This window comes from Megascapheus bottae, chromosome 14 (genome assembly GCF_031878675.1).
Source record: "Megascapheus bottae isolate mThoBot1 chromosome 14, mThoBot2.hap1, whole genome shotgun sequence".
In the NCBI taxonomy this organism is placed as follows: domain Eukaryota; kingdom Metazoa; phylum Chordata; class Mammalia; order Rodentia; family Geomyidae; genus Megascapheus; species Megascapheus bottae.
The window spans coordinates 39,446,098-40,599,530 of record NC_143522.1 but is presented as its reverse complement, the minus strand read 5'-3'; the positions used below and the strand labels follow the sequence as shown (position 1 = coordinate 40,599,530).

Genomic DNA, 1,153,433 nt, shown 5'->3' with positions numbered 1-1,153,433 from the left:
TGTTTTCCCCCCTTCCCTATACTATTTCAAATAACCAAATAAATATACATATGCAATATATCAGATAAGAAGGTAAGATACTGTAACAATATGTGATAACCAAGGGATAGCAAAATAGATGAGAAATAACATAGTACATTAAGGACAACAATCACGATAGAAAAACTTAGAAAAAATCATTTTGAGTGAAGTAAGCCAACTCAAAGGAGCATAGGCTCAATGGTTTCCCTCATTTGCCATAATCAGTAGAAACCTTGGGCTTTCCTAGCAGAGATTTACAATAGAGCAAAACCTAGATACCTAAGGCCATATAGGATAAGGCTAAATGAAAGGACCTCCAGGATATAGAAACAAAAGTAAATTGCTTTGTTTGGCTATTCAAATCTGTCAAATAAATACTTTATAGAAGCCTTTGTTATTTACATTTTTCATGTTGATCTCAGTAACCACTACTTTACCTATCTAGATCTACGTCACACTACAGATTTGCAGTGTGGCATCATTGACAATCACCTCTTCCCTCCCCACTATACTGCATGAAAAAAATTAGAAATGCATTTCCCAGATATTCTTGGCAATTGAATTCTAGGTTAGAGTCTCCCATGGGAGGCATTTACTTAAGATCTGGAAGACAAGACTGGAGCATTGTTGGCATTGATAAATACATATATGAGATTTGAATGACCTTCTAAATCACATATGCAAATAGAACATTCATTTTTGGTTCTATAGAACAGAGACATCATTAGAATCTGACTTTTTTTTTGCCAGACATGGGTGGCTCACTCCTTTTTTTTTTTTTTTGCCGGACATGATGTCTCACTCCTGTAATCCTAGCTACACAGGAGGCTGAGATCTGAGAACTGCAGTTCAAAGCTAGCCCAGGCACTAAAGAACAGGAGACTCTTATCTCCAATTAACCACTAGAAAATGGGAAGTAGGGCTGAGCCTTTAGGGGTAGGGCAGTAGCCTTGAGCTGAAGAGCTCAGGGACAGTTCCCAGGCCCAGAGTTCAGGCCCATGACCCTTGCCCCCCCAAAAAGAATATGACTTTTCTTTCCACTTCTACATGCATTTCATGAAAGTATGATCTTTTAATCATTTTTTCAAGAACTCCTAATAGTTCTCAAGCATTCCTAACATTTTGTACTGTAATTCTTCATTGCTAATATTTCTGGGGTATTTCAAAATGATCAATTCTTTTCAGAAACACTTTTGAGTGTGGCGAAGCCTAGTATCAATTTTTATGTGAATAGCTATACATTTCTACATTTATTGATAATTGCACATAGTCAATTGTTGATGGAAATAAATTAATCAGAAACATTGCAAAACCAAATGCTAGAATGGCCTTTGAAAGTGCAATCTCAATGAAATTAAATGGTTTAATTCTTATATGACTAAAAATTTTCTAAAATATGCCCTTGACAAACTATTGCAGTTAACAGTTTTACCCAATGGTTTGCAGGGAAGTGACTTAAAATGTTTCAAGTAAGTTTTACAAATTTAAGTAATAAATATTAGAGTATTTTCTTCTGATTTGATCCATAATCAAGAGAAAAGCCGAATGATTTGTTAAGATAAATATATGAAAAGTCTTTTTGTTTTCTTGGAAATAATTCGGCAAATTTTAAAGTTAAACTTGTCCCGACATTGTTTTTAAGCTAGAAAGCTACCAGCTGTTCACAAAGTGCATTTTTATAGCTGATATTTAAAATACGACACCCACAATTCTACTCTTCAGGTTTTTTAATGGAATTTAATTTAATCCTTGAAAAATGACAGTTTATTGAATAGTATGCTAGTTTCTTAAGATAAAATGAAAATCACAAATCTCTAAAACCTCATCAGATATTAGGTGCATGTGAAGTCTTAAGATAAATATCAAATCTGCATAAAATACAAGCTCTTTAAAGGGACACACATATTGCTTTTTTACTGGTATGTTATTTCAGATACATTTAATATCTATTCTCCCACACTAGATAATCACTGTATGGAAAGGAACAAAATTACCTTGTTCATGAGTCCTATGCTGAACTAGCTGGTTGTACATTTTACATTTTGCCTACTTCAAATGTTTTCTCTTTAGCTGACTTACAGAATTGAAATCACTCTTGCTTCTCAGGTATGATTAAGTTACCATCAAATCTCACTTCTGCAATCCCTTATGGGAATTTATTGCATTCTGATTACATTTTAAGGCATACTTATAATCATTCAATTCTCTTTGGAATCCTGTAAATTTATCCCCTTTCCTCTGAAGAAGTGTTTGATACATATTAATATAGCTTGTAGCCTCTTTCTTGTTCAAGTGCTCACTTAGTCATCTAAACTTATTAATGTTTATAATGGCGTCCATTTTTTCTGCTTCTTTATTTATAATTTTTGACCCATGTATGCTCCCCAGGTTAAAGGAAGTTCTTTCTAGAATTGCTTCAATTATACACATAGGTAAAGAAGATTGGAGAAGTGATGACAGAACTCTAACAGACACTGAGGTGTTGAAGTCATTCCTATTCCCTCTATTTGGCAGCCAGTGGAAATGGATTGGCTTTGAAAAAATTATACCAAATGTAGTAAATCAGGCCCAAAGAAATATAGGATGCATGGTTTTTCCTTAATTGTAATGACTAGAATGGGTTTATAAATCTACAAGTAAACCCAATGGAGAGTATGAAAAATAATTACACCTAGACATGATTAATTAAACAGCAGCCTATACAGCCACTCACTGAGAACAAAGGAGGACATCCTTTGGAGAGGATTGCAAGGGCTCATATAATTGCATATGATCATATAATATGATGCTTAATATAATGAACTCCAAGAAATGGAAGAGGTTCTCTTTTTTTCCTTTCTTTTTCTTTTTCTTCTTCCCTTTTTTCTTTGGTTTATTGTCTTTAATTTCTGTACCCTTTGTCTTATATGTAACTTTAACTGATTTGGAGAGAGGAAGGGAAAGCACAGAAATGGTGGAATATAGGGGTAAACCCATTCAGCAGTGAAACCCATTCGACACCATGTTGGAAATGAACTATACAATGTGAGGGGAAGGGAAGTCGGGAAGAGAAAAAGTAGGAGAAAAGGAGGGAGAGGGTGACACTATTTAAAAGTAAATGTACTCATCTGACATACATAACTGTAACTCTTCTGAACATTACTTTTACAATAAAAAATTTTCCAAAAATTAAATGAGGAAGAGTTCTCCCAGATACTAGTGTTAAAGGTTCATCAGCAAAAAATCATTCTTAACTACCAACAGAAAGCATAGCTCTTCTCTCCACAAAGGTAACGCCGGAATTATTCTCTCTGCTTCTTCAGGCTACAAATGCACCTCACTTTTCCAGAGCCTTCGGTGAAGCCTTTCAATTACAGTTTGCTGAGTTTTTGTAATGATAACATGGCAACCCCACAGAAGAAACAATAGACTGATCTGTAAATGGTGAAAAGGAATGAAGTTTGACCCTCTTCTCATTCCACACTAAAAAAAATATTAAAACAATGTGAATAGTCATCCCTGTTAACCCTTATACTGTCAAGATCATATATTATCTATTCACAGTTTTCTCTGGAGATTTAATGCCGTTCTTTATGAAAGCAAAATGGCTAAAGCCATCAAACAAAGCTAAGTAAATAAACAATCTCCAAAATACTTGACTTTTCAGTTTAGACTAGTAATATGACTCCAATAGAATTCTAGGATTTGAAGACAAAAATTATACTGCAGCAATGGCTAAAGGAGAGCTACCAGGGAAAAATTTTATTGTCTGATCATAAACAACAGCTACTTTTGTCAAGTGTCCAAAATTCATAATGATGTGTTTGACCAATACTCTATGTACTTTAAAATTTTTATTTTGATAAGAATATATTAATTAAAGAATAATAGATTTTATTTGATGACATTAAGATCCTATTCTAAGATAATGTAATTTACCACCCAAATGATTTTCAGTACGGGAGACATGTAACAACAATTTCACTTAATTGGTATGTTATTCCAGATAAATTTAATACATCCACACTAGACAAACATTTGTGCCTAGTTATGTGTGTTAAAAAATTTTAAGCAAAATTTTGATTATGCTACAAGTAATCTTTAAGTGTCCTGGGTCCAAACAAAAGAGAAATTTTGAACATGCTCTGTAGCTATTTTCTCTTTTAGAAGTTTGGAGCAGAACTTTTACATGTCCTCACAATAATTTCACAGGAGATGTTTCTTTGTCAGGCTGCTCTTGAAATCTATTCATGGGGTTGAAATACAGAGTATCCTATAAAGGGCAAAAAATCATGCATTTGCAAAGATGAAAATGACTACTGCCGAAACACATAATACAGGTAACCAAAATAACATTTCTCTTGCTCCCTCTCTCTTTCTGCTTTCATTTGCAGAGTATTTCGATGCGGTCCAGACTAACAATAACCCTAACTACTACTGTCTTTAACTTTGAAGCAATGTGATAAACAAAAAGTGTTCCCAATCATGCTGGAAAAAAAATAATTTCTTCATCAAAATTAGTCAGTTTGTACCGCTTGCTTAACATTTTGGTTAAAATTGCTAAATAATCTTTTTCATTTGCCTTTTATGAAGTAAAACTAAAACTATGAAGTAGTAATAACCTTCCTACTTGTTCATGGGTATAAATACCAAAAGTAAATGACTTTCTTGTTATAATTTTATTATTCCCTTTTCTTCTATTTTTTACTTATTGACAAAAATCTATAAAAGAGATTGATAATTCTTCTTAGCACATAAAATATAGTAGCTTTAGGATTTGAGAGCACTTGGTAAATTTAGTTTTACTGAAATACATGAGGGCCAACACAGTAAAAATTGGCCACCTGCAGAACTAGAAAACATAAAGTTGTAAATCTGTTAAAGATAAATCTACGGTAGATGACTATAGAAAGATACAATGTGTCAGATGTTTCTCAGTAAAAACATTTTTTCAAAATAATAGCCTAAAAATTCAAAATTATATTAGTAGCATCTAACTATAAGTAATGTCTGTCTACATTTATTAGTCCGTATAAATTAAATAAATTTAGCCAATAGTAGTTATACATTGTATTTTGCTAGTTTCTTACAGGTGATCTCTCCTAGAGATACCATACAGCTTTTGAATTTGTGTTTTGTTTTTGAGATAAGCTCTTTATAACTTTGTGCAGATTGTCCTTGAACTCAAGACCCTCTAGCATTTGCCTCCCAGGGAGCTGAGATTATAGGTATGTGCCACCATGTCTGGTTTATTTTATTAATTTCTTAAGATGAATTACACTGCTGTGATTAGCCTGCCAGAGCACCAGCAGATTTTTTTCTGTTAATATTTTCTTTTAAAATAAATTGGAACTTTTTGAAATGTTGGAAAAATATTAGTCTACTCATTGCCTAAAGCTAGCATGTTGTATAACCATGGACATTTAGCCTACTGATTTTGTTTGTATGGATAAATGTTTGTGGGTTTTTTCATATATTTTTATTGTAATTAATAGAAGGGTTACATTATATTCACCCACTAGAAGGTGCATTACTTCACAAACACTGATACCCTTTCTCATGTCTTGGTCCCCATTTTCCTCCCCCCACCCTCACCCCTCATCTTTTTCCTCCCCTTCCCTATCCGATTTCAAATAACCAAATAGGCATATATCCAATACATCAGATAACAAGGTGAAATACTATAACAATATGAGATAACCAAGGGACAGCAAAAGAGATGGGAGATAACATAGTACATTAAGGACAACAATCACTCATTATATGGCTTTTATTTCTATATCCTGGAGGTCTTTTTATTTACCGTCATATTATATGGCCTAATATATCTAGGTTTTGTTCTATTGTAAATGTCTGCTAGGAGAGCCCAAGGTTTCTACTGGTTATGACAAATGAGGGAAACCATTGAGCATATGTTCCTTTGAGTCTGGCTTACTTCACTTAATATGATTTTTTTTCTCTTTCCATTTTCTTACAAATGGGGCAATATCATTCTTTCTGACAGCAGCATAGAATTCCATTGTGTACAAATACCACAACTTGTTGATCCACTCATCAACTGAGGGACATCTGGGATGGTTCCATATCTTTGCTATGGTAAATAGTGCTGCAATGAACATCGTTGTGTTAGTGGATCTAGTATGTCCTTGTTTCTGGACAATTGGGTAAATGCTAGTAGAATTGCTGGGTCATAGGGGAGTTCTATGTTTAGCCTTTTTAGGGACTGCCATACTGCTTTCCATATGTGGGATGTTTTCAGTTGTTGAAATATTGATCTACTCTTCCATATACTGATGATTTTTTTCAAAGTTTGGTTGTTCTAACCCACTAGATTAAAATAAACTGTAGAACAAAGGAGATAGTGCCAGGAACCTTCATAGTTTTAAGGATGCAGCTGAAAACAAAATAGACAAAATCCCTTTTAGAGATTCCAAAGGAAGTGTAATGATTAAAACACAAAATCCAGCACTTATGAAGATCATATTTAAAAGGAGAAAATGAGAGATAATCTAATTACATAATGATGATGATAATGATGATGATGATGATGGTGAGTTTAAATGACAAAATTAAAGCAGAGAAGGGAGCAAGTTGCTATAATGTAGTTTAAATAAGCTTATCAATATTTACTTAGAGGGAAGTTACACAGGAGATTTATATTTTGGGTTTGCAAAAGGCTGGTAAATGCATCCAAGGAACAGAGAATAATAAGAAGGAAAGCCCTGAGACAAGAGTGTAAGTAGGAGTGTAATTACAAATAAAATTCAGGTAAGATGCAGATGGCCAGTATAGGAGTAAAATAGGAGGATCATGCCAAGAAGTGCCGATGCGTTCTTTGGTCCATTCATTCATCCACCGAGGACAGATGTACATTTTGGCTGAAATTTCTTGGAATCTATGCGCAAATCTCACCTTGTCAACAAGGTGTATGCTATGCACTCTATTTAATATGTGCGATCTCTCCTTTCTCTTCCCCCACTCACAGCCTGACATTGTGGACCCCTTTTAGCTTGATTTGCTTTCAGTCACTTCTAATAGAGTCTGTAATATAGTTTTGCCTTTCAGAAAAGTATTTCTTCCAATCAAATATTTTATTGAGGAAGATGTGAAAGAATATTTTAGTTTAATGTGGTAAAAAAAAAAAAACAACACGAGAAGGCTATTAGCCGTACAAAGACATGGCAGGAATGAAGGGAACACATCACAAATGTGGCTTGGGCCATGGTGGGATCTCAGGACATAGCATCAGAGTGGCCAGCGTCTTGAGTTTTGCTGAGACACTAGGTGCAACTTACACAGAGCAAGAATAATCATGCTGGGAGTTTGACTAAAACAACAGAGACAGAGTTAAGATGGGACCTGGAGAAAAAGAAAGAACTAAGTTAAAAGCAGGATGAAGGATGGAGCCACAGGCACTGCAATCTACAACATGTCAATCTACAAGATGTCAAAAGAGAATAAGGAGAAGGAAAATCACTGAAATAAGTGGGAGCACAATAATGTTTCATGTCCTGGAATCCAACGGTTGTGTGAACAATGCATCAAATTATTCTCACAGTTAAAGTAACATAAAATGTTTAAGGACTCCTTAATGTTGACCAAGCAGTATGGAGATTATTAGTGAGTTTATACAAGCCTACCATCAATATCCTGCATCATCATGGAAGTTACCACTCCACCAAATTTTTCTTTGTGGAATGCACTTGTTAATACTGTCTTTATAAATGTTTCTTTTCCTCTACTGAGATATTACTGTACATGTTTTACTTAACTTATTTCTTTTATGTTTTCATTTTTATTTTTGAGACAGACTCTCGATGAATCCCAGACAGGTTTGAAAGTCATTAGGGGACCCAATAGGGTTGTTGGCTACTGTTACTAAGCCAAAAAGGAAACCCTTATACTTTGAGTGAGTTGTGGATTCAGGTATTGATGTCAGAATTGATTGTGTTGAAAAGGATAGGTACTCAAAAATAATGCATGAAACTAGGGCAGAAAAACTTTTGCCTTTAGTCAGCTTGGGCATCAGTCCTTGTGTATATGGACTGCCTCAGGAAGTTTACCACTCAGTATTGGCAGTCATAGCTTAATTTCACCAGAAAAGCTTACACATTTTACAACAGTACATATTGTCATTACTAAAATCTCATAAAGATCTGCATTTACCTAATTGAAAGCTAAGCTGATATGCAATGCTAATGACATGACAATGACTCCATTGTCATTGTGAAGATTTAGAGCAATAGCAAATTTGAATGTCAAATTTTATGCTAGTATGTATGAGGGGCCACTCATGTCATCGATAAATCTTCATTATCTATATAAAATCAAAATAAATTATTTGGAGGAATAGCACTATAGAGCTGTATCATTATATAGATAACATGATAATTTTACACCACACATTACCTTGCTACAAATATTTATGCCAACTAAATTAATGAATGCATGTACACAAAGTAAAATTTTTGTTGGAAACATTTATTCAAAATTAATTAAATATCCTGTTGGATTTTCATTCACTTCAGACATATTATAAAGGTGATTTCTGAGTATTTAATTTAAAAGAGAAGAAAAATGTCCCCAAAGGCTTAAATTGCATTAAGCAATAGCTTTAAATACACATTATATGTTAAAGTTTCCTCTAAATATTAAAGTCTTATCCCTACATTACATAAATAACTTCAAATGTGTATGCTTTTGCAAGAGAAATAAATTGCTCATTCCAGTGCAGTGCATTCATTCACAGAAGTGTCAAGTATGTATTGATTGATTTATGAAACTACATCATTCAATCTCCAGGTCAAAAACTTCTAGACATTTCAATTAATCTCTCCTGTTCAAACACGTTCTAAATGATGACAAAAATTCTAAGATTTTCAGTAATTATTTTTTCCTTTTGAAACACATTCTAACTGATGACATCATTACAGGAGACTTCAAAACTCAACCAGAAAAGCCTTTCATTGCAAACTGCAATAGATGTGTTCAACTAATACTTATAAATCCATAATGATGGGACATGTACATTGAATTTTAAAATTTTTACACTCTTTTGTCTACAGACCATGAAATGGAGTTGTTTATTTTCTTTTTCTTTTTTCTTTTTCTTTCTTTTTTGTTGTGGGTCATAGGGCCTGGGCACTGTCTTTGAGCTCTTCAACTCAAGGCTACCATTCTACTCCTTAAGCCACAGTGCCACTTCCATCTAGTGGCATTGTGTTATTTATTTATTTATTTAGCTGGTGCTTGAACTCAGGGCCTAGACACTGTCTCTGAGCTTCTTTTTGCTCAAAGATAGCACTCTAGCCACTTCTGGCTCTTTCTGAGAAATTTACTAGAGATAAGAGTCTCATGGATTTTCCTGACCCAGTTGTCTTTGAACCATGGTTCGTGAATCTCAGCCTCCTGAGTAGCTAGGATAACAGGCTTGTGCGAGTAGTGTCTAGAATTTCATGTTATTTTAAATTTATAAATTCTTTGATGATATACGATGTTGAACAACTCTTCATATAGTTACAGGCTCTCTTGTATGACTTTTCCGATTAATTGTCTATTCACCTATTGTGTTTGTGTCAATCCCATGTCATTTGATTTCTTAATTTCAAGAATTGTTTGTAATGTTTATGTATACAAGTACTCCTTGATAATATAGATGGAAGTCTTTTACTCAGATATGTATAAAAGATATCGGAGATATTTTTCCCAATGATTTATCCTTGCATTCTCTTCACAGGATAGTTTGCAGAAAGGAAGTCTTTAACTATTGGAGTCCAACATATCAATATCTTGTTTAGTAGATAATGTGTTTGTTTTTAGCACCTAAACATTGACTATCAATACTAAGACAACTTAGATGTTCTCCTATGATTTATTTTATGAATTACATAGCCTTGTACTATATATTTAATCCGATGATCTATTTTTAGTTTAGTTACTGAAATAGGTCTGGTCTGGGTGTCAAGTTGTGTGGGGGGGTGATTTTTTTTTTGTGGCTCATGAGGTTTGGCTGGGGTGTTGTCCCTGAGCTCTTCAGCTCAAGGCTACTGACCTATCCTCAGCCAAGCCCCACTTCCCATTTTCTAGAGGTTAATTGGAGATAAGAGTCTCAGGTCCTTTTGTGCCTGGGCTGGCTTTGAACCTTGATCCTCAGATTTCAGCCTCCTGAGTAGCTATGATTACAGGCGTGAGCCACTGCACACGGCTTTTTGTTAGTGTTGTGGATGTGCATCAAGTTGATCTTCATTCCATTTTTGGAAAAGGTTATACTTTTTCCATTGAATTGACTCTACTTTTTTATTAAGAAAGATCAATTCAATGTTGGAACTTACAAAACTAACAATAAGCTATAAAATTTCTTGTGAAATGTTACTGTGCAATAAAGAGAATGCTGTAATGGCAGTGGAGAAGAAACAGAGGTGGAGATTAGATTGGTGAGATTGAATCACATAGGATTTGCTGGTATTATGGGAGTAAAAAGATTTGAAAAAAAGACATGGTAATGATTTTACTTTACGGATAGTTTGAATGTTGATAAGCAGCAGCTTAATGTCTTAATAAGCTGAATGTTCTGTAAATTTAATGTAGCTCAAATACATAGGCAGTTAAAATCTCAGGATGAGGGCTTGCTTACAAGTTTTTATTTTAATTTTCTGTGATTGCATAATTAAATTATATTTAAAATTTTACATGAAAATTGCTGTGAGACTGAGTACTCCTCCAATATACCATGAGCAAGGATTGATTAAGACATGTGAGAAAGAGGCTAATGAAGATGCATTCTTACGGTGTCTGCATGTTGAGGACCTAATCTCCTCTCAAGAGGACAGCAGCAGCAATGAGAGATAATCTTTTCCCTTGACATTGTGTTCAGTAATTTTTTATCTGATCCATCACAATATGTCGGATTCTTGTTAAACTTTAGTTCTGCTCTTCCTGGAAATTTTTCAAATGTAAAGAAAGAAGAGTGATATCCATATATGCATAGTCTTCCCTCTATGTTGATTAACACTATTAAAAGGATAGAAGAGTAACAAACATCAGTTGAGTTTAATAATCAGTTCTTCCTGAACTAAAACTCAGAGGAAAATGTCATCTTAATGATAGTTATTTTTCACAAAGCATTGTCCACTTACGTTATTAGGTAAAATCCCAGAGGAAGACATAACACTTACTGTACTTGGAAAATGAAATGTGCTCCAGGAAAGGGTGATACAATGATTAGAACAACTCCTCTGAAATCATGGCTTTTAATTGTTCTGTCATTGTGATGACATGGAAAATAGAATATCTGGAAGCTTCTTAGTCAAATCCACTTTTCCAATAGCCATCTAGGTGACTGCAGGGATCATCACTTAAAATTTGGAAAGAGATGAAACTGCCGAGAAACCAATATGAGAAACTCATTCCTGTTATTAAGCAACACATGATCATATTCTTTATAAGCTGGATTAATTAGAGGCACATGTTATGCAACTACCCACATAGTGGTTCAGTTGCAAAGTAATACCTGTAGATTGCAGCCTGAATATGTTTAAAACATAACTCAATTGGCCGTTGTCACTTTTTACTAAAGAAATAATTGTAGGATATGTTTATGCATTCACAGGTTTATGCCAGCTTCCCTGCAAAATAAGAAAAAAAATGGGACTTCCACTTTATTTTGTTTTCTTCACTTCATTTTATTTTGCATGATAGGACCCTCATTGGAAAGTTTTAGAAACTATGTTTCAGCTATCACAACACTTAAAGTCTGTGTTATCTATGTATCACTATAATGACATGTATATGTATACACACACACAAAACACTTACAAACCCACATACATACATACAAATATAATTAGCCACTCTCATCTCCTCAAGGATAACCTAACAATTCACTGCCTCAGAATTCCAATTCTGTATTTAAAAATGAGCAGAAAAAATTAAGAGCTGGAAGAAGAAATAAGTGTCCAGGGCATTGTAAATATTATTGCTACAATCTACAGGCCAAAGGAGTGGCTCAGTGGCAGCTGTCCAATGAAGACATGGCAGGAATAAGAGAAAATAATATATAAGAAGTGTTTATTAGTGTCATTAATTAGCCATCTCAAATTATTTCTTTAGAATGTGTGAGCAAAGATTGGATTTTCTGTCATGTTGCCTCCGTAGCTCAGGCCTGTTGGTTCTCTAAAGGTGGTACTAGTATAGAAGTGAATCACTCATCACTGCTTCATGACTTCATTTAGACAGTTAAGTCTTTGTGCATGTGTGGATCTTATTAGCATGATGACACTGCAGTGACTGCAGTGATTTTACTCACTGTTTAATTAATTACGATAAAAGACAGCAGAACTTCTGACTTTCAAATAAGGTAGGCTTCAATTAATATCTAAATTTGCTAGCTGGCTTTTGATTTTACTCATTTTCCTCACCTTAAAATGGGTTAATGAGAGAATTGACTCTAAAATCTCCCCTGAGTTTTATTAATTTTACTTTAATGAATGTTTTGAAGTAAGGGACAAATTATGAATTGGAGAACTGCAGACTTAAGAGTTTTAGTGTTTCAACATGAAAACATTAGAGACAAATATTTATTGGGAAAGTAAGAAAGGAATGTAAAGAAAGCATTTGATTGGTTTACAATTCCAAAATTGCCCACTTTAGGTCCCTCACTGGAAAGTCACTAGTTAAAGAATGGCATTGATCCGGGCGCTGTGGCTCATGATTGTAATCCTAAGTATTCAGGAGGCTGAGATCTGAGGATGAAGGTTCAAAGCCAGCCCGGGCACAAAAGGACTTGAAACTCTTATCTCCAATTAACCTCTAGAAAATGGGAAGTGGGGCTTGGCTCAAGGATAGGGCAATAGCCTTGAGCTGAAGAGCTCAGGGACAATGTCCAAGGCCAGGGGTAGGGTGGGAGCTTTGAGCTGAAGAGTTCAGGGACAGCACCCAGGCCAAGTTCAAGCCCCATGACCCACAAGAAAAGAAAGGAAGGAAGGAAGGAAGAAAGAAAGAAAGAAAGAAAGAAAGAAGTAAAGAAAAGAATTGCATTGAAAATTGGTTAAGATGAATTTTTGCCTCTGTCTAAAGTGAGCACGTATAAGAAATAACCGAAATTAGCATTTGCTTGTGTTTGTAAATCATGCATGGTTGACAGAGCTTGTGGGTCTGTTTTCGTCTGCTCAGGCATTCTTTTGGTGAAGTCTCTATTTTGATTTTGCCTTAAGAGTGGCTTTCTTTACTTTAGAAAAAATGGGAACCACCAATGCAACATGGTGACTCCTACATACAATCTCAGCTACTCCTGCAATCTCAGCTACTCCTGCAATCTCAGCTACTCCTGCAGAACAGAAGATTATGATTCATACTTGCCTGGGCACATACTTAACATAACCTTATCTCAACAAAGTAGGAATAATGGTGCACAGCTATAAATAATTCTAGTTATGTGCGTGGGTAGATAGAAGATTGCTATGTGAGGCCAGCCCAAGACAAAAGAGAGATCTTGTCTGAAATGTAATTAAATACTGGGTTAGTAGAGTGATTGAAATGAATATGACTCTGAGTTCAAGTCCCAGAAATACACCAAAAATGATAATATGGAGCCTTCCAGGAGCCACCACAATGTTTATATTCTCCCACATTTTCATTCAGAGCCTACTTGAGTGAACAAATTTCCCCTACCCCAGTTTCTTTGTCATAACCAACTCCTGGGCATGTGAAATGAATTAGTGCTTCCGAAAGCCCTAGCAGGTTTCATGGATATGATGAAAGTAAAGTAAGAATAGCCATGTAATACTGGCTATGGGTTATAATTAAAAAGAAAGAAAATTAAACTTTGGCTAGAGGAAAAGGAAGATGGCGCTGAGACAATAGGGACGCTGCCTAGCTTTCTCTGACAAAAAGAGAGAACCAGGGAGTCCCACGAGCCAACTACCTAAAGAAATCCAAAACAACAAACTCAAAAAGCAACGGAGAATGACTCAAACCGGAAAAGAAATCCAGATAAAGCTCACATCCAACTTTCTCAAAGAATTCGGAACGCGAGGACCCCTCCCCTACCTCTCGCCCAAAGCCGCGGAAAGCCAAGAAAAGCAGCAGCTGGCACCAGACCAAGCCACAAAAAGTGGCTTGAGCGGGTGCCAGCTCCACGCGGGGAAAGTGGCGGCGGGCACCGGCTCTAATCCACGAAAAGCGGCGGCAGTGGAGGGCACCAGGCTGGGAGCCCAACGGCTGCAGAAACCAGCACAGAACCGGGCCAGCGAATGGCGGAAGCAGCAGAACCCAGACGCGGAACCAGAACAGCAAGCACCGGAACCCAGGCGAAGAACACAGGCAGCTGCGGAGACCCCAAGGGGGTGAAAGACTCCCAACCACCATGGAGCACCCGCAGAGGGATGCAGAGGCGTGAGTAATACAGCGCATCCCCAAACACATCAGGAAAGCGGAGCGGGTGCCAAGCAATAGAACTTAACTCAGACCCCAACACCCCGCCCGAGAAAGACTGGCGGGAGCAGGGGGGCAAGGAATTTAGAATCCTGTCCCTCCCCTCAACAGCCCCCTCCCTCAGGCCATTGACTGGAGATTGACAGGCGGGCTACCCATAAGACCCAGCACCCCACCAAGGGAGGTGGGGCTGTCCCAACTCCCACCCACACAACAGGCTCAACCCCCAGCCCTCTGACTGGAGACTGAAGAGCGGGCGGACCATAAGACTCAGCACCCCACCACGGGAGGCGGGCTATCCCAGCTCCCACCCGCCCACCAGGCTCCTCTCCCAGGCCACTGGATCTGGAGAGTGGAGGGCATTGGGACCCTGCCTTACAACAGTGGGTAGGGGGTGCGGGAAAATAGGAGCCAGCATCTGCCCCCCCTCAATTCTTGAGCGGAGCATCCTCCAGCTGGGAATCCTGAGCAAGACAGCACCGAGGGGCCCCCCACAGTCACAGAATCTGACAAAGCAGTGGAAACACAGCAGGGACCTGAAGGGCCGACCAGCAGCCAAGCTCCCCTTCTGAGAACCAAAAAGGCGCAGCTCTGCCCTTGAAACCCACGTCCCCAGCTGGGACCCGCCCCTGGGAACAGAGGGGTCTCCTGCTGGTCCTGCTGAGAGCCCCTGAAACTCTCAATCCCCAGACCCTTGGCTTGGGGCCGCCCCTGGAAGCAGCACAGGAAAACATCCGCCAATCACGCTCAGACAGAAGCTCGCAGATCCATCCCATGGTCCACTGTGAGGCCACTGGTTGGGCTAAGAGCTAGTCGTGCAGCAACACATAAGTTTTATTCTAATACTTTCCAAACTTTGTACTCAAATACGCTACCTACCTACTTACCCCCTGACCTCTCTCATTCTATTTTTCTATCTCTGGACCTCTATCATCTTTCAACCCTTATACTGCATGGATCTACACTTGATGGCTGTTGAGCAACACTGTATATTATTCTCTAGGCTCAGAGGGACTTAAAGACAATAGAGATTGGATTGAGAGGCATATTGTTTTGGGTATAAATCGCTTACCAGTGGATTATTAGACTGGTCAGTAACTGCACAAAAAGAAAGAGTGATAACACCAATCAAAACTTGTGAACATCTAGAGTCTGCCAGCTACAGAGGTTTAGGTTGGTTATATCTGAAAAACTATAATCGTGTTTAGTATTAATCTTGCTCCCATTTTCAAATGGGCAGAACTCAAGAAAAATGTCAAATCAAGAAACATCATCCCCACCCCCCCACCCAATGTAAACAGCCAATGGAACAGTCACTGGCAAACCTAGAGGAGAGTCTTCCAAGTGCTGTACAAATGCAATTGATAAACATCATTAATGAAAAATGTGAAAATATAAAGAAAGAGATAAGGGAGGAAGCCATAGCTGAACAAGAGGAAACCATAAACAAGGTGATAAGTGAAAAAGAAGAAGCCATAAAGGAGGCCATAATAAAGGTTTTTCAAAGAAAGATGGATGAATTCATAGAATCCACAAATAAAAAGGTGACCGAACTCCAGCAAATGTTCAAAGAAAATACAGCTACAGAGCTAACCACTCAAATGAAATCAAGAAGCTAAAGAAATCCATACATGATCTAAAAGAAGAGATGCAAGGCATCAAAAATGAGCAATTAGAAGCAAGGGAGATGAAAAATAAAGTAGATAGCTTTGATAGCAGGTTAGACAATGCAGAGGAGAGAATTTCCGGGGCAGAAGATAATTTAGTTATTATAGAGAAAGAACAGAAAATGAGTCAATCCAAATTTAGGAAAAATGAGAGAGGGCTTCAGGAGGTCCAAGATACAAGTAGGAAGCCTAATTTAAGGCTAATTGGTATTGAGGAGGGCGTGGAGAAAGAGGTCAATGGTATTGGAAATATACTTCAGGGAATCATCTCAGAGAATTTCCCAAATATCCAGAAGGGCAGACCCATCCATATACAAGAAGCTTTTAGAACCCCAAACAGACCTGACCAGAAAAGAACATCCCACCGCCACATCATAATCCGAACTGGATCAATAGACACCAAAAAAAGGATCCTAAAGGCAGCCAGGGAAAAGGGTTCAGTAACCTATAAAGGAAAACTAATCAGAATAACCCCAGACTTCTCACCAGAGACCATGCAAGCAAGAAGTGACTGCAAGTATATATGTCATGCCCTTAAGTCAAATAACTACCAACCAAGAATACTGTACCCAGCTAAGCTCTCATTCATAACTGAGGGAACAATAAAAACATTCCATTCCAGGGAAAAGCTGCAACAATATGTCGCGACAAAACCAACACTACAGAGAATTCTGAAAGATGTTCTATACATAGAAAACCAAAATAAATGCAATATAGGGAAAGAAATGGCACCTAAACAGCATACCATCTAAGGACCACAAGAACTGTCAAGACACTGGCCCAAATAAAAGCTTTTAAAAATGGTAGGACCTAATAAATATCTCTCAATCCTAACTCTCAATATCAATGGACTCAACTCTCCAATTAAACGGCATTGGCTATCTAGTTGGATCAAAAAGCAAGAGCCATCGTTCTGCTGTCTTCAAGAGACACATTTTACCCAAAAAAACAATCATCTTTTGAAAGTGAGAGGTTGGAATAAACTCTATCAAGCTAACGGCCCCCATAAACAGGCTGGAGTTGCCATCCTCATATCAGATAAAATAGACTTCAAACTAAAATTAGTATGAAAAGACAAAGAAGGTTACTACATACTACTAAAGGGATCTTTCCTCCAGGAAGACATAACGATCCTAAATATTTACACACCCAATCCCGGAGCTCCAAACTTCATCAAGCAAACTTTACTTACACTGAAACCATACATAGATCGAAATACAGTGATTGTCGGTGACTTTAACACACCACTCTCACCTATGGACAGATCAACAAGGCAAGAACTCAACAGAGAAACCTTAGAACTGAACAACTATATAGACAAACTAGATCTAACAGACATCTGCAGAATATTCCACCCAGCAACAACACAATATACGTTTTTCTCAGCAGCACATGGAACATTTTCCAAAATAGATCACATCTTAGGCCATAAAACAAACCTGGACAGATTCAGAAACTCTGAAATTATTCCATGCACACTCTCAGACCACAAAGGCATCAAACTGGAACTGAACACACATCTCCACCAACGAAAACCCTGTAACTCATGGAGACTGAACAACACATTGTTGAATCACCAATGGGTCATCGAAGAGATCAGAACAGAAATCCAACAGTTTATGAAATTTAACAGTAAGGAGCACACAAAATACCAACTCCTTTGGGACACAGCAAAGGCAGTAACTCAGAGGAAAATTTATAGCGCTGAGTGCCTACAACAACAAGTTGGAAAAATTGCAAACCAACAAGTTAATGTCTCACCTTAAGCTCCTGGAAAAAGAGCAACAAACCAACCCTAATCCCAGTAGAAGAAAGCAAATAATTAAAATCAAAGCAGAATTAAATGATTTGGAATCCAAAAAAACTATAGAAAGAATCAACAAAACAAGGAGTTGGTTCTTTGAAAGAATTAACAAAATTGACAAGCCCTTAGCAAATCTTACCAAAAAAGAAGAGAGCATATTGAAATAAACAAAATCACAGATGAAAGTGGTAATATCACGACATAAGTTACCAAGATCCAGAATATCATGAGGGAATACTTCTCAAACCTTTATGCCAACAAATTTGAGAATCTAGATGAAATGAATGAATTCCTAGCCAATATTAACATACCCACACTGAACCAAGAAGAACTAAGCCAACTCAACAGGCCTATTTCAAGCTCTGAAATAGAAATGGCAATTAGAGAACTTCCACCTAAGAAAAGCCCAGGGCCAGATGGATTCACAGCTGAATTCTATAAGGTCTTCAAAGCAGAGCTCACACGAATACTCCTCAAGCTCTTCAACGAAATTGAAAATGAAGGTTCCTTACCAAACTCATTCTATGAAGCCAGTATAACCCTCATCCCCAAACCAGGCAGAGATTCATCAAAGAAAGAGAACTATAGACCTATATCTTTGATGAACATCGATGCAAAACTTCTCAACAAAATACTGGCCAACCGTCTACAACAACTCATCAAAAAAATTATACACTATGATCAAACAGGATTCATCACAGGGAGGCAAAGCTGGTTCAACATACGCAAATCAATTAATATAATTCAACACATCAACAGGAGCAAAGACAAAAATCACATGATTGTCTCAATAGACACGGAAAAGGCATTTGACAAGATCCAACACCCCTTCATGTTAAAAGCTCTGGAGAAACTAGGAATCCATGGAACATTCCTCAATGTAATAAAGGCTGTGTATGAGAAACCTACTGCCAGTATTACACTTAATGGTGAAAATCTAAAGCCATTCCCTCTAAAATCAGGAACGAGACAAGGATGCCCACTCTCTCCACTCCTCTTTAACATAGTACTAGAATTCCTAGCCAGTGCAATAAGGCAAGAAGCAAGCATAAAGGGGATCCAAGTAGGGAAAGAGGAAATAAAACTATCCCTCTTTGCAGATGACATGATTCTGTATTTAAAGAATCCTATAGACTCTACTCCCAAGCTCCTTGAGCTGATTCAAAGCTTTGGAAGAGTAACAGGCTATAAAATCAACCCTCAAAAATCAACTGCCTTCCTTTACGCCAACAGTGAGAGGAAGGAGGCAACAATCAGGAAAGAAACTCCTTTCACAATAGCCTCAAAGAAAATAAAGTACCTAGGAATTAGCTTAACTAAGAATGTAAAGGACCTTTTTGATGAAAACTTTAAAACCCTAAAAAAGGAAATTAAAGCAGAACTAAGGAAATGGAAAAACCTCCCATGTTCCTGGGTTGGAAGAATCAACATTGTGAAAATGACAATCTTGCCAAGAGCTATCTACAAATTCAACGCAATACCCATCAATATCCCAATGTCATTCTTTAAAGAAATAGAAGAGGCAATCCAAATTTCATATGGAATAATTAACGACCGCGTATAGCAAAAACACTTCTTAGCAGAAAGAACAGCGCTGGAGGAATTTCAATTCCAAACTTTAGACTCTATTACAGAGCTATAATTCTCAAAACAGCTTGGTACTGGCACAGGAACAGGCCTGAAGACCAATGGAATAGAACTGAGGACCCAGATATTAAACCACAGACCTATGGCCACCTAATCTTTAACAAGGGAGCCAAAAAAATAGAATGGAAGAAAGACAGCCTCTTCAACAAGTTGTGCTGGCAGAACTGGTTAAGCACCTGCAGAAAACTAAAGTTGGATCCTTCTTTGTCACCTTGCACTAGAATTAACTCCAAATGGATCAAAGACCTGGAGGTAAAAGCTGACACACTGAAAACTTTACAGGAAGGAATAGGAGATACACTAGGCCTCCTTGGCACAGGTAGAAACTTTCTTAATAAGGACCAAGAATCACAACAAATCAGAGAAAGGCTGGATAAGTGGGACTGCATTAAACTGCAGAGCTTTTGTATGGCAAAGGACATAGCTAGTAAACTAATCAGGAAGCCTACAGAGTGGGAGAAGATCTTCACCAACAAACAACGGACAAAGGCCTCATATCTAAAATATATCAACAACTCAAAAAATTGAATCACTCCAAAACCAACCTCCAAAGTAACAACCATCCCATTAAAAACTGGGCCAAAGACTTAAAGAGAGTCTTCTCTGAAGAAGAAACAAAAATGGCCTATAGACACATGAAGAAATGCTCAACATCTCTGGTCATAAAAGAAATGCAAATCAAAACAACTTTAAGATTCCACCTCACTCCAGTTAGAATGGCCAGGATCAGGAAAACGAATAACAACAGATGCTGGAGGGGATGTGGCCAAGAGGGATCACTACTACACTGTTGGTGGGAGTGCAAACTCGTTCAACCACTATGGAAAGCAGTGTGGCAGTGCCTCAGAAGGCTAAACATAGAACTTCCCTATGACCCAGCAATTCCACTACTTGGCATTTACCCAACCATCCAGAAACAAGGACATACTAAATCCACTAGCACAACAATGTTCATTGCAGCACTATTCACCATAGCAAAGATATGGAACCAACCTAGATGTCCCTCAGTTGATGAGTGGATCAACAAGTTGTGATATTTGTACACAATGGAATTCTATGCTGCTGTCAGAAAGAATGACATCGCCCCATTTGTTAGTAAATGGAAAGACTTAGAAAAAATCATATTAAGTGAAGTAAGCCAGACTCAAAGGAACTTAGGCTCAATGGTTTCCCTCATTCGTCATAATCAGTAGAAATCTTGGGCTCTACTAGCAGAGATCTGCAATAGAGCAAAATCTTGATACATAAGGCCAGATAATGTGAAGCTAATTGAAAGGACCTCCAGGATATTGAAACAAAAGCCATATAATGAATGATTGTTGTCCTTAATGTACTATGTTGTCTCTCATCTCCTTTGCTGTCCCTTGGGTATCTCATATTGGTATAGTATCTCACTTTGTTATCTGATATATTGAATTTTATTTGTATTTGGATATTTGAAATTTGATAGGGAGGGAAAACCAAGATGGGTATGGGGCGTGGGGGGAGGAGGGAAATGGGTACCAAGACATGTGAAAGGGTATCAATGTATGTGAATTAATGCACCTTCTATCTGGCAAATATCATGTAACCCTTTTACTAATTACAATAAAAATGCTTAAAAAAAAGAAAGAAAGAAAATTAGGAACATCAAAGCATCAGGTTAAACACAGGAGGGACAGAGAGGGCCAACATTCTGGAAAAACACAAAATACATAATGAGTCTTGGGGAAAAGGAACGTTTGCCCTGCATGAAAGTATTACTCAATACATTGGTAGAAACATTTATACCGTTCCATAATGAAGGCATCTCTAAAGTTTATAATCCTAAAAACATTTTAAAGGAGTAAGTGCTTTCAGTGTTGTTTTCTTCCTTACCTAATTTTTTTTTCCATTTTAAACATCTTTCCCCCGTGGAAGTAAAAAGTCATTTTTCTTCAGTTTGTAAGCAATAAACATTGCTATAGTATTTTTCATAATGGACTGCTGAAAAAATAAAAGTTCAAAAGATTATTAATTGTGTTTTGTTGCTACAATATATTATAATATATTATGTGCCATATATGTAATATATTATGTATAATAGTTTGTACTGTATTATTTTATTATATATTAAACACATTACAGATCATGTAACTATATTTCTATATTAAGTACATATACTATATTATACATATTATATAATTATATCATCAATATTATATAATATATACAATTATTTTATATATCATATATAATGCATATTATATATTATGTTACATATATTATATATCATTATAGTGTATTTCATTCACTGGGGATGGAGTCTCATAGGGTTTTCTGTCCAGGCAAGTTTTAAACCTCACTATTCTAGATCTCAAATTTTGAAGTTATTATTATATTTAACCCAAATGCTTGATTACCGAGTGGTATATGTGAAACATATGGTCTAGCTTCTAAGAGTTGTATGATCTGATATTACTCTTTGAAGATGAATATTTTAAATGCATACGAACACATATTGGTATAATTACATATGACTTAGTACATATGCAATTATTTGTTTGGCCCAGACAGACCACTTAGTGATACAGTAAGAAACAGTATAAAATGCACAAATATTATATGCTTAGTAATGAGACATTTTCACTGTAGTTTCTGAAAAAACATATGCCCAATCTACCATTTAAAAACATTTTAAAGTATCAGAAGACAGTGAAGAAGCCCAGAGATAACTTTTATAAATATTTACAGTAAACCAAAAGTGTAGAGAAATAAGATGAGGACTCCTGGAAATTACTAGCTTGGTAGTAAGATTAAAAGACTCAAATCAAAGGTTGTTTTCGTTTCTTTTTTTTAATATTTTTTATTGTATTTAATAAAAGGGTTACATGATATTTGCCAGATAGAAGGTGCATTAATTGGTTGTTTTCTTTTCTTAAAGAATACAACAGGTCTGTGCTGCCATGTCAAAAGTGATCTGAATTTCGCATATATCACACCACACAGGGCTGAAGGAATCTTGCTTAGCACATGAGAAAACAAGAGAAGGAAAAGCTTCACTCTCATGATTCTGAGTCGCTGCTCAAAGGATTAGTCACCCAAATTATCATTTCCTGGGCATGCCAACATTCATTGAAAGTCTTCTAGACAAGTCATCTTTTTTTTGGTATGGAAGACACATTTATTTTTATAATTAAATGAATTTACATAAATAATGTTACAGGAAAAGATAAAGTTTAAAATAAAAATGTTACAAATGCAGCATCATGTGTAAAAGTCTTCTGCAACACAGATATAACTAAGTAAACAAACACAAATATATGAAAGCAGATTAAAATTTTATTATAAAATGTGTAAATATTGATCGCTATCAAGTAACTACCTAAAGTTATAAAAATGTATGAATTTGATCACTTATAAGAATTTAGAAAAACTACAACATCACATAATGAGTGATTGATGTCCTTAATGTACTATGTTATCTCTCATATCTTTTGCTGTCCCTTGGTTATTTCATATTGTTATAATATTTCACCTTGTTATCTGATATATTTTATATATGCTTAATTGGTTATTTGAAATAGGATAGGGAAGGAGGGAAATCAAGATAAGCTGGGTAGGGGGGAGGGAAATGGGGACCAAGACATGGGAAAGGGTATCAATATTTGTGTAGTAATGTACCTTCAATCTGTTGAATATAATGTCACCCTTCTATTAATTACAATAACAAATATATGAAGTAAAAAAGAGAAAAACTACGGCATCAAATTGAAAGTGAACACCAATTTCCACCAATGAAAACCATGTAACTCATGAAGACTGAACAACACGTTGTTGAATCAGCAATGGGTCATCAAGGAGATCAGAAAAGAAATTCAACAGTTTATGAAATTTAACAAAAAGGAGCTCACAAAATACCAGCTCCTTTGGAACACAGCCAAGGCAGTACTCAGAGGAAAATTTATAGCTCTGAGTGCTTACACTAACAAATTGGAAAAATCGCAAACCAACAATTTAATGTTGTACCCTAAGCTCTTGGAAAAAGAGCAACAAACCAACCCTAATCCCGGTAGAAGGAAATAAATTATCAAAATCAAAGTAGAATTAAATGAATTGGAGTCCAAAAAAACTATAGAGAGAATCAACAAAACAAGGAGTTGGTTCTTTGAAAAAATTAACAAAATTGACAGACCCTTAGCAAATCTTACCAAAAAAGAAGGGAGCATACCAAAATAAACAAAATCAGAGATGAGAATGGTAATATCATGAAAGAAATTACCAACATCCAGAGCATCATAAGGGAATACTTTTCAAACCTTTATGAGAATCTAGAAAAAATAGATGAATATCTAGCCAATATTAACATACGTACACTGAACCAAGAGGACCTAAGCCAAATAAACAGAACTATTTCAAACACTGAAATAGAAATGACAAGAGACCTTCCATCCAAGAAGAGCCCAGGGCCAGACGATTCACAGCTGACTTCTATAAGGTCTTCAAAGTAGAGCTCACACCAATACTTCTCAAGGTCTTCAACAAAATTGAAATTGAAGGCTCTTTGCCAAAATCATTCTACGAAGCCACTATAACTTTCATCCCAAAACCAGACAGAGATTCATCAAAGAAAGAGAACTTATAAACCCATTTCTTTGATGAATATTGATGCAAAACTTCTCAAAAAAATATTGGCCAACCGTCTTCAGCAACTCATCAAAAAATTATACTCTATGATCAAACAGGATTCAGCACAGGGAGACAAAGCTGGTTCAACATACGCAAATCAATTAATATAATTCAACAGATCAACAGGGGCAAGGACAGGAATCACATGATAGTCTCAATAGATGCAGAAAAGGCATTTGACAAGAAACTTTCTTAATAAGGACCAAGAAACACAACAAATCAAAGAAAGGCTGGATAAGTGGGACTGCATTAAACTGCGGAGCTTTTGTATGGCAAAGGACATAGCTATGAAACTAGAAAGCCAACAGAGTGGGAGAAGATCTTCACTAACCATACAACAGAAAAACGCCTCATGTCTAAAATATATCAACAGCTCAAAAAATTGAATCAATCCAAAACTAATCTCCAAAGAAACAACCATCCCATTAAAAGACGGGCCAAAGACTAAAAGAGAGTCTTCTCTGAAGAAGAAGTAAGAATGGCCTATAGACACATGAAGAAATTCTCAACATCTCTGTTCATAATAGAAATGCAAATCAAAACAACTCTAATTTTCCACTTCACTCCATTTAGAATGGCCAGGATCAAGAAATCTAATAAAAACATATGCTGGAGGGGATGTGGCCAGGAGGGATCATTACTACACTGCTGGTGGGAGTACAAACTCGTTCAACCACTATGGAAAGCAGTGTGGCAGTTCCTCAAAGACTAAACATAGAACTCCCCTATGACCCAGCAATTCCACTACTTGGCATTTACCCAACCATCCAGAAAGAAGGCCATACTAAATCCACTAGCACAACGATGTTCATTGCAGCACTATTTACCATAGCAAAGATATGGAACCAACCCAGATGTCCCTCAGTTGATGAGTGGATCAACAAGATGTGGTATTTATACACAATGGAATTCTATGCTGCTGTCAGAAAGAAGGACATCGCCCCATTTGTAAGGAAATGGAAAGACTTACAAAAAATCATATTAAGTGAAGTAAGCCAGACTCAAAGGAACATAGGCTCAATGGTTTTCCTCATTTGCCATAATCAGTAGAAACTTGGACTCTCCTAGCAGAGATTTACAATAGACAAAACCTAGATACATAAGGCCATACAGTATGACACTAAATGAAAGGACCTCCAGGATATGGAAACAAAAGCCATATAATGAGTGATTGTTGTCCTTAATGTACTATGTTATTTCTCATCTCTGTTGCTGTTCCATGGTTATCTCATATTGTTATATTTTTTACCTTGTTATCTGATATATTGTATATATTTTTATATGGTTATTTGAAATATAAACTATTTTCAGTGTGCTCTCCAAAAGAATTACTTTACTATTACGAACTGAACTTTGTTCAACCTCCCCAAAAGATAAACTGTCATACACTCTGTGGCATGTTGCTAGTACATCCCTAGGAAACTAGCAGGCAACTAGTCAGCTACAGAGTTATGAATATTTTTATTATCCTCTTTGTTATTCACTGGCCTTTTTTTCACTGATGAGATTCAGAGATATTCCCACTGCAAATGCTACAAGTGATTTAGCAAAGATGAGTTTAATGGGGCTCTTGACGGAATGGGCATAAGTTAGACAGTTATGGCCACCTTAAACAGAAGGGGTCCTCAATTTGTATAAAGTGACATCAGATAGATTAGAATATATTGAAACGACTTGACCAATGGTTCTTTAGTTCATACACAGATTTAGAGAGAGGTAATTCATATTACTAATTATAGTATCATAGCACTATTCAGCGCTATTTATAGTACTCATTCAACAATTTACATTATTAAAATTGACTACATCAATGTTAGGTATCTGTTTATGCTTTTGACATATTTTAATATTCCTGTATACTGGAGGTATATGTTCACTTTTTAAGTATACAGGAAATAGAAAGCATAATAGGACTCAAACCTTGGGCTCTACTAGCAGAGATTTGCAATAGAGCAAAACCTTGATACATAAGGCCATATAGTATGAAGCTAATTGAAAGGACCTCCAGGATATTGAAACAAAAGCCATATAATGAATGATTTTTGTTCTTAATGTACTATGTTATCTCTCATCAATTTTGCTATCCCTTGGTTATATCATATTGTTACAGTATCTCACTTTGTTATCTGATATATTGGATATATTTGTATTTGGTTATTTGAAATTGGATAGGGAAGGGGGGAAAACAAAGATGGGGAGGTGGGGGGAGGGTAATGGGGACCAAGACATGTGAAAGGGTATCAATGTATGTGAATTAATGCACCTTCTATCTGGCAAATATCATGTAACCCTTTTATTAATTACAATAAAAAATATAAAAAAACACTTTGTATATAAAAAATTTAGAGACACAAAAGGTATTCTAAAAATACCTTTCTTTCCAAGATTAAGCCAATGTGGTTCTTATACAGTAATAGTAGAAATATAAGGAGAAGTAATTGCTATGTAAAACAATTTGGTTTTTTCTTACAAAATTTAATGTGATTGTATTATCAGTCTACAGTTTACTTAAATATAGACAGTATTACATATAAAAAGAAGGAGAGTTATGGTTAAACAGAGTTATGGTTTTATACTAGTAAAAACTAGAAGGAGCTAAAATATTTAATGATGAAGGAAAGAATAAAAAAATAGCAATTTATGCCAAACAATAAAATGTTTAAAATTCTTTTATTGGTTTTAACCTTGGAAAATAAGAAACCTTAGTTTTACTTCAAATATCTTTATCTATAGTTTCTATGTATAGGTTAATTCATTACCATGAATATTCAACACAGGCAGATCGTGTGTGTGTGTGTGTGTGTGTGTGTGTGTGTGTGTGTGTGTGTGTATGTGTGTGTGTATGTGTGTGTATACTGGATCAGGTGCTTGAACTCAAGCCCTGGGTACTGTCTCAGAGCACTGTCTCAGAGCTTTTTGCCTACCACTTCATTCACATCTCTGCCTCTGTTTCTCCCAGCCCCTCTCTCTCTAGTGTAATGCTGGTTACTTGAAGAAAATAGTTTCATGAACATTTCTGTCTGGGCTGGCTGATCCTCAGATCTTAACTTCTTGAATAGGTAGAGTTATAGCAATACTTTTATTTAAACACCTTTTCTCTTACTACTACCTCCAAATTATAGTTTACCTTCTGTGCAAATACTTCTGTGCATTCCTTGAGAAGATCCATAGATTTATGTAATGAGAGGTAAAAGCTCTCTACTACTCACAACTTGACAACATTTGGCAATTCATACAACATAGTACAGATTGTCTTTTCTCCTATCTATTCCTATTCTGCTTATCAGCCTCCCAAAGAGTTCTGGTAAATGGCATTTCATAATTCCTCTAAACAATAGACTTTTGTGCTTTTCTATGTATGATCTTAGGTGCAATTTCCTTCATTTTCTATTATATCATGTTTTAGCAGCTGACAGTTCTAAATATATCACTCCATGGTTTGTGTCTCTGGGTATTTAACAATTTCTTTGATGATGCCAATCACTTGATTTTATAGAACACATTTTAGTTTTAATGAAATCTATTCATTTTTTTTGTTAGTCATGGGGCTTGAACTCTGGGCCTGGGCACTGTCTCTAAGTTCTTCAGCACAAGGCTACAACCCTACCCCCTGAACCACAGAGCCATTTCCAGTTTTCTAATGGCTAATTGGAGATATGTCTCATTGGACTTCAGTGACCGGGCTAGCTTTAAACCGTGATCCTCAGATCTCAGACTCCTGAGTAGCTAGGATAACAGGTGTGAGCCACAGCGCCCAGCTTCATGTGCTAACTTTTAGAAATCAACTGCAGCATTAATAAATAGAAATTTTCATGTTCAGTGTCTGGATTTATTAATAGCATGTGGATATTTGAACCCTAGAATTAGCTTTCTGTGTCCCAGTGATTGCACTGTGTATTTTTCTTCTCACTATTGTAACTACTACAGGATGATTTGGAAACCATTTCAGGCTTTAGTTCTTAATAACTATTAATGGCTACATTATGAAATGACTTCTTGAAACTTTGAACGTTGTATTTCAAAACAAAAAAAAAGTTACACAGGAAAGAATGTTATTAAATATTTAGAGACAATGTCACAATTTCCCACAACTTGAGAAGAGTTTACTCAGGATAAACATGTTTTCCTTGCTTACATTCACAACTATATAGTAAGTTGATTTCATTTAAGAGTAAATGTTGTGTCCCAGTATGTTCTGGTTTCAGGTACAGTACATGTTGATAGCTTGTGTTGCAGAGTAATGGTCCAATTGAGGACTGAATAAACACCTTCTAAAGAATCACAAATTATCAATAAAATTAAAATAATGTGCATTCTTATTTGGTTACGTGAATTATAAGCAACTGAGAAGTTTAACTTTATTTCCTGTAAACACATAATACATACTTTGGCCATATAAAAATAAATTAGTCTAAATTAAATTCAAGCATGATTTCCTTAACAAATCTACCATTGATGCTTACTTTTGCAGTTTCATTTTGTGTTATGTTTTATTGCATTTGCCTATTAGAAACCAAATATTGAATTAGTAGAAGATATACTGTATAGCATATGCTCTTTGCCTTTATGGACTAGCTAATAAAACTCTGAGGGTAAGCAGTAGAGAACCATAAAAGGATTACTTAACAGTCATTTCTAGAATGCCTATCTCCAGAGAACAGTTACTTATTCCTGATCTATTTAACTTGGGAAAATAATATAGTTAGGGAAAATATACAGTTTGGGGGAATAATGTAGTTTAAATATATGTGAAACAATATACTTACATGAGGAAATAAAAGCAGAAGTGATATGTTATATTGTGACAAAAGTATTGGGAAAGAATAAGATATCTGCTATTGCTCTCATTCCTCCCACTTAAAAAGCTGTCTGTTCTTTATCCATAAGCTACTCTACCATGTTGGACAAAGGTATAATAGACAGAATGGGAAAGAGATATGTTTTGGGATTTGAAGACTAAAGAGACACTAGAATTCTTTGTTATTAAGACCCAATTACAGGATTTAGCATTTCAATGTGATCAATATAGCAAATGTGGAGCCATGAATAAACATAAAATACCTAGGAATCAAAACATACCTAGAAATAAACATAAAGGAGCTACAAAAAAGAACTCAGAGATGAACACTAAAAACACTAAAGAAAGATAACACTGAAGACGCTAAACATGAAAATGGATGAGCAGAATCAATGTTGTGAAAATAGCTAAACTACTTAGAGAGATTCTCCACAGAAATTGAAAAAGCAATCCTAATATTCATGACAGCAACAAAAAAGACCCAAAATAGCCAAAGAAAACATGAATAAAAGGGAAACATGTTCGTGCCTGAATTCAATCTCATTTGAAACTCTACAACACAACAATCATAACAAAAACTTCATAGCATTGACACCATTAAAAAAAACAAGACTGCTTACTCTTAGCCCCAAAACAGAATAGAAGTTCTCAAATCAGTTTGTACAATTACAGCCAATTTATTTTTTAAAATAAGATCTCAAATACATGGGTTGCAGAAAAGACAGCCTCTTTAACAAATATATCAGTAAAACTGAAAAAAAAATACATGTAGAAAACTAAGACATGAACCCTGACTCCCACTCTAAACTAAATGCAATTTAAAATGGTTCTAGGACCTCAGATAAAGATTTGATATGACTACAGGAAAATCTCCAGAAAACAATGGAAGTTAGACTCCAAGAGCCCAAGAAATTATTTTTTTAAATGTTGATAAATGAAGTTTCATCAAACTAATAGTCATGAGGATGAAGAGATAGTTCATAACATGGAAATAAATCTTTACCAGCTACTCATCTGACAAGAGAATAGCCAGAATATACAAAAAACTAAAAAAAAACTGCACTCCAAAATAATTAAATAACTGACTAGCAAATGTGCAAATGAATCAAACAAGCACTCTTCAAAAGAGTAATTGCAAATTTCCAAAAAACATATGAGTATTTAAATTCAACATCCCCGGTTGTAAAGGAAATGAAACTCAAAGTTACATTGAAATTTCATCTTACTTCTGTCAGAATAGCCAGTCAGGAAGAATGCAAACAGCAAAGTGGTAAAAAGGATTCCTGTAAATATAAACTTGTGCAACCTCATGGAAATCAGTGGGAACTTTCTCAAAAAACTAACAGTGGGTTTACTGTATAATCTACCATTTCTACTAATGGCATGTACCTGAAGGAATGAATGTGTTAGGATATGAGAACGATACATGCATAATCCATTTTTATTAGAGTTCTCTTCTCAATAGCCAACTTATGGATTCAGCCTCTGTGCCCTTCAACTGATACATAAAGGAAATATTATTTATTATTTATCCATCAATAGAAAATTTATATGACTTGCAGGAAAATAGACGGAACTATAGATCCTAGTGGTAAGCGAATTATCCAGGTTGAGAAATTAAAAAAAAAACATTTACCGTTAGACACAGAATCTAGCCCTAAAACACACAGGCAAACTCAGCACACACAAGTATATCTTGTCTATGTTTGAAGATAGCATGATGAAACCCATAAAAAATAAACTATTGAAAATAAGGGGGAGAGGATATGAGAAAAATGTAGAAAAGTAGAAAGGGTTTATCTGATCAAAGTATTACTTATAGATATTTTGCTATATAGATGTATAGATGTTTGTGCAGTACCACATCAAAAATCTTTTGTATAATAATATACACTAATTTAAAAGTTAATAAACAAGGGATAAATGTAATTTGTTACTACTCTTTAGCCTAAGTTTATTCAAAAATAAACTGATTTAGAATATTCAGAGTACTAATCAAAGTACTGATTTAATATTCAGAAGTGCTATATTTATAGAAATGTATTCATAGACATAGGGCCATTTACTTACCCCAACCATACAAGATTCTTGATAGTTATTTGAAACATTCCCATGCTCTGTGTTTTATAGAATGTGTGAAGCTTCAGGGAGGATCTAGGATGCTTGTTTCCATGAAGCTGTTGACTGCAATCTGCCTTGACGCTATGATCTCTCCAAGCTCCCAAGCAATTCTATAGAAGATGTGGGTATGTGTTCATACTTCTTTTAGCAATCAGATGCACACAGATTCATGCTTAGATATATGAATATAGACAACAATTGTACATATTTTACACTCCCTAAGTATCAGAACGTTGTTATATATAAAATGACACAAGTATTTGAAAGGAAGAATACAGGGCAGAAACTAAAATGAAAAGCGATAGTTATACTGACAGCAAATTATATCCTAGATGTATCACACAGTTCAATCAACCTTCAGGGAAAAAAAATCCACTGGCGATTGAAAGGTAGAAAGAAAGACCTGGAATAAAAGCAGTTTCCATTCATTTATTTCAGAGAAAGTGAGATTAACCGAATGGGCTGTGTTACTGATAGAATAGATTAAGAAGTCTGAGCCAGAGTATAACCACTCTGGTACAAAGTTATGTGGTGATGGATATAGAGGAAGGCTTTAAAAATGAGTAATAATAACAAAAGCACAGATGAGATTCTAGGAACACAGTAAACAATCACTTGGACCAAGACATGAGAAACAGTATCAATGTATGTGAAGTAATGCACCTTCCATCTGGCGAATGTAATATAACCTTTCTATTAATTACAATAAAAATATATGAAAAAAAGACAGGGAGAAGGTTAGGTTAAAAAAATTAAACGTATGGATCCTTGGCTTGGGATGGCTTGACTTATGGTTTGTGGTCTGCGCACAACATAAAATGGACACACACTCCTTAGAAACCATGGTGGCTGGCTACAGTACTTGGCAGTCTACTCTCTGTTGCTGCTGGACGTGGGGTAGACAGCCCCAGCTCCCAATCAGACATGCAGGCACAAGTGCTAACAGTCGGTCTACAGAATGCTATGTTTTGCTGGGCTGTGAGGTTCAGTAGGTTACATAGGTTAAATGCATTTTAAATGATGATATTTTCAATTTATAATGAGTTTATGGAGCCAGGACTCTATCATAAACTGAGGGACACCAGATTAAAGGAATATTACAATTTATGTGCAATTGGAATGGACAAAAGCTTGCAATCAATTAAACAACTGAACCTATTTATAAATCAATTTTTCATTTTATTGAGAAAACTTTCAACTGAAAAATGACAAACTTTGCAAGTTATGTTATGATGATTCATAACTTTTTTTAAAGTTCCTATTAACTTTGTTTTGAAACAAAATATGTATTATCCACTTTAGCAAGAAGATAGTTACTTCAGGGTTGAAATTGTAATTCTTGTATCTGTTGTCTAAGCGCAAGATTAATGTCTGCAAGGAAAAATGACTACATTTTATTTTTACTTTCTTCTGAGCTATACTCCAATTAGTTCTTTGAAACCTAGAATGATAAAAATGTTGGCTTAGAAATAATTTCAAGTAATACGAATAAGCATACAAATTGCTGGTTACTTATGTTGCAAAATATACTAGAGTTATGCTAAGGTATAAATAAAAAAAAAAGAACACTTGTAAGGAAAGCACAAGCTATTCTTCGGGGAGCCTTTCAAGAAGAACCTTATTCTGAGCTGAAATAGGCTCAGACACACTGCCATCTGCCATTCTAGGTGAGTGTTGGTAAGTCTGAAATAATACAGCTGTAATGACTGTTGAAGAGGTGAAGCACTGAATGATGGTCCCCTAAAGATTGCTGAGATTCCACCTGTGGATGCACAAAAGCAGGTGATGTCTGATGAATGAAATCAGTGCTACAACAAAGACTTGGGGGCACTGAGGGGGAGCTGTTAGGTTGGGGAGTCAAAGCATGAACTTCATTGGGGAATCTCTAGTTGTTTGAAAGATCAAAGCACTATATCATATATGATAGTTTCTAGCATACAATCCATTTGTTGTACAGTGATAGATAGGGTTATAGCTACTTGTACCTTTATATTGCCAATACTTTGATTTTCTTCTAGCTCTGCTGCTGGATGTATATTTTGCACAGGGCACAAGCCCTCTGTATCTTCCTTGTTGTCTTCAAATTGTTTTATACTAGCTAGTAGGGTGATTATCTAGGGCCATCAGAATGTCATCATAATTATTTCTCCCCTAAATTCCAATACCATTTCTGGGATTAAAGGGAATCTGAAGACAAATTAGATTCTAAAATGACTTGGTATGGAAAGAAATATAAGTTCTAAAAGGTATGACTGGCTCAGGTACTTAAAATCTGACACAGTTTTGCCAAATATACCCCTGAGAAATGAAAGTTTTCCTGTGATGTTCTTGTTCTAGCTCTTTGATAGTCTTTTTCTAGGATAATCATCAATAAAAAAAGCATATTATTCTTCAGAGTATGGCCCTAAATTTTCCAATTAGTGTCTCTACTTTTTATTTTGCATTTTTATGGCAAATTCTTTTTTTCCTTACAGAAAGTTTTATTTAAAAAAAAAAAGGCAGTCATTCCGGGTTAAATGTAAGAACAGAATCACAATAGGTTACTTGACAAGCAGTTAGTTATAGTATCTTATGAAGAGTAGATTTAAAGTCCAGACATGGCTATTTATTCATGATGTTTGTTTACATACATATCGCATGTCTTTTTTAAATTCTTTTTTAATTTCACCATTACATTGGATTCTGTCCATGTCAGCTGACCCAGAAGCCTTCAATATACATTTTTCTTATAATTTTTTTTGTACTAGAACATGATATGGTCACCGTGTAGTCAAAGTAACATTTAGGTGATAAAAGAAAATACTTCTCAGAACATAAGCATATCTGAACAATTTAGACTATTTTTATATTAAGTGCTTGTCTCTTTTTAATATTTTGATTATGTTTAAGTAGTTGTAGGGAGGAGCTGCCAGTCAGCAAAGGAGTTTATGGATATAATGTATCTTCATCAATGTCACTCCTTTCAACGTTCTATGCTTCTCTCTAATTATTTAGCTTTATCCTGCATTGGCTGATTTGACCAGTGACCTTGTGTATGATAAGATCCATCTGCTCAGACTTTTGCCTAATCTTTACTGGCACCTATACTATCATGAAAGCTTGTTTGTCGCTTGTATTTTATCCACTTCCATGCCCTCTATCATTAAGATGTACCCTAAAATATATACTCCCCCAATTTTGGTTATAAACATTCTACTTGGGCCTAGAATTTATATCATCATTTATCAATCAGCTTACAAAATACTAGCCTAGCCCACTATACTTTTTATTGACTTTTTCTAGTTCCATTAACTTTGATCACAATTTCTACTTATGAATGAAAATATCAGTCAGTTCTCTGTTATAGTAGTGCTAGCATCGTCAAGGACTTGTAGAATTCAGCCAGTCATCTAGCAGAATGAGATCAGATGCTAATGTCCCATAATTATTCTGTCTTCATATATATCCCTCTTGTGTTAAACATATTTTATGTTTCAGAGTTCATTAGTCAGATCTGTAATTAGGTTCCTGATTCTTCCAAAAGTATTCAATAAACCTTTGAAGATTTATATAAAGTAGTTGTTGTATTATAGTTTATTGACTTGACAGAAATGAATTGGTTTACTTGCCTCTTTATAAAATATGTACCTACCCTTTGTAAAATATGTAGATAAACACCTATACTAGGTTTGACTATAGGAAACTTATTTGGGCTCTTCCTGTTGTTTATGACATGTGAATTAGATGTGTTGTAATAGTATAAAAAGTAATTATAAATAACAAAATGAAATGTATACTATATTGGCTTTGGGGAGAAAGTAAGTTTAACAGAATTTTAAATTACAATAATCTGCACTAAATAGCTACTGATTGTATGTGTGAGTATTAATGGTTCAAATATGAACATTAATACTATCTGGGATATAATGATGAAAAATTATTATCCACAGGATTTGTTTTGAAGACAGAATCAGAAGTGGAGATGTGATATAAGGTTAAGAGTCAGGTTGAGGAACAAAGTTTTGGCCTGAGAATATAGAGAAAGAGTTTCAATTTGATTTTGAAGAACTTGTGAGGGGGAAATACAAGGCTTAGGAGGGGAGAAGAGAGGTCACAGGATTGTTCACTGTTAATTATTGTGCTTGAGATACATTTTGGCCAATCTTCTAGGGATCTACAGGTGAGATGATGATAGAAAAATAACATAATAGTAATCAAACTAATGTATTATCATTCCAGATGTGGTTGTACAAAACCAAATAACATCTGGAAACCAAAATAATTACTCTTAAGCTCTTTGGGGAACAATAGAAATATCCAAGGTATTTCATCTCACAAATTTGACCATCCTTCTCAAGTCTTTCCCAAGATTTCCAAATAGATTTGGAAATATGATGCAGAAAGCAACATCCCAGTAGAATAATAAGCAGAACTTTGAGAGCAAAATCTAGGGCACATAGTTGATAACTCTTAAACTTAGATTTAAAATATCCTCTTTGGATTGCAGTTCAAAGCCAATGCAGGCAAGAAAACGTGTGAGACTCTTATCTCCAATTAATTGTCACAAAAGTTGGAGCTGGAGGTATGGCTCAAGTGGTAACACACTAGGACTTGAGACAGCATCCAGGCCCTAAATTCAAGGCCTCGGAAGGAAGGAAGGAAGGAAGGAAGGAAGGAAGGAAGGAAGGAAGGAAGGAAGGAAGGAAGGAAGGAAGGAAGGAAGGAAGGAAGGAAAAATACATCCTCTTTAATCACTTTCCTTTAGATCACCTTTAGTATTGGTACTTGATGTCTACACATTTTAAGATTAATTGGTACTATCTACTAAGTAGATGATCTCTTTAAATCATTCTTATAAATCTTAGAAATTTTACTGATGATGAATCACAAACTTCATGATATTTCTTGAACAAGTTAATCCTGTTTGGTCAATAAAGAACAAATATTAAATTTTAAATTAATTAAAATTATGTAGGTTATGATCAACTTTTTAGGCTTTAAAACATATAGGAAGTCTGAATAATAAAAGTAGTATAAAGAAAATTTTATTTGCATCAAAAGCAAAATTTGGGGGAGTTGTGTAAGATTTTTGAAATCTTAATTATTCTGTAGAGAGGAAACAAAACTTATTTCATACAGATCAGTATAAATGAAATTTTTTGCAACAATGATAAGATATTATCATTATTTAGATTTCATAGGTACAGTCTGCAAGAGAGGAAGAAATATAAGAAAAAGAAAATGCTGAAGAAAATCATAGTTTGAAGAGCATGGAAGTATCAATACCAGATTTATAGTGACAATTTCCATCTATAGGTTTATTTTTGTGTTGCCTGTGGCTTGACTTATATGCTTACTCTCCTGGAAATCAACGAACATATGTAGAACCCTGCAGCCAACCTTGGGCAGCTCAGTAGGCAGCCTGATGCAGAGATGTTGGGTCAAGTCCAGAAAAGACCAATTTAAATGACTGAAGAGACAGTTACATAACCAGGAAGAAAGATCTTCAATAACTCAAGTATGTAGACCAACCAAAAGTCCAAGAATAGGAACTAAAACACTGAATTTTCTGTCTGAAAGTTATTTCAGCTATTTTATTCCATCTCATTCTTTGAAAGGCCAGGAACAGTTTCACCGAAGTTAAGTGACCAGCAAAAAATCAATTAGCCAATGAAAAAGCAGATCTTTTAAAATTATATCAAGATACATAACTATGCTTCATGAGCCATATATTAAACTATATAACAAAACAAATGAAGAGGGAACAGGTAGGACAGAACAAGAAAAATTAAATGCTGAATCCTAGTTGAATATTAAACCTAGATATATATATATATATATATATATAAAGTTTTTTTCTCTTTCATTACAAAATTTAAAAATAGGATAAAGAAAAACTTAATTTTAAATGCTTTGGAAAAATCATATGATAATCATGTAAATAATTATTTGTAAAGCTTATGTATTTCCCAGTGTTATCAGAAAAATTTACATCCTTTCACACACACACACATATATATATACATATTCAGATTAGGAAAAATAGTATTTCTCATTTGTAGTAACATTTATTTTTATATTTATATTGTGCATGTAAAATATTTTCTAGCCTTAGCTTCTGTTTGTTGTGCCCAATAGGATTTTAATAGAAATATTAATAACATAGTTATTATTTCATAAATTTTCCATCCAGACTTTATTTTTTTATTTTTTTATCGTAATTAATAAAAGGGTTACATGATATTTGCCATATGGAAGGTGCATTAATTCACATACATTGATATCCTTTCACATGTCTTGGTACCCTTTACCCTCCCCCCCCGTCTTGGTTTTCCCCCCTTCCCTATCAAATTTCAAATAACCAAATACAAATAAATTCAATATACCAGATAACAAAGTAAGGTACTGTAACAATATGAGATACCCAAGGGACAGCAAAGGAGATGAGAGATAACATAGTACATTAAGGACAACAATCATTCCTTATATGGCTTTTGTTTCAATATCCTGGAGGTCCTTTCAATTAGCTTCATACTATATGGCCTTATGTATCAAGGTTCCATCCAGACTTTAAAGACAGATTAGAAAAATTAATTTGAAATAGCATGTTACATGCATTCTTTTTGGATATATAGCTGAATAACAATGCAATTTATAAACTTATGTATGTGTATATTTATTTGTATAGTTATATGGTATGTGTATACAAGTGTGTGACAGTAATATGTGCCTTTGAACGTTCATCCATATACATATATAATTATATGTATGTATGTTGTTTATATCTCTCCCAGTAATGAATTTTGTTTCAACTGCAGCAGAACTATGGTCAGACAAAAGCAATGTTAAAAGTTTATATATTTACATTAAAGCAGTGTGATGAAAAAAGGTTACTTTATCAGAGAATACTTCCTGATAAAAGAGAGAGATTACATTTTATCAAAATTAATTCTATAAGAAATAACAGAAAAGCTAATTCTAGCTTGATCCATTTTTTCTATTTTAAGTTTATTAAACATAATAATGAAAAAATAGCTGTAATTTAAGTTCATTATACACAATTTCAAAAGTGTTTGGAATGACATTTATTCAGCAAATGCATGCTTTCAAGAAAACCCCAAAGAAATTTAGAATAAATGAATAATTGATATTTGACATAGCTTGTATAAACTTCCAAATTTACTAAAATTCAAAAAAATTCACGAAAATTTATAAAGTTCCTAGAATTGAGTAAGAAATTATTTTAAATTATCACTTGGTCCCTAAATGAAGTTATTAGTCATTTTAAAACTAAACATTTTCCTTAATATTTATGTTTGAAATTGAAAAATCCTAAAATTATATGCATTTAATTTTTAAAGCCTAAGAACTTGGCATATTCTTGTTAAGTTTATGAAGCTTTCAATGCTTACATAAATATGCCATTTCATACATGTATTTTGAATGGAAATTCAATATGGAAGAGTGTGTGATCTCTTCAAAACAACAAAAAAAATACTATGTTTTAGGTTATAGACTGAGTGTATATTTGGATTTATATTTTAAAAAATCCCTTGTTGTAGTATTTTTCTATGTGACCAAACTCACTATTCTCTACTTAGGGGTCAATATATCCCATAATGGAAGGAATAATATTCTGTCTAATGTTAGTACTGCTTCCAACTTCAGATATGGTCATTGTAGTCATAATTCATTTCTTTATTTCTGGCCTTTTTACTTTTTGTCAAGTAATTAAACCTGTTCTAGATTGAGCTGAAGTTTCCAAATGCGATGGCAATTCTTCCAGTTCTTCGAACTCAATCTTATGTACTGCATACACACACACACACACACACACACACACACACACACACACACACACAAATATATATATATATATATATATGCAAGAATTTTTAATTCTTCTGATAGAGAACTAGATGAAGAGGGCTAATCTATTACTATTTAACATTATAGCATTGCTGGGCAAAGAATAAAGCTAACACCATATTTGTTTTGTAACAGTTCATTATAGAGATAATTGACATCCTTCATGATAATTTTACATGTATGCATGTTTAAATAATGTAAGATATAATTAGGGATTTCTTGTAATATATTCAGAAAGCACCCCAGTGACAGCATAGAAGTGAGCTTCATGGCTTAGAGAGGCATATAGCTGGCAGCATCTCATACAAAAATCAGCATACAAACTGTAAAGAGGAGATGCAAATGTTTGTTTGTTTATAATAAATCTCCATGGAAAATATATTCTTTGAGAGTTTCTAACCTGCCCTGTATTTAAATATTTATATTGTTTTGATTATGCAGTATTTACCTTAGAATTTTATAGCAATGTAAAGTTTTAGAAAATAGTCAGTTTACTATTTAAATAAGACAACTTTCTGTACTTACAGTTAGGATGCTTTTATAGCTAAGTTAGGCAAAATTTAATAAACATAATACGAAGAGATATTTATACTCATAGAGAAGCCACAGCTACGCCAATCTAGATGACTCCAGACAGATTAGAACTAGTATTGATGAGTAAACTATTAATTTGGATGACTTGGTTTACCTACCAAGCTAAAATGCTCCTAGCAGAAAATAATTCTCCCTCATCAAAACAATAACTATGTTCCTATCTTAACTTCACCTCTCATATCTAGACATATACAGTAAAATATTAAGAAAAATTGTTCTAGTTAGTCATTAAAGATAACACAATTAGTTCCAAGTATGAAAACAATACACACATTAGTATCATGTAATATGTTTTTTAACACAGCGGTGCACAATTAAATTCACACATACTTGCCAGGAAAGCTATCTTTCCTTCTCTTATCTTCATTTTTATTTTTATTATCTTCAAAGCATCTTTATGAATGTCACCCCTTTTAACATTCTTACCCATTCCTCCCAGTCCACCCCTGCCTTCCTTTTGCTTAATTTTGTAGGATATGTATTAATTTTTTCCATTTAACAAAGTAGTTTAAGTTATACATACTGTGTCTTCATCTGTGTTAACTCATCAATACTTTTACCTCTCTTAAGCCCACTCTTCCTTTCATTTTTCTTAAGTTTGTGGTTAAGTTTGTGGTAAAGATAATGAATTCTTGACTGCATTTTTCCTTCCTTTCCCCCTTCATCTGTCCTTTACCCTTGGCCCCACCTCACCCCCTCTTCTGAGTACCCTTTTACTATGAATGCTTATTTTGTAGGGCTCTGACTTAGTCTTTCTAAAGAATTATACTATTCCAGCTATTAATCGAGTCAATTACATTTCAGTTAATTTATTCATAACCCCTTGTATATCATCAGTATGTTTGCTTATGGATTTATAGGCATATTCTAGCTATTACAATTGAAGAAAACAGTGCAGTCTTTGTTTCTCTGGGTTTGGCATATTTCACTTAATATATTTTTTCCTTTTTTAAAAAACAAAGTTTTGCAGACAGACGGGTAATGTATATTTGGGAATGGGGTCTTGTTTGAAAAATGGACAAAATGAGAAACTCAGTATGAATATATAGCTCATATTTGAATATAGTTATTTTATACTTTGGGGTAGTTATTATGATTTCTTAGCCATTCTATCAAAGCCAAACTATTTCAAATGAAATGCTTTGAAATTATTTATTCACTTAATATTATACCATGGTCTCTTTAACATAATATTTTAGAAATAATACCTTAAAATATTAATTAAAACCAATAAATGAATACAACTAATATCAGTACCTCACTTAGCATTTTATACAAGTGACTTTCAGGACCAGCTTCATATAAAGATCATCTTATTGTTTTGAACATCTAAGTGCCAAAATAAGATCACAATTGATTTAAACCTATTTTAGGGAGAGGATCTAAAAATAATTAATTTCTAAATCTCTTTATAATTTTAGTATTAACCTAATGTTGAGGACCATTCATACATTAAGTACATGATTAGTTTAGCAAATTCACCACAGAGCAGTTGAAATACTGCTGTAGAGATTCCTAGAGAAAGGGAAGAAAGGGCATAGTAATATAAATAACATATGCTGACGGAAACTAAGCAAACAAATCTCTTATGCAGTTCTCCATCTGGCAAATGCCAAATCTTAGTGCCTAGTTGTTGAGAAAGCACAGGGGAGCATGATGCTAGAATTGTCACTGTCAGGACAGAGAAGAAAAAGGAGTAAAGAAAAAAGATGGCAAAGTAGTGTTTAGGAAAGGAGTCAAGGTACAAGGCAGAATTGAGTGTATGAACTGCTAAGAACAAATTTGGCTTAATGATAGGTGCCATGGTGTACCCATAGTCATGTGAAAGATAGCACGTCCTCATTCCCAGGGAATAGGCAGAAGGTTTACACAGTGGAGGTTCACTCCACCAGAAAGAAGAAGGAAGTTATGTTGTTGGATTTAATGGAAAATAGATGAAACAACATGAAACTGCTCTGTGATAAATGAATAAGTCAATCCAACAAAGATAAATTTTTCTCATTTATGAGGGAGGAAATCATGTTTTCCTTTACTTGTAGACACTAGTGGGGGAGAAAAGAAAATAAAACTTGGGGAGGGAGAAGAAAAGGAAAAGGAAAAGGAGGAGGATGTAGAGTAATACAGGATGTAAATATGATCAATGTGCATGTATAGAAAGGAATGCAAATGTGAAAAAGTCCACCAAGCACAATTTAATGTACAATGCAAATGCTGTTTAAAAAAGGAAAGAACCACACTCTCCAGTTTCTGTCAATATTAATATCAATAACACATCCTCTGGATAAATACAATTTATTAAACTACTCTTGATTAATAAATTAATTTAAATCACCTATCACATAAAAGCATAAACAACATTTCCAAAGAGGGAAATCATCAACCACATTAAAGCCATCGATACATTACTATCATTGTCCTACCATAAGGACTCAATTGTTTCATAATCAGCACAAAAAACACTGAAACAAATATATATGGAACTTGTATAAACAATTCAATATAAAACAATGCACTTTGATATATAGTCAATGGAAAGCAGTCATGTTCAGTTTGAGTTAATACATCTTTCTCTGGACTCAGCAATTCAAAATTTCTAACTCAGGAAAAGCTCCAACATATATTATACTCCCTAAAGGATTTCAAGTGAAAGAATTGCAAAATAAAAGCATGAGTTGTAGGAATCTATGTGTATATACTTATTCCTCTTTGAGAGATAAAACATTAACAATCATGCCATGATAAATAATCGAAATCCATGTCGTAAATTATTAAGGATATTTTGAAACAACTTTAGTCATCCATGAGAAAGACACTGTCTTGAAAAATAGAAGGAAGTCCCTCTTAATTTTCAGACTTTCTGCGAATCCTGATGAACTGTAACATGAAAAACTACATAAATAGCTATATGTGTCAACATTAAAATTTCAGGTTTTATTCATTTTTGTCTAGTTAAAAGAAACCTTCTTGAATGTGTATATGAAAGTATATATTTATAAATGTCACTACATATTTTGACTAAAGGAGTTATGTATAGAGTGGCTTTCTAGATGTGGGAATAAGCTAAAAGTTTAGAATTTTTGCTTATTCATAATTAAGTGTAGCTTTTGTTTATTTGGTTCATTTATTTTGAATTCATGTTAAATGTGCTGTCATTTAATTACTGCTGTGGTACAGAAATTATAAGGGGAAGAAGCTGGGCTCTGGTGACTCAACCTGTAATCTTAGCTACTCAGGGACCAGAGATCGTAGTTGATAGCCAACCCTAACATAATGTTTACGACTTAATCTTAACCAATAATAGCTGTGTGTCATGTGTATACTTGACCTGATTACACAGAAAGCACAAATATGAGGAAGAGGGTCCAAGCCAACTAAGCATAAACCCAATTCTAAAAATAATTAAAGCACAAGGGGCTGGAGTCATGGCTCAATTACGAGTGGATGCAATAGTATGGTGAAATCTGTCTGTATCTAAGCACACTGGAGAAAGCAATTCTGGTTTCAGTTCTAGGATCTAAAATTCTTCAAAGTTGCCACTTTCTTTCCAAAACCACCACCTAGATACTGAGAAAATTATAGCAGACATTCAGGCACTTTTCAGAAAATTGACAATTCAGTGCCAATCAACATCATAGGAACTGAACAAAGAAGAACATAGAAGATTGTAATTTAAATAGGTATACAAGAATGAGTGAGAAACTGCCCAGTGACATAATTGAAGGAAGCTCCAAAACCTACATGGATTTCTTTTATTTTTCACTTCCGAAGAATCTTAAAAGCCTTCACACTGGTGAATAGATGAGCCAAGAAAACTTCTTTACTGGCAGAGCACTGTGATTCACACTTGTAATTTCATCCCAGGGGATGCTGAGGCAGGAAAATCTCCAATTCTAGAACAGGATAGCCTGAGCTTGTATACTGAGATCCTATTCCAAAATGAGAGCAAGAGGAAGAATGACAAGAGACAGAATGAAGAAAGACAGGGAGGTAGGGATGAAAGGACAATGGAGGAAGGGAAGGTAAAGAAAGAAAAGAGAAAAAGGGAAGGAAGAATAAGAACAATAGAGGAAGAAGAAGGAAGGAAGGAACGATGGGGAATGAGAAGGGGAGAGGAAAGAATTTGGACATATGCCAGGACTCTTCAACAGAATAAACCTTTATGGAGTTGCTTCTCTTGGAGAAGAGTAATTTTCCAATATCAGTGTCATTTAGCTTTCTTCTCCCCTTACAAAATTAAGAAAGCAAGGAAGCAATGAAGTCACAGCTTGCCACATAACCCTCTACGTGATCAATCAGACTTTAGCATGCTTCTTATCCTACACAAATGGCCAGGATAAGAGTGAAAGAGGGATTCGCATTACTTGACCTTGTTGAAAGACCACACACATTTAAAAATCTCCTAGAAAAGAGATCATTTCCTTGACTTGAAGTGATGAGACTAGAGGGCTTGCTGAATTTATCTCAAGTTTTCAAATCAATTATAATGATCATAAGTCTCACCCTTTCTTTTTGTTCGAGAAGGAAGTGCTGCATGACTGAGATGATTCCTCAGTAAGACTTTTAGAGTCTCAATTTCTAAACTCAGCCATATTTCTACAGAGAACAACTCTTGGGAAGAACCCTCCCAAACTTTTAATACATACACCTCTATCATTCTTATAGGTAGTTAATTCCCAATGGAATCATGATATATATATATATATATATATTATCTTGGGATAAGTATATAGCTCCTTCTCCTTCTGTGTGTGTGTGTGTGTGTGTGTGTGTGTGTGTGTGTGTGTGTGTGCAGCCATATGATTTCATTCCTTTGGGTTTTTTTGGTTTTTGGTTTTGTTTTTGGTTTTTGCTCACAGCTGACCCTCTACCATTTGATCCACAACTGCAGTCAGTTCAACACTGTGCTGGCATATTGGAAATAGAGCATCTCAGACTTTTCTTCAGTCCTTCAGGTCTCAACATCCTGAGTAGCTAGGCATGAGCCACCAGCATACAGCTCCATCATATTCTTGAACTGAGCAATGATCAAATATTATATTAAAAAGATTTTTCCAAGTTATTTCATTTAAACAAAATTTAAGACAAGCACTCACTATTCTGACAATTAATTTTTGTGAATTTTATTCCTTATTAAGGAACATTCAAGATAAAAGTGAGGACTTTTATTCCATCAAATTATGTTGAGCTCAAAATTGGGTGCTAGTATCTCAAAAGGATGCCATTATTAAATTCAAAAGGCAATTCAATACTTCAAATCAAGCTGATGTTCAAATCTTCTGGAAGTAGTGAATTTCAGAAAGAAATATTTTTAAGTAAGAATATAATTATACTGTCACACATAAAATGTAATTTGTAAAAAGAACTGAGAGGAAGTAAGTAGCCTACCAAATAATAATTTAGAACTAATTATTGCATTTGCTTTACTCCTTCTCTTGTACATTCTTCATATCACCCTCACCATGGGAAGATTCAAATTATGAAGAGTGGTTTGTCTACTACTTAATCTCCAAATATGAGCCCTCAATAGATAAAAAATTGTCTGTTGCCAATTTGATGACAAAACCTAAGAGGAATTTACGAATGGAACTAATAAACAGACTGATTCTTAGCAAATATTTTAAGGATTACTAAATATAGCAGTCTTTTGCTTTTTATTGACTTGAAGTCCTTTTGAAGATTCCTTTTAGAGAATCAAAAATGAACAAATAAACATATCTATTTCTCATCATTCCAATTTCACGTTAAGGGAAGCATAGATAATTTAATGGGCTAAAATGGTAATAGCCCTTTGTGCTTTTAAAGCAATCTTCTGTGTTGTTATACTATAAAATAGGAAACCTGGCTAGATTTGGTGGCATTCCTACAACCTTTCTTTTTAAAATAATAATATTCTGGTAGAATTAAAATAATGGTCTATTTTGGTTTTTATACACATCCTTTTATTGAACATTTAGGAAAATCTCAGTAGTTCTGTTTTCAAAAGTTCTAAACTACTAAGATTTTTATGACCTGTATGAAAGAATTAGTTTGACTGTTTATAAGTATCTGTATTATACTTTCTTCTACCTTTAAATGTTTTCCATGGTTCTGTTGTAATGTTTTGTGATATTCTCATAGATAGATAGATAGATAGATAGATAGATAGATAGATAGATAAATAGATAGATACACAGGCAGATAGATTTCTCATCTGTCCACATATATAACATCTGCAATATTTACCCATATCATCCCCTGCTTTCCCTTTCTGCCCACTCCTAAAACAGTTCCACTTTTAAAACATAGCTTATTATTACTATGTTTTTATGTTTACCTTCCACATGAGAGTGAAAATATATTTTTGTGCTTGTGTATTTCAGTCAACAGGATCTACAGTTTCATCCATTGCCTTGTAAATAATGTGATGAAGTCCCTTTGTACAATTAATTTATGCTAATATAAAAGAAATAAGAATGATTGTATGCATGTGTATGTGTGTGTCTGTGTGTCTGTGTGTGTGTGCTTGAACTCAAGCCTTCACAGTCTAGCTTTGAGTTTTAACATTTGAACTACTTCTCATTTTTAGGTTTTTACAAGTTTATTGAAGGTAAGAGTGTCTTGGATTTGTCTATCCTGACTGATTTCAAGCCTTGATTCTCAGAGCTCAGACTACTGAGTAGTTAGCATTATGTGAATAACTCCGTGGTATCCACCTACATGAAAGTAGATATTTAGATGAGTTTATCATTTTAGCTTATAGTAGTTTTACTAGTAATCTTCTTGCTTTAAAAGATTTACCATGTATAATCTGAGCTATTCTGAGGAATATATCTTGCTCTATACAGAAGCCATGTCCTATTTATGTAATTATTATGGGTTAGTATAGTCAAATAGATCATAGTTGTGTCATTGTATACTTCTCAAATATAAAAATACAGAAATTTCAGTTTCTTCACCTTCCCCACTCTCTCTCTTGTCAAAATGTACTATTTATCCAAATGCCTGCTGGGTGGCTTGCTGTCAACTGAAAACGAAAACACTGCAGTCATCTCATTTTAAATCTGTTATCTTTTATGATCTTGTTTATTGTTAATGGCAACATAAATTTTCTAAATTGCAGCCACATTTCTCTCTTTCCTACTGAGGTAAATCAATCACTATGTCCTACAGCATCCTACCATGAGGTGACATAATAGTTGCCATTTCTTGAGATATATCTGTGACTTTATTTTCTTTCCCCAAGTTTATTTGTTAATTAACTATCTTGGATATTGTGATTGTGATTTATATACAAAGATCCATGTGACAAGGATACTAGTGGCTTCTAGAAACTTGATCATGGCAAAAATGCTGACCTTACTTGGGAACTCCCAAAAAGATTACAGCCCATCAAACACCATGCCTCTGAATCCTGCCTTAGACTTGTGACCTACAGAAATGTAAAATTCACTGTGACAACAGCAGCATACTCAGTTGTGCCTCTATTTTGAATGAGCAAGAAAACAGGATTCCCCCTGAAGCCTTAGAGTGAAAATGAATGTCGTCTTGTTGATACTTGGATTTTACCTAGGTAAGACCTGTACCATAAATGTAAACTTTTGTTTTGTTGTTTTCAGGGAGTATAGTTTTAGTTAATTCTTATTTCTTTAGTAACAACCAGAAACTACAGCCATGACAATAGAAACACTTCAACACTACCTACAGCAAAATGTTTCTATGCATTTTAGTAGCACACTCTACAGGTAGTTAGAATTTTGTACTTGTGAGTTCTATTGTATAATAGATTCTTACAAAATGAGAACCTACTTTCAAAATCAATCCCATTCTTGAAAATCCAGTTTCTGCTAGGGTTTAGGAAAAGTCCTCCTCTTCTTGCTCCATATCAGCTAATCAATCCCCTTTCATTCTTGAATTCACCTCTCCCCTTTCTCTGCCACATGGTTTTCTCTATGTTAAAATCTGTTAACGGAACTCTCCCTTTACAATGTGTCTCCCATTATCTTTTTTTTCATATATTTTTATTGTAATTAATAGAGGGGTTACATTATATTCGCCAGATAGAAGGTGCATTACTTCACATACATTGATACTCTTTCTCATGTCTTGGTCCCCATTTCCCTCCCCCTACCCCCACCCCTCATCTTGTTTTACCCCCTTCCCTATCCAATTTCAAATAACCAAATACAAATATATCCAATATATCAGATAACAAAATGAGATACTGTAACAATATGAGATAACCAAGGGACAGCAAAAGAGATGAGCGATAACATAGTACATTAAGGACAACAATCCAAGAACCTCTTAGTAGTTTTAAAGGATTCCCTGATTAGTGAAGGCCCAGTAAAATAATAACTACAATTTAAAGTAAATTAAGTTGGAAGCTATTTTGCCTGAAAATCTGCATAACAACACTGAAGGGAATGTTTTGTTTCATGTATAACTTAGTTATATACCCAGGGGATATATATATATATATATGACATCTATGTGTGTGTGTAGTAAATACACTATATATAGATAGTAATGACTAATTTATTTATATTTTAGATTTTATAAATGAAAGCAGTTTCATGCACCTGTCTTCCAAAGGTACGTGGGAAGCTGAAACAAGTAAGACTGTGTTTCTAGGCCAATGTGGAAAGAAATTTTTGCCAGACTCCATCTCAATCTGTGTGCATGTTGGTGGGAATGAGGGGTTGTAGGATTCTTTTTTAGGGGGGCCGGTTCATGGGGCTTAAACTCTGGGCCTGGGTGCTGTCCCTGAGCTCTTCAGCTCAAGACCATGGTCCTATCCTTAAGCCACAGCACCATTTCCCATTTTCTAGTGATTAATTGGAGATGAGTCTCACAGCTTTGTAGTGCCTGGGCTGGCTTTGAATCACAATTCTAAGATCTCAGCCTCCTGAGTAGCTGGGATTACAGGCATGAGCCACCGTACTTGGCTGGGGTGTAGGATTCTTATTGTAGTGTTGTGTATCTGTCATCTCATCAACTATGGGAAACCTGAAATAGGTGGATCAGAGTCCAGGAATAAAGTACACATGGGAAGTTAGAAGCTATATCAAAATAATCAGCAAAATATAGGTCTAGAATATAATTCATCAGTAGAGTGCTTGTCTAAAAAGTATAATGCTGTGTATACACATGCCAATATGACAAAAAATTAAAACATTAAAAAAACCTGCCAAATTTCAAGGACATACTTGGACTGTACTAATGTGCTTGCCTGCTTGCTTGCTTGCTTGCTTGCTTGCTTGCTTTCTTTCTTTCTTTCTTTCTTTCTTTCTTTCTTTCTTTCTTTCTTTCTTTCCTTCTGCTTTCTTTCCTTCCTTACCTTTTGCATCTTTTTCTTGTGTCTTCTCTCTCTCATTTATTTTCTTCCTCTTTTTCTTCTCTATGTTATCTATACATTTATTTATTTTTGGTAGTGTGGATAATTATGAACACATAATTTTGTATATCCTAAGCAAGCACTATATTAAGGAGCAGCAGTCCCAGCCCCCTCTACTAAATAGCTAGGCAAGATAAATTAATAAATAGCCCAGCCATCGACAAAGATCCAAATTTTTTGGTCTCTGACATTTCATTTCTTTTCAAAATCAAATGGCTTTGGAGTAGTTAACACAAATTTAGCCTAATGTTTTATTTATTTTTTTTCTGGGTCTCTCATCTGTGCAGGTGAAGATGTAAGAACAAAGAACCAGGAAGTCAACTGGTTATGCCACCCTGGGTCACTGATAATGCCATCAGAAATAATGATGTCAATATTTTGACCCAGCACGGGAGGCGGTTTTCCTAGACTTGTATTAGTGTGAAGCCAGTGCTGGCTATTGGGAGAATTTTCCCCATGAACTATGCTTCAAATGGCTCCACATAAAATACAGGTCTGGAAAAAAACCCCTCCTCTCCTCTAGGTTAAATAGTATTTTAATGTGTTGACAGCATTTTAATTTTCTTCTTCTGAGGGATCTCTAAAAGAGACCCTGTGGAGAAAGAAAGCAGGTCAAGAGGAAATTAAAAGTGAAGATCTTGAGTTTCCATTACCAGGATAAATCTGTTAATTATGCCAACCCAGAAAAAAATATGAAGGCAATTTTTAATTTACAAATGGCTGAAAGCTTGCTATGAAATGAATTGATTAGCAGTACTCATAATCAAAAGCTCTGGATTAGTAGTTAGTTTGTGGAATCAATTAATAGAGGCATTTATTGAATATATTTGCCTCTTGAGAATGTCAAATCCATTTCTCTGTGTCTATGGAGATAAGGTCCTCTATTCTCTAGGGTACATGGTGGCTCCTGAGGACCTGAATCTTATGCCACTTTGAGTTCTCCAAGTTTCTTATTTCAAGAAATGTGTTATAAAAAGTCTGGAAATCATATGCCCTTTTATGCACAATAGTAATGCATAATGGGTGTCTCAAAGCATTGAAAAATTCCACTTGCTTATAATACAGAAAAAAGAGGTGTTCTCAAAAAAAGTCTTTGTTTTCATTTTCCTTATTTATATTCACTGCATTTGCTATCATATTCAATTACAGTAATAATTATAACATAAAATGATAGCAGCCATCTACAATCTGGTTCAGCTAAATTTAGGGGAAGTTTAGATTAGCAGAGAACAATCCTTTGTACTTTCACTACAACAATAATTTACTTGATATCTATGAATCTGCATTAGAAACGAAGTTATATATGGAAATTTTGACTTCTTACAACAACAAAAGTTGTTGGGTTTTGAGTTATGCAAATTTGCCAATTATGCCAGGTTAACTAATTCTAATCAGTGATAAAAAATAAATAACTGTCAGGGCTGTTTTAGCATTAAGCAGAGTATATTCAAAGAACAACACATTGTCAGGAATGTAGAGGAAAAATAGCAAGTTAAATAAAATATCAACTTAGATAAAATAAAAGGAAAAATAATTAAAGGTGCAAATGTGAATCATGAAATGTAAATAGAAAATAAACATCAGAAAAAAACTAATGAAAGCAAAAATCTCTTCTTTGAGGAATCCAATATATTAATAAATATCTACCAGATTAGGAAAAGAAACAATACCCACATCAGAAAAGGGCTATGTAGCATGATAGCAGATTCTGCAAATATTAAGAAATAATAATAATGGCATAAACTGGCATAAATGAACCAATTCCTGAAAGAAGAAAAACAGACAGCAGAACTTGCTTAGAATATCTCAAATAATCCTGAATATATGCTGGATTGAATTTGTTTTTTAAAAGCCTTACTGAAAAGAAAAGGACCAGAAAAGTTCACTGGGGAATTTCTACCGGTTTCAGCGGGCCATTTATCTATTTTCCTACCTAAGGACAAAACTCCCACTACAAAGTAGATCCCACCTTTTCCAGAGAATAATTCCATTGTTTCCATAGCCTAGAGTTCATTTCATTTAGTCTCATCCTATATGACTTTATGTATCTAGGTTTCATGCTATTGTAATCCTCTGTTAGAAGAGTCCTAGGTGTGTACTAATTATTACAAATTAGGGAAACCATTGAGCCTATGTTCCTTTGGGTCTGGCTTACTTCACTCAATATGATTTTTTTCCAAGTCTTTCCATTTCCTTACAAATGGGGAGATGTCATTCTTTCAGATGGCAGTATAGAGTTCCATTGTGAATAAGTACCACATCTTCCTGATCCATTCATCTGCTGAGGATCATCTGGGTTGGTTCCATATCTTAGCTCTGGTAAATACTGCTGCAACAAACATGGTTATGCTAGTAGCTTTATATGTCCTTATTTATGAACATTTGAGTAAATGTTCAAGAATAGAATTGTTGGGTCATAAGGGAGTTCTATGTTTAGTTTTTTTGAGGAACTACTATACCACTTTCCAGAGTGGCTGAACAGGTTTTATTCCTGTCAGCAGTGTAGTAGCGATCCCTTCTGGCCACATTCTGCCAGCCTCTTTGTTATTAGATGTCTTGATGATAGCCATTGTAACAGATGAACTGTCAATGTATTTGTTGTTTGTATTTCGCTTATGATCAGCGATGTCTAGCATTTCTTCATGTGTCTATTGGCCATTCTTATTTCTTTTCCAGAGAAGTCTCTTTGTAATTCCTTAGCTCATATATTAATGGTATAGTTGTTTCTTTGAGAATTTCCTATTGGGTGGGGTGTTAAAATTTTGAGTTGTAGGTATATTTTAGATATGAGGGGCTTGTCTGTTGTATGGCTAGTGAAGATCTCCTCCCAGTCTGTGGGCTCTCTATCTTGCTAGCTATGTCCTTTGTCATGCAGAAGCTCTAAAGTTTAATGCAATCCCATTTATCCAGCCTTTCTTTCATTTGTTGTGTTTCTGGAACTTTCTTTGGGAAGTTTTGACCTGTTGAAGCTGATTTGAAGCGTCAAATCTTTCCCATAGTATCTTTTAAAAAAATCAAGTATGACTTCTTACAACTGAATAGGCAGTGGGTGGGGGGGAGAGAAAGTGGAAGAGAACATGGGAAGGGTTAACAATGTTCAAGAAGTAATGTACTCACTACCTGATGAACGTAACTGCAACCCCTCTGTATATCACTCTGACAGTGAAATAAAAAAACATATTTTAAGCTGTTGTACAAGGGAGTTGCCATGTAACAAATCAGTTTATGAATACAATGCTGCTCAGTGTCACCCCTCTCAACATTCTCACTTATCCTTCACCTACCCACGAAAATACATTGGACTCTTGACTGCATTCTTTTCATTTGTCTCCTCTTCTCACCTTGACCCCATTCTATTTCTTTAGAATACCCTCTTCCTTGTGTCTTATTTTGCTGAATTTTTACTTTGTCCTTCTAAGAAATTAAACTAGTTGAGTTCTCATTTGAATCTAATATATTTCAGTTAATATATTTGTATATAGGAAGGGAAATGGGTACCAAGACATGTGAAAGGGTATCAATGTATGTGAATTAATGCACCTTCTATCTGGCAAATATCATGTAACCCTTTTACTGATTACAATAAAAAATGCAAAAAATATATATATAAATATTTGTATATAATTGTATACTACCCAAAGTATTTACTTGCAAATTTATAAGTTATATCTAGCTATAAGGGAAAGCATGTATTCTTTGTCTTTCTGGGCCTGAGAGTTTCTAATTCATTCTAGGAAATCACACTTCTGTGATTTAGTAGCAATGACTATAAATTAGGGCAATAAAAGACCAATTACCTGAAAATGATTGAAACAGATATTTGGAGATAAAGTCCAGTAGCTAAAATTATCTGGCTGCTTGTTTTTGAACCCTACAATGTTATATTTTTGATGTTTTGGTTACAAGGTCAAGGAAGAAAGCAATTCAAATGTTCAGATTTGGATTTCAAGGGATACTATATAAACCCAATTTTCAAGTGTTTCACCTTACTCTTTTCTCTGGATAAAATGCTCTAATTTTTTTATTTTCATCTAAGATGTTTAGAAAACATTAAAACACACAGGAGTATAACTAATAACTGCTATCCATCCAAATCTTTTGCTTGGACAGTCATGGCATCAGGTAGCAGTTGCATCACGAAGAATTTATCTTTCTAAAAATGAATGTTTAGACAGCATTTCTAAACTTATTGATTCAATAAAATGAGTTTGTGTCACTTTTTGCCTACCAGCATTTTTTCTAGCTCTTTCTTCCAAAGTGCCATCAAAAGGGCCCAGAAATGCTCAAGAAAATGTTAGTTCAAATGATTTTTTTTTCTTGTTTCAGTGATGCTGAAAATACACGAAACTCCTGCCTTCATTTCATTCATAGGTTGAGCTTTCTTCTGAAATAAACAGTCCTTAATGCTAAGGTCCCTAATAAAATATCCCTGAAATTAAAAAATAAAACAGAAAGGTTGATCACTCACAGAACGTCATTCTAGAACCATGAGAGTGATACGTGCCTATAGTCCAAGCTACTCAGAAGGCTGAGATCTGAGGATGATGGTCTGAAACCAGCCCAGGCAGGAAAGTCCCTGAGATTATTTGTGATTAATAGAAGTGTTACATTACATTCACCAGATAGAAGGTGCATAACTTCACACACATTGACACCCTTTCTCATGTCTTGGTCCCCATTTCCCTGCCCCCACCCTGGGCCCTCATCTTGTTTTCCCCCCTTCCCTATCCTATTTCAAATAACCAGTAAGCATATATACAATATATCAGATAACAAGGTGAAATACTGTACAAATATGGCATAACCAAGGGACAGCGAGATTCTTATCTACAATTAAGCACCACAAAACCCAACGTTGTTCTGTGGTTTACAGTGGTAGAATGATAGCTTTGAACTAAAAAGCTCAAGGATAGCTCCTAAGCCCCAAGTTTAAGCCCTGCAACTTACAAAAATAAAGAAAAGAAAATCAGTGTAGAATGTTTTACAGAGGGAGACAGTGGTATTTGGAATTTCTGATGATTGATTCCAAGTTTTCAATGATGTGGATCATATTCTTATACCCAGTAGTTGTCCTACTTCTCTTGGATTTTTAGTAATTTTATTGTAAAGGTGTTGTACAGAGGGTTGGTTACAGTTTCGTAAGTAAGGAAATGAGTATGATTCTTGTCAAACATTGTCATCCCCTCCCTTGTTATCTACCACTTTACCCCTGACTCCCTTCCCTACATGTTGTAATGTTTATTTCCACCGTAATATCTTATGAGTGTCACTGTTGCATTGGTTCAATTTAAGTTAACAGGTAAATATGAAACGATTGTAGTAGGTACTATAGTCTCCTCATTTGAGGGCAGAAATGTTCAGGATAATATGGAAGAACTCAAAGAAACGACTGGAGATTAACAATGAACTCATGTAAATCAATTATACTACCGTTGTATATATTTATACTTATGTGTATTCAGAGTATACATTTATTTTTCTTTTTTGACAACTTAGAAAGATAGGAATATCCTATAATCTCAAGTTGTAAAATGAACTCAATGTTTATTTGTACACAATGTGTGAATTCCTCGAATTCAGTTTAGAGAGCTCAAGTGTTTTTGCATTTTTAGTAATATTTACCTCCCCAAAATATAAAATATAAACATAGAAGATGTAACAGTGCTGCACAGTGTTATTTTTAATATGTGGCAGTGAGGCCTGTCAAATTGTTCCTCTGTCTAGCTCGAACTTCTCCTATATTGCTTGTAAACTGGTGTCGTCTATGGAGGACCTGCTTCCCCATATTTTTCTATAGGTGAAGTTAAAGCACCTATTATGGAGGGAGCTGAGAGGGCACCTGGAAGAATTTGACTTATCTGATACCACTTTTCAAGGAGACAAACTGCTTAGTGTCTACATGAGTGCAGCTTTCACTCTCTCCACCGAGATTCGATTACAGGAGAGAAGAACATGATGTGTATTTCTATTTTACTTGCCCTGTGAAACCAAGTTTCAAACTCGAACATACGGAAGTGATGCTTCCAGCTTCCCACACCTTCATCTTCATTCCATCCATTAATTGTGTAGAACTTTATTCCCTGCCAGCTTGTTTGAGCCAGAAGCTTTCGGGACGATGGGTGTGTCCCCCACACAGCATAATAGGGAAACCCAGTATGGAGGTTTACCAAATTAATGAGAACAGCAATCTTCTGGACAGATTGCTCTCCTTAATTATAGCTGTTGGGGATTGAGTCAGCTGTTGGAGCAACAGGAAAAATCAGAAGGTCATTAAGATGGTCTTTAATTTTCTGTCATGAGCTGCTTCATGACCACGATCTGTACATGAAGTATGACAGAACATTTCCCAAGATCTATGCCCTTAACACTCTCCTGGTAAACTTTCTAAATCCCTCTGCTAAGCTGAAGGTGGTGATTTTTATATGACACTTTCAATAGTTGAAATTCATTTGTAGAATATTTTTCTCTATCAACTTAACTCTGAAAAAAAGAGAAAGAAAATTTAATTCAACTCATCACTTTCTCTGGCTAAAAGTATTACTCAGTCACTCAGTTACAGCTAAATGCATGTTGCAGTTAACTTCTTAACTCAGTTTTTTTCCTCTGAACTATCACAGATCTTTTATAGATATTAAAATGAATGCTTGCCAAGATGAAAGAAAAAAATCCCTTTAGCTGACTGCCTTTCTAAGGAATCAATAGTTGGGAACTGATGTAATCTTTAAAAACACAGTTCTGAGAAAAATTAAATAATCAAGGCATGCATTAAATGTCAGTAAAACCGTAGGGACTGGAGCTGTAATGGTGTTTATTTGATGACTAAGTATTATCCTTAAAAATGCCTTCAAAAAACTATCAATTTATTTCCTTCCAGAGATCTATAGGAACAGCTCGTGGTGACATCTCAGCAAACAGAGTGCTATAGGATTTCCAAGTCCTTGATAACAACAGGAGAGAGGAGGTAGAACTTGTGTTGGCAATTAGTGACTAGCAAAAGCTGTCCTGAGAGTTCTCCAACCTTACCATTCCTGGAATTCACAGTTCTTGGTATCTCACAGTAGGAAAGGTCACTTTTGTTTAGAGCATTTTCAGAAGTGAACTCCCTCTTCCCAGATGCCTAGATGGAATCAACAACTGAGAATGGAAGCAAGTATTAATTTAAGGCAACTGTCTGATCTTTCTAATCCGTCTGCCTATACAAAGAGAAATTTATCATCTGTTGGATGACTTAACTCTGAGTACCATAGGAGAGCATCTCAATAATATGGTAATATGAAAAGAGTAAGAATAAAGCAAAGGAACACAGTAGTGGTCTCATTATATTGGATGTGTGAAAGAAAAGACAAAACAGAAAAATAACCAGGCTTCTAGAATATAATGCACGAATGAAATATTACAATTATGTGTTACATGATTTACCAGGTACTGGGACTTCTATAATATATATTTCTTAACGTATCCTATGTATTTCATTACTCCTTGGCTAGCTTGGACATAGTAGTATCTCAAAAATAACTTCTATTTCTTTAACAAGGGAATAATGTTTGTTGGATTGTATAAGGGAATAATGTCTGCTCTTTTTAAGGAGACTTTTAATAAGGGAACTCCAATATACCAATAACTTGCTATGTCAAATTTTAATGTAAGTCCATTAATTTAATATTTAAATCTATTAATAAATTTTCAATGATAAATTGTGTCATGATCTATAAATGTTGGTGGGTGCCTACCATCTGTACTATGACAGGAATAATACAATAGGAGGGTCAAGGTCCAGCTGCATGCTCAGAAAAAAGCAAAACTTGATTTCATCATTACCAGTTATAATAAAAGGGTGGGGTAGAGGAATGTCTCAGCAATAGAGTCCCTGCCTTGCAAATACAAGGCCCTGATTTCAGACTCAGACAAAGTACTATAATAAGATTTTTAAAAAGATGTTATTTTGCCCTATCAGTCATTTTCTGCATATATTATTTCATAATATAATCAAGACAACAGGGGATAATCAATAGGTGGCTTTGTTAACAAATGCTCAGCAAGTTTGACAGTACTAAAAGGTCAGTAGATTTACTGACATGAAATAGCCTTGAAAAATGGAATAGCAAGTCCTCATTTTTAACAAATGTCTTTGTAATAAATACAAATGACAGAAAGATTTTTGGCATTGGAATACCTGAAAGCATGTTTTCTACTTTATTGATACACTGGATTTTCTTTAGTAAAAGTCTCTTAACAAGGTTCAGGTACCGTTTTCTTATAACACCCCAACAAACATATGATCTCCTCATTAAAAATTTATAATACTGAAGTTCTAAGTGATATTAGTAAATAAGATGTAGAATGATAACTTCAGAGATGCCTTAACCTTTATCCTTTCCAATGATATTCTCAATAATCATTTTAGTATCAGCCAGTCTATAAAGTTTGCCATACTGTCATATTCTCTTATTGCTCTTCAACCCACAGCAATTACTATAGTAAATGTCTAGTTGATGAGAAAATACACTCACATGTGGAATGTGCCTAACATGTTAAAACTTATCTACTCATTCTTAAAGAAACAGACATTTCCCTGGATCTGTTCCTTGATTGAGCTTTAACTACATACCCACCTAGTAAGTTAATGCTATGAAGGGCATTTAAACTGAGCTATCTGATTTATGTTAATTTTGTAGCAGTGTTTGTTTCATTTGGTTTGGGGATTTTCTTTGCCACAGTAGCAAATCTAAGGAAGAATTTGCATTATTACCAGCATTGAAATATTTGTATGATATTGATTGGAGTAAGTTAATTTGAAATTCTGTTAATAGAGAAAAGTAAAGGTAAAATATTCCTGTTGCCTGTTAACTTGATATATTTAATGGCAAGAGGTAGAAAAATTTATGATCCAATTTTAATTTATTACATGATAGTGCTCCAAGACATAAGCACTGTATGTAGAAAGATGTTTTCAAGGTATCAAGGAACAACACTAATGTGTAGATATTAAGATATCTTTTTAAAATGTCAAGAAGCAAATGTTTCATATGTGAAAGGTATCTATTGAGAACCCACTGGCTAATGACCAATTTCACAAGACAAAGAAATTATACTACACAGAATATAAGTAATTTAGAGATAATTACAAGACATTCCATAATAAAATCTAAACACTGGTGGCCTGAAATGGTCCTGTTGTGACTAAAAGGAGCTCAGAAAATTTTCTTTTCTTCCATGATTTCGAGATCTCTCAGGTCTGTGCTGATCTTGTAGTGACAGGTCCTGGTCAGGAGGGGGAGAGACAGTCTTGGGAGAAATCTGGTGGAATCAAAAATACTTGTTAAAAAAATTGGTCAAATTTTTGTCATAATCATATTTCTTCCAGTCTTTGTTTTCTTATAGATTTGTTTTCTCTGTTAGTTTTCAGTTGTCTATCTTGTAAATAGTCTAGTTGAACCTACTTGATCTCATTTATTTGGAATGAATCCATACCCTTATTTCTTCTGTTTTCTCTTTTTCTTACAGTCCTATTGTGTCCTTCAAAAATATTCCTCTCTGGGATACATCTTTAATACCCAAAATACTTCTTTCCTTTGTTCCAAGTCCATTATCTTAGAAGTTAGAAAATAGTTTATAAAACTTAATTCATTTTTAAATATAGGTCATTGCCAAGCTAAAATAATTGCAACACCTAGTCTCAAAGACTTCTCCAATTTCCTAAGTCTACAAAAATTGACTACTTTGGCTTCTCCTCTATTTTCCACAACTTTAAAGGAATATAAAACATGGTTTTTTCCATGATCCTTCACCCCATTTACTGTTTTGAAAACTTACTCAGAAGTTTCCATTTGTGTAAAATCTTTAACCTTAGTGCAACCACAAACTTACCAACCTCCTTCTACTTAACTAAACTTTGCACAGCTTTCTCTTTCTGCAACCATTGCCCCATTCCCACTATTTCCTTAGATCATTTACTGTAGAAAACAAATTGTCCTAACCTTTTCGTTTGTCCCCTTCAGAAGTAAATATTCTACCTCTTCAGAATGCCTTTCTCTAATACATGGGGGGAGAAAATCTTTTTCTTAGAAATAGAATCATCAAGAAAGATCCAGATAAGGCCTTTATATTCTGGTCTGTGGAAGTTGCTAAGAGATTACCTTAAATAACAATTAGAAAATGTAAGTGGCCTGATTTCATGATTGATGTTCCCCGAAGCCCTCCAGTGCTTTTCCACTAGCTGACGTCTGAGTTTAAACGTCCTCTTGCTGCCTATTCCAAGGGTGTTTCTTTCAATCTCTCTCTAGGTCTGCAATAGATTCAATAAGGTCTTCCTTTTCAATGTAATTCAATCTGTAACCATTTTTCTTGCACAATACCTTGTTGGGCATGGTACCCTTAAAAATCTTTTAAATGCTCTTCTACTCGGGATCTCATTGTTGCAGGTGAAGTTATTAATTGATATTTAGCATCCCAGTTTCTTCTTTCCTATAAGACCTGACTGAAGTGGACATTGGGCAGGATAAAATGAAATCTAATTTGGAGACCATAACATGGTGTATCTCTAGTGCAAGTTCTGTTCCTTATTAGATTTAAGTTCTTAAGTGAACAATTGACCACCTCTATTTCCCCATTTCCTCATCTATAAAGTAACAATACCAATTGTTTTCTTCCTCATGGTACTGGGCTTGCGTAATCCACAGTTCCACAGTTTTTGTCCCTGATGGAACCAAATGAGGTTTGTCCAAGAAATTGTAGATGAGTTAAATTTTACTTTGAATCTTAGTGAATGAGATTATAGAAAGAGCATGCTCCTTTTAGATAAAGGAAAATAAAACTTTTATAGGAAATGGACGGAATTATTTGTATGTCTTAGAATAGTCATATAAAAAAAATTCCATGAACAACCACCACTACACAAAAAACCCAGTGAGTCCTAAGCTATAAAATTCTGAAAAGGTCTCTGAAAACCCCAGGACTTAAAGAAACACAGATAGTAATGACAGTAAATCCATTTAATCTAATTGCAGTGTAGAATGCTATTTTCATACTGTGTGAAATTGAATATAAATTTCTGGTCTTAAAAATAAATATTTTCACTTGAATCTCTTCTCTGTGGATGGCATATTTCCATCATCTCCTTAACAATCAAAATTTTAATGTCTACATATCATCAATCCCTGTTAATTTCTTCAGTGATTCCCTCTTCATATAAGACATCCTTATCTAATGAATGACATATGCCCCAAATCACCTGTAGTTTGCTAAAGTGAAGGTTATTCTCTTTTAACAATTTGGAGTTCATTAACACCATTTTTTATTTTCTCTTTCTTGAAATTCTATCTACATCCATCTTCCCAGACACAGAACTATTGGTTTTCCCTTTCTTTTCATCAAATTTTCTAAAGCTAGTATTATTCATTACACTTCTTTTCACATTTGTCTTTCACTTTCCATGACCTGTACTCAATTCACTGTTGAAACTTACATCCACTTCTATTTTTTCAGTTGCATCCTAAATGTAGATGATTAGAGATTTATTTCCAAAACTGGCCCATAAATACCTGTAGGGAATTTTTTACATTAAGTACTGAACATTAAATCCCCATTATAATTTTTCCCACATTTTAATCTTCCTTTCAGTTCCAGCACAAATTTCAGCTTCTTCTGTTGCCATATCTAATCAATGTTTTGGAAATTTGAAAAATCTATAGAATGGAGTTTCTATTTGCAACGTTATCCAGGCCACTAGAAGCCATACTGACATTATTTAAGACACTGGAATCCATGGAAAAGTACTGAGAATCAGGTAGACCAGTAGTATGTCTTGAACCAAGCCCAAGTGCTCAGAACCACGAGAATCACCATCTAAAGTCAAACAAAGAACCTAAGAAACCTCTAGTATAAGTCTTGGATTCCCAAGGCCAAAGACTCTGGAATACTCATACATGACTGACCGCATCTGAGAAGGTATCTTTGGACTCTATAACAGATTTACATAGATACCCACCAAGGAACATTCTGAAAAAATGCTCAGTTTTTGGAGGATAAAATAATGAAATCTTCATTTAAACAGTCAAACAGAGGAGGAGCAGACATAACAGTTATAGTACCCAATGTAAATAGATATGTAAAAACTGAACAAGGTAACGTGAAAGGAATGGGTTTGGCTAAGGAAAGATGGCAAAAAGGATATAAGTGGTGACACTGATCAAGATTCACTGTACATATAAACTGATTTGTTGAATGAAACCCATTCCATATATAAATAAAACAATAACAGATAAATTAATATAAAGTATAAAATATTATTTTAATGCCAAAATTAGGGTTTAGACATTATTCAAGGAATATATCTCCTGCACCATGCAAACCTAAATGTATTTTTTTCACATTTTATATCTTCATTACCACTGAGACTCCTCATCTCTGTGTGTGCTTGTGTGTGCCTATCATTTATATTTTCTTGGTCTTTATTTCAACTATTTTCTTAGAACTCTTTATTTGATATGTGTGTATGTGCTGTTCCTGAAGATTGAATTCAGGGCCTAAAGGCTGTCCCTGAGCTTTTATGCTCAAAGCTAGTGCTCTAATACTTGAATTACACAGCTCCAATTCCATTTGATAGTTAACTAGGGAAATGAGTCTCATGGACTTTTCTGCCTAGGCTGACTCCAAACCACAAACCTCAGACCTCATCCTCCTGTGACACTAAGACTACAGGTGTGGACCACTACCACCACGTACCATTTGGTATTTTTCATTAGGCCTACATTGTATTTTCCTTCTATATATTTTTTGTTTTGCTATAATTCTAGATGTCCTCAGAGTCGACTCTAATTATAGATTCAGGTCTAACCTCTTATATTTTTGAACATTTCATCTCAAATGAAATTCTCTTCTCTAACATCTTTATACCTGTCAATATTCTAATTTCATCACCCATAAAGTCATTAGTTCAACCATCTACTCCTCTGAACATAGTCTTTAATGATTCAAATTTACTTACTCTAATTGCATTTGATCCTTTGTCTCCTATAAGAGTCTCTTCATACCCACACTTACTTTTACTTTTTTTTAATAGGTCCTGGGGTCTTGAACTCTGGCCCTGGCACTGTCGTTGAGCTTTTCAGCTCAAGGCTACCACCCTACCCTTAGCCAAGCCCCACTTCCCAATGACTAGGGGATAATTATAGAGTCTCAGATCCTTTTTTGTCTGGGCTGCCTTTGACCCTTGATCCTCATATCTCAGCCTCCTAAGTAGCTAGGATTAACGGTGTGAGCCACCTCATCCAGCCTAAATTTTACTTTTTTATTTCTTTTTGCACCTTGCTTTCCCCACTCTTCATAGTAAAAAAATATGAAAATCCCACAGTTGAATAAATCAACTAACCCTCATATTCTTGACTTAGGACAATGGATGGCTATTTGTGGGGAAAAAACACAAAGAGGTAAACTGACTATCTAATAATCATCTTATTTGCCTTCTGAATTTTTATGGTTTGGGCCTCAGAAAGCTTATTGCAGGGTAGAGAATTTCCTTCTACAAGGTAGTTGATGGTTGAAGATGGCAAAGGACTGTGTTTATCATATGTATGCCAATATTTCCATGTCTACTGTAATAATCAACTTTTCATTTAGTTCTTATTGCCAAGCTAATATCTCTATTCCTAAATCATCCTATGATTAAGTGTCAACTAATTAGAGATCACCCTATATATAGCATATGGAAATTACTCAGATTAATCATTTCTAAACTCTACTTGGCCATGATCTACCTTTCTATGAAGACTTTGGCTTAGACTCTCTCCTTACTTTTTCACCTGATCAAAATTAATATTTTCCCTCTTTTTCACTTTTAGAAAATATGAGAAATTATAAAACTTTCTTTTAATAGCATTGAACTATCCCTCACTCACTTTCATAAATTAAAATCTTGCAGCTGTAATTTTAAAAGCATTATAGTATTTAGTTAATAGATACAGAATATTATTAGTTTAACAAGTAGATCATTTTATCTCCAGGCAGACATTACACTTAATGTAATAACATTATACTAAGAAAAAGCAGCCTCAAATATTGCTTGTATAGATATACACACATACATCTATATTTCTATATTTTTGAGTTGTTTACAATATATTTGAATATTATAAAAATGTAAAAAGCTTTACTGAAGAACCCCAACCTACCCATTTTTACAAGGAAATTTCTGGTGAGTTCATTTTCCTAAGTCTCTGAGCTGTCAAGTCGAACTGGACCATGCTCAGTTTGTAAGGATACTCAGTGCCAGTCACTTTGTAAAGCCTTCAATTAGAAAATAAGTGATCCAGTTAAAATCCCTCAAATTTGTCTTCAAATCTACAAATCATATTAAGTGAAGTAAGCCAGACTCAAAAGAACATAAGCCCAATAGTCTCCTTCATTTGTCATAATCAGTAGAAACCTTGGGCTCTCCTAGCAGAGATTTACAATAGAACAAAATCTAGAGACATTAGGTCAAATAGTATGACACTAAATGTAAGGACCTCCAGGATAAGGAAACAAAAGCCGTATAATGAATGACTGTTTTTCTTAATATACTCCGTTATCTCTCATCTCTTTTGCCTTCCCTTGGTTATCTCATATTGTTACAGTATTTCACCTCGTTATCTTATATATTTTGTAGTGCTTAATTGGTTATTTGAAATTGGATAGGGAAGGGGGGAATCAAGATAAGTGGGGGGGAGGGGAGGAGGGAAGTGGGGACCATGTCATGAGAAAGGGTATCAATGTTTGTGAAGTTATGCACCTTTTATCTGGTGAATATAATGTAACCCTTCTATTAATCACAATAAAAAATAAAAAAGACACACGTAGAAGCAAAAAAAAGAAACAAAACAAAAAATGCACCATTTTGGTGATTATATGGTATCTCCAATGATAACCATCTTAATATGCATTTGTGCAATTTTTAAAGTTGAAATTATTCATTCCTCCAACTATCTGTAGTATGCCTTCCTCTTCAAATAAAATGCAAGGTAAAAAATCTACATATTTGCTTTTACCTTTACCTATTACTATTTCCTGTTGTGGTAATGAAAACTCTCCATGTCTGACCTCATCCCTTCCATAGCATCTAAGTGCTGGCCCCTTCACTCGTCAGAATATCCAACCTTCATCTTCTACTGCTGTTCCTGGATCTGTGTTCACCTCCCTTTAGTTTCATAGTTCCATCAGCATTTGAATGTTCTTTAATACAGAACTATAGACCTCATTGCATACTATGTGTCCCTGGGATTATTGTTCTTGATATCATTACTAGACTCATTTCCTTATTGCAATGGACATTTTTCAGTTTTTATTGATTCTGATTTATAATTAGATTTACCATTTTCCACTTATTGAAAACTAAGACTTAAAGTTATTTTTCTTATCGAGGTAGTTCTGAAGCAGTCCTTCTTTCTGGCCCAAATTAAAATGTTGGTATTTGTCCAGAGTCCATTCTACATCTCAAACATACTAGATACTAATGCATTGTCAGTAACTTTGTACAGGACAATATTTTCAGGTTTGTAACTCCATTGCATATGTTCTGTGATCTGTTCTCTGTTTCTCTGTTTAGTTGCTGAAGCAAAGTGAAAAAGTAAAACACTAAAGAAATTATGTATTTTCCCCCCAATTTATCATGTGTCATCAAGCCTTCACTATTAAAATAGGTATTCAAAATAGGCATTCAGGAAATAATCTTTGGCTCAGGTCTAGTATTCATTTCTCTCTTCATTTTTTCAAAAACATGTCAAATAGTTATCATACAAGAAAGGTTTTTTGAAATTTTTGCCTTTGCCATAGAATAAAGCTAAACTGAACAAAGTTTAGAGTGTAGTAAGTGTGACCAATTCACACTCCCCTCATCATTACTGAAATGATTAAGAAAACCTTTCATCACCTCGACAAGCTCCCTCCTTCTCTTTCTGAATCTATATCTGTTGTAGAATGCCAATTTAATTTTCTATCAAACTATTCTTTGAGGTAAGTTTCTCTCTCTGATCCTTCCTGCCGCTCTTCTGAAGTAAGATTTGTGACTGATGTGTTTGGCATGCCTTAAAATATATTTCTGGAACCTTCTATACTAAACCTTGCATAGCGGTGTGGAGCTCTGCTTCTCTCTATTTATGTCCCTCTCTTGGTGAATTACTGTCACAGCTCTCTGCAAATCTTTCCCCTTTCCAGCGGATATCTGAGGTTTTTCCATCTTTTCTAAGATCATTCATCCTCCAATATTTTAGCTGTGGTACTTATTCTTGAACAAATTTAGGTCATTACTTTGGTTGGGCCTTGTTCATTGGCAGTAGTTCATCAGCTTTGGGGCAATAATGCTTAATAAACACAGTATGCAATTCTATATTTATTACCCTTATGGAATTGTACTAAAGGATTTTAACCTAACATGTCAGTTTGTGCATGCAGTCCATTCTGATCAATGTCACTCCGTTCATCACTCTATGCCATCTCTCCAAACCCAAACAATCCTCTTTTTAAAAAGGCAGTACCATAATAATTGTCATTGATTTGAGAAAATGGAAGATCTTCATGTCATATTCTCTTATCAGTAGTGTATTCAATTAATTCTAATAAATATTGACATGTCTGATGATATTTTCAAAATCTTCTCATTACAAACAAGCCTCAGAGAGAGAGAGAGAGAGAGAGAGAGAGAGAGAGAGAGAAAGTACTAGTCTTATTAATTTCCAAAACATAAATCACTACTCTTTATAATGTCTATAAATAGTTTTTAGTTTGCGAGATAATTATTGACACTTATTCTAGGGGGTTGGAAACAATTTTTTCTGCCAACGGCCATTTGGCTGTTCATATATCCAAATGTAATCAGTGACACTATTTGTAGGCCTTACAATATTATCAATACAAAAGGCTGGGGCTATGGAAAAGCTGCCTCACCATATACCAAATAGCTTCATGAGGCATTTATGGTCTATTAACTGAATGTTGAACATGATTATTTCTGAAGTCCAAATTCTCAAGGTATCTACCATACTTACTTCAGGACTTCTCTCATTTCAGGTGGAATCTTTGTGTCTGCAAATATCCAGTGTTCAGAGAAATACTTGGTCAGCATGCACCATCAGTACCTGCGATACCATAGACACTGTTCCATTTTCTCCCAGTACTCATAATTGAAAATCTTTGTACATCTTCAGTTTTAGCTGAAGTTCTTCTTGTCTCTTCGCTCTTCTTAGTATGTCTTGCTTCATGCCAATCACAAGACAAATGTGACCACATTATTTCTAAACTTGGTAGGGGATAAACAGAGACCATCATTACCTGAACCCATCTCCCCTGCCCTGCCCCCGACAACTTAGGGATATGTCATCAAACAATTTTATTTGGTGTATTATGATGAACATTGCTCTAGTGTGTAGAGGGAAAGTAAGGTTGAAATCAAATCCCTCATTATGAAACAATAAGAGTTGGGAACATCCAGGACCTTTCAGAGGTTATGCATGGTTTGGTGAGATTGTAGGTTAAATGAGAGTATGTCTGCTATAAAAGCCAGTTTGGTTTCTCACTCTCACTTTTTCTCCACAGGTGATCAGTGCCCTGCAGTGCTTCTGTCAGAAAACACCCTCCTTCATGTGTTACTCAGCCCTGGACCACAACTATGAGCTGCAACAAACTTACTTTCTCGTAACTTAATGAGACCCTTAGCATAATTTTTATTAACAATAGAAAGGATAGTGTGATACCTACTGCACAGTTATGTGTATATAATATCTTCTACTCTATCAAACCAATAATCCTACATGGACAAAGCTAGGATAGAAATGCTGATATGTAAAATGGTCATCTCAGTCAAATGCTTACATTTTTCAAAGTCTGCCAATCACAAATTCCAAATTCTTAAAAAGGGTAAAGATATCTTTTAAGGTATTACCTCTTGTTAGGAAACATCATTCTCCATGTGAATGTTTTCAAAAGAATTGTTCTTTGCATACCTGTTGCCAAATGCCTCAATTTCAAATCTTCTCTATGCTAAACTTTATAGCTACAATACTTGCTCCCTTGTTCAATGGTATTTTCATTTCATTAAAATGGTATTTTCATTTTCCTGACTCTTTTAGAAAATTGCCCAAAGATAGGTCAAATACCTATAGTTCATGGTTTAACTGAACATTGAATAATGATATTTTTATATCTTCTTTAAAAGTAGCTGCATTTTCTAATACATTCAATGTTTGTGGAGAGTAAATGCCAGTGGAATATGTCATTTTGTTGTGTTTTCATAAAATAGTACTATGATGTGAAAGCACATAGCAAAACATATATCATATTGGAAAACAGTGTCATAATGAGAATGTAGGTAAAACATACTCATTTACACACCTGCTTTCAACAAACATCATGTTGAACAGAGTTAAAACTAGTCAAAGATATCTATTTTTACATAAAAATGTAACTTTTCCAACACCAATTTTCTATTTTTCACACATTTTTTCTCTATTTTCCAGCATATATTTGAGCTTGTTTCATATAAAAGGAGTTGGTAACTCCTTCCTGCTTATATTAGCAAAAATATTGTTTACATATTATATTTTCATTTTTCCTTTCGGGTCACTAAATAAGTATATTGTGTTATGTCATCACTCTGGTTTATTTATTTTTTCATGTATTTTTTCATGTTTAAAAGTGAGAGTGATGGAGCTTCAATCCATCACAGAAGCTACAGTAGAGGCTCTTCTCTGTGACACAATGAAAGACCAGAAAACTAAGAATTCATGTCATTAGTGTGGGAAGAGATATTGTCAAGTTTTAGGAGACTGGATCAGGAATTTAAATGAACCATGCATTAAAGAAGCAGAGCAATTAGTTTTAGAGATAGGTTTATTTCATATATTTTTATTGTAATTAATAGAATGGTTATATTATATTCACCAGATAGAAGGTGCATTACTTCACATACATTGATACTTTCTCATTTCATGGTCCTTATTTCCCTCCCCAACCCCGCTGCTCATGTTGTTTTCCCCCCTTCCCTATCCAATTCCAAATAACCAATCGAGCATATATACAATATATCACATAACAAGGTGAAATACTGTAACACTGTGAGATAACCAAGGGACAGCAAAAGAGATGAGAGATAACAGTACATTAAGGACAACAATCATAGAGATGGGTTTTAAAAGTGATAACATTTTGGATAAAGACTGATACATAAGAACACTTGAGATCAATCTGCTAGCAAAATTACTGCTACATAATGTATTTACATGTGTGAGAATATTTGAAGGCATATAAGTGTGTGTTTACACATGCATATGTGAAGTCAGATGCATTTAATAATTTTGAACATTTATTAAAGAATTTATTAACATTGATTTTTACATCATATTTCAAATGACATATTTAACAAACAAGTGTTCAAGAAGGGAATCTCTATATACAATCACTGGCACTTAGTTTTCAGAACTTAATGAAAATAGGCTAAGGGTTTATATATCATAGATACATATTAATTTATGAAATAAAAACATGTCAATAGAGTCATAGGTTTTTATGTCTATATAGTTATGTTTATATTTCTATAACAATGTCCATAGCATTAGGTATGCAAATATTGAGTCCTTGCTCTTGTACTCTTTGGATCTAATAGCCACATATTAAGGATACCATGCACCTTTTGTTCCTTAGGTCTTGACTTGTCTCACTCAATATGATTCGCTCTAGATTCATCCACTTCCCTGTGAATGCCATTATTTTATCTTGTCTGTAGTCTATGTAGAATTCCATTGTATATATATACCATATTTTCTGTATCCATTCATCTGCAGTAGGGCATCTGGATTGTTTCCATTGCCTGGCTATTGTGAGTAGTGCAGAGATGAACATAGCTGAGCAGATGTCCTTATCATATCTTGGGTTATGATGTTCAGGGTAGATGCCCAGAAGTGGTATGGCTGGATCGTAGGGAAGGTTAATTTTCAGTTCTTTAAGAAACCTCCACACTGCTTTCCAGAGTGGCTGAACTAGTTTACAATCCCACCAGCAGTGCAGCAGGGTTCCTTTTACTCCACAACCCCGCCAGCAACTGTCATTGTCTGAGTTCAAAATCTTGGCCATTCTTAGGGTTGTTTTTATTTGCATTTCCTTTATGACCATAGATGATGAACATTTTCTCATATGCTTTTCTGCCATTTTAATCTCTTTTTTTGATAAGTCTCTCTTTAGTTCTCTTGCCCATTTAGTGAATGGTTTGTTTGGTTTGTGGGGGGGTAGTTTCTTGACTTCTATTTGGATACTGGATATTAAGCATTTGTCAGATGTATTATTGGTAAATATCTTTTCCTGGTTGGTTGGCTGTCTCTCTAATTTTGTGACAATGCTTTCATCTGTACAGAAACATTTTTTTAGTAGTCCCATTTATCGAGTCTCTCTCCAATCTGTTGTGACCCTGGGATTCTGTTCAGGAATCTTTTGCCTATGCCTATGAGTTCCAGTGTCTCTCCTACTTTATCATGGAGCAGTTTCACGGTTTCCAGTCTGACATTGAGGTCTTGATCCACTTTGAGTTAATGCTTGTGCATGGCGAAAAGCTAGGGTTAATTTTTAGTTTTCTGCATATGGCTGCCCAGTTTTGCCAGCACCAATAATTGAATAGACTGTGTTTGTTCCACTGTATATCTTTGGCTTCTTTGTCAAATAGAAGTTGACTGTAGGTATGTGGTTCTATTTCTTCTTTTCTGTTCCATTGATCTTCTGGTCTGTTTTTGTGCCAATACCATGCGGTTTTTGTTATTATGGCTCTATAGTAGAGCTTTAAGTCTGGTATTGTAATACCACCAGCATTGCTCTTTTTGCCTAGAATTGTTTTGGCTATTCTAGGTCTTTTCTTGTTCCATATGAATCTGGATTATATCTTCTATTTCAGTGAAGAATGTCTTTGGGATTTTGATGGGGATTGCATTGAATTTGTATATCAATTTTGGCAGTATAGCCATTTTCACTATGCTGGTTCTCCCTAGCCATGAGCATGGGATGTCTTTCCATTTCCTAGTGTCCTCTTTAATTTCTTTCATTATGCTTTTATAGTTTTCATTAAATATTTCCTTTACATCTTTGGTTAAGTTAATCCCTAAGTATTTTATTCTTTTGGGGGCTATTGCGAATGGGGTCATTTTCTTGATTTGGCCTTCTGTTTGTGTACTGTTGGTGACCTCTGAAGGTTAATGCAAGTCCTGGTCTTGAACTCAGGGCCTGAGCACTGTCCTTGGACTTTCTTAAGGATAGAGATTTACCACTTGATCCATACCACCATTTCCAGCCTTTTCTGTTTATGTGATACTGAGAAATTGGGTCTTGGTGCATTCTACACAAACCTTCTACAACTAGTATTCAGAAATGTGTTGTTCAGCTTCCAAGTGTTTGAATATTTTTTGACTTTGACTGTATTGTTCAAAATTAGTCTGACTCCACTGTGGTCAGATAGAATGCATGTGATTGTATCCGTTGTATTTGCATAAGTTTTCTGTATGATCTATAATATGATCCATTTTGGAGTGTGTTCCATGTGCTGGTGAGAAAAATGTAAAAAGTTTCACCGTTGTGTGGAAGACTCTGTGTATATCTGTTATGCCCAGCTGGGCTATGGTGTTGTTTAAGTCAATGGTGTCTTTGATTAACTTTTGTTGAATTGACCTGTCATTTGTTGAGAGTGGTGTGTTGCGGTCTCCCACTATGAGACCGTGTTTGAGTCTATCTTGTTCTGTAATTCTAAGAGAGTTTGTTTGATGACTTTGGGTGCTCCCATGCTGGGGGAGTAAATGTTTATAGCTGTAATATTGTGGGTATGGATTGTACCCTTTACTAATATGCAATGGCAGTCTTTATCTTTATGTACTGATTTTACTGAGAAGTTAATTTTGTTGTAGATTAAGATTGCTACTCCTATTTTTTGCATGGTGCATTGGAGTGGAAAATTCATTTCCATCCTTTCATTTTGAATTTGTTTCTGTCTTTGGCAATGAGGTGGGTCTCTTGGAGGCAACATATGGATGAGTGATATTTTTTAATCCAGTCTGCTTCTCTGTGTCTTTTGATTGGATTGTCTCAATCCGTACACATTTAGGGAAATTATGGAGAAGTGGTCATGTCCATTGTCATTATTTATTTTTACTTCTAGGTTTCTTTCTCTCTCTTCTTTTTTCCCCTTTCGTGTTTAGTGAATTATAGATAATTGCTGCTTGATGGGGGTTCTTGATGTTCTGCAATTTGTTCTCGATTAATTAATATTTTTTGTAATGCTGGTTTAGTGTGCACGTATTCATAAAGCTTCTCTTTGGAGTGAAATATTCTTGTTTCTCCCTCAAATGTAAATGCTAGTTTTGCTGGATATATCAGTTTTGGTTGGCAATTGGTTATTTATGTATGTCGTAATTCATCTTTGGGATCTCTGAGGCATCAAGAACTGTTGTAGGCTCGCTCTGTGGTCGGTAGGTGGCGGTCTTTACTTGGCTTGGGACCAGCGGTTCTGGGAATCTGTGTATACCTGTGGTTCTCAAATTGATTGCACTGCTGACTAGTTCAGAGTTTGCAGCTTTTGTAGTTCAGCCTGTTCCCAGAGACTGTGTGCTGTTGCACAACTAGCTCTCAGCCCAACCAGTGGCCTCACAGTGGGCCGTGGGATGGAGCTGCGCACTTCAGTCTCAGCGCGCTGAGCCGAAGGCTGATTTTCCTACCATGTTTCCAGGGGCGGGCCCCAGCCAAGGGCCTGGGGTTGGGGAATTTCCGGGATCTCTCAGCTGGACCAGCTAGACTAGTTTTCACTCTGTTCCCAGGGGCGGGGCCCTGCCGAGGACATGTTGCACATTTAGGTCTCAGCTAGCCTAGTTTTCCTGACCTGTTCCCAGGGGCGGGTTCCAGCTGAGGGCCTGGGATTTTGGGGGGTTTTGAGTGCTCTCAGCTAGACTTGCCTGTCTGGTTGCCGCCCTGTTCCCAGGGGTGGGGACGTGGGCTCCGAGGGCAGAGGCATGCCTTTTTGACTCTCAGAAGGCAAGCTTGGCCCCTGCTGGTATGCCCTTCAGTTCCTGCTGTGTTTCCCCGCTTTGGCCAAGAGTCTGTCTGTGACTGTGTGGGGCTTTTTGGTGCTGGAGATTCCAAGCAGGAGGGTGCCAGGCTCAAGATTTGGGTGGGCCAGATGCTGGCTCCTAGACTCCCACACACCCCACCCACTGGTGGAAGGCAGGTCTCAGCGCCCCTCAGTCTCGAGTTCCACTGGCCTGTTGGGTGGGTAGGAGCAGGGACACCTCTGCCCCCTTTGTTGGGGTGCTGGATGTTAGCGCCCCTGTGCCATTGAATAGCCTGGGGGAGGTGGATGGTGAGGGAAGGGACAGGATTCTGAATTCCTTGCCCCCCTGCACTTGCCAGTATTTCTTGGGCAGGGTGGAGGGGTCTGAGTTAAGTTCTATAGCTCGCTACCAGCTCTGCATTCCAGATGGGTTTGGGGAACCCGCTAGTCTACTTACTCCTCTGCATTTGGCTGTGAGCTGCTCCTCAGTGTTGGAGGATTGTTCACTCCCCTCTGATCTAAGCCACCGCCTGTGCTGTCCCATGTCTAGATTCTCCCGCAGCTTGCTGGCCTGGTCTGTGCCATCCCGCGTCTGAGTTCTGCAGCTTGCTGGCCTGGTCTGTGCTGGTTTCTGCGTCTGGATTCCTTCGCTTGCTGGCGGTCGGGGCTTCCCAGGCCTGGCGCCCTCCGCTGCTGCTTCTGCGGCTTGGAGCCAGCAGCTAGGCAGGGGAGGGGTCCCTGCATTTGGGATTCTTTGAGAGTATTGGATGTAAGCTTTATCTGGATTTCTTTTCCGGTTTGAGTCCTTCTCCTTTGCTTCTTGAATTTGTAGTTGTGGATTTCTTAAGGTAGTTGACTCGTGGGATTCCCTGGTTCTCTCTTTTTGTGGGAGAGAGCTAGGCTGGGTCCCTATTGTCTCAGCGCCATCTTCCAACTCAATTTTAAACTTTTTAAAATGTAAAGTTACTGACCACTTACTTTTTTTTGCCAATCCTGGGGCTTGAACTCAGGGCCTGGGCACTGTCCTTGAGTATTTCTCAAGGCTAGCGCTCTACCGCTTGAGCCACAGCACCACTTCTAGCTCTTTTCTATGTATGTTAAACCATAGTACTTACTTCCAGAAGTAGAACCAGGAGAGTGGGAGAAATCAGCATGTTGCTAATTTTTTTTTGTGCTCCTGGAAAGGAGCTTCACTATAGAGAGAAAGCCGACTGAATTTAGTGAACTAGAGTCTATCTGCCAGTCTATCTCTGATAATTGAATCGTACATGTTAGATGACATATGTAACATTTCATTGGCTGATTGTTTCCTCTGTGGTAATTGACTAAATTAAATGAACCATTAAAATCATCTGAAACAGAGCTTTATGTCCTTCTATGTGACCAGACACTAATTCTATGTATTAGAAAAGAATGACATCTTAAATTCATTATTTTTAGTGAAGACTCCATATTTAGGAGTCATTTAGTTTATACCCAACTTGATTTTCTCAGTACATATGTGACAGAAATAAAATATTTCTTCTAATTCTAAGATTCTCTCCTTCCATAGACTTTTTCTAGTGTATAAATAAGCTAAGAAATAATATTAGATAAGTCTCAAATGTATTATTCAGAATGTGTGCAATCACTCACACAAAGCACAAACAAATGCCTAAGAAGACAATGTATAAACATGTCTTTTTTCAGGAGCAACTAAGTCAGTAATTTAATTGCCACTTTTCATTTTTAACAAGAATAATTAAACACCATGGTATCTAAACAAGTTGGAAAAGTTAGAAGAATATGGAGTTTCTTACTGTATTTAGTAGACATGGAAGCTTCTTACTTTCATAACTTGCATATAAAGCAAGTCCTGAGGCACATCTTATGCTGGCCCAAATCTTTCATCCACAATTGAGGTGAAGTGGGTTACAATTTTCCTCCAATTATTGTGGATTCCTTCTCAATAAACTATATACTAGCAGCCATTCATCAATACACTTTTCATTCCTGTTCATTAACAATAGTTAATTCACTTCTAATCTATTTGTAAAATGAGTACTGTTGCTCTCAAGCTATGCCTCAGACTTGCTCTTTTAAAGTCATTACAAGATACAATCTTTGCAATATTTTATGTCACTAAAAAGTATCTTAGGTATCCTTTTATTTAGAAAAAAAATAGCAGGCTGCCCCTTGGTAGCCATGGCTAAAGCTGGAGTGTCGAAAATGAAGTTTAATCCCTTTGTCATTTTTAGCAGATTCAAGGACTGGAAAAGGCATTTCGGTACCCCTTCTCACATTCCCAAGAAGATTCCATCCTGGCTTATTCCTAGGGAGGTCAGACAGAAGTCCAAAGTGTATTCCATGTTTCTATGGTGCAGGTTGTGCAAGGACACTGTAAAGGTCATTAGATTGGCTATGTGGTCTAGTGTGTCATCTACTTTGGAGAGGTGCAATGGGAAAAAGCACATGACGAAGTAAAGGACTTCCACCCTACAAGGTGTTATCACCAGGCTTACAAGGACTGCAAAATGATTCTGGAACCCAGTAGAAAAGGAAAAGGGCAAATACAGGAAGAAACAATTGATAACATGCAGAAATGAAGTAATCTTATATGTGAAATTAATTATAAACTTCTTAATAAGATGGAGCAAATTTTATTATTGTATGCAAAATATTAGGCATGGTTATGTACTTATGCATACATATGCAAAAAATTTAAGTGTGAATCATTATTTTACCTAATAAAGCATCATTAGTGGGCTTTTGATAAATTTCTTTTGAAGTATATTACTGTTAAATATTCATTTCCTTTTTTGTGTGTGGAATAATTTTAAGAAATAAAATACAACACCTATTAATGTGATCTGAATATATATCATGAACCTAAAATGCAAAGCCTTTATATCTAATTTAACTGGAAATGATTCTACTCAATGTCAACCCAGAGTTATAAGTGAATGCATTTTCAGATTCTTACTGTTAACTATTGTCAGGAAATTCTGTGTGCCATTATCTCTTTTGGTACACGTTTCACTGCAAATTGCCAGATGGTGGGTGGCTGGAAATCTGAAATCTGGGTACTGTCTTGGTTGGGTTCTTGGTGATTAACCACTCCTGACTCATAATGGCTGCTTTTTCCTGTGTCTTCACAAGTTGGGAAGAAAGAAAGAAAGAAAGAAAGAAAGAAAGAAAGAAAGAAAGAAAGAAAGAAAGAAAGAAAGAAAGAAAGAAAGAAAGAAAGAAAGAGGGAAAGGAAGGAAGGAAGAGAAGGAGGGAGGGAGGGAGGAAGGAAGGAAGGAAAGAAGGAAGGAAGGAAGGAAGGAAGGAAGGAAGGAAGGAAGGAAGGAAGGAAGGGAGGGAGGGAGGGAAGGAAAAGAAAGAAAGAATGAAAGAAAGGAAGGAAGGAAGAGAAGGAGGGAGGGAAGAAGGAAGGAAGGGAGGGAAGGAAGGGAAAGAAAGAAAGAAAGAAAGAAAGAAAGAAAGAAAGAAAGAAAGAAAGAAAGAAAGAAAGGTATCTCCTGTCTTTCCTTGTTCTGGTTCTAATCTCATCGTTGGTGTGTCACTTTTGTGCCCAATGACCTGAAAGTACAAGAAAATTACAGATCAAAGCTTGGACATTATTAATTTTGGAAAGGTTCAAAGTTACACTCCATAGCGTTTTACCCAGACTTCTCCAAATTTGCTTTCATTAACTTTATCTACTTATTTCAACTTGTCAACACCCTTGCTAGATGGCTAATTAGATCTGTCACTCAAATCCCTGTTAATCTATTTGGCAAATATCAGCTTGGATACAGTCTTAATGATGTAAATGCTCAGAATTTTCCTCATCTCTAAATTGTGGTTCCTTTGGGTTGGCTATTCCTTTTCTCAACTCATTTCACTCTTATTGAATTTTATTATAAGCAGAAAGTAGAAAAGAAATGTGGACATGAGCTCACACATTATAATGGGCCTTCATAATTTTTACAGCATATTGAAAGACTTTGCAAGTTTCTTATACAGTTAAAAATCTCATCATATACTGCAGTAATTTTTCTATTTTCTTGCCAACAGAGAAGTGAGAAGGCACACCCACAAAATATGCACCAAGAAGATTTCTTTTACTCCATCTTCATAATCACCAAATTGGAAACAAGATAAACATCAACCAGTAGTGAGCAAAAAAGACAGTGTGTTTCAGTCCTATGATAGTAACAAACAAGGAAAAGAACAAATTACCAGTGTATGCAACAGTGTGGACCTCAGGTCCCACACTAAGCTCAAGAAGATAAACTCAAAATCATTCATCATTCTATCTGCATGATAATTCAAGAAGAGGTAAACTTGACTTCAGAAGAACTTGGAGAAATTTCATGACAATTATTTTACTTAAAATGATATTTTCCAAAACATATGAAGTACTTCAGAAGATCTTGTGGTGATGAACAGATAGCTGGGTAATATTATTTCTCGTCTCTGAGAAGAATTCTAGAAGGTACTATCATTTTATTCACCTGAATTTATATTTTTCCCATCAATGTGGAGAGGCATCATACTAGACTCTGTTGAGGGCTTGAGCAGAATGAAAATGTAAAAGGAAAGGCAAATTTGAACCAAGCCTGTTAGCCTTTATAATATTGTTTTCTAGACTTGGGTTTGAATTGAAAGTATTCCATTGGCTTTCCTGAGGTTGCAGCTTGCACAAGGCATTCCCTGTAGTGGAATATTTTCTGTTTGCCATTGTCTCTGCCTCTGTCTGTCTGTCTGTCTGTCTCTCTGTCTGTCTGTCTATCTGTTTCTTTGTTTAGCTCTGTGTGTCTACCTTTCATATCTGTTTCCTCCACATGTGTTTGTATGAGGGAAGAATTACAGATGTATGGATGAACAGTTATCTATGAATCTATGAATATCTTCTGTTTCTATGGAGACAGATGCATAATCACAAAAGGGAACTTTACTGCATTGATTTGTATATAAGTAAATCTGAGATTTAAGAAACTTTATAAGGGTCCGGGAGTTTGACCTAGTGGTAGAGTGCTTGCCTAGCATGCATGAAGACCCAGGTTCTATTCCTCGGTACCACATACATAGAAAAAAGCCAGAAGTGGTCCTGAGGCTCAAGTGGTAGAGCTCTAGACTTGAGAAAGTCCAAGGACACTGGCTTAGGCCCTGAGCTCAAGCTCAGGACTGGCAAAAAAAGAAGAAAACTTTATGTTTTTTATGGTAAGAATAAAAAACTTTCTGCAATATTATAATATCTCAATAAGTACACATTTATATCATTAAAGTAAATTAATATTATCAAAGTTATTTTGGATGTTATTACGATTCCACCAAAAAATCTAAAGTGCTTTTACACAAAGTATAAAATTGATAATAGTGTAGCATGCATGAATACAAACTAGATAAAGGTAAGGAAAAAGAAATAGAAAAAGAAGAAATGGGAGAGGAAGAGTGGTGGAAAGGGAAAGTCTGGAATCTACTGGATATTTAGACTTAGTATAAAGATATAGCTAAATAGAATAATGTGCACCTAGAAAAGAATGCAAATGTCAGAGAGGAAACTATATCATTTTATACACCATACCTAAAACAAAACTCCTAATATGTATATTATATATATTATGATGTATATAAATGCATATATACATATACACAAAAATGTACCTCTAATGTCTGATAATATTGAAAAAAAATTTAAAGCTTTGATATCAAAGACATAGTAAAAATCTGTAAGAATATTAGTAAGCTGCAAAATACTTGCAATCTAACTTAATTATAAGAATAAAATATAAATAGAAACATACTTACATTTTATAGGAATCTCAAAGATCATTATTTGCCAATTTTCAAATAAATAAGAGAGAAATTTCTGCTGTGTTATTGTTTAGGAAGGTGAGTGTAACTATCAATAATATACTGCATGTTTAAAAAGCTAGAAAAAAGGATTTTTATTATGAATAATAAATGGTTGAGGAGATAGATATGCTTAACTCTTTAAATGTTATGCAATGTATATATGTATTGAAACATGACAGTAACTCATTAATAGGTACAACTGTCATATTTTAATGCATCAGTGAAAAGCAATTGAATCGTATACATCTAAACCAATAACCCAATTTAAAATGAACAAAAGATTATATATAATTTAATTATAATAAAAATGGACAAAATTTATAAATAAAAACTATAGAGAAAATCTCTAACTGGTTATCAAGGAAACATAATTGGTAGCATATTTTGCATATAGTAATTGTTAAGAATCTAAATCTTACAGTGGTACTGGTAAGGTTGTAGGGCAATGGAGTCTTTAAACAATGCTCCTGTAAGTATAAATTCAAATAACCACTTAGGTCTGCAATTTTGAATGCAATAGTAAAGTGACCCAATAAGTCTATTTCAGTTATATAACCTAGAAAGAAACTTTGAACATATGCACAATGATACATAAATATTCTAGTGATATATATATATATAAAATGTCAGAATCCTTAAAATTTTTTTAAAAAATCTATAAGCAAGCCTCCCTCTTAGGTGGTGATGTTTTGAGAATTTTCCTTACAAACAAAGGGAGATGCAAGGAAGGATAATTGGGCTTTCAGAACTATTTAAGTTGTTTCATTTTACCTCAATAATTTATTAACTATTTGAATCTCAAAAGTCTCTTTTAAGGAATTCTACTTTAAGGATTGTCTGGCCCACATAAATACATTAGTTTCCAAAAATGAATATCTCTTCGTTACTTTCCAAATTGCATTTCAACACATTTTTTTTGCACAAGTAAGTCTTATTTTCTTCCATGGTACAGAACTGAGTGGGGTTGGGAGAGATGGATGAGATGACACCAGTCAACATGCATGGTACTCACAAACTCAGGTGTTAAATTGAAACTCCTTCGTACAACTACTCAAAGAAAGCTTAAAATATTTTCAAAGCAGTAAAAAAAGACATAACAAAGAAGTAGAAGATCACAATAAGAGAGTTTAATTGAGTAGCAAAACGTACAGTGATGGTATAGGAGAGGTCAACAATTCCATTTCCCCACATGGCACATAGGCCACAAACCACTCAGTTGCCAAAATTTCACATTGTAGGACACAACAATTAGAAGAGTGAGAGTCTTTGTACATTACTAGCTATTAAATTATGTCTTTGTTACTTGGTGTTATATCGTGATGACAAATTTTATTCCTGCAAAAAATGCTTGTAATGGAAATATACCAGATTCCATTATTTCCAGGAGATGCATTGTAACCTGGAAGTCCACTATAATTTTTTTATCAGTCTTGCCAAGCAGGGTAAGAGCAAGAAGTCAACCTTTTTTTTTTCCTCCAGTCTTTTCCCTCATTATTTTAGTATGGCTAATTCAAGTTTAAAGTCTTATATATGTTGAAGGAGGACTGCATTGCTCAGCATGTGATTCCTCAATATGAGAACTGGGGTATATCCTTAAATATAGTTTTTCTTCATTTCTTTGGCATTGATTTGGTGATTTTTCTACTTCTATAATTCCAAAACTAAACATGTTTTAAGAGAAATATTTGGAAATGTTAAACTTTTAGAATAGAGGCCACATAATATTCTCTGCTTTGGAGTTAAACAATTTTTAAACATATGTTATTCAGCCAGGTGCCAGTGGATTATACCTGTAATCCTAGTTACTCTGGAAGCTGAAGCCAGGAGGATGATTTTTTTATGCCATCTTGAAAATAAAGAGTCTAAGAAATTCTACCAACAATATACCAGCATGTGGCTCTTGTGGTTGAACACCAACTATGAGCATGGAGCTGAGTTAAAATGATAAGAGAAATATGACAATAATACCATGATAAAGATTAGAAATACAGCAGATTATGTTGAGGAGTAATGAGAGGCATATGTCTTATAAATCTGTGGATAAAAATGTTTATACACACAGACATAGAATATAGCTTCCCTTTTCAGCTAGTATAGGAATAGAACAATAATCAGATGTAACCTTTTCTATAATGTCATTTGTTGCAGCTAAAGATTCTTGGAAGCTCATACAAAGAATTCAGAAAATTGTTAATATGAAAGATGCTCAACTGTAATCACATTTACAGGTGGGAAAAGCTATTTATGATGTCACACTTCAGCTTTTACATCAAAGAATATTAACAGGCTTCTTTTATTTGAACGTGATTAAAAATTTTGGGTTCCTTCATCTTTGAGTGTTCTCTTTAAATGTACATTTAGAATGAGTGTGTATTTCATTTCCTTTTCTTTTCTAATACAAATGCATAGATATAAATAGATGATAGGTGGAAAGACAGACTGATAGATGGTATAAGGGTAATCTAAGTTATCAGCCTGACTAGATTGAATTAGTAAAGCACGGGGTATACTAGGGTGCTGTCGAATGTAATTGGCATTTGTGTTAGTAAAATGAGGAGAGATCCACCCTGAGTGTGGGCAACATTGTCCAGTAGACTAAAGGCCCAGATGAAACCATAATAGAGGAAGAAAAGTGAATGATACCCATGCTCATAAGAAAATTTCCTGAATGAGTGCTTTCTTCATGGTTACCAATTCCAGCAAATATCAGATGCCAGGTTTCAGATTTTGGACATGAATTCCTGCTGGTGACTCTCTAGGAAGCTTACCCATCTCCAGCCTCAGCTGAGGAATGTGGTATTGGTCCCTTGTGAGGTCTCTAGCCTGGATGGAGCAGATCATGATTTTCCTAGCATTCAAACTTATGGGAAGCCTTTGTTGGATAATTTAATCGGTTTCTGATTTTGTAAGTCATTCTAATAAATCCTTTGTACTCTTTTGTATAAAAATTAGATAACTAAGTCTGGGAGTTTGGCCTAGTGGTAGAATGCTTGCCTAGCCACCACAAACATCCAGGTTCAATTCCTCAGTACCATATACATAGAAAAAGCTGAAAGCACTTCTATGGCTCAAGTAGTAAAGCTCCACTTGAAGTCAGGCCCTGAGTTCAAGCCCAGTGACTGGCAAAAAGAAATTAGATAACAAAATTGATGAATGCTTGGGTGAAAGATAGATAGATGATAGATAGATAGATTAGATAGATAGATAGATAGATAGATAGATAGATAGATAGATAGATGTTGGAATTCTAGCATTATCATGTTCATTAGTAATTCAGCCATATATTAATCACAAATAGTTTCATAGGACTTGTGAAAAACTAAGTGCTTGGTGGGAGAGGTGCTGCCTTTGAGATTGTAAATAAAATTTGAATTTTCTTCTGGGAGGTATGTGGTACAGAATTCTTGCCTGTTCAAGAAAGCTTGGACCAAATAATATCTCAATCTAAGTCCTGCATCAAATTCTAGTATTGCGATTTCAAATCAAATTACATTCATTTAAAATCTATTATTACACTTCCATTGGCCATAGATTATGTGGACATGATGTATACACCATTATATATTGCACCAAGAAATACAGAGTTAAATCTTGGAGACTCAAGTCTGATCTAGGTTGTTTCACAGAGAAGTAGACTGTAACCTACATCTTTGGCTTTTCCTTCTCCAATAATTCTATGAATTTCGACAAATTTCTTTAGTGTGTTTTGAGCCCTTAGATACACACTTAAATGCAATAAGCATATATAGCAACAAATAAATTCCAGTTTGAACTGGGTGCATTTAAGCTTTTACTGTCTGGAGGGCAAGCACAGAAACTGTAATTTGAGACATGGCATGAATTGATTACCAAGGATAAAAGACTGGGTAATAAAACATACAAGAAAAGGAGAGAAAAAGAAAGCAATTTGCTTTTCAGTAACAGGTCCAATGCAGCACGTGAAGTTAGGAAGATATCATGACCAATGATTTCGCTCAAGTAGGTTCTCTTACTCTTAGCCAGGATTATAATTGTTCTCCAGCTGTCTAATCCAAAGATTTAGAATTTGGAGGCATTTATAGTTCCATAGACACATTTCACTTTAGTTTATTAAATCTCACTGGTTACAATAACTAATAATTCCTTTCTTTACATTTTTTTGGGGGAATACTAGAACTTCAACTAAGAGCCTTGCATGTTTAACCCCTTTTGCCTTAGGTATACTTTTGTATAAGATCTCCCTCTTCTGTTTCAAGTAGCCTAGACTCTCATACTCCTATTTATGTTTTGTGCATATCTGGGTAAACATCTTCAGCTTGATAGCTGAAATGGGGGTCTCAGTAACTTCTTGTGTCCTAGACTCAAATTCTTATGATCTCTCCTTCCTGAACAGCTGGGAGTACACAGATGAGCCACCAGTGCTAACTTTTCAATATTTGATCAGAGACTTCGGTGTGGTCTGAAAGTTGAATGTCAATAACAAGAAGTCAGAAGTAGTTGAATGACTTCAAATGTACTTGTCTCAATCATAAAAATTGGATATGAATTTAGAGGTAGGCATATGTTAGAAATAATACATGATATATCAAGGAATTAAGGATGAATGACAGGGTTTGATGGGCTTCTACTTGCCGAGTTTGTACAAGTAGGACATCAAAAAGAATAAATAATAATCATAGAGTTTAAGACTTAGAAATAGTTCAACATTCAAAATAGGAAGATAACCATCAGTGCAATCATAAAATTGTGAATTAAAAAATTAAAAAAAAAACACCAACAGAATATCCATCATATAATAACTGATTCTGGACACAGAAAATAAAATCAATTCTTTTTCTTAATTCTTTTTTTTTGGCCAGTCTTGGGGCTTAAACTCAGGACCTGAGCACTGTCATTGGGCTTTCTCAAGTCTAGAGCTCTACCACCTGAGCCACAGTGCCACTTCTGGCTTTTTTTGTGTATGTGATACCAAGGAATTTACCTGGTTCTTTGTGCATTCTAGGCAAGCACTCTACCAGTAGGCCAAAGTCTTGGCCTCAAATCAATTCTTAAACTTATGTCACCAATTATAGATGGCATAGTATCACTACAATGTGGTCATTAAATAATAAGCATTATTAATAATAATCAGAAATCAATCTAAAAATCTACATGCTTCTTAAACCAGATAACAATACTGTGAACACAAGAAAAGCCAACATTTCCCATCTCCTGATGTGAAATATATATTATAGTACATGCATGTTGTCTTGTACAAAAGGTTTTTCTCTGAAGCTAATGTTGGGAATCAATATAATCAGATTTTAAGGCATTCTGATAAGCAACTGGAATAGAATCCTTTAAAATGCCAGTATCTTCATTGTGTTAGATGACCAAAAAAAACAGCAGTGGAATCCTTCCAAATAATAATTTCTAAATGAGACATTAAAACCAAATGCCCGATATGAATATTGATTATATTTTTCAATACAAACTACAAAAAAATATAAAAGATAGATTTGGGAGAATATGAGAAACTGAAATCACGTTAACTAGTAGGTAATCCTGTATCAACGTTACATTTCGAGTTCTGATTTTCTTGGCTTGGATAGCAAAACTACTTCTTGCACTCATTTATTTTGTCATCCATCATGAATCATACAACACCGGGATTAAAAGAATCCTTTCCACATTTTTACTTCTGTCATTATTGGAATTGCTGTACCTCCTAACAACTATCTAACCCCTACCCAGTTAAACTGCTGTTTCCTATTGCATGTAACATAGAAGCCAAATCCTAATTAAGGTCTTCTTGTCATTCATCAAAGCTAATTTTATAGTTCATCTCATCACATTTCATCACATCAAACCTCGAGCAGTCTTCAAATTTGGGATGATGATCTATCCATTTTTGTAAAGTACAAGATCATACAAAACTCAAGTAAAGAATATTAGTGATCATTGGGCACTTTTACATATTAATGAATGAAAAATATGAGCAGAAAACAGGGGTTTTGAGACCCTTCGAATTTATATTTTACCTTTAGCCTTAAACTATGTAGATAAACCATTGTTTTTCATCTCACCTGGCTCACTCGTTTTTCCTCTTCATTTACTTTACTGTGACTGTCTGATTCTCTGGTTAAGAGTTATACGTATTTGTCTTCATTTACTCTTTCCCCTTTATTAGGTCTATGTTGTTTTGTGTGTGAATGTGTGTGTGTTATATACACAAAAGATCCCAGTCTACACAGTACAGTATCGAGTTCTGACAAATGCATAGAAAATTGTATATCACAGCAGTCATCACAAAAGTGACCACACACCCTTACCCTAACCTGGTATTTCATTGCTGTTTCCTTAGCTCTTTCTTGCCAGGCACCAACTACTCAACAGACTGAGTTCTGAGGATCAAGTTTCAAAACTGACTACAGGGGCCAGGAGTTTAGCTAGTGGTTAAAATGCTTGCCTAGCATGCACGAAGACCTGGGTTCAATTCCTTGGTACCACATACATAGAAAAAAGCCGGAAGTGATGCTGAGGCTCAAGAACTAGAGCTCTAGCCTTGAGAAAGCCCAAGGACAGTGCTCAGGCCCTGAGCTCAAGCCCATGACTGGCAAAAACAAAACAAAACAAAAAAAAAACCCTGTCATTTTAGCGGGCACTGATGCCTCACACCTGAAATCCTAGCTACCCAAGAGGCTGAGATCTGAGAATCTCTGTTCAAAGTCAGCCCAGAAACAAAAGTCCATGAGATATTTATCTCCAATTAACTACCAGAAAACCAAAAGTGGCACCGTGGCTCAAGTGGTAGAGCACTAGCCTTGAGCAAAAGAGTTTAGGGACAACACCGAAGCCCTGAGTTCAAGCCCCATGACTGACAAAGGAAAACCAAACAACAAAAAACACTCTCATTTTTCTCCAGCTGTCTCAAAGTTTTCTTTTTGTCGTAAATTACAAAACACAGGTATAATCAAGGGATGTAGTAAAATAATTTTACTTCTTGAGCCACAGCTCCAGTTCTGACACTGTCTGTCTGTCTGTCTGCCTGTCTATCTCCTTTTTTGTGGTTGATCGAAGAGATGAGTCTCATGGAGTTTCTTTCCCAGGATGGCTTTGAAGCTTGATCTCCATATTTCAGATTTAAGATTACAGATTGTAAGCTACTGTTTTAGATTAATTAAGAATTTTTGGCTATATAATCAATAATTTTGCAGTACAAAAAGGGAAAACACTTTGAAGAAAATATAGGCTATTTTTCTTTCAGGTTTTTCTTTCTTTCGTGTATTCTGTCCTTCCTCCTCAATCTACAATGACATATATTGTAGGCTGTTTGAATTTGACCTACAAGTTATTGATAATTTTGTTTTCTTTCCATATTTTTCTCTGAATGACATTTTGAATGGTTTGTATTGCTTTGCTTTTATTTTATTTATTTTATTTATTTTTGTGGGTCATGGGGCTTGAACTTTACCTGAGCTCTGTCCCTGAGCTCTTCAGCTCAAGGCTACTGCCCTACCCTTGAGCCTTAGCCCCACTTCCTGTTTTCTAGAGGTTAATTGGAGATAAGTCCCAGATCCTTTTTTGCCCAGGCTGGCTTTGAACCTTGATCCTCAGATTTCAGACTTCTGAGTAGTTAGGATTACAGGCATGAGCCACTGCACCAGGCTTGCTTTGTATTTATAATCCTTAATATATTTTCCAGTGTCAAATATTTCATTAGCACATCCAGAATTGAAAAATATCAGCACATCCGTAGTTTCTGTGTTTAGATGTTTGATATCTTTCCCATTTCTACCTGTAGCCATAACCCCTTTTAACAGTATTATGATTTATTCTGATCATTTTTGAGCACTGTGTCTTAATGTATTGCATTGTTTTGCTTTTTCTCCTTTTCTAGGTTTGGCTTTCCTTGCCTCTTGAATCTGTGGTAATCTTTGTTCTTTTCTTTGTTTGTTTGTTTGTTTGTTTGTTTTCCCTTGTGTCAGTCCCGGGGCTTGAACTCAGCATTTGGGCATTGTCTCTTTTGTTCAAGCCTAGGACTCTAATATTTGAGCCTCAGCTCCACTTTCTAATTTTGTGTGTGTATGTGTGTGGGGGCACACATGGTTCTTGAACTGCAATCCTCAGATCAGCCTCCTGATTAGCTAGAAGTATAGGCATGGGTCAGGTACACCTAGTTATATGTGATAATCTTTGAAAGATTCTGATACCATTCTGTAACGAGTTGAATTGTTTTTATTCTTAATTGTTTTGCTTTTATTTTTGAGATAGATTTTATTTTGCTGTTATAATGTTCTATGTCCGTTTGGGAGCAGTACAAGAGCCGAGGCTTGTTATTTCAAATCTCTAAAGCTAGACACTCCTGAATATTGCTGCGTAAATTAATGTTCCCATTAGGAAGCACATTCATTCACATTTTTTTTGCCAGTCCTGGGCTTTGAACTCTGGGCCTGCACACTGTCTTGGGCTTTCTCAAGGCTAGTGCTCTACCACTTATGCCCAAGCACCATTTCTGGCTTTTTTCTATGTATGTGATACCGAGGAATTGAACCCGGGTCTTCGTACATGTAAGGCAAGCACCTCTACCACTAGGTCAAACTCCCGGCCCCCATTCATATTTTTAACTATTTTCCACTAGTAGCGTTCCTGACTGGTGCCACTGGTTCTATTGCTGCTACTGTTTTGTTGGGCTTGGGGTTTTACTGGTAAAATCCCTGCTGCAAGCAAGGTCTTCTCAAGCAAGTGGGAATCCTTCACATTTTAGAAGGACCCCGTGCACGCTCCCTGGATACACTTAGTGATATTTTTCACCTCTGCACTCCTCTAGGAACTTTAGCTGCTGTGCTCCTCAGGTGATAGTTCAGTGTAGAAAATGTGTAGACTCCACCACAAGTATCCCAATGTGCATGGAGCCTGGAACTCTCAAGGCAATAAGATGGGTAAATGCGAATTGACTTTGATTCTCATTTCCATGTTTTTCCTCAGTCGTCTCCAGTGGTTGGAATAAATAGAGAGGATGAAACCTTGCCATTTGTGATAAAATGTGTGGACCTGAAGGACACCCTGTGAAGCGAAATAAGGTAGAGAGAGAAAAGCATGCCATTTTTTTCTCTCACACGTTGAATCTAAACTAAAACTAAAACTAGAGCAGTGAGTGGTAGGAATGGGAAAGGATCATAAAGGGAACTGGGAGAAAAGAGGCTTGGAAGGATATTAATTGGGCATACTATAAACAAAAATATCACAGTGAGATCCATGATTATGTATAATTAATATATACTAGTAAAAACAGGCAGAAACAAAACAGGTTTAGGTAATACCTATTGGATTTCTTTAATTCCATTTTTCTTATCATACTTTCAGATTTGAAATAAAAGAGGAAAATCCACTCCATATCCAGATTCTCGAACCAGAATATTCTGTAAGCTTCCATCTTGTTCTTCGATTCCTCAAAACCTCTTTGCTTCGCAGGTGACTCCTTCCCTATTTTTATGAGATGTATGAAAGTCATGTTTGATCCAGGAAGTCAGTCTCTGAAACAGATCTACTCTGTTAATCAAAGCTTCTTTACCAAGAAGCCTTAAAAAATAATAATAATATTTCTTCTTTCTTTCTATTTTTATGCAGAGGGCATTTAAGTACAATTTGTTACCATTTTCTCCTCAAAACAGAGCAATCATTATTTGATTGATAAGTCTAAGTACAAAGACTTCAAGCCTCTATCATTCTATTCATCCATGCTATATAGAAGAATATTCTCTATGGTGCTGTATATTACTGGAGTCTTCACTACACAGTATATGAAACAAATACCAGAAATGAATCTGTTGATGGTAAACCAGTGTATCAACCCATCTTTATAACCTTTCTTCCTCATTTGGTACCTTAATTCTGTGATCTTTCTCCTCAATATACCTTAGAAGTTCAACAGGCATGGAGGAAGGAAGGAAAGAGATTAAGAAAGACTTCTGTATTTTATGCCTGTCATAAATATCACAAAGAGGGTGTGGGGGGGGAGGGAAATGGGTACCAAGACATGTGAAAGGGTATCAATGTATGTGAATTAATGCACCTTCTATCTGGCAAATATCATGTAACCCTTTTACTAATTACAATAAAAAATTATTAAAAAAAACCATAATCCTCATAAAAAATAAATATCACAAAGAAATTCCGTTGCACAATAAATTTAAGCTAATAGGAAGTTTTTTTAGGGTGAATTTTTGTTGTTGTTGTTCTTTTTTTTTGATATAGTCTAGTGTTTATTTTATGTAATTGTTGTTGTTCTTAATGTACTATGCTATTTCTCTTCTCTTTTTTTTGCCCTTTGGTTAATCTCATATTGTTACTGTATCTGACTTTGTTACCTGGTATATTGTAAAAACATTTATTTGGTTATTTTTTTCATATATTTTTTATTGTAATTAATAGAAGGGTTACATGATATTTGCCAGATAGATGGTGCATTAATTCCCATACATTGATACCCTTTCACATGTCTTGGTCCCCCATTCCCTATCCAATTTCATTATTTGGTTATTTGAAATAGGAAAGGGAAGGGGGAGAAACAAAATGATTGGGAGGGGTTGGGGAAGGGAAATGGGAACAAAAACATGAGAAGGGATATCAATGTGTGAGAAGTAATGAACCTACTATCTGGTGAATAAAACTGTAACCCCTCTATACATTACAATAGAAAAGGAAGTTTTTTGGGGGGTGAAGAATTTGGTCTAGTGGTAGAGTGCTTGCATAGCATGCACAAAGTCCCAACTTCAAATCCTCAATATCACATACATAGAAAAAGCCTGAAATGATGCTGTGGCTCAAGTGGTAAATCTCTAGTCTTGAGAAAGCCCAAAGACAGTGCTCAAGCCCGAGGACTGGCAAAAATCAAAATAAATAAAAGTTTTTTTTTAAAGTTCATATGAATAAAAAAGAAATTATGTTCTGGAAAAGGAAGATTGTGAACAGGATTATTTTTTTCCCTCAAGCTCAAGCTTTAGTTTTGTTAGAAGCACATGTTTGGAATATTTATTGCTTCCTTCCTTAGAGTTTCTTCACTAAGTAAAGCCAGAAAATTGATTATTTCATGAACTATAAGACACTACTTAATTCTTTGTAGGTCAAAACATGTGGGTAATCAATTGTACCATTTGGGTCCTGGTTTTAACAGTAATTTTGAGAAAAAGAAGCTTTCAATAAAAATTATTTTTTTATGGGTCATAGGGCTTGAATTCTGGGCCTGGGTGCTGTCCCTGAGTTATTCAGCTCAAGGCTACCACCCTACCCCTGAGCCACAGTCCCACTTCCTCTTTTTCTTTTTTTTTAGATTATTTTTTTAAGGTGATACACAAAGGGGTTACAATTACGTAAGTTGGGTAATGAGTATGTTTCCTTTTTTCATTGATCTTTATATCATATTTGAAATGACGTATTTAACAAGCAAGTATTCAAGAAGGGAATCTCTGCATGCAATCACTGGCACTTAGGTTTTACAACATAATTAAAATTAGGCTGAGGGTTTGTGTGTCATAGATACATATTAATCTATGTAATAAAACATTATGTCTATAAAGTCATAAATTTTTATGTCTATGTAGTTGTGTTTATATTTCCAATACCATGTCCATAGTTTTGGGTATGTAACTATTGAGTCCTCTCTCTTGAACTGTTTGGATCTAATAGCCACATATTAAGGATACCATGTGCCTTTTGTGAACAGGAGTATTTTAAGAGGAAAAGGAAAATCTGGCCCAGCATTTTACATCTTGTTTAGTTCAGTCTATCGTTGAAGGATTTCACTTTCCAAGAGCCTATGAAGCAGAAACAGAAGTGATTCTTGGTAATAAAAGAAAGTTTTCCAAAGTTTAGAATAGGGTCACATTTTAAAAGTTTATTTTAACTTCTATTATGCAATTCTTCCCTATTTCATGTATCCTCAATGAAAATAGTCAATTTTTACAACAGTAAGTGAGGAATTATGATTTTTTTCATGGAATCATCAAGAGACTATTTCAAAAATGAAGTAGAGGGTACAGAACGACATTATTTGGAAACCCAAGCAGGAGCAGAGCAGGATGAAAGATCAGTTTTGGAAGCAGTAATTTGATTGTTTAAGAGAGAGGGAAAAAAGGACTATGGTATTCAGTAAAGTTTTCACTTCCTCCCTCATCTCTCATAGCCAATCTGGCAACTGGATAGCAGATATGTTGCTATTTCTGGCCAGTGAAATATAAGTGGAGGTTAAAACCAATAATCCACAACTGCAATCCCATATATTTTACATGGAAGTAGGAGGATTGCAGATTAAGGCCAGATCACGCAAAAAGTTAAGATCCTTCCTCAAAGAATGAGTCTGGCATATTGGCATACACCTATAAGACCAGCTGCACAGGAAGAACAAAACCAAGGCTAGCACAATTGCAAAACACTACCTAACATACAAATAAAGAAAAAAAGGACTTGAACCATGGCTCAAGTGGTTGAGAGCTCTTAGTTATAACCCTAGTCTGACAGAGAGAAGGGAGGTGGGAGCAAAGGTATAAAGAGAGGGAGAAGGGGAGAATTGCAAAGCCTTAAAGAGCAAGCAATCTACTTCAGTCTACTCTATAAACCCAACCTCCACACAACTGATATAGAAATTATGGTGTGCTCTAGAATACGCATATCCAATTGAACTACTGATATTTTAGATTTCTTTGTACTACAACATACATTACTGCATTTTGATGAATGACCCAAAATATAAAGAGACAGAAAGTAACAAAGGATGGAAGCAAGGAAAGCTGAATTCAACTTAATGCCACATTCTAGAAACCTGGATGGAGATTCAAGAATATTCCATGACAATGCACCATTTTAATAAACATATTATACTGAGGGCAGGAATATTACATAAATTCAGCAATCAGTAAAAATCTGATTATGATGAATATTATATCAACATAGAATACATTAATAATCAAAATGTCTTTTTTAAAATATGTGAAAAGAAAACAAAGAGGTTGTATGAACATCTTCAGAAAAAATAGTTTATTTTTCTGAATTTTCTTGAGCTTAAAAATTAAGCTTAAATATTCTTTCTGCTGAAATTCATTTAACTTAACCTTCTGCGAAATTTATGCCAATTTTTTTCACAGAAAGAGCTCCAAACTTCAAGCTCCAGCTGTCCTAGAAAACCAGTGAGGAAGCACTATTTTTACTTGCTTTTAAAAATTGTGGTACCATAGCACATTATCTTTGTCAGCCTTCATTTCCCTGAGAAATTGGGCTGAATGCTGGGACTTTAATGCACCCATTTTGATTAAGAGTAGTTTAAATAAACATAACGAAATATGGATTAATCACAATGAAACCCCAAGTTTTACTAACAGGTGCTACTAAAAATACTACTAGAAAAAATAATGCTGCTGGAAAATGCTTTAGGAAATAAAGTTCTCTTTCAAATGTATTAATTATAAAATTCTCAATCCATAGAAACAAAATGTGCTAATGATAAACAGTTTTAAGTAATAATAAACTGCCTAAATTTAGTTAGGTCTAAGACATCACTTTTCATCACTTAATTAACTTAAAAAATACAATGGGGGATAGGCATGTGGCTTAGTGGTAAAGTATTGGCCTCCTGGCATGAAACCCTTGCTTTTGATTCTTGAGTACCGCATAAACAGAAAAAGCCAGAAGAAGCGCTATAGCTAAAGTGGTTGAGTGCTAGCCTTGAGCAAAGAAGTTCAGGGACAGTGCCCAGGACCTAACTTCAAGCCCCAAGACTGGCAAAAAAATGGATGAATGAAAATAGTCAAAGGAAAGAAAGCTGATTGAGTCTTTGTTTTCTATCACTAAAAAGTAAGGGCTCAAATATTATTTGCTATCTTTCTTTAGACCCCCTCCTTACTACCTAAGTTGTAGCATGTAAAAATATTATAGCCCTGAAGCAATTATTTTGGGAAAATTGTACCTTAAGTTAAATTTTCTTTGTACCTGAGGATATAAAACTATACGTCGTAGTGGGGTACAATGACATGTTGTTTGATAAATGTATGATGAAGAAGCCAGTTTAAACAATCTTATGTTCTACATCATTTATCATCCTTTAGTGGTAAAGATTTTTCCAAGCTTTTCTTCTAGCTTTTGGATAATATACAGAATATTATGGCTATCTGGAATTATTCTATGATTAAATAGCATAAAAGAACTTCTTAGTCCTACTTGTAATTTCATATCCATGGATACAATCCATTTATATGTCCCCATTTCCTCCCCAGCCACTGATAAACACCATTCTATCTCAACTTCTGCAATACCAAATCTTTACATCTCATATATGACTAATATCATGTATTATCTGGTTTTCCTCTCTGCCTGGATTATTTAATTTAGTGATGATCTTGAGTTTTGTTCATATATTGCAAATGTCAGGATTTCATTATTTATTTTTTGTTTTCCCTGATCGAGATTAGTTTATTAGACTTTTCCTATAAATTGAATAGAAATAATTCGTATTGTTCACATGTAGGCTTTTGATGTATTAAGATAATACCCACATGCATTTTATACTTCACATTTTTATTGATAATGATTAGTTTTACAAGGTAAGTTTACCTTGACATGTTTCTATATCCATGTAATGTACCTTGACCTTGATTAGAGTCACTCCTTCTAACACCTTCCTCATCACTCCTGCCCTTCTCCCTTATTCTAAATAATCTTTACTGTTCTATTTCATATCTGTAAAGTGTTTTGATTCTATTCACATTCCTTCACCTTTTGTTTGCTTTCCCTGCTCCCTGTACAGAATGATAAAACCCGTAGTTACTTTACAATTCCTGTCCTTCATTTATTTTTAGTATATTTAAATTACTCATTTCACACATGCATGCACATTATTTTAATCAAATATGACCTCACCATTCTTAATAGGAAGATAATCTTCCATAGTATATATGTACTAGATTTTCTTTATTTATTCATTTGTTGATAAACCCTTATTCCATTTCTTGGATTCTCTGAATAACACTTCCATGAATAATTGATTTGAATTCTTTTTTTATTATTATAAGTCCTTTTACCTTTTATTTATTTTCATTCTGGTGCTAGGCCTAGGGTTTGAATTCAGGACCCAGGCATTGTCCCTAAGCGTCTCCACTCAAAGCGACTGATCTTCCAACTTGAGTCACAGTGCCACTTCTGTTTGGTGGTTAATTGGAAATAAAATTCTTTCTTAAAGCTGTATATGCAGCAATGGGATTTCTAGATCTTATGACAGATATACTTTAAATCCTTTATGAAAATACTGTTTTTCATAGTGGTTGTCCTAATTTACATTTACACCAACAGTGTGGAAGACTTCTTTTTGACTTATTGTCATTAGTCTTTTATGTAACCTCAGTTCTCAATGAATTGAATACTGCTTCCATGTGGTTTCAGTTGCATTTCCTGAAAAATTAGTGATACTAGTTGTTATATGTATCTCTAGCCACCTATATGTTTTCTTTTTAGAAATATCTGCTTAGATTAGTTCCAGCTGAAAACCCAAGGGTTGCCTTAAGAAATGGGTTATTTTGTCATAGATCATGTTTAGAATTTCTAGGACACAGTAATAATAAAAAGCAAACTACAATACAGCAAATATTCACTGTGAAATAGATATGAAACATCAATATATGAATAAGAAATTTATTTCAACTATCTAGTTGGGCAAAAGGTACACAACTTTTAAAAGATATTACCATTCATCCCTTACTAGGATTGAGACTATTTCACAATGTACTATATGATCATTTCTGAGAAAACAAGTTACATTACCTCTGGGAATATCAATGACATTTAATTGGTTCCACGGAAAATTAATCTGGAAAAGTGCAGTGTAGGAAGGAGGCACAGGAATGTAGAGACAGGCATGGGTAGAAACAGAAGTATTGAGTATAAATAAGTTACAGAATTATTTCCACAAGGAACACCCTGCAATTGAGTCTGTAGGGAGGATGCCTCATTGGGGCATGTGACCTTCTTCAGAGGTTCTTGATGAATTGTTCCAACTTTACTGTAGAAGTACAAAGAAAGTAGTCAAAACTGAAGAAATACAAGAATTAAAAGGAAGCCAGGTGAGGATGGTTTTTAACATACAGATCTACCATAAGTATACAAGCAACATTTGTCTATAGACAGAAAATTGTCAAGATTCATAGACAATGTCACCAGTTTTATCTGTAAGCCTGGCAAAGCTTCACCTATATAGCATTAGGTTCTTAAGTAATATTGTCAGGGCAAATGATGCTCATGTAAAGAAGGTTTAAATGTCAAATAAGCTTTAGAATGTCAAATACTTCAAAATCCAGGTTGAGAAATTCAACTACAGCCTGTGATTTGAGACACTTTCTGTCAATCCTCATACTAGAGAGACTAGAATTACTGGCTAAATCACAGTGACATTTGTAAGCTTTTAGAAACAGCACTGTCTTTATTCATGGGTTGAGTGTTTTCTGTTTTTGAGTCATTTTTTAGTCATTTAGAAAACCTTTGAGCTAAACAAAAATCAGAAATAATTTTTAAGGCAGGGTCTTACTATTTTTTAGTTCAAACTAGCCTCAAACTTAGATCCCAAGCTGGGCGTGAACTACCCATCTTCTTAACTCAGCCTTTTACTTGGGATTCTAGGCCACCACAATTAGCTCCGTAATTCTTGTTTTATCCTTTACATCCTTAAAATCCACAATAACTACATTTGTTCTGTCTTTAGAATTCTCTTTTCCTACTAATCTAATAGGTAATACAATTTTCTCTAGAGAGTTTGTAATCGTTTAATTGGAACTATTATATGATTCAATACAAAAATTTCAAAATAGAGTATCACTATCATATGTTTAGTACCTCTTTTCATAGTCAGATAGATGATAGATGGATGAGTTTATCTGAGAAATCAACTACTTTATTTCTTTGAGCATGTTATTTACATTTTTAATATTTAATAATTATTGTATTTAAATAATATTACAGTTATAGAGGAGAATTTCATCATTACATTATACAGATATGTACCTGTTACTCTGTAATTTTCTATTTTAATTTCTTTGATTGATGTGTAGAATTCTGTTAAAATTTACATATTAAACCTTGTTCTGCTCTATTCAGTTTCATGCAGTTATTGGCATTCCCAATGCCAACTCTCTAGAGTTAGTATGCGAATATTACCTAAGAATGAAATCAGTAAGTTTTTTCCTACCTTTTTAAAAATTTCATTTTGTTGCCAAGGTGATGTACAAAAGGGGTTACAGTTACATACATACAGTAATGAGTACATTTCTTGTCAGTATTGTTTTTTGTTTTTGTTTTTGTTTGTTTGTTTGCCAGTCCTGGGCTTGGGCTCAGGGCCTAAGTACTATCCTTGGGCTTTCTCAAGTCTAAATCTCTACCACATGAGCCACATCACCACTTCTGGAATGTTTTCTATTGTATGTGTATCGAGGAATCAAACCCCAGTCTTTGTGCATACAAGGCAAGCACTCTACCACTAGGCCAAACTCCCGGCCCTTTTTTCAGGAAATTTTAAGGTTCTCATACTTTTAATTTTATGTGAAATGTCGAAATTAATGTTCCATGTGAAAGTTATTTCTTTTGTCTTTTTCCTTTACAGTTTATCTCACTTTGGTACCTGGAATATTGTATATGCACTAATCTTTTATTTAAAATAGGGAAGGGAAGGGGAAAAAGATGATTGGGGATGTGGGAAGAGGGAAAGTGGGAGAAAAACAAGGGAAGGGTAACAATGTTCGAGAAATAATGTACCCACTACCTGATGAACATAACTGTAGCCCCTCTACCACCTCGACAATAAAATATTATTAAAAATATTGTAAAGAAATTAAAAAGGAACAGTATATTATAATTTTTAAAAAACATGAAATTTTAGAAGTCAGTATTTTGAAATTTATAATAATTTAAAACATGATTAGAATAATTTAAAATATGATTTGTAACTTACCTTGATTTGACATAAAATTCAAGTGTTTTTCTTTCATAACCAGTTTTAAAATCGAGTCTCATTCTTTTGAACAAATAAATTATTCAAATGAATGAAAAAGTATCAGCATACCTTTACCAAGTTTATCTTGGAATTCAGAATGGATAGTGAGCCAGTTGCAATTCAATTAATTTTTAACTTAAATATAGAGAAAACAGTATTTTAACTATCAAATTAGTTACTTAATCTCAATAGTCATATTTCTCCAAGATGGGAAATACACAAAAGAAACTCAAAATGATTTCAATATTTTAGAAAACATTTTTCATCAATTATTTCCCATTGACTAAAAAATAAGGTGAGTAGAAGATTATAGAAGCTAATTCATCATTGACAATTTCTATGTAAGCCACCAAGTTTATAAAATCACAGGGGAAAGTATAGCCAGTGTATGTGTGATCAAATTATTAAATAATAGAATACCCAAGGGAAATAAAGCTACATTTTTACTTAGGCAAAACAGTTAAACATTATTTAAGAGAATCTGAGTACCTCATTTAAATAATGTAATTTTGAAATTTTTAAGTACAATTTAATGTAAAATTCCAAACAATTGCATTTTATTATAAAAAACTGTAAATTCTTACCTGAAAAAATACATCACTAGCTTTTACATTTAACGGGTATAATTTGGTCTTTGCTTTTTATTTAACTCTTATTTTTTTTCTTGCAGAAGCAGTCTTTCTGGAAGTTGGAAAACTAGTGTCAAGAATATTACTCAAAGAATTATGGTTAAATACTGCTTCCTGTCCCTTCTTGTTATTTATTAAGACTTTAAAAAAATTGTGCTTGTATTGCTATAGGAGAAAATGCTCAGTGATTCAATTATTGTTTAGACTTGGGTAAATATTTTGGGAATGTAATCATAATCATAAAGATAGCTAATGTCTTCCCACTAAATGACAACTATTTTTAAGTATTGATTACTATCATGTCTTTAATTCTCTTGTAAAATAGACACATAATAAATTCTCATCACTATGCCCCATGCTCTTTGCTCACAGATTTACATGTGGACATTAGTAAATGGATGCGTTGGATTCACCTTTCATCTAGTTTGTCAACAATGATCTGAATTATTTCAAATTCTTATTAATATTCTTCTTTCATTCTTACTCCTAATTAACCTTCCTCATTTCTTTAATGCAAAAAGTTGCACTTTCTATATTTTCTGCTTTTGTTATGGTACTAATAGTTTTCATCTCCATCTTTTAATGGCAAAATCTAATTATTTTGAGATGTCTATCATCTAGCTGTTGTAAAATCACTGTTATAGATAACTACTCTTCATTATAAAATGAAATTGATCTTATTGTCATTCATTGCTTCACCTTTGTTCTATGCTAAGACCCTGTGTTCCCTTTGAAAACATGACAGTTGGTTTCAAATCCGTATTTCCATGTTTCTCTAAACATATCTTTAATGCTTCTTTGATTCAATCACAAGAATGAATTTTACAGCTACCAACAAGCACACAAAGCATCACTATTTTCTATTTAAATGTCTACAAATACATGTGAAAATAAAATAGTACTCAAGTAGTTGAGTATATTGTTACTAGATTTAAAGGAAAATGAGGATAACATATGTATATTTATCACTTTAAAGATTACCACATTTAATTTAAATAAACTTGCTATGCCCTTGATCTTTTAATTTAGTGTCAGTTTACAAAGAAACATTGTATTTTATCTGTGACCACAGCTGCCCCTTTGTTTCTCTATATTTGTCTACTGTCTTTTTTTCTAAGACCATCATTTCTTAATATTCCTCTGTCTGACCTAATTAAAGTGACAGGTAACTGTTCCTTTATTTATTTTCATATGCCCTTTTCTTAGGATCTGACACACTGTGTTATTTAAAGTATAAGAATATGGGACAAAATCTACTTCACAGGTGACTCTCATTACTTTATATATTTATCATTTCATCATTTAAAGATATATGGCTTTGTCAACAATTAATTAGCTTCTTTCAGTGTTAAGAATTGAGCTGGGAGTGATATATGCTATATACATACATTGGATCCCACTTTTGTCATATATTTTTTATTGTAATTAATAGAAGGGTTACATTATATTTGCCAGATAGAAAGTACATTAATTCAAATACATTGATACCCTTTCTCATGTCTTGGTCCTCATTTCCCTCCACCCCAACCCCACCCCTCATCTTGTTTTCCCCCCTTTCCTATCCAATTTCAAATAACCAAATACAAATATATCCAATATATCAGATAACAAAGTAAGATACTGTAACAATATGAGATAATCAAGGGATAGCAAAAGAGATGAGAGATAACATAGTACGTTAAGTGTCAGGGTTTTTAGCACTCTTTGCCTCCTAACCAGCAGGAAGGGCAAAGAGAACATGCCCTGACTAAGACGAGACCCAGACCAAGAAAGGATAGGGCCAGCTGGCCGCCTTTACCCAGCCCTCCCTTCTCCAGAGGGAAGACACAGAGGCGCCAGGGAGAATGTCACAGCAGACTCATTTAATGGGAAGATACCAGGAGCTAAAGTAAGAAGCAGGATTGTCTATTAACATAAATGTAGGTAGGACAGAGGGAGGTAGGTGCAGTCAGAGAGAGCTGTGGGGCCAATCCATGGGTTTGAGGTAGCCTTATTTTACATCACACCATAGCCAAACCTCCCAACCAGGAGACAGGCAGGTTGGATCTCCAAAACCAGGAAGTGAGCACTGGGCCACGAGGTAGGCCATTTACCCTTGATGTGACGAGCCCCACAGTTAAGGACAACAATCACTCATTATATGGCTTTTGTTTCTATATCCAAGATGTCCTTTCATTTAGCGTCATACCATATGGCCTTATGTATCTAGGTTTTGCTCTATTGCAAATCTCTGCTAGGAGAGACCAAAGTTTCTACTGATTATGACAAATGAGGGAAACCATTGAGCCTAAGTTCCTTTGAGTCTGGCTTACTTCACTTATGATTTTTTTCTATGTCTTTCCATTTCCTAACAAATGGGTCGATGTCATTCTTTCTGACAGCAGCATAGAATTCCATTGTGTACAAATACCACATCTTGTTGATCCACTCATCAACTGAGAGACATCAAGGTTGGTTCTATATCTTTGCTATGGTAAATAGTGCTGCAATGAACATTGTTGTGCTAGTGGATTTAGTCTGATCTTGTTTCTGGACAATTGGGTAAATGCCAAGTAGTGGAATTGCTGGGTCATAGGGGAGCTCTATGTTTAGTCTTTTGAGGAACTGCCATACTGCTTTCCATAGTGGTTGAATGAGTTTGCACTCCCACCAGCAGTGTAGTAGTGATCCCTCCTGGCCACATCCCCTCCAGCATCTGTTATTATTCGTTTTCCTGATCCTGGCCATTCTAACTGGAGTGAGGTGAAATCTTCGAGTTGTTTTGATTTGCATTTCTTTTATGACAAAAGATGTTGAGCATTTCTTCATGTGTCTATAGGCCATTTTTGTTTCTTCTTCAGAGAAGACTCTCTTCCTTAAGTCTTTGGCTCATCTTTTAATGGGATGGTTGTTTATTTGGAGATTAGTTTTGGGGTGATTCAATTTTTTGAGCTGTTGATATATTTTAGATATGCGGCCTTTATCCGTTGTATGGTTGGTGAAGATCTTCTCCCATTCTGTAGGCTTCCTAATTAATTTACTAGCTATGTCGTTTGCCATACAGAAGCTCTGCAGTTTAATGCAGTCCCACTTATCCAGCCTTTCTCTGATTTGTTGTGATTCTTGGTCCTTATTAAGAAAGTTTCGACCTGTGCCAAGGAGGCCTAGTGTATCTCCTATTCCTTCTTGTAAAGTTTACAGTGTGTCGGCTTTTACCTCGAGGTCTTTGATCCATTTGGAGTTTATTCTAGTGCATGGTGACAAAGAAGGATCCAACTTTAGTTTTCTGCAGGAGCTTATCCAATTCTGCCTATTCTGATCTCAAACTTTCAGATTCCCAAGTACTAGGGTTACAGGCATGCACCACCCTGACCACTTCAATAATTTTTTTCACAGTGTTGTAAAGGTGATCTGAAGATTATTTAATGTTCTTTTTCAATTTTTTCAAGAATATCATGAGAAAGACCACAAGAACTAGTCTCAAGTGACATATAATTGACCGGTTTAAATAAGATTTATCTCCCTGGGAATTGCTAATACCAAATTAGCCAATGCCTAATTTAACTTTCTGTCTAGATTTATCACATTTGTAAAAATGATAATAAGTTTGATTAAAAATCAGTTATTGTTACATTTAGCTTTATGGAAAATAATTATACAAAGGGATCAACCATTAATGTGAAACTAATTCTACATAATTTGACTTAACCTACTATCTTCCCCCTCTCTCTGTCTCTGTCTCTCTCTCTGTCTCTCTCTCTCTCTCTATATATATATATACATATATACATATGTACACATATATAATATATATATATATATATTTTTGCCAGTCCTAGGCTTGAACTCAGGGTCTGAGCACTGTCCTTGGACTTTCTCAAGCCTAGAACTTGAGCACCACTTCTGGCTTTTTTGCTGTGTGTGTGTGGTACTTAGGAATCCAACCCGAGTCTTCATGCATGCTAGGCAAGCACTCTGCCACAGGGCAAACTACTGGCCCTATCTCCATATTATTAAGAAATGTTCTACATAATTCCCACATTGTTTTTACCACATCACCTCTCCAAAATTTGAGAAGGTTTTCTGTGTTCATGGTTCCAATTCTCTTGCCACAGAAGTTTGGAAAGAGAAGTTGAGTTAATCAATGGCTGTTTTTTATGACATGGTTGCAGTGCTTTCCATTGACTTCTTTTCTGTTGATTTTCTGTTGATTTCTTTTCTTTGGCTGTGCATGCAATGGGAATTAATGTTTTGGATAATGACATATTCAGGACAGAACATATTTTTATTTCTTAAGTTTCAGTCTCATAATGGTAAACAAAAGTCCTTCTACTGTTATTATGCATGGACTTCATTAAAATTATTCACCTAATTTCATAAACAATTATTTTACTATGATAATATTTTGCATTTGCTACAAATGCTCAGACAATAATGTAAAATTGGAAATTTCTTTTTTGAGTCAAGAATCAATTAAATAAGATCATTCAATATCAAACAGAATTGCATTTTTTCTTCCTTTTTTTTGCCAATCCTGGGCTTGGGCTCAGGGCCTGACCACTGTCCTTGGACTTTCTCAAGGCTAGAGCTCTACCACTTGAGCCTCAGCACCACTTCTAGCTTTTTTCTATGTATGTGGTACCAAGGAATCGAACTCGGGTCTTCGTGCATGCTAGGCAAGCACTCTACCACTAGGCCAAACTCCCGGCCCCAGAATTGTATTTTAAAATGATGTGAGTATTTTCCCTTATGAAGTTGGGGAAGTTCTCTGCTATGATTTTGTTGAATAAAGGTTGCATACCTTTGTCCTGAAATTCGGCCCCCTCCTCAATCCCTATTATATGAAGATTAGACTTCTTTGCTGCATCTGCCAGTTCCTGGCGCTCTCTCTGGTAGATTCTGACTGATTTTTCCAAGGTGGCGATTTTCTGTTCCAGCTCTTATGTTTCATCTTCCGTTTGTGATGTTCTATTCCCCATCTCAGTCAATCTGCTGCTTAATGCCTCCATTTTTGCTTGAAGTGTGGACACTGAGCTAATCATGTCTGCGCTGAGGGTATTAATCTTTTCTTCCATTTCTCTTTTGACTTCGAGGAGCTCTTTGGTGATTTCCTGCTTATGTTCCTGGAATTGTTTTTGGAATTCTGTTTTAATCTCTTTAGTCATGTCCACAATCATCTCCTTGAATAGGGTCATGTTTCGTGTCTCTTCAGGTGTCATTTCTTGGGATAGTGACATCTCTCTCGTCCCTTCACTCTTGTTTCCTTTTGGGCTCTGCGTGGGACTTTGATTATTTATATATGTTGTAATTCATCTTTGCACTCTCCTTGGCATCAAGAACTGTTGTTGTAGTTCACTCTGTGGTCAGTAGGTAGCGGTCTTTACTTGGATTGGGACCTGTGGTTCTGGGAATATGTGAATACCTGTGGTTCTCGGCCAAATTGATTCCTCTGCTGACTAGGTCAGAGTTTGCAGTTTTTGCAGGTGTTCTGGCCTGTTCCCAGAGGCTGTGTGTTGCTGCACAACTAGCTCTCAGCCCAACCAGTGGCCTCACAGTGGGCCGTGGGATGGATCTGCGAGCTTCAGTCTCAGCGTGCTGAGTGGATGGTTGGTTTTCCTGTGCTGCTTCTAGGGGCGGCCCGGCCAAGGGTCTGTGGTTTGGGAGTTTCGAGGGGCTCTCAACAGGACCAGCAGCTGTCTGCTCTGTTCTCAGGGGCGGGGCCCAGCCGAGGACTGCTCGTGGGACTCCCTGGTTTTCTCTTTTTGTGAGAGAGAGCTAGGCAGCATCCCTATTGTCTCGGCACCATCTTCTGCCCTGCATTTTAAAATAAATGTAACTAACTATAATTACATAATATAAGTAAACTATATTAAGAACACATAAATACATAAATATTCATATATTGATAACTTTAGTAAAATATGCTGGTTATTTTTACAATACTATTATCTTTGTACTATGAAAGAATTTTAACTATAGAATGGGATTTCATTAAACATAAACAACATAAAAATGAGACAATTCACTTCAGAACTGTGTCTCATATAATTAAACAGAAATCTGAAAGTTTTCTGCAAAGAATATACCTAAATAAATATTTGAGCAGTACTTTATGGGAAATATGGACAACATAATTAAGTGGAAGAAATAATATTAGCTTACTTTGTAGACAGAACACAAATGTTCTCTTCAGTTCTCACTTTTTTCCTACACATATTTAAGCTTAACTGGATCTTACATATCTCAGTTTCTAAGATCCTCCCCATTCCCTCAGCTTAAGAAATTATTTCATTTTTACCATGTAAAAATGAAGTGACTGAGAATAGTTCATAAGTACACATTGCAGTGCTATGGTAAATGTGGTTGGCTAATAAGTTGACTATAAATTATAAGTTAAGTTATTAAGTTTCCAGAACTCAAATCCATTTGGATAGTTAATATAAAAGAGAATATCATGAAGTAAATCAATCACTGCATTTTTGTGAAATTGCTTTTTTATAACTCTCCAAGGATGGTTTAGTGGTAGTAAAAAAAAAAAACCACATGCTTGTCAACATATTCTGTAAATAATAATTACCAAAGGGAATAGCAATTCTATCCAGAATTTTAATTACATTCAAAATTGTACCCTTATTTCATGTGAATTTTTCATATAACCACACAGTTGACCTTTAAAACTGTATCAGAGTGGAGGAAAAATGCAAGTGACCTAACAGGGAATCAACATTGTAGTAACAGAGGACCAGAGAGAAGAGCAAGATGGACTATGTAAAATCACGTGCAGAATTCAACTGATGAACTGATGAGGGCAAAGTCTGCAGGACTTCTAATTCTTGTTTTGAGTGCTGGATTAAGGTTCTGATTCCATAAATCAATAAAATTTAAAATAATTTTTGTTTTTTTCTACCTTCAACTCATTTTATCCAATGTGCTCTTAAGTTATTCTTTCAAGGAAAATGTCTCACTGCTTCAGCTTACATACATACATAGATACACATGTATGTGTTGTTTGTTTTCTTCACCATAAATTTGCCATCTATCTTCCCTTCTAGTTCAAGACAAATCCAGCTCTTCACATATTCATTAATTTATCTAGCTGACATTTTGTCTAGAGTGGAGTAGGAGAATTCACTTTGTTCCTGAGTTTCTAAATCTCATTCTCTGCCTTCTACATTGGGAAAAGATTGGTCCATTCCACTCTTCACTGTTTTCCTTGTGGTGTGTGCAGAGAGATTTATATTCTTTTTAATTTTTTTGTTTTTTGGGGGGTTTGTGGACTTGAACTCTAAGTTCTTCAGGTCAAGGCTAATGCCCTACCCCTTGAGCAATAGCACCATTTCTGGTTTTCTTGCAGTTAATTGGATATGAGTCTCACGGTTTTTAGTGCCGGGGCTGGCTTTTAACTGTGATCCCCAGATCTCAGCCTCCTGAGTAGCTAGGATTATAGGCGTGAGCCACCGGGCTTGGCCATATTCATTTTTTTATATAAGATTGAAGAAGATTATCAAGGAAGTATATGATGAAAATTAGTTTTAATCATCATCCAGAGATTGTTTTGACCCACTCAGAGGTTTTTTTTTAGCTGTTTTTGAGATTCAACAATGCTTTCTGTATATAAAAATCTTTGTAGTCCGGTGCTCATGGCTCACACCTGTAATCCTAGCTACTCAGGAGGATGAGATCTGAGCATACTAGTAGTAATCAGACAGGATGGGAAAGTCTTGAGGCAGTTGTCACCAGTTATTCATCAGGAAACCAGAAATGAAGCTGTGGCTCGAAGTGGTAGAGTGTTGCCCTTGAGCAAAGGAGCCTAGGGACGGTGCTCAGTTCCTGAGTTCAAGCCGCCAGCTAACCAAAACAACAAAAAGACTTTGCAATTTATTCCAGTTAGAGTATCTCAATTTTTTCATGAATGAGCTCAGAACTCCTTTCATCTAGGTTCTTTTTTCCATATATTTTTTATTGTAGTTAATAGAAGGGTTACATTATATTCACCAGATAGAGGGTGTATTACTTCACATAAATTGATACCCTGTCTCATGTCTTGGTCCCCATTTCCCTCCCAACACACCCACCTCTCATCTTGTTTTGCCCCTTTCCTATCCAATTTCATTTAGGTTCTTTTATTCATCTGTGCACCCCAAGTGCTTGACTTGCTGTGTGGTATATAAGCAATGAGTACCGGGGCTTGCTAAATTATGAGAATGTAACAAGTTGAATAATACCAAAATACATGACTATAGCAAAATGAAACTCACTGGAAGTTGTTGAACAATGGATGTACTAGGGATGAGAAATTGAGAATAAGTGAACTAGTTTAAATGATTGAAGTAGTGTATATGACTTACAATTAGCTTACATTAACAGTAATGACAGGAATATAAATCTATCTTTGTTCAACTTATGGACACTAATGGGAGAAGGGGATAGGAGAATATAGAAGGTGACAAAGTGTAAATATGGTCAAATTGTTTTGTGTGCACATGTGAAAATGCAACAGTCAACTTTAGTAAGATTGGTGTGGGAAGAGTGGAGGGAGTGGAGAGTGATTGAGGAGTGAATCTGCATGTATACAGAGATACACCAAAATAATTCTCCTACAACTACCTAATGCTGATTTTTAAAAATGCAGGAAAAATAGATCTCTCTGAGAAAGCAAAAGGAGTTGTATTTCAGTTAATAAATAAAATAATAGTAACTACTAAACTGAAGATTATTGGTGAAGTGATAGTTATTTAATTGCTTTAAAATCATGCATAGTGATGAACTCAAATTTCACAATAAACAATGTCTCAATGACTCTGTGATGTCCTTTCTCAATGGGTGGACATGAACCCACATCAGTTATTACAATTGATTCCTGTAAATCTTAGCATATATAAGTTGATTGTTGCAGCCTGGGAGTTTGGCCTAGTGGTAGAATGCTTGCCTGGTATGCACAAAGACACAGGTTCAATTCCTCGATACGGCATACATAAAAAAAAAAGGTGGAAATGGTGCTGTGGATCAAGTCGTAGAGCTCTAGCCTTGAGAAAGCCCAGACCCTGAGTTCAAGCCCCAGGATTGGAAAAAAAAAATAATAAGTTGATCATTGAAATCTCCAGTGGATATAAAAATGAAGTAAATATTTCTTCACAAATGAAGTTTGGCAAAGGAATGTCCTAGTACAAATCACTCTAAAAAACATGAGCATTCAAAATTACATTTCTGTTATGAAATGAGAAAAATGGTTCAAGTTCCAAAGAAGATTTTATAATTTTTTGGTAATGATTTATATTTGAATAAAGTTCGTTCCTCTATTTCAAAATAAAAACATTAAATATTATAGAAATAGTATATTTCTTAAAAATCACTTAATACCTAGGTCATAGTTTTATAGTATAGATAATATTGTTTATTCTTTATTTTCTACAGGAATAAACATAAGCATCTATTTGTCAATTGAGCTATGTTTCAGAAAAATCACACAAAAATATAATCTATAATGAGCAGATTTCCAGTTACATGAATGAGATATCATGACACAAAGCATTCTTAAATATCCTATTCCTCAAATCATTCTTTGATGAATAGATTTAGATAGGGTACTGAAAAGTACTTTCTTTAGTCAGTAAACATCCTATGAAATAACTCTCCTATGATAACAAAACTAAATCCTGCGAGAGTACTAACAGATCCATGATTGGCAAAAACCAGTGGATCAATGTATAAAGCAAGCCCGGACACAAAATCATTTACAGACTTCATCTCAACTAATGGCTAGGTTTGGTGGTTTAAGGATATGGGAAAAGTACAGCTCAGGCTTATCTGGGCGTAAAGTGGGAGTAGTTTGAAAACTGCCAACAGAAACATAAATGGATGTTACTTTGTAGATTAGTTTTGGATTGATTTAATTTTTTGAGCTGTTGATAAATTTTAGATATGAGGCCTTTGTCTGTTGTATGGTTGGTGAAGATCTTCTCCTACCCTGTAGGCTTCCTAATTAGTTTACTAGCTATGTCCTTTGCCATACAAAAGCTCTGCAGTTTAATGCAGTCCCACTTATCCAGCCTTTCTCTGATTTGTTGTGATTCTTGGTCCTTATGAAGAAAGTTTCGACCTGTGCCAAGGAGGTCTAGTGTATCTCCTATTCCTTCTTGTAAAGTTTTCAGAGTGTCGGCTTTTACCTCCAGGTCTTTGATCCATTTGGAGTTAATTCTAGTACAGGGTGACAAAGAAGGATCCAACTTTAGTTTTCTACATGTGCTTAACCAGTTCTGCCAGTAGCACTTGTTAAAGAGGCTATCTTTCTTCCATTCTATTTTTTTGGCTCAACCATCCCATTAAAAGATGGGCCAAAAACTTAAAGAGAGTCTTCTCTGAAGAAGAAACAAAAATGGCCTATAGACACATGAAGAAATGCTCAACATCTCTGGTCATAAAAGAAATGCAAATCAAAACAACTTGAAGATTCCACCTCACTCCAGTTAGAATGGCCAGGATCAAGAAATCTAATAATAACAGATGCTGGAGGGGATGTGGTCAGGAGGGATCACTACTACACTGTTGGTGGGAGTGCAAACTCGTTCAACCACTATGGAAAGCAGTATGGCAGTTTCTCAAAAGTCTAAACATAGAGCTCCCCTATGTCCCAGCAATTCTACTACTTGGCATTTACCCAATCATCCAGAAACAAAGACATAGTAAATCCACTAGCACAACAATGTTCATTGCAGCACTATTTACCATAGCAAAGATATGGAACCTACCTAGATGTCTCTCAGTTGATGAGTGGATCAACAAGTTGTGGTATTTGTACACAATGGAATTCTATGCTGTTGTCAGAAAAAATGACATTGCCCCATTTGTTAGGAATTGGAAAGACTTAGAAAAGATCATGTTAAGTGAAGTAAGCCAGACTCAAAGGAATTTAGGCTCAATAGTTTCCATTTGTCATAATCAATAGAAATCTTGGTCTCTCCTAGCAGAGATTTGCAATAGAGCAAAACCTTGATACAAAAGGCCATATAGTAGGACGCTAAATGAAAGGATCTCTAGGATATAGAAACATAAGCCATGTAATGAATGATTGTTGTTCTTAGGGTAGTATGTTATCTCTCATCTCTTTTGCTGTCCCTTGGTTATCTCATATTGTTACATTATCTCACTTTGTTATCTGATACATTGGATATATTTATATTTGGTTATTTGAAATTGGATAGGGAACAGGGGTAAACAAGATGAGGGGTGAGGGGTGAGGGAAATAGGGACCAAGACATGTGAAAGGGTATCAATGTATGGGAATTAATGCACCATCTATCTGGCAAATATCATGTAACCCTTCTAATTTATTAATTACAATAAAAATATATGAAAAAAAAGAAACATAAATGGCATCATGATTCAAATGGTAGAGTAACAGCGCAACAAATACAAGGTTTAGAGTTCAATTATCCCTTTAAAAATGAAATTCTACGAAATATAGTAAATTATGTATGCATATGTGTATATAAATATGTGTACTATATGTTGCTGCACATCTATTAGGGTTGAATATTTCTGTATTGAATCAATTATATAGATATTATAAGGTTGTTAATTACCAGTCATAGATATCAGAAATGAAATAATGTGATGGTATTTTCCCCTCTGAAATTTTTGTGGAATGTACTTAAATCAGATTTGCCTTTTGTCATAAATCTATAGAATAGTTCTTTGATTTCTTCTCTGATAAATGATTAATTTTTGTTTTATTAACATAAGAACTTTGTTGGATGAGTAAGTTATTGTAACTAGGTGATGGTGAAAATAACATTTTTAATCAATTTATTGAATTTTTTCTATTTCTGAACATATTTCATGTCAAAGTAAATCAAATAAACATTTTCATTTGATTAAAATAGTGGAATTGCAAAGAAGATTATTATGAAATATGGATAAGATTAAATGATTAAAAAAGTGATTTTAAAAATTTATATTAGAGATCAAGCCCATATAAAAACTTAAATATTTCTTAGAAAAATGTATTTTAGGCTGGAAGTGCTGCCTCTGTTGGCAGAGTTCTTGACTAACACTCACAAAGACCTGGGCTTGATTCCTCTGTACCACATACACAGAAAAAGCTAAAAGTAGGGGCTGTGGCTGAAGTGGTAGAGATTTAGCCTTGTGAAAAAAAAATACACTGTAAGACAGTATACTTTTTGTTTGAGATTCATGAAAATTATACTATTTAATATGCAACTTATATTATATTGAATATTTCTAATGTCAAACCATTTAATTGTTCTGAGGAGAAGGATTAGGGGGCCTGCCAAAACTTGGATTATATATCAATGCTTTCTCTACCATGTGATCTTGTCATATTAGGTTTTCATACTTACTAGGCAGGCAGTCTTCCTCTTTCTGCTGATCATGCCTCCCATCCTGAAATTTGTTGGTGATATTGAAATAGGGTCTTTCTTATTCCTTACATAATTTTCCTATATAAATGTTCTCATTTATCTAGGGTAACAGAGAAGATTTAACCAACTTTTATTCCTGATAGGCCTCTAATGTCAATCCTTCCAATATGAGCCTCCTATTTAATAGAGTAGGAAAATATTAGATAAGATACTATTCTATTTAATAGTAGGTAGAATTACTGGAGTAAGTCACAGTTTCCTCATGCATATCTCTGGTTAATTTAATGGTATTATGTTCATAACTCTTTTTTTCCTTGTGATATTTTCTTCTAAACAGTAAATATTGGATTTATTGTTTGAAGATCTTTTTCCCCTGGAATTAGTACCAGAATTGCTCTTCAAAAAAATACTTTAAATATTGTGTATTCAATTTAAATTTTATCTTCCATTAGTTGGTACTCATTAATATCATAAACTCCTAATTTTAATAATATTTTATTTATAAGCATTAGATTATAAACAATATTTTCTTTAGTAATTAAAACGCAATTGTACTATAAATCTCATTTCAAGTATTCATTTTCTAGAGTCTTAAATCAAGTATATACATTTTTTTTTCTTTAAATTTTTAAGTGTCATATGAAAGGGTATAATGTTTGAGCAGCATTTTCTTTTCTTTCTTGAACTTGGCCTGGGTGTTGTCCCTGAGCTCTTCAGCTCAAGGATACCTCATTACTCTTGAGGAAAGCCCCACTTCCCTTTTTCTAGAGGTTAATTGGAGATAAGAGTCTCAGGTCCTTTTGTGCCTGGGTTGGCTTTGAACCTTCATCTTCAGATTTCAGCCTCCTGAGTAGCTAGGATTACAGGCATGAGCCACCGACCCTGGCCTGAGCAGCATTTTCTAAAATAATCTTTTCCCCTTTTCCTTTCTCTACCCTTAACTTTCTATCTTAATAATAACATGCATCATTACCTATTTTTCAGCTTGACCTATCCTATAGGCATATTTATGTAAACGTAGTGATTTAGAGTTTAGTGGTGGACAAAATTTTGCCTGAATCTTGTTTTTATCTTTATTTAAAAATGTCATAGTATCCAATATATGCCAATATGGGTAACTAAATTTCTATCCATAGAATCTCCTTCTATTTTCTGATTTATTTATTAATAGTACCTTTGCTTTTCTACAGAATGTTAGTAGCCAATTATGACAATATTATTTATTTATTTATTTTTTCCAATATGTAACAAGCCCCACAATCAACAACAACAACAAAAATATATAGAAAGCCTTTAAAAATCAGCTTTTTCTTCTAAATACTCCTTTGCTTCATATGATTGCAGAATGATATTGCATTTATTCTTCAATATTAGGTGTAAAGTTATCCTATTTATATTGAAATAAGAAAAAACTATTGGAATTCAAATTAGAATTGCATTCATGTTCATCTTAATATTATGAAAACTGAAAATGTTTTGCTAGTCCTTTCATTTTCCTATATATTGGCAATCTTTCCTTATTTTAATTGTTTCCTATTTAATACTTCTTTATTATTATTTTGTTTCATATTTCTAGGCACTTATTGCCAATAAAGCAAAGGATGCTTAATTTTTATTGTACAATAACCTTTGGGAGAAAACTATGTCTATTTAATATTATTTATCTGTTTTTTAAATTATAGTAGATTATTGCTTTTGTATTATAGACATCTAAACAAAAATAAATAACAAAAATACAGTTTCATTTCTATTTTGTATTTGCTAAGAAGTTAACCCAATAAGTATTAACAATAAGAATAAGCAGCTTATTCACTTAGTGAAAACTTAAACTTTCTGTTGTTTTATAGGCTCAATGGTTTCCCTCTTTTACCAAAATTAGTATGAACCTTCGACTCTCCTAACAGAGGTTTACAATAGGGCAAAACCTAAATACATAAGGCCATATAGGATGAGGCAAAATGAAAGGACCTCTGAGATATAGAAACAAGAGCTCTATAATGAGTGATTGTTGTCCTTAATGTACTATGTTATTTTTCATCTCTTTTGCTGTCCCTTGGTTATCTCATATTGTTACAGTATCTTACCTTGTTATCTGATATATTGTATGTATGCTTATTTGTTTATTTGAAATATGATAGGAAAGGAGGAAAATAAGATTAGGGGAGGGGTTGGGGGAGGGAAATGGGGACAAAAACATGAGAAGGGGTTGTAATGATTGTTAAGTACTACACCTTCAATCTGGCAAACATAATGTAACCCTTCTATTATTACAATTAAAAAATTTCTTTTGCTTTATGGGATTGTATATTACTGCTGAAATTTGGAATTTTCTTTAATTGATTTATTTTATCTACTTGTTTTAATACCTGTGGTCAAAATAAATGTTAAAAATGCATCAAACACACAGAGCAGTGTTTTATTTTGGTCCATTCAATTTGTTGATTTCATATAGTAGTTTCTCTTTTTTTCATATTTCAAATGTCATATTTAACAAACAAGTATTCAAGAAGAGAATCTCTGTATACAATCACTGGCACTTAGGTTTTAGAACATAATTAAAATTAAGCATTAATCTATAGACTCTATTATGACTATAGAGTATATAGTCCATCATAGATTTTTATGTCTATGTAGTTATGTTTATATCTACAAGACCATGTCCATAACATTGAGTGCCCAAATATTGAGTCATCGCTCTAGTACTGTTTGGATCTAGTATCCACATATTAAGGATACCATGGCCCTTTTGTTCCTTTGGTCTTGACTTATCTCACTCAATATGATTCGCTCTAGATTTATCCACTATAGTAGTTTCTTATATTACCTATTATTTAATATTGAAACAATAATTCTATATTTCCGAAATAAACTCCATCTGGAAATAATGCATTATGTTTGATCTGGTATGACATTTTTCTATCATATTTGTATTTCTTATGTATTCGTAAGTTACATTGTTCAGTAAGCACATGTTTTCTGATTTATTTTGATTTTGATATTAAATTTCTGGTGAGCTTTTAATTTTTTCAGTGTAGTTTCCCACCAATATTATAACTTTGAAGTCATGATACAAAATATTCATTCCTCGCTTTTCTGGATATTTAAATTTCTGCTCTTTATTACTTGATGTATTTTTGCTGTATCTGTACATTTCTTTACATTGATTAGTATAACCAGTGCCTGGCACTGATCATCTAGATTTCAGGAGGCTAAAATCTGACTATCTTAGTTTCTAACCAGTCCTGTCAGAATGCTTTTATAAGATTCCATCCCCCAAAACAGCAGCAAAGGAAAACAAACCCCCTGTTCCCTTTTGTCTTGTTTGTTCATTTATGTATCTTTGGGAAGGTAAAGGGGGTACAGAAATGGTGTGATAACAGGAATAAATGCAACAGTGATACTCACTAGACACTTGAAAATGAACTACAGAAACTTGTGAATGGAGACGAGATGGAAAAAGTGGAAAGAGAGAGAGAGAGAGAGAGAGAGAGAGAGAGAGAGAGAGAGAGAGAGAGAGAGAGAGAGGAATTTGCCTAAAAAGTAATGTAGTCTTTATTTGATTTAAGTAATTGTAACCCCTTTGTACATCACCTTGACAATAAAATTAAATTTAAAAAAATTCCATCTCCATTTACCAACAAAATGTCAGACGGTGTAACTCAAGTGACAAAGTTCTAGCCATGAGTGGTAGTAACCCAGGAAAACCCCAAGACCTGATACTAGCACAAGTAAAACAAAACTAATTTATCATTTTTCACTTCTTTAATTGGGTTGTGACTAAAAACTAAAGCTATCATTTAGTTAAGTGGAGAACTTATTTACAGCCAAATTTATCTTTGAGTTTTATTAATGCTACATGGACTTAGAAAAATACAGACTTGAGATATGGTGTTGTATATCTTACATGTAAAGAAAAGTAGATTTTACACTACATCTGTCAGGTCCTGCTTGTCCTTGTTTTTTGTGCATTAAGATATGGTTCAGTTCCTAGGAGGGAAAATGAGCATTCTGATTATAACTATATTAAAATTTCTTCCTGTGTCATTCTTCATTTAAATATTTATTACCTAGGTTAAAAGTCATTTCAGGGGTCGGGAGTTTGGCCTAGTGGTAGAGTGCTTGCCTAGCATGCACAAAGACCCAGGTTCAATTCCTTGGTACCACATACTTAGAAAAAGCCGGACGTGGTGCTGAGGCTCAAGTGATAGAGCTCTAGCCTTGAGAAAAATCCAGGCTCTGAGCTTAATCCCAGGACTGGCAAAAAAAAAAAAAAGTCATTTCAAAACTGTCTCTTTTTTCATTACATAAAATTCTTTATCTGTTCAAATTTTAAACTCTTCCTTCTTTTTAAGATATTAACCTTTCCAAAATAACCTTTGCTGTTAGAATTTCACATTTTATTATATTTCTGATCATTTCTTCAGCATTCCTCAATCATTTAACTGTTATAGTCATAAGTGCCAAGAAATGGTTTATGTCTGTTATTTAACAAGGGTTTTCTAATCTTTAAATAGATTTCCTCGTTTTTACTTTCATGACATCTATGTGGTTGATTTCTTTCTTTTTAGTAGTTAGAGGTGTTTTATTTTACTTTCTTATTATTTTGGATCCACCTTTTTTCTTGTATTTATTTTTATAATTTACAGATGGAAATTCTGTCTCTGGTGGTTAGATGCAGAGAGGATGAGACCCCCCTCTCCAGGGGACACAACTCATTTGTGCAGGTCATTCTTCTAGATGCAGGAAAAGTATGGGCCAATATATAAATAAGAGCGGGAGGAGACTGAGTTAGTTGGACATGCGAAAGGAAAGTTTGATTGCTTTGCTTACTTTGAGTCATTGTGACATAAAATTCTCTTCTTCACATCATCTCTCTAAACAAAAGGTATGTTTCATCAGGTATTTCCTTTTTTGCTTTATGTTCTTTGTCTCCCCAATATACTTACTTTTGTTTATTTGTTTGTTTATTTATTTTTGTTCGTGGCACTTGAGATCTAGCCAGAGTTTCCTTCCTCCCTCCCAGCCCTATCTCATCACTTTCTTTTGTTGCTATCTTATATATTTAGTTTGGGGTTTTTGTTTTGCTTTGCTTTGCTTTTTGGTTGTGGAGCATGCTCTCACAGCCTGGGTACTGTACCTACACATTTTTGCTCAAAGCTAGTACTGTACCACTTTGAGTCATAATGACACTTCCAGCTTTCTGGTGGTTCCCTGGAGGTAAGAGTCTCCTTGGGACTTTTCCAGAACAGTGTTTGAATCATAATCCTCAAGATTTCAGCCTCCGGAGTAGCTAGGACTATAGGTGTGATTGTAACAATACAGTTTTCCCTGTTTTTTTTTTTTTTTGCTGGTTTTAAATGTCAGTAGTGATCATTATTTCATTCAAATTCATTCATTTAAAAATGTTATTCATTGTTGAGATTGTTTCTATTTTTATAAATATTCCTACGTATAATTTGAGCTGATATTTGTTCTGTCTTCTGTATTTCATGTCTGCTTTTCTGGTTTTGTCTGGATAATTTGGATTCACACAAACAGATATGACTCATTCATGTTGGGTTATGGCAAATTTAATCAGAGGATAATGGTGAGATTCTTTCCATAACTACTATTGTATCAACCATAAGGATTCCACCAATTAATTAAATTGTGGAACAGTACTAATAATTAGTATGTTTTTAAATAATAGCACTTAAGCTAGGTGTTGGTTGCTCCACCAGCATAGCTATAATTATAGATATACAGAAGAAGACAGAGATATGTGGATTGTGGTTCAAAGCCAGCCCTAGCAGAAAATTCAGTGAAGCTCTTATCTCCAAATAACTGCCAAAATGCCACAAAAAAAAGCCAGTAAAGCTGGAAGTAGAGGTATGTCTCAAATGGTAGAAAGTCAGCCTTGAGCACAAAAGCTTCGAGACAGCATGGTGGGCCTGAGTTCAAGCACCAGGACCAGCAAAAACAACAACAGCAGCAGCAGTAATAATAAGAACAATAATAATATCAATCAATCTGAAGCTGGGACATGTGTAATTTTCCTTTTTTGGGTCTGCATACTGAAGATGGTAAAATTTTAAAGCATGCATATAAATATTAAGATGTGATTCACATGGAAAATAATGAAGATAGCTAAGGTTTAAAATTTATTGCAATATAATATTATAGTTGTGTGTTTTCTAGAAATAAGCTGATCTTTATTGATTCTTCAGTTCTCTCTCTTTTTGTGACAAGTTATCAGAAACAATTTGCTGGGCATCTGAATCAAAATTCATTCAAGGCAATCGAGTGATTCAACTTAGTCTGCATGACATTCTGCCACATATACATCACAGTGCAAAGAGAACTGAGAAGACTCACCGAAGCTAACTACACATTACGTGCCCAAGTGCCCTCATCTGATGGCTCTGCTCAGATTGTTAAGGGTTCATAAGCTCCATTGACATTCCTATTAAGTTGCCATCCTCCAGATAGATGCTTCTTGAAGCATCTGTAACACATAGAATTTACACACAAAAGATATTCTACTACCTATCCTGTATGTAACTATGTTACTTCTTTTAATTTTAAAAGGCAATGGAAGAACCAAGTCAGAAGTTATCAACTGTACCAAGCAAAAAACGTGAAGAAAGTGTAAAAACTCTATCACTGCCTTTTCTCTTGTACCACATACAGAATATATATGCATGCATGTATGTATGTATGTATCTATCATCAATCTATCTATCTATCTATCTATCTATCTATCTATCTATCTATCTATCTATCTATCTATCTACATACCAATTAGGCTTCTGTCTCTCCTTTTCTCACTTTTGATTTTATGACACATATTAACATATATGGCTGAGGTTCTTATTTGCCACACATTTGGATAAGCTTTGAGTCTGTCTTCTCATCAAAGTTTATGTAGCTGGGAAGCTGAGAATTTGTAGCTAGGAAAAAAGTAAGCCCCTACCTCAAAATAAAAGGCACAAAAAAAGGCCTGGAGCCATGGCTGAGTTCTACAATGGCTGCTTAGCAAGCAGGACTCCTTCAGTTCAAACACCAGCATAAATGAAGAAATAAAATAAACATCAAAATATAGTGAGCCAAGTTCACTATTACAGGCTCATGCCTGTAATCCTAGTTACTTGGGATGCTGAGAGCTGAGGATCAGGATTCAAAGCTCAGGGACAATGCCTAGGCCCAGGGGAAGGGCCGTAGCCTTGAACTGAAGAGCTCAGGGAGAGTTTCCAGGCCTAGTCCAAGCCGCATGATCCACAAAATTTGTTTTTAAAAGTGAATGAAGACCTATATTTAAATTCATTTCACTGAGTTTCACCCCTAATGCTTTTCTTTCTATCTCTGTCTTTCTGTCTGGCTCGCTGTCTCTCTGTCTTTCTCGCTGTCTCTGTCTCTGTCTCGCCCCTCCCCCCCTCTCTCTTTCTGTCTCCTGTTATAGTCACCTTATTGTGTAAAAATCTATAGTACTCCCACCAGCTGGGGGGAAGGACTTGACAAGCTAATTTATCTTTCCCTTAACTAAAAGTGCTTCTGTCACTCAAAGACTCTCTATGCTCCAAGGTATTGTCTGTCTGATCTTTTTACTGTTTTTTTTTTAAATACTGTATTTTTTAATAGCATGCATTATTAGTACAATGGAGTTTTATGGTAATGATTCCACAAGTGCATATAGCATATTTTGAACAAGTTCAATAGTTCTATTATATTTCCTTAATCTCCTTTAGATTGTACTCGTCTATTATGTGCTTTGAGTGGCAGAGGTCCCAGGTAGTTCTTTTTTTATAGTTATGGAAAGTTCTCTTTTCTCCTAGGTAGTTCTTAGACACTGTAGGATATCTCAATGGTAGATTTTCTTAGGACAGTAGAATTTGTCACAGAGAGAGTGGATGTGTTATGTTTTGTATTAAATATTCTCTAATAAATTGCCAATTCTAATATATATGGACAATAACTTTCTGTGAGGTGATTATTTTTAAACTTCATCTATTTTTTTCTGCATTTACCTTGAGTTCACTTATTTCTGTGCTCTTTATTAGTCACAAATTCCTAAGGTACTTGATTCTAATGTATTTTCCACTTATTACAATTTGACTTTATATATCAAGAATGCTGAAGTAAAAATTATTATATTTTCTATCAGATTTATCATTGTTAATCTTTCTACATTTCTTCATATTACCAAACATCAGGACTATGCTAAACTGTTTTAAAAATTAAGAAAGGATAAATTCAAATCGTCCATATATACTGTATATAATGTATATACATATATAATACATGCACATTATACATACAAAAAGGTATAATTTATTTAAATATAATTTATTTAAATATTTTCTACTTTCTAGTATTTATATTGTCTCATTTTATTTTAAGTGTTAACAATTATGCTATGCAATAATGTTACATAGCCTGTGAGATGAAATTGTGGAAGTAACATTGCTGTAGTCTCTTTTTCCTTTTATATTTATGTTGAAAGAAAAGCTGTTTTCCTGATCCCAAGTTCATGATTTGGTAATCACCCTTCGGTAATAAAAAGTTTCACTTCAACTCACAAAACATATTCACTTCAATAATTAAAATGTCTATTTTGTGTTACTCAAAAGTCTTTTTATTTAAATCAGAGGCTACTCTCATGCTCTAGCATGAAATGATTATAGGTCCCAAGATTGTAGTTGGGAGCAGAAACTAATTAATTTTTAATTTTTTTTTTTTTTTTTACTTTTCGAGTGTTTCCACTCGCCTTTTTTGCTTCAGTTATTTTTTGGATAAAGTCTCACCGATTTTTGTTATTGTTGCAGTTAAGCCTATCTTCTACACTCTGCTTGCGATGTATTTTATTTTAAAGACATGTAACACCACGTCTAACTATATATATATATGTATATATACATATATATATATATATATATATAAAGGGTATCTTTTACTAACCTTTATAGTAAGCTGCCCTTCATCTTCAATCTTCATGATCTCTGCCTCCAAAACACCTGGGATTACAGATATGAGACTCTGTGTGGGCACTTCCAACTGGCTATTGGTATAAACATGCAGATTACTCTGGTTAAGGAGAAAGGTAATTCTTTCATGACAGAATTGCCAAAGTTATCTAGCATAGACGCTATTTGATGAACTGAAGGTCACTCTTTTGGTGGTCCCTTTTGTGTTCTAATGAAAAAATTCTACTTGTTAAAACTGTTAACTAGTAGTTGTGGGGAAATGAAAGCCTAGTAAAAAGTAATTACCATTTCTTTTACCAGCCTCTTTTCTTTTTTCTTTTTTGCCAGTCCTGGGCTTGAGCTCAGGGCCAGAGCACTGTCCTTGGACTTTCTCAAGGCTAGAGCTCTACCACTTGAGCCTCAGCCCCACTTCCAGCTTTTTTTTCTATGTATGTGGTACCGAGGAATCGAACCCGGGTCTTTGCGCATGCTAGGCAAGCACTTTAACCACTAGGCCAAACTCCTGGCATTACCAGCCTCTTTTCAAATATGAACAACTAATATCTTTCTTTGCATCCTGGCACTTTTTATTTTAACACTTCAATAGGAACTGTAGCAACCCCCCTACTTTTCATAAAATGTTTTAAAAATATTTCACTGTCTCTCAGTTAATTGCTCAGGGAATTACATTTGCTTTATTCTTTTCTTTTGAGTGTAATTTCCTAGCAGTGTGTCTGCCTAAAAACATTCAAAAAATAATGTAACATACTGGAAAATCTTGATTCAGAAAAACTAAACCAATTGACAATCAACTAGCCATGTCTGAAAATTTACTTTACACTCAATTTTAGACTCTTCTCTATCATTTCCTTTTCCTTTCCCTCCTTCTCCTTTTTATTTTTATTTTACTTTATTTTTTCCATTGGAACTTTAAGCAGGGACTGAATATGCTCTGCATATATTCTACCAGTGATATCCACTATAGGGTTACATTAATTTTATTATAACACATGAGGTAAAATGAATTTATTTTTTTCCATATATTTTTATTGTAATTAATAGAAGGGTTACATTATATTCACCAGATAGAAGGTGCATTACTTCAGAGACATTGATACCCTTTCTCATGTCTTGGTCCCCATTTCCCTCCTCCCACCCCTACCCCTCATCTTGTATTCCTCCTTTCCCTATCCGAATTCAAATAACCAAATAAGCATATCTACAATGTATCAGATAACAAGGTGAAATACGGTAACAACAGGAGATAACCCAGGGTCAGCAGAAGAGATGAGAGATAACATAGTACATTAATTAAGGACACCAATCACTCATTATATGGCTTTTGTTTCTATAGTATGATGCTAAATGAGAGGTAAAATGAATTGTTATTGATGACATCATTGACTTCTATTTAATGGCTACCAAACTTTGCATATGTTTGCCAGAAGTGTGTCTTTGATTCTGGTTTTCACAAACTTTTTCTGAAAAGCAAATTATCTTCAGTGCTATAAACACAAAGAATATGGCATAGTACAGAATAAATAACAGGGATTAGGTACAATATCATTAGTAACTGTTGAATCATCATGAACAGGAGATATTTGGAGCCCATCTGCTGTGAGACTTACACTATAAACACAGATTTTTTTATCCAGAATATTTTTACAAATTGAAAAATAAAATGTTTGCCATAGTTTTGCTAATGGATTTGCAATAGAATTTTTGTTGAAGATAAATTACATTTTGGTAATGAATTTGCAATAGAATTTGTGTGGACAATAAATTATGTTTTGGTAATTTAAGTCTTAATTTACAGGTATCCTTGCAATAATTCCAATTTTCTAATATTTTTTCTGTAAAATATTAACTTTATTTCTGATATAATCATTAACATTTGTTAAATTTATTTGAAGTTAAATGTATTATTAGTTTTTATAATAAATACCATCACATCTATTATAACAAGCACATTTGAAGAAAATTGATAGTTTCCTACAAAACTGAAAATGGCTTTGAGAAATTCTGAATCTTGTAGAGTATATTTTCTTCCTTTTACATGTATTAGTATCATTTTATGTCCTTCTTGTATTGTTGTTCCAATTTTATTTAATATTTTTATAATGAGTCACACATACACAGAGAATAACCAAAGAATCCATTATGATATTTAATGGAAGTAATAAAACATCCAACCTAAACTCTTTAAACAAAAATGTAATGCATTATTAAATAGGAGTAGGAAATAATACAATTAAAATGGTTTAAACAACCGTAGAATTGTTTACACGTTGCTTCCCACAATACATAGGAAAAACTTGTCTGATTGAGCTGATATGTCAGCAACAACAACAAAAGTTTAAGTTTTCTGGGTCGGGAGTTTGGCCTAGTAGAGTGCTTGCACGAAGACCCGGGTTCAATTCGTTGGTCCATACATAGAAAAAAGTCAGAAGTGGTGCTGTGGCTCAAGTGGTAGAGCTCTAGCCTTGAGAAAGCCCAAGGACACTGCTCAAGCCCTGCCAGGCCCAGGACTGGCAATTTTTTTTTTAATTTTCTGAGGAGTTGTTCCATCTATTTCCTACGTTGTTCATTTCCTGTACTTCTTTCTGTGTCAAAATTGGGAAAGTCTGACCCTTACTATGAGTGTTCACATTACCTCCCTTACTCTGGAAGAAAAGAAAAAGAGAACATTTCCTCATTGTTTTTTTTTTTCTTTCTTTTTTTCAGTCTAATTGACTAATGCTAGCTCTTAAAGTCTCTGTGAAACAAAAACCAGCACTGGAAGAATCCCTCCACTTAGTGTTCTAGCCCTGTGTTCTTGGACTAACCGTCAGTTCATGGTTACTAATGACTATTTTCATGAATCATAATTACATGAGTAAGTTTGTGCTATAAAGGAGGGAAGGATAGCAGGGATGTTGGGAAGTTGTAATGCCATATGCTTCCACAACATTTAGCAGATCCTACAGCCTTTCCGTTGGAAGCATATTTGAATGTTTGAATTCTCATCCAATGATGAGACCTCTATTTCAGGGTGACAGGCTTGGGCCATTGGAGTGCTTGGAGAAGCACTCTTCATGGAACTACAGGGTAATACTTTTAGGGAATATTCAGTAAATCGACAAATGTATTCATTCCTCAATTTCAATAAAACTTTCTGGAAATGAATGCTGGGAAAGTACTAAATGGTCTTGATTGCAACTGTATCAAAAAAAAATTATCAGTCATGGGACTTGAACTAGGCCTGGGCACTGTCCCTGAGCTCCTTAGCTCAAGGCTAGCACTCTACCACTTTGAGCCACCATGCCACTTCTGGTTTTCTGGTGGTTAATTGGTGATAAGAATCTCAGGAACTTTCATGCCCTGGCTGGCTTTGAACTGCCATCCTCAAATATCAGCCTCCCGAGTAGCTAGGATGCAGGCATGAGTGCCTTTGAGGAAAAAACAATAAACAGCAACGTTTTCCTTTTTACCCATTAAGAATTATTTTAGGGCCCGGGAGTTTGGCCTAGTGGTTGAGTGCTTGCCTAGCATGCAGGAAGACCTGGGTTTGATTTCTTGGTACCACGTACATACAAAAAAGCCGAAAGTGGTGCTGAGGCTCAAGTGGTAGAGCTCTAGCCTTGAGAAAGTCCAAGGACAGTGCTCAGGCCCTGAGCTCAAGCCCAGGACTGGCAAAAAAAAAAAAAAAGAAATATTTTGGTCATCAATATTCATTAATATTGAAAGATCTTAACAGCCTATATGACAGTATGTACTAGGATTATGTGAGTTTATAATCTAGCTCTAATTTTCTTTCCTTGGAGAATTAAAAGCCTTCTTATGCTGTTTTTCAGTTGTATCCAGCTTCAAATTTAGATAAAATAAATATTTATAGGTTTGGTAATGAAAAAGTTGTTTTTGCTCCAAAAACAATAGATGATTTTTCAAGGTTGGTAAAGAACACAAGCTTCCTCTTAAATATATACATGTTGCATGCAATTTCATTGTTTTGGCTATATTGATAAAATATTTGTTAATTATTTCATAGTATACTAAGTAGATAAATATTTATAAAACTGGGAAAATAATGGCTACAAAAATGATTTTTCTACATTACTTTTTTTTTTTTTTTTGCCAGTCCTGGGCTTGGGCTCAGGGCCTGAGCAATGTCCCTGGATTTTCTCAAGGTTAGGGCTCTACCAGTTGAGCCACAGCACCACTTCTGGCTTTTTGCTATGTATGTGGTACCAAGGAATCGAACCCTGGTCTTCGTGCATGCTAGGCAAGCACTCTATCACTAGGCCAAACTCCCGGCCCCTCCATTACTTTTATTTAAGGGAAAAGTAGTTATTTATTTTTTCATAGGTTTAAAAAAAGCTTCTTTATTTGAAATTCTTTTTTGGTTTAACCCTATTGTAGGTATTTATTTCCTTTGGTTTAGAACTGTTTTGCTACATTTCATGAATTTGAACTACTGGGATCTTCTGTTTTTTCCTCTAATAGTGTTCTGTTGTCATTTTATTAATGTCTGTTAATTTGAATTGGTATCTGTTAATTTAAGGGAAGACCCCTCTTTCAGTCTCTTAATTTTTTTTTAATTTTAAAATGGCTTGGAGCAATGTTATCTCACACACACTGTTTCTCACTTCTCCTTCCCATCTCCCCTCCCCTCCAATTTGTAAAGTTTATTTCCAGCACAATGTCTACTGAGTATCACTGTTGCATTGGTTCCCACTGTTTCTAAGATGTCCCTTCTCTTCCCCAAAACAGATAATCTTATATAAAAGACAAAGGATACAGAAATTAAAAAAAAACATCGATAATAGGAAAAATACCAAAGATAGAAAGAAAGAAAGAAAGAAAGAAAGAAAGAAAGAAACAAACAAACAAACAAACAAACAACTGGAAACAGTTGTTTCATCTCTTGTTTTCATCTCTTGGAGTTCATTTCAATAATAGTTATTGTATATGGTCATGTGTACATAGCTGTTGAGTGATGCTGATTCTCTGCTAAGAATATCCTAGAAATATTATTCTAGTTATTACAAATGAGGGAAACCATACAGCCTATGGTTTGAGGGTCTGTCTTACTTCACTGAATATGATTTTTTCACGCCTTTCCATTTCCCTATGATTGGGGTGATGTCATTCTCTCTGATGAAAGCATAGAATTCCATTGTATGTATATATATCTCATTTTCTTAATCTATTCATCTACTGAGAAACATCTGGGTTGATTTGCTAGTTTAGCTATAGTAAATAATGTTGCATTTAACAGGTTGTGCTGGTGGCTTTAGTGTGACCTTATTTATGGTCATTTAGGTAAATGGCCAGGAATGGGATTACTGTGTCATAGGGAAGTGCTATGTTTAGTCTTTTGAGGAAACCCCATACTGCTTTACACTGTGATTGAGAAGTCTTTACAACATGCAATAAGTGAAGATTTTCCTTCTGCTGACTCATTAAGTTGACGGGGTTGCCTGAGAGGAACAGTTGAGTGTGACTGGGGTGACTGCTGCTAGGCCACAAGGGTCCCTGTTGATAGCTCTCCTCACCTGTGGTCAAATGAGCATGAGTCCTCTACAGCTGTAGGTAGACTGGACTCTAAGATTTTACCTAGTAGTACTGGCATTGAATGATCATTTATCTTATCCCTAGAAAGAAGTTTTATCTGCAGGCACACCTACAGTGTGATTTCAACCTGCTTCCTTGGAGAGCTCCTTCTGGGTCAGTGGTTGGACACCTGGCCTGGCCTTGCAACATATCCAAGAGGGTATGGAGACTGGTCACTAACTATACTTATTCCAGTATTTGTCTAAACTTCATCTTCTGTACAAAATCAGCTTTTGGTATGAACATTGCTTGTTTCTTGAATATAACCTGGAGTGTACACAATTAGGTTCTGGTATGAACTTTGCTTCTTGAATATAACCTGGAGTCCTTGGTTCAAGGACTTTTGGGGTTACAAATCTAAATCTAAATCTTCCTACAATCATAACTGTCTCTGAAGCTCATTCAAGTCATCTCTGACTCAGTCAAATGCTAAATAAGAAAGAACACTACAGCTAGTGAGAAAAGGTAATGACCACCCCAGAGCTAGAGTGTTGTGAGAGAATGTTCAAATTCAGTGATGCCCACTTCACTTTCAGTGTGGTAACCTGAAAGCAATGGTAATTAAGAAGATTTTTATAAGATGGAAAGATACATAAAGAGACACTTTCAGAAGCCAGATCAATGTAGAAGTGTTGTGGAAAATGATTTTGAAAGAACTGGAAGAACATGGACAGACCAATACTGACCAAAGAAATTCTTGCTTTTGAAGTTAAGTGTCAGACTTAAACAATGCACTGAATGATGAATAAGGAATCTGAAAAACTGGATTTTTTCAAATAATAGATTATAAAATTTCAGTGGTAAACAGTGTTTGTGTGAACTACAAAGGCATTACTTTAAAAAATATATAATCATTTTGCCTGATATCTCCATTAATTAAAATGTGTGGAAATAAAATGAAAATCAACTACACAATATGCTCAATTTTATTCATTATTAAATAATAATGCATTGTATTACTTAGCAAATGACCTACCACTGTAGCAGGTAATTTTTCATAGTCAAAACACTGATTGCACGAATGCTATTCAACTCAACAACTTACTGTTTCAGAAGAAACAGTAAATAGAACAACATCATTCAAGAAAAACTGGAGAAAAAGAAGAAAAAGAATCTATTGTCCTGGTTAATAGATGGCAGAGGTTCCTGCCACAGAGAGAGTGATAAGTAAACAATTACTACCTTCATTCATGTGCCAAAATAAATTCCAGCTCTAATATTATATCCTAATGTTTTTGGCCTGAAAAGATGGGAGCAAAATGTAGACAGCAAATTTTTTTCTGTTGACCATTGCCACAATATATAAAATATATTTCCCTATAAATATATCTAGATATTTCATATATATGTTCATATATATGTGTGTATGAATAAATGACTAGTTGTATCTACCATATTTATGTAAAATTCTGATGACTGATTTAATAATAATTCCAATACAGCTAATCACCAATTCTGTGTGAAGATAGGAACAGTAGACAGTACTAAAATTTCAGGGCTTCTCAGTACACTACCATTTATGTGTGCAACTCAACCATCAATGGCTCATTTGCTTAATCATTAAATCACTTAAGCATATTGAATGGCTATTCTTAGTTTAGGCATGAGGCTAGGTAACCGGATTATAGAAATCAATATAAATGATTTCCTTTTTACATGATGACCTTAAAGACTATTCTGTAGAGCAATTCTCTGGAGAATGGTGCTAACACTCAATAAGCAACATTGATATCTTGGTTTGGGGAAAATATATTTAAAGAGGAAGCCCAGCAGATTTTCAGTGTGCCCAGATCTGAATCCTACAAAAATGACAAACTTTAATATAACTTTGGAGGAGTGTTCACCATTTGTTTGTATTTATCTTTTCTATTAGAAAAATGATAATGGGCCCGGGAGTTTGGCCTAGTGGTTAAAGTCCTTGCCTAGCATGCATGAAGACCCGGGTTCGATTCCTCGGTACCACATACATAGAAAAAAGCCGGAAGTGGTGCTGAGGCTCAAGTGGTAGAGCTCTAGCCTTGAGAAAGTCCAAGGACAGTGCTCAGGCCCTGAGCTCAAGCCCAGGACTGGCAAAAAAAAAATAAAAAAAAAGAAAAATGATAATGGTAACAGAACTTTTAATTTTAAGTATTCAATTAAATAAACTTAGGCAAATTCTTAGTATACCTGGAATATACAAATAATGAAGACAGATTATGAGTACTACTCATAAATGTGTTCTTTGTTAGAAACATCTTATGAAAAATAATGAAAAGTGCCAGGCATGGTGGCTCACGCCTGTAATCCTAGCTACTCAGGAGCCTGAGATCTGAGGATCATGGTTCAAATCCAGCCCAGGCACTAAAGAACTTGAGACTCTTACCTCTAATTAACCAGAAGTGGGGCTGTGGCTCAAGGTGTAGGGTGGTCATCTTCAGCTGAAGAACTCAGGGACAGTGCCCAGGCCCACAGTGAAAGCCCTATGACCCACAAAAAAAGGAAAAAGAAAAAAGTAAGGAGTGATTAATAGAGTATTAATGAAAATACTATTCCAGTTGATACTAATTTCAATGATTTCCTTTTTTTTTTCTTTTTGCCAGTCCTGGGCTTCAGCTCAGGGCCTAAGCACTGTCCTTGGACTTTCTCAAGGCTAGAGCTCTACCACTTGAGTCTCAGCACCACTTCTGGCTTTTTTCTATGTATGTGGTACTGAGGAATCGAACCCGGGTCTTCGTGCATGCTAGGCAAGCACTTTAACCACTAGGCCAAACTCCCGGCCCAATTTCAATGATTTCTATAGCATATTTCTCAGAAGTATTTTGAATAGTCACTCTCTTTGTGCAAATTCATAATTTCATAATCCATACATTTTGGGAATTGTTATTTAATATGAAGTAAAATGTACTCAAGATTAAAGCTAGGGCATCCAACACCTGCACTCTGTGTGTGAGATACACAAACACAAAATGTTTAATTAGCAGCATACGTTAGAGTAAATGCCAATCTGTTAGGATAGTCACTTCATTGTGAGATGTACTGCAGAGGCTGGATCTATAATGTATTTTATTAAGATAGATGTGTTTCAGTTTGTGCAACCAGTCATGGTATAATATTTGGACAATGTTTTTATTGCATGCCATCTGTGTGGGCAGTAAGGTTATTGAATACCACAGGAAATGTCACTGTTTTCAATAGGTATCTAATTGAGATTTAATCAGATGGATATTTTATATTAATTAAATGCCAAGTGATTAATGAAAACATATTTTTGCTATTTAGTAGCTGTGTAAGAATGACACATGATTAGCTCAACATCCTACGTGTTATACACAAAGTATAGATGATCTCAGGCATGCAGCGCTGAACAGTAGGATTCAGGTACATTTATAGAGCATTAAAATAAATACCACCTGTTACTTAAGGAAGAGCACACCCTCTGTTTTGGAATGATTCTGATATCTGGATGCTTTTGGCCCTTCTTTGTTCTGTGATAAAACTGCACATTGTTCCCTCCATTGCCAGGCATAAATTTAAATATCCTCACTCCCACTGTGACTCATAATCACCTCGGTCTATGCAAACCCAGAAGCTGTGCTAGCAATCAAACCAACTGATAGAATCACAGGAGAAAAAAACAAAAACAAAAACAAAACAGATGTTTGGAGGCAAAACAACTTGCTAAAAGTCAGCTTCTCTCTCTAGAAAATTCAGAAAAGCAATTCAGCTTCATGCTACATCTTCCTCTGTTGCTTTATTTATGAGTCCTAAGCACCATCCCCCTACTTTAAAAAATATTGTCAATATGTCACTCATGGTACTAATTTGAGATTATCCCCAAATAATTGATCGTATACATTCCCCTCTTATTTGTTCTGCATTTTTTGTGTGTGTGTTGACACGGCATCTTGCACTACAGCCCAGGCTGGCCTGAATTTCACTTCCTTCCTCTTGCCTTCAAGGGCTGAGCTTACCAATACATACAACCGCATGCCATTGTCATTGTTCTTGTGGGGAAAATGAGAATTCTCTTTTCCCTAAAAGATATTTTTATACCAGAAACTATAAGAAAAGACTCTCTTCAGAAAAGAGAACAGCTCTTGTATGCCATTCTTTTACCGTATTTTAAGACGTGGAAAAAAATTACCTTAAGAGAGGAAATTTAGGCCCAGAGAGACAAAGGATCCATGCTTTCTGTTATATATGAAAGCAAGATTTAACTTGTAAACTTGTTAAGTAAATATGCTGGGTGGCATGCAATTGTATATAAACATATTAACTGATATACAGTATAATCAAGGGAGATTATCAAATACTGCAATTCCTTAGAAAGGAAAACTTCCTAAGATGTAGAATCACAACAAATAAATAGATTTGCATCAAACTGAAGAGTTTCTTTCTGCATGGCAAACAGCATACTTAGCAAAATAAGTAGAAAGCCCACAGAATGGGAAATCTTTACCAGATGTGTATCAGACAAGGGCCTCATATCTAAAATATACTTAGAGCTCAAAAAATTAAACCTCTCAAAAACAAATCATCAAAGAAACAACAACCCAATTAATAAATGAGCTAAAGACTTAAAGAGAGATTTCCCAGAATAAGAATGGCCAATAGACACACAAAGAGATGTTCAACATCTCTGATTATGAAATGTTGAACTTGTTCAACTACTCTGGAAAGCAGTATGGATGTTTCTCAAAAGACTAAACATTGAACTCACCTATGATCCAGTAATCAGCTCCTGGACATTTACCCAAGTAACCACAAACCAAGTCACCCTAAAACCACCAGGACAACATGTACATTGTAGCATTTTTACCATAGCCAAGATATGGGATCAACATTGATGAACCCCAGTGGACAAGAAATAGATCAAGAAAACATGTTTCATATATATATATATATCACAATAGATTATATATATGCAATATATAAACAATAGAATTCTGTTTTCCTCAGAAAGACATTGCCCCATTAGTAAGGAAATGGAAAGACTTGACAAAAATTATACTACATAAAATAAGCCAGACCAAAGAAACATAGAATATGTCTACAATTCTGCAAGTAAATTCAATGGACAGTAAATATTGCCCTGATGATTAAACATGATTAGATATGATTAAACAGCATTCTATACATTTACATGGTGAAAATAAAGGGGGATATTTTCAAAAGAGGATCACAAGGGCTCAAAAGCTATGTTCATAAGATTATATAAAATAATACTTATCAAAATGAACTCCAAAATTTGGAAACAAGAGGGTTTTTCTGTGCTGTTTACATCTTTTCTGTCCTATTTCTTTGGTTTATTCCCTCTTCTATCTTTGATTTTCACACCCTTTGTTTTGTATATAAGCTTATCTGATTTGGGGAGATGAAAGGAAGTGCAGAAATGGTGAGATAAATGATGAAACAATTGAGCAATCATCCTAGACACTATACTGGAAATAAACTATACGACATGCAGGGGAAACGAGGTGGAAGGGGAACACAGAGTGAGTGACACTATTCAAAAAACATGAACTCATTACCTGACTTGCGCAACTGTAACCCCTCTGGACACCATATTCTCAGGGAAAACTATAAATAAAAATAAATTAAAACAAAAAAAGCAAAAGCAAACTAAAACATCAAAAAGTGGATCAAGAGGAAAATGGTAGACAAATGAAGAGGAGAAGAGAGGAAAGACATGCAAACAAGAAGCAAATGTATCTCCTCCAAAATTAAGAGTGAGGAAAAGGACAGTCAGGGGAGAGATGGGTGACAATGTTGAAAGAGGTGAGGTCGATCACGATGTGTTCATAAACTTCCTTGTTCAATGGCAGCTCCTTTGTGCAACTGCCTAAAGCTAATAATTTTTTAAAGGAGAAAAAAAAAGTAGTGACTATTTTCCCCTCTGTATTGGCGTTTTTTCCATCATATTAAAGTTAATCAAAGGATGCAAGGAGAAACGTGTGATGCTTTTCCATAGAGTATGGTTCAAAGTGATTTATTGGAGTGGATCCTGCTCTGTACTTCCCCAGGGCATTCTGGACATTCCAAATCGCACTGAGTAAAATGTATCTGGGGGACTCTTATATGGAGTGTCAAGCCAGAACTATGAGTAGCTACCAGTGGAATTACAAACTAAGCTCAGTTGCCTTCAATATCCATGTAACACTCAACCACCTGAGCTGAGCTGTTTCTTCCTTGTTCTCCATCTTCAGTGACTAAGACACTAAACTACTCTTTGAATACTACTCCTATTTCTCTAAATACTGAAGTTATTTTCTTTCCTCGTTTTTATGATAAAGTGATGGAATTATTAGATATGTGTGTATACATAAAAATTTAAACAGATTAATGATAGCTTGTTTTTTATTTTAATTCCTCTGGCCTGAGAAGTTTATAAGACTGAGGATTTTCAGGCAATCTAAGCTTCACATACAAGCTAGCCAATTTACTGATTATGTCAGTGTTCTTAAGTACATGTCAGTTCCTCTTTTATCAGTCCTTTGAGCAATTGTAGCTAATTGAGCGTGTGCGTGGGCATGTGTGTGTGTGTGCATGCATGTGTGTGTGTGTGTGTGTGCACGCGTGTGTGTGTGTGTGTGTGTGTGTTTGCCAGTCCTAGGATTTTTTTGCTCAAGGTTAGCTCTCTATTACTTGAGCCACAGGCTCCTCCTACCCACCCCTTCAAATTGGGGAATTATTTCAGAGTGAGCCTTTAATTCCTACCCTCCTACATTGTGTGTGTGTGTGTGTGTGTGTGTCTGTGTGTCTGTGTATTTGTGTATATATGTGTGTGATCTCATTTGAAAATTACTTCCATAAACTTAAATGTATCACATTATTCTATTTTTTGTATTGTTTTAGATCTAAAATCTTTCTATTGTGCTATATTTTTCTACTTTTAAAAAATATAGATATGGCTCAATGTTACATGTTTACACAGTGAAGCACTATTGTTGACAGGGACACTTTGACTTACAAACGCTTTTTAAAATGTCCTTGTCTAAAGAGTACCAACAATAAAATAAGCATCCACAGAGAGAAATGGTTTACAATGTTAGCTACATTGATTTATAAACAAAAGATAGTAAAAATCTATTCCATCACTTTGAGTACAAAAAGATCAGGTCTTAATATTTGTGTTTTCAATGTCCACTGGTGGGCAGGATTTTCACCCCAATATTAGAGCTCTTGTTCCCAAAGATATTGCACTTTTACTAACAATTTCACCATGGTTCCTTTAAAACTTTGGAGAAGTTCCTTCCGGTTCTGAGAATTTGTGTACATTTAGTTACCACACATTTTGTGTATTATCTATTTGTGGTTACCAATAATGAAAAAATATGATAGTATTCAATTAATAATTTCTTGCAAGACAAAAATTTCATAGAGATGATATATTGATACTGTGTTTTCTAACTGTGGACAATTTCAGATGGAAATGGGAGGCATTCATATATTTTACAAAAAGAGAATCCTGGACAAAAGAGCTCTCCTGGAGATAAATACATACAAATCACAGACAGTTTTCTGAAGATAGTGTTTACTAGTGACAAAATAGTGACAGAGATTAGTGGAAGAAACATGATAGTCATTTACATACTACTCTGAAATTTGAAGCATTTTCTACTTTATTTCAATTTTCTAAGTAAGTTACATCTCAAGAGATATAAACCTAAATAGTGATGCTTAAATGTTAAAATAACTTAATTATTTGACGTTTTATGCCTAGAATGATGTGGGTTCTTAGTAATCCTTAGTGATATTCCCTTTACAAATTTCCCTTAGAAAACATACGGGTGCTGGTGGTTCACATTTGCAATCCTAGATACTCAAGATGCTGAGATCTGAAGATTATAATGCACAAAGCCAGCCCAGGCAGCAAAAACAATGACACTTTTATCTGAAATTAAATACTTCCCTCCGCTCCTACAAAAACAGCCAGAAGTGACCATATTAAGTTAGACATATAAGTAATTACTTCAGTAGAAGTTTCAAGACACTAGTTCTTTGTTGTTGTTCAATATGGTTTTATTTTAAAATTTCAAAGCTGTAGGAGGAATCTAGCTTTTTATTAAGTAAAGCGATTCCTGCTATATAATATTCACAGTATATATGAGCTATATTTGTTTGTTTGGAGTATAACAGAAAGTACATTTCTTTTTTTTCTTTTTTTCACATATTTTTATTGTAATTAATAGAAGGGTTACATTAAATTCACCAGATAGAAGGTGCATTAATTCACAAACATTGATACCCTTTCTCATGTCTTGGTCCTCATTTCCCTTCCCCCCCCCGCACTCCACCCCTCATCTTGTTTTCTCCCCTTCCCTATCCAATTTCAAATAACCAAATACAAATATATCCAATATATCAGATAACAAAGTGAGATACTGTAACAACATGAGATAACCAAGGGACAGTAAAAGAGATGAGAGATAACATAGTACATTAAGGACAACAATCATTCATTATATGGCTTTTGTTTCCATATCCTAGAGGTCCTTTCATTTAGCCTCATACTATATGGCCTTATGTATCTAGGTTTTGCTCTATTGCAAATCTCTGCTATGAGAGCCCAAGGTTTCTACTGATCATGACAAATGAGGGAAACCATTGAGCCTATGTTCCTTTGAGTCTGGCTTACTTCACTTAATATGTTTTTTTTTTCTAAGTTTTCCCTATGACCCAGCAATTCCACTACTAGGCATTTACCCAATTGTCCAGAAAGAAGGGCATACTAAATCCACTAGCACAACGATGTTCATTGCAGCAATATTTACCATAGCAAAGATATGGAACCAACCCAGATGTCCCTCAGTTGATGAGTGGATCAACAAGATGTGGTATTTGTACACAATGGAATTCTATGCTGCTGTCAAAAAGAATGACATCGCCCCAGAAAATACATTTCTGTTCAGAATCCTCACTCCAGCATAGTGAGTCAGGTGCCTGACAACACTATCTCTGTACCCAGGCTCAGACAAGCCCTCCCACCTTGGTGGAACACCTGCCCTCTTCTAGACACACATCAAAGGAATATTCTCACAGCTCTTCAAAGTCCTGATCATTGTAAAGCTGTAGGAGGGAAAAAGCATTCTTTGACTTGTCACTTGCAACAACTGTTAACTCTTGAATATTTCAGCTATAAGATAGTTGAGATTATTTTATACATTTTTCTAAGATATTCCACGGGCAATGGAACAACTTACATTGTGAAAAATTAGGTGAAATGCTGAGTCTGAATATTTTCTATCAAAACAAGCAATGCAGTATATTCTTGTACTTCCTACAACATCACCTTACAATTGCTACTTGATGGGCACAAACTGGTTCCTTAAGAAGGGAGACAGCCTGGTAAGATGTGCATTCCTTTCACTGCTAGGACTGTGTTACCATTCTATTTCATGCATCACTTTCAGTCCTCTGTGCTTCTGGTTATCAGATGCTCTCCATAGATTACAGTCAAGCAATGTTGAAAGTTTGACAGCCAGCCTGTAGGAATTTATTTTAGATAATAGGATCCCCTTGAAATGTGGAACAAGAGGCTGTCATACAAAGCCTAGTTAGATTATTCAAGTCACCTGCTATGAAATTAGTGTGTTTAGTGTATGCGGCTCAGTTCTCCAATCACAGAGACTTAGTAAGGAGAAGCAGAACATCCCAAGCCCTCTCAGATTTATTTTGAAGGAATCGATCAACAAAGAGCTAGTTTTTGTTATTGATTGTAACAGATAACACAACATCATTTCAGAAAACAATATAAGCAAAACAATCACGCCCGTACCACTGTTTCTTAAACTGACTTTGCAAAATATTATATATTTCTGTTTCATTGTTCCACCTTTTCTGTTTCTGAGCCACACAGAAGCAATTAATTCTGTCAAGGAAAAAAGTTATAAATCTGATATCATTTCCCTTATCTTGTTTTTCACTTTAAAGCCATTACATTAAATCACAATAGCATTCAATGCTTCCTCATTTCTCTCTTTGTGTCCACTATGAATGACATACTATTTCTTTGTTTATTTGGCTTTTTTTTGGCCACAGAATGTTGTGTATTCTACCTTGAAATATAATTTAAACTATCTCCACAGTCCAGCTAGCGATCTTCTAAATATCACAGTGATAATGTCAAAACTAGAATATTTCTATTGCTTCTCATGACTCTTTTGAGTAAATCTCAGATGTCCAAACATTTCTCACAAAGTGCCACATGACTTGTATCAGGAAGTGTTGCGAGTGCTGGCTCTCAGAACAGCCTCACATACTTCTAGCCCCTCGAGGTCCATAACCCTGCCCTGCTCCCCCGCTCCCACAGAACTATTTGTTTTTTTCAGGACTCCTGACACACCAGGTTGATGACTGACAAAACTATTCAACTCATAAGACTTTCTAATACGTCACACACTTGCTGAACTTATCTCTATTGCCCAGGTTAGAAATTTTCATCAGAGATTGCTCAAATTCCCAGTCTAAACAAAGTAAGTAACAAGTAACAATTTAGAGGATATTATGGGCATGGTTTAAATTTTTCAGTCATATCATATACATATATATGTGCATATTATTTTGTACCTGGAGTTTGGTAAAATTTTGCTATTGGAATGGTCCTCAAAATGAGATCTACCAGTCTCAGCTTCTTTAGCTAATATTACAGGCAAGAAACTAGCACCCAGCTGTTGAATTCAAATTTAAAAGGTTTTTATAAATATGACATTTATAGGCTTTTACAAAAGAAGCATGACTTATTACTACTAAGTAAATCGATACAAAAAATTACACACATACCAGTAAATATTCCAATAATTTTTATGTCTTTCCTATTCTTTTCCCCACTTTACCCTCAATAAAGTAATCTGCTAACTTATAATATTGTAGATCAGTTTGATCTAGTAAAATAATAGCAAATGTTTTCTTTTTGATTAGCATCAAGTAGTTGTAAAGGGGAAATTCATTTCAACATATCCATTCATATATATAACACATCTGAATAAGAGATGGACAGTTGTCATTCTCCCTTTTCTCTTTTCCTCTATCCATGTCAATTCCAGAAAACTTTATCGCCCCATTTTTACACATGCAGATAAAATACTTTGACTACATGCAGACTCTTTTCCTCTATCAGCTCTCCAGTAGTACCTACTCCCCAAATAAGTCATATTCCAAATTTTGCAATATTCATTTTTATTAAAGTATGTTGTAATTGCTTGCTCACAGCTGGCAAACTATCACTTGAGCCACTTCCTCACCCCTAGCTTTTTGTGATAATGCTAGTATAAGTAAATCCTTTATGGTGCTCCAGCTGAATCTCTTAGCTGAGCTGATTGTAGTTTAATCTGAGAATCGTCCTTCACTTTGGTGTATCAATGGAGACAAACAGTATTGCTCTACTTTCCAAAAGAAATGATTTTGTAGTACTAGAGACTGACTTTTTTTTACTTTAGTAATATATTGTCTTCTTGATCTCATTGGATCATTTCCCTATACTTTCTTGAAGTTCAATCATCCTTGTTGGGGTCACTATTTAAAAATTTTCATTAAAATGTTTGTATTCCTCTGAGGAGAGTGAGGTACAAGATAATGCCATGTTCTTTTGATAAGGTCATGTTTGCCTGGTAAACAGCCACTGGGATAGTCTATGTAGTGGTGGAGCAGATAAAGTACTATTTCTGCAACTTTGCTCTAATTTTCTGAATTTATTATATACAATTATGTGTGAGTTATCATGAATTTCAAATTCATAGATCCCAGATGTCCTTTCTATAAATAACTTCTATTATCATCTTTATTTGGGAAAGTTGTCTCTTGGCAATCATGTAAACTTCTTATTCATGATATGTGCTATAGATTAAATAGTTGCTTCTCGAAAAGAGAAACAATGTCTTGCAGAGAAAGTAACTTTGAATATCTAGCTTTCATGCTGCAAGGCAAGAATATAGGATCTGACTTCTGAAGAAAACTGCCCTCATAAATTCTCATCACAGTAGAAATTCGGCTTTAATTTTTTTTCATATTTTTATTCATATTTTCTTAGAATGGGCCTAGTAGAAAGATTTTCAATAAAAATTGTTTTCCTGTTGTTCCTATAAAAAGCTGCATCTATGCATCTGTATGTCATTTTCAATAGAAATTATATTTGGCCTTTTGACCATAGGCACATGCACTCATAAACACAAAAGCATTGAGTTGTTTGATACAAATTATCTTATATGAACGCACAAGCCCCACACTATTTCTTGTGATAATCTTTCCCTGATATTCTACTAATTCAATCTCTACACTACAGAAAATATTTTTACTCATTGTATGTAAATATAATTTCAAAAAAATAAAGGAAACATGTACTGATGATAGCACCAAACTTTTGCTTTAATCCAAGTTCTGCTCAATTTGTATCTTTTTCACTGGCATCATGTCTGCCAAACCAAAAGAAATTTCTAAAATCTTTGAATTCAACAAAGTATTATTTTGCTTCTGGAATGAAATGACCTTTCAATGATCAATGAATATATGACAAAGTTCATTCTGAAATAGTTTAGCTTTATCCCAAAAGAAAGGAAAGACCCCCTGTCATAAGTATGGCATCTTGCTAACTAAATAGCAGCTTCTCATTGCCTTTTCTTCATGTTATTTAATATTCTCAATAAATCAGAATTCTCTATTGACAATTATATTAAATGAGCTTTGGGGAAATGGTGCACAGAAATACAAACCCAAGACCCTTTCAAATAGATAGCAGTAGAACTTTTGTTTTTTCTCTCTTTTTGACACACTTAACTTTTTTTTTTCTTTGCCAGTCCTGGGCTTGAGCTCAGGCCTGAGCACTGTCCTTGGATTTTTCTCAAGGCTAGAACTCTACCACTTGAGCCTCAGTACCACTTCTGGCTTTTTCTAAGTACATGGTACCAAGGAATCAAACCCGGGCCTTCGTGCATGCTAGGCAAGCACTCAACCACTAGGCCAAACTCCTGGCCCGACATACTTAACTTCAAAAAAAATTTTTTTTATTAAAGAATTTATTAACATTGATTTTTACATCATATTTCAAATGACAGGTTTAACAAACAAGTATTCAAGAAGGGAATCTCTGTATACAATCACTGGCACTTAGATTTTAGAACAAAATCAAAATTAGGCTGAGGGTTTGTATGTCATAGATACATATTAATCTATGTAATAAAACATTGTCTATAGAGTCATAAGTTTTTATGTCTATGTAGTTGTATTTATATTTCCAGTACCATGTCCATAGCATTGGGTATGCATCTATTGAGTCCTCACTCTTGTACTGTTTCGACCTAATAGCCACATATTAAGGATACCATGCACCTTTTGTTCCTTTGGTCTTGAATTGTCTCACTCAACATGATTTGCTCTAGATTCATCCACTTCCCTGTGAATGCCATTATTTTATCTTGTCTGTTGGCTATGTAGAATTCCATTGTGTATATATACCACATTTTCTGTATCCATTCATCTGCAGTAGGGCATCTGGATTGTTTCCATTGCCTGGTTATTGTGAATAGTGCATAGATGAACATAACTGAGCAGATATCCTTATCATATCTTGGGTTATGATGTTCAGGGTAGATGACCAGAAGTGGTATGGTGGGATTGTAGGGAAGGTCAATTTTCAGTTCTTTAAGAAACCTTCACACTGCTTTCCAGAGTGGCTGAACTAGTTTACAATCCCATCTGCAGTGTAGTAGGGTTCCTTTCTCTCCATAACCCCGCCAGCAACTGTCATTGTCTGAGTTCAAAATCTGGGCCATTCTTGTTAGGGTAAGGTGGTATCTTAGGGTTGTTTTAATTTGCATTTCCTTTATGACCATGGATGAAGAACATCTTCTCATATGCTTTTCTGCCATTTTAATCTCTTCTTTTGATAAGTCTCTCTTTAGTTCTCTTGCCCATTTAGTAAATGGTTTGTTGGGTTGGGGGGGGGGGTAGTTTCTTGACTTCTATGTAGATACTGGATATTAAGCATTTGTCAGATGTATTATTGGTAAATATCTTTTCCCGGTTGGTTGGCTGTCTCTCTACTTTTGTGACTATGTTTTTATCTGTGCAGAAACTTTTTATTTTTAGGTAGTCCCATTTATCAAGTCTCTCTCCAATCTGTTGTGACCCTGGGATTCTGTTCAGGAATCTTTTGCCTATGCCTATGAGTTCCAGTGTCTCTCCTATTCTGTCATGTAGCGGTTTCACAGTTTCCTGTCTGACATTGAGGTCTTTGATCCACTTTGAGTTAATGCTTGTGCATGGCGAAAGGCTAGCGTCAATTTTTAGTTTTCTGCATGTGGCTGCCCAGTTTTGCCACCACCAATAATTGAATAGATTGTGTTTGTTCCACTGTATATCTTTGGCTCCTTTGTCAAATACAAGTTGACTGTAGGTATGTGGTTCTATTTCTGGATCTTCTTTTCTGTTCCATTGATCTTCTGGTCTGTTTTTGTGCCAATACCATGCTGTTCTTGTTATTATTGCTCTATAGTAGAGTTTGAAATCTGGTATTGTAATACCACCAGCATTGCTCTTTTGCCTAAAATTGTTTTGTCTATTCTAGGTATTTTCTTGTTCCATATGAACCTTTGGTTGTGTCTTCTATTTCAGTAAAGTATGTCGTTGGGATTTGGATGGGGATTGCATTGAATTTATATATAAATTTTGGCAGTATAGCCATTTTCATTATGTTGGTTCTCCCTGCCCATGAGCATGGGATGTCTTTCCATTTCCTGGTGTCCTCTGTAATTTCTTTCATTAGGCCGTTATTGTTTTCCTTAAATAATACCTTTACATCGTTGGGTAAGTTAATTCCTAAGTATTTTATTCTTTTGGGGGCTATTGTGAATGGGATCATTTTCTTGTTTTGGCCTTCTGTTTGTATATTGTTGGTGTTCAAGAAGGCTACTGACTTTTGAAGGTTAATTTTGTATCCTTCGACTTTGCTAGAGTGTTTTATTAATTCTTGGAGTTTGGGAGTGGAGCTTATTGCATCACTCAAGTAGAGGATCATGTCATCTGCGAATAGGGATAGTTTAATTTCTTCTTTCCCTATGTGGATCCCTTTGATGTCCTTCTCTTGCCTTATTGCTATGGCTAAGGGTTCTGGCACTGTATTGAAGAGAAGTGGTGAGAGTGGGCATCCTTTTGTAGTTCCTGGTTTTAAGGTAAATGGTTACAGTCTTTCATCATTTGGTATAATATTGGTTGTAGGTTCATCATATATGGCTTTAGTTATTTTAGGTAATGTACCTCTTATTCCTATTTTTTCTAATGCTTTCAACATGAATGGATGTTGTATTTTGCCAAATGCCTTCTCTGTGCCCAGAGAAATTTTCATATGATTCTTATCCTTAGTTCTATTGAGATGATGTAATACATTGATTGATTTGCTAATGTTAAACTAACCTTGCATCTATGGGATGAAGCCTACTTGATCATAGTGTATAATTTTTTTAATTATTTCTGGATTCTGTTGTCTAGTATTTTATTGAGGAGTCTTGTGTCTGTGTACATTAGAGAGATAGGTCTGTATTTTTCTTTTTGTTGGGTCTTTCCCTGGTTTGGGGATGAGAGTAATATTAGCTTCATAAAATGAGTTTGGTATTGCTCCTTCTGCTTCTATTTCTTGGAAGAGTTTCAAGAGTATAGGTGTTACTTCATCTTTAAACGTCTTGTAGAATTCTGCAGTAAAACCATCTGGACCTGGGTTCTTTTTGGTTGGCATGTCCCTGATTGCTTCTACAATTTCATTGAATGAAATTTGTTTGTTCAGTTTGTTCACCTTGTCATTTTTCAATGTGGGTAGCCTAAATTTATTTAAGAAGTCATCCATTTCTACTAGGTTTTCTTGTTTCTTTGAATATGGGCCCTGGTAATACTTATTCATAATGGACTGAATTTCTTGGATATGGTTGTGACTGTTCCCGTGGGGTCTCTAATCTTGTTTATTTGAGTCTACCTTTTCCTTTTTTTGACTCTTTCAAAGAACCAACTTTCTGATTTATTAATTTTGTGTATAGTGGATCTTATTTCATTCTGTGATATTTCTGATTTTATTTTTGTTATTTCTTTCCTTCTAGTTGTTTTAGAATTAACTTTTTCTGCTCCTCTAGGTGCTTCAATTTCTTTTTTAGGTGATTTACATGCTCTTCTTTTGTCTTTTTAATATGTGCTCCTAGTGCAGTAAATTTGCCCCTTAGAACTGCCTTTGCTGTGTTTCATAAGTTCCTTTGTGATGTCTCTTGATTGTCATTACATTCAAGGAAGTTTTGAATTTCTTATTTTTACTTTTGAATTTCTTTCTCATTTTTCCCCTTTTATGTTTAGTGATTTATAGGTGATTGCTCCTTGATGGGGGTTCTTTCTGTTCTGCAATTTGTTCTCAATTAATTTATATTTTTCTTAAAAATGCTGGTTTAGTGTGCATGTATTCATATAGCTTCTCTTTAGAATGAAATATTCTTGTTTTTCCTTCAAATGTAAATGCTAGTTTTGCTGGATATATCAGTCTGTGTTGGCAGTTGGTGGTCTTCAGGTCATAAATAATATTTTCCCAAGCTCGGGGGGGGTACAGGGGAGGGTAATGGGGACCAAGACATGTGAAAGGGTATCAATATATGTGAATTAATGCACCTTCTATCTGGCAAATATCATGTAACCCTTTTATTAATTACAATAAAAATAAATTAAAAAAACAAAACATGAAAAAAAAATATTTTCCCAAGCTTTTCTTGCATTTAGGGTTTGCATGGAGAGGTCTGCAGTTATTCTCTTTTTTCCTATTGTAGTACAGCTCTTTCTTTGTTTTTGCAGCATTTAAGTTCAGCTCCTTGGTATTTGGGTGTAGTGTTTTTACTATGATGTGTCTAGACGAGTTCCTTCTAGGATCTTGCCCGTTTGGAGTTCTGAAACCTTCAATAATGTGAATATTTTCCCTTTTAAAGTTGGGGAAGTTCTCTGCTATGATTTTGGTGAATAAGGGTTGCAATCCTTATAAAGGAACTCTCCCCCTTCATTGATCCCTATTATATGAAGATTAGATTTCTTGGCTGAGTCTGCCAGTCCAAGAGTTCTCTTTGATGAATTCTGACTGATTTCTCCAGACTGATGATTTTCTGTTCCAGCTCTTGCATTTTATTAGGAGGACAATTGACTCACATAATTTATTGTGTTTCCCACCTTGCTTCAACCTCAGCCTTTTGAGGCAAAATTGTAGCCCAATTTCTAGTTCAAACTTGGTAGATCCTATTGCATGCATTACATATAACCACCTCTACTCTGGCATCATTCTTTTTCTTAACTTCATTGTGTTTTTATCCTTCAAATGTCCTATCTTTTTTTTTTGCCAGTCCTGGGCTGTGAGCTCAGGGCCTGAGCACTTTCCCTGGGCTTTCCCAAGGCTAGAACTTGAGCCACAGTACGATTCTGGCTTTTTTCTATGTATGTGGTACTGAGGAATTGAACCCGGGTCTTCGTGCATGCTAGGCAAGCACTCTACCACCAGGCCAAACTCCCGGCCCCCAAATTTTCTATCTTTTAAAAAATTATTGGGAGCTGTAATTCCTTTTGGAGAGCAAGGTAAGGAATGTATGGAAGCAGCTAATAAATATTTTTGCTGTCCTCTGAGTGGATCCAAGTTTCTGCCTGAAGGGCTTGTGGTATAGAATTAAAGGGTGAGACCAGCTATTCAGAAAAGGACAGACCCACATTTGTTACTGCTGTTTTCACCAATATAATCTTTCTCTAGGTCTCTCTCTCTCTCTCCTCCCTCTCTCTCAAAATGTTTTGTCTCTCAGCAGATGACCAAATGGAAAATTAAGAAAGTACATTTTCTCAAATTATTATTTATTCACAAAATACCTAAATATGAAGAGCATACAGAATTAAATACCCCATTGTTAACCAATTTTATTGCTACTTCTATTTTAATGATTTACCCTGCAATTTACTTATTATTTCATAAAAATTGCCTTTCCCTAAATCTTACTTTTTTTACTCAGTTTAGCATTAACTGAATTATTAATTACCTCAAACTTTTACAGGAATGTGTTCAATGCTTTTCATTGCCTGGCTTTATTTTAGCGGTTCCTGAACCTGCTGGCAGAAGTGATCCTCATGCAAGTGGAAAGCTGCCATTTCTCCTCATTCCCCTGTATTTGTTATCCCCAAACCACCTCTAAGGTGAAGCAAATCACTACTGACCCTGAGCTCTGCCCTTGCTTTCAGCATCTGATCTAATATTTGTGAACGTGAATTCAAGCTAGCCTTCACTATTAACTTACTACTTCTGAGAGGAATAAATTCAGAAACTAATTTAGGAACAACTAAATTGCTTTAAAAATAGCAAAAAGCAATCCACTACTATAGAAATAACAATAACTAATGCTATAGGAATTGTATTCCATAAGTCATTTCTAGTTAGACAATCACAGACAAACCTCTATCTTAATTTGAAGCCTAGAGCGATCAACTAAATAGCTTAATTTTGTTGTTTTCTAAATTTAAAATTATTAGTGTGTGCCACTTTTTCAGTGGGGTCTCACTATGGCATTTGTACTTGCTCCCATGCATGTACACCCACACCTGACTACACACACACACATATGTGTGTGTGTGTGTGTGTATCTATGTATATATGTATATATATGTAATTTGATAAGACTAATATTTTCTATTTTCTATTGCCCTTTCTTTTCTCTAGGAACTTCGTTAGCATTTTTAAACCATTTTCAGTGGGTTCCATTGCATCATACAGAGCCACAATGTATTTTGATCTTATTCATTCTTTCTTCATCCTCTTTTCCTCTCTTCTTCCCACTCATTCCCTCCCAATAGTTCCACATCTATATTCATGCCATACCTATATCAGATGAATATATGTTGTATTTGTCTTTCTGAAACTGATTGATTTTGCTTCACATGATGAGATTCAGTTCCAACCATTCTCCTAACCACAAGCAATCCTGATGATTATCTCACAAGAGGGCTGCTGTGTAGGTTTGAATATGTGAATTTGTCAACCAAGGAATTGTGTGCTAAAAGCTTGGTCTCTGGTGTGGCCTAGGATCCCTTCCTCTCTCACATAGGGCTTCATCCTTCTTATATGACCCTCCATGAGCCTTCACCAGGACTGAACCAAGGCCCAGTTTCCAGAATTATGATCTAAATACATTTATTTTTAGTGCTAATTACACAGCCTCCATTTTGTTACAGAAACTCAAAATGAATTAATATAGAAATTTGGCAACCCAAAATTGGGGTAATTAACTATATCTGACAATGTTGGAAGAGTTTGAAGGAACATGCTAGGAAACTCTTGCAGTGTTTTAGGGAGCTTCAGGAGAAGCATTAGCATTGTATATCATTTCAGATCATTCATTGTGAAATGGAAGCTCACTGCATAGTGACTTCAGATATACTGCGATATTATTGAACGTAAGATAGAAACATTGAAACACTTTTGGCAGGGAACAATACTGAGGCTTGAATTCAAAGCTTCACACTTCTGCTCCACATTACTTTGCTCAGAGCTGGTCAGTCTGGTATTTTTCTCGTTAATTTCAGATAGATTTTCACAGAGTTTTCTGCCTGGGATTGGCTTCTGTTAGTTTTATCCTCCCACATGGGGTCAGCCGGTCCCACTGCATCCTCCAGGGATGCTTATAACTTCACATGATCTCTCCTCACACCTGATCTCTCCTTCCTGCCCCTCTCTCTCTTTCTCTTATGGACCCAGTGGCATGACTACCATCACTCCATCTCACTGGCAACATAGTCCCTCTAATAAATTTCTTTATTCTCTTCCTGGCCTGGCTTTTCGTGGTCCAGTGCAATGTATGGCTAACAGCTTCAATTTTGGAGCATTAAATCTCAGCCTTCTGAGTAGTTGTAAACCAGCAGCGCACACAGGCTGGGATTCTATTTCTAATAAGAAAAGAAATGCCAGACATTTCCTTTAGGGAGTTTAAATACATGAAATATGAAGTGGTCAGAACTTAAACATAGATGAAAGAGCAGGTGAATCAAATAGAAAAACACACACACACACACACACACACACACAACTTACAACAAAAAATAAAGATGAAGGAGTTTGGCAGAAGAATCTTCCTTATCTGTATCACATATGAAACATTTACAGTCTGTAGCATTTACATTAGCAGAGCCATATTCTTGTTTCATTTACATAAATTAAAAATCTGAACGTATATGTATCAGTTATCTACCATTTCTCAATAGTGTTCTTTGTGTATTTTTTCTCCTTTATTTGTGCTTTCTACATTCTGATTTCATGCAAAATTCTTAAATTGTCTGGGATTTCTTTTTTCTAAGTGTAATGTTCATTGCATATATTTTAAAAGAAAGAAAACTACTGACTGAATATATACCAGGTGCTTCCATACTCAAAATAAATATCCATAAACAGAATGCAAACCATTTGGGAGTTTGACAGAAATTTTTGATTCAAATAGGATGAATCATACAAACTGAATGTTATGTCATATCACCAAAGGCACCTCATAAATACTAAGGCAGAATTTTGTATTCAGCATAAAAAGAAATTGAACTAAAGTCATGAATAAGCAAGACAATTTATCAGTGCTTTTCTGCAGGTTTCCAGAGATCACAGTAAAAATGGTAAGAAGAATTAAATGGAAGACATCTGAAAAGGCACAGAGCCTCAGCCAGATCACATCTGTGGAAAATTTTACAAAGGCTGGCAGGAAAATATCTCGAATGGTAAGGAAGAAATGGAACATCTCATGGAGGAAGAGAAGCAGCCTGGATTCTGCCACATTCATGTCACAGCCACAGATAAACTTTCAGGCATGAGATTGTGGAAAGCCCTTTACACTAGTTGTGTAATTCTAATGAACCCAATGGTTATGAAATCATTTGGAAAGCATCGCTATTTTCCCATCGTCAGGGAAAGATTTTACTGGAAATGAGAAGTTTGAAATGTTTTGGTTACAGAATAAATTGAGTTAAAAAATAAAGATGGACTAAGGACATTAAGTGGACTGATAAGAAGTTCAACTGAAAAATCGACTTGCAGACATTTTTATGGGGATCTCAGAAGATGAGAGGATAGAGGAGAGGAAAGGGTGCAGCAGTTCCACCAATAGCTTTACAGTTACAGTTGAATACAGAAAAAGTTATGGGATGCTATTGCTCAGTAAGAGGATTATAATAACATTAACAATGAACTGTACATTTCTAAAATCCAGAAGGATTTCAAAATTGTTCATTATTAAGAAAAAATGAAGGGCCGGGAGTTTGGCCTAGTGCTAGAGTGCTTGCCTAGCATGCACGAAGACCAGGGTTCAATTCCTCAGGACCGCATTCACAGAAAAGCCAAAAGTGGTGCTATGACTCAAGTGGAGGAGCTCTAGCTTTGAGCAAGCCCAAGGACAGTGCTCAGGCCCTGACGTCAAGCCCTATGACTGCCAAAAAAAAAAAAAAAGAAATGAAAAGAAAGAAATGAGGAGTGTTTGAAGACACCAATATTTTAAAGTACCTGAAACTTTCCACAATGCAAGAATACCAAAATATGACATGCTGTCTATCAATAGGTATCATTTTGTGGTTTGTCCATCAGCTAAAAGAAACTTTAATATTTTAAAGATTTTATTAACACTGATTTTTACATATTTCAAATGTCATGTTTAACCAACAAGTATTCAAGAAGGGCTTCTCTACATGCAATCACTGGCACATAGATTTTAGAACATAATTAAAATTAAACTGAGGGTTTGTATGTCATAGATACATATCAATCAACATAATATAACATTATATCTGTAGAGTATATATCCCATCATATATTTTATGTATCTGTAGTTACATTTCTATCTCCAATACCATGTCCATGACCTTGGTACCTGAAAATTGAGTCATCGCTCTTGTACTGTTTGGATCTAATATCCACATATCAAGGAGACCATGCGCCTTTTGTTCCTTTGGTTTTGACTTAGCTCGTTCAACATGATTTGCTCTAGTTTCATCCACTTCCCAGCGAATGCCATTATTTTATTTTGTCTGGTGGCTCTACAGAATTCCTTTGTATATGTGTACCTCATTTTTTGTATCCATTCATCTGTAGTAGGGCATCTGGGTTGAGAAAGTTGAATTTTTATAAAACATATTCAAAATGACTATTTTTGGTAGTGCTAGGGTTTGAACATAAGACTCCATGTCAAAGTACCATTTGAGCCAAGGCCACAGTTTGTTTTACTTTTGTTTGCTTTAAGATAGAAGAACCATATGTTTTTGTTTAGGCTGTACTTTGACCCTGATTCTGAAGGTGGAAGAAGAGCTGGAATTGAAAGAAAAAAGAGAATTTAATATTATTTAAATAAATGCCCGGAAAAAGCGTGGCTAACCTAAATTCATGATACCTAATGAAACAATAACAATGAATATTTAAAGCATCATAAGATCAGCAATATTACTAACATTTGTTTTGTGCCAGGTGTAAATATTTTACTTATTTATGTAGCTTCTGGCTAAAAAGTTCCAATGATATCAGATATTTTACCTACATATTTTAAGTAGACTCAGATACTGGGTGTTAATGCACAAAGTAATTTTCTGCCATGGCCCAAATTCAGAACCTGATTTTTACTCCTATGACACAGACGATTTTAACTGTCATAATTTTAGGGATATAGGCTTAGTTAAAAAGGAAATATTGGTATTCAACATTTACCTTACTATAAGATTTCCAAGGCACTTGTGATTATTTAGTTATAGGTGCTCAATCTTATTTTTAGAAATTCATGTAAGATAACTTCCTTAAATATATACCACTTAAAAATTTCAGCATAAGAACAATGGCATTGACATTCAGTTATTGCGTTGATGCTCTTTATTCTTTTTTTTTTTTGCCAGTCCTGGGCTTGAGTTCAGGGCCTGAGCACTGTCCTTGGACTTTCTCAAGGCTAGAACTCTACCACTTGAGCCTCAGCACCACTTCCAGCTTTTTCTATATATATGGTACCAAGGAATCGAACCCGGGTCTTCGTGCATGCTAGGCAAGCACTTTAACCACTAGGCCAAGTTCCTGGCCCCAGATGCTCTTTATTCTTACAACAGTCTTGTTATACCTCCTGGTTTAAATGTTCTTAATGATTTTGCTTTTATAAAGATTTCCTCTTTGTAATCATTTCTAACTTTTAATAATAATACATATTAATTGTCCACAAGAATTGGTTTTATTATAACATTCTTCATTCATTTTTAACTTTTCTATGACCCTCTTAATCTCCTCTGTCTCTATCCACTTTTCATACTCTTAACAGACTCACCTTAACTGCTACCAACAACAAGTTTCATATTCCTTCTTGTATCTTTTAAAGTATATATGCATGTACATTTTATTTATCTTGATTATTCACGGTGTGGTTTGTGTGTATGTCAATCCTGGAGCTTGAACTAAAGGTCTGGCTATTGTCCCTAAGCTATTTTGCTCAATGCTATTGCCCTACAACTTGAGCCACAGCTCTACTTCCCAGTGTTTTGGGTGGTTAACGGGAATAAGGCTAATTGAAGATAAGGCTTTCCTGACTGGCCTGGTTCAAACTGCCAATTCCCAGATCTTGGCCTTCTGAGTAGCTAGAATTACAGATACAAACAATCTGCAAAAGGCTATGAATACTGCTTTTAGGTTTGACCTCACAGGACATACTTTGGGCAGGAATTCCATTTAGTGAATTTTTATTGAACACTGATATGTACTCACATTAACTTTAAGAATGACAATACCTTAGAAATTTATTATGGCACTTTTTACTTAATATTGATAGCTTTTGAGCTACATATTTAAAAGCTTCATCTGTAAGACCATGATAAAAGTGAAAGACAAGTAAATAAAAATTTTCTCATAATTTTGTAGATGTATTTGTGTCCAGAGTAACTAGAAATCAAGTTTTAGAAAGAGATTACTCAGCAGCTGTAAAATTTTAGAGCACACAGATAAATACCCAGTGGACTGGATAAGAGATCTTCACATTTAAAGAATATCGTATCTTGGAGAGAGAGTCCAGAACAGGTCTAAGGTAAAAATTTGGATTTTTTTTTTGCCAGTCTTGAACTTGAGCTCAGGACCTGAGCACGGTCCTTGGACTTTCTCAGGGCTAGAGCTCTACCACTTGAGCCTCAGCACCACTTCCAGCTTTTTTCTATGTATGTGGTACCAAGGAATCGAACCCCAGGTCTTTGTGCATGCTAGGCAAGCACTTTATCACTAGGCCAAACTACCAGCCCCAAATTTGGATTTTTTAAAATGACATTAAATCTCTGTATTGGTCTTTCTGTTTACCCTGGAGCAATTACACTGGATTTCAAATAATTCTATATATTACTGACCTATGCATTTTTACTTAAAAACAACCAAATCAGTCTTTTGAATAAAACTATTTGTATATAGTTTTTCTTTCGGCATATGCTTACTAGATTATTATACAAATATGAATCATGGTAATTCAGCTTTATCTACCCAGCCTCTTTATAGCTAGTTTGTATTTGATTTCTTTGTTTTTATTAAGTGAGGTAAGAAAGCAAGACATGGGCTAGTTCACACATTTGCAAATTTTACAAATTTATTAGGAAGCTTTTTTCTATTTTTCCATTGTAGTCTTTTCTTGCTGTATACAAATGCTTTTTGCTTCCCTTCTATTGCACAAATCTCTCTGCTTCTCTTTTCATTAATTCATTATCTATTGAAGAACACCATGGGGGCAAAACATTGCTCTCTACAGTGCTTTTCAATAAATTATGAAAGCAACCAGATGACTGGGCCCTACCAACTCCCAGAGGTATGAGAAGCTGGCAGTCTGCAGAAGCCACAGGATGGTAGTTTGGAAAAGTACTTTTTTTTCTTTTGTAACATGTCATAGCCCAAGAGTCCCTGATTTTTCCCATATGGGGTTCCATAAACTCTTTGTTCAAAAGTATTATTGAGAAACACAAAAGGAGCCCTCTCAGAGATCCACACTGATCTTGTCAATTGCTGGGGTCATAATATTAGTGAAGAAAAAAGGACAGGCATGTTGTTGACATCTCAGTCTCAGAAGAGGAAAAAGTGAATAGATGTGTTAGAACCAGAATAGCCATGTCTGTGGCTATTTAAATCGTATTATCTAAGGCAAAACAAAGAGAGTTTTAATTTATGATTGGCCCCCATTTACAACTGGTTTGCCCTGGGATTTTCTGACTTGTTGAAATGGGGTCTCAGATTTGTTGATGAGTATTGCACATTGATTCCTATTCTCTGATCATATCACTTTCATTTGAGAAAGTATTCGATTTACAGGCTTATTCTTACTGTGTGTGAGTGTCAGTCCTGAGATTTGAATTCAGAGCCTGGGCACTGGTCCCTGAGCTTTCTTGCTCAAGGCTAATGTCTTACCACCACTTGTTCCATAACTCTATTTCTGGCTATTCTGGCAGTCAATAGGACAGTCTCATGGGCTGTCCTACCTGGATGGGCTATCAAACTCCATCCTCAAATTTCAACCTCCAACTAGTATCACAAATGCAAGCCACCAGAACCCTGCTTATATGTCAAAGTCAATCTATAAATAGCACTATAAATTTTTTTTTGCCAGTCCTGGGCTTGAGCTCAGGGCCTGAGCACTTTCTCAAGGCTAGAACTCTACCACTTGAGCCTCAGCACCACTTCTGGCTTTTTCTAAGTATATGGTACCAAGGAATCGAATCCGGGTCTTCGTGCATGCTAGGCAAGCACTTTAACCAGTAGGCCAAATTTCCGGCCCAGCACTATAATTTTTTTCATAACAACATTTCATCAGAGTATAAATAAGTAAAAAAAAACAGCTTGATAAAAATATTAAAGAATTTGATTTTGCAAATTTTCTTCTCTTTGCCCTGAGAGTACTCAGTGTTTCATGTTGTATTTATCATGTTTTATTCCTCAGCACATTAAAGTACAAATGCAGCTAGAAATTTTTAGATTAATGATTGTAAGGGTAAGAGTTACTAATGTATAACTTCATTTATGAAGCTAAAAGAAGACCACAATATTTCAATAGCTAGCACATAGAACCATATAAAATAAGGCAAATAGAAATGAATTAAAGATATGGGGACAACTTTTTTATTTTATTTTATTTTTACCACACATTCTTTTATTCTACATCCACTGATTTTGTTGAAAATTTTTAATATTTTTCCATTGTCAATTGATTAAATTTTCTTCATATATTTTTATTGTAATTATTAGAAGGGTTTTATTATATTCACCAGATAGAAGGTGCATTACTTCACAAACATTGATACACTTTCTCATGTCTTGGTCCGCATTTCCCTCCCCCCACCCTGCCCCTCATCTTGTTTTCCCCCCTTCCCTATCTTATTTCAAATAACCAAATAAACATATATATATATATATATATCAGATAACAAGGTAAAATACTGTAACAATATGAGATATGTACTGTATGTAGTGATTTCATTCTTTTTCAGCTTTTCCCTTTTGGTTTATCCGTTGTTGTTACTTTTTTTTTAAATTTCAGTACTCTTTGTATTGTATATTAGTTTATCTGATTTAGAGAACAGAAAGGGGAATCACAGAAATGGTGAGACAAAAGGCAAAGGGTGAACCAGTGCAACAATGATACAAGACACTATGTTGGAAATAAATTTTACAACCTTGTGTGTGGAAGTGGGGCGGAGAGTAGGAGATAACACTGTTCGAAAAGAAATGTATTCATTACCTTATTTTTTTTAATGGTAACCACTTTGTACATGAAAATATAGCCAATGACTTTGGTTCTGAAAATTTTAAAGCACACATATAATTCCTTTTGTACTTATCTTAGCATCTTACTTTCCTTGAAAAGCTGATTATTTTAAGAGTAGCAAATAGAATGAATTGGAGGCACTATTTTCTATTCTTGGCTTTCCATTGAATCAAAATAGCACCCAGGCTTCCAACTATTATCGCAATATAAATCTGGGCAGATATCTTGAAGAAACTTTATCACTACCAGTATCTCCTTTTCCTCAGTCCAGGAAATGCTGTCTTTGATTGCATTGGGAAGAACTCTCTACAAAAATCACATTCATGAACAAATACAGTCTAAGGAATTCAGAATAACTAGCTCATGAAGGAGTGTATTGCCCTAGAATTCTGTTTTGGACTAAATTTCAGTGTAGAAAATGTCCTAACTCATCTGAATACTGGAACTAATTATTCCCACTTGACATGGAGTGAAGAGCAGAACATAGGACAGATGAAGAACGAATACCCCTAGGAATGGTGGCTTTGTTGGAAGTCTGTCTAGTTGGAACACCATCTAGGATTATGCATTGGGATTTTGACAAAGCCAGCTGTAGTGTGAAATGACTTTTGCTTAGAAATTTAGAATTTCTAAGTTCTGCTTGCTATAATTTGGAAATGGAAGTAAGTCTTTCCGTTACATGATTCCTGCGTATTAGCAGCAATTTACCTCAAGCAGCAAGCACAGCACTTGGCATCTTGTTCAATAGTATAGGCTAACATTACAAATACATCATCAGTCCTTTCAAATATTAATTTACCTAATTTCAGCCACATCCCTAAAACATATAGACCATTTTTAGTATAAGTTTACAAATTCTATATTCTAGAAATTATTGATGTGCTGATTGCTTCATTCTTAAAATGCCTCTCCACATCTCTGAAATTTCCTCAAGTAACAAGGCAGAAATAAGACAATTCTGCCTTTTTTTCCAACCATTTATTGCATCTGTCCTTTTCACCACTTAACCATAAAAGTGATCAATGTAAATCAAAAGCTAAAAATGATAGCTTAATTTCTCAAAATTAAACAATCCTTCAAATCTATGCAAACTGAAATGACCAAGTGTGACGTGAAATATAAAGTGCTAACAGCACATGATATTAAAGAGGAAATTCTTTTAATAAATTGAAGTCTAATACCATTGACATAGTTAGCAGAAGACATTTATGAACAGATCTTTATATAAGTTATTTGTACATCTAATCCTTGACGAGCTAGAAAGGTAAAAGTCTCAATTATAGCTTCCATGGTACCGATTCTTGACTAGGAATAAAAATAACCAGTAAAGAAACTATATTCACTTCCTATACATTCTTTCCCGTTAGATAACCTTGTAAAATGCACTTTCTCTGGTTTTCATTTGTTATTTCCATTTACAGAGCATAAGGATTTTTTGTAGCAACACCCTAGTAACATAACAGTATAGACAGTTTGGTTAATTTCAGTTGCTTACATGTACATTGACAGTGAGTTCAGAAAAACAGCCATTTTGATGGCTCACATAAAAAAAACACATATTAAATATGAACATATGAGAGTCTCAGAACAGTCTCTTTGTCATATTCATCAGGATCTAACAATTTCATTTCTAGTTCTTCTAGCTCAGGACAGATGGAAATGTATATCCTCTTAGTTTGAGAAGTCATTAATATTCCAAAATGTAACGGGCATTAAGGCAGACTACAGTCTGGGATTTGGGCCATTATATCAGAATTAGCTTAAATGATAACTATTGCTCTCATGGAAATGTATGATTTTTTTTCTTTTCAGAATTTAAAGAAATTCATAAGCAGAGAATAACAGAAAAATAAGTTTAAAGTATGATGCTACATTTGTTTTCCGTTATCAGAGATTTTGTTGGCAATTACTGAATACATATTTCAGAGTGGCCAATAACCTGATAGCTAGACAGTGTAGGAATAGTAATAGGTCCCGTGTATTTGGAATAATCTGTAAACTGCTCTAGAAGGCCTTATCTTGTGATTAGAATATTTCAGTTCTACTTCGATGATAATTTCACCTAGGAATAGCAAAAAAAAGAATTGTATACTTATGGTAGTTTTTTTTAGTTTATTTTCAAAATAATCAAATATTCTCGTATTTCTTATAAAGAAAGAAACATAAAGATGTACCTTGAAGGGACAAGTGTATCATTGACTCTTCTGCACATTTGGTTATTTGAAAATGCTTCTCTATTGGTCTCACTGTGTAAATGTTTAGAGTACTGCTTAGTTTATCAGGTCCAACTGTATTTGTTTTGAATTGTATTTTATTGTCAGGATAATATATAGAGGGGTTACAGTTACATTTGTCAGGTAATGGATACATTACTTTTTGAACCTTGATACCCCCTCTCATATTTTTGTCCCCCTTTCTCTCCCCCTAGCTCCTCCCAATCATCTTTTTTTACCCCTTCCCTTCCCTGTTTCAAATAAACAAATGTATATACAATATACCAGGTAACTAAGTCAGATATAGTAACCACATGAGATTAACCACAAATGGAAAAAGAAAAAAAATTAACTTCACATAGTATATTAAGAACAATCACATGTCTTGGAAGGGTATCAATGTATGCGAATTAATGCACCTTCTATCTGGCAAATATCATGTAACCCTTTTACTAATTACAATAAAAAAAATTTAAAAAAAGAACAATCACAAGGATAAACCTCTTGTTTCTACAACTTAGATATTATTACATTTAGTCTCATCTTGTATGATCATATGTACATAGCTTTTGAGCTATTGTAATCCCTTGCTTAGAGAGTCCTAGATGTATACTAATTATTGCAAATGAGGGAAACCATTGAGCCTATGTTCCTTTGGGTCTGGCTTACTTCACTTAATAGGATTTTTTCCAAGTCTTTCCATTTCCTTACAAATGGGGCAATGTCATTCTTTCTGATGGCAGCATAGAATTCCATTGTTTATAAGTACCACATCTCCTTGATCCGTTCATCTACTAAGGGGCATCTGAGTGGGTTCCATATCTTTGCTATAGTAAATAACACTGCAATGAACATCATTGTGCTATTAGCTTTAGTATGTCCATGTATCTGGACATTTGGGTAAATGCCAAGGAGTGGGATTGCTGGGTCATAGGGGAGCTCTATATTTAGTCTTTTCAGGAACTGCCATACTGCTTTCCAGAGTGGTTGTATTTTTTTGTCTTTTAAAGTCAGTATGTTTACTTACAGATTTATATGCACTTTTTAGTTACAACATGTGGGAAACCATCTATATTTCTTTGGGTCGGGTTACTTCATTTAATATAATTTTTTCCAAGTATCTTGGCTATGGTAAACAATGCTGCAATGAACTTGGTTGAGCTGGCACTTTTATTGTGGCCTGGTTTGTGGTTTATTGCATAATTGCTTAGGAGTGGAACTACTGAGTCATAGGGATATTCTTGGGACAGGATCACAAAGACTTCATAGCTATGTGCATATGATCATATAAAATGATGTTTATCAAAATGAACTCCAAGAAATGGAAACAAGAGGTTTTATGTTATTTTATTTCATTTTCCCCTTCTTTGTCACTGTCTTTGATTTCTGTACCTTTTATCTCATATGTAAGTTTATCTGTTTTGGGAAGGTTGAGAGGAGCACAGAAATGGTAAGACAAAGGTTGAACAAATGCAGCAGTGATATTTGCTAGATATTATGTTGAAAATGAACTGTAGAGCTTATGGAGATGGGGGCTAGGAGGAAAAAACTGCCGAGAAATGAAGGAAGAGGTGACAGTGTTCAAAAAGAAATGTACTCATTACCTCATTTATGTAGCCCATCTCCATGTTAGCTTAACAATAACAATGACAGTATAGTAATCAAAATACTTCTCTATAATCAACTTTTAAAAGTGTAAAGATTCAGAGATGTATTACTGCTTATATTAAGGTTAACAGACTGTATTTCAAACTTACATAACCATAGGAATAAAGGTTTTATATTAAAGAGATAATTTAATGAGAGTTTGATAGGGAGAAAAGAAAATAGGAAGGAGCCATCTATCTATTTTGCTATTTCTCTATCTATCTATCTGAAAGGAAAGAATGTATTTGAGAAATATATGATTAAAAAACTAAAGATTATATTTTGAATTTATGAAAAATACTCCAGAAGATATTATCATTTAGACTTAATCTGAATATCAAAAATAGGTATAATGGCCAGAGAGCAGTGCTTCACATCTGAAATCCTAGCCACTCAGGCAGCTGAAATCTGAGAAACACAGTTGGAAGGCAGTTGGAATCACAGTTTTCAGCACTGTGGCTGAAAGTGGTAGATTGCTAATCTTGAGTGAAAGAGCTCAAGAACAGTGCCCAGGCCCTGAGTTCAAGGCCCACAACCAACAAACAAAAAAATAAATACAAAATCTGGGCACTGGTGCCTCACATCTATTATCCTAGCTACTCAGGAGTCTGAGATATGAGAATTGCAGTTCAAGCCAGCCTGGGCATGAACGTCTGTGAGACTCTTATCAACAATTAACCACCAGAAAACCCAAAGTGGCAATGTTGCTCAAGTGGTAGAGAGATAGCCTTCAGCTGAATAGCTCAGGGACAACACTCAAGCCCCATGACTGACCAAAAAAAAGTACAAGGAATGAGGTTAAATCAGAGACATATGGTATTTAAAGGATTTTATATACTAATTCCTTTTTAAGACTGATTGTCAAAAACTAAAATGAAACACATATACTCTCTCCTTATCTCCCCCCAATTTACTACTGTGGATGCAAACTAGCTGTCTTCCATCACTAATAGCCAGAATAGCCATCAGAACTGATCATGACAAGGTATTTATTATTGGCCTTGCTCAAAGCACTGAATATAGCATAATGAAATAATATTTTAAGATTATACAAAAAGCAAAGAACATGAAAGAGTTATTAAATATAAAGGAATCTTTGATAACAGACATCTATCTCATGATACCAGAAGTTTGGTGAAATTCATTTTTGTGATTTCTACCAACCCTTTAAAGTTTGCTTGTAATTCAAATTCTTATTACTCGCTAACTCATGAATCAACTAATATATGCTTTTAATAAGTTGTATGATTTTTCTAGTAAAGTCAGTATCTTGCCTATGTTGATCACTCACAGCGAATGATGAATGGGTTTTCATTAGTTCTTTTTATTTATTTTTTTTTTTTGGTGGTGGTGGTGGTGGTGGTCATGGGTCTTGAACTCTGGTTTTGGTGCTGTCCCTGAGCTCTTCATCTCAAAGCTACTGCCCTATCCCTGGAGCCACAGTACCACTTCCAGTTTTCAAGTGGTTAACTGGAGATAAGAGTCTCATGGGGGGAAGGAAGATGATGCCAAGACAATAGAGACGCTGCCTAGCTTTCTCTGACAAAAAGACAGAACCAGGGAGTCCCACGAGCCAACTACCTAAAGAAATCCACAACAACAAACTCAAAAAGCAACGGAGAAGGACTCAAACCGGAAAAGAAATCCAGATAAAGCTCACATCCAACTTTCTCAAAGAATTCGGAACGCGAGGACCCCTCCCCTACCTCTCGCCCAAAGCCGCGGAAAGCCAAGAAAAGCAGCAGGTGGCACCAGACCAAGCCACGAAAAGCGGCTTGAGAGGGTGCCAGCTCCACGAGGGGAAAGTGGCGGCGGGCACCGGCTCTAATCCACGAAAAGCAGCGGCAGTGGAGGGCGCCAGGCTGGGAGCCCAACGGCTGCAGAAACCAGCACAGAACCGGGCCAGCGAACGGCGGAAGCAGCGGAACCCAGACACGGAACCAGAACAGCAAGCAGCAGAACCCAGACGCAGAACACAGGTGGCGGCGGAGACCCGAGGGGAGTGAAAGACTCCCCACCACCGTGGAGCACCCGCAGACGGACGCAGAGGCGTGAGTAATACAGCGCATCCCCAAACACATCTGGAAAGTGGAGCGGGTGCCAAGCAATAGAACTTAACTCAGACCCCAACACCCCATCCGAGAAAGACTGGTGGGAGCAGGGGGGCAAGGAATTTAGAATCCTGTCCCTTCCCTCAACAGCCCCCTCCCTCAGGCCATTGACTGGAGATTGACAGGCGGGCTACCCACAAGACCCAGCACACCACCAAGGGAGGAGGGGCTGTCCCAACTCCCACCCGCCCAACGGGCTCAACCCAGTGCCCTCTGACTGGAGACTGACAAGCGGGCGGACCCTAAGACTCAGCACCCCACCAGGGGAGGCGGAGCTGTCCCAGCTCCCACCCGCCCACCAGGCTCCTCTCCCAGGCTGCTGGATCTGGAGAGTGGAGGGCGTTGGGACCCTGCCTTACAACAGTGGGTAGGGGGTGCGGGTAAATAGGAGCCTGCATCTGCCCCCCCTCAATTCTTGAGCGGGGCATCCTCCAGCTGGGAATCCTGAGCAAGACACCACCGAGGGCCCCCCCCACAGTCACAGACTCAGACAAAGCAGTGGAAACACAGCAGGGATCTGAAGGGCCAACCAGCAGCCAAGCTCCCCTTCTGAGAACCAAAAAGGTGTGGCTCCGCCCTTGGAGCCCACGTCCCCAGCTGGGCCCTGCCCCGGGAACAGACGGGCCTCCTGCTGGTCCTGCTTTGAGCCCCTAAAACTCTCAATCCCCAGACCCTTGGCTTGAGGCCGCCCCTGGAAGCAGCACAGGAAAACGTCCGCCAACCACGCTCAGATGGAAGCTCGCAGATCCATCCCATGGTCCAATGTGAGGCCACTATTTGGACTAAGAGCTAGTCGCACAGCAACACATAAGTTTTATTCTAATAATTTCCAAACTTTGTGCTCAAATACGCTACCTACTTACCCCCTGACCTCTCTCATTCTATTTTTCTATCTCTGGACCTCTGCTCCTCTTTCAACCCTTATACTGCATGGATCTACACTTGATGGCTGTTGAGCAACACTGTATATCTAGGTGTTTAATTATTCTCTAGGCTCAGAGGGACTTAAAGACAATAGAGATTGGATTGAGAGGCTTATTGTTTTGGATATAAATTGCTTATCAGGGAATTATTAGACTACTCCGTAACTGCACAAAAAGAAAGAGTGATAACACCAATCAAAACTTGTGAACATCTAGAGTCTGCCAGCTACAGAGGTCTAGGTTCGTTATATCTGAAAAACTATAATCGTGTTTAGTATTAATCTTGCTCCCATTTTCAAATGGGCAGAACAAGAAACTCAAGAAAAATGTCAAATCAAGAAACAACATCCCCCACCTCCCCCCACCCAATGTAAACAGCCAATGGAACAGTCACTGGCAAACCTAGAGGAGAGTCTTCCAAGTGCTGTACAAATGCAATTGATAAACATCATTAATGAAAAATGTGGAAATATAAAGAAAGAGATAAGGGAGGAAGCCATAGCTGAACAAGAGGAAACCATAAACAAGGTGATAAGTGAAAAAGAAGAAGCCATAAAGGCGGCCATAATAAAGGTTTTTCAAAGAAAGATGGATGAATTCATAGAATCCACAAATAAAAAGGTGACCGAACTCCAGGAAATGTTCAAGGAAAATAAAGCTACTGAGCTAACCACTCAAATGTAAATCAAGGAGCTAAAGAAATCCATACATGATCTAAAAGAAGAGATGCAGGGCATCAAAAATGAGCAATTAGTAGCAAGGGAGATGAAAAATAAAGTAGATAGCTTTGATAGCAGGTTAGACAATGCAGAGGAGAGAATTTCCGGGGCTGAAGATAATTTAGTTATTATAGAGAAAGAACAGAAAATGAGTCAATCCAAATCTAGGAAAAATGAGAGAGGGCTTTAGGAGGTCCAAGGTACAATTAGGAAGCCTAATTTAAGGCTAATTGGTATTGAGGAGGGCATGAAGAAAGAGGTCAATGGTATTGGAAATATACTTCAGGGAATCATCTCAGAGAATTTCCCAAATATCCAGAAGGGCAGACCCATCCAGATACAAGAAGCTTTTAGAACCCCAAACAGACCTGACCAGAAAAGAACATCCCACCGCCACATCATAATCTGAACTGGATCAATAGAAACCAAAAAAAGGATCCTAAAGGCAGCCAGGGAAAAGGGTTCAGTAACCTATAAAGGAAAACCAATCAGAATAACCCCAGATTACTCAGAAGAGACCATGCAAGCAAGAAGCGACTGGAAGCATATATGTCATGCCCTTAAGTCAAATAACTACCAACCAAGAATACTGTACCCAGCTAAGCTCTCATTCATAACTGAGGGAACAATAAAAACATTCCATTCCAGGGAAAAGCTGCAACAATATGTCGCAACAAAACCAACACTACAGAGAATTCTCAAAGATGTTCTATACATAGAAAACAAAAATAAATGCAATATAGGGAAAGAAATGGCACCTAAACAGCATACCATCTAAGGACCACAAGTACTGTCAAGACACAGGCCCAAATAAAAGCTTTTAAAAATGGTAGGACCTAATAAATATCTCTCAATCCTAACTCTCAATATCAATGGACTTAACTCTCCAATTAAACGGCATAGGCTGTCTAGTTGGATCAAAGAGCAAGAGCCATCGTTCTGCTGTCTTCAAGAGACACATCTTACCCAAAAAAACCAACCATCTTTTGAAAGTGAGAGGTTGGAATAAACTCTATCAAGCTAACGGCCCCCATAAACAGGCTGGAGTTGCCATCCTCATATCAGATAAAATAGACTTCACACCAAAATTAGTAAGAAAAGACAAAGAAGGTTACTACATACTACTAAAGAGATCTTTCCTCCAGGAAGACATAACGATCCTAAATATTTACACACCCAATCCCGGAGCTCCAAACCTCATCAAGCAAACTTTACTTACACGGAAACCATACATAGATCGAAATACAGTGATTGTCGGTGACTTTAACACACCACTCTCACCTATGGACAGATCAACAAGGCAAAAACTCAACAGAGAAACCTTAGAACTGAACAACTATATAGACTAACTAGATCTAACAGACATCTGCAGAATATTCCACCCAGCAACAACACAATATACGTTTTTCTCAGCAGCACATGGAACATTTTCCAAAATAGATCACATCTTAGGCCATAAAACAAACCTGGACAGATTCAGAAACTCTGAAATTATTCCATGCACACTCTCAGACCACAAAGGCATCAAACTGGAACTGAACACACATCTCCACCAATGAAAACCCTGTAACTCATGGAGACTGAACAACACATTGTTAAATCACCAATGGGTCATCGAAGAGATCAGAACAAAAATCCAACAGTTTATGAAATTTAACAGTAAGGAGCACACAAACTACCAACTCCTTTGGGACACACCAAAGGCAGTACTCAGAGGAAAATTTATAGCGCTGAGTGCCTACAACAACAAGTTGGAAAAATTGCAAACCAACAAGTTAATGTGTCACCTTAAGCTCCTGGAAAAAGAGCAACAAACCAACCCTAATCCCAGTAGAAGAAAGCAAATAATTAAAATCAAAGCAGAATTAAATGATTTGGAATCCAAAAAAACTATAAAAAGAATCAACAAAACAAGGAGTTGGTTCTTTGAACGAATTAACAAAATTGACAAGCCCTTAGCAAATCTGACCAAAAAAAGAAGAGAGCATATCGAAATAAACAAAATCGCAGATGAAAATGGTAATATCACAACAGAAATTACCAAGATCCAGAATATCATGAGGGAATACTTCTCAAACCTTTATGCCAACAAATTTGAGAATCTAGATGAAATGGATGAATTCCTAGCCAATATTAACCTAGCCACACTGAACCAAGAAGAACTAAGCCAACTCAACAGGCCTATTTCAAGCTCTGAAATAGAAATGGCAATTAGAGAACTTCCACCTAAGAAAAGCCCAGGGCCAGATGGATTCACAGCTGAATTCTATAAGGTCTTCAAAGCAGAGCTCACACCAATACTCCTCAAGCTCTTCAACGAAATTGAAAGTGAAGGTTCCTTACCAAACTCATTCTATGAAGCCAGTATAACCCTCATCCCCAAACCAGACAGAGATTCATCAAAGAAAGAGAACTATAGACCTATATCTTTGATGAACATCGATGCAAAACTTCTCAACAAAATACTGGCCAACCGTCTACGACAACTCATCAAAAATATTATACACTATGATCAAACTGGATTCATCACAGGGAGGCAAAGCTGGTACAACATACGCAAATCAATTAATATAATTCAACACATCAACCGGAGCAAGGACAAAAATCACATGATTGTCTCAATAGACGCGGAAAAGGCATTTGACAAGATCCAACACCCCTTCATGTTAAAAGCTCTGGAGAAACCAAGAATCCATGGAACATTCCTCAATGTAATAAAGGCTGTTTATGAGAAACCTACTGCTAGTATTACACTTAATGGTGAAAATCTAAAGCCATTCCCTCTAAAATCAGGAACGAGACAAGGATGCCCACTCTCTCCACTCTCTTTAACATAGTACCAGAATTCCTACCCAGTGCAATAAGGCAAGAAGCAAGCATAAAGGGGATCCAAGTAGGGAAAGAAGAAATAAAACTATCCCTCTTTGCAGATGACATGATTCTGTATTTAAAGAATCCTATAGACTCTACTCCCAAGCTCCTTGAGCTGATTCAAAGCTTTGGAATAGTAGCAGGCTATAAAATCATTACTCAAAAATCAACCGCCTTCCTTTACGCCAACAGTGAGAGGAACGAGGCAATAATCAGGAAAGAAACTCCTTTCACAATAGCCTCAAAGAAAATAAAGTACCTAGGAATTAGCTTAACTAAGAATGTAAAGGACCTTTTTGATGAAAACTTTAAAACCCTAGAAAAGGAAATTAAAGCAGAACTAAGGAAATGGAAAAACCTCCCATGCTCCTGGATTGGAAGAATCAACATCGTGAAAATGACAATCTTGCCAAGAGCTATCTACAAATTCGATGCAATACCCATCAACATCCCAATGTCATTCTTTAAAGAAATAGAAGAGGCAATCCAAAATTTCATATGGAATAATAAAAGACCCTGTATAGCAAAAACACTTCTTAGCAGAATGAACAGGCCAGGGGGAATTTCAATTCCAAACTTTAGACTCTATTACAGAGCTATAATTCTCAAAACAGCTTGGTACTGGCACAGGAACAGGCCTGAAGACCAATGGAATAGAACTGAGGACCCAGATATTAAACCACAGACCTATGGCCACCTAATCTTTGACAAGGGAGCCAAAAAAATAGAATGGAAGAAAGGCAGCCTCTTCAACAAGTTGTGCTGGCAGAACTGGTTAAGCACCTGCAGAAAACTAAAGCTGGATCCTTCTTTGTCACCTTGCACTAGAATTAACTCCAAATGGATCAAAGACCTGGAGGTAAAAGCTGACACACTGAAAACTTTACAAGAAGTAATAGGAGATACACTAGGCCTCCTTGGCACAGGTCGCAACTTTCTTAATAAGGACCAAGAATCACAACAAATCAGAGAAGGGCTGGAAAGTGGGACTGCATTAAACTGCAGAGCTTTTCTATGGCAAAGGACATAGCTAGTAAACTAATCAGGAAGCCTACAGAGTGGGAGAAGATCTTCACCAACCAAACAACGGACAAAGGCCTCATATCTAAAATATATCAACAACTCAAAAAATTGAATCACTCCAAAACTAACCTCCAAAGTAACAACCATCCCATTAAAAAATGGGCCAAAGACTTAAAGAGAGTCTTCCCTGAAGAAGAAACAAAAATGGCCTATAGACACATGAAGAAATGCTCCACATCTCTGGTCATAAAAGAAATGCAAATCAAAACAACTCTAAGATTCCACCTCACTCCAGCTAGAATGGCCAGGATCAGGAAAACGAATAACAACAGATGCTGGAGGGGATGTGGCCAGGAGGGATCACTACTACACTGTTGGTGGGAGTGCAAACTCGTTCAACCACTATGGAAAGCAGTGTGGCAGTGCCTCAAAAGGCTAAACATAGAACTCCCCTATGACCCAGCAATTCCACTACTTGGCATTTACCCAACCATCCAGAAACAAGGACATACTAAATCCACTAGCACAACAATGTTCATTGCAGCACTATTCACCATAGCAAAGATATGGAACCAACCTAGATGTCCTTCAGTTGATGAGTGGATCAACTACAAGTTGTGGTATTTGTACACAATGGAATTCTATGCTGCTGTCAGAAAGAATGACATCGCCCCATTTGTTAGGAAATGGAAAGACTTAGAAAAAATCATATTAAGTGAAGTAAGCCAGACTCAAAGGAACTTAGGCTCAATGGTTTCCCTCATTTGTCATAATCAGTAGAAACCTTGGGCTCTACTAGCAGAGATCTGCAATAGAGCAAAATCTTGATACATAAGGCCAGATAATGTGAAGCTAATTGAAAGGACCTCCAGGATATTGAAACAAAAGCCATATAACGAATGATTGTTGTCCTTAATGTACTATGTTGTCTCTCATCTCCTTTGCTGTCCCTTGGATATCTCATAGTGTTATAGTATCTCACTTTGTTATTCTGATATATTGAATTTATTTGTATTTGGATATTTGAAATTTGATAGGGAAGGGGGGAAAACCAAGACGGGTTGGGGGTGTGGGGGGGGAGGTAAACGGGTACCAAGACATGTGAAAGGGTATCAGTGTATGTGAATTAATGCACCTTCTATCTGGCAAATATCATGTAACCCTTTTACTAATTACAATAAAAAAATTAAAAGAGTCTCATGGTCTTCAGTGCCCGGGCAGGCTTTTTACCACAATCCTAAGATCTCAACTTCCTGAGTAGCTAGGATTATAGGCATAAGCCATCGCATTCGGGTAGTTTTGTCTTTGTTTTCCTGATCTAACAACAAGATATCAAGGGCTAAACATTTTGTGAGGTATTGTTGTTAGGCTTTTGATGAGTTTGAATCATTGTCTCTGTTGTTATGGAGAAGATGACTATCAGACAGGGAACTTCAGAACTACTACTGACGATGCACATAGTTTGTCCTTTAGAGTTATTTTCATCTATTTGAACATCTTGACTTGATTATCTTAGAAATTCTGTTTTGTTCTTTTTTTCTTCCAAGTGTTCTTTTGGAAATTCAACTATACTTTAGACTATATTGCATTTTTGCTTTGTTAAACCTTCGGCATTGAAAAAACATAAGCATATTGTGTTTACCCATTCTACAGATGCCCATGATGTTACCAGATTTGAATATTGTGAATGTACAAAGTATATTTGTTCATGTGTCTGAAAGACAATATACAGATCTATATATATACGTGGAGGAAAAATAGTTACATCAGAGAACGCATATTTCTTAAAATAATGCAGAGCTCTTTTCTGAAGTTATCAAAGCAATTTATATTCTATTCACCACACTAGGAAGAAATGAGAGCCTTCAGCCTTCCCAGCAATCATGCTCATCACCTTTGCGTAACTTTTGCCATGCAGCTAGATGAGTAATGGTGACATAATGTCTTTATTTATCTGCCATTTTGTGTTATGAAGGTGAGTGAAACCCTTTTCCTATGCACACTAACCTTCTGCAGTTATTCACAGAAATCTCTCTTTTTTTTATTAAGTGATCCCAGTTCCTCAGACATTGTACTTACTGATTTAGTGTCTTATATGGTCCTTCTTTATGTAAAGTTGTTTGGATGGTTCACATTTTATTACAGAGAATTTTCCATCAGTTATTTTTCCATATTATTATCAAGGTAATGTACATAGGGGTTACAGTTACATTCACCAGATAGTAGGTGCATTACTTCTCATACATTGATACCCCTTCTTATGTTTTTTCCTCATTTCCCTCCCCACGTCATTTTTAGTTTTTCTTATCCTTTTTACCTGTTCTTTGTGAATGAGGTATCAGAGATGACTTATGTTTTCTTCCATAATCTAGACAATAATGGATTTTACATTTGATTCTTTGATCTTACTAAGATTTAAACTGTTATATGAATGAAATGTTCAATTTCTTTTCTTTTTAAATGAATGTAGGATATACCTCAACCTTCCATATAGGGGAAATCTTCCTGCCCATGACGTCTGCATTTTTCTGAAGCAGGGCACTCTTAGCTCACCTAACCCTAGGCATCTGCATTCAATGAATGATCTCTCTCACCTGTAGGCTCTTCAGTGCTGTGTGGAGAACTCCCTCCACCCAGCAAGAGGAACAAAAATGGCTATAAGTAGTCACTTAGACTCAGCCTCCTTACTTCAGATCAAACCCATATACAGAGCAGCTCTCACACAGATGTCAAGTAAGTACCTAACGTTTTTTTCTATACCCTTTATATAAACACATATATCAACTCCTTTCAAATATTCTGAAACCGAGAATCAACTAGTGTCTTTCAACTGGTAAGTTACTGAATCTGACTTTGGTACCTGGTACATTGTGTATATATTTGTTTATATAAAATAAGGAAGGGAAGAAGAAAAACAAGATGTGTATCAGTGTTCAAGAAGTACTGCAACCACTACCTGACAAAGGTAACTGTAGCTTCTCTATACATCATCCTAACAATTAAAAGCTAAATATATGAATAAATTGTGGCTTATCCATCAGTGAGATACCATTTCTCAATAGAGAGGAACAATTTATTTATACATGATGTTTTAAAAAATAAGGATGAATGTTAAGTTTATTATGCTTAGTATGAGAAATCAAAACCCACAAGTTTTCAGACTGTATTATTCCATTCCTATGATATACAGGAAGGGGGAAATATAGAAATAAATGCCAAAGTTGAAGTTCCCTAGGGCAGGGCATCGAAGGGAAGGGCTTCTAGAAAGTCAAAATGTTTTGGTAGTAGGTACATACATGCAAACATTTATCAAGAATTGTGGAAATACATTAGAAAAGTGAGTTTTGTTATAGAGCATTTTAAACAACAGAGGAAAATAATTGATCTGCTTATTATTTTAATGTTTTTGGTGAAAACATAAGATTTCATATTTTATTTCAGTTCTAAAATAGCATTTTAAATAGAGCTTTTAGATGAAAAAATTAAATCTCCATGAAATTGGCTTGTAAATTTTCTATTTATATTTTTTGGTGTTTGCACACATCTGCAGTCAACAAAAATGAGGAATTATTATTTTCTGAAATAATTCAGTCTTAAGAATACTCATGCATAATAAATTCATAATAAATAAATGCTAATGTTTGTAAATCAACATCAACAAATGCTTAGTCCTGTAATGATCTTTGAAACTGAAACAGAAAATGGAACTTCTGTAATGAGAAGTGAATTTCACAATACATTCCCATAAAAGTTTATCAGATAAAAATGTAAATAAGTTAGAAACTGATGTAGGAAAAATGATAAATATTGATGATGATAAGCTGGTGATGGGAAAATGATTGTACTACTGTTAAATGAATGTAAGCACAAGCCACTGGTGAAGATGATAATGATGTTATTGCAAATGCAGGTGATAAAAATCACTGTTCCTGATTCAATGAAAATCCATCTTCTGTTAATTGCTCCCCAGAACAGGCCTGCACTTATCAGTGAGCAAGAAATTCATGGCCATTTTCTCCATTAAAGAAGGACTGCTTAGACAGAAAGCAGTGTTAATGTGCCAGATAACAATGGGATAGTCTTTTAAAAGGCTTTTAAAACAACCATTGTAGTGCTGTTTTCTGCCCAATATCCTCTTCTATCATCATCATCAAGAAATGCCCAACTCCTAATTCAATGCAGTGGTTATAATAATGTTTCATCGCCAACATTTTCTAACAGTTGTAAGCATTGTGTATTACATGTCTGATGCACAGATACAATGTACCTTGGAACTACACATTAGAATTATTATTGAGGATGTTCATTATAAATAAGCCCTACTGTTTAAGATTTATATATATCCCAATATTTTATTTATCAATTTTAACAAAATTCAGTGGATGAATGAATGTTTTCTATATATGATCCTCCTGCCTCAGTCTCGTGAGTAGCTAGGACTACATTTCCATGCCACCTAATCAGTTGAACTAGAAATCATTTTAAACATAGAGAAATTAGTTTGCTAGGTCTTCAAAAATTTCTATTCACGTTATGACTTCTTTTGGTGAACTAGCTGTTTGGTAAGCTAGTCTTTGTAATCACAATACATAAAATATTTATCAGTTTAAAATTCTTGCACACCAGTATTTCCTATGGAAAAAATAGCTCCAGAGAAGATTAATTTTAACTTCTGGTATTAAAGTCATATCCCACATAAATACTTACTTTTTTAATTATTGGTCTGTTAAGAGTTTCTTTTAAATAGTTATTTGTGTCCCTGATCATTTTGCTTGCAGATGGTTTACCTTTTCAATGATTCATTTCTTCAGATAGATTATAGTTCTGTTTTTGAGCTTGTCATCAGCATGATATATATATACATATTTTTTAGAAAACCCATGTGCTCATAGCTGTGTAAATGGCTTTTCTGAAGTTTCACAATGGATTCCCTGGAGTTCTCACACATTGCCAAGTCTGGGCCCAGCTGTTATTTAACAGCTTAAGATTCCTGTGCCACAAGAGAATTGTGAATATGGATCCTTCTCTGCAGGTGACTAAATCTGAGATTTTACATTTTTAACAAGTGATGTTTTCAGTCAAATTTGAAGAGAGTAAAGGAAAAACACAGTTAAACTACTTCTAGGTATACCCGAAACCGTAAGCAAAGATTTTTAGTCTTTCGTATGCTTTGTAATCTCTGGAAAAAAATCATGATTTATGAAAATAGCTGTAATTCAGCCATCATCTGAGTAAGCTCAAAAGCATAGCTTATATTTGCTGATTGACATTTAGACTCTAGCTCTCAACTACTAATTCACTAGATCATATTTATCTACTATGGTTTCTCTCCTTACTTAGCACTACATTTGTACATAAAACACATTAATTCTTTCCATTTTTACATATTTTTAACTTTTGAAACACACTTCATGATATAAATTCACAGATATGCCCCTTTGTATTGTTTTTAACCAATCATGAACTTAATTGTTCACTAAAAGAAAACTTTACCTCATTTTACTTCTAATAACTATTATCTGCCATTATCTGTAGTTTGACCATAATAGTTGTCTTGTGGTTTTTTTTTTCCTAGTCTTGGGGCTTGAACTCAGGGCCTGAGCACTGTTCTTGGGCTTTCTCAAGGTCAGAACTCTACCACTTGAGGCACGGCATCCATTCTGGCTTTTTCTATGTGTGTGGTGTTGAGGAATCGAACTTGGGTCTTTGTGCATGCTAGGCAAGCACTCTACCACTAGACCAAACTACAAGCCCTGTCTTATATTTTTAAATGAATCATCCTAGTCTACCTATATATAATGAAGCTAAACTAAAATTCAATCTCATGTTTTAAAAACCATAAAAACTTTGTAATGAGAATTGCCTATTCAATTTTCATGCCATTTTCAATATTACAAATGAGCTTAGTCTAAAGTGGCACTTTCAGCGTCCCTGTCTACTTTCTAGTCTCTGCTATTGCAATGTCTACTCTCTCATTGTCTCTTCTTCTCAGTAATGGAATCTGAGGTACTTCTTCCTCTCAAATAAAGCTGTCTTTAAGAGGTTTGTTTCATTATTATTTCAGCTTTGGTTCTATCAATCTGCACATTCACAGATGGCACAACATTTCTTTTTTAAATCATTTTAATCATCTGCTCTTTTGATCCCAGATGACTTTATGCTTCTAAGAAGATTATTTTTCATGAATTGATTGGGTTAGAAAAGAAGGGACTATTTGAATTTCATTATTCCTTTCAACTCTTATTATGACTTTCAATGACAAAATATAATTATTTGTTTAAATGGAGTTATGCACAAAACCAATTTAGGTGAAAAAGAAAAGAATATCATGACAATATCTCCAAAATATGATCAATTATTTGTGAAGTCAATTTGATTATATTGAATCAGTCAGCACAGACATGGGCGAATGACCCTGTAGTCCTTAACCCTCAATAAGACTCAAATCCAAGGTTCCAATCTCAGGGTTTATATTCTTTTAATATTCCAGTGTCTTAAACTCTGAAAATCCAGTGCATTTTAACTCAGAGTTTACATAACATGTAAGTACATAGAACTAATATTAAGTCATACTTTCAGGTTCCAAATGAAATAAATTCCTGAGATTCCTGAGATTACATTATTGGAATAATGTAATACAATTTAAGTTTTGGCCATAAGTCCATAAGAGGACTTCCAAAATTTTAACTGGGCCTATATAGTAATATAAACACCAAAACTACCTAACTGTATAATTTTATATAGCATAAACGTTTCAGTAAAAATCACTTCCTAAGAAATATGTGTCACAGTTCAATAATTAAATCACTTAAAGTTATCAACATTTTGTCCTTGACTGGTTTGTCAAGATTTAAATTCTGATCAATTTTTTTTTGTACAGGTTTATAACTACAAGTCTAATCTAAAAAATATATTAAATCACTGGCTGTTTTCAACCAACATTACAGTGAAAATTATATACAGAAAAAAGATCTTCCCCCTCAAAAAAATCATGGTGAAGGTAGAACCAAGGAAGAATTTAGGAACATTCAACAGAAGGATAGTGCTTTGCATTGGGACAATAAAAACAAAGCCTTGAAAGAATCTCCAAAGGGACAGGCCCCCATGCTAGTCAGGCTCAAGGCTGTAAAGTTTTGGAATATGAATGGTTTTCTTCTGGAGAATCTGCCTGCCCAAGATTGAGGAGGACAATGTTTACCCAGGTTGAATCATTCACACACCCACAGTTTGTTGCAACTGTGCGCCAACAGAGCTTTGCCTACTGCTTAATCCAAAGGCAGACCTTGGTGTGATTCATGCTGTGCTTTACGGGAAGAAAGAAGGCAGGAAGAAAAAACAGTGCACTGATTCAAGGAGGTCTCCCCATATATATTAAAGCAGAGGCCAGAAATATGGATCCTCTGTAGTGGAATGCTGTCGAAACCGAGTGAAGTCAATCCAGGGAGAAGTAATTCAGGCTGCCACCAGCAAGAGCATGGGAAGTGAGGTGTCTTGAGCTCTGGGAACTCTACATCATGTTATCACATGCTTCACATGTTAGACACAGAGCTACATGATTTGATGTTTGCCTTGCTGGGTTTCAGTCTTCTGTTGGGCCCAATTGTCCCTTGCAGTTCTTCCACTGTTTTGGAACGAGAATTTCTACACTATGCCATAAGAAAGAGGTGACTTATTTGTTATCTTTGCCTAAAGTCTCAGAGAAGAATTTAGATATAAACATTTGAACAATCTTGGAACTGTTAAGACTTTTATAGAGACTGTGCAAAATAGAATATATTTATTTTATTGGACAAATTCATGAGCTGCGCATTATTGGGGGGGCAGTGAGGGAAGGTAGATGTAATGTTATGGTTTAAGACGTATTTGCTTACTACTTGACCAGGGATGGATTTCTAATGGTTAATCATGATTGTCAACTTGATCAAATTGAGAAGCACCTAGTAGATAAATCAATGTCTTCTAGGTGAGTATGTAAGGCCATTTCCACAGAAGCTTAACTAAAGGAAAGAGCTGCCTTGACAAAGCTAGTGTTTAAATTGGTTCTTTCTCTCTGCGTCTCTGTCTCTCTGTCTCTCTGTCTCTCTCTCTGTCTCTGTCTCTGTCTCTCTCTCTCTCTTTCTCTCTCTGTCTCTGTCTTTCTCTCTCTCTCTCTCCCTCACTCTTTCTCTCTCCTCTCTCTCTCCTCCCTGTCTCTCCTTGTCTCTCCCTCTATCTCTTTCTCTACTTTCCTCTTTCTCTCTCTGCCCTCTTCCTCCTTTCTCTCTTTATCTAGATGCCATGATAAAATTATTCTTCTCAGAAAGACTTGGAAAAAAATCATATTAAGTGAAGTAAGGCAGACCCAACTATTTCCCTCATTGGTAATAATTAGTATACATCTAAGACTCTCCTAGCAGAGGATTACAATAGCACAAAACCTAGGTACATAAGGTCATATAGAATGAAATTAAATGAAATGAACTCTAGGATATGGAAACAAGAGGATTATCTTGTGCAATTGTATTCTTAATGTACTGTGCTATTTCTCTTCTCTTTTTTGCCCTTATTTTGTTACTGTATCTGACTTTGTTACCTGGTGTATTGTCTATAAGTTTATTGGTTTATTTGAAATAGGAAAGGGAAGGGGGGAAATAAGATGATTGGGAGGGGTTGGAGGAGGGAAATGGGGACAAAATCATGAGAAAGAGTATCAATGTGTGAGAAGTAAAGCACCTACTATCTGATGAATGTAATTGCAATACCATTATCCTGACAATAAAATAAAATTTAAATAAAAACCATGTGATGTCTTACTTGGCCTTTGTTTTCACAATAGTCTGAAATCTCTCAAATCCTAAGACAAAATAATTCATTCCTTAAAATTGTTTCTCCCATAGGGCTGGGAGTTTGGCCTAGTGGTAGAGTGCTTGCCTAGCATGCATGAAGACCCGGGTCCGATTCCTTGGTCCCCCACATACATAGCAAAAAAAAAGCTGGAAGTGGTGCTGAGGCTCAAGTGGTAGAGTGCTAGCCTTGAGAAAGTCCAAGGACAGTGCTCAGGCCCTGAGCTCAAGCCCACGACTGGCAAAAAAAAAAAGTTGTTTCTCCCAGATATAAGCCTTGTCAGTTGCTTCTGTCCATAGTGGATATAACAGATGGTTGATACCACAGATGGTTGTTTTGTTGAATGGGTGGATGGACAGTTGGATGAAAGAAGTGAGTTATCATATATTCTATTTAATATCTCTTTAACTTTTTGTCCCTTTAGCAAAGTTATAGTAGTATCTGTCAACCCCCTTTGAGATAATTACAATTGTGTCAGGTATATAAGTCTAGTGCTTCTGAAATATCTGCAAATATTATTGTTATCCTATGTAGTTTTGTTTCTTCCTTTGAGAATAACTATTGCTTTTTTAGTCATCATTTTTGAGAAAAACTGTCTTAGTAGCTTTTAAAATATTGAAATGTGGCTAACCTTGTTTCACTTCCTGGGCTCCTTTGGTTCCCTAAGCTTTCAGTGCATTGAAAATATCTTGGCTGGTAGTCCTTCAGTCTACTCCTTGATCTGTGTTCATGGTACAGTGTATTTATACTGTGTTGAGGGGGCATTGTTGGCAGGTATTTGACTCTTCTTGAACATAGTTTACTTTCATACTCTTAAATTCACTTTATTTAGAATCAATTGATCCAACAACAATATTTTTGTTTTGCATGTTAAAGAGCACCACCCAGTATATTTTGAGGAGACAAAATGCTAAAAAGATCATCCTTTGTCCTGTCTCACCATTTTATTGTTCACAAGACAATACGTTGGAAATGAATTTTACAACTTTGTGGGGGTGATGGGTTGTGAGGAGAGGGAAAGTGGAAGAAAAACATGGGAGGGGGTTACAATGTTCAACAATGAATGTACTCACTAACTTATGTATGTAACTCCTCTGTCCATCACCCTGACAATAAAATTAAGATTTAGTTGCCTTTTTTTGCCAGTCCTGTGGCTTCAAATCAGGGCATGAACACTGTCCTTGGGTTTTTTCCAAGGCTGGAGCTCTACCACTTGAGCCACAGCACCACTTCCAGGTTTTTCCTATGTATGTGGTACCAAGAAATAGAACCTGGGTCTTAGTGCATGCCAGGCAAGCACTCTACCATTAGGCCAAACTCCCATCCTTTTAAAATGAAGTTTTAAAAATAATCAGTAATAAAAAAAAACCAAGATAAAAGGAAAGGCTGGGCACCAATGTCTATCCAAGCTACTCAAGAAGTTGAGACCTGATAACAATGTAAAGTAATCCTGGGCAGAAAAGGCCACACGAATCTATCACTTTTTCTAATTAACCAGCAACATTTTAGCTAGAGGCATTGTTCAAGTGGTACAGCAAGCAAATAAACCAAATGAAAGGACAAGGCACTGAGTTCAAGATCCACTGTTTGTAATAAGTAAATAAATAAAATAAAATAGAAATAAAAATAATATATAAGTATAATTATATAAGTACAAAATATAATGGAAGAGAAATCCAGATTTTAACTAGAGGTACTATTTGACAAATATTGGATAGGTAAACTGAGGACTATAAGAGAATCTTGAAGAGACTTCTTCTCTAGTTAATATAGCTATGCAAATTAGCACCAAAGCTTTCCTAACTCCTGTATATTGTAAAAAAACTATGGAATCTGGTGTTTTCAGACTTTGCTCTTTGTTTTCCTGGAATTGACAGTTGTTAAGATCAAATTCTCTTTACATTCAATAGCAGACGCTTTTCATATAACAAAGAATTTGATATAAATATAGATTTTATTTCCATAATGGTGTTCACTAGCTTGTCATGTTTTTACTCCCCTTTATTTAGCTCATTTCTGGCTCTGAATCCTTTCACCTGTTGCCACTTATCTTTATTCTGGGATTATACATGGACTAAAAGGTCATTTCTTAGGAATGTTTTCTACTTGACTGGATTTCCTTTTGACCTATAGCTTTGAATTAACTCTTTCCACCTCCCTTTTGCACTTTGTTAGTACCTAACAAAAAAACCAACACATGTGGTTCTTCATTGCAGTTAGGAACCCTAATCCCACTTCCTAGAAGTATTTTGATGCACATTCCCCTGACATCCAAGTCCCTCATCGTCCCCTCTTTCCCAGAAATTTCAGCTTTCTGCTGCCCTCTCCTGGCCTACAATGGCATAAAGACACTTCCTTTTAATGTTGAAAGTTAATCTTGAGTTTTACATCTCTAAAAGTAAGGCAATGATTCTGAAAAATTTAGTGTATACCATAATGTCCTGGGAAGCTGGTGAAACAAATGTCAACTACAAAACTTTTCACTCAGAGGTTATAATTCTGTTTATGTGAAGAAAGGAGTGTAAGTCTTCCCTATTAATGAGGAGTCACTGTTACTCTGATTCATGAGAGCTATAAAACAAGTTTTAGGAAACCCTGGAACAGAAATACTTGACTTGAGGTCTTGATTATAGCCCCTTTGATTGAAGGAATAATATTTAAACTGATGATAATGTAGAAAAGATTAATGTGCCTTTCAAGGTAAATGTGATGCATTATATGTATGCTAATTAGTATTTTGGAGTTGTTCAGTGGACATTCAATATTTCAGCAAAACTTAGAGGAACACCTTGGAACAAGAAAAGGAAGTAGATATGATGGCCTCTATTAACTCTATGTTAACCAGCAATTTTAATTTTTAAGTTTGGTGACTCTACCCCCAACTATGATATTTATTAGATTTGAAGCATATCAGACCTTTCTCACCAGAATCAAATACTTCCAATATATTTTACTATTTTATGCAAGAAATTGTTCACATAGCTGTTTATTTTGTACTTTTATTATCTTCAAGTAGTCGTACAAAGGAGTGTTAATTTAGCATGTCAGATTATGATTACAATTAATCTCAATTAATGTCTCCCCCCTTCATCATTCTCTCCCATCTTTCCCAACCCCATTTATCCCATCTATTTTCCTGGATTCATTTCCCCATATATACAATGAATATCACGACTACATTCTCCCACTCCTCCTCTCTTCACTCATCCATTCTCCTCTCCTGATCTCACCTCTGTATTGAAACTTCAAGTGCCAGCCACTTAGTCATCCTGTTAGACTGGTGCAATTAAATGATTTATCACATTTATTGATGACTATCAGATCTTTCAAACTCTTGGGCATTCTCTCTGCATTATCTCCATTTAATATCATCCTAATCCTGCAAGTCATTATTGAATATACAGACTCTCAGATATGGCTAAACTGATGAGGATGTTCCAATTAGGATGTATACAGGGGTTGGGGGGAGGGGAATAAGTACCATTCTCTCATCTTGAATGACTAGAAACATGAAACCTTCCAAACTATTGCACAAAGACCTCTGAATCTATTTTATACACAGTACTAGACGTTTTCTGTTTATCCACTATTTTTTACTAATGATGTCTTTTATTTAATTTGCTATTCCACTGGAATGGGCATTAGTACTAACTTGAGTGGCATAGTCATCTTGTATTTATGCTATATGGAATTAGAAACAAATTCTGCATCATCATCTGACAGAAAATAGAATTTTGAAATTCATATTTTACAGTTCAAGACCTGGAAGAGTCAGTGGGATGCCAAATGGATTTGCATCATGTGTTTAAAAAGTTTTTAGTTTGAATCATTAGTACTAAATTGTCTAAGACATGGATTTACCATTTTCATATAGTAAGTTAGGATTCTAAATGGTCATCAGTCCCAAAAGCAATAATGAAGTAACAGTTGAGAAGCTAAACAACTGAGAACATTTTAAGTGCACAATCTCATTAGAAAATATTAACTAGCAATGAGAGCCATGTAGAGGACAGAGTTTCCATACATTTACAATTAGAAGTGATTTAGACATTTTAATATATTAGATTAATTCTTTAAATAATTTATACTGTAAAAGAGAATAAAATGCAGGAAGGGTGGCAGTTTCTCACTTCAGTCTAATGTGTACTTTTAATTGAAAGATAAATTTAAGTAGGAATTTGGATTGCCGTTTTAACAAGGTCCGAATCTGGCTGAGAGAAGCAAGCTCACCATAAATCTAGTGCTCGATCCTTTCTGGAAAAGAATGTCCCCTACGCAACTGTAATGAGGTAAAGAATTTGTTATATACTTGCTGCTCCCTTCTTTCTTAGGTAGAGGATTTGTGAAACAAAGGTCCCGAGGATGTGCTTACCAGCAGACAATCAAAAAAGTGTAAGATGAGGAATCAGGTTAAATAGGAATAAAATGAGGTCATGGAAAGATGCTTTCTATAAATCTATACAATCATTAAATTATTGGTACAAGGAGCCTTCTTCTGGAACAGAATGAAACAGTTTCTTTCTTCCAGCTTGCTAGAGTCCAGGAGTAGAAACAGAGAACAACATAGTGATACGAACTGAAGGCCCTTGTTCAGAAATATCAGGGTCACCTCAAGATTCTCAAAGCTTTAAAACCAAGTTTATGAATACCAAAGGATGCCTGCTGCCAGTTTATTTATTAAGGAGTTAATATAAACTTTCAGACATAAGAAAATTGGGTCATTATTATTGGCTTATTGTACAGCATTGTGGTAGTATCAGCATGTAGTCAGAAAAAACAAAGGAGTATTTATACCTTGTTCATCCATAGAGTGTATTTCTAAGGTGGTCTGAACTCCCTTATGGATGATGGGGCTTAGGAAAGAGGAATTTGTGGTGGGACCTTGCCATTGCACTATATGAATTTTCACTCTGATTTCCCATAGGCTATGACTTAAATTACAAAAAGCAAACTGACATAGAGACCTGCTCCTGCATATAAACAAATAAGTGTCAGATTATTCATGCCATGCTTGTTTTAAATTTATGATCAGAACACCTGTCCACTTAAGATACATTTTCATTTATGAACTGCTTCTTCATGTCTGATTCTCATAAAAGACATACTGATTTATGGCTGATTTCCTACCTTTTCAGTCTCTCTTCAGTACATTTCAGACATTAGCTTCCTATTTATCTTCAAGACAGACTAGTAAGATGACTAATTACTAAGTATGTGATTGACTCCAAGATTTCTTTTTCAAATCATAAAAATGTTTACTTTAAAAAAAAGTTCTATTTTTCCCCCTAGCAAACCCTTCCATTGAATATTTTTCTTTTCTCTTCTATGTTTCTCTATGATTTATTAATTCATATTTACTTACTTGAAATTTAGATCCATGATTTATTTCAGTGATTGGCACATTATGGTTGATGACTCAAATCTAGCTTGTCCAATCATTTTTTTGTAAATAATGTTTTATCGGTGCACACTCATGCTTCTTCAATTAAAATATAGGTGACATGATTGTATGACTTATAAAGCCAAAAATATTAACTAACAGAACCTTTAAAGAAAGTTATTTATAAACTCTAACTTTAGATATTCATATTTGACCATTTTTAGTAGTCATATTTTAAAAAATCTTATTGATTCCTCTGCATTTAATCCTTACCTATGAAAAGATAATCCTCAAATTTCCACCTCAAGTCAAAATACTTCTAAATGTCAAATCTATTCAGATGCTCACTTGTTAGGAATAAAACAGGGTTTTTCACAATATTTCAAATTCAACTTTGAATCTACAGTTTTAATTCTAGACGCACATAGGTATTTACTTTTTACTAGATCCTCTTCTTACCAAATGGTATTACTGTTGATTCAATTGCTTAAATCAAAAGATCACCTAATACAAAATTTCCCTATATTCATAACATGCAAATGGTAACCAATATCAAGTCCAATCAATTACAAGGTTTTAGTCCCTCTCAAATCCATATAATAGCATCTCTTTATATTAACTCAGTCTCAACCTAGTCACAACTTTTATCTTTGCTGGACAAATACAACAACCAGTTAACCAGTCTCTTAGCCTCCTAAAGAAAACTAATTTTAATGTGACTGTATTAACTGCATTATTTATGATATAATTGTCCTTAACATACCTGCAGTATATTTCTCCATATCAATTTGGATTCACTTTTACTTCCTTCCACTTTTGAGAAATATAAATGGTTGAGATGTAAACTCTTACCTAAATTATCTACTGCTGAACAGCTGTATGTTGAGCTTTGTAAGTGTTGTTCATTGCTTACCCTCCATTCGCAATGGCATCTTTTATTTACAAGCTGAGATGCTCCTGCCCACTATCGTGTAGGCATTATAAATCCTTTAAATTAATTTTTCTCAATTAACTTCAGCACTTTCAGGTCTATATTTTTACAATATACCATTGTATTTCAAATGCAAATGTAAAGAGCATAAGGAAATTCTGTGAGGATTTAATAGGTATAAAAATGTGCTCATTGTGATCTACTAAGCAGGTTCACTCATTTCTAATACCCTTCTATTCTTGCCTCTATCCTATTTCCTATTTCCCATTTTATTGTAAGTCATTTTCTATGCCTTTAACATATGAGAGATTCCATTGCCTAACCAAAAGAAAATCACATCTGGTGTTTGAAAAATTAAAAAAAAAACTAAGATAGCTACTAGGTTTAATTAGGTTCAATTATGTTAGCATATCAGTAGCATTAAGTTTTAATATTAGCTTAATTGTTTATTAGTACTTTTTCAGTTCATGTATTGGATTTTACTTTGTACCCAGACCTCTGTTCAATTGTGGACTATAGCAGTGAAAAGAAAAATAAAAAGTAGGGAAAAAATCTTAATTCCATACTAGAAATAAACAATAAGTACATATGTAATTTTCATATATATATATATATGCCATAATGATGACTGTTAGAAAACATAATAATAAGGAAGAAGGTGTGAGAAGTTCTTTTTTTGTTGTTTTTGTTTTTGCCATTCCTGGAGCTTGGACTAAGTGCTTAGGCACTGTTCTTGAGCTTCTTTTGCTCCAGGCTAGCTCTAGCTCTACCAATTGCCACAGCATCATTTCTGCCTTTTTCTGTTTATGTACTACTGAAAACTTGAGGCTTCATGCATACTAGGCAAGGAATGTACCACTGAGCCACATTCCCAGCCTGAAGTTTGTATTTATAAATGATTGATTAATCCCTTTACTCATTGATATTGGAGGAGAAATGAGATGAATGGATGGGGCAAGGTAGTGAATTAAATGAGGAAACACCTTGCCATCCAAGCAAATAAGGAGTGGAAGCTAATGACAGAACTACATTGTAGGCCAAGAGACTCTGGAGAGACTGGTTGATCTAGATGCAGGACAAGCTCCCATGTCCTATGAGCCTTAAACAAAATGTGAGAGCTGATATAACAGGGACTTCTTCCAAGAGGCAGGCCAACATTGAAGAAGAAGGATACTTTTATCACTTCCTTTAACTGAGAGTACTATAACTACGTGCTACTTTGAGAGTGATAACAACTGTTTGAGAGTGAATAACTCATATGTATTAGAAAATAAGGAACCATTATGGTTCAAGAAGCCTGAGACACATTGTCACAATGTCTAAGTAGGAGGCAAACAAAAAAAGAAGTCAAGAAGAGAGGGAGGGACTGATAGGACCCTGTTGAAAAGTTCAAGCAGTACAGTGCTTGAACAGTGATTATGCTTGAGCAGTGTTAGTGGTGCTTCTGTCTCTAATAAGAAGCAAGCCCCGTCATCTGAATAAACATCACTGCAGGACTCTAAGGCTTTTCCTGGTGGTGCTCTGAGCTGTGTTGTTGTTGTTATTTCTGGATAAGACAGATTGAGCTTAGGTCCTATGGAACATAAGATTTCTCTGGATTCCTCCCTTCCACAGGTTGTTCAAACTGATGAGTGGGATCTAAAAATCTTGGGACCAGCAAGTGGAATTTTGGAGTCACTCAGTCAGTCGTACTCAGTGCTCTTTTAATTTGCTCCAGTCTCTGATCTAAACTGGGTATCCGCTTGATTTCCAATTATATTATAAAGCCAAAATAATAAAATAGCATAGCACTCATACAAAATCTGTTATATAAACCAATCTAATAGAATGTAAAACCTAGAACTAAGCCTCCATAGGTAAAGTGTCCTGATTTTCAGCAAAGGTACCAGAATATACATTGTAGACAGACTTCCACAAATAGAAGATTGGAAGATTAAGATTAGGTACCTGTTTCTCATCTTGTACAAAAATTAATTCCAAATGGATCAAAGACCTTAAAGTAAGAAATGAAACTTCAAAAGTAGAAGAAAACACATGGAAAAATGAAGATATAGACTATGACTACCAACAAAAATCTACCAGTTGTTCCTATTTGTCTTTAAACAAGATTGAGGGTTTTTTTTCTTCATACATTTTACAAAGGAAAGCAGAATGTGGAAAAAGGAATTTTCATCATTGTGTGAAGTGATTATAATAATGGGCCATGGCCCAGAAGCACTGTATCCATAACCTGACTTAGTGGAATGGCACCCCCTTTGTACAACTAAATAACAAAATAATAATGGTAATAATAGTAATGATAACAATACCAAAATGAATACTGGAAAATATTGTGTTTGGTGGAAACAATTCCAATTTTTGTTTACAACTGTAGAAAGGACTAACATGAACAAATTTTATTTATTATTTGTTCAGATGTGGGATGGTAATATATACTAGTTAGCTTCTAATAGAAAAGCAGATCTTTAATAAATAATGATAAAGTAAAATTACTACAGTGACAAACATTACACAAAGGAAAAATGTGTTATTTGGGGGGGCGGTGTTTGAATGCTTTTGATGACTAGGGAACTCTTAGGAAATTTGTAAACATGTGCTCTGAAGAATGTGAAATAAGCTGGGTGTGGTGGCTCAAGCCTGTAATCCTAGCTACTCAGGAGGCTGAGATCTGAGGATCAAGTTCAAAGCCAGCCCAGGCACAAAAGGACCTGAGGCTCTTATCTCCAATTAATGCCTAGAAAATGGCAAGTGGGGCTTGGCTGAAGGGTAGGACAGTAGCCTTGAGCTGAACACACACACAAAAATAATGCAGGCCAGGAGTTTGGCCTAGTGGTAGAGTGCTTTCCTAGCATGCACGAAGACCTGGGTTCGATCCCTCAGTACCACATACATAGAAAAATGCCGGTGCTGTGTCTCAGGTGGTAGAGTTCTAGCCTTGAGAAAGCCCAAGGATGGTGCTCAGCCCTGAGCTCAAGGCCCGGGACTGCCTAAAAAAAAAAATTATAGTTGGGGCGGGGAGTTTGTCCTAGTGGTTAAAGTGCTTGCCTAGCATGCATGAAGACCCGGGTTCGATTCCTCGGTACCACATACATAGAAAAAAGCCAGAAATGGTGCTGAGGCTCAAGTGGTAGAGCTCTAGCCTTGAGAAAGTCCAAGGACAGTGCTCAGGCCCTGAGCTCAAGCCTAGGACTGGAAAAAAAAAATAATGCAAACTAGCCCCAGACACAATAGGCACCCATCTAACTACAAATTAGTTATAATGAAAGGATGTATGATATGTAGCCGGGAATGAACACAAAACTGGAAATAGGAGAATAAGATGAGAAAAGTTCAAAATGATACAAAGATGTCCAAAGAAAGATAAAGATCTCTATAAAGGGAACATAAAATTTATTGTCCAAATTATGTACCTTGTGAGAACTGCAATTACACCATGAAAATAACAGTCATAAACTAAGATTTCCTTGGACAGTGAATGCATAGGTATGTATATTTTCCTTTCTCGTAAAGCATGTTAAGGACTTAATCTTTATGCTACAAATCACAGAGAACTGGTAAATATTTCTATGAAGATAAGTAAGGTAAGCATGCATAAATGTGAAGCAATCGCTCTTGCCATAGTGCAGAGATAATACTAGATAAACGTAAATTTTCTCTTTAAAGCATAAATTAAGGAGACAATACAGGAATTAATAGAGTAATAGCTAAAGCCAGGAGAAAAGATCAATTCTGGGTATGTTTATAAAGTTCAGCAGAGCAAGTTGTGTTGCCATGTTGGAAGGGACTAACCCATAAACGTGTGTTGCATGATTGAAGAACTGAAAGAAGGATCATAGAACATCTCTAAAATAGGAACCACTGAAAGTAAAATTAATTAACATGATGATGAAACCAGTTTAGATTATGTACTTCAGGACTTGGTTTTTTTTTACTGACAATGAAAAGTACAATGTAATTTTTAAAGCTCTCAACACTTCTTTAACAATTTTTATTTACTTTTTTTTGTATTTGAGATCTTGAAAAGAAAGTTCCTTGATGATGATAAATTTTCTCTCCTGTGAAAATGGCTCTGTGTGTGTGTGTGTGTGTGTGTGTGTGTGTGTGTGTGTGTGTATAATTCAATTCGGGAGAAATGCAACAAAGAATCCCCCCAAGACAACAGCAGATTTCCCCAGATGACAGCTATGTAGTAGACCCAAGAGAACATAAAAGGAGAAACTGATACTCTCATAGGAAATATCTCCAGTGGAGAAAAGTAGATATGGCTTCATTGTGTCCTTTTCTTCACTAGAAAAAATATATATTGCAGTCCTAATCTTTAATCCACAGAATGTGGCTATTTGGTTATGGCATTCTTACAAATATATAAGTAATTAATTTGTCATAATGAGGTAGGGCAGACCTTTAGTCTAATATTCCATGGGTCATATAACAAGAACTAGAAATACAGATATATAGACACAGAGGAATGAAATGAGGAAGAGGGAGAAGATGCCATTTAAGGGAAAAGAAAGACCTTGGAATAATGCAGCCGTATTCTAAGGAAAGCCTAGGACTGCCCATAACTTATCCAAGACCTGAAAGAGACAAAGACGAATGCTTTCCTACAGATTTCAGAGAAAGTATGTTTGATTTCAGATTTCTTGTCTCGAGAACTGTGAAACAAATGATTTTCATCATCCTGGAAACTAATATAACTCACAGCTAACATGATGAGAATTTGCTGAGAGAAGAAAATTATGCTAAAAAGCTATCAGATTTTTATGTGAAAAATCATCACTAGGTAGAAAGGAAATTGAGTTAAATTATAAAACAAAGCAAATATTAGCTAAACCAGAAGAGAATAAAGAACCACCATAATCACACACAAAAATGTACAATAATGAGTGACATTTGAATAGACATAACAGTATGAACATTCAATATTGATTTAGCAGAAATTCACTATAGTCACAACAGCACAATAAGAGAAGACAAGTAGAAAGAATAGCACTAAGTTCTAAATACTGTTCTATCATAGTCAAAAGTCATCACTGCTTTTCTAGATTTGACAAAAATTTAAGCAAAAAATAATGCTGTATGTGAGATGGAGAACATGTTGAAACAAGGGGTACCTGATTTTGCCTGAAATCTTTTACATCTCTATTCAATTAGAAAATGATGTTCCCATATTAACTTGTGAAAAGGAAAGCAAAAAAGGATACTTATGGCATACACAATAGAAAAATAAACAATGGGAATGGACTTGTGAGAATTCAAATATTAAAATACACAGGAGAGAAATGATGAGAAATGTGTCTCCCAAGATCTCCTTTAGTTAGAATAATTATTTGAAAACACAAGCTAAATAAAGATACACAATACTATTATTCCAAGAAGTTCATCATACAAATTGCAGAAGAAACAGAAAACAGACAAATGGTAGATTACTATCTCTAGCTACTACAAAAAGTGAAGTATGTATGATCCTTTAATGATTATCACTTTAGATTCACCTTGGAAAGGTTTTCTTCTTACATGGAACTCTGAAATCCAGCCCTGGTATTTGTGTGTGTGTGTGTGTGTGTGTGTGTGTGTGTGTGTGTGTGTGTGTGTGTGTGTATGTATGTATGTATAGTTTCTAAAAAGCTCTGTATCTATTCACATTGGACTCTTGTGTATTTTGCTCTGTATGTAAACTTAAATCTGCTTTGGAACAGGTCTGAACTTTGTTGCCTATTATCTCTGGAAATATTTTTTGCTCTCTTCCCACTTCTCTTTGGGACAGAATTTGTACTTGCCTCTCTCAGAACCCTCTATGCTGTTACTATTTAGGTACATAGTGATCTCTTGTTTTCCTTAATGGCACTGCTTTTATTATCTTAAAATAGGTGTAGGAAGGAATTTCACAGTAGCATATGTGTTCACATGTACAATGTATATCAAGCAGTGTCACCTTTATTGTTCTTGCTACCCACCAATCTCAACCCCTCTCATCTTCTGCAGTTACTGAGTCCCATTTTCACACATGTATAGGAATATTATTTCTCTATTCATCTGCCTTCTTCCCCTTAAACACTGCCTCTTTCCAAGACTTGTCATGGCTATTTGGTAGTTATGTTGTTAAATTACCTGAAAATTGTGCAAAAAGGTTACATCTTAGTATTATACTCCTGCATATACCATACTTTCCATAAAATTGATAGTGTATATGCACACTATCAACAGAGTGGATATACATGTGTGTTTTCATATATGTTTAAAATTTACATATAACCTTCACATGTGAGAGAAAGCATGCAGATTTTGTCTTCACTGACCCTCTCTTGCAAAACTCAGTATAAGTTTTTTTCAAGTCATTCCATTTCCTTGAAAATTGCATAATTAATCCTTCAGATGGATTAAGTTCATAAACTCACATACACACACAAATACACACGTGTATGCATACACGCACAAGTATTTTTGATCCATTGTAGGATACTGGGGCTATTTTCATACTCTCTCTCTTGTTTCTACACACAAAAATAACATATGAACTCTAACTTGATTATTCCCAAATGGCCCAATAATTTGCTCAAAGCTTAGTGTTCAATGATATGTTTAATTATTCTTTCACATAATTACCTTTTTCTCCTAATCTCAATTTATTATATAGAGAATATCAAAATAACATAGCATTTTTGTACTTAATGCTTACTTTCTCCAAACATAGCATAATATGTTTTAACCTAAAATTAAAAAAAAATCTTCTCAAAAGCTTTTAATTTTGACTCCAAGAGTATGCATCCTTTATGGTACATAAAACAAATTCAAACCACAATAATAGTGAAATATAATACCATAGAAAATATAACCTACAAAAGTTGAATATAATTTCTGCCTTGTGCTTATGACTTGATGGTAATGTTGCAAGGTGTCCATAATCACATAGGCCACTCTGCAAGTGGATATATATATATATATATTATATATATATATATATTTGCCAATCCTGGGCTTGAACTCAGAGCCTGAGGACTGTCCTTGGACTTTGTCAAGGCTAGAGCTCTACCACCTGAGCCTCAGCTCCACTTTGGGCTTTTTTCTATGTATGTGATACTGAGGAATCAGGTCTTTGTGTATGCTAGGCAAGCACTCTGCCACTAGGCCAAACTCCCAGCCCCAAGTGGGTTATATTTTTATGCAACTCTTTACTTTTAAAGCCAATAGTTTAAGATGATTTCTGTATATGAAATATACACATTATTCCCTCAATGTATAACTATAAAGTCTATCATTGATCAGAAAAATAAGTGATATCATATATAGGTAAATTACATTCATGATCTTGTTTCCGAACCAGAAAGTAAAAATATCTGAAATGTTTTTCTTTTTATCTTAAACCTAATGTCTGGCTGGTAATTAGTGAATTATTTTGTTAATACCTTAAGAAATGCATAGGTACTATCATTCTTTTCCTTTTAGTTGGTAATATGTTAATTTAACTGAACAAAGATAAGAGTAATGTAACAAGAATAACAGTGCATGTTTTTGCACCCTGTCAGATCTTTTGCAGTCTAGAAAATTCAGACTTAAATTCAGCCCCAGTTCTTTGAATGTGTGCTATACCTGAGGCTAGGATCTCTGGGGATTCCACACACATCTAAGTTTGACATAAGGATAAAGTGCTCTGAAGATCCCTGAAAACTTTCTTAGGAAGAAATAACAAGAAAATGATAAACAAATAATATTCATTTGGGCAAATGAAAGAAGGCTTTGAGGATGACTTGACATATGAGCATATAAAGTATCTTCCAATTATCTTTCATTACTTTGGAATAACCGATAAGATGGTAGAAAAAGAATTCAAATGTGCAGACATTTAAAGGCTGAGGACACTTTACTCCTCAGTGTCATTTTTCATATTCACCGTTCTTCTGCCATAATTCTGAGTAACTTTGTTGCTTCAAGTTTATGCCATTTTTGAATATGGACATTGAATTTTCAGAAAAATACTTCAGACATGGTATGTTTCTAGATAAATGCTGATGAATGATTTCACACATTCAACAATTGTATTGCATAGATATTTTAGCTTCTGCTTTAAATATATTCAGGTCCCATTCCCCTTCTCCACTAAAACACATTCAGCTCTTAAGATACACCTTGAAGTCAATTACTGCTGATTTTTTGTTTGTTTTTTTATTGTATTTAATAAAAGGGTAACATGATATTTGCCAGATAGAAGGTGCATTAATCCACATACATTGATACCCTTCCACATGTCTTGGTCCCATTACCCTCCCCCACCCCCCCTGCTGATTTTTAACAAAAATAAATCCGGAATATTGTCTACCATTCTATGTCTAGGAAATAGCATAGGTAGCAATTGACATTGTGATGTTTTCTTCATTTAAAGGGAAGCTTAGAAAATTATTTTGAAGACAAGGTCATTCAAAAAATTTTATTTAAAGATATCACGTTAAGGGCCAGGAGCTTAGCCTAGTGGTAGAATGTTGGGCTAGCATGCACAAAACCCTAGGTACAATTCCTTGGTTCCACATATTCAGAAAAAGCTGGAAGTAATTCTGTGGCTCAAGTATCAGAGCACTAGCCTTGAGCAAAAGTGTCCAATGACAGTACCCAGGGTCTTGAGTTTAATTAAGCCTCAGGACTGGCAAAAAAATAAAAATAAAAAGGAAACCACATTAAATCTCACATAGCTTTAGCTCATCAGGCCTATGATGATAGTTCTACATGACTGTCCATAATTTTGCATCACAACAGATTTATTTTCTTCAATGCGCTGTTGACTCTCAATTGAAAGGCAAGTCCAAGAAGATATTGAATCCTCAAAGGAGCAATTAGGAACGCATTAGGGATTAACTTCGGATAAAAGGTCAGATTTTTCTCAAGCAAAATATGTTTAAAGTTCAATGTTTTTAAGAACACTCTTTAAAAGTGTGGTAAAGACACGTTCAGATACAAAGTGTGAGCTCTGCCAAAACACAACAGTCAACTGTGATGTGAAAGAGACTTGTACATAGAAGAAAAGGAACACAGTAGATTGCATCCTCTGCTCTCACAGAGAGCTTCTTGAAAATGCTTGAAATGCTAAACCAGCATTTATATCAGCGAAAACATCAAAACTCCATAAAAAAAGTTACTGTGGGAAGGTAGTTAATTCTCAAAGCTGGTTACTATATTGGACTTTCAAAGAAAAATTTCAATAACTCATGTCCTTTCATCTCATCCCATTAATTCACTAGTTAGAATAGTGATCACTTCTCAGAGTCAAGGTTTATTTGCATAAATGTTGCTATCTTCAAAATCTATGATGTCATAAGGTTAAAAGAATATTCTTGGTCTTTATAAACCTAAATTTCTGGGCTTAAATCCCATATGTAACCACTTTTGCTATTCTCCTCTTTCTTAAACCTGGTTACATTTCTCTATTTGGGATGGCTTAAACATCAGGATAATCATCAATATTATTTTCCCTTTAATATTGATATGAAACCAGTTCCCATCAAATCATAAATGCTCCTAACAAAAAATCTTTCAAATAATTGCGTTCTGATAGTTTCGGCAAGTACTCTGCAGGATAAAGTCTATTTAATAAAGATTATGTAATAGTCATGTACATCAGATAGATCACCATACTGTTTGATCTTAGTTGTTTTTCTCTCTTATTTGAGTGGTTTGAAGTATCAGTTCTCATCTGTCGGGGTTTTTGGTCCTCGGTCCCTCCTGACCCACATTTGGGATAGAGAGAACACAACCCAACCAGGACAAGCTGAGAAAGGAGAGGGCCGACTGACCGCTCGCCCCCAGCCCTCCCCTCGCAGGACGACAGTCAGGGAGGCGCGCAAGGCAGGAACTCCTTTATTGAGGAGGTCCATTCAGCTAATATAGGATGCAGGAGCCTATCAGCATAAAGATGGGCAGGGCAGGGAGGTCATTGAAGAAGTAGGATGCATGCGCTGTCAGAGAGGGCAGAAGGCCACCTCAATCCCAGAGTCAAGCCTTCCAACCGGTGGCAGGCACCATCTCAGCCAGGTGCGGTCCCAGGACCAGGGAATGAGCACTGGTCCCCGAGTTAGGCCTCCTTTTACAGCATTAGTTTCCATTTCCCTGATGTGACGTGCTCCACACTCATCAATCTGTAACGATATATGACATTATATTTCTGTATCACAGAAGCTTAGCGTCTGTTCTCATAATTACTGCATCTCAAAATTTTCGGCAAAAAAGCGCATGTTTCGACTCCACACTGTATTTCAACATTCATTTGGTTCCTGCCTTACACATTCTGCCTTCGCTGCTATTTCCAGCCTCCCCACCCTCCTGCCCAGTGTTCTTTTATTCCCCTATCCCCATGGAGATATTCCATTCTCACCTCGAGTGGAGAGTCCTCAGTTAACTGTGGTTGCACTGTGTCTCTGATACTCAAATTTCCCACTTTGGAAAGAACTACGTATCCAAGTATTGGTAGAATGGTTCACTTCTCCCCTGGGAGCTAAAACTCCTTAGCTATGCTTTTAATCAATAACAGGTAGGTCCAAACCTTCAGGAAGATTCCTATGAAAATAATTGTCTTTTATTTTTCTGGTTCTTATTCCTGTTGGTTAATTTAGTAAGTTAAAAGTCTACAACAAAAACTAACCATGACCTTGCTGCAAAAATTTCATCACTTATTTTATAAAACATATACAAAAACATCTTCCCTGTTACTTCATTCATCCTACAAACAGATAAAGAACATGCAGTGTATCTCTCTACCAAATTATACTATCTTCTGGCATATACAGTAATTTCTTTCCTAATAGTCTATCTAAATCTCAAATCTTGTAATTCATCTAAAACAAGAAGCAGAGGGCCAGATGCCAGTGGATCTTGCTTGAAATCCTATCTACTCAAGAGATTGAGAGTCAGAGAATATCAGTTCCAGGTGAGAAAGAGGAGAAAAGTCCACAAAACTCTATCTTCAAAATAACAAATAAAAACGCCAGGCTGGAGGCATGGCTCATTTGGTATATAGCTCCAGTGAAGGAAGTACAAGTTCCTGAGTTCTAACCCTGGTACCAAGAAGATAAATGAAAAGAGGCATAGTATATCAACTACAAATTGGAGTATTTGTGTCAAGACACACAAAAAAACTAGAGTACCTTTAGATGACTAGGTCCCATTCTCAGCCACACTTCTCTACTACCCCCTTGCAAATTTTGTAATATTTTGTCTACTGCATCCATTATAACTCAAGCAGATGCTTGACAATCATATATTTATTCTCAAATTAGATATAATAAAATAGCAGTTCAAGCCCTATATTGTAAAGTGTTACGTTAAAATGCAAAAGGATTGAGCTAAATAAATGAAATAGGATTCATCAAACATTTAAGCATGTGCCAAACACCACTCTATTCCCCAGAGAAGGAAAAATTCACAAAATGGGTCTGAGAATTTATGAAGTATCTGAAATTTAGAGATGGCACATTTTCAGTTGTCAGCCCATCAGAAAGAGATACAGCCAGAAAGACATCCATGAAATACCCATGCTAACCCAGCTCAAGGCTAACTTGTGATTGTCATCTAACTCATCTGTGACATCAGCAGATGTACCTTGGCTCATATAAAAAAATGGGACTTTGGTTGAATTTGGCTCTTTGACTTAACAAATCTTGCATCAGCTCTATTTCTGAGGGTTACTTTTCATGGAGTCGGACCTGAAAAAATTGTCTTCGTTTGTGTAGAAGTTCAAACAAGTTAGGTGTTTTTTTTATTAATTCCCCTTTCCTCTGCACTTATTTCCTTCCTTCCTTCCTTCCTTCCTTCTTTCCTTCCTTCCTTCGTTCCTTCCTTCCCCACCTATCTACTTCCTTGCTTATTTAAAGATGCAGTCAGTGTAACTGCCCAGCTGGTTTCCAACACCTGGGCTCCTATCACTTGTATCTCCCAATTTGCTCAGCCACAAGCACATTGCCTAATATATTTAAAATTACATTTTAAATTTTTTGATCCATCTATCTTTTATTAATGCATATTTTGGAACTATTAATAAGATGCAGTATAATATTTCCATATATACATATGCCCTCATTAATCAGATCAAATTACCTTTTCCCACTTTTCCTCCATCCTCACTTACCAATCATTGTTTTAAAAAGACAAATGAATGAGGTTCTTTGTGATATTTCTTTACTTGTATTCTACTTGTACTCATCAAATCCAATATTTCTTTCTTTTTACAAAATCATTTGATGGGTTTGGGGTTATTTTTAAAAATTTAATTTCTTGTAAAGGTGATGTACAGAGGGGTACACATTACATAAGTAATCATAAGGGTTACATAAGGTAATGAGTACATTTCTTGTGGACCATTGTTAATTCGTCCCTCATTTCTCTCCCACTTTCTCTCCTCCCTCCCCCAAGTTGTAAGGTTCATTCCCAACATATTTTCTCGTGAGTATTACTGTGGCGTTTGCTAACCCTTTGTCCTTGTTTCACCATTTTGTTATTTCCTGTCCTTCCCCAAATCCCTTATTGATAATAATTAGTACACATCCATGACTCTCCTAGCAGAGGATTACAATAGCACAAAACATACATACATAAGTCCATATAGGTTGAGACTAAATGAAAGGATCTCTAGGATGTGGAAACAAGAGCTTTATCTTGTGTGATTGTTGTTCTTAATGTACTATATTATTTCTCTTCTCTTTTGTTGCTCTTTGGTTAATCTCATATTTTTACTGAAATAGGAATGGGAAGGGGATAACAAGATGATTAGGAGGGAGGGAAACGAGGACAAAAACATGAGGTGTATCACTGTATGAGAAGTAATGCACCTACTACCTGGTGAATGTAACTGTAACCCCTCTATACATTACCTTGACAATAAAAAAATACATTTCATACATTTTATTTTGGTATGTTTTCTAGGTAAGAAATAAGGTAATGATTGGAATACAAAAAGTTGTCTTTCACAATGCCTGTAGGTGTTTGCTCCCTGAAAATCTCTTAAATCATGTGTATAACAGGAGATGTACTTTGAAATTATGATACTGTAATTTTATATCTTATAAAGGTACCAGTCAGTGAATAGATTATACAATTAAATGTATTTACCGATTTGAATTTTTACATTGGGAAAAAAACCATATTGGTTAAAATTGTAGTTGATAACAAACTCTGAAAATAACTAAGCAAGATCTTGATGTTGTCAAAAAATGTCACTCAATATTTGTATAATAGTCACAAGCTTGTGTCTATTATATAAGACAGACATGGTAAAAATCCAGTTTCTTTTACTCAAAAGAATTACTAGCTATTCATAAATAAAGACATGAAATATAAAAAGTTATGAATAGAAGCAGTTATTTTTAAGAAAATCGAATCTGTACCCACAACTTATGTAATTATATCTCATTTCTCCTTTTATAGTTCAATATCGTTGACAATTATTTTCTATTTGAAACAGGATTTATTGTTAAAATATGGTCACATTTCTAAGGAGGAAATTTTCCAATACAAAATAATACTGCTTCCAACCTACAATTTATGTAGTTATAATAAGTGGTATGTAGTTATAATGAATAGATAGCTAATATTTTGATGATAATTGCTATGTGGTCCTCTGTGATAACAAATAGGATTTGCAAATCATTCATCACTTGTGTCCATACTACTGCAATATTAGTAAGGGTTTTGTTATTATATTGAAATACATCAAATTGCCTACTTTATGTAAAATATGTACTTATTTATATTGAAGCTTGGGAGTCTAGAAATCCAACTACTATGACATAAACTTTAGCAAGAGCCAATCTAGGCTACGTAGAAATAGTATGCTTGTGTCCTGTCTATCAATTCTTTCTCCACTACTTTCAGACACTCCTTCCTAATACCTTTATATAATTAGTGCTTATAGATGTTATGTGTTTTCTACTGGGGCTTGAATTCATGACCCCCTGCTCTCTTTTGGCCTTTTGCTTTTGCTAGCGAATTGGAGGTAAGATTCTCCCAGATTTGTCTGCCTTAATAAGCTCTGATCTTCATTTTTCAGATTCTAGGCTCCTAAACAGGTAGGATTATAGATACCAGTGTCCTCAATAAAGGCCTTCTAAGCCTGGTCATAGGCTATCCTCAGAATAGATTTCTATCCAATTACTACCATTAACAAATATCTTTGGATTTGCAATAGAGCAAAACCTTGATACAAAAGGCCATATACTAGGACGCTAAATGAAAAGATCTCTAGGATATAGAAACATAAACCATGTAATGAATGATTGTTGTTCTTAAGGTACTATGTTATCTCTCATCTCTTTTGCTGTCCCTTGGTTATCTCATATTGTTACAGTATCTCACTTTGTTACCTGATATATCGGATATATTTACATTTGGTTATTTGAAATTGGATAGGGGGTAAACAAGATGAGGGGTGGGGTGGGGGGGAAGGAAATGGGGACCAAGACATGTGAAAGGGTATCAATGTATGGGAATTAATGCACCATCTATCTATTAATTACAATAAAAATATATTAAAAAACAAAAAAACAAATATCTTTGAAGATTAAATTTCTGCATATGTTTGCAGGGACAAATAAGACTCAAATTATAGCAATTTCTGATAATATGTGCATTACCCATGTATTATGAAGAAAAGTGTACATGAAAAATTTGACATTGTTCTTTATTGTTCTGTTTCTACTTATCAAAGATTACATCCTCCTCTGCTTTCATAATATTAAGTCACTACTTACATGTGTTTCCATCAGTTTCCTGACCATTAATAAAGGTCATATTAAGAAGAATCATTACAGTAGTTCTCTTTGACTTGATAGCCTGCTCTTTTTTTTTGATTCTTTGTTTACTGTCTCTTAGTATGATATCAATCTTTTATGACCTTCCTCATAGCATAGGAACTGTGAATTAACTTTTCAGAAAACGTGATATATGTAAAAAGTATACTCTTACTGTGATGCATCACCTAAAGCAAAATTCTACCATTACTTCCAGTAATTACCTATCATTAACAGAAATAGGTAGTATCATTGGAATTATTTACTTTACTCTGGTACTATGGCTTGAACTTGGGTGTGAATGTTTTGTCTTAGACTTTTTTTTATAATTCAAAGCTAGCAGTGCAACACTTGAACCACAGATCTATTTCCAGCTTTTTTATTTTCTGGGTTGTCTTTGAACCATCATCCTAAGATCTCAGCCCCTTGAGTAGCTAAGATAACAAACATGAGCCACGGGCACTCAGTTCATCACAAATACTAACTTTAATTTTATTACGTTCTCTCTCTCTCTTTCTCTCTCTCTTTCTCTCTCTCTCTCTCTCTCTCTCTCTCTCTCTCTCTCCATATATATATATATATATATATATATATATCAGAGAAAATAGTGATATATCATTTGTTCTTATTCTTAAACACAAACCTTACTTTTTATGAATTCCAATTATGAAGTAGTCACAGCTTCTTCAATATGATGGTTCAATTTAACTAAAATATTTGCCAATTAGCTAATTGCACATAAAAATGTTATCATTCATCTCATGGAAAACTTCAGAGAGTACTATAAGCACAGGAGAAATCAATCATCCAGTTTATAATAGGAAATGTATTTAATGACTAATACATTGTCTCTTTCCTCTAAAAATTCCTATAACCTTCAATCAATGTTTCTTGGATTTATGCAGCCAAACAATGTTGTAAAAATTATATAAAATTTTCTAAAATTTCTTTAACTATTCATCTCAGAATACTTGCTTTGTTAATTAGAAAGAAGATACAGATCGTTCCATGTTTTATTGATAATAGGTTTGTACAGTTTCATTTAGTTTTTCCAGATAGATATTTCATCCTTATAAAAGTGAAGAAAGAATAGTTATAATTATTCCAAGTCTATTTGATAACAATACAAATAATCTTATGATAGTATTGATTCTCAACCACTAGTAAATGGCACTAGCTCAATTGTTGTTTGTCAAAAGTGTTAAAGAAATAGAACACATTTTTTAAAGGACCAAATCATAATGCTTCTTAAGTCACATCTAGAAGTAGATGTCTTTGTGGTTCAAGGCTAGGGGTGTGAATAAGTTTACCTCTATCTGTATGCTTAGATTTCCATATCTGTGCATCCCCTGCCTCAACTCAAAAGTATTCTGCTAAGGAGAGAAAATCATGCTTGGTTCTATTTTTTAATTTTATTATTAAGTAGTTGCATAATGCATCTTGATTAATGTCACGTCTTCCTTCTTTTCTGTTTCTCAGCTCCTATCCCTACCTTCAAGTTACATATAGATTTTCACATAAGGTACATTGCATATAATGACTGCCTCAGCCTTCCTCTCTCCAATTGTATGCCCATCCCCATATTACCCTTTCCTACCATGTTTGGTTCTTAAAGAAATCTAGGGCTTTCTATTCAGATAGGGGTGAAAATTATGTGAGCAACAAATTATCTTTTATTCTTTTTACTTTTATAATCATCTGTCATAATGTATTATACCATATGCTTCAGTTATTTATATTTTGAGACAGTAGCACACTTTAGGTTCTTCATACATCATTTAGTTTGCACTTTCAAATAAAATTATCAAATCAATTGTTATTTGTTTAAATGATAAGTGACAGTGAGAAAAATCACACACTCCATGAAGATTTATAGAAGGAAATAGAAAATTAGGTGTTACTTATACAGGACCAAGGAAATACTGAGTTACATGCACTTCAATGCTGAGCTGCACTTCAACAGAGAGGTCCTAAATACTATATTCTCTTAGAAATTATTCATGAGGTAAAATACTTTATTAACATGAGAACTCTGAAAGATGATATAAAATCTGCTAGGCTCAAAGTGTACACAATTACAGAATTTGGATGATCATGAATTATATATGATTATATTTTCCTTGGCATTGTCTGAGTACCAATTTCATGTGTGATTGATTTTTAAAGGATGTTGAATAGAATACATTTTCAAGGTCCATTTATTCAAGATGAGGTTCAAGTCACATTAAATATAAATAACTTTTTATGAATTATAAAGATTAAGCAGGTCCCCAAACACCAGGATTTACATGGATTTCTATAGTAGAATTTTTCTATTAAATGATATATTTTTACCTGTCTTTCATGAGCTTAATATACATCTAAAAATATCTATTTTATTCTATAATGCGATTACTCCAATTAATATCCTTAGTCAGAAAGGGAGAACCTTTTCCCAAAAATTTGTCTGCAGTAAGTTGTCATCTCAAATTGTATCCAATTTTTCATTTATTTATTTATTCACTCATCCACAAATACATACATTTATTCAAACATTATTAATCTAGTAGGCTCTATATTCAGTGCACAGTTACAAACGTGCAGACAATGTGAAATACTGTAACAATATGAGATAACCAAGGGACAGCAAAAGAGATGAGAGATAACATAGTACTTTAAGGACAACAATCACTCATTATACGGCTATTGTTTCTTTCAGAGTATTAACTTACTTCATTAATTATTTAAAGTTAATCCTCAATATATTGCACACTCAGATTTATATGTCACACCCCTCAAACAAATCATTTGTAACTCACTGACTCAGACTATTGACATTAAAATTAATAGGATATGAAATTATCAGAACATGCTTAATAGGTTATAAAAGTCATAGGATATGAAAACAGTCAAAATAATGACTGTATGTTTAAAAGTTTAGTAGCAGCACAGAAGAAGATAAAATATACAAACACTTAAAATGATGAAAATTCTAATATTTGTTACAAAAGTCAGTAGAGTTAATTATAGATTAGTCTGCGAAGAAGAAAAAATTAGTGGATTTGAAGACAGTGGAATGATATGAAGCACAAGCAGAAAACAGAAAACAACACAGAAAGGAAATTGATCATTAGTGAGTGGCAGAACCATTTTAAATAAGGTAAAAGCTATAATTAAATTCCCTAGAAAAGAATGTGTATGATAGGAAAATAGCTGAACTTTTTGTTTTTAATTATGTGGATATTATAAATGTAGAGATGAAATAGTTAGCAAACTGTAAGTGTGAAAAACATGAAAATAGCCCCAAAAATAATTAAAACTTCTTAAACTGGAAATGTTGAGGAAATTTCTATGTAGCAAGAAAGAGACAAATGTACATACACCTAAACACACACACACACACACACACACACACACACAAACACACACACACACACACACACACACACACACACACACAGAGACTTAAAAGGTGATGTTCAACGTCAGGAACATAGACTTCGTTGGTTGGTGCTCTACCAGGAGAGCCATACTATACAGCCCAGTAAAAACAATTTACATACATGAAAGCAAAGATGAAAATGGCAATTTCATTCTAAAACTTTACATTGAGGTGGCATTTTCCAGATACCAAATAACAGAAACTAACAGTAAACCTAGGATTCTACAATAGCTTCAACTTCTCAAAACCATAGATGAACTAAAAAAAAATCTTAGCTACTCAAAAACTAAAATAATTAATTGCTAGGAGATTTTTACTACAGGAATATTGAATAACACCTTTAAGAAGCAAGAATGTGTCTGCCAACATAATAACTTGCATAACACAGGTTTAGCATGGTCAGATCCCTGTGTTCCATACTTAGCACCAAGGAGAAACAAAAAAAGAAACAGAAGACAGACAATATTTAAATGATGGAAGTACATGTAAAAGCAAAGCACTGGAAAATGCTGCAAATACTTTCTTTACAATTAAATGATTTGTTTTCTTATCCAGTATATTAAACTATTTAAAGATAAGTTTAACCAAAATTAATAAATACATACAGTGGATTTAAACATGTATTGAGTTGATATGTAATAAAAATAAAGACAGAAGGGTATCCAGGTATCAGTGGATCACATATCTAGTTCCAGCTAGTCAAGATTGTAAGATCTAAGAATCCTAGGGTTTAATTTACCAGAAGAGAGCCAGACATAGATGTGTGGCTCAAGTAGCTGAGTGCCAGCCTTGACTGGAATAATTAAGGGAAAGCAAAATGCATTGAGTTCAAGGCCCCAGTACCAAACGAACACACCCACAAGCACACCTTTAAGTAACTACTAAGATGACCAAGCAACAATTTCAACTTCCTGTTAAAAAAAAAGAGAAATGTTCTAAAGACAGTGTTTTGCTTCACATTTCAAACACCGATCTGTGACTATAAAAGTGAGATATTTTACAAACTTTTTAAATAGAAATTACAGCTAACAAACCAACAGAGGAACTGAATGAAATCAGAACATTTACTTGCTTAAAAAGTAAATATACAAAAGACAACAGCAAAAGCAAAAACAATGGTAAAGAAGAAAATGAATAAACAGGATGAACAGAAAACAAATATGAAGTTTGTAGATGTATCCGTATAAATGTCACATTCAGTGTAAAAATGATCTAACCACCACTAGTGTATTATCTGATTGAAATAAAAATGAAAAAATCACCTACATTCTTGCTGTGCCAGGAAACAGCACAAAACGAAACAAGGCTACAAAATGCACTTTGAAGACACGATGAGTAAAGGTAAGATAATTGTCTTGGGTTCCTCTGAAATTCAACTACTTAATTTGACATATTTTCCATCTGGTTATTGTTACAGTATCTGACTTTGTTACCTGGTATATTGTATATGCATTTATTTGTTTATTTGAAATAGGAAAGGGAAGGGGGAAAAACAAGATGATTGCAGGAAAGGAAATGGGGACAAAAACATGAGAGGGGGTGTCATGTATGAGAAGTGATGTATCCTCTGCCTGGCCAATGTAACTGTGACCCCTCTATACATTACAAGAAAGGAAAAGGAAGAAAAGGTGGGATTTTCAGTTCATCCTGGAATATGTGCATTGGGAGGATATTGAACATATTATAGGTAGATAGATAAACTGGATAGATAACCTATTGTTGGATGTGCACATATATTGATCAATTTAAATAAAACAGAGACAGAGGGAGAGATACAGAGAGAGTAACAGAGAACCACAGAGCAATAGAGACAGACAAACAGAAAGAGAGGGAAAGAAAAAGAGAAAAGGAGACTGCTTAAGGGAGAGAAAAGGATAGACGGGGGGAGGGACAAGAAAGAGAAAAATGGAATAGTAATATGATTCAAATATATTGTACAGTTATGCAATATCATAATGGAACCCATCAAAAAAAAAAAACACTGGTATAGTCCCAAACTGATTTTCCCAATAGCTCTTGTAATGGTGTAGAAATTAAAACCCCAATATTTTATCCAGCCAATTTTGTATTCTAAATTCATTCTATCAAAGAAAACATCATAGATCCCATGTGCTTCTTTTGCCATTTGATTTTTATCAATCTCCATTCAAGAGATAAAGTGCCATTGCTTTCTTGTGGACTCAGGGCTCACCTTCTTGCAGAAATAATGCTGCAAGACTCCTGGGACTATGTAAATCAGAAAGAGGCTTTTGGCTTTGGCTTCTGTCCTGTGGAATGCTTGTCTCCCCAGAAAAGGAGCTGCCATTCTGGGTGATGCTTGGATCTGAAGAAGAGGTCACAGTTGGGGTGTCCAATTAGCAGTCTCAAATAGCCTAGCTTCTGACTCAGCCTAGTCCTAGCTCTAGACATTTACAAAGATATATATATATATACATATATATGTACATATATATTTTTTCAAAAAAATGTTTTGCCAGTCCTGGGGCATGAGCTCAGAGCCTGACCACTGTCCTTGGGCTTTCTAAATATGTGGTACCGAAGAATTGAACCCAGGTCTTCATGAATGCTAGGCAAGCACTCTTACCACTAAGTCAAACTCCTAGCCCTATGTACATATATTTTTAGGCAAAGCATTGTCCAGTTTTTGTAATTATACTTTTATAATTGCCATTTTTTTCTAGGGAGTTTAATATCTTTTTCTACAAGCACATGCATATTTGTTGCTGATCCTAGGCATAAATTTAGGGCTCAGGCATTATAACTGAATGTATTTTTCCCCATCACAGCTCTACTTCTGGCTTTTTGGTGGCTTATTGGAGATGAGAGTTGTTCGCTAAGAATGCTTATGTTCCTTGTTACTCAGGAGGCTGAAATCTGAGATTTGAAACTAGTCTGAGCATGAGAGTCTGTAGACTCTTATCTCCAAGTTCAAGTGGTAGAGTGTTAGCCTTGAGTAAAAACTTCAGGGACAGCACCCAAGCCCCTTAATTCAAGCACCAGAACCAGCATCTAAAAGGAAAAGAGAGAACGGCAGGGCATGGCAGAGTAGGAAAGAAAGAGGAAAGGGCAGGGCAGGAAAGGAAAGAGGGAAGGGAAGGGAAAGGAAGGGAAAAAGAAAGAAGAAAGGAAAAAAGGGAGACAGAAACTTACAGACTTTTCCTGCCTTTTCCTGGATTCATACTATGATCCTGAGAACTCAGTCTCCTGAGTAGCTATGATTTCAGGCCACTGGTGGCCAGAGAGAAAAAATATTTTTAAATGTAAATACGTAGTAATAATGATGACTTTATTAGTTTATAGCTGGGGGAGTAAGCTTTGATTTATAGGAATAGTCTGTGCTAAACTGGGAGCCTGTAGTTTTCTCTGCATGATTCCTGTGCAGTGAGCTCTTTGGGACAATAAGCCAACTCATTAAACCATTCCTCTTCTAGCCAGTTTTACTACTAATAACTCACACAACGTGCCTTGGTAATGCATGGACTCTATTATTTTCTATGACATATTCCTTTATGTATATCGTATTTGGTGTTTGTTATAATAATAATTGGAATTAATTATTTTCAAGATAAAGTACCACTTTATTATGACTAAGGAAAAGTAAGGACTATAGCAAGGACATGACAGCTTGTGTCATTATTTCAATTTTTGTGTCCTAGAGGAGGACACTAGGATGCTGTTAAGCAGCTCTGAAATTATTTGTTAGATACAGACCGGTACTTATCCTTATTGGAAAAAGTTTCAGTTTCCTAGATGTGAACAAAAGGAGATAGTAAAAGATTAAGAATTTTCATGGAAATGTAAAATAATTCTTATTAAACAATCATCTTTGTTTCTTGAGCCACATATCTAGACATAATGATCAGATGATAGTAATCATAATAATAGTTAATAATTATAAGAAGCATATTTCAAAGAATAATTACTATCATCCAGAATACATAGCAACTGGACCAGCCACACTTTTCTGCGGCAGTATACTATTGAACAACTTGAAAAGCTGCTGTTTTTTATGTCAAGCCATAATTTCACTTGCTGTTTTTGTACTCAAAGTAAAACAATTGCATATAAAATATTGCCGTTGCGATGTCATTACTTACCAAATTGCCCAAATGCCAATTCACACACAGGTAAAGGGTCAAGCAAATGTCAATATAATCTGTGTTTTGTTTTTTTTTGTGCTAGTCCTGGGGCTTGAACTCAGGGCCTGAGCATTGTCCATGGGCTTTCTCAAGGCTAGCGCTCTATCACTTGAGCCACAACACCACTTCCAGCTGTTCTATGAAAGTATGTGGTACCGAGGAATCGAACCTGGGTCTTCATGCATGCTAGGCAAGCACTCTACCACTAGGCCAAATTCCCGGCCAACAAATATCAATATATTCTTAACAAAACATTATAAGAAAAAAGTAATCTTACTGCTTCATGAAAGAGTGTATCATCACACTAACCTTGTGTTCAGGAACATGGTATAAAAAGTATTTTGAGAATTGGAAAAATTAATATATTCAAGTAAAATGATTAGTAATAAATATGAGCATTAGTTGGAAGAGACAAAAGGAAAGTTAATGGCAGTATGGGTTGATGGCCATATTCTATATTGTAATACTTGTAAAATCCTAGCAAATCATTAGACTTACAATATAAATTTACTACTGGATGCAAATTTTACCTCAAAAAGTGAAATGACCAGGACTAAGCAGAGCTCAAGTGGTAAAAGCACTGAGTTCAAACCTCTGTGCTGGAAAAAAAGAGAAGGAGAAGAACCAGAGGAGAAGAAAAGGGAGCAAGTCCAAGTGTTGATAAGGGAACGGAGTAGCTACACATTCTTATACATTACTGGAAGGAATATAAAATGAGACCCTTAGGATAGGTCTTTTATCCTGTAAAATAGAACATGCACAAAATCTACAACTCCTAGATTGTTATTGCATATCTAAAACAATTATCACTTCCTCAAAGTTATAGAATATCCACACCTAGTAATGTATCCAAAACAATGAGTGTGCATGTTCCCCCAAAAGTCACAACATTGCTCAACCCCCTTAAAACTGCCATAAACAAGCAATGAATCTATTGGCCACCCAAAGAAGAACAGACTACAATTTCTAAATATTGTCAATACTGACAGTTGTTCAACTACTTATTTTCATAGGAACCCTTAGGTACAGCAGCGTTGGCTTGGCATCACTATGATGCCAGTTTTGACAGTCAAAACTCTCCTCAGACATTTACAAATGTGCCTCAAAAAGAGAAGAAAACAAGTAAGCAAACCTCTTTCCAGCTAAAACCCATTGGGATAAACAAATGTCACAGTCATTCAATAAATATTTCTCAGAAGTAAAAGGGCAGTGAAGTGTTAATGAATGCCAGAATGTAATTTGTCTAATACAAAATTGAGAAATGGTTAGTCATCGGTTCTCTGAGGTGAACATGAAAGGAAAGTGGATATTGAAATACGAAGCATAATATATACTTTTTATAGAGAGTATGGTTTTATTTGTATAGAAAATACTGGCATCCACTGTTTAACAAGTGTGAATATCTAACACAATAAATATCTAACACACAAACCCAGATCGTACACATGAATCACTTGACACAGATGCTCAGTATGAGCAAGAAATTCAGTAACCCCAAATATAAGAAGCTATCACTGAAGCAACACTACATTCTCTTATAGTCAACTTTTGTAAAAGTGTATGTGATACTGGAAATTGAGAAGCATAATATATATTGAGGCATAAACTGTGACATGGATTGTCTCCAGAGTTCACAATAGTAGCAAAGAAGGAATCAAGACTATCTTTTGATTCTTTTTTTAAAGTATTTTTGGTTTTATTTGAAAATGCTAAAAACAAAAGGATTACAGTTGCATAGGCCAGGCAAAGAGTACATTTCCCTTGGGATAATGTTACCAGTTCTTGGAGTGGTTAATTGGAGATAAGAGTCTCACAGGAACTTTTTTTCTTGGACTTGCTTTAAACTATGATTCTCAGACCTCAGCCTTCTGAGTAGCTAGGATCATAGCTGTGAGCTACCAGTACCCTATAAAGAAAAGACTATTAAAAGGTTAAAAAAAGATTTTTAAGGAAAATATTTTTCCAGGCACTGTCTCCCAAATTTGTAATCGCAGATTCTTGGGAGACACAATAGGGGGATCAGGATTTGAGACTAGCCAGACAAAAAAAAGTTTGTGAGAATTCATCTAGACCAATGGCTAGATGAATAGTGACATTCCCATGACATCTCAAGCTGTGAAGAAATCACAATGGCTGGTGCATTGGTGTGTATCTATCCTCTCAGTATCAGGAAATCAGAAATAGGAGAATCATAGTCTAGTCTGACTTGGGCGTAAGACCTACCTCAAAATTAATCAACTTATAAAGGGACCGACAGAGTGGCTGAATTGGCTGAAGATTAATACCCCAGTATCAATCCCTCCCCCCATTACCATCAATTTGTCAGTCAAACTAAAGGACTAACAAGCAGTATCAACACAAATTCTGTAACCTAGCTACAGTATTTAGATCTTCAGTACACAGCACATGTCACTATTTTCTTCTCTGTAGATCTAAGTCTGAAGTTAATTGCAATCCTTAATCATTAAATAATTTTGCATTTTTCTAGATTGAGTCTTTAATTAATAATGTATGAAAAAATTGACTCACAAAGTCAGGTGCAGTGGCTCACACCTGTAATCCTAGCTACACAGGAGGCTGAGATCTGAGGATCGTAGTTAAAAGCCAGCCTGGACACTAAAATCCATCTGACTCTTAGCTCCATTTAACCACTGGAAAACTGCAAGTAGTGCTGTGGCTTGAGGGATAGGAAGGTTTCCTTGAGCTGAAGAGCTCAGGGACAGCACCCAGGCCCAGAGTTCAAGCCCCATGAACAATCAATCAATCAATAAAAATTGAGTCATAGAAATTACTACCATCTCTTTTTAAATCCACAACATTTTGTTACATTTCTCCAAATCCATGACATTCAGTACTTAGACATACACATTGGAAATTGTATTAACTAACATCACACTGTATACAGTTTCCGAGGTAGCAAAAAGGGTTAATTTTGAACTGCATTTTCTCCATATTAGTTGAAGAATGCAAATTAAGTTGATGCTAGTAAAATAGATACGTGAATGCCATTTGAGTAGAGAGCCCAAGCATCCTTGATAGGAGCAAAAAAAAATATTGTGCTTGTAAAAGTATAACGTGTGAAACATTATGTATTTAATAACATACTTTAGCAGTAGTGACAAGAGTGATTTATTTGAAAGACAGCCTAGTGACAGTGATAACAAATCTTATTTGGTGTAATTTGTTATAAATTATAAATGTTCAGTTATACTTTTGCTGGTGTATGTAAAACACAATTGTTTTTCATCCCCTGGATGTTTACAAAGCAGTGTTAAAATCATTTCCAAATAATCCCAAAGGCAGGCAACACATTGATGATTTTCTTGAAATTTAAACTTAAATGTAGTTTGCTTTATTTAGGCACTCTCTGCATCAGTTCTTCAGAATAGGACCATAATACCCTGTAATTATGAAGTACTTCACACCTAGAGCAAGTTTTATAGCCCACTAAAAAGCTAATTAATGTTAAGTTCAAAGTAGTTCTCCTGTTCTGACATTGCTGTGCTTAGTTGCCTTGGCTCAAATATAAAGTGCACTTTCCTTTGACCTTATAGAACAGAATGCAAGGGTAGCTCATTAAGACAGTTGTAGCTTTTCTCTTGCAAGAATCTATTACTAATGCTTGGGTTTCAGAAGTGGAAGGAAAGGTGAGGGGAGGGGGTGTCTCCAGTGAAAGTTCAGACAATGTCAAATACCACATGCAACTCAGTGCCTCTCAGCTTGCTATTGACGTTAAGCAGGGATGACGTGTCTAAATGTAAAGCATTGCCAAGTTATTTAAATAAGTGCAACTATTTAAAAACAATCATCTTCCTACCACTCTAGGTTTTAAGATTATCCCCTACATCTAAATTTAAACAATGCCACTTGATAGGTGCATGAACTAATAGAAAGATAAAAGAATAGCCAGGTTGATAATACATGATGAAATGCATTGCAGTTCCAAGCCAGTCCCAAAATAAGCACTTTAGGTCACTTGATTTACTTCAGTTTCCCATTTCAGGCTGACATTCACATATTTCTTCCTCCCATCTTTCTGTCCCATAGCCACTTGTGTCATTGTCATCATCAACGGTTCAAGAGGGTATTTCCCAAGTATCTGGCAAGGACAGGCGATGCTGCATTTGTCTTCCACAAGGTGCTGTCGGGAAACTCAAGGAGCTACCCATACCATGAAAAGCAGAGTGGCAGGTGGGAGTAACAGATATACACACAAACCTCCCCGGGCCAAAGGTGATACAGAGATCCTATTTCTGCTGTAACCTGTTGGTCATAGAAAAAGGACAGGGTTTGGAAGGAAAACGAAAGACGTGAGGCATCTTCATGGAAAAATGATCATTGGTTCTGACCATCATGGATATCTAGTAGTAACACTTGTAAATAGCTTATTTCATTGCCTATTGTTCCGTCTTATTTTACAATCAGATTCCTGGAGTCATATTGAGTGTTATGGTGGTGATTCACCCAGTCATTAGAGTAGGGAGCCTTTCAGACCTGGGAAAATTGACTGAGAAATGACACTTGTAAGACAATTTTTTCACCTAGCAGTGAAGAGGTGCCTCGTCTACCTAATGTGCAGGACTTGGATTCCTGGATTCCTGTTTTGACCTGAAAGGTTACACACACACACACACACACACACACACACACACACACACATCACAATTATATTAACTAAAATATGTCATATGCTGGGAAAATTCCAATAGTGTAGCTCCTCTGGATAACCAACTTACAGTTAAATATAATCACTACAGGGATAAGAACAAAACAAAAAACCCAAACCTTGTGTTGTTACAGGGGGTCAAGGCTTGATCAATCCTGCCTTTTAGGCAAAATAACTTTATCAGGGTGGGGTAGGTAAATGAGGAGAGCAAAGGTAGGAGAATATAAGCAGAATATTCAATGTATGAATATAAAAGTGGAAGCAGGTAATTTGAAGGGTATTTGAGGTTGGGAGAAATGTGCTCAAATGATGAAAAGGTGATATTGAACAAGATGCATTGTACTCACAAACTGACATTTTGAATTGGAACCCCTTTGTACAAGTACTTAAGGACAATTTTCTAATGTGAAAACCCAGTCACGGTTGACTTACACCTGTCATCCCAGCTTGGTGAGAACCAGATTGCATTTCAGGCCATCATGGGGAGAAAGTTAATAAGACCTCATCTCAAGTAATAATCAAGCAATGATGGTATCTGTCTTTAATCTGAATGAAGTGGGAAGTGAATACAGAAGTAATATGCTATGAGCTTGGCCCTGAAAAAAACTAACATAGCTGAAAAATATACTAAAGCAAGAAACAGTTGGGGATAGAGCACCTACCTAAGAGATATGCTTTCAAGTCTTTGCACAGTCAAAAAAATTAAGATTTGAAAGCTTACCATCTGAAAATAATATTATAATTATCTGAATAGTAGTTAAGCATATCCACTCCCATTGCATACATACCAAATAGAAATGGTTCCTTATTGTGTGGTTAGTGAAGATCTTCTCCCACTCTGTAGGTTTTCTAGTTAATTTGCTATCTATGTCCTTTGCCATACAGAAGCTCTGCAGTTTAATGCAGTCCCACTTATCCAGCCTTTCTCTGATTTGTTGTGTTTCCTGGTCCTTATTAAGAAAGTTTCGACTTGTGAAAAGGAGACCTAGTGTATCTCCTATTCCTTCTTGTAAAGTGTTCACTGTATCTGAAAGACCTCCAGGTCTTTGATCCATTTGGAGTAAATCCTGGTGCAGGGTGACAAAGAAGGATTCAACTTTAGTTTTCTGCAGGTGCTTTGCTGATTGCTGCCTCATTCCTCTCATTGTTGGCATGTAGGAAGACGGTTGATTTTTGAGGGTTAATTTTACACCCTGCTACCTTGCCAAAGCTTTAAATCAGCTCAATAAGCTTGTGAGTGGAGTCTATAGGGTTCTTTAAATACAGAATCATGTCATCTTCCCTCTAAAATATATCAACAGCTCAAAAAATTGAATCACTCCATAACTAATCTCCAAAGAAACAACCATACCATTAAAAGATGGGCCAAAGACCTAAAGAGAATCTTCTCTGAAGAAGAAATAAGAATGGCCCATAGACACATGAAGAAATGCTCAACATTTCTGGCCATAAAAGAAATGCAAATGGAAACAACTCTAAGATTCCACCTCACTCCAGTTAGAATGGCCAGGATCAAGAAAACTAATAACAACAGATGCTGGAGGGGATGTGGCCAGGAGGGATCACTACTACACTGTTGGTGGGAGTGCAAACTCGTTCAACCACTAAGGAAAGCAGTATGGCAGTGCCTCAAAAGGTTAAACATAGAGCTCCCCTATGACCCAGCAATTCCACTACTTGCCATTTACCCAATCATCCAGAAACAATGACTACAGCATTATTTACCATAGCAAAGATGTGGAACCAACCCAGATGCCCTTAGTTGATGAGTGGATCAACAAAATGTGGTTTTTGTACACAATGGAATTCTCTGCTGCTGACAGAAAGGATGGCATTGCCCCATTTGTAAGGAAATGGAAAGACTTAGAAAAAAATCATATTAAGTGAAGTAAGCCAGACTCAAAGGAGCATAGCCTCAATGGTTTCTCTCATTTGTCACAATCAGTAGAAACCTTGGGCTCTCCTAACAGAGATTTACAATAGAACAAAATCTCGATACATAAGGCCATATAATATGATGCTAAATGAAAGGATCTCTAGTATATAGAAACAAAAGCCATATAATGAGTGATTGTTGTCCTTTCTGTACTATGATATCTCTCATCTCTTTTGCTGTCCCTTGGTTATCTCATATTGTTACAGTATTTCACCTGGTTATCTGATATATTGGATATATGTGTATTTGGTTATTTGAAATTGGATAGGGAAGGGGGGAAAACAAGATGAGGGGCGGGGATGGGGGGAAGGAAATGGGGGCTAGGACATGAGAAAGAGTAACAATGCATATGAAGTAATGCACCCTCTATCATAATAATATAATATAACCCTTCTATTAATTATAATAAAAATATATGAAAAAAGAATTTAACTGTAATACAAATGTTAATAAAATTATAATTTTGAATGAAAAAAAGGTTCCCTATATGATTCTCATCGCAAGAGGTCCAGCTTTCTGATGTAATTTTTAGTCTCCTCCTACCTGTTACATCTAAATAGAAGATAATGCTTCAGTTTGTTTAGAAGCAAGCCACTATGTGGCTTTCTTTCTCACAAATGTTCTAAGCATAATTTATGAAATGAATCTTAACTCTAGCAATGATCAAATCAATTACTTTGTTTCTGCTTCCAAAGACGTGACCACATTTTACACATTTCAGCTTCTCGTCTCTAATTCCTGCCCAAAGTAGCACTTTACTTGGCTAATGGCACTTAAATGATATTACATGAACTAATAAAGGTGAGGCATGTGAGGGGTGTGTGTGTGTGTGTGTGTGTGTGTGTGTGTGTGTGTGTGCGTGTGTGTGGTGTCTGTGAGTCTATGTGCCTATATGCCTGTGCCTGTCCAGCCATGGACAGCTACATGTCTGGTTCTACCATTAGCCTCTGGTGAGGCAAGGGAAAGCCACCTCACTAATGCTTTCCAAAGGCATACTGATTTCAGCTTCACTTGGTTTGCTCAATTTCACACTTCATCGGTGTGTATCTGAATGCCTGATCAATCCTGCCTTTTAGGCAAAATAACTTTATCTGCTAGCTTGTGTTCAGTTACATCAAACATACTTCTCTGCCTTTTCCACTCCCACTGGGGAACCTGCCTGCATCACTGGCTTCAAAACCTACTGTGAACAGATTAGACTGATTGTGGCTTGCACAGCAGTTGACTACTTCCTGATTTTAGGTGAACTGGGCTCACTGTATAATGATTGTCTCCAAATAGCAAGGAAAATCTACTAGACACCTTAATTGTTGTACTGATATCTCAGTATATTGTGGTCTTGGTAAAATTCAGAGAAAGTGAATAAGGTAAAGTCAATTATCTATGTTTTAGAATCCTTCCAGATCATCTGTTTCTACTTTCCAGAACTGATATAAAACTGAAAAATTTAAAAACACCAAATAATTCATGACTACAGTTCCTGGGACTTCTGGGGAAAAAAATAAATCTAAGGAGAAATATGAATCCAACTCTAAAGTATATTATGTTCTAAAAAAGTACAAAACTACACTTTATATTTTGTTGTATCTGACACAGTTCTTGATTTTTCAAAGAGTAAGACTTTCTGGAAAATCTACAGAATTTTGATAGTTTTCAATAAGCCTTACAACTTTCAATGATTTTTATTGGGTACATATTCTCAATATTTATGTAAACTACATAAAATTTATGCAATTTGTTCTACTTTAATGGAATACTTTTATAATTCTTAGAGAATCTAAACATCATTATTTCCAAATAGTCTCTAAGTATTTTTCAAATTATGAATGTGATCTGGAAGATCACATGGAGGGGTGTTTAAACCAAGTGACTTCCTTACTCTGAGGTATTCTGAGTAGATAGTGTGAAATTCTAACAGAGTGTTTTCCCTGTACATGCAAAGCCATGTGCTGAATCCCCAATAGCATAAAAAGAAAACATTTTTGGTCATCTAAGATTAGTGAGCTCTAGTTGCTGAAATAAAATATTGCAACCTTGTTTGTGTTGTTACAAGAAAACACCTGATGGTAGGTGATACTATATAAATATATATAAACACATACTATATATGTATATATATTGTATAAACACAAATACTATGTATAGTATATATACTAATTTGGAATATATATATATATATATATATATTCCATTCCCCATAGTCCTGGAAACTTTAAAGTCCAAGACCAAGACACTAACATGTCCCTTTCTTTATAGATGTATGACACCGCCTAGGTGTTCTCACATCCAAGGGACCTGATTGAAGAGCCATAGAAGAAAGGGGCTCCCTAGCACGCTTGCTTCTTTCTACAGTGCTTATCCTCTCGTGAGGCTCCATGTTCATGACTTCATCATTAAAGGCACCACCACTTCAAACCACCCCAATGAGGACTTAGTTTCAGCATATAGAATTCTGAAAAAAAATCAAACTATAGCAATTCCTTAAGCAGCTTTGTACAATTTTCTAAATACTTACACGTAAGTAAACCAAAAACATAGGCCACACAACTTGATGTAAGTAAACCAAAAACATAGGCCACACAACTTGATGTAAGGTGAAAAGATGTAAATGCAGGTGAGCACCAGAGGGTGGTATTACCAACCAAATTCACCAGCACACCCCACCGACATCTCCATCTAAGGATCTTGGCACTGCTTAGGGATGAGTTCTTCTGAGCAGAAGGCAATGCAGACTCAGGAGAGGGAAAATACCACAGAGCAGGCATGTCAATTGTTTCAAAAGGAATTAGTTTTCCTCATAGAACTTACTTGGAAATAAAATGCTTTTCTTCTGAACATGGAGGTTTTTAGAAGGAAAGAAAGGATCCTTTACACACAGACAGAAATGAGGAAAGACTATATCATTATAGAAAGAATGATGGGAGAGTGGATAAGCAAAGAATGAACATGAATCATAGGTTATACGGGGCAAAAGGAAGAAACAGATTACAAAGGAAGAGTGAGATTAAAGAGAAACAGAAGCCAAGAAAGACAATGAGCCTGAAAAAAATGAGCCTATGAGCCTATGAGAAAATCCGAGCCACAGTGGAGATCTTAGAACAGCAAATTCTTTTGGAAGCAACATTTTTCAACACTGGGACAAGACTGAACACAATAAATCAAGATAGTTCTTGAAGGACCATTACCACCTTCCACTTAGCAGCATTTGCAGGCCCCAATTTAACTCGCCCTTGAGTACTTATGTAATTGGATTAGAATATTTGCAGTAATAGACAGTCTAGTAAAACTATTGATTGGAAGAATAGCTCAAAATGGAAAGAGCTAGGAATAAATAACATGACCAAAAATTCCTTAGGGCTTAACACCCAGCTATAGCCCTTAATAGTAATGTAACTATGGGAAAATTACCTCAGTGCTATTGATATAAATTTGTTAAGATATTTGCTGAGGTAAAGGTTTGGTTTCCTTATGTTTGGAATGACATTTTAGTGGCTGCATTTCCTGGTTAAGTTATTAATCCAATAAATGATAATAATTAGAAATCACCTATATGGAATAGAAAGAAAATACAAAGTGAAAATTCCATTCTATTTGTTTTTCATGTATGGCTAGTAGTCTACTAACTTGAGTCACAACTCCAATTTGAAAAACACATTCCTAAAGTACCCTAGTATTCTTTCAAATCCAAGTATTGTCCTGGTACCTATCCCTGCACATTCTATCTTCTCCATTCTTTCTTAAAATCAGGAAAGTTTATTTTTTTATTGTAAAAGTGACTACAGAGGAGTTTCAGTTACCTAAGTAAGGTAATGAGTACATTTCTTGTTAAATATGGTTCTCCCCTTCCTCATTTTTCTCCCATTTTCCCTTCCCCCAAACTCCCCTTCTCCCTCACCTGAAGTTCATCATTGCCATTTCTCTCACCATTTTCATTCTCCTACCCTTCCCCAAGTCAGATAAACAAATATATAAGACACAGGGTGGGGGGGAAACAGTGACAACAGGGAGGAAAATTTAAATAAACTGGCCAAATCTAACACCAGGAAGATCATGAGAGCATTGGAATTTGTAAAATGTTAATTATATCATGCAGTGTCTAGGAGGTTTTAATAGTGCTAGGCAAGGAATTTCTTAAGCCTTTATTTCTTTTATAGCTTAGCCTATAATATAGCAATTTGCTATTTTATTTTTCTAATTTATGTATTCCTAAAAGGTGAGTGAGCATTAAAAATCCTATTAATGAATTGCCTAATTAATTTCTGAAGGTTATAGTATCACTTTCTTCTGTAAAACTTTTAGGATCATGCCTTCAAATAATTATAAAAGGACAACTTGATCCATTCTCTCAGCCTTATGAATACTGCTTTCTGTAGACTGTCTCTTGATGTCATCCACTAACTGCTTAGCATATTCCAGTCGCCCAAGGACTTTTCAACAGGAAAAGGTGCTTCCCTTTGTCAAAGTACATCCATCCTAGTGAAACCAGTGGAAAATAGAACAAGCTTAGAAAACCTTCTAAACTCATGATTCATCTGTAATGGAATGTTGTAATTTCAGAGAAGCACACATGAATAATTAAGAGAGGATACAGTAATGTCCTGTTGTCTATGGCAGTCTACAGGACACATTATACTAGGATAAGAATAGGCAAAATAGGCCAAACGTGTTGTGACTACTTTAGTATGGAGGGGTACAGCCTATAGTATGAGATCATTTATACCTTAAATAGCATGCTGTTTATTTTTGTGTTCCTGAGACTGTAGTATACCCTGGATAAATAAATCCTGAATTAGAGCAATTAAGCATGAAGCTAGAATGACTTGAGTGAGATTACAGAAGCTCTAAGAAACTAGAGAAACAGGAAAATTCTTACTAGTGATATTTGATACATAGTCACTTATCCTCATGGATCCTAGGTGAGGTAGATCTAGCCTATAACCACTCATGCATACACATCAAAGAATCATTTGACTTAAGAGGCTGAATTACAAACAGAAAAGCAGGAGCAAGTTTGTACATGTTGCATGAACTATGTTTCTACAAGTTAAGATGCAGTCATCTTTAACACATTGTATGAAACTGTACAATATAGAGTTAGAAAAAGTTTACAGCTATAGAAGTGCCCTGACAATACTAAATTACTTAGCATAGGGATTTCACTTTATGTAATAAGGCTCATTTCTCTTACACAATATTCCTAACTGTCCCAGGAATTATTCTCTTGCGATCGGGATTAGTTTCAGACTACAGAAAAGTTAGAAGGAAAATTAGCACTTATTCTCAAACAGTACACTGGGTTGCTTCAAGACATAGAACTTTATCTTCCATGCTTTCCTTTGTACAAAGCGTGTATATAAACAGGACCCCGTTTTCTTGTTTAGCACTTTAAAATCTCCTTCAAACAAACAAAAACCCTCTAGTTATAAAAGTGAATACTTGTTCAGTATTTTATATATACATCTTTCCTAACATCCCTGTAATAATTTTAATTCTAAATTGGTAGTTTGATTGTTTAAGCTTTCTCTCCCTTGTCAATTCTTTAATTACTTTTTGCTCATAATTCCTCTGCTTTTCATTATACTTAATGAGTTTTATACAATCCTAAAGTTCAACCTATCCCACATCTTATCACTTCCCCATCCTCAATCACCAGTTAAGGCATAAAATGAATTTTAGCAGTCGTATCATTTTCCACATTTCCTTACACCTCTATAATTTCTCCTCTCAGAAAATAAATGAAGCTTCATTTTGGGTTTGGCTAAGAAGAAACTCTGTGAGACATGCCTGGTAGAGTACAATGATAAGTGTTCAAGACCATCACCTAAGAAATGTACTGCCCAGATCAAACCTAGAGTCTGCCTGTTGCTTCTTTATTTTTCAAATTTTGTATTGTAATTAATAAAAGGGTTACATGATATTTGCCAGATAGAAGGTGCATTAATTCACATATATTGATCCCATTTCACATGTCTTGGTCCCCATTACCCTCCCCTCTACCCCCCACCTCGGTTTTTCCCCCTTCCCTATCTAATTTCAAATAACCAAATACAAATAAATCCAATATATTAGATAACAAAGCGAGATACTGTAACAATATGAGATAACCAAGGGACAGCAAAAGAGATGAGAGATAACATAGTACATAAAGGACAACAATCATTCATTGTATGGCTTTTGTTTCAATATCCTGGAGGTCCTTTCAATTAGCCTCATACTATATGGCCTTATCTATCAAGGTTTTGCTCTACTGAAAATCTCTGCTAGGAGAGCCCAGGGTTTCTACTGATTATGACAAATGAGGGGAACCATTGAGCCTAATTTCCTTTGAGTTTGGCTTACTTCAGTTAATATGATTTTTTCTAAGACTTTCCATTTCCTAACAAATGGGGCGATGATTTTTCTGACAGCAGCATAGAATTCCATTGTGTACAAATACCACAACTTGTTGATCCACTCATCAACTGAGGGACATCTAGGTTGGTTCCATATTTTTGCTATGGTAAATAGTGCTGCAATGAACATTGTTGTGGTAGTGGATTTAGTATGCCCTAGCTTCTGGATGGTTGGGTAAATGCCAAGTAGTGGAATTGCTGGGTCATAGGGGAGCTCTAGCATGATATATATCATTCAACTGTTCTGAGCTTCTGTCTTCTTATTACCAGGTAAATAATGACAGCTTTACTCCTAGAGTTTGTGCCATTTATATTATATTTGCGCTCTAGCTTCTCCTCTGTGCCTAATACTCGTGCCACCTGCCCCTTGCTCAGAACATGTGCTAATATGAGCTAAACCCTTGAATTTACTTTCCGTCTAGCTTGCCATTGTGGCAAGACGAGAGGAGAGTGAGGGAATAGAATTTATTTTCTTCTCTTCTTGCTGTGGATTATCTAGATCCAGCAATCACTTGGCACAGCTTCGGGCTGGAAACAATCTTCATATAGCTGCAGAGAATATGTTCCAATAAGCCAATCTACCATTTAACCATCGAGAACTAAGCCTGGGAAAATACCCCCTTCCCTCCACCATGCTAGCTTTAGGCTATTAATGGTTCTTATGGAGGGACACTCAACTTACATTACTTGTTGACTGTTCTATGTCATTATTATCCTGTTGGACCACATCAAAAATATTGAAAGGATTAAAGGATATAAGGTGTCCATTCTACAAAAATGTCATCTTTGATTAATGTTACTTGATATTGAAAGGGCTTTTGTGAGTTACCATTAGCTATCATTTGTGCGAAACTGGTAATATGGGGTGCTTACTATGTAAATCAATACTACAACTTATGAAATAGGATTCTGTTATTTCACCAAAAGGAAAGCAAAAAATACAGATATTAAATAACTTGCCAAAATTGTACATCTAGTAAGTGGCAGCCCAGAATTAACCTGTCAGCTGGTGCCCTCAGTATGAATACTGCTTGATTCTTTCTTCTGTGTCCCCCATTAAGCTGCTTGTTCAGAAGTCTGCTTTTACTCTGTCATGCCTATCCTTCAACATTCTGTCTTCCTTTTCTTTTTCCCAGGTGAAAATTAAACTCTCTGCTTTCCATCATCCTAGCTGCGTGTTGTTGGTGTGATATACATTTCTTGACAAAATACTAAATTATCTTGCCTCCTGAGAAGAATGGTATGCACAAACATTAATAACACACCAAGAACTAGGAGAAGCTCTAAGAACATGAGTTACGTGCATAAGCAAAAATCATCGAACTTTGAATGGATTCCAATACAAAGAAAAGTGTCTGGCATGGGGTTAAATCAAGTGTCAGAGAGGAAAATTATAGAAAGAAAATCTCTAAGTATACATTTTTTCCTTGTCATTTCACAATTGAACTTAATGACATACTTCCAATGTAATTCTAAAACCTGTATCTAAATTCTTACTCTTTAGAGACATAAAATATATTAGTATAAGTTAAGATTTAATAATCTAATAATGTATTCTCAGTATACATTTTGCATTGTCATCATAATTATTTTACTTCCATAGTTTTACTAATTTTAGCTTTCTCAACAATAGAGTTTTTCATGTTTTATGTTTTGTTTTGTTTTTGTGGGTCATGTGGCTTGAACTTGGCCTGGGCGCTGTCCTTGAGCTCTTTAGCTGAAGGCTATCCATGGGCCTGGGCAGTGTCCCTGAGCTCGTAAGTTCAAAGCTACTGCCCTACCCTTGAGCCAAGCCCCATTTCCCATTTTCTGGAAGTAAATTGGAGATAAGAGTCTCAGGGCCTTTTGTGTCCAGGTTGGCTTTGAACCTTGATCCTCAGATCTCAACGTCCTGATTAGCTAGGATTACAGGCATGAGCCACCATGCCTGGCACAGGGTTTTTCATGTTTAATCTCAGAAGAAAATACTCTGAGTTTTTAATTGTGGAGCAATGCTTATTCTGATATAATTACTTTTCATTCACTTTCAATGTAATCTTTCACATATATAAACATGTTATAGAATTGATTTTAAAGAACCTAAATTCAAGGTTTATTCTGTTTCTGTCACTGGAAAAGCATACCATCCAGTGGAGGATATTAAATGTTAAGAACCAAATTGCTCAAAATCAAAAAGAAATTTGAGAGGGATGGCCTACAGTGAGTAACAGGAACAGTGATTGGAAGTGATACAAGAAGTTTAAAAGAAAAATCGTTGTAATCATTAATGTAAGCCATAACATGACTCATATTTTTAATGGCATTATAAGTTCAAAATAAGAAAAACTGGTAAAATATTCGGTATATCTTTTTTTATCACCATCTATAGAACAGATTAAACTCCTCAACAAACTTCATAATATTACCTAGGTACTTTCTACCTTTCGTATGGGAGCTCTTACAAGAAAATAGTTGGAATTACTAGATTTGCTGGAGGAAACTGGGTAAGGAGAAGATGACAAGCTCGCTATGCAATCCCAGCTCTTTGGAAGTCCCCACCCATAAACCCAGCTATTTGGGATGAAGAAGGAAGATTATGAATCTGAGGCCAGCTTTAAATGAAGACAGAAATGCACTACCTCAAAAACAAAATAAACACAAATCAACAATGAAAGGAAAGGGCTGGACAGGTATTTTAAGTCATTCAATGCTTACGAAACAAACATGAAAGTTTATGTTCAATCCTCAGTAGTAGTAGGAGAAGGAGAGAGAGAGTGGGGGGGGAGAGAGAGAGAGAGGTAAAACTTAGAGAAATAATTATTCCAAAGTATTTCACTGTGCTTTAACCAACAGGTAACAAGCTCCCTGCAACAATTAAACACTGCACTCTGCACCCAGAGCTGTTTGAGGGAGCATGCACTTACTCTAACTAAGGGCCAGTAGCTGTGAAGATTCCACTCAGGAGAAGAGAACATCACTGGAGTGGATATTTTACCTCTTCATAAAGAAAGCAACCTCAAGCCCGCATTCTAAACGAGCCTCACTTTAATGCCCTTTACACTTTAATTCTCTGTTCCTCCTAACACAGAACTCAAATCAATTACCTCCAGGCTTAAAAATTTAGGGTTCTGTGACATCAGTAAACACATCGGTAAACCAACTCTGTTAGGTGCTGTACAGAGTAGTTGTAGTTAAATAAGGCAATAATTCAGGTAATGAATACAGTTCATTTTTGAACAAAATAACCTCTTCACTTGTTTAATCCGAATTTTTCACTCCAGATTCCACTCCTCCACAAGTTCTATGTTTTATTTTGAACATACGGTCTAGGGAGTGTCACTGTTGGATTTGTTCACCTTTTGTCCCCTGTTTTCTGTGTCCCCCCTTAATGTCCCCCAAACAGATACAATACAGAAGGCACAGAGAGCAAAACTAGTGAGAAAGGAGAGAGAAAAAAACAAACAAAATAATATGAAACTTTCTTTTTCCTTTCCTTGGAATTCATGTCAATAAATATTTTATATAATGGATCTTACACTCATATTTTGTGACCATTTCTTAAGGGTATCCTTGTTTGGTCTCAGTGCATGAATGAGTCCTGTCAAATGTACCATGTCCACATGTAAACTTTTGTCTTTTACCACATCCTATGTTTACTTCTAGATTTATAGGCATTTTCTAATTACAACAGATGAGGGAAAACATGCAACCTATGCTTCCAGGTTACTTCACTTATAATTTTTCCAAGTCTTTCCATTTCATTACAAATACTACCATATCATTCTTTCCAAAGGAAACATAGAATTCCATAGTGTGTATTTACCAATTTTTTTTGATCCATTCATGCACTGGGGGGCGTCTGGGTTGATATCTCTGCTATGATAAATAATGCTATGATATATATAGTGAACATGGTTGTATTGGTAACTTTAGTGTGACCTTAGACTACATCTAAGAAAGACATTAAAAAGTGTTGCCCGGTTTGTTTGGGGCACCTTGTTTCTCTCCCCATATGTGGTATGCAGTATCTTAATGGAATCTCTTCCTTAGTTGCTGAGATCTGCAGCTGTCCTTGTAGCCAAATCTGTACATTTGCAGGGGTGGGGGGTGAGGGGGGCAGGGTTTGAGGGTTCACCACTAAGAGACATCTCTGATGGTTGTAGGATGGGTTCTGTTCAGTGCAGGGGCTGGGGTGCCACTGAATTCTAAATCTTCCCTGATATGGGAATGTGGCTAGTACCTAGATTCCCACTCTCCGTATAACAGAGATAGGGAAGCTTTTAAAGGCCGGTCTGTAACTTTTAAGTCGAAGAGAAGATGAATTCTCTAATGGACCAGAAAGTCTCGCTGCACTCCAGAAGCAGGGTCCCTGCAGCTCAGCCTAGATTAGGCAGCACTGGGGGATGTGGCTATCTAGCTCACTGGTAAGGGATGGCTCTTATCTGTAGCCTAGAGTCTGCAGAGAAGTTTGGGCTGCAGCATAACTGGAATCGGTAGCATTTCCAATGGGGAACCTAGAGTATGGAAATGCAAAAATGAGTCTGGATTTTTGATGTGAGATTTTAGGGACTGTCAGTTTAACAATCACAAAGTGCTAGGGTGTTCATGAGGTGGGCTGGAATTTGGCACAAATGCTGACCCTTGTTCTCGCTCAGTGCTACTAGTTAGGGCTGCCTCCTGCAGAGTGGACAGGTGTTTTCTTTAGCGTCCTGAGAAGAGCGGTGCAAGGGTATCCGATTCCTTAATCTTTTTCAAAAAATGGTACTACTTCTCTACCAGGTGTTCCATGCTGAGGGTACATGCTAAGTTGGTGGCTTAGCCGCTGCAGCATCCCACTGGTTTATGTCTTCTTAATGCTCAAAATGTATAATCTTATTTTTAGTGTATTTTGCTGAATAATTATAGCTTACTTGGTGTGACTCTGTAGAGTCACCTGCTGGGACCTTAAATCTCTGCTTGCTTGGAAAGAGCTTAGGTTGTTACCTGTACTCACTCTGCCATCTTGTTTTTTTCCCTTACTCTTAATGCAAAGTTTTACTGCTATGAGTTGAGTTATTGTTCCAGTACAGTTTAAAAATAAATAAACCCAATGGCCTTACTCCTTTAACATTGTTCAATATATTTTACTATTGTTACAATTATCAAATTTAATTACATATACAATTGCAGATAAAAATTATCTTGAATGGTTTCTCATTTGAAATGAAATATTAGTCCAAAGGTTTCTACCCTCCTGCCATTTCCCCCAAAATACCAATGGCTAAAAATATATAGCTAAAAATATAAATATAGTCACCAGTTTGCATTCTTCATCTCTAAAATTATTTTGCTGGCTCTATTTTTGTTAATCAAGGTCTTTAGCGTTATATCAAACATGTAACGAAAGAAGAAAAAGAAACAATCAGTGGTTCTTCAATATCGGAGACAAATTGGGAGATAGTTCTAGTTACCTAATCCCAGAAATTGAAAAAATGATCATTCTGCTTCCTTCTAAAATATCTGGGTTAGATGCCTCAAATCTGATTGCCACATTGTTACCCCTTGAAACTTCAAGTGTAGAATAAAAAGATTTTGTGCTATTGGGAAGTTTCCAACAAATTTTTGTTACAGGGATTATTTTTCAATTACAATAATTATTCTCATATAGCTATAAAATATTCCCATAATTAAAATATCTTTCCATAGTTAAAAACTCAGAAATGCCTCTATGCTGATCCAAGATAACATGAAGCCTCAGAAAAAGGACTGATGATGCTGGCAGTAAAATACACTTGAATTGTTATGATCTTTATCTTTTAATGAGGTTCATTTCCAATCTACTTCTTGTCATTTGTTCTGAAGCCTTCTAAGATATTTTAGGGCAATTACATAAATTCAGAACTTTTTCCGAAAGCCAATAGAGAGGTTAGACCCTTGGAAGCTGAAGTAATGTTTTCAGGTGTGAGTGTTTAAATATGACCCTTTTAGGTGATGCTCTCCGATAAAGTGTTTTTTGTATATAATCTATACTGTGAATACGTTTTCTCTGTGTTAATCCAGACAAGAATCTAGTCTTGATTAGAAGGAATCAGAAGATTCCAGGAATGGACAATGTTCTTCTGTTGAACTCAAAAGGTCCATGTTTCTTCTCTTTTAATGTGGAAAGTAGATGTAGCCTACAAACTAGTAAAGAGATAGGTTGGTTGGTATGCAAAAACATATGAACTTATCAACAGAAATAAGGTAGATTCAAGAACAATTTCTAATAGTGTAATTTTTAGAAAGTCCAAATCAAAGTTCGGTTCAATCAAACTCAAACCTTGGTACTGCTGTGCAAGATTGGCAACTGCAGTCATCTGACTTTAAGTAAATGAGATAATTTGAGTGAAGCACATCCAGTTAGTTAAAAGATTTTGCCTCAAGATTAGAGCATAAGGTCTTAGTATCCGGCCTACTGCCCTTGATAAGAACTCATTAACCATAACAATGATAACAAAAAGCTATGAAATGTAAGAATGTGTAAACTTTATGTATAGGCTAAATTTTAGATATCTCATTTGATCCTTTCTCTAATCCTGGGAAATTCCTATTTTAATAATTATTTCTCTTTTCTCAGCTCAAATAAACCCCAAGGTTTCTTGATTAAAAATATTAACGGAAGTTTTATTTGTTTATTTTGTAAGTGAAACATGTTTCAATCTGTTTGATAGGTAAAATATAAAATATTTTCAAGATTTGCGATTTGGTTAGCTTGTTTTTCATCATCATTTAAAACAAAGAATTTTACACTGGGCACAGTGGCTGAGATCTGAGGATCAAGGCTCTAAGCCAGCCAAGGTACAAAAGGACCTGAGACTCTTCTCTTCAATTAAATTCTAGAAAACGGGAAGTGGGGCCTTGAGCTGAAGAACTCAGGGACAGCACCCAGGCAGAGTTCAAGCCCCATGACCTACAAAAAAAAAGAAAAACCACTACGAATTTAACCACTCTTCTAAATGTCAGTACTGTTGTATAGGCCATTGTGATAATGGATTAAATATGAACTAACGAGTCCATTAGACTAGTGGGTGAGGAGAGTGAACAAAAAGAATGTTAAAGGAATAATGCAATTCTTCTTATTTCAAATAAAGAACAAAAAGAATAAGCCCATTACAATTGTTTCCCTCTGAAACATGAGTGCCTCTGATGTATAGAAAACATATCTTAGGAATTATTCTTCATTTGAATATAAACTGATCTACAGTGAGAAAAGGAACAATGAAAATTAATTAAATTTGGAAACATATAGGAAGGTATATAACCTAGCAAAGAAATGGCTTCCTATACTAAGAACAAAATAATAATAGCAAAGGCAGAAAACAAATTATGAAGGGGGGAGGGTTAGTAGGCATATGTAATTTGAGTACAACCCAATCTTAGCCTTTGAAGTGTGACAGTCACCATGTCATACTGCAATACTCCACAGGGCAACAGAATGATTGGATCCAATATTAACTCAGACAGTTCTAGGGAACTCTTTATTTACCAACAGCTGTATGGCCAGCACAAATGTGATACTGTAGAATAGGATTGATAGTGAAATGCCACATAATCTTCTGGTCATGGGGCACTGTTACATAGATAAAGTCTGTGTTGTTCATTTCAAGACTGTCAGACCTAGTTTATTAGATTAAAACAAAAGGACTAATGTCAGAACTAGACCATGTTCAATTGGAAGTATTGCTTATACTTTATTCTGAGGCATTAGTGGGAATCATCTATCTATCCATTAAACACATATTTCTGTTTCCTTATGAGACTACTGAAGGCTCTTAGATATGTAGATCTGCAGAGAATTCTCAGCTTCTTAATGTGAAATGAGAGAGAAACTGTCATTTATTTTTCAAAGCATAGCTGCACAAATATATTAGATGGTATGTATCCTGCTTTCAAGGCAGCAACTAAAACATTATTAGTATTGAATGTATCTTGTCATTTCATTATTGTCTATCACTGACCCATTTTTATACACATTCTCTCCCAGTGTGTGAAAAGCTTTCTCTTTCATTTTTACACTTCGATTGAAAGACACGGTATGGAATGTGCTTCAGGAAAATGTGAGACAGTAAAAATGAAGACAAGCAGAGAGAAAGAACAATCAAATAAAGAGAAGAAAGGTGAATGCAATGCCATTAAGACTTTGCGGTGCTCAGAGAATTGAACTGATGTTGCGCTTGAATGAAGCTGGAACTCAGGGCAATTCTTTTTCCAAAATCTAACAGAATATGATTCTTTTCGTGTAGATCAGTGGTTCTGAACTTCCTAACCCATGTTTTCCACAGTTTCCATAGAAACCTTTCCTTGGCTTCCTTTATCCATTCAGGATGCCACAACAAATTGGAGTATACTGGTGGCTTATGATCAACAGAAGTTTGCTCCTCACCATGGTGCAGGTCAAGTCTGAGAATAGGAAAAAACTTGTTCCAATGGTGGTAAAGTTCCTCCTCTGCATTGAAGATTTCCTCCATCTCTTCATAGCTTCAGGGGAGGGCAGGAAGGGGTCTAGTTAACTCTCCAGTTCTTTCCTATAAAAATGTTAAATTTGTTTCTGGGATTCCCCATCCTCTTTACCAAATTATCTCCTTAAGACAGTGCCACTGAATGCAATAACAAATTAGATTTCAACATAGACATTTTTCAGAAGGAAAATATACTGTATCATATGGCTTTTAAGCACACTGATAGAAAATATAATGAAATCGCTCATTAGAATATTTCACAATCATACATTACTGATTACAGAGTCAATCCAATGTGAAGCAAATATGAAGGGAAGATAATAATTAGATAAAATAGAGCATTTGTAATGGAGTAAACCTTAGGAAAGTATGTTTGAATCTGGGATAAGTCTCTTAGTTTAATAAGTACAAAGAAAGAAAAGAGCAGGGCTGTTCCTGTACATTAAAATAAAAGCTATATCAAGTTAATTAACTGTTATTTTTTTTTAGCAAGACAGATAAGAAAACCTATAACTATGCCTATGCTGCCTTACCACTAGCACAGTGTAGCTATATGGCAGCAAAAATGTGACTAGAGGGGCCAGAAGTTTGGCCTAGTGGTAGAGTGCTTGCCTAGCATGCATGAGATGCAGGTTTGATTCCTTGGTACCACATACATAGAAAAAGCTGGAAGTAGTGCTGTGGCTCAAGTGGTAGAGATCTAGCATTGAGAAAGTCCAATGACAGTGTTCAGGCCCTGAGTTCAAGCCCTAGGACAGGCAAAAATATAAAATAAAATAAATTTAGGGGGACAGGAGTTTGGCCTAGTGGTAGAGTGCTTGCCTAGCATGCACGAAGACCTCGGTTCAATTCCTCGGTACCCCACATACATAGCAAAAAGCCGGAAGTGGTGCTGTGGCTCAAGTGGTAGAGACCAAGGACAGTGCTCAGACCTTGAGCTCAAGCCTAGGACTGGCACAAAAAAAAAATTTTTAAATTGTTGTGAGAGCAAAAGGCATGGTTCAAGTGGTAGAGCATCTGGCTAGAAAGTACAAAGCCCTGAATACAAACCCAGGTTGCACCAACAAGAAACTAAAATGTGGTGAGTATAAATGGGAGGATTACATTTTTAATTGTAATTACCACTGTAATTTAATTGTAAATATCTATAACAATTTCAATTAAGACAAAATGTAAAGAATTGTTAGCATGCTTCAGTACTACTTGAATGGGTTACCGTATACTGCAGTGTGTTCATGATTACTGCAATATATAAATATAATGCATAATTAACCAAAATTACTCTTCTGAGTTTACTTTTTAAAATCTGTCTCTAAAAATTAATGGTGCTCATACCTATGATCACCTCACCTCTCTCTAGCACAGTACAATTATTGACAAACCCAATGATGGAGCCATGAGTACAGGAGTACTGATATCAAATTGCCTCACCTTTGATTTTAGATCAAAGGCCTGTGAAAAGTGAGCATAATGAAATTGCTTCACAATGAGTAACCTTTCCTCCGTTTATTTCAAAATACATTTTCTTTAAGCAAACTCTGTTAATATGATTTCTACAACCCTAGTTTTATTTGTTTTGGAAACCACTCACTCTTCTGACTCAATTCCACACCAAAGACTGTGAGCCAATGGACAAACACGTGATATTAAAACAATGTATATGCATGGAAGTCAGTGAGAATCCAGACTTTAAAGTACAAGTTAAAAAATTGGTCAATAGAAGTTAAAAAGTCCCTCATGTTTCCTTTGCTACAGACAGACACTTATCCGTTTGAAAAGAAATTACATTTGTCAGAAGTACACTGAAGGCTTGACAACCTTTTAACCAACTATGTTATTAAGGAACCAGGAATAATTTGCTTCATCCGATGGAGAGGGTAGAAGTCTTCTCATCATACCAACGCTTTCATAGTTACATTAAAGAGGTTTTTTGCCCCTTAAAAATTAGTTTTAAGCTTAATTAAATTTTTCCGAGAGTTTTGCTGACACTGCTGTTTATCTATTTCAAATGAATCAATTACCGTCCACATTAGTCCAGCTTTGTAAAATCAACCCAATATTTAGGAAACCTCATAATTCTTGCTATTACCAGCCATTCAAGTAAGAAAAAATTACTTTTATCCAATCTCTTCAATGATAAAAATCAGTAGATTGTTTGATGTACAAGTTAGTTTAAATCATATATCCCAGTTTTATGATAATTCTCTTCAGTACAGCAAGATAATTATTTTCTAACAGCTTATAAAAGAGATAGTTTAACCTGGTAGAGGTTGTGATTGCCTGTAATTTTAGCTACTAGGAAGAGTAAGACTAAAAGATCATAGTTCAAAGCCGGTGCTAGTATGAAAATTCATGATACTTTGCTTCAATTATTCAGGAGTAGAGATGTGGCACAGGAGGTAGAGTGGCAGCCTCGAGTAAAAAGAGACATTGAGGGGCCGGGAGTTTGGCCTCGTGGTAGAGTGCTTGCCTAGCATGCACGAAGACCCAGGTTCAATTCCTCAGTACCACATACATAGAAAAAAAAGCCAGAAGTGGTGCTGAGGCTCAAGTGGTAGAGTTCTAGCCTTGAGAAAGCCCAAGGACAGTGCTCAGGCCCTGAGTTCAAGCCCAGTACTGGCACCACAATCAAAAAAGAAAAGAAAAGTAGTTAAACACTACAAACATCAAGTGTCTGCAAAATACATCATGTTTTAATGGTAGTTGACTGTGACACTTAATATTTTATTTAATGGATTATTGTTCTATACTTTTAAAAAGTAATTAAATATATAATGAGAATCCATCTTGCTTTCAGTGTCAAACTCTTAGCTTTCCCATTTCAAACTCCACTCCCAATCCAATTATCATCAGCAAATACTACACTGAAGTGTCATTTCAACATCTCCAACAATTAAAATATTTTTGGTTAATAACACAATGAATTACTAAAGGTCCTAATGCTATTCAAGTTGGCTCTAAACCTATATTATAGATCCATCCTCATCGGTATCAGAGCAGTCACAGCTGGACAACAAACACTTTTTTCTGTAAGAAATTTTTATTAAAGCATTTAGTAATTGAAAATCTCTTTGTATTGATTCCCAGGACTCTTTAAAAGTGATTTTATTATTTCTTAATCCTAATTAACATTATATATACATATGTGCACATACACAAACAGCAATGACTCCTAATCTCAAAAAATACTTTCATTCATTTTATAAATTTTTTTTGATTACGGTTTAGTCACTGTACATCATTCTTAGACATTATTCACAATCTGGATTAAAATATCATTGCTTAGGGAAAATCTTTTTTTTTTCAATTTGAACTTCCTATTAGACAGAAAAATAACTTCTTATCCAGGTGAAAAGATTTTTTAAATACTTTAGTTTGACATCAATTTTAATGCATTATACTATTTATTCAGTAAGTAACAAGACCTTTGTCCCTTAGAACACATTTCAAACAGTCTGCCTCTCAAATTTTTCTATACATAAATTTCCAAACATAAAACATAGTTTTGGAAATTTGATTAGTGTACTTCTGGTAAAATGTACATTCTCATCAGTGATACACTGGTAGATTCGAGATATAAGATAAACCACTGAATTCAATATTTAATGATAAGCAGAATGTAATAATAACATATCCTCCTTTCAGTTGACACTTTTAATAAACATTCATGGAGCTACACAGAAGTAACAGATGTGAATTCAAATAGACAAAGGTATTGACTGTGAATAACTTATATATGTCAAGCAACAGTTACAACCAAACTGTCCAGAATAGACACTGGCTTGGCTAAATTATGCACAATTTTCCTTCAACATGTGTATAAATTGCAGAAAAATTTAGTCTGTTATTACAACAATCAATATCTTAAATATGCATATATTATATAGCTAATTTCTAGACAATTGTCTCAGATATTTTAAGTTACATATTTATGTAAATATGTATATATTATGTAATTACATTTAATATATTACAGTATGTTCTTATATGAATATAATATATAAAATATATACATTGATGTATAAATATGTATAGTCATTGATATATTTTTTATGAGAGCAGCAATTATAATTCTAGAGGCTTGGGTATCCTGTAGGCAATGTTGAAGATAAGATGCCAGCTGCCAATAGTAAATGCTGGGGCTTCTGGATACTGAGAAAAAGAAATGTCCAACCCAACAGGACAGACTCATATCTACCTATAGACTCAGCTAATTTTAAATCATGATGAGTGAAACTGAAAATCTGTGCTACTTGGGAGAATTACTTTTTTCTAATTTTGCAGGAAGTCGTGATTTACAGAACGTCTTATGGTACCCTATAAAAGTTGTAGCATGTCCAAGTATTTTGAATAATAAAAGAAATAACCCCAATAAATTTCCACAATTGCCTGGAGAATTGAGATTACTGCGGTATAATGTGACAAATTCTACTATCCAAATGAAAACCACTGCAGACTCCTGCTACACGATAGTGTCTTGATCTTCATGTTGATCGGTTTCCAGGTCTATGCGAAGAGTGTGTGTGTGTGTGTGTGTGTGTGTGTGTGTGTGTGTGTGTGTGTCTGGGTGTAGTGTATCTCATATATGGCATATATTTTATATAGAGTATGTGTGTATATAATATGTAATACACACACATATGTATATATAGTATTGCCTACCATCAGGTATTTTGTTATAGCAACACAAACAGATCATAATACTTTATTGTAGTAAGCTCATTAATGACTTAACCAGTGCTATTGAAGGTCATAGGAAAAGCCAACTTTAATTAAGCCTGTCTATCAACCAGCTTCCCATTTAGCTTGTAGTTTGAAACAAAAACTGCATCTAACTTTTCTTCTTAAAACCGTAGATGATGAATGAAAACCTATTTAAAGAATATGTTTGCATGTATTTAGGCTATGTTTAAAGCAAATTCTACAGAATTTAGTCCACCACTTACTACATGACTAGAAGCTGTTAGAGTATTGACATTTCTGCTAGGAAAATTTAATTTCTCCTGTTTTAATAGTAGAGCTTAGTAATTGTCAGTTTTGATGTTGTTACATTTAATCTGAAATTATTTTTAAAAGAGTTCAGATTTCTGTACCAATGCAGCTTTGAATTGAAAGCAGCTTTTTCAAAACTAGCTTTTGCTTCTTGCAAAAAAGGGTACTTTGTATTCATAAAATAAGTAAGTACCAGAATGGCATAATATTTCTCTTTCCCAGAATTTCAAAATAATTTCAGAACTTCTGCTTTAGTACATCTGATATTATAACTACTGCTACTTGTGTGTCTGTGTGTGTGTGTGTGTGTGTGCATGTGTGTGTGTATGACACTCTTGAAGTTTCAGCTCAGGATCTGGGCCCTTCCCTGTGCTTTTGTGCTCAAAATTAGTGCTCCACCAATGAGCTGCAAGTCCAACTTTCAGCTTTTTGTGGTTAACTGGAGATAATATTTGCATCAACTTTCCTATGTGAGGTGGCTTTAAACCATAATCCTTAATATCTTGGCCTCCTGAGAAGCACAGATTACAGGCATAAATCATGGGCATCTGACTTCCTTGATACCATTTTTATCCTCTGCCCACATTTCCTCTTGGTATTCTACTCAGCTAGTCCCCTGTTACAGCAACTGAAGCTTCTGCTAGATATTTAACTACATGTTCTGTAATGTACTGAGGATTTACCTTATGGAGTAAGGGATGTATTTATACTTCCCTCAAAAAATGTGTTACATGCACATTAATAATATTCAATTTGAAAACAAGTAAATCAACATTAGCTTATAGAATAAATAATATATGTATACTTATCTGGAAAATGTGTTACACTCTATAGAGTAGCAATATGTACATTGAAATATATAAGCCAATATTAATTACTGTTTCACATTTACATTGGAGTGCCACCTTTTCTAACCAACAGAACTTAAAATGTGATGAAAGAAGGCTCTTTAGACATTCTAATATTTTCATAACTAGAAGTACAAAAAAAAAAGAATAAAGAAAATCCCACTTTGGAAACCTCATCAAAACTGCCAGCCTAAAATAGTGCCTTTATTCTTTTTAGATCTTTGCTTCATAGTATTGTATTTCTCTGAAATGTTTTCTTTGGTCAAAATTTCTTTTGAGCACCTATTAATCCTTGTTTCCATTTATATTAATATCATAAAAAAGCAATGTTTATAATGAGATAATTTGGAAAGCTATTTATCTGTGCTCACTCAGGTTTCTACCCTAACTTCTATTCACATTTAAAGGTACACTTTGTACTCAACCAGACTCTTGGTTTTAATTACACTCTTGAGGCTAACAGATAGTTACTTAACCTTATGTTTATGTCTGTAAACATTTATGCACCGTTGATGCAAATTTGCTCTGCTAATTGGTCCTATAGACAGTCTTTCTTCCTGCTGCATCGTATTTCAGAATCATGTTCCCTTAAATGTCTTTAATTTGGAAGTGGCGTTGTGGTTCAAAATGGTAGAGCATTAATTTTGAGCGAAAAAAAGCTCAGGAATAGTGCCCACATTCTAAATTCAAGCCCCCTCACCAACAAAAAAAAAGTTGTTCTTCTTTAATTTTTCCCCAATGTTAGAGAATTACAAACATAATTTCTCCCTGATCCTGCCTTTGGTTCTCTAATACGTATGTTACTCTATTATTTTCTGGTTTATTTTTTGTCCAAAATATAGATGTAGTCATATTTATGAAAGTAAAGAAGACAAAATGTTTCTGCACTAAGATTTTGGGTTTAAAGGTTTATTTATCTGTGTAAATGATGGATTATTTCTGAAGCATGTGATTATCTTCACCATCTTGCATTTTTTTCTCCTTTGCAAACTCAACATTCCAGTAAGATGTTCAGTCTTTTCTATAGTGTAAGGTATCAAGTATCAAAGTAATGAAGAGAAAATTGTTTCTTTTCCTCATGCTATGTATCAATATGTCCGGTTTTTAGCACTCTTTGCCTCCTGACCAGCAGGAAAGGCAAAGAGAACACACCCAGACTAAGATGAGACCGAGAAAGGTTAGGGCCGGCTGGCTGCCTTCACCCAGACCTCCCTCTCCAGAGGGAAGACACAGACACAACAGGGAGACTGTCACAGCAGCAACTTGTTTTAATGGGGAAACACCAGGGGCTAAAGTAAGAAGCAGGAGTCTATCAGCATAAAAGTAGGCAGGACAGGGGGTGGTAGGTGCGGTCAGAGAGGGTGGAGGGGCCAATCCATGGGTTCGAGGTAGCCTTATTTTACATCACAAACCACAGCCAAACCTCCCAATCAGGAGACAGCATGGTTGGATTTCCAAAACCAGGAAGTGAGCACTGGGCCATGAGGTAGGCCTTTTACCCTTGATGTAACATGCCCCACATCAATATACTTTAAATTTCCATGCCTGTGTTTGAATGTTAGAGTCAGGTTTCTGTAATTGTTAACGTTCTTTATCAACAAGGTTATAGTGCTCAAGAGATAGTTCAGAATGTTTGTTATTTAAGAAACTAGTTTGCCGGAATAAAGCCTCATATCTAAAATATATCAACAGCTCAAAAAATTGAATCAATCCAAAACTAATCTTCAAAGTAACAACCATCCCAAAGACTTAAAGAGAGTCTTCTCTGAAGAAGAAACAAAAATGGCCTATAGACACATGAAGAAATGCTCAACATCTCTGGTCATAAAAGAAATGTAAATCAAGGGCCGGGAGTGTGGCCTAGTGGTTAAAGTGCTTGCCTAGCATGCATGAAGACCCGGGTTCAATTCCTTGGTACCACATACATAGAAAAAAGCCGGAAGTGGTGCTGAGGCTCAAGTGGTAGAGCTCTAGCCTTGAGAAAGTCCAAGGACAGTGCTCAGGCCCTGAGCTCAAGCCCAGGACTGGCAAAAAAAAAAAAAAAAGAAATGTAAATCAAAACAACTCTAAGATTCCACCTCACTCCAGTTAGAATGGCCAGGATCAAGAAAACTAATAACAACAGATGTTGGAGGAGATGTGACCAGGAGGGATCACTACTACACTGTTGGTGGGAGTGCAAATTCATTCAACCACTATGGAAAGCACTATGGCAGTTCCTCAAAAGACTAAACATAGAGCTCCCCTATGACCCAGCAATTCCTCTACTTGGCATTTACCCAATTGTCCAGAAACAAGGACATACTAAATCCACTAGCACAACGATGTTCATTGCAGCATTATTCACCATAGCAAAGATATGGAACCAACCTAGATGTCCCTCAGTTGATGAGTGGATCAACAAGATGTGGTATTTGTACACAATGGAATTCTATGCTGCTGTCAGAAAGAATGACATCGCCCCATTTGTTAGGAAATGGAAAGACTTAGAAAAAATCATATTAAGTGAAGTAAGCCAGACTCAAAGGAACTTAGGCTCAATGGTTCCCCTCCTTTGTCATAATCAGTAGAAACCTTGGGCTCTACTAGCAGAGATCTGCAATAGAGCAAAATCTTGATACATAAGACCATATAGTATGAAGCTAATTGAAAGGACCTCCAGGATATTGAAACAAAATCCACATAATGAATGATTGTTGTTCTTAATGTACTATGTTGTCTCTCATCTCCTTTGCTGTCCCTTCGTTATCTCATATTGTTATAGTATCTCACTTTGTTATCTGATATATTGAATTTATTTGTATTTGGTTATTTGAAATTTGATAGGGAAGGGGGGAAAACCAAGACGGGTGGGGGATGTGGGGGGGGGAGGGAAATGGGTACCAAGACATGTGAAAGGGTATCAATGTACGTGAATTAATGCACCTTCTATCTGGCAAATATCATGTAACCCTTCTATTAATTACAATAAAAATATATGAAAAAAAGAAACTAGTTTGTAAAAACACTTGGTAAGATTTAAATTATGTGCTATTTTTTCTCTCTTAACACATAAACTTAGCTGGGCACTGGTGGCTCACACCTGTAATCCTACTCAGGAAGCTGAGATCTGAGGGTCATGGTTCAAAGCCAGTCAAAGCACGCAAGTCCTTGAGACTCTCATCTCCAATTAATCACTAGGAAACCAGAAGTGGTACATTGCTAACCTTGAGCTGAAGTGCTCAGGGACAGTGCCCAGACCAAGTTCAAGCCCTGTAACCAACAAAACAAAACATAAGCTTGCAAATTGGATGATTCATTTCATAATCTGGTTTGTGTGATAATGATTCTAATGAAAAAGGCATAACAAGTAGCAATTTTAAGACAAAACAGTAATAAGGATATTTTCTTATAAAAATGCCATGAACTGATCTTTCAAAGTTAAAAGGGGAAACTAATTGGAAAGAAATGGATACAATTTTGGGTAGAGAAAAGAAAATGACTGTTGAAACTGAAAGATTAGAAAGAATTAAAATTTCTGACTTTACAAATAAGGTATTTAATTATTTAACAGGCACATGTGAAGTCTCAGCATTTAAGATGCATATAACAAACATACATCAAAATTTCTAATTAAATTACCTTTTATTAAAATTACAATATCTAATGGAAGAAAATTACAATCAAGAATGCAGCAAGCATCAAATTATACATGTCCAAGAGAAAGACATCTTAAAATTTTAATAAAACAACTTCAAATGTCAATTGATTTTGTATTTGCAAACAGACACATGGGATACTTACGTTTAATTAAAAATGACTGAAGGAAATTCTAAATTATTTTGTGAATAAATAGTTATTGGCAAAAAGCAAACCCATGGGAAAGTAAATATTTCAAGATAGAAAGGCACACCTTCCTTACTAATTCGTTCCCAGCCCTTGCACAGAGCCATCTGGCAGTTCTCATTGATTGTGTTGAACAGAGAAACCACATACCTGGCTGCTAAGGTGCTCCTTCTTATAAGAATGTCCAGTGTCCGATGTTCTTGAACATCTCAGGATATAGTATATTCAACCTCTGAAGATCATTTACAAAACAACAGAAAAATATTCAATATCTTTACAGATAAAAATAAACAAACCACTGCCATGTGTTGAACCACTTGAGAAACACTATACCCTCCAAACTGATACAATTTCAATGATAAATTATTTTTTAATGATAAATTATCTTAATGGCTTTAATTTGATTTTAAATTTTAAGTATTTTAAGAATTTAAGTATTATATATTTTCAGTATTATGTCACATATTATCTATGAAATAAAAAGTATAATGCCTATTCTTTATTTTCAGTGAAATATTCTCCATCTACAAAATTGACATCAATGAAAACAATTTTAGCGCCTCTATGAGTTGATAACGGTTGGAAGAATATAGTTTCTAAATGCTTTGTAAAAATGTATTCTTAGTATACAAATAACTTACAATATTGAAAAAGACTATAGGTCAGCAAACGAAACAGTAAATTTTACAGTCAGGAACATCTAAATGCAAATCCAAGTGTCTCCACATATTGGCTGTGTGAAGCTGGACTCATTCCTGAATATTGGCACTGACACCTGTCAGCCTAGAAACAGATGTATATTATTAAGTATATATACACATACCTATTATTATGTGTCCCTATTATTCCATTATATAACTTATCTGGATGAATAAAATAGGCATTACGATTGATATTGCATGAATTCTAATTACAAATGAGTGCATGTGTTGTGAAGAAACCTTCAGTTCTTTCCCTTGTCTAGTTTCTTCATTGAAGTTTGTGTGAATGATCACAAGGGGCCATTGATGTGCAAATTTTTTTCAAATAATTATAATCTATTTTTTGCGAACCATATTTGAGGGCTTTTTATTGTATTCTATTGTCAGGGTGATATATAGAGGGACTGCAGTTACATTCATCAGATAGCAGGTACATTACTTCTTGAACATCAATACACCTTCCCATGTTTATCTCTCACTTTCCCTACTTCTACGCTTGTGTTTTTGTACTAAATTTGGCCAAAAGTATTTATACAAATTTAAAATAATTTAGATAAGAGGTGAATTCTTTGACTGTCCATGATAGGATTCATCAAAAGGCAGTTCAGCAATTATCATAACAAATCAATCAATACTTTACTTGATATCCATCACAATACCCTGATTGTATAAACCCCATTTCTCCTTTATCGTCAGTCACCCCAACTTCAAAGCCTCAATCAAGCTATGCATAGCACCTGGTACTTTGGTAGGACAGAGCTACTGACAGGGCTAAGTGCCCATTTGGAAATTAATCAGAGATAATGATATCCTAATTAGGGAGATCTGTCATCTTTTTTTTGTTTATTTTCCCAGAAGACTTTTCTCTCACCAATGACCACTGAGCTAACCACCAACACCACCAATCCCACTCAACCTCTGTGATTTAATTTACCAGTCACCTCCCCAGCTCACTTTTGTTTTCCTGCCAGGCTCTTGCCATCTATGCCTTTGAATTTTCAACAACCCATGTCATCTGTGTGTCTGTGATACATGGGCTCCCCTTTTCATCCTACAAGCCTTAAATTCTCACATTATTCAAAGCATTTCATTTTACTCTTCACAGAACCCTGCTCATCTTTCAGATGAGTCCTTCAGAGGCAAGGACCCAAAAAATGCTATTATTTTGCTTTGTTTAACTCTAGAAGCATTTGTGTTCTAGATGACAGCATGTCCTCTCTTGGAAATCCGTTCTGTATTATAAGAGCTTAATGTCAGATGATATATATAATTTTTGTCAACAGACGCTGGCACCATCCTGGTCAGTGTGGAGTGTTTGCAGTGAAACAGTTCCAAGCATTCTGGGAAGCAATCACTTCTGCATTGTGAAGCCCGAGGACTCAGCACTGCTCTGGCTTTCCTGGCTTACAACTCTCACCCACTGCTGTCTTATCAAGAAGAACCTTGATTACAAGCAGCCTGAGCTGCAGGGTAGCTCTGAAATGATAGAATTTTCTGTTTCACCGTATTTTTACCAGTCCTGGGTCTTGATCTTAGGCCTGGGCATTATCCTTGAGCTTTCTCAAGGCTAGAGCTCCACCACTTGGGCCATAGCACCATTACTGGCTTTTTTCTATGTATGTGGTACCCAGTATTTGAACCCGGGTCTTCGTGCATGCTAGGCAAGCACTCTACCACTAGGCCAAACTCCTGGCCCTTCACTGTATTTTTTGTATCATACAGTTACTGTAGATTGCAGAAGGAGAAGAGCAAGAAGGAGAAGGAGGAGCAGAAGAAGAGGAAGAAGGAAGAAGGAAGAAGAAGAAGGAAGAGAAGGAGGAGGAAGAAGAAGGAAGAAGAGGAGGGGAACAATATACCCAGTGCCCACTCCGCACACATCTCTCTGCATTCCTATGATATTTTGTTAGAAATTTCAATGACTATGTATTTATATCTACTGGAAATAAATGTTGCCTATTATTTTTACCAATTTTTATAAAACTCGTATCTTACTTTGTTTGACCCACTTCAACGTAAGTTATATTCCTTCCCTTTCAATACATTTGGAAATCACAAAACTTCCTAAGCCACCCTTCACATTTTAACAACTCATATGTAAAAACATACTCACCACTTAGTACTATGGCAAGTAGGTCAGATAGAACTCCCTGGAGGAAGCAGAAAATACATTTATCATTTTCATGTGCTTATTATTAGGAGCCCATCTCAAATCTTATTAGTGCCAAGTGTGAGGAATTTTATTCCTTTTCCCTTTGGCTAATGACTTATTTACATACTGACTTGTTCCATAGTGCTTTGGGGAAGAAAAACAATAAATGGGCATTGAATGAGGGAATAAAACAACACAGAGAATGGTATTCTTATGGACATCCTTTTTCTGTTGCATTAAAAGTTTGAAATCACCATTATGTCATAAAATTATTGCTCAATGCTATATAAATTCTTAGCATTGGTGCTGGGAGGGTCATGCAGTCATTGGACTTGCAAATATGGATTGACTTCAGTGGCTTAGTGTAACATATGAAAATCAGAGATAGGGGTGCTTCAAACCAAGAAAATTCAATACTAATTTTACAAGCATGGATAGTCCTGGTCTGTAGTGCAGAATGGAATCCATTATCCCTTCTTTTCTATTTGATTGAAGTCTGCTTAAGCTTTGTACGTAATATTTTATATGAGATGAAAGAGGCATGTCAGTTTCTTTTTCGAATTCTACTTTATTTAAAAAAATAATTCTGTGATGTAGTTAATCGTATTATGGTGTTGGCACTAAATCACATTCCTGATATGATTTATAAAATGTGTCACTCCCCCACACACATCAGATCTCAGTAATGGTCTATCTGTCTTTGAACTAAATTGATAGCCAATAGAAGATATTTTGATCAAACACATTATCTCAGTAGAATCAAATGTTTTGCATAGCTACAGTAAACAGAGGGAGAAGAATACTATTCTTCCAAAATATTGTGTTAAATATAGGGTCATTATTCTTATCAACAAATATGCTACCAATACCAACTATGTTTATACATAGAAGTATTGACCTGGAAGATATGTGGAATATTAGTCTAATAAAACAATGTGACATATCTAATTATTACAAGTAGCTAGAAACTATCAAACAAAAATGTCACTCTTCTTATAGCAGAAAGTAAGCTCTAATAATAGTCTACTTGTTTTTATAGCATTACATTATTTAGTATTATACATATATGTACACACATAATATGGGCATTGTGAACATAGACTTGGTTTCAAAGTTTTGTATTATTAAAATTTCAGTGTAGCAACCTGATATTGCTGCATTTACGTTTCTTAGAAAAATGAGTGGGCTTACAGAGGTTAAGGGACTTTCAGAAAATCAAGTAACTTTTCAAAGACAACATTATCATGCAATTTTGTCTTCTAGTATATTTTCTTTGTGCATGTCAGATGAAAGAGAATGACATTATGGTGAACAAAGTCTATTGTCAAAGAAATTACCTCTGTGCAATTAAAGAAAACTGACTTTCTGGTTTTCTTATTTACTGGATTACTTTGTTTCACTGTAACCTCATATAATAGGAAGGAATGGATTGGGAGTAATATATTTTGAGGCTAAACCTGAGCAAAAGTTGCTAAGTCCTTGTCTCCACAAACAAGCTACATTTGTGCTCACACCTACAATCATGGCTATGTGGTAGACAAGTCGCAAAATTCAGACTGAGGGCAGAACCTGGCTAAAGCACAAAACCCTTTGTGAAAAACACCAAAGAAGCAAGAAGATTGGAAATGTGGCTCAAGTAATAAGGTGTCAGTGTGAGAATCAGTTCAAATCACAATCTAAACCAACAAATGACAAAGAAATAGATAGCATAAGAGGAGAAATCCAGTTCATTGAAGTGCGCTGTCAGGGTTGAAAGCATGATCATCAAGGAAAGGCGAAACGTTGGATCCTGAGGCAATGACTCAAGATTGCTCTAGGCCTTGCGCCTAAGCTTGAAGAAAAAGAACATAGTGAACTCATAGTTTATGTTGGTATTTTTTTTATATTTAACTAATGGTTTCCCAGATATCAGAGTTCAAAAAGATGTCTCATATTTCTGGTGGCATTTGTGCACATAAATTGGTCAGTTCCAATCCTGTCTTTCCACATTTGTCATGTGAGCTTTGTGACATCAGTGATACTTCTTGTACTGATGTTTTCACAGAGTCTCAAGAGGAAGCCTTGAATTAGTGAATCTTAGGAAACTCCCCAACTTTTGTCTTGATTTTTGCCGTACTGATTTTGATAACTTAGTTAAGCTTTGGAAGTGTGGTAAGTCTACTAATGTTCTTTTTCTTCTTTTCCTTGTCCCAGTAAAAAAAAATATTCTCAATTAAATTTATTTCACTAATTTGGGGGTTCTTAATTTTAGTCTGAAAATCATCCATTTAATAATCTTCCACTACATTACCCCTTCATCACATACAAAAAATTAATTATGTCTTATAAGAATTTAGGCAACAACTCATCACATTTTATCAGAAATGGGTTCTATTAATTTATCAAAACCTGTAGCTGTATCTTTAGGAATCCAATGTAAATTGAACAAATCATTGCTGACTTGTAACGTTTCATTTTAGTGTGTAGGTTACATATATAATTATACATTTGTAAATCATATTCTTTCTTTCATGTAATGGCTCATGTTTATTTATAAATCATTTCCTACAATAGTCCTTTCGACATATTTGTGAAGAAATTATTTCTTGTGAAATATATTGTTCTTTAGTTACTTTACTTCACAAAATAATAATGTATTTGGTCTAGAGTAGAAATAGACAGTGAGACATCTGCACCCCCATAAATTATGTCATCAAGCTTTTATTCCACAACAGGTTTTTTTTCAGCTGTTAGGCCATGTATGTTTATTTCTATTCTAGTGTGTTTACAACTGTCCTTTGCAGTAGAGACCAAGATTATTCTAAGTAGATGCATCACAACACATGGCAATACAATATTTGTTACATGAGATGAATGGCAGGTTCTTGGTCTCATTAAAGAAAGACTTAAGAGACAACACACAGAAGAGTTTCATGGAGCAAGGTTGTATTAAAGCAGAAGGAAACTGGGGATGAGCTGGTTTTCTCTTCTGAGTATCTTTGGTTTTGTATTCAGATGTACTTCCCAATAAATTCATAATACATCTTTCTCCTTGATTTTCAAATATAATTTATAGAATATAGTCAGTATGACTTCACAAGATATTTAACACATATTAATGAAGTCAAATGATCCTAGAATTGTCTTTATGAGGGGAGGTTCCCACAACCAAAAAATTCAATTTCTTTAACACAGTTATATTCCAATTTTTAGTTTCTTATTGGGCTGATCGTTTCTTTACAATAATTGTTCCGTTATCTCTCAGTTGTTAAATTCATTCATACAATGTTACTTATGATATTATTGTATTTTCTTTGCAGTGTATGTAGAGTTGACATGAAAAATTCCTTCATTTATTTTGGTAATTTTTGTTTATATTTTTTAAATTATAAGCTTTATTAATACTGTTCAAGAATTATCTAACCATTTTCAGTCATCCCAGTGTCTTCCATTGGCATCTTTATTTGTTTCCCAGTTCCCTAAGATGTAGGAACTATAGGTCATAAATATGACTCATTTTTAATAAAACTTATAGTGACAAAATGTTTGAAATCATTCTATAATAAATACTTAGTGGCATAATTTAATAATATAATATTTTATATTTAATTTCTAGTAATTTCCTGGGTCCTTTATGATTTTTCTTTTCTCTCAGCTAAGAGTAATTACAGTATATTGACTAATGATCACAAATGGGATTTTTGTTACTGAGTTCTCTTTGTGTGTGTGTGTGTGTGTGTGTGTGTGTGTGTGTGTGTGTGTGTGCCAGTCCTGGATCTTGAGCTTGGGATTGAGGCATTGTTCTAAGCTATTTCGCTCATAGCCAATGTTCTACCATTTGAGGTACACCTCAACTTCCAGCTTTTTTAGTGTTTAATAGAAGATAAGAGTTTTACTACCTTTCCTGTCTGGGCTGGCTTCAAACTGTGGTCCTTAAATCTCAGCACCCTGGCCTCAACCACCAGTGCCTGGCTGATTTCATGTTTAATACACTTGTGATCAAAGAGCATACTCTTAAATTCTATGTTTTCACTTTTGGATAAACATATTTTGGCATGCTTAAATTTAAGCCTATCATTCTCTATACTACATAAATAATACTTCCTAATTGTAAATTTATCTATCTTAATATGCAGCAATAATAGACATGATAAATTGAATAGTCAGCAATGCTAAAAATGATAATTTTTTACAAATAGATTTACAGACGCAACACCAATCAAATTCCCAAAAAGTATTTTGGGAATTTTCAACAAATATCCTGTTGAAAAAGGTTTCAAGACTTATATTGAAAAGCAGTGAAACTAATGTAATGCAAAAAGTTATTCAGAAGAGAAAAAAAGTGTTTGGATTTACCATACTTAATTTTTATGGCAGACTTTTAAGCTAGAGTAAACAAAATTATAATTGACATAAGTAGAGATGAGAGGATGTACTAGACACAGAAAACTTCAGAGTAGACTTAGAAGAATCAACTGATTTTTGCCAAAAGCACAAGTAGCATCACTGGACAGTTGTATATTTACATGAAAATAAATAATTTATGTCATATTAAGTCAAAAGTGATCATAGATCTAAATAAAAAAGGGGGAAAGAATAAACAACAACAAAAAAGGTTTGAGAAAAAAATGTAACACTGGTAATGAGGCTTAGTAATGAGTTTTTAACCACAACACTAAAAGCATGATCCATTAAGGAATATAATGACAAATTAAATTATGTACAAAAATCTAATGATATTTTTATCTGTAAAGAAAGTAGTTACAGGAAGAGAAAGACAAGTCGTTTATTAGGAGAAAATATTTGCAAATGTCATATGAGATAAAGGACTTAAATGAAGTATACATATGCATTCAGGTATAGATATATATGTACAGGTATAAAAATATATCCTGTGGCTGAACTGACTCAACATTTCCTTGAAAATTGGAGCTATTAAGCAATCAGAAACAATTCTTCAAAGAAAAACTGAAAATATTCAAGGCTTATACTATCTGACCTTAACTTTATTTAAAATTTCACTCATTTAAACTATTGATTACTGATGAAAAATACATATATTAATGAATGGACAGAATAGAGATTGAACAGTAATCTCAAACCTTCAAGTATTTGAGAAGAAATTAATGTATTTAAATGCATTTTCAGAAATTGCAAATGTGTGTAGTAATTTCCTATTCCAATAGATAAAGCTGAACTTTGATATGCTCTGAATATTTGTGTTGATTCCAGATTCATCCAAATTCTTCATACAACAAAAACTAATTATCAGTATCATCGTGTTAGAGGTGATCATGAGGTTCCCTCAATGGATGAAATTAACACTCTATGAAAGAGGCATCAGAGAGCTGTAGCAACCCTTTCTAGAAGGTTCTACAGCTATAAAATATGTTTTTTTTAAATATAGTCCTTCACTAAACACCAACCTGATAGTATGATCTTGCACTTTCAGTCTGTACAAACTGGAGAAATAAATTCTCCTTAAGTATAAAATGAGTATAGAGAACATGATTGGAAATATCTGTTTAAATTTTACATCTTTGTGCAGTCGATAAATATCATCAAAATAAGTTGTTACTTATGATCTTATACCTAAAGGACCCAGAAAAACTCTAATCCCAGACTTCCCAGACTCTAGAGCTGATTAACCACTTCAGCACAGTAACACAATGCAAAATTAACCCACAAAAATGAGTAGGCTTTCTTTATGTAAACAACCTACAAGCAGAAAAGGAAATAATGAAAACAACTCCATTTGAAATATTTTTTAAAATCCTAGGAATTGGGCCAGGAGTGTGGCCCAGTTTTAGCATGCTTGGATAGCATACATAAAGCCCTGGGTTTGGTTCCCTGATACCACATACACAAAAAAAGCCAGAAGTATGGTAAATCCAAAAAAGTATCCAAGGACACAGGCCCTGAGTTCAGGCTCCAGGACTGGCAAAAAAAAAAAAAAAAGAAAGAAAGAAAGAAAAAAGAAAAAAAAAACTAGGAATTAACCTAACCAAAGACATTAAAAAAATATCTTTATAGCAAAAGCTATGAAAATCTGAAGAAAGAAATCAAAGAGAACACCACCAGGAGGAAATGGAAAGACCTTCCATGTCTATAGATAGAAATAATCAATATTATGAAAGTGGCCATACTGCCAAAAATGATATACAAATTCAATGCAATCCCCATAGAAACTCAATGATTTTCTTTATCAAGATAGAAAAAAAAATTCAAAAATTCATATGGAACAACAAAAGACCTAGAATAGTCAAAGCAATCTAGGCAAAAAAAAGCCATGCAGGTGGTATTACAATACCAGACTTCAAACCCTACCACAGAGCCATAATAACAAAACAGCTTGTATTGGTGCAAAAAATAGACCCTAAGACGAATGGAACAGATTAGAAGACTCAGAAATAAAACTATATGCATACAGTCATCTGATATGTGACAAAGAAGCCAAAAACATACACTGGAAAAAAGTATAGCCACTTCAACAATTGATGCTGGGAAAACTAGGCAGTGATATGCAAGCCAAGATCAGAGAGACAAATGACACATGTTCTCTCTGATATGCAGAAGTTAGATATAAAACACACTAGGATATGACAAACTACACACGATCCTAGATACTCACAAGAGTGAGAGTGGCAGAGGATAGTCTTAGACTCACAAGGGGACAATGCTTTAGTGCCTCTTCATATTGATATAAACTAACATAAAACCTGAAACTAATTCCTAAGTTAGGGACACAAGACTTTTTAAATTTTTTCCCCTTTTTCTGATGACTTTATATGTTTTGTATTCACTTGTATATCTTCAGGAGGGGTGGCACAGATCTCATGGAAAAAGTGTTAAAAGTACAGCACACTGGACGCTGATGGGAAGGTGGAAAATGTATTCATTTCCTGACTCATGTAATACCACTTTACATCACATCCATAATAACAATAAGTAAATTATTTTAATGAGAGATCGAGAAGCAGGCAGATCCAAATCAACCAGAATGCTTTTTTTTTTAATACTACATATACAAGACTTTGCTTAATCCCTCAAGAAGGTTGTTCCTTCTTTCTCCACTTCTCAACTTGACTTAATCTGACCTGTGGTCTCCTGTTGCTGATACGACTACAATGTCTTTCACAAGTTGAAAACCAACGAGCATGCATGCTATCTGTATTTGTCTTTGGACCTAACAGCCTACAGAAGGAATTGTTAATAATCTGAAAATGGACACAGACAATGGGTAGACCTTATTTTGATACTATTCAATGAGTGTTTTGACTTCAAATTGTTTCACTATCATCATTCAACACAGTATTTACCCTAAAAGACTTTCAAGACCATTTTCAATGTTAATCATGATATTTTCTAAATATCTCCTTGGGTCCTCAGGACATGCAATAAGTATACCACAGAACCTAGAGAAAAGAGGAAATAGAATTTGTGTGTTCTGGCTCTGCAACAAATGAATTCTCCAATATAATTAAAAAGTCAAACAATATGACAATTTTAAAGAAAATATACTTTTTAAATATTTATTCAGTGGTAATGTTTGGAGATATTTTGCTAAAGTGAAATAAAAATCAAGTATATCTCCCTCTTTCTAAACTTCAGGATAAATGATATAACAGTTGTACAATAATTTGCAATGTGTGAGAAGTAAAATCTCAGGACAAACTTAAAAAGAGAGTTGTGATGCTTTACAACAATGATTTCTATTCTTCCTACATATGAGGAAAACATTTTTTATAGCTAAAACTTCCTCAGACCCAACCACTAAAGAGCGTGATTGAGAAAATTATGGATCTCTGATGTGGTTCGGTGGGACACTTAAACTTAAATTCTCGAAGCCCTGGGTTTAATTTCTAGCACTAAAAAAATCTTTTGTGAATGAATTTTATCAGTGTACTTCTGTTCTTATACAAATTATATTATATAAACAGCAAAAAAGTTATATTAAAAAAGTACAATATAAAAGATACGTCACAAACTGAAGCTACTTGTACAGAATCCATTTCCTTCCCTTTTATTGTTTTAACAACTTTTAAACTACATTATGGCATAAAAGTTGTCCTGTGATTTCAAATGATATTCCCTTTTATTATTCACGGGTGTTACCATAAGTAAATATCGTCTACTTTCACTCTGTCTTGGGTAAACTTTCTACAAGAACCAAATGGCATTTGCGTTTAATGTAATAATTGATATGTTTGTGTTTAACTCTACTACAATGGCATTTGTTTTCTATCTCTAGAGTGACTTGCTGTTTTCACTATTCCATTTTATCTCCTTGTTGCTCTTTAGTCATGTCACTTTGTGTTATTTATTTTGTGGTTTCTCTTAGGCATCTTTAATCAGCACAGACTAATTTCAAAAGAAATCGACTATATAAACTGTGAAAAATCATATAGAAGTATAGTTCATACCCCTAATTTCTTGTGCCCTTACCATCTAATTCTACACAACCAATAGATTTCACAGATCATTGTTGTAATACTGCAGTCAATAATTTGAAAAAGGTATTCAACAATACTGATAAGCATATATTTGATTGTTTTTAAGACATAAACATAAATGCAAATATGTCAAAGTAATTTTTGAAAATAAATTATACTCATTCATCTACTATTTCTGGCAACCTGATGTGTTGCATTTACAGGCATTAGTTTTCCATAGCTTGAAGTACTTTTACTATTTGTTGTAGTGTAGAGTTACTGTAAATGAATTCTTTGAGCTTTTATCCACTGGTCCTCATTTTCTTTTATCTTTATAGAAAGTTAATCTTTGAATATAAGAACCTTTGTGTGTGTGATATTTTTTTATCAAATTCTATAAAAGTATTATTACAACATTTTCTGGCTTCATTTATTTCTGGTAAGTTGTCAACAACACTAATAAGAGTATTCTGCAGAACATAATATCTTTTTGTTCCTTGGTACTGTCTACTGCTATATGCTTTCTAGTAGTTTAACTAAGGTGTAGCTACTCATAATACACCAGGTTTATCATGTGAGTTACTATCTCATTAATATTGTAGAAACATTTTCAAATGTTCAAATTATTGGAGAGTAGGTCCAGAAACTTGGCTTCCACAAAACTTGAATCTGAAGGCTTGTATCCTCTCTCTGTTTCTGGCCTCATATTTCATCATCACACACCTTGGGGAATATCACTTCATCTTTCTTTCCCATATCAGGCCATAGGTGCTAGCCCATGCTCCTAGTAAAACCTGGGTGCCATGGGGTTCCATCAATTCTTTTATATGGTCTTCAGACTTCTGTACCTGTACCATAAGGGAGTACTCTCAGCTGTTCTCAGATGTTTTCCCATATTCAGTAGAGAGCAGATGGCCTGGAGATTTTCTCCAAACTATTCTGACTTGCATGCGTGTCTTTAGAGGTTGATCATGTCACTGCTTGTTGGGTACCTGGACTACCTAGGGAGTTCTCTCAATCTGCTTTCCTCTCCTCAAATGTCAGTAGACCTTAGACACCCCAACCTCATATGCAATCTGTTTCAGTGCTTCCATGCAGCACAATATTTCCCATGAGTGCTCACTGAAGCTTGGAGAAAAGAGTTGGCAGGTCAGCTCAGATTTTCTTTGTTTCTGGTAAGATCCTAAAGTGTCATAATAGCTCATTATCAGGCTTTAATAGCTTATTAAAAATATCACTGTTTCTCCTTGATCACAGTTAAGGGAGATTCTTTCTTCAGCTGTTTCACTAAAGGGCACTGTTCCAGGCTAGAATATTGGGTTTTTGTGTTGGGGGCCGAGTAACGCCATGTCTAATAACTTTCTGCTGAGACAAGGCAAGGCTCAAGAGGCATTGGTTACAAATGTGTTATTGTTTATCACTCGCTGCTGGGACCTAGAGTGAGGATATATTAGCTGGAGGGACTCCCTCGGGAGGGAGTTTTATTGGAGGGAGAGAGATGTTCCTGCCTTGATGAAGCTGGGTGGCATCTCTGCTCCTGCTCCAGGGAAGGAGGGCTGAGTGCGGGAGGATAGTGGGCCCTTTCCTCTCGCTGCTCATCCTGGTTGGGGTGTGTTTTTCCTTATCACTCCTACTAGTCGAGAGGGACCAGGGATGAAGGACCCCGACATACTGGTGCCCAACATGGGGCACAAAATGGGGCATGGCGGAGAGTTGAGCCAAGTGAGAGATGCTTGGAGGAAAGACTAAAAAACCAGAAAAACCTGAAAGGCACAAAGAAAAAGGAGGGACTGAAGGACCAGGGAAACCTGAAGGGAAAATGGAGGCTGAAATTGCTCACAGGGAAAAAGAAAAAGACAGGAAGGAAGACAAGGAAAAAGAGAGGGACAAAGAGAAAAAGAGAAAGAGAAAGAGAAAGAAAAAGAAAAAGAAAAAAGGTGGTAAACAAAAGAAAGGGAAGCAACTACCTGCAAAAGTCAAAGTAGTAAGAAAAACTCAAAGATTGAAAAACCAGAGAAACCTGAAAGGAAAATACAAACTAAAGTTGCTCACAAAGACAAAAACCCATAAAAAGGCAAAAGATAAAGAAAAAGAAAAACCCATAAAAAAAGACAAAAGATAGAAAATTGAGGAAAAGAAAAACCAAAAACTCCTCCCAAAGCTAAGGAAAAAAAAGGCAAAGAAGCTGCAGCTGTGTCAAAGCAGAGAGGCAAACACAGCAGAAGCAGCTAGGTGTTTTAACAGTAAAAGATTTTAATAATCATTTCAGTCCGCCTCTGAAGCGCAGGTCACTTCAGCACGGTAGGGAGTCACTAAGGAACCTCGCAGGAGTCTCTGGCCAGAGCGGTATAAGGGCGAGGCAATAAGGGGTTCAGAAAAAGAACCAGAATAAGGAATTTTAGAATAGAACCAGAATGGGTTCAGACCTGAACGACCAAAATTAAATCTAAGTCTAAACTATGAGGCAACTAATACAGGAGTAAACAGTTTAAGAACAGGTGAAAAGCGCAGAGACGCTTGGAAAAATACTTGAGAAAGAGAAAGAATTAAGTGGTAGTGATTTAGAAAGCCTGGGCTCGGGTGCAGAATTGCAATAGGGAGCCACCGCCCATAGTTGAAAACAGTCTAAAGTTTTTTAGGGTCCCTGGCAAAATATAGAGACAAAGCCCCTGAGTCAGCTTGAAGAAGTTACAGAAAATGGATCTTCGCCCATAACCCCCTTAAAATGAAGAGACTATAGTCATTTTTTTGGGTAAATTAGAGAGATAGGACAGTAGTTTAAAACAAAAAGGGCGGGGGATTGGAAGACTCTTCTAATTCTTCCATTGCCCTGCTCTTCCCTATGGCTTGTGTGATAGTCTTTGTTTTTTCTATTGGTTTCAATGTTGTTTGCTTAATTAATGTTGAAATGTTTCCCTGTTTTCTCTGGCTGTTGTAGTCAGAGCCCCTCAGTATATACCAGTGCCTGTACAGGCGGAGGAGAATGCTTTCCTGCTCATCGGTAGAAAAGACTTTGGTAATTTCCTGGCCATGGTGGTGGCCATTGCCTCATATGTAGCTGCCGTTACTGCCGTGAGTATTGCCCTTGCCACGGCGGTTCCTACAGAGAATGCTTTGAATAAACCATTAATCAGCATGTGAGGACTGGAATTGTTATGCTTGGTCAATGAATTGATTTATTGTAAGAACAATTGAATATTCTGGAGCAGGTGATGAGCACCTTTTGTGTAGCTGCTTATTCCAGATTTTGCTTGAGGGAGTACCATATAACATTTTCAGTTGAGTGACTAATCTGACTAATGTTCAGTTTGATAACTTGATCTCTCTATGTGCACAAATAATTATTGTTAATCAGACACATGTTAATATTCTAACTTTGGGTGATTGGTTATCTTTACTTGAGACTATTTTGATCAAAGATGAGCAGGATTGATTGGTTTGGATTTATTTTTATGGGCCTTAATTGTAATATTGCTTGCCTACAAAGTCAACGCAGAAAGTGAATGCTAATGCGACAGGCACCTGCTCCCATAGAATTAGGTGCATCTCCTCAGGTCTGATTTACTTAAATGGACGGCTGGTAGTCAAAGATGGGCAAGTCCCAGCTGTTAGCCTATCAACCTAAGACAGGAGCCAAGTAGAAAGGGGTTGGTGATCCCATAATGGGTGAGAAGACTAGCGAGCTTGGAGACACCTAAGACAGGCACAGTGGATCTGATATGATGGTTTTGTCTTTTTTCTAAAATAAAGATGGAGAGATGTTGGGGGCCGAGTAACCCCATGTCTAATAACTTTTTGCTGAGACAAGGCAAGGCTAAAGAGGCAGGGCGCAAGACTTGATTGCCATTGGTGACAATGTGTTATTGTTTATCACTCTCTGCTGGGACCTAGAGTGAGGCTATATTAGCTGGAGGGACTCTCTCTCAGGAGGGAGAGAGATTTTCCTGGCTTGATGAAGCTGCATGGCGTCTCTGTTCATGCTCCGGGGAAGGAGGGCCGAGTGGGGGAGGACAGTGGGCCCTTTCCTCTTGCTGCTCGTCCTGGATGGGGCGTGTTTTTTCCTCATCACTTCTACTAGTCGAGAGGGACCAGGGACGAAGGACCCCGACATTTTTGAGCTATAATTAAATAATTTTCTCTACATGCTACCATGTCTGATGAGCCTCAGGAATGACTGAAAGGTTCTCTTTGCTAGATAGGAGGGAAAATCTCATGTGCCTCTTTGTATGCCTTAAGTGCTTCACAAGTTCCTTTTCATTAGTTTTTTATTCAATTGTCTTTCTAAACAACATTCTTTGAAAAATATTTCAATTTTAAAACTTTGCAACTTAATTTGGTCTGAAAAGTTTGCTGCTCTTAATTTCTCTAATAGTGTCAAATTAAGAATTTAAAAAGCATTCAAATAATGTAACCCTTCTATTAATTACAATAAAAATATGGAAAAAATCATTCAAATGTATTGAATCTAAAGTTTCTCAGAAAGAGAAAAGAAATTGCATTACTTTAGTCTTCAAAACTCCAAATCAAAAATCCATTTTACAGTACCTCAAATATAAACATGGCTGGCTAGCATAAGAACATTCTGGCCTTTTACCAATAGTTAAGTGGGACATCTCCCTCTAGGTGAAACTAAAACAACATTTCTATGAAACTTAAAGAAGATTAAGAATTCTGGAAGTACAAACCTAAGATTCCAGGGGAGATTAAAGTAATTATGCATACATAAAAGTTTTATTAAATAAAAGATTTATCACCTGAATCTAATCCTCAGGGTAATGGAAAATCAGTTCAATTCATTGAAATAATGACATATTCCCTTTAGACCTTTTGTAAAATGATGTTAATCCTTCAAAGAAGCAAAATAGTGTGCCTTACCAACTTTTAACTATACTAATATCACTTTGACTGTAGCTTTGATAACTTTAGATCAATACAGTTTAAAGTAATAACATTGTTTTACTGTTACAATAAATATTATTCAATACATTTTGAAATAGATATAATCATCTACATGTGCAGATACAAATTACTACCATCACATTTCAACAGTGTATTTCTATTTATAAATTCATAGGTGTGCAATTAATCAGGAAAGTTCTGAATTACACATTACTGGGCAATTCAGAAACAATGAGAAATAAGTTCTTGATTAAACCTGAGTACAGGTATATAAAAATATTGACCAAAAACTATACTATTATTTTAAAAATCCCTGATGAATTATTCCTCTAATGCAAATAGCTAACTATAACTATAACACAGAAGAAAAAGAAAAAGAGAAGTTGAACTTCATTAAGTATATGCCTATAATTGTTAAACCACAATTTTGATCACCACCAAGTACTTTTCATTGAACTGGTGACTAAGAATCAGTATCTAACTTTAGTTATAAATTACTGAAAATTGAGCTAAAAATCAATAGTACAGCGCAGTCAGTGGTTCACACCTAATATTGTAGCTACTCTGAAAATATCTGAGAATACCACTTCAAAACCAACTCCAGTCTGTGAGATTCTTATCTATAATTAACCACCAAAATGCTATATGTAGAGATACAGCTTCATTGGTAGAATTTCAGACTTGAGCAATAAAAGCTAAAGGACAGCACCCAGTCTCAAGGCCAAGATCTACAGCTGGCATATCATACACACACACACGCACACACACTCAGCATCAGCAGCTGTAATTGACTACCAACTTTCCTTAAGTTGAAAATGAAAGGGATAGGATTAGAAGAATAAGTGAGGAGAGGAGTCTTAACTGGAAAGACAGTAAATTTTCTGTAAAATTACAGAAAGTAGACATCAGAATGGCAAGAACCATCAAACAGCAAAATTCTCTCAAGGACCATTAAGTCAGTTGTTGGCCACAGAAAAAAGAATGTAAATAGTCAGCTGTACACTGGTTATTAGATGATGGTAAAACACTTAAGCAGCTATCTAAAAAATTATCAAATCAGTCAATGCTGTGGCCAGAAGCATCAGTCAAATGAGGTATAAAACTGCCTTCCTTTGGAGCTTAGGGACTATGAAAAATAAGTTTGATTAAAGTATAGCTAGAGTTCAGCAAATAGCTGAGTATCCTGCAGCAATACTCTAGGCAATGAATGTATGGACCATGTTCATAGACACAATTACAAGACAGTCAAATAGGAGTCAAGAAGTCAGAGGAATCTTAAAGACATGGGCTGACCATAAGCTACCATTCTGCTGGGAAATGCAACCCCTCTACTTTGGTGAACTGGCATCATTCTCAGGCTACTTGAAGAGGTAACTAATTTGCCCCTAAACATTCTTTCTGACGTGAGATAAGAATTAACTATTGTAGATATTAACTTTAGAAATTTACCCTGCTTTCTAAAAATCCTTATACTATATAGTTTTTTAAAAAAGAAGCTCTACATTTCTACGATAAGATTAAAAATATGGATATTTGGATGAGGAAGAGATAAGAACTCTTATAAATGGCCTGTAATACATGATAAATGACATGCTTCCTTAAAAAGTGGAATTTTGAATATTTAGATTTCAAAAGCTATTCAAATATACACATATGTTAAGTCAAGTACTAAATTCAAGGAAAATTGTCAATGGTGGTCTGTCTCAAGCTTAGGGCTCTTGCCTAGAAAGCCCATGGCCTTGTTTTATATTCTTAGCACTGAAAAAAATGAAAAAAAAATTCCGATTATGCCAAAGATTTTACATGATAGCTATGGAATATGGAAGTTTAAATGTTAGCTTACAAAGGATCATTTCCTTTCCAAGTACTACCTATGAAAATCAATAATACAGGTGGATAGTTTTGTTTTCAAATGTGGCGTGGCTTCAAGCTATCTCCCCAGAATCAATTCTAATAAATTATTGCCAGCATTTCTTCTTTTTTCTTTGAGAATACAAAGAACCTGATAACAAACAAATAACAATAATAATAAAAGTTTATGGCTATAACTGTGAAGTTTTCATTTTTGTATGTGACAGATTATGTTACTTCAAATAACAGAGGAAAAAAATGAGGCAAGAAAATGTTAATTCATTTAACAAGCACTTAACCCATTATCCTTTTCTTATAATTCCAGTCAGGAATCTGAGTGAGCATCTGCATTTATGAAGATTAGCTCAGAATGTAAGTAATGGGAAAGGCAAAAAAACCCCACAGGGTATAAAATGTAGAATTTATGTACTGCATTAAAGGTTCAGATAAATAGTACATGGCTGGAGAGGAGTTCTTCAAAACCAGAAAATGCCATGTCATTTTCCATTTTGACTTCACTTTATAGCATAAAGAATTGCCTTTAGCAGAGCCATATTACCTGTATTGCAGGCAATAGGAAATACAAGAGAGAAAGAAACAAGCCAAAGTTGCAGAGCTTTGTCAGAATCTAATAATCTGATATCAACTTAAGAAAAGTTGGTAGTTTATAGATGTTATTCCATGCAACCCAAAAAGCAACTAAAATTTCATCCAGTATTAAAGAAAAGGATAAAATAGATACTCTTATTCTACAAATTTTCTTGGTTTTGCTTAATTTATTATATGATTGCTACAGCAATTAAAAACCACATGGTAAGAAGATTCCATGCCAGGGCAGCAAACAAAAGAGGAAAGAATGGCTCTCACGCGTTATCCACTTGCTATTGAGGAAAATACCTGTTCCCAATACTTCTTGGGAAAAGTCCAGTTATACACCACTTAACAGATAAGCTTAATTTACACACTACCTCCAGATAAAATGGATATTTTTGAAGGCAAAATTTGCTTTCTTGGACTGACACTGGTTTCAAAGATTTGCTATGTTGTTAAGCACAATTAGAGAAAAACTATTAGTGTAGCAAAGTACTTTGTTTGCCATTATAAATGTGTTTTTGAAGCTGGGTGCTAGAGGCTCATGTCTGTAATCTTGGCTACTCAGGATTGTTTTCCCCCCTTCCCTTTCCTATTTCAAATAAGCAAATATATATCTGGTATATATACAATATACCAGGTATATATACAATATACCAGATAACAAAATCAGAAACAGTAACAATATGAGATTAACCGAAGGGCAACAAAGGAGAAGAGAAATAACATAGTACATTAAGAACAACAATCACACACGATAAAGCTCTTGTTTCCAAATCCTAGAGATCCTTTCTTTTAGTCTCCTTGTATATGACCTTATGTATATATGTTTTGTGCTATTGTAATCCTCTGCTAGAGAGTCATGGATGTGTACTAATTATTATCAATGAGGGAAACTATTGAGCCTATGTTCCTTTGGATCTGGCTTACTTCACTTAATATGATTTTTTTTCAAGTCTTTCCTTACAAATGGGACTATGTCATTCTTTCTAATGGCAACATAAAATTCCATTGTGTATAAGTACCACATGTTCTTGATCTAGTCATCTACTGAGGGTCATCTGGGTTGGTTCCCTATCTTTAGAACACTATCTTTAAGGAAAGCCCAAGGATAGTGCTCAGTCCCTGAGATCAGTTTCCATAACTGGCAAAAATAAGATAAAAATATTAGAGAAATTAAAAATAAAGCAAAAAATTACTATTTAAGGTAGATATTTTAAACTAGACATTAACCTAATGTAAATATTACTAGGTTACAATATGCTTAATATGCTGCAAATAAATCTATATATATATATGTCTTTTGCTTTATAAAAGAAAAAAATACATGAGCAATCAGAAAGTAGTAAACATCTTTATGTTATCAAATAATATTCCAATCAATAAAAATACCTCTATAGATTATAAACAAAAATGAATGCCCTAAATCATCACTATTTATATTTTACTAAGTACAGTGTAATTAAGTTTCTGTCACCAAATAAATAAATGAATGGACTCCTCTACAATATTGAGCATTACAGGGTTTCTGAAATTCAAATTGAAGATGCTGTGGAGACTCCTAATAATCAACTCATCTTACAAACAGCAACAGCAACAAAGTCCTAAGCCTGCCAATTTCAAATGATATGCACCACACGACATTGTGGTTAGAAAAAAAAATCCATAGAGATTTATCATCGGGGAGGGAGAGAGAGAGACAGAGCAAGAGAGGGGGAGAAAGAGAGAGGAAAGAGAGGCGAGAGAAGAAAGAGAGAGAGGTGGGGGATCACAAACCCAGCCGATCCATATTTCATGCACTAATGTGAGGTAGAGCAGTTTTCACAGTTGTTAGCTGCATGTGGGGGCAGATCATGGGGATTTATGAGTGGAAAATGGTTCCACTGAGACAAGACAGATAAACCAACTCATTAATAGTAAGTTCAGTGCAATGCCAATAGCATGCCTAAGGCAAATTTTTAACTTGAAAAATATCCTAAAGTGAATCTGAAAGAGTAAATATGTCCATGTTGAAGTGTTATCCTGAACAAAAATAAATCTCCCTAAAATTAAAATTAATTAAAATATTTTACAAATTTATCACAAATAATTGACATTCAAATTTCAAGTTAAACAGAAATAGAGCAGAAGAAAATCTATGCCAGCTGTAGTCCCTTTTGTTCTTCTCAGCTGCTGAGAAGAACACAACAAAAGCTGGAGCCAGTTGACAAGGGAGTGAGTGTGAACCCAGAGTACTGTAAGCCTTGCTTTCTTTAAATTGTCTTTACCAATATTTTTCATCGTGATGGAAAACCAACACAGGAGAAGTTGCCATGCTGCAAAATATGGCTTCACAGATAAAAACTCTGACTGGAATAAGCCTGATTGGGTTCGGTAAATAAATTCTTGAGGTTGTAACTCAGAACTCAAGGTTTACTTGAAGATGTAATCTCTTAAAGAGTGTAGTATATTGCTATTTTCTAATTGGATTTTATGTAAAATTAGAAGCACATTCATCTAGAAAATCATTTTCTCCTCAGAATTACAAATTATTCAAAACTGTATAATTAAGCTAAGGTTTAAAATTTATATATACACATATATATTTATATATAAACAAACATTTGAAAATAATTTTAATACATTTGAATAGTTTTCAGTCTATAACCTGAACTATAATTTACATTCAGTGGAGTTGCTACAATGTTTAGCCTAATAATCTGAGCTAAAATAAGAAAGAACATATCAAATTCCAACTAAATTACCTACCTGACATGACAGAGTGTGAATTTTCAGTGTAAGTTTTGGTAGGCCACATGTAACTATGACATGTTTGCCACAAAAACAGTAGTTTTATATTATGAAGCTGCTTATTTAAGGGGGGGAAATTAAAATGCTGTAGCAATAACAGGTGGTAATTCAATAGTACTATTACGGATGATAAGACAATAGTACTATAAAAGGGCCTAACAACAGTCAATAAACACTTACTAAAATATCAGAGTACAAGGTATAATATTACATTCTTGTAATCAGAACTCAGCAGGTAGAGGCAAGACAACAAATATTACACCACTGGAAATTAGAAAACTAGCCAATTAACTTCCATATGTGGACTTGTAGTAAATAAAGTTAACTGAGGCAAGGCATATTAATTTATTCAATGCTGTAAATTCTTCTGACAGTGAAGGACTTATCATTGTTTTCATATACGGTAGATTTGCACCTGGTGTTCTTGCTAAATGGCCAAAAGTGAAGAGACACCTCACTGAATGCCATCTACAAGCATCCGCAGGAAAACATTATTCAAGAATGTTTCAGGGGCCTGGAATTTGGCCTAATGGTAGAGTGCTTGTCTAGCATGCACAAAACCCCGAGATCAGTTCCTCAGTACCATGTACACAGAAGAAGCCAGGGCATGGTGCTATGGCTCAAATGGTAGAGTGCTCGGCTTGAGAAAGCTCAAGTACAATGCTCAGGCTCTGAGTTCAAGCCCCAGGACTGGCAAAAATAAAAAACTTGTCAAAGGGGCAGGAAATGAAAATGGATTAAGAAATACAAGCAATATTTGATCTCTGATTGATCACAGATCTACATCCTGTGCTTCGACACTTGGTGTTTCACCAAAAACTAAAGCTATTGCAGAAGTCTGATAAAAATCAATTATATCTGAAACACTATTTAGTGGCATAGTCCCACCCTATCAGGCACAGTCTCCAGTAGTAGGAAGGTGAGATAAAGAAGCTGTTTTTATAGACTTCCATAGGAATTTTCCTGTGAAATGATGAGTAATATAAGAGTTGTCTTAATTCTGTGCTCTCTATGTTACTAGGGTTTACAAACTATTTTCCTTTGGCCTCTAGAAGTTGCCCTTAGTTGAACTGCAAGGCCAAAAACAGATTTAGGACATGTTTCCAAATGAGCAAGTAGAATGCTAAAGTTTTTCCTACATAAAAAAGGGTATTGTGATTATCCGTAAAATGGCATTGACTGGACGAAAGTGAAGTACACTAAACATGGTCAAAGAGACTGGTGAAAAATACGGCATTGTCTTTCAAATTTTTCTACCAGATTCTGGCAATCTAGTTGTAGACCTGGAGGAAGCATAGACCAGAGAGACTGGAGGGAGTAGAATAAAAAAAATGAAGAGAAAATGAACAAAAGCCTGAAAGAATGAAGCTATAGGCATTTCAAGTGATTTACATAATTTCTTTTCATCAAGTGTCCCCTGTGTTTCCCAGGCAGCCTGGCCTAACATAACTGTAGAAAAGTAACTATTATTGATGGCTATTCAGGCTCTTTCAGAGTGAGGCAACGCTAAATACTTTTCCAACCTTCAACCTTATCTCTCTGAAGCAGGAGCCCTGAACACAGAGCTCACTCCATCTGTGCTGTATTCTCTGATCTCAGCAGCTGAGGAACAGCGGGTGATAGATATCTTAGCCTCTGGGGAGCTGGAACAATCATATTGCATAAACATAAATACTTGGCACAAAAGCTCATTGCATCACTACTGTTTACCTTCCTAGAGCTCTTTGGAAATTATGCATTATCAGTTGCAAATCATACTCCTAAGTTACCTAGTGTTTGAAGCTGCTGGAGTGTCTGGCGGGAAGCCCAAATTGTGAGTAATAAATGCCAAGTGTTTTATGAATGTTTTGCTGCTTCAATATTTGACATTAGGGCATTTTGCACAACTTTCCGTGTGCAAGTATGATGTTTCAGCGGACTTTCCTGTAAACAGTAGAGGGGTTGCAAATTATTATTTGGTCAGCGATGCTCAGTGATACCTGTCATTGACAGTGGTGATGGTGATGGTGATGATGTGATATTCTTTTGTTTTATCTGAGGTTGTTCTTTGTTGTCTTGTTTGCTGTTTGTCCTCCTTAATGAAAAGAGGAGCAGGTGTTTTTCTCCTCACATTTAAGTAGCCTGATAAAGCAAGCCCAAACCTGAATTGGGAGAGGATACAGCATCTCTCAGAGTTGACAAGGGATCTGTATAATTCTCATTTTTCTGAGGTTTATGTAGTAAGCAAAGATATTCCGTGTTTTTTTAGGGGATGCAGTTTAAAGTATATGACAAAAATACTGCATTAAAAGTTGTTAAAATTGATGAGTTAATGAATGAGAAAGGAAAAGGATAGTGTACGTTGGTGATAGTAAGTACTGAATGTAGAAGTTTATGCAAAGAAACTTTTATATCCAGTCATTTTCCCACATAACTATGCTATGAAGCTAAGAAGCTATTGGGAACGAAGTCGCCCATTTGCTTCACCAACTGCTAAGTTTATGATCGAAAATCCCTATATTGAAAAAATAGCCTAACAAAAATTGAAAATAATGTGAATTTATTTAATATAAATTCTTTATAACACAGAGACTAAGAAAGAGAAAAGTATTCCATACTAAATTGAATGAATAGATGGGTTTAGAGAAACACTACAGGAGTGAAGAGATTGTATTCACACGGTAATAAACTGGGGAGCTCTTGGAGAGCAGGACAACCTATTTGGTCAGATTCTTCACGGTGTTCTTTTGTGATGCCCCATATGTGTGGGACTATGGCAGATGAGAACCTTTGGGCTGTTTTCAGAGGAAGGTCAGATAGTCTTTCTCATCTGCTTTAGGGTAGACAGTGTGAGTTGAGTTCTGTCAGGTCTATTTGGCTTGCTTCTGGAGAGAGTAGAGAATGAGAGAAATCACGCCTATGGTGTATTCAACTCCCTCAGCTTATAGTAATAAGCCTGCTATATTTAGGGATCACATATAGAATGTAAACTTCAGAACATTCTTGTACACATCCCTACTTCTTCTAGGGAAAGTGTACCAGAGAAGAATCAAGAGGGCTGTGGTGAAGAGAACATAAGAAGACTCTTATGAGCAGCTTAAGAATCATAAGAAGGGGTATCAATGTGTGAGAATTAATGCACCTACTATCTGGAGAATGTGACTGTAATCCCTCTATACATTATCCCAACAATAAAAAATTAAGTAAAATAAAATAGATTTAAAAAAAAAGAATTCTGAGTGCCTGGCTGGGAGCATAGTCTAGTAGTAGAGTGCTGGCCTAGCTAGCACGAAGCCCTGGGTTTTATTTCCCAGAACTACATACACAGAAAAAGCTGGAAGTGGCACTGTGGCTTAAATGGAAGAGTACTATATTTGAAGAAGCCCAAGGGCAGTGACCAGGCCCTGAGTTCAAGCCTCAGGACTGGCCAAAAAAACAAAAAAAGAGAAAAGAAAAGAAAGAAAGAAAAGAATCACCAGTGCTTAGAAAACATTAGCTCTTACTGTCACTAATTTATTTTCCCCAGTATCACCAAATACAAAAGACAACTGACCTAAATCAAAAATCCAGGCATTCTAATTCAAATTCTTGAGATTTAGTCATGTAAAATGTCCTTGTTATTCAAGAAAACCCATTGTGCAGTTCATAAAATCTAAAAATAATACTCTTTGCTCTGTGTTTCTTCTAGTTTTCAAGGCCAGTCACTTGAATTTCAGGGGCTAGGAGAGGAGAATCACAGGGAGAAATAAATGCGTGCTCAAACTGGGTAACATTTGGCTGATGAAGAGACTTTTGAAGTCTTTTGCCTCTTTGGCACACATTGCTATTTTACATTTAATTAAGACTTCAAGAATTTAATTTTCTTAGAAGTAGTCTTCTTAATGTCAAAATTCAAATAGATCATTTTGTAAACAAAACGGTCATTAGTAAAAAATAAAGCTTTCTAGTTTTGATGGATTCTATTCTTAAGCAGACTTTATATCCAGTTTGAGAAGTAACTTACAAGAGTTTCAAGGGCTATAGGAAGGCCTCCCGTGTTTATCTCTAGATTGATACTTCAGATTTAAATTTTGCTATATTATTTTAGCCAGTAAAACTTCAATTTGTATAAAGTAGAAGTTACTTCTGGGGAGAGTTTTTAGAGTTCATAAAGTTGATTTTTGCCAGTTGGCAAAAGTTTACTATTTTCTCAATCCTTTAGAGATCTTAAAAGTAAATCACTGTGATAATTATTTCTATATCCTCATGTAGGATTTTCACCTAGTAGCTTCTATTGAGTAGGAAAGGAGAATAATTTGGAAGCAGTGTAATGTGAAATCAGAACCTGAGGTACTATAAATATATCTATGCGCAGTTCATAATTTCCTGTGGTCTCTACTCAGAAGGTTTGAAATTCATGCTGCCAAAAGTCAGCACGAGGTGACCTTGTAGAGAGTACTGGGAGAGATGAAGTCTAATAAATTAGGCCATCATGGTGTAAGGAAGAGATCTTGGAGATAGGCCAGGAGTAGGCTACCTGGAGTCTAAAATGAACTCTTCCGTGGTCCTAGGCAGAACCACCTGCAAGCCCCAGGCAAAAAAAAAAAGTGAGGTCCCCCTGTACATTTACACAAAATAGAACAAATTTGATTTTTTGATTCAAAAGAGAAAAGGTATTAAGAGCTCTGCAGAGAGGAAAGGGAAGAGATGAATCAACAGATTTCTGAGTTACAGTTACACAGGTGTAAGAAGTCCTGGTATGCTTGCAATTGAACAGCAGGTGACTATAGAAAGATACTGATAATGCACTGTGTATTTCAAGAGCTCAAAGAAAAGAGTAAAGATGCCTGTACCATGAGGAAATAACTGTTTGAAGAGATGGGTATTTTCGCCTAATAGATATTCTTAACTCATGGTATCTTACGAGTATATTCTTGTCTTATGTTTTATGAATAAGTTAAAATAAATTTGAATGTAAAGTCAGGACTATATGTAAAGCCTCAGACTGCTCAATTTTTTTTTACTGATCTTAATATACAATCACCCACCATTATTGAAGGTATAACCATTCTGTGGCCCTGACTCTGGATCCCTGGAAAGAACTCTTTAACTTGCACAAATCACAGAGTTGTAAAAGAAGCAAGAATATCTTGTCATTAGTTATATTTTTCTTCATTGCAGCTACTTTTAGAGTTTATTCATTTATAAAAGAATTTGTATGTTCCATAAAAATTAAGACAAGAGGGCCGGGAGTTTGGCCTAGTGGTTAAAGTGCTTGCCTAGCATGCATGAAGACCCGGGTTCGATTCCTCGGTACCACATATAGAAAAAAGCCGGAAGTGGTGCTGAGGCTCAAGTGGTAGAGCTCTAGCCTTGAGAAAGTCCAAGGACAGTGCTCAGGCTCTGAGCTCAATCCCAGGACTGGCAAAAAAAAAATTAAGACAAGAATTCCAGTATCTTTGCCACTCACATCTCCGCACACACATTTGTTCCCTTTATCACTCCAACACAGTGGCACATTGGTTATGGCTATTGAACCAATATTGATGACCTTATGCCTCAAGGGCCATGCCTATGTTAGTCCTGAATTTTGATAGTATACATTCTGTAGAATTTGATGTATTTATAGCTGTATTTGTCCATCATTATAGAACTTTGTTAAAATAGTTTGTTTCTTTTTAGTTTTCTAAGTATAGTTGTGTTACCATTAAAAGTTTTACAAAGAGGTTACAATTCAATATGTCAGTTTGTAGTATAAAGTCTCTTGATTGATATCACACTCCTTTCACCATTCTCTTCAATCCCTTCAAACCCACTCCTCCTCTCAATTTTCCTAGATTCATAGGCTATATAATGAGTATTAAGCCTACTTCCTCACCTTTCTTCTCTTTCTTCGTCTATCTCCCTCATCGCTTTAGTTTTGATTGTACTAGGATTTGAACTTAGGGCTTCATTTACTTGAATCACTCCTCCTGTCATTTTTCCTGATTATTAAAAAAATTAATTCTTGGGGTTAGAGGTGTGGCTCAAGTATTAAAGTATCCGACCTGTAAACACTAGGCCCTAATTCAATTCCTACTACCATTTCACCCCAATCTCAGTTTTAGTCTGCACTGACCTCTACCACTATCTTCTATTTATGCACCTCACAACAGCTCTCTGCTATTGGTTTAGATAGTATGTTGCTAACCTTTCTTCCAAGGGTAGTCTTGAATTACTATTCTGATCTTAGCCCTTCAAGTAGCTGTTACTGGTAGGAGCTACCACCAGGCTTATAAAATATTTTTATTGATCTAAAACCTATCTGTGCTTACTCCATTAACCTTCCACAATATTTGGCAACCACTGGACTTTTAACTGTACCAATAGTTTTTCATTTCCAAAATGTTTGATGTTTGAACAATACATTATTTAGCATTTTAGATGGGCTTCTTAGATTTAGTAAAAATGTGCTGAGCATTTCACCTGCCTTGGGGAAGGATGTTGGTGTCAAGGTAGAGATAGTTGTAGCCATGGCATCCTGTTCACTGGCCCAAGCCTCAGATGAGGGGTCTTTTGGCCAAGCGTCTGTGGATACATATTGTTGGAGCATTCGTTGTCTCTCTGAGGGTCTCAGCTCTCTATATGTTTGGTGTGGCTGAACCAAGAAAGAAGGCGTATGCAGATTTCTACCGAGATTAGGATTCCATGAAGGATTTTGAAGAGATGAGGAAGGCCGGTATCTTTCAGAGTACGAAGTGAATTTGGAATGGACAGAATTTCTTTGGATTGGCCTGTGTTCCTAAACTATGAAACATAACTATGAGCTAATAAATAGTTTCTCTTGATAAATAAGCCAATACTGTGGACTGAAGAAAAAAATGTGTTGAAGCTTCTGCTATAGCCTTTCATAGCTTTGTAAAGCCTTTCATTTTAGCACTGAATAATATTCTATATTGGCAGTAACAACAGTACACGGTTCACTTATCCATTTGGCCACTTAGAGGCATCTTCTATGATTTGGTAATTATGAATGAACTTGTGATATACACCAAGTATACATTTTTGATGGAAATGCTTTGAATTCCATTGAGTCAATATGGAAGAACATAATTGCTAGATTATAGTTTATAAGCCACTGCAAAGCTGCCTTTCAGAATGGTCTTAAGTTTTTGCAACCTGAACAGCATCAAAGAAGAGATCCCTTCTATTAATCACAAAAAAAAAATATGTGAGGAAAAGAAAAAAAAAAGAAGAGATCCTCATTCTCACAGCACTGGAAGATGGTGGTAATGTTCTGGATTTGAGCCATTCTAATACATGCTTAGTAATAGGTTTGTTTATTTTGTGTTTTCTAATAATTTAGGATATCATCTTTTCATTTTTCTATCAGTTTGATACTTGTCAATTCTGTATCTTCTTTGGTGAGGTGACTGTGTATTTGCCCATTTTAAAGAATATCTATAGTTATCTATGTCCTTTTGGAATAATTTTTTCTGAAGGGTGGTAGGACAGTGTTACAGTTCCATATTTGTTTAATATTGGCTTGTTTGTTGTTGCTTTTGAGCTAGTACTGAGACCTGAACTCAGAGACTGGGCACTGTCTCTTAGCTTTTCTTCTCAATGCCGGCACTTTAGCCATACTTCCACTTCTGGATTTTTGTTGTTAATTGGACAGGAAAGTCATTCTCCTTTAGAATACTGCTTGCTAATTTTTAAATTTTTGTTGGCTGTTTCCCTGTACAATGTACATTTGCAAATTCATTTTTAAATAACGCTGTACTATTTCACAGTTAGTGCTGCCATTAATACTTCAAACAATTTCTTTGAAGCCAGTTAAGATTAAAAGAAAAATAAATGTTTCTGATGGCTTTGTTGTATCCTGGTTTGTTATTTTTTGGATAAATGCCCAGTAGCACAATTACTATAGCACAATTCACCACAGCCAAGTTATAGAATTAGCTCAGATGCCACTTTATGGAACAATGGATCCAAAAAATATGGTATATACATACAACGGGATTTTACTCATCTAATAGAAATAATAATATTGTCCCATTTGTAAAAAAATTCAAAGAAGCCGGGCATGGTGGCTCACGCCTATAATCCAAGCTACTCAGGAGGCTGAGATCTGAGGATCAAGGTTCAAAGCCAGCTCAAGCACAAAAGGAACTAAGACTCTTATCTCCAATTAACCTCTAGAAAATGGGTAGTGGGGCTCAGCTCAAGGATAAGATGGTAGCCTTGAGCTGAAAAGCTCAGCGACAATGCCCAGGCCCAGAGTTCAAGACCCATGACTCAACAACAACAAAAAAAAAAAGCAAAGATCTGGGGGAAAAAATAGGTTAAATGAAGTAAATGGCCCAGAAAGAGAGAGGATCCATGTTTTCCATTTTGAAAAGCTAGATTTAGCTTTTAAGTTTCTAGATAGATATGTTGCTGTTATGCAAGTATAACCAAATGTATTCACTGAAATATTGTAGATTCTAGGGAGAACTCAAATAGTGTACTTTCTTAGAAAGGCATAGTGCAAAATTCAGAAAAATAACATACCAGGAAATGAGTACATTAGATGAGAGAGGTGGGGACAAGGGGGCAGGAGTGTACAAATGAAGAGAACAAGAGGAGAAGAATACAGAAACAAACAAAATAAACTCTCTAGGTTAATGAAACAGAAGATATCTTTGTGACTGCTGTTCTTAATGTACTGTGTGAAGTTATTTCTTTTCTTTTTTCTTTTTTTTCCCACTTATGTTAATCTCATGAGGTGACTCTATCTAAATTTATACAGTGGTATATTGTATATATATTGATTTATTTGAAATAGGGAAGGAAAGGAGGAAGACAAGGTGACTGGGAGAGGGTGGGGAAAAAGAAGGGGGACAAAAACATGAGAAGGGGTATCAAGTTTCCAGAAGTAATGTACCCACTACCTGATAAATGTAACTGTAAACCCTCTATACATTATCCCAACAATAAAATACAATTTTTTTTTTTGCCAGTCGTGGGCTTGAGCTCAGGGCCTGAGCACTGTCCTTGGACTTTCTCAAGGCTAAAGCTCTACCGCTTGAGCCTCAGCACCACTTCTGGCTTTTTTTCCTATGTGTGTGGTACCAAGGAATCGAACCCAGGTCTTCATGCATGCGAGGCAAGCACTCTACCACTAGGCCAAACTCCCAGCCCTAAAACACAATTTTTAAAAAGTGTGTATCCTACAAAAATAAGAAGAATATAGGACATTTTAGAGAGGAGAGGAATGAGTGAGAATGTTGAAAGAGGTGACACCGATCAAAATATATTATATTCATAAACTGCTTTGTTACGTGGTAACTAAAGATAATTTAAAATAAATAATTAGTTTTTAGTTTACCTTTGTCTTCCTTAGGTATCACAGGGTTTCTGACATATAATATTTTCCTTTATTCTGAAGATATGCTTTCTGTATTTCTTAGAAGAACAATTTACAAGAAGCAACTTCCCTCAGTGTTAGTTTCTCTGAGGAAAGTAAATTAGTGTTTCTTTGTTTACTCTTGAAGGATAACGTTTTAGTTCAGAATTCTGGTTTTGTTTTTTCTGTTTCATTTTTTATTTCCCTTTTTACTTTCAGCAATCTTAAATTTTAAAGCAAATTTGTGGGAAGCCAGATTCAATTCTAATCTTTGCAACTCTTAGGTAAGGTTTTTGTTTTCTCTGGATATGATTTTCTGTAGTTTGAATACAGTATATAGAGATACATTTTACATTTTTTAATTTATTCTAGTTAATAAGTACTCAGTTTACCATATCTTTGATTTGGCATTTAATATGAATTTAACTTGTCATATATCATGCCCTATTACTTCTCTTCTAATTAAACTCAGCATCACTTCCAGCTTTTTTCTATGTATGGAGTTCAGGTCTTTATGCATGCTAAGCAAGCACTCTACCACTAGGCCAACCTCCTGGCCTGCCTTAATCTTTTTTAAATCCTTACTTGTAATTTACTTTCAGGACTGCTTTTACTGTTGTATGTTAAAGTCCACAATTTTTTTCTCATAATGTTACTGATGGCTCATGTTATTATGGCTATTCAAAAGGCTGAGATTTGAAAATTTTGGTTAAAACCAGCCTTGCTAGAAAAACTATGAGATTGGACAAAAGCCGAAAGTGGAGTTGTGTCTCATATGATACCATGTCAATCTTGAGAAAAAGAGTTAGGGGTCAGTGTCTAGGCCCTGAGTCCAAGGCTCAGTAGTCACACTCACACACACACACACACACACACACACACACACACACGTGTGTCTGTATGTGTCTGTGTATATGAACACCAACTCTCTCTCAATATTCATATTTCCTTGCATTAATAAAATTTTTACTTGGGAATGCTCTTATTGCAGGTACTTATGGTCAGATCCTTGATAGAAAGGTAAAATTTATTTGGACAACTTTTGCATCACAGTCTTAAGTGAAAAAGGAGCTGATGATTCTTCATTTTTGCTACAATGAAGTGAAGTCTTCTCTTCCCCTATACATATGTTGACATACTTTTCCTGGTGTAGCAGCATTTGGAGGTGGCATTTGAAATTAATTAGGTAACAAGTGAAATTCTTACTGTTATAAGTAGAAGTCAGGAAAAGGCTACTTTTCTTTGTCCCTTCTGAATATGAGTTAGTCTTTTGCAAACCAAATATGATCCCTCAATATGACAGCATCTTGATTTTGAACTTCTGAGCCTTTAGACTTGATGTATAAATGTCTCACAATTTGTTATCATATCCCACATTTGCTGAGACACACACTATCTAGCAGTGCAGACATGTTGTTTAAGTGTGGATCCCATATGCTGTTCTATACATTTGTATGTGTATGTGTATGTGTGTTTATGTGTATATTATGTACATATTATGTATACATAGTGTATATATGCCTAAATAGTATTATTGAGGATGTTCCAAAAAAGAATTTGGGGCCGGGAGTTTGGCCTAGTGGTAGAGTGCTTGCCTAGCATGCACGATGACCCAGGTTCAATTCCTTGGTATCACATACTTAGAAAAAGCTGGAAGTGGTGCTGAGGCTCAAGTGGTAGAGCTCTAGCCTTGAGAAAAATCCAAGGACAGTGCTCAGGCCCTGAGCTTAACCCCAGGACTGGCAAATAAAAAAAAGAATTTGGGTTTGATAATAATGTGGGAATTACTTATCAGTCATATACATCCTGAATAGCTTGCATTTGTGAAGGAGATATAAAAATCACTTTTACTTGAACTACTGTTTATTTTAAATTTTCTCAGAGCTTGCTATATCCTGATCAAAGTGTATGTCTAACTAATCAACACATGCTTTACGAGACTCTTCTTTATTTAATGTGTTGTCTTTTCATAATTTTGCCTGGCTTCTTTTCATATATCTTTATAAATGTTATATATCTCTTATAGTGACTATTTTTTTCTCCTTCCTATATATTAAAAGCTTCTGATTTTATAGTCTCTGTGTTTGATCCAAATTGAAAATCTTCAGATTTGTATATAATAAGGAATTTGTTACAGGGATTTGTCTTGTGTTTTTGTGGTGGCTGAATGAAATATCTTCTCAAGAAAATTACTTGTTTCTGGTGCTGAGCCTGAAGTCTTCAAAACAAGCAGTGACAAAGAAAAGATGGGAGCAAAATGTGGGGATTGAAGACCTCTAAAAGGGAGTGAGAATCCCTCAAGAAGATGAAAATCCATATCAGTCTTTGTCTGCTTCCAAAGGTCGAACTCTGAGTTGCAGTGATCATGGATTTCCTAGGACAGGAGTCAGGGGTGCTAAACAAGCAGACATGACAGTGATGACATATCTGTGTACCTTTGCTGCCCTACTCTAACAAAGTGAGTCACTAGAAAAGAGACACCTACATGCACTGCTAGCGTGGTTTTCACTCAACACTGTCTCTGTGAGAATAAAAATGTAGATAGATCCCTGCTTCTGTTAATCCTTTCTAATCTTAAAATATCTCTCCTAGCCCACATTGACAAAGGATGCTGCTAGGAAGGGAATTCTATGAAACACAATTCTTCTTCCTGTTTGTTTAAGTCAATATTATTCAAATCCCTCATAAGCTCTGAGCTCACCAATGGCCCAGATTTTCCTAATAAACTTGCCTCATGGTATTCATGTATTACTTTCCCTCATTTAACACAGCTCATCTTTGTGACAGGTTATCTCACAGTGACAGTGTGTGACCTACAAGGTTAGACTTTTGCAGACTTTCAGTCTCCTCCTTGATCTGTATTTCTCATATTAGAGACGGAGAACTGTCATGTTGGGTATACTCTCAAGTGGCTCTGTAGAGAAATTAGAGTCCATCCGCCAACATTCAGCACCCACCCATGTGATGGTCAAATGTGTGGCCTGAATTTGAAGGAGCTTCTGATTTCCCAGTTGACTCTTTAAAAACATCCCAACTATCAGCCATTGATTCTTCCATTGTATATTGACAAAAAAACTTACAAAGAGTAGGAAAGCAGAAACAAACTGCCTCCCTGGATACTGTCTGTTTGATCAATAGAAACTACAATAACATGCTTGTTGTTATTTAAACCAAAGTTAACATAGCCAGTCCTTGAGCCCTAAGTCCTGTTTGAATAAGTTATTCCTTCTTACAGTTTCTCATTTTGAATTTTGAATTCATTTTAGCAGGGCTTTGTATGAAATGATACTAGGTTATGTTAATGAGAGAGTGTTTACCATGAGTTGTATGAGTTTTTTTTTAACTTTATTTTTCTTGTGGGTTGCATGCAAGGATTGATTGACACAAGTATAATTTGACATACATGCTATTAGGTTAAGGATTTTCAGGTTTCATACATAGTTTACATTTGACCCCCATTTCTAATGAGTTGAAATTTATTTGCTTAGTTTGTATTTCTTCGGAAGAGTTAGCAGATTAAATGACTTGTATAGTGACTGATGTATATGGGATGTGATCCCTAGATGTCATTAAGAAAGGACAGAGACTGACATCCAGAAGAGGATGCAAATTCAATAATGTGTCAAATACCAAGTTACAATCACTGTGAGCAAGAGATGAGCTCACTTCTTCCTGGGATCTTCAAGGAAAAGGGTGAATTTTTTTTCCTCAAAGTCTTCTCTTCAGGTGTCAAGAGTTGAGAAATGCCTTTTGTAGTTCCATTGATTGAGGATTGATTGCGTGTCTGAGTCGTATTTTTTCAGGCAAGAACTATGATTATAGAAGTTAAAAAATGGGTGAATGCATGGAATCTGTCCACCATCGCTACAGCTTAAATTGAATATGGGTTTAGAACTAATAGAGAATTTCCACGACATCTACTTCACATTTGCTAGGGGGCATATTCATTTTGTCCTTCACTTATGATCCAAATCACAAATTTAAAAATTTCCCATTTTCTCCCCAGGTCAGAGGGAAAGTTGTAACTTTCCTCTTCCATCCTTTCTCTGAAGATCTGTCTAGCTCTTTGGTCTCTCCCACATTTTCATGAATAAAAAGCAGCTCCAGCTCATTATCCCCAGTGTCTTTTGTGTCTCTTATTTTCTTACCTACATTGGGGGAAATCACTGAACTTCCCTCGTCTGCGGGACGAGAGCCAAAGTTTCTGCTTGTACACTTAGCACTTCCACCTTCCACTCCATCAGTGCTCTGAGCTAGAGGGAGTTTCTTAAAGTTCACCTCGACAGCTCTATTATTTGTTTCCCAACATTTTTAATCCTATCGTCTCGGGTGTCTTATAATAAGAAGGTTTTCAACATGTCTAATCAAATATATTAGCAAAGTGGAAAGTTTTTCTTCCTGCTGGATTGATGTTTAGAAGCTGTGAAAAGTCACTGTAGCTTTTTTTTCCATTAAATTGTAATTCTGCTCCAGGAAGAAAGAATTTCTGTTACAATGAGTCTTAATTATATTCCTACAATATGCTTTCTAAAGTACATTGAGGAAGAAAGTAGAAGAGAATAATTATGACTTATCTGATAAAACTGTTATCTTTTTAGTATAAAAATTGATTACCTAACATTTAGCATAATTATCAAACTACTTTTAATTCAAGCTCAAGGAAGTTGAATGTTGCAGCACTTACCAAAATAAGATATAAGTATAATTTTGCCAGTATTATGTAGATATTTCAGTTATTTAATTTTAGAAAGCCATGGCACAGGGATAAAATTGTCATATCCCCTAGAATTTCTACAATTGTAGAATAGATCCATTATTACATGGATATAAATCTATTAACATATAAGCAAAACGAAGCCTTACTCCTCTCTTCTCAGGAAGTTATAACTTCTGTCTATCTTCCTTTCTTCTATAGCTAAAGACTCCTACTCTATTTTCTTGGAGAAGATTGCTTACCAAAATGGGTAATCAACAGTCAAGTTTTTCCTTTGAAGAAATGCATACGTATTTCCTTGATCCTCTAAACATATGCAAATCCACTTGGCTGGATATTCTAATTCTTACTGCTTTCAAGGAAGTCCTCATACTCAAAAGTGTCTAATGGTTCACAAGACTGGCCATCCATTAAATAGCACTACAAGGTTAAAAAAATTCCTCACTCTTGACAGGAATTAGCATTTAGTATGGATCAAGTCCTGATAATTGTAATAACCTTTTCCATAGAAATTCCACTTAATGTTGAATCTCACATTGACAGTGACAATCACTGCATTTGAACAGGTCAAGTATTTGTCCTCTAAGATTTTAACAATATCAGACAGGTGACTAAAACCATAGAATTTGTGCCTAATTAATGTATCCTGGTTTAATATATTTTGGAATAAACAAAAGAACTCTGGCCTGGAGCAACAGAATAAAAATTGATATTACTCAAAAATGAGTCTAAATAACTAAAAAAGAATGTAAAATAACTATAGCTGTTAAAAAAACATTCAAGTCTAAGTAGAAGAGACATTTTTGTTTTTTCTTTTTTACCATTTTTCTATGCATATAAACTCTCTCCCATGCTAACTTCCCCTCCATGCTAAGTACAACAAAACATTTCAGTGTAAACTTTCTATATGGAGAAAATTGAGTTTACCTTCAGTCAACACTGGTCATTACAACTATTAATATCATGTGACATATTAGAATTTTTCCAGGGTACAAAAAATGTCAGGTATCCAGTTTACAAGTCCTTTGTGAAGGATTCCTGCCTGATTCCTTCAGATCAAGCGCCAGGTGCATTCTCACGTATTTGACTGCAGAAAGGTCATTCTGACCATGGCTCTCCAGAGACAATATCCCTCCCATCCCAGATGGAGCATTCCACTCAGGGCCTGCTCAACAACCTGGCACCTTAGTTCCCAGGAGACAAAAGCCCTTCCTTGCGATTTTCTGTTTCCTTGTTAAGCCCTAGATAAACCCACCCCCAAAATCCATTCCCTCACATGATCTCCACGGCTGTGGGAAGGTTTTTGCCCCTCCCTGTCATAAGTAGTCCTAGCCTGTTGACAATCAAGCCTGGCCTGTTCCTTTTCCATTCTCCCCCATTCTCTCAACACTTTGATCTTCTAAGATCCATATAAACAAACAAGAAGCTGTGTTACTTCATCCTATCTCTGAATGGACCAAATTCTCCTAATTATATTTCTGTAGATGATCTGTTTCTAAAACATGTCTGATCAGGTGAGGTGAGGGGGAACAGAAATCACTGCCCTCTTCTCTCCACGACTGGCCATAGCTGAATCTATTCCCTTTGTAGCATCTTCAAAACTGTGAATCAAATATATTTCTTTTTTTTGCCAATTTCAACCTTGCATTCTGTGCCTGAATTGCCCTTTTTATTGAATGTTAATTTTAAACATTTAAAAGAGATGCTTTCTAATTTTTTCTCTAATTCTAACCTGGAGGGATGGCCAATTTTCTTCCAAAGATGTTTATTATTTTCCTTGGAAAATAAACAAAGAGATGCTTCCATTGAGCAACATACACACACGTACTCACACACAAGCCCTGTCATTCAATTTATATTGAATTTAATGAGAAATTAACCAATGTATTATAAGATGATCCGCTATTAATGAGGAATGCCAATTTCTGCTTAATGATCATTAAGGAGCTTTATTGCCAAAATGCATCATTAATATACATTATTAAGTTGGCACGGAATCTGAAACACAAACTGCGCAAACGACTTCCTTTTCATCTTCTGCATATCTCTACTCTGCATCATGGCACACATGTGACACCCACAGAGAGGGAGGTACACAGTCACTCACTTCCTCTAAGCACATGTCCACCACAGTGTGGTGGGCACAGCATCGCTCAGGATCCCTCACATTGAATATTCTACAAATTAATCACAGAGGGTGGGAAAGCAGATTATGGTTTCACAGTTAAACTTTAGAAAAAGAAAACAAAGAGTAATGACTTAATGCCAGCATTCTGCACTATCCCGCACACCCCTCCTCCCCCAAATGAAGGTGGAAACTAATCATTGAAAAGATGTTAGGAGAGTTCATTGACTTCTCCCTGAGGAGAAGTTCCCAACGGGCAGGAAACAATCTCTAGAGTACGAGAGTAGTCAGAAGAAAGAGGAAATAAAATGCTAAGTTCTTTTGTTTTTTTGTTCTCGTTGAACTATTGGTCCTTTGTTAGACATCTCAGTGCTTTCTCCCAAGGCTGTCATACTTGTGTAGAACAAAGGCAAATATCATTCCATCATAACAAAATGAGCTCAGATGTGGAAGAGAGCTGAAATGATGCATTGGGAGTGACACAGATGCATTTTTAGCGAAGGAGAAAACTAACCTGCTTTCAAGCAGCCATTTCAGGATGTGTTAGCACAATAATATCAACTTTCCAGTCCTTTCTGCAATTTCCATTATAAAATTTATCTGTGCTCTCCAATAGTCTGAGTCAGGTTTTCTAGTTATTGTTATTCACTCAGAGCCTTCCTTTATAGTTAGAGGTTTGTGGGCATATCATCCCTCTATTTTAGACACGAAGACAACAATAAAATTGTATTTTAAGGGGTTTTTATATGATTTGAGGAGAAAATTGAGGAATATCTCCTGAGGAATTAGGCCTTAAACTATTCATAAAACAAAAAAAGTCTAAAACTATTTTCTGGATAATGGTGAATTATGTGGCCGTTCTGAGAGTGAATGTGTTTGTGAGAAAGTGTATGTGTGTGTATGCTATAAATTTATTACCTGAGTAAACTATCAATATTTGCAAACTCTTATAGCAAAATGAAGATCCACCTCTTTGTCATTTCTCTATAATACATTGCAATAAATTGAAAGTAGAAAGAACAAATCCACATATTCCACCAACATGTTCTCTCAAATATTTGCAAAGGAAAATTGATTTGTGAAGTGTAAACATTTTAAAGGTAAAATTCCTCAGTCTTAAGAAAAATATCTATATATTATATTATTTTCAAATGGTTCCAAATATATTGACAATCTATTATTTTTTCCTGTGTTCTTTTCTTCTTTCCTTTTTTATGCCAGTCATGGTGCTTTAATTCAGAAACTTGAGTATTGTCCTGAGCTTCTTTGCTCAATGCTAGTGCTCTGCCTTTTAATCTGCAGCTCAACTTTCAGCTTTTTGGTGGTTATTTATAAATAAAAGTCTCACAGACTTTCACACCTAGGCTGGTTTTGAACTGGTATCCTCAAACCTTAGCTTCCTGAGTAGCTGGAATTATAGGCATAATCCACTAGTGCCTGGTTTTCTTTTATTCATCTTTAGGTTGTGATCGTGGAACCCAGGATTTTTCTTAATCAGGGCAAACATCATAAATGACTTGCCATTATTAGGCAACATTTTTATTGGTCATGGGGCTTGGGATTAATCTCAAAATATTACCTAAATATGTTTCTATTTTTTAGACACCCTGTTGTGCTAGTGACCAATAGTGAGAATTTTTTTTTAACAATTGAAAGTGTTAGGAAAATGGAGGAGAATTGAAGAGGAATAGGTTGGATTTGATTATCAACAGAAGAGGACTCTTTATTGCCAGCAAAGGGACACACCTTCCCATGGGTTTGAAGATTGTGCAAGGGACAGGATTTGGGAGCTGGGTCTATATAGGGATTCACAAGGAAGCAGAATTTTTTTTTAAATGGTCTATGGTCTCTTGGATGCCGAAGGAAGCATCCTTGCCCAGGCTTACATTGGAATAACGTGCCTGAAGATAGGCACGGTGTCAAAACTATTTGTGTACACCTGGTGTCTTGCTTGATCTAGGAGAATAAGTCAGGAGTCAGTCCTTCAGAAAGTCCTAGGATTCCAGCCATAATTTAAAATGCTCAAATTGGCTGCAATTCCAGGGATGCAAAGGTAATACAACATATGTAAATCAATAAATGGAAGAAAACATCTAAATTCAATAAAGGACGAAATCACATGATCATCTTAATAGATGCAAAACAAAATAAAGAGCCTCTGACAAAATTCATGCATTCATCTCATTATTCTTTTCCTAACCGATACTGTGGTTATTAGCTGAGTAAAGCTAAAGTTCAACTTAAGAACAATCTATTCTATAATTCGTCAAACATTTAAACTATGAATTAACTTATAGCTAATAGAAACATGCATGTGGAAGCTTCAGAGCATATAAAATCCGAGTATCGATCATAAGGATGAGAGTCCAAGTTATTCAGAATAGCACATTCAAATGTAGCCATTTATTCTAATATTAATAGTTATTATGAGTAGTGTGTATTCTTTGTCATCCAAAAGGAATAATGTGTCAGTAATAAAAACTTCAAGTGAGACAAGTGACTTTTATAAAGATGGTTGTAAGTCCAACACTGGTGGCTCAAGCCTGCGATCCTAGCTACTCAAGAGGCTGAGATCTGAGGATCACAGTTCAGCGTCAATCAACGCACTAAAGTCCATGAAATTCTTATCTCAAATTAACCACCAATGGTGCTGTGGCTCAACGCAGTAGAGAGCTCAGGGGCAAGACCCAGGCCCAGAATTCATGTTCCATGACCATCACCACCACCGACAACAAATGTTTATAAAGCAGCATGAGAAACAATAGAAATATTGTTAGATATGAGGTACTAAGAATCTTTCCTTTAAACAGCATTATGGATGGAACATGTGGATATGGCAGATCTGAATTCTAAAGTCAGAAAACAGGCTGTGAGAACAAGTTAGTTTGAACACACCAGGGACACGTAGATCGCTCCAACAGAACAACATGTTCCTTATTTCCAGTGGTAAACAGTCATGACCTTCTAGAAGACTGAAAAGAGTCTGAAGAAAATAGTTGTCAGAATGTGACACGGATATCTGGGCATCTGCAAAATGCATCTGTCAAAGCACAGGAAGAAAAATTGAGGCTATCAAGTGTACCAAAGTGTATATATTTTCAAATCAGAAAAGTAGCCAAGGGAATTTATTATTCTACACTGCTGGTACTATTTATGTGTAAATTAGCATACAAGATCAAAATGTTAATGCAATTTACTGTGTGGAAATTCTACATCATTTTTCAATTTTGGTAATCTTAAAACTTTTTCAAATTTAGTTTTTAAGATATGTCATAGATTCTGAATATAATTTAAAGGAGACCACAGTAAAATTGACATCATTTTATAAGTATAGAGATGTATAAGGACATTTATTTAACTTATTTTTATTTTCTTCCTAAAAATAGATTTAAATGTAGACACAACATATATTGAAGAAATAAATCACATATTGAAGTGACTAATGTACTGAGAATAGTCATGTTATGGTTGAAAATCTCCCAGAAAGTATATTAAAAATAGCATAACTTCCCTTAATATGATTTTTCCAAGTCTTTCCATTTCCTTATGAATGGGGTGATGTCGTTCTTTCTGATGGCAGCATAGAATTACATTGTGTATAAATACTACATCTTCTTGATCAGTTCATCTACTAAGGGGCATCTGGTTTGATTCTAAAACTTAGCTATGGTAAATATTGCTGCAATGAACATCATTGTGCTAGTAACTTCAGTATGTTCTTGTTTCTGGATATTTGGGTAAATGCCAGGAATAGGTGTGCTGGGCCATAGAGGAGCTCTATGTTTAGTCTTTTGACTGATCACCATACTGCTTTCCATAGTGGTTGAACAAGTTTGCACTCCCACCAACAGTGCAGTAGTGATCCCTCCTGGCCACATCCCCTCCAGCATCTGTTGTTATTAGTTTTCTTGATCCTGGCCATTCTAACTGGAGTGAGGTGAAATCTCAAAGTTGTTTTGATTTGCATTTCTTTTATGGCCAGAGATGTCGAGCATTTCTTCATGTGTCTATGGGCCATTTTTATTACCTCTTCAGAGAAGTCTCTAGCCCATCTTTTATTGGGATGGTTGTTTTTTTGAAGATTTGTTTTTTGAGAGATTCAATATTTTGAGCTGTAGGTATATTATAGATATGAGGTCCTTGTCTGTTGTATGGCTGGTGAAGAACTTTCTATTTAACTTGCTAGCTATGTCATTTGTCAGACAAAAGCTCTGCAGTTTAATGCAGTCCCATTTGTCCAAAATTTTTAATTTGTTGTGTTTCTGGATCTTTATTAAGAATGCTTTGCCATGTGCCAAGGAGTCTTAGTGTATCTCCTATTCCTTCCTGGAAGTTTTGAAGCTATCTGCTTTTAACTCAAGGTCTTTGATCCATTTGGAATTTATCCTGGTGCAGCATGACTTATAAGGATCCGGCTTTAGTCTTTTGCAGGTGCTTAAGCAATTCTGCCAGCACCATTTGTTAAAAAGTCTGTCTTTCTTCCATGTTGTTTCTTTTTGCTTCCTTATCGAAGATTAGGTGGCCATAGATCTGCAGGTTGATTTTTGAGTCTTCAGTTCTTTTTCATCAGTCTCCAGGCATATTCTTGTGCCAGTACCAAGCTGTTTTGATTTGTATGGCTCTGTAATAGAGTCTAAAATTTGGTATTGATATTCCTCCAGTGCTGTTTTTTCTGCTAAGGATTATTTTTGCTGTTTGGGGTCTTTTATTACTCCATATGCATTTTTTGGATTGCATAATTAGTACACTTTTAGGATTCTTCCAATAGAGGTTCACAATAGCTCAAAAGCTATGTATATAAGGTCATACAGGATGTGACTAAACAAAATGAACTCTAGGTTAATAAAACAAGAGGTTTATCTTTTTGATTGCTGTTCTTAATGTGCTATGTAAAGTTATTTCTTTTCTCTTTTTCTCCCCACTTATGGTTAATCTCATGAGGTTAATGTGTCTCAATTTGTGTACTGCTATATTGTATACACACTTATAAGGGAAGGGGGAAAACAAGATAACTGGGGAGGGGAGGGAAAGGGGGACCCAAACATGAGGAGTATCAAGTTTCAAGAAATAATGCACACATCACCTGACAAATGTTACTGTAATCCCTCTATACATTATCCCGATAATAAAATGCAATAAAAATAAATAGCATTATTTCCAAAAAGTATTTAAATTATTTTAAGTACAATTATAACCAATGACCAGCATAAAAAGAATTTTTATCTTGCTTTAACATTTCCATACTTCTGATTACCTGTTAACTGGATCCGCAGTTTGTTTCCTATTATATTATTATAAAATTTTAAATGAGTTTATGACATTTAAAAATTGTGGTAGTTGGATATTTTCATTATATAATTCCTGAAGTGAAATCAAATATTTTAATAGAATTCTGAAATGAGATTTTTTTATTGTAATTAAAAAATGGGTTACATTAAATTCACCAGATAGAAGGTGCATTTCTTAACAATCATTGCTACCCTTTCTCATGTTTTTGTCCCCCCTTCCCTATCCTATTTTCGAATAAACATATATACAATATATCAGATAACGAGGTAAGATGAGAAAAACATAGTACATTAAGAAAGTCTCACCTTATATGGCTCTTATTTCTATATCCTGGAGGTCCTTTCTTTAGTCTCATCCTATATGGCCTTATGTATCTAGGTTTTGCCCTATTGTAAACTTCTGCTAAGAGAGTCTAAAAGGTTTATACTAATTATGACAAAAGAGGGAAACCACTGAGCTTATGTTCCTTTGAGTCTAGCTAACTTCACTTAATATTATTTTTTCTAAGTCTTTCCATTTGCTTACAAATGGGGCGATGTCCTTCTTTCTGATGGCAATATAGAATTGCATTGTGCATAAATATCACATCTTGTTGATCCAATCAACTGAGGGGCATTTAGGTTCATTCCATATCTTCTCTAGGGTAAATAGTGGTGCAATGAACATCGTTGTGCTAGTGATTTTAGGATGTCCTTGTGAAACATATATTTTATTATTTATTCTTGCCTGTAATTGAAAACATTTGTTTTGCATTATATTTTAATTATTTACAGATAAAAATTTTAATATAGTAATTACTTCTCTGATATTTGATTTTAAATTCCATTTTGTAAAAACAGGTCATTTTGTCCTGAACATGCTGTAAACATTAGGAAAAATAAACTGAACATTATTAACAAATGCCATAACTCCATGAAAATAGAATGGACAGATTAATGGAAAAATTTTATGACATAAATATTTGATATTTCATGCCAAATTCTTTATAAAATTCTATGATGATTGAGGTCTTTCAAATTGCTTTACTATGTGGTCTCATTCTTTACCCAATAGCACCTACCCTGTAGTATAGAATATAAATTATTTGAATATTGGAATGTACTTGTCTTGAGATCATATATCATTACATTATTTTTGTTTTAAAGATAATCAAATTTTTCTAATTCAGTTCATTAAATAGACAATGCCACAGAATCTGGAGATACTTCATGTAAGACATTGATAACAGCCACTACCATCACCACGCTACCCCCCGCCCCCGGCCCTTGGTATTGCTAGAGTGAAGATGGATCTATGGCAGGCAGTAGGGATTTTTTCATCAGCTGTCTTCATATAATCTCCTTTGGTTTCACTTTTTTGCCAAACTCCTTCCTGGTTCTTATTTTCTACCCGGTGATATTGGCTACTCTCACAGTTCACTCCCAAGATTTCATCAACCATCTTCGTGTACATAGAATTCAGATCAAACCTCTGATCTACTCTGTCACTTTTGAGCTAATTTCAAATTGTATTTCCTATACATTCCTAAGCAGTAGTCAATCCTGAAATATTGTAGGGGGAAGTAAGACAAATAAACTGGTATCTAAAATAATTAATAGGCAATTCAGCACCAAGTAACATTTTCAATAAAATAAATCATTGTTATAAGGCATTAGAAATACATGGTTATTAGGGAGGTAAGAATTTGGTCTAACATTGTAATAAACATTTGTAGTTTTCTATTATGTGTAAGGTTTAAATATTCTTCTGAACATATCAAAACTAAGATTAAAAATAAAATAATTAATTTTAAATGTCAAATTTAAATGAGCAATAACTTAAAACATTAACACAGCATTATTAAATAAAAATATAATTGTTGGGGGCCGGGAGTTTGGCCTAGTGGTAGAGTGTTTGCCATGCATGAGGGCCCAGGTTCGATTCCTCGGTACCACATATATAGAATAAAAAGCTGGAAGTGGTGTTGTGGCTCAAGTGCAGAACTCTAGCTTTGAGAAAGCCCAAGGACAGTGCTCAGCCCCTGAGCTCAAGCCTGGGGCCAGAAAAAAAAAAATATATATATATAGTTGTTGATTTATATGTCTGGACATGTAACAAGTCACAATTGGATTTTTGTAGCTCTAGGAATTATCTTGTAGTTTCACTAAAGTACAATGTGGAGTGTCCAACAAAGAGAAAAGAAAATAAGAGCCTAGCTAATTACTAGATCTGTTGTGGAGATAGGAGAAAGAACTTGATGGCAGAAGCTGTGTTCATTCCCCGTCCTAGACTATGTCTGATATCCAGGCCTAGCCATGTTTACTTGGGTTGGATATGTGTGAGATAGAGTGAGAAAAGTTATCAGTGTTCATCGTAAAAGTAGATCCTTGGCAGGCTAAAAAATCTCAGCATTTGAACAGGTTAGCATTAGAAGACCAAAAATTCCACAAGCAGTAGTAGACAACATTGAGTCAAGGGGTCACCCTTGGCAAAGAGAATTTCAGACAGAATAAATGGAAGCACTTAGTAATCAGACACCTGCCAATGAAAAGGACAGAACAAGATGGAAAGTGGGATGCCAAGAGGTCTTTAAACTTAGATGAAATGAACAAATTCCTAGAAAAAGTCGCCAAGAAGAAACTCTTTAATCATCAGTAACCATTGAAGAATTTAAATCAGCAAGGTAAATTTTATCCCAGAAAATCAACCGTGAGAAGAAAGTTAATTTAGCAAATCATGAAAAAATATTAAATAAAAGATAAGTTCGATAGAATGATATCACTTATCGGGTAAGTATAACACTGATATATAAACAGATAAATGTAGAAAAACTGGAAATTTTTCATATTAATCTCACTACTAACTATAGATACAGAAGTCCAAAGAAAAATAAGAAAATATGTACATTATGGTGAAGAATTCTAGATTAACTCAGAATTTTAAAGTTGTAAAACATGAAAAAAGTTATAAACTTATTTTGTCACATTAAGAGATTAAAGGAAAAAAATCTAAATGATCATTTTGATAAATGCAGGGAAAAGAATTTTAAAGTCTATAATCTTTCATGCTAACTCCCTTAACATAAGGAAGCAAAGGAAACATTCAAACTATGATAAAGAACATTTACACCAAAATTACTGAAACATATTGAAACTTGCCTGCATTTTAAACCCAAATTACATTATAAATCCAGAGTGTGCCTACTGTGAACAATTTGATTCCCTCTTTCTCAGGATAAAGTCAGAAAACAAGATAGCATAAAGAAGCAATATGAGCTTGTAAAAAAAGAGAAACAAATATTTCAGAATAAGCTTGTCATGATACTTTAAGTAGAAAACAAAACAAACATTAATAAAAATAATTAGTAGCTAATTTAAGATACACTTGGAAAACAGAAATGGTAGAAGAGGAACAAATGCCAGTAATTGTTATAATATTTTTAGATAGATTAATCAGTGGGGAGAGGGGTTGAGGATGAAGTCGTATTTGGGAGACACTAGGAGAGATGGGAAAATACCAGCAAGCAGAAGAAATCACCAACCCCCTCCAAAATCAAAACAGATGACCTCCCCAGGGACTAGCACTTCTGTAAGAAACACATCAGATTTTTTTCTTGCTTTGAGGCTTCCAAATCTGTGCTCTTCAACAATGACGACAGACCCTTTCCGGCAACATCACTTAGATGCATGAAACCACTACTGTGACTACTGGCCTTGCTACCACTAGTTTTCTTTTTTTCTTTCTGTTTTTACTTTGGTGTTTGGTTTTTTACTGGTTCTGGGACTTGAACTCAGGGCCTGGGCACTCACTGTCCTTGAGCTTTCTCAAGACCAGCGCTCTACCACTTCAGCCTCAGCTCCACTTCAGGCTTATTCTGTGTATGTGGTAAGGAGGAATCAAACCCCGTGTTTTATGCATGCTAGGCAAGCACTCCACCACTAGGTCATGCTCCAGGCCTGCTGCCAGTTTTCTAAACACAGTTTTCAAAATAATTTTCTAAACACAAGAGCCTGGTTTAAAGTTGCTACATAAAAATAAGTTGAAGATTCATACAGATCATTAGTCAGACATTAAACAAAGCAGGATAACTAAAAGACTCTAAAACACAAAATATCCAGGATGAGAACTAAAATTATAAAACTGTATTTGAGACACCAAAGAATTTATTAGTGATTTATAAGTCTCAGAAATACTAGAAAGATTCAATATTTCCTATATGTGAAACCTCGTCAAAGTGATGTAGGAAACCATGCAACTTTTCCATTCATCAGCGTAACATTTGTTTTGTTAAGAGTTCTAAAATGTTATAGTAGATACAGGTATGAGATGTATGGGGAAGAGAATATGTGATTATTTCGCCATGGTTGGAAATTTCCTGTACACATATAAAAAGTAGATACAGAGTAGTGAACACATAGATGGAGCAGCATGAGATATGTAGACCCCACATCCATTCAAGTTGGCATGCTATAGAATACATACATTTAAACTGACTCAAATCAATCTATAGGAAAATTATAGACTCTCAAAATTTGTCTTAGAAAAATTATTTCAAAGAAATCAAATTCTGCTATATATTCTGAACAAATTATTTTTAGATACACTAAATGTTCAAACAGGAAAATCAAAGTTTAATCTGTGAAAACAAAAATAGATAACCATGATATTTGTTAATCAAATGCGCCATAAACATGATATACAAATCAGAAAAACCTTAATAGGAGCAGGTAAATATTTATACCTAATTGTTGCCAAAGCGTCCATATTTAATATGGGGAAGTTAAATAATACATATGACGGAGTTATTTGTGTAGAAGATGCAAAATAAAAGAAGAAATAAGAATTTCATACAAAGCACCTTTGTCCAGTAATGATACAAAAACCATTCAAATTAATTCAAATTGAAAAAAATGTGTTGCACAATCATAGTGGAATACAATTTTATTATTTATTTGTTTGCTTATTTATTTATTGCTGTTCCTGAGGCTTGAACTCTGGGCCTGGGCACTGTACCTGAGCTCCTTTTGCTCAAGACTAGCACTCTATCACTTGACCACAGTGCCACTTCTGACTTTTGCTGTGAGTTAACTGGTGATAAGAGTCTCACAGACTTTTCCTGGCCAGGCTGACTTTGAACAGTGACTCGAAGATCTCACCCTACTGATTATAAGTGTTATCCACTGGTTCCTGGCTGTAAATGACATTCAGAAAGGAAAAGCTATAAAAATGTCTTAAAAAGTCTGATTTATCTCAACAAGACCTGGAACTAAACAAAATAGCTACTAAAATAACAGATATTTATAGAATCAATGCATTCAACATTGATCACTGAAAATTAATGACAAATATAACTACAAAAAATATACTAGACTTCGCTGTTTACCTATCCATAGATTTTAGATAAAAAGAATGGACTGTTAAACATGCTTCTGATCCCAGCTATGTGGGGTTCTGTGGGTAGAAGGAACATAATTTGAGGCCTGAAGAGGGCCTCATGAAATCCTATCTGAAAAATAAAGGAAGCAAAAGAAAAAAAGGAGCACGGGGGATTGATTCAAGTGTTGGCTAGTCTACCTAGCAATCTAGAGGAGCTGAGTTTGAACCTTAGTTCTAACATGTAGAAGGAGAAAAAAGAGAAAGAGAAAGAGGGAGAGGAAGAGAAGTTCAATACAGTGGTCACAGTTGTGAAGTATGTGCAAATGTGTGTTTATTTTTAGAGTTATGTATTTACACATTTATTTTTGTAGTTGATAGACATATGACTTATGAAGGTCATCAAAAATGAAAATGCTGGAATGATAGATTAAGAAAAAATGTAATAAATCTCTGGAAGAAAGTAGCATTCATCCGAGAATTTTGAAGTTTCTCAAGTCCAAACCTCTCAGGTCCAAAGTTCCCACTGAAAGTAATTAATATTAAAAATAATCATTTTTCAAAAGCGCTGGAGGCTTCCTGAATTTGTCTTAAATTTTAACAAAAGTACTTGTGGTGATCTAAGGTGCTGGCCAGAGATAGACTCTACATTAGAATCCCTTTTTCCTCAAGAAAATCCAAAGGCAACTAAAATAAACATATGTGAGTTAGTTTAATTTCATGATTATATCTATGAACATAAAACCATTAAATTTTCACTGAGGGATACTGACTTTGACTTCAACAAATGAAAACTCATATATTAGCTTTCTCAAAACTATATGATATATTTGGAAGTAATCAAGCATTATTTGAGCAAGGGCGGGAATTTAGGCTTTTAAAATTAAAACTAAACTCTTCCTTTCTTTAATGAGAATATGAGAAAATATCATGCTCATTTTAGAAAAGTCAGACTGAATACTGAGGACTGAACACAAAAACAAACAAGCATCTCTCAAATTGAATAAATAGTGTAACATGTGTTCATATTCTGTATCTCAGGGCTATAATATCTGAATGGACCTTCCAAAAATTGAAAATTCATTTACTGCGTCTAACCTACCACATCATAGCTTAGAAATACACATCGTTACTAGCTAGTATTAGGAAATTAGGACACTAATTAACTGTAACACAGACAAAAAAGGATAAAAATTCAAAGTAAAGTTTCTTATAAATATGAATAGCATTTGTATCATGGTTATGTTGAACTGTATATAGTAATATATGACCTTTTCGTATAGATCTAGAAAATAGACAAGAAGACACTTTCCTTCTGATAGTCAAATCTCATATTCATTCTCTTTCTTTAGCTGATTTCATTCAGTGTTGAAAAGCCAATTTTTAACATAGCTTAAAGAAAGATGAATGGCCTCTTCTGTCTGATATCAAAGTGCAACTCAAGTTACAATAATCAGGGCAATGTGGTCAAGATGCAGAAAAGTTAAATAGATCAGGAGAATGTACAGAAATGAATTTGCCTTTGTATAGTTCATTGATCTTGTACAAAGGCACCAAAGGAAGTCAATGGAAAAAGGCAAGTCTTTTCCACAAAAAGTACTTGAAAAACCAGATACTTCTACTGAAAGAATTTCCAGCTTCTGTCTTGCACTATATGTAAATATTCACTAAAAGTGGATTACTGAGCTAACTGTTTTTAATAATGAAAGAGTAATAAGTTTGCTAGCAACTTTGGTAAGCAATGACTTTTTACAGGATACAAAACTGGTTACTACAGAAAAATATTGTACAATGAGTAAAATGAGAAGGACAAACTACATCAAAATATATCATTAAGAAAATTAATAGGACAGCTTTAGCATATATATAATGTATGGATATAATGCTTATTTACATATTTAACATATATGTATACACATATAATGTGTACATGCTATGTGTATACTATATATGATATATATGTAAAACAAAGGACTTACATCTATAATATGCAAGAAATTTCTATAACTAGAAAGTAAAAGACAAAGAAAATTTACCTTAAATAAATGGGCTAACTGCTGACTTAGCATTTATTAGGTATAGAAAATAACAAGTTGCTTTACAGCATCTTCATCATGCATATAAGAACCTTCAATTGTATCTCCTGACACTGGTTTATGCCTCTTTCATCTTTCACAATCACCTCCCTCTCCACTAACACTCCAAATTGCATAATCCTTTTTTGGGGGGTAGGGGGTGTGGAACCATATTGGGTGATCACCTAGTATAAAGTTATAGCTAGATCTGATAAAACATTTTGAAGTTATTCTCCAAAAAATGGTTTATACACTCTCCTGTAAGGCAAATAGCTAGACTGTGTTGGGGAGGGGATAATTCTATAAATGCAGCAAGGGTGGTCAATCAGATCATTGCCTGGCCTAACGCTTGCATTCTTTCTCACACAATGATACCCCTTCTCATGTTATTATTCACATTTACCCTTTGCCCCTCCCAATCATCTTGTTTCCCCCTTTCCCTTTCTTATTTCAAATAGACAAATAAACAAAACACTGAGTTTTACATCATATTTCAAATGTCATGTTTAACAAACAAGTGTTCAAGAAGGGACTCTATGCAATCACAGGCACCTAGATATTAGAACATAATTAAAATTAAGCTGGGGGTTTGTATGTCATATATACATATCAATCTATATAATATAATGTTATGACTATAGAATTTATATCCCATCATAGATTTTTATGTCTATGTAGTTATGTTTATATCTCCAAGACCATGTCAGTAACCTTGGGTACCCAAATATTGAGTCATTGCCCTTGTACTGTTTGGATCTAATATCCACATATTAAGGATACCATGTGCCATTTGTTCCTTTGTTCTTGACTTATCTCACTCAACATTATTTGCTATAGTTTCATCAGCTTCCCAAGGAATGCCACTATTTTATTTTATATGGTGGCTATGTAGAATTCCATTGCATATATGTACCACATTTTTTGTATCCATTCATCTGTAGTGGAGCATCTGGGTTGTTTCCATCTCTTGGCTATTGTGGATAGTGCACTGATGAACATGGCTGAGCAGGTGTCCTTATCTTATCCTAGGTTATGATGCTCAGGGTAGATGCCCAGGAGTGATATGGCAGGATTGTAGGGAAGGTTAATTTTTAGTTTTTTAAGAAATCTCCAAGCTGCCTTCCAGAATGGCTTGACTAGTTTACATTCCCACCAGCAATGCAGTGTGTTTCCTCTTTCTCCAAAACCCCACTAGCATTTGTCGTTCTCTGAGTTCAGAATATTGGTCATTCTAATTGAGGTAAGATAGTGTTTTAGGGTTGTTTTTATTTGCATTTCACTTATGAGCATGGATGACAAGCATTTTCTCATATGTTTTTCTGCCATTTTAACCTCTTCTTTTGAAAAGACTCTCTTTAATTCCCTTGCCCATTTAGTTATTGGTTTGTTGGATTCCCTGTAGATACTGGATCTTAAGCATTTGTCTGATGTATTATTGGTAAATATCTTTTCCCAGTTGTTTGGCTGTCTTTCTACTTTAGTAGTTATGCTTTTAACTGTGCAGAAACTTTTTAAATAGTCCCATTTGTGGAGTCTCTCTCCAATCTATTGTGACCCTGGGACTCTGTTCAAGAAATTTTTGCCTGTGACTGTGAGTTCCAGTGTCTCTCCGACTCTACCATGTAGCAGTTTCAGGGCTTCAGGTCTGATACTGAGGTCTTTCTTCATTTGTTGGTGTTTGGAAAACTGGGCAGCAACATGCAGAAAACTAAAACTTGTTCCTAGTCTGTCTCCATGCACAAGCATTAACTCAAAATGGATGAAAGACCTCAATATCATACCTTTTCTTCTTTTTCATTTCTCTTTTCCAGAGCTGAGGACCAAACTCAGGGCATTGCACTTGCCAGGCAAGAGCTCTACCACTGAGCTAAATCCCCAATTCCTAGGTGTTCTTTTATGTCATATAAAGAGTTCTTTGTTTTACATATATATAATGTAGTGTACATATAACATCTACATATTATATGTGTGTATACATATTAACTATATGTAGATTTCATATAAGAGAATCAGATCCTCTGGAATATTAGTAAGCAGCAGTAAGAAACATAAGGTTTATTGTGGGGAGCATAATCTAGATAATCTAGAGGAAATATTTGCAAACCATAAAACGATAGATGGCATACCTTCAATTTTACCTGAACAAGTTATTTCTTTAATATTAGGAATTCCCAAGGTGTTGTCTTCCACTTTCTGTACTTCACTATTCACTAAGGAAAATTTGCTTCTTTTCATGTTTATCTTCCATGTTCATGACGGCACTAAAATGTTTATCTTCCTTCCAACTCTGTAAGCAACATGCAGGTGGCTGTTTGCGTTGGTTACTGGTAACAGCTGTTACTAGACAGACCCAGAACAGCTATCACAGTAAATGTAGGACTAACTTCCATGCCAATGAATGGTCTACAGATGTCACAGCTTCTGTTCAGCTGATACAGAGAAAGGCGGCATGACCCATTTGTAAGGAAATGGAAAGACTTGGAAAAAATCATAGTGAAGTAAGCCAGACCCAAAGGAACATAGGCTCAATGGTTTCCCTCATCTGTATTAATTAGTACACATCTAGTACTCTCCTAGCAGAGGGTATCAATAGCACAAAATCAAAATCTATATTCATAAGGTCATATAAGATGGGACTAAATGAAAGGCACTCTAGAATATGGAAACAAGAGCTGTATCTTGTGTGATTGTTGTTCTTAATGTACTATGTTATTTCTCTTTTCTTTTGTTGCCCTTTGGTTAATCTCATATTGTTACCTGGTATATTGTATATATGTTTGATTATCTAAAATAGGAAAAAGAAGGGGGAAACAAGATGATTGGAATGGGGTGGGAGGAGGGAAATTGGGAAAAAAAACATGAGAAGGAGTATCAATGTATGAGAAGTAATGCACCTACTATCTGGCAAATGTAACTGTAACCCCTCCATACATTACAATAAAAAAGAAAAAGAGAGAAATGGGGAATGATTCAGATCTGACTTCTATATGGTCACTAATTTCCCTGCATTGTTGGTCTATTCCCTACAATATTCTTACTACCTTCTGAATAGGGGAGGCTTTCCCACCCTCCTTGTGTTACTCCTTCCTGGGGCATTCCAATTTCGATTCAATACTGTGCTCATTTTCAGTCAATCAGAGAAAAATGCTTTTATTTTCAAGAGCATTTTTTGTCTTCTAATCAAATGCTGTGTTTAAATCAGAAACATTGACTTTAAAAGTGATATACTGTTGTGACTTTCAGAGCCTACATTGGGATTCTGAAACAAACCACTCAAGGCATTTCGCTTTGCATTTCTACAGTAGTAATCATGCTCACCTACAGATTAAGTAGGTGTATTTGATCCTATAGAGAAAGAAAAATGATACATCAGAATTTCTGTGTGACATCCCCTCACTCTCATATTAAATAAATTCCAATTCCATCACAAAGGAAAGAGAATGTGTATTTGTGGAATTCTTGCTCTCCAAGTTTTTGCTCCACTCTCAGCTAACTGGAGATGTCTGTGTGGGCAATTGTAATCAAAGTAGACAGATTGCCTTGTGAGATATGTCACAATTAGCTTGTGAATAGGGAATATTCTGCCAAAAGATGTCTAAAGACCATCTATACTACCATACATAGACATAATTATAATCGCCAAAAATACCATGAGCTTTTATTTGCTTTTTTATTTTGAGGATTTTGTTTTAGCTTTGTGTTGAATTTCATTTCATGATCCTGTCTTTGGTTTATTTCATTTTTTCTACAGCAACTATTGCTAAGGAACATTATTGCATATTTTGATAGTCCTGAAAAACTACAGAAATTTATATTTATTGTTTTGCAATAATACATAAACAAGTAACTGGGCATTTGATATTTAATTAGGAAAAATCAGAGAAAACTAATTAGTAAATGGGTATCTGGTATGAAACAAATCTATTAAGTCATATAAATGATTATCCAGGTGATTATTGTCTCTAGGAGTCTGGGGTTGTATTGTTATCCACAAAGCTTATGAGTATGCATTGGTGGCAGACATTGACAAACCTACAGTGGCTGAAAACTACCATATAGGTTAAAGAAACTGTTTCCAGGACAGAAACGTGGCAGCATCACCAATGTAAGTATAACTTTTAAGTTGAGAGTTTTGATCATGGAACAGTGAGATAAATTCGGGCAGGAGAGAAATAATAGGAGAAGCTCTAAAACAGGAAGCATGCAGAAAAAGTAAAATGAGATTATCCACACTGTTGACCCCAGGATGTGCAAAGTCCACCTACCATCTTAAAGATCAGAATAACTAAAGAAAAATAATGTACTAGAAAGTCGAAAATCTCTAATTCTCTATCATTACTTGAAAGCTAGGAGATATGACCCAGGCTTTGAAAAGAGCAATTAAAATTTGAAACTGTGACAAAGTCTGTTGTAAGGAAGTTGGGGGAAGAGAAAGCATGAGGGAGTGGTAAATCCAGGTAAGACATCTGGCCTGACAGGCTTCATGAAACAAAGGAATCAGAGCACATCAAAGGCAACTATTTCTGAAATGAGGATAATAATTTTGCATGTAGACTTTCAAAGAGCATCGAAAGCTTAAAAATTAAGTTCTCCTGGATTTCAGCAGTGTTTAAAAGATTTGAGTATAATTTCCTAGATAATAGTCATTAAATACATGGTGCTAAGCTTCCAACTCATCAATTACTCCGTGAATGTTTTCTTTTTTCAAGAATATCTTGTGCCTGGCTTTTCCCTGAATAAATAAGATACCAAGAGGGAATTAGTTACTTCTGATATTAACCATCAGACTTACAAACTATGACTATGAATGAAGAGATGGGCTTCTAGGAAAAAAAACAAAACAAACAAACAAACAAAAAACCCCACAAGCTTGTCAAAGCTCCCTTAGCTGCTGATTCCTCTGGGAGAGTTGCCTTCTTAGCAACTACTCCCTGACTTTGATTAGAAACATGAGATCTGAAGGCAGCTCACTGCTTGTTAGCCCAGAAATTACATTCTGTAATGATAACACAGCATCTGGCTGAATTTTGCTGCCACACATTCTTTCATAGCCAAGCCAGAAAGAGAGATTTGTATCTTGATTCTATGGACATTACACTATTAATTTCTAATCTAGTAAAAAAAAAAAAGATCTGATAGTCAATGAACGGATTTGTTGATAAAAGTGCCTGGAAACAATTAAAATGCAAACTACTTTGGGAAACCATTGAAACTGTCTAAGAGACTCACATCTGGCATCCTGGGCATTGCAGCTCTCATCAAACTCTGCATGTCCCACTTGTTGGCTATCCAAGTTCAATGATTATTCCCAATTTTTTGGAAATAGCCAAAGGACTAATTAGGTCACTTGGAGCTTGCCTCCAGTGCCAGACACAGGATCCCAGCTGGAAGTGAAGTCACTTAGGAGAGCAATCACCATGTCTAACGGTGCAACTTGGCTCTGGACATGATTGACATTTCAAGAGCTGAACAAGCTCAACATTGAATGAAATGCATTGAGGCAGAGCTGACACTGGGAAATGAATACATTTGTTCTACAAATATTTGCCAGGCATTTGCGGTGGGCCAGCCATTGTGCTAGAGGCTGCCTATAGAAAACTTTAAAGAAAATAGCTTCTATCCTAAGAAACTACAGCCTGCAGATTTACACAAGTATGTGATTGAAACTTACCATAAGCGAGGCATGAAAGGAAGGACTGTTCAAATACAAGGCAGTAACATAAAATGCATATTTTAAAAATATGATTATATGTAAGTAGTTGTACAAAGCAGTAGCCATTTAACAAAGTAGTTTGTGAATAAAATGTATCTTGATAGTGTCACCACTTCCAACATATTCATCCACCCCTCTCCTCACTTGTCTTAATTTTGTAAGATATACAATGAAATTTTGACTGTGTTCTCTTTATCGTCTCCTCTTTATTTGTCCACCCTTTTCTCCTTGACCTCATTCCACTCCTTGGAATACCTGCTTCATGATGTTTTACTTTGCTGAAATTTGACTTTGCCTTTCTAAGAAATTACACTATGTGAGCGCTCTCTCTTTTTTTTTTTTCTTTTTTTTTTTGCCAGTTCTGGGCTTGAGCTCAGGGCCTGAGCACTGTCCTTGGACTTTCTCAAGGCTAGAGCTCTACCACTTGAGCCTCAGCACCACTTCCGGCTTTTTTCTATGTATGTGGTACCAAGGAATCAAACCCGGGTCTTCGTGCATGCTAGGCAAGCACTTTAACCACTAGGCCAAACTCCCAGCCCCAGTGAGCGCTCTCTTATATCAATTTATCTCAATTAATACCATTGCATAGAATTGCATACCACACAAGGTGTTTACTTATACATTTGTATGCTAAATCTAATTTCCACATATAAGGGAAAACATGCATCTTGGTCTCTCCCTCTCTCTCTCTCTCTCTCTCTCTCTCTCTCTCTCTCTCTCTCTCTCTCTCTCTCTCTCTCTCTCTTTCTTTGGAAAGATTTTTGAGTGGAAAGGAAGGAAATGTTGTGATTGTGAAGATAAATAGAAGAAATGAAATGAAAACATTTTGAGTGTAGGATGAGAGGTCATTCCCCGTTCATGGGCATAAGTGCTGTGCTGTTTCTGCTTCTCACTGTTCAATAACCATCAGATGCTCACATCCTCCAGTCATTCAGGCCTTTGTTCTATCCCTCAGTAATTGGGCCTCCCTCAACTTAGTCTTTATCCCTTGTTCAGAAACAATTAGGGTCCATCCATCCTATCCTTTGTCTTAGTTTAATTATCTCCCCCTAAAAGATATACTTAAATGATCACAATTATTTAGATATTATTCACCATACTGACAGCCTCCAGTATTCTAGTATTAATAGATTTAGCAATTTATAATCATTTATTGTTTCCCTTTATTTGTTTTTTTTCTAGACTATTAAAAATCTCTTTCATGGCATGATAAAAATTTTATACATTTTTTTTGTCTAAATGTGAATGTCCTCTCCCAGAAGGTAGATCAGGGTCTCAGTAATCTGGTTCCCAAATCTGTGCTTCACAAGTAAAGGAATGCTTCTTTCTTCTTCATTCTAAATTTGAAGATAGTAGGTATAATGTCGTGTTTCATTTCCTTGTTTACATGGAAGTACATTGGTCAGGTTGACTCCTGTTTCTTGACACAAAGTAAACACTCAAAAAATAAACGTTGATTGGCTGAATGAATGAATGCGATGCACAGACTGAAGCCACATCTTGAAAGACCCTGGGAGCCTGAAGGTAACGTAAGCCAGTGGAGATTAAAATTTGAAATAACAAAATATGTTTTGGAATAATGTTTGCTCAGCTGCAGTGTCATACCGAAGCAAAGGGATAAAAATATATAGAACAGGTAGGAAATAAGTCTATGGAAACAATTTACATTCATCATTAAATCTTTGTATAGAGGATTAAGTAAATGGAAAACATCATTCATATGGCCTCTTTATGTTTAACTTGTCTTTTTTTCATATATTTTTATTGTAATTAATAGAAGGGTTACATGGTATTTGCCAGATAGATGGTACATTAATTCCCACACATTGATACCCTTTCACATGTCTTGGTCCCCATTTCCCTCCCCCCCACCGCCACCCTTCATCTTCTTTTTCCCCCTTTCCTATCCAATTTCAAATAACCAAATACAAATATATCCAATATATCAGGTAACGAAATGAGATACTGAAACAATATGAGATAACCAGGGACAGCAAAAGAGATGAGAGAAACATAGTACCTTAAGAATAACAATCATTCATTATATGGCTTATGTTTCTATATCCTAGAGATCCTTTCATTTAGCGTCCTACTATATGGCCTTTTGTATCAAGGTTTTGCTCTATTGCAAATCTCTGCTAGGAGAGCCCAAGGTTTCTACTGATTATGACAAATGAGGGAAACCATTGAGCCTAAGTTCCTTTGAGTCTGGCTTACTTCACTTAATATGACTTTTTCTAAGTCTTTCCATTTCCTAACAAATGGGGCAATGTCGTTTTTTCTGACAGCAGCATAGAATTCCATTGTGTACAAAAACCACATCTTGTTGATCCACTCATCAACTGAGGGACATCTAGGTTGGTTCCATATCTTTGCTATGGTAAATAGTGCTGCAATGAACATTGTTGTGCTAGTGGATTTAGTATGTCTTTGTTTCTGGATGATTGGGTAAATGCCAAATAGTGGAATTGCTGGGTCATAGGGGAGTTCTATGTTTAGCCTTTTGAGGCACTGCCATACTGTTTTACATAGTGGTTGAACGAGTTTGCACTCCCTCCAACAGTGTAGTAGTGATCCCTCCTGGCCACATCCCCTCCAGCATCTGTTGTTATTAGATTTCTTGATCCTGGCCATTCTAACTGGAGTGAGGTGGAATCTTAGAGTTGTTTTGATTTGCATTACTTTTATGACCAGAGATGTTGAGCATTTCTTCATGTGTCTATAGGCCATTTTTGTTTCTTTTTCAGAGAAGACTCTCTTTAAGTCTTTGGCCCATCTTTTAATGGGATGGTTGTTACTTTGGAGATTAGTTTTGGATTGATTCAATTTTTTGAGCTGTTGATATATTTTAGATATGAGGCCATTGTCTGTTGTATGGTTGGTGAAGATCTTCTCCCACTCTGTAGGCTTCCTAATTAGTTTACTAGCTATGTTCTTTGCCATACAAAAGCTCTGCAGTTTAATGCAGTCCCACTTATCCAGCCTTTCTCTGATTTGTTGTGATTCTTGGTCCTTATTAAGAAAGTTTCGACCTGTGCCAAGGAGGTCTAGTGTATCTCCTATTCCTTCTTGTAAAGTTTTCAGACTGTCAGCTTTTACCTCCAGGTCTTTGATCCATTTGGAGTTAATTCTAGTTCAGGGTGACAAAGAAGGATCCAACTTTAGTTTTCTGCATGTGCTTAACCAGGTCTGCCAGCACCACTTGTTGAAGAGGCTGTCTTTCTTCCATTCTACTTTTTTGGCTCCCTTGTCAAAGATTAGGTGGCCATAGGTCTGTGGTTTAATATCTAGGTCTTCAGTTCTATTCCATTGGTCTTCAGGCCTGTTCTTGTGCCAGTACCAAGCTGTTTTGATAATTATAGCTCTGTAATAGAGTATGTTTAACTTGTCTTATACTACGTGAAGTATTTTACATTAGTAGTCAAAGATCAAATTAATTTATGTTAATGCACACTTTTCTTTAACTGAGGGCACTGTACTTCCAATACTAGAAAGATGCTACTGAAAACAAAAAAGGTGTTTTTTTTTTTGAGGCAATGGGATCATTTATCTATTCATTTATCTATTTATAGTTTAATAATTTGAATCTTACATTCTTTTAAGTTATTGAAAATGAGAAAGCTGGCATCTCTTCAACATATTATCTACCTCCTGAGAATTTTTCAGTAGTAATTTTGAAAATAATTTTGTACTGAATGATATCTACTTTCTACTTGCTATATTATCTCACTATAGAAATCTCCAGAAAATGCATTGTAAGAACTGCAGGACATTCCTAAAATTGTAGAAAGTTTAATTGATATATTAGGCATAATAGGAGATTAATAATAATTAATAAAATAGAGCTGCTGTAACAATATATATCCATGAAATTGCTAGCATTAATACTCTTGTGTAGCATGCTCAGAACTCTGGATTCAATTCCTTGGTACCACATACACAGAAGAAGCTAGAAGTGGCTCTGTGGTTCGAGTGGCAGAGTGCTAACCTTGATCAAAAATGTGTCCAATGTCAGTGCCTAGGCCCTGAGTTCAAATCCAGGACTGGCCAAAAAACCATTTTTATTCAGAGGGCAAAAGCTTACATTTTGTTTCTTAAATTATCCTTTAATATTATCCTTTTATTATGATGCTTAAATTATCTAATTAACATTAAACATGAATAGCAAATTCTAATATTTGTGTTTAATATTATTGACTTAATATGTATGTATGTCATTTAATGATTGATTTAATATTTATCGATATAATTTAATAATTAGTATTTAATATTAATAATATTGAGGTAGCAGTTGCCCATAGTGCAGAAAGTTGATCCCTGGAGGAAAAGGGACCACCATATCCCTTTTATTTTATTTTTTGTTATCTTCAATTGTATAGAAGTGTTGTGATTTAATGGGGCAATTTATGAATACATTGCATCTAGATTGATGCCACCCCTTTCAACTTTCTCACCCACCCCTTCTGCCACTCCTCTAATTTTGTAGTATATACATTATATTTTTGACTCCATTCTCCTTCCCTTTTCCTCATCATTTGTGCCCCACCTTCTCCTTGACCTCATCCCACCCCTTTTAAATATCAACTTATTGGTATTTATTTTGTTAAATTTTCACTTTGTCTTTCTAAAGAATTATACTGAGTTCTCCCTTAAATCCATCATATTTCAGTTAATACATTTGCATTCACTTGCATACTACTCAACATACTTACTTATAAATTTGTTTGTGTGTAATACCAGATGTTTTCAGTGACTTAACATAGTCATTCTGTTTGTAAGGGATATACTTTGAATAAGCATAGAAATAAGTGATAATAGAGATTTGGATTTTTATAAAACATAGACCAGTTCAGAGAAACTTGGCTTAAAGTCTATTTGATTTGATTAGCAAAGTAGAGTTGATTTGAAGTTTTGAAAAGACAGCTCTTATGTTTATATGAATTTGCAGAAGTAGTAAGTAACTTACTTGTTTAAATTTTTTTAATAGATTGATAATGCATTTTAGTCAAATTAAATACTTGAAATTGAAAGATTGATAAGACCAATTCTTAATAAATAACTCTTAATTTTTTAGCAAACTTTTCCATCATTTCAACCTAGGCTATAACTATATGAATGATTAAACATGAAAAATATAGACAGATGGAGGGATTCATGCCTGTAATCCTAGCTACTAGGGAGGCAAAAATTTTAGGAGGATTAGGATTTTCATGGTCACCTCAGGAATGAGATTCCCTCTCAACCAATAAAAATGCAATGGCAGAAGACTATGCAGATAGTGAAAATAAGAAGTTGACTATCTAGATGAAAAATTGAGATGCTATTTGAAAAATCCGTAAGTCAAAGTGCTAGCTGATTGGATCAACTGGTATACAGCTCTGAGTTGAAAATCCCAGTATCTTCACAAAAGAGAAAATAAATTATAAATAGTAATTACATCGGAGAAGAAATTTTATTCAGAGAAAATCCATAACAAACCCCCCAAATATGGAGCAGTTCTTATGAATTTTAACAAATTTAATAAAAATGTTAAATCAGTATAGGTATAATACATCTTTCTCAATCTTTATAGGAATTTTTGCTTACCAAATTTACCACTGTCCTTTTTCAATTTTTCTTTTCCCTTATAAAATAAACCCTGCAACTGAACAAATGAAAACCATTAAAGAAATTCAGTAAAGTAACCAATTACAGCCAGCTCATGCCTTATAATCATAGCTACTCATGAGACCAAGATCTGGAAGTTCACACAACCCATCCACTCCCTGCAAAAAAAAAAAAAGTTTACAAGATTCCATCAACAAAATAACCACCAAATTCTAGGGGTGACATTTAAGCAGTAGATTACCAGCCTAACAAATACAAGGCTCTGAGATCCAATTAAGTCCCCAATACAAGGGGAAAAAAAACTGATAGAAAAAAAAACCTCAGAAACAGACCTAAGAATATTAATTCCGATCCCTGAAATCATTAACAGATACACAGGAAAAAGGCTTGTGAATGATGCTCAGTAGTATACGCTTTGGGTTGATTTCAGAGCTTTGCATTTATCTAAAACTTTGGAAAGGGAATCCATAAAGTACAAGAATCACAACTCTTTTTTTTCTCAAATTTGAAAACCTTGGTTATGATAAATCACAGTGAGGTGTAGATTCCCATAAAGTCATGTGCTAAAGTAATTTTTGAGAAATGCTAAATCATTGCCAAACTATACTGCTTGAATAATGTTTTGGATTTAAAGTTCACAAAGTAAGAAAAATTCCATTAAGAACACTTAGTAGTCAATTCAATCTCACTCTCGATTTGGGAAGAATTTCTGAGTGCCATTAATATCAATGTGTGCTCATCCACCTGTGGAGGGAAAAGTGAATCAGATCACCACTGCTGGTATAACTTTTTTGCATTCCTAACTCAGCACTTCAGCTCTTTCTCCAGAGGTTATCCAGACCTCGACTCGGTAGGACTCGGTAAAGCTGAATTCTTCATATAATGACACAAGAGTCGTCAGGACCAAGGCCAGTTCCTGGAGATGCTGAGGAACTCACACAAGAACAGTGCTTTCCTCCTGGCCTTTCTTGCTCATTTACGTAACTCCACAGAACACCCTCCACGTTTACTGGGCTCATGTTGCATCAACCACTCAAAGCTCAAAGTTTTATTAATGGAGAAGAAATTCTAAGAAAAGTAGCAAATGTTAATACAAAAAGGATTTTCCTAGCAGAGAAATAGCTCAAAAGGTATGTACACATGGCCCTAAAAGGATGAGGCTAACAGAAGTGAATTCCAGGATAGGGAAACAAAAGATTTATCCTTCTGGAGATTGTTTTTAATATACTATGTGAACTTATTTTTTATTCTTTTTTCCCCCTCTTTTTCATTTTCTTCCCCTTATGGTTTCTTCTCTGTTGCTGTTGTATCTGACTTTGGTACCTGTTATATTGTATACACATTTATTTGTTTATTTGAATCCGGGATGGGAAAGGGAAAAAGGACAAAGGACAATAGATGAGCCAGTGTAACAACGACATTCACAAGACAATATGTTGGAAATGCACTTTACAATTTGGGAAGGGGTAAGGGGAGAGAAAGTGGGAAAATACAGATGGGAAGGGGTGACAGTACTCCAGAAATAATGTGTACATTATCTTACTAATGTAACTGTAACCCTTCTATGCATCACCCTGATAATAAAATTTAAATTAAAAATATTGTCCATTTCTTATAATCATATAAGAAATCATTTATCAATTTGACAATTTAACAAAAAATTACAAGTTTGTTTGGTATGGGATTTCAAGAGATAGTAAATAAATATGGAAGAGAACAACAACCACCCAAACAATAAGGAAGAGAAGTATAGTGTATCTAACCCAAGAGCAATAGCTATAGTTTGAAAGTAAATTATAGTTTATGACTTTTGTAAAGAAAAAAAAAGGAGGAGGAGGGGGAGGAGGAGAAAAAAAGAGGAAAAGGAGGAAGAGAAGGGGGGAGCAGGAGAAAAAGAAGAAAAGAAAGTAAGAAAGGGAAGGAAGGAAGGAAGGAAGTAGAGGAAGGAAGGAGGAGAAAGAAAATAAAAAGGAGAACAAAGAAGAAAAGGAGAAAATAAAGATAAGAAAAGGAGGGAGATATGAAAAGATAATAGCAGCTAAGGAAAAAATAAAGATAAGAAAAGGAGGGAGATATGAAAAGATAATAGCAGCTAAGGTTAACATAGGCTAAGATAAAATCAGGAAGAGGAGAAAGCTATAAGATAAGCAAAATCTTACAAAGCTCAGAAGGGAAGCTGGGAGCAAAGGAGAAGAGACCTTTTCTTATTCCATCTCTCAGTAGAAGAGTCTAGTATGCTATCTCCACCCTTGCATTTCTTCAGCAAAACAGTTAATAGCTAGGAAGTAAGAAAATAAAAATAAAAAGGAAAAGGCTTTCCTTGTCTAGATGACACAAAGTATTCAATATACAATAGACAAAAGAAATATATAAATTACTCTATTCAATATTCACTTTGCTCAAGTTACTAGATGGTTGGTTATGGGCATGATGAACATTAGACTATATACCTAGCATATATTTAGCACCATTTTCAGAGCAAGACATAAGATATGAAATAATCATATTTCTAGTTCTTGAATTGTTTTATTAATTTACTTTATTATTTTTAATTTATTTATAATTTTATTTTATATTTACTGAATTATTCTTCATTGAGACAATCAACTTCAATATTTTGCAAGCATTATTGAATTTAATGGCTCCTATGTACACACACACACACACCATATATACACACAGCTTGCTCTATCCACATTTTAAAACTAAAACAATGAAATGTTCTTAATGTCATTCGTCAAGCAGTAATTTAGGTCTTGATGATTCCAGAAGGGGAACTTTTTTTTTTTTTGCCAGTCCTGGCCTTTAAATTCAGAGCCTGAGCACTGTCCTTGGGTTTTCTCAAGGCTAGAGTTCTACCACTTGAGCCACAGTGCCACTTGCGGCTTTTTTCAGTGTATGCGGTACCAAGGAATCGAACCCAAAGCATTGTGCATGCTAGGCAAGCACTCTACCAGTAGGCCAAACTCCTGTCCCCCAGAAGATGAACTTTGAGCTTCCGTATGAACTGTCAACTGTTAAGAATACTCAAATTGGATTCAGGCATGCTAATTGAAGATATACCCACAGAAAACTATGCAAAATATACAGCATTAAAACTTATCTGAACAAGCAAAAAAATCATATGATTGATGTTTTTATGCATCCTGTTTTATAATGGTAAATTGACTACTAATTTCTCTTTTGCTATTTATGTAAGAAAGAAAGTAGCTATTTTATTAAGGCCGTGTCAATTGACAGATCTGGATCATGGTGATCCATTCAGAGAAAATGTTTTTGCTCTGTGCCATGCAAAGGACCTTTTGTTTTCATAAAGAGATCCTTCCATGATGTGAACCCTTTATTCTACCCCTTAGTCCATGGATGTGATAATGGAGAGGATGAAGGAGAGTCAATATGGGCAAATATTTCATGTACATGTGCAAAATTGAAACAAAAAAAACCTTGATTTGACTGGTTTCAGAAGAGCCAGGGAGAAAGTGGGAATGAAAATGGGGATAAGTCCGATCCAAGAGCATTATATGCATATATGGGTGTGTCAAAATGACAACCTATTCTACAGGTAATGGATAATAAAAAATATTTTTTGCTTGCCATTCCTGGGGCTTGAACTCAGCTCCTGAGCACTATTCCTGAGCTTCTTTTGCTCAAGGCCAGTGTTCTACTAACTTGAGCCCTAGCTCCACTTCTGTCTTATTTTGTGATTAATTCAAGATATAAGTCTCTACCCTAGGCCTCCTTGGCACAGATAGAATTGAGGACATACTAAATCCACTAGCACAACGATGTTCATTGCAGCATTATTTAACATAGCAAAGATACGGAAACAACTCAGTTACCCCTCAACTGATGATTGGATCAATAAGATGTGGTATTTATAACAATAGGATTCTATGCCACCATCAGAAAGAATGACATCGCAAAGAAATGGAAAGACTTAGAAAAAAATCATATTAAATGAAGTAAGCCAGACCCAAAGGAACATAGGCTCAATGGTTTCCCTCATTTGTAATAATTAGCACACATCAAGAACTCTCCTAGCAGAGGATTACAATGGCTCAAACCCTAGATACATAAGGCCATATAGGATGAGGCCAAATTAATGGACCTCCAGGACATGGAAACAAGAGCTTAATTATGAGTGACTGTTATTTTGAATGTACTATGTTTTTCTCTCTTGTGTTGCCCTTTGGTTAATTTCATAATTTTACAGTATCCCACTATGTTACCTGGTATATATACAGATGTTTACTTGTTTATTTGAAATAGGAAGGGAAAAAAGAGGGGAGGGGTTGGGAGGAGGGAAATGGGGACAAAAATTTGAGAAGGGGTATCAATGTGTGAGAAATAATGCACCTTATATCTGGCAAATATAACTGTAACCCCTGTATACATTAAAATTTTAAAAAAGTCTCACAGGCTTTTCTGCTCTGTCTGGGTTCTAACCAAAAACCTCATATTTCAGCCTCCTAAAGTAACAAGGTTTATAGGCTAGTGCCACTGGAGCCTGGCAATAAAAATTCCTTTTAAAAACAAGTGGTAAGAAATGAAATAAACTTCATTTTGAGAATTAAGCAGAAGAAAAATAGGATGCATGAAACAGCATTATTGATCGTTGCCTCCCCACAGTTAAAACATCTCTGAGGTGTGAAATTCAACCATTCTGGAACCTGAGTTATCATTACTTCTTGCAAAAATTCTTGAAGTAATTGTCTGACCATGTTTCCTCTTAAGAAAAGCCAAAAGTTTACCTTGTGGTAAACTCCAAAAGTTAACTCCGCTATGTGCAAAAATCTTGAATAATCTAATATAAACTAAAGATGAAAACTCCTCACACTTATTTATTTATTTTAACCAAATAATTTTTAAACTCACTACAATTTTCCTCCTGGGGAAAACAGAGAATATTGAGAAGTTGTTCTCACATAAAGCCTGTTTTTATCTATGACTAAATTAACAATGAGTAAAAGCCCTTGGCAAGAGCTAAAAGGTTCTAGCAAAAATAATTTTACAGATGATATGAAAAATTTCCAGGCAGCTATGATTATGAGTATATTGCCTATAAAATGTTATCATTTTCTAAATGAAGATAAATGCCATGTCAACATTTTTTTAAAATATCAAGAATGCCTCTTGCCATCATATAAGCTATCGTTTTTGCTTTAAAATGTAAACATCTGTATATACTCTTCAATCCTCAAAGATATATAAGACTCCAGTGTATATTTTTGCAAAACATGTGTTCCTACAAATTTTCAGTGCAGAATGGTAATTCAAAATCTGGAGAATAGCTGGGCGCTGGTGGCTCACACCTCTATCCTATCTACTCAAGAGGCTGCAATCTGAAGATCTTGGTTCAAAGCCAGCCGACACGCAAAAGTTCATGAAAGTGATCTTCAATTAGCCACCAGAAAACTACAAGTAGCACTGTGGCTCTAACGGTAGAGTGCTAGTCTTGAAATGAAGAGCTCAGGGACAGTACCCACCAAGACCCAGATTTCAATCCCCACAACGAACCAAAAAAGAAAAAAAAATGAAGATTTCGCTGGCTGTGAATCATATGTGGTGCTCTATTGGTACTGTCTCACCACTCATCCCTGAAACACTTTCTAAAGTTTCCCTACTATCACCACAGAATCACTGCACCCCGTAGCCTCCAGGTATCTATTTTATCATCAAACTATTTTATGAGCAATATAAAGGAAAAGAGGGGGAAAAGTTTCAGAAGCGAAAATGATGTTACTTTTCTCAAGAGGGCTTATTTTTACAAGATTCTCTAAAGATTTGTGCTTGTAGACAGAAACATTGATTCAGAATCGTATCATGGATTAGTATACTTTCCCAACAAGGTAAGTAAGAGGCAGCTAGTTAAATTTCAGCAGGTAATGATGTGGTGAAACACACCAGAAGCCATGAGAACCTCTACACTTCTATCACTGTTCAGAAATGACAGATTCTCTAATTCCCTTTTGAAACCTGCATAAGCCACATGGGTGGTGTGCTATAACGTCTTTAAAGGCAAATAATGTATTACAGAGCAATGTTACATGTTAATCTACATGCAATAGACATTTAACCTTTTAGACCATCTTTTTCTGTATAAGTTGGACAGCTGTCCATCAAAATGGTTTTATTATTATTATGATTATGTCTACCTTGCAATACATTCCTATAACAGCTCTTAAGTGAATAATGATAATATTAGATGGTGATTAGCAAGGTTGAGGACCTACCCAATAACTACCATGATGCCCCGAGATAACTAACATCCTGAACACACCCATACAAGACAAGCTAAGCCTAAGTCACTCATTCATGCTAACATAGTGACATGAACCTCCCAGGAACTGCATGAGTTATACATGTTTTACCATGGTAAGTTTGGAGATAATTTGTTAGAAAGTACGTACCAGAAAAGTGATCAATTTTGTAAAGCATCCAAATAAAGCAAGTACTATTGCTTTGGCCATATTTATTCAGAATAAATGATAAATGACATGAAAATTGACTCATAATAGTATGCACTTAAACAGAATTTGTGAACCATGGCTTAATTATTTCAAACTGTATGTCTAATTATTATCAATAGAGTGCCTTTTTGTCAACAAACTCCCTCCCAAGACAAGGGCTTCCATGTTTGTTTATTCATCAAATTAGTTGTCTATCTACTCATCCACCTGCTTTACATTTTTCCTTTCTCTGTGTAGAGGTCTGGATGCTGTAAACACTATCTGAATGTTGACAGTCAATAGTATTGAGCCTAAAATGGGTAAAAAAAATCTTACCTGAATGATTTGGTCTTAGAAGAGTTTGATTTCCTCTCTAAATATTAATCATTATAATATACTTGATGGTGAAAAATGATAAAATCCTAACATATGATCTCAGGCAAAGAAAATGAAGGAAGTTCAAGGCAAAAAAATCTGAGTAACCACTAAATACACAACAAATAATCTTTATTGGTGTGAGTGTACTGTGGAACTTTCTACTGAAATTGAAGGCTTTATATAACCAAACAAAATTGTTATTGAAATGCTTCCTGCTTGAGCATTATGAATCAATCATCTTAGATGTATTAACATGATCAGGCCAGATGACAGAATACTGAAACCAGCATGCTAGTTTTACATCGTAAATAGATTTACATTTTAAATTCTCATGGAAATACTTAAAACCACCAACGTTAATTGGTTTTCAGTGTTTAATATGATAAAGTTATGATTCACATATAAAATTATTTGACTCTCAAAAAGCTTCTATTCTAAACATATAATAAAACATAACCATTAAATTATGTACTACTTTATATTGTTTTGTTAATACATAATCTTTATTATACAGAATGACAGGATATATGACCTTTCCTTTTTCAGAGCTATTAATTTTTATTTGTTTCAGATATATGACTATTATGTGTATAAAACGTATCTAAACACAAACCAAGAGAAATAATGCTAAAGTTTAAACTACTGATGGTGGTCTAAGTTTTGTTTTAAAGACAAACTTAGTTGTCATCATACTTCCTATTTTGCATAATTGGTTGAGATGATATATGTGATGACTGCCAGGTGCTAGTTTTCTATTTAGCCACAGGTGTTAGAAATAATTTGGAATGCTGTGGGATTTTTATTTTGTAATGTGAAATGTTCAGTTTATTTTAAAGTCTTTATTACAGCTGGCTTTACTGATACAACAGAGGACCTGTTTGTAAACATTGACAGTACCTGAAGAATCGTTGGTAGTCATTAAAATGGATCTTGAGAGGTAAATGTTTGGGGATTTTTCTCCTAGAAAATAAATTATCCCATCTCTCTCATAAAGAGCTCGAAATTGTGAAGATCAGCTATGATGCTGTGTTAGAACTGTGAAGTTCTTCAGTACTTCTTTTTCCTTCCTTCCTGCATATTTCCTTTTCATTTCTATGCTTTGTCATCTTCTATATTTTGTTACTCTTCCTCAAATTTTTTTCTAATTCCTTTTCACTTTTGCTCTGTGATCATTTAGACAATAAGAATGTTGCCAGACACGGTAGCTGAAGCCTGCAATCCTAGCTTCTCAGGAGACTGAGGATTGTGCAGCCCAGGCATGAAAACCCGTGAGACTCTTTTTTATCTACAATTAACCACCATAAAACTGGAAGTGGTGCTGTGGCTCAAGTGGTAGAGCACTAGTCTTGAGCTAAAGAGCTAAGAGACAATGTCTAGGCCCCGAGTTCAAGCCCCATGACTGAAAAAAATAAAAAGAGCAGGTTTGTATGATTTTCATAATCTCTATAGAATAATAATGTGGTCACACAAAAACTACCTGAGGCTGTTAATGCCCAGATGACATTGTATGACCATGCTACCAAGAGTTCTTAAAAGAACCAGGCAGGATGGCACACATCTTTAATTCTGATTGCTTGGGAGGTAAAGATTAGGAAGATCACAAATCCAGGCCAGCTTGAGCAAAAGGTTAGTAAGGTCCCATATTGACAAGTAAGTTGTATGTGTCCGTTTTTGCATGCAATGCTATACACATAGGTGACGTAAGTGGGGTGATCATAGGACCTGATGAAAACATAAGGCCCTATGGGAAGAAAATCACACTGACATATGACTCAAGTGGTGGAGTACATGCCTATCAGGCAAAGGCCCTGAGCTCAGAAACCAATATCACATAAATTAAAGGGTTTTTTTTTTTTGCACAAAAGTGTTCTGCTATCCATGATCTCACCTGTGACTCCTCTAACTCAAAAGGAGAAAGTAGCTGACAAAGCAATCATCTCTACTTTCAGTCAGAGGACCAGAAATAGTTTTGGGCCAACACCCAAAGCTTGAAGATTGCATGGGGGAAATATTTGAGTAATCTAACAGAGAAATTTGATTTAAAAAACACGATCTGAGATGCTAAATAGAAATCCTTGAGCTTGAAAATACACTTAAGGAAAGGAAAAAAGCAAAACAAAACAGAGAGAATATATAACAGGGTTCATGAAAGAGCACAAAAATCTTGAGCTTCCAGAGGCAGGTTATCTCAAAACACATAGATGAGAGAACAAAGAAAGAGTACAGAGGAATGAAAACCATTTACAGAAACTTCATCTTACAAGAGCAACCATCCAGGCTATCAGAGTTCAAGAGAATACAAAAAAAAATGTAGCAGACGGCTTTTAATACCTAAAGAGGGGACTGAATCTGCAGCTATGGGAAGGTCAATTAATCCCATCAAATCTACTAAACATATAATCAGCTCTCACAAGTAAAAGTTAAAGAAAGGATCCTTAAGGATGCAAAAGGAAAGAAACAAAGCAATTTATTGGAGTGCTCCAAAAATGCCTGACAGCCACCTCTGAAGAAATCTGTCCAGGAGACAGAAGAGACCTCCGTCGTACCCAATTCTCTATAAACTGAGAGACCTGCTCAGAACAACGCTGTCCTGTAGAAATGAAGGAAGACTAAAGCGGTTCCCAGCAACAAAAAGAAAGATGACAGAATTTTTCTTGATCAGACCTGTTCTACAAGAAATGCTAAAGGAAATTGTTCAAACTGAAAGACGTAGTCATCCCATAAGTAAAGACACAACACAGGAAAACATAAAACTTACTAGAAAGAGTAACAAACAATCTCAGAACGCTAATACTCGGTGAAGTAATCAATGAAGCACTTTAGAATAAAATAAAATTGACAAACCCTGTAGATGAAGAAGGTGAGGTTTCCAGAAGTATATGTTTTCTCCAAGGAATTTTTCTTTTTTATTTATTTGGTTTTTTTATTGTAATGTAAAGAGGGTTACAGTTACATTTGCCAGATAGTAGGTACATTACTCTCACACATTGATACCCCTTCTCATGGCTTTTGTCCCCATTTCTCTCCCACCAACCCCTCTCAATCATCTTTTTTTCACCCTTTCCCTTTCCTATTTCAAATAATCAAATAAACATATATACGATATACAGAGTAACAAAGTCAGGTACAGTAACAACATGAGATTAACCAAAGGGCAACAAAAGAGAAGAGAAATAACATAGTACATTAAGAACAACAATCACACAAGATAAAGCTCTTGTTTCCATATCCTGAAAATCCTTTCATTTAGCAAGAAATTTTTCTTAAACCTGAATCTCCACAAAATGAGAAACTGAAATGCATATTAGAAAGCTGACTTCCTAAAAAAATTCCCTTCATACTAAGTTAGTAGTAGAACCTGTCACTATTACTGTGTTTTTGTATTGATATTATTATGACTCATCTGATTATTTCCAATACTATGACATTTTATTCTGGTAACACAAGGTAAGTAAATAATCATGCATATCAACACTAAAATGAATACAATCAGCATTTTATACTTTTAACAAAGTAAGTACATTGATATATCACATACCCCTGAAAACAAACTGCATTATAGTACAGCTCTCAAGGTGTTTTATGTTTGTATTCCTCAATTAATTGCACAGTTTCTTTCTGTGATAATCAGAACAATCGGTGTATGGGTACCACATTGCAGAGTCACTAAGATTCACCCATGTTAGTTATAAGGTTTACACACTTTTTTTATTTGACTAACAGGTCCCTGTCCTACAGACCTGAACAACACATATTGTATAACTGTGCAAACCACTTTTAAAAATAATTATATTGTATACACATCAACCATTTTATTTTAACATTTGACAGCTACCTTGTGTCTATATCCACATTATATGTTTGGAGAAATCTCTGCTTTATTGAATCTTGCCTAGAAGCAGATTCCTATTAAAATTATGGGAGCTGAGTGTATCAAACTGTAGCTTAGCCATTTCTTCTGACAGATTGGATTTAGGAATAACATCTCGATTTGGTCAATTTTATGAAGTTCCTTGAGGCATGTTTTGAACAAATAGCATAAGGAACTGGATGTTATAAAGAATTTTTTTATAGCAGATATAGTAGCTCTAAGGTTTTAAGGGCACACTCATTCACTGCCCAGTGTTTTTATTTTTGGCAAGATGAATTATGAAATGGTACTTTTGCCAATGGAAGTAGTAATTATGTTAGGAAAGAGTTTAGGCTATGCCTGTAGTTTCTCTTTCCTTTCTACCAATTTTAGGAGCCTAGGAATCCCCTTTTCTAGTATTTCTGTGAGATCTTTGACATCCATTCAATAAAATTATATTTTTATGTATTTTGATTGCCCAAATTGCATTATGACTGTTGTTCCTAAGCATCCCAAAGGATAAATCAGTACCTACAATTTTAAAGCAGAGTCCAAAATAAGTAGGAGCTTCTTGGAATAGTTACTTATCAGGCCATGAGTTAAACTATGGCAATTGCAATACTGTTAGGCAGAGCCCTTACATGGTTTGTTGTGCCTCTGTGTCCTTGGTGGAAGATGTCAAATGATCAGTAGGTCTATTTTAGGATTTAGGATGTCTGTTTTCATGTATTTAACATTGTTATTTTAAAGTTGAGGGGTTAGAGTTACATAAGTCAGATATTAAGGAAGGGAATGGGAATAACAAGATGGTGAGACAAAGAAGAAAGGGTGAACCAATGAAACAGCAATAGTCATAAGACCATATGTTGGAAGTCTATTCTATAAGTTGGGGGTTAGGGGGAGGGAAATTAGGAGAAAAACATGGGAGGAGGTAACAGTGTCCAACAAGAAATGCACACTATCTTATGTATGTAACTGTAACCCCTTTGTTCATTGAAAATGAAATTGAATTTTAAAAAAAGTACATTTCTTTTTGGAGAGTGTCATCCCTTCCCTTGCTCTTTCCCAGCTTTTCCCTCCCATCTCCACCCACAAATTTTATAGTTCATTTTCTAGCAAGTACTACTGCTGCATTTGTTCATCCTTTGTCCCTCTACTTCTGTGTCCCTCCGTACCTTCCCCAATACAGATAAGCAAACATGAAGAAGGGAAAACAAAGCAAAAATAACAACAAAGGAAAACCTCTTGTTTCAATTCCCTGGAATTCATTTCAACAAATAACAGATAAATACAGGCGTTGAACCTCTCTTAAGAATGTGTGTGTGAAGTAATGCACCTTCCATTTGACAAATGTAATGAAACCCCTTTATTAATTACAATAAAAATATATGGAAAAAGAGGAATGTGTGAATGCCTAATAACCTGTCATATAAGGCATTGGAGTACTGATCCATGCTAAATCCATGTTAAATGCATTAAAATATGTATAATCTATCATCCCCCACTGCATTAATTTTTTTCCATCCAGTGTGTTTACATGCAGATTTATAAGCACATTGGAACTACCAAAAATGAAAGAAACCATTAAACTATGGTTTTTTTTGGTATGGTTTACTTCACTTAATACAATATTGCCAGTACTAGGTGTTCAACCTGAGTCATGTTCTCAGTAGGATTTTTTGTGCACTTTCCAGATCTGTTTGTTTTGTTTTGTTTTCCTAATCAGTGATGAGTTTCCTTGTTTAGTCTGTCTGTCTGAATACAAATCAGGATTTTTTCGAACCCTATTTTCAAATTTTTGAACTTATGTTGCCCCCGTTAATAAGAACTGACATTTTGTGCTGTTTCATTTAGTATTTGGGTTGGTATTATTGTTACTGTAAGAGTAAATAATATTTTCTGGTGTTAAGGCCTTCTATTCCAGTTCTGAAGAATATTTTCAATCCTATAGGATTATTTTTTAAATAGAATTCTTACTTTATTACCATTATCATCTTTTTGTTTCTCTGTGGAAAAAAGCTTGTCTAACTTCTTTTAGCTAAATCATTTTTTGACCCTAAGTGCTTTTATTATCTACTTTTTATGTTTTGTGTATTAGATTTTTTGTTTTGATTTTTATTTGGGGGTTATTTTAACAGTACACTGCCTTGTTTTGTGTATATATAGTTTCTTTGTTTACTTCTAAACTTGATACTTCACATTACTGTCAGGATTTTAAAATTCCAACTTATTATTTCTTTCAAATGATTGCTATTTTCTCTTCCTCTTGTGCATATCTTTGTGTCACATGTTCTATATTGTATTTTTTATCTTTTCTTTGATTTATTTGAGAAATTGTCTTCTGATTTTGATCCAGTTACATATTCTTTCTTAATTGGAGCAATTTGACAGATTGAGATCTTGATTTCAGTTTCTGGATTGTTCAGATCTAGACTTTTCATTTTTGCTATTATAATCATCTTTCCTTCCTCATATAGAATCACATTGTATTTCCATGAATACATATTATCATCCAGTGGTGATTATTATCACCACACTTGGGATTCCCTTTAAATACCTTGTTTACTTGTGTTCTGGCCCCTTAAAAATTTGTTACAGATGCTGTTACAAAGTACCACACATAGGTGACTTAAGCGACAGGAAGTGCCGTATAGCTGACTGTTGTCTTCTGTTGTACTCATAGTTCTGTTCTTGTGTCTGTATTCTAACGTCTTCTTGTGACAAGTAATTATCATGGACTGGGATTCATTTGACCCAAGTTGTCACTTTATAGGCTCTATTTTCAAATATAGTTACATTTCTTGCTGCTGTTGTTGTTATTGATGGAACTCAAGGCTTCACATCTGCTAGGCTACTCTACCACTTGAGATATGCCTACAAACTCCAGACCCTTTTTCCTCTGGTTAGTTTATTAGTTTAAACCCATGAGCTTGTGTGTGTGTGTGTGTTGTGTGTGTGTGTGTGTGTGTGTGTGTCAGCTTTGGGACTTGAACTCAGAGCCCCATGTCCCTAAGCTTTTTTTTGCTCAAGGCTAGAGCTCTACCACTTTAAGCCACAGTACCACCTCTGAATTTTTTGATGATTAATTGAAGATTAGAGTTTCCAATTAGACTTTCTCTGACCGGGCTGACTTTGAATTGTGATCCTCAGATCTGAGCTTCCTGAATAGCTAGGATTACAAGTGGTGAACTTGGTGCCCAGCTGGGGTCTTACTTTTTATGCACCAGTTGGCCTAATTTGTGCTTATCCACATTGCTGGAGATGACAAGACAGGACACCCTGGCTCAGCCATTGTGTTTTCTCTGTCATTGGAATAATAGCTGCTTGCTACTGAATCCAGCTGTTGGATGAGATAGAGCCTCATCTAAGTTTATGTCTGGATTAGCCTACTTCTAAATTCTGCAGACTTCAGTGCAGTCTCCACTGCTAGTATGGTAGACTTGAGAGATCAAACCTTTATCTATCTCATTAGAAATAGCCTAATACTTCTTGTGGAAAAGTAACTAATGAAATCTGGGCTTGCATGACTGTTTTCACTTTTTATTAGATCCTTGGAATGCAGTTCTCACTGCTTTGTTAATTCTCTGACAAACAGGTAAAAGAATTTGCAGGTAGATAAAAGTAATTAAATGTATAGGTGCCATGACATACAAAAATTCATGTTTCAACTTTCTTCTTTTTAGTAGAAACATTAATCCTAATGACCTAAGCTGCTGTGTTCAAGAGCAGAGCTGACCTTCTGAAATGTCTTAATAGATTCCACTGTCTATGGAAACAAGTTCATCAGAATAAAATAACACTTACATTAACTTTTCACTCATACATAGTTCAAGGTCCAGGGATTAATATTTGAGAACTACACAAACAGTGCTAAAAACTTTTGCAATCAATCTTTCCTCCTTTAAAAATTTCCTGGCTAGTTATATACTTTAATAATTTTTAAGATTTAGACAGAGCAGAAAACTTTGAGTAAATAAATTCAGTTGAAAAATACATATACTTTAGATGCTCGATAAGTTAGGTACATAAATGGTAAATATATTCTGTTTACATAATATGTGATCTAGACCAGAGAATTTTTGTGCTCTAGGTTATTGTCACAGAATATGAAGTCTTCAGATTGGTTTTAAATTAAAGCATACATATAATCATGAATCATTCTAGATTGAATATAATATAAGCATTTCATATATGTAACTGTATTTTAATCTTAGGAGATTTCAACATGTTAGAAATCTGTATTTTGGATATACTAGATTGTCTAACGTCTAAAATGATATTATTTGAAGGCTGACAATATATATATTTATTCCATGCTATTGAAGATGGAAAACTATCAACGTTTTATTAGAAACCTAGACTATCTAATAAATTGTAAAACAATTTCCTCTAGGATAATTGCATAATGTTATATAAATGTAGAAAATGAGTACAGATAACTTAGAATTTTGAAGAAATAATTTGATGAGTTCATTATAAACTTTTTGTTTTTCATTCACAACAGGTAAGTAACATTTTAGTAGCCCAAGACAGTCCACTAAATCAGACAGCAAAAATCATCTTCTTCGGGCGTCAGTCTATCAAATAAGATGTCATTGTGTGGTAGTTCTGGATTACAGAACATTACAGTTCAATGCAGTACTGAAATAGAGTGCATTCTCATGTAATCATCAGAATTAATTTTGATCATCTTGCAAATTCAGAACTAGATTTTTATATAAGTTATATTCTAACAAAAATTATCATTCTGAAATGACCTATCATTCTAAATGAAGCTTTTAAATAATATGATGTACGTCTGAATAAAACAATGAAATTAGATTAGAAATTAGGTTAGAGTCAGTGGAATGGCGTAAGGGTATTACTAATAACTCACATTATAATACAATTTCTGATGGCCGGGAGTACTGCCAAGATACCTGTTTAATCACCTTTGAACCTAGGACACTAATAACCCACATAAGTGTAAAACAGTAGGAAAGTATCCTCTTACGCCATCATTTTAAACCTTGCTTTAATTTACCCAATCCAGACTTGAGCTTGTTTCTGCTTGAAGAAAGCATTTGTTAAGGAAATTTTGTGAAAATCAAGAATGTTTTCATGTAAAACATAGTGGAGTTGAGGACTAAATTTATCTTTTTTATTGTAAAGAGGGGTACAGAAGGGTTAGAATTAATAAGTCAGGTTTTTTTGAACAGTGTCTCTCTCTCTCCCTCATTCCTCTCAGTTTTTCCCTCCCTCCTTGCCCAAGTAGTATAATTAATTTCTAACACAGTCTCTAATGAGTATCACAGCTGAGTTAGTTCACCCTTTCTCCAAACTACAGAGATTAAAGTATGAAAAAATAGAATATATGTTGTGCCCTAAACACTATACATTTAAAATAAGATATACATTTAAAATAGTGTTTACTTTTTCCAGTGGTAGTAGAACTCAGAGGAGGGTTTAGTTGCTCATAGTTTAATCTTCATGCTGGGTACAAAGATAAATTCCTCTTATATACTTATTATATATGCATGTTTCTATGTTTCTGTGTACATGTTAAATTCCATGATACTTTAAAAAGACTAAGTAGACTGGGGAACATAATACAGCCAATGTTGACATTTATTCAAAGTTGAGAAAAGCATATGTGGAAATTTATATTCTTTCAGAATTTTAAAATTTCTGAAACACTAGGAATAAAATGATTTTAAAAATAAAATTTATATATGACAGCAGATCTATATGCTCTTGTTGACTTAGGGCCAAAAAAAGCCTATTACAGGGATAACTAGCAGAATTGCCAGTTTGTAAAACAATGTCTTAGAACAAGCATTTTGATGGCATTTAATTTAACATAACACATTTCCAAGCAATGATCACTTGCCTGTATTTTCACTGAGTGACTCTTCCAGCATTCATTTGGTATTACACATGCATAGCTTGGAAATGAACCACACAACTAACGTGGTATTTCCTACTTTCTTAGTTGTAGCTCTCCAACAAATATAAGCCAGGTCCAAAGAAACACTGTTAGTGAAGAAAGAGGCAAGTCAATAATTTGTGGACAAGTGAGACTCATTCTTGCTGACTACTGAATTTTCCAAAAGGAGTTTAGGAGTTGAGGTAAAGGGACAAATCCCGATCCCTAATGGTTTGAAATTTGCCCTAATGAGCATTAGTTTTCTCTTGTCACAGGACTGATCTCTACGCAGACTTAGCTAGAGAAAGCTCTCAGCCTGAGGACATGGATGAGAGAAAGCAATGGATGTACATAAGTATCTTTCACAGATGACTTCCATGGTAGACTTAAGAGAGTAGGCCTGGGCTTTATAGAAATGTATTTAACATCTTCAGGGCTTCACAACTTTAAACTATGCCCAGTGATTCATGTGTAATAGATAACAGATAAAATGCAAACAGGAGTACAACAGATTGCTATGGAGTTTGTGTTTCTCCCAGATTTGTAAACAAGAAATCTCCCATTTTCAAAGATGATGACTTCCGTGTTGTCCTGAGTGTTAGGCGGCTAGCCTTCACTTTCCAGGTGCTAGTTGGAAAGGAACTGACACAACGCAAATGTCTGGGAAGTATTATGGCTCTAGGTGAACACTGAAAAGAAAGACTGGTATCAAAATTATGTTGTAGTGAGTGGGAAGTATATTATTTGCCTACTATGAAAACTGTTCATGAAAGTAGTGGGCAAAAACCCAGCAGTAACAGGAAAGAGAAGTGGCTTTTTTTAATCTTTTTGCTACAGTATAATAACTGCCCTCATTTATGACACTCAACATACCAGCCTTGCATAAAGAAAGAGGACAGGAGCTAAGAAGTTCTAATAACAGAAGAGAGCCCTGTATGGCTCAAAACTCTCTTCGAAAAGACAAATATAAGTACTATTGGAGCAGCACAAAACTGTACAGGAAAGAAAAAAGAAGTTGACAATGGGAAGAGGATATTTCTGGAAATAATTTATTAAAAGACTTGGAAAAATTATGGTTACTTTTTGAACAGTGTTCATGATCATCTGAGTGGCAGCAAAAGCTGTAAGGTAAAATCAAAATAAAGCTAAGTAAGTAATAAATTAAGTATCAACAGGCTTCATGGAAAATTATAAATCAGTGAAGAGTTTAAAATAGACAATTGAATCTGGAGTAGAAATTTATTTCTGTGGAAAATCAAAGCAATATGTGGATCATAATTATTAGAAGCTTTCCCAAGCATAAAAGCACAGAAGTAAAGAATAAACTAGCAAGTAAACTTGTGAACTTTTATAGTTTATGTAATAATATCTGTGATATTTCCAACTAACCAAGAATTATGGAGAATAAATTCAAAATTTGAAGTAATATTACTGCTGAATTCAGCTCTTCATAAAAAGCCTGGCAATACGGTAACAAATATGAGATATTTCTAGACTACAAAAGTTATTTCAACTGTGTCCTCTACGTCTCAGTTTTCTCCTCTTGAAGCTGAGAAATGACAGGACCTATTTGTATATTGACCCTACTTATTGAAATAAACTATTGCATTTCAATGACTGAAACAATTAATTACACAACATCTCAACAAATAGAAGCTGGCCTAAATGTTTACTAATAGCAATGAAAATTGGCTAATCACATTCACATCCATAACCTTTTTTAAATCACTGTTTTAGAACTTCACCTACCAATAAGTTTAAAGTCCACATACGAGGTTCTCTCTCTCCCTCTCTCTCTGTCTCTTCCCCCTCCTCTCTTGCAAGATGTGTTAGATAATGATTAGATCATATAATGTTTAACAACTAACATAGTGAATTTTGTGAAGAAAACACTTAGAGATGGATACCCGAGGAGATTTTACTGAGCAAGGTTTTATTAAAGCAGAAGCAAGTGCAAAATAATAAGTGTACCCTCAAAGAAACTCAAGGTAGATAGCTTGATCAAGCAGCCATGCTACAGGTCATAAGCACTATCAAAGATTGTGTTTAAGATCCATGCCACAGATATGCACATGCTTATAGTGCTTTCTGAGAAACAGGGGGATAGTTCTAAGAACTTTGGAAACTCAACTGTGCTTTGCCTAATAAGCTGTCCTCAGAGCTAAGATGGTGATTTGAGGGTAGTTGTGTACACAAAACAGTAGCTGTCGTGGAATATAGACGAAGCCAGGGGTAACATCTGGGTTTGGGGAAGGTTCTGTTGGGGAAGCAGCCTCAACTATGGTCAACCATTATTCTAGGACAATGGAGGAGCGAAATACTTGGCAAAAGGTACCTGGTTTGAGGGATACACACACACTCTGGCTCCTTTGTGTTGTTGTTCTCTTCCTCAAGCCTGCCCTCTATCATTTAGTATTTTGTTATGTTTGTAATGATTGTCTTTGTTATCACAAGAAACCTAAGTTTAAAGCAATGATGAATGATTACAACTGATTCTAAAAGGCATTGGTAAAATTTATCATCTTTTTTTATTGTGTGATTTAGGAGGGAGACTAACCAGAAAAAGCAGCACAAATTTTTTATTAGCCTCTGATATGTACACACACACATACACTTGGAACTAATACTAAATGCTGTTCCAAACAGTGAAATACTAGAACAATTCAAATTAGGATCTGGAACATGTTATTATTACCATTTTTCAGTTTTATAATAGAAATTTCCCAACAATTAAATCCTACAAGAAGGGAGAATGTACACTCATTACTATTGAGAAGAAACAAACAAAATTGTCATTATTAGCAGATTATATCTTTGTCTCATTGAGAGATAAACTCAAAGCAATAAATGGAAAAAGGACAATAGGCTTATCAAATCATTTCATCTGGTTAATAAATGGTAGATAACAAAAGCTAGATAACTCTTACTACTATAGACTGTATTATATTTCCTAAAAATTTAGATGCTGAAACCCTAATTTCAACATTAGAGTATTTGGAGATGGGGTCTATGGAAGATGGGATCATAGGATGGTGTCCTCATGATGGATTTAGTGCTTTTACTATAAAAGATGGGAAAAGATTTTTTTTTCAAGTGGGGCTTGAACTCTGGGTCTAGGTGCTGTCCTTGAATTCTTCAGCTCAAGGCTAGTGCTGTATGGCTCTGAGGTGCAGCATCACTTCTGGTTTCCTGAAGGTCAATTGGAGATCAGAGTCTCATGGACTTCCATTCCTAGGCTGGCTTTGAACCATGACTCTTAGTCTACGCCTCATGAATAGCTAGGATTGCAGGTGGTGAGATATTGGCTCCCGGCCTAGAGATTCTTTTATTTATTTATTTTTAACGTTTTAACTCTTTCAGACATGAAGAGAGAGTCTGACTGAGAAAGCAAATTTGCTTGCTTCTTCCACCCTCTCAAATAAAGAGATCAAAAGTTCTATTGCTTAACATACTCAGCAAATGATATTTTGTTATGTCAGCTCAAGAGACTAGAACACAAACATATAAATCCTAATCAATTTGAAAATGTATTTTTAGCTTTTGTTTATATATGTATTTTACATACATAAGCAAAACAATAAATAATTAGTAAAGGACATTGAACATACATGAATATAGAAGTAATACATCTTCCTAGATGTAAGGAAATGTATTGTCTGACTTTTCAAATTGGTGAGTAGTTGGCATCAGTTTCTTCCCAATAATATCCTCCATGCCTTCTAATTATACACATTCTCCTCTATTATGATGCTTCTTACTTCCCCTTTGCTATCTCTAGTCTCTGTTACCATATCTCCAATTTAAACTGGGAAGAAATCTGTCCTTTACCTTTGAATTCTTCATGACTTGATCCCTAACTTATTTTCAGAAAGTGAAATCTCTATCCCTTCAATTCATGGAATGAAAAAAAAAAAAAAAAAAAAAAAAACCTTGCTTCCATCCCAGTCACCAGTCACCACAGTTTAACTTTTTTTTTGTATATCTTGTACCATCTTCTATGTGATGTATCTGCTGTAATTCAGGTGTAATTCAAGATTACTTTCTAGTTGAGAAAACCTAATCTAGTTCCCAACTGTCATATCTTATCAAAGCACTGTTTCTAACAGAATTCCTGACATTGCATATCTTTATCATTTGATTACTTCCAGTTTCTTGTCTGTTTCTTCCCACTAGGCATACAGCAGAAACGAAACCAGTGTTGCACAAAAAGAGATTGGTTAAATTACTCTATGCCACCTACACACTGGAACATAATCCAAACATTGAAAACACTGGAAATCATCAATTATTGCAATGGAAAGATGTTGCACTGTACTGAATGAAGAAAATTGAATGTAAAAGAAGTCGAGTAACCTCAATTGAGTGTAAAACTAATAGATAGCTCTTCCTCGAAATCTTGAAGAAAAGGATTTATTCTCTCAGTGAGGACTAGAGCTCCCTTTCATCTTTTGATGTATGGGATACAGAGATATATTGTAATTTTTAAAGTAATGCTGCATATAAAAATCATCATTTTCTGGGGCCAGGAGTTTGGCCTAATGGTAGAGTGCCTGCCTAGCCTGCACGAAGACCTGTGTTTGATTCCTCATTAACACATACATAGAAAAAGCCAGAAGTGGTATGGTGGTTCAGAGTAGAACACTAGCCTTGAGGAAAGCCCAAGGACAGTGCTCAGTTCCTGAGCTCAAGCTCAGGACTGTCAAAAGAAAAAAAAGAAATCATCATTTTCACCAAATTTGATTTATTGTACATTAAAGACATATAATACATTAATATGTTTCAATATTTTTTTTCAAAAACCAAGTTCTGGTAAAGACAATGTAGTAAATGAGATGCGCATATCACAAGCAGGAAAGCATGGTACTGGATGGCTTTACTGCTGAATTCTATCAATTTTTTTTAACCAGTCCTCGGGCTTGAACTCAAGGCCTGAGCAGCACTATTCTTGGGTTTTCTCAAGGCTAGAGCTCTACCACTTGAGCAACAGCACCACTTCCAGCTTTGTGTATGTGTATGTGTGTGTGTGTGTGTGTGTGTGTGTGTGTGTGTGTGTGTGTGTGTGTGGTACTGAGGAATCGAACCCAGGCAAGCACTCTACCACTAAGCCACACTGCTGTCATCTATCAAACTTTTAAAGAACAATTCACACCACTTGTTCTCAAGCTATTTTTAAAACCTATTTTATGAATTAATTAAATGAATTTAATTAATTTTAAAAATTAAATGAATGAAATTCTTTTGAATTAATTCATCGAGTACCATTTAATGATTCCAAACTCAAACCTAAGGAAAAAAAAATATGGACCACTAACCCTGAAGAACATAAATTCAAACTTTCTCATCAAAATACTAGAAAACTAATCTAACTATACACTAAGAAATTACATGCCATTTTCAAGGTTTATCTATAAGCAGAAATCAAAAATGCTTTGACATATATAAATGAGTAAATGGTATAAGTCAGAATGAGGAACAGAAAGCACAGACATAAGAGAAGTATTTGATAAAATTTGACATCATTTTATCATTAAAAGATCACCACAAATTCTCTATGAAAGAAACATATTTACCATAATATGACAAATCCATATATGGCAAACATAACAAACCCACAGCTAGTATTTTGAGTAGAGTAAAGATTAAAGTACTACTTCTTAAACCTGCAGCCCCTTTTTACTACTAAATGCAATGCGGTATTAAAAGTCCTTGTCATAGTTGTTAGAAGAGAGAGATAAAGAACATGCTTATTAAAAAGGAAAACTCAAGCGATCTTTGTTCTCATATGACATGATCTTGCTCGCATAAAGACTTGAAAGACTCCACCAAATATTTTTAGCATAAAAGAATTCAGTATATTTGTAGGAAACACGATCTACATACTAAATCGAGTGCCATTCCTATGAATTAATAATGAGCCAGCTACTAACAAGCAACATCATTTAAAGTAACTAGAAAAAATAAAATCTGAGGTTTAAGTATAGCTGGGGAGTGAAACAACACTTCAATAAAAATTATAAAATATGTATGGAAGAAATGGAATAGACACACACACACACACACACACACACACACACACACACACACACACACGTGGGAAAACATCCATACTCATAGATTGGAAGAATTAATATTGTGAAAATGTGTCCAATGCAATCTTTAAATTTAGTGCAAGCTGCAGCAAAAATATCATTCTGTATGAAAACATAAACAAAACTGCTAAAATCTGTATGGAATAACAGAAGGAAAAACAAAACCAAAATTACAAAATAATGCTCAGTAAAAATAATATATAAAACAAAAACAAAGACACAGTACATTGCTTTCAAAGGTGCCACAAAGCTACAGTAAGCAAAAAAAAAATATGATGTGGCAAAAAAGAAAAAAGAAAAAGAATGCAGAACGATAAATGAGACCCAAATAAATCAATTCATTTAAAGCCAATTAATTTTTTAACAAAAGTACCATGAATATAAATTAAAGATAAGCTTTCAAAATATAGTACATAGAAAATAGATAAATGCAGAAGAATGGAAAGAGGTTCTATTCACCTAGTCAAAATTGAGTGGTAAATGTGGGAATGCAAGAGCTACTCGTGTTCAATTTGCACAAACTAGGAGTGCATGATTTAACAATCATGTAAAAGAAAATTTCACTGAAGTAAGGATATTAGAGGTCTCAGTCACCTGTGTAGGCTTTCAGCAGAGGGCTAAATACTCTTTTCTATATTAGCTTCTGAGAATTGTAGTAACAAAGTATTTCTAATGACATGGCTTAAACAAGCAAAATTGACTCTGCTTTCTGGAAGTTAGATATCTGAAATCAAGGTATTGGCAGGGCCATGCTCTCTCAGGAGTCTCTAAAGAGAAGTGTACAATGTCCTTTTTTGGTTTTGCTGGTAATCTTTTATGTCCCTGATGGCAAAGGCATATCCAATCCCATCATAGCTATTTGTCAAACAGTATTTTCTCTTGTGTTTGTTTCTTTGTTCTTACAGTGATAGGAACCAAACTTGAAGTCTTCACACATGTGGATAAGCACCCTATTACAGAACACTTACAGTGTTCTTGCTTACAGTATTATCTCATCTTAACTAATCATGACTATGCCAACCTTATTTCCAAGTAGTAATTCTAAGGCTAAAGGAAGGAAGTAAATTTGGGGTGACACTATCTAACTTAATACAGGTCCCTCTGCCATGTCTCTTGTTTATCTTGTATTCTTTCTTTTTTATCGATCAACATCCATTGACTCAACTGCATATTTATTTTTTGGTCTGATTCTCTTTGTTTCCTAATGATCGTTTTGTCCTGGTTTTGTAACTACTTCATTTCCCCCATTTCCCTCAGCATTCTACCATGCCCAGCCTTCTAGTCCTTTAAATCTGTTCTTGACCTTCCACTACAGTTTCACAAACTTAGCCTGTTTCACAAAGATCCTGGTTCTACGAACTTCTACTGACTTATTTACAGAGGGGATGGGCCGTGCGTGCAGCTCTAATATTTGGAAAGTTATTTTGTGTTTTAATTTACTTCTGATTCCCCATTACTTGCTATGCTAGGATTGTACATTTATTGAAGTCAAGGAAAGAGCAGAAACCAAGGAGAAAGTAAATTAGATATATGGGAGAAAATGTTTTTAAGGTGATGAACTCCTAGGCCACGCTTTAAAATCACTAAGCTCTGGCTTGGAGGATTTAAGCTACAACACTCTTTCTATAAACCACAGAGTAGAGATAATGACAAGTTGAACAAAGGTCCCTGTCATTTTTATTTTATTTTATTTTTTCCTGTTTGAAAGGAAGGTGAAAACACCTGTAGTGGTCTGAGAGGCTTGGAGTGAGAAACGTAGAGGTGGAAGACTTCAAGGGAAGAGGGGGAACTATTGGGGTAAGGAAAACAATTTGGAGGAGGATAGAGAAAGCAAACAGGTGAGAGACATGGAGCACGGAGGGAGAAAAAGGAAGAGGACAGGCAGAAGGGGGAGAAGGAAGGAGAGAAAAAAAAAACAAGAGTGAGGGGGTGAGCACATGGAGAATTGGAAAACACGCATGTATGTGCTCCTTATACTAAGAATTCCATGGTGTAAATTCGTTTTCTATTATGTTGGTTTATGTTTGATTTTAAAAGTCCCTTCAAGAGAATAAAATGAGGGACTCTCCAAAGGAATGGAAAGGTCCTCATGATCACAAGCGCCCTTTGGAACCAGAACCCCAGAATTGCACGTTGACCTCAGTGGAGAAAAGGAAATGTTTTGAGGAACTGGGAAAACAGGACCTTGGGGAGTGTTCTTCTGTACAGAGTTCTTCTGGCAGGAAGGCAGTGGGTGGGTGAAAACATGAGTTGTGGTTTGCAGCAAGGTAGGTGGTAGCCCCACAAAGAGCAAGATTTACCTAACCACACCCAGTGGAAGAGGATACCTCTGGCCTTTAAGGACAAAACTTGAACCGAACCGATACACTTGGTGGGGGGAGGCAAGGCCAGGAGAAAGTCTGTGTGGCAGAAATCAGAAACCATTTGGCAATTAGATGAGGTTTAAACTCAGAGATACTGTGCTTCCCTTTCACCTTCTCCAACCATTAGCTGAGATGAATAGCTCATTAGCAGGTTGAGTTTAATTATAGAGAATGTTAAAAATTACATTTCTATAAATATGTGTTTTGATGGCAAATATCAAACCCATCACCTGGTGATCACCCAAATTTCTGTTCCTGTATTCTTTATTTCTTGCACATGTGTAAATCTCTCTAAATGCAGAATCTAGTGGAAGATTTTGGTTCAACTCTCTTTTAGTCCTTTATGGCATATGTATGAACTAATCAAATCTCTTGTTCTTCAGAAACACTGGATTTCTTTATATTTTCAGTACAAAATTTTTGGATCTAACTTTAATGTTGATCTTTAATCTGGCCTCAATCTAGTCTATTGGGCCTAACCATATCCCTTCCTACTAATTTTTGAAACTAGTAAGCCAATCCAGGTGATAAGCAAGAACTCTGAATTAATATTTCATCTGTGCATTTCTCTGAGCATAAAACCAGAAATAAAGCAACTTCCCAAGTAATATTCAAGCAGAACATTACTGTCCAATTTTCAAAGCTTTTCCTAAATACTTACCTACCAAACTCTTTCAGATAAGCCATAGAAAGATTTCAGAATTCAATGTGACTGGACAGAAATAGGACAGATGAAGTCTGAATAAAAGCAAGTGAGGCAATGCTTCATCCTATTTATGAAACTAAGGATGCTTAGTTGACAGGTAATTCCCAAGTGGAAATCCACCACATTCTTGAATGCTTAATGCTGTTTTACAACAAACAGGTATCACTAAGAAAATAGGAACAGTGATCTAACTATTATTATTATTAGTAGTAGTATTGCATAAGTACCATGCACCAAGAGCTGGTAGATGGTCTCTTATGTGCATTTTATTTTTTATACTCTTAAGTGAAAACAAACAAAATAATAAAACTCTTAAATGACTTTTTGTTCATTTTATGATGAAATAGAGAATGTCAAGGCCACACTTTAACAGTGCAAGCCCAGAAGAGGGATGCCAAACACATACTGTGTTATTTGGCTCTGTGCTGAATATTCTACTCTGGAATAAATCAGCCTTGTGTTTTTTTTCCAGAAAAGAGTGTCATAATTATAAGAGTTCAAAGAAGACATGTCATAGAATAAATCTAGGTCAAGCTACTAAAATTAACAAGGCCATAATATCTAAAAGTAGGCTTTAATTATTGGTTCAATTTTCAAAATTAGTATAGAAATATTGAGTGGTTCATAAAACCTAGAAGTTTATTACTGAGATTTAAAGAAGTACAGCTTAAGAGAGTGAATTCCCTTTACCAAATGAGTGAAAACTCTTAGAATATGCTACTACTTTGGAGCCGATGATAATCTACGAAGAAAGCCTAAGCTCTTTTCTCATGTTTTCTGCCTCCGTGGTTCTCTTTTCTCAGTTTGTTGGATATTCTCAGTGGCAGCCACAATATATCTGAGACCTTAGCCCCATCATCTGGTTGTAAATTACCTTGGCATCCTCTCAGAACTGTATCTGTACTTCCAGCCTCTAAAGGACTTCCCCTTTTCATTTAGCCTCTAGATTTGCTATGCAAGGGTTATTCCTTGGGTATTTTGGTGCTTCCTGGCATTGAGTGTTTCCCTTTAAGTTCTCTCAGTTCATACAACTTGCTTCATAATTCTAACAGCAGCCACTATGCTCAATTCCCTTGTCATTTCCACAAAGGTCTTGTGGGTATCAATTCTGTTTCCCGAAACTAATGTATTATCTGACTCCCCACACCAGCATCCATGTTCCAGTGTTTGGAAGCAACTGTGCATTGCCTGCCTTTTGCATAAGGGGGAATCTGGGATCCCAATGCAATGCGGTGCCTCTTGTCTTTGCTGCTCACCTCAATCAGTTCTGTGATACTGTTTAGACTTTTAAAATTTACATGTTGGAAGCTCCTACTATGTAAAGAGAATTACAACGTTGTGAACAAAGATTTAGTTAGAGAAGATATTTATCAGGACATTTATTTATCAAGATATTTATTAGAGTTGTGCCCACAGGCATAGTTATGAGGTTGGAATTTCATCCAACTTTATTGTGATCTGAGTCACTTATGAATAGAGCTAGACCTTTGGGCACAAGTTAAAAAAAGAATAATAGTTTGAGCCTCCGTTGTAGGTTTCCTTTAACAGCTTCTGGAAATAGCTGGGTTTAAACCCAGAACAAAAGGACTAAGGGTTGAGTTGCAAACAAGAGTTCATTACTAAACTGAGGGTCCTGTACCTGCTAGACAAGAGATAGGTCCCTAACCCTTTTTGCTTTTGAGGCAATTATGGCTATTTTTGCTCAGGCTGGGCTGGAATTCGTGAACCTCTTGATTCTGTTTCCCAAGAAGCTGGGATTATAGACATGAACCACTATGCATGGCTTACCCAAAAAAACTTAACAAACAAAAACAAAACTCTTGAATGGATATTCCTGGTAAGGCATGTTGGATTCCTTAAAATGCCACACCCCATTTTACATCCACATTCAGTGTAAAAATCCAAGAACTTGGTGATCTCAAAGTTATTTGCATTATATCTATAGGAAACTGCTCTAATTAGGCCACACAGTAGGTCCTGTGAATAATTCCTTCATTAGGCTCTAGGGTTAACCATTTAGAGCCTTTGGGTTTCTCTCTGATAAGCCATCTCTTGCCTGTCTTCTCTCAAGGTTCGGCTCAGGCTCACCACCTGGAGGCCTTCAGTAGCCACAGCTAGAGTGGTCACAAATAGTAAGCCTATTTGGAAAGTCTAGCTCCCAAATATGTTGAATGTGTGTTTCTTGAAAGAAGGGATTCTGTCTTGAGAGTCCTTAAATGTGCATTATTCAGAATAAATCCTTGCCAGAGAGCAGGAATACATGGCTGCTTTTCCCATTTTTATGTCAAATACACTGAAAGCATAAAAGAGTAAAGTGCCCAGATCCTCTAAGTTTCTCCAAGCTCCAAATAATTCACTCAGAGATGTTCCTGAAACTTAGGTTCATGTTGAAGACGAAGAGCACCGCATGTTAGATGTATACCATCTAACCTAAATCCAGTATTTAGATTCAAGACTAGCTGCATTGCTTTGATAAAGTGATATGCTGATTTATTAGGATGATAAAATATTCTAATTTAGAGTAGTCCAACACTCAAACAGCTTATGATTCCATACCCAAGAGTTTAAAAAGACTCTATCAATATGAAGGTAAAGGGCAACTTCAGTACATGATAAGATGAAATGCCAAAGTGCTCTCAGTCAAAAAACATTCTGAGCTCTTTCCATTCAAGACCACTGTTGCAGTTTTACTGCCCTATGCAGTGCTGTGCTGCAGTAAGCCAGCTGATCCACTTAGAAAAGGCACAATCAAGAGAAAATGAGACAATCCCCCCACTTTCCCCCCCCCCCAGCCTAAATAGGTGACCAGTCACCGCCTTTGATTTTGCTACAAGAGTGACACTTCATTCCATCTCAGAGATGAGGGGCCATCAACACTGCATGACCCATCGTTTGAGATCCTCTTGAAATTCTTGGTTTCTTGTATCTCCTAAATAGAGGGTAAGCTAATGTTTACCCTCTATTAAAAAAAAAACCCACACAAACGGAAGCACATTACACTTAGGCTAGGAAAGGGACCTTGGTGGAAATACTGAGAGCTATTCATACTGAGAGCTCAGGTCCCCTCCCCCTAGCAGCACAGTAGGAAGAAAAGGAGCTGCAGTGTGTTATTCCAGTCCTTTATGGGGGCAGATAAACCAATACTGTGCTCTAGATTTTCTGTGTATACACACACACACACACACACACACACACACACACACACACGTCTTTACTTCACTTTCCTAAGTTTCAATAGTAAAGAGAATATGGATCAAAACAGTAAAAAAAAAATACAGCAGACGGAGGACGGTAAACAATTAATTATGACCCCAGAAATAAATCACAGCCTCCCCTATCCTGGGCGCCCAGATTTCTTTGATTAATTACTGTTGAAGTAGTTTTAGGTCCCGTTGTCATGTACATCAAAGATGGTTTTTTTTTCTTTGCTTTTATTATTATTATTTTGCAATCCTTTTGTAGCCATGATTTTTTTTTAAGTTCCTCAGACCTAGGTCTGCCTTAATGAAAGACCCCCATCTCTTACAAAAGAGAAAGGGTTCTCCCCACAAGCAGCTAACTTTAGAAGGCATTACTACACACTAAAAAGAAATCAACTGATCTCTGCACTCCTGGTCCCCTCCCCATGTCACAGCCTTCAATCTGTGGATGGATGTGTGGGGTGACCTCCCCCCTTCGCAAATAAAATAAAATTAAAGACCGAAATGGAGAAGAATCGATTCCGGTTCCAAGTGCGCTGGCCTGGTCTGCCTTACTGGCGAGGCAGAAAAGAGGGTGGACGACCTGGGAGGCGGGGAAGGGGGTGGCCGGGTGTCCTGTCGTTCCCGCGAGTCTAGGGTGCTAGCTGTCCCTTCGCAGGGCGAGGGGGCGCCGGCTGCACTGTGGCACCCGGAGGGAAGAGCGCGCGCTCGCCCGGCGGCGCAACTCCGGGAGCTGCCGCCGTGGGGTGGGGGGCGGGGGGAAGCCAGGGCCTGGGCCGGGGTGGGCTGGAGGCCGGATGTGGCTGCCTGCCGGAGGCTCCTCGACGCCGTCCTTCATACTGATGAGCGCCTCGCTGACCCAGGAAGCATCCGAGCCGAGGCGGAGCGGAGCCAGCGGGAGAGGCGCGCAGGCCGGGCGGCCCAGCCGCGCACCCGGCTTTGACGTCGCCTGGCTGCGGCTAGCCCCGGCTCGCGCTCCCGGCACGTAGCGCACAACGTGACCACACACAGCCTTCCTCTCCGCCTGCGCCCGGCGTTCGCCGCTTCGCCCTCGGCCTATCCTCCTCCTCCTCCTCCTCCTCCTCCTCCTCCTCCTCCTCCTCCTCCTCCTCCTCCTCCTCCTCCTCCTCCTCCTCCTCCTCCTCCCTCATCCCTCCTCAATGTTCCTCCCTCTCTCTCGCCACCGCGGTGCCTAACCCACGCGCAAACCCAGGGATTCCGGCCACCATCATCGGGCCCCGGGTGCTCCAGCCGCCGCCGGGTCCCCCCATCAGCGGTGCCGCAGACCCGGGGGCGCCGAGCCGGAGGAGGCCCGCCCAGCTGGGTGCCCTCTCGCGCGCGCAGGCGGGGAGGCTGCTCCTCCGATCACCTTTGGATGCCAGCACTCCGCGAACCCCGGCGGGGAACCCCTTCTTCGGCTCCCTCCTCTAAACTCGCGCCTGTCCCGGCCGCCCCCACCCCTTTCCACCTGGCGGGGGCGGCGCGGAAGCCCGGAGAGCGCGCGCGCGCGCGGGGCCGCTGGGCACGTGTGGACGGACGTGTGCGATCGGATCGCTTCTCGCCTGGGCATTTTCCTTCCCTGGGCAAGTGACAGTGCCGGGACTGTGCCCGAGGCGCCTGGCATCGGTGCGGCGGGACTGGAGCGCCGCGTTGGCCGGCTGGCTGCTCTGGAGAGCCGTGGAGGCGTCGGCGGCGGCTGAGGCTGGTCGCCCGGGCGAGCTCCGGACGCACACGGTGCTCCCGGTCGGACCCCAGTCGTCCTCCCTTCTCCTCGTCTTCTCCCCCTCCCTACCTCCCTTCCCCTTCTCTACCCCCCTCCCCATCCAATCCTCCTCCTCCCCACCTCCCTCCCCGGCCCCCACTCCTCTTCCTCCTCTGCCGGCGAGTCTGCGATGCGAGTCGGTGTCGCGTAACCAGGATTGGCGTTGCAATGGCAACTGATGGAATGGGGGAAGGCAAGCCGGCCGGGCCGGGGGCTCGGGACTGCGGGCGGGCGGGCCGCGGCCGCCGCCTGACGCTCCTGCGGGGACCTTCGCGAGTTACTTTGTAAAAGGCGAAGCCCGGCGAGCCAGCCTCGGGGAGCTGAGTGCCTCCAGGGTCAGAGGCCACTTCCTGCTCCTCGGCGGCTCCCCCAGCCAGGCTCCCCCCCCCCACCCGCGCGCGAGGCCCCCCTCTCAACCCCGCCGCCGCCGGCGCTGCAGAGCCCCGAACCCCCCACCCCCCGCTCCAACCCCGGGCTGGCTGATTCCTGAAGAACACTTCGCCTGGCCGCTGGCTTTTGCCCGTCACCGCCTCTCCGCCCCCCCCACTCCCACCGTACCCCTCACCATCACCCCCCCTCCCACCCACCCACCCCGGCTCCTCCCCGGCGCCTGCGATTCTCCCAGGCGCCCAGTTGTGAGTGTGTGTCCGGGTATTGTGTGTGTGTGTGTGTGTGTGTGTGTGTGTGTGTGAGTGTGGGGTGTGTGTGGAGCTCCTGCGCCCCGCTCGCGGTTGCCACCGGGGAGAAGTGGAAGGACGGACAGACAGACGGCGGCGGCGCGTCTCTGCCTGCAGCCAGCAGCCGTGGTGTGTGGGGGGCACCGGGTTCGGCCCCCCGCGCGCGCGAGTGGAGCGCGCCCGGGCTGGTCCCACTGCCTGTCCCCCCACCACCCCCTTCCGCCCGCCCCGGGCTGGATATGTTCCTGTTCACGTGAAGATGGATTTAGTGTACGGTCTCGTGTGGCTGCTGACGGTCCTGCTGGAGGGGATCTCCGGCCAAGGAGTGTACGGTGAGTGCCATCGCGATCGCTCTCGTGACCTTGTGTTTCTCAGGCTGGGTGGAAGCTCCCCGGGAACCAGTCGGCGGTGCGCCGTTCCGGGCCGGGGCGAGGGGCGGGGGTTCGGGAGAGGGTGGTGGTGGGTGATGGGGATGGCGTTTTGATTTACACTCCATCACCTTATTGGGAGCGATCAGGAGGCAGGGAGCGCGCTGCGGAGGGCGGGCGGGGGGGGGGGTGCGAGCGAGCGGCTCCGGAGGCGCCCAGACCCGGGCTCGGGCGAGTTGGGTTGAGCCCAGAGCACCACACTCAAACCAGTGGCTTTGCACTTGGTTTCCCCTCGCGGGGGACTCGAGCTCCTCTGGCAGCCTGGGATGGAATCGCGGTTTGTGGCTCCTGGCCGGGCCGCGGAGGCGTCCCCTGGTTGGGAAGACCCCCCTCCACCTCACTGTCAGTCTCTCCGCTCCTCTCCACACCATCCTCCCCACCCCTCGGCCTCCTCTTCCTCCCCCCCCCACCCCGGGAATGCCTACATGACTCGATTCTCTGGCTCAGGAAGTGGGGTGTCAGTTGAGTTGCGTTCTGCACCAGCCGTTGCCATGAGCACTGACTTGGGGAGGGGACCGGCAAGCAAAGATTCTCCCTCCGTGCCAGACACAATTAAGGGACGTGTTTGTGTGAATGGATGAGCAAAATGCATGAATGAACGGATGGACGGCCGCATCCGAGTCTGGGCACAGAGGGCAGGACGCCACTCAAGGCAAAATGGGAACGCAATCCCGGCTCTTACTGAGAAAAAAACCCAGGTCCGATCCCTGAGACTGGGGATCTAGAGAGGAGTGAGCTTGTTGATTGGAAGATTTTCTGAAGTCTTCACAAGCAAATCCATGCTCCATTTCCAGTCTGCGGTTGACACTCGTGATGTTAGGCATTCACACACACACACACACACACACACACACACACACACACACACATGCACAGAGTAATAGAGGAACAGTGAGAAAGGAAGATAAGCCCTTCTCCTCGACCTGTCTTCCTGGGACAAGCAGGCAGTGCCACCAGAGAAAGAACTTCTCTGTTCTCAAAACGTGTTTGGAGGTGAAGGTTATGGGGCCCCATTGAGGGGACAGCATGCAAACACTCCCCCAATAGCATCCCTGCTCTTAGCATAACTCTTCCCCTTTCTTTCCATGAGATGCGTGCCAGAAATTCAACCCCTAGTGTCTTTAGGCTCGCTCTGTGATGTGGACCTGCAGGGCAGAGTCAGCGGCTGCATGAGTAAAGTGGAGGTCCCCAAGCTGCATCCCTTGTGAACCCAGATGGGAGAGGCCAGTCCTCATAGGGGATAGTGGACCTTCAGTCCTCAAACTCTCTTGAGAAAGTGCAGTACACAGTGGACAGATGTTTGAGCACGAATGCAGGTTGTCTGACCCACCCTTTACTGTGTGTTCTGCCCATGGCTGAGCAGTACTGGGGACTGAAAGCAGAGGTTCCAGGTCCCTGTGGTTCTCTATGTTCTATTTCCCTATCCCCTGCTTCTATCCTTGTCTTGAATACCTTGAAAACCTTCACTCCCCCCATCCCCCAGCTTCATTCCCTCCCTTCCTCTCCTAATGAAAGCAACTTGGTTGATGGGCAGCAGAGACTTTAACACCAAGGCGCCAGAGGTGATGGGTGTGGATGGTGTGTGGTGCTTGAGTGCAGGGGCCAGAGGACTGGCAGCAGGAGGTGGGGACTGAGGAGAGCCAAAATTAGTGCTCTTGTGAGTCTGCTGGACTGCCTTGCTCCTGAGCAGCTGAGAGAACTGGGATTCCAGGCATGAAGAGTGCTGGAGCTAAAGCTTCCTCAAAGGGCTGTTTTTCAGGCTGGGACAGCCTGGATTCCTCTCATCAACGTGTCTGTGTTAGTACATCTTTCTAATTGGTTTTAACTTATCCCAGCCAAAAAAAAAAGTTCTTATTTTATAAAATTGTGTCTCTGTGTGTGTAATGAGAAGTAAAAAGATTATGAGATGTAAGAGCAGCGTGGTAGGTCTGTGAAATGCTGCAACTCTAAGGATTAAGAAAGGGATAGCTCCATGTTTGTATTGCTTTGGGTCATTCAGATTATTTGTCTCAGCAAGTCTCCTGTTGAGCAGAGAGAATAAAGCTGAGCAGGGAAGATTAGTAGGGATCAATGACAGTAATTAACATAACCTTGTGCTCCTGTCTCATATCCATGAAGAGGAAGACTATTCCATCACTGGTGATGCAGTTGGTGTGCTTTGTTGGGCTTTCATCTGGATGTGGTCATTAGTAGTAAGTGGCCCTGGAATAAAATTGGCTTTTCTGTCAAAATAAGAACCTGCATTTCTGGCACTAGCGAATGTCCCAGGTATTGGGTGGGTGAAAACAAAATATTCATGTATTCTCAAATCTTTTTTCATTGCAGGAGTTAGGTTCTCATGGTAGGGCTCCAATCTTTAGCACTATACCAGGGTACAACTTGCTCTCCATGCAGGCCGAGCGGGCTTCTAGATTTTGTACATCAGAAGCTCAAGAATGTGGGCTTCAGCAGTCCCTGAGAATCCCCTAAGGTGATGATTATTGTGATGCAGACTAAAGTGTGGGAACCACTTACAAGTTTATTGTCTTCACTTGATAAATTATGACTTTTCTTAACCTACAGCAGCTTTATTTTTGTTTCTTGAAAATTTTATACAGAAGAGTTTATTTTTATTTACCTAAAATATTGATTAGCTATATATTTAGCATAAAATTTGAAAGTGTGTTTTGAACATTTTATATGAAAATCTTTGAAAAGGATTAACTTATAGAGCTAATGAATTTTAAGCAGAGACATCATAATTCTGTACAGGAATTTACCAAATATGAATGTTTATATTGCTATAGCCCTTTGTTTGCTAGGTGTAAGCTCATTCATACAATAAACTAAGTGTTATCTCTTAATGGTCTATTTTCTATTAACTGGCTCAAGGAAAATATAGTAACTCAAGCAGTGGCTTTACACTTCTACTTCTTGGATGAAAAATATTATTTCTGCATATAATTCAGATTTTTATTTTTCATAAGTCATAGGGTACTGGTTTTGATACTTGTATAATATACCCTTATTTCTACTATAACATTTGACAACTATGAACCTCACTTAAAGGTAAATGTTTCATTTATATACCTAAGAAGCAATTGTCATTTATTTTGAATAGTGCTTAGGGAAAGAATCTTTAGTGGCTAATATTTATGTGATGAGACACCTTGATAAAGGATATTGGTCCTTATCTGCCTACCTTCTAGTCATAATTCTGATGTCCTTAAAATACTTATTCCATAGTATATTATTACAAATTATTTGAAACTGCTTTCTTCATAAAACGGTAGAAGGAAATATTATGGACTTCTCAGTATTTTAGTGTTTTTTGTATTTTTTGAATATATTGTTTTGTTAAGCAATAGATTCTATGTTCTTTAAATTTAAGGATTTGCATAAATTTATTCCCTAGAATGCTCTTGGTTCTTCAATGTTTTATTTGATTTTTCTTCTTCCTTATATATATACCAGTGAAAACCCCAAATCATTAAGTTAACATTCAACTGGTATCTATTATTGGCATTATTAATTTAGTGCACTCATGTTTCATTAGGTCTAAGATAATGAATTGGACCTGGTCAGGTTATAAATTTGAACTGTGTGTATGCTCTGAGAGGACACAGAGCTGGGTGATCAGAAGCACTTTCCTGCTTTGGGAAGTTTCCTTTGAATTCATTCTGCAGTAGTGACTTGTCTGGATTGTTAAATTGCTTTTCCTAGAGATCCTGTTGATAGTGTTGAGATAACAAGAATCATACCTTCTCTAAACTTCTCAGGGTGTTTGCTGAAAAGAGGAGCACATTATCCTATATTTTTACTTCTGATCAACAGTGCATTTCCCAGGAAGAGAAATAAAACCTGATGATTGCATGATCTCATGACAATCCCCAGGTCAAGTGAAAAACAAAGTAAAACTTGAAGTCTGGATAGTTTTAGTGGGATTCAGGAAGTCACTTGCTGCCCTGAAATAGTTAATGCACTGCTCCAAGAGCTTCCAGTATGTGTAAGGAGCAATAAATAGAGTAAGTTCATCAAACACATGTATTTCACACATTAGCAAGCTATGCTAACTCGATTGGAGCAATATCAGTAAATCTCATGTGCTTGGAGCAAGACACCCTAGGCAGTAGCCAAACAGAAATGACTTGGTACAATTGAAAACAAGGAGATCGAGGAGACAAGAAAGTTCTGGAAAAAATTACAGGCTTTCAGCAGTTGAATCACATGGACAGATTGATCCAAAAGGACAAGGATGATATTGATATTGAAGGTTAGTCACCATGGGAGACAAACCCAGGATATTACGTCTTCATAGCAAAGAGATCTCCGTGCATGCTGATTGGAGTTTTGCCCAGTTTGGCTTTAGGGAGGCTTTATGAAATACTGCTTTTGAACTGTATTTAGGTTGTCAGGCAGTAAGAAGAAGAGAAGATGACTTTAATAAGTGTTGCTAAAATTAATCTGAGGCTCTATTCCATACATTCAGCTGGAACTTTCCTCCCCAGTGTTACTCATCTCTCTATGGACACATGAGCCTTCTTACTGACACTCTTCTGTTGCTACATCAGCACCATCAATAGTGGAAAAAATGTCTGGACTATGGGCTACTCATGGGCATTGTATTTAGGGATTATTCTTCACTCAAGCATGTTGGTTTCCACTGGTTACATTACTGAGATTTGTCTTAAAGGTATCTGAGCCAGTTCTTAAATTAACTAACATGCATTTCAGATTCAGTATTTTTTAAGAGTGAGTCAGTGTAGTGATGGTATGTAAACAATTAGAAATCATAGGTAAAGTCTTAGACACTTGCTAGTTCTAGTACATGGCACAAAAATGTTTCTATGAAAGAGTTTTCCCTGATTTTCTTTGTTGGCTTAATCGTATTGTCTCTGATGCTGGCTCTCATTGATTTCATACATGATGTTTGCTCTTTTACCCTTGTGGATCATCTTGAGGAAGAATAAGACAAACTTTTCTGAAATAGTATGCTTTGGATTCTTTTCTACGATTTATTGTTTTCCTCTTTTGGTAAGGCTCATGGGAATGCAGTTGGACTTTAGGATAGGTCTTACTAGGACAGTGATGGAAACTGTGGTCTTGGGCCACATTTCAAGTACAGAGGTGATTTACTTTTCATCTTTGCTGGCTTCTTCGTCAAGCTTTAGAAGAGCTTTGCAAGAGTTGGGCACAAGGCTGATAACTCGCAAAGGCAACTGGAAATAGCCATAAGTGAGAGGCGAACCTTGGAATTGAAATGGAGCACTAGAGAGTGTGGTTTTCGGCACATTCCAACATTGTGCTCTCAACTTGAGTTTAAATTGTGACTGATTTCCATTACTAACCTTGCTGAGTTTATTTTAGAAGAATGTGAAAAATGTTATAGTAATTGCATTTCAAGTAAAAGTAGGTGAACTGTTTTCGCTTCCTTATGAATGTTATTAATCAAGTAGTCTTTCTTTGCTTTTGTGACTGTCATGTAAATAAATATATATATATATATCTTATAGCAAATGAAATAAATGAATAAATATATAGAAAACAGTAATCTATTTTCATTTCCAAATCCGTGTATTTAGTAATGTTATGAGAAAAGCTGTCAAGACATCATTAAAGTACATCACTGACTTAAGACCTGCTGGTTTTGCTCTTATATCAGGTAGTCTCAGGTCTTTGGCTGTTTGTGAGGATTTGTTTTCTGTTTTTCCTCCGGAACCCAGGCATGTGCATTGTATGAATATTTTACCTATTACTCAAGCCTCTCAAGCTCTTATGATGGGGCATGCACTTTATTCTTTCCTGTTTCATCCAGTGCAATTCTGTTCTCTTTCCTAATTATGTATGCTACTACTCACTGATGCCATGTAAACACTTAATTTTTTTTACGATCAAATTTTCTTTTACTTTTCCAATGCACTATGCTCTTCTTATTAATTTCTTTTCTTGCTGATGTCACAGATTGAACTGAGTACGAATTTTATTTCCTCTATTTCACAGTACAAGTCATGTTTTTTTCCAGAAGTTTCCATACATGAATTGAGCTTGAACTATTAGGCACATACTTTTTTGGCTATTATACATATACTGTAAGTTTATCATTTAAATAGATATTAGAAGTATGAAATATGCTAAAATTACCATATCACACATTACCTGTACTTTTTGTTTGTGGGTTTTTCTTAATTTACTATCTGCAGTTTTGCATAAAGCAAAGGGACATCAGGTGTTTGCTCTTTTTGGTCAAATCTACATGAAAGAACTGTATGTAATTGCCACATGAAGTGTATCACATGCTACCATATCTTTATGCAGCATATTACCTGTCTTATTTTATTGTAGTACAGAAGAAGGGAATAGAAAATTATCTAGTGACTTTGTGGCTGAAGAAACACCCTTTTTGAACTAGAAAGGGTTGGTTCACAGGTAGGCATCCCTACCTGTGGACAGCCAATAGTCAAACAAGGTGAGTAAAAAGGACACTTCTAGAAAAGGAGTTGCTCTTTAATAGCCCAAACAGCAAAATCATCATTTATCTTCTGAAATCTCTAGAACTTTGCTTAAGTGCATCAGAGTAAAAACAGAAAAGCCTGCTGTCTGGTGGAAGGACATATTTATGGAGATTTTTCTGAAGGGAAAGAGGAGGGAGTAAGACACTCTTAACTACAATCCTGTGGCTGTTTCAGCATTTATTTTCCTGCAGACTGGATGATATGAAAATATTGGGAGAGATGGGCATAGATTAAGCAACCTGTGAGTTTTACTTCTGAGTTCATATGTATGAGTTGTATTTGGTCCAGTTCTAGTTTGAAGTGGATCTCTCTGTCTGTCTGTCTGTCTGTCTGTCTGTCTGTCTGTTTCTCTCTTCCCTTCCTTTTGTCTCTTTCTTCCTCCTTCTTTGTTCCCATGATTTTCCTCAAAGTATTGGGGGTTTGAACTCTAGTCCTCACTCTTGCTAGTTTGGCTAATCACTTGAGCCGTATCTGTAGTCTAGTTCATCACTGGAGGTTTTTTTTTTTTTAAGGATAGTTGTTCCATTTAAGCTGGAGATTCCTCTTACTTTAGGCTTCCAGTAGTTGTTGGGATCATAGGAGTGAGCTACCTTGTCTGGCTTCCTTGCTTATGGAATCTTGAGGGATTTTCTGTTTTGGTTAGCCTAAATTCATGTTCCTTCCAATGCTAGCCACCACATAAGCTTGTGACGTCACATACCAGCCACTGTACTCACATATGGATTGAGAACTTTGATATCTGGAATAGCCTTAAACTGTAATTGTCTTGATTTTAGCCTCCTAAGTTATGTGGATTAACCAAAAGAGACATGCTGATGATAGAGCAGGAGGTGAGCCTTGAAATTGGGTTGCCATGTATAGAAGGAAGAAAAGTGAATATATATATGAATCCTAAGTGCAAGGCCTCCTGTACATAAACAAACAAACAGACAAAACAAAACCCCAAAATTTAGGTTAAGAACTAACTGAAAATGCTGAGAATTAAGTCAGTGTTAAACTATTGTTAACAGCCATCTATATCGGGAATATCAATCCTTACACATCGTTGGTAAACAATTGCTTTCTAGTTCTTGAGATTGAAACAATTCACTTCCATAATCCATTTTTAAAAACATTGCAAAAGTAATTAGATGGGAGTAGTCCCTTAGTTAGATTACTCTTCTGAGTTTCAGAATGTTTCCTGTAAGTTGTGGTTTGGTAAATCTTTAAATAAATCTTGACTAAGGACTATAAACAGCACAAATACTAAACGAGAGCTTATCCACCACATGGAGGGAATGGATTGATTCATAGACAATTGCTTTGAGCATGTTCACAGGCTCTGCAAGATGAACGTGGATAACTTCCAAGTGCTTTTGAAGCTCATTGTCAGTTCTACCTTAGCTCCTCAAAATCAGTGAGGTTATTAGCAAGAACCGGTTTTTATCTGGCCTCTGGACTTGAGTCTTCCTTTCTATGGTTTATCTTACATCACTATTGTGATTTCTCCTCCTCCTCCTCCTCCTCCTCCTCCTCCTCCTCCTCCTCCTCCTCCTCCTCCTCCTCCTCATCCTCCACCGCCTCCTCCTTCTCCTTCCTCTTTCCCTCCTTTCCTCCTCTGCCCTTCTGAACTGGCAACTTGAAATAAGGATATTGCACTTGCTAAATAAGTACTCTACCTACTTAAGCCACAGTCCCAGCTCTTTTTGATTTAGTTTACTTGTTAGATACGGCTGGCCTCAAACCGTGATCATCCTATCTTAGCCTTCAACATCTAGCTGGGATTATAATCTTGACCTACCATGCCTGTCTCACCCTCCCTCATCATTTGAGTTCCATTCTTTTCTCATTTGCCTCCCTGTGCTTTACCACTGTTACCTCTCATTGTAATGGAGCTATTATATTTCTTTCAAGGAACTTTATTCTTAGTTCTCACTTGATCCAAGCTCAAGCTTTGGCTAACATAGTTGTGTCTTTCATGGATTCCCCTAGATAAACTCATCAAAGGTGCAACCATCTTCCATTATGACTGTACTCCCAAAGTTTGTTAATTACATGAGGAACTCAGTGCAGTGAAGAAATGATGAAACTTCCCACACCTTTTCTAAAACATCAGATCATAGCTTGACATAATTGGGCAGTTCGCTTATTTTCTGATTATTCTCTGTTTTAGTATCACTAATAGTAGTCACGAGTATGAAAAGTAGACTTCTTCCTGTGACTGTGATGTTGTTGTTATCATTGTGTCATTTGGGTTAACTTTTAAAACTTCACAACCCCTCCCCCCATCATCATTCAAACTGGTTTGTGAATGCCTTAATTCTCTGGGCTTACAGAAACAAGTACATTGAAAAGGTGGTATTCACCTAGCATAAGAAAGGGGTTAAAGACTCACAGGCAGAGAAATATACATATTTGCAATACAAGTATGCATATTTGCATTTAGAGTTTATGTAAACATACTCTTACATGCCTTCCTAAATACCTGCAGTAACTATGTAAGTGTGTGAAGGTATAGGTGTGTATTTGTTCAGAATGGGTCACCTGGAGTCATAAAGGAACTGAATTTGGGTACGTTCAGGGAACAAGTTATACTTCCCGCTTTTTCTTCAAAGGATGTCTGACAATGTTGTCAAGTGGGATATGCAGATTCTTTTCTCAGCTGGTTTTTTTTTAATATTTTTTGCAATGCAATCATGTTCCTTTTGTTCAAGAGTTTAAAACATTACCATTAGAAACTCATGTTACTCCCCATTCCTTTTTATTCTGTGGCTTGTTGACAAAGCCACAAAGATTTCTTAGCTGCCAACAGCAGTGCAAATGCATTTATTCTTATCAATATTATAGTGATGTAATAATGATGTAGACACTTGATGCCAGCATTGCATTTGCAATTAGATCATTTCTGCTATTCTGTTTGGTGAATCAAGGCTTTAGGGTGTTTTTCTCCTTTTGAGTTCCTCTCTCTCTCTCTCTCTCTCTCTCTCTCTCTCTCTATATATATATATATATATATATATATATATATATATATAACATATTTGCATTCACATGTAGAAATTTATGTTCAAACCAAACAAGTAAATTGAGTCATATTCTACCTCTTTCTATATGTCTTTGAAAAATAAATTAGCATATGAAGCAGTATTATCAATTAATTGCCATTTAACAAGTGCCAGATATTTGCCAGGATGCATGTGAGCAGTTTTCTATACATTAGATCTTATTCTGATCTTTCAAAATCTGAAACTTGCAATGTTTAAATAGCTACTATATAGTTGAGTGCTAAACTTAGACTCAAATATAATGTACATATAAAAATAAATTTTCTCTGTGTATTAACATTTTACTCAGATATGTGACTTCTTATATAAATTTTCATAAAGACATGCTATTCAGTTGGATTGTACTGTGGTGTACACAAAACTTATATTATGAGGTAAGTTTTAGCATTTTGCTAAAAATGAAAAATTTCAGCATTTTGCCTGCAAAGTCCGTGTGTGTGTGTGTGTGTGTGTGTGTGTGTGTGTGTGTGTGTGCGCATTGTGTGTCTCTGTGTGTCAGGTAAATGTGTAGCTGCTGTCAGCACTTTGTAAAATGCAGTTTTATTTTTGAAACGTAAATATATAATTTATGTATTTCTCTCTTTCTATCATTAGACTGCCCAGACAGAGGACTCTGGTATAATTTATTTTGGGGTTGGTAGGCTATTTTAAGCTTATGCATAATTAGTAACCTTTAAAGATGAAGAAGTGCACTGACTGCATATTTTTAGAGAAGTGGTTCTCTTTCAACATATGAAACAGTAGGCATGTGGTTATAAAAAATAATAACCAGTGTCAGGTGTGTGACTTTATTTCCTCTCCAGGCTGATTAACGTTCTCTAGCCTTGGAAAGATGGATAGCTAAATGTCATGTTTGGCCTTATTTTTGCCATGAAATTCCTCTGGGTATTGCTTGAGCATTTTTATCACAGAGTTAATTGAGGAGAGAATACCGTGTATTTCTTCTCTTGAAAACATGTTCAAGATGACAGTTGATCCCAAGCTCTGCCCTCTCTTAGCTTCCAGTGAGTTCCTCAAACCTCAAAGCTTGCAAATTAGTGCAGCTTAGTGATTTGTGTTAGGCATTTAGCTACAGCATTTGCTACTACACAAGTCATTTTTTCTCTGTGCTTTTTGAATGCTGTTATTGTGTCATATCGTATAACCCTGCACCATTCTGGCTATTGTGTGATTGCTACAGAAATGGCTTGGATAGGAAACCATTTCAAGAGAGGACAGGAAAGGTATTATATTCAGCTGTAGTGCCATGCATTTCTAAGCAGCTGATGTTTTCTTTTACTGATAACCACCCCCTACATTTTTCAGAGGCAATTGAGTCTTTAGAATTTTAACTCTTCATTCAGCCTTACTGCAAGTTCAGTCATGGAATACATTATACACTTACATTTCACACTTGGGGACTTATTAATACTGTAGTATAACTATGTTGTTCTTGCATTTTAAAGTCAGATCTCTTCATTTAAAAACATGGAGAAAATTCCTTTTGTAAAAGCCTTCTCTGAATAGTAATTTTTAACTATTTCAACCATATAATTAAGACTAAAAGGATATGACTTTTTGCACACTGAAAATTGTAATGTTGCTGTCTAGTGGTGTGTGCTAATCTGTATTTGGTAGCCAAAATTTTAAAAACTGAACTACAAACCTTTGTAAAAGAGTAAAAGATGGGTCAAATTCAAGTTCAGAAGAGTTTAATAGATTTTTGTATTTTTACAACTTAACACATTTAATGATATTTTTGGGAATACTTACAGAATAGTACACATGCTTTTTATGTCTTGTTCTACTTCCAAGTTTTGCATTTTATGATACTTTAGTTGCATGCCCTATTTTGGGTGATGGTGAATAATGACTTAATCATTGAGGTATAAAATTATATACCTGTGATTCAAGCATATCTTTGTTACAATTTATAATGGAAGTGGATGACATTACAAAAATGTCATCAATTGTTTATAGAAGCTGGAATATAGTCATAAACAAAATATATTATAAAATATCTTGTGAATCTGAACATGCTTTTCTGTGACCAAAGCTAATGTCCTAAGTTTTCATGAAGATTATTCTGACTTTGTTCTAAGAATGTTTTCTTAATGGCTTCCTTACTGACTAAACATGGCTTCCTTATTGACTACTTTTCATTCATTCATATATATATATATATACATATGCATGTATATTGTCATCTTTTCAACAATGATGATGACATTGTAGAGGTTTTCACATTGTAAGTGAAAGATTTATCCTTCCTCCATGCAGGAAGTTATGGATAAAGCAAATAACAGGAAGTGGTAAAGCCAACTTAAAGCACACTCCTTTGCTGTCCTTTGGGGGAAATGTGTTGTCATGAGATTTCTTTCAACTGAAAACTGGTAGACCAATACTATACAGCTTTGTTCTTTGTGTGGCAGTCCTGCGTATCGTGAACTTTATTTCATTTATTTATTTATTTATTTTAAATTTATTTAGCTAAATAAAGTCTAGTGCTTCAACCACCTGAGTCATAGCATTACTTCTGGCCTTTTAGAAGTTAATTAGAGATAAGTCTCAGGAAATTTACTGCCTAGGATAGTATTGAACCTCAATCCTCAGATCTCAGCTTCTCGAGTAGCTAGAAATACAGGTGTGAGCCACTGGTGTCTGGTTTAGCAGGATACTTTCCTTTTCTTAGGGAACACTCTAAAGGGAAAGTCTGGACAAACTTAAGCCCCCACTGTTGTATCTGCTCTCAGAAATGCAATTAGTGCCCAATATCCTCCATTTTATTAGCTCTTCCAGGACCTCCTTGGCCTCAGATAGTGGTTCATGGAGGACTAGATAGGCTAGAAGGAGTGACCATTAAGAGCCTCGAAGCCTGGTCATCTTGCCCTTCTTAAGGCATTGCTAATGCACTGGGTAAGGAAATGCCACAGATATTGAAACGTGTCATCTTGGTGCTACGTGTCTTCTCTACTCACTTTACCTAAAGGTGTTTCTGTCTCCATGTGACACATGCAGAGTTATGCATACTTCCATCTCTTAACTGTTTGGCTTACATATTCTACCTACTGTGGGCACAGCTCCAGAAAATTGTCATGAATTAGGGACATACCATATCTTGTAGGAGAGGTGTCCACTCAGGATACTGTTTTGTCATTCCATAATTTCAGCAGGCTTTGAATACCACCTGTCATGAGAGAACCCATCGATTCTCTGATCGCGGTCATTGTTGTACATTTCGTTTTCTCCTTTAACTATCTGTTTAACACATGTTATGAAAGATCCTGTTTTGTTGAACCATTTATATGAGGATCTTTGAGTTGAGGTGTTTGCTGAGGCTCTGTATGCAGGAAAGAGAAGCCCACATTGTACATATATATTAGTTCCAATGAAAATGAAAGGAGTCATCCCACTCTTCATAAGTGGAGTTCAGTGGACTCAGTGGCCAATAATGGCTGCATACTCTCCTTCAGGAATGATTCATATCAGGTCCCCCTTTGCTGGTAGGTTGGGCATTTAGGTGCAGAATGAGATAAGTCAACCTTGATGAATAAGATCTTGACTATCCAGTGTTTGCACAATGTTCATACTTTTCACTAAGGCTTCTTCCTTCCTGTGCTCCAGGGTTGTTGGTGGCCATCTGAACAATGTTATTGGGACAAGTTATTTTGTATGATGTGTGTTTATTCTTTATTTTTTTCTGGATATGTAAGAAGCCACTGCACTTTAATGGTATACGGTCATGATATTCATAGGTTCTGTAGGCAAAGACTGGTCAGAATGTCCCATAGTTGTTCAGAACCCTCACCTTGGAGGTGAGAGGATGGAGGGTGGCTTTACACCTAAAGGCTGTAATGGTGTGGAGGTGGAGGTGTCTTCACTCACTTATGTGGTGGTGAAGACTCTTGCTGATTTCGATCACCTACACTGGAGTGGTAGGTGGAATGCCTACATGTGGCTTCTCCTCATGGGCTCTTTCTGTGGTTTCCTTATGTGGTTGCAGGACTTTAAGATCACATTGGCTGAGAAAGTGGTATTTCCTTGGGATCTTGCCTTAGAAGTAACATGCCTCATCTCAGTGGTATTTTATTTGAAGCAGAGATACCCAGGTAAAGGGAAGCTGATGTGGAATCCATTTAATGGAAATGGATATCAGTTCTACTGTTAAAACAGGCTTGTGGGATCTGTGAACTTGTTTCAGCATTCTTTAAAAAGTACAGTCTGTTTCAAGATAGATAACTCTTCTTGCAGCGTGCAAGGTTTAGGTGACTCTACCCACTTCCATGGGAGGTATGGCTTGCTGCTTCCACCAAGTTCTGGTTATTAATCCTCTGCTATTTCTATCTTTTTCTTTTTCTTTTTTTCCAGGACTAACTAAAACCATGTCTGACTTGCTGTTATTGAGGATGGAAACACACACACACACACACACACACACACACACACACACACACACACACCATCTGTTACCTCTTCTTTCCCACAATATCTGTGGTCTGTAAGATTCTGCGCATCTGGTAGATTTTTTTCATCGTTCTTACCTCTGAAGGCACCCTTTGATCAGGCTGCAGGAAAAGTGTTGTACTGCTTTCATTCACACCCATACGGGCACATCCCATGTGAGAACCCAGCTGTCCCTTGGTGTTTAGAAGGGACTTCCCGGGAAGCCATGAGTGGGAGCAGAGTGACTCAGTGTAGTGGGGAAGATGTAGGAATCTGGACCACTTCTGCTTGCAGCTTTCTCTTTTCTACTTTATTCTGTTTCAGATGTACAGTTTTCATCTTTTAGTGGATATGTATGGGACTTACTTGATCTTAGGAATTAGCTGACAGAATGTAGCGTACAATGAATATTTTTGGCCACATGGTCTCTTAATAACGTCTTTTCAGGTACTCTGCCTAAACTAAGGCTTGATCATACACTGTGAACTTCTTTTCAAATCATTTGTAATTCACTATTCAAATGACTTGGGCTTGCTTATAAACACTAGATATTTACATTGTTATTTTCTTACTGGGGCTTATTATAAATTCTACATGGGTCTTGTCCCTTAAGGATACTTTACAGTATCATGGAGTTTGGAGTCAAGTGATGCAAGTTGCAGATTTTTTTTCCAGTGGACTATATATCCCTTCTTCAAATGCTTTGGATACCACAGATCTCATTCCTGCCAACATCTTTCTACTATATGGCACTTGGTAATAGGTTTGCATAATATTCCTAGAATGGAGTATATATTTCTGCCTTGAATCAAATGAAAATTGCTAGTGATTTGATGGGTAATGTGAGATGCAATAATCTGTCATTTCGTTTGAAAGAACTATGTTCACTCTTCTTAGGCCTTATGCTCCTAAAACTTGCACCATAAAATTTTTATTTTCCATACTCTAAGCACTTGTACTTTTTCATGACTTTCAAAGTACTTGTCCCATTTTGCTTGATGGTCATCTTTAGGACATCCTTGATCATAATATTCTTTTAATACCTAGAAAGCACAACTTCTTTTGCTCTATATTGTGGCAGTAAAATTCCTAAGTCTCAGGTCAGAATAGGAAATGTATACAGCCATTTTCCTTCTGTGAATTCAGACTGTGTTGAGTGTAACTGCTTGACAGATTTGGACAAGAGTGACTTGATAGATCATCGCAGGTTCTGTGATACATAACTTCCTAAACACTTGAAACTGAGGCTCCTACTTCGTTACTCTGGGACTTTGAGTCCTCCATTTTGTTGGCTCAGATTTCATTCTCAGCACCGTCTAGAGCTGTATTCATAACACTAGAGGAAAGTGGAGGCTATGAACCATGACCACCCAGGCTTTAAGTCTTAAAGGGTGGTGCTGATATCACCAGTCAGTCTCCAGGATGCAATATAGCCTTTGGGTTATTGTCATAAGGTGGGACAATGGAGAGGGCCCTCACTCGAGTAATTTCTGTAATTAGCCACTCAATGATACTGATATATTGTTTGATATGGACAACTCTGTTTTCTAGTGAGCCTGATGTTAATGATAAAACATTCAAACTCTTCTTCTCTCCCAGTTTCCTCAGCAGCATTAGAAAAATTAGCTATTGTTTTACACTCTGTTTCTATCCCTGATCAGCAATCATGGTTTCCAAAGTGGTTATTATTATGAGATGATTTTTATCCCTGTGAAGTTTACGAGGTAAAGCTATATCACTTCCATTGTATGTTATATTTGGAGATAGTACCATAGAGGAAGTAGTTATGGTTAAGAGAGGAAATAAAGTTTGTCTCTAATACAGTGGGACTGGTGTCAGGAGATAATTGGGTAGAACACCCACAGAAAAAAGTCAATTGAAAGTGATAGAGAAAGGCCTTCAGAGGAGCCAACTGCACTGACATCTTAATCTCAGACTTTCAATCTCTTGAATTGTGAGAAAATAAAATTCTGTTATTTAACTCACCCACTCTCTGGTATTTTGTTATAGCAATCTTAGCAGCCCAATTCTGGAGAAAATAATATCAGAAGTCCATCCTTCTTACAGCAATAAAACAAATTCTATTTTTCAACCTCCTTTATTTCATACCACAATATTTGTGGCACCACTATTCACCTAGTAAGCACTTTCCTTAGGTTTTAGATTACATTAATGAGACATGATCTGTGATATTTATCTTTTCTTGCTATCATTATTTTCAGAGGTGCTCATATTTTTATAAACTACATAATTTTATTCTTCTATATAGCCAAGTAATACTTCAATGTGTGGATATACACATACACATTTTCTATATTTATTTGTTGAGTACCCAGTCTGACTCTTCTGTTCTTTTTCTGTCTCCCACTTCCAAGAATCCTTATTAGTACACTGGGCTCATCTTGATAATCCTGGTGTTTAATTTAAGGTCAGCAGATTAGCAGCCTTAATTAAACCAGCAATTTTAATTCCTCTTTGCCATGCAATAAATATAACATACTCCCAGTTTCTGGCCATTAGGACATGAACACTGTTCTTTAGGAGAGGGCTATTGAACACTGTTCTGCTTCCCACATTCATGAATTGATTTCAGATTTCCAGTGTCTTCCTCAAAGATACGAGTAGCTTTCAGAAATCACCATGTCATTTTGTGTCATTTTGTCATTACATCTGTCATCCTCTTAAGCACCTAGGACTTTCGTGTATCATTCCAGTTCACCATGGAGGACCCTGAATGTGACATGAAATATAAACTATCTCAGTAATAGTTCAGAGGTCACAGCAAAATCTCAGCAAAACATTGTTGCTTCTACAGCACTCCTGGTTAATTTTGGCTACTTTCTTGAGGAGAATTATTTGCTACTGCCTTGTTCTTATGTCTTGAGCTTGCTTGTGTTCCACAGAAAATTGGTTATTAAGTATTGGAGAACCTTAACTGTGGCAATTTTGGATCTTCTTACAGTTAGGATTGCTTTTTCTCCAACTAAGATCCATGGCTTCTAGAAGGTTGGGGAAATGACAATGGAAACATTACCTGTAAAAAAGTATTTTCTTCTCTGTAGCATGAATCCAGCTCAGAATTAAATCTCTGAGGCATGGCAGCAATCTAGAATCACGCATGGAAGCTCTAAGGACTTTCAGATCTGATTTGAGGCTTGAATTGTTGATTCAGTCTCTCATCTTTTGTAAAAAAATTGTCATATTTTTTACTAAGAATAATCATTAATTATTAGAGAAGTTATATATGTGTGCATAATTTATGTCTACATATGTGTACTGCATAAATTCAGATGTGTCTAGTATTAAAGAAATACTTATAATTTTTAAATTGTTGAAAGAATTATAAGGCACCATTTCTTACCTGATGACTGTTTACTTGGTTAGCTCGTTTTTTATTGGCTGTTTTCTTAGATCTTATCTCAGCAGATAACTACACAATCCTGAAACTATTTTAACGTCATTTCTATGAGTTTGTTACATTTAAAGTTTCACTCAGTGTAAGAGCATGTAAATATTATTAATGCTGAATGGGTTAGTGTTTTCAGACAAAAGGAGAATTGGTTTTTCCCTCCACCATTGGGTTTAGTCTCATTTGTAGGAAATTTAAGAACATCCACATGTTAGCTGATACTTTTATTGCTTGTTATGTATGTGTAATAGAAGTTCAGGTTTCTCTGTAAATAATTTATAGGGTCTATATAAAATTTTATTCTCAGAAATAATAGATGAGAGGATTATTGGTCATATTGAAGTTTTCTGCAAGCAACATTCTTTGTTCCAAAAGAATAAGATGTTCCAACAGCACTTTATGGTAAAAGAAAACAATAACATCTTCTATGATGTTTCTTGATGCTTCGTGTCTAGATCCCTTGATAATTCTTCCTTTCTTTAATCAGCACACTGTTAAACCTCAGAGCTTTGTCCTTGTCCCTCACTTTTCCCCTCTGCATACCATCTTGCCTTAAGCAATGTAAATGCCATTTCTCTCTAATGCTGCTAGTGTTATTCTCCAAATCATGTCCTTGTTCAGAATTCTGGATGAATATATTCAGCTGCTCCTGGGACATTTCTAGTGATTGCTCCAAAGGTATCAACATTCATATGTCAAAGCCAGAGCCTTGCTTTTTTTTTGCCTAAGTCTTTGTCTTCTGTCTTCATTCAGTTTGTATGAACCCCTTCTCATGTTGGTCTTCACATTGGTCCCCCTGCCATCTGGAAGTTGTGCTTTACCCAAGCCTTTGTTTAAGGCTTCTAAAACAAGTCTATCACTTTTCCTGTCAATTCTGTCTGCAAAAGAGCCTCAAAACTGTACCACTGTTACTACCGTGGTCCGTGACATTGATATGCTTTGTCACTCTGAATGTAATCATCTTTGTTCTCTCCAGCTTTTCTATGAGTAACCCTCTGCATATATTAGGCACCCATAACTGAAACAAAATCTAGATTATATCATGCACCTGCTTTTAGAGATTATCCAATGCGTTCTCAATATGCCAAAGATGAATTTGAAAAATCTACTAATATCCACACATCTCTTGTGTATCAGCATTGCTGTGCAAACACTTCCATTTTTAACTCATACATAAGAGCTTCAACCACCTTTTATCCCCTAGAGTGCATGCCTGTCAGCCAGTCTGAGAATTTCTGTCTGAATCAGTCAGAAAAAGAAAAGACCAATAAAGTGCTTGTGTAGTTAGGTGCATGTGTTTGTATAATATGTAATGTGATTATAGGATGCTGAATAGTCCCAGAATTTGTCACTGGCAAATTAGAGATCTGGAAGATGGGATGCTGTCATGCCAATCACGAGGACAGTGTGTTACGGAACCCAGGGAGATGTGGCATGTAGCACGGATACAAAAGAATTGTGAAAACGTAATGTCTTACTTATTATAGTTAGGCATGTAGAGTTATCTCTTACTAATTTGTAAGAAAAATCAGTCTTTTGTTCTCTTCAGTCCGTTAGCTGAGTGGATGAGGCCTAACCATATCACATAACACATTTGCTTTACTCAGGCTTTTGATGCAAGTGTCAAACTCGTCCAAAATCACCCTCTCTTAGCATCAAGTTGGATCAAATATCTGGGTACTGTGCAAACCAGGGAGCTTTACACATAAAAATTAATGAGCACAGTCCCTTCTTCTGTACCAGACTTTTCAGTCAGTTCATCTTAGTCTTAATGATTAACCATCAAAAATAGCATATCCTCCCATTACCACGTCCCTTTGTATTTAAATCCACAGTTAAGTCTCTCATAGCATTTTATATTTCACAACTCAGTTCTTAACCACTGCTTTTGCTTTTGCGTCTATGAAAAGATTTGTTTCCTCCTCATCCCCCCATCCCAAATCAGATGAACTGTTCTGACTCCTTCAGCACATATGCTTAAACACTTAGTATTTTGCCAGACACAGCACATTAATTTTTACTTTTTGTTTGTTTGTAAAATTCTTGATTTTCTTTGTGGCACGCTGAGGATTCAGTGTATAGTCTCTCACATGCCAGATAAGCCAAATATACTGCTATGCCATATTGCTCAGCTGGTTTTTTTTTATCCTGAGTTGAGAGTCTCAACAGTTTGAGCAGATTGGTATAAAACTTGAAACTCTCTCATCTTAGCCTCACTAGTACCTTGAATTATAGATGTGCATCACTGAACAAACTAAACAGACACTTTTTTCCCTTTAATTACCCTGATTGATAGAAACAGAAATCTAAGGAACAGTGCTTAGTGCCACAAAATTACAGGGCAGGAGGAACTTTTCTAATCTTAAGTTACGATTTTCTTCCTCTTTCAAAAAAATTGTTCAGTAGCAGTTTAAAGGAGAATCAAGTTGAAATGATCATGGCTCTGGAAATAATGACTCAATTATTCAATGAGTATACAGATATCTTATATGAAGTGTAGAGCACACATGACAAAATTGCAAAATTAAGTGCTTTTATGAATTCTATGCTCAAATCAATAATATCAAACTATACTTTGGCAATGTATTCTGCTGGGACTACTGTGTGATTTTATATATTTATTCAGTTTGCTCCATTTAGAAAATGCTTTACTTCTCAGTTCCAACCCCTTGGCTGTCATTGATCTTTATCTGGTGATTCAGTCCAATAACAGTTTATTCTTTGAAGTCAAGCCTTACTTGAGCTTAAATTTTAATATCTTTTGATTTAGTTCTTAATTATTCTCTATTTTTGCTTATAGTTGTCACTGAGAGATGGCATTTAGACAGTTTGTATATAGCATGGCGATTTCTAGACATCTATGAAAACATTCAAGGAATTATAATAACAGTCTTTAAATCTTCACATAATGTGTGCTGTCATTGAAGATACAAGACAGTACAGAACCCTGCCCCTTAGTATTGCCATTTACTGGGAATGTACTATGTAGCAGACATTTGCTTTCATAAATTCTCCAAGATACTCCTTCAATAGCATCCCAAAATTCAGATGAAGTAGCTGAGTCTCAGACGCATTGCATAATTTGTGGAAAGTTATGATGCTAATAAATGTGAAAGCTCGGATTAAAAGGGAGAAATGTGTAAGCACACAGTTTGTATATAAATACAGATTTAGAAAATGCAGCAGATCATGATATAGATAATAATCAGTAGATCCACAGGAAATATAGTTTTAAGCAATTGGCATATGAGTGGACATTGGAGGACCCAAATTGAAGTGGTGGGTCAGACTTGATTTGCACTATTTTTGTTTTATGGGTTATTTTTATTTCTATGGTAATAATAATTGTAATCGTTTTATAGAGTGGAGGGAAATATATGAATAATGATAAAGATTCTACCATGCTTACAGGTACTTCTGCAGTTCATGTTTCATGTTCTAAAAGCACTTAGACTGCAATAAAATACATATTTTGAACATGGAGATATTATCTTTCATCGTAATTTTGTTGTAGGAGGAAAAAGGTAAGTGATACCATCTCTGTATGTTTACGACTATAGCCTTGCTTTACCATATGGAATAGATGAATTAAGGGAGAACATAGGTAATGTGGTTATTTTTGCTTAAAAGACCACTGAAATTTATAGAAAGTTTAAGTTTGTTTCTCCACTTAGACTTTAATCATCTAAAATGAGAAATTTTATGACATCTAGTCCTTGAACCAAATGGTGAAATTGAATTTCATTATGAAGGAATTATATATGTCTTTTTTACCTTATTATCTTGTATTTACTGTTAATCCATATTATTGTTGAGAAACTTATCTGCAAAATGTCATTGCAAAAATGAATTCTGGGCAATAAAATGAATAATTCATTTGAAATAAGCTATGTATGTTACTGGTGATTATATAGTATAGTTCAGTTGATAGAAAATGTTTGAAACAAATTTTATAAGATGATGCTATAAAAATTTATCTGTACAAGAACACTTACAAAAGTTAAAAATGTATAATAAGGTGAAAACTTGGATTCAACAGTCATCATCCAGATTGAAACATAATAGCAACAAGAAAATCTAAATCAAAAACAACTAAACTAAGAAAGAAAATTTAAAGAAAAGAGAAAAAATTCATTTTTTATGAGTGACATTTATTCTGGGAAAGGATTTACATACACATTCAAAATATTAGAATATTGTATGTGATACCTTAGCTAGAGTTTAGAGGGAATATTTGTGAAAGACTGCCAGGTTTGCCATAAAAAGACAGTGTGTGACCTGGATCCTACAGATTCCTGTAAGTCTCACTGTGGTAGAATGCCCAGTGCTATGGTACAGTTGAGCACTAGTGGTTCACATTTGTATTTTTGCTACTCAGGAGTCTGAGATCTAGAGGACTGATATTTTTTAAAATATTTTATTGTAATTAATGAAAGGGTTACATGATATTTGCCAGATAGAAGGTGCATTAATTTACATACATTGATACCCTTTCACATGTCTTGGTAGAGGACTGATATTTGAAGCCAGCCAAGGATGAAATATCTGCAGGACTTGCTCTCCAAATTAACCAACCAGAGTCTAGACATGGCTCAAGCTCAAGTGAGAGAATCCCAGCAATGAGCAAGAAAGCTGAGTCTGTGTGAGGCTCTAAGTTCGAACACCGGTACTAGTCAAACAGAAACAAACAAACAAACAAAAACCAAACAACAACAACAAAATCCAAAGTTGTCAGTGGATGCTGAAAATTCAAATATGCAAATCTCTATTCAACTACCTTACAAAGCTAGTCAAACTCAAACTCAGATTATAGATTCACAATCTCATTTTACATAAAATCTCTCTATGAATCAAATTCAGCCTAAATAAAAATATCACTTTATATCTATTGAACATGTGGCAGACTTTGTGCTGATCATTCTAAGGCATTATTACTTTATTAATACAATATTACTGTATTTTTTAAAATACTGAATTAATCAGCTACCCTTACAAACAAATTCCCCCCCAATACAATAAAGAAGAGCAGATATATGTTATTGCAACTTAAAGAAGAGTGGATATATGTTATTGCAACTTTTATTTTAGAACTGGCTATTCCCAAGTTTATCTTTGTGAATGAAATGACCATGTAAAATATTTTCATTATTTAATTAAGAATTATTATTGTGTAAATGAAATTCCAGTCAAATGGTGGATTCTCAATACTTTTACATACACAGCACAACTTTTAAAGGAAAGTTAATTCCCTGTCAGGTAGGTTAACCGTTATTAGCTGCTTGCCTTCTTACATTTGAACTGCTGTTGGAAAAAGATAGGAGGTTTATTTTTTGTAAGGAATATAGTATTTCCTAGCATAACAAATTCCTTTTAAAAGATGAGTATTGGGAACTATTGGCAAGAAGCTGATGTTTGTTATTTATTTCATTAACATTCTTACCACCTCGGGAACTTGGAGAAACGATGGTTGATATCCACTTGTTCCAAAATGTTGAATGTTAGTGTTTTATTTTTTTCATCATTTTCATCATGATTGGTAGGAAGTACCAGAGAGAGGCTAAAATAATCTACACATTAAAAATATCTTTTATCTTTTGGTAGACATTTTTTAAAGTGATATAATGTAATACTTTGAAAGGTTTTGCTCTTCTTTATTTTTTGCTTTATGGGAAGAACTTCAAATGACTGAAAAATTTACAGAATCCATTATGTATTTGGCTACTCCGTTAAGTGTAGAATACAACTTCTTATCAGCCTTAGACAGGATTACAATGATAGTTCTTTACACATATTGCAACAACAGTAATAATAGAGAGTGCTTGCACTGCTTAGCATTTAATGCTAGCATTTTAAATGTCGTATAACTCACATACTTGCATACATGTATACATACATACATGCACTTTTGTATTCTCACATGACACATGAGAATAATGATATAAAGAGGAGATTAGGTCTAAATCCTTTAATCTCTTCCTCTGAAATTTGAAGCCAATCAGTTTACTTCCAGAATCTGAATTTGTAAAATAAATCATCCTAGATTTACAAATAATCATTAAACATTACTTTTGATGAATATGCGAACAATTCATTCTAGAAATCTTTGGGAGAACAAATTTACAACATTGGTCTTTCATAGTTAATGCAGTTTGGGGTATGGCATTTACATCACTGAGCATATAGTGTAAATATATGCATTGAGAGCGTGGGGACTTCTGCCGGATGTGGTTTAAGGACTTGGTTTGTGATTGCCTAGCAATAAGTGTAAGTTTGAGAAAAATGTCTTTTATTTATTTATTTTTTTATGGTCCTGGAGCTTGACTCAAGGACTGGGTGCTGTCCCTGAGCCTCTTTGTGCTCAAAACTAGTGCTGTAATACATAAGCCACAATGCTACTTCTGGCCTTTTTTGAGTAGCTTATTGGAGATAAGGGTCTCATGGGCTTTTTTGTCCAGTTTGGCTTTGAACTGCAATCCTCAGATCTCAGTCTCCTTAGTGGCTAGGATTGTAGGCATGAGTCACCAAGGCCCAGCTGAAAATGTCATATTTTAAGTGGAGTTGTAGGTGATGCAAATTATGTGAGAGATAAAACTCTCCTCGGGCATGCTACATCTATGTTATTTCTCCTTTTCTGGACAGTCACACTTTGAGAATGTTCATTGTATTACAGTACATATGTGGCTATTTAACACATACAGCGGTGTGTTTCATTGATTCATTTCTTGCAACAGTCCAGTGAGGTAAGTTCCAAAGTAATCTTCATTTCCTGGGTGATGGACCTGAGTCTAGAGAAATGAGAAAACTGCCCAAGGCCACTGAGACAGCATATGACAGATCCAGGATTCAATAAGAAATCTATTGCCAGTGTTTTTTTCTCTCCATAAATAGTTCAAATCTGTGAGAACAAGTTTCCATTGGGAAAGAGGTCATATCCTACCTGACTCTATCTCAATTTACCTTTATTTTCCTACATTCCTCTTACACTAAAAGGAAGAATTCAGCCTGATATCATCCTACCCCCATTCCTCACTACTTAGGTTCTCGCTGGTTCCTATAATTTTACTGAGATTATTTCCTTTTCTCTTCTCCCCACAATGCCCTCCCCTCCTCTTCTAAGTTCAATAGACTAATGGGCTGGTAAATGAATTTACATACCTCTAAATTGCATTTAGCATGGAGAACCTGACAACTTGTAGATGAAATATTACAGAAAAATGTCCTAATTGCTTTATATCAGATTGCAGTGTCTTCACAAATGTTCAGCCTACAATGTATTCCTAGAAGTTTATATCCTTATGATGACAAATAACAGCTTTGCAGGACATAGCCACTACTGATTAATCTTTCCATTGATCTCTGATTGACTTTGTTTTTTGCCAGTTCTGGGCTTGAGCTCAGGGCCCGGGCATTGTCCAGGCTTTCTCAAAGCTAGAGCTCTACCATATGAGCCACAGTGCCACTCCCAGCTTTTACTATGTATGTGGTACCAAGGAATCAAACCCAGATCTTCATGCATGCTAGGCAAGCACTCTACCACTAGGCCAAACTCCAGGCCCTGGTCTTGATACTTTTAACTTTTGGTCATCATTCCTTTTCTTATTTGAGTACTGTTTCCTGTTGGTATCCTTTCCCCCTCTGCTTTTCTTTCTCCTTTGGCCTCTGATGTGTTTTACTTCATCTATCTATCTATATCGCAGTTCACTTAGAGTAAACAGATGATAGAACTCCAGAGATACTCCTACCACCAGTTATTGCAACTTTCAAGAGTAGGCAGAAGTGATACATGGTAAGAAATGATTCATCATGCTTTGGAATCAGATTAGCAAATCCTTAGCCAAGTATTTTTTGTATATCTTTGGTAATTAAAAAGTCGTGGTTGTGATATACATTTCTGATTAGGCCATAAACTTTGTGTCTTGACTTCAACTATATCATATTTAGACAACCTTATTATACATGATATATGTTCATACATATATATTTGTATATTCTTTCTTTTTTCCCTCCTTCCTTTTTTCTGACCTCCATCTTTCCTTCCTTCCTTTCTTCCTTCCTTCCTTCCTTTCTCTCCTTCCTCCTTTCCTACTCCCTTCCCTCCCCCATTCCTCTTTTTCCTTTCTTTCTGTCTTCCTTTCTTTTCTTTTCTCACTGGGGTTTGAACTCAGAGCTTCTGTTTGCTTGTTCACAGCTGTCACTCATTACTACTTGAGCTGTGCTTTCAGCACCAATTTTTGCTGATTACTCTGGAGATGGAGTGTCTTGGACTTCTTTGCTTAAGCTCGCTTCAAAATTTGATTTGCTTGTTCTCAGCCTCCTGAATTGCTAGGATTATAAGCAGGAGTTACTAGCCTCTGGCTCTAGATGTTTTGATTTTTTTTTTTGAGGGGGGCAGATAGTGTACTTAGTTTTAACTATGGACCTTGTGCCTGTTAGGCAGATGCTTCATGATTTGAGCCATGCCTCCAGCCCTGATTATTTTAAGACTGACACTAGAAGGATTTAAATGCCGGTTATGCTTTATTCATTGTTAATGACATGAATATTCCTTTTTGCCTTTGAAGAATTACTTGAATTATGGAACATAACTGCAAAGAAATAAATGCAAATTTATCTCTCTTTAAGAAATGTTTAAAATAGTACTTTCTATGTGTATCACATACTATGTTCTTTCTATGTGGTTGAAGAACAGAGTTGGTGCTCCTGTTTTTATGAGGTTCATAATGTGAATATACATGGAATGGTAAAGGAAAGACTTCTATAGTACTACAAAAGGAAAACATCTTATATGAAGTGAGATCTAAATGAGTCTTCATAAGGGCATTGTAAGTATTGAGATGGGAGGATATCTCAGACAGAGGTATGAGAATTAAAAGGCAGTCCAGTGAAGATGTCCAATGAAGAGACAGATAACTCATCCCCTAGGGCATTATATGACATAATAATATCCTGGTAGTCTAGAAAGGCCTTCAGAGCTTTCTAGAAAATAACCTGATATGGTTACTTTTATCTTTAAAAGTAACAGTTTCAATGTCATGGAGGAAGGCTTAGTAGTAATAAAACTGGAGTGAAGGAGAACAATTAAAATGTCATTGAATTAAATCTTGCAAGAAATAATTTCATAAATTCACATAATTTTGCTAGTGCTAAATGAGGGAGAATTCACTCACACCATGCTTGGCTTAGATAGATTTTCATTTTTCAAAATGTAGAACATACAACATGAAGCTTATTTGGTATTAAGTTTTATTATTTGAACACAGAACATGCATATTAATTGAAGTGAGAGGTAGAGAGATGGGTAATATAGAGTGTGTTTTGAACATGCTTTATCCTAAATGTTCAAAGACATTCCATGTAAAGTTTAACATGCCTAAGAATTAGGTAGAGGGATTGTTTTTTAACTCTGGAGAGCTGGGAGAGGGATACTTAGGTTATAGATTGCTCATAAGTGATCATGTAACAGATATTCATTTACCTTCCTTTCTGTGCTCAGTTCTATGATATAAGCTAGTGCCTTAGTCCCTTTCCTCAAGGAGCTGTGAATGGAAGAATCAATAATGAGTCTTTGGGAGCCCAGGCTGTATAGATAAGAGATTGTTTATGCTGTGAATAAAGTTACATTGAAGTTGTAGGCATATTTTGAGGCATTCATGTTAAAGGAGAGGTCCTTGGATAAGACTGAGAAGCAGGAGTTCCAGTGATAGGAGTTGAGCAGGAAAGATATAAGAACCCAGAGCAGTATGTAATATTCCATGTCATACATATGTTAAGCAGACAAATAAAAGTAGAATTTATTTTCAAAATCTATCAACCTAGAGGAATCAAAATGCAGTTGTGATTGGAATTCAGTTTACAGTGTTTTGATGTGAAAGGTGAAGTACAATGGGGACCAGGACTGATTGTAAAATATAGGGGAACTAATTCCTTGGACAGAAGCAAAATTACCATCTCAGGTTTATTCCAGAGTAGAGAAAGTCAAGGAAAAGGACAGGGATTATTTGTTTTGGAGCCAGGATAGATCAAAGCATGAAGTACAAGGAAGAATGATGCCATGTTGGGTGACACAATACCTGAAGCATTGAAATTCTTTACATCATGTTTTGAATTAAATAGCCATTCTCATATGGTCCTAGGGGATGAAATAGCATATTTGCATCTATATCTAGCAACACATAAATGACCTGCACACATATGTAAACATATATATGTAGGTATGTATTTCACATATATCTTAAATGGCACTAAGTGTGATAAAGAATATAAATTGAGATCCAATAAAAAATACAGTGGTAGATTATGATTCCTACCTGAGTGAAGAAGACCAATCCCAGAAATTCTGTGAGCATTGTACCCATGTTAGCATCTACTCTGAATAGTGTCATACAAGCAGAAACATAGGGCATCCTCTGCCATTGAAAGTAGTGCTCAAGTTTCTGGATGGAAAATAGAATGGAAAGGACTGAAATCAGATTGCTAAGGCTTGTTAGACTGTATTTGTCATAGTTAATCAGAAAGATATCATTTGCATTCAGGTAGGAAATGGTGCACAGATACACAATGTATTTTGGGTGAGGCAGCAGAAAGACCTATTAAGCTGGGTCAGAGATGTGGGAAAAGAGATCAGGATTGACTTGGAATTTAGCTGGAATGATTATACAGACTTAGGAGGAATGAAGCTGGGAGTGTAACGGTCATGTGAACTGAGAATTCAGGTGACAAGGAGCTCCATACATGGTAGGCATTTGATGCACGTTGCCAATTTAACTACACATGGAGAGAAAAAAAGATGGTTGAAAATTCTTCTATTATTATTAATATTATTAGTATTTTCTGCGTTCTCATTACAAACAGATTTCTAATTTATCATCTTCCTCCAAGTTGTCTCGGCTTCCTCTCTCCAATTCAAATTAAGTTTACTATGGATTCTGATTATGATGATTGGTAGTAATGTTTTGCTTTGTAAAAATTTGTGCCAAAGGCTGGTAGCCCACACCTGTAATCCTAGTTTCTCAGAAGGCTGAGATCTGATAACTGTGGTTTGGATACAGCCCATGCAAGACAATCTGTAAGACTCTTAATCTCCAGTTAGCCAACAAAATGCAGAAGTAGAGCTGCAATTGTAGTGGTAGAGTGCTAGTCTCGAGTTCCTGAGTTCAAGCCCCAGTGTTGGAACAATAACAACAACAAAAACAACAACAATGTGTCTGCATCCACCTTCATATCCTTCATATGCACAACTATTCTGAGTTTGTCCTCAGATTTATGAACACTAATGTGATCAAGTTTTGAAGATTCTGGGTATTAGGGGCTTCTGGTAAAAAAATCATTGTGTTAGGAAACATCAAGGCAAGTTGTTTTCTTTTTTATTTTTTTTACTCTAATATAACAACTTTGAATTGAATAGTCACATACTCAAAGCCTGGCAAGATCTGATCAAGAGCCATGATGACAAAGGTGTTAATAAACAAATGAGCCCGAATGACGCTGTCTCATCTCCATGACCATGGGGACATCTGTGGCCTATCTGTCCACATTGTTGGTCATCACCCTTGTGGAGATAGAACTGGAGAATACTTAGGGTTCTGTTGAACACAGTCGAAAGCTGACACTTTGCCCTGTCTAAAATGATGATGATAATAATTATTATTATTATTATTATTATTATTATTATTATTATTATTTTTGTGGGTCATGGGCCTTGAACTAGGCTGGGCACTGTCCCTGAGCTCTTCAGCTTAAGGCTACTACCCTACCCTTGAGCCAAGCCCCACTTCGTGTTTTCTAGAGTTTATTTGAAGATAAGAGTCTCAGGTCCTTTTATGCCCAGGCTGGCTTTGAACCTTGATCATCAGATCTCAGCCTGCTGAGTAGCTAGGCTTAAAGGCATAAGCCACCACGCCCGGCCTTGTCTAAAACTATATTGCAGTCAGAATTCGGATGAAGTATTTTCTGTGATGACTTAGCACTGGCTTATATTTCATGTAATGTTCTCTTTAAGCTATCCTTGAATTCAGCTTTTTTTTTCTTATCTTAAAGGGCACCTTAAAAAATGTTCTAGTTATCCTATGCTTAATATTTTAGTGAAGACCACAAGACCTTCAATTGCACATCTCCTTCATGTGTCACAAAACTAAAGCACAAAACATTTTTTATCCTATACAAACTGTGATTCAAGAACTTACTAATTATAATGTACGTGCTTGTGCACAGCTACATATATTTACAGTATAGAAACATTTGATTTTTTTTAAAGATGTAGAATTCACTTACTTGGGAATTTTTCACCCTTAAAGGTATTTTTTAAGTCTTCAATAAAGACATTGTTTCTGAGAAAAATAACTTACAGTAATGGTTAATTCCAGCCATTTTAGGTAACTGAGTCATATAAAGACAAGGATACCTATTTTTCTTCAAGTTAATTCATTATCTCTCCTTTTCTTCCCTCCCCAACTCTTCCTTCTTCCCTCCTTCCCTCCCTCCCTCACTTTCTATCTTCTTCTTCCCCTCCTCCTCCCATGCCAGTACTGGGGCTTCAACTCTTGGTCTAGGCACTATCATTTTTTAAATATTCATTGTTCTATACTTTAAGAAACAAGCATTAGAAAACCGAATTGTCTCATTTAAAATTTTAGATATGAACATCTATTTCTAATTAATCAAGTAAAATTCATTTTGGACTCTCAGAAATTTTCTTTTATTCATATTTATGTCAGGGTGAGCAATTTATGTAACTTCTTGTTAAGGTTGAATAATTTATCAATTAAATTAAAATTAATTATTCTGTCTTCTTAACTGAAGGCATGTTCATCACCAATAAAACATCTGATTGATTTAGTTAGAAACTTGGGGACTTAATCTACTTGACTATATTTGTTTGTACCCCTGGTCAGCTGGTTAATCTTGGGAAAGACCATAAGCATTAAAAACCCAATACATAGCTTTGTGTTCAGAGGCTCTGTTTGCTCATTTATAAAGTATGAATATCACGTGAAGTTTCACGGACCTGTATTGTACATCAAAATGACAGAACACTTAAGACATCGTTAATAATGCTGAGCATAGTGTAAAAGTCTTGTCATTTGGAGGGCTTATTCATATACACAGAATTTGTTCATGCTGTTCCTTGAGTATGAGATATTCCCATTGATGTAATTATCCCTGTAGTCCTAGTGGAACTTGCTCTGGAGATTTAATTCAAACCTACAAACCAACAAAAGTAGTCTCTCTCATTTGCATTCACCAAAGACACTATTAGAATCCATATTCTTACACCTTCTTTCTACTTAGTTGCCGCTTTAAAATATAGTGTAGTCAATATTATCTTTCTCTCTTTTTTTAAATTCAAAGTTGAATCTTCAAGTGGGTACCTTTGTTTTTGTAGTTTCTCAGTGTGTAGGGAATCATACTGCTGGATAGTTTGATGTTTCTTTATGAAAAATCAAATGTGGTGGTAAGATACTTGTGTTATCAGAAATTATTGTCTTTCCCTGGCAAGCCTTATTCCCTAAGCAGCTTTTTCAAAAATGTTTCAATTTGTCCTATTTCTTCTAGCTTCTCATTGAGAATTTTAATGTAGGCAAGATTATGAATGAATATTTCCAGGTGCCTACATCTTTTGTTGGTAAGTTTAGTGTTTGCCACCCTTCTCTTGGATGGTGTTCTGCATGAAGTGTGTCTATTTTTATCTTTTCTAATTTAACACATTTCCACAGCATTCTTGGAGATTTCACACATGGCTTGGGAAGAAACTTACACTTACTGGAAGACAGCGACAAGGTATTGTTATTGCTGAGAGTTGGAATTACTTCTAATTTTCAGGACTTTTGAAATTTGATGGTTACTTGTTTTCTGGAAATTTAGTTTAAATCAGATAATGATCACAGTCCATTCTACCCACATTTGGGATAATTTTTTTGATACAAGAAGGGTATTTTCACTCAGGTTACACAGTATAGTTAGTATACAAAAATAATGACAACTTCAGATGTTTGGTTTGTTAGGTTATTTTTCTAAATTAAATCCATACATCCTGGAGAATAATTTTTGCACAGTTATATACAGTTTCAACAGTTATTATTTGTACGCACTCTATAATTTTAGATTTCATGTCAGGCCATCCTAACTTTAGGAAATATTAAGTTGGATATAGAAAATAACATCTTCCTCTTTTTGTTTTGCCATGCTTTCAGCTCTGTATTTTCATTGTCCCCCACACCCTCCAGTGGTAGTATGAGACTTGAAGTTGCTTGACTTTCTTGTTCATAGCTGGCAGTTTACCACTTGAGCCATACCTGGCACTTTTCTGGTTAAATAGGGATAGAGTCTTGAGGACTATTTTGGTCTGGGCTCGTTTTGAACTGAGAACTTCCAAGTCTACCTTCTGAGTAGCTAGAATTACAAGTGTAAGCCACCGTTTCCAACTAAGTTTTATTCATCCATCTATTGCTTCAGCTATTTTGAGATTAGAGTATTTTTCCCTGCTCAGGAGTGTCACAGCTGCTTTGCCTCCATTAGGCTTTCTGTCAGAGCTAGGGTGACAGGTACAAGTTAATATGTGCAGTTCCTCTCCTTGAGGATGGAATCTCCTGACCTGGACTTGAGATCCCCCCAACCTTTAGCTTTTTAAGTAGCCAAGGTTGAAGATGTGAGCATCTGGTACCCAGCATTCTGTTTATACTTTTCAAGAGTTATACGTGATTCGTCATAATGCATTGAATTCTTTCCGCATTTTAATCTAGGTAGTTCTACATTTTTCCATTATAATTTGAGAATGCCAACTACAATAGATATTTTTGGATGTGACTTCCTTCTTTCAATTTTTATTCTTAAATTGAGTTTCCAGAGGAATTACTATTGGGTCCAATGATACAAACATTTATTTTTTTTAAATTACCTTCCAAAGGACAAGTACTGTATTTCCTTTCTTGCAGGAGGATACTGCTCAGGTAGCACTGCTCTGCTGTTCATCTTAGAAAAGGACAGTTTGTTTCTCAAACCTTTAACCTTCACAGTATTTCCACATGAAAACCTTCCATTGAAACCACTCTTATCCAGTTAATACACTTTGTGCCAGTCCTTTGGTCACAAAAACTCAGGAACTTGTAGCCAAATACACAGAATGTTCTTTTAGAAGGGGGTTTTCCTGAGAGATACACAGAAAAGAATTTACCTGATGGTTACAGTAGATCAAAAGGTAAAATTTTTATTGTGTGGACAGTAGATCCAGAAATCTACAGCTTTTATAAAGCAAAATGTGTATTATAGGTTCCGTGGAGGTTATTGATAGGGCACCAGTATGTCCAAATATGTCAGAATCCTCTTCAAACTACATTTTACTGTTGTTTTTCTATATGCTACTTTGTCTCTCACTATGTTTTTCCTGAATTAACTTATTCTTTCAATTAAAAAACATGATATTCCATCTAACTGCTGGTGTCAGCTGTTGCATAGCCAGTATAACAAACCATGAGCACAGATGAGTGCGTATATGTATGTCTATGTGCATATGTGAAGTGTATGTCTTTGTGTGTATGTGTCTGTATATGTGTTTCTGTATGCATGCATTTGCAGCATGCTTCTCCATTGTAGTGTAAATAATACTAAGTGGAAATGGATATGTGTATCTTATTGCAGTTACATTGAATCTCCAAATTTATTACCAGCATCATCTCAAATTAAGAAAGTGACCATCAAAAATGATTTCTGATTGGTTAAACTTATATACAGTTACAGTCATATCTTAACTACTATGTTTATAGTCTATCCCAGAAACTTTGAGCTGTCTTGTAAAGTGAATGACCTATGCAACTTGAATGGGATATTTAAATTCTGAAATCCTCACTCTCTTTTATCCCATTAATATTTAACTGTTGCTATTAAAGACCAGATGTCAGGAATTTACTAGTAAATAAAAAAGAGACCATGTTGACTTGAGAAGTTTTAGTATTGTGGAAAAATGTTGGACAATGAAATAAGAAAAAAAGAAAAAAAAAGAAGGAAAGAGTGATTCCTGCTAATGAGGACAATGACAGAGTGGATAAAGGGCATGGTAAGAGCAATTACAATGCTGACCAAAGACATTTCCTCAGATAATGGAGCCTTCCCAGCATCAGGTGATAGTAACACTTATTGCCTGTACCAGACAGTGCATAAAAATCCAATAAACATTGTCTCATTCCATGTTGACACATGTACACTTATCTTTATTTTAAAGAGTTAGAACCTGAAGATTAGGAAGCTCAAGCAATATCTTAATTTACACAGTCAGAAAGGACTGAGTTAGTATCCAAAGATAAAAGTCCAACATCTGAGCACATATTTTTGAATAAATTACTGGTACACAAAAAAGAATTTTTCAAGGAAGGGGGTAGGGTAAAAGATTGGGAAATGAAGAACAGAAAAAAAGAGCAAAACTGTGTGAAGACAGAGCCTTTGAAGCCAGCAATGGCATGATAAATTCAAAGAAATTTAAGAACTTCAGTATGATATTTCTCTGACAACAAAGGAAGGAGTCACATATGGTGGTGGTACAAGATATGGTCAATCTGCTAAACTTCTTTCAAGAAAATCCAGAAAAATCAGACTGTATTTTTTAGGGACAGGCTGAGTCGTGAGTGGTTTATTAAGGAAAATGATATGTAATTTGCCTTTTGCAGTGGTTTCCATGAGTAGCCTGGAACACAGAGAACAAAAGTGGAGACAGAGGGTAGAGTCAGGGGCAGTAATCTATGCACAAAGGAACAGAATCCAGACTGAAGGATTGAGGATGGTATTACAAAGACATGTTTGAGATTGAGACAGAGTTATACGTTGATTTGAACTTAATGGCTAGATGTTTAGTAGGGATAGAGAGGCTTCAAGAATATATTTACAGTAGTAGGCTTGGATTGAATCATGACATCACGTACTGCTCTTTTACAGACAGTACATGAAACAGAAGTTTTGCAGGTAACATTATGAGTTTACATTAAGTTTGGGAAGCTATGAAAATGTGTCATGTACAAAAGGCTATGTAAATTCAAAGGTCAACAGATCAACAAGGCATCTGCTTATTTGTCATTTGTTTGTGTTTTGTTTCCTTTGCATATGTATGCCTAGACTAGGGCTTGAATTTAGGGTCTGAGAGTTCTTTCTTTTTTTTTTTGCCAGTCCTGGGCTTGAGCTCAGGGCCTGAGCACTGTCCTTGAGCTCTCTCAAGGTAGAGCTCTACCACTTGAGCCTCAGCACCACTTCTGGCGTTTGCTATGTGTGTGGTATGGGGAATCAAACCCGGGTCTTCATGCATGCTAGGCAAGCACTCTACTACTAGGCCACACTCCCGGTCCCTGAGTGTTCTTTATGACCTTTTTTACTCAAAGCTAGAACTCTACTGCTTGAGTCACACTCGGACTTTCAGTAATTGGAGATAAGAGTATTATGGACTTTCTTGACCACTCTGGCTTTGAACTGCAATCCTCAGAACTCAGCCTCTTCACTACCTAGAATTTCAAGCATGAGCCACCAAGCACCTGGCTAATCTTATGTGTTTTCTTGCCAAGTATTGGATAGAGTGTTTTAAAAAAACCAAGGCTGGGAGTTTGGCTTAGAGTTAAGAGTGCTTGTCTAACATGCACAAAGACCAGAATTCGATTCCTTGGTACCATATGTATAGAAAAAAAGTTAAACGTGGTGCTTTGGCTCAAGTGGTAGAACTCTAGCTTTGAGAGAAAAAAAGCCCAAGGATAGTGCTCAGGCCCTGAGTTCAAGCCCCAGGACTAGCAAAAAAAAAGTACAAGGCTGAGAGCTGGAGGAATGTCCATATATAAGGGATAAGAAACATACAGCATGACTAAGAAGGACTCTCTGAATCACAGGAAGAACCCTCAGAAAAATTTAATGTGGCAAAGATGGAAAGAAACAATTACAAAAGGAAAAGGTTAAGAGTCAATTGCAGAGGTAACAGATAAAATGTGACATTTGTGATTTTGGTGAAAGCATTGTGGAAGAAGGAAGACTGAGACATGACTGGCAGGAAATGTTACCAAAGAAGTTTAGTTGTCCTGGGTACAGCATCAGTTAAAAACAGATAGGTCCTTTTGTTTTGTTTTAAAATAGGGAAAAACGTGAGCATATTTCAGTAAAAACATGAATTAACTGCACAGAAAAACATCGCTGAGATATTTTCTGCATACCTGTCATGTATTGGATCACATTTACTCTATATTACACTTTCTTAACATCTGTCTTTCTTACCCCAGTTTTTTGTATTTCCCTCCCTTCCCCACTACTTCCACTGGTCCCAACAGTCCCCCATTCTTTTCCTTGTATGTGATACCAGGTTTTGAATTCAGATCTTTTTGTTGGTAGGCTGGTTATCAACCACTAGACCCAAGGCCTCCAGCTGCCACCTTCGTAATCATGTAATGATATTGATTATTTTAGTTGCGGGTCCCCCATATGAACAAAGCATGTGGTATTTTTTTCAGTGTTTTTAAAGCGAGATTTCAATTTAATTGGTAAAAGATCACAGATTCAATTACATGAACTAACTACACCAGGGTTATTCACATGAAAATTCCATTGTTATTGCAACTGCATGAAAATTTAGATATACTATTTCACTGCTAGGTAAATCAGTCATCTTTGTTCATCTTCACGTGGGGAAGGTGAAGCCTAATCGCTAGATCAAGATACAGATCTTCAGTTCTAAACTCTGAAAAAGAAAATCACTATATATCCTGGACAGTTATGTATAATAACATAATTTAGTTTTTAAAAATCCATGGGAAAATATGTGTAAAGAACTTCAGTTAACAGCTTCATAGTTGTTTTTTTTCTTTCAAATGCTGAGTGATTGCATATTAATTACAAAAGAAGAAAGGACATCCATATTTTTGTAGCAGTAAATATTTCTGTTACCTAAGAGTTACATTATTTTCTACTTCACTGCCCATAAATATATTTGTTCACATGACTTAGAACATAAGAGAAGAATCAATATTGAGAAAAATGGGATTTTTTTTCTGACGTTGGCATATTTTGTTTAATATAATGCTCTGCAGTTTCATCTGCTTTCCCGCAAATGGCATATATTCATTCTTCTATGAAGAGGAATAATGCATTCCATGAATTTCATTTTTTTATTTTTGGTTACTGAGTTCACAGGCCGGGTCCATGTCGTGGCTATAGTAAATAGTGCTGCTTTATTTCAGAAAGTCATGTGAAGGATGAGTTGATGAAGGAGAGAAAGGATTATATCCAGGATGTTTTCAGAAAAGAAGTGGTGAAAGATCTTGCATCCAGAAGTAGGTGGTGGGAATAGTGTTGATGGAACAGGAGAGTGAGAGAGAAGTGCAGGAGAGAAAAGATGACAAAAAATGAATGATGTAAAGCAGAAGGCAGAGGAGGACATACGAGTTGAGATGAATATCTGGGTGCAGTGGTGAAGGGATGTGCCCATTTGCTAGCTTCTTCTATCCTTATGCAATGAAAGATGAGGTCTCTTGCTGCCCACTATGGTGTAGATGAGAACAAAGCTTTTCATGTATCCCAGAAGAGCAATTCCCACTCTTGAGACATAATAGGAAACGAGAGGCTTAGTCTATATCCCATGAAAGCCAAGCACCAGAATATTTAAGCTAGTATCTCTAAGAGGTGGCAGCTAGGAATTAGAATTTCTCAAAACTCTCCGGGTGATTCAATTATGGATCCATGTTTGAGAGCCATTCAGAGGGTTTTTATTTCTCTTTTCCTAGGACAGTGGAAAACTGTGTTGCTTTCTGACCAAGGATAGGATTCTTACTATTTGTTTCATTTTATAAACAAGGACAATGGTACCTCCTCTCTCCCTCCACCCCCAAAGTAGCTGTGTGAAATAGATGTATACCAACATTTCTCTAAGTTTGTGTTTCCATCCAAATAGAAAAGAATCCTAGACATATATTTCATTTCTAATAGCTAGAAGTGTATCACACCCTGGCTGGCTTCACCTGAATGCAGGGAGCACAAAACTTCGTTTTAAACTCACATATTGCATTGGTACAGATGACTTGTTCTTATGTTGGAAAACACAGAACTCCTTCCTGAAAGAAAGCTGCTGGGTGGTGTATTTTCATAAGAATAGGAAAAGTAAGGATTGCAGAACAGGGATAGCTTTCAACCAGCTTGAATTACCTGTCTGTAAAACGTGTCACATAAACCTGATGCACCTGAACCTCTTGTATATAACACGGCATACACATCATACATATGTACTTAACTCATGTGCATTGCACACTTTTATAATTCAGAAATACTGTAATAAAATAATCTAATGAAATGGATAGTTATGTGAAATCCATGCATACAAAAATCCAGAACATATTTATTGTTGTTGCTGGCTATAGTCTAGAAATGGGCTCGTTGGCATGTCCCAGGTACTTCTCACAGCCATTAGGGCTCCTAAGACCCCACTAGTATGCTAATTTCTGAGTACACCAGTTAAGTGACTAAACGATTTTTTAAGCCTTATTTTCATGTGTGGGTAATTTCAGCCCCAGTGAGAAATGTATCAGAAATATCGTCTTACGCTGAAATCAATTCCTTTGAGCTATCCACACAGCTTTTTTAAATTTCACTTTTTAATATTTTTTATTCTTTTGCCTGTGCTCCAACTAGCCAGCTCCAGGACTGTGTCACCTGGGTGCTAGTTGGAAATTCACAATCTCTAATTTCAGCACAGAACGCTTGAATTGGAATCTACATTTTAATAAGATCCTTCTGGTGATTTTGTGTTCACAGTTAAGTTTGAGAAGTCCAAGTGCCTCGAGGGGAAGGTGTTCTTGCTCGTTGACATTTTCTAATGAACCAGAAGGGGATGGCGGGTGTTCATGCCTTACAAGAAACTAGGTGCCTTAATTTTAATTGCTATCTACAAAATATGCATAATCAAGGTAAAAGGGAGACAATAATAAGGGTTAAGTTTTATCTAGCATACTGAAAAATCCAGTCACAGCTAGTTAGAAGCTTCCTGAATTCTCACAACTTGCATTTATTTATGTCTTCTATTGTGGAAACATCTCTTTTTACCCTGAACTAATCACCTCTGTAGACTGAATTGTCCGAACAAGGAAATGTATAATGACACACTCTATTTTTCTTCTAAGGTGAAAAGAAATAGCTGTAATGTGGCAGAAATGCACACTCCAAACTCCTGCTTGTTTAAAGGTGGATCTGTAGTGGATACCTGTAATCCTAGCTACTCAGGCAGCGGAGATGGAGTTTTTGTTGGAGCCTTCCCCAGGAAAAATACTGGAAAGAGAACTTATCCATAAAACAAACTAAAAAATATGTCTGGGAAAGTGACAAAGAGCTTGAGTGGCAAGCACAAGATCCTGTGTTAAAATCTAGTTACTGTAAAATATGTTACTTACGTTAATTTTATTGTGGTAAAATACACATGACATACAATATACCATAGACACCATTTTTAGTGTTCAGGATTTCCATTGTTTTGCAGTTGTTACCATCACTTATCTCCTGAACTTCACCTTCCCAAACTGGACCACCTTTCCCATCATCATTAATTGTCCTTTCTTCTTTCACAGCTTAGGGAACATGCTGTTTCTGTATTTGTGAATTTGTTTATTCTGTGTACCTTATGTAACTGTACTGTAAGCTTACAATTCTATCTTTACAACTAGTTACTTCACTTGGCATATTATCCTCAAAGTTCATAATTAATTATGATGTGAAGGGTGTCCAGTTTGGGAAGGTAAAGTTTAGGAGATTAGTGATGGTAACAACTCCTATCCACTCCTGCCTTTTTTTCCATTTCTTTTATCCTTGGGTTGGTCTGAAGGATAAGTTTGTAGTGTGTCAGAACTTTGTTCCGCCTTGTTCCTTCCCTCATCCATCAGTGGATTCTTGAATTTTTAAAAGCATGCCTATAAACCTTTAAACATGAACTTATGAAAAGGTCTACTAAAAAGAAAATGTGTAAGAAAATGTGGCCCATTTCCAAGAGCTTTGACAATTAGTCGGTGATAACCTATACATCATCAAAACATACCCGTGCCACAAAGACCTTCCTTGCCATTTTAAGCCATATAGAACTTTTAACCTATTTTTCTCATTACAGAGAGGTTTGCTATGAAGCATACCTGAGATGGACTTTATCATGGAGGGTGTTTGATAGGGATGGGGTTTGGGACCAGCCCAAGGATAAAAGAAATGGGAAAAAAGGCAGGAGTAGATAGAAGATGTTGAATGGTGATAGAGTAACCATGGCAACTTCTGTAGCTGTTCTGGAGAACTGGGTACAGGTAAGGTGGTCCTTCTCTAGCATCATCCCAAGTTGGGGTGACGAAGCTGGATCCAGCACAGGGATGGATGCCTTTGGAGGGTGCCATATCTCATATGCAGTGGTTTCTTTTGGATGAAATCATTTACACAGCGGCCTCCAGTTGGAATGGGTCTTTATTCCTGAGGAGACTTTGAGTAATGTTTCCCAACATATGTATTTTCTTTAATAATGTTTAAATAAGCCAAGAAGTGTTAATAATGCCAAACATAATTTTAGGTCATTGAAATGACTTAATGATTCGTCTAATATTTGCCAACATCTCTTTTCTGTTCCTGTGAAATACTTTGATGCCAGAAAGCTGGAGACTTTTTGACTGGACAGACAAGTTGAGGGTTGACAAATCCTGGGACTGTTTCTAGCTATTAGGTTAGTACTTATTAGGTTTGCATTATGAAAGTCATCTCAGCTGACATGCAGAAAATCAGTTTCTACTAATATTACTAATTGATTGTATATTCATATGATGAAAGTATATAAGAGTGTCTAGTCACTCTAGGAAGTAAACTAACACTTGAGCAGACTGAGGTATGACTGAGCTCAGAGGCATTGAGGATAGAAGAGAAAAAAATCCAAGCAACAGAGCATGAGAATTTACTGAGCCTGGACATAGTTCTTCCTCCTGTTTCTGTTTGAATTTAGCTATCAGTAGCTTCATAAAGATAGTACAGGAGCCAAAGGAAACAACTAAGACACTAGATATTCGGTCTAGAGTTTAAGTAAGGGACTCTTCTTTCAAAATATAATTCCCATTTTTGAGTAGTTACCCAGAGGAGTTGCCACTCAACAAACCACTTCCTGTATACAGTGCATCTTGATCAGTGTCACCCGTCCTCATTTTTCTCCACCTTTCCCATGCCTATCCCTTTTCTCAATTTTCTTAATTTTGTAGGACATGTGTTTACATTTAGGGTTTTTTTTATTCTGGTATTCATTCATCTGTCCTTTATTCTCAAAGAATTGGAGCCATGAGAAGTCTAGAAAACAGGAAAATGATTGCCTATTGAGCAGTGCAGAGAGACAATCATTTGGAAGAGATTGTAGAGGGATAAGATTTGAGCAAGGGGCATGTTTACAGACCTGTCAATCATTTAGATAACAAATGAAGAAGGCTTATATGGAAGCATCAAAAGGATGAAGAAATGTACAAAAGTTATATATGAATCTGTACGTCAGGTTTTAACAGCCAGTTTTATTTAATAACAGATAAAATATTAATCAATTCTGGCAGTTGCAAATCACAGTTATTCTGTTAAAAGACTGAAAATGTCATATAAATTTTGGAGAACATTATTCATTGGAGGATATTATGAACATTGAGCACTGATGTGATTAAGATGAACAATCCAATATACATCTTAATAAGAGACTAAATACACCATTGTTTTACAGATGCTTTAATGAGAGAATCTTGTACTCTGAAGTTAAATGTGGTAATTTTTTCTTCTTCTTTGCATTCATTTAGGACAATCTGCGCATTTAATCTCTACTCCCATGACAGGTATGAGAAAGTAAAATGAATTTAAAATTTGACCAAAGTTTAACAGAAAGGACTATAGGTAGTGTAATGAAATTAGAAATTACAAAATAAATAAAAAATAAGTTTTAAAAACAAAAAGGTCATAGTCTATCATTAGAAAAGATGATATAGATTTCTGGAGACATGAATTAGAATGTTTTGTGATCTCTAGTTGCTAGTTACGTAGTTTCAATTTTTAAGGGTAATGAATTGGGCAGGGCATTGAAATTATACCTAAAGTACAGACAGGAAATGTAAAATGGGTTTGTTGATTTTTAAAAATTTTCATATGTTAAATTATTGGTGAGGCTTGGTTTAAATGTTCTATTTCTGATTCAAAGGTAAATAAAAAATTAATTCGTTACAAAATTGCCCTTCAGTTTGCAAACCAGTTTGTAGCATATCTTCTATCTAAATCCATTATTTTACCTAAGATAGTTTTTGTATTATTTGAATTTTTTTGGTACAAAGAAAATAAACAGCAGTGTATATATGGGTCCCTAGGTTGAGATCAAAGGAAAGAAATTGGGTTTGACTTCTACCAGTTCAAAGTCACCTTAATTTTAATTTAAAATTAGGAGCACATAAGGAAATTGTTTACCGTTTATTTTCTAGCCCGGAGCATTTCTTGTTTCTTAACTGATTGTGTATAAGAATATTCATTTATTTTCAGGTCTTGGAACCAATCCCTTGGTTCTATTTATAGACTTATAATTTGGTGAACTATATAGACTATTTTTTCTTAAGGGTAAATTAAAACAAATATTTCTCAAAACAAAAATAACAAGCACCTTCAGCCTTACCAGGTGTTAGACGATCCTTTAGAAATTACAGTGATAAAATTAAAACAGTATAAATATCATACAGGTAGACATTAAGGGAAAAATCAATGCCTTAACACAGAGAATTTTAATTCTGACATTGCCTGAGGATACAGCACAGCAGAGCTCATTTCTTCTTAAAGTGACCACAGGACACCAGCCCTCGCCCTATATTTTGGGAATGGAACCAAAGAACTTACTTGAAGTGATGGATAATTTAAATTTCCACGAGGGGTTTTTTTCCCTTTGCATAATCTATTTCTGTTTGAGTTATCTGCATAGATTGCTTAAGAGGCCAACACGAAAAAATGATAGTTTTTTCTCCAATTATAACCTGTTACATATCATATGAATGATATCTGTGTTAAAACAGATCTACATACTGAATATTTACTGTGTAATTAATGTAGGGCTGGCTACCTAGCTAAGTACCTCATTTACTCAGTATTGTAAATGTACACAGTGAATTAGAGTTTTCTAGGTTGTGTGGGATAATAGATAATTCAATATTTCAGCAACTTAAAACATCAGAATTGTCCATGTGGTTTGTGGTTGTGTGTTTCTCCTGTGACTCTACCCTGTGCCCTTCTTTTTAGGAGCTTATGTAAGATATATCTTAGCATATCTGTTAGGACACAACACTTGTCAATTGTAGGATGTGACACTCTTGTAGCCGGAAGGAAAAGAAATAGTGAACCATTTTTGGTTTCTACAATAAACAGTTTCTGCCCATATTTTATTGGTCCTAACAATTTGGATGCTTACATTTTGTTATACAACATATTTAAATAAATAGTATTTGGGAGGGGATAGATAATCAAGAGAATTACAAGAAAAGAAGAAAGAGTTAGTTACACATGAGGGATGGGCAAGATCACAAATGGTATCTGACTACTGAGAAAATAGGGACAGAAAGAAGGGATAATTTGTGATGGGAATTATGTGGCTAAAAGGAAATTGAATTCCAGTATTAAGAAGTCTGAATGGCGAGAGAGGGAATTGGGAATTAATGAGAATGCTCACTAATGCTAAAGCTGTATGTTCAGACACAAAGATTATATTGGGCAAGTAATGGGAAGAAGAAAATATTTTAAAATTTCCTTTGATCTTCAGATATTTGTTACTTTAAACTATGTTAAAAACAAGTGACGATCTAATTTTCAGTGTTGAGGATGCTCAATACTTACATTTGTAATTATGCTTCAGTTGACAAATATTGAGCCATTTACCAGTCCATATTGCACAGTGTTCAGAACTGGTTTTATGATGGGCCTCAGTTGACCGGACCAGATACAATGAAAGATCCAGCTTACTGTGAAAGGATAACTCTATTGTTCCAGAAGGTGGGAAGCTCTGGCCTTTATGAATGTTAACTGTACCATTCTTCCCTGAAAACGTTATCTTGCATCTGTGTCATATCATGACAACTGAATTCTTAGTTCTTCATTATGTTTTTGATGTGTTAAAGAGATGTCTAACAGCCAATCTTACAACTGAAAAACTATAAGACATTTTTGAGGCACATTTTATGACACAATTAGGCTAGAAGGAATTAGCTTCACCGTACTATTTTGAAGCAGAATTAGATGAACTTATGATGATACACGATACACCTGTGGTGAAAGGAAATGTACTCACATATATCATATCATGATTAATTGATTGATTTTTGTGGGCATGCTGGAGCTAGAACCCTGGGCCTGAGTACCATGTATTAGCATTTTTTCTCAAGTCTGTTTTATCATCACTGGAGCCTCAGCTTCATTTTTGGCTTTTTGATGGGTACTTGGGAATAAGAATCTCATGGATTTGTCTGCCAGGGCAGTGAACAGTGATTTTTCAGATCACAGCCTCCTGAGTAGCTAGAATTACAAATATAAGCTACTGGTGCCTGTCTTGTTTTTTATGATTTAAAGATGTAGAATTCAAATTCAATGAAGTTTCATCATTTTATAATTTGTATAACCTCAATAGTTCATTTATTGGGAGGATAAGAACTCCATGTGTTTTCTGGGTTTTTTTGTTTGTTTTTAACTTTGAGACTTTTAACTGGATAGAGTAAGTCATTTGCATCTGCTGAATAATTCCTCTAGTTTTGATGGAGTAACTCTGTCAACATCACTATATATATAATATAGATACATATATTATATATATATTGCATGCATATCGTTTTATTCTGCATGTACTGCAGCAGGCCAGTATATCTTGATTAGAAGTCAGTGTTCTGGTTTTGGAACTCAGTTGTTAATATCTGTTAAAACCATTCTATTACCCTTACATTACATTGTATTACTCTTCTGTGTGATTTATTTCAAAGATTAAAACAAAGACTGAGTGGATCTATGGCCCAGAGGTTCATGTATACCTCTCTTCAAAGTCTTGTTTGGCAGCCAAGACCTCAGGACAATTTGTGTCCTCTAAATTAGGTGCAGGGTCTGTGTGATGATGAAAATAGCAGCAGATTAATCTGTGGGTCAGTATGGCTCCACTGTGGAGAATGGAACAGCAAGTTAAATTGCAATCAGAGTTAGGATTAGTGTTGAAAACCCATTCAAATATTGTGAGTCTGGTGCAGAAAATGTCCAGTCAGTGATGAAATTTCTTATAGGAAACAAAATATAAACTCCACAGCCTTTTAAAATGTCAAGACCAGGATTTGGAAGGGCAAGATAGCCCTTGTTGTTTGAGTGTGGTCCAGAAGTTGCAGTGTGTGGTCTCTTGAGAGCCTGGAAGGCTGTGCTGTGCTGAGTCTTTCTCCATGACTGAAAGCTGGGTGGTGGCTCACTGTGTCTCGTGTCCTTGTGGGTACTGTGAACACACAGTCCTAAGTCATGGCTGCCACCACTCTCACTTCATGTGTGGTCCTAGAGATGTCTTTGATTTATTATAAAGCATCAGTTTAAGTGCATCTAAAGCTGTTTGCTTATTCATTCAAGCAGCTTAATCTCGAACTGTCCATTCTCTGCCTCTGTCACAGCAATGCTATGGCCAATCCCTTTGAAGGCTTATATGTTGAATATGCTTTTGTTAGGCACTGGAGCTGTTAGGTTGCGATTGTTATGAACTACTTTGTATCTAAATAATGGTAGACATTATATATATATATATACTTTCTGATCCTGTTGACAGTTATAGAGAAAGTATTGCTGCTTATGTACATAAAAGTAAGGAGCTGAATATCATGGATAGTGTGCTTTTTCCAGTGTGACTTACATACGTAATTTCTGTTCTGTGAGTGTCATTGTTGTGCATACCTGCCACCCAGCCAATTATGAAAAGCACCGTCACCTACTAAGTGATAATACTGGCATTTCATTTCTCGCTTACATCAGTTCAAAGATATTTTTATTTCGACTCAGATGGCTAACTTAAAAAAATGTAACTTAAATTTTGTGTTTGCTCTTTAGAATTCCTATTAAAACATTTTAAAGTATTAGAAAAGCTGTTGTGACAAAGCAAGAGAAAGGGAGAAAGCCACAGGTGAAAGGAACAGAATGTTGCATTAGGCATTTAGAATATCACAGTAGCAAGCAAGATGCTGCATCAGCTGGCAACTAATTTACAGTTTATCTTATTAGTATTTCAGAAAGAAGATTTGAATGAAGAGTTATAGAGAGGCTGCAGAAAGACTAAGTCATTTTAGGGAAGATAGTTTGTGGAAGTATCCTGACACAGCCTCATCGATGTAGAGGGGTAAAGTGTGTGATCAGAGAAGGCCACACAGACAACTACTCAGAAGAATGGAAGGGAAGAGAGTAGCACAAAGACAGGTAGACAAATTTTTGTTGTTTGGTTGTTTCTCTGACAGTACTGAGAGCAGGCGCTGCCCCCCTTGCATCATATCCCCAAGAAGTAGGATTTATTTCTTTCACTTTGAGAATTTTATTTGCAGAATAGAAGACACAAAAAAGGGGATTCCATTATTTCTTGTCTTAGAATGGATCTTAAGAATTACTGTGACACAACCTGGTCCCAGTGATTTACACCTATAATGCTAGCTACTCAGAAGGTTGAGACCTGAGGATCGTAGATTGAAGCCATCCGGGACTTAAAATTGTGTGAGGCATGAATCTCCAATTAATCACAAAAATATAAGAAGTGGAGTTGTGGATCAAGAGATAGAGCAATAACCTTGAGTGAAAAGGCTCATGCCCTCCTCCCAGGCTGCTGCAACCCACTGTGACCAAGACAAAGAAGCTAATGGAAACCAGACCATGGAATTGAGGTTTGGGTACCAAGAACCTGGCCTTTTGCCAGTTTCAAGTGTCCAAGGCTTTTATTCTATTTTTTGCGTATATTTTTATTGTAATTAATAGGAGGGTTACATTATATTCACCAAATAGAAGGTGCATCACTTCACAAACATTGCTACCCTTTCTCATGTTTTTATCCACATTTTCTTCCCCCAGCCCCTCTCCCCTCATTTTGTTTCCCCACTTCCCTATCCTATTTCAAATAAATAAACATATATACACTATATCAGATAAAAGGTAAGATGCTGTAACAATATGAGAATAACCAAGTGACAACAAAAGAGAGGAGAAATAACATAGCACATTAAGAACAACAATCATACATTATATGGCTCTTGTTTCAATATCCTGGAGGTCTTTTAATTTAGCCTCATTCTATGGCCTTATGTATCTAGGTTTTGCCTTATTGTAAGTCTCTGCTAGGAGAGTTCATGGTTTATACTAATTTTGACAAATGAGGGAAACCATTGAGCCTATGTTCCTTTGAGTCTGGCTTACTTCACTTAATATGATTTTTTTTCTAAATCTTTCCATTTCCTTACAAATGGGGCGATGTTGTTCTTTCTGATGGCAGCATACAATTCCACTGTGTATAAATACCACATCTTGTGATCTACTCATCAACTGAGGGGCATCTGGGTTGATTCATATCTTCGCTATGGTAAATAATGCTGCAATGAACATCGTTGTGCTAGTGGGCTTAGTGTGGCCTTGTTTCTGGATGATTGGGTAAATGCCAAGGCTTTTATTTATTTATTTATTTATATTGCAACATATTTTTTCCGTAGGAGTGTATGTACAGAAAGTGAGGTCCCCATATTCTGAAGTCATAAGGAACTAATTATATGCTGCAATCTTAATATCCTTGAAGTCACAAGCATCAGTCATGTGATATAATCTTATTCAAGTAATAAATGACTTCCTTATCTTAGAAAGTAGAGGCAAACAGTAAATGACTTACAGTTTGCTTTGGCTATCCCTGTCCCAAAGCTCTCAGAAAGTTTGGGGTCCAATTAGTCTATACCCAGGTTAGAAGCCTAATTCCTCTCAAGCCAGGACTGATTGACCTTTTCTGTCAGTATGACCGTATGTCATACTGGAAGTATGTTAGGAGATGGGCTTGCAAACTCCCAATCATTATGGGTCTGACAGCTTGGCTTTTAGGGTTCTCACACCAGTATCTGAGTTCAAACCTTAGAAATGGAAAAAACAATTATTGTGATACAACTTAGCAGTGAGTATTCTGGCCAGTTAGCAGAATCATCTTAAACTCGTACAAGTGTATGTGTTTATTCAGTCTTTCTCTCTATTTGCTTTGGAAATAAGAAAATTAGCTTGTGCTTTTCAAATGGTTTTCTGCTTGTCATTTTCACTTCTACTAAGGACTGATAGGATATATAACTAGAAAAAAAATGAGTTATTTGCTAAACTCAGAATCTTAATTATCAGCTTATACTAAGACCTATTCACATTCAATAGTTTAGGGGCTCTTCCTCATTTTCTGGCATATTTTAGATATAAATACTTTGCGAATTCACACTTTTTTATGCAGTGAATAGTAAACTCCCCACCACCAGTAATTACATTCTTTTTGTTCAAGCGCGCTCTCTGTCTCCCTCCCCCTTTGTTCATATTTATGTTATGTACTAATACATAAATAATGTGTATGTCACTTAAGAAATAATATCTGCAAGTTCTGTTGCATACTGCAAACCATAGCATTTGTATTTCTCTAAATCACTCATAAAGAAAATGTCTTTAGGGTGTGTCAAGAAGGAAACAAACTATATGTGAGAACTAAGAAATGTGGCCAGGTGATGTGCATAGTGTAGAAGTATTTTTTTTTGTTTTTTGTTTTTTTGTAGGGTGTAGTGTAGTGATTTACTGATAGAAAGTTGCAAGTTCACCAGTTCGTCACAGAAATGGGACTAAAAACATCTAGATAATTTGAGAACTGCTTCCTAACGTGGGGATACCAGCTTATCTTAGATGTGAGACTTCTCTTGGCATGTGAGACTGTTAGAATTTTGTGACATGTGAACTGAAGTCCTTCAAGGTTACCTAAGAAACTTGTTTCCATTGTACTGCTCTGAAATCTGTGATGTGCTGCTCTGAAATCTGAATTCACTAAATATTATTTATGTCCTATGATAGTGGTTTTCTAATAGGGCAGTTACTAACCATGTTTGATTTTGAAGTACTTCACATGAGTATACTGGGAATAAACTTTTCTTTTGGGTGCACTTTAATTCACAAATATAAATAGACACACATTGACTAGTGACTGCCCAGGGGATGATTAGGTTTCAAATGACAAATTAGGTAATATTTCTTATGTGTCAGTACAAATGTATCTTGTCAAGACTCCATAAGTGAACTCATAAAAGCATGCGGGAGGGGGGGGGACATTACACTAATTGAAGTCCATTCTCTAAAACAGTTCTATGTTTTAGTGCTTTAGTTACTTAGATCTAGATGTTATAAATCATGTGGTGGCAGTTATCCAACTTAGTGGCAGTCTTGCAAGTGACACAAGTCACTCCTTGGCCCATTACCTGTGTGTCGAGTAGATAGAGCGATTAACAGGAAAAGGAAGTTTAAATGTGGAATCTCCGATATGCCTGGAGATGGAGGTTTCAGAAATAAAAAAGTACCTGTCTTGAAACTCACCTGGCAGGAAAGTAAAGAGGAAGAAGAATTTGACAGCATTCTGTAGTCTAAATCTCATTTCTTTGTCATGGTATCCTGGTACCTGGACAAGTAACAATAAAGATTATCCGGATAGTGTTAAATGCATAGGCAGTCCCTATTAAAAGAAACCCTCTAACTGGCCAATTCAGTCTACTGCCAAGAATAAATCCTGGGAATGCTAGCAGTACTCAAGGAGGAGCAGACAATACACAGACATGCACTTTATTTCTGTCAGACTTGGCAGTAATGTTCCTTCTTTTAATGTCTGCTTCAAAATTCAGGGCCAAATGTATTTTTTGTTGTAGCATTGAAACATGGCACTTATTGGTCTCCTGCTGACGCTTCCGTGGCTTTGATCGCTCCTCCTCAGTGCTCAATACAACTCATTCTTGTGGATCACATGAAGTCACTTTTCTGCTTGGTGAGATTGGAAAGGGGAGTTTAAATCAAAGCCCAATTTTTCCTGAGCAGCCAGTCTCACAGATTTATTCCTACCTGCTCTGGAGGCTAAAATTAGGAGGATCACAACTCCAGGCCAGCCAGGACCAGAAAGACCATGTGACCCACTTCAACAAAGAATGCTGGCTGTAGTGATGTGCATCTTTCCTCTTAAGACACAGCTAGACGTATACCTGGAGTTGTGATCTAGGATAACCCAGGTCCAAAGGAAGTCCCTTGCTCAAAATGAACAAGAGCAAAAGGGTAGAGCGTGAATCAAGTAACTGAGTGCCCATCAAGTAATACATACATACATACATACATACATACATACATACATATATACATACATACACATACATATATAACTTCTCTTTATTGTTTCCTGTTCCACTCTGCTTGTGCCAGAACCCTGAGTTTCAGGGTGTGTGCTCTGTTTGTCCCAGAGGGGAAGTCCACACCCAACAGGCTTCATTCAGTACTCCCTTTAGGCTGGGGGTCAGTGTTGGAAACCTCGTTCGCTCATAGGTATTCTTCACATTTTACCATTGCAGCTTCATTAAAGTAAAAGTCAGGCTTCTGTGTTTGTTTTTTTTCTCCCCCACAGTTAATTCAGAACTCAGTTGAGGAAAAAGGTTATTTATTACTCTCCTTTGAAATCTAATAGTTCTCGCCTAAGCTCCTGAGAAATGGTTTGGAAGTTTTGGAATCATGTCATTAGAGTTTCTGGGGTGGCTCTCCTAAGATGAATTTGTCTTTGTCCTTCTCTCTCCAGCTGACCTCACTCCAGAATCGCCTGTCAGTTTTCCCATAGAGAACAGGCCTAGAAGTGGAGAAACTCTTAGAATTTTGTACAGTGGGTTGTACATCCCTCATTTCAGTCTCAGGCTAGCGCAGGCTACGACACCATGGAACTTTCTGTCCCTTGGCGTTAATCACGTTTTAGGATGTCTTATTGCTCCCTCACTCGTTAATATAATCCTTAGTCTGAATAACTAGAATTACCTTGAAAGGTTGATGAATTTCAAACACTATATTATTTTTGGCAAACATACCAGATTATAGAATGGTGAAAATCAGTATTTTTGTGAGGATTAAAAGCATCACTGAGTACACAGAGATGTACTCTTTACCTGGATCAAATGCTGGATGATGCCAGATTAATCTTACTGTAGGGTATTATAAATTACATAAGTATTTTCAGGAAAATATCAAATAGCCAGTTTGATTTTAGTCTACAACTTGTAGAAGCTATTTCGTCCTTGATAAATGCTAATAATAATTACACTAAAACTGGAACATTTATTACACAATAGATGTAGGATGAAATCTTCCGTACCATTTTCTTTGACCAATCCTCATCTGAACTGAATACTATCTTGGTACCATTTTATAAAGATAGTAAGAGACAGAATAGCTATGTCTTCATTGAATTTGGAGCCCTACACACTGACAACTTTTGATAAGGAATTGGTTGACATACAGTAAAAATGGCTATACTTCTTTCCATTTTTCTTCTTATTTTACCATCCAGTAAAAACAATGAGCCAGCTGAATTTTGATCTGATCAAGTATTTTATATCTTTGTCTGAGTGTGGGGAATCTTAATCAGCAAGTCTGGCATTTTTTACTTAGAGGATGTCTGTTGGGTAGGTAGACTTTCTGTTATCTTGTGGAAAACATTGGTTTTAAATTAACCCATCTCTTGGCAAAGAGCTTTGATTTTTAATAGTGGAAAACATCTTTTAGTATAGCTTTTAATTTATATATGTATATATATACACACGCACACATATACACATAATTTTTCCTCCAGAATGACACAAATTCTGTTGTGAAATCTTAGAATCCATATTTAATAAAATGCGAAATGTAGCAGAAATGTTTTGAATATCACAATGACAGACATTGAAAATATTTCATGTAAAAAGGCAATTAAAATCAGATGTGCAAGTGTGTACTTAATCCCAGTTACCTGTGAGGCAGAGACGGGAGATTATGAGACTGAGTAAGGTAGTGAGATGCTGTGTCACAGACCAATATTTTTGTGGTGTAGAGAATGAAATCTAGGGCCAGCATACAGTAGAGACCGCTGCACACCAGTGTGGACTATACTGCTCTTTACAATTGCCACATCATGGAATGTGCTTCCTCTCAGCAGTTGAATGTATCTTGAACATGTAACCTGTCTACACAATGGGTTACCATTCCGCCCCCTACAAGAATGAAATGTTGGCCTTTGAAGGAAAGGGAGTGGGAATAGAGATTGTCAAGTTAAGAATCTTGCTCTAAAAGAGATAGGAATGAAAACGAAAACATAAAAAGGACTATATGTGAAAAGAGAGGATGCATGGGAAAGAGTATGAGCAAAGTAGATCATGTCGTGCAAGTCATTTCCAAGCAACTTTCAAATGGAGATTGGGAGAGAGGAGTAAGAAAGAGTAAGAAGTGGATTATCAGCCAAGTGAGGTGGCTCATGCCTATAACCCTAGCTACTCAGGAGGCTGACATCTGAGGATCAAAGCCAGCCAGGGCTCTTTTTTTTGTATTTTCATTTTACTTCTTTTTATATATTTTAATTGTAATTAATAGAAGGGTTATATTATATTCACCAGATAGAAGGTGCATTACTTCATAAACATCGATACCCTTTTTCATGTATTGGTCCCCATTTCCGTTCCCCCATCCCCGGCCCCATCTTGTTTTCCCTGCTTCCCTATCCTATTTCAAATAACCAAATAAGCGTATATACAATATATCAGAGATACAGACTGAAGAGCTCAGAGACAACACCCCTGACCAGGGATGGGGGGGTAGCCTTAAACTGTAGAGCTCAGGGACAGCACCCAGGCCAAGTTGAATCCCCATGACTCACAAAGAAAATATTATAAAAAAAAGAAGTGGATTATCATCAAAGTACATTGTGTGTGTGTGTGTGTGTGTGTGTGTGTGTGTGTGACAATGAAATCCTTTATGTAGTTAACACATGGTAATTACAACAAAAGCAAAGAAAAAGGGATGAAGATAATCCTTCAAGTGGTAGTCTGTTAGTCTAGCATTCACAAAACTGTTGAGTTCTATCCTCAATTCTAAAAGTAAGCAAACAAAATTAAAGCATATAAAATATTCTAATAAGCATGAGATTCCTTTTTTAAAATTAGTGTGATATGGTTGGGGAAGTGAACCACATATAATCTTTTTTCCATATATTTTTATTGTAATTAATAGAAGGGTTACATTATATTCACCAGATAGAAGGTGCATTACTTCACAAAGTAATGCACATGTAATCTTTTAGCAGTAAATGAAATGGTGTTGTCGCCTTTTATGATGTTAGTGTGATATGTATATATTATTCACGTGGGGAAAAGCAGGAGAGCTCTATGTGCACATATCATAGAATTCCATACCATAGACTGGACATTAGATTTGACACACACCAATGGATTTCTTTTATGGTAGACATTATGGCAGGAATTCTTTTTACCTTGGTGTGGGTTGTAGCTATATGACATAGAGCAAAGTTGTCTACACAGTTCAGATGTACACCTTTACCCCCAAATTCTTGCAATCATATCTCTTGGTGAATACTTGATCTCTGTCTGGAAACTTGCTTTATTTCTTTCACCTAAGGTCTTTCTAATAGATAAGATATAAAACTGAAATAGTGATGTTATAGGTAAGTCTTCAGGATTGGCAAAATAGGTCCTTTAGGTTCAAACAGAGCTTGTGTTGACCCTTACTAGTGACTGGTGAGGTACCCATATTCAGACTATTTTTACTGTAAAGCACTCAGTTGTGTTTTAGAGTAGTTACCCAATAATTACTTCAGAGTTAGTATGAAAGAAAAATGAGGAAAGTATTGCAAGTATTACAGTCACTGGCAGATGGATGGTACTTAACATGCAACATGAATGGCTTTCTGTGATTCTTTCCTGACTTCAGTTTTAGGGCAGGACAACAGAGAAAGAAAACATGGTACTCCTGGGTCTCCAGTGGATGCTGACCTAGGAAAAGGGAGATCTTATGTTATCTAGCAAGCTTTGCCTTCTTTTGGACATGGTCAGATTCAGATTTCCAGAGTACCTTTGCTTAATACATCTTAGCCAGCATTGTAATTTCTGTAATCTAACTAGTTGTTAATTTTCATGTATCTATTTTTTCCTGTAGAAATAGTGTGTTTAAAGTATGTGTAACTTCTGGAGTGTAATACATTCCCCTAGAAATGTTATGCTTGTCCTTTCGGTAGGAAAAAAAAGATATTGTAGAGTACTTTATGTGGAGAAGCCTTGACACCTTGCACAAAGAAGAATCGTAGTTTTTCATGTTGTATTTGATGATAAATATTTCTGTTTTAAAGCATAAGAAAAATGGTTATTTCACAACTGTGGCACATTTGTGGTTTGATGAGAGTTTCTAACTTCATAAATGACATGCTTTATTTTTTGTGCCAGTCCCAGTGTTTAAATACATATCTTTCTTCTCTCATTTATGTTTTCTTGCTGGTATCCTACCACTGGAACCATGCCTCCTATCTTGCATTTTGCTTTCTGTTATTTTTTTGGCATTTCACTTTTCTATGTTAGGTGGCTTTGATCTGCAGTCCCTCTGACCAGTCTCCAGAGTAGCTAGGAAATTCCATATCATTTTTTTGCACTAAGTCTTCTATTGGTCCTACTGGATATGGCACTTCACATAAGGCATTTATGTTATTAAAGCACATAAGTCATGAACACATATTTAAAACAGGATATAATAATATAGAAAGGATAATGACAAAATAGAAGTATTCTTTGGAAATGAGAAATATTTCCCAAGAGGTTTGCTGGTGTTCTGCTTTCTAAATGTTATAGGCTGGATCCTCAAGTAACTTTTATTCTGATGAATGCATTGTGGTTATCCTAAGCTGAACACACCCTTGTACTCTGGGGAAACAGACCTTGGTGCAACCCCCAGCAAGCATTGGTCTACAACTGTCAGTCAGCCTGTTGTTACTCTCAGAGATTAAATTGTTTGTCCTGTGTTAGGTTGTGTAGAAGAACAGAGTGTGCTATTTCCCCTGTGAACTTGGCGGTCCTTTGCTCATTTCACCTGTGTATTTCCAAGTCCTTGAGATCTGGGGTAACTGAAACAACATCAGACATGATGCTTGTGGCTCACACCTCAGGAGGTTGAGATTCAAGGATCCTAGTTGCAAGTCATCCTGGGAAGGAATGTCCATGAAGCTTTCATTTCCAATTAACCAAGCAAAGTGCCGAAAGCAGAAATGTGGCTAAGTGGTAGAGTGCCAACATGGAGCAGAAAAAGCTAAGTTAAGAGTGTTGTGATTATGAATTCAAGATTCAGTACCCGTGTGTACAGACACACACATACATACACACACACGCACACACACACATACACAGTGTTTAAAATCACATAGAGTAATTTTCTCCTTGTAAAATTGACACACCTGTGTATTAGCATGGGAAAGTAACATTAAAATGTTGAATGACATTTTTTCTATTATGTACATGTTTTATAAGTATTCTGCCATAAACTTTAAAAGGAAAACAAAATCTAGCCAGTTTTGCTGTGGCTATCCTTATCCAAATCATGTCATCACCTGTCAACCGAATCATAAGGAGCTCCTATTTCCCTGCTACTGCACTGTTTCTCTCTCTCTCTCTCTCTCTCTCTCTCTCTCTCTCTCTCTCTCTCTCTCTCTCTCTCTCTCTCTCTCTCTTTCTCTCTCTCTCTCTCTCTCTCTCTCTCTTTCTCTCTCTTTCTTTCTGAGGTCCATTTTTTCCTTTTGTAATTGACACCTAATGGTACATATTTATGGGGTTCAGTATGATAGGATACAGGTATCCATTATGCAGTGAGCAAATCACTAGCCATACATTCACTATTGCTTTGGGAAGCATTCTATTCAGTGTTTCTCCTTCAGCTTTGTGAAATATACATTATTGGAGACTTTACTGGCTAGCCCACATTCCCTTTATTTACTTGTCAGTTTTTACTTGTTGACAGATCTTCACCTTGCCTTTACAGTTTATGTTCTATGTAGAAGTGGGATTGATTCATTCAAAACTTAGGTTTGACATTTTTTTTCTTCTGTCTAGACTTCCTAGGGTTTCTCATCTCATTCAGAGGAAAATCAAGAAAAGAAAAATCCTTACCAGTATATTGAAGCATACTTCATGCTTAAACCTCTGTTGCCACTGTATGCTTTATGTCTTAGAACATGTCTGTTGCCCAAGGTTTTAGCCATGTAGACGTTCTATTGGTTGTTCCTGTGTGGGAATTCCACATCTATCTTGCAGCCTTTATGTTTACCCTTCCCTTTGTCTGGAGGCTCTGTCCTAATTACTTTGTTGCTTACCTCCTCAAGTATGCATGCGAGTCTTTCTCAACCAGTCTGTTAAAAGTGCATGCTTCTTCATAGTTTAGCCACTAACCCAAGGTCCCACTCCCCTCATTCTGTTTATCACGTTTTCACAGTAAGTTATCTCCTGTCCTTGTTTCGGTTCCTCTTTCTATTCTCCTGTTTATCTATTTTACGTGAGAACAGGTGTTTTTTATAGATTCTGTTCACTCTCTGCTGTGCTTAGAATTTTCTCTTGAGCAATGTATGCTCTCAAAAATTTTTGGCAAGAATTAGGTAGGATCTACTATAACCTACCTGATTCCTGTCTGTGCGTAGGCTTGCTTTACATACTTAGGATGATTGGTTTCTCACAGATCTTTGTGTGTGTGTACAGGAGGGGAGGAAGGGCAGTGTTGGTCCTGGGGCTTGAACTCAGGGCCTGGGTGCTGTTGTTGAAGTTTTCTGCTCAAAGTTAGCACTCTACTATGTAATCCACACTTCCACTTCTGGCTTTTTGGTCATTTACTGGAAATAGAAGTCTCATAGACTTTTCTGCTGAGACTGGCTTTCAACCATACTACCCAGATCTCAGTATCCTGAGGTGCTAGGAATAACAGGTGTGAGCCGCTGGCACCCATGTCTCATCATTCTTTTGACAATGTAGACAGATCAGAATCGAAAAAAGATATTCAAACTTACTGCTGGTGTCTTTCAGCAGTTCCAACCCACTCACATGCTGTGAGCAGAAGTGTATCTGTATGCATCTGTGTGCGTGCATGCAGCTGTGTCCATTTGTGTGTACACATTTGCAGCCCCCTAATACCAACCACCATGAAATATAACATATTAATAAGGGGACATTAAAATCTTTATCTTATCGAATTTACATTGAATCTCTAAAACCATTACCAATATCACTGTGGTTAGAGAATTGCAAAAATAATAAAAAGGTAATTTAGATAATGGCCAGTATTTTAGATTTCAGAATTTTTTCCCCGTAATGTAAAAGTAATCAATGCCGTAAATATATCACAAGGAACATGCTAGTGAGTCAACCCAAAGTCTAGATTTAATACTTTATCTTATCATGTTATGAACACAATTTCCCCTGGGGATAGATTAGACCATTTCTTATATATATAAGTCCATTAACTTGTTAGAAGCAATGGGAATAGCTATTGAATACTTGATGAGAATATTAAATTAAGGGTGTTTCTTAATCAATTTTCTAAAATTGGCCAGTGTGCTTTCTGGCCAGTGTGATGAAGCCAAAACCACTTACTCTGAAGGCTGAGTTCTTCCTGCCTTCCCCATCCATCCCACCAACCTCACCTGTGTATTGGATCCATGGATCTTCTACTCTTTATTTCCTTTCTTTTGAGCTGTTGACCAAACTTTGCTGGGATGATCATTGCTGCTCCATTGTCGAATAACTTGAAATTTTTTATTTTAAACATATTTGTCTTAGAGCTAAAGGAAAAATTTTAATTTTGTCTGAGCATCAGTTCTACAATAACAAATATATATATACATACATACAAATACATGTATTACATATATAGCAACTAAAATCACTGAATCATTTTCCTTCTCAGCTACAATAAAACTTGAGAAAAGTGAGAAATAAATGTAGGAACAAGGTTCATTTATTATTACTTGTAGTAGCTCTTACTCTGTAAATGACATTGACATTTCTATCCTTGTAAGTATGTGCTTTCTTTTACTGTTTCTATTGAATTTGTGTAACAAAGATACACAAATTCAGAAGTGAAGTAGAGCTGCATACAAATGTCAAATTATTTTCTATATTCTGTTAAAATATGTACTTTTTTTACATAGACATATTTTCCTCAACTTTACATATAATTTGACCCTGACTTATCATTACTCAAGTTATAACTACAAATAATAAAAATATTGAAAAATAGTTTCTGCTTTTTGCTGTACCAAATAAAATCATTAGCAACTTGGTTATACTAGTGCATTCATGTTTTTCTTTATTCAGACATCCTCATAATACAATCTCTGTAAACACAGGAAATCCTTCCTTCTTACTCATGAAACTGCTAATGAAATGTCAAAGTTTACATGGTAGAGCTTGCTAGTGAGTATTGTTATTATTATTATTATTATTTACAAAATACTCTGTGGTTCACAGGGTGATGTTTTCCAGTTTCGTGCAAGAAGCATGCTCTCTGTCTCACTCACAGCAGCTCTTTTTGTCCTACAAAACATTTCTTCCCAGTGGGAAGCCAAATCATGTCATACATCTTTATAGCTGTGCTGCACACTGTAGGGGAGGGTGGTACATTTTCAGTGTGGTGTGAGTGGATCTGCTGACTCTAGGCAAATAGTAGCTGCAGTATTTAGGCTTAGACATAGTGATGAATAAAATACATTTAAAAAACGTAAACCATCATTTGACCATTGGGTTAAATTATGTTCCTCTCATAGCGTTTACAGTTTACCTGCCCTTATGTCAAACTTTAGCCTCCTTATTTAACTACTGGTTTTGGTTACAGTAAAAATGGGACAGAGATGCCAGAGCTTAATAGGATGATACTGAAGACATTAAATATTTAAATGTAGCTAGGTAGTCAACTCTATTTACTGTTTTGTTTAAATTTTTTTTTTATTTTTGTCAGTCTTGGGGCTTAAACTCTGGGCCTGGGCATTGTCCCTGAACTATTCAGCTCAAGACTACCGCCCTACTCCTTGAGCCACAGAGCCACTTCTGGTTTTCTAGTGATTACCTTGAGATGAGTCTCATGGACTTTAGTGCCCGGGCTGGCTTTGAACCACGAACCTCAGATTTCAGTTTCCTGAGTAGCCACCACCCATGGCTTGTATTTACTATTTACTTCACTTGTCCAGTTCACGCTATTTTAGTTGCTAAGGATGTTACGGTAAATGCTAAATGGAAGGTCTTTGAAGATCTCCAGGCTGTAAAAATTCGGCTGTGGAAAAATAAATATGTCCACCGGTAAATTAAAACAGCTTCACTTAGTAGCTTGGGCTATATAAATTTAGATTCCTGATTATTATGCATGAAGTGATGGCCTGGGGAGGGGATGCCAGGCGATTGCTATGAGAGAATAAACTTGGACGGTGATAGGATGGTAGCAGTGGAAATGTCTGCGAACACTGAGGAATGAAACAAGGCTACATGAGAGGAAAGGATGGTGGAGGGATGAGGAGAGGTAGGCATCAAAACGGATTACAGATACTATCTATGAGGAAGGATGTATGTACTGCATAATGAAAAGATTAATTAGAGATTGGGAGAGTGATTTATTTTTTAGTTTGGGTGGGGGACAGGAGGAGCTTGAGTCTCAGTTTCTCTGTTGGAATCTCACAAATCTTTCTACAAACCCATATTAATATGGATTAAGGCATTCTCAAAATTCAGTTCTTTACTCATGAAATTTGTGAAACCATTGGGCATTATCTTATTCTCTTCCTCTCTCTGTCTCTCTGTCTCTGTTTCTGCCCCTCTTCTCTGTCTCTCTCTCTGTCTCTCTCTCTTTGTCTCTCTGTCTGTCTCTCTGTCTGTCTCTGTCTCTGTCTGTCTCTCTCTCTCTCTCTCTCTCTCTCTCTCTCTCTCTCTCTCTCTCTCTCTCTCTCTCTCTCTCTCTCTGTCTCTGTCTCTCTCTCTCTCTCTCTCTCTGCTTTTTTTTGGCCAGTCCTGGGGCTTGAACTCAGGGCCTGGACACCATCCTTGGACACTTTTGCTCAAGGATAGCACCCTACCACTTGAGCCACAGCACCATTTCGGTCTTTTTCTACGTATATGGTACCAAGGAATTTAACCTAGGGCTTTGTGCATGCTAGGAAAGCATTCTACCACTAGGTCACCCTCCTGGCCAGCTTTCTCTCTTAAATTTTTGTGGAGACCATTTGCCATGTGTTTCTCATGCTATCTTTGAAACTGATGCATAAAATTACAGAGTAGCAGTTCTAATGTCTTCTGTCTACAAGCTCACTCATCCATTCTTCAGGTCCATATGTCTCTTCTATATATCTTCTGTATATTTAAACATAAAATCCTTGTAGCTATCATAAAAATATGTGGACAGAAGTGAACACTCATGCTTTTCCAGAGAGTTATTGTGATTATTATGTATAATTTTTAAAAAGTTAAAAAAATCTGTCTTCATTTTGTTTCTGTGTGTGTGTGTGTGTGTATGAGAGAGAGAGAGAGAGAGAGAGAGAGAGAGAGAGAGAGAGAGAGAGAGAGAGGGAGAGAGAGGGAGAGAGAGGGAGAGAGAGGGAGAGAGAGGGAGAGAGAGGGAGAGAGAGGGAGAGAGAGGGAGTCCTGGGGCTTAAAGTCAGGACATGGGAACTGTCCCTGACCTATTTTGCTTGTGGCTAGCATTCTACCACTTGAGCCATTGTTCTGCTTACAGCTTTTCACTGGCTTGTTGGAAATAAGAGCCTCATGGACTTTTCTTCTGGGGCTGATTTTGAACTGGGATCTTCACATCTCAACATCTTGTGTTGCTAAAATATAGGCATGAGCCACAGGGTTTTTTTTTTGTTGTTCCATCAAAAAGTTAGAGTACTGAGTTGAATTATCGTCGTCTGTTACTAAGATACAAAAAATTCAATAAAATAGTAACTCATATTACTAGAGCAGTGTCTGTAGCCTTTGTAGTACAAGATACTTCCTAAATCACACAGAAAAAAAAAAAGTCAAGGATAAGTGGAAGAAATTAAGTGAATGCATATCAAGTGCATCCATATGTGTTGCTTTATAACAAACCATGCCCAACTATTGCGGTTTTCATATAGCATGTCCCTGGTGATCCAGTGAGTGGTGTGGTGATGCTGTGGGACGTTCCCACCATTTTATGAGGATACAGCAGCAGGTGAATCAGCCAGGACAGCCAGCCATTTTTTTTTGCCAGTCTTGGAGCTTTAACTCAGGGCCTGAACACTGTCTTTGGGCTTTCTCCAGGCTAGAGCTCTGTCACTTGAGCCACAGCATCACTTCTGGTTTGTTTTCAAACTCAGGTCTTTGTGCATGATAGGCAAGCACTCTACTGCTATGCCAAACTCATGGCCATAGCCAGCCATTTTGTACCGCCATATTGCAGATTCAAGGAATCCAAATCTAAATTCTTCAGAGAATTATGACCTCAGGTTTCCCAGGCGGGGTGAGAGCAAAATGGTTCTGATAATTGCGGCATGTTATTTCTACCCAGTGTCATAGGCTAAGAAGTAGATTCCCCTTCTTAGTAGAAGGGGCTTGCACAAATATGGTTTCAACTTCAATCTTCATGGAGGAGAGGGAGGGAAAGGAAGGAAGAGGAAGTGAGAAGGTAAAATAAAGTGAAATGGCAAAGTAAAGTTATCAGATGTTCTTTCAAAGTTTCATCCTAATTTCACCCAGGGAACGTCAGTCTGTTACCTGAGTGCTGAGCAATGTCCTGTGAGGGTTTCAGAGACTATGCACATTGGGCAGGAGAAGATGAGAGGAGTGGAGTAGAATGTGAAAAGCAGGCAGGGGAAGCAGGAAGGGGGAGTGTGGGTGAACTAGAAATAAATCCACATTCTAATTTTAGCCCCATCATTGGACAGAATCAAAGCACTTGCTAATCAGCCTAATGCAAAATGTAGCTCTCTCCTTCGTTCAGAGGCTCAACCTGGCACAGGGCACTTTTCCGTGTGACATCAAATGGCATCCTTATTTGAAGCTGGTCTTTGAACAGTGATGATTGCATGTCTGCTGCACAGAATCTGAGGATGTGCTCTGACGCGGTGGGCTAACATCATTGTGCACAAATGATGCAGGCTGTTGTATTAGTAGAAAAAAAACCACTCAAAGGAAATCTGATAGTTCCATTAATGGCTGGACAAGGGTTGTACAAGCAAAATCAATTAGTTGAGAGACAGAAGACAATTAGAATCTATTTAAATCATTGAAGATGGGAAGAGTACAAATATCACATGTCTGTGCATCTGAATGACGAGCATATGATCGATCGCTTAGAGATCTGTGATCCCAGAGTCTACAGGAGATTAAGAACTAATTATTACCCTTAACTTGGCCAGAGGAATTTACAAGGAGAAGCAACCTCTGTGGCTTTGTTAATGCAATCCTCCAGCAAGATCTCTTCATTATACTACTTAGGGCACACATTGCTTTTGTTGTTTTCTTATTATGGTAATATTAAGCTTTCGTCCTTACTTAAGTAAGGACTTCTTGGGCTATAGTGATACATTCAGTCAGCACAAAGCTCATGAGTGTTATGCCACTTTCATCCTAACCTTCTGAATTGTGGAACTGCTTTTAGTCATTACAACAGATTTCACAGTAGCCACACACCAAAAAATGGAAACACAGGCACTGTCCATATTTGTTCTCAGCAAGTTTATCCTCTATCATGTATGAATGCTGCAAATAAGCAGATGGTATTTTTTTTCCTGTCATTTGAGGCCTCTCTAGGACTCCTGAGTAGAAAGCAATTCCTGTTCAAACATTTTTAGTTAAACATAATTTTTCCATAGCCATGGAAAATGAACCCAAACACAAGAACATTTTCACCTAGTAAAAGAAGAAACATCTCTGTTGTCCTGATTTTAGAGGCATTGTAATTGTGTTTTCATCAAGCTTCAGAACTCTGTAAACATGCTCTAAAAATAAAGTGGAACGATTCACCTATTTTAATGAGTGTTTCATCTGATCAAAGCTAATGCTGATCAGCAATCTTGGCACTCCCTGGTCAAAAAGCTGGCACTAATGAGTGTTTTAATGCCGTCACTCTAAGCTGGGCTTCTTGTTCTTGACTGTCTGTATTTTGGAATGACTGACACCCTCTGATACCCTGGTGATTGGGTCTGTCATTTGATTAGATGTTTAACATGATCATTTCATAAAAAAGAAAACAATAAGTTACTGATAAAAGATTATGACCAAACATGTGCCACATAATAGATTAAGAAGAAAAAAACCACTTCTTATTCAGACTACAGCAGGTTTATGTTGCCAAGATTCTGCAAGGAATTTCTTAGCATGGTAATATTCCTTCTATTTCTCTCCTCCACTTTTCCTATCTCGATTGAAAGATACAGCATGTGTACCTGCTCAGCAAAATCAGCTTAAACTCAAAGAAGAGTGTAAATATTTTTTCTGTTTCTACTGATTCAAGACACTTTTGCAGGACAAATTCAAATTTGTCTAAAGATATCTGCTACTTCAGGCCTATTTACAAACAGATTTCATTTTCATCCTAACAACTATCAACTCATGGCCACCACATCAAAGTCTGCTCACTAATTTGCCGGAACACGGACTTTGACTTGTCTCAGATGCTACTAAAAGTAACAACAGCAGCAACAACAAAACCAACTTGTGACCCGGAACCAGAGAATGTCACTATCTTCTGCAAGCCTTCTATTTGGTTCCTGATATCTAGGACATGATATACTTGACCAATAAAAATATTTGTTGTATTAAGCCTTTGTACTCCTCTTTGACTTGATATCAAATATTCTATCACTTTTCCCCCTCTTGGAAAACCTTGGGAAGACAGATTTAGGTCATTGCTCAACATATCATTGTGTCTTTATAGACCCAAGGAAACATCATATATATGCACACATTCAGATACACCATTACTCCACGTGTTATGAGAAAGTGCTCATAATAACAGCATGTAATTTTTGATAGCATTAAATTTAAAATCCTCACTAAAATTACCAATTAAGTCAGGGAAAGCTTACATTTTTCAGTTTTAAAAATGTCTTTTAGAGAGCTTTCAGACAGACACTTAATTGCCTTTTAGCAGCAGTATAAATTGATACCCACTTAGATGCATTCTTGCATCTTCTATGAAATCTGAGAGGTGGGCACACATGTGATATAATCTTAAGGATGATTTGAGGTTTTGTTTGCAGACTAAAGACCCAATTATCTCTAAGTTCAGATACATCGGTTTGATCTGAGCAGTCTGGGATGCTAATGAATGAAACTTACTAGTGAGCTCTGGTGAAATAAGAATCTGTCTACTCTATTTGGAAAGAATTTGGTATGCATTATTTCAGTAGGAATTAAGTACTCCACTAGAATCCTTGCATAACTATACATAGTACAAAGTGAAAGGAAACCCATTATGACTATATCCTGTATAGTTGCAAGTTACATCTGATTTTTCTTGTATTATTAGGAAATTTAGTCGTGTGAAACAAAAGCCATCTCCCCCCTTTTTTTGCCAGTTCCAGGGCTTGAACTCAGGAGTCTGGGCACGGTTCTTGGAAACATTTTTGCGCTAGCATGCTGTTACTTGGGCCACAGTGTCACTTCCTGCTTTTTTATGTATGCAGTAGGTACTACGTACATAATCGAACCCAGGGCTTTGTGCATACTAGGCAAGCACACTACCATTAACTAAACTCTCAGTCCAAAGCCACCAGTTTTTAAAGGTGTAAATTATGAGTCTTCATTGGACAGCTGGAGGACTGCTGGTGGCCTCTTGTCTCAAAGACCAGCAGCCCTTAAAGCAACCAGAATTAAGCTTATATAGGCCAAAGACCACACAAGATGTGTGGAATCAAACCCAACAAATGTGTCATACATGAGCAAAGCAAACCAGATGAGGACATTTAAACCCAATAGAAAAGCAAACCATGCAGGGAAACAATAAGGGGAAGTTCGGGGTCAATTATCTATGGGGAGCATAGACCCAATTGCCTTTACTTGCAAGTGTGGGTTACAGTTCTTTATTGTTCACAGTGCAAACTAATAATACATTTGTACTCTGCAGAAGTGATATTACTAAGGATATATGGAATACGGAATTGGGCAATTATCTAAACCTTGTTATATCTTTCATTACAATGCATGTATTTTGTATACTTCTAAAAGACCTCTTCATTTCAAATCACAATGAGTTGAGGATGTAATGACACACAATAAACAATCTATCATTAGACTTGAATTCCAGACTGGCTGTAATGTTAATAGCCAGGTGACTTTGAGAATGTAATTATCATTGTCCTTGCCTGATTTATCTATGAAAAGGGGAGGTGATGACAAACTAACTTAAACATTTTACTCTAGGCCTAAGTTATATTAATTTAGAACCACAAGTTTGCAAAGTGTATGGAAGAGGTATTGTATTTTCCATATGGGAAATGGAAGGAGACAAAATCAACAACTTATTCAAAGCCTATTCTTAGGCAAGTGGTTAACTACATTGATGAGGTTAAGTGAAAATAAAAATCATTACTTCTTATTCCAAGTACATGCTACTACTTCATTGAAGAAACAAACAGAACACACTAAGATACTCATCTTGGGTGTAAGTGCTTAAAGTTTCCTGGGTTCTCTTTTTGTACCTAACTATGTATCAGTAATCATCCTAATTTGATTTATAACCATTTGAATAAAATGGAATTGAAAGTGCACTTGTTTTAGTTTCCCACTGATGTCACCATTTTCTGTTAGTAGATTTTTCAGTCTAGTTGTGTTTCAGGTGGAAAGGCTCGACATTCCTCTTACATTAAAATCATTGAATGCCATCTCTATGCATAATGACACTGTGAAGAATACTAGAAGAAAGGCATGTCTTCAAAAGTAGATTTTCTCATCTAGATTAGGAAATGAAATACCCAGATGGGATACCAAACATTATCACGTGCCTTTCATGGAAGACCCACATTCATCATTTAGATCCAAATTATTTTTAAACCATTTTTCCTTTTATTGGACATATATCTCATTACTGTTGTTTGATATCAGATAAATACAGTTATAAATGGCCCTGTGCATGAACATGCAGAAGGTTCTTTATTCCCCTCAAGTCAGTTCTTAGGGAGGAGTCTTGTGAAGGTGCTGTGTTTATAAGCCATCGCTGTTTTATAGCTGAAGCGTGTCACCCCAGGAGATTGCTGCTCTTTTTGTTTAAAGTGCACATGTGGTGTGCATTCCTTCTAGGAGTAATATTGTGTTACCTGTTTGGACCTAGAAGCTTTTCTCATCTAGAAATGTGATTTAAAATAATTCTCACTAATCTGGGCACTGGTAACTCAAGGCTGTAATCTTAGCAGCTCAAGAAGCTGAGAGCTAAGAATCAGGATTCGAGAAAAGTGCACACTGAAAAGTTTAAGACACTCTTATTTCCAGTTAACCAGGAAAAAACCAGAAGTGGAACTGTGACTGAAGTGGTTACAGTGCCAGCACTGAGTGAAAAAACTAAAAGGGAGCGATTGGCCCAGAGTTCAAGTCCCAGTATTGGCATCACATACACACAAAGTAGCCCTAAATGTTATTGATTAAAACAGGCTTATGGGTAGGCACCAGTGGCCACACCTGTAATCCTAGTTACTCAGAAATGTGAGATTTGAGGATCATGGTTCAATGCCAGCTCCTCAAGAGAGTCTATTAGACCTTTATCTTGAATTAACTACCAGAAAGTCAGAGTGGAGGTATGGCTCAAGTGGTAGAGTGCCAGCCTTGGGCAAAAGAAACTCAGGGACAGAGCTCACATGCTATTCTAAGATTCCTTTGGAGATTGAGTAATATTCCATTATATGGATATGTCACCTCATGCCTATCCATTAGTATCTTCGTGTGTCTTGGATCATTTGTTTGTATTGATGACTGCAATAATGCCTCTGTGAACAATGATATATGGATATGTGTTTGGGTTCCTGCTTTGATTTGTTTTGGCTATAGTTGTGTCATATAGAAGGTCTATGTTTGTATGTGATATTAAGGATTGATCCTAGTGCTTTGTGCTTGCTAGGTAAGCATTTTACCATATGAGCTACTCCTTGCTTGCTCCTATGTTTTAACATTTTAAGGAAACAATAACCAAGTTTTCATAACAGTTTCAGCATCAGATAAGTTCATGGGCAATGCTTGTGTGCGACCATTTCTCAACATCCTTACCAGAACTTGATTTCTGCTATATCTCTTAATTATAACCTCAGTAGTAGTTGTGAGGGTTTGAAGCTGAAACAGATCAGTTAGTTTCAGGGGTATTTAGCTAGCTAGGAATCATGGACTGTAAAATGTCACAGAAAGTCTTAGCTTTCTTTTCTGTAGAGTTTTTGTTATTTCTATATTGCAAGCACGTTGTTTTCCCCCTTTAGGAATGAAACTGCCAGCGCTAGGTCATTCTATTCCTTGAATGCCAACTGATAGACTATTCCTTTTTGTCTGGCAGACAAATGGGAAACCTAGTTTTAGAAGTTTCTATGCAGCCTTCTCCTGAACTGTCCTAGCAGCAGCCTCCTAAATACTTTTGTTGCCCTCGTTAATCAGTTTATACATTTTTAGGGTTCATGTATTTCAAAGCAGAGGTACTAAGTACAGAATCTGTATGTATGTGTGTATGTGCATGCAAAAAAAGAGAAAGAGACAGCACATGTTTTCTTATGGAATCTTTCACATATTTAACCTTATGGATAATACATTTCAATTGACTATATATTGCTAACAAAACCACAGTAGTATCTATTAAACCCAGCAAAGATGTCAGTGTTATTAGGATATATCTATATTTTTGTGTTTTAAATTTTTTGCCAGTCCTGGGGCTTGAACTCAGGGCCTGGGCACTGTCCTTGGGCTTTCTCAAGGTTACCATTCTACCACTTGAGTCACAGTGTCACTTCGGGATTTTTATTCTGTTTATGCTATACCAAGGAATCAAACCCAGGGCTTTGTGAATGCTAGGCAAGCACTCTACCACTAGGCCACGCTCCTGGCCCTTTTTTCAGATTTTTATAATAATAGACATTATGGTGAAAGATACTAAGCAAAGATCATTAGTCAAAGTTACATGATTATTTATATTGTTAAGTAATCCTTTCAAAAGGAGAATATAAAGTTATTTTTCATTTTTGTAATCTGTATATAAAAAATACAAAGAGAAATAGAAAGGCATGTCATAGCTAGAATGTATACCAACATTTTTAGTTTATTTCCATTGTTGAAAAGTGTGTTGAATTCCTTGTGAAAAGAAAAATAATGTGGGAAAAATTCATCTATGAAATTTCTCCCAATTGACAGAGATTTAGTGAAGAACATAAATAATTTCTTGAAAATTCTGTATTTAGAAAACAAATCATCTTCTTAAATTTGAAAATGATATTATCAAAACTGGGAGAAGTACTCTTAATGCCATTATTTATTTTGATCCTCTTAGGTTTTTCTTAACCAATTACTTAGAAAATTTAAGATCAAATGGGACATTTATGTGACATCCAGCTTCATAATGAAAGGATCTCAGGAAGACATGCAGGTGTCCTCACAGAGGCTGTCATCATTAGCATAAGTCCCTTTTTCTTTCAGTCACCAGTTAATTTAACATTGGGTTCTTATAGACTTGGCTTATATGCCATAATATATTGGCTATGGATATGACCTCTTCTTATAGATTTGAATCAACATTCCATGAGTTATTAATTTTTTGAAATTAGGGAAGTTGTCTGATTCCTTTTCTAGTATAATGAAGAATTGTAATGATCTAGGAGGACATTTTGAAAACCAGATAGACTATTCCGTTTAGGATACCCAAGGAATGTACACTTTTACAGAATATTACATGCTAATTATTTTGGTAGTGATTTTATCAGGTAAGGAGAAAAACAACATGTAAAACATGTAATTTCTGTGTAGTTGCAGTATAGGCACACTACAAAAATTGCCAGGACACAGAGGGATGCTTTTTCTTTTTGAAAAGGGATACAAGCATAAGGAAGGCGATACTGAAAGTGGAGCTGGATTGTGATAAAAAAAACAAACAGTATTGCTGAACAGAAACATCAAAGAGAATCAGAAATAAGGATGTAAGCTAGTAAGCTGGTTTTCTAGAGTGAACCAGGCATGCTTCCCAGTTATTATCTGCTTTCAGATTTAAGGTCAAAGGAGGAATCAGTTGCTTACATTTCTGTAATTCTCATGCAATTTGACGCCCCAAACAATCTAGCTTTCCTTTTCAGCCATTCTCATCCTAGCCATAGGCAATAACTAATACAACATACTTTATGGCCTTTAGAGATCAGTTTTGTGTTCTCAAATTTTATATAAATGGAATCAAGTAAAGTAGTTCTTTTTATTGCACACAGCAATCCTATTAGATTTAAAGTCAGGTTTGAGCCTGTAGAAGCAAAAGTTTTATACTTTCTTCAGACTGTATCTTCAGTAGGAGATTTGAAAAGTACCAGTAGCATCAGGAAGCTGAATAATGGGGCCGTGATCCCTATATGCCTACACACTTGCCCGACGGGCGTGGGCACTGCCTCAGTGACTCACGTCAGGCGAAAAACATTTAAGTTGCCTAGCTGAGGGTGGCTGTTTTGACGAGTATTAATTAATGCCTCTCACTTCATTATGCTGTCATGCCCTTGAGTGCGTTCTTCATTTGCATCCTGGCTGAAACCAGGGAAGGATAAGTTCTGTATATTTCTTTCCTTTTAATCTCTCAGATGACATCAGTGTTATATTTTTATTTAGTGCTTGGGATTAGCAAGATAGATAGATAGATAGATAGATAGATAGATAGATAGATAGATGAGAGAGTTGACAAAATTTTCAAATGGATCTTACTTTGAACTTCTGGATAAGTACATTGCACTTGCTGTGTCTACAGTTCTCACGCCCTATGGCGTGCACACTTTCTCAGTAATTTCCAGGAGTTAGAGGAACACTTAAATCTTGGACTTCTGGAAAAGAATATGTAAATGAGATTAGGATTGGACAGAGAAGTTGGGGATTTAGCTAGACTGTAAAAGTGAGTAAAATTTGAACTGAGAAGTGAGGAGGTATATTTACTGGAATGTAAGTGCCCAGAAAGTCCTAAAATGTTGGAGAAATATGGAGGAAATGGCTTAGACTGGGGAAAAAAATGTGGTCTACCTCACAAAATGTCCTTTATCCAATGCACTAGAAGCAACTGGAGACTAGAAAAAAATCTTTCTGATTCCATTTCAAGCATGTACCTAGTACATTACCAATCATAGAGTAGATATTCAATAAATATTGGTTGAAATAATGAGGACATGTGTGGAGATTGACAGCCAGACTGGGCTTTAGTGAAGTTAGTAATGACAAAGTTATTTATAAAGCATTGGCAGTAATTGGCTACTCTTGAGAACACAAAGGTCACCGAAAATCTCACCTCAAATGCTTTGAGGAACACTGATCTTCGAGATTTTTTTTTTAATAAAAATAACACTGAACTCTCCTTTGTTCAAACTGAGAATCTCTGTGTCTGTTAATTTATATCAAAAATTGAAGAGAACTGTATAGGTCTTTGAGGATTTTCTAGAATCTGTCTTTCATGGAAATGTAGAATTTACTCATAAACTCTCAAACAAGATATGCTTTTCTAATAACAGATGATAAAAATCCATAAGAGGGTCAAAACCAGATAGCCCTTATAGAGATGTAAAAAAGGGAAGACTAAACTAGAGAATGATATTCACCTCTATCTCTTCATCAGAACACATAAACACAAACAAACATGCAAAGAAATAAACCTGGCATGAATAAGTCTTCAAAGGTTCTTAAGAGAATTAATTCTAGTTTAGACAGCGACTATAATTATGTGGCCACAGAACCAGAATTTCTTTCTGACAGAAGAATTATATGGATGGATTTGTCTGGAATGATTTTTAAGTTGTATTTTAAGAACTATAACCCTTCTGTAACTTCACTAGTTTGAAGTTCTAATTATCTTAAAATATCATTTGAAATATGCAAGTCATTTTCTAAATTCCTTCACAAAAGTCTGTTTGGAGTAACAAAGCTGAAAAATAATCAAGCAATCTTAACTTAAATGGTGCCTTTGCACAGCACTGAGCTTTTCAGCTTGTTTGATTCCTGCCAGACTTCAACAAATAAGTGTGAGAGCATGAATGGCAGATATCCAATCCCAGCAGTAGAACGTGGGAACTTTCACATCAGAGATTAGCAGTTCTCCTTTGCCATAAAGACAAGCAAAGAAATTCTGATGCATAAAATTGCTACTAAAATTTAATAAGATTCTATACAATAAAATCATTTCTTTGGATTTGTCAGAGTTCGATTCATTGGCAGTGAAAAGGCTAAATGTCTTGTTTTGTTTCAACATTAAACTAGAGGGGCGGTTTTCTTCAATAGTTCATCATTATTTATAGATTACTGATCAAGTATCAAAAATATTACTTGTGAAATGAGTAGGAAATATTTTTGTTCTTTGAGAGATTAGTAAATACATTATGAAATACAATGCAGCAGGCACTTTGTTTCTGAGATAATGCTTATGAAAATATGTTGTTTCCAGTGATCTATATTATCTGCTTAGATTATGAATTACAGCAACTAAGTAAAATAAAATGGATAACAGACATGCATTTTCTCTTTAAAAAACCCAAGTGTATTTGATACCTCTTTTCATGTGCCATGCTTTTCTTCTTAAATGTATCTGATATCTCTTTTCATGTGCCGTGCTTTTCTTCTTAAATGCCCTTTTAGAATATTATCACCATGAGCAGTGTTAGGAAAGATGTGTTTGTCCATGCTACAGCATCTTTTTATTACTCATATTATTTAAAGCCAGTGATTACTTGATGGCAAACAGCTGTTTCATAAGACACACCATTACCATGATAAACATTCAAGGAATACAGGAAGGACACAAACAACAAGCTTCCCTAGATATTACTTTGTAAGGAATTTCTATCTGTAATCAAGTGTAAGCTACTAACTTTCAAGAAACACAATGTAACACAGGCAGTAACTATTAAGGAAGTTTGAACATCATTGGGATCAAGAAGAAAGTATTTTTTTTTAAAGGATGGAACAAAACACCTCTCATCCCTACAAATTGCAGGAGGAGCTCTAATAAAGAATAGTGTGTGGGGGCCGGGAGTTTGGCTTAGTGATAGAGTGCTTGCCTAGCATGCACAAAGACCAGGGTTCAATTCCTCGGTACTACATACATAGAAAAAAGCCAGAAATGGTGCTGAAGCTCAAGTGGTAGAGCTCTGGCCTTGAGAAAATCCAAGCACAGTGCTCAGGCCCTGAGCTCAAGCCCAGGACTGGCAAAAAAGAAAAAAAAAGAAAAAGAATAGTGTGTGGCCCACTGCATACATTCTTGGCGCTCAATATTGATGTTCTGTGCAAATTGATGTGACTTGTGGCTTGAATGAAATGCTTGGAATGCATTGATTCTGGAGAACTCTCAGCTCCAGAATTATGCATACATACATGTATGTATATGTATGCATGTATGCTCAGCAGACCTGAGTTCTTTGACGCCTGTGGTTGCTTAAATGTCAGTCATTTAAATTTCCTACTGACAAAACTATTGCACTCATTACTTTGATGTCTTTTACCATAATGAAGCTTCCTAAGATAATTTTACAAAGTAGTTACTTGGACTTAAATCCTTGAACATGAGTATAGATCCAGACACAAACTACCTTATACAGTTCTGAAATGGGGTACACCGTTCTGAGTTATGGCATCAGGAAGCAATCATGTTGATAACATACATGTCCCTGACTTAAGTAGGCAGTGTGAGCATGAATATATCGTGTCCTTGCCTGACTGCTGCAGATGTGAGACTAAGTGCACACTAATGCCAACACTTATTGCTAGACACCGCTCTTTATCGAGTAATCCATTAAGAGTAAAAATCAAAGAAAGCTAAACTAAGACCAAATGTTAAGAGAGATAATGTGATCACGATGGAGGGGTCCTGCCCAATTTAACCCCTTCCCCATTCCACTAATAGACTGCAGACAGAATTACCCGACTGAATTAAAGACTGAACGTGTGACTTCCACTGGCCAACAATGATTGGCCCTAAGCTTGCCCATCAAAAGTCTTCCCAGATGTATGCATTTTAACACTGTTTTGTTTCCTGTAAGGCTTATATGGTGTCTTATGAGAATCATTCAGAATAGTACCAAAGTACCTTTTTGAATTAAAAATGAAAGATGCTAGAACTTCAAGGGTTATCTCCAACCAACAAAAACACCGTGTTTACAAATGTATTTCTGAAAGTATATTTTGGCTCGAGGATTCATATTTAAGCACATATTAGCCCCAACAGAAGAGCACATTGTTGCTCCAGTGGGAAAGTGAGTCTAAGTGTAGTCGTATTGGGGGCATGTGGGTAGTCCTTGGCTGCAGTTCATGATGTACTGCTTGAGCCACATCTCCCACCCTTTTTGCTTGTAGATTACATTATTATTTATGGGCTCCAGTGTTTTGGCTATTTGTTCTGGATTATAATCCTCCTATATTTGCTTCCTGCATGGCTGAGATTACATGTCTGCAGTTACAGTCACCACTGCAGATTTTTGTTGGAATGGGGGCCTTGCTAACAATTTTTTGCTTGTGCTAGCCTAGCTCCAACTGTGGATTTCGCTGTCTGACTCTTGATTAGCTGGGGATACGATGGACTTTTTTCAAGAATTGTAATGTATAGAGGGGTTACAGTTACATTCACCAGATAGTAAGTGAATTACTTCTCACACATTGATACCCCTTCTCATGTTTTTGTCTCCATTTCCATCCCCCAACTCCCTCCCAAACATCTTATTTCCCCCACCTTCCCTTTCCTATTTCAAATAAACATATATACAATATGCCAGGTAACAAAGTCAGATCCTGTACCAATATGAGATTAATCAAAGGTCAACAAAAGAGAAGAAAAATAGCAGTACATTAAGAACAGCAATCACACAAGATAAAGTGGTTTTAATTTTCCTTTGTTTGTTTTGTTTTTAACCACTTGTATTAGTTGGGGAATTTTTTTGGGGGGGGTCATGGGACTTGAACTTGGCCTGGGTATTGTACCTGAGCTCTTCAGCTCAAGGCTACCACCCTGCTCTTGAGTCAGGCCCCACTTCCTGTTTTCTACAGGTTAATTGGAGATAAGAATCTCAGGTCCTTTTGTGCCTGGGTTGATTTTGAACCTTGATCCTCAGATCTCAGCCTCCTCAATAGCCAGGATTACAGGCATGAGCCACCATGCCTGGTCAGGAATGTAGAGCTGTTAAAGGGCGCAACTGGCTAAGGTGAGAAGCCAGTCCATTTGTGGAATATAGGAAATGAATTTCTGTAAAAGTCCAAGAATTTTCGTACTTCATAAAAAAGAAAAAAATGATTAACCATTTATTTTCACAAAGATGATAGGCTTTTAAAAATGCAAGATGATTTTCATTTATACAAGAGGAGAGACTTAGGAGGCTTTCTGATAATCTAGACAGGCAGCTCTATATTTCTAATCCAATTCTGGAACAGAAAGAATAGAAAACTAGAGGTATTGTTAGGAATTTAAGAAATATAAAAATTAGCCAAGCAATGTGGCTCCCACATATAATTCTAACTTCTCAGGAGGCTAAGATTTGAGGATCAATGTTTGAAGCCAGCCAGGCAGAAAAATCCTCATGAGATTCATCTCCAATTAATCACTCAAAAATTGGAAGCAGTGCTGTGGCTTGAGTGGTAGAGGGCTAGCCTTGAACACAACGAGAGTCAGGGACACCACTCAGCCCTGACTTCAAGCACTTCAGCCAGCAAAAAGGAAAAAAAGAAAATAAAAAATATGTAACTTAATTGCCTATACCCAGTAAAAGAATATTTGCCTCTATTAAAACCTATAAACCAATCTCTGTCTTATATGCAGTTCTCCTACTTGAGTATATGCAACATAGCAACATAGCAACATAGCAACATATTATCAATCAACAAATGGCCACCATCATATGACCATATTAGATTTCAATCTATAACAGGTAAGATAATTATTCATGGGCCGGCAGTTTGGCCTAGTGGTAGAGTGCTTGCCTAGCATGCATGAAGACCTGGGTTCGATTCCTCGGTCCATATACATAGAAAAAAAAAGATAATTAATCATGTAGTCATGTAATCACATTTGATGTATGACATATCCTGTTAAAACACAGTGACTTGATTTTCAGAAGAGAATATATTTGATTTGTGTTTTGTATCCCTAGTACCTAGCCTAGGCTCTGGAAAATAGGAGGGGCACAATACATGCTTCATTAGTTAATAAGTGATTAATATTTTTCATGAAATTGCTGGATTAAAATATTGAAAGGTTTTAATGAAATGTGTGGGTTTTAGTATTTAAATAAGCATCTATGTTTTTCAAATATTCAACCTCTTGGCCTCCAGGAGATAACTTACAATGTAGTTACTTCCTATCCAGGCTTTTTGAGACCATGAAAATAACTCTTTGGGGTTATCAAAAAGTAATTAAATATTTTGTATCTCTGTTGTTTACTCATTAGCGCTATGGTGGATGAGATCATCTTCCCTTTGCATCACTCAGATGTGCTGAAGATTGTGAGTTAAGGAGGTTAAAAATAAAAGTCAAGGGGTGACTTAACTCTTCAGAGAAAATGCTGTTAACATACAAGCAAAATCATTTTAAATTCTGAATAAAGAATTTATCTTAGAAAGTAACTGCATGTAATTTGGAAGTCATATGTTGGCTTAAAGAGAAATGAGGGTTTAGATTATTTTAATACAAAAATCCAACTACAGGGATTTAAAAAAAGAACAGGTGTTCTTCAGTAAATAGATGCATTTAAAATCTGATACTTTGTTTCTAGGACACAAAATATTTAATATTTTTGGAACATGGAATACTCGATATATATATATGTTGATATTTGATTATATTCAGAGCCCCAAATATAATAACTGGAAATCTCTGAAAATAAATTAGGACTCAATTAATTGGCTTTTTTTAATCATTGGGGTAATATATAGAGGGGTTACAGTTACATTTACCAGATAGTAGGTGTATTACTTCTCACACATTGATACCCCTTCTCATGTTTTTGTCCCCATTTCCCTCCCCCATCCACTTCCCAATCATCTTGTTTTTTCCCCCTTCCCTTTCCTATTTTAAATAAATAAACATATATACAATATACCAGGTAACAAAGTCAGATACAGTAACAATATGAGATTAACCAAAGGTCAACAAAAGAGAAGAGAAATAACATAGTACATTAAGAACAACTATCACCCAAGATAATTAAATGGCTTTAAAAAGAATTGTCAAGTGGAGCTAAGGCTCAAATTCCCGCTTAAGCTAGTAGCTGGGAGTTACCTCAGGCCTTACCAGCTAGCTGCTGTTTGTCATTCAGAGCTCAGCTTAAAGCTCATTTCCTGACAGACTTGTTTTACCTGACCATGAAATCTACTCTAGCTGTTCACTCTCATACACTGCTGTCTTAAGTCTCTCATTGTACTACACTTATTCATTTATTTACTTTCACACTGTTTTTCCCCAAGCTGTATGAATGCAGAGACCTTTCTGTTTTGCTTGCCTCTCTCTTTCCAGTGTCAAACGCTGAATCCATGAGATTGTCCTCAGAATAAATATCTTAAGTTTTTGCAAGATGATTTTCTTATCCATCTAACAGAAAGTTGTGGCAAGCACAATGAGACACAGTTCTACTCATTTGTAAGAGTTCGATGTTTATGCAAATCAGTGATCCAGTTGAACCAGACAGTTTAAAGTGATAAGTAACTGAATTAAAGGGAGGATATTTTGGACAATGCTACAATATGGGACAGTAATGATCAAGTATGGCTTTGAAGAATATAGAAGAACTTTAGAGAAAACTGCTTTTTATCTACTCATTCTTTTGTATTGAATTACTGATGATGTGTAAGAATCGTAGTAACTGCAAGTGGTGTACTCTCATTTAAGCTAGATATATGATTGCATTTCAGAATATAACTTTTACTTCTTAGTACTAAAAATTGGTATTAGTGCAATTAACTTGTATTAAACATAGAAAATAGTTATAATTACTAAAAGTAAAAAAGAAATTGAGACAATGAATCATTACAAATGGTTATTTTCTTAAATGTATGGATCAAGGAAGGGCTAGTTAGCAATTAATTTAGAAAAATTTTCATCAAAACAATTTAAAATCAATGTGGCGTAAAATAATTCATATTAATAACATGAACTCCATTCTCAACATCATTGTTTTCCTGTGTGTGCATGTGTGTGTGTGTGTGTGTGTGTGTGTGTGTGTGTGCGCGTGTGTGTGTGTTGCTTGGGAATTAGCTTAAAGTCCTTGCAAATGTTCTACTATGGAGTCATATTTCTAGCACTTAACACCATATTTCAACACATGTATTTATTGTGATACCATGTTTACTGTTTGATCTTTTCATGAAAGATCCAGAATGAAGTGCAGAAGTCTTCCCTTGTAAACACTAGCTGCACTCCTCCATCTCTCCCACTTTACTTCCTGTTTTCCACTTAGACAGTAATGAAACCTATGTCATGATATCTTATTGACAATTAAGATATAAGTTATGAAAAAGTCGTTAGTACTAAAAGTAAAGTGCTTACTGTATATAACTCACTGCAAATAATTTAAAATGTATTATTGTTATTTGGTCTTCAGAATATACCAGGGATATGTTTATTGTTAATTGTATAACTGAAATAAGCTTACCAAAGTTGCTGAAAGTTTCTTAGTTAAGAGATTTCATTCTTGATGCTCATTGTTTTACCCACCATAATTAATGATGTTTTAGACAGAAAGAAGGGAATAAGTATAAAAATAATTCTTGAAATACAACCTTGTGCCCAAAGTCACCCTGAATAACAACTTCAACTTTTCTGAAAATTATACTGGCAAACATTTATTTTCAATCTTAACTTTAGGTTGCTTCATCTGTGTTTCTACTTTGACACCACTCAGAACTCTTTGTGCTGAACTGGCAAATTGTCAGTTCTATTCAGATTCTGATATTAACACAAGTCATATGACTGGGTCTAAACTCCATGGAACAACAAACTTATTACTCAACTAAACTGATTTGAAAGTGGATCTTATCCATTTGCTGATTTTTTTTCCAAAAGCCTCTACTTGGATATGATACCAGAAGAACAATTTAGTTGTTGATAATTTCCAATTCTTGTAAACTCTAGTAACCCCAAAAGTCATCCAATACCCAGACGTGGCATACTGAAAGCTTAAGCAGTGAGCCATGTTAGCAGGCAGAGGTGTTATGGCAATGATCTATCTGTACTTTGTTCCCAATCCACAATCCTGATGTAAGCTATTTTCTCTAAAATGCTGCTTTCCTCCAGGCAGAAAGTGGTTCAAATAAAGAAACAAAAGTAGGAGAGACCAAAGAGAGAATTTTCTTTCCTATATATGTCCAGGGGGGAAAAAATACATGTTTAAGGCCTTCATGCACATAAAAGCTGTGTGGAGGAATAAAAGCTTTTCAGCAAATTGCTGAAAAATGTAAGCCATTGTGATAACTTGTAAGTGCTTCCTGATTTCATGTGATTAAAATGCTGCCTTCCCCATTGATTGAGCTATCACAGCTTTAAACTTATTAGCAATCATTTTTCTTTTCTAAGAAAACACAAGTTGGAGAAGTCTGCTCAGCTAGGCCTCCACGGGTGATGTGTGCCCTTTGATGCAGGGCCTGTGGAGAAGGCCATTGTCACCACGTTGGCTGAAAGCAACAGGCAGCTTGTTACTGCTGTAGAAGCATTCTTTCCCATAATTGCAAACCATGGGCCAAGAAAACAGGGCCTTGTTCTGACTTAAAACCTCAGGAAAATGCAAATATATACTGCTGTAAAAGGGGAAAAAATGTGCAGACCAAGGGACACACTGACATTTTTCCCCCCTGTGCTTGGTTCAAATACAGAGAACCATGAATCCTCTTCTTTATGGAGATTAGTAGCAGAAGGAATGTTTACTGTCCAGATTCCCATGCCCACAATTATAGATATCCTATTGATAAGGATCAGAATAATAGCTTGAGTAGACTTATGTTTATAAGATTCTATTTTATGAACACTAAGTTTTGTGGTCTGAAATTTGTATCTCATCAAATTTTATAAGATGAATCCTAATTCCTTTGTGTTAAAAATTTAGAGGTAGGGACTTTTAGAACCTGAATAGGTCACTTGGTCTCAGCCTCAAAATGCCCAGCTTGGTTGCACCATCTCAGAGGACTTGCTCTCACCAAATACGGAAAGTGCTGATCTGTGCATGCCTTGATCAGGAGCTTCCCAGCCTCCAGAACTCTGAGTGATCTATTTCTGTGCTTTATAAGTTACTCATTTTAAACAATTTGGAGGAAGAGCCTGAAAGGAAACCAGACCTTTGAAATATATAAAATGGAGCAGGACTCAAACTTGTAAATTTTGATATGTGAAAGCAATCACTGGATCTGCTTCTACCTCAGAGTAATGGTAATAAAAAGATCTCCCTCTTCTGAATGTTCCTGTGAGTTAAATGTGGTTATCACTTCCATACATATGTCACATATATCCTCCCATAGTCATGCAATAAACTGTACCCTGTTGTTTTTAAATGATTTCTGAGGTTTTATTTTAATTTTTTAACTTTGAGGAATATCAGAAACCCATCCTTGTGACAATAACTATGTCCTCTATATGGCCATCCCTACCTATTGAATAATTAATAAACTTAAGGTTTATAATGGTCCACATTGTATGTTCTATACTTTTCCATATTGTGAAAAAGTAGAGATAGAACAGTATTGTCTACTGCATACTCTAACATTATGACCACTTACACAGTTATCTATAAGGTTACTTGTCAGAAAATGTTGAATTTATTACTTGACTATTTCAAGCCAATTTAAATAGACAAATGAGAAATAGAAATTAACTGTGATAAGGTTATTAGTACTAGTATCTTGTCATATAAAATCATTTCTTTACTTTGTAAAGCACATACATGCACATGCACACACACCGACACGATTATGTTATATCTGTAATCAGCTACTTTGTTATTGATTGAAGCTGTTGATGTATGTAGTGCTACTGTGGCATATTTCACTATGTGATGAAGTTCAAATAAGGGGATTATAATAAAGTATAACAAAGATAGCATAGAAAATATTGCCAGGTCTTTTTTTTTTGCTTTTTTTTACTAGCTAGAAATATGACAGGTCATAGGTTTGTGTTAGCAGTTTTACAATCTGCTCTCCATACACCAAGCCCAAGGCTCCACACACTGACCTGCTGTAGGGGTTGGGGAGCAACTTAAGAACAGTGCCCAGGCCCTGAGTTCAAGCCCCGGACCAGGAAAAAAAAAAGAAAGAAAAGAAAAGAGGAAAGGGAATACAACAGAACCAACACAGCTCTAAGAAGTAGTAGCCCTGCGAGAGTGGAATGACTATGTGAAAATGTTACTTTTCTCCTCAGGACTTAATGATATCACATCCAGCTGGCAAGTACAAAAGCTGGTGCAGAGTTTCTGCCCATGAATAGCCTTTAACAACTGAAACGATGAGAGGACACACTGATGGGACAGTAGAGGTGGTAAAGTCAAGTCCCACCAGTATCTAACAGTTAATTTAGTAATCCATTCCATCGTGAGCACTGTCATGGGGGATGGCACCATCATTCTTCTCTCCTCACAGCCGGAACTGGCAGGTGCCTCCTTGTACTCCCTCCCTTCTCACTTTGCTCCCCTGGGGGTTCCTTTTGGTGGACCCTTATGTCATAATACTTCTGGGTTCCACACAAGGTTGAAACATGGCTCAAAGCACTATAATGATGGGCCATTTGGTATTTAACCATGAAGTGTAATTTCATATAAAATGAAGGCCAAAAATAGGAAATAGAGTCATCATAGTAAGGAAGAAGGAATCCCTTTCTTTGTAGATGCTCTTAGGTGTGTATCAGTATGTGCATTAAAAGCACACATAGAAGCAATATTGAAAGCACTCATCTATAGACTTTCTTTCTCTACATCTATATATGTATATCTCTTTCGAGCAAGATAATTTTTTACATTTATTCATGTTTAAAACATCTATTTTATGAAAATTGCACTCGATGCAAAATTGGTAATCTATAATGAAATAGTAAAAGAGAAAATGATCTAGAAAAACTGATTCCGAATATGATGATATCAAGTTATAAGTACACACAGATGAACAGTTCTATAATTAATACTCTGATTTGGAACACAGCTTCCAGAAAGCTGAGATAGGTCTTCAGCAAAAAGTATGCTATGACTATAATAGAAGTAATATTGACAAATAATGTACATATATGTGTGTTTATGTGTGTTGTGTAAAAACCTGCTAATTCTTTAATAGAGTCCTGTGTTTCTTTGGCATTGGAATCGAGTATTTACCAAGTGAGATTTTAATGTATAATACATCAGTTGATACAGTATAAAATGTTTTTGATTATGTTTCAGTTAACATCAGAGTGAAACTGTACATGTATGTTGTGTCACCATCAAAAATTAGGGTTAGCCATTGCATCCAAAGTGAAGTATGTAAAGATTGAACTATGTAACCTGAGGGTAGGGAAATATGGGAGAATAATAAAGGGTGACATTGATCAAGATTTATCGTAGTCAGAACCGGACTTATGGAATGGAAACCCCTGTTTACCACTGTTATCTAGTCTTAATGACTGGTGCATAATATTAGAATTAGCAGAGTGCTTCTCTAAGATGCAAAGTGAATATAACTGAAATGTATACCCTTAACGTCATGGATCTTGATCTCACATAAACTGTGAAGTACCAGGAAGCTTGACATGTTATTTCTCTCAGCATTTCTCCTTGTCTTTGAGAGGAATGGACAGCAGCACAACCACAGTCTCTTTTTCTGGGGATGACCTGCAAGGTGATACAATTCATAGTTGAGTCATTGAAATGCTTTAAAACCTCAATTACTAGTCACTGTTTTGAGTCTATATTTTGATGAGCCATTCCACGATCTGGTAGAATTTCTCTGAGTATACATAATGTGCCTTGTAGACTAGGTTTTAGTCATTGTCCCCACAAGTGATATATGTATCTATTTATTTATTTTATGTGGTACCAAGGTTTATTTGTTTATCTTGCTTGCTGGGCTGCTACTCTACCAAATTCACCCATACCTCCAACCTGAGTTTTTAATGTCTATTTTAGAGGAAAATGACCACGCAGCCTTTTCTGCCTAAGATTGCCTGACTCATATCTCAGATTGCTGAGCCATTGGCTTTTAACTTCTGGTTTACGTTTGTTGGAATTCAAATGAATCTTTATCTCTTTGAATGGTCCTCTTTAGGCAGTAGGTCTATACCTTCATTTCATTTGCTGTTTTGTATGAAAACTATTCATTAAGGTGCTAAACTTCCTAACAGTATCTAAAAGGTAAATTGACTTGTACTGTGTTTTTCAGCTATGATTAAACATGTTTTCTCTGTCCTTTCATACCCTATGGTAGTGTATTCTGAAAAGTAGATATACTAACTGTATTTGTACAGTAGTTGCAGAGATTAAATCTCCCCTTGACTGCTAGGGAAGCTGAGAGTCCTGTGCGTTCTAACTATAGAGGACTGATTGGTGTGTGCCTAGATGTATATTTACTCAGGTAGAGGAGAAGCCTCATGTCACTGGGCAGCTAGGGTACAGTGGTCCAGGACACAGGCTGACCCCAGAGCTGCTGGCTCCCCTTAAAGGCTATGTAACTGCAGGTAGGTTATTTGCATTTCAGCTCTCAGGGTTCTCTTCTATAAATGGCGGTATGACTGGTAGGTGACACCTTACCCAGTTGGTTTCTAGATCTTATACCTAGTGGGCAAACAATTGAATACATTCCAGCTATTATGTTTACTTTTAGAAATATTACTAGAAAGTATGACAATGAATAGTCCTCAATGTATGAGAAGACATCAGACATTGCATTTGACCTGCAATGACTGATTAATCAGGAATGGAGTGTATTTTTGGCTAAGAACAATAATGGAGATTGTTCAGCTTTTTTTAAAAAAAGCACTTTTGCAAATTTTATTCATGATATCTTGAGTAACAGATTAAAATTTAGATATAGGAGTGGAAAGCTGAGAAGCCAGAGAAAAGCAGATAGGCTTTGTGAAAAAACAAAGGCCCAGGACCTCAGGAATGGAAACGAGTGTTTGTAAAGTTGGTTTATGAATAGGATTCAACCACGGGATTTTTAACAAGGAGCCCAGGAATCCTTAGTTCCTGGCATGGGTGGGGCCAGAGATGTCAAAGCATAGCAGTGAAAGTAGCCCCTGGGTCTCAGAAGCACCTACTTCAGTTGAATCTGCTTTCTTCTGCAGCCTGACTGAACATGAAAAACACCCCAGTGTCCAGAGCCTTCTTCCCTATGAAAACTCACCATTGATAACCTAGTGCTTGAATATGATAACCTTGTATTTATATATGTCATTTGTGGCTTATTAAGGAACAAAGAGAAAACAATAGTGGAACAAAGGTCAATTGGGGTTCAGTGCAATTCATGGGTATTCTTCCTATCAATTTTAAAGCTTTTACTCATCAGTGTCAACTATCTGAAATATTTAAAGACAGCAACAGTCCACAAAGCAATCACTTCTTAATGCTTGAAAAAGGTTATCAAATTTGTGAGTTGTAAAACACTCCTTCCATGTCATTTCCTCCAATCAGCTCTTCAAATGCTTGTTGCTCATTTTGTCTTGCTTATTAACAGCAGCTGTGTTGAAGCAGCTGGAGTACAAGTTGGCCAGTAAATGCAGGCTATCGCGATATTTAATACCACTTGGTGTTTTATCAGACTTTACAACCTCTAATTAGCTAAACTGAAGAACACCCAAGCATATTAGGTAATTATTATTGACCACTCCCCCACCCTATCTCACACATAAGGAAACTGAGCATATAGAAAGATTTGTTTAACAATGTAGTCTAATGGTTCGCTGAAGATTCTTATAAGCTGAATTTGTGAAAAATAAAGAAATAGTCTCAAGGACTCTGCCAATGAGAAATGTAATATTATCTCTTCCTGCATTAACGAAAGAATTACAATATGGCTTATAGCATGCTACTTTTTCTGGACCAGAAACAGTCCAGGTAGTCTTTAACCCAGAATTTATACTTGCTTAACTGTTTAGAAGACACTTTCTAAAAAATAATATCTATTTCCTTTCATTTGTTTCCTTAATCAAATCATATGATTTTATATTTTCATAATTGATAGAATCTGTATTTATTAATATTTGCAGCAACATAAGATAACTCAGAGAACCAAATTTCTTAATTTGATTATAGAATTATGTGTTAAATAGGAGAAATAATTAATCATAAAAGGGTTGATCATTGATACCATTTCATAGAGAACAGTTAAAAAATTACCCTGGTAATTCATTTACCATGGTAAATGAATTAAACTGAATCAGTATAATTTCTGCCTGTAATTACTGCTTTGCACTGAACTCTAGAGGAAATATGAAAATAATCAGAAGATAAAGAGCACTTGTATAAAAATGCAAGTTAGATAAATTTGTTTCCTATGTGAGCCTGCTGTTATGGTTGCATTTTTTTAAATGAGGTCGTGCTGCCAAGGAAGAATTCCTGTTTCCATTTGAACACAGGTAACCGAGTTTAAAGTAAAAAGGGACAACCTTTCCTGCCGGTGTAGTCTGTATTGTAGCCTCAGCTGATCACCCTGCCAGGAACTAATGTGAGTAGTACATATGCAAAACATGAACTCACCCCACTGGGAACTTTGCAAAGGGAAGACATCCTGTCTGTTATCAGTTTATGTAGAATTACATAAACTGGAAGACAATGATTGACTCTTCGATTCCAATTTTTAAATTAGGCAAGCAAAGTTGAATCATCTTTCATCCAATTCAAGGAATGACTGTACTAAGTAACAAGACTTCACACATTTTCAATTCAGTTAAGATGTGTTGATAGGAGCTTTGATAATTCTGATGCCTGAAATATGGCCTCTGATTTATTTATAAAGTTTATGTGCAGACATTATCAGTTATTTTTTATGAGTTGTGAGAGTAGCGCATGTCAGCCAGCAATGTTCTTAGGTCACTGTATTCCATCTGTTTTATGGAGAAGAAAAGTCTACAGTGCAAAAGATTCTAAATGCTATGGGCAGGACAAGAACTTGGAAAAGTAATGGAGGTGATTTCATTAGTGGGAGATTTTCTTTGGAATATTTTCTTTGAGAAATTCAAGATATCTTATGCAGAGAGTCCAAAAATTGGTAGAGGCCAATCACGAGCTCTACTTTATTACATTAATTTTTTTTTTTTGCCAGTCCTGAACTTGAGCTCAGGGCCCAAGCACTGTCCTTGGTCTTTCTAAAGGCTAGAGCTCTACCACTTGAGCCTCAGCACCACTTCTGACTTTTTTCTATATATGTGGTAGCAAGGAATTGAATCTGAGTCTTCGTGCATGCTAGGCAAGCACTCTACCACTAGGCCAAACTCCTGTCCCACTACATTAATTCTTATTTAACACTTCATTAGAAAAGTATGTAAATGTGTGCAATAGAATATGCTATGCAGGTTTGTGGTGGTAATGTTTTATGTGTTGATTTATGATGTGTATTTTAAAGACAAGATATGCCTTTGATTGGAAATTTGGAATGGAAAACAAAATAAAAATAAAAACCTGTGTAAGGGTATCAATGTATGTGAGTTAATGCACCTTCTATCTGGCAAATATCCTGTAACCCTTCTATTAATTACAATAAAAATACATGAAAAAAATTAAAAATAAAAACCTGTTACTTCTAGTGTACTATACCATTTAATCTTTTAGTAAAGGGTTATTATTAATTATCATTATTTGCTGCATGGTTGTAGAGTTTTAGGCAATTTTATGAAACAAAGTCTCTAATTTCAAAACCTACACTAAGTGCAATGAATTCTAACAGATTACATTTTATGTTCATACCTTGTGGTGAGTGCACGAGTGTATTGTTCCTTTAATTGGAAGAGCATTTTTCCTTTTTTAGTTTTTCCATAAATTCTATGTAACTTTTCTTAAGGTTAAAGACTTACAAAGTCTTAACTGACACGTTATAATAATATATGTAACAAAATGTCCATTGTTTATTCAATTGGATCAATGTATTGTGTGACATTTAATTCTATTTTAAACATTTTCCTATCCTCATGTAGCTTGGTCATTTTATTCAGTACTTCAACTTTCTGTTTTATAAGTATGATTATGGTTCTTTCAATGCAGTTTCTTATAATTATGAGAAATCTTAAAACTGTCCTGTTTAAGCCGGGCACAGTGGCTCACACCTGTAATCCTAACTACTCAGAGAGACTGAGATTTGAGGATCAAGTTTCAAAGCCAGCCTAGGCACAAAAGGACCTGAGACTCTTATCTCCAATTAAATGGGGTTTGGCTTAAGGATAGGGTGGTAGCCTTGAGCTGAAGAGCTCAGGGACAGTGCCCAGGCCAAGTTCAAGCCCCCTAACCCCCCACCCCCAATACTGACCTGTTTGAAATCTAGATGTTATGAGAATGAGTGAGTGAGAGAGTGAGTGAATGAGCCAATGAGAGAAAGGGAGAGAGCGACAGAGACAGAAAGAGAGAGAGAGAGACAGACAGACAGACACAGAGACAGAGAGAGACAGAGACAGAGACGGACCAGTCAATATTGAAAATGCACTTGTTTGAATTCTCAACTGAATAATTCTTTTAGTTTATTGAATTCTTTTAGTATATTGAATCAGCTGTGAAATGTAAGTAATGGAAATTCTGACAAACGGGTCTAAGAAATAAGAGAATTTCTTATCTTCAGAGCCTTTCAGTGTTCAACAATTGATTGCTGACTGAACCATGTCCCCAGAGTTTCCAATTTATTGCTCTGCCACTTTAGGTCTATTCATGTTCTCCTTAAGCTTCTGTCCATAGTGGTTGCAACATATCAGATAGAAAGACCTGTTTGTGTGTTAGGTTGTGCTCATGCTAAAGGAAAGAGAAAGAACCTATCCTCCAATAATGAAATGACAATCCTGTCTTGAATCTCACTGAACAAGACTAATAACCCTGAGTGCTTAAGATACAATCCCATGGGCAGGGATGGGGATGATACTTGTACAAATGTTGTTTAAAAAGAGAATACTAGTTTTGGGGCCTACCTGCTGAAGATATGTGTTATTTTATGTCTACTGTCAACATTCCCTTTTATTTTAACTGTTTTTATAACTCACTATCAACATCCCCTTTTTATTTAACTACATTTTGTTGAGATCTTTGAAGTGTTAGAGAATTACTTTGAAAATCAAACAAGGCATTACAAATGAAAGGAACTCAAAGTGTGATTTATTTATTTCAGTAATCATGCAATTTTATATGAGACTGACAGACCAATTTTATATTCCAGTTGTATGTGAAGGAAGAAACAATTATGTACAGACACATATAAGAAAAAAAAGTGATATCCCCACAATAAAATACAATAAAAAAAGAAAAAAGAAGTGAGAAGATTTTAAGGGCTCTTTAAAAAACATTGAAAGTATATATATATATATATATATATATGAAATTTTATATAAGCATATATATATATAGAGAGAGAGAATTTTGAAGGTAACAGGTTCATATTTTTAAATTGTTTTCCTTTCTTTTTTTTTAGTTGTCAATAATGGGATTTGAACTTGGCTTCTTCTGTGCTAAGCTGGAGTTCAGCTACATGAGCCCTCCTTTTTATTAGCTGTTTTTCAGTTAAGCTGTTAGGCTTTTCACTGATTTCAGATCATAGTTTTCTAACCTATGCTTTCCACTTTCCTGGGATTATAGACATACATCACTGTGCTGGGCCTGAAAGTTTGCTTTATAACTATCCATTCACAGGCAACCTGCAGTTCATAAAGTGAAAATCCTGTACTGAAAAGTTTTATTGAGACTCCAAAACCCAATTTCAAATATGCCAAATGCACTGTTCCTCCTGGAAATACACACACACACACACACACACACACACACACACACACACACAGCCTCTGAAGATTTTTTTCTTTCTATTAGCAGCAATCATCTACACTTACTTCTTCATTAGTTTCTCCAGAGAACACAAGTTTTTATCATTTGGGGAAATATTCAAGTTATGAAAAGTGGAGTAAATAACCAAATAGTCTTTTAATAATCTGAATTACCAACACCAAATAATATTATAAATTCTTTGCTGCCATGAAGGGAATGTTTCCTCTTTGGGTGAATTTTTTTATTTTGCTAAAATTACTGATTACTCTATATGCTTGACTACTGTTGTTAGTATGTAGATGTAGGTGTCATAAAAGTGAATTTTAGGGTAGTTGTATATAGTAAAAGTGGAGTGATTCATTCCATTTTATGTTTTGCTTTAGAAGAAACACAAGGGAAGATTGCTGTTGATGCTGCAAGCTGACAAGAATAAAGGCAGCCAGTAGTCATCTCATTACTCCTCATGGCACAAGAGTAAAACTGCCCCAGAGCAGTGGTTGGTTGATGACTTGAGTCTATATAGACAGCATGAGGTCTATAAAATCTGCATGCGATTTGAAAACTTTTTGTTTTAAAATCCTTGCTTGTGTCATAACTCGGGCAGGCTGGATGGAACATAATCTTCTGAGCTCGGGCCTCAGCAGTATTGACTTGTGAGGTAACAAAGGAAAATGGAATTCCATGAAAACAACCACATGGCTGCCTCCATACTGGGTAGAATAACAATTCAGTAGCCAAGAAACCCCAGAACATGATCCAGGTATTTGAAACATACCAGCAAGGCAACAAACAAGAGAGGCAGAAGGTTTTAAGCAATATACTAATTTAGAGTGGAATTTCAGCCATTCATGGAAGTATAACCAAAGGTTCTGACTTTTTCTTGGTGAGAAATATAAAATAAAAATTTTAAAAAAATGGGCATAGGGCCAAGTCCTTTGTTTACAGATTAGAGATGTCTACTTTTGAGGAAAGGTAATATTCCCAAGCAGCAATGATTGTTGGCAAGTTCTCTAATCAGAGTTTTCCGAAAATAAACATTTTATGAACACTTAAATTTATTATTAAATTATTAAATATATAATCATTGTAAGTTCATTAGAGAGTTTTATAGCTGCTTGTATCTCTTGTCTTTCTCTCCCTCCTTCCCTCCCTCTCTCCCTTTCTCTTTCTCTATCTGACTTAAAGGAAAAATATAAACTTATATGCACCTAAAAAATGTGTAAGCAGGCTCTCATTGACAAGTACTTGTACTAAGGCAAACAATTCTTCCTAATGACTGAAGAGTACACACCCGTGGATTTCTTCTCCCTGAAAGTAATTCTAAATTTCACCTTCCAGAGCCACCTTTCCTGTGTCAATTCATATTTGTTTATTTCTGAAATGCAGACATGTTTACTCATTATTTTTAGAATTTTGACAGTTGCTCTTCATTTTGTTTGGGTACAAATAATATACTCCCCCAGGAAACTGCATGATGAGTCAGTCATTTTCAGTAAACATTACTATTCGACGGTAAATGTAACTTCCTCCAGATGCTGGGTTAAAATAAAAGCTGGCATTGTACCAGTCTAGCCTTAACATTTCCCATGATATCAGTGTTGGCATGCTTTTTAACTCTTGCCTATCCTTGCTTCAGATTATTTGAAACCAGGATAGGAAGTTCTTTGAAAAGTAATGCTTATTTTAGAAATAAATCACATTTTTAAATCCATGAGGATAAATAGATATGGTCTTCATTCCAAAATTGTGTTTTCTAAGGATGCTGGAATCGTAATCTCAGGTACTATGTTTTATCTTCTTCCTGCCACTGTTCCACACTGGTTTATTATTTTCATTTTGGCAACTATTCCTCAGGATTCGGTTTTCTCTAAATGTATGATGACATATTTTTCGAGAGTCAACAACTCAAATGTATATTTCAGTTAAAGTGAAAAAATAATTTTCTAAATACATATCTCAATTATGATAAGTGAAAATGCATGACTAAAAATGTAGGCAATCCAAAAATGACTGTACTTGGTTTACAGATCTATAGTTAACTCTTTTGTATGATTGTGGAGAGTTGAGTTGTGAATTCACTAGTTAGCAAGGGGAAGTTAAATCAAACCTTTTTAAATATCACCTCATGGTCAGACACTACACATGTACACATACATGTACATGCAGACACACAAGTACACACACCATACTGTAGACCCAGAGTTGAGTATACAATTTCCTAAATTGTTTTAGCTCACCCTAATATCCAAAGTGTCTTTTACATAAAGAGTTTAGCACAGTAACTACTGAGTACAAATCTGCAAAATGAACAGATGCAGAAATGGGTTTTGTTTGCCACATTGCATCATATTATCTTTAATCTGGAATTTCCAGGAGTGTTTCTAACTGTGTAACTTGGTATCTGCCCACCCTCCCTCAGCTTACCACCACCCGATCCAACCACACACAGGCTGGATGTTGGTGTTCCTTTTTTTTTTTTTTTTTTTGCTAGTTCTGGGGTTTGAACTCAGGGTCTGAGCACTGTCGTTGGGCTTTTATCCCATTTGAGCCACAGCACCACTTCCAGCTTATTTTTCCCTATGTATGGGGTACCTAGGAATTATACCCGGGTCTTTATGTAAGATAGGCAAACACTCTTACCACTAGGCCAAATTCCCAGCCCAGGTGTTTCTTAATAGCTGTTTCAATACAGTGATCTTATGACAATGTTTCTACTTAGGTAAAAGAAAAAGTATGTCCATTCTCACAGTTTTGTAAAATTTACTTCCATGAGATTTGTAAATCTTGCATAATTTGTTTTCTTGAAATTTTAATCCAGGTATGCTAGATGTTCTAGGGAAAGTTCTGTATTTCTGTTTGATAATAATTCATGATATGTAAATTATATACTTAGGTGGTTCAAATCAAAGAGTTTTATGCTATTATATATATACTATGTATACAGTATATATATATGCTACATATAGTATACATACTGTATATATAGTATATATACACATATGTATATATGTACATTTACTTACACACACACACATTAATAAATATAACCTTATCAGGTCTCGCAGCTGAAGAACAGAGAATTTAAACAAGGCAGCATCTGTTGTTCTCCTTAAAGTGATGACTGAACATTTATATCTGACTGTATTCTAGAAAAATGTCTGATTGAAACCATGCCTTGATAAATGTATGAAATTTTAACAGGTACAGGTGGAATTCTGATAAGAACCTTTCCAACTGTGAGTGAGTTTCCACAGTTGGGGAAGCACTGGGCAGGGTGCGGATGACTTGGGCAGTTGTCTGGAGAAAAGTCAGCCAGCAGTGACTTATAGGTTCTGATATTTGGGCTAGATCCTCTTGTTGAGTAGTAAACGTCAGTGTCTGGAGTTTGTGTATGATTTAGTGAGCAGTGGGGTCTCATAACCAGTGCAATGTGGCAGTTGTTATGACAGAGCCAAATTCAAGGCCAGAGGTAGGACACAACCCAAGGTCTAATGGTGGGATGCACAAGGGAGTCTTCTTGTCTGACTTCAGCCAGAGAGCAAGAAGAGCTGGGGGTCGGGGTTCTGGAAGGAACGTCCCTTGGCAAGAGTAATTGCAAGAAGTTGAACTAAAAAATTCCTAGCAATGCAAAGGAACTTCTAGCATGTACAGCTATTTTGTGAGGTTGCAGACTGTTTGTTGAACTCTCTGCAATGAGTGCAGGGATGGATATGATCCCTTGGGGCTTGCACAAGGGGATGATATGAAAAGAAGAGTAAATAATTGAGTTGTGTTTGTAAAAAAAAGTCAGTGTGACTCAGGGGCATAAGAAAGAAGAGACTGGAAATAAAAGAGTTTTTTTTTAAATTATTAAATCCAGCAGCAGTTTGGCCAACGGACCTATTTTATATTGTGAGGGTTAGGGAGGACATACATTTTTATGTGCTCACTATTTTCTTTGAAAATCTGCTTTTAATGCTAACATAATGTTTAAAACTTCTTAAAACATTAGGATGAGGCATTCCTTCTGAGACTGAGTTGCTGGTGACTTCAGGTTAACCACACGAAGTAACTCACGCCAACATTGAGTATGGAAGCACAGTGCCCTCAGCACACATGTTCCGGGTGAAGTGCTGTGTTTCTCAGCAATGCTGGTCAAACACAACTTACAGACTCATGAGCAGGAGACTACAGTGACTGAGAACAATGAAACACGAGTGAAATCAAAGCATCATAAGCAAGCTTCAGGGCTCAGAAAGATATTTGCCTTCAACCTATGAGGGTAAACCAAACAGCACACCTGAAAACTGTTTTAAATCTCATTTTATTGTCTGAGTGATATATAAAGGGGTTACAGTTTCATTCATGATGTAGTGTGTACGTTGCTTCTTGAACATTGATTCCTCCTTCCATGTTTTTTCTCCCACTTTCCTTTCTCCCACCCCTCCCAATCATCTTGTTTCCCCCTTCCCGGCACTATTTCAAATAAATAAATATATATACAATATATCAGGTGCTAACCATAATTGGAAATGAAAAAGAAAAAAATATAACTGTACATAGTACATTAAGAACAACAAATCTCTTGTTTCCAAATCTGGGAGTTCATTTCACTTAGCCTCATCCTATATAGACATATGTACATAGCTTTTGAGCTACTGTGACCTTCTGCTAGGGAGTCCTAAACGAATACTAATTACTTGGTTTGCATTTCTTTTATGGCTAGAGATGTCAAGCATTTCTTCATGTGTCTATTGGCCTGTTTTTATTTCCTCTTCAGAGAAATGTCTCTTTAAGTCTGTAGCCCACCTTTTAATGGCATGGTTATTTGGAATTAATTCTGGTGCAAGGTGACAGAAGGATCCGACTTTAGTTTTCTACAGGTGCTTAACCAATTCTGCCAACACCATTTGTTGATGAGGCTGTCTTTCTTCCATCCTGTGGTTTTGCCTTCCTTATCAAAGATTAGGTGGCCATAGGTATGTGGGTTGATTTCTGGGTTTTCAGTTCTATTCTGTTGGTACTCAGGCTTACTCCTGTGCCAGTACCAAGGTATATTTATTACTATAGCTCTGTAATAGATTCTGAAGTTTGGTATCATCATTCCTCCAGTGCTGTTCTTTCTGCTAAGGATTGTTTTTGCTATATCTATTCTATATTCTGTATACAATATATAAAATACAATATATAATACACAATATATGACATAATATATTAATATAGAATACATATACAACATTAAATACAATGTATATTATTTCATATGCATTTCCTGGTTGCTTCCTTCCATTAAAGAGTGCTTCCTTCCATTAAAGACATTGGGCTATTAATAGATATTGCATTGAATTTGTAGATAGGCCTTTGAAGGACTGCTGTTTTCATGTTAATTCTAATCCAGGAGCATGAGAGATTTTTCTACTTCCTTAGTTCCTTTTTTTTTTTTTTTTTTTGCCAGTCCTGGGGACTGAGCTCAGGACCTGGGCACTGTTCTTTGACACTTTTTGCTCAAGGCCAGCACCCTGCCACTTGAGTACCACTTGAATGCCACTTCTGGCTTTTTCTGTGTTTATGGTACTGAGGAATCTAACCTAGGACTTCCTGCATGCTAGGCTAGCACTCTACCACTAGGCCAAACTCCTTGTCCCCACTTCCTTAGGTCTACTTTAATTTCCTTTTAAGTTTTCATTGTAGATGTCCTTTACTTCTTTGGTTAAGTTAATTTCTAAGTATTTGTTATTTATTTATTTATTTTTGAGGCTATACAAAAAGGGTTGCTTTCCTGATTTTGGTCTCTCTCTTCTCATTGTTGGTATATAAGAAAGCCGAAGTTTCCAATTAGCTCGAGTAACTTGGGAGTGGAGTCGATAGGGTTCTTTAAATACAAAACTATGTCATCTGCTCAGAGGGAAAGTTTTATTTTATCTTTTCCTGTTTGGTTCCCCTTTATTTTTGTTTCCTGCCTTATTGCTCTAGCTAGGAATTCTTTCTTTTAATTTTTTTATTTTTTTCTTTTTATTGTAATTGATAGAAGGGTTACAGTTATTTTCACCAGAATTTTGATGAAGCTGAATATTTTTACTTCTGTGGCTTCAAACTTACTCTGTAAATTTCATTTTAAAAAGTGTAAGATTACCACAACAGAGAGTAGCCAGTAACTCTTGGCTTCATTTTCTACATCAATAAAAGAAAAGAACTGATGATTATGAAAACTTCTGCCTCTCTCTTTAACATGGGAAAATGCAGAGCGTAATGGGTAGGACTCAAACACTGACTCCCAGATAAAATAAAAACTTACTTCTGTGTTTTTAAAAATTGGAATACTAAATGAACTCTCTATCAAACCAAACCCCTAACACTCAAAAGTATTTTTGTGCTGTGAATACATATCAAATGGTACAGGATTTACTTTAAAGCATTTTTATTAAAATTAGCTACTCCTTTGGAAGTTCTCAGAGAAATCATTTTGCTCTCAGCTATCTAGTATACCTGTGTTTATACATCTTCATCTGTAGTTTAGATTTAAATTGTTAGGTGGTCCTTAAAGAAAAGGGAAGGTTTTAGATATAGCTCTACTTATTTAACTATGTTTTTCTCCTTCCACAAAAGAAAGAAATCAAAAAGTAATCCTCAAAGATTATTTTTTCTAGCAATCAAATCTCCATCCACACACTTATTCGTCTATGAAACATAAGGCAAACTACTAGGTGTACAATACGTTGATCATCAGACAGACAGATGACAGATGAAGGCTGCATCTTAGAAAAAAACACAGGCCAAATCAATAACACCTGTTACGGAACTCCCACACCAGAAGCCAGCACAGATATATCTTGGGACTCAAAGGTTCTTCTATAATGGAGAGTGATTTCATCAACTGAACACACTCGTTGAAAGTAAATGTATTTCTTACATGGCATCAGAAAGAAAGTCAAACAGAAGAAGGATTAAAACAAATTAAACTATATCAAACTTCCTCACCTGAATAAAATTTCCCTCAACAACAAAATAAAAGTATTTCTGGACTTCATTTAATCTAGGAAAGTAAAAGAGCTTCATTATCTTTATTATTAATAGATACTAATTCAACACACAGTATGTCGAAAAGAGGGCTAGGTTCTGGAGAAGCAGCAAAACATAAGCTACTGTATATTCTCATGCCATAGCCAGATAAATTAGGAAGCTGAAAAGTCTATGATAACTTAAATTCCATTTTAAATAATAATGATGTTTTAAACAATAATGTATGTTTTTTTTTCTAAAAATGTCAAAGCATCTCAGGATATTTGAGTGTTACATAGGAATGAGGTCACCAGCTCAAAAGGAACTTGACAAGGGACAGTTTATGTTGGCAAAAAGGCATGCTACTGACAGGAAGTTAAGTAAGCAAGCAAGGTTTTTTTTTATTTTTTAAAGTAGGCATAACAGAATAATTGAGGGTGTAAATTTTATCAAATAATATTATACATACATGGAGAAATAGCACAATTACAAAATTATCATGCACTAAATCATTTTAAATAGTAAAAACTGCCATCACAGGACTTTATGGACGAATATCAGAGGGGTGGGGTGAAGGGAGAACCTGAAGTGCAGCTTCATGCAGTTAGGGTTGTGTGCATAGAAGGCAAAAACCTAGGAGACATAAGTGTATAGCCCCAGGCAAAGAGCAGCCTCAGTGATTTTTTTTTGAATCAAGAAATCAGAAATCATGTTAATAACTTAAGACTAGTTCATGGTAAAACACTAAGAGGAACTACATACCTAAGCAGTCCTAAGGTAGAATATAATTCTCTGTGTGTTCTCCATCATTTTTTAAATCTTAATTATACTAGACAGTTACTCATCATGATTTGAGTTTATTTTGGAAGGTATTAGGTTGTGTGTTCATTTATTTGTAAACTTGATTTGAGTCTTAAAATTTGAAAAACATGGATTTTTGTCATGTCTTAATATTAACCCCTAGAGGTTTCTTGTTTCTGTATGTACTTTAGCCTTCATAAAGACACGTCATATCCAGAAATATATGAGACTGATGCTATGTGGACTTTTATAGAATTAGGCTCCTCAGCCTGTCTAATGTTCTGTGGTGATTGCATCAACTTGGTGGCTACACCTAGACCTTGTATTTTGCAAGATAAAGATGCTAACAGAGATCGTCTCATCATCTCAAGGTGAACCCAGGGCCAACAGCAGAGGTTTAAATTCAATGAGGGAATATTTCTTGATCTGTTATCTAGCTAGTAAAAATGAGGTTACCCCAGACAGGATTGGATATAACTTGTAAGAGAGAGAAAGCGGTTGTCCCTTTGGCAATGTTCATGTAATTCCAAGAACTCTGCTTTGCTATTTGGTGCAGGGGCAGTGGTTATTTACAAAAACACAGTTTCATGAAAGAATATGGTAAGGCAGTATTTGGTTTTGTGTTGTTTTAGAACATTGGATTTAAAAATGAAAGAAAATATAGTTCCTGAATCTTATACGGACTTAAGTGATATCCACTAATTGCTGTTATTTTGTTTTTCTTTTGCCAAGTGTCTGTTCTGTTGATGGTTTGTTTAGAGGCACAATTGACACAAATTTAAGGTCTTGGGCACAGACCTGACAATATCAGTTGTTTGATCATGGCTTTGCCACTATAGAACATGACGTTGTGCTCTTGATGTGGTATTTTCTGAAGAAAGTTGAGAAATATTCACATATTACGGTGTTTGAACCAACATAGTATACTCTCATTTCCATAATCATTGATGGTGGGGTTGGAGTGCAAAAGAATTTTATTCATGGAAAATTCATTCGTAAAGAAAAATTCACATGCCATTTAATTCTTGGTTTACAGATTTTCAAAGACATTAAAAAATAAAATCCACATTCTTAGAATTTTAGCCTAGGTGCCTTCAGACTATGAATCGCTAGTATTAATTCAGAAGTGTAGAAATGATTTCCAGTTTAGATTTCATTCGTTCTTGTTGGAGCATATTGAAATTCTGAGTCAGGAGGACATCACGGAAATAATATGCAGCAATACTTTAAAAATGTGTGTAAATGATCCAGAAACCAGTTTACAAAGGAGACATGAATTTAAAAGACAGCAGTCATGTTTGCTAGTTTGGGTTGCCCTAATAGAGCACCACAGACTGAATAATTTAAACAAGAGAGCAACTTGATAATCTCATAGTTAGTTATAGGTGCCAGACATCAGAGATGAGAGAAGTAGCATAATCATCAACTCAAAGGGCTTGCTGTGGGTTTGTTAACAGCTTTCTTCTTGCTGTACATTTTCTTGATATATGCCTGTGGGGAGGTGGGGAGGAATGGAAGACAAAAGGTAGCACAACATGAATTTCATGTTGTCTTCATTTATGAGGACACAGCTCTTAGGAGACTTACGACTTCACTGTAGTCCTTACCTGTAAATTTAGTTAAGTTTAGGTTTCAGCATATGGCGTTGGGACGGATGGGCCACAATTCAATCCACAATGATAGACGAAACCAGGGAATCCCTACATTCTCTGTTAGTTTGAGAATAAAGAAACAGCCTCAAGGAGAAGTTTTTGTAGTTTTGAATGAGGATGATTAAAGAAAGCTATTGACTAAGGATTCTAAATTATCTGTGTGAGAAAAGCACTCCTCCAAAGGCAAAATAAGGGATTCTAAATAATTCTACTCTTCCATCTACAAATGAAAATAGAATATAGGCACAATCCACCGATATGAACTTTGTTCTGGACCTCAAAACTTTAATCAAAGGGTTGCAACGTTCTAAGGAGCCTTGTGCTTGCTTGCATGGGCTATCATTTTACCAGTTGGGACATGACTCTAGCTTGGATTACTGACTGTTACTGTTTTGGGCATGAGTCTAATGGACTTAGAATTCTGCTTAGACTGGCTTTGAGCTGTGATCTTCCTGATCTCAGGCTCCTGAGTAACTAGGATTGCAGGCATGAACCATCATTGCCTACCTCTTTAGAACAGTTTTTAAATTTTAATAAGAATAGAGAGCTTTGTCATATTTTTAACCCTCCCTATAATCACCCCTTCTCTGTAACAATAGCAACAGCAAACTGTGCAGATGGAAGATATCATTTTTTTTCATATATTTTTATTGTAATTAATAGAAGGGTTAAATTACATTCACCAGATAGTAGGTGCATTACTTCACATACATTGATACCCTTTCTCATGTCTTGGTCCCCATTTCCCGCCTTCCCCACGCTCATATTGTTTTCCCCGCTTCCCTATCCAATTTCAAATAACGCATCAAGCATATGTACAATATATCAGATAACAAGGTGCAATACTGTAATAATATGAGATAACCAAGGGACAGCAAAGAGATGAGAGATAACATAGTACATTAAGGACAACAATCACTCATTATATGGCTTTTGTTTCTATATCCTGGAGGTCCTTTCAATTAGCGTCATACTATCTGGCCTTATGTATATCTAGGTTTTGTTCTACTGTAAATCTCTGCTAGGAGAGCCCAAGGTTGGAAGATATTTCATTTCTTAAGTCATGTAGTTCTCAGAAGCATGAGGATTCATGTTCAGAAGAACAGAGAAGTGTGGCTCCCATACAAGCCTAGAAAGGTAGTCGAAAGAAACTGTCCCTGAAGAAGCTCCAGTGTTGAGCTCACTAGAGAAGGACATCAAATTAGCTACTATAAATACGTTCAACAACTAAAGGTAATCATGTGCAATGAACTAAAGGGGAAAATGAGGATGCTGTAACACAACTTTGGGAATATCTATAAAGTGATAAAATTGTGTAAGTATTAGCTAACTAGACAATCTGGAATTGAAATTGTAATAACTAAAATGAAAACATTCAGTAAGGGGCCCAATAGCAGATCAGTGCAGGCAAACAAAATAATATACAAAGGTACTGTGTAGTTCAGTTGAGATTATGCAGCATGGGAAGCTTAATTGAGACACAGAGCTCTGTGAAATGAAACACATTTAAATGTGTTCCAAGATGCATAGATATATTGGAACTCTCAAAAGAGAAGAAACTGCTAGAAAAAATATTTGAAGAAATAATGGCTGTCATCTCATTTGATGAAAAAGCATAATTTGCATATCCATAAAATAAATGAATTGTATAGAGGTTAAAAGTCAAAGAAATCTATCATTGAACATAACATCAAACTGTCAAAAAACAAACCTTTTTGTTGTGTCAATCCTGGGACTTGAAATCAGAGCATGAGTCTTGTACTTGACATATTTTTCTCAAAGTTAGCACTCTACCAATTGAGATACAGGTAACTTTTGGTTATGAGTGTGTGTGTGTGTGTGTGTGTGTGTGTGTGTGTGTATGGGTGTGCGCCCATGTGGTTAATTGGAGACAAGAGTCGAATGGACCTTCTGTCTGGCTTCAAACTGTGATCCTCAGATCTCAGCTTCCTGAATTACTAGGGCTACAGGTGTGAGCCACTGGCATCCAGCCAAAAAAGAATCTTAAAAATAGCAAGACAAAGCACGTTATCACATGCTAGTGATAAGATGTAAGCGCTATAAAGAGTTCAGCAACTCAGAATCCTATCTCCAGTCAAACTATCCTATTAAAAGTATAGAAAAAATAAGAATGTTTTATGATAAAACAGTTCATTGAATTTACCAACAGCAGATAAGTTATTAAAATGGGGTCCATTAGACAGATAAAATACTATTAAGTTCTAACAAATTCATGTGAAGGAATGAATAGCAAAATAAAGGTAAACAGACATAAAAAGGATGCTTTATAAATTTTAGGAAGATTTAAAAGACATGTGACAGCTTTCAAACTGGATAGATGTAACTATACTATTCTGAGTTATAATCTATAATAATAATAACAAGAGCATAGAGCAGAGGAGGATTGAACATCACTGTATTAGAGCATTTGCAAAAGGTAATTACTAATAGTAATAGATAAATTTTCATCACTAATGTTAATTGTCCTTTTCAAATTTAAAAGGCAAGAGTATATTTTCCAACTTATTCTTTGAAGTTTATGTGACCCTGAAATCATGATTTTACCAAGAAAACTTAGGGCCAATGTCTCTCATGACTATCAGTGAAAAGTACTAGCAAACTCAGTAAACAGTCCTAGTAAATTCCCGCTAGCAACAAATATAGATTATATAGCTTGGCTAAGTGGAATTTATCAAGGTGCAGAGTTGATTTACAGTTCAAAATCTAAATTTATAGTGAGCAATAATAAAACTTTGATAAATTCAACAAATTCAGAAAACAATCTAAAACATTCAACAATCTAGACATACAAGTTTGTAAAAACTGATACATGCTTATCTACTGACCAGAAGAAACAACATCAAAACAACAATAACAAAGAAACCCAAGGACCAAACATGGATGATAACTAAGCAGAATCTCAGTCATTTGCAAAATACTGAGGTCAACCAGGGTGAAAATCTGAAACAGATACAGCAGGAAAATTTCTGGGATGTAGCTCCAGTGTAAGTCACTTGCCTTGCAAACCAGAGGCCCTATGTTAATATCTCAATGCCGCCATAAAATAAAACAGAAACGAGTATTACAGGTAAACTAGAACTAACAAAATACTTCATTATAAGTCACCTGTGAGTAGAAATATGAAAATTTATCAAAAAATTAAAAATAGACTAGAGTCACACTACACTATTGCTTTCCCTTAGTTATCTCATGTTGTTACAGTGTCCCACTTTGTTACCTGATATATCGGATATGTTTATATTTGGTTATTTGAAATTGGATAGGGAAGGGGGGAAAACAAGATGAGGGGTGGGGGTGGGGGGGAGGGAAATGGGAATCAAGACATGTGAAAGGGTATCAATGTATGTGAATTAATGCACCTCCTATCTGGAAAATATCATGTAACCCTTCTATTTATTACAATAAAAATATGAAAAAAGAAGGAAGCAGTAGTCAGAAAATGTACAGAAAGGCTGGGAGTATGACCTAGTGGTAGAATTCTTGCCTCGCATGCATGAAGCCCTGGGTTTGATTCCTCAGAACCACACACACAGGAAAGCTGGAAGTGGTGCTGTGGCTAAAGTCGTAGAGCACTAGCTTTGAGAAAGCCCCTGTTCAGACCCTGAGTTCAAGCTCCGGGACTGGTGAAAGAAAGAGAGAGAGAGAGAGAGAGAGAGAGAGAGAGAGAGAGAGAGAGAGAGAGAGAGAGAGAGAGAGAGAGAGAGAGGGAGAGAGAGAGAGACGGAGAGAAAGAAAGAGAAAAGAAAGAAAGAGAAAGAAAGAGAAAAGAAAGAAAGAAAGAAAAAAAGAAAGAAAGAAAGAGGGCCAGGAGTTTGGCCTAGTGGTTGAGTGCTTGCCTAGCATGCACAAAGACCCGGGTTCGATTCCTCGGTACCACATACATAGAAAAAAGCCAGAAGTGGTGCTGAGGCTCAAGTGGTAGAGCTCTAGCCTTGAGAAAGTCCAAGGACAGTGCTCAGGCCCTGAGCTCAAGCCCAGGACTGGCAAAAAAAAAGAAAGAAAGAAAGAAAGAAAATGTAGAGGAATTCAAGTGCTCATGATTTGTGAATGGGGATATCACTGATCATTGTTGTAATAACTATGCCAATATTTTGTAAGTTGAGGATTATAGATTTACCATATGGCCTAGAAGTTGCTCCATGTATGAATACACTGCAGAGTATGTAAAATATTTGACTATATAAACTTGGACAAAACCACTTATAGTAGTGCTATTCACAGTAAGATCAAACTGGAAACAACTTCAAGGTCTATTAAATGTCTATTAAAGACATTTGTAAGGGATAAATACTTGATCAAAAAGGCACAAAAGATTTATTTATGTCACAACTCAGACAAATTTTATAAATATCATGATGAGGGCATCTCGACATTGTAAACTATTATGCTGTTACTGCAATATCTATCTATATAAATTGATTTTGTAGATAGATGGATATGACCAAAATATGAAAAAAACTAATTGTAATCGTTCTGATAGGAAAAAATGTGTCCTGTTACCCAAAGGAAAACAGTAAACTTTCTGGGAGCAAAGAGGTCATTAGTAAGTCCTATGAGGACTGCAATATGTAATGATGAACGGAAGAATGACTAGATGCTGATGGATTACCCTTGTAATCTTAGCTACTTAGTAGGCTGAGGTCTGAAAATTACAGTTCAAAGACAGCCTGGGCGGGAAAGTCCATGAGTTTTTATTATTATTTTCCCCTGATAAACCATCAAAAAGCAGATGGTAAAGTTATAGTTCAAATGGTAGAGCAATAGTTTGGAGTACAAAAGCGCAGTAACATTGCCCAGACTTGAGAAAGAGAGAGAGAGAGAGAGAGAGAGAGAGAGAGAGAGAGAGAGAGAGAGAGAGAGAGAGAGAGAGAGAGAGGGGGAGGGGGAGAGAGAGAGAGAAAATAAAGAAAAAAGACAAACATGAAAAATATAAGCTGTGAGGAAGCATTATTAGATCATTTTATTTTCAACTTTCTTTTAATACAGATGCATTACTTTTAATTGTGATTGATGACAGATATTATCAAATTAAAACCATCTAATCATCCAATTCATTTGCTTCGTTGCTTTTCCACCACTCAAATTTGCATGATATTCTAACATGAGCCAGATCTGTGAGTTAAATACAGCTGATACTGTTAGAAAATATCAGAACTGCAAGTTTACAATCTAAACCCCTTCTATGATGAGAAATTACTATACCTGCCAGTGTTCATTGTTTTCTCATTTCTTGGACCATACTTATTCTTTAGCCTTGTTGAATTGTTGTCAAAATGTTGAGAATAAGTGAAATCAATAATTCTGCCTGATGATGGTTTGAAAATTCACATCCCACGGCTGTTATTTTTAGTACAAGGGGAAATAAGCTATTCTTATTAGGGAATTTAGCTTTGATAAGTTTCTAATAATTACAATAATACAGTATTATAAACATAGACTATTTCTCTCTCTCTCTCTCTCTCTCTCTCTCTCTCTCTCTTCTCTCTCTCTCTCTCTCTCTCTCTCTCTCTCTCTCTCTCTCTCTCTCTCCTCTTTCCTCTCTCCTCCCTCCTTTCTCTCTCTGTCTCTCGTTGTTGTTACTGGAACTTGGTCTTCTGGCCCAGATGCTGTCCATGAGCTCTTCTTTTGCTCTATCACTTGAGCCACAGCTCCATTTCCAATTTTTTGTGGTTAGTTGAAGAGTCTCACTAACTTTTCTATCCTGTGCTGGCTTTGAACCACAATCCTCAGCTCTTACCTTCATGAGTGCCTAGGATTATATTTGTGAACCACCAGCACTGGCTGTTTTAACTCTTTAAACCACAGAGTGATTTTTGTATTTTATTAGTGAGCAATAATAGTAACAGTACATAGTTCTCAGTGATTTGTGCATACTTCTGTAGTATTAAGTATTTAGGTCACTACTATATAACAATCACAGGCAAAGCAAGGGGGGTATATTTTTTCATACAAAGCATGAATAAAAAATGACATTTTAAATCACAGACTTCTTACCCCACAACCTCTGTGTCTAAGTTATTTCAAGCTCTGAGTGAATTTCCTAAACTTGTCAGCAACTTTCCTGCTTCTACTTGGATAAACCCGGGAATGTCAAGTAGCTCTGAAAAGTCCCATTTCTCTCTCAGTCATAGCCAGCTCACCCCTCTTGCCCTCTTCGTGTGACAGTGCTGTCTCCTGATTCTCCCTTTCAGACTTTTTTTTTTCAATACTGAGATGTGAATTCAGGGCCTTATTCTTGCTTAGAAAGCTCTTTACCACTTGAAACACTGCATCATTTCCTTTTTGTATTGATTTTTTTCCTTTTCTATTTTCTTTTTATTATCTTTAGTAGTTATACAAAGGGGTTTCAAACCAATATACCAGGTTATGAATGTAATGCGTTTTGATGAATGTCACCATTTCCATCATTCTCCCTCATCTCTTCCAACCCCACTTGGCTTCATTTTCCCATACACACGTTGAATTTCAGGACAATAATCTCCCACCCATTTAGTGTTTTCAAGATAAGAACCCTTTTTTTGACTGAGCTGTCCTGCATGGTGATTTTCCTGTTTATCTGTGGAATGACAGCCATGTGCCACTGGGTTTAGTCATTGGTTTGGAGGAATCCCGTGACCTTTTTATGCCAGAGCTGGCCTGGAATCAAGATTCTTTCATCTTTGTCTCCCATGAAGCTGGTATGACAGGCTGAGTCATTGTGATGGCCCCGCTCACAGGCAGATCCTGGCTAGAAATGGAAGAGTGAGTAGCAAGGAAAAGAGAAAGATAAGGAAGATGACAAATTCTCTGAGTGTCCTCAGTGTTGACACTAGAATGAAGTGCAGGAATGAAGAGACCAGGGGACAGGATGAGAGGGTGTCAGCTCTTACCTGAGATCCGCATTTTTACACTTTACTTGCCTCCTTTTTCTCAGCCCTACCCTGCTTCTGTCATGACATGTAGAGTTCACACTGAACACAACCTTTCTTGAATGTCCTTTCCTAATTCACAAACACCTACTCAACTTACATTACTATCACAATAATAAAAATCTAAATTAGAACTAAAATGGAAGTTTTTAGACCTAAATTTTTTTAGAAAGTTGTGTGAGACACTGTTATTAAAATAGGCTTAACTATGGGATTCCAGAAAATATACAGTAGCAAGAATTTGGTAATTCAACCTGTTCTTTTGTGAGTATCGAGGTCCAGATGAGGTCTATCAATAGTGTGCAATTGGTGTTTGCCAAGTATGAATTAATATTCATGCTCTGGACAAGGTATTTTTTCTCCATTACCTGCAATTATGACTAATTAGCAAATTGGATTTGCTTTTATCTGAGCATGTCCGTGTGCCGTGCTCAGATAGTTTCATTCTCAAGACTTAGTTTGTTGGTTCTTCTCCATATTATGTTTGCTCCAGTTATTTAAAAGGGATGGACTGTGTTTTAAATATAAAAATATTTGTATTTGTAAATTAGATATTTCCATAAATGCTTGAAACACAGCCTGTTGGTAAATGAACTGCAGTAACTCAACAAGCTTGTGAATGATCCCCCACAATTTTGTGTGTGTGCTGGCCTTGATATTGCACTCAGGCACTGTTCTGAGCTTTTGTGCTCAAGGCTACATCTCTACCATTTGAACCTGAATTCTATTTCCAATTTTTTATTTTGGTGTTTAACTGGAGGTAAGAGTCTCATGGACTATCCTGCCCCAGTTGGCTCTAAACCATGATCCTCAATATCCAACTCCCTTAGTAGCAAGGATTACAGATGTGAGCTAGTAGAATCTGCTTATCTCCCTATATTTTTAACATATTCACATTGTACTTAAAAATCTACATTCAAAACCCTACATATCCTCTTCTGTATTTTTGTTTTCAACACATTTCTACACTTGAAACTGCTGTTAGTTTAGTATCATCATTATTAAATCCTTGGTGTTGGGATGAAAGGATTTTTCTTTCCCTTTGACAGAGACAGAATTCTTAAATGTCATTGATTGACACAACATGGTTGAAATTCATTTTAGGGGAGAAAGCTTGGTGGGTAGAGAATCACTCTTGTTAATAATACATCATATGTACCACCTGCATGGCTTTCATTTGCTTTTGATAGATACACACCTTTGATCTATGGCTTTTATTCTTTTGTACAATGTGTACAAGAACAGATTTCTTTTTGAAAAATTACAGTATTCAACCTTTCTCATGCTCTTTGCCCCTCTCTAATCTTTACTAATCTATAAAGACTTGTGCTGCTTTAAGTCAAATATTGAGTCTTATTTGACCACAAATTGGAAATTTCTTCTTTAAATAATAGTGTGTGTTGATAGATTTATGGTGTGCTGGTTAGATTGCATTTCAGCCATTAAATATGGTCACTTTAGCACATTTAGAGCTTAACCATCAGCTGTTAGTGGAATCAGCCTTTCTAGTGTATTTATTTACACAAACATCTGGAAATAGAGCCTATAATGCCTTAGAATTACTTCATGGATATGAAAATTAATTGCTGGATGGTTTGATGGACTTATTTTGTAAATACCAACGCTCAGCAAGGACGTTTAATTTAAATATTACAATTGGTATTGCATAAAATAATAAAAATAATCGTCCATTACAAAAGTTAAAAACACTTATACTTGGTAGAGATGGTACAAGTGATTACTTTTTGCTCATCTCCTCCCATATCAATCTGATGGGAAACAGGACTCCATATACAAAAACACAAACTTTGTTTGCTTGTATAAATAAATCCGATTTGATCCTTTAGCATGTCTGGTGTCCGAAAGTTTTTTTAATTGTTGGCTGTTTCCTATTGGCCTTTGTCATTATTGTCATGGTGCTTTTATTTTCTTGTACAGGTCAATACCATTAGATAGTCTTGTTTTTTATTTTCTCATGACAGACCAGGGTAGGGGAACTGGTGTGAGTGGGTTTGTGAATGGTTATTACCTTTGAGGGAGTAAAGTACTCACAGCTTTGTACTTTATAGGCCATTAGCCCTTGACTTGAAATTCAGTGCACATCTCTGCTCTGCTCAGTGACCAACCCACTGGACAATAAAATAAGCCACCCAAGAATAATAGCAGCAAAGTGAAGACAAAGAATAAACAGCATTGCATTATTGTCTAAGAAAGCATCTTGGCTGGTTGGGGATGTAAGAGTTTGTAGACACATGATTGATGGATCCAGTTCACCCATTCATTCAGAGCAGAATTTTAAATGGCAGTGATTACTTCACACGGATCTTCCTGGCAATTAAATCAGGTGCAATTTAGGAAGTATAGATATTATTATAGTTGTGAGCCCATGAGCGCACATTGGAAATATGCGAATTGTACATTTTACATCAGGAAAAGCAAGTTAATAAAGTACAATTTAACCTACTAATGGTTTTGTAAAAAGAAAAATTAAAGGAGCTTAAACACTAAGTCTTTTAACTGGTTAAGCTTAAACATAATTAGATTTTTTGAGAACTGTTATTTTCTTACCCCAGCATTTAGTTCTTGACGTATTTTTAAAAACTCTTTATGTGTCAAATATGTGAATTTCTTTTTCCTTTCTTTGGGGGAGGGTGGGTGGTTGGTCATGGGGCTTCGGTGCAAGGCCTGGGTGTGCCATCCCTGAGCTTTTTCAATAAAGAATGGTGTTCTACTACTGTGAGTCACAGCTCCATTTCTGGTTTTCCAGTGGTTAATTGAAGATAAATCTAGTGGACTTTTCTGCCCTGGCTGGCTTTCAATAGTGATCCTCAGATTTCAGCCACCTGAGTAGCTAAGATTACAGGTATGAGTTCTTATCTTTAACTCTTTAAATAAGTTTAACACTAGAATTTTATATGAATTGATCCCAAAGTTTTATGATATTCCTGTGGAAAAAAGTAGTTTGGCTAAACCATTGGGTAAACTATGAGGGCAAGCCACTAGAGTGAATGAAGTCAATCATATTTGCTTAGCATACATTTTTTCAAGATTTTATGTGTTAATCTGCTTTGCAACAACACAGACTGGAAATAAGCAAGCTGATAACCTCCTCTTCCCCCCCACCCCCGGCTTTTCTTAGAAATCTCACTGGATTAATGCTCTGCGGTATTCACTTTGTTGCATGATATTTTAGCACTTAATCTCCTAGATAGCATCTTTCAAACACATCCGCCTTGATGATTTATAGATTCTTGCAGAGTCTGGGGTTTAGATTAGATGATTTATGACTGCAGCTCTACCAGAGTCCATAAGTGAATGCGAGATATTTTTGAATTATTGGAGCAAATTTATTTGAAGTGGCAAGAACAAGGGTCATTTGCTTGTTAATCATGGGGTTAAAGCTGGGAAACAGATCATGTTACTTGCTCTAAGGTTAACTATAAGAACCCAGCAGTGAGCTTATGCTTGATTTGGTTTGGTGTACTTGGTATATTTCTGTAGTTTTATTTTCTGCATATTCACCTTTCTTCCGAGTGTGTGTGTGTGTGTGTGTGTGTGTGTGTGTGTGTGTATTTGAGGAACAGCTCAATAAATGAGAGCATTATTTAGCAAATAGAATTATAGAACCCATACTTTTCTGTTTTAAGGTGACAGTGTGTGATCCTCCCTATTACAGGCCACCTTAGGGAAGAACAGCCAGTGGTCTTGCAAACACCCCAAGGAAAGTGCTGAGAAGTGCTGTATAGGCTTGCAAAGACAACAAAATTAATGGTTTCCAGGGCACTCAAACACTCCGATAAACTACAGGTCATAGATAGAGAAACATATCCAAGTTATTACAACCAAGAAATAGAATTATAATTCAACCTTCCGTTATGTTCCGTTTTCAAAGCAGATACTCTTGAAAACTGATGATTTGTGGATTGCTGGAAGAAGAAAACTCTGGAAGGATAAAGATAGGAAGAAAGTTTCATTCAAAGACGATGGCTCCTGTGGGGGTACCAGTAACTCATGCCTATAATTGTAACAATTCAGGAGGCTGAGATCAGAGGACACTGGTTCAAAGTTAGCCTGGGTAAGAAAGTCTGTGTGACTCTTATCACCAATTAACCACTAAAAAACAAGAAATGAATCTTTAAAGTAGTGGAGTGACAGTCTTGAACAGAAAGGTTCTGGATAGTGCTAAGATCTTGAGTTGAAGCCCTAGGATCAGCACAAAAACAAAGCAAAACCAAAAGAGGATGCCCATAGAAGAACCAAGATCTCCAGTGTTGAGGGTTTGAGTATCTGTTCTGGAAGAATAGATTTAGAAAGTGAAAGTACTACCGTCCTATACCAGGCAGGGAGAGTTGTATGCATCCTGGTTACTTGGTCTCAAGTCTGACTTCAGTCCTGTTTTGTCTTGCCAAGTGTTTTTGCTTTGAGATTTTTTTTCCTCTTAAGTTGAAGTTGAAGAAGAAGAATATTCTCTCTCCAGAGTCCTCATTTGTTCCCTCTATTGGAAAGCTTTGAGAGTGACAAAGCTTGATTCTTATTCCTGTGTGGCCCCAATGTATACTGAAGATATAGAATGGATACTTCCCTCAAACAGTAATACATTCTCTCCTTCTGCCATGGACTCACCCATCCCATTCCAGTAGAAAAACCAAACAACATTGTCAAAAGGCTTGAGTTTTGCTATTTTGCTTTGTGCAAAATCTTAATGGTTCTATGGTTTAGCCACATATGAGGGTTTGTAATCTTTTATATCACTTTACTATGGTTCTCCCAAGGATAAGCTTTATGTAGCTGCTCTGATTCGGATAGTTGTCTGTGGCCAATGAGCAGGTTCCAAATTACTATGTGCCCAACAACTAAATATTGTATGTTTTCACTCTAGTGTTTTTCTTGGTTCATTATCAGAATGGACCATTCACTTCTCATTTGCACAATTCACTGGACATCTATGCTCTACTGGGCTGCAAAGCCTCCGGTGACCTGTAGGTGCTAGCCCTGGAGGCATAGTCCTTACCCCCCAATCTAAATTGATCTTGCATACTCTCCCTTGACCTCAGAGTTTTCTTTATTGTCTTCATTGCAACTGTGTTTATGTATAAATATATACCTACATATGATAAATATGTTAGGCATATGATTACTATATCATTGACATGAAAACATATTTATATGAAGTGTTCCTGACATAGTTAATAATTCTTTGTATTATTGAGTAGTGTTCATTCAAATATGGTTTTTGACTCCTGCTTGGACTCTGAATAATTCAGGTAGTAATTGAAGAAGAGCTCATTCTGCGTCTCACAGACACATAGACATCTTTGCAATACTATCAGTGATTTTTCAGGTTGAAGAATCCAGAAGGCACTGAGTTGCAGTTACCAACTGTAATGAATGAGCCTAGGAGGACAGATGGGGGAAAAATGGAAAATGATATATTTAAAAGTTTTACCTAGCAACATATCATGGACTTTATTAATAATAAAAGGATTTTGTTGAGGGCCACATACATTTATTGAATATCTTTTATGAAAACAATTTCAGTATGCCCAGAAGCACACTTAATCATTATAATATGTATATATAGTCAGAGATAATAGCATGCAATCATGCTTACACCCATGTAAATATTCACTAGTTAAATGTTGCTATCACAGAGTAAGAAATTTTTTATCTTGGAATAACTCAGAGTCCACGGAAATGTGAGATAGAAACACACACACACGCGCGCACACACACACACACACACACACACACACACACACTAAGGTGTGGTAAGAACAAGGTTGCAAATGACAAGAGAAAAATATAACCAGAAGGTCTTGCATGTCTGTGATAAAGAATTGGAAATCGTTTGGCTGTTATGAAACTCCCTTACTCCCTTAACTCCTGGTAAGCCCTCCAGTTGAGAAATGTTGCGTTGTTAGTTTTGTGTACTGCACTAAACCTCAATAAGAAACATAATTTCTGAGATCTCTCAGTCTGGTTATAAGACTGAAACATTTGACCTACAATTAAGTGTTCTAGAATAAATTGAATTTTTGAAATATGTGTCCATCCATCCAACATTGATAAAACTGATACAGAAAAAAATTCTTGCTAATTTTATTTCATGATTCAACCATTTATCCAGAACATATAGTTAAAGTATTCAAGCATAGATTTGAAATATCATGTACTTGTTTAATTACCTCCTTTTGTAACTAAGCAGTCTGTTTTAATTTTAATTGCAAATAGATAAAAACTAGAATATTTATCTGAATCTGTATTATGATAAACATTGGTATTGGTGATAGTACTTTTTATTCAGCAGTAGCTTTCCTTATCACATAAATTATACATTAAGATATAAAACTGCCTACCTGTGCTGAGCATGGTTATTATTCAATATATTTTCCTTGGGAAATCTGGTTCCTAAATATTTATTAGTATGAACTCATGCAATTGTTTTAATCCATGAGGAATATGTTAGAATCTTAATCCTCTTCTTTAGAGACCCAGTGAACTCTGGAATTAATTTTGTAGCTGAAGTCAGGAGACATTTAAACACAATTTTTTGGCATAAGGTCAATGGCTCAGTTCCAGTGTAAACAAAGGTTGGTTTAGTCAAATTAGCCATCTGTCTCTGATGAATTTAAATAGCAATGTGACACATTTTGCTACTGCAACAGGCTCTTGTTTATTTGCAAGATTTATGTACAGAAGGAAGGTATTGGGGCGTAATGGCAGCCCCCATTTTCCTCTGTAGATTGGTTAATGTATTGCATAGTAGCATCTGTCTTTTGGATCAGCAGCTGCTGTGATTTGTAATGGTCGCATGTATGAAGGAACTTCCCTTTCTGACTTCTGCAGTTCTACATTTGCTTGACCTCTTTTCAAAATCTATTCTTGAGGGATTTACCAATTCAATCTGCCATTCTTTGGAGTTCTAATAAGTCCTAATTGCCTACAAGGAGTTAGTGTTGTATTTTTCTTTTGAACAAATGGCGAGAAGGTGTCCAGTTATTTTTATTATGTTACTAACTTTGGGGCATGGCCATATATTCTGAGAAATGGGATCTATAAAATCTCTTGACAACAAGACCATGTGAAATATTCATATTGAGCTGTCCATACCGTCGGTGATGTAAACAAAAAGCTTCTTACTTCCTACAAATGTGATAGTAGCTCAGATTGTCTTGCTGGAAAAATTTCACTTTATTTAAGCTGGTAGTTTATTATAGACTGGCACTTCCTCTTCTCCACTGTTTTCAGTGGGGTCATTGTTTGCTGAAGTTACCCATCAATGCGGTGCTTTGAATGCTTTCTCACTCAGGTTGACAGAACACTTGGAAAACTCCCTTTGGTTATAGCAGTGCAAGACCCCAAAGAGCCACAGATATCAGAAGATGCAGAATATACAATACATCTTTTAATTGTCTTGTGCAAGGTTTGTGTTACATGTGACCATGAATGCCCAGGTGTGAACAACAACTGGAGGAGAAACGCACATCAAAGCTTTTTGCTGTCTTCTTTTGGTTGTACAGAGGTTTGAATGCAGGACCTATCAGTTTCTAAGCACTTCCTCTAACATGTGAGCAACATCCCTATCCCTTTTTGCTCTGATTATTTTTGAGACAGGGTCTTGTTTTTTTGCCCAGATTGCTCTGGACCATAATCTTACTACTTATGCTTCTCATACAGTATAGACAAAAGATACATGCCACTCTTTTCAGCCTCTTCAGTTGAGATAGGATCTTACAAGATTTTGCCTGGGATTTCTTTGACTCATGATTTTCCTGACTTTAACCTTCCCAGTACCTGGGATTATAGGTATGAGCTCCCACTCCTGGCTTTAAATCTTCTTTAATAATAAATCTTCCTATATTTCATTTGTCCTTGGGGAAGACTTCTCAGAGGTTCTTATATATTTACTAGAGTGAACTTAGATGAATTTGATGTTTTGGTCTGCCATGGCTTCTGAACTCGGCTTGGACATTGGTCTGAGTTCTTTTGTTTAACGATAGTTCTCTATCACTATGAATCACAGATCTGCTTTAGGTTTTCTGGTGGTTAATCTGAGTGTCATGGACTTCTCAGCTCAGAATGGCTTTGAACCCTGATCCTCAGATATCAGTGTCCTGAATAGCTAGGATTACAGGCATAAGCCACTGGAACCGAACTGTCCTATAATTTTTATTTATATGATTTTTTTGGTAGAGGATTGAATTTTTTGGCTCAGACATTCACACTGTTCTAGGTCTTTTGTTTGGAGAGATCCTTTGTGTTAGTAGTTCCTCCAAACTAGAAGGAGGAAATTTATTCTTGAATTGGGGTCAACGTGTATATCTAGTAATCATAGGATGTTAAATTTGTGACTCTCTTTGCTCTCCTATCCTCTGCCATTGGCCTGGGACCCCAGTTACTATTCTGTTTGCATAGGCATAAAGACTTGCAGAGTCACCTGGGAGTATAGACCTAATTGAGAGTAACATATACAATCCATCTGTAGCCAGCCCAGATGTGGGAGTGAGAATAAATGACTGTTGTTTTAAAACACCACGTTTGAGAGTTGTTGTTGTTTATGGATAATTTTTTTGTGGCTAAAATCATGACAGAGACAGTGGCATTTATTATGAAAAACACTGACTTTATTTTTTTCTGTAATTAATAGAAGGGTTACATTATATTCACCAGATAGAAGGTGCAATACTTCACAAACATTGATATCCTTTCTTATGTCTTGGGCCCCAATTCCCTCCCCCCACCCATGCCCCTCATCTTGATTTCCCCCCTTCCCTATCCTACTTCAAATAACCAAATACACATATATATCATTAATATATATATAATATATTATATATATATCATTTAACAAGGTGAAATACTGTAACAATCTGAGATAACCAAGGGACAGCAAAAGAGATGAGAGATAACATAGTACATTAAGGACAACAATCACTCATTATATGCCTTTTGTTTCTATATAATGGAGGTCCTTTCATTTAGTGTCATTCTATATGGCCTTATGTATCTAGGCTTTGTTTTATTGTAGATCTCTGCTAGGAGAGCCCAAGGTTTCTACTGATTATGACAAATGAGGGAAACCATTGAGTCTATGTTTCTTTGAGTCTGGCTTACTTCATTTAATATGATTTTTTCTAAGTCTTTCCATTTCCTTACAAATGGGGAGATGTTGTTCTTTCTGAGAGCAGCATAGAATTCCATTGTGTATAAATGCAACATCTTGTTTATCCACTCATCAACTGAGGGACATCTGGGTTGGTTCCATATCTTTGCTATGGTAAATAGTGCTGCAATGAACATCGTTGTGCTAGTGGATTTAGTATGCCCTTGTTTCTGGATGGTTGGGTAAATGCCAAGTAGTGGAATTGCTGGGTCATAGGGGAGCTCTATGTTTAGTCTTTTGAGGAACTGATATACTGCCTTCCATAGTGTAGTAGTGATCCCTCCTGGCTACATCCCAGCCAGCATCTGTTGTTATTAGATTTCTTGGTCCTGACCATTCTAATTGGAGTGAGGTGGAATCTTAGAGTTGTTTTGATTTGCATTTCTTTTATGGGCAGAGATGTCGAGCATTTTCTTCATGTGTCTATAGACCATTCTTATTTCTTCTTCAAAGAAGATTCTCTTTAAGTCTTTGGCCCATCTCTTAATGGGATGGTAAACACTGACTTTAGAACTATTATCTTGGAAGTTAAAGAAGATGGAGCACTTCACTCTGTAATATAGCATGCCTTTTTGGGTTCCATAGTTTAGCTGTTAGTTACCTAGGTGGGACATCATCATTCCTAGGATCCAGTCTTATCCTATCTTATGAAGCCTGTTAGTCATATTCCTGAAATCCACCACTCCCTAACTCAAAGCCAATTACTTTTGCTTTTTTTCTCTGGAATGACTCAAGTTTGAACTCAAAGCTTTGCACTTGTGACATAGTGACTCTTCTCCTTAAGCTTCACCTGAAATCTCTCTTCTAGTTTTGTACTTCAGGCAGTATCTTGCATTTTACTTTTAAGTATACTTCAGTCATAATATGGCCCCCCATGGGCCTAGTTTGACAGGTGCATCCTACCACATTAGGCTTTTGAGTTTAGATGAAGAACTGATAACTTTTCAGCCAGTACATACAGTCTCGGGCAACAGAGACACTATGTATTTATTGTGAAATAGTTGTGGTTTTCTTTGGTTTTATGTTAATGTGTTCTGGCTCTGGAATAAGAATACATAAAAGTCAGGTATATTCCTGAGAACCACATTCTGCCTTACAAAATCCAAACAACAATCTTGGTTCATGAGGTTTGTGCTGTCTGTCCACCATTTGCAGTTTCTGTCTTCTGATTATTACTCTTAATTTCTACTGACTCACATCCTTTCAAATTAAAACTCAAAAACCTTTTTTTGTCACTTCTATATATCTTTATCCAAATTACTGAGCCCCAAACTCATAGTTTATGTCTTCAATTCCTCCTTTCTGTTTTCTTTTAACCCCTCTGAAATCGGCTCTGCTACAATTATTCAGCTATAAATAATTCCATTTTAGCCACCAGGGGCTATCCAGAGGAACAGATGCTCCTGATATTGATATGTAATGCACTTGGGATTTCTTGTTGAAATTTTTTTCTCTTTCTCCCTGTGACTTCCCCGTTCATTCTTTTAACAACAGTAACTTCACTTGACCATGCTATCATGATAACTTTCCTATAGATTCTGACTTGCTGATCATATCTTCTCTTATGTGCATCTTTCATAGATGATTCTTTCTATCATCGATATTGCTAACTGTATTTGTATGATAATAGCTATCTTTCATTTTCTTCTCTACCTCCAACGGTTCCCCTTTTCCCTTCCTTCCATTCTTTCTTGTTTCTTATTATGTGCACCCAACTTTAAAAGACTTGGTGGGTATAAAGAGATGGTGTCTATCTCCTGAAATGGATCTAGAGAGAGTTTCTAGTATTCATCATAGCATTTATTATTTTGTAATTCTTTTTTCTATGTATGTGGTATGGAGGAGTTGAACCTGGGTCTTCATGCATGCTAAACAAGCACTCTACCACTAGGCCAAACTCCTGGCCCCTTAACTTTTTAATTTTTGTACAACAATGTGAATTAACTTTATTCGTACATTTACAATGAAACAAATTTCCAGTGAGAAACAAATAAAGTATTCCTGTTAAAAAATACTTTTATGTAACTGTAACCCCTCTATACATTACCCTGACAATAAACAATAAAATAAAATAAAAGTATATATAAAAGAATGAACACTTTTACAATTGCCTCCAGTCACTGAACATATTGCCAGTGTTAAGTGAAAGGTAAAGTCCAGGATTTAATTACCTCTGTGGGTTACTTAGTATAGTGCTTAGGATTTAGTGTTGAGGGAACATGTTCACCCCAGAGCATGCTGCACAATTCAATTCCTACCTGAAAATCCTGGGAGATGTGGGGGTTACCCCAAAGTAGGCAGCAGTTGAGCTGAAATGGGGAGAAAAGAGACCTGTATCATGACCTTCAAAATGTTTTATTGTTTCCTCAGAGAATCTGTCCATTTCTAGCATGAAGAAGAGAGATAGGAAAGAAAGCATGAGCCAGAGGTTTGCAACAAACCTGCTTATTTGAGAAGAAAGACTCAGTATTAAGGTTTGCAGAGTAGCTCCAGATTGAGAATGATGACAGAATCTCAGACAGCTGAACTAGAAATGGTGTATGTAATTTCCTCTGCAGGAGTTTGCCAGTTTTCAAGCTGTACTAGTGAAGAATGAGACTCCTAGAAATCAAGTAGAAAACTTTTTCCCCAAGAGGCCAAAGACATGAACAGAATGATCAAGAAGATGGTGGTCTTAGAAGAAACAGAATTTAGAGTTCCATGCACATAAAAATGGAGTGGCCCTCATAAATTCCACCAGCTTACAGTTTCAATCCCAGACATTCTATTATCCTGAAATAAGGAATATCTAGAAAACAAAGAAAGAGCCCCCCAAATCTAAAACTCATACATAGCTAAACATGTCAACATACTACCTGCCTTCCAGAATAACATAAAACGCTGCATGGATGGAAATAAGAACAATGCAATGTTTTGTATATCATACGTAGTATTTGCTTTATTTTCTGGAATGCAAATAAACAAATTTGGCAATGTAGGGACAATAAACAAAAAAAAAACCACAGCACAGAGGCCCAATGTTGATTGAGACATGAGAGTTAGTAGTAGTACTTTAAAATCTGTGATTAATGTGTTAATGCAGAAAAGGAAGCGATGGAGAAATTTCTCAGAAAATTGAAATCTGAAAAATACAGTGACTGAAATTTACAATCACAATAATAGCAAATTTGGCAATTTATAAGAAAGGGGTAGTGAACTAGAAAATAAATGACTAGAAATATTCCAATTAAAACTAAGAAAGTAAAAAGACTGGGCAGAGGAGAAAATTAAAAACTTGGTAGTATGTGCTTAATGTACATGTACATAAGATTTGAAACTCAGAAAAGAAGAATGATACAAAAGGACAGAGCCAATGAGGAAATTTTACAACTTGTTCCAAATCCTCAGACCCTCGGAAAGTAAATGTAATGAAAAGCACAATGAAGCACAATATCATGATTGCTATATACTAAGCAAAAATATCTTCCAAATCAAAGATAGAGAGAACATCTTTAAAGTACATTTTAATTTTTCCTCTGTGTGAGATGTACATGTACAGAAGTGACTGACAACTCAAGCATAGACAGTAGACAATGTCCAAAGATCATAAAAGACCTTGGGACAGGACCCAGAAACCAGAAAGTAATGAAAAGGTGAGAGAAGTAGGACCATTAAGTCAGACAAGAATAAGAGGGATAATTACAGTAGTCTTAAAAATTTGAAATGTTGTCAGAATGAAAGGCAATTTTCTTGTTCTGTGTGAACCAGGACAGAGCCAGGATGCATGTTACAAGAAGCAATTTGTGCCTTAACAGAAGGAAGTTGAACAATTGGAGCTGAATACAAATGCAACAGTGAATATCCAATCACTGATATTTTTAAGCTGGGATTTAGCTGGACAAGCTTCACAGGTGGAAAAGGTATTTTTAAATTGAATGTGAGCTTAATGAGCACTCATGTTAGAATTCATATAACTCCAAGGCTCGAATAAGTTTATAACATGCATCTTAGTGACTATTGTAATTTTATGAGGGTAGTTGACTTAAGTATCTACTCATTTAATCATTAACACAGTATACTTGAAGACCCAATGTCAGGAAAACTACTAAGAAACAAAAAGCCCCCTCTCTCTCTCTGGTGCGCGCTCTCTCGCTCTCGCTCTCTCTCTCTCTCTCTCTCTCTCTCTCTCTCTCTCTCTCTCTCTCTCTCTCTCTCTCTCTCTCTCTCTCTCCCTCTCTCCCTCCCTCCCTCCTTCCCTCCCTCTGTTTACAAAATGAGGGTGGGTAAGAATGTTCGACAAGAAATATACTTACTATGCCATATGCAACTGTAATCTATCTATATATTAATTTGACAATTTAAAAATAAATAAATACATTTTATGTTGGTAATAGTAGGGCTTAAATTCAGGGTCTAGGAGCTTTCCTTAGCTTCATTTTTTTTTTGCTCATGGCTGGTGCCCTACTATTTGCACCAGAGCTCCATTGCCTGCTTTTTTGCTAGTTAGAGATAAGAATCTCATGGGTATTTTTGCCTGGGCTGTCTTTAAACCATGATCCTCACATCTCAGCCCCTAAGTAGCTAGGATTATAGGCATGATTCACTGCTGCTCAGTCAGTAATATTATCCTGATGACATATGTGAGACAAAATCTTCTGTAAAGTTTACAACATCTTTAGAACAGTATACTGTAACATAATACATGGGCAAAAATATATGATATTATATTGGTGCTGAATAGTATAAAAGAATAATTCACTTATGCTAAGTGGGTATTTTATTCAGTATTTTAGGGGCAAGCCATGCTGTTTTCCTCATACTGAATGAATTCTTAATAAATGCCCTCCTTTTCAGGGTACTTAATGGTCTTAGCATGCCATAGCTTAATGCTCTGAAGCTGTCCAGGGCGCTTGGCCCTTCACTGTTTGGTTCAGTTGAGTTTACTTCTTCAAAGATCCTTTTATTCTATTTTTGTCATCAGTGTAATGATGTCAGTTTTTATGACATGAAGCAATCAAATAAGTTTTTATGTAATGGCAGAAGAAAAGTGTTAGTAGTAACTTCAATTGCATTTTCTGTGCAACTACATTAAAATCCTCTGGGCCAATTTCCTGTCATGAATGTTTTTCCCCTGCTCACTGCAATCCATTTGGGAATCTTTGATCCCATCATTTTAATAACTCAGACTGAGGGGTTGAAATAACCAAACGTACCTTCCAAAGCACGCTTTTCCTGCTGAAGCCTATTTTTAAAACTATCATCTCATGAAGAAGTTGCTTTACATTTAAAAGCATCTTTTTTTAACTGGAGGGGAAGCAAAGAGCAAGATCGCATATTGCTAGTCTTTTTTATCTGTCCTTGATTTGCCCTCAAGTATTACTGAAAAATATTGTCAGCTCCACTGCCTGAAGATTGTTTCTGGAGGAAAATAAATGTTTCAACTGTGACGTTGTGTTCCCATTTGATGCACCTTTCAACTTATAAGCTGCTCACTGAAGAAATAGGGACATTTTGTTTTGGTGACAAACGAAGGCAAAAGCAGTTTCTAATGTGATGGATAGCAAAGTAAAAACAGAGAATTCTCTGTTGTGACCTTGTACTGAAAGTCTAATGAACCCAGGCAGGTTCTAACTATTAGCCAATGTTGTGGCAGGCACACAAACTATCATCCTCCTAAAATCACCTAACTGCCTGGCTTTGTAGAATAGCCCAGGCATCTACATTTCTGTCTTCTGAATAGTTTTTCCTTGGTGCTATCTCCTGGCATTCATTTGAATTTTTATTCAGAGAAGAGATGAGAGGGAAAACTTTTTTTTTTGACAGTCCTGGAGCTTGAACTCGGCTTGAGTACTGTCCTTGGGCTTTTTCAAGGCTAGAGCTCTACCACTTGAGCCACAGAACTATTTTAGCCTTTTCTGTATATGTGGTACCAAGGAATCGAACCTGGGCCTTCGTGCATGTGAGGTAAGCACTCTAGGCTACTATAGGTAGGCCAAACTGTTGACCTGAGAGAGAATAGCTTTTAGATAAATTATAGATGAGACCTCCAAATATAGCAGATTTCCTTTATGTCCTCTCTCTGTCAGTCTGTCTCTGTCTGTTTCTGCCTCTGTCTGTCTCTCTATCTCCCTGTCTCTCTCTGTATCTATCTTGCACCTCTTTCCTTCTCCATCTAGATTTACTAAAAGCAAACTGACCCCAAGGGCCATTTCTAGTTTGTTTTGCTATTTTAAATTGTAATTATAAGTAAAAAAATTTAAATAATAACCGAGAAAGGAGCACATGAATGTAGGGAAGAATGCAGGTATTTTGTTCAATGTACATGATATAAAAATTTAATTATGCAGTTTGAATGCATGATAGGGATGGAGGAATATAGAAGAAAATGATGAATGACAACATGCCTTAGGCTCATAATCTGACTGGTGCCCCTTTGTACAACTGCTTAAACAAATAAACAACAGATAATAATTTAAAGGCAATATTGATTAATTTATATTCAACTCCTAATGCTTGGTTAAATCATGCTGTAGCCAACAAACAATTTGGTGATTCTTACAAATGTAAGTTCTGCTTGCTTATCAAGCACTTCGTCCTTTGAAAAGCAAATAAGTTGGCTAAGTGGACATGGTGACTGAATTTTCATATTTTGTGTGTGTCCTCCTTGGCCTTTGCCTAACTGACATGCCCAGGTTGGAGGGTAGGTTGCCTCCTATTTCAGGAGTTTGTTGATAGTGCTCAGTAACTGCATATATGTACACAACAAAACTGAGGAGCCAAAGAAATTAACCATTGCCTAGGCCAGCTTCAATTTGTTGATTTGAAGGTCTGAAATGTAGGTTATTTTGTGATTGAATAACACTCTTGAATGTTTAATGCATGGCTTCATTTACCTTGATTAGCTCAGCAATTCTCCACACATTATTTCCAAAGATGCTAATCAATTTCAAATCAAAATAGATTGAATTGCCTGTGAAATTGTGGAGATTACCTGAATGTGTCAATCTCTTGGGGAAATTGAAATTCTGGCATCTTAATGAATACAACCTAGTTGTAGAAGTACTATACAAGAATAATAGGTTGTAGAAATGCTATAAGTTCAAAAATAAGTGGCTTAGTACAATAGTTGTGAGATAATTTAGCACCAGAATTATTGTGTCAATTCCATTTTACTTAGAGGAAATGCCTCTGCTATTATTGTAGATATTATTCTAATTGATTATATCTGAAACTTATATTTGCCATCTTACTAATTGTATCCTACCTTCTAGTATTTGCTTTAAGTCAATTAAAGTCAACTTAAGTATTTGCTTTGGACAAATGGCAAATTAATTTTTCAAAGATTAAGGCCTGGGACCATGACCTAGCATGCATGAAACTCTGAATTTGGTTCCTTGGTATCACACACACAGAAAAAAGCAGAGGTGGTGCTCTGGTGGTAGAGGGCTAGCCTTAAGAAAGCCCAAAGACAGTGCCCAGGCCCTGAATTCAAGCTCCAGGACTGGAAAAAAATTATTTAAGTGAGCCTAGGTAGTAGTGCAAGCCTGTAATTCCAGAAGTTGGATGGGGAAAGCAAGAGAGTGGCTTGAGGTTTGTGTCTTGGAAAATATATAAATATTTAAGAAAAAAGAGAAAATTCATTACTGTACATGCCCAATGAATATAACATTTCTCCTTATATTCAGTCATTACAGATACACATATGCTGGATATTGAGTTATGAGAGACTATTTTAAATCGCCTTATTTAAACTAATGGGAAATTACATTTTAAAGACATTTCTAGTGTGCATTTCTATTGTGACAAATAATCATTCTCATGACTATAGAAAAGAAATGAAATGCCAGGGCTTTTTGTTGTTACTGTTATTGTTATATTTCAAGGAAGGGCTCAAGTTCTTGTCTTTGGCCTCGCTTACTGTGACCACTCAGTTATGAACTCTATAGCTGACTTAAAGGTATGTGCCATACACCTGCCAAAGCTGGTGACCATGACTTTATGTTAACCCAGAAGTTTATATTAGCTCATGTATTTATTTTAGTTGGGTGAAATCTTAAGGAGGAATACATAAGGAAATTTTATTTCAATTAAAGAGTTATTCAGGGGTTTGCGATATTAAACCATGGGAAGGATATTTTTTTTGGTTGTATATTTTTGTCTAAAACATAGGCATTCTATAGAAGGGTTGCTATTTTGTTGTTTTGGACAAACTATCAAACTCCAGCATCTCAGTTTTCTCATCTATAAGGTTCAACTAATTACTGTCACTTTATGTTTTTGTTTGTTTTGGGGAGGGGACAGTTGTTAGTTCAGAGATTTAATAAAATATAAAAGAAATAAATTACCACTGCAACATTACATCTAGCAGGTATTCTTTCTTGGGCCTGCGTTCTTTGAAAGAATGTAGTCGCGGGGCCGGGAGTTTGGCCTAGTGGTAGTGTTTGCCTAGCATGTATGAAGACCCGGTACTTCGATTCCTCGGTACCACATACATAGAAAAAAGCTGAAAGCGGTGCTGAGGCTCAAGTGGTAGAACTCTAGCCTTGAGAAAGTCCAAGGACAGCGCTCAGGCCCTGAGCTCAAGCCCAGGACTGGCAAAAAAAAAAAAAAATAAAGAAAGAATGTAGTCAAGAATTCCAGGTATATTCCACAGAATTGAGAAGCCTGAGGAGAGGAGTGAATAGGAAAGCATGAATGAGCATGTTGAAGGAAGTGACAGTGAACAAGGTGGACTCTGTTCATAAACTGATTTGTTAAGTGGCAAATCTCTTGAGAGAAAAGAAAAAATAATTAGCTGGGCACCAGAAACTCACACCTATCATCCTAGCTTTCTCAGGAGTCTGGAATCTGAGGATCATAAGTCAAACCCAGACATGAAGGAAAGTCTGTGAGAGTTTTTTTCTTTCTATCTATCTATCTATCTATCTATCTATCTATCTATCTATCTATCTACCTACCTATCTATCGTCTGTCTATCTATCTATCTGTCTGTATCCAAGAGTGTAGTTGCTTGATTTTATGCTTGTTCTATTTTTTACTTTTTAGTATCTTCCATACTGTTTTCCATATTAGCTGAATTATTTTATATTCCCATGAATAGTGTACAAGAGTTTCATTTTCCCTACGTGTTTGATAGCATATTTGGTTTTCAATATTAATTATTTGAACTTTGATAATATGATTCTGTGGTTTTGCTTTGCATTTCCTTGGTGGCTGTTGATATCGAACATATATAGATAGATGATAGATAGACCATACATAGATAGAAGGATAGATAGATAGAGATATAGAGAGAGACAGAGAGAAAGCCAATTCATAGCATCTGAGCATCTCTCCATTTTCAAATTAGATTTTTTGTTTTGTGATTTTTTTTTACTTTTTGTTGAATTCCTTGGATGTTCCAATCATGAACTTTTCATTAGGTGAATGATTGTATCTTCACTGTATAAGACTTCTCTTTTTTTTTTTTTTTTTTGCCAGTCCTGGACTTGAGCTCAGGGCCTGAGTACTGTCCTTGGACTTTCTCAAGGCTAGAGCTCTACCACTTGAGCCTCAGCACCACTTCCAGCTTTTTTCTATGTATGTGGTACCGAGGAATTGAACCCGGGTCTTCATGCATGCTAGGCAAGCACTTTAACCACTAGGCCAAACTCCTGGCCCTATAAGACTTCTCTTAATGCATGGATGTTGTCCAGAGAGCTTAGGAAAATATACTGAGTAAGGCTGGGGACATGGGAAAGCTTCTGAAAAGTAACCAGACACATTCTGTTTCTATTTATTTCACAACGAATTCTGTCAGTGACCATCACTGAGCCAATGAGAAAGTGCTCCAACAGAAGGAAGATCATGGTTTCCTGAAAGGATTGAGTCAGAAAATCAGGGTTAGTCTCTGTGTGTACCATGGCAAGCCAAAAGAATTATTTTTGCTAATTATTATATTCAGGACAGATTATATTATCTCTGGAATTTAAATGTGCAACCATTATCTATGTTGTTTAATTAGTATTAGAACAAACGTGAAATCCTCATGTAGGTTGAAATCTATTTTTGGATTAATCCTGCTTTATGAATGACTTTCTCTGAGTTTTCTGGTTGGCACCATTTTAATAATCTAGGAAGGGGCAATGTTAGTTTTCAATGGATTTTTCTTTAACTTGGGAAAATTTATTTCAACCTTTCATAGAATGAATTCAATAGTTCTGAATCATATTTCAAGGAATGATCTCTTATTTCTTAGGCATTCTGATGTGTGAATTCATTTCCAGCATGTCAAGTGCTTAATTTAAAACACTTATTGATTCTTGGGGTTTTTTTTTGAGGGGGGTGGGCTGTTAGCTCATTTATTTTAATGGAATTGTTAATAAAATGTCATTTCCCCTCTTCTATATCCTGTAAATATTTTCTGATTACACTTACTTGTGATCTGTCATAGAAAAAAAGACCAATATAATTTTTGAGACCTTACAATCTACTTACACATTAATGTCTATATTATAGATTTTTACATTAGAAAGTTCATATGGGTTCAAAATGCTCAGCTTCACTTATCATTGACAGCCTCTTCTTGGAAATTAATCCCATTTGGTAGAATACTAGCAAAAATAAGATTTTTGGATAAAAATGTTCAGTGTTTAAGATTTAAGGCACCAGAAAATGTTTGAAGGTATCCTGAGTATATTGTGTTTTGTATAGTTATTTGAAAAGGTTCAGTCATTGAGTCAGAATATTGGATGAATTAAAAGAAAATAAGAAAGGAGAACGCTATTAAAGTAAGAATAGTTCTGAATGAATTCTAATTTCTGTGGAGTTTATAGTTAGTGCTTAGAATGATATAGGTGATATAATGATTTTATACATCCTATCTAACATCTGAAATCTAGAATTACTCTATTAAGCCATGTATATAGCAAAAGTTTTACCAAATTAAAAAATGACATTTTTGAAAAAATAATAGGTAGCTCTTCTTGTTCCTCAAGCCATGGAAAATTGATAATGTAACTGATTGTACAGAGAGGGATAGGTTTATTATCAGGAACTAATGTTAATGATCTTTGGTGTCAGTATTCTGACATACATGAAGTTTTGCAAAAGATAGGAAAATCTTTAGACTGTTGTTTCTACATTTAAACCAGAAAAAGAAAAAAGATGTTTACTGAGTTGGAAATAATATCACACAAAATAGAGGTGATTGATATCTGAAGGTAAAAAGACTTGTAATATATTGTATAAAATCATGATTTGCTTCTAGCTCACAGGATGACTTCAGAAAGAGATCCTTGAGAGGAAGGAGCTTATTAACTACTCAGGAAGAGTATTGAGAGATGGAATTTTCCCACTGCTCTCCTGACAAAATACTCAAATGACAACTTGGTAGAATTTAATCATTCTCATTTGCATACATACATACATACATACATACATACATACATACATGTTTTTCCACAAAGTATTTCAGTTAAACATTACATGTAAATTCAAATACTTTCCATAGATGGTTCGAATTTAATTCTTCAGATGTGAAACAATTCTTAAAAACTGATCATTTTATACAAAGCAAGATTTTACAATAATTATTGGGAAGCAAAAAACTAAATCAGCTCATTGAATAATAACATGTGTATACACAGATGAAATGTAAACCAGATTTAAAAAAAAGAAATGTAAACCAGATTAAAAGGTGAAGGAAAGTTAAAAAATAACCGTTTTAACTGAAAAGGGTCTTCAAACTATTGGTTAGTTTGGTTTTATAACATACTACTATAGGAATTTTCCATAAGAATACAAATACTTGATAAAACAGGAAGAAAGCACTCTGAAAAAAAAATGGATTAAATGAGTTTTTTTGTTTGTTTGTTTGTTTGTTTTTTAGTAATTAAGGCCATCAAAGTAATGTGGCCATCAAAGTAAATAAGCAAATAGAAGGAAATGGATGTGAAAACTTGGTGATGATTTTGTGGTGTGTGTGTGTGTGTGTGTGTGTGTGTGTGTGTGTGTGTGTGTGTGTGTGTGCCAGGACTGCTACTTCAACTCAGTGTCTTTCACTCTTTCTTGGGATTTTTACTCAATGACAGCAGTGAAAGTTTGAGCCACACTTCTATTGTGAGATTAAGAGTCTCATGAACTTTTCTGCCCTAGGTGCCTTCAAACCTGCATCTTCATATCTCAGTCTTGAGTAGACAGGGTTACAGGCATCAGCTGTCACTACTAGGATTCTGATACACTATCTGACTCTTGAAGGTGTGGCAGCTTGCTGTGCTGGATCTTGTACGAATCAGAGATGCCAACATGGCTTTGTGGGGTTTGAATAGCTGTCTTGCCAAGTTCCAGTGAATGGTGTTAACACACTGGGACTCCAAACTTTCTTTTATGAGGGCTTCTTTGACAGATTATTAAATAGAACAAAAGACACAATGATAGGTGTAAGATGACAAAATGTTCTTCAGCAAGTACACCTTGTTACACATTATGCAGACATCCTCATTGTTTTTTTGCGTATGTATGGGACCCTGACAAAAATTCTATGTGATGTTATGTTTAATTCTAGATAATTAACAGTGTCCTATAACAATTTGCACCAAAATTTTATACATATTTAAGCACAAATATGCATATAACATCATGTTGGGGTATATTTTCTCCAGAAATTATTTATCTCTATTAAAATTGTATTGCTGATTTCCTCTTATTCAAAGGAAGCTTAACAAATGAAACACTTCCTCACCATCTATGAAGCTTGTTGATGTAATAGCATCTAAACATCGACTCCCCAAAATGTTTAGAATTCTAGGGTACCACCAGTCAGTTGCTGAAGAATTATTTTACCCTCACTGGACAATAAATAGCTGATTGTGCTCACTTAGCACACTTTACACGTTGTTTCTCCAGAAAGATACAAAATATTTCATACCCATGACTTAATTCTCCACCCAACTCCACTCTCAATCAAAGTGTATTTATATACATTTAACTGTTCTTATGATAGGCACAATCATTTTAATTTGCCCCAATGTGAAGGTTTGAAATTTTTTTAAGGAAGAGGATAAATTTAAAATATGCGGTGCTCTGAGGATACATTTTGTTCAGAAACCAGGGATCTATTGATCTATACGTGACTGGTCCCTAAGTGGTGGAATAAGGCTATTAGGAATTTTTACAATTTTCATGTATTTAAGACATGTGACTCTTCATGGTGTTGAGTGACAAGGTTTACCACCAAGGTGATAGAAGGTGAAATGGGGTCTGTGCATTGTTCAGTGGTTGTCTATGGTGGAATTCAGGTCTATTGTTTCTCTCTTTCTGGAAGCTGAATTCTAGAAATCAAATAATATTAATAATTCTAGATAGTGATTCTATATTGTTATTGGGTTTTGCATTTTCTCAAATTTAACATTTAATTGAGATGTTAATGATCAAACTTTACTTATCCAAAGGAAGAATCTGTGTGAAAAAAATTCTGTTTTTGAAAGTTATCCTTGGTTTTCTAAACCTTTGTCTCTAAATCTCATCTTCCTTTCCCTTTCTAGTCTTGATATCCGTGTATGAACACATGATGGTAAACTAATGTCTTCACGTGACCATTTTCTAAAATTTGTTCTGACTTAATTATCTTCTATTTGCTTGCCTTAAACTTGACTCCTGTTGATTTTAGTGAATCCTCCCCCACTAAAATCAGTTGCAATGTATGAGTCAGTTACAAGTTTTCATAGCCGTAATATTGTTTTCTCGTTTACTTATTTAAAATCCCAATCTACAGTGCCTTCTCTCTGGTTGAAACAAAGCTAAATAGTCATATGTGAAAACATTTGTTGATATTTTAAGTTATTTGTTGACTTTACAATATCCTGAGTCTCAATCTGCAATTCTTTCCCATTGTTTTTCTGATTGTTTGATAAATGTGGAGTGCACTAGGTAATTACTTCTTGTATTTAAAACACCAGCTGCTTTTGTTTATGTGTGTAAAAATATATCTTTGCATCATTTACTTGTTTTCTTTTGAGTTACAGAGGGTAGAAAACATAACCTAAGTTAGCTTAAAAATAAAATAATGATAATTTAGCTTAGCTCCCAAAGTAAAGACTTTTCTGACTTGATAAATGTTTCTTCTAAATTTGCAACCAACCCTGGGCTTTATTTCTTCATGATTTCAGACTATTTGTAGACAGTCTTAAAGTTGTTTTCTGCACCACCAAGGTTTCAAGCTTCATAAATTCACATCATGAAGTTCAGAGGAAAAAATAACACTTTTTATGCCTCCCTTTAAAAAGAAAAAAATTCTTTCCTAAAAAACCCTAGCAACTACCTCCTTAGTAATCACCGACTTCGTCTGTTATGTTCATAATCCTCAACCAATTTACTAGCTGATTTATGCATGTGATCTATTTAATTTATAGCTCCAAAGGCTGCTGGGGAGGTCCGTGAGATGTGCTTGAGACAATTCTGGAAAAAATTGGTGAGAGATTTTGGCGTTAGATCTTGAGTTGGAAATCCATATATGACTGCTGTAAGTCTGTTTGTAAATGATCATTTCTCAACACTTCTTCAAAACACTCCTTCACTTAAATTTAATTCTGTAAAAGCTGTATTTGACATGTCTAAGTGCAAAGCAGAGAATAGATAGACATTCTTGATAGGTACAATGGAACATGAATGAATGAATATACAAATAGGGTTACTGGAAAGGTGGTCACTTTTCAGAAACGTATACATTAATGAGTCAACGTTTATGAAAACAATTCCTTCTCTAAAGGACAAAGTACTCTATGCCTGACTTATGTAACTGTAGCCCCTCTGTTTTCAGCATTTTCAATTAATAATAGTAGTAATAATAATAATGAAAACAATGAGTGTTTGAACATGAGGTGAATGACTGAACTATGGTTATTTTCCATGGGCTTAAAAATGAAGACTCATTTTCTTTAATCAATGTTCTTACAACAAAATACATGTAATTTTAAATTAGTCATGGTTTTTATCCGAAAGTTCATTTGTGGTTCAGAACTTGACATTAAAATGAAGACAGTTATATACTGACCACTGCATATGCTGTTCTTCAAACCTGACCCTTATTTTCCTCGAAAATAGCTTGAGTTAATAATAAATTCAGGGTTTAATGCTTGATCAATATGATTAATGTGTCTTATTCTACTTCTAAAGCAAAATCCAGAGTCTTGACATGAACCCCCAACATTTAGAGATTCCTCTTCCATCCTTGTTGTTCCATCCAGGATTTGTTATCATTTGGCAACTAGAATGTGACTATTCGTCCTATTTCCAATTTGTCTCTTCATCAAAAGTCAAGAAAGGACTGGGAAGTTGTCGATGTGCAGTACTGACATGGGCCCGTTGAGTGTTGGTTTTACACCTTGATATATGCAAGTTATTGGAAACCAAATTAAGAATCCAATAACACTGCTGAAAATTACTGTATGCCTGTCAAGAGCATACTAGACATTCTCCCTATATAATGAACGAGCTGGTCCTTCATCCAGACTTGTGTCTCTAGTATCCTGTGCAAGTATATGAGCCATCTAAATCTTAAATCAATATCTTTTGTGGAAAAGAATTCATCCCATTTGGAGTTAATTCTAGTGCAGGGATGAATTCTTTTCCACAAAAGATACTGATTTAAGATTTAGATGGCTCACAGACTTGCACTGGATATATTTGTATTTGGTTATTTGAAATTGGATAGGGAAGGGGGGAAAACAAGATGAGGGGTGGGGTGGGGGGGAAGGAAATGGGGACCAAGACATGAGAAAGGGTATCAGTGTATGTGAATTAATGCACCTTCTATCTGGCAAATATAATGTTACCCTTCTATTAATTACAATAAAAATATATGAAAAAAAAAGAATTCATCCCAGTTACTTTCTAACTTTGACTGATAGCGTTGCTTCATCTTCTTCCTGTTCTTTGATAATCTTCTGGGTTTTTTTCAGTGCATTTAACAAAGAAAATATAAAGAATATAAAGAAGAACATTAAGCACAAGAAAGGATAACATGTAGTAATTTATATGTAAGAGATAAGCAAGCTCAAATGATTTAGAGGTTTCCATTACAGTATATGGCATAGCACCAAGCAGAAAAATATCAATGGGAATGGGAAAAATACCTCACCTTCTTGGAATCAATACTGTGTGCTGATAAAGGTACCTGAGAATGCAAGAGAAAGCATCATGCTGTCTTAGCTAATAAATATAGAAGAGAAACTAAATAAGAAGAGAAAGAAAAAGATCCTGTGATTAGAAGTGTTGCTTCTATGTGAACTTAAAATTTAAAATGCAGTTGTATATACATTAAAATTAAAGAAGGCTTTTATCAGATATTCTGTATGCATCAGAGTATGCATTAGAGTATCGGTATTTACATCTAGAATTGCTTATGCAATCAATGGTAAATACTATTCTCTATGAGTAGGAAAAAAATCACTATGGTACTAAAATACTAAGTGAGAAGTGGTTAAATAATCCAACATGGTTCACACCAGGAGCTCAAGCACAAAATTAAATTACCCTATTTATTTAATATTTGTTAAGAGCTGCATCAGGCATGTAGAAAATCCTTAAATATTTGAGAAAGTTGAGTTAATGCTGTATAACAAAATAGTTGAATTTTTTATTTTCATTTAGCTAATGCTTTTTTTTCATTTCATACTCTACATTAACCAAAGCACAGATATCTGTAAAATCACCTAGTGGGTTTTCTTTTTGTGGTTTTTTAAAATTTGTTTTGTGCTGTCCTGGGGCATGAATTCAGGGCTTCTTTTGTTCAAGGCTAGCACTGTACCACTTGAGCCACGGCAATACTTCTAGATTTTTCTGTGATTAATTGGATATAAGACTTTCCTGCCCAAGATGACTTTGAATCAGGATCCTCAGATTTCAGTCTCCTGAATAGCTAGAATTATAGATATGGGCCACATGTTTTTCTAAAAGAAGGGTTGGGATTGTAACTAATTGTTAATGGTAGAGCACTTGCTTAGTATGTTTTAAGACTCTGGATCTTTTGGGCTGCCAAAACAAAATATAATGTAATTGTTGACAATAAATGCATGTGCTGTAACCATGAGAGAACAAGAAGAAAAGCTAAGGACCAGTTGTATACATGCCAGAAATCCCAGGCATTTGAGAGGTAGAGTTAACAAGGTTTTGGGAAGTGGAGATAGAGAATGTGTCTTGAGGCCAGCCCAGTCAAAAAAAAGTTAATGAAACATGATCTGGAAATTGGAAATCTATAATATTATTAAAGTTGTCCTTGAGTGTTTCACAGTTAGATCCTTCTCCTTGTTTCTCTGTATCTCTTTCTATATTTCTCATTGTATAGAAACATGGCAGTTTCAAAGTTGAGCTCTAAATTCAATTTAAGATTTAAAAGTAACATTTAGTGAGTATGATGACTTAGACCTGTTGTGTTATTTTTTTGTACAATTTGAAGATGGTTACTGCTGTCAGTGAAGACATGGTTTTGAGTACCTCTACAGGGACTCTCTCCTTTATATGAGGACTGACATCAATAATTTCAGCATTAGTCTGTCATCGCTTAAGAAAATCATTGAACTGTGGTTTTAAATTAGCATTTCACAGTTGAAGTACTGTTAAGTATGGACCTTGGCATGGATATGGCAGATTTATGATGCCGGTAGAACAAGGCATCTCTTCATAAGTCACTTAAATCTTTGGCACTTATAAAGTTGATACCATTTCAGAAAGCAAAATGGAGAATTTGATTTATGATTTTATAGTTTTCTAATTTGGGGGGTTCTCTGGATCTTTATGAGTGATTTTGTGCTGTAGTAGAATTGAAATCCTATTAAATGTTTATACCCAATGTATTACTGGATATAACAAATATTTTATTGGCTTTTCTAATACTGAGAAAATATAAGAAAAATTACAGTGGGTAGCTTTAAAGGTCCCATTATTTTTATCTGACACTTAATTTTTTATTCATTGCTGAAGGTCAAAGTCAGATATAAACAGAAAGCATTTTACACTGTAGCATTTTTTTTCATTGACAAAGCATGCCTCCTGGACCTCCAAAGAAAATGCAATCCCAAATCAATTGATATGCATGACTTTCACTGGGCATTTTTCAGTAATTTTTGTATATTCTCTGAGACAGTAGCAAATGCAAGCTATGATTCTAGTCACAGGCTGAATTTGACTGAACAAAGTTTTACCCTTTGCAACTTTTTGTGAATATGGATTGAAATGGCTAGAACAATTTGGTATATATAGGCCTGAAGGTATTCATCATTAAAAAAATTATCCTCACTATTCTTTTCAGAGTTAGAACTGATTATGTGTGGCTATGGGTTGCTCAGCTGCAGAGTATCCTCATTTATTTCTCATTCCTTCCCCTGCTCTTCCTGCATGCTCAATACAAGGAGAACAGGGTCTGGCTTGGTTTGGTTGCTTCATTACTTTCACTGATACTTACTTCTCCATTGAAAATGTGTTGTCTGTGTATCTATGGATCCTGTTCGTTTACCTTTCCTTCTTTCTTATGTGTGCAGTAAACAGTCACTAAAAATAGTATGTTGATGAAAACTGTATTAATCCTTTGGAGGAGGAAATTCATGTTTAAGTATGTTAGACTTGGACTATTTTATGAGCGAAAGAAACTTTACAGATTGGGGGAGAGGATAGTCTGAGGGTTGGGGAAGGAGGAAAGTATAAGGGAGAGAGAACAAGAATTGTACTCATTAAATTACTTATGTAACTCTAATCACTCTGTATATCACCCTGGAAATAAAAAAAAGAATTATAGAAGGAGGACAGTAAAATCTATAGTAGGAAGGATTAGCTTCAGATTTGTAAAATAAATGTTTTTTTTCTAAAGTTACCAAAAAGCTATAAAAACAATGAGAAGTCATTTTATATGCGCATTGCTTCCATATAAAAGACATTTTTGAAATAGTTACTTGTTTAATAGGCATTTCCTGTAAAATCAACATACCTCATGCACATTAACTCTTTCCACATAAAAGTAGTTTTGTATGAAAATATTTCTCTATATTATTTAATAAGTGTTTGGGGTATTAAAATAACTATTTTTTGTAGTCTTTTTTTCTTCAAACGTAGACATTTTAAGTAGACTTCATATAACAATTACAAATTCGCTTGTATTTTTTTGGTAACAACAATTAGGTTTTTTTCTTGGACCAAAATATGAATTGTCTTTTTTCAATCATTAGTTTGTTTTCCTAAGTTTTATTTATGGAAGCCTTATTGTTGCTGCACACTGTTGCTGAACTTGAAGATATACCAATAAACACACACCAGTTGATAAACCTAATCCAGGTCTTCAAGGAGTTACGTGTAGGTGGACTGGTAGATACAACACAGTCTCCTAAAGTTACTTTAAAATTCAAAAAACATTATGTCTATTATGAGCAATAGAATGGCAAATAGCAGCTTAAAGTGGGAGGCTATATTAGCCCAACGGAGGATAGTCTATGCAAGGAAATAATAGTTGAGCCAAGATCAGAGTATTAGCTTTGTTTTTCATTCTTGTAAAAAAAAAAAAAGCACACACACTCCTGAAAGGAATAATAATTTATTGCAGTTCATAGCTTCAGAAGTGCATGGTTGATTCATGCTCAGTGCCTGTGCAGAACAGCCTAACAGGGGAAACAAACAGAAAGTAGAGAGTGTGGCAGAAAGGAGACAAGGACATAGTTTCCCTAAAGATCTTTCCAGAGGTAGATCCCACTCATGAAACATGTTTTCTCACACAACGTATTTGTGATTATTCTTCAAAATCCTCTCCCTTATTCTGCTACCTAGTTTGAAAAAAAGCAGCTTCTATTATTTCGTAGGCTAATACCACAATGGGCAATCTCCTGTTACAAACATAATTATAAATTCCCTATAGTTTACCTACTGTCTATCTCTTTAACATTCTCATTTTATGGTGTTAACTGATGTGATATCATTATCTGTCTTTACAGTCTGTTAAACCTAGAACTACCAAAGCTTCTCACTGCCTCAAGATAAAATAACCAGGTAGAGAACAATGATAGCACATGCTAAACGTGCAAAAAGAATAGTTGCCCTCTTGTCTCCTGTTTTTCTGTCCAGTAAGGACCATATAAGCAGGACAAAACAGAATTCAAGCTAGAATCCAAAGCCATAGCAGAAACTATGGATGTTAGAAGTCCAGGCACCAGAAGCTCCTCTGGGATTTTTTGTTTCCATCTTTCCTATTATTCTGTGCCTCCTAGCATTGTTCTCACATATACCTTTAATGCTCTTTGCACCTTAGCATCTTCCAGCCCCCCAAAAAGGTAGGAAGAGAAAAGCCTAAGGAAGCAATTTAATGTAAAATAGGGAAAAGAGATTGCACTGAAGATGTGTATCACGATGTTGTGAGAAGACACTGATCACATGACTGTCTATCTGTCAGCAACACTGAAGTATAAAGTTTTGAAATGGAATTTCCCCCCCACAGGCACTAGAGTTTGAACTTGGGGCCTGGGTTTTATGATCAGGGATGGTAGCAACTCTACCACTTGAGCAACAGTTGATATTGGCACTCAGAGAGGAACAAAGTAGAGTCTATGGTGATACTGAGATGGGTGGGGAAAGTGCAATAAGAGAGTAGTGATTCAGATGGTTTTAATAATCATACTCCATATCTGGAACTTTTTATTACCTGAATGAGACTTACTGGTTTTTTTTACAGTAATATATTTTGAACTCAGGGCCTTGAAATTGCTTGATCTCCTTGTTCAGCCAGTTTTCTATCACGTGGGCCGTACCCCTAGCCTGGCTTTTTGCTGACTATTTTGGAGTCATGCACTTAGTAACGTCTAGATTTGACACTGTGATTCTCTGTATTTCATCCTTCTGAGTAGCAAGGATTCTAGGTATGTCTTTTCTTTATGGTACTAAAGTGCAGTTTTCTTTATGATACCTAAACTTTTCCTGTGATTTATTTTGAATATAAAATCATCTATACATAATGACTCAGTGACCAGTAAAACTGAAAATGCTTAAACACGATCTAATTATGAAATATTGTATACCTAATACATTGGGGAAGGATGAGTTTGAATGTCTTCACGCTAAATGAAAATTTTTGTCTTCATTTCAATATACACAGTTACCATAAAGCTGATGAGTGGCCAGATCCTCTGGCTAGTTTTGCTTTTGGACTTTTGTATGTACACAGGAAGAAGGATACAGCTCTAGAAGCTAGATTTCATTTTATCTGAATGTTCACGGTTAAATTTAAGCATACATTTTGTGCGTGTATTTTCTCATTTTAGGTCATTCTCCTGGTAAAATAAAACAATGCAATGTCATTAATTCTAGGCACCTGTAATTCTTAATGTTTGTTAAGTAATGCATCTTCCATCTCCAAATTGAATGGTTTAGATGCTGAGAGTCCTTGATGAAGTTTATTCTCATTCATTCACCTTCTGAATGTTGGCACATAAGCTTCATCTTCTGAATGTCAGTCTTCTACTGTGTTCCATCAGATTCTATCTTTGTGTCTTATCTCTGCATCCAAATCGCATGTGATATGGGTCGTAATGGAAAAGCGTCACACTCAGAGCCTCATTTTTAATTTGAGATTAATTGACCTCATTTAACTCTACCTCTGTAATGCCTCTATCCAAATAGTGTCAATTTATTAGGTGGTTGGTGGTTAGTACTCCAACATATCATTTTGGGAGAGAAAAAACCATAATAAGTGGTACTCTAGTTAATATTACATTACATGAATTACATTTTAATTGTATCTTAATACTTGATTCTTATTGTATCTTAATACTAATTCTTATTGAAGTTTTTTTGATTTACTCTAAAATATATATATATATATACATTTGGTTTTTTCAGGTCAGAAATCAGGTGTGGTTGCGTCATTGGGTATAAAGTTTGGCTTTTTATGAAGTTTTCTCTGTTTATTTTTAATTAGTCATTAAACATGTTTGACATAGTGCATTATAATGAAGGACAGGCTAACCTAGAACTTGTGTGGTTCTACCTCAGATTCCCTGGCAGGAATACGGGACACACATCAAAACATCTAGGCATTTTATTAGCTGCCCCACAAAAGCTTAAGGTAGTGTGTATTTAATGGAAGTAATGTTTCAATACATATATACATGGAGTAACATTTTTTTTGCCAGTCCCGGGTCTTGAACTCACGGCCTGAGAACTGTCCTTGGATTTTTCTCAAGGTCTGTGCTCTACCACTTGAATCACAGCACTACTTCCAGCTTGTTTCTATGTGTTGTGATATTGAGGAATCGATCTGGGGTCTTCGTGCATGCTAGGCAAGCATTAGGCCACAATCCCAGCCTGATGATATAACTTTTAGTCATGCTATAAACATAGCTGTTTGCAAGCATGTAGTGTTTGTTATGTTGAGGATTTTCGAAGTCCATTCTAGCCTTGCAAAATGGGCTGCAGATGATTGTCGTCTGCATTAGTGCTGTTACATTTCAGAACTTCCTGTTTGCATGTAGCCCTAATGTAATTCCTCTTCTTCCACCCTGTCCTTGATCAATCCATTAAGTTGACAAGAGTCTAACCCATTCAACCTGTAGAATTCTCACACTTTGCATCTCAGTGGGTCAACTCTCATCATGTGGCACGACTTACTCTGTATCCAAGAGCACCTTGATTGGACTTCTAAGTTTAGTTGTTTAATTTTACATCATATCAGGTTTTTAAGCTGTCACACTTTTACTATTACTAAATTCTTCAGCTGTCTTAAGATGCTGTCTACTCTTATTTCTACCTTGTGAATTCCACGTTCATACTTAATCTGATAAAATTAATTGATGATCATGATCTAGGTTTATCATTTCATTACATATTTAAGACAGAGATGTTCTTATAGCCAGAAGTTGGTTTATTAGTTTGTTGTTTCTTCACAGTTGTGAGTTAAAAACAAGCAAACAAATAACAACAACAACAACAACAAAAAATCGGTGCCTTATGCATTGTGAGATGGTGCTTTTCCACTTGAGACTTGAACCAAACTTCAAATAACCAAATACAAATATAACCGATATATCAGGTAACAAAGTTAGATACTGTAACAATATGAGATAACCAAGGGACAGCAAAAGAGATGAGAGATAACATAGTACCTTAAGAACAACAATCATTCATTATATTGCTTATGTTTCTATATCCTAGAGATCCTTTCATTCAGTGTCCTACTATATGGCCTTTTGTATCAAGGATTTGCTCTATTGCAAATCTCTGCTAGGAGAGCCCAAGGTTTCTACTGATTATGACAAATGAGGGAAACCATTGAGCCTAAGTTCCTTTGAGTCTGGCTTACTTCACTTAATATGATTTTTTTCTAAGTCTTTCCATTTCCTAACAAATGGGGCAATGTCGTTTTTTCTGACAGCAGCATAGAATTCCATTGTGTACAAATACCACATCTTGTTGATCCACTCATCAACTGAGGGACATCTAGGTTGGTTCCATATCTTTGCTATGGTAAATAGTGCTGCAATGAACATTGTTGTGCTGTTGGATTTAGTATGCCCTAGTTTCTGGATGGTTGGGTAAATGCCAAGTAGTGGAATTGCTGGGTCATAGGGGAGCTCTATGTTTAGCCTTTTGAGGCACTGCCATACTGCTTTCCATAGTGGTTGAATGAGTTTGCACTCCCACCAACAGTGTAGTAGTGATCCCTCCTGGCCACATCCCCTCCAGCATCTGTTGTTATTCATTTTCCTGATCGTGGCCATTCTAACTGGAGTGAGGTGGAATTTTACAGTTGTTTTGACTTGCATTTCTTTTATGACCAGAGATGTTGAGCATTTCTTCATGTGTCTATAGGCCATTTTTGTCTCTTCTTCAGAGAAGACTCTCTTTAAGTCTTTGGCCCATCTTTTGATAGGATGGTTGTTACTTTGGAGATTAGTTTTGGATTGATTCAATTTTTTGAGTTGTTGGTATATTTTAGATATGAGGCCCTTGTCTGTTGTATGGTTGGTGAAGATCTTCTCCCACTCTGTAGGCTTCCTAATTAGTTTACTAGCTATGTCCTTTGCCATACAAAAGCTCTGCAGTTTAATGCAGTCCCACTTATCCAGCCTTTCACTGATTTGTTGTGATTCTTGGTCCTTATTAAGAAAGTTTCGACCTGTGCCAAGGAGGCCTACTGTAACTCCTATTCCTTCTTGTAAAGTTTTCAGAATGTCTGCCTTTACCTCCAGGTCTTTGATCCATTTGGAGTTAATTCTAGTACAGGGTGACAAAGAAGGATCCAACTTTAGTTTTCTGCATGTGCTTAACCAGTTCTGCCAGCACCACTTGTTGAAGAAGCTATCTTTCTTCCATTCTATTTTTTTGGCTCCCTTGTCAAAGATTAGGTTGCCATAGGTCGGTGGTTTAATATCTGGGTCTTCAGTTCTATTCCATTGGTCTTCAAGCCTGTTCTTGTGCCAGTACCAAGCTGTTTTGAGAATTATAGCTCTGTAATAGAGTCTGATGTTTAGTATTGAAATTCCTCCAGCACTGTTCTTTCTGCTAAGAAGTGTTTTTGCTATACGGGATCTTTTATTATTCCATATGAAATTTTGGATTGCCTCTTCTATTTCTTTAAAGAATGCCATTGGGATATTGATGTGTATTGCGATGAATTTGTAGATAGCCCTATGGAACATTCCTCAATATAATAAAGTCTGTGTATGACAAACCCACAGCTAGTATTATACTTAATGAGAAAAAACTGAAGCCATTCCCTCTAAAACCAGGAATGAGACAAGGATGCCCACTCTCTCCACTCCTCTTTAACATAATTTTACAATTCCTAGCCAGTGCAATAAGGCAAGAAGCAAGCATAAAGGGGATCCAAGTAGGGAAAGAGGAAGTAAAACTATTCCTTTTTGCAGATGACATGATCCTGTATTTAAAGAATCCTATAGACTCTATTCCCAAGCTCCTTGAGCTGATTCAAAACTTTGGAAGGGTAGCAGGGTATAAAATTAACCCTCAAAAATCAACTGCCTTCCTCTGCGCCAACAGTGAGAGGAATGAGGCAACAATCAGGAAAGCAACTCCTTTTGCCATAGCCTTAAATAAAGTACCTAGCAATTACCTTAACTAAGAATGTAAAGGACCTTTTTGATGAAAACTTTCAAACCCTGAAAAAGGAAATTAAAGCAGAACTGAGGAACTGACTTCCATTAGTTTTTAAGATACGGTCTGGGGTTTTTTTCCTGGCTGGAGCACTGCTATCTACCTACTCTGCCACCATGCAGCCAGGATGAATGGTATATGCCAACCCGCACTTTTTTGGTTTCGTTTTTGGTGTCATGGGCCAGTTACATTTTACCCAGACAATCTATGAACCATGATTCCATGTGTCCACTATCCAAGTAGATGTGATGACGGCCACAAGTGACCACACCAGGCTGTAGGAATCTTTGATTAGAAAAGGTCTCCTTCATTACTTTGGAAAGAAATAAAGACTGACTTATTTGCTCCCTCACAACTGCCCATAGCAAATTTCCTATACCTAACTTGATGAGTCATTTCTATTAACTTTTGTTAGTCTCATGGTAGACCTATGAATTTCCAAATATTTGTACTTTGATCATCTGTGCTCATGTCATGCTTCTTTTGAATATCAAGACTACTGGGAGTTGGATCCGATGAAGTCCCTTCTGCTAGGTTCTGAAAACTCTGTGCTAAGTGCTGCATGTCTAAGCTCATGTCTGAGCTTTCCTTGCAAAGTGAAGAAGCACATCTGCTTTCTTTAAACATGAATTTAGTGTCAGTTAATCTAATCTTGATGATAGGGAGAAAATGTTCAGCTTTTAGAAAGTGAAGTCTCATTTCAGATGTTTTAGCTCTTGTATCTTATCCAGTATCCATCCATTTTCAGCTGTCAGTTGGGGAGCTTGTTCTGTTGTCTTAATTTTCTAGCTCTCGAACAGTAAACAAGAATCCTAGTTACAATCACAGTGTCCCAAATAAACTATTTCGCTTTTTTTTTTTAAGTGGTCATGGGGCTTGCACTCTGGGCCTGGGCTCTGTACCTGAGCTGTTTTGCTAAAGGCACTCTGCCACTTTGAGCCACCTCTCCACTTCCATTTTTCTGGTGGTTAATTGTAAGTAAGAGTCTCACAAACTTTCCTGCCTGGCTGGCTCTAAAGTGTGATCCTTATATTTGAGCCTCCTAAATAGCTAGTATTACAGGAATGAGCTAACAGCTCTATATTAGAAACAATTCTTGTCACTGATTTAGGCTTCTAAAAGATTCTTCAATCATAAGATCTATTTACCTTTCAAACGAAGTTTGAAAATAACCGAAGAGTTCACTTACAAGGAGAATAAGAGCAAATGTGTGCAACATAGGTTTTGCCAATGGTAGAAACCACAGAATTTATGTGTAGGTAGTATATATTTTCCTATATATTTTATGCTGTTCAGGTAAAGTCTACAAATGACTTTCAGTGGAAATATGTATATGTTATGTTACTCCAAACATGTTTTGTACAAGTATAATTTTCAACAATTCTCATTACCAAACACATTTTCTTTCATCTTTATGTTAAATATAGACATGGTCTTCATTGTTATACAGGCAGAGATAAATGCTGAGGCACAAAATGAGAGGATGCATACTTTTAGTACCCTAAATTACATCTGATTGAAAATGGAAATCTATTTGCAAATTCTCAAGCATGGGGTAGCAGTGTGTATGAACTATTTCTTTTCAGCAGTCGGAGCCTTGCCATTGTGATTCAGGAAATACAAAAACTCATCAAAGGTAAGTATAGGTTCTGGTCCTGTCGTATCACTTATTCCTTTCATTACCTTTGGAATAGCTCAAGTGAGCTGATCTCTATTGCTGGAAGATACAGGTATACAAACTGATAGCAGAATGTCATTGAACAACTACATCGTTAAGATTCTATTTGATGAATGAATCTATTTTAAGATTCATTGCTGGGTGCCAGTGGTAGCTCACACCTATAATCCTAGTTACTAAAGAGACTGAGATCACAGTTTGAAGTTCTCCTGAGCAGAAAAATCCCTGAGAATCTTATCTCCACTTAACCATCAAAAATGAAAGTAGAGCTATTGCTCAACGGATAGAGTGCTAGGATTGTGCGAAAATAGTTCAAAAGGCAGAAGAAGGTGAGAGAGACAGAGAGACCCTGAAACAGAGACAGAGAGACACACAGAGAGACACACAAAGATAAGGAGAGCACAAAGAATCTCAAGCTCTTAGTTCAAGCCCCAGGACTGACTCACAGAAACATTCATTGCTTATTTCTCCTTGGTAAAATATTTTCTTGGACTAGATTCATAGGGAAGAATAGTGTTTATGTATATAGAGTCTATTGGTGGGAGGCTACTAATTTAATTGGCTTTTTGTAATTCTACGTAAGTGGTAATAAATAAAATTGCATTTCTGTATGGGACAACAAATAATACAAGAAAAATTGTCCATGAATTTCTGACAGTAAGGTATATATGTTCAAAATCCATATATAAGAGAGAAAGCTCTATATGACTGGCTACGGATCTAAAATATCTCAATCTGGAAATCTTAGCTGTGGGAAGGCAGCCAGGTACATTTTATGCAACTTGCTTCCATTATAATATGGAGCAACTCCAGCTGAGATAATTAGAAAGAAATATGCCTAAATAATGAACACACACCTTTTGTTTCAACTGTATACTAGGATTAGCTATTTTGAAGAGATAGGAACAGAGCAACACATAATACAATTGTACCCACAATAATAATAAAATCATCCCCAAGTTGTTAAATATTAAAATCCTGTCTGACTTCCCAGCTCTGTGAGTCATATACTGTGAATGCATAAACTGTAAATGGTGATGTCACGGGAAATGAGTAGGGCAACTGCTTTCTTTTTCTAAAACAAACTCTGTGATGATAGACTGGGTACTCATGATGATTATATGCTTTTCATCTTTGAATTCATACTTGACATTTTTAAAAATATTTTTTTTATTTTGCTAAGCTTTCTGGCTTTATTTTCTGTGTTGCAATCCTGGAAATACATATTTAAATGCCTTTACTGATTTCAGAAATGTCTTAGGACTTTATATGCCCTTTCTTGGCAAGTTGCTGAAAGGATGTTTTCAAAAAGCTTCATGCCTCCTGGAATCTCTGTCACCTTGGAAGGGAATTGCTAGTGCAAATATTTACCAATTCTAGATTGTAAACAGGAGAGCCCCTTCATCACTACACAATTAAACTTCAGGAATTAAGGTCTTCCATGTCCATATTGTTCCACTAACTGCTTCATTATTAAAAAGAATTTGTTTGCCCCTTGTTCAGCATTTTACTGGAGGAATGCTGGCTCAGAGAAGAAGCTGTAAGACATATAATTAGAGTTGACAAGAGGGAGAAACTGCATCAGAATACTCTAATAATAGACAGGAATTAACTTAGCAGCAAACAAGACCACATGCAGGATGCAGGTACCAGGATATTGACGGAAAATTTAGAGATTTATGAGGTTTCTTTTCCAATGTATTTTCTTCTCTGCTTCTTCTACCCTTTTGGCTTCTGCTTCCCATATCTAACATTGAATAATTGCTTAAGATTTGAAAGAAAATCCAAAATATAATATTCTGCCTTATGTATGGATTATTTACCAAATAACCATAAACAATTACTTATTATGAATGATATTGAATTTTTTTAATAGATTTATCTTACACATTCAGGTATACTGTCTCAGATTTAATGTTACGTTTTTTACCTCTGAATTGATCAATTTTACAACCTCTAAAATTTACGTATATCAGAAATTACTAATCTGCTAACAGCTATTGAACAAAAGAGAGACATAATTTGAACACACTGTTTGAATTAATTTAAGTGTGAATTAAATGAATACTATTTTTATTTTTACTCACTTATAGAAGAAATTGTGAACTATGCAAGTTTCCTCAACAAGATGATGAATGGTAATGACAAATTATTATTTTTTTTCTTTTGCCAGTCCTGGGCTTGAGCTCAGGGCCTGAGCTCTGTCCTTGGACTTTCTCAAGGCTAGAGCTCTACCACTTGAGCCTCAGCACCACTTCCGGCTTTTTTCTATGTATGTGGTACCGAGTAATCGAACCCCGGGTCTTCGTGCATGCTAGGCAAGCACTCTACCACTAGGCCAAACTCCTGGCCTATTATTATTTTTGGGGGGAAGTCATGGGGCTTGAACTCTGGGCCTGGGCACTGTCCCTGAGCTCTTTAGCTCATGGCTACCACCCTAACCGTTGAGCCACAGCGCCCCTTACTGTTTTGTAGTGAATAATTTGAGATCCATTTCTCACGTTCTTTAGTGCCTGGGTTTTGAACAGCAGTCCTTAAATCTTCACCATGCCTGGTTTATGAAGGATTATTTTTTTATTGTATTGTGTAGAGTGGTCACAATTACATTCGCCAGACAAACTGTATATCACTTATCACACATTGACACACCCGCTCATGTTTTTGTCCCCATTTCCCTCCCCACGCCCCCTCCCAATCATCTTGTTTTCCGCTCTTCCCTTTCCTATTTCAAATAAACAAATAAACGTATATATAATATACCAGGTAACAAAGTCAGATACTATAGCAATATGATATAAACCAAAGGGCAAGAGAAATAACATAGTACACTAAGAACAGCAATCACATAATACAAAGCTCTATGACATTATTTTTAACTGCAATATATTATGCACTATAAAAGAACTCAAGATTATTCAAATTTTGGTCACGATGAATTTTTAATTGTATTTTCTTGTCAGGGTAATTTATTCATCAGGTAGTAGATACATTACTTTTCAAGCATTGACATCGCTTCTCATGGTTTTTACTCCTCATGATGAATATTTTTAGTAGTTACTGACTTTATGAATCAAATGACCTATGGGAAGAAAAATAGTTGACAATTATAGTCTTTCTGTTATAGCTTCAGGAAAGGACACAGCAGAGTTTTCAATGTCTAATTCCAAGGCGATGTCTTTCTGTTGAGTTCCTTGTTAATTGCTCCAACACTAAAATTAGAATTTTGCAAATGTTTCAAACAAAATTTTTTAGGCATGTTATTTTTATTCATTTCACTGATTTATGGTGTTAAAATTTTCCTCACAAGCATTTATTCATTGATTTCTTCAAATCATTTTGGCCTTTTAATGAAAATACTGCAAAATGATCAACACAGTTTACATATACATATGAAAAAATTCTCCAATCATTAAATCTACTGAATACATGGAGACAATTTATGATATGCAAAATATAATAATAAGCCTTTGGAAAATTACTCAGTCTCATTAATTTTTAAAGACATTATTCAGGTTCCAGTGAAATGATTTTTAAATCAGCAGTTTAACCAAAGTTTAAAGAACGAGTTAATCCAAATGACAATGAATGAACATTTCCACTTAGGGCCATTGGGAATGAAAATATGTCTTTGAAAAACTCCCTGGAGGAAGTTGTGTGAGGCAGTGACATTGCCATGTGGTTCTTTGGAACGATCACCCTCTCTGCTGCATGTTCTGTGAGGAGTTGTCAAGTAGCTATTCTGGTGCATTAGACTTAAAGTCACATTTAATCATCACCAATAATCCAAGACATTGTTCTGTTGCCTTTGGGAAGCAGGAAACTGTGGCCCCGAGGTGTAAACATCACTCTAACCCGTGAAAGTAGTAATTCAGTGTGCAGAACTAGAAGACAAGTTTGTCTCATCGTAAATTTGGTTGATGTGATTTACCAGTTAATTATCTGTGGATTTATAAATAAAACCACAGCAACATGGCACCTACATTTACAGAGTAGTACTGCCAAGTGCCTTTTTAAAGGCTTGATTCTAGGATTCTCTGAATGAATATGTCTCTGGTCATCACCATTACCACTTCTGGTGGTAAGATATTAGATGATGAGGTGCAGTGGTTTGAACAACTTCGAGGAGCATATGAAACAACTTAAAGGTATATATATATATATATATATATATATATATATATATATTTTGAATTAGCTTCTTCCTTTTTTCATATATTTTTATTGTAATTAATAGAAGGGTTACATGATATTTGCCAGATAGAAGGTGCATTAATTCACATACATTGATACCCTTTCTCATGTCTTGGTCCCCATTTCCCTCCCCCCCACCCCCCCATCTTGTTTTCCCTCCCTTCCCTATCCAATTTCAAATAACCAAATACAAATATATCCAATATATCAGATAGTAAAGTGAGATATTGTAACAATATGAGATAACCAAGGGACAGCAAAAGAGATGAGATAACATTTTTTAAACAATTCTTATTAAAAAAGAAGTAGCTTTCCTTACACATTCTTTGAAATGTAACTGAGTCCTCAAAGTAAAAATGAATATACACTATGAATTCTAACACTGACCATAGTTTAATTGACCTAAACTGCCTATAATTCACATACAAGATAACCTTTATGGAAATGAATAAACCCAAAATACTATAAATGATTGTTTCACTAAATTATACAAATTAGGAATGCCTTTTACAATTTTATTTGCAGTCTTGATTATGCACCTGTATTGTTGCTTACTATGTTGTGTGTACTAAGGTGTGAGTCACAGTGCTTTGCTGAATGAGTAAAATAAAGAGGAATTTTTATAGGAATCTTTTCAGAGGTCTGTGAAACAGTCTTCTTCATTATATATGTGAATGTATTTTCTGTCAAAGGTCTAGCACTAAAACAAACCATCTAATTGTCCTGAGGTCTGTGTTAGGTGGAGCGGGGCGAGGAGAGTTCCTATTATTAGGGAATCAGATATAGATCCCTTGAGGATAGGAACCCATTAGAGTTAAAGTATATTACCTTATGTGTTTAAACATGAGATGAATTGTTTTTAGTGTTATGGAGTCAAGAGGAGGGGATTCCACATCCCTCCAGGTGGGGAATTTATTGGGGAAGTAGATGGTGGTGAACTGACCGGCCAGGGACACAGTGCAGACTCGGGAGCTGACACTGTGACCCTGAGTGGCTCTCATGCAGGGTTTTTAAGGGCAAAACCCATGCGGTTGAACCTGGTCACACAGGTGGCCAATGGGATACTTACATACACAGAGAGACCATTGCCAGCTCCGGCCACACGCAGGTAGCCAATAGGGTCACAGTCCAGTGTTTGAATTTACCTATCACCTTAGTTGGAATTGGCACGCAAATTGGAAAGGTCTCCACACAAAGCAGGGCCCCTCCCCACCCAAGCGGATATCCCTCCTCATGGGGGTGGGGAGAAGGTCAAGGTTGCCCCTCCCTAGAAGGGCACAGGTGGCTGGGCTGTACCACATATCCCTCCTCATTGGGGGGGGAGGTCAAGTTGGCTGGGCTTTACCATTATCGACCTTCCACAATGGGGCGGGGGAACTCAGGCATTCTGGATGGCACCAGTCCCTGCTCCCCTCAACATTTAGTATAGCAAGTCTAAAATTTTTTATTGATACTTAACTCACATGATTAGATTTTCAAAGTTTCTTTTATTGAATATTCTTATCACTTCTTAAAATTATTTAATTTTTCATTTTCATTTATTTAATATTTTATTTATTAAGCCCAAGGCCTTGTATATGATAGTCAAGTATTCTCCTATTTGAACTATGTCACTAGCTATTTTGTTTTTGTTTTTGTTTTTCCTGGGCTAATGTCATGTTAACTTAATCTGGGCTGGTCTCATCCTCTCAAGTAGCTGGGGTTATGGCCATATTACTCAGCACCCAAATTAATCTTTCTAATGTTGCTTCTATGATAATTTGCAGCATTTCCTTTTACTCCCATACATACATTTTAAAGTTTTGGAAGAAGAATTTTGCAATTGTTGAGTTAGTATGGTCTGTGTTGGATACATCATCTGATTTGTTTTCTAAAGCTGTCATTTAAACTGCAGATAGGTATTGTATATGTTGTCAGTCATCAGTTACTGAACAACAGCTTATTTACATGTATTGTATTCAAAATAGGGTCTTTACCTCAGCTCTCTCCTTTCTTTGCTCCACTGATAGTGCTTAGTTTTAAATAAAATGTTTCCAAAGTACTAAAGACAATTCCTCTCAAAATGCAAACAATGTCAGACTAGTCAAAATGTTCAACTTCTCTGCAAGTGAGAAAGTGATTTTTGTATGATTACCGGTAATAAGAACATAAAGGAGGATTGTAGTAATCCCATACATTGAATTTCTATATGGCTGATGAACTTTCAAGTGGGGAATAGATTGTTTCCCGCTGTTGCAGATCAACTTTCATGAAGCAGCTATTGCTGCACCTTTTTCATTTTCTAAATTGCGAGGATCTTCACCTAATTGCTCTTTTGTGCAAACCCCTACTGAAAGCAACCGGTATGAATCAGAGGAGTACTGAGTGAATTCTGATCTTGAAATAATAGCTAATGCACTAAAATGTAAATGAATGAAAATCATTCCCTTGGGTTACTGCAAAGAGAAAATCCTATCCCTTAGGGAAAAGAGAGTGATGACACTTGAGTGAATTAGATGTGATGATAAGGGTATGGTCCCCAGTTCTTTCCTGACTACTGGCATGATGGTGGCAACATCCCATTTGTTATATTTTGTGTAAAAGATGGATGTGGCAGCTGCTTTGATTGTTGAGTTGCTACTCATCCATTTAAAAAAAACCTTGAAAAATTAAACATTTTATTATAGAAAGTTATGTCACTCTTACTTCATTATTTTTCCTTCTACTTGCCAGGCTTAGAATTTTCATGAACCTCTACGTAATATGAGTAGCAGAGCACAAAATGGCAATTAACAAAGTATTGCATTTAGGAAACATCCCATCTATCCCTATCAATTAATTTTATTACCTGTCAATCTTTTACAAGATATTGAGGATGAAATAAGGTTTAATTTAGTGTTTAAGTAAAACTATATGTAGCAAGTGAAAAAGGACTACCATGAATGCAGCTTAAAACCGTAATTACATAGACAGGAAAATGTTCAAATTGTATTTCCCTATGTGTTTAAATTATGATAGAAACATTTTTCAGAGGATAAATGTGATGGATGAACAGAACCCACCACACAGACACTTTTTGGGAAGACCCAAAAAATGATCCACTATCTTGGATCATCATCTGCTGTCATTTCTATAACTTAACTTACTTTAACATTGCAATCCTAAGTTTTTAGTATTAGCATATGTTTTTCTACTGATTCATTATTTTAAATCCTAACATTTTCAAAATTACTGTAATTCAGCAAGTCACTTAGATTGCTCCATATCTCTTGATATAATCTGCTTTACAGTAAATACCAGAAGTGTTAATTCAGAAGGTGCTGAGAACAGTGAAAAAGAGGAGCCACAAGTCCTAATCTCGCCCATGCCCACTTTTATTAAAACATAATTGGTCCTATTCTATGACCAGAAAGGAAATTATGTATCAGTAGTCTAATTCAGCTGGTTAAATCTTTAGGTTTCACGTGGCCCAGTTTTTTTAACTTTATATATATTATATCCTTGGTTCATCCCATATATACATGTGAGAAGTGCCTCTATGTGAAAATAGAGCTAGATTACATAAGTCTGGTGTGTGTAGTTAGATAGCAAGGAGTTGGTATGATGTAGGAGTAACACTGATCAAGATGCATGGTACTCAGAAACTGGCATGTTGAATTGAAATGTTGTACAACAAAATAATTTTGAAAACTCTCAGGAATTTGTTTATTAGAATAACAGAGTTATGCCTAGAATGCATGCACAGCGAGTGAACCATGGCAAGAAAAACAATAACGTGGAACACAGAAAAATGTATAGTAATGTACACTACCTGGATTCAAACCATTTTTCCTACCCTACTAATACTGTATTATTCTGCTTTAACAGTGTTCTGTTGGCAAGAAAATCACTGTATGAGAAAATAAATGATCCGTCATTTATTTTTTCTAACAAGTACAATAATGACATGTTACATGGACTTTAGTAAATTAGATCATTAGCGAACTTAAATGAAAACAATATTTCTTGAAAAATCTAGAAAGAGGATCTAATTGTCAGTCAATTTAAGAGTTATGGAATAGCAAAGAAAGGACTATATGACTATATTTTCTACTACTAATGGAAATTGCTTCCTTAATTTTAAACTAAGCAACCCACACATCTGAAAGGTAGTATTAAGAAATATCCCACTTAAGTTATTATATTCTTTATTATTCTTCCATCCTATGAGGTCAATTAGATGATGTAATAATGAAGCCAATGTTCTGGGAAGATGGAATATTAATCACGATGATTAATTTTAAAGAGCGATAACCAAAGGTTTCCTTTTCAGTAAGCATTTCTGCACCAGACCCTTTCAGACTTTACTTCATACTATTCTGTTGATTATATTTTTACAATTTCTGTTTCGTGAAGAAATGAAGGCTTAGAAATATATACTAACTTGTCTAAGGTCTAAGACTTTGACAAAATATCACTTTTGCTCCTTATTAGAGAAAAATGTCAAATCTCCTCAAATGTGATGAAGACTCCATCCGTGAGGCTTGATTGATCATGGAATACCAACCTCCATTAGGAATATTCAGAGATGGTCACACACCTAACTATCTCAGGAAGCTTTGTATAACCCAAGGTTGCATAAGGCATTTAGATTCCTTGTTTTGGATAGATTATGTGTGATACTATTTGTTTTGCTCATTAGGTTTAGAAATAAGTGTGTTGAAATGAGTTTAGCAATCTTACAAAGTTAGCAGTTGATTTTCATAATGAAAACAGTAGTGTTTTATATTTCTAATGTGAACTCAGGTTCAATACAGAAACCCTTAAGTACAGGAGTACTTGATTACTTAAGTATGCGTGATAAAGGAAATAAAAGTAACGATTCACTTGGCATGTCTGTGATAATTGTGAAAAAAACTGTTGTATACTACAGACATTTCCATGAATTGGGATGAGGGAAAAAACCAAATGTAACATAGCATAGTCAATCCATTGTCCATTTGAAGAAATCTGAATTATTATAACTTTCTAAAGTTTACAAAAGCTTCTTTTTTTTTTTTGACAAATCAGATCCTGGTTGGAAGGTGTTGGTCTGTGAATCAGCCCGTTTGATTGCCTTCCTGTCCTGTTGGAGAGAATTAGATCTCACAGGTTATTTTTGGAACTTGTAAAGCATCCTACCATGTCCTAGGCAAAGGGAACATCCTTCATTATTTCATATCTCCTTGGGTCTATTAAATTGCTGGCTCATATTTTCATGCCATCATTGTGATGTCACTTGATGAGCTAGAGAAGACACATGCTCTCTATGTAAACACCAGCTAGCATAAGAAGTATGTACCATGATCCTTTTTTGTCGCCCTGCACTAGGATTAACTCCAAATGGATCAAAGACCTGGAGGTAAAAGCCGACACTCTGAAAACTTTACAAGAAGGAATAGGAGATACACTAGACCTCCTTGGCACAGGTCGAACCTTTCTTAATAAGGACCAAGGATCACAACAAATCAGAGAAAGGCTGGATAAGTGGGACTGCATTAAACTGCAGAGCTTTTGTATGGCAAAGGACATAGCTAGTAAATTAATTAGGAAGCCTACAGAGTGGGAGAAGATCTTCACCAACCATACAACAGACAAAGGCCTCATATCTAAAATATATCAACAGCTCAAAAAATTGAATCAATCTAAAACTAATCTCCAAAGTAACAACCATCCCATTAAAAGATTTCCAAAGACTTAAAGAGAGTCTTCCCTGAAGAAGAAACAAAAATGGCCTATAGACACATGAAGAAATGCTCGACATCTCTGCCCATAAAAAAATGCAAATCAAAACTCTAAGATTCCACCTCACTCCAGTTAGAAAGGCCAAGAAATGTAATAACAACAGATGCTGGAGGGGATGTGGCCAGGAGGGATCACTACTACACTGTTGGTGAAAGTGCAAACTCGTTCAACCACTATGGAAAGCAGTATGGCAGTGCCCCAAAAGACTGAACATAGAGTTCCCTATGACCCAGCAATTCCACTACTTGGCATTTACTCAATCATCCAAAAACAAGGACATATTAAATCCACTAGCACAACGATGTTCCTTGCAGCACTATTTACCAGAGCAAAGATATGGAACCAACCTAGATGCCCCTCAGTTGATGAGTGGATGAACAAGATGTGGTTTTTGTACACAATGGAATTCTATGCTGCTGTCAGAAAAAACGACATTGCCCCATTTGTTAGGAAATGGAAAGACTTAGAAAAAATCATATTAAGTGAAGTAAGCCAGACTCAAAGGAACTTAGGCTCAGTGGTTTCCCTCATTTGTCATAATCAGTAGAAACCTTGGGCTCTCCTAGCAGAGATTTACAGTAGAGCAAAACCTAGATAAATAAGGCCATATAGGATGATGCTAAATGAAAAGACCTCCAGGATATAGAAACAAAAGCCATATGCGTGTTGCTTTCCTTAATGTACTATGTTATCTCTCATCTCTTTTGCTGTCCCTTGGTTATCTCATATTGTTACAGTATTTCACCTTGTTAACTGATATATTTTGTATATGTACATTTGGTTATTTGAAATATGATAGGGAAGGGGGGAAAATAAGATGAGGGGCCGGGGTCGTGGGCTGGGGGAGGGAAATGGGGACCAAGACCTGAGAAAGTGTGTCAATGTATGTGAAGCAATGCACCTTCTATCTGATGAATATAATGTAACCCTTCTATTAATTACAATAAAAATATATGGAAAAAATAAATTCTGAGTTGCAATTGAAGTAAACAAAAGTATATACTATGGTATCATTACATTAAACAAAACTATATGTACCTGAGCACTTATAAATTCCTCCAGTCATTTACTCTCAAATTTAGCAAGGTAATCAGATTCTTTTTCTTTCTTTCTCTTTTTGTTATGCTCTTATTTTCTCTTTCTTTTTCCTTCTTTCCTTCCCCCTCTTCTTTCTTTGTTTTCTAATATTGATATTTAAAATATTATTTTTAAAATAGGACTTTACATTGATTTGGGGGCCTGCCTGGATCACCACTCTCTATTTATTCTTCCTGAGTGGCTAGATGAGAATTGTGTTCCATCATGGCCAACTTTTTGCAAGGTCTGACCTTGAATTACAGTCTTCCCAATTGTACCCTGTAGAGTAGCTAGCATTACAGTTCTGAGCCATTATGCCTGGCAGCTTAATTTTTTTTCAAATCCTGAAAAATAAGATGGCCCATGTACTGATTAGGCAACATCTATATGTCATGGGTTTCCATGTTTGGACAGCACTGGCCGAGAGCAGGTTCAGCAATGCCACGCAGTGAAAGTACAAATGGCTGAAGACTGAGATCCTGCAGAAGCATCTCGCGGCTAGAATATGTCCTGACCATTTGTCGTCATAATATCTCACTGTTTAGGAAATAGAGATTCAAGAACTCTCATACATTGGAAATAGAAGACAGCCAGTGGCTGCCTGCTGTGAGTTGCCAGTGTGAAGGAAGAGACGTGTAGGGAAATGAGGCAGATATAAATGTGGTAGCAGATGGAATGCCAGTGTACCTTCCACTTCTGTGATGTCCTCAAGAGTTTTCTGCTTTGTCTGTTGACATCTGTACCTACTTCCCTGCACGTATGTGCCGGACCTTTCTTTCGAGAAATAAGATTCCCAGCCTTTCTCTGTTGTGAATGTCTGAGATGTGTGATCTCAGATGAATAATTAGAATTATTTTTAAAATTGCAGCTTCTCGTTGTGGAAGGTCGGCATCAGACAACAGAATGATGTGGGCAGGAAGAGTAGAAAGACATGAAAAGGCAGCTGTACTGCTCCTGATTATGGTGATTGTGTCTGCCTGAAGAGGCTTTTGCTTATTAGTGTGGCTGGTGGAGAGTGTAACAAAGACAGGGCAGCTGATGGGACAGGAGTAGGGGAACAATATCCGTCTATAGAATGCATGGTCATGCAAGCAAATGCAACACACAACAGCAGCAAGTGATGGTTTGCATATGTTTTCAGTGGACTTTGTTTTGAAAAGAATGCTTTAGAATTATGCAGAGGAACAGATAGGCCCATGAAGATGTTGTTATAATTTTGTTTTCTGTGGTCTGATAAAAATATACTTACAAACTTTTAATCACCCTCCCACACACACATATACACACATACACACATATTCTGGAGTGTGTGTTGGGAGGGGGTCCATCTGAACTCAGGAACATGTTTGGCTCACTTGTTCAAGCCTGATACTTGAATCATACTCCCAGCTTTGAATTTGGCTGGTTACTTTAGAGACCTGCAGTATTTGCTGTTTTGGCTGGATTTGCACCTTGTCTGAGCATTACCTCAGTTTCAAACTCCCTAAGTAACTCGGATGCTTTTAATGTTTTGAAATGGAAAAGTATACCATAAGATTTCCATTCAGTATTCTAAAGTACTTTTGTCATATTTTCAACATGTAAAGGAGAAATAAATGTCCCTAGAATGGAAAGAAGTCAGATTTTAGAAATGAAACCTGCATAAACATTCCCTAGAATCTTGGATTCCCTTGATCATCTTCTTTCTCCTCATCCTTCTTCCTTCCCTTTCCCTTTCTTTTTCCCTTTGTCTTTCCTTTCCTCTTCAATTTGCCTCATTTTTCTTCCTCCTCCTGTCTTTGAGCGAGTCCTCTTGCCTATTGCTGCAGAATACATCTAGAATCCAACTACTTTCTCATCCTCTCTGTTACTAGCCCCTTGGCTAGAGACCATGGTCTCTCTGACCTACTTACTTTCTAAAATTACTGGGCACAGGATTAGAATGATCATTAGAAGGAGTTGATGGTACAGAATAATAACTTATAAATGCAATGGATGACTGAGTATGGACTGGAGGGACAGCAATTGTATCTTCCACTAGGGTTTCCATCTTAAAACTTACTCTAATTTGGTTTATAGTTTTTAAAAACTTGTTTTTAAGTAGCTTCCAAAGAAGTTTCAATTCAAATGACAGGTTGTGAATGCAGTGTATCTTGATCAGTGTCATTTTCATCTTTCCCTTTCTCAAACCAAATCATCTTCTTAGTTTACCTGGTTTTATTGTCACTTATGTACACTGAATATTATAACTGTATTCATCTACTTTTTTTCTAGCCATTCCTTGGGCCCACTTCCCTTCACCCTCATCTTCCCAACAAATCTTTCACCTTCCTCATGTTCATTTTGTTAAATGTAAATTAGTTTAAAAGAGTTACATCATTGAAATCCTACATATATATCAAATTCTAGTTAATATGTTTATATACATATATCCATATGACCCTATGTACATTTGTATATATTTGTAATTCAGGTCCAACTTCTACAAATGAGAAGACACTTGTATCTTTTGTTTCTGTGAACCTGAAATACTACACTTTACATTTTTTCCAAAGCTGTTCATTTCCTTGCAAATGACACAATATTATTCTTCTTGATAGATGAATAAAACTCTATTATATATTATGATGTAATTTAAATATACATTATATGACATATTTATATATACATAAATATGCATAAATTTATAACTAATGCATTTATACACACATTTATACATGCATATATATGCACATGTGCATACATGTACATACATACATGCATGCATATATGCATATAGATATGTGTGTATATATATGCTAATATTGTAGTCTAGTTTTGTGACATAAATTAACATTACATTCAAATTATATATTTCATATTTTTATCCAGTGATCTCTAAGCATTATATATACATTTGTATATTAGATATGATATATGATATGTAAATAATATGTATATAATATAAATAATGTGTATATAATACATATAACATATGTATATATTATATAAACATATTATTATGTATATGCAAGTATATATGTGTGCATATATAGAGATATATGGTTATACTGAGGACATTTGAATGATGGAAAATGTTCTATCTTAATTCATCTGGATGGCATCTCAGTCTGGCATCTATTCTCCTGCAACAAGGATTAAACTAGTAGCAGGAAATAGGTGTCATGAAAAATACTCTTTCACACAAGATAGTACTGCAGAAACTGTAATTTTCACCATTTTTTAATCTTAAGGAACCTTCCCTTTATTCCGATTTTTCTATAGCTCTGTCACTACTATGCCTTCTATACATGGGAATAAAAATACCCAGACCTAAAGTCTCGTCTCTAGTCTTTTTCAGTTACAAATTATATAATGCCTGCAAAATTACCTTTTGAATCCATAATTATCATTATGATTCCTTATTAATGCCTTGCTATAAAGTCTAAGATCACTCTTCAGAAATTGCCTACCAACATTATATCAAACAAAACGTTAATTACATTGTTTCTATATAGCTCTAATATTTTGAAAACAAGATAAATCTATTATCATTTGTTCTGTGTGTGTGTGTGTGTGTATGTGTGTGTGCGCGCAAACCAGTTTTAGCACTTGAATTCAGAGTCTTAGCCGTTTCCCTGTGCTTTTTCGTGCAAGTCTGGTGTTTTACCACTTAAACCACAGTGGGATTTTTGGTTGTTAACTGGAGGTTAAGAGTCTTATAGACTTGCATGCTCACTCTGGATTTCAACTATGATTCTTAGATATCAGTTTCCTGAGTTGCTAGGACCGCAAGAGTGACCCTAGAGGGTCTAACTTACTATAAGTTCTTATCCATTTATTATTGGAAATGTACATACTATCTCTAACACAGTGAACTTCAAATGTTATAAAAATAATTTTCAATGCTTCTATTAGAGGCTTCGTGATTTTCATTTTTTCATATTTTTATTGTAATTAATAGAAGGGTTACATTATATTCATAGATACAAGGTGCGTTACTTCACATACATTGATACCCTTTCTCATGTCTTGGTCCCCATTTCCCTCCCCCAACCCCTACTCCTCATCTTGTTTTTCCCCTTCCCTATCTGACTTCAAATAACCAAATACGCATATATATATATATATAATATATCAGATAACCAGGTGAAATACTGTAACAATATGAGATAGCCAAGGACAGCAAAAGAGATGAGAGCTAACATAGTACATTAAGGACAGCAATCACTCATTACAGGGCTTTTGTTTCATATCCTGGAGGTCCTTTCATCTAGCATCATTCTATATGGTCTTATGTATCTAGGTTTTGCTCTATTGTAAATCTCTGCAAGGAGAGCCCAACGTTTCTGCTGATTATGACAAATGAGGAAAAGCACTGAGGCTATGTTCCTTTGAGTCTGGCTCACTTCACTTAATATGATTTTTTTCCAAATTTTTCCATTTCCTTACAAATGGGACGATGTCATTCTTTCTGACAGGCGCATAGAATTCCATTGTGTATAAATGCCACATCTTGTTGATCCACTCATCAACTGAGGGTCATGTGGCTTTTTGCTTTGTGATTTTTCTAATACTTAAATTTTCAGTAACAGAAAGATAATGATGTGTTGTGATGTGTGTGTGTGTGTGTGTGTGTGTGTGTGTGTGTGTTTGTGGGTCATGGGGCTTGAACTCAGCCTGGGCGCTGTCCCTGAGCACTTCAGCTCAAGGCTAAGGCCCAACCTTTGAGTCCAGCCCCACTTCCTGTTTTCTAGAGGTTAATTGGAGATAATAGTCTCAAGGGTTTTTGTGCCCAGGCTGGCTTTGAAACTTGATCTTCAGATCTCAGCTTCCTGAGTTTGCTAGGATTAAAGGCGTGAGCCACAGTGCCTACTTATGTGATATTTTGACTGAAATTTTTCCATTAAATCTATACTGTAAGAAAGTTTTAGATCATCACTTATTCCCCACCTTTCATTTAGGTTGGAGAAAGTAAGTTAACTCATCATTTCTTGTAATTATTTTTTTCAGGAATAAGTAGAACTTGAGCCAGCTGTTCGCTCCTAAGTGGTTATATGATTCTAAAATAATTTGATTATTTTTGTCTATAGGCAAAGACCAGCTAATTTTGATGCTGACATATTTTATGCTCAATCAAAACACAAAAGTATTAGTTTAGCCTCTCAAATATTAGTATCTATTAGAAATTGCTCCTCTTGTCTATTAGTAATGCTTGACAAAATACCTTGCATCGATGAATCTTACTTTTTATTACAGTTAGGACATATCACTTATAAATTTCATTTTCTTTCTTTTCTTTTCTTTTTTTTTAAATCAGTTGTGGGACTTGGACTCTGGGCCTGAGTGTTCTCCCTAAGCTCTTCAGCTCAAGGCTATCACCCTACCCCTGGAGCTACAGTGCTTATAATGATTAATTGGAGATAAGAGCCTGATGGTCTTTAGTGCCTGGGCTGGCTTTGAACCACCTCAGTCCTCAGATCTCAGCCTCCCAAGTAGCTAGGATTACAGGCGTTATACAGGCATCCAGATAAATTTCATTTTCTATAGATTGGTGCATCTTGCAAACAAACAAACTCATTGTCTACTCTGATATTGATTTAAAAGTTTCCGAGTTAGAACTGTTTTCCTTATCTTGGAAATAGTACTGGTTCTTTGACAAGTCAGATTCTGTCTACACTTATCACATTACATATGAAACAAGTATAGTAAGAGTCAGGGAAAATGGACTAGCATATTTTCTTAATTAGCACCACAGGCTCTTAGGCAAGGAAATAGCCCTTTTTAATTCATGCTTGCAATGGTAATATCCTTTCTCATGAACACTTTCATGGTACTAGTTCTCAATTATTTTGATATTATAATACAACGGCTTCTAATTTCTCCAGATTTTTCTCCTTTTCCATTTCTAGTCTCATACAATATGAAGATTACCATAATAATAGTAGATAATTATTGCTACTAGAACAGTATTCTAGGGTGCTTCCAACAGTGTCAAAAATGAATCATATAATCATGCTATAGTTTGAAAAAATTTAAATGAACTCATTTTAATTACTATAGTAGAACTACAATATCACGTTCTCCTGAAAGACTTTTATTTGAGCAGAAACTATATTTTCTTTCCTAGTTTGCCTTTAATACTAGGTTTTAGAAACCCAGACAAGTATGAAGGACCAATCATGATTAATTTAGTTTACTCCTTCCTGTCTTGTGAAAAATAGTTAGGAAAGGATCTCTATCCTCATCATTAAACCATATTTGAGTAAAATATGATCTTAGTATGTTTTTCCTTAATTACCACATAAATGTCTACTAATTCAAAGTATTATAAGAAAATATTGGATTATTGGTATTTGTTGCCTGAATTATTAATTTGTAACATTATTTTCATCAAGTGTCTGAAGAAACTATTTACAAAATGTTTCTGCTTGTATTAAAAATGATTTTCATAAGTATCATTTGCAGGACAGTGTTTCTGCCTAGACTTAAAAAAACATGTTCTAGTTTTTAGTTTCATTGACATTAGAATATAATCCTCATTTACTATCCCTAAAAATATTCATGCAATTCATGTGCCAAATAGTAGTATGTAGATACTACATATAATTGTAAACATTGACATGCACAGGTATTCTCTGTGCAAGTATGTGTGTATTTTTATGCACTTTGTATATTTGTGTTAATTATATTTCTATCTCAATAACACTCAATCAACTTTCATAAAAGTAATTTGGCTCTTATTTTTCAAGAGTAGATAGGTTGACCACAATGCTTTGGGCCAGTGGTAACAGGACATCCTAGTGGTAGTTTGAAAAACAGAACCACTCAGCTGACAGGAGGCAAGAGGAAAAAGGGCCAGGGTTTCATTCTTAACCTCATCTCTCCCATCAACACCAGCACTTGAACTCATCAGTGTCCTTTAAGAGACATTTCTGATCCATATATAATTAGTATTTATAAATTGATTTTATATGTGTATATGCTGATATGGGGCATGAACTCAGGGCCTCAGCAGGAGAAGAACTTTTTGCTCTTGGCTGACATTCCAATATGTGAGCCACACCTCCAGTTCTGGCTTTTGGTTGATTAAATTACTTAAGAATTGCCAGAATTTGTCTGTTCATAACTACTATTAACATTGATCTTCAAATCTCAGCCTCAGTAATAGCTGGGGTTACAGCAGTGAGCCCATATGATTCAAGGCTTATTTCAAAATTAAATTAGTATGTATAGCATTATAGATTATCATTGATATCTTTATCATTCGATATATCTCTAAAAGAAATACTATTGACATTAAGCTACTTGTGAGTTTAAAACAAGATTCTGAATTCTGTTTGAATCAACTTGCAAATTCAATTTAATAAGGGAAAACTTCATGATACTTCCTGGATTGTTCCCAAAAAAGAAGAGTATACTAATGTCATTCACAGAAATCCCTATTTTAAGATTAGTATTGTATATATTTCATTTTTATGAAACAGAATATATGACCCTATTGCAAAATTGACATATTTGTGGAAAGCCGAAAGTGAGATTTTTTTTGTTGTTATTGTGTTTATTATCTACCAGTTCAAAGGCCTCATGGTGTCAAAAGTTTCCCAAGATTTAAAGGCATGTCATTTCCTGAACTGTAAGACAGGATCTCTTGTATACTGGTTAAATGCATTCCTCATTTGCAGTCAATTTCTCACAGTGTGTTCTTTCCCCTTAGAAGACGGCACACTAGAGCTTATTACTATTAGAGGCATATTGGTCTGTACTGGAAAATGTATAAAATGGTACTGGGGCTTACAGCTGGTTTATACTGAAAAGTCAAGGAATGCACCAATTGACTGTGAGCGAAACAGGTGAAGAAATGTCTTCATGTAGCCTTTTCAGCCACCAAAAAAAAAAAACAAAAAACAAATGCTTGCATTATAGAAATGATAATATTGTATTAAGTCCATTGCAACTTTTTAAGGCTGAATTTTTATTTGGAAAATATGTAGGATTGAGTTTTGCTTCAGGCAGTATGAACTGGAATATCAGAAATCTTGTGTATTGTTAACAAAAAAGCAATAAGTTTGAGCAGCAATGTGTCTTTTTGAAATTTTTTATCATTATAAAAGTGATATACAGAAATGTTATGGTTATATAAGTGAGGCAAAGAGTACATTTCTGTTTGGAAACTGTCACCCTTTTCTTGTTCTCTGTTTTTCCCTTCCACACTTACCCATAAATTGTATAGTTCACTTTCAACATAGTGCCTGTTGTGTACCGCTGCTTTATCCCTCCATTTCCATGCCTCTCCTCAAACTCCCCAAAACACAGAAACAAAGAAACAGAATAAAAAGAAAAGAAAACAAAAACAGCAGAAGAGATAAACCTATTGTTTGCAGACTGTGGAACCCTGCACAAGACAATCAGTATTCTGAGTCTGTTTTTCAAGTAATTTAAAAACAGAAAGGTAAGATGGATAGGACCATGGCCTGAGAACAGTCTGAACTGGGTTCTTGTGCTGATTAGCAGCTTAGCCAGGATGAGATTCTTTAGCCCTCTGCAGAAAACTATCCTCACATAGTTACTGAGTTTGTGCTCAGTAACTTGTTCAGATACTGAGCTCTACTCTTAAGTCTTCATTTCACATTAAAAATGTTAGAAATTATGCTTAAAATATTATGTTACTTGCTTTGATTAAGTAATATGCAGTTATCACTCATGGCACTTGAAAATATAGTTCTAAATATAGTTCTGTATCTTATTCTGAATTTAAAACAATACTGAAGTAGCACTTTAGTCAGTAGCATTTTTGCTCTTGATGACTGGTCTTCTACCAGTCTTCAACTTATTTGGAAAAAGATAAAAATGATCTATAAGCTATCATCTCCCAATTAAGTACATTCTTATTCTAATACAAAGTTAAAACTCTTCTAAACACACAATTATTGTATTTGCCAAGCCAGAGTTTTGCTTTCAGAGTTTGTTACTAAATTAGCATATGAGTACATCTGATGCCAAATAAGATTGACCCAGTTTTAAAACATGGAAGTATTTGAAGAACTTATGATTTCTTTCATTTTCTTTCTTTCTTTCTTTCTTTCTTTCTTTCTTTCTTTCTTTCTTTCTTTCTTTCTTTCTTTCTTTCTCTCTCTCTCTCTCTCTCTCTCTTTCTCTCTCTCTGTCTCTCTTTTCTCTTTCCTTCCTTCCTTCCTTCCTTCCTTCCTTCCTTCCTTCCTTCCTTCCTTCCTTCCTTCCTTCCTTTCTTTTTTCCTTTATTTTTGTGGGTCATGGGGCTTGAACTTGGCCTGGGTACTGTCCTTGAGATCTTCAGCTTAAGGCTACTCCTATCCTTGAGCCAAGCCCCACTTATCCTTTTCTAGAGGTTAACTGGAGATAAGAGTTTCAGATCCTTTTATGCCCGGTCTGGCTTTGAACCTTGGTCCTCACATCTCAGCCTCCTGAGCGGCTAGAATTATAGGCATGAGCTACCCACCCGGCAGAACAAATATTAGTAATATATTTGATCTGGCTAAATCAATTTCACAAAAACTCTATATTGCAAATTAAAAATAGAAAGCATTTTGCCACAGGTTAATTCTACAAGTGTAAAGGCTACTATTACTATTTTTCAATAGATATTTTGCTGAATTTAATTTTTTATTCTTGTTATATATTTTTCCTGATCATTTTCATTGAGCTGATTTTTGAACATATTTTACTCTTTTACATAAGTAGAAATAAGGTGATGTTATTTAAAATGTCGTGATAATTTTACAACACTGTCACTACTGTTTTAGCTTAGACTTTAAAATGGTAATTTCACTACTTACAGTTAGTGGGAAACAAAACCGTCCTTTAAAACCACTAATCTCAGGAACTATGCTCAAGAATATCTTCCTTACCCTTTTGATTTCCTTCTTGGACACACTCTGCACATACCAGGCAAAGTGGAAAAGATTACTCAAGCATCAAAACAAAGCCCACATTCCTCAGGCTCCTAACTCTAGATGTCTTCTAAGCGCATATGTGAGAGTGAGCCATTCTTCTCCTCCATTGCTACCTGAGTAGAGAGCGGCAGCTACTGTTCCCTTTCCCTCTTCTTTGTCTGGAACTGCAAGATGACTCTGCTATAGATGACAGGCATAGCAGGGAAGCCACAACATGGAAATTCAGTTCTGAAAACTTTCACTGTAGACTTTAGCCATAATGTGCTGTCTTCTTAACCTGAGTGTATAATCAGCTTCCATTGCCTTCAATGGTTAGGATTTACCTGGTCAATAATAAATGCTCTGGAGAGCAGTTCATTTATTTTATTTTTTATCTTTTGGTACTGAGGTTTGAATTACTATTTGTCCCACCATTTGAGCTATTTCTCCAATTTTCATTCTTTTTTAATATTTTTATTGTAATTAATAAAAGGGTTACATGATATTTGCCAGATAGAAGGTGCATTAATTCACATATATTGATACCCTTTCACAATCTTGGTCCCCATTTCCCTCCCCCCACCGCCCCATCTTGGTTTTCCCCCCTTCCCTATCCAATTTCAAATAATCAAATACAAATATATCCAATATATCAGATAACAAAGTGAGATAGTGTTACAATATGAGATAACCAAGGGACAGCAAAAGAGATGAGAGATAACATAGTACATTAAGGACAACAATCATTCATTATGTGGCTTTTGTTTCTATATCCTGGAGGTCCTTTCAATTAGCTTCATACTATATGGCCTTATGTATCAAGGTTTTACTCTATTGCAAATCTCTGCTAGTTAGAGCCCAAGGTTTCTACTGATTATGACGAATGAGGGAAACCATTGAGCCTATGTTCCTTTGAGTCTGGCTTACTTCACTTAATATGATTTTTTCTAAGTCTTTCCATTTCCTAACAAATTATTAATCTTGAAAGAACTTGAGGAATGCTTTAATGAAAGTGCCATTAAAATGAAACCCCATTGCTGAAAACCTATTGTGCAGCAGAATGATATAGGCAATAAACATATAGTAGATAGTTCACTGAAATTGTAGAAATCACTTTGAATGTTTTGATCCCAAGGAATTGGAAAATATTTTAGAGGAATAAACATGGTTGCTTGCATATGCATATGACACAGTAAACAAGTGTACTGCAAGAAGTCACAGTATTTCATAAATTTATACAACTCTATATGTCAGTGAAATTAAGCTTTGGAGAAGACAATTGCGTGGAAAAGTTCATGAAATATTCTGGCCACAATGACAGAGCTGACCCTCAGGGAGAGTATGTCTGTGGTACCACCTACTTAATTTCCTGTACCTTTTCACTTTCTCTCATGGAGAAGAGATACAAAGTGAGTGGGAGAAAAGACCTGTTTTATGTGCCTTTATAGATATTAGCTTGCAGGCTGGCCTTCTAATATAACATGTAAGTCCTAATTTCATTCTGAATCAAATTCCAAATCACCTTAAATAAGCAGTTTTTGAATATTTATATCATTATATAATGTAGGTCAGTGCACACGATTTTATCATTCTCTGGGTTATTTTGTGTACATAGCAATCAAATAGAATGGAATCATATTTCGTTCTGGAGTCTTTTCAGTGATGTAAAACATGAGAAACTTTTTTCCCTAAATTTCCAGACTGCAGTATGAAGCATCTTTGACATTTCAAAGGCAATTTTATGTGATTATTATTTGCATAGCAAATTCTCAAGATTCCTATATGCTAAGATCCTGAAAGGAGCTCAAGTCATTTGAAAAGCAATGCACCTGGCATTTGTAACCAAAATAGTGCCAAGTTTAGTTAGAATATATTTTTAACAAATTCTCTTCTGTTTTTTTTTTAATTTTTTAGTTAAAGAAAACCCTGAGTAGGAGAAAAAAACCTTTTCTGGACATGGCTAAGAACTCCAAGCAATCTTTGTTTTTCCAGACTTATTAAGTATGCTCTGGAGTTTGATTAATCTTGGCCTCACCTGCCAAACTTCATCACAAATCAATCTTTGCTTCATGAGACTTCAGATCTGATGAGGAGTTTGTACTACCAAAGACAAATGTTGATGAGACAAAGGACAAAGGGTGAACCAGTGAAACAACAGTATTCACGGAACAATTTGTTGGAAATGAACTTTACAACTTGGGAAGGGGTGGAGGAAAGAAAGTGGGAGAAAAACGTGGGAAGGGATAGCAATGTTCAAGATGTTATGTACTCACCACCTTAGGAATGTAACTGTATCCCCTCTATCATTACCCTGACAATTAAGAAGAAAAGAACAAATGCTTGGTGTCAGAGTTTCCACCTTAAATGCAAGACAGAAGGACCCGAAACCAATGTGAGTGTCTTCTTTGAAGCTGCCATAATTGTAGTTAGTTTATAACTTACACCAATACTATCTTGGACACCACATTTGTAGATTATGAATAGTAGGACTTTCAAAATGGAGGGAGATTTTCTGAGGTTGGTTTGGGATGATCCTGAGCCAGCCTTTGTCAGTGTTACTCATCTACTGTTTCACTTTTGCCACTGTTACTTCCCAGGATGATTTCACTTTTGTCAGTCTGCAGATTTCCCTCTCTAGCTCTTTCTGTCTCTCTCCTGTATTTACCAAGTAGAAATGTGAAATCAATACCACTTTCAGTAAGTCAACACCCATAAGTTACTCTCATTATCTATCATTAAAGAACAGAGCCCAATTCATTAGCCTATTTTCTAGCATTTCCTGCTTCTTCCTCACCTTGGTGAGAACATTTGTTTGTAACAAACTGTGATTCTAGAGGTTTTATGTTGCTCTTATTGAAAGTGCAAAGTTCACTTTGTGTGGATTGCTTTTTATCAGAAGAATTCGCAAATGTAAAATATTAAATAATATTAAGCAATATACATGATACTGAATGCATGCTAAATTCAGTTCAGACATGCATACACATGATATTCATGAAATCACTAGAACGAATTCATGCATTCCTTTTTTTTTTTTAACACATATGGGCACTGAGCCACAGAGGATTAAATGAATTCCCTGCCATCAAAGAGGTGCTAAGTGGGAAAGTGAGGACTCAAACCAAGCATGTGGCTGTAGGGGATGCCTTTGCCCACAGCAACTGGATGCCTTTTAACTACTGTAGAATCCTAAAAACTATGTGACACTATCAAAGCATCTGATGATGCCCTCACCCAAGCTATTGAAGGGCACAGGCGTGGAGGAAGAAGGATGAAAGGGCAGTTACTTCCAAAAAAGTGATTGTCCAGAATTTTTGTGGATGCTAGAATCCAAGTTCATGCTTGTTTATTTGCAGATTGCTCTTGCTTATTACTTACTATATTACTTGTTCTTTCTTGTAACACATACACTTTGTAGGCTGCTACTTTAATCACTGCTGCCTGGAGTCATCAGCTGATCAATAATGCTTAGTCTTTGATGAAGGTGAAGGAATCCTTTCCTACATACTAACAAGCTCTATTTTTTTCCCTCCTCTCTTGAACTGCCAGCCTTTTTCTTTGGCATCTGTTCTTTACTCTTTTAATAGCATTTATTATAAATATTAGTAGATTTTAGTGTTAAGAAGGTAGTAATTTATGATCTTGTCTCTCTTTGAAAGAATAGACTTGCTTCATTGGTGACATTTTCCCTAACTCTCTTAGTTACAATTACTCCAGTTCACAGGCTGAGTTGGTGATGCCTCCCAAATACTTGATTTTTGTTCCTTCCAGAAGTGATTCAGTTGTCCTCTGCCTTTTCCCTACATTCAACCCCCACCCTAAGTACTTACATTATGCCTAGCAAAAATCCCAATTTCAGAAAGAGAAATCAAAGGTACCTGCAGAAGGACTGAGTGGGTGGGGTGTGATTTTTAGTGCAGCATTAACATTATCTTATATCTAATAGATCAAGCATATTTTCATGTATGTACATATATGTTTAAGGAGAAATCTGAAGAATTCACTTGGAAATAAAATCCTCTTGGAAGATATTCCCAAATTTAAAGACTAGATACCTAACCTATTCTACTTGATGTTGTAATAGGAGATAAATCTGTGGGCCAACAAAAGACTCTTAAAAATGAAGCACTGTCTTATCATTAGAGAGAATGGAATTGACACGGAAAAACAGAAAAACAGATTTTTCTCCTCATCTTTCAATAACATCAGCATGTTCTCTCTCCAACCCATCTGTGTCTGAGCTGTGGCTTATACATCTCCATTTCTCTGTTTGTATTCATACAGTCCAAAATCAGCATGCATATGCCTGAGTTATCTAACACAAATCACTTAATGAGCCAATTTAAAATACAAATTTTTACTGACACAAAATAATTGCACATATCTGTGGTTCAGTGAGACTAGTCGCTTATGTATGTACAATGTAATGATAAGATGAGGTACCTAGTATAGTTATGACTGTGAATATTTATCATTTCTTTGTGTTTCTGTTAAAAGTATTCAATATCTTGTTAAAATGCAGACTATTCTTGAAGTTTGCAGTTAATTCAAATCTTTGTCAATAGAAAAGAAACTGGGCTATGTTTCTGTGTCCTTGTTTTCTCCTAGATTTTGTGATGAACTTCAATCTAGCTCTGATCTTGTTAGCATTGGTTTGTTTCTGCTGGCACCCACAAACATGGTTCCTCCTGTCTTTTAACATATGTAAATTTGTCTACATTTCTGAGTTTATCACAATCGTTTCTCTTATTTGAGGGTGCAGCAGCTTTAGTCAATGATTATACACATGAAATCCTCTTGGTTGCATTTTTATTATATGCTGTATTTATGTGAGGTTAAATATTGTATATTGCATGGAATATAATTATTTGAAATTCTGTATGTAGCTAAGACTTAAGGTTATTTTATTGTTCAGTCTTTCATTCTTATTCCTCTACCTACATTATAAACTTCCTGAAAATATGGATTGAGACACAGTTCATCCAGAATCCACAGTTGTCCTATGAGGGAAGGGAAGAACTCTTAATATGATTTATTTCAGGAATCGGTACATTAATTTTTTTTTGCCAGTCCTGGGCTTGAGCTCAGGGCCTGAGCACTGTCCTTGGACTTTCTCAAGGCTAACACTCTACCAGTTGAGCCACAGCGCCACTTCCGGCTTTTTTCTATGTATGTGGTACCGAGGAATCGAACCCGGGTTTTCGTGCATGCTAGGCAAGCAGTCTACCACTAGGCCAAACTCCCGGCCCCATGCATTAATATTTTTTATAAAAATCAATGAGAAGGGATAAGGACTGGTAAAAGTAATCTCATAAAAATATTCCATTTAACAAATGGAATGCTCTGTCCACTATTTTCTGATGTAATGTTTATTTTCCCTAGTTGCATAGAAATTTAAAAAAAATTTTTAAATATTCCAAAATTCCTATTCTTTTATTTGTCTTTAATTTTAGTATATTTTTCTTTAATAACCACAACACACATAGGAATAAAAGACACACAACTCTTTTCTAAATTCATTATTTCTCCAGAACTATTTTTGCATAAAAAATGATAACCATTGATAAATGTGTCATGTTTTATAGTAATGTAAAAGCTTCTCACTTTTTGTGCTTTGAACATCTGGTAATAGATATGTTCATTGTATGTTCAATATTTTTTGCATGAGAGATTGATGGAAGAGCAAGTCCAATGAGCTGGTTTCTATTAAAATCATCGAGGCATAAATGTGTCTGCCTATAGTTGATTGTATCCATTTTAAAATGATTCCTAGTAATTAGCTTAACTAAGAATGTAAAGGACCTTTTTGATGAAAACTTTAAAACCCTAAAAAAGGAAATTAAAGCAGAACTAAGGAAATGGAAAAACCTCCCATGCTCCTGGATTGGAAGAATCAACATTGTGAAAATGACAATCTTGCCAAGAGCTATCTACAAATTCAATGCAATACCCATCAACATCCCAATGTCATTCTTTAAAGAAATAGAAGAGACAATCCAAAATTTCATATGGAATAATAAAAGACCCCGTATAGCAAAAACACTTCTTAGCAGAAAGAACAGCGCTGGAGGAATTTCAATTCCAAACTTTAAACTCTATTACAGAGCTATAATTCTCAAAACAGCTTGGTACTGGCACAGGAACAGGCCTGAAGACCAATGGAATAGAACTGAGGACCCAGATATTAAACCACAGACCTATGGCCACCTAATCTTTGACAAGGGAGCCAAAAAAATATAATGGAAGAAAGACAGCCTCTTCAACAAGTGGTGCTGGCAGAACTGGTTAAGCACCTGCAGAAAACTAAAGCTGGATCCTTCTTTGTCACCTTGCACTAGAATTAACTCCAAATGGATCAAAGACCTGGAGGTAAAAGCTGACACACTGAAAACTCTACAGGAAGGAATAGGAGATACACTAGGCCTCCTTGGCACAGGTCGAAACTTTCTTAATAAGGACCAAGAATCACAACAAATCAGAGAAAGGCTGGATAAGTGGGACTGCATTAAACTGCAGAGCTTTTCTATGGCAAAGAACATAGCTAGTAAACTAATCAGGAAGCCTACAGAGTGGGAGAAGATCTTCACCAACCAAACAACGGACAAAGGCCTCATATCTAAAATATATCAACAACTCAAAAAATTGAATCACTCCAAAACTAATCTCCAAAGTAACAACCATCCCATTAAAAAATGGGCCAAAGACTTAAAGAGAGTCTTCTCTGACGAAGAAACAAAAATGGCCTATAGACACATGAAGAAATGCTCCACATCTCTGGTCATAAAAGAAATGCAAATCAAAACAACTCTAAGATTCCACCTCACTCCAGCTAGAATGGCCAGGATCAGGGAAACGAATGACAACAGATGCTGGAGGGGATGTGGCCAGGAGGGATCACTACTACACTGTTGGTGGGAGTGCAAACTCGTCCAACCACTATGGAAAGCAGTGTGGCAGTGCCTCAAAAGGCTAAACATAGAACTCCCCTATGACCCAGCAATTCCACTACTTGGCATTTACCCAACCACCCAGAAACAAGGACATACTAAACCCACTAGCACAATGATGTTCATTGCAGCACTATTCACCATAGCAAAGATATGGAACCAACCTAGATGTCCCTCAGTTGATGAGTGGATCAACAAGATGTGGTATTGGTACACAATGGAATTCTATGCTGCTGTCAGAAAGAATGACATCGCCCCATTTGTTAGGAAATGGAAAGACTTAGAAAAAGTCATATTAAGTGAAGTAAGCCAGACTCAAAGGAACTTAGGCTCAATGGTTTCCCTCATTCATCATAATCAGTAGCAACCTTGGGCTCTACTAGCAGAGATTTGCAATAGAGCAAAATCTTGATACATAAGGACATATAATGTGAAGCTAATTGAAAGGACCTCCAGGATAGTGAAACAAAAGCCATATAATGAATGATTGTTGTCCTTAATGTACTATGTTGTCTCTCATCTCCTTTGCTGTCCCTTGGTTATCTCATATTGGTATAGTATCTCACTTTGTTATCTGATATATTGAATTTATTTGTATTTGGATATTTGAAATTTGATAGGGAAGGGGGGAAAACCAAGACGGGTGGGGGGTGTGGGGCGGAAGGGAAACGGGTACCAAGACATGTGAAAGGGTATCAATGTATATGAATTAATGCACCTTCTATCTGGCAAATATCATGTAACCATTTTACTAATTACAATAAAAAAAGAAAAAAAATAAAATGCTTTAAAATGTGAAAAAAAAAATAAAATGATTCCTAGTTACTGTCCACATGTATTTTCCAGAATATCCTGTCCCTTTTGGGTGGATTCTGAGTAAGTAGATTATAGATAGGAATCATAGTTTTTAACTCAAAATTGCATTTTAATCATAATTTCTATTCTGACAGAATTGCACATATTTATAAAATTCCTCAGGCAATTTTTAATATCCCAGAATATTGGAACAATTTTGAAGTAGTTACCCTTATTGTCTGCCTCCCTGAATTTGAATTTAAAGGTAGCTAAGCAATTAGAGTTTATTAAGCTTCTTTTATAGCCAAACAAAATCACTCACCTAAGAGTATTGTTATTTGGTGAGTTAACTTTATGGCTTATAAGATATTTCTAATTAAAACAATTTATTATCCTTAATCAAATAGGTAGGTATCCCTCAGTTTCAAATTCAGGAACAAGTGTTGAAAGCATGCCACTTATCTGTGAATTTATTCTGTTACTACTTCAGTCTTCTTAAAGTGTCCTTCTATGAAAGAATTTTAATTTGGGTTCTCAGGGAAGGTGATTAGCTTTGAGCTTTAGTAGTATGTTCACATAAAAAATGAGGCAACAGGAATTAGATGTTTTTCAAGTCATTTTCATTAAATATCTACCTTCAATCTCTCATTTATCTTGTTGCCTCTGTTCCAGTCTGCAGTCTACAATTATTACAGACATTCTCAGGCTTCAGTATATTTGAGCCATGGAGCACCTAGTCTGTGCAGGATAGAGTGCTCACAGTGGGAAACCACTTTCACAAGAAAGAAATGTACCACAGAAAATTTAAATTGCTTGCTTCTTCCCCCTCCCTCCTCCCAGTGCTATTCTGTTTATAAAACGAAGACATATTTCTTTTATTATGTCCACGTTTAAATCTCCTCTGGCCTGAAAGCTTTACCATTCTCATTCTATTTCTGTTTTGACTAAGAACTTTCACCAAATGTTTTTCTGGTACATCTGCCTTGTGCCTGCTGGTTCTTTGCTTTTATTTCATACACAAACACACACGCACACACATGCACACAAACACACATGCACATATATACACACACTGTATTTATACATACAGACAGTGCCTTTTCATAGTTCTATGAAGGTCAACTTTATGCATGTGTGAATGTCTACCATTGTATTGTTTTCATGCTTTCAAAATTCTTTGGTAAAATAACTTGGACTTACAGATTTTTAGAAAAGGTATTTATAGAAAAGCTTTTATATCTTATGTGTATTTATAATATATAATATATTAGGCTTGTGGAGATTTTGGAATAGTTATGCTTTCCAGGAAATACTTAGTAATCTGTAGGACAATTTGGATCAGTATCTTCGATTTTCTCCTCCCAACTAACATTTATTTATTCCGAGTTATATAGTGAGAAATCCTTATAACAGTGTTGAATCTCAGGAACAGGCTAACACTTGAATAAGCAAAATTTAATTTACTTAGCCTTGAAAAGAAAGAGATGAGGTCATCCTTTCTCTTGCCCTCAAAAATAATAAAATTTCAGTCAGCATTGTAGGTTTTTGAAATTAATACAGTTGTTTACCTTGATAAGTTAAATATTTATCATTAATTTTAGGCTAAATAGATGAGAAGTATATGTTTTCAAACACATAAACAAAATTAAAATGGTCTCTAGGCTGCCTACCCTTTTCCTGAGGAGAACTGGATATCTGTGATACATTTCAGGATTTCCCTAGTAAACAATGAATCAGGAAAAGCTTATAGTTTCATTCTGTTATGGTCTGTTGGACAATTTTCTTGAACCAGAGCTCTCCTGGGTCTTGATTTCAGTGCACTGTAGCTTTCCATTGTGAGGTGTCCTATCTGAAAGAGGGAATACCATTGGATGTCCATATTGGTGAGACAGGAATTGACAATTGTACAAATTCTCTATGTTTCTGTTATTTAGTGTAGTTTTCTCTTTTTTGTTATGAATTTTATATGAGCTTATTTCTTTTCTCTCTTGCAGCAATTCTTATCACTATTCATGTCTGATTTAATGATTGAGTCTAATGTATTAGGTTCTAAAAGTAGAAAGTCAAAAGTGTTCCATGTTGTAAATACTGTAAGTCAGTGATTATTTTACATATTCCTTTCATTTGTATCATTCTTTCTTTGTCATTAATTAATGTGCAAACCATTTGAAAATAATTTCTAAGTTGACAGTTAATTTCTTTATTCCTGTTTATGAACAGAAGAGGAAAATATGTATTGCTTATGACTTGTGCTCAATTAAACAGCTCAGCGTTGTCCAGCAGGTGTGTAATGTCTTCAGAACTTAGAATGAATTTTTTTGCATATCTCAAAAAACAGTATATCTCTGCAAGCTAATCTTAAAACTGACAATGAGAAAGAATGAAAACTGACATGAACTTTCCCCACAGAATACTAGAAGACAAGAAAATGTATATATTTGAATTTGAAGTTATGAACAACAGGTAAAATGAACTTATGTGTATAGTATCATATTTCAGAATTCATCATGCATTAACTGGAGGAGGGATTAAGAGAACAGGGACAGATGAATAGAAAGGGGAATTGTGGATAAATGTAGTCACAACATGGAAATAGAAATAGGAAACTTACTGAGACTGGTGTCAAAAGGGGTAGATGGAAAGAGAATGATAAAAAGATAATTCTGTCCAAGATGCTCTACATAAATAAACATGTACAATTGTAACTATCATGTAAAACTACTTGAAAATAACAAAAATAGCCTTTGAATTCAAGAGGAAAAATAATCATTTTGGTATTATCCATTTTATATTATCCTAGCCTGAAAATTATCAACATAATCATCTTCCTTTTCTATTTCTTCTCTTATTCTAAAAATATTTGTGATTCCTTACCTCTTTAACAATTTAGAAGAAATAGCAATACAACTTCTAAATCAGTCCAATCCTGTATTAATTCTTACAAAATTTTGACAAAGTAATAATTTCTGAAACTTAGGACAACTAAATTATATGTAGGCTATTTTTCAATACAGAAATTTACTTCAGTGGTTTAATTTAAATGTTCTGCAATGCTCTACTACTATCTAACATGTACACATCAGATAGAAAAAGAAAGTATAGAAAAAAAGAAAGAAAGTGTAGAAAAAAGAAAGTATAGAAAAAGAAAACAAAGAACACAAGGCATAAAATAAGAAAGACGGAAGGAAGAAAGAAGGAAAAAAAGAAGAGAAAGATGATATATGTGTCTTGAAATTATAGGAAGATTAAAATTTAAATCATGATCAAGACATTCGAGCCAACCTTACTTACCCTTGGACATTTGAAAAATTTACTATGGAGAAAGCTAGGTCATTGTTTTTCAGCCCACTTTTTGAAGCTTTGCCAGCTTTTGCACATAATTCTTGGGAAAGTCAGAATTATTTTCCTCTCACCCATCATCTGTAAGTCAACAATTCGAACACATCAGAAAGAATCATAGAGAGGGGCATCTGTGTCATCACCTTTCCTCATGAAGGTATATTTCCAGCATATAATGTTTGGCAGAAGAGTCAAAAAAACCTGAGCCAGAGGAATTTAGAGAATTCTCTAGTCAAATAATTATAGACTTCTTCAAGTAGGATATAAATAATTCCTATTGTTAAAGATGCCTTGAAAGTAGAAGAAAATCATGTCTATTCCTTAGAACCATATTAGAGGAAATCCTACTCACTGCTGGAAATTATACTACATATTCTGCATAACATCTCTTTGAAAACTTACCTATTTTCAGCTAGAGAATAGTAGAAATATGAAATTATTTCATATACCCCTTCTTTGCTTATAGATTTATTGTATATATTTGACAATTAGATATGTTTATGCATTGTGAATAATCACTACAATCAAACCAATTAACATATGCAACACCATCATGTCAACAGGGGGACTGTTTTTGTATTATGGACTTAGGCTGTGTTAATTCAAGTTTATGGTAGTGTTGTTACCTATAGGGACAAGACCACATATTTGATCTCCTGAAGTTCACATTATGCATAATTGAAATTTAATGCCCTTTATCCAATTTGCCTCATTTGTTGCTTCTTTGATCTCAATGGAAATATTCATGTGTTTTCTCATAACATACAAAGAAAATGAGGATTTAAATGTAAGACCCGAAGCAATAAAACTAACACTCTTTGTTCACATATGATTGATCAGAAATTTCCTTCGGTCATCTCTCATATTTTGGATCCATCCATTTCTTGTAGCTTGTCAGGTTTGATTCTAAGCATCTTATTCTTGCAAATTGAGACTATGTATAAGTAAAATATATCTTGTCAGAGTCCATGTAGGTTGCAGCACTTTTAGTTAAAGTATTCATCTTTAGTAAGATCTTCTGCTGCTTGTAACTCAACTGAATGCCACTATTTAATCAGTAATCTAAAGAAGTCCTACACTTTCAGATTCCTCTGTTTCTTTAAAGGAATTGGACACATTCTTCAGTGGGTGCTAAAGAAAGTAAAGAGAACTCTTGCTTTGTGCTACATGGCAGGTTGATAATCACAAATCATAGATTTAAAAAGTTTGGGAAAAGGGGTTTGATTTTTTTCATCATAAAGAAATAATAAACACATAAGGCCGAAAAGATAGTTGATTTTGGCATTGCACAAGGAACACATGCATTATACTTTATAAATACACAGTTTGGCCTGTCAGTTAGAACAAGTTTAAATTCCAATCTCAAAGCACCAAAATTCTCCAAGAGGACACCCCATCTCTGCATGTATGTCTATTTACTTCCAACGGAGAATATTCCAATTTGCCATGTGTCTTCTGACCCATCACCTGCCCTGCAGCATCTATCTCCCACCTTTGAAAAATGTGCACTCTTTTACTATTGGGCTTATTTATATGCTTTAATAAAAGTGCTATAGTTTATTTTTTAACACTTACCCTTTTACATTTCATGTTCTTGAATGTCACATCCTCCAAAGCATCCCACCAGACCTTAGAGCTGCACGGTTTGCCTCCCTGCTCCCCTTCCTCTCAGTACAATTGATACAGGTTCAAACCAGCCATCTAACCTTTGTGGAATACATTCTAATACTAAGCCTGCCGTTAATTTTCTTCTATTAATGTTCAGAATAAAGCAAAACTTAACTATATTTCTGTGGCTCGTATTGAAGATAGGACCTTTATGCAATTTATTATAAAATATAATAGCTAATATTTACATCAGAATTTTGCAAATTAATCTAATGCAAATACTCAAAACACCGTTGTTCCATTTTGATTCACTGTTTCATGAATCAGCAGACCTACTGCAGTTTGTTTTATCTGTATTATAGAATGTTTCTTTTCCATATAATTTGATATTCATATGTTTAAGATGATACTTGATGTTGTTTTCATCTTTGTAGACCATTAAAGTGAATGAAGTATATTCATTCTCTTGATCACTTTTATTTTGTGCTGGTCCTGAGACTTAAACCCAGCTGTTGGCATATGTCTCTTAGCATATTCGCTCAGGGCATGTCACAGATTCACTTCTGGCTCTTTGGTGGCAAGAGTCCCATAGACTTTCATGCCGCCTGGGGTTTCTTGGAACTGTGATCCCTGTATTCAGGCTTCTGAGCAGCTAGGATTACATATGTGAGCCATTTCACCACCTGACATAAATTCACTTTTAACTGTTGTTACTAGTATTCATTGTTCAATGTTATCCTCCCCCAAATTCTTCATGTCTAGGAATTAATGTCCCCTGATTCTTCACATTATATCTTTTCTGAATACCCTCTTTTGTTGGATGAGTATGAAGTTATGTCACTCAAAAGAGTGAATTCCACATCTGAGAAGATACTGAAAGATTCCATTTTCCTAATTCCCTGCTGTAGGAAGTCATTGAACATGCTTTCCAATCCTGCAGTCCCAGCCATTCATACTAGGGGCTCACTGGATCCACTCTCATTAAGGACTTTTCAATTTCTAGTGCACTAACATGGAAGCTGAGACATGATTATAAGCTTAGAGTCTCTTGCAATCCCATTCTGAGTGTGAATATTACATATATACATATTTTTAAAATAAAAATAATTAGCAATTTTAATGCATCCTTCAAGTAAAATTTATTATGAGTTTGGGGATAGTTTGGATCCTACAGCCTACATATATAAAGTATTAAAGAAATATTGAGATTATAAATATAGCACAGATTTACCCAATTGTCCAGAAACAAGGACATACTAAATCCACTACACAATGATGTTCATTGCAGCACTATTTACCATAGCAAAGGGATGGAACCAACCCAGATGTCCCTCAGTAGATGAGTGGATCAACAAGATGTGGTATTTGTACACAATGGAATTCTATGCTTCTGTCAGAAAGAATGACAACGCCCCATTTGTTAGGAAATGGAAAGACTTAGAACAAATCATATTAAGTGAAGTAAGCCAGACTCAAAGGAACATAGGCTCAATGGTTTCCCTCATTTGTCATAATCAGTAGAAACCTTGGGCTGTCCTAGCAGGGATTTGCAATAGAGCAAAACCTTGATACATAAGGCCATACAGTATGATGCTAAATGAAAGAATCTCTAGGATATAGAAACAAAAGCCATATGAGTGATTGCTGTCCTTAATGTACTATGTTATCTCTTATTTCTTTTGTTGTCCCTTGGTTATCTCATATTGTTACAGTGTCTCACTTTGTTATCTGATATATTGGTTATATTTGTATTTGGTTATTTGAAATTGGATAGGGAAGGGGGGAAAACAAGAGGAGGGGTGGGCATGGGGGGGAGGGAAATGGGGACCAAGACATGAGAAAGGGTATCAGTGTATGTGAGTTAATGCACCTTCTGTCTGGCGAATATAATGTAACCCTTCTATTAATTACAATAAAAATATATGGAAAAAAAATAAATATAGCACAGTTAGCCATTTCTCTTGCTCTAAAGCAGAATGTAAAACATCATGATTTATACTAAACAATACCACCACCTTTCAATGGACTTCCTTTATCATAAATAAATGTTGATGTAGTTCAGAGAGGGAGAGAAAAAATATCTGTCACATAAATATCACTTGCTCTGCCAGACATCAGAAATGACAGTCTGCTGCCTGGAACCCTCTCTCACTACCCTGAATGAAATAGAAGCTTCAATCAATCTTATGGATCAGTAATCGGAGTAACAAAGTGGCCACATTTATTAAGCTAAACCACCCTATTGGGGCTCATTTTCTCGATTCTGGTAGCAGAGGGAATGCACAGCCTGTAATGTGACAAATCAAAGATTTCAAAGTACTATATGTTCTAATTTTAGCATGACATTTAGCATCTGTTATCTCATCTTTTTAAGCGTTCATCTGTGTGGCTTGATTCTCCATGAAATTGAAAGATTCAAAGGGAGAAGAGACAGCTCTATGTTCCGTGAGCCAATACCAACCAGTGTCTGGGCTCACTGCAGTGAGGTGTGGTGTGAGTCTCCTCAGATATTTCTAATTCCACTGCATCCATAAGTAAATATATGTAGTGTTATTCAAAATACATTATGGAATTTTCAATAGGACACAATTCTTTTAAGGGTCACTCTACATAGTGACTATCCTAAAATTCATTTAACAAATATTCTGAAAGCTTTCACTATTTTTGCCTGAAATTTTATGAGAATTAAAGCCTTATTCCTTTTAAAGTGACCCACAGAGAAGGATTAGAGTTAGATGGAAATTCATTGTAAAGGGACAAATGATAGTGAGAAATGGGGCGAACAAATTAATGGTCTACTGTAAGTTTACTAGCATTTGAAGGAAGTGACTGAAATTGTAGTTAACTTTTGCTAAGTAAAAAGCCAGGCCCTAATTTCATGCCTTGCAATGATATAAACATTATTTATTAAAAAGTAACTTCATGTCTTGAATTAAGCATAAACTGGGAATTCCAATGAGATTTGCTCTTAAGTGTTTTGGTTTTTAGGTTTTTTTTCTTTCAGATAAAATCTTATGGAAATATTGTAGGTACTGACTTCAAATCACCATCTTTCTACCTCTGCTTCTAGAGTAGGTGGTAATATAGGTGGTTGTGATACTATACTCAGGTTTTTTTATAAATAAATTTTTATTGTGAGTAATAAAGGGTTACATTATATTCACCAGATAGAGGGTGCATAACTTCACAAACATTGATACCCTTTCTCATGACGTGGTCCCCATTTCCCTCCCACCCTCCCCCTGCTTATCTTGATTCCTCCTTTCCCTATCCAATTTCAAATAACCAATTAAACACATATAAAATATATCAGATAACAAGGTGAAATATTGTAACAAGCCAGACTCAAAGGAACATAGGCCCAATAGTCTCTCTCATTTGTCAGAATCAGTAGAAACCTTGGGCTCTCCTAGCATAGATTTACAATAGAACAAAATCTAGAGACATTAGGCCAAATAGTACAACACTAAATGTAAGGACCTCCAGGATGAGGAAACAAAAGCCATACAATGAGTGATTGTGGTCCTTAATGTACTATGATATCGCTCATCTCTTTTGCCATCCCTTGGTTAACTCAGCTTTTTTTTTTTTTTTTTTTTTTTTGCCAGTCTTGGGCTTGAGATCAGGGCCTGAGCACTGTCCTTGGACTTTCTGAAGGCTAGAGCTCTACCACTTGAGCCTCAGCACCACTTCCGGCTTTTTTCTATGTATGTGGTACTGAGGAATCGAACCTGGGTCTTCATGCATGGTAGGCAAGCACTTTAACCACTAGGCCAAACTCCCGGCCCCTCAGCTTTTTTTTAAAAGACATATTCTTGCTAATTTTTAACTGAGCACTGTTCAAACTGCAGTCATCCTGTGTCAGTTCCTTACTAACTAGGATTACAGTCTGTGTCAACATATTCAGCTTATCAAAAACCTTTATGCTATGCTTTGATATCCTGAAGATTCCTTTTATAAATAAGATAAAATGTATATGTATACATTCAAATATACACATGTGTGCGTGAGAAAAATAATTATTGGTAATATAGGATGTGGAAACAAGGGCTTTATCTTAAGTGACTGTAGCTCTATGCACTATGTTATTTCTCTTCTCCTTTGTTGCCCTTTGGTTAATCTCATATTGTTACTGTATCTGACTTCATTACCTGATATATTGTATATACGTATTTATAGGAAATGGAAGAGGGAAAACAAGATGATTGAGAGGGGATCAGGGGAGGAAAATGGAGACAAAAACATAAGGGGCAGCGGGTGTTTGGCCTAGTGGTAGAGTGCTTGCCTAGTATGCACGAAGATCCGGGTTTGATTCCTCAATACCACATTCATAGAAAAAAGCTGGAAGTGATGCTATGGCTCAAGTGGTAGAGCTCTAGCCTTGAGAAAGCCAAAGGACAGTGCTCAGGCCCTGAGTTTGAGCCCCAGGACTGGCAAAAAAAGTAAACCAAAAAACAGCAACAACAGCAAAAAACATAAGAAGGGGTATCAATGTATGAGAAGTAATGCACCCACTATCTGGAGAAGGTAACTGTAACCCCTCTATACATTACCTGGATAATAAAAAATAAAATGGAAAAAAATAGCTGGAAAAACCTAAAGAACAACTTGGTCTGCTCCAAAGTTAAGTATACTTAGAAAAAGTTGTTTTATTCAGTTATTCTTTTGATATTTCCATATAGTAGAACATTAAATAAATTATAGTAATATTGTCATTATAAATCCCTACCATGTAAAATACTTCAACCATTATTAGAGGATAAATTACTACAATTTTTAATGTTTGGGATAGAATATTAAATTTAGTCATAAGTGTTAGTGGTGTAACACAATAGAACTCTACTCCTCACTAATGCAGCAGTTACTATAGTATGTATACACAGTTAGTGGCCTTCTACAAGAGAAGCATGATCTCAGACATCTTCAGTACTGTGTGTGTGTATGTATGTATGTATGTATGTATGTATGTATGTATGTATGTATGTGTCATATTTCTTTTAATCAGTCTTTGGTTATTGGATACTTTGGCTTCCTCGGCTTGGCTATCGTGAACAGAGCTGCAGTAAACATGGGTGTGCAGATATTTCTTTGGTATCTTGGGCTTGGATATGTGCCAAATAGCAGGATCTCAAGATAGATCTATGAGCTTTATCGAGAGCCTTCATTCTAATTTCTGAGGTGGCTGCACTAGTTGGTGAGACTTCACCAACAGTAATTTTTACTTTGTCTCCCCTATCCTTATCAGTATTTGTGATTGTTTGGGGAGAGAAACAATGTTAGTGTAGTTTCTATTTGTTTTCTTTATAGGTAAGCATGTTTGTATATTTCTTCATGTGTATCAGCATTTTTTCCCCCATGGGTCATGGGTTTTGAACTTGACTGGACCCTGTCTCTGAGCTCTTCAGCTCAAGTCTATTGCCACAGCCCTGGGCCTGGGCATTATCCCTGAGCTCTTCATCTCAAGGCTACCGCCCTACCCTTGAGCCAACCCCTACTTCTCATTTTCTAGAGGCTAACTGGAGATAAGAATCTCTGATCCTTTTGTGCTTATTATCTACAGATAATAAGCCTTAGCTAAATGAGAAGTGCAGTAAAGGAGAGTCCTGGGGAGTTTGTCTCTTGAAGAAGGTTTTCTAGTGGATTCCAATCATTTGGAATTCCTTAATTTTGTCCAACATTTGTAACTTTCTCATCTGTCTCAGGAAAAGGGAGGAAAAGAAGTTGAGAGCACCTGCATTATACATATCTTAATTTAGTACTGCCCAACCTAAGGAAGAATTTTCAAGCTAAATCTGTAAGGTTATTTGAAAAGGAAGCCCTTCTATTCTCTATTTCATTAACCTTTATTATGAATTCTAACAAGTATAACTTGAGATAAATACATTATTAACAATTTTGTGCAAATAACTGTGTTTTTCTCACTTGAAAATAAGTAATTTTCACTTCTTTCCTTACCATGCACACTATAGTTGAATTACCTCAATATTCTAACACATCACATTCTATTGTATTCTCAAATATGTCTTAATAAATGCTCATAGATGAAATAATCCCAAATGATAGACAATGCAAAAGAGGTATTATTTAATATTAGTTGTTAATATTTGATTATTGCCCTTATTCTTAAAATTCACATCCACACCTTTAACGATGCTTCTTAAGTTCAGCATGAGTGCATCTTTACTAAGAACTTATTTCTTAATTTCTCATCCATGATCCTGACATCTTACTTTTGGCTGGAGATGGACAATAGTCTTCTAAGTGTCCTCAGAGATACCATTTATATGACTACCTTGATTTTGGGGAAGCTCGTTCATGTGTTTCAAAGGATTTTTCTCAGAGAAGTTAGAGGGAAAAATGACAGCTCTATAAAGCTGTGTTCAAACACATTGGAGTCTAGTGATATCTACCAAATTTTAAAAGGTTCATATTTTGGCAACATAGGAGCTATTTTCAAGAAGGGTGTTTGTTCTCAAAAGATCTTCAGAGAAAGCACATATTAGGAGCGCCTGGATGTTTGCTTACATTTTTAGGTAACAGGTTTTTGTGGTAATGAGATTGAGCACAGGACTTATTCAAGTATGATAGATTTTAACCAGCATTTATTTGTTTCTTTGTTATTTAACCAGCATTTGTTTGTTTATTTATTTGGAGCCTTGTGAAAGCACATTTTAAAGGCCATTCCAACTAACAACGTAAAATATTTCACAAGAAATATATTTTTTTTTACCAATGTCAGCCTCAAGAGTTTTAATGTTTTACATGAATAATTTTGGAACTTTATATTTTCTCAATCTTCCTTGTCATATTTTGGCTATATGTCAGATGGGTCTAATATATTTCTCACACATAATATTTCTAATAGTGTCATTTTAGGTAGGCTTATCTTTATCAGCTAAATCTAATCTAAAATCGAATCTATCTAAATTTAATCTAATCTAGTTTTTTGCCAGTCCTGGGGCTTGAACTCATGGTCTGAGCACTGTCCTTGGGCTTTTTCAAGCCTACAGCTCTACCACTTGATCCGCAGGACTATTTCCAGCTTTTTCTATGTATGTGGTACCAATGAATCAAACCTGGGTCTTTGTACATGCTAGGCAAGCACTCTACCACTATGCCAAACTCCCGACCCAAATCTAATCTATTTTTGCTGCTGTTGGGTTTGAAATCAAGTCCTAATTATTGCATCCTTAGCCTCAACACCAATTACTTCTATTCCAAACAAAACACATTTCTTTGAAATATTGCAATCACTATGAGTAATTCTTGGCACTCTGTGCTAACTGAAAGGATTGCTTTGCATAAAACTTAGTTGAGTCTGTTCTAATATAATTTATAATAGATATGTCTGACAGTTTGTGCATAACAAAAACTTCCATTGTTCCTCCATTAGACCATATGGCATCTGAATTTTAAAGTGCAATACATTTTTGTGGGTAGAATTGACTTGGAAAGGAAACCAACTCATCTTGACAAAGATATTAGTTAGATCTCAAAGTAGACAGAGAAATCACCTGTGCCAGGAACCTCCATAGTTCAGGGAACGAGCTGTGACTCCTGTGCAGTAAAGCAAAGAAAATGTCCAAACACCAAGTTAGCACAGCTTAACTGTTTATCCACTTCCACATCAGGTAAGAAGTTAAAGAACCAGAGTTAAACTTTCTTTGGAAAGAATCAGCAGATTAAGATGCCTTCTCATCTACCATGATGTGATTTGACCCACAAAAAACTTTCCTTGGCATATTTCTCACACCAACTTCAGTTCAGCAATTCTCCAGAACAAATTCAATTCAATATGGATGCTAACTTCTGACATTTATTGTAATAGTCACCTGTATCTCAGGTTCCAGTTGCAAATTACTGGGCCAAGAACACTTCTAAACTATGCCCTATAATTTTGGGGGGGTTATCACTTCATCCTCAGGTTTCTAATTCAAATGACTTAAGAATGCAAGAAAATACTTCACCTGGTGTCAGTTTACTATAAAGTGGGTTCACATGGATTCACTGCCAGTTAAAGACTTAGATGAGGTCCAGAATGATCCAGAGTATAAGAACTTCTGTCTCATAAAGTGAAAGAATTCCCCAACATGGAAGTATTTTTAACTTTGTCATCCAAGTGTGAAGATTATATCACTTTGGTTTGTATCATTTAATTCATCTATCAGCTTCTCTTCCATGCACAGAAATCAGGGAAGTTGAGCTGAAAATAAGTTCTAGACTTCTAATTGTGATTTCATACATCTGCAAAGCAGTAGTTCATTTGGAGGTCCACTCATTAGAACAAATACTGCTTCTTTTAACATGGAAATTCCAGTGGATTCAGGTGACTGGGGCTGGAGGAAAACATTTTTTTATTCTGATCACCTTCTTCACTTTGCAATTTGCAGAAACTTCAAGAGCTCTCAGTCAGGAACAAGGGACAGTGATTAAATGCATATTTATTATGATACATCTCCGAGAGAATTTTTAGATGCCTGAATCTCTGGCATTCTTTTATCTGTGTGGGAACTTTTGAGGCACTGGGCTGAGACTAGCTGTCTGAGTACAGAGGAAACGCTTTAGGAATGAAACTGTTTCTATTGATGATGAACACAACATTTCACATTCCTGCAGAAACTGAGTAAAGGAGAATTTGATGGAATTTCTCTGAAAGAACTTCCCAGAGGCATCAAGACTACAGAGCAAACAGCTTTACGTCCTAGTAAAAGGCTGTGAGTGGACGTCAAGTATAACAACCAAGAGAAGTGCATTGTCAAATCTCAGTCCTTGTGAAGATCTCTGCACCAATAAGCGTGAATACTGGAAAATGTTGGCTGCCTGGAAATGGCAGACAAAAGTCCCCTACCTAGATAGCTTGCTACCTTTTTTTCCCAGCTTTTGTTCCATTACTAGATTCAGAAACTGTGGCCAGAGATCAGTGGAAGGCAGTGGGATGAGAATAAGAATGTGAGCTTTCCAAATATAATGTAACCTTCCTATTAATTACAATAAAATATAGAGAAAATAAAAAGAATGTGAGCTTTCCTCAGCCATGAGTAAGACTCTTCCCAGGCTATCAGGCTAAGGAGAGCTAGTGTTATGTGTGGAAGAAAGCACTAAATTGTGTGAAGTTAAGTGACCCCCTCCCAGACCAGACATTTTTATTACTACAAGTGATGATTTTTAGCATGTGAGAACAATATGAAAATACTTTATTGTCTGTACGTAATGGGAAAATATTTCATCTGGTCAGGGAAGAATGAGTCTATGGATCGGATTTACAGGAACTGAGTGGGGAAAAATAGTTTTCTGATTACATGCTATTGTATTCAGCCCATGCGAGGTAATGATTAGTGTCTCTGTAAAGATGTATGGAATTCATCCACAGCATGAATAGAATTTGAGTCATTTCCAACTAAGTTTACAATAAATGCAGACTAAAATATGGTAGATATTAACATCTCTGATTTAAATTTGGCTGTGGAAAGTGGCTGCCCTCCAACCCATGTCTCCCTCACCATCTTTGTTTTATCTTTCCCTTTGAACACCCACACACCTTGGCTCAAGCTTTTTTTCTATTTAATGTAATCCTGGGAGCAAGCTCAGGAGATTGACTAGTGGGGAGAATTTTTATCATGAATGTTATATAAATATCACTTCAGTCTTTCAAGCCTTTATGAAACAAGAATGAATGTTCTTTCTTGTTCCTCCCCCCAATCTACAACCAGGCTTCTACATTCTACAAAGACATCTTTTAAAAGAAACCATCAACCTTTTCTTTTTCCACATTCTTCGTAGCATATTATATACCAAATGCAGGGAAAGTAGTAGTGTTTTTTTTTCTTTTAGCCATTTGAGTGTAAGAGAAACACAGATTCTGGACATAAATTACTATTCTGGCTAATTGCTGCTAACAAAATATTTTCCCACTCATTCCTTGTATAACATGCTCACACAAAATTTCTTGTTTATTACAGCAAACCAAGAGTTCCTGCAACAATACCACACCAAATTTATCCCTGTCAAACCATGTCTCTTAAAAATTCCACATAAAGCTGACTCTGCAGTAGGTCTTTTTTTTTAGTGTAAGTTATGATAGTCATTTCTATGTATTAGTAGTAATAAAGAGTCGTTAGTATCTTCCCTTCTGTAGACACACAGAAATTAGCTCCAGGGCTATTGGTTTTGAGAAGCATCTCTTGAAAACAGAAATACCTGAATGATTTTTCTTAGTCTCAGAGTATGGAACTATGCACTTGTTACATGAACAGAGTATTGACCTAGCCTGAATTCTTTATCCCTAAAAGAGTTAGGGAAATAAATTATATTTTGTATCATTGTATTTCTTTCCTTTCTATTTGTCAGCCACCATATCTCTACTATTGTGGGATCAAGAAATTGAATTCCATTTCTGAGTCATTGCTTTGCTTTTCCTATTTGTGCTTATCGTTGTTCTGGGCCATTTACAAAGGAACCACATGGCATACAGTGAAGCTGATGTCTGTGATTTGGGACTTTCCTGGCCACTCTCTTCTCCAAAGCCATCTTCACTTTTATTATTTTCTGTTTCTTATTGCTACCCCTTTCTGGCTAAAATTTTTCTTGTTGTGTTTGTGAACTCAAAGGAGAATCGATAAAACTTCAAACTCAGAAATTAGTTCCACTTATGTATTTTAATACTTTTGTTCAAGTTTAATGAAACAAGGAAGGCTGTGGAAGAAGTTCAGAAATGTAAAAGAAAAACAATCTCTTGTTGCATTTTAAATAATAACAATAGGCTCCGTGCTGTTTGCAACTTCAGTACTTGCGTTTTTGTTTTTTTGAATTTCAGGGAACATGTACTTTCAGACTCTTCTTTTGTTCTTCTGGTTAGTTCAGAGTTTTGCAGTATATGTCAAATGGTATGCTTTTAGAACAAGTTATACTTTAAATGGATGAAAGAATATCAGTAGAACTGAAGAGGAAACCAGAACTTCTTCCTACTTCCTCACAGTGGATCATTTGTAAGCCCGACTTAGCATGTAATCTCATACATCCTCCTCCAATTCTCACTCAGTGGCTTTACAGGGACTTCACCCTTCACCTCAGAGCAGATATGGCGAAAACTATTTATATTCTCTCAAGTATTAGTCTTTTCTAATGATCTGTCTTTTTCAATTGCTTTTAATCGATTTGAATATACAGGTGACTGAAGTAGGCATATCAGATAATATAACATTGTTCAATTCAATTTGGGGCATGAATATTTCATTGTGGAATTCCTTCTTAATACTGAGCAAACCAAATACGGCATGACCCTAATACTTTTAAAGCTAAGAACATGAGGACAGGCACCCTTACTAACCATAGAGCTACCATCCTTAAATTAGCCTACCTTTTTAGATCTAAAAGGCCTGGTCAATAAGGAAGGCTCTCACACAAATTATCTCCAGAAAACCTCAGAAGTTTTCACATTCATACTTTGTGTGAAGAAGCTAAAGAAGCTGAGAAACTTTCTTCTACAAGCACAAGCAAAATGATCTTTCATTTATACAAATCCTTCATCTGTTTCATGTGGGAGAAAAGAAAAATAAATACGTAAATACTTGTCCTGAGTGAAATTACAATCGAATCCTTGTGTAACAAAATTTAGTGAAGAGGTTAATTCCGGAAATTACATGGAAAAGAAAAGTAAGGCTTCCATGGAGAGGTCCTGTAGTGAAGAGTATCTTCAGGGAGACGGTCATAAAAGACCAGAGCTTTCTCTATTCCCTCGTGGATGTCTGAATTTCAACATTCTGTTGGTCCTTCTACCTTTGTTTCCATGTAGGGGTAACTCTGGTCCTGTGGAAGTAATGGGTGTCTTCCTTTCCTGGAAGTAATTTATTGGCATTTCAGTGTTGCTCTTGGGTTTATTCACTGTTGCCGTATTATTGTACATATTTGATTACTTCCATAGAAATTCTAGATACTGAGTTCAACTTTAGCAATTGTCTTGTTTATATAGCCATTTGTGAATGAACAGAGTAATTCTGTATAGGTTGTAGCAACATGGGTATGTTATCCTATTACTCTGCTTGATTTTGCTTCAAGTTCACTTTTTCATGGAATTATGTTACATTCTTTTATATATTTCTTGCTGTCTTTCCACCGATAGGAAGTAATCACCACAAGGACAGGAACATTGTCATTTTACACTTATATCTGCAGTATCTTCTCACACTGGATGGACAATATACATACATTCAGTAAATAAGGGAATAAGTAAATGGAAGCTTATTTTGAATTTTGTAACAGACTGTTCAGCACAGACTGTCTACTACCTTATTGATAAATGAGTTAAAATGGTTCCATTGTCTTTTCTTTTTTCTTCTTTGCCAGTCCTGGGCTTGAGCTCAGGGCCTGAGCACTGTCCTTGGACTTTCTCAAGGCTAGAGCTCTATCACTTGAGCCTCAGCACCACTTCCAGCTTTTTTCTATGTATGTGATACCAAGGAATCGAACCCAAGTCTTTGTGTATCCTAGGCAAGCACTCTACCACTAAGCCAAACTCTGGCCCTCATTGTCTTTTCTTAACATTTTATTACAGCACGTGATGGACAGAATTAGTTTAAATCTATCATTTTAATGAGTCTTCCTTACATTTCTGAAAGCTCCTGCTCCTCTCCTCTCCATCCTATGTGTATGGCCCTTTTCCTCTCTGCTGTAACATTTGCCTGCCCTGTCCTGCTGACCACCTCTTGGCACATGTAGTGTTTACAACTAGAAGCCTTGTGCCTTCTCTCTACCTGACCACATCTCTTTTCTGAAAGGATCTTCTCATGAAGAGCCATCTTGGTCATTCATGCTTTGTTTCCTAATCACTTAGTTCACAAAAATCCATTTTGCCTTTGGCTACTGGAAACCTTCATTTATCATTCTCTTTGAAGACACATTTTTGTCTTGCCTTCTCGCTGCTGTGCACTGATCTGTCATGGAACTACCTGGTAATGCAACTGATGTCAGATAATCTATCAGAATGGCTGTGTGAAGTCCCCAAATGGAATCAGGATCTGCCATAATTACACTATTAGCTAACTTTGGAAGGGATAATGGGCTGAGATAGAGAATTCAAAAAATTCCTACATTAAATGATCCTCTGGATTCTAGGGAAAAAGGAGTATGTGTTTCTATCATCTAACTATGAGTAAAAAGGAACCCACAGAATGAGGAAAACATTTTCCTTTTGGATATTTGTTCTTCTGGAGAGTCACTAGGAGACTCAGACCATAAGGATTGCATTCTTTTTTTCTTTTTTGAAATTCTTTAATTATTTCCACCACACATCTAAACATTATGATTCTGTTTTCTTATTCTTATCTGGAACACATAAATTATGAAACATCCCAGTTTATTCTATCAGTTCTAGAAAGAGAGAAGGTGTGCTCTCTTCAGATGTAGAAACTTAGGATTCAGTTGTATGGAAATAAAAAGAAAATTGATTATTGTTTTGAGATGTGAGAAAATGACATGGGGAAAAGAAGAGCAGCAGAAAGTCTGGGATATAAGAAAGTCCTGTGGACTCAGTCTCTTGGAAAGACTCTGGAGATGGGAAGAATATATTTCAAAGATGGCAGCTCTTGAGCACAACAGCTAGATCCCCTTGTCGGGGGCCACACAATCTCTTTCTGTCTGTAGACAGACCAGTTTCCCCATTTGGGGACATGTACTTCCCTCAGAGAGACAGATGTGAACTTTTGGTTGCTTAGAGCCAGTGTACTTGACTGTGAAAGAAACCCTGCAGTGTGTGTGTTAAAAAGCACTTTTCTCTATCACAGGATAGACAAAAACTTGTTTCTGCAGGATTCTTCTGAGAATCCAGGGCAAGCAAGGTGGCCTGGCAGGCAGCAAAAGGTGCATTGTTTGGAGAAAATGATTAAATTTTGTATTGCTATCATAAAGGTCAAATCCAGGTGGGTTACAGTTACATTAATCAGGTAATGAGTGAATTTCTTTTTGGGTATGTATGGAAACAAACTCCAGAAAATAGAAATGAGGTTTTTCTTCATTGCTTTTTTTTGTTTTCTCTCTTTTTGTTGTTGTTGTCTGTCTTTGGGAGTCTAAGAAGGGACACAGAGATGGAGGGACACGGGTGAATAAATGTAACAGTGCTACTCACTAGAAAGCTGTGTTGAGAATAAACTATACAACTTGTGGGTTGGTATGGGAATGTAAAACTGAGACAGAGTGAAGGAAGGTATGACACTGTAGCAAATTTAGCAACCCAAATGAAATTAAATTGACCAAAAGACAATCTTGAATTTGTATTGCCATAAAATAGAAATTCTGAATATGTGATGATACATCCTCTTGCTCCACTCACTCGTATGTATTTGCTCCTATAAATACATGCTCATGCACAATAATCTTCATACACACACACACACACACACACACACACACACACACACACGCACACACACACCTTCACTTCACTTCTTAGTGTACCACATCCTTGGCCAACTCCTGGATATTTGAAAGCATGTAATTGTAATTCCTGACATTTTCATATCACATTATTTGAACAAGATATATCTTTTAGAAAAAAAGCTAGTCATTATCTCTATAGGTATAAATTATTTAGTGTTCGTTTTAGACTAGATGAAAATGAAACAACATAAAATACCCAAGAAATAGGTTTCCTGCATCAATAAAATATAGAGAAAAAGTCTTTCTGCTACTGAGTAATACAACTGTGGAGAAGGAAGAGGACAGCAGAGAGGAGGAGGTTTACTTGTCAACCATTCAGTTGTTCCATTCATTCTACATAGGTTTCTGAAATGCTGCATACTAATAGCTACATATGACCAATGCTAAATTATTATTTAAGTATGCATTACCTATTAATATACATAGAATATTTAATATATTCCCATATCTATATCTATATCTATAGATGCATGGATATATATATATATCCATTTATCTATCCTTATACCAAATATTTCTAAGAAAGGTGCTTGAAGCTTTAAGAGTCATTTTTCTTCCTTTATTTTTATTTTTAAAATAGCCAGAGCACTACTGCAGTTCATTTCAGCATCTTGAGCAAGAAGCTAATGCGTAGTTAAATTTTGCAGGTTATTTGCTAGTGAGTCAGCTTATTTACCAAGATAATTCAACTTGCAAATTAGTCATGTAGAAAGATTTGTTTGGCAAGATAGAGTAGGCACATTTTCCCTAAAAATAGACATACTATGCTTTTTCCTAAAGCAGTCCAGTAGCACCACACATAAAGAGACAGTGGGCAGAGAGATGAGCTTTTTTTTCCCCCTGTAACTCAAATGATCAGTTCCTTCCCCTGGTAGAAGAAGCTTAGAGCACATTGCCAAGCATTTGTGCCACTGTCTTCCTGCACTGGAAAATAAACCCTGGTCCATCCTAACGAATCAGGCACTAGCAATACCAATTCTTCTGGTTCTTCTTTTGCTGCATGCATTGATGAGGTTTCCTCTTTCCAGCTTGGGGAGTCACAGCTGCAGGGCTGGAGCTGCAGTGTATTTTTGGCTAAATAAAGAGGCATCGTGGAACTAAAGCAGTGAAGTTGCCATATTGTTTAATGTATAAGAAGTGGGAGCCCATTTAGAACATGCAAAGGGCGAGTTGAAATCCCTTATGATATTGTACTGGGTTGTATTGCGAGGCTGGGGCAGAGCACTCACCTAATCAAGATATATCTGATATTTCTTTCAAGTTTGTGTGGGTGAATTCATCAATATTGCTCCTTTCTAGAATCTGGGGCCTTTTTTTTTTTTTGCCAGTCCTGGGCTTGAGCTCAAGGCCTGAGCACTGTCCTTGGACTTTCTCAAGGCTAGAGCTCTGCCACTTGAACCTCAGCACCACTTCTGGCTTTTTTCTATGTATGTGTGCCAAGGAATTGAACCCGGGTCTTCGTGCATGCTGGGCAAGCACTCTACCACTAGGCCAAACTCCCGGCCCTGAATCTGGGGCCTTTTAATACTAAGTTTCCCTCCCTTGAAATCATTGCCAAATTGTATCCTCCACTTTTATTGGACATATATTAAAATTGTTTTCACTTTAGTTTTTTTTAATTTGATTTAAATTAATTTGTATCTGGTTCTCTGGCTTGAACTCAGTAGGTGGGCACTCTTCTTGAGCTTTTGTGCACCAAGCTAGAGCTCTACCACCTAAGCCATATCTCCACTTCTGGCTTTTTTGGTAGTTAATTGGAGATAAGAGTCCTGTGGCCTTTCCTGCATGGCCTGGATTTGAACCTTAGATCTTTGCCTTCCATGAAGCTAGGATTACAGGCTTGAGCCACCAGCCCCAGTGGCAATTATTTTATATTTATGTTTCAAACTCACAAATATAGTTAGAAATTCAATCAGTGAGCAAACCAGCTAATAATACCAAAACTCTGAAATAGGTTATGCTCAATCCATCCACTGGTGATTCTGAAGTATACCTTGATTTATAATGGATTATAGCAATTTAGTCTAAGGAAGCCACAATGAAATGCTAAGAATTACAGGGGTCTGTGTGTTTTTTGACACACTACCTGTAATGAGAGACGGTTCTTGACCAAATGATTGATACTTTATAGGAAAAGACAGTGTACATAAAACACTGCATGACATAGTACTCAGAAAAGTGCTGCTCTATTAGAGTGTAACATGACTGCTCAGAATAAACTGGTGCTAGAGCTCATTAATGAGTCTTCTTCAGCAAATTGCCCTTACTGTGGATATGCTTGCATATTGCTGGGCTGAAATACCAAATTTGCATGTGTTTTTCCAGCTGCGCTTGTTTGTTTAATTTAAAAGATCAGCTGCAGAAGAAATTCTGATCATATTCTTAAATTAGGAGATGGTCCCAGTTCTCCAATTGCATTTGAAAGCTGAGACATTTCACAGAATGACTTCCTGTCATTTATTGCCTCTCCTCTGTGCTATACTCCTTTTGGAATCTGGTGATCCATTCATACTACTTACAAACTGTGGTGGAGGTGAGTGAAGGATGGGAGGAAATATTTAGAGAAATAAGTAAATGAAGGCATAATGTTTCTAGCAAGTTTCAATCTTTCTTGAATGACAATAGAAGGGTTTGAGCAAACATAAAAAGGTAAAAGATATTAAATAGTATACAAACAGTTGCTAACATTTACCGAGATTTTCCAAATGCTATGTACTGAGTTAAATTTAGATGCATTACCACATTTAAATTTCTTAAGCCTGTGCAATACATATTCATTTTTATTATGTGGTTGAGCTATCTGAAGAAGACAGGCTGAAAATCTTGCTTTAAAATCCCAAAGCCATTGCCACATACAGTCACATTCTTATCTAAGTGTTTGAGAATGAATTAATGGATTAATTGGAGATGATTTTGTCATAAAGCTGAATTAAGAGAAACTAAGTAAACAGAAGAATGTGTATATAGACCAATTAAAAAAAACTATGTTAAGTGAAGTAAATTAGGCCCACAAAGACAAAGATTATATGTTTTCCTCATATTTGCAAGCTAGAATTAGCTTACAAGCTAATAAGTAAATTCATTGGGATATGCAAATGTTGACAAAGATGTTCACTGAAATATAGTCGATTCAAAGAAGTACTCGAACCATGTAATTCCTTAGAAAGGCAAAATTAAAGTTCAACAATATAAACATCAGGAAGCAGGGATTGAGACAAGTGGAGGGACAATGGGAAGATGTACAGATGAATAAAGAGGGGACTGGGAGGAATGCAGTTAAGAATTCAGTGCAGCTGCACCCAGGTGGCTCATGCCTGTAATTTAGCTATTCAAGAAGCTGAGACCTGAGAAAGGCAGTTCAACTCCAGCCCAGGCAGGAAAGTCCATGAGACTTTTATCTCCAATGAAGTACTCATAAAGAGCTAAAAGTAGCATTGTAGCTCAAGTGGTAGAGCACTAGCTCTTGAGCACCGAGGGGCTCAGGGAAAGAGCCCAGGTCCTGAGTTTAAGCTCCAGTACCAGTGAAAAACCAAACAAATAAAACATTCAATGTATAGCCTACAAAAATAAAGAAAATGAGAGAAGGAGTGATTTGGGAGGGATGGTAGCATTGAACAAAATGCATTTATTTATGGACTGATTTGTTAAATCACAACTTCATTGTACCATTACTTAACAGAGAAAAAATATAAGAATGATTAAGTAAAATCTCTATTATATAGGCAGCTTTCTAGATGGTATTAGAGAACTCAGCCAACAACTTTACTACAGAGAGAAGTCATTGTAGGTCTGCAAGCACACGACTTTGAAAAATACTCAGAGCTCAGTAGGAAAGACCCAGGGCTAATTCCTTTCTATAAAAAGCCAGGGGATGATTTCTATGGTTTCTCTAGAGACTTAGTTTAGTACTGAGTAATTTGTTTGAATGGCACTGAGAGGAAGTCATACTGCATCACATGAAATCAATTTTCTCAACTTTCTCCCTTTGATTCTACTTATAAGCCAGTTCTACCATATGAGGAGGTGGGATCTCCTCTGTAGATACTTTAAAAAATGCCATTTTTCCTGCTTATCTGCACTTCTGGAAATGGAAATGGTTCACATGTAACATGTGTGAAATTCAATTAATACATAAACATGAAATGTATATATCTTAACATTAAACATTTCTAACTCCTATTCAACTAGAATGCCTGAAGTATTTATCTTTGAATAATACTCCAGTATTTCTTTTAAATCACAATCAGTTATTAGCATCCACAAAAGGAGGAAAGAAATTTTTTGAGAAATAAACACGCAAAGAAGTTCATGGATGAATTTTCCCTGAGATGTCCCAGTAGGTAGAAAACTGTAATGTGTGGTTGTAACAACAGAAAAATTTGGGGAGGAGAATTTTTGCTTGACTGGAGCTTGAAGAACTTGGGGTGATAAAGATGTTCCAACTATAGATAGGCAATCATAGAGATAGCGAGGAAAAATGTGAAGGAACATAGAAAAAGGAACAAGGAACATCGCTCAATTGGGAAGTCTGTCGTTTTCTAGGAAGAAGTTGCATGATGTAAAAATCGCTCCATGAGCCACCCCCTGCCAAATGCATTTGAAAGAGGTGAATCCAGAAGTCCAAAAGGGACTTTTGTCAGTAATGTGGTCAGGATGGAATGCAATCATCCATCATACAGTTGTTGGCAAGAAGAAATGGACACAAGTTGACCAGTCCAAGAGAGATTTGGCAGGGCTAGTATTTTTCAATAAACCTTTAGTATCTGAGAGTCCTTGCTCTGAATGCAAATTAAAATTCATGATGGCTGTAGACCGGTAGGATAGCAAGATGAATGCAGAAGTTGTTACACTGCCTAGGTTATAACAGTGCTAGGCTATGGGGTTAAATGACTGTGTGTGGGGTGGGGGAAAATTTGTGAGTAAAAACTGATTCTCAAGAATGCTGATGTTCTAGGTTTTACTCAAACATCTGATGTGATTCTCACTTCAGAATCCAAAGTCTCAATGACAGGCAGGTCCGGGAAAAATATGCATGATTTTCTCCTATGGATAGGATGAACAATCTGGTTAAAATACTCAACAGCCAAAAATATATTCATTGCAGAAATGCATTCAAGAAATACTTGGCAGAACCCAAAGAAAATTTTGGCTTAGCTAAAATTTATGAGAATTGATAATTTTAGAAAGAGAAGTAGTTCTTCTCAAATGACATTTCCCCTAGATCCAAATATGGCACCTACTCTATTGACCGTATAAACTATAATTAGATATTGCTGTATTGATTTTAATTAAAGAATCATGACTTCCATGTTATAACACTCGTGTCTAGAGAACCAAGCCAGTATTTGTGTGGCCTATATTTGAGGGTCAGCTTGAAATAGAGCTATATAAATGTAGAAAGATATTAAAAGGTAGGAATGAACTCAAACATTACACCAAATACAGGATTTTAGTATCCCAGTCAGTATTAGCATGCATATTCTATTATTTATTGTACGATAATGTGATTTAAACAACACATATAAAATTCAGGTTAGTAAAACATGCAGACTGAGATTGGTCTACCTATTTTGACTTCCAAGGAAGTGTTAAGAAACAGTAAAAGTTTATATGCAAAGCATTAATCATAAGTTCAATTTCCAGTTGCCCAGTCATGTTGATAGCTCTGAGTTCAAAAGACAAATTCATCTTTGTGCTATGAGATAGAACATTTGTAGTCATGTGTTTGAAATAAATTAGAGGTAATATTGATAGTTCCAGTACAATAAAACACTGCCATGAGTGGTACTTAAATTACAATTTTCAAGGAGTATTGGAACAATCTTGTGACAGTTGAACTGAGGTCAAAATTGATAGTATCATGGGTACCAGAAAAACACAGTGTTGTGGTATAAGCATAACAAAAGACATCTCAATAATTGATCGGATTTTTTTTATTGTTGTTGGTCATTGGACTTGAACTCTAGGCCTGGGCATTGTTCCTGAACTCTTCAGCTCAAAGCTAACATTCTACCACACTGAGCCACAGTGCCACTTCCTTGATAGGATATTTTAAGTGATTACTTCCTACATTATGGAATCTAAATATTTAGCCTTGCAAATACAGTAAATTAGCTTCTTAACATCAAATTTACTTGTGTGATTCATTAAAATTCCATACATCCTTTGTATGTCTTTATTTATATTTATCTCACATTCCCTTTATTTTGCCATGGTTCTGACCCAATTTGACAATGACAATAACGAACAATGCTCATTTCCTATACATCCATTAAGATTAAATTTTCAAATTCATGCCAACATTTAGCAATGATTGATAATTGTTTCACTGTGATTGTCCTCAGACTATGCTCTCTGAAGACTCAATAGATTCCTGAATTAGCACGTGCATTAGCTTCCAGCACTAAATAAGATACTTAAATATCAGAGAATATCCTGCCTGCTTTGAATAACAAAGAGGTGATTTCATCTGTGTCTCTGTGCTTACAATTCAAGTCTACAGCTTTATTCCATTTTCATGGAATAACAATGTAAATGGAGGGATCCACCCCAAACACCCCAATTCTCTGTTGTCCTGAATCCTCAATTTCTAATTTCCCTTACTAAATATCTTTCCAAATGTCTCTGTAGTCTGCATTTAGGTTTTGTAAAGCTTTCAGGACTATTTCCATTAAGGCATTCCAGTATTTATTTCAAAACTGGAATTACTCATCTTGATTATTTTATAGGACATAAACATTTTTCAAAGTAATTTCAAGTTATTTTAGTTTTCTATCTTATCTACATCTAGTTTGGGGAATAGAGATAGAATAGGTTTCTTTCTTCTTCCTTCCTTCCTTCCTTCCTTCCTTCCTTCCTTCCTTCCTTCCTTCCTTCCTTCCTTCCTTGTTCCTCTTTCTTTCTTTCTTTCTTTCTTTCTTTCTTTCTTTCTTTCTTTCTTTCTTTCTTTCTTTCTTTCTTTCTTTCTTTCTTTCTTTCTTTCTTTCTTCATTTTGAAAACAGTTGGGAGGTCACTGGCTTTCTGAATTCAATACTCAGGTTTTCCCCAAGAGAGCCCTACCTAAACGAAACACAGAGTAGCATACACCTGCTAGACTCTCCAGAAGAGCAACTCATTTGCTTTTAAGGTTTTGATAGCTAATATTGTGTGAAAAGCTCTCTGTGATGGTTGTGACCATTTTATAATTAGCTCGGTTAGCATTTCTTCTCAGTTTTTTTCTCAATTGCTGTATGAGCTGTTCAAGCCTTGTATTTTTCCTTTATACAAGGGCAATTCTCTGTAATTATTGACTCAATCTGGGCATTTCCTATGCAAGTAGGAAGGCATCAATCTCATAAAATGAGACTCATTCGTTCCTCTTCACCTATTTATCCCAGTGCCCTGCTACTGCACATACTAAATTGTCATTAAGAATGGAAAGAACCAAGAATCAGTGTATGGAAGTGAAGTTTCTTTGTACAGATACTTTTGAGAAAAAATAACAACCGAGAATGGAAAGAATTGATAGATGGAATTATATTAACTGTTGGGTCTTGCTCTGCCATCAGCCTCTGAAATAAATCATTTATCTTCAAAATTCTTGCTTGTGTTTGCCTGGTCAAACTAGAACTTCTAAAATGTTTTGCTTGACAAATCATGTGAATGCTATCAAGAGTATGAAGTCAGTTTTCCAAACATAAAAACATATAACTTTTTTGTCTCATTTTATGTTCCTGCTAAGCATATGCAATCATTTTCAGGAGACCAAGAGTATCAGTGTAGCCCTTTGTTCATATAAGTAAAGAAAATATAAATGTATTCTTATTATGTTTTTGCCAGTCGTGGAGCTTAAACTCAGGGCTTGGGCACTGACCGTGGACACCTTTTGCTCAAGGCTAGTGCTCTGTCTCTTGAGCCACAGCACCACTTCTAGCTTTTTCTGTGTGTGTGGTCCAGAGCGATCGAACCCAGGTAGTGATCTACCACTAAGCTAAGCTCCCAGCCAACTAAATGCATTATTCTGAGCGACATACACCATGAGGACATTATTCTACATGTGATTAAAATGAAACAGAAGTGTATATAAAGTAGCTTAAATATAAATTCTTATTCCAATATGTAGAAATCTTATCTGTCAGACATACATGACATCTAATTAGATGAACTGTTTTGGCTACTGGATGAACTTTTAGCTTTTATGAGAAGTCTCTAAGTTTCAGAAAAGGATATTAATTCAATAATAATTCTTTCACTCTAGAACTCATGTAGACTTTTATACCACAAATTTTGTCAATACTTATTTTATAGTATAAGACCATGAGTTGAGAATCCCCAAATAAAACACAGTGATCTTACAAAAATAATAAAATACAAAGATTTAAAGCATGTACAAAAGACTGGCACTGGGCTAGTAGTTTGGCCTAGCATGCATGAAGAACTGGGTTTGATTTCTCGGTACCACATATATAGAAAAAAGCTGGAAATGGTGCTTGGCTCAAGTGGTAAAACTCTAGCCTTGAGAAAGTCCAGGGACAATGCTCAGGACCTGAGTTCAAGCCCCAGGACTGGCACAAAAAAAACGAATGTCACATTCATTCAGATAATTCGGACCTAATCAACATTGTCATTCAAGTTGAATATATATATATAATATATATGTTCAATTTGTTAAATAAAGAAATTAATCCAAACAAAATAACTATTTACACTTGTACCTCCTTAATTTTATACCTCTAATCAGTAATACCCAGGGTATTAACAGGGTTCTATTATTAAAGACAGTGATACTTATCAAATTAATACAGACAGAGACATTAAGGAAGAGTGTTTTCAAATAAATACTTTATAGAAAGATACATTAGGTCTATTTAAAGCTTTTTTTTCCAATATAGGACTTCTGCAGATTGTTTAGTTTACTCATGTATTTTGTACTTGCATAAAACTAAGAGACTGAAGACAAATCCCAAATTTAAAATTAGTGTCCGTTTTATGCTCTTAGTTGCTTTTTTATTATGAATTCAAAGCTCATGTAGCAAACTACTCTTTATTTTATAATAAAATATAATATTACTCTACAATATTTAATTGTACAGAGGAAAAAAATCATTGCATTTCTGGAAAGAGTTTAACCTTGATAAAATCTCATCATTACATATCAGGTAGTATGATCAAGAGCTAGACATCCTGGTGCATATTATTGGCCAGTTCTTCTTTGTACCAGGTACAAGAATTAGTGGTTTATTTCCTATACAACACATTATTCTGACAACAAGCATATACCACATTACTTTAACTTAGTGTTCACTTGGTATATTTAACTGGCAAAATTTTATGAAATTAAAAAAATCTCAAACAATGCTCCTTTCCTTCTCTTATAGTATGATTAAAACTTGCATTGAGTTAATATCCAAAGATGAACTAATTGCCATTGCCTTTGAAATCTTTGATTAATTTTTAAATATTCTCATTAGGGATTTTGTTTTCATCATACATACAGAAGTATGCATATAGATAGATAAATGCAGCTATACATATGTACATATATAAATGAGGATATTTCAATATATCCCAATTATTACAAGCATGGAAAAACAGAAAATGGCCTATCCAATAAGACTGTATTATGTGCTGCCTAGATGTGGAGTGTCCCAACTCAAAATAGATGATGTCAGGCAAACATAATAACTATAAATACTTACTGTAGGCCCAACTCTACACCTTTCATTCTGAACGAGTGAGTGTGTACCCTCAGCCTTAAAAATAGAGGTAGATGTCATTTCACAGTTGATGAAAATTAAATAAAGTGAATTAATTTGCCCTAGATCACACAGCTAGGATGATCACCTCAGGATTTGAATTGACATAATCAATTCAAGCCGTGGGTCTTGAATTCAGGGCCTGGGCACTGTCCTTGGGCTTCCTCAGGGCTAGAACTCTACCACTTGAGCCACACTGCCTTTTTCTGTGCATGTGATACCAAGAAATCGAACCCAGGACTTCGTGCATGATAGGCTGGCACTCTATCACTAGGCTACGCCCCAAGCTTAACATAGTCTTGCTACACTTGATAATTTTATATTTTGCTATCATTTAAAGAAAGAGGAGGCCTTATTTGATACTTTAACCCATGAAAGAGACTATTATTCCAAGTATTTATTCAAATTGTTATTCCAAGTATTTGAGCATGAAAGGTGAAGCAGAAACAACTTTTGATTATTGTGAGTATGTAGGAGCAAGGTTAGTAATTATAAGCCAAGGAGTCAAATAATGTATTTGTGTATTTAAAATTTCCAAATCCCAGTAAGAATATACATTTTATATAACTCTTAAGTAAATTATAGATATACTTTTTAAATTTAGCATAAAGAACATGCCTTGTGGCAAATGTGTAGGGCAGTTGGGGAAAGTGTTATCAGTGTTTTATTTCCATGTATATCATGATTTATCATATCTCTAAATTATTACCAGCCTACTGCAATGGTCTCCCAATTGCTTGTCTATAAAATGGTCTTTTTGAATATACCTCACATCATATCGCTGTCAGTCTTAAAACTATTATGAATCTTGTAACATGCAAATCCAAGCTCTGTAAGCAGAATTGACAAACCACTCCAGGACGTGGGCCATGTATTTCCTTCTAACTTTTAACTCCGTTTCTTGAAAAATGTGTTCTTGAGGACCTTCCTGCATTTGTTTCCTCTAGAATATTCCATCTCATGACATTGTCTAGGACTCATTTTGAAGCTGTAGGATATGTAATAGGGTATTTCAAATAGATTCTTAACTAGCTTGCTGTACTTTCACATTATTTTCTTCTGAAAATTCAATATTATAAGAAGTTGTTTGTAATTATTATTCCGCTTTTTCCATTTGAATATAAATCCTGTATTTTGTGTCTTATTTATCCTCAGTTGCAACATTTTCTAGGACTTAGGAAAAATTATAAAAATGCTTATAATGCTTGAACAAATGCACCTAATCACTATGTACACATGATACTAACATTAAACACTAACATAAAAACATCTATGTAGACTGATCTATGAAGACTGTATCCAAAGTAAATTATGATATATAAGAATTCATGATGCAGAAATGCGATGATAAATACTTTACAACTACAATAAGATTATTTAAAAATAGAATGCTATAAGGGCATAAAAAGACAAACGTTGCACAGAATGAATAATCCAGAATAAAGCAAAAGCATGAACTGTCTTAGGCTTGCTCACGATTATTGTCATTTTCTTATTGAACAGTATATTGTCATTTTCTTATTGAACAATATCATTCTGTCTATCTCTGTCTACACTCACCCACACATACATAATAGAAGCATACAGATACACACAAACATTATTTTTTTTGCATTTTTTATTGTAATTAGTAAAAGGGTTACATGATATTTGCCAGATAGAAGGTGCATTAATTCACGTACATTGATACCCTTTCACATGTCTTGGTACCCATTTCCTTCCCCCCCACACCCCCCACCCGTCTTGGTTTTCCCCCCTTCCCTATCAAATTTCAAATAACCAAACACAAATAAATTCAATATATCAGATAACAAAGTGAGATACTGTAACAATATGAGATACCCAAGGGACAGCAAAGGAGATGAGAGACAACATAGTACATTAAGGACAACAATCATTCATTATGTGGATTTTGTTTCAATATCCTGGAGGTCCTTTCAATTAGCTTCATACTATATGGCCTTATGTATCAAGATTTTGCTCTATTGCAGATCTCTGCTAGTAGAGCCCAAGGTTTCTACTGATTATGACAAATGAGGGAAACCACTGAGCCTAAGTTCCTTTGAGTCTGGCTTACTTCACTTAATATGATTTTTTCTAAGTCTTTCCATTTCCTAACAAATGGGGCGATGTCATTTTTTCTGACAGCAGCATAGAATTCCATTGTGTACAAATACCACAACTTGTTGATCCACTCAATGAGTATGGTAACAGGGTTTTCTTTTTTCAGATATTTTTTATTGTAATTAATAGCAGGGTTACATTATATTCACCAGATAGAAGGTGCATCACTTCACAAACATTAATAACCTTTCTCATGTCTTGGTCTCCATTTCCCTCCCTCCACCCCCGCGCCTCATCTTGTTTTCCTCACTTCCATATCCTATTTCAAATAACCAAATGAACCTATATACACTATATCAGATAACAAGGTAAAATACTGTAACCATATGAGATAACCAAGGGACAGCAAAAGAGATGAGAAATATCATAGTACATTAAGGACAACAAGGTGAAAAGGTTTTCTTAATTTTAATATCGAATACTTATTCTCAGTTTGCCTACTGAATTGTGTCCAGTAAAACTTCAACATTTTCATTTGGGTTAGCGTGTGTGTGTGTGTGTGAGAGAGAAAGAGAGCGAGAGAGTGAGAGAGAGCGACAAAGAGAGAGAGAGAGAGAGAGAGAGAGAGAGAGAGAGAGAGAGAGAGAGAGAGAGAGAGAGAGAGAGAGAGAGGGATGGAGGGAGGGAGGGAGGGAGGGAGGGAGAGAGAGAGAGAGAAAGAGAGAGGATGAGACAGAAAGAGCAACATTGAAACCTATCCCCATATAGAGAGATCCATATATAAGGGTCAGCTGCTGACACATATACACTATTTACCCAGATATGATTTGTATGTATGTATATATATATATATATAGCCATCATAGACACAAGTTTTATTTATAGAAAATTTTATCCATAGAATTTGCTTTTTGGTTAAGTCAATACTTAGATATCAGAATAAAAACATGTATGCATTAGAGTCTCAAACTCAGAATCATGAAATTATATATTCATATGTATATATGTGTGCATTTATATACATATGTATATATTCATATATATATTCTTTTTCATGTTTTAGCACTTTCTTTTTTTTTTTTTTTGCCAGTCCTGGGCTTGAGCTCAGGGCCTGAGCACTGTTCTTGGACTTTCTCAAGGCTAGAGCTCTACCACTTGAGCCTCAGCACCACTTCCGGCTTTTTTCTATGTGTGTGGTACCGAGGAATCGAACCCGGGTCTTCATGCATGCTAGGCAAGCACTTTAACCACTAGGCCAAACTCCCGGCCCCAGCACTTTCTTTTTTTAATTGTAGTGTATTGACGTGTTTCAGTTATATTCACCAGATAAAAGGTTCATAACTTCTCACACATTGATACATCTTCTCGTGTTTTTGTCCCCATTTTCCCCAACCACCTCCCAATCATCTTGTTTTTCCCCTTCCCTTTGCAACTTCAAATAAACAAATAAACATGTATGTACAGTAAACCAGGTAACAAAGTCAGATACTGTAACAATATGAGATTAATCAAAGGACAACAAAAGAGAAGAGAAATAACGTAGTATATTAAGAACAACAATCATACAATATAAAGCTCTTGTTTCCATATCCTGGAGATCCTTTCATTTAGCCTCATCATATATGGCCTTATGAATCTAGGTTTTGAGCTATTGTAATCCTCTGAAGGGCCTAGCACTTTCTAGGCTGGCTGCCTTACTGTTTGAACCATGCTTCCAACCCTGATTTTTGGTTATTTTTGAGAGGAAGGCTAACAATTTTTTCTTCTCACTTTGTTTTCAACGCATTATCTTCCAGATATCAGACTCCCAGCAATTCTTTATTAGGTGATGCTTCTTTTATGAAACATAGAATATTCCAAATATTGGTAATCAATTATGGCTTTGGAAAAAAGCCTGTCTTTATTTTGTGCTGAAATTAAATAATAGCTCATCATAAAAGTTCTGTACTGGAAAAAAATAACTTTTAATTGAAATCTTGATAACAATCTACACTAATAATCTAGAGGAAACAAAAAAAAACTGAAGAATTTCCCATAAATCTTTTCAGATGCAAGATTCCCATAATGATAATTGTTCATATGGAGCTCTCCGGATTAGATAACTTTTCTCATAAATAATACATGCAACAAAATTAAGTAAAAGATGTTCTTTAAATTTGTTGCTTCCAATTCTACATGTGTTTTTTTAAAATTTTTTTATTGTAATTAGTAAAAGGGTTACATGATATTTGCCAGATAGAAGGTGCATTAATTCACGTACATTGATACCCTTTCACATGTCTTGGTACCCATTTCCCTCCCCCCCCCACACCCCCCTCCCGTCTTAGTTTTCCCCCCTTCCCTATCAAATTTCAAATGTCCAGATACAAATAAATTCAATATATCAGATAACAAAGTGAGATACTATACCAATATGAGATAACCAAGGGACAGCAAAGGAGATGAGAGACAACATAGTACATTAAGGACAACAGTTATTCATTATATGGCTTTTGTTTCAATATCATGGAGATCCTTTCAATTAGCTTCACATTATATGGCCTTATGTATCAAGATTTTGCTCTATTGCAGATCTCTGCTAGTAGAGCCCAAGGTTTCTACTGATTATGACAAATGAGGGAAACCATTGAGCCTAAGTTCCTTTGAGTCTGGCTTACTTCACTTAATATGACTTTTTCTAAGTTTTTCCATTTCCTAACAAATGGGGTGATGTCATTCTTTCTGACAGCAGCATAGAATTCCATTGTGTACAAATACCACAACTTGTTGATCCACTCATCAGCTGAGGGACATCTGGGTTGGTTCCATATCTTTGCTATGGTGAATAGTGCTGCAATGAACATTGTTGTGCTAGTGGATTTAGTATGTCCTTGTTTCTGGATGGTTGGGTAAATGCCAAGTAGTGGAATTGCTGGGTCATAGGGGAGTTCTATGTTTAGCCTTTTGAGGCACTGCCACACTGCTTTCCATAGTTGTTGAACGAGTTTGCACTCCCACCAACAGTGTAGTAGTGATCCCTCCTGGCCACATCCCCTCCAGCATCTGTTGTTATTCGTTTTCCTGATCCTGGACATTCTAACTGGAGTGAGGTGGAATCTTAGAGTTGTTTTGATTTGCATTTCTTTTATGACCAGAGATGTTGAGCATTTCTTCATGTGTCTATAGGCCATTTTTGTTTCTTCTTCAGAGAAGACTCTCTTTAAGTCAATTAATATAATTCAACACATCAACAGGAGCAAGGACAAAAATCACATGATTGTCTCAATAGACGCGGAAAAGGCATTTGACAAGATCCAACACCCCTTTATGTTAAAAGCTCTGGAGAAACTAGGAATCCATGGAACATTCCTCAATGTAATAAAGGCTGTTTATGAGAAACCTACTGCTAGTATTACACTTAATGGTGAAAATCTAAAGCCATTCCCTCTAAAATCAGGAATGAGACAAGGATGCCCACTCTCTCCACTCCTCTTCAACATAGTACTAGAATTCCTAGCCAGTGCAATAAGGCAAGAAGCAAGCATAAAGGGGATCCAAGTAGGGAAAGAGGAAATAAAACTATCCCTCTTTGCAGATGACATGATTCTGTATTTAAAGAATCCTATAGACTCTACTCCCAAACTCCTTGAGCTGATTCAAAACTTTGGAAGAGTAGCAGGCTATAAAATCAACCCTCAAAAATCAACTGCCTTCCTTTACGCCAGCAGTGAGAGGAAGGAGGCAATAATCAGGAAAGAAACTTCTACATGTGTTTTAAGTAACACAAAGGGGACAATGATTTATTTTTAATGTCATTCTTTCTTTCCCAAGATCTTCTGAACTGATCATCAAAATGAAATAGCTACTCAAAAGAAAAAAGGATAGAAAACTCTGACAAGATCAATAAATGTGCTTTAGTGAAATCAGGGAATAATTTATCTCTCTTAGAAGTTTAGTTCCAGTTTATTTCTTTCTTAGGTTGCAGCTAATCCATACATCTAGAGTAACTGCATGATAAATTTAAATCTTGACATGTTCAAAGGATAGATCTCTTAATACTGAAAAATACATCTCTCACACAAGCTGCTCTAAATCAGATGTCTACCAGAACTTTGTGAAGCTTCCCCTAATTCACCACTCATTGGCACTTTCTCAGACAGAAAAAAAAAATGCTAGACAATTGAAACAGTTTAACTTAGAGTGGAGGTGGGGGATGTCTTTTCTCACCCTGTCTCCTGGCTCAGACCTCCTAGCCCTGGGATAATTACTCCGTTGTAGTTAATCTGTGCATCTACTGAGAATGTTGGGGAGAACAAAAAGAAAGAGAACTGCACAAAATATTATGGACCTCCATTTAAATTTGGATGGATAATAAAATAAAAGGGAAAGCCTAGCTTAAAAATGTTCTTCTTTATCAGGGAGTGGTGGTTCGTGACACCTAGCTACTCATGAGGCTGAGATCTGAAGATTGCAGTTCAAAGACAGCCCCGGGGAACTAAAGTCTGTGAGACTCTTATCTCCAATTAACCACCAGAAAACTAGAAGTGGTGCTGTGGCTCAAGCGATAGGGAGATAGTCTTGAGCTGAAGGGACAATGCCTAGGCTCAGAGTTCAAGTCCCACAACCGATGATAAAAAAAGAAAAGTCTTCTTATTTTCCTTATAACTTGGAGAAATTAGTGAGTATTAAGAGTCCAGAGAAAATAGTAGCCCCCTTTTTATTTAAATGGGCAGTAGATGCTTAAAATCATGGAAGGTACTGAAAATACTTTAACAAACATAACATCTGCACCTTGTACCATCTGACAGTCATTGTAACTCTTTCCTTGCTTTATCTACCTCCTGGTATTTCATAGCCGAAGCTTATGGCATCTTCCTGCCCTTCTTCTGTGTATTTTCATCAGTTTGAGGCATCGAGGGAAACTTCAAGGAGGATATAAATTTTCTCTGTGCTGGTAGGGGGGATATGTGAGTAGAAAAGCAAGTCATCACCCAGGGCTGTTCTTCTCAATGATGCATGGCCTTCAGTTTAATTAGGAGGAAACGGTAGACACATCCAAATTGAGAGAGATCCACAAAATAAATGACCAGTCTTCCTTGAACAAAAGAAAATTCAAAAGACTCAGCACAGATTGGAAGAGATCAAGGACACGGGAACACTAATTTCAATATGGGCTTCTAGGATAGGTCCTAAGAGATATTAATGAACAAGAAAAAGTGATGAAAGTTGAAATATATATATATATATATATATGTATATCTACATAATTCTAACTGTTCAGTATATTAATGAGCAGTTAAATTCTTTCTTGTAATAAATATTCTGTGGCAATTATAGATTAATATCCAAGGAAAGGTGATGGTGGGTGTTTGGGAGTGTGATGCTATTTTGCAACACTTACTTCTAATGTCTAAATTTATGAAAATATTTATCTCTGCATACTCATATGAAAATATGTAAACTAGCAACTTTGTATTGAATGATCATTATTTTCCTTCAGTTCTTTGAGAAAACTATGATTTTAAATTTATGGTAATTAATAATATTCTATTGCTACTTGGCATCTCTGACTATCTGGTAGAACATTCTAGCTTCCATAGATTTTCTCTTATTCCTATTCATTATAGTGACATATTTCTTGAAAATCTCAAAGTAGTTATAGGTGACTTTTTTCTATATCCACTTCCTGCTGGAATTAAATGAAGATTTATTATTTGAGTTTATTTTATTGTGCACTTGGATTGTGCACTGTTAATTAGCACCTGTTGTGCTAGGTGTTAAAATAGATATCATTGAATTTCAATTTAATAATGTGATTGTCTATCTTGGAATAGCCTCTCCAAGAAAGACATTAACATTGAACCACATTTTTCAAGGACAAGGATTTTATAAATTTACAGAAATACACAAGGGATTAGAGACTTATCAGATAAACTAAATTTAAACTTGCCTGATAACTTTAAATGAGAAGTGCTGTTTGAAAGTCTGCTCTGGGTACTTTCTAATTCCCATCACACTTGGGCTACTTCCCAGCTACCTCCCTCTCACTGTTTTTCTTCTTGCCACATTGTACTTTTCCATCCACAATCCAAGCTGCCATCTTCTGAGGAATGATGACACAGAGGCCTCTTCATTTTTGTTCCCACTAAGATACAAATCGAGATTATTGGTTGTTGCTTGCTTTGGATTATCAGTAGATGAGTAATGGAAGGGCAGATGGAAGATGAAAGCCCTCATCTTAGTAAAGAACAGAAAGAATTCTAAGAGGATCTGTTGTTTATATCATTGAGACATTCATTACTCCTTGGTAAGTATCTTAATCTCCAGTCAGTAGAAGACCTGTAGCACCTACAATTTCACTTAATGTCTAAGGAATAATTGCAACCACCATCATAATGATTGTATTCACCTAGAATGATGTGATGCTAACGTATAAGTAAAGGTATTACTACGTCTTCAAGTAAGGTGGTTGGTAACACTTTGCAAGAAAAGAACACAAGTGTAGAATACTGTGGTTCAAGTGTCCACTAAAATTTTTCCTGTTAAATGAATTTTTGAGAATGAAGGTAAAATTTATCTTTTTTAGGCCAATAAAATAAATTCTACACTAGCTCTCTGAGTATTGGATAGCCACATATAGCTTCTGGCTTAGCCACTGTAAAACTTCAGCAAGATATAATGTGCTGATTTTCCGCAAATGTCCTCTGATTCTGGTTTATTCCTAAAAACCTAGATAGACAAGTAAATAAATTACTCTAGAAAAGTGAATGTCTTAACTGACTGTTCATATGTGTGCAGCTCTCTGCACATGAAGTGTTCACATGAAGTCTCTGACAATCAGTACTTGTGTCATTTCAGGCAAGTTACTTTATAATTCTAAACTCCACTTTGCTTCATTTGTCAAATACACTACTGTAATAAATGAATGAAATGAATTGTGTTTATATTAGGTTATTATCTAGAACATAGATTCCAGTATTAATTAATGCTAATTCCCCAGCCATTACTGAGAAATACTGTTTATTAGTTACTTGGTGTAGCAGAAGAAGGAATGAAATCATAATGATTGAAAGCATTTTGCAAATTCTATTTTTTTTCTAATAATAAAAATAGGGCCAGGAGCATCACCTAGTTTTAGAGTACTTGCCTAGCATGCACGAAGCCCTGGGTCTGATTCCTCAGTTCCACATACACTGGGGGGGAAAAAAGGCAGAAGTGGCAGTGTGGCTAAAGTGGTAGAATGCTAGACTTGAGAAAGCTCAAGGACAGGTGCCCAGGTCCTGAGTTCAAGCCCCAGGACTGGCAAAAAGAATAGTTAATTTAAATTTTATTCATGAAACTACTCAGGGATATATAATTAATATGTAAAGATGGATAAATATGTAAGAATCAGTGTAAGGAGAAAAAAAATCCAGAAACCAAAAGTATCTATATGTGAATACTGGGGAAAATTGACCTAAGCATCTAATATACACATACATGCCTACATACATTTATACATATATACACACATGTGTAGTATTTTTGTGTATAAAAGAAAGTGGTGACTAATTATAAGCAGGAAGAAAAGGATAGAATAAATGTTGCTCATCTCCGGGGCAGCAACACGGGAACGGGGAGGGACACACAGGGCCAGCCTGTAGTCCCCCGGGAGCTGAGCGAGATGGTAAGTGTCTAAGACCCAGCCCTCCCCCAATCACCAGGGAAGAAAAAACCACGCTGAGTCAGAAGCAGTGTTAACCATGAAAGCGCATCAGATCTCTCTGCTGATCTCTGCTCATCCCTTGTTCTCTGATGCTCTCAGATGCTCTCCTCTCTTTATTGTGTCAGACAATTAGTTATATACTGTTAGGGTAGGAGAAGGTGGGCACTGGGAAGCTAGCCAATAGGAAGAGGGCCTCTGTGCTACCACTAAGGGTCTGGGTGGGGCTTTCAGGTACTGAGCAGGACAGGTGCGCGCGAGACCTGAGCTGCTGCAAGACCCGTGAAACTGCGGGGGGTTCAATCGAATCACATACACAGAGATGCCTTAAGAGAGGTATGCAAAGGACCGAATGCCTGGACAAAGCCCTTTAATTGCAACTGAGCCAGAATCAGGCCTCAGAGATGGAGGCTAGGCCCCAACAAATAAACTCACCTCATGATTAATCTCACCTGAGATTAATCTCTGAGATAATCTAATCTGAGATTACGTCCAGGTACTATCTGTCTGTATGACTTTCTGTCCAGTTAGTAATTTATCATCTATCATTTCTTTTTTCATAATTTTTTATTGTCAGATGATGTAGAGAGGGGTTACAGTTACATCTGTCAGGTAGTTGGTACATTACTTCGTGAACATTGATATCCTTTCCCATGTTTTTCTCCTACATTCTCTCACCTACCCCCTCCCAATCATCTTGTTTTTCCACTTCCCTTTCCTATTTCAAATAATCAAATTAATTTACTAGTATCAGTTCTAACTCAATCTTTGTGGCTGGAATGATATAGAAGTGACATGCATTATGCTTTTCAGATAGAATCATTGGAAACAATGAAAAGAAATATTATGTAAAATTATAGGCAAATATCTGTGAGTTTTTAGTGGTGCTGTTGTTTTCTGGTGTCACTAATTCAGTACATGGAAATAGCAACTACATAGAGATGGGGGAAAAATATTTATCATGGAAATGCTAGTGTAAAAATGGTAGAACCCACTTCAGTCTTTGACATAGCACTCTACTCACTGTAAATATGTCCTTATGTGACTGCTTTTCTACTCTCCCTTTCCTTTCTTAAAATGAATACATTGAAAGTTGTGTCATTTTTTTGAGGAAACATGTGAGCTGGGTTGTCTGGGAAGAGCAGAAAGTGATCGTTTTACTGTGTTCTCAGCTCCCCAGGCTTTCGCTCTTCTAGCATAATATCCAGTATCTACAGCGAACTCAAGAAACTAATCCCCCCCCAAACCCAATAAACCATTCACTAAATGGACAAGGGAACTAAAGAGAGACTTATCAGAAGAAGAGATTAAAATGGCAGAAAAGCATATGAGAAAATGTTCATCATCTATGGTCATAAAGGAAATGCAAATAAAAACAACCCTAAGATACCACCTTACCCCAACAAGTATGGCCAAGATTTTGAACTCAGACAATGACAGTTGCTGGCGGGGTTGTGGAGAAAAAGGAACCCTACTACACTGCTGGTGGGAATGCAGACTAGTTCAGCCACTCTGGAAAACAGTGTGGAGGTTTCTTAAAGAACTGAAAATACCCTCCAGGATATTGAAACAAAAGCCATATAATGAATGATTGTTGTCCTTAACGTACTATGTTATCTCTCATCTCCTTTGCTGTCCCTTGGGTATCTCATATTGTTACAGTATCTCACTTTGTTATCTCATATATTGAATTTATTTGTATTTGGTTTGAAAATTGATAGGGAAGGGGGAAAATCCAAGACGGGGGGCGGAGAGGGTAATGGGTACCAAGACATGTGAAAGGGTATCAATGTATGTGAATTAATGCACCTTCTATCTGGCAAATATCATGTAACCCTTTTATTAATTACAATAAAAATATTTTTAAAAAAAGAACTGAAAATAGACCTTCCCTACAATCTCGCCATACCACTTCTAGTCATCTGTCCTAAACATCATGACCCAAGATATTATAAGTTCACCTTCTCAGCTATGTTCATCTCTGCACTATTCACAATAGCCAGATGATGGAAACAATCCAGATGCCCTACTGCAGATAAATGGATACAGAAAATGTGGTATATACACACAATGGAATTCTACATAGCCAACAGACAAAATAAAATAATGGCATTCACAGGGAAATGGATGAATCTAGAGCGATTCATGTTGAGTGAGACAAGTCAAGACCTAAGGAACAGAAGGCGCATGGTATCCTTAATATGTGGCTATTAAATCAAAAGAGGAGAAGAGCGAGGACTCAATAACTGCATACCCACAGCTATGGAAATGGCAATGGAAATATAAACATAACTGGACATAAAAACCTATGACTCTATAGACATAATGTTTTATTTCTTAAATTAATATGTTTCTATGACATACAAACCCTTAGCCTAATTTTAATTAAGTTCTAAATACTAAGTCCCAGTGATTGTAAATAGAGATTCCCTCCTTGAACACTTGTTTGTTAAACTTGTCATTTAAAATATGATGTAAAAATCAACATTAATAAATTCTTTAAAAAAAAGTTTTTTCTTTGTCGTCTTGATCTTGCCATGTTTCCCTTGCATCTAAGTGAAAATAAACAGTATCCACAAAGATATTTTCAGAAGAATGCCTTCCTCACCTTCTCCTGATAAAAGGAATATTTTTCTGTAATGCCATTGTTTAATTAACTTTCTCATATATGTATGTATATGTATATATCCACATCATCATCAAACATCAATTTCCTTTATATGTAAGAGAAATGTAAATCATTATATAAACAAATCCCTTTGTTCATAAAACATTCTTTTCACTTAGCAAAACATGTCCAGCCTACAACAACATGAGACATGGTTGTCAATTTAGAAATAATTTTTTACAGATCCGAGTTCTTAAATATGATTTAATTTACTTTTATCAGCTCTAAATTTCTGGGGTTCATGTTTTGTAACATGAACCAAGAAGAAAATGCCAACATATTTTCAGCTCACTTTTCTCTCCTCTTCCCTGCCTGCTTCTTTCTCTCAAACTCCATTGTCATACATCCTTCTCCTTCCTTGTCTTTTCTGTGTGCTTTTACTATCCTTAGGGTTAATTAAAAGACCTTTCAAACTAAGTATATAAATCTTACCCAAATGTGGAAATTCTGGATTCACAGTAGATACTGGCAAGCTTGAAATAGAAACAGCAGGAACTATTTTAGACTCAGTCTGTTTTTATCTTTTTGCATTTGAATTTTTTTATCATTCATCCTTGTCTTGTTACATGAAGATATCACTCTGGTACACTTATTTCTGAAATAAGTCCTGCGAATTGAAATCTTTGTCATTTATCATTCTTACCTGGAGTGGTTTTCAATTTAAAATAATGATTCTGGAATGTATTTAAAATTAATTATAGACATTGTTGGTTGCTGGTACCTCATGCTTGTAAATTTTAGCTACTCTTAAGGCTGAGGTCTCAGGATCATGGTCTTAGTCCAACTGGGACACAAAATCCATGAGATCTTTCTCTCTAACTCTCTCACAAAAAAAAGAAAAAAGAAACTGGGCAGGGTGGCTCATGCCTGTAATCCTAGCTACTCAAGGGGCTGAGATCTGAGGATCAAGGTTCAAAGCCAGCCCAGGCACAAAAGGACCTGAGACTGTTATCTGCAATTAAACTCCAGAAAATGGAAAGTGGGGCCTGGCTCAAGGGTAGGGCAGTAGCCTTGAGCTGAAGAGCTCAGGTACAGTGCCCAGGCCCAAGGGTAGAGTGGTAGCCTTGAGTTGAAGAGCTCACGAACAGCACCTAGGCCAAGTTCAAGCCCCATGACCTCCCCCCAAAAATTCCAAAGAAAGTTTAAAAGCTAGAAGTGGAACTGTGGCTCAAGTGGTAGAAAGACAGTGCCTAAACTTTGAGTCCAAGCTCTAGGACTGGCATACAAACAAATTCAAATGTTGACTGTCAGATTTTATGTGTATGTATATGTGTATATATAGATAATATACATAGATAGATATATATATGATTACTCCTCTGCTATTCCTTTATTCTTTTCTTTCCATTGTTACCTCATCCTTAAATAATTTTCCTACTTTTTTTTGCATTTATGGGACTTGAACTCTGGGCCTGGGCCCTGTCCTAAGCTCTTCTGCTCAAAACTATCACTCTGCCTCTTGAGCCATAGCACTGCTTATGGTATTCTGGTGGTTAATTGGAGATAAGAGTCTCAAGGATATTAGTGCTGGGCTGGCTTTGAACCCTCATTCTCAGATCTCAGCCTCCTGATTAGCTAATACCTACATGCATGAGCCACCAGCACCTGGCTGGTGTCCATTAGATTTAACCTCTATTCTTGTTTCCTCACTATTTGAATCATTTGTTTTTATTGGAGTTATTGTCACTAAAATTTATATATTTTATTTATTTATATTAAAATTTATATGTATGCTATGTATACATTTTATACATCTCCTAAAAGATATTTTTTATTTTATACATGTTCTTACTACCATCTGGTAAGCTGGGCTTGGACACACAGGAAACATACCCTTCTGTGACCTTGTGGAAATATATTCTGCATCTTCAGTTGAATTTCCAAAGGAATTCTATAGTTACCAATTTAAACCATGAGTAATTGGTATTGAATTTCCAAAAGAATTCTACAATTACTCTTTTAAAACATGAGTAATTGGTATAGCTTTCACATAACAATAACATTCTATACATTCATATTTATGCTATGTTTAATTTACATGACTGAAATGGTAGCATTCAACCAAGAAAGAGTAAATAAGCAGTGAACCATATAGGTTCATTTATTATAGAAATGAATATAATAGGAAAGCCATGACTCATCACTATAGAAATATAAGTCCGCTTTTCAGTGAAGCAAACTCATTTCGGTGTGCTTGAATATGTTGTTTGGAGGCAGGATACAGTGAAGAAATATTTTACATATTTTCTCATGACTAAATACCCACCAGTCTTTTGGGGAGTCTTAGTCTTTGACTTTATAGAAGTCTATCATTGTTAAAAATCACATGGCTTGAATCCTTCTCTGTCTAGAGGAATCCATGGAAGGCAAGCAGAAGCTCTTCTAGTTTGACTTGCTTGTGTTTTCTGTCATGTAAGGACATAGCAAGAACCAGGAAGTTGCCTCTACCATATTCTGAACTTCCGACAACTTAATTCTGGACCTCCTATTCTCCATACTTTTGATAATCATATTTTTCTTTTTTTTCATTAAAGCAGCCCAAATGGACTAGTAAGGCTGGTGTTCACATAGAATACTGCCATATCAAATACCCCAAAATGTGGAAGCAGCTTCAGGACTGGGTAATGGGAGCAACTGGAAAAGTTTGGGGGTATGGTAGAGTTTGCGGCTGTATACTTAAAATAAAACCTTACATTATTATGAAAGGATCCTTAGGGTGCTGGTGATGAAGGGTCTAGAAGAAAAGAGCAGAAGTAAAGGGGAAGCCTTGATTTTCTTACACAATATATGAGTCATATCAAACAGAATGTTGGTAGGTTGATCTCATGAGCTCATAGACAGAAATGAAGAATGTGTTACAGGAGAGTAGAAGAAAAATCATTGAACTAATAAACAAACCTGGCCAAAGTTCTAGAGGGATGATTCAAGTGAGAAAGCACTTAGATTGCAAGCACAGTTCCAATATTTAAATGACAGTACCACCAAACCTAAAGAACAGAACAAAACCAAGCAAATTTCAGCTTCTTATGTTATGTCCACGTCCTTTTGTTCTTTATTGTCAGTTCACATTTTGCCTAGAACTTTTGTGAGAGATGAAACAGGATAAATGGCTGAAGAAAGTTCTAGGCAAAATGTGAACATTGACAATAAGGAAACACATTGGTGAAAATTTTAATACAAATAGAATCACTACTGATAAAACGAGTGTTCTTAATTCATTTATATCCAAAGTAATAAAATGTATTGGGAGACACAGTGGATACTTAGATGAAGTTAGTATGTTTCTGCTATTTTTGCAGAAGCTAGGGACCATCATCAAGAAAATGCAAGAATGACCCATTGACTTTCAGAGGTTATTGTGGAGAGGCTGACTCTCCATTGCAAACTAAAAGTATAACGGCCTCCCACCCATATCCCCTAGAGCCCACCTAGTATGGTATGAAGGCATTCTTCCCTGCATTACCATGCAATGATATTTGACCACCTCACCTCTTGCTTGACTAAGGCCAGATATGGCACTCTAAGCCTTTTTAAAGGGAGATACCCCTACAAAAATCCCAGGTGGCAAACATTGCTAGGTTACCTTGCTTCTCTGACACAGATCAGAGATCTCTTGGGTTACAGCAATGGGTGGAGTCCTCCAATTTTGTTCAGAATTAAGAGTATGTATAATGGTCAGGAAAAAAGTGATTGCATCCAAGCTTACCATGTACCTCACTTTTCTTAAACTAACTTTGAAGATCGCAGATACATTTCTGGCACAGAAGTTGGCAGATTCTAGAAATAAAGCTCCATCTAGGATTCCAATTGTTTTTATCTGTTTGTCAAATGCTGTGAAGTGTTGTGGCTATGTCTACACAACAAATATGCCATTTAGAGTCAAGACATCTTTAGTTAGGTACAGATGGATGCTACATATCAGCCTCTGGAATAAGGAGAAATTTCTGTTTAAAAATGGGTGTCAGTAGTTAATGCCTATAATCCTAACTTCCTAAGAGGCTGAGATCTGAGGATCCCAGTTTAAAGCCATCCCAGGCAAGAAAGTCCATGAGATCCTTATCTTTGCTTCACTACTAACAGACAAAAATTATGCTGTAGCTCTAAGTGGTAGAGCCTTGAACAAAAGAAGCTTAGGGATATTGCCTAGCTCCTGAGTTTAAGCCCCAATACCAGCACAAAACCAAAGAATAACTAGTCTATGGTAGCTTGTTACATCTATTGATTGTATCTTGTTAGTATTTTGAAAGTTCTTTTGAGAGTAGCAATATCAGAACTTCTGGAGTGAAACTAAAATCTTCTTGGAGTATAGTGAAAATCTAAAATAAACAGAAAACTAAAACAATCTACTATATTACTTCAGGAATTGATATATAGAGAGAGATTTATATATAGTTATGCATATATATTTAACAGGTATTCAAATTATATATAATTATAACATTTTATGATTATAGTATAATTATAATATAAATATGCATACATAACCTACATATATTTATAACATGAATATATAAAATATGTGCACATATAAATAATGTATATGCTCTAATGTTATATATTATATTATATACATAATAGTTACATTGTATATGTATGTGTCCTCTAGCTTGTTATATTTCTATATATTTATAGTCTATGTTATAAATATGACATAATTGTATGTCATATATAATATTTATATAATTCATACTTCAAACAAGGTATAAACTCTAAAATTTGTTAATTAGAAATTATATGATAGTGTTTACTTCGCTACTGTGCATAAAAGATCCTTGAGTTTGTTACTCAAAAAATAACTCCTTTGATTAAGCTTCTATGATAACAACCAAAATTATGTATAATTCAACAGCTTAAAAGGTTTATTGAATTTATACAATCAAAATTTTCTTTCTTTTTTTTTTTTGTCTGTTGTGGAGCTTGGAATCTGGGCCCAAGAACTGTCCCTGAGTTCTTCAGCACAAGGCTACCACCCTATCCCTTCAACCACAGTGCCACCTCCTGTCTTCTAGTAGTTAATTGGATATGAGTCTCACTGACTAGTACCCAAGCTGGCTTTGAACCTTGATCCTCAGATCTCAGCCTCCTGAGTAGCTAGGATCATAGGCATGAACCACTGTACCAGTTTTCTTGAATGGATTTGATTACATGGAAATAATGATAGTTTGTTTATTAGTTTTAAAACACGTTTTGAGTTTTAAACAATCCATCTTGATGAGGAATAAAACAAATTTATATGTGAATATATCAAATCATTGAAATTTTAAGGAAAGACTCTCTCAGCGAAATAAATCTTTTATGGCTTTTATTTGCAATAAAACTAGATCTGGGGCCTGGAGTTTGGCCTAGTGGTAGAGTGTCTGCATAGCATGAACGAAGACCCAGGTTAAATTTCTCGGTACCACACACACAGAAAAAAGCCGGAAGTGGTGCTGAGGCTCAAGTGGTAGAGCTCTAGCCTTGAGAAAGTCCAAGGACAGTGCTCAGGCCCTGAGTTCATGCCCCAGGACTGGCAAACAACAACAACAACAAAAATAAAAACTAGATCTGAATATTCGCAACAAATCGTTCAATAATATTTTTATGATTATCTTTTACTTCCACTTCTTTTTATATCTTTTAAGTATCTGTTTTGTTGCTTATAAAAATCCATGCCATAGTTACCTCATATGAATTTAAATCAGACCCAAACTTCATAAATCTTAATAATGGTCTGATTTTTAAGGAAGTAATAATGTACACGATGATATATGAATCATAGTAATTTCCCAGAACTCCAATCTCAGCAAGTCTTATATTCCCAAGTACAATATATTCCCAAGTACAATTTATATGTTAGCATTTCTTAGAACTTTGGCAACCTGCAATTATTTTTCATTTTCATTTGAATTAATGCATCAAAAAATTAACTGAGGCCCATCTATTCATATTTTATGTTTGTTTTACATGTACATAGATAAAGGAACTTGTTGCTAGATACTGATTTGTGGTACAGCAATATGAGTCAATGTTTGCTAATCTGAGCTAGTGCTAGGTATATTTATTTTATTAGTATATCATTGAATTCCTTTCACTAAGTGATGAAGCAAGTTTGGACTCTTGTAATATTAGTGTTCTAAAGTTTATAAATCTAAGTTGAACTGCATGTAAGGAATGGATCTGGCCACTTGGTCTTAGCTACAATGTCCATGGAAATCATCAAGGTGAAATTTTAAAAAATTCTACTGGAATTTCCTTCTCCTAATTTTTTATGTGACATCTCATTACTTTCATTCTTTGACCTTTTAAGAAATACTACTGACCAATTCATAAATGTGGTCATCTTAGGAAGTATCTCTTAGGTTCTAGAAATCTTGCTCTGGGTCCTCTTCTTTCTTTGGGACTAAAATGCAGATACTTATGTATTGTGCAAGCTTAATAGCCCTGAGTTTGAATTCTGCTCTCCAATTCGAATGCATCTCTAGCCTTGCTGCTACTACAGCTAATTCACTGACGCTACACTCAGTTCCCTCGTTTTCTTAAGTTTCTTTGGTAGCCTGTGTCTTTTTTACATAAATAGCTTATCGCATTCTATTTAGTCCAATCTCACTACACTGATGAGAGTTTTTACTTTCCCTGCTGTTAAAGGAATTGATTTTTGCTTGTAATAAAGAATATCGATATATCTGGTCCATCTTTGTAATATACTTACATTTACCTTTTAATTGTCCACTGCTACTTTTTAAAACTAGCCTGCTATTCTATTGGATGCCCCCAGTTACACTGTAGAAACAATTTTCAAATCGTTTTTTAAGAATATACATGGGCATATACAATAATTATGTTACATTTTCATTCCTGTTTTCAACATTGCCTATTTTTTTCTGTTTTGTTTTTTATTTATTGTTATTATAATAATGCACAGAGGGCTTACATTTATATAAGTCAGGTGAAGAATATATTTTTTCATTGTTGAGATAATGTATAGAGGGGTTACAGTTACATTCACCAGATAGTAGGAGAATCACACATTGATACCCCTTCTTGTATTTTTATTTCCCAATCATCTTGTTTTCCCCCTTCCCTTTCCTATTTCAAATAAATGAATAAACATATATACAATATACATTTGATTTTGGGCAATGTTACCCCTTCCTTAGCTCCCTGTCTGGTTTGCTCTTTAAAAATAGAGATGACACAATAGCTTAGAGGAACCTGGTTTGATAGAGTTCAAGGCCATGCAACTTGATCCCTAACCAGGACACTTTTAATACAGTAAAGCACAACATCTGACTTTATTATGATCATAATGATTCATCAACAACTTAAAGAATGACTGCAACGAGCTCTTTAAGAGGAAAAGGACATACAATCCTTCTAGAGTTATCTCCATGCAGTAACAGGTGCAAGTATCTTGGTGTTTACACATCAAACTTAATTGAGAAAATATGAGTCTCCCTAACGTTTTCAGTTGAGGATGGCCTTGAACTGTGGTTTTCCTGATCTTCGATTCCTGAGTAGCTGGGATTACAGACCCAAAGCACCTACTCATACTTTATGTAAGTATTTTAACACAAAGCTTAAATAATCTGGAAATTTAAACTTAGTGACTCAGTTAATGCATGGGTGATTATTGAGGGAATGATTAAGCATTGTTACGTTGAAGTGGAGAGTGCTTCAAGCTAGGTACCAGACTTTCATGCCAATAATCCTAGCAGCCAGGGAGGCTGACACCTGAAAATCAAGGTTCAGAACAGCTAAACCTGGGGGAGGGAAACAGGGACAAAACCTGAGAAGGGGAATCAACGTGCTAGAAGTAAGGTACCTAATGCCTGACGAATGCAACTATAACCTCTCTCTATATTATCCCAACAATAAAAAAAGAACAGCCAATCACCCCCCCCCAAAAAATAGAGATGAAGTCATTTCCAAATCAAACAGTAATACAATACAGGATTAAGTAGGAATATAAATGTAATTATGTGAATTAATTTAATCAAGCACAAATGAATACTACTCCCAATCTCAGAAACGAGCCAATCGCAGACTCTAACCTATATAGTAATCATTTAACATTTGTCTTAATATTGAGTGCTTGCTATGTACATCAGAACGTACTGAATATGGTGAAAACTTTAGTTATTTGACAAATGTTTAACATTAACGACCCAGGTTTAATAATACCAGTTTGAAACACTAACTATGCCTTAAATGCTTAATCAGGCATCTAGAATGATATAATTTCCATGAAATAAAATGGATTTGGTATTCTAATTTTTTGGAGAAAATAATAAATGGTTCTGAACAAAATCAAATCAAATTTTGATGAGACATTGATAGTTTTCAAGAGCACATTAATACATTTGTAATATATCAGTTTCCTTAGCATAACATATTCTGTTTTCATCAAGAAATGTATTAATATCATAGACATTTGATGAATACAAGACTGTTTAGAATAAATGGCTTCCCTGATTCTTCCTCTTGCAACTGTGCTAGGCACATGTGGTTTGTATGCAGAAACCAATAGCACATCCAGTCTCTGAGCTGCTATTCCAGGGAGATTTATGAGTCTGGCATTGGGGGTCTTCCTGGGCATTTCAAGTCCTGCCTGGCTCCCCAGCTACAAATCTATTGACAGTAACTGAATATTCTATATGTTTTACTTTGTCCTCCTTATTCCTACCCTTCCCTATTAAATGGACAACCATTTTTTCGTAACAAAACTGTAGCACATAAAAACGGGTGCCAGTCTTTTTTTTCATATATTTTTTATTGTAATTAATAGAAGGGTTACATTATATTTGTCAGATAGACATGTGCATTAATTCACATACATTGATACCCTTTCTAATGTCTGGGTCCCCATTTCCCTCCCCCCACCCCATCCCTCATCTTGTTTTCCCCCCTTCCCTATCCAATTTCAAATAACCAAATACATGGTATGGTTGTTTCTTTGGAGATTAGTTTTGGAGTGATTCAATTTTTTGAGCTGTTGATATATTTTAGATATGAGGACTTTGTTGTATGGTTAGTGAAGATCTTCTCCCACTCTGTAGGCTTTCTAGTTAATTTGCTAGCTATGACCTTTGGCCATAAGTCTGTGGGTTAATGTCTGGGTCCTCAGTTCTATTCCATTGGTCTTCAGGCCTGTTCCTGTGCCAGTAGCAATCTGTTTTGGTCACTCTAGCTCTGTAATAGAGCCTAAAGTTTGTTATTGAAATTCCTCCTGCATTGCTCTGGGCTCTCCTAGCAGAGATTTACAATAGAGCAAAAGCTAGATACATAAGTTCATATAGTAGGACACTAAATGAAAGGACCTCCAGGATGTAGAAACAAAAGCCATATAATGAGCGATTGTCCTTAATGTACTATGTTATCTCTCATCTCTGTTTCTGTCCCTTGGTTATCTCATATTGTTACAGTATTTTACCTTGTTATCTGATATATTGTATATATGCTAATTTGGTTATTTGAAATCGGATAGGGAAGGGGGGAAAACAAGATGAGGGGCAGGTTAGGGGGAAGGAAATGGGGACCAAGACATGATAAAGGGTATCAATGTTTGTGAAGTAATGCACCTTCTGTCTGGTGAATATAATGTAACCTTGCTATTAATTACAATAAAAATGTATGACAAAATGGGTATCAGGCTGCAGTGAGTTACTAACTGGTACAGGTAAGCTTGTTAACACACTTCTGAGTTTTACTTGCCCAAAGCAATTATTGAGTCATGTTCCCAGTGAGAGGAACTACTTCTCAGGGCACTCCTTGGTTTGCAGGGATTTTCTCCTCCAACCAGAGATTTGGCTTGAGGTTAAGAACCTAAGTTTAATAAGATCCACCCTAAAATATGTATTGATGAGCATAATATGGAAATTTGACAGGTAACGTAGATACCTGTGACCCTCCTGCTGTATGTAAAGTTTAATAGTGACAATTCCCTTCATATGTCGTCATGAGCCTACAGGCAGCTAAGACTTTTCATCTCCCTGTGTTTTATTTTTCTATCTTCTGGTCTAATATTAATTTTTCAGTATGAAGTTGTTTCTTACTTCTAAGACTATTATTGGATTCCCAGAATTACAATTAAAGTTAAGTGATTGAGAGCAAATGTTTTGGCAGAGTTGTACTTTACTATTTTAGTCATGCAAGTTTTGGCTATCATTTCCCTACCTAGACATGGATGCAAACAGAAGTAGTTACCTTTGTAATGATTTTGTCTGAAGCACTGGAATATTCTAGAATGCTTCTGTCCAACCATACGAGATACTTTGATTTATGCCTGTTTCTTTTTCAGAAGAGTACTCTTTAAAGTACTCTCTAGGGGTAGGTGTGATTTTTTTTGACAGTGTCCTAATCATTGCCTTTTCTCTTTTGTATGAGGAAGTCTATTTTTACTTTATCTTTCTGTTCATACCGTATAGACCTACCTTTTCTGATCCCATCTTTCCCTAGGGGGAATTTCTTCCTTTCACTTCGTTAGAATGAAAAAATAATTAAGTCCTTTGCATCAACATCTGGAGAAGCCCAGTGCTGACTTACCCAATCTTTAAGTACAGTCCAGTGAACCCTCAGACAAACTATTTTTTTCTTTTTTTACTGTAATTAATAGAAAGGTTCCATTATATTCACCAGATAGAATGTGTACAGTTTGCCGATTGACAATCATTGCTACCCCTTCTCATGTTTTTGTCCCCATTTCCCTCTCTCACGCCTCTCCTCATCTTGTTTTCCCCATTCCCTATCCTATTTCAAATAAGTAAACATATATACAATATATCAGATAACAAGGTAAGATACTGTAAAAATATGAGATAACCAAGGGAAAATAAGGCCATATAGGATGAGGCTAAATGAAAGGACCTTCCAAGATATAGAAACAACAGCCATATAAGGTGTAATTGTTGTTCTCAGATAAACTATTTTTCACACAATGGAAAACCTAATCAATAAATTGAGTGAGAAAAGGTTTTAAGATACATAAAAGCCTGGCTTGTGTCTTGCACATTTTATTTATAATCATCAAATGGGGTTCTTGATAACAATGAGCAAAAAGCTAGGCTGGAGGTGTGATTCAATGGTAGTAATACCATCTGAGTAAATAGATGGCCCAAAATTCAAACTTTAATATGTATGAAAATGCAAAAAGCTAAAAACCAAAAAGAAAACTGGTAAATTCTACTACTAAAATATAACAAGAGAAAGAGGAAAGATATAATGATCTGTGGATTTCTTCAAAAGCCTTTGACGTTCTTACTAGTAAACCTTTAAAGGATTAAAAAATAGTCTTTTAACCTTTTTTTATACTATGTTTTGTCATTCTACGAAGTCAGCTGTAGTAAGCAAAGGCTTACTACAGATTAGTTTTGCTTTTCTTGGTACTAAATGGTTAAAACTATTAGGAGCAGAGATGAATCAATTTATGGTTATGCTTTCTAAGCAGTGACCAGAATGTGAAGGAGTCCTATGTTAGGTCTGAGAGTAACAAATGATATTTGCCCTTTGTGACTGTTAAAATGAGAACCAAACTTTTTTTAAAAGTTTCTTAAATAAATCCCATATGTCGTAATAGTCTGGTGCTTATTAATGTTGAGCAGAAGTCAGTGGGTAAGCAGTGGGGAGGATTCTGGCATCTTACTCCTACCTGAGCTGTCAAGCATGGCTTGCTTTAGCAACATTACTTTATGGGCCGTTTCTTCTCATGGTTATCCTATATTTTCCTTCAATGAAAAACAAAAATCAGAAGATTATAAAACTGATTTTCATGAAAGAAAAACAAACCAGATTTTCATATTCATGTATCATCTAAGTTTATTGATATGGAAGAGCTTCTAAGGGAAAGGGTCAGGAGAACATTTGCTGTGTCCTGTAGAAGACTGAACTATGCCTACAGAATAAATGAGAAGGAGGGGTGAGGGTACATAGCTTTTTATTAAGCTCCCAAAAATATAGAGTTGCTTTGCTTTGAATACAATTCCCAGTTTAAAAGGTGATCGAGAATAAACACTAATTTTAGACCTGTGTGGTAAGGTTTATTATCATAATGATAATAAATGTCATAATAATAAGGAAAGCTCTCTGAGGATGTCATGGTGGCTTCCTGGAGGGAAAAAGGAATCCTTTTATATTATGTGTAAATTGAAAACTTCATTTCAGGAAGAGTTCTCCTTGATCTTCTTTTTTCCCACTTCAGTTGAAGCTTTCATATCTTCAGTGGATTTGGGAAGAAACTGCAGAACAATTGAGTTGGTTTCTACTCTCCTTTTCTGACAGGCAGCAGCCACATTGTTCCATATAACATTTGAATCAGATCTTATCACTTTTACACCCATAACATTTCAGTGGCTTGCTTTTTTACTCATAGGAAAAGCTCCTATTTCCCGAGGTTAGGATGTCACATAATCCATGCCTCATAACTGTCATTTCCATCTACCATTTCTTACCCTTACCCACTCCACTCAGGCCCCTTGTTGCTCTCAGAGATGCCACTTCTCCTCTAGCAGGTTTCCTCTACCTGGAGGGACTTATTATATAAGTCATATTGCTCAGTCATCCAATATCCTTCATTCTCCTTCCCTTCATTCTCCACTGCACTTCCTTTCATACTCGTGATAGAAGCTGGGGCCATGTTCTTTCCTTCTGCTACTTCAGGTTCATCTCTGGATCGCTCCATTTTTGTGTTTAATTTTGTTATGAGATAGGTTCTTGCTATATTTGCTCAGGCTGTCTTTCCATCATTATCCTTCTACTTCTTGAGTAGCTGGGCTTACAGGCATGCTTTACTTTCTTCATGTCTTTTCACACATGTTAGCTTCTTTTTTATTATTCTTTTTTAACATAGTACATTAAAAACATGTTAGCTTCTTGATGATTCCTGATCTGGACACCTCATTCAGCGTTCCATCTGTCTAGTCTAATCTCACTGGCATTTCTCGCTCCAGACTTTGCATGCATATGACTTCTAGTTCAAAGCATTTAGTGCCTTCTAATATTACCCAATTTGCTTAACTAGTTTGCATTTCTATATTAGGTTTCTATTACTATCGGGACAAACTATACAGCTGTAGTTGCAGCTTTGACAAGAATAACTTCCAGTCTCATTCAGAACATTGTCAAAATCAGGTTCCTTGTGGAAGTCCCATTGTCCTTGTTGGCTGGTTGCTCTTGTCAACAGTCATCTCCCAGAGTTCTTTCTCAACTTCTTTTCAGTAGAGGCTGCCATGTCAGACTCAGAAATATAGAATATCTTCAATTTTCCATTCTGTTTCTCCACCTTTACACCTTCCAGCCACAGTCCTTGCTCTTCACACATTTTAGGATCAGATAGAGAATATCAGCTATCTCAGGATAGTGTGTGTATTTTAAGTTCCAGAGTCAGAATTGTGTCTACATTTTCTCTTTTGCCACACACATTTCTGAGGGCTAGAGTATGGCATTGCTGAGGGAACATTATTCTGCCCACCTCCATTGTTTCTCCATGCCCCCTTATTAGAATGTATGTGATAGAGTCCTATCGGCAAGCAACACAATATTTTTGATTTAATGGTATATTAAAGACTAGGGACACTTTTTAGCCAGTGCTACGTAGTGAATAATATTTGAAATTTGAAGGAATGAATAAACAACTCCTGTTTTCCAGTGAATCATTATGTCATTGACTAATAATGGATTAGAAAAATTTAAGTAGAAAATTGAAAATACCACTCATGGTGAATACACATTTGATTCCATAAATGCATTTCCATATCTTCTCTGAGAATATACAATATGAGAAAACCTACTGAAAATCAGTGAACCATGTTTCCAGTTACATAAACACATATTTTTAGTCAGATTTGAAGATACTGTATTCTATAAAGTACTCACCAAGATTTTAACAGAAAACAAGACACTTGTGTTAAGATACAATTATCACAAAATGAAAGTAAAATATCAAATAAAACCATAAACAAATAATTTCATTACTAATCATCTAATTAAATATTTTAAAACCTATTTTATTATTTAGAGTCTAATGAATGGATATATGCAAATAAACAGTAGGGCTAGTCGTTATTGCTTTTGGAAGGAGAAAACAAAACAAAACTACATATGCCAGGAACTTTAAAATTACTAAGTGCTAGATTATAACACTCAGTGGAGAACTCATGTCTAATGGAATCTAAATGAAGCAAAATTAGTATACAGATATATTGATTGCAGTGTTAGGAGAGACTGGAAATGATCTATTTATCTTCCTGATAAAGGCATGAATGACAATTTAAAATAATGCAGAAGTTTTAAGTAACTTGAGAAAATGTTCACAATGTTAGGGTAAGTTAAAAAATAAATAAAACGGAGGACTGAGATTACTGCTGAGTGACCCAGCATTTACCTAGCACTAGTGAGATCACTGATTTGATTATTACCACCACATACACAAATCAATACAAAAATACTGGAAAAATACTCAAATAATGTAATATATCCCTGTACTGGTACTTCAAGGCTAATGAAGGAAAAACAATAAAATTCAAACTAGGAATTGATTATCCCTGGAAAGAAAAGTTATATATGAAGTCTTATGTTTCCTTAAGATTTAAGGAGTTTATTTTTAACAACATTTTGAGAAAATACCTGTTGTGTTCACATAGGAAATAAAGGTTCACTAATTCACAACATTCCTTAAAGGCAAAATGAAAAATAAAGGGGAAGTGAGGCAATTATTATTTTCATTCCTATTTCTACCTATTTTTTTTGCCATTCCTGGCCTTGAACTGAGGGCTTGAGCATTGTCCTTGGGCTTTCTCAAGGCTGGAATCTATCACTTAAGCCACAGCACCAGTTCCGGCTTTTTTTTTTTTTTATGTATGTGCTACCGAGGAATCGAACCCGCGTCTTTGTGCATGCTAGGCAAACACTCTACCACTAGGCCAAACTCCTGGCCCCTCTACCTATTTTTATATAGTTTTTTTAATTGTAATTAATAGAGGGGTTGCAGTTATATTCACCAGATAGAAGGAGCATTACTTCATACACATTGATATCCCTTCTCATGTTTTTGTCCCCATTTACCTTCCCTCACCCCCTCCGTTCATCTTGTTTTCTCCCCTTCCCTTTCCTATTTCAAATAAACAAATAAACGTATATACAGTATACCAGATTATAAGGTAAGATACTGTAACAATACGTGAATAACCAAGGGACAACAAAAGATATGAGAAATAGCATAGTACACTAAGACCAACAATCGCATATTATATAGCACTTGTTTCCATATCTTGGAGGGTTTCTACCTATTTTTTAGAAGATAAAAAGATATGAAATGTAATAAGATTTGGCCACTAGGAAACGTTATCTTTTCTTGCTTGGTCCAACTTTTCCCTGGTAAGTTCTTTTGCTTCTATATTATCTTTTTATTTCCATAGTTAGTATTTTTATATCCACATGAAAACTCGTCCTAAATTTGCACCATAACTAATTAAATGTTACCATAATATTTTCATAGTGTCAGTTATTTGAGAAACATCTAATAGATACTCATCAAAATTTCAGAAGTATTTATTATTGGTGTAATTTTGCTATTTTAAAAGCTGCTTTATTTAATGATTTAACAGTATTTGCTATTTTCTGATTACTTCCTTATAGGATTCAGATTTAATTTAATAAGATTTTTGAAATTCGTTGAAAATTATTTCTAAGTTTCTTTCAAATCACTAAACAAATTTTCCCTCCTTCCTAGACAGTTAGGAGTATTTTTTAAATTGTTGGGGTGATGTATAGAGGGTAACAGTTACATTCATCAGGTAGTGGGTGCACTACTTCTCAAACATTGATACCCATTCTCAGAGTTTTGCTCCCTTTTCCTCCCCACCACCCCTCCTAATAATCTCGTTTTCAAACATTATTTCCCTATTTCAAATAAACAAATAAATGTATATACAATACATTGGGTAACAAAGTCAGATTCAGTAACCACATGAGATTAACCATAAGGAGGGGAAAAAAGAGAAAAGCCATATAAAGAGTGATTGTTGTCCTTAATGTACTATGATATCTCTCATCTCTTTTGCTGTCCCTTGGTTATCTCATATTGTTACAGTATTTCACCTTGTTGTCTGATATATTGGATATATGTGAATTTGGTTATTTGAAATCGCGTAGGGAAGGGGGGAAAAAAGATGAGAGGCAGGTTAGGGGGTGGGAAATGGGGACCAAGACATGAGAAATGGTATCAGTGTTTGTGAAATAATGCACCCTCTATCTGGTGAATAAAATGTAACCCTTCTGTTCGTTACAATAAAAAATATATGGAAAAAATAACTGCACATAATACATTGGGAACAACAATCACAAAGATAAACATCTTGCATTACTTACTACAAATGAGGGAAATCATTGAGCCTAATTCCTTTGGGTCAGGTTTACTTAGCTTAATATGAATTTTTTCAAGTCTTTCTTTACAAATGGGGTGATGTCATTCTTTCTGACAGCAGCATAGAATTCGACTGTGTATAAATACCACATCTTGTTAATCCAATAATCTACTGAGGGGCATCTGGACTGGTTCTATATCTCGCTATGGTAAATAGTGCTGCAATGAACATCATTGTGCTAGTGGCTTCATATGTCCTTGTTTCTGGACGTTTGGGTAAATCCCAAGTAGTGAAATTGCTGGGTCATAGGGGAGCTCTATGTTTAGTCTTTTGAGGAACTGCCATACTGCTTTCCATAGTGGTTGAACGAGTTTGCATTCCCACCAACAGTGTAGTAGTAATCCTTCAGGGCCACATCCCCACAGCATCTACTGTTATTAGATTTCTTGATCTTGGCTATTCTAACTGGAGTGAGGTGGAATCTTAGAGTTGCTTTGATTTGCATTTCTTTTATGGCCAGAAATCTCTTCGTAAGTCTTTGGCCCATCTTTTATGGGATGGTTCTTTCTATAGAGATACGTTTTGGTGAGATTCAAATTTTTTAGCTGTAGATATATTTTAGACATCATCTAGGACTCTCCTAGCAGAGGATTACAATAGTGCACAACCTATTATATAAGGTCATAAAGGATGAGGTTAAATGAAAGGATCACCAGCATATAAAAACAAGAGCTTTATATTGTGTGATTGTTGTTCTTAATGTACTATGTTATTTCTTTTCTCTTTGATTGCCCTTTAGTTAATCTCATATGGTGACTGTATTTGACTTTGTTTTCTGGCATATTGTATATATGTTTATTTATTGGAAATAGGGAAAGGAAGGGGGGAAAAACAAGATGATTGGGATGAGGTAGGGGAGGGAAATGGGAACAAAATCATGAGAAAGAGATATTAATGTGTGCGAAGTAACGCTCCTAAAATCTGGCTAATATAACTGTAACCCCTTTATACATTACAATAAAAACAAGCAAACAAACACACGCAAAAAATTTAAAAAATCAAAGGTTTATCAAGAGGTAATGTACCCTCTACCTGACAAATGTAACTGTAACCCCTCTGTACAACATTCGGACAATAAAATAAATTTAAAAAATAAGATAATCCTCTAGTTTAGGAGTATTATTAGAAGTACTTTTTTTCAGGCAAGGGTTTTGAAATCAGAGACGCATGCTTGAACCTCACCTCTTATTCCTTTATACTTTTGTTATTTGGGGGGTCTTATTTTATGCCTTGGTTGCCCTAGACCAAGCTTCAATTGTACCTTGGATAGTATTGTGAAAAACCCCGCATCACTATTATTGGTGAAGAATCCCATGAACTATTTTTGCCTGGGGTACTCTTGAGCCTGACTCTTCCAGATGCCAGTCACAAGGATCAGCCCCAGCCTCTGACTTTGCTGATCTATTACTGAATTTACAGATATAGCATTCTTGTATCTAGAAGGAAATTTTGTCATGTTCTTCGCCTTGCCTCATATGAAAAGAACTGCACAGAATTTCCACAGAGAGAAGTAATAGGTTTCATTACCTAGGCTTGGAAATTTTGGTTATAATAAAAACTATTAAAAAACTGAAACCTTGAAATGAATCCTTGAGCTTCTCAATAGTTCCTCTTTTTTTGCAAATATTGACTGTATAGGTTCCATTAATAATGTTGAGTCATACATGAACATAGATAACGTTTAAAGATATTCTTTGTAAAGGTAAATCTGTTGATTGAATTTATATCATTGCTTCATGTATCATTTATACTCTAGCAATTCAAGTACTCTAAATTTTCCTCTTATTGCCTTCATGCTCCATAAGTTTGGAAGATTATGCAAAATTAGATAACAAAGACATGTATTTTTAAAAATAGAATATGTAACTGTCAGAATGATTTCATAATTCAAGACAGGCATTTGAAAAAGGCTCTAAAATTGGACAAACTGTTGTACCTTCAAAGTCAAGAACATAGCTTTTTTGGGAGAACTGATCATTTCCCTTTCTGCCACAGTTGAGAATAGTAACATTGCTTAACATTACTACTCTCCTTATCATTGAGAAACATGCAGAGTATAAAAGGCATGTCACTAAAGGGAAATAAATGATTAATTCTCAGACATTTTAAGAAACAGCATGTAGCCATCTATTTCATGGCTTAAGACGTTGTGGAATTTATAGATAGGACAGAATATTACTCTCTGGCAGAAATGTATTGGAGTTTATATTCATCAGGAGAGAGCTGAGTTTAATAAAAAGGCATAAAGTAAAGGAATGCTTTAAATTTCACTTAGGAATTCAGTTATTAATTAAAAGATGAAGAGCATATTCCCCTTCCTTGATTTTGAAGATATTTTAATTAATTACTTTGTTCTCTTCATGTAGCTTTATTGAGGCACACTTCTTATGCTTTTTAATATACATAATACATGTATATATCAGAGAAAAATATGTGAAAGAAAATGCTTTTTGAGTTGTTACTTAGAAAGCACTGATTAACTACCAACATAAATATTTATTATCTCAGGCTCTAATACTTGGTGGTTATTTCCAATGTATATATGAATCTAGATGCAAACGTTCATTATTGTTATCTTGGGTAGTTTTCATAGCACAAATAATATAATATGCATTGAATGTGTAAAAGAAGGCATTTGCTTAGCATATAGAGAAAAAGATACTGTTAGCCTGTCTCAGATGACTTATGTCTGTAATGCATCTAAGGAAGCTGAGATCTGATGATTGTGATTCCAAGCCAGCCTGGGCATGAAAATGAGAGATTTATCTCCCATTAACTACCAAAAAACCAGGAGTAGATCTATGGCTCAAGTAGTATTGAATTAACTTCAAGCAAAAAAGCTCAGCAGTAGCATCAGATATCAGGCCCGGCACAACAAACAAACAAACAAAATATACTATCACAACATTCAGTAAAATATATGAGGAAGGCAACTAACCAAAAAACCCATAAAATATTTCTAAAGTCATTGTGAGAGAAACAATTACAACTACTTTTCTTATCTTTACTATGTTTTTGCCTAAGACTCCAAAACAGAAGAGAGATTGATAATAGAAGCAATTAAATTAATTAATACAAGTTTTACACACTATAGAACCTTGAAAAATGAAGAAAACTGGGGAACCTGTGTGTTTTGTGCTAAGTTTTAAGGAAGAGAAAACATCTGTGCAGGTGCCTGGGTTGACATGGAGGTTTCATGGATTAACAATAAACAAGAGATGAGCAAGGCTTGCTGCTCAGAATCTCCACTCTGTGCCTGTGTCTTCAAAGATGAGATCTGTTTCTTTTGGTTGGAGGGTGGGCTCCAGAGGAAAAAAGGTTATTTCATGAACTCTTTCAGGGGAGAAAGGCTGTGACCTAGACCTGCCTACTTATAGTGTTTGATCAAATATCAGTTGACATATTTATTATTATGCAAAGCTAAAAGAAGTCAAGTTCAAATTCAATTTAGGGCAGCCTGGGAAGAGTTTAACAAGAGGATAAGAATCATTCTTCAAGGAAAAGAATGGGAAAACATTAAAAATGGTATTTCTTGGGTAATGCCTACTCAAGACCAAAAGCTGCAAGGAGTATGAGGTCCTCATCGGGCTGGTTTGGAGCTCAAAACCCATGGTAGAGATAAATGGTTGAAAAATTCAAAGGTGGCAAGCATAAACCTTAGAGGGGTTGTGTGTGTGTGTGTGTGTGTGTGTGTGTGTGTGTGTGTGTGTGTGTGTGTGTGGTGTGTTTTAAAAGACTCTTGACTTAAATAAAATTGGAATGTAGTAGTTTGGTTTTCATTTTCAGGGAGGAAAATCACAAATGTTCATTGTGGTTAGGGTTTAGCAGCAAGAGCTCTTATCAAACCACATAGTCCAAAATAGTAGAGTGCAGGAAGGAGGGAATGACAGGAAATGGGGAGGACAGAGTCGATCTGCAAGATGGTTGCCCTGAGGAAAAGGAGAGACTTTAATATTAACCATGGATATTGGTCATCTAATATTCATCTAAACATCAGACAAAAGGAGGATATAAAAGAAGACTGAGGCTGGGCGTCACTGGTTCATGCCTGCAATCCCAGTTACCCTGCAGGCTGAAATTTGAGGATGTTCATTTGAAGACAACCTAAGCAGGAAAATGTGTGAGACTCTCATCTCCAATTTATGACCAAAAAGCCAGAAGTGATGGTGAGGCTCAAAGTGATACAGTGATAGCTTTGAGAAACTATGGTTAAAAATGCTCAGGGACACACTGAAAACTTTACAAGAAGGAATAGGAGACACACTAGGCCTCCTTGGCACAGGTCAAAACTTTCTTAATAAGGACCAAGAAACACAACAAATCAGAGAAAGGCTGGATAAGTGGGACTGCATTAAACTGCAGGGCTTCTGTATGGCAAAGGACATAGCTAGTAAATTAATTAGGAAGCCAACAGAATGGGAGAAGACCTTCACTAACCATACAACAGACAAAGGCCTCATATCTAAAATATATCAACAGCTCAGAAAATTGAATCACTCCAAAACTAATCTCCAATGAAACAACCATCCCATCAAATGATGGGCCAAAGACTTAAAGAGAGTCTTCTCTGAAGAAGAAACAAAAATGGCCTATAGACACATGAAGAAATGCTCGACATCTCTGGTCATAAAAGAAATGTAAATCAAAACAACCCTTAAGATTCCACCTCACTCCAGTTAGAATGGCCAGGATCAAGAAAACTAAAAACAACAGATGCTGGAGGGGATGCGGCTAGGAGGGATCACTACTACATTGCTGGTGGGAGTGCAAACTCGTTCAACCACTATAGAAAGCAGCATGGCAGTTCCTCAAAAGACTAAACAGAGCTCCCCTATGTCCCAGCAATTCCACTTCTTGGCATTTACCCAACTGTCCAGAAACAAGGGCATACTAAATCCACTAGCACAACAATGTTCATTGCAGCACTATTTGCCATAGCAAAGATATGGAACCAACCCCGATGTCCCTCAGTTGATAAGTGGATCAACAAGATGTGGAATTTATACACAATGGAATTCTATGCTGTTGTCAGAAAGAATGACATCGCCCCATTTGTAAGGAAATGGAAAGACTTAGAAAAAATCATATTAAGTGAAGTAAGCCAGACTCAAAGGAACATAGGCTCAATGGTTTACCTCATTTGCCATAATCAGTAGAAACCTTGGACTCTTCTAGCAGAGATTTGCAATAGAGCAAAACCTAGATACATAAGGTCTTACAGTGTTGTGCTACTCTGGGGCAATGCCGGAATGGGGAGGGACACCCAGGGCCAGCCTGTAGTCCCAGGAGCCGAGCAAGATGGTAAGTATCAATGACCCAGCCCTCCCCCAATTACAGGGGAAGAAAAAAAACACACTGAGTCAGGAGCAGTGTAAAACATGAAAGCACATCAAATCTCTCCACTGATCTCTCTTTATTGTGTCAGGCAATTAGTTATATACTGTTGGGGAGAGAGAAGGTGGGAACTGGGAAGCTAGCCAATAGGAAGAGGGCCACCATTCTACCAGTAAGGGTCTGGGGCGGACTTTTGGGTACTGAGCGGGACAAGTGCAGGAAAGCCCACAAGACCTGCACTGCTGCAAGACCCACGCTGCTGCGGGGGGGCTCAGTCAAGTCATGTACACAGAGATGCCTTAAGAGAGGTATGCAAGGAGCGAATGCCTGGCCAAAGCCCTTCAATGGCCGCTGAGCCAGAATCAGGCCTCAGAGATAGAGGTCAGGCCCCAACATTACAGTATGACGCTAAATGAAAGGACCTCTAGGATATAGAAACAAAAGCCATATAATGAGTGATTGTTGTCCTTAATGTACTATGTTATCTCTCATCTCCTTGCTGTCCCTTGGTTATCTCATATTGTTACAGTATGTCACTTTGTTATCTGATATATTGGATATATGCCTATTTGGTTATTTGAAATTGGATAGGAAAAGGGGGGAAAACAAGATGAGGGTGGGAGTGGGGGGGAGGGAAATGGGGACCAAGACATGAGAAAGGGTATCAATGTATGTGAAGTAATGCACCTTCCATCTGGCAAATGTAATGTAACCCTTCTATTAATTACAATAAAAATATATATGGAAAAAAATGGTCAGGGATAGCACTCAGGCTCCAGGATTGTCACCCAAATTAAGTAATTAAGATTGAGATATGGTCAAAAGTGGAAATGAATAGAATGGTGTGCATATTTCCTAAAGGCAAAAGGAAAATGTATTAAAGAGAAGAGTTGAAAGTCACAGGAATGTTAATCTGTTTAAGAAAAGAAAACCAATCAAATTAGTATAAACTCTGGGACTGAGCAAGAGGTCTTTTGTAGAGTTGGGAAAAATGAACTTAAACCTCTAGAGAATGCTATAGAGAATGGCAGCTGGGAGGACAGGGTTCAGAGATTGTTTTTATAGCACATGAAAAAAAAATAAACTGAGAATGATTTCTACTGAGGGATAAAAAGCCAGTTAAGACAGAGGGAGAAATTATATTTTTTGTATAGACATATGATTATACTAGATACTAAATGATATGAAAAAGTAACAAATTTCTGGAAACACAATGACAACAGTACCCTAAGTTTGTAGGTTTAACTTTGTCTGATCTACCCGAATATATTAAAATATTTCTTGAGACTTATGCTCCATATTCAATGTCCTTTAAGGATACACTAATGTTATCCATGGTAGACCTACAAATGAGAAAAAAAATTACCTACTGAATGAGAAAGAAGCCCAGGAAACGTCTCCGAGCGTATGTAGACACTGAAAAGCCATATGCTTATTTCAACTTTTTGGGAGACTTAGCAGGATGTCTTTTGTACTGTTCTTAATCCAGAGCTTTGCTGGTTATGAAGCATTTACTGCCCCTGCACCCATCTTTCTTTGAGACCCCCCACATGAATTCTACTATATAATGAACTCAACGGCTGTCATTCAATTTCATCAAGCCTCAGGCAAATGTGACATTGAATGGTTGTTTTTCCACAAAGACTAGAGAAAGCAGCACTCATTTCCAAGTGAATTGATCTTACTGAATTCATAAATGTAGCTACATAGCAATTAGGGTATGGGATGGATTATCATTGCTTATCAGTAGTCTAATCACTAATGTATGATCATGATCCCAACTCAAAGTCTGGCTTTAATGCTCTAGCATTAGTATGAAAGCATAGCAAATTTGGTATGATTTCACTAGTAAAACCTGTAGCATTTTGCTGAACACTTAAGTCTAAAGTTGATTATTCTGGTTGGAGATAATTAGACTGCATTATTGCCTTTCCTGATAACTCTTGTCCTCTTCTTGATTCCCATGCAATATCAATGCAACTAATCTTAATATACCCTAAGCTTTTAATGTTGTTGGAATTGCATGCTTTTCTAGCATCTTGTGTAGCAGAATTTTACTGCTTCTTAGGCTAGTATCCCATTTTATCCTTATATCTCCAGTTAAAATTACCAGCTAAAATAAGAAATAATCATAACAGAATAGATAAAATATGAGTGAGCAGTGTTTTGATATTTTATATTTTGTAGTGTTTCTTGTGATTGAGTTTTTATGATAATTTGTACAAGTGAATCACTTAGAAGGGGATCTGGCACATAGAGGAATGACCTTGTGCCTTTCGATCAAATCATATAAAACCTTTTATTGAGTTCCTTCCAATGTTTAGTGGTTTGTTGCTGTTGCCAATTTAAGTTCTATGAAGTATATGCTAATATTTAATAAACAACATAATTTAGGTTTTTGACTCACTGCCAGATATAAATGTACAAATGCAAGAAGAGAGTCTAAATGTTCATTCTAAAGGATTAGCCAAGTGAAAAAGCTAACTGGCAGGAAAAAAAGGAAAAATACTAGTGTCCAAAAGGAGATAGTTATGAGTATTAAGTATTCGATATGATGTAAAATGGGTAATTATTTAGATTCTCAATATGACTGTTAGCTTGGGAACATGAGGACATATGTTTGAACATAAACATTTTTGTGAAGAAATCTAAGGGCATACTATAATAATATATATCTCAGTGACCGTTTTTATAATAGATGTACATTTTATAGTGTTCGGCATTTTAATTTTTTGCTGTATACGATGGCTCTGTCAACAAGACTATTTTTACTGGTGCATTAAGAATTCAAACTGGAAGAACCCTGTCAGAAGAAAGGGAAAAGTCAGAAGTACTTGCTAATTTTGTACATGGGTCAGCCTTTGAGGTGTCACAGCTTAATTATACATTCTCTGCACCACACAAAGAAACCTGGATGATAACCAGATCCATGTCCTTATGGATGTCTCGTACAACCACACTAGCTGACCCACAGTGATTTTCCTGTCCTCTGAAATCAAAACGCTTGCTATTTTTATCATCCACATTTGATAATTACCATATGTATACACATATATTTATTTATTTATAGCATCACTTTTGACTCAGGCACAACCCGTTTCCTGAACACTTTGAAACTGTGGAAAGAAGTAAAGGAGGTTTTCTTGAACAAACAATATCCTTTGAGCATTTTGGTAGAAGCTGGCACACTCTGTTCCATCTGCCACAAGTCCTATTACTGTGTTCTGCTTGCTTTGTGAAGAGCCAGGTCTCTCTCTAAAGTTGAGCCTTCTAGTCTAGCCTATAATGGAATGCAAAGTGGTTTTAGAATCTGTCTCAATCATATTAGGGCTTTCTGAGGTCTCAAAACAAATGGAAGCAAATCTACTTCTAAGATAATGGAGTAGCTACTTCTTTTGAGGACACAGGAGTAGGATCTATAATTACCCATTACTGTCCACTGAGGCAAACAGATCTTATACTTTTTTTTCTTACCCACTTTTCCTGTTCAGCAATCTATGTTAGTCTTTTATCTCCCAAGCTACACATACTTGGCTACAGTAAAAACTTCATGTCACTCCCATTCCTTCTCCACCTCATCCTTTTTTTTTTCTTTGTTATCATGTTTGGTATGAGACTTGAAGATGGATGCTTTCTGCTCTAAATTTATCTTTGGCACTTTTGTTCTGTGTATTTTCTTATTTATTTCACATGCTATTTATTCAGTTATTACTAGTTATTTTTTGCCAGTCCAGAGGCTTGAACTCAGGGCCTGAGCATTGTCACTGGGCTTTCTCAAAGCCACTTGAGCCACTGTACCACCTCCTGTTTTTTCTATGTATATGGTACTGAGGATTTGAATCCAGGTCTTCGTGGATGCTAGGCAAGCACTCTACCACTAGGCCAAACTCCTGGCCCTCCAATTATATTATAGAATAAAAATATTTCCCTAACATTTTTTCTGTCTTGGCTAGAGAAAAAAAAAATGATGATTCTTAGAAAATCAGAGTGTCCTTTAAGTGAATACCCTGGTGTTCTAATCATGATTAAATTGTCCTTCTGTACTGTGTGCTGATCACCGTAATAAAATGGCTTGTACACTAGCATACATAAAGGGTGATTTTAAGCAGTCCTCACATTCGGTTTCATATGCACCACTCAAGGGGAAGCTTAGTTGCTTCTTTACAGTGTCAACACAGAAACTATACTGTAAGGTACAATCAAAAGTGAAATATCAGTTATGAACAAATAACTACTTGGATAAAATAGCTTCCTGATTATTTATATTAGTGATACTGCTCAAAAAGATGAAATAATCAGAAGACATTTGAAACTGATAAATATTTGGAGGCTGAGCCCTTTTACAGAGGGTTTCAAATGCTTGCTTACTGATCCACTTTGTGCTGCTAACACCCCATACTTTGGTCCTGGTGCAGGCTCCAAAAATTAGGTGATCTTTGGTTGTTCATTCAAAATCATAATAGTTTATTTTGAAAAAAGGTATTGTTTCTGTGTTTAAGACTATTTAAATTTTAAAAACTGTTAAGAACAGTTAGGACAGCCATTTTAACATGAAAAAAGAACAGTTAGAACAATAATGTTAAAAACTAACAAATGCTTAGCATTTATGCTATATGTTTTCTTATGATATTACTTTTTATGATACTAGAAATGATGAATTTATGTTTTCATTTTCAATGAGAGCAAAGATACTGTCAGATAGGTAAGATAGGTAAGATACCTCCAGAATTAAACAGACACATTTTTTTCTTCTTTTCACTAACCTGTCTAACTTCGAGCTTAATGTTTAATGGTTCCAATTTTAGGACAAAGTGTCTCTGTTCTAAGAAATATGTTGGTTCTAGAAAGCACTTGTACAAATTTAGTCACTGGCATAGAGCTTTGAATCCTGAGAGAAGGGAAGCCACCAGTGGCTGGTGTCATGTTGAGATACTTTTTAAGTTATGGAATCATCTTTAGATGTTAAGAAAAAACTATTAATCTATAGTGCTTTACAAATTCATGACAAATAGATATATACATTGAATGCATTAACATTTCTTTAATCAAATAACTACAATTTCAAATAATTAAACTGAAATTTCTTGAAAACTTTCTGATGAAATTTTAATGCTACAACAGAGATTCTGAAAAGGAAATATATATATATATATATATATATATTGTTTTTCCAGTCCTGGGCTTGAGCTCAGGGCCTGAGGGCTGTCCTTGGTTTTTTCTCAAGGCTACAACTCTACCACTTGAGCCTGAGCACCACTTCTGGCTTTTTCTAAGTATGTCGTACCAAGGAATCGAACCTGGGTCTTCGTGCATGCTAGGCAAGCACTCTACCACTAGGCCAAACTCCTGGCCCTGAAAAGGAAATATTAAAATGTGAATGCATTATAGTTGTGTGTCTCTCAGTGGCTGTCAGTATTAAAGGAAGAAGATACTTGACACAACTATTTATGTCTATTTTTCAATCTAGTCTGTTTAGCAGGTAGAAATTAAAGGTTCACCTAAAAAAATAGCTTTTAAATGCATACACACACACACACACACACACACACACACACACACACGCTAGACAAAGGCTTTGTATGAAACACTGGACTGATCTCATATGCTCTCTCACTGTTTCCTTGGCTAATGGAAATCTAAAAGTAGGAAGACCTCAGATTCACAGTATGTCACACTCCTGAGCCTTCTCATTTCCCTAAATGTGATCTTTATATCCATCCAGGCAGGGACAGACATATCTGCAATTTGTTTTAAATTCAGAGATATCATTTCACCCATCAATTCATATCCTTTTTTCATACCTCTTTTTTGGTATACAAGCGTATGCTTCTGCCTGCTGCCTTTGACACATTTGTACTCCTAGCTACTCAGGAGGCTGAGATTTGAGGACTGTAGTTTGAAGACAAAACAAGCATCAATCAATGAGACTCTTTTGTCCAATTAAACATCAAAAAAAAAAAACACCCTGCAAGTGGATGTATGGCTTAAGTGATAGAGCACTAGCCTTGAACAAAAAAGCTCAGGGAGAAGGCCCAGTTTCTGAGTTCAAGCCTCATAGAACCGCCCCCCAAATATGCAAAATAGCAGCAGCAGCAGCAACAACAACAAGAAAAAAAACAAAACAGGAAACCTATTTAAAAAATAGACTCAAAAGGATTTGCAAGTTTGGCTCTATTGATAAAGTAGAAGTGCAAGCCTTGTAAACATGAAATCCTGGCCTCAAACAACTATACCATCAAGAAAAAAAATAAATTGAGTGATTACCAGAATAAAATAAAGTTTAATAGAAAATAAGGAAATGAACTTTAAATGCGGCCTGAAAAAATATTAATTGAAAGTATAATTCTATACTGCATTAACATTTATACTAATATTCCAAGTAATTCTGTCTAATCTGTGAGATATCAAGATGTTTACAGTCAAATACTAAGGAAGAAATTTAATGTGTGACATTAATCATACATAACTGAGTGATGCTGATGTGGCCGTTGAAAATCACTTAGGAAACTGATTCATAAAATTTCTACCATTAAATAAAACTAGGTGGCTGGTCATGTGAAAGCATAGTTGTACATTTTCTCAGTACAATAAATCTGTATTATGTAGTACAATCAGAAGAATGAGTAACCTAAAACTAGCACACTTGCAAAGAAAGGAATGATGAACCAGTCTAATCCAGAAACATTACAGAGAAGATAACATGTCAGAGAGGATGTCATTATGCTTATAGAAGAGAAGATTCTAGCCCTTAGAAACAGCATGGTAAAATCATAAGAATCAAAGGTACCTTTGTGTGTCTCTAGTACAGCTTATTACTTCGTAAAGTGTACCTACGTGGACAACTGATGTGAAGAGGTGTACATATGGCCGGGGTACAGTAGAAAAGCAGAAAAGAACCAGAGCTCAAATGGTTGGTTCTTTGTATGCAGAAAAGAGAATTCAATCAAGGAAGATAAAATTAGATGAAGAAGCAAGTCAAGAACAAGCTGATACCCAAAAATGCAAGACCACTTGTAGGTACTATCTACTTAAATACAAAATAATTTTCCAAACCAGAAACATTAGGAGGGTGTGGTGATACCTCTTCACATCTATAGAATAGAAAGAAAACCATTTCATTATTGAATAATCATGAAACCAGGATGCAATATGCCTAGTAGCAACACATAAAACTTCAGCACTAGAAAGAAATCTCACCTTCCTATGGACAAGCAGACTAAGCATATTGTATGCATGTTCTCAAGATAAACAATATCTTGTTCTCAAGACAACCTCAGTGTTTTTTTCTGTTTTTGTCTATCAAACTTATTTAATTCATTTGGCTATTAGGGTGAACATGCCTGTTAGATGGATGGCTTTCTTCACAGCAAAAGTTTTACGGGTGGCAGTTACACACCAAAACAAACCCTTCCTCCTAGAGAAACTAGGAATTAGGATGCTTCCATTCTGGATATTTATATTCCAAAGAGTACAAGAGCGAGGACTCAATAACTGCATACCCAAAGGTATGGACATGATAATGAAAATATAAACATAACTACATAGACATAAAAACCTATGACTCTATAGACATAATGTTTTATTTCATAAATTAATATGTTTCTATGACATACAAACCCTTAGCCTAATTGTGATTAAGTTCTAAATACTAAGTCCCAGTGATTGTAAATAGAGATTCCCTTCTTGAACACTTGTATATTTCAAAGATTCTTACTTTCCAAGCCCTGGAGGAAGATGTTGCCTGTCTTAGAACAAACATTTCACAAAGCAAGAGAAAGCTCTTACAAGTATACTAAAGGAAACATTTTGGTTGAAAGGAGTGATGCCCCTTATTTTCTAAAGGGGAGAACTATGTTTCTGATTTTTAATTTGCATTTCCCCTTAGGGAAATTTTTTTAATTGAAAGTGATCGACAACATCAAATACTGAAATTGATTGGACTCAGCATTCAGGGTGCATTCAGCAAAAGGGAGCAGAGAGTCTTGGAGTCTTTATTTCCCTTCAGGGAGGGCATGTCTCTTCTCCCTGGGTTCTTTCCCCACTGAAGAAGCCAGCCTATATTTTCTTGAGTCTGGACTACTGCTTTTCTGGGTATCCTTTTAAAGTCATTTCACTGTGTTTAAAATGTTCGTATCTGAGAAAATCGCATTAGACCTCTCTGCCCCAAAGCATTTTAAATTACACACTGTGGCAATAGTTTTTATTCACAACTCCCTGAGAAATCCAACCCCCCACACCCCCTGGTTTTGGTTTGTTTAGTTTTACGCTGAGACCCAAGGACTAAAATGTAGGGCAGCTTGGCTTTCTACTTTTACTACTGTGAAAGGAAAGGGACTGCTTTGCTTTCTGAAGGCTCTATTTCTCTTAAAAAAATAAAACACTAAAAATATCAAACAAAAACTAACAAGCCTGGTGCTGAGGTTTTACAGCTGTCACCCTAGCTACTCTGAGGATAGTAGTTCAAAGTCATCTTAGCATAGTCCATGAGAGTCTTATTTCCTATAAACTATTAGAATAAAAAGCCAGAAGTGGAGCTGTGGTTCAAGTAGAGCAAAAGAAGTGCAAGGACAGTGTCCAGGCTCTGAGCTTCCTATTCAAGCCCCCCAGCCAGCACAAAAGAAAGTGAAACATAAATGAATGAATGACAAAATAAATAAATAACACAGTGATCTTTAATTATTCACATTGGTTTTACTTTGTCATTTATTTTTTTGTCTGAAGGTATTCCTAGACAAACTTTTCTTTTCTTTTTTCTTTCTTAAAGCCTTCATGATAGTATAGGGGAAAGTTGGAAAGTCATTATAAAGTTGATACAAGCATTTCTATATTAAATAAATTAGTAAGGTCAGTTTAAGTGTCCTAGACAGATAATTCCTGACCTTTCTACTCATTACATGTTTATTTGAGAACTTGTTTTTACTTTCATACTATCTGATATATTTTACGAGTCAATATATGTGTCCATATTTATAATTATCTCTTCACAAAATGTGTACATCATTTATTCTAATTTACAGATGCAACATTTACAGGGTGTTAATCAAATCCACTATGAAGTACAAACTATTTGCTACTGAATCCTGTATATATTTGGAAATGAAGCAAAAGTAAATCCCTGTTTCTTAGTGCATAATCTCACAGTCTAAGAGGTGAAATGGGACAAGCAGACACAAATAACTCACGAGTCTATATAATCATTATAGGATACCATGACTCAAAGACCCTTTCCCTGCTTCTGAAATATGTAATAAATAGGCGAGATATTATAATCCGGAAAATACAATAACAATATAAACAGGGAAGATATTTTACGAAAGTTAAAGGAAGTAGAGTTATGATTTGCATGAGAAAGCTTAAGCAAGAGCATGGGACCATAAATTAAAGATCCAGTACTGGCACACAAGTGTACATGTGTGTATGCATGTGTGCATTCAAATACACACACACACACACACACACTATACATATACAAATGGATTCTACAACACTTTGGATTCTCAGTAATAAAGACAAAGGAAAATATAGGCACACATGTGTCATCATTTTATAGTCTGTATTCTCTCAAATCCAGAAGGTTAGTTCAGGAGAGTGAAAAAAAATAGTAAAGTGGAGGATGACACCTGTGGCTCATGCCTATAATTCTAGTTATTTAGGAGGCTGAGATCTGAGGATTGGTGTTTGAAGCCAAGTCCACACAGAAAAGTCTGTGAGACTTTTGCTTCCAAATTACTACCAATAAGCTGGAAGTGATTCGGTGGTTTAAGTGGTAGATTATTTGCTTTGAGCAAAGAAGCTCCGGAACAGTGCCCAGGGCCTGAGTTCAAGCCCCTGGGCTGGCACCAAAGACAAAGAAAATGGATTTACTGCATATTCATGAACATGCTTGATCAGATAAAGAATTTTCTCATGCACATTCCTGTACTGAAAGCTGTGTTCCCCTTATCTAGCCTTTGGAAGATGAGAATACTACATACCCTTAATTCTATGTGGTGGGGATTTTCATAGTACATACCCTTAGTTCTATCTGGTGGTGAATTTTATAACATTCAAAGTACTCAAGCATTTTACAAAAGCCCTAGTGTGTGCCAGTTAAAAAAATTACCTTGCCATATAGACATTAGCATTGGAAGTGTAACTAAACGAACAAAATGTTCTCTGCATTAGCTCAAATCCTTAACACTATTGAATGTCTTGGTTGATTTAGTAAACCACACAAATTTGAAAGCATCTGCAACATCCATTCTCTCTTTTTAATTTTATTTAGTTGATATTACTTACACTGAAGAGTATAAAATAATGTATATTAAAGAGTAAAAATTGATATGTGTAAGACAATGAGAAAAGGTGGAAACCATAAGCTGTTTTGGTGCAGATCGCTCACAAATAACCAAAAGTTCCATGAGGAGAAACCATCTTAGACTCGACTGCGTCTCTGACTCTGTTCCTCAAGTTTTGGAGGGGAAATGATTTGCTGTGGTGAAGGTACAGAAAATACCGGGACCAGTGTAACCCTCACTTGATCTTGATCTCAATTCACATGTTCAGGAATTGAAGACAGGGTGCTGATTGTAGTGTTACTTTGACTTATTTCATTTAGAAATAATCAGTAGTTAAGAAATCCTTAATATTCCCCAGGTGGCACACATACCAGATCTTCTCTTTCTTTTTAAAAGATGTTTAAGAATAGCAACAACAACAACAAAAGACAGAATTATGCCCCCTCTGCAGATAACTTTAAAGGATAACCCTCATGGGGTTGCACTAGTCTAGGTGAAGGCTGGCCATCTTTGCTTTATTTTCTTTAAAAAAATTGACATTATGTGTTAAGAGCTGCCCATGTTTGAGTGATTTTTGGTTGCTATAAACACTGTTTACATCTTTCATATTACTTCTCATAAAAATTTAATAAAGTAGGTATTAATACTGTTATTGTACATGTGAGAAATATAAATGATCCTTTAAGATCCCATATCAGCAGCAAGTCTGCCATTGTAATTCCTTCTTACTAACTCTTCCGTGTGTGCAGTCTTGCAGAGGCCTTCATGTAATCCTTAAATGATTGAATGATACACCTGCCATGGGCGTGGTGTATCATTTCATTTCCTTCCTTCCTTCCTTCCTTCCTTCCTTCCTTCCTTCCTTCCTTTCTTTCTTTCTTTTTCTTTCTTTCTTTCTCTTTCTTTCTTTCTTTCTTTCTTTCTTTCTTTCTTTCTTTCTTTCTTTCTTTCTTTCTTTCTTTCTTTCTTTCTTTCTTTCTTTCTTTCTTTCTTTTAACAAATGGCCAGAGGTTAGCTTCGATTACTATTGATAGTGTTGGAACTTCTCTTTCCAAATTTCATTACTTTTTTTTTCCCTCTTCAGATGTTTTCAGATTTTGTAGCTAATCAGTACCTTTCAGTTGGGCTCACATTTTATATTGCATCGCCTGATAACTCTTTCACCTTGTAATTGCCACTTTTGTTGCTATTTATCAGAAATGATTGCCCATTCATATCTTTGAGGATTGGTGGCTCTTTCATTGTGACTCTAACAGTGATGAATACATCTTTGTTAACTATACGGTATCAATCAGGGCTTGCTTTCCTTCCTCGGTGGAATCTATCATGATTTTATCTTGTGAATCAGAAGCATTGAAAATTATAAATGTAATTTGAATGTTTTAAAGCAAAAAATGAATTTTGACTCCAGTGGATATGCCAAAGATACCCTTATTTCCTATGTCTTTGTCAGGGATATTCCATATTTATTATATTTTCTTTTGGCATGTAAGTTCATGTTACAGTACTGGCTGGAATTGGTTACTGACATTATAAGAAGGAAAAACAGAGCTAGGTACCAGTGGCTCAAACTAGAATCCTAGCTACTCAGGATATTAAGGTCTGAGGATTACAATTCAAAGCCAGCCCAGGTAGAAAGTCGGTGAGACTTTTATCCTCAATTAACCAGTAAAAAAATCCAGAAGTGAAGTTGTGGCTCAAGTGGTATAGCACTAGATTTGACACTACAGCTTAGACACCACCTAGGCTCAGAGTTGGAAGCTTCAGGACTGTTCAATGAACAAATAAACAAACAAACCAAAAAAAAAACAAAAAACAAAGCAAGGGCTGGGAGTGTGACCTAGTGGTATAGTGCTTGCCTAGCATGCAGGAATCCTTATTTCTTTGTACCACATTTCCAGAAAAAGCCAGACGTGGTGTTGTGGCTCAAGTGGTAGAGTACTAGCCTTGACAACGTTAAGGACAGTGCCTAGATCCCGAGTTCAAGCCCCAGGAATGGCAAAAAAAAGAAACAAACAAACAAAACAAGGATAACCAGATAATTGGGTTGACATTTTCTTTGACTTTCTTAGAACATCTTAGGTTGTGGCTTAACAAAAGCAATCCACTCCTCTCTTGACAGAGAACAAATGCATGCTATCTCTGCAATGTTGGTGAAGATGAAAAGGGTGATGATGGAAAGAGGAATCATGATGCACTATGACCTGTCTTTAGACTTTCCTAAAACTGGAAGAAGAAAAAAAAATAGGGTTTCATTCCCACTGGCTATGGATCTGTCTCTCATGTGACAGTATTATGACTCCATCTCTAATGCAACAACTTAGGTGTCATTCTAGAAGATACTTCTGATTGGATTTTAATTTGTCAGTTCATAGGCAAAAATATGCTAGCTAACATCACTGTTACATTTGTATTATATTCTCTTTTTTAATTTTTATGTAAATAAATTTACTAGGTGTGAGGAATGAATGTCAGTTCTTAATCACACTAAATATTCTCATGCTTTATGAATTTCATTTGGATCGAGGAGCTACTTGGAATAAAGTAGGTATTTATTCCTATATAATTATAATAATATAGTTAGATATAAAGTGGATATGTGTTGAGTTTTTATTTTAACCGAGGCTTTATAGCTATTTCTCTTGCATTTCTAGGGATTTTTATAAGCAGCTAATAACAACTGTCTGTTCACATCAAGAACACTGTTTGCTTTCCGATTCTAGGAAATCTTTGCAAGACAGGTTTGAAAGTGTTGGAGATATTCAGAAGCCTTCATTGTGTGGGTCCTTTTTCTGTTACAGTTTCAGCTATCTTTGTGTTCCCAGGTTGCATGGTTTCTTGATTAGCTCTGTAGTCTTCCGTTCATCTGGTCTACCCCACTGGGCTTAACACCCTCATTTGTTCAGTGACTTCCAATTTGTTTTAGCAATATTTTGTTCTCCACTGGAGAGTGTCTAAGTGGGTATATCAGGTGGGATGGAGCCACTGGGAGCTGTGTGAAAGTACTGTGGCACCCACCCAAGCAATCAGGAGCAGTGATTTTGCTAGCAGTAGGTGGTAAAGTTGCCCTCTTGAGCCGTACTGTAGAAAATAAAAGTGTGACACATACTAGGCTGGAGAGGAAGGAATGCAAATAATTTCAGACATGGTTAATAGTTCTCAGTGCAGTTAAGAGAGTACCAAGGGCAGTAACAGAATGAGGAGAAAAGGAAAGGAAGACTAATCACGGTATATGCTTCTATGAGACATTAGCCTAGAAAATTAACTCAGTGGTGAATTAAACTGTATCTAGGAATGATGTTTACACTGTTCAAAAAAATGTGCTCATTACCTGACTTGTGTACATCACAGCAACAATAAAACCTTAAATTAAAGAAAGAATGTCATAGTGAGGCTTCCCTTGTTGATTTATGACTACAATTGTAGGTACTTATGAAGGCTAGATTTGGATCATCATTGGAAGCAAGCCTTGAAAAAATGGAGTTAAGGAGACTTCCATGTCAACCAATCCTTTTAAATCGGCATCCCATCTGTACAGGAGATATGGAGGGCAAAATAATGATTGGTGACTGACTAAGTATTATCACAAATCCTACTAAAATATAAAAGGGCTGGAAGCATGGCTCAAGTCATAGAGTGCTTCCCTAACAAGTGTAAAGTCTTGAGTTCAAACCCAGCATGACTGAAAGAAAGAAATCAAAAAGAAAGAAAAGATAAGAAGCTTTTTTTTTTATCCTCAGTTGAGCCTAGCCTGAAGCAGTGGCATTAAGCAGCATTGTTTCAGTGGCTCAGTAGCTATTCTCAAAAGTTTACTTTTGACTCAGTATCTCTACTTCTGCTGCTAGTACTACTATTACTACTACCAAGTATGGACTCTGTCTTCCTTGTTGACTCTGGAATATTATCATGTTATATCTATATGTTATCAAGGATTAAATTACAAAATTTTCAAATCTCTGAAATACACTTTGTCAAGTGCACAAGAAAGCATTTTCTTGCATTCAGTAGTTAATAACTGGTATAAAATATAATGTTATCATCTTCCTCTCTTATCTCTTTAGCAATCATTATATATCTAATGAATATAATACATAGAATTTCTGCTCACCTGAGCACAAAGCAGTCCATAGATGGCAGCTCCTTTTTTAAAACATGATTACAATTAGCTGATCATATATTCTCAAGGAAAATGTTTTATATATAAGAAATTGTTATGAATCTCTTTCAGGAGAATAGTGTGATTATGTTGCATTACTTTCTGCAATGAATTTTATTAATAATTTCCTAAGTGTTCACCCATTGCATACTGTGGTTAATTACAACTTGGGACTTATTAGCCAGATATTTTTGTTGCTCACTATCAAGTAATCCAGTATGTATTTCTCAAACATTTTTGTGTGTGTTTTCTTTCTTCTCATTATTTTGCTCTTAACTGCATTGGTGTGTTATGTACTTAGTTTCAGTTTCCATATGCTATATTTTGAATGTGAATTAATTTTAAAATAATCAAGTGTCTGTGGTGGTGAAGAGAGGTGTATAGAAACATGAGGATCTAACAGATGGCACATACTGTCCTTTGGAAGGAATCTGGTAATTTTTGTGGGATTCTAAATTAATTCTTGAGATAATTATTTAAAAAAAATAAAAGCAAGAATGGCCATTCAATGCTTGATCTAGCTTTCTATTCTGGTATGAGGGCCCTCTTAAACAGTCTTACACCATCAGGGTATCTCCTATGGTGTAACAGAACCAGATAAACTTTTGCTATTTGTGGCATTGTTTCTTTCTATTTTCTCCTCTGGTATAAAGTACCCAGCTTCAGATATTTTACTGTAGGAATGGAAAAAAATGAACTAAAATACAGCATTCTGCCTCTGGGCTTTATGTTGGACCATCTCCTTTTGCATGGTTATGTGGTTCTCTTATCTAAAGAAGACAAAGTTTAATCTTGTTAATTATTTCTGTTACATCACATCTGACCTAGGTGATACCCAAATAAACAAACTGTTCTGTAATCTAACTAATTCTTTCCTCAGTTTCTATTCCACCAAAGTTCTTACTGTTATTCCACATCATGGCATCCTGATGGTTTCGACTAGTTATAATTACTCTTTAGAAATTCTTATGCTCTCTCATTTCTTTTTTCAGCTGACTTTGAAAGCTGTTTTGTACATGCAATCTGATTTATATGAGACATTATTTAATGTCTTAGTTCCCTGTATAAAGAGACAACTCAGTGAATTCTTGATCTGGAAATAATTACACAGCTTTTCTGGAATGGCCAGTACAGAGAACATGAGGCAGGCTGGCAGGTTTGAGATCCACCTTGGGGTCAAGGAAATGAATCAAGACAAAAGAAATAACTCAAGAATAGAAGAGCTGAAAGAGTCTCCACATATCTTTCAAATATGAAAATTCTCTACTAAGGGAAGATAAAAGGCAAAGAGAATAAATAAGACCGAATGATAGCATGAAATGAAAGTTATTCTGCAAACCAAACTAGTTCTTGTAGGAAATTGATGTTGTACAAGACATAAAAGTTTTTATAAAAGTTATAGAAAACAATAAGATTAAAGATACAAGTAAGTCTCACCTGTGGCTGAAAGCAAACAAATAAATGAATTAAAATAAATCTTGGTCTGATTTTGACTGACAAGAATTGGATGAGAGAGTATTACTTATTGTTAAGTATGTTGGCCTTATGTCTTATTCTGTTAATATAGATTGTAATATTTTCAAGAGAAAAAAACATAGAAGGAATGTGTATGATATTTAGTTACCCAAGGAACCAAGTGCATGTTTTTTGTAATAACTAATGAAACAATACACAAAAACTATCAGAAATAAATTATCAAATATCTAACACTTCTTGAAATGTAACTGTTATAGAGTAATATACATACATTATGGCTGACATAATTTGAATATCTTATTTAATGGAAAGTACTGTAAATTTCCTTTTCATTGTTTGGAGGATATTTAGCAGAACTCTCTTTTTCTTTTGATAAAGTGGCTCTAATAGAATTTTATACCCACAATGATTGAGAAGCATGTACAACCTGAACAATCTCATCAATATAGGTAAAATTTAGCTAGTTGATTAAGTTGAAAGAAAATTAAAGAGACACAAATCAGATTTTCTAAATGACTGTAGACTACTCATTGCCAAAAAATGTATTTTGTTTGGAATCAGCAATATTACAGAAAAGGCCTACCCCTTATTACATTATAAACATAAATGAAGACAGCTCAGAGAAAAAACTTTCAGAATGGTCCATTAAAATAAAAATATGAATTGCCTTAAAAACTAAAACCCATTGCTTTGGAGGTTAGAAAAGGGGAGAGTTGGCTTCTTGTTAAGATAAGTTGGACAAGCTTTGCAAAATAGGTAATATTTCCAAATTAGATAGTTTCCAAGATTGTTAGTGACAACTGTCATTAAATTATTTAATGAGAAATGAAACTGTAAAATATAGGTAGGCAGAGATTAGGAGAAAAATGAGTTAAAAGTTAACATTTTTGTTTTTTTATTCCCTTAAGAATGAATTTAGGAAAATGGCAGGTTTAGGAAGAACAAGTTATTTCAAATATCAGGATTGCATCAATTTTACTAGAATAACAGAAAGATGAGATGAGATTAAGGAGGATTTTAAAGGTCAAGCAAAAGCATTTAGAGTTTATTTGGCAAACTATTCCAATAACCTAGCATTGGAGAATTTTGATGAGCAAGGACATGAAGTGGGCTTTTAGAAGATAAAGCTGGCAGGACCATTTAGGAGAAAGAATGATCAAGCAGTGATAAGAACTTTGATTCATGTGGAATTTGTAGGCTAAGAAGTTAAGAAAATGGAAGGATTTTTATAAGAGGCACTAGATGAGACATTTCATTAATGATGACTAATGAAACTTCTGAAGAACTACAAAGTACATACTTATCTTCCCATTCAGTAAGTGCAGAAGTAGGTCTGGAAAGGTTAAATCGGGACCAAGAAAATCTTATAGAGCAGTTAAGTGAAAATTCAAGATAAGATCCCACTTCAATAAGTAAGCTCTTCCCACTAACATATTGAAGAATAAATATATTTGGGATGTTAGTGATTAGTTTTGTTAATATGGTGAGATAAGAAGAAATCTAAGTGCTTGAGAAAAGGTACCTTTGTTAAGTAACAGGCTTAATATTTAATCAGTCTTAACATTTAATGCTATATTACCATATGTATCAATTTGGGAAAACAAACCATTACAAATACAAGGTTGAGACCGAATGGAATTTACAGCTCAAATTCTAAATAAATTTTATCTCTTTAAGGAAGAAATGACCAGAAAACTGCACAAATTAAATCCTGCTTCCCGAATCTGCAATGTTTTTCTTGCTTTTGGAGAATGCCCCTAAATATCAAAAAATATTTTGGTATTTAGTGACTGCATTCATTGAAGATGGCCACACTCACAAAATTTAGACTGATATAGATACAGTAAAATAAATAGAAAAACCTTTCATAATTTGGATATTGAGTGAATAGCCCTAACTTAAAATATGTACATAATTTCATATATCTTCCATTGATTAGTCATCTTGCACATGGAAAAGTGTCAAACTGAGGATAAAGAGAAAGCAACAGTGATCTCATAAATTTTAAAAAAAATTCCACAGTGCAGTAATTCATTTTAAATTGGAGTAATTTCCAATTCCACAAAATCGAAGAACGGCAATACTTTGCTTGGATTCTCTCTTTTGTGCATTCAGTATAAAAAACACCACATTATCTGATATACACACAACTCAAGGGAGGTTAGTATCTATACATAGAGAAGCAAGCGGCATGTTGCTATTTCCTGAATGGAATGGTCTCACAGAAAAAGCCTGGGACACAGTATAACATAATGACCTCATAATTTTTCAGCATGTAAAACGAGATGTTATAACTTTTAGGTGTGTAATATAAGATGCTACCATTTAATTCAAGAACTCGGATATTTTCATATGTGGGATTTAGTTTTTGTTTTTATTATTATTTTTAAATTGTAATTAATAGAAGGGTTACATTATATTTGCCAGATAGAAGGTGCATTACTTCACAAACATTGATACCCCTTCTCATGTTTTTTTTTCTTTTTCATGTATTTTTTATTGTAACTAATAGAAAGGTTACATTATAGTCACCAGATAGAGGTGCATTGCTTCACATACATTGATACCCTTTCTCATGTCTTGGTCCCCATTTCCCTCCCGCCAACCCCAGCCCCTCATCTTGTTTTCACCCCACCCTATCTGATTTCAAATAACCAAATACGAATATATACAATATATTAGATAACAAGGTAAGAATATTGTAAGAATATGAGAATAACCAAGGGACAACAAAAGAGATGAGAAATAACATAGTACATTGAGAACAACAATCACTCATTATATGGCTCCTATTTCCACATCCTGAAGGTCCTTTCATTCAGCCTCATCCTATATGGTCTTATGCATCTACGTTTTGCCCTATTTAGTTGTTTTTCTCATGCTTCACATTTTATTTATTAAAAATTGTTGATATGTGAAATGGAAATTTCCAGTCAACTTAATTTTGCTTATGTAGATTATATTATCCTTGTTTGCTTTCAGATTTTTATAAAGTATGTTATACAGTAAGCACATTTAAAAATTATATTTTCCATGAAATTTTTCATTTTTTTCTGTTTTATTGAGATGCCATTCCTTTGTCATAAATTTCACCGACTTGAACTATAAAATGGATTTTTAGCACAGTCCTAAAATCATGCAGTTATAATAGCAATCTAATATTAGACCATTATCCACAGTTCAAAGTAATACAAAAAAAGAAGAGGTAGAAAGATGTAAGAAATAAAATAAGGAAGAAAAAAGAGGGAAAGGAGGATGGAAGAAGAAAGATAAAAGGAGTAGGAAAAGGATGGGAGGAAAGAGATGGGGAGGGAAAGAAAAAAATGTCTATACATTAGCAATAACTGGATATTTTCCTGTCATTGGCCCCAAATATCTAGTCAAACCGGTCTAATTTCTGGATGAAATTTTTAAAACAAATTTGAATCAATTTTGAGGGTTTGAGCTCATGGTCTCAGGCACGCTTTCTTTGGGCTTCAGATTTTTGGTGATAGGGTGTCGTGTTTTTTGTCAGAATGGGCCTGGGGTCAGGACCCTGGTCCTATCTATGACGCTGAGTAGCTGGAATTTCAGGAGCACTGTGTTACCACACTCAGTTTATTGATGAAATGAGATGAAGTTAATTTTTCCGCTGGGCTGGCATATTTGCCTGCTGAGTAAGTAGCTTGGATTTGGACAGGGATTTGAGCTGTGATTTGTAAGAATTTTACTGTATATAGTTTTCTGTGATGTTTTTCTTTTACCTGGCATCATATTGTCACATTTTACCATGTGGTAGCATTTTATCCTGTTATATAACCAAACAATATGCTGTGATGTAAGATGTTGTACATTATTTATTTTTTGACTGTTAAAATATGCCATGAATATATTAATGTGATTTGTGAGAGTATACGCTTTTTTATTCTTTTAAGTATATAACTAGATATTTTCACACATTTTTATTTATATATTTATCTTTTGCCAGTCTCTTTATTTTGAATAGTGGGTTATGATTTCTCAAATTGAGACAATGCTGTTTATATTTCTCTGAATTGCAAATTCAGATAAAAACATATCATGGGAGCTTATCTAGATCTGTAATATGCAGCATTCAGTCATTCTTTATGGTGAAAAACTCACTCCATAAAATTATTATTGAAATTATGTAAAAATTATTATAATGAAGTTATGTAAACATTCTTCTTTCAATGGATATTTTTCCTAGCACCAAGGCTTGGACTCATAGCCTTGTGCTAGATAGGTTTGCTATTCATATGTAATGCTGTAATATGTAAGTCATAGTTTCATCTTTTTGCTGGTTAACAGTACATGGAGTCTTAGTGGCTTCCTTACAAATCTTTTTTTCATATATATTTTATTGTAATTAATAGAAGGGTTACATTATATTCACCAGATAGAAGGTACATTACTTCACAAATATTGATACCCTTTCTCATGTCATGGTCCCCATTTCCTCCCCCCTTCCTATCGTATTTCAAATAACCAATTAAGCATATATAAAATACATCAGATAACAAGGTGAAATATTGCAACAATATGAGATAACCAAGGAACAGCAAAAGAGATGAAAATTAACATAGTACATTAAGGACAACAATCATTCATTATATGGCTATTGTTTCCTTATCCTGGAGGTCCTTACATATAGCGTCATACTATATGGCCTTATGTATCTAGGTTTTACTCTATTGTAAATCTCAGCTAGAGGAGCCCAAGGTTTGTACCGATTATGACAAATGAGGAAAACCATTGAGCCTATGTTCCTTTGAGTCTGGTTTCTTCACTTAATGTGATTTTTTTCTAAGTCTTTCCATTTCCTTTGAAACGGGGCAATATCGTTCTTTCTGACAGCAGCATAGAATTCCATTGTGTATAAATACCACATCTTCTTGATCCATTCATCAACTGAGGGACATCTGGGTTGGTTCCATATCTTTGCTATGGTAAACAGTGCTACAATGAACATCGTTGTTCTAGTGGATTTAGTCTGTCCTTGTTTTTGGACAGTTGGGTAAATGTCAAGTAGTGGAATTGCTGGGTCATAGTGGAGTTCTATATTTAGTCTTTTGAAGAAATGCCATACTGCTTTCCATGGTGGTTGATCTTCTGATCTTAGCCTCTTGTGTAACAAGATTACAAGTGTAAGCTACCTGGGACTGATATACTGTGTTGGATATTTAAAGTTAGTTGTTTGCCTCCAAAATATTTGTAACTATAAAGCTACAATAATCAACTCTGTACATAAGTTCTTTATAAATTAAAAAGGATAACAATTTTTATAGTCTAGAGATTCAAGTGGGATGTAGTAGTTAGCTTTCATACTTCATTCTTAATATAAATTCCTAAGTTAATTTTCAAGAATATGCAACCAGCATTTCAACAGACTGTCATAGACGGTCACTAGCATTGGATATAGTAAATCTTTTAAAATTTACCAATGTGTATTCCATTATTGGTTGACTTTCCATTTTTTTCTCACTACAAATGAGAGGGATTATCTTTTCCTGTGCTGATTAATAATTTTAATTTTCTTTTTTTGAATCAAGAATTCTTTTCTCTTGCCCTTGTTTATCAATTCTGTTTGTTTATTTCTTCAAGTTTCTTGGAGCTCCTATCCACAGAGAGTATTAACCTTTGTGTTGTAAATATTTTATCAATTGATTGTTTATTTTCACTATTCGTGTTGTCCATATGTCACTTATACTATACTCAGACAGATCCATTATTTTTTTTTTCATTTTAATCTCTGTAATTTATTCATAAGTTTTTTTCTGCTACTGGGAATAGAAATAATGTATCTTTCTTTCAAATGTAATGTTTGTTAAGGCGCTCAGAAAATACTGAGGATTACATACTGTCCATACATTTTCATCTAAGCGCCTTTCTTAGCTACTGAATAGTTTACACATTTCAAACACTTTATAAAACTAATTTATATACTTGTTATTTTCATATAAGCTTCAAAATGAATATTGAAAGTTGCAGGATGCACTATGTAAGTTTAATCTATAAAAACACAGGTTACTCATTTTTGTTAAAGTTTCATAAACTGTTGGATTTCTGTTCTGATCACTTTGATGACCCATTGGTGATTCAACAATGTGTTATTCAATCTCCATGAGTTACAGGGTTTTCGTTGGTAGAGATGGGTGTTCAGTTCCAATTTGATGCCCTTGTGGTCTGAGAGTGCAGGGAATAATTTCAGTGTTTCTGAATTCATCCAGGTTTGTTTTATGGCCTAAAATGTGGTCTATTTTGGGAAATGTTCCATGTGCTGCTGAGAAAAACGTATATTGTGTTGTTGCTGGGTGGAATAATCTGCAGATGTCTATTAGATCTAGTTGGTCTATATACTTGTTCAATTCTAAGATTTCTCTGTTGAGTTTTTGCCTTGTTGATCTGTCCAAAGGTGAAAGTGGTGTGTTAAAGTCACCAAAAATCACTGTGTTTCGATCTATGTATGGTTTCAGTGAAAGTAATGTTTGCTTGATGAAGTTCGGAGCTCCGGGATTCGGTGTGTAGATATTTAGGATGGTTATGTCCTCCTGGAGGAAAGATCCCTTTAGTAGTATGTAGTAACCTTCCTTGTCTTTTCTCACTAATTTTAGTTTGAAGTCTATTATATCTGATATGAGGATGGCAACTCCAGCCTGTTTATGGGGGCCGTTACCTTGATAGAGTTTATTCCAAACTCTCATTTTCAAAAGGTGTTTGTTTTTTTGGGTAAGTTGTGTCTCTTGAAGACAGCAGAACGAAGAAGGGAGCATACCAAAATAAACAAAATCACAGATGAAAATGGTAATATCAGGACAAAAATTACCAAGATCTAGAGTATCATGAGGGAATACTCCTCAAACCTTTACGCCAACAAATTTGAGAATCTAGAAGAAATGGATGAATTCCTAGCCAACTTTAACATACCCACACTGAACAAAGAAGAACTAACCCAAATAAACAGGCCTATTTCAAGCACTGAAATAAAAATGGTAATAAGAGAACATCCATCTACGAAAAGCCCAGGGCCAGATGGATTCACAGCTGAATTCTATAAGGTCTTCAAAGCAGAGCTCACACCAATACTCCTCAAGCTCTTCAACGAAATTAAAAATGAAGGTTCTTTACCAAACTCAATCTATGAAGCCAGTATAACCCTCATCCCCAATCTAGACAGAGATTCATCAAAGAAAGAGAACTATAGACCTATTTCTTTGATGAACATCGATGCAAAACTTGTCAACAAAATACTGGCCAACCGTCTAGAACAACTCATCAAAAAAATTATACACTATGATCAAATAGGATTGATCACAGGGAGGCAAAGCTGGTTCAACATACACAAATCAATTAATATAATTCAACACATCAACAGGAGCAAGGACAAAAATCACATGATTGTCTCAATAGATGCAGAAAACACATTTGACAAGATCCAACACCCCTTTATTGTAAAAGCTCTGAAGAAACTAGTAATCTATGGAACATTCCTCAATATAATAAAGGCTGTGTATGAGAAACCCACTGCTAGTATTACACTTAATGGTGAAAATCTAAAGCCATTCCCTCTAAAATCAGGAACGAGACAAGAATGCCCACTCTCTCCACTCCTCTTTAACATAGTTTTAGAATTCCTAGCCAGTGCAATAAGGCAAGAAGCAAGCATAAAGGGGATCGAAATAGGGAAAGAGGAAGTAAAACTTTCTCTCTTTGCAGATGACATGATCCTGTATTTAAAGAATCCTAAAGACTCTACTCCCAAGCTCCTTGAGCTGATTCAAAACTTTGGAAGGGTACCAGGGTATAAAATTAACCCTCAAATATCAACTGCCTTCCTCTACTCCAACAGTGAGAGGAATGATTCAACAATCAGGAAAGGAACTCCTTTTGCAATAGCCTCAAAGAAAATAAAGTACCTAGGAATTACCTTAACTAAGAATGTAAAGGACCTTTTTGATGAAAACTTTAAAATCCTGGAAAAGGAAATTAAAGCAGAACTGAGGAAATGGAAAAACCTCCCATGCTCCTGGATTGGAAGAATCAATATAGTGAAAATGACAATCTTGCCAAGGGCTATCTACAAATTCAATGCAATGCCCATCAATATCCCAATGGCATTCTTTAAAGAAATAGAAGAGGCAATCCAAAATTTCATATGGAATAATAAAAGACCCCGTATAGCAAAAACACTTCTTAACAGAAAGAACAGTGCAGGAGGAATCTCAATACCAAACTTTAGACTCTACTACAGAGCTATAATTATCAAAACAGCTTGGTACTGGCACAAGGACGGGCCTGAAGACCAATGGAATAGGACTGAGGACCCAGATATTAAACCACAGACCTATGGCCACCTAATCTTTAACAAGGGAGCCAAAAAAATAGAATGGAAGAAAGATAGCTTCTTCAACAAGTGGTGCTGGCAGAACTGGTTAAGCACATGCAGAAAACTAAAGTTGGATCCTTCTTTGTCACCCTTTACTAGAATTAACTCCAAAAGGATCAAAGACCTGGAGGTAAAAGCTGACAGTCTGAAAACTTTACAAGAAGGAATAGGAGATACACTAGACCTCCTTTGCACAGGTCGAAACTTTCTTAATAAGGACCAAGAATCACAACAAATCAGAGAAAGGCTGGATAAGTGGGACTGCATTAAACTGCAGAGCTTTTGTATGGCAAAGGACACAGCTAGTAAACTAATTAGGAAGCTTACAGAGTGGGAGAAGATCTTCACCAATCATACAACAGACAAAGGCCTATATCTAAAATATATCAACAGCTCAAAAAATTGAATCACTCCAAAACTAATCTCCAAAGCAACAACTATCCCATTAAAAGATGGGCCAAAGACTTAAAGAGAGCCTTCTCTGAAGAAGAAACAAAAATGGCCTGTAGACACATGAAGAAATGCTCAACATATCTGGTCATAAAAGAAATGCAAATCAAAACAACTCTAAGATTCCACCTCACTCCAGTTAGAATGGATCAAGAAAACTAATAACAACAGATGCTGGAGGGGATGTGGCCAGGAGGGATCACTACTGCACTGTTGGTGGGAGTGCAAACTCCTTTAACCACTATGGAAAGCAGTATGGCAGTTCCTCAAAAGGCTAAACATAGAACTCCCTTATGATCCAGCAATTCCACTACTTGGCATTTACCCAATCATCCAGAAACAAGGACATACTAAATCCACCAGCACAACAATGTTGATTGCAGCACTATTCACCATAGCAAAGATATGGAACCAACCTAGATGTCCCTCAATTGATGAGTGGATCAACAAGATGTGATATTTGTATACAATGGAATTCTATGCTGCTGTCAGAAAGAATGACATTGCCCCATTTATTAGGAAATAGAATGACTTAGAAAAGATCATTTTAAGTGAAGTAAGCCAGACTCAAAGGAACTTAGGCTCAATGGTTTCCCTCATTTGTCATAATCAGTAGAAATCTTGGGCTCTCCTAGCTGAGATTTGCAATAGAGCAAAACCTTAATACAAAAGGCCATATAGTAGGATGCTAAATGAAAGGACCTCTAGCATATAGAAACATAAGCCATATAATGAATGATTGTTGTCCTTAATGTACTATGTTATCTCTCATCTCTTTTGCTGTCCCTTGGTTATCCCATATTGTTACAATATCTCACTTTGTTACCTGATATATCGGATATATTTATTTGTATTTGGTTATTTGAAATTGGATAGGGAAGGGGGGAAACAATATGAAAGGTGGGGGTGGGGGGATGGAAATGAGGACCAAGACATGTGAAAGGGTATCAATGTATGGGAATTAATGCACCATCTATCTGACAAATATCATGTAATCCTTATATTAATTACAATAAAAATATATGAAAAATACACAGGTTACTGAAAACATTATTAGATACAAAATGAAAAATAATGACAATAGAAATTATTATTGTGTTTATTATTTTCTGGTATCCTAGCAATGAAAATGAGATCATCAGAGCTGTGAAAATTTCAAGTTCACAAGAGACATTTATAATGGTATATTTAGGAGATGGGGGAATTTTATGGTGTCACTCCCTAGGGAACATTTTTTTTTTAGTTTTTGCATTGGCAGTTTTTATTTTTTACAGTAGTGGTTCTGTGTTTCCCTGTAGTACTCTGCTCAGAATATTAAAAAGTGCCTGGGTTAAATGATTAATTACTATAATGTTAATGTTTTATGAGAAAATATATTAAATCCCATTTTGAAATATAACTCATGGCTATAGAAGATACATTAGTTAAACTGGCTGACAAATTTTTACCAAAAGTAAGCAACTTGGTAAGTTTTGAAAACTTGGTAGAGTTGCTTTAGGTTTTCTACTCATACAAAAATTCAGTAATGCTTTCCTTAATTACATTAGAAAAATTACCATTTTTAAGTGGCTTATACATTGACTTTTTTTTTGCCAGTCCTGGGGATTGACCTCAGGGCCTGAGCACTGTCCTTGGGCTTTCCTCAAGGTTAGTACTCTACCACTTGAACCACAGCACCAGTTCCAGCTTTTCTATATATGTGGTGCTGAGGAATCGAACCCGGGTCTTCATGCATGCTAGACAAGCACTCTACCACTAGGCCAAACTCCCAGCCCTACATTTGACTTTTAAATACCACAAGTGTTGCTTTATTTTTAGTCCCTTAATAATGATTCTTAGGAAAGAAAAGCTATGTGCTAAAGAGAAATAAGATCTTAAATTTCTTTCTTAAAAAGTTATCATGTCTTGGGCGGGGTCAGGGGAGGGAAATGACATGAGACATGAGAAAGGGTATCAATGTATGTGAAGTAATGCAGCTTCTATTTGGTGAATATAATGTAACCCTTCTATTAATTACAATAAAAATATATGAAAAAAAGCAATCATGTACTATAGTGAATATTGGCTTAGCATTTTGAGAAACTAAAAGTACCCTTTTCTTTACAAGTTATTTAAAATTGTAAAGTCATTGTTATTTTATATCAATTCCTTTTCACTCATTTAATCCAGATGGCTCTTAAGAACTATTTAGGTAAAGTGTTTAATAAAATTCTTCAAGTCCTTACACTTGATACAAATTACATCCCACACCACTGATAAACTTGCAGCAAAAATGAAGATATAAAAATGAACATTCAGGAAGGCATTGACCGGAAAAATCGGAGTTTATATCAATAAGCAATTCTGTGGTATAACACCACCCAAGAATAGTGGAAATAGAGAACAGGCTTGATCATTTGAGGTGTGGCAGTCTTTGGAAATGAAAACCAAGTGCTTAGTTTTCTGAATTGATTTGCTTGTTTAAGGGTGGCTTGTCTAGAGGACAATGATTTTGCAAAAGAGAAGCAAGAGTTGGAGCATGGCTTGGTGGTAGAGTGCTTACCTAGCATGCACCAAACCCTGGGTTTGATTCCTTGGTACAACATACATAGAGAAAGCCGGAAGTGAAGTGGTGCTGTCGCTCAGGTAGCAGAGCATTAGCCTTGAGAAAGCCCAAGGATAGTACCCAGGCCCTGAATTGTAGCCTCAGAAATGGAGAGAGGGAGGGGAGAGACAGAGAGAGAGAGAGAGAGAGAGAGAGAGAGAGAGAGAGAGAGAGAGAGAGAGAGAGAGAGAGAGAGAGAGAGAGAGAGAGAGAGAGACAGAGAGAGAGAGAGAGATACAGAGACAGAGACAGAGAGACAGACAGAGAGAGACAGAGAGAGAGACAGAGAGAGACAGAGACAGACAGACAGACAGACAGAGACAGACAGAGAGACACAGAGAGACACAGAGACACAGAGAGAAACAGAGACACAGAGACAGAGACAGTGAGAGACAGACAGAGAGAGAGACAGATGGAGAGGAGGAAGGGAGGGAGGAAGGGGGCAGTAAGGAGGAAAGGAGGGAGGGAGGGAGGGACCAGAACTGAGTTGGAGTTAGGATTAGAAGTTAGAAGTTAAGACAATATACTTTCAAGGCTAAAAATTAACCAAACAATTGACTTCCTTTATTTTTTTCATATATTTTTTATTGTAACTAATAGAAGGGTTACATGATATTTGCCAGATAGATGGTGCATTAATTCACATACATTGATACCCTTTCACATGTCTTGGTCCCCATTTCCCTCCCCCCCATCCCCTCCCTTAATCTTGTTTTCCCCTGTTCTCTATCCAATTTCAAATAACCAGATACAAATATATCCATTATATCAGGTGACAAAGTGAAATACTGTAACAATATGAGATAACCAAAGGACAGCAAAAGAGATGATAAATAACATAGTACCTTAAGAACAACAATCATTCATTATATGGCTTATGTTTCTATATCCTAGAGAGCCTTTCATTTAGCGTCCTACTATATGGCCTTTGTATCAAGGTTTCTCTCTATTGCAAATCTCTGCTAGGAGAGCCCAAGATTTCTACTGATTATGACAATTGACTTCCTTTAAAAATTTATTATAATGTATAGAGAGTTATAGTCACACTGGCCAGATATTAGGTGCATTACTTCTCATATATTGATACCCCTTCTCATGTTTTTGTCTTCATTTCCCTCCCCTGCCCCCTCCCAGTCATCTTGTTTTCCCTCTTTCCCTTTCCAATTTCAAATAATCAAACATATATAAAATATACCAGGTAGCACAGTCAGGTATCTACGATATGGAAGCAAGAGCTTTATCTTGTGTTTTGTTATTCTTAATGTACTATGTTATTTCTCTTCTCTTTTGTTACCCTCTGTTTAATCTCAAATAATTGACTTTCATCAGGTAGGATCATACTGATTTTTCAGTAACTTTTATCTGTTTGAATTACACACCATTTAAACAAAGCATTGCAGATGAGTAAACAACTTACTCTTTGTATTAATCTGTTAACTATAGTAACTTGTACATACTTTCAAATTAAATGCTCAAACCTAAAAAATCAAATATACATATTCATGAACACAAATAATAAGTAGGACTATAAATCAGTCATTCACATAAGGGTTTTATGATCAATCTTTTGCATACAGATGTCTAGTCACTTCTCTTTCCATGGTAGTGGCTTTTTGACATCTTTATTAAATATTTCCCATCTACCAGTGTCCTGTCCTCACCAGCCCCCTACTATGCTTTCTGTTTTTCCTTCTTCAAAATATTTATCAATGCAAGCCAATATAGCTGTTAATTGTTATTTTCTCTTCAAGGATTTAAATCCCGTGATATAAAGGCCTGTTTTACTATTCAATCCTGTTACCTACAATAGTAAGCACAGGGTAACAGTGGAACTGTAGAATGCATTACTAAATAAGGAGTATATTATTCATTGGATGTTATAAAAATATAGAAAGCAATGTAATATAAGGCAATATAAATACCAGATTTACTGAAGTAATTTTGTTGAGAAATATGTCCATCAAATGGAATAAGGAATCAGATTTCAATCATTAATGAGTAAGAAATCTCAATAAAAGAAAAATCTTATCACCTAAATGTCTGAAAGCTTGTGTACAGAAAAGCCTTTGGCATTTTTAGGAGAAATATAGTCAATTTTATGTTGAAGAATACTGTTCCCTTGCAAAGATTTATTTTTTACTCTTTTTTTCACACTGATAAATAGTAAGAACATTCCCTTAATAATTGACAATTTTATTTAGAGCCATCTAAAATCAAGTTTGGAGAAATGCCAAAAATGACATTAACCAAGTAAGAGAATTGAGCAAAACATTGAAAACTGAATTTTAGAAGGGACTTGGGTCCTGGTGGTGGAGCCACCCACATTTGTGACTTACTCCCACTCTCCTACCCCCCCTCCCAATCATCTTCTTTCCCTCCTTTCCGTTTCATATTTCAAGTAAACTAATAAACATATATACAATATTACCAGGTAAGAAAGCCAGATACAGTAACAACATGAGAATAACTACAAGAACAAAAAAAGGAGAAAAAAAGAGAAATAACATAGTACATTAAGAACAGCAATCACACACAAGATACAGCTCTTGTTTCCATATCCTAGAGATCCTTTCATTTAGTCTCATCCTATATGACCTTATGTACCTAGGTTTTGAGCTAGATGTATACTAATTATCATAAATGAGGGAAACCATTGAGCCTATGTTTCTTTGGGTCTGGTTTACTTTACTTAATATGATTTTTTTCCAAGTCTTTCCATTTTCTTACAAATGGGGCAATGTCATTCTTTCTTTCTAATGGCAGCATAAAATTCCATTGTGTATAAATAACACATCTTGTTGATCCAATCTACTGAGGGACATCTGGGTAGTCAGGAGGGATCGCTACTATACTCATGGTGGGAATGTAAACTTATTCAACCACTCTGGTAAGCAGTATGCTGGTTCCTCAAAAGAAAAAACATAGAGCTTCACTGTGCTCCAGCAATTCCATTCCTTGACATTTACCCAAATGTCTAGATACACGGACAAACTAAAGCCACTAGCACAATGATGTTCATTGCAGCATTATATGCCATAGCAAAGTTATGGAACCAATGCAGAAACACTTCTGAGATTCTGTTTTCTCCCTGTGGAGTGAAGCCAGATGCTATTCATGGGAAAGGCAACAAAGATGGGAAGCCTAAAAGTAAATGAATGAAAATTCAAGTGTTGGGCCCCAAACAGAAGTGAGACCCTAACCTACAATTAACTACTGTTTTAGAGGCATGGCCTAGCCTTGTCAGGCAAGAGCCAGACCCTGAGTTTGAACCCTAAATGCTACCCCAAAAAGAAAACACTAGTCAGTTACTTTAAAAAGGAGTAATCTGAGGAGAACCAGAGTCAAACTTCAAGTTATTTCTTGGATACCCCTACCAAGTTTGAGTAGCAGCAGGTCTCTATTAACTATAGCACATAATTGTATATTTTTATTTTAGAAATAGTGCATAGGAAAGATTTTCATGCTGCTTAAAAGTCTAAAATTTTGTTTGTTTGCCAGAATAAGACTGAATATGACTTTTTTCTGAAATTACTCCTAAGTGCTAATAGATTCAACATCATAATGTTTCAACTCCTTATTCTAAAGAATAATTCATCTGGATGCTGTGCCTCAGGCCTTCCTGGCTACTCCATGAGCTGAGATCTGAGGGTTTGGGTTCAGTGTCAGCCTGGACAGACAACTCCTCCAGACTCTTATATCCTATTACAAGTAATAAAGGCCTGGGACAGAAGATTTATCTCCAGGGATAAAGCACCAGCTCTGTGCAAGCAAGCTGTGAGTAGGCCCTGACTTGAAGCCACCGCAGGGCACAGACCCAGAACAAAGAGATAGCTCCATGTTTGTATGTCTTTGCATATGGAAGCCGTAATAGGCTAATAAACTCCAAATGAGTTCTGATTCACACTTTTCTTTTTTATTTGGTAGCAGATGATTAAACTAGAAAATACCCTTATTTGTAACAGTTCTAACATGTATAAAAGGATGTGTATATTAGTTCTGATATTCACATGCTTATTTGATTTTGATTTTTCTCTTATAAGCAAAATAAATAAACCAATGTCAAACTTAAAAGCAATTTTAGGCGCCTGGAGTTTGGCCTAGTGATAGAGTGCTTGTCTAACCGGCATGAAGAAGACCCAGGTTGGATTCCTTGGTACCACATACATAGAAAAAGCCAGAAGTGGTGTTTTAGCTCAAGTGGTAGAGCTCTAGCCTTGAGAAAACCCAAGGACAGTGCTCAAGCCCTGAACTCAAGCCCCAGGACTGGCCAAAAAATATATTTTCTCTAATTTGGTAAAAAATAGTATCACCCACATAATCTTTGATAAGTAGAGATCTGTTTAGATATAGTATCAGCTTAGATAGTGTCAAAGGACTTTTCTTTTTTTGTAAGATGGAGCCAAAAACCTAGATACGAACAGATTGAACATGCACTCTGTTTGTGAGCTAGAGTCCCAGTATTTTATATATTATTTCTAGAGGACTGATAAATCACCTGAAGAAAGGAAGCAACAATAATTAATAAAAATAAAGTAGTAGAAATCACAGTAATGATGACATAATGACAAAGAAAAGCTGCACTCTGCACTGATTAATAACAAGGTGACCCATAAGGTACAATTTAAATAATGTATATGGAGGTCTCATATGGTAGCTTATACTTGCTATCCCAGATACTTTTGAAGTCACACATGAAAATTCACAGCTCAGGCTAATGAATTACCATCTCCACAAAATTAATTGGGCCTGGTGGTTCTCAGAGGACAACAGGTAAGGAGATTGTTGTGTGTTGCAAGTTAAATAATAAACCAGAAGAGTCCTGGTACCTGGCTAACGTTAGAGCTCAAGCCCAAAGCATGAGACAGGGAATTTAAACCACAATACTGCACATAATTAAATCTACACATTTTTAACGTATGAAGTCATACTGCCCATGTTAGTGACTGAGTAAAACACTATAAAATAGCTCTTAATAAATTCAAGCCATTTTTAACTCATTAAGATATCCTGCCTGTGTTAGTGACTGAGTGAAATTCTATAATATAGTTTTTTAAATAAATTCAAGCCAGTTTTCCTTGTGCCACTCATATCCTAAAATTCTTTCCATACTTTTATTTATTTTAAAATCATTATTATGTAAAAGAAGGTTCTAGTACAGAAGACTTCCAGTAGTTTTCCTGAGCTATGTCCAACACCAAAGTGGGAGCTATGTGCAAGAACCTTTGAGAAATCCTAAGGCAGGCTACAGCAGATGCAGAATCGCAATGTCTATAGTATGACTTATGAAACTGGCTTGGAGCTGGAGTTCTCCTCCTGTTTATTTTTCCCTTCATGCATGGTTATTGCAATTGCCTTTGTGATTGAGTTCTTGGCACCTCAGCTCTAAAAAAGATTTAGCTAAATTAAAAGAGCTTCCGAGAAAAGCCACAAAAATGATGAAGGAGTTAGAAATATTGATTGATGAGAGAAGATTAAAAGAATGACTGGGCCTTGGATTGGCATCAAATTAAGACGTGGTAGCACACTGTGGCTATAAATATTTGCAAACAGAAGGAGGAGAAAAACTTCTACCCATTGGTCCAACGAGGCAATAATTGTATGCAAGGAGGTGAAGGTTAATACCAGGTATTAATGTCTTTCTGAATGGATTATTTTTGCCTCTGGCCATCTCTCTCCCTCAAAAACAAGTAGATATTTACTACTTAGAAGAACTTACTGACTTCTGATGGTTGACATGAAAGAAATAAAAGCAGAATAGTTTTTTTTAAGTATTTCCCCTGTACAATGTACATGCATTGTGGGTGAACTTACTAGGCTTTTGAGTGTTGTTGTTGTTGTTGTTGTTGTTGTTTGGTCTATCAATCACAACAATGTACAATGAGTAGAATGGGAAATGCAAGGATTGGGTTGCATGCAGCAATGATTCTACCCATCCCAGTGTGCTAGGTGTTGTGTCCCCTGGGGTAAATAGGTTCATGTACTCATGTATTATGTACTCAGCCCTGCAGTAACTATGGTCAGCCAAAACAGATGGAACCTGGTTGACATTCAAGGATGTCTTTAAGATGGAAAATGGGAAGAAGGGTACATGAGGGGTTGGTAAAAGACAAGGTGGGTAAACATCTTCTTGAGTCTTTAAAAAGAAAATACTCTTTTTAAAGTGGCTGGGGTAAGGAACATGAGTTTCATTTGATTTCTGTAGTGTGTTCTAGTCTCATTTCTTAGTTTGAATCTCATTAAATAGTGCAGAATATTAACTATAATTTTCTCTGAAAGGAACTGTCTTCTGTACACACCATGCTTCTGAAATTTACCCTGGTTATGTCATGAAAACAGTGTAAGATTTAGAGGGTTGATTTTATATAAGACCATGAAAAGTAGTAGTCATTCCATTTTATAGTTCTAGGTTAGTATGACAAAAAGAAGTCAAAAACCACAAATTTAGAATACCAAGGAAACATTTTTCTGAAACACTAGTTCTCTCAATTAAGTTTCATGCAAGGCAAATTACCATGAATCACTTCTAAAGACCTGTTATGGCAGTTTCTCAACAAAGGAACTATACTCTACCAAATAATACAAATTAGGATTAGCAAATTACCAATTCATTGTTGGATAATTAAACATAGCCATAATCTTTGGAAATAACTCATACATATTACAACAATATGTATGTAAAATATGTTTAAAAAAACTGAGAAAATGTCATGGCAAGGTTTATTTGAAATAAAGACAACGAAATAAAACTTTTTGGAACATCAAGATTCTATTTATAAATCACATTTATATAAATGCGATTTGGTGTAGACACTTATTTTACCCCCTTCACTTGAATTTCCCATGTGTTTTTATTTAAGCAGGTGCTGTTTAGAGATAGTTGACTGCTTTTAGTTTTATAGTTTAACTTTAAGACTGGCAAAACAAATAAAGTATATATGTTAAATATACACTGGGTGATAATGGATATGCAGTCTAAAGTGAATTTCATGACCTTTAAAACAATTCTTGGCAGTCTTTTTTTTTTAAAGCATTGGATCAGCATCACACTCCAATGGTCTCTCCTTTCATTCCATCTCTTCCTATTCTTATCTACCTCTTCCCATTTCCATTCCATTTCATGTGCCTTTTTTTGCTCCTCCCCCTGTTTCTACTCAAACTTCTTTTCTCTTTCTCTGGTTAACCCTTTCTCTTATTTACAAAATAATTTAAATGTCTATAAATTCATGCTTGACTTCATGTTATAATTTGATGAACAAGAGCTGTGTGAAATCTTAGTCTATGTCAATATTTGTTGAGTGTATTCTGTATATTCAAACATCTTTAACTAGGTATTGTAAAAGACTGTCAAACACTCTCCAAATGAGGCATTCACAAGTGAGGAAGTCAAACTCTTTTGCATTACCCAGCTTATAAACAAAATCTTTTTGCCACCTTCTGAGTTTAACTCCACCGAGACAAAAGGGCCCAATTTGTGAGCTCATAAAATTGTATAACACTATTTTCAAAACTGTATTAATTGAATTTTCATCAGGAAATGCAGATGTTCATGAAAATGAAAACTGTCAAAGACTTTTAGTTCTAACTGCTGCAGTAAAAGGAAATAGTACTGGAAATATTTAATCCACTAATACTGTAATTTTGATGTGTTTCCTTTGAAGTAATTTGGAGTAAGTAAAATAAAATAATATCTGTTGTCAAAAAACAGTGAAAGAAACTTCGTGTAATATGCTAGCAAACAAAATTACTAACAGAATATAGCAAAATGAATGAGAAGGCTTTATTTTTATTACTTTATACATATATGCAGAATCTGAATATCTTTTTTCTAAAAAAAGATATTCAGATTCTGCATTTGTGAAAATAATAATAGAAATACTATGCAAGACAGAACAAGAAACAAAGATAAATTCAAACTGTACAATAAATATTCACAAAAATGCTAAGCATGTATTTGTGTATATAACAGTAGCATGTTTATTTTATGCAATTCTTAGTATAGAAGATTGTTGAATTGTAAAGACAATAAGCATTTTATACCCATTAATTAATTATTTGAAAATGCAGTATATTATCACAGTTACACACACACACACCTGCACATACACACAGACACACTGAACACGTTCAAATTATCTGATTTTTATTACTTAAAACTCTGTTTATGAAGCTGGTCATGGTGGCTCATGCCTGTAATCCTAGCTACTCAGGAGGCTGGGATCTGAGGATCACGAGTCAAAGCTAGCCCAGGCACTAAAGAGCGTGGGACACTTATCTGCAATTAACCACTAGAAAACAGAATGTGGGGCTATGGCTCAAGGTGTATGGTGGTAGCCTTAAGCTGAAGAGCTCAGGACAACACCCATTCCCAGAGCAAAGGCCCCATGACCCACAAAAACAAAACAAAACAAAAAAACAAAAACAATGCAAAGCCTCTGTTTACGATATCATAATAGCATGTATGTAGAAGATGCATCTTCCATGAAGCAAAGAGTGACATATAAAGCTCCTGTGTAATCCTTAGAAATGTGAATATCCTGATCATGTAATTTAGTCACTGAAGCAAATGTATCTGAATGAGAATCTAGTCAGTCTAAGAACCTTTTCCCCTTCTTTTCTAGAAACTGCTGTTTCTTTACATTGAACGTTTTTATTTCTTTGTTTCATTAATTTCACTTGGCATAATATCTTCCTGGTGTACAATTTGTTTTCATATAAAAAGGTGAATTTATTGGGGAAGTAGATGGTGAACTGACCGACAGGGACACAGTGCAGACTCGAGAGCTGACGCTGTGACCCCGAGCAGCTTCTCATGCTGGGTTTTTAAGGACAAAACCCATGCGGTCAAACATGGCCACACAGGTGGCCAATGGGATAGTTACATACACAGAGGGACAATAGCCAGCATGCAGGTAGCCAATAGGGTTACAGCCCAGTGTTTAATTTACCTATCACCTTAGTTGGAGTTGGCACGCAAATTGGGCAGGTCTCCACACAAAGCAGGCCCACCCCCACCCAAGCGGATATCCTTCCTCTTGGGAGGTGGGGAGAAGGTCAGGGTTGCCCCTCCCTAGAAGGCCAAAGGTGGCTGGGCTGTACTATTGTCGACCTTCCACAATGGGGTGGGGAACTCAGGCATTGGGACGGCGCCAGTCCCTGCTCCCCTTAACACTCCCTGCTCCCCTTAAGACTTCCCACTTTTCTTTTAGCCTAGTCAAATCCTTCACTAGCTTACCTTAGAACAAATGGGGTTATACTGGGTGCGTGGGATCATCGGTTTTATAACTCTGGTTCTTTTTTTTACTAGGGACATCATTTCATTAATTACACACGGGCCAATCCACAGTAACATTAAAATAACCACCAGTGGGCTAATAATGGCTGAGATTAGAGAAGTTGCCCAGGGGGACCAGTTGTACAATCTCTCATACCATCCTTGGGACTCCTGTCTCTCCCTTTCTCTCTCATCTAGTAGCCTCTTTACAGCTGCCAGGCTATCTTTTATTACTCCAGTGTGGTTCACCCAAAAGCAGCATTCTCCTCCCAGGGCAACACTCAAACCTCTAGGAACAATATATCTAGTCCTCTTCTGTTCTGGAGGACAACTTCAGCTAGGGACCTCAGTGAGTTCTTTGGGAGTCTGAAAGTCCAGGACCCTCATACGCTGTCTTCACTTAGGAGTGATGAACCCAGTAGCTCGTTCTTGCTACCTTTGCAGGGGTTGGAGTGCTGGGAATCACAGCATAGGTTCACTTGAGTGCCAGCATAACAATGCCAGCTGAGATAACACATGGCTTGGGGGCCAATAATTGTTATCAGACTTGAGAAGACAGCATTCTTTGGTTTGGAGGGGCATATAGTGTGCTCTCCCAGTTCTGCACCCAAGAAAGCCCTCACAACTATGAAGTATGTTTAACAATCCCTCAGGTGGGCACAAAGAATAGTTCCACATCAGTGTACCAATCCTGACCCAGCTTGTATCATGGCTAACTCAAATACATACTTGTAATCTCCATCCTTAAGATGTGCTCATACCATCTGCTATATACAGGAATGCTAGGATTTGTCTTTCTCCCTTTTTGTAGAACAATCATTTAAGACAATTCTTTTCAGATCCTTTTTTGCCCATAAGAAACCATTTTTTTTCTTTTCTCAATCCTCTCCCAAAACCTTTCTCTATTTTTCCATCTGAGTATAGTCCTCATTTACATTTGCACCTCTCACCTCTAAGCTGTTCAGTACTGGATGGAAAATTCCCTTCACCCATCCAGAGTCACCATAATGGCTGCAAAAACCTAGGGAACTTTGAGCTTAGCACAAATAGAATGTCCCACCACCAAGGGTTTAGTTCCAGTCCTCTCAGGATGCAGCTGGGTGGTGGTGGTGGAATCAGGCAGGACAGGATGTGTGGCAGCAGCCTCATCTCTCAGCAGCTCCAAAGGAATATCACACCTTCTGTTGGGTCACCTGCAAATTTCTGCACAGACTGATAAGAGAAGCTTACCTTAAGGACTGATTTGGATGAAGTCTCCCAGTGATTTCCTGGTTGCTTTTCCTGAGCACACTCATTTTTGCAGGCTGGCGCCCCATTGGTTTTTAGGACAGTATAGGGTTGAGATTCCAACGTAATACCAGGGTGACAATTCTTAGTAACCAGATTTTCTTTAAACAAGGCTAGGATTCTCTAGACAGATGTAGAAGACTTGAACCTGTAGCCATTCCCACAAGTGCAGTCTCCACTCTTGCACATCTATTACTACTCTTTCCCATACCTCTGATTTATCCTGTCTCACTTTCCAAAAATGACTCTGGTCCCTTCATCTTATGGGGGTTGATGGGCGGAGATTCAGCTTCTGTAACTTCTTCAAGCTGACTCAGGGGCGTTGTCTCTATATTTGGCTAGGGACCCTAGAAAGGTTAGCCTTTTTTACCAAGGGATTGCCAGTATTACTTATTAGGAGCAATAATTTGCTCCAAACCAGATACCATATTCAACATTTAACAACTGCACAAAACTTTTCTTTGGCTACAGTAATGTAGCTTACTTAGCAACCATTTGCAAAGGCATTTTCTTGGTTGTCTGGGGAGCTTAATTCCTGCAACCCCAACAATGCCTCAGTTACCTATGTAGGCCCATATACAGATCAATGGGGACACAGCCTTAGATCCACAGACTTCTTTCCTGAATTTGTAGCTGGTGTTCAACCCAAATCTTGCTCAGCTAGAGCTTTGAGCAAATGCGGGGGAGTCGGGATTGTAAACTACCCACTATTAAAGATGCCTGACAAGTTCCTGCCCCGTTGTGGAGTAAATAGACATGGGCAGTAGTAAGGCATGCTTACATTCTATGACCATTCTATGACCTCCCGGCTCTGATTAATTTTGAATGGCCAAGCACAAGTGACTCTAGGATCTGACACCATCTCTGCCATCGAAGCAGTGCGTTACTGCATCTGTATGCTTTATTTCTTCTGTCCCAGTAGTGTCTCTCCACACAGGGATAAACATCCCATTGGCATTTCACTTTGTCGGTTGCTGGACTTGAACTCAGGGCCTGGGCACTGTCCCTCAGCTCTCCAGCTCAAGGCTAGCACTCTGCCACTTTGAGCTCCAAAGCAACTCTGCTGCCAAATTAGACACCACAGTCTCACAGGGACTCTGCTTTGCCCGGGCTGGCTCTAAACTGCAACTTTCAGATCAATGAGTCCTACAAAAGGCCACTTTACTCCAATTAGAAGCAACAAGGTGGTCAACTCAGAAATAGTCTCTAAGCAGGATCTTACCTGGAACTTGGTTATGGACAAAGTTACATCTGAATAAGGATTGTTGTACTTCTCCATGGGCCTGTGGGAAATTGCTATAAACTAACTTACAAGAGTAAGCTGAAATAGCAATTAAGCAATCCTTTTGGTAGTCCTAATTTTCCTTTTTTCTCTTTCTTGAAACAAGCATTTAGGACAACTTCACTTTCAAATTTTGTTCAGAAACCCATTTCTAATGTTCTTTAAAACTTTTACTGATACTTGCTTAAACACCTAACACTTTAGTCTTTATTTGCATTTGAAAAACCTTTAAGGGTTCAAGGCACTCCCTTTGCCTCCAGTCCTCCTTTTAGAAGAGGCTTTTTTTTTTCTTCCTTCTGCAGTTTAGGTTACTGCCTAGAACTCCAACAACAGTTTAAACTCAAATGAGTTTTTCCTTAATGCAAGAACTACAAACATCATCAGTGCACCAAAAGCCCAGACTTAGTTTCCTTCTTTTTTTAAAATACACCCAATTGTGAAGTAGTATGAAACCAAATCATAAGGAGATAAACTTTTAAACATTCCTTTAAAATACTAATCACATTACTCACATTTTACCATCACATTTTCAGTGTCAGTCTGCAAAGAAAAAGGACGAAGATGATCCACTCAGTCCATCTGACAGGTTTAGTGAACAGCCTTCATGCCAGCTTATTTTCTTTCAACAGCATGGACCCTCCCTGAGGGCCTTTTCCACCATGGGAACCCAGAGCTGCACCTTTGCCACTCACCTCTCACCCCCAAAGATTGTCACACAGGACTATCCTAAGTTTTCTCTGTCCTTTCTCTTGTCACTTGATTACCTAGACAGTTTTAAAAGACAGGCAAATTTTCTGACATTGATAAACAAATTCACATTTAAATCTCTAATACATGTCTCCAAACTTTAACTTAAGGAAATAAATTCCAAATTCCCAAATGCCTCTGGGCTAAACAGGATACAATGTTTACAATGTAAACAGCTCTATGCATTACAATACCAGATTTTTAAAATGCAGATTTCAGGATCTTTAGAAAAATACTTTTCACCAGTTCCTCTTTAAAACAATGCAGTAATCCTTTGAGACATTGGAAACATTCAACCCTAATACTACTTCTCTTGAAGTTTAAACTTAGGTTCGCGCAATTCCCATTGCTGAAAATTTAACTTTGAACATGTTCACTCACACCCATTCACACACATTCATACTGAAAAACCTTATAGCACACAAAATTAATATTGGCCGTACATTTTCCGGAAGTTTGTGTCAAGAGAGCTTTGCCAATTTTACTCTTGCAGGTGAGAACCAGGTTCAAAACAAAACTTTTTACAAGGCAAATTATCTGGAATTTATTTTTCCAGGGCTTTTTCCAACTGCAGCCACGCGGGAGCGGCCATACCAGGCCTGAGACCCAGAAGCGTTCAAATAAATAACAAAGATATACACTCACAAAAATCACAAGGATCCATATTTAGGACTGGTACCAATTTCGAAAACAAAACCAGAAAACTCAAAAAACACCTCACAAAACAAGACAGAAGCAGAGACCTTTAAGTACGCCCAAATTTTGATGGCATGCCTGGCAGCAGTCAGAGTGAGGAAGACACCTGGGGCTCTGAAAACTCTCAGGGGCGCCTCCCCGTGGAGACTTCCATTCTCTAGCAGCCAGCTGGCCAAGGCCAACCTACCTGCAAAAACTGTTATCAGGGGGCCAAGAGTTTTTTGTTTCTGGCAAGACTCAGTATCACCTCAGTCCTGGGGAGGGATCCACATCCCTTCTGCCAAGGATCTGATGGTACCAGGGAGGGGATCCATATCCCTCCCAATAGGAACCTCCACAAGTGAGTCAAGGCGTCCATTGACCACGTGGGCCTTAGAGAGCTTGCTGCGTCCAGCTTTTCCTCCCTGTTTTAGGCCCACAGAGTACTTTCCAGATATAAGTACAGAAATACAGAGCGGTGGACTAACTTCTACTTACCTCCGGAGGCCTTTACTTTTCACCTGGGCAACTTCCCCCCAAAAAAATGGTTAAGAATTCCTCGAGGATAATCAGAGACTCTCTTGGGTCTAACGCTATCGATGGGATTTCACATCCACCGGTGGGACTCGAACCCACACATCACCCTGTGGTTAAAGACTCTTCTGGGCCAATGCACCAAAAATGTTATGGCGTCAAGAGGAGGGGATTCCACATCCCACCAGGTGGGGATTCCACGTCCCACAAAAGTCCACCACACAGAGACAGTCTCATATAAAAAGGTGAATTTATTAGGGAAGTAGATGGTAAACTGACCGGCCAGGGGAAATAGATGGTGAACTGACACAGTGCAGACTCGGGAACTGACACTGTGACCTGGTCTACAATTTTTTATGAATGGTATGATCTTTTTCTTTTTTAAAGGGTAAATAGAATCTGTTTCCCTCACTGTTACTTTTCCTATTTATCAATGGGAGGTGATGGGTTATTTCTACCATGGTCTATGGGTTAGCCCCAAGGAATTTTCTTCCACAACTAATTTGAAGTCATTTTTTTCTTTTTTTCAATTGTAATTAATAGAAGGGTTACATTATGTTCACCAGATAGAAGGTGCATTACTTCACAAACACTGATACCCTTTCTCATGACATGGTCCCCATTTTTTTTTAATCAGGAAAAGATACTTAACTTTGTCAACTAGTTTTTATATCTAATGTGATGAATCTTGTTGTTTATTTTTATCAGTGATGTACTGAATGTGGTAGATTATGCTGATTTGTACATGTTAAAATAAATTCTTATCCCAGGAATAAGCCATGCTTTATTACAAATTCTTTTACTATGCTGCTCAATTTGGTTTGAATTTTTACATTTATATTTATTGGAAATATTGGCTTGTAGTTGTTTTTTTCTTTGTGATGGCTTTCGCTTTGATGATATTGTCCTCACACACTGAATTTGGAATTATTCCTCTACTTCATTTCTGAAAGAGTTTAAGAAGAATGGGCATTAATTTTTCTTTGAATGTTTAAAAGAAATAAATAATGAAGCCATTTGTTTCTGGATTTTCATTATTGAGAGGTGTTTATCATTTCAGTGTATTTATTTCTTATTGTCCATGATTTCAACTTCTTACAAAATCATTGGGAAGGTTGGATTAGAACATATCCTAAGATACTCATTCTATCTTAATCACCCACTTAAAACTTTTACCTCCTAAATATATTTACTTTACAGGTTCCTGAGAGGGTTTCAATCTGTGAATCTTGCAGAAACACAGTGCAATCCATATACATAGTGTTTTAAGTCAATTTGCCCGATCATTACCAATGCAAAATAAAAACATCATTTAAGGAGTCTTGAAATATCCAATACAAAAAGCTTAATGACTGGATAGAAGATATTAAAATGTAATAAGCATTAAAATATTGACCTTACTGAAAATTTCTTTAGTAAAACATAATTTACAGAGATTTTATAGCTATAATCTAATTTTTCTTGATGATATCCTAGAGAGAAAGGTAACAAGTCAAAATTAATCTAAGAATATCTATGAACCAGCTATGGTGGCTCATAGCTCTAAACATAGCTCATTCCTCTAGACTTAGCTATTTAGAAGACAGAATGTAAGATGGGTTGGTCTCAACCAATAAAGAGACCTAGAATGACACTTTATGCCTTAATTTCAACTACTCAGGAAGGAAAAATGGGAAAACAATAGTCTAGGCTACCATAAATGTAATTGCAAGAACCTATTTTTAGTACAGCTACAGCAAACACAACTGTGGGTATGAAACAAGTGGTAAAGCATTGGCTATAAGGGCAATGCACTGACTTCAAACCTCAGTATATATAGATAGAAAGACAGATAGGAAGAAGGACACACAGACAGATGATAGTGTTTATGTGTGTGTGTGTGTGTGTGTGCATTTAATATTTTTATAGCCTCATATTGTACTGAGCATTTTATAAACACCTCCGTTATTTCTTATAAATCATTATCTGCACATGAAAGGGCACAAAAGCTTACAGAATATTGGATATAAATTTATTTCCTAAAACATTTTTTGATTCTAAGCCTACAAAATTATATGTACATTTATATTTTTCTTTAAAATTCATGTAACATCTTTGAGCCCTAGAATAAATTGCTAGATGTCATGAAATTTAATAATTTTTATTATTTATATCATTGCCAGTGCTGGGTGCTCAGAAATGAACAATGAAATATTTGGATTATAAGAAAGTTAGGAATGCATAAAAATTAAGTGGGCGATTTTTTTGTTTTCATAAGTATCAATATGAGACTATGATGGATTGTACATAAGTAATGTAAGTTGTTTTATTAGTAAAGAAGACTATGTAACCAGAATCATGGCTCATGGATAGGTGACATGCCTTGAAAGCCTATAGTCCTGACTGAAAACTCCAGTACTGAAATAAGGAGAGACAAGTAATAGATATATGATTAAATCATTAAAGACTGCCTAAGAGTACAGTAAAATAATTTTTAGAACATGTTTCTCATCTAGCAAAAGTTCATTGGACATTTTTCAAGAAAAGTTGTGATCTTTAGGACATTGGGTCTTTAATTTACAGTCTTCTAAGTACAAAAGAACTAAGATATTGATAAAAGTGATGGATAACTTGTGTTACTCATGAATTCAATGGTAAGTTTTGAAAACAATAGCAATATTTGATGAAAAGAAGAAAATCCACATGCCCAGGAACATTTTGCTGTTCTGACATTCCAAATTCCCTTAGTTTCTATTGAAACATCCTACTGAATCACACTGTGCCTCCTGGATTCACAGTAAAATGACCTAAATAGATGGAAAAATCACTAAAATAATAAAGGTTTTTTGACTCTGCTTCGAAGATACCTTTTCCAACTGGGATGACAGAATTCTGAAAATATTTTTTTAATTACTGAATGAATAGTTTAACTATAGTGTTCAGTGCATATACAGAAATACATATGATGTCTCTGAAAACATATTTTCATGACATGTTTGATTTTTATTTTCTGAGTTATTCTCATATATATCTATGAATGTAACCTTGCATAATCCAAATGTTCCCCCAATATTTTGTACCCACTTAGGGTCATAATCTTTTCTTTTATTATTTCCGAACTCCAATATAACTGGGTAGTTTTAATTCCTTAATAATATTTTGTGATCATTGACTTTAATATGACCCCTTTCAGAAAATCTGTATTGGTAAGAGTCCATGACAAGCTCAATTGCATAATTTTAAAACATTTGGTAATTCAATGCAAGTGCCCTAAATATAGGATATTGAATGAGAGCAGTTCCTGTTAATTTGCCCAGACTCATAGTTTCATGGGTAGTTCTTCCTGAGAATAGTTATTGAAATGCTGTTCAATGAAACTTAATTATGAGTTGATAATATGTCAAATTTCAAGACTCTCACTCCCTTAATCCTTGTCTGAGAGATGCTTTTATTGTGAAGTCCACACTGTCTTTAAATTCTTGATTTTCCTGATTCAAACTCCCGAGTTCTGATTACAGCTTAAGAAACTTTCTCCATTCTGACTACACTTAACATTTTTCTGGTATTTAATGTGGTGAAACATCTTTGTATCTTGGATCTCATATTATTTGTTACAGAGGAATGCATCAAACCCTTCTTAAAAATTATCTTATGCTCTATTCATTGCATGTTCACTTTACACACAATGATGTCAAAACCAATTTTTATTTTCTTGTCATATATTTTCAGTATGTTGTTTAATTGCCACGGTTAATTTCTCCTGCATTCCCATAAATCTCAACTTTATCTCTGATCAAATCATTATCATGTATTTTTTATCATGTGTTTTTGGTTGAAGTATTATAATCATCTTTGGCATAAAATGTTAAAATATGAACATACATCTCTCAAATTCCAGTTTCTTTTTGTCTTCTCTGGTGTTGTGATAAAGTCTAAAATTGATATTTTAACTTCTCCTTGTCCATCAGAGTTATAATTCCTCTTCCTACTCATAAGCTAGCTGAGTGGTGAGTTTTTAAATCCTACCATCAAAACATGTTACATGTGTCATTCTTACTATTCTCATTGCCATTTTCTACCTTTTTTCTCCAGTAAAAATAAAACATTTCTTACTGGAGTTACCTTCAGTCTCCAAAGCACTACTTTGGTACTATGACATTTGTTGTCAGGATGATTTTTTTCTTTTTCTTTTCTCTTATCATGTTGTTGGTGTAGTGTATAGAGGGGTTACAGTTCATCAGGTAGTGGGTATGTTACTTCAGGATGATTTTTGATATTTGAAATTATCATCTGACTATCATTTCCCACTGAAAAACCTCCTTCCTTAGGATGGCTATAGAGCTCTTTTTTTTTCTTTTTTTTTTGTTTTTGCTAATACTGGGCTTGAGCTCAGAGGCTTAGCACTTTCCTTGGATTTCTCAGGCTAGAGCTCTATCACTTGAGCCTCAGCACCACTTCTGGCTTTTTTTCTATGTATGTGGTACCGAGGAATCGAACCCGTGTCTTTGTGCATGCTAGGCAAGCACTCTACCACTAGGCCAAACTCCCGGCCCCTGTAGAGCTCTTTTTAAATGACTTCACTTCTATGTGATTCCATTCTCTACACAACTTAGGACCAGCCACATGGAGATTCTAGTACCGCATTATGCATGTGCCTGCTCTTTCTCTCTCTTTTTCTTTTTCTCTCTCTCTATACATATATGTGTATATAATGATAATATATAAATGTCTACATATGTATCTATATCTCGATATACATCTAGATAGATATCTACATACAGCTATAGATAATATATGGACTAGGCAAGAAACGATCTTTTATAGTGCTCACATCTCTAAACATAAACTAGTGTCAGAAATAACCAAGCTTAGAAATTTTTTATTAAGGGAATTAGTAAGGGTAAGATGAGTGTGCCAAGAAAATTAAAATCCAAAGGAACCTGCATTTCAGTTGTAGGAAATATTTAGAATCTAAGTTTAGTAGTTCGTACCTTCTTTTTGGCTATTTGGACATATAAATAGGAGGATCACAATCCAGACCAGTCAAGGATAGTAACCGCTATTTATTGAATATTTTCCATATCACTTACTTTTCTATATCCTTTATTTAACTATGTTACTTGTTTGTACTTACATTACTTGTTTGCTATGTTACTTCATTTGTTATATCCTTTACTTAATGTCTTTATGAACAGAACTACTTTTGACTGGGCTCACTCAGATACCAAGTTTGTGTTTATAAAGAAAAAAAAGTAGTCAATATGATATTATACATCTACATAGTATAAAAGTCCTACTACTTGGCTTAGCTAAATTATGATCATTCTTTGAGCCTCATTATAATTCATCTTCAGTCTTGCAGTGGAAGAATCCTCATGCAATATAAATTGTCAGTTTTTGTGATTTGATTGTTGAACCAAGTAGCACAATATGAGAATTGGAAGTGCTCATAGAGATGTCAGGGTTTTAAACATTCAAATTGCAAGGGCATTATAGAGTTGAGAGGTGTCTTCCATAAATTGCTAGAAGCAGCTTCCAATAACATCTATGTAACTTTTCAAAAGCAGTTTAATTGTCTTAAGACTTCACTTGCAAGTGAATATGAAAAGTACTTTTTAAGTGATATTTCCTTGCATATATAATGTTATAAAATCCTTCAACCATCATTGATTTATGGAATGAATATGTAGGCCTATTTCTGAATTCATAATATGCTTGCAAAGAATTTAACAGAAAAGGGACTGTTAGAAGACCATCTTTGTCTCCTGTTGGGTCATTTCCAGAATGGATTAAGGAGAACCATCTGCTTAATATTTAGTATGCAGAACCGTAGAACTACTCCTGGCATCTGGTTTTGCCAAGTCCTGGCTAAAAATAAATAATGGATGGAATTTACTTGTACTTTTATTGTGGCTTTGAACGCTTCCACAAGAAGCTCTATATTTCTTAGAGACTGAAATATAGAAAAATGAAAAAAAGAAATTATTTTCCATTTTCATTAGCTAGGCATTAGGTTGAATTTTAAGATCAAGGATGTCAAGAAATTTCTACATTCAGCTTCTCCCATGATTTTTCTGATAGGTTATAATAAAACACTAATTAATCCATTTATATTGTATGTATTATAGACACATACACATATATAAACAACTGTCCCTATATATGTGTTCACAGTAGTTTCGAACCACTTATCAGGTTATAGTTCCATTAAAAAGCAATCATAAAGTCAAATTTTATTTCTTTCTGGCTCTTTGGAAAGTAACTTATATTTCACTAATTATCATCTGCTGGATATTGCACAGCCTTTTAACTCCCTTACTTGTTCAGCTGATCTTCTTTATCCATGATAGAATTCACATAATACTAAAAATATCCTACCAGAATTGAAGGTATATAAGAAGAAACAAAATGAATTAAAATAGTTAATATAGGCCAGTAAATAGTGTTACTAGCTGTATGATATTCTTAGCTGGTTATGAAAATGTTAGAATATTTTAAGGATATCTTTGGCCTTTAAGTCATAAAGGGACCAGTTTACTACAATAATTTAAAAAAATAAGTAAACAGTAAAGCAACTACAAATATTAGTTGGAATTTTTTCTTACTAGAGTCCACCCAAATACCACACTCTAATGTTATTTCTGTAATTAGCCTTCACATATGTTGGGAAAAGAATCTCTAATGTTGAACAAGACTTTGGGCTCAGGGCGTGGGTAACATGTTCCTTAATCCTCTTACTGTGGCAGTACACAAGTTTTTAAGAGAAGAACAAAATAATTTCATTGTTGGCTCTTGTTTGGCCTGACGAACATGACAAGAAAACTGTTTATTTTTGTATTAAGGAGTTTCTTCACATAGAAGAATGCCAAAAGACCCTACCCTGGGCCATCTTTAACAATAGTATGAGAGGCAAAACATTTGTCTTGACAATATGGCATTGAGAAAAATTCTTGGTTTATTCTTATTTCCCACACTAAAGATGCTTTCTTCTTTATGAATTAAAGAAATTTCTTATGCCATAGAAAAAATGTTTGTGCTAACAGCCAAGGATAAAGGAGCAGAAGGAAATTCTGAAGGAAATAAGGGAAACAATTGTAGATGAGCGTGATCGTGGGTTGAACAATACTCAGCTGTTTGCACTCAGAAGAAGTGGTCATGGCAATTTGGTTTATTCTGTTGTTTTTTCCTAACTGTTCAGGAAAAATAAATGAGTCATAAAGTGGCAAGTTGCATTTTTTTAGAATTGAATTTTATTGTTGGGGTGATGTATAGAGGGATTACAGTTACATTCATCAAGTAGTGGATACATAACTTCTTGAACATTGATACCTCTTCCCATGTCCTTCTCTCACGTTCTGTCTCCCCATTCCCTCTCCATCATCTTGTTTTTTTTTTTCCCTTCCCTTCCCTAGAGATTTTAGACACATATGGTTTTTCAAATTTGGAAACTGTATATATATATATATGTATATATATATACATTCATTATCTATGCCTTATCTACACTTATACTAGGTTCTTTTTTTGATGCACTTTGAAATACAATTGTGCCATGTTTGAATATTCTCCAAGACAACAGTCATATCATTACACAAAAGCTTACAAATCAATTAACAGACCAATGAGAAATTATAACAAATGCTGAACTTTTTTCCAAAGGAAAGAAATAAATGTCCTGTTGTATTTGTATGCAATTTTATTTAGATAGCGAGGAAAAATAGCATTTTTGTTCCCTTGAGTCTGCTGTTTTTGTTAGAGAAAATACTTTCAGTCTAGCAGTTAATTATTCTGTATAAACTCAAGATAAAGCTGAAAAAGAGCTATCAGGAAATTGAGAAAGGGCAAACAAATGAAAGAAAAAATGTGGTATCAACATGAGACAGAGAAATAATTTAGTGATACCAGCAGAAATGATACAGACATACTTTTTTTTTTTAGCACAGTTAGCTAGTGCATGTCCAGCTTTGAGCTGTGGAATTATTCAGTTTATCTCAAATTCAGCAGTTCTTTCATAACTGCTTACAACTCAGGTCATATTGCTTTCTGAAACTATATAATGCACAGGACTCTGGGTATTAAAATAAATACACAACAGAAAATAGGCAGAACAGTTGATACTTAACCTGAAAAGTACCAGAAATAAATCTTTCTGAAAGTAGCCTCATATCTTTCAATATTCTAGTCAGTGTCTTTAATAGATAGCTTCAAAATTGTGTTGCATGTTCAGATATAAGTCTATTGGGTTTCAAAGATTAGACATTGCTAGTTTTGTGATCAGCTTCTCTCTTTGTTATCCCAGTATAGACCCCTTTTATTAAACCTTTCTCTTAACCTGCTGCTAGGCTCCTTTCATCCTGAGTCTAGGAAAGTTTATTGCCTTGAAGGGTATCTTCCATAAAGTATCTATTTGGCAAACCGCTAGTATTTCTGAAAAATATCTCTCCCTTTCAAGTCCACAACTTCTTTCATTAAAGCACACACCTTGTATCCCATGATGGAGTTCTTTCTAGGAGGAAAATGCATACAACTGAAATTCTCTATCTCTCATAGAAAACCCACTTACTAACATCTTCCTCATTTTTCTTTTGTGTGCTGAAAATGGATCTTGAACTCAGGCCCTCTTGCTTTTTCTTAGCCTTTTTTCTACTCAAGACTGGCACTCTACAACTTGTGTCACACTTTCAATTCTGCCTTTTGTTGGAGAGAAAAGTCTCACAGATTTGTTTTCTAGGACTGGCTTTGAATCTTAGTCTTCAGATCTCAGCCCTGTGGAGCTATGATTATAGACATGAGGTCCTGGTGCCTGGCTTTAAAAATGTTCATCTGGAAGGAATGAATTAGCCCTCCTCTGTGTTATTCAATGGGAACATGTAGAGAATTAAGAGCTTGAATTACATAATATGAGCTAGCCCTGGCTTTGAATCTCAGCTTTACCACTCACTAGTTTTAAGTTTCTCTTTCTCATCTTCAGAGTGTGAACATAGTTCCCATTCCACATAGGTAATGAGTAATGTATTACAGATTTGATCTGAGCTAGTTATGGGTTTAAACAAATAAAACCCCAAGGTAAGAAAATCTCCAAGACCCAGCATATGAAACTCTAAACAAACTAGGACCAAGGGACTTTGCTGCTGTCCTCTGAACTTCAGCTGTGTGTCATTTGCAAGTAGCTGCCCAGAGAAAAATACAGGCAAATACATAACGCAAGGAGTAAAGTAATTCCTAGGGCAAGAAAACGGAAGAAACATCAAAAGTTGTAGAGATTATTGTATGTCAAGGCTAATTTAGTCAGATATCTTCTATGATAATATAAACTAAACTTTGTCTGCATTGAGAATATTTTGGCTGTTTTCTGTATCTGCTTGGAATTGAGTACCACATTGGTTTTATCTTTGAAAATAAAAACTGGGCACTTGTGACTTATTCTTATCATGGTAGATACTCAGGACCCTGCAATGTAGATGACCATATTTTAAAACCAGCCTAAGATTTCATCTTCAAAAGTGTAATAACCAACAAATAGTGGGTCTGAAGGTGTAGCTCAAGTGTTAGAGTGCCAAATGATCAAGCAAGCTAAGTAGGTGTCCCTGAGTACTAGCAAATATATATCCGAAGAGATAGTTAACTATAACACTGGCCACTATAGACAAGATGTGGAATAAGCCCAGATGTCTCTCAGTGGACAAATGCATCAAGAAAATGTGGTATGTGTATACAGTGGAATTTTACTCATGTGTTAGAACAGTGGGGCATAAATCACAAAAAGTGGAAAGACCTGGAAAAATTTATGTCAAGTAAAGTAGTTCAAGCTCAGAAACACAAAGGATACTTGTTTAGTCCAAAATTTAGAACTTAGAATTAATTTATAAATATATTTGTAAACATGCTGGGGGGTTATCCAAGTGTTCATAATATATTAATTGAAATATGGTAAGCTCAAGGTAGAACACAAATAGTATAATTCCTCAGAAAGGGTAACTCATCGTCCAACAAAATAAACATCCAGCAAATAAGTACTCAAATGGAGAGGATAGGGGCCGGGAGTTTGGCCTAGTGGTAGAGTGCTTGTCTAGCATGCATGAAGACCCGGGTTTGATTCTGCTGTACCACATACATAGAAAAAAGCTGGAAGTGGTTCTGAGGCTCAAGTGGTGGAGCTCTAGCCTTGAGAAAGTCCAAGGACAGTGCTCAGACCCTGAGCTCAAGCCCAGGACTGGAAAAAATGGGGTAGATAGGGTAAAGAGGAGAGGACTAGATGAATGAAGAGAGCAACTGAGGATCATGAATTCATAAAATGTCATGCATAAGCTCCAGAATTAAGAAAATTGGAGGATGGGTAGATTTAAAGGAATGGGGAGAGTGATTGAATAGATGATATTGATCAAGATACATTATATTCAGAAACTGCTTTGTTGAATGACAACTACTGCATAGAAGCACATAAAGATGATAATCCGTCAATCAAACAAAAATGGTTGGAAATTACCTCCAACTAAGAAATTATCTGCCAATGAGCAGGCAGATCTTAGTATAATGAATTTGTTTTCTTGTTATATATAGCATCATCTCTATAGCATCTATAATATTAGTTGTCAATGAGTTCATACCATTTCTGGTATGAACTTTAATATACTTAATAATATTAACTTCACTTACACTAGCTAAAATAAAGAGCTGAGTTAACTGTTCTTTTGTGTATTATTAATTGCATTATTCTTTAAAAACTACTTGGAATAAGATCTGTGTGGAGACACACAGCATTATGAGGTTGTGAGGTTGCACAACAGATAAAATTAAGTGCAGTTTCTAAGCAGTGAATACTTGGGGATGAGCCACGCAGTGACAATGAATGTGTAACCACTAACATTGAAGTTGAAATCAGTCATCAGTAGAGGTGAACTGAATCACTATTTCTTTCCATTTTTTTGCGAGTCCTGAGACTAGAACTCGGGGTCTTGGACACTTTTTGCTCAAGGCTGGCACTCTTCCACTTGTGCCACAGCACTACTTCCAGCTTTTTCTGTGTATGTGGTACTGAGGGATTGAACCCAGGGCTTCATGCATGCTAGGAGAGAATTCTACCACTAGGCCAGCCCGTGTTCTACCTTTTTTGATACACTATGTCTGTTACAGAAGAGGGAAGGCAGGACATTGAATCCTGAATGTCTGAATATATGACATGTCTGAAATTACCTTCTAATCTAGAATGACAAATAAATTTTCCTTAAAGTGACAATTATAATCAACTGCTAGGGATTCTCCAGGCTGAGAACAATCTCCTACTTAGTCCAGAAGACAAGCTCATACTTGATATCTATCATCCTGTGGCCTTGGAGAATGGCAACAAACTTGCTGATTGTTATTCTGTCTTATAAGAGGCAGTGTTCAAGATACATAACAAATTAGAAAGGTTTTTCTTTTATTCTAGATATTGAATCTGTATTTCTTGTATGGGAGACAAGAGTTCTACCACAGAATTATTCCCAGATCCAGGAAGACATTTTTATATGATAGTTTTGATTTTAAAATATGTGGCATGTATACAAAGTGTAATTTTACTCAGCCTTTAATAATAATGTTCATCTTGTTTTTGAAATATAGAACTGAAGTCACTTAGTTAAATTAAAACACATTTACTCATCAGCATTTCCCAAATGACAAATGTCTTATCTTTTCTCTAATTTGTGGAAGATAGAGGGAAACAAATGCAACAGAACAGAACAAAACAAAACTGAACAGCCAACGTCATGATAGTGAAGGTGGTCTAATTAGGGCTGTTAAAAGGAATGAATGACAACAAGTAGTAGAATTTACAGCTGTCAGAGAACCTAGCTGGTATGATGTGTTTATTTCTGTGATAGATTCCTCAAAATGGCATAACTAAATAGTACTAACTGTTGATATCAACCATCAATCACTGTCTATTTGGAAACCATAATCACAATCAATATACTGTAAATTTTTTCTCCAGAAAGGTTGCATTGATGAGAGGTATGAAAGCATTTGGTTTAACTACCATAATTCTCCTTGTAGATTAGCCATTAGAATATTCGTTTTCAAATTGATGTATGCCTTGGTGTCTTGAGAGTTTATGTAGCTAGAGTCACTGCAACTGAGCTATGCTGTGGCTATTCCTGCTTGTTCTGATAAAATTAAATGATTACTTATAAATCCAGCATTCTAAATTATAAGTATTAAAACTGTGCATAGAAACCCTTCCTGTGTGCCCAGCTAGCCCCACTGTGGTAGTTTTTCTTCTCTCCTCCCTTATAATTGTGTGATGAAATTGTGTGTTTCTATCCAATTGTGGAAGATACATACTTGATAGGAATTCTATTTTAAGCAATATAAATCAGGGAATTCATTGAGAATTTAAAATATCTGTACTAGTATGGATACTATCCATACACATATGTATATGTACAAATATGAATTCATAATTATGTATTCATGTGTATATACACTACATTAAAATAGTCTTATTTCTCAGTTATAAAAGTTTTAAGGGTCCTAAACAGGATGTTATTTTCAAGTGTTGATTACGTATGACTCTTCTTCTTAAGTATATAAAATATTTTTTGTGGGTCATGGGGCTTGAACTCTCCCTGAGCTCTTTAGCTCAAGGCTATCACCCTATTCCTATGCATGAGTGTTGTCCATGAGCTCTTCGGCTCAAAGCTACTGCCCTACTCTCTTTTTAAAATTTAATTGCCTCATTCCTTTTACTGTCAGGGTAATGTATAGAGAGGTTACAGTTACATTCTCCAAGTAGTGTGTACATTACTTCTTACACATTGATACCCTTCTCATGGTTTCATCCCCATTACCTTCCCCAGCTCCTCCCAATCATATTATTTCCCCCTTTCCCTTTCCTATTTCAAATAAACAATATACCAGGTAACAAAGTCAGATACAGAAAAAGTATGAGATTAACTGAAGGGCAAAAAAAGAGAAGAGAAATAACATAGTACATTAACAACAACAGTCACACAAGATCAGGCTCTTGTTTCCATATCGTAGAGATCCTTTCATTTACTCTTATCCTATATGACCTTATGTATCTAGGTTTTGAGCTAATGTAATTCTCTGCAAGGAAAGTCCTAGATGTGTACTAATTACTACAAATGAGGGAATCCATTGAGCCTGTGTTCCTTTGGGTCTGGCTTACTTCACTTAATATGATTTTTCCCAAGTCTTTCCATTTCCTTACAAATGGGGCGATGTCATTCTTTCCGAAGGCAGCATAGAGTTCCATTGTGTATTAATACCACATCTTCTTGATCCAATCATCTACTGAGGGACATCTGAGTTGGTTCCCTATCTTTGCTATAGTAAATAGTGCTGTAATAAACACCATTGTGCTAGTGGCTTTAGTTTGTCCTTGTTTCTGCACCTACCCTACTCTCTGAGCCAAGCCCCAGGTCCCATTTTTTAGAGGTTTATTGGAGATAAGAGTCTCAGGTCCTTTTGTGCACAGGCTGGCTTTGAACCTTGATCTTCAGATCTCAGCCTCCTGAGTAGCTAGGATTACAGACGTGAGCCACCATGCTGGGCTTATAAAATATTCCTTAATAGGTTTAAAAGTGAAAATTTTGTGTTACTAGAACTCAATAAGACTATCAAAATAATATTTTATTTTCTTACTACTCATATTAGAATAGTCACTCTTTATACCCCTATATCTGACATTTACGCCTTACCTTGAAGACTTGTTATAAATGAAGACGACATTGCAGTCTATTTTAAATGAATGGCCCCTCTAAAAGATGTGTATTTGTTATCAGTAATACATTTGTTGTGGAATAAAAAACAAATTCACTCCTTTTGTGCCAAAACTAGAACTCTGTGAACCAATAAGAATGGACTCAACGTCAAATGGATAACACCAGAGGATCTTAATGTTGCTTAAAAATGTTGCTTAATGTTACTTAAAAGTTTCAAGAGTGAAAATACTAAGGAGTTTTGCATATCTGTAGATAATTCATAGGTTGGTGGACTGTCATAATAATCATCTGGTAGTCAGATTCAAAAACAAGACTTCTGCATTAAAATGCTCAGGGAAATTTGTTTTGTTTATTCATATATTCTAAACAAAGGCAATATCCTCCTGTAGGGGGAGTTTTGAGGTATATATGAATCTGCCAGCCTAGAGCCACAAAATTCTCTCCTTAACACACGGACTGAAATGCTTACCTCTCTTCTCCAATGAGCTAGAGTAATTCTTTTCTCCAAAGTGAGTATTGTGTAGGTGTTATATAAATATCACTCTGGTTAAGATTCCACACCTACTGCATTAATTAAAAGGAACCTTTTTTTTATAGACAAAGACTAATATTTATGGATGTCACAGGACCATCAAATAAGTGTGTAGCAAAATCATAGTGATAAAGCTGCAAGAACACATTCAGTTCCCAGCTTTCAGCAATAAACAAGTGAATTTGTGAGTATCAGAACTTATAGATTTGCATAGTCTATTTATAATGTGAGTAATCAAGCATTTTACTGTTGACCTTTAAAACACCAAACTAATAAATATATCAAACCCACCTCCCTTGTAATGCTTGAAAGCTTTATAAGCTATAGGACACATAACAGATTTTATGCTTATTTAATTATGCTATAAATTTGCATAGACCAGTAAGGATACTATCAGTCTTTTATGCTTGACATTAAATACCTAGAGCAAATGCATGCATTTCATGTGTAGTTTGAATAGCTTATAACTTAGATTCTATTAACATATATTAATGCAAATAGTTTTATTGTATTTTGAGCACCATGTTTCTTTTTCCTGATGCCATAGTTGCTTTCTCGTAGACCTAGCTAATGATAGTATTTTATGTATATAGTGAAATGATTTTCATAAACTTGCATAAACTCTTCATAAGAAATGGTATTAAATACAATGAAATCTCATTGATTCTGATCCTAATGATCTAGTTTGACAACATGCTGATAAAAACACAATAGACAAGTTTAGCAGCTATTTAAAATTAAGCTTGTCTCTCCTACTTTATTTGAAATAGTAAACATGCAGATTACTCTCAGAAAATTTCCTCCTTAATGTAAAATTGTGGAAGCAAATCATATTAAGCGAAATAAGCCAGACCCAAAGAAACATAGGCTCCATGTTTTCCATCATTTGTAGTAATTGCTATATGTCTAGGAGAGTCCTACTAGAGGATCACAGTAGCTCAATAGCTGTATACATATGGCCATATAATTGAAATGAACTCAACGATAGGAAAACAGGAGGGTTTTTTTTATGTACTGTGTGTGTCTATTCTTTTTATTTTTTATTGTATTTTACTGTTGGGGTAACTTATAGAGGGGTTACAGTTACCCTTGTTGGGTAGAGGGTACATGACTTCTTGAACATTGATACTCCTTCCCATTTTTTTCCAGTTCCCAAAGCCCCTCCCAATCATTTTGAAAAAAAAAGTGTTGTCTTTAGACTTTTTCATTCATGATAGCATCTGACAACTTGAGCCACAGCTCCAATTCTAGGTTTATTTGTTTCTGGTGAATAACTGAAGATAAGAGTTTTATCCTGGCTTGAAATTGTAATCCTCAGATCTCAGCCTCCTGATTAGCTAGAATTCCAAGTGTGAATCACCAGGGCCTAGCACATTCTTGAGTAGTTATTAAACAAAGGTTATGATATACTGGAGAGTTTGATGACAACTCATTTTCTTTGGGGAAGGTCACATTTAAGTTGGTTAGGCCTTAAGAAATTGATAAAGTCCTGGGAGTTTGGCCTAGTGGTAGAATGCTTATCTAGCATGCACGAAGACCCTGGCTTGATTCTTTGGTACCACATACATAGAAAAAAAAAGCCTGAAGTGATGCTGAGGCTCAAGTGGTAGAGCTCTAGCCTTGAAAAAATCCAAGGAGAGTGCTCAGGCCCTGACTTCAAGCCCAGGACTGGCAAAAATAAAAATAAAAAATAAAAAATGGTGTACAGTGGTATTACCATTTAAAGAAAAAAAATGGTCACTTACCATTACAAATGTCATCTTTTCTCTAACCTAGGTTAAGTTAATTAAAATAAAAAATTAAGCCTATTTATAAAGTGTTTACATATTATGAGGATGCAATGATTTCTTCCTCTCACAGGAATCATCCACTTACTGTACTCTTCCCCTCCCTCAGTCCATTTTCCATTGCCTTGCCCAGCAATAATCATGAGGTGGCTAGAGGCTTCCTGAGGCTGATTTCTCCCACTCCTTTTTTCCTCCTTAAGAGCACTATACTCATCTCCCTAGGCTTTTACTTGGCATCTCTATGAGAAGTATAAAAGAATATATTAGAATGTTGATATGTATAATTACTCTGGGCCAGGCTGTTGTCCCTGAGCCCTTAGCTCAAGGCTAGCGCTCTACCACTCGAGCCACAGCCCTACTTCTGATTTTCTAGTGTTTAACTGGAGATAAGAGTTTAGACTTTGTACTGTGATCCTCAGATTTCAGCTTCCTGAGTAGCTAGGATTACAGGCATGAGCCACCAGCCTCCAGCACTCTTAATATTTTTTCTTGACTGTGTGATGATTCCCTTACTCCATAGCTCAGGTAAACAAAAGTGATCCTTTCATTCTCTACAAGGGTTTGCATTCAGAGTGAGTCTCTTCTTCATTTGGTATTCACTACTGTTGTGTCAAAATCTTAAATAGCTGTTGAAATTCTAACATCTTATTTTCATTCTTCTTTAGACCCCCCCAACAAATAAGTCCCTATTCAGCTCCTTTGTCTCTTGCACTCTTTATTGTAGTTGTGTCCACTATCAGTCCTTGCTGGAGTTAAACTGACAGTAGCCTGAGTGGTCCTACTTCAGAATCTACCCCCTGCAATCTGTTTCCAGCCCGATCACCCCTGTATGTATGTATGTATGTATGTATGTATGTATGTATGTACGTACATACGTATGCATATGCATGTGCACATGCATGCATGCATATATGTGTGTGCATGCACACACTTGCATGTGCATTTATCATATATGTGTAGTCTGACCCAAGTACACACACATATGCCCTGTGTTATTAACTCAAGGTTTAATATCCATTGATTGCAGTGTTATTCAGAGCCCTACAGACACCAGGAGCCCCATACAATCTGATGTCCTGTGAGAGTGGCTGTCATTTTTTTAGGACACTTACTTAGTCTTCTCCCATTCTATCACACATTTCTCATCAGGAGGTCTGTGTGGCTTTCACCACACAGACATTGACTTTGGCTTCAGGTGTTTCATACCTCTAATCATCACTGCTAATCAAAGCCAACCAAAGCCTGGAATGATATTTTTGTCTCATTTCTTGTAGTTGTTCATTCATTTTGTTTTTATACCATTTAATCTTATCTTTGCAAAGAGTAAGAAGTTAGTAAGTGGATTCACTAGTAATCTCAAAGTATTTAAAGGAAGCAATATGAGTAAAGTGAATTTGGTTGGTGTGTCCACAGTAAATGATGACCATGTTACTGCTTGATAAGGGTATAGTAAATGATAAAGATTTTAATACTATTGTATTTATTGATATAATTAAGGAGATGTATGCAGGGGTTGTAAGTAAGTCAAGTTCTGAGTATAATGCTCCTTGGACAATGTAACTCCTTCTTCCTTCCTTGTACCCCATTTTCTCCCACCAGTTCATACCCACAAGTTTCGAAGTTCATTTTTTATAGAGTGTTCATTGAAGAAAATGATTGGATTTCTCACAGAAGGGTAAAGCTACAGCAAATGTAATATAGTGTCTCCATGTGTTAGGTGGGAAAAAGATTCTCAGTGCTGACTCTCAAATACTGGTCTTAACTTCTGACTATCATGGGGAGCTGTCTACCTTACATCAAATTACCTTTGTGAGCAGCCTCAGTACCTGACATTCCATCTCACTGGGATTATCAATCATGTCATAATGTGCATACTTTTATACTCAAAATGGATCCAGAAGATTATCATAAGACCTTATTTTGCATATATAGTTACCAGACATCTAGTACTAACAGCACATAAAACTGATTTTTTGTTTGTCTTTGGTCTTGAAAAGTTACAAAATGTAGTAGTACTTCATTTAAACAAAAAAATTTAGTGTAGCCATCATTTATTTATTTCATGGGGTTTAAGAGAGTCTTCTGTTAGATTGTCCTGTGAGATGTCATAATCTTTCTATTATCATTAAGGAAATTGATCTGTATATATAATTTAGCGAATTTACTTTGAAGATAATTATTGCAAATAAATATGACCTCAGAATTATTCCACCTTACTTCACAATTTTACATTTTAATAACAAGATTATCTTTGTGCACTAAAGATACAAATTGCCAAGTATTAGAAATTTCAGTTGTCTGAATATATAATTTGTGTTGAGTACAAAATTACATGAAATGTGATTTGAAAACACATTTTTAATATCTCTAATCTATAAAGCTTTATTTTAATTTTGGGGGCATGTAATGAGACTATTCTTTGTAGTTCTTTAGAAAATCCAGTGGAAAATCTGTATAGATTAGATAGCACATATTGAGTATAATATGCAACAATTACACTGCAGAGTTACTTTTAGTTAATTATTACCATCTTGTTGGTAGCTATGAATCCCCTGAATTTTGAATACCAATTTTTAGAGGGTGTTTGTTAACTTTAACTTAAAGTATTATTTTTTGTTGCTGAAAAAATTGAGAAATAATTTCAGATAAAAACTGTTGTCACTTCTAATGCATTTTGTGTTTTGTAATAGACACTCAGGATGTTACTTTTCTATTCATTTGTCAAGTTAATATTGCTTGTTAAAATTGAATCATTTAATCTGAATTCATTTTCTTCTTTTGTTATATAAGACACTAACCTTACATGTATGAATATGGCAAAAATTAGAGTAGAGATTTGGAGGAATGGGAGATCAAAATTTATTACTTTTTCTGGCCTAATATTAATGCTAGATCTATAACTTGCAAATTGTATACTAATTTAATTCATTGCCAATATTATGTTTGAACTCAGGGCCTACTGTTCACTCAGCTTGCTTGCTCAGCTGGTACTTTTGCCTCTTGAGCTGTACCTTCAGCCTGCCTTTTTGATGATTAACTGAAAACATAGTCTCTTGAACTTTTCCTTCAAAGCTGACTTGGAATTATGGTCTTCCATGTTTTAGCTGCCTGAATAGATAGGATTAGAAACAAGGACTACAGACACATAGATACACTGTGTTTATAAAGAAAAGCACATATTATTCAAATAAATAAAATTAGACTATTTCATCAGGAAATTTTGATATTTTCATAATTTGAGTATATTATATTTGAATATATTTTGATATTTGTGGTAATAGAGTATAGGTTATACACCATTCAAATTATCTATTTTAATTATATCCCATAATATATGTTGTATATTATCACATAAATGAACTGGGAATAATTGGAAAAATGTAAGTTCTTTACAATTCTGGTATCTTACAAATCCTACAAATTTGAATTCATTATTCATGTATTTTTTATTTTAAATCTAAATCGATCAAAGCTATGAAAAGCATTTTAAATTAACATTGAATTTTCTTAGTGCACAGTCTCAAATTCTATTTAAGGACTTTACAACTTTTTTCAGGTAGGTGTTAATATTGATAAAACATCTCACTTTGATGCTTTGTATGGAGTGGTATAGTTTTCGTGATGGAGTACTAACACAATTAGAAAACTCAGATTTATCCCCTGTAATGTTTTGATGCTTTTTTTGATTAAATAGCATGTCTGTATTTGCTACTATCATTTCAGAAATGATTGGAGTAAGGCCAGTGGTCATTTGGCTAGTTTCTGACTACAACCAGTTGATAATCTGAGACCTTCAGAGAGGCATAATAAAGTGACTCCCATTTCGATTTTCAATAGACAGAATCAAAGCTTAATGAATATGACCATCTTTGATGGGATTATACTATCATTTTGAGTTTAAAAAATTATAATTGCACATGAAAGCTACAGATTTTTTTCTCATGATTTGTTCTCCTAAGTACAATGTAATGACTTCTTTATACTGATACTAAGTGAAAGTTGGTTTGTTTTATTTCCTTTGAAACACTTATCTGTGGACCACTGTTACGAAAAATATTCTTTTTGAATTATTTGCAATTTAGAAGTGAAAGTAAACGAATGGAAAATCCTAATCACTCACTGAAATGGTTCCACTGATATAGTTAAAATAATGAGGATTTTCAAAAGACAATAGTCTTTACTAATATCAATATCAAATTATCTAATAATATTTCCTGTTCTGTACTCCTGATAGGTTATAATGTTACCAAAAACAGGCTGTCAGGTAGCTTTACATGCAAGTGCTAAAATAGTCCAGAAAAAAATATCAACTCATTTGAAAGAGAAGGAATGTATTTGTATAAAGTATTGTATGAGAGATTTGGGGAGTTTGAGAGTTGTTTGTGTCAAAACAAGCATAGCTATGTAAAACAGCTTTTCTCCAGCGTCTGTATTTCTAAACTAGGCTTAATATGTATAGACTAAAATACTGGTTCCTACAACATTAGTTTTATTTTGCTACTTTTCTATTACTTGGCAAAATGACATGTATGGTAATTTTTCCGTTGATTTAAAAATCTTTTTCACATCAAAGTGCTAAGAGCTAATTACAGAACATTGCATTTTTTCTATCTAATCTCAACATTTGACTGAAGAAATGTCACCTTACCTCTTAAAAGTTATTTTCATAAAAAATGAGTTTTCCCCAAACTTGAAAGGAATTTTGTAGTAACATAGTATTTTTCATTAATATTAAAAGAAATATTTCATGAGCTGCTACTGCAATTGACCAAGTTATGATCATAAAATACCTTTCTGAATAAATGGATTTTAAACTCCTGAAACAAGCAGACAATTAAGTGTGAAGTTCAGTAAGGCTGAACAGCTTCTATAATTCTAGACATCACAAAAACACAGTTTATATTCATGTGTGAATGATTCTTCCAAAGAAATTGCTTTAAGCTTTTTGATGATGTATATATCTAGATAAATAATGAATGTGAAAAATACTGTCCAGTAGAAAGTTTAAACAGCTTCATCACCTCACTGACACATACTTTAAATGTCAAAAGGGACATGACCACTGTAAGACTTTTTGCAGAAATCTATGAGTCTTAATATGCTATGTATTTGCTTATGTTTGCCAGTGGCAACATAATGAATGAATAGCTTTGTTTTAGTTTAGTTAAGCTTAGTAAATATGCTAACTTAGAATCTTAACAAGGAATCTTCAGTTGTGGTTGAAATTCATGTGTGAATACAAGATTAATGTATTAACTGTATAAGCATTTTTTCTTTTTCTTTAAAAAGAGAGGCAATATACTGATGATTCTCGTCTAGTGGCCACCACCTAGAATGCAAGGAAAGGAGCCATTCACTTTCTCCTTTGCACCCAAGGGCAATCCCTCTGGTTCTCATCAAAGCCCACTTGTCTTTCTCAATGGCTTCTAACACCTGCTTAGTTATAGATGACTGTAGGCAAAATTTGATATGCCATCCTAGGCACTGAAATTTTCCTGACTTGTTTATTTAAAAAAGACTACCATTTTAGAGTACAAATTAACCTGTTTATCTATTGCATCTGTTATTTATTATGTGAGCAACTAGGCCATGGGCTCATAATGCCCAGGCCCCCAGTTCAAGCTGCAGGATTGGCACAGAATAATAATAATGATGATAACTATAATAATAATAGTAATAACATAAGAATCACAGACTGTTATTATGGTTTTGATCCTTCTTTTTTCTATTTTTAAAAGATTTTATTAACACTGATTTTTACATCATATTTCAAATGTCATGTTTAACAAAAAAGTATTCAAGAAGGGAATCTCTGCAATCACTGGCACATAAATTTTAGAACATAATTAAAATTAAGCTGATGGTTTCTATGTCATAGACACATAGTAATCTATAAAATAAAATATTATGTCTATAGAGTATACAGCCCATCATAGATTTTTATTTCTATGTAGTTGTGTCTATATCTCCAAGACCATGTCCATAACCTTAGGTACCTAAATATTGAGTCCTTGCTCTTGTACTGTTTGGATCTAATATCCACATATGAAGGAGACCATGTGCATTTTGTTCCTTTGATCTTGAATTATCTCACTCAACGTGATTCACTCTACTTTCATCCACTTCCCAGTGAAAGCCATTGTTTTATCTTGTCTGTCGGCTATGTAGAATTCCATTGTACATACGTACCACATTTTTTTGTATCCATTCATCTATAGTAGGCTGTCTGGGTTGTTTCCATCACTTGGCTATTGGGATTCACCAGGTTTTGATCTTCCTTTGAGGTTACAGTATTTGCCAAAATATATTTTTCACAATCAGTCCTAGTTGGCTCCTTGGGCAGTGGGTTATAACAAGGAATCCACAGTTAATCTTCTCAGAAATACTTGGTTTGCTTCATTTCTTTTGTCTCATATGTATTTTGTGAATTTATGCCAGTAAGATGCTTTCTTCAAAAAGCTTTTTCTCCCTGAAAGTTTTTGCCTCCCCATTCAATATCTGAAAAAATGAAAAGAAAAAATAAATAAAAATTCAATCTGCTGAAAGATACACATGAAGGACATGGTTTCTTTCAGAAAGAGCTATGAATTCACAGTTGCCAGTTTGAGTATAGGCTGTGAGAATGCTGTGAATGATGTCTCTTCCCATAGTCCATAAAATGTGAACATTACAAAATGTAGTCTTCTATCTTTAAAATACAGAATGCTATTAGAGTATATTTTGGTTGTTCACCCTGAAAGAAGAACAACAGATGTGCAATATGTAGTTTTCTTTTCTAACATTTCTGTTTTTTCTAACATTTCTTTTCTTCTTCGAGCCTTAGATAATTATTAAGGTTTTCCTGGGTTTGGAAAAATATAGGATTTTCACAGTGGATGACAAACACTTAGTGGAGAAAATCTTTCCCTCTTCATTTCTTCAGGAATTGGGGTCTAAAATCACATTTCCTTCCAGAGAGTGGTTTAATTCTCCCTCTTCTGTCTACTGCATAGTGTTCAAATCATACAATTATGAAAGGAATTTAAATAGCGACAAGGTAGAAAGCTAATTCTGGACATTAAATGGATATTGTTCTTACTTTATACTAGGAGATATTTGTGGTGGGCAACAGTTTATGTATGTCTCCATCTATCCAAATTCTTCATTTTGCAGTATCTGAGAGGAAGGACTATTCAATTAGTAAGGCAGAGAGAAAGTCAACTAGCTCCTATCTCCCAGTGTCAGATACAATGTTTGTCTTTTGTTTTGTTTTGTTTGGTTGATTTTGTTTGGTTTTCAAGTCCTGGGGCTTAACCTCAGGGCCTGGGCACTGTCCTTGAACACTTTTGTTCAAGGCTAGTTCTGTGCCAATTGAGCCACAGAGCCACTCCAGCTTTATCTGTGTATGGGGCTCCAGAGAATCAAAACCAGGGCTTCGTGCATGCTAGACAAGCACTTTACCAATAGGCTATGCTCCCAGGCCACAATGCTTGCTCCTTACATGTACATACACTGGAATTTATATCACGTAAGGTCAACAACAAGACTTATGTGTAAGTGCAGACAAATATGCCTGTGCCATGTACTTCCCACATATCCTTCCTTATCCTTTCTACCCAAGCTGACCAGTGTGTGCTGTTTTGGCTGGACAAAAATTTGACTAAGCCAGTGAGGTCCAGGGAAAGAAGACAGGTTTATCATAGGAGAAGCTGGAGAGTTTATTTCTCTAGCTTCTGCCTGGAGGGAATCACATTTCGTCACTGTCTGTGGTCTGCTCGAGTAATGGCTTCTGTCTGAAGTTCTCTGAATGATTTCTTATAGATCCAGACTTTTCTGTTCAGGCTAAGGTGTGAGGGGTTTTTGTCCCCGCTGGCTCCAGAGTCTTTTGTGGCCCTTGATGCTTTTTCTAACTCCATCTTCTGTTCCTAAATGATCACTTCCTTTTGATTCTTTCAGTCGTGCCTTACGAATGTGCTGTCTTGATTGCTGACATGACTTTGAAGGATACAAAAAAAATGTCATTACTGAAACAAAATTAATGATTTCTCTATAGAGAGGAATGAGTAATACAGTATTCAACTCCAGGGATCAATAACACTTAATGTCTTTATTTCTAAAGTTGAGACAAGCTTTAAGTGATTTGTCTCTCTGTGATTAAGAGTTTAGAAAAAATGGTACAACTTTATGTATATAGGTCTATTAGTTTTTGGCAAAATAACATTATGGTTTACATAGAAGAGCCACATAAATGTGTGTGGCTTAAGAGGGAAGAAACCAATAGAGAACCATTTACTTGGAGGATACTGTGAATTTTAACTAAAGATGAGAATACCTTTAATTGGATCATTAGAAGGAGAGATGTACTAAAAAGACAATTTAAACTTATTTAAAGTATCTTAGAGTACCATAGTTAAGAAAGATCAGATTTTTAAAAAAAAACCTAGCTCTTATATATAGGAAAATTATTACATCTTTCTGGTCTCTTTCTTCTTCTCTTGAAAATAGAGAGAACAATGCCTGTCTTGTAGAATTGCCTGGACACTATGCATTCAATAGCTCCTGCCATACACTCAGCATTAGTGGGAAATTCAAACCTTTAGGTTTTCCTTTTTTTTTCTTTTTGAATATGGACTTCCCCCCTCCTCCACCCCAGAAAAGATTGCCTCCTTTTAAAAAAATATTGTATTTTATTTTCGTGGTAATGTCTAGAGGGGTTACAGTTACATTTGTCAGGTAGTAGGTATATTACTTCTTGAGCATTGCTAGTCCTTCTCATGTTTACCTCCCACTTCCCCTCCCCCCCATTTCCTATTAACCATGTATTTTTTCCAAATTTTCATTGCTGTCAATATTCATGTTTGGTATAATCATGCTTAAAATACAGTTGTTTTTTTTTTAAGGCCAGAATTCCATTGACTGGAGTTTCAAGTATACTCTAGGCTCTTTTTTTAAATTGTATTTTTCTGTTGGAGTAATGTATAGAGGGGTTACATTTACATTTGTCAGATCATTTTGATCCCTTTAAACCCAGTGGAGTTCTCCTTATTGGTTAAGTATGTCTTTCTTCCTAAGCACATCTTCCAGTTCTTCCTAACCAGAGTTGTTTCTCCTTAATTTTCTCACAATTAATGTCATGAATTTTCAAAATTCATATGAATTGATATACTTTCCAGAGCCTATGGAAAATTTTGCATTTTAATCATATTTTTAGTTAGAGGAAACAAATGATAATATCCCTCAAAATTATTTCAGTAAAATAATGACAACTAAATAGTTCTAAAATTGAAAAGTATCATAGTAAAGGGAGGTCCGCTGAAGAAGGGAGTATCCTCTGAAGGGAGGAAATGTGATGACTGTCTCTGAAAGGCGAGTAATATGGACATTATCTAACTGATTAAGAAAGTGTGCATCTTTGACATGTTCTTTCTGAATCTAGTTTCACTGTCTCCTTGACAACATCAATGTGTATAAGTCTCCTAATTATACTTTGAACTTCTAGGAAAAAGAAAAAAAGAAAGAGAGAGAGAGAGAGAGAAAGAGGGAGAAAGAAAATGGGAGAAAGAAAGCATGAGAGAGAGAAGGAGACAAGGGAGTGAAGGAAAGAGAAAGAAAGAAAGAAAGAAAGAAAGAAAGAAAGAAAGAAAGAAAGAAAGAAAGAAGGAAAGAAGGAAATGAGAGAAAGAAAGCTTGAGAGAGGAGGGAAGGAGGGAGGGAAAGAGAAAGGGAAAGTAAAAGAAAGAAACAAAGCAAAAGGAAAGGAAGGAGCATGAGAATCTTGCATGAAGTTTTGTAACATACTCTGTTCTTAATACAACTCTTACTAGAACATCTAATAAAATTAATACTTGTCAAACTGAAAATAGATACTGGATATTTGGCTTTTTCAACATTTTCACCCACATTGTGATCCCCCTTATATTCCTTCTAGTATATTTCAGGTTTCCCTGCTTCCCCTCCTTGCATCCACCAGCTTCTACTATCTTTTTTGAATTTTTATTTTTTTTCTTTTCTTTAAGTATCTGTACAAAAGAGTTTCAATTCACCATGTTTCGTTGTGAATGTCATGCATCTTGATTAATGTCACCCCTTCCCTCCTTCTACCCCATCTTGCCCAACACTATCGATTCAAGCATGGCTGCATAGTGATTACGGCCCAGATCTCACTTTCGAAGCTGTATCGCAAATTCTGATTTAGGATGCCATTCTAGGGCCCGGCATTGAGTAATTCTCTTACATTATTAGGCAGCTTCATTTTCTGTATTTTTCTTTTTTTCATATATTTTTATTGTAATTAATAGAAGGGTTACGTGATATTTGCCAGATAGATGGTGCATTAATTCCCATATATTGATATACTTTCACATTTCTTGGTCCCCATTTCCCTCTCACTCACCCCTACCCCTCATCTTGTTTTCCCCCGTTCCCTATCCAATTTCAAATAATCAAATACAAATATATCTGATATATCAGGAACGAAGTGAGATACTGTAACAATATGAGATAACCAAGGGACAGCAAAAGAGATGAGAGATAACAGTACCTTAAGAACAACAATTATTCATTATCTAGTATTATACTTAACGGCGAAAATCTAAAGCCATTCCCTCTAAAATCAGGAATGAGACAAGGATGCCCTCTCTCTCCACTCCTCTTTAGCATAGTTTTAGAACTCCTAGCCTGGGCAATAAGGCAAGAAGCAAGCATAAAGGGGATCTAAATAGGGAAAGACGAAGTAAAACTTTCCCTCTTTGCAGATGACATGATCCTGTATTTAAAGAATCCTATAGACTCTACTCCCAAGCTCCTTGAGCTGATTCAAAACTTTGGAAGGATAGCAGGGTATAAAATGAACCCTCAAATAGCAACTGCCTTCATCTACTCCAACAGTGAGAGGAATGAGGCAACAATCAAGAAAGCAACTCCTTTTGCGATAGCCTCAAAGAAAATAAAGTACCTAGGAATTACCTTAACTAAGAATGTAAAGGACTTTTTGATGAAAACTTTAAAACCCTGAAAAAGGAAATTAAAGCAGAACTGAGGAAATGGAAAAACCTTCCATGCTCCTGGATTGGAAGAATCAATATTGTGAAAATGACAATCTTGCCAAGGTCTATCTACAAATTCAACACAATGCCCATCAATATCCCAATGGCATTCTTTAAAGAAATAGAAGAGGCAATCCAAAATTTCATATGGAATAATAACAGACCGCATATACCAAAAACATTTCTTAGCAGAAAGAACAGCGCTGGAGGAATTTCAATAGCAAACTTTAGACTCTATTACAGAGATATAATTATCAAAACAGCTTGGTACTGGCACAAGGACAGGCCTGCAGACCAATGCAATAGAACTGAAGACCCAGATGTTAAACCACAGACCTATGGCCACCTAATCTTTGACAAGGGAGCCAAAAAAAATAGAATGGAAGAAAGACAGCCTCTTCAACAAGTAGTGCTGGCAGAACTGGTGAAGCACATACAGAAAACTAAAGTTGGATCCTTCTTTGTCACCCTGTACTAGAATTAACTCCAAATGGATCAAAGACCTGGAGGTAAAAGCTGACAGTCTGAAAACTTTACAAGAAGAAATGGGAGATACACTAGACCTCCTTGGCACAGGTCGAAACTTTCTTAATAAGGACCAAGAATCACAACAAATCAGAGAAAGGCTGGATAAGTGGGACTGCATTAAACTGCAGAGCTTTCGTATGGCAAAGGACATAGCTAGTAAACTAATTAGGAAGCCTACAGAATGGGAGAAGATCTTCACCAATCATACAACAGACAAAGGCCTCATATGTGAAATATATCAACAGCTCAAAATATTGAATCACTCCAAAACTAATCCCCAAAGTAACAACCATCCCATTAAAAAATGGGCCAAAGACGTAAAGAGAGTCTTCTCTGAAGAAGATACGAAAATGGCCTATAGACACATGAAGAAATGCTCAACATCTCTGGTCATAAAAGAAATGCAAATCAAAACAACTGTAAGATTCTACCTCACTCCAGTTAGAATGGTCAGGATCAAGAAAACTAATAACAACAGATGCTGGAGGGGATGCGGCCAGGACGGATCACTACTAGACTGTTGGTGGGAGTGCAAACTCGTGCAACCACTATGGAAAGCAGTATGGCAGTTCTTCAAAAGACCAAACATAGAGCTGCCCTATGACCCAGACAATTCCACTACTTGGCATTTACCCAAGAATCCAGAAAAAGGACATACTAAATCCACCAGCACAACAATGTTCATTGGAGCACTATTTACCATAGCAAAGATATGGAACCAACCTAGATGTCCCTCAGTTGATGAGTGGATCAACAAGATGTGGTATTTGTACACAATGGAATTCTATGCTGTTGTCAGAAAGAATGACATTGCCCCATTTGTTAGGAAATGGAAAGACTTAGAAAAGATCATATTAAGTGAAGTAAGCCAGACTCAAAGGAACTTAGGCTCAATGGTTTCCCTTATTTGTCATAATCAGTAGAAACCTTGGGCTCTCCTACCAGAGATTTGCAATAGAGCAAAACCTTGATACATAAGGCCATATAGTAGGACGCTGAATGAAAGCATCTCTTTGGATATAGAAACATAAGCCATTGTCATACACAGCCTTTTTTATATTGAGCAATGTTCCATGGATGCCTAGTTTCTCCAGAGCTATTAACATAAAGGGGTGTTGGATCTTGTCAAATGCCTGTTCTGCATCTTTTGAGACAAACATGTGATTTTTGTCTCTGCTCCTGTTGATGTGTTGAATTATATTAATTGATTTGCGTATATTGAACCAGCTTTGCCTCCCTGTGATGAAACTTTGTTTGATAATGGTGTATAATTTTTTTGATGAGTTGTTGTTGATGGTTGGCCAGTATTTTGTTGAGAAGTTTTGCATCAGTGTTCATCAAAGAAATAGGTCTATAGTTCTCTTTCTTTGATGAATCTCTGTCTGGTATGGGGATGAGGGTTATACTGGCTTCATAGAATGAGTTTGGTAAAGAACCTTCATTTTCAATTTCATTGAAGAGCTGGAGGAGTATTGGTGTGAGCTCCGCTTTGAAGACCTTATAGAATTCAGCTGTGAATCCATCTGGCCCTGGGCTTTTCTTAGGTGGAAGGTCTCTTATTGCCATTTCTATTTCAGTGCTTGAAATAGGCCTGTTTAGTTGGGATAGTTCTTCTTGGTTCAGTGTGGATATATTAATATTGGTTAGGAATTCATCCATTTCATCTAGATTCTCAAATTTGTTGGCGTAAAGGTTTGAGAAGTATTCCCTCATGATACTCTGGTTCTTGATAATTTCTGTCGTGATATTACCATTTTCATCTGCGATTTTGTTTATTTCAATATGCTCTCTTCTTTTTTTGGTAAGATTTGCTAAGGGTTTGTCAATTTTGTTAATTCTTTCAAAGAACCAACTCCTTGTTTTGTTTATTCTTTCTATAGTTTTTTTGGATTCCAATTCATTTAATTCTGCTTTGATTTTAATAATTTGCTTCCTTCTACTGGGATTAGGGTTGATTTGTTGCTCTTTTTTCCAGGAGCTTAAGGTGACACATTAAAATTCTGGTTTGCAATTTTTCCAGTTTGTTATTTTAGGCACTCAGAGCTATAAATTTTCCTCTGAGTACTGCCTTTGCTGTGTCCCAAAGAAGCTGGTATTTTGTGTGCTCCTTATTGTTAAATTTCATAAACTGTTGGATTTCTGTTATGATCTCTTCGATGAGCCATTGGTGATTCAACAATGTGTTATTCAATCTCCATGAGTTACAGGGTTTTCGTTGGTGGAGATGGGTGTTAGTTCCAATTTGATGCCCTTGTGGTCTGAGAGAGTGCAGGGAATAATTTCAGTGTTTCTGAATCCGTCCAGGTTTGTTTTATGGCCTAAAATGTGGTCTATTTTGGGAAATGTTCCATGTGCTGCTGAGAAAAACGTATATTGTGTTGTTTCTGGGTGGAATATTCTGCAGATGTCTGTTAGATCTAATTGGTCTATATAGTTGTTCAATTCTAAAGTTTCTCTGTTGAGTTTATGCCTGGTTGATCTGTCCAAAGGTGAGAGTGGTGTGTTAAAGTCACCAACAATCACTGTGTTTCGATCTGTGTATGGTTTCAGTGAAAGTAATGTTTGCTTGATGAAGTTCGGAGCTCCAGGATTGGGTGTGTAAATATTTAGGGTGGTTATTTCCTTCTGGAGGAAAGATACCTTTAGTAGTATGTAGTAACCTTCTTTGTCTTTTCTCACTAATTTTAGTTTGAAGTCTATTTTATCTGATATGAGGATGGCAACTCCAGCCTGTTTATGGGGGCCGTTAGCTTGATAGTGTTTATTCCAACCTTTCATTTTCAAAGGGTGTTTGTTTTTTTGGTAAGATGTGTCTCTTGAAGACAGCAGAACGATGGATCTTGTTTTTTGATCCAAATAGGTAATCTATGCCGTTTAATTGGAGAGTTAAGTCCATTTATATTGAGTCAGGATTGAGAAATATTTATTAGTTCCTGCCATTTTTACAAGCTTTCATTAGGGCTTGTGTCTTGATAGTTTTTGTGGTACTTCGATGTTATGAGTTTTAGGTGCCATGTCTTTCTCTGTATTACATTTGTGTTGGTTTTCCATGTGTAGAACATCTTTGAGAATTTTCCGTAGTGTTGGTTTTGTTGCTACATAATGTTGAAGCTTTTCCTTGGAGTGGAATGTTTTTATTGTTCCCTCAGTTATGAATGAGAGCTTAGCTGGGTACAGTATTCTTGGCTGGAAGTTATTTGACATCAGGGCATGTTATGTATCATTCCAATCTCTTCCTGCTTGCATGGTCTCTGCTGAAAAATCTAGGGTTATTCTGATTGGTTTGCCTTTGTAGGTGATTGTTCTCTTCTCCCTGACTGCTTTTAGGATCCTATCTTTGGCCTGTATTGATACCGTCCGGATCATAATGTGGCGGTGGGATGTCCTTTTCTGGTCAGGTCTGTTTGTGGTTCTAAAAGCTTCTTTTATCTGGATGGGCCTGCCCTTCTGGATATTTGGGAAATTCTCTGAAATGATTCCCTGAAGTATATTTCTAATACCATTGAACTCTTTCTCCAGACCCTCCTCAATACCAATTAGCACTAAATTGGGCTTCCTAATTGAATCTTGGACCTCCGTAGCATTTTCTCATATTTCCTAGATTTGAATTGACTCATTTTCTATTCTTTTTCTATAACAACTAAATTATCTTCAACCCCGGAAATTCTCTCTTCTGCATTGTCTAACCTGCTATCAAAGCTATCTACTTTATTCTTCATCTCCCTTGCTTCTAATTGCTCATTTTTGATGCCTTGCATCTCTTACTTTAGATCATGTATGGCTTTCTTTAGCTCCTTGATTTCCATTTGAGTGGTTAGCTCAGCAGCTTTATTCTCTTTGGACAGTTGTTGGAGTTCAGTCACCTTTTTGTTTGTGGATTCTATGAATTCGTCCATTTTTCTTTGAAAAAGCTTTATTATGGCCTACTTTATGGCTTCCCCTTCACCTTGTTTATGGTTTCCTCTTGTTTAGCTATGGCTTCCTCCCTTATCTCTTTCTTTATGTTTTCACATTTTTCATTAATAATGTTTATCAATTACATTTGTATAGCAGTTGGAAGACTCTCCTCTAAATTTGCCACTGACTGCTCCATTGCCTGTTTATGTTGGGTAGGAGATGCTATTCCTTGATTTGACATTTTTCTTGAGTTTCTTGTTCTGCCCATTTGAGGATGGGAGCAAGATTAATACTAAACAAGATTATAATTTTTCAAATATAACCAAACTTGACCTTTTTAATTGGCTGATAATAGATATTAGCTCTTTTAGATTGGTAATAACACTCTCTCTTTCTTTTTGTACACTTACATACAAATCTAATACAATCACAGATGACCAATTTATGACCAAAACAATAAGCCCCTCAATCCAATCTCTATTGTATTTAAGTCCCTCTGGACCTAGAGTATAATTGAACACCTAGATACACAGCATTTCTCAACAACCATCAAATGTAGATCCATGCATTGTAAGAGTTGAAGGATGAACAGAGGACCAGAGATAGAAAAATAATATGAAAGATGACAAGGGAGGTAGGAAAAGAATAATACAGGAGTGTAAGAATATATAGTAATGAAGAAAGGGTATCATGTAAGGATAACTGACCTAAGGTGATAGATAGGTAGAGTATTTGTGTAGCAACTTTAGATGAACTTAGGTAACACTTATCAAAATAAGAAGAGTAATAAGAAGATTATATAGAGAAAAGAGAGAGGTTGATATAGGAGATTTCAATGATACGAATTTAAGAAAGAAAAAAAAGAATAAAAGAAAAAAAACAGCTGCACAATAAAAGAAAACAGAACACACACACATACATACACACACAAAACGAAAACAAAAACAAAAAAAAAGAAAGAAAAAAGGTGGGGGGAGATTCCTCACTGTTCTGAGTTCTTACCCAAGAGATATTAGGGTTGAGAACCCGGAGTTTAAAAAGCAGGTGACTGTATCAATATGGATATCGTTTTTATTCAAACTGTATCCAGAGCTGTCACTGTGTTTCTAGGAAGGACCACAGTGACAGCAGGATTGTGGGAAAAGAGAGGAGAAAAAAAGAAAAAAAGAAAAAAAAGGAATGAATCATAACATTAGAAGAAAAGGTGTAGGTTAAATGACAAAGAGAAAAATAAGAACATTCATTTAAAAATGCAAATGAAATGAGGTAAACAAAATGAAAAAGGGTATTCTTCAGGTTTTTTGGGTTTTTTTGGTGGGGGGAGAGATTAGGAAACTTGTGTCTCCATTAAATTCGGGATCTAAACACTTCACAAAGTCTTTTTCTCTTGTAATTTGGTTTTGCGGCTTTTTGGATGAGATTGCTTGTTTGGTACAACAAAGCTGAAAGATCTGTTGGCGGCTTTGTTTACCAGGTCTGCGGGCGATGCAGGGGGATGGACTTCAGCAGCGCTGGGACTGGATTTCTGGCTAAGGGATCTCTGGGAAATCCTTTGCCAGTTAGAAAGGTGGCGCTGTCAGCAACACCTCTCAGGCTCCAATTGCTTTGGCCTGGGTCATTGCCAGCAGTCAAGATGGCACTGCTCTCAGCTGGTGGGGGAGGGGCTCCCTCCCAATGCCATTGCTGGAGCAGAAGTAGAAACTTCTCAGAGCTACTCACAAATTGCTGGATTCTCCAGTTCTGTGAAGCTGGCAGGTCTGTGCACGGCCAGGTGTTGGCTCTGGGCTCGCCCAGGCTCTGGGTGGCTCTGTCTGCAGCCAGCAGGTCTGCTCTGATCTGATTCAGAAAAGCCTTTGTCTCCCAGCTGCTCCGCGGCGGAGCTCCACGCTCTCTTTTTGCGATGGTATTCTTCCTTTTTTTCCTTTTTTTCCTCTCTGCCTGAGTTCTCTGTGGTCCTAAAGCTTACTTAGGATCAATTTCTGTTAGAGGACTGTCTCCTGCACTGCCAGTACACGAATCTTGGCAGGAGCTCAGTACGTCTCACCCTGAACCGCCGCCATCTTTTGCCGATTCTCCATTTACTGTATTTTTCTTAAAGCAATCAATCAAGCTTAGCTACAGATCATTTAAAAAATAAGTAGAGTTGAGATTTTTCTTTGTCGTTCTTATCTATAGTTAAATTACCATTGGAACTACCCATCATATATACACACGACTCTTTCTTCCTAGTACAGATTATATAACTGGTAACAAAGTTTATCTAGAGGCAATGGGCCAACTAGGAATTAGAGGAAAGAGTGAACTTCTACTGTCAAAGAATTTTCTCTTCTCCTCTGTGACACATCCTTAGACCCTTGCTCCCTTTCATCACGCATGGCCGCTGCAAGGTGTCTATTAATTCTATGCTGTTTCCAGAACACAAAGGGAGGATGATCTTGGCAATAGCAGCATCGAGTTGAGATGAGGTATAACTCTTATTTATTCATTAGCTGATGCCAATGAGGCTGATAATATATTACCCATATTGTTACAAATCATGATTCTGAAAATGGTGTTCAGAATTTCATAAACAAATAGAATTAAAAAATAATATGTCTGCTTTGTGTAGGACCTAGGGTCTCAATTCATAATGAGAGTGTTGATAGGCTACAATTTATTTTTCCTACATGTGAGTCATGTTCTAGAGATTCTATCACATTTAAAGTCCTGCTCTTCCATTACTACGCCTTCCTGAAGGACAAAAAGAATCATCTTAGATTCCTTAGTGCACACTTGTGCATCTTTGTGTTATTTTTTGGGGACTTCATGCAATTTTCAGGGTAAGTTTCATTTCTCAGTTCTCAGTCCTCATTTTCTTCTTTCTAGAGAGCCCTAGTATTAAAGTAAAAATAATTAAGCACCAAACAAATTATATCACAACATTACTTTCCAAGTCTTTAGTTAGAGGATCATCTTATTCATTCTGACACTTCAAAATTTATCAGCAAAATACCTATTAAGAAAGAGGAAATATTTAATATGTATAAAGCCCTCACCTGCTCCCTTCACAAGTGGTAACTCTGCTGTCTAAGCTAATTTCTGCTGGGTAAGTTTTAAAAACATATGTGGTCTAACATACGGCATGTCTGTCAGATTCTATTTTGCCAGGGATAACGGAATGGATCCAAGTAGAACACTGTCTGACTTTCTTCACTCTTTATTCTTATATGTGAAATTGAACATTCTGCAAAAAAAAAACTTGTCAATAAATGACAAGTTATCCGACCTTTATTAATTCCTAAGTGGAATGTTGCATGCAATTGTAATAACCTCCAAAGCTGAAAGGAAATTTAAAGAAAATGAATTATTAAAAATAATGCTACCATAGCAAGATTTCTGGAGATATGGGATTGATCCTTATCTAAATGAGAATGAAAATAGTAGCTAGTAATTTTCTAGAGAAAAAAAAATGGCCATGGGAATGTGTTCAGTAATGCAATATGAATACATTGGACTCCTCTTATTTCATATATTTTATTGTAATTAATAGAAGGGTTAAATTATATTCACCAGATACAAGGCGCATTACTTCACAATCATTGATACCCTTTCTCATGTATTGGTCCCCATTTCCCTCACCCTCTCTCCCCTCATCTTGTTTTTCCCCTTCCCTATCTAATTTCATATAACTAAATATGCATATATACAATATATCAGATAACAAGGTGAAGTACTGTAACACTATGAGAGAGCCAAGGGACAGCAAAAGAGATGAGAGATAACATAGTACATTAAGGACAACAGTCACTTATTATATGGCTTTTGTTTCTATATCCTGGAGGTCCTTTCATTTAGCATCATACTATATGGCCTTATGTATCTAGGTTTTGTTCTATTGTAAATCACAGCTAGGGGAGCCCAAGGTTTCTACTGATTATGACAAATGAGGGAAACCATTGAGCCTAAGTTCCTTTGAGTCTGGCTTACTTCACTTAATATGATTTTTTCTAAGTCTTTCCATTTCCTTACAAATGGGGCGATGTCATTCTTTCTGACAGCAGCACATCTTGTTGATCCATTCATCAACTGGGGGGCATCTGGATTGGTTCCATATGTTTGCTATGGTAAATAGTGCTGCAATAAATATCATTGTTCTAGTTGATTTAGTATGTCCTTGTTTCTGGACGGTTGGGTAAATGGCAAGTAGTGGAATTGCTGGGTCATAGGGGAGTTCTATGTTTAGTCTTTTGGAGAACTGCCATAGTGTTTTCCATAGTAGTTGAACGAGTTTGCACTCCCACCAACAGTGTAGTAGTGATCCCTCCCGGCCACATCCCCTCCAGCATCTGTTGTTATTAGATTTCTTGATCCTGGCCATTCTAACTGGAGTGAGGTGGAATCTTAGAGTTGTTTTGATTTGCATTTCTTTTATGGTCACAGATATCAAGCATTTCTTCATATGCATTGAACTCCTCTTTTTGGCATCATTTTAATATGTATTTGTACGTAATCATTCTATTTTTTTTGTAAAAACCACAATAAATAGAGGCCTTCCATAGGAAGAACATTACTGTTAATTACCTTTATTAATTTTACTATATGTACATGGTTCATGGTTCTCTTTATATAATTCTGTACATATATATTCTAATTCTTACTATATATGTGTGTACTATATCTAGTCATATATATATATATATATATATATGTATCACCAAAAGAAGCCACTGAGTATGAACAAATGATATCCTTCTGTGCCAGAAGGCAGCTGGTACTGAATGCTGACAAGCTTAGCAGGTACACGTTAGGCTTCAATTATGAGCCTTTCGGGCAATCAATATATGACAGACAGAAATGGATATATCATTTGGTTAAGACATTCCTGTGAAAAAGAAGATCTGCAGGGATTCTTATCTGTGATGTTACCTGTACTGTATTAAATGCCAGCTGTGTGCAAAAGCCAGGAATTGAAAAACCAGTCAAAATATCAACAGGGTTGATCCCTTGCTTCAAGGGCCTTGGTTAAGCCAATGACACAGGGCCTTATGAGAACCAATTATAGGATTACCAGTGCTTTACTATCACCTTCCTGTATGTGGATGTTTCCATTTTCAAACTAAAAAAAGAACAGCCAACTAAGTACTCTTCAATGTACTCTAATTTCATGTTCAAAGACCCTTCCCGGTAAGGTAGGTATTATATGTTTTGGGGAAAGTTAGATTCCTACTAAGGCATTCCAAAGGGCTTCCTGGATCCTTTCTGGTCCTGGTATCTTCTTTAGCCATTACCTTTTAAAATATTTGATAGCATATAATCTGAGTTACAATTTTGCCTGCTTTTTTCCAGATATTTATAACTCTCTCCTAGTCCTAGCACAAGCACAAATGCATATGGTAATCTTAAATCTTTTCTGTCCTTTCTACATAAAATGTAATGAGTTTTTGGGTTTGGGGTGTGTGTGTGTGTGTGTGTGTGTGTGTGTGCGCGCGTCTGTGTCTGTGTGTGTCTGTGTGTGTGTGATGTTGTTTAATTCAGATTTTGAAACCATCCTAAATGTTCTATTCTTGCATTTTAGTTCATATTAATGATCTTTACCTGAAAAACTTGAGCATATGGGTGGGGGGGGGGTTCTCATGGAGGTTGGCATTAAGAGCATGCTATCTATAGGAAAAGAAGAATCAGAAAAGGCACACCAGGATGGAAACAAAGGGATGAAACAAAATAAACTTTTCAAAAACATTTTAAGGAAAAGTGAAAAAGAGAAACTGTTTGATAAGGATAGGGATGGAAGCAATGATACATAGATAGTTTTCTACCACTCCTTTTTATGAACGTATCAGCTTTGATGACTGCCTAAAATTATAGCCTGGAGATGTTCTGGAGATTAGAAGTCCAAGGTCAATTTATCTGCAGTGCTGATTTCTTCCAAGGAAGATTATTCTCCATCCATCTTTCCTGATTTAGATGGTTTGTCATCAACCTTTGATGTTCTTTAGCTTGGTAATTACCTCATCCCAATGTTTGTCTTCATGACCATACAGCCTTCTGCGTGTGTGCATGTCTGTGTTCCAAATTTCCCCTTCTACAAAGATAACTCCAAAGGTCAAGGGCATACTCTAGTGATGTCATTCCATCTTGATCATGTCTGTAAAGTCTTCATTCAAGTCACATTCTGAGGTACTGTGGCTTGTAATTCCAACATTTGTTGTTTGGGGATGTACATGTTGAAACAATAGCTAAAATAGTTTCTTCCTTTGGATAATAACACAAAGTACTAAAAAATTTGTAGTATGTATCTTTTAATACCACTATAAACAAAAATATGTTATTAACATACTGTTGTTATGTTTTTCTAGGACAAATTAGTAGGTGAGATATTTATCAGGAAGTATTTGGTCATGAACACAGTGTTTCAAAGTTGTTAGCTTTCCCAAGATACAGAGGTTAGCTTAGAGTGACGAAATGTTTTTACTTTCTCGCTGTATGATGAAGTTTATAGTGTGTGTTGGCTGAAAATAATATTTTAGTTTTTAAGATTTTGATGGAATAATAGAAGGAAGATCATAAGCTAAATAAATAAAGGTGAATGAAGGTCTGGAGAAGGGAAGAAACATTGTATTCATCTGAAAGACAAATAGAATTTAGAGATAATAATAAATGTTTTACAAATTTCCTATCGATACCAATATGTTTTCGAAGAACCTGCTTTGGGCAAAATACAGTTCATTTGAAGTAACTAGAACCCAAGGACATTTTTAAAACCAATGTGGATTTCCTGCATAAAGCAGATGATTTGTTTTGTTCAGAATAGCAAGAGGTTACTAAAGATCAAACCACAGATAAGAATGATGAGAGTATAACATTTGGGGGAAAATACTGTGATGCAAATTTGAAATCATTTTTTAAACAACCCATTTTTAGATGTTTCATGTGTAGAAGTTATTCAGTAATAAGCAGGTCATGATAAAGGAGTCGGTCTTTCTTCAGAATTAAGTGAAAATGTGATGTAATTTATCTTACTATAAGAGATATGGAATTGATTAAGTCTCAGCTAACTGGTTGACAAGTTTTGATAATGCAGCACTCTTGGAAATAAACCTCAATGGAATATGTAAAATGAAAATTTAGGTTGTATATTATCACAATCAAAACTCACATTCAATTTCCCTTTCTATGAACTGGTTCTTATCATCTTCCCTTCCATCCTCTAGCCTTTTTCCTTCTTTCCTTCCTTCTATCCACCTTTCCTTTTTCCCTCTTACTTCTCTTTCTGCTCTGTTCCTTCTTTCTTTGTCCTGTGTATGTGAATAGAATGTTCTTTTTCTACTACAATACACATTCAGTAAATATTCCATCTATAACAATGTATTATGCATAATGCAAAATGTTTGGAATTTAATGCCAACTAAAAATCAGACACAATTTATGGCATATAGAATTTGCTTTTGTTAGAGGAAGGCTGACTTAATATTCAGGTGTGTATGTAAAGTTGTGTTTATAATAAGCAGTGTGAAGAAGAATCTTAGTGATTCCACCTGTGCACAAATAAATGATTTCTTCAGTATGATTAGCAAGTATCTTCCTGAGGAGGGGAAATTCTGGGAAGTGCCTGTCAGACTAAGAAGAATGAAGAGTACTTTGGGGACTAAAGAAAATGATGCCAGCAAAGGCCTTTAACCAAGCTTAAACAGAACAAATTAGGACTGGAAAACAAAGGACTTGGGTGCTACAAAAGAGACTGGCAAACTTTGTGAGAATTTTTCAAGGTGACACTAGTGGTAGTTTTACTTTGAAATTTTACAGAACCATTGAAAGTGATAGAATGAGAGACAGATGTGATGTTTTGAAAAGCTCAATAGTGTACTGCTGAGGAGGTCTCTAGGAAGGGGGAGAGGCCTCTCTACACTCACCTGGATGGTTGTGATTTACATGGTGAAGATGGAATAAATGAACCACGTGGGTCAAACAAGCAACACTCACTCTTCACACTACAATGCGAAGTTTTTATCTGTCTGTGGTGTGCCCATTCAATGACTGAAACTGGTGAGAATTCAGTTTGAGAGGGTAATGATGAATTATTATTTTACTTTTTTAGTATAAGAGTGCAAAGAGAGATGGTCAGGTTGAAAGTTAGGTATAAAAACCTAGGAAAAAAAGTCTGTGTTGAGAAGGTGAGTTTGTTAGCTCTGTACTTACTTGTGTTGCTCTGCAGATTAATGTGCCTTGCCTCCAGAATATGCATGAGTGAGATGAGACAGGGTCAGCTCTGCCTATAGCACTGTGTCACCTTCATCTGACATAGCTAATAGAGATTCTGAACCATGGACCTTCTCACCACAAAAATCATTTGTAAGAAAAGTTGATCCTCTAGGGGATGTTTTCTCCAGTATTAATGAGGGCTAAAGGAACTTTTTTTTTGAGAAAATGTAGTCAGGAAAATTTAAATAAACTCTTCCAGTAAAAGTCCTCTGCAGCTAAAATCTAAATCTCTGCTTCAAAACTGATAGAAAATCATTAGCAATAAAGATCAGGTTAACATGATTTGAGGATTTCATAAAGATTTACGCAAATAGATCATGCCTAGAACATTGTCTTCACATTCCCAGAGGTAGTTAATTCTGATCTTATTTATGTTTTTTTTTTACATTTATTTCCAGGAGTGAATGATGAAATCTCTGTATGAAATCTTAAATTTAAAGTGCCTGTGGAAGCTACGTTATTTATCATTGACTTTCATTTTCATTTAGTGTCTCTCATCAAATGAATAATACAGAAAAAGATCTATCTGTATTTCATTGCAGTTGAGGAACTCTTCTAAATAGTTGGCCAGAGACTCTAATCAGAATTATGATCACCATTAATTTTCTGTCACAATTTGATATACTAATATAGGTCAGTAACAAAATACCACTTACAGGTACTAATAGCTAGTAGGAATGTACTGACATGAGAACTTGTCAAATAGACCTTTCATTGTAAATTAGGCATCATTTGATATATGTCAAAATTTCTCTGGAATTAATGGTTCAGGTCTCTCATACTTGGTCCTTAATTAAAAGAAAGATTTCATCTGCATATTGGCATTTCTGGTTTATGTCATTTTATGAGTATTCATTTAGGGTATTAAAGTATCATGGAGACTGCTATTTTACAACTGAAAAGTTTACTAAATATTTGATTCCATTTGTGGTTCTATAAAAGGAAATATATTTGTTACTTGACTCAAGAAACTGTATCTCCTCTGTACATCACTTTTATAATAACCATAGAGTGAATTAATTCAAAAATAGAAAAGCAGGCTTTTTACTCTGTTAAGATTACTCAAGATTATACAATAGCATATCCAACACAGATACTGTAATTAAAAATTAATGAAACATGGGAAGTTTTCACTCTTACTGGAAATTTATTTGTTTGATAGTTTGGGTTTGGGCCTGAACTCTAGGCCTTGTGTTCTTGTTCATCTTTTTGGCTTATGACTGTTATGTACTACTAGATGTCTAGTCTAGCACTTTGCTGTTATTGGGAGATAGAGTCTTTCATTCTTTTGGGGGAGGGGCGTGGGAGACTTGAACTCTGGACGTGAGCACTGTCCCTGAGCTCTTCAGCTCAAGGCCAGCATTCTACCACTTGAGCCACAGTGCCACTTCTACTTCCAGTTTTCTGGAGGTTACTTGGAGATAATGCCTGGGCTGGCTTTGAACCAAGATCCTCAGATTTCAACTTCCTGAGTAGCTATGATTACAGGCACAAAACCCTAGTTCCTGGTTTTCATTCTTTTCTACTTGTGCACTGGCTTCAAACTAATTTTACATTTCAACCCCTTGATTAGCTAGAGTTACAGACATGAGCCACCAGTGCCCAACTCATTATAGAATTTTCAGTTAGCACAAGATACATGTGTTCACTTGAACAAATATCTGGTGTTGTTGTTGTTTTTCACTATTTACATATATTCTTAAGCACACATGAAAGAAACTACTTGTGGTAGAAAATTATTATTGAAAAAATAAATTTCCCTCTTTAAACAAAATTTTAGTTGGAGTTTTAATTTTATATTGACCATATAAAATATCATTGCTGGCATTTGGGAGACAGGTCACTGGAACTATGGGCAATAAAGTGGGTGTGAGCTTGAGGAGACATGGGTGGTAATGTGGGCATATGAATAACTGGGCAGGTCTTGGTAAATTATTGGAATCTTTGTTATCTCTTTGACTGTACAAATGATTTTTAAAAAAAATAAGATGGTATAGAGAGAGTAGCAGAAGCACTGTGGGTGCAGGAAGAGCAGAAGTCTAGGTTAGAATTCTAAACTGGAGGATGTGGAAAAGAAATACATTCTATGCTCTAATAGTGCATTGTACAGACTTGTTTAACATTACATAAATGCCAGCTGAGACTCTGAAAGGTAGTTACATCTCACAATCAGTGATAAAGTAAAATAATTTTAAAGTTATAAATAGAGAAGTTGGCTATGTTACAGACTAACTTGGTAGGAAAAAACACAGTACAGTTTTTGAAATTCAGGGAAAAAAACCCCAAAGTTAGAAGATTGTAAGCCAGCAACAAATGGAATGAAATCCATGAAGAAAATATAATAGGAATAGAAAGGCAAGTGTTGGCCAGGAGTTTGGCCTAGTGGTAGAGTGCTTGCCTAGCATGCACGAAGACCCAAGTTTGATTCCTTGGTACCGCACACATAGAAAAAAGCCAGAAGTGGTGCTGAGGCTCAAGTGGTAGAGCTCTAGCCTTGAGAAAGTCCAAGGACAGTGCTCAGGCCCTGAGCTCAAGCCCCGGCCTGGAAAAAAAAAAAAGGCAAGTGTTCACTGTATCCACCCAGGTAAAGCAATGAAGACAATGGTGAATTGAAAGAATATTCTGGGCAGTGTAAAAGAGCTTCCCTCTGCAAACTAGTAATATACAACATGAGGTTTCCTTAAAAAATTGCTCCTGGGATTGGTGACAATGTTGAAAGGAGTGATAATGATTAAGATATATGGTATTCATAATGTGCTTTATAAAATGGCAACTCCTTTGTAAAACTAAAGATTAAAAAAAACAAAGAAGAACATGAAAAGTTCATAATGGAAAAGGTGAGAATCTCCTTGAAGTTTGTTTCTCATCATCTTTTGATGACTTGGAGCTGTTCAGTGGGAAGAGAGACAGTAAGGGATCATACCAGAGAAAACACACTACTTTGAAACTCATACGAAACTCAGAATGTTCTGAACACACAAAAACATGCAGGGCTAAATCAAAGCTCTATGAAAAAAGAAAACAAAAAAACCAAAACAGAAATGTGGTGAATTTTACACCTCGATTATCAAGGCTACAGAATTGGAGGCTGGTTCATCTTTTGAGTGAGGCTCCAACTTCCAACCAAGAAGCACACTTCTAAAATTTCCTTAGATTTGCCTAATAATTCAGGAAGTGTTTCTTTGGGGAAAATTAATTTCAGTGCATCAAATCTACAATCAAGTGGGAAGTTCTGAATATACCATTTCTATGTTCTGTCATTACCATATATGAAAATACTGCCAGAAAGAAAATAAAACTCCAGTCAACCATATTGTATAGCCAGGAGGATATCAAGATATTTCCTTGCAGGTTGAAATATGAAAGGAATGATGGAAGGAGAAATATTGATCTAAGTATATTGTATTCATAAGCTGACTTATGAAATCTTAACCTCTTTGTACCAGTACTTAATAATATGAAAGGCTTACATTGTGCCACTTGTGGGGAAATGGAAAGACCTAGAAAGATTAGGTTATAGGGTGACAAAGAATGTTTGTTTTCCCTTATATGGGTAACCTGGATGTAGCTAGCTTATAAACTTATAAGTAAATGGATCGATGGAAATTTAGTATTTATGTTTTTAAGTGAAACTAACAACATGTTTTACAGGGGTTTAGGGAATGAAAGACTGTCAAAATACTCAGCATCTTATAAGGGCCTGGAAATTTCTAATGCTCAAGTCCATTAAGAGAATTGTCTCTCTAGAGAATGAGTCCCTCTCTTCTGGCTGCTGTCTTCCTGTTTCAGAGAGAATGAGAGCTACAATGTGGGTGTACATTATTACTTCATTGATTCTTTTATTCTGGGTCTAAGAGGCATTGTTGTGACACGCTATGGGACATGTCCTGCTTGCAGCCTGTCACTAGTGGTGTCTGCAAGTTCTCCATGGAGAGATGCAACTGGGAAATTGGCAGGCTAGATCCTCAGTATTCCCTATCTAGTATTGCTGCTCTTCAGCATGCAAATTAAAGTTTTCATTTTTGACATTTTTAAGTAACTATCATTTGGTTTTTGGTGAGCTAGGCTGAAAGGGAAAAAAATTAGCTTTCTCAAAGTACCCAATTTGTGAGTAAAGCTGGAGAAACAATGATGAGCCTAATTGCATTTTGATGAGTATGTGTGGAGGCCTTCTAGTGATGTCCAAGGAAATGGAAAAGTTCTTAATTTTAAGAAGTGTTTGTCTATTCAGGTGCATGTTTTAGTTCAGAGGCTGATGGAATGATACCAGCAGTACTTCATCTAGTAGAGTCCTCATCTCTTTAAGGTATGATGGTGATTCTCAAGAGGCCAACATGATTTACCTCCCCCAAATTTTGTTGGGTTGTGAATCACATGATACATGGCTTTTGGTAGCATAACTGAAGGAAGGTAGCTGTAATTGAAGACTTGTGGATTATATGCTGTCTGTTCCTCAGTCTTCATTGTCCTTGACTGGGGCCCCACACAATATCAACCCCTTAAAAACCAGCACCTTGGGAGCAACAGGAAGTTTTCCTGGGGTTTCTGTCACAGCCTTGTTTGCACTTTATGTAGTTTTAGTAATACATAGCCCATCCCAACTATCTGGAATAGATTTTTTGTTTCTTTGTTGTTTTTGGAGTCTAAAATATGCTGATTTTGCCCTTAATTAAAGACAAATCAGGAATGTGTCATAGGATGGAAGATAAAAGCAGGAATGTTATCTGGCTCATGCTTGTAATTAGTTACTCAGGAGCCTGGGATCTCAGGATCTTGGTTTGATGACAGCCAGCCAGGAATAACTGTGAAACTCTTATTTCTAATTAATCATGCAAGAGCCAGAAGTGAGGCTGTTGTTCAAATTGAAAGAAGAAGAAGAAGAAGAAGAAGAAGAAGAAGAAGAAGAAGAAGAAGAAGAAGAAGAAGAAGAAGAAGAAGGAGAAGGAGAAGGAGAAGGAGAAGGAGAAGAGGAGGAGGAGAAGAGGAGGAGGAGGAAGAAGAAGGGGAGGAGGAGGAGGAAGAGGAGGAGGAAGAGGGAGAAGAAGAAGAAGAAGAAGAAGAAGGAGAAGGAGAAGGAGAAGGAGAAGGAGAAGGAGAAGGAGAAGGAGAAGGAGAAGAAGGAGAAGAGGAGGAGGAGGAGGAGGAGGAGGAAGGAGAGGAGGAGGAGGAAGAGGAAGAAGAAGGAGAGGAGGAGGAAGAAGGGGAGGAGGAGGAAGAAGAAGGGGAGAAGAAGCAGGAGGAGGAGGAAGAAGGGGAGAAGGAGGAGCAGGAGGAGGAAGAAGGGGAAAAGAAGGAGGAGGAGGAGGAGGAGAAAAAAGAAGAAGAAATCAAGGCTCAGGGCTAGCACCCTGAGTTCAAACCCTAGGACTTGCACGCATATACACATACACAAATATATGTACAAACACACTCAGAAGAATATGTATATAAAATATGCCATCCCTACTTACGAAGGTAGAAACTTAGTTTCCCACTGTATTTACCTTCCTGTGCTATTTTCTTTACTAATACAAATATTATGGGAGCAAAATATGAAATTTATAAACGAATTGATGGGTCTTCAAATATTTCCTAAATAGCACTCAACTAACGTCCACAGGAGACTGGGAAGAACACAGTAAAAGTCTGGGGAGTGAGATACCTTGTGGATACAGAGGAGTAGTGGCTGAAATGACTGGGCTGGACTTGACACACCAATGTCCTCTCTTCGCCATGCATGCTATGCTTTGTCAAATGCTGGATCTGACAAGAATCTGGACAGTGTGTATTTGCTGACATTTTCAATTTTCTTTAACCTCAAAACATAAGAGACTTCCATGTTAGCTTTAGGTATGAACAGTCAACACTTCTGGATGAAAACAAAAAAAAAGATTTTAAATGAAATTTGAAGCTGCTAATTTAGAAACCTTTATGGGATAATTGCTTATAACTTATAGAAAGACACATATATAACATCTTGTAGAAGAAAAATAGGTATATTTTATAGTTTGATACTGAATTATACAAAGTCGAAAATATTAACATAATGTCATTAAAAGTATTTTTGCATTACTGATGTTCTCATTATTAAAATGACTAAATTTCATTTTAACATTTAAATGTAATGTATATAATTCATTCTAATGAGTTAAAATAGTTTTCTCATTATTTTCTTTTCATGACAAAATTTCTTCCATTTCTTTATTTTTAAATTATTTTTTCCAGTTTTCAGGCTGGAACTCAGGGACTCAGCACTGTCCTTGGGCTTTCTCAAGGTTAGTGCTCTCCATTTGGAGCCACAGAACCACTTCGTGCTTTCTTCATGTATGTGCTACCATGGAATTGAACAGAGGGCCTAATGCATGCTAGGCAAGCACTCTACCAATAGTCCATGCTCCTGGTCATTTCCATCACTTTTAGACACATTGCACAGAAATAAATGGCTTAAACTCATGGTTCACATTAGTTAAAAAAGATCATATCAATTTTTGTTATTTAGGAAACACTAATAGCTCTCTTCTAGACCAGAGAATATAAGGTTTAATTTTCTTATCAGATAATTTGTAACAGTGTTACTAAACATGTGCTAAATATTTAAAGACTGTATTAATTATAGCTTTTCACCAGTGTCTATGGAGTAGATAAGGTTATTTGATTAAATACTATATAGAAACAGGCTTTTACTACTTTTAATTTTGTTTTATTGCTCATCACATTAAAGGTACAGCAGTAGTTTTCTCAAGTTAACAGGGATTCAGCTTTAACCAAATGGTGAGTGTGGAATAACATGTAGAGGGAAGAGAGAATAATTTTTATTGATGCTTAAGTAGTAGGCAATCCAAAAAACCAATAAATTGAAAAATTAAAAAATAAATTGAAGAAATTAAAGACTGATTTGAAATGATTTGTTGTTTGCATATAACAATATTCCTGACTCTGAAATCAATAACAGCAAGCTTTTAATTGTTTATGAGTCAATTATTAAAAAACATTCATGTTGAAATTTTACTCCTCTGTATGTGTGGCTATGTGCTTATTTTCACAGGTACAGTGAATATTGTTAGCAAAATATGAAGTTTGTCTGTATTGCTTTGAAGTACAAGGTAATTCTGGTTTCCAGTAGTCTTTGGTTTTTTTTTTTTTGCCAGACCTGGGGCTTGAACTCAGCGCCTGAGCACTGTCCTTGGGCTTTCTCAAGGCTAGTGTGCTACCACTTGAGCTTTTTCTATGTATGTTGTGCCAAGGAATCGAACCTGGGTCTTTGTGCATGCTAGCCAAACACTCTACCACTAGGCCATGCTCCCAGTCCCCTCAGTGGTCTTTGTACTGGAAGCATTTGGCTGAACAAAAATCAAAAGAGACATGAAAAAACAGCAGCAGCAATGAAAGCATGTTGCCAAGGCGGTCTTCTTTTTCTCCACACAAAAGTTTTACAAATACAAATTAATAGTATACAGGAAGACCCTCAGGGATCAAGGATGCACAGAAGTGTGGGGAAGAATGTGTGCTGCTTTTTCTAATTGCTGGAAAGATAAAAGCAATACACAGGATGAATGTTGTCTCTATGTTTCTAATGGGGAGAGGTGAAGAAGATTTTATGTGGTGGGGATGAATCCTCCCTGGCTATTTTTTTTACACAATGCTATTGATTTTATTACACACTTTTGAGGGATTTCATAGTATGTAGGATGAAGATGGAAAAAGTAGAACTTGTCAAGAATAAATGAAATTGGATGAAACTGGAAAGATTATATAAAGTGAAGAAAGTAAGGCTCAGAGAAACACAGGGTACAGGTTTTCTCTCACCTGTGCAAGCTAGATATAAATTATAAGCATATATGAAAACATCTACAGACTCATATGTATATGTACAGAACATATTAACTACACTATATTATATTCAGGAGATAATTCCAATGGCATAACTCTTTTGAACACCCTACAGTTAAAAAACATAATGACAGAAAACTGAAATATGTTGTTAGTTGCGGAGATTGGGGGGGGGGCTGAAATACAGATGGAGAAAGAGAAGGGTGAGTGAATTCAATCATAATACTCAATGTACATATGTGAAAATGGAACCAGGTAGCTGTGTGGGTTTGGAAGAAATTGAGGAGAAATATGAAAGGGGTTACATTGATGAAAATGAGCATTGTAATCATAATCTAACATATTGAATTGAAACTGCATTATACATCTACTCAAAGATACATGTTAAAAATAAAATAAGAGGCCTGGAATGTGGCCCAGTGTTAGAATGCAAGGCTAGCATGCAGAAGCCCTGGAATGGCCGAGTGCTAGCCTTGAGCAAAAGCTGTCCAAGGACAATGCTCAGGCCCTGAGTTCAAGCCCCAGGACTGGCAAAAAAAAAACAACTTAAAATTAAGCTAAGAGACAAAAACATACAGGAGAGAAAAGCCCTATCCCACTCATTCACCAATGCTGGCTCAGTTCTCAAAGGCAATGACCTTTTTCCTGTGCTCTTTTTAAAGGACAACTCTGTCATAACTGCTCCAGCCTTCCCTTATAACCTCTAAAACATTTCTTTGTTCTTTTAAGTGTCTGACTTTGAACCAAAACATAGCTCTTGACATCTCTGGGTAAGAATTCACTCACCAGCTGAGATGTAAATCTCCTAATTTTCTCCCCATGCACTGCTGCACATATTCCAACTCTTCATCATCTGAAAGGCTCAAATCTGGCAGAGCCTCAGTGCTTCATGCCTATAATTCTGGAGATTCAGGAGGTTGAGATCTGAGGACCACAGTTCAAAGCAGGCTTGGAAAGGAAAGTTGTGTGACTCTTACCTCCAATTAATCACCCAAAGGCAGGAAGTAGGAAGGTGCCTCAAGTTGTAGAGCACTAACCGGTAGCAAAAAAAAAAATTAAAAATTAAGTTCAGGGACAGTGCTCAAGCCCTGAAATCAAGCTGCAGGACTGGCACACAAACAGACAAACAAAAATGAACCTCAAATCTTTATAGTGAGTAACAGCTTGTTACCTATTGGACAGCTCAATGTCATCATCACCCACCGAAATTCACTTCCTTTTTTCTGATTAAAGTCTTTACCTCCCCCTCTTTCTTCCCCATATCTGTATTTGTGATAAAAATGAGTAGGATAGCCATATGCCACAAAATAGGTAATGTGGATAATAATTATAGTAATTAGGAATGATTGTAGACCAAGCCTATATATACTATATTTAATTTGGCAAATGGATTGGGAAATCTATTGCAAAGTTTGATTATTGTTATGCTTGCTTTTATAAGACAAATGGAGTCTGCCAATGGAGTCATGTGAGCAATGTGCGCTCTCTCTCTCTCTCTCTCTCTCTCTCTCTCTCTCTCTCTCTCTCTCTCTCTCTCTCTCTCTCTCTCTCTCTCTCTCTCTCTCTCTCTCTGTCTCTCTTCCTCCCTACCTTCCAAACTTCTTGCCTCCTTCTACCTTATTCAACCCTTTGTTTCTTCCCTCTGCCATGTTAATTTTACTTACTTTATAATACCTTCCCTGTGTCTAAAATCATAACAATTTGAGGGAGTTATACCAGTGTCAATGCTCAGAGTAAATGCTACATCGCATGCACCGTGCTTATTGTGGAGATGTCTTAAACACATCTCTTAGTCTTTGGAATGTCCTTCCTTCCTTCCTTCCCATCCTTCCTTCCTTCCTTCCTTCCTTCATTCATTCATTCTTTCCTTCCTACCTTCTTTCTTTTTCTTTCTTTTCCTTCCTTCCTCCCTCTCTCTCTTCCTTCCTTCTTAAACACATCTCTTACTCTCTGGAATGTCCTTTCTTTCCTTCCTTCCTTCCTTCCTTCCTTCCTTCCTTCCTTCCTTCCTTCCTTCCTTCCTTCCTTCCTTCCTCTCTCTCTTTCTGGGGCTTGAACTTTGGGCCTGATAACTGTCCCCAAGCTTATTTCTGCTCGCCTACTGTTTTGCTACTTAAGCCACAGCTTTGCTTCTGCCTTTTTTTCTTAATTTAATTTAATTTTGTTGTAAAGGTAATATACAGAAGGGTTACAGTTGCATAAGTAATGTAAGAAGTATATTTCTTATTGGACATTGTTACCCCCTGCCTTGTTTATCTCCTACTTTCCCTCTCCTTCATCTCTTCCCTCCCCAACGAAATGTAAAATTCATTTCCAATCTAGTGTCTTCTGATTATTGCTGTTACATTGGTTCACACTTTGTCTTTTATTTCAGCATTTTGTTATTTCCATTAAATTCTCCAAATCAGATATACACAAGACAAAGTGTACCAAAACCAAAAACACTTTGATTATTTGGGTAAATGCCCAGGAGTCAGATTGCTGGATCATAGGGGAGCTTTATGTTGGATCTTTAAAGGATCTCCAGACAGATTTCCAGAGTAATTGAACCTGTTTACATTCCCACCAACAGTGTGGTAGTATTCCCTTTTGTCCATCTGTTATTATCATTTTTTTGATAATGGTTATTCTAATTGGTGTCAGGTAAAATCTCCATGTGTTTTTGGTTTGCATTTATTTTATGGCCAGAGACACTGAACATTTCTTCATGTGTCTATTAGCTACTCTTATTTCCTGTCAGAGAACTATCGTTTTCATTTTTTAGCCCACTTACTAATGGGGTGGTTGGGTTTTTTTGCAGATTTTTGGAGGTTTAATTTCTTGAGCTCTATCCTACTTATGACGTTTTGTGTTGTTTATCGAACCAGGATCCCCACATCCCAACCTCCTGAGTAGCTAGGATTGGAGATATGAGCCTCTAGTACTCAGCTGCCCTTACTTTTTGTAAGGTAATGGCATCATATTTCTAAACTCAGGTTAAATATCACTGACTTTGAGAAACTTATTGGATTTTCCTATACACATTTCATTTTCATTTGCTTTATCCTCAGAGATTTCTTTCCCTTTCCTTATGTTAGAGTACCTATTCTATTCAAGTTTAATTTTAAATACATGAGACAAATCCAATAGGCTAGAATCCCTTTGAAGGCATAACTCATGCCACTAATCTTCATGTAGTTTCCATAAATACATGCTTGAAAATATGTAAATAGCATGAGAGGTTAAATTGCTCCTGGCTGTTGTCATTAAAAATTGTATTTGTGTACCATTACCAACAGAACACTGAGAGAATTTGGTTTGACTTTCAAAAATATACTCTAACAAGATAAGAAATGGTCTCTCTTTTGCTCATTTATGCTAACCTCTTGATCTCAAAGCCTGCTTAACTCAAATTAAGGCACTGATATAATTAGTGTTAGGAAATTAATAAGATTTAGTTTACTTCAGGAAAATTTGAAGGAAAATGAGTCTTATGTAATATTTTAGCAATTTAATCTCTTGCTGACTCTACAGGGCAAATAGAAACATAACCTTTGCTCCAATTTCAGGATGATGAATTGAGATTTCTTTTTCCAACAAAGCAGAGGATAAAATATGTTTCACTTCTGAGATAACACATAAAATTGCATTTATTTTTAAAGTAAGCAAATTCAATATTATGCATGTTGACATTGTACTCAAGTTGATATCATTATATTGTTAGTGGAATTAGCTACAGCAGGAATTATCACATATACTTCATGCTCCTAATTTTGTTATTAAGGGAAGTTGTCATCTGAGGATGTTCTTAGCCTAAAAGTATCTAACATCTTATTAGAAAATGAAATGAAGATCAGTAGCCAGAAGAAAGAGAAGAGAATCAGGACTTGAAACATAGGTATGGGTATCTGTCTTGAAATTCCAGTTCGGAGACCATTGTGAATAATGATACTTCATATATTAATACTGACTATCTGCGTACTGTTGCTAAAGCATATATTAAAATGAAATGGGATTTCAGATCAGATAGTCAGTTATGAGGACACTGAACAAACGATATACTTGCTACCTACAACACAGAGTTATGATGACTATGTGAGAAATCATGGGGAGATAGCATTATTTCTTAGGCAAGAAATACAATGAATACAAATTTCAGCATATACTGTTCAGGTTGTAAGAGGTCATGGATTTAGTAGAGTCTGGAGTCAGCATAATGACCTGGGATAATGCCGTATGGTTGAATTTGGGAAAAATTATGAAGCTTATGTTTTTAATCTAGTTAGCTTGCTCTGACTACTTCATGTGTCTTTTCTCAATCTGTTTTCATTCCTGTAGTCTAGATATAGTTTCAGAATTAGTAATATTATTAGATTAACTCATTTAGGCTGTGGCTATCTAGAGACTATGCCAAGTGACTTGATAGCAGAGTGCTCTATGGCTTTTTCAGGTCTGCTTTCTTGGGATGAAATATCAACACAAGACTCCAAAATACTCACTGTATTAATGAACAACTGAAGTACTGAGCATATGTTTTAAAAGACTATGAAGAAGTGTATGTGTTCAAAATTACTTTGGATGGGATATTCCACACTTCTCCAGAATAGATGGTAGATTCATGATAACAGGACTTAGGCAATTACTTTTTCCAAGAATGTGTTAAAACACACAGGAAAATAGCAGTAAATTAACCCTTGTAAATGTCACAATTGGCCCACTGTATAATTTAGATGGTTTATATAAAGATACTTATTTGCATAATGATGCATTTGAAAGATATATCTTAAAAAACGATACGATGCATTGATTTGAAATTAAAACAAAAAATAGCAAGTATAAATTAGTCTGGAAAAGATGTCAAGTAACTATAATTAGATGTATTAATAAACATGTGAGTTCTCATTTATGAAGCTAAGTTTAGCATGGACAGTTATTTAAAAATAAATATCTGAATTTCTTACTTTGTTTTGTTAAATTGCTTTGCAAGTATTAATTGACTGACATAAATTTGTTAACTCCCATATTATATACAAAATTACAGGTACATATTATATATAATATTAGATACCTTGATTTGATTACTCATCTAAATTGAAGTCTAAATTTAATGACTATTGGAAATGATTTTTGACAAGGTTGTGTGAAGGAGTCATCAGAACTCCCAGAAAATTAGAGATTGGGTATTTCTTGTGTCACAAAATGTAACAATTTTTAAAAACATGTAGACTGTCTAAAGAAGTGATAAAAGCTATTTGATAGAGCAAACAGTCTTTGATTTTTTAAGTACCATTACATTTTCCCATCTAAAAAATGATGCATAACATGGCATTTAGTTACTTTAAAATGCCAAAGGAGAAATGACATTTTATCCTTTGGAGTACTTTTCCTTAGTCAACAGACATCTATTAGACTCAAAAATATTTCAAATAACATCATCTAAAAAGCAGGGGCATTGTAATCATTTAAGACATTTGGTAAAACAAAAAAAATCCCAGAATTCTCTGTAGCTAAACCAGGTCTTTGTATATACCTGTCAAACTTATTTTTTAGGAAGCTATTGGGATGATTATTCTCAATATTAAGTATGAAAGTACTTTTTCAAAATTCTTGATATTTTTCCCATCTTTGCATCATTTGATGCAAAGTTCCCAGATTTTAAGTGTAGAGAGAGCACCATATTCAAGTTTATAGAAAGAATCAGACATTATGTGCAATTTCCTATCTTTGTTTCTTCCTAAAATTGAAGAGAATAGTAAAAGATGGTCTCTGAAATGATTTATCTCTATGGACAGTCTAAGCACTATGTTACATAAAGCGACATCTTACATATTAGAAACGGTGTTCTATTTTCCTTTCAAGATAGATTGTTCTCAGAAGCAGATATTCTTGTAAGTTGGCCTCACCATCTTTACAGGATTCACAGTACTTTTAAGGTTAATGAAAAAATCCAAATATTTCAACATTAACTTTTAAGTAATCACAGCTAGCTGTGCATGGTAGCTCACACCTGTAATCGTAGCTACTCAGGAGGTTGAGATCTGAGTATTGAGGTTTAAAGCCAGCCCAGGTACTACAGTCTGTGAGACTCTTATCTCCAATTACCCATCAGAAAATGGGAAGAGGCTCCGTGGCTCAAAGGGTAGGGCAGTAGCAATGAGCTGAAGAGCTCAGGGATAGCACCCAAGCAGAGAATTCAAGTCACAGAACCTACAAAGCAAAAGAACAAAAACAAACAAACAAAAAGGAATACTGCTACTGCTACGTAGAGGCTAGAGGTATGACTCAAGTGGGAGAGTTACCTGTCCAGCAAGCAGGAGGCCCTTACCCTAAATTTAAACCTCAGCATTAACAAAAATAAAACATAACACCTTGGCAATTTTTTACAAAATTTTTACACAAAATTCTTGAGATCACTGTCTTTTGCCTGTGTCTATTGTCTTTCCATTTTCTTTTTTGATTAAGATAACTGTTTCCCCTCTTCTGATTGTATTACCAACAAAATACTACATTTATAAATGTTCTACAGTCAGAAGCTGACGGTGATCAAGATTTCACTTGATAGTGTATAGATAATGTATTTCTTAAGTTGTTGCATTCTTGTGATATTTGAGTCAGTGAATGCTATTAAAATTTTTTTTGCCAGTCCTGGGCTTGCACTCAGGGCCTGGGCACTGTCCTTGGACTTTCTCAAGGTTAGTGTTCTACCACTTGGGCCACAATGCCATGTCAGGCTTTTTCTGCGTATGTAGTACCAAGGAATCAAACCTGGGTCTTCATGCGTGCTAGGCAAGCACTCTACCACGTGGCTAGGCTATCAGCCCCAGTGCTAGTAAAATTTTAAAGGCCCCTTTTCATTGGAATAGAAGAGAATTATGGTTAAGAATGTAGGTAGTTTCATGAGAAGGAAATCTTGAATCAGAGATTTACACTTTCAGCTGTGAATTTCAGCCTTATTCATTATCATTAATGTGGTCATCTTTTGTCAATATTAGGCTCTAAAAATAGTTCCTGAGAACAAATCTTTCTTATTCCTTCACTATGAACTTGTTCCACACAATGTTATTTGTATTCAGTGAATGTTGATGCCTTAATTCAAATGCTTCCCCTACCTCCATTAGTTTCCTTTCTTTTGTACTACCTATTTTTGGTACACCATTCAATTTCCACCTAAATGTAAAAGTCACACCAATTTTTGGGTGAAGGTATAATTTTACTATTGGGGAAATGAACCACGAGAACACTGCATATGATCAATGTGAATATTTGCTTTGTTATGTAAAATCTAATATATTTTGTTAGTGTGTGTGTGTGTGTGTGTGTGTCTGTCTGTCTGTCTGTCTGTGTGTCTGTGTGTCTGTGTATTCTGGAACTGGGCCTTGAACTTTACTCTTTGATCATTTTTGCTCAGGACTGGTACTTTACCACTTGAGCCACAGCTCAACTTCCAGTTTCTGCTGGTTAATTGGAAAATACAAATCTTTTCTGGACTTTTCTGCTCAGCTGGCTTGGAACCTTGAGTGAACTTTTCAGGCATGAGGGTTACGGGTGTGTGAGACACCATCAGCCTCTATCTTATTCTTTAGTAGATTTAAGTTAGAATTTCAGAAAGAAAGATAATTGACTGTTATATTTTAATGGTCCACTTTTCCCACATGGCCAGTGGTTTGCCACACAACTCTGTTTTCCCCATTGCTATTTTCTGAATTTTTGGTGAGCATTACATGTAAGGTCTTTTGACAAGTAAAATCTTTAATCCTATGAGTGCAGATGCACTTATTAGATAGATCTGACCATGGTGAAGGAAAATCACAGTAACTCAATAGCTATGTACATATAACCATAGAATATGATGCTAATCGAAATGAATTCCAAGATGTGAAAACAAAGGTTTTTGTTGTTGCTGTTATTGTTGTTTTTAATGTATGGTATAAAGTCTTTTCTTTTCTTTTTACCCCTTTTGGTTTATCCCTTATTGTCACTGTTTTTTATTCTGGTACCCTGTGCCTTGTACATACATTTATCTGATTTGGGGAACGGAAGGGGAGTAACAAAATGGTGAAACAAAGGACAAGCTTGAACCAATGCAACAGAAATAGTCACAAGATTCTAGGTTTGAAATGAATTCTACAATCAGGGAGAGGGGAAATTGGGAGAAGGGAAAGAAAGAGAAAACGAGAGAGGGATAAAAATATTCTACAAGAAATGTACGCATTACTTTTCTTATGTAACTGAAACCCCTCTGTATATCACTTCTAAAATAGTTAAATTAAAATATAATATGGAGTTTTAAAAAAAGTGAATTGCTCTTTCAATCAAGATGTTTCACGGGATGAGAATATACTTAGATTTTGTCTCTTTTTGTCTCTTTTCTTTCTGACCCAATAGCTCCTCCAACCGTTCGTATTGTGCATTCAGGCTTGGCCTGTAACATTGAGGAAGAACGCTACTCTGAAAGGGTCTACACAATCCGAGAGGGTGAAACCCTAGAATTGACCTGTCTGGTCACAGGACATCCACGTCCACAGGTGAGTCCCGAGCTGTGATACTGGGGAGAGTTTGAAGTGATTTCAATCTTTCTTTAGAATACTTTGCTAAAACTGCACACGTGTGTGCATGTGTGCATGTGTGTGTGTGCATGTGTGTGTGTGTGTGTGTGTGTGTAAAAACTTGAATGCAAGTCTGTGTAATGCAATTTAAGAAGGGGAATTTCTGAACAAATATGCATGTGCATAAAATGATACAAGGATTTTATTTTCCTATTGTGAGAAATTAAACGACACTTCCAAGGAAGCTGTTAAAAAGGCAACGACAAAAATAACTCAGTAAGGTAACAAATCATATGGCGACGAGTTTATTTTAGAATGTGGGACATGATTTCATGATGAGATCATTGCAGCTGAGGAAGCATTTATTCTAAAGAATGTGACTCCTGAGGTCACAGGTTTCTGCCTTATTCTTGGCCACTGTATTCACAGAAAGTATTTGCAGGTGTCCTAGATCTTCAGGTTTTCATAACCATCAATTATAAATGTTTTAAAGCTAATTTAATAGCAAGGACAGGATACAGGAATTACCAAGGATATGCAAGGAGCACCTTGCAGGAACAAAGAGATGGGGGGGGTTGTACATAATATTGTCTTTTGTAGCTATATATTTTATGCAGAAATCTAATGTGTATACAAAATATTCAGGATGTTTGGCTCATTTATTGACTATTCTTATTAACATGTATTTAAGCTGACTAGCTCACAATTTATACTGGTAATCAACTCTGGCAGGAAAAGAAGACTTATTTAGTTGAGTTATATATTTTAAATACTTGGTGTCAGGAAAAACAAATCCAGCTATTACACCTACAGTGGTGAAATGAAGAGTAATATGGAGATTTTATGGATTCATCAGTTTAACCTAGACATCTGTCATCTTTAACTTTTGATGCTTCCAAATTAACTCTGAAAAAGCAACCAAAGAAGCATGTTATCCTTCACACAATTAAGCATTAGCACAATAACTGAAGAAGAAATGGTGAAATAATTGGTATATAGTGAATCCACAGGTCCTAACAGAAAATAGTCAATATAATATATAAATTATTAAAATTATTGATACAAGTACAAGGACTAAAGTAATTAGAATATTTGCCATTAGCCAAAGATGAATTACTGAATTGTTACCCTCATGAAATGAAGTCTGAACAATTTGATACAAGATAATCTGCGAGTCAAGTGCCGGTTGCTCACACCTGTAATAATAGCTAGTCATGAGGCTAAGATCTGAGGATTGCAGTTCATAGCCAGCACTAAAGTCGGGCACTCTTATCTCTCTTTACCACCAGAAAACCGGAAGCAGCTCAGTGGCTCATGTGTTAGTGTGCTAACCTTGAGTTGAATAGTTCAGAGACAATGCCAAGCCCAGAATTCAAGCCCCATGATTGACCCCCCCCAAAAAAGAAAACAGATAATCAAACTTGGAAGATGATAAAAAGATCTTAAAGAAAATGTAGGAGGATAGAAGTTGTTGCTGTTCAGATTTAATAAAAATGAGCTAATATAATGTCTAAAACTTATACAGAAACAATCAAGCCTGCAGAAAATAATCTTCACTAAAATTAAAAAAAAACTATGTAATTCACTCAAGTAATAGCTCAAGGGAAATATGTGGCTACCATAATTTGGAGACTGGGGTGAAATTTCAGAATCAAACTAGGTCTGAATAAATATAAGTCCAAGTTCCTTTATGAGAGGCATTTAGGTCCGGAGACAACTCAGTGCAATTCCATTGTTTCCACACTGAATTTGTCAGATATGCATTTGCATCACTAATTTCCCAATTGTACTTAAAAATGTAATTTCTTTCTCTTTAGCCTATCCCAAGTTCTTCTATCCCATTGTCTCCCATTCCCTCCCATTAATATTAGAAATTTTTTTTATCTCTTTTTGTATTCCCTTCCACCATTCCAAATCAGAAGTATATCTCCAATATCTAGAAAAGCCATGTAAATTCAAAAAACAATGTCATACATCGTGATATTTTTCTACTTTTTTCATATATTTTTATTGTAATTATTAGAAGGATTACATTATGTTCACCAGATAGAAAGTGCATTACTTCACCTGCATTGATACCCTTTCTCATATCTTGGTCCCTATTTCCCTCCCTCCATGCCCACCTCTCATCTTGTTTTCCCCCTTCCCTATCTATTTCAAATAACCAAATAAGCATATATACACTATATCAGAGAACAAGGTAAAATACTGTAACAATATGAGATAACCAAGGGATAGCAAAAGAGATGAGAGATAACATAGTATGTACATTAAGGACAACAATCACTCATTATGTGGCTTTTGTTTCTATATCCTGGGGGTCCTTCCATTTACTGTCATACTATATGCCCTTATATATTTAGATTTTTCTCTATTGTAAATCTCTGCTAGGAGAGCCCAAGGTTTCTACGGCTAATGACAAATGAGGGAAACCACTGAACCTCTTGAACAAATATTTTTGAAAATTTCCTAGTGGTAATGCAGTTAAATCAGCAGCCTATTAGGTCATTAATAATAGCTAATATAAATATTATTGATGCTGTGGATTGAACTAAAAAATATTTTGTTGCTGCTTCAGGTGTCTGTGTGAAAATTCAACTGGCAAAAAAAAATCCAACTGGCAAAAAAAAAATTCAACTGGCCTTCTTTGACAACAAGGCTGACACGTGTGAACCACCAGGTCCAGCTAGTATTTAAGATGAGATCTCATGAGCTGAGCTGAATGCTGATGGCTCACACATGTAATTCCAGCTGCTCAGAAGGCTGAAGTCTGAGGAGCAGGCTTCAAAGCCTTGATTCCAAGCAGGAATTCCATGAGATTTGTAGGTCCAATTAGCCACCATAAGGCCAAAAGTAGAGCAAGAGATATGGCCTTGAGCAGAGAAGTTCAGGGCAGGGTCCAGGCCATGAAATCAAGCCCCAGAATCAGATGAATCTATGAACTAACAGATATGAAGGCTGGTGAACTTTCTTCCTCTGGTGGAGTAGAACTTCAGTCCTCAGGTTCTTTACCGCTTGAGTAGCAAGGGCTACAGGTGTGAACCATCAAACCTGACCCCATTCTGTTTAAGACCGCATTGTTTAATGATAGTTTGAACATTTTTTCATGCATGTATGGAGAATTTCTGTCTGATAATTTATCAGATGTTCTTTCTGTGTCCTGTTTTCTTCCTAGTTTTCTCCTTAGTGACATACAGATTTGTGAAGACTTTTATATACTATGTAAATAAATCTTATTGCATGTAGAGATTGCCTTCCAGTGTGTCACTTCTCTTTTACTATATTTAGCTTATTTTTTAAGCTTCAACATTTTTTAAAAATAACTATGAATCAGTTTCTTTTCTTCATTTATGGCATCTGGTATTTCTACCTACTTTTGCCTGATTACTTCCATATCCATATGCGGTATCTGAAATGATATGCTTTTTTCCTCCTAACAAGTCATAGTTATTTAATATTTGAAGATTTAATCATCAGGAAGTGACTTTGTTCATAGAATGAAGCAAAACCATTGCCATGTCCTCTTTTCTTCTGTCTTTCTTTTGACCCTATCTTTACACTGCTACACTATTCTAGCTTTTAGCCACTTTTATGATGTCTGCACACATGACAGGGAAAGTTGATTGTTGTTCAGTTTGGCCTCAGTGGGCCACCAGTAGTTTTCTCCTCTCTATGTTTTAGAAAATATGTTTTCACCTTCTACACCCAATTTTATGCTAGAATTATGTTGCATCATTTGGTTGTATGTAAATATATTTCTTACTACTAGGGCTCTTTCAGAGTTATTATTATTCATTTGTTAATCTTCTATGCAGATTCCAAATTCATAATCTGTAATGAAAATCATGATCAAATTTGGTAGTCAATTTTTCACTTTGAAACTTTTAATGCTACCTGTGTGTTTTTTTGCTGTTCAGATTTCATATTGATTTTGAGAGGCAGTATATTAAATTTCCTATAAAAATTCTAATACATGCACATGAACTGTCTTTGTATCTATTGTATTTATTTTTAATTAATACAGAATGAGTCAGGTTCTGTTATCTTACCAGAAATGAACAGATGCCATATTTACTCCCTCTCATAAGATTTAGTTTTATTAATATTTTGTGTATAATATGGCTAACTAAGCTGCAGAGTCCTGTGTAGAATGTAAGAAAAGCTGAAACACAAAAAAGCAACTTTTTGGTTTTGCTGTTGGTCCTAGTGTTGGTCCTTGTCCTGAGGCTTGAACTCAGGGCCTGGACACTATCCCTGAGCTTGATTTCCTCATGGTAGGGCTCTACCACTGACCTTATTTCTGTTTTTGTTTTTATAGTTCAGTGCATATCAAAGTCTCATGGACTTTTCTGCCTAGGCTGGCTTGGAAACTTGATCCTCAGATCTCAGCCTCCTGAGTAGCTAGGATAACAGGCGTGAGAAAGTAGCATGTACCTAAATGGCCATTTTTTAAAATGAACCTAAGATATGTGGACTGCCTAAGACAAATATCTAATACTATATTGTCAAAGTTTCTTAATCTCTAGCCACTTTCACATCCTAGTCTACCCACAGAGTATCCAAATTCAGTTAGTATTTACAGATGTAACTCTATCCAGCCTAGGAATTACATAGAAGGTTTCATATCATATCTTCAAATAATTTTATTTTCACTGATTTTAATACAATGTTTGAATAATTTTATATATTAAAATTGGCTAAAATTGTATATTCCCAGAGCATCATTAAAGAAATTTTTCCCCAGTCCTGAGGCTTGAACTTATGGCCTGAGCACTCTTCTTGGGCTTTTCTCAAGACTGCAGCTCTACCACTTGAGCCACAGCACCACTTCCAGCTTTTTCTGTGTATTTGATAATGGAATCAAACCCAAGGCATCATGCATGCTAGGCAAGCACACAGTGTGCAGGTTTGGAAATATAGCAATGAAATTCCTTACATTTCAAATGTTATGTTAACTTAAAAATTAAAACAAAGAAATGAGAGCCTCTAAAAACAGAAATTGTGAAGTAAGCACTAACATCCCCAAAGTAAACAGAAATAAGCAAAATGGTCAGAATGACAGCCAGAGTGCTTTGTGTGGGAGCAGATAATGGATTATGTCTTTCTAGGTGAAGTACAGGGTAGCTGCTGATAATGAATTTTGACTCAAATAAATTGACCAAAATAAAAGACACTCTATAGAAGTGAAAGATTTCCATTATGGAAGAAATTCATGATCACTTAACCAGTTTCCAAAACAGAACTAGTTCATTCAGCCAACAAACATTGGTTTGAAAGAGGTATGGCCTTTCCTTCAGACAAAGCTTAGCAATATCACTAATAATTACACAAAGAATTATTTCCTTCACAAAGGAATATATATCAATTTTTCATAGTAATTCACACAAAAGAGAAATTTTGAGTCATTTTTGAAAGCATGAAGATAGCTTGGAATCAGTGCCCTGTAATTGTTCAAGGTGCATTGTACTCATAAATGTATACATTTAACTTAAACTTCTCTGCATAATTAAAGATAATAAAACATAAATTTATTAAAAAGTAGTTAGGTGGATTATGACATGGGGTGATAAGTCATGGTAGGTAGCAAAATCAGCACAGACGCTGGACCCGATGTCACATCTTCACTGAAACCCTCCTCACACTTCTGGCACTAACTCTTGTGCTATGAGTATTTGATAAAAGCATAGTTTTCAACTATAAGCCAGATAGGAAATTAATCACTAAGATGAAAAATGTTTACCCTTTGTTACTATATTACGAATTTTGCCTACTTTAGCCATCTTTTTATTTAAAGTCTATTGTATGTATAAAAGTTTAAAACCTCCATTAAGTAGTGACATAATGGTACCAAACTCATGCTCTGCCTGTGAGATTGGCATACGAATGATCTCAGGACAAAAAAATCTCCTTAAGTTTTCAAATCCGTAATGTTCTACTTTAAAGTACAAACATGACAAGGAAAAGATTAATCATTTTATATGTAATTATAGAAAAGATTCCCCATCTCCTCTATGACAAATACTTGCTGTCAGTGGTAATTAATAATCAATATCAATGCCAGTTGTTAGCATAACATGTTTATTCTAAGTTGGATATATCACAGCCTTTTATTGAAATGCTCAGAGTTGGCTTCAAACTGAATCAGTACAGAATAACCACTTTTGTGTGATCTGAAAAAGTTTAGTTAATTACAAAAGTAAAGTGCTTAACAAATGTGTTCCCATGACAGAAAAATGAGCAAACAGTTACTAACGTGTATTAAAATGATTTCATCAATTATGTTTTAGGAATTATTAATCTTCTGTAAGTAAAAATAACATTTGTTTTCCCAACAGTTTAATCTTTTCTATCTGTGGACATTGATTTCTTTCTCTCTGCTTCTTGCAGTACAGGAGAAAACAGTATCCTATACGACCTGGCCCCTTCTTTTAAACTTACTTGCCTTGGGCAGAAATTATTAGATGATATTGTATAGGCTTGACCAGAACAAAATCCTTAATTAGTGTCGTCCATGTTGGATGCCATAGAAATTTTTTGCGTTTTTACTTTTTAAATGTTTTAAACTCATTTTTCATGTGTTGAAGTGCCAGTACTGGGTCTTGAAATCAGAGCTTCCCCTTCTCACTTGGCTTTTTTCACTCAAGGCTGACACTCTACCACTTGAGTCATATTTCCAGTTCTGTTTTTTTGCTAGTTAATTGGAATCCAAGAGTCTCTTTAATTTGTCTGCCTGGCTTGGTTTTGAATCTTTCAACTTTCAAATTTGATCTTTGGCCTCTGAGTAGCTAGGATCATGGATGTATGATTTATGTTGAACTTTTAAGCATCCTGGTTTTCTTGTACATAATATTGAGTAGGAGCAGGGGCATTGAAGAACCTTTTTGTACAGTCCCAGGGACAAAGAAAACAGAAGAGACAAATGGGATTCCATCAAAGTAAAGTTTCTGTACCACAAGGGACATAGTAACTACACTGAAAAGACAGTCAACACACTGCGAGAAGATTTTTTTTTTTTTTAGCAGCAATACACCCAATAAAGACTAATATCCAAAAAGTACACAAGGAGCTCAGGAAATGAACCTACCCCCAAATAATTAATAATCTAACCAATAAATGAGCAAAGGAGCAAAAGAGAGACTTTTCATTATAAGATGTAAGAATAACCAACAAAAACAAAACACCATGTCCAAAAATCTGAGATTCCATTTCATCCCAGTTTGATTTAGCCAGCATTGAGGATTTGAAAAACAAATGATGATGGGGGAGATGGGGGAAAAAGAAGCTCTATTGCACTGTTGCAAGTATTTCTTGACTGTGTTTGTTTGTTGTTTGCTTGCTTTGTGTTTGTTAGTGTTGTCATTCAGTGATTCTAGTTGATTCCATTGGTCAGAGTCAATGAGAGCCGTGAAGAATTTCTCAGGTGTTTAGATTCTCTTTATGAGAGAGAGAAGAGAAAAAGGAAAAACTAAATTAAGTGGGTTTATTGGATCATACCATCTCATAAAGCCATTCAAATAGATACTCACCTGAATAATGCTGGATTTGCTTTCGTACATTGGTATACACAGAAGGATATTTCCTTCATATTATTATTTCCTTGGTATTATTATTATTATCATTATTGACTCAGAAAACTGGTTTTGCCAATATAATGTGAGAAGATTAAGAATGGGGACATATTTTCCAAATGTCATAAAGGATAATATATGTACAAACAAATACCAAAAACCAGACTTGATATTTTAATTGAGAAATTTGCCTATAAAATATGGCAGAAGGGTGTAGGGAGAGGGAAATGGGGACAAAAACATGAGAAGCAGTATCAATGTTTGTGAAGTAATACACCGTCTATCTGGCGAATATAATGTAGCTCTTCTATTAATTACAATTTAAAAAAAGGATTTAAAAAATATGACAGAATGTGGCGCTGTGGTTCAAGTGGTAGAGCACTAGCCTTGAGCTGAAGAGCTCAAGGATAGCACCCAGGCCCAGAGTTTAAGCCCCACAACTGATAAAAAAAAAAAGGGACAGAAATTTATGCGTTCATCTCTGTATAAAACCAATAATAAAGCTAAACTATAATCAATAATATCTTTAATTTAGAAAGACAAATGGATTGGGCATTGTTCTAGCTGAGCAGAATCCATGTTCAAGTAGACTGGTTAATTGAACTGCCAAACAGAGATTAGGATGACGGACAAGCACGTTTATCTGTGGTACCCAATGCCTTTATCATCTATCATTAAGTAGGATATCATAAGACTTTTGTCTAATGGTAAAGATTTCTTCTTTTATGGATAGATACAAAATAGGTAGTATACCTAAAAATTGCCATTTTTTTTATTATTGTTCCCAGAACTGACCTGTTCCTGTTTTATTGACACATTCTTCCATTTGACATAATAATATTAATATAGTCATTGAAATTATAGCTAGGTCCTAGGGATGTGTAAATATTTTGGCATTATTAAGCTGACTTTTGTATCCCTATTCTGAATTGTACTTTATTAATATTAACTGCTGTCTCCAAGGTTAGTCTTATTTCCTATATATCTTATTTCCATATATATATATATATATGTTGTTTGTTTTGTGTGCCTCTTGGTCTGTTTTATTAGGAAGACCAAGTTCTGTTGAAACATTAATTATACCCTCTCCTTTCCTCTGTGTTTCTCAATATTTTGGACTGAGGTTTTATGCAAAGATAAATGAAGGATGAGACAGAGGCCAACCAGATAAATGAGATTACTAGAGGGCTGTCCAGTTCCTGATCTTGCATCCTTTGACTCTGTCTTCAAATTGACTTGCACAGATTTAGCCTTGGAATTCAAAGTGATCATACTTCACTGGTTTTGTATAACCTATACAATTGTCTGTGAATACTTCTTTTTTTTTAGTTAGTTTCTCATGAAAATTATTGTAGAAAAGGTAAGCTAATGGTTAACTTAAATTACTCATTTATAGAATGACACTAGTGGAAGATCAGTCCTTTTAGCTTCCATATATGAATGAATATGGGCAGTATTTGTGTTTCTCTGTCTTATTTTGTTTAGCATATTATCCCTCTAAATCTGTCCCTATTGCCAAGATGAGAGGATTTAATTCTGTTTCATAGTTTGTTGGTATTCAGTTTTGCATGGATATCAAATTTTCTGTAGCCATTCACCCTGTCAATGGATATCTCAGCTGAGTTCATATTCTAACCATTGTGGGTGATGCTACAGTAAACCTGGAAATGCAGGTAGCTTCTTAACACAGTGGTTTAGTTCCTTTGTGTGTATAAATTCCAAGGAGTTAGAATGGTTTAACTTTTCTGATGGACCTCCTTACTGTTTTCTATGAAATATTCATTTTCCTCATTGTAAAAGCATGGATAAGTATATATAACTATTCAAACAATTACGAACTGCCTAGATTATCAATACGTTATTAAAATTCAAAACTTTATTGCATGAAATCACAAAAAGAGAAGAAAAACATAAATTAAACATTAAAACATATCATGTCCATCAGTGATCCTGCTTTCTCTTTCTGTAACTCATCTTTTCCTGTACCTTATCACTTTTTGTTAAAAATAATGCATAGATTCTAGTGCTATTCACTATCTGATTTTGTTCTTTTATCTAGTTATTAAATTACCCTTTACCTTCTCTTTCTCTCTCTCTCACACTCTCTCTCTAAATTTAATCTGTACAGTTAAAATAAACTTTTATATGGGCTGAAGATTAAGCATAGAAATGGAACTTCTGGTGCAGTATTGCAACACTAGAAGAATATTCCAAGTATATGAGAGGGCCTGAACAATAGATCTTTTCATTGTCTATCTTTTCTTAAAGTTCACATGATTCTTATATTTAGGAGGATGATAGTTGGTGTGGAGCTGAGTATCTGTTTGAATTTCTGGAAAGATCTGGGCATGAACTTTCAACATTCCCTTTCCAGTTTCTCTGGTCTCTGTTTATTTGATATAAAACTGTGAAAAATCATTTGAGCTTCAAGTGACAGTATTGATGCTAAAATTATCAGCATGAAAGAATATATAATGCCACCACCACATCTAAATGAAAACAGCAATAAAATCTTCAGATAGAACAATTAAACAAAAAGTTAATGAGCACATTTAGGATCTTCTTAGCGACACATTGCATTTTCTGAAAAATTAGTAATAAAGAAAGTCTATCATTATCCTGACTTTCCTGCACAAATTTCCTTTAATTGTAGGCAAATTTCAGCTAAGATATGCTGAAGAAATTATAGGATTAAAAAATCACCATTTTAGAGCATCTGAAAAACAATGCAACTGGGCATTGAGTAGAAATGATTTTTAAGAATATTAGGTGAACTGTGTTTAGAGCAAAATTGATAGCAATTAAGACAGTGCCCAGAGTTGGGAAGTTTTAACAAAGTGAATAATGGTATACCCAGATATCAGATTTTCCCCCGCCCCCACAAGCATTCAGCACTATGGTGCCATCCGAAAACCACTCATGCTTTAATGAAAATAAATTGTATAAATAAATATACATATAATGAAGCTTCTAGAAGTGTCCAACTATTTCAGGAAGTTGTCTGGCTACATAAATGGGTGTGGGATGCTGTCACACAAATATGCAAAGCAGAACAACCCCAGGATCTGTTATCTAGTAGACAGCATGGAATGGCCAGAGACTAAGATACGTCAAGATAATGTAGTCTTTAGGCAGTGCTTTGTGCTTTTCTGCATCCTTACTGGAAGAAAATGATGCAAATATATTTTAAGACAGTAGAGGAATCTTGAACACAACCCAGTTACTTTATTTCAAAGAACTTTTGTAATTTTATATGGTATAAAAATGATACTGTGATCATAGGTTTTAAGGCTATGGGCTATTCTGTGAGAAGCACATGATTTAAATAGGTAGAAAGAATATGATAAAATGCTGAGAATTCTCCTATGGCACTTCAGGAAATAAAATATGAATTATTTTGAAATATTAGTGAAGGAAAGAAAAAATGGCATGCTCTTATTTATTGTAGTTGTGTGATAAGTCTGTAAGGACTTACTAAGCAATTATTTTTATTTTAAGGCACATACACACATATAAAACACAAATACACATGTATGATACATACTTTTCAAGGTATAGCTGGAGATAGGTCATGATATTAGCTGATGTCAAATCTGTGGTCTTCTGATCTCAGTGCCAAATGTTGGCCTTGATTGCAGTCCTGGCTGGTTGAAAGGAGAATAGTGAGCTGCCGTAGTTTGCAGTAGACAGGCAACTGAGCCTCCAGAGGCCTCTACATTTCTTCTAGAAGTTGGAGTTTTAATCTGGAAAATACTTTAGAGGAAAAAAATCTAGTTTTTTATTTTATGAAATCACCTAGATGTTTAATATATACTAATTTCCTTTTATATTTACCATAAGTGAATTGGGAAACATTTAACAAATTATATACAGAATTGTTCATTTGTTTGAGTGGATAGATAAATGTGTAAAAATGATATTTAAAAAAAAACCTGGGTCTTTGAGCTGGGTTTGTGTAGCTCAGATGTGTAATCCTAGCTACTCATCTGGCTGAGATCAGGAGGACCAGGGTTCCCAGCTAGCTAGGCGTGATGATGTGTCTTCCTGGGTTATAATAGGGAGCTTAGGTAGGAAGATCAGGGTCAGAGTCCAAGCTGACCCAGGCAAGAAATAAGACTTTCTCATTCAAAAAGAACTGGAACATGGGTTACACAGTAGAGCACCTCCTGAACTCACTGCAGTGCTTCAACACACACTTTACTAAACTAACTATTAGAGTACATGTTTAGCACATATGAGGTCATGACTAGTCCCTCAACACTTCTGAGGAGGGATGGAGGGAGAGAGGGAGGGAGGGAAGGTAGCAAGAGAAGGAAGGAGAGAGGGAAGAAAGGAGGAAGGAAAGAAAGGATAATATCAGGAGTAGTCAAAGGCATCAAAAGCTATGTTTTAAAGAAAGAAAGCTGTGCTATACCTGTGTGTGCCTATATGTGTCTGTGTGTATGTATGCTTCATTATGTTTGCATTTTTCTCAGATGAGACAATAGTGGTGTAGGGAGGGTAAGTGATTTATCAGAGAGCGAGGACACTAGTCTGACTATTATCATGTAAAGTGATATGTCTGTCTACTGTGAGATGAAAAGATCAAGCCACATGTCCATTCAATTCACTATACTAAACTGAAAAATACTGGAAATGAAAATTTTCTACCAAAAAAGTATTCATATGAATGCTCTAGTCAGCAGTATTTTCTATTCTGTCATTTTTACAAAGAATATTCAGTATTAGAAAAATTAAACTTGAAAGTCATCATATCTACTTTAAAATTCAGACTAAACAATTTGATGCATCAATTAGATATTCCTGCAAGGCAATATAGAACATATATCTTTTACTTACTTACAGAAATATAGCTATTTGTTAATATTTACATTAACTAGGACTTCCAACATACATTTTCTTCCAGTTGAGCTACCTGTATAAGCAATAGAATTATCAAGTGTTCATACTATCCATCTGAAAACTGTTTTGCGTTACCAAAACAATGTGATGATATGCTAAATTTACTAGGTTTTGTTATGTAGAATATACTTTGTATTAAAAAGAAAACTAAAAAGAAAAAGTTCATATTTTTATTTTGTGTCAGTGCTCATTCTGTTTGCTCTAGATGAAACAAGCTTCTATTGTGTAAAGCATAGCTCAGATGTTTGTCAATCCAAAAGAAAAGACAGCTGAATGCCTGTGTTTCATGATTACAGTTGTTGCCACTCAGGTATCTGAGAGATAAGGATCATGATTCAAAGCCATCCTGAGCAGCAAAGTCCCTGAATCTCTTACCTCCAATTACACACACACACACACACACACACACACACACACACACACACGTGCACGTGCGTAAACAACACCCCCAACAGAATAAGCAGTCGAGTTATGCTACATGGAAATTAGATATCTGTGTTGTACTGAATAGGAGAAAATGTTTGCATATCACATCTCTGACAAACAATACTTAGCATACAGAACTCAAAAGATGATGCAACGTAGAAATGGGAGATGTAGCCAGGCACCAGTGGCTCATGCTTGTAATTCGAGCTAATTGAGAGTTTGAGAAGAGCAGGATAACAAGTCCAGCATAGGTAGAAAAGTTCCCAAGATTCTTTACCTACCCTAATTGGTCACCATGGCAATTGCTTATCTTCCTGATTAGTACAAGTGGCTGTTGCTAGGAGGATCATGGCTTTAAAACAGTCTCACGGAGAAAAGAGTTCAATCTTCCATCTCAACCATGGAAAGATGGATGTAGTGGCACATGCCTCCACTCTCAGAAACTACTGGAAACATATAGTAGGTAGATAGTGGTCCACATGCCTTGGAAGTAAGAACTTGTCTTAAATATAATTAGCAATGAAACAGGATTAGAGTAGAGCAAGCAAACACAAGACCCCGAGTTCAAATCAAGTCCTGCCAAAAAGCATGGCACAAATTCCTTAATAGGCATTTTCCTCAAGATACTTAAAAACAGCTAAGAAACACATGAAATAGCATTTTCAACCACTAGGAAAAGACAAATAGAAACTGTCACAGGATACCACCTCCAATTACTAACGTGCTAATGAACAAAGAGAAAGTCATGAACAAATATTGGTGAGGATGTGATGAAATTGGACTGCTTATACACTGCGAGAACAAAGGTAAATGGAGAGTAAGTAAGCATAGCATGACAATTATGAACAAAGGTTAAATATAAACTTTACCTATAGTCCAACAATTTAAGGACCATAATGATTTCAAGAGGATCTGTGTTCAAAACCAAAGTATACTCAAGACTGTATAGAAAAAATTACTGGACATATTGGACATAGCAGCATATTGCTGTCAGCCAGTTGTATAGGAAACTGAAATCAGGATGATTGTAATTCCAGACCACCTAATGCCAATAAAAATCATGGGATCCCCATCTCAGTGGAAGAAACTGGGCATGGTGACATATGCCTGCCATAAAGCTACCATGGCTATCTTAAAATAGGAGCGTAGTGATCTAGGTGTGACAGTTAATAAACAGAGCAGCTATTTTCTAATGCAACTTAGATACTGTAATTTTGATAAATGTATGTGATATCCAAGGGAAGAGGATGGTGTTCAGCAGTAAAAATATAATTTGATTTTGATAATGGTTGTAAAACTATGGGAAAATAATAAACATTCCATTACAAACCCTAGATCTATGGGTTTTGAAGTTTGTGGACTTATATTAACAATATCTGAATAAATCTATTTGTTCTAAAATGCCCTAAGTTTAACTGGAACCAGTAAGAATATTTCCTTGAAATTTAGACAGTGCTAATTAACTTTTCTTTGAATTGCTGTATTTATTCTTTATTTTATTGTAAAGGTGATGAACAGAAGGGTTACATAAGTCAGATCCTGAGTACGTATCTTTTTGAACAGTGTCACCTCTTCCCTGATCGCTGTATATATTTATGTTTTATCACTAAGGGAAAGGTTCCTCATGAGCAGAGAAAAAATATTTATTTTATATTAGCAAGAATCTAGCGTAATTTCTTAGAGGGATTATGATATTTTTATTTTCAAACAGCCTCTTTATATCACTTCAAATTTTTATAAAATGGAAATTAATTTTGGACAGGAAAAAAAAATCTCTCTCTGGATGTTAGAAATGCCCAGCTCAAGGCTACCGCCCTACCCCAGGCCCTGGGTATTAACCTTGAGCTCTTCAGCTCAAGGCTACCACGATATTCCTTAAGCCACAGTTCCATTTCCGGTTTTCTAGTGTTAATTGGAGTCTCATGGTCTTTGCTGTTAAGGCTGGCTTTGAACTGTGGTCCTCAGATCTCAGCCTCCTGAGTAGGTAGGATTATAGGCGTGAGCCACTATACCCAGATGCCCTGTGATTTTTTTTAATTGGAGAAATATGTAGCCTTACAATTATATGTAATAAAACTAAGTTACACAACTGAATAGGGTAAAAAGACTAGACCATTAGGATTAGATAAAGGACAAAAGATGTTGTTGTCACCCTAATTATTTTAGTGATTTAAATAAGTAATTTGGAATGAAGTTGAAGTCTGAAGTTCTTAATAATGGGTATACATATTAAAACTGAGTTTGAGAAAATGAAAATCTCATTCTCCCATTTCTTCAGGTATTCTGAAAAAAAATGGAACTCAAGATAAAAATTTTATATAGAACCAAGATCTAAATTGTGTAAACAAAGAATTATTCTGCTTACTAAAATTGAGAAGGGGGAATCAAAAATCCAGTGTTTAGCTAGCCCTAGATTAGTCCCCTGAGACACCTCCAAAAAGGGTCTTGAAAAAAATAATTTCACAATAAAACAAGTAACTCTGCTGTATTTTTTTCAAGGGAGGTAATTGCCAAAATGGGCCCTAGTGATCACTGGTCATATGTTGGATGCAGCTCACACCACAGTGGGTTTCAGCACTCTTGTGACCACTAAGCTGGTTTACTAGGAATTGCCTCCCCCACCTGGAAGGAAGAAAAGCTGGAAGACCCTTCGACCCTTCGCTTCCCTTCATTTCTTTCTTTTTCTTCTCTCAGTTTCCATCTCATGATCTTATTTCTGTTGGGCTGTTTCTCCTTTGTTTTGGAGTCACCTACCTGGACACCAAATTTCGCTTTGTTAGATATTCTTATTGGGAACGTCAGTAAGACCATTAGCTCTGTCTTCAAGCACTTCATCTCTGCAGCACAGGGATGAGGGGCGGCAGAGTGAAATGACTCCAATAATAATGGTCTTTTCATTAGGGGTTTCTCTTTCCCATTCTTCTTCCCTTTGTTTCTTAGTGTGTGTGAGACAAGTTGTTACTACATTGCCCAGCTTGGCCTAGAAGTCTCAGTCTTGTTTCACCTTTCCTCAGGCTGTTATTATGTGCACCCCCATCATGCTTGTTTGGCTTTTGAAAGGTTTGAAAGTTGAGTGTGCTTAACGGAGGTGAAGATTATTAAAGGAAAATGAAGAGGTGCTATTCTTGAATATCTGGTATATGCAAAAATGGTGTAATTAACATAGTTAACTATAAATACTGAATGATGTTCAACGTACCACAATTTCCAGGGATAAAGTCATAGAATAAAACCAACTCCTAAAACAATATCTAAAACAAGTCTTTAGGAGTTGGTCACACACAACTTACAGGAGAAAATTATTTTAGAAATCCAAAGGAAGATATGAAGCTAATAATTGACCATTGCAGAACCATCTTCTAAGCAGCTTGTTTTGCATCAGTTTTCCCCTAATGGTCCAGATTAGTCTTAAGAGTCATAATCTTTCTGTCTTCAAAGTATCTGGCACTATTACGACTATTACTACAGCTCTACTTTTATTAATAACTTAAAGTTATTTTCATTTTGAAAAGTTACTTCAGCTATTTCCTAACATTAATGGAGTTCAAGGAGACAAATACTAGTCTCCTTAGTTTAGGCAATTTATTCAAGTATAACAATGTCAAGTCAGCCATAAGAATGAGATAGAAACAGTGTGTGCCTGGCCTTTGATGACTGTTTCATAGAGCAGTTCCACCAGAATCATTTTAAGTCGTAACTCTGCAGTCTTCCCAGGCTCTACAGATGGCCAACCCTTGCTATAGAGGGACCCTTTTCAAAAGAGGTCTGTGACCATACTTAAGGCCTTATAATGTAAGACATATCTTTATATTTTGAAGAATCCATTTATCAACTATTTAGGTAGTAAACCAATGAAGTAGCACACAATTGTCTTCCGTTTTGTATTAGCTTTGTTTTCAAAATTGGCTGTTTGGCATTGAGACAGAATTACATTAGTCACTTTTCAATTTAGTGTGTTTGAAAAACTAAAGATGAAAGAAAGGAAGGAATTCAGGAGTGATGCTACTGCTTGTATTAGAAAAATGATTGTTCAGACAGAAAAAAAAAGGTAGAGAAACCTTTTAGGAACAGAGGAATTACAAATAAAAAGAGCATTGTCTTTAGTTCTCTCAGAGAGTGAACTAGGAACTTTGTAATCACAGCACAGCAAATGAGTCCACCAAAAAGAAAAAAAAAATGGTCACCTAAGAAGGAGGAGTAAAATGTATTCAACATGGAGAAAACATCTAAAAACAGCTTTCATCCAGATAAGCACAGATTTTTCTTTACAAGATGACCCAAGAGGAAATTATAAGAGTAAATGAGTAGCTGGTTCTGAAGTCAAATCAAGTAATATATCTTTCTGAAGTATCTTCATTACTCAGGAGGCACACCTCACATACTCTCAGTGCGCTCCTAAAATGGAGATATTTAAGCTCAGTCTGTCCCACCTGTAAGTAAAAATGCACATTAAGCTCTTGATATTAGAAACATATGGTTTCAAGAAGGCCACCAGCAAGGAAAAGCTATACATGCTCAGGAAGTACAAAGTTCAGTGCTTATAACACCACAATAACAGAAAGCTGACTTGAGAGTTTCTCTGCCTCAACTGAGTTGCACAGTGCCATCGGGCACTGAAGAATTGGGGTTTAAAACTTGCTTTTAATGTTTGAGTACTATTCTACTCTGAATTTATATCACGTTTAAAAAATTTTTATTTCATTGTAAGGGTGATATACAGAAGGGTTGCAGTATCTCCCTTAGTCCTTTGTCTCGCCATTTTGTTATTTTCCTGCCTTTCCCCAAGTCAAATAAACACGACACAGGGATTTGAACTTTCTTTTGATATTTTTTAGTGATGATTTATCTGACCGTGCTTGGCCAAAATCATATGTAATAGATCCACAAATAAGGCTGTCTCATTGTAGCTAGTGTTTCTATCTCTCTATGTAATAGCCATGTAGATTATAGTGTTTTCCTATGACTAGATTTTTACCTATGGCTATATCTCATTTCCCTTTCCAGGGCACTTGAACCAAGAATAGATATGAGTGGTATTTTCATTCATTTTCTCTATTAGCATCAAAACATAGAATGAAATTTTTATGATCTTTTTCTAAATTTTTTTTAATTCACTTTTATTTTTTTCCTTGTCCTGGAGCTTGAACTCAATGCCTGTTCATGGTCCCTTAGCTTTTTCACTCAAGGATTACTACTCTATCACTTGAGCCTCAGATTTTTGGTGGAAGGCTTTTGTTAACTGAAAAGAAGTATCGCATGGACTTTCCTACCCAGGCTGGATTTGAAATGTGACCCTCAGATCTCAGCCTTCTGTGTATTTAGGATTACAGGCATGAATATTTATACATCTTATATTTTCTCAGAGCGACCATGCCCCTATTACCACCGTAATTGTCTTGTTAGTTGGAAGGACCCTCACCTATGAAACAAGATTAAGGTATCAACACTTGCAACAGTAAATTCTGCTTCTCTGGAAAATTAAGTAGGAAAAAATTTTTCTGCTGTCTGCACAAATAACCTCAATATTGTATTTAAGTGACTAATACTGCTTAATGGAAAAATCCATGGTGCAGTCAAAATGAAATGAAATAATGATGTAAGTTATGGCACTCCTTCAAAAAGCATCCCAAGGAGATCCTTATGTACTTGTAAGTTCAAACTCATGGCATCCAGGCAGCCTCAAAGCTTATTAGGAACTTTCATGTTCTTTTAATGGAAATAGCCACATGCTGTGCTTTCACTTTTCCAACTGTGGCAATAATAGTTAGTAATCAAGTCATAATGTTATAATCACAAGCACAGGGAATTGCTAGTTGATGTAATGGGTTGCACAGGGAAAACACATTGGTGCTTTTCCAGACTGTACTTCATCAGTCTTTTTGGTGTAGATTCATTGAAAGTAGCTAAGCTTCTTAGTGAAAACCGCCCCAAAAGTGCCAGTACAGAGAGCCCTAAGACAAAAGACTCAGCAGAAGTCTTACCACAGAAGGAAGTGGGCAATAATCTAAAGGATTAGAGTGTTGAATAATGTATTTTCTACCAGCCTAAATTATCTTCAATTTCAAGATATTCTCCCATTGTACATTCTCTTAACCTACAAGGACTTTTGCTTTCTTAATTTTGCCCCATCTTTGTACACAGTGGTGAGCCTTGTTTCAAAGCACTTTGAAAACTTTATCATGTGAAAATAAGAATAGAATTAAGAACATGAACTCCTCATTGGGATTTTGTGTGTAGGGATATCCATCCAAAATGATACGAAGATTTTATTTGCCATTACCCTGGGGGTGGGGGACAACAAGCTTTTCAATTTGATTATGACTGTTGTTTTATTTTTTTTTTTAAGGAAAGGTAAGGAAGGGAGGGAGGGAGCCAAAAGGGAGGAAGGGGAAAGATAGTAATAAAAGGAGGAGATGGAAGGAGAGAGGAGGTAAGAAGGATAGGAAATGGGAAAGAGAGAGAGGGAAAGGAATGGAGTGGGGGGGAAGTAGAGGGAAGAAAAGGAGAGGGGAGAGAAGGGGAGGGAAGCCAGGTGATAAAAGGAGAAGAAAAGTGGAGAGGCAAAGAAAAGAGGAATGTAAAACATTTCTAGAAAATGCATAGATGTAGAGAAAAGGCTGGAAGGTTCTGCTTGCAGGATACACCCCAGAACCAATTCTGGCTTGATCTATCTAAACATCATATCACGGGGCTTGAACTTGGCCTGGGTGCTGTCCCTGAGCTCTTCAGCTCAAGGCTACCACCCTACCCCTTGAGCCAAGCCCTGCTTCTCGTTTTCTAGAGGTTAATTGGAGATAAGAGTCTCATGTCCTTTTGGGTCTGGGCTGGCTTTGAATCTTGATCCTCAGATCTCAGCCTCCTGAACAGCTAGGATTATAGGTGTGAGCCACGGCACCTGGCTGAACATCACACTTCTGTTTTTCCAGGGGTATGGGGATGAGTATGATGGGTTTTAATAACTGACCTTAGAATGGGTACTTGCTGAAAAGTCGGGTGAGTGGACAGAACCAGAATCACCTTTGTACTGTGAAACCTATGGAACTATTGCTTGATTTCTACTGCAAGAAGCCCCACCAATGCCCAAATCTACATTGTCCTTCCCAGCAGAATTTGTCATGACAATTTATTTACTTAGTTATTTATTTAGTTAGTTGGTGAGTTGCCAGTCTTAGGGACTGAACTAGGGCCTGAGCGCTGTCCTTGGGCTTTTCTTCAAGACTAGTGCTCTACCACTTGAGCCACAGCACCACTTCTGGCTTATCTATGTGTGTGGTACAGAGAAATCGAACCCGGGGTCTTCCTGCATGCTAGGCAAGCTCTCTACCACTAGACTAAACTCCTGACCCTGCCATGACAATTTATAAGGCATGTCATGCCATTTGGAATTGGTTGTGTGGTTTCCCCATCATTACAAACAGAGCTTATTTATTTTGTGCTAGGGTTGTATGTGGAACCCAGGCATCCAGTCTCCCTACCTCAGAAGTACAGTGCTGCAGTGGCCAGAATATTCAGGAGCTGGTGGCACAACTTCTATGTAACACACTGAACCTATAGGAGAAAACGGGGTCAAAGGTCTTGGACTATTTTGTAAGGAATACTTTAACATTCCATTCTGTAGGTGGTTCAGTGTGTTCTAGGTGGAGATCTGAATGACACAACACTGAGAGAGAGGACTTGAAGGTTTCTCTCATCTGGCTAGGGGTTTGAGCATTATTGTGAAGGGAACAGGTGCTCATACCTTCATTTTCTCCCAAGCTTTCTTAGTAATGGCCAGCATGGCCAATGCATAATCCATGACAGCTGTTGATGGTGGGAGAGAAGTGTGCCCGAAGGGGACGTGCATTAGGTCTTCACAGCAGCACACAGCTCGTGCCAGACACTCACCTGGCCAGTTTGTCCTCTCTGCAAGTCTGGCACCACAGGTGTCAGTGTTTCTACAGAGACCGTCCATCTGTGACACCTCCCTCTATTGTGCCTCCATCTGCACAAGCTGCCCTGTGCCTGTCAGCTTTAAGGGCATTTCGCATAGAAACAAGTGGAGTTCCCTACAGTTAGGAAAGTGTTCAACAGCTGCTCTGCGGTCACTGACCTGATCTGAGCTTCATTCAGATTAAAAATGTGCCATACACCAAGGGGACTCTGCCAGAACCCCCAATCCTGTCTCCATGGATAACAACATCTGTGTAATGTATAGCATAACCATCTGCAATTTCTTGGCTATACCATTCTCATTTGGAAACAAATCCTCACCTTCTTCATGTGCCAGTAACTTTACTTTCTCTCCACATCACCACAGTTGCTTTGCTGTCTGATTGATGGTGGCTATCACATGAGCTATTGTCTCCAGTTCTAGAGTACGTTCAGGGTACCACTAGCTCACTGTGTTACAGTCTCTCAGGCACCCTGCCCATGTGGCTGACCTCAGGATCCAGCTCTGTCCATAAGCTAGTGAAACCCTCTGGTTTTCTCAGTTGGCAGGTGATGGGTCTAAATTGACAATCAGGAAAATTTTGGTAAAAGATAGAAGTGAGAAGGGGAATAGTTATTGTTGTGACTCCTATTTCCTTTCCTGTTGAAGGAATCTTTCTGACTCACTTTCTTGCTCACATTTAAGGAGAGCAGGCAACAGTAGTTTCAGCAAGAAGATTCCATAGTACACATAATGGTCCATCCATTTCTTCACTGACTGGGTCCTGCTCTAGGGCCCCCTGTTGCTTTCATCCTCACGAGCTATCCCAGCCACTGTTATTACTTCCCATTCCTCCATGGTCCTGCCATTCTTTGGTTTCTTCTTCTCATGCCATTCCACCAGTCCAGCTGTGCCACAAATATACCTTGCTTCCACAGCCTCCATAGAATATCTCTGAGAAAAAAAAAAACGAAAGCCTCCTCATTTTAATCAGATTTTTCCGTCATGATTATTATGTATGACAGCTCTTATCCCTAAACACTGACTCTTATTAATCCTGCCAATTGTGTATCTTTTTTAAAAATTAAGTCTCAGAATATTCTGTATGGTTTAAAGAGGAGTTATGGTATTATTATATTAGCAGAACATGTATATAACCAAAATTGTACCACAGTTCAAAGGAATACATATAGAATTTTAAAAATCAGAGTGTTCCAAATTGTGTTTGAATTTACCACAGGAAATCATTTTTGTTTTAGGAAATATTTGTATTTAGAAGATTGGCCATCTTGCCATCTCATTGATTAGAGGGTTTCTGGATGAAGTAGCTCTGGCTTCTCCATCTGCTGACATCCTTTTTGTCTTTAAATATTGAAAAGATTCCCATGTTTTGTTCTTTTTGTATTATTCCTTTATAAATAACATTTTAAATTCCTTTTGATGGAGTTGCCAAGGTATCAGAACATAGTAAAATATGTTTGAGGCCACATCAATAAGTCCAGCCTCTTTCATATGTATGACACGTATAAACACACATACACACGAATGTTTAAAGCTCAGCAGAGGGTTGGGAAGGTGGCTTAGAGTTAGAATACTTGCTTAGTATTCATGAGGCCCTGGGTTTGATTCATTGTCATCATATAGACAAAAATAAATAAAGTGAATTTTTAAAACTCAACAGAAGATCAGAAAGAAGGTGGCTCAGTAATTTTACATCAAGCCACAATGTTTTAACCCCTATGCTAAGCACTGAGAAAGTAGACTTTTGACATCCATTTGAACAGTCAAAATCATTATAAATAGAAAATACGTGAGAAGAGATTTTTCCCCAGCCTGAATATTAATGCTGTGTATGTGTATATTTGTGTATGCATGTTATAAATAATAGATAAAAACTGACATTTGTCAGATGTACATACTTTAAAAATATTATCCATGGGCAGGGAATTTGGCCTAGTGGTAGATTGCTTATCTAGCATGCACGAAGATCCAGGTTCAATTACTCAGTACCACATACATAGAAAAAAGCCAGAAGTGGTGCTGAGGCTCAAGTGGTAGAGCTTTAGCCTTGAGAAAATCCAAGGACAGTGCTCAGGCCCTGAGTATAAGCTCAGGACTGGCAAAAAATAAAAAGAAAAAAGAAAAAATAAAAATAACAAAATGAAACACAAAAATTTTATTGCTGCAAGAAATTAAAATTACACAGGCCCAGTCACAACAAAATGAAAAATATTTGCAGGTATTATTAAAATTTATTATATCCAAAAAATCAAATGAATAGTGAAATCATTTTAAGATAATTAACATCAGTGATGAATTACAAATGAAAACAATGAACAGAATGAATGCTAATGGAATTTGGGGTAATTTTATTTTCTTGTCAAAGAATTAAATGGCCTTTGTAATCTCAACTTCAAGGGTATTTCTCACTTAAAATATATCCATGTTGGCATAATTATGATTACAAGGCTTATATTTGTAGAATGAAGCAAAGGGCTCAACATATCCTGTCCTCTCATTTGAGTTTACACTGTGTGTTTATATTTCTACGAAGGTCTGAGTCACCAAGTGTTTCATGCCATAATCCCTTTCTGATTCTCAGAACAAACTAATCAATCCACTCAACAAATGTTTATCGATCACTATTGCTGTTGTACTCAGGATTGGGTATATCAACAGGGAAATAAAACAGACATGGTTTTACGACCTCATAAAATGAACAAGACGATTATGATCAAATGCAGTAAGAATTGTGATTGGGTAAATTCAGGACAGCATGAAACAGAGTTCTAGATTTTGTGAATGCAAAAAGAGATCCAAGTGACTTACTAATCCAGTGACTTAACAATTTCTGGGCTGAATAATTGGCCAGATGGAATAGATGGAAGGGCTGGAGAAGGGCAGAGAAAGGAGATTAGCACCTCAGATAGAGCCAGGTGGTGGTGGTGGTGTGCACTTGACACTTCCATAGAAACAGAAGTTGGTCAGTAAAAGGAGAATTCACAGTTTCAGAGACTGAAGTGATTTATAAGGCGTGTATCCTGAATGCCCTGTGGACATTTTGTTAAGGACTTTGGAGTAAACTTTTATGAAATATTTTAATTAAGATATTAACAGAATCAGCCTTTAATTTTAGAAAGCTTATTCTAACTACGTGCTAAAGAATGACTCATCTAAGGAGGTAGGCAATAAAAAGCAACAAGTAGGAAATCAGTGGCTTGAAGACAGGGAGGAGACCAAAACTTTACTTGCTGAAATTATGTCCTCCACATTAGGAATCTAGCTGGTATTGCTTAAAAACAATTTTTTTTTAATTCTTGGGGGCTGGGAGTTTTGCCTAGTGGTAGAGTGCTTGCCTGGCAGGCACAAAGACCCGGGTTCAATTCTTCGGTACCACATACTTTAAAAAAAAGCCGGAAGTGGTGCTGAGGCTCAAGTGGTAGATCTCTAGCTTTGAGAAAATCCAAGGACAGTGCTCAGGCCTTGAGCTCAAACCCAAGACTGGCAAAAAAAATTCTTGGCTCATGGAGAGAAATACAAGAAATTACATTTGTGCTTATTTTTGTTGTAGTTCTATTTTATACATTTTTTATAACACATATAATATTTAATGATAAAAATAGTTTCTGGTGCAGATTCTGTACCAATTACCCTTGTATAGGCTAAATGGAGACTTATTAAAGATAATACAAATAATACTAAGACTAGTCATGCTACTTTATGCAAAATGAAGGGCCTGAGACTCAAACCTAGATCAAGAGCTCATGCTTTTAACCAATGTGTGACACCACTTTCCCAAGGTATTTATACCCTCAGCGTAATTCACCATCACATGACGGCACAAGCATTAGTAAACACCATTTATTGGTAGGAGCATGAGAGTTTAATTTGTTTATTCTCTCTAGTCTGCTAGTTTGGATTTCAGAAAGTACTTCACCTGTCTTCAAGTATCCATGCTCTGATATGCTTGGGCTCTGCCACTTTTGTAAATGAAACACATGTGAGTAATCACAGCTATTCGTGTTCATCCACCACTTTGTGTGTCCACATTCTGGAACTGATTTCCTGAAATCCTTTAATAATCTTAAGGTCACTCCAGCAACATTTAAGTGTCAAAAAACTTAATGAGTACTCCTTTTTTCATGACTAATTCAAAGACCCAGTGAACATTGCAGTCTGCTTGTTTGGTGTCTATGACATACAAACCCTCAGCTTAATTTTAATTATGTTCTAAAAAATCTATGTGCCAGTAATTGTTTATAGAGATTCCCTTCTTGAATACTTGTTTGTTAAACATGCCATTTGAAATATGATGTAAAAATCAATGTTAATAAATTCTTTAATAAAAAGCACACAAAAACAAAAAAACAACAAAAAAACAACTTTCTCTGTAAGAATAACACACTTATATTGTTGGGTTAGTTCATTCCTAAGACTGGCAGGCATCCCTGAAGGAGAGATATTTGTTGCTGTCATCTAAATGTAGAAAGCACTGGATATTTGAACCTATATAACAGACTAAAAGTAATTCAGAAAATAACATCAAGTGTGAGGAGAGAAAAGTGTTGTCAAAGTGAGATTTTATCCCAAGGTAATTTTTGCTGCTGCACTTGGCATTTTGTTAATGACAGTATTACTGGGACTGTTTTAGTTCTCATATTCATACTTCTCTGTTAGAGCGTTGTGACATAGGCCATCTGGTTTAACATCTATGATACAACATTTTCGGCTGTTTTTAGCAGAGGTATCTTGCAGACAGTAGTTCAAAGGCTTGATCCTTACTTTCTTATTGCAGCACTCTCTTTTCCCTTGGTAAAAATCTGGGTATCTTAGATCTAATTTACCATCTCACTTTTTTTTTCTTAGTTATTGTTTAATATATTAAATATTCAGTTTTGCTAAATTGTCACAATATGTTGCTAAACATTCCTATCTATATCAAAGAATACAATAAAAACTGTAGGAATTAAGAAGAAAAGGAAGTTGGAGGTATATCCATCAAAATCTTTGTTAATTATACATTAGAAACAGATAGGAATCTAAGAAAATGGTAGCACAGTCATACATAGTTACACCTCAGATAGCTAAGAAATACATAAATATTAGAAGTGTGTTGTGCCATGGTTACAAAGGACTAGAAATTTACCTGTGAAAATCTGTGAGATTTCTGAGTTATTGTGAAATGGAATTATTTGTAATCAAATGGAAGGTTATAATGACAGTGTGTAAGAATGCAGCTCATTAAGTGAAGTAAGCCAGACTCAAAGGAACTTAGGCTCAATGGTTTCCCTCATCTGTCATAATCAGTAGAATCCTTGGGCTCTACTAGCAGAGATTTGCAATAGAGCAAAACCTTGATACATAAGGCCATATAGTATGAAGCTAATTGAAAGGACCTCCAGGATATTGAAACAAAATCCACGTAATGAATGATTGTTGTCCTTAATGTACTATGTTATCTCTCATCTCTTTTGCTGTCCCTTGGTTATCTTATATTTTTACAGTATCTCACTTTGTTATCTGATATATTGGATATATTTGTATTTGGTTATTTGAAATTGGATAGGGAAGGGAGGAAAACCATCTCACTTTTTATCTCTTTCACCCTCCCTCCTTCCCTCCCTCCCTCTCTTCCTCCTTGTCTTTCTTTCCTTCCTTCCTTCCCTATTTTTACCTTTAAGTAGTTTTACAAAAAAGATGTCTTTTTTTTTTTGGTGGCCCATGGGGCTTGAACTCTGGGCCTGAGCATTGCCCCTGAGCTCTTTAGCTCAATGCTGCCGACCTACTCCTTGAGCCACAGCCCCACTTCTTCTTTTCTAGTGGTAATTGGAGAAAAGAGTCTTACTTAGTGCCCAGGCTGGCTTTGTACCATGATCCTCAGATCTCAGCCTCCTGTATAGTTAAGATTATAGGCGTGAACAAAAGATGCCATTTTAAAAATGTTGTTTATCAGTGCAATGCATCTTCATCATCAAAGTCAGCCTTTCAACATTCTCATCTACCTCTCCCTTTCACACCCTTTACTTCACTCTTCTTAATTTTGTAGTAGTATATGTATTGTGTCTTTCCCTCTTCTCTTCACTTGCCTACCATTTTCTCCTTTACTCCACTATACTCTTTTTGAGAAATGGCATTCTGGTGTTCAAGTTTGCTGAAATTTGATATTGTCTTCCTAAGGAATTATGCTGTTTGAGTTCTCCCCTGAATCTACAATATTTCAGCTAATACAATTCTATACACTTGCATACTACCCAAAGTAATTACTTATAAGTTTATAAGCAAAACCTAGTTTCCATATGTACGAGAAAAACACTCATCTTTGTCTCTCTGGGTCTGATTTCCTTAACTTAGCATAATTTTCATTTCCTTACAAAGGGTACAATATTTTTTTCTGATGGACAAGTAAAATGCCATTATGTATATAAACCATATTTTTTTCCAGTCCTGGGCAAAAAAGTGCTCAGGGCCTGAGCACTGTCCTTGGATTTTCTCAAGGCTAGGACTCTATGACTTGAGCCCCAGCACCACTTCCGACTTTTTTTTTCTATGTATGTGGTACTAAGGAATCAAACCCAGATCTTCGTGCATGCTAGGCAGACACTCTACCACTAGGCCAAACTCCCAACCCCAAGCAATGCTTTTTGATCCATTTGTACAGTAAGAGGCATCTGGGAGGATTCTATACCTTAGCTATGGTGAATAAGGCTGTATAAACATGATTGTGCTGGTAACCTAATTGTATTCGGTTGGTAATATTTTTTGGGGGGAGGGCACTTTAGAAAGTTCAGTTTTTGTTTTTGTTTTTTTCTTTTCTTTTTTTATTGTAATTAATAAAAGGGTTACATGATATTTGCCAGATGGAAGGTGCATTAATTCACATATATTGATACCCTTTCACATGTCTTGGTTCCCAATACCCTCCCCTCCACCTCCCCTCTCTTGGTTTTCCCCCCTTCCCTATCCAATTTCAAATAACCAAATACAAATATATCCAATATATCAGATAACAAAGTGAGATACTGTAACAATATGAGATAACCAAGGGACAGCAAAAGAGATGAGAGATAACATAGTACCTTAAGAACAACAATCATTCATTGTATGGCTTTTGTTTCAATATCCTGGAGGTCCTTTCAATTAGCTTCATACTATATGGCCTTATGTATCAAGGTTTTGCTCTATTGCAGATCTCTGCTAGTAGAGCCCAAGGTTTCTACTGATTATGACAAATGAGGGAAACCATTGAGCCTAAGTTCCTTTGAGTCTGGCTTACTTCACTTAATATGATTTTTTCTAAGACTTTCCATTTCCTAAAGAATGGGGCGATGTCTTTTTTTCTGACAACAGCATAGAATTCCATTGTGTACAAATACCACAACTTGTTGATCCACTCATCAACTGAGGGACATCTAGGTTGGTGCCATATTTTTGCTATGGTGAATAATGCTGCAATGAACATTGTTGTGGTAGTGGATTTAGTATGCCCTAGTTTCTGGATGGTTGGGTAAATGCCAAATAGCGGAATTGCTGGGTCATAGGGGAGCTCTATGTTTTGCCTTTTGAGGCACTGCCATATTGCTTTCCATAGTGGTTGAACAAGTTTGCACTCCCACCAACAATGTAGTAGTGATCCCTCCTGGCCACATCCCCTCCAGCATCTGTTGTTATTGTTTTCCTGATCCTGGCCATTCTAACTGGAGTGAGGTGGAATCTTAGAGTTATTTTGATTTGCATTTCTTTTATGACCAGAGATGTCGAGCATTTCTTCATGTGTCCATAGGCCATTTTTGTCTCTTCTTCAGAGAAGACTCTCTTTAAGTCTTTGGCCCATTTTTTAATGGGATGGTTGTTACTTTGGGGATTAGATATGGAGTGATTCAATTTTTTGAGCTGTTGATATATTTTAGATATGAGGCCTTTGTCCGTTGTTTGGTTGGTGAAGATCTTCTCCCACTCTGTAGGCTTCCTAATTAATTTACTAGCTATATCCTTTGCCATACAAAAGCTCTGCAGTTCAATGCAGTCCCACTTATCCAGCCTTTCTCTTATTTGCTGTGATTCTTGGTCCTTATTAAGAAAGTTTTGACCTGTGCCAAGGAGGCCTAGTGTGTCTCCTATTCCTTCTTGTAAAGTTTTCAATGTGTCAGCTTTTACCTCCAGGTCTTTGATTCATTTGGAGTTAATTCTAGTGCAGGGTGACAAAGAAGGATCCAGCTTTAGTTTTCTGCAGGTGCTTAACCAGTTCTGCCAGCACCACTTGTTGAAGAGGCTGTCTTTCTTCCAGTCTATTTTTTTGGCTCCCTTGTCAAAGATTAGGTGGCTATAGGTCTGTGGTTTAATATCTGGGTCCTCAGTTCTATTCCATTGGTCTTCATTTGTAGTAAGTCCCATGACAGGAATTTCTGGATTATAGAGTAGTTCTTTGTTGAATTTTTTCAGGAATTTTCATACGTCTTTTAAGGGTGATTGAACAAATTTATATTCCCACCATGGTGTATTAAAGTCTAATTTATTGTATCATTATAATCTTTTTCTTATTTCCTTCCTTCCTTCCTTCCTTCCTTCCTTCCTAACATTCTTCCTTGTTTCTTTCTTTTTTTGTTTTTTCTTTCTTTTAATTTTTTTGTGTTGGTATTGGGGCTTGATCTCAAGTCCATATACTCTCACCCAGTTTATTCACAGATAGCATTCTGCCACTTGAGCCATACCTCCAGTTCTTGGCAGCTTCCTGAAGATGAAAAGGGACCAGGTAGCAAGAAGGAGAGTTGGTGGCTGTTTAAGATTTTGAGTATTTATCAGTGGTTTCTTTCTAATTTGATTTTGTATTTTGTCTTCTTTCAATCTCAAATTTAGAATGTTAAAAACTTGAAGCTTAAGGAAATATCAGTAATATGATGCTGTGTAAATAAGGGTATTTATAATTGCTGGATGCTTTGTCCTTTTAATGATGTTTTAGAAGGCTTCTGAACTCTCCCAAGCCTTTCTAATTTACATTGTCAAAGCTATGTGATATGACATTAAAGTAATTGTTTTTCTTCTACTTAATGCCATTCTTGTCCATATTATTAACACTGTGAGCTAGAATACTAACAACTTTAAATAGCCCATTGGTTGTCATAGTAACTAATATTAAAGCTAAATATAATCTGTTGAATTTCATATTTAAATCATTGCTGTTATTTGCATTTTTATTAACTCTCTGGAATGACCATAGGACTTTGTATAAAAAGAGCCTTTCAGATATAGAAACAAAAGCCATATAATGAGTGATCGTTGTCCTTAATGGACTATGTTATCTCTTTTGCTGTCCCTTGGTTAACTCATATTGTTACAGTATTTCACCTGGTTATCTGATATATTGTATATATGCATATTTGGTTATTTAAAGTCAGATAGGGAAGGGAGGAAAACAAGATGAGGGGCAGGGGTGGGGTGAGGGAAATGAGGACCAAGACATGAGAAAGGGTATCAATGTGTATGAAGTTATGCACCTTCTAGCTGGTGAATATAATTAACCCTTCTATTAATTACAATAAAAATATATGAATAAAAGAAAAAAGAGCCTTAAAATTTATATTTGTTTGAGGGGTTGGTTTAGAACTTTACAGTTTTAGCTACAGTTATTATTTGTTCCCACCCAATACATTTTAATCAAATGAATGTTCAAAGAAACTCAAGAAAGATGCTATGAAAATATTACAAGGGCTATCCAAGAAATTTTTAAAAACTATATTTATTTACTGTGGTATTTTCTGTGTACTTCAGGTTTTTTATTCATGTTTTCCCAGTGTTTCCTATAAAGTTTCTAAAACTTTGAACATGATGTTCTATGTGGCGAGAATAGCAAACACAGTAAAGAAAAGCTGTTAGCAGCAAATCATTCTAAAAGAACCTTGCCCATGTTGTTTTCTGTGACATGCACTAAGCTATAATTTTGTCTCCTGATTTATCTGACTTTTTCTTGACACCATTTTTCCATTTTCAAAGGATAAAAGAGATAACCATATCTTACTCAATATACTTTTGTTATAGAAAAGAAATACTTTTAAGATAGACGATCTCTAGACAGTGCCTGTTATCTTTTGGGTGGTTTGGGTGACTATTTTTCTATCTAGGGACTCAGTAGAGACCTTACCTTCTCCTTAGTATCTGGCCGTCCTTTTACTTCTACATGTCTCCTTTCTATCAGCTACAGTACACACATCAAGGTTGATTACAGTGTAAGAGAATCTTTAAGAGAAGCTGTTTGTGCAACAATAAAAACAAAACAACTTCTCCCTCACTTCACACCTAAATTTAGCTTGCCTAAATTTCTTTCATCCAGACCTTGTAGTCTTCTCTAGATAGGTCACTTTCCTAAATGACCTTATACTTTAGGCTATGCCATTGCTCTTTTTCATTCCAAATCATCATTTTTTTCCTGTCAGCACCATTCAAGGATACAGTAATTTTCTTACCTCCCTTGATCTCTGGGAATTCAGGACTGTTCTGTCTAGACTTTCCATCTACTTAGGGTTTCATGAAGGAAGTACGTATTATTATCATCATCAGTAGCTCCTCTGTTGAATATGGATGAAATAGCCTCTTTATTAGATCATCTTGTCAAAGGCTCTTATATAATAATAACTAGTGGTGACGGGGAGTTCTCTTCTTTCCCCTCACAGTGCTTCAACTTGCCTCTTTTCAGAGTATGTATCAGCCTGCTCATTCTTTGTATCCCTGTCTGCTCTCACAGCTTCCATCACTTATAATCTTTTACCCTATGACTTCAACGATCTGTCTCATCAGGTTCTTATCATCAAAGGCCATTGTTTTCTCTAAGTTCTCTACCCACATTCACACACACACACACACACACACACACACACATACACACAAACACACAAACACATACATGCATATGATACAGGTGCTCATGCACGTGCATTCAAGTCTTTTTATAAAAACTTCTAGCTTGCTTAGTGTTAAAACATATCCTAGTGGATGACCGGGAGTTTGGCCTAGTGGTAGAGTGCTTGCCTAGCACCCGGGTTCAATTCCTTGATACCACATACATAGAAAAAAGCCAAAAGTGGTGCTGAGGCTCAGGTGGTAGAGCTCAAGTCTTGAGAAAGTCCAAGGAGAGTGCTCAGGCTCTGAGCCCAAGCCCAGGACTGGCACCAAAAAAAGAAATATCCTAGTGGAATATTGCATTTTGTAGGTTTTTAAGCAATATCACAATGGATTCAATATAACTTAGAAATCTTGAGTTCAAGAAAACAAACAGGTTTGTTCATCAGAGAACGCCCATGTGCTACCTACATTCCTGTGGGCAATACTGTGACTCTGTTAAGGAGGAAAGCAAAAGTATCATTCTCAAACATGCCCACATAATAAATAAGATGGTCTTTCATTTAAAGGATTAGTTGTTTGATTTGATAGTTTTGTTGCTTGAAAGCAGCAACCTTTAACAAGGGAATGTGTGGACAGATAGCTGTAAAAGAATTAACTCTATTATCTTCAACCTCCCCATGTACACTTGAACTAAAATTGATCTTCTTGAGAAACAGCTGATGGGATTTAAGTTCTCTTTTCCTAGTCTTTATAATCACTCTTCTATCTCTATAGGAGAAAAGGAAAAAGCTGTACTTAGCAACCTTTAATCTTATTATTGGTACATTACATTCAGAGCAGAAACTCTGGCAGAGCACCAAACAAATTGAAATTGTTCTTGGTGTTTAAAATACTGAATGACTTTGAGGTTTGAGTATAAGTCTCTTCTACAATCTAGATCGTTTTCATTATCCTGGTTTTGATAAAATTTAAGATGGACTTAATGTAGTCATCAGTTGTTTACAGGAAATAATTTTTGGTGAGGTAGCATATATTACATGATATTTTTCCCGTTGGGGGAATATATTTGTCAATTCAAATCATTATATTTTGACATATTTGTATGCACATGTATCTTAGGTTTATTTTGGTTGGGAATACTGGGATTTGAACCTAGGTCTTCAATATGGAAAGATAGGTGTTCTAATAATTGAGCCACATACCAGCCATTTTATTGTTTTGAGAGATGTGAAAGAATATAGTTTGAAGGAAGGTTTTCATGCTTACAGTGCACTGGTAAGTCTTGCCCTACCTCACTTCAGTTAATGTTTTAGGAAAGGTGTTTGCCTCTGGCAAGCCTAGAACAAAACATTTCAGCTTGTACATCAGATATCTTAGAAGACAGATGATCCCCAACAACGTGACTTTTGGTTGATATGAGATTTCACTAACTTTATACTAAGACCATGTGATGATACAGCGTAGCATAATTTTAATTATAAATTCAAATAAGAATGCCAATACCCAAACAATTTTCACCCTCCCAATAAAATGAAAAATTAAACAAAAAGTATTTTCAAACATATTAACACATTTTATTTAGGTAAAATCCCATAATGAGTAATAGAAATAAACATGATTTAAAGGAAACAAATAAAGAGACAAATTTTTTTTTGCAAGTTCTGGCTTGAATTCAGAGCCACAGAACCACTTCTGACTTTTTTCTATATATGTAGTACTGAGGAGTTGAACCTGGGTCTTCATGCATGCTAGGGCAAGCACTTGACCACTCTGGCAAACTCCTGGCCTCATGAAATCTTTAATTATTAAAGAAAATTATGCTTTTGTATTTTCACTTAATATCAAATTTTATATTTACTGAGTTAAAATAGAGCTTTCATGTTGCTTACAATTATGAAAATTAGAAGTCAGCATGAAAACATACGAAGGCTACTTGTATTTTTTAATTCTCATAGAATATAGGTGAATGAAAAATATTTGAGGAATGCAATTCTATCACTCTTTGAACACAGCACTGAGCTAGGTCTTCTAAATTTTCCTGGATTCATTTTATCTTGTTTCCTCAGGCCAGTTGACCTATTAGAAATAAATCTCTGGGACTATTAAAAATGATTGATTAGCTGATAAAAATATGCAATGTTTAAATTCCTGATTAAAATTAAGATGGTTTAAAAATAGGAAAAATTGTTACTGTTTTCCTTTTTGTTGAAATTTTACTCTCAAATTTCCTCTTGTAACTACTTTGCTTGTTCTTGCTTCCACTCATAGGAATGTTCCTGCTTTTTATTCATTGTAACAATTTCGCCTTCATCTCTTTCTCTTTGTCATAAGAATGTCCTTTGAAGGCAGAAATGTGTGTCCTCTTCTCTCTTGCATCTCCAAAACCTGGTGACAGATGGTGAATAACACATTAGGCCCACACCATCTATGAGTTGAACATATCTTCTGATTAAATGAAGAAAGTAGAGAAACATTGGCTATTTATTATATCATCTGTAACTTTCAAGGCATTTTCTAATTTATGTAGAAAATAAGATAGCACACAATTAACCTACCTTGAAATATACAGACAGCAAGCACAGAAGAACCCCAACTATGCCATCGCGAATTTTCCATCTAATAAATGGGTTGGAAATAAGAGTCTTACATTTTAATTTTTGTGAACACTGAATGTATGTAGCTAAGCTTGAATAAAAAATTATTTTCTCAGTTTTATAGAAAAAGGATCGAAAAGCTGCCAAAGAAATATTGACTGAGATATTGACCATATGTTAGATTTTTCCTATTTTGACCATTTCTATTTTTGAATAGGATATTCCTGTTATAAAAAAATGGCTCTTCCATTTTTATGAAATTAAAATAGGCAATACGTCACACATAAAAACTATTTTTTCCTTTCACTGGGACATAGTTCTTAGCTCCTTCCTTCCTTTTTAATTTTTCCTATAGTCAAATATGATATGTCTAGAATTTAAATACACGTATAACTGAACTAAGTTGTCTCTCTGGAACCAGATTTTAATTAATATTTGAATTTTCGAATAGCAAATGTAATAATGGTGGTAAATCTCAATTTTTAGGAAAGCACAATAGTTTAATGTGAACTTTCTGAGTTTTCTTAGTTCTAAACTTTTTTAAACCTTTCATGCAATCACTAGCCTACTGGCTTATGACAAATTACCTTGCAAACCCATACTAATAGAAATACAAAAAATTATTATTCTCATATCTTGAGATTCACTCTATACTTCTTGTCATATTTTATGTGAAAAAATGGCATTTCCCACAATTAAATTCCTAACAACTGCACTCCCTTTTCTGTGCCAATCAAAGAACTTGAACTTTTGTTGCTTAAGGCTAGCATCTGCCACTTCCAGCCTTTTTGGTGGTTAGTTAGAGAAAAGCGTCATACTGACTTTCCTGCCCAGATTGCCTTCAGACTGCAGTCCTCAGACCTCCGCCTCCTGTGTACATATGATTATAAGCATGGGCCACTAGCACCCAGCTCCTAATTCTGTTTCAGAAGTGTTTCTCTGGCTCATTTAAAGAATTAATTTCTGGATAGTTATAAGAGCATTTTCCTTCTAACAATGTTTCTACTTTTCATTAGAATCTCACGTTGTAGAATTCTGAATTTTCCAAAGTTTCCCTTTTTATTGAAGTATGAACCACTTCCATTTTTCCTGTATATGTAAATGGTCCCAATTAAAAATTACACTGTTTTACCATCTTACACATTTGGGTTGTGAAAAAGGTTGTATGAATCATACAGATGAGAAAGGAAGTAGAACTGCACAGGGAAAAAAACAACAGCATAATTAATCAGGGGTCTCTGAATGGGGAGAGGTATGGTCATTGACCTTATTTCCAATAGATCTTTCCATATGAACAAACAAAATACAATCATAATCATAATGAATAATAATAAAATACAATGAAAACATATGTTTCTTCAAGAGTCAGATACTACTATATTCCCTGTTTGTTAGATGGGTTAACTCACATTGGTCAAATTTTTCAAGAGCACCCAATTGATAAGCTAGAATGAAACTATAATGTTTTCTCTATCTTAAACTGAATTTTAGTTTTTCTCTTCCTCCTCCTTTCCTTCCTTCCTTTCTTCCTTCCTTCTTCTCCTTTTTTCCTTCTTTCTTTCCTTTTTCCCTCTTACTTTCCTTTCCAAGTTACACATGTGTGAAATATAGAATTGTGCCTTAGGCCATTCATGATGCTTTACCAAAACACCACAAACATGTTTTCATAGCTCTAGACAGTGGAAAGTTCCAGAATAAGACATATCCAAATTTTGGTAGAAGTCTCTTCAGCCCAGCCTAGGATATCGATCGCATTCATGAAGTCTCTCTACCTTTAAGTTTCAATCACTTCTACAAAGCGTTATCTCTTAACACTATAGCAATGAACAATCAACTCCAGAATATAGATCTTGAGGTCCATGTAGCAAAAGAATACTAATTTTTTATTTTTTTTATTTTTATTTATTTTTATTTTTTTATTGTAATTAGTAAAAGGGTTACATGATATTTGCCAGATAGAAGGTGCATTAATTCACATACATTGATACCCTTTCACATGTCTTGGTACCCGTTTCCCTCCCCCCCCACACCCCCCACCCGTCTTGGTTTTCCCCCCTTCTCTATCAAATTTCAAATATCCAAATACAAATAAATTCAATATATCAGATAACAAAGTGAGATACTATACCAATATGAGATAACCAAGGGACAGCAAAGGAAGAATACTAATTTTTTAAATAGTAGTTAAGTAGGTATATGTTCAAACAAATGAAAAAAAAAGAACATTAAAATTACGGTGACATCCAGAATTCACTGATGTCATTTGCATGTATTGGAATCCAGTGTAGACTTAACCTATGTAGCTTATTGTAGATTGAAAATGTTCTGCCTATTAAGAGTCCAGAATTCTGACTTCAGCAGTAAAAAAACTTCCATGAAGAGTGAGGAATCCTTTCCTAAATTGTAACAGTGATAGTTCATTGACTCAGGCTCATCTAAACATGCAATACCACAGATATAAGAGTAAATGGGACTCTATCCCAGCTCCAGAATTCCCCTTCATAATGCTGAGCCTAGCACATTTTCCTGATACTTTTTTAGGCCTGTCTTAGAATATAGTCATAATAGACACTGAATGTGCTGCTGTAAATTCTTAGCAGAGTAGAGTGAAGTTATGTTTCCTTCTTAATAGAAGTTTCAGGTTACTGAGGGAGCACCTACATTTTTGTCCCTTGTAATTAAATTGTTAACATCAGGATGTGCTACATAAAAGAAAATAAAAAGAATAAGCATATAAAACATTATGTTGTTATTTTTTTCCCAGTAAGTGACTGTATTACTCAGTCTTTGAGCTCATTCCTGGCATATTATTCACTGGAATATCTAAAGATGTTTCTCTAGAAAAAATGCAAAGTAGCATGTGACTTCTCCATCGTTTTGTAATGAAGAAGATAAAGGGATCATAGGAATTATGGTCAGAGTTTAAGTTCAACATAAATTCCAATTGTGAATATTAATAAGTGACAACATTAATAAGCGACAGCATTTCTAAGTTCTTAAAAGCAATGTCTTAGTAATGTCTGTACAAAGATTTATTTATTCTGAGGATTTAGTAGTATTAAATTATATATGTGTGTGTATATGTAAGTTATATATTTGTGTGTGTGTTCCAAATCCAACAGAAATAAAAAGTGAACATTGTACTTTACATGATACCATCCATCTATCCATTTTAAAACTCATTTTACAACTAAAACTGTATGACTTCAAGAAAATATTAAGATTGTTCACATTTCATTCTTTAAATAGAATTTTATTTTTGCCTCTAAATTGCTACTGTCCTTTTGACTGTTTTCTACCTATCTTCTTCTTTTTTAAGTCTACATTCCAAATCTTTCTAATCTGAATATTATAAATCTGTTATCTAAGATTTAATAAGATATGCTTCATTAATATTTTCTTTTTACTATTATTCCATTTGAATTTCTTTTTGTTTATAAATATATATTTATGGGCCAGGAATTTAGCCTAGTGGAAGAGTGCTTGCCTAGCATGCATGAAGACCCAGGTTTGATTTCTCAGTACCAATACACAGAAAAAGCCAGAAGTGGTGCTGTGTAGAGCTCTAGACTTAAGAAAGCCCAAGGACAGTGCTCAGGTCCTGAGCTCAAGCCCAGGACTGACCAAATAAATAAATATAAATTCATCGTTTTTCTCACCTGTGCTTGGCATAATTTATATCATACTTATTTTCCAATGTCTTTATAATTGACATATATAACAAATACATGTTTAGTCTTAAGTCTGAGGCTATGCCAGGCTCCTTGGCACATAAACGTATTTATCTGCCCCTTACACTTGGAAAAAATTTGCGACTGACTCTGGTTTAAACACCACACTATCCTTCTTCCATGGGCTGATGGCAGCCCATGTTGTCCTCGAAGATTTTCATATCTTTGTGTTTGAAATGGTCTTAGCAGTCAAAAAATATATAGTTAAAATACAGCTTGAAGAATATACTCAACATTAAAACATAGTAATTACAATCAACAGAAAATCCACTAAAAAATAATAAAAAAAAATGTGCACCATACAGTGTAGCTTGAACTCAGCTACTATTACCCATTAATTTTGTTGAGTTTATGGCGGCCATCACCTGCTACACCAGCAATGCTGCTTCCAGGGATGTTTTGACTACTCATGGACAATTTCAAGTGTGTGTGTGTGTGTGCACGCACACACGCGTGTGGGTGTGTTATTTTTTTCCTGCATTGCCTAGTACTCTCAAAAAAATCAGGTTCCTTTCTGTTATTTTCCTTCTTCAATCTCATTAGAATCTTAAGAACTTTCAGAGTATAAAAAAACGTGAAGTAGTTACCATGGAGGGTCATGCAGTTTAGGGTTAGTTTTTACCAAGATTCCTTCCTTGCAAAAAGTCATCTTTCTTTCTCAAAAGGAGATATTAAGTGACCAACTCATTTGATGCTTAATTGGATGGAATCTTTAGAAGTCACTAAACTGAACCCCTGATTGCTGTCAACAGTTTACTGGGGGCTCATTCAGTTCCTGGTATAATAAATGAGCTTCACTGAGTTGAAGTAAGGAGTTTGAGAAATTGCAACCTTCCACACATTGCTTTCAAGGAGAGTCTTTCTATCTCTTAGAGAAGTGTGAGGGCCTTTGGTTTTTTTGTTTGTTTGTTTATAAGTGATGATGATATTAAAAATGGATTAGAAATTATCAGATGGACCTTGAGGAGTGATATATTTCAAGAGATCTATTAATGGGAGTAAATTGAAACATTGGCATAGTCTATTATTGAAAGCAGAGACTGTTAAGCCATGCTTCTTACATAATTGATGCTTAATTATATTTGTAGAGCAGAGGAGATGAAGTAAATATAAAATAAAAGTTCTGATTAACATGAACATGAAGTTACTGTTTAGAGAGGGCTGAAGCATAAGGTAGAATTCTGTGCGGAGTAAACTAGGGAACACCTAGATTCTAAAAGATCGTATCTCTCCCAGTCACCTCTCAGGTGACTTTTGGATTGGATAACTCCTTACTTCAGTTTCCTCATTTAAACAATACAGGTATGAAGGGCAACTACCTCATCATGCTGTATGAATATGAAATGAACTAATTAATATATGTAGTGACCTTTAAGAAAGATGATTACATGGATATCAGTACAAAAATGAAAGCAACATTTTTCCTTAAGCAAATGAGGTAAGATGTGACAATACTTAAGTGGACTTTTAATGAGACAATGAGATATTTTAGCACTTTATGGTTATTTGAATTACTAAAAAGGATAAATTTAGAATCCTATAGGCTTGCCATAAAGCTACCCCTGTGCATCTACGTTTTGTTTTTGTCAGTCCTGGGGCTTGAACTCAGGTCCTACACACTGTCCTTGGGCTTTCTCAAGGCCACTCAACCACTTGAGCCACAGCACCAATTCAGGTTTTTTCTATGTGTATGGTACCAAGGAATCAAACCACGGATTTTGTGCATGCTGTCTACCACTAGGCCAATCTCCTGGCCCTGTATCTACAATTTTACAACTGTTTTTGTTTTTTGCCTTTTGGTGTTCAGACTTGGCTTCAATTCAAATTATGTACAGTGTTCTTTGATCTTTTTCCTTGGAGGCTGGCAGTGGATTTTTTTCTTTTTTGCAGGTTAATTGGAGATAAGAATTTTTCAGACATTTTTGCCTAGTCTTGTTTTGAACCATGATTCTCAGGGCTTAGCCTCCTAAATAAGTCAGATCACAGGAGCCTCTGGAGCTTAGCCTTTACAGAAATTTTATTTTATTTATTTATTTATTTTTGTCAGTTATAGGACTTGAACTCTGGGCCTGGTCATTGTCCCTGTGCAATTCAGCTCAAGGCTACCACCCTGCCTCTTGAGAAACAGCACCATTTCCAGTTTTCTTTATAGCAAAATTTCCTTGTTTGTTTATTTATTTATTTATTGTGGGTCATGGAGCTTGAACTCGTCCCTGAGCTCTTCAGCTCAAGGATACTGCCCTACGCAGCAGCCAAGCCCCACTTCTCACTTTTCTTGAGGTTAATTGAGCCTCAGGTCCTTTTGTGCCTGGGCTGGCTTTGAACCTTAATTTTCAGATCTCAGTGTCCTGAGTGGCTAGGATTACAGGTGTGAGCCACCATGCCCATATTAGAGCAATTTTTAATGTAAAATATATATTGAGTAATTATTTTTTACATTGGAACACCTACATTTTGTCTGTTTTTATGTTTGTTTAGCATGAGGAAATAATTCTGAATTATGTCTGTCTACACTGTATCATAATTGATCACAATTTGTGAATATATTTTAGTTTTTCAAATTCTATTTTAAAATGTTGAATCTACCATTCTATATGGTACCATAATCAGAACCTGGTTCTACTACTGTGTTGTTTTGCTTATAATGAACTCTCCTACAAAATAAAATAGGAATTAGCTGGGTGCCAGTGGCTCACGACTATAATCTCGCCTACTCAGGAGGCTGAGATCTGAAGATGGGGATTCAAAGCCAGCCTGGTCACAAAGGTCTGGGAGACTATAATTAACCACCAGAAAACTGGAAATGATATTGTAGATCAAGTAGTAGGGTGGTAGCCTCGAGCTGAGGAACTCAGGGACAGCACCCAGGCCTGAGTTTCTGCCCTGTGATGAACAGGGGGGGGGAGGCAGAGGGAGAGAGAGAATAAAAACATTTTAATAATATTTTAGACAATTTTAGTAGAAAAAGGCTTAGCAATCTATGTATTCACCTGAACTATTTTGCACACTGCAGTGGCATAATTAAATGTAGACTAATATCATTTTTAAAACTCTATTAAAAATAATGTATTGAACACATTCATTAGGACCATTATGTTATAAAGTTGTGAACATGACAACTAAAATGAAGAAGTAGAGTCCAGCAAACAAAATTGTTGAGAAATAGATACCAGTTAGTCAGTAGAAAGGAAAAAGAAATAAAAATGAACGCAAAAACCAGTATTGTGCTGACACCAAGAGCCATGATTTACAGCATAAAATTCATCCTGTTCATCATTACCATTAGTAAAGTTGCAGTACTAGGGTGTCTCTGGAATCAGAGGGGAGACAAGACTTCCAACACGCTATCTTAAAAACTAGAGAATTGGTTGGAAGTCTTACTTCAGAAGAAATTGGAGTTCTCTTGCATAGTTTGAATGACCGCTGCATAGTTGAAAGGGCACTTAGGCATTCTGAGAGAAGAAGGGTTTATGTTTTTAATAGAGCAAATGAAATGATCTTGTCCTGGTAAAGTGACAGTAAATGGAAGTGGTGTGAGGATCAAAATTCCTTGAAGGAGTTGACACACAACCTATTCTACCTCTCAGAATACTAGAAACATGGCATGAGTCCTCTGAACATATAGATGGAGGATGCATTGTCAGAGAGTGTCAACAGGAGAGAAATTTAAAAATGCTGATTTTAGAAACAGCCAAATACAACATATACTGCTCACAGTGAATAAATCCCATACACCAGGAAAGAGCCAGTTTATTGTGTTCTGATCCTATTTTTTTTTCTGATAGTACAAATAGGACTTGGTTAGTCCAAGGGTAGTGATTTTACACCTAATTAATCACAACCAGTTACAGATTTCTTGTGCTAGGAATGTGGTTTAGTAGTAGAGAGCTTGCCTTACATTCATGAAACCCTGGATTTGATTGCTCAGTACCACATACACAGAAAAAGGTGGAAGTAGTGCTGTGGCTCAAGTGGTAGAGTGCTAGCCTTCAGAAAAAGATCAAAGACGGTGCCCAGGCCCAGAGTTCAAGCCCCATGACTTGGGGGGAACAAAAGAGGTAAAAACAGTTTTACTTGCTGAGCATCAGTAGCTCATGTATATGAGTCTATCTGCTTTAGAGGGTGAAATCTGAGAATTGAAGTTCAAAGCCAGCCTGGTCAGGAATTTCTATGAGGCTCCAGTTAACCACTAAAATGCTGGAAGTAGAGTTGGGGCTCTATTGGCAGAGCTGTAGCCATGAAGTTATAAAAATAAATAAATAAAAAATGCTCGGAGACAATGACCAGGCTCAAGACTAAGGACAGGTGCATAAACACACACCACACACACACACACACAATTATTTTTGGTTTGTTTAATTAGTTTGTAAGTAAACTACATCTTGATCAATGCCAACCTTCTCATCATCCTTCTCTCCCATGACCATTATAACTGTTTACTACTATTTGCTCTTAAATATGATGACAACACACTGGATCATTATGTATTTGAGAAAAACATCTAGTATAAAAGAGGGAGAAAAAAATAAGCAGAAAAATCAACTAATCTCCTTATAAATTAAAGTGCAATTGATGTTTGGAACACATCCTACGATTTGGAAATTAAACAGATGCCTTCAAAGCGAGAGCAGATAGACCATGAGGTAGAAATTGAAGGCCCACCAAAAGGGAAACTATTCTATGCAGCCTGTCATTTGAATATGAGTTCGATTAATCCAACTAATTGATGCGGGAGGAGGTGGGTAGGGGAAGGATGGGTGAAGACGTTGAAAGAAGTAACATTGATCAAGATATATTATAGTCATAAACTGCCTTTTGAAACAGCAACACCTTTTAAATATACTTAATGATAATGATTTGTAAAACATTAAGACAAATGAAAACTAATTAGGGCAAGACTTTTTCAGAAGGTAGTTAGGGAACAGCGCCATAAAAAAAAAGAATCTTTGTAATCACAGTAAAGAAGCATTTGGAGATTACAGCTGTGAGTTGGTTCAGAAAGCAAGCGATCACAAGCTATCAGAGTGGAGAGGAAGAAGCTCTGGGCAAGGTCATGGGTCTTCTCAATAAGAAGTGAATGAGTGACTTGGAAAGCTATATAACCTGGGGCAGATAAGCATTGAGGCAGAGAGCTGCAAATTAAATAATAGCTGAATGTAATGGGATCAAATGCCAATGAGAACACTGGCATTTCATTCAATGAAAAAGTGGTAGAAGGGAGGGAAAATTAAATAGTTTAAATGACTCAGGACTTGAATAGCATTCAGTCATACATGCATAAACATGGTGCATGGTTTAAACTAAAGCTAGGTTCTATTTGGGAATGTACAGTGAGTCGTATCTGGTTATCTATGCCTATGGTGGGGGTAAGGCTGAATATATATAGTAATGGGCTGTAATTTGATTTTCTATGATGGAAAACTGATAGACAAAACTTCAAGTAGACGAAATATAGGAGATATTGATTGAAAGCAAATAGAAATTAAATATATCAACATTTTTAATAAACGTGCATTTTCTTTCCTATATTATCGTCATAGACCAAACTGTTGCAATTTCACAAATAAATTTTATATGATTAGTTTCTGGGGCAAAATGATTAAGCACAAAAGAGATTTTGCCCACAAAGGCTTACTGCCTTGACAGAGACATGGAAACTAAAGAAGCAAGTATCATGAGAGATGAGTTCCAGCAAGGGAAGATCACCAGGATTCTTTATAGACTGCTCATTATGACATTACAGAGTTACACAAAATTTCTGGAGCTATCCAACTTTTAACTCACTCAGTAGACTGAGCTCCATAGAGAACAACTCTGTAGCTAATGACAGAGGCAAAGCAGTTGTAGTTATGTTCTGTCTCCATTGCCCCTGGTCTCGAGGCACCACAGGATATGGTTATAGTTTGGGCTCCATAAAGTTAACATCGTCTACGCAAGATATCTTGTCACTATGTAACTATGGAAAAATAGAACTATGTATTTGCATGAGGTGTGGGTCAGTCTGTCTGAACAATTATTCTAAAGACAATACCAGTAATAGTAATAGTAATAGATTTTAGAAGACAAAGCTAGACTTTATCAAGTTCCTGGGAAAGATCAGGGATAGTAACATGAAATATTCCAAATCTTTGCTTTCCTATATACTATTCTATTGTTTTACCATGTTGGTTTTTTTTTTTTTTTTTGCCAGTCCTGGGCTTGAGCTCAGGGCCTGAGCACTGTCCTTAGAGTTTCTCAAGGCTACAGCTCTACCACTTGAGCCTCAGCACCACTTCCAGCTTTTTTCTATGTATGTGGTACCGAGGAATCGAACCTGGATCTTCGTGCATGCTAGACAAGCACTCTACCACTAGGCCAAACTCCCGGCCATTTTACCATGGTTTTATGTGAGTACAATCGTCTCCATTTCACTGGAGATGGAGAGTGATGTTCTAGAAGAAATGATATTTTCCTATATTTGTGCTGGCACTGGGACTTCAACTCAGGGCCTAGGCACTGTCCTTTAGCCATTCTGCTCAAGGCTTGAGCCATAGCTTCACTACTGGCTTTTTGTTGCCTATTTGGACATAAGCATCTCATAGACTTTCCTGCTGCAGAATAACATTTATTCAAGATCACGGAGTAATTTCTTGGTAGGAAAGGATTATATAAGGGAGCTCTATTGTTTTGTTTGTTGCCTACCTAAAAATACACTTGGCATGTAGACATCACTTTATCAATGTGTGTATTAAACATTATATCCATCTCACTGGAAGCTCAGAATACTTGCCTGTAAAATAGCACAGTGAGAGCCGGGTGTGGTGGCTCTCGCCTGTAATCCTAGCTACTCAGGAGGCTGAGATCTGAGGATCACGGTTCAAAGGCAGTCCAGGCACTATAGACTTTGAGACTCTTATCTCCAATTAACCCCTAGAAAACTGGTAGTGGTGCTGTGGCTAAGGGGTAGGGTGGTAGACTTGAGCTGAAGTGCTTAAGGACAATACCCAGGCGTAGGTAGGACAGTAGCCTTGAGCTGAAGCACTCAGGGAGAGCACCCAGGTCCAGAGTCCAAGCCCCAGGACCAACAAAACAAACAAACAAACAACAAAAACAACTAAAGAAAAGTGAGGAGAAGGAAGATTTGGGAAAGGTAAACTTTTTGAGGCACCTTACACTTCTCCATAACAAAATACAAATATTTGTGATAATAAGTAAAACCATGGAGGCACGAGGTCTGATCATTCTTTAAAGGAAACAGTTATTAAAACACACAAATGGGATTATTTCTGTAATTAACAGCAAAATCTTCCCTCAATATCCCTAGGAAACTGATTCCAGAACACTCCCCACTCCCAACTCAAATCTCATATAAAAATGGTGTCACATCTGTCTACATCTGCACACTTTCTCCTGTGTATTTTGTATCATCTCTAAATTGCTGTCCCCTGAAATACCTGATACAATGTACATGCTGTGTAAATAGTTGTACTATCCTAAGACAATCTGCTTATCAGTGCAGAAGAGAGTTCTCAATGGGGTAGTATTTGCCTCCCAGTTGCTTGAATTTACACATTTAGAACCTCCAACTAGGGAAAGCTTTATTTACAACTGAAAAATATTATTGCCACCCCTCTCCTTTGCTCCTGAAGAGTTGGTTTTTAGTGGCCAAACAGGCCAGGTGTGATAGCCCAAGGCAATTCAAGATGTTTATGGTTTATCTGAAAGGAAAACATGGTTTCACCTTCTGGCTTAGAGTCTAACTTAAAGCACTACCAACCTTTGTTAGATTACCTATTCCCTAGGCCTCAGTAAGGCTGCTAACTGCTAATTTAGAACCCTTTAAAGAAACCGTGAAAGTAACATTTTAAATGTTCATTGTTGGAACCTCAAGTAACTTTGAAACCCCTTTTTCTTGGCTGAGTACCCACTTCTAATGTTAGGTTTTGAAAGCCTTTGGTGATTTCAATAAGTGTATCTGGCCTGGGTCAGGTTCCCTTCTAAACACAACTCCTAAAATTCTTCCTCTCCCCACTACCCTCTCTCACTCCCTTTTACTCCCCACCTCTCTTTCACATATACACACACACACACACACACACACACACACACACACACACACACTACTTTTGTACCCATATATCTAATATTTCTTAATCTGTTTTTAGCGGAATGTAATGAAGAAAGCTTCTAGTGAATGTGGTGATCAGTACAATATGAATAGCCTTTGGGCATTCTTGTCCTTGGGGGTCTGTGCTTTCCCTGAAGTCAGTAACACCTAAGCACCCAGCTTTTGGCTTATACTTCCTTCTCTTTCTGGGTGCTGTATAGTTACATATGTTAGGTAGTGGGCTTGGTGACAGCTCAGAAGGACTCACCCTGAACCATCGCCATCTTCCATAGGTACATTACTTCTTAAACATTGATACCCCTTCCTATGATTTTCTCTCAGTTTCCTTCCCCCGAGCTCCTCCCAATCATCTTGTTTTTTCCTCTTTCCATCCCTATTTCCAATAAATATATATATATATATAATATAACAGGGACCCAAATCAAATACTGTAACAATATGAGATAAACCATAAGGGGAAAAAGAGAGAGGAAGAAAAGGGGGACTCAAAAGAGATGAGAAATAACATAGTACATTATGAACAACAATCACACATTATATGGCTCTTGTTTGGAGGTCCCTTGGTTATCTCATATCGTTACAGTATCTTACCTTGTGATCTGATATATTGTATATATGTTTATTTGAAATAGGATTGTGAAGGGGTAAAATAAGATGAGGGGAGTGGTGGAGGGAGGGAAATGGGATAAATATGAGAACGGATAGCAATGATTGTTAAGAAATGCACCATCTGGCGAATATGTGACTCTTCTATTAATTATAATAAAAAAGAAAAGGAATAACTTCACACAGTAGGTTAAGAACAACAATCACAAAGATAAACCTCTTGGTCCATATTCTGGAGTTTATTTCACTTTCCTTCATCCTATAGGGCCTCATACACATAGCTATTTGTTTTAACCTAAAATGGTTTTTTGTTTCTATCTATGACTTCTGTCACTTTCCAAATATCCGTTAGTCCCATTACCACACTATGCTTCTTTTATTTGATATACCTCATTATGATCCAGCCCTTGGGGGAGATAAGTCTCTGAACTTCCAAGTCTACGCTGGTCTTGAACTGTGATTTCCACAAACTGACCTTTCCCCTTAGCTAGAATTACCAGGCTTGATACATTCCAGCCACTAAGGCTCCTTTTTACTTTCCATTTGTCCCTCTTACACATGGGCCATCTACAGATGCAGACACATTTAATGACCCCTTTTTGGATACTGAAAAACACTGTACTTCTTAATTGTTTTAGTTATCTAATTGCTCCTTACTGTTGTGAGCACTGTTTTACTACTAAGTTAACCCATTTCACTACCTGATCCAAAGAATAGGACATTATACCATCATTCCTCTTGAAAATACTCTGAGTTGGCTGTCCCCATCACTGTTGGGGAACTGACTTCCATTTTATCAGTTCTCTGAGTGGCAAGGTCAGCATATATCCACGATGTCTCAAGGACCAAAATGTGTAGAGAAAACGATTGCTGCTACACTACAGGGGAAAAAAAATGAGTACCTAAAAATAGATGCTGAAACATTTTTTTTGATAGAAAAACTCATTGTTTTGAAAAGTGAGGATACAATGTCAGCTATGAGTAGAGGAACAAAAATCATTTTGAAACAATCTCTGACTGAATGAAGTGTTTATTAGGATATTGATTTCTAAGCAAGTCATTACATTTAAAATGAGCTGATTTGTTAAGCACTGAGGAAATAATTTTCAAATTACACATGGGATATCATTTTATTATAAAGGCAATAGTTTGGCTTAAAGCTCCTTTACTGTGAATTCTCTTGAAATGAGAAAATTTAATGAGTAATCCTTCTCAACTAAAATGATACATCCTATCTATTCTATCTCATGTTAAAGAAGGCTTTTATGATTCACAGAGAATTGATCAAAGCATGCTACTTGCCCTTTTCAGCATAAACATATTTTTGAAAAGCCTGCTTTTCATCTCTTTTAGAAATTCATAAATCATTTTATACAATCTGCTGGAGTTTATAATAGTCCTGTTAAGACAGAAAACTATACTGTAATCGTCATGATTTAGGTTATGAATTTTTTCAACTTAGTGAAATTAGTACATAAAATAAAAGCTTTAACTTTGCCCTATTTCCATATATTCATATGCTTTGATCAAATGAATCAGTTCTATTACTTTTTCTTAGCTCCTTCCCTATTTTAAAACAATCTATGGATTTCATAATTCTATTTGGTACATTCATATGAAGAAGTTCTTCCTTTTTGAACTGAGCACTTATCAGAGTAATTTTCTTTAAATCTAAATTTCTACAAAGAAGTTCTTCCTTTCTGAACTGAGCACCTATCAAAGTAACTTTCTTTAAATTTAGATTTCTATAAAGAACTAACTGGGTACTCAGGGACATAAGATATGCCCTGTTTCCTTAGCTGACATGAGGTTTGTAATCAACAAAACATCCTCTAAGTACTACAGCAGTTTCCAAAGCACTTATATTTGTGGCATTTACTTTCTTTTCAATAATTATGGAGGAGTAGCCAAACTCTCAAACATAAATGCTAGCAATGGCACTTTTGGTAAAGAAAACACATAAATTTCAGAAATTGTCACTATTTCCATAAAAATTTAAATACTCCTTTGTATTTTGAGCCTTCTACCGTTTGTTTCTACTTCCCTTTAACTTAAAAATACTCTCCTAGATTATTATTTTTTAATTGGGTTAGTCATACTTTACTAAAAAATGGCATGTGCTTGATTTTTTGTTAGAATTTCTTCAGCTTTTCTGGAATTAAATGTGAAGTATTAGTAGACAGATGAACATTTCTTCTTGTTGTTCCTGAATTTTCACTTTATATTCTTACAGAAACTGCTGAAATTTTAAGGCTTCTGTGAATTAAATGCCCTTTTGGGAATCCAGAGTTTCTACATTTATTTGGCGAAGTCTAGAGGGTAACTTGCAGCACAAACATCTTAATTAATAATCCTGATGTTTTTATGATAACTTTCCTGAGGACCTCCCAGAGTGCGGATTTACCTCAGGATTACTTGGGCAGTAAAGAGGCCAATCTTGCTTTCTAATGCTTACCCAGGGAGTTATAAAGAAAGACAGCAGTGTGCCTTACGAAGCAGGTGACTGTTAAAGACCTGCTGAGCAGGAGGTACTATTTTGGAGTTGTGATACAGCACTGAGCAAGACTGACCAAACCTTAGTCCTCAGAGAGCTTGTAATTATTTTTTTTCTTATGGCAAATTGAAGTGGATGTGGTCAATTGAAAATAGCAAAAACCACTGTTGCATACTGGATGGTCACAGAAACCCCCCGTGATTAAATGACATTGAAGAAGATGCTTAAATGGTGTGAAAGGAAGGAAAGGAAGAAAGTATAGGACTGGAATAGGAAAGTGTTGGTGTATTTGAGGATGAGCAGTCTGGCCACAGAGAGTAAGAGTCGTAAGTACGAGTCCTACATTATGGAACATGCATAAGAACCGAAAGTCTGGTAAAAGTATTGGGTTGCAGGCATTGGAAAATGGAGAGTCATTTGGTGTGCTGTGGCTTGTATTTCTACAGGACACAGGGTTCTGGCACCATACATAGATGATGGTGGGAAGGGAGCTTATGTATGCAGGCAGTTAAAAGAAGGTCAAACGTATTTGGAATGCAGGAGTTACTGAAGAGGTGAAGTATAATTGTGAGAGAAGAGAGTAGTTATAGAAGAGCCAAACATTTTCGCAGTAAGAAGAGGATGAGTGGTAGGCACCATACACACAGATACAGAAATTTAATCTACTAATCATTACAAACTTCTATATCTATCACCAACAGAGATGTTTGTACAACAAACATGGGTAAACATTTCAATTGTGTTTAACCTGTAAAATTACACTAAAGCTGGGTTCTGGTGGCTCATGTGGTAATTCTAGCTACACAGGAGACTGAGACTGCAGGATCAAGGTTTAAAGCCAGTTCAGCGAGAAACTCCATCTGACTTTTATCTCCATTAACAATCAATGGGAAGTAGAGCTGTGGCCCAATGATAGAGCATTAGCCTTAAACAAAAAACCTAAAAGACAGTGGCCAGGCCCTGAGTTCAAACTACAAGATGTGCAAACACATACACACAAATCATACTAGAGGTTTTCTTTATTTTCAGTCATTTCTATTTAGTTGTCCTAGGAGAAATTGGTGATATAAACAAAAAGCTTATATTAGAGCAAGGCCTGGAATATATAGGTATTTAAAAAGGCTTCTGTGGTGTTATGAATTAGCTGATTGTGTCAGAAGTTAGACTTCTTCAATTTGCTTAATCTGATTTTAATTTTTTATCAGGGAATTAAGGTATTGTAGATTTTATGACCTGACCTTCCTGGATCAGGCCCAAGAGATGAGTGATTTTTTTTTTCTTTGCAAAGCTTTGCTTTGCACCAGATTTTCTGACATCCTGAATTAATAATAAGTCTAAATTAGATTTAGATTGTTGGGAAGGGAAACTTGCCTTATGCCTGGGGAGGCAAAATTTATTTTTAAAGAATGTCAAAAGTACTGTATATTTAGAATATTTACGTTATATTAATAGGTAACTGGATAACACATTTGTGAGAACTGGGTCAGAGGCAGACATTAAATATGTGCTTGATAAGGTGGGCTTATTTTGTAAAGTTACAGTATGTCTTTCCATAGACTGTCCTTTATATTTTACGATGTCATTCAGATTTTTCATAACAAATTAACAGCTGATATTGCATATAAACTTTAAATAATTTGCAAACAAGCTTGTTATTGGGGTCCTTTATACTTAGGCAATGTGGAAAGGCACCACATTCTTTGATGCCCCCCTGAAAGGCATAGAAGGAACTCTTCAGTTCATTTCAAAATCATTGAAAGCTTGCCATAAGTGCCAGCAATCAGTGTGTCATCAATCCTTACCAAGGAAAAACAGGAAGGCACTTGGAAAACTCAGTTAACCAAATGAGTGTTGGTTGGTTTGTTTTAACAAATGATTGGAAATCATTGAAATCATTCTGCCAACTTGTCTTTCTCTTTTTCCATAATCACTCTTATTTATTTGTGACTTTCTTCAAATACTTATAGCATCTAAACCCTTCCGAGGTAGATTAATTGTGTCCTCCCACTTTGACATTTGGATATGGATAATACTTCCCCAATGCTCAGTCTTTTCTTGTAACCCTGAGCTCTCTGGCTATACCCTTGATTCTCTACTCTTCGATTCAGGTTATTTGGTTCCAACTACATTTTTCAAATTTTGGATCTGTCTTCCTAGACTCTATTTATAGTTTGATGAGGAAGCTCAGACATATGGGGAAGTTAGTTCTCTTAGGCATGCATTTAGATAAATAGGAAACAAGAACAGATAAATTTTTCATTTCTCTCATCACACTACTACAATGAAAATAGATTTCTAAATTGTGAATATAATTGATAATTCTACATATTGAAAAATAGCAAAGCACAAGTGACACATTCTTTATGTTGATTCTAGTCTTTCCTTGCTAAGATTTTTCTCTCTTCTTTTTTCTTTATTTTATTTTCTAGTCTTAACAGTGGACTCTTTTGATCCTTTATTACTTGCCTCTGATTCTTCTCATTGTAAAGGTTTCAGAGTAAGATAGCTGATATTATTAACTTGTTCATTTAGCAAAGATTATGAAAAATAGAAAAGTCTATGAGATCTTTCCTGACTACATCCTGTGAAATACTGCCAATTGTTCACTGTTCTATGTGCTTCTACCAAAAAAAAAATGAAAATAAAAGCAAGACATTTCTCCTCTTTCAAATGACAGTATTTTTTTCAAGACCATTCTAAGGTGCTTTCAACATTTTCCTCTAATTAAAGCTTATGAGTAAAAGAGGAACAGAAAAAAATTGAAAGAGTAGTAACTATCTCTAATCCTGCTCCTAGAAGCCTGAAGTGGCATGAGCTCCAGGCCAGCCTGAGATACATCAAAAGAAATAACAAGCAACAAGGGCATGAATAAATTAAGACTGAGGTGAGACATGGTGAAATAAAGCAAGAATTTCTCTGTGACTGATGTGAGTTAGACTTATTTCCTTCTCACATTTTAGGTTAACTTGGAAAAATACTCAGTGTGAGGTAATATGCACAGCAATATTTGATCTTTTTTCCTTTCAGATTTGTTATAAATATTGCGTACTCCAAAACTCTACAAGATAAAGAAGATTTGGATCATTTGACTATGTCCCGTAATTATATAATGCGCTATCCTAATTACAGGTTCTAATGATTATACATATGAACGTTTATTTCTTAATTAGAGACAATTTTGCCAATGATGTAAATATGCAGCAATTGATGGATGTGACTAAAGCAAGTAAATAATTCCATGAAAGAACAACAAAAAATGCCAATCCATTATACGATGTCTTGGACCAACTGTTGTATTTGCTAGCTGTAAGAAGATGAAGGTAGATGTTATTCAGTCAAAGATGTATGCCATCTTACCTAGATGATGAATGTACAAATGTACTGAAAGAGGCAGAATTATTTTTATTAATTTCATGGAAAGCATCTGGATATCTGCTACTTCATATTATCTGATAAGTCGCATCTACTGACTTTTCAAATATATTTGATACTTGGAGCTTCTTGGACAACTGATACATAGGTAGCAATATTAGCAGTACACATATTAATGAAAACCTTGGGTCTATATTATTACTTAAGGAATATAAAAATGAAAACTGGTAAGAATGAACTAGAGTGTCATGTATATTCAAAATTTAACAGATGTTTGGAAAAATATGATCTATTAACTTCATGATAAAATGTATAGTAGAGGATTTATCATTATATCTTTATAATTCTATATGCATATAGTTACGTATATCATAACTTCATATCATTATATATATGACTATAATGATACATATAAAAATTATATATGTGATATATATCTGTGTGCATTTATATACAATATAAAATATTTACAAAAATGCAAATAATTCATGCACATAGGCATACCTATGCATATGTAAATCTAGTTATTTTATAAATCATTGTACAGTTTGAACATTTATTATCTAAATGTAAAAAAACCAGAAAACATTAATTAAAAGAAAACAAAATAGATACTTTATGCTTTTGTGTATACTAGTCTTAATGTGAACACAGTAGCTAGATGAAGTCGTGTTTAAGTTTTACCTTTCATAACTCAAAATATAAGACTCAGGTTGAGTCAGTTTCATCTGTATCATCTGCTTGCCTGAAAGATAGACCTGAGTTCCTGTTATAAGCCTAATAGGGATAACCATTGATAGGAATCCAACTCTGTGACCCCCGGCTCTTCCCCCAAAAAGAGTGAAAGTAACGTATAGTTTTGAGGAATCTATAGTACCATGAATATGCTTGACATTTATTTGCTTTTTTATTTCTAGTAATTATTGAAATATTTTGGTAGAAAAGCAAGAGATAAATAAGTTTGAATATAATACGTTGTCAATAAGTTTGAAAATATAATAGTAGGAAGTGGAGATGTTGATTTTTTTCAGTCCAGTTCTAAATATTCTCTAGGCAAAATATGTCTTTAGCTATTTTATGTAACTTCTGGAAGGCATTTTAAATTAATTTTTAGAAAACATGGATGAGAATTATGTTGCATTATTTATTTGGCACAGTCTGGTTGAATTTTCTCTTAGGAGAATATTAGAATACTACAAATACTACCATCTGTCAAATCTATATACTTCAAAGATACTTCTGTTTTCTACAAGTGTGCTGGTGTGTTTTGTTTTTAATCCCTTAAATGACAGGGAGTTCATTTTGTTAGCTTATGAGTAAATGTAAATACAGCTTTAATAGATTACTGTCCTGGAGTGAATGGAGCAGAGCAATTAATTTTTATTACATTTCTAATACTCTACAGTGCCCACAATGCTGTTAATTTAGATCAAACTCTATTATAAAAGGCATTAAAGAAATTACTGCTTCACTTTCAATGAGATTGAGGATGGTGGTAAAAAATTCCCCTAAGAAGCTCATAAAGAGAAAATGGAAATACTATTCAGTAGCAATACTCTCAAGAAAAAACAGCTCTGATTTGTAAATTCTGTGGTAGATCAATATTGATTAACCAGTATTAAATATAGATCAAGAAAATTTTTTTCTGATTCTAGAGGAAACATTACAGTAAGATTTGGATACGCTCCTATATTCACTCATATATGCTTGATAAAGATGTTTGGAATATGATTTACGCCATCATAATACCACCTCTGCATAAAAATGACATATATTTATTCAGTTATAATATTCCATCTTAGGTATTAAAGTCCCAGTTAAATGATTTTTAATGAAGAATGTATTGTTTCTTGAGATGCTGTAGAAAAGTCTTAGTTTAAAAATAGCATTTTCGATGTGTGCAATTTCCTTTTTCCTTTGAGTTATTATTTTTACAAAGGTGTTGCATTCATTATTTTGCATTGGTGGAGTACAGATCTTTTATTTACAGAGGCCTCAAATACTAAAAAATGTATACTTTGTTTATGAGATTATATTGCTTTTGAATGCTGAATTAGAAATAACAGTATCCTAAGCAACATAGATATCCATTTTGAATCATAAAAAATAATCCAGTTATGAAGAATATTGAGAAACAATGTTGACTTTCTCGGATCTTTGGTGACCTGTTCAATAGCATATGAATTCTTTGTTTGTGGGGGGAGGTCACGGAGCATGAACTTTGGGCCTGGTTGCTATCCCTGAGCTTTTTAAAAATTCAAACCAGCATTTTCAGTATGAAGGTTTACCTAGTGATGAGAATAACCATGTTTTCATTATTTTTCTTTGGTTTCCAACTCATCTACCATGATGACTCCTTATTCTTTAGCATTCTATTCCCTGGCTGGTGAGTGGAGCAATAAAGGATCCATTTCTTGGCTCTAGGCTGCACTGGTTTAAAATTGTTGTCATGAGTTATTTATTCATCTTACATAGGTCACCGTGACTTACAGAGATGATTTAAGATGTCGATTATGTTAGTAGTGGTAGCAGTGACAATGTCATGATGTCAACTTGATCCTTAATAAACAGGGTATATCATATATATACATATATATACATATATGTGTTTATATGTGTATATATATATATCTTCTTACATGGGGTAGAGAAATGATCAGGCTAAAATTACACTCCCTTGTCAGAAAATTGTGGTTGTTTGTATCAAAGCAGAAGTGGAGCTATCATGTTACTTTAATTTTTTGTAGCCTGATACAATCTATTAAAAATTTAACCCTTGAGATCTAGAGCCTTATGTCACTAAATATTCTATTTGTTGAATTAAGTAATTCAAAGAGAACCTATTTCCTCTGTAATTTTCCCTGATACTAGTACAGGAGATGAGGCTAACCTTTATTTTCAGAACTCTAATGAACACTGTCTGCTCATAATTACCAACCACAGGCTTTCCCTTATACTGCTGCATGTTGCTACAGTGGATCTTCATTTTTTTCAGCTTTAGCTCCCAGTAACTCAGGCAGAATATTGTTCTGATAATTACAAAAGGTCATATAAATGTTTGTCTTACGTTTTTGCTCTGTTCTTTCTTTACTGACAACAGGTAGTCTTTCAGAATACAAATATCACTGATTATAAATAATTCTTAGTCTATATCATATTTCCTGACGAGTATATCTGATTTAAATCACTAGCAATTTACCGAATGTAGCTTCTCATTCATTGCATGTTAACTAAAGAAAATAACTTAGAAATCTCAATTCTGATTAGATTTAATTTCTTATGAGACTGTAGTATCTATACGATATTGCTTTTGGATGCAGCTAACTCTACCTTTGAACTATGCCCCAGGTTGTCATTTATCTGATACTACTCAGTCAATATGAATATTATTTAAGGTTAAATAAAAGCACTGATGTTTCAGTAATGTTGCAATCTCAACAATCAAAAGAGAAATGTGTTTGACAGAAACTGGTTGACCTTAAGCTAAATGTTTTGTCCTGTGGTCTAAGAAATTCTTCATGTTTGTCCTCGAGCTTAGCTAAAGCTAGAGTAAAAATGTTATGTCCTAAATTATAGTATGTTTTTCCTTTTTTGCTATTGTTATTGTAATAGAGAATACCTTAATTTCATACTGTAACATAACTTAAAGAAGAATATTTAATAATCCACCATTATTTAATATCAGAAAAAATAACTGTATTTCATCTCCCTTAGGTGGTTAGTAACATTGTCAAACATTTCTCTCTTTGGTTTTTCCCAAGGCTACAAAAGCATCACACTGTAGGAAGGATGTACTACTATTCAAAGTAAAGAAAAGACTTCAAAAATCTCTTTTGTAGATAAGGCTAGAGAAACAGCTATGTGATGGAAACAAAGTATGATGAGACAGATTCTACAAATTTACACAACAGATTAATAGAAGGTGGTTTTTGTCTCTTCTTCTTGCTCTTGGGAGAAAATATGAAGAATAGATCTGCAGCTGTGATATGGAGCACTGAACTTTCACAAGGCATTGGGGAAATGTTTCTCCAAAGAGCTTGCCTCCTTGAATATCGAATAGAATAACAGCATCCAATCATAGCTGGCCCACCATACTCCAGATATCTTTTACATGGCATCATCTAACACTTCTTAGAATATAGTGAAGTTTTGTTTTTTTTTATCTTCCTTTCAACTAATCTCTTGCCCATATTGCTATTTCTCATAAACTTTTGTTTTTTTCCACTGAAGTACCATATTTTTGTTCAGCAAATAATAGATCATTATCCTGACTTCATGCATGTATATAAAATACTTTGTTTGCCTCCCTCCCTCACACACACTTTCAACATGTCTCCTTTCACTGGTCCTTGTTCAACGTTATCTATTTTGCAGTCACGTTATTAAAAATTCTGTCTTGATTCTGTATGTGAATGCAAATTTCGGATACTTGTCTTTATCTAACTTACTTTGCTTAAAATGATGATAAGTAGGGGCTGGGAGTGTGGCCTAGGGGTAGAGTGCTTGCTTAGGATGCACCCCGAAGGGCCGGGTTGCATTCCTCAGTACCACATACACACAGAAATGCTGGGAGTGGTGCTGTGCTCAAGAGCTAGCCTTGAGAAAGCCCTACCACAGTGCCCAGACTCTGAGTTCAAGCCCCAGAACTGGCAAAAAAAAATCACAATATCTACTTCTACTCATTTGACAACAAATGCCATAATTTGATGCTTTTTATGGCTGAATATTCCATCATGGATACATGGTACATACCTTTTATACTTTTCTTTTGTTCTGGCAAAAAAAAACATATATTAATCCCTTTCTTCCATGTATTTCAAGAAATTAGTACCAAAATTTCTACTACTCAGACAGACACTGTCTACCCATTAAATATATATTTATTAAATTTTTCTCAGCATGTGATTTTCTATATTTTCTCCAGATCCAGTGCCTGAATTACACTTTACTTGTTAGGAGGCTAGAGCACAGGCTCACGTATTTTGGTCTGCTAAAGATTTTGGGATCCTGTACTTACTGAATATGTTTGAATTAACAAAAGTTTTCCTTACCTAGTATTGGAAAATGGCTTCTCCTTTAACATTTTACAGAAATAATGGGAAAATGCTTTTAATTATTCTGAACATTCACTATTAGACATGAGAATTTTACAGGCAAGCGAAGTGCCCAAACCTTAAGTAATAACACATAAAATTAGATTTAATAATTTCTCATTCAAAATCCAAAGATTGAATTTTATTTCTTCCTTGTGACTATCCATAATACATTGCAAGAATTAGAGATTCAGGCCTTTTCTTATTTACAACTTCTATGCACCTGATTTTCCTTTCCATTCAGATTATGTTTCGCAGGAAGCTACTAGAAATGTACAGAAATGAGCCGGTTTTGTGGCTCCTGCCTGAAATCCTCGCTACTTAGGAGGCTGAGATCGGAGGATCACGGTTCAAGCTCAGGCACTAAAATGTTCCTGAGCCTCTTGTGTCCAATTAATCCCTAGTAAACGGGAAGTGGCACTGTGGCTCAAAGGGTAGGATGGTAGCTTTGAGCTAAAGAGCTCAGGGACAGTGCCCAGGTCGAGAGTTCAAGTCCCATCAGTGACAAAAAACAAAGAAGCTCAGAAATGTCCAAAAGGAGTGTTATTTTTCTATAAAGACGTTTCTGTTTCTACCATATAGTTTAAAAGGTAACTGATTGGCTAACTGAGCAACATAGTCTGTCCTGGGCAGCCACATGCCAATTAACAATGTGAAGACTCCATATGTAATGAGTGTGGAACATAAAGGAATGAACCAATGTGACACATGGTAGATTTTGTTTGGGCCTGGCAACTTGTAAGGTTTTCTCTTGAGACTTTCATTTCACAATCCTTATTTAAACATGCATTTTTCTTCGTAATTGACCACATAATTTGTTGTACCCATAAAAATGATTTATTTTTCTACTCTCAGGATGTCCCTTTTATTATTCATTTTTAAAAAGTAGAGTTTTCGAAGACGGAACATTTTTCATTAAGTGATCAATGGTATTTCTCTTTTAGTTCTACTTTCTAGTTTTTCTAGATTCTACCTTTGACTAGAATACTATTTAATATTTAATCTCACTATAATAAGAACAGTATTTTCTTAAAGTGAAACTACATAGGCATAAATATTTAAAATAAATTAAAAGTGGTATGTAATTTCCATGTTCTTTTTTTAAATTTTTGCCCATCTTGGGGCATGAACTCAAAATCTGGGCACTGTCCTGAGCTCTCTCAAGGCTAGAACTCTGCTACTTGAGTCACAGCACCATTTCCGTCTTTTTCTGTATACGTGGTACCAAGGCCTGGAACCCAGGTTTGATGCATTCTAGAAGTCTACCATTAGACCACAATCCTGGCTTACTTTCTGTGTCTTTATTAACCAGTCTTACTCATGGGAATATGTTTCAGGTGATAACTTACTTTTCCAGTAAACATATTGAAATATGCATGCATTTATTCACATAGAGAGAATATTCTTTTTTCTAATAATTACTAATTTACTTAGTAATCTTGGCATGCCATATTTTTGGATGAAAACATTTAATTCTGATCTAGGATCTCTCAATTTTGAGAACTCCCCTGTCCTTTGTTCACACATTGTGTGGTGATGATACTGAACAAACACGGGGAGAGCATGCTAGGGAACTGTAACATGAGTGCCAGCACTCCTCTATATTCTTTCTACAGATATATATTTAAAGACACAAGTAGCTCATTTTTTGCCTTCTTATGAAATAACAATGAGATATATTTTAGCCAAATAATTGCTAAAACAAATTATTAATGTTTCCATTTTATATAATCCATAAAATTCTCTTTAAAAAGGTTGTATCAACTTATTTCAGTGTTAAGTGTGAAGCCTCAACATTTTTCCATGTTCTGATTATGTCTCCCTGGTTGGTGAAATTTATTTCCTCTTGCTTTGCTTACATATTTTAAAATAAATTATTAAGAATTAAATAATTCCCATTCATAGGTTTTTCTTTTCAATGTTAATCAGGTTTTTTATTTATTTACACTGATATATATATATAACTCACATGAATACATTTAAATATGCATATATAAAACTTATATGCATTTCTACATAAAATAGAAATTACCCCCAAAATCTGATATTATCAATATTTGATTCAACTTATGTCACTAAAAAAAATCAAAATATTACAATGAAAAAAATACATGCTTGCCATTTCCATATACTATAGTTTAAAGATTTTTAGGGTTCAGAATAGAAGCCTTAATATATTAGTAAAAACAAATTCCACCATGAAATCTTAAACCATGTTGTTTTTAATTTTATATCTGTACATCTCCGTGCATCTGTATATGATTTGGTGTAAGAATTTATTTTGCTCAGAGAATCAGTCTTTCTCTGTGTATGTATTGTCAATTAATTCAGCATCATTTTCTAAATCATCCTTTCCTTTTTTTTCCTTTCTTCCTTTTTTTTTTTGTCATTTCGTATGCTACTTGTAGGAGATGTCACATCCCATTTACATGTGACTGTGACTGTTCCTGTGCCCTTTGAACAGTAAGAGTTTTCTAAAGTGCAGCTCACAGCTCTCCAGCCATGTCTGTGTGATGCTTAAGACACTCACGAAGAAGCAGGAAGCAGGTAGTCTTTCAGCACTTTCCCAGAAAGTGGATGGGCAGGTGGCACTGCCACAAACAGTAGAGTCTCATTAATAGCCATCTTTTTGCTCTCTGGTAGCACATACATAGAAGTGCTGCAAAAAAAAAAAAAATCCTTAACAAATCAGTAAACTGATCAGATATGGAGCTTGAAGTCTGGGTGTGAGCACTGTCTTTAACTCCTTTGCTTAAGGCTAGTATTTTACCAGTTAGAGCTACAGAACACTTTAGGTTTCTGAGTAGTTAATTGGAGATAATCTCCCAGGGACTTCTCTAGCTTTCAACTACCATCCTCAGATCTCAATCTCCTGAATAACTAGGATTATAGCTGTGAACCACTAGCACCAAACAAACAGATCCCTGTTTAACATATAGAGCTTTACTAATTTAAACTATTTCTGCAATAAAATAGAAAACACCTACAAAGCATAGCTTTTGCGTACTTAACATCAAGATTCTCTCAAGGGAAAGAATTGTTTGATGGAGTTTTGTGGTAAACTTCTTTTCATAGAAAGCTAATTTTAATTAAAAGGATGATAGCTACAAGAAATATATTTAGATATGTGGTTTGGGCAAATACTTTCTGGAGAAAAAAAGCCTGGGTGCTTAAAAGCACCTTGATTATGTTTGTTACCAGTTATAAAAATCCGTGCTTTTAGGAGAAAAAGTGAATCTCAGAAATAGTGTATTTGTTTCCTGGCATTTAATAACTATAGTAAGCTAACCTAATTAGTGTGACATCATATTTGTAAGGATAGTTACTAACATTTCATAGTTGTGTACATCTCAGTGAATGTTTACTTTCAGAATTACTAATGTATGATATTACCAAATCTGATATTCAGATAAAGATCCTTTTAAAAAGGAAAATAGACCAAGAGACCATCAATAGAAAGTAAATTGATATAGTTTTAGATTATATTTTACAAAGGCATTTGAGAAATTCCCGTATGTGGAGGTCCTTGTGTAGTTTTTTAAAAGTATACCTGGGCATGGTGGCTGACTCCTGTAATCCTAGCTTCTCAGGAGGCTGAGAACTGAGAATCAAAGTTCAAAGCCAGCCCAGTCACAAAAGGACCTGAGAGTCTCATCTCCAATTAATCTCCAGAAAATGGGAAGTGGGGCTTGGCTCATGGGTAGGGTGATAGCCTTGGACTGAAGAGCTCAGGAATAACCCACAGGCCAAGGGGTAGGGCGGTAGCTTGGAGCTGAAGAGCTCTGGGACAGTGCCCTAGACGAGGTCAAGCTACATGACCCTCAAAAAAGAAAAAGTATCTATGCTCCCACTGAAAAGATGTTGAAACCAATGTGTCAGCCTTTATTCATAAGCAGCAATAATGATGACAACATCACTGCCAAAGATTGCATGCAATCTAATAAGATAAATCATGTGACTCCTTGTCCTAAACCAGAAATTCAAGAAATTTGAAGAGCTATAAAAAAAATGCCATTCTTTCCCAGCACTGCTGACTCATGCCTGTAATCCTACCTACTCTGGAGGCTGAGATTTGAAGATCCCAGTTCAAAGCCAACCTGGGCACAAAGGTCCTCAAGACCCTTATGTACAATTAACCACCAGAAAACTGGAAGTTGCACTGTGGCTAAAGTGGTGAAGCAGTAGCCTTGAGCTGAAGATGTCAGGGACAGGGCCCAGGCACTGAGCTCAAGCCTCACGAATGACAAGAAAAAAATGTATATGAATATATCTATCATGCTTTATATATTTTATTTAGAAGATACAGTTTTCTAATTAAAAATCTTATGTTAACCTGTCATAAGTTTATTAATGTAAACTAAAATGAGATGATTCATGTCTTTACATTCTCTGTTTGAATTTCTGATACAGAATCCTTGATTAAAAAATTCCAAATAACCAAAAGTTCCTAGGATGCTCTTTATGTTTAATTATGTGAAAATGTTTTGAGGCCAAAAACTTTCATAGGTACTGTGCTGTAGTTCTTTCTTCCCTTCTTCCTATTTCTAGTCTCTGTCTCTTTGTCTTTCATTCATACACACATACATATTTTCATTCTTCTCTCTTCCTGAACCTTATGTATGACTATAATATTGCTATGTAATTTAATTATTGTACAAAACAACATATTTTAAATATTTGAAAATACATTACTATAACTTCTTTTATTCTACATTTTATTATCTAAAACAAATTGTTTTGCCACATAAACTTGGTACTCAATTATGATATTATATGAAAATATTCTAATCGGAATAGTTCAGATTAAGAAATGGGCACACATCTATTATCTTAAAAATATTAACATGTCATATTGTTACAGTATTCCACTTTGTTACCTGATATATCGGATATATTTGTATTTGGTTATTTGAAATTGGATAGGGAAGGGAGGAAAACAAGATGAGGGGTAGGGTTGGGGGGAGAGAAATGGGGATCAAGACATGTGAAAGGGTATCAATGTATGTGAATTAATGCACTTCCTATCTGGAAAATATCATGTAACCCTTCTATTAATTACAATAAAAATATGATAAAATACAATGCTTAAATAAAGATGGAATGATAGATAAAAAGAAAATTAAAATGTCTTTGTATAAAATAAAAACACATTTAAAAGGCCGGGAGTTTAGCCTAGTGGTAGAATGCTTGCCTATCATTCATGAAGACCTGGGTTTGATTCCTCAGTACCACACACATAGGAAAAAGACGGAAGTGGTACTGTGGCTCAAGAGGTAGAGCTCTAGCCTTGAGAAAACCCAAGGACAGTGCTCAGGCCCTGAGTTCAAGCTCAGGACTGGCAAAAAATTTTTTTTAAATCTTCCATTGCTTGTTTGCAGATTTTTAAACTTAAATGAAACTAAATTTCCCAGTGGGATGGTGGACATACATGTAAAAACTTCATAAATAACTTGAAGTTAGGAATCATGGCGTTAAATTTTTAATATATATTTCATGCACAAGCAAGCATTTTATTTTATATATGTATGTATGTATATATATATATATATATATAATTATTTTTTTGCTTGTCATGGGGCTTGAACTTTGGATGTGGACATTGTTCCTGAGCTTTTGTGCTCAATGCCACCACTCTACTGCTTGAGTTACAGCTTTTTTTGTGAATAATTGTAGATGAGTTTCACAGTCTGTCCTGCTCAGTTTGGTTTTGAACTGTGATTTTTCATGTTTCTGCCTCCTATGTAATTAGGATTGCAGGCATAAGCCACAGGCAACCAACTTAAATAAATATTTGCTCTGCTTGTTAGTCTGTAGGTTGTTCTTTTATTGCAGTCATATTTAAGAATAAACATTCATACTAATATTTTAATAATGACAATTTTTTAAGATTTCAGTCTCATTTATTTGTATATGTCTGTGCATTTATGGGAAGATGGTTTTTATAGTTTTATTGTTGAGATGATATACATCCATCAGGTAGTGGGTACATTACTTCGTGAACATTGTTACTCTTTTCCAGGAAGACACTTTTGAACGGGCCCATTTCACTGGATTTCAGTTTTGGCAATTCACACTTTCACTTTAATCTGTGTGATTCTTTGTGTGTCATTTGAGTATTTCTATCAGCTGCCTCATTATTAAAATGAAAATAAACAAGCATATGTAATAAAAATAAGGAGGAAAACTAAACCATGTGATTTTTACTTTCTATTTTATATCAATTTACAGTAGCAGCATGTAGCTTTTGTAAGGTTTTTGTATACTAAAATACACAAAATTTAAGCTGAATACCAGTCATTATTGCTGGCAAAAACTAAATCTGTTGTACACAGCTGTGTTTCAAAGAATGGTATTGTTTATAATGAAATGTTTTAGACATTCTAAGTGTTTCGCAGTTTAATAGAAATGTTCTACTTGAAAAAGTTTACACATTTTTGAAAATAATTAGTGATGCAAAGTGAAGTCTAATTATCAAAATAGACAAATCATTTGTAGGCCTATTAAGGCAAAGCCATTACAGTTTTTTTTAAATCTCTTTTGAAAACCAGGTGTATAAAATTATACATAATCTCAATAAGCCATTATGGTAATATGCCTAAATTATCCAAATCAAATAGGAAATTTAAAGTAAAAATAATGAAGCATGTCCAAAAAGAAATTATAGGCTATATTGACTAGATAAATAAAAAGTAGTTTACAAAATCTGATAGTTATGAAAGAAAAATTTAAATACACAATGAAAAGTGTACTCGCCTACACTTACGTTCTTCCTTCTTATATATTTCTGAACTTTAACCCTTTTGGTTGATACTTTGTATCGTCCTCCTCTGAAGTGATTGAACCATTGATGGTTTCACTGCAACTGACTCGCTATATGAATGATGGCACTTTACTTAAAATCTTAGATTGAATGTGTGTATACTTTTGATTCATTTTTCATTAATTGGATAAGAAAAGCAAGACAGCAATGATGAAACAAATGAGTAATTGCTATTGAGTCATCCTGTGGGAAAGCCAAGCTAAAGTAACAATCTTTGTTGATGCCCGCTCAGATCAGGTGGACCAAAACAGCAGGAAGTGCCTCTGACAGATTCCAAGACTCCAGTGTCTTCAATGAGACGTTGAGAATTACGAAAATCCAGAGACACCAAGGAGGCCGGTATTACTGTAAAGCAGAGAATGGCCTGGGGTCCCCAGCCATAAAGTCAATCAGAGTGGATGTTTACTGTAAGTAAATTTCCCAGAAAATCAACTATCAGGCTCATTTGACTTTCTTCCATCCTACAACTATGGATAATTGGAACACTATTCAGTTAGGAACAAATGTGTTTATCAAAGGATAGCTCCTTCATTGCTTTTCCGAGGAAAGACACTTTAGTTGTAAATTGCCATAATTTTTATTTTCTGATACTTATATTATTCACCAGAGAACATTTAGGGATCACATAATATGCTGATATAAACATTACAGATAATTCAACCATTAACTTAGTGCTTAATGCATGTGCTTCATATATATATATATATATATAAATATGCATCTGTGTGTATACATACATTCATTTCTATGGTTTATGCTAAATATTATAAGTATCCTTATACTGTTAGATCAATTTACCCTTGTATGAGTATGAGTACATTTATTATTTTTTTTACTGCATACTGTGTAAGTAAAGCCATGTTATCTGGCTTGGCTTGTGAGTGACAAAAGCATACATTTTGACGCAAACCCAGTGAAAGTAATCGGCGCAATTCTATGAAATGTTATGTTGCCTGAAAAGTACTGGCTGATTCGTTTATTTTTATTTTTTATTCAAATATTTTATTAACACTGATTTTTTGACATCATTTGTTAAATGCCAAGGTTAGCATGCAAATATTCAAGAATGAAATCTCTATCTGCAATCATTGGCACATAAATCTAAGAACAAAATTAAAATTAAGCTGAAAATTTATATGCCACAGCTACATATGGATCTATAGAATATATGTCCCATCATAGATTTATGTGTCTGTATAGTTATATTTATAACTCCAAGTTCATGTCAGTGACCGTGAGTACCTGGGGCTGATTTATCTTTTACATTAGTAACATTTTCCATTCTTGACAATTATCTTTAAAATCTTCTTGAACTTCTTTTTCCCTACTAACAAAACCAAGGAGATATATTCAGGGTTTTGGTTTGGTTTGATTTGGTTTGGTCTGGTACTTTGTTTTTAGTACAGGTTTATCTATTACTCTTTCTTTTTTTCTACTAGAAAACTAAATTCTCTAACTCTAAAATATAAGATATTTGTCTCTCTTTGACATAATTCAGAGTGAGGGGTGTGCGCATGTGTGTGTGTGTGTGTGTGTGTGTGTGTGTGTGTGTGTGTGTGTGTGTGTGTGTACTTGATCTTAACTCAGGGTCTTGAAAGCTCAATTGGCTTTTCAATGAAGGTACTCTACTATTTACCCAAAACCTTGACTTTGGGCTTTATAGTGGTTAATTGAAGATAAAAGTCTCTGGAATTTCTATGCCCAGGTTGACTTTGAACCAAGAGCCTCACATTTAAGCCTCCTGATTAGCTAGATTATAAGCATGAGCCACCATACAGGAATTTTAGACAGTTATTAAGATAACTAGAAAGCGGGTAACCAAATAGTATTTGTGCTCACTCTCTACATGTGGGTGCAGATTTCCTCATGTTTTAGAAAGAAATCCATGGCATCTTCTCCAGTACCTTCCATCCCTGAGGCACATCCTGGCATAATTTAGACAAATTTATCCTCTGTGACACAGGACACAGAGGATGGCTACATCTTTATAGTTTCAAAGAGCAGTGAAGCTTTTGAGCTGAATATATTTGCACACTTTTGTTTATTATTAATTTTAAATTGGACTTAAGGGATTTAAAGATATCTGTAAATACAACTTTCTAGAGCACATGCTTTCATTTTTTGTTTATTTAATTAATTTGTGGGTTTTGTTTTTTTTTTCTTTTGCTATTACAGTTTGGGTCATGAAGTTCTATTAATGTTTGCTCAATTTGAAATTTGAAACACAATTCAAGTATGTTAAGTGTTCTGAAAATGAGTAAGTGGTTCCTTGGTTTTTGTTGGTAACTTTTGTCATATGACCTAGTTTGATAACAAAATATGATTTGTAACTACTTGACTAGAAGCTTAGAAATGATATTTACCCTACATCAAATAAATTATTGTGTATTTTGCACAGGGATTATGTTTGATTATACAACCTGCTGGGCATATGTACTGAATTATCTTTTTAAATCCTGGAAGCTTCTGAAACACATTCCCCATGCTTTTATTTAAAGGGATTATGATATATTTTGATACCACAATGGGTTTGATATCAATTAAAATTATTCCGCTGAGTTAAAAACAAATGCAAAGGATGGAACTTACTTGTCTGGAGACTTATGAATAATTTTTCCTTTCACTACAAAAATGTTCAGTAAAATTCTACAATGTACCTACTTCTTTCTGTTTTCAATTCCTGCTGTGTAGATTGGGTTGTACCTGTTTCACATTGCACAGCTTGCTAGAATGTAATGGGCTCCTTCAATTTTCCCAGCTCTTGGTCCCTGTGGTGTGACGATCCTCCATGCCTTCAGGCATTAGGGCACTGGATCCATTTCCTTCACTGCTTTTGATTTCTTTTGGAATTTTTCCCACACAACCCAGACACAATAAACATCTTTATCTGTTATTTCTGTGAAAGGTCGATGTTGAAGTACTAGCCTCTGTGATTTCTGGTGGCTAGGCTTTATTTGCTATCGAAAATGAGAGAGTATAATGTTCAATTCTGGTCTAAGTAAGGAAATGTGATGTATATTGAATGTCAGTTTCTCCATGAATACCTTCAACTCCGATGAAGATCTTCTTAATATGGAACTCTAAGAATACATCTTACATACGTCTGCACAGATTCCTATACATTATATTTCTACCACATTTTGACCTATAAGAGTACATATAAAGACAAGTGATAACTTTGATGAATTTATATCTTTTGGGGACTTTGGGCAGTTCTGGGGCTTGAACTCAGGGCCTGGGCATTGTCCTTTAACTTTCTCTACCACTTGAGCCACAGCACCACTTCTGACTTTTTCTGTATAGAGTAATGAGGAATCGAACACAGATTTTCAATGCATGTTAGGCAAGCACTTTAACACTAGGCTACACTCCCAGCCTGAATTTATATCATATAAGTATAATTTTGAGCTCAGAGCCAGTGGCTCATGCCTGTAATCCTAGGTACTCAGGATGGTATCTGAGGATAGTTGTTTGAAGCCAGCCTGAGCAGAAATATCTTCGAGATTACTATCTCCATTAAATCACAGAAAAAGCTGGAAGTGACATTGTGGCTTATCACTGTTAATAAGAACATGACAAGCATGTTATTGCTATATTTAAATCAGACAACTTTGATCTCCAAACAGGGATTATAAAACTTTAGATTTTGATTTGATGTTGGATGCTTGACTAAATCAATATTTGCAAATGAAAATTAAGTGATCAGCTTTGTTTTAAATATGTTTACTTATATTACTTTGGGAAATACTGGAATAATAAGCCCCTTTCTTGTACTTAGAGTCATGACTTAGGAATTGTTGCCTGATCTTAGGGATTTTCATTCCTTTGGTAAAGCTATTTCCTTTTTTCCCTTCATATATTTATTTATTGTATTTAATAGAAGGGTTACATTATATTCACCAGATAGAATGCGTATTACTTCACAAACATTGGTACCTTTCTCATATTTTGTCCCCATTTCCCTACCCCCTCCCTGCCCCTCATCTTGTTTCTCCCACTTCCTATCCTATTTCAAATAACCAAATAAACATATATACAATATATCAGATAAGTATTTCTATGTGAAATTTTCATCAAAATCAGCAGAACTTGTATTGTGTCACAGATATAGAATACAATATTAAAATCTACTGTAAGTTCCATTTGCAACACAAGGCACAGGCAGAAATTGGTATGAATTTAACAAAATGGATCAATCATAATGTTACAATTTAACTGCGTCTCTTGTATGTTGTTTTGAGGAACTTCTCATATTCATTCATGCATTAGGGTAATTGGCATCTGTGAGGTTGCCTGGCTTGCTTGTAGTGCTGTCACCTCAGCCATGCCTCCAGGTCTGCTTTTTGCTGACTGTTGTGGAGATGAAATCTCAAGGCGTTTTCTTTCTTAGCTGGTTTTGAATCAGGATTCTCCTGAGTTCAATTTTCTGAGTAGCTAGGATAACAGCATGAACCACTGCAGCCAAGCTGAGAGATTCCTGAGATATTAATAATTATGTGTACTGATCATCAGATATCATGTTTTAATCTAGGCTTGATAGTTAAAAGCTGCTTAAATACATAACATTCAATGTCAATTCACCATTTTGAAGAGGAAATACAGTTTTAGATAAAGCACTTTCTATACAGCATATAAAATGAGGTTATGTATCTTAAGGTATTTTGAAATATTTGTGAAAGCTTATTAATATTTTGATCACCATGTGAAGGGTTATTAGGTATTATCAATTCTCCCACATAATTTCATTTGGTTTTCATTCCTTCCTTCTTTTCCCCTTCCTTTCTTCCTCCCATCCTTGTTCCTCTCTCCTTCCTCCTCATATCTTTTCATTTTCTTTCCTTTCCCCTCTCTCCCTCTCTCCCTCCCTCCCTTCCTTCCTTCCTTCCTTCCTCCCTTCCCTCCTTCTGGCCTTCCTTCGTTCCTCCCTTCCTTCCTTCCTTCCTTCCTTCCTTCCTTCCTTCCTTCCTTCCTTCCTTCCTTCCTTCCTTCCTCCCTCCCTCCCTCCCTCCCTTCCTTCCTTCCTTCCTTCTTTATTATGTGCCAAACTTGGGTTTGAACTCAGAGGTTCGCTAGGCTTATTTCTTATTTGATCTTGTGCTATACTCTACCATTTGAGTCATTTTTTTCAGCCCCCCTCCTCTTTTTTTTTTTTTTTACTTTTACCCATTCTTTTATTTTGGTTCAGTTTTTTGACCAGGCCAGCCTTGTGTGTGCTTCTCCTATTTAAGATTCCTCTGGTAAGTGGTATAGGTTTGGCATACCATGTCCAGCCTGTATGTCTTCGGGCAGCTAGATTAATTTTCAAATAAGTCTGTGTAGCAAATAACCATAAATAATGCAGTGTCTTTCTTTCTGTACAGAGGGATGATTTATTTTCTGCCACCATGGACATATGGAAACTTGTGTGGTAGTGGGTTTCCTTTGAGGGGTTTTGTAGGGAAGGAAGTTTCCACAGCTTAGGGTTCCTTTGCTGTGTTACACACTCACTCTGTGCGCCACCTCTTTCATCTGGGATGTCCCACTGAATGAATTTTTCCATGATAATCACATGATGGAGAATCTATGAAAATTTGAAACATATTTGCTTTGTTGCCATTCCATTCATCCAATGTGTCTAATAAGCTACATGCTACTCAACAAGTAGGGAACTATCACAACCCACACTGTTCTTGGCAGCAATAAGAAGAGAAGGTCAAAGATATTCTTTAATGGGTGATAATTTTATTGAAGCCACAGCACAAAGGGAGACTCAGAGAACAGTGCTGAGAGGAATACTGATGTAGATGGTGGAATTAAGGTGTAGCGAGAGTTCAGTCTGAAAGATGGGCTGTTTGGTTATGTTTAGTGGTTTTGCACTCAATGAATGATGATATTTTGTTTATAGAAAATGTCAGATAAATATCTCACTATTTTATAGAAGCAAAATTATTGATGAGAATCAGAATTATCTCCATAGTTACATTATTTTGCTTGCTTTGAGAAAATAGCACTATTGGGATCCCCCTCCCTCACCTCCAATTCGAAATGAGGGGGACCATAGTTTCCATAGGAAAACAGTAGGTTCTGAGTGTTGGAATTCTTATATTCACACATACTTGTCACCTTAAGATTCTCGAGGACTGGGGCCCACAGTTTGGCCTAGTGTTAGAGTGCTTGCCTAGCATGCACAAAGACCCGGGTTTCAATTCCTGGGTAGCACATATATAGAAAAGCCAGAAGGAGTACTGTAGCTCCAGTAGCCGAGTGCTAGAACAGTGTTCAGACCCTGAGATCAAGTTGCAAGACTGACCAAAAAACAGAAGGAAAAAATATTTTCAAGGACATTTAAACAGTATTCCAGGAATGTGTTCATCTAATCCCCTCACTTATTCTCCACCATGGCGGGCTGCTCACAGAGTAATAGAGGTCTCACTATTTTAAAGGTTAGGGTTTGATTAAAACTTATTTTTAATTCAAAAGGAAATTAGATTCAGAAGCATTAGCTTAATAAGTTTTCATGTGTGCAGACACTGTTCACACACGAGACAAATCTTTTCCAATATCCATTAAACATTTTATAAGTGTTCTTATTTCTGAAACATATCCCCCACTTTAATTTCATTTAAGAAGATTGCTGCATTTCAATGTATTCAGAATTAGCAGTGCTTTCCTTGTCTGTTGGCCTTATTTATTATTGCATTTTGCCTGGGAAAGTGGTAGGAAATTATCTTTTTATTTCACAAACAGTTTGTGTATATAAGAACAATTATGAGCTGCACAGTTCAAAATACTGACAGGGTTTTGCTTTTGTTTGTGTTTCAAATTTTACAAGAATTATCAATATCAATTTTTAACAAAATTTTTAATTAAGACAGCTAGATGGAAAGTACAGTAGATTTCAGGGGAAAATTAATATCTCAAATCAAATTTGCTACCCACCACCCAGGCTGTTGTGGCAGTTATTAATAAAATTCAACACAGGATTTCTTTTTACAATTTTATATGTTCTTAAAATGAAAAATGTTTTCCCATCAATCCTGTTTACTAATAAGGCACACAATGGATTCAAGTCACAAGGAGGCTTAGAGTTTTTTTGTTTGCTTGTTTTGTCATTTGTAGGGCTTGAACTCAGGGCTTGGGCTTTATGCTTGGGCTTTTTGTGCTTAAGACTAGCACTCTGGGGCCAGGAGTTTGGCCTAATGGTTGAGTGCTTGCCTAGCATGCACAAAGACCGGGGTTCGAAACCTCGGTACCACATACATAGAAAAAAAGCCAGAAGTGGTGCTGAGGCTCAAGTGGTAGAGCTCTAGCCTTGAGAAAGTCCAAGGACAGTGCTCAGGCCCTGGCAAAAAAAAAAAAAAAAAAAAAGACTGGCACTCTGTCATTTGTGCCATAGATCTAATTAACTTTTTCTTGTAGTTACCTGGAAATAAGAGAATAAGAGTCTCATGGACCTTGGGTTGGCTTCCAATATGGATTCTGTGATCTCAGCCTCCTGAGTAGGTAGGATTCCTTCTGTTAGCCACCAAGATCCAATTTAGATTTCTTAATTAAAGAACTGGGAACGGGGTACAGTAGTATATATACACATATATACCTCCATACTACTTCTTACATAGAAGACATAAGAGAATAAAGATGTACCTTTCAATCAGTCTTGCCCTCTCCTTATGATAGTTATTATCACTCACTATCTGGCAAAAAGAACACCTTGTGAATGAGATTTTTTCCTACATCCCGCAGTTGATTTTAGAATGAGGACCTCCAGCATTCCCTCAGTTATGCAACTGAGCTCCTGGCCTTCAGGCCTCAGAGCTCTCTCACCCTCATCTAAAAACCCCAGATATTTCATGAGCCTCTTGAACTACATCATTGAAAAGCCACTGCTGTTAACAGCCTATCAGTCTGCAATGCTACTGAAGACCTGCTATGTTGACACAAAGCTATGGGAAGCTTTCATGAGAAATCAAGCAAAATTATAAGGGCTTTTTACTAAAGAAAATCCATAGTAAGTTGGAGATTCCAAAGATAAAGACCTAAAATTATCTAAGTTAAAAATGAAAATTCTGAAAAATTATTTTACATATGAAAAGCACAAACAGAAAAATGATGCAAAATATCCACCTCTAAAGTATAATAAAGAAGTAAAACAAATATTATTACATAATTTTAAAGTTATTACTTGGATAATAATTATCAAATCCTCAGCAGACTTATTAACGAAACACTTGTGATTATTTTTGCACAGGTTAAAGGTATGTATCTAGTACAAACTTGTTTCTACTTTTTTTCTTACACTTCAAAAAAAAATTGAGCCTGGAACTGGTGGCTCATGTTGTAGTCCTAGCTACTCAGATGGCTGACATCCAAGGATCTAAGTTGAAAGCTAGCCTGATTAGAAAAGTCCTTGATTCTTTAATCTCTAACTTGCAAAAAGGCAGAAATGGAGCTGTGGTTCAATTGACAGAGTGCCAGCTTTAAGCAAAAAATGTGAATCAGAGTGCAAGGTCATGAGTTCAAGCAACAGGGCAGGAACAGTTGAGAGAGAAGAGAGACAGAGAAAGATAGGTACATAAATACATCTAAGTTTATTAAAATTCTCTCTCAGCCAGAAGTTACTTATAAATTGTATTGATCACATTAAATAGGTACATGCACTGATTAAACTGAGTAAAAGGCCCTAATAAATGTCCTAAAAATAGTCTGTGTTTGTTTCCTTCACTGAAGATTGTCAGGAAGATGCCACTTAAGCCTGAAAATTGTGATTGGCAGGCACAGTTTGGATCTCCAGTCTGTCTATGTACTCTATGAATCTGGAGAGCAGAGTCTGCTATTGTTAGCTCCATATGGTATACACATTTTATTAAAGAAAATAAAAAAGGAGAAGGAATATCATTGGTAAAAAAAAAACAGCCAATAAAATGTCTTTATATCTGCACAGAAGAGAGTAAAAGTTCGAATAGTAAACTAATGGCATGTTTATGTATTTGCACATTAGGCTAATATCTCCTCTCAGAGTACCCAGAATGCATTATACTATCTAATGAAAAATGGTCACTGTTCCAAGAAAACCTTGCACTCTACTATCACCTATTTGCTTGAAACTTTGATCAGGACAAGTAATTTGGAATATTAATTGTTTACTGAGTTTATAGAATGAGGTGGAAAGTTGTTCACAGAGATTAAAAATGCCAGTCGGTTTATGCAAGGTAAGACTTTATTTAAAAGTAAGTTTAATATCAACTTAAAATTATCTACCACCAAGTTAGAATAGAAGTCTATTTTTTTCTTTCAAAAATTGAAGGAAACTGTCCCTGCCAAGTATACCAGAGGAAACATCTTCTCTTTCCTAGATACTATATAATTCCAAAGTTTAAACCATATTTTTAGCTCAAGACACATATTCATCTGCTTGGATTTGAAGCACTGAAGTGTCTGGAAAGTAGCCAACTTTCAATATCTTTAGTAGAAAGTAGAGAGGAAATCTTGACACCCTGCAAGCGGTTTGTGTCCATGGTCACTTGAGTTTAGAATATAAAAGTCCATTTTTTTTTCATTTGGCAGCACACATCAGATACTTTTGAATGAATGAAATATTTTTTTAACTTTACAGTGTTCAGAGGTCCATAACTTTGAATTACAATCCTATATGTAAAAGCATAATCACAAAAAATTGCATAGCTGGCTTTTGGAAATGATCACTTTTCAAAATGAACTAAGGTATAGAATTAGATTATATTTTCTAATCTTTTCTCCAAATCTATACAATTTTACTCTCATTATTCTATATTGAGAACTTGGAAAAAACAGTGCAAAACAGCAACTAAACTTGCCATATAACTTTCGTTTATTGGAATTCTTTTCTTTTTATTAAATAATTCATTAACATTGATTTTTACATCTTATTTCAAATGACATGTTTAACAAACAAGTATTCAAGAAGGGAATCTCTATATAATCACTGGCACTTAGATTCTAGAAAATAATCAAAATTAGGCTGAGGGGTTTGTATGTCATAGATATATATTAATCTATGTAATAAAACATTATGTCTATAGAGTCATAAGTGTCTATGTAGTTGTGTTTATATTTCCAATACCATGTCCATAGCAATGGGTACACAAATATTGAGTCCTCAATCTTGTACTGTTTGGATCTAATAGCCACATATTAAGGATACCATGCACCTTTGTTTTCCTTTGGTCTCGACTTGTGTCACTCAACGTGATTTGCTCTACATTCATCCACTTCCCTGCAAATGCCATTATTTTATCTTGTCTATTAGCTATATAAAATTCCATTTGTGTGTGTGTGTGTGTGTGTGTGTGTGTGTGTGTGTATCTCACATTTTCTGTATCCATTCATCTGCAGTAGGGCATCTGAATTGTTTCCATCTCCTGGCTATTGTGAATAGTGAAAAGATAAACATAGCTGAGCAGGTGTCCTTATCATATCTTGGGTCATGATGTTCAGGCTAGATGCCCAGGAGTGGTATGGTGGGATCGTAGGGAAGGTCAATTTTCAGTTCTTTAAGAAACCTCCACACTGCTTTTCAGAGTGGCTGAACTAGTTTACAATTCCACCAGCAGTGCAGTAGGGTTCCTTTTTCTCCACAACCCCGCCAGCATCTCTCATTGTCTGAGTTCAAAATCTTGGCCATTCTTGTTGGGGTAAGGTGGTATCTTATGGTTGGTTTTATTTGTATTTCCTTTATGACGATGGATGATGAACAGTTTCTCATATGCTTTTCTGCCAATTTAATATCTTCTATTGATAAATCTCTTGCCCTTGCCTATTTAGTGAGTGATTTGTTGGGTTTGGGGGGGATTAGATTCTTTTTTTTGGGGGGAGAACATTTTTTATTAAAAAATTTATTAGCACTGACTTGTACATCATATTTCAAATGACATGTTTAACAAACAAGTGTTCAAGAAGGGAATCTCTATATACAATCACTGGCACTTAGTTTTTAGAACATAATCAAAATTAGGCTAAGGGTTTGTATGACATAGATACATATTAATTTATGAAATAAAACAACATGTCTATAGAGTAATAGGTTTTTATATCTATGTAGTTATGTTTATATTTCCAATACCATGTCCATAGTTTGGGTATGCAAATATTGAGTCCTCACTCTTGTACTGTTTGGATCTAATAGCTATATATTAAGGATACCATGCGCCTTTTGTTCCTTTGGTCTTGATTTGTCTCACTCAATACGATATGCTCTCGATTCATCCACTTCCCTGCAAATGTCATTATTTTATCTTGTCTGTTGGCTACATTGTGTGTGTATATATATATATATGTATATATATATATATATATATATATATCACATTTTCTGTATCCGTTCATCTCCAGTAGGGCATCTGGATTGTTTCCATCACCTGGCTATTGTGAATAATGCAGAGATGAACATAGCTGAGCAGGTGTCCTTATCATATATATTGGGTTATGATGTTCAGGGCAGATGCCCAGAAGTGGTATGGCGGGATCGTAGGGAAGGTCAATTTTCAGTTCTTTAAGAAACCTCCATACTGCTTTCCAGAGTGGCTGAACTAGTCTGCATTCCCACCAGCAGTGTAGTAGGGTTCCTTTTTCTCCACAACCCCGCCAGCAACTGTCATTGTCTGAGTTCAAAATCTTGGCCATACTTGTTGGGGTAAGGTGGTAACTTAGGGTTGTTTTTATTTACATTTCCTTTATGACCATAGATGATGAAGATTTTCTCATATGCTTTTCTGCCATTTTAATCTCTTCTTCTGATAAGTCTCTGTTTAGTTCCCTTACCCATTTAGTGAATGGTTTGTTGGGTTTGGGGTAGATTAGTTTCTTGAGTTCCCAATAGATACTGGATATTAAGTATTTGTCAGATATATTATTGGTAAATATCTTTTCCCAGTTGGTTGGTTCTCTCTTTACTTTTGCAACTATGCTTTTATCTGTACAGAAACTTTTTATTTTTAGGTAGTCCCATTTATCGAGTCTCTCTCCAATCTCTTGTGACCCTGGAATTCTGTTCAGGAATCTTTTGTCTGTGTCTGAGTTCCAGTGTCTCTTGTACTCTATCTAATGTATCAGTTTCACAGTTTCCTGTCTGACATTGAGGTCTTTGATCCACTTTGAATTAATGCTTGTGCATGGCGAAAGGCTAGGGTCAATTTTTAGTTTTTTGCATGTGGCTGCCCAGTTTTGCCAGCACCAATAATTGAATAGACTGTGTTAGTTCCACTGTATATCTTTGGCTCCTTTGTCAAATACAAGTTTCCTGTGGGTATGTGGTTCTATTTCTGGGTCTTCTATTCGGTTCCACTGACCTTCTGGTCTGTTTTTGTGCCAAAACCAGGTGGTTTTTGTCATTATGGCTCTATAGTAGAGTTTGAAGTCTGGTATTGTAATATCTCCAGCATTGCGCTTTTTGCCTAGAATTGTTTAGGCTATTCTAGGTCTTTTCTTGTTCCATATGAATATTTGGATTATATCTTCTATTTCAGTAAAGAATGTCTTTGGGATTTTGATGGGGATTGCATTGAATTTGCATATCAGTTTTGGTAGTATAGCCATTTTCACTATGTTGGTTCTCCCTAGCCATGTGCATGGGATGTCTTTCCATTTCCTAGTGTCCTCTTTAATTTCTTTCATTAGGCTTTTGTATTTTTCATTAAATAATTCCTTTACATCTTTGGTTAATTCCTAAGTGTTTTATTCTTTTGGGGGCTATTGCGAATGCAATCATTTTCTTGATTTGGCCTTCTGTTTGTGTATTGTTGGTGTACAAGGCTACTGACTTCTGAAGGTTAATTTTCTATCCTACCACTTTCCTAAAGTAGTTTATTAATTCTAGGGGTTAGGGAGTAGAGTTTGTTGGGTCACTGAAGTAGAGGATCATGTCATCTGCGAATAGGGATAGTTTATTTTCTTTGTTCCCTATGTGGATCCCTTTAATGTCCTTTTCTTGCCTTATTGCTCTGGCTAAGGGTTCCAGCACTATATTGAAGAGAAGTGGAGAGGGTGGGCATCCCTGTGTAGTTCCTGATTTTAAGGTAAATGGTTCCAGTCTTTCACCATTTAATATAATACTGGCTGTATGTTTTTTATATATGGCTTTAATTGTTTTAAGGAATGTACCTCTTATTCCTATTTTTTTCTAGTGCTTTCAACATGAACGGGTGTTGTATTTTGTCAAATGCCTTCTCTGTGTCCAGCGAAATTATCATATGATTCTTATCCTTAGCTCTATTGATGTGATGTATTACATTGATTGATTTGCGAATGTTAAACCAGCCTTGCATCTGTGGGATGAAGCCTACTTGATCATAGTGTATAATTTTTTTTAATTTGTTTTTGGATTCTGTTGGCTAATATTTTATTGAGGAGTTTTGCATCTGTGTTCATTAGAGAGATAGGTCTGTAGTTTTCTTTTTTTCCATATATTTTTATTTTAATTTATAGAAGGGTTACATTATATTTGTCACATAGAAGGTGCATTAATTCACATACATTGATATCCTTTCTCATGTCTTGGTAGTTTTCTTTTTTGGTTGGGTCTTTCCCTGGTTTGGGGATGAGTGTAATATTAGCTTCATAAAATGAGTTTGGTATTGCTCCTTCTGCTTCTATTTCTCAGAAAATTTTCAAGAATATAGGTGTTACTTCATCTTTAAATGTCTTGTAGAATTCCACAGTGAAACCATCTGGACCTGGGTTCTTTTTGGTTGCCATATCCCTGATTGCTTCCGTAATTTCATTGTATGAAATTCGTTTGTTCAATTTGTTTACCTCATCATTTTTTCAATGTGGGTAGCCTATATTTATTTAAGAATTCATCCATTTCTGCTAGATTTTCTTGTTTTTGTGAACATAGGCCCTGGTGGTACTTACTCATAATGGACTGAGTTTCTTGGATATCGGTCGAGATTGTTCCAATGGGGTCTCTAATCTTGTTTATTTGAGTCTCCCCTCTCCTTTTTTTTTTTTTTATTAATCTTGCCAGGGTTCTTTCATTTTATCTTCCATTCCTGATTTCCTATTCTCCATCTCAGTCAATCTGTTGCTTAATGCTTCCATTTTTGTTTGAATTGTGGACACTAAGCTGATCAAGTCTGCTGAGAGGGCATTAATCTTTTCTTCCATTTCTCTTTTGAATTTGAGAAGCTCGTTGGTAATTTCCTGTTTATGTTCCTCAAATTGTTTTTGAAATTCTGCTTTAATCTCTTTAGTCATGTCCATAATCATTTCCTTGAATAGAGTCATGTTTCGTGTCTCTTCAGGTATCATTTCTTGGAATGTTGACATCTGTCTCATCCCTTCACTCTTGTTTCCTTTTGGGCTTTGTGTGGAGCTTTGATTATGTATATAAGTCATAATTTGTCATTGAGCTTTCCGAGTCATCTAAGACTGTTGTAGGTTCACTCTGTGATCAATAGGTGGCGGTTTTTACTTGGTTTGGGACTGGTAGTTCTGGGAATCTGGGTATACATGTGGTTTTCAGCCAAATTAGTTCCGCGGCTGACTAGGTCAGAGTTTGTAGCCCATTCCCAGAGGCTGTGTGCTGCTACACAGCTAGCTCTCAGCCCAACCAGTGGCCCCACAGTGAGCTGTAAGATGGAGTTGCGCACTTTGGTCTCAGCTAGCCCAGTGGATGGCTAGTTTTCCTGCCCTGTTCCCAGGGGTGGGGCCTAGCCGAGGGCTGGGGTTTGGGAGTTTCTGGAGCTCTCAGCTACACCAGCCTGACTGGATTCCGCCCTGTTCTCAGGAGTGGGGCCCAGGCAAGAATGTAGGTGGAGCCGAGCCTTTTTGGTTCTCAGAGGTTGAGCTCGACCGCTGCTGGTCTGCCCTTCAGTTCCCTGCTGTGTTTCAGGGAAATAGTGAAGCTTTGGCTGAGTGTCTGTCTAAGACTTGGTGAGAGCCCCCGGTGTTGTCTTTCTAGATACTCCCAGTGGGAGGGCGCCCCACTTAGGTTTGGGTCAGTCTCATGCTGACTCCCAGACTCTCATGCACCCCCACCCAGTGTTGGAAGGCAGGAACTCAGTGCCCCTCAGTCTCCAGTTTCAGTGGCCTGGGAGAGGAGGCTGTTGGAGGAAGGGACAGGATTCTGAATTCCTTGCCCCCTGCACTTGCAGGCGGGGTGGAGGGGTCTGGGTTAAGTTCTATAGCTCGCCACCAACTCTGCTTTCCTGATGGGTTTGGGAAACCCACTGGGCTACTTACTGACAGGGTTTGGCTGTGAGCTGCTCCATGGTGTTGGAGGGTCGTTCCCTCCCCTCTGGTCTCCTCTGCTTCTGGGCTGTCCTCGCCTGATCTGTGTGGGTTCCTGCGTCTGAATTCTGCCGCTTGCTGGCGTTGCTGGGTTTGGGGCTTCCAGGCCCGGTGCCATCCGTGGCTTGGGGCAGGCAGCCAGGGGTGGGGTCGTGTTTCGGATTCTTTGAGAACTTTGGCTATAAGCTTTATCTGAGTTTCTTTTCCGGTTTGTGTACTTCCCTGTTGCTTCTTGAATTTGTAGTTGTGGGTTTCTTAGGATAGTTGGTTCATGGGATTCCCTGATTCTCTCTTTTTATGGGAGAGAGCTAGGCTGGGTCCCTATTGTCTCGGCGCCATCTTCTGACTTTTCTATTTGAAATTCTTTTCCCGAATTTATTGTTTGTCTTTGTTAGATCAATTTACCTTAAAGTCAATGCTAAGTATAGCACATGAAACTGCTTACTAAATAATATATTATAATTTATTATGTACCAATGTATTAAAAACAAATAGGTGAACTACTTTGGGTCAATTTTATAACACAAAACAAATGCTATTAATATGGTATTTAACTGGTACAGTGGTTCTGTAGCAAAAGCATTAATTCAACACTCATGTAATTGCCTGGTAATCCAGACATTAAGGAATTTGAGTGTCTGGCTTGTGTATGTAAACTCTGACCCAAGATTTTGGGTTCCTGTGCTGGATCTATGTCTTGTCACTTGTATGAATTAGGAAGTTCCACTTTCTTACCTACAGGCAACTAGATTTATTCATTTGTAAAGCTGAGATAATAATAACAATAATGGCCTAAAGGATTATTGTAATGGTCATATTAGACAGGCCATACCTGGTCCTTAGTTAAAAGGCTGGTACAGGTAGGCCACAGAGAGTTCAGCTCACAGTTGCTATTGGCAACTGTCAGGACAGGAATATGCGAAACTAGGAAAAGTCATAGCAAGGATGATTCTCATTAACGTAAATTAGAAAATGTATGTGGGTCTATGCTAGAAAAGAAGCTCTGACAGATAATTGAGGAAATTAGTGGAATGTTTACAAAGGTAAGAATAGTTGCAAACAATTGTTCATAAATTATTGAATCACAAGAATTTATCTCTCCCTTTTTATAGCGTTGTGACTTTTGGAACATTGTTCAATGGCTTATCAAAGGATGATAATGATATATAACCCATGGGGTTGTTATCTAGTCATCACAACTCTTTTTTACTCCTGACAATCAGGTAATATTTGTTTGATTCCAAAAGTGCTTCTTTTATGAAGACATTTTTTATGAATCAAAATGATTATAAAATAAGGTCTTTTTATAAAAGAGCAGGAAAATCTATGAGACTCATAGCCAATTAACCACCAAAAAGTCTAAAGTAGAAGTGTAGATTAAGTGGTAAAGTACCAACCATGAGTGGGAAAAGCTAATGGATAGAATTCGGTCCCTGAATTCAGCACACACACACACACACACACACACACACACACACACACACAGGTTTAGAATGATGATTGGCATTCTAAGGATTCAATACAGGTCATTTTTAACTAACTGTAGGTATAAAGAGAAGAGATACTAGTTATACCATATCAATTTTTTGTTTATATTTATGTGTAAGAATTACATCACCTTATAAAAATCAGGTAAATATTTATATTACAAATACCAGCAACACTAAAAGATAACCTTATAATAGGACCTGATAGGTCCTGTAATTGCTTCATGTAATTACATATGCACCGGTCCATTTCACAAAGCTGAAATTGAGAAGGAAAGATAAATGACATAAAACAAACTAGGTATTTGGTGGGATTGAGAATCTGACATCATAGAATAAAAACATTCAGATGACTTGGAGAAAGAAGAATATCTTCATGCTCTGTAATCCCAGAGTATGGAGGGAAAAATAAATGGGAGGAGAAACAGAGAACAAAGGTTGACAGTGGCTGAATTTGATGAAGGTCATACCTTTGGAACCCTTTTGAATTCCAGAATAGAAGGAAAGACATTTTACAAATGGTTTAGAAACTTAAGTGGGTGAGCGCTGGGCTACAGCTGGGGAAAAGTAACCTTGATAATAAGCGGGTTTTGTGAAACACCGTGTGGCATGTGCCTGGAAGCCTTTGAAACAGTGACAAAGGTTTGATGAGTAGGCACACAAGGCAAATAAGAGAGGACAGGCAATCGTCTAGATTTGCAGTTACAGAGACAGCATGGCTTTGTAGGAAGTTAAAAACGAGGTAAATTGTTGAGAAGGCCACAAAGATGGAATGAAAGCTTTTTACTAGAGGGTACTGGGTAAAGTAAAGGTAGTGAAAAACAGATATAATAAATGTAGATACTGAAGTTGTACGGTTTCAGAGTGGGAACTTTGGTGGAGGGAGAAAGTTCATAAACCAGGTGTCAAGTGTCCTTCAAGAAGTTGAAGGAGTGGGCCTGTTAGCAAAAAATGTACTAACAATGGGAAGAGGAAATACCGACAGGTGGAAATAATGTGATAAATGATAAGCCATATAAAGTTAAGTGATTACTTTAGTACTCTCAGTTAACCAAATACAATCTATAAAAAAGACCCTATGTATTTTATATACATTTATCTGAATTAGGGAAGGGAAGGAGAACAGCAGATAGTGAGACAAAAGAGAAACTGTGAACCAAGACAGCATCAGTACTCCCAAAACAGCATGATGCAAATGAACTTCACTATTTGAGGGGTGGGAGATTGGAAGGGAGGAAAAGGGAAAAAAAACTAGGGTGGGATAACAATGCTTGACAATCAAACTAAACTTTAATGAGGAAAACAAGATTTAAAAATAGACTTTACCCTTCACATGATTTACTGAAAAACTTAAATTTCAAAAAAAACCAATTGCTTATATCTTTATGAATTTTAATGGGTTTATTTTTTAGACAGATTTTCTCTGTGTTTTCAATATCATCTGCAGCTCTGAATCCAATTACCTCAGGCCAATGAGTGCTGAGGTTACAGGAATGAGCCACAAAGATGCCCAGATTGCTCTAGAGATTAGAGAAAAAACTATGTTGTAATACCATATGCAAAGACATTTGATATTTTAAAAAATATGGTATGCCCAAGTACTTAAAAGCATTCTTTTTATATTTTTGGCTATGCACATTACCCTGTAAGTATATAGGAATATAAGTGTGCATTTGCATATCCACATATATAAAGCATATACAGCAGTCTCTGTTTTCTGTTTCCCCTTTCCTGTTATCAGCTCTTTTTCTGATTGACTTGTTACTCACTTCCTTGTTTGCTTTATTTTATTAGTTTCCATATTTGTTCTGAGTTTTCATTTTACAAATAGCATTTGTATTTTAAACTACCCACTTTGACATTATGATTATCTTTCTATCTGCTTAACTATGTTATTTTACTGTTGGCTAGCCATTTAATACAAAACCTGCAGTGAAGTAATAATTTGTTATATCATTATAATGTGCTAAAAATTTGATATAACAACTTCACCTGTAAAATCTTTGTGAATGTCTCTGAATTATCATGAAAGTTAAGAGTAGGATGAAGGAAGGCTGTCCTGTTTATCATTGTCAATTTTCTAAGGGATATTCGCATGCTGATTAAGTTTCTGGCATCGTGTGTCGTTGTCTTCTTTTTATGTGGGAATATCACTGTGACACTTCCTGGGAATCAGAAAGTTTTGCCATGCCTGGGAGCTTAGATGAACAGTCAATGTGAAAGGAGGGAGTTAGAGAACATGTTTTCCTAATGTCCAGTCAAGCACTAGCGTGCCATTCATAGTTGGGCAATGTATAATCTCAAACTTCAGCACAACATGAATATAAATTATTATTTTGCTTGGCACTGATGGCTCATGCCTGTCATCCTAACTACTCAGGAGGCTGAGATCTTAGAATCGCAGTTCAAAGCCAGCCCTAGCAGAAAAGCCCCTGAGATTCTCACCTCCAATTAAATACCAGAAGACAGGAAGTGGCCTTGTGGCTCTAAATGATTGTGTTAGCCTTGAGCAAAAACTCAGGGATAGTGCCTAGGCCCTTCGTTCAAGGCATAGGACCACAACTGACAACAACATCAAAATCATTGTTATGCTTACTTTTACATTGTCATAATAATGTGTGGCATTAAAAAGAACGCACTATATAATAGTAGTCTTAGGGAAAATATCCAAAATTATGAAAGTATAAAATAAGTTCAACAAGTTTTCCATATATATTTATTAGTTGTAAAATACTTAACAAATTATATAAGAATACATGTATGCATACAAATGCTGTACATATAACAATTATATATACAATATAAAATATACTGATTACATGTACATATCGTTTTATATACATACATGAAATGCAGAAGAGAGATGAAAGAGATAACTTATTTAAAAATAATTGTTCACACCAGAAAATAAGATTTTTAGGATAGTCTGAAAGGCTGGAAATTCTGGCAAGAAGTCTTGAGTTTGAAATATACAAGGCAGCAGGCTGGGAAGCCGTAGATTTTATATTGCAATGCTAAGGAATATTATTACCTCTTCTTCTAGAAAATTTGATCTTTTTCTTGCATGTCTTCAAATAACAACATGAGGACCACTCATAGTGCAGGAATTATTGCTTTTTTCATATAATTTTTATTGTAATTAATAGAGGGTTACATTATATTCACCAGATAGAAGGCGCATTACTTCACAAACATTGATACCTTTTCTCAAGTTTTGGTCCCCATTTTTCTCCCCCCACCCCACTCCTCATCTTGTTTTCCCACCTTCCCTATCCTATTTCAAATAACCAGATAAGGAATTATCTCTTTTATTCAGTGCCAACTGAGTTACGTTCTAGTCACATCCAAACATAATTTCCTCCACATAAATAATTGCCATACCCCTCTCATATTGACAGTATAGCTAAATTATATCACTTTTTGGCCCTTGACATTTTACTTTTCCAAAAAGTCTCATTCATTTGTTTTAAATGTAAATAGAAAATAAATTCAAGAGATCAGTTGTACAGTGTGGTGACTTTGACTAAATACGTATTGGTAGTACAGATGTTTTGAACTCAGGATCTCATACTTGCTAGGTAAATACTCTACTATTTGAAATATGTCTCCAGTTTTGTTTTGCCTTAGCATTTTTACAGATAGGGTTTTGTGCATTTTTGCCTGAGCAGACTTTGGACCACAGTTCTATTTACCTATGCCAGCACTGGGGATGCAATTACCATACCAGGTTTTTCATTGAGGTAAAGGTCTCACTCCCTGTTTTGAGGGGCTGGTCTCAAACCATAGTACTCCCAAAACCTAACTTCCCAATAGCTGGGAACAAGTGTAAGCCACTAGTCTGGCCCCAGTAGTTTGTATTCTTTTTGTTGTTTAAAGTTTTTTTTTGTTAATTTGTTTTGTTTTGTTTTTTTGAGTCATGGGGTTTGAACTCGACCTGGGACTGAAGGCTCAAAGCTGCCATCTTACCCCTGGGCCTGGATGTTGTCCCTGAGTTCTTCAGCTCAAGGCTACTGTTCTTTTCTTGAGCCAAGCCCCATTTCCTATTTTCTAGAGGTTAATTGGAGATAAGAGTCTCAGGTCTTTTTGTGCCTGGACTAGCTTTGAACCTTGATCCTCAGATCTCAGCCTCCTGAGTAGCTAGAATTACAGTATGAGCCTCCATACCCAGCTAAAGTTTTTCATTAGCATACATTAGTTTTAAAAATTAGATTTCACTGTGACATTTTAATACTTACATACAATACCCCATCAATATCTCAGCCATCTTTACCATATTCCTTCCTGTATCTTCCACTTCTTAAAAGAATTTCACCAAGGGTTTAGTGTGTGTGTGTGTGTGTGTGTGTGTGTGTGTGTGTGTGTGTGTGTGGTGTGTTAGTACTGTGGCTTGAACTAACATCTAATGTAAAGATTTAATAATTCACTATATATATTTTCATAACATAAAGTTACACCTGTGATATATATGTATACTAGTTGAATAATTTGAATTAAAAATGAAAACCTTTGAGAATTTTGCTAAAAAAACTAAATGAATCTGGTTGATGAAAATTGTAACACTAGACCTTCATTACTCATAACTATATTTTTTTGCTAGTCCTGGCTGGGACTTGAACTCTGGGCCTCGGTGCTGTCTCTGACTTTTGGAACTCAAGGATGATGCAGTACTATTTGAGCCATAGCACCACTTCTGGCCATTCCTGAGTATTTTATTGGACATAGAGTCTCACAGACTTTTTTTTTCCCTGGCTGGTTTTGAACTACAATTCTCAGATTTCAAAATTCTGAGTATCCAAGACTATAGGCATGAGCCACCAAAATCCAGCTCCTCATAGCTAATTTATCATAATTGGAACATAATTATATTAATAAATATGTAATATATCTCAATATGTATACTATATTTGTATTGTAAGAAGGCAACACTGACTGCAGTAAACAATGGACAGCACACCATTTGGCTTCTCAAAAATTTCTGTTTCAACCAATTTATGTGGTGCTAGGACACAAAAATGTTCAGTGCATATTTATACAGAAAACTCATATATGCACATATATGTACATTTGTAGATAGAGATATAATTCTATAGCTAAATATGTCTTGCAAAGAAAAACAACAGGATGGCTAACTAATCTGTATCTGTTAATTCCATTACAATTTTCATGGCAATTAATAATTGACTTTCACATCAAGATGTGTTAATTTACACTGGCCACTATGATAATTTTCCTTATTAGTCACTATTTCAGACTCATCAACAAGAATACTCCTGACATATACATCTAGATTTTGACAATATCATTCTTGTTGTATTAAATCCTTAGCAGGCAAAAAATTAATATACAATATTCATTAACTGAGATTACATATGATCTGAGTTGATTAGTAGGATTTTTCTCTATGAATCAATCTTTCAGTCTGATATTTATAAGTTTTTTTTTTAATTTTCTCAGTGAGTCAGAATTTATTCATATGGCAGAATTGATTCTGACAGGAATGGTTCTTTTCCCCTTTTAACTCACATTTTTCTTCTTATAAATACAGTGACAAAAATCCCACAAGACTTAAAATATTCTTTTCCTTTAACCAATTCCATTAAAAATATTTTTTGGTTTTTCTATATCTTCTCAATCCCTTGAAAATAATTTCTTGGGGTCATTATCTGTTAAGTCTTAGCTATTATTTTGCACCAGGTTAGTTTGTTGTACAAATACTAAATGTGTTTAAATATAAAACTAGTTAAACAATTCAAAACTGATGATAAAATTTCTTAGTCTAAATACATGGAACTTGGAATTTATGGTAATCCTTGAAGAGTTATGTTAAGTAGACTGCCACCATCACAAAATGGTGTTGCCTGGTTGGCCTATTCAACAGGTATTATTTTCTCACAATTTTGAGACCTGGTGTGGACTAGATCAAGGTACCAGAAAATGCAGTGCTTGGTGAGAGCTGACATCCTGGCCTGCAAGATGTCTTTCTTCACCATGCCCTTACATAGGAGGAATCAGAGAGTGAAAACAAGCTCATATTTCTTGCAAGGGCCTTGCACCAACTCATGGAAGTTCTGCCTTTATGACCAGCTTACCTCCAAATATTATCCTCCCTGCGAGTTATGGTTTTTTTAACTAATTATTGCTGTGGAATACCTTTAATCTCCCATGAGCCCTTATAAATATGCATCACAGCAATGTTCACATTGTAGATTATGACCTGTGAATCCTAAACTGAGATTATTATATAAGAAAAGCCACACCAGCCTTGAGAAATATGTGTTTAGCTAATGATTTGTTAGTGTGGTGCTATATAGGAAACAGGTAAGTTTTTGTTTGGATTTAATTGTTTAAACAATTTCTGCTACTACTCATGATTTTACTTTGGGTTCCACTACAATTATTTTATGAAAATGTTTTACTTCTTTTATCTCTTATAATACATTTAATGAGTAGCAACTGTTTTGTACATATTATTTGTTAATTTTCATACCTTTCACAAGCGAAAATTATTTAATTAATTTTAGTTAATTTCTCCTGAAATGTAACTAAAGACAGAAATTTATTCTTTTCATGAATGTATTTTTTTAGAAATTAGTTTACAAGTTTATAATATGAAGGATTTCTTTTTTTTAAACTTTTTATCCTAGTGTAAATATACATGCATATACATGTTTATGCAACACATATATATGATACGTATGGAACACACATGAACATATATGACTGAATGTAAAAGAAGATATATAATAACCTGTCATGAAATTAAAATAAATGCATGGATTTATGTTGTTAGGTTATACTCAGACATAAAAAGTTTAAATTAAGGTAGGATACTAGCAGTAGAGGCATGTCCCTAGCACCTTTTGTTTTGGCTATATTTTATAGGATTTGGAGATTTTACCAGGGACTGGCATGACACTGTAATCTACCATTGAATTACATTGCCAGCCTCTAAATTCAGCCTCCGATTTATTATTTTCTTTGACTAGGCATGGATTTTAGGTGAGTTCCTCTAGCTATTTGTGGATTTCAAGCACTTAAGATGTAATCCATAGATTTCAGGGAATGTGTTATCTATTTATAAATTCCTCAGCTACTTTCTTGACTTTTGAATTGTGAGTTACAGACTGAAGCATACTTTAAGTCCTTGATGCAATGACACTTTAAGTTCTTAGTCAGGATATTAACAAAAGTCAACCAGCTGTTTGAACGTATCTCTCCTTATATATTGTTGTGTTTTCAAACATCAAGTTTATTTTCTTATCTCAAGATCAATGAAATTCTAACTTATAGTGCCTAAATGCTGCATGTGTAAGACTGTTTTTTTTTTTCTATTTGTACGTACATGGCTCTATGAAACCAATTTATCAAACAAACTATGCAGTAGGATATGGTAGATAATAGTTTTATTGTAATCCTATTTAGCGAAGGTATTTTCAGGAGATTTAAAATTTTAAATTAATTTAAAGATGTGAAAATGTTCGTTGAAGATTTTCTCTGGTCCCTGATAGACTTGAAATGCTAGTAGGTGAATGATTTTGTCAAAATGAGAATTTTTTTCATGGTAGCTCCATAAATATGAAACTGTTTTCAATATTGATAGAAATTTAAAGGATGTGTTGTAATCATATAAGCTTAAAATATAAATCAAGTGCATCTGAAAAGAATGTAATTTGAATTGGAATGAAGGAAAAGTTTCATGCTGGTAGTTATAAATAGAACTACTTTGATGATCTTTTAACGAATACATTATTCTGTGCTGAAGTTCAGAAACAGCTTAATTAACAGAAGAGAGAAAGTAGAAGCCAGTGACCTACATCAAACACGTTTGTCATAATCATTCCAAAATATGTCACATTTCAGAAAGTGATAGCCTGTAATAGAAAAGTATGAACAATGCATTTGATCCTATTATGACCTGTCCATTGGTTAAACGGCTCTGAAAAAGTTGTGAAAGATCATATGATGCAGAATTGCTGTTGTTACAATAAAAAATAGTAATCACTTTGCAAGATTATTACAGGATACAGAGACAGCTCAAGAAGGAACTCCAACCGATCACCTAATTGCAATTCTAACATAACATAGAATATCTTTATCTGTGTACCATCACTAACATTCAATTAGATGCATGAGTTTCATAATATGAGGTTTTGTAATTTTTTTTCTTTAGTTGCCTGCTTTACTGTGTCAGCCCCAAGTGCCTATCTTGTAGTGTTTTCCAAAGAGAACTCAGAGACAAGTTAACCTACCTGAAGAACTTTTCAGTGCTCCCACTTGGGTGGAAGGATGGTCTAATGATTTCTGCTTTTAAAAGACCCACCAAGGTGAGAGCTGCTGACTCACACCTGTATTCCTAGCTATTCAGAAAGTTGAGATCTGAGGATTGTAGTGCAAAGCCAGTCTGTACAGAAAAGTTCTCCTAAAATGCCTTTCTCCAATTAACCGCTCTAAAAACAGAATTAGTGCTGTGGCTTAAGTAGTACAGAGGGAGCCTTGAGCACAAAGAGGCTCAGGGACAATGTCCAGGCATTGAGTTCAAGCCCCACGGATGACAAGAGAAAAGAAAAGGAATGAAAAGAAACCCAACAATTTTCTGACTTATTTTTTTAAGAGAAGGAAAAATATAAAACAAGGTGAGTGATTAACTGAAACTTCTTGTCACAAACAGACAAATAAATATGCTAGTGTTATATAAAAAATGAACTTGTTTGAACATTCTTTTTGTTAAAAACCAAAAAAAAACCCCAAAACTTCAACTATTGGTGGCAATAAATGTTCCACATTTGTCTGGATAGAGTTGATCCTGAACCTTCTAATATTAGCATTTTATTGATCCATACTTGTTTCTCAAAATATTCCAAAGCATGTCAATTCCAACATGTAAATTTATGAATGCAATGTGTCTTGATCAGCATCATCCTTCCTTCATTCTCTCCTGTCTTCCCCAACCTCACCTGACCTCTCAGAATAGCTGGATCCACTTTCACATATGTTCCTGATTAGTCTAATTCATCTTAACTACCAATGTAATGTTAATTGAAACAAGTTTACATTCGTTTTCTTAGACATCACTCTTTAAGATTGAACCAGGAAATGTTCACCCTCTCAGCTCAGGAAAGATAACACTTGAGGTGAGTGAATGTGATTAGGGATTTCAACTGAAATGAGATTTTTTACTTTTCACTCTTTGTTTCTTTCTTTCTGTCTTTTTTCTTCCTTTCTTCCTTCCCTTCTTTCCTTCCTTCATTTCCTTCTTTCCTTCCTTCATTTCCTCCTTTCCTTCCTTCCCTCACTCGCTTCCTTCCTACTCTCCCCCCCTCCCTGTAGTCCTCTCTCCCTCCTTCCTTCCTTTTCCTTCCTTTCTTCTTCATTCCCTCCCTCCATCCTTCCTCTTTCCCTCCCTTCCTTCCTTCCTTCCTTCCTTCCTTCCTTCCTTCCTTCCTTCCTTCCTTCCTTCCTTCCTTCCTTCCTTCCTATCTTCCTTCCTTCTTCTCCCCCACTCTCTTTTAGTGCTAGTCCTGGGGCTTTAACTCAGGGCTTGGGCACAATCCTTGAACCTCTTTTAGGTCAACTAGTGCTTTTCCACTTGAGTCACAGTGCACCTTCTAACTTTTTCTGAGTAATTTCGTTTGTAATAAGATTCTCATGGACTTTCCTTCATAGGCTTTCTTTGAACCAGGGTCCTCCTATCTCTTACCTATTGAGTAGTTGTGACTACAGGGGTGAGCCACCAGCAACCAGCTCATTGAGCTTCATCTTGTTCAAAACTAGCACTGTACATTGAGCCACAGCCCCACTTTTGCATTTTTGTCTTTTGGGTTGTTCACTGGAGAGAAGAATCTCATGGTATATCCTGCCCAGGATGACTTCAAACCATGATCCTCAGATCTCAGCCTGCTGATTAGCTATTTTTATAGGCATGAGCCATACTAATGCCAAGCATTGGACTTGTTATTTATTTTTCTAGTTCTGGGGCTTGAACTCAGGTCATAGGCAGGGTCTTGAGCTGCCTCATGGCTAGAGCTCTACTATTTGAGCCACAGCACCAAGTCTGGCTTTTTCTGTGTATGTGGTACCTAGGAATCAAACCCAAGGCTTCGTGCATGCTAGGCAAGCATGCTACCATTAGGCCAAACTCCCAATGATAGGGTCCTTGCAATGACAGGGTCCTAGCTGTCTGTTTGGAAGATTTTCATGAAAACTGTTTGGGTGGCACCTGCTTTTGAGTGAACAGTCCTAAACTGCTATCCAGCCTACAGAAAGTATTTTGTTGGTAGCAATGATAATCAGTCTATTTCTGTAGGTGCTTAGTTTTTAGAAAACACCATTGGTAAAGTCAGTAAGAAAACAGGGTGGGCCTCTGTAGCTCAGTAATAACTGAGAATGACATAATGCATCCTATGAAATATAATGTGTGTATAATTCATTTTTACAGATAAAATTAACAGTATATTTTTCTGTGGGTTGTGCGCGTTGTCCCTGAGCTTTTCAGCTCAAAACTACTGTCCTACCTCTTGATCCCTACTTCCCATTTCTTTTCTTTTTTTCTCATATACTTTTTATTGTAGTTAATAGGAGGGTTACATTATATTCACTAGATAGAAGGCGCATTACTCCACTAACAAGGATATTCTTTCTCATGTCTTGGTCCCCATTTCCCTCCCCCCACCTCCACCCCTCATTTTTACCCCTTCCCTATCCTATTTCAAATAACCAAATAAGCATATATACAATATATCAGATAATAAGGTGAAATACTGTAACAATATGAGATAACCAAGGGATAGCAAAAGAGATGAGAGATAACATAGTTATCACTCATATGGCTTATGTATCCAGATTTTGTTCTATTGTAAATCTCTGCTAGTAGAGCCCAAGGTTTCTACTGATTATGACAAATGAGGGAGACTATTGGGCCTATGTTCCTTTGAGACTGGCTTACTTCACTTAATATATAATTTTTTCTGTTTTTCCATTTCCTTACAAATGGGGCACAAATGGGGCGATGTCGTTCTTTCTAATGGCAGCATAGAATTCCCTTGTGTATAAATACCACATCTTGTTGATCCACTCATCAAGTAAGGGGCATCTGGGTTGGTTTGATATCTTTGGTATGGTAAATAGTGCTGCAACGAACATCATTGTGCTGCTGGATTTAGTATGTCCTTGTTTCTGGACTATAGGGTAAATGCCACTTACTTCCCATTTTCTGAAAGTTAATTGGAGATAAGAGTCTCAGGTCCATTTGTGCCTGGGCTGTCTTTGAACCTTGATCCTCAGATATCAGCCCCCTGAGTAGTGAGGACTACAGGGGTGAGCCACTAGAACCTGGCTCAACAGTATTTTTTCTTTTTGCCAGTTCTGGTGCTAGAATTCGGGGCTTAGGCACTGTCCTTGGGCTTTCTCAAGACTAGCATTCTACCACTTGAGCCACAGTACCATTTCTGTCTTTTTCTGGTGATGTGGGACTGAAGAATTGAATGAGTGCTTCATGAATGCTAGGCAAGCACTCTACTACTAATTCACACATCTGGCCCTTTAAACTGTATTGTATAATAAATTTTAAACAATATTTTCTGAAGTGGTACTATTAAAATTGTATCATGGTTTTGAAAAGCAATTGCTTCTCTTTTTGTCTGTCAAAAATTTCTCAAACGTATAAGTACCAGGATTCTCACATTCTTGTCTTTGTTATTAACTACTAAATGCAGAAAGTTCTAAATTTCTGAATTAATTTACAGTCCAGGTTTTTAAAGCAGAGTCCTTATTAATTGCAGGAGCTGAGTTGGTTTCCTTTCCCCATAGGTTTATTAAGACACAATCAGTCAATTACTCATAATCTAGGAAGATTTCACTTATTTACTTGAGCTGTGGTATTAAACACCTTGATTAACATCTATGTTACCCTGTGTTCATTTTGCCTTGTTATGGGAGCTCTTCACACATGTGTTCATTTTCCTCTATTCTGAGTGTTAAGAGGGAAGCTGAAATGGCTCTCTGATCTTCTACTTACATTTGACAGAAGTGTATCTAGATATTTACTTTGTATTGCATGTCTGTTATTTCAAGTGTTAACTAATGGATGAAAAAATAGGCAGGCCTGAAGAGCTAAGCACTAGTGGCTTATGCCTGTAATTCTAACTACTCAAGAGACTGAGATTTGAAGATCCCAAATTGAAGCTAGCCCAGCCTGGAAAATCCATGAAGCTCTTATCTCCAACAAGCTACTCAGAAAAAGCTAGAAGTGGCACTGTGGCTCAAGTGGTAAGAGTGCTTGCCTTTGAATACCAGGACACTTAGGGATAGTGCTTACACTCTGAATTCAAGACCCAGGACACAAGCAAGAAAAGAAAAACGGAAAACAGGTAGGCAAGTAGTCATACTTCCTTAAATATTAATAAGCATTGATATTAGATGTAATTAGCATACATACATTTTTAATTTGTTTTTTCTCCTCATATGAATGGAATCATTTTCTAGCAAGAATCTTGGATGAAAAACTAGTTAATAAGCTGGTTACTCAAATATAGATGTTTTACTGTGGATCTGGCACTAAAAATTTCAGAAGGAAATTTTATCTTCAGCTTTCCGCAATGAAGAATTCTGCAAAAGATGACAATGTGTCTAGTATTTTCACCTTAAGGTTATAAGTAGGCACACACACACACATATGTAAACAACATATATAGATTCAGGAGTTAGAATTTTTATTATTTCAAGTATTTTACAGATGTGGTAGTGGGGATTAAATCAAGAATTCAAGCTTGTTTTGCAAGTACTCAACTCTTTGAGCTATTCCTCAGACCTGTTTTGTTTGGTGCTTTTCTTTCTTTCTTTTTTTTGTTTTTCAGACAGGGTCTGTGCTAACCACAATTAAGGTGGCATTGAACTCAAAATTCTCCTGTGTCTCCTGCCTGAGTAGTTAACATTTATAGCCATTTAACATCACTTCTGGTTTAAATGCTAACAAGCATAAAGTTTTAGTCCTAGAGGAGAAAATACATATGTGTATACGCCACAGAAATATTTGTTAACCACATATATTCTGTAGAGAGAGAAATAAACATATTTCTGTGGTGTATTGGTGTGTGAAACTAAACTGATTGAAACTATGGAAACTAAAGTGATTCTACAAACATTTTTTCAAACCAAAAAAGGTCATTTATTCATATTTTATTTGAAAATGTTCCCACCTTTTCTAAGTCAGATGTAACAGCTTTTAGAGCAAGTCTCTGTCTGATGTGCTTTCAGATTAAGAGAATGGCTGCTTTTGGAGAAAAGTGAACTAATGTAGAGCAAGTCATGTATTGCTGACCCCTAACTATATTGTCTCAAAGTAGTGCAGAAGATGAAAACCACTAGTGCACATAAAATCTCCTGCATTGGATTTTCCTTTATATTACACCAGCCAATCATAAGTTTAGTCAGGGGTGGACATAGAAAGAAAATACATTTTGATAATTCCATACTCATATATAAATAAATAAATATATGCATACATTTCTGGAAAGATGTCTGTTGATTCATTTTCGTTGGTTGTGGGACTTATTCTCTGGGCCTGGGCTTTGTCCCTGAGTTCTTCAGCTCAAAGCTACTGCCCTAACCCTTGAGCCTCAGCGCCACTTCTTGTTTTCTGGTGGTTAATTGGAAAAAAGAGTCTCATGAACTTTAGTGCGAAGGCTGGCTTTCAACTGTGATCCTTAGATCTCAGCCTCCTGATTAGCTAGGATTATAGGCGTGAGCCACTGGGCCTGGCAAATAAAACTCATTTTTAAAGACAAAAGGAAAGAAAATTACTAAGTAGTTTATATGAAAACACGACTTTCTAACATGAGACTGAATGTAACAAGGTCATTATAGGTCATTTTCTGGAGATATACTGTTTTTTAACATGGTCACTGATAATGCTTTAAGAGCTATGTCATTCTGGGAAATTTGACCTCACATTCGAACCAATCTGTGAAGTGGCTGAATTTGCTTGCTGTTTTTATTTGTTTCTATCAATTGTTAGAGAAATTCTGAAGGGCCTATGCTTCAAGAGAGGATGTGCTAATACAGTATAACATGTTCTGATTACCTAATAGTAACGTTCAAAGGAGGGACAAGCTCTTTCACCCATATAATTGATTTCTACCTGGCTTTCGCTCCTGGGACATCCTGAGTATTGATATCTATGAGGCTAGCTTTGCATCTGTAAGATTTTTATCATATCAGTATTGCAGAGGGTTATTTGGTTCCAGCTCCTTGATGACTGAAGTGTCAATTTCAGGTACACTCTCAGAATTAGACAAGATTCTATACATTTCATTTACACGAGGCACACTCGAGCTTCATTCTAGGTATAGTGATAAATAAACTGAAATTATCCTGCCCTTTTCTACTTTAAAAAATTTAAGTAAATGCAAAAGCTACAAACCTAGCTTGTTGCTGTAAAATATTGTGATGACCCCCACCACTGAAGCAATAGCTAAATAAGAAGAGTAAAAGGACTTGACAAACAAGTGAAATTCTGGGGAAGTAATCTAAATAATGAGATTTTACTAGGGTGTTTGGAAATGGCCTACCTAGTTCATTATTTTTACTGTTTATGTGGACTTGCTTTCTAGGTTTTAATCTTTACCATATGCATGAGAGAGTTGCCACCAATAATGATTTCAAACATATTAAATCCTTCCCCAACTTGATTGAATGATTCCGTGTTCTTTGAGTCCATGGTTTCACAAATCATCCAGCTAAGTTTTCTTGAAGTAAGGAACTAAGTACAAATTGAAATCTTCCTACTCTCCTGATAACTTAGGAAACAACTCTGGGATGTAATTAAAATTAAGTGATAATTGTTTCCATTTGGCATAGACAAGTTTTCAGTAGTCATTCAAGCTGAAAGTGAACAGTAGGCTTTTTGCTTAAGAGGTAATGAGGAGACTGTTGAGTACTTTTTTTTTTGAAGCTAAAATCGATCTTACTATGAAATCTAGCATTAATTCTTTTTTTCATATATTTTTATTGTGCTTAATAGAAGGGTAGTCTCACGAAGTGGTTTTACTGTTGTACAATTCTATTTGCAATAAAGTATGTTCCCTTTGTTGTGAAAAAAAGAAATTGCTGCATCTAAAAATGCACATACTATAATAAAGTCTATCTAAATCATCTTAAACAAAGAGGTAATGAGGAGAAAGAACAAAATTTTGACTATCACTATGTTATATGGGGATGAACAGGAAGGATATCTGACTCAGTATCAGCAACTGAACTTGCCAGAAATAATTTTTACCTTTTCCTAACATTTGTCTTCTGATGTTAGCAGGTCTTTAAAAAGAATCTTTCAAAAATCTTTCCTTTAGTGTTTATTTGGTTGGGCTGGTTGATGGGATTCTTTATGAGTTGTTAAGTTTTAGGGTGTTTGTTAATTAATGGCAATGTATGTATGTATGTATGTATGTATGTATGTATGTATGTATGTATGTATGTAAGTGAACTTATATGAGAGAGAAATAGAGAAAGAAGAGGGGAAGTCTGAAAACGGAGAGTGAGTTGTTGGCTTAAAGTAAGATTATCTCACAATTTATATGTGTCTAGAATCCCATTGTGATTTAGCCAGTTTATGTGTTCAGGGTCTCAATAAAGTTGTCATCAAGTTGTCAGCCCAGCCTGCACTCATTTCACAGGGTGACTGCAGGAGACTCAATTCCCAGTGTATGACTGTTGGCAGGCTTCACATCTACACTCACTGGTCTTGAGAGACAAAAGGTCCTTCTCATGTGGCAGCTCATGACACACTAGCAAGCAAGCCAGAGTGAGCACCCAAAAAGAAAGCCCCAATATCCTGGCAATGTAATATTTAGAGTGGAGTTCTTTTACTTTTGATATATTATGTTTGTAAGAAATGACAGAAGGGAAGATAAAAATAGCACTGCAGGAAGTACATGGAAAGTCATAATGAAATCTCTTGTACAATGAGTCAACTTAAAAAACCAAAAAGAGGAAAATACAAAAACAATTGTTAGAAAGTTCAGTGCATATTTAAAAGTAAAAGCATTTTTAGGACCCTGAATTCCAGAAGAAGGGAATCGCTGGGGGTTATTGTACAAGCTATTTGCGATACACATAATCACATAACCAGTATTGTCCCATCCTCCAAAAAGAAAGGAAAGGAGGAATATAACCCAACCTAATCCTCAGTTGTTTGTATTAGAGAATATTTAATTGGAGATCTGTTTATATCATTAGATTATTATGGCCTTATATTTTAACATAGGAGTCTCCCTAACTTTCTGTAATTTGATGGTGCACTGGGAAACAGCAATGCAGAGAAAATAGAAGCATTAATGTACTAGATAGATACTTACCTCCAGCCTAGTAGTCATAAAGCATGGAGAATATAATTATACCCCTCTATGCCCCATTTTTCTCCTGAGACCGATTTCTTTCTAATGTAATTATCTGCCATATATATGCAATATATCAAATATATTACATACAGCACATATATATAATATCTATATATGATATATGATTAAACACATATTGCTCATTTTAAACTCCATTTATTTATTATTTTATTTCATGAAATGCTAACAATATTTGCTAGAATGTTGAGTAACTGACAATAAGAAAAATTTTATAAAATAAAAAAACAAAAAGATACCTATTAATTGTGAATGCATATATGTATATATCAGTATGATACTATTAAAATTGAAATTATAGATCCTGAATGTGGGTGAAGTAGATTCTATGTTAAAATGGATCTACTTCACAAGAATTAAATAGAACATTCTCTAAAACTATACACATATATATCATTATATTTGATTGGTTTTTGATAATGTCCTCTATGAGTAAATTTAAACAAAATGTTTCTGAAAATGTCATAAGCTCTTGAATTTTTAAATCGCTAAATCCAAGTGTAACTTATGATTATGATCCATTATATATGTTAGTTGTTGCTAGGATCCATATAGATCCATCAAATTTCACACTTCTTGCCTTAGAAGAAAATGATTCCTTCTGGGTTTTTTTCCTTCAGATTTACTATAAATGCTAAGGAACTGATAGGCATGTTTATGCCCCCTCTTCCACCTCACTTCTCTATGTTACAGTTGGGAAAATTGCAGCAGCTGTGGCCACATACATTTAAAATAATAATGTGTGTAAATAGGATCTTTCTAACTCTTCATTATTAGCAGCAGATATAAGTGGAATATTGGCCCAGACTCATAGAACTGAAGCCCCATTCAGAATGAGATAAAATAAATTATTGTAAATGCACAAAAGAAGGTGGTAATACAGAAAATCAACAATTCATAGTAATCCTAGAAAAATCAAAGTAATCCCACAGTTATATTAAAAGGAGATTGGTCTCCATCTGTTGATTTACAAATACTTAGTAATTTGAAAAAGATTGAGCAACAGAGGTCCCAATGACAGATGAAAATCAACTGATGTTTAAGACTCACTGAAAATCACATAAGTTTTTGACTAATAATATGATCTAGACACTTTGGATTTAAATATTGGCGTTATCAAATAATAGTTTATCTATCTGGACAATTTCCTAAACTCTCCATTTCTGGTTCCTCACTGCTAATCCTCAGATGCCTTAAAGGATTGATCCAAGTATTAAATAAATTAATACACATAAAGCATGAAAAAAAATTAGTAGCCTATTATAAGCACTGGGTTGTCTTTTATTTCAGATAAAAGTCAAGCATATGAGAATTTCCACCTATTTGAAAATAATTTATGGCTTAAAGTGAAAATAAGTTTCTGTAATAAACATACTTCAGTCACATGGAATACCCACATCTAATAATCCCATGTAGCTATAATAACCAGAAATATTAGTACAAAAATTATAATTATAGACTAAAATTGTACTCAACTATCTCATCTATACTTAATGCATTATACCACATGGTGTTTGATAGAATATTTATCGTGAGACAAATATTTACCATTATTTATGCTTTGATATATGTATTGCATTTTTGTATGTTAAAATCATGTAGAATATATTTAGTGAAATATGAAAATGTGTGGATCCTTTTGCAGTATTATTTTTGTATCCACATAAATATTTTGGAGTCATTTACTTTATATATGTAGATTTATGTGTATACATGAGATTCTGTTCATATTTACTCAATGATATATATATCTATGATTTCTTGAATGCTTATATATAGATAGATATAGATACCTATTTGGTATGTGTGTGTATGGGTGTGTGTGTGTGTGTGTGTGTGTGTGTGTGTGTGTGTGTGTGATGGTGCACCTATAACTCATTCAACAATGCTAAATGACCTTTGACAGTGTTTAGATCAAAGCCTTTAAGACTTTACTAACTGTAGGTAACAAAATGATCATCCATTTCTTTCTATATTTTAGGGTGTTTTATTAAATATGTAAGCCTTCTCTTTCTAAAATAATGTAGTAAACAATTTAATAAAAAATGAATTTTCCAGATAGCTTATTTTAGAGTATTGAATGACATTTGTTTTCATTGGTATTATGTCTTTTCATGTTTCCTTTCCCTCACTTTAATTTCAATAGGTCCTGCATGTGTTTAAATACTGCATATCTATTGCCACCATTCTAGAGTGTATAATCATAAGCAAATTGGTTCATTTTTCCATTATGATGTACAGAATGAACATAGTACCCCATCCTAAATCATAGGAGTGTCTTTAGGATTAATCAGGACAATAAATGATATGGCACATGTAATCCTAGCTACTCCAGAGGATGAGATCTGAAGATGACAACTCAATGCCAGCTAGGCAAGAAAGTCCATGCGACTCTTATCTCTAATTAACCACCAGAAAACCAGAGGTGGGGCAGAGCTGTAGCTCACAGTGGTAGTGCACTAACTTTATCCAAAAAAATGTTTATGGCTTAGAAGCATTGCCCAGGCCTTGAAGTGCTAAGACTGGCACCAATAGAAAAAGGAAAAGATGGGAAAGAAGGAAGGAAGGGAGGGAGGGAGGGAGGGAGGGAGGAAAAAAGAAAAGTGTTTAAGTAAATCACCTGTCATATAAATATTCATTTTTCCATGAAAATTTACTTTATTGTATAAAATATTTATATTATTTATACTTGTGCCTTACCTTCCTGATAATAACAAAATAATACTTTTGCTAACAAAATATTGCTTTCACTAACATTTGACTTTTATCATTCCTTTAAACATGAAAACTTTATAACTTTATGTATTGATGCTGTGCCGTCGTTGGGGTCCTTCTGGGACGTTTGGGAGGCAGGTGAAGAGGCAATGGAGCCCATGAATAATCCCAGGAACACAGACTCCAGAGACCAGACTCAAGTTGCAGATCTAACTTAATGTTAAAAAACCTGGTCGCTTATATAAAGCTCATCCAGTGGCAGCCACCTCATACCACCAGCAACAAATTAGGCCTTCCTGTTGCAACCTTCAACCTATGGTGTCCTGAGAAAGGAGGTCTTACGGGGAGTTTCCAGGAGCTCCTGCTTGCAGCAGAAGTGCCCTCAGGGGTATTCATGTCTGAAGGCACAAGATCACCAGGTGTTCCCAGGGGTGTAGGAGCCTGACTGCACATTGTCACAGAAGCGCAGAGAGCAATCTCTAAGCCACCAGCTAGGAGGCCCGACAATGTTGTATTTTATGTATTTCTTAATTTTTTGAAAAGCATGAGTGTTTTATTGTCCAGTTACAGTAGCATAATTAGCATAGATTTTAGTTATTTCGAGGATATTACTCAATAATTCTTATTTTATATGCTTTTTTGCTTCATTTTATTTATTTTGTATCTTTGATTTATTATAATTTTACTTCTTGTTTTAATGGATTTTACATTCAGAAATTCTATTTTTATATTTTGATGGAAAACAATTTTTGTATGTTTAGTTATCTTCCTCAGATCTAGCGTTTTAAGTAGCTAGGATTCAAGTGTAAGCCATTGGTGCCTGGCATATTTCAGCATTTTTGACTTTCCACCTCAGTCTTCAATGTACTATATTTCTATTGGCACTATAAGTATCTTTTTATTGTATTGTGAGTTTTGATTATTAAACAGACTATCATACTATTTTTTTAAAAAAAAACACCTTAACCTAATGTATTTTCTAATTAATAACATTTTGAGGGGGGCATAGTAATATAGTATTTATATAGTTACATAATAGAATTGTAAGTATTTGGTATACATTTATTCTGATATTAAGTCAGCCATCTCAAAGATAAAATTTTTCTAGTCCCATAGGAAAACTCAACAGCTTTCAGATGAGAGAAAGAGACAGGTATCCACATATGCATGCACACACACACACACACACACACACACACACACACACACACATTCACATACTCAGAGAAAGGGAGAGATAGGAGAGAGGAGAGAGTGAGAAAGAGAGAAACAACTGTGCATCTCAACCATGTGGCTATTTAGTATCATAAAATTCTTATACCAAGATCAATTTGTAAGATTTGTCATTTTGTGTGTTGATTTCTAATTAACTATACAGACAAAATGCGTCCTAAATTATGCCTCCCAATAGTAGTCCAATTTGCAGCTGGTTGATTCTTTTTCCCTAGCATTATCTACAAAGCAATTATGCATGAATAAAGGCTTCTTGATTAGCTTTCAAGGAAATATTGACCACTAATACATTTTAATTCAGGAATATTGAAGCAGAAGAAGTTAAGGCAACAAAATCTACAACAATAAAACTAGGTATTTTTCCATACTAAGCAATTCTAAATCTTGTGTCTATTCTATAGTCACATACATACATATGTGAATACATACATAAATGAATATTAAATATGCAATATCTTGTTGTACAAGAAGTCTGTAAATGAATGTTTAATATGTATACAGTCTTTTCCCTAAAATCACGTAGAAAGAACATCTAAACATTATTTGTTTGAAGAAGAAGTTGTCATGGAAGGATGATTCATAAAATTGGTATCTAAGTTGAGACCACAACAACTAATTCAGAGTTAGGGATACAGGAAAACAGGAAAGCATATTGCAGGCAGAATAAATACATAAGTCATAAAGCCAAGAGAACACATATGAATAACTTCATACATGTTGATATCAGGAAGACCTGAATTTGAATTCTAGTGCTGAATGGTGTTACAAAAATATAAATTGTGTTACAAAAAGGTATTTAATTGAAAGATGATGTCATCACCTATCTGAAAGTTGTCTTGGAGAATGACAATGTTTACATATGCCAATTTCTTGTTTTTAGCTCTTAGTCCCAAGTAAATAGTCATTAGTGTACTCATATTGGTGCTGTAATGAGTGCTGTACTATTGTAACTAGAGTTGTTTCAGCATAATCTGAGCACACCTTAAAAGAGAGCAGTAGCTCATATCTGCAATCATAGCTATTTACGAGACCAAATTTAGAGGATTACAATTGGAAGACAGCAAAGTCCACATGACTCTATCTCCAATTAACCATCAGAAATCCATGCTGGAGGTGTGGTGCAAGAAGTAGAGTACTAGCTCTGAGCAAGCTGACTCAGTGAAAGCTTGAGGCCTGAGTTCAAGTGATAGTAGTAGGGTAAGGTGATAACAAAGGTAGCAATAAACATTAAAAAATGAATGCTGGGGCCGGGAGTTTGGTCTAATGGTAGAGTGCTTGCCTAGCATGCATGAAGACCCGGGTTCGATTCCTCAGTACCACATATATGGAAAAAAGCCAGAAGTGGTGCTGAGGCTCAAGTAGTAGAGCTCTAGCCTTGAGAAAGTCCAAGGACAGTGCTCAGGCCCTGCGCTCAAGCCCAGGACTGGCAAAAAATAAAATGAATGTTATTCTTCGGTAATGAAAAGCTATTGAAGTCACTTTGGGTATCAGAATACAGAAGGCTCTTGAAACCGAGCCAAGCCAGTGATTGAGCTCGAGTGTCAGGAATATTTGTGGTAAGGCTGTTCTCAAACATAATCCCTGGACTATGACTCCTAATTAAATTGAAGCTCAAGCTACTTCAACATGCTAGAATGTTCTTTACAAAAATCCAATACATTGTGAAAAATTAATGTAGTCTTACGTTCAACTAAGGGAGTGTCAAATGACTTAGATACACATATTGTGAACCTAAATTGCCATACATTGCAAGGAGAGATAAAATTTGGTGTATATTTAAGAGGTTCAACGTCCTAGGCACAAAGAATTACTAAATTCAGCAGTTAAAGAAGAATGAGTCGAGGATGATTCTTTCTTTTTTATTGCATTTTATTGTTGGGATAATTTATAGAGGGATTACAGTTATATTTTTCAGGTAATGGGTGCATTACTTCTCAAATCTTTATACCATTTCTCATGTTTTTGTTCCTCTCTTCTTCCCCCACCCCCTCCCAATAATCTTATCTCCCCCTCTCTTCCCTGTTTCAAATAAGCAAATAAACGTGTACACAGTATACCAGGTAACCACATGAGATACAGAACCACATGAGATTAACCATAAGGGGAAAAAAAAGAAAAAAATAACTTTACATAGTACATTTAGAACAACAATCACAAAGATAAACCTCTTGTTTCTATATCTTAGAGTTCTTCGAGTTCATTTCATTGATCTCATACTGTTTGACCATATATACATAGCTTTTGAGGTATTGTTATCCTCTGCTAGGAGAATCTAAGATGTGTATTAATTATTACAAATGAGGGAAGCCATAGGACCTCTTTTTTTCCCCACTGGGAACTTTTACTTTAATTTGTCCACTAACTGACATGTCAACTATCACATTTTTTTCACTTCATTGCGTACAGGTTTTAGAAATATATGGATTTCAAAAAGAAAATATATACTTAATGCTACTGGCCAAATAAATATACTGTGTCTCTTCAAGAAAACAAAAATTAGGAAATAAAAATTAAATTCATCTCCTTAATAAAATATCAGTTATTTAAAATAGTTTATTTTAATGGTTATTCAAATGTTTCCTCAGTAATATTCACCTAATCATTAGTCATAAATACATTTCTCCCAATATTTCTTCTAAAATTTTAGGTTACATATTTTAATCTGTCTGTTATTTTTATTGTATAGAGGACTTAGAGTTATATTCACCAAATAGTAGATGCATTACTTCTCACACATTGATATCCCTTCTCATATTTTTGTCCCTGTTTCTCTCCTTGCACCCCCTCCCAATCAATTTGTTTTCCACCCTTCCCTTTCCTATTTCAAATAAACAAATAAACCTATATATACAATATGCCTGGTAGCAAAGTAAGACACTGTAACAATATAAGATGAACAAAAGGGCAGCAAAAGAGAAGAGAAATAACATAGTACATTAAGAACAACAATCACTTAATATAAATCTCTTATTTCTATATCCTGGAGATCATTTCATTTAGTCTCATCCTGTATGACCTTATGAATCTAGGTTTTTAGCTATCCTCTGTTAGGAGAGTCTTAGGTATGTACTAACTATTACAGATGAGGGAAATCATTGATCCTGTGTTCCTTTGGGTCTGGCTTCACTTATGATTTTTTCCAAGTCTTTCCATTTCCTTACAAATGGAATGATGTCATTGTTTCTGATGGTAGCATAGAATTCCATTGTGTGTAAGTACACATCTTCATGATCCAATCATCTACTTAGGAGCATCTGGTTTTGGAACCTCTTAACATAGTTCATCAAATGTTGATAACACTTCCAATTAACTACAATTGAGAAAATTCTCTTCATTTTACATGAGAATTCAGTAGTAGTATCTTTTTGTGTGTGTGGGGGGGGGGTCATGGGGCTTGAACTTGGCCTGGGTACCTTCTCTGAGCTCTTCAGCTCAAAGACACTGCCCTACCCCTGGGCCTGGGCATTGTCCATGAGCTCTTCAGTTCAAGGCTACCCCCCAACCCTTGAGCCAAGCCCCACTTCCTGTTTTCTAGAGGTTAGTTGGAGATGAGAGTCTCAGGTCTTTTTGTGCCTGGGCTGGCTTTGAACTTTGATCTTCAGCTCTTAGCCTCCTAAGTAGCTAGGATTACAGGTGTGAGCCACCATACCCTTCCCCAGCTTTGTAGTATCTTGGTGTACCCCAACTACCATAAGAATACAGAGCCAGGGTAAGCTGAATAATATAAATGTTTATCTTATTTTTTATGAAAGCTTGAAGTCCAAATTCACTATTACAGGGTTTTGGGGGGGCGGTTGTTTGTTTTTTGTTTGTTTGTTTGTTTGTTTTATCCATCATGAAGTCCCCGGTTTCAACACTGTCAACTTTTCACTGAAACTTCTGGCTATTCTTGTTTATTTGTTTATTTTTTGTAAATTTGGCTTTTTTAGATTTTCTTTTTTTGCAGGTTGGAGGAGTTGTTTTGTTTTAGTATAACAGGATAAGCTAAGTAAAGGTAAGAACAAAGAAAAATATGTCCTGCTCTTCACATAGGAAAAGGACTTTGATGTCTCCTGAGCCATTCACTCATGTGCATGCACTTCTGGTGTGTTTCCCTCTCCTTTTCAAGTATCAGTCATCGTCAGAATTCCCCATTCTCATGACCTTCTTTCAACATAGTTACTTCCTTAAAGGTAGGATCTCTAAATGAAATCTATTCCTTGGTACCTCAGACATAGAAAACTCAGGAAGTGGTGTGTGGTTCAAGTGACAGAGTGCTAGCCTGGAGAAAGCTGAAGGACAATGCTTAGGCAGAGTTCAAGCCCTTAGACTAACAAAAAGACAATAAAAGAAATCATAAATCAAGATTCTCAATATATTTATTATTGAGTGTATATTGTGGTAAGTTATCTAGACTAAGACAATGAAATGATGAATAAAAAGGTGTGATTCATTAGAACACCATAATATAGTTTCGTATAAGTAATAAGATTACTCATCCTTAGTTGTTAAATTTAAGGACATCACAATTAAATAATTTAAAATCACATTCTTCTGTTTAAGATAGACTAACTATAGAATAACTAATATCCTGAATTTGTGAGTAGCTACATCAGTGGAATGTTTTGCTGAAAATAAGCTTTGAGTCTGAAATATTTAAATTTAATTGCTTGATCAGTCAAGTCTTAGAAGTGTTTAAAATTCACCTGTCACTCACGATTTTTTTAAGTACTGCACTTTTTGTGTTTTTATGATGTTATATGAGCATATAAACACACATGCACAAACAAACACACACACATGCATATATATTAAATCTATGTTTTTTGCCGGTCCTGGGCCTTGAACTTAGGGCTTGAGTACTGTCCTTGGGCTTTCTCAAGCCTGGAGCTCTATGGATGTGGTACCCAAGGAATCAAACTCAGGTCTTTGTGAATGCTAGGCAAGCATTCGACCACTAGGCCAAACTCCTGGCCCAAATACGTGCAATTCGTAAAGATTGGAGTTCCACTCGGACATTGTCCCAAAAGACATTTATTCATAACCTGGTTATGGACATAACTCCTCTGTACAATCCTTTTATAATAATAATAATAAACGTAAAAACTAAGACAATTGGAGTTCTCTGTGAACCTGACAGCATTTTATGCAAATTATGTGAAGGAAATGATGGAAACTTAGCATGGGGTGGAAAGGTATTGGAACCTAAGTGAAGTTTTAATTGTGGCACGATGTTAAGGGTTAGGATGATGGTCGTCTCTAACTTAGTAAAACTCCTTCAAAAGCAGCACAGAAATCCACAGATAAGCTGTAACATTTCTTATCACTTTACATGCAGAATAATGTTCTAATTACTCATCCAAAATGATACTGTTGCAGAGCACAGGTGCTGCACAACTGTACCTGGGAGGCTGAGATCAAAGGATCAGGAAAGCTCCCATAAGCAGAAAAGTGTGAAAGATCCCATCTCCAAATAACCAGCAAAAATATTGGATAAGGAATATGCCTCAAGTCATGGAATATGAGCCATGAGAAAAACTGAGCAAATGTGTAAAGCCCTGAGTTCAAGTCCCAAATGTAGACGCACAAATATGCACATGTATATTGTACGGGGATTGTCCTTAAAAAATAAATCAAATAGCCGGGTGTGGTGGCTTACGCCTGTAATGCTAGCTACTCAGGAGACTGATATCTGGGGATTGCAGTTCAAGGCTAGCCTGGGCACTAAAGACCCTGAGATTCTTATCCCCAATTAACCGCCAGAAAACTGGAAATGGAGCTGTGGTTCAAGGGGTGGGATGGTAGCCTTGAGCTGAAAAGCTCAGGGACAATTTCCAGGCCCAGAGTTCAAGCCCCATGACTAGCAAAAATAAAAATAAAAATTCAATCAACCAATCAACAGTTTTTTTCTTACATAAGTACAAATAATCATAATTTGTTAACATGAGACCTTCTTGCTTTCTATGTCTGCCCACTTCTTTAGAAGTACAAGCATTACATTTTAACTATGTCACTGTTGCCTGAATTTCTGACAATAGCTTACCTTGTTATTGTTTCCTCATTAGGAGTTTTTTTCATATGCTACTGTGGAGGAATCTTAGCTTGTTTTGACTGATTCATGAATAACTGGCCATTCAGCATCTTGATACATATCTTTCAGTTCTGCAGAAAAAATAAATGAATCTGACACGAATATACTATTTGGGTTTTTGTGGTCAGAAACCTTAGATTCTTTTAACATTTTCCAACCTTGAGCACATGAGGTCATGCCATCCTGGTTACACGTCCATGAACTTTCTGCTGAAATTCCCATTTTATGGATAACAAGTATCTATCGCTTGCTATGGAGGCTTTAAGTAATTATATAAAATGCCATGAGAAGGAAAACAAAACAAACTCAACCGGGGGAGATATAGACCTATCAGCCTGGCCAATTTTAAAAGCACAGACCTTAACCAATGTGTAAAAGTTGAGAATGTTCAGTTGATAATAGAAGAATATTGTAGACATTTACTAGCAAACAATGCATCTGAAGCTAAACTGGATAGAAGGATGTACACTGAAATATGCAAGAAAATGGATGCTCCTGTGACAGAAACCACAAACAACATACCTGGAACATTATACAAAAGTAATCTTCACCCGTTATTCCAGAGCTGATTTATGACGATTCTCCCAGGTGGCCCCTGATTCTGAGTATAAACAACATAATTTCAATTATATTAGAACCCTGAGCTGCTTGTCTCACCCCTCTCAATTCTGATACCCCTGGAAGACTGACTGAGAGCGTTGAATGAAGTTTAGAAGCTTTTGTGAGATTGATGTGTTCTTGTTGTTGCTTCTTTTGGCCTCTCCAACAGTTTTCTTTTGAGAAGACCACTCACTGTTACTGACATTTTCCTGGTTGACCTTTGCTTTATTCCTTCTGCACCCAGACAGAATGTAGTGACTGCTTTTCAAGGTCAACTGGCTCAGAGATCTTTCCCACAGCAGAGCTTTTGTAAGGAGAAATCAGGGGTAGATAGAGTATTCCATAACGTGCTTCAAATCCTATCAACAACACAGTAAAGGACATGGAAAATGCTGAATCCAGTTAGTATTACAAATAATTATTTCCTTCAAAAATGATAGTGTATAGAAAAAAATCAACTAAAAGATAGGCACTGAGTAGGGTTGGGATAGATGATGCAGAGAATTTTTTTTAATCTGAGGAATTTAAAGTAAAGAGAGGTACATCTAGATTCAGAGAGATAATCAAAGGAGAAGTATTAGAAATTTTCAAAAAGTACATAGATTCTCACATGGGGAATGATAGTGAAGCTTGCTCAGGCTACAGATTTGAGGATTTCTCATTTTCCCTGGATTCTGAAAACCAAGCCCAGAGCTTCAGGGAGTGGCAACCAATTGCCAAATCTTATGCGATAGATGCTTGGCTGAATTGCCTGATATATTCTAGCTGACACAAATTATCTTGCCAGCCTGTGTGGTGCCCCTGTTGGTTCATTTTTAAATTAATAATTAGGATGAGGAACATTTGGCAATCAGTGGGAGGTACAAAGGTAGTTCTTTTTTTTTCCCTCCAGGATCATCAGGCTAATAATTGGAGTTGTATGGAAAACCTCACCTTACTCAACAGATATTTTGGGATATATTATTTTTCATAGTACTTAACTTTTTAAATTTTTGGTTTGCATTAATTACTCATTAGTTTTTGAGTTTTGCAGTCCAAAACTTACAGTGAATGAATTCATCTTGATTGTACCTTATTTTGAGGTCTGGTTTCTAATACACATGTAATTTATGAGACACTGTTTTTTTTAAAGGGAAGGAAATGCAACTTACATTTTCTTTGAGAAAAATGCAGAAAAAATAATACATTGAATGTCTGGAAATGTCTTTTGTACTGATGAAATAAGTACTGTCTACTTATTAGCTATTACTGAGTTTGTCAGAATTTCTGAGGATGAATTAAAGGTTAAAATAGTACTCAGCACTTCTTGTAAACACTGAAGAAACACCAATTTGGAAAATAAATTATATCTTAGCCTAGAAAAATGGAATTACTCTCTAATTACTAGGATTCAGTCTAGTTATGCAAATCAACATAACCCAGAAATGAGAATTTTTATTTTTATCCATCAAGAAAAAGTTAGTTAAGGATAGAGGCTTTTAGGAGAGCCAAAAACCTGTACACCCTGGCTTGTAATTGCAAAGTAACAGAATCTTGTTTTGTACTGATTGTGCTTTTCAGATTGGTTGATATTAATTTAGAAATTGTCAGATACTGTGAAATAAAACTTGTTAGGCCATCTTTACCACACTGGACACCTTTTCTCCCTTCAGGTCATATATGCCATTGGGACCTAAGATGCAAAGAAACTAAGGAAGACTTCCAGAGTTCTATCCTAAGTGCTGTAGAAGTTGTCAGCTATATGGGACTCCATGCCTCCTTGCCTCTCCTCTTTCAGTCATCTTCTCTTTAATCCAAGGCCCAGTGACTTGAGAGGGTTGAGGAGAAGGAGACAAAGAACTAGCAAGGTGAAGGATGTGGAGTGCTATTACCTGTCCCCATCACTCACCAGACTCTGTAGGGAACAGAGGAAGTCTACCCAGTTCACAGGTCTTTATCTTTAATTATAGAAGTGGACATTTTAATTACAGAAATGGAACTATTTCTGTGTCTGAATTGGACAATCTGGGAAATGTGCCTAAAATTGCATCAAATCACAGGATAGGAAAGAGCTTGTCACCTAGGGCTTAGAGGAGAGTGGAAAAGAAACAAGGTTGATTTATAGTTTCCTGAAAAGTGCTAATTCAATGAACTATTGCATCAAAGCAGCAGCATCAAATCTTGTTGATTTCAACAATCTTCCTACCTATCTAAATAACTCTGAGTAGCTAGGTAAATATGTAAACGAATCATACAAGAATTGCTTTCAGACTGCAGGGAGAGATTTGGAAAGTGATTTGGGTAGGGACAGAAAATCTGTGCGATCTAGCACAGCCCAAATCTTTCCATGTACCATGTACCAAAAAAAGCCAGGGCTGTCACTCCACTACTGCCATGCACTGCATTTCCCCACAAGTGCTTTGGGTTCTTCACATTTAACAATGATCGTGAACACTCAGAAAGTTACTTTTCTATTTCAAGGAACTCAACTTTATCACTATTTCCATAAAGTACCTCAGGAACTCCAAGTTCCCAAACTTCCTTCATTCCAAGTTTACTTTGTGTGTGGGAAAAATGTATCTAGCCTGTTCAGGCTTTTTTTTTATTTTTCTTGCACACCATCCCTGAGCTGAGCCATAGCTTCACTTTCAGCTCTTTTGGTAAGTTATTCATGATAACAGTCTTTTAGACTTTCCTGCCCAGGCTGGCTTCAAATCACAGTTCTCAGATCTCAACCTCCTCAGTTAACTAGGATTACGGTGGAGAAGCCCCAGCATATTAGGATTTCTGCTTGGAAATGCAAATACCCCAAACAGAAAAATGGAATTCAAATGTTAGTCCCCAGCTGATAATAGTTCCTCACTCCTGTAAGCCCAGATACTTAGAATTTATAGGTAAGGAGGATTAAAGTTCAAGGCCAGCTGGGTGTAAGGTTCACAATCTCCACATTTTATAATCCAGGTAGTGAGGCTCCTTGCTGAAATTTCAATTGTGGAGCAGGCTATAAGTAGGAGGATCACATCCTAAGGTCTTACATGGAGAAAAACAGAGATGTGGTGTGGTTCATGTAGAGATACTGCCCAGCCAGCAGTTTGAGGCTCCAGTAACGAAACCAACTATCCAACACCCATGATAAACCCCATGCAAAATGTGTATTATTTCTGTAATTGTCATAAGCCATGCATTCATTGATTTATTGACATCTTTACAAATACCCCCTCTTGTTTTTTGTTGGTCATGGAGCTTGAACTCAGGGCATGGCCACTGTCCCTGAGCTTTTGGACTCAAGACTAACACTCTACCACTTTGAGCCACAAATCTACTTCCAGCTTTCTGATTCTTAGTTGGAGATTAAGGTCTCATACTCTTCATGTCAGGGCTGGCTTGGAACTGTGAGCCTCAGATCTCAGCCTCCTGAATAACTAAGATTACAAAGGTGAGCCATGTGCTCCAGGTACAAATACCACTTTTAAGAACTAAAATATTAAGTTCTGTTGCAGATGCCTACTTGTTGTTTTTTTTTACCTCAATGCATTGCAGCATCTTTATTTCAGAATTCTTGTCTGTCATGATTTTGCAGTAGGTCATGGGTAACACTAGGTCATATTACACCTAAACCCAATCAATACATCTGTTAAAGATGTATTGATGGTAAAGAAACACCTTCAAAGTATCTTCCATATATAAGGAACTTGACTTAATTAATTTTCTAGACCTTCCGAATTATTTTGCACTATAATTTTATCTCCAGTGTCTTACTTTATTCTATAGCCATCAAATAAAATCATGTTGATTTTTTTGGTACTGCCCTCACCACCTGGACAGCTAGAAATCATTTGGTTGGTCTCGCCCTTTGCCTTTTAAACTCTGCTTAGCAGCTGGAGCAACTGTCATCAAATTCAAATCAGTTTAAGCCAAACTCTGTTGGAACCCTTCCATAGCTTCCTCTTGCCTATTTCTTTGAACCCGTGCCTTTGCTGATCTTTGAAGTCTTTCGAGGCACCAGCTCTAGATCTTCTCCAATTCCCTAATCTGCCTTTGCTTTAGACATACCACAATTGTGACAAGTAACCCACCAAGTTTATGTTCAGCCCCTAATGCTAAAATCCATCTTAATATAACCACAGAGAAAGTTGCTTTTTTGTTGTTGTTGTTTTTTGCAGTCCTAGACCTATAACTCTGGGCCTAGGTGCTATCCCTGAGTTTCTTTGCCAGTGCTCCACCACTTGAACTATAGCACCACTTCTGGCCTTTCTCTGATTAGTTGGATATGGGTGTGATGTATTTTCATGCTAGCTGGAGCTTGGCTGCTCAGTTCTCAGCCTCCTGAGTAGGAATACAGGTCTGAGGTCCTAGCAACCAGCTTGAAACTATCTTGATAACATAGATGGATGGACACATTGATGTGATTTTTGGTCATTTCTTTCTCCTAGCATTTATCACAATCGTGCATTATTGCTAACAAATGAATATTTAATCAACTTATCATGAATGTTTGTATTAATTTTAGTGGAATTTAAAGCTTCACAATAGTAAATACTAGCTTTCTTATCTTTCATTTTGTTCTTTTCCTCTTTCATATTAAATGTGCAGTATGTAAAGTGTACTTAAGATGATTACATGGTGATTAAATTGAAGATGAATGAATGATAGAGGAATGGAATTAATATGAAAGAGCACATAAAATAATATTCATCACGTTAATGAAATATGCAGTATTATTGGTGTAATGGAATACAAACAGGTTTGTTAACCATTATCTTAAAGACTTACATTTATTTTATGTATTTCCCATGTTTTCTTAATCATGTTTGATGGCTATTAAGAAAAAATATGTTTAAAGAAATACTTTATTATTTTATTTTTATTCTTTATGACTTGCCAACTTACAAATATTTTGGACCAAAAAGTTATAGAGTTCTCTCTTGCACTCATCATGCTAAGTTTGGTGCATGGGATACTAAATCATTGATACTGTGTGTATGTATGTGTGTTTGTATTTGTATATATGTATATGTGTGTATGTATCCATGAATGTATGTATGTATGTTAGAGTATGTGTTTATCTAGAAACAAGCACTTCATGCTCCTATTTACTTTTTATTAATTAATTAATTGATCAATTATTTTTTTTGCCATTCCTGGGCTTGAGCTCAGGACCTGAGCACTGTCCTTGGGCTTTTCTCAAGGCTAGCACTCTGCCACTTGAGCCACAGCAGCACTTCCAGAGTTTTTCCATCTGTGTGGTACCATGGAATCGAACCCAGGTCTTCATGCATTCTAGGCAGGCATACTACCACTAGGCCAAACTCCCGGCCCTTAATTTATAAAATAGGTAAGAGGATACACAAGGTTCCTATTTACTTTCCACATAATTTAGTTGATGATAATTATAGATTTCCTCCAATATTAAGGCAGTCATTCAAGTAATTAAATAATGGTAAAAGGAAAAAAATTCGTAATACTATATATTGTTTTTCCAGGAAATTAATTTTTCATTAGGAATGAAATTTTGGTAATGTAATAATTTAACACATGCATAAAATCTGTGCATCACAAAGCCATATTATTAGAGATATTTTCTTATAATAATAAAATTGAATTATATATATTCCTGAAATAAAAATAAACCATTTCTATAACAAATGTTATTCTTGTTATTTTCTTTATTTGTAGGCTTCAGAGTTTTGAGCATTATATATGTGTGTCTGTATATATGTCTGTGTCATTTAAAAAATTATTTTACTTTCACAGATTTCAAGGTTATCTGTGATCAGTTAGCTAACTTCTTATTTTTCTCATAATCATTTCTTTCAGAAGTGATCAATTTCACATCTATTACTTTACCTGTTTCCTGTCCACATCTACTTGAGAAAAATAGTTTAACATTATTTTACTTTTAGAGCTGTAGATAGAAGTAACATGCCTCTGTAATGAGATAAATAGCTGTAAAGACTAGAATGTGTTAACATGGCATGTGATTGGAGGTTTTGACTTATACATAAGTTTTTAAAGCATTGTGCTCTAGCATATTCAGAGAGGTAAATTACAGCTAAGGGTTATCAAAACACAGTTCAAAAATAATGCAATAGTGGAGTCCCAGTAGCTTTCTGAACATTCTGTTTGAGCTTGTGTGTAAACTGTGTGGTGAGTTATATCAGTCTTTATACCGTGATGGACTTTCTTATATGTGCAGGAGTGAATAAAATACTCAAGAAAGAAATCTATCATGAGAAAGGTCAACTGAATAAACATTAATAGAAGCAAATCTCAACCAAATCGATGCATAAGTCACATAATATAAATCAATTCATGTCCTTTAGTTTAGAAAACATGTTAACTGTTTAAGTACCTTTATAGGAAAAATGTGTAGGATTAGTCAATCAAGTAAATATTATTTTAGTTTGCAAGCAAATTCTAATGTCAGTTTCTCTCTTGAGTTTAGGAGAACATTCCTTCTCTACCCCTGTATGTTCAAGAGCATTTAAGAAAAATCAGAGCCATGCTGTAAGAAATGTGATGTAGATAAGGTAGACCTAAATTCTGGCAAATAGAGAACTGTTTAATAGGTAAAATCTTTTTCTGTTGCTACATCTTTTTGCTTAATAATACAAAAATATGAGTGCACAGATTTTATGTATATATTTTATAAAATATATACATTGAGTCGGGCACAGTAGCTCACACCTATAATCCTAGCTATTCAGGATGCTGAGATCTGAGGATCGTGTTTCAAAACCACCCTGAGTACTAAAGTCCGTGAGACTCTTATCTCTAATTAACACCAGGAAACCAGAAGTGGTGCTTTGGCTCAAAGGTAGGCCGGTAACCTTGAACTGAGAGCTCAGAGACAATGCTCAGGCTCAGGATAGGACTGTAGCCTTGAGCTGATGAGCTCAGTTACAGCCCCCGGGCCAGAATTCAAACCCCATGATCAACAATATATATATATATATATTCATATGTATAATTTTCCTTAAAAATGAATATATGTTTCCTTATTGAAGGTGGCAGAAAGGTCACAGCAATGTCATAAGCTGGAATGAGTTTTTAATTTACAGCTTAACTAATACATTGTTGATATCCATCCAAGATGGCAAAACTGTCGTGTGTTAAATGTTGATGTTTTCCATCAACCTGCTTTAATAGGCATTCTTTACATGAAGAAAAAATGATTAGTATCAAATGGAAGGCTCCTTCATTTTTCATATAACAGGAAGATGGGAATTAGAACTGTGGAAGAGAAGATCCAACATTATATGTGTTTCATCCTCCTAAGGGCTGAGGAAAGAACACGTTGCAGAGAAGAGGCTGGGCCAGTGTCACCTGCCCGTGGAGCTTAAAGACATAATCGCAGAGCCTTGAGACTCTTTGTCAAGTCTTCCACTGCCTCATAAAGAGGAATTATGGGTCTCCCCACACCTTTAACGGTGTCTACAGTAGGGATAGATGAACAAGACTAGAGCTCCAAATGTGACAGACTTATTACCAGTGTTGTGTAATAAATGTTCAGGAAATGCACACCCTATTAAACAGAAAGACAATTAAAGTTTTAGTAACTTAAAAGGCCGGAATCTAATATTTAAGCAGTTTTACATACTAAGCCTATGTCTTTTAATGCACATGCACACATATGCAGCAGTCTTCGAGTGTTAAAGCAATCACAATTTCATAATCAAATCATTCAATAAATAAATTGGAAAGGAGAGAAAAATTAATGGTTTAGGATATGAAAATTTAGAAATAACTCAAACCATAGATCCAAAATTATGAATTTAAGTAAATTATGAGAAAAAGAGAAATGGGAAATGGGAAAAAGATTTGGAGGATCTAATACAATTCCACAGTTTTAGGGAAATATAATAAATTAAGTGGAAAACAAATTCTAAGATATTAGACATTTATATCGTGGAAGCTGCTAAAAGGCACAATAGGATTGGGAAGTGAGACGAAGGATGTTAGCATGATTTAAATACTGTGCATGCTTATGTAAAACACCCCACAGTCGAATTTTCTGAACCAGTAGAATGCAATAAGTAATGAATGGCAGATGTAAGTGGAACTCCTGTTGGGGGTGGGTACTAGTGGGAAGAAGCAGGGACAATGGAGGAAGTAAATGAGAGCAAATCTGATCCAAATACTGGATGTACATGCGTGAAATAGAAAAATGAAGTTTGCTGAGGTGGATTTGGAAGAGAATGAGGAGGAAAAGGGAGAGTAAGTAGAGTGGGTATGTCTTGAGTCTGATCAAGGTACATTTTATGCATGTAAGTTCCTAATGCAACTAAATGTTGCTGATAAAAATGTGGTAAAGATAGTTTAAAGTCATCATGGTGGGAAGGATGTACAAATGCAGTCATGCTATTCAGTATGTACTCTGTGGAAAATTCCCTATGTAACTTGCTGTCAGGGATGGAAGGGGGAAATTGGAGGAGTGTAGAGGAGATGTGACATTGTCTCCAAAAAAAAAAAAAAGAGAGAGAGAAAGATATTCATTACTGTACTTACACCATGGTATCCCTCTGTACAAGATCTTAATAAAAAACTATAACAGAAAAGACCCGCTCCATCCACACACATAAACACAATGAATGTGTATATTTTTATACATGTGTGCTTAAAAGTAAACACAGAACATTAGCTGTGGATTAGCTCTGGAGGAAAGAGGTTAAGGAAGAATGTGGAATGGGAATATGTTAAGAAGAAAATAATGACAACATGTAATGAAACATAGTGTTTTATATACCAATTATAATTAACTAGAGTACATACATATTTTAGTGCGTCATTCTACAATACCTTCTTCTCTTTATATAAACATACACATACTTAAAAATTTTTTCAGTATGTATATGCATGTATATATTTAAACATTAATGTAACTTAGTAATCCTTGTTTAAGGAGTTTGATAGAAGATATTTTTATAGTTGAGTCAATATTAGAGTAGCATAAATTTTCCCTATTAAAACTTTAAAACTTCCCAGAATTACATGCAGGGTGATATTGTTTCAGAGCCCTGGAACTTATAGCAAGCTACATATATTCATAAAGCCGTGCAGAAATGCAATACATTGTAATTTGTGTGAGTAGATTAGTAAAATCCAAATTTTCACACAAGAATAAATCACAATGTTTTGGATAGCCTTTTTGGAAAGTAGGCTGTATGAATTCTATTTTCTTTAAGTTTATAGAAAGGAATTAGTTATTGTTCTTAATTGTTCTTAATTAATTATGTTGGAAAAGATTAAAAAATTCCTTATCAGTATGTGTTTAAAATTACCCATTTATTTACTGAAGTAAAAAGTGTTTTTGAAATGATAGCTCCAGAAAATGTCATAAAGTACCTATGCTTTTGTTAATCATAAAATTCATTATTGATAATTTTTTATATATTTAATAATTGTTTATTTTTTCATAAAATCTTGGCAAATTAATTTTATTCAGGTTGTTGTAATTGACAGATGTGTATATATCACCATAATCAAGCATTAGTTTCACTCTTCATATATGTATTTATGATAGCATTAATTCTTGTTCATAAATTTTCCAAATAATATACTCATACTCTGTTACTATTTAACTGGTTTTAAGTGTATTGAGACAGTTATTGTCCTTAAAAAAAAAGCAATGGCACATTTTATGCATTGAAATTTTAAGAATTCTGGTACTTGCCCAAAGGAAAAATGTCATCCAGTACAGTAGTTAGCATGTCTTTGCCATCTGGGTTTTCAGATTCATTTGGTTTAATTCAAAGATTAAAGACAGAAAAATTGGACCAAATGGTGGGATAAACCCCTGTGGAAAACATGCTTATGCTGTGATTATTTTTAGATTAATTGATTCCTTAACTTGAAACTACACCCCATACTTCAGCTGCAGTTAATAACTGAAGTACCTAGACCCATTGCATAGTGCATGCTGGGCCATGAGTTGAGGTTACCTATACACAGCCATTAGAAAGAATGAAATAATGCCATTTACAGGGAACTGGATGGGACTAGAACAAATCATGTAAAGTGAGATAAGCCAAGCTCAGAGAGACAAACAGCATATGTTCTTTCTAATATGCAGATATTAAATCTAAAATACACTGGGATATAAGTTATACAGAATTCTAAATACTCACACATAATGAAAGCAAAAGAGGATGTACTTAGGAGAGAAATACAAAGGCACAAGGCCTGAGTGCCTCCCCATATTTATGTAAAATAATACACATACTGAAATGACCGCCAAGATAAGGGAAATGAGACCATCCACCATTCCTTTTTTTCTCTTATTTTTTATTTTTTAGTTTTTATGGTTCTGTCTTCTTTAACCCTTACGTATGGTGTGTTCACGTGTACATCTTAGGAAGAACTGAGGGGAAGACACAGAATTTGAGGTAAAGGGGCTGGAAGCATACAGCAATGGAGCTTACTGCACAGTGATGAAATTCAGCTATACAGCTCATGAGTGAGAAGGGAGGGAGGGCCTGGGAGAGAATGAGGGAAGAGAAGACACTGTTTGAGAAGTATATCCATTACTTTCTTCATGCAATTATAATCCTGTGTATCCACTGAACATATCCCCTAGAATAACATTAAAGCAAATGAGTTAAAAGTTTCATGTCACTAGAAGACCCTCAGTAGAAGAGGGAATAAGTGAAAATAGGCTTGTATGAAATAAATTTATAATATTTTAGGTATTTTACCTACATAGGTATTTTATACCTAAATTATTTAAATATACCTATATTACTTGATGTTTTAGGGAGGAGTAATCTAGAAAACTCAGAGGAGTTTGAATGTAAACTTAGAGATGTTATTGATAAAATAAATAAATTAGTTAATATTATCTTTTGTCAATCATGGGGCTTCAACTCTGGATCTGGATACTGTTCCTGAACTCATCAGCCCAAGGCTAGCATTCGACCACTTTCAGCCATGGGGCTACTTCTGGTTTTTGGTGGTTAATTGGAGATAAGAGTCTCACAGACTTTTCTCTGGGGCTATCATTGAACCATGATCCTCAGATCTCAGTCTCCTGAGTAGCTAGGATTACAGATGTGAGCCACCAGGGCCCAGCTACCTAACTACTTATTTTTTAATGAAACCTCAGTGTTGAGTTGTAAAATTCCATTTAAAATTGTACTATTGACATGACCATTATTTATTGAAATAACTATCTCAAATTAGGACCATTTTCTGAAAACACCTCTACCGTTTGTCTGTCTGTTTGCTTGTTTATAACTCGTGCCTGGTCTTTATTTGGATTGCTTCTATGTAGATATTGGGGCTTGAACTCAAGGCCTGTGCATGGTCACTTAGCTTTTTTTGCTCAAGGCAAATGCTCTGCCATTTGAACCACAGCTCAAGTCCCACTTTCAGCTTTTTTGGTGGCTAATTGGAGGTAGAATCTTCCTGAATTTCCTGTCAAGGCTCACTTTAAACCTTAATCCTCTGTTCTTAGCCCCCTGAGTAGCTAGATCCACAGACTTGTGATCCAGGAGCATGGCTTCCCATTTGGGTCTAAACATAATCTCACAATCTCTCAGTTTAGGGAAAACTACAACAAGGACAAATCAAAACGGATCTGGATCATAACTTATCTTCTGAGTACTCCCACCTCTTGTAAAAGCCCAGTTCTCTGATCTTTTATAGTTTTACTTGACTTGCCTGTTGCAAAGCTCAGGAAAGTGACTGTCAGTCCTGTAAGGCCTCTGGCAAAGGTTACCAGTGACTTATTACTTACCAAATTGAAAGTCACTTCCCAGATCAGTTCTTCCCTTGACCTCCTTTCATGTTTTATTCCCTTTTGCATCATCTCCATGACAGAGAAAGGTCTTTAAAATTTTATTTTATCACTGATTGGTTTTGACTCTACATTGCTTTTTCTTTTTTCCTCTGTTTTATTTTTAGAGAAAGATTTTCCTTCTCTGTAGGTATGTTTGCTACTCTTCTGGAGATTTCCCCTTGGCCCTTTAAAATGTTTCTTTCAGCACATTCCTTGAACACTCCATTTCCCACAAAGCATACTGATGACTCCCAAATCCATATCTAAGTCCCAGGCTTCTCATTCTGGATACGAGGAAGAGATATGGAGTCCTGACATTCAGCACGATCCACAAACAATTCACCAACTCTCATTTTGATACCACATGTTACCATGAATGCAATGTCTACCCTACTGCCAGATTCTGGAGTAACTTCCTTAATTCCCACCTTTCAGAAACTTACTTCGCTCATTCAACTTTTCTCAATTAACAGTGCCACAACTCCATGCAGCCCTCTTACTACTGTTCAACTACTATGGTCATACTCTTAAGGAAACTATTGGCCTCTGTCTTTAAGGGTTTCAAGTGTCAACTTTCTTATTCAGAAAGAAATCTTTAGGTTCCCTCTAAATTCAAAGAACATGGTTGTTAAAATAACATATTGGAATCAATTTCCTTTACTATTCATGGAGTTACTAATAGATTGGCCCATTTAGAACTCCCAAACATCCTGCAACATTATTGCTCACCCAAACTCCACATTTTTCTCTAGTATATATACTAGTTAATGGTTTCCTAAAATGAATTGAGGAATGTTATACTTAGGGTTCATTGTGACCTGCTCACATAGGATTCTGCAGTGGGAATATTTTCATAGCATATAGTACACTGAAAGATGTCATTTTACTAGAATGACAGGATGTCTTTTTAAAGGATCCGTGAAGTTTTATAGGGACTCTCGGTAAGAATAAATTCTAAATCACTTTCTGTTCTTATAAAATGTTTTTCTTCCATAGCATTCATAGCTCTAAGATTTAAGGAGTGGCTTTCGTACCATCCAATGACCCACTCAGACAATCTATTCTTTTCTTCCCGCAATTCCAGGCTCTGCCTGTTTTTTGAGATCCCAGTTCCCAGAAAGGGTAAAAAGCTTTTATTAATTGACATAATGAGATTCTTATTAGTCTTTAAGCCAATGGCTTTTATTCAGTGACTTTAGGGCCTCAAACGAGGAAATAACAGATAAAGTCACCATCCTGGCAGGAGTAACCATCTCATCAGCAATGCTGGAGATAGGACTGTGGTTACAGAGCAGGGGAATAGAGTTTGTTGAAAGGGGTAACATGGATCAATTGCATCCATCAACTGCTCTATTAAATGACAACTTCCTTGTACAACGACTTAAAAGATAATAAAAAATAAAAGTGGGAAAAATAGAAAATAATATCAAGAAGGTGGGGAAAAGAATGTGTTAAATTCCCAGGTGTTCTACTGAGTCAGCTTTATCATATGCTTTTGTCCAGTGTTGGAAGTAAAGAAATGGGTGCATCAGTTATGTTTTGAGAAGAACTTGATGACCAAAATCTTCAATTTCTCTGTAACTTAGCTCTAGGTTCTTTGGAAGTTAGATCACAAGATTAACAAGTGTGGGAAATGAGGAAACAAGTATTATTACGATCCCAATGCATTTCCTATTTAAAGTGTCCCAGAAAGGGAAAATAACCAGAATCCTGGATTGTCTTTGTGCAGACATAATCGTCTCCTATAGCCATAGGAAGAGGAATGGATAGGAAGTGTTCAGGCAAGTCTCTCAGGGTTTGTTCCTCTAGCTCCTGAAAGTCTTTGTAGCTGATGGCTAACAGCAAACTGACTTTGTACAAATTGTGCTCAGCCCTACAGAGTTGGCCTTCTCCAAAGTCATAATTCCTAAAAGAAGTAACAGCAATTGAATAACTGATTGATGGGCTAGGATGGGAATAGGTTTAGAAAAGCTTAGCTCACATGCCTCAGGGCATTCTAGCTCTGAGGAGACTTCATAGCTTCATTCCCCTCCTAATTATCTAGACTCTTCTAGCTACTACAGTACTGTTCACTTTCCCCTGGTTAATTCTCCATACATGATTCCCCATAGAAGTGAGTCACTTTCTTTTCTTCCCTAGTGTCATTTGGATATTCATAACATTATTTGTAGGCCATACAAAGTTATCAATACAAGATAACAGGCTATATGGGAAGTGGATACAAATGTATTTATTATATCATGTGATAGACTATTTCTCCAGCCTTGTTTGACCCAAGGCCAAAATAATACCCACACCCCCAAGGGATGTGGCATCTCATAATTTCTCTTTTCTCAGAAATCTACCCTAACACAAACACACATACACATAAATACAGATACATATTTTAAATTTCTCTAGGTTTATATAGTAAATATGTATTCAGTATATATTTAAATATGTATTTAACATGTGTGTATGCATTACTAAACTATCTTATTTGGCAGATGTAAACCTTCATATATAGAATATTATACATAATATCCCTTTGTGTAAAACAAATATTATTCAAGAATGTTAATTTTTGTGTCTAAAGAGGAAAAGAATTTACCAAGACTTTTAGTAGGAAAAAAAATCTTAAAGATGAGTAGATTAGATAGAGAATTCAGCCAGTAGAATGTTCAGTAATCTGCTGTCACAAGATTAGATTCTCAGAAGGCCAGTGACCTCAACCTCATCCAAACCAAGAAAAAGTAGGTTTAAATAGTTGTTTAGGTTTAGTCTGTTCTTGACTGGGCTTAGCAAGAAAATAACTCAGGATAAAGAAAGTCTGGAATGGATAGATGGATGTATAGATAGACAGACTATTCTAAAATTAGGAAAATCACCATTTTGTGTCATCAGTCAATTATTTCTTAGTCGTTTCAGTCTTTGACTGTTTTGACTTCAGAATTTTGTTCCTTAGTAGATGATATCTTCTGAAAAACATTTGTGATTGAAGAATATTATGTTAAACAAGAAAGAAAAATATTTTACAAATGATAGACAGGAAAGTTGATTTTGGCTAGTCAATCTCCTCCAGGTTTGTATTTGTATATGGAGAGCTAATAGTTGAACAAATGAATATATATAATAGACATATCTTGTAAACATTCCAGGACAGCAAGAATGAGTTTGAACTGAAATTTCCTTAATCTTTTCCAAAATGTACCAGTTGTTCTGTAAATTCATACCACTAAAATTAGAGGCCTTTGAGATAACTGTGAAAAGATTCTAATGTTGGAAGAAAAAAATTCTCACAATGTTGCAAAACTAGAAATCAAAATAAGACTGTCAAACAATACACATTTGAAAAAACTTCCTAAAAATGGAAACATTTTGGATTTAGTTTTCCTGTTTGATCCTATAATGTATCTATTGCCTTACTAGTTGTGTTAACATTTGTTATTTTCACATTTCAGAAGAGTCTTTTCTAAGGAGCAACATCATTTAAATATACAGGGTAGCATATGCTCATGAACTTGGTTTTTTTCATATCTATATAAATACAGTAGGGTTCTTTTTACTTTCATAAAAAAGTGCTTTTCATGGAAAAGTGTTTGATAACCTCCCTGAATGGTTAAGTGACTCATGGGTACCTATTTATAATGAGAATTGAGTGCATTATCATGTAGAGCAAAGGAAAAAAGAAAACATAGGTTCAACAAGCCACTATTCAAATGAGACTCAAAAATAAAAAGAATTTATTAATAGTAAAAACTAGCTTATATGAGTATGATGTGCACAGTGTCTTATGTGCTTTAATCTTTCAACAGCCTGAATCATAAGAAATCACTTTACTGATAAGCAATTTGAAGATCAAAATATTTAAACCATTGTTGTGACTATAAAGCTAACAGGGATAAAGCAGGTTGATGATGATAATTAATAGCAATTGGTTGCCTCACACTTGGTAAGCATCTACTAAATGGAACTAATGGCTTGTTGTTGCTCTAGCGCCAGTATACTTGCTCATTTCTTCTTCTGTTAAGGAAAACCTAGAATACACTAAATCAGAGGTTGGCAAAGTGGCCCATTAGCAAAATGTGCTGGTAATGCCTGTGTTTCTATTAAAGTGTTACTGGAATTTAGCGGCACTCATCTTCCTTCATTTACCTACATTCTTTGGGTGCTTACACATTAGAGATAAGTAGTTAAAATAATGACTGTATGACCCATAAAACCCAAGATATTTACAAATTGGCCTTTTCCAGAAAATGGTAGGCACTGTGGTGCACAGTCATTTAGAACACAGCGAAATGGCACCTAGTTTTCCAATATGCAGCAGTAGAAATAGCAACGCCTTTTAACAGTGCCTTCTGTTAGCACATTTCAAATTAGAAGCCTTGGATGTGGAATCCAAGATGAGGATAAAATTGAAGAGGTTCAGATCATATTTTATTACTACAAAGACCATAATAGTTAGTAGACATCATAATATAAGATAGTGATAATCATTTAAAAAAAACGGATTAAAGCAAATGGTGAAATAGGCCTCTTGACAAGGAGTTGGATATTTGCAGTGTATTTTTCTGTCTCACTAGTGAGCAGAATTAAATAAATTTCACATTTTTTGCTTGTCTCTATTAGGAAATTTCTTATAAATGGGTTCAATAAGATAATTGGAAAAACTGTGAACCTACTGATAAGCTAGAACATCATGTTAAAATATGAGTGTCCACTGGCAATATTTAGAACTTTTATAACTCATTATCTTGTCCCTTGTTTGTTTTTCTTTTACCTAGATTTGGATGATCCAGTAGTTACTGTCCATCAGAGTATAGGCGAAGCTAAAGAACAGTTTTACTATGAGAGAACAGTGTTTCTCCGCTGTGTGGCCAACTCCAATCCACCCGTGCGGTATAGCTGGAGGCGTGGCCAGGAGGTATTACTTCAAGGGTCTGATAAAGGCGTTGAGATTTATGAGCCCTTCTTTACCCAGGTAAGTATTAAAGTATAATGCTTCACCTTCAGTCCTTTCCAAGTTCAGCCACCCTTGTTATAGCTATTGTTATAGTTATTTGAAAAGAAAGTTTCTGCAAACATTGCCCTTTACAAAAACATACTGTGTTCAACTGAAAGCTCCAACTGCCAGATGAAAGGTAACTTGTTTAATTAGCTGATAGTTATTTTAACAAGAGTAGGAGTGGGGAAGGGTTAGCTTCATGTAAGCTAATTTATGTCTTTTTGCACAAATTAGTCTAGATTTCTCTAAACAGGATGTAATTATACATTTTGATGACAGGTTTGGTTTTAATGGAAAATGTTGGTTAAGAGGAGACATTTTACTTTCTGAATTTTCAATAACAACTGAAATGGAGACATTTGACCTCTATTTATATTATATTTAGCTTTGGTTTTAGGAAAAACAATCTGTCTTTAATTTGTTTTGTTTTCTATTTAGTTTAGATATAGAACATTAGTTATACAAAAAAAATGAAAATATCCAATGAGTCAATCCAAAGAAAAATTAAATTATATTCACCTAGGTTGATTATAACATGAAATATTCATTTATTTATTTATTTATTTTTGCCAGTTCTGGGGCTTGAACTCAGGGTCTGGGCATTGTCCTTGGGTTTTCTCAAGGATAGAGCTCTATCATTTGAGCCATAGCACCACTTCTGGATTTTTTTTTCAGTGTATGCTGTACTGAGGAATCAAACCCAATGCATGTGAGGCAAGTACTCTACCAGTAGGCTATGCTTCTGGCCCTAACATGAAATACTCTTGTGTATTGTATTGTAATGCCCCAAGAACAGTAAATTAGTCTTGAGTCAGATACTGGAATTCATATGAATATTTGAGAACCATTATAAGAATTTTTTGAGAGCAGAAAGATATACAAAGAAAAAGTTTTAAATAGAGGCTGGGAGTTTGGCCTAGTGGTAGAGTGATTGCTTAGCATGCACCTAGAGCAGGGTTCGATTCCTCGGTACCACATATATAGCAAAAGCTAGAAGTGGTCTTATGGCTCAAGTGATAGAGCTCTAGCCTTGAGAAAGCCCAAGGACAATGCACAGGCCCTGAGTTCAAGCCAGGACATGCAAAAAAAAAAACAAAAAAAACCAACCTTTTCTAAATTAAAAATAATAATTGTGCCAATGTTCAAAACAATGAATAAAAGTGATTAAATTGTCCAAAAGCATGCTATATATTGATTTGCAACATATTTATGTCTGTAGTGAGGTACATATAGAAGTTCTGTTAAAATATTATAAATATTCTTCCTGGTAGCTTTAAGGATTGATATAATTATATTCTTATAATATTACCTTAAATTTGCACATTTCTAAGCAATACATTTTATGTTATTAGCCATTAAGAGTAATGCCTGTAATCCTAACTACTCACTGAGATTTGAAGAGCAGGGTTCAAAGCCAGCCCACACAGAAAAGTCCATAAAACTTTTATCTCCAATTAACCTGAAAAATATGCTCAGAAACAGACCAAGGCTCAAGTTTTAACTACTACCAGACATGAGTTCAAGCCCAGAACCAGCACACACACACACACACACACAAAACAAAACAAAATAAAGAATACTTCTTCATATAGTATGAAGTCGTGACTCTCTTAGATTAATTAATTAACAACTTTTAGATATTAGCTTGGGAAGACTGCAGTGAATATTCAGTACTGTCAGATATATATGCAGATATTACAGTTGTACACGTATTAAAACAATGTTTTGCAGTGCATCATAAATTTTAAAATGTGATCTAGATTTTGCCAGAGGTGTGGTAACTTATAATTTGCCCAAATATAAATGCCGGTGAAGTAGCAGTGAGTCTATCACAAGAGGCTATTACAATGAGCTTCCATTTAACCCTCCCTTGCCTCAGGCCAGCAGGTTGCAGCATTATAAACCATTCTTCAATTCTTATTAAGTTGATTTTCAGTTAAACAAATTTTAAAGAAAAAATCAACATCATCCCAACAATCACCTAGTTATGTATTTAACAATTCCGTTACATATTTATTTTTAAAATTTTAAGCATCATTACAATTTTGATTATATATTTCTTCTGAACTTCTTTTTTCATATATTTTTATTGTAATTAATAGAAGGGTTACATTATATTCACCAAATAGAAGGTACATTATTTCACAAATATTGATACCCTTTCTCATGTCATGAACTTCTTTTAAACATAAGTAATTGTCACCATCTAATAACCACAGAATAATTTCCTATCTCTCATCTGCAGAAGGATCCAATTGCCTGCAGGTTTAGACCTGGGCTTTATCCAAATTTGGGGAAATGTTTTACACTATTACAATTAAGAACTTGTTTGAAAGTTCTAAAAACAAGCTGAAGAGAACATATCATGCATTCCTTTGATTCTGTCTGTTTCTGCTTTAAGCAATTTTCAAAAATTGTTATACAAGATACATTCAGCTAGTAACTATTGATTCTCCCTTTCGAAAGCAGCGATTATTTTCTCTTCCTCCTTTCTTTTAATAGAGAACAATTTGTTAACTTAGAATGTTTCAATATTTTTGCCTCCTTTTTAATCAGTACATCAGACTTTACTGCATATTACAGTCATTTTTCATCTTTGACTAGCAATTGTGCTAGCAATGCTGTTAGTTTGATGCAGCATTATATGTAATTATCTTAACACATCTTTTATATATTGAATTTTATTGTCAATGTAATGTACAGAAGACTTACAGTTACATACATAAGGTAGTGAGTACATTTCTTGTTGAGCATGTTTTCTTCCCACTTGCCCTCTTCCCCGATCTCCTCCTTCCATATTGTAAAGTTCATTCCCAACATGTCTTATGAGTATCACAGTTGCATTGGTTTGTCCTTTGTCCTTAGTCTTGTTCCCCTTCTTTTCCCTAATTGAGATAAATGAATATACAATGCATCTTTAAGAAAAAAACTTTAATTTTTGCAATTCTATGGTCTTTTATTTGTGAAGATATTGCATTACCTACTTAGCAAGCACACTGCCATTTGAGTCACATCTCAGCCTTTCATGCTTTAGTTATTTTTTAGAGAAAGTCTCACACTTCCTGCCGTAGGGACAGGCTTGGTCATAATTTCGTACATCTGCCTCCCCAGTAGCTCGGATTAACACAATGAGCACAATGCCTGCCCTCAATTCTGTGTTTCTGATTATGTTGTTGCTGTACATCATTGCCAGTGGCATGCAATTGCAGCTTCTATTTAAATTTTATTTTTGCTCTGATTAGTCATGTTTTTCTTTCTGAACCATTTATATATATATATATATATATATATTCTTGCTAGCTTCTTAGCCACATACAAGCCTCAGTCTATGGAAATTTTTAATCACTACAAATCATTGCTTTTAATAGACAGTGCATTTTTTTTCTTTACAGAACACATGATCACATACCACATAGGATAGATGTATCCCAATCAGACCATACACACAATTTGTATTATTTCTACATAGACTAGTACAACAGGCTCCTCACTTGTAATCAAGACTTTATATTGCAGAAAACTCAAAATATTCAGCATGACTATTTAAAAGTAGGAAGCTGATTAAGTATTTATTTCTGTTAGCACCCCACCTTGACCTTCCAATGTGTAGAATGTTTGGTGACTGAAAACATCTAGCTGGACCTGCCCTTTTCTTGCTGACCTACCTGATTCCAGCTACAGCTTACTGCACTCTTCTGGTCACCATATCCCTGGAGAGCTCTGGCCTGTCGATATACACCTCAAGTCTGAAAGTTGAGAAGCCTGCCATCCTTTTTTGTTAACTTTTGTGACAGGAGTCATCTTTCCACCGAGGTGTCATCAACTCCAAGAGATCTTCCCTCCCAAAACCCATGTGAAGAACCATCCTTCTCTTTCATACTTCTTTTTGGATTTTGTTTCCCCCTGCATAGTCTGGAACTATCAAATTATTCTTTTTCTGGATTTGATCATGAGCTCACTATAAATAGTCTGTCATTTAAATAGCTCCAACAGTGCCTGACTCTGAGCAAATGTGTGTCAGAGAGAACAGGATACGGATGGAGATGTCTGAATTACTTAGCCTTAGAAGAGTTGCACTGACTCCTAGTTACTGACAACTCCGGAATAACTCTCGCTTCACTCACTATAGAAACAGTGCAGTGTAAAGGAGAATGATGCCATCCATGGATCTATTTTGCTATATTTAATTTCGAACCTGTTGACCATTTTCTAGGTAAGACCTGTGAAGGATCCAATAAAGAGAACAGTGTATGCCCACTGCGTGAGACACAGTATGAGACTGATTGTTGCCAGGGTTTCCTTCTGGCTATTGTGTTGAAACTCCACCTGAATCCTCAGTTTCTTCAAGAAAAGTGTAATCATACAGATGCTAGTATTGCTCATTTTTTTAGGTTTCACTAATGATGGGTTACACTTTAATCAGAGTTGCTTTAAAATAGAGTAAATGACCAAAAACACCCAAATCAATTACTGAGGAATCCAGGACTGATGCCAAGTTCCAAAGCACTTTGTAACAAAGATAAGAGAACAGATTCACCTGTGAATTTGATTGATTTTAAACAATGCCTGCATTTGTAGCTGTGGCTGCTATGGAACAAATATATTACAATTTTAAACTCATTTTAAACAAGAGAATAATAAAGAAGAAGTAGCTATAGTAGAAGAAAGCTTTTTACCAATATTCAGTTTACTCAAGTTAAAAAATTGGGTAAAATATTTTACACAATTGGGAGTGTGGCCTAGTGGTAGAGTGCTTGCCTAGTATGTATGAAGATACGGGTGTGATTTCTCAGTCCACATAGCTAGAAAAAGCCAGAAGTGGAGCTGTGGCTCAAGTGGTCAAGCATTAGCTTTGAGAAAGTCCAGGTCCTGAGTTCAACCCCAGGACAGGCTGTGTTATATATATATATACAATTGATTTTTGTGCCTTCATAATAGACTTCACTATTAGTAGTGGAATGGGACTATTTTTCAGTGTTGTATTGTATGCTAGTCTTTTCTAATGGCCTTAAATGTGTTTTATTAGGTGTTATCAATTTTCTGGGTTTAATGTATTCGTCAGCTATCTTTCCTCTCAAGTTGCTTTACATATATTATGAAAAACTTTTTGATGTTAGTCATATTTGTATTAGCACATATCTTAATCTGTTTATTTATTTTTTTATTGTAATTAATAGAAGGGTTACATTATATTCACCAGACAGAAGGTGCATTACTTCACAAACATTGATACCCTTTCTCATGACATGATCCCCTTTCCCTCCCCCTTCCCCCTGCTCTTTTTTATTTCACTCCTTCCCTATCCAATTTCAAATAACCAATTAAGCACATGTAAAATATATCAGATAACAAGGTGAAATTTTGTAACAATATGATATAACCAAAGGATAGTAAAAGAGATGAGAGATAACATAGTACATTAAGGACAACAATCACTCATTGTATGGCTTTTGTTTCCTTATCCTGGAGGTCCTTACATTTAGTGTCATATTATTTGGCCTTATGTCTCTAGATTTTGTTCTACTGTAAATCTCTGCTAGGAGAGCCCAAGGTTTCTACTGGTTATGACAAATGAGGGAGACTCTTGGGCCTATGTTCCTTTGAGTCTGGCTTAGTTCACTTAATATGATTTTTTCTAAGTCTTTCCATTTCCTAAAAAATGGGGCGATGTTGTTCTTTCTGACAGCAGCATAGAATTCCATTGTGTACAAATACCACATCTTGTTGAGCCACTCATCAACTGAGGGACATCTGGACTGGTTCCATCTCTTTGTTATGATAAATAATGCTGCGATGAACATCATTGTGCTAGTAGATTTAGTATGTCCTTGTTTCTGGACAATTGGGTAAATGCCAAGTAGTGGAATTGTTGGGTCATAGGGGAGCTCTATGTTTAGTCTTTTGAGGAACTGCCATACTGCTTTCCATAGTGGTTGAACGAGTTTGCACTCCCACCAACAGTGTAGTAGTGATCCCTCCTGGCCACATCCCCTCCAGCATCTGTTGTTATTCGTTTTCCTGATCCTGGCCATTCTAACTGGAGTGAGGTGGAATCTTAGAGTTGTTTTGATTTGCATTTCTTTTATGACCAGAGATGTTGAGCATTTCTTCATGTGTCCATAGGCCATTTTTGTTTCTTCTTCAGAGAAGACTCTCTTTAAGTCTTTGGCCCATCTTTTAATGTGATGGTTGTTTCTTTGGAGTTTAGTTTTGGAGTGATTCAATTTTTTGAGCTGTTGATATATTTTAGATATGAGGCCTTTGTCCGTTGTTTGGTTAGTGAAGATCTTCTCCCATTCTGTAGGCTTCCTAACTTAATCTGTTTTATATAAACACAAATTGGGTTAACTTATAAAGGAAAGAAATTTCTTTCTCAGAGTTGTGGAGGCTAAGCAGTACAAGATTAAACTGTAAGCATTAATGAGAGCATTCTTACTACATCATAGCATGGTACCAGAGGTGAGAAGAAAGTGCATTTTTATAACAAAATATATTTCCATGATTAACTTATATATTACTATAATAAACTCATTCATTAATTTGTGAAGAAAGAGACTCTGATCTAATAAGCTCTTAGATGTTCCACTTCCCCAATACTATTACAATGCCATTTAACATCAATTTTGGAGGGCACATATGAACTAAGGCTGAATACTTCAATGATTATTTTTAATCTCCATGGATCTATAGCCTATGACCTATGTGATATCATGATAGATAAGGTCCAGTTAAGCAAATTATATCCACCATGTGCAAATCTTTTGCAGATATTTAGCAAAGGTCCTCTCCACCTAGTTTTATTGATGTATATGTAAGGAGAGTGAAAGAAAAGTGATTATCATACCTAGTAAAACTCACCTTTGAAACAGACTAAATGCTCCTATGAAAGAAGCATGTGTAAGTAATACAAAAGGAAAGCTTTGTCTCCATGGATTTTATATGTCTGTATTGGCCAGAAAAAAACAGAAATATGTGGGCAATAGTGTAGTGAGAAGCCTGGAAGGAAGTTGAGGACAATAATGTGTAAAGTTTCAGGTTATGGATCATATGACTTCTTATTCTTTCAGGGTAAGAGAATTAAACTTCTTTAAAGCACATTACATTGTGAATAATGTTGTACAATAATAATGCCTTATTTTTTAATAAAAATAATTTCTCAAATGATGAGAAATTTCTATACTGTATGGCATGGATACACGGTTATTAGCAATAATCAATTCCAATGGAATATTTACCTCACAACACTATTGAGTGAAAAGCAATCTTGTTGAGAAGTTTTTATGGGTAATATTTCCAGAATGAAATTAGTTTGTGTTTCTGAGGCTGATACTAAAGCATAAGAACATAATAAGCCTAAGAGGAATTATTACACTTTGCATACAACTATTTCTTTAATACTGAAAGACATAGGCAAACAATGAATATATATATATATATGTTTGTATCATCTCGACTGCAAAAACCAATAAAAATGAAAGACTATACTTTTACCAATATCTGAGGATAATAATGAGTAAATAAAATAATTATTTAAAAATTTTTAAATCTATTGTAAATGTAGCATAAATCGTGACCGTGAATATGTGTTCAACTATAGGAATTGGAATATTGATAAGGGTCTTTGACTAATAAATACCAGCATCCTTTTTATTTTTTCATTTTAAAATTATTGAAAAATCAAATACATTTGTTTAAAATTATTTTGTAATTGTTTAATAACAGTGCACTTCAATTTTATAAATCAAATATTCACTTGCCATGTTTGCTGTTTATGACATCATCTTGTATACTGCAATTACACAAACTAATTATGAGACTGAACATATTTACATCAATTACATAATTAGTTTTAATTAGGCTAACTAGAGCAATTATACAATTAGATAATAATCAAATCAAAATTTCTTTTAACAAATCATAGAAATTCACAAGCAGAAAGACATTCAGAAATTCTAACATCTAAGAGTTCAACAGAAATCATCCACAAATTACAGAGTATTAAATTTAGGTGATCACTAAATAAAATTAAAATTAATGCTCTATGATTAAACCTTATATATAGTAAAGTATAAGTTATATATATATATATTATGGGTACTTATAACTTGATAGTGTAAGTATATCATCCACATATGCGTGTGGTATCCCCTTCATTCTAAATTAAATATATTAAAGAAAAACTATTGTTTATTTCCCTGGATGTGGTGAGTTATTTGTATAATGCTGAAATATTTCATAATTCTGCCTATAATTGCTTATATTCATTCAGCAAATTTTAAACAAGCCCCTTTACTTCTCAACATGGAATAACTTAGATAATGATTTACCATATTAGCATATTAACTTGGGTAATTATTTTGGGGGTATTTGTAACCCAGATGCCCCTCAGTGGATGAATGGATCAAGAAAATATGATATATTTACACAACGGAATTCTGGACTTCCATCAGAACAAAAATAGCATTGCCCCATGGAAAAACTTGACAAAAATTATATTAAGTAAGCTGAACCCCAAAGAAACAGGTTACATGACTTTCCTTATTTGTATTAATTTAGAATGTCCCTATAAATCTAAAAGTAAACCCAATGGATATTAAAAATAAAAAATATTGCACTTGAACCTGATAAATTACACAGAACTCTATACATTCACCCAGTGAGGCTAAAGAAGGATGTTCTTAGGAGAGGAAGACAAGGACTCAATAGCCATAGGCATATGATCATAGAAAATGTTGCTTGTCAAAATGAACTCTAAAAAATGGAAATAAGAGGGGATTTATTGTAGTGTTTGTGGTTCTTTTTTTTGCTTTTCTGTTTTTTCCCCTTTTGTTGCATTTTTAACTCTTTTATAAAGCTTATATTTAACTCAATTTCATTGTCAGGCTGATGTACAGAGGGATAACAGTTATATACATAGGTAGTGGGTACATTTCTTGTTGACATACATGTCTTGTTGACATCTCTCCCACATTTTTCTCCTACTTCCCCTCTCTCCCAAGTCCTCCCACCAAGTTGTAAAGTTTTTTTCCAACATATTATCTTGTGAGTACCACTGTTGCATTGGCTACCACTTGAGCCTCAGCACCACTTCTGACTTTTTTCTATGTATGTGATACCAAGGAATCGAACCCGGGTCTTCGTGCATGCTAGGCAAGCACTCTACCACTAGGCCAAACTCTCAGCCCAGTGAAGCCTCTTTTTATCTCTTTAGCCCACTTCTTAGTGGGGTGGTTGTTTCTTTGAGGATTTGTTTTGAGCTGTTTGTTTATGGTGTTTTGCACTGTTTGGCTTGTTTCTAAGTTTATCTGATTTGGCGAAGGAATGGGGAACCAGAAATGGTGAGACAAAGAATGAACTAATACAGCAGGAATACACACTAGATACTGTGTTGGAAATGAACTATACAACTTGGGGCGGGACCAATGGAAGAAGACAACAGAGAAAATGAGGAGGTGACACTGTTTAAAAAGAAATATATTCATTACCTCTTATGTAAATAAAATCCCTCTGTGCATTTTTAATAAAAATATAGAACTAAATAGGAAGGAGAAATATCTGAACAGGAATTGTTGCTGAAATGAAGAAAGCACATTGTCCCACAGAGATATTATCTGGATAAATTAAGATTTGTAAAGTTAAGCTAACTATGGCGTTATTAGGACCTTGCTGACGTCATGAAGAAGTCACTTACAAGTACTGTACGGACATGCAACAATGGATTTAAAAGACAGCGATTCCATAGGATCTAATGATAACTGCAGAAGAACACATTTTATTGTTGATTGTATTTTGTTTTTTGTTTTTTTTTGCTCTTTGGAAATGCTCAATTTAAATTCTCTTCCATGGTCATTTCTAGCTCATCAGAAATTTCTCAGACACTTCTTGGCACATTCATGATTTACCGTTCCGTCTACTGCTTTGCAAACTTTTCTAGAAAGCCCAATTCATGGACATCTAAATAGAAAATAGCAAAATCAGTAATATCTTAGAAATATTTATAAATCTTTACATTCAGTCTCAGATCATTCATATGTCAGTTCAACATATACAGGCAATATTTTTATACACAACTGTAAATATCATTAGATTTATTAATGTATTCTAAAAGAACCAAACATTGGCCCCTCTTTAGAATCTCATTTCATAATGTTTCATGTTAAAGTCTGCATAGATTACAGCATTTGTTATAAACTCCATTACTAAATGTGCTATTCTGATCTGTGCATATCTGCATAACTACCACCAGGAATAGATTTTTTTCTCTCCTGGGAAGCTATTTTGCAAAGAAAATGTTATGAATTTTTATTGTAGTCTGTTAGTTTTTTACCTCGGGGAATATTACATATTATTTTAAAATGCAGTATTTCATCCTTAATTGAGGGCATGGTCCTAAAAATAAGACAATCTGCCATCTTCTAATAATAATGATTAAATATAGTATAAGATTATGATTTATTTATTCATTCATTCATTGTGTTAACCCTTAGCTTTTACTAATGACCCTTTCTATATTTTCAGGGTGAAACAAAGATCTTAAAACTAAAGAATCTACGACCTCAGGACTATGCTAACTACAGTTGCATTGCTTCAGTGAGGAACGTATGTAATATTCCTGATAAAATGGTGTCATTTAGACTTTCCAATAAGACAGGTATGAATTTATCACTGTATGCTACTTTCACAACAGTTTTTTGGGGGGTTGAATCTGGCATTTTTTTAAAAATATTTTATTAACACTGATTTTTACATCATATTCAAGTATTCAAGAAGAGAATCTCTGGCACATAGATTTTAGAACATAATTACAATTAAGCTGGGGGTTTGTATGTCATAGATCCATATCAATCTACAAAATATAACATTATGTCTATAGAGTATATATCCCATCATAGTTTTTTTTTTTTTTTTTTTGCCAGTCCTGGGCTTGAGCTCAGGGCCTGAGCACTGTCCTTGGACTTTCTCAAGGCTAGAGCTCTACCACTTGAGCCTCAGCAACACTTCCAGCTTTTTTCTATGTATGTGGTACCAAGGAATTGAACCCGGGTCTTCATGCATGCTAGGCAAGCACTTTAACCACTAGGCCAAACTCCCAGCCCCAAAATGGTACTTTTTTTTTCTTTGCCAGTCCTGGGCTTGAGCTCAAGGCCTGAGCATTGTCATTGGACTTTCTCAAGGCTAGGGCTCTATCACTTGAGCCTCAGCAACACTTCCAGCTTTTTTCTATGTATGTGGTACCAAGGAATTGAACCCGGGTCTTTGTGCATGCTAGGGAAGCACTCTACCACTAGGCCAAACTCCCGGTCCCCATCATAGATTTTTATGTCTATGTAGTTATGTTTATATTTCCAAGACAATGTCCAAAACCTTGGGTACCCAAATATTGTGTCCTCGCTCTTGTACTGTTTGAATCTAATATCCACATATCAAGGATTCTACTCAATATGATTCACTCTAGTTTCATCAACTTCTCAGCAAATGCCATTATTTTATCTTGTCTATTGGATATGTAGAATTCCATTGTGTGTGTGTATATGTCTATATATATATATATATATTTATATCACATTTTTTGTATCCATTCATCTGCAGTAGGGCATCTGGATTGTTTCCATTGCTGGGACGTTGTAAATAGTGCAGAGATGAACATGGTTGAGCAGGTGTCCTTATCATATCCTGGGTTATGATGTTCAGAATAGATGCCCAGGAGTGGTATGGCAGGATCATAGAGAAGGTCTATTTTCAGTTATTTAAGAAACCTCCACACTGCTTTCCAGAGTGGCTGGACTGGTTTACATTCTCACCAGCAGTGCAGTATAGTTCCTCTTTCTCCACAACCCCACCAGCATTTGTCACTGTCTGAGTTCAGAATATTGGGATAAGGTGATATCTTAAGGTTGTTTTTATTTATTTATTTTATGACCATGGATGAGCATTTTCTCATATTTTTTGCCATTTTAATCTCTTCTTTTGATAAATCTCTCTTTAGTTCCCTTGCCCATTTAGTGATTGGTTTGGAGAGAATTAGTTTCTTGAGTTCCATGTAGATATTGAATATTAAGCATTTGTCTGATGTGTTGTTGGTAAATATCTTTTCCCAGTTGCTTGGCTATCTTTCTACTTTAGTAGCTATTCCTTTGTCTGTGCAGAAACTTTTTATTTTTAGGTAGTCTCATTTATAGAGTCTCTCTCCAATCTGTTGTGACCCTGGGACTCTGTTCAGGAGGTTTCTGTTACAACAGTTTTTAAAGAGATTTTTCAGTCTTGTACACAAAATGACCTATGCTATATATAGGAAAATAGTATTTGTTTTTCTCAGAAAATTCTGCAAAGCTTTTGGTAAATGAGCACAGTAAATTAACTTCAGAATACTCATATAATGTGCTTATGTTTGTTATATGGAATTTGGTAGTTTGTTAAAATGTTGAAAACATAAATGTCATAAGCAAATCTTGTTTAAAGAATGTCTGGGAAAATATTGAACTCCTTTATAAAAATTATGATCCAAGTTGTCAAAAAGTTTCTTATTCCTAAGCTAAGCAAGATCTTCATGTTTAGTCTTCTTAAAGCCAAGAAAACTTCTTGGAAATTTCAGATACGTGATTTAAGGTCAATATGTTTAATAAAAACGGTCAAACAAAACATTAATAAGATTGCTCCTGAAGTTAATCTGTGTTTATAGATGAAGAAAAATGCTAATGAAAAGGACAGGAATGAATTTTGTCAATCTTTTATTAGTGTTGGAGCTTTTCATTAGAAACTCCCTGTTTTTAGTAGCAGTGATAAATTCTTTATTTTAAATAACTATTTCACACCACCAAGTGTTAAATATATTTTTTCTTTTGGCCTTTGTAATGTCTAGCAGTAAATCCTGTCTTAGCTACTTGATCTTCTAGATTAAATCACTTCATTCTTATGCCTGTTCCTTACAGTAACATAAAATTGGCACACCTGAAACATATGGAACTTGCTTTATTGCTTCTGTTAAAGCTGGTCAGCAAACTGTATCCCATATGTTGAGAACACTACAATTTGAATTTCACTGAAAGATGAAAGAAAACAGCCATATTAATAATTGATTCACCTATATAAGTTCCATTAATTTTTGAAACAGTTCTATATCCATCATTCATTCCTTCATCAGTAACTTCTTGGGTCTCTGTCTCGAATCAGAGTGTATATGTGTTTGGAAGATATTTGACTGAGGGAGAATTACTTCAAAGTAGCAATGTTCTGTTAAGTACCAGATATAAGTCATTAGAAGAAAACACAGAACAATTTTACCAAGAAAAGTAAATATTACGAATAAGAGCAAAAAAGGTTTGATGGGAACTATGTTGCAGAAAATAAATGGAAATATAAAATCTCAGTAGGACTAAGGCTTATCACAGCTAATAATCCCATGTAAAAATGAAATAGGATATTGGGAAATAAAAATAAAGATGAATATATAAGAACTGGCTGTAATTGCCCAATTCTTCTTGAAATGAAATATTATTTGACTTACAGATTTTGTTTTGGTTAGCTTTCATATATTGTTAAATACAGATAAGCCGGAAAGAAAAATAGCACTTTCATTTTTGATCAGAAAACTATTAATATAGCTGTATTTGTCATGGTTTAAGTAAACCTGCTGATATTTGTAAAGTTAGAAAACTATTAAAGATATGTGTATCTTGATGTATTAGTAATTGTGACAATAGGCCCAAATTATTTTAGTTTCTCAGTTTATATGTATTTCTGGTATAAGGGCACATAAGAATTATGTTATAAATTTTCAGTTATTGTAATGTATTTTAGGCACTTATGTTTTGATGTTTCCTGATTCCAAAGGCAAATAAGAATTAAGTAATCCACCTATATTAGGATGAAAGCATATTTTGTACTTGCTTTCAGAGGTTATGATGAATTCTATGAAGGAACGGGACAGGTGGGGCTAATTTTACTTAATTATATGAGTCCCTTGATTTAGTCTAGTCAACCTTACCACTTATAAAAGTTGTCTAATTAAGATGTCTTCCTTAAATGTGCATTACATTAAGAAATTATGTCATCATAAAAGTATTACTGATTATAGATTTAGCAGCAACTTATACTCCCTCCTACTCTTTCCTCTCCTTGTTTTATTCCTGCTGCTCATCCTCCTCCTCTACCTTTTCTTCTACTTGCTCCTTTTCTTCCCTGCACACTGCTCTGGAACTCTCTCTTCAACATGCCTCAACAAATTATCGAAGAAGATAAAGTTATACTTTATATTATTATGGAGAGAAAGCTGGAATGTAAAAAAAAGTAGTGGCAGTAGGAATTTGGCTGTGATTTGTACCTGAGTACTAACCCCAGCTACTTTCCTTAGCCATACAGTTTTAAGTTAAACAGCTACCACAGCGACAGTTAGATATTTACTTCCTCAAGAATCAATTTATTAGAAAAACAAATTTTGAGAAATACATAATGCAAATATGTCCTGTATTGCATTGTTTGGTCTACCATAACCATAAAAACAGAACACAGGCCTTAAGTGACAAAAACATACATATGCTGTCATAGTTGCAGGACAAATGGAAAATATTTTTATTGGTTCCAGGTGAAGAATCTCTTTCTGGCTTGTAAATTCTGCTTTCTCTCTGGATCTCTGTATAGAGATCTCTGTGGAGAGGGGGGGAAATGAGAGAGAGAGACAGAGAGACAGAGACAGAGACAGAGAGAGAAGAGAGAGGCAGAGACAGAGCGAGGGAGGGGGATGCTATAATGCACTTTTTTGTTTATGTAAGGACACCAGCTATTTGGCTTCGAATATTCTTATCACTTAAACTGAATTATTCTTCTAATGGCTCCATGCCAAAATGTCTGCATCAACTAACAGGTCTACTTTGTAAAAAGTGCTCTACATACAAATTAGGAAAGGGGACTCAATTCGGTTCCTAACACTACCAAATTATGGAAAGTGGTATTTGCATTTAGGATGGCTTTTCTTGTAATAGTTCACATATAAGTTCCTACTCTGATAAACCAAAGCAAAACAAAAAAACAATAATGAATCACTCATTGCAAAGTATAAATAATCTATTGGCCACAGGAACTGTGCTCTAGGTTACCCCAAAAGGAAGAAGATAAGGTAGAAATTGGATAAACATCATTTTTGAATAGTACTGACATTCAGATAATAATAACTAAAATCCTAAAATAAGGTCACAGATAATCTTTTGATGAACCTGAACAAACTTTTATAATTTTCTTTCTGTTATGAAGTTAACTCAATAGCAGAAATCTAAATGTTTTAAAAGATTTATATAATTTTTATCTAAAGTGGCATTGTTACAATATACATCATAAAATACAAAATGTTACTAAATATTTTTGGAATATGATGTTTTAAATAATTTTTATTGAATAGTTTAAGGTTCAGGTTTTATTTCTCTATATTTACAGATATTTACTTGACTTTCCTAAACTTATTTAAAATTAGCAATGATGACAACAGAAAAATAATTTTTTTAGGTAGTAAATGCTAGAAAATTAAAACTTAGAAAGGTATTGGACACTTAGTACATATATCAGTTTTAATTTTGTTAATAAACTAGATAACAGAAAGAATTAGTATTATCAATAATTATTGTGAGATGATAAGTAATCCTAGAATTTCCAGGAAAATTTGTAGAGTTTTTAATGAATAACCTTCACAAAATCATAGAATGATATTATCTAACATATATGTTAGATAATATTTTCCAGTAAATAAAGAAATGTATACTATGGGTATGTTTTTATGTAATGTGTTATTAACAGATATGTTGAACATTATTATAAACTACTTTTGTTGAAATAGATCATTAACGAAAATCAAAGAAATTTGCAAGTTTTTTGATATTCAAATATTATCTATCCAAATGCTCTGTCCTTTATTAAAGTAATCAAATTTCATCGAGCCCCTTTCTCACTAATGTAATCTCAGCAATATGAAAATGGAAATGATGATGAGGCCATGAATTAGAGGCGAACGCAAAGACCATAGTCATTATAGAATTTCAACTTTGGTCTTCTACAAACAGTTTCCAGAGTAACAAGATGACCCAGATATTCTAAAATTGCATTACCATAGTAACAGAAAGTTTGCATGTGCTTCGGATCTCCCTATACCTGTGTATTAAGTTGTCCTAGCAATAAGCTTATTAAGTTTATGGGTACCACACTTATTTTAAGACTGTGCCTTCATGTATAAAATATCCCCTATAAGAGGTGGAAGAGGGTAGAATGAGAACAGGCAACAACCTGAGCTCCCTCTGAAGAAGCAGTTTTAGGATCCCACCAGGCACACCATGTCTAGATTGACACCACGTAAGCTATAATTATACATAAATATACACCAAAAAAGAAAATTACAAATCTCTTGCATAAGAAGACAGAGACTAGTGAACAGCACTAGGGCAGCTGAATAGCAAATATTAAACATGACTACAAAGCCATTGTAATAAAAACAGCTTGGGCCTGGCACAAGAACAGACCTAAGGACCAATGAAATAGAAAACCCAGAAGTGAATCTATAATCTATAAGCTGCCTATTTTTTTATAAGGGAGCCAAAAACAGAGGATGAGAGAAAGACAGCCTCTTCAATAAATGGTGCTGGAAGAATTGGTTATACATGTGCAGAAGAGACTTCTCAAACGAAGAAGAATGGCCAGTATATGCATAAAGATGTTCAATATCTATGGGAATTAAAAAATGCAAATCAAAACAACATTGAGATTCTTCCTCACCCAAGTTAGAATGGCCATTATCAAGAAAATTAACAACAACAGATGCGGACAGGGATGTGGCCAACAGGGAATGCTACTACACTGTAGGTGGGAATGTAAACTTGTTCAACCACTCTATAAAGCAATATGAGTCACAGCATCACTTCTGGCTTTTTCTCTATGTGATACTGAGGAATGGAACCCAAGGCTTCGTGCATACCAGGCAAGCACTTTAACACTAGCCTCCACTCCTGACCCAAATCTAGATTTTTGTTTTATCATTTCTTTAAATAAATCAACATGAATAATATTGCAGTGAATGTAATATTATTTAAAATTTATGTTGGAAAATAATATTTATTATTTCACCAACCTTCATTTAGAGAATATATTTTTTCTTTTACTATGTTTGCCACCAGCTTTTAGTTGGGTAGGTTGCAAAATTATGTTTTCTTCCTTATATTCTGATATGAGGACTTGCACATATCCTTATATCAACATATTGACATTTTCAAAAAACCTTATGCAGAATGATCCCTCACAACATGTATGAGGAATGTAGCTCATAGGCACTATTATGCCACAAAAATACAGTTAAAAAGAATTCTATTGGTTCTTGTAAAGATTTTAATAAAATTCAGAAATGAGAATGTAAGTACAAGTTTCTATTTTTGGGGGTTGGCGAACCTAGAGCATTCTATACCTTCGGTGAGGAGAGAGGAAGGTGGGTAGGTTTGGAATTAATAGAGACGAAAGCATCCGAGATAAATTAATGTCAACTTTTTTATTTTATGTCTGGGGCATTCTGTACTTTTGGTCCTTATGTTGTAGCAACTATTTCCAGGGCATCACAATGATTTTAACTATTCCCTCAATTTTTGTCTTCTACAAATTCTATTCTAAGAGCTGTTTCATTTTATTTTATTTTTTGATAAGAGCATATTCTGCCGGTTGCTCTAATGCTGCAGAAAATAGGTATACCCAATTGTTTAGAAACATTCCCTACTTTGTGTTTTGAAAAGCATTACTTTCGGTCAGCTTCTTTAGTCACTCAGCTTGTGTTGCTGAATTGTACTACTTGAACATTTTTATTGAACTCACTATTTAATCACATACAATTCAGTGAATCTACAACGAAGTATTCTGCACTGGTTTCTCATAGACAAGCTGTGTAACAGGAATTTGTGAATTTACTTTCCTTTTCTTTTAATGGTACTAATCACCCTGATTGGAAAGAAAATGAAAATTAGCAGGAAGAGTAACAGTGGAATTTGAGAAATTTACAGCTTTGGCATTGGGATGAATTTAAATGTTTAAATTTCTGCTTTGAAGCCACATGACCAAAATGTTTCAGTTGGGTGAAAGTCATTGTATTAATTTTTATTTTCAGGTAATTAGAAGTTGTGCTGGGGGATTATAATTCAGCACATTCATCTAAATGTCCAGTCTTTCTGAGTCACACTCACCCCTCTCCATCATTCTTCCCCGTCCAGGCTGCTCTCTACCTCCCCACCGGTATCACACTTCCCATTTCCTTTATTACCATTGTACATTGAATATTCTGGCTATATTTGTTGCCTGTTTTGTTTTTCAGTCTTTTGCCCCTCCCATTACCTCTCCTTATAATCTTATTCTAACATTCTGATACTGGTTGTGTTAAACTGTTAATTATTCTAAAAAAGACTTGCTGCCCCGTGTTGCACTCCTGCATACAATGTACTTGAGTCAACTAAATCGCACGTGTGTGTGTGTGTGTGTGTGTGTGTGTGTGTGTGTGTGTATGCTTCTGTATAGGAGGTTGTATTTTGAATCTATTATCCACCTATGAGAAGACAGAAAAGGATATGGTTTGTAAGCTAAAAGGAAAGCCCTACAGAATGGGAGATGTGTGCCAGTTATATTATTGGTGAGAATACATATGGGGCTCAAAAATTAAAACTCATAGTGTATAATTTTTTGATAAGTTGTTGTAGACGGTTGGCCAGTATTTTGTTGAAAAGTTTTGCATCGATTGGATAGTGAAGGGGGGAAAACCAAGATGGGGGTTGAGGGGGAGGTTAATGGGGACCAAGACATATGAAAGGGTATCAATGTATGTGAATTAATGCACCTTCTATCTGGCAAATATCATGTAACCCTTTTATTAATTAGAATAAAAAATATTTAAAAAAATTAAAACTCAAAGGAAACAACAACCTAGTTAGTATATGGACAAAGGACACAAACAAATACTTCTCAGAAGTACACATGAGAAAAACAATAGATTCAACCAAGAGTAAGAGAATTTTTATTCAAGTAGATAAAGTTTTACGCACTGATTTGTTTTATTATACTGAAAGCAGCTTAGAATTTTGAAATTAAGAAAATAAGCAATTTCAAAAGAATAGATAAGAGAACATGTCAAATTCATTGTAACTAATTGCCAATTTAAATACCCATTTCAAAGTGAGGAAAAATAAAAAGATATGATTGTGCATTTCAAGGAACTAAAAATCACAGCAAAAATGCAAGTCCGCCAGGTAAATATGACATTTTTGCAGAAAATTAAATATGGACACACATTTATAAAAGCTCTCTTATATATACAGATTGTACAAATCAACATATATATGAATAATATGAACTTGAACATTTATATTGTAAACATGTTGCATATTTTCTCTAGACAGATATTTCATAGCTTACTAATCAAGGAAACAGCAGAAATGTGGTTATACCAAAATTGAGATCAATAAGGTCAGAACTAGAATGTGAAATTTGTATTTTCAGTAACTTTAAGAAAGTTCTATTAAGAGGACATCTATATGTTCATCTATTATGTATAGAGAGGAAGTTAATTAAGAATTGACTCAAGGAGGGGGAACAACAAAATGGTGAGACAAAGGACAAAAGACAAACCAATGCAGCAGCGATACTCACACGACAATATGTTGGTGATGAACTTTGCAACTTGTCAGGGGTGGGGGAATGGGGGCCTATCTATGCTCCATGTGATCTTTCTATAACTAAACGTTTTAACCAATATTAAAAGTATGTTTCGCAAAATACCAAGTTTTAAAAGAAAAAATACAGATGGTATTAGACGTGGTGTCCTCATTTTCTTTTCCACTTTATTGTTTTTTATCATTCTTAGAAAACAGTCTCAGAGCCAGGCACCAGTGGCTCTCACCTGTAAAGTTATCTACACAGGAGGCTGAGATCTGAGAATCATGGTTTGAAGCCAGCTCAGGCAGTAATGATCATGAGACTCCTATCTCCAATTATTTACAGAAAAAGCCAGAAATGGAGCTGTGTATCAAGTAGTAGAACACTACTTTTGAGCACAAAAGCTTAAGTACAATGCCCAGACTCAGTGTTTAAGCAACATGACTGCAGGCAAAAAAAGAAAAAAGAAAAGGAAAAGGAAAAAAAGTCCCAAAGCTGAACTAGTAAGATAAATCTAGTTTGAAACCAGAAAGATTTTGTTCTCAAATTTTATTTTTTAGTTGTTATTGATGATGATGACTTTGATGATGATAAAAAATTGTTTTTGAGACAATGGCTCACTGAGTGGAAATGTTCTAATGAGGCATCATCAGCTATCAGAGAACAGGCAGATGATATGATGAGGTCACCTTAAACAATACAGGGCAGGTAGCCAGATCTGACTCACTTCCGGTTAGCTTCCTGTTAGTTCCAGAGCACAGGAAATCTTCAGCTATCTTGTTCACCAATACTAGTGTCCATCTCAGGGAGTGATGCATAGCAGACAACCTGTAAATACTAAATAAATGGAGAGCTGGTTTGTTTTCTCCAGGAGAACAAGCATGGAACCCAACCATCCCACATAGGAAATGGTTTGAGATCTATTGTCATAGGAAATAGTTCATATTGTCATATGAAATAGTTGGGCACTTCCTTGGAATTTTTCAGGAAACACACACACACACACACACACACACACACACACTGCCTTCTTGATCTTCTCCAGAAAAGGAGTATTTAAATCTTGAAAAAGATGTGTAGCAAAGTTTTGCTCCTTTGTTAAAAAAAAAAAACTATTCATGAGTGTTGTTATTTCAGATATTTCCACAATTCCAGAACATAATTTTAGACAGAACTTCAAGGATAATGTCTCATCCTTACATTGGGCTCCATAAGAACCAGCGAGTATGTGGATTGTAATATTTGAATAATGACCACACATAAATGGGTAGGTTATCTTGAGTTTTCAAATCAACTTCTAATATATTCTCTCATTTTTATATTGTGAAATGTTCACAGCTGTACAGGTAACATGAAATACAAGTGAAAAATAGATTTTGATGAAATATATGAGAATGCAGGGATGTAATTATTTTAGTGGAATGACTAGCTCTTTCACAAATATTCTTTCTATTCTTTGAAGCTGAAAGAATAATTTAAACCTGTGTCTCTAAATATAAGATGGAGCATCTCTCTATGTTCCCCAATTTTAAAAACATAGAAAAAAACTTTATAGGAGAGAAATGGCAAGTTCACTGTGTATTTTTATCACTGTTTTCTTTTGTTTATACTGTGCTCATTTCATTTGGCACCCAATTCCTGATTGCTCTTTGTAGCCTTTTCTCGTTGTCTCTGCATCAACAATTATTGATTATTGAATTTACATGTAAACAACGTCAAAACACTTTTTCTGCTCTGCCTTCTCTTCTTCAGTTATTCTGAAAGTTACTGCAGATCTCTTACTCTACATACTTCTTAGAGTTTCCTCTGGATGTAGCAGAAGATGACCTGGGAAATCTAATGCCCACTGAAAGAAAGTTGTTGCTGAGTAGACACTCCAGCACTCTTCCTGTCCCTCAGAAGGAAAGTTCTGTGATGTATTATATTGGTCCCATAGAAGATTCCCAACAGCTAATTTAGGTTTCTCTAAGTGCCCCTCTCCTGGCATCCCCCCTGGGCTAGGCCGTACTTTTTTTTGCCAGTTCTGGGCTTGGGCTCAGGGCCTGAGCACTGTCCTTGGACTTTCTCAAGGCTAGAGCTCTACCACTTGAGCCTCAGCATCACTTCTGGCTTTTTTCTGTGTATGTGGTACCGAAAAATCGAACCCAGGTTTTCGTGCATGCTAGGTAAGCACTCTACCACTAGGCCAAACTCCTGGCCCTAGGCCATACTTCTTATAATACATTTCTCTTGAGATTTTTATTAGTTAGCTGTTGTTCTAATACTCTGGTTACTTCAATTCAGAGATACATGCCTTATTTGAAGGAACAGATCAGTTTATATAGTTGACAGTTTCATGTTGATTTTAGAAAACTTTCCATTTTAAATTAAATATCTATGACCCTTAGAAGAAAAAACTAAATTTTATAAAAAAATAAAAAGACTTGACATCCATGAAGGCATTGAACTCTATGAAAACATTTTCCTTACGTTTCCTGAATGAATTTTTCACTCACCCTAAACTATACCACAGTGTCTTATGTAAGACTGAACTACTGAAATTTAAAAAGAGCTCAAATTTGAAACAGATCCCTTTATTACTCATAATCAACTTTTTCTTCCAACTATGTATTCTATTTTAACTTCAGAAAATTTATTTCAGGAAATTTGTTACTCTTGTTTTTCTTAAATTGTCAAAAAGGCTACGTTGGATCATCACTTGGTCTTGGAATGACCAGCTGGGTATAGAATTCACATCCTCTGAGTGACTTGGCAATTCCTCTATTATTGAGCCCCAGCCACGATCTATCTGAGTTTTTGGTGCCTGAAGAAATTGTCATTACAATTCTCTTGGCATTTATAATTTTAGCACTCTCTCTGGTCAGTCCATGCCATCCATGTGCACCTGAAATCCCTTTCCCATGGCCTGCTTCTTTGTCTACATCATCAATAACATTCAATGACAAACACATAGATCCTCTGTGCACAGTGCAATATCCACACCTTAGGGGTTTGTGTGAAAAATCAAATTGATAATCACCCCTGCCCTTTGTTTTTAGAACCACACAAGTATGTGAAGCCTGCCATAGGAGGATTTGTTTTTGTATATTAGAGGAAAAAAGTAAAAACAAAACAAAACATTGGACACTGGATGGGAGATGGAAAAAAACCTCCATTTTCATAGATATATTTTTTATATTTGTAAATCTTGAAGTTCTATCAAAAGTTTAGATTTATACAATTTTTTAAAAAGGCCTTCTGTCCTTTTTTTCCATATCCTTCCTCCTTCCTCAACATTCATCTTTTTCTTCTTTCTTCCTGACACTGTAACTTCTCATGTATTTCACAGGATCAATAATATCGGACCACCTAGCAACCTAAATACCTACATATCTATATTATCTCATTTTGTGTTGGTCAGACATTTTGTTGAAAGATTCCTTTCCGCTCATGCTTTCTGAGCACCATGGCAGGGAGACCATGACACACAAGAGCAAACCGTATCACTGGGGTGGCCAGGAGACAGGGAAAGAGCAAAAACTAGAAAGTGTCCCCAAACAAGGTATCACCCCTCTCCCCCCAGCACTGCCACAAACTCTGCCCCCTTGACCTGCTCTGTCCAAATAAGCACAGTCTCTTAATACCTTCAGGACCTTCCAAAAGAATGACACTGGCTTGACCAAGCATATAACACCTGGGGCGGGGTATGGACAGTTTGTATCCAGGTAGCCATGTGTTTGTGGTGTTTTTACCTTGCAGAACATAATGTGCTAGAAGGCTGGTATGCTGGCCTTGGATTGTCAATTTCTGTGACAACGGCTATGGCAACTTTGCCTACCATCATTTCCAAGCATTTACTTGTGTTTCTGAAAAGTGTATGCATTTAAATGGCAGATTATGAGTCTGAATTTCTGACAGGCACTGCACCCAGGTACTGCTCTGTCATGCGCTGCTCTATGTATGTGGAAAATATCCATGCCTATTGTCTCACCTGAAATTGTTTTTGTGTGATTAGAGCTGCCTGTTGGGAGTAACTCTAAAAAATGTGTTTATTTAAGTGAGTTTAAACAAACGAGTTAAATAAACTGCACTTTAATAATATAGATGCTTCATTTAATTTGTTAGACTCTACTTCATGTATTTCAAATTTTTCTATTTCCCACGTTTTATTTGGAGCAGTAAATGTGCATATTTATAGGGCACTGTATTGAGTCTCTATGTCCTTTAATATGTAATGAACAAATTAGGATAATTAGTATTTTCCTTTAGATAAATAAATGTGCCAGAATCTTCAAACTTCTCTCTCTTAGCTGTTTGTAAGACATGCACGAAGTTGCCATGAACTATGGACACCTCACAGTGCTATTTGACAAAAATTGTTACTCTACAAAAATTGTTCCTTCCATCCAGCTTACTTTGAAATGCATTAGCCAACCTCTGTCCACATTCCCCAGCCTCTGTCGTCTGTACTCACTGCTATCTAATCTTTTCTGTTATAAACTCATCTCCTCCTCTACATGTGAGGCACAGCGTGTAGGATTTGAGGATTTGTCTGTCTGTGCCTGGTTTCTTTTGTTTACTATAAACACCGTATTACTTTTGAAAACTAGTCATTTCAATGCATTCACAAAAAAGCGTGTAAAATCAAATTTGATAGCCATTTAACTATGTTTCTTTATGATGTCTGTCTGCATGTAGACATTGGACATAAAATTGATGCATTTTTTAGAAAGTCATAATCTTTAAATATTCCATGTTATATGATAATTACATTTTTATTATATGATTGGGTATTTTTTACATTTTATTCATTTCCTTATTCAACAGTTTAGTAAATATTTATGAGGCCCTGGATCAGGTTACAAAGACCATCCTAAAAACAGTGACAATAGAAAAATACTTGGTACCTCTTTTGTATTAGATGATAGTATGGGATTCATACATATATTAATTCATCATGTCAATAAGGAAGTTACAATCACTTCCTTCCATTTAATATTGTGAAACAGAAGCACCCAGATGTAAAAGAACCCACCTGAGTTCACATGGGTAGCATGTGACAGAATCAAGATTTGAGCCCAGTGCTTTCCACAGGATTTGTGCACTTACCATTTCATTCTGTCACAATATTTTACTAAACAATGCCATACATGTAAATGTTGGCTGCAGTGGTGACCTGGGAATGATTCCACAATGTGAGGTGAAAGAAAGGATAGGAGGGTTATGAACACTTAGAAGAGAGAATCTAAGTCAGAAGTTTATCACTCACTCCACAGTCTGTACCCCTACATCAACAAAGGATGCATCCCATCTGAAACATCCTCTTTAAAATATCGTTACTAATCCACAGTACAATTCTGTATTAAAATTCTTCCTATGTTCTCTTTAGGACATGATGCACATTACAACTTATGAGCATCTTTTTTATTCTCAGGGAAACATACTTAATTGACAAGTCCTCTCAGCTCTTTTTTGATTTAATTGCATTTCAAGTAGGATATCCTTAAAAAAAATAAATAAACCAAGCTTCTTCTGAAATTCTCAGACCTAGTTTTGGCTTCCCAATAGCTTGAATAGGAGATACACACTACTGTGACCAGACATTTTGTTGAGATGGGAATCTATTTTGACCAGCCTGGCCTTAAAGATTATTCTTCCTATCTCTACCTTTTGAATAATTGGGGTTACAGGCAGGAGCTACTATATTCAGCTGTGAAACCTTATCGTTTTAAAAATCTGAGTTAATAAAATGAAAAGTAAGATAGCAGAAAAAAAGGATGTTAGAACTTTTTTATGTTTATTATCTTTATTGAAAAAACGAGCTGAGGTGTTACAGTTAGTCAAGTAATGATTACATTCGTTTTTTCTATTTGGCTTGCCTGGGGCTTGTACTCGGGACCTGTGGGCTCTGTCCTTGAGCATTCTCATGGCTAAGAGTCTACCACTTGAGCGACAGCACCACTTCACCACTTCCAACTTGTCTGTGTGTTTGTGGTACCCAGCAATTGAACCCAGGGCTTTGTGCATGCTAGGCGAACACTCTACCACTAGGCCACACTCCAGGCCTTGTATTAGTTTTTAAACAATGTTACCCCATCCTTCATTCTTTCTCCTTCCCTCTCCCTTTCCTGCCCCTCCCCCAAGTTAGACTGTTGACAATTTGAGCTGTTAACTTGGGATTTCATAGAAAATTTTGACACAAATATATGTGTATACATTTATATCTAATCATAATAAAAATGAATGAAAGGGAAAAAAGTAAAAAGAACAAAAAAACAGACACAGAAATGTCCTGCATTCGACTCTCATTTCTGCTGCCTAGGCAATATGTAATTTTCATTTTTTTTTGTTTTGTAGCAAATGAGTCTAAATCAATAAAATGAAATAAAAGTATATAAACATTCTTAAGGTCTCCAAATTGATATTCATGTCTTGGTCACAGGCTCTTTTTACTTTCAGGGAAAATTAGACTAATTTGGACAATATTACTTTCACTTCAGAATTGCAACTTAACACCATTAATAAGGCTAAGAATATAGATCTCTAATGTGTGGTAGTTAAAAAAACAAACATCTTGCTGTATACGTGTATGTAAGTGTGTGTGTTATATTTTGAGCTTTGGGATTTTTTAATAATGTCTCATAGAATACACTCTTTATTGTCTATAATTTATTGATGTATAGAAAGGTTACATTTACATTTGTCAGGTAGTGGTTGCATTATGGCTTGAAGATTGATAACACTGATACATCTTTCCATGTTTTCTCCCACTTTTTTTTCCCCATCCCCTCCCAATCATCTTGTTTTACCCATTCCCTTCCTTATTCAAATACACAAATAAATGTAAATATATACTACATCAGGTACCAAAGTCAGATACAGTAACAACACGAGATAAACCTAAAGGGGGAAATAGAGAAAAGAAAAAACTTCACATGGAGAAAATATTTGTTGACTTAATGGCATTTTTTTTGTGTTCCTGTAGTCTCAACACATGTTATTAATCACCCTAGAACTTCTGCCTATTACTAGAATTAAACTATACAGGGTAAGATCAGCTTTGTTACTGAGGGATAAATGTCATGATCATTAAAATAATATTTTAGTTTCCCATCTTTATAAAATTATGTTACTTAATTCAAGAAAATTTTCAGTTACCTCTTGGTGGTGACATTATTAGTTAAATGTATTATCTGATTTCAAATATTTACATAGTCAAAGCTTCTGCCAATTTATAACTTAAATAGCACTTGGAGAGACTGTTTTTCACAAAACTGTGGTGACTTTTGCCTATCACTTTTATATGTGTAGGTGTTTATGATAGATCTTTATAATGTATCAGAAAGAATAATATCACAAAATTTAGAAAACTTCGATATTCTTTGAAATGATATTTGAAAAGTCAACATTCAGTAATATGTTGAGATAAAACACACACTCCATAAAAGTCTTGTGAAAGGGTAATATGGAATAATTCTTTTTCCCTGAGCCTTTAAGAAAAGATATGTTATGTTGAGCCACATAAGGAATTGATGCTTAAGTTTGAGCTTCAAATCTAAGCTGAATTTAAGGTCTAAATATGTCACACCATGCAACTGAGCAGTTTAAATATTTCTGATGTGAATTGATTTCAAATGATGCAGCTCTAATTTTGACATGAAATATTTCTGAATGTTTGAACTCAGATGTCAGCATAAGGCATTTCTTCTGATTTTATTTATGGGTAAATTATTTGGGCATTCATTATGGGAGAGTCAGGAAAAAAATGCCTTTGGTGAATATAGATTTTTCTGTGGTTTCTATTTTAAGTGTTTGATGAAAAAGCTGTAGCAAAGCATTTTCTAATTCGATGGATATTTATCTGCACGTTTTTAGCTTGAGTGGCTACCAAGAATTCAATCGACAAATGTCATAACCCAAACACTGCAGTAATGGTAGGTATTTTAGGTGTGGTAGAATCAGATTTGGAATATTTTGATGTGGTTTTCTTGTTGTGTTTGAACTCTCAAGGTGTTATTTCTCAGCTTTAAAACACCGTATATGAGATCTCAACTATCTAGATTTTTCTGATTGGAGAACTATCGGGTAATTATGAACTGCATTGAATGAGGCAGTTTGGATATTTCCTTTCATGAACAAAACTTCAGGCCCACTGCGTGGTGAAAGACTGACATTTTGTATTTGTTCATTACTTGTTTTAATTCAGGGTGTAAGATCAAAAGTAATATCTTCTCCAGCAAAACACAAGGACTAGGGGCTGGGAGTTTGGCCTGGTAGTAGAGTGCTTGCCTAGCATGCATGAAGACCCGGGTATGATTCCTCGGTACCACATACATAGAAAAAAGCGGAAGTGGTGCTGAGGCTCAGGTGGTAGAGCTCTTGAGAAAAGTAGCCTTGAGAAAAAGTTCAGGGACAGTGCTCGGGACCTGAGCTCGAGCCCAGTACTGGCAAAAAAATACAAGGAATAAAACAGCTGTAGTATTTATAAGGGGATGACATATCCAAGGTAGCTCTAACATTAAAAAAAAATAACTGAAAATTTTGTTTAAAACTTTCAACTGAATTCCTATATTAATTTTCGAATTCTCCACACCATTCTGTGTTTAGGTTATTTTGTTCTGTATAAAAAGTATCACATTTTGGTTAAAATTGAACAGTACAGCTTGAATTTGGTGCAGTATATTTTTCATTTTCATTGTGGGATGAAGGGACAACATGACGTTAACTTCCAATTGGCACATATCTGAATACACGCATGCTTTTGTTTGTCTTTTAGCCTCTCCGTCAATTAAGCTCTTGGTGGATGACCCTATAGTTGTGAATCCTGGAGAGGCCATAACGTTAGTGTGTGTTACAACAGGAGGTGAGCCTACACCTTCTCTCACCTGGGTCAGATCCTTTGGGACTCTTCCTGAAAAGATTGTTCTGAATGGAGGCACTCTGACAATACCTGCTATCACCTCAGATGATGCTGGTACTTATAGCTGCCTGGCCAATAATAACGTGGGAAACCCTGCAAAGAAGTCCACCAACATAATTGTGAGAGGTAAGTTTATTTCAAGATACAGCATCACAAATATTGGATATCGAAAAGCAATCACTGATGTTTTTTGATCTGAAATTATTTCCTCAATATTACATGTGCCTGTAAGAGGAATAAATAACTGCTTAAAAATAATGGCCGGGAGTTTGGCCTAGTGGTTGAGTGCTTGCCTAGCATGCACAAAGACCCGGGTTCGATTCCTCGGTACCACATACGTAGAAAAAAGCCAGAAGTGGTGCTGAGGTTCAAGTGGTAGAGCTCTATCCTTGAGAAAGTCCAAGGACAGTGCTCAGGCCCTGAGCTCAAGTCCAGGACTGGCAAAAAAAAATAATAATGAGATACTCTCTAATAATAATGGAACTTTCAAATCCTAAATCCAAATGACATTTATATTTGCATTTATAACCTGTTATTAGTGATACTTTAAAGCATTTTATTATATAATATAGATTAAGAATAATTTATGCTTAAAATATATAGCATTATTACATGGTATATTATAGTAGAGAAATGTACTCTATTGAGTAATTCTATGATTCATAAGTGTTCAATGAATACATTATCACAGGTCAGATTGCAACTTGTGGGATCATGTAGAAATCTATTCAGTATTTCTCATTTATCCAATTATTGAATTATCCCCAAATCCAATTTTTCAGGTATTGAAAGTTTCCGTTTTCATGGAGTCAAAATAAAACATTAGTAGTGTTTGGTGTTTAGCAAGCATAAATGACATATTAACACCTGACAAAAAGGACTTCTTGTCAGTCTTGGCTGAACTTAATAAGGAACATCTAGGAACATTTGCCCAGGGTTGACTGTAGCAGACAATTACTGAAGAAAGACATTGGAATGTCAGAAATAGAAAAGGCAAATCCTACGGAAGGGAATGAACTTAAATGCATGCACTAAGTCAGCATCATGTGGCTGTTCTAGCTGGTCCTAAAGAAGAAGAGACGTTATTCCTGTCCCTGGAAGGCTGTTGTGGAGAGGCCATGGGGACAGGTAGACACTCGTGTACATTTCTATCTCATTTCAACTGTCCTGAGTTAGGGTGGAGGCAGACACTTGTAAGAATACCTCTGAGGTTAATATAGATATCAGTGTGTCCTACTGAACCCTTCGTAATGCACCTGAATATTACTCACGACAGCACATTAGAAAGGAAGCAATATACACTTTAATTCAAGATTTAGCAGGTATGGTTTGTGAATAGAGACTGGTGGTTTCAGTGACCATAATTATCTTCCATCATCCAAATGATTACAAATCTGTTACTTAATAACAATGTACTTTATTCGAAAGATTGCAGAGTGTCATCATGTTCTTCAAGAGGCCATGATTAGCATCCTCTCAGCTACCAAATTGTTGGCCTCCTGTTATTTATTAATTGCAAAATGTATCACCATTTTATCTATACAATAAAGCATCCTGGCAATTGTGATGCCACAATAGTTTGTATAAAAGGGCATGCTACGAGTTTATCTTTCCTCAACTCTGCATCACACTTCTACATACAAGAAAGGTAAAAATAAAATACACTGAATCATTCACACCCAGAGCCAATGTTTTAATCAGTCTTCATCTGAATACTTTGGTGTGCAGCCTTTTCTCTACACTATTGCAAGCTATTTATAATTTAAGGGAAGGGGAGAGCAAGATGATCACAATTCAAGGCAATTCTAGGAAAAATGTTTGCAGTATCTCATTTCTACAAATGAGCTGGGCACAATGGCAGGCATCTCTCTTGTCTGTTCCTTGGGAGGCCGACACTGCAAAGATCACAATTCTAGACCAGCCCCTGGGTAAAACAGTTCTGTCAAGATTTCCATCTCAACAGAAAAGTTGGATAGATGATACAGGGTACCTGTCACTTCTGCAATATCAGAAATTATAAACAGGAGAATCATGGTCCAGGCCAACCAGAGGAGGGAAAAAGACAAGTGTCAGTCTCAAAAACAACCAGAGCAGAAAGGACTGGAGGTGTTGTTCAAATGGTAGCAAAAAATTTGTAACTAATAGAGATATATAAATTCTGAGATTTTCTTCAAAAAGGTGTCACTACAACCTTGGTCACATATCTGATAGAAGCAATAAGACATCAGTGAAGGTAAGACTTGCTGTGATGTAAGAAATGCCAATGGAAGGTGATCTTTATTCAATTATTTAACAACTATAAATGGACAATTTACACATGATAATATAGGTGATGCGTGGAGCAAATTATATAGATCAGTGACCAAATCGTTCTCTCAAAAGAGCACACCATTCTGTGAGGGAAATGAAAATATAAGTAATGATATGTAAAACAAGTGAAAAGATAGAGTTCTCAAATGGAAGAAACTAATGTTCTTGTTTTGGAAATAAGTATCAATGAAATGAAATTTCTTCTAAGCCTGGTCTCTGTGAGGAACCCAATTTTCCATTCCTACTACAAATTGAAAAAAAAGAAAAGAAATGAGACAGAGAAAAAAATACACATATAGTCAGCAGTGTGTGTTTGGTGGTTCTGCTTTTAAAAATGACTTACCTTCCCAGGAAGCTATGGAATAATCGATCTAAACTTGTAAGACTGAGATTAGATAGTCTATTCTAACATCTTTCCTAAGTGCCATTGATCCAGTGGTAAAAATTTCCATCCTACTGTTTAAGACGGGAGCTTTCTAGGAGAAAATGATGAGTTGTAGCTTGTCAACATAGTGGGATCCTTTTCAACACAGAATTCACGAGCACTTGGAACAATGTGCAGCAGAGAATGTGTTGCTCAGGTTCTCTCCATAAAGACCAACTTCTTGTCCAGAAGTACAAGCTCCTAGGTTGACTTGCTTCTCCCACATCTTCCTGTAGTCTCCGTCTGGGTCCTCATTTCACAAAGTTTCCAACTTTCACACAAGAGACCTGAAAGAAATAAAGCCCTAAAAAAAATCTGTATTTCCCTGAACCATAATTTCTTTTTATGCCTTTAATTTGTCTGAAGTGTATATTTGCATAATCTTATTATATTACCAGTGGGGCTTCTCAGCAGATGCATTCACATCACTCATCAAGTAGAGTTGGTGTATAATCTTGCCGAATATAGAAATAGTCTTGGCTAAACTGAGGAGAGGAAAACTACTGCAATTATGTGAGATATCTGATTTCTCAAGGTGAGAAATTCAGTTCAGAGAAATGCTTTTCCTTTCACTGTATCAAAGAAATGATTTCAGTCTTCTGAATATGTAATGTCTGCAGTGCCGTGGGTGAACTAGAGCATGCCTTCAGTAAGTTCAGAATGCCCGGCTTATTTCTGTAATGAAATCAGAATCCAGGTTTCTAAACAAGTAGACTTTGTGCACAGAATTACCATTTCAATTTGTGAATATCTATGTGCTGAATCAGAGAAATTGTTCAGGCAAAAGTGAGACTTTAGAAACATTTTCAAACTCCTCCTTTGACTGATTGAAAAGTAGAGAACACTTTGAAGTAAACTGTATAATTGTGCATTGCATATACACTTATATGTATACATATATACATGAATGTGTATATGTTTATGACTCTCTGGAGATAAAACTCAAACTGAATATAAATGCTGACTTCATAGTGCCTTTTGGGGGGCATGTGTGTGTGTGCGTCTCTCTCTCTCTCTCTCTCTCTCTCTCTCTCTCTCTCTCTCTCTCTCTCTCTCTCTCTCTCTCTCTCTCTCTCTCTCTCTCTGTCCCTTTCTTTGTCTAACCCTCTCTTGTTCTCTTTTCTCCCCTCTCCTCCTCTTCCCACTCTACTCTGCACTCATACTCTACACTCTACACTCTTGCTTAGTTTTTGTTGTTCAAAGTTGGTGCTGTACCATTTGAACCCACAATTATTTCCCCTTTTTTGTTGGTTCATTGGAGATGAGAGTGTCATGGAATTTCCTACAGGGCTGTGTTTGAACTGGGATCCTCATATCTCAACCTCTGGAGTAGCTATGTTTAAAGGCGTAAGCATAAGCCACTGGCTCCAAGCAAAGGTTTCTTCTTTACCTGTGCATACAGTGAATCTTAATTACACTCACTCCTTCATCCCTCTCCTCTAGCCTCTTTTCTCCTTCTCAAACTAATCTCCCAGATGGGGTGTTGCCAGAGTTGTATGTTTTCTGCTAATCCTGCCTCATGGCCTCAGTGGCCATGCAATGTCATTTTTATATATTGTGCTATAAGTCAGGAAGAAGTCTGATGTATTTCTAAGAAAGGTCAGATATCTTTGCCCTTTGATGATCAAAGTGTCAGACAATTTGCAAGCATGTTTTAAGGCCACTTTCATGTGCCATGCACTCTATAAATGGTGTGTCTCACATCAAGCTTTCATGATGCCTCAGTATTTCTAATGCTTTTACTTCTTCCCCTTTAATCTATTTTATCAGCCCTTTTCCTGAACCCATGATCCTTCTGAATGATGCATGCATTTTTCTACTTTTAATTTGAGAATTATTTTTTGTTGGTGATGGTTTCAGATTCATAGTATTTAGAAATCAAAAGTAATGTCAATGTTGAGATAGAGTTAACCTTTATGAAAGAAGTCAATATGTATTCAGGAGGTCATGAATTTATGCTTCTCTAGCTGCAGAAATATAATGTAACCTCCAGGAACATCATAACTCTCTGTGCTGATTTATCTAACTCATTTGTACACATCCAAGTACCAAAATGTTTAAAAATCTGAATTTTAATATTAAACATTTTTGTCCTGAAATCATTTTACTGAGAGATATATTAGCATTGCAAACATTTCAGAGTGTTCTACTTTATACTTATTATAAATACTTAAAATTCTGTAATAAAAACTTTAGAGTGGGTTCGGAGTTTAGTCTAGTGTTAGAGTGCTTGGCTAGCATGCACGAAGACCTGGGTTCCATTCCTTGGTACCACATACATAGAAAAAAAGCTAGAAATGATGCTGGGCTCAAGTGGTAGAGCTCTAGCCTTGAGAAAGTCCATGGACAATGCCCAGGCCCAGGACTGGCAAAAAAACCAAACCAAAACAAAAACAAAAACAAAAAACAAAAAAAACTTTAGAGCCCACTGAGTGCACCCATACTGTTTAAATGGCAGTAATAGCTAGCTCGGCATGGTAGTTACTTGAATGCAGAAATTGAGTGATTCCAGTTCACAGTCAGTTCAGCCCTACTTCCCCCTCAAAAAATGTTTTTAAGACCCCATTTTGACCTATTTTGGGTGGGGACCCAATAATGGAATAATTGGAAATAATAATATGGAAAAATCCAAATAGGATCACAGTCCCAGCCAGGCGTGGGTGTAATAGAGTGAGATCCTATCTCCAAACAAATCAATATGAACAGGCAACAATAGAATTACACACGTGAGAGACTGTCTAACATACAGAACACCCTTAGTTCAAATCCTGGTACCAGCAAAACTTCATTATAATCCTAGTAGCTAGAATGAGTAGGTATCATGTATCAGACTCTTATACATACTATATCCATTAAGGTTAAAAAAATTCAACACGTTTGTCAAGTGGAATACTACTCCCATTTTAAAGCTGTATAAAGCAGATGAAAGTGCAGTTAACTTATCAAAGAAAAGCCTTGCTTTCATGACCTTAGGTTGTGTTTGCTGTTGCTGTAAATGTAAAGCACACACTCATAAGGAGAAGCACAGAGACAGGAAAGGTAGAGATAAAATGAAGACTAATAGAAGTGAGGACATAGAAGAGGTTCTTACAAGTCACTGCTCATTGTGGCACTACTCACAATAACCAAATTTTTAAAACAGTCTACATATTCTACAACTAATGAATGAAATTAAGCTGTTATCAACAAAGTAACATGAACCAGAGATCTTGTTAGGTAAAGCAAGCCAGGTTTAGCACAGTTACAATTTTTCTGTTATGCACATTTAATCCTAAAAGATACACACACACACACACACACACACACACACACACACACACACACACATATATATATCCACACAGGATGAATATACAAATATACACACATACAAACAAATATATACTCATAACATGTAATTGTAAGACAACTTGAAGAGATTAGATGATGGAGAAGAGAACAAAAGAGGACATTAAGAATGTAAACAGTTCTGAAAGGCATTACATATGTGAATCAAGATGTCAAAACAAAACTCATTGAATAATAGGAGAAAGTGGAAAGTAAGAGTAGGCAAGATGTCACTCCAATTAAAGTACTGTATATGCATGTGTGAAATACAAGAGAAACCACTTTTAACAGTTAACATACACTAAAAAAAACCAGGAATATGAAACAGATCCTCTTGGGATTATGAGAGCTAGAAGAGTAAACAGAGAGGATAAAGGAGAGCACACAAAGTCAAAGTCCTGATAATGGCACATTTACGACAAAGGAACAAAGACGGTTATTGAGATTAGCTTGAGCAAGGGGATTGATGGAGCTTGCAGGAGAAATGAGTGTGATCAAACTTCACTGTATGCATACATGGACATGTCAAAAAGAAACAGTTTTCTGGGAACCTGTGGCTTATATCTTTAATCCTGGGTATTCAGAAGGTTGAGATATGCAGATTCTAGTTCAAAACCAGTCCAGGTAGGGAAGCCCAAAGGAGACTGTTATCTCCAATTAAATAGCAAAAATCACATGGAAATAAAAGTGCGGTTCAATTAGAACAGCATCAGCCTTGAATAACAAAACTGAGCAGATACATGGAGTATGTACGAGGGACCCCATAATGAAGCCTTAATAGCCGCAAAAAAAAAAAAGAAGAAAAAACAAAGAAAAAAGCCTAAGTAAATCCTAGTAAAAATAACTGGTATGTCATAAAAAAGGAGAAGAGTAGTAATATATCTGCATATGCAAATGTCACAAAATAGAAGCCATTATTGTATACAATTTAATATTTACCAATATAAAAACAGCATACAAATAAAAGCTCCATATAAGACCCAAGCTAGAGTTCCAAACCACAATATGAGCAAGTTATGAGGGGCTGAGGCAGGATTGCATGCTTCATGTCAACTTAGGTTACTGAGTAGAACCTTGAACCATTCATCTCCTCTAGAAAGGAAAGTAAGGCAGAAAAATGGCTCCAATGGCATTGTCTTAGTCAAAACATGTAACCAATTCAACTTCCTTTCAAAGGATTGGTAACCAGTATTCTTTTCTCTCTTCTTCCCCTCATTCCCCATTCTCTCTTTCCTTCCCTTTGTTTCCCCCTCTTCTTTATTATTCTTTTTAGATCATAACATTCACCCTAGAGCTTTGTGTATATTCTACTACTGATCGACACCTTAACTCCAAAGTTCTTTCTACTTGCTGTATCTCTAATATTGTCAGAGACCTACCAGAGATGCTTTCTGTGTTGAGAATTTATTCTTCGTACACATTGAAAAGCAATTCTTCCCATGAATGCTGATAATTTCCTTTTTAAAAATTTTTCTTTTTCCCCCATATATTTTAATTGTAATTGTAATTGATAGAAGGGTTCCATTATACTCACTAGATAGAAGGTGCATTACTTCACATACATTGATCTCCTTTCTCATGTCTTGGTCTCCATTGCCCTCCCCCCAGCCCTACCCCTCCTCTTGGTTTCCCCCCTTCCCTATCGGATTTCAAATAACCAAATACACATATATCCAATATATCAGATAACAAGGTGAAATACTGTAACAGTATGAGATAACCAAGGGACAGCAAAAGAGATGAGAGATAACATAGTACATTAAGGACAACAATCACTGTAAAATTTTCTTAATTATATTTTCTTCCCAAATACACAACCTCTTTACATAAGTGTATTCTGTGTTCACTTAAAGTTTTGATTTGTTGATCAGCATTTTCCCCTTGTAATGTCAGATATATTTTAATTTCAAAATCTCACCAACATGTTTTATGTAGTTTATTATTTTCTAAAGTACATCGTGAAAGGTTAAATATTTTTCTGACTTATCTTGGCTGCTGTCCTCACAAGTTACTCCACACATTTTAAAGACTTTTTCAGTCAACAAAAGTGATAAACAGAATCACAATAAAGATTCAAAATGTTTGCCCAATTAAAATATGCATTATAGAGAAGAAACTGAAAAGGTCACACAAAGCTACAAACTGATGCTCACTATTTGTATGGAAAGATGTAGGTATTTGTTCAGTAAGTCATCCAGAGTTGACTGGAAATTTCCTGGAAAAGAACTGATTGGATTTAGATCCCTGCACATTTCTCTCTTGTTGGTTGGAGATCCTGGAATCAGAATTTAGACTACCACCTCCCAAACAAGTGTTGTATTCCTGGAGCCATGCCTACAGGCCTTACATTTTTTTTCATGTATTTATTATTGTAATTAATAGAAGGGTTACATGATATTTGCCAGATAGATGGCGCATTAATTCACATACATTGATACCCTTTCATATGTCTTGGTCCCCATTTCCCTCCCCCCCACCCCCACCCCTCATCTTGTTTTCCCCCTTCCCTATCCAATTTCAAATAACCAAATACAAATATATCCAATATATCAGATAACAAAGTGAGATACTGTAACAATATGAGATAACCAAGGGACAGCAAAAGAGATGAGAGATAACATAGTACCTTAAGAACAACAAGAATGGAAGAAAGATAGCCTCTTCAGGCCTTACATTTTTATAGCTTCTTTTTCAGTTAAAGTCTTTAGGTTTGCCTACGTCTGGCCTCATTCAGGGATCTTTCCATCTCTGTGTCTTGCACAGATGGGAGTACTTCCCACTCAACTCCCCCAATGAATTTACAAACAGAAATAGGTTAATTTTCAACCACCAATAATTTTGTTCCATAACCTTTCATTAATTAAAAAATATAACAATAACGTCCAAACTGGTAGTAAACCAGTTACTTAACCTTCCCCCAAAGCAGAACTATCTACTGTGTGCAGGTGTTGCAATTACTCATGCAGATTAAGTGCTCTCTTTCTCTTTTCCCAATTTAATACTCTCTAGTAATTACATCTCCTAAAACATGAGGGAAAATTATATTATATTGTTTTGTAGCTTCAAAATTTCATTATTATATTTCTGAAAAATAATCAAGACTACAAAAAATCTAATATTATCAAATTTGGTTGTTCTCATCTGAGTATAGATAGCAATTCTAACAACTTTCTCAGGCTAAACTTGCTAACATTGAAAATATCCCCTTTAAAGTTTTTATAGAGATAATGTGCAATTTTATAATTACTTATATAGTGACTGAGTAAATTATACATTATTATTTTACTAAGGTCTAAAATTGTCCTTCTCAGTGGATGGAGCATCTCATTATGTTTACACTGGTCCAAAAGTGAAATGCAATTCAATGAACAGTATTGCTCTCTATGTGAGTATGAGATAATATCCAGAAGAGAAGAATCTTATTTATCAAAATAGTCAACTTTTTTACTGTTCAACAGAGGACTGGATATGTGTGGAATTCATAAATTCATACATAAATAAAGATGTACTTAGCCATTAACAATGGGATTGTATTAAAATCAAATGATATCGCATCATTTGCAAAGAAACGTAAAGACCAGGAAAACATTATATTAAGCACAGAGACCAAGGTTGCATGATTTTTTTCATATGTCGAAGCTAGAATGAGTTTTTAAATAATAAGTAAATGCCTTGGGTGCTATGCATATGTACACAAATGCATTAACAGGAGAAAACTCAAGCAGTATAACTCCTTAGAAAGGCTAAAATCAATAGAATAAACACTAGGAAATGAGTCCTTGAAAGGGGTCAACCTGGGCCAAGGGGAAAAGGTAGACAAATGAGGAAAAGAAAGGGAGAGTGCAGTCAAGAATTCATATATATTCTACAAACTTTAGAAGAATGATGGAAGGGCTGGGTATGTTGAAAGAGGCATACATGAAGGAACGAAGATATATAACATTCTGAACAGGCTAAGGTGTTCATGTATGAAACAACTATTTCAGTTTATTAACAAATCTGTGTTGTTTTCCATGTGTTGATTATTTTTGCTATAGATCATAAATTTTCTTATTTTTAATAATCAGATCTGAGCTCTTGTGGATTTTAAAAGAAACCTCAACCTCCTGCATAGCATCTATTAGCAATAAATGGAGTAATTTTTCTTTTGTTCTGAAATTTATCTTAGATTAATGTAGGCCTTCTTTACTATTTATATTTGCATGATTTCTTTTTTTTACTTTTATTTTGTCGGTCATGGGGCTTGAACTCTGGGCCTGGGTGCTGTCTCTGAGCTCTTCAGCTCAAGACTGCCACCCTTCAGACACATTGCCACTACCACTTTTCTAGTGGTTAACTGGAGATAAGAGTCTTATGGATTTTTGTGCCCAGGCTGGCTTTGAACCACAATCCACAAACCTCAGCCTCCTGAGTAGCTAGGGTTACAGGCATGAGCCACAGTACCCACCTACATTTTTTTTTTTACTTTTAACCTGACCTACATTACTATATTTGGAAGACATTTCCAATAATCATTCATGAAATCCTATGTTCCTGGTCCTTTCTGCTAAATATTTTAATCAGCACATTTAGTACATTTGAAATATTAGTACTTAAGTGTAAGCCTGCAATGTTTGGTTATTTTCTGGTACTGGGGTTTTAACTCAGGGCCTTGTACCTTTGCTTGGCTTTTTCTTATATTACAGGAGCTCTACTACTGAGCCAGAATCTACAAGACAGTCATCTTTATTTTCTGGTTTATTGGAGATAAGAATTTTAAGATTTGTCTTGTAAGGCTGGTTTTGAACCAGATACCTAGATCTGAGCCTCCTTATAGCTAGAATTGCAGGCATGAGACACTCATGCCCAGCTTGCAATTCATTTTTGTGTTGTATTTATATTATGCTTCTATTTCTGACTTATTTATTCCTAGTGTCATATACTAGGTGCACATGAGGGACATCTGCTTCCTGAAATCTGGTGCCCATATGCTTTTCTTCACTGCTCCAGCTAAACAGAGTTTTGAGTCTGTATTTTGATAGGCCTATCAGCTTGCACATTTTATTCCTATTGTGTAAAAGTTTCTGTTTTATCATTAGATATTTGTATAATTTACTTGCATGTGTTACGTGTGGACCTTTTAGCTTGGACTGGATTTTTCTGATCTTCATGAGTCTATGGATTGGTGTAATGCAACTTAAAACAAAAATTTTTGGCAAGGACTTGTGGGAATGGTTCCTTTTATTGTCTCCTTCTTGATTCCTTTTACACTTGTGTTAGACTTTATTGGCTTTCCTGTTTATTGCGCTCTCTTGTAATTTTCCCCCTGCTTTGTCTGTGCTTTCTCTTCTTCTGTCCGAGATCTAGTCTACACATTTCCTATTATCCCATCTTCTCACTCAGTGTGCATTTTGTGGCTTACAGTTTGCTATTAAACACACTTATGGAGTTGTTATTTTCACATCTGGTCTATTTTTATAGATTCCAATTATCTGGTGAAATGTAACATCTTTTCATTTAGCATTTCTCAGCCTTTTATCATACTTTCTTAAACATTTCAAACATAGTTATGCTCCTATTTTCACTGGAAACACCTGTCTCTGCTTCTATCACGTTCAGTCATTTTACTCTATTTTTTCTCATTCAAACCTTGTATTTATCCAAATGTCATTTATACCATTCAGTATTCTGTTCTTTGATCAGAATTATTTAGCTGTTTTCATTTCTTGGGCAGGTGTGGTACTGATATGCTCTCAGTTTCCTCTGTGTCCTCTTCTCAGGGGATAATTCTTCAGCAGCTCCTATTGAGTGCTCCACATTACCCTCTGAGCATTTTGCTTGGATTTCCACTTAATATCTTAAAATAGGAAAAAGAAGTTTTAAGGAAGCAAAGGATAGCAAGCAAACTTCACTTTTGCTTTCTCTCTCCACTGGGATTTTATGTCTTCAAATTCAATCTTCAATGAATAATATCAGATAATTTCTGAAAGTACTTTAAAGAATCAGCATCTGTGAATGATAACAGTTAAGTCAGACAGACAACAATCCCACTCTTCTTCCACAGTGAGACAAACTTTATGTTTCAGTATTTGAGGGATGCTAAAAATAGAAGAGAGAAAAACAAGTTCACAAGCCAGCAAAATTGAAAATAACTGAGTACTTTAGGTTGGTTTATTAGTCCCACCACAAATTGAATACTCATTAAGCTTTGCAGGTAAAGGAAGATTTCATAATTCTTTAGTTTTAAAAAGAAAAGAAAAAGTAACAGGATAAAAAACTATTGTTGGTGTAATGTATTTACATTACAAAGGTGCTAACAGAAGCATAATTTTCACAATGTATCAGTCAACTTCACATAAACAATAATTATCAAATGGCTCAATCTGCAAATAATAAAACCTTAAAATTGAGCAATAACTTCATATTTCTTTCTTCCCTAATTGGACATGTCTTATTTGCATGTATTTGGCACTGAAAATAATATGGCAATAGGATGTATTTTCCAAGCAATAAATGTAGGAGCCATTTATAGTTATAGTTAACATATGACATAGCATTTACAGAATTTATCCAGATTAGCTAATGACACCCATTTACTGATTTTTTGGTTATTTTTAAAATTAATTGCATAGTAATTCTCCTCTTGGTTTTCCTAACCAAGCACAAATGATATGTAAGCTTAATATGTAGGCTTAGAAAGCTCACCTGTCACTACTTATCAGCTTGATATCTCACACTTATAATCCTAGCTATTTAGGAATTAAAAATCTGGAAGTTTTCCATTCAAGTTAGTCTTGATGAAAAGTCCACAAGACAATATCAACTAGTGATGGAACATTGATCGTTAGTCTGGACTGACCAAGGAATCAATCAACAGTCTGCCTTGAAACTAACACAGAAACTTTGGCAGAGTGACTCAGGTTGTAGAGTGACTGCCTAGGAAATGCAAGACCCTGAGTTTAAACCTTAGTACATGAAAATGAGCCTGAGAAATTCCATTAATAACTGAATATTATTTTATAAAATTATTTCTGTAAAATAAAATTTAATATATTACTGGACTGGATGTTTTTTGATTCTTGTGCCAGTCCTAGGGATTGAAATCAGTGCCTGGGTGCTGTCCCTGAGCAATTTTGCTCAAGACTAGGACTCTGCCATTTGACCTACAGCTCCACTTGTAACTTTTGGAAAGTTTTTGAAGATAAAATTCTCATGGACTTTCCTTCCTGGCCTGGCTATAAATTGCAATCCTTAAACCTCAGCATCCTGAGTAACTAGGAATACAGATATGAACCACCAGCACCTGGCAAAAAATGTTGAAAGTTAATTTGTCATAATCAGTAGAAACCATGGGCTCTCATAGCAGAGATTTGCAATAGAGCAAAACCTTGATACATAAGGCCATATAGTATGACGCTAATTGGAAGGACCTCCAGGATATAGAAACAAAAGCCATATAATGAATGATTGTTGTCCTTAAGGTACTATGTTATCTCTCAGCTCTTTTGCTGTCCCTTGGTTATCTCATATTGTTACAGTATCTCACTTTGTTATCTGATGTATCAGATATATTTGTATTTGGTTATTTGAAATTAGATAGGGAAGGGGGGAAAACAAGATGGGGGGTGGGGAAGGGTAATGGGGACCAAGACATGTGAAAGGGTATCAATGTATGTGAATTAATGCACCTTCTATCTGGCAAATATCATGTAACCCTTTTATTATTTACAATAAAAAATATCAAAAAAAGTTGAAGGTGACACTCTTCAAGTGAATTATATTCATAAGCTGTTTTGTTAAATAGTACCTCCTTTATACAATTTCTCAAAATATTAAAAAATTTAAACACATTCATTGTAGATATGTGTGCTACATGCCAATACACATAATCATATATAAACTGTGTACATACACAAACATATCAAGAAGAGCTTCTATATCAATAACAAAAGGGTCTACATTGACCTCACAAATAAAGGCTGAAGATGAGTGAGTTCCTGAAATCTGACAATGATAGCAGAGTATTCTGTAGCAGGGAGTGGATTAGACACCAGAATTCAACAGATTGAGGAAGTACCTGATATTTGAAATGTTGAAGGCATTTCATGTGGATTAACTATTTGAAGTTGGCAGTGACTAAGAGGAAAGACTGTGGGCAAATTATTTCCAGAACACTTGCAAAAGCTGTAGTTGGGCAATCTGTGACAAGATGGAGCTTAAAAATCAGAGGGAGTATTGAACCAAGTACTGATGCAAGATGGACTCAGGCTGGAGCACAACAGCAAAGACAGGATTGTTCTGAAACAGAATGGCACAGATAGAGCTATCAACAAGCTCTGATTTGATAACAGATTCACTCTTATTTTATACTTAATGCCATTTCTCTCCCTCCTTAAAGTAACCTTGTTCTTACTTAGTATGAATTCATGGAAAGCACAGAGTGAAAGACCAACCTTTAATTCTCATTATATCACAACAATGCCCACTAATAGTACCTGTCTTCACTTGAATAGTTTAATTTAATCAGGCCACTGATTACTGTATTAATATAATTATGACTTATGATTAGTGACTATTGCTTAAAAGTAGAACAATGCCTTCACCTTTTAATGAATCCATTTATTTTCTGTTTCTTTCCCCAAAAAGAATAATCCTAATAGCACATTTTTAAATACATAGGGACCAATAAATAATAAATGATGTAACAACTCACTTCTCCAAATTCTTTCATAGAAAAGTATTTTTAAATAACAGCCAAAGGGCATGTTTCCTTGTTGAAATAAATTTTTCTCAAAACCAAAATGGAAGAGAATTAGCTTGATCTTGTGTTCTCTTGTAAACTGGAGTCTGTGTGAAATGAACAGACATTTTTTGAGTTAGAACCATTGAATTACATGTAAGTATAATGTAAATGTATTTTTACTCCTCATACTCTCTACTATTCAGCTTTGGCTTTGAATAATTCTTTCTTCTCCACTTATCATGATAGGAATTCTGCCTTTGTAATGACTGATTATGTAATATATAACTCACTGTCACCTGGCTTAACTGAGTTAAATGGTGTAGAATCTTCCCCTTCATGGAGGTCTCTCAATCTGTTGTACTGTGTGCAAGGCTGACTACAAATACAAATTTGGAGAACACCAACAGCTGATCCAAATAACACAGTACATTTGACAACATTCATCTTTTTGTCAAAAACAGACTCAAAATTAATATCAGCATGGCTACTGACATGTAGACTGAATAATGGTTTTCCTATAGTTAAATTGCATGCAAAGGAATGATTTGCTTTTCCTTGTCACTAAAATTCATCTCCAAATTTTAAATGCTGATATAAGAATTTATAGATATTTTTATCCTTTTTGTTTTTCATGCATTTTTATTGTTATTTTAAGGTGATGTTCAGAACATATATATATATATATATATATATGAAAACAAAACAATTGCTAGTGAGGATGCAGCCAAAGAGAACTCTAATATGCTGTTGATGGGAATGTAAACTTGCTCAAACATAGAGCAGTAAGGAGATTCCTCAAAAGGGTCGTAGAACTACTCTATGAAGTACTCATAGAACTGCTCAATTCAACATCTAGGCATTTATCCTGTAGCGTACAATGACCAAAGAAAGTTGTGAAAGTGGAGAATATATAAGGGAAACACAGACTTAGAATGAAGGAAGTACAAATAAAATCAGCCTGGGAGCTAGAATGAAAAGCAATGGTAAATTGTACATAGCAGATGTCAAGGGTTGAACTGAGCTATCTGGAATATGTCTTCACTGGTAGTCTTAAAGAAGAAAATCAATTACAGACAAGAATCAAAACCATGGGGAAAAGGTTGAGAAAGTTTGATATATTAATGTTTTGATGGAAAAGAAAAGAAGCAGCAGCTCCAGAGTATAAAAAAGTTGTGTATTGGGCTGAGGCAGGAGGAAGGATAGGAAGAAAGGAGACAGAAGGAGTACACCCAGATACACTGAATGCACATATAGACATGTCAAAATGAAATCCTCTTGTATACCTAATTGATTCTAACTGAACAAGATAAAAGAAAAAGTTCAGGAAAAGCCTTTGTATCGCTTACTTCTGTTTTCATTAAGGAGGAGCTTATGATCTCGTTTGTAGATACATCTTTGACACATGCACAATTTGTTGTGAGGGAGAAAGTAAGGAACAGAATGAAAAAAAAAAAACCACTGGTTACGTTCCACTCCAAATTAGAGATGCGTTCCCAAGCATAATTTAAAAAGAACAAGACTAGAAACAAGACCAACTCTATAGCCTTAGAGAAGAGTAATATATAGAAGCCAATGTTTGAAATTGTCAGCGATTAAATCTTGTGGGAATAGAAGGGTATTTTTCAGTAAGTAAAAACTAAATTAAAAACCATTATTTGTATAGTTAAGAATTTCTTTTCCATACCTGCTATGGGGCTCTTTATCTGTCTGCCCTCTTTTGATCCCTAAATTTTTAGGAAGCATCAGATGTGTTATGGTCTCTCATAATAATTTGCTTTGTTTTGTTTAAATGTTTTACTTAGAACAAAATGTATACTCATTTCTGTCTTTAAAACTCTATCCATTTTGCCACCATCCCCAACCCTTCCAGAGGTATGCATGTGAATATGCTTATAGAATGTAAAGACTCCAAGGAAAAAAGATGTAAAAGCATGGCAGTGGAGCCCATGGGCCATTGAGGAAAGTCAACTACACAACAGATGGATGGACATGGGAAGGAGGGAATGGGAGAGATGAAAGGAACAGATGACACCGTATTATTTAGATTATTCTTGATATGAAAGCTATTTCTTAATATTTTGGTACTTCTGTGTGATCAGCATAAACAGGTTCTGAAGATCATCTAGAGCAAAACATTATGCTCGTCACCTTCTCAGTGTGTCCCTTTACACCACACAGACCTCTGTGCCCTGGTGACCTGTCTCACTCTCTTATGTCTCCAAGCCTCTTAAGGATGGCAGGATTATTGCCAAAATAAAAGTTTTGATATAATTTGACTGCTTGACAACTACTCTAGCAAGTTAAATTGTTATAATCATATTGATGAAATGCTTAAAGCTGATTTAAAATGATGATCATTGCATTTCTTCTTTAAACTAATCCAGAAGATAATTTTCACTCAGATCTCGGAACCAGAAACAGTAGTTTTGGTACAAAGTTGATTTGAAGATATGGAGTGTATTGAACTCACCACCAGTTTGACTTATGAAATTAGTATTGTCTTCTTTGTCTATCATTGATTTCTGGCCCTATTAGCATGTGTATATAGTGTTTTTAAAACAGCATGTCTATAATATCACCATCATTAGACTGTTTTCTTATTTCCATAATTTTTATACTGAAAAGATGAAAAAGGTTCTGCAGTATGTATTTCTGAAATCTACTTTAGAAGTTTTTAGAATAAGGCATGTGTACTTTTTCCTTTTTTCTTTTTTTGTGGTTAATGGGGCTTGAACTCTGGGCCTGGGCTCTGTCCCTGAGCTCTTCTGAAGCTCAAGTCTACTGCCCTACCCCTAAGCCACAGCCCTACTTCCCATTTTCTAGTGATTAATTGGAGATAAGAGTCTTACTTTCTTTAGTGCCCTGGCTGGCTTTGAACGGCAATCTCAGTTCCTGAGCAGCTAGGATTATAGGCATTTCAGCCACCGCGTTCAGCTAGGCACACGTACTTTTTATGCTTGCCTGTAAAAGTGAAATTATAAGCAATTGTCTGTAATATGAATATTAAATATTAAGGTTATGTAACTTTAGTGCTTCTTTGAATGTATTTTGACAATACTTTCAAATGTTGGTAGCCAACACATTTGTATCTTTGTCCCTTGGCTTATGCTCTGAAACTCTAGAGCAAATAGGTATTAAATATTTTTAAGAGCTTATTACCACTTTGGAAAGCACAATTTTAGAAAGAGATTAAATTATCCTCTAACTCAAAAATACTTTTATACTCATGAGACATTCATTTTTGAACAATGTACATATACATGTTCATGTGTGTAGGTCTATGCATGCATATGCATATATGTTGATGCATGTTATAAGCAAAAGCACTTTCTTTGACATTTGAAACTATGTCACGTTGGGCTTCTTAAACTGATGTTTAATACTGTTGCTAATACACAATACTGGTCACAGTAGCTCACGCCTGTAATCCTAGCTTCTCAGGAGGCAGAGATCTGAGGATCATGGTTCAAAGCCAGCCAGTACACTAAAGTCCATGAGATGCTTATCTCCAATTAACCACTAGGAAACCAGAAGTGGCGCTGTGGCTCAAGGTGTAGGGAAGTAGCCTTGAGCTGATTAGCTCAGGGACAGCACCCAAGCCCAGAGTTGAAGCCCCACAACAGATCAAAAAAAAAAATTACACTGGATACTTGTTTAAAATGGCAAACATGACATTTTTCAGTAATACTACATTTGGGAAGAAAGGTGGACCTCACTTTTTTCTTTTTTTAATAAAGAATTTATTAAGATTGATCTTTACATCATATTTCAAATGATGTGTTTAACAAACAAGTATTCAAGAAGGGAATCTCTGTATACACTGGCACTTAGATTTTAGAATATAATCAAAATGAGGCTAAGGGTTTGTATATCATAGATACATATTAATTTATGTAATAGAACATCATGACTATAGAGTTATAAATTTTCATGTCTATGTAGTTGTGTTTATAATTCCCATACCATACCTAATGCTATGGAACTCACTTTTATTGAAAAAAAAGCAGAAACTTTTCAGGTTTTGAGTGAGATAATGAAAGAATAAATGGAGAATGGTCAATGTGATTAAACCACTATATGTGTTTTGTTTTGTTTTAATTGTCTCTTTTCCCCTGAAAAGCTAGGCTTTCTACAGAGATCTGGGAGACAGAGACATTAACTCTGAAACTGATGATTATGTAGAAAAAGTAATCTTAGGCTCAGGAAAATAGTGCAGAGTTGTAGATGGTTTATTTCACAAAGGCACAGAAAAAATAATTCATTATTTCTCCAAATTTTTAATTTCCCTGAAGTAATACAGATATGAGTGGCCTATGGTCAGAAAGAAACTTATCGAACATTAGACAGGTTTAGAGAAACATTTACATGGTACTGATCAACTAAGATAATTATTATTAATAATGCCTTATAAATACATTTTATGTTTAGTTATTTTATGTATCCAGATTATTTTCTTTGTTATTTAATTTCAAATGAAATCATGTATTTAAGTTACTTAACATACTTAAATAATAAATTGAAACATACATGTTTATGATTGCAGTAAATTTCATCTCAAGAAACAAGAGAAACAAGTAGCCAGGTGCGGTGGCTCATGCCTGAAATTCTAGTTACTCAGGAGGCTGAGATCTAAGGATCAAGGTTCAAAGCCAGCCCAGGCACAAAAGGACCTGAGACTCTTTTTTCCGGTTAACCTCTAGAAAACAGAAAGTGAGTCTTGGCTCCAGGGTAGGGCAGTAGCCTTGAGCTGAAGAGCTCAGGGACAGCTCTCAGGCTAGTTCAAGCCCTGTGACCCACAAAAAAAAAAAAAGTTAAATAAGCAACCAAATTAACCCCAACCATTTCATTTTCCTTATGCCAGGACAATAAAATGCTATAATATTCCATTAGAAGAAATCTGTGGTGTCTACAACCATATCAAATAATTTTGCAAGAAATTTTTCTTAACAAACAATACAAAAACAGTATGAGAGCTTGAATGTATTATAGAGCTTTGAATAAGCAAAATCCACTCATTTTTGTGGTTAATGTCATCTCATATTTTGCCCATTTTAGAAACAAAGATGTTCAAAAAAGAGAATTATTAATAAAAAAGGACGAGTGGTGCAAAATATAAATAACATGAATGTTCCAAAATGAAAAGATCTTTGTGTTAGTTGGTTAAGAGGTCATAATTAACTTCTGAGTCTTTAGCATAGAAAACCCAAATATGGTATTCCTAAGCGCAGAGCAGATGCATGAAAAAGCAATGGTTAGAAGGGTGTCTCAGCATTTTTATCAAGCAATATATACCAAATGCTGAGAGGAATTACTAGGGTTATGAGAATAAACTTCATTAAAATAGCTTCATCTATAACCATAGCTCAGGAGACAGAGATATGAGGATCTGGTTGGAAATCTGCCTAGGCAGATAAATCCAAGAATCTTTTCTCTAGTTATTAGTAAATATCTGGAAATGTGGCTTAAAATGGTAGCGTACCTCCTGTAAACAAGAAAGTATTGCTAGTACTAGTGCACACATACACACCCACACACACACACACACACACACACACACACACACACACACAAGCAAGAGAGAGAAAAGTTTCAATTTTAAGTGTGACTGTAAAAAGGTTCTAACTAGGATGTTCAAATGACAGTTAAAGTTCAACCACATTTTCCTTAAACAATCTGAATAACTGAGGTAATTAAGGCTAAATAAATAACAGAAAGAAATAGATCTTGACACTATATAATTAAATAGAAGTTTATCTTTCTTTTAATATCTTCATCTTCATTCAAATTATCATGGTGCTACAGTAGACTAATCCTAGGAGAGAGTGTAGTGTTTTTGTTTTCACTTCCATTCAGCCCATTGACTTCCCATTTTAGAAAATGGGAAGACTATAAAATGCCAATGACAAACAGTATATAGCAGGGAAAGAACAACAAATCAAAAACAAAAAAAGGAAAATATGAACCTACTCCTATATATATTGTAAGAGCTTTAATACATTTATACTTCTGGTAAAGAATTTTAAGTTTATCATAATTTACAATTTTAATATAGATTATTCTTCCCCAGAAAATGAAATTGTCATACTAATTCATAGTAGTACTCAAGTGTACAGAAGGCAATATAATTAGTTCTTTCTTAATTCTTTTTTAATTCAAAAAATGTATACACTCAAGATACAAACTGATTCATTTTGTTTTAAAATGGTGGCATGTAATCCTAGCTACTCTGTAGTCTGAGATCTGTGGATTGAGGTTCAAAGCCAACGTGGCACAAAAGTCCAGGAGACTCTTATCTGCCAGGGAGTGGTATTATGGCTCAAAGTGTAGGACAGTAGCCTTGAGCTGAAGAGCTCAGGAATAGTACCTACGCCCAGCGTTCAAGCCCCATGACCCACACACACACACAAAAAAACTGATGGTAAATTGGGAAGGAAAGGAACATGCTGTTCTTACCAGAAATAGGTTTATTAGATATTTCTAAAATGAATTTAATAACTTCACTGTACCATTAGATCTTTCTTAAATTGAAAAGTCAAGATTGTTCACCTTGTCTTTTACATGTTTCATAGAAATTTTATTTCCACTACAGTTTTATCTTGTTTATTATTTTCTGTTTGTAATAGAAATGCATTGGTTATATTCAAAGAATTCAAAATAATTTAAAGAATTTCCTCAATTAATAGATTGCCTCATGTCAGAGTGTTCTTATTTGATCCTTTGAAGTCCTCATTCTGAAAGATGTTCTATAATAAAGGATTCTGTGATAACTGCGTGATAAATACTTTATGAAAGTACAACATGCGTGTTCGTACATTCAAAGTTCTGTGAAAATTCTGGACAAAAGTGAACTTCAGCTCAGAAAACATTAGTAGTCAACCCTTATTCTTGCTTTTTTTTGCCTTTTTTAAAAATATTACTTATTAGCCTTCTTCTGGAACAGATTTTGGCAAATATCTCTGATTATGAAATTTTTGTCAGATGTCAATTTTCTTTTATTCCCATATATTTTTATTATAATTAATAGAAGGGTTACATTATATTCACCAGATTGAAGGTGCATTACTTCACAGAAATTGATACCCTTTCTTATGTCTTGGTCCCCATTTCCCTCCCCCCACCCCATCCCTCATCTTGTTTTCCCCCCTTCCCTATCCTATTTCAAATGACCAAATAAGCATATATACAATATATCAGATAACAAGGTGAAATATGGTAACAGTATGAGATAACCAACGGAGATGTCAATTTTTTCTGCTTGTCTCTATTGGAAATGACTATACACTGAGTTTTGAAGCAGGTGAAGATGTCTGAAATGCAGTCACCTCTCCAAAGTGTCTATTTGCACAATGATGTCACTGGTACATTACATGACACACACTCAGTGGCCATGCTAGAGTGAGATCTCCTGTGTTTTGTTCAGAATCCCCTTCCTCTTTTTGTTAGTAACTTGTTCTTCCCATAACAGAACACTTGAGTCCCCAAGGCCATCAGTCTATTCTAATATTTCCATTTCCCTTGAAGGACCTCAGAAGACAAGACACAAAACCAAACCAAAGACAGCACCAGCATCTCAGATTAAATGGAAACAATTGGTAGCAGCAAAGTGAATGCTTCAAAATGTCAATTTCAATTGAGTTTAGGGAAGATTATAAGAAACATGGTTAGGATTTGGAAATGCAAAGTGATAGCCTCACTCTCTAGCCTTTCACAGAGTTCCTGAGCCAGTAGATGCCAAATTATAAGGGGACTTTATTATATGTAAAATGGGTCACTATTTTTTTTTCTTTTTTGTGAGTCATAGGGCTTGAACACCACTTGGGCGCTGTCCCTGAGCTCTTCAGCTCAAAGCTACTGCCCTACCCTTGAGCCAAACCCGTTTTCTAGAGGTTAATTGGAGATAAGTCTCCGGTCCTTTTGTGCAGGGGCTGGCTTTGAACCTTGATCCTCAGATCTCAGCCTCCGAGTAGCTAGGATTGCAGACTTGAGCCACCTGCCCAGCTGCACTATTTTTTTAATTGCATTGCTAATATTATCTGAATCCTCTGCTTATTCGGTGACACCTGTCAAGACTGGAAAATATTTCATTTCTCACAAAAATATTTTATTCTCTTACTAGTGGATAAATGAAATTTAATACTTTGCTTGTCATATTTTTCTATTAATCATTTCTAAATCCAGTTTTCTTTTCTTGTCACTTTTTAATAATTGATTTTAATGGTGATGAACAGGGTATTACAGTTACAAAAGTAAGGTAATGAGTACATTTGTTTTTAAATACTGTTACCCCTCTGTGAACACTTTTAATGGAATGGAACACATATAAAAGATGGGATTGCCTAGTAGTTACCAGAATAGCTGATTTGGGGTGGGAGAGAATAAAAATAAACAAAGCCTGAATAACTCTTCTTTATCAAAAAAATTCACTGCCTGTCATTGAGCTTTCCCAGTAGGATCATGTATTAACCTGACCTGATCCAGTTTTCTTAGCAGAAGTTTAGGTTTTTATTTTCGTATTTCTAGTCTATTGAGATTATGAATGTAGTATTTGGATAGTATATTTACTAATTTGTCAGTTTGGATTGGTAATCGGTGCTCATTGTTTTCTGAAATAGATTCTTAGTGTCAGTCAAAAACTTATATTTGTTGCCAAAAGTAGTCTTTCACATTAAAATTCAAAACGCCATTGTTATCTTTGTTCTGTTCATAAAGTTTACTTTGTTCATCTATTCTTTGAAGTACCAGAGTTTGAACTCAAGATTTTCTGCTTGTTAGGATTTTCTGGTCTTGATACTGGGACATGCCTATAGCACAAACACAAAAGTGTTATCTTATTGTTGAATACTATTTTCTGTACTTTAGGTAATGTTTTACCAACAAAGTAATGTACTTTATATATTTACTATACATTTGCAGAAAACATAGAATCTCATAGTCTTCTTGTGGATTTTCCAATCTTAGACTTGATCTAATGTTTCTTTCTGGAACCAAACTTAAGAATAATTTATGACTGATATGCATAGACACAAATCTTTTTTTTTTCTCTATGGATAGTCAGCAGCAAATCCTACCCAGATTTTGCAGTTCCTGGCCTGTTTTACACTGGGGTTTAGTCCATTCACAGAGGCTTTTTAAATATCTCACAATAGAAAGACTAAAGTGAGTGAATTTAGACTAGTTTTGCAAATAATGTATATAAAAGAATACAGGCCCAATCTACATTGACTTCTTAGTGTTAAATAGGGAAAACTGGTTGTATTGTAATGTTTCCAAACTGATTTTCCAAAAGAGAAGCTGAGATTCATTTCTGTCTTTTAGGTGCCTTACCAGACTTAACAGGTAGCTTCTGAGCCTCATCCATTACAATGTATGATATATTAAGCCAAATCTAATATTCTCTTATGTTAGAGTCAAGGGATTTTTTCAATGTGGACATAAAGAAATTATATTTGAGCAAAAGGATTTTCTCCCTTTTTGCAAAGAATGTCTGTCTCTCTATAAAGTCCCTTACAGTTTATTGGACTCTGGTAATCTGCCGGTACTAATCTCAGATTGATTTGAAGAATTGAAATCTGTGTGTGGAAGGGAGAGGGATATGCGTGCATGCCCTCATACCACTTTGGGGCTTGAACTCAAGGCTTGGACACTGTCCCTTACCTTTTATGCTCCACACTAATGCTCTGCCACTTGAGCCACAGCATCACTTCCTACTTTTTGGTGATTAATTGGAGATAAGAGTTTTATGAACTTTTCTGCTCAGAAATGTTCTGAACTGTGATCCTCAAATCTCAGCCTTTTGAGTAGCTGAGATTGCAGGGGTGAGCCAGAAGTGGCTGAGTTTGAAATTGTAACTAATAATAGAAAATGACTTTAAATTAACATTGCATGAACTACTATAAATTGTTCACTGGAAAAGAGATTGTCTAATTAGAAATAAAGAAACTTAACTTGTTAGCTGATTATATTAAACAGTATATTCTACGCTCAAATACTGAAATTAGCTACTTCTCACAAGGGTCTCCGAGGGACCCTGATAGTATCACCTATTTTTATAAATGACCCAGTTGACCCATTAAAAATAGATTGACTATTTGGACCAGGTAGAAAATTAAAAATAGAAGAGTTGCAAGGTGTCATATCCCTGTCTAGTTTTCTGAGCAAAGGTTTGGATTTCTGAGTAAATTGGCAAACCGAGGTAAATTTGCCCTATTACTATGAATGAACATATGTGCGCGCGCGCGCGCACACACACACACACACACACACACACACACACACACACATATGCAAATATACACACACTGATTTTTCTTTTCGATAGGCCATTTGTATTTTATATTTGGAAACATTTATTTTGATAGAGACAATATAAACAGTCATAGAGAGATGGCTTGAGAGCCAAATATTTCATTCTACTTACCATGATTTTCCTTCACTTGAATGTACAAATAAATTGACTTGTCCATTTTTTTCCTTTGTAGACATTGTGCCATTCAAAAAACCAGTATGATATAGGCTTATGCCAAATCACAGTTTTATCTGATACTGATACCGACAAATATGTTGCTTTTTCTAAAATATTTTACTTTTTCCCTTTACATTTTACGTCTACTTTTGCATTTTCAAGTTACTTTATGAGTTGAAGTCACCAATGTGTAATATTGTATGGATGAATATTTGTTAATATTGGTTTAATGTATTTTATAACCTTTCAATGTCAAATCAGTTTAATATGCTAGTATATGGAGCAAGAACTATGAAACAAGTGCACAGTAAGTAAATGTCAAATGCGAAATAATTGAGTTTTAAGTGTTTGTATTATGAGAATCAATATATAACTTTCAAAGGAAAATTACCCTTAAGTATACACTGATAAATTGCTCAATTCAACATGCATATATTATACTGAAATTTTGTTTATGTTTCTCTGTTATCTGTGTTTATCAGTTTGGCCTTTTCTCCCTTTGTTGAATTTTTTTTTTTTTTTTGCCAGTCCTGGGCTTGAGCTCAGGGCCTGAGCACTGTCGTTGGGTTTTCTCAAGGCTAGAGCTCTACCACTTGAGCCTCAACACTACTTCTGGCTTTTTTCTATGTGTGTGGTACTGAGGAATCGAACCTGGGTCTTTGTGCATGCTAGGCAAGCACTCTACCACTAGGCCAAACTCCCAGCCCCCTTTGTTGAATTTTTAACTGGTTTGTGAATGAGTCGTAATACTGATTTCAAAGAATGAGTTCGATAATGTTTCTTCCATTCCTACTTCAAGGAAAATTTGGATTGTATATATCAATTTTTCTTTAAATGTCTAGTAAAATTTGGTAATGAACCTGTTAGGTCCTCGGCTTTTGTTTGCTTTTATTACTGCTTTAATCTGTTGTTTATTGTATCTGTTTAAGTGGTTTACAGCTTTGTATAGTCAAATACACTTAGAAATGTATTCATTTCTTCTAGATTTTCACAATTTATTTATTTAAGTATGTTTTCAGAGTCCTCTTTCATGGTCTTCTGTATTTCTTTGATATTTACAGTAATATCCCTGTTTTTTGTTTTGTTTTGTTTTGTTTACCAGTTCTGGGGCTTGAACTCAGGGCCTGACCACTGTCCTTGGGCTTTCACAAGGCCAGCGCTCTACCTCTTTTCTATGTATGTGGTAGTAAGAAATCAAACCCGGGTCTTGATAGACAAGCAGTCTACCACTAGGCCAAACTCCTGCCCCAGTATCCCTATTTTTAATCTCTAATTTTGTTTATTTGGTTCCTTTTCTTGGTCCTTTTAGTGTGATTAATGAAGGATTATCTATTTTATCTTTTCAAAAAACCAAATTTTATTTCTTTGATTGTTTTTGTTTGATTAAATTTCTAATTCATTGATATCTACACTAATCTTTATTTCTTTACATCTGCTAACTGAGATTCTTCATTAAGTATTTTGGAGTATCTTTCTGGGTTATATTTGTTTGTGATGTAGATAATCAGAGTTATAAACTATTTTATTATCACTATTGTGGCTATTTCCCAAAGTTTCTTGTATTTTATATTTTCATTTTCATTGAATTCTAGAAACTTTTGAAGTTTCTCCAGTGTCTTATTTATTATTGACCAATTTATTTTTGTAGTGTCTTCTGGTATGGAGTTCTAGTCTTATTCCAACGTGAGCTGGTAAAATAAAGGAGTTATTTCTATTTTCTTGTATTAGTTATAGTTTATATATGGCAAAGGTAATAGTCAAGAGAGGGAAGAGACATTCTGGAGATTGGGAAAAAAAAAGTCTGGCAAGGGATTAATAACGAGGCTGTACAGAGTGCTCAAAAATTAAACTACATAAGCAACAATAAAATACACAACTTAGTCATTTATTTGGGCAAATGAACTCAAACTAGGGATTAAAGGGAGAGCCAGTGAGACTGCTATCTAGCTAGAATTGTAGATCTAATTAGCATTAGGAAACTCAATGAAATTTGAATAATAGAGGGCATGGATGAAGAAAAAAAGAGAAAATAAGTGAGGATGATTTACTATAAATAGAATAGATGTCTATGTGAAATACCACAAGGAGGGCTTTTTCAACAACTTACACCTACATACTAACATGAATGCCAGATATGTAAAACAGGTGTGTGGTGGGGGATAGCAATTGGAGAGGGAACAGAAAGATGAACAGATTTATGAATGTGCTCAAAGTACTTTATATACATGCATGAAAACAGGATAATGGCTGAAACTTGTGAAATTGTGTGGATGGGAGAAGAGCAATAATATTAAAACATAGTATACTCATTTCTTAGGGCTTTCATTAAGACAAACTTAGTGGTCTCTAAGAGTAATTGTTCATGTTGAACAAAGCATATAAAACACCTAATATCTATTTAGTGTATAAGTGTTTTGGTGAATAGCTTGACCTATAATCTTTAAGTATACAAATTTAATGGTGTGAGGACTGGTTTATTCTTCTTTTGTTTTATCTTAAGTAATTGGAACTTAACTAATGCTAAATCTGGAACCAAGGGCTCCTACAGATGCATCTTGAATAAAGAGAAAGTCGCACATTCTACTTTTTATCTTTGTTTTCCATATATATTAATGTCTCCCCTGTAGATATAAACAGAAAACCATACAGAAATATTTGAAGATAACAAGTCAAGAAATTTAGAAGCAACATTTTTTCCTAAAAGATATGAAAAAAGTCTTATCCACACATGTCTATTCCTTGAACAGAGGAAAACCTCGTTAAATGCAAGAGGGATTATGAAAAATGAAGTTAAAAGCAGGTCTATTAAATTGATGTTATTTTTGATCACATCTGTATGCCCATCTGATTAATAGTAAAAGTGAATGACCAGTCTTTTATCCTGATACTGGTGCATCATGCATTTGTTGTTTTCATCATGAATATGTTTTTATCATATAAGGATGGTTAAGGATGGAGATGTTGGATAAATGAGAGTGTGAGCATAAGAGAATTTGACAGAGAGAAAACGCTATTCTATATTCAGTCTCACTGTGTCATTCAAAGTTCAGACACTTAGGAATTCTATAGTACTTGTCCAGCAGCATTTTGGAGTCATTACTGTTCATACAGCTTGCAAGCACAGACTCAGAAAGCACTGTGGTTGGGACATAAACGTGGCAGGTATTCCGAGCCATCTGACAGAGAGGGTCTTTTGGTTATTTGCAAGAAAGAATCAGCAAACAGTTTAAACTAGAAATTTCTGTGTAGGGCACCATAAAAGAGTTGGTAGCAAATGACTTCATTTTAAAAAAAAATCTAGGGGCTGGAAATTTGGTCTAGTGTTAGAGTGCTTGTCTAACATGCACGAAGACCCAGGTCGATTCTTTGGTACCACATACATAGAAAAACAGCCAGAGGTGGTGCTGAGGCTCAAGTGGTAGAATTCTAGCCTTTACAAATGTCACGGACAGGGTTCAGACCCTAAGGTCAAACCCAGGACTGTCAAAAAAAATCTAATTCAGGTTATTTATCTATCTGAAAATACCTTGCAATAGTGAATCAACTCAATTTTTCCTGAGCTAGTTTTGATCTGCCTTGATCTTTGAAGGAACATATCATTCAATTTCTAGAAATCAATTTTAAGAGCCTTTAAGTGATTTAGGCTTTTGGATTATTTTGAGATTGTCAAGATAGGGTTGAAGGATATGCAAACTACAGGCAAATAATAAAGAAACATGCACTTTGCTTTGTTTTTCTTTACCTTATGTCAGCCCAGAGATATGTTCCTAGATCTAATGAATACCCCCTAGGGATGCTAACTGCCTATGGAATTTTTATATTTTAGCATTAAAGAAAGGACGATTCTGGATCACCCCGGATCCTTATCATAAAGATGACAACATCCAGATTGGACGGGAGGTGAAAATCTCTTGTCAAGTGGAAGCCGTTCCTTCCGAGGAGCTGACATTCAGCTGGTTTAAAAACGGCCGTCCGCTGAGAAGTTCAGAGCGGATGGTGATTACACAGACTGATGCCGACGTCTCCCCCGGAACCACAAACTTGGATATCATAGATTTAAAATTCACGGATTTTGGGACTTACACATGTGTAGCCTCTCTGAAGGGAGGCGGAATCTCTGACATCAGCATTGATGTTAATATTTCTAGTAGCACAGGTAAGAAGCAAATTTATGATTCATTTCATGTTCACAGGCATTATTCTTAAAATAGTGCATGTAAAGGTGACCAAATGCTCGAGCTAACCTGAGAACTTAATTTTTTTTTAATTTTTTTTTGGTTTGTGGTAATTTATTCACTTTTTTATTAAAGAATTTATTAACATTGATTTTTACATCATATCTCAAATGACATGTTTAGCAAACGAGTGTTCAAGAAGGGAATCTATATACAATCACTGGCACTTAGTTTTTAGAAATAATCAAAATTAGGCTAAGGGTTTGTATATCATAGATACATATTAATTTATGTAATAAAACATTATGTCTGTATTTGCATACCCAATGCTATGGACGTGGTATTGGAAAGACAAACACAACTACATCGACATAGAAACCTATGACTCTATAGACACAATGTTTTATTACATAAATTTTTTTAAATTTTTCAAAGCCAAAAATCTTATTGTTCTGAATGCCCGACAATACCCGATTGAAAGACGTTATTATTTGCTTTTCAATTTAGATTTGCATGAGTTTCTATAGAAATTGAACAGGCCACATTAATAGCACTGAGGAGGATATATTTTATAAGTTATGTGCTATTATTTCCCATCAATATAAATTCTTCCAGAACTTTAAAATATGATGTGTACCAAGTTAATAATGGTCGATTTAAGAATTGAGGCAATTTTTTAAAATTATAAATATACAGAAGTTGTTTAACTCTGTAAAGAAAATCCTGAGATATAATTTTAAGATTTTTAAATAAAATACAAGAGCCATACCTAGCATCCTAACTATTAAGAAGGTTGTTATCTGCGGGTTGTAATTCAAAACCAGCTGGGGCAGGAAAGTCTGTGAGACTCTCATCTTCAATTAACTAAGAGCTAGAAGTGAAGGTATGACTCAACCTTGAGTGAAAAGCTAAGGTACAGTACCCAGACCCATACCCTCAAAATTAAATAAATAAAGACACGTAGGAAATACATTCTTCCGTTACAATATTATCTGTAATATTGATTTTGAATTTTCGGAGAATCATAGGGTAGTAACACTTCACAATAGCAAAGTAGAAAATAGTTAAACACAAAACAAAAGTCATAGATTTCAAGCTTCAAAAAATGCATTGTTAATTTTCTCTGATTACATGTATACCCATATGAGGAAAGTTTCTGTGGTTTGTGGTTGATTAGGGGAAAACAGATTTACTCCCAAGAGTGTTTAAAAGCTTCAATACTAGGAAGTGTACCCAGTGAGATTGCATACTAGCTATATTTCTTCCTCACCTTGTTACTAAACCGAATTTTATTGAAAAGTTTTTCACAGGGCTAACTTAATATGTATTGAAAACATGGAATATAAAGATCATAGATGCACTCTGTTTTAATGGGTATTTAAATAAAGGCTTTTGTCCCCCAGGCAGGCTGGCTTTTGACGTAAAGTTTGTTATTCACCTATGACCTTGTGCTTTCTTTTGGCTCCACATTCATTGCATCATTGAATTGATTTTAGTCCTTGAAGAACACAGCTCTGTACTGAAAGCAGAAAAAAATGTGCTTACTTTTCACCATTTTGCTTTCTAAAGGATAGTCAATTCTTATCTAATATAATTAATGTGAAATGAAGCTGAAGTGATGAAAACTACATCTATTTAAGCACTAGTGCTCTAATAGATTAAAAAATAAATTTTTCTATTCAACTAATCTCCAGTAGTCAATGGTAATATTAGAAGATGAGTTTTTTTTAAATGTTCATTGAAAATTGTTGGTATATATACATTTAATCAACAAATGTTTACTGACTATTGCCTAAAGTAACACTATAAATTGTCTTTCACTTTCAATAAGAGTAAGAACAAGCCAGCTTGTAATCCTAGCTACTAAGGAAGCCGAAATGTTAGGATTGCAGTTAAAAGCCAGCCCAGGCGGGAAAGTCCATGAGACTCATCTCCAATTAACTACCAGAAAACTAGAAATGGTGCTGTGGCTCAAAGTGGTAGAATACTGTCCTTGACCAGCAAAGCTCACATCCCAGACCAAAACATCCCAGACCAAAAACAGAACAAAGCAAAACAAACAACAACAAAAAAGCGTAAAAGCAATTTACTTAAATCCAAGATAATTTGCATTTATATTCTGGGGGAGTTACCTTATGAAAGTAATTATTGAAATGATTTTGTTTTGCCTGATTACTTGTCTGCTTTTCCCCCCATTTCTTTTTCAGAGCCAGTGACACACACACACACTCACACACACACACACACACACACTCCAAAGAATCAATGCTTTTCATCTAAAAGGATTCACTAGATTGGGGAATGGGTTATTTGTAGTTTAGTGAGAAGGGACCCAGAATAAAAAGAAAAGGACACTATAAAATTACTGCTAAAATAGAGCTCTAACCTTAACTTTTAAACATGCTACTTATGTTGCCTATTTGATACAACTTCATAAAAATGAGAAAGTAGAGTGAATGACTAATAGTGATGGAATTTTCAAACAATCTAAAAGGGAAATCCAAGATGATCAGAGAATAGATTTTACTCCTGAAGTATTTTTTTAGTACTAAGATGTTAGTATTAACAACCTGGTTTGTCTTACCTATTACATTTTCATGATTACCTACTAGAAATAAAATTCAAAAAATACATTTTCTTCTTCCAAACACTGACCCAATGAAGTTTACTGCCCTTCTTCACACAAATCTGGACCGCTTTGTAATGAAATCTTGAGAAGCCTAAGATTTTTGTCTCATTGTTCCTTGTTGCAGTATCAATATTTTGGGCAACAAACAGCATACAATTGTTATTCCATAAATAATATAAAAATTTTCACCTAGTTTTTCATTCAGGTTGTCTGAATGAAATAGAATTCTATTACCTGTGAAAATGGTGTAAGTTGGCATTTATTGTATTTTTTGCTCTTTTTATGTAATTCTTTACTGATTTTGAGAACTCAGTAGATAACTCTATACTGTGACAGTAGATTTTCACTATTAGGCTGGCATAACTGCATAGTTTCTGGTGTCTACTAAAAGTGAAAATGCTACCATTGTCCAAAAATGGTTAAGAAATTCCTATTACCAGCACAAGAGCACTGAAATAGCCTAAAACTGCTATAACCTGGGATACTCATGAGACTCAGGAGATTATATTTCAGTGGGAACTGGTATGACTTATAAAAGTGATAGCACATTGTGTCTTTATTGTCTTCACACTATTCTCACACTGGCTTTGATATTCTGTTCCCTCTACAGTACAATGGAATACCAGAGGCCAGGATAAAGTTCTACAGGACTGACATCTTGTAATTCAACTGGTATTTATAATTACTACAGTAAAGGCATGGCCCAAGTGCTAGAGTATTTGCCTAGCAAGTGGGAGGACCTGGGTTCAATTCCCAGTACTGGAAAATAGAAACATCTAACTAAACAAGATTATTGCTTTGAAATAATAAAAAATGCACTAAATACAATGCTTTAATATTAAAATAGGTATGTTCTATGCTAGGAGGTAAATGAGGAGAAATCAGAAGGTATAGAATGGGCAAAGATCTTGGACTGACTTAGCACTCAAAATCACCGAGAATACAAAGGGAATTTATGCAAACTGAATGAATCAAAGAGAATGAAGCAACTGTTAAGTAATGAGTCTATGTGGACATATTTTAGATTCTGGATTTTCTAAGTTTTGTTTTTATTAAGGAAATAAGCACTGATCAAGCAGGCATTGGTTTTATTATGTGTTAGAGATATTTTATATTAAATGTCACTTAAGGGCAACATTTTAAAGCAGTTAAAGTTTCTGAGCCTTTAAGTTTTCATAAAAGTATCATATAATGAATCCACAGGCTAAGTACGTGCTATGTTTTCAGACTTACATACTACTTACTAAGATGGGACACATCATTTAGGCCTATTTAATACAATAAACCATTTCTTCAATTACAGAGTCATGTATGAACACATGCCTCAGGTTATTTCTAAATTGAAACATAAATAATTTCACGAAAGTAAATTCTGCTTTGTAACATAAATGATTTTTAGAGATTTGATTGTAAGAAAATATTAGAGACATATTTTGAGTTGGATCATCCATTTGAATGGCTAACAAAAGTTTTGATCAATATGATCATAAAGTATCTTATTCCCATATTAATTTAATATTAGTAAGGTTTTCAGTCCTTCACTGTAAGGAATGTGCATATGGTGATCATTTGTTGTTTTTCCAAGTTAAACTTCCACGTCTTAGCTCAGTGCAGTGGCTCACGCTGCTATTCAGGGGGCTGAGATCTGAGGATCAAGGTTTAAAGCCAGCCAGGACACAAAAGGACTTGAGACTCTTATCTGCAATGAACCCCTAGAAAACAGGAATTGGGGTTTGGCTCAAGAGTAGGGTGGTAGTCTTGAGCTGAAGAGCTCAGGGGCAGCATGCCCAGGCTCAGTTCAAGCCCCATGACCTCCCTGCCACACACACAAAAATAAATTGCATGTCTTTCAGATTTCTTTTATTTAATTATTTCTACTTCCTGGGCAATGTACTATCTGACAAAAGTATACACATATCTTTCTCTGAGATAATTCATAATTTACCTGGTCAAGAAAATTTACATAGAGATTCGATATGGTACAGAATAGATAGGTTGTGTTAGATTTTGGTCACACATTCATAGACATTGTAAATGCATTGGTCAGGGTCTCACCCAGGAATACAAGATATTTAACAGATAATTAAGGTATGAGTAACCATGGAAAGAAATTGCATTCTTATGATTACATTGGAAGAAGTCGACATTTGACAAAATATATGCCACCTGGTAAGTTTCAGGAATGTTAAAGTAGTTCTTTATTGCATGCTATCACTTTTTAGGATTGATATTAATATTAGCACAATGAAATAAAATTGGTTTAGTTTTATGAGTTTTATTATAAAGCTGTATTTTATCTGGATAGACTGCAGATAAATTAAAATACAATATAATAATCATTGTAAAAGTCTTAGAGAGGGGCCGGGAGTTTGGCCTAGTGGTTAAAGTGCTTGCCTTGCATGCATGAAGACCCGGGTTCGATTCCTCGGTACCACATACATAGAAAAAAGCCAGAGGTGGTGCTGAGGCTCAAGTGGTAGAGCTCTAGCCTTGAGAAAATCCAAGGACAGTGCTCAGGCCCTGAGCTCAAGCCCAGGACTGGCAAAAAAAAAAAAAAAAGCCTTAGAGACCAAAATATATGAGGTTATTGTAACCACTTAGTTTACAAAATAAAAATTCTTCATATACTCACTACTATTAACAACACTTTAAATCAATATTTTAGAATATTCTCCTTGCTTGGTGTCCGTTTGCATATATACAATTGATATGTAATAAATTGTGCATGTGTGTGTGTAAGTACAGGGGCTTAAATTTGGGGTGTAGGTAGGTGTGTGTGTAAGTTCAGGGGTTTAAACTCAGGGTCTGAGTGCTGTCTCCCAGTTTTCTCACTCACTTGAACTGCACTCCTGTCTCTTTGCTGGTTAATTGGAGATAAGATTCTCATGGATGTTCCTGCTTGGGCTAGCTTCAACTTGTGATCCTCAGATTTTAGCCACCTAAGTTATACTATATGATTATATATACTATATATAATCATGTTATATAATAATATGATATTTAATTATATGCATCTGTTTATATATAAAATCATATATGATATATATAGACAAATCTGTTTGTTTTATTCTTTTGGAGGGTGGCTGTTTCTTTAATTTTCAGTGGATTGGCTGTAAAAAACCCTAGTGCTCCCTCAGTGCTACTCCTTTGTAATGTTTCCGGTGCTCATTAGTTTGCTTATCCTTCTTCCTTTGTACGACTCAAATGAGAATTTATAGCAAATACAGATGTATGTTCATCAGGCCTTGTAAACCTAAGCAGGGAGACCCTGTTAGATGGAGATTTTCATGGTAAGCCATCTGGTTAGTAAATATAATAGAAGACCCAAAGTTTGGGGGAGGGTATCATTTTACTCCTATGTTAGAATAAGTAGATATTTTATATAACAAGAAATGGAACACGAAGTAGAATTAAACAAAAGCTTGAAACAAGAACACAGGAGCAGAGTGATGACCAAATGGAAACGTAAGTTCAACATATTTAGCTCTGCTGACTACCTGTGATAGTTAACCTGAGTCTACATAAGCATTTACATCTGCAAAATGAAAGTTCTTGATAACAAAGCATTATAGTACACAATGAATAAGAATTGGTAATGAGCAGGAAAGCAAAGAAAAAAATGATTAAATCCAATTAATTGGATTTGCTTCCTTGCCCTTTTTTCCATTTAAAGAGCAAAAGAAACTCATGAAAATCTGCTGATTATAACTTCTGGTCCAATATAATAACTACAGTGAGAGGGCAGGTAGTTTTATATAAGAGGAAGTCATAAGTATAACATGTAAAACTATAACAATGCTTTGATCAGAGGAACTTTTCATGGATTCTGAACTTATATAATTGATATCTGAGTTACTGGACAGAAAAAAGAATTTCCTACAATCCAAACTTGTGAAATACAATCCATGACCTCGGAATTAATGACAGAGACCAGCTGTTGGCAAACTTTCTGTGAAGGGCCGGGTAGTAATTTTCAAGTTCTCAGGCCATATGTTCTCTGTCACAGCTATTTTTATCATTCTAGTATAATAGACAAGCTGCCATGGATAGTAAATTAATGTGCACAGATATCTTCTAGTAAAACTTTATTTATAAAAGCAGGTGGAGTGCTATATTTTGTATATGGGCCACAATATGTTGAGCTTCAGAAACTTTTGATTAAGAAGTGAAGCAATGACAAATGTGGATTCAAGAGACTTACTATTTCCTAAACCAACATAAAACTTTTATTTTTTCATACAAACATAAATCCTTTTTATAAAGAATAAAGGAAAAACACACTTTCCTTCTTCCTGTTCCTTTGTATCTTCAATCGCACACCCTGATAAGCTTATTATTGTCTGTGTTAGAATTGTCTAAATTGTCAAGCAGAATGACAAATATTCCTGAGATTATTCTGTAATTGCTCAAATCTCATTATTACTAACACACAGACTTTTCTGCTACTGTCCATATACTATTTATGATCTCTTTCATTTATCTTTTTATTAGTTTATATATGCATTTTTGAGTAAGTTAGAATGTTAAATGAAAAGCTTAACTATGAAAAAATGATATTAAAGCAAATCTGTAAAGATTCTGATTATATGTAGTCAGCTGCTTATTTTCTGAAGGGCCCAGTGTCAACATTGCTATCAGACAGCCTTCTCTTACAGACTGCATTTCCTCTTTAAGTCTTGTAAATTCCATTCTCTCAGTGGACTGTGTTTATTGAAAATGTTATTTTTGTCCTTGATATAGGGAAGAAATAGGTACAGTGTTTTCTGCTAGGTGTTAGTAAGGAGACTGCCCATCTAAAACAGTGAATAACCTCATCTCCAACCTTTCTCACTTTTTAAAAATAGGTTTTCCTCTCCTACCATAACCATGGGGTTGGATTTAAGCAGGTCCAAGCACATAGCTTTACTGTGTTGCTGTCTGTCTTAGGAGGTTATAATGCTCAATGCATTTGCCAGAAAGACACAGAACTAAAAAGTGTACTGTTCTCATCAAGTGGAGGCAATTCTTTGAATAGAGACACACATTTCATGTTAGGAAATTTGGGACCAAGAATGATCACAGACATACATAGGTCTCATTTTTTGTGTTTTAAGTGAAGTAAAATATTGTTAGCATATCTTTTGTAAATATGGTTATATGATTACATAATTAAGTATGTAGCCATTTACCAAAAGATGATTGTATAAGTAACATCATTTATTTGCAAACAGGATTTGCTTTGCAGATATGTTTATGATGAAAATTTGAAAGCAGGTTCCAATAAAAATTTCAGCTGCTTTCAAAATCGTTGAATATTCAACATTAAATATTGACCCTGGATTGTTTAGGGTCTGATGATGCTGATTTTCTACAAATAATACATCTACACTCAACAATATACATTATCTGAAAGAAACATAGGAGCCAGGCCCCATGGCTAATGTCTATAATCCTATTTACTCAGGAGGCTGAGATCTGAGAACCGTGGTTCAAAGCCAGCCCTGGCACTAAAAAGTATGTGAGACTCATATCTCAAATTAATCAGCAAAAGACCAGAAGTGGCGCTGTGTCTCAAAGGGTAGGGTAATATCCTTGAGTTTAAGAGCTCAGGAACAGCACCCCCACCAGAATTCAAGTCCCATGATCCACAAGAAAAAAAAAAAAAAAGAAACATAGGGGAAACTGTACTTGAATAACTTAAATATATTAAAATATAGCTTTCCAATTGGATGGTTAAAATAGTAGAAAACAGCAACACTGAAACTTATTCTAGTGGGACTCATTTGCTCATGAAGTTCTTTATAAGATACACAACTGAGACACTGGAAAATAGTCTTTTTGAAGTTAAGAGGAAATTTTGGTTGTTACCTGAATGACATTATTTACTCTTAAGAGTTGAGGGTGAAGCTAGTTCAGAGTCCATGATCTTAAAGTAAGCAACTGCCTGATGTAATGTAATCCAAATAAATTTGCCCATTTAAAAATGGCCTTTATTTTAGGCATGTCCACAACCTTTTGAGGATTGTTTCCATTTTATAATTTGAGGTGTTGCATGGGAATTCCACATATCCATTGTGAGGTAAAATTCACAATAGGGTTCAAATGTAACTTTCTCTTCCTTTATGCTGTTTCTGATATTTACTAGAGAAAAATCCTTAATCCTAAAGAAACTTTTCTTAGTGGAGTAAGACTGAGGCTTGAAAAACTTGTGAAGCAAGGGTAATTGAAAATGCAAATGAATATCCAGTGCTTTATTTACAATGACAAAGAGCAACCAGGATTTGAATTGTCACTCACAATTGCAGAATTAATCCACAACAGTGACTATAAATTATATACTAAAAACAATTTAGCCAACAAGAAAGTAGAATAAAGGGAGAATCTAATTACACTATTTCCAAATGTAGAGAGTCTATATTCCACTGTGATTACTCTTGAATAACTTTAACGGGTAAAGTTAATCATTTGCTTTAATATACACTCAGAGCAACATGGAAGCACAGAAAAAAAATGATATTGGATCTAGTCAGTAAGAGGTCCCAAGGGAGAATTGCATCTGAAATCTGTTAGGAAGGAGACATTCTAATTTTAGTAGGAATTTAAGGTGTTGCATTTGAACTTATTATCTCATAGTCACACAATCAAAAGTAGCCAACCACCTTTTTTCAAGGGATTAGTATGATCTGATTGGTGATTTGGGGTCACATTCACTGGTGAATCTACAGTTTTCAGAAGAAGAGACAATTAAAAGAAGAGTAGCAGAAAACTTAAATAATAAAAAGTAAGGCAGTCTATAGGTCTAAAGAGGAATTAATTGAGAAAACCAAATATTTCTGTTGTTTTCTCCAACAGTGCAGATTAGCCTTGTATTATGAGGAAGTGCTCAGTGAGTAACACACAGATTTTGTGAGAAAAGAAGAAAAATGATCAATTAAGGAAATGAAGGCAGTGAGGTTAAGAAACGTGAATAGACATTGATTATATGGAGAGACCGAAATCCTGTGACAAGTCAGTAAATTTGGTTGCATCTTAGATTCATTCCTTTTCAACCACCGCATTGAGCATGTTCAGGGGGTGTTGGAAGACACAGGGAGTGAAAGGAACTGAAGAAAAATGTCCCAGGTTGATTCTGTATATGCAGGTTTAGTGTATTCAGCAGGAGAGATTGATAGAAATCAATGAAGTGCTGCGAAACACCCACAACCTCTCTTAGTAAGGAGCCGTTAAGTCAATGACCAATGCTCTCCAAACAATTTTTAAAAGAGCCTGATTGACACAAAGCAATGTCTGGTTTGTAGTGCTGTTTCTGGCCTTGGGTTCAGGCCTAAATTTAGTACTTAGTAGCTTTATGACTTTGACCTTATGTTAGCTGAACTTCAGAATTTTAGTTTATATGATAAAAGAAGTAAGTGAGCAACTGGTATCCAAATGACATTTTGATGCTAACTGTAAATTACTTCTCAAGATACACTAAACTTCAGGAAAAAGGAAAATTAAAACAAAAAAACAGGTGAGCATTTTAACCCAAGGTCAATTGGACTAGAAATTTTTTCTCTTTCATATATTGAATTTCCATGTAATATTATATTTGGGCAAAATATTTTGGCTTCTTATTTTTTACATACACACACACACACACACACATATATACATGCACACAGTATTAAACACTCATAATTAAAAATAATTGTGTTAGATGAGATATTTCACCCATTCTAAAAGGTTATGATCCTATGAATCTAAAATATTACATTAGTTGTGTAGAATGTGGTGATGCCGTATTTTAGGTTGCGACAAAGATCTGAGAGAACAAATTGTTTGGGGACTAATTGTAGTACAGTGAGTAAGACATCTTAGTGTTTTTGGTGACCAATTAGAAAATCAAGTCTGATGGTTAGAAGAAAGGTCAGTATATCACAATTGTTTGTATTAATTTGCAATGTTAGATTTTAATAAAGATATGAAAAAGAAGCTACCACAACGTCTTCAGGCAGGAGAGACATGTTTATTCCGAGCAGCTGGCCTCCATGTCAGGTTGGAGGCTCATATGGCAGATGCATATGGCCGGCCAGGGTTTAATTAGAGAAGATGTGGCCAAGCTGAACGTGAATGTGGCCTCAGAGCCGGGGAACCACCTAAGGTCAGAAGGAGATGTGACCAGGGTGGTCCTGGATGTGATCTCATAGAAGGGGAAGGTAACTGCCTCCATGTGTGCCAGTTACCTGTAACACAGGTACTGGGTGGAAACTTTTAAAGGAGGGGTGTCTACATGCAGATTGGTACAGAGATTACCAATCTGGGATTAGCACAGAGATCTTCCCTGCAGATCTTACATTCTGGGTTTGTTTTTTTTTTTGATAATTATGCAAAAGGGCACAAGAGTCTCTCTGGCTACTTCCTGCTGGCAAGGGGCGCCAAACCTAGGGGAAAATGGCAGAGAGGTGGTCCCATCTAGAAGTAGGTAGCGAGCAGCAACTGTTCCTTGGTGGTAGCTGGAAGTCCTTGGATGAAGTCTGGAAGAAGTCTGATAAGGCAGGGGCTGGACAATGATAACAGAGAAAAAACTGTTACTCAAAAGAAAATGTTTAATGAAAATTAGGCATGGAGGTGACAAAAGGGAAGTAGAGAGGGTCATGGAAACAACAGGCTCGGTGTTACTCACTCTGGTCTTCTTCAGGGAAACAGCTTTACCTTGGTTGGCCCAAAGGGAGAACAGGTGTTCCTTGAATTCAGTGTTGGTATAGAAGAGGCAGGATGGTGAGCCATTTTTCTTCTTGACAGATGAATCCACTGTGGCTCTCCCTTGAGCTTGAGAGCACTGGGAGTGGTTAGGGACTCTCAGAGGCCTTGGCAGCTGTCTGGATTATAAAGATGGATGGCACCCAGGAGGCTGCCAAAGCTAACTGTGTTATAAACACAGATAGTAGGTTTAAAAAAAACACAAAAATGTTAGGTCCTGTAGAATTAGAAGGTAGACAGGTATGAATATTAGATGGGCAAGCTTATTAGCTATTTCTCTTGTTCTCCCAGCTCTGGTTAATATTGAAAGGGCAGGCAACAAGTGGCTGCATGTAGCAGCCCCTCTCTGTGGTTTCCTTACAAACTGTCCAGGTCCTGGGAGTCTAGGTGCTCATTGCAGGGTTGAATTGTCCCAGTTGACATCTCTGCGGTCAGTCATGAGGTATGAAGTCAAGGCCTGGGGCCCTGTCCCTGAGCACTTCTGTTCAAGGCACCACTACAATCCACAGCACCACACCCAGCTTGTGGCTGCTTCATTAGAGATAAGATTCTCCAGAGCCATGCTCTATCGTGGCTCTTTGCCAGTGATGAGAGGTTGAAAACAGCAACGGATTAACTGAATATAGCACTTTAGGACATTACTCAAGATTCGAACCATTGTCAGCTCTGTAACCAAGGTGGATTGCATGTCTGGAAAACACCTGTTAAAAACCTGACACACTTAATAGTTCCCAAGTACTTTCATAGATGGACATAAAGAATGAGATGCTGATTTTGCATCACTGTATTAGTCTTGAGCTTATTTTAATTTAAAATAACTTAATTACGTACCAATTTTACTAACATTTTATAATAAGATTTTATCCTTTAAAAAATTTAAGACATACTCATACCATCTGCTACCTACTAGAACCTTCTGGAGTTTGTCTGATTTTCTATTTTTTCTGTTTTGGAGCAAACACTTAAGACAGTTCTTACTTTCTAAATCCTTTCTCATCCATAGGAAATCATTTCTGTTTTCTCAAATCCCTTTGCCAAGGGATTTTTCTCTTCTGTTATAAGGAACATATGGATTCTTCTAGGAAAGATAATGCAGAGCAAATATAGTTAAATGTACAATAAGAGGATAAAAGTATAAATTATGAAAAGAGGAGAATGATTGATAGGACTCAAGGAAAATCAACACCATGATTATGTAAAAATGCAAAAATACCCAGTGGAAAACTTTCTATGTTATGTTTTCAGGGACTAAAACACTTCCTCAGCATTAAAAGTTGGTGAGGGCTTATATTTTCCCCAGATGTTAGCATTGCTGCATCTAGGCAAACTTTCCTTTTGAATTAAGTGACAGGACTAATATTTGTAGGAGTGAAGAAGGATGAAAAATAATAAATGAGGGGTGAAATCAAAGAAGGATAAAGATGAATAGTGAGAAAAAGGAAGCGGAAAAAAGCGATGATCAGAGTTGAAGTTTGGTCATTTGGAATAAAAAGCATCTACATGTAGGGTTTTATTGTGTGTGTGCATCTTTTTCACTGGGTCCTCACAGGACCTGGCATGATTATGAATTTCCCCTTCAATGTCATTATAAAGACCCAGAAGGAATATCCTCAATGTGTCCAAATATTATAGACCAAGGTTCTACTGTTCAAATTAGAGTTCATCCCATATTTTGTCATCCTGATCAATAAAAAGGAGATGAATATGCCTGATTTGTGCTTCCTGCACCCTTCTTCCAGTGCCAATGAAATTAATAGGAACATAACGGCTGTCTGAATTTTAAATGGCTGAATATAGACTTCACTAATCTGTTGAAAAATTCATTTGTCAGCTTCATAATTTGATGATGAAATTAAACTACCAATGATTTTTAGATCCTTATGACATATATCTTAAATGAAGGATAAATGTCTCCATCGTTTTTATAAAGAAGACTGAATATAGCTAGTGTATGCTATCCTAAAACTGTAGTACCAGAACTAACGCTAGCATTTCAAATGATTTACCTAACATGAGTCCAGTGACAAGCTTAAAATTTGACACATTTTTGGTGTATGCAAAATTTACTCTAAGTCTCTGGATCTTTTGGTACCATAAGAAAATTGTAGTAATTGTCTGGTTTGTATGTGGTAGCTGTTTTAGTTTACAATTTGGAATATTGATACCACAGGTTCAAGAGTCATGTCAAGGGCTTCAAAGTAGAAACTAGAAATATGTTTCATGCAAAGATATATCCGTTCTTCATTGTTAAGTACCAGTGAGCTTTGAAAAGGAGATTAAGAAACTTAGAGAAATCATTAATTAAGGTTTTAGTAGTGTCAAGATGGGACATTTACATATTCCAATATCATGTTAAATGAATAAAATAATATCATTGGCCATTCCTGGTTGCCATGTCAAATAATATTTAAATATAATTGCTAAATATCTCATTTATTAGCATAACTTTTAAATATTAAGGGCATCCATAAATCACCTAATATATTCTTCAAAGAAAGAAATGGGACATAAACCTAGTATAATTTGTTCATTCCTACAGCTATAATTTGCCTTTACCTTTATTGAAGTCTCTGATTCCAAATGCTGTTCTAGAGATTTCCAAGTGCTTTCATAGGTTAAATGGATATTCATATTTCTATCATTGTTAATTCTGATGTTTATTCTTATCTTTTGCTAAAGGTCCTGCATGAAAGGTGGACATTTGTACTCAAGGGCCAAGATATTCTAGAATGTATTCAGGTACCATTCTAGTTGAATCTTATCTCAAGTGTAACTGTTTCTGAGTCAGAAAACTGTCCAAGAGTCGTCTTGTCTAAGAGCATTTCATAAAGAGTTAGGGCAGTAGGATCTCCTTGCTAGTGACGTGTCCTACTCATTTTCTCTTTTGACCAGTGTGCACAAATCGAACAGTAATGAATTCACAAAGGATAATTTTCAACATCTTAGTCAGCAGCCTAACATAGGTTAAGACGATCATACTCATCTTAGCCACTTGAAATCAGCAGACCTCTTGTTTGCGTTTTGAAATCATTACCTAACTACACTTACAGAATGTCTTCATAAGTAGCACAATTGAAATATTAACTGTATATCTGGAATATAAAACCTTACAGCACACTACAGGAAATTGTACTGGTTATGGTGAAGGTACTTTAAATTATTTTATAACAGTATATCAATATTCAAAAAGGAAGTGCGAATTGTAAATATACAGCTTAAACAGAGAGCAAAATCTCCCGGCCCAACTTAGTAAATAAAGCCTACATTGAAGTATTTAAATTGCGCACGATGTACTGTCAAGCAACCATTTCCACACACAGAGACAAACTAAGGAGTTTGGAGCTTGCTTTATATTACATTTGCTAAGCTCAGTCTTTCACAATTTGAAGTCATGACTCTAAGAAGCCATTTGGAGAAGGCATTGGAATTATACTAATCTTAAATACACATTAAAATTCTGAGCTTTAGAAAATATAAAGTGCTTTTCATGGCTTCACAGATACTATGTGTTGAATCTAGAACAGTTGTGGCTCATAACCTGGATTTCTGTTGAATAGCATGCATTCTTCTAATCCATCCAGCTCAAATACTAATAATCAGCTTCTAGAATTTACTATAAAATAATTTTGATGAATTGAACCCACCTCAGAAGCCTTGCCACGTTTTGTCCACATTTTCATCTTTGGCTGAAGGACTGGAGCTATGGAGTCATAATGGCAACAACCAGCTTACCTAACAGCATAGAAACAGAAGAATGAAAGCTTTAAAAAATAGCAGATGACAATGATTTGCAAAGGAAAAAATACTTAAAAACACCAGCCACCTCTCCAGTACATAATAGGTAAAGAAATCAGAATTTCCCAAACTTCATATACCTTCAGTCAGAAATAATGACTATACTAAAATAAGAGAAATGAGGGCTAGGAGTTTGGCCTAGTGGTTAAAGTGCTTGCGTAGCATGCACAAAGACCCAGGTTCAATTCCTCAGTACCACATACATAGAAAAAAAGCCGGAAGTGGTGCTGAGGCTCAAGTGGTAGAGCTCTAGCCTTGAGAAAGTCCAAGGACAGTGCTCAGGCCCTGAGCTCAAGCCCAGGACTGGCAAAAACAATAAAATAAAATAAGAGAAATAAAAGCATTAGTTAAACAACTCTTGCACAGTATGAATTACATGTGTAATTTAAATACATGAAGCAGACAATAAAATGATAAACTGTTCAAATGGCGGTGTCAGAAACATATATATATATATATTGAGTAATAGTTCTCTATAAATGAAGCAAATGAAACCGCTTTTGCCAAGTCTATCTAAGTAATCTTTGTAAACAAAATTTCTTTCTGTGACATGTAGGCAGAAAATATCCTTGTCTGAAAATAAAATGCAATGTAAAGCCACACAAATAAAATTCCACTAACCTATTCACACTGGCCTATTAGCTCAGAATGAGTGACGTGTATTTTCAAAGACATGATATAAGTGTATGTGGTCTTAATGTTAGGTGCAAATATTTACTATGCCATTATGCAATTCTCAGACTAGCAGAAGGAACTGTAAAACACAATCATGAACATCAGTAGACTATTTGTTAAAAAGTACATTATGTGTTTTGGGAAAACCCTCCCCTAGTTTTTTTAAGTGACCAAGTTATCTTCTAACGGGTCTGTTAATTAAATCTCATTTGAATTAAAGAACTTACGGCTGGTTTGATGATGGAACATTGTGTTCAGCCATTTCCTTTTACTCTTGATAGACCACAAAAAGGGCCAGCTTCATTTTATGTCAAAATGTTTATTAAGATGGTGAGAATCTCTATTTTCAGTTGATAAGGCATATTCAGTGGAACACAATCAGTACTGTCATTAGGGAATTTGTAAACCACAGGCATTGTCCACAGTGATCACTGATAAGCATCCTAACTGTCACGTGGATTCTACAAGGAGACAAATGGCCTTTTCATCGTAGAAGTAAATTGATTTTTCTAGCCACTCTGCATTGAAGAGTTTCCCACTGTAACAGTTGCCTTCTAGAGGAGGCAAGAAATAAATTACCACTTGCTTTAAAGCATCTTTCTCTTGCCATGCTTTCATAAGCTGCATTTGATATATTATTTATAACGTATCTCCCTTTTAATTTAGAGTTTCTTCATTTACAGGAAAGCAATAACATAATTAGCATGATCTGACAGCTCTTTATTTTTGCTTTCTGGCTGCTGCTTTTCATGGTAACACTCTGACCTTTGTGAAATGTACAGCAGTGACATTTTGCCATTCTCATTGGGAGGAATAGATGTATTTAAGGATGTCCAGACCTCATTACTTCACAGAAATCGAATGAGAGCTAGACTCTCTCTATTATGGTACCATGTTAAGATAATATCAAAACATAGAAGTCAAATTATTATTGCCAATGGAAAACATTCTACCCTCCCTTGCAAATTCTTATCCTTTCCATCATGTTATATTCCCATATGCACATAGATATGTATTCTGTGCACGTGACAATAATGTGAGATTTATTTCTATATCCCATCATAACCATAATCTGTGTTTATAGTTTACAGAATATAGGTTAGAATAAAATCTAATCTATTCCCCCTGGATAGAAGAATATGCAGAATAGTAACTTAGAGCAACAATTGCAGTAAGGACAGCAATGGTAAGAATATGCAACTAATATTCAATTAGATATAGTATACATTGCTTATGCATTATACAATTTCATAATTAAATCTTTATATCAATAGCTTAAATTCCAGATAAGTAAACTGAGAATTATCACTTCCCTTGGCAAGATTACACATGCAATATATGAGTGAAAGTATAAGTCAAAGGTTAACCTTGTACATTTGTTATTCTTTCACATTCTCTATCATTTTTGAAAAACTTTTAGAAATAATTTTGAGAACATACTCCCACTAAGGAGTCTCAAACACTGTTACTAGCTGTATTTAAGTCTCTTATCCTCAGCTTTCAGCATGTCTGCTTATTGAAATATTTTAAAGATATACATCTTTGATTACCATTATGAAAAATGGTTATTGTAGGAAGCAGAGGGTAGACAGTCCAGCATTTGTTACCTCTAAGAGCTTGGCTATAAATTAACTCATGATGCATGTATACACACATATGAAGGTATATGGAAACATCTGTCTCATTTATATGAACACGTAGCAAGGATGCAAGTATGTATATTATGTCCTGGAAGAACCATAGAAATGTTGAATACCAAGTTAGCAGTTTATCTGGAAAACATCTTGTTTCCTATTGTTTGTAATTTATATGGAATGTAATATCCTTAACTTGAAAGTTTAACTTAAAATTTATTGATTAAATCCAAATACTTGTAGGTTTCCAGATTTACTATATAGTGCTTTTAAGAAATAAATAAAGCCAATCATGAAAGAAACATAGGTAAGAAAATCAAGTTGAAGAATGGATCTCTAGTTTCTGAATCTCTATATTTCTGCATTGCTTATATCTTCATATGATGATAGTTATGCTTTTTGGGGGCCAGTCCTGGGGCTTGAAATCAAGGCCTGAGCACTGTCCTTTGGGCTTTCTCAGGGTAACACTCTACCACTTGAGCCACAGCACCACTTCTGGCTTTTGTGTGTGTATGTGGTACTGAGGAATTGAACCCACTGTTTCAAGCATGCTAAGCAATCACTCTACCACTAGGCCACACTCAAGGTCCTGATATTGTTAGCTTAATGATGAATTTATCTTAAATATCTGTGTTATTTTGATTGTTATATTATCCTTTTATATATTATAGAAGAAAATTCTGTATTTCAGTCTTTCCCTGCTAGTTCAGTTTTTTGCTCCTATTTGTTTACTGAGCTTCTCAAGAAAAAGGTTTACTTATGAGACTTTACATTCCTAATCAATAACAATCACTCCTTCAATGAATTCCAATGTACAAGGAACATATTCAAGAAAGGGAAATTAGGAAAAGATATATATATATGTATATATACATACATATATATACATATATATATTTATCTTTATACCTTCATGTCTTCTTCCAAAGAGAGCAGAAGAAAATTCCTTTAAGTCATTCCTTTACTTTAATTATTCTAGAAAATATTTTGTGATATGCTCCAGTTAGATGACCAGACTATAGGAAGATAATAACCACTGGATACTTGAAAACTTACCCAAAAGGTACTTTAGTGATCTGAGCTGGAGTCTTATTTATTTTCCTTGACATTCTAATAAGAGATCCCATGTTCATTTGCAACTGGTGATATAGCATGGGAAACAGAGAAACTGTGAATGTTATAGAAAGAATGATTTTTTGCTCTATTCTTCCATTTTATATTTGGTGTTCTATTGCATCCCTCTGAGAGTATTCTTGTGCCATAGCAACACCTGCTGGGAGAGAGAAGTTGGAACAGCCAGAATGGTTACCTGCCAAATCTGTTTTGCTGATTGACTAGCACTGCATGTCCTCCATCCTCTAATGCCAAACCTTCTGTGTGGCTACCTCCAGGATCCTATTTCTCCCTATATGCTTCATATACCTGACAATATCCTTCAAATAAGATTTTCCAACTCTTAAAAATAAGAATTGAGTATATGACAGTATATGAATGTGCATTTTCCTTTCCTTAGAATTTCCAGGTGCAGATCCCGGGCTAGTAGTCGCACCTCACGTTTTGTTCAACAGGGGTATGTTCCTGCTTGGCTTCTAGATTTGTAAAACAATGTCAATTGTGTTTTATTAGTGTCCTGTAATTGGTTATGGGTGAGGTAACACACTTTAAAGAGTATGTCAGTGCAAATTTTTAAAAAGGCAGTTTTTATTTACAGAGTATACTTGGAGATGTATTTATGCTAATTCTTATCATAGACAGAAACAGTAAGCATGCCATCTGGTGTGAAGGCATTTATAAATATAAGTGTTTATTTCCTATGTGACTTACCCACAGGACTATAAGTGGGAGAGGTCTTACAAGTTGGTGCATGCGTGTTCTATTGTACAACTGGATAATTTTTCTTGGCTAATGAATGTAAAAAATCACCAAGTGGACATATGATTCAATGCTACCAAATGCTTTCATATTAGGGCATGTTATTTCTACCTATCATATGAACAAAGCGAAATAGAATCACAGTTGTAACATCAAACTACTGTTTGATGCATTTTTTGCCAGTCCTGGGCCTTGAATCCAGGACCTGGGTACTGTCTTTGGGCTTTCTCAAGGCTAAAGCTCTACCACTTGAGCCACAGCACCATTTCTGGCTTTTTGCTAAGTATGTGGTACCGAGGAATCGGACCAGGGTCTTTGTGCATGCTAGGCAAGCGCTCTAGCATTAGGCTAATGTATTTTTCTAAATTAAAAATTCACATTTGAAAAATGATTATGAAATTTATATATTTTACATTAAGCATAAGATAATCTCAAAATAATTATTCAGGAATTGTATGCTTACCTTGTTGTTTAGTAACATTGGTCATTTACCTATCAATCAATCTGTAGTCTATTAAATACTTTAAAACTAATTTGAAATGTCACATGGCATATAAACTACTGAAGAAATAGAGGACCGTGGTGCTTAACCCAGCCTGTTTGAGTGACAGATGAGAATAAGTACAGTTTGTCAGTATAGAGAGAGTAAATAGTCATATTAGCATTTAGAGATAGGAAACACAAACAAAGGCCCCAGAGGCCAGGAAAGAATAAATAGAACACTAAACTTGAACTGAGTCTTAAGGAATGGACCCACTGTGTGGGTCTCATGAGGTCAAACTCATTCCTGGATGGGAGAAAGAAAAGTGAGAATTTGAGAATGAATCAAGAAGCCTTGCAGTCAGTGTCTGTTAAGCAGATCCTAAATCTTGCCTGTGTTGAGTATAGAGCTTGCCTATGACCACTATGGCTTACTGAAGGTGAAAGGCAAAACAAGCATGGGAATGAGAGCTTTTGCTCCTGAAAAATGAGGAGCACCTGTCAGTATAGAGATTGTCTCTATACTGGAAGAGAAATTCAGTAAAGGTACATTTTTTGGTAAAGAAGGCAAAAGGAAAATTCACAGATTAGGTTTCAATAATGCATTTACAACAGGAAAGATAATGCAAAAGGAAACAAAACAACAAAATATGTTTTATTAACTTCTAGCTCAAGAAAATTGTGACATTTCAAAACAATGGACTCTAAGTACTGTAGATCATGTAATGAGCCTTAGAATCTCCTTGCCATTAAAGAAATTTCGCAAGCTGTTTCTAGTGAGCTTGTAGGAGCAACCTTTATTTCTTTAGTTATGAATTAGCAGCAATATTTCACTTTACCTCAACTGAGGTGTACTAACACACATGGTCCACTAGCAGCTGGGAAATCTTAGCATAGGTAAATATCTTTCAGCATGAATATCTTCCAAGTATATCCTATTATATTCTTTTCATTGATTTGCAATTTTACTGAAAATGAGGCAAAGTTATTATCTTACCTATTATTTTTAGGACTTCATTTGCAGTTACTTTTAAGTGGAAAGATATTCTTTAATTTACCTTAAACCATCATCTGACTGATTTTAGTGCTCATTAAGAATGTGCTCATGCTTGTAATCCTAGCTACCCTGGAAGCTAAGATTTGAGAATCACAGTTTGAAGCCATCCCAGGCAGACTCTTACCTCAAGTTAAACACGGGAAAAGCTGCATATGGAGTTGTAACTCAGTGCAAAATTTGAATGTGTCATGTTTATTTCTATATTCTTTCCTTTTCCTTTTTCTTCCTTTCCTACTTTCCATCTCTCTTTATTTACTAGGTTATTTCACTATTTCCTAGGCAGTGTGCAAGGCATTGAGGCAGGCACCAGGCCTTAGCAACAGAGTAAGAGTCTCTGTTCTTTCAAGGGCTGTTTTCTCAGGAGTAAAATACAAAGCCAGAGCACAAGTAGAAGTTAAGTGTAGATACAATACATGTAGTTCAGGAGAGTGAAAACCCAAATCGGCTTAGCAGAGGCTAAATTCCTACAGAGTAATACTGTTTGACTTTCAATACACAGGTTAAGGTGTATTTTAGAATTGAAGGAAAAATATGTAAAGAAAATAAAATTTATAAATATATTGCATGTATAGAAAGTCACAGACTTTTTTGGTGGAAATTTTTCCAAATTAACTTTTCCAACTAGATTTTCTCCCCATGCATGTCTATTTTTTCTAAGTGTCAATAAGTGGCAATTACTTCACTATCTTGGTTTGTAAAATTCTTTACTGTTTCTATTATACATGACAGTACGCTGAGTGTGAACAGTATACAAATATAAAGATATTCTCCCACTCAAGAAGCTTTCTGTTGGTATTCATTGATAAGTCTTCTTAAAAATAGATTTTATCATTTTTGACATTTAGAATATGATATTATGCAGTGAAACAAGTATCTAGTTTCTTCTTTTATTTATTTTATGTGTGTGGAAAGCAAGAGAGAAACAGAAATAGAGAATGGAGAAACAGAAACAGTCTACTAATATAAAGAACTGGGTACTAGGATGCATGCAGATAGTAACATGTTGTATTCAGTAATAGTAGTCACAGCTATTTATACTATTAACATCCTCTTTTCATTGAAAATCAATATCTTTATCAATATAGATCTTTTACATCAAACTTTAAAGTTTCAGTGGTATCCTATTGTGTGATTTCTATGATTTATTTAAAATAGATATTAAGCCATTTTCATTTTTCAAATTAGACAAGGTTTAGATGAGAACTTTCACTGAGGTTTCTTGACAGGAACAAATGGTATGACACATAGTTGGTAAAGAAACATCAGGATTTGGTGAGTTTGGGAAGTGGTGCACAGGAAGCATTCATCAAACCAAGAAAACTGGGATTTATTTAGCAAATGGGACATGTTGATACCTAAAGTGAGAAATAGTGGTTCTTAGGTAGTACGGTTTGAAAAATTTGGAGATTATAAAGCATTGTGTTCCCAGATCGGAACACCCCTGGGATAAAGTTAGAAAATATACTATCAATTTATAAAACAGAAAACTCCATGAGAACAAGTGAAAGTGATCTCATGGTAGAAACCTTTATAGAAATAATTAACAGAGCTAAGAGTAGAGTCAGATAGAAAAAAATTAGTATGGAAAGAAAAATTTGTAGAAATTTTGAGAAGAGAGTTGAGAAAGGCTTAACCTGCCTGCAAGTTTGAAAGTATTATAGAAAAAAGACACTGAACTGTACTTTACTGAATTTTTGCTAATTAGTAAATTCTGGGCTACTCTATAAAAACAATATAATTAGCTCAAGATTAAAATTGAGGTTTAAATTTCTATATCCTAATTAGTTAGGTGGAATAAAAAAGGTTGTCTAAATATATAAATAAAATATGTAAGGGAAAATTAGGCCATATATATATATATATATATATAGTATTTCTTTAAAAGATACCGATTCTCTTGGTCTGTTTTTATTAGAATGACCTCACATTATAAGATTCTTAAATATTAATCCTAGTAAGTTAGAAAATAAATATTTTCATTTGATATTCCTTGTCTCATTAAATGCTTGCTATTTATTCTTATAAGTTAATGATGGGCTACAAAACCAACATTTAAATTCTTAACTTCAAAACTGAAATGAGGATTCAAAGTAGTTACTCGTGACATTTCCAGAACTGATATGGATTACACATTTCAAGAAATAATACTCTGTTGAATCATTCTTTCATTTCATCATTTATTTCGTCTATCTTGTGTGCAATTTTCACATGTATAGAAAATATTCTAGCATAGATAGGTTTTTATGTTATGAGGGGAGACAGAACATTTGGAAAATATGTATCAGCAAGTCCTCCACATTTCTGTATTGACCCTTACATACCCCCATGAGGGTATGTAAATCCATGGGGTAGTTTTGCCACTAGATTCTGAGCAGGAATGAAAGGAAAGGAGACCCATGCTTATTCGCAGTGGTGAGAGCTACTTCCAGACTCAGGTCTCTACATTGACAAGTATCCTCTATATCCTGTTCAAAGCCAAATAGTGGTTGTCTCATTTGTTAAATTTTAGCATTAAATGTTGATTCTTAGGCTTGTCAAGGAACTGAAATGAAAACACAAATTTTCTATGCCCGAAACATAGTAAGGCTTCCACAAATGTTAACTGTTTATATTTTTTCTGTTATTCTACTTTACTTTCCATGAAGGTGAATAAATAGTGCAGCTCTACTGCAGTTATTTCATGGAGCGCTTTAGCACTGTACCATCACTTCATGGTTTATAGAAACAAACAAATCATTTGGCTAAAGTATCCGTTTTTAACAAGGTATATGAACCTGTTCTACAATGGCAGTTAGTATTCTCTTTCTTCTAAATTCTAAGATGCTATTTGTATTATGCAAGTAGCTCAGTAACTTGAATTATATGAAGGAACTAAATGAGAAAGGAAATGTGAAGTTATTTAAAAGACAAAATAATTCTGTTATAATTTTAGTCTTGAGTTTAGTTGATACTATTTGTGATAAGTAAAACCCCATTTCAACAGTAGTTTTAAAAATAAACAATTTTAAGCTAACTGCTCATGTTAGTATATGAGAACCAGAGCAGAGTTATGATGTATGGGAGAAGACTTAATTATTTTAATCTATATGTTAAGCTACCTTTAGAAGGAGCTTGTGACAATCAGGACAGAATTACTCATGTTTATGATTACTTATTTTGTTTACCTTGTGCTTTTCTAGTAGATCTTACATTCTAGAAAATATTATGAATTTAGATAAGACTATAAAAATGATTTTTTTCTGGTGGAATAGATGGTAATGTTTGTAAGAAAAATCATTGTGCAGCACTTTCTTTATCTTAATTCATTAAATCTTAACATGGGTGTGTGGGTATATATGTATATATATTATAATATATTAGGTAAGTTTCAGGAAAATCAATTTCATTTTCACCTAAATATGCTGAGCACAAGCAAAGATAAGATCTACTGGAGAATAATTCCCAATCTTATCTTTGCTGAAATCTATTTTGAAAATGTATTTACAATTAATTTTGTAGAAACAGTGGCAACATTGTGGGAAATGATTGTAAGACTTCAAACATATTTTCAAGTGAAGCTATATGAAATGCAAGTGTCAAAACCCCATAAAATCCAAACCAGGAGAAGGAGATTAACTTCCCCATGTTTTGTGTGACAGTTATGAATAAAAATCCATTCTTCCATTGCACTCCAGTAGAGAGAAAATGGGCAATTTGACAAGGGATTTTTTATTAAACCAAAGACTTCTTTTGTGTTCTTTCCCAGTTTTCATTCTTCCCTTCCCTACTGCTTCCGAGCACAGTTCTGCCAAATCTGCCCAGTTAAAATCTTACCCTCAGCTAACCACATAATTTTTCTATGACAGCTAGATTTGAAAGGACCAATACATGGTCAATAATTGCAACATATTGAGTAGTGTTTTCCTATATTGACCATTCCCTTGCCAATGTAATGTCTTGATAACAGCAAAAATGTTTGCATTCTTGGAGAATGCTTGATGAAGATAATTTAGAATTACACGAAGTGAAGGTATGCCCAGTTAATTCCCATGGTCTCTATATTTTGTCACATTTCTTCAACGCCCAGAAATTGTTTCCTTATGATATTCTGTGTCTGCATATGCCTTACCAGTTTATACTAACCTTGAAAAATTTTCTTTTTCCCATTTCAAGTTCCACCCAATCTGACTGTTCCGCAGGAAAAATCACCTTTGGTCACCAGAGAAGGAGATACAATAGAACTGCAATGTCAAGTAACTGGAAAACCTAAACCAATCATCCTTTGGTCTAGAGCGGATAAAGAGGTGGCGATGCCTGATGGGTCCATGCAAATGGAGAGTTATGATGGAACCCTGAGGATTGTGAATGTGTCTAGGGAGATGTCAGGAACGTACAAGTGTCAGACCAGTCAGTTCAATGGATTCAACGTGAAACCAAGAGAAGCCTTGGTGCAGCTCATCGTTCAGTGTAAGTGAGTTCCTTTCTCTAAAACGTGTTTCAGACTGGAAATTGAGAAAGAAATGCTTGCATTTGCCACTGGGTCAAATGAGGCAAATTTTGAAAGTGGATTGAAATAAAATAGTTCCTCAATCCCACTGCCATCCATTTTAAATGGTTATTATTTAGTTATTGGAAAAGAATTATGTTTACATGTATTCTGGTAATGATCATCATAGAACATGGCTGGTGAATGCCACAGAATTAACAAACCTAATGCTTAAGAAATATCTGTGTGCAATGGAGCCATGTGGCAACTGGAAGTAATTGTTATAAGACGCTTTCATTACCAGAGCATTCAAGTCTCTAGTTCTCTTTGTGCAACTTATCTACCTATTTTAAGGGATCTTTGTTCTGCAGTTGTGGAGGCCTAATCATTGAAATGTGATGTTTGGGTGTGTGAAGTGGTAACAGTAGATAATACAATTACCTAGTAAAAGAGAGATAATTCAAGCAGATCTCCCATACAGAATTTCAAGCCTAACTTATACCACCAGATAAGTGCTTAATTTGGGGAGAATACCATAATTACTAACCTGTCTGTGCTTTATTTAAATCATATTGTACTTCTGACAGAAAATATCGTAGACATAGTGGCCCTTTTATTTGCTCTTAAAAGTACCTAAGGTCCATTCAAGAGCTAAGAAAAATGGAGGGGTGTTGCTGGTCATGATATTATAATCAGCAAAGAGCTTTAGAATTCAATCTATAACAATAGATTATAAGAAATACTGGCTGTCTATTTTGTAATTGATATAATTGATACAGGACACCAATAGAAAACCAGGTAAGGTTCTTTAAATGTAGGTGAGAAGGTGCGACGTTTACATTGTAAAGCAACTTCTCGGTTCTCGGGGGAAGAAGGACAAGCTATCAGACTGCCTCTTAGAGTCAGGTCCCCCAGCACTGACTACTAGAGACCAGACAACTTTCCAGTTCAGGTGACAGTGTTGCCCTCTTTTTTTTTCATTTATTTTTATTGTAATTAATAGAAGGGTTACATTATATTCACCAGATCTGTGCATTTCTTCACAAACATTGATACCCTTTCTCATGTCTTGGTCCCAGTGCCCTATCTTTTGAGAAATATATATCCACCCCTTCTGAAGAATCTGGTTACATATGTGTCTGAATTCAAATAACTGACAACAACTAGAATACTCGTGAGGCTCATGTTCCACGAATGTCCTCCTACAGGCACACTTCATTTACTTGGTCACCCTAAGGCTCATGCCAACAAACCTAGTAATGGAAGATCCTTGAAAATATCCTTGCTTTAAATGGTAGGTAGTATAACATTTAAAGTGATTTTTCAAACATGAAAATGATATATTTTGGCTCAGTTGAATATAATGAAACATAAAATGACCATTGATATGTTATAAAATGTCATGCCATGCATGCATATGTATATGCACATGTACATACATACATATGTACTTCTTGCCATCCTTGATAGTTCTAGCATTCTAGATAAGAGGATATGTTTTATATCTTTACGTACTTTTTATTCCCAGAATAGTATATTTTACCTTGTGGCTGTTAACTAGATTTTTTGGGTACACATAGATTATAATAACAAATATATGCAATAATAAGCATATATAATTATATACACATATGCATATACACATATGCATATACACATGCATATACATATACACATGTATATGTATATGTATACACATGTATATGTATATGTATATGTATACACATGTATACATGTACACATGTATATACATGTGTATACCTACATGTATATGTGTATGCATGTATACATATATACAGTTCTCATTCTTAGAAGAGAGGTTTATTTTGAAAATATTCTAAGTTTCTCACTTCAAATTAGGATGTATACTGTAGACCAAATTAGGAAATAGCAAATGTGATTTTGAATCTGGAGTATAAAAATGCTTTAAAACTGAGGGCAGGGAATTTGGCCTATTGGTAGAGTGCTTGCCTAGCATGCATGAAGTCACGAGTTCGACTCCCTATTCTTACATACATAGAAAAAAACGGAAGTGGTGCTGTGGCTGAAGTGGTAGAGCTCAAGCCTTGGGAAAGCCCAAGGACAATGCTCTGGCCCTGGCCCTGAGTTCAGTCCCCAGGGCTGGCAGAAAAAAAAAAAGGAAAAAAATGCTTTAAAATTGAAATAAGTTGAAGAAATGATAAATGAAACTGACATTTACAATGTCAAATTTTAATGATGTTATTGTCAACCATTAGTTCTATTCACATGGGTTTGAAACTATGAAATTTTTGTTGATGTTTTTGTTGTTTCCTTTTATTTTTTAAGTCAGGCCATTATGAAGCATACCTATAGTCCTATGGGGATCATGATTCAAAGCCACATGGGAAAGGAAACTGCCAGATTCTGATATCTAATTAACCATCAAGAAAGGCTGGAAGCAGAGATGTGGTTCCTTTGGAAGAGTGCTAGCCTTGATTAAAAATAATAAGGGACAGCACTTGGGCCTTGAGTTCAAGCCTCAGTGCAAACTAATATATAAAAAATTAAAATTTAAAATTAACATTCTAGCTTATTTTATTTGATGCAATATTAGAAAAAATAAAATAAAAATTCGTATATTATTTGATTCATATCCCTTAAAATTAATAGTAAATAAGGATACCAAAAGAAGTAAAACAATGGCAAAAATAATAAAAGAAGTATAGTATTAAGTAAAATTACCATTGGATTTTCATTAAATTAAATTTCATTAATTAAATGAAGAAAGTCAGAAATGCTTAGTAAAAGCAAGTTATTCCATCATATTTTGAAAATGTGATTTTACATACATTATAAGATTAGAATGTAATTTGATGGACTGTAATACCTGATTTTGTTTCTTAGAGAGTTTCATCTAAAGGTTTTTTGTTTGTGTGCCAGTGCTGGGGCTTGAAATAAAGGCTTCCTGCTTTTTCTTGACTTGTTTGTTCTGTCACATGAGCTCTAGTTGACTTCCAGGTTTCTGTTGGCTAAATAGATGTAAGAATCTCACAGACTTTTCTACCCAAGCTGTCTTCCAATCTAGACACTCAGATTTCAGTATGTGAGGAGCTAGGATTACAGGCGTGATCCATCAACTCACGGAACAGTAATATGTATTTTTTTTTTTGCCAGTCCTGGGCATGAGCTCAGGGCCTGAGCACTATCCCTGGATTTTCTCAAGGCTAGGGCTCTACCATTTGAGCCACAGCACCACCTCTGGCTTTTTTCTATGTATGTGGTACCGAGGAATCAAACCCAGGTCTTCGTGCATGGTAGGCAAGCACTCTACCACTAGGCCAAACTCCCATCCCTAAATGTTTTGTTAACATGAATATATAGCTGGGCACCAATGACTCACACCTATAATCCCAGCATGAGAGGCAGAGATCATAGTTAAAAGCCATGAAACACCAAGAGACTCATCTCCAATTAACCACCTGAAAGCTGTGGTTCAAAGTGTTAGAGCACTAACCTTGAGCTGAAAAGCTCATGGGCAGAGCCCAGACTCCCAGTGGAAGATAGACAACAACCCCAAGCCCAACTCATACACATATACCCACACAAAGAGCACTGTGAACTACATTTTCTCAAGGCTTACCTGGAGAAGTTAATACTGAGATGAATGTCACCTGGCTGATAAGGGGCCACCATGCAAAAACACATTTGTAGGTGACAGATAACAAAATATTTTTCTTGATGTAGAAAACTATACTAAAATCACCACTGACAATGGTAAGCCTTCTGTTTAGCTCCAAATGAGGTTACTGCTCCCTTTCAAAGTCTATTATCCAGACTAAGAAAATTCAAGAAAGAAATCAATCATACCTGTTGAGAAACCCCAAACCCTACCTCTGTCTCCAAAGGAAGATCAAATTTGAAGAAAAAGAGCATAATCTGATGCTGGAGGCATATCTCTGCAATTGCAGCGATGAGTGTGACTAAAATATAGAAGTTCAGTGTTCAAACCTGTGCAGAAATATCCAGGAGATTGCATCTCCAAAATAATCAACAAAAAATTGTACTGGAGTTTTGACTCAAGGGATAGAGTGCCAATTGAACAAGCAAGCAGAGCAAATATTAGATGCTGGTACTAAATGCTGGTATTAAGTCAGAAAGGCCACAGATTAGGACTTTCTGTTTTATAAAACTAAGAATCCTAACAAAAAATGTATATCTGTTACTTTCAATTGAAATAAAAATCCATAAAAGTATAATTTCAGAAAAAATATAAATGAATTAATGGCAGAGGAAAGAATGCAGCAAGTATTGTCACTTTACAAAAATAATAGAATGATTTTCTAGAGTCTAAAGTATAAATACTTTGGGGATTTTTAAAGACAATTATTCTTCACAAGATGCCAGTAGCTCACTATTATAATTCTAGCAACTCAGGAGGCTGAGATCTTAGGATCATGCTTCCAAGCCAGCCAAAGCAGAAAGGGCCATGTGCTTTTTTATCTGCAAATAACCAGCAAGAAAGTCAAAAGTGGAGGCATGTTTGGGTGGACGACCACCAGGCTTGAGCAAAAAAGGTAAGTGGCAATGTACCCTGAGTTTTATGTCCCAATACCATGACAAAAAAAAAGTTCTGAAAATGTCAGTCACAGGAGATTAATCTAAAGCTAATATGAAAATCCAAGTACTAGTGGATTTAGCATGTCCTTGTTTCTGGACGGTTGGGTAAATGCCAAGTAGTGGAATTACTGGGTCATAGGGGAGCTCTATGTTTAGTCTTTTGTTGTTGTTGTTGTTGTTGTTGTTGTTGTTTTTGGCCAGTCCTGGGCTTGAGCTCAGGGCCTGAGCACTGTCCTTGGACTTTCTCAAGGCTAGAGCTCTACCACTTGAGCCTCAGCACCACTTCCGGCTTTTTTCTATGTATGTGGTACCAAGGAATCGAACCTGTGTCTTCGTGCATGCTAGGCAAGCACTTTAACCGCTAGGCCAAACTCCCGGCCCCTTCGTTTAGTCTTTTAAGGAACTGCCATACTGCTTTCCATAGTGGTTGAACAAGTTTGCACTCCCACCAACAGTGTAGTAATGATCCCTCCTGGCCACATCCCCTCCAGCATCTGTTGTTATTAGTTTTCTTGATCCTGGCCTTTCTAACTGGAGTGAGTGAAGTGGAATCTTAGATTTGTTTTGATTCGCATTACTTTTATGGCCAGAGATGTTGAGGATTTCTTCATGTGTCTATAGGCCATTCTTATTTCTTCTTCAGAGAAGACTCTTAAGTCTTTGGCCCATCTTTTAACGGGATGGCAGTTTCTTTGGAGATTAGTTTTGGAGTGATTCAATTTTTTGAGCTGTTGATATATTTTAGACATGAGGCCTTTGTCCTTTGTATGGTTAATGAAGATCTTCTCCCACTCTGTAGCACAATGATGTACATTACAGCACTATTTACCACAGCAAAGATATGGAACCAACCCAGATGCCCCTCAGTTGATGAGTGGATCAACAAGATGTGGTATATACACAACGAAATTCTATGCTGCTTTCAGAAAGAACAACATCGCCCCATTTGTAAGGAAATGAAAAGATTTAAAAAAAATCTTATTAAGTAAAGTAAGCCAGACTCAAAGGAACATAGGGTCAATGGCTTCCCTCATTTGTCATAATCAGTAGAAACCTTGGACTCTCCTAGTAGAGAATTACCATAGAACAAAACCTAGCTTCATAAAGCCATATGGAATGATACTAAATGAAAGGAACTTCAGTATATAGAAACAAAAGCTATATAATTAGTGATGGATGTCCTTAATGTACTATGTTATTTCTCATCTCTTTTGCTGTCCCTTGGTTATCTCATATTGTTACAGTATTTCACCTTGTATCTGATATATTGTATATATGCATATTTGGTTATTTGAAATTGGATAGGGAAGGGAGGAAAACAAGATGAGGGACGGGGGTGGGGGGAGGGAAATGGGGATGAAGACATGAGAAAGGGTATCAATGTATGTGAAGTAATGCACCTTCTATCTGGTGAATATAATGTAACCCTTCTATTAATTACAAGAAAAATATATGGAAAGAAAAGATAATCCAAGTACTGAAAACCCAAGCAAAAACAATAATTCTCCTAGAATAATGTGAAGGACTACCTAAAATAACTTAGAAATGGCAAAACACGTTTTAATTTTGTGATTTGAGGAATAGAATAGTTTGAATAGCTTTAATCATTGAGGTGGGTTTCTTACTTCCCATCATAATTCAGCCCATCTCTTCTCAGTCAGATAAACATGATAATTCAATGTTACTTCTCTGGCTACTTTCTGTAACATTTATGTCATGACTAAGCATCCTCTTTAGATCACTTCTTTTTTACTCTGAAGGTCCATTCTGTTCTAATTATCTCATAGCTAGTCTGTACAGGGAAGTTTCAAAACTCACAGGAAATCTTCACTTTTGGCATGGACATCAGATGCTTTGTTTTAAACATTTAAATTACTAATATATTTCATGAAATCATTTATTTCATTAATTTTTATTTTATACATCACTTTCCTCAAACTTCTTCTTTATTTCCTGGATAGTTAAAGCAGTAGACATACACAAATATACACACACAAATACACACACTCACACACACATGGATAGTTTCTACATAAAATTGTGGTTATTTGGGCCGGGAGTTTGGCCTAGTGGTTAAAGTGCTTACCCAGCATGCATGAAGACCTGGGTTCGATTCCTTGGTACCACATACATAGAAAAAAGCCAGAAGTGGTGCTGAGGCTCAAGTGGTAGAGCTCTAGCCTTGAGAAAGTCCAAGGATAGTGCTCAGGCCCTGAGTTCAAGCCCAGGACTGGCAAAAAATAAAAATGTGGTTATTTAATTTTTTTTCTTTTTTTTATTGTAATTACTAAAAGGGTTACATGATATTTGCCAGATAGAAGGTGCATTAATTCACGTACATTGATACCCTTTCACATGTCTTGGTACCCATTACCCTGCCCCCCACACCCCCCACCCGTCTTGGTTTTCCCCCCTTCCCTATCAAATTTCAAATAACCAAATACAAATAAATTCAATATATCAGATAACAAAGTGAGATACTGTAACAATGTGAGATAACCAATGGACAGCAAAGGAGATGAGAGACAACATAGTACATTAAGGACAATAATCATTCGTTATATGGCTTTTGTTTCAATATCCTGGAGGTCCTTTCAATTAGCTTCACATTATATGGCCTTGTGTATCAAGATTTTGCTCTATTGCAGATCTCTGCTAGTAGAGCCCAAGGTTTCTACTGATTATGACAAATGAGGGAAACCATTGAGCCTAAGTTCCTTTGCGTCTGGCTTACTTCACTTAATATGATTTTTTTGTATTCACTTCTTTCACCAAAGTGATTTGACTTGACTCTAGCAGTCTTGGTTTTGTTCTCATTAGTTAAATTACCTTTGTGGATGTTCAAAGATTACATCAGAAGCATGAATGTTAAGTTCAAAGTTATTTTGAAAAGATACCATAGCAGGATTACATCAAGTCTATGTACACTCCAGGGTAAACTTTGAAAGATGCTTTCATTTGGAAGATTGTCCTTGAACTGTAGAGTCTCAGTCTTACAAAAAACACTTCTCACAATATATAGGGCTAGTGTCAAGTATATATATATATTTTAAATAAGCTAGATCCTTTATTACTACACAATTCAAAAAATAATCTGTTATTACTTAAGAAATAATTTACAGTTCATTTCAGGAATCTTCTGAACCTGTTAAATCCAAAGACATTTCATTCAGCCATATCAGTATAAAACATCTCCTATCACAATGCCATTTTAGTTTATTAGGCAATAGAGAAGCCAGGAGTATTTTGTAAATCTGTTTTAAATCAGAGGCATATTGTAAAACTAATGATATTAAAGGCACATAGATTACAGCTTAAGTAGTCTACCGCTTATGTGTGAGTGTGTGTTTGTGTGAGTGTGTGTGTGTGAGTATGTGTGAGTGTGTATGTGTGTGTGAGTGTGTGTATGTGTGTGTATGTGTGTGTGAGTGTGTATGCGTGTGAGTGTGTGTATGTGTGTGTGTGAGTGTGTGTGTATGTGTGTGTATGCGTGTGTGTGTGTATGTGTGTTTATGCATGTGTATGTGTGTGTATGTGTGTGTGAGTGTGTGTGTGAGTGTGTGTATGAGTGTGTGTGTGTGTGTGTGTGTGAGTGTGTGTGAGTGTGTATGCATGTGTGCTGCTACTGGAGCTTTAACTCAAAGGTTGTACTTTTGCTTGGACTTCGCATTGTTTGGCTTTTTTTCACTCACAGCTAGTACTCTGTCACTTGAATGCTACTATACCACCACTTCCAGCTTTTTGCTGGTTAACTAGAGATGAGTCTTGAGTATTTTTCTGCCTTGAATTGTTTTGTTGGCTGGTAGCAGTAGTGGTCACAGCACTTGAGCTCAGGCTCTGGGTACTGTCCCTTAGCTTTTACACTCAAGGCTAGCACTCCACCACTGAGCCACAGCTTGCTTAGTTAGCTTTTACACTCAAGGCTAGCACTCCACCACTGAGCCACAGCTTGCTTAGCTTTTACAATCAAGGCTAGCACTCCACCACTTGAGCCACAGCTTGCTTAGCTTTTACACTCAAGGCTAGCACTCCACCACTTGAGCCGCAGCTTGCTTGCTTTCTTTCCTTCTTTCTTTCTTTCCTTCTTTCTTTCTTTCTTTCTTTCTTTCTTTCTTTCTTTCTTTTCTTTCTTCCTTTCTTCCTTTCTTCCTTTCTGTCAACATATTTTTCTAGGCTTTAATTTATTTCCAATGGAAGGAAATACTTCCAATTTTCACTTAGCATTTAAAGATTAAAATAATTTTGAAAATAACATATAAAATGCCATATAGCACATAATGAAAATCACTATTATTACCATTATGACTGCAATTTTGACATGTAATTTGTAGTACATTTTAACCTACAATCCACTTTCTTATTTGAAGATTGTTCCTAATATACCTTATGTCTTAATGCATTCAACAGCTATAACAAAACTACTATAAAGGAGTGTGCTATAAGTTTCACAAATGTCAAGATCAAGGTTGAGGCCTCTCTAATGTCTTTAACCATAAACTCATAGTGGAAGGAGCTATCTAGTTCTCTGGACTTTTTTCTATTAGGGTACTAATTCTGTTATGACCAAAAAAGGGCATTTGTACTCTAAACACTTCCCTAGAATCTCATTTTGTAATACAACACATTGTTCTAAGATTCCAACATTTTACTTCCTTTTATTTCAACTGTTAGCTTTCCACCAAAGGTAATGACTTCCATTTATTCTATTATTTCAGCTTCCAGAATTCACTTGAGATTCAACATATGCCTTCATTTCTCTTATATTTTAACATCACAATACGAAATAGACGAAAGGGTTATATTCTCAATTTATTGATCTACTGTCAGTTTCTCTATTCTAGAGAAAACTTTGAACAAAAAACTCAATGTGGTAATAAAGTTTTAATTTTTCCTCCGCACTTTAAAATATACTCTATAAGCATATAGATTGTTGTTTTTGTTGTTTTGTATTTGCTTTTCTTTTTGTTTTTGCCAGTCCTGGGGCTTGAATTCTAGGCCTGCCCACTGTGCCTGAGCTTCTATTTCTCTGGTTATGTGTTCTACCAATTGAGCCACAGCACTACTTCTGTTTGTAGAAAAAAAGTCTCGGGCCGGGAGTTTGGCCTAGTGGTTAAAGTGCTTGCCTAGCATGCATGAAGACCCAGGTTCGATTCCCTGGTACCACATACATAGAAAAAAAGCCGGAAGTGGTGCTGAGGCTCAAGTGGTAGAGCTCTAGCCTTGGGAAAGTCCAAGGACAGTGCTCAGGCCCTGAGCTCAAGCCCAGGACTGGCCAAAAAAAAAAAAATCTCATGTACTTTCCTGCCCGGTCTAGCTTGGAACTAGGAGTCTCAGATCTCAGCCTCCTGACTAGCTGGGATTACAGTCATGAGCCACCAATGCCCAGCTTTGGAAAGTGTTGTTTTTTGTTTTTTGTTTTATTTGGTGGTGTTGTTTTGTTTAGAAGGTAGTACTTTCAGAATTCATTTTTCATATGTTAACACTGATGCATATTAAATTGAGCTCATGATTTATTACCAGTAATCTTTTATTTGAACTAAATGGCCATATTAGTTCTTTTGTTGTTTTTATACTTAATAGAAACATCAATTAATCGAACCTTGGAGTAATGTTAGTATTTTGAAAAAAGTTAACATATAATATTTGTTCCTAGCTTCTCCTTTCCCTCTTCCTTGTACCTAAAATCTCTTCTAAAATATAGAGATGAGAGAGAGAGAGAGAGAGAGAGAGAGAGAGAGAGAGAGACAGAGAGAGAGAGACAGAGAGAGAGAGACAGAGAGAGACAGAGAGACAGAGAGAGACAGAGAGACAGAGAGAGACAGAGAGAGACAGAGAGAGAGAGAGACAGAGAGAGAGAGAGAGAGAGAGAGAGAGAGAGAGAGAGAGAGAGAGAGAGAGAGAGAGAAGAGAGAGAGGGGGAGGGAGGGAGGAAAGGGAAGGAAGGAGAGGAGGAAAGAAAGCAAAGAAAGAATTTATAAGATAATAGTTAATTTAAACTGTGTAGTCAAAAGTGCTGCAATTATTATATTAAGCTTCTTCTTTCTCAAGGCCAGTGCTCTACCACTTAGCCACAGCACATCTGGCTTTCTCTGAGTACTTTATTGGAGATAAGAGTCTCATGGACTCTTCTGCCCCAGCTGTCTTCAAACTTCATTCCTCCCTGCTGAGTAGCTACAGCTACGACTAGTGCCTGACTCTTTATTATCTTCACTGGGTTAAAAGCTAGTTTTCTGGGGAGAGGAACTACATTTTTACTAAATTTTGTACTTAGTTATAGTAATAATTAAATTATTGATAAAAGTATCTAAATTTGAAATAATTAAAGTATTCTAAAATATATATTGTGACACTCTAAATTATATGATTTATGCATTTACCAAATTTTGTTTTATGAAAATAAAATAAAATAAATGATCAATATAACTCACAAATAGAGATCAATTTTTTAAAATTTTTGCATTTTTAAAATGATATCACATTTTTAAAACCATACCGTCAAAGGAAGCTTACTGGATATGAATAAATTGAAATACAAAAAATATGAGTCTCCCAGTTTAAAAATCTATTAATACTTCAGAATGATGATGCCAAAAACTGAATGTCAAAAGGGTACTTTAGCGTATTAACTGTAGGTCAGTGGGAATAACCTTAATTCCTTTTCTTTTTTTATATATATATTTTTATTGTAATTAATAGAAGGGTTATATTATATTCACCAGATAAAAGATGCATTACTTCACAAACATTGATACCCTTTCTCATGTCTTGGTACCCAATTCCCTCCCCCACCTCCACCCCTCATCTTTTTCCCCCCTTCCCTATCTTATTTCAAATAGCCAAATAAACATATAAACAATATATTCAGCAAGGTAAAATACTGTAAGCATATGAGATAACCAAGGGATAGCAAAAGAAATCAGTACATTAAGGACAACAATCACTCATTATATGATTTTTGTTTCTATATCCTGGAAGTCCTTTCATTTAGCTCATACTACATGGCCTTACATATCTAGGTTTTGCTCTATTGTAAATCTCTGTTAGGAGGACTCTTAGTTCCTTTTCTTAAATGGTGACTTATGTTGTTATATTCTCTGGTAGAATGAAGAAACAGAGCAAGAATACCTAAAATAACAAGAACTACCATAAATTCATCCTAGAAACTTTCAGTAAAAGAGCATGTACATTGCAAAGTTCAGTTATCCAACAATCAGGGGTTTGCAATTTATGGAAAATTAATTTAATATATATGTGTCATGTGTGCTTATGATGCATAGCCTTAGACAAGAAATGGTTATCCAGTCTTCCAACAACAGACACCCATTTACTAGTCTGTTTCCTCACCTGTAAGCTTTGTGTACATGTAATTTAAGCTTATATGACATTAGTAGTAACTTTGTCTTCACAGGTAAATAGTTACTTATTCAATGTTGCCATTTTATGTGCAAATAAGAGTTACAGATATTTGTTATTCTGTTATTATGTTAGGTCATGGTATATTTATAATATTTACTTTGTACGACTCTGTTCTTGTACAAATTACCAAGAGTATTAGTTTCAAGTACTTTCAAACTCATGGCACTATTCTAGGAATTTTCCAGAAAGCAGAGCTTGCCAGCATTGCACTTAACTCAACATCCCCTGGTGACCTTCAAAAATATCAAAATATGTTTAGTATATATGATAATTAGAGGAGAAAATGACATTACTGGTATCTCTTTCATAGAGGCCAGGGGTAGTATTAAATGTAAACAATTGGTGATGTCCTCTCTCAACATGGAATTTTACTGGCAAATTATAACTTTTTTGGTGGTAAGGGAAGATCCAGCTTGCAAATTATAGGGTACATAGATGTATCTCTGGCCTCTAATGTTTAGATGCTAGGAGGATACTCATTTTCCTATGTCAACAAAAATTAGCTTTAGTCATTCCTGAATGTTCACTAACTGGCCCAATCACCTTAGGTCAACAATCAATGCTTGAATAATAGCTCAAATATAAGATCTACATAAATTGAACATAACAGTGTTTGCAGACTTTGCTGTCTGGCAGCAGCTCATGTCTCTTATCATTAATGTGACAGGCACGATTTCCAGAGTCCTTTGTAAGGACCACCACTTACAAAAGCCACTCACTTACTCAGTGCAGTCACTCCTTTAATCAGAAGCAATTCCACTTAGAGCTGACATTCTTTCAACTTCTCTGGGGTATCACCCCTCAAATATAAAATTAAATTTAAATTAATGATATGGGAATTTTGTTTTTTAGTATTTTTTCTCAGCGAGTGAATAAAGAAATTTTTTGCCTTGAAAAATATTCTGCAAGTTGAATAGCTTTTCTGACTCTCACAATTTGCACTTTTAGCTAAGCAAGTGTTCTGACATGGAAGCCACATGACCAACTCTTTTCACATTATTTGTTATTTTTTAGGTACGTATATATATAGAGAGAGTCTTGTGTTTTTGGCTGGGCCACCAACTTATGGAGATTCTCCTGCTCTTGTCTTCTTTTTAGCTGAGGTTATAGTCACAAACCACTGCACTTGGCTTGTTTTTAGAGATTAGATTGGATCATGCTGTTTTTGAACAGTTTTCTAACTATGATTCTTCCAATTCTTCCAAATAGTTTGGAAAATAGGTGTGAGACACTATGCCTGGCCTTGAATATTTTTTAGGAGAATATACCAGATTTCTACCTTTCACCATAATTCCTTTAGAATGCATTTTCATACTTGTCAGGATGGAAATAATTTCATTAAACCACACATTTCTGCCTTTGTGAATTGAACAAAATGGTGCTTGAAAAGTGTTTAGTCTCATGTTTGACACATAGCTAGTATTTCCTGTTACAATTTATTTCCAGAACCTCTAAATCCCGTCTTTCCTCTCAATTCCCCAAGTGTCATTTTCCCTCCTGTCAGAACTTTCAACCAATTTCCCATCCTTGTTCATCTCCTTTTCTCTCACAAGATTGCTGTATGAGGAGTATTTTCATTTACACTGACAGAATGCTGTTTTCTAACTTAGAAACACAATGGGATCTCCTGAGTTCCAGGAGCTTAAACACTACTATCTTTTCAACTACCAACACAGCTCTCTCAGTGTTGTCTTAATTGCTTCATAAAGTTCCTTTCCTCATCTATTGAATTGAAAACGTGTTCTGTTTTGCGTCATATATAAGGATAACCATCAGCTACTGACTGGATTGGATTGGCTTGGCTTGGGTAGATGCAGAGGCATCAAAGCAAGCATCTTTCTTTCCGGTCAACTCTTTCTGGCTTTTTCTTCCTTGTCATACAAAAGTCTTCTAATCTGACATTTCCAAACATTGTGACATATTTCATATTCCCATCAAGGTGAATATCTCATTCGTTGGGGTACTTTGAACTCAGGACTTTCTGTTATTTCACACCCTTCCTCTCATGTTGTGAACAACTCAATGTAATGTCTAGAAGGCCCAGCCCTTATCCAAAGCCATATGTCCTACGGTGACCTCTGACATCTCTGTCTATATGAAACCATGCTTTTCAGATGCAAGTTTGATAGTGAAGATACATTTCAGGATAGTTTTCATACACAGAGAGAATACATAATGGCACATTCTAGAATAGGATGAAAACTAAGGAACTATGAACAAGTAGAATCAATTCTAACTTTGCTAGTGGGTTCTACTTCTCATAGTCTGTGCTCTACTTATGCAATGTGTTTTTGTCTTTATCACCAATCTTTCCATGTGAATGAATAAATATCTAATTAATCTAAGAATTGAAAATCCTTACCAATAAAATTAATCAATATAAGTAGAACAAAAATCACATAACTGATTATTTCAGGAACCCCCTAGAAATTGCATACTTGGATTAAAAAGAGGATGCATGAATGACAATACTTCATTGCAAAATTTCCCAATGGGTGTGTTTTAATGAATGCTAAGAATTTATAAGAAAGATAATTTGAAGATTAGAGCCATAGACAATTATATGTATTATCTTTGTTGAATCTAATTAATCTAGACGAAATGCCTTACATGTGAAATCTTACTTAAAGAGAATATTCTTAGAATAATGAGAAAATTTTAGTGGCTGATGAAATATTTTAAAATTTATTTAAAAAGTCATCTTATGAATTTTACCTTAGTCTATCCTATTATTAGTTTTGTGATTACTTTCAGATTGTATTAAAGGTAGAATATTAGATTCACACCTTAGTCTGCACACAAAGATGTGTTATTTTGCAGTTCTTATTTCAAAGACTGTAGTTCTACTATTCTATTAAAGATATGTCTGCTATTGATCAAGAAAAACATCTTCATATACAAAAGAAAAATATTCTTGTTAAACCAGCTTAGATTACTCCAATTCTATTCTCATGACTGTTTCTATGTAGATATTCATGGCAGCTTATCAGTAAAGAAGATACATTTTAAAAGTCATTAAAAAGATATGGTAGTTTGTAAATTAGTATGATTTTTCCCAAAAGCCATTTCATGGCAAATGCTTAATTATAAAAACAAAATTAGTTTTAGCTGGACAGCCTGTAATCTTAGCTTATCAGGAGGCTGAGAGCAGAGAATCACAGTTCAAAGCCAGCCTGGCCACTAAAGTTTGTGAGACTCTTATCTCCAATTAACCTCTAGAAAACTGGAAGTGGCACTGTGGCTCAAGGAGTATGGCGTTAGCCCTGAACTGAAGAGCTCAGGGACAGCTCCCAGGCCCAGGGGAACGGTGGATGCCTTGAGCTGAAGGGCCTAGGGACAGAACCCAGGCTCAGAATTCAAGCCCCATGACAGACCAAAAAAAATTTCATTTTTTTAACTTTTAGGAATTATTTTTATTTTTAGTCATTTCGTCAAGGCAACGTTTTAAAAAGAAGTTTTGTTTCCTGTGCTTTAAATGTTTAAAAACTTATTTGGGTAAGAAAAATTAATTTTTAAGCACAAATAAATTATTATTTGGCTGAAGTTGAAAACCATTTGGAGTAGCCATTTTTACAACGGGCTACACTTACAATCTTGAGAAAACAAGATAGTTCTCTTAGGTAGCTTTTCTTTAAGAAAATTGTACATTGCATTTTTTTCACTTTTTTGCTATGTTCTTGTTTCCATTCATGTAACATAATCACTGCATATATAACATATATATATGTACATATATACATTTTTGGAACTATCCTTTCGGTGAAGCCTGAACATATGTCCATTTTACACAGACTTTTTTTTTTCCAGTCCTGGGGCTTGAACTCAGGGCTTGGGCACTGTCCTTAGACACTTTTTGCTTAATGCTAGAGCTCTGCAACTTGAGCTATAGCACTGTTTCCAGCTACTTCTATGTATGTGGTATTGAGGAATCGAACCTGGGTTTTCATGCATGCTAGGCAAGCACTCTTACCACTAGGCCAAACTCCTAGCCCACAATCAGATGTTCTTAAAAAATAGAATTATGGATAAGAAATTCTTGGTCTTTATCTTTCCTTCTTTTTATGCATATTAAGGAAGGCACCAACAAGCATTTGCTCTGAAATTACAGCATTACTCTAATACTTTAGTTTTTATATCAATAATTAAAACAGTCTGGCTTTTGCCCAAAATCATATCTGTTCTTAACACACTGTAGTAATTTAGTATTTTGTTATGTAATTGTCCTTAGAATTTCTCATTGGTGGCACATTTATCAATACTATTATTAGCCAAAAAAATTCCCATGCTAATAATGATTAGCAAACACAGAGTTTTCGTTGGAGACATTAGATCTCAAAATGTCAGTGCTTTGCCTCTTCAGATTTCAGCTATTGTTGAAAAGGAGCTTGCAAATTTGAGCTCAGTAAGTCAATACAGTTTCTATGTGACATTAAGGAAAATAAAATTCCTGAATAAGTATGATGGTACTACAAGTAACAGAACTGAACATACCATCTCCTTTTAGCATTGGTAATGCTATGTAAATTCACTTTAAACTGTATAAACATTGTCTTGTTGTAGTTTTTAATAGCTAGATCATAGTATAAATTTGCTTTTCTATATAGGTATATAGAATTCCTTTACACGTTGTTTACAAAAATAAGAACATCTGGGCTGGGAGTTTGGCCAAGTAGTAAAGTGCTTGCCTTTGCAGGCACAAAGATCTGGGTTCGATTCCTCGGTACCACACACATAGCAAAAAAGCCAGAAGTGGTGCTGTGGCTCAAGTGGTAGACCTCTAGTCTTCAGAAAACCCAAGGACAGTGCTCAGGCCCTGAGTTACAGGATCACGACTGGCCAAAAAAAAAAAAAAAAAAAAAAAAAGAACATCTAGGCACAGCCTATAAGCCTAGCTACTCAGTCGGCTGAGGGCTAATGACAGTGAGGACAGTGGCTCAAAGCTAGCCTGAGCAAGCAAGTCCTTGAGATTCATATCTCTCGTTAATCATCCAAAAGCCAAAAGTGGAGCTGTGGGTCCTGTGGTAGAGTGCCCACTCGAGTTAACAGTCAGTGTCCTGGCCCAGAGTTTGAGCCCCAGGATCAAAACACCTACTTAAAAGATAGATAGATGGACAGACAGACAGACAGACAGACAGACAGACAGATGATAGTTAGATAATCTACTTGTAGAAGGTGTTTTGCTCCTTCTTATGATTGTTTTGTGAATGCCTCTTCTCTCAGAATTTGTTCAAAGTAATGACTATGCTTCCTTTATAGACTATATAAGTCCAAGGTTTTATCATTGTTTTAATTCTTAGCTTACTTTTGTATCATTGATCATCGAATGCCTTATTTTCCTAAGGTAATGCAACTGTTTCTTGTCACCTTTTTAGAATTTCACTCAACAATTTGTCCTATAAATCATATTTTTTTCTTTTATGCCATGCTGGGGTTTGAACTTGGGGCCTTAGCACTGTCCTTTGGCTTTCTCAAGACTAGTACTCTACCACTTGAGCCACAGTACCATTTCCAGCATTGTCTATGTATGTGGTACCAAGGAATCAAACCTGGGTCTTCATGCATGCTAGCCAAGCATGCTATGGTTAGGCCAAACTCCCAGCTCATTCTATAAATCTGTATTCGGGAAATAAGAATTAGAATCCTATGACAGTCAACAATGAAGTTAATATAAGTGACATAAAGGGGTGGTGACATGCTTACAGGTAAAACGATTCAAGGGACAAATTTTTTTCTGATAGCCATATGTGTCTGTGTGTATTTTTAGATTTCACTTTACCCATAAAATAAATGTAGATATGAAAATGTAATGTTTTTCCTAATCTGCTCCATTCGCATTGTATTCTTTCTGTAAGTCTTACAATTCACTTGCAAAGGTATCTTGCCTCTTTGCCTCCCTGCATACTATTTCTAGGATTTTTCTGCAGGCCTCAATTCTCATGAATCTGTCATTTTTAATTTTCTCAAGTGTTGTTATATCTACCCTCTTATCATCCCTCTTTTTAGAAAATATAATGTTCATCTCCCATAAATTCATTCATTGGATTTAGTCTCTTTTCATGCATACCTAAAAGGTTTTGATTGTTTTTATTCATTTATTTGTGTGTGTGTGTGTGTGTGTGTGCTAGTGCTAGTGCTTGAAATCTAGATATCCATTTTTGCTTGGCTTTTTATTTAAAGCTAATTCTCTTCCACCAGAGCCACATCTCAATTTCTGGATTTTTCTTTTTACTTGGAGATAAATTTCTTACACATTTATCTGCTTGGGCTGGATTGAACTATGATCTAAAGACCTCAACCTTCTGAGTAGCTAGGATTACAAACATGAGCTATCAGTATCCAGCTCCAAAACAGTTTTAATCTAAGGCCGAGAGGCTGAACAGATTACTGAAAGTTTATACAACCTGGTAGGGAAGATTCCTAGAATGACTTATTTGTGTTCTGCGAGAACCATTAAATTTTCTCTATAATTTTTCTTCGGTAGTTATTTTTTTCTTAAAGTGAGATTTCTTTTTCCAGATTCTCAGCAACTAACAAGCTTGAACACGTAACACTCTTACTTATTGTCATGGGTAATTTAGTGTTTCCCAGGATCATGCTTTTCTGTTTGCACTATCATGTTATAATCAAGTGAATTATTAAACATTTTTCTATAAATACAAATGAAATCCCACTTAATTCAGGAAAATATAATATTCCCATAACATATAGTCAATCGAGTGTTTAATAAAACAGTTTGGATTTATTTCATCTTTTTATGTGTTGATTCTTTTGTGTGTGTGTGTGTGTGTGTGTGTGTGTGTGTGTGTTTATGTATTTGTATATGTTTCCATGTCTTTAGGTGCATATAACAGACCAGAAATACTGAAAATAAATGTTAACCTAACATTTCAGAAGTTATAATACTATAACAAATGTAGCTGTTGCATGGGTGATCTCTTTTACAGCTTGACCCCATGGAGATCATTAGAAGTAATGTTTAAGTATAAAGAAACAGAGACAGTAGCATTAATCCACACACATGGAATCTTTTCTAATATGTGAGAACATAAATTATCCACTTACCAGAACAAAGAGTCAGAGCTTGTCTCTTTACTATATTAGGTCAAATATTTCTTTTAATGAATATATATTGTATCTTTATCTGGAACTCTAAAACAATTCTGTAAGGAATCATGAAAATATCATCTTGCCTCTTTTCCTCCTTGTATATTAAGGATTGCATACATTTATATAAATGTTCCAGCTTTAATATTATGACCTGGATAATGTTTGGGCTGTTGGCCTGTTTCTTTTTTGGAGCTTCTTGTTTTTCTCCTTTTTGTTTTCGCGTCTCTTTTCTGGATATATAGAATATTAAAAACTCAATATATTTACTGCTGTGTGTGTGTTTCATTTAAAACACCCATCAGTGGGGTATTTTATACTTCTCCCTTAAAAAGTGCAAAATAAGCTAGACTTAAACCCTAATTTTTATTTTTATATGAGCCTAGATTAATTCTTCTTGACCTTTTGGGTCAGAGGCCCTCAATGGATTGAGGCTTTTTCTATCTGGTTCTAAAATAAAACCCCTCTTTGTGGGGAGCAGGGGAGCATGAAGTCTAGAAAACATTTTCTGTAGATAAGCTTGAAATGTCAATTTCAAGGATAAAACACCTCGACAGAAGTGAATCAGACTAGATAAACAGAAATGGAAACTGGAAGAAATAGAGATGCTTTACACTTTTTCTAAGACAGTTACATATAAAATGTAGGTACCATGCATGAAGGAAATAACAATTGCAACAGTGAAACAAGAAGGCTGAGTATAGGGTAGAATGTTGAAGAAAAATTTTTAAAGAGATATCTACTATAGAACTGAAGTGTCAAAATCATTTGAATAAATATTCTAGAGCTATGTCTGTGACTGATGGAAACCATGTCAGTGCAAGGTTTGGAAAAGCTTTCCAAGGAGTCGATCTTTTTTCTTCTCATCATCTTATCTCTACACGTAACTTACCTATTTTCTTTTTTACATCTTGCTCCCATAGGTTTCTGAAATGTGAGCTTATGATTTGTCAGGATGCTTTCACATTCTTCATTATTGAGACGTGTAGTGCATTCTTGTTTTCACTTGCAATGCCCTTTACAGAACAGCCTTGCCTCTTGCCCACCTTTTTTGTTTTTTTGTCGTTGTATTTCTATTGTGTTTTCCTGGTTCACTTTGTCTCCTCAACACATTTGTTAGGACTCAGTTTTCTCTTGTTGGTTTCAAGGCCATTTGTACTTTTTGTACAAAGGCCCCACCACTGCACGGTGAGTCAGTCAGTTACCATGTCCCCAAGTTTTCATATTTCTTTTTTTTTTTTCATTGCAGCACTATTTATCACAGCCAAGATATGCAACCAAGCCAGATGGTCCCTTAGTAGATTATTGGATCAAGAAGATGTGGTTCTTTTTTTTTTTTGGTTAATTTTTTTAATTGTAATTAGTAAAAGGGTTACATGATATTTGGCAGATAGAAGGTGCATTAATTCACATACATTGATACCCTTTCACATGTCTTGGTACCCGTTTCCCTCCCCCCCCACACCCCCCACCCGTCTTGGTTTTCCCCCCTTCCCTATCAAATTTCAAATATCCAAATACAAATAAATTCAATATATCAGATAACAAAGTGAGATACTATACCAATATGAGATAACCAAGGGACAGCAAATTCATATTTCTATCGCTCTCTCCTATTCCTTGATCTTTGACCTGAAGATAATTTATAATGCGATGTGAACCAAATCCATGAACCTCCTGTTCTAAATCCTCATGAGCGAGAGTAACATCAAAAATATTACATGCTTTATACTACACATGTTGTTTAAGGCATTATGAGGTATGTCTAATTTAATCAGCAATTTGTTCACCGCATATAAAGATCTTATTTTTATTCAAATGTGTTCTTATTAAAGCTCAATGTGTTCCTTTTCTAATCTGCAAACTAGTCCTATTAAGTCTTGTTAAAGGTAAAGTGTGATTGATTTATCTTTTTACTTCTCAATATAAACAGTTCAGTGCTAGACATTAAAGTGGTATCTGAAAACAATATGATTAAATGATTCCACAAATCAATGGAAAGTGTACACCTGAGAGCTCAGCCCCTGAAGCATGTTTGAACCAATTACCATTTGCATCATGAATGTGTTGATTCAATTGACTGTTTTGATGGCAAGTCAATTCATTTGGTGTACTTTGGTCTTTAACAAACAGATATCTTCCATCTGGAGAGTGTTTAAGAGAGTATTTGAATGAACCATCTTTCCTTATGTCAAAAGATTGACATTTTCATTTCTTTACTTTTATATTTTTTAAGAACCAACAGCATCATACTCCATGAATTTAAAAGATTCGTAGTGTCTATGGAGAATGAAGAACATCAACATTTTTAATATAAAAATGTAAATGCTTATAAAGGTAATGATACTAAAAAGGTGAGGAAAGAACTGATGGAGGTAACATCTAGTTCATCAGGCAGCTTGTAATTATGGTCCTTCTTTTTTGAAGACTGGATTGAGAAATATGATAAAGACAGAAAGTGTGAAATATATTAGTTCAATAGTTGTACTTTCAAATGCTCTACAAAATGGGCCCTATTGATCAATGCTACAAGTTATAATTCATTGCTCTTTTAGAAAGAAATTTTCATAATTGAAGTATATAGCACAGGTAACTTATTATAAAATTTTATTTTTAAAATAGTCAATTGTTGATACGATAGTAAAATTTAGATAATATGCCAACATGTAAAACTAGTAGAGTTTATATCTGTGAAGCAGTTGCAAGTTGGGGAAGATGTGTCACTAAAACTGTTCATGACATGTTTCTGTGCCATTTTCCATAGTGGAGAAATAATTTATAGTTTCAATAGGACCACATGAGGGATCTTGTTATTTCCTTCTAGCACACAAGTGGAATACAAATTCATTAGTTACCACCTAAGATTTTCATTATATGCAGTTCTTTCCATTTTAGAGTGTAGGTCATTACAAACAGAACTGAAAGTGGAGGCAAAATGGGAGGGCTGAAGTGGGGATGGGAGGGAAAGAGTCATTCCTGGAGTGGAAGGAAGAGACAGGAAGAGCAGAGGAGGGAAAAGGAAAGGGAAGGGTGGGAAGGGAAAAGAAGGGAAGGGAGAAGTATTCTTAAGGTGGTATCTAATCTGAGTTTTGAAAAATGACAAGGAATTTTTAAGAAAGGTGTAAGGGAAACCAGCATGAAAGGCCAAAACACTAGAAGCTGAATGTCGTACACATAAACCCCAAAATAAACATTGCTACAATGAAAATTACAGAAAATATGATGCAGATGGGACAGTATTCACTGACAGAATCTTAGAATGTCTTCTTTCCTGGGTTGATTACCTCTTACTGCAAATGAACATATCTTCCCCTATCTTTCTGTATCATCATTCATACTTGTACCTAATCCAACATCATAAGTAAGTAGGTAGAATATGCTATCTCATCACAGAAAATTAAGAATCACAAGTTATCATTGACAAATATTTTCAGACATTGTATTTACTGACTCTAACAAAATAACTTTCAACTCCTACACATAATAAGTCTGCTTTTGTTCTCCTTTAACTTTGTATTGCTGACAGAATTTGAAACACAATTCATTAGACCAAAGTGGATATTGATTTGATTTTAATGAGTGGGAAGCTAAGAGTCAGGAAGACTGGTGATCATGTCCAGACTGAATATTTATCAGAGAATGTAAAAAATATTATATAATTTGATATATAAGTCACATATTAAAAGAGTCCTTAAAATTGAAAAAAAAACCTTTTATGTTTTTCCCTGGAAGAAGTTGTTATTAAAATATTAAACCATCTAATCACACATAAGAATATTTCTTTAATGTTTTGTTGTCCACTGTTAATTCTAGTAAGTAGACTAATTTTATATGTTTATATGAAAATAATGGCTGTGGTACCAATTTGATTTATAAGGATAATAGAAACTATAGGACTTTCGGTTGGTGTTATATTACACAATATTGTGTAATTAATAAAGTAGTACATTGTTTTATCAATAAACTAGTCAATATAGTCATATTCACTGACAAGAAAGGCTCTTTTTTTCCTTATGAACAGGGTAACAGGAGCTTAAAGTTTCATGTAACTGGATTAAGAGTAGAAAAAAATGAACAGTAACTTAATTTGCTGAATGAAATTTAATGATTAAACAGCTAATACATTTTTAGGAAGAGATAAGTATTTCAAATAATTCTTAAGGATCTTAGATATTTTTAAATGACAAATATTATTGAAGACAAAAAAGAAGAAATTTTTGTAAGGAACTTTGAAAGTTGGTAGAATGATCTATAATTATACTTATAGGGTGTTTAAACATTTTAAAACTTCTCCAAGTGCATTATTTCATTTTTTTGTATGCTCTTAGAGCAGGTATTTTATGGATAATGGCATTGTAGAGAAAGAGGTTAAGTGAATTAAGTAAATCACACATGTAACAAGTGACAGAACTGGGGCCAGTGTTACTAGTTCAATGCTGTTTTTCACTTCATGCTGCCAAATTATGTAAGAGAACTAAATATTCGAGTCTGTATAAAATAGCTTTGCAGGGCAGAAACATAAAGCATTCCCTGGTTTTTAATTATATGGCTAAGGGATATAACCTTGAGTCACAGGAATTCAAATACATTGAGCAAGGAAGGTAGGGAACACTTACTCACAAAGGCTAATTTTCACCCACTGCGCATAGAAGATTTGTTTTGATGGCTATGTAGTCTTACAATAAAACTACCAGGCATTGGTGGCTAATGACTGTAACCCTGTCTACTCGTGAGGCTGAGATCTGATGATTTTGGTGTAAAGCCACCTCAGGATTTTTGTCTGAAATAAACCAGAAAAAAAAAAAGTTGGAATTGGAGCTGTGAGTCAAGTGGTAGATCTTTAGCCTCAAGCAAAAGAGTTAAGCAAGAGAGTTAGGCCTTGAATGTAAGCTCCAGTACCACTAAGAGAGTGGGGGGGGGAGGGAGGGGATGGAGAGAGGGGGAGACCAAGAGGAGAGGGAGGAAAGAAGGAAAGAAGGAAGGAAGGAAGCTCGGCCAATTTCTCCAACATTATTTATTTGGAATGTTGTAATCCATGTAATTTATGGTTTTCTCATTGTCACTTGTTCTTAATTTTTTCCAGAAGACTTCTGAATTATTGTCTCTAATATACTCATTTGTATCCTATCTATACAATCTTTGTATAGAATGAGACTTCAGTACATATTTATTCACGGTGAATTATTTAAATACATGATTGTACAGTGTTGTTTACCACTTAATGCTTAGTTAACTTTGAATTGTGGTCACAAGTAAAAGTCTCAGAGAAAACAAATTTAGAAATTCCAAAATACTTTAATACATCATACTTTAATTCACCCTGTGCTCAATTTATTTTCTTGTGTCATTATTGGAAATAACCTCAAAGGAATACCATTAGTACTTGATTTGCCAAATTTAATATCATGCCATCAAAGAATATAATTTTGGAGCATTATTAATGTGATTACAAAATATTCTGATACAAATCAGAGATTATACCTAATCAAAGAAGATAGGGGAGAAAGAGGACAATGAAAATTATTAGAGGCTTTATATTCCCTGGCAGTCTTGTTTCATTCCCTTTTCAATGTTAGAAGAGAATCAAATAGTTGATGGTAATACTCTTACTGCTTTATGAAAATTTTCTTTCTTACATCAGAGTAACACAACGGCATGACTTATCTTTATGAAGTGATGCATATTTCTCGAACAGCTATTAAGATGACAAGCAAACATATAAGGACACAGGAATCTTTACAACTCCCAGGCACATTGATGCTGCTTTCACTTACAAGACAGACCACCATGTTGGAAATACAACAAAGAATCTCAAACTTTAGGTCATTAATTACAACTGATTTGAAAATGTGTTAGTCATCAGCACATACTGACCAGAATTCCTTTCCTTAAACAATGTACATTAAATAAATAACTTCATAAAGTTTTTATACAGGATCATGTTTTCCTCACAATACCAGAATTCTTACTGTAATAGTTTTGAAATTGACCAACCTTTTAAAACCTGATACCAAACACCTACTTCCAAAATTGGGCTCTATATTAACAGGCTGAAAATTTCTCTTTAAAAGGGAGCAAGCCAAAGTTATTCAACAGCATAGCAGATATTATAATGAGTACAAAATTCAAGGAAGAGAGGTAAGCAACATTTCTTTTGGAAAAAAATCAATCCTTCTTTGGTCACAGACAACGTGATCATCTATAAAACACCAAGCACTAGTGGCTCATACCTGTAATCCTAGCTACACAGGAGGCTAAGATCTGAAGATGGCCATTCAAAGCCATCCAGGGAGGAAAGTCCATTGGGGCTCTTATCTCCAATTAAGCACCAGAAAACCAGAAGTGGTGCTGTAGCTCCAAGTGTTTAGAGAGCTAGTCTTAACCAAAAAGTGAAGGGAGAGAGCCCAGACTCCAAGGTCAAGACCTATAACCATCAGAAAAGTAAATCCCACAGATTCTACAAAATATATTAGAATTAATGAGATAATTAAGCAAGGATGTAGGATAAAACATCAGTTTACAAAATGTAATTGTAATTCTGTATATTTATATAAATAGTGGATTTACATTAATGGACTTACATAAATGGAGGTCTATAAAATATCCATATAGTATGCCATTCAGTATTGTCACACATTTTAGAAGGTTAAAAAAAAACCATTTTGTTTTTCATCATTTAAAAAAAAGTTTAGCAAGGCGTGGTGGTTCACGCCTGTAATCCTAGCTACTCAGGAGGCTGAGATCTGAGGAAAGTGGTTCAAAGCCAACCCAGGCACTAAAGAACCTGAGACTCTTATCTCCATTTAACCACTGGAAAACCGGAAGTGTGGCTCAAGGTGTAGGGTAGTAACCTTCAGCTGGAGAGCTCAGGGACAGTGCCTAGGCCCAGAGTGACCCACAAGAACATTAGAAAGGGTATCAATGTGCTAGAAGAATTGTACCCACTACCTGATAAATTTAACTGTAACCCCTCTGTATATTATCATGACAATTAAAAAAAATGTTTAAAGCCTAGCACTGGTGACACATGATTGTAATTCTAGATCTACTTAGCTGGCTTCCATAGGAGGATCTTAATTCAAAGCCACCTGGGCAGGAATATTTGTAAGTCTGTAATCTCCAATGCAACACCAAAAAAAGCCACAAGTAAAAAAGGCTAGCCTTGAGAGAAAACGCTCAGGGATACCTTTGAAAACAAGGAACACAACTGAATCAATAGAATTATCTGTAGTGAGCCTGGCGCAGTGGCTCACGCCTGTAATCCTAGCTACTCAGGAGGTTGACATCTGAGGATCAAGGTTCAAAGCCAGCCCCTGCACAAAAGGACCTGAGACTCTTATCTCCAATTAACCTCTAGAAAACAGGAAGAGGGGCTTAGCTCAAGGGTAGGGTGGTATCCTTGAGCTGAATAGCTCAAGGACAGCGCCCAGGCCAAGTTCAAGCCCCATGACCACCAACAACAACAACAAATAGAATTACCTGAAATGAAAGCATATCACAAGTAGAAAATATAAACAATTGTTATACATATGGATTATAATATGATAGTTTTAAATTTTCTGTTAATGAGTAAAAACTTTGAAGTTAGAGCAAAATGATAAATTATACTATTAGTATGTAGACAGACTGAGAGATTAATGGAACAGAGCAGTGATTCATCAATAAACATGCAAAAATGTAGACCAGCATTGAACATAGTAGAGAAAAGATAGTCTTCTTAACAACTTGTCACATCATAACTGGAGTTCCATGTGCCAAAAAGTGAGCCCAATTTACCTACTGATGTACACACAAAGATAAACAAAAAATATTTCCCTGGTAGTAAAAATGGTGAATATATTTTAATATGATTATTGTATGTATCATTTATATATCAGCTTTATTGAGTTATCTATTCAAATCCTAAACCTGTTTTATTGTTTTCATAGTATTCAATTCTGAAAATTCTTTGCATATTTTGAATATCCACATTTAATCAAATATGTAATTTTTTCCAAATATATAATGTTTTAGTACTTTCTACTAGACTACAAGTTATTTTTCACTGACAAAGTGCCTTTCAACAAAGCATTTGTGTTCTTAATTTTAAATATGGTTTATCTTTTTTATTTTTTTACACACTATGCCTTAGTCACTGGATCTATGAAATATTTCCTGATATACCATCTTAAATATTTTCTTCTACTATTTTTTTCTGTTCCTTAGATGTAGCACTCGAAACATAAAGAAAATGATAAATACCCTCAAACATCCAACAGACTAATGGTTTTTTTGAATATACAATGAAAATTGAAGAAGTAATAAGTTACAATTTTGAAGAAAATACATATAAATTTGGATTATTGCAATATCAAATCAGCAACAATTCAGTAGACATTTTACCTAAAACATATGGATACCATATAATCACCTTAATGAATGACAACTTAGCAATGCTACTAATCACTGAATTGCAGTTACAACTACCATGTAATAGCACCATTCCTTTATTAGCATAGCTAATAGTATAAAAACTGACCATATCTAGGGTTAGAGTCAGAATGAAAACAGGGCCACTGTGCCCCATAAATGTTAGTTTCTCTTGAATAATTTTCACTTATTTATCATTATAATGCAGTCATTCCACTGTAGATATTTGTAAATGAGAAATGATTTCATAAATTTATACCGACTTCTATTCAAATGCTCATAGCAGTTTTTAAATTGGGATAACCGAAATCTAGAAACATGTCCACAAAACAGGTGAATGAAAACTCCTGCAGTACATTCGTATGAGGACTGAATTGTGCACACATACAGTATTGCGATGAAAATCTCAGGATAGTTATTCTTAGTGAAAGACACCATGTCAAGCAATAACAATGATAATCGTAATATCTTTAGCTGACTTATAATGATATGAAATTATTTCTCATCTGGAAAGAAAGTTGGGGAAAACAAATGATAGAGGCTTGTTACTTAGGAGCATAGATTGTGATGAGAGCTACACACACACACACACACATATACACAAACACATACTTGAAGTTGAATTTTCTAAGTTGTATTTTCTAAATTATCGTTTTTTTTCTGCTGAGTATTTCAGGAATACTTGGCATTACATTGGCTAATGTTTGGTGTTCCAGCATTTACTCTTTCTTTTCTGACTTCTAAAGTTCCTTTCTTTGTCTAGATGCTTTTACTAAGATCATAATCTTGGCATTATATTAGTGACTCAACTTTAATCCACATAGACTTTGTTCTCTTTTTTGTCCACATTTCTTTCTTATATGAGTAATCAGCTTAGTTCCAAGATCTCAGTTTCTCTTTTCATCTGTGTGCTTTTAACTGCTCACCCGTGAGTACTTACCTCCTAAAATTAAATTCCTTAATAAAGTTACTCAATTTCAAAGGACATGTATGCAAATTTTCTTCAATTTCTGGAAATAATGCTTTTTTTGTTCACTTGAATTCATTGTTTTCACTTCAAAGCACCCTGCTTCTTTCCTTTGAAGTTTCATCTTATATTTTATATTCCTAATTTGGTTGCATAATTGACTTGAAATCTTTTCCTGATTTGTCAGCTCGAGGGAGCACTCATGCATTGTGAAACGCAGGTGTAGTCTTCCACACTGCCTTTTTCTCTTTCCCACTGCATCTTAGTGTTGGAAGTGGGGAAGTTCAGGTTCTGTCCACAATGTGGACTGAGGGTATCTTACTTTGGTTGCACTTGAAATGTTTTTAAAGAATAGTCTGTTTTCATTGCTTGTCATGAGAATATAGTGTGTAGCATTCTTATTGAGCTTTCCCATATTATTAGATATTTAAATATGTTTTAATATTTCCATTTGTTTAAATATAGAGAAAGTTTATCCATGAAAAGTGAAATGAAGTTTCCTTTGGTTTCCCTTGGTATGTTAAATAGAAGGTGTGTTTAGGAGTCTAAAAAACTGAGTATTCTGTGAACTGTTGCTAATTCATGATCTAAGGCAAATTATATATCTTCCTTAAATCTCATTTCTGAGCAAGGAAGTATAAAGAACTAGATGAATCAAGTATTATTAGGATTCTACTATTCCATAATCCCATACATTTTTATCTTAAATTTGACGGTAAGGTCAATACCTGTTCAGTTGGAAATACTACACTTAAACATCCTACCATAGCTGATAACAGTTCACAGACAGCAATTTAATTTGCAAAGTCCCCGCATCCATTTTATTACTATTTACTTGCAATTGCCTGAAAACTGGCAAAGAAAATGTCATTATCTTTAGTAGCTACTTGCATTGAAGGTATTGTTTGTACCCTTCAGTTTTCTTGTCTACGGAATAGATGTAATTATGTCTAACCCACACTGTTGTGAAAATTCAGTGTGCTTGGAATAGAGTGTTAAAAAATGACAAACATTATCATTTGTATAGTTATTTTAGCTATTTTTTGCTGGCTTTATTAGTGTAGTTGCAGTTGTTTTCAGGCACAATATCATAAATGTATAATGAATAAATGACTTGCCAAAGTTTTGTCAGTGGCCAAGGGAAGTGCTGGTGCAGCTTAGGGCTTTAACATTAGCTGTCACCATAATTCAATCCTATATTTAATGTCTAATTAATACATATCCTTCCTACATGTGACCTAGCTAACTACATACATGTAGGAGGAGTAATGATCTTGCTCATCCTAATTTATTAGGTACCTGTGTCCTTAAAAAAATGTCTTGGGGCCAGGAGTTTGGTCTAGTGGTAGAGTGCTTGCCTAGCTGGCACAAAGATCTGGGTTCGAGCCTCAGTACCATATACATAGAAAATCTGCACGTGGTGCTATGGCTCAACTGGTAGAGTCTAGCCTTAAGAAAGCCCAAGGACAGTGCTATCAGGCCTTGAGTTCAAGCTCCAGCACTGGCAAAAAAAAAAAAAGAATCTCTTAATCAACGTAAATACTTGTTACTATGATTCAGAATTCCACAAGAGGGATTTGATACATAGGAACATAAAGAAGAGGGAGAATGGGTGAATGCCTTCTTTTGGTGTCTAAACTGGCAGGGAATGAAAGTTATTACTTCTCTTGTTTGTGTCACCCATCCTCCAGTATCTTAAGAGGTAGTGATTGATTTTTCTTCTTTATTCTTAAAAGAATAAGTTTTCCTCATGGTAAAAATGTCTTGAGAACAGATGACAAAGTAATTTTGCACTACAAAAATAAACACATTTTTTCATGAAATATTTGCCAGAGTTAGGATCTACTAATTTTGGGCTATTCATAATTTCTTATTTGGTATCCTTATTTTTCAGATAGTGTTCTATAGGGTTTCTTTTAAATCTCCCTATAGATAAACCACGCTTTAATAGACTTGTTTTTATTACCCTCTAACTTAAGAGTGTTCACTTACATGGTTCATTTTTATATTGTTTTCTCCCTGGATCATGAACTTGTTCATTCTACTTCTTTCTCATGGCAGTGGAATTCCATAGGTAGGCATTGTGAATAGAGGAACTCCTTTACATTCTTTCTCAGTTTGCAGAAATAGAAATTTTCTTAAACATATAAATTAAGTATTACTTCATCCCATCCTCTGACCAAGGAGGCTGTCTTTCCAGAGACATGTATTCCTATTAGCCCTTAGAGGATCTGTCATGATAAGATGAATAAAAATGCAATTCTGAAAATAATGCCACATAACCAAAATAGGAAAAAGTCAGACGTTAGTGTGTATCTTGGTACTCTGCCCAGAGGATCTCCTCCTGTTTCACTTGTCAAAGAAATAGTTTAAGATAAGAAACTCAAGAGTACTATTGAAATAATATCACACAACTCTCTTAGTCAAACTTCTCCATGTCTATATATTCTGATCCTACAATGAATTTATATTCAACATTTCCAAAATTCTGCCCAATTATCCATCTCTATTTAATCTTCAAAAATATCAAAAGCAGCAAGCTACAAGAGAATACCAGCAGATAGTGGCTGGTTTCCTATGTAGACATTATCTTTCTTTCAAACATCTTAAGTAAGGACAGTAAAATATGAAAATTGGTCCATCTGGGGAATATTTCCAATATCCAATAAGGTCCAGTTATTTTACCTCTATGGTTTTAGGATGTTCATCATTTTCATTGGGAATGATGCCATTCTCCTTGCTAAGAAAATCCACGGCTTGTTTGGTTAATAATACCATAGGCTTGATATGGAGCTACTTCTGAAGATTCTGAAAAAATGAGTTATTCAAGTCTTGGGCAACCTTTGTAAAAGTCATCACGCAGTTTTTAACTCATCTTAAGACCATCTACTGGCCTGATGCTATCTATTCTCATGAAAATTCTCTCCTCATTCCCAGTGCTGTTAGATTTGCTCAGTATCATATGCACATGGAATGCTTCCAGACTATGTGTGGTGAGCTCATTCAGACTCTCCAGGGGAGTGCTATTAAAGGCTCCTTTTAGTCCCCTCAAAAAATGATATTTGTTATCATATAATAGTGAACCATCTCCATTAGGGAAATGCCATTTTATTGTAATCAGATTTCAGTTGCTGGTGTAGATCTATGCTAAGCATGCTAATTAGGAGTTAGAAATTTCAGATATTTGATGAGACAAAAGACAAAGGGGGAACCAATGTAACAGTGATATTCACAAGATAGTATGTTGGAAATGAGCTTTACAATTTGGGAGGGGTAAGGGTAGTGAAAGTGGGAAAGAAAGCATGGGAAAGAGTAACAATATTCGAGAACTAATGTACTCACTCCCTGATGGATGTACCTGTATCCCCTCTATACATTACTCTGAGAATAATAATACAATTTAAAAAAGGAAATTTCAGATCTTGGATTTTAATGATGATGATACAAATGGCGAAGATACCACAAAATGACACTGCTCTGTGGTGTCAAGCTTTCTTTTTATAGTGCTAGGGCTCTGCATATTTTAGGCAATTGCTTCACCACTGACTTTTATCCATGGCTCTGAAAACCACATTTTAAGAAAATTGATTAGTAAAAAACTGGCTCAAATGGTATAGCAATATCCTTAAGCAAAATAAGATCAGAGACAGCTCCCAGGCCCCAAAACAGGCACAGAAGAAGAAAGAAAGAATGAAAGAATGACAGAGAGAGAGAGAGGTGGGAGAGGGAGAGAGGTGGAGGGAGGAAAGGAAGGAGAAGGAACGAAGGAAGGAAGGAAGGAAGGAAGGAAGGAGAAAGAAAAAGAAAGGAGAAGGAACAAGGAAGGGAGAAAGAAAAACACTGATTAAGTGAGCAAAACTTTGTGTTTGAAAAATGAAAAAATGCAAATAATGATACTTAATTGCATTTTTCAGTGTTCTGCATAGCTATTTTCTTTCCATCAAGACACAAAATTAATGTTCAATGTTTTATGTTTTAGTTCTTCAGGCTTTATATTTAAGAGCACTTTGCTTTTATTTGACTGCGTTTTTAAATTATACTTTAGTTTTCTGTTACAATAGATATGTAGTATAAAGGACAGTCCATTTTTTAAATGTATGTGTTAATCTGTAGTTTGGTCTATGATGTCTGTGTTTAGGTTCAAATTGAATATGGCTTTGAATTGTGTGTGTGTGTGTGTGTGTGTGTGTGTGTGTGTGTGTGTGTGTAAAACATAACTTCTTCCTAGGATTACATAGTCCAACAGCAAGTTTGATGAAATACTTTGTGCAGATTTCCCTCACTTCTGACACTAGCCACAAAGGTTGATTATAACAAATACTCTCATTCGATATTTTGTTAGAAGGACTCATGGAACTCTTTAAAATCACTCTGAAATTACAGATTATTAAATGCAGAATGCATAGATTAAATTCAGCAGAAAGAAAAGAAACAGAGATGAGTAGAATTTGCTAACAGTTCAAATGTCTTATCTCTGGAAACTGGATACACTATTTCTGCACTATTGATTTATCACAAAGAGTATAAAGTATTGCCAGTCAGGGAAACATCTCATCTCTATATTCAAATGTTTTATTGAAGCCTCATTCCTGGGGTATGATTAATTGCCTTGTTTCCAAGTTGATTGATGCTGGAGTACCCAAGCCCTCACCCTAAATCACATGGTTCTCTTTCTGTTGCGGTAAACTTAAATAATAAGTCATTAATAATAGTCATTCTGTTTGGAATGTCTACCCCCCAATATAAGACTGTTGGGTGTGACCAACCACCATGTTCAACAAAGTGAATCAGTTATAATACCCATTGTCTCTCAGAAGCTGAGAGCCCAGGCATCATTTTTCCTTAGAAAGGCTACATTCCATATCACAGTTTTCTAAATTAGAAGTAATGTCAGGCACAAATGAGTTAGAGAGGTAATCATTACAGAGTCTAATGTATCATATATAGGGAGAAGTTAGTAATTTTGTAAATGTTTACAATGTGTTATTTATCATCAGGAATTTAAGTATGCAATTTTTGCAATAAAAATTGGAAATATTGAAAACAAAATAAGATAGTAATCTTTTAGAAGTAATATGTTATTAAAAATTACATGGATTCCAGGTGATTTTTAATAGTTCTTTTTTATTTTAACTTTTTTTTTTTGCCAGTCCTGGGCTTGAGCTCAGGGCATGAACCCTTTCCTTAGACTTTCTCAAGGCTAGAGCTCTCCCACTTGAGCCTCAGCACCACTTCTGGCTTTTTCTTTCTATGTATGTGGTACCGAGGAATTGAACCTGGGTCTTCATGCATGCTAGGCAAGCACTCTACCACTAGGCCAAACTCCCAGCCCCTTTAATAGTTCTTTTTCATTGATAGTTAAGTTACTTGTATCCATTTAATAAGTGATGCTATTTCATTGAAAAATGTATGTCAAATATTGTATCTCGGTGGAAGTAAAACATTTTTATCTGCCCCTAGTAACTGATGACATTTTTCATCATTGTTCACTTTTCTTGGTGTATGAGCGAAAATTCTTATGTGTTTTAGTCAGTATTCAAATAAATGAATAAATAATGTAAGGGATAACTAAAACTCAAGATTAAACGACTAAAGTCAAGTGCTCCCACTTAAAATCTTAGCTAATCAAAAATAAGATCTTGCAGACTGAAATTCAAGGCTAGATAAATTGAAAATGTAGGCTAGACTAATCTCCAAAATTACTATCAAACTGTTGGACTGAAGGCATGACTCATGATAAGAAAACCAACCTAGCAAGTGTCAAGCCTTAAATTCAAGTTAAAAAAAAAAATGTTCACTTGTCTGGATAAACACATATAAAATTTCAATATATTTAATAGAAAGGGATTCCATATTATTTCTTTCCTCTTTTCGATATTCAAGGGAAGGTCAGTGATTAGGTTTAGTCAAGGGTTATTGCTATACTATTAATCCATGTTACTCATGTCTTAGGAATCATCAAGAAAGACATGGAAGCTATTTTAGTTTCATAATTTGTCCCTTCCAGCGGGACATCAACTAGGGCCAAGAAAGAACCTAGAGGGAGGAATGAAAGAGACAGGAGACACGAAGAAGGCAGCAAGACAAGCATTCTGATCAAGCTGCGAATTTTATTTTTCACACAGGGGTTTATATGCCTCTTCAGGAGAGGCAAGAGGGGATTGGGGTACTGCTCGGAGTAGGAGGTCAGGTGGTAGGATGTTTGCATATCAATACAAGCAGGCATGTGTTGCTTAGCGACCTAATTACAAAATGTTGCCCTTAGGGCAAGGAACTATGCAGGCACATTCTTACACGAAGAATTCAGGGAGGGGGAGAATGTTCCTGACATCTCCTCCCTAAACCTTAAAATAAGTGAGGGGCGAGGATTTAGGCAATATCTTCAACTGCCGGTGCATATCCCTCGGGTGGGGATTAAGGTTCCTCTGGGGGCCCCATAGTCCTCATACCCATTTAACATCTCCCACATCTAGGCTGTTCAGTACTGGATGGAAAATTCCCTTCACCCATCCAGAGTCACCATAATGGCTGCAACCACCCAGGGGACTTTGGGTTTAGCACAGAATGTCCCATCACCAAGAGTTTTTAGTTCCAGTCCTCTCAGGAAATAGCTGTGGGGTGGTGCTGGAATCAGGCAGGACAGAATATGTGGCAGCAGCCTCATCTCTCAGCAGCTCCAATGGAATGTCACACCTCCTGCTGGGTTGCCTGCAAATTTGTGCACAAACTGGTTAAAGAAGCTTAACCTAAAGCCTGACTTCAGTGTTCTCCCAATGATTCCCTGGTTGCTTTTCCTGAGCACACTTGTTTTGTCAGGCTGACAACCCATTAGTTTTTAAGACAGTATAGGGTTGAGAAACCAAAGTAATACCAGGGTGACAACTTTTAGTAACCAGATTTCCTTTAAATGAGGCTAGGATTCTCTAGACAGATATAGAAGATTTGAACCTGTAGCCATTGCCACTCCACACAAGTGCAGTCTCCACTCTTGCACATCTGTTACTACTCTTTCCCATACTTCTAATTTTTCCTGTTTCACTTTCCAAAAATGACTCTGGTCCCTTAATCTTAAGGGAAGTTGATGGGCGAAGATCCATCTTCTATAACTTCTTCAAGCTGTTGTCTCTGTACTTGACCAGGGACCTTAAAAAGCTTAGCCTATTTTACCAAGGGGTTGCCAGGATTAGCTATCAGGAACAATGATTTGCTCCAAACTAGAGGTCATATTCAACATTTAACAACTGCACAGACCTTCTTTGGCTACAATAGTTTAGCATACTTAGCACCCATTTGCAAAGGCATTTTCCTGATTGTCTGGGGAACTTAATCCCTTTGACTCTAACTATGCTTCAGTCGCCAGATCTAAACAGATCAATAGGGACACAAGTCTCAGATGCACAAACTTTCCTGAATTTGTGGCTGGTGTCAAATCAAAATTTGCTCAGTTAGAACTTTAAACTACCCACTATCACAGATGATTGACAAGTTCCTGCTCAGTTATGAAAGGCACGGGCATTAGTAAGGCATGCTTACAAACTATTCTATGACCTCCCGGCTCTGATTAAGTTGAATGGCCAAGCACAAGTGGCTCTAGGATCTGACACCATCTCTGCCATCCAAGCAGTGGCTTACTGCATCTGGATGTTTCATTGCTTTTGTCCCAGTAGTGTCTCTCCACACAGGGATAAACATCCCATTGGCATTTCACTTTGTTGGTTGCTGGACTTGATCTCAGGGCCTGGGCACTGTCCCTCAGCTCTCCAGCTCAAGGCTAGCATTCTGCCACTTCGAGCTCCAAAGCAACTCTGCTGCCAGATTAGACACCATAGTCTCACAGGGACTCTGCTTTGCCTGGGCTGGCTTGAAACTGCAGCATTCAGATCAATGAGTCCTACAAAAGGCCACTTTACTCCAATTAGGAGCAACGAGGTGGTCAACTCAGAAATAGTCTGTAAGTATGATCTTACCTAGAACCTGGTAAGAGCCAAAGTTACATCTGAATAAGGATTGCTGTCCTTTTTCATGGGCCTGATGGAAATTGGTATAAGGAGACTTTACAAGAGCAGGCTAAACAGCAATTGAGCAATCATTTTGGTAGTCCGAATTTTCCTTTTTTCTCTTTCTTGAAACAAACATTTAGGACAACCTCACTTTCAAATTTTGTTCAGAAACCCATTTCCAAAGTTCTTTAAAACTTTTGCTGGTATTTGCTTAAACAATTAACACTTTAGCCTTTATTTGCATTTGAAGAACCTTTAAGGGCTCAAGAAACTCCCTCCCTTTGCCTCCAGGCCACCTAGGGCTCAAGGCACTCCCTTTGCCTTCAGGCCTCCTAGGGCTCAAGCACTCCCTTTTTCTCCAGGTCTCCTTGGGCTCAAGGAACACCCTTTGCCTTCAGGCCTCCTTTTAGAAGAGGCCGTTTTTTTTGTTTGTTTTCGTTTTTTTCTCTGCAGTTTAGGTTACTGCCTAGAACTCCAATAACAGTTTAAACTCCAATAAGTTTTTCCTTAATGCAAGAACTACAATCATCAGTGCACCAAAAGTCTAAGTCTGGACTTAGTTTCCTTCTTTTTCTAAAATATATCCAATTGCGAAGTAGTATGAAACCAAATCATAAGGAGATAAACTTTTAAACATTCCTTTTAAAACCCTTCTCCCCAATTTAATACATTTTAAGTGGCAGTTTAAGAAATACTAGTTACATCACCCATATTTTATTATCAGATTTCCAGTGTCAGTTTGCAAGGAAAAAGATAGGATGAAGACGGTCCACTCTGCCGATCTGACCAGGTTTAAATGAACAGCCTTCATGCCAGCTTATTTTCTTTCAACAGCGTGGACCCTCCCTAGGGCCTTGTCCACCATGGGAACCCAGAGCTGCACCTTTGCCAGTTCACCTCTCACCCTCAAAGATGGTCACACAAGACTATCCTAAGTTTTCCTGTCCTTTCTCTTGGCATTTGATTACCTAAACAGTTTTAAAAGACAGGCAAAGTTTCTGACATTGATAAACAAATGCACATTTAAATCTCTAATACTTGTCTCCAAACTTTAAGGAAATAAATTCCAAATTCCCTAATGCCTCTGGGCTAAACAGGATACAATGTTTACAATGTAAACAGCTCTATACATTACATCTCTTTAAAACAATGCAGTAATCCTTTGAGACACTGTAAAACATTCAAACCTAATAATTTTCTTGATGTTTAGACTTAGATTTACCCAACTGCCTTTGTGTTTCAAATATGAGCTCATCCATTGTTTTATACAGCATGCTGACAATTTAACCTTGAACATGTTCACTCATACCCATTCACACATACATTCATACTTAAAGATCTTAAAGCACGCAAAATTAATATCGGCCATTCATTTTCTGGTAATTTTAGTATCATGGTTTGTTTTTTTTTTTTTTGCCAATCTTATTCTTGGAGGTGACAACCAGGTTTTTAAAACAAAGCTTTCTAACAAGGCAACTTAGTTGAAATTTATTCTTCCAGAGCTTGTTTCTGATATCAGACATATTACTTTTTGCAGATGAAAGTTGGGTGGGAGTCTTAAACCTAGGAAAACTAAGACTGAAGTCTGTGTCCTGCCACCACCTGTCTCTAGACTGTCACTTTAGCAGGTTGTTAGGAAAAAGGAAACTAGACTAAGCCTTCAGCTGCTTTGTCTGGCCTTGGCTCACCTCAATTGCAGCCGAATGGGAGGGGCCATACCAGGCCCTAGACCTACCCCAGGTGGGGACAAAACTTTTATTTTAGATACCCAAGGAAAAACAAGAATAAGACAGAGAAGCAGAGACTTTTAAGAAACTCCTAAACTTCTGATGGCATGCCTGGCCTTAAACTACCAGAGTGATGGAAAGTCTGTGGGGCCCTGAAATACTCAGGGGGCGCATCCCCTATGGAAATTTCCATTCCTTGGTAGCTGGCCGGCGGAAGCCATCCTAACCTACTCTCAAACAGAACCAGACATTGACTTACAACAGAAAATGGGACTCAATTGGATACATTTAACACAACAACACGAACTCAGATGAACGCTCTCACCAAAAAACTTATTTAGATATGTCTTGCTGGTGAGACTCTCAGGCATGTCCTGTTACTCACAAGAAATCCAGAAGGTGGTCAAGGAGTCCCTTGACCACCCAGGACTTACAGAGCTTGCTGCCTCCAGCTTTTTTGGCCCACAGTGCACTTTTTAGACAGACATACAGGGTGGTCGGCTGACTTTTACTTAACCTTGGAGGGCTTTGCTTTAAACCTGGGCGTCTTTTCCAAAAAAGGTTGTTAAAGGAAAACCACTATTTCTAGAAAAAAGCAATCTTTTATTTCAATAGCATAAATATACAAATTATTAGGAATTGATGAAAGACTTGGGAGCCCTGTTCGGGTGGCTCCCATGGACATACTGCAGGGAGATCATGAAGAAACCTGTATTTGAAACTTGTATTTGCCTAATCCTTATTAATTTTAGAAGCTCCAATTGTTTTTCCCGCCAATAGGCCACTGCTCCCCATGTGATTGGACTGTGGCCCCTAGAATTGGGGGAGCAGTTCTATGCCAACTTTTTCATAACTAATGCAGTCATCATAGAATGCCACAACATCTGTATCTTGTCTCTCCCTAGAGATTATAGGGCAGGTCCTCTTTAAAAGCAGTGGCTGAATGGCTCTAGCCAGGACAAGGGGCTTGCCAATTGCTAAGATGCTGCTAGGCCAGCTACACCCAGGAGCTGGGGCCTGCGGCAGTTTCTAGGAGCTGGGAACTTAAGGCCTGAGAGCACTGCTGATGAACCAGGCCTTGGAGGATGGTTTAGGCCCAGGGCGAATTAGGCCCATCCTGGGAAACTGCTTTCTTAAGCTCTTTTAGGGCAGATCTATTGCCCCCAGGGTTAGCATTTACCAAGCATGGTGGGGAGGAGTAAAATGGCGGCTTAACCTCTTCTTCCGGTTTAACATGAAGTAAAGTGCGGGAAGATGGATAGTAAAATGGCGAAAGTCCCTCTGCACTCCAATTGTCTGCCGCAAATTCCGGGGCAAGAGCATTTTTTTTGCACTGAGCTCAAAATTTAATTTCTCTGCCTATCAAAAGTGAAGCAAATTTATGGAGTTCTGCTCATTATGCAGAAGCTTTTAGCAAAGCACAAATAAATATTTGATCACTGGAAGAGATGAGCTTCTACCCAAATACTGTAAAAAAAAAAATGTACCAACAAAAAAAGCAATCATCTCTCTAAAACCGAAAACTATTATACAAGAAAAGATCACCTCACTGCACTCTTTTGCCTGAGATGTGCACAGTGAATGATACTAGCCACACCAATGTGCAAATTGCTGGTAAAGTTTTCCATCGAATTTTATTATGATACACATGGAGCTGCAATAATTGATCCGCATAGGAAGAAGAAAACAGTGAGACTTTTTTTTTTAACATTTTGTTTAAAATTCTTGGCTAATATAGTGTGTGATTGTTGTCCTTAATGTACTATGTTATCTCTCATCTCTTTTGCTGTCACTTGGTTATCTCATATTGTTAATATTTCACCTTGTTATCTGATATATTGTATGTATGCTTAATTGGTTATTTGAAATTGGATAGGGAAAGGGGGAAAACAAGATGAGGGACGGGGGTAGGGGAAGGGAAATGGGGACCAAGACATGAGAAAGGGTATAAATGTTTGTGAGGTAATGAACCTTCTATCTGGTGAATATAATGTAACCCTTCTATCAATCACAATTACAATAAAAATATATGGAAAATAACCCTCTTGGCGAATGATGTAAGAGCAGGAAGAGTTTGCAACTACATATGTTGATTGCATTTCCCACTAACCTCTTTTTTTTTTTTTTTTTTTTTTTTTTTTTTTTTTTTTTGCCAGTCCTGGGCTTGAGCTCAGGGAGTGCGCACTGTCCTTGGAGTTTCTCAAGGCTAGAGCTCTACCACTTAAGCCACAGCACCACTTCTGGCTTTTTTCTATGTATATGGTGCTGCGTGTCTTCCGGCATGCTAAGCAAGCACTCTACCACTAGGCCAAACTCTCGGTCCCCCCATTGATATTTTAATAACAGTAGTCACCTTCAAATTTTACACACATGTTGATTTGTTATGGATTATTTTCCTCTTCTTTGCTCCTGTTAAAATCTAAGATTTGAGCTGTGTGGGACTTCCTCATTTGGTGACATGGTAATTTTTGCAATGATATTTCCCTCCAGTCATGGGAGCAGCTATTAGTTTTATTCAGTTTTAGAGAACAGTTATATTTAGACCCAGCTCTTCTTACCGAATTTTAAATTGCAAATATTATGTGATTGTTTGTCTATAAGATTATACTACTCTGTGTTTTTCTGAGTCCATGACAGACTAACCAGTGAGCAATTACTCTTTGTATTTTAGCCTTTTGGTGTTATTTTGGTTCACTTGGATACTATTCCAAATTCTCCTAATTTCCATGTTGATAAATAGTTATTTAGCAAAGTTATAGTGTGTTGCAAGGTAAAGTATACTTATTAATTTTAGTGTAAATTTTTAGTCTAAATTTTTAGTCTAAATTTAAGTATTTTGATTCTCTGTAGAATATAAAGCAAAATATCAAACATTTAGTTTCAGTAGGTGAAGGAGTTTTACATTTTTGTAGGAAGCAGTCCAGTTAGAGAAGAGGTTAGCTATCAATACAAGCTGTATATTTGAAACATTTTCTTGAAATGCCATTTTCATATGTGCTGTATATCAAATTGCTAATGAATTTTACTCACAAGTCCATAATGCTTAAATTTGCCACATTGGATCTTGGACACAAAAGAAAAAATGAGAATGGTTAAGGTCAATTTTTGAGTGATTGTTAATATCCCTGCTAGTTATCAAGTGTTTAAATCATTATTTATCAAAAAGTTGCTTTTTAAGTATCCAAATGAGTCCTAGCTTTTTTTTTTCCAGAAAACTATAAGATCTTTACATTTTATGAAGGATTTAAATAATCCTCAAGAAGTGACCTTTCTAGAGCAGGGGATGATTTCCTATTATTTTCCTTCATCTTGAAGTTCTCACTGAAGTGTGTGACATTTCCACGGAATTTTAAATAGAAATATGAAAGAACAGAACAATATATCCATTCACAATAATAATAATAAAAAGGCTGGCTACATATGACCCCAATAAGATAAGTTAATTATATTAGCACCATTTATTTTATATTAAAGAACCAGAGGGTTCTTCCCTGAACATAAAGCTTAATTCAGACTTTGTAGTCATAAAGCTATAGTCCTTTTGGAAGACAATCACAAATCTGTGTATCCTCTGCCATGTGTTTGTGTGTGTATGTTTGACAAATGAATATATGAAAAAATAAATAAGACATTTGCTGCTTATTCTATAATTAATCAGATTAAGTACATGACTACATATAACAAAGGGCAAAGTTGGACATATTTTCCAAATAAAATGTTTATTTTATTACGCATCTGTGCTTTATACTTTTAATATATATTGTCTTTAAGGTTTGACTTTTAGAATGTCATATACTTCAATCATCTTTTTCCAATGTATATAGCACACAAAATCATATATTAATAGGACTTCAAAAATACAAAAGGTTGGCTTTCTTTGGAAGTGTCTAATAACCTAATTTTGCAAGTTGATTTCCTTATTAATGGTGTCTGTTTCTCAGTAGATACTGCTTCTTGGCACCTTTTGTTTGTTATATGGATTTTAAGGAAATCAGGACCTACAATTTTCAACAAATATTCAGAAGAAACTACTTTCTGTCTGATCACTAACTCAAGGGATAATGACTACTCAAAAAAGATAGCAAATCTGATAGTATTGGGGCTTTGAAGAATGTTTGTATAAACTGACAGGAAGTAGAAAACGACATCAATTGCCCTCATATGTTATCTCATTTAACTTTCCAAACAAATCTTCCAGTTAGTCATTCTTTTCATCCTCATTTTAAAAATGTGGAAATTACAGCAGAATAGAAATTAAGTTCATGTGTTTCCAGGCTGCATGTCTCTCCAGTGTTAATGCTCGAAATTAACCTGGGAAATCTTAGCGACATTACATTTTATAATAGACTGGTCCTTTTAAATACCCTGCCTTGAATAAGCATAAGCAAATATTTTATCATATTTTGAGCTACAGTGTCAGTTTTATAACATAAATAAACAGAATGGAGAGAACTGTAATAACAGGAATTTCATTTCGTCTATATAGGATATTTGTCTTCCCAACAATACTGTTTCTTCAAATTCTTGTAGTCCCATGATTGTGTACAATATTCATAATTTGCTTTGTGTTTTTTGCTTTGATTTTCCTCTGTTGCCTTATATGGTTCTAGGTAGCAAATCAAACAGAACATACAAAGAGACCTGTACATCTATCTAGGAAAAAAAATGTCTTAACAGAAGTTGTTTAGAAAGCAGAAAAGTAATAGAGTCCTTCATGTTATCTTACCTTCTTCCTCTTCCCCTGACAATCAATCAAGAGTTACTTAACTTTGAGCAGTTACTGATAGTGAATATTTAAGCCGATGTTCTGTTTAGTCTCTACCCTCAAGCTAGTATCATTATGTAACTCCAGATATGAAAAAGTTACATCAGTCATATACTGACACCCACCAAGATTATAAAAATGAACTTTCCATCCTACATTTTCATTTACCTTATTTTTCCTTTCTCCAGTAAGAAATCCCTTTCCCAGGTATTTCTATATTATCTTTAAAAGTGGGCTGTTATTTCTCCAGAATAATCTTGTATACTATTTTGTAAATATTTTAAATGATTATGGATAGGATAGGCTCTTAAGACTGGTTGGAAAAATTAGGGTACAGTACAGGATTGTGTTGGTATTTAAACTCTGATATTTGTATGAAAAGGAAGAAAGAAAAGTGCTAAACAGGCAAGAATGGTAGGTTCTTATAATAAGTTATTTTAGTATTATATACTTATTTTTTTCTTTTTTTGGTCATGGGGCTTGAACTTTGAATGCTGTCCCTGAGCTCTTCAGCTCAAGGATACCACCCTACCCTTAAGCCACAGCCACACTTCCTATTTTCTAGTGATTAACTGGAGATAAGAGTCTTACATTTTGTAGTTCCAGGGCTGGCTTTGAACTGTGATCCTCAGATCGCAGCCTCCTGAGTAGCTAGATTTACAGGTGTGAGCCATCGTGACAGCTAGTACTGTACACATATAAAATTTTGGACATAACCTTGTTTACTACACAAAAATTTAATGAGATTACTATAAACTGGATGTCATATTGTGGGTGTGCTTATTTTATAGTAAAAAGGATTATGTCGGCAGCTGGGCGCTTGGTGTAGTGGTAGAATGCCTGCCTAGCATGCACAAAGCCCTGGGTTCGATTCCTCAGTACCACATACAGAAAAAGCCAGAAGTGGTGTTGTGGCTCAAGTGGTAGAGCACTAATCTTGATAACACCCAAGGACAGTGCCCAGGCCTTGAGTTCAAGCCCCAAGAATGGCACAAAAAATAATTATACCATTCCAAATATGTTGGAGAACTAGTTGAAAATCATTCAATTAATGCCAATTGTTTATCTGTTTAGTGGTGTAAGTGATTGCTTCTCAAGTGCTCTACCACGTAAGCCAACCCCTTCATAGTCCTTTTTCATTTGCTTGGATCCTCAAATAAGTTCTCACATGTTTGCTCAGGGCCAACCACCTGATACCTCTGCCTTTCAAGTAGTGAAACCCATATGTGAACCATTACATCAAGCCCTGCATTTATACTTTTATAGGTCTCCCATTTGATGAATCATTATAGAGCATAAATGTCAACTTTATCTGAGAAAGGATAGGTAAGTTGCCTCTTGTCAAGATTTCTTTGGCTTGTGTTACAGCCATATATCTGCTTCCCTCGTATGAAATCCTGCTGGCTCACGCAAACAGTGCACCTGTTCATTCACTTCAATGGTATTTATTTATATGCATGAGCTCTTCTGTCATTCTTCAGCAGCATTCTGACATTCAAATGCCTACCCTGATGTCAACTGACTTGCCTGGATCTTTTGAGGGCTGCAAATGCTTTGTCAACATACCTAGACCGATCATCAGCTTTCATACCACCAACATGTCAAGATCTAAGTATTGCTTCCCTGTTGTCTTAGTTTGCATCAAGTTGTACATGTTCAAACCTGACTTCCTGGCAAAATCTGGGTTCTAAAGGCAGAATTGTTGCTTTCCCTTGATTTTTTCCCTATCAGCCCTCTTTTTCTATCCAATCTTGTAAGGTAAAAGTAAAATGTTCATATTCTTAACTCTGTCAATGGGCTTTACTTTCCTATTTCCACTCATAATAATGTGTGTAATCAATAGAAAGACCTTGCCACTTTCAATCTGAGACTACCACAATGAGCTACACAAAAATAGGTGAAAAGACAACCATTCTCCAACATTCCTAGTGCCATTGTTAGCTAGTACTATTTTGAGAAGTCATGACAGTATTGAGAATATGTCAGAAGATTTTGAAATGTTCCCTCTCTTGAAAACAGTAGATATTATTTGAAACTATGGTTTCTAAATCACTATTCACAAATGTATACAATAGAATAATAATTTTGATCATGATATTTTCAGAATTTTATACTATGCTTTATTCTTTTTTGCCAGTCCTTGACATGGGCTAAGGACCAGAGCACTGTCCTTAGGTCTTCTCAAGGATAGAGCTCTACCACTTGAGCCATAGACCACTTCTGGCTTTTTGCAATGTATGTGATACCGAGAAATTGAACCTGGGTCTTCCTGCATGGTAGGTAAGCACTTTACCACTAGGCCAAACTCCTGGCCCCAGTTGATTCTTTTTGTAGTTATCTGGACATGAATCTATAGATTCCCTCCTTTTTTTACATGAATATTTTTTCCTTGATGAAATTACACATTGCATTGAGTGTTGGGGAAGTAAGGACAGTGAATAGAAAAATAAGAAATATGCTGTGAGAAACTTTATATTACTACAAGAGGCTTTGGTTAAGCTTCCTGAGAAATAAGGTGGCAAGTAGATAGAATGAAACAGGTTGATATGAGAAGGTGCAATCCAGAACAGAAAGGCATACTGAAAATACTTTAGGTTTTCTGTCTTATGGATGTCATCACAATAGGAGCTAGAGGACTTTTTAACCTCTGGCATTATAGGGTTAAATTTTCAGTTATATTTTGATGGAGTAAAGTTACAGGGTTTGTTTGTTATATTTTTTTTCTTCTGTGTGACACTGCCCCAGTAATAAAGAGAATACATTTCCTGTACACTAACAAACTAGCGATGCAAAGTCTAAGTCCCATTTCCTCAAGCACTCTTTTTCTAAAAACTCAGGTTGGATATTGTATTCTAATCCCTTAGGTTAGATAAATATCATTTGAAAAGAAACGTTTGTCCGGGAAGTTCTTAAAGTATGTTGAAGTAAGTATATCTTAAGGATTTTATTGTTTTACTTTCATAGATAGGTAAGTAGAAATAAACATACACATGCAAGCATACATATATGCCTATGTACATGCACAAGTGGACACAGGTAGGAATTTCACTGCAACAATTTGAAATAAAACTAATAGCATTTGAGTAATTGGTTAAGATAGCCTTTAAGAATCAAAAAGTTTTTGATTTGCCTTGAAAATCACAATATTCTAAGTAATGTGTGATAGAAAATGAGACACATTTGATAGGTTATGCTAAGAAGTACCTGAATGTGTTAGTTTTACCTGATGTAATAGATAACCCCGTCCTAGGCAATCAAATACAACTTATTACTGACAATAGATAGGTAATTTGCCTTCATGTTTATAAGACATCTAGGGAAGCATGTTAATATTCAATGATATCTGTTGGTTATACAATTTTAGCTGAAACCTCCATTTTCTTAGGAAGTTCTTAGAATTTCCTAAGTAGCCTATTTAAGACTGTCTAGGATTTAAATAAATTGTTGAAGAATTAATTATTTTTACATCGCTGAGATTTGAATCCATCCATACATACACTCTGCCTTGCAACTCCTTCACTAGCCCTAACCATGAATGTATATGCGCTGTGGATAAGAACTAAAAAACAGATCTAACAGTGTTTCCACAGGAAGTTCTCTGGAATCATTGTAGCAATATTCAAGTTGTTACTCTTCAATATTGTCTTCCATTTCCTCTGACCTAAATGTTGAGCTGACCTACTATGGCTTTATAATTAAGTAAAGTAGCTTTACATCAGGTAGAATCCCTGAAAAGTCTTTATTAGTACAAATAATAAAGGGGAAGATATTCAGGGAGATGATGAATCGATTTATACAAAGAGTCATTTGTATAAAAGCCATTTGCGCATCATCGACCCTGTGCTTGAATGGAGTACCATGTATATTTCTGGGCCATCTATTGTTTCCTGGTTTTCCAAATGCTAATGCCATATGGTAAAAACTGTTGTTTACCTGGTGTTCTAGCAAGCATCCTCTGGCTGTCAAATGTTACCAAATATAGTGACACTTTTTAGCAGACAAATTAGTCCTCAGGATGTGTATCCCTTGAAAAATCTCCATGAAAATACTGAAGCCTGATGTCTTTTGCTTTTTGTGAAGAAATATCCCAATAGTGACTTTCATTAACATGAGTAATAGTGGTATACATGACTGAAAAGTACTGTAACATGTACACAAAAATAAAAATAAGCAGGACTCTTGTGGTTCATTCCTGTACTCCTAGATACTTGAAATGCTAAGATACAGATCCCCTATTTAAGACTAGCACAGGAACTAAGGAAAGATACCTTTGTCAACCAATGGTTGGAAGGAGGGTGCACGACTGATATCCTATTTTATGGCAATCTGAGCTAAGAGAGATTGCAGTTCTAAGTCAGCCAGGGCAGAAATGTTTGTAAGATTCCTTCTCAGTAGTGACAAGCTGGGAGTGGTGGAATGTGACTGTCATCTCAGCTATGATGGGAAATGTGAACTAGGCAGACTGTCTTCCATCTGGGCAAGAGGCAAGACCCTATCTCAAAGCCAATAGCATAAAATAAGACTGGGCATCTGATTCAGTAATGGAGAGCTTGCCTAACCAGTAAGCTGCTCTGAATTCAAAACCAGTAATGCTAATAACTAAGCAATTAATTAACTAATTTATTAGAGTAGAACTAAAACAGGTTTTAATCTGAGTAAAGAAATTTTGCAGCACATAGTATCTAAAGACTTGAAAGTATGATTAGATATACTGGCATCATTTTCCAGGGCCAAGTTAAATATTTCCATTAATTATTATTGAGGAAAAAAGTCTGCAGTCAACGGCCTATATTCAAATTATTTTAAAAAGTAAGAGAGATTACTAGTAAACAAGATTTACAAATGTATTTTTCTTAGCATCATTTTATAGGTTTGTTCTTTACACTTTTTCTTTACATCTTCCTTCATTTAGTTTTACAAAGAGTCATTGATAGGATGGGAAAGGTCTGTATCTAAAATTTCTAAAATACAGACAAGAAATCTGAATCCACCACCAGGTAAATGGCAGGCATGGAGGATGAAAGAACAAAGTGGAAAACTGAGCTATGTCTAACATTGGTATCTCTGCTATCAGAAAATTAAATCATGGAAGTAATTACTAGTTCTTTTGCAAGTCAGTGATTATGAGTATTTATATAATCACAATATTTTTATATAATTGCCAGACTAGATTCACTTCAATACAGAGGAAAAACCTGTATTGTTAGAAATCAGCTGTGTGGGATTTTGACAGGTGACTCAATGTCGTAGGGAAATGTTCTCCGAAAATGTGTCAGGGAGAGCTGTATACAACTATCCACTGGAAGCTGCTGTCTTGATGAGGAGATGATTAAATTGTTATCCCAATTAGAAATACGTGATCAGGAAGCATTTATTTTATAATTGTAAATATCCTGAGTGCCTTGATTGTATTTTGCATATTTCTATGACACATAGAAACACTTTTTCTCAGTATTCTTTTTTTTTTCTATCAGTTGTGGGGTTTGAACTCATGGCTGAGAGCTATTCTTGAGGTCTTTTGCTTGAGGATATAACTTTGAGCCACAACCCCACTTTCTGCTTACGAATGGATACTTGGAGATAAGAATCTTACAGGAACTTTCCTTCCCAGGCTGGCTTTGAACCATGATTCTCAGATCTTAAACTCTTGAGTAGTTAGGATTACAAGCATGAGCCACCGTGGCCTGACTCCTCAACATTCTTAGAGAAGATAACAGTTTTATCCAGGGGAACTAAAGTAACTTAGGACATACCATCTGTTTATTGTATAATGTTCAAGGAAGCCTTTGTTTACATATAAGTCCTAAACCTAGATTCCATTATTTTTGGAAGATTATTGCTAGATAAATGAACAAAGATGGTTGAGAAAAAATAAGTGTACACAGTGTCCAGGTTTGGAGTCCCAGCTCTTCTCCACACTAAATGATATTTTCCCTCATTTCTCACTGCCTAGTGAACTTTGGTGACTTGAAATATTTTTTTTTTCTAAACCAAGTCAAGAAATCTTTGATTTCTCCATTCCCTGATAATGTTCTCCTGTGAAGAGTTAGAGCATTGCTACTCAATAGCATATTCTTCCAACAACTTGTCAATGCTTAAAATCTCATTGAACTTAATCATTACCTTGTTTAAATGTTCATGCATTTGTTCACTATCTTCCAAAGCTAGGCCATAAACTCAATTAGTTTTTTATTGCTTCATACAATGCCTGTACAACTGACTTCCTTGGAGTAGTGCTAAAAAATACTTTATAAATATTTTATATGTGCCAGTTTGAACTTCTATATTTTCTTTAAAAACAATGTATAGTGCTCTACATTACAAACTCAATGGATATTTATTTATATAAATGTTCTGTTGTTGTTATTGTTGTTGTTGTTGTTGTTTAGTGCCAGTTACTAGCCTTGAACTCAGGAACCGGCATTTTTCCCTGAGCTTTTCTGCTCAAGTATAGTGCTCTACCACTTGAGTCACAGCTCCACTTGCAACATTTTGGGTAATTAACTGGAGATCAGAATGTCAGCCTTTCCTTCTTAGGCTGGCCTAGAACTGCAATATTCTCAGCCTCTTGAGTAGCTAGCACTAAAACCATGAGTCACCAGTGCCTGGATCAATATGTGCTAATGTAAAGAAGAAAAAAAATAGCCAAAGTTCCTTAATATTAAGTGTGATCAGAAATTTTCAAATAGTTGAAACACACACATGTTTTCTCAGTGAAAATGTTGGACCCTTATCCAACTGTGCAATTAGATTGAGGGTTAGAGGTCTGCACAGAAACAGTCTAGGAAAACATTCACTTCTCAAACTTGCTATTTAAAATATAGTTACCAAAACACTGGCTGTGACTGGAGATATAACTATTATGTTGCCTCTCTGAGTCTTTCTATAAGGAAGATAGAGAAATTTTAAATATGGCATTTTTTAATGTTCCTATGTTTGTAAATGCAGCAACTAGTTATAACTTGGCAGAGTCAATGGAAACGGCTCTTCCTTTCTCATCCATAATAATCTCTTTAAGCTGAAATTTCAGAATTACTGTTATTCCATAGAAAAGAATGTATCACATCAAAGAATGCTTTTCTTTTTTTTGCATTTTTTATTGTAATTAGTAAAAGGGTTACATGATATTTGCCAGATAGAAGGTGCATTAATTCACGTACATTGATACCCTTTCACATGTCTTGGTACCCATTTCCCGCCCCCCCCCCAAAGAATGCTTTTCTTCTTTGGGCATTATCTTTACATTCAAATCAGTGAAAACTGTGTGTGTTGGTTTTTCAGTAGTTGATTGTTTTAAAGTACATAATCAGGGCATCTTCTACTCAGGCCACTCATCAGTGTCAGCAGTGCAACTTAATTATTACACATAGACTCCATTACTACACAAACCTATTTAACATACTGCTTGAATATTAGCATGCACTTTGTTTTCCTTAAATCATAATAAATGAAGAAAGCATTCTCCATCCTAATTTGAATAATGCATTTATGTATCCTCTGTATATGGATGACATCCAGTAAGCTTTATCATCAGTACTTGTCTTTCTTAAAAATAAGTAAAAGAACCAGTTATCACAATAAAATCGTATAGCTGAGACATTTTAGAACCATTGGAATTGTCATTGTTTTTTTCTTGTTTTGTTTGCTATTTATGTAAATAAAAATACATGGATATGTCTTTCATCATCAAAGTAAAAACATTCTTTGAAGAGAATCATAAGCCAGAAGAAAAGTATGAGCTCCACTTTAATGGAAAATAAAATTTAATGTTCTTTTTTTAATATACCAGCACTGGGGCTTGAACCCTGGGGCTGGAGGGTCTCCCTTAGCACTTTTGCACAAGGCTGATTTTTATCACTTGAGCCACATTACCACAGCTAGTGTTTTGCTGATAGTATGGGAATAAGAATTTGTTGGCCATTTCTGTCCAGGCTAGCTTTGAACTGTCACGGGCATGTACCACTAGTGTCAGCTCCATACTTCTCAGACAAACAACACAAAATTTATCTTTTTTGCCTAAATTAGACTTTTCATTTTAACTAGCCAGATTTTGAAAAATATTTTGCATGAGTTCTATTGTATTACTCCTATAATTTTGAGAAAAGGCCCACATTTCTAAAAACTTACATCTACACAGTTTACTATGATAATAATAATCTATCTGTATTATCTGTCTGTCAGATTTGTAAAATTAGCTAAATTGATATATTTGTACAATTAGGAGTCTATTTTGTTAATTAAAATTCTGTGATTTAATTTAAGTATTATTATATAAAATGGTTTACCATAATTAACTTTCAGGAACAAAATGGAGCACTTAGGTATATTTTTGTTGATCAATATTTCTGTAATTGTCACAATTAGTACTATGCCACTGTTTCTGTTTTTTCTATTTATTGTTTCCATCCATTCAAGAAGGAGAAAATATTAGAAATTAAATTCTTATTTTAACTCCTACATTGTGACATAGTTAACAATACCTTAATTCATCCTTAGGAAAAAAATGTGTTAGCCTTGGATTGTACACTAACAACCTAAGGACAACAAAAGGGAAAGAATTTGAGAAAGGAATTTGAAAATTATTTTTACTAATTTTCTTACAATCTTTTGGACAGTTTTTGTATTTTTTTCTGAGATCCCAATTTTACCTCTAACTTTATTTATGTTTTTAACTAGCTCTTTTTTTCTTTTTCCAGTCCTAGGGCTTGAACTCAAGTCCCTGGATACTGTCCTTGGTCTTTCTCAAGTCTAGTACTCCACTATCTGAGCTACACCACCACTTCTGGCTTTTTCTGTGTATGTGGTACTGAGGACTCAAACGCAGGGCTTCATGCATACCAGGAAAGCACTCAGCCACTACGCCACACCCATGGCTGACTTCCTCTTAATAAGAATGGCTAAATGTTGATCAATCTTATTTATTCTCTCAAAGAACCAGCTTTTTTTGACTTGTTCATTTATTATATATCAGTCCTTGTCTTGATCTCAGATCCTGGCACTTGAGCCATAGCTTCACTTCTGTTTTTTTGGTGGTTAATTGGAGATAAGAACCTCAAAAGACTTTGCCCTCAATCCTCCTGACATTTGTGTTCTAGCTTTGTGAATCCACTTGATTGCTCTATCATTTTTCCTGTATCTGGAACACCTTGCTATGGCTTGATTACTTTCTGTGGATCCTTGAAGACAGAATTTGATTATCATTTTCTCCAAATTCTTTTTTCTATCTGCATAGAACTTCCTTTCATATTTCATTGTGTAATACTATAAAAGATGTGTTCTTGCACATCTAAAATTTCTTTCTCCTTTTAGAGAATCTCCACACCAGAATCGACTGAATGAATAATGCTTGAATTAATAGTGTAGCTAAAAAATATTTGCTAATGAAGCAAGAAGGATTAGCCAAAAGAGTATTGGGGAAGTTGAGTGATATTAAATCGCAGGCAAAATAACATGTGAAGAACAGCAGACTAGATACTTGAGTATTCCTTGTAAAATCTGTTGGAATATTCTATACGGTTTAGACACAGAGACAGACATGCAGAGAGCATCAAAGAAAGAGAAACTCTCTCAATTCACAAAAGGGTCTTCTAAATCCAGTTAGGTATGAAATTGTGTTGTGAAATATATCACAAAGTATTTGCAGTTTTCTTGACGGAATCAATGAACTACATTAACAGAGACCACGCAGTAATCTTTATATACTATGACCACTCAAAATCTTAAGAAAGGTTTTCATTCTCTGTACATTAAATAATTCCAGTGCATTTTGTGCATTTGTATTTATTTATTTCTGTGTATGTGTGTGTACCTATGTATGTGTGTATGTTGGTACTGAGACTTGAACTCAGGGCCTGGGCACTGTCCCTTAGAATTTTGCTGAAGGCTAGTACTCTATCAGTAGACTCCATTCCAGATTTTTTCTGGTGAATTAAAGAGTCTCATGGACTTTTCTGTCTGACTGGTTTTGAACTGTTAAAGTGAGCTCTAAGCCTCCTGAGTAGGATTATGTATATGAGCCATCAACTTTCAGTTCTGCACTTTAAATGACTGTATTATAAATACCGGAAACCTCATCCAAACCAAAAGAGGTTAGGTACTTATAGTAGCAGATTTTAATTACATAGAAAAAGGTCACAATTATACTAGAGAAATAAGGTTTTGCAATGAGTAGAAAATAACTTCTTACCTGCAGTATAATTTGCAAAATTTGTTTAAGGTTTATCCATGATATTATGAATCCCAGCCAAATATCAGGCTAAATAGAAAATGCTTATAAAATTATGTTACCTAGTCTGTTAATCCGTGAGTATCCAGTTTCCAAAAGACTGAGATTCACAAGGGAGCAATTACAATAACAGACTCAAACCACTTTCATTATCTACTTACAAGTTCTCATTCTAGTCAAAGGCCCTGCTTTATTCTTCATCTTAAATCCAGAGTATCATTGATGGCTATACACAAAAGCAATCGCAACAACCTTTTCTTTCTGAGCAGCCCTAAGAAAACAAAACAAAAACAATCCTGCTTGTTTAGCCCACAAATACTTTTGTAAGGCGATGGGGACGACTCATTGTTCATGCTCAGAAGATACAATCCCTTATCCTATCTGTGCAATCCACCAACGTCTTTCCTTGTCCGTAACAGATTCATGACATATGTTTTTATAATTATCAAGATATATATCATAGCCTTTGTTTAAATCTTTCTTATAAATTTAATGCACTTATATATGTAGAGAGAGTGAGAGAGATGGGGGAGATAGAGAGAAACAATATTATCAGTGTGTTTTATTTCTGCTTATATCTTTTTTATTTTTTAAATCATGTAATTATCACAATAAATTTCAAATTTATGTTTGTCAAAATAGGCTAGTGAAATATACATAGATTTTTACTTAATGTTTCTTAAAACTTTGTAGGTTTCTAAGATTATTTCCTATGTCATAAGATGTACCTTTTAAAAGTGTGTACCGTAACTAAATTTTATATATAAAAATGTGAAAAAAATAGATTCATGTAAAAAGAATACGCAGTGAGGTTCCATTATCGAATGCCTCTTCTTTGATCAGTTTTTGCCTCTTTTCTACAGATCCTCCTGCTGTGGAACCAGCCTTCCTGGAAATCCGGCAAGGACAGGATCGCAGTGTCACTATGAGCTGCAGGGTACTGAGAGCCTACCCCATTCGAGTTCTGACCTATGAATGGCGCTTGGGCAATAAGCTGTTACGGACTGGTCAGTTTGACTCTCAGGAGTACACAGAGTATCCAGTGAAGAGTCTTTCCAATGAACACTATGGAATTTATAACTGCAGCATCATTAATGAAGCTGGAGCTGGGAGATGCAGCTTTCTTGTCACAGGTGGGATTTGACATATTTTGGTCTTAAATGCATTTCATATTCTCAAGCCGAAGGATCTTAGGCTCATGCCAGTGGAAGAAGGAAAATGTTTTCTAAAGGCATGGAACTTCTTGTTATTTACCTTAAAAGTTTCCATTTCCAGCTAAAATAGCTTCTGTGCCCATGAAATGAAATAGACACTTATGAAGTGAATGAGATTGGATATTTTGAATACTTCAGTAATAATATAACAAATTATAGTAACTATTTAAATCAGATTGAAAAAGTGAATAGACATTTGGTCTGAAGTTACTAGTAGCAGAAATGTTTATTTATGTATTTATTTTATTAACTTATTCATTTTGTTAATTATCTCTCATCTTAAAATGACTTATTCATAAGTGTTCCAAGGAAAAACAATAAATTTATATCTGGCATATAAGAAGTTGAAATGAAGTAGTACTTGTGCTTCTTCATATAATTTTATTTTTAATATTTTTCTCTGTATAGTTTTATATACTTATCTAAATAATTTAATAACCTAAAGAAAATCTGTTAATCTTGAGGCAGAGTTTAGGCCCATCACTGCTTTACTTATATGCAGTTAATTTTAGTAGTTAGAGTGTTTAATGCTAATAAAGATAGAGAATTTATTAGGTGAAGGACAATTAAAAACTATTACAATATCCAACTTATAATGTTAACATTTTTAGTACTAGAGTATTCTCTGCATATGGATTTGCTTTGAGTCAGTTTTGCTTCCTTATGTGCCATATTAAATTAATAAAATGCAGTTGATTCAACAAAGACTATGAACAGTTCCTCCCTGCATCCGTTCCTTATGAGATAATACTTGTGGTTAAGGATCACTTAAATATAAGGCCTTTCTATTTTGATTCTTAACATAAACTAATAACACAAAGCCAAATACTTCTAGGAAAATATAAATTTATGTGATGATCTAACTGCTAATATAAAAAAGAAACTGTAGTCTGTTAATCAAGCAGGTTAATTTAAATGGTCTAGATCAAGCAATTCTTTTCCATGTATTAGTACAAAGCATCTGGTTGTTACTCTCAAGTACCCTATACTCCATTTCTTCTGTGAGTCTGGCCTTACTCACTTTGTAGTTAATTTTCTAGAGTGATCTTGTTTTCTAAGGTTGGGATTGAAGGTTTAGAGCTATGTTATTTCTAACACAACTTTCATGCGATTCAAATTCAATATTTGAACTAGCAGACAAGACCAGAGGAAATACTAAGCTTTATTTTTCCATTCTGAACTCATGGGGTACACCACAGAGATTTTGTTACCTATGGGAGGGAATAAACCTGTTATGAGTTTTCTCACAGAGGAAGAAGAAATAGCCACATACATTTTTTTTATCAATGTCTGCCTTGTAATATTCAGGTCAATCTTATTGACATATAATTAAATATTCTTTTGAAAAGCAGAGAAAGAAATGACTGAGTCACCAAATACATACATGTATACATGTATGTATAAAACATATATGTATGTGCATGTACATATATTCATAGGCATACATATACGTGATATACGTGCATACAGAAGTTTCCATAAACTCTTTTTTAGAAAGACTTTTTATTTTTTATTTTTATTTTTTTGCCAGTCCTGGGCTTGAGCTCAGGACCTGAGCACTCTCCTTGGACTTTCCCAAGGCTAGAACTCTACCACTTGAGCCTCAGAACCACTTCTAGCTTTTTTTTTATCTGTATGGTTCTGAGAAATCGAACCCGGATCTTCGTGCATGCTAGGCAAGCACTCTACCACCTGGCCAAACTCCAGGAGCCTCCATAGACTTTTATCTTGCGTGGGTCTTATCTTTGGAAGGCAATTGACTTCCTGTACTAAAATACATAGTAGTAGGATTCTTTAGGAAATTACCACCAGGAAAACTCCTCTAAGATACCATGAGAGAGCCAGAGAATGGAAAATATAGAACAATGCCTATGCCCTAATCTAAATTAATGATTTTGAAGAAAATTATTTTTACTCCCAGAGACCTTGAGAATTTGATTAACAAATTTAAATTCTTTATGTTTACAATTATTTTATGAAGTTGAGTGTTACTCTATCCATTACTATGAATGTTTTATTATAATTATTAGCCGATAAAGTGACTTGACTACACCTCATAATGTACAGAATTGAAGAATCAATACATGTATTCTTATATTTACTACTGGCAATACTCTAAGCTCATTCCTGTGTATTTGAGATATGAAATCAGAGAGTGTAAGGCTATTTTCCTATTAAGCATATGTAAAGAATGTAAAAATAATTTGAGAAATACAAATGAGCAAGGCTGTACTAGCGTATTTGCTAGCCTGAAAATATACCTTACTTTTAGGTCTGATCATGTTAGGAAATATTACAAAATATTTTACATTTCCATATATCTTATCTACTATTATTGATTTATGATAAAGCAATAGCTACTCCTCATGATTTAAGGAAGTCATAAGAATTAATAGGAATCAAGGAATCATGTTTTCCTCTAAGAAAATTTTCAAGACCTAAATAATAATGCAGCACTTTGATTTACCAGAATTAGTGTATTCATAAACAAGAATTCCAAATATTTATCCATGTGAGTTTATATACCAGTACATACACTTAAATTTGTATTTTCATAGGTTTCTATACTATTAAACAATGCATCTGGAAATAAATTGCACTTTATTAGCATGTTCAAAACATTTTTAAAAAACATGCTGAAAAAAGTATTCTTAAATACCTTAGTATATCTAACTTTATAATTTGATAATAAGCTTGAATGCATAGTATGTAACTCTACTGTTTTCCTCACACATAGCATGATCCAGAAAAGAAATTCAATAAATATGGAGTGATTAAACAGGTATCCTGATTAACAAAAGAATTGCTGATTAAATGACAGGGAATTTGCTGCTAATTATTCCCCAAAAAAGAAAACAGACAACATCAGGGAGAGTCAAAGAGCGGTTCAAATTGAAAGCAGATATTTTTTTGTGTTGAATTAACTGATGACTTCCCAGAGTATATGCCTAAGTCCCACTCTCTGAACTTATCGAAGTTATATTGTATGGAAAAATATGGCTAATTTAAGGAATTTGAAAGAAACAGTTTGTTCTGGATTATCTAGATGAGCCCCAAATACAGTAAGTTGTGACCTTATGAGAAAAGCACAGGGTGTTTGAGGAGGAAGGAAAGGCAACATTAGAATGGAATCTTGTCACACAAGCCAAAGAACTGCTGCCAATTCCAGAACCTAGAAAAGGCAGGGAGCATACTTCTAGCGTCTCAGCTGGAAGGAGAATCCTGCCAAGACTTGGCTTCAGTTTTCTGACCTCGGTAATTGTAAGACAATATATTTTTAAACTACCCGGTTTGTAGTTAACTAACACATATTAAAGGTCATGATTTTAAAATGTTGCAAGCTGAATACAATGGCTTCATTACTGATCTTCATGTTGAACTAATGAATGCATAGATTCTCATACCTCAGGAAAGTTGCTGGCCTGTTTTGCATTTGTCTCCTGGGGAGCTAATTGGAACAAGCTACAGGTGCAAAAGTAGAGCCAGTGAGGCAAAGCAACCAAGGGGTTGAATTAACAGGCTGTATCAGTACCATATGTTGAGATGGATTATCCATTGCCAAAGGCCCCAAGTGATTTCTTAATACTGAAACGTTATTACCATTATACAATAACACAGTGTGAAGAAATCTTCAGAGCTTAATGACACGGGAGATCAAATGATAGAAAAACTATGGACAGTATTAAATGACAATATTGGATATTAATGATGATATCTTTTACCATTTTGGAAAATAAAGTAGACTATTGGTGATAAAAAATGTACTGTTGAATTAAAAGTTTAAGTTGTCTATGTCCTTTTAGTTGTTTTGATCCACATTCATAATATATAAATACATAGCAAGCATGATGTTAGTTAGTTCCACAAGTTCATCCACTCATGTTCACAGTTAATAGTTTACCTACAATCTTTTCTTGTGAAAGATTATTTTTCATGCTATGTTTCTGCTTGGATATGTTAATATGTGAGGAGATTGAAATTATTAACAATTTGGAAACAGATGAATGTGCAAAGTAATCATCTCTTTTTTTGTTTAGCTTTGAAGTAGTTAAATGAAATTTAGAAATGTCATATGATATGAGAATATTGATCACTTCAGAATTTACATTAAAAAAGTGACAATCAGGCCGGGAGTTTGGCCTAGTGGTTAAAGTGCTTGCCTAGCATGCATGAAGACCCCGGTTCCATTTCTCGGTACCACATACATAGAAAGAAGCCGCAAGTGGGGCTGAGGCTCAAGTGGTAGAGCTCTAACCTTGAGAAAGTCCAAGGACAGTGCTCAGGCCCTGAGCTCAAGCCCAGGACTGGCAAAAAAAAAAAAAAAAGGTGACAATCACTCTTTCCTGTATACTCAATAAAACTAGGGTAAAACTAGGGTGCCCTTGTGACTTCTAGAAAATTCATACAATCAGATATATGATATTTAGACTTATAAAACATTTAGCCAGGCACAGTGGCTCATGCCTGTGATCCTAGCTACTGAGGAGGCTGAAATCTGAGGACCAAGGTTCAAAGCCAGCTGGGGCACAAAAAGACTCTTCTTTCCAATTAACCCCTATAAAATGGGAAGTGGGGCTTGGCTCAAGGGTAGGGCGGTAGCATTGAGCTGAAATGCTCAGGGACAGTGTCCAGGACGAGTTAAAGTCCCATGACCTGCAAAAAACAATTAAGAACTTGATCAATGGGAGATAACATTTTAGATTTTTTTAAATAAAAATATTAAAGGAGTAACATGTTTATCAAAAAGTAAAACTGGATAAATATTAGGTCATTTTATTGAATGAATTACAATTGCAATGGAGTATGAAACAATAGTATAGTTATCTCTTAAATGATAAATTTTATAATCAGGGAACTGACAACTGTTTGTGAGAGCCTACTCTTGCACATGTTTGTAATATATTTGTGGTATGTGCAAGACAGGAAATAATCTCAAAAATAATATCTTGAGCCTAGAACTATATTTTCTTCCTATTATACTTGTTTATTTGTTCTCTCCTTGGACATAATAATAGCCTTTAATTTGACTTTGAACTCTGCCTCCTTTTCCATTCACTTCACTTTCTCTGTTTTTGGAATTAATTTCCTAGAAGATCTGTCTTACTGAAAAATTAGAAATGTTGGTATTCTTCATGTACTATAGACTATGCAGAGTTTTCAGTGCCATATATTTTGAAGGTGTTTGTTGATATTTCAAAGAAAAAATATCAGTTAACTCTTCCTCAGTTCTACAAGGTATTTCAAATGCAATTTAAATTGGACTATGTCACCTATCACCATCCATTGTGTATTTTAGCATTTTATGCATTTGTTCACATGGCCCTTAATTCTGAGGTTTTTATGTATTCCTCTTTTTAATGTCATGTGATGACTTTTGTGTGTGAGTTTAAAAGGATTACGGTATTTTTTTTCCTTTATCCATAAAAGAGATACTATCTATGAATACATGTTATGATTTTTTTCCTGTCAGTCGTTGGACTCGAACTCCAAGCCTGGGCACTGTCCCTGAGATCTTCAGCTCAAGGCTACTACCCTACCTCTTGATCAACAGTCCCACTTTTTGTAGTGATTTTCTAGTGGTTAATTGGAGATAAGAGTCTCAGGGACTTTAGTGCCTGGACTGACTTTGAACTACAATCCTCAGAGTAGCTAGGATTACAGGTGTGGGCCACTACACCAGGCCATGTTATGATTTTTAATTTAATTGTACATTCATATGTGTACTGAACATCTGAAATTATCTATATGGCCCAGGTAATCATAATTTAAATAAAATAGAATACTATTTTAGGTTAATTTGGTCCTTGCTTTCTATTTTTTCAACTAGTATTATATCCTGCTATATGTAATCTTTGGACAACATCTCAGAGATCAATCATCATCAATAAATAGCACATCTCAGAAATCTAATGGCTACTTAGATCTAGCCATTATTTCCATACTTTAAACAAAAGTAAAACAACCTCTTTGTGAAAACACTTTCAATAATTTTAGATGCCTTTCCCTTCTGCATCTCACTGTAACAATACAATCACATTGTTTGATCTGCAAGAAGACTATGCGTGTACATTTTATTATGAAAAAAATCCAAATCATATTTTATTAAATATATGTTTATCGTTCTCATTACTGAAAATACTACAATGAAATTAAGTTGAAATTGTCAAGGAAAATAAAAGTCTATGATATTATCTTTGTAAACAACATCTATTAGAATCCATTTTTCAGGAGCCATCGACATTCTAGAGTCACAATCACTTTTAAAAGATCAAATAAGTTTAATCATAAAGTCTTAAGATATTTTACTGATATTTGTAATGGAATAGAGGAAACTGTTATTTCGTTAATCTTGCATAATAAAGTAGTAGAAATTTAATATTTCAGAGCAACAGAAATAGATTACCATGCAACAAATCATTTCTGTATGTCAGGAACATAGCCATGGTTGAGGTGCACTGTTCTGATTTCAAGAGACTGCAACTGCAGAATGAATCCCTTTCAAACTTATTGGAATAGCTGACTTGTGATGGTGCTATGATAGAAGACCTTCTCATTTTCTGGATACCTTTTAGTCTCTGAAAATACCTGCACTTCCTTGAAGCTCCTTTAAGTCCCTTATTATATGAACTTCTCCACAAATGACTGTTCACCAAGAAATCCTAGCCCCATTTTGCTAATATAGAATATCTTCCTATTAAGTAAAACAGTCATAGATACATTGTCTCATTAGATTTGCTAGATTCTATCAGGAAAAACATTTTCTTCTCGGAGGGAAGAATTTTTACACAGGTACCAACATTTCCTGCTATTTTAAGGACTTTCTGAACACAGAATAACTACAAATGAGACTGCTATATCGATGCAATGTTGAACTAAAAATATTCTTCACACTCTAAACCCTTTCCATAACCAAGGCAAAGAGAGTTACATGAAACAAAAGTGTATTTGTGATTATTAATTTCACCTCTGGCTTAGAATTATTTTGTAGGATCATGAAATCTGTGATTTTCTTTTAGTATATTTAAAAAGGACAGGTCTTACTACTTAATTCACATTCAGTTTTAGCAAATTAGACAACCAGTGAATTTAGAGTGGCAAGGGTCTGTAATGATGCCTAAATTAACAGGCCACCAAAAGGATTTAGCAAATGAAAACTCTAATTAAACTTTTATTACAAGAGGAATTTGACAATATTTTCTGTACCACATTACTCCTATCTTTATTATATTTCTGGACTATCACAAGTAAAAGTTTTAGAGAAATGTTATTATACTATATATATATATAGGTTATTATTATACCATATAGATATAGGTTTAATTGTAAATGTTTCATAGGCTCAAAAGATTAGAATAGGAATAAAATGTAATTGAATTTAAAAGAATTGAATATATATTTTCAAGGAATTGGACATCAAAGTCTTGAATTTGGCCCCAAAGCAGAGGAAATGATGTGAACCTGGTATTTCACTTAGGGAAATACTGAGACTGAGGTGATCACACATTTTTTTGTGTGTGTGAGTCATGGGAATTGAGCTTGATCTAGGCCCTGTCTCTGAGCTCTTCAGCTCAATGCTACTGCCCTACCCCTGGACCTGGGTATTGTCCCTGAGCTCTTCAGTTCAAGGCTACTGCCCTATCCTTGAGCCAAGCCTCCCTTCTCATTTTCTGGAGGTTTAGATGGAGATAAGAGTCTCAGGTTCTTTTGTGCCCAGGCTGGCTTTGAACCTTGATCCTCACGTCTCAGCCTCCTGAGTAGCTAGAATTATATGCGAGAGCCACCGTGCCCAGCAACATCTTTCTTAAAGCCAGCAAGTTGAAAGCTTAAAAATCTAGGTACACCCAGAAAGAAGACATAAGTCACAGAATAGGATGTGTTCAAACATTAACTAATCATGTCCATAGTAAAATTCTTCTATTGAAGCCCTAACTCCTTGGTGGAGGTGATATGTGGTATATCCAGGCAGGACCTTTAGGAGATCCTCAGGATTAAATGAGGTCATCAGGATGAGGTCCTGAGCTGATAGAATTATTGCCTAGAACATGTCTTTCATTGCTCCCCTCCCATGTGAAAACAGAGTGAGAAAATGGCCATTCACATGTCAGGAAGAAAACCCTCACCACGTGGTTACCATGATCTCAGATTTAATCTCCAGGAATATGAAAAAATAAGCACCTGTTGTTTAACTCATCTAGTCTGCCACATTTTAATATGGAGACTCAGATAGACTAACAGCAACTATCTAATAATTAAAATGTCACATGAGATACAATTTTAAATTATACCATGGAACACAGAACATGAATCATAGTCCTGACAGATTACTCTGGAAATTTCTTTAGAGGATTCGCTGGTGTTTGTCTTGCAGCATTATAATTTTCACATATATATGCATATTTATACATATACATATATGCAAATATAAACATTATATGTATATAGGATATATACACACATATAATTATATAACCTACTCAACCAGAGGAAAGAGGGAGACTAAGGAAATATAATGGAGGTGTTGAATTTGATTAGAATACACTTGAGGCATGAATGGAAATATAATGAAATCCTCTTGTATTACAAATATATGCTAATTCATAAAAAAACAGCCACATTAAAGCTTGCCTAAATATAACTGCAGAATACCACAAGAAGAAATTCTCAATTCAACTGGAATAATGCATTCTGCTGTCATATACAGCAGTTGCTTCCCATTATAAACAATAACTAGTGGAAGGCAATGGGATAATATAATGACATTTTAAATGAGATATACCTCACTCAGAATTAAAATCTGAAAATACCACATAGGATAAGATTAATTTAAATCATATTGTTGTAAACATATCACATTAGCAAAGTTAGACATAATAAGGGAATAAGAACCTCCAGGAGCATGAAGTATGATGCAACTGGCTTAAGAAGTACCTTGATCCTAGATAGCACTGATAAGATGAAATTCTATAGGTTAATTTGCACAAAAGCATTCTAGAAAGTGTTTTTGACAAAGTTATGCATCAAAGAAACCTCATGTATATTTGAATTTATTCAAAGTCCTATAGGAAGATAGCAAGAGATGCAGAGACTCTGAAGGGACAAAGGAAACTAATTTAAACATTTCATTAACTGTTAATAAACTTAGAGTCCAGTTAGCTTTCAAACATGGTAGATTAAAAAATTTTAAAGTTAAATGATCTATATGTTTCCTCCAGAAACATGCATTTAACGTAAGGGACAAACTAAAAGGAAGAGATGGAGAAGGATGTAGACATAAGAATGGTGATATGGCTGTGCATTTATTAGAAAAAATAACTTGTAAGAGGAGAATAACAAGAGCCACATTTGATAACTGAAGGGGAGTTTATAAGAAGGCCTGATGATTCAAAATTTTTGTTAACCTAATAATGAAGCTTCAAAATTCATGAATGAGAAAGAACATCTCTCTGTGTTAGTACATGTTGTAATCTCAAGATGCAGTGACTAAAGGTCTCGAGTTTTAAGCTTTCTGGACAATTAGTAAGACCTTACCTCAGAAACAAATTAAAAAGGAAAGGGTTGATATATAGCTAGGCAACTGTGAAACTGTAAGTTCACTCTCCAATACCAGGGAAATATAATTTCATAATTATACTTGAATAGTCTGATCCTCATCTACTAATAGTTAACAAAAAATAGACAGAAAATCACCAGTGTTTTAGAATATATGACCTATACTAATAACCACATTCAGTTGATTCATATTGAAGAAGTCACTGTGCCAAAAATTATGCCCTATGTATCACTATAAGTTTGCATGAAACATTTCACCTTGTGTGAAAATTTGCTGATAAAGCATATTGCTTTCAAGATTGAGAGCAAGACAAAATTATTCCATTTCACTCATCACAAACATTATAGTGGAGAATCTGCCACTGCAAGAACAAAAAAAGTAATTAAAGTGCATATGAATTGGAAAGGAAGAAGTAAACATATTTCTATTCAAAGGACATCTGGATGTTTTGTAGTAAATCATATTAAAATCTATTTAAATTAATAAGGTAATTAATTACTGGCATAGTATGATCAGCATGTAAACTCAGCATTATTTGTGTACAGTAGTCACTCCACATGCACAGGGAATTCCTTCCAGTAATCTCACTGGTACCCAAATCTGCTGGTGTTGAAGCCCATGAAAGAACATTGTATAAAGAGGAAGAACATGAAACCTGCAATCCTCCAGGTGACTAGAATTACCTTCTAGAATGTAAATGTTGTGCAGATAGCTCTTTGGCCCTTTACATAGGGCATAGTCATATGAAAAAGAAAGACTGTGCAAGTTCAGTGCAAATGTAATTTTTCACCTGAATATTTATAACCTGATTAAATCCATATATATTGGACCTATGGATACAAAGGTCTAACTAGTAGCTCAAAATTGAAATTCAATTGTAAAAACCATGTTTTCAATGACATAAAATATGAATAAAATTAATAAGATATGCATTAAATATATAATGAGAAATAGGAAATATTGCTAAAGGAAATTTCATGAGACTGAAACAAATGAAGAAATATTCACATGCATGGATTGGAAGAATCAGAACTGTTTAGACATATATCTTTCCCAACTGATCTGATCTACAGACTCTGTCTGATCCTAATAGAACTCCCACCATGTTTTTGCTTGCTTGTTTGTTTTTATAGGAACTGAAACAAGTATTCTAGGCCATTTGTGAAAAACTTGGGTCCAATTATAGATAGATTTATATACAAAAAAATAAAATGAACAGTATTGTATTATCTGAATTTAAGGCTTATTATAAAAGCAGAGATATTAAAAGGTAACTATTTTAGTGCAAAGATAAGCATGAATGGTAGGACAGATTTCAGGACTTCTGTGGTCAATATATGATTCATATATAATCAATTAAATTTTCAGAATTACTTGGAAAAAGTTGACATTCCATATTAATTTCACTGGAAAGACTGGATATTCACAAGGGAAACAACAAACCCAAAATACCAACTTATTATTCTCAAGAATATAATGGATTGCAGATATAAGTATCATTGATTCTAAAAGTTAAAACTAAAACATTTCAGGAGATAATTTATGATATAACCCATACAAATGTGGAAAGGACCAAGATTTTTTTTTACAAAGTAATAAAGCAGTCATTCACTATCCAATGTATATCTTACAAAATTAAGAAAAGTGAGGGAAGGGATGGGTAGGGGAAATAGGGATGAGAATGTTGAACCAGGTGATTTTCATTGACAATGCATTTATAAACTGCTTTGTTAAATGGCAACTATTTTGGTAAACTACTTAAAGATAATATTTAAAAATTTGATTTTTATTTAAAAAGTCTTGTGTGTGTAGAAATTAACAAATAAAAAGACATGGCATTCTCCGTAAGAAAATATTTTAACTATATGTATCTAACAGAGAACATAGATTTAGAGTAGCTAAGTTGTTCATACCAATTAATGAGAGAAATAGACTGATTTATAATTAGCAAAATCTTGAACATTTGACAAAAATACCATATGATTGACCAACAATTGTATAAAAGTTTCTCATTGCTGTTATCAGAAAGGAGAATTTAAGCCACAATGGGATAACATCATACCCATAATACTGACTAAAATTTAAAAGACTGACAAAAGACTGGAAAATGATTTTTTCCGAATTGAAAATAGCATGTTTCTGCTTCATAAACTTTTTAAATTATATTTTATTGTCTTGAAGTAACTATACAAAGGGGTTATAATTCAAAATGTCAAATGTACAATGCATCTTGATCATTATCATTTCTTTCATCATTCTCCCCCATCCCTCCCAACCTCACCCATCCCTTCAGTTCCTCTAGTTTCATAGGATATGCATAGTGATTAAGTGTTTATGTGAACACATTAGGTGAGAAACACCTGAGAATAACTGTGGCCTGTAGCCTAGTGAATAATACTTAACATTCATGAGATGTCAGGTCCACAGGGTGAAAGAGAAAAGGAAAGAATCATTAGAGCTCCATTTATAGTGGTGGATCTTGTTTCCTTCTTACCATTGCTCTGGGAAACAAAATGCTATTATTATTCTCCTTTTATAATTGAAATAAGTGAAGAAAGGAAAAAAAGAGAAACACAAATGAACTTGCCCAAAGTCATACTGCTAGTCCCTGGGGAAGCCAGGATTGAAATATCAAAGCTTTAAGTTCTTAACCACAATGCAGAGTCAAACGCAGAGCAGGTATGGGAACCCAGAAAGGAAGGATGGGGGTTGACATTGCAAGACTTTACCACATGTTTTATTATTATTACCATCTTCAAATCGTTTCTGTTTACCATATCCATGTGTGTGCATACTGCATCTTGATCAGTGACATTCCTTCCGTCGTTCTCCCTGCTCTTCCCATCACCCCATCCCCTCTGTCTCAACTTACCTAGTTCTGTTTTCACATATGTACATGAAATATTATGACTGTATTTACCTGCCATTCTTCTCTCCATTCATCCCTCCCTCCCATTAGCCTCCAGCCCTCTCAGACATGACATGTTTCAGCTTCCTTTCATTTTGTTACACTGTCATTGGTCAAAGTTTTGTGGTGTAAATTGCTTCAGGGAAGTATGTCTCTGTATATAGCATACTTCAGTCAGCTAGATAGTACACATATACACAAAACCTCACATGTGTTTTCATATGTGTTTATATTTTAGGTCTAACTTCCACATATGAGAGAAAAGATGAGTCCTTTATCTTCGAGCCTGGCATACTTCTTGCAGTATAATTTATTACTAGGTCCAGCCACTTCCTAATAATATAATATAATATTCTTGATGGATGAATAAAATTTCATTGTGTATATATATATACCACATATAGCACACATATGTGTGTATATATGTATATATATACACGTGTGTGTGTGTGTGTGTGTGTGTGTGTGTAATTTTCTTGATTCTCTGTTGAAGACTGCTTTGGACTACTCCCTGTCTGGAGTTACTGGTGGGAGATGTTTATCTACTTAACCTTCTTTACTGTTCTCTGATAGAATCTTAGCTCTGAGCACCAGTCTAACAGGTTGGAGCTCTAGCTATCCCCACCTACTTTTTGTTAGGCTCCTTCTCTGAGGCTAAATCCAAGTTCTAAAAGTGAACCAAAGCAAGATGGTTATGTATTCTTTGAATCCTGATACTGAAGTCAGCCAAGCTCAGATTTGTTTCATTTGAACTTCTGCTCTAGCTATGCTGGTAGGTAAAACTTTCTTAACCCAGTATCTACCGTGTGACCCTCTTTCCATTGGGAGTGCCAGTGAGGCCATAGCAGAGCATATGGGAGATGGTCTAGCATGTGGATACTAGGATGTCTGAAGAGATAGTGTCCATTTTGGACAAACAGCAGCAACATTTTTTCATTAAGACTCTGTCTCTTTGTCTTTTTAAAAGTCTGCTTCATAAACTTAAGCATGCTCTTACCAAATGATTTAGCGATTCACCTCTGCACGTTTGCTCATCAGAACTATAGTATATGTCTACTCAGATTTACCTACAAAGTCTACAGATGCTTTACTCATATTGGTTTCAACCTAGAAAAAAACACAAGTATATCAACAGGAAAAGAATAAACAAACTTTTAACTATATGCAAATATCATGTTATTCGACCATAAGGACAAAAAGATTACTGATACATACTGTACTATAAATAAATAGAATCCATAAACGCTATGCTGATTAAAAAGAGCCAGAAAATGAAAACTTTACGATTCCATTCATCTGAATTTCTTGATCCTATATAAATAATCTTTGGCGATAGGAAATGGGTTCTTGTTTTCCTAGACTGAGGATGGAGGTAGTTGATTATGAAGAGTCAGAAAGTCAGGCACTAACTTTTCTGTATGGGTAGGAATTACTTTCTGTGTGTGTGTGTGTGTGTGTGTGTGTGTATGGTTGTGGCTGTTAATATGTTTTAGTTTGTTGAGAAAGGATCTTGCTATGTAACCAAAATGGATGAAATCCCCAGTTCTCTTAACATAGCATGCCTGATTCTAAAATTACAATTGTGTACCATCTTCAATTTGTAAATACCTTTTAAGACTAAACTAGTGTCTCACATCTTTAATCCTAGCTATTCAGGAAGCTGAGATCTGAGGATCATAGTTCAAGGCTGACCTGGGAAAAAAATCCTTCTGACACTTCATATCCAGTTAATCAGCAAAAAGCTGCAAGTGGTGGCATGGCTAAAGTGGTAGAGTGTCAGTATAAGCAGGAATCCAAAGCCTTGAGTATAAGCCCCAGTACCAGAAAAGGAAAATTACTAAAAAAATATTTTAAAAGTTTAAAAAGAATTTTTACTCTCCACTAAACTTTAAAACACTTCTTTTTGTGGATCTTAACTTGAATTTTCTCCACAGAATTTTCTTTCTTAGTGATAAGCATGGTTAATTGTTTTGTTTGATTTAATAGGTAAGACTTACAACAAGAATTCAGAATCACCTATCCTGTTGCTAGTAAACATCTCATATTAGAGTTAAAATAGAAATACAAATCACATTTTGGAAACACTCACATATGTATGCAAATACCCTATGCTTAGTATTTCTATTCTTTCCTTAAGAGCTAGTTGAGCCCGTTATATACATGGATCTTTCATTTGATATTGGGTGGTAAGAAGACCAATCTGTGAAAGAACTGAACTTTTCAGTTCAGTAGAATCATTACTATCTTCGAAACTTGAAAGTATGTGTGCGCCCCTGGCTTCCATCCATTCCCCTGGTGAGATAATTAATGGAAGAGAAAAGTTGAAAACATGTTTCAAAAACATGCCAGAAGTCAGACTCAAGGTGGTTAAGAGACACAGTCCATATAGGAAAAGCCACAGCCAGATGCAGCATTCCCCCCCCCAGGGATCCTTTTTGGTGGGATTATAAATTAAGAAAATCAATTATTATTTTGCCTTTTCAAAGCAGAAACTAAAATCCAGTGCATGACAATTTCATAGGTCTTAAGTGAGCACTGATCAAGAAATCATCCACTCTAATCAACCAAAAGACCTTTGTATGTAAGGAATTCATCAAAAAGTCAGTATCAGGACCTACCTTCAGGAAGGTACTTCTGTCATAGCTGTCATCAAACCAGTGATTCTTAGCAGCATGATAAAAAGAAAAACAAAACAAAACAAAAAACAGTATATCTACTTCTTTCCTAGGAATTGTGTTCATGAATCCCATGGTTATTCTTAAGAAGCCAAAGTGATACTGTTTCAATAACTAGCCAGTTTTCTTTATTCACATCTAAACCCACTTTTCTGATTCATGTTCTCTGTTTTGGAGAAAATGAATGTTCTTAGAAGATAAACAGCTTACCTTCTGGGCTTCTTTCCAATGCTCTTGAACACTTCTGACTCCCTGCCTCACGACTCCCAGCAATGGATCACCGACGTGTGCAGCAACGGCTCTTGCCAAGAAGTCAATGTGGTCTATTCCAGTGAACACGCAGTTCTTGTGCCTGAGAGGCACTGGTTCAGCTCACCCATCTGCTCCTTCTCCATGCACACCCCCCTCCCCCATCTCCATGGTTTTTGGGTGTTTGGGGCATTCTTTGGCTTGAAGGACATTTTTGATTTAGACAGAACTGAGGGAATCTATCTGTATCAGGATCTAGTCATTGCAGATGCATAAAATAGTCCAGGTTGCATGGCAGAATTGTGCTCCAGGTATTGCTGGAGCTAACGGCACCTTCTGATGGTGAAATCATCTAGAGAATATGGTTGACTGCTAGAGACAAAATTACAAGTGAAGTTTCTGTACAGAAATAAGACAAAGTAGATAAGCAGCAGTACTTTATCTGTTGGTGGAAGTAGCATGACATACCACAAACCAGTACAGTGTCTGTTTATGGTTTAGGTAGCAGCCTATTCCTCCACCTCTTCTCTCTTCTTTTTTTTTTTGGTCATGGGACTTGAACTTTGGGCCTGAGTTTTGTCCCTGAACTCTTCAGCTCAAGGCTACTGCTCTACCACTTGAGCCATAGTGCCACTTCCGGCTTTCTAGTGGTTAATTAGAGATAAAACTTTCACAGACTTTAGTGTCTGGCTTGGCTTTGAACCAAGATCCTCAGATCTCAGCTTCCTGAGTAGCTAGGATTACAGGCATGAACCACCACGCCCATCTCTTCTTCCCCCACCATTTCTTCCTCTTCCTCCTCCACCCTCCCCTCCTCCCCCTCCCCCTTCTTCTGCTTTCTTCTTTGTCCAGTCTGCCAGTGTTCTAAATTGAACTCAGGCCATGACATTTCTTATGCAAGGGCTCTACCATTTGAAACAGGCCTTTGTCTCAGACTACAACTCTGCTACCTCCACCTTCTGAGAGGCACAGATTATAGGCATGTGTACCCTTGTTCAATTTGCTGCTGAGAAAATATTTTGTGAGATTTACCCTCCTTTTTTTGCCTAACTTAGCCTCAAACTACAATTCTACTTTTTTCTCCCAGATAGCTGAGATTATAGGTAGACACCACCATGCCTGTTGTCCAAAGCTTGCTTTGATTAGTGTTAGGGCATATTTAAGGAACTGTTTAGCAGGCACACACTGGGTTGTGAGCAACCATGCTCACAGGCCCCGGATGTGAGCATGAGAAGGGCATTTGTTTTGTACAACCTGGGTTTGTAATATGACTCTTTTAATTGATGGAAATTTACAAGAGAAGAAATTTCTTAAAATTACTAGTTTTCCCTTTCATCTTTTGTGAAGAAAAATTATCAGCTTACTGCTTTCTTGAAGTAGACAGTGAATATTAAAAAGCATATGAGTACAGGATAATTAGTATAGGCTTCGAAAACTAAAGAGCAGCAACTAACAACAAAATTGCTCAAAACATCTTAGGCTTGTCTGGGAAGAATGGAAGAATCACACATTAGTTGTTTTGTTTTGTTTTTTTTTCTTATCTGAAGAAGAATGGTTTAATTCCAGAATTTAACCTTCTCCTTACTGTCTTAGAAGCTGTCAACCAGACTGAAACACCCTTTCACAATGAATATATTCCAGTAAAAATATCTTTAAAAAATTATTTCTGAGGACAGGAGTATGGCCTAGTGGTAGAGTGCCTGCCTAGCATATACAAAGCCCTGAGTTCGATTTCTTGGTACTACATACACAGAAAAAGCCGGAAGTAGTGCTGTGGCTCAAGTGGTAGAGCACTTGTCTAGAAAAGCCCAAGGACAGTGCCCAGGCTCTGAGTTCAAGGAACTGGGAAAACAAAACTTATTTCTGATCTTATTAATTTCTGCAAGCACACTTACAAAATCATCATATAATGGTCATATAGGATTATATAATGTTCACATATGATCATATAATGATCATTTAATGTTATATGGTCCTAGTGGAATAGATTTGAGGATTTTTCTCTGGGGAAAATTACAATAACATTACCAATTTTAAGATAGCTCTCTAGCTAACATTTGTTAGTATATTTCTAATGCCAACAATGCTGTACCTACCAATATTATAAGTTATTCTGTCTCCTTTCATCCCATTAAAAATAAGGTACTAGTAGTTTTTTGAATGACAACTTCAGCAGTGATTTCTGTTCCAGTTCATTTGATATACTAAAGAGTCTAAACATATTATGTACCATAGATAAGAAATATTTGTCATCAGGAGGTAATAACTTACTAATAAAAAGAAGATAATTAAACTACAAAAAGTGCTAATGTATACTTTGGACAAAGCATGGCAGAAATGCAAAGTATAATAGCACTTGCCTTAAAGCAATAAAGGTATATCTGAGTGGTTACTTTACATCAAGTCTCTCTCTAGTGTGTGTGACAAGTAGAATCTTGAAGCATAGAAATTATTAAATGTCATATAAAATCATTTGATATATGCAACATAAGTGCTTTGTTTCAGTGGAAGTTTTCTACTATGTTCAAGTTTATGAGATGTTTCAAACATGCAGCGCATCTTTATTTCAAGTAGTTTTTCTTCACCAAAGTTTTTTATTTATGAATATTGGTATGTAAGACACTAATGTATAGAAACCCAGAAAGGGTGTGGGAGTAATTGGATTTTAAAAAGCATTATGACATCTTAAATCCATTTCAGTTTGCTCTAAAGAACTTTTAGTTGTTATAAATTGTATTATTGTGTCCACAAACTGAAAGTTGTACTTAGTTTTAATCAATTGTCTGTGAGAGATGAGATAAATTCTGTTAAAATATATTGAAGTCATTTATCAATATTTCTTACATCTGAGAAATATTGAACTCAGTCTATTCATAATTTTGTGCACTTCTTTCCCTCTTCAGCTGTGGAATACTCATGAGAAATAGTTGCATTAAATACTTTTGAAATACAGTACTTGGAATGCACAATCAATTTCAAAAGATAGGCACAGAAATCACCTGACAACTCTCTGTGTAATTAATTGAATTTCACATTTATACTTTGTCATTCTCTCAAATTAAATCATCTCAGATTAAATTCATTTTAAAAGTGTGCCCAACTTAAACATTTCATAGGTCAATTGCTGCCTATTTATTTATTTATTTAAATTGTATATTTTTGAAAGTTAGAAAAGATTCTTGAAACATGCCCATATTTTATTCCCTTAAGTATGGAGTGAACTCCTTAGGTGAAATGACAGATGTGCATACCTAGATGCTGTGCAATTCAATTAGTCATCTCTAGAGAAAGAACTACCTGGTCATAACAAACTCACAAAGATCATGTTTTTCACAGATTTTAAAAATAGCATTAATTACTGAAGCATCCAAGCAAGGAATTGTTTAGAACCACTATTTAGACAGAAGAGGCCCCAAATCCATCAGATTCAGATACACCCTATTTTTTTCTCCCTTTTCAGGATATTGTGTGATGTAAGTCGTACAGTTCAAATTAGCAGAGCGAATCTAGGTTTGGGGTCCTTCATTTTTTAGTACTTTTTAAAGCATAAAATTAGAAATCTATATGGCTAATTTCCCCTTTATTTCACTGTTTCATAATATATAATTCGTGCATTTAATATATACATGTATATTATGTATATGTATATATACATTTTTTAAAAGAAGCAATTCAGAAATGAGCATATGCTTAAAGGCATGTTTTAAACACAAAGTTAATAAAGTCTGAATTATTAGATAAGGACTTTGTTCCTTACTACATTATATAGTTTAGCATCTTCAAATGATTTAGAACACTTTAGCAAACCATGGATTTTGCATGGATTATAAAGTAAAGAATTATCTTTATGGTTTTAAGTGGTTAGAATAACTCAAGGAAAGAAATTCTATTTCAGTACCATTATACACAATATTTATAATGCCATATACATAGGTCTAGTCAGTAATTTTAAGGCCATCTTTTATGGACATACTTTTTGTAACCTTGCATAATTTCTACTTTATAATCCATGATGGAACAGCTACAACATTGTCTATTAGACTTAAAAAATTCTTTTATGATATCCAAGTGATTGGATGAAGGGGTTACCATACAACAAATCGGTCTATGATGTGTCTTGATCAGTCTCTACACTTTATTGTTCTCTTACATCCCTTCCCATCTGATCCACTTACAGAAAAGATTTGCTTGTTTTACAAGAACTAAAAGCCTAGATTTCCTCAAGAATCTTTTATTAGGAAGGGAGCATCTTACAGACTTACTTGTTAACTTTTCTATCCTTTTGTAAATTTGTACTTCACCTGACCTCACTAAAGCTCTCCAAATAATGTCTTAGCGATTAATCAGATATAGAATATGTGTTATATTACTTCTACACTAATAAGCCCATTTTATCTTCTGTTTGCCAACATCATCCCAAATATTTCATTGTTGAGATTATCCAATATCCTAACTACACATGTGGGTAAAGAAGGTTACACTTGTTCAATAATATCATATCTAATAACTACAGTCAAGTAAAGGATTTGTTTAGGGATCCTATCTATTGTATCACAGTTTTCCTTTTAAAATGTAATGTATACAGATGTAAAAATTAGGACAACTTTGAAACAACAATCTATAGCTGGTTTACGTTGTTCCTTACCATATACTGAACCCCACTAATGCTTTAATCTGGGGGAAAGCCTCAATGAGAATTAAAAGTGGTTTATTATTTTTAATGTAGGGAATTCTTACATAACATTATAGCACTGAAACTTCTTTTTTTATTTAAATACTAAGTGTTATAGTATAAGCGACTCTTATAGAAGAAAGAATAAAATAGGAAAGGACTACAGGGATTTAAGTACCAAGAATGGACAAGAATTTAAAAAGCAAGGAACATTGCATGAATAAGGAAGGCATTTTGACTTATGGCATTCAGATATGTAGCAAGCTTAGTCATGAAATTACAGGCTAAGAAATACATTCAAGCAAAAATGTTCACAAATTCATTCAGTCAACAAATATGGGCTTATAAGACTTCTCCTAGAGTAAATGACAGAGTGATATTACATGTTACTAGTGAAAAGGATAATAGTTTTGAACAATATGTAGTCCAAACCATGGACCTTCAAGTACACAAGATACAAAGACACATGGGTGAGGCTTCCTTTTTTTTTCTGCCAGTCCTGGGCTTAAGTTCAGGGCCTGAGCACTGTCCTTGGATTTTCTCAAGGCTAGAGCTCTACCACTTGAGCCTCAGCACAACTTCTGGCTTTTTCTAACTATGTGGTACCAAGGAATCGAACCCGGGTCTTCGTGCATGCTAGGCAAGCACTCTACCACTAGGCCAAACTCCCAGCCTGAGGCTTCCTTTTATAAATGATTTTAGTTGCAAATCCAAAACTTGTTCTCAATTCTTTCTTGTATGTTTCCTTCAAAACAAAAGCCTTTGATATATCATTAAAAATATTTCAGTTCAAAAGTATGTACATGTATTTTTCTCAAAGTATGATTTTAATGACTAGATGTTTTATAAGTGTTGCTAAAATGTATTGTCTTATCTTATTTTCTGCACATGAAGTAGGACTTGATATTGATTACAGATTTTTTTTGTGGGTCACGTGGCTTGAACTCAGCTTGGGCACTGTCCCTAAGCTCTTCAGTTCAAGGCTACTGCCCTACCCTTGAGCCAAGCCCCACTTCCCATTTTCTAGAGGTTAATTAGAGATCAGAATCTCAGGTCCTTTTGTGCCTGGGTTGGCTTTGAACCTTGATCCTCAGATCACAGCCTCCTAAGTAGCTAGGATTACAGGTGTGAGCCACCATGCCCGGCCTGATTATAGAATTTTTTTTTAAGGGAAACCATTTATGGGGAGTGAGAAATCTATTTTTTTAGTGGATATATTTCTTAATGCATAACTTATGAGAGGAAATTATAGTGTAATGTTGTACCCCAAAGTACGAAACCTTCTATCTGAACAGATTGGAACACCCTCTGTACTGACCTTTGTGTTCTGTAAAGACTGACTGTCTAATAGTGGTACTGTTTAACCAGCCACAAAGTACTACAAATTTAGAGAAGATTTTCAGGTTCTAAGACAGAGTCGCTGTGCTGTAGAACAAATTGCATGGCTTTGTCTACTGAAGACGGGCCTACATTTGGTTGTCACTCCATGAGACAACTCAGTTCAGATAATAATTTCTGTTACTGCCATACAAATGCACCTTACCCACATAGTTTAGATATGTGGTAACTTGTCACCTCTCAATTTCTCTAGAGTGAACCCAAAGCCTCCTTCAACTTAGAGTGCTGTTGGCCTCACGTATTTGTTGTTTTTATTTCCTGCATATATATTGACAGATTTGTATTATTGTACACATTCCTGATAGCAGTGCTTTATTGCTACTCAGATATAATTACTTTAATTCTCAGACAGTGCTTCTTGTCTATTTTTTAGTGAAGTTGGAAATGAAACCATGCCAGGTAAGTTGTGTATTATTGAATTATATTCTTAGAATCCCCCCACCTTGTCTTTTTAACTTTTTATTTTGAGACAAGGACTTTCAGCATTGGCCAGGCTAGCCATCCTTTTGCCTTAGCCTCCAGAGTATTGGTAAACATAGGCAGGCACCACCACAGCCAGCTGAAGACAGTATTTGATACCAGTGGAATCATTTCCTTTATTAAATATATTTTATTATTATTGTAGAGGAAATGTACAGAGGGGTTAAAGTTCTATAAATCAAGTAATGAGTACATTTCTTTCTAGACCATATCACTCCTCTTGCTCTCTTCCAAGTTTTCCCTCCCATCTCCACCCACAACTACTGGTTAGCTTCTACTGAAACTAAACATATGGAGAGGGCTGCAATTCCTATCTTTGAGAAATTTCCTTGCTTGTTTCAATGTGTCATCCAAGGTTAAGTTCATCCTGGATTACATGAGAATACATTTGGGAAGCTTCATATTAGGTATTAGTGGACTTTGTAATTTTCAGGTGTTGTTTAGGCATTGATACCATTTTCATTTTATTCAGTTCCTCTTTATTTGCTCTTATGAAGCAACCCCACCACCACCTGCAAATGGAAAGCAGGGAATACATTAAAATTTGTTTCTAACATTTAAGGGAGTATTAGATAATTTCAGAATAACTGAACCATAATATAATTATTAAATACCATATTGTCATACAAACCAAGTATGTTATGCCATTTATCAAAGAGTAGATGACATTATCTTGTACTTAAAAAGTACTCAGGACGAAGGCTGAGATCTGAGGATTGCAGTTCAAAATTAACCCTGGCATGAAAGTCTGTGAGACTCTTACCTCCAGTTAACCACTAGAAAACCAGAAGTAGCATTGTTGCTCAAAGTGGTAGAGCAGTAGCGTTGAGCTGAAGAACTTAGGGACAGCACCCAGGCCTAGAGTTCAAGCTCATGACAGACCGAAAAAAAATGCTCAGGGAAGAAGTCTAATTAATGCATGTGATCAACATATCCTGTTATAGTTATGAAAATATGATCTATTCTATATTCATTTTTCACACATGGTTGCCCTTCATTTCTTATGTTTTATTCTTTCATAAATCACACTTGTATTTCCAAGGAACTTTTGTCTTTTAAGATTGGTATAGATCCATGACAGGTGAATTATTTACCTAGCATGTGTAAGACTTCGGGTTTGATTCCCAGCTCTCCTCCCACCATACACAGCAAAAAAAAAAAAAAAAAAAAAGCCACAGGGATGCTCAGGTATATTCTCTTTCTCGCCCTGGCATGAAGCCTATCCTTGGTTATCAATAGATATATTCATTATTCTTTTTTCTTTAAAAAGCCAAAGGTTTTACAATGCTTTGCCATAATTCTCTATTGTATGCCTTCAATAGTTTCCAGTATATTTAACTGTGAGATATGTGTGTGTGTGTGTGTGTGTGTGTGTGTGTGTGTGTGTGTGTGATACTGGTTTTGAAATGAGCAATTGGAGGGAATTGGATTCAGAGGAAATTATGACTCTAGATTGAGGATATATCTTTCAAGACCAACATGGTGTTGTCTCTCAAGTAGTTCATCAGTATCACTCGACAAGCACCAAGTTCTGCGTGGGAATATTCTTATCTTTTCACACTGCTGAGAGACATTTTTGTTATTGTTTTTCTATTGTTTTGTTTTTGCTGATTTTTGTCATATGTGGTGGCATTGTTTTTAAACTCTCATTTTGAGTTAACATATTAACCTTCATTCCTCGGTCCTAAGTCTAGTTTACAGGGAGCTGATAAAATCCCCTACAATTTTTATTTTCTTCAAAAACGGATCACCATCTGTTTTTTGCTATTGATGCATAGCAATTTCTTTTTGTGCTCATAAACCCTACATTTGGGTAAAAACTTCAGATTTATTATTGTCCTTTATTTATAACAAGTGTATCAGTTTGGGGTGGAGGATTGTTTTGTCAGTTGTTGGTCTTGACTCAAGTCCTGGGCTTTGTGTCTAAGCTTTCTCACTCAAGGCTAGCACTCTGTTACTTTGAGCCATAGACCTACTTCCCATTTTCTCGTGGTTAATTGGCGATGAATGTCACAGGCTTTCTTGATAGGGATGTCTTTGAACTTTGGTTCTCAGATCTCAGCCTGCTGAGTAGCTAGGATTACAGGCGTGAGCCACTGATGTCCAGCAGAGTGAATAATTTTTGAGGGTTTCTCTTTTCTGGATTATGCAGCCTGAGATTAAATGGATTGATTTTTCTCTGGATGTAGTTAGTCTTTGTTAGGAAAATCACAGTTATTAACTACTTAATATCTCCTTAACACAGTAAGTATATATTTATATATACATAAATATATACATACATACAGATATTACTCATCTATGCTAACACAGCCTATAGATATTTTTCTAAAGCAAATTTAGACATTTTATTATTTTATTTTATTATTTCCACACGTTGTTTCGAAAGCATAGTATATTTGGATATGAACAACAAATTAAGTCTTTCTCTTTCTTTTATTAAATTACAAACATTATACTAATTACTATATTAAATTAATGTAAATTTTTAAGTATTGTTAACATGAGTAATTACTTAAGCATAGTTTAGCTTTATGGATAAAATTATATTTTTCAATTATTCATCATTTTTAAAGCTTTTTGCAAAATAATGCTTATACAGTTATAAAAATTCTATGTAGTACTTTGAACAACACAGTTGTTTCTATCTGTATGTACATTTTAAGAATATAAATTCAGAATCTCTGTATGTATTTATACTCATGCATAAAGTTACTAAAATAATCTCCCAATTTACATAGGGAAAGTAATTCTAGGTCAGTTCATCCAAAAATATTTAAACTACAGAAATGTTATATGAAAATAAAATAAGAAAGTAAAGGAGTAAGAACATATTCTTAGTATTCTTGCTAAAAATGGAAGAAAAAGGCCTGAAGAAAAAAAAGGGAAGATGATATGAATTCTTTCTCCAGTTAACCAGCAGGTGTCATGTGTGGTTGTCAGAACCAAATACTAATTGAAGCTCCTTTCTCCTAGCTGCATCTGCTTCTGTAAGCTTCTTCCAGAAGAGCATGTTTTAACATTAATATGAGTGACTCTGAAATTAAGTGTGTTCTTCCAAGGATTAGGAAATAATTTCTTAATTCAAATCCCAAAGTTCTTTATACCCTTTTTATACTCTTATGAGAAAAAATATTCAATGAATATCTGGTCTGAAAGATAAATAAGCACATTTATAACTATCTGTAACATTTATATCTATAACCACTCAGAACTATGTATGATCAGAACTTGTTTCTAATTGATAAAATACAGTCAGCATCTGAATCTTCTATCTGACCTGATTACTAAACAATCCTTTATTCAATTAAATTCAACTCCATTTTTAAAAATTTTTCTCTGAATTAATTTTTTTTTCTTTTTGCCAGTCCTGGGGCTTGAACTCAGGGCTTGAGAACTGTCCTCAATTGCTCTACTAATTGAGCCACAGCACCACTTCCAGCTTTTTCTGTGTAAGTGGTACCCAGGAATCAAACCCAGGTCTTTATGCATGCCAGGCAAACACTCTACCCCTCGGCCAAACTCCTGATCCCTAAAATTAAAATTTTAATGGATCTTACTGTGTTTCATTATTTAATTATATCATATTTCATATGACGTTGACATCCCCATTCTGCCTCTAAATTTCTTCATCTGCAGTACAAGACATACAGTTAACCTTTTAAAACAATCCTGGCCTTATAGTTCAGAAAAAAATTATTATGTATATTCCCCAACCATAGATATCATAGGTGTTTTAAAAAATACATTTGTGGCTCATGTCTCTAATCCTAGCGACTGAGGAGGTTGAGTGTTGAAGATTGAGGCTTGAAGTCAGTGGGGGCAGAAAAGTTGATGAGATTCTTATCTCAAATAAACAATCAAAACGTCAGAAGTGGAGCTCTGGCTCAAGGGGTAGAGCACTAGCTAAGAAGTTCAGGGATGGTGTCCAGGTCCTGAGTTCAAGACCCAGGACACACACACACACACACACACACACACACACACACACAAACACACACTTGAAAGTCTTTGTAGTATTCTGTCATGATAGGTACCATGATAATTAACATTATAGTTAAATGTCATCATTAAAATTTATAGTCAAATGTGATGTATTTGGAGTAGTTAAGCGAGAACTCAGAGCTTTATTATTCAGACCTTCACAGGCATTGATAAATTGCCATCATTCACAAGTCCAGGAGAAGCATTTTTAACTTCAGAATTAAATCATTCTAATAACCTTAAAAGTATTTTGTTAAATAAAGTTACTTTATGTAAGATAATATATATTCAGCCAATTTCCCTTGAGCAGTCAACTAAAGGCCCATACATCAGGATATCTACCTGTGGAAATTCTCATAATATTATTTTCTCTCACTATTCTGACAGTTTTGTTCATGCTTTTTTCTCTCCTCTTAGTTTTGCCCTAGAGATCTTCGCTATTGAATCAGGTTATCAGCTGCCAGCCTCCACAGAGAGAAAGTACAAAGAGATATTTCTTTACCTCTAGAGTTAGCTTTGATATCTTTTGTTATACAGACTTAGGATTTGGTGATGGTATCAGAAAAGAAATTGCAGCAGTATGTGCTGAAATGTATATTCTGCATTCTTGTGCATCAGAACAACCTAAGGTGTTTCTAGCATACCTCATTGCCAAAGCTTCTCCATCCAGAGGCATTAATGATTATACAGACTATATTTTCTGAAACATTCTTTGCAACATATATCTAGCCTCACAAGTAAAATGTTTTCACAAGATGATTAGATAATTTGTAAATGATTATTCCCTCATGTTTAAGATACATTTAATCTAAGATCTTTAAATGTCATATCAATCCTTCTAGCATGCAAAAAAAATATCACCCCTTGAAAAAAATTATCTCGCCCGGGATTGGTGGCTCATGCCTGTAATCCTAGCTACTCAGGAAACTGTAATCTGAGGATTGCAGTTCAAAGTAAGCCCAGGCACTGAAGACCATGAGACTCTTACCTCCAATTACCCACCAGAAATTGGAAGTGTGGCTGTGGCTCAAAGGGAGGGCAGTATCCCTGAGCAGAAGAGCTCAGAGACAGTGCCCAGGCCCAGTGTTCAAGCCCCACTACAGAGAAAAAAAAAAGAATACAAGGCACCTTAATGCCCATCTCAGCCCATGGCTTGAAATTTAGCAAGATTATAACTCCAGTCACGCTTGTTTCAAATGGTGAGTTATAACTACTTCATATCACCTCTTCTATTAATGTATTCAAAAATTCTTCCCTGACCTTCTCCAGAGTTCTATCCTCTCCAGAGTTCTATCCATTTGAGATGATGGAATTTTGATTCCTGGATGTACTGAGGCCTGAGTCTGGGGGGATATCCTTGATTCCTATTTGTCTGTCTGGCTCTATGTCTCTATGTCTCTCTCTGTGTCTCTGTATCTCTGTGTTTCTCTCTCTCTCTCTCTCTCTCTCTCTCTCTCTCTCTCTCTCTCTCTCTCTCTCTCTCTCTCTCTCTCTCTCTCTCTCTCTCTCTCCCCACACACACACACACACACTTTATCCAGTCATGTCTATTCTCAGGACAAGCTTGGAAATTGAGTACATTTTAGTAGTGTGAGTTTTCAAATAAAATCATCACTTATGGACTCTAGTGTAGAAAGTGATAGCAGAGCCAAAGGGAATAACAAGTGTATTTAAAGTCTAATGGGCCATCATTCACACACAAGCACACTCTTTGCTTTCAGGAAAGGCCTATGCTCCAGAATTTTATTACGACACGTACAACCCAGTGTGGCAGAACAGACATCGTGTGTATTCCTACAGTCTGCAGTGGACACAAATGAACCCAGATGCAGTAGATCGGATTGTTGCTTACCGGTTGGGTATTCGGCAGGTGAGCAATTTGATTATTATCTTTGTTTCCATTTTGTGATTTCATTTTGCATGGATAGCAGAAGATATTTTCCTATATCAAAGATATTATTTTGTATAAACTACACTGAATTACTTGTAAATCTTTGAAATTAACTTATGCTTCTTCTTTAGAGCAACAAACATATTAAAATGGCATTCTCTGAACCATCTGAAATCATTCAGCATGAAAAGTATTAAGTTATGCAGCATAATTTTTATGAAAAAAACACTTGCTTACTCTCTCATACATACCTATAGTGTACACCATTTGTTTGCTGTCTTTTCTAAAGGAGTAACAGTCTATATGCATTTTTCTTTAAAGGACTCAAAGTATATACAAAATGTTTCAATAGTTATTTTCATATACCCAAGGAATATGAATACTTTAATAAAAAAGTAATAAAAGATCTTTTTTCTAAAGTACTTAAAGATTTTGGATTAGACAAGAGTTTTCTTTTGTCTTGTCCAAATGAAGCATTATTAAACTTACCCATTCTTTGTTAATACAAATGACCTTTTGAAATGTAATTATAGGTCTTTGCCTTATTTCTGGCTGGATAATATATTACCTAGGTGAGTCTTGAAATAGACAAACAAAAAATATGTTTGGAGACAGCTTTATGTTAGGTGTAGATTTTCAAGAGATGTGTTCCACTTCCCTAACTAAATAATTTTGATTTGGATAAATAGAAAGACAGATTGCCTGGAGAAAGATTTACCAACCTCCATCAATCAACTTAAGTGTTCCATTATAAAACTTCAATTTCTAGCTGCTTCACAAACGCTATGGAAAAGACCTTATATTGCATCATTCAAATTAAGAGTCACTATAAACTATGTATTTTTTGGCGGGGGGAGGTGACCCAATGATTCAAACTCACAGCCTTGTGCTTGTTCGGCTGGCCATCTATTATTTGTGCCCAAGGCCCCTTTTGCTATTGGTTCTTTCTTAAACAGAGCCTAATTTTATGTCCCTCTTACCAGAGCTACTAGTCTTCTCTGTATATGCTTCCTCTTCCTCGTGGCAATGGAAAGAACAACTGGGTAAAGCAACCATTGGATAAAGTGGAATCTCATGCATATATTTATATATATGATATATATGTGTGTGTACATATATATGTATATTTATTATATGCACTTGAATGATGATACCCCAGTCTCCACTTCACAAGTAGCTAGGATAACAGGTTTAAATCAGTACACCTGACTTACAAATGAACTATTCTTATCCCTCCTGTTTCTAATCATCCCAGAAAAGTAAATCTTTCCCAGTTAAAATATCTGGCATCCAGTCACCACTGCTTTCTTGTCCAAATGCTGACAGTCACTGAATAGCAAACTACCGTGGACTATTCAGAAAGCTTGTCTCAAGTTATTATTTAATAAACATTATTTTTTTGCCAGTCCTGGGGCTTGAACTCAGGGCCTGAACACTGTCCTTGGGTTTTCTCAAGGCTAGAGCTCTACCATTGGAGCCACAGCACCACTTCCAGCTTTTTTCTGCGTATGTGGTACCGAGGAATCAAACCCGGGTCTTCACGCATGCTAGGCAAGCACTCTACCACTAGGCCAAACTCTCGGCCCTAAACATTAATTTTTGAATAAACCAAAAATGCATCTCAAACTTGTTTGTTCTGCCAGTCCTAACTTCCTTACAATTATTCCTTATAGTCAAGATCGAAGCAACAACAACAAAAAAACAGACAATCAGGAAATTCTTCTCATTTTTTTTCAGCTCACATTTTTTTAAATGAAGTATCTTAGCGCATTCTTGACTTGCTCTTCATATTGTTTAATCAACTCTTTGTTAGATAGTAGACTTAAAGCCAATCTGCTATTTTCAAATTTCAGTTGTCTTCTGTAGTTGTCTTTTACTTCTCTGTCATAGATATATTCTCAAAGTTAGTCAGAATTTTATGTTTTTTTAAACTATCTTCATTAGTTACATGTTTTTAATATCCTTAGATAATTTCTATTTGAAATCTGAAGGCCTGTTTTTAGTGTGTGGAATTTGCTCCTTTCTGTTCATCTCATCTCTTTACTAATATGACCCCAAACCTTATTCTCATCTAGTGTCTCTATGCAGAATTAACGTTCCAATCCTTCTCTAGAAACCAAAATTAAAAGAAATGTAGTCCCCTCCGTGATAACTCTATCCTCAGCGTAAAGTAACAGAAATGTTGACAGAATTAGAATTCCTCTCAAAGATGAATGAATTCTCTTTCTTTTTTTTCTCACACCCAGGATTAGCAAATTTCATCTACTATAATAAATTTGCAGAATACTATACTATTTTCCAATGACAGCTTCTCACTTTTTAGCTTTGCCTTCTAACTAAACATCTCTACCTTTACTTTTCTAGATCTTAAAATTGGTCTCTTACATTCTGGTATGCTTTGATATTTAATTCTTAGTTATTGTGCTACTCATTTTCAACAAATGAATTGGATAGTATTCTGCTTTTCTGCTTCTCTAGAAGCTGTTATGTGTGTATGGTGGGTCTATAATTGATTTCTGTTTGCCCAAACATACTTGTGGCTTACAAGCCCAGAGGATGAAGACCTGTCCTCTCCCCCCCCCCCCGACTTTTTTTTGAAGATGTATAAACTTGAGTACATTTCTGCACTTATTTAAGCCTGTGTTCCTGTCTTTAAGTTGAAATTATGATACCTATTGTATATTTTAATATACTCTACCATTCCTTTAGCCCAAATGCTCTTCTGCAGGGCACCCCTGGGCACAAACATTTGTGGCAGGTCTTCTGCTACTCAGAAAAATTTTATAAGAAATTTTGTGAACCTTAACAATTATTTTCTTTCAGTAGTTGTACAAAAGAGTTTCACCTCCACATGTTAGTTTTATCCCTTCTACCCTTCTTCTCTATTTCTCCTCCTTCACTTCCTTTAATAATTTTAAGGGGGATATTTTAAGAAGTTAACAACTCTTATCTTTATTATTAAATTTTATTGACTATGCCATATATCATAGGCCTAATTATTTCTCCTAGCCATGATTTTCTCCAAATAGATACTAGACTTTATTTTAGTAAGCCTTTCTTACATTTATTTTAAATATATTATACTCTATAACATCTAATTTTTCTGATTCACATTTTCTTGTCCACAAATACCATGAGAACTTCTGAAATTTGATGTTCACATGAAATCCATGCTTTCTGCTGGAGAAAACATGTCTGATACAAATGATGTTATTTATAAATAGCAAAAAATGTCCTTGACTCAAGTTTTTCATCTAACCCTATCCTTTCTCTGACATTACTGTTATAGACTCCTTTGTTCTCCATGTTATTGTTTGTATTTATAAACAAATACTCTTTTTCTAGGGTTTTATTTTTCTAATGCCCTCATCTACTTGATAACTTTTCTTAGGTAATCTAATGTGTATGATGCTAAGGGAGAAACGAATAAAAACATTTTGCTGTATCTCTGAGGCTTCGATAAAGAGCAGTACTCTTGTACTGTCTGTCAGTGTGAACAGGAAGGTGTTATTAATGAAAATGGAACTCAGTGTCTTGTTCTTGATAGGCAATTTGTCTGTGCTTGAGTTATACTTTTAGTCCCTTTTTGCTACAGTTACTTGGGGATAAGGTATGGCCTTATGGCTCAGGCCGGCCTGGCTGTGATCTATAGTCTCCCTTCTTTCTGGGATAACAGGCTCATACCACTGTGCCTGGGCTTTGCTTTCCTGTAGGTGAGATATAAGGCATACCCTACCAATGCCCACTGAATGAGTAATTCCAACTAATTTTTCACATTTTCATGTTCTGCACGACATTTAAGTAGGATTCCTTGATCGCTTCCTTCATCTAGATTTACTGCCATTAAATTTGCTTTATTTATTTTTATTTTTTTTTTGCCAGTTCTGGGGCTTGAACTCAGGGCCTGGACACTTTCTCTTGATCAAGGCTAGCACCCTGCCACTTGAGCCATAGAACCATTTCTGGCTTTTATCTGTTTATGTGGTACTGAGGAATTGAACCCAGTGCTTCATCATATTAAGTAGGCCCTCTAGCATTAGGCCAAACTCCCAGTCCTGCTTTTTCTTGAATATTTACTTACATACAAAATTTTAGATTCACAGGGTAACGGCATTTTATGTACAATGGAATCCATGTGGTAATTTTTAAAAATCTTTAGAATAGGGAACAAAATATTACTGTAAATATGTGTGTTCTTCTACATTATTGTTGCAAACATAGATGTCTCTCCATTTATTTCTACATAGATTGTTAATATATGGTATAATATCAATATTTTTTAAAACTACACTTTGAAATGTTTATCACTGTAAAAATTTAATTTTGTGTGCAAATGTCCTTTTCAACCTCAGTGGTTTGATATTGCTGAACTTTTCAATATAACCAAGCTAAACTTTTATGTAACTGTTTTCCAAATTAAACTTAGGATGTGGCCTAAGCAAAAGACAAATTTAAAATATGATGTTTATATACTAATAATTAGTGTGTGTGTGCTGGTTGTGTAGATTTATTTAAGGGTGCTCTTAATTTTTGTTACATCTTTAACAATCTTCATTTACTATTTTTTTAAACATAGCTATGGATTGAACCCAGAGCCTCATTCAGATTAGGCAAACTATACCTGTGGACTGATATTTTTTCTTAATTAAAAGTCATATCATACCTGTATTTTAAGCCTATAGATCTAGGCAACTTTTTTTTTTATCCTTGTAATGACTAGTGTCATTACAAAGCATCTAGTCATTTTACGCATAGTGCAAGCAAGTATTCAAGAGATGGAATCTGCTAATACATTTTATTTTATCTTTTTTTTTCCCTTTTGGTGCCAGTTTTGGAGCTTGAACTCAGCACCTGAGTGCTATCCCTCAGTCTTTGTGCTGAAAGCTAGTTCTCTATCACTTGGGCTACACAGTTCCTACTACTGTGTTTTAAATTCAGAGATGTTCTAGAAACCATATTAGCTCAATTAAAACTAAATTTAATTACATAATCATTAATATGGTAATAATGCAATAGTTGGATAGGGTTGCTAAACCAAACCATGCATTATTTTAGTTTTAAGACTCTGGGTTTAAGCTATCTAGTCTATCCAGAAACTCTTTCTCAGTATTTGAATACTGGATCCTCATCCATTGAGGATCCAGTGTCTTGCCAAATGTAGCAGTGTTTTTAAGATAAAGCACTGAGGGTCTAGAATAATAATGTTCAGAATTCAAAAAGAGCAAAAAACATAATAAAAGTCCTAAAATTAATTTATAGAAGTTCCTCAAAAATCTTCATGTCCTTAAGCTGTATTTTTTAGACCCAGTGAGCAATTGTTTAATTTTCTCAGACAGCGACCAGACTCCAATTAATTGCTTCATTTCTTGCTTAGGAGGAAAGACAAACAGGTTATTTGAATGTCTATTTTCATTGGTATCCAAAGAATTATAAACAAAGCAATTCTCTTTCTAAGCTACCTGACTATAGCAAACAACAGTTTAAGTATTATTTGAACTTACTTTAAATGTATGTAAATTATAGTCTCTACTAATAAAGAACCTTGGAGATTTTTATGCCACTTGCTTTGAAAATTCTGACATAGAGGTGCATAGAATAATATAACTGGCCTTTATATAAAGGAGGATATTTGTTAAGCGTAATATCTTATTTGCCCTTGTTCTTATCTTCCAAGTCATGATATAATAAAATGATTGGAAGTATCCTACTCACTTACTTATCATTCAGTCAAAATAATTGTGAGAAAATGCAACATATACTTATTTGTAATGGACAATGAAGTATTGTCTAAGATGTCACATTAAAATAGCTATTATAATATGCATACACAACATGACATAGGCTCAGGTTGGAGTGTAACTAATTTCATTCTCAAGGGTTTTTCTCTCTTTCTACTGTCTTCTTTGTCTCAGTGATTCTCCACATATGCATATATATATATATATATATATATATCCCTTTTTGTATGTGGGTGTGTGTCTCTGTGCTTATACTAGTGTGTGGGTGCTGTCTCTTAGCTTTTTTGCTCAAGCTTGGCACTCTAACATGAGTCACAGCTCCACTTCTGACTTTTTGCTGGTTAACGGGAGATGAGCGTCCGTTAGATTGTCTTCAAACTGCAATCATCAGATCTCAGCCTCCTCCGGAGCTAGGGTTGCAGGCATGAGCCACCTTGCTCAGAGTTTTCTTTTAAGACAGCAGCAACTAATAAAGTAATCACTAATGATAACATAATAGTTTAGGTAGAGATAATCTGATTTATAGTACACGATCCATTGTTCTATATCTATTTTTCTATTCTGAACTACCTACTACTTTAAAAAATAAGTTTATAGTTCTATATAATCTATTTCATATTGTTACTAAAGGCTTTTAACAATAGCTAATACAAAATAAAATTCATAAACTTATGATATATGTGAATGACAAGATTGACAATAGTAATTAGGATTTGTACTTACTCAGTTTGCTAAAGGAGCAGAATATTTTGAAAAGTATGTAATATAACTATTTTATACCAAAGCAAGCATGAAGAGAGAGCCAAGTCTCACTTATACAATCAACATATGATAAAGGAGAATGGCAGGATAAGATAGACATAACTTTGAAATAAGTCACTGAACTTGACAGTTGCACAGATCGTGCTGAGAGGGAGAGCGATGCCTGGAACCCTTTGGCAGGTGATATTTAATGCAGCTCCTGGAACATCTGTGGATGAGTGATAAATAATTGCAACTCTTTCTCTCATTTTAAAGTAGTAACCCAAATGAAATCTGTGGTAATCTGACGCTCTTATACACATTATATGTCAATATTACAACAGTGGCTCTAGATGGTCAGATATTTGAGATGAACACCAATGAGTTCAGATTGAGGGAGTGAAAAGAATGAGAAAGAAAAATTACATTAAGCAAATATTGAATGTGGCAGAAATTGTCCATTGATTCCATTTTGTTGAATATTGATTCAGTGTTTTACAGAGGAAAGTGATTTTATGTATTCTGCCAATCATTTTGAGCTTTTTAGTTTTAATGCTCTAAAAACCCACAGATTGGAGGAAGCCAAGAACACACAAAAGTGTAGACCAAACACTGAGTATTGAACTCTTTGGCTTGAGGAAAATAATGAAGCATAAATCAGTGGCTAAGAAATTGTTCTAAATTTTTAAATGAAAGATATCACTGTCATATGCTTTATGCCTGAAAATACTAGCATAATAATGTAAATATTAGGAAATAACTATGGTAAACATAGAACAAACTAGATGGTGGACTTCTGATTGATGTAGGCCCCTCTGTAAAATAAAGATACTTTATCTTAGAAAATTTCAAATCCTTTCTGAGGAGTTTTTCTTAGTCTATGGCTTTCTTTCTTCCTTCCTTCCTTCCTTCCTTCCTTCCTTCCTTCCTTCCTTCCTTCCTTCCTTCCTTTCTTTCTTCCTTCCTTCCTCTCTCCCTCCTTCCCTCCCTCTCTCTCTCTCTCTCTCTCTCTCTCTCTCTCTCTCTCTCTCTCTCTCTCTCTCTCTCTCTCTCTCTCTCTCTCTCTCTCTCTTTCTTTTTTTCTTGGTCATGGGGCTTGAACTCTGGGCCTGAGTGTTGTCCCTGAGCTCTTCAGCCCAAGGCTACTGCCCTACCCTTAATCCAAGTCCCACTTCCCATTTTCTAGAGGTTAATTGGAGATAAGAGTTTCAGGTCCTTTTGTTCCCGGGCTGGCTATGAAACTTGATCCTCAAATCTCAGCCTCCTGAGTAGCTAGGATTACAGGCATGAGCTACCGTGCCTGGCTTTTTCTTTTCTTTTCTTTTCTTTTTTTTAACAACTTGAGTGCTAAAATACATTTTTAAATGATCTTTAGCTAAATTTTGAAAAGCATTCATCCCCAAATTCCTTGATCCTAGTAAAGCAGCTAACTGGTACTAAGAAAAAAAGATGATGATTTTATAGTAGTCACATATTTCTAAACATCAATTTGTACATACAATATTCTGTTGATCTATACAATATGCTTCTATTATTTAATATATGTAACAATATCTTTAAAAATGATTATTTCCTGAAATAAGTAGAAATGAAGAAACCAGTCTGGAGATTATGTTTCAGCCATTTTAATCCAGTGGTTTGCCTTTCTTTTCTGAGCCTTCATGTAACTAATTTTGTTAAATATATTTTTATGTTAGAAACATATGAACTACATTATATCCTGAGAACTATCATTTTTGAAGAAAGAAAAATACAGACTAAATAAAAAGAAAAGGATATGAAAAATAGCATCCTTTATTAAGTTTCATGCTAGTGCTATACAGTCCTACTAAAGAAACAAGGAATTCTGTTCAAAACAATGTGAATCTTTTCTCTTTCTACTAGAAATTCCTTACTCACTTTTCTTATTTGTCTGCTCAAACTTATGCATTTTATATACATTGCATACATTGCTAATGTATTTGCTTAGGTCTATCTAGTGTGTATATATTTTAATGTTGTTTTCTGGCAGCTCAGATCATAGCTTTTTTTAGAGCTGACCACTTGTTTTAATATTATGAATAATGTTACTTAGCTTCTACTATTTCTAGTATCTATGTGTGGTATGTCATACATACCTTGCTATAGAAATCTCTGAGATAATAGTAGACAATGAATAAATTGTCCTGTCCTGCGGGACATTAACTTGGGCCAAGAACCTAGAGGGAGGAATGAAAGGGACAGGAGACACGAAGAAGGCAGCAAGACAAGCATTCTGGTCAAGCTGCGAATTTTATTTTCACACAGGGGTTTATATGCTTCTTCAGGAGAGGCAAGAGGGAGTTAGGACACTGCTCAGGGTAGGAGGTCAGGTGGTAGGATGTTTACATATCAATACAAGCAGGCATGAGTTGCTTAGTGACCTTAGGGCAAGGAACTACGCAGGCACATTCTTACGCTAGAATTCAGGGAGGGGAAGAATGTCTCCAACAATAAATAACTTTCATTAACTTAGAGATGTAACATTTTACTAATTATCACTTCTTTGGATGTTAGTTTTCAATATTTACCCTATTTTCACATTGAAGTTTTAAAGGCACTGTTGTGACTGAAAAATTACAATTAATTGAAAAACAGACATTTATATGAAGACCATATGCTGTTCCCCATTTGCATATGATATACATAAAATCCTTGCTTAGAATCCATGGGGAGAAAGAAGGCAATAATCTCATGTTCTTGTAGACTTAGAAGTCAAGAACTGAGGAGAATGAAGTTTATCAGTGACAGCTCTATTTCACCTGGTGACATATGTCCGTACCTTATAAAGGCTTAACATTCCTTACAGCCATGTTTAGAATTTCTCTACTGCCTCATCATAGCCCTTTCAAAATTGTTCTCCATGTTTGGCCCACAGTACTTTATTCCACATTAGAATTGCAAGATGGTTCCTAGCCTCAGGTATCCATTTCTTCTTTCTAGTAGTAGGGCTGGGCCATGGCAAAAAAGTGAAGTGTATGGATAAGGCTTTTCAAAGTGGTTATGGAACTTAGAGGGGCAACTGATTGGTGAAGTTATATGTAAATAGTAGGCAGTCATTTGCCAAGGAACTTGGGCTGGTTTTATCCACTTTGTTGTTCTCAATGACAAGAGCAACACTGGACACATGGGAGGTGTACAGTGAATGTTAGTTTTCCAGAAGGCATTTTGATCGTTTGCCATTCTTAAATTCCATTATTCTAAGTTTAAGTGTAAAAGTGATATTGATGTGTGTCTTTCCTCCATCTTTCCCATTTAATACCTTTCAAGCATTTTAAGTCTTTAAAAAAATCTTTTAAAAATGTTCTTTGAAATAATTATAGATTCACAGGTTGTATAGATTTTACAGGGAAATCAAATGAACTCCTCCATGAACCTGCCTAGAAATCAGATTCAAAACCAAGAATCACAGTGATATAATCCACAGCATCTAATCTTATCAATCATATCAATTGTTCAACCATCTTTTCATGGATATCTATTTGAGTTTATGCATATGCACATGCTCATTCAATGCTAGCTTCCCATGAGAAGTGTTACATCATACCCAAATACTGAGGAACTCACTTTAGGCATTCATGTTAAGGCAACTCGGACTCCCTTGCGTTTGCCTCATTTGTCCACTAATCCTAGGTATCTAGACTTTCCACTCAATTGCTAGAAGCAAATATTATCATAATACTTTGTCAAAATTATTGTGCAAGAAATGATAACTACTCATTGGGAATTGACTTTATCCTGTGTAACATAATGTCATAAATATGGCATGTATCAATAGTCATTTTCATTTTTGAATAATTTGATATTGATCTTATAATTTGATAAACAATATTTTAGTTGCCCAATTTTTTCATTCTTATGAATACAGGTTGCCAGAAACACATACAAATTAATATGCAAAAATTGAATTACAGGGCTGGGAATTTGGCCTAGTTTTAGAGTGCTTGTCTAACACGCATGAAGACCCAGGTTTAATTCCTCGTTACCACATACATAAAAAAATAAAAAGCCAGAAGCGGTGCTGAGGCTCAAGTGGTAGAGCCCAAGGACAGTGCTCAGTCCCTGAGCTCAAGCCCAAGACTGGCAAAAAAAAAAAAAATGAATTACATTCATCTCCATGTCCGAATATCCAACAGCTGATTGTGAAGTTGCATATAGAAAATCCATTTTTAGAAGCAACTGTTGATCTATTTTCCATAGTAGTTTTGCTATTTACACCTCAATCAGATTTTGTACATTCTCATCAGGATTTGGTGTTATAATTATATTCTTTTTTTCCCATTCTGTTGAGTGATTTGTTACATCCTCTTTGATTTTAGGCAATATTTTACTAATGGCTAAAAATCATCAGTAACGTTTCTTGTGCTGACTTTCCATCTGCTTTGTATATTATCCTTCAGAGATGTATCTGTGCATGTATTTGGCTTGTTTTCTAAAAATGTGAAGTACTTTTAATTCTAGACATTTCTGGCATGGATTGTGAGTAACTGTTCTAGGTTTATTTTCCTTGCCTACTTTGCAGATACTGGTAGTTTTATTCTTTTCTACGTATTTCCTATCCATTCCTAGAGTCTGCTAATAGCATCAGAAAAACGTGTTTGCCATAATCTGGATCATGTTATTTTCTTAATCTATAGAATTGTAATCCACCCACACCCTATCTATTTTTTCCTGTTAATTATTATTGTAATCAGTTTTTCTTAAATGCTTTACTTCTACATTCTTAAATTGATTTTATAAAAGTCATTTCTGCTTTCCTGGGGATAGTTTTGTTGATTTTAAATTCTTATCCTTTATTTGGACTAAGAATTTATGATTGACTTCAGCCTCATCTGTTATAGGTTGTTTTCTTTGCTATCTTTATTTATCAAGGTTGATCTCCTCTTCAAACAACACCCAATCCACCTGGTAAGTATGAATTCCTTTGTCCACGTCCATGGTCTGGGGTGGGTTTTTGTTTTTGTTTTTGTTTTTGTTTTTGTTTTTGTTTTTTGTCTGTGTGATAAACTGAAGTTCAAATGATGAATTCCTTACACTACTTCAGTTTGAAAAGAAAGTCATAAATTAAGTCATCTCAGAATGTGCAACCATTGACATGGCACTTCTTTTCATGTTAAAGGAAGCCTCTAGAACTTCAGCTTTGGGGAGGCTCCTGACAGGAGAAAGGAGGCAGTGAGAGGAGAGAAAAATACTCATGTTGCTCATATGCCTATAAATATTGTAATTCATTCCTGGCCTCTCACCTGATAAGGTTATTTTCTTGTTTCCCAGAAGAAATAGCTGAATAATGACCAGTAATAGCAAAAGTTAGAGAGGAAAAATAAAAGAAAAAGAAAACATTGCTTGGTAATCTATCACCTAAGTACTGTCAATCATCTTGCTTTATGATGTTGTCATAAAAAAGTCCTGTTTGATTTCGTTTTTGTTGGGAATGGCATGTGGAAAATGCCTATCCTGAGTTAAAAATCTTATCCTTTCTGGAAACTTTCATTGATGCCATCTGTTTAATTAAAGTGATTGACACCTTTTGTTCTTAATTAGTTCTTTGACCTTGATGGAATATTTCATTTTCCTGCAAACGCTCACCCTCCCCCACTGCTGCCCCATCCAATCTTCCAGTCTTATCCTGAAGGAATTACTTTTAATAACTTTTTACCCACCCCATATTTTTCTCTTTAAAGGAGACACTACACAATATGGTTGTCCTTATTGTGCATGGTTTGTGAAATACTGAAAAACATGTGGCTATAGGTTGTTGGCTAGAATTTACTCACATTATAGTAACCTTGGCTGCATCCACTGTCTCCACTCATTCTCGTTAAATGGCCCTAATCTGATGCATTGCTCGTGCAAGAAGGAAACTTGAGGCTTTTCTGTTTACTTCCCGTATCAAATCATCACTGATTCCTGATGATTTTAATTTCTTGAGTATTGCCCAAATATCATTAAGCCCATTTTGTTCTTGTCAGAGAAGTTATCAGTGTCTTGTAAAATGAACCCTTTTCTTCCTCCAAACTGTCTCTCTGAATTATTGTAGCTATAATTGTGAAGATTTTTCTTTTTGTGTTCTTTGCTTCTTTTGTGTGTGCCAAAACTGAGACTTACACTCAGGTCTTAGGCACTGTCTCTTAAGTTTATTTCTCCAGGCTGGCATTCTACCACTTGAGTTACAGCTTTTATGTGGAAGTGATTAAACCTTATTCTTCTCATTGTCATGAAAAGACTTTTATAATTTGTCTCATCTCTCTGGAACCTTCTAGCCCATAAGTGACAAGAATAAGCTTCAGGGAGATGGATGGTCCCAGAGAATGAGGCCCAGGGAGCCAACCTGAAATCTACCTATGACTAGAAGTAAGTCCAGTCTAGCACAGCTTAGGTCAGCTGAGGGTCAGCTGCACAAACAAAAATGAATTCCTGTTAGTATATAAGGAGATTTTATGGATGTTTGTTGCATATTATTACTGTGTTAATTGCTCAATGAAACAAACATTGAGTAGTTCATCAACATTCACAAATAATATTTGGAAGTCATCAGTCAAATAATTTGAATAAGAGAGTAAATTAAGTTAATACAGTGGAAATGTTGAATGGATAGTCATCCGTAATTCACAGAAGCAAAAGGTAGAACTAGAAGTCTGTGCAAACAAACGTTCAATGAGATGGGGAATGGACAGGTGACATTTTCTGGATTGAAATATAGAATTGTAAGCAGGAAGTCCAGAACTTCACAGGAGGAAAATACTATCCATGATATAAAAAATAACTATTTGTAAAAGTACTTTAAGGAAGTGATTGTGATCTTTCTTATAGCAGAATATCACAAGGTGAATTAAAACTATAAATACCTTAATCAAATAATCGAAACATTCCTGGAAAACTGAACTTACGTAAAAAGGTTCTGACAGAATGGGTTAAATCACACTACCAGGGCTGAAATCTATTATGAATTATATTTAGGAGGAGGGGTCCTTTCACTTGTGGATCCCAGCATGATGAGAAAATAATTAGATTTCTCGTATATTTAATTTTGACCAAAAACAAATTATTCTCCCATAGTAATTTCCCAATATCTGCTGTAAATAATTATTTTTTACTACTATGCCTAGTCCTCTAGGTGAGTTTTGATGTTGTTTTGTTTCAATAGATGGAATTCATAAATATGTGGTTGAGGAGACATCAGTAATTCATGCAAACTTTTTCCTGAGGCAGAGTGAAATTCCCTGCCATGCAATGATTTATGAAGCAGACTCAGTACAACCAGAGCATGTGATTACTGGATTTCCCAAGTAAAATTTCAAAGAAATGGCCTGGAGTTTGGCCTAGGGGTAGAGTGCTTGCCTAGCATGCATGAAGACCCAGGTTCTATTTCTCAGTACCATATACACAGAAGAAAATGGAAGTGGTGCTGTGGCTCAAGTGGCAGAGCTCTAGTCTTGAGAAAGCCTAAGGACAATGCCCAGGCCCTGAGTTCAAGCCCCAGAACTTGGGCTTGAATTTTTTTTTCAAAAGCGATCCTATGTTCATTTAAACTGTTCAGTCTCACAAAATTCAAAGCATGTTGTAGGTCTAGAAAAACTCAATTCTAAATACACACAATTGTTTCTTCTTCCCTTATGAAAATATACTTTAGCACTCTTCTAAGGGAATGTAAGGAAAGAGAACATCTATCAGGAAAATTTGTGAAAGCAACACATAAAAGAATTATAAGGAAATGAACCATTACTAAAATTCAGAGGGTACCCTTGAAATTGAGAAATTTTGTCTTCCTGTATGGTCTCTTTCTTAAAATAACTATAGCCTGCAAAAACTTACTTGTTTATCACTTTCCTCAATGGAGGAAATAGTATCACAATTCTAACCCAAGTGGATTTTTAGAATTGGGTTAAAATAATGTGAGACATATTTAGTAAAGCTAATAGTCCTCAAAAAGTTGATAGCCATTATTTCCTTCTTTTATTTGATTTCTTTTTATTGTATTTTTATTATATTTTATTGTCAGCATAATGTATAGAGGAGTTACAGTAACATGTGTCAGGTAGAGAATGCATTACTTCTTGAACATTGATACCCCTTCTCATGCTTTTCTCCCACTTTTCCTTCTCCACCCCTTCCCAATCATCTGGTTTTTCCCTTCCATATTTCAAATAAACAAATAAATGTAAATACAATATACCAGTTTTCTTAGTTAAAAAAATAGTTTGAGAATTTACAACTGTAATTCCAAGCTACAGTCCCCTAAGCTGTAGTAGGTCATTCAAATGTGCCATAAAAGATGAGTTTTCCTGATATCCCCTGGTAGAATAAATGACTATATTGCATGGAAACCATTACCTAGAAATCCTACTGGCTTACCACAATAGATATGAAAACATAGAAGAGAAGGTGTAAATTAAACTTAGTTTGAAGTTCTGAATGTTTATGTAAAATCCACTACTGTTGTCAAATATTTTCCTAGAAATGTAATTACAGATACAAGGGAGATTACCTCTGGTTTATGATAAATTGGTTTAGCATTTTTTCAAATTTTCCATCATTTGAAAGTAATATCCACTGCATATCTGTTTCTGTGCTAATCATGTGTAGTGCAATCCTCCCCACAGATGTTGGAATTCAGCTGGAGCCATGCTCTAGCTCCGCTCAGTCACATGAGTGTAGAGAGGTGTGACTGATAGAATGCAAGGTGCTTTATTGGTAAACTCAGATGTTCGGTAGGCTAAATGTAGAAGTGCATTTTCAAGTTACCATATTTTCAGTTTTTCAGTGGGCCGGTCATAATATAACTATATCCTAAGAAGCCTCTGTAGTAAAATCTGAATGTACTACAAACACATTTTAGTTTCTCTTTTTATTAAGTGTACTAAAAGCATCAACATAATGTTTTGATATATTCAGAGTAAGATGATTACTTCAGTCTAGAAAATTTGCATACATATACGTCATTCCCATATAGAGACCATGTGTGTAGCAAATTTCTAGCCCAAATATAAAGCAATTTATGGTAGCCTTAAGCTAGATGCTAGATATCCAGGCTTATTTACCCTACGCAATTAAACTTTTGAAATTTTTCCCTTTTGATCTCCATCAACTAACTAGTTTCACTGTATTCCTGCTCCTATAACCATCTTCTAATGTTATCTGTATTTGAGATTACTGTCTAACTAGAATACTTTTTGTATGAATTAATTTTGTAAGGATTGTATAATAATGACCCAGTTTCATAATTTTGCATGTGAAATCCTGTTTTCCCAACAAAATTTATCAATGTGTCTTCTTGGAGGTTTTCTCAAAAATCAGTTGCCTGAGCTTGGTAACAGTCACCACAGGAAGTCTATGAAATTCTTTTTTTTCCTCTTTCTCTCTTTCTTTCTTCTTTCTTTCTTTCTTTCTTTCTTTCTTTCTTTCTTTCTTTCTTTCTTTCTTTCTTTCTTTCTTTTTTGTCCATCTTGGGGCTTGAACTCTGGGCCTGGATGTTGTCCCTGAGCTCTTCAGCTCAAAGCAACCACCCTACCCTTCAGCCACAGTGCAATTTCCAGTTTTCTAGTGGTTAACTGGAGATAAGAGACTCACAGGCTTTAGTGCCCTGGCTGGCTTTGAACCTTGCTCCTCAGATCTCAGCCTCCTGAGTAGCTAAGATTATAGGCATAAACCACTATGCCCTGTGTATTCTACAAATTTAAAACTTAACAGTGTTAGCATTTTAATTTTAGAGTTAGAATTGCATTTTTAAATGTCAGAAAGAACATAAGAGTCATACATGGATGTAAAATATAGCTAAACTAGAACCAATTTAACAGTGTTTGTTCTGTATTTATTCTCAGATATTATGTGTACTTCTTTCTCCTCTCAGATTCTATTTTGTTTTTCAGAAAGTTTTCTAATTAAAAACAATAATATATATCTTTGTGTTAAGTATAAGATTATGAATACTAACTATATCTGTGACTTATCTGGCATAAAATTAACAAATGCTTCAACAGGTATTTGTTTCATAGACATCTCGAACTTCATAGATATCTCAGTGTTGAATGTATTTAAATTACACCCATACTTTATTATATTGAGTAGGCTTAGTCCTGAAAGAAGTACCTATTAAACTTAAAGGATGTAGAATTCTAGGCATGTTTGCCTCTTGTTATTTAGCAATTGTTATTTAGCATTCAACTTTTTTAAGGTGATATCAAAAAAACCCAACTTTTCCCCACATTATGTTCTACTATTTGCAGTTTGCCAGAACTACTTGTTTAATTTTTTGTACTATCCTTAATCTGCGTTAGAACTTTGAGAGGCATTATGTTCCTCTCCTGTATTCTAGTTCTATTTTTTTCTGTTTTAGTCCTAACTAACTGGGAGGCTATTTTCTGAGGATCAGTGTTCAAATCAAGAATAGTTTATTTCCAATTAGCCAGCAAACGGTTGGAAGTACAGGTTTGGCTAGAATGAACTAGCACTAACCTTGAGCCACAAAGCTATATTGCAGCATGAAGCAATGTGTTCAAGCCCCAGTACCCTAACACAAGAAAACAAAAAGGAAATGCTGAGAGAGGAAGGGAGGAGAGCAAGCAAGCAGGGAAGGAAGGAAGGGAAGGAGATCAATTTAGGGTTTTTGTTGTGCCAGTACTAGGGTTTGAATTCAGGCCCTGTACCATACCTGAGATTTTTGTTGAGGGTTAATGCTCCATCCCTTGAACTAAGACTCCACTTCTACCCATTAGAAAGAATGATATTGGGCCGGGAGTTTGGCCTAGTGGTTGAGTGCTTGCCTAGCATGCACGAAGACCAGGGTTCGATTCCTCGGTACCACATACATAGAAAAAAGCCAGAAGTGGTGCTGAGGCTCAAGTGGTAGAGCTCTAGCCTTGAGAAAGCCCAGTGAGAAAGGACAATGCTCAGGTCCTGAGCTCAAGCCCAGTACTGGCAAAAAAAAAAAATGATATTAAACCATTTGTAAGGACATGGAAAGATCTAGAAAAATATATTAATTGAAGTAAATCAGTCCCATAAAGACAAAGAATGCATGTGTTCTCTTTTTTTCATGTATTTTTATTGCAATTAATAGAAAGGTTACATTATATTCGCTAGATAGAAGGTACATTGCTTCACATACATCGATACCCTTTCTCATGTCTTGGACCCTATTTCCCTCCCTCCCACCCCCACCCCTCATCTTGTTTTCCCCCCTTCCCTATCCAATTTCAAATAACCTGAGGTAGATAGATTTAGCTTATAAACTTACACATACATTGGGTGGTTTGAAAGTATATTCAAATGTATTGACTGAAATATGGTAGATTCAAAAGAGAATTTAAAAGTATATGTAAGGTTTTATTTAGGTAACCCATGGAAGAGATTACCACGCGGTCTTATGGTAGAAAGAGAACTTTAATTTTCCAATGGCTGGCCTCAGGCCAGGTATACTTGTAGCTGAGAGAGAGGAGCTGCCTGGCAGGAGTTTAAATAGTACAAGGGTGGGGGGTGGCAGAGGGAAGGTGTGGCCAGATAAGAGAAAGTGTTGCCCACACGGGATGCTGCTGTGACCTCTGAACTTGGGAACCTCCCATGGTCCTTGTGACCTGGGTGGTCCAGGATGTGACTACAGAGGAGGAGGAGGTAACTGCATCCATGGGGGCCAGTTACATAGGTCACACAGGTACTAGGATGTCTGCCCTCCCCCATCCACCTTCCATATATTTCAGCGTTTTAATAATTATGAAAAAGGACTCAGATTCTCTCTTGCTTCGTCCTGCAAAAGGGAGGGTTCAGGGAAGGAAATTAAAAATTGGGTGACACGGCTAGTTCCTATTTCCTGTGTTCCAGGCTGTCCTGGAGTTGGTGGGAAATAACCCTAGTTACTTCTGACATTTGGTGAGTGGGTAGGGGCCCATGTGCTAGGCTGTTAAGCATTCAGAAGCTGGGGATGGTTGAAGTGGTTCAGGGGCTTGATGGAAAGCCTTGGTAGGTGTCTGGTTTGGAAAGGCAAAGTGTAGCAAAATAAATACCAGGAAACAGGTAATAGAAAGGGGTGAGATGTGCTCAAGGTGAAGGAATTGAAGGAATGAAAAGGAGAAGAGGAGGAGAAGGCAGTGGAGAATGCAATGTATATGGTATAAAATTAACAAGAGTGAGGGAAGGGATGAGTAGGGGAGGAATGAATGGGAATGTTGCAAGGGATGACACCGATGGAGATTCAGTGTATTCCAAAACTGCATTGTTAAACATCAGTGCCATTCTACAACTACTTAAGATAAAAAGCTATTTTAAAATAAAGCAAAGAAGGAAGGGAGAAAAGAAGGAAGGTAGGGGAATAAAATGAAAAGGTGTCAACTTTAGGAATGTTCAGCAGAATTCTTACCTAATTCGCTGAAACTAATTTTGATACTTGAACATAAAGAGAAAATATAGCTCTTTTTTTTTTAACTCCCGAGACCATTTTACCTCCCAATATGTTTTTAATTATCATCTGTGATAAAAATCACACACCACAGCTTTGAATAAAAAGTCACATTGTAGGAAACTTGGAATTTTTAAGGCTAAGTAATACAAGAGGAATATATCTCTTAGGAAAAGGCAACTGGATTTTTAGATTGACATGGAAAAATTACTTTAACTCTTGCCTGTCCCCAGTATCTGTAATTAAGGTTTGGAACCCACATTCTCTGATCTTCTTGAGGCTCTACCTTAAATATAGAGCATAATTTTGCAGTTTCTTTTGTATAGGGGCAAACCTTATACTCAATTATTCATTTTTCCATTTTGTACAGCTCACTGATAAACAATATGAAGTATTTAATTTCATATGCCTCCAACTACTGAACTATATACTTTCATTACAACTTTAAATTAAAGACTTAGAATCAAAGTTATTGCTTTTTTTAATACACATATGAAGCTGTTTACTTGGGAGTTTGTAATAAGTAACAATATCAAGTAAAATTACTTGAGTAGAACACCTCATTACAACAACAAATATCTACTATCTCTCATTTGGGATGTACTACAAATACTGACTGATACTAAGCTTATATTAAGCATCCAGAAAACTGTGTCTTCATTGAATGTGTGTTTCTTTAGTAGTAAAATATGAATATTCTGTAGACATATTTATGTTTTAAATGATTGCATCTACTTTTGGAAATAAAATTATACCTTTGGTGCATAAATTTAAACTCTAAAGATGGGAAAAGAAATTGTCATTCACATCAAATTACATTTTGTAGAAATTTTTGGCATGCAAAACTAATAGATACTTTGTTATAACTAAAATGAACATTGTGCTTTCTGTGGAACTGGATTTTGTGTTCCTTTCTTGAATTTGCCAGTCACTCAATGACTGCAGCGCTCATTGCAATTTCCAGCTTACTCCTTGGAAGATAATTAAATACACCCTGTGTGCTGAAGTTTAACCATTTCATCTTTATCAAGCCAATTACCAGATACTGAGGCGATAACAATAAGAAATTGTTTCTGGCTGGCAAACTGTATGTAAAACACCAGGATTCTGTGTGCACTGAAAGTAACTATACATTGACTCTGATGAAAACAATTAAGGTGGTGATACATTTAAGTAAGCAAAGGACTTATCTGTGGTGTAATGACTTCTGGAACCACTACTGTGGTTAGAACTTATAATTGTTAAGAGCTGCCTTTAACGCCCATTGACTCAGTTTTTTAATTACTAAAGTAGTTAGTATTAATTACTACCGATTAGGATGTGTGGTAGCCTGAATGTATTAATTAACACAGTATCTGGCACATAGGACTAATACATGTGGCTTATTTTTAGTTATCTGGCTTGACAATGTAGAGTTAACACGAGTAGAAGAAACTGCTACTGATAATGGGGTAATCTTGCTAGACTGAATTCTGCCTCTAAGAAGAAAGTATTTAGATTACCTGCATTTAAAGCACTTAGAAGAAGAGAGACTGTAAAAGTTATAGTCTCAGATACCATTGAAGCATAATTAGTAGAGTCTTCTATCTCCTGGGCTGGCACAGAATTTGTAATCTTCCTACCTTACCTTCCTGTGTTCTAGAATTACAGGATTATACTAACAACATAAAAATTTGTGTTTTTAATGAGATCTTCCAGTGCCTCTCATACATGGTTGATTATGAGAAGAAATAATACAGATTATCAATAACAGTAAAGAGACCTGGAGATCACTGATTGTAGGAGAAACAATCAAGAAAAAGGAATAGGGATACCAAAATGTATGTGAACGAAGCAATGCTGGAGAAATCCCTTTCTTAGAATAGAAAGAATATTTATGAGAAATTTCTGCATCGACAGTCTGTAACCTCTCATTCTTAAATTCACTATTTTAAAAAAAGTTTTATTTTATTTTATTGTCAAGGTGATGTGCAGAGGGGTTACAGTTACAATATTTAAGGTAATGAGTGCATTTCTTGTCAAACATATTTACCCTCTCCCACATTTTCTCGCACTTTTCCTCCTCTGACTCCCCACCCCCCAAGCTGTAAATTCATTTCCAACAAAGTGTCTTGTGAATATCACTGTTGTATTGGTTCATCCTTTGTCTTTTGTCTCAGCATTTTTTTCTAATATAAATAGGTCATTTATTCTATAGCTGTTGTTATTATATAGGTGATATACACAGGAATTACAGTTACATTTAAGTCATGTAAAATGTACATCTCTTCTTATGTTATTTGTTTTTTATTTATTTTTTTGTGAGTCATGGAACTTGAACTCTTGGCCCGGGCAGTGTCTCTGAGCTCTTCAGCTCAAGGCTACTACCCTGCCCTTGAGCCACAGTCCCACATCCTGTTTTCTTTTTTTTGCATTTTTTTTATTGTAATGAGTAAAAGGGTTACATGATATTTGCCAGATAGAAGGTGCATTAATTCACATACATTGATACCCTTTCACATGTCTTGGTACCTATTTCCCTCCCCCCCCACACCCCCCACCCGTCTTGGTTTTGCCCCCTTCCCTATCAAATTTCAAATAACCAAATACAAATAAATTCAATATATCAGAAAACAAAGTGTTGTCTCAGCATTTTGTTGTACCCCTCCCGTTCCCCAAATCAGATAAACATACGTAAAACACACAGGGCACCAAAATTAAATACAGTGACAACAAGGAATAAACCAAACAGGAAACAAATTAAGAAAAAGGAAATAACTTCACACAGTACATTAAAAACAAAACCCTCGTTTCCATAGCTTGGTGTCCATTTCAATTAGCATGATATTATATGGTCATAGGTACATAGCTATTTAGCTACTGTGATTCTTTGTAATAAGACTATCCTAGTAAAAGGTTAAACATCTGTGGCCATAAAACTACACTGAGATTCCACCTCACTCCAGTTAGTGTGGCCATTATCAAGAAAGCACATCGTAACAAATGCTGGCAGAGATGTTGCCAAAAGAATACTACTACACTACTGATGAGAGTATAAACTTGTTCCACCACTCTGGAAAGCAGTATGGCGGTTCCTCAAAAGACTAAACATAGAGCTACCCCTATGATCTAGCAATTCCACTCCTGGGCAGTTACCCAAAAGACCACAAACAAGGCCACACTAAAGCTACCAGCACATTGTTCATTGCAGCATTATTTACCATAGTGAAGATATGGAATCCACCTTAGTATCTGAATGGGTCAAGTAATTGTGGTGATGTATGTATACATTGCCCATTCATAAGAAAATGGAAAGACTTGAAAAAAATTGTATCAAATGAATTAAGCCAGACTAAAATAGACTCCATGGATTCCTTCATTTGGAATAATTATATTCACATTTTAAAAAGAGAATTTCCTCCATACCCAAAATGATATAATCATGATTTGTATATGGACCACAAATCTAAAAGAACAAAAATTAGCTCACTGGGTTGAGATTTTTATCACCCACTTTCACTCATATCTTTTAACCTATCGGCCAATATTCTGAACTCAGTGTTTGTTCTTCCTGTATATTTATTTATATTTAAATACACATCTGTATTCCTTTTAAAAATATGGCTTAAATTAGAGTTGAGGATATATTTGCTTCCAAACTGATATTAGCTCAATATTTCTTTTCTGAAATTCAGATATGTCAAGGTGTGGAACTGTCTTTCCTTTTCTCAGAATGCATGCCTCCTAGAATGGAAAAGTTTCATAGCCTATATAATACAAACTTGTAGACAGGTTTAGGTATTGCTGATTATAAAGTAAAAGAGTTTGTTAGCTCGTGGTCCTTGGGGCCAGCTAAGCAACCAAGGTCTGTTAGTACCACTGTGCCTTCCCAAACCAAAGAAATCAATGCTGTCAAAGAGATTATGATGTCTGCTGCATCATGAATGCTTTTGTTGAGGCAGCGGCTCCAAGTTTGCGCTATTGCTCATGAAACTCCTGCAGTCTGTCTTGCTAGGTTGTCAGGAAGGTAAAGTTTTGTTCATATCTGACCCTGACATGCTGGGTCTAATTGTCATAAAGAAAGTCCTTGTTTAATATTGACAAAAGACATTAGCACTGTCTATCCAGAAGATTTTTAATATTTGTCCTTCAGGGTTAGAATATAGTGCTATGTTTAATTTCCATTTCACAGATCCATCAAGATGTGGGTTGGTAATTCTTTTCCTAGTTACTTAGTTGAATTAGCCTCATTGGTATTACACATATTCTTATTTGGCTCTCTCCCTGCTACTGAATCCTTTTCCTTAGCGCTAGGATTGTTTCTATTTGTCATTTCTATTTTGGTTTTGTTGTTACTTTCAATACTGGGATTTGATTACATGCTTTCATGATTGCTGGGCTGTCCTTTTACTACTTGAACCACTCTTCCAGCCCTGCCTACTCTTTGTCCTCTTCATTTCCATCTTTCCTTTTCCTTTCTTTTTGTTTTCCTGTCCTTTCCGTCTTTTTTTTCTTTTTCTTTCTTTCTTTTTTTTGAGATAGAACCTCACAACTTCTCTGAACAGGCTGGGGATGGAATGGTCCTTCTGTTCTCAGCCCACAAGTAGCAAGGATTAAACATATGAGCATTGACACCAGCAAAGAGATTTTAATGTATTCTGTGCCATTTTAGATATTACAATCTTCTTCAAACACTAGCTTCTTTTCATCCTGCTTATGAAGAAGTATTGATGCTAACAAATTTTCCTCTAAAGATATTAGAATTGAATATTAACCAAATTTAAGATGAATTTATCAATCTTCTATTGTATGATCTATGCTTTTCCCATATAAGGAACCAGTTTATGTATCCGACTTTGATACTTATATATTGTATATATTATATACAATATAAACATATGTTATATATACATTTATTTGTACATTTTAAAATAGGAAGGTAAGGGAAAATAAGATGAGTGGGAAGGGGTGGTGGAGGGAAAGTGGGAGAAAATCATGGGAAGGGGTAATAATGTTCAAGAAGTAATGTAGCCACTACATGATGAATGTAACTGCAACCACTCTGTACATCACCCCAACAATAAAATAAAATTTAAAAAGAAATTAGTTTAATCCCTGAGATCATGTTTTTAATCATCTTTTATGTGATTTCAATTTAACTTTAGCTTTATGTATAAAAAATAACTGTCAAAATTTACAATGTAATGTTCCCAAACATGTCAACAATGAATAATATTTAAAATCCCAGGAAGCATTGTTTTTCTTTTCCATTTGCCTTTTCCATTTAAGTAGTTGATTCACTTGAGAGATGAAATAATGACCCAGTATACAACAAAAAAGATTTAGTTATTCATAATTTGTATGACTGTATAAACAAATTGACAATTGTAATTTACATCAGAATAACAATATAAGATATATGATTCAAATGAACCCACTCCAAAAATATATATTGACATAAAAATGACATACCCATGCACATACTCATGAATATAGATTGTATTGTGTATTTACTTCAGTAAATGTGTATAAACTGATGTACATTTCACATGCATGGATAAAGTGTGTGTGTGTGTGTGTGTGTGTGTGTGTGTGTGTGTGTGTGTGTGTGTGTGTGTGTGTAGAGGGAGAGGGCGAGAGAGACACAGAGAAGGAGATAAAGAGAAAGAGATGGAGATTATTGGGGAAAAACTAAGAGAAAATACTAATCTTAGATAATAACCAAACTTCATACTCAAAAGATTTTGCTCTGAGCTGTTCACCAAATCAGACAAACACGAACTTTGATTTGGGCAGTGCTGAGGCAGAGAAGGATGAAAACCCAAGGCCAGCCCAAAGGAAGGTAGTTAGTTGCTTCACTTTAATCTGCCATTTCAAAGTGTTTCACAATCAAAGTCAAAGTGAATGGCAGTACGGGTGCCCTCAGGAGCAAGCCAGAACAAAGATGCATCCGCCAGGACATCGTGCGTCTGCCCCCAAGAAACGTCACAAGTAGAACTTCATGCCGTGCAATCACTTCTACACATCATATATGTCTGATATTAAAATTTCTGATATAAATACATGCATCTCCCATGTATATCTAAATACGCATATACATCATTGAATATAAGGAAATAAAAAATACAAGTGACAGTTGTGAAAAATAGCCAACTATTTAAATTAACAATTTTACATATTGAACAAATCCATAAAGAATAGTTAATTGGTTTAAAGGAGAAGATATTACTTATTTATTAGTAGGAAAATTAAAATAAATACATGTATATAAAGGGAATCAGGAGAGAGAGACTGTGACAGACAGGGACAGAGATAGAGGTGTAGGGAGAGATACAATGGGAACTGCAGAGAAAGAGATGTAAAGAGGGAGAGAAATTGATAGATGGAAGCTTATTTATATTACCATACAGAAACATTTCATTTTGCCACTGTAATCACTAGATGTGTAATTAGATGCTGCTGAATATTCTTTATTTGTGGTACTAAGGGGAACAGCTTAAAACAAAAGCATGATGAAGCAGCTATTTAATAGACCTTTGTTCAATCTTACTTATCTGATTAATAAAATATCTTTTTTCTAGCATATCAATAATTTTTGAACTTTTCTCCATATATATATATATATCTTATTTGGTAACTATATTAACATACTTCCTAAAGTTAAATAATTCTCATTCACTTTTGAGGTTAACTAAACTCAATGTAACATGACAGATAAGACCTGATGTATTTGGTTTATGTAAGTAATTTTACTTTCTAGTACTGTTTTGGAGGGGTTATAATTAAGCAAAATTAAAGCAAATAAGGTTTTTCTTTGTTGTTTTTTCTTTTGTAAATTTTTGGAATATTTTGTAGCTATTCGTTAAAACTGTGGTTTCTGTATGAGAAGTACTTGTCAGCCTTTCTTTAACTCAAGTCAGATTTACAACTTCATTGCTTTATTGGTACCATTTTGAAGTAACTGTCTGCTTCACCTTGTTAAATCCAATGGGAAATTCCTAGCTCTGACCTTACATGTTATAAGCATGCTTCCTATGGCATTGTCTTTTGAAAATCTAAAAATTAGAGACCCTCACTAATATTCCAAATCTTAAATATTTTGTTTTAATATTTTCTTTATTGCATATTGACCAGTAAAATTATAGTATATATTATAGTAAATAATTTCATTTTTATTGTGTACCTCTTTTTAACAGAACTGATGAAATTAAGGAATGAGTCTTCTTTGTTTTGTAAACCTAATGTCTAGACTATATCAAAACCATTGGTATTTACACAATACATAAGTTTAGTGATGTACAAAAGTTGAAGTATTGAAGAATTTTATATTCTACTAAAATATTAAAAATATTTAATTTATGTCATGTTTGACCTCCTGACTCTTTCCTGATATTGATTTTAAATACCTTTAAATTAATTGAGTCTACTTATTCTTTGATAATTGGAAAATTATCTGCACACAATTGGAGAAATTTTTACTCATTGAAACTTCATCCTTAATGAAATGAATTTTTGTAATACAATATTCTTATTTAATAAACTTACAAATTTTTATTTTCTTCATATACAATATGTATCCTTGAAGAATATACTGGGAATATTATTTCATAATTATTTTAATTTCAGGCTGGACAACAGCGATGGTGGGAACAGGAGATTAAAATAAATGGGAATATTCAAAAGGGAGAACTAATTACATATAACTTGACTGAGCTAATTAAACCAGAGGCTTATGAGGTCCGACTGACTCCTCTCACTAAATTTGGTGAAGGAGATTCAACTATTCGTGTGATCAAATATAGTGGTAAGTAGACTTTTATAATTAGCCCTTTCTGTAAACTATCCTCAGCTTCTTGGACTATTCAATATGAAACTACCTACAAAATTTAGAGGCAAGTAAAATGTAATATAGCAGTTTCTGAGTTGCCATTTGGATGACCCAAAGCAAGTAAGGTATCAAAGTACTAAAAAGGAAACAATCTAATTATATGTCAGTTTGGTTACTAATGTAGAGATACATAGTGAAACTATGAGAAATATCGCTTCATTTTTGATTCTACAAGTTTGATCAATATGTGTGTGTGTGTGTGTGCGTGTGTGTGTGTGTGTGTGTGTGTGTGTTTAAGATGACTTTAACACTTTTGTCATTATGAAGTTAGGATAAAAAGAACAAAATATTTGCATGGTTTTTAATGAATAGGAATATATTTCATTTTCAGAAAAGTTTTTGGTTTACAAAAAATTTAAACAGTTCATTGGCTTCTTCCCTTTTGTGTAGTTTCTTCCCTTGTGCATATCCTACATGAATGCAGAAATGTATTACAATTGATGAATTAATATTGATACCTCATATGGATTTTGAGATGTGGTTAGTGCATAGCTCCTATTTCAGTATCATATTGAACACTTCCCCTGTTTTAAGAATTCCATTCTGTCCTTTAATCTCTACCTCTTCCCAACAGTAACAACTGCTGAGCGCTTACAGCCTTGTAGTATCTGCTTCCCCACTAAATTGAGTAGATGGTATAAGTAACAAGTAACTTTTCTGAACTAGCTCATTTTCCCAAACAATACACATTTACAGTGAATCTTCTGTGATTTGATAGCTCATTTATTTGGATATTGATTAATATTCCATTGCAAATATGTTACCAGTTTTTCTTTTCACATGCTAAAAGTACTGTTGATGCTGTTTTGTTTTCATTTGATGGTGTTGGCAGTGATGATTTTTTTTTAATTGTTAATGTTACAGATGTCTGTGTGTTTGTGTGGAGGTGTGATAATTTGCTACTATCAATTATAAATTATACACATAAAATATTTCAACTCTAATGTCCTTATTTGAGGAAAAATTTGAGAGTAAAATGTGAAAAATTAATGTTCATCTGTAGTGTTTTTCTAGAATTAGTAACTTAAAATAGCTGTAAGCAGAATTTATTAGGTTAATGTTTTCTAAAAAGATCAGTATTTGATATATTGAACTTTTATGTACTTAACTATAATGTTTAATAAAGATAGCTAATATTTCTAATATATGAATTATGGTTAAAAGAATCAGTGATTTTTTCGTATTTTCTCTATTCCTTCAAACACTTCTTATCACTTCTTTCTGAAGCTGGACTTTTATAAAATAATAGAATACATTTAAGCTTAAGTTTGCTGTTTTTCCTTAGTCTGATGTGTATTTTTCCTACTTAAAAAGAAACCGTGGACATAATGGAAAGTAACAAAATAAAACTATTAAGCATTCATAAAAATCCTTTGTATTCATATTCAATTTTCACTAAAACTCAAGATGTTTAATATAGAGTAGAATATTTATACACAAACATTTTCAATAGTTATAATAAGATGTATGATGTAGAATGGAGTATTCATAGATCATCATGTAACAGAAAAGCACTACCAACATGGTGTTTCCTGGAAGATCACTGTCCAAGGTCAGTGGGGGTAAAAATGCAAGACCTTAACTTAAAAGCAACTAAACTATCCTTTGGGGCTCAAATGGTAAAGCCGTCACTAATAAGCACATTTACATTCATGGGCATGAATATGAAAATGTTAAATATTTCATTAACATTACTTCTTACAATAAAGGTTTGGGTAAAACATACTTTAAAAATATTTTTATTTTCATAAAATAATGTACACAGAAATGGCCATTCAAGAAGAGCAGTGTGACTACAATGCATCTCAATCAATATCCCATGCAGTATTCTCACTCATCCCCACAACCTGATTCTGCCCTCACTTTTCTTATTTTTATAGACTATACATTGCCATTATGTTTATTGGCTTTGGATGTTGTACAGAATATCAAGTTTTGAGATGGTACAGACAATTATTTCTCTGTTATAGAAGTAGAAATGTTCAAGATGAAGAAATAAGATTAATTTCTAACCAGAGCTCTCTTCCTGGTTCACAAATGGCTACATTCTGAGGTGCCTCACATGACAGTTTAAGTTCTTCCATTTCATATAAACCCAGCAATCCATTAGATTCTTATGATTTTATTTAACCTAATTACATTCCTAATGATATCTTAAATACAGTTATAGGAGGTATTGAGCTTCAGACAGAAAGTTAGAATGAACATAATTTTAACCTGCAATAAGCATGTGTGAGAAATTGCACAGGCAAAGAGTCATGAAAGAGGATATTAATGGAATTATCACAATATTTACATGTTTAAACTAGAAGTTTCAAATTGAACTTGGTCAATAGTGGAATAGACTATGCAACTAAATTTTGATCTACTAAGAGGTGAAGTGGTGACATGACATTCCTAGAAATAACTTACAATTTAAAGGTTTTCTTGCACTGGATAAAGTCCATTGAATTTTTGCAATATCATAGTCACTTTAAATATAAAATTATTATTTATTTTTGTGTTGTGGGGCTTGAACTCTGGGACTGGGCATTATCCCTGAGCAATTCAGCTCAATGCCACTTTGAGCCATAGCACCACTTTCAGTTTTCTGGTGCTTAATTGGAGATAAGTCTCATAAACTTTTGTGCAGGGCTGGCTTTGAACTATTATCCTAAGATCTCAGCCTCTTGAGTAGCTGAGATGACAGGCATGAGCCATTGGCACCTGGTTAAATATAAACTTGTTTCATTTTTAAATTAATATTCATTTTTGAAACTATTCCTTTTTAAGTTCAGCTTCAAGAGAGGTAATAAATGTATTCTTTCTTCTATGCTATTGCCTTCATGATGTGAAAACCGAGATTCAGAATTTAACAAAAAGTAAGGTAATGGAAATTGTCTTCACTGTGTATGAAGAGTGCAAATTATTGAGAAATTTAATTCATTATTTTTTTTTGCTTTTGCTAGTCCTTGGGCTTGAACTCAGGGCCTGAGCACTGTCCCTGGGTTTTCTCAAGGCTAGCACTTTACCCTTGAGCCACTGCACCACTTTCAGCTTTTTCTTTGTATGTGGTACCAAGGAATCAAACCAGAGATTTGTACATTTTAGGCACATACTCTACCAATAGGCCATGCTCCGAGTCTGAGAAATGTAATTTTTTTAAGTTTATTTAAATGTATTAATATAAGAACAATATGTTTTCTGCAATCTGCTTTTGCTTATTCAATTTTACTAATAATGTACAAATTTTATAAAGATAGTTGAGGTCAAAACCAGGAAAGAAAGCAAGTGGACCAGGCTATATAAGGTAGATAAACTGCCTTCTGTAAATTTGAGAAACTGTTATTCTCTGCCCATCTGAAATGGAATTTTCTCCCAGAGAACTAAATACCAACTCAGCATAGTCACATAATATTTTACCTTGTAGAATAGCTACATTCTTGTAGCTATTTTTTTTACTACAATTTGAAGTAGTGTATCCCATTGGTAAAAATCATTTGGTACTGTATTTCAGGAAACACAACATGATTCCTCAAACAATTTTTTCAGGTTCATTAAATAGCGAAATGTATTGACTCCCCCTTGAGAACCACGCAAGCAATGTCTATGTATGTATTTAAAATCAATTAAAGCAAGTAGCTACTTAACTTTAGGACACATGACATGATATGATGATATTATTATTTTCATGTGTGCTATAATATGGTTAGTAAAGTAGGTAACCTAAACTAAGAAAGTATAATTTCTGCTGGCTAATTTTTAAGCCATCTGGATTAGTAGGTTGGTCTGCTGCCAGCCATAGCTTTTATTGCTGGGTTTTGTTTAGCCCAGGTTAAGATATAATAAGTTAGAAACGCCATTACTTAGAAAATGAGCAAATTTTCTATACTATTTAGCAAGGTACATTTTTAAAACAATTTAAAGTTGCTATTGTTGAGCTCCAAGGTAGACTGAGTTCAGTCCCCTCAAACTAAATAGATTGTAGTTATAATTCTTGAAGGCCACAATACGAAGGATGATTAATTTGGGGTAAGAAACTATTTATAAAAACATCAAAGCTTTGCTAATATTCTTTGTTTGTTTTTCTTGTAGCTCCTGTAAATCCTCATTTGAGTAAGTATATATTCATTCAAAAATCTTAATGTATTTCATAATTAAGGAAAATACAACATATATAATCAAACAAGGATTATTTACCCAATATTTTTATCTAGTTTGAAACAATAATTTTTGAAACAGTAAAATGGGCATAATATGTTAATCTTAAAATTTAAATAATATGGCAAGAAAAAATTAAAACTGATTATTGATATTTTAGACTTACATAAATATAGAAATATTGATCCACTTTTTCAACCAATTTAAGTTTGATACTGAACCTGTGAGAGTTTATATTATTGAATTGCATATCATTTTGTTGTCATCAGTTTCTTCAGTTTTCTTTTTTGAATTTCTGTGTTTCCCTCAAAATTACTTGGCTTCCTAAGAAAGTTTAAGATTTGAAAGGAAAGTCTTCTGTTTTATTGGCAACAATAGCTTTCATTATTTCAAGCACGTGATCTGCAACATAGATGTATACATTTTTATGTTCATTTAACCAATAGACCATATGCTTTTGCCAGGGTTAGAAGATTATCAAGACAGTTTCCTTTCCTTAGATGTTTTCATTTCTTTGAATTGCAATAAATCAATTGTTTAATCATTATTAGATAACGACTCCTCTGTGAGCCTCATGACTGATCATTGTGATTCTATAAATTTCTTATTAAGCTGAGTGAAAAAATGACCATGCTTATTCTTCCTCAATAGTGATATTTAAACCCATCTTCAAGCAGGGTATTATCAAAATTTTTCATTAAAAACTTTGTATCTAGAAATATTACTGTTACAAATATTTCATGGTAAGTAAAAAAATCAGCACCCTCTTAACTTGGATTGGCTTGGAACGCAGCATATAGTAGAACCAAGAAAACACTGTCCGCCTTAGGGGGTTTGTAAAGTATTGTTATGACAGTCATTTCAAGTGAATTTCAAAGTCAGAAAAACCCACATTCAAATAATATGTGTGATGATTGCCTCTCCAAACAATTTGCTAATGCCCTGTCCTGTTTTGCAAAGAAGAACAAGAAAGCCTACCTAAAAGGCATATAAAATTATATACTCATGTTAATCATCTTTAAATATTATTTCATTGTTATATAAGTTATCTGAATATTTCTGAGAAAAATAATTTGAGACTTTATTATTTAATAAGCTGCTAGTTTAAACATTGTTTCCTATTAATAGGGGAGTATTAGGGATGGGAAAGAAAAAAAGACAATGATGGAAGGTTAGGAAAAAAAAATCTGTTACATACTGAATATAATACATTATATTTATATATGGAAGTGTCATAATTTGTGTAATACACATGAACAGAATAATTATTTTCTCATTTAAATTACAATGGTTTAACGTTTAGTGATAGAGCCCATTGTTAAGGTTTTCAGGATATTCTCACAATCTTACACTCTTCCCACTGAACATCGTTTGAATTTTTTTTCTGGTAAAAGGTCTCATGGTGTTCATATCACTTTAGTATTAATTGCTTTAATTACCATTTGTCCACAGGAGAATTTCACTGTGGATTTGAAGATGGGAACATTTGTTTGTTTACACAAGATGATACAGACAATTTTGACTGGACAAAACAAAGCACTGCCACAAGAAATACAAAATACACCCCTAACACAGGACCTAATGCTGATCGTTCAGGTTCCAAAGAAGGTATGGAGTCCATGGTGTTGTATGCGGAGAGACCAATAACTTTGCAAAGATTACTCATATGGAAGACAAGGGTGGAAATTAGATATACATTTGGACATTATAGAAAAAGTATTATAGTTTATGTTTAGCATCAATAATACTCATTTTTTCCAAAGAATTCATTAAATCAATAAGGGATTAAAAATGCTCTTGCTTAACACCTTTTATGTAAAAGTCTAGTTTCTTTGAAGTTTTAAGGCATTTTTATCTTTGGTTAGGTAGATCCGTTGTTCTTTTTCTTAAAGCCACCATAAGTTGTGTATTGACACACCATATTTTAGCATGACAAACAAATGGTCCTATCCTACAGAAATGAATGCCCAAAAACTTATCAGTGGTTTGTAACTCTATCTTGCCTGTGTTTAAACAATTTACTTGCTCTTATTTGAAGGTTTTTATATGTACATTGAGACATCTCGGCCCAGATTGGAAGGAGAAAAGGCTCGACTTCTCAGCCCTGTTTTCAGCATAGCTCCCAAAAATCCTTATGGACCCACAAACACTGCATACTGTTTCAGCTTCTTTTATCACATGTATGGACAGCACATAGGTGAGATGGAAAATCTCTTTCCTCTTAAGTAATTCATTGGTAGAAATGTCATATTAAATATATTCATTATCTGTACAGTATAACATATATTACACATGTATATGCAAAGTGTCTGGATGTTGGGTGATTTCAGAAGTCTTATTTTGATTCCCACTTTGGTCAAAGACAGTGTTTCTTCTAATTAGGTTTAAGACCATCAAGACTTTTACTTGTCTCTGGATTATATTCTTTAAGCATGAAATCTTACACACTGGGATATTTCCCCTTGGAGTTTCACAGTTGATATAACCCTCCTTTCCTCCTTCCATTCAATTCATTCATTAATGTTTTTCATAGTGAGAGAAGAGTACCAAGTTTATTAGGAAAGGAAAACACTTTGGTCATTCTAAAGCAACCCATCTCTATGATGACAGTGACCTATTTTAGGAGTTTGATTATGTTGACTCCAAAAATTGCAATTTTAGTATTTTCACATATTGATAAATTCTGAAAAATCAGTTCCTAGCCAAGAACAACATTTTACAGGTAGTTGAGAGAACAGGTAAGGAAAATAATTTTTCTTCATTTAATTATTTGGAAAGAACAGCTCATCCATGGGCTATTGGTTGAGAATTAGCCAGTGATTTCATTGAAATCTTATCTGTATTTAATACCAGCAGCGCAATATCATAAAGATAGGAAATTAATAATATCATGGAGTGAAATTCTGTTAACTGAGAGCTTCAGAAAGGGAAATGATTCACATAATCTTAGTCATGATTTGTTAGTAGCTACAGTCAAATCTTATGCTAGAAATGTTGTTTTTCTATCAAAACTCTCAATGTCTCAAGAATATAGTTTTAAAGTTTCTAGTCTTAAATCAACTACTTATAAGCCTATTTCCAACTACTCAGTGCCTCAGTGATGATAATTCCTTAACAATATGTCCTAGAAGCTAATGGGTTTAAGCAAAATAAATTATAATGAACGTAAAGAAAGGGTAGGTTTTAGATATATATATATGGATAATTTTCATAAATGCTATTTCAACAATGAAATAAATGCTTTTCCTTCTCATTCAATGCAATGTATTTTTTAAGTAATTGTATTTAAAGAGTTTGTGAGTCTGGATGTAGGAGCTAACACTAATTCCAGCTGTTCCAAACACAGCGACAAGGATTTCAGTTTGATACCAACTGAAAAAGTTAACGTGAGTGGGATATGCTGGCTCATGCCTGTAATCCTTAGCTATTCAGGAGGCTGAGACCTAAAAATCATGGTTCAAAGCCACCCAAGGCAGGAAAAGGCCATCAAACTCTTTTCTCCAAGTAACCATCAGTAAAGCAGGAGTGGAGCTGTGGCTCAAAGTGGTAGAGTGAAAGCCTTAAGGAAAAAAGCTCAGGGAAAGTGTCAGGCCCTGGTTTAAGTCCCATGACCACCACTAGCAGAAACAACAACAACAAATTTAGTGAGAAGACTTCTCAACAATCAAGCCTCTGGGCTTTGCTCCTCTTTTCTCAGCTATACAATAGGTGTAAGTAAGGCAACAGTAGCCAGGTTGACAAAAGTAAAAGCGAAAATACATGAGGCATTAAAAAACACACCAAAACAGGCTGAGGAACATGGCTTAAGAGGTCGAGTGGTCAAGGAAATAAGAACAGCAAGAACCGTAGTTCAAACCTCAGTAAACATTTATCACAATGAATATTCATTCTTAAATCCAGATATTTGTGTGTGCTTGTGTGTGTGTGTGTGTGTGTGTGTGTGTGTGTGTGTGTGTGTGTTTGTGTAGAGGTGTGTGCACACCCATTCAGGTGCTTGGATTCAGGGCCTGGGTACTGTCCCTGAGCTTTGGCCGGAAGCTAGTACACTAGCACTGTCCTTGGGCTTTTTCAAGGCTAGAGCTCTGCCACTTGAACCACAGCTCCACTTTCAGCTTTTTTGTTTCAAATTGGAGACAGGAGTCTCATGCTATGAATTGTCACTGAATCAAGCTCCTAGAATTTAGCCTCCTGAATAGCTACAATGAGAGGCATTAGTCACCCATACCCAGTCCAACATTAAATCTGACATCACTGAAGCCATTCTTATTCAGACAGAAAATAGTGATGTTATAATTTCTCACTTTGTATATGTGGATAAAACAAGTGTTGTTAACAATTTCCTATTTCCTACATTCCTAAATCAACTTGATGAATTTGGCACATCTTCCATGAAATATGAGCTCATATCAATGGGAGTATAAGAAAAGATCTTTATGTGCAACTGATCTCTAGACCTTGGAATAAATAAATTTTTTAAAATTAATTTATGTGGGCTGAGAGTTTGGCCTAGTAGTAGAATGCTTCCCTAGCAAACATGTCCTTGGTACCACATACATAGAAAAAGCCAGAAGTGGTACTGTGGCTCAAGTGGCAGAGTGCTAGCCTTGAGGAAAAAGCCCAAGGACAGTGCTTAGACCCTGAATTCAAGATCCAGGACTGGTGAAAAAATAATAATTTATGTGTACTTGGCAACTGAAATTACTTGTGAATATACATATTTTAAGATGAATGTTTAATGTATTTGCTGAATATATTTACAATTTATATGTATAGTAAAATAATTAAAAGTAATATTATACAGGCTAAATGAAAGATGATAACAGTTAGATAGTGGTATTAAATAATCTTTTTTCAAATAATAATATGGAAATGTTTATAAGATATCATAAAATGAATGTTACAAAATGCTATGGAAAATGCCCAAATATAATTAATATATATGATATATGATATTACTAAAAATCTTTAGATTTTGGTCTGTAATCCTTATGTATAAGAGATGACCAAACTTCTCATTGACTCCAGCAAGTCTTGGTATTAAGTTTTAAAAGATGAGAATTATGAAAGGGAAAGAATTTTGCTTAGCTATTAACAACTTTCATCATAGAACTACATAACGTAAGAAAATCCTTTGGTTTGATTAAGTACATACATTTTGGTATCTAGAGCCATATAAAGCAAAACATGCTGTCTCTGAGGATGAAATTAGTTTAAAAAGGTATTAATGCAATCAATCACTTTGTAATTTCATTTTTACTATAATGTTACAATAAATGGGCTGAATCAGCTTTGCTGAATCTAACCTCTCTAGAGTATCTTTACTGTCTTTTGTAAGTTTTAATTGTGTTGACCAAGATAGCCTAATGTGAGTTTCTATATTTTTAGACTCTGAATTCTCTCTCATGTATTTAAGGACAAGAAATTCTATGGGAAATGTTTTAAAGCTACTTATCTGTTAGTGTAGCTTTTAGTATTGCTATAGAAATATGCCAATGAATAAGTGCTAATTGAACTAAGGAAATAATTATTACTAAGTTCATAGTAAACCATTTAAATTCTATTAACATTCACATAGTCATGCCATGATAGAAACTACTCAAAAGGATGGGAATAGGAATGGAACATATCTCTGCATGTTAAAACTCCATGTCAAAACTCTTAATTACTTTGATGATAGGAGGAAATACTTACTGGTTACAGGAATTAAAATATAGTCATCTTTGTAACATTTCATGCTTGAAGCAAATTGTTTTAGAGAGTGTTGGATTAAGGAGAAAAAAAATGGAAGCAAAAGCCAATATACAAAATGAAATTTCATTGCCACTTCTAGGTGTTTTAAATGTGTATCTACGCTTGAAAGGGCAGACGACAATAGAGAATCCTCTGTGGTCTTCAAGTGGAAATAAAGGGCAGAGATGGAATGAGGCTCATGTTAATATATATCCAATCACATCATTTCAGGTAAGAAATGAGCAGTCGTTTTTACTTATAGGTTGCTATGGATGAACAGCAATAATGGTGAGCTCCAAAAGTGAAACATATTTAGAAATTTCCTGCTGGGAGTCCAATGAAAATCATGTGGTAAAGTTATTCTTTTAGTTCTATAAGCTGTTTGAGAAAGAAATGTCCTTTCCTTCATTAATAACTATCAAGTGGTAAGTGAGAATAATAGTATACTAGAATTCAAGTGACTTACCTGGAGAATACATTTACAATCTCTATAAAATTATCTATGTACATTTTTCCCTTAAATAACAGTTCTGTATGGGTAAGTTCAATTTACAACGTCCTGTGTTAGAATATATTCAATTACTTTGCTTACTTGAAAATAAAATTACCATGTAAGACAATAGAAATATTGTGATGGGCTGGGAGTTTCACCTAGTAGTAGAGTGCTTGCCTGGCATGCACAAAGACCTTAGTTCGATTCCTCAGTACCACATACATGGAAAAAAACCAGAAATACTGTTGTGTCTCAAGTGACAGAGCTCTAGCCCTGAAAAAGCCCAAGGACAGTGCTCAGGCCCTGAGCCCAAGCCCAGAACTGGCAAAAAAAAAACACCATTGTGATGAAAACACAGTGTGCTGTTTTTATATAATTAAGACTACATAGGGACCAAACAGGAAGTGACAATATTCTCGTTATATTGTGTCAACATATTCCAACTAATTACACTAATAATTAGGAACATATACTGATCATTATGAGACATTATACTCATGTAGTACCATATCTGTTGTTGAAAGCCTAATGTCAGGGCAGTCACATAGACAAACATATTGACTCCTGGACCTAACCATTGAAAACCTTTTTAAATAGCAACTCACTCGCAATGTGATTCATTTCTTCATGTTTTCTCCAGAAATGGAAATCACATTATTGTTTCAGATTAAATGCTTTAACAATCAAGTGACATTTATCCATCAAGTTAAAGTGACAGTCTTGTAAAATTATGCTCCCTGCTAATATTTGGGATAGCTTTATGGTGTGGGGGGAAGGGAGGGAGACTCACTGTTATACTAAGTCACTTCTCTTCAAATTTCATCTAGAAAGATTGAGGAAAAGTTTATCCATTGAAACAAAGGTAAAGATAGCATTTATAATGTAAAATGCTATATTAAAACTTCAGAACCTGATATTTTCCATAGAGATATGGTCTTTCCCAATGCCTTCTTGGGCTCCTCCACTTACCTCAGCAGTAATTGCTGAGTGGTAATAGTGATTTGCTTCTTGTCAATAAAAGAAACCAGTGGTGAACATTTGTCAAAAGTACTTACACCTATTATCTGTGGAATTAGATTTTCATAAGTATATTGTGTTCTTGGATACCTTTATCCACTTTCACTAATCAGTGCTGTACCTCCTTCGCGCTTCTATGGAACTTCTGGGTAAACCTGAGTTTCATAGTATCATCATTTGCATCTTTTTTTTGACTTATATACGTAAGGAATTAAACTTCTCAATACTTTGCCTCCTGCCAATTTTGAAAATTGCATCTTTTGGGATACCTGTAAGTGCAAGGGGAAATGAGATTATTTGGTACAATACTTTTTTTTTAAATTACTAACTGGACATTTTTCTTTGATGAAATTATGAAGGCCTGTGAAAGAGAATAGATTTATTTCTTAATGCAACCAAAGTTCTCTGGAAATCTCCACAAATTTATTGTTTAGGATGTCCTTTTAACAAACATGACAAAAAATAAAAATAAAAATAAATAAAAAAACCTTGCTGCAAGCAAGGAATGATTTGCAGTTTATAGAGAAAATTCTCAACATCTTGTTTAATCATGAAACCGAAAATGCAAATTGTGCTTTCATTGCTATTATATATATATACATATATATATATATATAATTTAGCCATAAAAGCAGTATTTTAGGCTCTTATTCTTTTAAAGATCTTTCAAAGATCTTTACAGGCTCACTCCTGTAATCCTAGCTACTCAGGAGGCTGAGATCTGAGGGTCAAGGTTCAAAGCCAGCCTGGGCACAAAAGAAGCTGAGACTCTTATCTTCAATTAACTTCTAGAAAATGGGAAGTGGGGCTTGGCTCATGGGTAAGGCAGTAGCCTTGAGCTGAAGAGCTCAGGGACAGCGTCCAGACCAAGTTCAAGCCCCATGACCCACAAAAAACATCTTTTATTAAGCCTCAGTGCCCATCTCTTTTATAAATACCGGAAATCCACAGGTTTACTCTTTACGCTTACATAGTCCAGATAAATACACTACTAAATATCTTCAAGATACAGAAAAATAAGTTATTAAAAAATGAGACAATAGAGTTAAATCTTAAGGTGAATTTAAGGAACATTAAGACATTTTTCAATCAATTTGCAAAAGATACAATGAATTCAGTAACCAGTAGGTTTTCAGCAAACAAACACAATGCCACTTTTAAGCAAAGCAAACTGAACCAAGTTTTCTTATGTCTGAGAATTGAAAATACAAGCATTTGGAGTAACTTTATCATTTTCTTTAATAAAGATTAGTTTCAATTTTCAAATTACCTGAAGCCTCTGATATATAAACTTAATATTGCACATAGAAGATTACAATTTCCAATTGTGTTTGAGAGTTTGGTATGTAAAATATATGACCATAAAATATAAAAGTGGTGATAAGATTATTGGGAAAGTTTACATTTGTCTTCTCAGTTTTTTATAGAACTTGAAGTGCAAACCAAAGCTCCACATTCAAATGTGTCTCATTTGTGTTTGTAGCTAATATTTGAAGGTATTCGTGGCCCTGGAATAGAAGGCGACATCGCCATTGACGATGTATCCATTGCGGAAGGCGAATGTGCAAAACAAGACTTGACCGCTAAGAGTAAGCCTTCTTTCTTGGGATTGGTTTGATGTGAAATGATGTTAAAGGAACACAACTACTACTGCTGCATCAGAGGACAATTTATTATTGGCCAAGTCACTATCGAAATGCATTTAGTCCTTATCTCTGTATTTTTAAATCAAAGTATTGAATTACATTGTACTCATACTTGGACAAAGAAAATAATACCAATTGTCTGTTTTAAGAAAATGCTCTGTGATTTTTTTATTAACTTTATTGTCAGGATAATGTATAGAAGGGTTACAGTTACATTCATCAGGTAATGGGTACAGTACTTCTTGAACCTTGATACCCCTTCCCATGTTATAGACACAATTAAAGTATTTTAACTTATAGTATTTTTTCAGAGTTGAAAACTTTTACTTAAAATACATGTAGATTTCATATAATTTATGTAACCAAAGTTTTCTTTATTTTTCCAAGTAGTCTACATATATTTATATATATATATATTCTAGCTGTAATTTTTTCTTAAGAGATACAGTTTTGTTAAAAAAACAAAACAAAGCAAAACCAAAAAACATCTTTGGCTGGTGTGTGTGATTCATGTGTTATATTATCTACTCAAGCGGCTAAGAACTGAATACTGCAGTTCAAAACCAGCTCGGGCAGAAAAGTCCAAGAGACTCTTACTTCCAATTAACAACCCCTCCCCCTCAACCGAAAAAAGAAGAAGAGTGTGCAATTACAAGTGACAGTACTCAGACCATGTGCTTGAGCCTTAGGACTGGAACAGGCACACAAAAAAGGCAATTTAGTAGCTGGGCACCCATGACTCGTCCCTCTAATCCCAGCTACTCAGAAGGCTGAATTCTAAGGACAATGATTTAAAGCAGGCTGGGACAGAAAAATCTGTCAGAGGCCCTGAATTCAACCCTAGTTACAGCACAAAAATCAAGTGAATTATTAAACATTAAGTAATGGAATGCTCTATATTGTTTCCTGATATAATGTATCTCCTATCTATACTACAAACTGGTTTAATAATTTGGTTTCCAGTTTTTATATTGGCTTAAATATCATAGATTTTTGAGATCATTAAACATGTTTATTAATACTCCCCACAGTGACATTTTTCAATAAAAGTATTGAAAAGCATAAATAACTCAAAGAGCCATCCTAATTATGTATGAAATTGCTCTAAAATCCTCATCTTCATATTACACATTTGAAACATCAATGTGAACCCGTTCTTATCAAAATTTTCTCCAATAAGGATTTTCTTAAGGCCCGTCTGATAACATCAATTTTGTGGTTATTTTATAAAGATGGAGCAATCAAGCTAAATGTACATTAATAGCTCATCAATAATTCAGCATATACAGAAACAAGAAAATCCATGTTGCATGAGCCTAGAGCAAATCAGAGTCTTTGTTAACTTAGTATATTTATCATGAAATTATTTCAGTCTAAATGTTGAAAGTCAAATTTCTTCTACTGCCCAGTGATTGCGTTACTATGAGCTGAATTGACTCCATTCTTTAGCATTGAAAAAAAACAAAAACTAAGATTGTGTGTAACAATGAGCCATTTTTGTTCATACTTTCTTGACATTGCATTTAGCATTTAAAATATACAGTAAATCTTCCTAAGTCTAGCTAATTTTACTTTAGAAAAGCAGCAAGTTGTCTAACACACATAAAAAATAGCATTCTCTTTAGAGATAACTGTGGTTTCTTCTGAATTTCACATCACTGAGTGGAAATTATGTTCACTGGATACAGTTATCCCTTTGCACACAGATTAGACACTTTCAAGTGTAATCACTGAAGAATTATTACAAATTAAGTTCAGTAAATTGAATTACACTTTCTAAAAGAGGAAAACAAAAAGGAGAAAACCAAAACAGTAAAAGTGGCTACAGTAAAATGTCTATGAAAGCCCTCTGGTACTCCATTATTACACAGCAAAATGTTCTCATAATCATTTTTGTAAGCTAATAAATCAAGAGAAACATATCTGCTTTAAATAAAATAAACATACATACGGTGACAGTTTTGTTTCCATAATATAAAACTGGGAATAGATTCCAATCTGAACAAAAAGAAAAATTCAGTTTGCGATGGGAGAACATTGTGTTATATTTGTCTCTAGTTCTCATTGTTTTGATGATTATAATTCAATCGATGAATATTAAAGTAATATGAATTTTGAAGGGAAGTAAAACTTGAATGTTGAAAGCTCCTCTTAATTATGTTTGACCAGGCAGTGGATGATGGCATATTCTTCCATTAAAAACTGAGATTTTATGTTTCACCTAGGCTTTCCAGTTGAGAAGATTTTTTTTTTTCTGTGCTGGTGCTGGATCTTGAATTAAGAGCATTGCATTCTACCTTAGCACTTTTCATACTCTACCAGTACACCTGTATCGCCACTGACATCTTTTTGCTCCTTAATCAATGATAAGATTCTTCCCTATCTTCAGATCTCAGCCTCCAGAAAAACTAGGATTATAGGTATAGCTGATAGTGTTTTGTACAGAGATCTTATGTCTTCCCAACTATGTTTGTGTTATTAATCTTAGGTAAGATAATTTAAGCATCCTAATAGAATCAATCAGGACTAAAAGCTTTACTGAAGCACTAGGAAACTCAAGGCTGCTTACTGTAAATGACTCTAGCTACATTGAACTTCATGTCACTTCTGAATGCTCAAGAGAAAACTTTTTCAAGTAATGTATAAGTAACATTAAATGACCTAAATATTGGTTATACCTCATTATAGCAGTGAATTTCTTTAAATGTAACCATCCATTTTCAATTTGTAACAAGCATTGATTTTTCTCTCTGTCTTTAAGCTTATATATGGCTGGCATTCTGGAATAAAATAAAAACAAAAAAAATAAAAGCTTAACTTTTTAGTATTTCAGAGAACATTCCCATATATGCCTTTAATAGAACTACCAAAACTATGATACTGAGCTCAACTATAGGTCCATGTAAATGGGGTCTAAATAAGTATGTTTATGATATCCATTGAAAATCTGCGAAGATTTTTCCTTTTGTCAAATGGTTAACTACGTATTTTCTATAGATTAAGTTTCTCACTCATTGAACTCATATCATTTGTAGCTACTTGGAATGCTTACTGTCCTTTGCTTGTTTCTTTATAACTCTGTGGCATTCATTTTCTTTTTCTCTAGATTCTGTTGATGGTGCTGTTGGGATTTTAGTTCATTTATGGCTTTTCCCTGTGATCGTTCTCATCTCTATCCTAAGTCCTCGAAGGTGACCTTATTCTGGCAGAGGCTAAACAAGGATTCACCAGGCACTGGCATGAAGAAAGAGTCTTTGAAAACGGACTTTGAATAAACAAACTACCAAAGATTCCTCCACTGACTACTGACTCTAAAATAATAAAAACATAAACAAATTTTTTAAGCACTGGGGATTGACAAAAAAAAAGACATCATGGAAGTATAACTTATTCCAAACTTCATATAAAAGATAATCTTGACCTGAGTAGAGAAGAGACATTCAGGTGCTTTGTGGATAAAAAGAATATGACATCATCTGGTTGAACTCTTGGGGAAAAAAAAGAATTAAAAAAAATTAAAAAGGAAAAAAAGGCAAAAAAGAGCTAAAGAAATCCTCGTCAAAGCACAAAGTCATGGCTGGTTTTGTTTCAAATGAATAGTTTGCTTGCTACCATGGAAACCTAATGGCCTGCCAACAAAAACCTCACTGTAAACAGGGTACGTGAAGAGCTGGCATTTATTTTCCTTTCAAGAAGGTTTTGCATAGTGAATTAAATAAATGTAAGGCCCTTTTACCTTTGGCTATTACCCTTCCTCAAAAATAACCCCAACTCATTATTTAAAGCATTTATGTTCCTTCCCACCCCATCCTACTTTATTTTTGTTATCATTACTATTATTAATGATTAGCATTATTATAATTTTTCTTATTTTGCTCCCATGGCTAAACTAGATAACTGTGTGCTCTTTTTGCATGCACTACTATCCAGGACGGTAAACCTGGGCTTACATATTACACAGGCTTTTCGGAGTTTGCTTGTGGCCACTTGAACACCCAAACTACTGTCATCTGTTCCAATGAAGAAACCAAACCACCATCTTTTATAAATTGCCATGGAAACCAAGTGCCTTCAATGAAACAAGCCTGAATAATTCTCAACTCAGAAGCTTGCACTGCTAACCGTGGTTTGTGTACAAAAAAAAAAAATCACTCTTTTGTAAACAAACTACAGAGCCTACACGTGCAAACCACAGGCAAGACAACAAAGCCGCTTCTGAAGATGAGAGGACAGAAGCTACTTCGTAAGCCCTTGCAGACAAGAGATGTGTTGTTTCGCCTCCTAGACAGCCATGGCCTTTCGGCTTATTGTCCATTAGAAAGTAACTTCCATTGAAACCAGACACGGAAGCGACTCTTCTTTCTTCCAGGTTATTAAATGGTCAACCAGAGCAAATGATTGTTAAGATGATGTTAAGGTGGTAAAACACAAAAGTGATTTTTTTTTTTACTCTAACCTCCATTTGAAATGAAATTGGCCCTAGCTTGAGAGGGAACAAGAAAATGTTTGTGATTCTCACTGCATACAAACTCTTCAGCGGAACTGGGCCTGAATAATCTGGCTTTATTCTAAACAGTGAGGGTAATATGCCTCTGCCCTTTAGTCAGACTGTGCAAATTGTGAAATATTATTTTATTATTTTATCAAGATTAAAGAAAACACTTTTACAAAAAAACAAAAATCTGTAAAAATGATTTTGAGCTACCTGAGGAAAAATCATACCTTTAACCAGCCAGTTTTCCAATGCATTGTAAAATTTCACTTAATCCTGTTGGTTATGAAAATTTGAAAAATATTTTCCTTAAATTATCTCAGCTTTTAACTTCATTTAAAAAAGACTTTTGTCTAAAGATTATTATTATTACTGATTACTATATGTTCTATCAATACCCCAGGATTTAAAAAATGATTATGCAATTAATTGGGATATACATATTAAATTATAACATTTGCAAATATTAATATTAAAAGCACAACAAAATGTAGTGGAAAAAATGACAAAGCTTGATTTTTTTAAAAAGAAATCTGTAGAAATGTTTGTGCAAATTCAATAATTCAATTTAAAATATGATTTTACAGCTATGTTCAATAAAGCCTCTTTCCAGGTAAGGTATGAAGAGCAGTATGTGTGTTTGTTGAGCAATGTTCACTGATCCCTAAAATGAGATTAAACAATTTATTGGTTATGTTCACCATGGAACAAATTTTCACTGCTTCATACACTTTAATGTCTATAGGAACAAATTTTAATAGAAACTCTCTGATGCACTCTCCTATATTTGTAATACATGTAAAGTATACCTTTTTAGGTAAATATGAAACAAATAAAAACTTGAAATTTAATGTATATTTTCATAGTTCAAAAGGGGACTCATCAGAATGCCTAGGTAGAGATAGGATTGAACTAAACCCTGTCTATTAAAGTAATCAAAATAATTAAATGAGTATCTTGTGGAATTGAATTAGTCATGTAACAATTTTTTTTCAAAGTTCAAAGTCAATTATTTATGTTATCAAACCAAAGAGAGTAGCGTAAATGATATTGGTACTTTGCTTAGCATTTGCAAAAATTTACCTTCACCCAGATTTCAGTTTCACACCAGCTAATCATGGCTTTGCAATCTTATATCCCCAGTGGTACCCTTAGCCATAATATCCAAAAAGCTTAAACTATGAAAGAATTCCCTCGTTTTCTTGTTTCAGTTATCTTTCAGGTGATTTGAATGAAGCTTTTGCCCCTTTCCCCCCAAAAAAATAATCTAGGGAAAAATTTAAATTCAAAATATTTGAATATACATTTTGTCCTTTTTAGGAAAAAAATTAAATTTCTTTTTTTTCCTAAGTAATCGTGCACAAAGAAGGCACTATAAGTGAAAGATTCAGTTGTACTAATTAGCATTTATGAAAACACTACACTCTTTTCTAAACTGTCTCACAGTAAGAATATGTACACTTCAGTAATTCATGAGAACTGGCTGGTATTTCAAAGTTAATTTTCATTAAATTTTTAAGAAAATGCAGATGAATGTGAAGAAGAAAAGCAGCAATCTGAGGGGAAAAACATTCAGATTGACTTAGATGGTAATAAAATATATATCTCAAGTGCATTCTGGGTCATTTATATACATGAACTTATTGAAATCAATATTTTGTTTTGCTTTATTTTTGCCAGTCCTGGGCTTGAACTCAGGGCCTGAGCACAGTCCTTGGGCTTTCTTAAGGCTAGAGCTCCACCACTTGAGTAGCCCACTTCCAGTCTTTTCTATGGTATGTGTTACAGAGGAATCAAACCAGGATCTTGGTGCATGCTACGCAAGCACTCTACCACTGGGCCAAACTCCGGACCTGTTTTTGTGTTTTTTGTTTTTTGGGTTTTTTTGTTTTAGTTTAGTTTAGTTTTGTTTTTTTTTTTACTTCAGACCAAATGTTCAATTGCTTTAATTGAAAGTAGTGGGTAAAAAAACAGAAAATCTTAAGTGATTCATATAAATGAAACGTAAGTTGTGCTGAGTTGCCCCTTTTTTAACATTAGTAATCATAATAAAATCCTTAAAATATCTCTTGTAACAAATACTTTTCCTAATTTTTGTGTATTTACTACAACTCAAACTCAACATATTCCTCCTTTTTCATTTTAATGATGCATTTAAACCACCATAAATACCAACCAATATTTATTATTGTTCCTTTATAGAAAGGCATGCTGCAGTGTAGTTTTTGTTTTTTTAGGAGGGATAATATACCATGTAATCTCCTACTGCCAGAAATTTATCCCAGCTAAGTGGTTTCCCATGTTCCATCATTTGAATGATGTTTATTTTTCTACCTTTTACATTTCTACAATCAGGCCTACTTTAATCATAATTGGCATCATTTCCAGGTAGCAATCTACAAAGTGTACCCCAGAAATCTGTGGCATCTTAAGACGTTTGAAATTCACTTAATTCACTAAAGTTGCCCCAAAATGTGCCAACTAATGCCTAACATTATTGCCTTTCAGCTAACCTAAACTGATGCCAAAAGTATCCAATCATAATTTTAGGCTTTATATCAAGGACTGTGCAGTATTCTTTAAATAATCTCCTTAATTTTTTTATTTTTTGAGAAAATCTGAGTCTGTTCTTACACTTATCTCAGTCCATTCCTACAGACATAACTCCTTTGTCTCTCTTTTTCTTTGTGGGTTTTGTTGTGGTGGTTGTTGTTGTTGTAGCTTTATTCTTTTTCCCCTCTGACAACTAACTTTATAGTTTCATCACAAATTACAATCTGCTATCTATTCCTGGTTAAAATGGTTCCTTAATCCATGTCACTCGCAATACTGTTAAAGTCAGTTATCATGACATCTTCTTAAAGAGAACTGAAAGATGAATGGTACACAACCACATCTGCAATTGACATAGAACCAATGGTATTTCACTTCTCATGTATCACAGAATTGACTCTGGCATGGCAATTAATTCTAATTATAATAATTAGTAATAGAGCCCAGATAGTTCTATCATGTACTAAATAGTAAAAACTAATAATCCCATTCTTTATTTTATATTTTAAAATGATCAAATACAAATTACAACTGTACTAACTTTTCACCAAACATGCATTTTTATTTTTAAAAGTTTATAATAAAATTATCTGTCAATAAATGTGTGATTTGAAGAACAATTAATTCTTTTACTTCTGTACTTAAAATAAGGAAGCTGGCTATGGTATTTTTTCATGATCAAATTTTGTATGTTTTAAGTAGTAATTTTAAAGATGGTCACAAATGGATCTGAATTCGGTAGAAAGATTTTAAAAGTTTGTTTGAATAGACTATCACAAAACTTTTTTTAAATGTGCCTTTCAAAGATCTGGGCCACTCAACAGCTATTTAAACTGGAAAAATTTTAACCCCTTTCCACACATTTGCTTCCTGGTTTATGTCTACTAATTTCATCTATGTCTCAGCAAAGCAGAAGGAATAGTCTTTTTACAAATGGATGGTTGATGTCAATGAGGAATTATTGCATTTTCTGTGAAAACAATAAAATTATAGGGTTCAATCCCAAGCTCTTTCATTTCATTTCCTAAAGTGTTCCCTTTGTGAGCTAACCAGTTTAATTCGTTTTCTAAGAGCTTTTCTTTTCTTTTTTTTTAAAGCAGTATTTGGCTTTTACTACTTTGAAGTTGGAGAAACGCAAACATGAAGTAATCAGAAAACTTTTCAAGGATAATATAAAAGGTCTTTGCTAAATATGCATATTATATATGAATAAACTTCTATGTTGCTATAGAAAAAGAAACTTCTATGTTGAATAGAAAAAGAAAGACTTGAAGCCTTGAAACTATAATGTGAAATCTCTCAACTCAGGATCTATTCCTCATATGATTATATCAGTTTAGGAACAGCAATGAGAATAAGAGAGATAAAAATAGTCCATATGTTTATATATTAATTCCTTTAGTAAGAAATTTTAATTTAACATCAAAAAGTTATGAGTAACGATTTCATTACCCTGAGCCCATGTTGAGTATATTGAGGTAAAGGAACCAAAATTCAAAATTTGGAATCAGACAGTGGTTAAAAACTCTGGATAAAAACTGCAATAGCTTTCTCAAGGGAATATTTGCAACTGAATAAATTTAATTTCATTGTACTAATTTTCCACAAGTTGAGCTGCAATATATTCTTATATTTCAATGAATTGATGAGAAATTCTATGAAACAGGGATTAGCTTGATAGTTTCAGGGTTTTTTTTTCTGTATATTATCCTGGATTTCCAGGCTATCATTTTTCTCACGAGTCTTGCCCGTATAGTTAAACATATGACTTAAAGCAAATATCCATTGTGCTAAGTTTATATGGAACATTAGTTACATTTGAGATCACAAAGTTCAGACTTAATTTGCTTTTGATATTTTCTGTCTACTATATAGTTTCAGATAGCTGTATGTTATTTTCCCTTGAATTTTTTTCAATAAACGAAATCATGTTAAATATTCTATTAGTGTTTGGGGGGAATTTCTGCTGTCAATAAGCAATTAAGTTAGAAACAAAAAGGTATTTAGGATGGCAATTACATTTGCAATTTAAAACAAAAATGCCATCATTTCTGCCACTCTTAAGAAGCTTTTATAGACTCAACACTGCAGTGAGCACAATTAGCCCATTAAGTTATGTGTTGATTTGTACATCCTTTGTGAGGGATCATTTATAAGATTGTGTTAAACAAGTAGGCATTAAAATCTTCCTGAATGGCTGTGATTTAAGAATTATGACTCAAGTTAATAACTCTGTGCTTCTCTATGGGATGGGAAATAACAGAAGTTTTGATGGTGCCGATGTTATTCTGGAGGATAAATTTAATCACATATTTCATAGGGACAATGCAGGTTAACTGTAACTCTACTGGGGAAAACAAATACTACTATTGGATCATGAACTATATAGCTCAAAATTTAAATGGGACAGTTAAAAAAATATTGCCCTGGTCTCTGTCTCCCTACTGCATACTTAACTTTGTGTTTTCTTTATCTTTGGTATTAAATCCCTAAATATATCCATCAAGTTTCGGAATTACAGGAATAAGTCACATTAAAAGCTACTAGCTGTGTTTGGAAATCAGTTCTCTATGGGTAATAAACTATGTTTTTTTCTTCATAAGTCATTGGAGTGTAACAGTGAAAGCAAGAATCTTACCAATAGTTTTGTTTCCTTTAGCACTTACAAGCTTAGTAATGCCCATATCTGTTTCCCAAATGAAAAGATAAGCTTCTCCATGGTAAAGCTGTGTCTCTCATATCTGCAGTATGTAAGAGGAGGTAAGTGGTTATATGATGAGTACAGGATGAATTTCTATTGAATTAACGAATGAGCTATAGAACTTACTCAAAGAGCCTACAAAATATGCAGACCTTCTGTCTTTCACTCAGAAGGTCAAGGAAATTTCCTGGACAGAAGATCTATCTGTGCAATGAGAAAAAAATTGACTACAACTGAAGGAATGCATGAAATGTTTTCAATACAATTTTCTCGTATTTTGTAGTTTAACAGAAAATAATAATATTTCATAATAGAAGACTGAATGGTGCTATTGTATTTTCAAGACAAATTCACATAAATAAAATGACACTAATTTTGTATGTTTATGCAGGTATCAGTATAATACATAATAATGATGAATAGGATCACATGCTAACAATATAGTAATTATGAAATATTAAGCTTATTTTATGCTATTTATGTCATATGAGCATCAACTGAATTCAAACAGCTCTGTTTGCTGTAATATATGTGTTTTCATGTTCAACTTGTCTCTGAACTTGAAATATAGAATGTTTATATGCAAATATTTTCAGTTATGTAACAATTTGAATTGTAAATGAAAATTATAACAATAAGACTTTTAGGTCTGGCTTATATTTTATGTAGCCAAAAAAAGAAAAAATATAGTGAGAGAAAAAACTAATTTTCAATATTGAAAACTGTGCTGCAGAAATGACTTAATTTTTGTTATTTTAATTTCTTTTGGGTTGATTTGTTTTAGTTTCTAAAATTCCACAATTCAACAGGCCAATGACGTCAAAAGAAAGTGATGCATTCACACAGTATCTTTTTTGTTGTTTTTTTTGAAAAATGCTAAAAAATCAGAGAGGTTACAACTAAACAAGTGAGGGAAAGAATACATTCCTTTTGGGACAATGTCACCCCTTCCCTACTCTCTCCCAGGCTTTCCCTCCCATCCTACCAACAGGTTACATAGTTCATTTTCCACAGAGTGTCTGTCCAGTGACTACCATTGCTGTATTTGTGAACTCTGTCCCTCCATTTCTGTGCCTCTCCTTAGATGCCCACCATATAGACAAATAGACATATGGATGAACAAACAAGAAAGAAATAAAACAAAAACATCCAAAGAAAATCTTTTGGTTTCATTTCCTAGATTTCATTTCAATAAATACTATTTTGTAGAATCAGAGGCACACAGGCATTGTGCCTTTCTGTCCCCTGCCTGAGAGTATCCCCCTGGGCTCACACTGTGCATGAATGCATAGACACCAATATAAGTTATGGTAATTTATTATAATTAATCATTAAGCAAATGTAAAAGTAAGTAGTGCTTACTTTACAATGAAATATGAATCTTCCCTTTTCAATTGGTTTAGGTTTGTATATCATGTAGAAGATTGAACTGGACTTTTGCCTTTATCTAAATGACCATTGCAGTCAATAGTATTGAGGGTACTTGAGGTCAGCCATCGTGAATCAGCACTCTCCACTAGAGACTTCAGTGATCTTTCCCTCCTTACTGTCCCCATCACTGCTCATTCAGACTTCTTTCAAATCACAAACTTTCCCTAAGACAAACACATTATTCCTTTTTGTGGAGTATTATTTATTAGCTCACACTTTTTTTTTTCTGACAGGAAAATAGACCAAGACTGGACTTGTTGGTAGGAAGTAAAGTACAAAAAAGAGAAGCATACTCAGACGGGAGTTTGGCCTAGTGGTAGAGTGCTTGCCTATCATGCACTAAGACCCGGGTTCGATTCCTCGGTACCACATACATAGAAAAAAAAGCTGGAAAGGGTGCTGAGCCTCAAGTGGTAGAGCTCTAGCCTTGAGAAAGTCCAAGGATAGGGCACAGGCCCTGAGCTCAAGCCCAGGACTGGCAAAAAAAAAAAAAAAAAAAGAGAAGTATACTTTAGGAGAGTCATGTGATCTCATAGACATTTCACATTTTGTCCAAAGACAGGTGTGCAGATTACATACTCATGACAGACATATTTGACAGAGTGAAAGGGATGTGAGTTGGCCAGGTGTAGCCGGTGTACACCGGCTCCAACAACAGAGTAGTAGAGCCTGAAAAAGAGAAACCAGCAGTGGATCTTCATGAGGGAAACACTGAACAGATACAGAAAATGAGTTTCACAGTAAAATAAACCTTTCCATAGTGTTCATGTCACTAGAAAAACAGAAGGAAAAAAAATTTTATGAGGAAATGTATTTGGTAGAGACACATGAACTAGCCGGCCCAAGCCAGAAATTCGTGATAGCACCCAAGACCTTGAATTCAAGCCCCAGGACTAAAGCACACATGCTCACATGTGCACATGTATGTGAACGCACACACACACACATGTGCGTGCACACACACACGCGCATGTGCATGCACACAGACAAAAATACAGCATTTGCATGAAACAAATGAAAAATGATTACAATAAATATATTTGCCAATACTTTACAATACAATCTTTTTACTTTTTCTTTTCAGTGAATACAGATATAGCTTAGCTTCTCTAATTAACGTAGGTAGTTTTTTCTGAATATAGTTTATTCTGAATGTAGTTTGTGTATGAACTCCGTGTGTGTAGTTTATTCTGAAACCAATATTAACATGTAATTAAGGAAGCAAGTTACTGTCTAAAATTGTTTCTATTCTCAATCTTAATCTACCACTGTCTCAGAATTGCTATCAGTTTCATTTGTGTTATTATAACCTGGTTTTCTCTCCTGTAAAATAGGACAACAGCTATAATACTGGTATTCATAGGACTAGTGGGAGGATCAAATTAGATGATTCTATAATGCACTTAAATCAGTTCCTAATAGAGAGCAAGCATCAAGAAATATTTTTTGGTTAATATGTATACTATTTTTAAGAAAAGGAAAATAATGCTGAAAATCATGCCTATTCACGGTACAAGTGCCATGTTTGAAAATGGACATTTTCAAATTATTCCTACAGTCTCTTAATTATTCAGCCCTATGCTTACATGCATATTCAAGCACACATGCTGTTTATATAATAACCTAGCATTTCAATATGCATTTCAAAACATCATCTTATCTACTCTCACCCAGTGAGCATCTATACATTAACAAATCTAAAGCTTTATTTCATATGTTACTAAAAATAAGCAGTTCTTCTATTGTGATTGCAAGACACCATTTTATAGGCAATCCTACTTCAAAGAAGTCAAATTTTGGGTAAAAAGTTAATAAATTATGTCATCATTTATAATTATATGAGTTATGCTATTTGAGCCTCAAAGAAAAATCTGAATACAAATCATAATTCTAATATTAGTCACAATTTCCCAGTTCAGTTGTTGAAAATTCAGATTCCATGGTCTTAGGACCAGAGGTTTTGATTCAAAAGAGGGGAAGGGAACTAAATTTTAATCAAATGGCTTAAATAATTCAGATACATGGGACCACAAGTCACATAATTTAATGTGGTAGAATCTGATTGTATGCAAATGACTGTTCTTCTGACTAGATTAAAATCTCTGTGACTTAGTGTCAACCAGACACAGTGAATGAAGACCATTGGGCATTTGAACCTAAACTACAAGTGTTGTATAATATACATTATCCTTACATAATATATAATATACATTATCTCTAAAAGAGGTAGGTAGAAGTGGCATGCTATTTAGTCAGCATTTAGAGTATTACTGGTATACAAGTGTCTATGTAATGCTCACATGACAAATGTAACAAATGTAACCCATCTCCTAATTTCCAGTTGATTAAATATGCCCAAATTTACCACGTTAAGCTGGGCCTGGTGGCTCACGCCTGTAATCCTAGCTACTCAGGAGGCTGAGATCTGAGGATCAAGGTTCAAAGCTAGCCAGGCACAAAAGAACTTAAGACTCTTATCTCCAATTAACCTCTAGAAAATGGTAAGTGGAGCTTAGCTCAAACTTAAGGGAGTAGCCTTGAGCTGAAGAATTCAGTGCCCAGGCTGAGTTCAAGCCCTATGACCCACAAAAAAAACCATTATTCACTATTCACACTTCTCCCATTAATATTTACATATGTATTTATATTCTAGACAGAAATACTGAGCATTTTTAGATAAACCAGTTTTGGATTTAGATTCATATGCATTTTTAGGAGGTGTGATAGAGATCGCATATATACTTTCTCACAATGGCATCATGCCAAACCTCAGCACTGTGTCCCAGGTAAACTCCTGACCCTGGCTTTCCACTCATTTTCTACACTTGTGCTTGCTTGCATTTGTGTGTGTCTTTTGTTCTAGGTATTTTTAATCTAGTCTGTAGGTTCATATGTTCACCGCTATAGTCAAGACACGGCAATCCCATTATAGATATCTCCTCAGCAAAATCTCTTTGTAATACATGATCTTCCCCACAATCCTTTATCTGCCCCTGACAAGAACAAATCTGTTCTCCACTTCCACAGTTTTGCCATTTTAATAATAATGTATATAGTAAAATGCACTAATGGCATTTGGAAGTTTGGCTGTCTTCACTTAACATAATTTTTGGAGGATTGTCCAAGAAATAGTATGTATTAATGTATGAATGTCATCATTTTTTTGTTTTCACTGTGCTGTTGGACTTTAAAGGTATTTCTTTTTTTCATTAGAATTTTGGTGCAAAGAACATGGAATAGAGCATCGTTTCATCTTTTCTTTTCTGGTGAATTCTCAAGCCATGCCCTTTACATGGTTTGTAAATTGCACTTGTTAAAATGTTATTGGATTTGAAAAACTATCATTACTGATCTGCATTGAAAACATTTGCCAAAGGTGTGATTTTTCAAATATTTTCCCTATCTATAACTAGCTAGCCAGCATCTTTATACAAAGTATTTTGCAAAGAAAAAATTTTTGATTACAATGAAGTTTAATGGATTAATTTACTTTTGCAGACTATACTATAGACTTAAAATAAAAGTGTTGCTTCTGTTGGCTTTCTTAAAATAAATATTGCCCTTAATCAGGAAAACTGAGCAAATTCTAAGTCATGTTGATATGTTAAGTACGTTTATTTTAGTTTAAAATATTGACACTTTCTCAAATAACAATGGAAGATAGAAAAAAATGAAACAAATGTGGATAACAATGTTGATATTTAAATTTTTAATATATGTTTGATTGTTATAATTACTGTTAATTAAAGGCTGATTATAATATAAAATATTTATATAAATGGTAAAGATATTTCTGGTCTTCAACTCAAAATACACATAAAGTTTATTACTCCTCAGTCCCACTGATGGGAATTATGTGCTAGAAATAATTCAACAGCCTTCTGCAGGGGTATGCGTGAGGACAAATATTAAAGAAACTCTAAGTCCATTTCCTGTACTTCCACTTGTAACAGGATAATGGCCCAAGGATTGCCACCTGTGGAAGAACCTTTGTTCAGAAACCAGAGCCCAACCACCCTCATCCTCTTACTGTTCACAAATTAACCTGCAACAGTTGCCCCAGGTTTTCTTGTTTGTTTTCTTTCTGGGACAGAAGAACTCTGAGAGGCTGCTTTTAAAACTTCTAGAGTTCTCTATTGGGTCCAAGTTTATTACTTTCAATCCTTAGATTAAGAGAAATCTTGTTTGGTTGCCTTTATTTCCTTTTCTCAATTCTTCACATCCAACCTAGAATTTCCTAAAATCACCCTCCAGATAAAATTCTCCCTTGTAAGCCTTAACTCAACAAAGACTGCTTCAAAAAGAGCCAAGATTTTTTTTCAGAATACAGTCTGGTAATGTATATATTCGCACAACGACATGCCCATTAAATTGTATTTGGTAAAATGTACATAAACTATGTATCACTATCATTCCTAGAATATGTAGCCTTCTTGATAATTACTATAGCTTACCAGTTTTTTGTGTTTTCAACTTGTGTTTATGAAGTAAACCTATTAATTAACTGTTTATAGTGAATGGTTAACTTTCTAGTCCAAAACAACCTGGGCATAAGAAAATGGCTATGTATAAGATTTTCCTTTTTTAAAATTTAAAAGTGCTCCATTGTAGATTTATTTTGATTGGCAATATACCTGTAAGAATCTGATGTGGGAATACATTGCCATAAGGGAAACTTAAGTCTGCCTATTCCAATCTAAAGGCCAGACTGGTATAGTATAAAAAGGAGAAAATTATCAAGTGCAAATACCACCTAACTATGTACATTGGCAGACTAAATTAAGTAGATTGAGAATCCCAGAATATTCTGTAGTTTTTGAAGCACATTTATTTCAGAGTTTAAGTTGACAATATTACTTGATAGAAATTAAAGCCCGTGTTTGGAAGTTAGGAAGGAAACTAATCAGCACATTAACAATAGATAGTGATGATAACATTACATAGCAAGGGAAATACATAGCACTTCTGTGTTCAAATATTTTTTTCCATTTTTACCTCTTATTCTCGGTTCACTATTTGGTGATCTTAATGATAAACTTCTCAATGCATTTATTCGTTCTAGAAAATAGCATTCTACATGATGAAGCAATCTCTACCACGAATGGCTTTCTTTTCATCTTGCTGGCCTGGTTGACTCGAGTGTGTGCTAATGAGTCCTGTAAATGGAAACTCCATCCTAATTACTTATACTTAAGTGAACTCCATGGATACACACTATTCATCTGAGCAATACTTAATATGGGTTAGTAATGGGACTAAGTTCTTTGTGGATAAACTGATGGCTTTTTCTCTCATGACTGAACATAATTTCAGTCCTTTACAGATTGGTGTGTCAAAACTTATCCTTATGTCCAAAATAGCACTAAAATACAATCCAGAAGCCTGATAGTCTATCTTGCTGCCTAGATGTTTCTCATTTCCTGTATTTAGTCCACATCCACACAGATATACTTTATATTTATCCACCTGCCAACATCTTTAATATGCTACAGAGCAAGGTTCTATGAACTCCGGCTAAAATTTTACACAAAACTTACTATCACACTCTGCATTCAATCCTGCCAGCCATATCTACTTGAACCATACTTATTTGCCTCAAAACATTAGTTGACTCTTTCTTAAAGATTTCTAATAGCTTCTCATTGCTGACCAAACAAAGAATACATTCTCAAGGCAACATAAAAAAATTCCTACCTGCTTTGTCTTACCAACTCAAACTTATCACCTTAGTCTGGCAGGCCTGGCACCCACAATGCATATCACATTGTCATCATCAAATTTAGAATGCATGCTTATCCCACTACTCTATATTTGCTCAACTTTCTTCACAGAGACTTTCTTCTGCTTCTCCAATACTGAATGCACATGCTCATAGACTCTACTTTAAAAATAAAAACACATTAAGATCTCAAATATTTGTTATAGTATAATGAATAACTGTAATTTTCCCTTTTGATTCCTCTAGAAGCTAAATTAAATGGTTTTCCCCATAGGCTCATTCCCTGGATTCATTTTCTGTGCTTGTTAGCTTGCTCTCAAGGCTTCTGGGTCCTACTGTTTCTCTCATGGCAGGTGTTCTACCACTTGAGCCACATCACCACTTTTGGCTTTCTGATGGTGAACTGGAGATAAGAGTCTCACAAATTTTCCTGCCAGGACTGGATTCCAATGGTAGCCCCAGGATCTCAAATTCTTTAGTAACTAGGTTTTCAGCATGAGCCACCAATGCCTCATGCCACTTTATTTGCTTGATTGATAATGTTCATTATGAATCTAATTTTGAAATTAAGATTATGAGTATGTTACAGTATTTTCTGCCTTTTCTGGTTGTTTTAGATACTCTGTTGTCTCACCGACATGTATTCTATCATTCTGCACTTACAAATATCTGTGTTCATTTTGTGTTAGAGAGTGGAATTTTAAAAGTGACTAAAATAATGTAATACAAATTCATCTCATTGTCTTTTCTGAATTCGTTATACATAGTTAAAATGTTGAATCCTTTACTCAGTAGTCAAAACCAAAGGTTGGTGATCATCCTCTTCATCCTTACATACCAAAATTTCGTCTGAAATCTAAAATCCTTCCGAATTCTCTGTTATCATTTTTGTAGCAATTAGCTTGTTCTCAGGGTTTTCCCTGTCAGGTGTGTTCAATTGGATTCAACCCTTGTATGAGAAATGTCATCACTAACGTTTTCTGTCATGTTTTTTTGACAGTCCTGGGCTTGAGCTCAGGGCCTGAGCATTGTCCTTGGACTTTCTCAAAGCTACAACTCTACCACTTGAGCCTCAGCACCACTCCCGGCTTTTTTCTATGTATGTGGTACAGAGGAATCGAACCCTGGTCTTCCTGCATGTTAGGCAAGCACCCTACCACTAGGCCGAACTCCTGGCCCCATCTTCTGTCTCTTTTAACTCTTTGTAATTTCTATTCTGCTTTCTCTGAAATTCAGACTTAAAATTTCACCTATGGAAGCAGTTTAAGAATATTTTATCCCATGGCAAGGCCCTTCAGACCTATTTTTAAATTCATCACCATATCCCTATCAAATTAGTCTTCCTATGTAGAGCCAATTTCCCTTTCAAGAGTGTGGCACACACCATATTCCTGCTTAGATATTCTCAGTATCTACCTACTGTATAGTGATTAAGGTACCAATGCTTAAATATGCATCCGTTATTTTCTGAAATATTTATAAGACATTAAGCCAAATTTCTCCACCATTTCTCTCAAATAACCATACATTCCCTTCAACCTTTGATTAGCTATCTTTTAGCTTATAATCCTCAAGGTGAGGGTCCTACCTTTTCTTACAAATTCATGTCAAATACCAATTTTTATGATAACTTTCTTGAAATCCATAATGTCTTTAAGAATTTCTTTTTATGAAATAGATATTTTACTTTATCATACAGTCATTTGGCTTTGCCTTATTTTCTTAATTGAGACCCTAAGATCCCCAAGAGCAAGAACTATATATTGTTTCATATTATTTTTTAAATTAGTGCAAACACAGTGGAAATCAGGATGGAAATAAAAAAACTACACTCCAAAAAAAATTCTTACAGTAGCACTTCCCAGCATTGGATACTAGGTGCTCAAATAATATTTGCTAATTAAACTGAATATTAGGAACTCAAACTAATAAAAAATAGGTGTTTATATATAGATAGACATATATATGTATATACAGATAAAATAATCCAGTAAAACAGTGACATTTGTACAAAAAATAGACTGAATAAAAATTTACTGTTCCTGCCGTATCATTTGAATCTTTATTATTACTCGTGTTTATAAGGTTTGTCTTCAAATTTTGTAATACAACTTTAATATGATGTTCCTACATGCTCTATGACATAGGAAAACAGTACTCATTCTATAGATCAGTAAAAGAGAGCATGGATTTCCTTTTTCTATAAAATATAATAAGATTGATAACAAGGCTAGATCTCAAAGTAATAGATATTTTTGTTGTTTGTTTGTTTTGCCAGTACTCTATCTTAAACTCAGGACTTGGGCACTATTCTTAAGCTTTCTCAAGGCTAGCACTCTGTCACTTGAGCCACAGCACCACTTCCAGCTTTTTCTGTATACCTAGTACCAAGGAATTGAACCTAGGGCTTTGTGCATGCTAGGCAATCGCTCTACCGATAGGCCATACTCCTGGCCCCTCAAACTAGTAGTTTTAACACCTCTCAACATGACATACTATATTCCACTCCAGTATTATTTATGGGAAGATATAAATAATTGTGCTTAATGAATTAATTCTTCTCTTTTTAAGTGTTTTTATTATCTTTAAGTAGCTATTCACAGAAGTCATCAAAACAGTTCCTAAATACAATGTGTCTTGATCAGTGTCACCCTTTTCAACATTCTCTTACATCCTTCCCAACCCTTACCTCCCCCTCATTTTACTTCTTATTATTCTTTTATCTGAAGGTATAATATGTGTGAGAGATGGAAAGACTAACAAATAACTACAAAGAAATGAATGATTAGAATTAGAACTTAATGTCTTTGGAATCTACATATTCATGTATGTATATGTATACATATATACACATTGGTTGTATATGTATGTATATATGTAGACCATGTCTTATTTGAAATTTTAAGTGCATATTCTTTCAACCTGTTTAAAATTCTAAAGCTTAAAGTCTGAGTTAATTTCTCTATGAAGTAAAAGTAATCTTTAGAAAAGAATCCTAAATCTTAAGCCGTATAAGCAAAGGAGAGAAATTTTGAAAAAAATTCAAGTCTTATAAAAATTTCATCATCTTCATGTTATATTGATTTTTTTCCATAACATACCAGCATGGATGAGGTTCAAATAACTTAACTCGAGGTACGCCAATTATTTCAGCTTTGTTGTACATAGTAGCCTGCACAAGACCATCCTGATTCACACCCTTTATGACACAATGCTATGTGGGTTCAGAAGTACCTTGGAAGGAATTACAACAAAATAACTCAGACTTTCCATCGTCACTTTCACTCAGCCTTAGCACTGACTGAAAGCTCAGGAGAACTGGAAATCTCATGTTAGTGACATGAAAAGTGCTGATAGCAAATATACTTAAAGGATTTTTTTCCCCTGACATACCCTGACACCCTGTTGCAGCTAATAGGTTTGAGTAGAGATGCACTGATGTTGCTAAAGAAATGAAATAGCTGCAAGAAAATCTGCTATAAATCAAATCGGTGCTTCCTGTCCTAAAAAGAGTACATGGGGAAGTACCATGTCTGATCTACCAAATTATAAATTCCAGGAAGTTTTTAAAATACTATTTTAAAGTTGAGATTTGAGTTTGAGATTTGAGTAGACATGAATTTCATGAAGAAAGAATTTAAAGGAATCAGTAGAGCAAAGGAGCATACCATTTACCACGCGTTCCTGAAGAATGCCATTACTCATCTTCAGTGAGTTTTGAATATCACTGTTACTGCTCCTTTAAATGAGTATATTTATTTTTCTTTCTTAAACTAGGATTTAGGACATATACATTTTGCAAGTAAACAATGTATGTGCTACACCCTCTATGAACTCTTAACTTCTGCTATTAAGAAAAATGATTATCAATGACATATTTGGAGATGAGGGGAACATTTCAACTTAAAAGTCAATTTTAGTAAGATGATTCAGCTTGTCCACTGTCTTAGATTTGTTGTAGTTATTGTGGTTGTTACTTGTGAATTGGTTAAGGTTTAATGTTGAGAAAGCAGATTTTTTTTTCTATCTTACCTTAAGCCTTACACATCAAACATAGTATGCTGAGTGGGTAACTTTCTTTTCTTTTTCACTCCTGGATTATTTTCTTCAGCTGTGTATTCATCCCACAGAAGCTTATGATGTCTTGTTTGTACACTGCACACAGCACTAAGAATTGAGATTGTCATGTGAATATGCATGAAACACAATTTTAAGTACCGTCAATGAAGTGTGCTTTTGCCTTTTCATGCTTTAAGCAATCTAGCCACAATCTTCTGGAGGAGAAAGAAATCTGGAATAAAATATTTATGCGTATACTTGAAATTTTCATTTCAACTGTTTAATTCCCAATAAATAACTCCACTTAGTAACTCTGATTGTTGATGCTACTTCTGGTTGGCACAACCAAACTTAGAAATACATTGAAAATGAGGTAACTCTTTGTAAGATAAAATCAATATTGTGACCAAAATAAGGTGTTCTCACGTAGAAGGGAAGCCGGAAGAAGGATGCTGTACATTTTGGTTGGTCAAAAAGCCCTTATTTCTCTCAAATACCTCATTTCTCTCAAAGACCATACTTTGAAAATTGTTTTCCAAAACTGTAAGGAAATGTTTCTACAAATTTTAGAATATAACCATAAGCAAGTTGCTTTTTAATGAGATTAGGTCTGATCTTAAATTTAAAATTAATAATAATAATAAATGAGTGTTCTCACCAGGAATAAGAAAAACTGTGGTGCTGATCATTCCATGGAGAAAGAAGCAATATCAAAAGACTTTAATTAGACATGTTCATTTCTAAAGGAGATATTACCATCTTAAATCTCCTGATGCTTAAGTAAAAGGATACTTATGGTCTCCATGAAAAGACCCTCCAACCTTTCAACCTCCACTGTGTAGCTGGTTATGTGTTTCAAAGAACCAGTTCACTTGAAAGTTTGGATTGGGAAGGAGGGAAGAACATTCATACAGAGATCTGAATTTTAAAATGTATAGAACAAATCTCACAGCTGGTTCAGATGATTTTAATAAACTAAGTTGGAAAACAAATTGTTAGAATCAGACTGAAATGACATTAATATTAACACAGCAGAATAGGTATCAGTTATGTGATAACTAAATGCCATTTTAGATATTCTTGAATGAGATGAAACATTTATCCAGTTTATATAATTTGACCAATCCAAATATATATTAGCAAAGTGCTTTCATTTCAAGCTTCAAAACTGACTTATGATCTACAGAGTTTGAGCTGAATAGCAATAATATGTTGGACTAATACCATAACAGAAATTTATAAAGGATTCTACATTTCTGATTAAACCCTGCTCTCACATCAATTCCCTTTAGGATTGTTAAGCCTGGTTTACCTCTCTCTGACTAATTAAAACATACAAAACAGAAAATAAAGATGCCTAAAACCTATGCTGAAGGGTGCTGAGCATTTAATATCGGAATGTGGAGGACAAATTAGATTTTCTGTAGCATTTAATTATGCTTTGTGTTAACATCTTAAAATGTCCTTTATCGGAGGCTATTAACAAAATTGAGTCAGATTATAGTGAGACACAATGGGGTGCTTTGAATAGGCCATAAGGTAAGTTTATTAGGCAATAAACTAGTTAGTAGGTACCAAAAGTTGTTTTTGATAACCAACAACTCAATGCAAAACAATGATTATGCCTTCAAATTTTTATTTTTATTTTATTTTATTATTTTTTATTTTTTTATTGTAATTAGTAAAAGGGTTACATGATATTTGCCAGATAGAAGGTGCATTAATTCACATACATTTTTAAAAACAAACCAAATTTTAAAAGCAACTGTTTTTATTAAAATATCTGATGTGTATCAGCACCCAGAAGAGAAAAAGGAACTTAAAACAAAAACCACAAGAGGTGGAAGTACCAGAGAGTTTTATATTGAGAAAACGGTTGGACATTATCTCTTGATTTTTTCAATGTTAATCTTCAGTCCTACTTAAAAAGCAAACCAAGTCCCCTCTCTTACTCTCTCCACATTCCTCCTTTTTTGGGGAGCAGGGAGTCAACCCTTTTGTTTTCTATTCTTTTAAGAGGGGCTTTCTGTTTGGGTTTTTGTTTCTTGCTGTGACTAAAATAAGAGAGTTTATTGCAGCAGAAAATCAATAACAAAGAAACAGTAACTACTTTACAAAGGAAAGGCCTGAGAAAGGAAGAAAAGGTAGTTCTCTAGAAATCTATATATTGGGTGTATTTTTGTTTTGTTTTTACTATGTATCTTTTTGTTGTCTCTAGCCTGATCAAATAGGAGCACAAGGGAGGACAGAAAATAGAGACCAGTGGGAGGGTGCCACTTTGCCCTCCCTCCCCACAGTCTCTCCAGCACCATTCCTGGTCGTGTAAAACAACCCAAATAGCAACAGGGAGATGAGGACACCACACAAAACACTTTTTTACAGTATTTCAAATGCCTAACACACAGGAAACCTTGAAGAAAAACAGTTTCTAGAAGCCACTGTTACCTCTTGTTTACAGTTAATATATATATATATATATTATATATTATATATATGTTACTGTTGACTACTGTACGATCTGACTTCATAATGGTGCTTTAAGAACAGCGGGATGAATAAAAACATCAGTTTCCACCTGGCCTTATGTGCAAAGGGTTAACTACAGATGAGGCAAGGGGTTCAAGCTCAAGAGGGCTTCTTGTCTGCTGGGGTTTCTTTCCCCCTCTTGGTTTTTAACCATCTGAAGGAGAATTGGGGAGCAGTGTTGTGCTGCTTCTCCCTGCTAAAAAAGGGGGGAGTCAGCTAAGCTGGTGGGGACCTGGGAGCTGAGCGTGGAGTTCATCCAGACTCATGCAATAACCATTCTAGAAGACTCCCTGGACAAAGTGGCAGGCTGAGGAGTCTTCATTCCGATTTCTCAGATTAGCCAAGTCCACGCTCCTTGTGGTGTGGACAGTAAGGCAAAACCCCACCTGGAACAAATAAAAAAACATATGAAACGTAGAAAAATAAAAATAAATAAATAAATGAAATATCGGATACCAAACAGAAACTCCCTTGAAAGTTCTATGAGTTCTATGAGTTTCCTTTTCCCACAGACATACTGAAGTACAAGAGGGGGAGGGAGAGAGGGAAATGGGGACCATGTCATGAGAAAGGGTATCAATGTTTGTGAAGTAATATACCTTCTATCTGGTGAATATAATGTAACCCTTCTATTAATTATAATAAAAAATAAAAATAAAAAAATTATATTGGGCAGGGAGTTGGGCCTAGTGGTGGAGTGCTTGCCTAGCATGCTGGAAGAACCAGGTTCAGTTCCTCGGTACCACATACATAGTAAAAAAGCCTGAAGTGGTGCTGAGGCTCAGGTGGTAGAGCTCTAGCCTTGAGAAAGTCCAAGGACAGGGCTCAGGCCCTGAGCTCAAGCCCAGGACTGGCAAAAAAAAAAATGTATTATATTTAAGGTGTACATGTTTTGATATCCACAGATATATTAAACTTTTTTGTGACTAGCAAGCTAATTATATTCATTATGTTTCACTTACCATTTTTTGTGAAGTGAGCTTTAATATATGTTTGCTCAGTGAATATGAAAAACACAATATAGCTTTACTGACTATTACACCATAATTGCCATTATCTCTTTAGGATGTATCCGTTCTTCACAAGTTAATCTATATCCCCTCATACCTCTATTACATGAAGTTTTAAAACTGGAAGTGTTGTTAAATATAAGGAGAGATTGAAAATACTGAAATATAGTGTAGACATAGGTAATCTCTTTTATTACAGAGTAGAAAGAAAAGTTATATTTTGAAAGGAAAAAAATCTTTGACATCAACCATTATTCATATTAGACAGCATAAGTGTTTACTAAAGCTAACCTATATGATCCTAATGGCTAACCTGGTAATTCCTTCCGTACATATTTTTCTTTATAATCATGACTATAAAAATCTGAAAGCAAATGTGCTACCATCACTGGCAATTACATGTGCCAAATCATTTAGTGCATTAGCGATTTTAGTATACTGGAGTTCTACTTAATGCACTAGGGTAGCAATTTACTAAATGGACTCAAGTGGCCTGAGAGATCTAATGTACCCCACAAAGGTAAGCATTCAATCATTTTATTTGGTCATCTGAATATTTAAGTAGAGCAAGATAGCGAGGGTGAAACACTGTCATTAAGAAATGAAAAAGAGAAAAATGTTCCACAACACAGGCAATTTAGGAGTTACTTTTCCCTTGGAAGTCAGAGTATATTTTGAATGCAGCTTTTAGAATATTAAATTTTTACTAAATTTGATGTGACAAATTGTAGTTGGCAAATCTGAGTCCTTTAAGATTTATCTTGAAATCTTCTGTAAATACTAAATACTAGATGATTAAAGCTACTTAATGTTTCTTTTCAATAAAACATTTTTTTGAGGAGAGCACAAAACCTTCAGTTAGTAAACCCAAAATATACGTGTGTTTATAGATCTACTATTAGTTTACATTAAAGTGTACAGAGCACAAGAGTAAATATTGAATATTGAAAGAACTTTTTTTTTTAAAAAAAAGCTAATTTCATATTCCAGCTCAGGCTTTAAGAATACTATGTGCACTCTACTTGAATTTGCTTTTTTAACTGAAAATAGGCTTTTATGGGAACTATTGATCTTGAATCGTGACTAGATACCTTTATGCTGTTCTATATTAGAATATGCTAATAATATATAAAGAGCAACAAATGGACTCATTTCAAATCTCTTGAATGAACGTTTCTCAGCCATAGTCATAATGTTCATTGTGAAAGATCCAAAATGATTTGGACAAAGTAGCATGGAAACGAGATGCATTAGAAGTGCCATTATTTCACCACTATGAATCAAAGGACTCAAGTAACAAATGAAAAACTGTATTCTGACAAGGAAATGAAAAAGGAAAAACATCAAGAATCATGAAGGAAGTGTCAGGAAATGCAAAAACCATGAAGAAACAGGCAAACTAAAAAGGCAAAACAGGCCCAATCCTCACTCCAGCTCCAGATGTTGGCAGGGTGGGGATAAAATCCAATCACAGGTATGCAATCATTGGGTATAAGAGCCTGGTACATTGAACTGCCGGAAAAATCCACACTTGCTACAAGATTTTAAACGCAATGAGGAGAAAAGTGACAGTAATAAAATGTGGATGGCCAACCTTAATTTAAAAAAAAAATATGTGTGTGTGTGTGTGCCCATTATATATATGTGTCCATGGTCAAAAGTACCATCATCAGAGGAAACTTACTGAAATGGAGGTAGAAAGTGTAGGGTGTACAAACATGAGCAATCAAGGCTCAAGTAATGGAAGAGAATAGACTACCACAGTGTAAAGGGTGAGAGATACACAAGAGGTGATAAAGAGGGCCTAACGTGTTCTGTCTGGAAAGATTAAGCAGAGGGAGTTGGAGCAGTGTCATTTCCTGGTAATTACCCCATTGCTTGATGGTTGGTCAAAACAGAAACAAAACATTTAATTCTGGCTGACTTAAAATTTGGCTTCCAAGACTTTCTTCCTGGCTACTTAGATTGGAAGCCAAATGGACCTGAAAGCAGAGAGCCCACGTGTCCGCAAGTTACATGATTTCCACGAACTCTGTTTCCACACACGAGAGTATTATCCTATAGAATGGGTCTAAGAGAACTGAGAATCACCTTCAGAAACTCCATCCTGCTCTTCATTTTATGCTGCAAGGAAACTGAAGGGTTTGTGCTCAGGCTTTCGAAGTTTCTAAAGCTATATACCCCGAAAGGAAGTGAAGTGTTTGCTGAGGTCTGACAGATCTGAGCACAGTAGGCCAGAATTCTGTCACCCCTAGCCTGTACAGAACTCAGTCCACTGTCTATCTACAATCAGGGAACCATATGCGGGATATCACTACATTTAGATGCTTGTGCCTCTAGACCCAAAATATTGGGGCTAAATCCTGCTAAATCCAAATGCTTCAAAGCTCCTTGTGACAAACAGCAACCTCCTGGTTCCTAAAACAGGAAGCTTCCAAAGTGCAAACAACACGAAAGTAGACAAATGAGATTTTTCCTGGAGACTAAAGGTTATTTCCTTCAATCTGAGCAGATTTGGGGATCAGGTCAAGAACTTTGAGAATGAGAGTAAATTCTTGTTTTTGTTTTCCGTCCTGGGATGTGATTTCTAGGCCTGGGCATTGTCCCTGAGCTCTTTAGCTCAAGGCTACAGCACTTGAACACCCCTATCAGCCACAGCCCCACTTCTGGTTTTCAAGTGGTTAATTGGAGATAAGATTCTCACAGACGTTAGTGCCAGGGCTGGCTCAATCCTCAGGTCTCAACCTCCTGAGTAGCTAGGATAATGGGCATGAGCCACCACACCCAGTTTGGTTACTGTTATTACTGCATTTTCATTTTCTTTTTGTAAATTAACTTTTTATTATATTTAAATAGTTGTACAATAGGGTTACTACTTCATATGTCAACAAAGGCAGAATACCTTCAAGATTCTAGTTAGAATCTTAGGTATAGAGAATAAGTAAATGATATTGAAAACAACAATGAGAAGCACCTCAGTCACATATAAAGGACAAGAGCAGATTTTGTAACAGAATTTGAAAAGCAAGGAGAAAATGAAATGATACATTTCAAGACTTGAAAGAAAAAGAATGTCAACAGTGATTACTGTTCTGCTTAGGTAACTATCACAATTGGAGAAATAAAGACCTTCAATGACAAGAAAGAACTGATTTGAGTTCAGCCTTGATTCTATTACTAATTTGTGGGTAAACCAATCTTACAGGCAATCTCGCTGTTGCAATGAGATTGTTAGCTTTCGCTATGTCAATTATCATAGATACTTCACAGACACAGATTAATAGACATACACAAAATACACAAAAACAATGACATTATGTCCGGGTGGAATCACTAATCATGTTTTGCCTGTTTGGGGAATTTTTTTGATATTTTTTATTGTAATTAATAAAAGGGTTACATGATATTTGCCAGATAGAAGGTGCATTAATTCACATACATTGATACCCTTTCACATGTCTTGGTCCCCATTTCCCTCCCCCCCCACCCCTCATCTTGTTTCCCCTCCCTTCCTTATCCAATTTCAAATAACTAAATACAAATATATCAGATATATCAGATAACAAAGTGAGATACTGTAACAATATGAGATAACCAAGGGACAGCAAAAGAGATGAGAGATAACATACTACCTTAAGGACAAAAATCATTCATTATATGGCTTTTGTTTCTATATCCTAGAAGTCCTTTCAATTAGCTTCATACTATATGGCCTTACGTATCAAGGTTTTGCTCTATTGCAGGTCTCTGCTAGGAGAGCCCAAGGTTTCTACTGATTATGACAAATGAGGGAAACCATTGAGCCTATGTTCCTTTGAGTCTGGCTTACTTCACTTAATAGGTTTTTTTCTAAGTCTTTCCATTTCCTAACAAATGGGGTGATGTCATTCTTTCTGGCAGCAGCATAGAATTCCATTGTGTACAAATACCACAACTTGGGGGACATCTAGGTTGGTTCCATATCTTTGCTATGGTGAATAATGCTGCAATGAACATTGTTGTGAATTTAGTATGCCCTTGTTTCTGGATGATTGGGTAAATGCCAAGTAGTGGAATTGCTGGGTCATAGAGGAGCTCTATGTTTAGCCTTTTGAGGCACTGCCATACTGCTTTCCATAGTGGTTGAACGAGTTTGCACTCCCACCAACAGTGTAGTAGTGATCCCTCCTGGCCACATCCCCTCCAGCATCTGTTGTTATTAGTTTTCTTGATCCTGGCCATTCTTACTGGAGTGAGGTGGGATCTTAGAGTTGTTTAGATTTGCATTTCTTTTATGACCAGAGATGTTGAGCATTTCTTCATGTGTCTATAGGCCATTTTTGTTTCTTCTTCAGAGAAGACTCTCTTTAAGTCTTTGGTACTTCTTTTAATGGGATGGTTGTTACTTTGGAGATTAGTTTTGGAGGGATTCAATTTTTTGAGCTGTTGATAAATTTTAGATATGAGGCCTTTGTCCATTGCATGGTTGGTGAAGATCTTCTCCCACTCTGTAGGCTTCCTAATTAATTTACTAGCTATGTCCTTTGCCATACAAAAGCTCTGCAGTTTAATGCAGTCCCACTTATCCAGCCTTTCTCTTATTTGCTGTGATTCTTGGTCCTTATTAAGAAAGTTTCAATCTGTGCCAAGGAGGCCTAGTGTAACAATTATTAGCAAATATTAGCAAAACATAAAATAAATCAGTTTGGTGACTTCCATAAAAGTATTTGCAGTAATTTTAATTAAAGAAAATAATGCTACACAGATAAATCTCAGCCCTTAGAATTTTCAAAGAAATGCAAGAATATTTAGAAGAAAAAAATGTTTTCCAACTGGTATGCTAAGGATTGACAGTCTGTCCTCTTCTTCAACATCACAAAGGAAGAAAATTTAATATGGGTGAGTTTTATGCTCAATCATACATGTGCTATGGATCCCTTATAAGCAGGTTGAACTCAAAAGACCACCATATACATTTGCAGTAATTTTAGGAACTTTATGTTCAGTACACATGTCACCCTCTTATGTAAGCAAAAGTCAGGAAAAGAAATTTTACTTGATTCTCTGTGTTAGAAATTTCTTAGTCCCAAGGAATTTCAAGTTTCTAAAATATTCTTCTTCAAATTCATTCCAAATAAAATATGAAAACAAACATATGATGTTGTAGTAAAAACAGTCCCTTGAAATGTGATCATGTTTCTAAAATGAAAATAATTTAGAATAATAGTTGTATAGTACTGTTAGATCATGTCTTACTATATCTGACTCTGTACTCAGTGTACAAGCCTTTGCTTGTAGCTGGACACAGTGGCTTATGTCTGTAACCCTAGCTACTCAGGAGGCTGAGATCTGAGGATCAAGGTTCAAAGCCAGCCTGGGCACTAAGGTCCATGAGACTCTTATCTCCAATTAGCCACTAGAAAACTGAAAGTGGTTCTGTGGCTCAAGGCGTAGGGTGGTAGCCTCAAGCTGAAGAGCTCAGGAACAGCACCCACGCCCAAAGTTCAAGCCCCACAACAAAAAAAATACCCAAAAAGTATTTGGTTGAGAACCTTAGATATTGAGTAGTTACTTTAATTATTTTCATAATTCTTTTAATGAGAATATTAGATACTGGGATTAGCAGTAATATTTTACATATTTTATGAATATGCTATGTTGGAAGAATAAATGTTAATAATATTTGGAGAATTTATGTGAAGAACCAGCAACCAGAAATCTCTTCTGTCAATTTCCATATGTGGAGAAAAACTTCATGATACATGCTGGTAATAAGTAAAATTACATTAATATGTGATTAACTGTTTAGAAAAAATGGCTCTACTATTTAATTAAAGGATGCATTTTAAATAAAATAAAATTTTTCATTATGTTTAATAACTTTATAAAACAGCCAAATATGCTTGTGTTTTAATCACAAGCATAAGTTCTTAGAAGCTGCTTTGTAGGTCCACAAAGTAACTAAAATTGGGGAAAAGTTTCTACCTCCAGTTTTTAATTGTGTTTTGAATGTAATATATTCTTACTATTCATTCTAAAATGTTTAACCTATGAGGGCTAATTCATTTCTAAGTAAGTATATTTGTTCTTTTAGTGTAGGTAGAGTAAATTTATGGACTGCAGAGGCATTGGAGAATGGCTAGCCAACTTAGATAAGATTAATGTTAACTCAAGGGCAATTGATATTTAATAGCCAACTGGCCTTTATTAACATTACAGATATGTGAAGTTATTAATCAGTGAATGATCCTTTGGATAATTATGTAAATCTACTACTGTCATCATTACAATTGCAAAGCGAAAATTAAGTGATGTTTAGCTTTCTATGTCAATGAGAATAAAGAAATGTCAGAGTTTGTTAAGTGGGATTTTATTAATATTAAACTTTTTAAAATGAATTCTGTGGACACAGGATACCTGGATGATACTTTTGACATGATTAAACAAACAATATCATAATCATTTCAAAGGATTAGTTTTACATTTGGAATTCAATTAGGTTGACACATTTTCTTTTTATTACAGAGAGAAATATAATACTTCTCAGCTTCAAGTGATACTTGGTAAAGAAGGGAATTGATGTATAAACTAGCTCACTTTTCTTTCAAAATTCTCTCAATATATTGCAAGGTGGTACTCACTTTCTTAACACAGCTGAGACATTGTGTTATGTTCAGAAAGCTTAGGTGAGAGATTCAATTACTTTCTGTCAATTCGATTTCAAGGTTGATAACTAAACATAAACCTTCTTGCAGTCAGGCCTGCTGAAGTGACTGAACACATGAAAATCCATACAGAAAGGGTGAAATTATATGAGTAAATATCCATAAAGCCTGCTTAGAGACACCATTAATATTGTATTAATTTTATTGCCTTTACAGAAATATACTCTATAGATATATACAGCTACAATCAGTGTTTCCATTTGTTTTAAATCTCTGTATAGGTAGAACTTCTGTTTGGAATTGACATGCACGCCTGTTACTATTATCAATTTTAGGTTGAGTAATACCGTAGTAAAGTAGACTGCTGAGTGTCTGTGAGAGCATTTGTATAGACGGTTAATTCATTTGGGCTCTAACCTAAGGAACAGTTTACTCTACCGATGGATTCAAAATTTGAATATCTTTTGGGGAGATGTAAGGTTTAATTTGACATGCGGTCAGATTGGAGAGAGTAGCACCTTGAATGCATGTCCTTGGAGCCATGGCTCTTTTCTTTTTTTTTTTTTCTTTTTTCTCCAGTCCTGGGGCTTTAACTCAGGGCCTGTACACATCCTTCGGCTGTCTCAAGGCTAGTGCTCTACCCTTGAGCCACGGCACCACTTTCAGCTTTTTCTGTGTGTGTGATACAGAGAAATCAAATCCAGGGCTTCGTGCATGCTAGGCAAGCACTCGTGTATGCTAATAAAGCAAATATGAAAGACTTTAACATTTGAACCCTGTTGAAAAATCGAGGCTTGTTTCAATCTTAAAATACTACTGCTATTTAATTTTTAAGTATAAAATGCTGCCAAAATATTTATGAATTCAAAAATATAGAAAATAAAAGTAAAAATTATTACCATGTATAGTGCAAAACTGCCCCAAATCCCATCAAGTCATTAATTTCTTTGATTTAAAAAAATTATATGTTACAAAGTGATTTTTAATGTTATAGTAGAAATAATTATATGTAATATTATGTATATGTAATACATATCAGTGCATAATTCATGTTAATAACAGGTATATTCGATCCTCAATGGTCATTAGAAGACATTCAAATCTGAGAATCAAAAAGCAGAGTTAAAACTTGAGTTCTAATATTTGTGGTTGGAATTGTTTTTATTTCTACTCTGTACTAGCATGGTTCTCAGTGGTGGGCATATATAAAATAGAAAAAAAGTTTAAAAAATAGGACCCTACCTGAGGGTATACTAAAGCAGGAAGATATAGAAGTTAAAGATGTTAAACAAATTAATTATATAGTAATATATAAGATGACAAATACTGTAGGAAAACTATGAATAATGGGAAATGAAGATACAGTGGCAATTTTAAGTAGGGAAGGACTCAAAATAAATGATGTTCTTGCTGAATTTAAAGGAGGCATAGTTAACAATAGGTCCATAAATGGGTGAATAAGTTTATTAATCTGCTTATTGAGATTTGTCATTTTGTGTTTATATGGTAGACAGATAAGCAATTCATCAAATGACCTTTATCTGTTCCCTTGTTACTTTTAATTTCTTTCTCTGGAGAGCAGCACATTCATTATTTTTTAACAGTTCATAGAGATGAAAAGTGAAATATATCTATATTCTGAATAATATGCTTCAAATGATATCATTATAACAACATTCTAAAGCTGTCAATGTATATAAGCACAAAATGAATACAAATAAAGCAGTGTCTATTTAAATGAAAACTTGATTTTTGAATTCCTATGTTAGAGAATTCTCAGTAGGAAATATATTTTAAAATATATTTCCAGAGCATTTGAAATTGCATTTTATGAGTTTCTTTTTCCAAACTGAGCAATTGTGGAAACTACTACAAAATCCATCGTGCTCCATTGCTTACATTCTTCCACTTAGCAAGCTCAAATGGTATTTCAAGGGAAATGTGTACTATTAAAAACATTTCACCATTTGTGTAGTACTTTAAAAGTTCTGTAGCAGTCGCATTCAAAGGTTTGCACATATTAAAACACCCTTGGAGTTCTGCTACTGCAAACTGTTATTAAAATTCAAATCTGAGAGCTGGGAGTTTTGCCTAGTGGTAGAGTGCTTGCCTAGCATGCACAAAGACGCAGGTTCGATTGATTCCTCAGTACCACATACATAGAAAAAAGCCAGAAGTGGTGCTGAGGCTCAAGAGGTAGAACTCTAGCCTTGAGAAAGTCCAGCTCGGGCTCTGAGCTCAAGCCCAGAACTGGCAAAAAAATTTTTCAAGTTTGAGCTAGATACAGGTGGCTTATGCCTAAACTCCAAACTACTCAGGAGGCTGAGAATTGAGGATTGCGATTTGAGTCTGTCTGAGTAGGATATCTGTGACACTCTAACCTCCAATTAACAACTAAAACAGCCAGAAGAGAATCTATTGCTCAAGTGGTAGAACATAGTCTTTGAGTATAAAAACACAGAGACAGAATCCATTCCTGAGGAAAATCCTTGAAAGTTTAATCACTAAGCATCACTGTAAAGTTATGTAGGTTAATTTGTAATGCATTGGACATTCTGAAATAGCATGCCATATACAATACATTTACAAAACAGGTTTACAGATTGTCATTTTATTTAACCTATAAATCAAAAATAATTTGTATATGTACCATATTGTTTTTTGGTTCTATAGCAATATTTGTGAAGGGGTGAAAGTTTACAGGTTTTCTTAGAACTTTAAAATTATAGGTTGGTGCAGTGATTTACACTGGGTTTTCTGGATGAGGTAGTAGGTGGAAGGACAGCATGGGTAAAACGCCAGTGGCAGCCACAAACACAAAAGGCATTTCATGAAAAATAAGTAAGACAAGAAAGGAAGAAAGGAAAGAAGGCAGGAAGGAAGTAAGGTTGGTTTTCTACCCACATTCTCACATCTCAATACTTGGAAATGAGTAAAAATTGATTTTTGCACTCAAAAAAGGGCATGTGTTACTTGGTAAATAACCAAATCAACTATGAATTAGCATTTTACTTCTTGATCCATGCCTGTACTTTTTCTTGTTTGCTTTTGCTTTTATTTTGCTAGCTAACTGAAGATTCAAATAAAAAAATCTCTTGGTTTTAGACCAAGAGTGTGTCCTTGTGGTAGAATGCTTGTCTAGCATGCATGGAGCTCTGGGTTTGATTCCTGGGCCAAAAGTGGTGTTGTGGCTCAAGTGGTAGAATGCTTGCATTGAGGAAAGCCCAAGGACAGGGTTCAGGCCCTGAGTTTAAGCCCCTACGTTAGCAAATAATAATAATAATAATAATAATAATAATAATAATAATAATAATAATCTCTCGGTTTCCAGGCTACTGTTTAACCAAAATCCCCATATTTCACTCTTTTGAATATGTCAGATTTTAAGTGTGAGCCACCAAGACCCAGCCAATATTCTTATTCAGTTAGTGTGACACATTTGCTTGTAAAATTCTATGAAAAGTAAACATCTTCATATTTAATGAAAATAATCATTTCTTAGTCTTTGTCATCCAAAGTTAGTAAAATTGAGTGAACAGACATCAAATTCAGCCAGAATTCCTTGGAGTATTGAAAACCATCTGTTCATGTTTCAGTTTGGTTTACAACATGGCATATGCCAGTCTATTATGCATTTCTGTAACCTCATAAGAGAAGAAAATGTTCTTCGATAGAAATTTGAAATCAAATGATCCATCATTAATTCATTCAGTACATATACATATAAAAGTGCAAAACAACTTCTACATCATTCTTCTATTGCAATAAATGAAACTGTTATAGCTGGTCTTAGTTAATATATATATATACATATATATTAGAATCAATATATTCATCCAATTATTTATTGATCTGGAAAAGAAAACACTAGAATAATCCTTTAGGAAATGCTCTTTAGCAACAAAAATAATTTCACATCTGTCACAATTATGGATGTTTCCGAAACTGCTGTTGAGAAGCTACGTGGTTACATAACTGCAACAACTGTTTGCTTCAAAGCATCATCACCTACCCTCATCTACTTACTATGTCATATACACCATTTCTCAATCTGTGTGCACCAAAATCTGCTTTAGGGGAACTAAACAAGTGGATCAGCATGGTAGCCATAAAAGGGAATTAATCAAATAAATGAAATGTTATAGTTTTCACACAAAGGGATTTTCCCCATACTAGAATATTGAGTAAGCCACCTTGTATATCAACCCACATACATACTTATAAAACAATTCAATGGCCAACTCTAGCTATGCCTTGAATTCTTAGTTTAAATAATCTCACTGTAATGGTTGAAAACAGTGGATAGGTCTGTAGAGTTAATTTTGATGAGAACGTTTTGAACAATGATTATCTGTATAATAATGCATTGATCATTTGTATGTAAATTTCTCTCAAATCATGATCAAATCACTGATCAACATACAATGTGGAAATTGGACCAGTTACTGTGAAGTATGTTCCATGAATAGGGACAGAGAAGCATCAAAACACCTAGAATAATCTGTTCAGTAGATACCACACTTATCTTAATACTTTAGCTATTTCAGAATAGGAAATTGGTTCTATATGAGCAAACTAATTTGAAAAATAACAACACAGCCCAAAGCAAAGTAATCAATACTCCTTTGGTTCAATAAAAACAGAACATTCATAAAGAAAAATAATAATCATGCATAACTATATTGGGTACAAAATGTATAACCGTAATTTGAAGAGCGTAAGCAGGGGTGCATGCTACTATGCTATGCTTATTTTGTTGAAACGAATGTCATTGTCAGTGAAATTTCATCAATCAGAAAGTGTCAGACTATGTATAATAAAAATCTTATCACACAGTGGCTTTAAGAAAGGGTTATATGTCTTACTCAATGGGACTCTAATAAGAGCTCAGGCTTCTGGAAATATGTGCTAATCTATTGGTTTGCTTTACTACCTGCCTTAAAAACATATGATAATGGAGCTCCTTTGCATAAAATTCTGTTATCTCAATACATAATAATAAATAATAAAAAGAAAATTACTGCTTTAAGTTAAAATTGAGGGCCTGGGAATGATGGTTCATGCCTTTAATCCCAGCAATTAGAAGATCAGAGATATAGAGGATGACAGTTCAAGATCAGTCTGGGTAGAAAGTAGGCCAATCAAATAACAAAAATTATATGGTATTATTTTTATATTATTCTTTCTAGTGCATTTGAAAGTAGAGTCGTGTATGTATGTATAGTTACTTATTCAGTTTTTTTCTTGTCAATTACAGTGTAATCAAAATCTAGCACCAAAAATAGGTACCCAACGGTACTTGAAACTATTATAATTAAAACAGGAATGTTTGATTTCCAGTGGAAGAGCCAGCATATACTATAGGACTTATAATAATATTTTGTTTAAGGAACATTTTATCTTGTCTTCTATTTGAATTGGAATGAATAAAACACAAAGCAAAGGAACTCAATTTTTTTATTTGCATTGAGTCTTACAGAAGATTTACTATACAGTTAGTCAATATAGTTCAACTTTAAAGGCTGTTTCTCTTTGTAAGTCTCAGGTTGTTTGATCAGCAGTGTTTACAGTCACATTCATTCATTAGATGGTAATCTATTTTATGCCTACTATGTGCTACATATAAACTTTATATAGATGAAATTTTTGAAGAGGTGAGTAATATATATTATTTTATCCTTAAACTCATTTTTACTGAAGTGTCTATGGATTTTTAAACACATTATGAGCCACAGAACACAGATTCATGAACTTACAGTGCTGGGGAGATAAACACACTAATTACTGTAACTGCCAGAGCAGGGCCCAAAGACTGAGCAGAGCTAAGTTCAGATAATTAATTAGCAAATGTCTTCCTGGTAGAATGGCATATAGTATAATAAATGGCGTATTGGTAAGAAGTAACCCAGGTTCAGGCACATGGAAGTGTTATAAGCAGTAAACACCACCAGTGTAAATTACAGGATGAATGACAACATGGAATGGATAATTTCATTCTGTGAAGAAATAAAAAAGTGTTTGGGAAAGCTGAAAGATTTAGTTTGTGTATACAGGGTTAGAAATACTCTGATGCTCATTTCTTAGAAATTCAGTCTCAAAGAAGTTACACAACCTAGCCAAAACTTCACAGGCTAAATGCATACAGTGTAACTTAAGATCCCAACACTGGTTTATACTATAATGCTCTTTTACCTAAAGAAATAGCTATTGTGAAAGTAAATATTACAGAACTGCAAAGCACCAAGCAAATATGAATCTTTTTTTGAACTGTAGAAGACACAAAAATATCAGTTTCCATAATAAATGATTGGCCCAGAAAAAAAGAAATACTCTGATGCCATAGGACGCATCAGGAAATTTTTTAAATTTTTAAAAAGTTGGTTTTTATTCCAAGGGACCTCAGAAACCTATTCTCTTTGCAGTTTGAGTATAAATATAAAGAAAATGGCATACATTTGTTATGGGGCCGATCACGTACAGTATGGCACGATGACATTTATAAGATTCAGACTTTAGTTGTTTTTATATGCCCGACAGGCTGACCATTTGGCATTTCCCTGTATATCTCATCCTTTTGTGCAAGTGAGTGTATCCTAGGCATGCTTGACTTCCAGTCTTCCAGGTATGATTTTTAGCAAGTCATGCAAAGGTGGTTAGCTAGGAGGTATGTTTTTTGTGCACTTCAACATGTTTGGATTTGATGTGAAGAACATGGAGTATTATAAGATATCAAATATATTATAGTGCTTTGCAAAAAGAGCAGAGAAGTACATTAACTGCATTTTGGGTTCCATACCTGCTATCAGGAATGCATACAACTCTTCAAAGTCTTGGACTGTATGTACAAGTTGGTGGAGAAAAAACCATAAAGGCCTCAGTATATTTTGGTCATGCTCTTCAAATGGCCAATCCAAATTTTTATTTCCCCCGCAAAATATTTTGTAGCAAACATATAAATTAAGCTTGGATACAGAACAACCATTGAAAACCTCAGTGTGCAGACATGAGAAAGGGTATCAATGTTTGTGAAGTAATGCACCTGCCATCTGGTGAATACAATGTAACCCTTCTATTAGTTACAATAAAAATATATGAAAAACATCAGTGTGCTTTTTAACATTTTTGTTTATTAAGAAATGTATTTCCAGAGAGGATGTTTTACTATATGTATAATTACTTATACCTTAGTGGATATCATAGATGTTCAACCTTCATATCAGTTACCACCTTGAAACCTTGTCAAATATGTAATATCATGGTAAGTTATTACTCTCCCTAGGTTTTAATTTCTAATTTATTGGTTTCATAATTTGTTTGGAACTGAGACATGTGGCAAATTGTGAAAGAATGCATTAATGAATGTTAGAAGAAGACATTAAACAACATATTGGAGTTTGAAATAGCACAGAATTTCATGAGTTTTTTTTCTCTTTTATAAAAGGAGATAGGAAGAGAAATTTAAGCATAATGCTGACTTTTTAAAATTCAAGTAGAAAGAACAATAAATTGGCTAATTCATTGAAAAAATATAACTACAATAGTACAAAATGTAGGAATTCTAAAGTCAAGGAATTTCTAAAAGAAACTTCTTAGGAAACTATTATGTATCTGCATTCGTTTTGTATACTTGTACAGAAACATGGGCACTGATTACTACTTACAGGGGGAAATGGCGTACATTTAAATCAGTCTAAGTGTCTGTGTTTTCACAGGCAAGTTATCATCCAGAATTATTTTATATCATTGATCTTCATCTCAAATGTCAATTGAAATTTTCAGAGCTTTCCAAAACGATTTAAAATATACCCAAGTTTTCAATTTCCATTATCGATTTCAGAATGGTCATTTTTCATCATGTACTTTCATCATTTTAGATTTCTATGAGAAGTTTGAAATACTTAACATAATGGTTTTCATAGAATGCAATTATGAGGTAACAGAATGGCTGCTGAATGAATCAATAATCCTATTACATGTGAATACTTACATTTTAAGTCTTTTGTCCCCAAAACCATGTCATATATTCATTGTTACATAAAAGCAGTCATCATTGTGCTATGATTCCTGTAACAGTTGGCTCTGTACATAAATCAGGCTTAGAAATCCATTAGTTTTTCTTTATAAAATCAGTTAGATAGTAGTAAAATCCCACTGGCCATAAATATAGCATTGTTTTCTGATGATTTTTTTGACTGAAGGTCTTGGGAAAACTGAACCTCAATTTTGAATGTAGTTTTATTTCTTGAAGGACTACAAATATCATTCATAGTCCTTATTCAGTTTTATGCTGAGTATAAAGCATTTAGTAGATGGTATATAGGAGGGTAATTATATTAATAAAAGAAAATGTGTATAAGCCTATGGATAGCTTAGAAAAAACTAATTTTTATAACAAATGTGACACTGAAATTTTAAAGCATTTAGAAAAGTAATATGCATGTTTACTAGAAGTATGCAATGACATAGAAATATATACACAAATATATTTACATGTAAAATCATAGACTTGTAGGTTAGATATAGATATTTTAAGGTGACAATACAAATATTCTACTAAGTCTATAAAGTATGTCTTTTTAAAATATAGAATAATTTTGGTGTTAATGTATTCACTAAATCAAGAGAACTGGGATATTAATTGGACAGAACGTTATGCTGCTTTTCTTTATAATTCATTTTATTTCTTAATCCATTTAAAAATCCTAATACTATCATATAATCTTGTCAGAATATAAATATGAATTTGACTAATATATACATACACTTTAACACGTAATTTTGAAATTTGGGCTACACCTTTGAATTAGAGCCATATTTTTTATGGCCAAAAACATAAAATATGTGATTAACTATCAAATTTGTCTTGTCAACAAAAAGGTCTATATTTTAAAATATGGTATACTGGCTCCAGAAATATAATTTCTGCTTAAAACTTAAGTTTAAAAGGAAGGCATCATAAGTATATTCATGTCTAATTTCATGTAACAATTTCAATTTTGTAGGATAGTAACAATTGTAAGATGGAGAGGATAGTAGTTTAAAGCCTGTCTGCTACAAAGTCAGAGTGACTAAATCTCCAAAATAATCAGCTAAAATTTGGGCCAGAGAAATAGTTCGAGTGGTAGAGTGCCAGCCAGGTAACCAGGCTGAGCAATTGTGAGGTCTGGAGTTGAAACCTCAATACCTACAAAAACAGAAGAAGGCTCTACCTTTCTTTGGTTATCTGTGACATTGCTTGTGATTGAATCTAGGACCTCACTCCTTCTAGATAAGTGCTCTTTCACTAGGATATATACTTAATCTGCATTCTACCCTAAAGGAAATATAGCAGGTAAATCCTTATCAAAAGCAGCAAATTCATTACTTTTTCTACCTCTTGACCTCCAAACCACTTTGAACAAGGAAGATATTTCATTGTCTGCTTTGTTGTCTACCTTAAATCCACAGTCCTTCCACTCCATTCATCATTGTTCTACTAACTAACTTTTACAAAATAAAATCAGGTTATAGTTTTCTTTGCTGACTAAGTGCTTCCCTTATGTCTGGACAATCAGTGCCCAATTGTTAAACATATAATTTGAGGGTTTCTATGACGCATTCTGATTTCAGAGATGTTAAGATAAATATTCATTTTATTCCTCTTAGGGGCTAAAGAATAAAAATAAGCAGTATGACTCCAACTTTCTTTTAAGAAAACACAACTCATTTTCAAAATCTTATCTGTTTTGAACTTTTAAGTCCTGGTGCCGTCAGAGACTTATGAGTCTTCAGATAGACATTTATGGTATTATGCCTATTGGCAAAACAATGTTTTATCGGTTAACAATGGTGGAACTCAAAACCTTAAGTTTTCTAGGCAGGTGATTTATGATTTGAGTCATGCACCAAAAACCTTCCTTTTTGCTTTGGTTGTTATTTGTTTATTTGCATTGGTAATGTCTTGCATTTGTTTCTGGGGTCAACCTAAGCCAGAATCCACCTACATTTATGCTTCCCACCATGGCTAAAATGAGAGGAACCGGTTACCTCTTTTCTATTGAAATTTTGCCAAATTTGGCCTCAAACTGAAATTTATCCAGTCTTTGCTTTAAATGTGACTATGTTCAGTAGTCCAGCCAAAATTATATAAGATCATCTTATATGCATATTTATTCTACACAATAGTTTCTCCTCTCACTTTTAGAACTCAATCACAACATACAATTTTACTGCTAGTACCATTAAAAAGCAACCCACCACCAACAAAGGAAAACAAAAACCAATTTTCTTACCTTGCTGATTATGTTTATGTAAGTCTCTTTTTGTGTTTTAAGCATATAGACCACAGGCTCTTTAATCTGTTGAAAGACTTAATCAAAAATTAAAAGATAGGAAGTTCTCTGGTATTTTCAGTGAAGACCCAGCAAGATTTTAAGTCTTTCCTTTTTAACACCTAAGTATATAATTTTTAAATAATTATTAAAAATTACTTTTGATTCAAATAACTAGTCTTTGTACATAAAGAAATAGTTAATAATCTTTAAATAGTAATAATTTATACTCTGAAGTATTGCTACCATGTAGACAAAAAGTTCATATATTTCCAGACTTTTTTTTAATTTTTAGGATTTGTAAAGAAAACTAAAGTATGATATATTTGTGTGCTACAATAATTATCATTATTCTAGCCTACGAATTTGGGCAAGTTATTTCTACCACAGCTATTTGTGAAGAATGTTAAGGCCTCTAGTTTTTTTTTTCTTTTTAATTATCTTTAATTAGTTATGCGAAGGAGTTTCAATTCAACATGTCAGTTTGAGTCGAATATATATGATCATTGTATCTCTCCTCATTTTCTTCCAACTCTCCCAACCCTACTCGATTTTCCTGGGCCCATTTTTCACATATGTACATTACATATCGTGTTTGCATTCTAGCACCTTTCCCATAATCATTTGCAGGCTGGTCTTCCTTTGAGCCTAATCCCTGACCCCATCATAAACTCTAATGTTCTGGCCTTCATTTGTTATTGTGCTGGTTGATAAAAGGAGTTACACTACTGGAATTCTCCCCTTTATTAACACCTGTGTGTGTGTGTGTGTGTGTGTGTGTGTGTGTGTGTGTGTGTGTGTAACTGTATATGTTTAACTAGATTTTTCTTACGAGGATTAATGAGTTCTTTATGTCATCAAAATGCAACTACCTAATTTATGCAACCAGTGGTTTTTGTTGGTGACAGTATTCTTTAGAATCCGCTGTCTGACAGAAATGACAAAATATTCTCATTATGAATTATTTTAGAGACAGTTTCGTACAGTGTGGAAATGCTACAAATCATGAGTATACCTCAGTGCTTAGGTCCTGAGCTCATGCCCAGGACTTACCAAAAAAAAAAAAACTAGTTTGAAAATGAAATATTACTGATGTGGTTCTAGAGAGGGAGGCTGTTTTATATATATGTTCTAACAACTAACTATATGCTTCCAAACAGAAAACTCCTGTGGTCACAGCTGGAGTCCTTCCATTCAGTGTTGGTCCTCAAGTGGGAAGTGGAATATTGTTTTTTCATTTTATTTTTATTTCCTCTGCAGGAAATTTCTCTATAATTTTCACATGAGTGATTTTTTTCTTAACTGACACTTAGTAGATAGAATAATATCTACTAAGTTGAACAAGTTTCTACCATCTAGATTTAAATAAGTTTGAGAAGAAACTATATTATTGCAAAACAGTAAGTATACTGTGAATAAGCTGGAATTGCCTATCAGCTTTTCTTTTTTCTCTCCTAAAGTTTAAATTTTAAACTAACATTACTCAGATTCCTCGAGGAAAAAGCAATTTTTTTTCAAAAAATGCAATATATTTATTACTTCTACATTTTACTCACTTTTAATTTTTGTCTTTTGTGAGACTTGAACACAAAGTTTAGGGGCTGCTCCTGATTTTCTTGTGTTCAAAGATATCATTCTACCTCTTGAGCCACAGTACCACTTCCAGTTTTTCAGTGTTTAATTGGAGGTTAAAGTCAAAATTTCCAGGGCCAACTTTGAACTGAGATCCTTAGATCTCAGCCTCCTGAGTAGCTAGAATTAAAGACATGAGCCACTAGCACCTAGCCATTTTAGTCATTTTTAAGCATTAAAGTTAGGTGAAAAAAGATCTCAATATTCTTGTAGTAATACATATTCAGAGTTTCTGTATTTCTATTGTTGAGTTTACATCTATTTTTCTGTTATAATTATTTTAAACCTTTTCTCTTGCTGCCCACTGTGTCAACATTTATAGAAGCAGTGTCTTTGCATCCTTGACTTTTACTGACTACATAGCTTTGTTAAAAGAACCCTTCTATTAATTACAATAAAAAATATATGAAAAGAAGATTACATCTTTTTAAAGGTCAACACTTAATCTGTTATAGTACAATCGACTACCAAATATTGAACTTAAAAACAAATGTATGCACTCCTGAACTGCTATACCCTGCTAAAAATAAATACCTTTCGTATTTCTAAAATTTGTCTATGTTCTATAAAACATTTTATTTTTCATCTTCATAATATATTAAAATAATTCTAAGCTAGTGGTTAGATTTTCAAAGACTACAATTAATCTAGCTCATTTTTGCAGTTCGGTTCTCTTTAATTCTTTAGTCCATTTTGTTCTTACAAGAGCACAAAAAAATTATAGGTTTAAATATTCCTAATTTAAAAACCAATGGGATTCCTCAGATTTCTGTTAAGTTAGATAGATTTTGCCAGATATTAAAGCAAAACATGGACCTCAAATTCTAAAAGTTGTGCTTAAATTGTCAATGGTTACATTTTAAAATAATTTTTTCCTTTTAACTTTCTTTATTTTGCCAGTACTGGGGCTTGAACTCAGGGCCGGGGAATTGTCCTTGGGCATTTTTGCTCAAGGCTACCACTCTGCCATTTGAGCTATAGCACTATTTCTGGCTTTTTCTGTGTATGTGATACTGAGAATCAAATCCAGAGCTTTGTGCATCCTAGGGGAGCACTATACCACTACACTATGCTCCCGGCCCCACTTTTTTTTTCAAATGTTTTATTGTGATTAATAGAAGGGATACATTATATTCACCAGATAGAAGGTGTGATTTTAAAATAATTTAAAAAACAAAAATAATAAGTATGATATATGGTAATCACAAAAGAAAGCTTACTTCTGAAATACACGTTTAGTCAATTTTGAGTTTACTGACAAAAAACAGATAAGAATAATGTTATGTTCCAAATGAATAAATCGAAAACCAGAGGAGGTTTGTTTTTAATTGTCATAATGATTGCTATTATTAAGCTGATCTAAAGGATATATACTTGTGTCTTAATATAAAATAAATACAATTTTTTTTGGTGGGTCATGGGGCTTGAACTTGGCCTGGGCACTGTCCCTGAGCTGTTTCAGCCCAAGGCTACTGCCCTACCCTTAATCCAAGCCCCACTTCCCATTTTCTAGAGGTTAATTGGAGATAAGAGTCTCAGGTTCTTTCGTACCCAGGCTGTCTTTGAACCTTGTTCCTAAGATTTCAGCCTCCTGAGTAGCTAGGATTACAGGCGTGAGCCACCACACTGCGCTATCAATACAATTTTTGAGTGTAAAATACAACTCATGTACTCTGAATCCATGCTCAATATCTTCCTAAGAGGAAATGTTATTTCCAGTTGTGCAAACATTATACTTAGACTCAGCATAAGAAGCAGGGCACTTGTAGGGTTAATCAACACATCTACACTTCTACAAAGCAGGGTCCTCCTGGCTCTACCCATTGAGGTATGCATTTGCAATTCAAAGATGGCTTGTCTCACCTTTAGACCTTGAAGCTGACTGGACAGCTCCCATCTCTTCGCTTAGGTACCAGGATGACTGTTAAAACAACAGCCTCCATCCTGGCCAGACATGAAGATGGCTGTGACTCAGTCTTGCTACTTTACTACTGTCTGTCTGTCTGTCTGTCTGTCTGAATGTCTGTCTATTATTTAGCAATGGCTTGCATCACTTCAGGTTACCACCAATCTGACATGGAGTGCTTCTAACTATAGCTTTAACACTGCTGTGTTATTTTCTACACTTGGTTGAAAATGAAATACCAGCATCGGTGCTAAATATTTTTTTATAACGAGTGATGTTATGGTTTTCTTCCCATGGAAGAAAGCTGATTAGACACTGTTTAGGGTGGAGATAATAGATATTTGGCTTTTTCTCCTACTTTCTCCTCTAGATTCATCATCCACTCCCTTCTGTCTCTGGGACATCTCTAAGTGGCTTTAACAGTTCTTCTACCCTCTGGTTTCTAATAGGGTTGACAACTGAGAAGCATAGCAGAAAACTGAGGAACAGAAGAGAGTATTTATAATATGAAAACTATGTCATGTTAAAAAAAATAGTCACCTGGAATGAAAACTAAGTAAAAAACAAGAGTGTACCTCTTTTTGTGTAAGTAAGGGAAAATATACCCCTCCCTCCATCTTAGAAAGCTTGCAATTATAAGTAGTTTCTCTTCTCTTTGAAATGTATATAAATCCTTTTGAAAATTATCTAGGTCTTTGACAGCTTTATGACCTCAGAATTCTTTCCTCAAAGGCCTTTGAAATGTGAATATCAAAGAGGTAGAACTTCTGGTCTCTCTATTTCTGTGGGAGGGGGAGCTCGAACTTTGCTGAGCATCTTGTTCCAAGTTGAATGACCCCCTCCTTTCCTTTTTTTTTTGGCTGGAGCCAATTAGTTAACAAGAGGACTATCCGACCATAAAGTGAGGTTAGAATAAGTTGTGACAGATGTGTTTTAGAATGATCCTACTGGAAGATTAATTACTTATTGCTTGTCTTTTTAACTTGTGTGCCCAGCTATATAAAAGGTCAAATTTAGTTATTTACAGTCTTAGTCAATGGCCTGCACATCCTAATTTATTGCTTATTTAACAATATTGCTTTTTGGTTTTGTTTGTTTTACCAGTCCTGGGCCTTGAACTCAGGGCCTGAACACTCAGGGCTACAGCACCACTTATGGCTTTTTGTTGTTGTTTTTCTATGTATGTGGTACTGAAGGATCAAACTTGGGTCTTCATGTATGGTAGGCAAGCATTCTACCACTAGGCCAAACTCTCTGTTCCTGTTTTCTGTTTTTAATAGTTCAGAAGAGAGGTTTTTGGTTTTGAAGATCTTGTGTTTAATTATGTTTCCTTAACTCCATCTACCTTTCCTACATAGTCTATTTGTTCATACATTTACTAGCATATTTAACTACTATTTTTGAACCTTTTACAAATTGTACAAAAGGGGTTTCCATTTAATAAAGCAGCCTATGAACAGTCTGTATCATGATCAATCTCATCCCTTTCAACATTCTCACCCATCCCTCCCCAAACCACCCTTTCCCTTGCTCTTAATTTTGGAGGTTAAAGATAAGATTCTTTTTTTGGGGGGGGGATGACAATTATTTAATATGTAATGGATTAAATTTACCAACATTTTACTTTGGATTTTTTTCATGTATTTTTATTGTAATTAATAGAAGGGTTACATTATATTTGCCAGATAGAAGGTGCATTAATTCACATACATTGATACCCTTTCTCTTGATTGCATTCTTCCCTCCTCTTCATATCATTACCCCTTTACACTGTGCCACATTCCACTCCTTTTTAGTACCTGTTTCCTGGTGTTTATTTTGTTCAACTTTGACTTTACCTATTTAAGGAATTAAACTATTTAAGTCCTCTCTTAAATCTACCACTCAACATATTTACTTCTAAGTTTATAAGCTCATTCTAGCTTTTATACACAAGGAAACATTTTCCCAGTTCCTTTTTTCTACAAAGGATGCAATATTATTCTTGCTAATGGATGAGTACATTTCCATTGTGTTTATCTGTCATATTTTCTTGATCCATTTTCCCCATCTGGCTGATTCTGCACTGTGGTTGGGTGAATAGTAATGCAACTAACATAACTGGCTGGTGGCCTTTGTCAATTCAAAATGGATCAAAGACCTCAATGCGAGACCTGAAACTATGAAACCATTACAAGAAGGAGTGGAAGAAACATTTGGACTCCTTGATTGACCCAGGAAGGAACTTTCTAGATTAAGATTCAGAAGCATAGCAAATCAAACAAAGACTTGATTGATGGGACTGCATCAGACTAAAATATTTTTGCATGGCAAAGGCCATAACTGTCAAGTGAAAACACAGCTTAAAGAATGGAAGGAGATTTTGTGAACTGCTCATCATACAATGGCCTAGTGTCTGGGATATACAGAGAACTTAAAAAATTAAATCCTCAAAAGACCAGCAACCCAATTAAGAAATGAGCATATGAATTAAAAATAATCGTATCAGAAAAAATATTTTTTAAATGGCCAAAAGACACATGAAGAAATGCTGAACATCACTGGTTATGAAGGAAAGACAAAAAACAAAAACAAAACAGAAAAAAAGCACTGACCGTCTACCTCATCCAAGTAAGAATGGCCCTTTATGAAGAAAGTAAGAACAGATTGCAAACCAAAAGAGACCCTTTTACACTGTTGTTGAGAATGTAAACTTGTTCAACCACTCCTCTGGAAAGCACTATGAAGTTTCACAATATTAAACATAAAACTAATCTATGACTCAGAAATTTTACCCCTAGGTATTTATCCAAAATTTTGCAAACCAGGATACAGTAAATCTACCAGCATATTTAACTTTTATTTCTTTTTTTTTCTCTTTCAGTTTAAAATATCTTTGGTTCAAAGCAGTTGTATCAAAATGCTCCTGGTACCAAAATGTCATAGGTCTGCACTTTCTTAAGCCTTACCAAGTTTCCTTTATTTCTGCAAACTTCAGATTAGAACATTTTATCCAAAAATCTGCTTTTGCCAATGCTGAATAAATGTTCAATTTAACAAAACCTTCCTACTTGTCATTAGTGCACTTGACAGGCAGAGCACAAGAAAGACATGTCTGATCCATGAAAGTATGTGCATTTGTAAGGGATCTGGAGGATGAAGGGTTTAGAATCGGATTGTTTCAAATGAAAACGTTGCCAGCATTTCAGGTTCAGAGAGAAAATGACACAAATTCGATTTTAAGCAGGAAATAATAAGTAAGTAATCCCAGTTTAAGAAGAAGCAGGAAGCCAAGCCCAAAGACAAAGTAGACATATCAAGAAAACCGAGAGGATAAGGAATTGTAGATTGCAAGTTCTGGATGCAGATTTTCCTTTGTCTATATATTCCCTCTTCTTTGTCTTCTTTCCCTCTTCTCTCTTGCTTCTTCCTTCCCTTCCTTTTTTCTCTTTCCCTTCCTTCCTTCCTTCCTTCCTTCCTTCCTTCCTTCCTTCCTTCCTTCCTTCTTCTCTCCCTTCCTCTTTCTTTCACTTCCTTCTTTCCTTCCTTCCTTCCTTCTTTTTTTTCTTTCATTCTTTCTTTCAAAGGGCTAGTGTATTACTTGATTTACTGTGAAGTCTGTTTTTCGCTTTTAGTTTTTCTTAGAACTGATTTCAAACAGTTCTCCTACCTCAGACTTCCACAGGTATAAATCACTATGCCTAACCTGTTTGCTGATGTAGCGTCGGGCTAGCTTTTTTTCCTAGGCAGGTCTTCCACTGTAGGCTTCTTGATCTCCTTTTTCTGAGTAGCTAGGATTATTATAGCTATGAGCCACAATGCCCAACCTAGATCCAGTCTTTCTAATTTCAAGTCTAGGTTAATATATGATAATATTACCTTTACCTTTGTTGAATGCTCTACACCTCACCAAAGTAATATTTACAATATCTACATACTCACAAAAATTACTATGAATGGAAAGCATTAAGTAGTAAAATATGACTTGTAACTAGGAAACAAAAATCTCAAGATCAATGAATTGAACTCAACCCAGAAATGACACAAGTGACAGAATCAGCAAGTCAAGTACAGTGGAACTGTTATTATATTTAAATTGCATATGCTCCAAAAACTATTTCAAAGTCAGTAGAGACATGAAATGACTCTACTGAGTCATGAGAATGACTCAATTAAAATCTTTGGAGATAAATCCCATAAGGTCTGACATGAAAAATGCATGGAATGAACAGCATATTCACCTGAAAGAAGAAAAAATTAGTGAATGCAAAGACGTAGTGCAAAACTGTCAAAACTATGACACACAGAGGAAAAAAAGTAAAGGCTTAGAAATAATCAGAAGGTAGTATGTTCTCTCTGAATGCACATCAAACACTACATTCGTGGCATAGTCCTCAGGTCTTCAGTTTTGAATCTGTCATCTTAAACATTAATTTGCTCCAGAGACAGAGGACAGGAAACCAGGAAACATTTCCTGAGTCTCTGAGAGATTGAAACATACCATTGTATTATATGATGTTATATTGGAAAGCCCAGAGGCAAGGAATTAAAGCTCTTGTTTCATCAGTCTGGGAAGGCCTGATTGAGCTAGGATAACTATTTTGTGGTCTCAGTCTACTCTGGATGAGATAGCCTTCTTTGTCATCCCTTTGACAACAGCTTCATAATATGTTTTGAACTGCAACTACCCAAATAAATAGTGCCCATATTCCTAATCTTCACACACTGGTTACATAAGAGATAATTGTAGGGTTTGGGAGGCTGTAAGGAGGCATCTATTTTCGTATTGGGTTCCTCTTGCTATGCTCTACAACTTGAGCCATATGCTAGCCCCTTTCACCTTTAGTTATTTTTCATGTAAGATCTTATGCTTTGGGGGGTCTCAGACCAGTAATTGCTACCTGTAACTGCTACATTGCTGGGATCACAGACACCCAGGGTTATAGTTGGAATTTTAGTTAAGGTGTGTACATGTGTATCTTGCTAACTTTTTGTCTTGGCTGGCCTCAATTGGGCATTCATCTTATCTCCCAAGTAGTTAAGATTGCAGGTGGGTCCCTGCATCTGACAAAACTTCTGTTTTCAATTGTAATTTTAAAAATCCACTAGCAGTGAGTGGTGAAATTTTAAACAGTGTATTTTAGAAGAGAATCAAAAATGTTAAATGCAGTAGTAAATATCTGGCAAACTGAAAGACTTTGTTGGCTATTATTGAAAGTATCAGAAACAGGAACATATACACTACTGTGAAGATAATGTTCTTCTGACATCTTCTCCCGTATTGCAGCCCTACTGCCCACTGTGCTTTCCATAATTAGGAAAAAAATTACCCCTCTTCATCATTTCTAGACCATTTCCCTCCCTCCATAACTAACACATCAAAACTGGAGCTAAGAATCTCTGATTATCAGATCAAATCAAATTATCTAGCTGCACAAACTTGGCTCAGAGTTTTTCTTCCTTGAATATTTTTACATCTTGATATCCTATACAGCCACTGAATTCTTAAAATGTTAAAACAATGATTATTTTTTTAGATTATCCTTCAGGGACATTTTGCAATCTCCCTGTCTTCCTACCTCAGTCATTCATTCTGTCCGTATCCCAGATCTTGTCACTGTACAAAAAAAGGAGGAATGGACACAAGATTTATACCTTTGTAGATGGCATTTCTTGAGTTATCTCTAACTTTATACGACTCATGCAGGTAACATTTTCCTTCTGGGCATTCTGAAAATGCCTGCTTTTAATTAGTTACTACCTAGAAATGCTGGCTAGATTAACACACTTGCAGTCTGTTTTCTCTATTTCTGAAACATGTTTGTGCCCTTGCCCAGATCCTTGTGTGTTGTGATGGAGAGGCACCAAATTCAGTTTCTTTTGAGAGAAAGATTAAATTCCATTTGGGCTTCCACCTGAAAAGAATGCTGTCATGTGTGGAATCATTGAGTTCTATATAACTTTCTGTGTAAGACCATTGCACACTCTCTAGGACTGCAGCAATCCACAGAGTAACCCTTTAATCATTGTCTGGTTGGCTTGTCTTCTCTTAAACTAGGTAACTATTTCTTGTTTGGACTTTGTAACCCTGAAAACATCAGAGCATAAAGGAATATTTACTTGAGCCTTCTTCTTTAGCCTTACATAGGTTACTTTTACCTTATTGTACATCCAGGAACTGTCCTCATTCAGGATAGGATTACAGGGAATATGCATTAGAATCATGAGGAAATTTTGAGGTCAAAGTTTTGACTCAGCAAATCAGTAATAAGGTTCTGAGAATTGAATCTTTTGACAAATTATTTGGTGTTGCTGATATTCTGAGGGACATGCTTAAAAATACTTTATTTCAATTATGATAAAATGTATTAGGATCCATTCTTCCTGACTTAAGTGAATTTCAGAACTAAAAAGGACTTCTGTATTGTGCCACAGAGGTACAGCTCAAGTAGTTGTGTTAAGTCTTTTTAAAATCTGATAATTGCCCATGGAGGTTGCTGTCCTTCTCTCAGTCCCCATAGGGGGACTAGTCTTGAAGATGAAGGGGGATGAGACTGAATATGATCAAAGGACTTCTGAAAACAGAACAATGTAATTTCTTAAGTGATATGAAAAAAATGGAGAGAGAGTGTGCAGATAAGAAAGGGTACTAGAAGAAGTAAATTTGACAATAGTACCTTTTATACATGCATGCATGCATGGAAATATCACAATGAAATACCTTTGCACAATATCACAGGCTAATTTCAAAGAGTACTTAAGATGTTGGACAATCTTGATTTTACATAATCATTCAGCAACCCTTGTTCCTTAGCAAGCGAGTCTCATGATGAGTAAAGTACTTTGAAAAAGCATTTGAAGCCATATACAGAAATGTGACACAAGCTGTGGCAAGTTGAGAAAAGTAAGAAAGAAAAGTACATTTGCTTTTATTTATGTTATTTTAACTAGGAAAACATTGAGCATCAAATAATATGAGACCAGAAGTTATGGCTCCATTGTAAATATTTGGGATATGTAATTATGGACACTTGATAACAGTCTGATGGAAAGATTTCTCTCTCCCTCTCTCCCTCTCCCCCACCCTCTCTGTCTCTCTCTCTTTCTTCCTCTCTGTCTGTTTGTTTCTCTCTCTTCATCTTCATTTCAAAATGTTGAACAGGTGAGATAGTCAAGAATTCATGAGACAGCTATTGGTAACATTACGTTTGAACAACTTTATCTGGACAATTCTTACTTTAAATTTACATATTTATATTCTTTCAATTCATAAAATCTGAAATAAACACCTTTTAAAAAACTAAGTGGAAAAGAATAAGAGACAATAGAACAGTACAGAGAATTTAAGAGACTTTGGTTAGAACAGTGGTTTTTAAATTTGACTGTACAATAAAACAAACTGGGAAAGTTAGAAGAACTCTCCTTGCTGTGTAAACACCTCAGTTCAATCAAGTCAAGGTTTCTTCAGATACAACCAAGACATTCACATGGCTGTTTCTTTAATTTTACCTGTGACCACTTGGAATATTTGTTGTAAACCTTAAAAAATACTTCTTACAAAAAGTTAGAAGTGGTACTGTGGTTCACGTGGTAGAGTGATAGCCTTGAGCACAAAGAAGCTGAAGAACAATGCTCAGGCCCTAATTTCAGGTCCAGGGACCAGAAACAAAAGAAAAATTTATTTATAAGCATCTATGTACAAATAGCCATATAGGGCAAGACTAAGTAAAAAGAACTCCAGGATATGGAGTTCTTAATGTACTATGTGAAGTTATTTCTTTTCTCTTTTTATTCTCCTTATGGTTTATCTCATGTTGTTACTGTATCTGACTTTGGTACCTTGTATATATCTCTATATGTATATGTATATATATATTATACATATATATACATATGTGTGTGTTTATTTGTTTATTTAAAATAGGGAAGGGAAGAAGAAAATCAAAATGATTGGGAGGAATAGGAGGAGGGAAAATAGAAGAAAAACATGGGAAGTGTTGTCCATGTTCAAGAAGTAATGTACCCACTGCCTGACAAATGTAACTATAACCCCTTTATACATCACCCCAACAATAAAATACAATAAAAAGAATGCAGAATGTAAAAATAAGTAAACAAAAACAAAAACAAATGATATAAACTTAAATATTTTGAAAAATTTAACAGGAAGGTTATTTCATACTTCATTCCAAAATAAATTAATCACAATAGGTATTTAAGTATTGAAATTAGATACTCTAATTTATTTACATGATAGAGGGACAAATAATTATCAATCAATGTGAGTGAAAAGAAAATTAACACTAGTTAAACAATGAACAATAATTCAATGCACTTGAATTGGCTTAAGATCATTATTTACAATGATACTGATTTTACATGTACAGAAATGTACACTTTTGAGAATATGCAGTAGAAATATATTTGAAAACAATTATTCATTACAGAATTAAAAATTAGCAAAAAGAGATCGCCTATTTTTTCAGTAGGAGAGGGTTGATTATATTATGATATATGAACTATACATTGACATACATATTTCAAAAGATGTTTGTAATGAAATGGTTATTTAATGAGAAATGTGCAAATATGTGTATACATATCAAAATGTAAATTATGGTTCTTAGTGAGGTGAGATACCACTGGAGAATTCATATTAATTTCAATTTTCTTTGTACTTATCTAGTTTCTATTGTTAGCATATATTACTTCATGAGGAAAAATGCTTTTAGAAGGCTTGATACAAAACATATATAATGTATTTTTTAAATGCTTCTTTTGTATTTATGTTATCTTGGGAATACTTTCTCAGTCTACTTTTTTGAAACAGTAAATCATTAAACAGATGAGTGTGATAAGTCAGGAGAGCATCAGCATCAATTAGGGAATGGTATGATTTAAGAGATGAAAATGGAGATATAGCATCAAGGACATTGTTCATAACTATACCTAACATGTGATTTATGTTTCCTAAATGTCTTGTATTGGAGTGTGAGGCACATTGGCACAGAGTGTGAATTCAACATTATGAATCTTTTTCTACTGAGATGATGGTCTTTTCAGAGCATCTTACCATTTATTTCAAAAGAATGCAAACCAGGTCAATAATTTCTGTATCATAGAAATCATTGAAAATTTTCTTTTTAATCATTCAACTCTTTTATAATTATACCTAATTTAAATACATTATTTTAATAAATATTTAGTTTCATTTTGTTTATATGAAGTAGATAGAGCAATTGGAATAATTTTAAGATTCCCTGATGGGAATTGTTGAGTCGTCATTTGTTATACTTCTATTTTATTTATAAATATACATAAATTATAGGTTTATATTGAGTAATATCTGAGATATCTCAAAGAGTTAATTATATTTATTACCTACAAGTATAGGGATCTGATTATATCAGTGTTGAGGGAAATATTGCATTATGTTTATAATTGAATGAATGGTAAATTTCTTAGAAATTTATTTGAAATAGCTATTATTTAATATTTTAATAATGACTATCATTAAATAGATATTCTTACAAATTGATATTATAATATTAATAATACCAGATAAGTTGCCATGTGTTCCCAACTGGTACCTATAATGCCAGCACTACAGAGATGGGGGCAGGGAGAATTTATTCTATAATTACGATTTAACTTTTCTTCACTTTTTACTTTGATCAATCTTTTCAAATTTATGTATAAGATTATGGGATTTTATTTTATATTGATATGCTATGATTCAATATAGCATTTAAAAAAAACTTTGGTCTACATTTAATTATCATGGTCTGTTTTGGGACAGTTTTATAACTATCACATAATCATTGAAAGCTCATCCCATCATGATGAACACTACTATCCTTATCTTACATAGACATCAAATCAAGAGAACCTTTTGACTGTGTCTGCAAGGGTGTGAAAGTGGTCAGCTGTCATTTTGACATATCTAAACAAATGAATGAACACTTGATCCATATTGTTCAATAATTGTGGCTTTTAATATTATATATATGCTTTAATATTATGCATGTGAAATTATATATTTTATTAAGAATCATTCTGATTTAAAGATACCAGATGTATTTATTGCAATAAAAATATATGAAAAAAGATACCAGATGTTAGAAATAAACAAAATGCACTTAACATAGTTAAGCACTTGAATCACTATAATATATTCTACAATTTCCTACATTGCTCTGAATGCAACTATGAAGAACATACATGTATTTATGTGTAGTGAAGTTGCACTAAATTGCTCTCCACTTTTACCCTTCAAGTCTTAGACATTCAATGTGCTCTTTTGCAAAAACACAATCAGCACAGGTGCTGCATAGTCCTCAAGCACTTATTCTCCTTTCTCCTCAAGGACCAGCCCTTCTGTCCAATTTCACAGTCTTCTCTGTTTTTGAAGTAAGTTTGGGAGCATTCTGTTGAGTTACACCTACCTTCTATGTTATATGATTTGGTATTCCCTCCAAGATAAGATAATAACCCAACATTGGATCTATTCTCTGGAGGAAGAAACCAGAATTGGTGAATAACTAGTTTCCTCTGTCACAATCTATTCTTAAAGTCAGCCATTATGTTTTCATTCTTCCTCCCACTCCTACTCACATAAGACCCAATTTCTTCCCTAAGGAAAACAGTGAGAATCCCCTCTAGTCATAAAAAAGTCCATCATCTCTGAGTGATATGCCATCTTCTCCATGAGGTATGCATGTTCTTCTTCAGTATTTAATGGCTTACTAAGCATACAGTAAATTAACCATAGCATCCAATATAAAATGATGAACTAGAAGTAGGGAAATTACAGTTAAAAATTCAATTTTGAAAGTAGGAAAAATCTATCATGCTTACTGATACCAGGGAATTCCGAAATTCTGCTGAACAGATATTTTTCACTTTCCTTAATTTGGAGCTAATGAAAACTCTCTTGTCTGTTTCTGTTCCCTGACAAACTTCTTCCTTTCCCATTACCTTTTATAGACATAAATACTGGAGAACCCATCTATCAAGACAATACCAGGATTCAGAGCTCATTTCCTATTTACAGAAGTTTGGAAGTCTGAAAGTTATATTAGACTTCAAATAAGCTAAGATGATTTATCTGGGTTTATATATATATGGCTATACATGTTGCTCTGTGTGCAGATTGTGCGAGTTATTATTTTTCAACTGTTTATAGTGAGCTTCTACATTATTTAATAGTTTCAGGTTCTAGTTACTATATCTATTTTTCTTTGACCAACTTGTCCTTGTTTTAATTTCTTTGATTCCTTGCTTTGGAGCTATGTCGTTTGTCAACTTAATGCACTCATTTGACGTAATCTGGGATAGTACTTGAGGAGAATGTAATAGCTTTAGCTAACCATTGCTTTGTTACAGACATTTTTTTCTCATTTGAGAAGCTTTACTGTGACACCGCAGCTGACAACTTTTTAATCTTATATTCTTACTACATTGGTTACATTACTGTATGACTTTCAAAGGTTTCACAATACATATTTCTCACATCTTTGAACTCTGAGAGTGACGCATATTTTTCCTTAATCTTTCAAGAAATACACTACCAAAGAGGAAAGCCAGAGATAAATACATCACCATGGAAAGATCTCTGACCTCTGTTTCTAAAGCTAAAGGGCCAACTGATGAGCTTCAAACACCACATTTTTATAGTGAATAGCAAGAGTTTTTCTCTCTGCAACTTAATCAATGTCTCCCTGGCTTGACTTTACAAATCAGTATTTGTCAAGATGCTATCATAAATGACAACTCCAGAGATCGCATTATAACCATCCAGTTATTGCCATACATTCCAATCAAGAGTATGTGAGCCCTATACCTACTTAGAGATTCTTGTTCCTTTCCAATGTTATAGTCTTAGATACTTTTGGAATTATCTTTAATAGCCAGTGGGATAGATAGATAGATAGATAGATAGATAGATAGATAGATAGATATTATTGGTGACCCTTTGACAGATTTTCAGTATCAATTCTGACATCCTAGTGATCAAAGACTAAATGGCACACTAACTTTAATATTCAAAAGTAAACACGAATGGTGTGGGGAAACACTTGTTTTCCTTTCTCTCCACAGCATATGTATAACATGAATTCTTTACTACTTAAAGCTGTTTTAATTTGACAAGAGGTGATAAAGCTGGGACCATATGGCTTTAGGTCTAATAAAATATTTTTCAATCTGTGAGATTAAAAATATGTCATCACAAGATTTAAAATACCCTGTTAATTCTAACTTCTACAAATAGCATGGCACATTATTATTATATAGTTTGTAACTTCACTTTGACAATTTCTAACCTGTTATTCTAGTATAGTCTTTCTTGTTTTCAATCTATGAAAGCAAAGAGATAGGAAAAAGACCTACATCTCTACTGTTGGCATGTTCTCTGCTAATTTAACAGTTTCTTTAAAAAAATTAGTCATATTGGATAATTTTGATGAATAGCTAACAGCAATGACACTAACATTATCTAATGTCAATTTCAAATATAAAATGGACCAACAATGAGTCAATTTATTTTGCAATGTGAAGATGTGGTAATCCATTTCTAATTCACCTTCATAGCTCTTTAATATAACTTGTATTAGAAGGAAGGCAATTTGAGAAGTTTTTTTTGTAAATGACATGCACTTTGATAAGGTCAACTCATAATACAGAAACCCCACTAAGTAAATTCACAATTAAGAGCTCATGCAACTATCACATATACAAATGGCTCTCTATTTCTATTAAGTTGGATCCATGTATCCAACGGCATGGATTTTTCTTTCTCAATATGGTTTTCTTAAACTATGCAGTCTATTGACAATTTATGGGTAATTCACACTGAATTGTAAGGAATTGTAGTTGTAAGGAATCTACAGAAGAATATATGTAATGTTATTTGAAAATACTACTCTATCTTGCATAAAGCACTTGAGGATCTGCCAAATTTGAATTTTGTATGTGTAGAAATTTCACTTATTTTTCTGGCTACAGGAAGAACTCAGCTATGTAGCCACAGGTGAAATTAAGTTCACAGACACTGAAAGCTAATTTTCATTTTCAGAAAGAAGAGTAGACTTAAGAGCTGCCAAAAGACTAGATTTTCAATATCCCTCCACAAAAAATTCAAATATTTGAAATAGGAAGATTTTAGTTAATTATAATATGCCATAATACACACATATTAAAATATTGCATGATATATATGTATGTGTAATTTTTATTGTCATACCTTAATGAAGTGAGTATACTGTTTTGTCAGCTAAATAAATGAGTATAAATTACCTAATAATCTACACATATACTGTACACATGATGAATAGGTATTGATAGTCTAATTGAAGGGTTTAGCTTATACTTAGTCAGATTTCTAGCCCTACACAAGAGAAACTTTTGGAAGGTGAACTATGAATTGCACACATAGTTTAGCATTTGTCTAGTTTTACAAATGCTCTCTTGGCATTTGCCACATGCCCGGTATTCGTGTTGCATTTCTTGTAAATGTAAATGAAAGCCCCCAGATAATTATTGTTCCTAAGAAGGAAGCAATGAACTAGTGAATGTGCTAGTATTATTTGTTTCTCAACTCTCTAATAATTAAGAATATAATACAGAAAAAGAACAGGAATAGAATCATTTTGAATAATTACCACAGGAATGCCACAGGAAGTTTTCATTAATATGAATATCATGTACCACTGGCACATGGCTTACAATGCCTTAGGTGCTAAGAAGGAAACAAGATTCAGCTTGTTTTAAAATCTGATTTTACATTACTTCAAATATCACTTTCTCTGTAAATATCATAAATAATGGGAAGTAAAAATGATGGTTTTGAAATATGAAGTGATATGTTACATGTCTCATGAAATGACAATAAACTATCTCTTACTGCTAATCCTTCTCCAGAGCAATGAAAACAGATTTCAGAAAGATCCTTTACTTTCTCTTGTGATGTGAATGAGTATAAATATGTAACTAACATTTGATAAGCTAATGATAACCCAACTCTTTTGAGGTTTATTAGTTCCACAAAATACACAGGGCAGGGCAGGGCAGGGCCGGGGTGTTGGGGTTTTTAGTTCTCCGTCCCTCCCGACCTGCAGGAGGGATAGAGAGTACACGCCCCAGGAGGATGAGCTGAGAAAGGAGAGGGCCGACTGACCGCCTGCACCCAGCCGTCCCTCCACAGAGGACAATCAGACGAGTCAGGGAGACCTGTCAAGGCAGGAACTTGTTTACTGAGAAAGTACATTCAGCTAACATAGGATGCAGGAGCCTATCAGCACAAAGGTGGGCAGCGCGGGGGAAGTATTCTCATTGAGGAAGTAGGATGCAAGTGCTGTCCTAGAGGGTGGAAGGGTTCGATCCCAGAGGTGGCCTTACAAACCACAGCCTGGACTTCCAACCTGCAGCAGGCACCATCTCAGCCAGGTGCGGTCCCAAGACCAGGGAATGAGCACTGGGCCACGAGTTAGGCCTCCTTTTACAGCATTCCAGTTCCTTGATGTGACTTGCCCCACACAGGGGCACTATCCCTAAGCTTCTCCTTGCTCGAGGTTCTCTATTTATTTGAGCCATAGCACTACTTCTGGCTTTTTCTTGTATGTGGTACTGAGGAATGGAACCCAGGGCTTCATGCATGCTAGACCATTAGGCCACCTTCCCAACCTCAAATAACCTTTAGAGATAGTCAATGACTGTATTCAATGTTTGGGCATTTGGGCACATATCTGTATAGATGTGTTGCTATGACAGGCACTTCAACTTGGAGAGCCCCTCCCACCCAGCCCCATTGCAGAATGAATACCGAAATGATTTTCACATTTTCTGCCTGTCTATTTTCATATAGCCGCCAACCATTACAAATCAATAGAGCCTAGAATACCTTTCTTTCCGTGTGGTATACAAGTCTGATGTTTAAGTGAAATAGAAGTTTGATGACAGTCAAAAAATGGCTTTTGAATTGAGCATAACCGAGGTAGTAACTGCTAATACGACCATAGTCTATTCACTCAGTCAATAAAGAATATTTGAAAACACATCACTGCTATTTTCCCAGACATTTAAGAGGATTTTCTACACGTGAACATGGAGGATATTAGGCTATGTGATGTTTGCTCTCAGTAAAGTAGGATTGAACTGGCCAAACATATCACCACTGAGAATTCAGAAGAGCTGCTACCAGGAAAAAAAATGGTAGGTTTTATATCTCCCTGTAATTTAAAATTGCTTAACACCTACTAGGATTCAAATAGAGAAAATTATTAAAACTGGCTTTCTGTTCTATTGGAGATTACATTTGTGAGAACATAATCTTTACATATCACATAGAAAATACTGCATTTTTTCTGTCTTAATTAGCTAAGATATAAACTAGATTTTCCATTCAAACTATGAAGGCTGGGGCTGGGAGTTTGGCCTGGTAGTAAATTACTTGCCTAGAAATAAGACCTGGGTTCAATTCTTCGGTACCACATACTTAGGAAAAAGCCAGAAGTGTTGCTGTGGCTCAAGTGGTAGAGCTCTAACCTTGAGAAAACCCAAGGATAGTGCATAGGCCCTGAGACAAAGCCCAGGATTGGCAAACATAAAATTAAACTATTAAGGCTTACAAAGTAAAATAATAGAAGAAATAAAGGATATATCTTTAGAAATATCAAGAGAAAAATAAAACTTACAGAGGCACTTGACGCATAGAGGCTTTTCAAAGACACATAGAATTATATCAGATTACTGTTGGACTTAATTTAGGAATGCACTCATCATCATCATCATCATCATCATCACAGAAAGAAAAGAAAAAACCCTTTAAAATGGTTGGCTCAATTAGGAAGTTTCACAATTGAGTTTCTGAGTGGAAAGCCAAAGATACTTTCTTTGTCTCTGGGTCATAGAGCACTCTTTAAAGTCTCAGGTTGCAACATGTATTAATGGTGTCCTTGTGGTTATTTCCTGCTCCTGCTTTCCCTATGGTGCTTTCAATTTGTAATGCGTACTTTGGGCTCTTGATCTTTTTCATTACTGCATTATTGTCCAATTGACAGGCTGGATTTAAATACATGGTTCCATAATAACTCATAAATTTGGTTTTCCACCAAACCTGGATTTGCATGTATAACTAAAGCAGATTATTTTCTATGATGTCCTTCGAATGGATTCAAATGGATTGCAAGATCTCAAATGAAAATTCTTGTATTTTTCAGGATTCCTTGCAGACACTTCCTATATGACACTTCTTTATCATCCTTTAGACCTAGGGCTTCAGAACAGTTAGGAGTAAGGTGTGTTAAATACATAGGTTCAATGGCCACATTGCAAGCAAATAAACCATATTTAAACAACTTATCTAACATCCTCTGTCCTCTACTGCTCCTTTTTGTTTTTTTGTGTCCTGAACTCAGGGAAGGGCATTCTTCACAGCCTTCTAGAATGACTGGGATACTCATGAGAGTCCAATGCAATGTGAAAACAGGTCTGTTGTAGACTCTCTCACATATTTTTACTCTTAAAATTGATTCAGTGAAGTCAATTTCTCCCTATCTCTGTCCATTGTGATGAAGAGATGTTTGCAATTTTGGAAGCTCTAATAGAGCTATGAGGGAAAGCTGAAGAGGAAAATCAATTCAACCGATAGCGAATGGTGGGATTTTATGATATGAAAACAATAATGAGACCTAGTTATATGTTATGAACAAGACTAGCAAGGCTTCTTGAGACTTCAGTTCATGAGCCAAAGGAGCTCACGCTCATCACAGACAGAATCCAGCTGCTTGCTCAACAAAGGGAACAACAGGCTTTTATTGATTTTCAAGGGTGGGCTAAAGTTCAGTAATTTCCCACCGGTTATGAGCAGGATTTTAAAAGATAGTTTCTTTCTTGTACACAAACAATCTGACCTTGAGGTCTGTAGGCTAATAGGCATTCGACTTAACTCAAGAACTGCTGAGTTATTCTTATAAGTGGATAGCCTCTTACATAAAAGTACTAGCCTCATGATTTCGTCTGATATGATAAAGCTAAAGAACTTCAGATATGCAAACTGAGAAAGTAGAAAAGTGAAACCAAGACGGGGGTGAGGGGGTAGGGGGTGGGGGGGAGGGTAATGGGGATCAAGACATATGAAAGGGTATCAATGTATGTGAATTAATGCACCTTCTATCTGGCAAATATCATGTAACCCTTTTATTAATTACAATAAAAATATTTTAAAAAAGAAAGTAGAAAAGTGAAACTGAAGAAACATGCACAAGCTCCAGTGGACATTAGGGGAAATTAATTTGTTATAGTTTGGGTATATTTTTTTTCTGATTAGTGTGTCTACATGCACAGCTGAGTACAATCTGACCCAAGAGATGACAGCAAAGAGAATGGGCATAATATGAAGACCGACATGTCAAGCCTTTGGTCAAATTTTAGTCATTTGTAAGACAACCAAGGAAACAAATGCAATCTTCTTACAAAAGTGGCCTTTAACATTTTGCAAACTAACCTTGGCACCTGTTATAACTCACAGGGCAGAGGTATTATCTTAAGCAGTCCTCTGGGAAAGCAAATAATATATTGCCTAGCTACATGTCACCTATAAAATTAATGGTTTAAAGTCATCTAAGGGTTAGGGGAGCAGGATTTTTTTGGTGCCTATTTTGGCAACTTTCTTAGAGGAAAAAAGCATCCCTAATCATCATCTTTAAAATATATTTGCACATGACAATCACAATTGAATTACCTACTTAAATTGCCAAAAGATACATGAAGAAAGGTGAAGGGTTCAGAGTTTATATGTCTTGTACCCTTTGTTGTCAATTCTGTTGCACAATGAGATCAACAGGAAGAAAAAGTAGAAATCATCAGGTTTCTTGACAAGAACTTGTGTCTCTGAATGTTTTAACTTTCATTTCTCTAGATTTCTTCTTCTTATGAAACATTTGTTTTGGTTTGTCTTTTTTTGTCTGAAGTTAAATGCATCCTAAATCAATATTTTTTCCTTTTGTTGTAGTTATTTTTTTTTTCACTGAAACAAAAATACTTGAAACAGATCAGTCTAAAAGATGAATGTTTATTTTTCCTCATTTCACAGTTTTTAGCCCATGGCACACAAGACTCTGCTTTTTGAATTCCTTCCAAGAGAGGCATGACATCATGATGGAATTAGGCAGAGCTGCTCACCTTAAGGCAGCCACAAAGCACGCAGAATGAAGATGCCAGGAACAAGACAAGCCCTTCAAAAGGCTGGTTTTCCACATTTTCCAACTGAGCCTGAGTTTTCCATATTTTCTACCGCCTTCCAATAGTCCATTCAATTATCAAGATTAAATGTGAGGCCTTAGGATCCAATTACTTTCCTGAAATCCTCACTTCTGAACAACAGACAACATGTCTTCACAAGGAGTCTTTAATAAATATTATACATCCAAGTCATTGTAACTGTTAAGCATACAATTTATGCATTTTCAGTGTCATCATCTCCCTGGTTCTGAAAAATATATATATATATCTCAGCCTTTTCTTGACATGAACATATGAGGTCTGTGCACAGGGTTTTGCTTTCTAGGCAGGCACTATACCACTTGAATCATTCCTCCCTTTTTGCTTTGTTTTTAAAATACAGCCTTTCACTTTCAACTGTGGTCAGCCTTGACCAATGCTACTTCAGTAGTTTCTGAGATCACAGGCCTGCTTCATCATGTCCAGCTTTTGGTTGAGATGGGTTAGGACTCACTAATTTTTTACACAGTTAACTTTGAATTGTGATTTTCTTGATTTCTGTCTACTAAATAGCTGGAAATATAGGTGTGGTCACCATATCTATTTACATATAAAATATTTTCAGTTGTCTTCTATTTAATTGGAAATCACCTGCTGAATAAACATATGCTTTTATCTTATGTTTTAGAAGTTGTGAAGTTGAATGCATTGGAAATTTTGTTCTAAATACTTAACTTTATCATTTTATAAAATTTTCCATTTTAGACATATTTAGTGATAACTACTCTTTATATATAGTGTTTTCCTTCTGAATAAAAACTAGTTTCTTATTATAAACATATATTCTTTTTCTTATTTTATGAAAATAACTATTGGTTGCATAATATTCTCCCATGCACATGAACATCTTAATTTTTCTAAAAAGAAAATTATTTTTAAAATCCAATACAATTGAAATCATATTAAATAGTTCTTTGGTAAGATAGCAATAAATTACAGGCACTCCCAACTTTTTGTATTCTCTAGTACCTTTAATATAAATTTGCTGCAATTTGTAATGTAGAACTTGCCTTAAAGTATTTAAATCAATATTTTTTAGAAAAGTGCTGAATTGCTGAGATGCAAATCTTTGCCTCTAGATAAATATTGTAATAAGCTGTGAAAATTTTGGGGAGGAATTGTAAATAAAAGCAAAGGCAAGTATGATGATAAAAGTAAGAGTAAAATTTACCTGAATATTCATATTTTAGTTACAACTTTAGTTGATGCATTTTCCATGTATTTTTAGCTAGAAAATTGTTACATAGTGGGTTAAAATATACTCCTCACAGAATTGAACTTGTACAGTTCAAATGACACAGCTATACACCCAACGGTTGAGATCATTATAAAAAACCCAGGCTAGAAACAAATTAGAGAATGAATTCATGCTAATTGCTTAAAATATTAGTTGGCAGAAAAGAGATATGAATTATAGTGTAAAATTTTACATCTTCCACTTTGGTCATAGATCTTCCAACCAGGAACAATTGCTTTCCACGTGGATAAATTCCCTACAGGAACATCATTAATCCAAAAGTGGAAAGAATAGTATAACTTTTCCACATGACTTAGGACCTCAACAGCTGAAAAGCATCACAGGCTAACCTATCTCAATCAGAATCAAACAGCTGCTTTAGATGATTGCTTTAGAAAGCATTAATTAGTACATTGGAAGAACAACAAAATAACCAAAATTTTTGAGTACCTTGATAAAACTAGGGATACACAAAATTTGATGAATACTGGCAAAACAATCATTTTTCCTTTATTCAAAAGGGGAAATAGGAACTGATTCAAATAAAATGGTCAAATTCTTTTTTTCAGTTACCAAGGTTTGATCCCAAGGACCCACACTTGTTAAGGTTGCTTGCTTATGTCTAGCACTCCACTACTTGAGCCATGTCTGAATATTGGTTAATGAGGCTTAATTGCATATTGAGTTTCCAGGAACTTTCTCTCAGCTTCAGGTTGTACTCTTTTGAGTATTAGAATTACAGACACGTACACCAATTCTCATATTTAAATTAGCATTACAACATCTATTTTCTTTATTTAGACACACCTATTGAAAATGATTTCTACCATTTTTGTTGTTATTGTCATTCTATTATTGGCACTTGAACTAAGAGCCTCCTGCTCTCCCTTAGCTTTTTTGATCAAGGTTATTGCTCTACAACTTACTCTATATGGCTCAAGTAGTAAGATATTTGCAGCTTAATTGGATATAAGCGTCTCAGGGATTTGCTTCTGTTTAAGTTTGATTTGAAACTGTAACCCTAAGATTCCACCTGTTAAATAGCTAGGACCATGAACCACAAGCACCTGACTCCATCAAAATTTTTTGATTTAACAAAGTTATGTTTGAAAAATCTCTGGGAAATGATTTCCAAAAATATATGAAAAGCAATAGCATGAGAATTTTACATCAGGATACTTGCTTCAATTCCATATATATCTGTATTCATTCACTCAATTAAAAAATTTCTCATATGTATTCTTCCATGAGTTAAAATAGACATTTTTTGCCAGTCCTGAGGCTTGAACTCAGGGTCTGATAACTGTCTTTGGGTATCCTCAAGGATAGAGCTCTACCACATGAGCCTCAGGGCCACTTCCAGCTTTTTCTGTGGATACGGTATCTAGGAATGGAACCCAGGGCTTCCTGCATGCTAGGCAAGCACTCTTACCATTAGGACAGCTCCCAGACCAAGAAATTGACACTATTTTATTGTAGAAAAAAAAAAGACTTAATTCCCAGAGCTGTCTCCCAGCCAAAAGGCACGAATTGCTCAAGTCAACAGAAGTTACAAGAGAATGCTGTCAGTTCTTTTGAACAGCAAACAATAAAATGCACAGCTCAATAGGTACAGAAATTCTGCAACATTTGATCTGTGGCATGAGTGCATTTTGCAAACAAAGGAGTCCTGGCTATTCTAGATTGGAATAATCACCTGTAGGAAATACAATGTGTTGCTCTGTTATCTTTTTAAAGAATCTGTTCTTCTCGGGCTAACCCACACAATGTTCTCTTCTGATATTTAACTTACAGCTAAGAAGCTAAGAAGTTGTTCACCTCTTTCCTCTGTTACATCACACAACTTGTTCTATAGCTTTATTACAAATTTTATTGCCATCATGTTATTACTGGTTGTCCCATATTGTAACTTTGTTCTTATACCAAAGCATCTTAGAACATGTAGTTATGTTAGGGACTGTCCATAGATGCTTATTGGATGAACGCATGAATAATGTTAAACCTTAGGAAAATAAGAAAAGCAGGGTGGCAAACACAATTGGAAAAGTGAACTTTGAAGAGAAAGACAAACCTTTCTCTAAGGCAAATTTGTTGGTAACCATTTATTTAAAAAAGAAAGTAGCAGTCAAAGTGTCCAGTAAAAATGATGTTTTGTTTATTGACAATTAGAGCTGTAAACTTTTTGTCTATGAAAGGAAAAGGAGCTGAAGCAATAGAGTAATGGCAAAGTAAGTACTGCTGAGAAGAAATCTGAGCTTAGTGGAAATTGAGAAAATTTAAGTAACAATAGTACAGTTCTTGAAGACTAGATATATTGCTCCATCAATGCTTGACAATCCATTCATTCTTTCATTCATTCAAGCATGGTAACTGATTTATTTTGGTAGTAAAAGATTTGAGAATGTAGGCTATATATTACTTGAACAAAAACTAAGTACCTTAGAATAGTAATCTGAGCCTACATTTTTCTGTTGGGGACCAAGAACTAGGACTAGTCTTGCTAGATTTCCTGGACATGAGTTTCTTATATGGTTGCTGTTAGGATGTTGACAAGGACTACAAGAGGCATTTTATGAGTGGTGACTCTTGTGTATAGCTGTGACAGGATATCTTAGTTCTTTACCACATGACCTCTCTGTTTGCTAACTGACTATTCTCACAGCAGGGAAATTAATGTTACCCGAAGTGAGCTATCAGAGAGGGGGTATAAGAACCTGATATTCCTTCCATGACCTTGTTTCAGAAGTCCCCCTTACTATCTTCCATACATAGAATGCTCATGCTCTTCCATATGTAATGTCACATTCTTCTTCATGAATATATGTAATGATTATTAAGTGGGAGGACATTATCCCAGGCAGAGAAGTCTCTCTTTCACAAAATTCTTGCCATACTATCATGTCGACTTGTGGACTGATATCTTTACTTCTGCTGACTGAAGTCCAACCCTTTACATCTACGCTTTAGTTAGACCCTAGTCATCTTCCATTTAGATTGTCCTTTAAGTTTGCTCTCTCCACTCTATGGACACTTGCAAAGGCAATGCAGCATTCAAGTAGTTCATCTGTACCTAATGTCCCTTTGTTTAAAACATAAACAAAAATAGCTATGGCCACTAAGACAATAAAATCCAGAGACTTTAGCTCTGGATTTCTGTATGACATGTTCAGTCTAGAAGTTACTCCCAACTTGTGTGTGTGTGCGTGTGCGTGCGTGCGTGTGTGTGTGTTAGGGAAATTTTATGTTACCTGTAGAACTTTGAGATAAAACTATCTTCTAAAACTCCCCCAAATTAAGGACTGTCAGTTATTAATATGTGATGCAGTCTGGGAAGATTTTTTAAAGGAACTTAGGAAGGGAAACTTCTAAAACTATGAGCCAAAATAGACCTCTCCTTCCTTCCTTCAAGTTGGTGCTGGTAAATGTTTTATCACAGCAATGGAAATCGGATGAAAACAGCTACTAATGTATCCACCTACTAGTGCAAACAGTGGGAGAGAAAAACCAAGTAAGAATTTCAGAGGATAATTGATGCTGTCATAGTGACTCTAAATTATCTATTTCTATTTGGAGATTCACATTTCTTTTATTTTCCTGGCGATTCTATGTAGGGCAGAAATGGTCCAGATTGGTCATTAAGAAAGAATTGTTGTCAGAGTGAATATAGAAAGATAAGAAGAAAAAGGCTTTGAGAAGACGTTATATTAAGGAGAACTCGTTACGTGTTTGGTAATCATTCAGGACTCTAAAAATATTTTTCCAAAGTGTGCCAAATGTGAAAATACGGAATGGTCAAGTGGTTTGGGACTTGTTGAGTAAGTTGGTGATGACACTATTGGACTGATAGATTAGTGGTAGCTTACAAAACAAGAGCTATTTTAAATAGCAATAATTCTAATGACATTTCAGTTTGTCTGAAGAATGTTTGTGAGTATAGGCTGTTAAAAATTAGCGGAAGTGGAGCTTACATTTTCTGATGAGTTGACAGAACTAACCATTTTCACACCCCTGATCTGTTACATGGATAATTGGAAAGGCTGTCAGGATATGTATATTTCTGAGAATGAGCCCATTACCTCCCATCGTATTTTTAAACCACTTGGTTAAACCTCAAAATATTAAGGTGTTTGCATAAATCTATTCTAAATTCAAATGTTGACCTTGAATTCTTTGTGACTTTCTTTTACTGTATATGAGCTATCACGATCTCATTTCCTGCTTGTGCGTTATTATCTGCTCCAGCTTATTTGTCCTGAAAAGTTTTTAGGAACTCCTTCAAATTTTTCAGAATTTGATTGTGATCAAATCTTGGGCACAATTACTATTTTGTATTGATCTATAATTCTTTTCTAGGGGGTACAGTATGACAATGAAAATAATGTTTATTGAAAACATCAATTTTAATAGAGCATGCAAAAATTTTATTGATGTGAGTATATTTGATCAGAAGTGACCCAAAATATAATTTACTAAAATAAATCTAATTCAAAGTTTGTTGTAATCTCCTTTAATAGTATTAATTTAATTGCTCTGAAAGCATAATTAGGTTCAGTATGCTTATCAAGCTTATTAAATTTATTTAGTAAGTTAAATGATCATAAAACTGTAGAGGAAGAAATATATTAACTAGAAATTTCCCAAGACTCATTTAATTTGTAAGAACTTTTTAAAGCCCATATTTTGCATGCTACTTGATTTTATGTTTTTAACTTATTAGAATAGTGGATGAATATGGGAATAGAATTACTCAACAATAGCCAAAAGATATTGCTCTTTGCTTACTTTTGTCAAAGAAGAAATTTAAGCTATATTTGGAATTTATATTCTGACCTACTATAAGAAGGAAATGATTTTCATTAAAAGAAAGCAAGTGACTCTTTCTGATACTGAAATGTAACATGCCACTACAGTGTAGTGAAAATGTAATCCTAAAATTGACAGTTAATAGATTTTACAAATACCTGAAATTATTTTTTAACCATTCTATCTCAATAGTTCTGATGCTTTCAAAAAACTACACAAAATATATTAAGAAAGCATATATATACAGCTATATATAAAGAAATATAAAGAAAGCATAAACAAAGATGTACCTCATGGGTATGCTAAAAATTACTGGCAATTTTTAAATGGTCTTTGCATAAATCTTTCTAAAGGAAACAGAAAATAGTGTATTAGATATGAAAAACTGATTTCAACGTATTACTCTTCGGAAGAGTAATAAACATAAGAATTAGATAAGAAGTATGGTTTTTGTAAGAAAGCATAAGAAAATTTCTTATATAAAATAATCAGAGTCCAGGTTCATTATTTAACCTACTTAAATCCCCACTTCAGCAGGCAGAAACTGAGAAGATGTGAATGGATTCAGTGAATGGATTCATTAAATCTCAGATATTATTTTATGTTCAGTTAGAAGAATAAATTAATGTATTTTCAACATTTAGTCTTACAATTGCATTACCCTCATCAAGGGTAATCAATTAAAATAACACACATGCATGCTAAAGTATACAGGTCTCAGATCTCTAGGTATTCACACAGAGAGACTCCAAAGGATATTCTTAGGAGAGGAACACAAAGGCACAATAGCTCTATGCAGCTGATCATATAAAACAGTATTTTTCAAAATGAGCTCTAGGAAATTGAAACGAGTGGGATTTTTTTAATTGTTGCTTTTTTTATTTATCTGTTTTTGGCGGGGGAGTGGCAGCACAGAAATGGTGGGACAAAGGATGAACAAATGCAACAGTGACACTCATTAGATACCAATGAAGATAAAGTACAACTTGTGGATGGGGAGGGGAGGGAAAAACTGAGAAAGGGAGGGAAGAGGTGACATTTCTGAAAAAGAAACATACACTCTTATCTGACTCACGTAAATTTAAGCACTTTGTATACCAGCTTTACAATAACAAAAAATGCAAAACTAAACCAATAAAACTAATTAAGACAAAAAGGTAGTTATTTTCTACTATCATAAAAATCATATGAAATTAATTACAGATTCATTTATGAGAAAATATATTTAACATAACTCTATAATAGTATTGTAGTTTTCAACAACTGTTTAAACAGGAAAGATTCCTATAATGTTAAAAAAATCATTGACACACAAGAAACATAAAAATTAATGAATACACTGGAAGATGCAATGAATTTTCTATATCAAGAAGAAAATTCAATTTAGTATTTAACTTTTTATCAAATAAATATTCCAGTTCACAACAGAATTTAAGGGGTTTCCAAATTAGATATCATCAGTGCTCTACAACACATAGGTAAACAGATTTGATTGGCAGTGCTCTTGCAAGCTACGCTCTATCCCAAAGCTTTGTAAGTTTATTTTTTAAATATTTCAATCTGTACACACCGGGTGAAAAGCAGACTTTAAGTATAATTCGATAGTATTATTTTTCACTGCGCTCTGAACATTTCAGTCTTTTAATTCCTCTAAAATGAAACATTCAAAATTATTTTAAATCTTTGTAGGGATATTAAATGTGTAAGAATGTTCTGTACAGGAAGCTTTCTCTGGCATGTATTTTAATATATTTGCTTTAGACATTTTGGTTTTTAGTTTCAAAAGTGCAGTAAGCTATTCTTAATAATATGTTCTGCTTATTCTGTATTGTGTATAAGGAGATTTAATGAATTTTATGTTTTCATTTTCTTCAAACATGAAGTGGTCCAACTGATCTTATGTATAGTATTAGTTTATTTGGTGCTAAGGAGTTAGACTGTGCCTTTTTGAATGTAAGTTGAAGTTTCAGCAAACACTATGAATTTCCACATAATAGCAAATTCTAATATATTCTTAATAACTCACTCTTCTAAAACGCCCTGGCTGCTTAAAACTGTTCAGTAGTCATGGAGACAGAACTTTCAGGTTATTTTTTCTGACCGAACAGAAAATTGCAAGTATGACAATGAGAAAGGTAATAAGATTTCATTCTGTAGTTAATATTAATGTCCCATTACATAACCAAAACACCAACGCATTTGTTGTTATATCTTTCTACAAAAATATTTAAATGTTATCTAGTTTGTGAATATCATTTATACATTTAATGCATTAGAGAGTGTGGTGTGGCTTAAAACAGTTCTGTCTTTCCCTACAAGATTTTAGTTTTAGAATAAAACTAAATTATTATTTTAATTGTATACTATTTAAAATAATCAGTCATGCAAGTTTTTATTCAACATAAATGGAGTAAAGGCAATACTAAGGCTTATAAATAAGGTAAAATTACAAATTGATGATTTGATTGATAATTATCACACTGAAATTCATGCCTTCTCTTCATCTCATAATTCATAGCAAAAATAAGATTTTTATTCTAAGGAAGATGTCTTATTTTTATAGAACAGAAATATATCTGTCTTTTAATGATTAGGTAGCGAATTACACAAACATATAATAATACTGTTAGAGGTATGGTAATGAAGTATCATCTTTTAAAATAAAATGAATCAGGATGCTCTCGATGATGTCTAATTTTCTCCTTTCAAATTTGTATCTATTGTCCTGTTGCTGGTGGCTCATGCCTGTAATCCTAGCTATTCAAGAGGCTGTGATCTGAGGACTACAGTTCAAAACCAGCTCAGGCAGGAAATTCTAAAGAACTCTTATCTCCAATAAACTACTCAAAGAAAAAGCCAAAAGTCAAACTCTGGCTCAAGTGGTAAAGTGATGGTAGCTTTAAGCAAAAGAAGCTCAATGGACAATGGCCCTGAGTTCAAACCTGAGGATCAGCACGCACTCACACACACACACACACACACACATTAGATAAACAGACAAATTGCTGACATTCTTTCCTGTGATCTGCTATACTAGTGCATATGCTTCATCACGGTATGCAGATATATTGCTATGCAAATTTTTTTGCCTGTTTGTTTTTGTTTTTGTTTTTGTTTTCACAGAGTTTAGGACTGAACTCAGAACTTTGTACTTGCCAGGCAAGTGACCTTCCACCGAACCAATCCTGACCTTGGCAATTTTTTTAATTTGAAAAACTCCACCAGTATCAGAATCAGCTAGTCCTTTTTTAAAAGCAATTAGAGCAGGGTGCGGTGGTCATGCCTTTAATCCTAGCTACTCAGGAGGCTGAGATCTGGGGATCAAGGTTCAGAGCCAGCCCAGGCACAAAAGGACCTGAGACTCTTATCTCCAATTAATCACTAGAAAACAGGAACTGGGGCTTGGCTCAAGGGTACTACTGTAGCCTTGAGCTGAAGAACTCAGGGACAAAGGCCTGGCCCAGGGGTAGGGTGGTAGTCTTGAGCTGAAGAGCTTAGGGACAGCCCAGTGTTCAGGCCCAGAATTCAAGCCCCATGAGGTCCCCCCCCTCCCACAAAAGCAATATAGACCCAAATCCCACAACACTAACTTTCTGACCCAAACTTTATTCAGGTTGAGAAATACACAACCAAAAGTTATAAATATCACTTGTACAGAGAAACACTGCTAGCATCCTGGCTTATATTCCTATTGTTTTATTCACTACACTCACATTCATACACATAAGCAACAGAATATGTACGAAAAAATTGCATTAGCAGGGATTCTTGCATAAACAGACCCCAAGTGAAGGACAGAAAGCAAATGGTTTGATTTAAGTGGTAAACCCAGAATTACTCATGGAGGAAGAGCAAATAGATGGTAAGAAATCCCTTTGTAAAACATTCAAGCTAGTAGCATTTTGAGAGACCAAATCTTTCCTGTTGCAAACTTTTGGGAAACTGTTGAACATGTGACTTCATTGTACTACCCAATGGGTTATGAACTTCAAGTATTTATTTACAAAGTCCTATCATTGATTGTAAGTTGCTCTCAACTTGTTAAGTTTCAGTAAATTCAAATAACAAATTCATATTATTTTGACCAGTGATAGCCTTCAGACATTTTGAGAATTAAAAAGCAAAATAAGAAGTAACTGAGTAGAGCTATCTATTGCAGCCAATACACATAGATTCTTCTTAATGCTGCTTTTTACGTATCTTATTCTAATTCAGTAGGGCAGCCTTATCATTCTTAATATATTTTTTATATATTTTTATTGTAATTAATAGAAGGATTACATGATAATTGCCAGATAGATGGTGCATTAATTCCCATACATTGATACCCTTTCACAGGTCTTGGTCCCCATTTCCCTCCTCCCCACCCCCACCCCTCATCTTGTTTTCCCCCATTCCCTATCCAATTTCAAATAACCAAATACAAATATATCCGATATATCAGGTAACAAAGTGAGATACTGTAACAATATGAGATAACCAAGGGCCAGCAAAAGAGAGATAACATAGTACCTAGTACCTTAAGAACAACAATCATTCATTATATGGCTTGTGTTTCTATATCCTAGAGATTCTTTCATTCAGCGTTCTACTATATGACCTCTTGTATGAAGGTTTTGCTCTATTGCAAATCTCTGCTTGGAGAGCCCAAGGTTTCTACTGATTATGACAAATGATGGAAACCATTGAGCCTAAGTTCCTTTGAGTCTGGCTTACTTCACTTAATATGATTTTTTCTAAGTCTTTCCATTTCCTAACAAATTGGGCAATGTCATTCTTTCTGACAGCAGCATAGAATTCCATTGTGTACAAATACCACATCTTGTTGATCCACTCACCAACTGAGGGACATCTGGGTTGGTTGCATATCTTTGCTATGGTAAATAGTGCTGCAATGAATATTGTTGTGCTGGTGGATTTAGTATGTCCTTGTTTCTGGATGATTGGGTAAATGCCAAGTAGTGGAATTGCCGGGTTATAGGGGAGTTCTATGTTTAGTCTTTTGAGGAACTGCCATACTGCTTTCCATAGTGGTTAAATGAGTTTGCACTCCCACCAACAGTGGCCACATCCCCTCCAGCATCTGTTGTCATTTGTTTTCCTAATCCTGGTCATTCTAACTGGAGTGAGGTGGAATCTTAGAGTTGTTTTGATTTGCATTTCTTTTATGACCAGAGATGTTGAGCATTTCTTCATGTGTCTATAGGCCATTTTTGTTTCTTCTGAAGAGAAGACTCTCTTTAAGCTTTGGCCCAATTTTTAATGGGATGGTTGTTTGGAGATTAGTTTTGGATTGATTCAATTTTTTGAGCTGTTGATATATTTTAGAGATGAGGCCTTTGTCCCTTGTATGGTTGGTGAAGATCTTCTCCCACTCTGTAGGCTTCCTAATTAGTTTACTAGCTATGTCCTTTGCCATACAAAAGCTCCGCAGTTTAATGCAGTCCCACTTATCCAGCCTTTTTCTGATTTGTTGTGATTCTTGATCCTTATTAAGAAAGTTTCGACCTGTGCCAAGGAGGCCCAGTGTATCTCCTATTCTTTCTTGTAAAGTTTTCAGAATGTCAGCTTTTACCTCCAGGTCTTTGATCCATTTGGAGTTAATTCTAGTGCAGGGTGACAAAGAAGGATCCAACTTTAGTTTTCTGCATGTGCTTAACCAGTTCTGCCAGCACAACTTGTTGAAGAGGCTATCTTTCTTCCATTCTATTTTTTTGGCTCCCTTGTCAAAAATTAGGTGGCCATAGGTCTGTGGTTTAATATCTGGGTCTTCAGTTCTATTCCATTGGTCTTCAAGCCTGTTCTTGTGCCAGTATCAAGCTGTTTTGATAATTAGAGCTCTGTAATAGAGTCTAAAGTTTGGTATTGAAATTCCTCCTGCGCTGTTCTTTCTGCTAAGAAGTGTTTTTGCTATATGGGGTCTTTTATTATTCCATATGAAATTTTGAATTGCCTCTTCTATTGCTTTAAAGAATGACATTGGGATATTGATGGGTATTGCATTGAATTTGTAGATAGCCCTTGGCAAGATTGTCATTTTCACAATGTTGATTCTTCCAATCCAGGAGCATGGGAGGTTTGTCCATTTCCTCAGTTCTGCTTTAATTTCCTTTTTCAGGATTTTAAAGTTTTCATCAAAAAGGTCCTTTACATTCTTAATTAAGGTAATTCCTAGGGACAGGCCTATTTCAAGCACTGAAATAGAAATGGCAATAAGAGAACTTCCACCTAAGAAAAGCCCAGAACCAGATGGATTCACAGCTGAATTCTATAAGGTCTTCAAAGCAGAGCTCACACCAATACTCCTCAAGCTCTTCAACGAAATTGAAAATGAAGGTTCTTTACCAAACTCATGCTATGAAGCCAGTATAACCCTCATCCCCAAACCAGATAGAGATTCATCAAAGAAAGAGAACTATAGACCTATTTCTATGTAAAACTTCTCAACAAAATACTGGTCAACCGTCTTCAGCAACTCATCAAAAAAATTACACACTATGATCAAACAGGATTCATCACAGGGAGGCAAAGCTGGTTCAACATATACAAATCAATTAATATAAATCAACACATCAACAGGAGCAAGGACAAAAATCACATGATTGTCTCAATAGATGCAGAAAAGGCATTTGACAAGATCCAACACCCCTTTATGTTAAAAGCTCTGGAGAAACTAGGAATCTATGGAACATTCCTCAATATAATAAAGGCTGTGTATGACAAACCCACAGCTAGTATTATACTTAAAGGCGAAAAGCTAAAGCCATTCCCTCTAAAATCAGGAACAAGACAAGGATGCCCACTCTCTCCACTCCTCTTTAACATAGTATTAGAATTCCTAGCCAGTGCAATAAGGCAAGAAGCTAGAATAAAGGGGATCCAAATAGGGAAAGAGGAAGTAAAACTTTCCCTCTTTGCAGATGACATGATCCTGTATTTAAAGAATCCTATAGACTCTACTCCCAAGCTTCTTGAGCTGATTCAAACTTTTGAAGTGTAGCAGGGTATAAAATTAACCCTCAAAAATCAACTGCCTTCCTCTATGCCAACAGTGAGAGGAATGAGGCAACAATCAGAAAGCAACTCCTTTTCCAATAGCCTCTTAATATATTTTAATACCCTTATCAATATACCATCATACAATATTATACTGCTATAATATTTCTTTCCTACTTCCTGCTGTGCACATTTAAACCACACATAAATTTGCTATTTTTGTTAATACCACACTAAATTGTTTATTATCTTTCGGGGATAAACCTTAGAATTAAAAGCTGAAGTTAGAGGCCATGAATTATTAATGTTGTTAGTTTCTTGGTTACCCATGTTAGAATACACATGTATAATTCCACTAATAGAGCAATTAAATACCAGCCTCTTTGTGCTTTTTCCATAGTGTTCTGTCTTTATTAACTTTGAAAATGTAATCTGATTTTGCAGATTTTTCCTATTTATATGACAAAGGGTCATATAACTGCTCATTTGTTCCATTATAACATCATTTGTCAGGATGTTTGGATTACTACCTTTGCAAATCATGAGTAGTTCAAGTGTCTTATTGATGGAGAACTTTAAAAATTTAAAACAACCAAATAAATACATATAGGATTGGAACTGTTGTATGAGGGGTCAGTAGTAGTTCACTTGCATAGTAACTGTGAAGTCCTTAGTTCAAACTCTCACACCCACTGGACAAATAAAAATGTTAACACTCCACCTCTACTTGAAAAAACAAAATCAAAACAAAACACCATAAATACTATAGTGGCCTTTGACAATTTCTTTTCAGCACTATCATAATCTCATACTTGTGTTTTCCATGGAAAATAGTACTAGTTGATCTTTCTTAATGAATCCATGTTGCTTTCAAATCTTTCAGTTCAAGGCACTTAAGTTTCATCCATGTTACTTAAGCTGGTCCCATAGCTGAAGCTTAAATGTCAACCTCAGATAGATGGCCAACAAAGCATATTTGCTGTTTTCAGTCATACATTATTTAAAAAAAAACAAATGGGTCCTTACTTATATATATTTAAACTAAGTTTGAAACATGTTTTCTGAATGTTGACTAAAAAATATTGCTTTAAAGTTTTATTCATAAGTGATACAAAAGCATTCATAAAGATAATAAGAAAATGTCAAATTGTTTCACTGGGGTATTTATAAACAACACTGCAAACAATAAATTCTCCACTGAAAAAAACTCTTCAAAAATCTAACATCCTCCTGAGCTTTGAAGACAGGAGATATTTTAAATATTTTTTGGCATTTCCAAAGCCTCTGAAATAAACAACAAATATTATAATGTTTAGTTGATTTTTAAAAGTAATCATCCTATTCACCCAAGTAATAAATTTATTACTTTGAGTTGCATCATTTCGATATTCTATGACATGAAGGCGTTTTATTGTAGAAATCACTGCACATTCATATAAGAAGTCATATATTTTTTAAATTGGTATAATAGTTGATGAACTTAAAATGAAGTAGATTTGGATAGGCCACTTGGATGTTATTTATGGCTCTTTTCTGCCTAATTAGGGCAAAATTAGACATTATAATCAGAGATCTGGCTTTCTTTACTTAATCTGTAAAGTTTTTAGAATCTGAACAAGTAATATATTAGTCCTTGTATATTTTACCCATCTCTGCTAGTTAACATTCTCAATTGAAGAGGTAAGTTCAAAATTCAGGCATTTCAGTTATGTAACTTGCTCCAATGGATATTTTTCTATCTTTCTCTTTAGTTCTCTAGGTTTCATCTCTAGAAGCCTTTCTAGGGTAGGCTGAAATTTTAAATTGACTTCTCTTTCTTCTGAATGTCTCTTTAAAGCCTTTCTCATTCTAAAACTGACAAATGACAAAATTAATGCTGTCCACATTAAGGTGGAAGTACTTGACTTTATCAGAAATGGATGACTATTACTTCTTAGAAAAAGCCTCCTTTCTTAACAGTGAGATCTAAATAACCTGCACATTCTTTGACTGACCAACATCTTGTCTAACTACAAAGGAAGCCTTTGTCTGTTACTCCATCTGCCATTCTACCTTCTTTTAACAAGGATGACCTTATTCTCATTGCTGTATGCCAGAAGTTTTGTGCTCTTGCTCCTTCACCAGCATATTCATTAGAGAATATTTCCCTTAAGATTCTGTTCATGACTCAGCTGCATTGAAATAAAAGATACTAATATGACACAACTGTCACATATGGAAGAGTTTTCCCTTATTAAATATTTTTCCTCCATGCTCCTTTTCAAAATAAGTAAAATTTAATGAAAATTAAATTATAGGTGTTATATTGAGTCATGTTAAAAATGACATAGTATTTTTTATGGTACCAGATTTGAATTCAGGGCCTTGTACTTGCTAAACAGGTGTTGTATCACAGAGCCACACCATCAGCCCAAGATAAGTGTTTTAAATAGAAAATCAAATAACTGCCATTGGTTATGACAATCTAGCCAGAATTGTGTTTCAATATTTGAAGCTCTCAGAAACATGTTCCTCTGGATTAAGTATAGTAACTGAAGCTGTAGGCCATCCATATATAATACAGGTTTTGACAAATAAACATAATCAACAATTGCAGTTGCTAAGCTAGAGATCCAGGAGAAAAGAAAGAGTAAATTTATATCTGAAAGCCAGTAGTCTAGAGATTCAAAAGCAGCAGATCTTCTAGTTCTAGAGTTCTAGTAATAGCAAATCTTTGAGTTCTAGTAATAGACTGATGTCCCATCTCAAGTAGCCAGGTAGAAGTTACCCCTTTTTTCCCTTGGCAGGATCTGTGCTTATGTTCTATTCATACCTTCTAACTGGATAAGGGCTACCCATATTAAGAGAATCTGCTCTTTTTTAGGTTATCAATTCAAATCTTAATCTACTATGCAAACATAGATACCTAGATTGTTCGGCCAAGAAAATATCTTAGCAAATAGCTGCATGAAATTCACCACCATGCTATTCATACAGTGACAAAAGAATTTAAAAGAAAATAATGGAGTCCTAATGGAACAGCATTTGGAAGACAGGGTCATTAAAAGTCTTACAGTACGTAACAGACAAGGGCTGTGAGACACAGTTCTAACAAAAGGTGGGATACTGGACAAAGAACCAAGTGGCTGGGACTCACTGTCATCTCTCAGTGTGGCCATCATTTTTTTTTGCTTGTTTGTTTGTTGGTTTGTTTTAATCACATCCAAAATTAATATGGAAGTAAAACTAGGATCCATTTTAGGTCCATCTAGGGTTGTAGATATGTCCAACTAGCCAATTATACTTTGAGAAGAGGGACCCCCATGTCAGAGGATATCTTACCTTGGTATAACTGAAGAACCTTTAAACTCAGATGTATTTCAGGTACCTACACCATCCCAGTACACAATGATGAGGTGTTCTTCATACTAGCATGTCACTAAATGACAACTACTAGCAAAGGATGGAGTCCTGAGATGGGAAGGATTTCACATTTATAATACAAATTAAAGTATAATATTTGCATAAAGAATATACCAGCTATCCACATCCATGTGAATCCCTAGAACAATGAGTAAAGCATTTCTGGCCACCAAAGGTACTCCTATGCCTCCTCCCAGTCACTAAGCACTCTCTAGTAAGAGTAATCCCTAGTCTGACTCAGAAACTATTTTTGACTATCTTTACCCTTCACTTTTCAACTTAAGTTCCTCAGTGCTTAGCATTTCTGCTGCATTTATCTAGTTGATTCTCCAGTCTGGATTAAGGTCTCTTTAACTGCATTCTATGTCTTATGTCAACTGCTTTCTTCTCATTGACCTGAGCACCTTCCTGCTGAGACAGCATCTTGACTCTGATGGTTTTTCCCCTTTGCACTTGACTGCTGCAAAGCTCTATGCTCATCTATTTTCTAAGTGCCCAACTGAGTTTCCTCAGCCACTAACAAGGTCACAAATGAATTTTCTCCTCCTTTGATTTAAAATCTCCTGACATATTTTTCATTTTCCTGATTCTAGATAAAAAAACAGCCTTGGTTCTCTAATATCTTTCTTTTCTCTGATCTGAAGGACATGATCATAAATGACACGTAAAGCCTTGCTAACCTCAAATGAAACAATCACTCCTTCTACATTTAATTAGGATATTGCCATAAATACTGATAATTCAAAATACTATAAATGGGTTGCGAATGTGGCTTAGCATATAGTGCTTGCATAGCAGGCACAAAGCCCTGGGTTCAATTCTGCAGCATCACACAAACAGAAAAGGCTGGAAGTGGCACTGTGGCTCAAATGCTTGCCTTGGGCAAAAGAAGCTCAGGAACAGTGCTCAGGCTGAGTTCAAGCCCCTGGACCATCAAAAATACTATAAATTGTTAATAAAACAAAAATCATAACTATAAAAATTATATGATGGCAAAGCAAAAATCCCAAGCCGGGTGTGGTGGCTCACACCTGTAATCCTAGCTACTCAGGAAGTTGAGATCTGAGGATCAAGGTTTAAAGCCAGCCAAGGCACAAACAGACCTGAGACTCTTATCTCCAATTAATGGAGATAATGGAAAGTGGTTCAAGGGTATGGCAGTAGCCTCCAGCTGAAGAGCTCAGAGACAGTGCCCAAACCCAGGGTTCGGTGGTAGCATTGAGCTGAAGAGCTGTGGGGACAGTGCCCAGACTGAGTTCCAGCCTCATGACCCCCAGCTAAAAAAATCCCAATAATTTTCCAAGAAAGAGAAATTGGATGAATATGCTAATTTATAAATGTAAGAACAAATGCCTATATGGGAAGTCATGTGCACATAATAATATAGTGTGGTTACTTGAAAGGAAAGGCTCAGTGATTAGATGAAAATTCAGGTTCATGAAGACACATTTCAAGTAACAAGTAGAACTAATTTATGATACTCCATCAAGTCATTATTGGCTAATGTAGAAAACGATTAGCATTAGCTTCAGATCTTTAATATCTTCCAACAAAATGGTAGTCATGTAGATAAGTGTGTTTTAGAAACTATGGCAAAGATCTAGTAAAGACATATATTTTGCTGTTTGGTAGAAAAAAGGCTTACTTCCATTTTTCTTCCTATCAGGTCTTCTAGGTCTTATAAACATCCATACATTAAGGTTCCAGGAACTACATAGAGAACAGTGAGTGAGTGCGTGAGTATATACATATGTGAGTCATCTAATTATTAAATATGTTGAGAATCTACTTATTTTTGCCTCACTGGTTTTGGATATCAAAACTGTGTGATCACTTTTACTGTAAGGGAAGACCACATTTATTGCATTAGGTTGTAGAGTTCTGAAAAGACTCTCTGCATAGTTTCTCTGAAGAAAGGTAGAATTTGGAGAGGCCACGGTAATTATGGGGTCAGTATAAATTAAAGAATTGCAGAATTCACTGCATCTAATTCATTTCACTTCTGTTTAAAAGGTTATGTTTATGTGGTTAACTATATGGATATGTTACTGCTAGTTGGTCTTGTGTTTGACTATTGCACCCTATGGCTTCTCCTACTACTCACAAGTACAGTGAACCAGAGAATCATGGCCAAAGATGTTTATTTAAACAAGTGAAAAAGATGAAATTAACCTTTCTAAGCTGTAATGTGTAAAGACATCTTCAAACATTTAGTGAACCAAATAAAAATATAGACATGTTATTTGCTAGCAATTACAAGTTTATGAAATAATAGAGCAAATGTGAAGCATATTAATGGACTCTAAGACAAACACAATGAAGATGAACAACATGAGAAGAAAACATTTCATAATAAAAAGCCACGTACTTGCTCAAATAAGTTTCAGATCAAATCAATGGCTTTCAATTGTTAACTAAACAAACATTTTAATTAAGGTTCTTAATAGATTTGGGATTATTGTATCAAGCAATTAATGGAGAATTTAATGACAAATTGTTTGAACTCATTAGAAAAAGACAAATTTCTGGCTGACTTGACATGAATGTTCATAAAAATGAAGTATTCACATAACTTGAGAGAGGATGCTAACAATGGATGAATGGTTTCTGTCTAGGAAAATATATACAAATATTAAAATTAGTTTCTTATGGAAGGTTTGGGTTTCAGAATCTCATATAAAATGGTAGCTTCATTGGATAGATCAGTTTGGATTGACAGTTATTGATTTTCAGTGCTTGGATTATATCATTCCAGTCTCTCCTTGAGGGTTTGTGTAGAGAGGTCTGCAGTGATTCTGATTTTCTTTCCATTGTAATATAATTTCTTCAATTTTATGGTATTTTAAATCAACTCCTTGCTATTTATATCTGATAATTTTACTATGCTATGTCTGGAAGTGTTTCTTCTTGGATCTAGCCTACTTGTGGTTCTATATGCTTCTGTTAATCATGTCAGATTTTTCTCGCTTAAGAGTGGGGGAAGGTCTCAGCTATTTTACTGAATAGGTTTTTGCTTATTTTACTATTAAATTCTTCTCCCTCATTGATCCCAATTATGTGCAGATTTGATTCCTTATCTGGGTCTGCCAATTCCTGATCTTCTCTTTGGTGGGTGTGGAGTGATTTTTTTTTCAATACTTTGGGCATTTTGTTGTAGATCCTGTTTCATCTGACACCACTGAAGTTCAATTTCATAATTAACCATTCTATCTCATTATTTTCTCAATTTCATAAAGAAGAAGCTCTGCCAAAGGATAAAGGGGTTATGTATTAATTATACAAAATGCATTATTTTGATACAGAATTGTTTCTATAAAAATGATGAAATAACCTCAGTATTTATCTAACTGCTTGTTTGGTACATTTGTGTAAATGTCTCATACATTGTGTAAACTTCTCAACTTGTGTAAACATTGTGTAAACTTCTCTCGAACTACACATTGGTAGCAACTTAAGTGCCTATAATAGGCTTATTTAGAGGTACAGGGGTTTAAACAGCAGACCTTATTCTTGGTAGGCTGCACTCTATCACTTGTCTCCAGCCCAGTTTTATGCTGTCCAAATGCATACCTAAAATGTGTTCTGCTTCCTTTAGGTTTCCCTTCCTTGTTGAGATCACAGGCATGTGACACGGTGCTTAGTTTTCCTCTGTAGATAAGCATATCATAGGCTTTAGTCCTGGGCTTTTTTAGCACCACGATGTACTGTAGAAACCATTTATGGTTCCAGGATTAATTCTCATAGTGTCCATTTCATCTTTCAATGAGGTGAGGTGATTATTGTGTCTATATTTCTTTCTACATCTTTATGGGAGTCTTGGATTTTCTTTGGCATTTTTTCTGTTCTTGTGGTTGTTTTCACATCTTCCATTTTATTTGATTGACCAGTTCTGTCATCATTTCTTTAATGGTTCTTTTGTCTTCCATCTCTTCTTCTTTCTTACTGGAGTCCTATCCTAGATTGTTGTTGGCTATTGAAGTTGGTTTGTTGTGTTGTTTGCTTATGAATCTTGTAATCTTTCATTATGATTTAGGCATTTGGGTTCAGAGATTCTCAGGCCTATGCCTGCAGCCTGGCCTGTTTGCTGGTAAGTGGCAGCCCTCACTTGGCCTGGACTAGGTCACACTGGGCATGCTAGCCCACACTGGGTCCCCGGGTCAGCAAATGCTTGTGCATGAGCTTGACCCCAAGCTGGTTTGGTCAAGTCTGCAGTGGGGACTGGAAAGGTTGGGTTAGGGTTTTCCAGATTGTCAGGTACCAGGCTACTCCTGGCATGAGACTACACCTGCCTCTGTTTTTACTCTGCTGCTATGCCACGCTGGCCTTGGGATTCACCCCTCCATTGGATTGCCCTTGTCACCTGGCTGCTAGGCCGCTCCTTGGGTGCTAGGCCACACCTGAGATTGAGCTGCTATGGTACTCTCACTGTTTTGCTTCATTGAGTTGAGGAAAAAAAGTGGAGGCCAAACAGTAGGGAATTGTTTCAGCTCTACCATCCTACCCTTGAGCCAAGCCCCCCTTCTCCTTTTCTAGAGGTTAACAGTAGATAAGAGTCTCAGGTCCTTTTGTGCCTGGGCTGGCTTTGAACCATGATCCCCAGATCTCAGCCTCCTTGAGATCTAGCCTGCCCCTGGCTAGATTTGGGTTCTTAATGTGCACATCTCCCCAAAAGACTGAGAACAAGTATATAAACAAGCAGAGTGTCACAGGCACTGGAAAAAAAAAAAGCTCATACTTTCTACACATAAGGATGGAAAACAGCGAAAAGCTCTCTACCAGTTCCCACCCCCATCCTGTGCCAGCAGTACATGAAAGCTGCCTGGGGGCTTCCTTGAACTCAAGGATCCACCAGCAGACTGTAACATTCTGATGCAGAAAATCTAATTTTATGCAAAAAAATATCTAATGTCACTGAATTTTGAGGAATTTATTCTGGATAATTAAAGTGGTACAAAGATATATGTTCTCATATATCTGAGATCTAGGCATCATGGTTCTAAGTTAGCCAGCCAGAGCAAGAAAATCCATGAGACTCATCACCAAAAGCCAGAAGTCGAGATGTGCCTCCAGTGTGCTGTAAAACAGTTTGGAACATAGATTGAAACACAGTGATTGTTGGTGACTTTAACACACCACTCTCACCTATGGACAGATCAACCAGGCAAAAACTCAACAGAGAAACCTTAGAATTGAACAACTGTATAGACCAACTAGATCTAACAGACATCTGCAGATTATTCCACCCAGCAACAACACAATATACATTTTTTTCAGCAGCACATGGAACATTTTCTAAAATAGACCACATTTTAGGGCATAAAACAAACCTGGGCAGATTCAGAAACACTGAAATTATTCCCTGCACTCTCTCAGATCACAAAGGCATCAAATTGGAACTGAACATCCATCTCCACCAACAAAAACCCTGTAACTCATGGAGATTGAACAACACATTGTTGAATCACCAATGGGTCATTGAAGAGATCAGAACAGAAATACAACACTTTATGAAATTTAACAAAAAGGAGCACACAAAATACCAGCTCCTTTGGGACACGGCAAAGGCAGTACTCAGAGGAAAATTTATAGCTCTGAGTGCCTACAATAACAAATTGGAAAAATCACAAACCAGCATTTTAATGTGTCACCTTAAGCTCCTGGAAAAAGAGCAACAAACCAACCCTAATCCCAGTAGAAGGAAGGAAATTATTAAAATCAAAGCAGAATTAAATGAATTGGAGTCTAAAAAAACTATAGAAAGAATCAACAAAACAAGGAGTTGGTTCTTTGAAAAAATTAACAAAATTGATAGACCCTTAGCATATCTTACCAAAAAAAGAAGAGGGCATACCGAAATAAACAAAATCACAGACAAAAATGGTAATATCACAACAGAAATTACCAAGATCCAGAATATCATGAGGGAATACTTCTCAAACCTTTATGCCAACAAATTTGAGAATCTAGAAGAAATGGATGAATTCCTAGCCAATATTAACATACCCACACTGAACCAAGAAGAACTAAGCCAACTCAACAGGCCTATTTCAAGCTCTGAAATAGAAATGGCAATAAGAGAACTTCCACCTAAGAAAAGCCCAGAACCAGATGGATTCACAGCTGAATTCTATAAGGTCTTCAAAGCAGAGCTCACACCAATACTCCTCAAGCTCTTCAACGAAATTGAAAATGAAGGCTCTTTACCAAACTCATTCTATGAAGCCAGTATAACCCTCATCCCCAAACCAGATAGAGATTCATCAAAGAAAGAGAACTATAGACCTATTTCTATGCAAAACTTCTCAACAAAATACTGGTCAACCGTCTTCAGCAACTCATCAAAAAAATTATACACTATAATCAAACAGGATTCATCACAGGAAGGCAAAGCTGGTTCAACATACGCAAATCAATTAATATAAATCAACACATCAACAGGAGCAAGGACAAAAATCACATGATTGTCTCAATAGATGCAGAAAAGGCATTTGACAAGATCCAACACCCCTTTATGTAAAAGCTCTGGAGAAACTAGGAATCTATGGAACATTCCTCAATATAATAAAGGCTGTGTATGACAAACCCACAGCTAGTATTATACTTAAAGGCGAAAAGCTAAAGCCATTCCCTCTAAAATCAGGAACAAGACAAGGATGCCCACTCTCTCCACTCCTCTTTAACATAGTATTAGAATTCCTAGCCAGTGCAATAAGGCAAGAAGCTAGAATAAAGGGGATCCAAATAGGGAAAGAGGAAGTAAAACTTTCCCTCTTTGCAGATGACATGATCCTGTATTTAAAGAATCTTATAGACTCCACTCCCAAGTTCCTTGAGGTGATCCAACAACAGATGGTTGAGGGGATGTGGCCAGGAGGGATCACTACTACACTGCTGATGGGAGTGCAAACTCGTTCAACCACTATGGAAAGCAGTGTGGCAGTGCTTCAAAAGAGTAAACATAGAGCTCCCCTATGACCCAGCAATTCCACTACTAGGCATTTACCCAATTATCAAGAAACAAGGTCAGACTAAATCCACTAGCACAACAATATTCATTGCAGCACTATTTACATAGCAAAGATATGGAACCAACCCAGATGTCCCTCAGTTGATGAGTGGATCAACAAGATGTGGTATTTGTACACAGTGGAATTCTATGCTGCTGTCAGAAAGAATGACATTGCCCAATTTGTTAGGAAATGGAAAGACTTAGAAAAAAATCATATTAAGTGAAGTAAGCCAGACTCAAAGGAAGATAGGCTCAATGGTTTCCCTCATTTGTCATAATCAGTAGAAACCTTGGTCTCTCCTAGCAGAGATTTGCAATAGAGCAAAACCTAGATACATAAGGCCATACAGTATGATGCTAAATGAAAGGACCTCTAGGATATAGAAACAAAAGCCATATAATGAGTGATTGTTGTCATTAATGTAGTATGTTATCTCTCATCTCTTTTGCTATCCCTTGATTATCTCATATTGTTACGGTATCTTACTTTGTTATCAGGTATATTGGATATATTTGTATTTGGTTATTTGAAATTGGATAGGTAAGGGGGGAAAACATGAAGAGGGGTGGGAGTGGGGGAGAATGGGGACCAAGACATGGGAAAGGGTATCAATGTACTTGGCAAATATAAGTAACCCTTCTATTAATTACAATAAAAAATATGAAAAAATCAGTTTGGAAACAGTGACTGGGCTATGAGTTCAACCCCCCCACACACACTTTCCAAAGTGTGGTGAGGACTGTGGTGATAAAGAAAATAGGAGAGGAGAGAGAGAGAAAGAGAGAGAGAGAGAGAGAGAGAGAGAGAGAGAGAGAGAGAGAGAGAGAGAGAGAGAGAGAGAGAGAGAGAGAGAGAGGGGAGTGTGATGCACCAAGTCCTGAGGTCTAAAGAGTTAAGCCTATTTGGCTATATTTCTGTTCAGAAAATGCACATTTGTCAAACACATAAAATTTTGTGAATCAGGTGCAGGAGAGACAAGCAGCATGACCACCTATTTGTCATGACAATAGGAACAATTGACTGACTTTAAAGAAAGGCTACTCCTAACCATGGCTCTTTTAAATTCACTATCCAACTCGAGGAAAATACAGTCAAATTGCTCACCTAGGCTCTCAAAAATATTGAGATTACAGTTCCCAGTATGAAGTTACTAAGAAATGCAGATGAAAATGACTGTTAGTCATCAGCAGGGCTTTCACACTTCATTGAGAGCCCGAGTAGGAACATGATCTCTAAATCATAGTATATTGTCAAACACCAAATGAAGGAACATAATAAAATGACTGAGTGATCAACAGTGTAGAAGCCTCTGCAGCAGGAGAGGGCATCCAGAGTTTCCAGACTTGTATTTTTCTTTCTTTTCTTATCTTTTTTTTTTTTTTGGTGAGACCAACTTCAGAACATAAATTCCAAAGATAAATCCAAAAAAAGTCCAGTATGAAACTGATACACACAATTTTTCTTTGCCAACTTTTGCTGCATTTCCTATAACTGTCTGACTGAAAGTCTACAGATTTACAGAATGTCTTAGACTCATATTTAATAGATATCAACCCATTAGTACATGTCTTGTCAAAATAGATTGTGGAAAAGGAGAATAACATAGATTGTGGAAAAGGAGAATAACAGAGAAAAGATGTCTTCACAGTCAGTGCTGAATGTCTACACCTAAACACGCCTGCCTCCTAAGGACTCCTAGAAAATTACTGCTGCCCTCCCACCCCCAAATTTGTTGCTCTAGGTATACAGCTTTAGCCTTAGCCAAGTTTGTCACTTCTAGTTGTCCCATGTATGCTCATCCACATGACAGTTGCTGAAGATAGCTATAAATATCAACACCCAAGTAAAATCCTTGTTTTCATAGAAATCATTTTATGTAATTGTCTTCCCTGATTCATAGTCATTTCTCATCTCTTTGGCATAGTTTACCATTCTTTAAGCCATTCCTGTTTTCATTGTAGTGGTCTCCATTTCCTGATCTTTCATCTGAATTTTTATCATAGTGAAACCCTTAACACATGAGGGAAATCTACATTTTCTTCTATGTATCATCTCCTGAGTTCTAGTGCATCCCACTTCAAAGAAGACAATTCTAACCCTCTGGGGAAAGTTTTATCACAATGCATGCTGCTGGAGAGACTGGTGGAGAGGGAAGGGAATACTCAAACCTACGGTGCTTTACAGCATCTTTTCTTGACCATTTGAGTAAAGTGAATTGGCTTCTGTATTTCCCACAGTGTCTCCTCCACTACTTGCAGAGCTAAGCATGGGAGTAGAGACAGAGGATCCAACTCCTGGTCCTCACCTTTATTCCTCCCCACCTAGTTCAGTCCAGTAACCAGGAGAGGCTCACAACATAAGCAAGACAAAGGAGCCAAGCCTCCTATTGTTTTCTAGGCCTGAGGAGTAGTGTAGGCCTGCAGCTGAATAATCTGGGTAAACCAGGATTTGTAACCCCTTGTATTGAAGAAAAGGATTATGTCAGCTGACCCTGATAGGGACAGCGTGTTATGGAATGAAAAGCTTTAATATTTGAACATGGAAGCAAGTGCAAAGTTAAAAAAAAAAATTCAACCGCAAGCCAGATGGTGTGCGTGGCTCAGGCCTGTAATCCCAGCTACCCAGGAGGTTGCGAGCCGAGGATCCGAGGTCGAAGCCAGCCCAGACAGGAAAGTCTGAGAAGCGCTTCTCTCCAATCAACCACTAGAAAAACAGAACTGGCATTTAACAAAGGCTGTGACGGAAAGTGCATTAGCTGCATGAAGTACGTCCAGTACGAGGGCCACGTTTCCTAAAGTGCAAGGCGGGAAGCCGGTGGGTTTCTCTGATTGAGGTTTGTGGCAGCCCATAGTTCCGCCGTGCAGAGACGTCCAGGGCGCAGGCGCCGTGTGCCGGGAGTGTCTGTCCATCGTCCTCTCGTCTCTATGGTACCACAAGGGACTGTGGGTAACTGTCGTCTGGCGCTAGTGCGCACGCGCAGGAAGGCGGCTGGCTTTCCCCGGAGGAGGCGGCGCCATGGGCCGTCGTCCCGCTCGCTGTTACCGTTACTGCAAGAACAAGCCCTACCCTAAGTCTCGCTTCTGCCGCGGCGTCCCCGATGCCAAGATCCGCATCTTCGACCTGGGTCGGAAGAAGGCCAAAGTGGACGAGTTCCCACTGTGCGGCCACATGGTGTCGGATGAGTACGAGCAGCTGTCGTCCGAAGCCCTGGAGGCCGCCCGCATCTGCGCCAACAAGTACATGGTGAAGAGCTGCGGCAAAGATGGCTTCCACATCCGGGTGCGCCTGCACCCCTTCCACGTGATCCGCATCAACAAGATGCTGTCGTGCGCAGGCGCCGACCGCCTGCAGACCGGTATGCGCGGGGCCTTTGGGAAGCCTCAGGGCACGGTGGCCCGGGTCCACATCGGCCAGGTCATCATGTCCATCCGCACCAAGCTGCAGAACAAGGAGCACGTCATCGAGGCCCTGCGCCGGGCCAAGTTCAAGTTCCCCGGACGCCAGAAGATCCACATCTCCAAGAAGTGGGGCTTCACCAAGTTCAACGCCCAGGAGTTCGAGGCCAAGGTGGCCCAGAAGCGCCTCATCCCGGATGGCTGCGGGGTCAAGTACGTCCCGGACCGGGGTCCCCTGGACAGATGGCGGGCCCTGCACTCCTGAGCAGCGCATACCACCGCCACCACCCCGCCCTCCCCCTCCGCCCGGCCCATTGCCCGGGTTCAGAAATGGTGTCGATCGGGAGGAGTTTCACAGAAGGAAAGAAGTGCCTCCTGTCACTGCTCACCATTCCTAGAGACAAAAAGTCGCCAGGAGAGAAGGAAATCAAGCCGCTTTTCTTGTTCGTCGTTGACTTTCACGTTTGTGGTTCTCTTTCATTAAAAGAAAAATTTAAAAAAAAAAGGTAGATAAGCCGCGTGTGGAAATCCTTACTGCGTACGGAAGGGGGAAACAGGAAACAAAACAGGGTATTGAAGTTACAGCCCGTCTGTTAGTAAATTCAGAAAGTTAAATGTTTTCCTGTACATTTCTGAGCATTGTTTGTCGAATTGCCTATCCCCCCTGGGCTCATCAACCGTAGAACAATCGACCGTATACCTGGGAAGTTTTTTTATATAGGCAGCAATTACATGGTCTCACACTCAAGAGACAACACTCCAATCTTTTCTTTCATCACAGGAAGGTCTTGGGTGACAATAGAGTTCATATTGGTTGTATTTGAGCCCCAGAAGAATCAATAGAAAAGAGAAAATGGCAATCAGCTATCTGTGGTCCCTGGACAGAGGCTGCAATCCTCTAAGTGCATTAAAGTTACAGTGGTCGTGCAAGTAATCTTTGTTTTACTTTAGAAACTGCATAAGCCAAAATTCTTTGGTCTGTTTATGTTGTTCCGGTTGAATTAACTGAATTAGTCCTCTGAATCTTAATCCCACAGTGATGCCTTCAGTTTTCTTAAGCGAACTACTCTTTTTTTAAACTCAAACATTTAGTGAAAGCAACAAAAGGAGTAGTACTAAACTGCATAGAAATACTTCTTACTATCCGTTTACTTAATTTCTTAGGTCGGTCCTGACATACTGCATTTGGTTTATAGTTCTTGCAATCCTGGCTAGAAATTACTTCTTATGTATGTTTTTAAGCTAGATTGCCTCTGTAAAATATGATTTATGCTCTTGCTACTATCTGGGACTTAACTCGGAGCCTTAGTCTCTGTGAGTTTGGTTGTACACCAAGCACACTTACCACTTTCACCTGGCCTTGCCTCCAGTCCTGCTTTTCTGCACATTATTTACAGTGAAGTCTCAAAGATTTCTGACCCACTCCCACCCACAGAGTGGCTTTAATCTGTGAGTCCCAGCATCTTAGCTTCCTGAGTAGCTGGCATTAGAGGCACCAAGCACCTATAGCTGATTTTTAAGCTATGATGGTTTTACGTATGAACTTGAGAAAGATACCATTTAAAATATAAATACTAAGCATTAAAATGATTCTTTAAAACTTTTTTCTTATTGCGTTGAAAGACTAAAATTAGCTAGGAAAGCTGATCATAGAAATAAATAAATGAAGGTAGAGCCAGTAAGCTTTTCTGCCTGCAGTCTAGGATTTTTTTTTTCCCAATTTTTCTGATTCTGTTTTCATAAGAAAACAAATCAAATTGCTAAACAAAACAAAAGTTCTTTTTCTCTTTGATATTAGGGTTTCAGCTTGGGACCTTGGATTTGCTGGGCAGATGTTCTACCCTTGGAGCCACATTGACAGTACTTTTGTGCTTTAATTTTTTCCAGTAGGGTAATGAAGGCTTTGTGCCGTATAAAGCCTCGACATCATTTGGTTCATTACTGGACAGACACATGTTTTCATTGGCTTCTTTCCACTGTCTTCTTGTGTTGCTGATTTTGTGTAGCTGAAAATGACACAAATATGCACATGGACCTTGGCAAAACAAAAAGTTCCTCATCATTGCAGTCTTGCCTCTCATTTATGCCTGAGCCAGCCTGGACCATGATCCTTCTCAAATAGGTATAGCTGTTTCATTGGCTGAGAAAGTGACCTTTTGAACATTCACCCTGGGCTAGCATGAACCTGTAATTGTACCAGTCTCCACCTCTAGGTTTACAAGGCAGAGCCACCACATCCACTATATTTAGATGGTTGTCATTCTGGGCTCTGAATGTTAGTTTCTTGCATTTTGTTACTTTTCAAAACAGAGTCTGAAACCTTGATCCTCATATTTTACAGTAGCCATGAACCTAGGATTAAACATGCATGCCATTGCACCAACTTTTTGTTGATTGAGATGGAGTTTGGTGAACTTTTTTTCTTTGGTCAGGTTTGTAACTGTAATTATTAGTTACATTCTCCTCTGTTTTTACTTTACAACTTCCATCTTAGGTCCATAGCCCTTTCCCCAAATCAGGTGGCCAGACGACCACAATTCTTAACCCTGACCTCTGTGACCCATAGCATCCAGCTGTAGCAGCAGAATTCTTTGGACTCAGGCCTAATCACATCTATTGCAATCAGTAAACCCTGCCCTGGCTACTTGCTCTGGCCCCAGCTGTAACTGCAGCTTATTCCCTGCCCTCAGTGGAAATTTCCATCCCTATCCCTTGGCCCTATAAAGCTACTCACTTTGCACAATGACAGGCATTGTGTCCAACCCAAAAGGTACAGCCTTGTCAGGTTGCTGACAGTAAACTTTGCTGTACATGACTTGGTGTCTGCTTGGTCTTCAGGGCTGGAGCTTTCAGTAATCCTCTGAATTCAATGCTCTGTACCCAACTGTGGTTTTGTTGTTCTTTGTTTTAGTGGTAATGGTAATGGGATTTGAACACAAAACTTGGGCTTGTCTGGTGAGAGCACCACCTCCTGAGCCCTAATCCTCTTTCTTTCTTCATTTTAGTTTCAAATGAAGTCTCACATTCATGCCTATGATGGCATAGAAGAACATAGCCTGTATTTAACCATATAGTTGGCATGATGGACACTTTCCATTTTACCAGTTTGTTTCTTGGTTGAGAAGACACTCCATGAACTTTTTATTCTTGGTAGCCTCAAACTACCGTCAACCTGATCTTTATTGCCAAAGTAGCTAGGATCAGAGCAGTGAACCACCTCACATGCCTTAGTTTTTCTCAGAAGTGCTATTAACATAAATTCCCCAAGCATACTTCTTTTTTTCCCATCATTTCCTGATTTTATACTCATTCTAGTTAGTTTTAAGAACTGATAAGACAACTGAGCTCAAGGATAATTAAATTACCTGTTTGAAGAACTCTTTCATTTTAAAATTCAAAATGGGAAATTTAATTTGGCAATCTTTGTATGCATGTACAACTGAAACAAAATGGAATTGTTTGTCCATTTCAGATAAAACTCCCCAAATAGTGAACTAAGGACATATTGAATAAAACCTTTTCATTTCAGCTTGATAGAATCTCCAAGGTTTCTGGAAAATGCTGACTAAAGAAAAATCTCAAGAGGACTCTGTACTGTTCCAACTTATTTTTTAAAAGATAATTTTATAAATTACCATTATATAACCTATTCTTTCTTATACCATCAAAATATGAAATCATCTTAATATTTAGCTTGAAATATTTAGTTTTAATATATATGTTCAATTCTGGTATGAATTGGTCATAAATAACTAACAATGGCAGATGTTTCATTGCCTATCTTGACAAAATTCAAATAAGGCTTTCTGGTTCATAGATATTGCTATTGACCTAAGAATGAGCCTAAGACATCATTTAGTTCTAGAGATCACCTGCTTTAGCAATAATGTTACTTTATTGCAATGGCTTAGTTTTCATAAAATATGTACATAGGCCCTTTTAAAGACAAATGAATAGAAATTATTGAACAAAGTGAAAGCTAATTTAATTTATATTTGCAATTACATTAATTGACCCAAAAGAGGATATGAAGGAAGCTTCATGGGAAGACTTCCTTTATAATGGCCCCAAATGGTACAGAATGGATGCATCACTGTGCCTCAGTCATATTTTCCTCAATGGATTTGGACAGGGAAATATAAGGTATTCTAATACCTTCTAAGGAAATAACAAATAGACCCCCTTGAAAGCCAGTCTTAGACCTCTAGATACATGGAGAAATTTAAGGAGAATGAGTAATGAGTTAAAGGGAACATCTTTGAATCATATAACTTTGAATCATTTGGCAAAGCAAATATTGTCTATACTTTTATTAATAACCTAAATCAAGGAATGGAGAGAAAGAATCAGAACAAATTATCTTCTCCTTTATTCCTCTTATTCTTTTTCGTTGGGTAATATTAATAGAAATGATGACAAATGGGCTGGGAGCTTAGCCTAGTGGTAAAGTGCTTGCCTTGCATGCATGAAGACCCAGGTTCGATTCCTCGGTACCACATATACAGAAAAAAAGCCAGAAATGGTGCTGTGGGTCAGGTGGTAGAGTGCTAGCCTTGAGAAAGCCCAAGGACAGTGCCCAAGCCCTGAGTTCAAGGCCTAGGACTGGCAAAAAAAAGAAATGATGACAAATTTGAATAGACTGAGTAACAATTTTAATAATTGATCATGATTGAAAAATTAGTGAAAGGCTTAGATATCATAAAGGAAATGTACTACTGAAAAAAGAAATATAAGTTTGATGGGGCACAGCTGGTAGTGGATCCAGGAAAAATAAAAATTTCATGTTCATTTCATTTCTCCTGTCAGACCTGTTATATAACCATTTTTGAAAAAATCTTTCCCAAACCATACTAGAAAATGTACAAATGACTAAACTTTAGGAAGCCTATTGAATTTTCAAAAAATAAACCCTTTTTCAAACTTGTAATCCTAAGCTATTTAGAAGCTGTAATCAGACATTGTCAGTTCGAGGCTAGCACAGGCAAAAATTCAGGAGATTCCATTCCAATTAATTACTGGGTTTAATGGTGCACCTGTCTCCCAGCTATGTGACGAAGTACAAATAGGAAGATGTCAGTCCAAGCCAGCCTATGTATGGAGCAAAACCAGGACATAAATAGTAAATTAAATAGGAAGCCTACAGAGTGGGAGAAGATCTTCACCAACCAAACAACGGACAAAGGCCTCATATCTAAAATATATCAACAGCTCAAAAAATTGAATCACTCCAAAACTAAAAGTAACAACCATCCCATTAAAAAAATGGGCCAAAGACTTAAAGAGAGTCTTCTCTGAAGAAGAAACAAAAATGGCCTATAGACACATGAAGAAATGCTCAACATCTCTGGTCATAAAAGAAATGCAAATCAAAACAACTCTAAGATTTCACCTCACTCCAGTTAGAATGGCCAGAATCAGGAAAACGAACAATAACAGATGCTGGAGGGAATGTGGCCAGGAAGGATCACTACTACACTGTTGGTGGGAGTGCAAACTCGTTCAACCACTATGGAAAGCAGTATGGCAGTGCCTCAAAAGGCTAAACATAGAACTCCCCTATGACCCAGCAATTCCACTACTTGGCATTTACCCAACCATCCAGAATCTAGGGCATACTAAATCCACTAGCACAACAATGTTCATTGCAGCATTATTCACCATAGCAAAGATATGGAACCAACCTAGATGTCCCTCAATTGAAGAGTGGATCAACAAGTTGTGGTATTTGTACACAATGGAATTCTATGCTGCTGTCAGAAAAAATGACATCGACCCATTTGTTAGGAAATGGAAAGACTTAGAAAAAATCATATTAAGTGAAGTTACCCAGACTCAAAGGAACTTAGACTCAATGATTTCCCTCATTTGTCATAATCAGTAGAAACCTTGGGCTCTACTAGCAGAGATCTGCAATAGAGCAAAACCTTGATATATAAGGCCATATAGTATGAAGCTAATTGAAAGGACCTCCAGGATACTGAAACAAAAGCCATATAATGAATGATTGTTGTTCTTAATGTACTATGTTATCTTTCATCTCCTTTGCTGTCTCTTGGGTATCTCATATTGTTACAGTATCTCACTTTGTTATCTGATATTTCAAATAACCAAATACAAATAAATTCAATATTTGATAGGGAAGGGGGGAAAACCAAGACGGGGGGGGGGTGGGGGGGAGGGTGATGGGTACCAAGACATGTGAAAGGGTATCAATGTATGTGAATTAATGCACCTTCTATCTGGCAAATATCATGTAACCCTTTTATTAATTACAATAAAAAAATTATAAAAGAAAAGTAACCAAAAACAAAAGGCTGAAGGCTTGGCTCCAGAGAAAAAGTGGCTGCCTAGTAGGTGTGAGATGCTGAGTTCAAACTCAATTACCCTCAAAAACAAAAATTTCTATGTCACTTTGGAAACTATACTGCCTTAGCATCTCTATAACTGGGATTACAGGCATATATTACCACACACACTTGCTTATATTAGCAATTAGCAATACCATATGTAAATCAAATTTAAACTCTTTGATATTTTGATGTTAGCACGGGGTTCTTTTGGAGTTTTTTGTTTGTTTGTTTTGTTTTGTTGGTTGATTTGTTTTTGTTTTTCCTGGTAGCATGACTGGAACTCTGAATCTCTCACTCTTGCTTAACTTGCTTTCTAGGTTGAACTGATCCTAAAACCAGAAGATCAATTTTTAATTTTGTGTACCTATTGAAAGAGGAAATACTTTGGAAAAAATAAACTTTTGTTGGGACCCTCGGTCTTCATCCCACTTTCCCTTTCATCTGGAGCAGCTTATTGAATCTTGCTGATTCTGAGTTGCCTAAGTTTTATAGAGATCCCAATGATAAATGCAGACTACCATGAGAGCTATATTAACATACAATTACTGTTGGTGCTGGGAGAGGCCAGAATAGCTGTTTGGATATTGGTTATTGTTTTATGGTTAGAACTTAAAAGGATTTCACTATATGTTATCTATGTATTTTATTATCATTATTGTGACCATGAAGTGAGAGATAAATATTAAATGGCAGAACCTTAAAAATCTCCAATGTTTAATGCACACATTGATGTATTTAAGAATTTATTTATTTAGTTAGTTGTCTGTCCTGTGGCCTAAACCCAAGGCCTAAGCGCTATCGCTGAGCTTTTGTTCTCAAGGCTATCACTCAACTGCTTGTTCCAGTTTCAGATCCAGCAATTTGGTGGTTAATTGAAGATAAGAGACTCATGGACTTTCCTGCCCAGACTATGTTTGAATGATGAGTCTCAAAGCTCAGCCTCCTAATTAGTAATAAAGGGGTGAGCTACTCATGTCTTGCCATTGTAGTTATTCTTTCCTGAGTAAAAATACACAGAATGATAATGCTTTTAAATGCAATAATAAAAATATTAAATATCTCTGTACTCACTATTCCCTAGCAGATTTAGTTTGGATTTCTACTGAAGTCAAATATATTTTTTTGAAATAGTTATTGCTGCCTATGAAATTTTGTCATATTTTAATATTATACTGCCTTAATGTAAAGTCAAGGTATTTAAATATAAGTGAATTATGTGATTATTTATATGTCGTGAAAAGAAATATTTCAAAGTAATCACTTTTCTAACACATTGGAAACTACTAAAATAATTACTATTATCAATCAATTAGTTACAGAAACATATTACTTTATAATATATTAGAGCTAATGAATCATGAGTAGTTGTGATTAACTTACACAGTATTTTTTTCCAGTCCTGGGCTTGAACTCAGGGTCTGGACACATTCCTTGTGCCTCTTTTTGCTCAGATCTAGTTAGAGCATTATAATTTATCATTTGTACTTTTAGGTATTTATTAAATTAGTAAGAACATACAGAGAGAATGCCTTAAAAGTCAGGGTCTGCACAATGGATTTCTATACCGCCATCGGAAAGAATGACATCACCCTATTTGTAACCAAATGGAAAGGTTTGGAAACAATTATATTAAGTGAAGTAAGCCAGACCCAAAGAAACATAGTCTCCATGCTTTCCCTCATTTGTAATCATTAGTATATGTCTAGGATTCTCCTAGAGGATCACAATAGGTCAAAAGCTATGTACATATGGCCATATAAGATGAGGATACAGAAACAAGAGGTTTATTTTTGTGACTGTTGTTCTATGTGAAGTTATTTCTTTCTCTTTTTTCCCCTACGGTTTATTTCATGTTGTTACTGTATCTGACTTTGGTTCCTGGTATATTGTATATACATTCATTTGTTTATTTGAAAGCAGAAAGGGAAGGGGAAAAACAAGATGATTGGGAGGAGGAGGATGGGGAGGAAACTGTAATCCCTCTATATATCACCCTGACAATAAAATACGATTTAAAAAGAAAGAATGATCTTCCCCCAAAATATCAGGGTCTCCAATTGGAAGATAACAATTAAAAAAAAAAAAAACCTCAATCCTTGTTCTCTGAGGTTCCAAAGTGATCCCTGTCATCATATGAATAATCTGGTTTCTATGAGATGACTCTGAAAGTTGACATTAAACCTTGTTATTCAGACCTCAGCTTCCGAGTCACTAAGATTATGGGTGTGAGCCAGCAGCACCTGGCTACAGAGGTCTTCAGAGGCCCAGTGAGGCTACAGAATTATCCTTCAAAGATGGAAATTTGACCACCGCAAGGTACATAGGAAAAATGAACATAAGGAGAAAAAGCAATTCTAAGCCTCCCTTTCTAAGAAGGGAGGCCTGGAATAGGTCTTTCCAGCATAGTGTAACTCTTTTAATCTTAGACTTCTAGCCTCAAAATGATGAGGATATTTAGTTTCTATGGTTTGAGAAACTCAGTCAGGAGTGAGTGATGGTAACAAAAATTGTTACATAGAGGTTTTATGGTCATAGAGTTTAGAGACTTCTTGATTCTTCTTAATTCTTTGGCTAAACAGTATTGATACATTTTGGGACACTCTGTATGCTTGATATATTTGTGGATCATTTTAACTATTTTATATTGTATCTGAAATTTGTTTTCTTTCTTTTCAATTGTATTTTATTGTCAGGGTGATGTAAACAGGGGTTACAGTTAAAATCGTCAGCTAGTGAGTATATCACTTCTTGAACATTGATACACCTTCTGATATTTTTCTCCTACTTTCCTTCCCCCCACCCCTCCCAATCGTCTTGTTTTTCACCTTCTCTTCTGTATTTCAAATAAACAAATACATGTATATACAAAGTGAAAGAGTGCTTGCCTAGCATGCACTAAGATCTGGGTTCAATTCCTCGGTCACATATGCAGAAAAAGACAGAAGTGGTGTTGTGGTTCAAGTGGTAGATCTCTAGTGTTGAGAAAGCCCAAGGACAGTGATCAGGCCTGGAGTTCAAGCTCCAGGACTGGCAAAAAAAAAAAAAAGACATTTTTTCTTTATAATGATAATTTACTTTTTTAAAACTAAAATGTAATATCTAAGCTTCTTTGAAAGAAAGTATAACCATGCTTATAGATATCTAAAGCTTTGGAAAAATTGTTACAGGTCTTTTAACACAATCAGAATGTTCATGCTAGGTTTTTCTTTATTATATTTTTATGTTATACTTGCTGTGCAGCATGTCTAACTTTTTATTTTCCTTTTCATAATCCTACTCAGTCTTGAAGTTTCCTCATACACATGAAAACTTTGTAGTCTTTCAGAAGTTTGGAGCCAAAAGCCCTTCTTTGCTTGACAAATGACGTCTTCCTAGAACAGAAAGCCATTATTGTATAGCTATTATGTGATTTGTAACTCTAGGCATTCTGAGGTTGTACTTTTAAATCACAAATACACACTCCTGCTAGCTTCGAGGGCTTCTGTTTCAAGATTGTTCTTGATTATCATTATTGGAAAAGTTTCTTTTTTTTATAGATGGAGACATTTTTATTTAGTTTCCAGGAAAGGCTTTTGTTTCACTAATTACAAGTCATTTCTGAATTTTAATTTGTTAGCTTAAATTAAGACTGTTTTACTAATTTGTTTTTCCAATTTTATATCAGAACCCAAAGAAAAGACTGAATGTTGTGTACTTCTGATCACCACAGATCTAATTCTCTTCTGTCTCAGTACTTTCTGTCCTTGATTTTAGCTGTTTTTGTTTATTTCTTTATTTGTTGCTTTGATCATTAAACACCAATTCTACTATTGTTCTGCTTTGATTATTGGCTTTTCTTTCATTTGTGTGAGTTTACACAAAACTTCTGAGAATATGATGGATGGACTCTTGGCATATGAAAAAAAATTTAAATGGATTTTTCTTGCATCCCTAGAGTTTATTAGTTACTTAAATATCTGATGTCCCCATTTTCCAATGTACAACTAGACATATAGGTAAAATACACTAAGTTCTCTCAAATGCTTAATTTGGCAATCATAAAGTATTCGATAGTAAATATTCATTAGCTGTTTTAATAATTCCCTGATTACCCTTTTGTTTTACTCTTGTGCTCTTGTATATCTGTTAGTATAAAATTAGAGAATTAATATTATGTGAGGAACTAATGACAATAATATTGATTATAACTAGTACTTCTCAGGTGTTCACTGCTATTATAACCTTATCCATTCAAGTACATACCTAAACAGCAGCAGATATAATGAACCATATGTACACAGATACTTTTCTTATGCATAGATTCTTTGATAAGGTTTTAACTTATGAAATTTGGCACAAGGGATTAATTATAACTATAATAAAATTTAAAATTATATAATAAATGTTATATGAATGTGTACTCTCAGAATTTATTACTGTAGATATTAGCAATCTCTGTAGATTGTTTCTGTACTTACATGAGTGCTTTACTTTTTTATCTTTTTTCAATTTTATTTCTAGTTGATTTTATTTTAACTAAGCATTTACTTGAAAATTTTGCTTTAAAAATATAGAGAATGTCATTAACACTAAAGAAAAGTAAGGAAATTTATTAGAATGACATAGCAAAGGAAAACAGTCGGCTACTACATTTGCTTTAGAAGTAGTAGTGGGAATATTTGTTCTGCAACTAGAATGCTAAAAATTTTTCATGCATAGTTACAGGAGCTTTTCAAATTACTCAATAAAATTGACTGTAATTTAAAAATTTGGTAACTAAAAAATTAGAATGTAACCAGGGCTTGGGGAGGAAATATATACCTTGCTAAGTAATTATTTATTAATTATAAATTTACTTAATAATGATCCTCATAGGTGGAAAGTAACAAATGTATGACTTTATTCCAAATTTACTAAATCTAAGCACAGGTGCTTCAGTTTGTGGTAGTGTTGCTATGGAATTTTTACTGTTTTCTCTATGAATTATGTACTTATAACAATGTTGAAATACATTATTCATTTTAATATATCTATTATGTTCTTATAACAACAGAAATAGAAATATTGCTTAAAAGTCAATAATCCTGATTTTGTGTAAAACTAACATCCAAATGAGGTATAATTTTACAAAGAATTAGTCATACTTACTTCCGTTCATTTATTTTTTATTTTTATTTTTTAATATGTTTTATTGTAATTAATAAAAGGGTTACATGATATTTGCCAGATAGATCCCCTTTCACATGTTTTGGTCCCCATTACCCTCCCTCCTACCCCCCATCTTGGTTTTCCCTCCTTCCGTTCATTTATTTTTTAAAGCAATAAAATTTTCAAATAAATGCTAAGTCAAAATAAAATCAATGAACTACTATCCATTTGCCAAATTAAGTTTACAACCCGATTCACTGAAAGGACTTTATTAGGGCATAAGCTACCCTTTATTTCATATTTGTCATAGCTTTTCCATTTTCCATCAATGTGGAAGAAATGCGACAAAAGCCACACAGCTAATTCCACTCTATCTTCAAGGTCAAGTGTAGTAGTTTATGCCAGTAATCCCAGCATTGAGAAGGCAGAGGGAGGATTTAAAAGTCACGGCTAGCCTTATATGCATAGCAAGATCCATTGCTTCCCCTCAAATGTAACTGCACATCTGCTTTAAGAGCTATTGGGGAGAGCGGAAGAAGATGGTAACGGTTCGATGTGAGTCCTTCTGAGCTCTCACCAAGATCCAGTTCTAGCATCATAGAGGAAAGTTCATACCCAAATATCTATCCTAAAAGCAAAGCAGAATTAAATGTATTGGAGTCGAAAAAAACTATAGAAACTATCAACAAAACAAGGAGTTGGTTCTTTGAAAAAAATTAACAAAATTGTCAGACCTTTAGCAAATCTTAACAAAAAAAAAGAAGGGAGCACACCCAAATAAAATCACAGATGAGAATGGTAATATCACAACAGAAATTACCAAGATCCAGAGCATCAGAAGAGAATACTTTTCAAACCTTTATGCCAACAAATTTGCGAATCTAGAAGAAATGAATGGATTTCTAGCCAATATTAACATACCCACACTGAACCAAGAAGAACTAACCCAACTAAACAGGCCTGTTTCAAGCACTGAAATAGAAATCGCAATGAGACCTCCCATCCAAGAAAAGCCCAGGGCCAGATGGATTCACAGCTGAATTCTATAAGGTCTTCAAAGCAGCGCTCATACCAATACTCCTCAAGCTCTTCAAAGAAATTGAAAACAAAGACACTTTGCCAAACTCATCCTACAAAGCCTCATCCCCAAACCAGACAAATATTCAAAGAAAGAGAACTATAGACCCATTTCTTTGATGAATATTGATGCAAAACTTCTCAACAAAATACTGGCCAACCGTCTTCAGCAGCTCATTAAAAAATTATGTAGTATGAACAAACAGGAATCATCACAGGGATGCAAAGCTGGTTCAACATTTGCAGGTCAATTGATATAATTCAACACATCAACAGGAGTAAGGACAAGAATCACATGATTCTCTCAATAGATGCATTAAAGGCATTTGACACCTCTTTATGCTAAAAGCTCTGGAGAAAGTAGGAATCCATGGAACATTCCTCAGTATAATAAAGGCTGTGTATGACAAACCCACAGCTATCATTATACTTAATGGTGGAAAGCTAAAGCCATTTACTTTAAAATCAGGAACAAGACAAGGATTCCCACTCTCCACTCCTCTTTAACATAGTATTAGAACGCTTAGCCAGAGTAATAAGGCAAGAAGCAAGCATAAAGGGGATCAAAATAGGGGAAAAGAAAGTGAAACTTTCCCTCTTTGCAGATGACATGATTCTGTATTTAAAGAACTCTATAAACTACACTCCAAAGCTGCTTGAGCTGATTCAAAACTTTGGAGGGGTAGCACAGTATAAAATTAACTCTCAAAAATCAACTGCCTTCATATACGCCAACAATGAGAGGAACAAGGCAACAATTAGGAAAGCACTTTTGCAATAGCCTCAAAGAAAATAAAGTACCTAGGAATTAACTTAACTAAGCAAGTGAGGGACTTTTTTGATGAAAAATTTAAAACCCTGAAAAAGGAAATTAAAGCAGAACTGAGGAAATGGAAAAGCCTCCCATGCTCCTGGATTGGAAGAATTAACATCATGAAAATGGCAATCTTGCCAAGGGCTATCTACAAATTCAAGGCAATACCCATCAATATACCAGTGTCATTCCTGAAAGAAACAGAAGAGGCAATCCAAAGTTTCACATGGAATAATGAAAGATCCTGTACAGCAAAAACAATTCTTAGCAGAAAGAACAGCGCAGGAGGAACTTCAATACAAAGCTTTACACTCTATTACAGAGCTATAGTGATCAAAACACTTGGTAATGGTACAAGAACAGGCCTGAAGACCAATGGAATAGAACTGAGGACCCAGATAATAACCTAGTCTTTGATAAGGGAGCCAAAAAAAAATAGAATAGAAGAAAGACAGTCTCTTCAATAAGAGGTGCTGACAGAACTGGTTAAGTACCTGCAGAAAACTAAAGTTGAATCCTTCTTGGTCACCCTGCACCAGGATTAACTCCAAATGGATCAAAGACCTCGAGGTAAAACCAGATACACTGAATACTTTATAAGAAGGAATAGAAGATACACTCTCTCCTTGGCACAGGTCAAAACTTTCTTAATAAGGTCCCAGAAAGGCAACAAATCAGAAAAAGTCTGGATATGCGGGACTGCATTGGACTCAAGAGCTTCTGTATGGCAAAGAACATAGCCAGCAAATTAACTAGAAATCTAGAGTGGCAGAAAATCTTCACTAACCATAAAACAGACAAAGGCCTTATATCTAAAATATATCAACAGCTCAAAAAATTGAATCCCTCCAAAACTAATCTCAAAAGAAACAACTTGTCCCATTAAAAGATGGGCCAAAGACTTAAAGAGAGTCTTCTCTGAAGAAACAAAAATGGCCTATAGACACATGAAGAAATGCTCAACATCTCTGGTCATAAAAGAAATGCAAATCAAAACAACTCTAAGATTTCACCTCACTCCAGTTAAAATGGCCATGATCAAGAAATCTAGTAACAACAGATGTTGGCAGGGATGTGGTCAGGAGGGATCACTACTACACTGTTGGTGGGAGTGCAAACTCATTCAACCACTCTGGAAATCAGTATGGCAGTTTCTCAAAAGACTAAAACTTAGAGCTCCCCTATGACCCAGCAATTCCACTAGTTGGCATTTACCCAATTATCCAAAAGAAGGACATTGTGCTAAATCCACAGGCACAACGATGTTCACTGTAGCACTATACCGTAGAAAAGATATGGAACCAACCCAGATGCCCCTCAGTTGATGAGTGGCTCAAGTTGTGGTATTTGTACACAATGGAATTCTATGCTGCTGTCAGAAAGAATGACATTGCCCCATTTGTTAGGAAATGGAAAGACTTAGAAAAAATCATATTAAGTGAAGTAAGCCAGACTCAAAGGAACTTCTGCTCAATGATTTCCCTCATTTGTCATAATCAGTAGAAACCTTGGGTTCTCCTAGCAGAGATTTACAATAGAGCAAAACCTTGATACAAAAGGCCATATAGTATATCGCTAAATGAAAGGACCTCCAGGATATAGAAACAAAAGCCATATCATGAGTGATTGTTGTCTTTAATGTACTATGTTATCTCCTTCTCTTTTGCTGTCCCACGTCTCATATTGTCACAATATTTCACCTTGTTATCTGATGTATTTTACATATGCTTATTTGGTTATGTGAAATAGGATAGGGAAGGGGGGAAACAAGATGAGGGGTAGGGGTGGGGGAGGGAAATTGGGACCAAGACATGAGAAAGGTATGAATGTTTGTGAAGTAATGCGCCTTCTATGTGGTAAATATAATGTAACCCTTCTATTAATTATGATAAAATGTTATGGAAATAAAAGAGATGTTGTGCCTGAAAAGCAATTCCCAGACTATCTTCTATTTAAAAATAATGTATTTATATGTTTTTTGCCTGTACCATGTACCTCTCTGGGAAGTCAATGCATAACCTAAAGCAACTTCTATCATACTTCTTTTTTAAAATAAAGGCCCGATTTTAGTCTCACAGCCAAATTTTGTTTCAGATATATGTTTTTGAAGATTGGTAATATGGATTGTGCAACCCTCTCCCTTAGAAAGCAATTGAATAAGCGGATAAATAAAGGTTTAGAGTATTTTTTAAATACCAGATTTTATTTTCTAATATTAAGTAAAATATCAGCATGAATGTGAGGTAGAGAATGCAATATCCTGATTGATGGGAATCACCTGATTTACAGATTTCCTGTGCAACTTTACCTATGCATCATCTTCAACATAGGCTTTTTCTTTGATTTTTTTATTGGGAAATAATGCTTGAACAATTTAAACTTGACACAGCAGTGTCAAAACAATTACATATCTGCACTAACTGTTTGCTTCTTTGAAAACTCTCAGACCCAAAGCTTTAAGATCTTATTTATATTACTGAAAAATGGAATATGCCATTTGTACCTTTTTGGCCAAACCAATTCCATTATGTTTGATAAATATGAACATTTCTGGAAATTTCTGTTCTCCTAGTTTTTTTTTCCCCCTTTAATGCCCAAATTCTTATCTCTGGGTGTTGTTGAGATCACTGTTACATTAGAGAAAAGAGCTTTTCAGAGAATGAAATAAAATTTTTTCACTTTAAACACTGAAACTTTTTTTTTTGCCAGTGCTGGGCTTAAGCTCAGGGCCTGAGCACTGTCCTTGGATTTTTTTCTCAAGGCTAGAGCTCTACCACTTGAGCCTCAGCACCACTTCCGGCTTTTTCTAAGTATGTGGTACCAAAGAATCGAACCTAGGTCTTCTTGCATGCTAGGCAAGCACCCTACCACTAGGCCAAACTCCAGACCCAACACTAAAACCTTTAAAGAAAAGTCATTTACTTTGAAATTTTACTTGTGACGTCTATCTATATCATAACTAAAAACTTTAAATTACATTTTCCCCAAGATAAGACAAATTGCTTAAGTATCATATAGAAAACAAGGAAGTAAAAATGGAAAAACTCAAAAAAACACAGATTAGTGAAAGTAGTTTTTAGATAGTTGTAAGAATAAAAATGGAAACCAGAAAAGCAGCCTACATTCTTGTGACTCTCAGATTGGAAAGATGAAATCGATGATGCAAACAGGGCAGATAGAAAATGAACAGGAGGGTGAGTTCAATTTTGGTTCTACAAAAATCTGGGTCAGAGTTACTGTGAAAGTAACTAAATGAGAAGGAAAAATCAAAAGAGGAGTATTTGCCTGGAAATGGCTAATATGGAAAGAGCCAAAAATGCTAGATAAGCAGAGGAGGCAGCAACATTGTTCTTGTTCACAGTAATGGCTCAGCAGCTTTCTAGCACACTAAAACTAGCTGTAATCACACATTTTCGTTTGCTACTCTCTATCACTCTGATGGCCAATTTATCCACAGTAGCATATTTACAGGCCTGTTTATGGAATTGAAATTCTTCACCAGAGCTGATGCCACTTTGCCTCCGAGCACTATAGGATTTAATTGAACCAGCATGAGAGAACTGATGAATGGCTTTGCTAGCAATGAAGAAAGTGGTGCCAGGCAGAATTTCAATAGGAGATTTTAGCCTATGCTTAGTGGCTGAGATACAAAATTGCCAGCTCTTGAGAAGTGTTATCTGCTCTTCTTCTTTACAAGCCTACCTATACCTAATTATTATTTTTTATGTTATATCCCCCCTTTTTCTATTATGTTTATTATGCCATCCTCTTTCAGTTTGTTCCATCCAGCAGGGCCAAAGCAGATATGATTGCAAACTTCAGGTTTTGTTTTTTTTTTTAAAGGAATAGTATTTTTAGATCAAGTCCCAATAGTTACATTCATTAAGTTATTGAGATGGGGCATAGGAAGATAGGTTTAGCTTTTATATACCATGGCCTCAAACTGGAAGGACAGTCATGTTGCATTTGTGAGTGTACTTTTTGTTTGTTTCTTTGTCCATTTGCTTGTTTGCCTATTTGTTTGATTTTGTCAGTAGTAGAACTTGAACTCAGAGCTTCAGCTTTTTCATTCACAACTGGCATTCTGGTGCTTGAGCTATGTCTTCACTTCCGACTTTTTGTTAGGTAATCAGAGATAAGAAGTCTTGAGGATTTGTTTGCATAAAACTAAGTCTCCTGAGTAGATAAGATAATACTGCTGAATGATGACCTGTCCCAGAGTATAATTTTGGCTTCTTAGCATTCTTTATAATGCCTTTTTTCATTCAGTTATTTGTTCAACTTTACTCTGTATGTTAGATGACTTTCCTGGTGAAATATTTTCTATGCTCTTGGACATTTTCCTTCCTTAAACACACTAGTGGGCAATACCAATAAATACATTTTTTCAATAATTTAATACTTTTCCTTTGGCTTTGTTACTCTGCAATAGTTTTTACTCTAAATTTAAAAAGATAATATTTAGGACATTTCCTTAAATCAATATATATTGACACATTTATTTCTAGCCTTGGAGTTTCAAAGTTTGATCATATTTCTGTTTTTCCTTCTAAAAAGTTTCTATTTGAGGGAGATGTTCTTAAATTCTTCTCACATTAGTATACAATAAAAATAACAAGAAATTACATTATTTGAAAATATTATTTATTTTATGATTTTTATCCGTGCCTTTTGAAATCTTACTGAATGTCATATAGGGATTAGTTGTTTTGTTATCCCTTATTTAATCTGATGAAATTTTCCACCCTCTTATTATAAAGAAAACTAATGTATCACTTGTATTTGCTTACTTCTTTAACTGTATATCATTTTCATTTCTGCCTTTTTACTTTGATCTTCTTTTCTCCTTCCCTAGTATCTATATTTCAACTATAAAATTTTGATTGTGTTAAATGCTTCTGGGCTTGAGTATTTTAAATCATTTTTCAACCTGCTTACCTGCTGATTTGAACATGTCTTCAAATTTGTCCTAACTCATTTGTTTATCTCTGTATAGAATTATTATTGCAACATTTATATTAGTAATGTATTAGACATAATTAATATATTCATTCAGCCATATATGTGCACATCTGTCTTCTATGTACCTATCTTACTGTGATCAGTTATCTTCTATGTATCTATCTTATCTTGATCAATTTTGGTTTTCTTCTTTCCATTCACAATCACCAGTAATATTTCTTTTTTTTCTCTGCTTTTCCATTTAGCTCCCATCAGACTCCACAAACTACTGTTCTGATTTGACCAGGCAACTTTTATGCTAAAATGTTCTTATCCTACTTCCTGAATTCAGCATGTATATATTGAATGAAGACATAGTTGAAATGAACAAGTTTTGTACATGTTTTATGGTCCCATGGATCCATATGGCCATTTCCTCTTCCACTCATTGGAATCTGATATTCTTGCCAATGCTAGAGAATAGAGGTAAAAAACAATTTAAAATGCCAACTACTATGAACTGTTTCTTGTCATTTTTTTACCTGGAAATTACAAGTTACTTTTGAGTGTTGTCTCAGAAACTTATAGTCTATATTAATTTGAGATTAGAGTTATCTGATTTCTTAGCAAAGTTACCTTTCCAACTTTTTGGAGCTATCGGGTTTTTTGTTGTTGTTGTTGTTTTGTTTTTTGCTTGCTTGTTTGTTTGTTTGGAGGGGGGGTTGCTGAATTGGAATATGAAGAATGAAAGCACTAACCAAAGGATCAGATAAGATGGAACAAAATAAAATTTTAAAACAAATCAAGTGGCTAAAGGGTTGTTTTGGAAAAAATTCACATAATTAAATGTGGGGCACGTCACATCAGGGAAATGGAATGCTGTAAAAGGAGGCCTAACTCCTGGCCCAGTGCTCATTCCCTGGTCTTGGGACCACACCTGCTTGAGATGGTGCCTGCCGCCTGCTTGGAAGTCGAGGCTGTGGTTTGTTAGGCCACCTCTGGGATGAACCCTTCCACCCTCTAGGACAGCACATGCGTCCTACTTCTTCAATGACCTCCCCTGCCCTGCCCACCTTTGTGCCGAGTTGCTCCCGCATCCTACATTAGCTGAATGTACTTCCTCAATAAACAAGTTCCTGCTTTGACGGGTCTCTCTGACGCGTCTGATTGTTTTCCGGCGAGGGTCCTGGTTGGGGTATATTCTCTCTATCGCTCCTGTGGGTCAGGAGGGACCGAGGACTAAAAACCCCGTCAATTAAAGTATTTTCAACTTAATTTTTCAAATGATTGCTCCAGTTTAATATTTTATTTGTATGTATACAGACGTTGCATAGCTCCTATTAATAAAATGTATTTCCATTTCTATATGAGTATTCTCTACATAGTATTTTAATATACTTTACATACATTTTTCAAGCACTTCATGTAAAATAAGTACAAGAAAATTTCTTGAAAGGAGGTGGAAACATTTAAAATTTAATAGAGGGCTGGTTTTGAAAAATCAAAAATGTGTAGGGGCTACACTGAAATCATGAATGTAAGGTAACATGAGGCATAGAACCATTTTCCCTTAACAATAAGAAAATTTAAGAATCTTTGTATATTTCCCATCCTAGCTGCATACAGCAAGTGATGTGGTAAATTGAATTGCATAATAGAAGACTACATAGATAATTTTTGTGGAATGCACCTAATAAGATGAAACAGTTGCTAGAATATTTGAGCTATTCTCACATTTTTATTCCATGTTTTGAATTCAAGCCTCTACATGCTGCATAATACTTTTTGGCAGTTAAACAACACAGAGTAATTTGGAAAATAAGTATCTCATTGAATGGAAAGTTAAACAAACAAGGCCTTAAATGAAATAGCCCAACAGAAGTAGATACTGTTTACATGTGACTCACTAAACAATGGCACCAAACAGCAACCTTAACAATTCTGTTATGCACAGCTGAAATGTAAAATCTAGAACAAATGCCACTTTAAAGCAATAGTGCCTCAGTATAGTATAGTAAAAGGAGATACTCAGTGGTAAGACAGAAGCTGTAGTTCAAGGGTGGGCATTAGTATATGGAATAAACTGTGAATAAATGAGATTAAAAAGTTCTTTCTACATGTTTAAGAACCTCTGTAGGAAGGAAAGGTTCCTGCGAGAAAGATGAGAAGTTGTGCCTTCAGAAAGTCTGGATTTTGAGGTAGGTGGAAGGGTCAAAAATGATACTAGGAGGTGCAGACTCCAAGTAAAGAGGCTAAAGCTATCCTAATTGTTTTCATTTTTTCTTTTTTTCCTCCTTTCTTGTTTCCTTCCTGTCTCCCTGCCTCCTTCTATCCCTTCTTCCCTTCTTCTCTCCCTCTCTTCTTTCTTGCAAATGTGGGATGGAATTCAGGACTTTGGGCTTGCTAATCTGGTGCTCTTTCACTTAAGTTATACTCTACTCACTGTTGGTGTGTGCTGTTTTATGAGATAGGGTCTTACTCTGCCTTGGGCCTGCCTGGATCTTCCTACTTGTGCTTTCCTGCCTCAGTAGATGACCTGCACAGGCCAACTTACATCTCCATTGTTTGAGGTGGAGTCTTGTGAATTCTTTTATACCCAGTCTGGGCGCAATCCTTGTTCCTCTAATCTTTGCTTCTTAAGTAGCCAGAATTTTAGCCGGTATGCTTAGCTCCTTTCCCCTTGTAATGAGGAAAACCCCCATTACACTGTATTACTTTTTATATTTGATCTCTCAAATGATTTTGTTTGGAGACAGTCTTCAGTAGTTAATTTGCTTTTCTCTTGGAGCTCTCATTTAAACAGGGTAAGTGTGTGAACCCAATCACAAATATTAAAATAAAATAGATAATATTTTCTAATCTCTTTGCCTTTCATATAACTAGGACTGTGAATTCTTGGAAGAGAGAAATTTAGACTGAGAGTCATTCCTTATAGCATTGCATTGTATTATATTTTTAAAATGTTTATAATTTGGTAAGAAAGAAAGAAAGAAAATTATTATGAACTTGGAAGTTTTTCCTCTAAAGGTAGAAAATATGTAGAATTTCAATTAGAAATTTGAGACATTTGGTTTTTGTTTCCCTGTTCTAAAATAGGAAACAGAATCTTGTTAGCTATTATTCCTTGACCCTTTGAAGCTCTTCTTTGTGAGTGACACTTTTTATTTTCCCATCTTGTTTCCTTCTTCCTAAAACAGCATCTCTGCACTCATGTGGCAGAGAATGATGGGACCAATCAGAAAAAAAATTGGGACTTGATATTTAAAGACAGATTAATAAATAGGAGGCATAAAGCTGTTAGATAACATAGGGGAATAACAAACCATTCCCATTGTCCATCCATTTCAGTTAGGAAGAGCTACACTCACGGCCTTATTTGCTGCATATGTGTGTGTGTGTGTGTGTGTGTGTGTGTGTGTGTGTGTGTGTGTGTGTGTGTGTGTGCTGTAACTAAGTAAACAAACCCATCCATCCTCTTCAATAATTGCAGTTGTATTTGCTCCTGTGTGAGGCGAAGGAACCTAAAATCCAGGTTCTTGGCAACTTTTCAGTATTTAATATAATACTTTGATTATAGTGTTTATGCTACACATGCTCTCTCAGGACTTAATAATTCTCTATAATATCAGACTCATCCCTCTTGGCCTCTTTCTCCAACTTTGATAACTACCTACTTCCTGTTTCTGCTGCCTGTTTCTATTTGTTTCATTTTATTTATAAAACTAAAAAGAAAAGAAAAAAAGCAGTGCCACTGAGTTACATGGAGTGGTGCATAGTGCGTAGAATACATATTCAAAGGTGAATAAAAGAACTTTTTTTTGCCAGTCCTGGGCTTGAGCTCAGGGCCTGAGCACTGTACTTGGACTTTCTCAAGGCTAGAGCTCTAACACTTGAGCTTCAGCACCACTTCCAGCTTTTTTCTATGTATGTGGTACCGAGGAATCAAACCCGGGTCTTTGTGCATGCTAGGCAAGCACTCTACCACTAGGCAAAACTCCTGGCCCAGAACTTTTTTTTAGCTAAGTATGCCAGACACTTCTTAAATTTAGAGGTTCCATTATAACTGTTGCTAACCACTCTAAGACATGCACTACTGTAGCTATTATACAGGTCAAGGCAGTTAACTTCAGAGAAGTATGTATGTATTTTTCTCACTTGCACAAGAAGCAGAACCCCTAGTTCAGAATTTTTCAGTATAAGGCTCATTTTCTATAGGTTGATCAAAATATAAAATCCTACTGGAAATAAGAATAGCTAACAAAGGGGCTGGGAGTGTGGCTTAGTACCAGAGTGTTTGCCTATCATGCCTGAAGCTATGGGTTTGATTCTTCAGTATCACATAAATGAAACAAACAAATAAATAAATAAAATTATTTAAAATAAAATAATCAACAATAGGAGATTGTGACAGCATTTAATTTTGTGGTAAATTTTGAAATTGTAATGTTCCTTTTATCTGACCAATATACCTGTAACCCCTCTATATATTACAATTAAAAAAAATTCTCCACAGCCTGGGAGCATGGCCTAATGATAGAGCTCTTACCTAGCATGCATGAAGCCTTAGGTTCAATTCCCTAGTACCACATACACAGAAAAAACACAAGTGGTGCTGTGGCTCAAGTGATAGAGCACTCAAGAAAGCTCAAGGATAGTGCCCAGGCCCTGAGTTCAAGCCATAGGACTGGCAAGAATTTTTTTTTCTCTAATCTCAACATTTTCATCCACAAAACCCACATATCCTATAGCCTGTGAGAGCTATGTAGCAGAGGAGGACTGCAAGTTGTGCATTTTTCCTAGAAACCATTGATTGCAATTTTCTAATGGCTAATGACAGAGACAGTAAAGATGGGATATTATAAACACTGATTATTTTTATTTTTTTCTTAAATTGAAGTTATATATGATTGGTAGGTACAAAATAGGTACAAGTGTTTTGAGCCTCTATCAAGACATGATTAACAGAAGTTAAGTGGTTTCTACTCTGGTGCAAAACTGGGTTGTGATACTTTCATTAAAAGTAATAATTTCCTTAAATTAAAAAAAATAAAAATGTCATATGCAGTTCCAAATTGCTTAGCTGAATGTTTTCATCTCAAAACCAGCAGGTGAATATGAACAGCTTCAAACCTATTTTTATTTTCCAGTAAATCCCAATTGCCTTAGCTTTGCAAGCTAATAGCATCCCAGACATGCTGAACTTGGCAGTAACAAGAGCCCTGAGAGAGACCAGGCTGAGTGAAATAACACAGTGTTGAGCTTTTATGAGGAAATTTAAAAGCAATCAATGTAAATATGAAAACTTTAAGGTTCATCTCTCCCTAATTCCAAAAATTGAAAGAATATATACTAAATGAATTAATCTCAAGTTCTTTATAGCCTAGATGAAAGTGAATTTCAATCTAAAATGAGAAGAAAGTGATACAACCACTATAGCTACTTATGAAATGGTGAAGTAATCCAAAATCATTCTCTTTCTATCTCTGTACTTTGTTGAGAAGATGTCTCCTGTGTTTTGAACTTTTCTTCCAAAGATAAATCCATAGTGCAAATTTTATTTTCTGCCTGTTTGAGAGTATTCATAAGAATAACTGTCATAGCAAAAACATGAGAAGGGGTTCAAGCCCCACGACTGGCAAAAAAAAAAAACATTGCTACCTGTGCTTTGTGAGCCTCAATTTCCTTATCAATACAATGGGACAAAAATAACTCTCGGTGTTGTCACAGCATTTATAAATTTTGATGTGGACCTAGCACTGGGTTTTGAGTGTTACCCAGTAGTTGGACCAGTAGTTGGATCATTTTAAAAGAATAATTCGTATACCTATTTTAGCGTGTTTAATGTCACTATAATAGAATATCATGCATTGAGTAACTTCATAAAGGACAAACATTTTAAATTTAATTTCTTGATGTTTGTAAATCAGGACTACCATCAGCTGAGCCACAACCTCAGCCCTTTTTGCTTTAGTTAATTTTCGGTTTGGGTCTCCTGTCTGTCTGACCTAGACCATGATTCAGTTTATGTTTCCTGTGTAGCTGGATTAACCAGCAAATATGACCATGCTCAGATTCTTTTTTCATTGGTTGATATAAAGCCTTGTGAATTTTTTGGCATAGGAAGGCCTCAGACCACAGTCTTCCCAAAGCTGTGCCTTGCAAACAGGATTAAAGGTGCGAGACACTGTGGCCAGGTTAAATAGAAATAATTCATTTGACTCCTGGTTCTAGAGCCTGGAAAATACAAGTAGTCTTGATATCTTGTTAGGGTCTTTCCTCTAATTTATTGAAGTGGAACAAAAATAGGGGGAAAGTGCAAGAACTGGCGAAACTTGGTTTTATAACAAACTTGTTCTCGGAATAATGAATAACTTTCTGTGGAAAAAAAGGTTCATTTTGGTGTAATTTTGCTTTTTTCTGTAGCACAGTTTGTGTTTCTGTTTCTATCCTCCTCATCCTTTCTATCTTCTCTCCTTTCCCTTTCCCCTCCTTTTCTTCCCCCTCCAACCCCAATTCCAGGTCTGCAATTCATGGTCTCATAGTCTTTCACAACTATTATAGCTGACTTTCTATCCTTTGAACCACATCTCCAGTTCTGCTTTTGCTCCTATTAATTGGACATATAGTCATGCAGATTTCACTACCCAGACTGCCTTCAAACCATCATATACAGATCTCAGCCTCTTGAGTCAGGATTATAGGTATGAGTCACTAGAACCTGGCTGGTACTAGACTTTGAACTCAATGCCTATACTCCCTAGGCTGGCGCCCAAGCACCTGTATTTCACAATGCTTGATCACTTGATTAATCAATGCTTTCTGCTGGTTAATAGAGACCTTCCCTCGTGGTGTATCCCTGAGACATAACCAGCCTACTTTAGTCTTCCTGTCATCCTTAGAATCCAAGATGTGTGGGATTGCAACTCACTTTCATGTGACATGCTGATTAGCAGATGGTTGTGCCTGGCCTGGTCTAGAACATAACTTGGAATGTCATGCATGTACCTTTGTGCCTAGCTATGGGTAGAGATTGGATCTCTCATGATATTTTATCCATGCTGGCCTCAAGCTACAATCTTTCACTCCCAGTTCCTCACATATTGAGAATTACACGTGTGAATTACTGAGGCATGATTTAATCCCTCTGCTTGTGGTACTAGTATTTGGACTCAGGACCATGCAGTTGGTAAGCAGACACTATACCAGTTGAACCGTATTCCCAAATTTGAACTGAATTTTAAAAGATTTTCTTTTATTTTGACATCAGTAAACTGACGTTAATACGGCATATTAACTCAGCTATGGACCTTTGAATTATCTTTTAGAGGGCATCGTTTTCTGTATTGTCCTGCATATTAATCATAGATGTAAATGTATGATCAAATGCATGAATCAAGCTGTTAGTCAGATTTAAATGCTTATAGCAAATGTAACTAAGGCTCAGCATGTATTGAATCTAAGATTTGTAGAAACCATTTAACTACACCAAATTATTTTTTTCATTATGATCTTAAAAAAAACCCAGTCATTTTAATATCAATGATGCTGGTTTAAACATCTTAGAACTATCCCCAAACTATGTAAACTTGGGCAAGTATTCTAACTTTAACTTTCTTTTTTCTAAAAAGATCATACTTCCATACTGTCACATTGGTAAGCATGAATTGATACATGGATCCTGTTAATTCACTTACTGCCTTTTGCCTCAGGCTCACTATTCTATCTTCTGCTCTGTCGAGATACAAGAGAAAGTGTGCTAACTAAATTGCTCACATTTTCATGTCAATGGAAGGCAAAACCACATTCATAATTACTAGAGTCAGTAAGTGGAGGGTGCAGCAGGAGATTTGGAGGTGGCGGAACAGAAGAAAGCAGTGTTCTCCTGAGTCCAAGTCCTTCTGGGTAGTATCAGCTGTTTTAGCTGCAATCTTCAGGATTCCTAGAAACAGCTGTCCTGAGCCCTCTCGAGCAGCAGAAGTACACTTGACTCTTTATCCCCTCCCAAAGTGATATTCTTCCACACCGGGCACTCGCCGACTCTCTTTTTCAAGTTATCTCAGCAGCAGTTCTGTAGTTTGCCCACAGAGCCAAACATCACCTCTGCAGGACCACTGAGTTCCTGCAGATCCTGTACATGAACTTCTTCTCTAGGGATCTCCCAAACCTAGCGGTAGTAGATTTCTCATGCAGTACTTTAGAAAACTTCATCCTTTTTGCTTCTGCCTCCTCACACCTCTATACCAAACTGTCTACATGAAACTTCCTGTGGTGATAGGCCTTATGGAGCTTATTTTACGACTGGAAGTGTTAGTATTACTTAGTTTCAAGGGAGTGAAGGGAGACAGACACTCATCAGTAAAAGTCTGGTGTTGCTGCATGCTGGTGGCTCATGCCCTGTAATCCTAGCTACTCAGGAGGCTGAGAACTGAGGATAGTGGTTTGAAGGGTTGGAAAATTTCCGTGAAGACATTCATTGCTAATTAATCATAGACAAAAATGAAGTGAATCTGTGGCTCAAGTGTCAGAGCACTAGCCTCAGAGAAAAGGAGGCCAGGGCCAGCACTCAGGCTCTGAGTTCAAGCCCCAAGACTGGCATAACAAAACTAAACACAACAAAACAACAAAAAATCCTGTAAGGTTTTTTAGGGCTATGTTGCTTGTCCCTAACCACATGCTGGAGTTAGAAATACAAACTAAGACCTGAAGGGTGGTGTTTGCAATTTTAGTAGAGAATCAGAGACAACACAGGAAAAATTCTTTCCCAAACTGATGGTATTAGTTAATGAAAAAGTCAGTAAACCAGGTGAAACAAATAAAACCTCAAAACCAACCAACATGTTAAATGTACAAAACAAAAGGACATTCTATAATCAACTTCACATTCAGTCTATGAAGAAATGTCACTGACTCTGCATTCAAAGTACATTGAAAATGTATCATTTTCTCTGTCTGTCTCTCTCAGATTATTTCAAAATACCACTAAACTAATTCTTGTCTCTTGATGTCAATTTTCAATACAGCTAAGGTCCTTTTTATCAAACAACTCAGATGATAACCTGCTCTTGTCCAAAGTCCTGTGGTTAAAATATTGTTCTTTATTTTGGAATAGAATTTGAAGCATTTACTGGTGTGTGAGGCCTTATAAGCTGGCCTCTGTGACCTCCTGATTTCTATTCCTTTGTCTGTCCTGATCATTTCACTAGAGCCTACAATGGCTACTTTTCACTTTGTCATTCACATCTCAGGGCCTTTCAATGAACAGCTTTCCTGTGACTGCAAGAATTGTTCTTCACCTTCCAATACTTGTCAAGGATTTGCTTTGTTCCTTTTACTTGAATGTACATAGACCACTTAGAATTGCACAATCCTCCCTGTGACCTCATCCTGCTTTACTTTTCTAGCATGATCCATATTTCGTGAGTCGAAGTTAACAAATACAAAGGCCTTATTCCAAGTTACTTCAGGGGAAGAAGACCAAAACTTAACCTGAGTTCAATTCAACTGAAACAAAGGACTGAGGAATTTTAAAGTGCGACAGTGGGAAGGCTCAAGACCACTGATAAATACTAGAAAGTCTTTCCTTAAAGAAAAATAGTCTAATATCTATCGTAGGATATATTTGTACAACTGGCTTGAAGATATCCACTATACTCAGGTGCCTACCCTTCCCGTTTCTTCATAATGGGAAGAAATTATATTTCAAAGCAACATAGTCTTCTGTGGTAAGGGAGGTCAGAGACTAAATAAAGGGTTTTAGCCTGGCATGGTGGATCACGCCTGTAATCCTAATTACTCAGTAGGCTGAGATCTGAGGATGGCAGTTCAAAGCCAGCCAGGGCTGAAGCTCCAGGGGTAGGGTGGTAGCCTTGAACTCAGGAACAACACCCAGGCCCAGGGATAGGATGGTAGCCTTGACCTGAAGAGCTCAGGGACAGTGTCCAGGCCCATGACACACACACAAAAAAGTTTTTATCTTCAAGTATAGAGGAGAAAAAATTTACAACTCTAAATTCTAAAGTAAATCCAAGATAAAGGAGCATAAAGATGTTTCTGTTCAAGTCATCTTGATTCTGGAGGGAGCAGGGAGCAAGTCCGCAGAAATAAAGTAAGAAACAGAATATTAAGACTTATTCAAGTGGAGGGAGAAAACAAGGCTTCCTTATTCACTTATTATTTGGTTTCTCCTACAGTGGGGGTAAGGGGTGGTGAGAATGTTGAAAGAGGTGACATTGATCAAGATATATTGCATTCACAAGTTACTTTGTTAAATGGCAACATCATTGTACAATTGAATAATAAAAAGATTAAAAGAGAGGCAGGGAGTTTAGCCTAGTGGTAGAGTGCTTGCCTAGCATTCACGAAGACTCAAGTTCGATTCCTCCGTACCAGATACATAGAAAAAAAAGCCGAAATGGTGCTGTGGCTCACGTAGTAGAGCTCTAGCCTTGAGAAAGTCCAAGGATAGTGCTCAGGCCCTGAGTTCAAGCTCCAAGACTGGCAAAAAAAAAAAAAGATTAAAAGATGTATACACATGGAGTATTAATGTCTAATTCACATTGGCAATAATATTTCTTAAAAGAAAAAATAGTTGGGGAGGGGATTGTTGTTTCTTACTATTCTAAAATATCCTAGTAAAAAATCCTTCTATTATGGGAATAGCACTTGTACATTGGCATAAAACATTTTAGCCAGGTTTGGTGACTCAAGTCTGGACTCCTACTGACTCAGGAATCTGAAACCTAGAGAATCATGGTTCAATGTCACTCTTGGACCGCCCCCCCAATATTTTTGAGACTCCATTTACAAAATAACCAGAAAAATAGGCTGAAAGCATGGTTTCAGTGATAGAGTGCCAACCCTGATGTAGAAATCTGTGCAATCCAAGTCTTTGAGCTCAAGCCCTGTTACCAGAAAAACGCCAAAAGAAAAAAAAATAGAGAGAGAATGATTGTATACATTCTTTAAAAGTCTTCTTTCATTAGGGATTGAAAGACTATTTACTGTGATTCAAAATAAACTCAAAAATTTTCAGGAGACAAAATTTCATGTGGTCCCATTCTTTTCAGATTTTCTTTAGTTTGTGTGGCAGTTATAATATATACATATTTTCACAGGTATAAAAGCAACTTAATAAAGTATCATGTGACAATATTGAACTTGGCATATAACAATAATGTACATTTAGTTTCTATTTTGGGGAAAGCCTGTTTCCATTTCTGAAACAAATGGTAGTATCAAACCTGAACAGAGATTTTAGTAAAAATTCATGAAATTACAAAGAAAGAAAAATGAGCCCAGAAATGCATAGTTTGCCCAAGGTCATATTACTGAATGAGAAAAGAGTATTAGAATCAAGGTTTTCCAACCTCATTCTTTGTTATTCCCGTGCACACAGCTCTCAAAATCTGCAGCATTGTTTTATTCTGTACCCTATGCCACTTTTAAAATCTCTCTTCTGGGTCTAAAAGGAAGGACATACTTTGTAAGGATAAATCCATATTACCACTGTCCAAGAATGTTATCTCCAGAAAACAAAGACATCTCATCATTCTAATCCTCAGATGCTTACAATTAGAATTGGCTGTTCTCATTATCAGCAAATGGTTAACCTTACGGATTCCTTTTTAATTAGTCTTAATTCTGAATTGATGATCTATAAATACTCAAAAGGGCCTAGTCTTATTTCTCCTTGAGAAAAGTAGGATTACAACACTATGTGACACGCTATGAAACATTCATCCGCAATGTAACCTCTCTGCTATGAAAAACAAAGAGAAGCTAAGTCTTCCATTCTACAGTTTAACTCAGACATGATTTTCAATTGAATTCTGAAATATTTAATTCTAACTCTATTCTCTGATACCCTCTGGAGACCATCTATGTGAATTATAAATTTAAATTGTATTAAAAATCATTAAATTGATCTGAAGTTTGGAACCCAATAAGACATTTCCTGATGCCCTCTGACATCTCAAGCTACAAGTCCAGTACGTTTTAAAAGGACAGTCAGAGGGGATACTTGAGTATGTGGGGTTTTTTTCTATAAAAATTATTTTAGGAGTGATTTCTGTTCTTTGGGGTTTTTTTTTGAGAAAAATGATATCTAATAGGTGATAAGAAGACATATGGAAACAAATTAAATTAAACCATCAGAACTGAATGCATTTTTTATGAGATATATAAATCTTCTCTTCTTTTATTAAGTCCTGCAAAGATTTATTAAATTTTTCTTGATTTGAGAAACACTGCAGAATTGTAATAAAAAAGATGGATGGATTTTAATTCAGTTTTTATAATGATTCAATGGGTTGATTTTAACATCTCAGTGTAGAGAATATAAAAATAGTATAAAGATTTATTTTTAAATTAAATTTAAAAAATCACAATAGGCTCTTCACCACACTTAATTGCCAGTAGACACTCAGTTTTCTCTTTAATATATTTCTATGAATGGTCAATTTTTACTTCAAATGAATTATAAAGGAGCACATTTGCAAAAAAGTAATCAGAACACTATTGAAATAAATTAGTTAAAACATTGCATTCTTGAGAATAGTGCATGCTAAACAAAACAGAATTTTGCTGTGTTGACTGTAATTATATTTTTGAAGCTTTTCTTCATTACACTAACTTATTTGAGCTTAAAGGAAAACATTTCTTTCAAATGCAATTCAAAATGTATTGTGTTTCATTCATTTATTTTACTTCATGACATGGTGAATTGTGTGCTTGTGTATATGAATGAAAAACAGAACGGTGTTTATAATTTAAATGTAGTAGTACATGGCTCTGATGTATACCTGTCAGGGTTTTTAGCACTCCTTGCCTCCTGACCCGCAGGAGGGGCAAGGAGAACAGCCCCGACTAAGATGAGACCTAGAAAGGTTAGGGCCCACTGGCCGCCTTCACCCAGCCCTCCCTTCTCCAGAGGGAGGACACAGACGCGCCAGGGAGACTGTCACAGCAGGAACTCGTTTACTGGGAAAGTATAAGGGGCTAAAGTAAGAAGCAGGAGTCTATCAGCATAAACGTGGGCAGGACAGGGGGAGGTAGGTGCGATCAGAGAGGGTGGCAGGGCCAGTCCTTGGGTTCCAGGTAGCCTTATTTTACATCACAAACCACAGCCAAACCTCCCAAGGAGGCGACAGGCAGGTTGGCTCAGTTTCCTAATGTGACATTCCCCACATATACCCATGTGGGGGAGAGCACTGATAAGTTCCAGTCTCATGCCAGTGATGACCCAATTTACACATGCTTCCTTGGAATCTCTTTCCCTTCCTATTGACTCACTCAGCAAATCAGCTCATGAACCTATCATGTGACAAACTCCCTTGTAAGTCTTGCAGTTTTTGATTAAAAAGCAGTAAAGATTTTCTATCCTGTAAAGTCTTCAATTTAAAGAATAAAGAGGGAAAAATGTAAAACTAAATACCTGTTTCAAATAGGATTTATGGCATGACATGGGCTAGCAAGAATAAAGGATTATAGTGACTGTTACACATGACATTCAACAAAAGTTTCAAGTAATATCTTGAATGGAGACCAGTAGGATGTGAAGGTTTGAACCACATGATCATCGGAGCCATTGTGTTTCTCTTATGCAAGAAAAGCAGAGATGAAGATGGCTAGAATGAACTGAAGTAATAGAAGAAAAGGAGTTTGATTATAGCTTTAGAAAATGCATTAGCTTTTTCTCTGAGTTCATCATAAGCTATCGGAAGGCATCAAGTAGTACAATGTTCACATTGTATTTCTAAGTATTTGTCTCAGTGCTGTTTGGAATAATGCAAGATGGCAAATGAAGATCAGTCAGTATATTAGATTTTATCCAGGTTGCTAGAAGTGAAGGTGGTAAAACATGGTTGAATCTTGAGTAGGGTTTGAAATATGAAAGATGTCTCACATTAACTTTGATGATTTAATTGAAAAAAAGACTGTTGTATCTTAAATAAGAGGAGACAAAGGAAAGAGCACTTAGGGAGAAGTGTTCAGAGGCTTGCTCTAACATAGTATATATTAATATTTGAATATATACATTAATTATATATATTGTATTACACATTATGTTATCACGAGGTAATTTGGCATATAATACACGTTACTTCAAAATATATATCATACTTAATATAAACTATATAACATGACTTCTACTAAATGCATAAAATAATACCTATAATATAGTATGTATTACATAGTAAGCATATATTATATATTGCACAGTAATTTTCAGTTATATGTATGAGATGTATATGTGTAATATGTAAAAAGGATCTGTACTATGTATTACGTACGACATTAAGTATAATATTTAACATAATTATATTTATAATTAAATATATCTTGCATATTTATCAATATACATAATATAGTTAATTGTTAATTAAAATAAAAGTATCATGTACTCTCCTGCTTGTGCTACCTTCAAACAGCAAAGCTCAGATCTCAGCCTCCTAAGTAGCTAAAGATTACAGGTGTGGGCCATTGCGACTATGGTTTGTTTTTTGATACAGAATCTAGCCAGGATGCCTTGACTGGCCTTAAAGTTCTACACTCAAGAGATCCTCCTACCTTAACATCCTGTTTAACGAGTTGACTTCATCAGATAAGTAGTTTTGGTCTTAGCTGGTCATAAAATCATTTAAACCATTTGTTAAAAGCTTCAACTTGGTAGTATAATTTGTATTTTTGTCAGTATTTGTACTGGGACTTGAATTCTGTGCTTAGGGACTGTCCCTGAGCTTTTTTTTTTTTTTTTTTTTTGGCTCAAGACTAGCACTGTACTGAGCTGTAGTCCCATTTCTGGTTGCACGGTGGTTAATTGGAGGTAAGAAAGACTCTTGTGGTTGTTGGACTTGTGATCCTCAGATCTCAGCCTCCTGAGTAACTAGGATTTCAGATGTAAGCCATTAGGGCTTAGGTATACAATTGGTTTTTAATGATTGATACAGTACTTGTAATTTTAGCCTTCTGGAAAACTGGTTAAAAAAATGAAGTCTTGGGGCTGGAAGTTTGACCTAGTGGTAGAATGCTTGCCTAGCATGCATGAAGACCTGGGTTCAATTCCTCAGTACCACATACATAGAGAGAAAAAAAAGGCTGGCAGTGGTGCTGAGGTTCAAGTGCTAGAGCTGTAGCCTTGAGAAAGTCCAAGGACAGTGCTCAGGCCCTGAGCTCAAGCCCAGGACTGGCGAAAGAAAAGAAAGAAAGAAAGAAAGAAAGAAAGAAAGAAAGAAAGAAAGAAAGAAAGAAAGAAAGAAAGAAAGAAAGAAAGAAAGAAAGAAAGAAAGAAAGAAAGAAAGAAAGAAAGAAAGAAAGGAAAGAAAGAAAGGAAAGAAAGAAAGAAAGGAAGAAAGGAAGGAAGGAAGAAAGAAAGAGAAAGAAAAAGAAAGCAAGCTTTTATATGTCTCTTATCTACCTTCTGCTAATGTTTAACATTTATAAGAAAATAGTAAAGTGATAATGGCTAATCTTTAGGCATTATGTGAATTTTGCTAGCTTTCTCTTTAATGCCTTTTTCCTCCTTGATACAATCTAAGACCTGACTTTGAATTTGCTGCGTTTGACTCCTTGTTCCCTTCCAAGCTGTGATAGTTCCTCCTGGGTTGTCTTTTATGACCTTCATGTTTTGGTTGGAAGAATATTTTGTAAATACCACTCAATTTGATTTGTAAAAACACACCAGAAGGGATGTTGTATCATTATCAGCATGTCCAATCAGGGATTCAATTTGACTTTATAAATAGTGCTGTTAAGATAATTTTTTGATGTTTCTTCCCATACTTGGGGGGAAGATACTTTGAGACTATATAAATATTTTTTGTATGTGTGAGTCATGGGGCTAGAATTTGGCCTGGGCATTGACCCTGAGCTCTTCAGCTCAAGGTTACCACCCTACCCTTGAGCCAAGCCCCACTTCTCATTTTCTAGAGGTTAATTGGAGATAAGAGACTCAGGTCCTTTTGTGTCTGGGCTGGCTTTGAACCTTGATCCTCAGATCTCAGCCTCCTGAGTAGCTAAGATTTCAGGCGTGAGCCTGTAATTGTGGATCTAGGTGCCCACAAAATTTCTGTTTCTATTTCAAGGTTTATTTAGTCATTATCTATTAGTCATTATTGTTTGTTTTATTATAGTTGTTTAATCATATATAGTGTATATGTATATTATATATGTACATACATGTAATAAGCTAGAGAGCAACTCAGTGTTTTGTGAAGGTTAGGCAAGTGTTCAAGCATTCATCTATCATCTATCTATCATCTATCTGTTTTGTCACTAACTAGGATTTTTGTTAGCTTCATAACCCAGGAACTGCGTTTTCAACAACGTGAATAATACATCTCTTTGGGGTGTAAATAGCAAGGATGATAGCACCTCTGTTTTCCAGTTTTCATGGTAGTGTAGGTAGCTAACTGATGAGCATCTTCCCAAAAGTTAAAAAAAAATACGTTGTCATAAAAATGCTGGAGCCTCACACCTGTAATGCTAGCTACACAGGAGACTGATATCTGAGGACTATGGTTCAAAACCAGCCTGGGCATGAAAGTCCCTGAGACTCTTTAATGAACCACCGGAAAACTGGCAGTGGCACTGTGGCTCAAGGTATAGAGCAGTAGCCTTGAGCTGAAGAGTTCAGCAACAGAGCCCAGGCCCAGACTTCAAGCCTCAGGACTGACCAAAAAAAAAAAAATGTGTGTTAATTTCTGAATCAATCAAGTCAGCTAACATAAATGGTCACTCTATTCATGTTAAGTATTGTCATCAATTCTCTCTAGGGAAGTAGTTTATTTTGAGAACATATATGCCATTAGATTGTCTGGGCTGTGGAAAAAAAAAAGTGAAGTTTCTTTATTCTGTCTTCGCAACTTCTTAATTATCTGCTTTAGCTATTGTTGCTTTAAATTTTATTGTAGCACTGTATTTTAAATCACAAATTTAATCAGGTCAGTACTTTTTCTCATAGGGAAAGTTTTATAGAAAATTATTGTAGTCTACAGAAAGATAATAAGGAAATTTAAGAAAACCTGCACTCCTCAGGTTTTACTTTTTTGGACATTATTTTTATTTCTCACTATTGACTAATATATATGTATTTTATCCATAATATACATATATTTCTGAAATATTTTTAAGTAAATCACATTTTAATTCATCTTTATGAATTTTTTTTCATATATTTTTATTGTAATTAATAGAAGGGTTACATGATATTTGCCAGATAGATGGTGCATTAATTCCCATACATTGATACCCTTGAATTTCTAAATAAAGACCTTACCACAATTCATTCTCAAATATTTGAGGAAGAATAAAGAACAAGGACATTCTCCTATATAACCATACTATTATGATATCCAGAAAATTTTAAATTGGCACAGTTAAATTATCTTATAATCCATTTTCAAATGTCTCAAACCATTCCAAAATTTCATTATATTGTAATATTTATATGACTCCAGATGCATTAGAATATGATAATACAATGAACATTTTCTAATTGTCAGGTTGATATGTAGATGAGCTGAAGTTACATTTGTCAGGTAGTGGGTGCATTACTTCTTGAACATTGATACACTTTCCCATGTTTTTCTCCTACCTTTCTTCCTCCTTCCAATCCTTCCCCACCTCCTTCCAGTTATCTGGATTTTCCCCTTCCCTTCCCTGTTTTAAATAAACAAATATATCTATGTACAATATACTAGGTACTGAATCAGATACAGTAATGACATGAGATAAACCATAAGAGGAAAAGAAATAGAAAAGAAATAACTTCACATAGTACAATAAAAACAACAATCACTCAAGATAAACCTCTTGTTTCCAAATTCTAGAATTAATTTTGCTTAGCCTCATACTAAATGGTCATATGTACACAGTTTTTGAGCTACTGTGATTGTGTGCTAGGGGAAGCTTAGACATATATTAATGATTACAAATGTTTCTTTGGGTCAGGCTTACTTCACTTAATATGATTTTTTTCCAAGTCTTTCAATTTCTTTACAAATGGGACTATGTCATTCTTTCTGATGGCAGCAAAGAATTCCATTGTGTATAAATACCACATCTTCTCGACCCACTCATCTACTGAGAGATATCGGGGTTGGTTCCATATCCTAGCTATGGTAAATAATGCTGCATTGAACATCGTTGTGCTAGTAGCTTGTCCTTGTTTCTGGACATTTGGGTAAATACCAAGGACTGGAATTGCTGGGTCATAGGGGAGCTCTATGTTTAGTTCTTTGAGGAATCACCATACTGCTTTCCAGTATGGTTGAGCAAGTTTACATTCTCACCAACAGTGTAGTAGTGATCCCTTCTGACCACATTCCTGCCAGAATCTGTGATTATTTGGATTTTTGATAATGGTCATTCTAACTGGAGTGAGGTGGAATCTCAAAGTCATTTTTGATTTGCATTTCCTTTATGGCCAAAGATGTTGAGGAGTTCTTCATGTGTAACTGGCCATTCTTATTTCCTCTTCAGGTAGTCTCTCTTTAAGTCTTTAACCAACCTTTTAATGAGATGTTTTTTTCTTTGAGGATTTGTCTTTGAGAAATTCAATTTTTTGAGCTATAGTTATATTTTAGATATGAGGCCCTTGTCTGTTATATGGCTAGTGAAAATCTTCTCCCACTCTGAACTTTCTATTTAACTTTCCTTCTATGTTCTCAAGTTCTTCAGTTTAATGCTGTCCCATTTGTCCAAACTTCCTTTGTTATATTTCTAGGCCCTTATTAAGAAAGTTTCGATCTGTGCCAATAAGCCCTAGTATATCTCTTATTACTTCCTGTAAAGTTTTCTGGGTGTCTGCTTTTACCTCAAGGTCTTTGATCCATTTGGAGTTAATTCTGGTACAGCATGACATATAAGGACCCACATTTAGTTTTCTACAGGTGTTTAACCAGTTCTTCCAGCACCATTTGTTGAAGAGGTTATCTTTCTTCATTCTGTCTTTTTGGCTCCATTATCAAAGATTAGGTGGCCATAGGTCTGTGGGTCTTCAGTTCTATTCCATTGGTCCTCAGGCCTGTTCTTGTACCAGTACCAAGCTGTTTTTATTGCTATAGATATATAATAGAGTCTGAAGTTTAGTATTGATATACCTCCAGTGCTGTTTTCTCTGCTAAGGTTTTTTTTTTTTGCTATATGGGGGTCTTTTATTATTCTATATGAAAATTTTGGATTGTTTCTTCTATTTCCTTAAGGAATGACATTGGGCTATTGATGGGTATTGCATTGAATTTGAGATAGCCCTTGGCAGGATTGCCATATTCATGATGTTAATTCTTCCTATCCGGGAGTATAGGAGTTGGGTTTTTTTTTCCCCACTTCCTCCGTTTTGCTTTGATTTCCTTTTTCAGATTTTTAAAGTTTTCATTGCAGAGGTACTTTACTCTCTTGGTTAAGTTAATTCCTATTTATTTTTTTAAGCCTATTGCAAAAGGAGTTGCTTTCCTGATTTCTGCCTTTTTTGTTCATTGTTGGCATACTGGAAAACCATTGATTTTTTTGTCCAGTCCTGGGCTTGAGCTTAAGGCCTGAGCACTGTCTTTGGACTTTCTCAAGGTTATAGCTCTACCCCTTGAGCCACAGCACAACTTCTGGCTTTTCTATGTATGTGGTACTGAGGAATCGAACCTGAATCTTTGTGCATGCTAGAAAAGCACTCTACCACTAGGCCAAACTCCCAGCCCCAAAGTCATTGATTTTTGAGGGTTAATTTTTTTTGGGGGGGGAGGGGGTCATGGGGCTTGAACTTGGCCTGGGTGCTATCCCCGAGCTCTTCTGTTCAAGACTACCCTTAAGCTGAATCCCACTTAACATTTTCTTGAGGTTAATTGGAGACAAGAATCTCAGGTCCTTTTGACTTTGAACCTTGATCCTCAGATTTCAGCCTCCTGAGTAGCTAGGATTTCAGGCAAGAGTCACCTTGCCTGGCTGATGGTTAATTAAAATCCTGCTACTTTACCAAAGTTTTTTATTAGTTCGAGTAACTTGGGAGTGGAATCCATAGGGTTCTTTACATACAGAATCACATCTTGTTCAATGAGAGGAAGTTTTACTTCATCAGTTATTATGTTCATTGCTTATGGGTTTAGCAATAGGGTATTTCAGTTATTTGTAATGAACAGATTCAAAATATTTTTATTTTAAATTATTTAAATTATTTTCATCTGAAAGGGACAAAATGGGATCAATTTTTGTCATACTTAATTTGTGTTTATAATTATGGTTTACATAATTTAAAAATTTATGGTTTCAAGTCACATGAATTAAAATTAGAACCAATTTAATATGCCATTATACATGTCTCCAAATATAGTCTCATTACCTATCTTTTCTTTTAGAGTAAGTTTCAAAAAATTTCAAGGTTTAATGATCATTAGATTAATTCTGTGGTAAGATTGTGCTCCTCTCTTCATAAAAGGAAAAAGGAAAGGTTATTAAAGAGTGTTATTACCTTGTTCCAAAAGTATAGAATGGGTCCACCGAGGACTGACAAGGGCACCCTACAAAGTCAAGGACATTTAAATTGCCTAAGAGTGGAATAATTCTTTCTAAGTATTCATGAGAGACATTAAAGTTACTAAATAATCACATAAGAATTATTTTGGTTGTATCTGTCGACTATGACAGCTTCTTTCAAAAAGGATAAATATAAAATATGTGCACTTTTCAGGATTTGGATGGATTTGATTTTGTAACAGAAAAACATGTAAGGAGAAAACTGACAGTTTTTGGAGAAAAAAAAAACATGCTGGGGTTAAAATAAAAATGGTACACTCTGTTTAAAAGAAGATAGAGAACTAGACCTAGATAATAAAAATATAATATGTAAAGAACCATTACTGTAAAGAGAACTCGATGAAAGTCAGAAAGTATGCTAAGATCAAACAAGTGCCTTAAAAGTTAAGATTCAATCAGGGCTGGGAGTTTGGCCAGGTGGTAGAGTGCTTGCCTACCATGCACAAAGGCCCTGGTTCAATTTCTCGGTACCACATACATACATAGTACAAAGCCGGAAGTGGTGCTGAGGCTCAAGTGGTAGAGCTGTAGCCTTGAGAAAGTTCAAGGACAGTGCTTAGGCCCTGAGTTGAAGCCCAGGACTGGCAAAAAAACAAAAATAGATTCCATCAGAAGCATGTAAGAAAAAAAAAAGAGGATACTGATCATCAGGTGAAAACCCCATTCTGGAAAAGGTGAGTACATCACAATGTGCTTATCTCTTTCTTTAGACTCTGAGAAAAGGTTGACTTGGACGCTTAGGTTTGGGTAAAATATGCAGCAAATACAATTAGATGAGAAATCATGAAGTGAATCTTAATATACAGTAGATCCTTTGTATCCAAGTGTATACTACTCTAAGGAAACTGTTGAAGGAAATGGTGATTGCACAGAGTTCAGTGCTATACTGAAGTTGTTTGACATATTTTTTCCCCAATACTACACATCTACTAAGAAAGACCTGCCACATTTCAACACATCATGAATATTCCCTTTATCACTTAAATTGATCCTATTACAAACACTTTTGGAATTGGCAAGGTGGCTTTACATTTTTCTTTTGGGATACTGCCAACTTTGTGAAAAAGTTTTTTAAACAAATTTAAAGGAAAAAAGCACACAGCTAGATCACCCAATGATTTAAATGCCACTGGCAGTTATGCAGGGCTGCATAACTCCACACCAATGGAGCTGTGTCATGTTTAAAAAAAAAAATTGGGGGAATCGCCATACTGCTTTCCATAGTGGTTGAACAAGGTTACACTCCCATCAACAGTGTAACAGCGATCCCTCCTGACACATCCCTGCCAGCATCTGTTATTAGATTTCATGATCATGGCCATTCTAACTAGATTGAGGTAGAATCTTAGAGTTGTTTTAATTTGCATTTATTTTATATCCAGAGATGTTGAGCATTTCTTCATGTGTCTATTGGCCATTTTTACCTCCTCTTTTTTGAAATTCCTTTGGATATATTTATTATTACTCTTCATACTATTTTGTCAAAACCAGGTATCATAAAGGTGAAAGTCAGATGGACTTTTGGTAATTAAATCAGTTTTTATCCAACCTCACAATTCTAGTAAAAATAAGCAGCTTGTAAATTATCATTTCGGTTTTCTCATTCAGTCTTCTAAGAACATAGGCAAACATGTGTATATATAACAGTAAATATATTCAGTGATGGAAGTATCATAAAATATGAAAAGGCCAAGTGTAGAACCAAAGGAAAAAATTTTACCTTAGTTATTTTAGGTGAGAGATTTATGTGTGACATTTAAATTGATTAATTTATATGAGTCACCAAATAGAGAATTTGGGGGGCTGCTTAATTAGAAGTTCATAAAAAGTCATGTTGGTACTTGCCCCTACTTTATACAGAACATAGCACGATCAGTACTCAATAGATAGATTTAGGGTTCCTATCAGCAAGAATGAAAATTAAATATGTTAGCCCAAATTAAAGGCTCATTTCTCTTCCTTCAAGCATTTGCAGCTGAAAACTTGCAAGCATAGTTGCTTTCTCTTTGAGATTTAAAACTTCTCAGAGCCTCTGGTCAGTTTTACTATCCAGGATTGCCTTTCTAATAGGCTGAAAATCATCTCTTTGAAATATGATTATATAATCATCAAGGATAATTCTCCTGTGTCCCTTTTTCATGGTAAGTTAGGCACTGCATTTAGATAAACAACAGTTTAACAAACCAAGATGGGCTAACATTAATTGACCTCCATCCAAAATTCTCTTCTGTCTTTGGTTTAAGCCGAGTTGAGCTGAGTCTTTCTCTCTCATTGAAACAGTCTTAAATCCAGTTTTTCTTGAATTTTTCATATGACCTGTGAAAATTCTTTGATAAAAATACTAGAAATTGCTAAAGACTGGTATAGAGTTATCTTGAACAGTCTCCAAACTATCTAGAGTACTCTTGAGAAACAATGTGCCTTCAGATTTGAAGACTTTCTTCCCTAATCTGCTAGCGCCTGTTACAAGCAAAACAAAAGGCATTCTTTTCCAGTTGTGCATCCTTTGTTTTCACTTTTTGTAGGCCACGAGGCTTGGCTTCTGGGCCTGGCTGTTGTCGCTGAGCTCTTCATCTCAAGGCTACTTCCTTACTCCTTGTGCCTAAGCGCCAGCTCCAGTTTTCTAGTGGTTAAATGGAGATTAGAGTCTTATGATCTTTTGTGCCCAGGCTACTTTTGAATCATGATCTGTCGGGGTCCTTTGCCCCCAGTCCCTCTTGAGGAGGGATGGGGAAAAGCACACCCCAACCAGTCCAAGCCGGGAGAGGAGAGGGCCCACTGTCCTCCCGCACTCAGCCTTGCTTCCCTGGAGCACGAACAGAAACGCCACGCAGCTTCATCAAGGCAGGAATCTCTAAAACTCCCCTCCTTATATTGGGTGCGGGAGCCTATCAGCACAACAGGTGGGCAGGATAAAGAGGTCCACTTGTTTACCCCTACTACAGATCTCAGCAGAAAGTTATTAGAATGGCATTACTCGGCCCCCAACGTCTCCCCCATTTTTATCTTAAGACAAAACTTAGTATATGTGGGGCTACCACCATATTAGATCGGCTGGCTGTGCCTGTCTTAGGTGTCTCCAAGCTCATTAGTCTTCTTACTCGTCATGGGATCACCAAGTCCTTTTTACTTGGCTAGGTTGATAGGTACTTGGCTCCTGTCTTAGGTTGATAGGCTAATAGCTGGGACTTTCCCGTCTTTGACTACCAGCCGTCTAAGCAAATCAGACCTTGGGGAATGCATCTATTTCCATGGGAGCAAATGCCCGTCTCATTAGCGCTTTCTGTGTTGACTTTGTAGGCAGGCAATAGACATATTACAATTATAGTGCATAAAAACAAATCCAAACTGATCAATCCCAAAATAGTGTCAAGATAACAATCACCCAAAGTTAGAATATTGTAACAATTGTGCACATAACAATTCCAGTCCTCACATCTCACATGCTGACTAATGGCTTCTGAGATCTACAACGCAGTATTCAAATCATTTTCTGTAGAAACTGCAGTGGCAAGGACAATACTCGCAGCAGTAAGGGCAGGAAAACACCAAAGTTTTACTGATGAGTGGAAAAGCATTCTCCTCCTCCTGTACAGGCACTAGTATATACTGAGTGGCTCTGACTACAACAGAGAAAATATTCACACAAGCCATAGGGAATAGCAGGGCAATGGAAGAATTAGTCTTCCAGTCCCCCCCTTTTTGTTTTAAACTACTGTCCAAAAATGACTCTGGTCCCTTCATTTTAAGGGGGTTATGGGCGAAGATCCATTTTCTGTAACTTCAAGCTGACTCAGGGGCGTCGTCTCTATTTTGTCAGGGACTTTAAAAAGCTTTAGCTTGTTTTCAACTATTCTGAACCCAAACACAGGCTTTCTAAATCACTACCATCAAGCGTTTCTGCGCTACTTTTCACCTGTTCTTAAACTGTTTACTCCCGTATAGATTTAGATTTACCATTCACACACATTCGCGGTCATTCCAGTCTGAACCCACTTGGTTCTATTCTAAAATCTCTTTACACACATTCGTTCCCTTTCATACACACATTCACGGTCGTTCCAGTCTGAACCCACTTGGTTCTATTCTAAAATTTCTTGAAAAATAGAAAATAGGCCTCGTCCTCCGCGAGGTAATTTTTTTTTTTGACATTTTATTAGAAAATAGGCCTCGCCCTCTGTGAGGTAACCATTAGCCTCGCCCTACTGCTCTGGCCAGAGACTCCCGCGAGGTTCCTCCCTTCCTGGGACATTGCCTCGCCCTCCGCGAGGTTCCTCCCGAAGTGACCCACGCTTTGGAGGTGATCAGGGAATGATTAAAATCTCTTTCACACATTCACACATATTCACTGGTCTAGTCTTGGAGTTTTCTTTCTCTTTCTCCCTGTGTCTTTGTCTTTCTCTTTCCCTGTAATTTCAGCCTGTATTTTTCCTTCAGGTTTCCCTGGCCTTTCAGTCCTTTTTTCTTTTTGTTTGCATTATCTTCCTTTCAGATTTCTCTGGTTTTTTCAGTCTGAGTTTTTCTTCTTTGACTTTCGCAGGTAGTTGCTTCCCTTTTTCCTGTTTATCACCTTTTTTCTTTCTCTTTGTCCCTATCTTTCTCCTTGTCTTCCTGTCTTTTTCCCTGTGAGCGACTTCAGCCTGCATTTTCCCTTCAGGTTTCCCTGGTTATTTAGTCTTTTTGTGCCTTTCAGGTTTTCTCTAGTTTTTCAGTCTTTGAGGAGTTTTTCTTCTTCAACTTTTTGTAGGTAGTTGCTTCCCTTTCTCTTGTTTACCATCTTTTTTCTTTTTCTCTTTGTTCCTCTCTTTCTCTTCCTGTCTTTTTCCCTGTGAGCGACTTCAGCCTGCATTTTCAGTCTTTCCTCCATGTATCTCTCACTTGGCTCAACTCACAGTCATGCCCCTTTCATGCCCCATTTCGTGCCCTATGTTGGCTCTTTCATGCCTCTTTCGTGCCCCAGGTTGGCTCTTTCCTGCCCCACGTTGGGCACCAATATGCCGGGGTCCTTTGTCCCCAGTCCCTCTTGAGGAGGGATGGGGAAAAGCACACCCCAACCAGTCCAAGCCGGGAGAGGAGAGGGCCCACTGTCCTCCCGCACTCAGCCTTGTTTCTCTGGAGCACGAACAGAAACGCCAAGCAGCTTCATCAAGGCAGGAATCTCTCTCCCTCTAAAACTCCCCTCCTTATATTGGGTGCGGGAGCCTATCAGCACAACAGGTGGGCAGGATAAAGAGGTCCACTTGTTTACCCCTACTACAGATCTCAGCAGAAAGTTATTAGAATGGCGTTACTCGGCCCCCAACAATGATCCTCAGATCTCAGCTTCTGGAATAGCTAGGATTACAGGTGTGAGCCACCACACACCCAGCTCTTTACTTTTGTCAAGATGAAAATACCATCCTTCAAATGAAATATATGACTTGCCTTAAATTGTAAAGAAAGTAATTACAGTCCCTTAGATATTTTGGATTCTGTTGGAAACCTGTTTATCATTCTCTGACAATCTAAAATTAAAATGGTAAAAGTACACTGAATACTCAATATTATATTGAACATTAAATGCCTATTCTTGTGTACCATCCCTCATCTTAAATTATGTGACGGAGAATAACTTTGCTCCATGCTCATCTAAACAAAGTTCTATTGGGGTACAGGATTATATATGTTAGCCACTGTTGGAGTTGACCATGATCTTCTATCTAGCTCCTAGCAATGGAGTGTAGACCACTACTTGGCCAATATTTTCAGAATATGAGGGATATTTTATATCAAGTGTATATAAGTATGAGAAAGATAAGATCTCTTCTAGTTCAAAATCCCTGAAAAGGGAAAAATGTATCTCAATGGAATGGAAAGACTTTGCATTGCCTTAAGAACTTGGCATATGACCTGAAGTACATATGGAGAGAACTTTAAATTATTTCACTTTCCTGGAGAAGGACACTATTGTGTTATATGTTCTGTGGTAAGAAAGTAAATGAGTAACTGGTTACCAGGAAGTTACATGGTCCTGTATTCGCTTAGCAGCATTTCTTCTTGATTTTAGGCATATGTATGTTAATCTGGCAACAGATTTTACAGTTAGATATGACCATGCATTTTTTCTTATCAGTGGAAAGCAAGCTGAAGTATTATACACCTTTTCTAAGATAGATTTCCTTTTCTCTGCATTTTTATTACTGTCAACTAGTTGTATCACATGGTTTTATTCTGACTTATCTATATATATGCATATAGTATACTTTGATCAGACTCAATAATCTATCACTATCTCATCCATACCTTTCCCAAAACAATTTCAACAAGCTTTATTATTCTACATATGTCACACATGTTCATGAAGTATTTTGATCATATTAACTCTCCTTCAACCTCTCCCAGTACTGTTATAGGCACACATACACACACACTCACAAAATGTGATGCATTGATCATATTTAAAATAACAAGGATCTGTTGATAATATAGTAATATATATTAGAAAAGCCACATAGTAGATGTCATTTTTTTACAGTAAGCAAATACACTAGAGCAATGGAAAAATTCATTGGTACAAGAATACTAAAATGTCAATATTTTGTTGTTGCCTTATATGATTTCCTCAGGAGTATAACTTAATTTAATATATTAGCATATATTTGGTATAATTTTAAGTTTTGCAAATATAAAGGAGGAATAATTTGGAAAGACAACAACAATTTCCTAAGGGAGACTTTAACAAACACGATTAATGCAATGAAACAAATGTTTAAAAATGATGTTGATGGACCTGGGTTCAAGGGAAAGGTCAGAAAAGGGAAATAAATAAGTTCAAAATACGGAGGAGAGGATGCTTAATGTCAGGAAAAACATAAATGAGGCATATTATAGCATATGAATGATTTAGGTTTATGAAAGTGGTTACACATGTTGAGCCCCAAAGACAGTGTCATGAGAAACTTTGACTTCAGAACAAATGATGGTCAAACATTTACTAGATGTATGATTTGACATCATCGCAGAAAGGTTACGGTCATATTTCCTATTAGACTACAGTGAAACAGGTATGTGTGCAATGACAATATGAGCAGTGCCAAGATGGGACAGGGAATTTGTTGGAATTCTATAATATGTTCTATCTAGGTTTTTGTATGAAAGAGAGAAAAATATATGTTGCTATTATATTCTTTGTTTTCCTTGCTTCTCCTTTAAAAATTTCTTTTCTGTTTGTGGAAGCTTGGTTTTTTTTTTGTTTTCAATTTTTTATTAGCCCATCCTAGTGCTTGACCTTAAAGCCTAGGCACCGTCCATGAGCTTTCTCAAGCTAGCACTCTACCACTTTCACCATGGAGTGTATTGGTTTTTTAGAATATGCGGTACTGAGTAATTGAACCCAGGGCTTCATGCATACTAGGTGAGCACTCTACCACTAGGCCATGCTCCATGCCCTTGGATGGGTTATTCATGATGAAAAAGGTGTAGCAAAATGGTAAATCTTTTTTTTCTATTTAACTAAATAGTTTATGATCAACGTCACCCCTTTGAACATTCTCACCCCTCCCTTCATTACCCACCCCTATTCCTCATTCTTCTTAATTTGGTACAATATACTTTGGATTCTTGACTGCTTAAATCAATTTGAATAGATTTTTCTATATTCATTATAAATAATAATTATGACAAAGTTTTCTCCAAAGAGAAAAAACAGAAACAGTATCATAGGGAAAATTGGTGAGCTATAAAAATTGAAGTATAATGATTATTTCTTTACTTCAATTACTTCTTAATTTCATGAACATTAAAATACACTAAAACATTAAAGCCACTGAAGAATTTTTAAATATTTATACACCACCCCATGATGTTTTCATCACTTCATTCAGCCTCAAGTGAACACACAGTCTTCCAGATTTGAATGACTCACACTTGTTTTTACTATTTTAAAATTCTAGTAACTTCAATCCACTTGATATAGACACTTTACTTATTTTACTTTATCTAACTAACTGAAGTAAAATAGTATGGTTTCATTGGACAACGATACATGTATGTGTGTGTCAGAACAAATATTTGGAGATGCTACGGCAGAAAGTAGTGAGAATAAGTTTTCAATGACATAAATCAAATTTCAGGGAAAAACTTGACATATCATTTTGATTGTTTACCAGATAATACCCAAAATAAGTACTGATCAACATTTTTAATATTCTTTTTATTGTACCTAATAGAAGGGTTACATTATATATGCCAGATAGAAGATGCATTACTTCACAAACATTGCTACCCCTTCTCATGTTTTTGTCCCCATTCCCCTCCCCCATCCTCTCCCCTCATCTTGTTTTCCCCCTTCCCTATCCTATTTCAAATAAACAAATAAACATATACACAATATACCAAATAACAAGGTAAGATACTGTAATAATATAAGATAACCAAGTGACACAAAAGAGATGAGAAATAACATAGTACATTAAGAACAACAACCACGCCTTATAACATTTGTATTATACAACCAACAGACTAATAACTTCTTAAATCTTCCAGCATTAAATGAAACATTTGCAAAATGACACATGCTACATATGGGACAATAATATGTGTGTGCCTGTATATATTAGGTATACCAGAAAAGTTGGGTTTTAGTCACATGAAGAGTCACATTTGAACTGATACAGGTACAAACTGGATTCTATAACCCCCACAAGGTTGGGAGTTTGGGTTTTCATTGTTTTGTTTGACACCCTTAGTAATAGAAAGTATCTGTGAATGATTTGTATGAGACAGTAATGGAGTGAATATAACTTTTTATAGTTCTTCTACTTTTTCAGAAGTTCAACTAACTTCTCAGGAGCAATCAAGCTTAGAAGATGACATGATAATAAAATTAGCTTAGGAGAGTATTTCCTGATCAAATAAATGTTGACATAAATAAAACCTTTTTATAGCACGAATACAATAATTTTAAAACTGTATAATTTGAAAACTATTATATAATGAAGTACTTGTTTTTTTTGGATAAATATTAGACAAGGTGGATGAAACACCAGAGTATGTAGCCACTTCACTATCAATGTAAATTTTATTTAAATCTGTTTTATGTTTAGAAAGGAAGAAAAAGAAATATACATATATAGTTGTGACCTTATGTTCCAGTTAGTGTGCGTGTGTGTGTGTGTGTGTGTGTGTGTGTGTGTGTGCTGTAAGCTTGAACTTGGCCCTGGGCATAGTCCCTGAGCCTCTTTGGCTCAAGGCTAGTGCTCTACCACTTGAGCCATATCAGCACTTCTGACATTTTATGAATACTTTATCATAGTAAGAGTCTCAAGGACTTGTCTGCCTGGGCTTGTTTTATACCCAATCCTCAGCTCTCAGCCTCCTGAGAAGCCTAGGATTACAGGTGTGAGCCCTCAGTTTCCAACTTCTAGTTAATTTTTAAGGTCATACAACTGTTCTAAGAAGGTTTGTTGGTTCTTTTATATTTCATTACGCTTATTCAACTAGTAAGGATTGATTAAAATTTAAATAGACATTTAAATAACATAGAAATATTGTAACATAAAGTCTAATTTAAATTCAAGTAGACTAGATACCTACTACTTCCTTCCTAACTTCATCTACCAACCCTCTACTTAATTGTTTTTTCACAACATTTCATATGACCTATTTGCATCCTTGCATGTAAGATATAGGTGGTTACACTTATTCTCAGCTCATAAGCAGTTATTTTAAGCAAATTCCTTTAAGATTTAATACATATGATTTACTTCCTCAGGTCATTCTTTATGTTAAAATGTCTAATAGTAAATTAGAAATGTTTAACAAAAATGAATCTAAAATTATCTGTCATTGGAAAATTATCTGCCATTGGAAAGTATTAATTAGATGCAAAATAAAAATAATTAAATGTATAAATCTTGAGAGTAAAAATGTAAATATTACAATTATCATCAGACTTGGGGGTTCCTAAAATTGAAAGCTCCATTGAAAAACTTTGCAATTAAAAAACTATTAAAATGATTTGTCCTTTGAGTGGGAATAAAATATGGATTTTTCCCCTTAAGATGTGGATCTTCCAAACAATTATATGAGCCTAGCTAATATTCTCCACTCAGCTCTAAACATTTTTTTCTTGCTTTTTAAAAAAAAAATCTCAATTCTCTTAAAGTAAGCCTCCCATAGGTGGCCTTGATATGTAAATTCAGCATCTCTGTATTGGAGATTGTTTCTTTTGCTGATTCTTGTTAAAATGTTTCCTGGGCATCATTTCAGTCACACAAGTCCAATGAACCGGTGTGCCTTTTGCAACTTGTTGTGGCAAATAAAAATAATTAACTCAGTGAGTTTAAAAATATCTAGTCTCTTTGTCTGATGGGTCTTTTCTATTTTCCGTCAATGTTTGCTGCACAGCTTTGTTTTGCCAATTATCTTCCTAGGTTTCCATCAGCATGAAGAGGAAAATCTGCGTGCTTGTGTTTTGCGAATGTATAATGAATGAAAACACAAGAGAAAATATATTCTTATCTGTAGAATAAATAATTTCAACATATCCTCTACGTAACTGCTAATATTTAGGATATTTTATATTAGATGGTATCACTGATCTAGGTACAGTCAGAAAGTAATTTAGCTTATAAAGAAATATTGACTATTGAAAACCCATTTTAAAAATTATTTTTGTTCATAGGCTGTTCCATTTAATGCAAGGAGATCAAAAGGGCCTCCGCATTAGAATCCAACGGCAGAGAGAAAATAAAAAACACAAAAATAGATTGCCTGAGGATTCCATCTGGAAGAATTTGAAACCATTAGTAAAAAAGTGCAGAATAGAAGGCTCCAGTACATTACATATGAAACTCCAGCCATCACTCTGGAGGGTTTCCATGGGATTCCTTTACAGCCTATTTCCCTAAATTGAGCAACTAACACACTGGTGTAAAGACAAAAAGTAAATCACAAAGGTATTTGAGAACTAATATATTACCAACTTCTCAGAAGAGGTTTAAAATTGGCAGTGTAGGATTGAAAAGAGAAGGTAGTATTGAATGCTATTATCCAGCATTGTAATGGTTAAAGAATGCAAAAAGACATATATTGAACATCACCTTAAAGGTACAAGTAGAAGATGCACTCTCCTTTGAAAGCTCTTAAGATTCTTCTGTGTCAGAATATAGAAAGCTAGCAATTAAGTAAACAGTGGAGGTCAGAACTAAATGAGTGATATAGAAAAAATTACATATATATATTTGGTTATTCATCTAGTTAACTGGAATAATGTATACAAGAATAATTCTAAAATTTTGGAAGGCCAAAAGTAAATGAGAAAACACAGAGACAATCTCTTTCTATATCGCTTGTCTTGAATATAAACTTGTCCAATCCATGGAGGGAAAAGGGAATCACAGAAACAGCAGGGCAAAGGATGAATTAGTGCAACAATGATACTCACTAGACATTATGTTGGAAATGAACTTTATAAGTTGGGACAAAGGGGAGTTGGGAGAGGTAAGCTGAAGAACATGGAGGGAGGAACAGTGTCTAAAAAGAAATGTACTAATTTTCCTACGTATGTAATTGTAATCCCCCATTACAATAAAAATAATATTCCAAATTATGGAATATTATTGGAATATGGAAATTCCATATTCCAAGAAATATGGAAGCATTACAGTGGCAGCAATACCCACAGGAGTACTGATGTTGGCCAGAGCACATTAAATAAGACAACAAAGTTGAATAAACTCTTGCAAAGGTCTTCGATCAGTGGTTAGCCATGAACTTGGATGTGTCTGGAATGAGCAGAGAATTCATGTATAAAACATAAGGATTAATAGTGCGGAATATGTGATTTTGATGTTCTTTCACTGTTAAATTGCAACGTCCTTGGAATATATTGAACAGATCGATTAATCGTTGCTGCTAGAATGGTCGCTCTACTAGATATAAGAAACCTGAATGGCCTCTTTATTTCATTCAAATAAAACAGAAGCTTGTAAACGAATTCATTTCTTAAAATGCCTATTTTATGTATGATAGAGATTAATTGAAATAGAAACTTGGCAGACCTTCTACATCATTCTGAACAGGTAGCAAAAATTATTAACTGAGATGTTTACCATGCACCAATTCTGAGAAATGTTTAAGTAAAAAAAAGTGTGTGTGAAAATAATGTATAAGATAAAAAGTGGTATTCAAACATGAGTCATGTGTTTAACAGAGTTCTTATGATCACTAAGCAGGCAGCACTGCTCCATTTGTTTGTCACAGGAGACAAAGGTAACTGTGGTAAGGTTTATACTATTAAAAACCTAAAAGAGGAATTAAGAAGCACATAAGCAATCAGTGATTGGGAGACCTTATAAAAATATTTTTGATAGGTATATGTTTAAAAAGTTCTGGATATATACACAAGAGTTTGTAATGGGACTAGGAAGAGAGAATACTTTTTAGAGACAGGTAGCTTGCTTGACAGTTACAGGTGTGATTCAATCATAGGTAGTTAGTAAAAGCTTTTAAGTTAGGTCTAGAATTCCTGACAACGTTTGCCATGTCACTGCCATTTTTAACTAAAAATGAGTTATGAGAGTCTGCTGCTTCTGTCATGTTGTTCTATTTTGCATTTTTAAAATAAAGCATGCTTGTAGACTGTGAAACCGCTTTACAATATGAGATGAAAATTATAGTTGATACACGTTTAGTGATACCCGTATAACGATACATGAGTTGAAAACATATGCCTATGTTGGAAAAGTGTCTATGCTGCCATTGGTGTCCTCTACCTTCTAACTTTTCCTAGAGGACTTATGAGCCAATTATTGATGTTTCAGAAAACATCAATCATTCATCTTAAAGACTATTCTCATTTGGCAACATATATATATGTATATATAAATGTATACACATATGTAAATTAACTTCAATTCCTATCCAGAATATAATCACTAGGATTTGAAGAGACATGTATGATTGGACTTTTCTGTCTTGTTACCCAATTCCTTGGACCAATTTTTTTCCTCAGAGTCTTCACATTGGTGTTTTATTTTCTTCTAATTTAATGCCAATGACCTAGTCACCAGAATAGTCTTAAATTATACCCAATATAGTAGCACCATCTGGTTTTGCCTTAGGATGCAAAGCCATTCAGTTGTTTGGAAGTACTCAAGATGGATTTTGTAATGATGATATGGCTTAATCCTCCAGTTATATGAATTAAAAATGACACAACATTATCCTTGAGGCTGTTACATGGAATTTAGTGTTGTGCCTGAAAAGAGAAATAAAGGGCACTATTGCTATGTCTGTTACTCCTAGCACTGTCATAAACTACACTTTAGTACCAGACTTTTATGTGCATAACTGCAAGAGAGAAATAAGGTAATAAAAGAGAAGATTTTGAATTATTAGGATGAGCAAAAACAGAGGAACTATCAGGGACATATAGGCATGTGTGTATTATATATATATATGTGTATACTCATTTATAAATATGTATAATACATTCCCAGTGTGGTTTTATGGTAACAATATCTAAATATCTACTATCATATGTTTCTTTATGTTTTGCATATGTTTTGACATTTTTTTCTCCTGATAATTCTATATGGTAGGTAATACTAACACACTCAGACTTACTATGGGAAAATGAAGAAGGGTAGTGATTTGCCAAGGATCATGCATCGCATTGCCAAGATGCAAAGCAAGCCATTTGATGCTCTCCCGCTTAGGCTGTGCACAGAACCACTATGTATGCATCGGCAATTCTCAAGTGAATGTATGGGATATAAGGTACAAAGAAAATTGCACTGCTCGATCATTTGTTAAACAAATCAAACTAAACTATACACATCTGACCACTCCTCAGCATCCTGCAGAAGAATGAATATTATCAGCACCTTAGAAGTCCTGTGTGTTTTCTTCTCTGGGAATATACTTTTTTTTCCTACAATATAATTACTAGTTTAGATTTACCTGTTTTGCCTGTATAAGTAACTTGTTCCTTCTAGTTAACATGTGAAACTCGTCCAATGTGTCTATAAAAAAAAGCTTATTAAGCATAGTGCTATAGTTTATTGAATGATTATGCCACAATGTGCATTGTATTCACTCTCCTTTTGGAAAGTATTTGAATATTTACCATTTGTGGTTATCACAACTCTTGTTGTTTGGAAGATACTTACTTGTCTATCCTTTGAGAAAATTCACATGTATTTGTTTTCTATCAGTATTTAATTAAAAATTATGGATTGATAAGGAATCAAGAACTGTTGGCAACACAAACTGCTATTTTCTGAGATGCTTGTTACCAGCATTATATGAAGTCTGCCACAGTCCTTCAGCAGAGAGTCAGCGCTACTTCCTTCACATTCTCCTTTTCTGCTTTTCAATGTCAGAATTCTGAAAATTGTGCCTTATGGTTGATTTTAACTTTTATTTATCTGATCAGCAGTGCAGTTGAACATGTTTTTCTGTTTATTGGCTATCCACATTGTAAATGCTGGCATTCAGGCTTATGAATTTATCATTACTTGCAGTAGTTTATTGCATATAATGCGTGTAATTCCTGCGAGGACTGCAACCTCAGCTCGTGCTTGTGAATTTTAACCTGATCTTCCTGAGGTGACCTGAGCACAGATTTAGGATTTAATCTAGTCAGTGCCACAATTATTTTTTCCATATATTTTATTGTAATTAATAGAAGGGTTACATTATATTCACCACATAGAAGGTGCATTACTTCACAAACATTCATACCCTTTCTCCTGTCTTGGTCCCCATTTCCCTCTCCCCATCCCGCCACTCATCTTGTTTTCCCCCTTCCCTATCCTATTTCAAATCGAATAAGCATATATACAATATATCAGCTAACAAAGTGAAATACTATAACAATATGAGATAACCAAGGGACAGCAAAAGAGATAACATAATACATTAAGGGCAAAAAATCACTCATTATATGGCTTTTGTTTCTATATCCTGGAGGTCCTTTTATTTAGCGACATACTATATGGCCTTATGTATCTAGGTTTTGTTCTGTTGTAAATCTCTGCTAAGACAGCCCAAGGTTTCTACTGATTATGACAAATGAGGAAAACCATTGAGCCTATGTTCCTTTGAGTCTGGCTTACTTCACTTAATATGATTTTTTCTTTTCTTGTGACTTCATTATATTTATTCAACTTCATAATGCTTTAAGGAATTACACTCAATCATTTCTCCAAGAGAGTGATGTAGTAGCCTACTATGAGAACTAATCTGTGTGTGTTAATACGATTTTTTCAAGTCTTTCCATTTCCTTACAAATGGGATGTCACTCTGGTAGCAGCATAGAATTCCATTTTGTATAAATACCACATCTTGTTGATACACTCATCAACTGAGGGACATCTAGGTTGGTTCCATATCTTTACTATAGTAAATAGTGCTGCAATGAACATTGTTGTGCTATTGGATTTAGTATGTCCTTGTTTCTGGACGATTGGGTAAATGCCATGTAGTGGAACTGAATTACTGGGTCATAGGGGAGCTCTATGTTTAGTCTGAGGAACTGCCATACTGCTTTCCATAGTGGTTGAATGAGTTTTCAGTGCAACAATTATTTAAGCAAATATCTTACAATACCAACCATTCCTTCTCCACACTCATACACACAAATCTGGTTCTCTGGTTGAACACTGACACACACATTTCTGTTTTCTGGTTGAATACTGCCTTATACATATACATTATTAATCATTAATTATTAATACAATTTCCCATGTTTTCCTTTTGATTAAAGCTCATGTCATCCATCGATGTTAATGTTTATAAATGCTTTTCTGAATCTATTGATGTGACAACACGACTTTATCAGCATGTTAAAACAATGAACTCTGTAGAATAGTTTCTTAATGTTAACACAACTTTCATTCTTGAAATAAGCAACACTTAGTGGTGACTTTCTATTTTTCTCAATTTAATTTCCAAATATCTTCTTTAGAATTTTAGTAGCAATGTTCCTGAAAAAATACTCCTTTGTAATTTTTATTTCTTAGTTTACTTGTTTATATATTTATTTTTTAGTGCCAGTACTAGGCCTTGAGCTCAGGAACTGGACAATGTCCCTGAGGTTTTATGTTCAAGTCTAGCATGCTACCACTTCAGCCACAGCTCTACTTTCATCATGTTTTGGTGCTTAGTTTGAGATTAGAGTCTCAAAGACTTTCCTGCCTGGAATAGCTTTGAAATTCAGTCCTCAGATCTCAGCCTCTTGAGGGCTATGCTTATAGGCATCCGTCACCAGCACCTGGCAGTCCTTGTTAGTTTTCATTAAAAAGGTAGAGTCTCATATGAGCTGGAATTAAAACTCCCTTTCAGGGGGTAAGTGGGGGAAGGGCTGAACAGTTATCTAGATGATTTCCTTATTTTCTCTTAGTATTTAAAATAGTCACTATCAAATTCATTGGTAAGATTCATTTCTGTATTAGGCTTTAGTATAGCATTGGTGATCTGAGAAGCCTGCAGAGGGAGTGCAAGGAAGAGTATGCTGAGTATTTGCAGACTTGTTTCTGCCAGGTGAACTTTGGCTGCTAAGCTGCTTCTACTTTTGGAACTACCTTCAGTTATGTTCCTAATAAAAACTGTGCTTGAATTAGCATAGTCATTGGCATCCTGTGACTGCTTTAGATCATTGATGTTTGATAGTTCTTCTGGACTCTCAAAATACTTATCCAAAGTCCCATATCTTCTTTTTATCAGAGCCAAGACTTGAAGTTTATTTCAACTTTTAGACCAGCGTTTATCTCTAATAAAGTACCTTCAAATATGTTGAAATTGGCTCAGAGTTTTTTGGTTTTTTTTTTTTTTTTTTGCCAGTCATGGGCTTGAACTCAAGGCCTGAGCACTGTCCTTGGATTTTTTTTTTCTCAAGACTAGAACCCTAACATTTGAGTCACAGCACCACTTCTGGCTTTTTTTCTATGTACGTGATAACCGAGGAATCAAACCTGGGTCTTTGTGCTTGCTAGGCAAGCGCTCTACCACTAAGCCAAACTCCTGGCCCTGCTCAGAGTTTTTTTTTTTTATAGCTATTAAAATACATTTAGCTCCTATAATTAATATTGAGTGAAATACTTACTGAAAAACTACTATGAAACGAAGAACACAAAAATGAGAATAATATTATGGTATTTTCTTATTTTTAAATAGGGTGTTTTTCTTATTCTTTTTGTAAAGCAAAGAAATGAAAGAATATGCTATGAAAAGTATGTCATGTGACATGTTGACTATTTGAGTGAAAGCACTTGAAAAACAGCATGTGGACAATCATTCTGAGCTTTGTGCTAGTTCTTAAAAGCAAGAAAATAAAACTCCATATGAAAGAATCCCTGTATATCAGAGAAGGAATGCACTGCTCTTGTCATCTCAGATGAAAACCTGAACTTGAAGAAATGAAATCTGTGAAGTTCAACTTTGCTGCACTAATACTTACATTCCTATTAATCTGGCCAGTTAAAGACCCCAGCCTAAGCCCCATTGCCTTTTCATGTTTTCAAGTTTATCATTATTTAGTCAAAGCAGTAAAAAAAACAAACAAACATTTCAATTAATTTCTTTAGATCTTCATTTCTTTTTGAGGTTTTCTGTTCCACAAAAGTTTAGGCTAAGTAAATTAGATTACTTTTCTCCATGCATTATATGTTTGCCTATTTAGTTTTGGGGCATAACTTGCTAACTAGCAGGATTATGCTAGAATTTTGCCTCTGCTGCAATTATTTTATCAATATGTATTAAGTCTTAATATATTTTTGGCATTCTGTTATATTCTATCTAGCAATATTTAACTCACAGAACTGCATGCATTCCTATTGTTCTCATCATGGGTATATTGCAGAAAAATAACTAAAGGTATCTTTATCTACATCTTGGAGTTTTTTCGCCATTCCTGGGCTTGTGCTCAGGGCCTGAGCACTGTCCTTGCACTTTCTCAAGACTAGAGCTCTACCACTTGAGCCTCAGCACCACTCTCAGCATTTTTTCTATGTATGTGGTACTGAGGAATTGAACCCGGGTCTTCGTGCATGTTTTATTCCCAACTTTTAAACTTAAATGCCATATAGAAGGAAATAAAGCTTCTGGGGAGAGTGTGTTCAGAGAACCACCATCAACGGTTAGCACTTTGTAACTCAGTAATTTTTTCTCTTGCTAAAATAGCTCATCCAGTTACAGAATTTTATGAAATAAGTTAGCAAAAATAATCTAAATAAAAGCTGCCCATTACAAACCTAGAGCAAAATCTAAATACATAAGGCCATATAGGATGACTCTAAATGATAAGACTTCTAGGATATAGAAATAAGAGCCATATAATGTGTCATTGTTGTCCTTAATGTTATTTCTCATTTCTTTTGCTGTCCCTTGGTTATCTCATATTTTTACAGTATTTTACCTTGTTATCTGATATATTTTATATGTTCATGTTTGGTTATTTGAAATAGGATAGGGAAGGGGGGAATACAAGATGAGGGGGCGGGGTGAGGGGAGGGAAACGGGGACCAAAACATGAGAAAGGGTATCAATGTTTGTGAAATAATGCACCTTCTATTTGACGAATATAACGTAACCCTTCCTTTAAGTACAATAAAAAAAGATAAGAAATACAAAAAAAGCTGCCCACTTCACTTTTCAAAACTAATTCCTAAGTGGGGGTTTGAGACCTTCAGAAACAGCACATTTGTAGGTCACAGGTGACCATTACTTCTTAGCACAGTAGAAACATATGCCCAAACTTTTGCTATATGTAGCTATTTTGTGTTAATTTCCAATCACAGGTGGAAAATACAGCTTGATTTATAATCTAGATTTTTTTCAACCTCGATAGACAACATAAAAATCAAGTTGTCAAGAAATGATTCCAAAGTATCAGCTGCTGTGTGGATGCTACTCTATCTCCACATCCTTAGCAACTACTAAGCCAATGCACAAACAAGACATGGCAGAACCTTCTCAAAGGGAAAATAAATTTTATTTCCCAAGGATCTGTGAACTACCTGAGAATTTGAAAGATAAAGTAAGAAAGTAGAAGATCGTCTATAAGGAGACCTTAGGAGGCAATGCAGGATAGCACAGTTTATCTGAAGAGTATTAGGAGCTTAAAAGACAGGTAAGCAAATACTGAACTAAAATAAAAAAGCTGATATATTCTTAAAGTTTAATGTCAAGAACTGAATCAGTGTTAAGTATTACCAAAAGAAAGGAAGAACGAACATCTTTTTATGTTTCTGAATTTTCAAAAGTAAAGTAAAAGAAGGAAGTATAAATGTAAGGTAAAGTTTTATAAGTACAACTCAAGATTCAGATTGCATATAAGTAGTGTTAAAACAAAAAGAAAATTTACAACTGTAGGGTTAGATTGATTTCTTGATGCTTTAATCCCGTCCTCTTATGTTACAGACAAAGGCAACAAATCTTGTGAAATTAAAGCCCTTCCTGAGACCCTAAGAACTAGAATACTAGCAAAAAGGAGGCTAGAACAATGTTATTTTAGGATATGTTTATTCCTGTCATATTTTACTGCTTGGCAAATCTTGAAGCATCTTTTACTTTTCCTTATATCAGGACTTTTTTTCCTCTTTGAGAAGTAGCTCTCCCCTTTTCCTGATGCCACTGTAACTACAATGATACTTTTGTCTTAGAACTAGGTTGTAGGAATGGAGAAGCCTTTGGTTCAAGGCTGCCTGGCCATTGTTAGTTGTTGCTAATCACAGATGTTGCTATAGCACAGACAAAACAGATAGCAGAATGACACAGACCCTCCTCAGTGGCTGAAATTCTCCAGTGCTTTTCTTTATTCAGCACTGGTATCTATGGAGATAAGAGTTCAGTGCTTGTGTGGCTGCCCCTCAGCAGACTTGCAAGAGGTGCTGGTTGGTAAATTCTAGTCCAGTGGTACTAGTAGCTTTCTGAATGATTCATTTATTCATTTGGCTTCTGTTTGTGTTATAGACATCAATGCCTCTAACACTCAGTAACAAGTTCCTTTTTTACATCTAGTTTGTTTGAAAATATTTCTATTTTTTAGGCTGAGCTCTGATTGATACCATTTCTAAGACATGATGGTTTAGTAATTATAAATTGCTGTGGTTTGCAAATTATATGAAATATAGGCACAGTTCTTTAAGAAAAATTAGAATATTTACAGCTGACAAACAACTTCACAAATGTTAAACGAGTTTTGTGGGCATACATATAAGACTTGGAGATCTTTAACTTTTCATTAGTGACCATTCTTCATAACTCACTAAAAATAAGTACAAATTATTCTTTCTTTATATGGGGATAGTCATCTAAAGTATGTTTTTCATATCACTTGCCTGAGTTTGGAAGGAATATTAAATTTATTTATGGTAATGATACTTCAAATGAAATCTGTGAACCAGGGTTATTCTGCAGTCTGCTTTTTCTTGCATGTAAGTTTATCTGATCTGGAGAAGGGGACAGGAAGCACAGAAATGGTGGGGTAAAGGGTAAGCCAATTCAGTGATACTCACTAGACACTAAGTTGGAAATGAACATACAACTTGTGGAGGGGGGAATTGGAAGGAGGAAAACTGGGAGAAAATGAGAGAAGGGTGTACCTACTACATTGTATATGTGTGTGGGGTGTGTGTGTGTATTTGTTTAACTGAAGTAGAAAAGGAAAAGAGAAAAACAAGAAGATTGGGAGGTAGTGGGAGGAGGGAATGTGGGAGAAAAAAACATGAGAAGGGGTATCAGTGTCCAAGAAGTAATGTACCCACTATCTGATAAATGTAACTGTAACCCCCCTGTACATCACCCCAACAATAAAATATAATAAAAAGATGTTTTCATTCCCTGATTGATGTAACTGTAACCCCACTGTATACTACATTTACAATAAAATTTAAAAATGTTTATTCTAGGATGTCAATAAACCCATTACATAGTTCATGGCAAATGTCCATTTCCTAAATAAGTAAATAAATAAAATATATAATGTGTTAAAAGCTCTAAACCTCCCAGAATAATACTTACCAATTCATAGGATAGTGAACAGGTTTACTACAGAAAAAAATCTACAAAATTTAAAGATAATAATTGTGAAGTATAAAGACCTATCACCAGATACGTTTACAGTCAGATCAGTTTTTCTATGTGAATATGTGTCCTCTCCTTGAAGATATATGAACCAGTTCTACCACCTGAAGACAAGTAATATCTAAAATTATAATTCTCTTGAGACAGGATCATCTGTAACCTCCACAAATATGTGTCTATTTCTATGGCAAAGATGACTGACTTAGGAAAATAGATTTTACATACAAATTTTCAATAAGGACACCTCCCTAAAAGTATGAAGAGAAAATAATTGTATAAGGTAGGAAACAAAAGGATCTGGAAAAATAAAACCAGAAGATAGGATTGTAAGAGTTACTTTGCATTCTGGGGTTTCTGTGGTCATCAGAGAAGGTGTAGACCAAGAACAGAATAAAAGAGCTAATGCACTGGAAAGAGAATTAAAAAAGTGAAAAACTTAAAAAATTTAGTAATTGGCAATCATACTGATAATTTATTAGTAAAGTTGTACATTATAATTATTTGAGAAGAGGCTTATATTTATATTCTACCACAGTAGAAGATTTCTTTTCTAAACTCCCATTCTACTACCTAAAAAAATGAAGTTTTCCCTTAGTGTCACATATGTAAATAATAATTAAAATGTTATGGTACTCACAATGTGACTCAATTATTTTAATTATGTAGCAGGTATTGTTGTTAGAAACAAAAGTATAGATATTAGATTTAATAGAAGCAAAATTTGGGGATTTCAAATTTACAGTTGAGTGGGAGCCAAATTTATTATCGTATTATGTTTGTGTTATTTCTTTGTACTTACAGGTTTTTTTCTGAAAATTTGTTCCAGATGCTATACAGAAAAATCCTCTGATTCTTAAATAATTGCAGCTCATTCTATAAGCTCAAAAAATAAAGCCTTTGATTTAAAATTGTTTAATCTCAAAGAGCTTCATATAGAAAACAGATTAGAAATGTGGATGAAGTTGCTTTCAAAATGGTCTATTCAGCTCCAAAGCTAGGCAATAACAGTTCTCAAAAGGGCTTCATGATGTGAACTGGAATCAAAGAAATAGCCACATTCCTTTGAATTTAAGTGAGCCTTTAAATCAGAGGGTGAGTGCATCAAAAATTTTTCTTTGTGAAAAACTGAATATGAGGCAATGCTAATTTTATATCTCTACTTTCTTAGGAAACATATAATGGTTAGGATGAAAAGGAAGTGAAGCTCTTACTTTAAAATCAAAATTCATTCTGACACAAAATGTTTTATTGTTAATACTGTGTTTAACTGCCAAGATATCTTAGATCACAAGAATCGCAGCAAGAGAAATCACAGAAACAAATAACAATGTTTATTGAATGCCTAATCCAAGCCAGGCACTCTTATGAAGTATTATGCTTGTGTTAGTTTAATCCTCAAAACAACACTGAATAATTAGCATTTATAAAAAATATAGTAATGGATATTCATTGTAGAAATTCTTTAGCTATATTCTTTTGTGGCAGAAAATGTATATAATTTATGAACAACTAAAAGATTGATCTAAGCTAGAATAATCTGATATGTATTTGGTTTTTCTCTAAAAGCCATTTATACAACAATGCAGTTCAACTAAGAAATGAAAGAAAATCTTAACCATTGAAGGACACATAGATAAATACTTTTATATAATATATGAAATATTTTAGAAATGTGAAATAGAATATATCACATATCATGCCTACTACACATATTATATTACATAAAATATTACATAAACTTATTTATGCATAATCTATGTCTTATATATTATGCAATTTTATATATCATAGACATATATGTAAGATATATAGTATATACCTAAATGGAAAGTTTTGTTTCTACACAATGTTTTCCTACAGATAAATAGATTTGTTCTTTGTACTTCAAGACATTTTCAATATCGCAGGTAGACTAGAAATAGAAAAAAATATAACTCATGCAAAGCAATTTTAGCTAAATTAAATACACCACGAGAACAAGCACCACTTTTATGTTTAATAGTATTAAATCTACTATGCTTTCAACTATCCATGGCACCAATGTAAATTTAGGATGATGTCACTGTAGTTATCTAAGGCAAGCCAAACCATAAAAAATAAAATATTATCTAGCTCAAAGCCAGTATTTCTAAGGAGATAAATTCTCGAATGCATCCTAAGTACATCTGTTGTGTATTGTACACTGACACAATGGTAATACAAGTATCTGAGAACACCTATGGAAGCTATTTAAAATTCAAAAGCTATCACTGAGAGATTCTAAAAAGTTTAGAGAAAATAGAACAAAAATTTTCATATGAGTCAAATCAGCTAGTCTGTCACACTTGAACCATAGTCTATTGCCTCGGTCTCCCATTAAAATCACTACAAAAGAATCTTTCATACATGCAGAGGTGGACATAAGAAAGTTCTTCATTTTTTTTTTTTTTTGCCAGTCCTGGGCTTAAACTCAGGGCCTGAGCACTGTCCTTGGACTTTCTCAAGGCTAGAGCTCTACCACTTGAGCCTCAGCACCACTTCCGGCTTTTTTCTGTGTATGTGGTACCAAGGAATCGAACCCGGGTCTTCATGCATGGTAGGCAAGCACTTTAACCACTAGGCCAAACTCCAGGCCCAAGTTCTTCATTTTTTAAATCAACTGCCAGTGTACCTCAGCACCTCATTGGTACCAGGAAGTGTCATTGCTCTAGCTACGCCTTTGGTTATTTGGAAAGAATGATTCCAGAGAATTGTACCAAGGGCTTTGTGCATGCTAGGAGAGTGTGCTACCAATAGGCCATGGGAATTTTTAGTCTAAGGGAACTTTTTTGCACAATGGAGGTTCAAGAGTTAACGCAGAAGTAACGCTAAAAGAGCACTGATATTCCATGAGAACTAATTGTAGGCACCCAAGTTTACAAAAGAGAATCCTATCACAGAATGAGATTGCTAATATTTGTTTGCTGAGTCCAGTGTAACTCTCCACAAAAAGGACTCAACTATTATTCCTGCAATGGACTCAAATTTCACTGGTGAGAATGTGGAGTACCCCATGCTCTAGAGCAATATTGGAACAGAAGAAAAAGCAGTTGGATATTTGCAGAATTCACAAATATGTGTCACAAACACATCACTTTGAAATAACTGGGTGGGTTAAAAAGAGAAATCACATAGTACATCCCAGTAATCAGAATCATAAATACGTTGGGAAGAAAAATTAATGACATAATGTAACAGCAGATGAAAGATCAGCAAAATGCATGTTTATGCAATGGAAGAGTAGTTACCAATAAAATAATGATATATGATGTATTGATTCATGTTATAGTAAAATAAACTATGTGAAGTGAAAGAATACAGCTATAAAATACCCTATTGGGCCTGTGTCCATCTAACCAAAATAACCATAATAAGCAAAGATAAACACATAAAGTAGATTGCTGATTGCTGAGTGCTGGAAGAGTTGGGTGGAACTGGAGAATGATGACTAATGGCTAGAGGATTCTTTATTTGTTGATAAAAATGTTCTAAAACTTACTGACTCTGATCATACTAAATCTACTGAACTTTACACTTTAAATGTTTACATTATTTGCATTTTTAACACTGCTACAAGGATAATATTAAGTTAAATTTCTAAATTTATGAATTCATTTGTAAGACTACTGTTGATTACACTAAATAGCTTAAAATATGCTAACTTTAGAAATTATACATTATACATGTTTGTGATTTTCTGATATTCATTTATAAACAAACACAGAATTAACTAAGATTTATTAGTTAAAATACAGATAAAAATAATGAATTTTGTCTTAAAAATAAAAATTAGAATAAAGGTTTTAAGTTTACTATGTTGTTCCTTTTGTGTTTTTCCTAGAACTTTAGGATGCTTATACCCAATAAATATTTATTTTGGATATTTTTATTGATAACAGTAAGATAAAAAAATCTCTTATACCCATAAGTAATATATGTAAGTTGGGCTTGGTGGTTCTCTCCTGTAATCCTAGTTACTCAGGAGGCTGGGACCTGAGAATCGCCGTTCAAAGCCAGCCCAGGCACTAAAGACCATGAGACTCTTATCTCCAATTAACTACTAGAAAACTCGGTGTGGCACTGTGGTTCAAGGGGCAGGGCTGTAGCCTTCAGCTGAAGAACTCAGGGACAATGCCCATTCCCAGAGTTCAAGCCCCACGACCGACAGTAGCGGGAGGGAGTATATGTAATTTTTATTCTCTGTGCATCCTTACCAGAAATTTTCGTAGTCAAGAGTTTATAACTGTTCACTTTATTAAAAAGTTTATTGAGATAAGGTTTCAAATCATGATCTTCCTTTCACAGCCTCCCTCATACTGGAATTCACAGGTGTAAACCAGCATACACAGACTGACAAATATTCCTAATATTGTATTTTCAATAAATGTTAAAGCAATTAACAAGTTTTGATGTTACAAATGAATTACCATGAATACTTCTTCCCAAATCTTTTTCATGGCATAGTTTTCTTAAATTTTATTAGAACTTCATTTTTTGAAGTTCTAGAAATTTTGAATTATGGCATGGTAGGTATTATGTTGTACTTATTCTGGGATCTTGCTTTTTCCTTTGTGTTCATGTTTTTGTTTAGCTTAATTTGTTTTTTGGTTTAGTCTCAAACTTTGTTTAATCTTACTTTTTGTGAGTAGTAAATCAAATTAACATACTATATTTAAGCTATTAAGCAAGGCTGGGAAATGTTCCTTATTTATGAAGCTTATGGAGAACTCTGAGATTGTGTTTCTTGTCCTATATATTCTTGTCCTATAAGAATCCCCCTTACGGGGAAACAAGATGAGGGTCAGGGATAGGGGAGGGAAATGGGGACCAAGACATGAGAAAAGATATCAATCTATGTGAAGTAATGCACCCTCTATCTGGTGAATGTAATGTAACCCTTCTATTAATTACAATGAAAATATATGGAAAAAAATCCCCCTTACTGTTTGACTGGGAACAGGGACAAAACATGAGAAGAGGTATCAATGTGTGGGAAACAATGCACTTACTAACTGACAAATTTAACTAAAACCCTCTTTACATTATCAAAACAATAAATTTAGAAAAAAGAATCCCCCTTGCATAACTGGCAAGTTCAATAGAAAGCCCATATAGTGAGAGATGACCTTCACTAGCCTTCTAACAGACAAAGGCCGCATTTCTAAAATATACTTACAGCTCAAGAAATTGAATCTCTCAAAAGCAAATCCTTAAAGAAACAGCCATCACCAAGACAATAAAATATAGTTGAAAAACAACAATGAAAAAGGTGGGCTAAAATCTTAAAGAGAGACTTCTCTGAAGAAAATAAGAATGGCCAATAGCACAAGAAGAAATCCTCAAAATCTCTGGTCATAAAACAAATGCAAATCAGAACAATTTTGAGATTTCACCTCACTTGAGTTAGAATGGCCATTAGCAAGAAATCTAACAACAGATGCTAGCAGGGATGTGGCCAGAGGGAGTGTAAACTCCTTCAACCACTCTGGAAAGCAGTGTAGTGATTTCTCAAATGACTGAACATGGAGTTTCCATATGATCCAGCAATCCTACTTCTTGGCATTTACCCAAATGTCCGAAACAAAGACATACTAAAACTACTAGCACAATGATGTTCATTGTAGCATTATTTACTATAGCTAAAATATGGAACCAACCCAGATATCTCTCAGTAGATGAATGGATCAAGAAGATATGATATTTTACAAAATGGAATTCTATGCTGCCATCAGAAAGAATGTCATCACCCCATTTGTAAGGAAATGCAAAGACTTGAAAAAAAGAAACATATTAAGTGAAGTAAGCCAGACCCAAAGAAACATAGGCTCTATGGTTTCCCTCATTTTTAATAATTAGTATATGTCTAGGATTCTCCTAGCAGAATATCACAATAGCTCAAAAGTTATGTGCATATGGCCATATAGGATAAGGCTAAGTGAAATGAATTCCAAGATATGGAAACAAGAGGTTTATTTTGTGATGGTTGCTCTTAATGTACTATGTGAAGTCATTGCTTCTCTTTTTTTTTTCCTTAAGTTTTATCTCATGTTGTTGCTCTATCTGGCTTTGGCACATGGTATATGTTTATTTGTTTTGAAATAGGGAAGGAAAGGGGAGAAACATGATGATTGGGAGAGGGAAAGTGGGGGAAAACATGGGAAGGGGAATCATTCTTTGAAAAGCAATGTATACCCTACCTGACTAATGTAACTGCAACCCCTCTATACATCACCCCAACAATAAAATATAATAAAAAGGAATCCTCCTTACTTTCTGGCATCTAGGAATAGTGATCCAAAATCATTTTATTTTAAGAAGTTGCCAGAAAATAAATACTATACATAGCAGAACTTAGCTTCCCTTAACAGATGCTTGTGCAACTATGTGCAGCCCACTTCCTAGGAAAACAGACAAGAAAATGGAAAATTGACTTCTTTGTGTCAATTCTCCAATCTAGTCTGAATATTCAATTTATTTATATTTTTTGTTGTTTAGAGTTTATTCTTTTGTCAACCAGAGAGTTGGTTTGAAAGATTATTTGTGTCATCATATGGAATGATAGTATCTAAAATCCAATGATAGGGTCATCTCCTTCCCTGACAGAAGAGGTTGAAATATGGCCCCAAGTACTTCAAAGTGAAAACAGTACTGATGTATTTTTAAGAATCCTATATATTCTTCTCATAATGAAGCAGGTTAGAGTACAGAGAAATATTTAAAATAATGATAAATTATATATATATATTGCTCTCTTAAGGTAGTTGTAAAAAAGGAGTTGCCATTTAACAAAGCAGTTTATGAATCATCATGAAAAATGTCACCCCTTTCAACATTTTTACCCATCCATCCCCTACCAACTCTTTTTTCATTGTTTTAGAATATGCTTCACTACATCCTCTCTCTCTTCTCTTCAGTACCCCCTTTCTCCTTGATGCCACCTTTTACATATCTGCTTCATGGTGTTTTAAATTGCAAAAACTGAATTTTGCCTTTCTAAAGAATTACATACATGGAGTTCTAGTTTTCATTTAATCATCAGTCCTGTGGATTACTTAAAAATATTTTGGTAGCTATTGCTGTCCATGACATCCAGCTCCCGTTGGTATGTTTGTTATTCAGGCAAACTCCCCTTTGCTTTCTTGATTAATCAGTGTGCAAGATACTGGCAGGAGTGGGCTTCGGAATCTAAAAAATCTGCCTATGTACAGCTGAAAATGGTGTTCTGTGTCCCATGTTATCAGCATTTTCCAATTCAGTCTCTGCCTTAACTTTTGTGCATTCAGCTTGGGAATACATAGAGAAAGAAATAGTTCAGTACCCTTTTCTAGTAGCTTACAATCACAATGCTTATTCTTCAAATTATTTTACAGCATTCTCATGAAGGATTAGGCCATCTCTAAATAATCTTGATATTGGCCCCTGGTGTTTAAGTTTTTCTATGGAGCGTAACTTTGATCTCCCTTTTCTCTAGATTCAAATATAGGCCATGAGAAAAGTCCTATCAGATATCCTGTTTCATTTTCAGAGTGAAATCCAGAATTAGATAGGTCATCAATGCAGCAATGGTTAAACAAATCTCAGTGACTTAATAGTATGGAGGAGACTGAGTGTTAACATAATGATAGCATAAAGTATAATAGAATGAACTTCATTATGGCTTCTTTTTGTGAGTATATGCTTGAACTCGGGGCGGGGGGGGGGGGGAATGCAGGAGATACACTGGACTAATTACACTTTAGAGGTTAGAGGCAAAGTTATGAGTTGGTTTTTTCTCATGCCTACATCTGAGCAAAAATGAAAGCCTTTGATGAGAGTTGAAATTCCAACAATGAGTAGACACTATGTAGCCATTCTGCAACAGAGAGTTTGTCTGAAGCCAGAGTACAAGAAATACTACCACAAAAAAAAAAAAAAGAAATACTACCACCAAGGACTACTGGGGACAAAAAAAAAACCAAACAAACATACAAACAATAAAAGAGCACAAAGGAGGCAGAAGGCCTGAGACCAGAGCTAAGCAGCCTCCCTGAGGAATGATAGGTCTGTATTAGGGTCCACATAGAGTCCATGTCAAAAAAGAATCTAGGAAATGTCTACCTGAAAGCCAACATAAACAGGTCCCAAACTGCAAATATCCCATCAAATTGAAAGTTTAACCTCTTCACCAGTGGCTCGAGCTCAATGCTTCTGGTTGTCAGAGCAAGAGAGTGAAGCCAGCCATAGCCTTCTTCAAAACCCAGCCTCTGGCACTGGCCAGAAGGAGCCCTTAAACATTCCCCATGAATTCACAATTTTTATTAATACACTCAATGGGGATTTAATTACTGAAAAGATGTTCTGCAAGAGCAAAAACAGGAAGAGTTCATCCTTTCTAAAAATAATTTTAGAAGCATGGAAATAGTCTACCATTACATTCTAGGTTGAAAAATTGATTTTAACAGAAAGTTAAAAAGATATCTTTCGGCCTGCAACCTAAGGAGAACATCTCAAGCCACAAACTGATGATATTTCTAATTACTTGGTATGTTTTTTACTTTTCTACCCTGAGTAAATGCTCTAATGCAGAAAAAATGTAATTATTGGTATATAAGTATGAACCCAAATTCATGTACATGTGTGTCCCATTTATATCAGTGTATAAGTGATGTTAAGACAAATGATCAATTCTCACAATTCAGTCTAAAATGTCAAACTAGATGTTTGGCATGAAGCAAGTATAAACAGCTTCAGCATTGACTGAATTTTTAACATTTCCCCCAGTTATCTGAATGTCAGGAAGACCAAAATATGAAATGCAGTGACCTAAAATCTTTAGCAAAAAAAGGTTGTGTATTTCAGATGCTTGCATTTTGTACATTATAGGTTAATTCGCTAAGTAAACAATTTCCCCTTGCTAGGCTGTTTAATAATTCATGGGAAGTTCATTGGGTAAATACAAAAAGTTCATAGCAATTAGTTTCAAACATATACTTTACAGCACTGTGACACAGTGATTGCTTCACTGTAGTCAGATACAAAACATGTATTCTTCATCCAGGCAAAGCTACAAATTAATTATCTAATTTTTCTTCCAAAAAGTTACAAATTAATTATCATATTTTTCCCATAAACTATACCATTAATATACTAACCATACAACTTCTGGTTAGGCCTGTGATTGCATAGACAGAGAAATATTATCAATACTTCCAGACACACATTTGCAATGTAATATGAACTAGTTATTCTCTCTAAAGCAGTAATTATTTGAAAACATCATGTCATGCCTAAGCTTCTTCATTGATGCCTTTTCCCCTCCCTTTTTCTAAAAGAGATTTAAAAAATCTGGGCAGGAGTTTGTCCTAGTTGTAGAGTGCTTGCCTAGCATGCACAAAGACCTGGGTTCAATTCCTCGGTACCACATTACATAGAAAAAAGCCAGAAGTGGCTCAAGTGGTAGAGCTCTAGTCTTGAGAAAGTCCAAGGACAGTGCTCAGGCCTAAAACTAGCAAAAAAAAATCTGCTAAATATGTGCTCTATTTTAGATGAATAGGATTAAAAGGAGGAATACAGGATTGGTTCACCTCACAAGAAATACTTGCAATTTATATAAACAGTTCCATAAATAATTTTTATAAACACCATCATCTCATAAAGGAGAGAAAGACATGCTATAATTCAAGTGCGTACATTCTGAAATGGAAGACACATGTTTTTTTCTATCAAGATAAGAGCAAAGCCTCAAAGTTTTCTTAGAGAATGGTTTCAGAAAAGGTGTTCTATAGTGACCCCTCCGCCTTACAATTTTGCATAACATGGCTCTTACTTGCAATCTGATTTTCATTCATTACTTTTTTTTTGCCAGTCCTGGGCTTGAGCTCAGGGCTTGAGCACTATCCTTGGACTTTCTCAAGGCTAGAGCTCTACCACTTGAGCCTCAGCACCACTTCTAGCTTTTTTTCTATGTAGGTGGTACCGAGGAGTCGAACCCGGGTCTTTGTGCATGCTAGGAAGCACTCTACCACTAGGCCAAACTCCTGGCCCTAATTTGTTACTTTTATTCTCTTATTGACTTATACACATAATAAAATATTTATTCAGCTTTTTACCTCACAAGCACTCATGCATTTGTTTACTCTGAAAATATATAGTTAGTTCTTTGTTCTTAGCTATAGGAGAAATAGATAATAATCTATATTTTCATACTCTGTTTCAATGACAAAGTTGTCCTAAAATATTTCTTCAGTCAACATTGATATCTCATATCTGTAGTACAAGTTACTTAGGGACAGAGATTTGGAAACAAAATCACAGTTCGGGGTAAACCTCAGGCAAAAACATTAGCAAGACCACATATTAGGTAATAAAAAATATGACCATGCTGGCATATCTCTATTATCCAGCTATGAAAGAGGATGAGATTAGAAGGCCTGTGGTTTCAGGCCAGTCCAGGCAACTGCATCTAATACAAAAGACTAGGCATGTTAGAGAATATCTATTATCACAGGTATGGTGGAAAGTATAAATAGGAGGACTATGGTCCAGTCTAGCCCAGGCAAAACACAGCTCGTAGCTCAAAATTAGCCACAGCAAAAAAGACTGAAGATATGGCTTACATGATAGTACACCTGCTCGGTAAGTGTGAGATCCCAAATTCAGACACCAGTGCCACCAAAATTAAAAATTAATACATCTATAACAAAACCTCTTTATAGATCTGTTAATGATGACCAATAAGAATGGGGGCTGAGAATGGAAGAAAGACAGCCTCTTCAACAAGTGGTGCTGGTTAAGTACCTGCAGAAAACTAAAGTTGGATCCTTCTTTGTCACTCTGCACTAGAAGTTTGATCCATTTGGAGTTATCCAAATGGATCAAAGACCTGGAGGTAAAAGCTGACACACTGAAAACTTTACAGGAAGGAATAGGAGATACACTAGGCCTCCTTGGCACAGGTCGAAACTTTCTTAATAAGGACCAAGAATCACAACAAATCAGAGAAAGGCTGGATAAGTGGGACTGCATTAAACGGCAGAGCTTTTGTATGACAAAGGACATAGCTAGTAAATTAAATAGGAAGCCTACAGAGTGGGAGAAGATCTTCACCAACCAAACAACGGACAAAGGCCTCATATCTAAAATATATCAACAGCTCAAAAAATTGAATCACTCCAAAACTAATCTCCAAAGTAGCAACCATCCCATTCAAAAATGGGCCAAAGACTCGCTGAAGAAGAAACAAAAATGGCCTATAGACACATGAAGAAATGCTCAACATCTCTGGTCATAAAAGAAATGCGAATCAAAACAACTCTAAGATTCCACCTCACTCCAGTTAGAATGGCCAGGATCAGGAAAACGAATAACAACAGATGCTGGAGGGGATGTGGCCAGGAGGGATCACTACTACACTGTTGGTGGGAATGCAAACTGGTTCAACCACTATGGAAAGCAGTATGGCAGTGCCTCAAAAGACTAAACATAGAACTTCCCTATGACCCAGCAATTCCACTACTTGGCATTTACCCAACCATCCAGAAACTAGGGCATACTAAATTCAGTAACACAACAATGTTCACTGCAGCATTATTCACCATAGCAAAAATATGGAACCAACCTAGATGTCCCTCAGTTGATGAGTGGATCAACAAGTTGTGGTATTTGTACACAATGGAATTCTATGCTGCTGTCAGAAAAAACGACATCGCCCCATTTGTTAGGAAATGGAAAGTCTTAGAAAAAATCATATTAAGTGAAGTTAGCCAGACTCAAAGGAAATTAGGCTCAATGGTTCCCCTCATTTGTCATAATCAGTAGAAACCTTGGGCTCTACTAGCAGAGATCTGCAATAGAGCAAAACCTTGATACATAAGGCCATATAGTATGAAGCTAATTGAAAAGACCTCTAGGATATTAAAACAAAAGCCATATAATGAATGATTGTTGTCCTTAATGTACTATGTTACCTCTCATCTCTTTTGCTGTCCCTTGGTTATCTCATATTGTTACAGTATCTCACTTTGTTATATTGGATTTATTTGTATTTGGTTATTTGAAATTGGATAGGGAAGGGGGGAAAACCAAGATGGGGAGGGGGAGGATGGGAGGGTAATGGGGACCAAGACATGTGAAAGGGTATCAATATATGTGAATTAATGCACTTTCTATCTGGCAAATATCATGTAACCCTTTTATTAATTACAATAAAAATATTAAAAAAAGAATGGGGCTGATAATACAGAATTTTGTTTCCAGGGAGCTTAAGAACAGGGCAAACTTTCTAATTAAGGATAATGTTAAACATGATTATTGATAGTAGTTCTTTAGAATGTCACATATATCCTATAATTCACTGTTTTTCTTTTCACAAATGAACTCATGTTTAACCCAAAGGACCTTCTGTCTGATATTAAGGATTTCAATAAGCAAATTTCTTCTATTTTTGTCTAATTTGCATTCAGTTTATGACATATACAGCCTCTCATTAATGTTTTTACTAAGAAAAACAGGCCATATTTCTCTTCAAAGAAATATATGTATAACAGAGAAATGAACTCTGCTGTCAAGCAGGGCTAATTTAAACCAGTTTTGGCTCCTTGAGGAAGGCTACTTTTATATAAACACTAAGTTCTTTGCCCTTAGGAAGAAAACTATACATACCACATCACACATATAATCATTAAAAAATAGCAAATTAGGGGCCGGGAGTTTGGCCTAGTGGTAGAGTGCTTGCCTAGCATGCATAAGACCGGGTTCTATTCCTCAGTACCACATACATAGAAAAAAATAGCAAATTAAATTTATAGTAGATTGCATTTGTCCAAACAAGTATAACTATATTCATTCAGCTAATTTTTTTCAGTCACGGGGCTTGAACTCTGGACTGGGTCTGGGCACTGTCCCTGAACTCTTCCGCTCAATGCTACCTTCCTGCCCCTTGAGCCACAGTGTCACTTCCTGTTTTCTGGTGGTTAATTGGAGATAAGAGGCTCAAGCTCTTTTGTGCCTGGGCTGGTCTTGAACCTCAATCCTCGGATCTCAGCCTCCTGAGTAGCTAGGATTACAGGGGTAAGCCACCATGCCCAGCATCATTGAGCTAATTTTATTACATAGCTTGGAATGATGAAATGATCAAAGAAGTCCACTTGTCAATAACTTTAATTAATCAATAATATCATATGATCAAAAATTATGTCTTCTTTTTATTGTAATGAAGGAAAATATGCTACACTGTGTAATTTATAATTCAGTAATTCACAACATGTTATCGCAAGGTTGGGCTGAACAAAATTTCTTCATTTTCATCTTCAAAGAAATTTCAGGGTTGTAAGGGAATATTGAGGTCTTGGAAATGTATTCTTTGCCTGAGGGACAATGAAGAAGCTTCATAAAAAAGAGACAAATTTGCAGAAACAGCTTATCAATAAAATATGCTGAACAAAACTACAAGTTAAATATTATTTAAGGTCATCTCTTCTAAGCATTTTATGAGACTGGTAATACTTACGTGGAGCAAATTCCAAAAATACAAATGTTTAATGAGCCCCTATAGAAGAAGTTTAAAATAGATGAAATATACATCCTGACATTTGTTCTCCAAAAACATCTAATTTGATTATAGACAAAAAATTAAAATTACCAAACTTGAAATTGCAAGTATGGTGCACACGATTTATAGAAAGTAAGGACACTGTGTGCAGATTGATGGGAAAAATTCAAAAAAGAAAAGTTTCACCTGCAAAAAATACCAGGTTGGGTTTTTATGAATAGGTCGTATGTTGCTGGATCACCGAAGAAAAATCATTCCATGTGATGAGGTGAACATGGAAGAGTCACCAAAAAGGAGTGTGCCTCCTCAAAGCACCACACTTATTTTTAAAAGTTAATTCATAAATACTGATAGAACATATACTATTTACCAAGTACTTGGGTCAGTGAGAGTATAGAGTTTTCTAGATGCCATTCTTTCAACAACAAAATTAATCAGTTCCTTTCCACAGATCTAAATTAAAAGAACATTTGTGCATATTATCACATACGCCAACATTTACCTTATATATGCTTTCTACATGTTATATATAAATGAACTAATAGATGGCATACATTACATACAAATAGTATACTTCATATAAAAAGAGAGAGATGGAATCCTACCAGAATTAATAAATATATTCATCAACTAATCATTAAGTAATTTATGTTGTCTCAACTACCACATCAAAGACCAGCATATCCAGGGCATTATTAAGAGCTTTGTTACACTAAACATTCACAGTTTGCAAGAATCACTGCATATCGTTCTTACTGCTGCTATTGAATAGAAATATTGTGACACTGGATTATTGAACAGCATTCTCGAGGCATTCTGGGAAAGAAAACACTCACAAATGGAGAGTCTTTTACTGTAGTGATGGACTTTGTTTTTATCTCTGATTCTACCAAAGAGCATTTTCCAGGACAACATTGATCTTGAAATTATTGGAATCTCTTTCCCACTTTCCTTCTCACTCATTCATCATCTATTGTTTTCTAAGACAATAATTTTTATGCATTTGATCCTGCCCATTATTCTTATTGCCTTAGTTCTTTCTCTTTCTGGAAAAAAATTATCTTCAAGTTGAATTACCATCACTTCCAAACATATGTATTCCCCATTTCTTCCAGCAGAGAAATGAAACAAAACTACTTAGTACATGTTTACTCTTGTGAGGCCCCTGTGCCATCTGCCACTCTTACACCTCTTCCACATCTTCTTTCTCTACCCTCTTGTGTGCCTGCTTTTACTTTTTCCTGAAAAGACCTCTTCTTGGGAGCATATTCCTAATATATAATGCCTTTTTCCTTTTTAAGATTTTATTCAGTAAACAACGCTAAAGGAAGATAAATTGTCTCAAAAAATGTTTTCAATTACTTAAAGTCCGACTTTTTTTTTCTCTTCAGAAGACCTTTTAATCATTCCATTCCTGAAGGCAAGAGGTATTTCACATGATTGATTTTTCTATCAAGAGCATTCAGTGGAATTTAGTACAAAATAAAATTAGGTAGTTTTCTACTAGTCATTAATCAGAACCTTGTTCATTCATCAAAGAAGATGTGAGTTTTCTGTATTTGATCTGCCTAAATATCTGATTGCTTGAAAACATTTGGAGAGCTTGTCTGGAGGTTCTAGCAGGGGAGCAGAGCTGCGCTTTACTGAAGACCGGTCCTCCTCTGTTGGGGATGGTTGTTCTCTTGGACTGAACTTCCTCCTCACCCACTCCTGCATCACTTTATTCCCATTAATTTCTTGTTTGCTTCTTTGAACAGACGAAGAAGCTTAGAAGAAAGACATATTCTAGTCCAGTTAAAAGACAATCCTCAGCTGGGCGCGGTGGCTCAAGTCTGTAATCCTGGCTACTCAGGAGGCTGAGATCTGAGGATCTCAGTTCAAAGCCAACCAGGGGAATATAAAGCCAAGAGACAGTTATCTAAAATTAATCACTAGGAAACGGGAAATAGGGCTGTGGCTCAAGTGTAGGATGATAGCACCCAGGCCAAAGTTCAAGCTCCATAACCTCCCTCTCCCCCCCCCCAAAAAAAAGACAGTCTTCAAAATCAAGGAACAGCATGCTTCAAATGCATTTTATAGAAATGCATAACCTTAATAGTTTCAGGAGGTGGACTTTTAATTATTTCACTAAGAAAGGAATTCCATGACAGAATAACAACTCTCATGGGCGTATCCCATTTTCTACTTGGAAATGATTTTACAGAACGGCTAACATTATTACACCAGTCTACAAATGAAGTCGTTCCTTGGAACCGAGTTAAGAAATGGCTCTGTGTTATTACCTTCTCCAGTTTCGATATCTACTGGTTTAGTTTCTATTCACAAAGAAGAAAGATTTATACAGGCTTGTTAACAGCCAGTTCTCTATCCCAGGTCATGATCTCCCATGCCAGGAATCGCTTAGTAAAAGGAGAATTTCTAGAAATGCACCCTCACCAGCTGGACTCAAACTTGTCCTATATTCTGAGTTAATTATACATGGAAAAGAGCATTCCCTGGGAACTCTGCCTTACAGAAATTTTCCAGAATATGACAAGTAGAGCAAATCAGATTGCCTTTGTGAATTTGTGAAATGTTGAGTCTTACCAGAAACTAGATCATCATTTAAATTTTAAAGTTTTGCTACACATTTTGTTTTTTAAAAAAAATAACCTAATTGCCAGTGCTTGTATAATGAAAGTGCCAAGCTATATGTTAACAAAAATATCTATGGCTGAATCCAGGTGCTGCCTTTTAAAATTTGAATTTTGGCAAGCAAAATGTGAATCCAGATTTGAAATAGGAAGGATAGATGTAAGTATTATTTTGAGCTACTTCTAGACTGCTGTTACTCTATTTTTGTTGAGCTTCAATGAAGGTGTAGCTTCATTCTGGGGCTAAAATCTGGGCTGTGATCTGTCTTTTGCCTGCCTTTGCAGTTTGCCTTTATCTTGTAACTAGACACTAATCTTTGGAATTACGTGGCATACATCTGGTTGTTGACTAGCTCCTCAGTGATACCACATATCTCAATTAAATACAAACTTATTTCTAACCACCCATGCCTATGATTTAGCTTTGTGTTACATGTTCACATGTTATTAATGTCAAGGTATATAAATAAATATTTTGGATATATCTTTACAGCTACTCATTGCATACCTACATGCACTTTCACACGTTACTATACTTATGGAAGTTACACTTATTTTTATCAATGCAGTTCCAAAACGGTTTATGTAATATGTGCCTAGTGAAAAATATTGAAAGAAAGAAAATGAATTGTTAATCATTGTTTTTGTGTGTGTGGTAGCATTTAGATTTTTTTCTTATCATTATTACTGTTGTTTTTTTTTTACGCAAGTCATTCCATTTCCAAATATTTTAAAAGAAATGTATAATGCTTCCACAAACAAAGCGAACTTACCTGTACCCTGTTTGTTAATTGCTCGTGACTTCATTTTCATACAAATGGTGATGATTTTGAATAGGCTTCATAGTGCCTATTTAGGAAAATTTACCATTGTCTACTTTAAACTCAAATAGTGCTTAGAATAAAAACGATGATGCTTCTTTTTAGAGAAATCTTGTAGTTGGAAAGTGTTGTACATAACATTACAAAGTTACATACAGTTACAGATTTAAAATGCTTCAGTTTGGTTCCTTCATAGAACCGAACTTCATGGTTCCTCTGTCAATGCTCCTTATTACATGTGCACACCAGTCTCTGAAGTAACCTACTTATGGGAGTTACCAAGTAGTATTCTGTATAAAAAAGCAGATAGTAACATGGAACCAACCCAGATGTCCCTCACTTGAGGAGTGGATCAACAAGATGTGGTATTTATACACAATGGAATTCTATGCTGCTGTCAGAAAGAACGACATCGCTCCATTTGTTAGGAATGGAAAGACTTAGAAAAAATCATATTAAGTGAAGTAAGCCAGACTCAAAGGAACTTAGGCTCAATGGTTTCCCTCATTTGTCATAATCAGTAGAAACGTTGGGCTCTCTTAGCAGAGATTTGCAATAGAGCAAAACCTAGATACATAAGGCCATATAGTATGACGCTAAATGAAAGGACCTCTAGGATATAGAAACAAAAGCCATATAATGAATGATTGTTGTCCTTAATGTACTATGTTATCTCTCATCTCTTTTGCTGTCCCTTGATTATCTCATATTGTTACAGTATCTTACTTTGTTATCTGATATATTGGATATATTTGTATTTGGTTATTTGAAATTGGATAGGGAAGGGGGGAAAACAAGATGAGGGGTGGGGGTGGGGGGAGGGAAATGGGGACCAAGACATGAGAAAGGGTATCAATGTATGGGAATTAATGTACCTTCTATCTGGGAAATATAATGTAACCCTTCTATTAATTACAATAAAAATATATGAAAAAAAGAAAAAAAAGCAGATAGTAATGACTAGACCTTGTGGCCCACACCTGTACTCCCAGCTAGTGGAACGGGAGATCAGAGTTTGAGGAAAGGATAGGCAAAAAAATCAATGAGACCTTCTCTATCTCAACTGGTAAAACAGCTGTGATAGAATGTGTCTTGATTCCAGCTATGTGGCAGATAATGGAATGAGGATTATGAAGCTTACCCCAGGAAATACAAGAGAGCATTCCTGAAAAATAACTGAAGAAGGAAAGGACTAAGGATATGACTTAAGTGTTAGAGTATCTGCCCTGAAAGCACAAGGCTCAGAATTTAAAACCTCAATACTGAGAAAAAAAAGAAACGGAGGAAAAGAAAGAAAAGAAAAGAAAGGAAGATGGTAGAAAAATAATACTTTTGTCTAGTGTTAATAATTATTTGTTATTGTGATAGTTAACTACTGCTTTGAGAACTTACATCTTAATGTATCATAATTCATTTTACCTCTGGACTACATATCATGGAATTCTATGATCATTTGAAAATTGGGAAAATGTAAAACAAATTAACCAGTTGTAAACCCATAACTCATTTGGCTATAGAATATAGATTCTTGAGGCTCCAGAACAATAGAATGTAATATATCTACTTATCCAGCTTTTATTCATTCATTTTGGAGACATCAGATTCTTAGGAGATGAAGAGTCTGCATGTTTTCCACTGGTAGAAATGCCCTTGTAGGAGCCTATGTGCCACATTGTATACAAAGAAACAAAGTTTAACTATGAAAATAGGTCACGTGGCAGAAAAGCACTAATTACATCTTCTGTTATCCAAATTCAAATCTGTTTCCAACATTCACAGTCCCCATAGCTTGCTTTAAGCAGAACACAGCAACTCTAGAATTTCCAAACAAAATCTTCAAGGAAGAATTATAATGCTGGGTCATTTCAAATGCATACCTTAAAGCATCTTTTCTAGATAAATTCATGTTTGATATTGATGTGAGCACATGCTCTTTGCTATCTGAATTCATCAGATGACATTGAAGAAGTACATAAACCATGAATATGAATAATTTTCTACAGAGTAAGAAACATAGACACTGAGAATTGGCTCTCAATGTGGGGAGACCTGTATGTGCTCCACCTTAAAAAACTGTCCTTCATCTCTACCAAAGGGGGCAGAACAAAAGAAGCAAGAAAGGAGAGAGAGGGAGAAGGAGAAGGAGACCAAGAAAGAGAAGACATTTGATATTTTCTTTTTTTTGTCTTTCTTCCAGTGAATTTTTATTTTATTTTATTTATTTATTTATTTATTTATTTTTTACCAGTCCTGGGTTTGAGCTCAGGGCCTGAGCACTGTCCTTGGACTTTCTCAAGGCTAGAGCTCTACCACTTGAGCTTCAGCACCACTTCCTGCTTTTTTCTATGTATGTGGTACTGAGGAATTGAACCCGGGTCTTCATGCATGCTAGGCAAGCACTTTAACCACTAGGCCAAATTCCCGGCCCGAATTTTTATTTTAATCTATTTTTTATTGTGATTAATAGAAGGGTTAAATTATATTCATCAGATAAAAGGTGCATAACTTCACAAACATTGTTACTCTTTCTCATGACATGGTCCCCATTTCCCTTCCTCCCTCCTCCCACTTACCTTGATTTCCCCCCTTCCCTATGCAATTTCAAATAACCAATTAAGCACATATTTCTAAAAGCACCTTGAAAATAACTTCAGATGCCCAATACCACTGAACTAAAAGCAGTACACACTGGAATGGTGAATAATCTCTTAACTTTTGACGAGAATCGTTAAGTAGTTGTAAAAATGAATGGACATTTATAAGCACAAGTGAACCTTGATAAATGTCATCTCCTTCAACACTCTCCCATCCCTCCCAACCTACCCCTTCCCTCACCCTTCTTAATTTTGTAGGTTTTGCATTGAATTTTTCAGACTTCATTCTCTCCTTTTTTTCCTCTTTCCTTCCCTTTCTCCATTATTCATCTAACCTCCTTCCTTTTCTTTATTAAATCCTTTTTTTTTTGTTGATCGTGGGGCTTGAACTTTGGACCTGGGTGCTGTCCCTGAGCTCTTCAGCTCAATAATAGTGCTTTATCACTTGAGCCACAGTGTCATTTCCTCATCCAAGTTCTTTTATTTTTTATTTTTTTAATTTAAAAATCTTTAAAATATTTTTATTGTAATTAATAGAAGGGTTACATTATATTTGCCAGTTAGAAGGTGCATTACATAACAATCATTGCTACCCCTTCTCATGTTTTTGCCCCCATTTCCCCCCCCCCAACCCTCTTCCCTCGTCTTCTTTTAAATACCTGTTTTGTGGTATTTATTTTGTTGAACTTTAACTTTGCTTTTCTAAGGAATTAAACCAATTGAACTCTCCTTTGACTCTATCATAAGACATTTATATACATTTTGCATACCACCCAGGGTATTTACTTATAAGTTTGAAAGCTAATTCTAGCTTGCACAAATGAGGGAAAACATGCCATCTTTGTTGAGACTGAAACATTTTTTTCTTTTCTAACTGCAAATCCCTTGAAAAATCAATCAGTAGACTCTTAAGTATGAACAAATTGCTTTTTACAACGTTTATGTTATTATACTTTATAAAACAACAGCATAAGACTTTATGTATCATTATGGAAGGGAAAGAGGTACAAGAAATGATGACATGGCCCCAAATGCATTGTACTCATAATCCAACTTGTGAAACTGAAAGCCCTTTGTGTAACTACTTGGTATATACTAAATATAAAATTTGAAACATATAAACCAGACTGTCTCATTTGAGCACTAAATATTAATGTTTTGTGGTTCATCATTGCTATTTCTTTTTCTGTTTATAACTGACACATAACTGTGTATATATTAGGGGCACAGGTGATATTTGATA

The 1,153,433-nt window shown here is 35.5% G+C and overlaps 2 protein-coding genes and 1 pseudogene across 3 annotated transcripts; all 3 read left to right on the top strand.

The window, feature by feature from the left end:
* The first annotated feature begins 244,411 nt into the window (after positions 1–244,411).
* Positions 244,412–258,211, top strand: LOC150055097 (cytochrome c oxidase subunit 6C pseudogene; annotated as a pseudogene).
* A 65,036-nt stretch (positions 258,212–323,247) lies between these two features.
* Positions 323,248–990,203, top strand: Mdga2 (MAM domain containing glycosylphosphatidylinositol anchor 2). 2 transcript variants are annotated; one of them, XM_090345038.1, is made up of 18 exons: positions 323,248–323,423; positions 652,213–652,352; positions 717,061–717,235; positions 777,101–777,297; positions 787,840–787,972; positions 805,733–806,002; positions 834,948–835,277; positions 860,309–860,602; positions 914,676–914,945; positions 942,664–942,812; positions 954,203–954,238; positions 969,324–969,501; positions 973,660–973,680; positions 975,178–975,333; positions 975,764–975,922; positions 979,556–979,686; positions 982,449–982,554; positions 985,718–990,203. In XM_090345038.1, exons 1-18 carry the CDS (start codon positions 323,351–323,353, stop codon positions 985,804–985,806), a joined length of 2,907 nt encoding a protein of 968 aa, XP_090201164.1. In that variant the 5' UTR covers positions 323,248–323,350; the 3' UTR covers positions 985,807–990,203. The 2 variants fall into 2 exon arrangements, with proteins under 2 accessions (XP_090201164.1, XP_090201163.1); XM_090345037.1 differs by lacking the exon at positions 954,203–954,238 and having other exon boundaries at positions 323,261–323,423.
* An 82,048-nt stretch (positions 990,204–1,072,251) lies between these two features.
* Rpl10l (ribosomal protein L10 like) lies at positions 1,072,252–1,073,055 on the top strand. The gene has a single exon (XM_090345448.1). The coding sequence runs from the start codon at positions 1,072,316–1,072,318 to the stop codon at positions 1,072,958–1,072,960; it is 645 nt and encodes a 214-aa protein (XP_090201574.1). The 5' UTR covers positions 1,072,252–1,072,315; the 3' UTR covers positions 1,072,961–1,073,055.
* The last annotated feature ends 80,378 nt before the right edge of the window (positions 1,073,056–1,153,433 follow it).

What these genes read in the sequence shown, in the direction of transcription:
- Mdga2 (XM_090345038.1), top strand. Translation starts at nt 323,351, where the DNA reads ATGGATTTAGTGTACGGTCTCGTGTGGCTGCTGACGGTCCTGCTGGAG. An exon ending in AATCAGAGTGGATGTTTACT is followed by an intron (nt 717,236 to 777,100) that starts GTAAGTAAATTT and finishes TCTTTTACCTAG; the next exon opens with ATTTGGATGATCCAGTAGTT. An exon ending in ATGAGCCCTTCTTTACCCAG is followed by an intron (nt 777,298 to 787,839) that starts GTAAGTATTAAA and finishes CTATATTTTCAG; the next exon opens with GGTGAAACAAAGATCTTAAA.
- Rpl10l (XM_090345448.1), top strand. Translation starts at nt 1,072,316, where the DNA reads ATGGGCCGTCGTCCCGCTCGCTGTTACCGTTACTGCAAGAACAAGCCC.